This window comes from Ranitomeya imitator, chromosome 3 (genome assembly GCF_032444005.1).
Source record: "Ranitomeya imitator isolate aRanImi1 chromosome 3, aRanImi1.pri, whole genome shotgun sequence".
In the NCBI taxonomy this organism is placed as follows: Eukaryota; Metazoa; Chordata; class Amphibia; order Anura; family Dendrobatidae; genus Ranitomeya; species Ranitomeya imitator.
In genome coordinates, this window is record NC_091284.1 from 302,948,444 (window position 1) to 304,101,876 (window position 1,153,433).

The window sequence follows — 1,153,433 nt, forward strand, 5'->3', positions numbered from 1 at the left end:
CAAGGTACTGTCATTTAAACGAGCAACCCCTGGGGCAGAGGGCCAACCCCCAGGAGTAGGACGACCAGGCCCGCAAAACTGGAGAGCCAAGTGCGTTGGAGGACGACCTGTTCTCCCCATTGTGATCGACGGTATCCCCATGAACGCTCTGTTGGACACCGGTTATCAGGTGACAACTATGCCTTATGTCCTTTATAAACGTTATTGGGAAGACACCGACATTACTCGTGGCCCTGATGACGATTTCACCATAGTCGGCAGTAACGGTCAGCCACAAGTGGGATACAAAGAGGTCACCATTAAAGTGGCGCGGGTAGAGTTAAAATCCCAAGGGATCGTGATTGTTGATATTGATCGACGTGAATGTAACCCCATGATGACCATCGGTACTAATGCCATAGAGGTTATTGTCCCATTACAACAGGTGGCCGAAACTGCTGGTTCCAGTGAGCAACGTGTTTTGCAGAAAGAAATCAGAGCTCTGGTACAGAGACAGCAGGTAGAACTATCTGGTGGAGAAATTGGCCGTGCAACAGTGAATGATTCAATCCCCATTGCAATACCCCCCAGGAGTGAAATGCTAATATGATGTCCGGCAGCAATAGGCCTCAGAGGTAAAGACTACCAAGCCCTGGTAGAACCTGTGTATTCAGATAGTAGGCCCACAATCCTGACAGCCAGAGGGGTGGTTGAAGTCCGCAAGGGGAGTGTGCCAGTACGTGTCCTTAACTGTGGAGAGAAAGAGGTCCACCTAACCAAATATGCCACAATTGCCAAACTGTTTACTGTTGATACCAATGTGATACAGGCAACAGAACCCTTGGTCCCGTCCAACCAGGCGGAGGACAATGGCTCTGCAGGACAAATGGAAGATTGGTGTCAGAAATTACACATAGGCACTGACTCTACACCATCATACCAAAAACAAGGGGCTTACAGGGTGGTGCATGAGTATGAGCGGGTATTCAGCAAAAACCCACTAGATTTTGGGCAGGTAAAAGGGATTCAACATCATATCCTCACGGGAAATCATCCACCCATTAAAGAAAGATACCGCCCTGTACCTCCAGCTCATTATCAGTGCGCCAAAGACATGTTGCGGGAAATGAAGGAGGCTGGGGTAGTTAGAGACAGTTGCAGGCCCTGGGCAGCTCCATTAGTCCTCGTCAGGAAGAAGGATGGCACGATGAGGATGTGTGTTGATTATAAGCAGATAAACCGCATTACACATAAGGACGCATACCCTTTGCCTAGAATAGAAGAGTCATTAGCTGCTTTAAAATCTGCTAACTACTTCTCTACCTTGGATCTCACCAGTGGGTACTGGCAGGTTCCTGTAGCAGAGGCAGACATGCAAAAGACGGCCTTCACCGCACCTATGGGTCTCTGTGAGTTCAACCACATGCATTCGGACTGTGCAACGCTCCAGGAACGTTCCAGAGGATGATGGAGTGCTGTCTTGGACACAAAAACTTTGAAACAGTCTTGCTGTGTCTGGACAATGTCATTGTCTTCTCCAAGACTTATGAGGACCATCTGGAACACCTGGCTGAGGTGTTCGAAGCCCTGTCCAACTTTGGCCTAAAGGTAAAACCATCCAAATGCCATCTGTTAAAGCCCAAAGTGCAGTACCTGGGCCATGTAGTGAGTGCCGAAGGAGTGGCCCCAGACCCTGACAAGGTTACTGTGATCAGGGACTGGACGAAACCCAGCAACCTCCATGAAGTCCGGCAGTTCCTCGGGTTGGTAGGCTATTACAGAAGATTTATCAAAGATTTCACCAAGCCACCGTGACATCCCCCTTGTGAACCGAAGGGCCCGGTACCGAGTACCCCACTGCCCTACGGGGGCGATCCATGTGCCCTGGACACTATCTAGCTACACAATCTGACTGGTATACAACCACCTATCTAACTAGCTAAAATGTGAGATACAGCAGGCTTTTTCACATTTAGCTAATGAAAAATATTATTTAGAATGCTACACTCGTGCATGGAGCACAATAGAAGCAGAGCACTTGTAGGACATGTGCCCTGCTGGCTTGGACTGTGGACCTCAGTAATGCCCCCCCCCCCCCCCCCCTCAAAAAAAAAAAAAAAATTCCATAAGGTAAATTTTACAGCCACACTGGACACTATCTAGCTACACTATCTGACTGATTTACACCCACCTAACTAACTAGCTGAAATCTTGCTTTAATGACATAATGGGGCTAAAACAACATGTCTGCTATTTATATTGGGAGGGACGTGATTTCAGCAGCCAATGACACAAGCCGTTGGGTCAGGACATTGTGAGTGTTTCCTGCACCCTGTTTGACTAGCCACAATGTGCACACATAAAGTTAGAAAAAAAAATGACTGCCAACAAGAACGCCGCACCTCTAAGCTCTGCAAACCCCCTCCCCTCATCAAACACATGTCAAACGCTCATGATACACCACCATTATCATTGCTAAAGTGCTGAAAATATTTTTGTGGCAACGCAAATATTTTCCCGCACATTTACCGAATGTTACCGATTTTTACCGATTTTATAAAATTTTGCTTGAGTTTCCGATCACGAATCCGAATGTGCCATATTTGTGCCGATCATTTTCTGAACAAATTCGCTCATCACTAATTATAAGGTGACCATTATTCTGTATGGAGGATTATATGAGGCCCATTATTTTGTGTGACCATTATTCTGTATGGAGCATTATTAGGCTATGTGCACACGATGCGGATTTAGTGCAGATCCGCAGCGGATTTTTCCTGCGCAGAAACGCTGCAGATGCGCACTGTGATTTACAGTGCAATGTAAATCAATGGGAAAAAAAAAAGTTGTGCAGATGGTGCGGAAAAATCCACGCGGAAACGCTGCGGATTTAAAAGAAGTGCATGTCACTTCTTTTGTGCGGATATGCAGCGTTTCTGTATCCTTCCATTATAGAAATCTGCAGTGGTAAAAACCACAGAAAATCCTCACAAAATCCGCATCAATTCCGCATAAAAACCGCACAAACTCCGCGGCACCTGTGGTTTCAGCCAGGAGATGCGGATTTTGTGCAGAAAATTCTGCACCACATTCCACAACGTGTGCACATAGCCTTTGGGGTCCATTATTCTGTAAGGAGCAATATAAGGAGTTCATTAGCCTGTATGAAACATTTTATGAGTCCCTTTATTCTGTATAGATCACTATGAGACTTATTTTTGTGTTTGGAGCATTATATGAGGCCCTTTTTCTGTATGGAGCATTATTTTGAGCCCGTTATACTGTATGGAACATTATATGGGGCCCATTATTCTGTATGGTTTATTATATGTGGCCTATTAATATGTATAGCGCATCATATGGGGCCAATTAAACTGTATGGAGCATTATAACGACTTCATTATTTTGAAAGGGCATTACTTTGGAACCATTATTCTCTGGAGAATTATGAGGCTCAATTTTCTGTATGGAGCATTATGAGGCAAATTATTCTTTATGAAGAATTTTATGAGGCACATTATTCTGTATGAAGCATTATATAGGGCCTATTATTCAGCAAGGAACATTATTCTGTATTCAGCATTTTAAGAGGACTATTATTCTCTATGGATCATTATAAGGGGCCCATTATTCTGTACAGAGCCTTTCATTTTAAATGGTGATTATAAGGTTTTGCTCACTGTAGTAACTTCCTACTCACAAGCATTTTTTGTCCCCTGATAAACCGTGGTCTATCTTCCTAGGTTAAACATGTCTGGATGGGCTTGTATCACTGCACTGGATGAATATATTCTGTATTTGCTGCTATTTTTTGATCACTATTGCCAGGGGATTTAATTTGAGAGGTTTTTGTTAATCCCACAAATTCCTGATATCACAGGCCGGGAAGGTTATGAGTACCACTGGCTGTGATCTTTGGAGTGAGCAGCTCTCTGCTGCCCCCTATCATCCGGACAATTACACAATGATCAACGGAGAAGGTCGCATCTTGTTCGCACCACAAGGCCAGTTATCGGGGAAAAAACGGGGAGTGTATGGCATATACACCTCCGGATTCCAACATATGGAATATTTGTCGACACCTCTGTACGGTCTCTGCTATCTCTACAATAACCTCAGACTACTTGCCGCCACTGTAAAAGTAGTGCATTTACCACTCCTTAGTTGCATTTAGATACTTTTTGACTTTGAGAACTATAATCAATCCCCTAATGTATGGACAAATCGCACATTTAAGAAAAAAATATAAAAATTTAATTAAAAGCAAAATAGAAGAGGTACACTTTGTTTGACCTAAATACTGAAATACAAACTTCTGTTAATGATGTCTGATAAAAATATACAGAGATATATTTTTCCAGTAGGTCTTTGGCGATTCATTGATTTATTGAATTTTCTAAATGGTCTTCCTTGGTTTGGGGAAATTCTTTCCCTTCTGATGTCTGCAGCCTTTTAAGAGATGAATCACGTCGAGAGAGAACACCTCCCCATAATCCTTGAAAACCACCACCAGTGGCTACACGCTTCTCTAAAAGAGAGAGAAAAACACTGTAAGAATTCAAAATAAAGCAGTCATTTCTAGAATAGATAAAACATCGGGAATTGTAACTTTAGTCTAAGATCACTTCTCACCTGGCTCCGTTTTCTTCTGATACATTCCCATATGTTGTTAAAAAATGTTCAATATAAGTACCATTTTACACAGTGATTCAAAAATTACGGTTCATAACTAAAAGCCTCGAGTTAAAATAGATTTAATGATAAATGGTCAGTGTGGAGACAAAGCATTGTATCTTAATTAACCAGACGACTATTTTTATCAAACCAGATAGAATAGACTTTTATCTATATGTTGACTTTTTAATTTAAGTGTTTCTGTCTGGTTGATTAAGAAAACAGACTTTTGCTTGTGTAAGCCTGTAATATTCACTTGTAGGTTGGCATTTAATGTAACATACTATGCTGTTATCCTTGATGACTAGTGATGTTTACTGATATGCTATTCATGCATTGTGTAGGCCAAATAGTTTGTTGACTTTAAAAACAGAGGAGGAAAAACTATGCAAATAGATCAAATAATCAAATAATGCTACTTGAGCTCATCTTCATCCAGTATTTACATAAAGGATAAGAATGAAGGACACTTGTTAAGTATAAAAATAGGGTACATGCTCTGTATAGAGAGAGACCAAGAGAGAGACAGCCAGAGATTCTGCCAAGACAACCAAACAACCAAGTGGCCATACAGGACTGCTGCCAAGACATCATAGATCCATCATGAGGGACACAGATTTATCATTCTGCATTATTCTGGCTTAGGGAACTTCGGCTCCAGCTGGAAGAATACAGATCTGCTCCATTGACCATAATTGTACCATGGATCCATTTGGAGAAAGCCAGGATTGAGATCTGCTGGTCACCTGGCTCAATGGAGATGTTCGGAGAAGCCAGATTGTGACCATTGGGTCAACTGGCCTTGTAACTGAATGGACTGTCATCTTCCTTAGCTTGTCGTTACCTCCTCTCTGTGTGTGTGCCACAAGTGGAGTAATTGAACCTGAATGATGAAGTTGAACCTTCAATCAACTGGCCTTGTACCTGAATGGACTGTCAGCTTCCTTTGCTTGTCATTACCTCCTCTCTATGTGCGTGCCACAGGTGGGGTAGTTAACCCTGGAAGATGAAGCCAGGTTGTGATCCTCGGGTCAACTGGCCTTGCATGTGAATGGACTGTCATCTTTATACGCTTGTCGTTGCCACCTCTCTATGTGCATGCCACAGGTGGGGTAGTTGATCCTGGAAGCTCTGAAGTAACAGCTGCTATTATCTCAAGTCAGCTGAAGGGTGAGACTCTGTAATGTGCACCATCTTGGGGTATTTTTCTGGGACTGTTCTACGCATTATCTGCCTGTTTGGTAGTTCAATAAAGTATTGCTACATTGTTTTACCCTCACCCTGTATTGTCTAAGTAGTGTTTTGCCCACATTAAAGGGAGAGCATGCATGCGGTGAGACAATCCCTGGTCCATGCGGTTTTGGCTAGCAGACCTGGGGCACCCGCTGACCCCCCCCCCTCATGTTTCTACAGTCAGTGACTGAAAATCAGAGCAATACTGTCTTAGTTGTCCATAGCAACTAATCACAGCATATGCTTCATTTTTCAGAAGTCAAGATTAAAATGTGCTTATGTAGTGTGAAATAAGATGGTTATTCAAGAAAGAGCTTGAACGAGCTTGAACCCATAACTGAAACAGTGGAGCCCGTATCCGAAGATGTGTTGCCACATGTCTATACAGAACGGGACTACCACCTAGACATGCTGTGTCACCAATGGAAATCACTTTGAAGATTTGTAGTGTATAGATAAATCTTGGAAAGACAGTATATCATTTTCTGTTAAAGTAGTGCTATGATCTCTTGGTACTGAATACCGAGACTATATTTTTGCCCCATCCTTTTTGAATCACCCTGTATAATTGTAATTTTTTCATTACTTTTTCCTATGTTGAGAACAGTATGGTACAGTCTCATGTGCAGCTAACCTACGATACGGCAGCTTCACCTCTGGCTTTAGGGACTGGGCCAGAAACTGGTAGCAGAGTAGTATTTACACAAATGCGTCAGGACAGATCATCACCGACAACATTAACCCCTTAAGGACCGAGCCACTTTCTCCATTAATATCTGAGCCTCATTTTTTCAAATCTGACATACATCATTTTATGTAGTAATAACTCTGAAATGCTTCAATATATCCCATAAAAGGTATCAACCACTGAGGACTCTCAATTCTAAATATTTTTCAATATATCCCAGTGATTTTCAGACTGTTTTTTTGTTACATATCGCACTTCATCATAATAGTACATTGCAGTTGATATGATTTGCATTTATATTTGAATATCTTTAAAATTTGTCAAAAAAGTTGAAAATATGAAATTTTGAACTTTCAATTTTTGTATTCTTAAAGCAGGTAGTCGTGTCACACTAAATAGTTAATAAATAAGATTTAACACATGTCTACATCAGCACCATTCTTGAAACTACTTTTGTTTGTTAAATTGTTAGACAGGTTAAAAGTTTCTAGGCAATTTTTCATTTTTTCAAAAATTTTTACAAAACCTGTATTTTTAGGGACAACTTCAATTTTTAAGTGACTCTTACGGGCCTAGACGTGAGAAAACTGGCAAACAAGACAACATTTTAAAATCTTCACCTCTCAAAGTATTCAAAAACACATACAAAGTTTGTTAACCTTTTAGATGCTTCATAGGAATTCATTCAACTTAAAAAAAAAAAAAAAATTTTTAAACATTTTTTTTTTGCTTTAGCCTCACATTTTTCATTTTCACAAAGGTAAAAGGTGGAAATGGACACCTCAGTTTTTTGTGCAATTTCTCCTAAGTACACAGATACCCTATATGTGGGCAAAAGCTACTGTTAGGTCACTTGACAGGGTTTGGAAGGGAAGTAGCGCGGTATGATTTTTGCAATGGAAATTTGGCCTGGAATGGAATGCGGTCGACATGTTACATTTGCAGAGACCCAAGGTGCCAACACAACGTCAAATATACAACTCCAATTTGGCAAATACTCCCGTCAAGGAATTCATAGTATTTTATAATACTGGGTTGTGAAAAAAATATGATTTTTTTTCACAAAAATGTTGCTTTAGCCCCAAAATTCCCATGTTCACAAGAGGGGCTACACAATAGATTGGTGGGTCAATTTTCTCCAAAGTACAATCATACATCAAGTATGGTTAAAAAACTACTGTTTGGGCACAAGGCAGGGCCCAGAAGACAAAGAACATCATTTGACTTCCGGATTGCAATTGTTGCTGGAACAGATTATTGATTCTATGTCACATTTAGAGAGCTCCTAAGGTGCCAAAACATCAGAAAATTACACAAGTGACCACATTTTGAAAACTGCATGCCTTGAGGATCCTATATTGTACATATATGTAATGAGCATTTTAAACCAACAGGTTATTTATGGAATTTTAGAACATGGAGCCGCCAAAATGAAACATTGCGTTTTTTCCATGAGGATGTTACTTTAGCCCCAAATTTCTCATCTTGACAAGGGTAGCATGGGAAAATTTATCCCAGAATATGTTATGCAATTTCTCTTGCTGTTGTCCCATATGTGTGGGAAAACTAAGGTTTGGGTGTGTACTCATCAAAGAGTGCTCCTGAGTCCTGTTGTGTGCTCCTGAGTCCTGTTGTGTAACAGGACTCAGGAGCACACAACAGGACTCAGGAGCACTCTTTGATTTTTGGAGTTTAAATTTGTCTCTAATAGATCGGGGACTCCATATTGCATTTGGAGTGCGCAGAGGTGCCAAAACAGCAGAACCCCCCAAAAGTCACCAAATTTTGGAAGCTATACCACTGAAGAAATGTATTTAGGGGTGGGGTAAGCATATTGAATAGTGATGAGTGAACACTAAAAAGGTCGGGTGCTCGTTGCTCGGGTTGAGCACCCAAGCATTCCAATTTGCTCAACCCGAGCAACGAGCCCAATGTAAGTCTATGGGAAACTCAAGCATTTTTCCAGCGGCCGCCTCTGGTGGTCTTTAGAGGGTCTAGAAAATGCAGAAATATAAGTGAACAGTGCTCAAATGACATGGGAACAGCATGGGGAAGACCCCGGGAAGCATTTCTGACTCCCAGGTCACTGCTGTGAACAATGTTGTCAGTCTTACGCCACTTTTACAGACTCACAATAAAGTATACAAAAACTAAACCAAAATGGATTTTCCTGGGAAATATGTTAAGGAACATCCTTTCCAGGGTAATGACTTGTATATAAGGCAAAATAAATAACCAAACACAAAATTGCTCCTCTACACCTTGAGCTATGTTCACACATAGCGTTTTTGATGCGTTTTTGAACTTCAGCATTGTTTTCGACCAAGACATGCATTCACTGGGAAATTAAATTTTAACGCTTTACAAAGTTATCTGGCCATGTGGTGTGTGACACATCATCAGACACATCCAGTTTCATTTATGAAGGAGGGACTCTGAAAGTCACAAAGCTTGTTTTTGTAGGGCCATCAGGTGGCCTTCACTCTTCTTAAAGGGCCAGCAGTAGGCCCTTACTATTCATAGAGATCCATCATCAGGATATGCTTTGCTGTTCCCATTATTAAACAGTCTCCTATACTGTTATTGCGTATGCAGTGAGAGGCTGGGCTGCCAAAAATTACGACGCACCCCAATATCCCTTTGACGAGATGTACAGGAGGGCCTCATGAAAAAAATGTTCCCATTATTAGAAAGTGGGTCTCTCATAGTGTTTGCCTATGCAGTGAGTGGCAGGGCTGCCCAAAATTTGGGCACACCCCAATACCTATTTGAAGAGATGTACAGGAGTGCCTCCTGCAAACAAAGTTCCCATTTTTAGGAAGTGGCTCTCCCATACTGTTTGCGTATGCAGTGAGTGTAAGGCCTGCCCAAAATTTGGACGCATCCCAATACTCCTTTGAAGAGTCGTACAGGAGGGCCTCCTGAAAAGAATGTTCCCATTATTAGGAAGTGAGTCTCCCATAGTGTTTGCCTGTACAGTGAATGCAAAGCCTGCCCAAAAATTAGACGCACCCCAATACCCCTTTGAAGAGACATACAAGAGGGCCTCCTGAAAACAATGTTCCCATTAATAGGAAGCAGTTCTTCCATACTGATTGCCTATGCAGTGAATGCAAGGCCTGCCCAAAATTTAGATGCACCCCAATACCCCTTTGAAGAGACGTACAAGAGGGCCTCATATGAAAACAATGTTCCCATACATAGGAAGTGGGTCTCCCATACTGTTTGCCTATGCAATGAATGTATGGGCTACCAAAAAATTGGAGGCACTCCAATGCCCCTTGGAAGAGACGTGGAGAAGGGCCTCATAATAAAATGTTCCTATTAGAAAGGAATGGGTCTCCTATACTTGTAATGCCCATGCACTAAGTGTATGGGCTGACAAACATTTACCCCGGGGGTATACATGAACATACTGTATACCATTTTGTTACGGGCATTATAAGCACTCTTTAAAAAAATTATGTGTGTGTTGAATCACGGACCACTGTCACCCTGGTGATATGGTGGTGGAGGATGAGGATGAGGAGAATGAGGAGGACAACAGCAAATAGCCAAAATCAGGAAGCGTATGCCCATGTGTGGGTGTGAAGAGGTGCATGTGAATAGACCTCCCAAAAATAGACACTGGATTTGAGTTTATGTTACGCTGCTATCATGCGGTGGTGTTGAGAAGTCTGGCCCAATCCAGCCCTTGTTAATTTTTAAAAAAGTCAGGCTGTCAGAGTTTTCAGATGACAGGCGGATGCACTTATCACTTATAATTCCACCAGCGGCACTAAAAACCCACTTTTAAAAAACACTAGCAGCAGGGCAGGCCAGGACCTCCAAGGCATACAGAGCAAGTTCATGCCACGTGTCCAGCTTGGATACTCAATAATTATAAGGCACAGAGGAATCACAAAGGATATTAGTAGCGTCAGTAAGGTACTCCCACAGCATCTTCCAAAACTTTGCACTCCTTGTGAAAGTACCCGGCGCCTCAGAGTCTGTGCGGTAGGAGGGTCTGAGAAAACTCTCCCAGAACTTGGCCAGTGTTCCCCTGCCTTTGCTGGAATGGAGTTGTGTTTCTCTCGCCTGTACTCCTTGGTTGTCCAACGAACTGTGACCTTTGTGATGCCAGCGTTTTCAGATGGGAACTTTTTAAATAATTTAGCAGCAAGGGCCCTCTGGTACTGCCAAATTTTAGTATACCTGTTGGCTTCAGGTATAAGAGATAGGAGAACTGGGTCTTGAAGTTTCACCAACCAATAATGACTGCGACACAAAATTTGGAGAACACGAGGGTCATGAAAGCCAGAATAACAAACTCAGCCATGTGTGCCAAACGGCTAATGGGCAAGACCTCTGTGTCCTCACCAAGAGAACAACTGACCATGCTCTCCATTCTTCTCCTCTTCCTCCCTGTCCACAGGCCATCCACACTGAACAGACGGTATGACAGTTGTGCAGGTAGTACCATCTATAGCACATGAAACTAGCTCCTGTTCTTCGTCCTCTTTCTCATTGTCACACAATCCACGTTGGCATGAGATGAGGCTGTGTGTAATTACCCTGTATGGTTCCTTGCTCCACCTCATCGTGATCCACCTACAATGCATCCTCTTTGATTGTGAGCAGAGAGCATTTCAGAACACAGAGAAGCAGGATGTTGACGCTAATTGTGGCGTCATCGCTACTCAGCATCTTGGTGGAGTCCTCAAAATTTTGGAGGAAGTTAAATATGTCTGATATCAATGTCCTCTCCTCAGGTCTTATGTGTGGAGTCTGAACTGAATATCGATGGCTTTGTTGATGCTGGTAGTCAACAACTGCCCTCTTCTGCTCACAAATCTTTTCCAACATCTGCAGTGTAGAGTTCGAATGCATGGGGACATCACACATCAGTCAGTGAGCCGGAAGATGCAAACACTGCTGAAACATGGCAAGGGCGGCAGAGGCTGTAGCTGACTTTCTAAAATGGGCACACAGGCATCATACTTTGACAAGCAGATCCGGCAGCTCTGGGCAGGTTTTGAGTAACTGCTGAATCACAAAGTTAAGCACATTGGCCAGGAATGGTATGTGTGTGAGCTTGCCTCGCCTCAGAGCCGCCACCAGGTTCCAGCCATTGTCACACATGACCATGCCAGACTGTAGGTTCAGCGGTGTCAGCCACAGACCTGCCTGCTCTTTCATAGCTGTCCACAACTCTTCAGCATTGTGCGGTTTGTCACCTAAGCATATTAGCTTCAGCACAGCCTGTTGCCGCTTGGCTGGGTTGAGGCAGTGCTGCAGTGCTTCCAGCTTGTGACTGATGTGGTCATTTCAGAGGTTGAGGCTGAAGAGGATGAGGAGGAGGATGAGGAGGAGGATGAGGTGCAGGAGCTGTAGACTGTTGGGGCAATCCTCGGCATCGGGAGAACATGTTCCATTCCAAGGTCCGACTTGGTCCCGGCTTCCACTCTGTTAACCAAGTGTGCCGTCAATGTGATGAAACGTCCCTGCCCACAAGCATTTCTCCACGTGTCCGTGGTAAGGTGGACTTTCTCAGTAACTGCATTGTTGAGGGCACAGCTAATGTTGTGGGACACATGCTTGTGTAATGTGGGGACAGCACACTGGGAGAAATAGTGACAGCTGGTGCCAAGGGACTGCTGCCACTATCAGGTTGTAGAAAGCCTCTGTCTCCATGAGCCTAAAAGGCAACTTTTCGAGTGCAAGCAGTTGTGAAATGTAGGAATTTAGTACTGTATCCTGTGGGGCGTATTTGCTCTTGCTTTCCAAGGACTGGGGTATGGACAACTGAACGCTGTTCTGGGAAAATGACGTGGATGTGCTGGATGATGGTGCTAGTTGAGTGTGTGCAACGACAGGTACAGGGCAGGAGGCATCTTCACATGCACTATGGACAGGGGATTGGCTTGCATGTACAACAGCAGAAGAAGCAGTGGTGTCACCCACAGACACTGTTCCTGGACCCTGGTGTTCAGCCCACAAAGTCGAGTGCTTTGCTGCCATGTGCCTGATCATGCTGGTGATGGTCAGGCTGGTAGTTTTGCTACCCCTGCTGATGCTGTGCTGGTAGGTGGAGCATATGGCCTTTTTGACATTATTGGCAGAGTCTTTAAAAAACAACCAGACCCGTGAAAACCTAACAGTTGTACTGGCAATTTCTGTCTTGTTGGTGTTACGGGGAATGGTTGCCCACCTTCTGTCTGCGGCCACCACACTGCTTCTTCCTGCCTGTTGGGGTGCTACCCCTACCTTCCCCTGTGTGCTGCAGTCCTCGCTCTGCAAATCCTCCTGCCAGGTTGGGGGTCAGTTACTATATCATTCACCACCTTGTCTTCCACTTCTGCACCCTGATCTTCCTCCTGACTTTCTGGCAATTGTGACTCATCATCATTCACCTATTGTGACACTTTCCCACTGCTATTCAACCAGCAACTTTTCGACACTGCTCTGGGTTCAATAGTCGTGTTCTGCGGTCCCCTAGTAATTCGAACAAGAAGGTCAGGAGAGAAAATGTGGGTGGTTGTTGTGGCACAATTTCAGCTTGCCCACAGCCATGGCCATGGCTTCGGCCTCTGCATGCACCATCACCATCACTGGCTCTCAGACTCAGACATAGTGACCGATCTGATAACTCCAAGCACCAAAAAGCCACCTTGGTCACAATTTCCTTAATTGTCTGCCTTATCTGTTTTGCCTCTCTGCTTTGCTGTTTTGTATGTTTCCATTGTTACCTCAGCCAGCCTGAATATAATATAGGGAGATGTACTGAGCAAATTCACTGTCACTCTGGCTCCGATCCTGCTCTCGGCTTGACCGATGGTCGCAGAAATCTAAACTGTGACTCTCATAGTGGGCAAGTGGGAGTAGGGGCTTGATTACTTTGAGTGATTTTCCAGACTCTAAGTGGTTCGTGACTTCTTGCGGAATTCCCACCAGAAATCATCTGGCTAAGGTGATGGTGTTTTAGCTGCAGCATAAATTCATAGGATTTATTCTATACGGGTGGAAGGGTAATTATAATTACCGTATTGATGTGACTGAGTGATTGCTCTCTCTTTGTCTACTTAAAGTGTGTTTTGCCGAGGTGTAGACCTTTAATCTCTACAAATCAGGCTGGCATATAGATGGATAAATTGTGAAGTATTTTTTGGTGTCGAGGATTCACAGTTGAAGGTATCAGTGTCCTCATAAGCTGTTTTTTTGTCTTTATCTGTTTGTGTGGTTTGTATGACTTGCCAGCAGGAGGTGTACTAGCACATAGTTAAAGTTTTGAATTAATTCTGTATATATTTGTTGTGAGGTTTGAGAATTAGTTATAAACAGATTTTGTTTTGCATACTTTAGAATTGTAAAGTTGATTGTTAACTAGTGTTGAGCATTCCGATACCGCAAGTATCGGGTATCGGCCGATACTTGCGGTATCGGAATTCCGATACCGAGATCCGATACTTTTGTGGTATCGGGTATCGGTATCGGATCCATAGTGAGGTGTAAAATAAAGAATTAAAATAAAAAATATTGATATATTCACCTCTCCGGCGGCCCCTGGACATCACCGCGGGTAACCGGCAGGTTTCTTTGTTTAAAATGAGCGCGTTTAGGACCTGAGGAATGACGTCCGGCTTCTGATTGGTCGCGTGCCGCCCATGTGACCGCGACGCGACCAATCAGAAGCCGCGACGTCATTCCTCAGGCCCTAAATTCCTAGAATGAGCGCGTTTAGGACCTGAGGAATGACGTCGCGGCTTCTGATTGGTCGCGTGCCGCCCATGTGACCGCGACGCGACCAATCAGAAGCCGCGACATCATTCTCAGGCACTAAACTCCTCATTCTATGAATTTAGGACCTGAGGAATGACATCGCGGCTTCTGATTGGTCGCGTGGTGGTCACATGGGCGGCACGCGACCAATCAGAAGCCGCGACGTCATTCCGCAGGTCCTAAACGCGCTCATTTTAAACAAAGAAGCCGCGTGATGTCCAGAGGCCGCCGGAGAGGTGAATATATCAATATTTTTTATTTTAATTCTTTATTTTACACATTAATATGGATCCCAGGGCCTGAAGGAGAGTTTCCTCTCCTTCAGACCCTGGGAACCATCAGGATACCTTCCGATACTTGGTGTCCCATTGACTTGTATTGGTATCGGATATCGGTATCGGCGATATCCGATACTTTTCGGGTATCGGCCGATACTATCCGATACCGATACTTTCAAGTATCGGACGGTATCGCTCAACACTATTGTTAACATATACATGTAGAAAGAGAGTGCCTTAAATGGTAATTGCTTTCACTTGTACAGACTTCGCTGATAGTGTGAGATCAAAGTCCATTGTTCCTTTTTCAGTTAATGTTATACTAATGTCACTGAATTTTCTGTGTAACATTCGTAGACTAATTTTTGTTAAAGTGAAAGTGTCGTGAAAACAGATATTCTACCAATTTATCTGGTATTTTTCGATTACGTAGTTTCTGGGTACACAAGAATTTTTGAATACCCTGGTGATAATTGTTATCTAACTTCCTATATCACTGTGTTCAAGATAACTAGATGTCACAATATCACTGAGACCCCTTTTCCTGGATATAAAAGAGTACATACAGCTTTCACAGTCACATACCCAGAATCGTGCTTAGCTCAAGTATACCTAACGGTTAAGTATTCAAAACCCTGTGGGAACTTTGTCTCAAGAAATAGCCATGCAGATGTCCCTCAGACGGACTCAGAATTCATGACCCATAGTGGAGCAAGGAAGGAAACGGCATGTTAAGTAGAACCCTCTGATCCAGAAGGGAGGAGCATTAGATAAGAAAGAATGGAAGAATGTGTTAATGAGTAGAGAGCAGTGTCCCAGCCTCAGGTATTATGAGGTCTTACATGGACCTGAAGCATTTCATAAGACGGTAAAGGAAGTGAGAAGACAGGCATGGGGAGAAGAATATGACAATATTACTGAATGTTATGCCAATCAGGCGCCTACATCTGCATTACAGCCATTGATACCTCCTATAAACATTCCCGACGACTGGACATGTGCCAGCTGTCAGAATGCAGAATATCGTGAGACTTGTTCTGACTGTCAGATGACCAACCCAAATAGTCCTACCCGATTCCCGGTTATTTATGTAGATGGCACCCCTTATGCCACCTCCTGTCCAGCATCCACTGTAGCTCCATTAATTAATGCAGTCTATGAAAAGAATAAAGAAGAAAAAAATGAACATGACATGGAGGTACATGATCAAGCAGAACAGGGAAGACAGGAATTAACAGCTCAGACTGATAATCCACAGCATCCACCACTATATGGTGTGGGGGACATCATCATCATCATCTTTTAAATCTCAAAGCTCACACTCTCGCACACAACCTACTCCACACGCAAGGACTCCTGGAAATACCAGGAGACAGATACTCTAGTGAGCAGCTTGCCAGACCTCGTAAAACATCCCATGCCATTTTATAAGAGGATGCGTCAAATACAGAAGGCACACTCTGCCTCATGGAGAGATTTAGAGTTGCTCACTCAAATTACATATTCCCTTTGGCCAAGGATGCGACTAGGCCTTGAACCCGACAACTTGCATGTAGAATGGCTTGAATCACATGTATCTGGAGAAGATTTCCTCCGTAAGCTTTACATCTGGGCTAAGAACTGCCTACCAGCTCAGACCCCCCCTCTCAAGGATGTCATGCAGGGAAAAGGAGAATCTGTGGATAGTTTTTTCCACCGATGTAATCAAAAGTTTCAGAATCTCAGATTTGAAATGCAAATTAGTCCCCAATGGGAAGAAGCGTTGACGCTAGCATAAGCCACTTCTAGGACCACCCCCCATCGAGCTCCAGACCTTAATATGATATTGGCATACTGAATCCGCAAAGAAGAAAGTACATATACTCTTACAGTCCACAAAAATACCCGAGAGAAAAAACACCTAGATAGAGGTTGAGGGTATACCCCTCAATTTCCTGGTGGGTCCCAGTGCAACCAGAAGTGTAATCAAGAACATTGCTCTATCCAACCCGGATTGTACAACTGAAGTAGTGCCTTGTGTAGGGGTGGATGGTAACATACGGTACACTCCAATGACCAGACCACTACACAGATGCCTACAACCTACACAGAGTATACTGTCTCAAATAGTAGTCTCAGACTTGCTGTCAAAACTCCAAGGCAACACAACTACAGTTCTTTCTTGGACTTTCATCCTACTACCGTCCCTGAGTCCTGATGCATCTCTGCACATGCAACCCCTGTATGACTGCCTCAATGACACTCCCTTCAGTCTAACCAAGTGTTATGTCCCACGAATGAGACATTTTACAGAGTGTCCTGTACATTTTACATGCTGTATTGCAGTCTCTCATTGTTTATTGTTGCTATGTGTTCCTGTGTTTTGCATAGCTGAAATCCTCCCTTTCCATGAAGTTTGTCCCTTCTTTCTCCCTCTGCTGGGTGTCATGTCTCTTCCTTCTTCTTCTCCCTGTGTCTCAGTCTCCATCTTGGGTTCATTAGAGGCACATGTGCTTTCAGCTTGTCTCAAGAAAGTCTTTTTCCTGCTGCTATTTGTAGGCATTCAACAAGAATTCTTAAAGAAATCAAAGTCTCTTCTGAATTCTTCATAACATGTGTGCCTGCAGCTGAGTTAAGCTATCTGCGAACGTCGCCAATTGTAAGTAATGTGAAGAGATTCAGCATCTCACAGAGCCATATTTGCAGCCACAGGCCGGGGACAGAATAGTAAAAAAGACTTACCAGATTCATCTGTAAAGCCACCCACAGCTTCAATAAAGCTACAGAACCTCCTGCAGAGCATCCGCTCTCAGCATATAAGAGACTATACAACTCCCCTTCTCCCTGTGAATCAGGATGGCTCAAGGAATGACTACACGGTCTCTGCCAGACCCATTGTTACAGGAAGAGTGCATAGAACTTGATCCACCATCTAGTGAGAAGGCTGGACGTCCCACAAAGCCCACATGGAAAGTAAGGGAGAATCTAGAATCCAGTAAACGTGATCTTCTCCATGCTATGGCAGAGCAATGGCAAAAGCTGCTGAGTCACATAGACAGCCTGTCTCAGCCTGCTTCTCTCGAAAGACCACCAAGAGGGAACACTTGCACAACTGTGTTCAGATTATTAACTGTATGCAGAAATTGCACATCAGTGCACCTCTGTGTTACAGAGACTTAACCCGTCAGTTCCCTCCAAAGAGTTGCAAGCTTTCCAACAACTGAACTCAGAGAGAAAGCATAGTGCGAGATATAAAAGCCAAGACAGAGGTAAGAATCGCGCTAATAGCCGAGATGTCATCTTGTATTTCCGGCTCAGCCAGACAGTCAAAGCGATCATCTAAGTCACGCTCTTAAAAATCCTCAACCCTCAACGAACAGCTCGTAAGAGCACGAGCTGAAGCTGAGGCCACTAAAATACAAGCTGCCTTCGCTCAAAAGAAAACAGATTGAAATAGAGGCAGCCGAAACAGAGGCCTTGGAGAAGAAAAGAAAGGCAGAAACAGAGGCCCTAGAGATGAAAAGAAAGGCAGAAACAGAGTCCCTAGAGATGAAAAGAAAGGCAGAAACAGAGGCCCTAGAGATGAAAAGAAAGGCAGAAACAGAGGCCGTAGAGACAAAAAAAAAGGCAGAAATAGAGGCCCTAGAGAAGGAATGCGAACACATCGCAGCCATGGCAAGGTTGAAGGTCCTGGAACAAGCCATCAGTGGGAGCCAAAGAGACAGTGTCAGTTTAAGTGATTTTGATACTGAAGACCCTCTTGGGCGTACTAGAGACTATGTACCAAGCCAGTACAGCGCTCCCCCTGCTCCTCTAATCCTTCCTGGCCGCACAGATGCTCCCCTGAAACAACAGGACACAGAGTGTTTATCCGCATCCTGCACCCAAGGTCAGTGCAATACGCTGCCAACCCTGCATCCTGATCCTCCTCTGTGCACCAGAATGTACCAGAAACCTGCACCACACCAAACCTTATACACAGAAACATATGTGCAGGCCAATATGCAGGCAAGTCACCACACTCCGGTCAGTCACACAATTCCAGTCCCATGTGTGGCAGAAATTAAGCTCATTAAGCCAGTTAATGGACTTAACGCCTACGCTGCCTCATATTTTCCTGCATTCCCATGTCAAAGCACAGACTGTATGAACAATGCTACCCAGCCAGCAATGGTCCTTCTAAAAATTGGAGAATGCTGATATGACTGGCTTTGCAAGGTACATGATTCAGTGTGATCTAAGACTGGTCTTACAAAGTTTGATGATAAACCTGAGAACTACAGGGGTTGGAAGTGTACCTTTAAAACCACAATCAGTGACCTTGGCATCACCGCCGCTGAAGAGCTGGACCTGCTAAACAGGTGGCTTGGGCCACAATCCATGGATCGGGTCAAGAGACTTAAATCCGTCCACATCAGTAATCCTATGGTGGGTCTCACCGCTGCATGCAAGAGGCTAGAGAGAAGCTATGGCAGTCCTGAGGCCATAGAAAAGGCCCTGTTCAAGCGACTAGAGGATTTTCCAAAGGTATCTAGTAAGGACAGTACAAGGTTCCAGGAGCTCAGCGACCTTCTGTTAGAGCTTCAGCTGGCCAAAGCAGACCCGTACCTGCCTGGCCTCAACTACCTGGACACTGCTCATGGGGTAACCCCAATAGTTTCCAAGCTACCGCCCAATATCCAAAATAAGTGAGCCATGCTTGGATCAAAATACATAAGGGAAAACCAAGTCTCCTTCCCTCCATTTTCCTACTTCTGCGAGTTCATCAAAAATATTGCAGAGTGTAAGACTGATCCAAGTTTTTCCTATGAAGAACACAGCGACCCTGTTTCATCTCCTAAACACGAGAGTCCACGTCTTAACTACAGGAACCGCCGAGCTCCAATGTCCGTCAAGAAGACTGATATTCTTCCCATACCTACAGTATCACAAGATAAAAGCAACAAAGGTGAGAAGGTTGAGAATCCAAATCGTATGTGTCCCATTCACAAGAAACCTCACCGCTTAAAGAAGTGCATCGGCGTCAGAAAGAAACCACTCCAGGAATGCAAAGAACTTCTAAAGAGCTTTGGGATATGCTACAGGTGCTGCGCTTCTACTAAACACTTTGCTAAGGACTGTAAAATATCTATTAAGTGTTTGGAGTGTGACAGTGAGGAGCATGTGCAAGCGCTCCATCCATCCCAATCTAACACTGCACAGCCTACGCCTTCCCCCACCACGAGGCAAGGTGGGGAGTTACATAGTTACATAGTTATTAAGGTTGAAGGAAGACTTTAAGTCCATCTAGTTCAACCCATAGCCTAACCTAACATGCCCTAACATGTGAGTTCTATCAAAATATCTTCTTCATGCACAGAAGTCTGCGGAGAAGGCCTCTGGGACAAGTCGTGTGCGAAGATATGCCTGGTGAATGTGTATCTCAAGGGTTGACCAGAGAAAACCGCAAGGGTGTATGTCATCCTGGATGATCAGAGCAACCGGTCACTTGCACGGTCAGAACTCTTTGATATGTTTGACTTAAAGGGAAACTCCCCCCCTGCACCCTGGGCACCTGCAGCGGTGTTACGGAGGCCTCTGGGAGAAGAGCCATTGGACTCATGGTGTCTTCTCTTGAGAACAATGTGGAGATTCCCTTACCCACTCTGTTCGAATTCAACCAGATACCGTCTAACAGAGAGGAAATCCCAACTCCAGAGGCTGCACTCCATCACACTCATCTAAGGACTTTGGCAGGCAAGATACCAGCTCTCGACAACAGCGCAAACATTCTGATCTTGCTTGGCAGAGACATTCAGCGACTACACAAGGTACGTCAGCAAGTCAACGGGCCCCACGACGCTCCATTTGCTCAACACTTTGACCTAGGCTGGGTTATCATAGGCGATGTGTGTATAGGAAAGATGAAGAGACCCACGAGGATTTCCTCATTTAAGACTCACGTCCTACCAAATGGTTGCAGCACTTACTTTCAACCATGCCCGGATCATTACTGGGTGAAAGAGAAGATAAGCGATAAAAAGCGGAAGAAAGAAAGTTCTGATGACATGAACATATTCCTGTCCCGCAATGATGACCTCGGGTCAACAGTGTTCAACTCTACAAGAGAAGACAACCAGCTAGCACCTACAAGGGAGGGCAAAGAGTTCATAAAGATTATGGAAAAGGAATTCACCCAAGACGATTCAAATAGCTGGGTAGCACCTTTACCTTTTCGTTCTCCAAGAACAAGACTACCTAATAATCTTCAACAAGCAATGGCAAGGTTTTCATCCCTAAAACACACCTTAAAGAGAAGGCCAGAGATGGAGAAACATTTTGTCGACTTCATGCAGAATATCTTCGACAGAGGTCACGCAGAACCCGCACCGCCGCTAAAAGAAAGTGAAGAATGCTGATATCTCCCATCCTTTGGTGTCTACCATCCTCACAAACCTGACCAAATTAGAGTGGTATATGACTCCAGTGCTCAGTATGAAGGCATCTCCCTAAATAGCCTGCTGCTTTCTGGGTCTAATCTAAAAAACAGCCTTATAGAAGTACTGATTCGCTTCATACAAGAACCTGTCGCAGTAATGGCAGACATTCAAAAATGTTTCATTGTTTTATCGTTAGAGAAGACAGCAGAAACTACCTCAGATTCCTATGGCACAAAGACAACGACATCCATAACAAGGTCATAGACTACAAGATCATCTCCAACAGTAAAAAGGTAATGGAAGCATTTCCATCTGAGGATCACGCTGCTGGTGTAAGGGATCTTGTTCTTGGTTCTGACGTTCCTCCCATGCAACACAGCCTTGGTCTGCTTTGGGATATTATGCAGGACACTTTCACTTTCCAGGTGTCAGCTTGTGACAAACCTTTCACTAAACAAGGAGTCCCATCTGTTGTGAACAGCATCTATAATCTTCTCAGGTTTATCGCATCCATCACCATTCAAGGCAAGATACTGTTGAGACAGTTTACTGCTGAGAGTACAGATTGGGACACTCCTCTACCATCCCAGAAACAACAAAGGTGGGAGGCGTGGAAGAAGTCTCTGAAGGTCTTAGAGCATTTCCAAGTCCCACAATGTTACTCCCCAGGCACCCTTTCAGCCACCATCAGAAGAGAAGTCCACATTTTCTCCTATGCTTCTACAGAGGCTATAGCTGCCGTAGCCTACCTGAAGACCTTGGAAGAAGATAACAAGGTGCATTGTGGATTCATCCTTGGTAAGGAAAATCTAACCCCGAAACCTGCTCACTCTGTTCCAAGACTTGAACTTTGTGCCGCTGTTCTGGCAGTGGAGTTAGCTGAAGCTATAAAAGAGGAAATGGACATTGCTATTGATTCATATACCTTCTACACGGACAATAAAGTGGTACCAGTAACATCGGACCCTGATGCGCCAATGATCCTTACTCCTGCTAGACTTCTTACTCAGAAGGTTGGAGCTGCCGCAATCCCTCCAGGGAAGTTTGTGGATGGGGACATTTACAGACGTCAGTGGAAACAGGTACAACACTTGTCCAATGCTGTTTGGCACCTCTGGAAAACTGAATACTTGCACTTGCTTCAAAGCCATCACAAATGGCAGACTGCAAAACCTAATCTCCAAGAGGGAGACTTCGTCCTCCTTAAAGATAAAGAAGCTCATCGCAATGACTGGTCAATGGGTCTTATCACCAAGGTAATACCAAGCAATGAAGGGAAGATCCATAAGGTAGAAGTCAAGGATACGAAAGGTGGTTCAACTAGTATTTTCTTCCGTCCAGTCACTGAGCTTGTGTTACTTTTACCAAAGGAGGACATCACATGAAAGTCATTGTTTATGGACACAGCTCACAGGGCGGGAGCCTACCGCCATATATTCCTCTAGCTGTGTTGGAACATTCGAACATTTGAACTTTCTCCAGCGGATTGTTGGGTTGGTGGAAGTGTTTGCACGTTGCAGCTTCCCCAATCTGAAGATGGGTTTACGTTTGGACTCGGACTATCCCGCTGTTGAGGACTTCATGCCTCCAACTGAAGATTGGACCATGCCAATTGGACTACAACTGTTGTTGTTGTTACTTGCGTGCTTGTTTTCCTTTTGTTTTTCAGGTCTACAGTGACATCCCCAGAGGACATCATAAGAATTATGAAATCTAAAGATTTCAGACGGGGAGTGTTATGTCCCATGAATGAGACATTTTACAGACTGTCCTGTACATTTTACAAGCTGTATTGCAGTCTCTCATATTGTTTATTGGTTTATTGTTACTATGTGTTCCTGTGTTTTGCATAGCTGAAATCCTCCCTTTCCATGAAGTTTGTCCCTTCAGTCTCCCTGTCTCCCTCTGCTGGGTGTCATGTCACTTCCTTCTTCTTCTCCCTGTGTCTCAGTCTCCATCTTGGCTTCATTAGAGGCACATGTGCTTTCAGCTTGTCTCAAGAAAGTCTTTTTTACCTGCTGCTGCTGTTTGTATGCATTCAACAAGAATTCTTAAAGAAATCAAAGTCTCTTCTGGATTCTTCATAACATGTGTGCCTGCAGCTGAGTTAAGCTATCTGCCAATGTCACCAATTGTAAGTAAGGCTGAAGAGATTCAGCATCTCACAGAGCCATATTTGCAGCCACAAGCCTCGGGGACAGAATACCAAGGGAGCCATAGATAGATTCTACATACTAAAATCTGCAATCACATCTTCTCCTGTTTTAGGACTACTAGAGTGCAACAAACTGTTCTGCCTGTTTGTCATGGAGAAGCAAGGCAATGCAACCGGAGACCTGACAATGCTGTATGGAGGAAGACAATGCCCTCTTTGGCACTACTCTGCCAGACGTGACCAAGTGGCCCATGGAGCCCAACCTGCAAGAGAACCGTATTTGCAGCCCACCTGTGCTGGACAAGACTTCTTGACATCATTATGGGTCACCAGCTGAAGATCATGGCACCCCATGACATTACTGCCATCCTGGCCCAGAAACAGCCAAAGCTCCTGTGTCTACAATGCTTTCTTCTGCTTCCAGACAACGTCATCATCTCCAGATGTGCTGTCTTTAACCCATCTAATCTCCTACCTCTGCCAAGGGGGGGAGAGGGTGAAGATAACATCTCTGACACACCAGTGAAGAGGTGGTCGACTCTGAAATGGCTCAACACAATTGTCTCGCTGTAATGAGGCAAGAAACTTCCGGATTTGACTCAGTTACTGATTAGTGATGAGCGAACATGCTCGCCATTATTCGTTACTCACCCGAGTATCAGGGTACTCGGGATACTCACCAAGCAGCGAGCATTTCCGTGATTATTCAGCGGTAACTGCAGTCTGCCAGGCCATGAAACGCTGCAGCCATCTTCGTTGTGGTCGTGCAGTGATTGGCTGGGCCATACAGCATCATCCCAACTATAAGAGACCAGGCGCCACCCTGCTCGCTGCATTCTGTTCCTGTTTCAGCGAGAGTAGGGAGAGCTGCTGCCAACATAGGGTCAGAATCGTGGTTTTAGAGTTAGTGTAGGTCTGCAACTCTTACACCCACAACTCCTGAGAAACCAACAGTCCTTTTTAGGGCTAATTTGTGGGTCCCGATATTATAGCGCTAGGCAGGCAGAGCACAGCATATCCACATCAGTGCAAGGCCTGCAGGCACTGTATGTGCGTCCATTGCTCCCACTGCATCCCTCCCAAAGCTCCATAACTGCCTGCTGCTGCAGCTTCTTTACTGTCTATAAAAACTTTTTTTTTTCCCCAAAAATTCCATCCTCCCAAAAAAATATACAGTCTGTTCTGTCAGACTGAGGCCTGTTGAAAAATTATAGTTCGTCAGGCATACATAGCATAGTTGTGTGTGCTACCCTTGTGCCCCTTTTTTTTTTTGGTGTTTTAAATTCACCGAAAAAGGCCTCATATATCTCTGTGCTCTAAGTTTGGGCATTGGAGGTCGGTCTACTTACTTTGTGGCTGTGTGATACTCAAATTCTATAAAGCGCTATTTAGCCCCAACATTTTCTTAAAGGCCATAGGTTTGCCAGTGTGGTATTTCTGTTACAGCCATCATATACCTCTGCTCCAAGTTTTGTTATTGGAGACCAGTGTACTTACTTTATGGCTGTGTGATACTCAAATTCTATATAGCGCTATTTAGCCCCCCAAAAAATTTGAAAGGCCACAGATTTGCCAGTGTAGTATTTCTGTTACAGCTGTCATATATCTCTGCTCCAAGTTTTGCCATTGGAGGCCGGTGTACTTACTTTATGGCTGTGTGATACTCAAATTCTATACAGTGCTATTTAGCCCCCCCAAAAATTTGAGAGGCCACAGATTTGCCAGTGTGGTATTTCTGTTACAGCCATCATATATCTCTGCTCCAAGTTTTGGCATTGGAGGCCGGTGTACTTATTTTTTTGGCTGTAAGATACTCAAATCCTATACAGCGCTATTTTGCATAAATTAACTTTAAAAAATTTTTTTGAATGCTGTATGTGAGGTCAGGCTGAGGCCTGCCTGGTGTTTGGGTTTGAAAAATCGTAGATTTGCAGGCATACTGATCACATATTATTTCGCTACTAAGAAAGACATTTGTGTTGAGCATTTGAAATAGTGCAGTAGTCCATTTAAAATGGGCAAGGCAAGGGGCAAGGGACGGTAAAGTGGACGTGATGCTGATGGTGCATCCAGAGGAAGAGGCCGTGGGCAAGGTGAAAGTGGGCAACAACAAAGACCCACATCTTCTCCCTAGACTTTCCTGTCCCAGTTTCTAGGGGACCGCAGCACACCACTATTGAAGCCAGAGCAGTGTGAAATGGTTGTTGGTTGGATAACGGATAATGCTTCCAGTCGCTTAGCCACCACCACCACCTTGTCTTCCACACAGTCAAGTCTGAGTAACCATGAGTGTGGCCAGGATATTCCTCACCCTGATCCTCCTTCCTCCCACCATGCCGAGTGCCCTGAGACAACTTATCCCACACTTGGACACTCTGAAGAGCTGTTCAGTTTTCCATTTCAAGATTCAGAAATCTCTGCCAGTCAGCTTGAAGTGGGGAAAGATGAGATTGCATGTAAAGCTCCCCAAAGCTTTGACCAGCCCCGGTCACACGAAGGCGATGGTGAGAAAGTGTCACAAGAGGTGGAAGATGATGAGACACAATTGCCAGAAAGTCAGGAGGAGGATCAAGGTGCGGATGTAGAAGATGAGGTGGTGGATGACATAGTGACTGACCCAACCTTGCAGGAGGACATGCATAGCGAGGACAGCAGCACAAATGGGGAAGGAGGCATATCACCCCAACAGGCAGGAAGAAGCAGTGTGGTGGCCACAGACAGAAGGCGTGCATCCATTCCCCGTAACACCAACATGAGTGAAATTGCCATTCCACCTGTGAGATCTTCCCGAGTCTGGCTATTTTTTAAAGACTCTGCTGATAACTCCAAACAGGCCATTTGCAGCACCTGCCATGCCCGCATCAGCAGGGGTAGCAAAACAACCAGCCTGACCACCACCAGCATGATCAGGCACATACAAGCAAAGCACCCGACTTTGTGGGCTGAACCCCAGGCTCCAGGACCACTGCCTGCTGGTCACACCACTGATTCTCCCACTGCTTTGCGTAGAAGCCAATCCTTAGTACACCGTGCATGTGAAGATGCCTCTAGCCCTGCACCTGTTGTGGCCCACAGACAAGCAGCACCATCAGCAAGCGAGTCCACGTCCTTGTCCCAGCACAACATTCAGTTGTCTATAACCCAGTCCTTAGATCGCAAGCGGAAATATCCAGCCAACGCCCCACAAGCCACAGTCCTCAATTCTAATATTTCTCTTCTGTTTGCGCTAGAAGTGTTGCCTTTTAGGCTTGTTGAGATGGAAGCTTTCTGCAACCTGATGGTGGCGACCGTCCCAAGGTTCTCGGTCCCCAGTCGCCACTATTTCTCCCGGCGTGCCGTACTGGCATATTACACCAGCATGTGTCCCACAGTATCTTTACTGGACGGCGCTTCATAGTACAGATGGACAATGACCCCAAGCATACAGCCAAAGCTACCCAGGAGTTCATGAGTGCCAAAAAGTGGAACATTCTGCAATGGCCAAGTCAATCTCCAGATCTAAACCCAATTGAGCATGCATTTCACTTGCTGAAATACAGACTTAAGACGGAAAGACCCACAAACAAGCAAGACCTGAAGGCTGTGGCTGTAAAGGCCTGGCAAAGCATTAAGAAGGAGGAAACCCAGCGTTTCCAGACTTAAGGCAGTGATTGCCTCCAAAGGATTTGCAACAAAATATTGAAAATAAAAATATTTTGTTTGGGTTATGTTTATTTGTCCAATTACTTTTGACCTCCTAAAATGTGGAGTGTTTGTAAAGAAATGTGTACAATTCCTACATTTTCTATCAGATATTTTTGTTCAACCCTTCAAATTAAACGTTACAATCTGCACTTGAATTCTGTTGTAGAGGTTTCATTTCAAATCCAATGTGGTGGCATGCAGAGCCCAACTCGCGAAAATTGTGTCACTGTCCAAATATTTCTGGCCCTAACTGTGTCTAGCAAGACTGGCCTCCTGTGCTACATCCTGGTTTCATTCTGTGTATGTCTTTATCCTCTCCACTCACAGTCATTACTTGTGGGGGGCTATCTATCCTTTGGGGATTTTCTCTGAGGCAAGATAGTTTTCCTGTTTCTATCTTTAGGGGTAGTTAATTCTCAGGCTGTGACGAGGTGCCTAGGGAGTGACAGGAGCATCCCACGGCTACTTCTAGTGTTGTGTTGAGCTTAGGGACTGCGGTCAGTACAGGTACCACCTCCTTCAGAGCTCGTCCCATGTTGCTCCTAAACCATCAGTTCATAACAGTACAAGTGGCCAATTTGACGTTGTCTCAGGAAAAGGCTCAACGTTTTGCTAACCGCCGTCAGTGTGTTGGTCCCCGGCTTCATGTGGGGGATTTGGTTTGGTTGTCTTCTCGTCATGTTCCTATGAAGGTTTCTTCCCCTAAGTTTAAGCCTCGGTTTATTGGTCCTTATAAGATTTCTGAAATTATCAATCCGGTGTCTTTTCGTTTGGCTCTTCCAGCCTCTTTTGCCATTCATAATGTTTTCCATAGATCTTTGTTGCGGAGATATGTGGTGCCCGTTGTTCCCTCGGTTGATCCTCCTGCCCTGGTGTTGGTTGAGGGAGAGTTGGAATATGAGGTTGAGAAAATTTTGGATTCTCGTTTTTCGAGGCGGAGGCTTCAGTATCTTGTCAAGTGGAAGGGATATGGCCAGGAGGATAATTCTTGGGTTGTTGCCTCAGATGTCCATGCCGCCGATTTGGTTCGTGCTTTTCACTTGGCTCGTCCTGATCGGCCTGGGGGCTCTGGTGAGGGTTCGGTGACCCCTCCTCAAGGGGGGGTACTGTTGTGAATTCCGCTCTTGGGCTCCCTCCGGTGGTTGTAAGTGGCACTTTTGTGAGTTCTGCTCTTGGGCTCCCTCCGGTGGTTTTAAGTGGAATGGCTGCTCCTTGGATTTAGCAGTCTGCAGCTGCTTCCACTGATTGTCTTTCTGCTCGGCTATTTATGCCTGGCTCTTCCCTTCAGCCAGTGCAACTTGTCAATGGTTCCTGGTTGGATTCACATCTCTCTTGGATTTCCCTGATATCCTGACCAGTTCAGCAAAGAGAAGTCCTTGATTTGCTCTTTTCTGTCCACATGTTGTGGACTTATTCATTCTGTGCATTCTATGTTTTGTCCAGCTTGTCAGTATGGATTAATTCAGTTAAGCTGGAAGCTCTGAGAAGCAGATTTACCCTCCACACCTTTAGTCAGGTGTGGAGATTTTTGTAAACTCTGTGTGGATTTTTGTAGTTTTTAATACTGACCGCACAGTATTCTATCCTGTCCTATCTATCTAGCAAGACTGGCCTCCTGTGCTGCATCCTGGTTTCATTCTGTGTATGTCTTTTCCCTCTCCACTCACAGTCAATTGTGGGGGGCTATCTATCCTTTGGGGATTTTCTCTGAGGCAAGATAGTTTTCCTGTTTCTATCTTTAGGGGTAGTTAATTCTCAGGCTGTGACGAGGTGCCTAGGGAGTGACAGGAGCATCCCACGGCTACTTCTCGTGTTGTGTTGAGCTTAGGGACTGCGGTCAGTACAGGTACCACCTCCTTCAGAGCTCGTCCCATGTTGCTCCTAAACCACCAGTTCATAACAGACAGCATGGTCAGTTGGTGAGGACACGGAAGTCTTGCCTGTTAGCAGTCTGACTTTATGTTGCACTGCATTTCACGTGACCCTCAGATTATCAAAATTTTTGGTGACAATCATTACTGGTTAGTGACACTTCTAGACCCATACTACAAGGAGAACTTTCAATCTCTTCTGCCTAAGGCAGAGAGGTGTGCTAAAATGTTGCAGTACCAGAGGGCCCTTGTAGCGGAATTACTTAGAAAATTCCCATGTGAGAACGCTGGCAGCAGACGTCAGAGTTTGTTGTACACCCAAGGACCCCAAATGAGAGAGACAGAAGTACAATCCAGCAATGGCCAAGTTCTGGGACAGTTTTCTCAGACCCTGCCATCGTGGCGGCACAGAGGCAAGAGGTGCTGTCACAAGAAGTGCAATGTTTGGGAAGATGGTGAGGGAGTACCTTGCAGATCCTACAAACGTCCTCCGTGATTCCTCTGTGCCTTTTAATTATTGGGTATCCAAGCTGGACACGTGGCATGTACTGGCTCTCTACGCTTTGGAGGTCCTGGCCTGCCCTGCTGCTAGTATTCTGTCAGAGAGGGTTTTTAGTGCCACTAGTGGAATTATAACTGATAAGTGCATCCGGCTGTCAACTGAAAATGCTGACAGGCTGACTTATCAAAATGAACAAGGCCTGGATTGGGAAAGACTTCTGTACATCACCAAGTGAAAACAGCGAAACATAACCTCATATACATTCGCTCTTTTGGGGAGGTGTATTCTCATGAACCTCTTCGCAACCACACATGGGTATACGCTTCCAGATTTGGTCGGTTTGTTTTTATCCTCCTTATCCTCATCCTCCTCATCCAGAACCACTATATCACCACGGTGAACGTGCTCTGTACGGTGCATGTTGGCCAAGGGGCCTGTGATGGCAATCTTTTATATTAAAAAAAAAAAGGATTTTACATTGGGGAATTGGGCATGACATTACATTGGGCCTACTTCTTAACTCTATCTCCTGCAATATGTCCTTTAACTGCCACTAGATCACCAGGGTTGACGTCCTCTGTACTCTTATAGGCCAGTGAATTTGGGCAAGGGGCCTGCGATGGCACTAGTATATTTTTAAAAAAGGTACCCCACATTAATAATAATAATAATTTTTATTTATATAGCGCCAACAAATTCCGCAGCACTTTACAATTAAGCGGGGACATGTATAGACAATAAATTCAGTACAAGTTGAATCAATTTAAACAGTGACATTAGGGGTGAGGTCCCTGCTCGCAAGCTTACAATCTACAAGGAAATGGGGGGACACAATAGGTGAAAAGTGCTTGTTATTTCAGGTCTGGCAATTATAATAAATAGGGATTTTCATTTAAAGCTGCTTGATCCGGTCATCAGCCCGTGTGTTTAAGTGCAATAGTCAAGTATCAAGTGCAGTTATGTGCATGGAGGGTGTGGAGACAGATGAATAGTAGGGTGCAGATTCACATGCAGATAATATTTGGAAGGAGGGAACAGGACAAAGTTAGTTTACTGAGTAGTTGATTTGGTATGCTTGTTTGAAGAGATGGGTTTTTAAAGCGCGCTTGAATAGGTCGGGGCTAGGTATCAGTCTGATTGTCTGGGGAAGTGCATTCCAGAGAGCTGGCGCAGCACGAGAGAAGTCTTGAAGACGGAGGTGCGAAGTTCGGATTACAGGGGATGTTAGTCTTAGGTCATTTGTAGAACGGAAGGCACGTGTAGGGCGATAGATGGAAATGAGAGAGGAGATATAAGGCGGTGCAGAACTGTGGAGAGCTTTGTGGGTGAGAGAGATGAGTTTATACTGGACCCTGTAGCGAATGGGTAGCCAGTGTAATGACTACAAGATGGAGGCATCAGTGAAGCGGCTGGACAGAAATATGACCCTGGCTGCCGCATTTAAGATGGATTGGAGAGGAGAAAGTTTGGAAAGAGGGAGACCAATCAGAAGAGAGTTGCAGTAGTCCAGACGGGAATGAATGAGAGCGACAGTAAGAGTCTTAGCAATTTCAAAGGTGAGAAAAGGTCGGATTCTGGAGATGTTTTTAAGATGCAGGTGACAGGAGCGAGTGAGTGATCGGATATAGGGAGTAAAGGAAAGTTCGGTGTCGAATATCACCCCAAGACAGCGGGCATGCTGCTTGGGAGTTATGGTTGAACCCTCCAGGGTAATTTCGATGTTGGGTAGAGTGAGGTTAGAAGAAGGGAGAAACACAAGTAGTTCAGTTTTGGAGAGATTTAGTTTCAGAGAGAGGGAGGACATGATGTTAGAGACAGCAGACAGACAATCCTTGGTATTTTGATGTCGGGGGAAGAAGTGTATAATTGGGTGTCGTCAGCATAGAGATGGTACTGGAACCCAAATCTGCTGATTGTTTGTCCAATAGGGGCAGTGTATAGAGAGAAGAGGAGGGGGCCCAGGACTGAGCCCTGCGGAATCCCGATAGTAAGGGGACGAGGAGAGGAAGAGGAGCCAGCAAAAGATACAGTGAAGGAGCGGTCAGAGAGGTAGGAGGAGAACCAGGAGAGGGCTGTGTCCTTGAGGCCTATGGAGTGGAGCATGGTGAGAAGGAGCTGATGATCCACAGTGTCAAATGCGGCAGAGAGATCCAGGAGAATCAGCAGGGAGCAATGACCTTTGGATTTAGCTGTTATTAGATCATTAGAGACTTTAGTGAGGGCAGTTTCAGTGGAGTGTAAAGAGCGGAAACCAGATTGTAAGGGGTCAAGAAGAGAGTTATCCGAGAGATAGCGGATTAGACGGGAGTGGACCAAGCGTTCTAGGAGTTTAGAGATGAAGGAAAGGTCAGAGACAGGTCTGTAGTTAGCCGTGCAGTTCTGGTCCAGGGATGGCTTTTTAAGTAAAGGGGTAATGATGGCATGTTTAAATGAGGGAAAGATGCCTGAGGAAAGAGAGAGGTTAAATGTTTTAGTCAGGTGAGTGGTGACCACTGGTGAGAGAGACTGCAGGAGAGGTGAAGGAATGGGGTCACTATTGCAGGTTGTAGGCCGAGCAGAAGTGAGGAGCTTGGAAACTTCTTCTTCTGAAACAGGCTCAAAGATGTCTAGTGAGCTTGAGGTGCGGCAGGGAAGGGGATCCAGGCACTGAGGAGATTGGGCTGAGATATCCTGATGGATGTGGTTGATTGTTTCTAGGAAATAAGTGGCCAGATCCTCACCACTGAGATTGGAGATGGGGGCCTGTACTTAAGTTTCAGGAGGGAGTTTAAGGTTTCAAAAAGTTGTTTTGGGTTGTTGGATAGTGAGGTGATGAGGGTGGTGAAGTAGGATTGTTTGGCCAGAGAAAGGACAGAGTTACAGGTTTTGAGCATGAACTTATAGTGGATGAAGTCTTCTGCTAAGAGAGATTTTCTCCACTGCCGCTCTGCACACCTTGAGCAGCACATTGGTGAAAACACATCCTTGTTTGTCAAAGACTTCATAACATTTGTGTATCTTAAAGAGCTCCCTTACAAAGCTCCTTTTTGTGTTGCCTGGTTGATCACATTGGATACAATACACTTCATATAAATTTGATAAAGCAATACTGTTTCTTTGGCTCAGTAGTTCATTAAAAGTATTTCTTTGTCGACTACATTAGTTTCTCTCCCTGAGAGCCATAGCTTTGGTTGACTCAAAAGTACAAATGGCAAATATACAAATGGGCAATTTGTAACCAAGATTTAAAGACTGTATACCGAATGCATTCAGACAATGACATAGCTGCATTTCTTGTAAAACATTTTCAGATGTATTGCAAATATTAGCCTTTTTTAAAGCCGTATCTGAACCTTAGTGTTAACAACATGACAAATGAAATTGCCATATTCTCCTGTAAATAATTGTGCAAAGAGGGAACCAACATACCATTAAAAAATACGAGTGAATTTTCATGGGCCCATCCACTATGTGAGTTCCAAGGCCTAATGGGGTGCATATGACTATGCAGCATGGCTGGCCTTGTTGGCAATGTGTAAAACCAAGGAGTACAAAATGCATATTGTGAAGTGGATTTTCATGGGCACATCCGCTATGTGGGTTCCAAGGCCTAATGGGGTGCATATGGCTGACTATGCAGCAGGGCTGGCATTGCCGCCAATGTATAAACCAAAGGAGTATGGAGCACAAAATGCATATTGTGAAGTGGATTTTCATGGGCACATCCACTATGTGAGTTCCAAGGCCTAATGGGGTGCATATGACTATGCAGCAGGGCTCGCCTTCCTGCCAATGTATAAAACCAAGGAGTATGGAGCAAAATGCATATTGTGAAATGGATTTTCATGGACACATCCATTATGTGGGTTCCAAGGCCTAATGGGGTGCATATGACTATGCAGCAGGGCTCCCCTTCCTGCCAATGTATAAAACCAAGGATTATGGAGCACAAAATGCATATTGTGAAGTGGATTTTCATGGGCATATCCACTATGTGGGTTCCAAGGCCTAATGGGGTGCAAATGACTGACTATGCAGCAGGGCTGGCCTTGCCGCCAATGTATAAAACAAAGGAGTATGGAGCACAAAATGCATATTGTGAAGTGGATTTTCCTGGGCCCATCCACTATGTGGGTTCCAAGGCTTATTGTGGTGCATATGAATTGGTAGCAGGGCAGGCCTTGCATTCAATGCAACACTTTTTCAGGAGGCCCTCCTGAGCATCTTATGAAAGGGGTATTGGAGTGAGTCATAATTCTTGGCAGTCCATCCACTCACAGCATAGGGTACAACAGCTTAGGAGACCCACTGTTTCACAATGGCCCTTTAAGAAGATTAATGCCGCCTGATGCACCAGTAAAAATAGGCTCTGTGACTTTAAGAGTCCCTCTTTCGTAAATTAAACAAGATGGATCTGCTTATGTGTCACACACCACATGGCCAGCTAGGGGTGTTAAATGTGGCAATGACATTTCCTTGTGTATGCATTTGTAGTGGTCGAAAACAATGTTAAAGTTGAAAAACGCTTCAAAAACGCAGCATCTGAACTAAGCCTAAGTCGGAGAGGAAATTTTCGGTCTGGGATAGACTTACATTGGGCTCGTTGTTCTGCCCGAGTACCCGAGTATTCCAATTTGCTCGACCCGAGCAACAAGAACCCGAGCATTTTAGTGCTCGCCCATCACTATTAGTGATGTACCTGTGGAAGATCCTGACCTGACGCTCTTTGTGGATGGATCAAGGTATGCAGACCAAAGGCCGTTCAGACACTGGTATAGCAGTAGTCACAGAAGATACCTGCTGCTAGCAAAACCACTACCTCCATCCTAAGGCAGGACTGCGGGCCTTAACAGAAGCATGCAAGATGTCCACTCAACACAAAGCTACTACCTATCTGGAGGAAAAGATACTTCATCACGGCTAATGGAACGTAGGTCAGACACCCCAAAGCCATACAAGAACTAATGGAGTCCTTGTTAATGCCAGGAATAGTTGTGGTGGTAAAGATGAAGACACACACTGGAGACACCTCAAGGGGAGCAGTGGGCTGCAGACTGTCTGAAGCAACAGCAAAATAAGCAGCAGTGATACCATGTGACACAGAAACATCTCATCTTAACTCTAATATGGATCCCGAAGCAGGGGAAATGGGACAACCCTGGAAAAAGGATGCTCTGACACTCCAGAAGCAAGCATCCGAAGAAGAAAAGAAGAAATGGACCCAAGATGGAGCCACAAAGGATCAAAGGATGAACAAAGAAAATTTAAGGCCTCAGAACAAATAACCCTACATACTTAACGCTGAACAGGAAACAAGGGAGCCATAGCATAAGAGTTTTAGTCTTTTCTTTGTGCCTCACACTCACACATCAACACACACTAGCAGGTCCAACAAACTTAGCCCCTGTAAGATCCTATTTGTAAATAGTCACAGTTTAGGATTATTTTCCCATTATGTTAACTGAAACATGTGACTAAAATATGTTCTTAAGTTCCATCCATCCCAAATCCTGAGGACCTAGAAGGATCCCACCAGATCCTGCACGATGACTGAATCCTCATCACCTAGAAGTTCAACAGATGTACCCTCGAACCTAGAGATGGCAGCCCATTCCAAGTCCTGTCTACTACCACAGCAGTTAATGGATCTACGCTTTCCACTGCAAGGAGATGCAAGATCCAGAGGCCAGTGGTGGCTGCCACTCTTCATCCATCTAACAATTATACTTTATCTATCCCAAGTGGCAACCAGTCACCAGGGGGCAGTCACACATGAGAAGGGTATAGTGACCTTCTGGTATAATGTCTCCATCCCAAGAGTAACATATCAATTTGACTATTGCCTCATAGTAGAATGCCCATGCCCAGGCCCCATGAGGGCGCCATCTGCTGGTTGTCCTCATATGAACTCGAGCCTGGGAGCTTTCTAGGAAAGTTCCCATGCTCCAGGAACAGCCAGCAGAGGGCGCCTCACCGCAAATGAAGGTAAATATAGGTCATTGACCTACATTACCTTCATTCCCCGGGGTTTTGCAGCCAGGAGCAGCTGCATTAGCAGAGCTCCTGGCTGCAAAATATTTTAACCCCTTCAGATGGATTTACATTGTGGGACGTTACAGATCTTCGGAAGGTATGTATATTGTTGGTTTATTATTTTTACTTTGTTACAGAGCGAGGGTCTTCAGAAGGATTGAGCGAAGAATAAATTATTACAACAACCTTTGTTTTTATTTAATTAAAATAATTTTTATTAATGTGTGTGTGTTTTTTTAACCCTTTACTAGTATTGGATTAATAATGGATAGGTGTCATAATTGACACCTCTCCATTATTAATCTGGCTTAATGTCACCTTACAATAGAAAGGTGGCATTGACCCTTCATTACCCCATATCCCACCGCTACACGGGAATGGGACGAGAGTGGCCAAGTGCCAGAATAGGCGCATCTTCCAGATGTGCCTTTTCTGGGGTGGCTGGGGGCAGATATTTTTAGCCAGGGGGGGCCAATAACCATGGTCCCTCTCCAGGCTATTAATATCTGCCCTCAGTCACTGGCTTTACTACTCTGGCGGAGAAAATTGCGCGGGAGCCCACGCCAATTTTTTCCGCCATTTAACCCTTTAATTTAATAGGTAGAACGGCCAAATTTTGCACATGCACACTACTAACATTAGTAGTGTGGAATATGCAAAAAAAATGGTGATATGAGATGGTTTACTGTATGTAAACCATGTCTCATATCATGTCGGGTTTTGGAAGGAGATAGCAAAAGCCGGCAATTGAATTACCAGCATTAAAGCTATCTCGCGCTGTATGAAATAATAATATATATACATATATGTGTCTCACTGACATATATATATATATATTGTGATGTAGCGATGTCCTTGCTGTGCAGTGAATAGGCAGTGACCCATATAAAGTTCAAACAAAGTTCTGTTTATTTCACAGCATACTCACAAACCGGAAAAGAAAACAAACAAGTCCTTCGGTATGCAGCCGGGAAAAATAACAACAGTCCACAGTCCGCTGCCGTGAGCGTATTACACCCCCATGTACGCTGGGGTGTCTGGCTTTTCAGGCTCTGCCTGGCCCGTGTTTCTCCACACGGAAGGAGCTCTGCACAGGCCTCCTCCTAGGTCTGAATCGCAGACCAGACTGACACACCCAAACTCTTGCTGGGTTTTTTTTTTCTATCCTCCAGATTCTATGGCCATGGGCCACTATAAGATCTGGGCTGGAGGAAACGGACCGGCCCCACTACCATCCTGCAGTCCATTTCAAAATAAAAGCCCATACCAGGTTTTCCTGAATAAATTCTGGGACAAATAACTTGACCCAGTTCACACTTACTTTTATTCTTCTCTGTGTCTCACAGGCAACCTGCTGTGAGCACAGGGCACTCCAGCGGATCTAATATGCTTCTAAGCACATCCTGGGGGACACATAGCGACCCTCGCATATGACACCGGTCACTGCCTCACATACCCCCCCCTCTGTTCAGACTTGTGGGGTTGAACATTTGTCAGCATACATGGTGCCCGTGACAGGGCATCTGCATTTCCCTGTGATTTCCCAGCCCGATGTTCCACAGAGAAGCTGAAATTTTGTAGGGACAAGAACCATCTGGTGACTCGGGCATTCCTTTCCTTTGCATTTCTCATCCAGACAAGGTTTGAATGGTCTGTTACCAACCGAAATTGACGCCCGAGCAAATAGTAGCGTAGGGACTCCAAGGCCCATTTAATCGCCAAGCACTCCTTCTCCACTACGCTATAATTTTTCTCTGCCGGGGTCAGTTTCCTGCTTAAATAGGTGACTGGATGCTCATCCCCGTTCACCTCTTGCGACAGCACCGCTCCTAAGCCTACCTCTGAGGCATCGGTTTGCACAATAAAGGTTTTCTTGAAGTCGGGGCTGATGAGGACCGGCTGTCCACACAACGCCGACTTCAGAGACTGGAACGCTTCTTCTGCTTGAGGGTTCCACTTGACCATCACCGTTTTCTTCCCTTTTAACAGGTCCGTTAGGGAAGCCGATTTACCAGCAAAATTGGGTATAAACCGACGGTAATACCCAATGATGCCAAGGAATGCCCTCACTTGTTTGGAACTTAAGGGCTTGGGCCAGTTTTGAATGATAACCCCCCGGCCGATCACGTATCCCAAGTACCGGGATTCCGTGAGACCTATCGCACATTTCTTTGGGTTTGCTGTTAACCCTGCGGCTCTAAGAGACTCTAGCACTGCTTGTACCTGGGACAGATGGGTATCCCAGTCGGTACTAAAGATGACTATGTCATCCAAATAGGCCGATGCATAATCTCTATGTGGTGCTAACACAATGTCCATCAGCCTCTGGAATGTGGCCGGAGCCCCATGTAACCCAAAAGGTAAGACAATGTATTGAAAGAGACCCTCTGGGGTTATAAAAGCAGTCTTTTCCTTCGCTGACTCTGTTAAGGGAACCTGCCAGTAACCTTTCGTGAGATCCTGCGTGGTGAAGTACTGGGCCTTCCCCAGTCTCTCAATTAGCTCGTCCACCCGTGGCATGGGATACAGGTCAAATTTTGACACTTCATTTAACTTACTAAAGTCATTACAGAAACGTAATGACCCATCAGGTTTTGGTATAAGTACAATGGGGCTAGCCCACTCACTTCGGGACTCCTCAATGACTCCCAACTGAAGCATTTGCTTTACCTCGGCCGCGATGGCTTGCCTTCGGGCTTCTGGCACTCGGTACGGTTTCATCCGCACCTTTACCCGGGGCTCAGTGACAATGTCATGCTGAATCACTGAGGTTCGCCCCGGCAGCTCTGAGAATACATCCATATTCTGCTGTACCAAAGCTCGAGCCTCCCGCCGCTGCTGTCTTGTGAGGGCATCATTGACTTTTACCTCACACCTGGCTGTGTCCTTGGCCAGGGCCAGAGGGACCTCCGATTGTATGACCGTAGTTGCATCTGTGACCAAACATTCTCGGTCCTTCCAGGCCTTTAGCAGGTTTACATGGTACAACTGCTCGGGTTTTCTTTTCCCGGGTTGGTACACTTTGTAATTCACTTCCCCCACCTTTCCCCGTAACTCATACGGCCCTTGCCACTTGGCCATGAGTTTACTCTCTGGGGTGGGCACTAGTACCAACACCCGGTCTCCTTCTTTAAAGGACCTGACCGTGGCCCTTTTATTATAGGTACGGCTCTGAGCGGCCTGGGCATCCAACAGATGCTCCTTTACGATGGGTTGCACGACTGCAATCCGATCCTGCATACTTGCCACATACTCTATAACACTCTTATGTGGAGTGGGCTCCTGTTCCCACGTCTCTTTGGCTACATCCAGCAGCCCCCTCGGGTGCCTGCCATACAATAGCTCAAATGGGGAGAACCCCGTGGACGCCTGCGGTACCTCGCGTATGGCGAACATTAAATATGGCAATAACATATCCCAATCCTTCCCATCCTTGGCGACCACCTTTTTGAGCATGGCCTTGAGGGTCTTATTAAACCTCTCGACCAACCCATCGGTTTGTGGATGGTACACTGACGTACGCAACTGTTTAATTTGGAGCAATTTACATAGCTCCCTAGTCACTTTAGACATAAAAGGGTTTCCCTGATCTGTAAGGATCTCCTTGGGGAGCCCAAGACGACAAAACATGGCAAACAGTTCACGGGCTATTAGTTTAGCCGAAGTGTGCCGGAGCGGTATCGCCTCTGGATACCGGGTGGCGTAGTCTACGACTACTAATATGTGCTGATGGCCCCGGGCGGATTTTACTATTGGTCCCACCAGATCCATCGCTATCTGCTCAAAGGGTACTTCTATGATGGGCAGAGGTACTAACAGACTCCGGTAGTTTGTGGTGGGTGAGGTTAGTTGACACTCAGGACAAGTGTCACAGTACTTTGTAACCTCAGCGTAGACACCAGGCCAAAAGAACCTCTGTAATATGCGCTCTAACGTCTTTTTGGCCCCCAAGTGCCCCCCCAACATGTGAGTGTGAGCCATGTCGAGCACCGCCCGACGATAGGGTTGGGGCACTACCAGTTGTTCCACCACCTCATCCCGGATTTTGTCAACCCTGTACAGTAACTCCTGGATGACCGCCATCCGGGGAAACTCCTTTTCTGCACCAGGTTGTTGTGCCACCCCATTTACCTCGATTACTCTTTCCCTTGCCCGGGTCAGAGTGGGATCCTGGAGCTGGGCAGTCCCAAACTTACCAGGTGACACCTCCAGCTCTTGAATTGGTGGATTCTCTTCCACTTCCCCTGCCAATACCTCTAGGGGAAACCTATCGGGATTACACACTGCCCCCATCGTGGCGACCCCTACGGCAGGTATCCCTGACTCGGGATCTTCGGGTTCTGCACCCGGAATGCTTTTTACCCTGAGAGGGTTAACTCTGGTCTCCCAGAGGGACCAGAACAACGGTAAGTCTCTACCCAACACAGTCCCATACGGAAGAGTTTTTACCACTCCCACCACATGTTTTATCTCTCCACATGGGGTGGAGAACGTGACCTCCGCAGTCGGGTACTCTCGGAGGTCCCCATGTATGCACACTACCCCCACCTTTCGTCCAATAGGACTGTCCCCAGCAACCAAGGACCCGTGTACCAGGGTCACCAAGCTCCCCGAGTCCAAGAGAGCATCCGTTTGGTACCCGTTAACGAGCACTCTGCACAGCTGAGGTTCGGTACCGGCAGGGTCTGTAGTGGCAATGCAGACTGGCTGGGCATACATAGACACGCGGCGGGTATACCCGCAGTCCATGGGTTCTGTTGTTAGGGGACAATTAGCAACCACATGTCCAGGTTCTTGGCACCGCCAACACGTAACGACTGTGGCACGAGGTAACCTTGGAGCCAGTTTAGGGGACACAGGTCTGTGGTCACTCTCTTTCCGAGACAACCCCTCAGCACGGACTCGGTCCGGTCTTGTCCCAGTGGAGGGCCGTGGACTTTTCTCAGACTCCTGAGCTGGCGGAGCCTTACGTGACAGCCGAAGCGGAGCAGTGTCCCGTATAAAGTCCTGGGTGGCCTTATATCGCTCTACCAGGCCTACAACCTGGTCTAGGGTACCCGGGTCCCCTTGACCCACCCAACGCTGAATGGCCGCTGGCAGAGCCCTCACCAGTCGGTCGACCACCACCCTGGCCCGTGTTTCTCCACACGGAAGGAGCTCTGCACAGGCCTCCTCCTAGGTCTGAATCCCAGACCAGACTGACACACCCAAACTCTTGCTGGGGTTTTTTTTTCTATCCTCCAGATTCTATGGCCATGGGCCACTATAAGATCTGGGCTGGAGGAAACGGACTGGCCCCACTACCATTCTGCAGTCCATTTCAAAATAAAAGCCCATACCAGGTTTTCCTGAATAAATTCTGGGACAAATAACTTGACCCAGTTCACACTTACTTTTATTCTTCTCTGTGTCTCACAGGCAACCTGCTGTGAGCACAGGGCACTCCAGCGGATCTAATATGCTTCTAAGCACATCCTGGGGGACACATAGCGACCCTCGCATATGACACCGGTCACTGCCTCACAATATGTATATATATATACTGTATATATATATACCTATTCTATGTGTACACATTTATTCTACCTATTCTATTGGAAGCTGTCAGTGTGATTTTACTGTACACCGCACTGAATTGCCGGCTTTTCTCTCTAACACCGCTGTGTATTTCTCGCAAGTCACACTGCTGGTCCGTGTGTAATCCGTATTTTTGGGGCTTCCATAGACTTTCATTGGCTTTTTTTTGCGCAATACGGTGACAAACGCAGCATGCTGCAATTTTCTACGGCCGTAGAAAGCCGTATAATACTGATCAGTAAAATACGGCAGATAGGAGCAGGGGCATAGAGAATAATTGGGACGTTTGTTAGGCGAGTTTTACGGACGTATTTTATGCGCTCATACGTCCGTAAAACTCGCTAGTGTGACACCGGCCTAAGACAGGCTCAACGAGATTAGGGTTTTGATTTTCCATATCTCCAAAGTGGGGACAGTTAAGGATGTGTATTTGATTGTGAAGATACACAAAATATGGACACTTACATTCAATATGCATGCTTTGCTGAATATTAGAATCATGTTGCTTATAATGTTCTCTGTTTCATTATTTACCTCTTTCACTGAGTTCATTTTCTGCACCAGGTCATGACAACCTCCAGATGGATTATGAGATGGCTATATAACCCACCCAGCTTAATTTGCACATTGGGAAATTGCTCCCCTTATAAACCAAAGATCAATATTATACCTGCAAGACAGATGTCAGCAATAACCATTAGAGTAATAATCCTATAGTAAAAAAGATAATGACATGGAACATGTGTAATCAGCAATAACTGCAAAAATTTGCAATAATTATTAGGTAAAGAGAAATGAAGTAATGTATGTGGAAAGTACCTACTTTCTCTCTATAAAAGACTGTACTTTTCGAGCAATATATCAGAATTAATTTGGGACACAAGTTGCTCTTGTCCTGTGATTTCTCTGGCCGTAAACCTCTCACATACAATCTAGCAGCAGACAATTAAGATGAGAACACACGCATCCCATGTGTCATAACAACATAAAAGGGAAACCTGTTAGACTCTGGGGTTATTGAAGATTTTTTGGGGCCAAAGACGTTTCTTACCCGAGCAATTGAGATTTCTGCCCCTCTCCACAAACAACACAAAGTCCCAGCCTATGATAATTTGGTGCAATAGATTCTAGACCACGCCAACCATATGGAACTCAGTACCTCAGGCTGTCTCAATGACCACTCTGGCCGCCAGATTATTTTTTAGCTTCCCCGTGAATGCATTGGATGCCCACCTTCCCAGGGATCAATTGGAGAGAGTGTGTGGCGGTCCTCACAAGGGTGACCAAACTCCCTGATTCTAGTAGTCCAGATAATTGCAGACCATTCACTTTTACAGGACAAACCTGGGGCACCCCGCTGGGTGTATAGTCCACACTGCAATCTGGATATGCAGAGAATTAACACCGGCGGCTCATGCTACAGTCCATTTGTATGGTGGTCACGGGATAATGGGCAGCTATATGACCTAGGGCGTAACATCTCCAGCAAATTACATCCCCCAATGAGGCCTTCAGCATTACCTCCACTGCCCCCTTGGATGCCCCACCCCCTTTTTAACTTCTGACCCCCAGTATGGAGTGAGTTGCCTGCCCAAACAGCTGTCGACCCCCTGATACCTTTCAACCAGGCTATCCAATTTATAGTGCTCACCATGGGCAACCAACTCTGTATCGGGCACTGAAGGGAGTCCACGAACCAGTGCATTACAACTCGCTTCACCATCAGAGCTGGTGTAGAGGACTCCGGCTGTAATTACTTTTTAATGAGGTGCAGCAGATCATACATTTAGGAACAAGAAGGTTTGTCCCAGTGATATGCCCAGGAGTAGACTCATTGGACCCTGACAGACATTGTCATCCTCCAGCGAGCCAAAATTTCTGTTTTCAATTTTTCATATTCTTTGGAGTCCTGTAAGGCCAAATCATAGTAGGCCTTTTATGGCTTCCCCGTTAAGTATGGCGGCAGGAGTTCTACTAGCTGCTCTGGCGGGAGTTTCTCCCTATTGGTGATTCTTGCACAGTTAAAAGGCCTCTATGTCATCACTAATGCTGCTGGAGCTGTTGTTATTGCTCTTGCTGCTGTAGGTGAAGGCTTTAGGCCAGATGCTTGATCAGCTCATCCATTTTGTCTGACCGTTGTTCCATCCCTATGGTTACTTTCATCCAGGACAGGCAGTTTGTTCACAGCGGTCACACTTGTTTCCTGGGGATCTTTCCTGCGTTCTCCACCAACTGTGATAGTTTGACTCACTCAGCTTCTTAAAGAGGTAGACACAGGAACCATTTCTATTTAAAGTCAGCCTGGTTTGTTGCAATCCTCATAACCCACATCACTAGAAAAGTAAATTCAGCCTTTGTCTGGCAGAAGGGAAAACATAAATTAACAAGTCGATACAATAGTGCTGGTTAATCCACCTGGCTTAGATTCCAGATTCCATGTCCTCTAGCAAAGGACATTCAATCTAGGCGACCTGCAATCTCCTTACGTCCAGCTTTCCTTAACACAAACGCACATCTCCAGACCTACCCACTCAAATGCTCTAGAAAGCTGGGTATTTATTCTCTGGACTCCTCCCACTCCCACTTGTTCACTTGACCCCCATCCCATCCCACCACCTCAATCTCACCACCATACTTATCTCATCCCTAACCCATCTCTTCAATCTATTACTAACTTCTAGTAACTTCCCCTCTGCTTTCAAACATGTCACAGCATGTCTATGCTGAACATTCCTCTCACTTCTCATATAACTCACTCTTCGACAACCTATAATTTGGCTTCTGTCCCCACCATTCCACTGAAACTGACCTGACCAAAATGACTGACGACTTACTTGCAGCCAGAGCTAACAGAAAATTCTCTATACTCCTTCTAGACTTGTCCTCTGCTTTCGACTCAGTGGACCACTGCCTCCTACTAGAGATCCTGTCTTCCTTTGGCATCAAAGACCTTGCCCTATCCTGGATCTCCTCATACCTTGCCTACCACACATTCAGCGTCTCCCACTCCCACGCTACCTCATTATCACGCCATCTAAAAAGCCATCCATAACCTTTCTCCTCCATATATCTCCAAACTAATCTCCTGATATCTTCCCTCAGGTTATATCCAGTCCTCCCAAGACCTCTTTCACTCTTCCATACTTATTAGTTCTTCATCCAATCACCTCCAAGATTTCTCCCAGATATCACTCATCCTTTGGAATTATGTGCCCCAACACATCCGATTAGCCATCACATTAAGATCCTTCAGGTGGAACCTGAAAACCCATCTCTTCAAGAAAGCTTACAACCTGCAGTGACCACGCTGTCACTTCAACACAATTGGAGCTACTGCAACACCACTAACTTCTTGTCTCCTTCTCGATCATCCTGTAGAATGGGTCATCATCCCTTTGTACCAGTCTATCATTGTTAGTTTGTCTACTCTAAGTGATATTTGTATTTTCTATGTAACGCCTTCTCATGTACAGCACCATGGAATCAGTGGTGCCATATAAATAAATAAACAATAATAATAACACTGTAATCGCACCGGCCCAAAGAATAGTTGTATAGTCACTTATAAAGCATGAGTAAAAAATAATTAAAACCAATTCTACACCTGCTGTTGATATAACATAACGGTCCTTATCACAGGATCAAGAAGTGCTATCAAACAGAATTTATATAGCATAACAATTTCTTTATTTCAATATAAAATAACGCAAACATTAAAGTTGGTGCCTCAAACCAAGCAAAACCAGAGGCCAGGCAGGCAAAGTGGAATATAATTAACTTTTTTTCAACAAATATACAATTTATAGGGACGTATACATTGTAAATCTAATACCTGACATATTGCAGTCTTATAGGAAAGGAAAGCACAAGAACCAGAAAATCTATCCACAATTTGCAGCAGGTGCTGAGGTTACAATTAACCTGTATCAAACAGACACCCTTCGTCAGTCTGATACTGTGTATTGCCTTCAGCCACTCAAAGAGTATAAAGTGCATACAGTCAGATCCTCCTCATATTACCTCACATAGAGTCCCACACGAGTCCACTGCCAAGTGACTAGCCGTGCCTCCGGACCCCTACGCACGTTTCGCTGTTGCTTCTTCCTGGGGGGGTGTCGGTGACACAGCGGTGGACACCGCGAGGCCAGCCACCATTAAGGCTGCATATACTCTCTTTCGTCATAGGAATCAGCGTTGTATTCTGGGCATTACCGGCAGTGTGTATAGCCACTAGTACCCATCTTCTATCCCAATATATGTTACTGACGAAGGTCCTTTGTGTGACCGAAACGTTTTTCTTGGGATACAATAAATTATCCATTTCTTCTCACCACAAAGTTGAGTGCCGGGTTTTGCATTTACTTGTTATAACGGTTTGGGAACCTACCCGTGCACCCTCCTAGGTTGTGCACATGTTGATTTATCACTTCTTGCATGTGGGGGCTCTGTATATGGAGTCTGCAAATTATTGAAGGAAAATCTGTGCTCCAGAAGGCAAATAGCACTCTGTCCCTCCCGAGTCTCGCCTTGTGGTTAAGCAGTACTGCACAGACACATATGGGGTCTTCTGCATTCTGCAAAAATTGTGGAACACATTTTTGTGCCTTTCTTACTGTTTTCCCAGTGTGAAAATGTAAGTCTGGATCTAAAACAACATTTTGTTGGTAAAAATGTAATTATTTTTTCTTCACTGCCCAATGATATAAAATTCTGTGACACACCTGTGGTGTCAGAATGATCACTACACCCCTAGATGAATTAATTGAGAGTTATAGTCTGTAAAATGGGTTCACTTATGGGGGTTCTGCTGTTATGGTGCCTCAGGGGCTCTACCAATGTGACATGGCACCCTCAAACTAGTCCAGCAAAAATGTGAACTCGAATATGGCGCCTCTTCCCTTCGAAGTTTTACACTGTGCTTCAAAAGTAGTTTTCAACAATGTATGGGGTATCAGTGTACTCAAGAGAAATTGCACAACAAATTATGGAGTCCAATTTCTCCTTCTATCCTTGAGAAAATTTTGTGGGAAAAATATATATTTTTTTCATTTTCACAGATCAACGTTGTAAAATTTTGTGAAGGACTTGTGGGTTCAAGGTGCTCTCCAAACGCAACATGACATCTGTTAATGATTCCAGCAAATTTTCATTTAAAAAGTCAAATGGTGCTCCTTCAGTTCCGAGCCCTGTCTTGTGTCAAAACAATTGGATCCCCCATATATGGGGTATCAGCATACTCAGGATAAATTGCACAAAAATATTTTGGGTCCATTTTCTCCTATTACCCTTGTGAAAATAAAAAAAAATTCAGTCTAAATTAAAATTTTTGACAAAATGTAAATGTTTTCCTTCCACATTGCTTCCGTTGCTTTGAAGCACCTGAAGGGTTAATATACTGCTTAAATGTGGTTTTGAGCACCTTGAGGAGTGCAGTTTTTAGAATGGTGTCACTTTTTGGTATTTTCTGTCATATAGATGCCCCAGTCACTTCAAATATGATGTGGTCCCTAAAAAAAACATGGTTTTGTAAATTGTTTAGTAAAAATGAGAAATTGCTGGTCAATTTTTAACCCTATTAATTTCCTAACAAAAAAATATGATTAAAAAATTGTGCTGATGTAAAACTGACACGTGGAACATGTTATTTATTAACTATTTTGTGTGACATAACTCTCTGATTTAAGGACATAAGAATGACAATTTCAACATTTTCAAAATTTTTCTAAATTTCTGATTGTTTCCCAAATAAACGCAAGTCATATCACAGAAATTTTACCACTATCATGAAGTACAATATGTCATGAAAAAAACATTTTTGGAATCAGTCAGATTTGTTGCAGCATTCCAGAGTTACCACATAAAGTGACAGGGGTCAGAATTGTAAAATTTTGCCTGGTCATGAAGGTGAAAATAGGCTTGGGGGTGAAAGGTTTGAAAACCCAACCAAAAAAGTATTTTAAAAAATTATGCGGATGTGAAGCAGAACTTTGGTAACTGTTATTTATTAACATTCTTTTTATGATATGACTATTTTAAGAGCATAATAATTCAAAGTTGGCAAAATGCATATTTTTCTTACATTTTCGGATATTTTTATAACTAGGCGCAAATTATTTGACCACTAACATATAGTATAATGTGTCACAAAAAACAATATTAGAATCACTGAGTTATGTAAAGCATTCCAGAGGCATTACCCCATAAAGTGACATATCAGGTTTGAAAAATGTGGCCTGGTCAGAAGGTGGAAACTGACTCCTTCACATCTAAGCCATAGATACCATTCATAGAGTTGTATAGTCAGCTTATGTGAAGTTCCAATCATCAAAAGCACTAAAATGCTAGAATAGTGAAATACTGTATATCAGAAAGTTAACATTGATTTATGTTTACACTGTAGCAGTGTAAGGAGATGGACATACTGCCCACATTCTCCCTTGAAGAACAATTATGTTATTATATTGTGTAATGTGAATTGTGTGGTGGGTTCATGGTGTGTAGTTTGACAGTAAGGAGTGCAAAAGTTAATGCTTGGGACTTGCCCAGAGTGGGAGGAGCTAAGTTGAAGGATCAAAAGACAAAATGCTAGAAAGGTCCCAGTGTGCCTAGAGAAAAAAAAATAAGGTCTAATATGAGCAGTGCTGCATGTCGTTGGTGTCTCTAATGACGGAGGAAACAGAGGATAGACGTGACTAAAAGAACAGAGAAATCGACCAGAGTCAGGTCTTGGGTCAGGAAGCCTAGCAGTATGACCTAGAGTTTATAACTCACATACATAATGGGCCTAGATGGGACATAATAGTTAATATGGAGTGAGTGCCCCAGGTGGGAGTTCCAGAGCAAGAGAAACAAGAGAAATAAGTAATGGCCATAGTGGCAAAGTAGCGCCCCTGAGGGGAAAAAGATGCAGAACCACGAGTCGAGCATAGGACTCTTACAAACTGGACTGTAGTACTGGGCTGGGCTGTGTTGAAGAAAAGAGTTAAGGCAAAAATAGACAACAAGTGAGAAAAAGGAAGTAATCTGTGTGTTCCATATTGTAAAAGAAACGTTCATCAAACATATGTACTCGGCATGTTCTCTGTATAATTCCTTCCCAGTTCAGTCTTGGCATACCAATGTCACCGGCTACATGCGGCCTGCAAGTGTGTAGTGCCTTCACAGCACAGTTCCACACACCCAGCCAGGACCCTCACCTTGATGTAATGTGATGGGGCTCAATAGACAGGTCCTGTGCGTACAGAGCAGCCATATATGTGGGGTGCGGCTCTGCGGATGGAGGGTCCACACCAGGACTGTAGCAGATCTCTACAATATCAGATCCTCTCAGTGAAGATCTTCTGTATAAGAGAATATTCCTGATTTACCCATCAAAGATGGATATGGACAGAGACAAGATGGCGGAGAGGATATTACACTTCACCCTAGAGATCCTCTTCCGGCTTACTGGAGAGGATTACAGAGTAGTGAAGAAGACCTCTAGTGAGCGCTGTCAGGACCCTGTGACTGAGGGATGGGGAAGACCCCTGAGCCCAATCACGGAGCCTCCACCTCACCCCCTGATCCATGAGGACATCAATGACCAGAAGATCCTAGAACTCACCTACAAGATGATTGAGCTGCTGACTGGAGAGGTTCCTATAAGGTGTCAGGACGTCGCTGTTTATTTCTCCTTGGAGGAGTGGAAGTATTTAGAAGGACACAAAGATCTGTACAATGACGTCATGATGGAGGTTCCCCAGCCTCTCACATCACCAGATCTATCCAGTAAGAGGACAACACCAGAGGGATGTCCCCGTCCTCTTCTTCCACAGGACTGTAAGCAAGAAGATCCCAGTGCTCCTCAGGATCATCAGGGTGAAGATCTGACCCATATTAATACTACAGAGACATATGTGAGGGGTGATGAGTGGTGTAAAGAGGAGATTCCTACATGTGACTACCCAGGAGGCTCGAGCCCTGGTTTCATGGATTCACTCCACGTCATAAATTACATTGTTTTCGATCCTGAGGAATTCAGATTACTGCACAATCTCTCCTGAAATGGAGGTGCTAATACATTCTCTACTCCTCTGGTCAGGACTCATAGTAGCTCCAATGGTCCACCATAAATGAATGCAACTCTGGTTTAGTGTTGGAGTTATCCCCTCATACATACGTTGTTGTTGGGGATATAACATTTTTTTTATTCTATGCCTTTTTTTACCTCTTCATTCTGTATGATAGTTTAATTGTGGTGGGATTGATCTGTCTGACTTATCTGAGTCTGTATCTTCATGATAGTCTTTAAAAAAGGTCTCCATTGCATCTTCAAACCACATATCCAAGCACTTTCCACTTCCTGCCGACTTCAACTCAAAAATATTTCACGAATCCGTTCATTCCTCAACCATGAATCTGCAAAAACCCTAGTCCATGCCCTCATCATCTCTCGCCTTGACTACTGCAACCTCCCGCTCTGTGGCCTCCCCTCTAACACTCTCGCACCCCTCCAATCTATTCTAAACTCTGCTGCCCGACTAATCCACCTGTCCCCCCGCTATTCCCCGGCCTCTCCCCTCTGTCAATCACTTCACTGGCTCCCCATTTCCCAGAGACTCCACTACAAAACCCTAACCATGACGTACAAAGCCATCCACAACCTGTCTCCTCCATACATCTGTGACCTCGTCTCCCGGTACTTACCTACACGCAACCTCCGATCCTCACAAGATCTCCTACTCTACTCCCCTCTTATCTCCTCTTCCCACAATCGCATACAAGATTTCTCTCGCGTATCACCCCTACTCTGGAACCCTCTACGACAACACATCAGACTCTCGCCTACCATCGAAACCTTCAAAAAGAACCTGAAGACCCACCTCTTCCGACAAGCCTACAACCTGCAGTAACCACCGATCGACCAAACCGCTGCATGACCAGCTCTACACTCGCCTACTGTATCCTCACCAATCCCTTGTAGATTGTGAGCCTTCGCGGGCAGGGTCCTCACTCCTCCTGTACCAGTTATGACTTGTATTGTTTAAGATTATTGTACTTGTTTTTATTATGTATACCCCTCCTCACATGTAAAGCGCCATGGAATAAATGGCGCTATAACAATAAATAATAATAATAATAATAGACGAGTACCTCACCCATGGCTACTGCCCTGTTTCACATAACAGCAGTACACAAATATGCTGCCTATTTTATTTTGGAAGGACCATTTCACATATTAAAAATCTATCATGAATTTGAAAATATGCCATATCCCCTAAATTGAGAGGGATTCCTTTACATTGTACTATATATGTGTGAGCTCATTTGTATATATTTTTTCTCTAATGAAAATGTGTAATATATTTCCATTTCAGACTATAAAAATTAGACATTATAACCTTAAGTTCAACAAAAAGAATATTTCTATATAGTTAACTTACCTCCTGGGGATATAGGATGCATTAATCTGTTCATCTGAACATTCCAGTGTCGGACATTAGTACTTGCTTGATGAAGTCTACTTTGAGCCACCTAAGTTGAATTAAAAATAAATGTAATTTTTGCAAAAATTCAGGGAGACTAACAGATCTTAGAGTTCAACACAATTTGCTTGTTGGCACTGCAGAATACAGCCAGATCCTTTCCATATTACAGCACTAAAAATCCAGCTTTTTTAAACTTGGGTTATGTCGCCCATGTAAATCGACCATGTAAATGTTTCTTTTGTATGCACTACATTTTCTTTTAAAAAAGAAAAAGAAAAGGACGCTAGCGTCCCAGAAGCAAAGCGTCACAGAAGATAAGCGTCGTGATACCACAGTTATTCCATGGCACAGAACTAACATCCATCTTCTCTCTTCACACAGGTATTAACTCCGTCTGCTTGCTGTCTCCTGCTTTACAATCAAAGGGTGCAACTTCCTTCCTCTGATAGCTGCCCCATCTGCTGCAATAGACTCTAATGGTATTAACCCCCACCTCTGGTTGCTGTCTGTCATCTGCTGCTTTACCATCTAGAAACATAATTTAATGTGTTTGCTAATTCATTGGTATAATTCATTTGTTGCATTGCACTTAAAACTTACTGTTGCATATCCATGACTGGGATCAGTGTAGATCTTATCTGGTGGAAAGTGTGAAAGTAGATTTTACCAGGCTGAGTGTCTTTGATCATCTTTAAAAAGAAAAAAAAGCCCCTGATGTGCAAGCCAGCTGTCAAATTATCCTCAACCAGTTCCCACAATCCATCTCTTCTGGACTATAAATTTAGAACCATCCTTAGGGGTGCACGCAAGTGGGGGTGCACGCTAGCGTCCCAGAAGCAAAGCGTCACAGAAGATAAGCGTTGTGATACCGCAGTTATTCCATGGCAGTTTGTCAGGGCAGGAGTCAGGTAACCCACACTCTGCTCTCCCTTCTATCCATGTGCTTTATTCCTATCCTTCTAGGCTCCCTTACAGTCCAGTTTCACCGCCCAATCCCCCCTTCACCACGACTCATATACATCAGCCCCTCTATACTTCCCTCTCCCATGTACAGCTCCCATGCACTTCTCACCTTCTTGAAAAACCTCAGTCCATCTTGCCCAAACACACTGCATAAAAAAACCTCATACAATTCCAAAAGCTACTTGCTTTTTATCTTCCTACTCCTGCTTATATCAGGGGACATCTCCCCAAACCCCGGTCCACCATCCACCAACCTCAACCCCTACCCTACCTCACATCGAAACCTTAATAATCTTACTAATATTAATTGCGCTCCTTCATCCCCTTCTTTTAATTGTGCCCTTTGGAATCCACGGTCTGTATGCAACAAGCTTCCTTTCCTACACAATTACTTTCTGAAAAACTCTCTGAATCGGATGGCCCTCACAGAAACCTGGATTCAGGATTCTGACACGGTCTCTCCTGCTGCCATTACCCATGGTGGCTTACAATTCTCCCATTCCCCGAGACCCACAAACAGACCTGGTGGTGGAGTTGGCATACTCCTGTCCCCACAATGCACTTTCCAGGTCATCCCCCAGTTCCATCACTCTCATTCCCTTCTTTTGAGGTCCACAGCATCAGGCTCTTTCGTCCCCTCTCCCTCAGAGTAGCGGTCATATACCGGCCCCCAGGCTCATCCACCCATTTCCTGGACCATTTCTCTGCCTGGCTGCTGCACTTCATGTCCTCAGAACTTCCAACCCCTTATCCTGGGAGACTTCAATATCCCCATTAACAGCCCCACTTCCACATCTGCATCCCAGCTTCTATCACTAACCACTTCTCTCGGCCTCTCACAGCTCTCAACCTCTGAAACACACAAAGACGGTAACACCCTGGACCTGGTTTTCGCCCGGCTCTGCTCAATCTCCTACCTAGATAACTCACCGCTTCCCTTCTCTGACCACAACATTCTCTCCTTCACATTCACAAATCCTCGCTCACTCCAGCACCCTCCTACCTACCATTCAGTCAGAAATCTACAAGCCATTAACCCTCATACACTTTCAGACTCCCTACGCTCATCATTGTCCCCAATCTCTTCTTTTTCCTGTCCTGATCTGGCTGTACATCACTTCAATGACACTCTTAGAAGTACCCTTGACCAAGTAGCTCCCCTCACCCTCAGAATCTCCAAACACAGAGTGAAACAGCCCTGGCTCACATCGCAAACCCGATTTCTCCAGCGATGCTCTAGGAGTGCTGAACGCTTATGGAGGAAAAAATGCACAACAGAACACTTCATACACTTCAAATTTATGTTAAGGACCTATAACTCTGCCCTTCACCTCGCCAAACAGACCTACTTTACCACCCTGATCTCCTCACTATCCAACAACCCCAAGAAACTTTTTGACACCTTTCACTCCCTCCTCAGGCCAAAAGTACAAGCCCCTATCACAGATATTTGTGCTGATGACCTGGCCTCCCACTTTATAGAGAAAATAGACAATATCCGTCAGGAAATCTGCTCCCAACCACTAAGTTCAATGACTCCTCCCATCCCTCCCCTCATTTCCCCTGGCTCACTCTCCACATTCGATCCCATCACAGAAGAAGAAGTCTCCAAGCTCCTCTCTTCTTCTCGTCCGACTACATGCACTACCGACCCCATTCCCTCACATCTCCTCCAGTCTCTTTCTCCAGTCGTCACAAGTCACCTAACTACAATCTTTAATCTCTCCCTCTCCTCTGGCATTTTCCCCTCCTCCTTCAAACACTCTATCATTACTCCATTACTAAAGAAACCCACCCTCGACCCATCCTGCACAAACAACTACAGACCGGTCTCCAATCTCCCCTTCATCTCTAAACTCTTGGAGCGCCTGATATACTCCCGCCTTACCCGTTACCTCTCCACTCACTCCCTCCTAGACCCTTCACAGTCCGGTTTCCGCCCCCTATATTCGACAGAAACTGCACTCATCAAAGTGACCAATAACCTTCTGACAGCAAAACGTAATGGTGACCACTCTCTGCTCATTCTTCTCGATCTTTCTGCAGCTTTTGACACTGTTGACCACCCTCTCTTACTCTCTAGGCTCCAGTCACTGGGCATTAAGGACACTGCTCTCTCCTGGTTCTCCTCCTACCTTTCTGACCGCTCCTTCAGTGTTCTGTTCTCTGGCAACACATCATCTTCTCTTGCTCTCGCTGTCGGGGTACCTCAGGGCTCAGTCCTTGGCCCCCTTCTCTTCTCCCTCTACACGGCCCCAATTGGACAGACCATCAGCAGATTTGGCTTTCAGTACCATCTTTCTGCCGACGACACACAACTATATACGTCATCCCCTGACCTTACCCCCGCTGTACTACAGAACGCCACTGACTGTCTGTCCGCAGTCTCCAACATCATGTCTGCTCTCTATCTGAAACTCAACCTCTCCAAAACTGAACTTCTTCTGCTCCCGCCATCTACTAACGTCCCTAAATCTGCCATTTCCCTCTCCGTGGGTGGCACCATAATAACACCCCGGCAGCAGGCGCGCTGTCTGGGTGTTATGTTTGACTCCGATCTCTCCTTCACCTCCCATATACAATCTCTTGCCCGCTTGTGCCGCTTACACTTAAAGAACATCTCTAGAATCCACCCTTTTCTCACCATGGAGACAACTAAAACCCTCACTGTCGCCCTGATCCACTCCCACCTGGACTACTGCAATGCTCTATTAATTGGCCTCCCCCTCACTTGACTTTCCCCTCTCCAGTCCATCCTTAATGCAGCAGCCAGGGTCGTCCATCTGGCTAATCGTTACTTGGACGTGTCCGCTCTTCGCCAGTCGTTACACTGGCTGCCCATTCATTACAGGATACAATTCAAAGTACTTGTTCTCACCCACAAAGCTCTCCACAGTGCGGCACCCCCATACATCTCCTCCCTCATTTCTGTCTATCGGCCTAACAGACCACTGCGCTCTTCAAATGACTTTCGACTAACCTCTGCATTAATCCGTACCTCCCACTCCCGACTCCAAGACTTCTCCCGTGCTGCGCCAATCCTCTGGAATGCTCTACCCCAAAATATTAGGACCATCCACAATTTGCATAGTTTTAGGCGCTCGCTCAAAACACATTTGTTCAGAGCGGCCTATCACGTTCACTAATCAGTCATTTTATGTTTGTGTGTTTGTGTGTGTGTAACCCATTCACTATCCCTATCTATTACCCAACCCCTGAAGATGGCTGGACTATCATTGTAAATACATCATTGTAAATACACACCTGTACTTTTTATTTCCCCCACCTCATTGTAGATTGTAAGCTCTCACGAGCAGGGTCGTCTTATTTCACTTTAATTATTGTATTGTTAACGTTGTTACTTATGACTTTTGTGTTTGAAACTGTTAAACTGTAAAGCGCTGCGGAATATGTTGGCGCTATATAAATAAAGATTATTATTATTATTATTATTAAAAGGAAAATCCAGTCCTGCAGAGCCGGACTCCAATTTTTTCTATTTTAAACTGGGGTTTGTCCGTCACAAGGATCACATATCAATGCGCTCAAAATTGTGCCATTTCAGGCCTACATTTAAATATTTTTACAGTGTCTTACCCAAGTTATTGACACCAGTTTGATAAAAAAAAATAGTTACCTACAGGCCATATATTTTAAACTGGGGTTTGTTCATCACATGGATCACATAAAAGGTCAGCTATTTGTAGTGAACATGGAAAATATTGTTCTCCATTTAAAATGGGCAAGGCACGTGTCAAGAGACGGAGAACTGGATGTGATGGTGATGATGCATGTAGAGGTCGAGGCCGTGGGCAAGCTGAAATTGTGCCACAACAAACACCCACATCTTCTTGCCCGACCTTCCTGTCTGAATTATTAGGGGACCGCAGCACACCACTATTGAACCCAGAGCAGTGTCAAAAGGTTGTTGGTTGGATAGCGGATAATGCTTCCAGTCACTTTGCCACCACCACCACCACCACCCTGTCTTCCACACGGTCAAGTGTCAGTAGTCATGAGTATGGACTGCATATTCCTCACCCTTATCCTCCTTCCTCCCACCATGTAAAGTGCCCGAAGACAACTGATCCCACACTTGGACACTCCGAAGAGCTGTTCACTTTTCCATTTATAGATTCGGGCGTCTTAGCCGGTCCACTTGAAGTGGGGCAAAGGGAGATAGAATGTAGTGATGCCCAAATATTTGAGCAGCCACGGTCACACGAAGGTGACGATGGGAAAGTGTCACAAGAGGTGAACAATGATGAGACACAATTGCCAGAAAGTCAGGAGGAGGACCAGGGTGCGGAAGTGGAAGACCAGGTGGTGGATGATATAGTAACTGACCCAACCTGGCAGGAGGACATGCAGAGCTAGGACAGCAGCACACAGGGGAAGGTAGGCATAGCACCCCAACAGGCAGGAAGAAGCAGTGTGGTGGCTGCAAACAGAAGGCGGGCAATCATTCCCCGTAACACCAACACAACAGAAGTTGCCAGTACAACTGTTAGGTCTTCCCAAAGACTTTGCCAATAATCCCAAAAAGGCCATTTGCACCACCTGCCAGGCCAGCATCAGCAGGGGTAGCAAAACTACCAGCCAGACCATCACCAGCCTGATCAGGCACATGGCAGCAAAGCACCAGACTTCGTGGGCCGAACACCAGGCTCCAGGAACAGTGTCTAAGGGTGACACCACTGCTTCTTCCGCTGTTGTGTGTGCAAGCCAATCCCCTGTCCACACTGCATGCAAAGATGCCTCCTGCCCTGCACCTGTCGTTGCACACATTCAACTAGCACCATCATCCAGCACGTCCACGTCCTTGTCCCAGTGCAGCGTTCAGTTGTCCACACTCCAGTCCTTAGAATGCAAGCACAAATACGCAGCCAATGCCCCACAGGCCACACTACTAAATTCACACATTTCGCGACTGCTTGCGCTCGAAATGTTGCCTTTCAGGCTCATTGAGATGGAAGCTTTCTGCAACCTGATGGTGACGGCAGTCCTTCAGTACTCGGTTCCCAGCTGCCGCTGTTTTTCCCGGTGTGCTGTCCCCACTTACAAGTGCCCACAAGCACATGTCCCACAATATTAGCCGTGCCCTCAACAATGCAGTTACTGGGAAAGTCCACCTAATCACGGACACATAGATAAGTGCTTGTGGGCAGGGAAGTTACATCTCGCTGATGATACACTGGGTTAACATAGTGAAAGCCAGGACCCATTCGGACCTTGAGATGGAAGACGTCCTCCCAATGCCGAGGATTGCAGGCCCTACATCAATCAGGCTGCCCCCACAGTCTACAGTTCCTGCACCTCATCCTCCTCCTCATCCTCCATCTCTGAAATTACCTCATCAGTCACAAGCTGGAAGCACTGCAGCACTGCTTCAGCCAAGCGGCAACAGGCTGTGCTGAAGCTAATATGCTTGGGTGACAAACTTGATTAGTTAAACACACTAGTTATATCAAGGTATAATATATAAAATCTCAATAAATATAAAGAAATAAAACCATATATTTTAAAATCAAGATACCCAGATGCACCAATGTGTCAAAGGCGTAGTATAACACTACTAAGAGCTAGAGAAAAGGGGATCGTGCTCATAACATGATAAAGGTCAGAAAAACCAATCACAACAGAGAAATAAGTAAATTAATTTTTATTATTTATTGCATTGTATCAAATATATAAGAATAATTAAATATTAAAACCAAAAATTCATTACAAATACATGTATGTAACAATTAGTGCCCATACCTGTTTGGCTATCATTATATGTATTGTATATATATTTAATTTTACCCGTAAGGACTGACTTTATGAGGGAATGGCCATAAAAACCTAAGTAAAAAAAGGGGGAGAGAAGGGTTTTTTGCGAAATTGTGTAAAAAGACTCTTTGTGTATAATATAATATAGCAAATGTGCTTATAAAAAGAGCCATATAAAGTGCGGTGGTGAAAAAAGTGCAACTGCATTAAGTGCAAAGAAACCAATATAGGTAAAGTGCTACTAGTTAGGCCAATATATACAGTCACTTACTTTGGTATGTATAGAATAATAACCGGATAGCCAGTGCGGTATGGTGCACCCCGACGCGCGTTTCGGACGCACAGCTCCTTCGTCCGCACTGGCTATCCGGTTATTATTCTATAATAATAATAATGTCTGGCCCATGTGCTTAACCTCGTGGTTCAGCGGTTTCTCAAAACCTGCTCGGAGCTGCTGGATCTGCTTGTCAAAGTACGCCACCTGTGTGCCCATTTTAGAAACCCTTGCTGTGCTTCGGCAGCGTTTGCAGCTTCCAGCTCACCGACTGGTGTGTGATATCCCCACGCATTGAAACTCTACACTGCAGATGTTGGAAAGGATTTGTGAGCAGAAGAGGGCAGTTGTTGACTACTAGCATCAACAAGGCCTTCGGTAGTCAGTTCAGAATCCACACATAAGACCTCAGGAGAGGACACGAATGTCAGACATATGTACCATCCTCCAAAACTTTGAGGACTCCACCAAGATGGTGAGTGGCGATGATAATTAGCGTCACCATCTCACTTCTCTGTGTTCTAAAACGCTATCTGCTCACAATCAAAGAGGATGCATTGCAGGAGAAGCATGATGAGATGGAGCAAGGAACCATACATGGTGATTACACACAGCCCAGCCTCATCTCATGCCAAAGTGGATTGGGTGACAATAAGGAAGAGGAGGAGGAGGCAGAACAGTACTACCTGCACAACTGTCATACCATCTGTTCAGCATTGATGGCTTGAGGACAGGGAGTAGGAGGAGGAGGAAGAGGCGGAGGAGAGAATGGTAAGTTGTCCTCTTGGTGAGGACACGGAAGTCTTGCCTGTTAGCAGTCTGGCATGCATGGCTGAGTTATGTTATTCTGCCTTTCCCATGACCTTCGTGTTCTCCAAATTTTGGGTGACAGTCCGAGACATAGCTAGGGTTTTGGTTCAGGGGGCGCAAAGCTTCTGAGTGGGCCCCTAACCTTGCTTACAACTGGGTGACGCACCCTAATAGTGGAGGAGAACCTCAGCAGATGACAGTGATGTTGCTGAAAATAATCTCTATACAAAGAGCAACATTGATATTACCGCCATATCGTCAGTGGTAAATACCAGTCCTGCAGAACATATAACAGATCAAAGTACAGTTACAAATAGTGACTTACTACTGACGTTCTTTCTGATGGAATTATTCCCTTTTCCAGTCTTTTCCATCTGGCCCAGACAGCCACAACTTCTTCCACCCAGGACTCGTCTGTAGAGAATACAACAAAGATACATTTCACTTCTCATATTCCAGCCCCATCATCATCTATTCCCAACCTGCACAAACTCCTCACCCTGCCGATACCCCAATACTGAGCCGCTGCTGCCGTATGTGTCCCTATTACTGCACCTGCTGTGTGGTTCTCTGTGCCCTCTAAATTCTAAAGCAACCCTCTAGAATATAGTAATGCCAGGTGCAAGTGCCCTAGAAAGCAGTGCTCATATTTTGCTCCCTAGAAAGTAATAGTGCCCTGTGTGCCCCTTTGATAGTCACAGTAACCTGAATTCCCCTATAACAATAAGTACTCACTTAACAATGAATAATGTCCCGCGTCTCCCCCCTGTACAGCTCCCCTAAACACAGCATGATGCTCTCTTATACATAACATGATGCCTCCTCACTGTAATGTACCCCCCACACAGTATACTGACCCCTTAGTAGCCCCAAACTGCTTGATGGCTCCAACACTGTGTGATGGCCCCTTCACTGGCCCCTAGATAGCTTCCATATAGTATAATGTGCCAGATAGTCCTCAATATAGTATAATATATTCCCCATAGGCCTGTAGGGTATAATGCACTCCCAATAGGCCTGTAGAGTATAATTAAATAGTAACAAACTGGCACTTCCTACTCAAATAATAACCAAAATACGGACTAACACTTAACCAGAAGCCGCAAGAAGAGATCCAAATATTAAAATCCAAAATTTTATTAATAATATAATGTAAAAACAAACAATTGTTATATGAACCAAAACAAACAAAAGTGCCCTAACTAGGGGGGTCACCAAGTCCTGATCAATGCTTCACAGTAGTAATAAAACGGGACTATTATTAAAGCAAATGTATGTCAATATCCCAATAAACAAGTAAACATAATACAACTAAATAGTGGAGGAGCATGGAAACATTGCTTTCAGGAGGCCCTGCTGTACGTCTCTTCAAAGGAGTATTATGGTGCGTCCAAATTTTTGGCAGCTCTTGCATTCACTGCATAGGCAAACCGTATGGGAGACCCACTTCCTAATAATGGGAACATTGTTTTTAGGAGCCCTGAAGCATAGAAGAAAATGCGGCAGCACACACCGATAGTAGCGTGGTCCAAATTCTTTATTAAGACAGTCACATAATCATGGCACGGGGGAGCAGGAGAAACAAGGAGGTGAGCAGGGAAAGACAATGGCCGTTTCACGCCTACGGCAGTGCTTCAACGGGTCTCAGGTGTTGGGAAGTGACGTGAACAAGAAATAGGTGAGTGAAAAAACAAAAACCACGCCTGTTGTGAATTCTGTTGTCGAACTCCCTCCTGTGGTCGTGAATGGTACTTCGGCGAGTTCTGTCCATGGACTCCCTCTGGTGGCTGTGAGTGAAGCTACGGCTTCTGAGGTTCCTTACACAGGTGACGTGGTTTATCCTTTGGTTGGCTGCTCTATTTAACTCCACTCAGATCGTTATTCCATGCCAGCTGTCAATGTTCCTGCATTGGTTCAGTTCGCTCTTGGATCTTTCTGGTGACCTGTCTTCTCCAGCAGAAGCTAAGTTCCTGATAGTTATTATTTGTTCATTGTTTCCTTGTCCAGCTGGTTTTCATGATTTTGTCTTGCTAGCTGGAAGCTCTGGGATGCAGAGTGGCATCTCCGCACCGTTAGTCGGTGCGGAGGTCTTTTTGCACACTCTGCGTGGTCTTTTGTAGTTTTTGTGCTGACCGCAAAGATACCTTTCCTATCCTCTGTCGGTTTAGTAAGTCTGGCCTCCCTTTGCTGAAACCTGTTTCATTTCTGCGTTTGTGACTTTCATCTTTACTCACAGTCAATATATGTGGGGGGCTGCCTTTTCCTTTGGGGAATTTCTCTGAGGCAAGGTAGGCTTTATTTTCTATCTCTAGGGCTAGCTAGCTCTTAGGCTGTGAAGAGGCGTCAAGGGAGGGTCAGGAACGCTCCACGGCTATTTCTAGTTGTTGTGATAGGATTAGGGCCTGCAGTCAGCAGAGCTCCCACATCCCAGAGCTTGTCCTGTGTGAGTTTAACTATCAGGTCGTGCCGGGTGCTCCTAACCACCAGGTCATAACAGTACAGCTGGCCATAAGTATTAATGCATCTCAATAGAGGGATAAGAGAAGCTCTGAGACCATTTTTTTTCTTTGCACTGTGTTTTGTCTTTCTTTTCCCTTTGGAAAAACCTTTGGGTGGTTCAGGACACAGGTGTAGGCATGGACATTCAAGGTCTGTCCTCTTGTGTGGATCATCTCACTGCAAGGGTACAAAACATTCAAGATTTTGTGGTTCAGAATCCTAGGTTAGAGCCTAGAATTCCTATTCCTGATTTATTTTCTGAGAATAGATCTAAGTTTCTGAATTTCAAAAATAATTGTAAACTGTTTCTAGCTTTGAAACCTCGCTCCTCTGGTGACCCCGTTCAACAAGTAAAAATCATTATTTCTTTCTTGCGTGGTGACCCTCAAGACTGGGCATTTTCCCTTGCGCCAGGAGATCCTGCATTGCGTGATGTTGATGCGTTTTTTCTGGCGCTTGGATTGCTTTATGATGAACCAAATTCAGTGGATCAGGCAGAGAAAATCTTGCTGGCTTTGTGTCATGGTCAGGATGAAGCGGAGGTGTACTGTCAGAAGTTTAGAAAGTGGTCTGTGCTTACTCAGTGGAATGAGTGTGCCCTGGCGGCAATTGTCAGAAAGGGTCTTTCTGAAGCCCTTAAGGATGTCATGGTGGGATTTCCCACGCCTGCTGGTCTGAATGAGTCTATGTCCTTGGCCATTCAGATCGATCGGCGCTTGCGTGAGCGCACAGCTGTGCACCATCTGGCGGTATTCTCTGAGCATAGGCCTGAGCCTATGCAGTGTGATAGGACTTTGACCAGAGCTGAACGGCAAGAACACAGACGTCGGAATAGGCTGTGTTTTTACTGTGGTGAATCCACTCATGCTATCTCCGATTGTCCAAAGAGCACTAAGTGCTTCGCTAGGTCTGCCACCATTGTTACGGTACAGTCTAAATTTCTTTTGTCCGTTACTCTGATTTGCTCTTTGTCATCCTATTCTGTTATGGCATTTGTGGATTCAGGCGCTGCCCTGAATTTGATGGACTTGGAGTATGCTAGGCGCTGTGGTTTTTTCTTGGAGCCCTTGCAGTATCCTATTCCATTGAGAGGAATTGATGCTACGCCTTTGGCCAAGAATAAGCCTCAGTACTGGACCCAATTGACCATGTGCATGGCTCCTGCACATCAGGAGGATATTCACTTTTTGGTGTTGCATAATCTGCATGATGTGGTCGTTTTGGGGTTGCCATGGCTACAGGTCCATAATCCAGTGTTAGATTGGAAATCTATGTCTGTGTCCGGCTGGGGTTGTCAGGGGGTACATGGTGATTTTCCATTGTTGTCAATTTCGCCTTCCACTCCTTCTGAAGTCCCTGAGTTTTTATCAGATTACCGGGATGTATTTGAAGAGCCCAAATCCGGTGCCCTACCTCCTCATAGGGATTGCGATTGTGCTATTAATTTGATTCCTGGTAGTAAGTTTCCTAAGGGCCGTCTGTTTAATTTATCTGTGCCAAAGCACGCCGCTATGCGGAGTTATATAAAGTAATCCTTGGAGAAGGGTCATATTCGCCCGTCGTCGTCACCATTGGGAGCAGGGTTCTTTTTTGTGGCCAAGAAGGATGGCTCTTTGAGACCTTGTATTGATTACCGCCTTCTTAATAAGATCACAGTCAAATTTCAGTATCCTTTGCCGCTGCTGTCTGATTTGTTTGCTCGGATTAAGGGGGCTAGTTGGTTCACCAAGATAGATCTTCGAGGGGCGTATAATCTGGTGCGAATTAAACAGGGCGATGAATGGAAAACAGCATTTAATAAGCCTGAGGGCCATTTTGAGTACCTGGTTATGCCATTCGGGCTATCTAATGCTCCATCTGTGTTTCAGTCCTTTATGCATGACATCTTTCGAGAGTACCTGGATAGATTCATGATTGTATATTTGGATGACATTTTGGTCTTTTCGGATGATTGGGAGTCTCATGTGAAGCAGGTCAGAATGGTGTTCCAGGTCCTTCGTGCGAATTCCTTGTTTGTGAAGGGGTCAAAGTGTCTCTTTGGAGTTCAGAAGGTTTCATTTTTGGGTTTCATTTTTTCCCCTTCTACTATCGAGATGGACCCTATTAAAGTTCAGGCCATTTATGATTGGACTCAGCCGACATCTGTGAAGAGCCTGCAGAAGTTCCTGGGCTTTGCTAATTTTTACCGTCGCTTCATCGCTAATTTTTCTAGTATTGCTAAACCGTTGACTGATTTGACCAAGAAAGGTGCTGATGTGGTCAATTGGTCCTCTGCAGCTGTAGAGGCTTTTCAGGAGTTGAAGCATCGTTTTTCTTCTGCCCCTGTGTTGGGCCAGCCAGATGTTTCGCTCCCGTTTCAGGTCGAGGTTGATGCTTCTGAGATTGGAGCAGGGGCTGTTTGTCGCAAAGAAGTTCTGATGGCTCGGTGATGAAACCATGTGCCTTCTTTTCTAGAAAATTCTCGCCTGCTGAGCGCAATTATGATGTTGGCAATCAAGAGTTGTTGGCCATGAAGTGGGCATTCGAGGAGTGGCGACATTGGCTTGAAGGAGCTAAACATCGCGTGGTGGTCTTGACGGATCACAAGAATTTGACTTATCTCGAGTCTGCCAAACGGTTGAATCCTAGACAGGCTCGATGGTCGCTCTTTTTCTCCCGTTTTGATTTTGTGGTTTCATACCTTCCGGGATCTAAGAATGTGAAGGCTGATGCCCTGTCAAGGAGTTTTGTGCCTGACTCTCCGGGTGTTCCGGAGCCGGCGGGTATTCTTAAAGAGGGGGTAATTTTGTCTGCCATCTCCCCTGATTTGCGGCGCGTGCTGCAGAAGTTTCAGGCTGATAGACCTGACCGTTGTCCAGCGGAGAGACTGTTTGTCCCTGATAAATGGACGAGTAGAGTTATCTCTGAGGTTCATTGTTCGGTGTTGGCTGGTCATCCTGGAATCTTTGGTACCAGAGATTTGGTGGCTAGATCCTTTTGGTGGCCTTCTTTGTCACGGGATGTGCGTTCTTTTGTGCAGTCCTGTGGGACTTGTGCTCGGGCTAAGCCCTGCTGTTCTTGTGCCAGTGGGTTGCTTTTGCCCTTGCCGGTCCCGAAGAGGCCCTGGACGCATATCTCCATGGATTTTATTTCCGATCTCCCTGTTTCTCAAAGGATGTCGGTCATTTGGGTGGTTTGTGATCGCTTCTCTAAGATGGTCCATTTGGTACCCTTGTCTAAATTGCCTTCCTCCTCTGATTTGGTGCCATTGTTTTTCCAGCATGTGGTTCGTTTGCATGGCATTACAGAGAACATCGTCTCGGACAGAGGTTCCCAGTTTGTTTCGAGGTTTTGGCGGTCCTTTTGTGCTAAGATGGGCATTGATTTGTCTTTTTCTTCAGCTTTCCATCCTCAGACTAATGGCCAAACCGAACGAACTAATCAGACTTTGGAAACATATCTGAGATGCTTTGTTTCTGCTGATCAGGATGATTGGGTGTCCTTCTTGCCTTTGGCTGAGTTCGCCCTTAATAATCGGGCCAGCTCGGCTACTTTGGTTTCGCCTTTTTTCTGTAATTCTGGTTTCCATCCTCGTTTCTCTTCAGGGCAGGTTAAGCCTTCGGACTGTCCTGGTGTGGATACGGTGGTGGACAGGTTGCAGCAGATTTGGACTCATGTGGTGGACAATTTGACATTGTCCCAGGAGAGGGCTCCACGTTTCGCTAACCGCCAGTGCTGTGTTGGTCCCCGACTTCGTGTTGGGGATTTGGTTTGGTTGTCATCTCGTCATGTTCCTATGAAGGTTTCCTCTCCTAAGTTTAAGCCTCGTTTCATTGGGCCATATAAGATTTCTGAAGTTCTTAATCCTGTGTCATTTCGTTTGGACCTTCCAGCTTCTTTTGCCATCCATAATGTGTTCCATAGGTCGTTGTTGTGGAGATACGTGGCGCCTATGGTTCCCTCCGTTGATCCTCCTGCCCCGGTGTTGGTTGAGGGGGAGTTGGAGTATGTGGTGGAGAAGATTTTGGATTCTGGTGTTTCGAGACGGAAGCTCCAGTACCTGGTCAAGTGGAAGGGTTATGGTCAGGAAGATAATTCCTGGGTTTTTGCCTCTGGTGTTCATGCTGCTGATCTAGTTCGTGCCTTTCATTTGGCTCATCCTGATCGGCCTGGGGGCTCTGGTGAGGGGTCGGTGACCCCTCCTCAAGGGGGGGGGGGGTACTGTTGTGAATTCTGTTGTCGAACTCCCTCCTGTGGTCGTGAATGGTACTTCGGCGAGTTCTGTCCATGGACTCCCTCTGGTGGCTGTGAGTGAAGCTGCGGCTTCTGAGGTTCCTTACACAGGTGACGTGGTTTATCCTTTGGTTGGCTGCTCTATTTAACTCCACTCAGATCGTTACTCCATGCCAGCTGTCAATGTTCCTGCATTGGTTCAGTTCGCTCTTGGATCTTTCTGGTGACCTGTCTTCTCCAGCAGAAGCTAAGTTCCTGATAGTTATTATTTGTTCATTGTTTCCTTGTCCAGCTGGTTTTCATGATTTTGTCTTGCTAGCTGGAAGCTCTGGGATGCAGAGTGGCATCTCCGCACCGTTAGTCGGTGCGGAGGTCTTTTTGCACACTCTGCGTGGTCTTTTGTAGTTTTTGTGCTGACCGCAAAGATACCTTTCATATCCTCTGTCGGTTTAGTAAGTCTGGCCTCCCTTTGCTGAAACCTGTTTCATTTCTGCGTTTGTGACTTTCATCTTTACTCACAGTCAATATATGTATAAATTTCCTTTGGGGAATTTCTCTGAGGCAAGGTAGGCTTTATTTTCTATATCTAGGGCTAGCTAGCTCTTAGGCTGTGAAGAGGCGTCTAGGGAGAGTCAGGAACGCTCCACGGCTATTTCTAGTTGTTGTGACAGGATTAGGGCCTGCGGTCAGCAGAGCTCCCACATCCCAGAGCTTGTCCTGTGTGAGTTTAACTATCAGGTCGTGCCGGGTGCTCCTAACCACCAGGTCATAACACACGCCCACCTTCCGTCCACATTCCCAGACACCCGATATAGTACAATAGCTATAAGAGAAACATGTACAAAACACTTTAAAATCAAAAGAAACTGGCTGACATGCCGGAACACATATTAGGAACAGGATCTTTGCTGAAAAATCTATACAAGAACAATCCTACAACTCCGTTACTACAACCTGAGGAAAGGCAGGAAATATACCTTAGAATAACAACAGCATGCTGACAATGTATCACACCCAAAGAAAGGTAAAACCTATGATTGCGGGAAGACGGAGGAGAGAAAAGGGGGGATGAACATTCTCACTGACAAACCTAATTAGCATTATGCAGGGATCACAAAAACACCGACATATCAACCCTGTCGTTTAATCCCGCAGACCCTGTGGCCTGAGTCCGTATGATCCACCTAGCTTCCTGTCTTAACAGCAGCTTGTGTAGATCGCCTCCTCTTGCGGGTAGATTAACTCTTTCTATCCCTGCAAAGGTTAGCACTGATCGATTCCCCTCATGTACCTCCCTTGCATGATTAATGAGTCTGGGTACCCCTTTACCCGTGCGGACAGATCTGACATGTTCCCTGAATCGTACAAATAACTGACGAATGGTCTTCCCCACATAAAATCGCTTACAAGGGCAAAAAATAACGTATACAACATAATCCGTTTTGCATGTTATAAAATACTGAATAGTGTGTTTCACGGGACCTCCCTGTATACTATGCCCTGTAACATGGTGTACACAAAAATGACATTGGCCACAACGGAAATTCCGTCTTGGGGCAGATTGCTCTTACCATCTGACTTGAGGACCTGGCATATAATTCCGTACCAACACGTCTCTGATGCGTGTACTCCGCCTGTTGGAAATTAGGGGCCCTTCAGCCACCTTGCTTACCAGATCCTTATCCCTCCCAAGAATATGCCAGTGCCTTCTAATCGTGGCCCTTATCTCCTGGTCCATTGGACCGTAACGAAAACAGAAGGTGAAGCGTGGTCCTGTTGGTGCATCCCTGGGACTCTCACGCTCACTAAGGTGCCCCTTGACCTGATCCATTGCCTCCTGTAAAAGGGCACTAGGGTACCCTCTATCCTGGAGTCTGCCACACAGTTCCCTGGACTGGCGTTCAAAGCCTTCCTGTGTGCTATTCACTCTTCGCGTCCGCAACAGCTGGCTATATGGTAAGGAACGTCTAATATGTGCTGGATGAAAACTGTTGTAGTGTAATACAGAATTTGACGCGGTAGGCTTACGGTAAATAGTGGTGCAGATATTGCCTTCCTGAACAGTCACCAAAATGTCCAGAAACTCTAAACTATGGCCGCCAAACACAGAAGTGAAAGACATACCCATATTATTAGACGTATTCAAATAGTCTACAAACAACCCAAACTCTTCCTCCGTTCCGTCCCACACCAGGAACACGTCATCAACATACCTCAAAAAAAGCTTGATATGCTGAAGAAAACGATTCTTTGTAGAATAAATGCAATCCTCCTCAAGCACTGCCAAAAATAAATTGGCAAAAGTGCATGCGACCGGGGTCCCCATGGCAGTCCTGGTGGTCTGAAGATACCAAGTATCGGAAAATGTGAAAGCATTATGGGTGAGTATAAAACTCAACCCATCGCACACAAAATCAATGAAAGTGTCGCCCCTGTCAGACGCGCTCAAGACGCGTCTGACAGTGTCCACGCCCATTGTTTGCGGGATACTGGTGTAAAGATTGACCACATCGATGGACGCCATGGAGAACCCCGGCTGCCAAATGAATCCACGAATATAGTTCAAAAAGGAGTTTGTGTCTCTGGTGTAGGACAGAACGGATCGGAGTAATGGGTGTAACAACCATTCCAAATATTGGGACAGGGGTTCAGTCAAAGAACCAACCTCCGACACGATAGGTCTACCGGGGGGTTGGGTTACAGACTTGTACACTTTAGGAAGATAATACCAATACGGCTTGGTTGGAAAATCTGGAAGAAGCTTCTCTGCTTTTTTCTGGGTTATTACTTGGCGTTCCACAGAAAGTCTAAGGAACGACGGTAACTCTGTCTTAAATTTATTTGTAGGGTCTTTTAGTAATTTCCGATAGGTGTTCGTATCTGATAATTGACGAGTAGCCTCCCTTAAGTATGCCTCCTTTGTCAGTACCACAGTCTTACCACCTTTGTCCGCTTGACGTATGATTACATCTGCCCAGCTTGCCATCTCCCTCAAAGCCATCCTTTCTAAATCATTCAGATAATATGCTGCCAGTGGGTTCTGTTTCATTAGTGGTACCTGTAGAATCACATAAACTAGACAAAAGGGCGGCATCTTCTCGCATGTCCGCCAAAGATTCACCAGGGGACCCTGCCAGAAAACCAAGAGGACCTATGGTACAAGGTTGTTCCCCTTCTAATTTAGGAGTATTGATAGAGTTAGACAAAAAAGCTTTATGAAGGTGAATCTTCCTGGTAGCCTTAAAGAGATCTATCCGAAATGCGGTAAAATCAAATCTATCTGGTACACAATAATTTAAGCCCTTGGCTAATAAAGTCAAGTGAGCTGGTTCCAACGTGCGATCTGTGAGGTTGATGACACAGTCTGCAGGTGATGATAGCGTTACCGTCCCTGCCTCCATGAAACATGCTTTCTCTTGCGTCTCCAACCGGGAACGAGACTTTCTCTTCCCCCTTTGAGTGCGTCTCCTAAAACGGGTGCGGTAGCGGACAAAGTCTCTGAAGTTGAACCTTCCGTAGCGTCCATACTGCCAGCCAGACTTTCACTGAGACTCAAATCAGACTCCGTAGTTAAATAGTCCTTGCGGCGAGATTGATTCCGTTTCTTGTATTTCTGTTTCTTATTACCAAATTTAGATGTTTGAGAGAAAGGCAGATGAGTGTCTTTTTGAGATTTTTGCCAAGAGAAAATCTGACCAGAATCATAATCGTTCTTGTCCCGAATAAATATATCCCTTTTCCTTTGTTTGATTTCGGCTTGGATGGGGATTAACTTATTATCCAGCTTCTTATTGAAAGTGACCCATTGGCTCTCAGTGAGCCTACTCTTAAGTTCAGTTTGGGTCTTAATAATCTCCGCATTCAGGGATTCATAATTCTGTATGTTTGATTTTAACACCAGTGTCAATAATTCTTGGGAACTTCTAAGCATGATCTGTTCCCATTCCACCTTAAAAGAAGCATCGCTGTTAAAATGAGAGATCTCCTTCCAGACTCTTAGTCCTCTAGGTACACGTCCATTATCAATATAGGACTGGGGAGAATTGTTCGTCCAAAAGAGTCGAATATCCCTCTCGGACAGATTCATAAGCTTAAATTCCAAGGATTTAGTACTGAGCATATGTACTTGATCCACCTGCTCACACTCCTTAAAGTAATTAGAAGCGTCCTCCCGGCCAGCTTGTAGACTCACGCGTACTGAGGAAACTGCGGGATCCATGTCACAATATTGCAACAAACAAAAAAACTCACAAGGAGAAAATTCAGTGACCAACCTGTACACCACCACAGTTGTGGTTATCAGCGTGCTAGCTTCAAAAAAGCCAAGTAATGTCCATGCAAGAAAAAAGTAAAGCTGCACAGCGGCTGTCTACATCAGCCACAATCCACCCGCGGTAGGATAGGAGAGCCCGATCCTCAGAACGGAGGTGCTCGCATGAAGATAAGTAGCAAATCCATGAAGCATAGAAGAAAATGCGGCAGCACTCACCGATAGTAGCGTGGTCCAAATTCTTTATTAAGACAGCACATAATCATGGCACGGGGGAGCAGGAGAAACAAGGAGGTGAGCAGGGAAAGACAACGGCCGTTTCGCGCCTACGGCAGCGCTTCAATGGGTCTCAGGTGTTGGGAAGTGACGTGAACAAGAAATAGGTGAGTGAAAAACAAAAACCACGCCCACCTTCCGTCCACATTCCCAGATGTAATCATACGTCCAGCGCACAAAGGTGGTAAGACTGTGGTACTGACAAAGGAGGCATACTTAAGGGAGGCTACTCGTCAATTATCAGATACGAACACCTATCGGAAATTACTAAAAGACCCTACAAATAAATTTAAGACAGAGTTACCGTCGTTCCTTAGACTTTCTGTGGAACGCCAAGTAATAACCCAGAAAAAAGCAGAGAAGCTTATTCCAGATTTTCCAACCAAGCCGTATTGGTATTATCTTCCTAAAGTGCACAAGCCTGTAGCCCAACCCCCCGGTAGACCTATCGTGTCGGGGGTTGGTTCTTTGACTGAACCCCTGTCCCAATATTTGGAATGGTTGTTACACCCATTACTCCGATCCGTTCCGTCCTACACCAGAGACACAAACGCCTTTTTGAACTATATTCGTGGATTCATTTGGCAGCCGGGGTTCTCCATGGCGTCCATCGATGTGGTCAATCTTTACACCAGTATCCCGCAAACAATGGGTGTGGACACTGTCAGACGCATCTTGAGCGCGTCTGACAGGGGCGACATTTTCATTGATTTTGTGTGCGAAGGGGTTGAGTTTTATACTCACCCATAATGCTTTCACATTTTCTGATACTTGGTATCTTCAGACCACCGGGACTGCCATGGGGACCCCGGTCGCATGCACTTTTGCCAATTTATTTTTTGCAGTGCTTGAGGAGGATTGCATTTATTCTACAAAGAATCGTTTTCTTCAGCATATCAAGCTTTTGTTTGAGGTATGTTGATGACGTGTTCCTGGTGTGGGAAGGAACGGAGGAAGAGTTTGGGTTGTTTGTAGACTATTTGAATACGTCTAATAATATGGGTATGTCTTTCACTTCTGTGTTTGGCGGCCATAGTTTAGAGTTTCTGGACATTTTGGTGACTGTTCAGGAAGGCAATATCTGCACCACTATATGTAGTATACAGGTAGGTCCCGTGAAACACACTATTCAGCATTTTATAACATGCAAAACGGATTATGTTGTATACGTTATTTTTTGCCCTTGTAAGCGATTTTATGTGGGGAAGACCATTCGTCAGTTATTTGTACGATTCAGGGAACATGTCAGATCTGTCTGCACGGGTAAAGGGGTACCCAGACTCATTAATCATGTAAGGGAGGTACATGAGGGGAATCCATCAGTGCTAACCTTTGCAGGGATAGAAAGAGTTAATCTACCCGCAAGAGGAGGTGATCTACACAAGCTGCTGTTAAGACAGGAAGCTAGGTGGATCATACGGACTCAGGCCACAGGGTCTGCGGGATTAAACGACAGGGTTGATATGTTGGTGTTTTTGTGATCCCTGCATAATGCTAATTAGGTTTGTCAGTGAGAATGTTCATCCCCCCTTTTCTCTCCTCCGTCTTCCCGCAATCATAGGTTTTACCTTTCTTTGGGTGTGATACATTGTCAGCATGCTGTTCTTATTCTAAGTTATATTTCCTTCCTTTCCTCAGGTTGTAGTAACGGAGTTGTAGGATTGTTCTTTTATAGATTTTTCAGCAAAGATCCTGTTCTTAATATGTGTTCCGGCATGTCAGCCGGTTTCTTTTGATTTTAAAGTGTTTTGTACATGTCACTCTTATAGCTATTGTACTATATCGGGTGTCTGGGAATGTGGACGGAAGGTGGGCGTGGTTTTTGTTTTTCACTCACCTATTTCTTGTTCACGTCACTTCCTGACACCCGAGACCCGTTGAAGCGCTGCCGTAGGCGCGAAACGGCCGTTGTCTTTCCCTGCTCACCTCCTTGTTTCTCCTGATCCCCCGTGCCATGATTATGTGACTGTCTTAATAAAGAATTTGGACCACGCTACTATCGGTGAGTGCTGCCGCATTTTCTTCCATGCTTCATGGATTTGCTACTTATCTTCATGCGAGCACTTCCGTTCTGAGGATCGGGCTCTCCTATCCTACCGCGGGTGGATTGTGGCTGATGTAGACAGCGGCTGTGCAGCTTTACTTTTTTCTTGCATGGACATTGTTTTTAGGAGCATTTTCATTTTTGGTTATTTATTTTGCCTTATATACAAGTCATTACCCTGGAAAGGATGTTCCTTAACATATTTCCCAGGAAAATCCATTTTGTTTTCGTTTTTGTATGTTTTATTGTGAGTCTGTAAAAGTGGCGTAAGACTTTGACAACATTGTTCACAGCAGTGACCTGGGAGTCAGAAATGCTTTCAGGGGTCTTCCCCATGCTGTTCCCATGTAATTTGAGCACTGTTCCCATCGATTTCCTCAATTTCTAGTCCCTTTAAAGACTACCGGGGGAAGGGGGCAGCGGAAAAATGCTCGTTTCCCATAGATTTACATTGGGCTCGTGGCTCGGATCGAGCACCTGAGCATTCCAATTTACCCGACCCAAACAACGAGCACACGAGCATTTTAGTGCTTGTCCGTCACTAGTAATATGTTTTTTTCATTTTTATTTAACAATTTGTAAATATATTTGACAAATAAACAAGTCACCTAATATACAGTGGGGCAAAAAAGTATTTAGTCAGTCAGCAATAGTGCAAGTTCCACCACTTAAAAAGATGAGAGGCGTCTGTAATTTACATCATAGGTAGACCTCAACTATGGGAGACAAACTGAGAAAAAAAAATCCAGAAAATCACATTGTCTGTTTTTTTAACATTTTATTTGCATATTATGGTGGAAAATAAGTATTTGGTCAGAAACAAAATTTCATCTCAATACTTTGTAATATATCCTTTGTTGGCAATGACAGAGGTCAAACGTTTTCTGTAAGTCTTCACAAGGTTGCCACACACTGTTGTTGGTATGTTGGCCCATTCCTCCATGCAGATCTCCTCTAGAGCAGTGATGTTTTTGGCTTTTCGCTTGGCAACACGGACTTTCAACTCCCTCCAAAGGTTTTCTATAGGGTTGAGATCTGGAGACTGGCTAGGCCACTCCAGGACCTTGAAATGCTTCTTACGAAGCCACTCCTTCGTTGCCCTGGTGGTGTGCTTTGGATCATTGTCATGTTGAAAGACACAGCCACGTTTCATCTTCAATGCCTTTGCTGATGGAAGGAGGTTTGCACTCAAAATCTCACGATACATGGCCCCATTCATTCTTTCATGTACCCGGATCAGTTGTCCTGGCCCCTTTGCAGAGAAACAGCCCCAAAGCATGATGTTTCCACCACCATGCTTTACAGTAGGTATGGTGTTTGATGGATGCAACTCAGTATTCTTTTTCCTCCAAACACGACAAGTTGTGTTTCTACCAAACAGTTCCAGTTTGGTTTCATCAGACCATAGGACATTCTCCCAAAACTCCTCTGGATCATCCAAATGCTCTCTAGCAAACTTCAGACGGGCCCGGACATGTACTGGCTTAAGCAGTGGGACACGTCTGGCACTGCAGGATCTGAGTCCATGGTGGCGTAGTGTGTTACTTATGGTAGGCCTTGTTACATTGGTCCCAGCTCTCTGCAGTTCATTCACTAGGTCCCCCCGCGTGGTTCTGGGATTTTTGCTCACCGTTCTTGTGATCATTCTGACCCCACGGGGTGGGATTTTGCGTGGAGCCCCAGATCGAGGGAGATTATCAGTGGTCTTGTATGTCTTCCATTTTCTAATTATTGCTCCCACTGTTGATTTATTCACTCCAAGCTGGTTGGCTATTGCAGATTCAGTCTTCCCAGCCTGGTGCAGGGCTACAATTTTGTTTCTGGTGTCCTTTGACAGCTCTTTGGTCTTCACCATAGTGGAGTTTGGAGTCAGACTGTTTGAGGGTTTGCACAGGTGTCTTTTTATACTGATAACAAGTTTAAACAGGTGCCATTACTACAGGTAATGAGTGGAGGAAAGAGGACACTCTTAAAGAAGAAGTTACAGGTCTGTGAGAGCCAGAAATCTTGATTGTTTGTTTCTGACCAAATACTTATTTTCCACCATAATATGCAAATAAAATGTTAAAAAAACAGACAATGTGATTTTCTGGATTTTTTTTACTCAGTTTGTCTCCCATAGTTGAGGTCTACCTATGATGTAAATTACAGACGCCTCTCATCTTTTTAAGTGGTGGAACTTGCACTATTGCTGACTGACTAAATACTTTTTTGCCCCACTGAAGATACACTTTACAGCTATTTAAATGAGTTGTCCAGTGACATCATATTAATGACTAATAAAAAGGGATAAGTTATCAATATGAGATCAGTAGCTGTCCAACACTCCCACAATAAGTTGTTAGTTGCACTTGTGGCCACCGGACGTAAACAGTTTGAATGGAGTGGCAATGCACAACTACATTACAATGTGTACTGACTAGGGTTGAGCGACCTTGACCTTTTTGGAGTCGAGCCGTGTTTCGCGAAACCCGACTATCTTAGAAGTCGAGTCGAGTGGAATCGGCCGATTATCGCGAAAAGTCGGGTATCGCCCGAAACACGAAACCCAATGCAAGTCAATGGGGGAGCATAGTCGGCAGTGAGTGGAGGCCAGGAAAACATCTAAACTGCCCATTTTAATGGCAAAAACATCCATTCTTGTTACTGAAGCTTGTCAATCGTAATTTAGCTTATAATAATTGGAAGGCATTTGAAATTGGGGGTCATTTGGCTAAAGTTGTGGGGGGTAGGGCTGGTTCAAGTAATTAGTGGGCCCAGGAAATCTGGAACACGTCACGGTAGTGGAGCAGGGAGAGGTAAGTATTTCAACTTTGCAAGTGCTGTGATCCTGAACAAGCAGGGGGGGCCCACTAGTTGGCATTGGCACTGGCACAGGGCCCCTCAAAGTACAGCGGTGTGTTTGCACGGCGAGGGCGCCTCCCACCGGCAGCAACACTTTTGCGTACTATGAGAGGCCCTGTGCCAGTGACGTCGCCAACTAGTATTCCTCCCCCCACCTGATGAAGGAACCTGCACTTTCATCTGCACCTTCCTCTTTGTCCCCGTGTAAGGTGGTATTGTATGAGGGAAGAGGAACCTGACTTTCAGCAGGGTCACAATCTTGCTGTGTAGCGTGCACTGGGAATTTTGCGTTATGGGTCAATGTACCAGCAGACTCATCTATCACTGGCTGGGCAATGGGCAGGATGAGGAGGAAACACAGATATAGGCCCAAAGAATAAAGTGGGCTAAATGCAGTTCAAAATTGGTAACACAGGACTAACCAGGGGGCATTGCAGTGGAGGACAACTGGAATGAGAGGCTGACACAGAGAGTAGGCCCAAATCAGTAAGTAGTCGAAATGCAGTTCAAAATTGGCAACCGTAGTAAGCAGGCGGCACAGCTTTGTTCAGTGGAGGAGAAAAGCAAGGAGCGGCAGACACTGTTAGTAGGCCCCAAACCAACTAGTACGCCAAATGCAGTTGTTCCATTTAACCACTATTTAACAAGAGCCTGAAGATAGAAGCTCAGGAAAGGCAACCTGGAGAACACCTTGGAGTGTAACACACCATCTCTCTACACCCCATACCCAATTTGTAGGCCTAATGCAGTGTAGTTTCCAACAACTACTAAACGAGAGCATGAAGATCGAAGCAATGGAGAGGAAACCTGGGGAACACCTTGGAGTGTAACACACCATCTCTCTACACCCCATACCCAATTTGTAGGCCTAATGCAGTGTAGTTTCCAACAACTACTAAACGAGAGCATGAAGATAGAAGCAATGGAGAGGAAACCCTGGGGGAACACCTTGGAGTGTAACACACCATCTCTCTACACCCCATACCCAATTTGTAGGCCTAATGCAGTGTAGTTTCCAACAACTACTAAACGAGAGCATGAAGATAGAAGCAATGGAGAGGAAACCTGGGGAACACCTTGGAGTGCAACACACCATCTCTCTACACCCCATAACCAATTTGTAGGCCTAATGCAGTGTAGTTTCCAACAACTACTAAACGAGAGCATGAAGATCGAAGCATTGGCGAGGAAACCTGGGGAACACCTTGGAGTGCAACACACCATCTCTCTACACCCCATACCCATTTTGTAGGCCTAATGCAGTGTAGTTCCCAACAACTACTAAATGAGAGCCTGAAGATAGAAGCTCAGGAAAGGCAACCTGGAGAACACCTTGGAGTGTAACACACCATCTCTCTACACCCCATACCCAATTTGTAGGCCTAATGCAGTGTAGTTTCCAACAACTACTAAACGAGAGCATGAAGATCGAAGCAATGGAGAGGAAACCTGGGGAACACCTTGGAGTGTAACACACCATCTCTCTACACCCCATACCCAATTTGTAGGCCTAATGCAGTGTAGTTTCCAACAACTACTAAACGAGAGCATGAAGATCGAAGCAATGGAGAGGAAACCTGGGGAACACCTTGGAGTGTAACACACCATCTCTCTACACCCCATACCCAATTTGTAGGCCTAATGCAGTGTAGTTTCCAACAACTACTAAACGAGAGCCTGAAGATAGAAGCTCAGGAAAGGCAACCTGGAGAACACCTTGGAGTGTAACACACCATCTCTCTACACCCCATACCCAATTTGTAGGCCTAATGCAGTGTAGTTTCCAACAACTACTAAACGAGAGCATGAAGATCGAAGCAATGGAGAGGAAACCTGGGGAACACCTTGGAGTGGAACACACCATCTCTCTACACCCCATACCCAATTTGTAGGCCTAATGCAGTGTAGTTTTCTACAACTACTAAACGAGAGTCGGAAGACCGAAGCAATGTGGACGAAACCTGGGGCACACCTTGGGGCGGCAGACACCGTTAGTAGGCCCTACCAAAGTTGTACCCCCAATGCAGTTTTAAAATTCCTAGAGGCTGAAAACAAGACTATTGACGCTCAGCTTTTTTCAAAGGAACACAGCTGAATTGAGTGGCGCAGACAGACAAAGGTAGTAGGCCTTAAACCAAAAATGTGGCTCACTGCAGCTTAAAAAAGTTACAGGGGTACACAGGCAGCATTGCTCTGGGCAGTGGAGGACAATTTCAATAGTGGACCGCAGACAGACTTTGTACGCCTACTATTAAAAAAAGGATGCTCTATGCAATTAAAAATAGGTTCCAGGGATCCACGGGCAGCAGTGGTCTGGTCAGTGGACGAGTATTGGAAGGAGGGACCGCAGACAGGCGTAGTAGGCCTAACATAACAAAATTAGGCTGTAGACACTTTAAAATTGGTTCCAGGGATACACGGGCAGCAGTGGTGTGGTCAGCGGAGGAAAATTTGAATTAGGGACTGCAGACAGACTTTGTAGGCTGTCCCCTGTGGACCATGCATCCAACACATTAACCCAGTGCGCCGTAATGGACACGTAACTTTTTGTGGACATGCCTACTGGTCCATGCGTCTCTTGTCAGGTGCACCTTTCTACTGTTTGATTGCCTGAGTGCTATGACAATGCAGACTTTTTCATGCCGCTGGAGGGCTGGGATGGCTTTTCTCGCAAAAGAAATGTCGACTGGGTAGCTTGAACCGTGGTACAGCGTAGTTCATCTGGGCTTTCTAAATATAAAACAAAGAAAAAAAGGAGGCTCCATGCACTTTCAGCTGGGTTCCAAGGGTACACGGCCAGCATTGGTCTGGTCAGTGGAGAACTATTGGAAGGAAGGACCGCAGACAGGCTTCGAAGGCCTAACATAAAAAAATTGGGCTGGCTGTAGGCAATTTTAAATTGGTTCCAGGGGTACACGGGCAGCAGTGGTGTGGTCAGTGGAGGCCTAGTGGAAGGAGTGACCGCAGACAGGCATCAAAGGCCTAACATAATAACAGATGGCTGTAGGCAATTTTAAATTGGTTCCAGGGGAACATGGGCAGCAGTGGCCTGGTCAGTGTAGTAGTAGTAGAAAGCACAGACCGCAGACAGGCTTCGAAGGCCTAACATAAAAAAAATTGGGCTGGCTGTAGGCAATTTTAAATTGGTTCCAGGGGAACACGGGCAGCAGTGGCCTGGTCAGTGTAGTAGTAGTAGAAAGAACGGACCGCAGACAGGCTTCGAAGGCGTAACATAAAAAAATTGGGCTGGCTGTAGGCAATTTTAAATTGGTTCCAGGGGTACACGGGCAGCAGTGGTGTGGTCAGTGGAGGCCTAGTGAAAGGAGTGACCGCAGACAGGCATCGAAGGCCTAACATAATAACAGATGGCTGTAGGCAATTTTAAATTGGTTCCAGGGGAACACGGGCAGCAGTGGCCTGGTCAGTGTAGTAGTAGTAGAAAGAACGGACCGCAGACAGGCTTCGAAGGCCTAACATAAAAAAAATTGGGCTGGCTGTAGGCAATTTTAAATTGGTTCCAGGGGTACACGGGCAGCAGTGGTGTGGTCAGTGGAGGCCTAGTGGAAGGAGTGACCGCAGACAGGCATCGAAGGCCTAACATAATAACAGATGGCTGTAGGCAATTTTAAATTGGTTCCAGGGGTACATGGGCAGCAGTGGTGTGGTCAGTGGAGGCCTAGTGGAAGGAGTGACCGCAGACAGGCATCAAAGGCCAAACATAATAACATATGGCTGTAGGCAATTTTAAATTGGTTCCAGGTGAACACGGCCAGCAGTGGCCTGGTCAGCGGAGGATGATTGTAATGAGTGTCTGCCAGTTAGTAGTCCAAAACAATACATAAATGTGAATGTCTCACATTAAAATCCAGCGAAAACACTAAAGGGTGCTTCTGACCTACTAATTTTGCGCAAAGTTTTTACTTTGGTAAATGGAGGACACTGCCCCTGACTATGTTAAGTATCATTATACATGTCAACACAATGGTATTGTCAGTGACAGGAATGGAAGGATGTCAGCGCATAGTCTAAACATTGGTGGAAGTGTGAGAGATAATTGTGGAAGTGGCAGAGCAATGTTTGACCTGGGGGTGGGTGAACTCTCTTGTGGACGGCGGTAGAGGCCCAGGGCCCCTCATGTTACAACAGTGTGTCTGACGTTGGGTGCGCACCACCACCGCCAGAGACAGTTTATTGTACTATGAGGGACCCAGTGGCAGTGCTGTCGACCAAAAGCGGGCACACCCACCTCTTCAGACAAACAGCACTCTCACGGGTGCTTGCGCCAAGTCGCGATACCACGGCCCCGTGTGGGGAGTTTGGCCATTTAGGGAGGTGTAAACATGTCGTATGCTGGACAATCAGCTGCTGCAAATTAAGACATTTGAAAAGTCATTCACAGTAGTCCACAGGCAAGAGCTTTTCATAGGAAAGCTAGGTGTCGCCCGGGCAAGGTGGGGCAAAAGAATTCGAAATCCAGTTGTGGTTCATTTTAATGAATGTTAGATCAACATTTTGTGTAGCCAGACGAGTCCTTTTTTCGGTTAATATTGAACCTGCAGCACTGAATACTCTTTCTGATAGGACACTAGCTGCCGGGCAAGCAAGCTCCTGCAATGCATATTCAGCCAATTCTGGCCAGGTGTCTAATTTTGATGCCCAGTAATCAAATGGGAATGACGGTTGAGGGAGAACATCGATAAGGGATGAAAAATAGTTTGTTACCATACTTGACAAATGTTGTCTCCTGTCACTTTCAATTGATGCAGCAGTACCTGTCCTGTCTGCGGTCATAGCAAAATCACTCCACAACCTGGTCAGAAAACCCCTCTGTCCAACGCCACTTCTGATGTGTGCACCCCTAACACTCCTGGTCTGCTGCCCCCTGGAGCTCGTGTGAGAACGATCACGGGCGCTGTGTGCTGGGAATGCCTGAAGCAAACGGTCAACAAGACTTGATTGTTTTGTTGCTAATATTAGTTCCAAGTTCTCATGTGGCATAATATTTTGCAATTTGCCTTTATAGCGAGGATCAAGGAGGCAGGCCAACCAGTAATCGTCATCGTTCATCATTTTAGTAATGCGTGTGTCCCTTTTGAGGATACGCAAGGCATAATCCGCCATGTGGGCCAAAGTTCCAGTTGTCAAATCTGCGGTTGTGCTTGGTTGAGGGGCAGTTGCAGGCAAATCTACGTCACTTGTGTCCCTCAAAAAACCAGAACCCGGCCTTGCCACGCCACCAATTTCCAGTGCCCCCGGGAAAGCTTCCTCATTAAAAATATACTCATCCCCATCATCCTCCTCATCCTCCACCTCCTCTTCGCCCGCTACCTCGTCCTGTACGCTGCCCTGACCAGACAATGGCTGACTGTCATCAAGGCTTTCCTCTTCCTCTGGTGCAGACGCCTGATCCTTTTGTGCGTCAAACTTTGCATCAGCAGACGCATTAGGGGGATGCTCATGCTTATTATGGCGTTGTCTGCACTAACCAGCCGTGTGCATTCCTCAAAACACTGAAGGACTTGACACATGTCTTGTATCTTCGACCACTGCACACCCGACAACTCCATGTCTGCCATCCTACTGCCTGCCCGTGTATGTGTATCCTCCCACAAAAACATAACAGCCCGCCTCTGTTCGCACAGTCTCTGAAGCATGTGCAGTGTTGAGTTCCACCTTGTTGCAACGTCTATGATTAGGCGATGCTGGGGAAGGTTCAAAGACCGCTGATAGGTCTGCATACGGCTGGAGTGTACAGGCGAACGGCGGATATGTGAGCAAAGTCCACGCACTTTGAGGAGCAGGTCGGAGAAACCAGGATAAGTTTTCAATAAGCACTGCACCACCAGGTTTAAGGTGTGAGCCAGGCAAGGAATGTGTTTCAGTTGGGAAAGGGAGATGGCAGCCATGAAATTCCTTCCATTATCACTCACTACCTTGCCTGCCTCAAGATCTACTGTGCCCAGCCACGACTGCGTTTCTTCCTGCAAGAACTCGGACAGAACTTCCGCGGTGTGTCTGTTGTCGCCCAAACACTTCATAGCCAATACAGCCTGCTGACACTTGCCAGTAGCTGCCCCATAATGGGACAACTGGTGTGCAACAGTGACAGCTGACGATGGAGTGGTTTGGCGACTGTGGTCTGTGGAAGAGCTCTCGCTTCTGCAGGAGGACGAGGAGGAGGAGGAGGGGGTGCGAACGCCTACAGCCAACTGTTTCCTAGACCGTGGGCTAGGCACAACTATCCCGAAATTGATGTCCCCTGTGGACCCTGCATCCACCACATTCACCCAGTGTGCCGTGATGGACACGTAACGTCCCTGGCCATGCCTACTGGTCCATGCATCTGTAGTCAGGTGCACCTTTGTACTCACAGATTGCCTGAGTGCATGGACGATGCGCTGTTTAACATGCTGGTGCAGGGCTGGGATGGCTTTTCTGGAAAAAAAGTGTCGACTGGGTAGCTCGTAGCGTGGTTCAGCGTACTCCATCAGGGCTTTGAAAGCTTCGCTTTCAACTAACCGGTAGGGCATCATCTCTAACGAGATTAGTCTAGCTATGTGGGCGTTCAAACCCTGTGTACGCGGATGCGAGGATAAGTACTTCCTTTTTCTAACCAGAGTCTCATGTAGGGTGAGCTGGACTGGAGAGCTGGAGATCGTGGAACTAGCGGGTGTGCCGGTGGCCATGGCAGACTGAGAGACTGTTGGAGACGGTATTGTTTCCACCGGTGCCCTAGATGCAGTATTTCCTCCTACAAAACTGGTGATTCCCTGACCCTGACTGCTTTGGGCTGGCAAAGAAACCTGCACAGATACTGCCGGTGGTGCGGAAAATGGTGGCCTTACAGTGACGGAAGGGATGTTGCGTTGCTGACTAGCTTCATTGGCCGAGGGTGCTACAACCTTAAGGGATGTTTGGTAGTTAGTCCAGGCTTGCAAATGCATGGTGGTTAAATGTCTATGCATGCAACTTGTATTGAGACTTTTCAGATTCTGACCTCTGCTTAAGCTAGTTGAACATTTTTGACAGATGACTTTGCGCTGATCAATTGGATGTTATTTAAAAAAATGCCAGACTGCACTCTTCCTAGCATCGGATCCCTTTTCAGGAATTGCAGACTGAGCTTTAACCGGATGGACACGCTGTCCTCCAACAGTTTTTTGCTTTGCCACGCGTTTTGGGCCAGATACGGGCCCGGCAGATGGAACCTGTTGCGATGTTGATGCCTGCTGCGGCCCCTCCTCCTCCGCTTCAGAACTACTGCCGCCTGCACCCTGTTCCCCCAATGGCTGCCAATCGGGGTCAACAACAGGGTCATCTATTACCTCCTCTTCTACCTCGTGTGCAACTTCGTCTGTGTCACCGTGTCGGTCGGTGGTATAGCGTTCGTGATGGGGCAACATAGTCTCATCAGGGTCTGATTGTGGATCAGTACCCTGAGAGGACAATGTTGTGGTCTGAGTCAAAGGACCAGCATAGTAGTCTGGCTGTGGCTGTGCATCAGTGCACTCCATGTCAGAATCTACTTGTAATGGGCATGGCCTGTTAACTGTTTCACTTTCTAAGCCAGGGACGGTATGTGTAAAGAGCTCCATGGAGTAACCCGTTGTGTCGCCTGCTGCATCCTTCTCTCTTGTTGTTGTTTTTGCTGAAGAGGACAAGGAAGCGACTTATCCCTGACCGTGAACATCCAAAAACGACGCGCTGCTTTTACATTTACCAGTTTCAGAAGAGGAGTCAAAAGAGCTAGAGGCTGAGTCTGCAAGGTAAGCCAAAACTTGCTGTTGCTGCTCCGGCTTTAAAAGCCGTTTTCCTACTCCCAGAAAAGAGAGCGTTCGAGGCCTTGTGTAGCCAGACGACGAACCTGGCTCCACAGCTCCAGACTTAGGTGGAATATTTTTTTTCCCACGACCACCTGATGCTCCACTACCACTACCATCATTACCAGCTGACAATGAACGCCCACGGCCACGACCTCTTGCACCAGACTTCCTCATTGTTTTAAAAACTTAACCAAAGTAACTTTATTTGTTGCTGTCAAACAACTTACACGGTGAGCTATAACTTCTGTTTGATTTAAATATCCCTTTACAGGTTGGTGAGACCACAAGGAAAATCAGGCACAATGTTACACACTCTGTTTTCTGTGGCACCAAATCACAGAGATGCCACACACGCAGGACTGTCACTCAAGCACAAATGTCAATATAAATCTCCCAATTTTTTTTTTTTTTTTTTCAGGGAGACTTTATAAACAAAATAAAATAAAATGATTTTTTCAGGAAGAATTTAGAAACCAAATAAAATAAAATGATTTTTCAGGGACAATTTAGAAACCAAAAAAAAAATAGGCTTTCTATGGCCCACTAAGTGAGAGATGGCACACACAGGAGTCGGGAGTGGCACACAAGCCCAGAGGCCAATATTTTTCTCCCACTGATTGATGTAGTGATTTTTTCAGGTAGATTTTAGAACCCAAATCAAGCAAAAAAATTAATAGGCTTTCTATGGCCCACTGAGTGACAGATGGCACACACAGGAGTCAGGAGTGGCACACAAGCCCTGAGGCCAATATTTTTCTCCCACTGATTGATGTTGTGTTTTTTTCAGGTAGATTTTGGAACCCAAATCAAGCCAAAAAATTAATAGGCTTTCTATGGCCCACAATTTGAGAGAGAGAGAGAGAGAGAGATGGCACACCCAGGAGTCAAGACTGGCACACAAGCAGAAAGGGCAATATTAATCTCCCACCTATTTTTTTTTTTTTCAGGGAGACTTTATAAACAAAATAAAATAAAATGATTTTTTCAGGAATAATTTAGAAACCAAATAAAATAAAATGATTTTTTCAATGACAATTTAGAAACCAAATAAAAAAAAATAAAAAAAGGCTTTCTATGCCCCACTGAGTGAGAGATGGCACACACAGGAGTCAGGAGTGGCACACAAGCCCTGAGGCCAATATTTTTCTCCCACTGATTGATGTAGTGATTTTTACAGGTAGATTTTAGAACCCAAATCAAGCAAAAAAAAAAAATAGGCTTTCTATGGCCCACTGACTGAGAGATGGCACACACAGGAGTCAGGAGTGGCCCACAAGCCCAGAGGCTAATATTTTTCTCCCACTGATTGATGTAGTGATTTTTTCAGGTAGATTTTAGAACCCAAATCAAGCAAAAAAATTAATAGGCTTTCTATGGCCCACAATTTGAGAGAGAGAGAGAGATGGCACACCCAGGAGTCAAGACTGGCACACAAGCAGAAAGGTCAATATTAATCTCCCACCTATTTTTTTTTTCAGGGAGACTTTATAAACAAAATAAAATAAAATGATTTTTTCAGGAATAATTTAGAAACCAAATAAAATAAAAAGATTGTTTCAATGACAATTTAGAAACCAAATAAAAAAAAAAAAAGGCTTTCTTTGGCCCACTGACTGAGAGATGGCACACACAGGAGTCAGGAGTGGCACACAAGCCCAGAGGCCAATATTTTTCTCCCACTGATTGATGTAGTGATTTTTTCAGGTAGATTTTAGAACCCAAATCAAGCAAAAAAATAAATAGGCTTTCTATGGCCCACTGACTGAGAGATGGCACACACAGGAGTCAGGAGTGGCACACAAGCCCAGAGGCCAATATTTTTCTCCCACTGATTGATGTAGTGATTTTTTCAGGTAGATTTTAGAACCCAAATCAAGCAAAAAAATTATTAGGCTTTCTATGGCCCACAATTTGAGAGAGAGAGAGAGAGAGAGAGAGAGAGAGAGAGAGAGATGGCACACCCAGGAGTCAAGACTGGCACACAAGCAGAAAGGGCAATATTAATCTCCCACCTATTTTTTTTTTTTTCAGGGAGACTTTATAAACAAAATAAAATAAAATGATTTTTTCAGGAATAATTTAGAAACCAAATAAAATAAAATGATTTTTTCAATGACAATTTAGAAACCAAATAAAAAAAAAAAAAGTCTTTCTATGGCCCACTGACTGAGAGATGGCACACACAGGAGTCAGGAGTGGCACACAAGCCCTGAGGCCAATATTTTTCTCCCACTGATTGATGTAGTGATTTTTTCAGGTAGATTTCAGAACCCAAATCAAGCAAAAAAATAAATAGGCTTTCTATGGCCCACTGACTGAGAGATGGCACACACAGGAGTCAGGAGTGGCACACAAGCCCTGAGGCCAATATTTTTCTCCCACTGATTGATGTAGTGATTTTTTCAGGTAGATTTTAGAACCCAAATCAAGCAAAAAAATAAATAGGCTTTCTATGGCCAACTGACTGAGAGATGGCACACACAGGAGTCAGGAGTGGCACACAAGCCCTGAGGCCAATATTTTTCTCCCACTGATTGATGTAGTGATTTTTTCAGGTAGATTTTAGAACCCAAATCAAGCAAAAAAATAAATAGGCTTTCTATGGCCCACTGACTGAGAGATGGCACACACAGGGATGGCACTCTAGCAGAAATGCCAATCTTAATCTCCCACAAAAAAAAAACAGGGACTGTCCTACAATTACTATCTCCCTGCAGTAATCTCAGCCAGGTATGGCAGGCAGCAATAAGGAGTGGACTGATGCACAAATTAAATAAAAAGTGTGGACAAACAAAAAAGATAGCTGTGCAGAAAGGAAGGAACAAGAGGATTTGTGCTTTGAAAAAAGCAGTTGGTTTGCACAGCGGCGTACACACAGCAATGCAGCTATCAGGGAGCCTTCTAGGGCAGCCCAATGAGCTACAGCGCTGAGGAAAAAAAAAATGTAGCTTCCACTGTCCCTGCACACCGAAGGTTGGACAGCACAAGCGGTTTGGTGGTTAATGGACCCTGCCTAACGCTATCCCTGCTTCTGACGAAGCGGCAGCAACCTCTCCCTAAGCTCAGATCAGCAGCAGTAAGATGGCGGTCGGCGGGAATGCCTCTTTATAGCCCCTGTGACGCCGCAGACAGCAAGCCAATCACTGCAATGCCCTTCTCTAAGATGGTGGGGACCAGGACCTATGTCATCAAGCTGCCCACACTCTGCGTTCACCTTCATTGGCTGAGAAATGGCGCTTTTCACGTCATTGAAACTCGACTTTGGCGCGAAAGTCGCGTACCGCATGGCCAACCACGCACAGGGGTCGGATCGGGTTTCATGAAACTCGACTTCGCCAAAAGTCGGCGACTTTTGAAAATGTTCGACCCGTTTCGCTCAACCCTAGTACTGACCAAAAAAACAGCGATTTTGTTTTTTTTTTCATGTTGGCCCCTCACTGGGTAGAATAAATATATTTTATTTTATTGGACAGTTGTAATTGTTTTTCATTATTCTTAGATTTTATTTAGCATCCAGAATTTTTTATTTTTTATTTTTCGTTTTTTATTAGTTTCCTTCAGATACTTTAATTTTAAATCACTTGTATGCTACACTGAAATGTGTAGTAAGTGCAGTATATTGTAAAATCATCAATCTCCAATGATTCCATACGTTAAGTGTGGCACCCCTGAGAGTTCAGTTGCCACAGAGGTACTGCACCTCACCCAGAGGTGTCGTATCCCATGCTCACGTAAGGAGGGGGCACTATCAAAGACTCTAACACCAGCATCCAACACCTCACACTCCAGTCAGGGCACCTGGGTGTACCCCATGGGAGGATGGCCTCATCCCAGACTGGAGAGGGTAAGGAGGTAGATGGTGTGGGTGGAGTGAGTAGTAAGGGGAGGAGCTAATGGAGTAAGACGAAAGAAGCTTCCTGTCAGAGGGAGTTAGAGAGAGAAAAGGTTGATGAGAAGCTCCAGAAGGAAAGAAGGGATCCTAGAAGCACGGTTAGTGAGCAGTCCACCCGTAGGGCCCGCATCCACGCTGACCATCGCCAGGTGGAGGCACCAGGTCGCAGTTTGGAACCGGCCCCCAAGACTAGTGGAGAACTACAAGGCTCAGCTAGCCAGCCGGAGACTGTGGTATCTGTAAATGCCACAGCCACAGCCACACATATATATGAAAAGGTAGCCACATAGGATCAAGGGAACTGGAGAGATTTCGCCCGACAAGATCTGGGGCTGCTATTCATAAGAAGGACCCTGTTTGTCGTCCACTTGAACTGTTGTGCACATGCTGCACCCACGATTGTGCGTTTGAATATTGACTTTGCCTGCAGCTGAGCTGTAAGGCACTTCTACTGATTTCACCTTATTTACTGTGTTTTTAAACTTGCTCACGCATTGCACCAGTGCTTGTTTTGAATAATACAGACTTATCACTATACTTGGTTCTGCTACTTATTTGTCTCAAGCCAAGAGATTCCTGAGTGTACCACTATAATCTACAATGTCTCTGTTTAGGGCAGTTAAATGGTGTTTATAATATAACTCATCACACACTATGATCGAATATACATTGATGGATGTATGTACTATATATTTTAAATAATAATTTTATACATGATTAATAAAGATTACATTTTATGTTCACTTTCTCTTCCCCATTCCCTCCCTATAGTATGCTATTGGTAGTGTACACTTTGTGAATATGTGCCATGAGTTTGGATTTCTATCCTTTTGACTTATGAACGTACGGTAATTGTTTGCATCAGAAATTTTAGGGGGCTTCATAGCAAAAGGGGTAAGTACATATGCTCATGCAAATGTTTAGCTATTTGATACTATATATATTTTTTATGCCTATAGTCCTCCCACTTCACTTCACCAACTTAGACTATTTAATGCTGATGCATTACACAAATCGGATTATAAAAAATATTTAAACACAGGCTGTAATGTAACAAAATAGGTAATAAACCAAGGAGGTGAATACTTTTGCAATTCACTGTATATACTTTGATATAATCACTTTCAACTCCACAGTAACAAAAGGAACTACTAGCTGCCACCACCAATTATTTATACAGGCCGATTGGACAACCGTTCCAGGTAGCGTATGGGGTACCATCATCTCCTCTTCCCACAATCCCAAGAGTATCATCTCCTCTTCCCACAATCTTGTATACGATTGTGGGAAGAGGAGATGAGAGGGGAATAGAGAAGGAGGTCTTGTGAGGATCGGAGGTTGCGTGTAAGTAAGTACCGGGAGACGAGGTCACAGATGTATGGAGAAGACAGGCTGTGGATGGCTTTGTACGTCATGGTTAGGGTTTTGTACTGGAGTCCCTGGGTAATGGGGAGCCAGTGAAGGGATTGACAGAGGGGAGAGGCCGGGGAATAGCGGGGGGACAGGTGGATTAGTCGGGCAGCAGAGTTTAGAATAGATTGGAGGACTGCAAGAGTGTTAGAGGGGAGGCCACAGAGCAGGAGGTTGCAGTAGTCAAGGCGAGAGATGATGAGGGTAAGGACTAGGGTTTTTGCAGATTCTTGGTTGAGGAATGAACGGATTTGTGAAATATTTTTGAGTTGATGTCGGCAGGAAGTGGAAAGGGCTTGGATATGTGGTTTGAAGGAGAGATCAGCATCAAGGATTACCCCGAGGCAGCGAGCTTGTGGGACTGGGGAGAGTGGGCAGCCATTAACTGTAATGGATAGATTCGTTGGGGGGGTCACGTGAGATGGGGGAAAGATGATGAATTCTGTTTTTTCCATGTTAAGTTTCAGAAATCTAGCGGAGAAGAAGGATGAAATAGTGGACATACTTTGAGGGATTCTGGTTAGTAGGGAGGTAATATCTGGTCCAGAGATGTAGATCTGTGTGTCATCAGGATAGAGATGATACTGAAATCTATGAGATTCTATGAGCTGTCCCAGGCCAAAGGTGTAAATGGAGAAGAGCAGGGGCCCTAGGACTGAACCTGTGGGTTCAGATTAGATGAAAGTTATGCCCACATAACTCCCCTTGGTGAGCGCATATGGGGGGCTGGTTGTGGCATGTGATAGATGTTTAAAAGATTATGAGATCCCCAACTGTCAGGATATCTTTGCCCCTGGAGGTCCCTGGCAGGATATATTGTTGTCATGATTCTAATCATGATTTTACTTTTCTATAGAGATGGCACATGGCATGGATAGCTTTATCCATCTTCCCAATATTAAGTAGGAGATGTTAGGCCAGCTTTACAGCAATGTGAGTGACTGTATTATGTTTGTCTCTTCACCACGATGCTGAAAATATATTTCACACAAACACAGGATCGATGCAAACCTCAATATTCATCAGTGACCACTGGCTCCAAGGTGTCGAGATAATTCCTGTGAACAGAGGAAGCGCTTGCTTTTATCTACTGTAAGAAGAGGGACCGAATTGGGGGTACTTCTCTTGCGCCAGGTCTGGAACTGTCGGAGCGGTCTCCTCTGTTGTCCAGGGGAAAGCTTAAGTACCTGGACCGACCTTTGCACTTGACAACAGGGGGCGTGACTAAGCTGAAAACGCCAGAGCGCTCACGGAAGCAGTCAGTCCTGGCAGGAGCAAGCAGCGCGCAGCAGGGAACAGTTGGTGCTCCGTCCTCTGAGCATCGTGACAGCGCAGGCCCGTGCGATAGACTCCCTGCGACCAGATATAGAGACTGTGATGAGAAACATGATGTGTGCCCGGAGGCTCCTTCAGCTAAAGGTGCCAAATGCTTTGGGCCAGTAAGTTTTGTGCGCGTGCCGCCTGGAAAGGACCAGGTGACTCACCGAGAACTGTGCCTCATCTCACCCGCATATTTCTATCGAGCTACGTTAAGCTCAGACGGAGTTGGAGATTGTACTTCATACCGCACGCCGAACCCTGGACCCAGGACTCCGTCCAAGATGCCAAGGACCCACCATCACCGCCGGGAACCAGATTATCAACGCCTTCCGGACGACACTGGACTCATCACGCGCTAACCGAGATGATGCCACTGTTTAAGCCTAAGACTTTACAGTCATTAAGCCGCCAGACCAACAAATTCTCCCTTAACCCCTTCACAATCTTGCCCTTTTCCGTTTTTGCGTTCTCGTTTTTCGCTCCCCTCCTTCCCAGAACCATAACTTTTTTATTTTTCCGTCAATATGGCCATGTGAGGGCTTGTTTTTTGCGGGACAAGTTGAACTTTTCAACAACATCATTCGTTTTAGCATGTCGTGTACTGGAAAACGGGAAAAAAATTCCAAGTGCGGTGAAATTGCAAAAACGTGCAATCCCACACTTGTTTTTTGTTTGCCTTTTTTTGCTAGGTTCACTATATGCTAATGTCATTATGAGTTCATGGATACCAAACATGCCTAGGTTACGTTTTATCTAAGTGGCAAAAAAAATTCCAAACTTTGCTAAAAAAATAATTAAAAAAAAATTGCGCAATTTTCCAATACCCGTCGCGTCTCCATTTTTCATGATCAGGGGTCAGGTGAGGGCTTATTTTTTGCGTGCCGAGCTGGCGTTTTTAATGATACCATTTTGGTGCAGATCAGTTCTTTTGATTGCCCGTTATTATATTTTAATGTAATGTTGTGGTTACCAAAAAACTGTAATTCTGGCGTTTCAAATTTTTTTCTCGCTACGCCGTTTAGCGATCAGGCTAATCCTTTTTTTTTCCATTGATCTGGCAATTCTGAACGCGGCAATATGAAATATGTGTAGGTTTGATTTTTTTTTTATTGTTTTATTTTGAATGAGGCGAAAGGGGGGTGATTTAAACTTTTATATATTTTTTATTTTATTTATATTTTTTTAAAACTTTTTTTTTTTTAACTTTTGCCATGCTTCATTAGACTCTATGGGAGGCTAGAAGCTGGCACAACTGGATCGGCTCAGCTACATAGCAGCAGGGCCATATTTGCCACTAGGCACTTGAGGGCATGTGCCTAGGGCGGCAGGATGCGGGGGGGGGCACTTGAGCTGGGTTTTTTCTTTATTTCTTTATAAAAGTCCAAGGTCGAGTGCCCGCCCCCCTCCTTCCCGCCTCCCCCTCCCCCCCTCCCTGAAGCCATCATACTCACCCTCCTCCAGCGGTGGCTGCAACTCTGTCTCAGCGCCGGCAGTGCGTCCTGTCTTCAGCAGTCACGTGGTACCGCTCATTAAGGTGATGAATATGCACATATTCATCACCTTAATGAGCGGTACCAGGTGACCGCTCATACAGGAAGGAAGACCCTGCCAGGAAGTTCTGCGCGGAGAGAGGTCAGTATGACAGGGGAGGAGGATGGGGGAGCCGTGCATGCAGGGTTGGAGGATAGAGGAGCCATGCACGCAGGGTGGGAGGATAGAGGAGCCATGCATGCAGGGGAGGAGGATGAGGGAGCCATGCTCGCAGGGGAGGAGAATGGGGGAGCCATGCACGCAGGGTGGGAGGATAGAGGAGCCATGCACGTAGGGTGGGAGGATAGATGAGCCATGCACGCAGGGGAGGAGGATGAGGGAGCCATGCTCGCAGTGGAGGAGGATGGGGGAGCCAGGCACGCAGGGTGGGAGGATAGAGGAGCCATGCACGCAGAGGAGTAGGATGGGGGAGACATGCACGCTGGGTGGGAGGAAAGAGGAGCCGTGCACGCAGGGGAGGAGGATGGAGGAGCCATGCACGCAGGGTGGGAAGATGGGGGAGTGATGCACGCAGGGTGGGAGGATAGAGGAGCCATGCACGCAGGGGAGGAGGATGGGGGAGCCATGCACGCAGGGTTGGAGGATAGAGGAGCCATGCACGCAGGGTGGGAGGATAGAGGAGCCATGCATGCAGTGGAGGAGGATGAGGGAGCCATGCTCGCAGGGGAGGAGAATGGGGGAGCCATGCACGCAGGGTGGGAGGATAGAGGAGCCATGCACGTAGGGTGGGGGGATAGATGAGCCATGCACGCAGGGGAGGAGGATGAGGAAGCCATGCTCGCAGTGGAGGAGGATGGGGGAGCCAGGCACGCAGGGTGGGGGGATAGATGAGCCATGCACGCAGGGGAGCAGGATGAGGGAGCCATGCACGAAGGGGAGGAGGATGGGGGAGCCATGCACACAGGGTGGGAGGATAGAGGAGCCGTGCACGCAGGGGAGGAGGATGGAGGAGCCATGCACGCAGGGTGGGAAGATGGGGGAGTGATGCACGCAGGGTGGGAGGATAGAGGAGCCATGCGCGCAAGGGAGGAGGATGGGGGAGCCATGCACGCAGGGGAGTTGGATGGGGGAACCATGCACGCAGGGGAGGATGGGGGAGCCATGCATGTAGGAGAGGAGGATGGGGGAGCCATGCACGCAGGGGAGTTGGATGGGGGAGCAATGCACGCAGGGGAGGAGGATGGGGGAACCATGCATGCAGGGGAGGAGGATGGGGGAGCTATGCATGCGGGATGGGAATATGGGGGAGCCATGCATGCAGAATGGGAGGATGGGGGAGCCATGCATGCAGGAAGGGAGGATGGGGGAGCCATGCACGCAGGAAGGGAGGATGGGGAGCCATGCACACAGGGTGGGAAGATGGGGGAGCCATGCACACAGAGTGGGAGGATGGAGTATAAATACTGGGCCCTATAGGGGGGGCACAGTGTAAGAGGACAGTGTGAAGAGGGGGCCGGTATGGAAAGGAGAGGTCAGTGTGAAGAGTATGTACCAACAAAGGGATAGTGTGGGGGTCATATTTTGTGCAGACAATATAGTAAGTGTTGTGAATTCTGTGGCAGAGCTCCCTCCTGTGGTCACAAGTGGAACTTCGGCTGATTCTCTCTGTGAGCTTCCGATGGTGGAGGAAAGTGGTACTGCGGCTTCTGAGTTTCCTTCCTCAGGTGATGTGGTGAAGTCGTTAGGTGCTGCTCTATTTAACTCCACCTAGTGCTTTGATCCTGGCCTCCAGGCAATGTTCTAGTATTGGACCTGTTTCCTCCTGGATCGTTCCTGTGGCCTGCTGCTCTGCATAGCTAAGTTCCTCTTTGCTATTTGTTTGCTGTTTTTTTCTGTCCAGCTTGTCAATTTGTTTTTTTCTGCTTGCTGGAAGCTCTGGGACGCAGAGGGTGTACCTCCGTGCCGTTAGTTCGGTACGGAGGGTCTTTTTGCCCCCTTTGCGTGGTTTTTGTAGGGTTTTGTGTTGACCGCAAAGTTACCTTTCCTATCCTCGCTCTGTTCAGAAAGTTGGGCCTCACTTTGCTAAATCTATTTCATCTCTACGTTTGTCTTTTCATCTTAACTCACAGTCATTATATGTGGGGGCTGCCTTTTCCTTTGGGGTATTTCTCTGAGGCAAGGTAGGCTTATTTTCTATCTTCAGGCTAGCTAGTTTCTCAGGCCGTGCCGAGTTGCATTAGGCGCAATCCACGGCTGCCTTTAGTGTGGTTGGAGAGGATTAGGGATTGTGGTCAACAGAGTTCCCACGTCTCAGAGCTCGTTCTTGTTTTTTGGGTTATTGCCAGGTCACTGTATGTGCGCTGACCTCTATGTCCATTGTGGTACTGAATTACCTTTCATAACAAGTAAGGGGCAATTTTTTATTCAGGAGCATTATAATGACACTTGTATCTTTAAGGGTGTCATGTGGAGATTTTCTGCAAAAGAACGGAGAAGATGGAACTCTGCAGAGAAGGCTGTGGATGAGAAAACTCATCATGGGATCTGGACAAGATGAAGAAAAGGAGAACGGCTCGAGAGACGACGTCATCTATAAGGTACCTGGATGTAAATGTTATTGGTGATACTAACTAACTCTCATGTTTTTATTTATGTTAGGAGCATTAAAGGGGTTGTCCATGTTTGTGATGAGTCTGCAGTCATTCTTTGTGACTGCAGACTTCTGAATTCTCACAGTGCGCACTACACGCTGTCAGAATTCTCTCATGCCGCACATGTCCGCAAGTCCCATAGGGAATGAATGAGGCCGAACGCAGTGTTGCCGTCAGTGATCCATTACGCGGCAGATGCGGAAAAACTGCCGATCTGCTGCAAAAGGCTACTTTCACATCAGCGATTTATGGCAAAGTCACTGCCGATAGTGTCATACTCACCAAAGGGGGAAGCAGCACTAAAATACCTAGGGCAGCAGACACTCTAAATACGGCCCTGCATAGCAGCGATCATCAGATCGCTGCTATGTAGCTGAATTGCAGGCTTATACCAGCCCACTTTATTTCACATAATCATAGTGTCGCACAGCTCCGATACCAGATTATTGATAGCATCCCTATAGCCAGAAGAGGCGGGAATAGGATTCTTAAATTAAAACAGAGGGAGTCCTATTGGATTCATGTGCTCCAAACCACATGGCCTCAATAGAGAGTATGAGACATTTTACTAAAGTCTTATTACATCATAGGTCTGTGGGATAAAACACAGGATTCCTTGTTTTGTCTCTTCTTTTATTTTACTGTATTTTCTCTTTATGGCAGTTGAACAAGGTGGTCTATTTCATGTCCTTTATGTATATGTGATGTTAGAGTATCAGTTATTTGTACTATGCTACATTATTTGCTTTTTCTTTTTCCGTTTAGACTTAATCCAAGTGGTTCATCACCCTTTGGTGTTATATATATATCACCCTCTACAGGTTTGTGGTGTTATCATTTTCTTTTCTTTTCCTCCTTTCCTTTTTCTGGTCTTGCTGCCTCGGCATTCCTCCCATAGTAATAGCTCACTATTAGTCCCTTTTTCCCTTCTTTAGCGCTGTCGTTATATTCCCTTCGGATTCTTTGCGCTAGCACCTATTCTCCTATGTATCGCTGTAGTGCTGTTACTTTGTCCCTTTCTTTGTTTATGCTATCAGCGCCTTAGCTTACATCATCCTTCTCTTTTCCTGCTCCGCGGTTGTTGGCTGGTTACTTCTTTAGTGCTGTAGCCCCGTTACCTTGTCTCCTTTTATTTTGTACAATCGGCGCCTGCGCACCCTTACTCTTTCTCCTCCTTCCTGCCCCACTTCCGTCGGCTTGTTTCTCCTGCACTTGCGGCTTTTCTCTTCTTACTGCGGCGCCATCTTCTTCCTGTCTCCTTTTCTTTACCTCTGCCCTACTTCCGTCGCCAATATGCTATTGCGCATGCGGCTCTCTTCATATGAGCGTCGCCGCGCTTTTCGTCTATTTCCGGGCCATAGGTCAGCGTTCCGGTATATAGAGCGGTCTCCGGACTTTCTCCTACCTTACACCTTCAGTGGCAGTGCCTATATCCCCTGTGCCTTTCCTCATTAGGTATGTATCTCCAAGCTGGTTGGCTATTGCAGATTCAGTCTTCCCAGCCTGGTGCAGGGCTACAATTTTGTTTCTGGTGTCCTTTGACAGCTCTTTGGTCTTCACCATAGTGGAGTTTGGAGTCAGACTGTTTGAGGGTGTGCACAGGTGTCTTTTTATACTGATAACAAGTTTAAACAGGTGCCATTACTACAGGTAATGAGTGGAGGAAAGAGGAGACTCTTAAAGAAGAAGTTACAGGTCTGTGAGAGCCAGAAATCTTGATTGTTTGTTTCTGACCAAATACTTATTTTCCACCATAATATGCAAATAAAATCTTAAAAAAAACAGACAATGTGATTTTCTGGATTTTTTTTTCTCAGTTTGTCTCCCATAGTTGAGGTCTACCTATGATGTAAATTACAGACGCCTCTCATCTTTTTAAGTGGTGGAACTTGCACTATTGCTGACTGACTAAATACTTTTTTGCCCCACTGTATGTGATTGAATATGTCCTGATGGCTATAGATTCCTTTTCTGTTATATATACAACCTGTCTTTATGTTTACTTATTTGTTATGATTTGTACTTATTTCAGTTTATTATTTTGTAGATAAGTGCCTTGATAAAGGCTTTGGGCCGAAACGTTGGCATCGGCATCCTTTATGACTGGTTGTGACTTTAATAAATCCAATACTGGTTTCACTATTTTTTGAGTCCTCAGATTATTCTATTGATGAATTGCAGGTTTGCTATGAGCGCCAACCACAGGGTGGCACTCAGAGCAGGCCAGCATCAGTAACCATAGAGGTATCAAGGACCTATATGGTTACCAACCTGATGCATCTCCGACCCCCGATCATGTGACTGTGGTCGGCGATGCGATCATTTCCGTCCGCACGGCTGGAAGCGCCAGTTAAATGCCGCTGTCAGCGTTTGACAGCGGCATTTAACTGGTTAATAGCGGCGGGTGAATCGCAATTTCACCCGCCGCTATTGCGGGCACATGTCAGCTGTTCAAAACAGCTGACATGTCCCGGCTTTGAGGTGGGCTCAGCGCCGGAGCTCGCATCAAAGCAGGGGACCCGACCTCCGCTGTAAGTACGGCGGAGATCGGGAAGGGGTTAAAGAACTGCTTCATTACTTATTGTTGTTGTTTAACCCCTTAGTGACAGAGCCAATTTGGTACTTAATGACCGAGCCAATTTTTGCAATTCTGACCACTGTCACTTTATGAGGTTATAACTCTGGAACGCTTCAACGGATCCCGCTGATTCTGAGATTGTTTTTTCATGATATATTGTACTTCATGTTAGTGTTAACATTTCTTCGATATTACTTGCGATTATTTATGAAAAAAAACCGGAAATATGACAAATTATTAAAATTTTGCAATTTTCAAACTTTGTATTTTTATGCCCTTAAATCAGAGAGATATGTCATAAAAATAGTTAATAAATAACATTTCCCACATGTCTACTTTACATCAGCACAATTTTGGAAACAAAATTTTTTTTTGTTAGGGAGTTATAAGGGTTAAAAGTTGACCAGCAATTTCTCATTTTTACAACACCTTTTTTTTTTAGGGACCACATCACATTTGAAGTCATTTTGAGGGGTCTAGAAAATAACGAAGTGTGACACCATTCTAAAAACTACACCCCTCAAGGTTCTCAAAACCACATTCAAGAAGTTTATTAACCCTTTACGTGCTTCACGGGAACTGAAACAATGTGGAAGGAAAAAATGAACATTTAACTTTTTTTTGCAAACATTTTAATTCAGAACCATTTTTTTTATTTTCACAAGTGTAAAAACAGAAATGTAACCATAAATTTTGTTATGCAATTTCTCCTGAATACGCCAATACCCCATATGTGGGGGTAAACCACTGTTTGGGCGCACCGCAGAACTTGGAAGTGAAGGAGCGCCGTTTGACTTTTTCAATGCAGAATTGGCTGGAATTGAGATCGGACGCCATGTCACGTTTAGAGAGCCCCTGATGTGCCTAAACAGTGGAAACCCCCCACAAGTGACACCATTTTGTAAACTAGACCCCTTAAGGAACTTATCTAGATGTGTGGTGAGCACTTTGAACCCGCAAGAGCTTCACAGAAGTTTATAACGTAGAACCGTGAAAATAAAAAATCGCATTTGTTTACACAAAAATTATCTTTTCGCCCACAAATTCTTATTTTCACAAGGGTACCAGGAGAAATTAGACGACAAAAGTTGTTGTGCAATTTCTCCTGAATACGTCTATACCCCATATGTGAGGGTAAACCACTGTTTGGGCGCACCGCAGAGCTTGGAAGTGAAGGAGTGCCGTTTTACTTTTTCAATGTAGAATTGTCTGGAATTGAGATTGGACGCCATTTCGCGTTTGGAGAGCCCCTAATGTGCCTAAACAGTGGAAACCCACCACAAGTGACCCCATTTTGGAAATTAGACCCCCCAAGGAACTTATCTAGATGTGTGGTGAGAACTTTGAATGCCCAAACGCTTCACAGAAGTTTAGAATGCAGAGTCGTGAAAATAAAAAAATATTTTTTTTCCACAAAAAAGATTTTGTAGCCCCCAAGTTTTTATTTTCACAAGGGTAACAGGAGAAATTGGACCCCAAAAGTTGTTGTCCAATTTATCCCGAGTACGCTGATGCCCCATTTGTGGGGGTAACCCACTGTTTGGGCGCACGGCAGAGCTCAGAAGGGAGGGAGCACCATTTGACTTTTTGAGCGCAAAATTGGCTGTCGTGTTTGGAGACCCCATGATGTAACTAAACAGTGGAAACCCCCCAATTCTAGCTCCAACTCTAACCCCAACACACCCCTAACCCTAATCCCAACCCGATCCATAATCCTAATCACTAACCCTAACGATAATCACAACCCTTACCCCAAAACAACCCTAATGTCAACCCTAACCATAACCCTAATCAAAACCCTAAATCCAACACACCCCTAATCCTAATCTCAACCCTAACCTCAAACCTAACCCTAATCCCAATACACCCCTAATCACAACCCTAACCTTAACCCTAATCCCAAACCTAACCCTAATCCCAAGCGTAGCCTTAATGCCAACCCTAACCCTAATACCAACTCTAATCCAAACCCTAACCCCAAATCTAACCCTAACTTTAGCCCCAACCCTAACCCTAGCCCTAAGGCTACTTTCACACTTGCGTCGTTTGGCATCCGTCGCAATCCGACGATTTGGACAAAAAATGGATCCTCCAAATGTGCCCGCAGGATGCGTTTTTTGCCCATAGACTTGTATTGCCGACGGATCGTGACGGATGGCCACCCGTCGCGTCCGTTGTGAACTGGATCAGTTGTGTTTTGGCGAACCGTCGGCACAAAAAATATTCAATGTAACGTTTTTTTGTACGTCGCGTCCGCCACTTCTGACCGCGCATGCGTGGCCGTAACTCCGCCCCCTACTCCCCAGGACATAGATTGGGCAGCGGATGCGTTGAAAAACTACATCCGCTGCCCACGTTGTGCACAATTTTCACAACTTGCGTCGGTATGTCAGGCCGACGCATTGCGACGGCCCCGTACCGACGTAAGTGTGAAAGAACCCTAACCCTGAATTTAGCCCCAACCCTAACCCTAAATTTAGCCCCAACCCTAACCCTAGCCCTAACCCTAGCCCTAACCCTAACTCTAGCCCTAACCCTAGCCCTAACACTAGCCCTAACCCTAACCCTAGCCCTAACCCTAGCCCTAACCCTAACCCTAGCCCTAACCCTAACCCTAATTTTAGCCCCAACTGCTCTTCTCCTGTCGGCCGGCAGATGGCGATAGATGGTGGGCGCACTGCGCATGCGCCCGACATTTTCTTTTCCCCGGCAGCGAGGAGGAGCAGCAGGAGGATCCAGGGACAACGGTAAGTATAATAGGGTCCCCGAATCCCCCTATTTCTCTGTCCTCTGATGTGCGACCCCGATCATGTTCTTTGGGGTCTCGGCTACCCCCGGCAGCCGAGACCCCAAAGATTCTCCCGGTACTGGCCGGCGGGCGCACTGCGCATGCGCCCGCCATTTTGAAGATGGCGGCGCCCACCGGGAGCCACGAGGAGCACCGGGGGAGATAGGTGAGTATCGGGGGGCTATCTGGGACCCCTTTTCTCTGTCCTCTGATGTGCGATCACATCGGAGGACAGAGAAATTAAAAAGAGATCGCGTTTTTTTTTTTTTGCGATCGCCGGTAAACGGTTAATTACCGGCGATCGCAAATGCGGGGTCGGTAAAACCCCCCCCGAATCATGTTCTCTGGGGTCTCGGCTACCCCCGGCAGCCGAGACCCCGGAGGAAATCCGACTCTGGGGGACGCTATTTACTTTTTCCACAGCGCCGTTAATTAATGGCGCTGTGGTTTAAGTACCCTTAGCGGCCGCCGTTAAAAGGCGTATCGGCGGTCGCTAAGGGGTTAAATCACCCTGCACATCTTTTGTGTTTACACCATCTGCAATACTCCTATTTGCCCCTTCCTCTGCCTGCATGGAGTAACCCCCTGTTCATTTAAAATATAGTTATCCCTTGCTCTGCCTCCTGTCAGTTACTGCATCCCGCTATCTGCTCACACAACAACACCTCTCCCTTTTAGAGGCAGCATTGTAGACTGATTTACAGATAGTCTCCCAAATCCACCTAACAGAACAACTCCCGGGGTTCCACAATACCCTCTCCTTCTTGGACTCACACATGGGCTTCTCTGTGAGGTAACTTAGTGTCTCAAGACTGCCATCAGCAGGTAGTGAAGTCTGAAACTCCTGGCTAGGGTGTAACCAGAAGCAACATTAACCCCTTTCTGACAGCTGACAGAATAGTACGTCAGCTGGCAGATCCCCTGCTTAGAGGTGGGCTCCGGCGGTGAGCCCACCTCAAAGCCGCGACATGTCAGCTGTTTTGTACAGCTGACATGTGCGCGCAATGAGCGCGAGCGGAATCGCGATCCGCCCGCACCCATTAACTAGTTAAATGCCGCCGTCAAGCGCTGACAGCGGCATTTAACTAGCGCTCCCGGCCGCGCGGCCGGCAGCGCTCGCACCGCTGACCCCCGTCACATGATCGGGGGTCAGCGGTGCATTGCCATAACAACCAGAGGTCTCCTTCAGACCTCTATGGTTGTTGATGGCCGATTGCTTTGAGCGCCACCCTGTGGTCGGCGTTCAAAGTACACATGCATTTCTGCTACATAGAGGTGATCTGTACTTCACCTCTATGTAGCCGATCGTGTAGTGCATGCTTCTAGCCTCCTATGGAGGCTATTGAAGCATGCCAAAATGTAAAAAAAAGTGTTTAAAAATATTAAAAAAAATTAACCCCTTCATGACCCAGCCTATTTTGACCTTAAAGACCTTGCCGTTTTTTGCAATTCTGACCAGTGTCCCTTTATGAGGTAATAACTCAGGAACGCTTCAACGGATCCTAGCGGTTCTGAGATTATTTTTTCGTGACATATTGGGCTTCATGTTAGTGGTAAATTTAGGTCAATAAATTCTGCGTTCATTTGTGATAAAAACGGAAATTTGGCGAAAATTTTGAAAATTTCGCAATTTTCACATTTTGAATTTTTATTCTGTTAAACCAGAGAGTTATGTGACACAAAATAGTTAATAAATAACATTTCCCACATGAATACTTTACATCAGCACAATTTAGGAAACCAAATTTTTTAAGGGTTAAAATTAGACCAGCGATTTCTCATTTTTACAACGAAATTTACAAAACCATTTTATTTAGGGACCACCTCACATTTGAAGTCAGTTTGAGGGGTCTATATGGCTGAAAATACCCAAAAGTGACACCATTCTAAAAAATGCACCCCTCAAGGTACTCAAAACCACATTCAAGAAGTTTATTAACCCTTCAGGTACTTCACAGCAGTAGAAGCAACATGGAAGGAAAAAAATGAACATTTAACTTTTTAGTCACAAAAATTATCTTTTAGCAACAATTGTTTTATTTTTCCAAGGGTCAAAGGAGAAACTAAACCACTGAATTTGTTGTCCAATTTGTCCTGAGTACGCTGATACCTCATATGTGGGGGTAAACCACTGTTTGGGCGTACGGCAGGGCTTGGAAGGGAAGGAGCGCCATTTGACTTTTTGAATGAAAAATTGGCTCCACTCTTTAGCGGACACCATGCCACGTTTGGAGAGCCCCCGTGTGCCTAAAAATTGGAGCTCCCCCACAAGTGACCCCATTTAGGAAACTAGATGCCCCAAGGAACTTATCTAGATGCATAGTAAGCACTTTGAACCCCCAGGTGCTTCACAAATTGATCCGTAAAAATGAAAAAGTACTTTTTTTCACAAAAAAATTCTTTTAGCCTCAATTTATTAATTTTTACATGGGCAACAGGATAAAATGGATCCTAAAATTTGTTTAACAAGTTCTCCTGAGTACACCGATACCTCACATGTGGGGGTAAACCACTGTTTGGGCACATGGTGAGGCTCGGAAGGGAAGGAGCGCCATTTGACTTTTTGAATGAAAAATTATCTCCATCGTTAGCGGACACCATGTCGCGTTTGGAGAGCCCCTGTGTGCCTAAACATTGGAGCTCCCCCACAAGTGACCCCATTTTGGAAACTAGACCCCCCAAGGATCTTATCTAGATGCATATTGAGCACTTTAAACCCCAAAGTGCTTCACAGAAGTTTATAACGCAGAGCCATGAAAATAAAAAATAATTTTTCTTTCCTCAAAAATGACTTTTTAGCCTGGAATTTCCTATTTTGCCAAGGGGTAATATGAGAAATTGGACCCCAAATGTTGTTGTCCAGTTTGTCCTGAGTACGCTGATACCCCATATGTGGAGGTAAACCTATGTTTGGGCGCACGGCAGGGCTCGGAAGGCAAGGCACGCCATTTGGCTTTTTAAATGGAAAATTAGCTCCAGTCATTAGCGGACACCATGTCAGGTTTGGAGAGCCCCTGTGTGCCTAAATATTGGAGATCCCCACAAATGACCCAATTTTTGAAACTAGACCCCCAAAGGAACTAATCTAGATGTGTGGTGAGGACTTTGAACCCCCAAGTGCTTCACAGAAGTTTATAACGCAGAGCCATGAAAATAAAAAAATAAAAAATATTTTCTCAAAAATGATCTTTTAGCCTGCAAATTTTTATTTTCCCAAGGGTAACAGGAGAAATTTGACCCCAAAAGTTGTTGTTCAGTTTCTCCTGAGTACGCTGATACCCCATATGTGGGGGTAAACCACTGTTTGGGCACATGCCAGGGCTCGGAAGTGAAGTAGTGACGTTTTGAAATGCAGACTTTGATGGAATGCTCTGCGGGCGTCACGTTGCGTTTGCAGAGCCCCTGATGTGGGTAAACAGTAGAAACCCCCCACAAGTGACCCCATTTTGGAAACTAGACCCCCAAAGGAACTAATCTAGATGTGTGGTGAGCACTTTGAACCCCCAAGTGCTTCACAGAAGTTTATAATGCAGAGCTATGAAAAAAAAAAATTATTTTCTCAAAAATGATTTTTAGCAAGCATTTTTTTATTTTCACAAGGGTAACAGGAGAAATAGGACCCCAGTAATTGTTGTGCAGTTTGTCCTGAGTACACTAATACCCCATATGAGGGGGTAAACCACTGTTTGGGCGCACGTCGGGGCTCGGAAGTGAGGGAGCACCATTTTACTTTTTGAATACAAGATTGGCTGGAATCAATGGTGGCACCATGTTGCATTTGGAGACCCCTGATGTGCCTAAACAGTGGAAACCCCTCAATTCTAACTCCAACACTAACCCCCCCACACACCTAACCCTAATCCCAACTGTAGCCATAACCCTAATCACAACCCTAACCACAACCCTAATTCCAACCCTAACCCTAAGGCTATGTGCCCACTTTGCGGATTCGTGTGAGATTTTTCAGCATCATTTTTGAAAAATCAGTGGGTGAAAGGCACTGCGTTTTACCTGCGGATTTACCGCAGATTTCCAGCGTTTTTTGTGCGGATTTCACCTGTGGATTCCTATTGAGGAGCAGGTGTAAAACGCTGCGGAATCCGCACAAAGAATTGACATGCTGCGGAAAATGCAACACAGCGTTTCCGCGCGGTATTTTCCGCACCATGGGCACAGCGGATTTAGTTTTCCATAGGTTTACTTGGTACTGTAAACCTTATGGAACACTGCTGCGAATCCGCAGCGGCCAATCCGCTGCGGATCCGCAGCCAAATCCGCACCGTGTGCACATAGCCTAATAGTTTGTAAGCTTGCGAGCAGGGCCCTCACTCCTCCTGGTATCTGTTTTGAACTGTATTTCTGTTATGCTGTAATGTCTATTGTCTGTACAAGTCCCCTCTATAATTTGTAAAGCGCTGCGGAATATGTTGGCACTATATAAATAAAATTATTATTATTATTATTATTATTCTAAAGGTATGTGCACACACTGCGGAAAACGCTGCGGATCCGCAGCAGTTTCCCATGAGTTTACAGTTCAATGTAAACCTATGGGAAACAAAAATCGCTGTACACATGCTGCAGAAAAACTGCACGGAAACGCAGCGGTTTACATTCTGCAGCATGTCACTTGTTTCTGCGGATTCCGCAGCGGTTTTACAAGTGCTCCAATAGAAAATCGCAGTTGTAAAACCGCAGTGAAATGCGCAGAAAAACCGCGGTAAATCCGCCATAAATCCGCAGCGGTTTAGCACTGTGGATTTATCAAATCCGCAGCGGAAAAATCCGCAGAGGAACAGAATACGTGTGCACATACCGAAACCCTAACCCTAACCATAGCTCTAGCCCTAGCCCGAACCCTATTCTAACCTTAGTGGAAAAAAAAAATTATTTTTTTATTGTCCCTACCTATGGGGGTGACAAAGGGGGGGGTCATTTATTATTTTTTTTATTTTGATCACTGTGATAGATTATATCTCAGTGATCAAAATGCACTTTGGAACGAATCTGCCGGCCGGCAGATTCGGCAGGCGCACTGCGCATGCGCCCGCCATTTTGGAAGATGGCGGCGCCCAGGCAGAAGACGGACGGACCCCGGCAAGATCGGTAAGTATGATGGGGTGGGGGGGAGCACGGGGGGGAAATCGGAGCATGGGGGTGGGATCGGAGCGCGGGGGGTGGATCGAAGCACGGGGGGGGGGGGTGGATCGGAGCACGGGGGGGTGGATCGGAGCACGGGGAGGGTGGATGATGCACGGGGGGGGTGGTTCGGAGTGCAGGGGGGTTGGATCGGAGCACGGGGGGTGATTGGAGCATGGGGGGAGCAGACAAGAGCACGGGGGGAGCGGAGCACAGGACGGAGGGGAGCCGGAGCAGTGTACCGGACAGATCAGTGACTTGGGGGGGCGATCGGTGGGGTGGGGTGGGGGCACATTAGTGTTTCCAGCCATGGCCGATAATATTGCAGCATCGGCCATGGCTGGATTGTAATATTTCACCAGTTTTAATAGGTGAAATATTACAAATCGTTCTGATTGGCAGTTTCACTTTCAACAGCCAATCAGAGCGATCGTAGCCACGGGGGGGTGAAGCCACCCCCCCCCCCCCCGGGCTAAACTACCACTCCCCCTGTCCCTGCAGATTGGGTGAAATGGGAGTTAACCCTTTCACCCGATCTGCAGGGACGCGATCTTTCCATGACGCCACATAGGCGTCATGGGTCGGATTGGCACCGACTTTCATGACGCCTACGTGGCGTCAAAGGTTGGGAAGGGGTTAAAAATATATAAAAGTTCAAATCACCCCCCTTTCCCCATAATCAAAATAAAACAATAAAAAAAAAATCAAACATACACATATTTGGTATTGCCGCGTTCAGAATCGCCCGATCTATCAATAAAAACAAAGAATTAACCTGACCGCTAAATGGCGTAGCGAGAAAAAAATCAAAACGCCAAAATTACGTTTTTTTGGTCGCCGCGACATTGCATTAAAATGCAATAACGGGCGATCAAAAGAACATATCTGCACCAAAATGGTATCATTAAAATGCCAGCTCGGCACACAAAAAATAAGCCCTCACCTGACCCCAGATCACGAAAATTGGAGACGCTACGGGTATCGGAAAATCACGCAATTTCTTCTTTCTTTTTTTTTTAGCAAACTTTGGAATTTTTTTCACCACTTAGATAAAAAATAACCTAGACATGTTAGGTGTCTATGAAGTCGTAATGACCTGGAGAATCATAATGGCAGGCCAGTTTTAGCATTTGGTGTGAGTTTGCACTTTTTTTGCAATTTCATCACACTTGGAATTTTTTTCCCGTTTTCTGTTACATGGCCTGGTAAAACCAATGGTATCTTTCAAAAGTACATCTTGTCCCTCAAGCGGAGCCGTGTGTGTATGAGGTGTAAGGAGCGGAGCCGTGAGTGCGAGGTGTATGGAGCGGAGCCGTGTGTGTATGTGGTGTTTGGAGCGGAGCCGTGTGTGTATGAGATGTATGGAGCGGAGCTAAATGTGTACGAGGTGTATGGAGCAGAGCTAAATGTGTACGAGGTGTACGGAGTGGAGCCACATGTGTACGAGGTGTATGGAGCGGAGCGCGTGTGTACGGAGCAGAGCCGTGCGTGCAAAGTGTACCGAGCGCAACCGCGTGTGTGGGAGTAGCTATGTGTGGCCATTATGCGGTACGAAGTATCATGTGCGGCCAATATACAGTATGGAGCATCATGTGCAGTCATTATACAGTATGGAGCATCATGTGCAGTCATTATACAGTATGGAGCATCATGTGGGGTCATTATACAGTATGGAGCATCGTGTGCGGTCATTATACAGTATGGAGCATTGTGGGGCCATTATACAGTATTGAGCACTGTGTGGCCATATTTTTTTGTTTTTAATTATTGTATATGAAACAGTGTGATCAGCAGTGCTAAATGGGTATGGTTGTTACATGGATATGGGTGTGACTAATTATGAATGGGTGTGGTCAGAGGCGTGGCCTAAAATTTGCCGTGGCGCGCAACGCGTGCAGCAAGCTTTGTACCTCTTTCCCACCTTAAAAAATTGGGAGGTATGCCTCAGGTGTAGTGCTAATCATGAAGCAGCTACCAACAGCCATGTCACAGTCTGCAATGACACTGGTCAGCTGCACACGACCACCTTCTTTATGATCCCCATGCCTGTGCCCACTGCCCTTAGCACTGATTCTTGCTCCTATTAGGGGATCCTTAGCTGCATCACCCTGGAGGTTGACATAGCTGAATTCTTATGTACAATGAAACACATTATCATCATGCATAACATGGACATGCAAGTTATCGACATTTGAACTCCCATATCTGGGAAGAAGGTCAGGAACATATTGAGTGACCAAGCATCCCAGATCAGTCCTCAATAAAGCATTTGAGGGGAGGTTCTCGGACTCCCCAACTTCCCTTAACCCGTTCCTGGACCCCAGCCTATCAGTAAAGGTCAACGAAGACCACTAATCTCAGTGACAGCCAGGGTCTTCTCAGAGATACATTTTTCAGGGAACACAAATTCAAGGTGGAGCCTTCCTCGAGCCCCACAGTGATGGTATCATACACAGTAACCAGCTGCAGCTTCTCATGGGCCCTCCCAATCACTCCACCCACAAAAATGACTGCTGCATTAGGCACCTGAGCCTTGGATGTGGGGTTCAGGTGATTCAGGTGATGCTAATATGTCCAGGTTGGTTGCAATTATAGCACTGGCGGGAAACAGATAGTGGCCGGGTACTGGAAGATGGTGTGAGACCCCCTGAGGAACAACTGGCAGGGGCATTGGGTGTCGGCGTACTGCTTTTTCAGCTGGCAATGGCTAACTTCTGGTGTATGGTTGGCCTCAAAGATATCATCAATCTATGCGGCCTCTTTTAGCTCTTGGTCCATCACAAACTTTTGCACCTTCACAGGGCAAAGATGCTGAAATTAGTCCTGTGCCATCAGGTCCTTTGATTTCTCAAAGGTTTTAATTTAATTAACAGTCCCTGGACCCACTGCTCGAAGTTGGTTCTGAGCCTGTCCACCACATCACCATAGCTATCATGAGGGCCCCATGGGAGGTTCCAGAACTTTACACTTCTGGAGTCCGCTGATAATTTCTTATAAGGGCCTACTTGATGGCCTCATAGTCTCCATCTTGCTCTCGAGGGAGAGCATGAAAACCTCCAGAGCTTTGCCTCATAGCCCTGGTGTTAAATATTAAGCCCACTGGTCATCAGGCAACCGGTGCTGTCTGCAGGCCTTTTCAAAACTCCTCAAAAATGTGTCCAGATCCAAGTCCTTGACCATGACAGGAAAATTCTTGACATTGGGGTTAAAAGTGTTAATATTACTGAACTCACTATTCAGTGGGCTAGACTGCTCCTTCTGGAGTCAGATTAAATTCAGCTGGTGGTCTCTGACAGCCTGCCACTCTCGTGCTGCAGCCTCATGGTTGGCTTGTTGCTCAGCAAAAACTCCTTCTAGCCCTGAGCATGCTGCTCTGCAAACTCAAGCTCTGGTTGGTAGGGGTGAACCTAGCCTCTCTGCTGCCTGAGGCGAACGGAAAAATGGCGCTCCCCCCCCACAGTCTCTGCTGGAGGGGGGGCGGGTAGGAGGGAGGGAGGAGGGGGGGTGCTCACTTGACCCTGGAGTTTTATAAAAAAAAAAAAAACAAAACCTAGCAGCGCAAATCCAGTTACCGTATATACTCGAGTATAAGCCGACCCGAGTAGTATAAGCCGACCCCCTAATTTTGGCACAAAAAACTGGGAAAACTTAATGACTCGAGTATAAGCCTAGGGTGAAAAATGCAGCAGCTACCAGTAAATTTCAAAAGCAAAAATAGATACCAATAAAAGTAAAATTAATTGAGACATCAGTAGGTTAAGTGTTTTTGAATATCCATATTGAATCAGGAGCCTCATATAATGCTCCATAAAGTTTGATGGGCCCCATTAGATGCTCCATATTAAAATATGCCCCATATAATCCTACATATAGGGTAATAAGGGCCCCATAAGATGCTCCATAGAGACATTTGCCCTATATTATTATTATTTATTTATATAGCACCATTGATTCCATGGTGCTGTACATGAGAAGGGGTTACATACAAGTTACAAATATCACATACAGTAAACAAACTAACAATGACGGACTGATACAGAGGGGCGAGGACCCTGCCCTTGCGGGCTTACATTCTACAGGATTATGGGGAAGGAGACAGTAGCTTGAGGGTTGCAGGAGCTCCGGTGTTGGTGAGGCGGTAGCTCCGGTGTTGGTGAGGCGGTAGCTCCGGTGTTGGTGAGGCGGTAGCTTCGATAGTGATGAGGCAGCAGCGGTGTCAGTGCAGGCTGTAGGCTTTCCTGAAGAGATGAGTTTTCAGGTTCTGTCTGAAGGATCCGACTGTGGTTGATAGTCGGACGTGTTGGGGCAGAGAGTTCCAGAGGATGGGGGATATTCGGGAGAAGTCTTGGAGGCGATTGGATGAGGAGCGAATAAGTGTGGAGGAGAGAAGGAGGTCTTTGGAGGACCGGAGATCACGTGAGGGAAGATATCGAGAGATTAGTTCAGAGATATATGGAGGAGACAGGTTGTGGATGGCTTTGTAGGTCAGTATTAGCAATTTGAACTGGATACGCTGAGGGAATGGGAGCCAGTGAAGAGATTTGCAGAGGGGGGAAGCGGAGGAGTAGCGAGGAGAGAGATGGATTAGTCGGGCAGCAGAGTTAAGGATGGACTGGAGAGGTGCAAGGGTGTTAGCAGGGAGGCCACAGAAAAGGATGTTGCAGTAGTCAAGGCGGGAAATGATGAGGGCGTGCACAAGCATTTTAGTAGATTGGGGGTTGAGGAAAGGACGGATCCTGGAGATATTTTTGAGCTGGAGGCGACAGGAGGTGGAAAGAGCTTGGATGTGTGGTTTGAAGGACAGGGCAGAGTCGAAGGTTACTCCGAGGCAGCGGACTTCGGGTACAGGGGAAAGCATGATGTCATTGACTGCGATAGATAGGTCAGGTAAGGAAGATTTGTGGGATGGAGGAAAGATGATGAGTTCAGATTTGTCCACATTGAGTTTGAGGAAGCGAGAGGAGAAGAAGGAGGATATGGCTGATAGGCACTCTGGGATTCTGGACAGCAGAGCAGTGACGTCTGGGCAAGAGAGGTAGATCTGAGTATCGTCAGCATAGAGGTGGTACTGGAATCCATGGGACTTTATGAGTTGTCCCAAGCCAAGTGTATAGATTGAGAAGAGTAGGGGTCCTAGAACAGAGCCTTGGGGGACTCCAACGGAGAGAGGGTGGGATGAGGAGGTAGTATGGGAGTGGGAGACGCTGAATGTGCGGTTGGAAAGGTACGAGGCGATCCAGGATAGGGCGAGGTCTTTGATGCCAAAGCGTTATGGCCCCATAAGATGCTCCGTACAGTCACTTGCCCCATATAGTGCTGCACAAGAGTTATGGCCCCATACAGATGCTACATACAGCCACTGCCCCTTATAGTGCTGCAGAAGTGATATGGCCCCATACAGATGCGCCATACAGTCACTGCCCCTTATAGTGCTGCACAATCGTTATGGCCCCATACAGATGCTCCATACAGTCACTGCCCCATATAGTGCTGCACAAACATTATGGCCCCATAAGATGCTCCGCACAGCCACTTGCCCCATATAGTGCTGCACAAGTGTTATGGCCCCATAAGATGCTCCGCACAGCTACTTGCCCCTTATAGTGCTGCACAAGTGTTATGGCCCCATAAGATGCTCCGTACAGCCACTTGCCCCTTATAGTGCTGCACAAGTGTTATGGCCCCATAAGATGCTCCATACAGCCACTTGCCCCTTATAGTGCTGCACAAGTGTTATGGCCCCATAAGATGCTCCGCACAGCCACTTGCCTCATATAGTGCTGCACAAGCGTTAAGGCCCCATAAGATGCTCCGCACAGCCACTTGCCCCATTTGCTTTTGCTGCAATAAAAAAAAAAATCACATACTCACCTCTCTTCGCTCAGGACCCCGGCACTGGCAATATTTACCTGCTCCTCGTGCGGCTCCGTCTTTGGCACTGACGTTCAGCAGAGGGCGCGCACTGACTACGTCACCGCGCCCTCTGACCTGAGCGTCACTGCCAGAGGACGCTGAAGACGGAGCCGCACTGGAACAAGGAGAGGTAAATATCGCGCAGCGCCGCGCTCCCCCTCCCCGTATACTTACCAGCTCCTGGCGCTGCGTCCCTGCTTCTTCCACCGCTGCATCTTCTTCTTGTATTGAGCGGTCACAGTTACCGCTCATTACAGAAATGAATATGCGGCTCCACCCCTATGGGAGGTGGAGCCGCATATTCATTTCTGTAATGAGCGGTACCATGTGACCGCTCAGTGCAGGAAGAATCTGCAGCACTGGAAGAAGCAGGGACGTCCAGGGACCGCGCTGGGAGTAGGTAAGTATAATAATACAGAATCTGCTGCCCCCCCCCTCTTCTGCCACCTGAGCTAAAGAGCTCAAATCGCCTCATGGTAGCAGCGTCACTGCTGGTTGGCGTTCTTGTAGCTCAAGCTGTATCCACATTTGAGGGTCACATCCTCCCATTTGCTGCAGAATGAGTGGCAAGCAAGAGTACACTCCACTCATGGAGCTATGGTTGCGGTTGGGCCCTTCTCAGTCAGAGAGTTCCGGAACCCGGATACACAACTGACATCCTGGTTCTCCATTGGTCCCAGTCCCTGGTGCCACATCCTGTTGGCACCTGGCATCATCCGCCACCAATGCACAGACCAATATCTCTTTGGTTTTATCTAACCACTGCTCCTCACACAAACTGATTAACACAGCTTTCTCGTGCCATTTATAAGCTGTTGCCATCTTAGCAGTCACTCTCCAAATAAAAGATAGAACAGAAAAACAAGAGAGGAGGGAGGGAAGTAATTGCTACATGTGCAGTATTGTCCCAAATCTCAGTATTAACACTGATCCCCAAAATGCTGCACAAAATCCTCGCAGGGACCATGCAAGTTTTTAGTGACAGGGATGATTGCTCACCCCAGATCACTAATGCTAATGCTAATAATGATTTGCAGATGCCTGCGCAGAAGAACAATGAAGCCAATGCCCATAGCAGGGTGAGAAAGGTAAGTTTAATTGTGCAATTGCAGGCACGGGATTCTGAGGCCAGCAATACATGTCACACTGTGACGATGATGGTAGGGGGTAGTATTCACATGAAGACTGGAGGCCGAGTTTTCTTCCAGGCACTGTACACACCATAGCCTGGAAGAACTCATTACCATAATAGAACAAAAGACAATTTCTGCACATCGAGACCACAGATATGGTCAAACAGGTATGACTATTTTAACCATTTTATAACCTGTATGCCCATATTAATACGTAAAAACATCCCAGGGGGTGACAGATTCCCTTTAAATAAAAGGGAAAAGAAAAGTACTAAACCTATGTCATGCAAATAGCTCAGAGTTTAGCTGAATGAAGCACTCATGTTTACCAAAACAGACAGAACCACAGCAAGCTGTGTCTTCCAGGACTGATAAATTACAAAAGCCAAACTCCGATTAGATTACGTCCACATACCTTCCCTTGGTTAGCTCATTTGGGGGGACTGGTCATGGCATGAGCTATGTCTTTAGAAGATTATAAGATCCTCAAAGGGTGGTTATTAATGGAGCACACTCGGACTAGGTCGCGGTTAGCAGTGGGGTACCACAGGGGTCAGTATTGGGCCCTCTTCTTTTTAACATATTTATTAATGATCTTGTAGGGGGCATATAGTAGAATTTCAATATTTGCAGATGACACTAAACTCTGCAGGGTAATCAATAAAGAGGAGGACAATTTTATATTACAGGATGATTTATGTAAACTAGAAGCTTGGGCTGATAAATGGCAAATGAGCTTTAATGGGGATAAATGTAAGGTCATGCACTTGGGTAGAAATAATAAGATGTATAACTATGTGTTTAATTCTAAAACTCTCGGAAAAACAGTCAATGAAAAAGGCCTGGGAGTATGGGTGGATGACGAACTCACATTTAGTGGCCAGTGTCAGGCAGCTGCTACAAAGGCAAATAAAATAATGGGATGCATTAAAAGAGGCATAGATGCTCATGAGGAGAACATAATTTTACCTCTATACAAGTCACTAGTTCGACCACACTTAGAATACTGTGCACAGTTCTGGTCTCCGGTGTATAAGAAAGACATAGCTGAACTAGAGCGGGTGCAGAGAAGAGTGACCAAGGTTATTAGAGGACTGGGGGGTCTGCAATACCAAGATAGGTTATTACACTTGGGGCTATTTAGTTTGGAAAAACGAAGGCTAAGCAGTGATCTTATTTTAATGCATAAATATATGAGGGGACAGTACAAAGACCTTTCTGATGATCTTTTTAATCATAGACCTGAAACAGGGACAAGGGGGGATCCTCTACGACTGGAGGAAAGAAGGTTTAAGCATAATAACAGATGCAGATTCTTTACTGTAAGAGCTAATTCCTTTGAACAGAGGAAGTTCTTGCCTCGGGAATTTTACGTCTCTGCCTATCATAGACTTGGTCACTGGCTCTCAGCAGATTTCTACTTTAATTATTTGTTCATGGCAGAAGCTCTACTTCAAAGAAGTTTGAAGTGTCAGCTCTTTCTCACGTCCCCAGTTATAATTAATCCCATATGTTCAATATGATTGTGATATGTCCCCTCTTCAGAGATATCTTTATGGATTTTACAACTTTCTCTACGCTAGCCTTGTGAAAAAGAAAAATTTGGGCATGAAGCAACAATTTTGAGGGGAAAAATGTGTTTTTTTAATTTTCATGGCTCAATGTTATAAAATTCTGTGAAGCACCTATGAACTCAAGTTGCTCACTACACCTCTAGATATGTTCTTAGAGGGGTGTAATTTTTAAAATGGGGTCACTTGTGGGCGCTTGCCACTGTTTAGGCACATCAGAGGCTCTGTAAACGCGATATGGCATCTCTTCTATTTCAGCCTATCTTCCACTCCAAAAGTCAAATGGTGTTCTTTTTCTTTCAAGCTCTGCCATGTACCAAAATAGTTTTTCAAAATAGACTATTTATGTGCTCAGGAGAAATTGCAAAACAAATTTTATTGTTCATTTTCACCTGTTACCTTTGTGAAAATGAAAAATTGAGGCTAAAGCAACATTTATTTTTTCTGGTAAAAATATATTTTTCATTTTTTTTGGTGCAGCATTATAAAATTCTCTAAAGCACCTGTGGATTTAAGATGCTCACCATACCTCAAATAAATTCCTTGTCACTTGTGAGGGGGTTTCCATTGTTTAGTCACATCAGGGGCTCTGAAAATGTGACATAGATCCACTATCTATTCCAACAAATTTTGTGCTCCAAAAGTCAAATGCTGCACCTTCCCGTCTGAGCCCAGAAATCTCATAGGCTTTGCTCGAACTCTTGACTTTTGGATATGGAATGGACCCCACTCCATCTTAAAACCACCATAACTACTGTAAGCCTAGGTACTAAAATAAATACACAAAACACATTATTTTGGTTGTCAAAATGGCCACAGCTTTTATTCAAATCACAGGATTAAATAATCACAGTAGGAGTCAGGTGGAGTGTTAGTACATTGGGATTCACAAGTACTGCGATATCCCCAGCTGTCTGACATACAGCACCAGGACAGACAGCCATAAAGGGGCGGCACACACTGGCTTGCCATTCAAGCAGAGCCAGTAAACTTTCAGGGCACCAATGACCCTATTATTGTCACTTCTGTGCTTAACCACTGTGCCCGCCCCTGATTGATGTTACCATTACAGCATCCTTGAGGCTGGCCACCAAAGCCGAGCCTGCTCACGACCATGAGATTTTACATCCTCTATTAGTTAAAATGAGTCCACCTTAACTTGTCTGCAACTTCCACCTGACTCCTAAACCGCAAAGCCATGACGAGTTATAAATTTAGAGTCTCATTTGACACTTTTTTTTATAATTAAATCATTTTTGTAAACTTAAAAACTAAAAGTCCCTGTAAAAGCATTAATGGGACTAAACTTGGCAAACCTCTGACTCACAAAGAGTCTTCCTACAGCGCTCAGGAGAGGAAAACCCCCCTGTGGAGGAAACCTCCAGGGAACCATGGCTGAAGGATTGCCCTTCCCTTGGGCTTAGAAGGTTACCACAAAAAATGACTATATAGCCAATATACAATTGAACCTGGTACAAAATATACAATGACAAATTCAAAAATACAATAAAGCATTATCATTATACAAGCAATAATTTAAAAGTTTTAGGACAGAGATTATAAACAGGGCGGGAGGGCAGGTAATGTTTCCTCCTGTCCATCCTGTGAGAGTAAGAGGGAGAGCCAGAGTTGCCTCCCCTATATAACTCCTTCCTCTTAAAGCAACAACACTCTTGTTTAAAAATCTACATCGCAATACAAACAAAAGCTGCAGGAGTTCTCGGTCCACCCCAAGTCCTGTCCACCTCCGTCTAATCTCCGGTGGTTTCTTGACTTTTGGATATGGGATGGACCCCACTCCATCTTAAAACCACCATAACTACTGTAAGCCTAGGTACTAAAATAAATACACAAAACACATTATTTTGGTTATCAAAATGGCCACAGCTTTCATTCAAATCACAGGAATAAATAATCACAGTAGGAGTCAGGTGGAGTGTCAAGACCATGAGGTTTTACATCCTCTATTAGTTAAAATGAGTCCACCTTAACTTGTCTGCAACTTCCACTTGACTCCTAAACCGCCACCAGCGAGGCCATTTGACACCTTGAATGGACTCGACCCCCATCACCCATGCCTAATAAATTCATCAACCAGTTCTGCATGCTATGGAAAGACTGCATATGAGTAACAAAATTCCAGGGCTACACCAGATTAATTTTAACAGTGCAACACTACCAAATTCTGATCTATAATACGGTAACTGCAGCAAAATAACAGCCGCTAAACATCCTGCAATGAGGATCCTATAATGGGGAATGCAGAAACTAAACCATAATAAAGGGATAGCCATAGTCTGACTACCAGTATAATGACATCTGTCATGCCTCAAAAACTATTATACCGCATGTATTGTAGCCAGCTAATAACTCACCAATTCACAGATTTTAGTTCTAGAAACCACCATTACATACAGTAGCTGGGCTGTGCAGTAACCAATTGTTAAACCCACTTACTATTACTATCCAAAAAGTGATGAGTGTATATAAAGAGAAAGATACTATAAACAAGGAGTAATTAAAAGCCATACACAATATAATATCGACATTATAACCGGTCATTAAATAATTTAAATAATTTATGTAATATTTGGACATAGTAAATGAAATATGCCTATAGCAGAAAAGTCTACAAAGGTATTATTAATAACCTTGCCCCGCCATTGTTAATTGCTTTACAGGCACTTGATAACATATACCATTAACCCTCTCCAACTGGGAAAAAGGCATTGGAAATAGGCACATTGCCCTTCGTGTTAATGTGCTTGATTACTTCACCCTTAGCCACTCCCACTGGCTCAAGGGCATTGGGATGCACTTTATTACTTTTCCCATAGTCACTCCCACTGACTCCAGGGCACCCATATTAGGTACATTGCTCTTCAAATTAATGCCCCAGATTACTGCATTGTCCAGACGACAACCTTGAAAGAAACAGGAGTTGGACAATATAAACAGTCAAAATTTGTGCCTCAGCATTCTCAAGTCCCATGAAAAAAGAGAGCGTCTTTGAAGCTACAGATTGTATTGAAATGCATGCCTACTTTTTTTTTTTGTTCCAGCTATTGTTCCTAGCTCATAGCACCCAATTTAATTTGTAGGCATGTAAAATATGATTGCCATGACCACAGGGACTTTACCCTAACAGGGTCTTTAAGATATAAATGCCTCTGGAGACCAGGGGGCCATACCGTGATGGTCACTCCTCCATACCAGGTGGTCATACTATGATGTACACCCCTCCATCCAGGGGCCATACCCGAGATGTTTATTCCTCCACACAAGGGTTCATACTATAATGAATACCCCCCTAAGCAGAGGGTCCATACCTGAGATGGTTACCCCTACTGACCAAATTATAATTAGCTTCAAGGGCCCACTAAAAAAGAGACAAATAAGTGTTTTTTTTATACACTCCTTTATTAAAACAAACATACAATAACCCAACAAAGTATAAATAACCTGAGCTCGCTGGGAGGAGTCCTTGAAGCTCATAAGATCTGGCAATTACCAAACATAAAGTGAACATAAAATGTACCAACAATTACTCCCAGCCGTTACCTCACTGGCTTGGGAGCAGCATAACCACAGGGTTCCAATGTTCACTTGAACTTCCCGAGGATCCGACAAACCCTTGCCGAAACTCCCCTCCACATTGCACCAGATCCAGAACCATACTTAATAAAAAAAAGGAGGAATCCATATCCCAATTGATCCTCCAAACCAATTTGTTACCAACTTCAAGAACCCTCCCCCCTGCCCATCCCCCCCCAACTGCCTGGCTCCAGGTAATCCACTCAAGTCTGTGCTATCCACCATCTTAGGTAATATAAAATTAAGCACTCGGTGGGTATACATCATTCCTGCAAATATATGAAGGGGACAATATAAGAATTAAAAGAACATACAATAAAGCATCAAAGCATAAAGAACATTAACATGCTGGGAGGAGTCCTTGAAGCTCATAAGATCTGGTGATTCCCAAACAAAAAGTGAACATAAAATGTGCCAACAATTACTCCTAGCCGTTACCCCACTAGCTCAGGAGCACCACAACTGTTATGAAAGGCAATTCAGTACCACAATGGACATAGCGGTCAGAGCACATACAGTGATATGACAATAACCCAAAATCATAGAACGAGCTCTGAGACGTGGGAACTCTGCAGACCGCAATCCCTAATCCTCTCCAAACAACACTAGAGGCAGCCGTGGATTGCGCCTAACTCTGCCTATGCAACTCGGCACAGCCTGAGAAACTAACTAGCCTGAAGATAGAAAATAAGCCTACCTTGCCTCAGAGAAATACCCCAAAGGAAAAGGAAGACCCTCCACATATAAAGACTGTGAGTTAAGATGAAAAGACAAACGTAGAGATGAAATAGATTCAGCAAAGTGAGGCCCGACTTTCTTAACAGAGCGAGGATAGAAAGGTAACTTTGCGGTCTACACAAAACCCTAAAGAAAACCACGCAAAGGGGGCAAAAAGACCCTCCGCACCGAACTAACGGCACGGAGGTACACCCTTTGCGTCCCAGAGCTTCCAGCAACAAATTAGACAAGCTGGACAGAAAAAATAGCAAACAAATAGCAAAGAAGAACTTAGCTATGCAGAGCAGCAGGCCACAGGAATGATCCAGGGAAAAGCAAGTCCAACACTGAAACATTGACAGGAAGCCAGGATCAAAGCATTAGGTGGAGTTAAGTAGAGAAGCACCTAACGACCTCACCAGATCACCTGAGGGAGGAAACTCAGAAGCCGCAGTACCACTTCCCTCCACCAACAGAAGCTCACAGAGAGAATCAGCCGAAGTACCACTTGCGACCACAGGAGGGAGCTCTGCCACAGAATTCACAAAACACAACCACAGGGTTCCAATGTTCACTTAACCCCTTAGCGACCGCTGATACGCCTTTTAACGGCGGCCGCTAAGGGTACTTAAACCACAGCGCCGTTAATTAACGGCGCTGTGGAAAAAGTAAATAGCGTCCCCCAGAGTCGGATTTTCTCCGGGGTCTCGACTGCCGGGGACATTAGGGTTGTTTTGGGGTAAGGGTTGTGATTATCGTTAGGGTTAGTGATTAGGATTATGGATCGGGTTGGGATTAGGGTTAGGGGTGTGTTGGGGTTAGGGTTGGAGCTAGAATTGGGGGGTTTCCACTGTTTAGTTACATCAGGGGGTCTCCAAACACGACAGCCAATTTTGCGCTCAAAAAGTCAAATGGTGCTCCCTCCATTCTGAGCTCTGCCGTGCGCCCAAACAGTGGGTTACCCCCACATATGGGGCATCAGCGTACACGGGATAAATTGGACAACAATTTTTGAGGTCCAATTTCTCCAGTTACCCTTGTGAAAATAAAAACTTGGGGGCTACAAAATCTTTTTTGTGGAAAAAAAATATTTTTTTATTTTCACGACTCTGCATTCTAAACTTCTGTGAAGCACTTGGGCATTCAAAGTTCTCACCACACATCTAGATACGTTCCTTAAGGGGTCTAGTTTACAAAATGGGGTCACTTGTGGGAGTTACTACTGTTTAGGTACATCAGGGGCTCTGCAAACGCGACATAACGCCCACAGACCATTCTATCTAAGTCTGCATTCCAAAACAGCACTCCTTCCCTTCCGAGCTCTGCCGTGCGCCCAAACAGTGGTTTACCCCCACATATGGGGCATCAGCATACTCGGGATAAATTGGACAACAACTTTTGGGGTCCAATTTCTCTAGTTACCCTTGTGAAAATAAAAACTTGGGGGCTACAATATCTTTTTTGTGGAAAAAAAAAATATTTTTTATTTTCACGACTCTGCATTCTAAACTTCTGTGAAGCATTTGGGCATTCAAAGTTCTCACCACACATCTAGATAAGTACCATGGGGGGTCTAGTTTCCAAAATGGGGTCACTTGTGGGGGGTTTCCACTGTTCAGGCACATCAGGGGCTCTCCAAACGCGACATGGCGTCCAATCTCAATGTAAGGATTTGGACTGTACATCTGTTCCTGTCTGCTGTTGCCCTCAGTTCAGTTACTTTTGCCCTTACCTAAGATGGAGTCACTGGCCTCACGGGGGCCATCTTGCTTCCTGTCAGACTTTCTCTGTTCCTGTCTGTGGTGTATATAAGGGAGCTCTGTATATTACTCATTGCTTGAGTATCTTGTTCCTGGACTTGTGATCAAGCTGGAAGAACTGCTATCTTGCTGGTTCTTTGTTACCTTGGGATACCCCATCTGTCTCCGGATCTACATCTCTTCATCGTAAGACTTGTTTCCCTGGATCTGCTCTGCACTCCTCTCTGCTGCTGGACTGTTCCCTGCTAGGAGGCCTGGCCTGGTCTCCAGGTCTCTGGACCTGACATACTTGGACTTCCACGGTCTGTACACGTGCTTACTGCTTATCCAGCTCTGTCTGCTACTAACCTGCTGTGTCATAGCTGTTTACCTGCATACCATCATAAATATTCTTGAACTCTTAACCTGTTGTCTCTCGGCCTCTTTTCTGACCCATGATACTGATCTCCACTGCACTTAGCACTAAGTTTATAACACTCAATTCCAGACAATTCTACATTGAAAAAGTAAAACGGCACTCCTTCTCTTCCAAGCTCTGCGGTGCGCCCAAACAGTGGTTTATCCCCACATATTGGGTATCGACGTACTCAGGAGAAATTGCACTACAACTTTTGTGGTCTAATTTCTCCTGTTACCCTTGTGAAAATAAAAATTTTGGGGCAAAAAGATCATTTTTGTAGAAAAAATGCGATTTTTTATTTTCACGGCTCAACGTTATAAACTTCTGTGAAGCACATGAGGGTTCAAAGTGCTCACCACACATCTAGATAAGTTCCTTAAGGGGTCTAGTTTCCAAAATGGTGTCACTTGTGTGGGGTTTCCACTGTTTAGGCACATCAGGGGCTCTCCAAAGACGACATGGCGTCCAATCTCAATTCCTGCCAATTCTACATTGAAAAAGTAAAATGGCGCTCCTTCACTTCCAAGCTCTGCGGTGCGCCCAAACAGTGGTTTACCCTCACATATGGGGTATCGACGTATTCAGGAGAAATCGCACAACAACTTTTGTGGTCTACTTTCTCCTGTTACCCTTGTAAAAATAAGAATTTGTGGGCGAAAAGATCATTTTTGTGTAAACAAATGCGATTTTTTATTTTCACGGCTCTACGTTATAAACTTCTGTGAAGCTCTTGGGGGTTCAAAGTGCTCACCACACATCTAGATAAGTTCCTTAAGGGGTCTAGTTTACAAAATAGTGTCACTTGTGGGGGGTTTCCACTGTTTAGGCACATCAGGGGCTCTCTAAACGTGACATGGCGTCCGATCTCAATTCCAGCCAATTCTGCATTGAAAAAGTCAAACGGCGCTCCTTCACTTCCAAGTTCTGCGGTGCGCCCAAACAGTGGTTTTTCCCCCACATATGGGGTATTGGCGTATTCAGGAGAAATTGCATAACAAAATTTATGGTTACATTTCTGTTTTTACACTTGTGAAAATAAAAAAAATGGTTCTGAATTAAAATGTTTGCAAAAAAAAGTTAAATGTTCATTTTTTCCTTCCACATTGTTTCAGTTCCTGTGAAGCACGTAAAGGGTTAATAAACTTCTTGAATGTGGTTTTGAGAACCATGAGGGGTGTAGTTTTTAGAATGGTGTCACACTTCGTTATTTTCTATCATATAGACCGCTCAAAATGACTTCAAATGTGATGTGGTCCCTAAAAACAAAAGGTGTTGTAAAAATGAGAAATTGCTGGTCAACTTTTAACCCTTATAACTCCCTAACAAAAAAAAAATTTGTTTCCAAAATTGTGCTGATGTAAAGTAGACATGTGGGAAATGTTATTTATTAACTATTTTTTGTGACATATCTCTCTGATTTAAGGACATAAAAATACAAAGTTTGAAAATTGCAAAATTTTTAAAATTTTCGCCATTTTTTTTTTCACAAATAATAAGTGTTCCAGAGTTATAACCTCATAAAGTGACAGTGGTCAGAATTGCAAAAATTGGCTCGGTCATTAAGTACCAAATTGGCTCTGTCACTATGGGGTTAAACTTCCTGAGGATTCAACAAACCCTTGCTGAAAATCCCCTCTACCATTCACCAGATCAAAAACCAAATTAAATTTGAAAAGGGGGAATCCATATCCCAATGGATCCCCAGACCAATTTATAACCAACTTCAAGGAGCCCAGACCCCCCCCCCCTTCCCAACTGCACACGATGTGGGATAAGTGAAGATGAAAACACCATGTAAGTTTACAACCAAGGTATATTACAGGTTGATACTGGAAAATGTCCCATCATAAGGTCAGATACATTCGATGATGGGCAATGCTGTGTTATATGCTGTACAATAAAGGAGAAGAAGCCGCCTGCTCCTCTACAGCAGTTACAGACAGGCTCTCTAATCACCAGCTGCACATACATCATAAGAAAATATATATCTAGGTCTAGTATAAGCTGCCTGCAGCCATAAGTGTATGTGCAGAAAACTGCAAGGTCTGTGTCCCCAGTCAGTCACACTACCTACATACAATAGACAAGAGACAGGGCTGAAAATTGGGCCCATGATGTGTTCTCCAGAGCAAGGTGCAGCATCACACTAGGAGTGCCCACTCACTACCCGCCATGTGCTGAGTTATTAGTGCCCACTCACTGCCCGCCATGACTGCGTTAGTAGTGCCCCACTCACCATACCGTCATGTGCTGAATTACTCCCCGAATAATTATTGACACCTGATAAAATATATATAGTAAGGCTCCAGGTAATCCACTCAGGTTTGTGCTATCCACCATATTAGGTAATATAAATAAGTGCTCAGTGGGTATAACCCAATCCTGCAAACATATGAAGGGGACAATATACAGAAAAAGGGGTGGATATATCAGGCAGGACAGCATGCAACATAATAGGACTAAAGGCTGCCATATCTCCAGAAATAAAGCACGGATTTGGAAGTCATGCACAGATTATATGTGCAGCAAGGAAAATAACCTGGAGACCCGGGATCTAACATGTACTCAAAGTCTGTATACATGATAAGCATGCTGCGCAGAGATGGAGCCTTTACTCATATATCACATATATATATATAGTGAGAGTAACCTAGTTATGCTGGATCTGTACACCCAGCATCAGACTGTACTGTAGCAGAGATGAGGTCACATACAGGTCACCAGACTCCAAAAATGGGAAGGGGGAACAGCACACAGCAGCATGCAATGCACAGACATGAAGCCTCTTACAATCGTATAATACATACATATATATATATATATATTATATATATATATATATATATATATATATATACCATCCCCTGTTACTGCTCCCCCTCACCAGTGACTAGTCCCTGTAACTGCCCAGCTCCATGCTAGCAATTGCAGACACTGTATGTGTCAATGCTCTGACCTATCATACATATACCCAAAACTCATGAAGACTCTGTATAATACAGCAGAAATGTGATACAACAGCCATATCTGTAGGGAGGTCACACAGGAGCTGTCTCTGCAGTGTGTGAGGCAACTTGTAACAGACCCATGAAGGAACATGGCAGCTACATGAATCTCTGAGGTAATATTGCTCCCAAATACAGTAAGATGTAAGAGCTGATACTACACCATACCTCCCAACTTTTGAGGAAGGGAAAGAGGACCAAAGTTAGCGGCGCGCGCGCCACGGCAAATTTTAAGCCACACCTCTGACCACACCCATTTCACAACTAGTCATGCCCCAACCACAACCATTTAACACTTCTGATCACAATGTTTCATAAACAATAATTATAAACAAAAAAAAATATGGCCACACAGTGCTCCATACTGTATAATGGCCACACATGATGCTCCATACTGTATAATGGCCCCACATGATGCTCCATACTGAACAATAGCCCCAAATGATGCTGCTTACAGTGTACTGGCCCCACGTGATGCTCCATACTGTATAATGGCCACACATGACGCTCCATACTGTATAATGGCCCCAAATGATGCTGCATACAGTGTACTGGCCCCACGTGATGCTCCATACTGTATAATGGTCACACATGACGCTCCATACTGTATAATGGCCCCAAATGATGCTGCATACAGTGTACTGGCCCCACGTGATGCTCCTTACTGTATAATGGCCACACATGATGCTCCATACTGTATAATGGCCCCAAATGATGCTGTGTACAGTGTACTGGCCCCATGTGATGCTCCATACAGAATAATGGGCCCACATGATGTTGCATACTGTATAATGGCCACACATGATGCTCCATACTGTATAATGGCCCCAAATGATGCTGTGTACAGTATACTGGCCCCATGTGATGCTCCATACAGTATAATGGGCCCACATGATGTTGCATACTGTATAATGGCCACACATGATCCTCCATACTGTATAATGGCCCCAAATGATGCTGCGTACAGTGTAATGGTCCCACGTGATGCTCCACACAGTATAATGGGCCCACATGATGCTGCATACTGTATAATGGCCACACATGATGCTCCATACTGTATAATGGCCCCAAATGATGCTGCGTACAGTGTACTGGCCCCACGTGATGCTCCATACTGTATAATGGCCACACATGATGCTCCATACTGTATAATGGCCACATTATGCCCCATACTGTATAATAGCCCCACATGATGCTTCGTACTGTATAATGGCCACACATGATGCTGCGTACTGTATAATGGCCACACATGATGCTCCATACTGTATAATGGCCACACATGATGCTCCTTACTGTAAAATGGCTCCACATGATGCTCCATACTGTATAATGGCCACACAGTGCCCATACTGTATAATGGCCACACATAATGCTCCATACTGTATAATGACCACATTATGCTCCATACTGTATAATGGCCCCACATGATGCTGCTTACAGTATACTTGCCCCATGTGATGGTCCATACAGTATATTGGCCCCACACGATGCTGGGTACAGTATAATGGCCCCACACGATGCTGGGTACAGTATAATGGGCCCACACAATGCTGGGTACAGTATAATGGCCACACATGGTTACCCCCACCCCCATCATTGCCTTCTCCATTACTACACACACACACACCTTTCACCGCGCACCCTCGCAGCAGCCGGTAGCTTCCACTCCCATGGCGCTGAATGGTGTCATCCAGATGCGCCGCTGACTGCTCACGTCGATGCAGCTGTGATATGCCACTGATGAAGATTTCTCCTTGTCTCCTGTGCCACTCAGTGTCAGAGAGAGGAGCAATATCTGCTCCGATCCGACACAGCCAGCATCTGCTCCGTACACCTCATACACATGTGACTCTGCTCCATACACCTCGTACACACACGACTCCACTCCATATACCTTGCACATGCGGCTCCGCTTCGTACACCTCGTACACACACGGCTCCGCTTGGTACACCTCATACACACACGGCTCCTCCCCATACATCTCATACACACGTCTCCTCCCCATACACCTCATACACACACGGCACCACTCCGTACACCTCGAACACACACGGCTCCTCCCCATACACCTCGTACACACACGGCTCCACTCCGTACACCTCAAACACACACGGCTCCACTCCGTACACCTCGTACACACACTGCTCCACTCCTAACACCTCGTACACACATGCCTCCACTCCGTACAACTCCTACACACACAGCTCCTCTCTGTACATCTCGTACACACATGGCTCCACTCTGTACACCTCGTACACACTCGACTGTGCTACATACACCTTGCACATGCGGCTCCACTCCGTACACCTCGTACACACGGCTCCACTCCGTACACCTCATACACACTGGGCTCCGCTCCATACACATTGCACACGCTGCTCCACTCCATATACCTTGCATACACACGGCTCCGCTCTGTACACCTCATACACACACGGCTCCTCTCCATACATCTCGTACACACACGGCACCACTCCGTACACCTCGTACACACACGGCTCCGTTCCATACACATTGCACATGCTGCTCTGCTCCGTATACCTTGCACACACACGGCTCCGCTCCGTACCTCATACACACACGGCTCCTCTCCATACATCTCGTACACACACGGCACCACTCCATACACCTCGTACACACACGGCTCCGCTCCATACACATTGCACATGCTGCTCCACTCCGTATACCTTGTACACACATAGCTCTGCTACGCACACCTCGTACACACGTGGCTCTGCTCTGTACACCTCATACACACGTGGCTCCGCTCCGTACACACACGACTCTGCTCCATACACCTTTCACACTCTGCTCTGATCCGCACACCTCTTACACACATGGCTCCGCTCCGTACACGTCTTACACACACGACTCTGCTCCATACACCTTTCACATGCTGCTCCGCTCCGTACACCTCGTACACACACGGCTGTGCTCCGTACACCTTGTACACACGGCTCCGTACACCTCTTACACACACGACTCCGCTCCATACACCTTTCATACGCTGCTCTGCTCCGTACACCTCGTACACACGCGGCTATGCTCTGTACACCTCGTACACACGGCTTCACTCCATACACCTTTCACACGCTGCTCCAATCCATACACCTTGTTCACACACGGCTCTGCTACATCCACACTGTAAACACCTCCTAACCTCACACATACGCTTACCCTCGTCCGGCTCCATGGCATCCAGCAGAGTCCTGTACATGGAGGTCCTCCCGATCATGTGACCCCCTGACTCCTCCTGTGACCTCATCACAGGTCCTGTGCACACAGAGCAGCCAATATGTGGTGTGCTGCTCTGCGGGTACAGGGACTCAGGGAGCTGACCGGGTGATATTACACACCTCCCAACCAGTGCGGGACAACTAATGTCCCGCCCAGGTTCGCGGGGCTGACTGTCAAAATCAGGACAGTCCCGCTGGATCTGGGACAGTTGGGAGGTATGACTACACTAATACATGATGAATGTGTAGTAGCATATCAGCCATGTCTGCAGGGAGGTACACATGAGGGAACATGGCGGCTACATGAATTTCTGAGGTAAAATTGATCCCATATATGATGTAGGAGCTGATACTACACTAATACATGATGTGTGAGGTGAATGTGCTCCTATCAGCTAAAATGTGAGGTGATAACCCCGGTATTATACTCCCTGAAACTGAAGGCATGTTTCCTCCTGTCCATCCTGTGAGAGAAATAGGGAGAGCCAGAGTTGCCTCCCCTATATAAGTCCCACCCTCCTCACAGTAATACACCAGGCACAAACATCTAAACTCCTTCCTCTTAAAGCAACAACACTCTTGTTTAAAATCTACACCGCAATACAAACAAAAGCTGCAGGAGTTCTCGGTCCACCCATCCCCAAGTCATGTCCACCTCTGTCTAGTCTCTGGAGCTTTCTAGAAAGAAGCTGAAAATTAGCATAAAAAAGTAAGCAAACACACCTAGTGTGAACTAAGGGTACCTTCACACAGTGGCACTTTGATCGCTAGGACGGCACGATCCGTGACGTTCCAGCGATATTGTTACGATCTCGCTGTGTCTGACACGCTACAGCGATTAGGGACCCCGCCGAGAATCGTACGTCGTAGCAGATCGTCTGAAACTTTATTTCGTCGCTGGATCTCCCACTGACATCGCTGAATCGGCGTGTGTGACGCCGATTCAGTGATGTCTTCACTGGTAACCAGGGTAAACATCAGGTTCCTAAGCGCAGGGCCGCGCTTAGTAACCCGATGTTTACCCTGGTTACCAGCATAAACGTAAAAAAAACAAACATTACATACTTACCTTCAGCTGTCTGTCCCCGGCGCTGTGCTTCTCTGCACTCCTCCTGCATCCTGTGTCAGCGCCGGCCAGCCAGAAAGCACAGCGGTGACGTCACCGCTCTGCTTTACGGCTGACCGGCACTGACAGTGCAGAGGAAAGCACAGTGCCGGTGGAAAGACATGGAATGTAAGTATGTAATGTTTGTTTGTTTTTCGTTTACGCTGGTAACCACGGTAAACATCGGGTTACTAAGCGCGGCCCTGCGCTTAGTAACCCGATGTTTACCCTGGTTACCAGGGGACTTCGGGATCGTTGGTTGCTGGAGAACTGTCTGTGTGACAGCTCTCCAGCAACCAAACAGCGATGCTGCAGCGATCGACATCGTTGTCGTATCTCTGCAGCGTCGTTTCAGTGTAACAACTCACACAGCAGTACTTCATGTAGCACAGGAAAACCATGAAAAGATAAGGCAAAGCATTTCTAAATTTTGTAGTCCTTAATCACATAATCACAGCCTTAATTAGGCAGTAATTAAGAGCCACAAAGGTCAGAAACGAGTTGCCTTATCTTTTACAGTTTCCCTCTATGCCTGTTCACTGCTGTGTGAACTGTTCCTGATTTTAACTTTATTAATGATTACCTTTCTGCGGAGTGTAAAGAGCAGAAACCAGATTGGAAAGGCTCAAGAAGAGTTATTTGATTAGACAGGAGTAGATAAACCATTAAAAGACTTTAGAGATGAATGAGAGATGAGAGAAAGGTATCTAATTTGCAGAGCAGTGTTGGTCAAGGAGTATTTTTTTTTTTTTTTTAATAATAGTGTTATGATTAGGCTGCCATCACACTAGCAGTATTTGGTCAGTATTTTACATCAGTATTTGTAAGCCAAAACCAGGAGAGGAACAATTAGAGGAAAAGTATAATAGAAACACGTCACCACTTCTGCATTTATCACCCACTCCTGGTTTTGGCTACAAATACTGATGTAAAATACTGACCAAATACTGATTGTGTGACAGCAGCCTTAGAGTTGAGCACATTTTTCAATATTCGTTATGGATTACGATCGCTGGCGAATATTGTATTTGCAATATTCGTCGAACACAGCCGAACGCCATTGGAGTCAATGGAAGTAGAATTGAGCAAATACAGTCATGGCCAAAAGTATTCACACCCCTGCAATTCTGTCAGATAATACTCAGTTTCTTCCTGAAAATGATTGCAATCACAAATTCTTTGGTATTATTATCTTCATTTAATTTGTCTTCAATGAAAAAGCACAAAAGAGAAAGAAGCAAAAAGCAAAACATTGATCATTTCACACAAAACTCCAAAAATGGGCCAGACAAAAGTATTGGCACCCTCAGCCTAATACTTGGTTGCACAACCTTTAGCCAAAGTAACTGCGACCAACCGCTTCCGGTAACCATCAATGAGTTTCTTACAATGCTCTGCTGGAATTTTAGACCATTCTTCTTTGGCAAACTGCTCCAGGTCCCTGATATTTGAAGGGTGCCTCCTCCAAACTGCCATTTTTAGATCTCTCCACAGGTGTTCTATGGGATTCAGGTCTGGACTCATTGCTGTCCACCTTAGAAGTCTCCAGTGCTTTCTCTCAAACCATTTTCTAGTGCTTTTTGAAATGTGTTTTGGGTCATTGTCCTGCTGGAAGACCCATGACCTCTGAGGGAGACCCAGCTTTCTCACACTGGGCCCTACATTATGCTGAAACATTTGTTGGTAGTCTTCAGACTTCATAATGCCATGCACACGGTCAAGCAGTCCAGTGCCAGAGGCAGCAAAGCAACCCCAAAACATCAGGGAACCTCTGCCATGTTTGACTGTAGGGACCGTGTTCTTTTCTTTGAATGCCTCTTTTTTTCTCCTGTAAACTCTATGTTGATGCTTTTGCCCAAAAAGCTCTACTTTTGTCTCATCTGACCAGAGAGCATTCTTCCAAAACGTTTTAGGCTTTTTCAGGTAAGATTTGGCAAACTCCAGCCTGGCTTTTTTATGTCTCAGGGTAAGAAGTGGGGTCTTCCTGGGTCTCCTACCATACAGTCCCTTTTCATTCAGACGCCGACGGATAGTACGGGTTGACACTGTTGTACCCTCGGACTGCAGGGCAGCTTGAACTTGTTTGGATGTTAGTCGAGGTTCTTTATCCAACATCCGCACAATCTTGCATTGAAATCTCTTGTCAATTTTTCTTTTCCGTCCACATCTAGGGAGGTTAGCCACAGTGACATGGGCTGTAAACTTCTTGATGACACTGCGCACGGTAGACACAGGAACATTCAGCTCTTTGGAGATGGACCTGTAGCCTTGAGGTTGCTCATGCTTCCTCACAATTTGGTTTCTCAAGTCCTCAGACAGTTCTTTGGTCTTCTTTCTTTTCTCCATGCTCAATGTGGTACACACAAGGACACAGGACAGAGGTTGAGTCAACTTTAATCCATGTCAACTGGCTGCAAGTATGATTTAGTTATTGCCAACACCTGTTAGGTGCCACAGGTAAGTTACAGGTGCTGTTAATTACACAAATTAGAGAAGCATCACATGATTTTTCAAAGGGTACCAATACCTTTGTCCACCCCCTTTTTTATGTTTGGTGTGAAATTATATCCAATTTGGCTTTAGGACAATTCTTTTTGTGTTTTTTTCATTTAAGGCAAATTAAATGAAGATAATAATAACAAAGAATTTGTGATTGCAATCATTTTCAGGAAGAAACTGAGTATTATCTGACAGTATTGCAGGGGTGTGAATACTTTTGGCCATGACTGTATGTTTGGAAACAATCGTCAAACATAAATTCGGCATCAATATGGCAAATTCAGATTCAGTGAACGTTCCCAAACATATTCGCTCAACTCTATTTATGATAGCATGTTTGAAAGAGGAGGGAAAGATATCGTAAGAAAGAGAGAAGTTCAATATTTTCTTAGGTGGGTAATAACAGCTATGAGAGGGACTGAAATCAGTGTCAAAGAATAGGGTCACTCATGAAGTAGGTAGAGAGAGAGAAGAAAAGAGACTGGTAACTTCTACTGTGACATCAATCCAGAAGCAATCCAAAGGACAGCAGGTAACCAAGCTCTTTGTTTAAAAAAAAAAAGGCCTTTATTTGAATCGACTAAAAGCATGTGATGGCAAGATCAAAGAAAGAGTAAAGAACATTGCGCAAGAGAACTGTTATGGTTGACGCATTTCAGTGTGATACTCTTAACCTCTATGATCCCTCTGAGGTTATTAGTAATATAAGTAAGAAGCATTACTCCGAAATGAGTCAACCATAACAATTCTCTTGCAGAATGTTTTTTCCTCTGGCTTTGATTTTGCCATCACATGCTTTTAGTGGATTCAAATAAAAGTCTTTTTTAACAAACTGCTGGATTACCTGTTGTCCTTTGGATTGGTGCTGGATTGGCTTTGCTGTGGAGCTAGGATCCGTGCACTCAAATGGAATGGTGAGCTGCTTGTGTTTATTTTTAGTTTGCCACTATTGTGACTAGTTCAATGGCAGAAAGTGAACTTGATGAAGTTCGGGAGGGAAGGTGATCCATGCCATTCAAAATTGGGAACAAATTTCCTGTCAGATTTTATTCACCTTTTTTTTTTTTAAACAGGTGGCTAGATTGTCATCGCTGACGTTGGTGATAGGGGCCTCCGCTTTACGACTTATGAGGGAGTGAAAAGTGTCAAAGAATTGCTTTAGATTGTCAGATAGTGCGATGATAATGGTGGTGAAGTTGAGTATTTGCAAAGAGGAGGAGCTTTATCAAAGTCACCTTTCATGTTTTTATAATGTATCAAAGATCTGTTGGGATGAAAAAAAGTGAACGCTGACTGCAAATTCCTCAAACGTTGCTGGATATTGACTAGAGATGAGCGAAAAACGATCGGCAAACATAAATTCGGCACAAATATGGTACATTTGGATTCGTGATCGGTAACACAAGCATTTTTCTTAAAATTAGAAAAAGTCGGTAACATTCAGTAAATGACAGAATAAAAGCCGGTAATTCATGTGCCGCGTTCAGTAAAATCACAGTGTAACAGGTTAGAATAGATATATACATATAGAATACATAGACATATAGATGTCAGATAGAACCTAGAATATAAGACATAATTTCAGTTGTTTCACACTTTTTTGTTAAGTATATAATTCCACATGTGTTAATTCATAGTTTTGATGCTTTCAGTGTGAGTGTACAATTTTCATAGTCAAATGAAAATACAGAAAAATCTTTAAATGAGAAGGTGTGTGTATTTTATATAGATCGAAGAAAAGCCAGCAATTCAGCAGCCATGGTAGTGTAAAATCATAGCAGGAGCCGGCAGGATACCATAGATGGATTACATACAGTAAATACAAATATATTGATATCTAGATGTCAGTGACACATACAATTACTACAGTGTGTGTGTGCGCAGCTTACTGTACATGTATTTAATTAATAAAAGATTATTTTTCTGAAAAAAAATGGCGTGGTCTCCCATGTAATTTTAAAATTACATGCTATTAAAATGGGGGACCCTAAAAAAATGATGTAGTGTCCCCTGTAATTAACAACCAGCAAAGGCTATGCAGACAGCTGCGGGCTGATAGTAATACCCTAGGAAGGGGCCATATATACTGCCCCCCAGGCTAAAAACATCATCTCTCAGCCGCCCCAGAAAAAGCGCATCTCTAAGATGTGCCAATTCTGGCACTTAGCCTCGCTCTTCTCACTTGCCCTGTAGGGGTGGCAAGAGGGGTGATAGTTGGGGGAGTTGATGTCACCTTTGTATTGTCAGGTGACATCAAGCCCCGAGGTTATGGATAGGCATCAATAAGATGCCCCCATTACTAACCCCATAGTCACATTGTATAAAAACACACACCAAGAATAAAGTCCTTTAATTGAAGAAAAATGACACAGACTCCTTTAATAATCTTAATTACACCATACATACAATCTCACCTAATTTCACAGAAGCCCTCGTTCTCCTGTAATAAACCAAAAATAATAAAACCACAATATCCCTCACCTCTGTGATTCTGTCCCATGCCATAATCCTTGTCTGGGGAGAAATCCTTTTCCACCTGGATGGTGCCAAGAAGTGACCGTCCAGGCTGTGAACCCCTGGTAACTGAACTGCTGAGAGCGTAGCCTCAGTGACTAGCAGTAACGTGACTGAGGCTGCATTCCCAGCCAGGGTGAACTGTGATGACCTTGGTGAGATCCCCACTAGCACCATGAGAAAGTTGATTGGTGCAGAAGTGAGTTCACAGGGAGAATTTCACTGCGGTGAATTTCAACTGCGGTAATAGAAATTAAGATTATTAATTTCTATGACAGTCTGTGTCATTTTTTAAATTAAAGGACTTTTTTCTTGGTGTGTGTGTTTTTATACAATGTGACTATGGGGTTATTAATGGGGACATCTTATTGACGCCTTTCCTTTACTAACCTCGGGGCTTAATATCACCTGACAATACAAAGGTGACATCAACCCTACAAATATAAACCCCATTTGCCACCGCTACAACGATAGTGGGAAGAGCCTGGCAAAGCGCCAGAATTGGCACATCTAATAGATGTGCCTTTTTGGGGCAGCTGCGGGTTGCTATTTTTAGGCTGGGGGGGGTCAATATCCATGGACCCTTACCAGCCTGAGAATACCAGCCCCTAGCTGTCAGCTTTAGCAAGGCTGGTTGTCAAAAATGGGGGGGGACCCCACAGGGTTTTAAAAAATATATATATATTTATTTACAGAGCAGCAGCATCTGATGAATACTCCCATTCGCAGCTCCTGCTTTCACTGTTATTAGCGGCAGCAGGTGTCAGATGATGGGAGCTGTAGTCCCATCAGCTGACACCAGTGACCGCAGGTAAACTTTTTACCTCAAATCACAGCTGAGCGCTCACGCTGCCTTCTGACATCGTGGGAACCGTGGCTCTCTGACCGGTGGGGATGATTTCACTGCCAATCAGAAGTGCTGTGCCGGTGTTCCCCATGCTGTCACACAGCTTGGGAAACACCAGCTTTTGTGCTGTGTATGTTCGGCTATATTCGGCAATTTAATCTATGATTAAATTGGCAAATATTGCAAATTCAGGAATCGTGATCCGAACGCTGAAATATTCGCTCATCTCTAATATTGATGGCATGTAGATTTATGTATGTTCAGTATGTAGGGCTGTCCTTAGAACAGCAGAAACGAAAGACGGTTGTGGTGATTTTATTGCTTGATGAGAGTGTCACTTGATGGACCAGATAGATGGGGCCCTGGTTGGATCAATGAGTACAGACCTCAACTTCTACTAAGATGCCAGAAAAGTGGAGGTGGGGTTCTACTATGGGCTGGTATATTTAAAAATGAGCTAGTTGGAACTTTTCAGATTGAAGATGGATGTAAAATCAACTTTCAAACCTACTGCCAGAGTTTCAGTTTTTAGAAGACACTTTCTTCAACCAGTGGTACAGGAAAAAGTCTGCATCTGGAGGTTTGGGGCACCTGGCTTCATAGAACTAAATTAGTAGAATGATCACACACCTGTACGTCTCTGTCCGCCTTTTGTCTGTTTTCCCTTACATCTTCTAGCTGTCTCTGTGCCTCCTGTAGTTCTTTGTTCTTTATCTCCATCTCCTGTTGCAGTTCTTGTTTCTCTCTCTGAGCTCTTTCCACAAAATGTTTCTGTTCTTCCCGCATCTTAAGCAGAACTCGCAAATTATCCTCTTCCTGAATGAGCAGCCTGTGGAGGAACAGCAGCAAGGACTGCATATTATTATTGTGTACTGTGTATTCTGATTTTGTATGGCAATATCTACAAAAGTGGAGGAAATCATTTAACATCTTCTGCCCCTGCAACTTGCCAGAAACAAAGCCTTGTCGCCTAGTATATAAAAAGAATTATCCCTACTGCTTATTGCATTTTGACTCTTCATATTACAATAGGTGAATAGGGGAAAAATCCAAATAAATTGTCTAATTCTGCAGTGTGCAAATGGAGTTTATACAGCATACTTTATCCCTATTGCAGATTGTGGGCACAAAAATCCCAGAAATAAGCAAAAACAAGTACAAAGAAGATAAAAAATTAGAAACCGAGTAAAACTAATAATTGTTTTTGTCACTATATGTAACTTATTTGCCTGGAAGACAAACTCTTCTAGAGCCCACTACACATCTACATAGCATATACAGCTCTGGCAAAAATTGAGACCACCACATTAAAACCATGTCATGGGTAGCCCAATCTCCAGACCTGAACCTCATTGAAAACCTCTGAAATGTAATCAAGAGGATGATGGATAGTCACAAGCCATCACAGAAGAACTACCGGTACTTACATTTTTCCTCCAGAAGCAGTGTGAAAGACTGGTGGAAAGCATGGCAAGACACATGAAAGCTGTTATTAAAAATTATGGTTATTTCACAAAATATTGATTTCTGAACTCTTCCTGAGTGAAAACATTAGTATTGTTGTTTCTAAATGATTATGAACTTGTTTTCTTTGCATTATTTGAGGTCTGAAAGCACTGGGGGTTTTTTGACCATTTTTTCTTTTTCAGAAAAAAAAAACAATTTATTGCTTGGAAATTTGGAGACATGTTGTCAGAAATTTATAGAATAAAAGAAGAATTTACATCTTACTCAAACATATATCTATGAAGAGAAAAATCAAACAACCTGAAAATTTTGCAGTGGTCTCTTTATTTTTGCCAGAGCTATATGTTTTGTATTGTTCCATAGCTCATACGCATAACCCATTGCCCAGTAAAGTCCACAATGCACCTCTTTTCTACACCATTTATACTCTGAGGTAATTTCTCATTTATTGAAACTCTATGTGCTGCCGTACAATGTCCATTAGTGATGAGTGAGTATACTCATTACTTGGGTTTGCCTGAGCATGCTCTGATGGTCTCCGAGGATTTTGACGTGCTCGGAGATTTAGTTTTAGTCACCGCAGCTGCGTGATTTGCAGCTGCTACACAGGCTGAGTACATGTGGGAATTCCCTAACAAACAGGCAACCCCCACATGTATTCAGGATGACTAGCAGTTGCAGATCATGCAGCTGCGGTGACTAAAACTAAATCTCCGTGCACGCCAAAATACTTGAAGACCATCAGAGAATGCTCGGGGGAAACCAAGTTATGAGTATACCCACTCATCACTAATGTCCATCCATCCATTAACATGTACATGAAATACAATTCACAAGTCTCACTTATTTGTATAGGCATTAACTAATTAATGACTATAAAACAGAATGTAATATATACAGACAAATATAAATGTTTAAAAATCTGATTTTTCTTTAAGCATTTGATAATTCATATCAGTCAAATTAAAATAATGCCTAAAAGTAATTTTACTGTTTGTAACGAGAAAATAATAGTAAACTATAAGCAGCAAAAATACATACTTGGCCTGGGCATGTCTGTACTCCTCTTCATCTTGACGTGCTTTGATTTCTTGTGCTAGAGCTCCCTGCAGCTGCTCCTGCAACTGCTCGAGTTCTCGAATCCTCTGCTTCTGAAGCAGAGCTTCTCGCTCTTTCTGTTGCATTTCAGCCTGCAATGATGCACGAGCCTAAGAAAAAGTTTGAGCGGCATTATTTCTATTTTGTAGAATAGCATGATCAAAGAGAAATGACCAGTGAATAGTGATGAGCGAGCACTAAAATGCTCTGGTACTCATTACTTGAGTCACGCAAATTGTAATGCTAAGGGAACTCATTACTTAAGTCAATCAAATCGTAATGCTCGGGTACTTGACCCGAGTAACGATTATAATGGAAGTCAATGAGTAACTCAAGTAACCAGGACTTTGGAATGGCTGTACAAATTGCTGAAAATGGTGGAAACAGCACTGAAATGGCATGGGAACAGCATGGAGAAGACCCTGGAAGCATCTCTGAATCCCATGTTGCTGCAGGGAACAATGTTGTCAGTATATTATGCCCCTTTCACGGACAGACGATAAAACATACAAAACCGCAGTTAAAATGGATTTGACTGGAAATATGTTAAGGAACAATCTTTCCAGGATAATGACTTGTATACAATGCAAAGTAAATAAGAAAAAAAAAATACTCCTCCACTGTTCAAAGTATTTTTGCTGCGATTTTGCAATATTTTCAGTGGTGAATAAAAATTCACCAGGAAATTGAATTTTATAATTTACACCTTATCTGGCCATGTCGTGTGTGAGACATGATCAGACACATCCTTTTTAACCCCTTCATGACCCAGCCTATTTTGACCTTAATGACCTGGCCATTTTTTGCAATTCTGACCAGTGTCCCTTTATAAGGTAACTCAGGAACTCCTTAACGGATTCTAGCGATTCTGAGAATGTTTTTTGTGACATGTTGGGCTTCATGTTAGTGGTAAATTTAGGTCGATAATTTTTGCGTTTATTTGTGAAAAAAACTTTTTTTTTTCTTAAAAAATGATTTTTAAGTCTGTAATTTTTTATTTTCACAAGGGTAACAGGAGAAACTTGACCCCAAAAGTTGTTGTCCAGTTTGTTCTGAGTACGCCGATATTCCATATGTTGGGGTAAACCACTGTTTGGGCACACGTCGGGGCTCGGAAGGGAAGTAGTGATGTTTTGAAATGCAGACTTTGATGGAATGGTCTGCAGGCGTCATGTTGCATTTCCAGAGCCCCTGATGTGCCTAAACAGTAGAAACCCCACACAAGTGACCCCATTTTGTAAACTAGACCACCCAAGGAACTTATCTAGATGTGTCTTGAGCACTTTGAGCCTAACCCTAACCCCAACACACCGCTAACCCTAATCTTTTCCCTAATTCCAACCCCAACCCTAATCCCAACCCTAACTCTAATTCCAACCCTAACCCTAAGGCTATGTGCCCCCATTGCAGATTTGTGTGTTGATTTTTCAGCACCGTTTTTGAAAAATCCGCAGGTAAAATGCACTGCGTTTTACCTGTGGATTTACTGCGGATTTCCTGCGTTTTTTGTGCGGATTTCACTTGCGGTTTTGCACCTGCGGAGTCCTATTGAGCAACAGGTGTAAAACGCTGCAGAATCCACACAAAGAATTGACATGCTGCGGAAAATACAATGCTGTGTTTCCGCTTGGTATTTTCTGCACCATGGGTACAGTGAATTTGGTTTTCCATAGGTTTACATGGTACTGTACACTGCATGGAAAACTGCTGCGAATCCGCAGCCAAATCCGCACCGTGTGCACATACCCTAATTCTAACCCTAACCCTAGTTCTAACCTTAACCCTAGTTCTAACCTTAATTCTAACCCTAACCCTAGTTCTAACCCTAACCCAAGTTCTAACCCTAACCCTAGTGGAAAAATAAAAATAAAAATATGTTCTTTATTTTATGATGTTTCCTACCTATGGGGGTGATAATTATTAAACTCCGCACTATTTGCTATTTTTTTTATTTTGATCACAGTGATCAAAATGAATGAACGATCTGCCGGCCGGCAGATTCGGCAGGTGCACTGCGCATGCGCCCACCATTTTGGAAGATGGCGGCGCCCATCCTAGATGCCGGACAGACACCGGGAGGGACCCCGGGACTCCGGGAGGTACCCCGGGACTCCGGAGGTAAAAGAGGGAGGGATCGGACAGGACGGAGGGGAGAGGATGGCGCGGAGGACAGGACGGACGGGTAGGAAACACTGACGGCGGCTGCAGATCGCCGCTGTCAGTCAGTGGGGGGGTCAGATCGGGGTCTCCAGCCAAGGTCAATGATATTGCAGCATCGGCCATGGCTGAATTGTAATATTTCACCAAGTTTCATTGGTGAAATATTACAAATTCCTCTGATTGGCTACTGAAAGTGAAACAGCCAATCAAAGCAATCGTAGCCATGTGGGCTAAAAGCCATCCCCCCTGGGCTGAAGTACCACTCCCCCGTCCCTGCAGATCGGGTGAAATTGGAGTTAACCCTTTCACCCGATCTGCAGGGACGCGAACCCTCCATGATGCCACACTAGATGTGCAAGGTTTCTGCAGGGGTGCCCTTGTTGCTGGGCATGGGAGACCAGTGAGGAGGACAGGGATGAGAAAGTGAGCAGATGGTGGTCAAATAGAGGGAGAGGGGAGGTGGTGAAGTTAGATAGAGAGCAGAGACGGGTGAAGACCAGGTCTAGGGTAGGAGGAGCGACCATGTCAATAGCTGATGCGAGAGTGGCATTGTAGAAAGCAGTGGTAGTGTCTGTGTCGTGGAATGAGGATATGGATGCCAGTGGTAGGATAGGCGTCACACGCTCTCTGACTCTATCCTACCACTGGCATCCATATCCTCACTCCACGACACAGACACTGCCACTGCTTTCTACAATGCCACGCTCGCATCAGCTATTGACATGGTCGCACATCTCGTTCATGGCAGAGTGCGACGTATCAATTGACAACCCTGGCACAATAACACCACTAAAAAGCTCTGGCAACTGTCCAGGGTTGCAGAGCAGCATTGGAAGAAAACACATTCGCAAGACGACTTCACTGCATTCAAACAGGCAACACTCGCTTTTAAATCTGCTCTCACCTCTGCTAAACAGGCCTACTTTACAACCCTCATATCCTCCTTATCTTACAACCCCAAACAGTTATTCAAAACCTTTAACTCCCTCCTCCGCCTCTTCCAACCTCCCTTATCTCTGCTGAGGACTTTGATACACACTTTAAAAATAAGATCGACCAAACAAGGCAAGTCTTCATTGTTCAACCATCACAACCCCTTTGTATACCAGACCAATGCCCAAACCCCATAACCTCCCTCTCCAAGATCACTGAAGGGGGGCTTAATTGTCTCCTCTCCAAATTTCACCTCACCACCTGTGCGCTTGACACCATCCCATCCCACCTCCTCCCCAACCTCACCACCACATTTATCCCATCCCTAACCCACCTCTTCAACCTATCACTAACTTCTGGCACCTTCCCTTCTGCTTTCAAACATGCCACAATCACGCCTATCTTTAAAAAGCCAACCCTCGACCCAACAGCTATGTCCAGCTATCGCCCAATATCGATGCTCCCATTCGCTTCCAAACTCCTGGAGCAGCATGTCCATGCTGAACTTTCCTCCCACTTCTCATGTAACTTGCTCTTTGACAATCTACAATCTGGTTTCCGCCCCAATCACTCAACTTAGACAGCCCTGACCAAAATCACTAATGACCTGCTTACAGCCAAAGCTACCGGACAATACTCTGTACTCCTCCTTCTAGACCTGTCCTCTGCTTTTGACACAGTTGACCACTGCCTCCTACTACAGATCCTCTCCTCTTTTGGCATCAAAGACCTCACCCTATCCTGGATCTCCTCATACCTTTCCAACCATACATTCAGCTTCTCCCACTCCCACACTACCTCCTGTTGGAGTCCCCCAAGGCTCTGTTCTAGGACCCCTACTCTTCTCAATCTATACACTTGGCCTGGGAAAACTCAAAGTCCCAAGGATTCCAGTACCACCTTTATGCTGATGACACTCAGATCTAGCTTTCTGGACCAGACGTCACCTCTCTGCTGTCCAGAATCCAGCCATATCCTCCTTCTTCTCCTCTTCGCTTCCTCACACTCAATGTGGACAAATCTGAACTCATCATCTTTCCTCCATCTCATAGATCTTCCATACATGACCTATCTATCGCAACTAACGACATCACGCTTTCCCCCGTACCGGAAGTCTGCTGCCTTGGAGTAACCCTTGACTCTGCCCTGTCCTTCAAACCGCACATCCAAGTTCTGTCCATCTCTTGTCGCCTCCAGCTCAAAAATATCTCCAGAATCCATCTTTTCCTCAACTGTCAATCTACTAAAATACTTGTGCATGCCCTCATCATCTCCTGCCTTGACTACTGCAACATCCTTTTCTGTGGCCTCCCTGCTAACACCCTTGCACCTCTCCAGTCCATCCATAACTCTGCTGCCTGACTATACTCCATACTCCTCCACTTCCCCTCTGCAAATCTCTTCACTGGCTCCCATTCCCTCAGCATATCCAGTTCAAATTACTAATAGTTACATAGTTACATAGTTATTAAGGTTGAAGGAAGACTTTAAGTCCATCTAGTTCAACCCATAGCCTAACCTTACATGCCCTAACATGTTGATCCAGAGGAAGGCAAAAAAAAACCCATGTGGCAAAGAGTAAGCTCCACATTGGGGAAAAAAATTCCTTCCCGACTCCACATACGGCAATCAGACTAGTTCCCTGGATCAACGCCCTATCAAGGAATCTAGTATATATACCCTGTAACATTATACTTTTCCAGAAAGGTATCCAGTCCCCTCTTAAATTTAAGTAACAAATTACTCATTACAATATCATACGGCAGAGAGTAAGGCAGAGAGTTCCATAGTCTCACTGCTCTTACAGTAAAGAATCCGCGTCTGTTATTATGCTTAAACCTTCTTTCTTCCAGACGTAGAGGATGCCTCCTTGTCCCTGTCTCAGGTCTATGACTAAAAAGATCATCAGAAATGTCTTTGTACTGTCCCCTCATATATTTATACATTAAAATAAGATCACCCCTTAGTCTTCGTTTTTCCAAACTAAATAGCCCCAAGTGTAATAACCTATCTTGGTATTGCAGACCCCCCAGTCCTCTAATAACCTTTGTCGCTCTTCTCTGCACCCGCTCTAGTTCAGCTATGTCTTTCTTATACATCGGAGACCAGAACTGTGCACAGTATTCTAAGTGTGGTCGAACTAGTGACTTGTATAGAGGTAAAATGATGTTCTCCTCATGAGCATCTATGCCTCTTTTAATGCATCCCATTATTTTATTTGCCTTAGTAGCAGCTGCCTGACACTGGCCACTGAATATGAGTTTGTCATCCACCCATACACCCAGGTCTTTTTCATTGACGGTTTTGCCCAGAGTTTTAGAATTAAGTACATAGTTATACATCTTATTACTTCTACCCAAGTGCATGACCTTACATTTATCCCCATTAAAGCTCATTTGCCATTTATCAGCCCAAGCTTCTAGTTTACATAAATCATCCTGTAATATAAACTTGTCCTCCCCTGTATTGATTACCCTGCAGAGTTTAGTGTCATTTGCAAATATTGACCTATAAAGCCATCCATAACCTGTCTCCTCCATATATCTCTGAACTAATCTCCCGATATCTTCCCTCATGTAATCTCCGGTCCTCCCAAGACCTCCTTCTCTCCTCCACACTTATCCACTCCTCAGCCAACCGCCTCCAAGACTTCTCCAGAATATCCCCCATCCTCTGGAATTTTTTGCCCCAACACATCCGACTATCAACCACATTCGGATCCTTCAGATGGAACCAGAAAACGCACCTCTTCAGGAAAGCCTACAGCCAGCACTGACCCCGCTGCCTACTCACCACTACTGAAGCTACCACCTCACCAACTCCGGTTCTCCTACCACCCTCAACCTATTGTCTCCATCCCCACCATCCTGTAGAATGTAAGCCCGCAAGGGCAGGGTCCTCGCCCCTCTGTATCAGTCTGTCATTATTAGTTTGCTTACTGTAAGTGATATCTGTAATTTGTATGTAACCCGTTCTCATATACAGCACCATGGAATCAATGGTGCTATATAAATAAATATAATAATAATAATAATACAGATGCTCGAGAGAAACTGTGAATGGACACATTAAATCAGGTAATTTTGCCTGCTTTGATGAATTTCTGAGTATAAATCACCGTAAAAAACATGAATCAGTCAATGAGTCCATGTAAAAAGCAAGGCTTAGAATTTATAAGGAAATATACCCTGACTAGATGTCTGTTATACACTGTACCTACTGCCACATCTCACCCTTCAGGATCTGCAGATACGAGTGATATTATTGTAGAATATAGAAGGGATTTGAACCAGCCTTGAAAAGATTTTTGCTGTACGTGGCAGCAACAAATCTAGAGGAATGCAAGTAACGCTGTCAGCTTTGATGAATTTCTGAGTACAGATCACAGTAGAAAAAATAAATCTGTGAATGAATCCATGGAAAAAAGCAGCAGCAAGGCTAAGGATTTATAAGGTAATAGTCCCTGACTAGATGCCTGTCATATTCTATACCTACTGCAACACCTCACTGTAGACAAATTGTAGATAAGAGAGGTATTATTGTGGAAAATAGAAGGGATTTAACCTGGCCCTGAAAATAATTTTTTCTTGTACATGACAGCAACAAACTCTGGAGGAATGCAAGTAACACTGCTAGCTGTGATTGAATTTTAGTATAGATCACCATATAAACATGAATATGTCACTGAGTGCATGGAAAAAAGCAACAGCCAGGATTATAATTTATAAGGCGATAATCCCTGACTAGATGGCAGTAACATGCTATCTCTACTGCCACACCTCACCGTTGACAAAGTGCAGATAAGACCAGTATTATAACAGAATAGGAAATACGATTAGTTTAATGCAGCAGCATCAAGGACTGTTATTTCATCAACCCTGCACTGTCATTTTCCCACAGTCCAGAGTTCACCACAGTGCAGGCTGTGAGGGAGTGCAGCTTCAGTTACGTCACTGCAAATCACTGAAGCTCCGCTCTCAGCAGCTCATTCAAAAGTGGTTTTCAACCTTGACGGTCGCATCTTGGCACCGTCCAGGTTGAAAACTGTAGATTCCCCAGATATGGATTACTGCGTGGGACACAACGATAGACAGGTATGAGTATATTGTTGGTTTGTTATTTACTTTTGTTACAGGAGATCGAGGGCTTCGCAGGTATTAGGTGTGGATTAAAGGATTCTTTACTGGGTGTCTGTGTTTTCTTAACAATTTGACTATGGGGTTAGTAATAGGGGCATCTTATTGATGCTTCTCCATAACTAACCTTGGGGCTTGATGTCACCTGATGGTGACATCAATCCCCACAACTATTATGCCACTTGCCACCACTACAGGGCAAGTGGGAAGAGCGAGGTTAAGTGCTGGAATTGGCTCATCTTAGAGATGCACCTTTTCTGGGGCAGCTGAGTGATGATGCTTATAGCCGAGGGGACCAATATCCATGGCCCCTTCCTAGGCTATTAATTTCAGCCCGCAGCTGTCTGCATAGCCTTTGCAGGCTATTAATCATGGGGGACCTCATATGTTTTTGGGGGGTCTCCCATTATAATAGCCAGTAAAGGCTCAGTATACAGCTGTGAGCGTATATTAATAGTCTGTGAAGCTCCATGGGTATTACCCCTTCCCAAGCTATAAATATCTGCCCCCAGTCATTTGCTTTCCCTCTGCTGGTTGCAAAAATTTTTTCCGAAAAATACTTTTTTTAATTAATTAAATACATGTCTAGTAATTTGCACACACTCTGTACTAATTGTATTTGTCACTGACCTCTATATATCTACCTATTCTTTTTGCATTTACTGTATGTAATCCATCTCTTCTATCCTGTCGGCTCCTGCAGTGATTTTACAGAAGACGGCAGATGAATTTCTGGCTTTTCTTCTATCTTTCTGTTAAATATACAGTACAGACCAAAAGTTTGGACACACCTTTTCATTTAAAGATTTTTCTGTATTTTCATGACTATGAATATTGTAAATTAACACATGTGGAATTATATACTTAACAAAAAAGTGTGAAACAACTGATATTATGTCTTATATTCTATGTTCTTCAAAGTAGCCACCTTTTGCTTTGATGACTGCTTTGCACACTCTTGGCATTCTCTTGATGAGCTTCAAGAGGTAGTCACCGGGAATGGTCTGCCAACAATCTTGAAGGAGTTCCCAGAGATGCTTAGCACTTGTTGGCCCTTTTGCCTTCACTCTGCGGTCCAGCTCACCCCAAACCATCTTAATTGGGTTCACGCCTGGTGACTGTGGAGGCCAGGTCATCTGGCGTAGCACCCCATCACTCTCCTTTTTGGTCAAATAGCCCTTACACAGCCTGGAGGTGTGTTTGGGGTCATTGTCCTTTAGAAAAATAAATGATGATCCAACTAAACGCAAACCGGATGGAATAGCATGCCGCTGCAAGATGCTGTGGTAGCCAAGCTGGTTCAGCATGCCTTCAATTTTGAATAAATCCCCAACAGTTTCACCAGCAAAGCACCCCCACAAAGGGGCGCCGCTACCATGTGGCAAGTTGAGTACTTAACCTCAAGCGGCACTGCCTTCAATGGAGAGAGAGGGCGGCATATTCTGCTTCTATAGTAACTGAATTTGCATCCTGAATCCTTCCTTCCAGCCCTCTCCGCCTCATGTGACCGGTCACAAGATCGTGACATCATCACAGGTCCTGAAGCTGAAGTTTCTCTTCTCCTGCATCTGCTTGGGCTGCTCAAAGAAGGCTGTTCTGGTTTCTGTGCACACAGGACCTGTGATGAGGTAACAGGAGGGGAGGATTCAATGGTCACATGATTAGTGGCCTCGGTGTATGCATGCAGGACTCTGCTGTGCTGGGTGTCTTGGTGCTGGATGAGGTGAAGTTTATGTGTGGGGTCATGAGGGGTTTACAGTGTGGATGTAGCGGAGCCATGTGTGTACGAGGTGTATGGAGCAGAGCCGCGCGTGTGCAAGGTGTATGGAACGAAGCTGCACGTGTGCGAGGTGCACAGAGCTGAGCCGCGTGTGTACAGGGAGTATGGAGTGTATGGAGCTGAGCCTTGTATGTGTATGGAGCGGTGCAGAGCCGTGTGTCTGCGGGGTGAATGGCACAGAGCTGCATAAGTACGTGGTGTACGGAGGGGAGCCGTGTGTGTACAAAGTGTATGGAGCGGAGCCATGTGTGTACTTGGTGTACGGAGCAGAGCCGGATCTTTACTGAGTGTGCAAAATTGAGCCCTGTGTGTACGAAGTGTACAGAGCTGAGCCATGTGTGTACAGAGCGGAGCAAAGCCTTGTGTGTATGGCGTGGAATTGCTTAAGTACCAGGTGTATGGAGCAGAGCCGCATGTGTACAAGGAGTGGAGACATGTGTGTACGAGGTGTACGTAGCGTGGCCGCATGTGTACAAGGTGTACGGAGCAGAGCCGCATGTGCACTGAGTGGAGCCATGTGTGTACAAGGCATACAAAGCGGAAACGTGTGTGTATGAAGTGTGCGGAGCCGTGCGTGTACGAAGTCGGTGAATGGTGAGGAGCAAATTTCATACCTCCTAACCTGTTATGATCTGGTGATTAGGGAGCGACATGCATCTAGCTCTAAGCAGGTGGCAACTATACTGACCGCAGTCCCTAAGCTCAACACAACACTAGAAGTAGCCGTGGAATGCTCCTAACTCGGCCTAGGCATCTCGTCACAGCCTAAGAGCTAACTACCCCTAAAGATAGAAGCAGGAAAACTATCTTGCCTCAGAGAAAATCCCCAAAGGATAGATTAGCCCCCCACAAATAATGACTGAGAGGAGAAGGAAATGACATGCGTAGTATGAAACAAGATTTAGCACAGGAGGCCACTTCTAGCTAAATAAAAATAGTACAGAACAGAACACTGTGCGGTCAGTAAAAAAAACTAGAAAAAGTCCACCGCAGAGAAATGCAAAAATCTCCACACCTGATTAAAGGTGTGGAGGGCAAACTCTGCTGCCCAGAGCTTCCAGCTTAACTGAATAGATCCATACTGAAAAGCTGGACAAATGAACAAAAGCAAAGAAAGTGCTGAACAACAAAGTCCACAACAAGAGAACCGCAAAAGGACAAGCAAGGACTTAGCTTTGATGAACTGGTCAGAGTGTCAGGAAAGTCCTAAGAGCAATGACTCCAGGCAGGAACAATTGACAACTGGCATTGAATGAGGGATAAGGCCAGACTAATATAGCCGAGCCAGAAAGACGATCAGTGAAAACAGCTGCTGAAGCTAAATCCAAGAAGCAGCCATACCACTAATAACCACAGGAGGGAGCCAAAGAGCAGAACTCACAAAAATGCTATTTACAACCACCAGAAGGAGCCCAAGAGCGGAATTCACAACACTAACCATCATGGATCCAGTGGGAGAGTTCCGATTTTGAGAGTCTGCCCCGCTGTCCCGGCCGGGAGCTTACTTTTCCCGCAGACATAGGAGTACACGGCGGAGCCCCGAGGAGCACTTTAAAACTCGCATGTGATGTTCCACCGGAAGTGATATGCTGGAAGCTGACAGGAAATTAGGCAATTTCAGGAGGAGATTGTGACAGAACCATGGAGGCACTTCAGGGAATGATTCAGATCTATCACAGTGTCCTCCGACAGCGGGATCGCCTTGGAATCGGGGATGCCGGCCATGTTAGCGGATCATGATATGTCCTGCATTGGGAGGCTCAGGTGGGCATTACAATGGGAGCCAAGCTGCTGTAGTATCTTTATAGAATCTTTCTTTCCCTCTCTAATCTTTCTTTCTTTCTCTCTCTGTTCTTTCTTTCCCTCTCTAATCTTTCTTTCTTTCTCTCTCTGTTCTTTCTTTCCCTCTCTAATCTTCCTTTCTTTCTCTCTGTTCTTTCTTTCTCTGTTCTTTCTATCTGTGTTCTTTTTTCTCTGTTCTCTCTCTCTCTCCTTTCTTTCTTTTTTCGCTCTGTTCTTTCTATCTCTCTGTTTCTTCCCCTCTTTCTCGCTCTCTCTATTTTCTTTCTTTCGCTGTACATTCTTTCCCCTCTTTCTTTCTCTCTGTTTCTTTCCCCTCTTTCTCTCTGTTCTCTCTTTCGCTATCTATTCTTTTTCTTTCCCTCCTTTCTCTCTCTGTTCTTTCTTTCTTTCCCCTCTTTCTCTCTCTGTTCCTTCCTTCCTTTCTTTCTCTCTCGCTCTCTGTTCTTTCTTTCATTCATTCTTTCCCCTCTTTCTTTCTCTCTCTGTTCTTACTTTCTCTCTCTGTTCTTTCTTTCCCCTCTTTCTTTCTCTCTCTGTTCTTAATTTCTCCTTTCTTTCTCTCTGTTCTTTCTTTCCCTATAACAGCTATAGTCATTTTGCTATCAGGTCAGATTAAAATTGAGGATCTGAGAGGCCAGTGGTACCTTTTTAACAACCCTCCCCCCCTTTTTCTGTTCGTTGGTTATATGGCACTTCCTTCACTGTGGTACCCCTTTGTTTTTGTTTGACTAATTTGGCTTTTTACAATTTTACCTAATAAAGGATAAGTTTTAATATGCACCTTTCTACACAGATAATCTATTTTGTGGATTGTTCAATTCCTGATTTATATGCTAATTAAGGGATATTATTACTGCAGTGATGTATTTATTTTATTTTTTTGAGGATACTGTTTTAAATAGGGGAGGCGGTCCTGTTAATGTGCAGAGCAACACTGTCGCTTTTTTTCTTCATCTGGTGTAGTTTAGACTTTGGGATAAAATTAAGTAATGTGTTCTGGAAGTGGTGCTCTAGAGAACTTCCATGGCTGGAAGAAGTGATGGCGGTCTGTGCTGGATGAAGATTAAAAGCGAAGATGAAGGACTTCACCTAGAGATGTCACTGGTGAGTTAGTGTATTACATGTACACACCCTCTATACACTGCATACTATATACAGCGGTCCGGTGTATAATGTCACCGGTGATCACTGTATTACCTATACATTATATACAGAGCTCCTGTGTATAATGTCACTGGTGATCACTGTATTACCTGTACACTGACACTATATACAGACCTCCTGTGTATAATGTCACCGGTGATCACTATATTACCTGTACACTGACACTATATACGGAGCTCCTGTGTATGTCACTGGTGATCACTGTATTACCTGTACACTATACACTATATACAGAGCTCCTGTGTATAATGTCACTGGTGATCACTGTATTACCTGTACACTGACATTGTATACAGAGCTCCTGTGTATAATGTCACCGGTCATCACTATATTACCTGTACACTGACACTATATACAGAGCTCCTGTGTACGTCACTGGTGATCACTGTATTACCTGTACACTATACACTATATACAGAGCTCCTGTGTATAATGTCACTGGTGATCACTGTATTACCTGTACAATGACATTGTATACAGACCTCCTGTGTGCGTCACTGGTGATCACTGTATTACCTGTACACTATACACTATATACAGAGCTCCTGTGTATAATGTCACTGGTGATCACTGTATTTCCTGTACACTGACACTATAAACAAAGCTCCTGTGTATAATGTCATCGATGATCACTGTATTACCTATACACAGACACTGCATACCAAGTACAGCTCTCCTGTGTATAAAAGCACTTAAGGTGATATTAGTATTGTGTTTTTTTTTGTTAATGATCAGTATTGTAGCATTCAGTCACTATGTGGTGGTAATATGTTGTCCGGCTATGGTGTGGCGTTATTTGTTCCTTGTATGTGGTTGTAATATGTGGTCTGGTCATGGTGTGGTGGTATTTGTTCCTTGTATGTGGTATTATTCTGTCACTGAGGTGGTAATATGGTGTCTGAACATAGTGTGGTGGTATTTGCTTATTGTATGTGGTTTTATAGGTCTCTATGTGGTGTTAATATGTTGTCTGGACATGGTGTGGTGGTATTTGTTCCTTTGTATGTGGTATTATAGGTCACTATGTGGTGGTAATATATGATTTGGTCATGGTGCAATGGTATTTGTCCCCTATATGTGATATTATTGATCATTTTAAAAATTGAAAAATAAAAATATACCTAAATTGTATTGGATATTTTAACAAATGTTTAATACGTTAGAGTAGAGTAGAGCTGGGCCAAAAGAGTCTCCCTTGTCATGGTGGAGGCTTAAAAAATCTTTCCTATTTCCTAAATATATTCCTATTTAAAAGTGTATATATTGTACATGTGCATCAGGTTAGGCTAGTAAAGAGTAAACCAGATTTATTTGTACTGATTTTACGATGGGGAGGGGGCTGGGGCGGCATTTTGCAGTTCGCCTCAGGCAGCAGAAAGGCTGGGTTCACCCCTGCCCCCACACCATCACACCTCCTCCTCCATGCTTCACGGTGGGAAAAAGGGCATGTTGAGTCCATCCGTTCACCTTTTCTGCGTCGCACAAAGACACGTGGTTGGAACCAAAGATCTCAAATTTGGACTCATCATACCAAAGCACAGATTTCCACTGGTCTAATGTCCATTCCTTGTGTTCTTTAGCCCAAACAAGTGTCTTCTGATTGTTGCCTGTGTGTTGTGAATTCTGCTCTTGGGTTCCCTCCAGTGATTGTAGGTGGGAATGCAGTTGTCTCTGAGTCGCAGTCCTGGCCAGGTGTATCTGCTGAGTGCAATTCTGACTGGGATATTTAGGTGTGCAGGATTCATTAGCCCTTGCCAGTTGTCAATGTTCCTTGTAAAGTGTTGTATCACTTTCTAGCTTCTCCTGCTTAGCTGCCAAATTCAGCAAAGATAAGTGTTTGTTTTTTGTGTCTGTGGCACACTGCTGTGTGCTTGTTTTTGTTTGTATTCCTGCTCTGATTGTAGGATTCGCTGGAGTTGCAGATATACACTCCTATATCTTTAGTTAGATGTAGGAAGTTTTTGTATATTCTGCTGTGGATATTTTTGAAGGGTTTTTAATACTGACCGTACAGAACTCTGTCCTATCCTGTCCTATCTAGCTAGAGTGGCCTCCTGTGCTAAATCCTGTTTTTCTGCCTGTGTATGTTTTTTCCTCTCCAACTCACCGCCAATATTTGTGGGGGGCTGTCTATCCTTTGGGGATCTGCTCTGAGGCAAGATAGTATTCCTATTTCCATCTTTAGGGGTATTTAGTTCTCCGGCTGTGACGAGGTGTCTAGGATTGTTAGGTACACTCCACGGCTACTTCTAGTTGCGGTGTTAAGTTCAGGATTGCGGTCAGTATTGTGACCACCTTCTCTAGTGAAAGTTCTCATGCTGCTCCAAGGTCACCGGATCATAACAGTACAACTGGCCCACAATGAGTTAAATGCATCTCAGAAGAAGGGAAGAAAAGTCTTGAGCCATTTTTTTTTCTCCAGTCTGTTTTGTGTTCTCTTCCCTCTTAATATCTGGGTGGCTGAGGAGCCTGGTGCAAGCATGAATGTTCAGGAATTAGCTTCTCGTGTAGACCAGCTTGCTGCTAGGGTGCAGGGTATTTCTGATTATATTGTTCAGACTCCTGCTTTAGAACCGAAGATTCCTACTCCTGATTTGTTTTCTGGTGACAGGTCCAAATTTTTGAGTTTTAAAAACAACTGTAAACTGTTTTTTGTTCTGAGACCTCGATCCTCTGGTGATTCCATTCAGCAGGTAAAAATCGTAATCTCCCTGCTGCGTGGCGACCCGCAGGATTGGGCGTTTTCCCTGGAATCTGGGAATCCGGCTTAGCTTAATATTGACTCCTTTTTTCAGGCTTTGGGATTATTATATGATGAACCTAATTCTGTGGATCAAGCTGAGAAGACCTTGTTGGCCCTGTCTCAGGGTCAAGAGGCGGCAGAATTGTATTGTCAGAAATTCAGAAAATGGTCTGTGTTGACTAAATGGAATAATGATGCTTTGGCGGCAATTTTCAGAATGGGGCTTTCTGAATCCGTTAAAGATGTTATGGTGGTCTGAGTGATTCTATGTCTCTGGCCATTCAGATTGACCGGCGCTTGCGGGAGCGCAGAACTGTGCGTGCTGTGGCGTTATCCTCAGAGCAAATTTCTGAGCCTATGCAGTGTGATAGAATTCTGTCCAGAACGGAACGACAAGGTTTCAGACGTCAAAATAGGTTGTGTTATTATTGTGGCGACACTTCTCATGTAATTTCTGTCTGCCCTAAGCGGACAAAGAGGATCGCCAGTTCAATTACCATCAGTACTGTACAACCTAAATTTTTGTTATTTGTGTCCTTGATCTGCTCATTGTCATCATTTTCTGTCATGGCGTTTGTGGATTGAGGCGCCGCCTTGAATTTAATGGACTTTGAGTTTGCCAAGCGTTGTGGTTTTCCCTTGCAACCTTTGCAGAACCTTATTCCTTTAAGGGGCATTGATGCTACACCCTTGGCTAAAAATAAGCCCCAGCTTTGGACACAGGTGACCATGCGCATGGCGCCAGCCCATCAGGAAGATTGTCGATTTCTGGTGTTGCATAACTTGCATGATGCTATCGTGCTGGGTATTCCGTGGTTGCAGGTACATAATCCTGTGTTGGATTGGAAGTCCATGTCTGACTAGTTGGGGTTGTCAGGGGGTTCATAATGATGTTCCTTTGATGTCAATCTCCTCTTCTTCCTCTTCTGAAATTCCAGAGCTTTTGTCTGATTTTCAGGATGTATTCGATGAGCCCAAGTCCAGTTTCCTTCCACCGCACAGGGACTGCGATTGTGCTATTGACTTGATTCCAGGCTGTAAGTTTCCTAAGGGTCGACATTTCAACCTGTCTGTGCCTGAACATACCGCCATGCGGAGCTATATTAAGGAGTCTTTGGAGAAAGGGCATATTCGACCATCTTCTTCACCGTTGGGAGCGGGATTCTTTTTGTTGCTAGGAAGGATGGTTCCTTGAGACCCTGTATAGATTATCGCCTCTTGAATAAAATCACGGTCAAGTTTCAATACCCTTTACCTTTGCTTTCCGATTTGTTTGCTAGGATTAAGGGAGCTAGTTGGTTTACGAAGATTGACCTTCGAGGAGCATATAATCTTGTTCGTATTAAGCAGGGTGATGAATGGAAAACTGCGTTTAACATGCCCGAAGGCCATTTTGAATACCTTGTGATGCCATTCAGACTCTCTAATGCTCCATCTGTTTTTCAGTCCTTCATGCATGATATCTTCCGGACTTATCTTGATAAATTCTTGATTGTATATTTGGACGATATTTTGATTTTTTCCGATGATTGGGAGTCTCATGTGCAACAGGTCAGGATGGTATTTCAGATCCTTCATGACAATGCTTTGTTTGTGAAAGGGTCTAAGTGTCTCTTTGGGGTGCAGAAGGTTCTTTTTTGGGCTTTATTTTTTCTCCCTCGTCTATAGAGATGGATCCGGTTAAGGTTCAGGCCATTCATGATTGGATTCAGCCCACATCCGTGAAGAGCCTTCAGAAATTTTGGGTTTTGCAAATTTTTATCGCCGTTTCATTGCTAATTTTTCCAGCGTGGTTAAACCCTTGACCGATTTGACGAAGAAAGGCGCTGATGTGGCGAATTGGTCCTCTGCGGCTGTCTGTGCCTTTAAGGAGCTTAAACGTCGATTTACTTCTGCTCCGGTGTTGCGCCAACCGGATGTTTCTCTTCCGTTTCAGGTTGAGGTTGACGCTTCTGAGATTGGGGCAGGGGCCGTTTTGTCTCAGAGGGATCCTGATGGTTCCTTAATGAAACCGTGTGTCTTCTTTTCCCATAAGTTTTCGCCTGCTGAACGCAATTATGATGTCGGCAATCTGGAGTTGTTGGCTATGAAGTAGGCATTTGAGGAGTGGCGACATTGGCTTGAGGGAGCTAAGCACCGTATTGTGGTCTAGACCGATCATAAGAATTTGATTTACCTCGAGTCTGCTAAACGGCTGAATCCTATAGAGGCTCGATGGTCCTTGTTTTTTTCCCGTTTTGATTTCGTGGTCTCGTACCTTCCGGGTTCTAAGAATATTAAGGCTGATGCCCTCTCTAGGAGTTTTTTGCCTGATTCTCCTGAGATCTTAGAGCCAGTCGGTATTCTGAAAAAGAGGGGGTGGTCCTTTCTGCCATTTTCCCTGATTTACGACGGGTTCTTTAGGAATTTCAGGCTGAAAAACCTGACCGCTGTCCTGTGGGGAAACTGTTTGTTCTTGACAGATGGACTAGTAGAGTGATTTCTGAGGTTCACTGTTCCGTGTTGGCTGGTCATCCTGGCATTTTTGGTACCAGAGATTTGGTTGGTAGGTCCTTTGGGTGGCCCTCATTGTCGCGTGATGTGCGTTCTTTTGTGCAGTCCTGTGGGACTTGTGCACGGGCCAAGCCTTATTGTTCCCGTGCTAGTGGGTTGCTTTTGCCATTGCCAGTCCCTGAGAGGCCCTGGACGCATATTTCAATGGATTTTATTTCTGATCTTCTGGTCTCCCAGAAGATGTCTGTTATCTGGGTTGTTTGTGACCGGTTCTCTAAGATGGCTCATTTGGTGCCTTTGCCTAAATTGCCTTCCTCTTCAGATTTGGTTCCGTTGTTTTTTCAGCATGAGGTTCGTTTGCATGGTATTCCGGAAAATATTGTGTCCGACAGAGGTTCCCAGTTTGTTTCTAGGTTTTGGTGGGCCTTTTGTGCTAGGCTGGGCATTGATTTGTCTTTTTCTTCTGCATTTCATCCTCAGACAAATGGACAGACCGAGCGAACTAATCAGACTTTGGAGACTTATTTGAGATGCTTTGTGTCTGCTGATCAGGATGATTGGGTGGCTTTCTTGCCATTGGCCGAGTTTGCCCTTAATAATCGGGCTAGTTCGGCTACCTTGGTTTCGCCTTTCTTTTGTAATTTTGGTTTTCATCCTCGTTTTTCTTCTGGGCAGGTTGAGCCTTCTGACTGTCCTGGTGTGGATTCTGTGGTGGACAGGTTGCAGCAGATTTGGGCTCATGTGGTGGACAATTTGGTGTTGTCTCAAGAGGAGGCTCAACGTTTTGCTAATCGTCGTCGGTGTGTTGGTTCCCGGCTTCGGGTTGGGGATCTGGTCTGGTTGTCTTCCCATCATGTTCCTATGAAGGTTTCTTCTCCTAAGTTTAAGCCTCAGTTTATTGGTCCTTACAGGATTTCTGAGATTATTAATCCGGTGTCTTTTCGACTGGCGCTTCCGGCCTCTTTTGCTATCCATAATGTCTTCCATAGATCTTTGTTGCGGAAATATGTGGAGCCCGTTGTTCCCTCTGTTGATCTTCCGGCCCCTGTGTTGGTTGATGGGGAGTTGGAATATGTTGCTGAGAAGATTTTGGATTCCCATTTTTCGAGGCGGAAGCTTCAGTACCTGGTCAAATGGAAGGGTTATGGCCAGGAGGATAATTCTTGGGTTTTTGCCTCTGATGTCCATGCTGCTGATTTGGTCCGTGCCTTTCATCTGGCTCATCCTGATCGTTCTGGGGGCCCTGGTGAGGGTTAGGTGACCCCTCCTCAAGGGGGGGTACTGTTGTGAATTCTGCTCTTGGGTTCCCTCCAGTGGTTGTAGGTGGGAATGCAGTTGTCTCTGAGTTGCAGTCCTGGCCAGGTGTATCTGCTGAGTGCAATTCTGACTGGGATATTTAGGTGTGCAGGATTCATTAGCCCTTGCCAGTTGTCAATGTTCCTTGTGAAGTGTTGTATCACTTTCTGGCTTCTCCTGCTTAGCTGCCAAATTCAGCAAAGATAAGTGTTTGTTTTTTTGTGTCTGTGGCACACTGCTGTGTGCTTGTTTTTGTTTGTATTCCTGTCCTGATTGTAGGATTCGCTGGAGTTGCAGATATACACTGCTACATCTTTAGTTAGATGTAGGAAGTTTTTGTATATTCTGCTGTGGATATTTTTGAAGGGTTTTTAATACTGACCGCACAGAACTCTGTCCTATCCTGTCCTATCTAGCTAGAGTGGCCTCCTGTGCTAAATCCTGTTTTTCTGCCTGTGTATGTTTTTTCCTCTCCAACTCACCGCCAATATTACCACCACCAGTTAGCGCTGGTCAGCCCGCCACATGGCGTTACGAATAGGCTAGGATCCAGTTGCTGTGCATACTCTGTGTGAACACTGCTGCAGATTATTTATTTGCACTGGTGTGCCAAGCAGCCATTCCCTGATTGTAGGCTGGCTGTCTTATTTGGTATTATCACACCTGTGTAGTCGCCATCTTTACTTGGCCCACTGCACCATGAGAGTGCATTTGATTTGAGGCCTAGACAGGTAAGCACCTTTGCCTGTTTTTCTGTGGTGTTTTTTCTAGAATAGTGGAGGTTTTTTCCTCCTTTTTTTCTTCCTGTTGTAGTTTTTGCTGTTAGACTAGGACTGGCAAGCGTGAGGACCCTTGACGTGGGTTGCCAGCTTATGTATTGTGGCCATAATATTAACTAATACCTTACATATTTTGATATGTTCTAGTGCACTTTTTTTACTTTTACTTTTTGAGTTGCAGTTGGGCTCTGATGGCTTTGTAAGTTGTGGCCTCTGTTCACACGGGACGCATTACAGTTAGCACTGGTCAGCCCACCACATGGCGTTATGAATAGGCTAGGATCCAGTTGCTGTGCATACTCTGTGTGAACACTGCTGCAGATTATTTATTTGCACTGGTGTGCCAAGCAGCCATTCCCTGATTGTAGGCTGGCTGTCTTATTTGGTATTATCACACCTGTGTAGTCGCCATCTTTACTTGGGCCCACTGCACCATGAGAGTGCATTTGATTTGAGGCCTAGACAGGTAAGCACCTTTGCCTGTTTTTCTGTGGTGTTTTTTCTAGAATAGTGGAGGTTTTTTCCTCCTTTTTTTCCTCCTGTTGTAGTTTTTGCTGTTAGACTAGGACTGGCAAGTGTGAGGACCCTTGACGTGGGTTGCCAGCTTATGTATTGTGGCCATAATATTAACTAATACCTTACATATTTTGATATGTTCTAGTGCACTTTTTTTACTTTTACTTTTTGAGGTGCAGTTGGGCTCTGATGGCTTTGTAAGTTGTGGCCTCTGTTCACACGGGACGCATTACAGTTAGCGCTGGTCAGCCCACCACATGGCGTTATGAATAGGCTAGGATCCAGTTGCTGTGCATACTCTGTGTGAACACTGCTGCAGATTATTTATTTGCACTGGTGTGCCAAGCAGCCATTCCCTGATTGTAGGCTGGCTGTCTTATTTGGTATTATCACACCTGTGTAGTCGCCATCTTTACTTGGGCCCACTGCACCATGAGAGTGCATTTGATTTGAGGCCTAGACAGGTAAGCACCTTTGCCTGTTTTTCTGTGGTGTTTTTTCTAGAATAGTGGAGGTTTTTTCCTCCTTTTTTTCCTCCTGTTGTAGTTTTTGCTGTTAGACTAGGACTGGCAAGCGTGAGGACCCTTGACGTGGGTTGCCAGCTTATGTATTGTGGCCATAATATTAACTAATACCTTACATATTTTGATATGTTCTAGTGCACTTTTTTTACTTTTACTTTTTGAGGTGCAGTTGGGCTCTGATGGCTTTGTAAGTTGTGGCCTCTGTTCACACGGGACGCATTACAGTTAGCGCTGGTCAGCCCGCCACATGGCGTTACGAATAGGCTAGGATCCAGTTGCTGTGCATACTCTGTGTGAACACTGCTGCAGATTATTTATTTGCAGTGGTGTGCCAAGCAGCCATTCCCTGATTGTAGGCTGGCTGTCTTATTTGGTATTATCACACCTGTGTAGTCGCCATCTTTACTTGGGCCCACTGCACCATGAGAGTGCATTTGATTTGAGGCCTAGACAGGTAAGCACCTTTGCCTGTTTTTCTGTGGTGTTTTTTCTAGAATAGTGGAGGTTTTTTCCTCCTTTTTTTCCTCCTGTTGTAGTCACCGCCAATATTTGTGGGGGGCTGTCTATCCTTTGGGGATCTGCTCTGAGGCAAGATAGTATTCCTATTTCCATCTTTAGGGGTATTTAGTCCTCCGGCTGTGACGAGGTGTCTAGGATTGTTAGGTACACTCCACGGCTACTTCTAGTTGCGGTGTTAAGTTCAGGATTGCGGTCAGTATAGTGACCACCTTCTCCAGTGAAAGTTCTCATGCTGCTCCAAGGTCACCGGATCATAACACCTGTGTAACAGAGTGTCACCCCAGGCTGTACACATGGACCATACTTTAATCAGGCTTACATTAACATTCCTTACCCTGTATCTGGTGGGGGCATGCTTGTCTTTGTTCCCCTCTTCAGGGGGCATGTCCAATTCACAAACCTGTAGAGAGACTGCAGACAGGGTTTCTGGAACTTTCTTAATCCTTGGAGCTATGTTTAAGGGGGTGGGTGTTGGGATCAGCCCCTTTGGAAGGCAGAGATACTAAGAGTGGTAGGACAACAAGCCACATGTTCAGTTAGTCGATGCTATGTGCTTTGAAGGGCAAGGATCTGCTGCTGCAGCTGGATCCTGGTATCATGTATGGAGATTGGAGATTATTTTCCCACACGGAAATGTGAGGTTTCACCACCATAGTGGATTTAAGGACTGAATCTGAAGACTGTAGTTGTGTGGTGACTTGGGAAGGGCTGGGATCTTATGCTGAGGCAAGATCCTGGTGCCCGTGTGTGGAGGGTTTAGAGCTGCCATGTTGGACTGTGTTGTGTCCCTCATCTGCTGCAGCCATTGAATTGACTCAAAGGCTATTTCTATTTACCTGGCGTCGGATTGCCAGGTGGCACCCCAGACCTGCTCCCTTTGCGTGGACTCATTGTGGACTCATTGCGGACGCTACAGAATTACTTTCATTTGTGTTGTCCCAGTCCCCTGTTCCAATAAATCTTGTTGGACTGTTTATCGGCCTGGTGTCTCTTGCTGCTCTGTCGCAAACCCGGCCACAAACTGGTGGCAAGCAAACTGGTGGGGTTAGAGGAGAGGGAATGGAGGATAGCGGCCCATCAATGTCTGGAACCGGAACCTCAGGATACAGGAACTGGACTGTGGGGAGTTTACAAACAAAGGCCCGTGAATTAGGAGTCTGCTATAAAGGACTGACCAAGGACCAACTAATTAAGACTTTGGAAGTAGCTTACCTGCAAGATGGAACCGAAGAAGGATTCCCACAGCAATGGGAGGAAAGACAGGAGCTGCAGGTAAATACCCAAAAAAGTCAGTGGGTTGTGTGGTACGAGGAGGAGATGGCATTGCTTGGGTATGAGACCACAACAGAAGATAAGAGGGAGGCCATTCGAACAGTTAAGGAGAAGACAGCGCATGGTGGAAGCAGCTAGAAGCTCCAGACATACTAACCACAGCACCCACCATAAGGGAATTTCCAAGGGTGTCCCATAAGGACTTTAAGCCGTTTAACAAGGCTGCAGGTGACATTGAGGGCTTCTTCCAGGACTTCGAACATCAATGTCAATTAATAGAAGTCCCGGAAGGCGAGCGAGTCAGACATCTGGTGGGGCTCTTAGATGGTGGAGCTGCCGAAGCCTACAGAGCTATGGACCCCCGGTGGTGCAGTGAGTATGAGGAGGTAAAAGAGGCCATTCTTGAACATTATGCTGTAACTCCAGACACTTACAGAGTGCAGTTCCGCTCCTTAGCCTGTGAGGGGGAAGTGTCTTTCAAGATATATGCCCACAGGCTCAAACAAGTGTGTCACCGCTGGCTGGAGGGAGAGGGAGCCTTAACTTGGGAGGCCTTCCTCCAGGTCATCCTAAAAGAACAGTTCTACACCAAATGCCCCGCTGAGATCCGGGAATGGGTGCGTGAGAGGAGGCCAGCGACAGTGGAGCAAACTGCTGCTTTAGCTGATGAACTTCTCACCATCAAGCCTCAGTGGAAAAATTTACTGGTGGATGGAGTAAAAACTACCAACACCCCACCACCAGTGGTCTCTTGTCCTTCAGTCCCCAAAGTTTGCTGACCCACTAGACTACCACCTCATGTTGATACCCAGGTGACTCACCTTCCAGCTAGTCCTGCCCCTCCCTCTGAAATGCTACAAGGAGAGAAAGTAGTAGAGTGCAGGTGTTATGGATGTGGGCATCCCGGGCATCTGCAGGCCACCTGCCCAGCTATACAGTGGAGAAATCGGTCTCAACCCAAACAACCACCTCATGCACCGTCACATAGATAACAGCCTCCAGGTTCCCTTACCTCCGTCCCCAGAGTACACATGGGAAGGAGTGCGATACAGCGCAGCTGTTACCGATGTGGGCAGACTGGGCATCTGCAAGACACCTGCCCTCAGGGTTGATTGAGGATTGACCCTGCACCAAATCGGCCTATCAATTATTTACAACCAAATACAATGGAAGAAGAGGTGCCACCCCTACAAATTGATTTGCCTAAAAGCACCGAAACCCATGTTCAACCATTAGGGGTATATGGGGTGCGGGCAACAGCCACAAGTTTTTTTAACCCGCAAAGAAAACACTTATAGGAGGTCATGCTAGATGGTTGGAGAGTTCTTGGGTTTTGTGACTCTGGGGCATTTCTCACTATAGCTGATCCCATAGTGGTTCGCCAGAGGCAATACAGCATAAACCTGGGATTACCATTGAATTAGCTGGAGGCCAATGGAAGAATATCCCAAAAGCAAGTGTAGAACTGGACTTTGGCTTTGGGGTCAAGCAATGCGTGGTTGGGGTGATGAGGGGCCTGCCTGCAGATATGGTCTTAGGAAATGATGTGGGAGAGCTACAATGTCGATTTGTGGGTGCAGGAAGCAGAGTTTAAGTCAAAGAGGATGTAAAATGGAGCCAACCTTTAAGCCTACAACTGCACCATACAATAAAGATGAGCCAGTCGACACAAATGCTAATGGATTGTCCAACCAGGAGGCATGAGTTATGTCGGCCATATTTACGTGTACTTGACAAGTGACCTGTTGAGGTCACTAGTATGTTCAGTACTTGAGGGGGGAAGGGGTTGTAACAGAGTGTCACCCCAGCCTGTACACATGGACCATACGTTAATCAGGCTTACATTAGCATTCCTTGCCCTGTATCTGGTGGGGGCATACTTGTCTTTGTTCCCCTCTGCAGGGGGCATCTCCAATACACAAACCTGTAGAGAGACTGCAGACAGGGTTTCTGGAACTTTCTTAATCCTTGGAGCTATGTTTAAGGGGGTGGGTGTTGGGATCAGCCCCTTTGGAGGGCAGAGATACTAAGAGTGTTAGGACAACAAACCACATGTTCAGTTAGTCCATGCTGTGTGCTTTGAAGGGCAAGGATCTGCTGCTGCAGCTGGATCCTGGTATCATGTATGGAGATTGGAGATTATTTTGCCACATGGAATTTTGAGGTCTCACCACCCTACTGGATTTAAGGACTGAATCTGAAGACTGTAGTTGTGTGGTGACTAGTGTTGAGCATTCCGATACCGCAAGTATCGGGTATCGGCCGATACTTGCTGTATCGGAATACCGATACCGAGATCCAATATTTTTGTGATATCGGAAATCGGTATCGGAGTGTGCGGTGCGTATGGTTCCCAGGGTCTGGAGGAGAGGAAACTCTCCTTCAGGCCCTGGGATCCATATTAATGTAAAAGATAAAGAATAAAAATAAAAAATATGGCTATACTCACCCCTCCGAAGAACCCTGGCTCTCACCGCTGCGAGCGTCCGCCTCCGTTCCTGAGAATGTAGTGAGTGAAGGACCTTCGATGACGTCGCGGACAGGTGAGCGGTCACGTGAGCGGTCAGACCGCGACGTCATCGAAGGTCCTTAACTCACAGCATTCTTAAGGACGGAGGCGGACGCTTGCAGCGGTGACAGCCAGGGTTCGCCGGAGGGGTGAGTATAGCCATATTTTTTATTTTTACTCTTTATTTTTTACATTAATATGGATCCCAGGGCCTGAAGGAGAGTTTCCTCTACTTCAGACCCTGGGAACCATCGAGGAATACCTTCCGATATTTGTGTCCCATTGACTTGTATTGGTATCGGAACTCGGTATCGGAACTCGGTATCGGCGAGATCCGATATTTTGCCAGTATCGGCCGATACCATCCAATACCGATACTTTCAAATATCGGAAGGTATCGCTCAACACTAGTGATGACTTGGGAAGGGCTGGGATCTTATGCTGAGGCGAGATCCTGGTGCACGTGTGTGGAGGGTTTAAAGCTGCCATGTTGGACTGTGCTGTGTCCCTCATCTGCTGGAGCCATTGAATTGACTCAAAGGCTATTTCTATTTCCTTGGCGTCGGATTGCCGGGTGGTGCCCCGAGCCTGCTCCCTTTGCGTGGACTCATTGTGGACTCATTGCAGACGCTACAGAATTACTTTCATTTGTGTTGTCCCAGTCCCCTGTTCCAATAAATCTTGTTGGATTGTTTATCTGCCTGGTGTCTCTTGCTGTTCTGTTGCAAACCCGGTCACAGCCTGTCCTTAGCAGTTGTTTCCTAGCAGCTATTTTACCATGAAGGCCAGATGCACAAAGTCTCCTCTTAACAGTTGTTGTAGAGGTGTGTCTGCAGCTACAACATTGACCTGGTCTCTAATCTGAGCTGCTGTTAACCTGCGATTTCTGAGGCTGGTGACTCGGATAATCTTATACTCAGAAGCAGAGGTGATTCTTGGTCTTCCTTTCCTGGGGCGGTCCTCATGTGAGCCAGTTTCTTTGTAGCGCTGGATGGTTTTTGCTACTGTACTTGGGAACACCTTCAAAATTTTCCCAATTTTTCAGACTGACTGATCTTCATTTCTTAAAGTAATGATGGCCACTCGTTTATCTTTACTTAGCTGCTTTTTTCATGCCATAATACAAATTCTAACAGTCTGTTCAGTAGGACTATCAGCTGTGTCTCCACAAGACTTCTGCACAACACAACTGATGGTCCCAACCCCATTTATAAGGCAAGAAATCCCACTTATTAAACCTGACAGGGCACACCTGTGAATTGAAAACCATTCCTGTCACTACCTCTTGAAGCTCATCAAGAGAATGCGAAGAGTGTGCAATGCAGTAATCAAAGCAAAAGGTGGCTCCTTTGAAGAACCTAGAATATAAGACATAATTTCAGTTGTTTCACACTTTTGTTAAGTATATAATTCCATATGTGTTAATTCATATGTTTGATGCCTTCAGTGTGAATGTACAATTTTCATAGTCATGAAAATACAGAAAAATCTTTAAATGAGAAGGTGTGTCCAAAGTTTTGGTATATATATATATATATATATATATATATATATACAGTGGGGCAAAAAAGTATTTAGTCAGTCAGCAATAGTGCAAGTTCCACCACTTAAAAAGATGAGAGGCGTCTGTAATTTACATCATAGGTAGACCTCAACTATGGGAGACAAACTGAGAAAAAAAAATCCAGAAAATCACATTGTCTGTTTTTTTATCATTTTTTTTGCATATTATGGTGGAAAATAAGTATTTGGTCAGAAACAAACAATCAAGATTTCTGGCTCTCACAGACCTGTAACTTCTTCTTTAAGAGTCTCCTCTTTCCTCCACTCATTACCTGTAGTAATGGCACCTGTTTAAACTTGTTATCAGTATAAAAAGACACCTGTGCACACCCTCAAACAGTCTGACTCCAAACTCCACTATGGTGAAGACCAAAGAGCTGTCAAAGGACACCAGAAACAAAATTGTAGCCCTGCACCAGGCTGGGAAGACTGAATCTACAATAGCCAACCAGCTTGGAGTGAAGAAATCAACAGTGGGAGCAATAATTAGAAAATGAAAGACATACAAGACCACTGATAATCTCCCTCGATCTGGGGCTCCACGCAAAATCCCACCCCATGGGGTCAGAATGATCACAAGAACGGTGAGCAAAAATTCCAGAACCACGCGGGGGGACCTAGTGAATGAACTGCAGAGAGCTGGGACCAATGTAACAAGGCCTACCATAAGTAACACACTGCGCCACCATGGACTCAGATCCTGCAGTGCCAGACGTGTCCCACTGCTTAAGCCAGTACATGTCCGGGCCCATCTGAAGTTTGCTAGAGAGCATTTGGATGATCCAGAGGAGTTTTGGGAGAATGTCCTATGGTCTGATGAAACCAAACTGGAACTGTTTGGTAGAAACACAACTTGTCGTGTTTGGAGGAAAAAGAATACTGAGTTGCATCCATCAAACACCATACCTACTGTAAAGCATGGTGGTGGAAACATCATGCTTTGGGGCTGTTTCTCTGCAAAGGGGCCAGAACGACTGATCCGGGTACATGAAAGAATGAATGGGGCCATGTATCGTGAGATTTTGAGTGCAAACGTCCTTCCATCAGCAAGGGCATTGAAGATGAAACGTGGCTGGGTCTTTCAACATGACAATGATCCAAAGCACACCACCAGGGCAACGAAGGAGTGGCTTTATAAGAAGCATTTCAAGGTCCTGGAGTGGCCTAGCCAGTCTCCAGATCTCAACCCTATAGAAAACCTTTGGAGGGAGTTGAAAGTCCGTGTTGCCAAGCGAAAAGCCAAAAACATCACTACTCTAGAGGAGATCTGCATGGAGGAATGGGCCAACATACCAACAACAGTGTGTGGCAACCTTGTGAAGACTTACAGAAAACGTTTGACCTCTGTCATTGCCAACAAAGGATATATTACAAAGTATTGAGATGAAATTTTGTTTCTGACCAAATACTTATTTTCCACCATAATATGCAAAAAAAATGTTAAAAAAACAGACAATGTGATTTTCTGGATTTTTTTTCTCAGTTTGTCTCCCATAGTTGAGGTCTACCTATGATGTAAATTACAGACACCTCTCATCTTTTTAAGTGGTGGAACTTGCACTATTGCTGACTGACTAAATACTTTTTTGCCCCACTGTATATATATATATATAGTCCTGTCAGTGTGATTTTACTGTATGCAGCACGTGAGTTACCAGCTTTTCAAAGGACCCCGATGTGTGTTGTTGTTTTTTTCTCGAGTCCATTGACTTGCATTGGCGAGTCTCATCCGAGATTCGCAGCATGCCGCAGTTTTTTTTCTCAGTCCAATTTCAGCTGAGAAAAAAATTGCAGATCAGATGTAACTCATTGAATAATATTGGTCAGAGTTAGTGTTGAGCATTCCGATACCGCAAGTATCGGGTATCGGCCGATATTTGCGGTATCGGAATTCCGATACCGAGTTCCGATATTTTTGCGATATCGGGAATCGGGATGAATATTCATGTGTAAAATAAAGAAGTATAAAAATAAAAAATATGGATATACTCACCCTCGGACGCGCCCTGGTTGTAACCGCTGCAACCGGCAGCCTCCGTTCCTAAGAATGAGCGAGTGAAGGACCTGCGATGACATCGCGGCTTGTGATTGGTTGCGTGAGCGGTCACGCGACCAATCACAAGCTGCGACGTCATCGAAGGTCCTTCACCCTGCATTCTTAGCAACGGAGGCTGCCGGTTACACCGCTAAGGTCCAGGGTCCGCCAGAGGGGTGAGTATATCCATATTTTTTATTTTTATTCTTTATTTTTTACATGAATATGGATCCCAGGGCCCGAAGGAGAGTTTCCTCTCCTTCAGACCCTGGAAACCATTCCAGGATCACTTCCGATATTTGTGTCCCATTGACTTGTATTGGTATCGGGTATCGGTGTCGGCGATATCCGATATTTTTCGGATATCGGCCGATACAATCCGATACCTTCAAATATCGGAAGGTATCGCTCAACACTAGTCAGAGTGCAATCCGATTTTTGTTTTTGTTTTTTTTATTGGATTGCACTTGCCCGTTATTCTAGCAAATGAGTATGAGCCCTAAGGGTACCGTCACACAGTGGCATTTTGATCGCTACGACGGCACGATTCGTGACTTTCCAGCGATATACTTACGATCTCGCTGTGTCTGACATGCTCCTGCGATCAGGGACCCCGCTGAGAATCGTACGTCGTAGCAGATCGTTTGAAACTTTCTTTCGTCGTCTAGTGTCCCGCTGTGGCGGCATGATCGCATCATGTAACAAAGGTGTGCACGATATTGTATACGATGTGCGCATAGTAACCAACAGCTTCTACATCGCAAATACGTCGTGAAGTTATCGCTCCAGCGTCGTGCATTGCGAAGTGTGACCGCAGTCTACGACGCTGGAGCGATATTGGAGCGATGCTGGAGCATCACGGATCGTGCCATCGTAGCGACCAAAGTGCCACTGTGAGACGGTACCTTAAAAGTCAGACCATCAGCATTTTCACTTGACAGGCGGATACGCCTATCCGTTGTAATACCCCCAGCGGCAATAAAAACATTTTCCTACAAAAACACTAGCAGCAGTGCAGGTCAGGACCCCCAAGGCATAAAGAAACAGTTCATGCCATGTACTGTATTCAGCTTGGATACCCAATAGTTGTAAGGCACAGAGGAATCACGGTAGAACGCTGATATGGCCAGCAAGGTTCTTCAGCATCTCAGACCTTTGAGTGTTCTCCTGCCTCTGCTGCATCTGGTATGTGTCTCCCTAGTCTCCACAAAAGAGGCACATGGAAACATTATTATAATAAGGATGTGGGGGGACATTATTATTATAATTATTTAGTATGTGCTATAATCATGCAGCACACCATCTTTTACCATTTTTAGTGTGTAAAAAGCTGTAATGCCTGCCTGTCATCAGATGGTGAAAGGAAGAGAAAAGATTCCAATATGTGGTGAGTTGTACAAAATATACCCTTCTGCATGTGTCAGTGTGATAAGTTTAGCATAGTTAAAGAGTTTAAGTTGAATTAAACGTAATGGACACTTGGTAGTGTAAGAAGTAAAAAATAGTGTCTACTCAACTGGTGGTCTCCTTGCACTAAGTACAATGTTCCTCGCTGGTCTCTTGACACCATCATCCAGCAAAATAGCATCACATGACTGCTGCAGTCAATTATTGTGTACAGCTTTTACATGAAAAGCATTACGGTACATAAAATGCAATAATGGGCGATCAAAAGACTGTATCTCCACCAAAATGGTATCAATAAAAACGTCAGCTCAAAAAATAAGCCTTCACCCTGCCCAGATCATGAAAAATGGAGATGTTAAATAATTTTTTTTTCATCACTTACATTAAAAAACCCTATATGTTTGGTGTCTGTGAACCCCTAATTAGAGATGGGCGGACACTGGATATTCGGGTTCTATTCTCCCAGGATTTTTGTTCCTGTGATCTTTTTATAACATACAACGTACTGTGCCGTCCTCCATTTATCTTGGATCAATTCTTTTTTGGACTTGATCATGGAAGACCCTGAAGGCAAATTTTTGGTCATCTTATGGATAGTGATGAGCAAATGTGCTTGCTACTAGAGTTGAGTGACTTTTACTTTTTTAGGATCGAGTCTGGTTTTGCGAAACCCGACTTTGTCAAAAGTCGGGTCGGGTGAAATCGGCCGATTATTGCGAAAAGTCGGGGGCCGACCGAAACACGAAACCCAATGCAAGTCAATGGGGAATCAAAGTCGGCAGTGAGTGGAGAACAGGAAAACACCTACAGTGCCCATTTTAATGCCAAAAACATCAATTCTTATTACTTAAGCTTGTCAATCTTAATTTACTTTATAATAATAGCTAGGCATTGAAAACTGGGGGTCATTTGGCTAAACTTGTGGGGGGGTTAGGGCTGGCTCAAGATTTTCGTGGGCCCAGGAAACGCGGAATACGTCACGACGGTGGAGCAGGGAGAGGTAAGTATTTCAACTTTGCAAGTGCTGTGATCCTGAGCAAGCAGGGGGGCCCACTCATTGGCACTGGCACAGGGCCCCTCATAGTACGGCGGTGTGTTTGACGGTGGGTGGCGCCTCCCACTGCCAGAGACACTTTTGCGTACTATCAGGGGCCCTGTGCCAGTGCCAACGAGTATGCCCACCCCCCCCTGATGAAGGAACCTGCACTTTCATCTGCACCTTCCTCTTTGTCCCCGTGTAAGGTGGTATAGTATGCGGGAAGGGTCAGATTCTGGCTGTGTAGAGTGCAAGGGGAATGTAGTGGTCTGGGTCAGTGTACCAGCAGACTCATCTAGCAGTGGCTGGGCAATGGGCAGGATGAGGAGGAAACACAGATATAGGCCCAAATAGTAAAGTAGGCTAAATGCGGTTCAAAATTGGTAACAGGGCTAAACAGGCGGCATTGCTTTGTTCAGTGGAGGACAACTGTAATGAGTGGCAGACAGCCAGACACAGTTAGTAGGCCCAAATGATAAAGTAGGCTAAATGCAGTTCAAAATTGGTAACCGGACTAAACAGGCGGCATTGCTTTGTTCAGTGGAGGACAACTGTAATGAGTGGCAGACACAGACACAGTTAGTAGGCCCAAATGATAAAGTAGGCTAAATGCAGTTCAAAATTGGTAACAGGACTAAACAGGCGGCATTGCTTTGTTCAGTGGAGGACAAATGTAATGAGTGGCAGACACAGTTACTAGGCCCAAATAATAAAGTAGGCTAAATGTCTGTCAAAAAATAGTTCATAAATAAACAGGTGGCATAGCTTGATACAGGGGTGGGCTCCTCTGCTGAGTAGCAGACAGTGGTAGTAGGCGCAAAGTATTAACTGGTCTAAATGGAGGCCAGGGCCCCTGTATATTTTAACTATCATCATCATTTCTGTGGGGGTAGTAAGCCCATTTAGGGATGTATAAAAATGGCCTATGGTGGACATTCAGCAGCTGCAAATGGAGGAATTGGAGCAGTCAGTAAGAGGAGGCCAAAAGCAAGACATTTTTCAGGCTAGCTACGTGTCAGCAGGGGAAGGTGGGGCAAAATAATTTGAAATTCATGATTGGTTCATTTTAATGAAGGTTAGATCATCAACATTCTGGTTAGCCAGACATGTCCTTTTTTCAGTCAGTATTGAACCAGCAGCACTGAAGACTCTTTCTGATAGCACACTAGAAGCAGGGCAAGCGAGCTCCTGTAAATGCATATTCTGCCAATTCAGTCCAGGTGTCTATTTTAGATGCCCAGTAATCAAAGGGGAATGACCTGTGAGGGAGAACATCGATAAGGGAGGAAAAGTAGTTTGTAACCATACTGGACAAATGCTGTCTCCTGTCACTTTGAATCGATGCAGCAGTACCTGTCGTGTCAGCGGTCATTGCGAAATCACTCCACAACTTGGTCATAAAACCCCTCTGTCCAATGCCACTTCGGATTTGTGCAGCTCTAACACCTCTGCTATGTTGCCCCCTATGGCTCATGTGAGAGCCATCACCGCCGCTGTGTGCTGGGAATGCCTGAACCAAACGGTCTACAAGAGTTTCTTGTTTGGTAGCCAATATTTGCTCAAGGTTCTCATGTGGCATGATATTTTGTAATTTTCCTTTATGTCGTGGATCCAGGAGGCCAACCAGTAATCGTCATCGGTCATCATTTTGATATAGCGGGGGGCCCTTTTTAGGATACGCAAGGCATACTCAGCAATGTGGGCCAATGTTTCAGGTGTCAATTCACTGCTTGTGCTGGGTTGAGGAGCACTTTCTGGCAAATTAACATCACTTGTGTCCCGCAAAAACCCTGTACCTGACCTTGCAACGCCACCAGTTTCTATTGCCACCTGAGAAGCATCCTCCTCCCATAAATATTCATCCCCATCATCCTCCTCCTCTTCGTCTGCCACCTCGTCCAGGAGAGTTCCCTGAGCAGACAATGGCTGACTGTCATCAAGGCTTCCCTCCTCCTCGGCTGCAGACGCGAGCTCCTTAATGTGCATCAAACTTTGCATCAGCAGACGCATTAGTGGGATGCTCATGCTTATCATGGCATCGTCTGCACTTTCCAGCCATGTGCATTCCTCAAAACACTGAAGGACTTGAAAGAGGTCTTGGAGCTTTGACCACTGCACACCAGACAACTCCAGGTCTGCCATCCAACTGCCTGCCTGTGTATGTGTATCCTCCCACAAATTAATAAGAGCACACCTCTGTTCGCACAGCCTCTGAACCATGTGCAGTGTGGAGTTCCACCTTGTTGCAACGTTGATTATTAGGCGGTGCTGGGGAACATTCAGCGATCGCTGATGGTTCTGCATATGGCTGGAGTGTACGGGTGACCGGCGGATGTGCGAGCAAAGTCTTCGCACCTTCAGAAGCAGGGCTGGTAACTCCGGATAATTTTTGAGGAAGCACTGCACCACCCGGTTCAAGGTGTGAGCCAGGCAAGGTATGTGTTTAAGTTCTGAAAGGGCTATGGCAGCCATACAATTCCTTCCGTTATCACTGACTACCTTGCCTGCCTCAAGATGTACACTGCCCAGCCATGACTGAGTTTGTTGCTGCAAGTACTCGGCCAGTACTTCCGCATTGTGTCTGTTGTCCCCCAAACACTTCATTTGTAACACAGCCTGCTGACGCTTACCATTAGCTGTTCGATAATGGGACACCTCATGTGCAACACTGGCAGCTGCGGATGGAGTGGTCGTGTGACTGCGCTTTGTGGACAAGCTTTTGCTTCTGGAGGAGGAGGAGGAGGAGGAGGAGGGGTGGCAAACGCCTACAGCCAACTGTTTCCTAGACCATGGGCTAGGCAGAACTGTCCCAATATTGCTGTCCCCTGTGGACCCTGCATCCACCACATTAAACCTGTGTGCCGTGATGGACACGTAACGTGCCCCTGGCCATGCCTACTGGTCCATGCATCTGTTGTGAGGTGTACCTTTCTACTGACTGATTGCCTCAGTGCATGGACAATGCGGTCTTTGACATGCTGGTGGAGAGCTGGCTTTTCCCACAAAGAAGTGCTGACTGAGTAGGTCATAGCGTGGTACTGTGTAGGCCATCAGGTCTTTCAAAGCTTCGCTTTCAACCAACCGGTAGGGCATCATCTCTAACGAGATTAGTCTAGCAATGTGGGCGTTCAAACCCTGTGTACGCGGATGAGAGGATGAGTACATCCTTTTCCTAAGGAGAGTCTGTTGCAGGGTGAGCTGGACTGGAGAGCTGCATATGGTGGAACTAGCGGTGGGGGTGGTGGACATGGCGGATTGAGAGAGGGTTGGTGATGGTATTTTTGATTTTGGCCTATATACAGTGTTTCCTGCCAAAAACCTTGTGATTCCCTGACTGCTTTGGCCTTGCGATGATACCTCCACATTTGCTGGTGGTGTTGTCCTAACCGGTGGGCTTACAGTGAGGGAAGCAATGTAGTGTTGCTGACTACCTTCATTCTGAGCAGGTGCACCAACGGTACGGGACGTTTGGTAGTTAGTCCAGGCTTGCAAGTGCATGCTGGTTAAATGTCTAAGCATGCACATTGTATGTAAATTTTGAAGATTCTTCCCTCTGCTAATGGTCTTTGAGCATTTCTTACAGATAACTTTTGACTGATCATTCGGATCTTGGTTAAAAAATTGTCACACTGCACTCTTCCTACTATGGAATACCTTTTCAGGCATTGCACGCTGTGCTACTTTCACTGTATGGCCACGCTGTTCTAAAACTGGTTTTGTTTTTGACAAACGTTTTTGGCCTGATACGGGCCTGCCAGATGACAGCTGTTGCGATGTAGATGGCTGCTGTGGATCATCCTCCTCCGCTTCTGAACTACTGGCAGTGGCATCCTCTTCCCCCAATGGCTGCCAATCTGGGTCAACAACTGGGTCATCTATCACCTTCTCTTCAATGTCATGTGCACCTTCCTCTGTGTCACCGTGTAAGGTGCTATAGCGTTCTGGACGTGGCACCATAGTCTCATCAGGGTCAGATTCTGGCTCTGTACACTGCAAAGGCAATGCAGTGATCTGAGTCAATGGAACAGCATAATAATCTAGCTGTGGCTGTGCATCAGTGCACTCCATGTCCGATTCATCTTGTAATGGGCTGTTAACAATTTCCCTTTCTAACCCAGGCACGGTATGTGTAAAGAGCTCCATGGAGTAACCTGTAGTGTCGCCTGACGCATCCTTCACTTTTGGTTTGGGTGAAGGACACAAGGAAACGTCTTGTTCCTGACCGACTGCTTTTATATTTGTATCTTTCTGAAGAGGAGGCGTAAGAGCTAGAGGCTGAGTCAGCAAGGAAAGACAAATTTTTTTCCTGCTGCTCCGGCTTTAAAAGCTGTTTTCCTACACCCAGATAAGGGAGCCTTCGAGGCAGTGTAGCCAGACGTTGTTGCTGGCTCAACACCTCCAGCCTTAGGTGCTATTGTGCTTTTGCCACTACCACCACCAGCTGGCAACCACCGCCCACGGCCTCTTCCACGAGACTTCCTCATTTTTTGGAAAATCTAACCAAAATAACAACCGTTATATGGTACTGTAAAACAAGGTAGAAGGTGCATATAAACTTGTTTAGAATTTGAATCTCCCTTTTTGTTTTGGGGACTGAACCAAAACTCAGGCCCAGTGTATATAGCAACACAATGTAAGTGGCAGAAAGTGGCTGGAAGATATATGAAAAAATACAAGGACTGTAGTACAATTTCAATCTCCCTACAATGATCTCAGGAAAAGTATGGCAGCAATAAAAAGGACTGCTGCACACAAAAGTGTGGACAAATAAACTAGATAACTGTGCAGAAAGGAGCAACAGGATTTTTGCTTTTAAAAAAAGCAGTTGGTTTGCACAGCTGCGTGTAAACAGCAATGCAGTTATCAGGGAGCCTTAAAAGGCAGCCTAATAAGCTACAGAGCTGATGCACAAAAATATAGCCTCCACTGTCCCTGCAAACAAATGGTGGTGTTGGACAGTGGAAATCGCTACAGCACAAGCAGTTTCGGGGGTTAATCTTCCCTCCATTACTATATCCCTTCTTCTGATGAAGCTGCAGCAACCTCTCCCTATGCTAAGATCGGCAGAAGTAAGATGGCGGTCGGCGTGCACGCCCCATTTATAGCCCCTGTGACGCTGCAGAAAGCAAGCCAATCACTGTCATGCCCTTCTCTAAGATGGTGGGGACCGAGACCTATGTCATCACGCTGCCCACACTCTGCGTCCTCCTTCATTGGCTGAAAAATGGCGCTGAAAGTGTCATACGAAACGCGACTTTGGCGCAAAGATCGCCAACTTCATGGCCGATCCCACACTGGGATCTGGTCGGGTTTCACAAAACCCGACTTTGCCGAATGTCGGCGATTTTTGAATTTGTCCGATCCGTTTCGCTCAACCCTACTTGCCACTACTCAGCACTTGCCCGAGTATCACTGTGCTCGGTGTACTCGGCGAGCACCGAGCATTTCCGTAATTATTCAGTGGGAGCTCGGGTCTCCTCCTTTTAATTTCGGCGCTTTTTAGAGCACCAATCAACATTCCGGGTGTTGTCTGCCATGCACTGTAATACCGCAGCCTTTGTTGTGGTATTACAGTGATTGGCTGGCCGCACAGTGTCATCAGGTCTATAAGAGACCTGGCGCCGCCCTGCTCACCACATTCTGCTCCGGACTTAGCTAGTGTAGGGAGAGCTGCTACTGAGATAGGGTCAGATTCTTATTTTATTAGTTAGTGTGGGTCTACTAGTGTTCAATCCACAAATCCTGATAAACCAACAGTACTTTTTAGAGCTAATTTAGGGGTATATAGATTGCAGCGCTAGGTAGGCAGGGGAGAGTCTATGTGCACATATCCACATCAGTGCAAGGCATGCAGGCACTGTATATGAGCATACAGATCTCACTACATACATCAAAGGGCTCCATTACTGTCTGCTGCTGCATATTTTCTATGAACGCAGCTGCAGGTATCCGTGGCTAGGTTTTTTTTTTCTTTTTTTGCACCTTATACTTGCTAATTTTATTACCAAACAATTCATATCCCCCTTTTTTACTACATTTACTTGCTTGGTCAAACTGCAGACTACAGCCTGGTCATTTCAATACAAGAGCATGAAAATCGAACAATATAAACAGTTTTTTTTTTGTCCCAGGCATCTGCTGTGAGTGCACAGAAAATTCTGGCCTTTTTTTGATAATATAGAATTTTTTGGAGTGTCTTACAACATTTTTGGACACCATTTTGATGGCCAAAAAGCTGGCCAAAAAATCTGTAGCTGGCCCAAAAATATTTAGCTACAGTTCTTATATTTATCACTACTTATTGACACAATTTTGGTGGGCCAAAAAAAATCAAGGCCATATTTTGATCAGTCTTATCTCCATCTGATGCCTGGCCTATCTGTGGTGTCCAAATCCTTGCTTTTCAGGCATACATTCCAGTTTTTTGTCTGCTACCCTTGGTCTATACAGTATTTTGTGGTTAAAAACTAATTTTAACCCCTTAAGCCCCGAGGGTGGTTTGCACGTTAATGACCGGGCCAATTTTTACAATTCTGACCACTGTCCATTTATGAGGTTATAACTCTGGAACGCTTTAACGGATCCCGGTGATTCTGACACTGTTTTCTCGTGAAATATTGTACTTCATGGTAGTGGTAAAATTTATTCGATATAACTTGCGTTTATTTGTGAAAAAAATGGAAATTTGGCGAAAATTTAGAAAATTTCGCAATTTTCCAACTTTAAATTTTTATGCCCTTAAATAGCAGAGATATGTCACGCAAAATACTTAATAAGTAACATTTCCCACATGTCTACTTTACATCAGCACAATTTTGGAACCAAAATTTTTTTTTGTTAGGGAGTTATAAGGGTTAAAAGTTGACCAGCAATTTCTCATTTTTACAACACCATTTTTTTAATGGGTACTAAAAACCTTGGTGACTTATTAGTGCATAACAGATTGTTGCCAACGCAAAATAACTGGTTAGCGAAAGATTCCCCTAAAGGAAATTTTAGATGCAAAAACTGTAAATTTTGCCATTTACATAAATTGGATAACCCTTTAAAAATCGGAGGGTTAACACAAAAGGTTACCGATTTTATAACATGCAAAAGTAAGTTCGTTGTGTACGTTATGTTCTGTCCATGTAATTTTTATTACATTGGAAAAACCATACGGCCTTTATTTGTGCGTTTCCGTGAGCACAATAATTCGGTGACATCAGGAAAGGGTTGCATGAGACTCATAACGCACATGCAAGAGAAACATAAAAGTAACCCTGAACTCTTGCAGTTTGCCGGTTTAAAGATAGTGAAATTCCCACCCCAAGGGGGTAACCATGATAAACTCCTCCTGAGGGAGGAAGGGAAATGGATCATTAGAACTAACGCACAAGGACCGCTTGGCCTAAATGACAAATTAGATATGGCCGTATTTCTTTGAATATTGTCTTGCGTTGCAACTAGCAATTGTGATTTATTACTGACTACGTTTTGTTATTCTGTCATTTAAGTTCAGATATTTGTTGAAATATAAGAAATTAACGTTTGTGTCAGTAATTAGGCTTGATGTGCATACACCCTTTAAAAGGAAATGACATCATTTTAACCCTATGGACCCGTCGAAGTGCAGATCGCACGAAACGGCCGTCGTCCCCCTTCACTCCCCGCACCCTCGTAACTACCTGCAATGTATCTGTATCATCTGTACTATGGACTGAGGATACATTAAAGACACAATTTTGAGCAAACTGGTGAGTGCCGCTACTTTTTCATCTTTTGTATGTGAAGATCGTTATTACCTCTTAAGCTGAGCACCGTTATCCAGTAGCTCTCTGAACACCACAAGTGGTATTAATCCATGTAATGAGTATAAGGAGCATAGAGCTGTAATATATACCCTAGTGCCATTCCACCCTCCAAGCAAATCTTTACTTATCTAGATGTGTTTTGAGAGCTTTCAACCCCCAAGTGTTTCACTACAGTTTATAACGCAGAGCCGTGAAAATAATTTTTTTTTTTTCGCAAAAATTATTTTTTAGCCCCCAGTTTTGTATTTTCACAAGGGTAACAGAATAAATTGGACCCCAAAAGTTGTTGTCCAATTTGTCCTGAGTACGCTGATACCCAATATGTGGGGGGGAACCACTGTTTGGGCGCATGGCAGAGCTCGGAAGGGAAGGAGCGCCATTTGGAATGCAGACTTAGATGGATTGGTCTGCAGGAGTCACGTTGCATTTGCAGAGCCCCTGATGTACCCAAACAGTACAAACCCCCCACAAGTGACCTCATATTGGAAACTAGACCTCCCAAGGAACTTATCTAGATGTGTTGTGAAAACTTTGAACCCCCAAGTGTTTCACTACAGTTTACAACGCAGAGCCGTGAAAATAAAAAATCCATTTTTTCCAACAAAAATGATTTTTAGCCCCCCAAATTTTTATTTTCCCAAGGATAACAAGAGAACTTGGACCAAAAAAGTTGTTGTCCAATTTGTCTCGAGCACGCTGATACCCCATATGTTGGGGTAAACCCCTGTTTGGGCGCACGGGAGAGCTCGGAAGTGAAGGAGCACTGTTTTACTTTTTCAATGCAGAATTGGCTGGAATTGAGATCGGACGCCATGTCGCGTTTGGAGAGCCCCTGATGTGCCTAAACAGTGGAAACCCCCCAATTATAACTGAAACCCTAATCCAAACACACCCCTAACCCTCATCCCAACGGTAACCCTAACCACACCCCTAACCCTGACACACCCCTAATCCCAACTGTAACCCTAACCACACACCTAACCCTGACACACTCCTAATTCTAATCCCAACCCTAATCCCAACCATAAATGTAATCCAAACCCTAACCCTAGCCCTAACCCTAGCCCTAACCCTAACCCTAGCCCTAACCCTAATGGGAAAATGGAAATAAATACATTTTTTTAAATTTTATTATTTTTCCCTAAGGCTAGGTTCACATTGCATTAGGGAAATCCGTTTAGCGCTAGCGCTAGCGGATTGCGCTAACGCAATGTCTTTTTAGGTGTCGTGTTTAGTGGTCGCGTTAACGTCCCCGCTCTGGAATGAATGGCACCTTGCTAGCGCGAGCCGAAAATGGCACGCTCTAGCGATGCGCTACACCCGAAAATCACATTGCTGTCAATGGGTGTGCTAACGGACCCATTGCACAGCGTTAATTGTGACATTTTCGCCGTGCAACGCTGTCCGTTAGCGTTAACCCATTAACGCAATGTGAACCTAGCCTAACTAAGGGGGTGATGAAAGGGGGTTTGATTTACTGTTATAGCGCTTTTTATATCGGATTTTTATGATTGGCAGCCGTCACACACTAAAAGACGCTTTTTATAGCAAAAAAGTTTTTGCGTCTCCACATTTTGAGACCTAGAATTTTTCCATATTTTGGTCCACAGAGTCATGTGAGGTCTTGTGTTTTGCGGGACCAGTTGACGTTTTTATTGGTAACATTTTGAGACACGTGACAGTTTTTGATCGCTTTTTATTCCAATTTTTTTGTGAGGCAGAATGACCAAAAACCAGCTATTCATGAATTTCTTTTGGGGGAGGCATTTATACCGTTCCGCGTTTGGTAAAATTGATGAAGCAGTTTTATTCTTCGGGTCAGTACGATTACAGCGATACCTCATTTATATCATTTTTTTAATGTTTTGGTGCTTTTATACGATAAAAGCTATTTTATAGAAAAAATAATTATTTTGGCATCGCTTTATTCTGAGGACTATAACTTTTTTTTTTTTTGGTTATGATGCTATATTGTGGCTTGTTTTTTGCGGGACAAAATGACGTTTTCTGAGGTACCATGGTTTTTTATATCCGTCTTTTTGATCACGTGTTATTCCACTTTTTGTTCAGCGTTATAATAATAAAGCGTTATTTTTTGGCTCGTTTTTTTCTTTTTTTCTTACGGTGTTCACTGAAGGGGTTAACTAGTGGGCCAGTTTTATAGGTTGGGTCGTTACGGAAGCGGCGATACTAAATATGTGTACTTTTATTGTTTTTTTTTTTTAGATAAAGAAATGTATTTATGGGAATAATATTTTTTTTTTCTTCTTTATTTAGGTTTTTTTTTTTTTTTTTACACGTGTGGAAATTTTTTTTTTTACTTCTTCACTTTGTCCCAGGGGATGACATCACAGATCACCGATCTGACAGTGTGCACAGCACTCTGTCAGATTAGTGATCTGACATACAGCCGGGCAGGATTAGAGCTGCAGCTGCAGCCTGATCCTGACCCGGAAGTGCTCCCTGCAGGACCCGGATGCAGCCCCGCGGCCATTTTGGATCCGGGGCCTGCAGGGAGAAGACGCTCGGTACACGGTGAGTACATCACCGTGTACCGATCGTCTCAGGGAAGCACGCAGGGAGCCCCCTCCCTGCGCGATGCTTCCCTGCACCGCCGGCACACCGCGATCATCTTTGATCGCGGTGTGCCGGGGGTTAATGTGCCGGGAGCGGTCCGTGACCGCTCCTGGCACATAATGCCGGATGTCAGCTGCGATAGGCAGCTGACAACCGGCCGCGATCGGCCGCGCTCCCCCCGTGAGCGCTGCCGATCGCATATGACGTACTATCCCGTCACTGGGAATTAAGTCCCAGGTCACCTTGACGGGATAGTACATCATATGGGATTAAGGGGTTAAAAATACAGGCCACATATTGAAACAGTCTGTTATCTACGTCAGATGCCTGGTCTATCTGTGGTCTACAAATACTTCCTTTTCAGGCATACTGATCACATAAGTTTTCTCAAAATTAATCCATTTGTATTGAACTTTTAAAACATTTCAGTTGTCCATTTAAAATGGTCAAGACAAAGGGGCAAGCGACTGGGAAGTGGACGTGATGGTGCATGCAGAGGACGAGGCCGTGGCCAAGTTGAAAGTGGGCCCCAACAAAGACCCTCATCTTCTCACTCGACCTTCCTGTCCCAGTTTCTAGGGGACCGCAGCACACCACTAATGAAGCCAGAGCAGTGTGAAACGGTTGTTGGTTGGATAGCAGATAATGCTTCCAGTCACTTAGCCACCACCACGTCTTCCATACGGTCAAGTATAAGTAGCCGTAAGTGTAAACTGCTTATTACTCACCCTGATCCTCCTTCCTCCCACCATGCCGAGTGCCCTGAGACAACTTATCCCACATTTGGACACTTCGAAGAGCTGTTCACTTTTCCTGTTAAAGATTCGGGACTCTCGGCCGGTCAACTTGAACTGGGGCAAGATGAGATCGCATGTAGCGATGCCCAAAGATTTGTGTAGCCACAATCACACAAAGGCAATGGTGGGAAAGTGTCACAAGAGGTGGACGATGATGAGACACAATTGCCAGAAAGTCAGGAGGAGGAGGAGGAGGAGGAGCAGGGTGCGGATGTGGAAGACGAGGTGGTGGATGACATAGTAACTGAACCAACCTGGCAGGAGGACATGCAGGGCGAGGACAGCAGCACACATGGGGAATGAGGCATAGCACCCCAACAGGCAGCTAGAAACAGTGTGGTGGCCGCAGAGAGAAGGCATGCATCCGTTTCTCGTAACACCAACATGACGAGGATTGCCATTCTAACTGTTACATCTTACCAAGTCTGGTTAGTTTTTAAAAACTCTGCTGAAATCTCCAAACAGGCCATTTGAAGCACCTGCCAAGCCTGCATCAGTGGGGTAGCAAAACTACCAGCCTGACCACCACCAGCAAGATCAGGCACATGGCAGCAAAGCACCCGACTTTGTGGGCTGAACCCCAGGCTCCAGTAACACTGTCTACAGGTGACACCACTGCTTCTTCCACTGTTTTTGCTTAAGCTGTAGTCACTCTAGCTTATTCCATCCGATGCGAGAGCATCGGATGCGATATGCTAATGACCCTTGGCTCCTGCTCTGCTGCCAGCAGGCGCTGAGTGACACCACTGCTTCTTCCACTGATTTTGCTTAGGCTGTAGTCAAACTAGCTTATTCCATCCGATGCAAGAGCATCGGATGCGATAAGCTAATGACCCTTGGCTCCTGCTCTGCTGCCAGAAGGAGCCGAGTGTCATGCGTCTGCGTTCCGAGCCTCTCGCAGAGAGTGGATCGGAGCACAGTTGTGGAGGAGGTGGAGAAACTAATTTCTCCATCTCCTCCATTGCTGGGGTCAGCGTTTAACGCACATCACTTAACATTGGTCCAAGTGCAATGCGATTTTTATTTATTTATTTATTTTATTGCATTGCACTCGTCCATTTTAGTCGCCAGTTTGACCCCGGCCTTAGAAGCCAATCCCCAGTTCACGGTGCATGTGAAGATGCCTCCTGCCCGGCACCTGTTGTTGCCCACAGTCAACCAGCACCATCAAGCCCGTCCACGTCCTTGTCCCATTGCAGCCTTCAGTTGTCTATACCTCAGTCATTGGAAGCAGAAATACGCAGCCAACGCACCACAGTACTAAATTCTCACATTTCTAGTCTGCTTGCGCTCGAAATGTTGCCTTTTAGGCTCTTTGAGGCAGAATCTTTCCGCAGCCTGATGGCAGCAGCCGTCCCAAGGTACTCAGTTGCCAGTCGCCACTATTTCTCCCGGTGTGCTGTACCGACATTACACCAGCACGTGTCCCACAACATTACCCGTGCCCTCAATAATGCTGTTACTGGGAAAGTCCACCTAACCACAGACACATAGACAAGTGCTTGTGGGCAGGGATGGTGCATCTCACTGATGGCACACTGGGTTAACATAGTGGAAGGTGGGACCCAGTCGGACCTTGGGATGGAACACATCCTCCTGACGCCGAGGATTGCGGGCCCTACGTCAATCAGGGTTGCCCCCACAGTCTACAGCTCCTTCACCACCTCCTCCTCTTCTTCAGCCTCCATCTCTGAAATGAGTACATCAGTCAGAAGCTGGAAGCACTGCAGCACTGTCTCAGTCAAGTGGCAACAGGCTGTGCTGAAGCTAATCTACTTAGGTGACAATGCAGTAGAGTTGTGGGCAGCACTGAAAAAGCAGTCAGATTTTTGGATGACAATGGCCGGAACTTGGTGGAGGCTCTGAGGCAAGATGAGTTCACACACCTTGCCTGGCCCATGTGCTTAACCTCATCATTCAATGTTTCCTCAAAAGCTACCCGGATCTGCTAGTGAAAGTATGCCGCCTGTCTGCCCATTTTAGAAAGTCAGCTACAGCTTCAGCCGCCCTTGCCATGCTTCAGCAGCGTTTGCATCTTCTGGCTCACCGACTGGTGTGTGATGTCCCCACGCGTTGGAACTCTACACTGCATATGTTGGAAAGGATTTGTGAGCAGAAGAGCACAGTTGTTGACTACCAGCATCAACAAGGCCGTCGGTGTTCAGTTTAGACTCCACACAGAAGACCTAATGAGTGTACATGGATGTCAGACATATGTACCATCCTCAAAAACTTTGAGGACTGCACCAAGATGGTGAGTGGCGATGACGCCATAATTAGGGTCACAATCCCACTTCTCTGCATTTTGAAAACCTCTCTGCTCACAATTAAAGAGGATGCAATGCAGGCGAAGCACGAGGACATGGAGCAAGGAACCATACAGGTTGATTACACTCAGCCCAGCCTCATGTCATCCCAACATGGATTGGTAGACAATGAGGAAGAGGAGGAGGAGGAATAACAGGATGTTCATGCGCTATAGACAATACTACAAGCACAGCTGTCATACCGTCTGTTCAGTGTGGATGGCCTGATGACAAGGAGGAGGACAGCATGGTCAGTCGTCCTGTTGGTGAGGACATGGAAGTCTTGTCTGTTAGCAGTCTGGCACGCATGGCTGACTTTATGTTGTGCTGCGTTTCACGTGACCCTCGCATTATTAAAATTTTTTGGTGACACTCATTACTGGTTGGTGACACTTCTATACCCACGCTACAAGGACAACTTTCAATCTCTTCTTCCAGAGACAGACAGGTGTACTAAAATGTTGCAGTACCAGAGGGCCCTTGTAGCGGAATTATTAAAAAAAATTCTCATCTGAGTACGCTGGCAGCAGACGTCAGAGTTTGTTGTACAACCAAGGAGTCCAAGTGAGAGAGACAGAAGTACAATCCAGCACAGGAACAATGGCAAAGTTCTGGGACAGTTTTCTCAGACCCTGCCATCATGCCGGCACAGAGGCAAGGGGTGATGTCACAAGAAGTGCAATGTTTGGGAAGATGGTGAGGGAGTACCTTGCTGATCGTACAAACGTCCTCCATGATTCCTCTGTGCTTTTTAATTATTGGGTATCCAAGCTGGACACATGGCATGAACTGGCTCTCTACGCCTTGGAGGTCCTGGCCTGCCCTGCTGCTAGCGTTCTGTCAGAGAGGGTTTTTAGTGCCGCTGGTGGAATTATAACAGATAAGCGCATCCGCCTGTCAACTGAAAATGCTGACAGGCTGACTTTTAAAAAAATGAATAAGGGCTGGATTGGGCAACACTTCTGTACACCAGCAAATGAAAACAGCGAAACATAACCTCAAATACATTGTCTTTTTTGTGGAGGTGTATTCTCGTGCACCTCTTCACAACCACAAAGGGTATACGCTTCCTGATTTGGTCTGTTTTGTATTATCCTCCTCCTTATCCTCCTCATCCACAATCACTAGAACACTAGGGTGAACGTATTCCGTGATGCAAAAGTCACTCAATTTTTCTGCAAGGGTGTTTTTATGATGCCCGTTGCTAATTTGAAACCAAAACAATTTTTACTCACCCAGGGGTATATGTTTCAGCCCATACACTTACTGTATGGGCATTACAAGTCTAGGAGACCCGCTCCATTGTAATGGGACAGTTCTTTTTTATGAGCCCCTCCTCCATGTTTCTTCCAACGAGGGATTGGGGTGAGTGCAAATTTTGGTCAAGGCGGCCATTGCATTCAATGCATAAGGAAACAGTATGGCAGGACCAACTGAATATTGTGAAGTGGGTTTTCCTGTGGCCATCCAGTACCTGGATTCAAAGGCTTATTGGGGTGTATATGACTTGGTAGCATGGCAGGCCTTGCAGTCAATACATAAGAAAACAGTTAGTGATTACAAAATTAATAAGGTGAAGTGGATTTTCCTGTGGCCATCCAGTACCTGGGTTCAAAGGATTTTTGGGTTGCATATGACTTGATAGCAGGGCAGGCCTTGCATTCAATGCAACATTTTTTCAGGAAGCCCTCCTGTACCTCTCGTGAAAGGGGTATTGGGGTGCATTGTAATTCTTGGCAGCCCAGCCACTCACTGCATAGGCAATAACAGCATGGGAGACCCACTGTTTAATAATGGCTCTTTAAGAATATTAATACCGCCTGATGCCCCTCTAAAAATTGGCTTTGTGACTTTAAGAGTCTCTCCTACATAAATGAAACTAGATGTGTCTCCTTGTGTCCTAGGTTTGCTAAATGTTGCAATGACATTTCCCAGTGAATGCATTTGTATTGGTTGAAAGCAATGTTTAAGTTGAAAAACACATCAAAAATGATGTGTGTGAACATAGCTAAAGTGGTGGAGGTACATTTAATTTTTTTGCCTTATATACAAGTCATTACCCTGGAAAGGATGTACCTTAACATATTACTCAGCAAAATCCATTTTGGTTTTGTTTTTGTATGTTTTTTGGTGCACCTGTAAAAATGGCGTGAAACTCTGACAACATTGCTTACAGCTGTGACCTAGGAGTAAGGAATGCTTCCAGGGGCGATCCCCATGATTTTCCCGTGTCATTTGAGCAGAGTTTCCATCATTTTCAGATGTTTTTAGACCTTAAAAGGAGCCCCGGGGAGATCTCGGTAAAAATACTCGGGTTTCCCATAGACTTACATTGGCCTCGTTGATCGGGTTGAGTACCCGAGTGTTCCAATTTGCTCGACCCGAGCAACGAGCACCTGAGCATTTTAGTGCTCGCCCATCACTAGTTATCATATCTGGGGCTGTTAATCACCTTGCCCTCATATACATATGCGACTTATATACATATATTGTATGCATGTCTCTATGTCCTAGCAGTTTATGGGAGTCTTGTTGGGCCCAACTATTTACATGTGCTTGTTTACCGTCTTTGGGGCTGCCCACATTTGGTCTTATATGTTATTTATACGGCTTTCAAATTTTGATTCCACTAAAATATTTTGCATATTGCTTATTGTCCATTGATATCTGCCTGTGCCTGGTTATGCCAAAGTTGTATAAATGAGGACAGTCCCATTTATTTTCCACTTACCGTATATACTCGAGTATAAGCCGAGATTTTCAGCCCAAATTTTTGGGCTGAAAGTGCCCCCCTCGGCTTATACTCGAGTCACGGTAGCGGTGGGGTCGGCAGGTGAGGGGCTGAGGGCGCTGGGGTATACTTACCTAGTCCCAGCGATCCTCGCGCTGTCCCTGCCGTCCCACGGGCTTCGGCGCTGCAGTTTCTTCCTCTCTTCAGCGGTCACGTGGGACCGCTCATTACAGAAATGAATAAGCGGCTCCACCTCCCATAGGGGCGGAGCCGCTTATTCATTTCTCTAATCAGCGGTGCCGGTGACCGCTGATAGAGAAAGAAGCTGCGGCACCGAAGACAGGAGGGGACAGCGCGAGGATCGCCAGGACTAGGTGAGTATAGCATATTCACCTGTCCTCGTTCCAGCCGCCGGGCGCCGATCCATCTTCCCGGCCGGCGCCTCCATCTTCCCGGCGTCTCTGCTCTCTGACTGTTCAGGCAGAGGGCGCGATGACGCATACAGTGTGCGCGGCGCCCTCTGCCTGATCAGTCAGAGCAGAGACGCCGGGAAGATGGAGGCGCCGGAACGAGACGCCGGGAGCTGCAATCAAGGGAGGTGAGTATGTGTTGTTTTTTCTTTATTGCGGCAGCGGCGGCACAAATTTATGTGGAACATCTATGGGGCACAGTGAACGGTGCAGAGCACCGTATATGGCACAGCACAGCTATGGGGTACAGTGAACGGTGCAGAGCACCGTATATGGCACAGCACAGCTATGGGGCACAGTGAACGGTGCAGAGCACCGTATATGGCACAGCACAGCTATGGGGCACAGTGAACGGTGCAGAGCACCGTATATGGCACAGCACAGCTATGGGGCACAGTGAACGGTGCAGAGCACCGTATATGGCACAGCACAGCTATGGGGCACAGTGAACGGTGCAGAGCACCGTATATGGCACAGCACAGCTATGGGGCACAGTGAACGGTGCAGAGCACCGTATATGGCACAGCACAGCTATGGGGCACAGTGAACGGTGCAGAGCACCGTATATGGCACAGCACAGCTATGGGGCACAGTGAACGGTGCAGAGCACCGTATATGGCACAGCACAGCTATGGGGCACAGTGAACGGTGCAGAGCACCGTATATGGCACAGCTAGGGGGCACAATGAACGGTGCAGAGCACTATATGGTTCACACCTATGGGGAAATATGAACGGTGCAGAGCACTATATGGCACAGCTATGGGGAAATAATGATCTATTTTTATTTTTGAAATTCACCGGTAAATGCTGCATTTCCACCCTAGGCTTATACTCGAGTCAATAAGTTTTCCCAGTTTTTTGTGGCAAAATTAGGGGGGTCGGCTTATACTCGGGTCGGCTTATACTCGAGTATATACGGTATATTATAGTCTTTATGGACTTTTCTATGGATTAACCCCAGGGATGTGGTTGTACTGTTTTTGTATTGTTTTTAAAATGTTTTTACTCATTTTTGGGTGTTTGTATGTCACCGAGTTAATAAATGTATACCCTTTTTGCAAAAAAAATTCTCTGGAGTGCACCATTTTCATGCATTTACCTTTTTTATTTTTTTCTGGGCGATCAAAAGACTGTATCTACACCAAAATGGCATCAGTAAAAAGGTCCGCTCAAAACATAAGCCCTCACCCAGCCATGGATCACAAAAAAAATTTTTTTTCATCACTTACATAACAAAACCCTATATATGTTTGGTGTCTGAACTCGTAATTAGAGATGGGTGAACACCCATAATTATCCCATAGTTTGTAAGCTTGCGAGCAGGGCCCTCATTCCTCCTGGTATCTGTTTTGAACTGTGATTTCTGTTATGCTGTAATGTCTATTGTCTGTACAAGTCCCCTCTATAATTTGTAAAGCGCTGCGGAATATGTTGGCGCTATATAAATAAAAATTATTATTATTATTATTCGCGTTCAGCTGAACAGTTACAAAAAGTTCGGGTTCGAGTACCAGAACAGTACCCGTACCCGAACCAGGACCCCATTTAATTGAATGGGGGGCATGAACATCCAGTATTTGCTATGCTGTCATGTGCATGACAGCGCAATAATTACCACTTCTGATTAGCGGTGATATCATCCACGCCGGTCAGAGAGCCGTGGTTCCCATGCTGTCAAAAGACAGCGTGAGAACTCAGCTGTGATCGGAGGTATACAGTTTATCTCCGGTCACTTGTGTCAGCTGATGGGACTAAAGCTCCCATCATCCAACATCTGCTACTCCTAATAACAGTGAGAGCAGGAGCAGCTGATGGGTGTATTCATTAGCCGGCTCCTGCTCTGTAAATACATAAATAAAAAAAAATGGCATGGGTTCCCCTGTATTATTGATAACCAATCAAAACTCAGAGCTGAGGGCTGCAACCCCAAGAATATAGGGGTCCCCACACTGTTTTTTTTAAACGATTTAAATAAGTAATTTTAAAAAACAGCATGGGGTCCCCCCATTTTTGACAACCAGCCTTGCTAAAGCAGACAGCTGGAGTGTCATGATCCAGGCCGGGGATTGTTTCTTATTATTCTCTGCCCGGTATGGTCATGCGGGGGTTAACCTTCTCTGCCTCATTTTGGATTCTATGTGGCTATTTCATTCTTCTGTGGCATGCAGACCAATATTAGTGATAGTTCATGCTCCCAGGCTAGAGCAGCTGACCCCTTGATACCATGTTTTGTCCTCTGCCCATTTACTCTGTTCCCGTGACTTCACTTTACTGCCTCCTCACTTGTCTTAATGTTTGTTCCCTGTTCTTCGACCTTTTGATATGTGACCCGGCTTGTCTTCTGACCTTTTACTGTCTCTTGTCTCGGTTATATCTGCTCCCGTCTGGCTGACTTCTAGCTTATATTTGACCACGTGCATTGCTGTGACCTCTGGTACTTCTTGTCCTGACTGTTCCATGACTCGGCTCTGAGTGGGCATCATGGAATCTCCACCACACGTAAAGCCATTGCTAGGCTGTTTTGATGGCCCTCGTTGGCTTCTGACGTCACTGGGTTTGTGTCCTCCTGCAAAACTTGTGCCTGCACAAAAACCTCCCATAACTGGCTGGTCGGGGAATTGGTGCCACTGCCAATTTCAGAAAGGCCGAGGACTCTTCTGTCCATGGATTTTATCATTGATCTTCCTCCCTCTAATGGCAAAACCGTGATCTGGGTAGTTGTTGATTCAGTAAACAGGCGCATTTTGTTCCATTGGCGGGTCTTCCTAATGCTGAGACTCTATCAAAACTATTCATTGAGCATTTGGTCCTATTGCATGGTGTGCCTCTCAGTGTGGTGTCTTATAGAGGGGTGCAATTTGTGTTGAAATTCTGGAGGGCTTTTTGTAAAAGGCTGGGTATCAATCTGACCTTTTCGTTGGGCTATCATCCCGAGACCAATGGTCAGACTGAAAGGACCAATCAGCCTTTGGAGCAGGTATTGCTGTGTCTTGCCATATCTAGACAGGATGATTGGTGCTCTTTGGTACCCATGGCAGAATTTGCTTTCAATCAATCCACTGGTACTTACCCATTCTTTTGCAACTATGGGTTTCACCCTCACTTTGGTGAGTTTTCCCAGCTTGATTCGGTGTGTCCAGGGGCTGATTCAGCCTTTCAGCGGTTGGGGGAGGTCTGGAGGGAGGTTTAGAGAAACATTGGGGAGGCTCAGGTCAAGTACAAATTTTTTGCAGATAAATGATGTTCGGTGGGGATGGCTTTCCAGTTGGGGATAAGGTATGGTTATACACCAAGAATATAAGGTTGAGGATTCCTTCTACTAAGTTGGGTTCCATGTTTATTGGTCCTTATGAAATTTTAGAGATGGCTAATCCTGTGGCCTTTCACCTGCGCCTGCCTTCATCGTTGCAGATCCCTAATGTGTTCCATATGGTGCTTCTGAAGCCATCGGTGTCTTCCTCAGGTGGGTCCCCCTCGGACCAGCCACATGCTGTGGTCGTGGGTGCTGGCGCATTCGGTCCATGCAGATTGGTTGGTCCGGGCATTTCACGCTCGTTTTCCAGGTAAACCTGGGGGTCTAGCGGCCCCCCATTGAGAGAGGGGTACTGTCATGATCCAGGCCAGGGTTTGTTTCTTGCTATTCTCTCCCCAGTCTGGTCATGCAGGGATTAACCTCTGGTTTGTATTAGACCACATGCATTGCTGTGACCTCTGGTACATCTTGTCCTGACTGTTTCTGACTTGGCTCGTCTGACCACTCTTTCGCCACCAGCTGGCGCCTGTGCTGCTGCTCAGGGGTATTATGCTATGTGTGCAACCTATCTTCCATCACCGGCATCCCCTGGTGGAGTTTGCTCTATACTGCACTACAGCAGCATTACATGGGGGCTGGAATGCTCAGGCTGGTAAGGGGCCATGGATATCCGCCCTCCAGCCTAAAAATAGCAGCCCGCAGCTGCCCAGAAAAGGCACATCTATTAGATGCACCAATTCTGGCACTTTGCCTGGGTCTTCCCACTTGCCCTGTAGTGGTGGCAAGTGGGGTAAATATTTGTGAGGTTGATGTCACCTATGTATTGTCAGGTGACATCAAGCCCACAGGTTAGTAATGGAGAGGAGTATATGAGACACATATCCATTACTAATCCTATAGTGGTATGGTAAATAAACACAGCCAGAATAATGTCCTTTGTTAGAAAAAAAACAAAAACACACTTACTTTTTTATTTAAAAATAACAAACACAGTTATACTCACCAAACGCCTATTCCACCAAAGCTCTTGTTCTCCTGTAATAAGACCAAAACAAAACCATATCCCTCACCTATCCGTCATTTTGTCCCATGTCGTAATCCATGTCTGGAGGCAAAAACTGTTTTCAACTTGGACGGTACCAAGATGTGACTGTCCAGGCTGAGAACCACTGGTGACTGAACTGCAGCGAGTGCAACCTCAGTGACTGGCAGTGACATCATAGAGGTTCCTTCCGGTCACTGAGGCTGCATTCCCAGCTGGGCTGAACTGCGGCGACATCGGTGACATCCCCACTGGCATCATGAGAGTCAACGCAGTTCAGCCCGACTGGGAACGCAGCCTCAGTGACCGGAAGTAACCTCTATGAGGTCACCACCAGTCACTGAGGCTGTGCACGCCGCAGTTCAGTCACCAGTGGTCCTCAGCCTTGACGGTCGCATCTTGGCACCATCCAGGTTGAAAATTGTTTTTCTCCCAGACATGGATTACGGCGTAAGACAGAACGATGGATAGGTGAAGGATATTGTTGCTTTTTTATTTTTGGTGTATTACAAGAGATTAAGGGCCTTTGGTAGAATAGGCGTTTAGTGAGTATAACTGTGTTTGTTATTTTTTAGTGATGGACGAGTACTAAAATGCTTGGATGCTCGTTGCTCTGGTTGAGCAAATTAGAATGCTCGGGTGCTCAACCCGAGCAATGAGTCCAAAGTAAGTCTATGGGAAATTTGAGCATTTTACTGGCGGCCCCCTCAGGCGGTCTGCAGAGGGACTACAAATTGTGGAAATTGATGGGAACAGTGCTCAAATGAAATGGGAACAGCATGGGGAAGACCCCTGAAAGCATTTCTGACTCCCAGGTCACTGCTGTGAACAATGTTGTCAAAGTCTTACACCACTTTTACAGACTCACAGTAAAACATACAGCAACAAAAACAAAATGGATTTTCCTGGCAAATATGTTAAGGAATATCCTTTCCAGGGTAATTACTTGTATATAAGGCAAAATAAATAACCAAAAACAAAAATGCTCCTCCACACCTTGGGCTATGCTTACATGAAGCGTTTTTTATGTGTTTTTGAACTTCAGCATTCCTTTCAACCAAGACAAATGCATTCACTGGGAAATGTCATTTTACAACCTTATCTGGCCATATTGTGTGTCACACATCATCAGACACATACTGTTTCATTTATGAAGGAGGGACTCTGAAAGTCACAAAGCCTATTTTTATAGGGCCGCCTGCCTTTACTATTCTTAAAGTGTCAGCAGTCAGCCCTCACTATTCTTAGAGAGCCATAAGCTGACTGTGCTTTATTGTTCCCATTATTAAACAGTGGGTCTTCTATACTGTTATTGCGTATGCAGTGAGTGGCAGGGCTTCCCAAAATTTGGACGCACCTCGATACCCCTTTGAAGAGACGTACACGAGGGCCTCCTGAAAACAATGTCCCCATTATTAGGAAGTGGGTCTCCCATACTGTTTGCCTATGCAGTGAATGCAAGGGCTGCCAAAAATTTGGACCTACTCCAATGCCCCTTCGAAGAGGCGCAGAGGAGGACTCATGAAAAAAAAAGTTCCTATTATTAGGAAGCGAGTCTCTCATAGTGTTTGCCTATGCAGTGAAGCAACCGCTGCCAAAAATTTGGAGGAACTCCAATGCCTCTTGGAAGAGACGTAGAGGTCAGAGGGCTTCCTGAAAACAATGTTCCCATTATTAGGAAGCGGGTCTCCCATAGTGTTTGCCTATGCAGTGAATGCAAGGGCTGCCATAAATTTGGAGGCACTCCAATGCCCCTTGGAAGAGACGTGGAGGAGGGCCTCATAAAAAAATGTTCCCATTAGAAAGGAGCATGTCTCCTATACTTGTAATGCCCATGCACTAAGTGTATGGGCTGAAAAATATTTACACATGGGGCGTATACATGAACATACTGCATAACAATAGTTTTACAGGCATCATAAACAACCTTTAAAAAAACCTATGTAGGTGTTGAATCACGGACCACGGTCACTCTGGTGACATGGTGGTGGAGGATGAGGAGAAGGAGGACAACAGCAAATAGTAAGCCTACAACCTGCAGTAACCACCGATCGACCAAACCGCTGCACGATCAGCTCTACCCTCGCCTACTGTATCCTCACCCATCCCTTGTAGATTGTGAGCCCTCATGGGCAGGGTCCTCTCTTCTCCTGTACCAGTTGTGACCTGTATTGTTTAAGATTATTGTACTTGTTTTTATTATGTATACCCCTCCTCACATGTAAAGCGTCATGGAATAAATGGCATAATAATAATAATAATAATAATAATAATAATAATAATAATAATAAATAGCCAAAATCAGGAAGCGTATACCCTTGTGTGAGTGTGAAAAGGTGCTTGGGAATAGACCTCCCCAAAAAAGACACTGGATTAGAGTTTGTTATGCTGCTATCATTCAGTGGTGTTGAGAAGTCTGGCCCAATCCAGCCCTTGTTCATTTTTATAAGAGTTAGCCTGTCAGCATTTTCATTTGACAAGCGGATGCGCTTATCAGTTTTAATTCAACCGGCGGCAGTAAAATCCTGCTCTGACAAAACGCTAGCGGCAGGGCAGGCCAAGACCCCCATGGCGTAGAGAGCCAGTTCATACCACGTATCCAACTTAGATACCCAATAATTATAAGGCACAGAGGAATCACGGAGGACGTTGGTACGGTCAGCAAGGTTCTTCCTCAGCATCTTCCCAAACTTTGCACTCCTTGTGAGAGTACCGCGCGCCTCAGGGCCTGTGTGATCGGAGGGTCTGGGAAAACTCTCCCAGAACTAGTATTCCTCTGCCTCTCCTGGATTAGAGTTGTCTCTCTTGCCTGTACTCATTGGTTGTCCAACGAACTGTGACCTCTGCCACCAGCGTTTCCAGATGAGAATTTTTTAAATAATTCTAAATAATAAGCGTTCTGGTACTGTCCCATTTTTGTAGACCTGTCCGCCTCGGGAATAAGAGATAGAAAGTTCTCCTTGTAGCGTGGGTCTAGAAGTGTCACTAACCAGCAAAGCCGGTCACCCAAAATTTTGAGAACGCAAGGATCACGGGAAAGGGAGCGTAACAAACTCAAGCATGCCATACTGCTAACAAGCAAGACTTCCGTGTCCTCACCAAGAGGACAATTGACCATGCTCTCCTCCTCCTCCACCTACTCTTCCTCCTCCTCCTCTCTCTCCTCCTCTCTGTCCTCAGGTCATCAACGCTGAACAGATGGTATGACAGTTGTGCAGGTAGTACCGTCAACAGTCAACAACGGTCCTCTTCTGCTCACAAATCCTTCCCAACATCTGCAGTATAGAATTCCAATATGTGGGGACATCACACACCAGTCGGTGAGCCAGAAACTGCAAACACTGCTGAAGCACGGCAAGGGCAGCGGAAGCTGTAGCTGACTTTCTAAAATTGGCAAACAGGTGGTGTACTTTGACAAGCAGATCCAGCAGCTCTGGTTAGAATTTGAGAATCTGCTGAACCACAAGGTTAAGTACATGGGCCAGGCATACTACTTGTGAGAGCTCGCCTCAGTCGCTACCAGGTTCCGGCCATTGTCACACACGGCCATGCCTGGCTGTAGGTTCATCGGTGTCAGCCACAGATCTGCCTACTCTTTCAGGGCTGTTCACAACTCTTCAGCATTGTGTGGTATTTCACCTAAGAATATTAGCTTCAGCACAGCCTGTTGCCGCTTGGCTGAGGCAGTGCTGCAGTGCTTCAAACTTGTGACTGATGTTGTCATATCGGAGATGGAGGCTGAAGAGTAGGATTAGGAAGATGAGGTACAAGAGCTGTAGACTGTGGGGCAACCCTGATTGACCTAGGGCCTGCAATCCTCTGCATCGGGAGGATGTGCTCCATCCCAAGGTTCGACTGGGTCACAGCTTCCAGTATGGTAACCCAGTGTGCCATTAGCGAGATGTACCATCCCTGCACACAAGCACTTGACCATCTGTCTGTGGTTAGGTCGACTTTCTCAGTTACTGCATTCTTCAGGTCAAGGCTAATATTGTGGGCCACAAGCTTGTGTAATGCGGGGATGGCACTTTTACATTTTATGTTTGTGTGTGTGTGTAGCCCATTCACTATCCCTATCTATTACCCAAGCCCTGAAGATGGCTGGACCATCATTGTAAATACATCATTGTAAATACACACCTGTACTTTTTATTTCCCCCACCTCATTGTAGATTGCAAGCTCTCACAAGCAGGGTCGTCTTATTTCGCTTTAATTATTGTATTGTTAATGTTGTTACTTATGACATTTGTGTTTGAAACTGTTAAACTGTAAAGCGCTGCGGAATATGTTGGCACTATATAAATAAAGATTATTATTATTATTATGGCACACTGGGAGAAATAGTGGTGACTGGGGACCGAGTACCGAGGGATGGCCGCCGCCATCAGGTTGCGGAAAGCTTACATCTCCACTAGCCTAAAAGACAACATTTTGAGCGCAAACAGTTGCAAAATGTGGGAATTTAGTAGTGTGGCCTGTGAGGCGTTGGCTGCATATTTGTGCTTAAGTTCCAAGGACTGGGGTATGGACAATTGAATGCTTTGCTGGGACAAGGACATAGATGTGCTTGCTGATGGTTCTATTTGAGTGTATGCAATGACAGGTGCAGGGGAGGAGGCATCTTCACATGCACCATGGACAAGGGATTGAATTGCATGCACAACAGCGGAAGAAGCCCACAAAGTCGGTTGCTTTGCTGCCATGTGCCTGATCATGCTGCTGGTCAGGCTGGTAGTTTTGCTACCCCTGCTGATGCTGGCCTGGCAGGTGATGCAAATGGCCTTCTTGGGGTTATCCGTAGAGTCTTTACAAAACAACCAGACTCGGGAAGATCTAACAGTTGCAATGGCAACTTCTATCATGCTGGTGTTACGGGGAACGATTGCCCACCTTCTGTCTGCGGCCACCACATTGCTTTGTCCTGCATGTTGGGGTGCTACGCCTTCCTCCCCCTGTGTGCTGCTGTCCTCAATCTGCATGTCCTCCTGCCAGGTTGGGTCGGTTACTGTATCATCCACCACCTCGTAATAATAATAATAATCTTTATTTTTATATAGCGCTAACATATTCCGCAGCGCTTTACAGTTTGCACACATTATCATCACTGTCCCCGATGGGGCTCACAATCTAAATATCCTATCAGTATGTCTTTGGAATGTGGGAGGAAGCCGGAGTACCCGGAGGAAACCCACGCAAACTCTTTGCAGATGTTGTCCTGGGTGGGATTAGAACCCAGGACTCCAGCGCTGCAAGGCTGCAGTGCTAACCACTGAGCCACCATGCTGCCCACTTCCACTTCTGCACCCTGGTCCTCCTCCTGACTTTCTGGCAATTGTGTCTCATCATCGTCCACCTCTTGTGACACTTTCCCACCTTCACCTTCATGTGATCATGGCTGCTCAAATATTTGGGCATCACTACATGCAATCTCCTCTTGCCCCATTTCAAGTGGACCGAGCGAGAGGCCCGAATCTATGAATGGAAAAGTGAACAGCTATTCGAAGTGTTCAAATGAGGGATCAGTTGTCTCCGGGCACTTGGCATGGTGGGAGTAAGGAGGATCAGGGTGAGGAGACCTCGTTATACTGAGACTTGACCTTGTGAAAGACAGGGTGGTGGTGGCAAAGTGACTCGAAGCATTATCTGCTATCCAACCAACAACCTTTTGACATTGCTCTGGGTTCAATAGTGATGTGCTGCAGTCCCCTAGTAATTGGGACAGGAAGGTCAGGCGAGAAGATGTGTTGGTTGTGGCACAATTTTAGCTTGCCCACGGCTTTGCCTCAGCCTTTGCATGCACCATCACTATCACCATCACTTCCAGTTCCCTGTTCATTGCCACGCTCCTTGACCATTTAAATGGAGGACAATATTTTCCACGTTCAATACAAATGGCAGAATTTGGAGCGAAATTATCTGTGATCCATGTGACGGACAAACCACCGTTTTAAATAGCAGGCCTGTAGGCTACTATTTTTAACAGCAAACTGGTGTCAATAACTTCACTAACACATTGCAACAAAATTTAATTGGAGGCCAGAAATGGCAGAATTTGGATCACACTTATATGTGTTCCGTGTGACGGACAAAGTCCAGTTGTAAATAGCTGGCCTGTAGGTTACTATTTTTAACAACAAACTGTTGTCAATAACTTTGCTAACACTACAACAAAATTTAATTGCAGGCCAGAAATGGTGGAATTTGAAGCACAGTTTTAAATAGATGGATTTTTACCGCTGTAATATGGAAAGGATCTGGCTGTACTCTGCAGTGCCAACAAGCAAATGAAGCAGAAAAAGTGTTGTCTGGATTACTTTTTAAGCAAAGAATTAGGATTAAGATTCCCCCCCCCCCCAAAAAAAAAAACGTATTCCTTGCCTCTGATACCTGTGGCTCTGTCTAGAAATATCTGTAAAAGCAGCAGCAGCAGACAGAACTGGAAATATTTTTTATTATGAAAAGACAAAACTTACAGCCAAAATTACTAATTTACAAAACAATTTACAAAACAAAGAAAGTACAAAACAAAAGACCTTAAAACCAATATACCAGAGTCCAAAAGAGGCTTTCCAGCTTCAAGGACCCCCAGCAAGGACTTTTCCATATCTTTCCTTTCCTCCTAATGCCAGAAAACAAAAGAACAAAACTTATCACACATTCATCCACATTCACACATTTTTAACAAGAAACAAAAAGCCTGGCCCATTTGCCCATAAAAAGAAAGCAAAAAGCATCCTTGGCCATAGCAAACCTGTCTGCACAATTAAACCACACTGTGAAACACACACTTTTTTTCCTATAAAGTTTTTTTTTTGTTTTTAGACACACCAAAAACCTAACCCAACACCTTGCACCCAAAGGTCAATGAAAAGTCCCATGCCTATCACAGCACACCAAGGTCCATGAACAGTTTATCATGCCCTTATCCTTTAATGGGTCCATTTGCCCTTTGCCTTGTCAGGATGACCTTTTTCATCCTTTTTTCCCCAGAAAAACCCCACACACCCCACACCCAACCTGAAACTACACTCCCCCCCCCCTCCCCACCAACATGCTATCCAACACTTTTTTCACAGGCAAACCATACAATCGTAAAAGAAGCAAGAAAAAAAAAAACTAAGTCGTAAATTGTAAAATGGATAAGTAATGTATAGGTGTTTTGGTTTTAACATTGCATAAAAAAAAACCCAAAACACTTAATTCTCAAATCCAATATCTTAAATGCAAGCCCAATATCCATTACTCTCTTTTCCTTCCAAAACAAAAAGCAATAGGTGCCACACAACAGCCCACCATCAGGAAACTGGAGTTTTAAGAAGCTTGGCCCTGACTACACACACCAAGCACCCTGTCCCTTTCTAACTATAAAAGCTGACAATATCTATCCCTACCTGCCCCTTACTATCCCTCCTCTACCTATCTTACCAAAACTATCTACCTATCCCTAGACTGTCCCTCCCTGTCCCTATACCTCTATCTGACCTTAAACACACCTTCTTATCTTTACTTACCCTATCAAAACAATCACACCAAGACTAGCATTCCTTAGTGTACATTAAAGAAGAAACCCCTCCAAAGTCGGGAGGCCCTCCCGCACCCAGCCTCTCAAACTTCAAAGAACGTATTTTGCCCAAGTCATCCAAGATGTTGCTAACCACATCTTCCCAGGGGAGGGCTTTCTGCTGTGTTGACACTAAGCACCGTGCATTCCACGTGTAGAACCTAACCACTAAACTGACTAAAAATAATGTGCCCAGGGGGGCGTGGCCTGGGAAGCTAACAAGACGGACGTGTTTTTAGCAGCTCCCGTCCCCAGGCTGGAATCTGGTAATAAATAGACTTTTCCTGCAACAGGAGCCACCGGTAAACTGCATTAAACAACACCTGCAAGGAGAGAGGACCCAGCGGTGACTTTTGAATCGATCTCCTGAACCACAGAGGAACGCATACAGGAGGTGGCTGCGTTAGCCTGGTGAGTTGAGGACCCGACCCGGGCCTCGCCGCATCAGTGGCGAAAAATTCCCCTTACAACTCCCAGATACAGCACACACCGGACCTCGCTGGGACTCTGCTCATCCCCTACGGAGAGTGAAGTGCGGGTACTGGAGCTCACCTGTAGCACTGGGACGGCAACGTCCGGACTCCTGTGATGAGCTGTTCTCCTGTCAGTGACTCGCCTTTGTGCCTGTGAGGTGAGCGGCGGAGGGGGGAAGTTAGACGGTCGGGACAAGCAGAGATCTCTTCTTTCCCTCCTGCCTGAGGGTGAGGGGTTGCTATCAGTTCGGCCCTCCTCCCCCACATCCCACACCTCGCTCCGGACCCCCCACGAGGTCGGCGCCATCTTCTCTCCTACGGCTGACAGTGGGAACAGAGTGAGGGCGGGAAACATCCCCTCCCCTTCTTCTTCCCTCAGCATCTGCTCCTTACTGCGCTTTGGGCTGCTACACAGCAATTAGGAGGGGACTCCACACACAAGGTCCCTCCACCATCTCGTCTGGAACAGAGAGGTGCCTTTTAATGCGACCACCCCTTGTACATAAGTGCCGCACGGGTTGGGAAACTCTTCTCTATAAAAGAGCAGTTGTGGCTGACTGAGTTGTTAACTCCTTAGCATCCAGAGCTGTTATACATGAACCCTGCTGTGCCCACTTGACTTTTGCTCTAGACCCTGGTGACCAAGCCCTATACAGTTTCATTTAATTTTATTTAGTTTTTTCTCTTTTTTTTATTATATATATATATATATATTTTTTTTTTTTTAATTTTATTTTTTATTAAGCCTACCATAATCGTATTCCCACGGAAGAACGACAACTTCTGCTGGAAGTGATCCAGATCATCTCACACACAAACAGGGATAAAAATCTCCCTGCAAGAAAGCAGTCTGCAGTAGCCGACAATAAAGAAGCTACTTTGTGGTATTACACCGCCATCTAGTGGTGGAATAAAGGATATACATCTTAACCTTCTCTCTAAGTCTGACACTTTAGACAACTCGGAGAAAATCCTTTTCTTTGCTCAAACTATGTCATTGTGCAGCTCTACTCAACTACAACCAATATGATGACCTAAGCATCAGGCTGGCGCACATGTGGTGAGCTTCAAAGCGAGCGCTACATTTAGATAGAATGGTTAAACTTCATAAAGAGCGCCGCAACTCTTCTCTCTCTGCTACTAGACAAGACAAACAAAAAGCTATGGAGAAATTCCTAAAACACAAGCCTTCGTCAACCAGGTCTACCAGCAAGACCTCTCAATTAGGTGCCACAGTGGATGAACAAGTCGACGACTACGATTCAAGTGATGAAGCCTCAGGAAGCGACACTACACATATGGACTCTGGAGGAATCACAAAATCCTTCCTTAAAAAAGCACTAATTCAAGCAATGAAGCCATTGATTGCAGAGGTCTCAGGCCTACGAGCAGATATTCAACAAATTGGCCACAGAGTTGAGTCTCTAGAGGCCACCCAATCTTCTATTATAAGTAATTCTAACAAAATAAAAGACCATCTGGACTTCCACAAATCTCATTTAAACATGGTGTCCCTATCCATAGAGGACCAAGAAAATCGGAGTCGCAGAAAAAATATCAGAATCAAAGGGATACCTGAAAGTGTCTCTAACGAGATCCTCGAAAAATCGGCCAAGGAAATATTTGCATTATTACTGTCTCAAGAAAGATGCGATCAAATAGTCATTGAGCGGATACATCGCTCACTTAGGCCTAAACCTAAACCCGCAGATCCCCCGAGGGATGTGATATGTGGTCTCCTGAATTACTTGGATACCTCGGCAATCTTAAATGCTGCCAGGGATAATAAAAATTTGTCCTACGAAGGATCTTCCATACAGTTATACCAGGACCTTGCACCATCGACTCTCGCCAAACGGAGGGTTCTGAAGCCTCTTCTTGACACACTTCGTGCGAATAAGATACTATATAAATGGTTATTCCCTTTTGGCCTGACTATACACGGCGGAGGAAAACAAGCTACAATTCGCCATCCAGATGATCTTGCCAAAGTTTGGGCTACATTCGACATCGAGGCAGTGGATGTTCCTTCCTGGCTACCCTTGGATATGATGCCGAATATTCCACCCAGCCTTCGCCCCTTGTTGGACCATGGCGAGTGGTCTCCAGCCAAGAGACTTGCCTCCCCGAAACAAGGCAAAACTGGAGCTAAAAAGAATCTGCCTCCTTGAAGCGCTTATGTGACGCTTCTGCTCCTGATCTTGGATGGGTTGCTGGACCTGATCTTGCTGGTATATATAGATCGGGTACAGCTCAAAGTTCGATTGGATAATGGAATTTGTCCTCTACATTGTCTTTGTTATAGAATTTAACTGTATTAGTTATAGTTATTTTGATCGCCACTTGTGCGCCCGTAATGGACTGTCCTGTCTGTTTTTGGAAGATGTTTTGGGCCCCTACCTCCGCCATAGATGGGATGTTTGATGTTTATATGTTACATTTCTTCTTCCTTAATGTTTTTACTACTGTTATGGTTCCCTTGTTAATTTGGTACACGTGTGCAGATGTCCTCCTAACTTCTTTTTTGGTTTATGACCGTTAGCGATTTAAAATCAGCCACCTTAGTGGTGGCCTCATATAATGTGAAGGGCATGCGCTCCCCAAGGAAAAGAGGGCAACTAATGAGACTTCTGCAATCTAAAAATTCTAGTATAGTATTTTTCCAGGAAACACACTTTAAAAAAGATAGGACCCCTGATATGTCAAGAACACAATTCCCTATATGGTATCATAATACCGGTACCACTGCTTCCAGGGGAGTCAGTATAGCATTAAAAAAAAATGTTCCTTTCGCCTTAAAGGATATCTTATCTGATGCTGATGGGAGATATATTATGGTAAAGGGTCTGCTAGCCAACACAAAAGTTACCCTTTGCAACATCTACGCCCCAAATCAAAATCAAATTGGTTGGCTGTGTCAAGTATTGAATACCCTTAGCATATTCAAAGAAGGGATCATAATTCTAGGTGGGGATTTCAATGTTTCTCTCAAGCCAGCGATAGATTCCTCGTCAGGAAAATCCTCTATCTCACAAAAAGCACTAAGAAAACTGCATACTAGCCTGCAATCTTTAAAATTAATCGACCCATGGAGAACGCTATATCCGTCGACTAAACACTTTACTTTCTTTTCCTCTCCCCACAATAACTACCATAGATTAGACTACCTCCTAACTCAATCTTGTCACCTTCAATTGGTGAAATCTGCAAAAATAGATGTTATTTCCCTTTCAGACCATGCCCCGATTTTCCTAGAGATGATTATTAAATCACTTCCCCTCCCGTCATTTACTTGGACGCTGAACGAAACTCTGCTAGGCTCTAGTTCCCATGTAACTAAATTTTCAACCTCTATCAATCTATTCTTCAAGGAAAACTGTCTCCCGGGTACCTCCATGCCCTTGGTCTGGGAGACACATAAAGCGGTCTTGAGGGGAGAATTTATAGCCCTGGGCTCATATTTGAAAAAGGAAAGGTCAAAAGAAGTAATGTCTATTCTTCATCAGATTAATACTATAGAAAGGTTACACAAACGATCTCAGACAGATAAAACACAGACAGAACTCATTGCACTCAGAAGATCCTTGAAAGATCTTTTGAACATACATTCAGCTAAGATCTATATGAGAAGTCAACAACGGTTCTACCTCCACGGTAACAGAGGAAGTAAGCTCATGACGTCTCTCTTGAGAAAGCGTAGTGGACGAACCTTTATCACACAATTAAAGGGTAGGAATGGATCAATTATTTCTGAGACCAAGGACATTGCCAAGGAATTTACACATTTCTATGAAAACCTTTATAATTTAGAGGTACCGGGGGGCATGGAGGAACCTGGGACAGCCTCGGAGTCAATAGACACCTTTCTTTCCTCTTTGAGGCTTCCCTCAATGTCTACAGATGACATTACATCTTTAGTGGCTCCAATCACTCCTGAGGAGGTCTTAGAAACTCTATCTAACATTCCCAACGGGAAAGCCCCGGGCCCTGATGGCCTACCAATCATCTACTATAAAAAATTAATAAAATCCCTATTACCCCACCTGGTTTCACTATTCAACTCTTATATGGTAGGAGAATCTCTCCCGAAACAAGCCTTAGAAGCCTTTATCACAGTACTGCCAAAGGAGGGTAAAGATCCCAATCTTTGCTCTAGCTACAGACCGATATCCCTCCTCAACGCAGATACAAAGCTTTGGGCAAAACTCCTAGCGACCAGATTGGGTAACATCCTCCCTAGACTGATTTGCTCGGACCAGGCAGGTTTTATACGAGGGAGGGAGGGCAGGGATAATTCAACTAAAGTTCTCCAATCCATAATGTATGCTAGAAAGCGGAATCTGCCACTGACTCTTTTATCTACTGACGCCGAGAAGGCTTTTGATAGAGTGAGTTGGAGATACATGGAGAGGGTCTTGCATCGGTTTGGCTTTCCTCCTCAGTTTATTACAGCTGTTTTTTCCTTGTATTCCCTTCCCACCGCCAGGGTCCGAGTGAACGGTATACTATCAGACGTTTTTAATATCAGTAATGGTACCAGGCAGGGGTGCCCCTTGTCCCCTTCTTTGTTTATACTAGTTATCGAAACACTGATTCAGAGAATTAGACAGGAGGTCCAGGTCAGGGGTTTGCAGATAGGTAGTATGGAAATAAAAACCTTAGCATTCGCAGATGATCTGCTTTTCCTCATCACTAATCCTTTTAAAGCATTCCCTATTATCCTCAATATACTTAATCAGTTTGGTAAATTATCAAATTTTAAAATTAACTACTCTAAATCGGAGGCTCTCAATATTACCTTATCAAACTTTCAGCTATCTAATTTACGTAAAATAACCCGCTTCTCTTGGTCTGCTTCCTCCATAAAATATTTGGGAGTCTGGGTTACCAGGGATCCCATGGACTTGTTCAGTTCTAACTTTTCTCCCTTACTAAAGAAATTAGATATGTTGATGAAATCTTACAACTTACCCACTTTATCGTGGATAGGACGTATCAACGTATTCAAAGCATACCTGATGCCTATACTACTATACTGCATGAGTATGGTCCCCATTCGTCTCCCCCTTACTTTCTTCAAAAAAATTAGGTCCTTAATATCTAAATTCATATGGAGAAACAAACCAGCTAGGCTTCCCTTCAAATTGTTAACATACCCCACTTCATGCGGTGGGTTGGGAGTCCCGGACCCTTATATCTATTATAAAGCTATACACTTAAGTAGATGGCTGAGAATCGTACTCAGCTTCGAGAGGGGTACACTAGACTTGATAGATATGGCCCTACTAGGCAATGGGGGGATCCCACTCTTATGGTCACATTCAAAACCGTGGGCTTCGCTTGGTCTGGATGATATAACCTTAGCAACTCTGCATACCAGACGCTCCCTATTGAATGAATTGCCACCGGAGTCGTTTCCTTCTTCACTAATCCCTATTGCAGTCATCCCCTATCTAGTCAATCCTAACTTTAAAGATTCATATAACTTATGGTCGAAACTTCCAATGGACTCTCTTACTAACTTTTATGATGGAAAAACCCTTAAAAATGATAGCTGGCCTAGTAATGCTCCAACCTCTCCAAAAAACTTCCTCCAAAAACACCATACTATACGTATTCTAACGCAATTCAGAAAACAATTCCCACACAAGTCTAGCTGGTCGTGGTTGGATCTCATGCTCAAAACAGGACCAGCTAGATATAAAGTAATATCTCGTATATACTCACGACTTATTACCCCTCCTCAATACTCTAAGCCCTCTTTTATTTACTCCTGGGAATCTGAATTTAATGTTATTTTTACAGACGATCAGATCTCCAAGATGTTGAGGTTTGCCCGTGGTTTTTCCCGTTGTATCCTGTTACAGGAAAACTCATACAAGGTGCTAACCAGATGGCATATGACCCCGGTAAAGCTCCACCATCTGGGTCTATCAGACTCAGACTTATGCTGGCGATGCCAAGCCGCCCAAGGAAACCATGGACACATATTTTGGGAATGTTCTCAGATTAGAAATTTTTTTGGGGGAATAAACTCCACGCTTAAAGAGCTAAAACTAATCAAAACCAATTTGTTGGCCTCTGAGGCCATTCTCTCATGCCCATCGAACAACTTCAGACCATCGAGGCATGGCCTTCTTCCATTGTTGCTTAGTGCTGCAAAGCACTTGATAACTCTTCATTGGAAGAGCGTGACCCCTCCAACGATGGGTGAGTGGTTTAACAAAATTGACCATATCCACAGACTAGAGGAACTCTCAAGCTGGGAAACATATTCTTATGAACGTTTTGTTGCTGATTGGCTCACCTGGAAATCATTTAGATCCAGTGCGCCTTAATATCTTAATATTGTTCTTTACTTGTCTCTGCCCCTTCGCAAACTCCATGATATCGATCAGTCTACTTTAGAGTGATGTCTTCACGTGTACTTGAAATGTTATGTTTATTGTTCCCCTCCCTCCCCCCATCTCCCTCCTTGTCTTTCCCCCTCAGCCTCACCCCCTTGCCCTACCCTTCCTATCCCTCTCCACCCCTCCCCCTTTCCTATCCTTCCCAAAGGATGGTAGTCTTGGTTTGTTTAATGCCATTAATGTAATGGACATGATTTACTTACGCTAATATAAACTGTGCGATTGTTCTTTGCCTTTACTTTAAATAAAGAATTTACAAAAAAAAAAATAATGTGCCCCGATCTCGGCCACCCAGGGACCTGAATGTCCCATATGCCCACTCCGCATAAGAAAAGCACACCAGCCTAGGTCAGCCCACAGAAGCGCCCACCCTATTATAGACCCCTGTATTAAAGGGACACTGAAGGAGGAAGTGCTCCATGCTTTCCAGAGTGTTACCACACTCCTTGTAGGGACAATCCCAGTCATCAGAGTTCCTGTACTTCAGGTTGCCCCTCACATACAGTTTCCCATGGAAGCAGTGCCAAGCCAAGTCCTAAAACTTCAAGGGGATCTGCGAACAGTTTAACAACCCAAGCCCTACCTCCAGATTCCGGCCTCCAGAGGCTTCTGGAAATTGGTCAACAGAACCCTATTGTCAAGGAATATCTTCAACATGGTTCTGATCTCCCATATCCCCAGACCCCACCTGCAGATCATCTTCAGAACCGGAGCAGCGTAAGCTGGAAGATGTCCATGTGGTGTGCGAAGGTCCTTCACCTGCCCTCTTGTCACCCATTCCTGGAAGAAAGGCCAAAACCATCCCCGGCAGAATACCCATGGAAGAGCCCTCTCTAACCAGAGGCTGGTGATGTTTGTTTTAATAAAGGTGTTTACTAGAAACACCACCGGGTTGACCATACCCGACCTTACCAGTCTCCTTGTGCAGTACGTGACTGCCCTCTTGATTAGGTTAAGCCTGTTACCCCATAACAGTTGGAAGAAGAGGCTATAGACCTGTGTCGAAAGAGTTTCTGGCAAGATGCAGACACTACCCAGGTATTAACAAAGGAAGCCTTTGGCCAAGTTGACCCTTTCCCTCAGGGTTAAAGACCAACCCTTCCATTAGTCCACCTTCTGGGCGGTGATCTTACGTCTGCCCTCCCAATTTTTCTGGGGTTAGTCCCCCGAGCCGAAATTGATGCCTAAAATTTTTGCTGAGGCCTGGGGCCCTGGAATGGTGTCTGGGAGATCAAAACACATATCTCCCCCTCCCAGCCAGAGACGCTCACACTTTTCCCTGTTAATTATGGACCCAGAAGCCTCTGAGTAGTGCACGACCTCCGACATAACCCTATCCACCTCCTCTTTCGAGGATATAAAAAGGGAGATGTCATCGGCATATGTTACCACCCTCAAAGTGGCCCCTGGCTCCGCCCGGTCCATCCCGACTCCCACCAACGGTCCACGATCCACCCTCCTTAAAAGGGATCGATCACGAACACATATAACAGTGGCTTAAAGGACAACTCTGGCAGACCCCAGAACCAACCTCAAAAGGGTGACCCACCCAACTGTTCACAAGCGGAAAAGTCTTTGTCCCTTTGTATGAGATCTTTAACCAATTTACAAACCTTCCAGGCAGTCCGTACTTCAAAAGGACAGACCAAAGGTACTCGTGATCCACTCGGTCAAAAGCCTTCGCTTGGCCTAAGGACAGAAAATACCACTGCCCTGCTCCACTGCCTCCTGGACACAGAGCACAGCGCTAAACGTACTGCGACCTAGAACAGACCAGTGCTGAGCCCCCGAAAGGAGCCGGGGTCCAAACTTCACCAATTGATTGAACAGCACCTTTGCCAGAACCTTTTGGTCAATATCGAGAAGTGCTATGGGACATCAATTCTCAATACGGGAAGGAGTCTTTACCCTTTGACAGAATAATCAGGGCTGACCTCCTCATTGATCTGGGAAGAGTGCCCGAGGAAAGACACTTGTTAAACACCTCAGTCAAGAGGGGGACCAATGAGTCCCTAAAGGTCTTGTAAAACTCAGATGTTAAGCCATCTGGACCTGTCGACTTTTTGGGCAGGAGCCCATCAATCGCCAGTCTCACTTCCTCTTCCCTGAGTGCCTCTGCCAAAACATGAAGAGAGGGGTCATCCCCTGGATCAGGAATGGTTTCAGCCAGGAAAGCCGACATTCCATCTCATAGTAACATAGTAACATAGTAACATAGTTAGTAAGGCCGAAAAAAGACATTTGTCCATCCAGTTCAGCCTATATTCCATCATAATAAATCCCCAGATCTACGTCCTTCTACAGAACCTAATAATTGTATGATACAATATTGTTCTGCTCCAGGAAGACATCCAGGCCTCTCTTGAACCCCTCGACTGAGTTCGCCATCACCACCTCCTCAGGCAAGCAATTCCAGATTCTCACTGCCCTAACAGTAAAGAATCCTCTTCTATGTTGGTGGAAAAACCTTCTCTCCTCCAGACGCAAAGAATGCCCCCTTGTGCCCGTCACCTTCCTTGGTATAAACAGATCCTCAGCGAGATATTTGTATTGTCCCCTTATATACTTATACATGGTTATTAGATCGCCCCTCAGTCGTCTTTTTTCTAGACTAAATAATCCTAATTTCGCTAATCTATCTGGGTATTGTAGTTCTCCCATCCCCTTTATTAATTTTGTTGCCCTCCTTTGTACTCTCTCTAGTTCCATTATATCCTTCCTGAGCACCGGTGCCCAAAACTGGACACAGTACTCCATGTGCGGTCTAACTAGGGATTTGTACAGAGGCAGTATAATGCTCTCATCATGTGTATCCAGACCTCTTTTAATGCACCCCATGATCCTGTTTGCCTTGGCAGCTGCTGCCTGGCACTGGCTGCTCCAGGTAAGTTTATCATTAACTAGGATCCCCAAGTCCTTCTCCCTGTCAGATTTACCCAGTGGTTTCCCGTTCAGTGTGTAATGGTGATATTGATTCCCTCTTCCCATGTGTATAACCTTACATTTATCATTGTTAAATCTCGATCCAGATCCCTCTTTCCCAAGAGGCACAAGCAAAAGGATCTGACCACCTCCAGGATCCCTGATTTGGATCAGCTCAGGGAACCTGTACTGTCGAACAGTCCTGTCACCACCTTAAAATTCACTAACATTTTACAGTTTCTGTTGGGGTCAGGCGACATCTCTCTCAAAAACCAAAGATGTGTGCCTATCATTCTGATACCTCTTGAGCAAAGATTTCACCCTGGAGATTTCCTCATGGTCACCCCCAGTCAAGACGAGCTGCTCGACTTTCCTCATCAGAGGCAAGCGATGCCTGTCCAGACTTCTGAGGCTCGAAAGCTGACGAAAGAAACTCGCCACCCCATCTTTGAAGATCTCCCACCACTCAGACTTACTACTACAGAGATCCAAAAGCAGTACCTAGCTCTGAAAAAAGTCCTCAAAAGATTGTCTCACTTCCGAGTCTCTGCAACATTCAAGGAAAAGAAAGTTAAACAGTGGTCGGAGAATTCCACCTAAAAGGCGGATACTGCTGAAAAGATGGTATCCTCCTTCAAAAAAAAAAAAAAACCTATCTGTCCTAGACCTGCTACTACCCCTATGAAAGACGAAACCCCCGTGACTTGGGGTGTGCTGGATGTGGACATCCACCAGGTGAGCTTCACTAGCTATGCTATTTAGGGTATTGCTATCATAAGCCAGCCTTTGGTCTCAGGGACCCCCCCCTATCACAGGATCTCATAATCGTATTGAAATCCCCACCAAAGACCACCTGCTGGCTCGAAAAAAGAAAGGACTTGATTGTTATTGTCCCACTTAGTCTGTGTGCTGTAGATATTAATGAGCCGAAGCTCCTGTCCCCTCATGAAGACGTCTAAAACCAGGCAACTCCTGGTCTAAAAAGGACTGCCCCCTATAAGGTTCGGCCGCAGCAGACCAGTATGAGGGCCCACTCTTCCACTCCCTTTTAACTTTATAAATGACCCCATGTCTGTTAGACTGGTCTCCCGCAAAAACAAAATGTCAGCCTCAATTCGGGTGAAAAAATCAAAGGCCGCAAATCTAGCTGCATCTGACTTTATACTGGAGACAGTAATAGATGCCAGAGTCAACAGTGTGGGTTCCGCCATTATGGGTGACTAAGTTGGATGGCCTTCTTTTTGCCTACCCCCTTCTCTTCCTTGCCCCCGAAGAGGGTTCCTGCTCCACCCTTCTTTTTACGGAGACTGAGGTGTCCATTTTCCCATTATTCTCCTCACCCCTGGGCTTCAGGGCAGTCCCCTCTCAGAGGAAAGAGCGTCCTCCAGAGGACAGACTCCACCACCCCCCAAAAGCACCCTCAGGTGCCGCCCCCGGCCCCTCACCCCCTGACCTCAGTCTCAGCAGAGTCATCGAGGGCTTGGAACCGGTTCGAGAGGGTGATCACTGGGGAGCCGGTGAGCCCTTCCTTTGGCATACTTACGGCCAGGAGGGGGGATTGGAAGGCTTTTATACCATCCCTTTCTTCCCCCTTTTCATGGTACATTTGCCACCCTTTTCTGTAGGCTGCTCCATGACCTCCTCATCCACACTTTTTCATACTGGCAGGAGTTGTCAGAGTCAGCCAGGTCCTCCTTCTCCATACTCCTGATCTCCCCGCACACCTCTTTCACCCCCAGGGCCTCAGAGACACCGGCCACAGCCCCTGGGGGGACAGACATTACCCCAGTTGCCTGAGGCTCTCCCTGCCCCTCACCCCCATGGCGCTTTGCCTGCCTCCTTTGATTGGAGGCACCTCTAGCCTTGTCCTTCCTCATCGGCCCTCAGCCCCTCTCCCGCCATCACCACCTGCCATGGCAGAGGTTGTTCTGCCAGGGGATTCCCCCTCATGATCCTCCCCCGCATGACTTGCAGCAGCATTGGAAAAGAAGCAGGGGCAGTGGCTAAACAGGTGACCCAGATCACCACACAGGTGACACCTAATGTCACCACAGGATGCGGCAAGATGACCCACTCCACCACACAAGGCATATTTCTGCACCTTGCAACTTGCACTGAAGTGGCAGGGATCTTCACACCTGTGGCAGACCTTTGGCTACCCCTGGTAAAAGACCAGGATCCTGTCCCTTCCCAGGAACGCCGAGGAAGGGATGTGGGTGACTGTACCTCCTGAGACCTTCAATTTTAGAATGAAAGTCCAGCCCCCTGACCAGATGCCAAACTCGTCCTGGTTCTTCTTTGGGACTTCCGTGACTTACACATAACGGAAAAGCCACATAAGGATGTCAACTCCAGAAAGTTACTCATGACTGGTCCCAAGAGTCACCATCTTAATCCCATTTTGGCGAGACACAGCCTGTACGGCAAAGTCTCGCCAGCCAGGCTCCCCCTTTGCCAGCCTGTAATTCAACCAGAAGAGTTCCAGCCCCTCAGGGCGAACAAAGCTGACGTCAAAGAACAGGGTACCAAAAGGATGGTTCATGGCGAAGATGTCCACCACCCTGAAGCCCATCTTCAGCAGGAGCTCCACCACACTACTTCTGGGTGGCCAAGCTTCACTGCCCCTCCACTGAAGACGGACCACATTCCTCCTGGCTGCCTCTGGCCTGGCTGTAAGGAGGGAACATATGGTTTCCCCCCTTTCCATCTTGGAAGGCGGCCAAGCCATGTCTCTCTAGCCAGAAAGAAAAGGCCACCTCTCTTCCCTCTACAACAACCGATCTGCCTTTTTAAGGGCTTCCAGGAAATGGTGGTGCAAAATGCTGTTCCTTGAGCACAGAGGGGAGGAGATACCCCCCGGAACCCCAACCGCGACCCCCCGCAAAAGTACGGGGACCCACATCTGGGGGACAGATGGGCCAGCCCTCCTCTCACCTACCACCACACCACCAGCAGTCACACCACTCACACTATACACTCCACCACTCGTACCCTCACCCGCATCCACATCCATACCCCCGTCACTCTCACCACCATTCACCCCAGCCACCCCATTCCCACAAATTACATTTTTATTTTTACTTTTCTTTCCCTAGCTTCTCACTTTTTTGTGCTGGGGGCCCTGATGGACAGTCATTAGGTAAAGCACAGGGAGCAGGGGAACCCAGGAGCCCGGCACCCCCCACTGCTGAAGCCACTGTAAGCACCCCACCAGCTATGCAGGAGTACGCCATCCTCTGCATGCCAGTGGGTGCACCAGGTGCCAGGCCAGTTCCCCCTGCCACAGAGCACCTCCACCATTACCACTGCCCATCACCAGGCAGCCTTCCTTGCCACACTCCATATCACTGTCTGAAGCTGAGCCACCACCAACAGAGATGGCACCTGTTGTGATAGGCAATTCAGTAACACAATGTACATAGCGATCAGAGCACATACAGTGATCTGACAATAACCCAAAATAATAGAACGAGCTCTGAGACGTGGGAACTCTGTAGACCGCAATTCCTGATCCTCTCCAAACACAACTAGAGGCAGCTGTGGATTGCGCCTAACGCTCCCTATGCAACTCGGCACAGCCTGAGAAACTAACTAGCCTGAAGAAAGAAAAATAAGCCTACCTTGCCTCAGAGAAATACCCCAAAGGAAAAGGCAGCCCCCCACATATAATGACTGTGAGTAAGATGAAAAGACAAACGTAGGGATGAAATAGATTCAGCAAAGTGAGGCCCGATATTCTAGACAGAACGAGGATAGGAAAGATAACTTTGCGGTCTACACAAAACCCTAAAGAAAACCACGCAAAGGGGGCAAAAAGACCCTCCGTACCGAACTAACGGCACGGAGGTACACCCCTTGCGTCCCAGAGCTACCAGCAAAACAAAAAGACAAGCTGGACAGAAAAAATAGCAACAAATAGCAAAGAAGCACTTAGCTATGCAGAGCAGCAGGCCACAGGAATGATCCAGAGATACACAAGTCCAACACTGGAACATTGACAGGAAGCATGGATCAAAGCATTAGGTGGAGTTAAGTAGAGAAGCAGCTAACGAGCTCACCAGATCACCTGAGGGAGGAAACTCAGAAGCTGCAGTACCAGTTTCCTCCACAAACGGAAGCTCCCAAAGAGAATCAGCCGAAGTACCACTTGTGACCACAGGAGTGAACTCTGCCACAGAATTCACAACAGTACCCCCCCCCCCTTGAGGAGGGGTCACCGAACCCTCACCAGAGCCCCCAGGCCGACCAGGATGAGCCACATGAAAGGCACGAACAAGATCGGGAGCATGGACATCAGAGGCAAAAGCCCAGGAATTATCTTCCTGAGCATAACCCTTCCATTTAACCAGATACTGGAGTTTCCGTCTTGAAACACGAGAATCCAAAATCTTCTCCACAATATACTCCAATTCCCCCTCCACCAAAACCGGGGCAGGAGGCTCAACAGATGGAACCATAGGTGCCACGTATCTCCGCAACAATGACCTATGGAATACGTTATGTATGGAAATAGAATCTGGGAGGGTCAGACGAAAAGACACAGGATTAAGAACCTCAGAAATCCTATACGGACCAATAAAACAAGGTTTAAACTTAGGAGAGGAAACCTTCATAGGAATATGACGAGAAGATAACCAAACCAGATCCCCAACACGAAGTCGGGGACCCACACGGCGTCTGCGATTAGCGAAAAGTTGAGCCTTCTCCTGGGACAAGGTCAAATTGTCCACTACCTGAGTCCAAATCTGCTGCAACCTGTCCACCACAGTATCCACACCAGGACAGTCCGAAGACTCAACCTGTCCTGAAGAGAAACGAGGATGGAACCCAGAATTGCAGAAAAACGGCGAAACCAAGGTAGCCGAGCTGGCCCGATTATTAAGGGCGAACTCAGCCAAAGGCAAAAAGGACACCCAGTCATCCTGATCAGCCGAAACAAAGCATCTCAGATATGTTTCCAAGGTCTGATTGGTTCGTTCGGTCTGGCCATTAGTCTGAGGATGGAAAGCCGAGGAAAAAGACAAGTCAATGCCCATCCTACCACAAAAGGCTCGTCAAAACCTCGAAACAAACTGGGAACCTCTGTCAGAAACAATATTCTCTGGAATGCCATGCAAACGAACCACATGCTGGAAGAACAAATGCACCAAATCAGAGGAGGAAGGCAATTTAGACAAGGGTACCAGATGGACCATCTTAGAAAAGCGATCACAGACCACCCAAATGACTGACATCTTTTGAGAAACGGGAAGGTCAGAAATAAAATCCATAGAGATATGTGTCCAAGGTCTCTTCGGGACCGGCAAGGGCAAAAGCAACCCACTGGCACGAGAACAGCAGGGCTTAGCCCGAGCACAAATCCCACAGGACTGCACAAAAGTACGCACATCCCGCGACAGAGACGGCCACCAAAAGGATCTAGCCACTAACTCTCTGGTACCAAAGATTCCAGGATGACCAGCCAACACCGAACAGTGAAGTTCAGAGATAACTCTATTCGTCCACCTATCAGGGACAAACAGTTTCTCCGCTGGGCAACGATCAGGTTTATTAGCCTGAAATTTCTGCAGCACCCGCCGCAAATCAGGGGAGATGGCAGACACAATTACTCCTTCCTTGAGGATACCCGCCGGCTCAGATAAACCCGGAGAGTCGGCCACAAAACTCCTAGACAGAGCATCCGCCTTCACATTTTTAGAGCCCGGAAGGTACGAAATCACAAAGTCAAAACGGGCAAAAAACAACGACCAACGAGCTTGTCTAGGATTCAAGCGCTTGGCAGACTCGAGATAAGTCAAGTTCTTATGATCAGTCAATACCACCACGTGATGCTTAGCTCCTTCAAGCCAATGACGCCACTCCTCAAATGCCCACTTCATGGCCAGCAACACTCGGTTGCCCACATCATAATTTCGCTCAGCAGGCGAAAACTTCCTGGAAAAGAAAGCGCATGGTTTCATCACTGAGCAACCAGGACCTCTCTGTGACAAAACAGCCCCTGCTCCAATCTCAGAAGCATCAACCTCGACCTGGAACGGAAGAGAAACATCTGGTTGACACAACACAGGGGCAGAAGAAAAACGACGCTTCAACTCTTGAAAAGCCTCCACAGCAGCAGAAGACCAATTGACCAAATCAGCACCCTTCTTGGTCAAATCGGTCAATGGTTTGGCAACACTAGAAAAATTGCAGATGAAGCGACGATAAAAATTAGCAAAGCCCAGGAACTTTTGCAGACTTTTCAGAGATGTCGGCTAAGTCCAATCATGGATGGCTTGGACCTTAACCGGATCCATCTCGATAGTAGAAGGGGAAAAGATGAACCCCAAAAATGAAACCTTCTGCACACCAAAGAGACAATTTGATCCCTTCACAAACAAAGAATTAGCACGCAGGACCTGAAAAACCGTTCTGACCTGCTTCACATGAGACTCCCAATCATCCGAGAAGATCAAAATGTCATCCAAGTACACAATCAGGAATTTATCCAGGTACTCACGGAAGATGTCATGCATTAAGGATTGAAACACTGATGGAGCATTGGCAAGTCCGAACGGCATCACTAGATGCTCAAAATGACCCTCGGGCGTATTAAATGCAGTTTTCCATTCATCGCCTTGCCTGATTCTCACCAGATTATACGCACCACAAAGATCTATCTTAGTGAACCAACTAGCCCCCTTAATCCGAGCAAACAAATCAGATAACAATGGCAAGGGGTTCTGAAATTTAACAGTGACCTTATTAAGAAGGCGATAATCTATACACGGTCTCAGCGAACCATCCTTCTTGGCTACAAAAAAGAACCCTGCTCCTAATGGCGACGATGACAGGCGAATATGCCCCTTCTCCAGGGATTCCTTCACATAACTGCGCATAGCGGTGTGCTCAGGCACGGATAAATTAAACAGTTGACCTTTTGGGAATTTACTACCAGGAATCAAATTGATAGCACAATCACAATCCCTATGCGGAGGTAGGGCATCGGACTTGGGCTCATCAAATACATCCCGGTAATCAGACAAGAACTCTGGAACCTCAGAAGGGGTGGATGACGAAATTGACAGAAATGGAACATCACCATGTACCCCCTGACAACCCCAGCTGGACACCAACATGGAATTCCAATCCAATACTGGATTATGGGCTTGTAGCCATGGCAACCCCAACACGACCACATCATGCAGATTATGCAACACCAGAAAGCGAATAACCTCCTGATGTGCAGGAGCCATGCACATGGTCAGCTGGGTCCAGTATTGAGGCTTATTCTTGGCCAAAGGTGTAGCATCAATTCCTCTCAATGGAATAGGACACTGCAAGGGCTCCAAGAAAAACCCACAACGTTTAGCATAATCCAAGTCCATCAAATTCAGGGCAGCGCCTGAATCCACAAACGCCATGACAGAATACGACGACAAGGAGCATATCAAGGTAACGGACAGAAGAAATTTTGACTGTACAGTACCAATGGCGGCAGACCTAGCGAACCGCTTAGTGCGCTTAGGACAATCAGAGATAGCATGAGTGGAATCACCACAGTAGAAACACAGCCCATTCAGACGTCTGTGTTCTTGCCGTTCAACTCTGGTCATAGTCCTATCGCACTGCATAGGCTCAGGTTTAATCTCAGGTAATACCGCCAAATGGTGCACAGATTTACGCTCACGCAAGCGTCGACCGATCTGAATGGCCAAAGACATAGACTCATTCAAACCAGCGGGCATAGGAAATCCCACCATGACATCCTTAATGGCTTCAGAGAGACCCTTTCTGAAAATGGCTGCAAGCGCAGATTCATTCCATTGAGTGAGCACGGACCATTTTCTAAATTTCTGGCAATATAACTCTATCTCATCCTGAGCCTGACAAAGAGCCAGCAAATTATTTTCTGCCTGATCTACTGAATTAGGCTCATCGTACAGCAATCCAAGCGCCAGGAAAAACGCATCGATATTACTTAATGCAGGATCTCCTGACGCAAGAAAAAATGCCCAGTCCTGAGGGTCGCCACGCAAAAAAGAAATGACGATCCTAACCTGTTGCGCTGGGTCACCAGAGGAGCGAGGTTTCAAAGCCAGAAACAGTTTACAATTATTCTTGAAACTCAGAAATTTAGTTCTATCTCCAAAAAACAAATCTGGAATAGGAATTCTCGGTTCTAACAAAGAATTCTGAACCACAAAATTTTGAATATCTTGAACTCTTGCCATGAGCTGATCTACACATGAAGACAGACCTTTAATGTCCATTGTAACACCTGTGTCCTGAACCACCCAAATGTCTAGGGGAAAAAAAAGACAAATCACAGTGCAAAGGAAAAAAAATGGTCTCAGAACTTCTTTTTTCCCTCTATTGAGAATCATTAGTACTTTTGGCTTCCTGTACTGTTGTGATAGGCAATTCAGTAACACAATGTACATAGCGATCAGAGCACATACAGTGATCTGACAATAACCCAAAATAATAGAACGAGCTCTGAGACGTGGGAACTCTGTAGACCGCAATTCCTGATCCTCTCCAAACACAACTAGAGGCAGCTGTGGATTGCGCCTAACGCTCCCTATGCAACTCGGCACAGCCTGAGAAACTAACTAGCCTGAAGAAAGAAAAATAAGCCTACCTTGCCTCAGAGAAATACCCCAAAGGAAAAGGCAGCCCCCCACATATAATGACTGTGAGTAAGATGAAAAGACAAACGTAGGGATGAAATAGATTCAGCAAAGTGAGGCCCGATATTCTAGACAGAACGAGGATAGGAAAGATAACTTTGCGGTCTACACAAAACCCTAAAGAAAACCACGCAAAGGGGGCAAAAAGACCCTCCGTACCGAACTAACGGCACGGAGGTACACCCCTTGCGTCCCAGAGCTACCAGCAAAACAAAAAGACAAGCTGGACAGAAAAAATAGCAACAAATAGCAAAGAAGCACTTAGCTATGCAGAGCAGCAGGCCACAGGAATGATCCAGAGATACACAAGTCCAACACTGGAACATTGACAGGAAGCATGGATCAAAGCATTAGGTGGAGTTAAGTAGAGAAGCAGCTAACGAGCTCACCAGATCACCTGAGGGAGGAAACTCAGAAGCTGCAGTACCAGTTTCCTCCACAAACGGAAGCTCCCAAAGAGAATCAGCCGAAGTACCACTTGTGACCACAGGAGTGAACTCTGCCACAGAATTCACAACAGGCACCCTGCTCCCGACAGACCTTGCTCTCCCCACTCCCTCACATAGATAAACTTATTCATTGCAGTTGTTTTTGCCTTCTTGGTTTTCCCCTTCTTCCACTTTTTCCCCTTCCCAGTTGCCTTATCCTCACAGACCTCATCCCTGAACATTAGCTGGCCAAACTGTATCGGGGACTTGATCTGCTGAATTTGAATCTGCTGCAGGATGAGGAAGCCCCCCTCGCTACTGCTCCCACTTCCACTATCCTCCCCCTTGCTCCCACTATCCTCTGACATAGTCAGGTGGGAGAGCCACTTGCTCAGGAGCTATCCCGCTATGCGTTGCTTGGGGTTCACTTACCAGGCCTCCAGGCGGGTACCGCAAAAAGGACTTGCCATCTTCCTTCTCCTCCTCCACCTGGACGGGACTCCATGACCCCCCCAAGAGTACCACCGGTCAGGGCTCCGAATCGGCCATCGTTACGTAGTTTTTTCCGCAAAGGGGCTGCTCCCAGCAAGGATTTCAGCTCTTCTCTCTTCCAACTTGCTGATCAACCCCTTCAGCCTCTTTACTGTGGTGGACATCTCTGCTCTTTTTGAGCTGGATACCCTGTTCTTAGCTTGCATGCTTGCTAGCCTCATTTCCTCCTGGAGTCTCCGTAGCTGTTTTCCAGCGTCCTCATACTCGCAGAATAGAAATATGCCAGTTCATTTTCCCATGCTCCAGAGTTCAGTGCAGGTCAGGCGGTGAGGGAGCGCAGCTTCAGTGATGGCATCGCTAGTCACTGAAGCTGTGCTGGCAGCATCTCCTCATTCACCAGTTCAGTAGTAGTTTTCAACCGTACTGTACATACCCCAGATATGGATTACGGAGTGGGACACAACTACGGACATATTGTTGGTTTATAATTTTACTTTTATTACAGGAGATCGAGGGAGATGCATGGATTAGGAGTAACAATAAAATGGTAAAACTGTGTTGTGTTTTATTTCATTAAAATACTTTATTCTGGCTGTGTCTTTATTTAGCATGTATTATCTATAGGATTAGTAATGGAGAGGTGTCTTATTGACACCTCTCCATTACTAAGCCGTGGGCTTGATGTTACCTTTCAATACAATCAACCCCACAACTATTACCCCACTTTCCACCGCTACAGGGCAAGTGGGAAAAGTGCCGAAATTGGGGCATCTTAGAGATGTGCCTTTTCTGGGGCTGCTGAGTGCTGATGTTTTTAGCTGAGGGGGCAATATCCATGGCCCCTTCCTAGGCTTTTAATATCAGCCCATAGCCATTTTTTACTAATAAATAATTGTTTATTAATTAAGCACATGTCCAGTAATTTGCACACACACTGTACTAATTGTATTTGTCACTAACATCTATATACCTACCGATTCTATATGTATTTACTGTATGTAATCCATCTCTTCAATCCTGTTGGCTCCTGCAGTGATTTTACAGAAGCCGGCAGATGAATTCCCGGCTTTTTTCTATCTATCTTTCAGTTCAATATAAATACATATATACAACCCCTGGCAAAAATTATGGAATCACCGGCCTTGGAGAATGTTCATTCAGTTGTTTAGTTTTATGCCATGTCTGTGATCTGCTTTTTTTCTACAAAATTAAAGTAATTTCAAATGGCAACTTTCTGGCTTTAACAAACACTAATTGAAATTAAGAACAAAAAATGTCGTAGTCAGTAATGGTTACTTTTTTTTTAACCAAGCATAGGGGAAAAATTATGGAATCACTCAATTCTGAGGGAAAAATTTATGGAGCTCCAGAGATACAGTAGGGAGATGGGAGAAAGTTCCACAAAGTCAACTATCACTGCAGCCCTCCACCAGTCGGGCCTTTATGGCAGAGTGGCCCGACGGAAGCCTCTCCTCATTGCAACACATATGAAAGCCAGCATAGTTTGATGAAAAACATGTCAATGACTCCTGGAATATGAGAAATAAGATTCTCTGGTCTGATGAGATGAAGATAGACCTCTTTGGTGATAATTCTAAGCAGTATGTGTGGAGACAACCAGGTAGTGCTCATCACCTGCCCAAATAAAATCCCAATAGTGAAACATGGTGGTGGCAGCATTGTAATATGGGGGTGTTTTTCAGCTGCAGGGACAGGATGGCTGGTTGTCATTGAAGGAAACATGAATGCGGCAAAGTACAGAGATATCCTGGATGAAAACCTCTTCCAGAGTGGTCTGGACCTCAGACTTGGCCAAAGGTTCACCTTCCAACAAGACAATGACCCTAAGCACATAGCTAAAATAGCAAAGGAGTGGCTTCAGAACAACTTTGTGACCATTGTTCACTGTCCCAGCCAGAGCCCTGACCTAAAGCCAATTGAGCACCTCTGGAGAGACCTGAAAATGGCTGTCCACCAACGTTCACCATCCAACCTGACGGAATTGGATAGGATCTGCATGGAAGAATGGTAGAGGATCCCCAAATCCAGGTGTAAAAATCTTGTTGCATCATTCCCAAGAAGACTTGTGGCTGTACTAGCACAAAAAGGGTACTTCTACTCAATACTGAGCAAAGGGTCTGAATACTTATGACCATGTGATATTTCAGTTTTTCTTTTTTATTAAATTTGCAAAAATTACTACATTTCTGTTTTTTTTTTCAGTGAAGATGGGTGCAGAGTGTATATTAATGAGAAAAAAATTAAGTTTTTTGAATTTACCAAATGGCTGCAATGAAGCAGAGTAGAAAATATAAAGGGGTATGAATACTTTCCGTACCCACTGTAACTAGTCTCAAAAGCTTGCTTTGCAATATCACTTATTTTTGTCAGTCATTAAAAGATATCATAGCTACAAGATTATTATTATTTTAGTTCTCTCACTGAGAATAATCAATCTTTTTTCAACTGGACAAAACAGTACTGAAAACTTCTTCTTTTAGGGTACGCTCTCACTGTTAGTAAACGCTGCGGGTTGGACGCTGCGTACATCCGCAGCGTCCAACCCGCAGGGGCCAGATGTTACAGCATAGTGGATGGGATTTCAAGAAATCCCATGCCCACTATGCGTGCACTGACACCCTCGGCTTACCTGCGGAGAAGGACATGCATTTTTCAGATCGCAGCATGTAAATTTATCTTGCGGAGACGTAAAATTTCACCCGTCGAATGTATTGGACATGGTGACTCCACACGCTTCAGTGAACACATGCGGAATCATCTGCATTCAAAAGTTGGCAACACTTTGGATGCAGCAGACATGTGCTGCATCCAAAACGCTGCCGATTATGTAGCATTAGAGTAAATCAAACATGGCTGTAATGATGCAGCCTAACTCTGAATCTACGCTCAGGTTTCTTTTAGTTTTACAGCTGCTTAGGTTCTTTACTTGCCTCTTCTGCTTCTCGCAGCTGTCCTGCCAGCAACCTTTGCATCTCCTCCTGCTGCTCTTGATGCTTGACCTGCTCCTGCATCATAACCTCTTCAGCTTTCTTTTGGGCCTCTCTCAGGTGCTCAAGTTCTTTTTGCTGTTTCTCTTTTTCACTCTGAAGTTCAGCTAATCGCTGAAGCTCTTGTTCTCTTGCAAAACAACGCTGTTCACGTTGCTCGCGCTGCTCCCGGCGCTTACTCTGGAGCTCACGATGTAAAGAGACAGACCCAGACTGTTGCAGACGGATAGCTGTCTGAATAGCTGAAATTAAAAAGAATTTTTATTATTGTATCTGATGGTGCGAAAATTTTCAGCTTCCATAATATCAATGGCAACAGTGCAAAATGTCAAATTTGAAAGTGTAATACATAAAATTGAAGTAAATAGCAGTAAAGATATAATTTGATTCAATAATTGTATCTTACAGTAAGTAACGTTAATCGGCAATTTATGCTTCCCAAATGTGGGCAGCATGAATCACAGCCCAGCTGCACAATTCTAGCCAGGTATGTTTTTTTCTTCCTGAAATAATCTGGTGTTTCGGAGAAAATGTTCCATATTTTGCGGACTATAAGACACATTGGACTATAAAACGCAACCCAAATTTAGTGAAGGAAAATAGGAAGCAGGGAGCAGAGATTTTAATCTTCACATGAGCTGCCTCCAGCGGCCATTTCTGAAGCCCACCACATGGAAATCAAAGGGAAAGAGTGGAGACTCCTTTCAATGCTGACATTTTCCGACAGTCTTAGGCCCGCAAACTCCGTGCCGGGCCACCCCCCGCATCCCAACCTGAGCCCCGCAGCATTGTCTCACTTCTACCTCCGCCGGCCACCTGCAGTAGCTACCCTGCCTCCAGTGACCCTGCTGCACTGCAGCTACCCCACTAAGCTACATTCGAACTATAAGATGCACCCACATTTTCGGGAAAAAATATTGTCTTATAATCAGAAAAATGCGGTACTTTAAAGATCTAACCTCGCACAATATAGATGCACCTCAAATTTTGGGGAGGAATATGGCAAAAAAATGTTTTTAATAAAATGGTGCATCTTATAGTCCACTTTTATGGTAGCTTACTGAGGTGTGGCTACAGTAGAGTGGGGTCCCAGGAGGCAGCGTTGCTGCTGCAGGAAGATGGCAGCTGTGGCAGGAGTTGGAGGATTCTGCGGGCGCCAGGCAGGGAGGAGTAGGTGTTTGGTGGTAAGAGGCTGTGGCGGTCTCTGGGCATCCACAAAATGTTGTTGGAGTCCCTGCACCTCATATTGTTTTCACTGCCATGGACTTCGGGAAAATGGACGCCTCTAGTGGCGCATGTGTAAAGATTCCCAGTACTCGTCAATTCCAGCTTCAACAATTCAGGGCCCCAATTAAAATAAAAACAGTGGATACTCACCTCCTGCACTGGCGGTATTACAGCGATGTTGACTGTCACGTGCAAGCTGCGGCCTCTAACCTAGAAAAGACTCATTGAAACCGTGCTGCTGTGGGAGGTGAGAATACTCTGTTTTTGTGGTCCTGAATTGATTAAGCTGTGGTTGTCCAGTAGGGAACAACCCCTTTAACTTAATAATAATAATAATCTTTATTTTTATATAGCGCTAACATATTCCGCAGCGCTTTACAGTTTTTTGCACACATTATCATCACTGTCCCCGATGGGGCTCACAATCTAGAATCCCTATCAGTATGTCTTTAGGGAGGTGGGCATAGCCAATAGACAGGTAAGCAGGTAGGCACGGATGATAGATAGGCGAGCACGGGTGATAGACAAGCAGACTTGGCTGATAGCCGTGCCCACCTGCCTATCAGCCGAGTCTGCTTGTCTATCACTCGTGCCCGCCCATCTATCATCCGTGCCTTCCTGCCTACCTGTCTATTGGCTATGACCACCTGCCTGTCTTTATATCAGCCGTGCCCACCTGCCTGCCTAATATACAGGACAGGTATAGTGGGATACAAGCACTGAGACCTGAGAACTAGCAAGCATGTTAGAAACAAACTACAATGTTGCACAGGCACCTTCCATCAGGTGTTGGTGCTTTAAATAATACAGTGAAGTGCAAAAGGGTAACAATGTTGTCCTAGGCCAAGGGTATAGATGGAAAAAAGTAGGGGCCCTAGGACAGAGCCTTGAGGGACTCAAACAGAGAGAGAGCGGGATGAGGAGGTAGTGTGGGAGTGGGAAACGCTAAATGTGTGGTTGGACAGGTATGAGGCAATCCAGGACAGGGCAAGGTCTTTGATGCCAAGGGAAGAAAGAATCTGTAACTGTAGGCAGTGATCGACTGTGTCAAAGGCAGAGGACAGGTAAAGAAGGAGGAGGATGGAGAACTGTCTGTTAGCTTTGGCTGTGACTAAGTCATTAGTAATTTTTGTCAGGGCCGTTTCGGTGGAGTGGTGGGGGCGGAAGCCAGATTGGAGGTTGTCAAGGAGAGATTTAGATGAGAGGTGGGAGGAAAGTTGAGCATGGACATGCTTCTCAAGGAGTTTTGAAGCAAACGGGAGCAGTGATATGGGGTGATAGCTGGGCATAGCGGTTGGGTCAAGGTTAGTTGGAGGATGGGTGTGATGGTGGCATGTTTGAAGGCAGAGGGGAAGGTACCAGAAGAGAGCGATAGGTTGAAGAGATGGGTTAGGGCTGGAATGAGCGTGTTAGTGAGGTTTGGAAGCAGGTGGGAAGGGATGGGGTCAAGTGCACCGGTGGTGAGGTGTGATTTGGAAAAGAGGCAAGTAAGCTCTCCTTCAGTGATGTTGGAGAGGGAGGTTATTAGGGAAGGGCAGAGGTCTGGTATATGGAGTGGCTGGGGTGGTGGACAAGTAAAGGTTTGCCTTGCTTGGTGGCAAAGTCCTTGGAAGAGATGAAGGGAGTTGGAGGTGGCAGTGGTGGGCGGTGGAGAAGTTAAATGTGCTGAACAGTTGTTTTGGGTTGTAGGATAGTGAAGATACAAGGTTAGTGAAATAGGTCTGTTTAGCAGAGGTGAGGGCTGATTTGAAGTCAAGTGTAGCTTGTTTAAAAGCAGTGAAGTCGTCTGGCAGGCGTGTTTTCTTCCAACGCCACTCCGTGACCCTGGATGCTTGTCGAAGTTTTTTGTGAGATTGTTATGCCAGGGTTGCCTATTAGTTCGTCGCACTTCGCCATGCGTGAGAGGGGCGACTGAGTCTATGGCTGATGTGAGGGTGGAGTTCTAGAAAGCGGTGGCACTGTCCGTGTCATAGAGTGAAGATATGGAGGACAGGCGTAAGAGAGAGTCTGAGAGTCTGTGAATGTCTGTGTTTGCGAGGATTCTGCGAAGATGTGGTAATGGCTGGACCTGGGGGGCAGGTGAGGAGGACAAGGATGAGAAGGTGAGTAGATGGTGGTCAGATAGGGGGAAGGGAGAGATTGTGAGATTAGATAAGGAACAGAGGCGGGTGAAGATGAGGTCTAGTGTATGTCCGTCTGTGTGGGTGGCTGTGGAGGACCATTGGGTGAGTCCAAAGGATGAAGTACGGGCCAGTAGTTTGGAGGCTGCTGGCTGGTGGGTGCCAGTAGGGATATTAAAGTCACCCATGATGATGGTGGGGATGTCGGCAGAGAGAAAGTGATGGAGCCAGGTGGAGAATTGGTCGATGAAGGCAGTGGCTGAGCCCGGTGGTCGGTATATGACAGCCATTTGGAGATTGGAGGTAGAGTAGATACGGACAGAGTGAACCTCGAAAGAAGGGAGGATAAGGAAGGGTGGGGGTTGGATAGGGTTGAAGGAGCAGTTTTCAGAAAGAATACCCACTCCTCCACCATGTCTGTTGCCAGAGCGAGGAGTGTGGGTAAATTGGAGGCCACCGTAACTCAGTGCTGCAGGCGAGGCCATGTCAGGGGGGCGTCAGCCAGGTGTCGGTGAGGGCCAGGAAGGAAAGGTTGCGGGAACTAAAGAGATCATGGACCATGTGGAGCTTGTTGCAGACAGAGCCAGCATTCCAAAGTGCCCCAGAGAGGTGAAGCGGGGTGGTGGAGGCCAGTGGCACAGATTTTAAGTGTGACGGGTTGCGATAGTTTCTCATAGTGTGAGAAGGATAGGATGAGGATTAGTAATGTATGAGGCGGGGGGGCAGGATTGGGGGATGTGTCGCCAGCAGTGAGACTAAGCAGAGAAAGGGAAGCAGGTGGTGACGGAGAGTGATTAGTGGAGCAAAAATGGTGGTGAAAATGTGAGCATGGATAAAGAGCAGGGGAGGAAAAGAAAGGCAAGTAAATTTAAAAGATAGTGATTAGTCTTACCATCTGGCTGATTTCTGGACTATTTCTGCTATATTTCTGATGACACCTAAAAGATGTCACTTCAAATGATGTCACATCTGACCGAGGCCATATCTGACCAGTACCAGGCAACTTATACCATTTGAAGAGTCCATGAAATGAAGCCAGGTGAGAGGAAGAGGGAGGAGAAAGTAGGTGGGGGAGAGTTCACAGGAGGGAGTAATTCACAGATTGCAGTTAATAGTACATTTGATTAGCATCAAGGTTGGTGAAGGATAGGATAAGATGGGAAAGAAAGAGCTAGGTGTGAGGAACATGTGCATATCAATATGCATTCAGCAAGCAAGAAGTATGATACATGGAATTAAATTCAGGGAAAAAGCAGTAACATACCAGCAGTTAGAAGAGGGATAGAAGCACATGGGATTCAGGGGGTGCAGTGGCTAGTTCAGATTAGGAGACAGTTCGCACATACCAGCAGTTAGAAGAGGGATAGAAGCACATGGGATTCAGGGGGTGCAGTGGCTAGTTCAGATTAGGAGACAGTTCGCACATACCAGCAGTTAAAGGAGGGATAGAAGCACATGGGATTCAGGGGGTGCAGTGGCTAGTTCAGATTAGGAGACAGTTCGCACATACCTGTGAGTGAAAGGAGATGGATCAGGGCATGACAGCATGAAGAAGAATATACCATGGGTTATCTTTCTGCTATATTTCTGATGACACTTAAAAGATGTCACTTCAAATGATGTCACATCTGACCGAGGCCATATCTGTATGTAACATATATATATATGTGTATATGTGTATGTGTTTATATATGTACATATGCCTGTATATGATTAATTACGCAGATTCTTGTCATGTCACTGCATTGTTACTGTTTTGCTTCTGGTGGTGGAAAATATTTTTGTTGCTGAATACTACAAAATATAACTTGTTCACACATTTCCTATTAGATCAATTTATTATTAGGTTGATTCCCAAGTGAAAAGTTATTGGTTAGAATCAAGGTACAGGCATGAAGACAATTTCCAAAGAAAAGAGAAACAGCATCATCCAGCTCATCGATAACAGTCTTTTGACCAAGAAAATTGCCAAACTGCATCATATGAGTGCCATGACATTTGGAAGAATATGAAATAAAGTCCATCCATCCATTCAGAAGCCTAAAGAAGGGCATCCATGCAAACTATAGGAGTCAACAAGTCGACTCATCCCAATGAGTTCTGGTGCAACAAACACGGCAGTGCAGGTGACTCGTATGCTTCATAATAGTGAGATCAGATGTCGATGAAAGCACAGTGCGACGCACATTATACAAGTTTGAAATGGTGACCCAAAAAAAGGTGAAGAAGCCTCAATTTCAATATTGTCATAAGAAGCGTCGGTTTGAGTTTGAAAACAAGTACAAAAAGTGGACATTTAAACATTTGAAACGGGTGATTTGTAGCGATGAAACGAAATTCAATAGACTAGACTTAGATAGGTGCCAACTGGTCTGAAAGAAAAAAGGGAAAAAGGGGCTAACGGATTGACTAATTGAAAGAAATGTCAAGTTCAGTGGAGGGAGCCTTATGATGTGGGGTTGTTTGACAGTCAAAAGCTGGATCGATGGAGGTCTCAATGCAGAGCTATATGTGAGTATCCTGTATGATGAGTTACATCAAACACTCAAGTACTATGGGTATGAAAAGGATAATATAATGTTCCAACAGGACAACAACATGAAGCATTTGTTAAGATTGGCAAAGAAATGGTTCAATTACAATGAAATAGAGGTTCTGGAATGGCCCACACAGTCCCCAGACCTCGACCCAATCAAATACTTGTGGGTAGAATTGAAGAAAAAACTATATATATCTAAGAACAGTATGCACCAACTTTGGGAACGTGTAGAAGAGACCTTAGATCAAATTTTAGTTGACACATGTTTGAATTTGATCAAGAGCATGCCCAGAAGGATTCAGTAATTAAGCAAAAACACGACAAAAGTCAGCATACTAAGTGTTATGATCCGGTGACCTTGGAGCCGCATGAAACTTTCTCTGGAGTACGTGGAAACTGTACTGACCGCAAATCCTGAACTAACAGCGCAACTAGAAGTAGCCGTGGGGTGTGCCTAACAAACCCTACACACCTCGACACAGCCGGAGGACTAAATACCCCTATAGATGGAAATAGGAATTCTACCTTGCCTCAGAGCAGAACCCCAAAGGATAGGCAGCCGCCCACGAATATTGACTGAGTAGGAGAGGAAAGACACACGCAGGCAGAAAACAGGATTTAGCAAAAGAGGCCACTCTAGCTAAATAGGAAAGGATAGGACAGAATACTAAGCGGTCAGTATTAAAACCCTTCCAAAAATATCCACAGCAGATAATACAAAAAATTCCACCATCTAACTAAAGTTGTGGAACGTATATCTGCAACTCCTGAGAATCCAACTAGACTGAGAAAGTACTGACACAATCTAAGCTGGACAAGAAAAAAAAAATGAATAGCACTGAATTATCAAGCACACAGGATGTGTGCCACAGAAACAAAACCAGACACTTATCTTTGCTGATTTGGCAGCAAGGCAGGAGGAACCAGACAGAGGTCCAACACCTCCCAGCAACCATGGACAACTGGCAAGGACTAATGAATCCTGCACACCTAAATACCCCAGTCAGAACTGCAATCAGCAGATACACCTGACCAGGACTGCAACACAGGGACAACTGCATTACCACCTACAACCACTGGAGGGAGCCCAAAAGCAGAATTCACAACAACTAAGGGATCCCGAAAAGGGAAATCAGAGAATGAAAAATATAACAATGCTGATAAAGATAAGGACACAATATACGAACTAGTCGCTAATATTAAGGAGGAGTGGGTCAAAAGACCCAGAAAAATGACCCAAAGTTCAAAAAAATACCCCAAAATAATTTAATATAATTTTATTAATAAAAACTAACAAACAGGTAGGGGCATGGTGCCGCATGGCGTACAAGAACACCGCACAGTCATGTATGAATACCTAGGGCGCACGGAGTCTGGGAATCAACACACCTATACTTTTCAAGATCTCCATAGAGAACCATGTATTCCCCATATAAGCGGGAGGTAGTTATAACACATATATCTATAACATGGATGCACTTCAAGGTAAAAATATATATAAAAAGAACCACCAATAAATAGCATCAGACTAGAAGTAAACCCATTATAGGAGATGCTTCAAATAGAAAACATATGGTCCCAATATTATAATACAAGATGAAAATGCTAATTACCTCTTAGTAAGATGCAGTGGCGTAACTACAAAGTGAGGGGCCCCGATGCGAACTTTCAAATGCCCCCCGCGCCAAAATATTTCCCACCGAAATTCACATTTTCCCTATTCATTTCGCACACTATAGTTGTGTTGCAATGTTGTGTAGTCTGACCTACTACTGCCCTGTACTCGCTGAGAAAAATGATTTTATAACTAACATGTCCCTATAGTAATATGTGCGTCATTTCCAGACCTGTGCAGTGTGGGGGTGTATTGGGTGTACTGGTTGGCTCCGGAGCATGCGCACTGCACATTCTGGCACTGGCAAGTACACGCAATACTCCCCCACAGTGCACATGCTGGGCTCTGCCCACAGCCGTGTACAGCCCGTACACACACGGCTTCGCTCCGAGAACCCGTACACAAACGGCTCCGCTCCGTACACCTTGTACACACGCGGCTCCGCTCCGTACACCTCGTACACACGTGGCTCTGCTCCGTACACCTTGTACACACGCGGCTCCACTCCGTAGACCTTGTACACACGTGGCTCTGCTCCGTACACCTTGTACACACGCGGCTCCACTCCGTACACCTTGTACACACGTGGCTCTGCTCCGTACACCTTGTACACACGTGGCTCTGCTCCGTACACCTTGTACACACACAGCTCCGCTCCGTACACCTTGTACACACGCGGCTCCGCTCCGTACACACGTGGCTCTGCTCCGTACACCTCGTACACACGTGGCTCTGCTCCGTACACCTTGTACACACGCGGCTCCACTCCGTACACCTTGTACACACGTGGCTCTGCTCCGTACACCTTGTACACACGTGGCTCTGCTCCGTACACCTTGTACACACGCGGCTCCGCTCCATACACCTTGTACACACGCGGCTCCGATCCCTACACCTTGAACACACGGCTTCGCTCCGAGAACTCCGTACACCTTGTACACACGCGGCTCCGCTCCCTACACCTTGTACACACGCGGCTCCGCTCTTTACACCTTGTACACACGCGGCTCCACTCCTTACACCTCGTACACACGCGGCTCCGCTCCGTACACCTCGTACACACGCGGCTCCGCTCCCTACACCTCGTACACACGCGGCTCCACTCCTTACACCTCGTACACACGCGGCTCCGCTCCCTACACCTCGTACACACGCGGCTCCGCTCCATACACCTTGTACACACGCGGCTCCGCTCCCTACACCTTGTACACACGCAGCTCCGCTCCCTACACCTTGTACACACGCGGCTCCGCTCCGTACACCCCATACATACACGGCTCCGCTCCGTACACCCCATACACACGCGGCTCCGCTCCATACACCTCTTACACACGCGGCTCCGCTCCATACACCTCTTAAACACGCAGCTCCGCTCCGTACACCCCATACATACACGAATCCGCTCACCTCTTTCACCCACGGCTCAGCTTTGTACACCTCGTACACACCTGACTCCGCTCCGTACACCTTGCTCCACTACGCACATACACGGCTCCGCTCCCTACACCTTGTACACACACGGCTCTGTTACATAAACTTCCCCTCATTCAGCACCATGACAATCAAGCACAGCAGAGTCCTGCATACACTGAGGCCACTGATCATGTGACCCCTGACTCCTCCCCTCCTGTGACCTCATCACAGGTCTTGTGCGCATAGAACAGGTAGGTGTGTGTGTGTGTGTGTGTGTGTGTGTGTGTGTGTGTCAGGTGTAAGCAGCACATCACTCACCAGCTAATGCCTGCCATCTCTCCAGCTTCAGTCAGTGACACGCACAGCCCTTCTGCTAGGTCACATGTCCTTCACGGACACGCCCACTCGCCGCACACTGCTGAAAGTCTGGGGAAGCTGTGGGCGTGGCCAGCAGGATGCGTGCGTGACTTGTCTCCTTTCCCTGCTACTTGTTTGCTGGACTGGGCGGGCCCTGAAAACACTGTGGGCCCCGTCGCAGTCGCGACCCCTGCGACCGCAGTTGTTACGCCCCTGGTAAGATGTGAGACTCCCAGGGTCCGTGCGCCCACCCCGACGCACGTTTCGGTAACACACCTTCCTCAGGGGGCATGGTAAAAGAATGCCAAAAGTAACGCTTTATACTCCTAGGTGCCGGAAATGAACCCAGCATAATCCCGGAAGTGTTACAGAGTAACCATAACAACCAATGCGGACTACCCACCATTCATAAAAACAAAGGCGTTCAGTGGGAAGCACACAGCCACACAACTAACCTCCCCAAGTGCCCGACGGCCGTGCCGTGCCAAGCCAACCAGCAGACAAGTCACGGGGCCCTGTGTAGTCCGATGGCAGACGTGCAGCTGGCACCACTGGCGAGCAAAACAGGGGAGATCGTGCGCATGCGCAATGAGTTCCCAAACAATAAGGCGCCATATTACAAAAGGGCAAAACGTGTGGGCACCCAACAGGTAAGTATAAACACACAAAAAAAAAACTCAAAACACCGGACAACACGGGTGGGTCGCGGTTAGCAGTGGGGTACCACAGGGGTCAGTAATGGGCCCTCTTCTTTTTAACATGTTTATTAATAACCTTGTAGGGGGCATTCAGAGTAGAATTTCAATATTTGCAGATTACACTAAACTCTGCAGGGTAATCAATACAGGGGAGGACAAGTTTATATTACAGGATGATTTATGTAAACTAGAAGCTTGGGCTGATAAATGGCAAATGAGCTTTAATGGGGATAAATGTAAGGTCATGTACTTGGGTAGAAGTAATAAGATGTATAACTATGTGCTTAATTCTAAAACTCTGGGCAAAACCGTCACTGAAAAAGACCTGGGTGTATGGGTGACAAACTCATATTCAGTGGCCAGTGTCAGGCGGCTGCTACTAAGGCAAATAAAATAATGGGATGCATTAAAAGAGGCATAGATGCACATGAGGAGAACATAATTTTACCTCAATACAAGTCACTAGTTCGACCACACTTAGAATACTATGCACAGTTCTGGTCTCTGGTGTATAAGAAAGACATAGCCGAACTAGAGCGGGTGCAGAGAAGAGCGACCAAGGTTATTAGAGGACTGGGGGGTCTGCAATACCAAGATAGGTTATTACACTTGGGGCTATTTAGTTTGGAAAAACGAAGACTAAGGGGTGATCTTATTTTAATGTATAAATATATGAGGGGACAGTACAAAGACCTTTCTGATGATCTTTTTAATCATAGACCTGAGACAGGGACAAGGGGGCATCCTCTACGTCTGGAGGAAAGAAGGTTTAAGCATAATAACAGATGCGAATTCTTTACTGTAAGAGGAGTGAGACTATGGAACTCTCTGCCGTGTGATGTTGTAATGAGTGATTCGTTACGTAAATTTAAGAGGGGACAGGATACCTTTCTGGAAAAGTACAATGTTACAGGGTATATATATACTAGATTCCTTGATAGGGCGTTGATCCAGGGAACTAGTCTGATTGCCGTATGTGAAGTCGGGAAGGAATTTTTTCCCCAATGTGGAGCTTACTCTTTGCCACATGGGTTTTTTTTGCCTTCCTCTGGATCAACATGTTAGGGCATGTTAGGTTAGGCTATGGGTTGAACTAGATGGACTTAAAGTCTTTCTTCAACCTTAATAACTATGTAACTATGTAACACTAATAAGGAAAGGAAAAATAAAAAATACACATATACACGTGGAGAAAAAAAACCATACAAAAATAAGTATGCGGCTAATGCATGATGTCATCCCGTCACCCAGCACAGGGATAGAGAATACGCCTGTGCACCATTAACCCTTAGGGTAACCGAATTACTGCAGCAAATGATCCCCAGCTAATCAAAAGTTTAAATCATCCATGTACATGAAACAAATCTTCAAATAATATGTCTAAATGTCAATATAGGAAAAGATAACATAACTGGTAGCCCATTACTACAGTCCAATAAACGTCCAGTTTGTCATCCCTTGGAAAGACGTCCCAGTTGAAAACTCATCAAGATTATCCTCCAGGCGTGATGAAACCCATTCAATTATTCTTAACAGACCAAGGGATGAAATAACGATGTGCCAGACTAAATCCCATCTCTCCTCCACTGTGGGAGAGATGCAGCGAATAGTAGATCCCCTTCTTTGTGTATCCATACTCCCAAACGTCCAGGAAAAACCATAAATAAACCGTGACTAAACCTAGAATAAAATATAAAGCAAGATACAATAAAAATTTAAAACACCTGTTACGGAGTAAAGTACAAAACGCGCAGCGAGTGGTGATCACAAAAAGGACGAAAAGCTAAGACTCTCATTCAGACCCCGTGGATGTACCGTCCCCAGGGTCCAAATCCACCTTGCCTCTAACTGTGCTAAACGTTGGGAAATTTTTCCACCACATATCCCCAGATCTATAGTGTCAATCCCTTCTACCCGTAGTCCATTACTGTCACAGTTATGGTGGATCTTGAAATGTCTGGGTATTGTTTTTAAAAGAGCTACATCCTCCTGGTCGATGGCCGCCTGAATACCATGCACGTGCTCCCTGACTCTCACCGTAAGCTGGCGAGTAGTAAGTCCTACATAAATCAGGGAGCACGGACAAATGGCATAATAAATCACATACCTCGAAATGCAGGTAATTGATTTCAAAATCCTAAAGGTTTTGTGACCTGTAGAGTCTGTAAAGGAGTCACTGCAATCGATATTTGTACATGCGACACACCGACCACAAGGCCTGCAGCCCAGTCTGACAGGGATATTGCTAAGGAATATCTTCTGGGGTTCACCATTATAGTGACTATGCCAGGTGGTCGTGCAAATTTCTGGCCCGTCTAAACATAATGGCGGGTCTTTCAGGTAATAATTTGGCCATGGTTGAATCAGTCATAAGTATTGGCCAAGCCTTCGTGAGGGCTGAGCGTATTGATTCAGATTGGGTGTTGAAATTAGTGATAAATCTTCCTCTAATCATCCACTGGGTATGCAGGAATCACCCTCACCCGCAGGCCCCTGGGGATCATGGCTCATGTCTAGTGTTGAGCGATACCATCCGATATTCGAAAGTATTGGTATCGGATTGGATCGGCCGATATCGTAAAAATATCGGATCTCGGCGATACCGATACCCGATACCAATGCAAGTCAATGGGACCAAAATATTGGAATTAAAATAAACCCTTTCCTTCCTTGTAATTCCACATGAAGGAAAACAACTAAGAATAACTTAGAATGTATCGGAGGAGGTGGAGGAGACATTAAAGGGACTCTGTCACCTGAATTTGGCGGGACTGGTTTTGGGTCATATGGGCGGATTTTTCGGGTGTTTGATTCACCCTTTCTTTACCCGCTGGCTGCATGATGGCTGCAATATTGGATTGAAGTTCATTCTCTGTCGTCCATAGTACACGCCTGCGCAAAGCAATCTTGCCTTGTGCAGGCGTGTACTATGGAGGACAGAGAATGAACTTCAATCCAATATTGCAGCCAGCATGCAGCCAGCGGGTAAGGAAAGGGTGAATCAAACACCCGAAAACTCCGCCCATATGACCCAAAACCAGTCCCCCCAAATTCAGGTGACAGGTTCCCTTTAAAGGCATAGAGGTTTAGCCCATTCAAATGGAATAGCAGGAATTATAAATTTTTTAAGACGTTCGTAGTTAAAAAGATTTTGACTATGTTTAGATTTTTTAGATTGTCAGACATTTATGATTCTCTATTTCCATGCTCTGCACCTTTTTTTTTTACTTCTACCACACTTTCTTATTCATCATCCTCAGCAGCAGCATCTTTTTCATCAACTTCTCCTTCACCTTATTCATCTTCTTCTACACCTTCTTCCTATTATTCTTTTTTTTTAAATTCATCATATTCTTCTCATTCAACTCTTCTTCTTCTTCATATTCAACTTCATCATCTCCTTCATATTCCTCTTCATCAAAATCTTCCTGTAGTTGTTATCTGTCAAAAGTTTGAAGATTACACCTTCCCTTCTGTCACAAAAGATTTAAAACAGGATTTGTCTGCGTTCAATTTGGCCTGCAGCAGCAGGTTTTTTCCAGGGGCACCACGAGTAGGAACAGACTCACCCCCATACACTGCTTAGTCTTCTTCTGCTTATAATTTAGATAATATTTTTTGCCCTGATTTTTAGTCTTATGCTTAATGTTCTTCTGCTTTTTGTTCTGCAGCTTCTTGTTCTTTTGCTTCTCGGTCTTCAGGGTCGTCATGCTTAGGGTCTTGAACTTGGAACTGTAACAGGAGGTACAAGAAGGCCGAGGAACTGCAGAGAACCAGCTGACGGTACTGGAACCCGGATGGCTACCCGAAGGTGCAAGAGCCAATGGCACGGCTGAGGACCAGCTGACGGTACTGGAACCCGGTTTGTTATGATCAGGTAATTCAGTACCACAATGGACATAGAAGTCAGAGCACATACAGTGACCTGACAATAATCCAAAAACATAGAACGAGCTCTGAGACGTGGGAACTCTGCTGACCGCAATCCCTAATCCTCTCCAACCACACTAGAGGCAGCCGTGGATTGCGCCTAACGCTTCCTATGCAACTCGGCACAGCCTGAGAAACTAGCTAGCCTGAAGATAGAAAATAAGCCTACCTTGCCTCAGAGAAATACCCCAAAGGAAAAGGCAGCCCCCCACATATAATGACTGTGAGTTAAGATGAAAAGACAAACGTAGAGATGAAATAGATTTAGCAAAGTGAGGCCCGACTTTCTGAACAGAGCGAGGATAGGAAAGGTAACTTTGCGGTCAACACAAAACCCTACAAACAACCACGCAAAGGGGGCAAAAAGACCCTCCGTACCGACTAACGGCACGGAGGTACACCCTCTGCGTCCCAGAGCTTCCAGCAAGCAAGAAAAAACAAAAATAACACAAGAGCAACTTAGCTATGCAGAGCAGCAGGCCACAGGAACGATCCAGGAGGAAGCAAGTCCAATACTAGAACATTGACTGGAGGCCAGGATCAAAGCACTAGGTGGAGTTAAATAGAGCAGCACCTAACGACTTCACCACATCACCTGAGGAAGGAAACTCAGAAGCCGCAGTACCACTTTCCTCCACCAACGGAAGCTCATAGAGAGAATCAGCCGAAGTACCACTTGTGACCACGGGAGGGAGCTCTGCCACAGAATTCACAACACCGGTTACTAAGCAGGAGGTACCCGTGTCACAAAGCACTACAAAGGACCGCCTGACGTTGGTGGAACTCTGATACCCAGAAGGAGGCACCTAAGCCAAAAGCTCTGCCCGGAACCAGCTGACGGTGCTGGAACCAGGATGGGGAGCAGAAGGTAAAAGAGCAAAAGACACTGCCGAGAACCAGCTGACGGTACAGGAATCCGGATGGCTACCTGAAGGTAGAAGAGCCAATGGCACGACCGAGGACCAGCTGACGGTGCTGAAACCCGGTTACTAAGCAGGAGGTACCCGTGCCACAAAGCACTACCAAGGACCGCCTGACGTTGGTGGAACTCTGATACCCAGAAGGAGGCACCTAAGCCAAAAGCTCTGCCCGGAACCAGCTGACGGTGCTGGAACCAGGATGGGGAGCAGAAGGTAAAAGAGCAAAAGACACTGCCGAGAACCAGCTGACGGTACAGGAATCCGGATGGCTACCCGAAGGTAGAAGAGCCAATGGCACGACCGAGGACCAGCTGACGGTGCTGAAACCCGGTTACTAAGCAGGAGGTACCCGTGCCACAAAGCACTACCAAGGACCGCCTGACGTTGGTGGAACTCGGATACCAAGAAGGAGGCACCTAAGCCAAAGGCTCTGCCCGGAACCAGCTGACGGTGCTGGAAACAGGGGGACCTACTCAAGATTGTGTTGCCAAGAACCAGCTAACGGTGCTGGAACTCAGGCAGCAGAAGGTCCACAGTAAAAGAAAAGATAGGTAGGCCGCGAGCCGGCCACAGTTAGTGAAAACCAACAGTCCTACAGGGGGAGCTTGTCCTATTGGCACTACAGAACCAGCCTTGATTGCCACTTCCCGCAGCCCACATAGGAAGCTCCTAAACTGGAGTCACCATGGAGTTGGCTAACCCGACCGCAACACGACGGGGCAACGCATAGGCGTCTCAGTGAGCTTGACACTACCCGGAACCAGCTGATGGTGCTGGAACCAGGCTGGGCACGAGGGAGTACCCGTGACAAAAACACTGCCGAGAACCAGCTGACGGTACTGGAACCCGGATGCGTTGCCCAAGTGTGCAAGAGCCAATGGCACCGAGGACCAGCTGACGGTGCTGGAACCCGGTTAGTAAGCTGTAGGTACCCGCGCTTAAAAGCACTACCAAGGACCGCCTGGCGTTGGCGGAACTCGGATACCCAGGAGGAGGCACCTAAGCCAAAGGCTCTGCACGGAACCAGCTGACGGTGCTGGAACCAGGATGTGGACCAGAAGGTCCACAGGAGAGAAGAGAACAGCTAGGCCGCGAGGCAGCCGCAGTTACCGAACACCAACAGTCCTACAGGGAGAGCTTGGCCTACTGGCACTGCAGAACCAGCCTTGACTGCCAATTCACGCAGCCCACATAGGAAGCTCCTAAACTGGAGGCACCATGGAGTTGGCTAACCTGACCGCAACACGACGGGGCAATGCATAGGCGTCTCAGTGAGCTTGACACTACCCAGAACCAGCTGACGGTGCTGGAACCAGGCTGGGCACGAGGGAGTACCCGTGACAAAAACACTGCCGAGAACCAGCTGAAGCACCTAAACCGCAGGCACCATGGAGTCGGCTAACCCGACCGCAACACGACAGGACAATGTTTTGGAGTCTAAGTGACCTTGACACAACCCGGAAACAGCTGGCGTGCTGGAACCAGGCTGGGCAGGAGGGAGTACCTGTGCCAAAGACACTTCTGAGCAGCAACTGGTGGTGTTGGAGCCCAGGCATTACATGACAGAGTGTAGGCTGAGGCCTAATTAGAGCAAGTTGAAAGGGAACCTTTAACCCCCCAGACATTAGCAACTTAAAAAGCCACCTTGTAAAGCCCTAACACTGCACAAGGAAAAGGTGGCTCTTTTAGTTATGCTCCTTGCACACGCAGAACTAAACACTTACAAAATGTGTCCCCTGATACCAAGAAAACATCCTGGAGGTGGGACTTTCCTTCATAATGAGACGCAGCACAGCCGGAATTCAGGCACCCTTGGTGCCGGGCACAGCCTCATCAGTGTTGTTTGAATCTGTCACAGAGCCTGCACTGTTATGTTAAACCTAGGCCATGCGCTGCTAGCGCGGCCCGTCTTCTGACATCATTTGGTGTCAGGCCGACTGCGCCTGTGCGGGCGCGCTGCCAGAGATCATGGCCCGCAGTGTCTTCTGATTTTGTCACACTGTGGGCCTGGGATTCATGACCATGCACAGAGCATATCTTCGCCACTCACTCCTCTCCATCCGCCCTCTTCAGAGTGTGCGGCGTCAGCTGATCCATAATCACATGCCACGGCCGTGACGCCGCACAGTCTGAGGAAGGTGGAAGCAGATGAGTAGGAGGTGAAGATATGCCCTGCGCATGCCCATGAATCCCAGGCCCGCAGTGTGACAAAATCAAAAGACACTGCAGGGCAGGATCTCGGGCAGCGCGTACGCACAGGCACAGTCAGCCTGACATCAAATGATGTCAGAAGAAGGGCAGTGCTAACAGCGCATGCCCAAGGTTAAACATAACAGCGCAGGCTCCGGGCTGAGGAGGTGGCGCTCGGCGCCATGGGGGCATGAATGCTGGCTGTGCCGCGTCTCATTGCGAAGGAAAGTCCCACATCCGGGACAATTTCACAGTATGAGGGGACACATATTTTATAAGTGTTAAGTGCAGCGTCTGCAAGGAGCATAACTAAAAGAGCCACCTGTACTTGTGCAGCATTAGTGCGCACAAGATTGCTCTTTCAGTTACACACGCCTGGGGGGGACTGGTTCCCTTTAATGTCTGTTATTGTGCCAGTGTGGCTTTTGCTGGACACGTTGCCGGCTACACAGCAGGGGAACAGCTGGCGTTACTGAACCCCACTGACACATGAGCGAGTGTTTTTCTCTGTGCAGCCAGCACTTCCGAGCACCAACTGGTGGTATTGGAGCCCAGGGACATAAGGAGGAGCAGTGTGTAGGCCGAAGCCTGCACTGGAGGCATTTGAATGTCTGTTATTGTGCCAGCGTGGCGTTTGCTGGACATGTTGCCGACTACACAGCAGGGGAACAGCTGGCAGTACTGAACCCCACTGACACATCAGCGAGTGTTTTTTTCTGTGCAGCCAGCACTTCCGAGCACCAACTGGCGGTATTGGAGCCCAGGGACAGCTGTTATGATCCGGTGACCTTGGAGCAGCATGAGAACTTTCACTGGGGTAGGTGGTCACTATACTGACCGCAATCCTGAACTTAACACTGCAACTAGAAGTAGCCGTGGAGTGTACCTAACAATCCTAGACACCTCGTCACAGCCGGAGGACTAAATACCCCTAAAAATAGAAATAGGAATACTATCTTGCCTCAGAGCAGATTCCCAAAGGGTAGACAGCCCCCCACAAATATTGGCGGTGAGTCAGAGAGGAAAAAACATACACAGGAAGAAAAACAGGATTTAGCACAGGAGGCCACTTCTAGCTAAATAGGACAGGATAGGACAGGGTTCTGTGCGGTCAGTATTAAAACCCTTCAAAAATATCCACAGCAGAATATACATAGTAACATAGTAACATAGTTAGTAAGGCCGAAAAAAGACATTTGTCCATCCAGTTCAGCCTATATTCCATCATAATAAATCCCCAGATCTACGTCCTTCTACAGAACCTAATTGTATGACACAATATTGTTCTGCTCCAGGAAGACATCCAGGCCTCTCTTGAACCCCTCGACTGAGTTCGCCATCACCACCTCCTCAGGCAAGCAATTCCAGATTCTCACTGCCCTAACAGTAAAGAATCCTCTTCTATGTTGGTGGAAAAACCTTCTCTCCTCCAGACGCAAAGAATGCCCCCTTGTGCCCGTCACCTTCCTTGGTATAAACAGATCCTCAGCGAGATATTTGTATTGTCCCCTTATATACTTATACATGGTTATTAGATCGCCCCTCAGTCGTCTTTTTTCTAGACTAAATAATCCTAATTTCGCTAATCTATCTGGGTATTGTAGTTCTCCCATCCCCTTTATTAATTTTGTTGCCCTCCTTTGTACTCTCTCTAGTTCCATTATATCCTTCCTGAGCACCGGTGCCCAAAACTGGACACAGTACTCCATGTGCGGTCTAACTAGGGATTTGTACAGAGGCAGTATAATGCTCTCATCATGTGTATCCAGACCTCTTTTAATGCACCCCATGATCCTGTTTGCCTTGGCAGCTGCTGCCTGGCACTGGCTGCTCCAGGTAAGTTTATCATTAACTAGGATCCCCAAGTCCTTCTCCCTGTCAGATTTACCCAGTGGTTTCCCATTCAGTGTGTAATGGTGACATTGATTCCTTCTTCCCATGTGTATAACCTTACATTTATCATTGTTAAACCTCATCTGCCACCTTTCAGCCCAAGTTTCCAACTTATCCAGATCCATCTGTAGCAGAATACTATCTTCTCTTGTATTAACTGCTTTACATAGTTTTGTATCATCTGCAAATATCGATATTTTACTGTGTAAACCTTCTACCAGATCATTAATGAATATGTTGAAGAGAACAGGTCCCAATACTGACCCCTGCGGTACCCCACTGGTCACAGCGACCCAGTTAGAGACTATACCATTTATAACCACCCTCTGCTTTCTATCACTAAGCCAGTTACTAACCCATTTACACACAATTTTCCCCAGACCAAGCATTCTCATTTTGTGTACCAACCTCTTGTGCGGCACGGTATCAAACGCTTTGGAAAAATCGAGATATACCACGTCCAATGACTCTCCGTGGTCCAGCCTATAGCTTACCTCTTCATAAAAACTGATTAGATTGGTTTGACAGGAGCGATTTCTCATAAACCCATGCTGATATGGAGTTAAACAGTTATTCTCATTGAGATAATCCAGAATAACATCCCTCAGAAACCCTTCAAATATTTTACCAACAATAGAGGTTAGACTTACTGGCCTATAATTTCCAGGTTCACTTTTAGAGCTCTTTTTGAATATTGGCACCACATTTGCTATGCGGCAATCCTGCGGAACAGACCCTGTCGCTATAGAGTCCCTAAAAATAAGAAATAATGGTTTATCTATTACATTACTTAGTTCTCTTAGTACTCGTGGGTGTATGCCATCCGGACCCGGAGATTTATCTATTTTAATCTTATTTAGCCGGTTTCGCACCTCTTCTTGGGTTAGATTGGTGACCCTTAATATAGGGTTTTCATTGTTTCTTGGGATTTCACCTAGCATTTCATTTTCCACCGTGAATACCATGGAGAAGAAGGTGTTTAATATGTTAGCTTTTTCCTCGTCATCTACAACCATTCTTTCCTCACTATTTTTTAAGGGGCCTACATTTTCAGTTTTTATTCTTTTACTATTGATATAGTTGAAGAACAGTTTGGGATTAGTTTTACTCTCCTTAGCAATGTGCTTCTCTGTTTCCTTTTTGGCAGCTTTAATTAGTTTTTTAGATAAAGTATTTTTCTCCCTATAGTTTTTTAGAGCTTCAATGGTGCCATCCTGCTTTAGTAGTGCAAATGCTTTCTTTTTACTGTTAATTGCCTGTCTTACTTCTTTGTTTAGCCACATTGGGTTTTTCCTATTTCTAGTCCTTTTTATTCCCACGAGGTATAAACCGCTTACACTGCCTATTTAGGATGTTCTTAAACATTTCCCATTTATTATCTGTATTCTTATTTCTGAGGATATTGTCCCAGTCTACCAGATTAAGGGCATCTCTAAGCTGGTCAAACTTTGCCTTCCTAAAGTTCAGTGTTTTTGTGACTCCCTGACAAGTCCCCCTAGTGAAAGACAGGTGAAACTGTACAATATTGTGGTCGCTATTTCCTAGATGCCCGACCACCTGCAGATTTGTTATTCTGTCAGGTCTATTAGATAGTATTAGGTCTAAAAGTGCTGCTCCTCTGGTTGGATTCTGCACCAATTGTGAAAGATAATTTTTCTTGGTTATTAGCAGAAACCTGTTGCCTTTATGGGTTTCACAGGTTTCTGTTTCCCAGTTAATATCCGGGTAGTTAAAGTCCCCCATAACCAGGACCTCATTATGGGTTGCAGCTTCATCTATCTGCTTTAGAAGTAGACTTTCCATGGTTTCTGTTATATTTGGGGGTTTGTAACAGACCCCAATGAGAATTTTGTTACCATTTTTCCCTCCATGAATTTCGACCCATATGGACTCGACATCCTCATTTCCTTCGCTAATATCCTCCCTTAAAGTGGACTTTAGACAAGACTTTACATAGAGACAAACCCCTCCTCCTCTCCGAATTTTACGATCCTTTCTAAACAGACTGTAACCCTGTAAGTTAACTGCCCAGTCATAGCTTTCATCTAACCATGCCTCGGTTATTCCCACTATGTCAAAGTTACCTGTAGATATTTCTGCTTCTAGTTCTTCCATCTTGTTTGTCAGGCTTCTGGCGTTTGCGAGCATGCAGTTTAGAGGATTTTGTTTTGTTCCAATCTCCTCGCTGTGGATTGTTTTAGAAATGTTCTTACCTCCCTTCTGAGTATGTTTTCCTGGATCTTCTTTGTTCAAGTCTAATGTTTTTCTTCCCGTCCACTCTTCTTCTAGTTTAACGCCCTCCTGATGAGTGTAGCGAGTCTTCTGGCGAATGTGTGTTTCCCAGGTTTGTTGAGGTGTAGTCCGTCTCTGGCGAGGAGTCCATCGTACAAGTAATTCACACCGTGGTCCAGGAATCCGAATCCTTGTTGTCTGCACCATCGTCTTAGCCAGTTGTTTGCATCAAGGATCCTGTTCCATCTCCTGGTGCCATGCCCGTCTACTGGAAGGATAGAAGAAAAAACTACCTGTGCATCCAGTTCCTTTACTTTCTTCCCCAACTCTTCAAAGTCTTTGCAGATTGTCGGTAGGTCCTTCCTTGCCGTGTCATTGGTGCCAACATGTATCAGAAGAAATGGGTGGACGTCCTTGGAGTTGAAGAGCTTTGGTATCCTATCGGTCACATCCTTGATCATCGCACCTGGAAGGCAGCATACTTCTCTTGCAGTTATGTCCGGTCTGCAGATGGCTGCTTCTGTGCCTCTCAGTAGTGAGTCTCCCACCACCACCACTCTTCGTTGCTTCTTGGCTGTACTTTTTGCTGTCACTTGTTGCTGTGTGCCCTTTTCTTTTTTGCTTGCTGGTATTGCTTCATCCTTAGGTGTGCCATCTTCATCCTCTACAAAGATTTGATATCGGTTCTTCAGTTGTGTGGTTGGTGATTTCTCCATGGTCTTCTTGCTTCTTTTGGTCACATGCTTCCACTCATCTGCTTTTGGAGGTTCTCTGACACTTTTTTCACCTTCTGTGACCAGTAGAGATGCTTCTGTTCTGTCTAGAAAGTCTTCATTCTCTTTGATGAGTTTCAAAGTTGCTATTCTTTCTTCCAGACCCCGCACCTTTTCTTCTAAAAGGGCCACTAGTCTACACTTCTGACAGGTGAAATTTAATTCTTCTTCTGGTCGATCTGTGAACATGTAGCACATGCTGCAGCTCACCATATAGGTTGTCACATCTGCCATGTTGCTCCTAGATCCTGCTGACTTGCTGTGTGTTTTCCTTCATGTGTAATCTACTCAGCCAAGCTCTCTTGCAATAATGTCCTACAGGCATGCGGTTTGGTGATTCTTTCCAAGCAGCTGGTCCCGGCTGTACCCAACGATCTTCTAGCTTAGGGAGACTCTTCGCTTTTCCCAGAAGGCACCTGGAATATGCAAATTAGCCTCCTCAAGCTTGAATCCCTGGTTTGGTGATTCTTTCCAAGCAGCTGGTCCCGGCTGTACCCAACGATCTTCTAGCTTAGGGAGACTCTTCGCTTTTCCCAGAAGGCACCTGGAATATGCAAATTAGCCTCCTCAAGCTTGAATCCCTGGTTTGGTGATTCTTTCCAAGCAGCTGGTCCCGGCTGTACCCAACGATCTTCTAGCTTAGGGAGACTCTTCGCTTTTCCCAGAAGGCACCTGGAATATGCAAATTAGCCTCCTCAAGCTTGAATCCCTGGTTTGGTGATTCTTTTCAAGCAGCTGGTCCCGGCTGTACCCAACGATCTTCTAGCTGAGGGAGACTCTTCGCTTTTCCCAGAAGGCACCTGGAATATGCAAATTAGCCTCCTCAAGCTTGAATCCCTGGTTTGGTGATTCTTTCCAAGCAGCTGGTCCCGGCTGTACCCAACGATCTTCTAGCTTAGGGAGACTCTTCGCTTTTCCCAGAAGGCACCTGGAATATGCAAATTAGCCTCCTCAAGCTTGAATCCCTGGTTTGGTGATTCTTTCCAAGCAGCTGGTCCCGGCTGTACCCAACGATCTTCTAGCTTAGGGAGACTCTTCGCTTTTCCCAGAAGGCACCTGGAATATGCAAATTAGCCTCCTCAAGCTTGAATCCCTGGTTTGGTGATTCTTTTCAAGCAGCTGGTCCCGGCTGTACCCAACGATCTTCTAGCTTAGGGAGACTCTTCGCTTTTCCCAGAAGGCACCTGGAATATGCAAATTAGCCTCCTCAAGCTTGAATCCCTGGTTTGGTGATTCTTTCCAAGCAGCTGGTCCCGGCTGTACCCAACGATCTTCTAGCTTAGAGAGACTCTTCACTTTTCCCAGAAGGCACCTGGAATATGCAAATTAGCCTTCTCAAGCTTGAATCCCTGGTTTGGTGATTCTTTCCAAGCAGCTGGTCCCGGCTGTACCCAACGATCTTCTAGCTTAGGGAGACTCTTTGCTTTTCCCAGAAGGCACCTGGAATATGCAAATTAGCCTCCTCAAGCTTGAATCCCTGGTTTGGTGATTCTTTCCAAGCAGCTGGTCCCGGCTGTACCCAACGATCTTCTAGCTTAGGGAGACTCTTCGCTTTTCCCAGAAGGCACCTGGAATATGCAAATTAGCCTCCTCAAGCTTGAATCCCTGGTTTGGTGATTCTTTCCAAGCAGCTGGTCCCGGCTGTACCCAACGATCTTCTAGCTTAGGGAGACTCTTCGCTTTTCCCAGAAGGCACCTGGAATATGCAAATTAGCCTCCTCAAGCTTGAATCCCTGGTTTGGTGATTCTTTTCAAGCAGCTGGTCCCGGCTGTACCCAACGAACTTCTAGCTTAGGGAGACTCTTCGCTTTTCCCAGAAGGCACCTGGAATATGCAAATTAGCCTCCTCAAGCTTGAATCCCTGGTTTGGTGATTCTTTCCAAGCAGCTGGTCCCGGCTGTACCCAACGATCTTCTAGCTTAGGGAGACTCTTCGTTTTTCCCAGAAGGCACCTGGAATATGCAAATTAGCCTCCTCAAGCTTGAATCCCTGGTTTGGTGATTCTTTCCAAGCAGCTGGTCCCGGCTGTACCCAACGATCTTCTAGCTTAGGGAGACTCTTCGCTTTTCCCAGAAGGCACCTGGAATATGCAAATTAGCCTCCTCAAGCTTGAATCCCTGGTTTGGTGATTCTTTTCAAGCAGCTGGTCCCGGCTGTACCCAACGATCTTCTAGCTTAGGGAGACTCTTCGCTTTTCCCAGAAGGCACCTGGAATATGCAAATTAGCCTCCTCAAGCTTGAATCCCTGGTTTGGTGATTCTTTTCAAGCAGCTGGTCCCGGCTGTACCCAACGATCTTCTAGCTTAGGGAGACTCTTCGCTTTTCCCAGAAGGCACCTGGAATATGCAAATTAGCCTCCTCAAGCTTGAATCCCTGGTTTGGTGATTCTTTCCAAGCAGCTGGTCCCGGCTGTACCCAACGATCTTCTAGCTTAGGGAGACTTCGCTTTTCCCAGAAGGCACCTGGAATATGCAAATTAGCCTCCTCAAGCTTGAATCCCTGGTTTGGTGATTCTTTCCAAGCAGCTGGTCCCGGCTGTACCCAACGATCTTCTAGCTTAGGGAGACTCTTCGCTTTTCCCAGAAGGCACCTGGAATATGCAAATTAGCCTCCTCAAGCTTGAATCCCTGGTTTGGTGATTCTTTGCAAGCAGCTGGTCCCGGCTGTACCCAACGATCTTCTAGCTTAGGGAGACTCTTTGCTTTTCCCAGAAGGCACCTGGAATATGCAAATTAGCCTCCTCAAGCTTGAATCCCTGGTTTGGTGATTCTTTTCAAGCAGCTGGTCCCGGCTGTACCCAACGATCTTCTAGCTTAGGAAGACTCTTCGCTTTTCCCAGAAGGCACCTGGAATATGCAAATTAGCCTCCTCAAGCTTGAATCCCTGGTTTGGTGATTCTTTCCAAGCAGCTGGTCCCGGCTGTACCCAACGATCTTCTAGCTTAGGGAGACTCTTCGCTTTTCCCAGAAGGCACCTGGAATATGCAAATTAGCCTCCTCAAGCTTGAATCCCTGGTTTGGTGATTCTTTTCAAGCAGCTGGTCCCGGCTGTACCCAACGATCTTCTAGCTTAGGGAGACTCTTCGCTTTTCCCAGAAGGCACCTGGAATATGCAAATTAGCCTCCTCAAGCTTGAATCCCTGGTTTGGTGATTCTTTTCAAGCAGCTGGTCCCGGCTGTACCCAACGATCTTCTAGCTTAGGGAGACTCTTCGCTTTTCCCAGAAGGCACCTGGAATATGCAAATTAGCCTCCTCAAGCTTGAATCCCTGGTTTGGTGATTCTTTTCAAGCAGCTGGTCCCGGCTGTACCCAACGATCTTCTAGCTTAGGGAGACTCTTCGCTTTTCCCAGAAGGCACCTGGAATATGCAAATAAGCCTCCTCAAGCTTGAATCCCTGGTTTGGTGATTCTTTTCAAGCAGCTGGTCCCGGCTGTACCCAACGATCTTCTAGCTTAGGGAGACTCTTCGCTTTTCCCAGAAGGCACCTGGAATATGCAAATTAGCCTCCTCAAGCTTGAATCCCTGGTTTGGTGATTCTTTCCAAGCAGCTGGTCCCGGCTGTACCCAACGATCTTCTAGCTTAGGGAGACTCTTCGCTTTTCCCAGAAGGCACCTGGAATATGCAAATTAGCCTCCTCAAGCTTGAATCCCTGGTTTGGTGATTCTTTCCAAGCAGCTGGTCCCGGCTGTACCCGACGATCTTCTAGCTTAGGGAGACTCTTCGCTTTTCCCAGAAGGCACCTGGAATATGCAAATTAGCCTCCTCAAGCTTGAATCCCTGGTTTGGTGATTCTTTTCAAGCAGCTGGTCCCGGCGGTACCCGACGATCTTCTAGCTTAGGGAGACTCTTCGCTTTTCCCAGGAGGCACCTGGAATATGCAAATAAGCCTCCTCAAGCTTGAATCCCTGGTTTGGTGATTCTTTCCAAGCAGCTGGTCCCGGCTGTACCCAACGATCTTCTAGCTTAGGGAGACTCTTCGCTTTTCCCAGAAGGCACCTGGAATATGCAAATTAGCCTCCTCAAGCTTGAATCCCTGGTTTGGTGATTCTTTCCAAACAGCTGGTCCCGGCTGTACCCAACGATCTTCTAGCTTAGGGAGACTCTTCGCTTTTCCCAGAAGGCACCTGGAATATGCAAATTAGCCTCCTCAAGCTTGAATCCCTGGTTTGGTGATTCTTTTCAAGCAGCTGGTCCCGGCTGTACCCAACGATCTTCTAGCTTAGGGAGACTCTTCGCTTTTCCCAGAAGGCACCTGGAATATGCAAATTAGCCTCCTCAAGCTTCCTACATCTCACTAAAGATGTAGGAGCGTATATCTGCAACTCCAGCGAATCCTACAATCAGAGCAGGAATACAAACAAAAACAAGCACACAGCAGTGTGCCACAGAGTCAAAAAACCAAACACTTATCTTTGCTGAATTTGGCAGCTAAGCAGGGGAAGCCAGAAAGTGAACCAACACTTCACAAGGAACATTGACAACTGGTAAGGGCTAATGAATCCTGCACACCTAAATATCCCAGTCAGAATTGTAATCAGCAGATACACCTGGCCAGGACTGCGACTCAGAGACAACTGCATTCCCTGTTATGATAAGGTAATTCAGTACCACAATGGACATAGAAGTCAGAGCACATACAGTGACCTGACAATAACCCAAAAACATAGAACGAGCTCTGAGACATGGGAACTCTGCTGACCGCAATCCCTAATCCTCTCCAACCACACTAGAGGCAGCCGTGGATTGCGCCTAACGCTCCCTATGCAACTCGGCACAGCCTGAGAAACTAGCTAGCCTGAAGATAGAAAATAAGCCTACCTTGCCTCAAAGAAATACCCCAAATGAAAAGGCAGCCCCCACATATAATGACTGTGAGTTAAGATGAAAAGACAAACGTAGAGATGAAATAGATTTAGCAAAGTGAGGCCCGACTTTCTGAACAGAGCGAGGATAGGAAAGGTAACTTTGCGGTCAACACAAAACCCTACAAACAACCACGCAAAGGGGGCAAAAAGACCCTCCGTACCGACTAACGGCACGGAGGTACACCCTCTGCGTCCCAGAGCTTCCAGCAAGCAAGAAAAACCAAATAAGCAAGCTGGACAGAAAAAAACAGCAAACAAAATAACAAAAGCGGAACTTAGCTATGCAGAGCAGCAGGCCACAGGAACGATCCAGGAGGAAGCAAGTCCTATACTAGAACATTGACTGGAGGCCAGGATCAAAGCACTAGGTAGAGTTAAATAGAACAGCACCTATCGACCTCCCCACATCACCTGAGGAAGGAAACTCAGAAGCCGCAGTACCACTCTCCTCCACCAACGGAAGCTCATAGAGAGAATCAGCCGAAGTACCACTTGTGACCACAGGAGGGAGCTCTGTCACAGAATTCACAACAGTACCCCCCCTTGAGGAGGGGTCACCGAACCCTCACCAGAGCCCCCAGGACGACCAGGATGAGCCATATGAAAGGCACGAACAAGATCGGGAGCATGGACATCAGAGGCAAAGACCCAGGAATTATCTTCCTGAGCATAACCCTTCCACTTAACCAGATACTGGAGTTTCCGTCTTGAAACACGAGAATCCAAAATCTTCTCCACAATATACTCCAACTCCCCCTCCACCAAAACCGGGGCAGGAGGATCGACAGATGGAACCATAGGTGCCACGTATCTCCGCAACAATGACCTATGGAATACGTTATGGATGGAAAAAGAATCTGGAAGGGTCAAACGAAAGGACACAGGATTAAGAACCTCAGAAATCCTATACGGACCAATGAAACGAGGTTTAAACTTAGGAGAGGAAACCTTCATAGGAATATGACGAGAAGACAACCAAACCAAATCCCCAACACGAAGTCGGGGACCCACACAGCGTCTGCGATTAGCGAAACGTTGAGCCTTCTCCTGGGACAAGGTCAAATTGTCCACCACATGAGTCCAAATCTGCTGCAACCTGTCCACCACAATATCCACACCAGGACAGTCCAAAGACTCAACCTGCCCTGAAGAGAAACGAGGATGGAACCCAGAGTTGCAGAAAAACGGCGAAACCAAGGTAGCCGAGCTGGCCCGATTATTAAGGGCGAACTCAGCCAAAGGCAAAAAGGACACCCAGTCATCCTGATCAGCAGAAACAAAGCATCTCAGATACGTCTCCAAGGTCTGATTGGTTCGTTCGGTCTGGCCATTAGTCTGAGGATGGAAAGCCGAGGAAAAAGACAAGTCAATGCCCATCCTAGCACAAAAGGCTCGCCAAAACCTCGAAACAAACTGGGAACCTCTGTCAGAAACGATATTTTCTGGAATGCCATGTAAACGAACCACATGCTGGAAGAACAATGGCACCAAATCAGAGGAGGAAGGTAATTTAGACAAAGGCACCAAATGGACAATCTTAGAGAAGCGATCACAAACCACCCAAATGACTGACATTTTTTTTGAGACGGGAAGATCTGAAATAAAATCCATAGAGATATGTGTCCAAGGCCTCTTCGGGACCGGCAAGGGCAAAAGCAACCCACTGGCACGAGAACAGCAGGGCTTAGCCCGAGCACAAATCCCACAGGACTGCACAAAAGAACGCACATCCCGCGACAGAGATGGCCACCAAAAGGATCTACCCACTAACTCTCTGGTACCAAAGATTCCAGGATGACCAGCCAACACCGAACAATGAACCTCAGAGATATCTTTATTTGTCCATCTATCAGGGACAAACAGTTTCTCCGCTGGGCAACGATCAGGTTTATTAGCCTGAAATTTTTGCAGCACCCGCCGCAAATCAGGGGAGATGGCAGACACAATTACTCCCTCTTTGAGAATACCCGCCGGCTCAGATAAACCCGGAGAGTCGGGCACAAAACTCCTAGACAGGGCATCCGCCTTCACATTTTTAGAGCCCGGAAGGTACGAAACCACAAAGTCAAAACGGGCAAAAAACAGCGACCAACGAGCCTGTCTAGGATTCAACCGCTTGGCAGACTCGAGATAAGTCAAGTTCTTATGATCAGTCAAGACCACCACGCGATGCTTAGCTCCTTCAAGCCAATGACGCCACTCCTGAAATGCCCACTTCATGGCCAGCAACTCTCGATTGCCAACATCATAATTTTGCTCAGCAGGCGAAAACTTCCTGGAAAAGAAGGCGCATGGTTTCATCACCGAGCAATCAGAACTTCTCTGCGACAAAACAGCCCCTGCTCCAATCTCAGAAGCATCAACCTCGACCTGGAATGGAAGCGAAACATCTGGTTGACACAACACAGGGGCAGAAGAAAAACGACGCTTCAACTCTTGAAAAGCTTCCACAGCAGCAGAAGACCAATTGACCACATCAGCACCTTTCTTGGTCAAATCGGTCAATGGTTTAGCAATACTAGAAAAATTGCAGATGAAGCGACGATAAAAATTAGCAAAGCCCAGGAACTTTTGCAGACTTTTCAGAGATGTCGGCTGAGTCCAATCATGGATGGCTTGGACCTTAACAGGGTCCATCTCGATAGTAGAAGGGGAAAAAATGAACCCCAAAAATGAAACCTTCTGAACACCAAAGAGACACTTTGATCCCTTCACAAACAAAGAATTAGCACGCAGGACCTGAAACACCGTTCTAACCTGCTTCACATGTGACTCCCAATCATCCGAGAAGATCAAAATATCATCCAAGTATACAATCAGGAATTTATCCAGGTACTCTCGGAAGATGTCATGCATAAAGGACTGAAACACTGATGGAGCATTGGCAAGTCTGAATGGCATCACTAGGTACTCAAAATGGCCCTTGGGCGTATTAAATGCAGTTTTCCATTCATCGCCTCGCTTAATACGCACAAGATAATACGCACCACGAAGATCTATCTTGGTGAACCAACTAGCCCCCTTAATCCGAGCAAACAAATCAGATAACAGCGGCAAGGGGTACTGAAATTTAACCGTGATCTTATTTAGAAGGCGGTAATCTATACAAGGTCTCAGCGAACCATCCTTCTTGGCCACAAAAAAGAACCCCGCTCCTAATGGCGACGATGACGGGCGAATATGCCCCTTCTCCAAGGACTCCTTCACGTAACTCCGCATAGCGGCGTGCTCAGGCACAGATAAATTAAACAGTCGACCTTTTGGGAATTTACTACCAGGAATCAAATCGATAGCACAATCACAATCCCTATGCGGAGGTAGGGTATCGGACTTGGGCTCATCAAATACATCCCGGTAATCAGACAAGAACTCTGGAACCTCAGAAGGGGTGGATGACGAAATAGACAGAAATGGGACATCACCATGTACCCCCTGACAACCCCAGCTGGACACAGACATGGATTTCCAATCTAATACTGGATTATGGACTTGTAGCCATGGCAACCCCAACACGACCACATCATGCAGATTATGCAACACCAGAAAGCGAATAACCTCCTGATGTGCAGGAGCCATGCACATGGTCAGCTGGGTCCAGTACTGAGGCTTATTCTTGGCCAAAGGCGTAGCATCAATTCCTCTCAATGGAATAGGACACTGCAAGGGCTCCAAGAAAAACCCACAACGCCTAGCATACTCCAAGTCCATCAAATTCAGGGCAGCGCCTGAATCCACAAATGCCATGACAGAATAAGATGACAAAGAGCAGATCAAGGTAACGGACAAAAGAAATTTTGACTGTACCGTACCAATGGTGGCAGACCTAGCGAACCGCTTAGTGCGCTTAGGACAATCAGAGATAGCATGAGTGGAATCACCACAGTAGAAACACAGCCCATTCTGACGTCTGTGTTCTTGCCGTTCAACTCTGGTCAAAGTCTTATCGCACTGCATAGGCTCAGGTTTATGCTCAGATAATACCGCCAAATGGTGCACAGATTTATGCTCACACAAGCGTCGACCGATCTGAATGGCCAAAGACATAGACTCATTCAGACCAGCAGGCATAGGAAATCCCACCATGACATCCTTAAGGGCTTCAGAGATACCCTTTCTGAAAATAGCTGCGAGCGTACCTTCATTTCATTGAGTGAGTACGGACCACTTTCTAAATTTCTGACAATATACCTCTATCTCATCCTGACCCTGACACAGAGCCAGCAAATTTTTCTCTGCCTGATCCACTGAATTATGTTCATCGTACAGCAATCCGAGCACCAGGAAAAACGCATCAATATTACTTAATGCAGGATCTCCTGGCGCAAGAGAAAATGCCCAGTCCTGAGGGTCGCCACGTAAAAAAGAAATAATGATCCTAACTTGTTGAACTGGGTCACCAGAGGAGCGAGGTTTCAAAGCCAGAAATAGTTTACAATTATTTTTGAAACTCAGAAATTTAGTTCTATCTCCAAAAAACAAATCAGGAATAGGAATTCTTGGTTCTAACATAGAATTCTGAACCACAAAGTCTTGAATATTTTGTACTCTTGCCGTGAGCTGATCCACACATGAAGACAGACCTTTAATGTCCATCGCTACACCTGTGTCCTGAACCACCCAAATGTCTAGGGGAAAAAAAAAAAGGCAAAACACAGTGCAGAGAAAAAAAAATGGTCTCAGAACTTCTTTTTTCCCTCTATTGAGAATCATTAGTACTTTGGGCCTCCAGTACTGTTATGATAAGGTAATTCAGTACCACAATGGACATAGAAGTCAGAGCACATACAGTGACCTGACAATAACCCAAAAACATAGAACGAGCTCTGAGACATGGGAACTCTGCTGACCGCAATCCCTAATCCTCTCCAACCACACTAGAGGCAGCCGTGGATTGCGCCTAACGCTCCCTATGCAACTCGGCACAGACTGAGAAACTAGCTAGCCTGAAGATAGAAAATAAGCCTACCTTGCCTCAGAGAAATACCCCAAAGGAAAAGGCAGCCCCCACATATAATGACTGTGAGTTAAGATGAAAAGACAAACGTAGAGATGAAATAGATTTAGCAAAGTGAGGCCCGACTTTCTGAACAGAGCGAGGATAGGAAAGGTAACTTTGCGGTCAACACAAAACCCTACAAACAACCACGCAAAGGGGGCAAAAAGACCCTCCGTACCGACTAACGGCACGGAGGTACACCCTCTGCGTCCCAGAGCTTCCAGCAAGCAAGAAAAACCAAATAAGCAAGCTGGACAGAATAAAACAGCAAGCAAAATAACAAAAGCGGAACTTAGCTATGCAGAGCAGCAGGCCACAGGAACGATCCAGGAGGAAGCAAGTCCTATACTAGAACATTGACTGGAGGCCAGGATCAAAGCACTAGGTGGAGTTAAATAGAGCAGCACCTAACGACCTCCCCACATCACCTGAGGAAGGAAACTCAGAAGCCGCAGTACCACTCTCCTCCACCAACGGAAGCTCATAGAGAGAATCAGCCGAAGTACCACTTGTGACCACAGGAGGGAGCTCTGCCACAGAATTCACAACAATTCCCACCTACAACCACTGGAGGGAACCCAAGAGCAGAATTCACAACAGTACCCCCCCCCCTTGAGGAGGGATCACCGAACCCTCACCAGGGCCCCCAGGACGATCAGGATGAGCCAGATGAAAGGCCCGGACCAAATCAGCAGCATGAACATCAGAGGCAAAAACCCAAGAATTATCCTCCTGGCCATAACCCTTCCATTTGACCAGGTACTGAAGCTTCCGCCTCGAAAAACGGGAATCCAAAATCTTCTCAACAACATATTCCAACTCCCCATCAACCAACACAGGGGCCGGAGGATTAACAGAGGGAACAACGGGCTCCACATATTTCCGCAATAAAGATCTATGGAAGACATTATGGATAGCAAAAGAGGCCGGGAGCGTCAGTTGAAAAGACACCGGATTAATAATCTCAGAAATCCTATAAGGACCAATAAACCGAGGCTTAAACTTAGGAGAAGAAACCTTCATAGGAACATGACGGGAAGACAACCAGACCAGATCCTCAACCCGAAGTCGGGAACCAACACACCGACGACGATTAGCAAAACGTTGAGCCTCCTCTTGAGACAACACCAAATTGTCCACCACATGAGCCCAAATCTGCTGCAACCTGTCCACCACAGAATCCACACCAGGACAGTCAGAAGGCTCAACCTGCCCAGAAGAAAAACGAGGATGAAAACCAAAATTACAAAAGAAAGGCGAAACCAAGGTAGCCGAACTAGCCCGATTATTAAGGGCAAACTCGGCCAATGGCAAGAAAGCCACCCAATCATCCTGATAAGCAGACACAAAGCATCTCAAATACATCTCCAAAGTCTGATTAGTTTGCTCGGTCTGGCCATTTGTCTGAGGATGAAATGCAGAAGAAAAAGACAAATCAATGCCCAGCCTACCACAAAAGGCCCGCCAAAACCTAGAAACAAACTGGGAACCTCTGTCGGACACAATATTCTCCGGAATACCATGGAAACGGACCACATGCTGAAGAAACAACGGAACCAAATCTGAAGAGGAAGGCAATTTAGGCAAAGGCACCAAATGAACCATCTTAGAGAACCGGTCACAAACAACCCAGATAACAGACATCTTCTGGGAGACCGGAAGATCAGAAATAAAATCCATCGAAATATGCGTCCAGGGCTGTGACGGGGTGTACGGCAGAGCAAGAAGGGACAACAGGCCAAGGGATGATTACACAGATTTATTATCAAGAACGCTGGAACAACACATGCAGGTAGATCTACAGAGTCCACAATTAGTCCAACGGAACAGGTTCGGGGGCACCTCCCGATAATCCTTGTGCCAGCTAACAAAGCAATAGTCCACACGAGTCCAAGGGATCCCAAAACAATCCCACAAACGACGAGATATGTCCTCAGCTCAAGTCTCGCCCCATTCGCTTCCGCAGTCCCAGATGGACATGGGGTCTTGCCTCAGCTAAGAATCCCCACTCCTTCTCCTTCAAGGATCAACTCACATCTGATCTCAAAAAAAGAATGGATTGTCTGCGCTCCTGGGATCCGCCCATGAAGGGGTAGGGGTCACACCTTCTATTCAATGGTTGGGTCCACCAGAAGATTCTAGACTGGTGGGCTCCACTTAATCTATGTAGTTTGTACATTTGACTAGCCACCTGCTGTGAGGAAGAATGGCTATTCCTCCACTTGTGATGTTGACAAAGCTTAATTACATTAGAGCTTAGGGCTGCAAGTATTGGGGGAAGGAGACATTGTTACAGGTGAACTCCCAGCCAAGAAAATACATAAATTACAGCTAATAGAAACCAGAGAACAGTTACATACAGGGCAAAAGTACATATCATGACAAGGGCCTCTCAGGGACTGGCAATGGCAAAAGCAACCCACTAGCACGGGAACAACAAGGCTTGGCCCGCGCACAAGTCCCACAGGACTGCACAAAAGAACGCACATCACGCGACAATGAAGGCCACCAAAAGGACCTACCAACCAAATCTCTGGTACCAAAAATGCCAGGATGACCAGCCAACACGGAACAGTGAACCTCAGAAATCACTCTACTAGTCCATCTGTCAGGAACAAACAGTTTCCCCACAGGACAGCGGTCAGGTTTGTCAGCCTGAAATTCCTGAAGAACCAGTCGTAAATCAGGGGAAATGGCAGAAAGGACCACCCCCTCTTTCAGAACACCGACCGGCTCTAAGACCTCAGGAGAATCAGGCAAAAAACTCCTAGAGAGGGCATCAGCCTTAATATTCTTAGAACCCGGAAGGTACGAGACCACGAAATCAAAACTGGAAAAAAACAAGGACCATTGAGCCTGTCTAGAATTCAGCCGTCTAGCAGACTCGAGGTAAATCAAATTCTTATGATCGGTCAAGACCACAATACGGTGCTTAGCTCCCTCAAGCCAATGTCGCCACTCCTTAAACGCCCACTTCATAGCCAACAACTCCCGATTGCCGACATCATAATTGCGTTCAGCAGGTGAAAACTTACGGGAAAAGAAGGCACACGGTTTCATTAAGGAACCAACAGGATCCCTCTGAGACAAAACGGCCCCTGCCCCAATCTCAGAAGCGTCAACCTCAACCTGAAACGGAAGAGAAACATCCGGTTGGCGCAACACCGGAGCAGAAGTAAATCGACGTTTAAGCTCCTGAAAGTCACAGACAGCCGCAGAGGACCAATTCGCCACATCAGCGCCTTTCTTCGTGAAATTGATCAAGAGCTTAACCACGCTGGAAAAATTAGCAATGAAACGGCGATAAAAATTTACAAAACCCAAAAATTTCTGAAGGCTCTTCATGGATGTGGGCTGAATCCAATCATGAATGGCCTAAACCTTAACCGGATCCATCTCTATAGACGAGGGAGAAAAAAATAAAGCCCAAAAAAGAAACCTTCTGCACCCCAAAGAGACACTTAGACCCTTTCACAAACAAAGCATTGTCACGAAGGATCTGAAATACCATCTTGACCTGTTGCACATGAGACTCCCAATCATCGGAAAAAATCAAAATATCGTCCAAATATACAATCAAGAATTTATCAAGATAAGTCCGGAAGATATCATGCATGAAGGACTGAAAAACAGATGGAGCACTAGAGAGTCCGAATGGCATCACAAGGTATTCGAAATGGCCTTCGGGCGTGTTAAACGCAGTTTTCCACTCATCACCCTGCTTAATACGAACAAGATTATATGCCCCTCGAAGGTCAATCTTCGTAAACCAACTAGCTCCCTTAATCCTAGCAAACAAATCGGAAAGCAAAGGCAAAGGGTATTGAAACTTGACCGTGATTTTATTCAAGAGGTGATAATCTATACAGGGTCTCAAAGAACTATCTTTTTTAGCAACAAAAAAGAACCCCGCTCCCAACGGTGAAAAAGATGGTCGAATATGCCCTTTCTCCAAAGACTCCTTAATATAGCTCGGCATGGCGGTATGTTCAGGCACAGACAGGTTGAAAAGTCGACCCTTAGGAAACTTACAGCCTGGAATCAAGTCAATAGCACAATCGCAGTCCCTGTGCGGTGGAAGGAAACTGGACTTGGGCTCATCGAATACATCCTGAAAATCAGACAAAAACTCTGGAATTTCAGAAGAGGAAGAAGGAGATTGACATCAAAGGAACATCATTATGAACCCCCTGACAACCCCAACCAGTCACAGACATGGACTTCCAATCCAACACAGGATTATGTACCTGCAACCACGGAAAACCCAGCACGATAGCATCATGCAAGTTATGCAACACCAGAAATCGACAGTCTTCCTGATGGGCTGGCGCCATGCGCATGGTCACCTGTGTCCAAAACTGGGGCTTATTTTTAGCCAAGGGTGTAGCATCAATGCCCCTTAAAGGAATAAGGTTCTGCAAAGGCTGCAAGGGAAAACCACAACGCTTGGCAAACTCAAAGTCCATTAAATTCAAGGCGGCGCCTGAATCCACAAATGCCATGACAGAAAATGATGACAATGAGCAGATCAAGGACACAGATAATAAAAATTTAGGTTGTACAGTACTGATGGTAATTGAACTGGCGATCCTCTTTGTCCGCTTAGGGCAGACAGAAATGACATGAGAAGCGTCGCCACAATAATAACACAACCTATTTTGACGTCTGAAACCTTGTAGTTCCATTCTAGACAGAATTCTATCACACTGCATAGGCTCAGGAATTTGCTCTGAGGATAACGTTACAGCGCGCACAGTTCTGCGCTCCCGCAAGCGCCGGTCAATCTGAATGGCCAGAGACATAGAATCACTCAGACCGGAAGGCGTGGGAAACCCCACCATAACATCTTTAACGGATTCAGAAAGCCCCCTTCTGAAAATTGCCGCCAAAGTATCATTATTCCATTTAGTCAACACAGACCATTTTCTGAATTTCTGACAATACAATTCTGCCGCCTCTTGACCCTGAGACAGGGCCAACAAGGTCTTCTCAGCTTGATCCACAGAATTAGGTTCATCATATAATAATCCCAAAGCCTAAAAAAAGGAATCAATATTAAGCAAATCCGGATTCCCAGATTCCAGGGAAAACGCCCAATCTTGCGGGTCGCCACGCAGCAGGGAGATTACGATTTTTACCTGCTGAATGGAATCACCAGAGGATCGAGGTCTCAGAGCAAAAAACAGTTTACAGTTGTTTTTAAAACTCAAAAATTTGGAGCTGTCACCAGAAAACAAATCAGGAGTAGGAATCTTCGGTTCTAAAGCAGGAGTTTGAACAATATAATCAGAAATACCCTGCACCCTAGCAGCAGGCTGGTCTACATGAGAAGCTAATTCCTGAACATTCATGCTTGCACCAGGCTCCTCTGCCACCCAGATATTAAGAGGGAAGAGAACACAAAACAGACTGGAGAAAAAAAAATGGCTCAAGACCTTTCTTCCCTTCTTCTGAGATGCATTTAACTCATTGCTGGCCAGTTGTACTGTTATGATCCGGTGACCTTGGAGCAGCATGAGAACTTTCACTGGAGTAGGTGATCACTATACTGACCGCAATCCTGAACTTAACACCGCAACTAGAAGTAGCCGTGGAGTGTACCTAACAATCCTGCACACCTAAATATCCCCGTCAGAATTGTAATCAGCAGATACACCTGGCCAGGACTGCGACTCAAAGACAACTGCATTCCCACCTACAACCACTGGAGGGAACCCAAGAGCAGAATTCACAACAGACAGCAGGAGGAGCAGTGTGTAGGCCGAAGCCTGCACTGGAGGCATTTGAATGTCTGTTATTGTGCCAGTGTGGCTTTTGCTGGACACGTTGCCGACTACACAGCAGGGGAACAGCTGGCTGTCATGTCGGACGCTATTCACACTAGGGCGTCCGACAGACAGCGGTAATTCCACATTTGTCCACTATACTCTCAGTGGCGCCAGCTAGATTTTATCCAGGTTATCCAGGGTTAATCTAGCTGGTAATCTGGTTGGAGGCTGGGTCACACCCGTGACCCTTAAATACTCATTCTGGACTTTTGGCGTTGCCGATTATAGCTTGTGTCTTGTGCCTGGTGATCTCGGTCTGGAGTGGTGGTCTAGGAAAAGTATGTACAGTGGGGCAAAAAAGTATTTAGTCAGTCAGCAATAGTGCAAGTTCCACCACTTAAAAAGATGAGAGGCGTCTGTAATTTACATCATAGGTAGACCTCAACTATGGGAGACAAACTGAGAAATAAAAATCCAGAAAATCACATTGTCTGTTTTTTTAACATTTTATTTGCATACTATGGTGGAAAATAAGTATTTGGTCAGAAACAAAATTTCATCTCAATACTTTGTAATATATCCTTTGTTGGCAATGACAGAGGTCAAACGTTTTCTGTAAGTCTTCACAAGGTTGCCACACACTGTTGTTGGTATGTTGGCCCATTCCTCCATGCAGATCTCCTCTAGAGCAGTGATGTTTTTGGCTTTTCGCTTGGCAACACGGACTTTCAACTCCCTCCAAAGGTTTTCTATAGGGTTGAGATCTGGAGACTGGCTAGGCCACTCCAGGACCTTGAAATGCTTCTTACGAAGCCACTCCTTTGTTGCCCTGGCGGTGTGCTTTGGATCATTGTCATGTTGAAAGACCCAGCCACGTTTCATCTTCAATGCCCTTGCTGATGGAAGGAGGTTTGCTCTCAAAATCTCACGATACATGGCCCCATTCATTCTTTCATGTACCCGGATCAGTCGTCCTGGCCCCTTTGCAGAGAAACAGCCCCAAAGCATGATGTTTCCACCACCATTCTTTACAGTAGGTATGGTGTTTGATGGATGCAACTCAGTATTCTTTTTCCTCCAAACACGACAAGTTGTGTTTCTACCAAACAGTTCCAGTTTGGTTTCATCAGACCATAGGACATTCTCCCAAAACTCCTCTGGATCATCCAAATGCTCTCTAGCAAACTTCAGACGGGCCCGGACATGTACTGGCTTAAGCAGTGGGACACGTCTGGCAGTGCAGGATCTGAGTCCATGGTGGCGTAGTGTGTTTCTTATGGTAGGCCTTGTTACATTGGTCCCAGCTCTCTGCAGTTCATTCACTAGGTCCCCCCGCGTGGTTCTGGGATTTTTGCTCACCGTTCTTGTGATCATTCTGACCCCACGGGGTGGGATTTTGCGTGGAGCCCCAGATCAAGGGAGATTATCAGTGGTCTTGTATGTCTTCCATTTTCTAATTATTGCTCCCACTGTTGATTTCTTCACTCCAAGCTGGTTGGCTATTGCAGATTCAGTCTTCCCAGCCTGGTGCAGGGCTACAATTTTGTTTCTGGTGTCCTTTGACAGCTCTTTGGTCTTCACCATAGTGGAGTTTGGAGTCAGACTGTTTGAGGGTGTGCACAGGTGTCTTTTTATACTGATAACAAGTTTAAACAGGTGCCATTACTACAGGTAATGAGTGGAGGAAAGAGGAGCCTCTTAAAGAAGAAGTTACAGGTCTGTGAGAGCCAGAAATCTTGATTGTTTGTTTCTGACCAAATACTTATTTTCCACCATAATATGCAAATAAAATGTTAAAAAAACAGACAATGTGATTTTCTGGATTTTTTTTTCTCAGTTTCACTCCCATAGTTGAGGTCTACCTATGATGTAAATTACAGACGCCTCTCATCTTTTTAAGTGGTGGAACTTGCAGTATTGCTGACTGACTAAATACTTTTTTGCCCCACTGTATCTGGTAGTGTATTATCCTTTGTCATATTTCTCCTTCCTATATTTGTGTTTGTTTTGCCCTGTGCAAATTATAGTGTTTTCCTGTGTGTCTGGGCGTGGTGCATATTTTTAGTTTTCCCTGTTTGTGCTTTCTGTGTAGGTTGGTGTGTGGTCTTATCACTGGGTGGCGGGTGGAGGTTTCAGCATAGGGCTGAAACACGAGTCAGGGTCAGGCCTGGCGGCCCAGACAAGCACACCATCAGTGTAAATTCTGGGAGAGGGACAGACAGTTTTTTTCCCTCGTCTAAGGGATATCGCAGGGGCCTGGGTAATCAGCTGTAGTCTACCCAATACCCCCGTGACATAATCGGCCTAAATAAATTTTGGATGCCATGGATCCCATGACTTCCATAACCCACTTGTTGGAGGCGCTGTCCTTACAGGTCACTGAGTTGAAGGGGGCAGTTCAGCAACAGGATCTTGTAGTATCTAATGTGCAAGCTGAAACTGCAGGTAGAGTTGCAGAGCCAAAGATCCCTTTACCTGAGAGGTTTGCTGGGGAACGCAGTAAATTTGTTGTTTTTCGTGAAGCTTGCAAAATTATATTTTCGTATGCGCCCGGTTTCCTCAGGTAATGAGGCTCAGCGTGGGCCTGGTATTGTCATTACTGAACGGAGATCCCCAAGCATGGGCATTTTCTTTACCATCTGATTCAGCTGCATTTAACTCAGTGGAGATTTTTTTTTCTGCCCTTGGACTCATATGATGATCCTGACAGAATGGCTCTAGCAGAATCTAAAATAAGCGCTCTCTGCCAGGGGGAGCGAATGGCGGAGGATTACTGTTCTGAATTTCACCGCTGGGCAGTGGACACACAATGGATTGACCCTGCGCTGCGGAGTCAATTTGTACATGGGGTTTTGAGAAGGGTTAAACAAGCCCTCCTTATGTATGAGACTCCTAGTTCTCTAGAGTCTGCCATGAGTCTTGTTGTCCGCATTGATCGCCGTTTGCGTCAAGGGGTGCAAGAGACGCCGCTTATGTGGGAGGGCGTAGGTGCACGTAAGGTTGCTCCAGGTGAGCCCACGGAGCCTATGCAAATCGCAGGGGTGTCACATCATCTAGCCTCCTCACTCAGGAAGCAGGGATCCTGTTTTTGCTGTGGTAAAATAGGGCTTTATGTAAATGCTTGTCCTCTGTTTTCTAAGAAAAGCGCAACGGCGGAAAACTTCTAAGCTCAAAGGGTGTGGAGGAGGCCAATCTGAGCTTATGCATATCCTCCATGGGGGTCTCTCAATGTATGCTCCCTGCCAGAGTTATGGTCACTGTTTTTGTGGATAGTGGGTCGGCCACTAATCTCATTGATGAGGAGTTTGTGCGCACGGCCAGGTTTATGGTCGATAAACTGCCTCATCCTATCCGGGTGGTCACCATCAATGCTACTCCACTCCCACAGGGGGAGATTACTGAGTTTGTGGCTGAGGTTAAACTCCACATTGGGGTCCTACATTCTGAGCAAGTTACATGTAGGGTGCTCAGTAATCTTCCCGCACAAATGGTTCTGGGTTTTCCATGGTTGTCTATGCACAACCCGGTGATTGACTGGAAAACTCATGATATAATTCAGTGGAGCGGATTTTGCCAGGAGAATTGCCTGGCCACATGTGTGTCCGTTGTGACTCCTAGCATTCCTGAGTCACTGCTGGATTTCGCAGATGTGTTCTCTGAGAAGGGTTGCTCAGAATTGCCACCACATCGCCCCTATGACTGTACTATTAGGTTTAAACCAGGGGCCAAATTGCCGAAAGCTAGGATGTTTAACATCTCTGGTCCTGAGAGGCAAGCTTTAAAAGACTACATTGCTGAGAGAATGAGCAAAGGGCACATCAGGCCTTCGTCTTCGCCGGTGGCAGCGGGGTTCTACTTCGTTAAGAAGAAAGATGGCGGACTACGCCCGTGTCTGGATTTTAGGGAGTTACACCAGATTACGGTTCGTGATCCATACCCTATGCCACTGATACCTGATTTGTTCAACCAGGTGGCTGGTGCTAAGTGGTTTTCCAAGCTTGACCTCAGTGGGGCGTACAACCTCATAAGAGTCCATCAAGGTGATGAGTGGAAGATGGCTTTTAATACTCCTGAGGGTCATTTTGAAAATTTGGTGATGGCATTTGGGTTGACAAACGCGCCTGCTGTATTCCAACATTTCATAAATGATGTGTTCTCGCATGTACTGGGGAAATTCGTTATTGTGTACCTAGATGACATTCTCATTTATTCATGCGACCATGATACTCATTTAGAGCATGTGAGGCAGGTGTTACAGCTTCTCAGAGAAAATAAGCTCTATGCAAAACTTGAGAAATGTGTTTTTTCGGTTCAGGAGTTGCCTTTCTAGGGTTATATTGTGTCTGCTTCAGGGTTCAAAATGTGCAAGTGGTGCTGCATTGGGAACGGCCTGATAACCTAAAATCACTCCAGCGGTTCTTTGGATTTTCTAATTATTATAGAAAATTTATCAAAGATTTTTCTACCATTGCTAAACCGCTTACTGACATGACGAAAAAGGGTAGCAATTTCTCCGCCTGGCCTGAGGCTGCTGTGCGCGCATTCAAATTTCTGAAGAACAGTTGTGCTTCGGCCCCCATTCTGGTGCAACCGGACGTATCAAAACCATTTACCGTGGAAGTCGATGCGTCTGAGGTTGGAGTGTCACAAGGCTCATCCTTGGGCGAGTTGCGTCCATGCGCCTACTTTTCCAAGAAGCTGTCATCCGCCGAACGTAACTACGATATCGGCAACAAGGAGTTGTTGGCTATTAAGTTGGCTTTTGAGGAGTGGCGACACTTCTTGGAGGGGTCGGTCCTCCAGGTTACAGTTATCACAGACCATAAAAATCTGCTTTATTTAGAGTCAGCCAAGCGTCTGTCCCCCAGGCAGGCTCGCTGGGCATTGTTTTTCACGCGATTCAACTTTTTTGTCACGTACCGTCCGGGGTCTAAGAACACTAAGGCAGATGCTTTATCCAGGTGTTTTCTGGGGGGTGAACCTCAGGAAGATCCGATACCCATCCTCCAAAAGGGTGTAGTGGTCTCAGCTCTCACAACAGAGGTTGAGGCTGAGATTGCCGAGGCTCAGGAGGAAGTACCACCAGAGCTTCCCGTTAACAAATCATTTGTACCGCTCCATCTTCGCCTAAAGGTGTTGGATGAGCATCATGATGCTGTTCTGGCTGGCCATCCAGGGGTTAGGGGTACCTTGGAGTTGGTGTCGCGTCGGTTTTGGTGGCCCAAAATCCGACAGGACGTGGTCTCGTACGTATCAGCATGTACCACATGTGCTAGGGCTAAGACGCCTTGCTCCCATCCTGCTGGCTCATTACATCCTCTAGGGGTACCCAGTAGGCCATGGACGGAGATCTCCATGGATTTTTTTACAGATCTATCTTCCTCAGCTGGGAACACGGTCATTTTGGTGGTTGTTGATCAGTTCTCAAAAATGTCGCACTTTGTGTCCTTGCCTTCATTGCCTAACGCAAAGACTCTGGCTCAGGTTTTTGTGCAGGAGGTGGTCAGACTTCACAGGGTCCCATCTGACATAGTGTCTGATAGGGGTACTCAGTTTGTGGCGAAGTTTTGGAAAGCATTTTGCTCACGACTGGGGATCAAGTTGTCGCATTCTTCGGCGTTTCATCCTCAGTCAAATGGTCAGACCGAGCGTATGAACCAGAATTTGGAGCAGTACTTATGCTGCTTTGTTTCTGACAACCAGGAGGAGTGGTTGACGTTCCTTCCTTTGGCTGAGTTTGCCATTAATAATCACCGCCAGGAATCATCTGGGGAGTCCCCGTTCTTTTGTGTTTACGGGTACCATCCTCAACTTTGCACTCTGTGTCAGGGTGGCTCTGCTGGCGTTCCTGAGGAGGACCAGCTAGGAGCACAACTGTCATCCGTTTGGAGGAGAGTGAAACAGCGCTTGCTGAGCGTGGGTGCTAGGTACAAATGAGTGGCTGACAGTAGACGTGTGCCAGGTCCGGACCTGAGTGTGGGTGATTGGGTGTGGTTGTCCACAAAAAACATAAAACTCAAAGTACCATCCCTGAAATTGGGTCCAAGGTTTATTGGTCCATTTAGGGTCGCCGCCATCATTAACCTGGTAGCCTACCGATTGGAGCTTCCTACGGTATATAAAATACACAACGTGTTTCACAGATCTCTTTTAAAGAAGGTGGTGGGTTCCGTGGATGCGGCGCCGATGCCACCTCCAGTCTTGGTGGATGGCAATTTGGAGTTTGAAATCTCCAAAGTGGTTGACTCTCGTATAGTGCGCTGCACATTACAGTACCTGGTACACTGGTGTGGTTATGGGCCGGAGGAGAGGCCTTGGGTACCAGCGATGGACATACATGCGGACCGGCTGGTCAGTATGTTTCGCCGCCGCCATCCGGACAAGCCGGGTCCTATAAGTCGTGAGGGCCCTGGGGTCCCTCGTAGAAGGTGGGGTACTGTCATGTCGGACACTATTCACACTAGGGCGTCCGACAGACAGTGGTAATTCCACATTTGTCCACTATACGCTCAGTGGCGCCGGCTAGATTTTATCCAGGTTATCCAGGGTTAATCTAGCTGGTAATCTGGTTAGAGGCTGAGTCACGCCAGTGGCCTTTAATTAGTCATTGTGGACTTTGGGCGTCGCCGATTATAGCTTGTGTCTTGTGCCTGGTGATCTCGGTCTGGAGTGGTGGTCTAGGAGAAGAAGTATCATATCTGGTGGTGTATTATCCTTTGTCATATTTCTCCTTCCTATATTTGTGTTTGTTTTGCCCTGTGCACATTATAGTGTTTTCCTGTGTGTCTGTGGCGTGGTGCGTTTTTTAGTTTTCCCTGTTTGTGCTTTCTGTGTAGGTTGGTGTGTGGTCTTATCACTGGGTGGCGGGTGGAGGTTTCAGCATAGGGCTGAAACAGGAGTCAGGGTCAGGCCTGGCGGCCCAGACAAGCACACCATCAGTGTAAATTCTGGGAGAGGGACAGACATGGTTTTCCCTAGTCTGAGGGATATCGCAGGGGCCCGGGTAATCAGCTGTAGTCTACCCAATACCCCTGTGACACTGGCATTACTGAACCCCACTGACACATGAGCGAGTGTTTTTCTCTGTGCAGCCAGCACTTCCGAGCACCAACTGTTGGTATTGGAGCCCAGGAACAGCAGGAGGAGCAGTGTGTAGGCAGAAGCCTGCACTGGAGGCATTTGAATGTCTGTTATTGTGCCAGCGTGGCTTTTGCTGGACACGTTGCCGACTACACAGCAGGGGAACAGCTGGCTTTACTGAACCCCACTGACACATGAGCGAGTGTTTTTCTCTGTGCAGCCAGCACTTGCGGGCAATAACTGACAGTGTTGAAGCCCAGGGAATCCAGGAGGAACAGAGTGTAGGCCGAAGCCTGCACTTGAGGCAGGTTAATGTCTGTTATTGTGTCAGCGTGGCTTTTGCTGGACACGTTGCCGGCTACACAGCAGGGGAACAGCTGGCATTACTGAACCCCACTGACACATGAGCTAGTGTTTTTTTCTGTGCAGCCAGCACTTCCGGGCAACAACTGACAGTGTTGAAGCCCAGGGAATCCAGGAGGAGCAGAGGGTAGGCCGAAGCCTGCACTTGAGGCAGGTTAATGTCTGTTATTGTGCCAGCGTGGCTTTTGCTGGATACGTTGCCGGTTACATAGCAGGGGAACAGCTGGCGTTACTGAACCCCACTGACACATGAGCTAGTGTTTTTTTCTGTGCAGCCAGCACTTCTGGGCAACAACTGACAGTGTTGAAGCCCAGGGACAGCAGGAGGAGCAGTGTGTAGGCCGAAGCCTGCACTGGAGGCATTTGAATGTCTGTTATTGTGCCAGCGTGGCTTTTGCTGGACCCGTTGATGACTACACAGCAGGGGAACAGCTGGCGTTACTGAACCCCACTGACACATGAGCGAGTGTTTTTCTCTGTGCAGCCAGCACTTCCAAGCACCAACTGGTGGTATTGGAGCCCAGGGACAGCAGGAGGAGCAGTGTGTAGGCCGAAGCCTGCACTGGAGGCATTTGAATGTCTGTTATTGTGCCAGCGTGGCTTTTGCTGGACACGTTGATGACTACAGAGCAGGGGAACAGCTGGCGTTACTGAACCCCACTGACACATGAGCAAGTGTTTTTCTCTGTGCAGCCAGCACTTCCAAGCACCAACTGGTGGTATTGGAGCCCAGGGACAGCAGGAGGAGCAGTGTGTAGGCCGAAGCCTGCACTGGAGGGTTTTGAATGTCTGTTATTGTGCCAGCGTGGCTTTTGCTGGACATGTTTCCGACTACACAGCAGGGGAACATGTTATGACCTGGTGGTCAGGACAATAATGGACCTGGTGGTTAAGAGCACACGGAATGACCTGATAGTTACTGATAATAAAGGACGAGCTCTGGGACGTGGGAACTCTGCTTACTGCAATCCCTAATCCTATCAAACACACTAGAAATAGCCGTGGATTGCGCCTAACGCTCCCTATGCAACTCGGCACAGTCTAAGGAACTAGCTAGCCCTGAAGATAGAAAAATAAAGCCTACCTTGCCTCAGAGAAATTCCCCAAAGAAAAAGGCAGCCCCCCACATATAATGACTGAGTAAAGATGAAAATACAAACACAGAGATGAAATAGATTTAGCAAAGTGAGGCCCGACTTACTGAACAGACCGAGGATAGGAAAGGTTACTTTTTGGTCAGCACAAAAACCTACAAAAAGACCACGCAGAGGGCGCAAAAAAGACCCTCCGCACCGACTAACGGTGTGGAGGCGCTCCCTCTGCGTCCCAGAGCTTCCAGCAAGCAAGACAACAATAAAAATAGCAAGCTGGACAGAAAAATAGCAAACCAAAGAAATACAAGCTGGAACTTAGCTTCTACTGGGAAGACAGGTCACAAGAACGATCCAGGAGTGAACTAGACCAATACTGGAACATTGACAGGTGGCATGGAGCAAAGATCTAAGTGGAGTTAAATAGAGCAGCCAGCTAACGAATTAACCTCGTCACCTGTGGAAGGAAACTCAGAAACATCCACCAGAGGAAGTCCATGGACAGAACCAGCCGAAGTACAATTCATGACCACAGGAGGGAGCCCGACAACAGAATTCACAACAGGAACAGCTGGCGTTACTGAACCCCACTGACACATGAGCGAGGGTTTTTCTCTGTGCAGCCAGCACTTCCGGGCAACAACTGACAGTGTTGAAGCCCAGGGAATCCAGGAGGAGCAGAGTGTAGGCCGAAGCCTGCACTTGAGGCAGGTTAATGTCTGTTATTGTGCCAGCGTGGCTTTTGCTGGACACGTTGCCGGCTACACAGCAGGGGAACAGCTGGCGTTACTGAACCCCACTGACACATGAGCTAGTGTTTTTTTCTGTGCAGCCAGCACTTCCGGGCAACAACTGACAGTGTTGAAGCCCAGGGAATCCAGGAGGAGCAGAGTGTAGGCCGAAGCCTGCACTTGAGGCAGGTTAATGTCTGTTATTGTGCCAGCATGGCTTTTGCTGGACACGCTGCCGGCTACACAGCAGGGGAACAGCTGATGTTACTGAACCCTAGTAACAAAGGAGTGACTTTTGACTGTGCGGACAGCACTTCCAGGCACCAACTGGCAGTGTTAGAGCCCAGGGACAGCAGGAGGAGCAGATTAGAGGTATTGCCGCACACACAGCAGGGGAACAGCTGACGTTACTGAACGCCAATAACAGAGCAGCGACTGTTGACTGTGCGGACCGCACTTCCAGGCACCAACTGGCGGTGTTAGAGCCCAGGGACAGCAGGAGAAGCAGTGTGTAGGCTGAGGCCTAATTGGATCAAGTTGAAAGTGAACCTTTAACCCTCCCATGCGTTAGCAACTAAAAGAGCCAACTTGTGCAGCACTAATGCTGCACAAGGAAAAGGTGGTTCTTTTAATTATGCTCCTTGCACACGCTGAACTAAACACTTATAAAATGTGTCCCCTGATACCGTGATACTGTCCCAGAGGTGGTACTTTCCGTCGTCATGAGACGAAGCACAGCCGGCATTCATGCCCCCATGGTGCCGAGCGCCGCCTCATCAGTGTTGCTTGAATCTGTCACGGAGCCAGCGCTGTTATGTTACACCTTGGCCATGCGCAGTTAGCGCTGCCCGTCTTCTAACATCATTTTGTGTCATGCTAACTGTGCCTGTGCAGCCGCGCCGCCCGAGAACCTGCCTCGCAGTGTCTTCTGATTTAGTCCCACTGCGGGGCGGAGATTCCTGGGCATGCGCAGTGTATATCTTCGCCTCTCACTACTCTCCATCTGCCTTCTTCAGAGTGTATGGCGTCACGGCCGTGGCATGTGAATTGGGATCAGCTGACGCCACACTGTCTGTAGAAGGCGGAGGGAGAAGAGTGAGAGGCGAAGATATGCACTGCGCATGCCCAGGAATCCCAGCCCCACAGTGTGACTAAATCAGAAGATACTGCGTGGCGTGATCTCTGGCAGCGCGGCCACACAGGCACAGCCAGCATGACATCAAATGATGTCAGAAGATGGGCAGCGCTAACTGCGCATGCCCAAGGTTAAACATAACAGCGCAGGCTCCGGGACAGATGCAATCAACGCCAAGGAGGCGGCGCTCGGCACCATGGGGGTATGAATGCCGGCTGTGCTGCATCTCATTGCAAAGGAAAGTCCCACCTCCGGGACGGTTTCACGGTATGAGGGGACACAAATTTTATAAATGTTAAGTGTAGCGTGTGCAAGAAGCATAACTAAAAAAGCCACCTGTTCCTTGTGCAGCATTAGTGCTACACAAGGTGGCTCTTTCAGTTACAAACGCCTGGGGGGGGGACAGGTTCTGCTGTTGTAGTGCCAGCGTGGCGGTCGCTGGACACGTTGCTGGATACATAGCAGGGGATCAGCGGACGTTACTGAAACCCAATAACACTGGGTCATGTGTTGTCTGTGCAGCCGGCACTTCTGGGCAGCAACTGGTGGTGTTGGAGCCCAGGGATTAAAGTTCAGGTGGTTGAAACATGAACACAACAGGAGACCTGGATACTGTTGGCAACCAATTATTTAATCGGTAAGAGGAGTGGTAAATTCCTGTGAGATCCAGGCCTTGTTCATTTTCAAGAAAGTAAGCCGGTCAATGTTATCGGAGGATAGCCGCATGCGACGGTCTGTTAGTACACCACCTGCGGCACTAAAGACGCATTCCAATAATACACTGGCAGCAGGGCAAGCCAGCACCTCCAATGCATACTGGCTAAGCTCTGGCCATGTATCCAGCTTAGAGACCCAAAACTTGAAGGGGGAAGAGACGTCTGGGAGTAAGCTGAGAGGGCAAGACATGTAGTCTGTCACCATCTGATGGAAACGTGGCCTCCTGCTGACTGTATCCGTCTGTGATGGTGTAGACACAAAACTTTGCCACTGTTGGAACAGACTGGTCTTGAATGTGCTGAGCCACTGCTTCTGCTCCCTCTTTGTGCAGAGATTCCTCCACTGCCTCTACACACAGAGCTGCTTTGTAAAGCACTAGCAGTAGCAGGCGCATCACATCTCTCGATTGGACTGGAGAAGATGATGGACTGCACCAGTGTGTCTTGATACAGCTGCATTTTATGCTCCCGCTGCAACGGTGGTATGAGGGTTTGTAAATTGTCCCTGTAGCGCGGATCGAGGAGGATGTACACCCAATAATCAACCGTGCTAAGAATGTGGGTGATGCGGCGGTCGTTTCTCAGGCACTGCAGCATGAAATCAACCATGTGCTGCAGACTGCCAATGGGCCAAGGAACACTGCCCCCTGCTTGAGGAGTAATGTCTGCCTGCTCTGCATCACCCCACCCTCGCTCTATATACTGACTACTGGAGATTTGTGTAACTCCCTCCTCTGGAAAGATGTCTTCCTCCTCCATTGACTCTTCCTCATCCTCCTCACAAAAGGTCCCCTGCCTAGTCCTTTCTGAGGAACCACGTCGCGCAAACTGTCCAGAAGCTGATGGCATTTCTGACTCCTCATCCTCAACCTCTTCCACCACCTCATCTCTTAGCGCTTGCAGTGTTCTTTCAAGCAGGCAGATAAGGGGGACAGTCATGCTGACTAGTGCATCATCTGCACTCGCCATCCGCGTGGATTCATCAGCAAAACCTGGCAGATGTCCTTCATAGTGGCCCACTCAGTGGTTGTGAAGTCTGAACGGCGCACACTGCGACTTTTTTTGCGCCTGATGCAGCTGGTACTCCAATACTGCTGGCTGCTGCTCACACAACCGCTCCAACATATGAAACATGGAATTCCACCTAGTGGGGAGGTCATATAAGATGCGATGTTCTGGAAGACGGAATCGGCACTGCAGAGTTGCAATGCACGATCTGGCCATGCTGGAACGCTGCAAGTGAGCACACTCAAGGCGGACCTTGTGCAGCAGTGCATCAAGATCTGGATAGTCCCTCAGAAAACTCTGCACAACCAAGTTGAGCACATGTGCCAGACATGGGATGTGAGGGAGGTTGCAAAGGCCCAGAGCTGCCACCAGATTTCGGCCATTGTCACACGCTACCATGCCTGGCTGGAGATTCGCTGGCGCAAACCACACGTCGCTCTCCTGATTGATGGCTTTCCAGAGCTCCTGCGCTGTGTGGCTTCGATTCCCCAAAGAAATTAATTTAAGTATGGCCTGTTGACGTTTGGCCTCAGCTGTGCTCATATCGGTCGTAACAGGTAAGTGTTCATGGGTCAAGGTGGAGGTAGACCGTGACGGCTCCTGCAGCGATGATTCTGAGGAACTGGAGTATGAGGAGGAGTCAATGTGCACAGACTGGATTCCTGCAATCCTTGGCGTTGGCAGTACACGTACAGCGCCACTCACCATGTCTGTACCCGGCTCCACAACATTGACACAATGGGCAATAAGGGAAAGGTATCGTCTCTGTCCATGGTGACTGGTCCACGCATCGGAGGTGAGGTGGACCTTGCTACTAACGACGTTTAGTAGCGCATGTTTGATGTTACCTTCCACATGCTTTTGCAGGGCAGGGACGGCTTGCCTGCTGAAATAAAAGCGGCTGGGCACATTGTATTGTGGGACTGCCAATGCCATCAAGTTACGGAAGCTGTCAGTCTCCACCAGCATGAATGAGAGCATTTCAAGTGACAGAAGTTTTACAATGCCTGAATTCAGAGCCTGTGCTCGTGGGTGGTTTGCCGAGAATGGCCGCCTTTTCTCCCATACCTGTGCTACTGATGGCTGTAAACTGGGCTGGGAGTGTGAGGATGACACTGGGTCTCTGGGCAACAGTGCCAGAGGTTCTTCCATGGCGATCCTGTGAGGAAGCCGAACCAGCAGTGTGTGAGCTGGAGGAAGAGGCAACAACACGAGCTGAAGAGGTGGTAGGTGCCACTGTAGGTTGGCCTAGGTTTTCAGTGTGTTTTTGTAACTCCACCGCGTGCTTGGTCCGCACATGTTTCCACATATTTGAGGTATTGAGGTTGCTGACTGTTGTGAATTCTGTGGTCAAGCTCCCTCCTGTGGTCATGACTGGTACTTCGGCTGGTTCTGTCTATGAGCTTCCTCTGGTGGATGTGAGTGGGGCTGCGGCTTCTGAGTTTCCTTCCTCAGGTGACGAGGTTAAGTCGTTAGGTGCTGCTCTATTTAACTCCACCTAGTTCTTTGTTCCTGGCCTCCAGTCAATGTTCCAGTATTGGTCTTGCTTTCTCCTGGATTGTTCTTGTGGCCTGTCTGCCCTGCATAAGCTAAGTTTTGCTTGTGTTTAGTGTTGAGCATTCCGATACCGCAAGTATCGGGTATCGGCCGATACTTGCGGTATCGGAATTCCGATACCGAGATCCGATACTTTTGTGATATCGGGTATCGGTATCGGATCAATAGGGATGTGTAAAATAAAGAATTAAAATAAAAAATATTGATATGCTCACCTCTCCGGCGGCCCCTGGACATCATGCTGCTAACCGGGAGGCTTCTTTGTTTAAAATGCGCGCCTTTAGGACCTGGGAATGACGTCCCGGGTTCTGATTGGTCACGTGCCGCCTATGTGACCGGCACGCGACCAATCAGAAGCCGTGACGTCATTCGCAGGTCCTCAATTCCTAGAATTAGGAGTTTTTGTGAATGAGAATGACGTCGCGGCTTCTGATTGGTCGCGTGCCGGCCACATGGGCGGCACGCGACCAATCAGAAGCCGCGACGTCATTCTCATTCACAAAAACTGCTAATTCTAGGAATTGAGGACCTGCGAATGATGTCACGGCTTCTGATTGGTCGCGTGCCGGTCACATGGGCGGCACGCGACCAATCAGAACCCGGGACGTCATTCCCAGGTCCTAAAGGCGCGCATTTTAAAAAAAGAAGCCTCCCGATTAGCAGCATGATGTCCAGGGGCCGCCGGAGAGGTGAGCATATCAATATTTTTTATTTTAATTCTTTATTTTACACATCCCTATGGATCCCAGGGCCTGAAGGAGAGTTCGATACTATCCGATACCGATACTTTCAAGTATCGGACGGTATCGCTCAACACTACTTGTGTTACTTTTGTTTGCTATATTTTCTGTCCAGCTTGCTATATTGGTTTTTCTTGCTTGCTGGAAGCTCTGAGACGCAGAGGGAGCACCTCCGTACCGTTAGTCGGTGCGGAGGGTCTTTTTGCCCCTCTGCGTGGTTGTTTGTAGGTTTTTGTGCTGACCGCAAAGCTATCTTTACTATCCTCGGTCTATTCAGTAAGTCGGGCCTCACTTTGCTAAAATCTCTTTCATCTCTGTGTTTGTATTTTCATCTTAACTCACAGTCATTATATGTGGGGGGCTGCCTTTTCCTTTGGGGAATTTCTCTGAGGCAAGGTAGGCTTATTTTTCTATCTTCAGGGCTAGCTAGTTTCTCAGGCTGTGCCGAGTTGCATAGGGAGCGTTAGGCGCAATCCACGGCTACCTCTAGTGTGGTTTGATAGGATTAGGGATTGCGGTCAGCAGAGTTCCCACGTCTCAGAGCTCGTCCTATGTTAGTAACTATCAGGTCACTTTGTGTGCTCTTAACCACTAGGTCCATTGTGGTTCTGAATTACCTGTTCATAACAGCTGAAATTTTTACCTCGTTTGATTTTCTGACGACACAGCTTGCATTTGACAAAGCAAATGTCATCTGCAACTGTGTAAAAAAGGACCAGGCACTGCAAGTCTTGGGAGTGCCCGCTTTGGCTTTTGGAAGAGGCATGCTCCTAATGGGTGCCGAAGTGGAGGCTACAGGCACCGCAGTCTTCCGCCTCCCTCTCCCGGCCGTTCGGGGAATCTCTTCCTCAAAGCTGCTACCACCACCTTCCTATTCCTCACGCCATGATGGGTCGAGGACCACATCATGTACGCTACCCTCTTCCACCAACTGCTTCTCCTGGGTAGTCTCGGCAGCACAGTACGCACCAGAAACTGGCAGCTGAGTCTCATCATCAGATGCGTACTGAGAAGTGGTAACCGGAGGCACTGTCCCATCCGCCTCTTCTGATTCAGAGAGACAAAGCTGTTGGGCATCACTGCATACAGCCTCTTATTCTGATTCTCTAATGCTACTTGGCTGGACCCCTGTTTCCAAGCCAAGAGATTCAGAGAAGAGAAGTAGAGATGGCTCCTGTCCTGGGCTCTCTGACTGCCTGGGCAATTTGGCAGGTGGTGAAGAGACAGATGGTTGCTCTTCAGTGCTCTGTGCCTGAGAGGATGTGGCACTAATTGAAGTCGATGCGTTAGCTGCTATCCATCCGACAATGGCTTCAATTTGTTCATCCCGCAGCAGCGGGGTGCGGTGAGCTCCTACCAAGCTGCGCATGAAGGTCTGCTCCCTACTAAAACTAGGGGATGATAAGTCACCGGTGCCCGCAGCTGGCGCAGAATCCCCATGTCCTCTCCCTGCTCCACGCCCATGCCCACATGCCTTACTCCCTGCCTTCTTCGTCGTGATAGACTGATAAAGATAGGCAGAAAAGTACTAATGGCTTAGTGTGCTTATTCCTGAACAGCTGCTAACAGCTATAAGAAACACTTATTTTATGAAGTGTGGACTAGACTTTATTATGAGCTTATGTGGCCTACACAACAGTAAAGTGGAGTGTTTGGTGAACTTTGGGTGTGTTTTGCAGAACAGACACTACAGAGTGAGCGCAGTACTCACAAACAGACCGTGCAGACAGCCGTAAACGGCGCTGCAAGGCCAAAAAAACTCTTCTATCTAATCCAATATAGTGTTTTTCCACAATCTAGCAGGATACAGATGGAAAGCTACTAATATAGGATATATTTGAAAAAATGTGCAGCAGGCTGCACTAATTGCAAAAAAGGACAATGGATTTAGCAGTATGAGGCAGTGAAGCACCCTGAGCTGACCACAACTGGCTGTGGCTGTGGATAGACAACAGAGCGAGCTGCACTCACACACACAGGCCTTGCAGACAGCTGTGAACAGCGCTGCAAGGCAAAAGCAAGGTTTACACAGCGGTTGCTAAATTAGTCTGGGTTAAGCACAATGAAGCAAATCGCTATCTCTAAACTGGCCCTCAGTCAGAACACAGCGTCCTGTCCCTAACTGAATTCACAGCAGAGTGAGCCCAAAATGGCGGCGGCGACTTTTATAGGGCGTCGTGACATCATTTCAGCAGCCAATCACAGCCATGCCAGTAGTTACATGCCCACCATGCAGAACAGGATGTGCCCAAACTTCAAATCATTCCTCATTGGCTGATTTAAATAAAACCGGGAGTTTGCGTGATGGGAATTTCCGATTCCGGTTTCTGATATACTGAAAGTATCGGAACTCGGTATCAGAATTCCGATACAGCAAATATCGGCCGATACCCGATACTTGTGGTATCGGAATGCTCAACACTACTTGTGACACATATTTTTCCAGAAACGTGTGATTCCATCAAAGTTTGGTGCGTTTAACCAACAGAGTCCGAACAGAGGCACACTTCTCATCCCAAGAATGATCACCAACCCGCTGCGCACCCGCTGCACCTTCCCCAAAAACCTGTTCCATTTGCCCAAGCCAGACTCGTTCCCTGACTCTATAATCCATTTTATCGTGGATGAAACCTGTGCAAAACACAGCAGAAATACAATAATTAAGCAAAAACACGACTAAAGTCAGCATACTAAGGGATCCCAAAAAGGGAAATCAGAGAATGAAGATAAGATGAGGACACAATATACGAACTAGTTGCTAATATACATTAAGGAGTAGTGGGTCAAAGACCCAGAAAAACAACCCAAAGTTCAAAAAAGTACCAAAAAATAATTTAATATAATTTTATTAATAAAAAGTAACAGACAGGTAGGGGCATGGTGCCGCATGGCGTACAAGAACACCGCACAGTCATGTATGAATACATAGGGCGCACGGAGTCTGGGAATCAACACACCTATATACTTTTCAAGATCTCCATAGAGAACCATGTATTCCCCATATAAGCCGGAGGTATTTATAACACATATATCTATAACATGGATGCACTTCATTTTTCTGGGTCTTTTGACCCACTCCTCCAGAAGGATTCAGGCAGTGTTGAAAGCCAAAGGTAGTTTTACAAAATACTAACAAAATAATAAAAAACAGTAACAATGCAGTGACGTGACAAGAATCTGCATAACTAATCATATGCTAAAAAGTTACAAGTCAAATTTAAGTATGAGATATTCAAGATGATTGTCTATAAAATAATGGCAGTCTTGAGTTCACAGCAGAAGTGGATAATGAGATATGGATCCTGAAAGTCAAAAGTTCAAAACAATGTTTCCCTTTTGCTCTTTAATGTAAAATGTAAGTATCTCCCCGTCACTGGCAGGGGACACTTCAGGACGGCGTGCGCTGTCCCTTTAAGAGGGTGGGACCGCATGCACACCCTAAGCACAGTGCCCAGGGTTCTGCTAAGGGAGAGGGCAGCATGCAGGGACGCTGTCTTTATGCCCCATCTTTTTCAAGCTCAAAAAAAAAATCTCTCCAGGGGGAGAGGGGCATTGATGGTCTCACTGGGCTCCCAGAACCTTTCCTCAGTACCAAACCCCTTCCAATGCTGCACCAGAAGAAGTTTTTTTTTACCATCTTGGTGGCCACAATCTTCTTTACCTTGAAAATGTCTTCATTGCTGACTGTAGCAGGAGTGGCACCTGGATCTTTGGAAAATGGACTAAGGGCAACAGGCATGAGGAGAGACACATGAAAGGAATTGGGGACTCATAAAGAGGCTGGGAGTTTGAACTTGTAGGTTACCAGATTAGTCTGTTTCCAAACCTTGACGGGACCGATTAAGCGAGGACCCAGTTTGTACAAGGGTATCTTGAAATGGACATACTTGGATAACAGCCAGACCTTGTCCCAGGATTAAACAGAGGCAGATCCAGACGTCTCTTGTCTGCGTGTCTTTCCATCTGTTCAGAAGACTTCAGTAAGGTGGACTTGGTGTCTTCACACATTTTAGTAAAACCCTTGATGAGGTAATTCAGAAGCAGAAATATTGGAGGTGGTAGAAACAGGGAAGGGAATAGTGGGATTCTGACAGTAGACCACAAAGAATGGAGATTTGGCAGAAGATTTGCTTACATGGTTGTTGGATGAGAATTTGACCCAAGGCAGGACGTCGACTCAGTCACTGTGGTGGGCATTAACGAAGTGCCGGAGGAAGTTAGTGAAGATCTGATTGACCCATTCTACCTGGCCATTGAACTGAGGATGGTAGTCCAATGAAATATCCAAAGTGACATTCAGTAATTTGCATATAGCTTTCCATAAGTGAGAAGTAAACTGGACGCTTCTATGCCAGACAATATGGAGCAGTATAGACCACTGAAGTGGAAAATATGTAGAATAAACTTCTCTGCAAGTACTGGAGCAGATGGAAGGACAGTCAGTGGAATGAAGGGAGCCATCTTGGAGAAGCGATCCACAATCACCCAGAAGACGGCACATCCAGCCGATACTGGAAGGTCAGTGATGAAATCCATTGCAGTATGCTGCCAGGGAATAGATGGTATGGGCAAAGGAAGTAACCGACTGGTTGGAAGCTGCTTCTGAGTTTTGTTCCAGGGACAGGCAGAGACTAAATCTGCAATATCCTTGAACAGGGACGGCCATCAATAATGTCAGGAGATGAAAATTCTTCTGTCCTGCATCACCTGCCAATTTATAGAAGTGACCCCAAAGACCTGCTTCCTATTAGGTTCAGCAATGTAAGTCTTTCTGAAGGGGGAGATGAGACAAATCCAATGGAGTGACTGAAAAAATTTTGGAGGGCTTAGTGATGTGTTGGGGCTACTCCTTCTGGTCAGAAGGCTGGAAGGATCCAGAGAGAGCGTCTGCTTTGATATTCCTATCTGCTGGATGAAAATGGAGTGTGAAATTGAAGTGGGCAAAGTATAGAGACCATCTGGCTTGTCATGGGTTAAGTCACTATGCGGATTGCAGATAGACTAGATTCTTGTGGTCAGTGTATATAACCCCCGATGCATATCTCCTTCTAGCAAGAATCGCCACTCCTACAGAGCCAATTTAATCACTAACAGTTCTCGATCGCCTATAGAAAAATTGCGATCTAGAACAGAGAAGATCTTGGAAAAAAAGTCGCAGGTCACCATGCAACCGTAATAACACTTCTGAGTAAGAAGGGCTCCGACATCTGAAGAAGCACCCACTTCCAGAAATAACTGCTTGTTAATGTCCGGATGATACAGCATGTCAGCTGAGGAGAAGGCCTGTTTTAAAGACACAATGGGGTTCTCAGCCTCTGGGCTACATATCTTAGGATTATTTCCCTTGTGGGTCAGGACAGAAATAGAAGCAATCTGAGAGGAGAAATGTGGTATTGAAGGCCATCTCCAGATCAGGCTTTATGCCAAGCATCGTGAGAACTTTGGAGCCATTAAGTCGATCAGACAACTTGGAGATGAGAGGCAGAGAGTATTTATTCTTGATAGTAATTTGGTTGAGGCCCCTATAATCAATACAGGGTCTCAGAGAACAGTCATTTTTCTTCATGAAAAGAAACGTGCTCCAGTCTAAGAAGAAGATTTCTGGATAAATCACCGGGCAAGATTCTCTTTAATATTCTTGGACATGGCACAGGTCTCAGCCTGCGACAGGACATGGATTCAACCTCATGGAGGGGAAGCGCCTGGTAGATGTTCAATAGGACAGTCAATCGGCCTTTGAGGTGGTATAGTCTCAGGCTGCTTTTATCAAAGACGTCTTCATATGTCCAGTATGCAGCAGGCAAGTCAGGTAAATTAGATGGAGATGGTCGAGCAGGACAAATGAGAACTAAACATCTCTCATGGCACTCAGGAGTACTTCTCTGGATTTCCAATCCAAGACTGGTTCATGTTTTCACAGCCACTGCAGACCTAGAAGTAGAGGATGAGACAGGCCTGACAGCACATAAAGATTAACCTTCTCCAAGTCTAGCATTCCTACTCGGAGTTCTACAGGCTCAGTCACGAATAGGATAGTTTTGGGAAGAGGCTTACCATACACAGAAGAAACCACCAACGGATTGGGAAGATGTTGGATCGGAATCTGATATTATTCTACCATGACCTGTTGAATTAGATTACCAGCAGAGCTCAAATGGAGGTAGCTGACTAAACAAAATGAACGCTGGCAGAATCAGCGATGGAGGGGAGTGATTTTCACCCAGGTGACCTCTTCAACAAACCTTAGGCTCAGGTGTCCCTGTCTCTCCATGCAGTGGTGGATTGCATGCTCAGGACTGCCACAATAGAAGCACCTTCCCTCGGACCGGCAGACCTCCTGAAGATGCTTGGTGATCTTCACCTGGTCTATCTGCATGAACTCAGGAGTGGGTGCCAGAGCTGATGTTTGCTGCATGACCGGTCTTTGAAAGGTAGGAGCCAGACGTAGAGGTCTTATCTCGCGGGTTCACCACCCCGAAACACTCCTGAAACCTGATATCTATCCATGTTGCTAGAGATGCCAGGTCATCCAGAGAGATGGGAATATCACAACCTGAAGATAAACTAGCAATATTCCAGCTCCTTTGTCAGAAAATGTTTTAATCCAAGATGAATGCATTTTGAATTTTTATCAAATTCCTGAACGGCACTTATGCAGGAAAGATACAGAACTGCGTTTCGATCGTGGATCGATCTTTATCACAGCTGATATTTTCCAGGACAGAAATGTGCTTTAAATTGTTAGGCAACCAATCAATCCAATGAGGCATATCATGTGACACATTGCAGGTCCTCATTGCAAAACATAATGGGAAAAAAAAACCATATAAAATACACAAGATAATAAAATATTCAAACACAATAGAAAAACTCAAATGCAATATATTACATGTATAATACATTTTAAATAATGAAACATGATTTCATTATGTTTGTTCAAGCCATTAGGGATACATGTGCCGAGATTATGTATCCAAAAGGCTTACCGTGTGAGGAGGCAACGTCTGATGTCCCCTCCCTGAAATCAATTTTTAATCTGTTCTGTTGCACATACCCGGAAGGAGGTTGTTTCAAGAGTGGTAAGAAATTAAGTGTCTGGCTACTGATATGTAACGATATAAACTGACTGTATTGGTTATGTCATAGAGATGTTCAGGTATCAGCATTTTTCATTTTCGCGAGGTACATCCCACATAAGCTTTATTGCAGATGGAACAATCAATATTATATGTAATATATGGTGAGCTGTAGTTCATGAATTGCTTAATTTTAAATGTAGTGGTTTTATCATTGTTGTTATATGTTTTGCTATTCATTACATGTTTTACAGTTGGTACCCCCACATTTAAAGAAACCAACAGAATGCAACCATGTTTTCCGGGGTCTGTTTGAAAAAGAAATGTACTGGGAGAAATCAGGTTTCCTAATGTTGGTGCCCTTCTCGCAATTACATTGCATCCTGATTTCAAAATTGATGCTAATGTGACATCCTCATATAGGATAGGCAAAACTGTATTAATATGTTTAATTTTATGCAATTGACGGCTATATTGCAAACATACATAGGGCTTTTGTTTAAATTTCTGATTGTTCTGTTTACTTTGTGAAGGATTAATCGACTCCTCATGGCTTTTATTTGAAATTATGTTCAATGCTCTGTTGAGAGACCAATTTGGATAATTCCTTTAAAAAATTTTTTTTTTACATTATCTTTATTGATTTTTTTTAACATAACATCGGATAGGATAACATAGCATAGGATAGGATATAGCATCAGCAATGACACTGTAAATTACCAAAAGTACATATACAAATCTTACTTGTCAGGCAACAGGTCCGCATAAATTTTTAAAATAGTATATAGATACATAGATAGAGCTCTGTCAATGCCTTGTAACACAAATTTTGGGGAAACAGTAAGAGAAACAAAGGACAGGCTGACTACATAGAAGGGTAATAGGGGAAGGAAGAGAATCTCTTTTACAGTATTTTGCATTGTCAAGAGTGTCGTTCTACGGTAATATATGTTGTGTCTTTAATAGACATTATACATCTGGAATAGTTCCCAAGACCCCTAACGTCCCGCTCAGATCCTCCAGACAGTACCATTCCGTGTGGCGGAAGGGACTAATCATTCTCGATATTTCATGAGGGCTATAGAGGAAACCAATGAACGTTTTCCACAGCGGAAATACTTTCCCTGCAGATTTTTTTTACTCCTTTCCGCCTCTATTAATTCCCAGTAAGTGTTTCATCTGGGCTATTATCATCACCATTGATGGGGTGCTTGGTTTAAGCCATTCACCAAATTAACCACGTAAGGCTACAACTAAGAATGTGTGGATGTTTTTAGGGATCTTTGCTTTAACTCCTGTGGGTTGTGTCTCCGGGGGTCTTAACTGCTGGAATAGCATAGTTTGTGGCGTTTGTGGGAGATGGATTCCCCAGCATGATCGAACCTGCTCTCCTACCTGTTTCCAGTACTCTTTAGCTGGCCTGCATTCCCACACCCTGTGCCAGAGATTCGATGAAGGCGTTTTGCACTTAGGGCACACTGTAATCCTGTCGGGGAATCTAGGAGAAGATGGGAAATTGAAACCATATGATGCTGTATGCATAAGCTTAACCCCTTCCCGACCTGTGACACAGCATATACGTCATGAAAGTCAGCGCCAATCCGACTTGTGACGCATATGCTGTGTCACAGAATGATCGAGCTCCTGCAGATCGGGTGAAAGGGTTAACTGTAATTTCACCCAACCTGCAGGGACAGGGGGAGTGGTACTTCAGCCCAGGGGTGGTGGTCTCGCCCCCCATGGCTACGATCGCTCTGATTGGCTGTTGAAAGTGACTGTTTCACTTTCAATCAGAGCAATTGTAATATTTCACCAATGAAAATTGGTGAAATGCTACAATCCAGCCATGGCCGATGCTGCAATATCATCAGCCATGGCTGGAGCCCACGATCTGCCCCCGCCACTGCCACCGATCTCCTCCCCTCCATCCTCTGTCCTGTACTGTGCTCCGCTCCCCTCCATCCTCCTGTCCGCTCCCCCCGCGAGTTAGGGGTGTGTTGGGGTTAGTGTTGGAGTTAGAATTGAGGGGTTTCCACTGTTTAGGCACATGAGGGGTCTCCAAACGCGACATGGCACCAACATTGATTCCAGCCAATCTTGCATTCAAAAAGTCAAATGGTGCTCCCTCCCTTCCGTGCCCCGACGTGCGCCGAAACAGTGGTTTACCCAAACATATGGGGCATAAGCGTACTCAGCAAAAAATTGCACAACAACTTTGGGGGTCTAATTTCTCCTGTTACCCTTGAGAAAATAAAAAATAGGGGCTAAAAAATTATTTTTCTGGGAAAAAATGATTTTTTATTTTCACGGCTCTGCGTTATAAAATTCTGTGAAGGACTTGGGGGTTCAAAGTGCTCACCACACATCTAGATAAGTTCCTTGTGGGGTCTAGTTTCCAAAATGGGATCACTTGTGGGGGGTTTCTAATGTTTAGGCACATCAGGGGCTCTTCAAATGTAACATGACGCCCGCAGACCATTCTATCAAAGTCTGCATTCCAAAACATCACTACTTCCTTTCCGAGCCACGACGTGTGCCTAAACAGTGGATCCCCCCCCCATATGGGGTATGAGCGTACTCAGGACAAACTGGACAACAACTTTTGGGGTCCAATTTCTCCTGTTACTCTTGTGAAAATAAAAAATTGCGGGCTAAAATATAATTTTTGAGGAAAGAAAAATTATTTTTTTATTTTCACGGCTCTGCGTTATAAACTTCTGTGAAGCACTTGGGGGTTTAAAGTGCTCACCACACATCTAGATTAGTTCCCTGGGAGGTCTAGTTTCCAAAATAGGGTCACTTGTGGGGAAGCTCCAATGTTTAGGCACACAGGGGCTCTCCAAACACGATATGGTGTCCGCTAACGATTGGAGCTAATTTTTCATTCAAAAACTCAAATGGCGCTCCTTCCCTTTCGAGTCCTGCCATGTGCCCAAACAGTGGTTTACCCCCACATGTGAGGTATCGGTGTACTCAGGAGTAATTGTCCAATACATTTTCGGATCCATTTTATCCTGTTGCTCAGGTGGAAATGAACAAATTGAGGCTAAAAGAATTTTTTTGTGAAAAAAAGTACTTTTTCATTTTTACGGATCAATTTGTGAAGCACCTAGGGTTTCAAAGTGCTCACTATGCATCTAGATAAGCTCCTTGGGGGGTCTAGTTTCCAAAATGGTGTAATTTGTGGGGGAGCTCCAATCTTTAGGCACACAGTGGCTCTCCAAACATGACATGGTGTCCGCTAAAGATTGGAGCCAGTTTTTCATTGACTGGCTCCAATCAAATGGCGTCAAATGGTGCTCCTTCCCTTCCGAGCCCTGTCGTGCGCCTAAACAGTGGTTCCCCTCACATATGGGGTATCACCGTACTCAGGACAAATTGTACAATACATTTTGCGGTCCAGTTTCTCCTTTTACCCTTGGGAAAATAAAAAATTGTTGCTAAAAGATCATTTTTGTGACTAAAAAGTTAAATGTTCATTTCTTCCTTCCATGTTGCTTCTGCTGCTGTGAAGCAACTGAAGGGTTAAAAAACTTCTTGATAGTGGTTTTTAGTAACTTGAGGGGTGCAGTTTTTAGAATGGTGTCACTTTTGGGCATTTGCAGCCATATAGACCCCTCAAATTGACTTCAAATGTGAGGTGGTCCCTAAAAAAAGGTTTTGTAAATTTTGTTGTAAAAATTAAAAATCGCTGGTCAAATTTTAACCCTCATGACTTCCTAGTAAAAAAAAAAATTGTTTCCAAAATTGTGCTGATGTAAAGTAGACATGTAGTAATGTTATTTATTAACTATTTTGTGTCACATAACTCTCTGGTGTAACAGAATAAAAATTCAAAATTTGAAAATTGAGAAATTTTCAAAATTTTTGCCAAATTTCCATTTTTTTCACAAATAAACGCAAAAATTATCAACCTAAGTTTACCACTACCATGAAGCCCAATATGTCACGAAAAAACAATCTCAGAACCGTTATAATCCGTTGAAGCGTTCCCGAGTTATTACCTCATAAAGGGACACTGGTCAGAGTTGCAAACAATGGCCAGATCATTTAGGTCAAAATAGGCTGGGTCATGAAGGGGTTTTAAAATAGATTTTCCTCCATCTCTCACATAAAATGGATTTTTTAACCTGTTCCCACCCTTGTAGAATTGTCTCTGCGATATCCTTATGCCCGGTCCATTTCTCCCAAGTCTTTAACAGCTTATTCTGCTTTAGCTTCAGGAATTTGTCTTACAGTGTTGTATATTGAGGATATGCTCACATTCTGAGTGTTCATACCCACTCTATTATCTAGAACAGGGGTCCCCAACTCCAGTCCTCAAGGCCCACCAACAGGTCATGTTTTCAGGATTTCCTTTGCATTGCACAGGTGATGCAATTATTACCTGGGCAAGACTAAGGAAATCCTGAAAACATGACATGTTGGTGGGCCTTGAGGACTGGAGTTGGGGACCCCTGATCTAGAATATGTAGTTCCACTTCATTAAACAGCCTACGAAGTCCAGATAAGCAAAAATGGACCTGTAGGAAGTCTGCTTTCTATATGGAATTTGTCCATGATTTCTTGTGGGCTCAGCCATCGTTTAACCTCTGTATGCATAAATATCCCCTGCTTTCTTCATGTTATCGTCAGCTTGTCCTATCGCTCTTTTGATTTCTGTTCCAAATAGTGACATATGTTTAGAGATCTGGAAGGGAAGGCCGAATGCCTTCCTTACTATCTTCCAGCATACAATGGTATCCCGCGGCAATAGGGAGGATTTTACATGTGCGGGAGTTTTGCCTGTTTTGTATGTAAGAGGGCATTTAATTCCCACGGCGCCACCAGCTGTCTTTCAAATTGGGTATTACAGTTGCAGTTAGTCTCCTGTAGCAAATCTATCACATGTCTAAAAAGACGTGCTATGTTGTAGGCTCTGACATTCGGAAAATTGATCCCACCTTCACTCCTAGTTAGCATCAGTTTTCACAATGTGATTTTGGGCCTTTTACCTGCCCATATAAAATGGGTAAAAGCTCTATTTATTTTGTTTATATCTAGATGTTTGAGTATCAGTGGTAATGTCTGTAGTGGGTATAGTAGGGCAAAGCTGATCATTTTAATTAAATGGCATCTTCCCAGAAGAGATAGCGGTAGATTCTGCCATCTCCGAAGTTCTACTAGCATTTTTTCGATGAGAGGTGTATAATGTAGTGAATATAGTTGTGTCGGGAGCCTGCTTATCTTAATTCCCAGGTAGGTGATATGTGTCTTTGCAATACCTAGTTTCTTCCATTTTTCTGTAGGTGTTTTGTCCCCCAGTTCCAAGAGTTCACTTTTGGTGATATTGACCTTATAGCCCAAGTATTCACTGCATTTCTGGATAAACTGGAAGATATTTCCTAATTGTTCCAGTGGCAGGGACAAAAACAAGATGACATCATCTGCAAATAATGCTATTTTAGTGCTACTAGCACCCACCCCAATTCCCTCAAATAAATCTGACTCTTCCATATACCGAGCAAAGGGTTCCAATGCCAAGTTGAACAGTAGTGGTGGCATCGGGCACCCTTGCCTGGTCCCTTTATATAAATGAAATGGCTCAGAGAGGAAGCCTGGCATGTGTATTCTAGCTGTCGGGTCCCTATACACCCCCTCCAGGTATATTCTAAGATTGCCCTTTATGTTGAACGAGTCCAGAGTTGCCCCCAGCCAGTCATAGCTAACATTATCAAATCTTTTTCTGCATCCAGAGCCAACAAAGCCGGTTTCTTTTTCCGACTGGCTGCGGCAACCCACTCCGTTCAACACAGTTTGTACCTTTCGTATGTTTTTCACTGCCGCCCTACCCTTAATGAATCCCACTTGTGCAGGGTCACTAGTTGGGGTAGTACTACTGCCAATCTGTCTGCCATTATTTTATAATCTTCTGGTCTACATCAATAAGGGAAATGGGTCTGTAAGAGCAGGCCTCAAGGGGGTCCTTGCCTGGTTTAGGTATGACTTTAATATGTTTCTTTAGATCTTTCTGGTATGACCCCCTTTAAGAGAATGGTGTTGTAATAGTTTTGTTAGCAGTGGGGAGATATGTTCCCTGAAGGCCCTATAAAACTCCCCGCCAAATCCATCTGGGTCTGGTGCTTTACCATTTTGAAGAGGACTTCTGGTTTGTCTCACTTCTCCTTCTGTTATTTCTGCATTAATTGCATCTTGTTGTTCTTGTGTTAAGGTACCTTCACACATAACGATTTCGTTAACGATATCGTTGCTTTTTGTGACGTAGCAACGATATCGTTAACGAAATCGTTATGCGTGACAGCGACCAACGATCAGGCCCCTGCTGGGAGATCGTTGGTCGCTGGGGAAAGTCCAGAACTTTATTTTGTCGCTGGATCTCCTGCTGACATCGCTGAATCGGCGTGTGTGACGCTGATCCAGCGATGTCTTCACTGGTAACCAGGGTAAACATCGGGTTACTAAGCGCAGGGCCGCGCTTAGTAACCCGATGTTTACCCTGGTTACCATTGTAAATGTAAAAAAAAAAAAAAACACAGCATACTTACATTCCGGTGTCTGGTCACGTCCCTCGCCGTCAGCTTCCCGCACTGACTGTGAGCGCCGGCCGGCCATAAAGCAGAGCACAGCGGTGACGTCACCGCTGTGCTTTACGGCCGGCGCTCAGTCAGTGCGGGAAGCTGACGGCGAGGGACGTGACCAGACACCGGAATGTAAGTATGTAGTGTTTTTTTTACATTTACAATGGTAACCAGGGTATACTTCGGGTTACTAAGTGCGGCCCTGCGCTTAGTAACCCGATGTTTACCCTGGTTACCTGGGGACCTCGGCATCGTTGGTCGCTGGAGAGCTGTCTGTGTGACAGCTCTCCAGCGACCAAACAATGATGCTGCAGCGATTGACATCGCTGTCTATATCGCTGCAGCGTCGCTTAATGTGACGGTACCTTTAGTTTTGGAAGAGTGACTTGTTGGAGGAATTTTTTACCTTCTGCCAAATTAGTATGTGAGGGTTTCTGCAATTCTTTGTAAAAGTTTTGTAGTGTTTCATTGATTTTCCTGGGGTCGGAGGTTATATTTCCTTGGCCATCTCATAATCTACCTATTGGACTCACCTGCAGTCTCCCTTTTGCCAGTCTTGCCAGAAATTTCCCCGTTTTGTTCCCATATCTCAGCAATTCAGCCTCCTGCCTAGAGCGGAACATCAATCTAGGTTGCAAACTCTTGTTTGGCCAGCTTTCATTGATCCCTGTTTTGAGTTGTAGGGCTGTGCAAGAACTCTGTATATAGATTTCTTAGCTTCGCACTAGAATCTGAGTATTTTTCCGCTACTCTTTACTTGAGTGAGGCCATAAACATCATAATTTTGCCCCTTAGTACCGCTTTTACCGTATTCCAGTACAAAGCATGTTTGTTTGCATGTTCCTTGTTGTCCCATTCAAATTCCTCCCACGAGCCCCGTAGTTTGTCATTAAATCCCTCATCTTTTGTAAGATAAGCTGGAAATTTCCATATGTAATGTGTTCCTTTTATCTGGTTATCCACCAATTTCATACCCACCGGAGCATGGTCAGATATGACCAGGTCGTGGATCTCCACTGACTTTGTTCTCTTTTATAGTCTCTCCGAGATCAACAGATACTCTATCCTTGACAAGAATTGGTGGGCATGAGAGAAGTGGGTAAACTTCAGCGCCAAACATCTCTCAATCCAATTTGTCCAAGGCAGTAGGGGAGAATAGTCTTTTTTGAAGGGATCAGACTCTGGCTCTTTCTGTCCTCCTCCCCATTGTGAACTGTGAAAGAAGTTGTTAATTTCTGTTCTGAATAAAATAGAAAAAAAGTATTATGCAATATTGGTCTATGTTCCAGTTATCATCTGTCTACATGCCGATATTTTTATGGCCTGATGTTTTTTTCTTACAATTCCCAGAAATTGGTCAAGGACATACTGTTGTTTCCAAAATTCTGTTCTTAGCCTATTTCTTCCTGAGAACATCAACTTTTGGACTAAGTCACACTGACATATGGAAAGTTCTGGGAAGTACTCCCACATTTTCTTATGTAATTTATCTCATATCCCAGGATGTGTTTGACAACCCATTATATAACTCATATTTCTGCCAGATTATTGTGTAATGCCTCATTCCCCCTTTGATCTTGTACTATAAAACACACTAAGCCAATAAACAAACTATTTGGACACACAACGAGCAGTGTGTCTCTGATTATTGCTTCATCGCTTGGGTACCTAAGACACAAAACACCTGAGTAGGTTGGAAATTCCTCCTCTAACAACTTGGAGGCCCAAGCAAGATATAATATTCTTCCCCTTCGATGCTCATCTCTGACTGAACAATTGACTGCCTCACTCCTGAACAGAAAATCAGATCCTGGGTAAGTGAGTAGATTTATTACACAATTTTCTCTCTGGGAAAGGAGGCTTTCTAGAGTCAGTCTTTGGGGATTTCTAACGGGAAAACCCTTAGGTAAAAGAAAGTATCTGTTATTTGTCTGTTTTTTGTTTAGTACTGTTAACAATTGTTTTAGTTTCATTATGAAGTGCAACATCATTTGTTTTGTCTGTACCTATAATAAGGGTTCCTGTCTGTCTGTTTGTAATGATGTCAATGTTTGTTAATACTGTAAATATTGCAATAGAAGTGTCTTGATTCTGCTCTGCTATGCTTGTCATATGTTTGTTCTATGTTTCTTTCCTTCTTTATTACTTTTATTCTGCTTTTGGTTAGCGAATTATATTAGTTCAGTTTATTGGTGCCTTGTCAGTTTTTAATTGATAAGTAGTACTGATAGTTCTGTGCTGAACTGTTCTGATTATACTACGTTCCTGATATATTGCTGAATCTCTGTTGTGGGGTACGGAGCAGTGCAGGTGATGTATAAAGACTAAATGATGTGTGCTCAATGTATAAATAGCCTTCTCATTAAAAGCAGTGAGTAAGATAAAACTCTCAGGTTAGTTGCCACTCAAAAAAAAACTTACAGGAAGGTCCTTGATGGGAGTTTGTAGTGAAGTGGGAAAGATCACGTGAAGACAATCTATGTGAACATAAAAGCTCATTTTTGTATGCAGCCCTGTACTCAGATAGGACATGAATTAGAGGATATAGTGAACCAAGTAAGAGATTCCACAGATAGATGTGATTTATGTTTTTGTTCATTGGCACTAGAGCATTTTGATACGATGTGGGAAGCGAGAAAGTACAGAAGTACTGTGTGTATGGATGTGATTGAAATATCAGACAAATGCTTCCCATGTGTGCACCACATGCTGTGTGAAAAGTGTCTATGTTCAGTTTGCCAGTATAGGCACAGAGTATACTCTTGTCATATGGTAACTCACCCTCATGGATTGATCAGAAGCTGGGCAGATACTGTATATTAGACTCTAGATGGTATGTGCCAAGGTGGAAAGATAATGTCACGCACAAATATTAACTTATTGAACCCAGAGTGGATTCAGGAATAGACCTTGCATATTCAGAGTCTAATGAGGACTCAGATCCAGATGTATGAGGAGTAAACAGCACTTGTGGTTGGAACTGTGTTGTTCATAGTGATCTACTTTTTCAGGACAGTGTGCATCAACACCAGGACAGAACAGAGAGTTGCGGTTCAGCTTATTACTTTGGAAGCAGGATTGCTGGCTATCATAGTAGACCAGTGGGATCCAGCTTATACATAACAGGGCTGAAGATAGGGGTCGCTACCTTTGACAGCTGTTATGGGTGCTAGATTAACCAGGTCAGGACAGATTACAGATCTGAGATATAAGATAAAGAACCTGGTGGGAAATAAAGCAGATAAGGATACCGCTAATTCTAGAAAAGGCAGAAATGCCAAGAAATGGATGTTTGAATGCTGAAAGATGGAAGCATTTAGGTAAGAAGCATGCCGCATGGATTGATAAATATGACTATGGGATGCAAGTTGCAGTACGGATCAGAACCTCTGAACGACATGGTCTGTTTTAAATACTGAGAATGATGATGAGGCTGAAAGTAATGAAGCGCATTTCAGAGGGAGAATGTATGTAAAAAGATCTGCAGCTACCCCACAGGCACAAGCATCCCCCCCTTTTCTGAGTCAGTCTGTGTCTTCGCAGCTCCCTCCCCCTGTAACAGTGGGTGATGAGATCAGCCCCCCATCCAGCAGCAGCCCAGCAGAATGAGGCTGCATGTGAAAAGGAAGGTTGATTCCAGCATCAGTCCCAATGCAAATGCAGCCAGGCTTCCCAGCATACGATTCCTCTCCTCCTACGTATTCAACTACAAATCAATACCCGGGGCTACCAAATGGGTCCCCGGATAGTTTCTCCACCCCAATAAACAGTCCCCGACAGCAGCAGGAAGCCCTTGCCGAAGGAAGTGAGGACAGGTTTCACTTACAGACTACCCCTACACCTCCCCCGGGTGACAATAAAGCAGGGAAAAAAGTTGGTCCTAAGCAGAGTAGACAGCAAATGGAGGTGTATAGGAAAGGACCAGTCCAGTGAAGGGTTAGTGGGGGCTACAGAAAGTAGTCCCACACACCCACAACCCCCAGTGCACTCAAGCAATCAGCAGGACAGGGGGATAAAAGAGCCATGAGATCCACTACCTGGATCTGTAATAAATGTAACATGCCACAAGATAAAGGAAAACCCCAATATGACATCTGTGCTATGACTGAGAGGGGTGACACTGCAATAGCCCTCCCTGTAATAACACAAATGACCTGCAGACCACAGGAGGATGGAGAGAATCAGGCAAAGATAGATTCCACTACTTGGTATAAACCATGGAGAAGATCTGAGCAACTTGCCATGGCGAATAGCTTCCCAGACCCGTATAAAAATCCCCTTGGATTTTAGAAAGCCATGGAGGGTACAGCTGATAACTATGATGCTGCATGGAATGATTTGGAACCATTATGCCACATCTCTGCCAGGGTGCCGCTAGTTGAGAAAATAAAAGCAGTTCAGGTGAATGCTACACTCCCTGACAGAAGTTATGTCACTTATCCATGTTATGTAAATAAAAGCTTATAAACTGATGTTGAATTCAACAATGAGTCATACAATTTATTAATTAAGTCATCAGGAAAAGCAAAGAATGCCGTCTTACATGCCTCCCAGAGTTCATCTAGATTCTTTGGTTTTGTCTTCCAAGCTTCCTCTTTCATCCTACCCTAAACATGCTCAATAATGTTCATGTCTGGTGACTGGGCTGGCCAGTCCTTGAGCTCCTTGATCTTTTTTGCCTGGAGGAACTTTGTTGTAGAGATGGATGTATGAGATGGAGCACCATCCTGCTGCAGAATTTGACCCCTTTTGTGATTTGGAATATAAGAGGTAGCTAATACTTCTTGATATTTTAGGATATTGAAATTGCCTTCCACCTTGCAAATGTTTTGCAGATGCCCATACTGAATGTAATCCCAGACCATGATCTTTCCACCACCAAATTTAACTATTTTATGGGTGTATTTTGGATCCATACAGGCTCAAGTAGGTCTCCTGCAGTATTTGCGGTGACTGTGGTATAATTCTACTGAAGATTCATCAGAGAAATCCACCTTCTGCCACTTTTCCAGCGTCCATCTGTTTAGCAGGGTGTGGGACTTTGCAAATGCCACACGGTTTTTTATTTGCCTTTTGTTTAGTGCAGGCTTCTGGCACTGATTCGAACATAGAGGCCATTTCGAGACAGAATCCTACAAACTGCTCTAGTTGACATGGGGACTTGAGGTGATCAGGCCTGTTGGAGCTCTGCTGCAGTGGAAGAGGGTCTTGCTTTGGATTTTCTAAACAACAAATATTCCCCCAGAGCAGTTGTCTTGTGGGGTCTGCCAGATCTGGGCTTGTCAAACACATCTCCAGTCTCCTCAAATCTTTTTTTAATTCTTTGTACTTGACACTGAGACACATTAAAGGTGCCAGCCACCTCTGCAGTGGATCTGGTCTTCAGCCTCTTGATAATCCAGGCTTTGGTCGCAGGGTGGATTTTTGGCATGTTGTCAGAGCTCAAGTTGCAGTTCAAGTGAAGGTCTGGGTTGCTGGGTTTCTTTTTATACGCACACACTAATTAAACGATCATTTACTGAGCATAAGTGAGGATGTAAACTGGGATTGGATACATCATATGACCAGGCGACAAAACTTTTGTCTTTCCAAAATCTGACCATTCTGTGTCCATTAACTGATGAATATTTCTGCATTGATGCCAATTTTTTCCTTAACCTAAACCTCATTTCGGAGGGTTTCAGCTTTCAAAAGAATAATTTATACAACCGATGGATGAATTTAACGTCAGGTTATAAGCTTTTATTTACATAACATGGATAAGCGACATAACTTCTGTCAGGGAGTGTATAATACATGAGACACCAGAAGACAAGAAAACTAGGGAGTCAGGACGGCAATTTCTAGCCAGATTACTCATGATTGCCAAAAAGCAGAGGAATTAGCTTCAGGATTACCAGAAATATTTCAGGGTTCAGATGAGCCCATTGATAGATTTTATGCTAGATGTACAGCAGTGTTTACAGATCATGATTATGACCTGAAAAATCCTAGGGAAGCTAGGTTTCTTAAAAATATGTTTCTGACAGGATTAAGAGAAGAGTGAGGCCAGAATGTATCTATGCTACACTTGATTAGTCCCTTCCCATGTTTAGAAGGATAGAGGACCAGATTAACAGTAGGAGAGCAAAGAAGCAGCAAAAGTCAACTCCTATTATGGTGAATTTACCTCCGGATGTATTTAATAATGCTGTGAAAACTGCGGTGCAGGCGACAGGTATATATCAAGGGGAACAGGGGAGAGAACAAAAGGAAAGATGGGATAGTTGACCAATGAGAAGTGTAAACAAAAATTGCGGTCCCCCCACGGGATGGTCCAATGGCTATCACACAATTAAAACTCCCTACTGGGAAACAATTAAAATGCCTGATTGATACGGGGGCGAGTCGTACTGTTATAAGAAAAAGGATATGCCACAATGATTCATGACAGGAAAACTGTCCAGGGTGTAGGAGCAGGGGAACAGTCCATCCCTTGCATGATACAGAACCCATGAATGTGTGAATAGCATGTACCACAGACTTGTGTGCCCAATTGCTAGTCTCAGATGAATGTAAGCTTGATAGGTGCTGATATCCTGAGTGCAATGAATGCAGTTATTTATTAAGTTTGGAAGAAAAGTATTACTGTTACAGGCCCATTGACTGAAGCAATACTCTGCAAATTGACAAAGATGAGGATATTCAGCAAATGCTCAAGCAAATAGCTGCAGAATGGGTAAAGGATAAGAGAGATGTTGGTTTGTTAAGGATTACACCAGTATCTATCAAATTGAAGCCAAGAACTGTACCGTGTATTAGACAATATCCCCTGAGCAGAGAGCAAAAGGTATGTCTAATCGAAACAGATTCCTTGCTAAACTTTTTGTACCACGAAGGATGTAAGGTTTCAAGAGATAAACAGGAAAAAAAAAAAGGAAAATGGTAGGAAAACGTTATTTTCTTACTGCATTTCACCTCAGCTGAAACATAAGCAATTGTGCCCACGTCCATCAGTACACTGAGAACATTCATAGGGCTGATCAGCTACTGTAGAGAATGGATTCCTTCTGTATCACAAATCATGCACCCTCTATTTAATGTGCTGTCAATGTGAAACAAGGGTCAGCCATAGCAACTGACCACAGAAGCAAAAGGGTGGTTCAAGGACCGGAAGGAAGCCATTCGCTCAACCCCAACACCCCAACCCCAACCCTATTTGTACTGTCATAAATCCGTGGTGACATGTTAAGGGTGCACTGTTTTCACACAAATACTTGCCAATATGCAAGAGAAACCAATCTCTAATGCAGATCTAGAGCTTTATGTAGATGGGTCACGGTTTTACAAAGATAGAGCACCTCATACAGGTAGTGCAATAGTTGATCAACATGAGATGGTAAAAAGTGAAGCTTCACCTTCTAGGATGTCTGCTCGGGAAGCTGATTTGAAAGCACTTGCTGAGGCATGTATAATGGCAGAGCATTTACTGATTGCGGTCCCATATGAAAGAGCAGAAAGTTTATTGGTTCTTCTGGTAACAGCTAACATAGAAAAAACTCAGAAAAAATACATACCATGAGATACGGCCTTCCCAAAACCCTGTCTGATGACAAATGCACACTTAGCAAGATGCAGCAGGCCTCCACTGATAAAGGCTAGGAGCGGCACAGGTGCAAACTACTTGATAAAAACAGCCACCCCAACCAAACATTGCAGAGGTTGGCTACCTTGCAGAAAAAATGCTAATTGGGTGACCTCAGAATTCCATCCTGCTGCTAGATTCATATAGGGATACATAATCTGTGTATGCCTAAGGCTATGTTCACACGTTCAGGAATTCATGCAGAAAATTCCTGTGAAAATCCGGACATTTCTGGCAGATTTCCGCATGAAATCCGCATGCGTTTTTTTGAGTGTTTTTTGCGCGGTTTTGAAGCGGTTTTGACGCGGTTTTTGCGCGTTTTTTTCCGGACATTTCCCAATGCATTAGACAGTGGGAAAACTGCGAAAAAAACGCAAAATTAATGAGCAGGTTCATTATTTTTCCGCAATGCGTTTTTCATGCGGAAAAACGCACATCATGTGCACAGAAATTGCGGATTTCATTAAAAATGATAGGATGCTTAATGTATGCAGATTATTTGCGGTTTTATAGCGTTTTTATAGCGCAAAAACGCTAGAAAACCGCAAATAATCTGCAACGTGTGCACATAGCCTAAATGTGGAAAAAGTGCACCGCCTGACCATTGTACCTGCTCCAGCTACCTCAAATTAATTTCATACAGCTTCTAAAGGTAGGCATCTATGAATATGTGTTGGTATGCATCGACTAGTTGACATTTTTTATTATTTATTGATACTCTAAATGTTGAATCAGCCTACATGATACAGCTTATAGTTATTATTAATCAGCATTCCATGGTACATAATTATCTCACAGCCTCTCAAGGGGGATTCTGTCAGGTGGTAGGACCCGCATGCTGCCACTATATAGATCCTTCCCGACTAATGAGTTACTCATGATATAGAATAATTTGAAATGATAAAGGGAAGGGGTGCAAAAAGCCAATTCACTCTATGATTTACCCCTCCCTGAATGGCTCTTATGGTTAAACCCTGTGAACCTGTGGATGGATATCGGGTGTAATTCATGTCCTAATTCAAGCAGTTTTAGTGATACTGATCATTGCAGTGATGATAAAGTTATTTGTTATGCTTTTAAAGAAAATTCTCAGTTCTAATTGCAAATGTTTTCCAGCTAAACGTAAAGCTAAAATCAATACTGACTCTGTGATAAGGCAAACCCCAAGTGATGGCCAGGGCCGGACTGGCCATCGGGCAGTTCTGGCAAATGCTCGATCTTTTGCCCCCCTTCATGCTGTCAGCTCCTGCAGTCAGAAGCGATCAAGCTACTCTATTTAAATCACTGCCGCCACACAGGATGAAGTTTGCGGCTGCCCTCTGATGTCCTGATCACCAGCTGCAGTGAGGTAACTGAGACTGGCAGGGGGGAGGGGGAGCGCGCTCTGCTCTTCTGTGCTGCTCTGACTCTGCCACTTGCACTTACTGCTGTTTGTTATCACGACATCATACCGGCCGCCCACTTCCTCCTGTCCAGCCTGGTGGCAGAGATAGAGAAGATTTAGGAGCTGCTGAGAAAGGAGTGTCCTGAGCAGAAGCACAGAAAGCCCCGAAGTTTTACCAAGAAGAAAAGAAGCTGTTGAAAGGCAAGCATTAATAGAATTAAGAAGAAAAATAAAGCTGTGTCCACTCTGCTCCCGCACCACTAAGGCTATGCTTCCACGGTCGATATTGGATGCAGCTCGGTCCTAAGCGCTGACGGCTTCTGTACGTGCGGTGATTCTGCATGTGTTTGTAGAACCGTGCGGAATCACCGCATCCTATACATTGGACTGTGCTATTTATCTTGCAGACAGTGAGCGTCTTTGCAAGATAAATAGACATGCTGCTGTCTGGAAAGAAGCCCAGCATGTCCGTTTACATAGGGAGGCCGGAGGCATCTTTGTACACATAGTGGAGATTGGATTTCAGAAAATCCCCTCCACTATGGTATAACATCGGGACGCTGCGGATAGGACAGGCCGGAGCGAGCCGCCCCCTCCCCCCCGCGGCTAAGTGAAGGCCAACATGACAGGGGTTAGGAGAGGAGGGGGTGGGCATTTTTAGGCTAATTAGAGGGGTGGGGGGCTAGTGGCAGGGGGTATTGTAAGGGGCAGGGGGCGGGGGCAGGTCAGTTCCCGCTCACCTTCGCAGAAGCATGGCCAGCGTGGACGCCGTCCTGGAGAGCCTGAGGGCGGCTGCAGCTTCTCGCCCTCCGGGTTGTCTGGAAGCGCAGGTGGCTCACCTGATGGATGGCGGCGGTGGAGGACCTTCATCAGCGGTCCCCCCCTTGGAGCGGCGAGCTCGGCGGACACGGCCCCCTGAGCAGCTGTCGCCGGATTCCGGGCCACGTGCCCCCCGCAGGCGCAGGAGCCCCTCCCGGGACCCTCCGGCCGGGCGCCAGTAAGAGCAGCGGCGAGCAGGCCCCGGCCTGGGAGGAATCAGATAGCCGGGCGGGGCACAGCGGCGGTTGCGAGGCCCTCACCTCGTGGCGCGGTGGGGGTAGAGCCAAGACGCGCCGGGCAACGGCTGGGGCCTAGGGCATCGGGAGGCCGCGGCGGTGATGTGCCTGCCGCGCGGCCTGCCTCGGCAACAGCGACCGGGTCTGGAGGAGAGGTAGCGGCCGGAGGATCGGGCGGCCCGAGGCTGGACGGCGCCGGGCCGGCCCCTGCAGTGGCAGCGGGGAGTCTCCCTGCTCCAGGGCTGAGGCCTGGTCAGTCTCCTGTGGCAGCAAGAAGCGTGGCGGGCAGCGGACAGCGTGCCCCTTATTCACCAGCTCGGACGGTATCTTCCCCTGGCACCTGGAGCCCGGATCCGATGCCTCAGGTACCGGCGACGTTCCAGAGCACCGGGTCAGATGGTCAGCACCAAGGTTCATCGGTGGACGGTTCGGTGGCGGATTGGGCGGTTCGCAGACGTCCGGATACCAGCACTCTGGCTGGAGGGACCACAGATCCCTTGCAGCCCGGTGAGTATGCGTCTGTGTCTCGTTTGTGTCATTCTGATGCGAGTTCTCCTGCAGTTGGTGGTGGTCAGGGAGCGCTTAGCGGTTTAGCTGTGGCGGGTTTGGCAGGCGGTGGGGAAGCGGTGGGGGTCCGGGAGCTTTTAGCTGGCGTGCAGACATTGTTGGCGAGATTGGATAGCGGTGTAGGTCCGCAGGGGTTTTTGGGTGCGTGGTCGGGTCCGCAGGCGGGTCCAGTTAATGCAGCGGCGGCGCAGGTTGAGGTCTCGGAACCGGTTTCCGTTTCGGTGCAGACGGAAAAAGAGAAGGAGTGTAGGATCCATTTGGACGATAGGGCGCACGGGGAGGTATATGTGTGTTTTGAGAGCCAATTGGGGGCGCATCTTAAAAAAGAGGTTAGAGAAAAGATAAGTAAAGATGAATATGTGGAAATCTTTTCATTGCTTCCGCTGGAAAAATTTAATCTGGATAAGGGGAAGAAGGATGATTCGAGGAAAGAGGAGGAGGAAAAACGGCGGTGGCGTTTGATTCCCCGGACTTTTGCCAATTGGCTTCAGGCTTTCGCCATCCTGGCCAGTGTTATTGGTGAGACGGCGCCCGAGAATTGTTCGGGTTTATTTTGCTACATGGATTCCATCAGTGAGTCTCACAGGGTGTACGGCGGACAGGCGTGGCTTAGGTACGACGAGCAGTACAGACAGAGAAAAGCTGTTCGGCCGGCCATTAGATGGGACCAGAAAGATATTGGTCTTTGGTTGCGCGTAATGGCGCAGTAAAAGTTCAGTACCCCCTTTCACGGGGGGGCCGGTGCTTCCGGCCATGGTTCACAGCCCGGTGCTGCGAGTACCTCAGGTAATGCGGGACAGGCAGGCGGACAGAAATTGGGCGTCTGCTGGCAATTTAATGAGGGACAGTGCAAATTTGGAGTCAATTGTAAATTTAAGCATTTGTGCTCCCACTGCAGCGGTACCTCCCACGGAGCCGCAGAATGTTTTAAAAAAGGCAAGGCAAAGTCAGGTTCAGTTAATTCCTATGGGGGAGACACCGGTGAAGGTGGAAAGGATGGCCCCTTATCTAAATAGATACCCGGATAGGGAAAAGGCGGCCTTGTTGTTGTCAGGCTTTACGGAAGGTTTTGTTATTCCGGCCCCTTCCTTTGCGGTCCCCTTGGTTAGAAAAATTTTGCGGTCAGCTTAGTTGCATGCTGAGGTGGTTTCGGAAAAATTACGTAAGGAGGTGGCGCTGGGCCGCATGGCGGGCCCATTTGAACATGCTCCGTTTGAGGATTTAGTCGTCTCCCCCTTGGGTGTAGTCCCTAAAAATGAGATGGGAAAATTTCGCCTGATTCAGCATTTGTCGTACCCCAAGGGGAGATCGGTGAATGACGGCATTGATCCGGAGCTGTGTTCGGTGGTGTATGCATCATTTGATGAGGCGGCGATTTGGGTGCAAAAATGCGGAAAAGGTGCTCTTCTTGCCAAGACGGACATAGAATCCGCTTTCCGCCTGTTGCCAGTTCATCCGTCTAGCATTAGACTTCTTGGTTGTTTTTGGGAGGATCGATTTTTTTTGTCGATAGGTGTTTACCCATGGGTTGTTCGTTATCTTGTGCCCTGTTCGAGGCTTTTAAGTTCCTTTTTGGAATGGGTAGTTCGAGACGTTTCTGGTTGTGATTCGATTTTGCACTACTTAGACGATTTTTTGTGCGTCGGCCCGGCGGGGTCTGACTGTTGTTCCAGGATTTTGAGTGCAATAGAATGGGTGGCTTTTTGTTTTGGTGTTCCGCTGGCCCCGGGTAAGACGGAGGGCCCGAGCATGTGCTTGTGTTTTTTAGGTATCGTCATCGATACCGTTCGGTGGGAGTTTCGGTTGCCGGAGGACAAAGTGGCAGGCCTTCGGGATGAGGTGTGGCGGGTTGGTTGCCTGCGCAAGCTGCCTTTGCGAGAATTGCAATCATTGCTAAGAAAACTTAATTTTGCTTGTCGAGTCATGCCGATGGGCCGAGTTTTTTCTAGGAGGTTGGCTAGTGCGACTTCGGGAGTCAAGGCTCCCCACCATTTCGTACGGTTGTCGGCTGAACATAAGGAGGATTTGGTGGTTTGGAGTGAGTTCTTGAAGACGTAAAGACGTATAATGGCAGGTCCTTGTTTATCGAGGGTGTGATTGACAATGAGTCATTGGAATTATTTACCGATGCAGCCGGTGGGTCGGGTTTCGGAGCGTACTTTCAGGGTCAATGGTGTGCGTCAAAATGGCCAGCGAGTTGGATTTCCCCTGGCCTGGTTCGTAACATTGCGTTGTTGGAAATTTTTCCTATTTTGGTAACGGTGCATTTGTGGCAGGGGATTTTTCGAAATAGGCGAGTTCGCTTTCACTGTGATAACTTGGGGGTGGTTTGCGCGGTTAACAGCTTGTCCGCGTCATCGCCCCCGGTGGTGCGTGTGTTAAGGCAATTGGTGTTGTTGTGTTTGTCTTTGAATGCACACGTAACTGCATCGCATGTGCCGGGAGTTTGTAATTCCATCGCTGACTCTCTTTCTCGTTTACAGTTCGATCGTTTCCGGTCTTTGGCTCCAGAGGCTCAAGTGGTCGGGTTGGAGTGCCCTGCGGAACTTTGGCTAGTGGTATCCGGGACGATGAGGCGTTGATTAAGGCGTCGTTGGCTCCTAGAACTTGGGAGGCTTATCAGGCGATTTGGAGGGAGTGGGAGGACTTGTTTTCGACCGCATGTTGTGGGTCGAGTCAGGAAGACCAGGTGGGGTTCCTGCTGTCATGGTTGAGTCGTGGGGCATCGGTTGGATTGTCATCTTCTAAAGTGTCAAGAGTCTTGGCGGCTTTGGCCTTTGGTTTTAAATTGCGGGGTCTGTGCGATATTACCAAGTCTTTTTTGGTGCAGCGAGCAGTAAAAGGTTTCAGGCGGCGGCCGGAGAAAAAGGATTCTAGGCGGCCGGTTTCCTTTAAAGTATTAGAGAAGTTGGGCGAGGTGTTGTCGTCCTTATGTTTTTCGGTTTTGGAGCTTTGTTTATTTCGGCTGGCTTTTTCCTTAGCCTTTTTCAGGGCTTTTCGAGTTGGCGAGTTAGTGTTGCCTAGTAATTGGGTGTCGGGGGGACTTTTGGCCAGGGATGTGTTTTTGTCCGATGGTCGCGTGGAACTGTGGTTACGGCGATCAAAATCGGATCAGGAGGGCCGGGGTAGTAGGATCGTGTTGGGCTCAGTTGATGGTTCGGCTATGTGTCCTGTTGCTTATCTGCGCCGGTACTGGGGCCTTCAGCCTAGGCGCGATCGATCATTATTGTGTCATCAAGATGGTTCTTGTTTGTCTCGTTACCAATTCACAGCGGTTTTTAAAAGGGCAATTGCGCTGTTGGGATTGGATGGGGCCTGCTTTGCCCCCCATTCTTTTCGGATTGGGGCCGCGACTGAGGCTGCACTTGGGGGTCTCGGGGCTCCCGCCATTCGGCGGATCGGCAGGTGGTGATTAAGCAGGTTTCGCAGTTACGTGCGTCCACAGGGGATGGTTGATGGGGAGTTTTAAGAGTTATGTTGTAGGTTTTTTCTATGGTGTGGGTTTTATTTTGAGTTTTGTGTTTTTGTTTTCCAGGTCGCCAGGCGTTACTGGTGTGGATTTTCGGACACTCATATGTCCATTGGGGAGCGCTGCGGGCCAATGTGCGGACGGAGGGCAGACAGCTCGGTTATGACCGAAGTGTGGCAGTGATCCGGTGGCTTGGTTTTCGGGGGATGGCTTGGAATCGAGTGTTGCGCGAGATCCATAACGGTGTGAGTTTGGACAGAGCCCCGGATGTGTTGGTTTTACATGTTGGGGGTAACGATTTGGGGGCCCGGCCTTTTCGGGAGTTGGTAAAGGACATAAAGCAGGATTGCTTGAGGTTATGGGTATTGTACCCAGGTTTGACCATTGTCTGGTCTGACATTGTTCCACGGAAACGGTGGAAGCATATGAGATCTTTGGAGAAAATCGATAAGGCCAGGATAAAAGTTAATAGGGCAGTGTCCACCTTCGTGTCTCGGAATGGGGGCGTGGCGGTGAGGCACTTTGAATTGGAAAAAAGTAAAGGGGAGTATTGGTTGGCTGACGGTGTTCATTTGAATGCCGTGGGCATGGATTTTTGGACTCTGGGTCTTCAGGAAGGCATTAAAAGGGCCATAGCTTTTCGTTTTGGTGGGGTCTCGGGCCTTTAAGGTGTTCAAAGGCCTCTCGTGGGGCGGCTGGGGGGAGTCCTTGGAGTTGGTGAAAATTGGTTTGGGGGGTCCATTGGCATATGGCTCCCCCGTTTGGAGTTAATTTGTTTCGGATCTGGTGAATGGTGGTGGGGAGTTCCGGCACGGGTGGTCGGATCTCCAGATTAGTACCATGAACAGTGAACCCTCTTGTGGGTTTTTGGTGCTCCCGAGCCAGGGTTACGACGGCTGGGAGTAAAACATTGGTTAAGTTGTTGTTCACTTTATGGGTTGTTAAATCACCAGATTCTTGGGGGCTCCAAGGACTTCTCCTAGTTTTAAAATGTTAATGTTTTTTACATTTATTGTTAATGTTTGATGTTTAATAAAAGAGGCTGCTGTGGCCTATACTATTCCAACAAAATTATGTCTCTGTCATTAATTGGAAAGGTGGGTGGGTAAAATGGTGGGTTGGTAAATAGGGGTACCAACAATTAGTTGGATTAAAGGGTATTTGCTATTCCCATGGAGCGCCTTCGACTATACCAAGGTCAAGGACAGGCCGGAGCGAGCCGCCCCCTCCCCCCCCGCCGCTAAGTGAAGGCCAACATGACAGGGGTTAGGAGAGGAGGGGGTGGGCGTTTTTAGGCTAATTAGAGGGGTGGGGGGCTAGTGGCAGGGGGTATTGTAAGGGGCAGGGGGCGGGGGCAGGTCAGTTCCCGCTCACCTTCGCAGAAGCATCCCTCCCTCCCGCCCTAATTTTCCTTTCTTTCTGGGGGTTACATCGCTTGGTTGAGCGGGTAGTTATAGGAATATTTCACGTTGTTTTAGCTTCAGGTCATTGTGGCCTTGGCGGCTGGGGGGAGTCCTTGGAGTTGGTGAAAATTGGTTTGGGGGGTCCATTGGCATATGGCTCCCCCGTTTGGAGTTAATTTGTTTCGGATCTGGTGAATGGTGGTGGGGAGTTCCGGCACGGGTGGTCGGATCTCCAGATTAGTACCGTGAACAGTGAACCCTCTTGTGGGTTTTTGGTGCTCCCGAGCCAGGGTTACAACGGCTGGGAGTAAAACATTGGTTAAGTTGTTGTTCACTTTATGGGTTGCTAAATCACCAGATTCTTGGGGGCTCCAAGGACTTCTCCTAGCTTTAAAATGTTAATGTTTTTTACATTTATTGTTAATGTTTGATGTTTAATAAAAGAGGCTGCTGTGGCCTATACTATTCCAACAAAATTATGTCTCTGTCATTAATTGGTAAGGGGGGTGGGTAAAATGGTGGGTTGGTAAATAGGGGTACCAACAATTAGTTGGATTAAAGCGTATTTGCTATTCCCATGGAGCGCCTTCGACTATACCAAGGTCATGGACATTGCGGCTGTAAACAGTGTCCAATCCACAATGTTTACTGACCTGCACAAAAATGCCTAGGGATGATATAAAACAGATAGGTTGGAAAGCGCAAACGGTGTAAGACATGTCCGCTGCTCCTGTCAGCACCACTAAGCATACACAGATGTTAATTTCACCGCACTCCCAATGCGATAGCACCTATGGAATCTTAAAGGGAATCTGATGGCTGATGCATGCTGCTGGTTCCACAGGCCGCATATGTCAGACATTGGCTGTATGAGTCCAGAAAGTTATTTTTTTCTCTGTGATGCCGCAGCGTTTCAGAGACAAACATACCTGACTTAGATCGTACAGCCAGTGCCGCACACGTGCTGCCCAAGGGGTCACACAGCAGATATCAACGGTCAGGTTCACTTAAAGGGTATGTGTAAACATTCAGTATTAGGCAGTGCTTTGGACGCAGTGCATGTCTGCTGTGTCCAAAATGCTGCCGGCTTCTGAATGCAGGTGAATCCGCATGTGTTCACTGATCTGTGCGGAATCACCAAGTCCAATACATAGTATGGGTGATATTTATCTTGTGGAGACTCACATCTTGGCAAGAGAAATTGACATGCTGCGGTCTGGAGAGACGCGCCACATGTCCATCTCAGCAGGGAAGTCACGGGCGCCAATGCACGCATAGTGGACATGGGATTTCTTGAATTACATGCGCGCGAGATTCGAACTCGGCTTCAGGAAAATGGCCGCCGCGATGTCCATCTGCGCACGCGCGGCATCCCGCGGCCATTTTCCTGAAGCCCCGGGAAGCAGGAGACTCCATCTGCGCACGCGCGGCCTCAGGAAGATGGCCGCGCCCACCGAGAAACCGCTGAATAGCGGCGAGCGCGCTCTTTTTCTACAGCTGCGCAATGCATTCGGCACTTGCGCATGCGAGAAGCACTACGCCACCAACAGGAACATAAGCAAGATGTGGGGGAGAAACAGCGCTGTGACCACGCCCATCCGACCTGACCAGCCTGATTGACAGGCGAAAAAGGCCACTTTTGTAAGGTATTTCGGCAGGACAAAAAATACCCTATTGTAAAGCACAGCTCAGGCCCTATTTAACGGTATTTTTATCTCCTACTGAAAAAACGGGGTGACAGGTTCCCTTTGAGATGATTCCAAATGGTTCAATGAACACATGGAGAATCACCGCACGTACAAAAGCCAGCAGCGCTTACGACGAAGCTGTTATGTGCTGCGTCCAAAGTGCTGCCAATGCTGACCGTGGAAACATAGCCTTAGTGGCATTGGAGCAGCATGGACACAGCTTTTTTATTCTTAATTCAATTAATGCTTGCCTTTTACCAGCTTCTTTTTTCCTAGGTACAACTTCAGGGCTTTCTGTGATTCTGCTCAGGACACTGACATTAAGGTTCAGCAGCTCCTAAATCTTTTCTGTCCCTGCCGCCTCACTGGACAGGAGAAAGTGGGTGGTCTAATGTCCTGATCACCAGCTGCAGTAAGTGGCAGGGTCGGAGCAGCACAGAAGAGCAGAGCGCGCCTCTCCCCCTCCTCCCAGCCAGTCTCTATGTTACTTCACCGCAGCTGGTGACCAGGACATCAGACGGCAGCTGCGAACTTCATCCCGTGCAGCGGCAGTGATTTTAACAGAGCAGCGCAATCGCTGCTGGCTGCAGAAGCTGACAGCATGAAGGAGCATAGATCGAGCGGCCCACTACAGCGACCGGCCGTTCTGGCATTTGCCAGAAATGCCCGATGGCCAGTCCGGCCCTGGGTCTGAATACTTATGACCATCTGATATTTCAGTTTTTCTTTTTTAATAAATTTGCAAAAAATACTACATTTCTGTTTTTTTTTGTCAAGATGGGGTGCAGAGTGTACATTAATGAGTAAAAATGAACTTTTATGAATTTATTAAATGGCTGCAATGAAACAAAGAGTGAAAAATTTATAGGGGTCTGAATACTTTTCGTACCCACTGTATATTCACCATTGTTGTGTTCTGTGTATTCTTTTCCTACTATGAGTAGCTAATTGGCTCACTCTCACTATTTTTTGTGCTGTCAGGCACCTGTAGCTGTTACATGGTGCCTTTACAACATTATAATATCAGGTTCATACTGACATAGGTCTTTAAACACATAATACTGTGTTTAAACAACGTATTGTCACTATGTACCTGATAACATTTCTAATATGTATATAATGCATATATTTATTACTTCTCAACTAATTTACAAAGTTGTCATCTTGAGGCTATGTGCACACGTCAGGATTTTTTCCTGACAAAATCCTGAGATTTCTGCCAGAAATTAGCGTGCTTTTTTTTCGCGGAATTTGCACGTTTTTGACTCGTTTTTTGCGTGGATTTTTTGCAGATTTTTTGCGTTTTTTTCCGGACACTCCAATTTGATGGGAAATCCGCAAAAAATCCGCAAAAATTATGAACATGTCCTTTTTTTTGCGGAATGCTTTTTTTTTTGCGGAAAAAAACACAAACATATGCACAAAAAATGCGGAATGCATTCTAAATGATAGGGTGCATAATGTTTGCTTTTTTTTTAGCAATTTTATAGCATTTTTATCGGGAAATTCCGCAAAAAAATACTAAAAATCCAGACGTGTGCACATACCCTAATAGATCAATTATATTTGTTATTTTCTGTGCTTTCTTAAAATATGCATAACTGCACCTGTTACCCATTCTTGTCTGTGCTTGGTATCAGACGCACTCATTTCATAAGTTTTTGTGGCCGTTTTCACACAAAACATACAACGGCGACCATCTTTATCTGGGAAAACCTATGAAACAAAGAAGATTAAAAAGTCTCAAAAGACATAAAATACTGAAAGAGAATTTTCTGAGAGGTGACATTCCGCTGCATCATTAATAAGTGTGTGTATCCAACACAGATATCAGCGAGAAAGTTTTTAATGATGAAAAATCAATAGCTACTACATAAAAATACACGTTATTACTTTGAAAAGTGCTTTTCTCACAATGCACTCAAAGACTTACAGACTTACATCAAATGTTCAAAATAAAAATGAAAGATGTCACAAGATTTTATAATACTGGATACACATATATACATATGTATCATTATAAATGGATACATTTTAGAGGACAGGGACTCATTTTTAAATGTTACTTCTTTTTTATTCTACAGCCTTGGTGCATCACTGTAAATATTAGGCTGTAGAATTATCGTGAATCTGTCAAAGACCTTGTTCTGACAGCAGGATCTGTAACCCTTATCCCTCATCTCCTGAACTCTTCTTAGCTGAATTATGACCTCATCAATGATCAACTTTGAGAGGCTACAGAAGCTATATGAAGCAACGTGGTTAATTTAAAAAAGTGCTTTAACCCCTTCACATATAGGTATGACAGAGGTCGCCTCCCCTTCTTTGATGCAAGTTTGATGCTGAGCCAACTTTTCAGGCATGTGGCAGGTGATCTAATCAGCTGTCATGTACCCCTAACAGCCATGGGTGGAATCACAATCCACCCACAGCTGTTAACATGTTAAATGCCACTGTCAATGTTTGACAGCGTCATTTAACATGCTCACGTTGGAAGTGCATCACTAACTCTGCCCATTGGCACCCCTGTCATATGATCATGGGGCGCCGATGCATTGGCATGACAACCAGGTGTCTATAGAAGACCACTGTGGTTATCATATCTTATTTGCTATGAGTGCCGCCCAGTGGCAGGTGTTCATAGCAGATGATTCTTCCTGCTAGATATAGAAGGACTAAGCCTTGCTATGTGAAGCAGAAGTGATCAGATGATCACAACTTCAAGTCAAGTCTTCTAAGGAGACTATTGAAGCTTGGAAAAAGTTAAAAAAAAATTTAAAAAATATAAAAAAAATCTAAAAGTTCAAATCGCCTCATCTTTTGCTCCATTCAGAATAAAACAATAAAAAAAATTCAAAATACACATATTTGTTATCGCTGCCTTCAGAAACACCCGATCGATCAAAATATAAAATTAATTAATTGAATCAATAAATGGTCTAACAGGAAAAAAAATCAAAACGCTAAATTACCTTTTTTGGTCATCACAACAATGTAATAAAATGCAGGCGATCAAAACATTATATCTAGCCCATAACTATATCAATGAAAACATCTGCTCAGTGCACAAAAATAAGCCCTCCTTCAGCCCTAAATTCTGAAAAATAGAGATGTTATGGGTCGCGGAAAATGGCGCCATTTGTTTTTTGTTTTTGTAACAAATTTTGCATTTTTTTTCACCACTGAACTCACAAAGAAACTATACATGTTTGGTATTTACGAACTCGTGATGACCTGGAGAATCATAATTTCAGGTCAGTTTTAGTATTTAGTGAACATGGTAAAATAAATAATTGTGGAATTTCACTTTTTTGAAATTTTGACAGCGCATGGATATTTTCTTCCTGTCTTCCGATACACTATATGGTAATATCAATAATGTTGTTCAAAAGTACAACTCGTCCAGCAGAAAAGCCCTCACATGGTGATATTGACAAAACAATAAAAAAGTTATGGCTCTGGGATAACTGGGAGAAAACAACGAAAACACAAAAATGGAAAATCCCAAGGTCATGAAGGGGTTCACCAAACCATGCATTTGTCTGTAAAGAATGGTACATATATTTGTGAAAATTCTCTGCTGGAGGAATTATACTCGCATTTGAGCTGTGTCATACTGGGTGGCGAAATTATCTATATTTTGTCACTGTATTGGATATATTATATTACAACATCAGTATATATGTACCATCAAATGGAAGTTAGTGCGTTTATAAAAAGTAGCACAAAATGATTCCATTGCTATATATGCAACACCCCAGGTAACCGGTTCTTGCAGTGATGTTGCCTTCCTTTCCAGGCAGGTGATATCACGCTTGGAGGCAAGGGAGATTCTTTCTGTCAGGTAAGGCAATCACATTCAACACATCTGAATCTAGGCCAGGAGGGGGAGCTCGGGACCCGGATTCAGGGGAGCTTCCTTAGACTTTATGTATTCTGGTCTGGAGGAGGAGCCAGTGAGTGTTAGCCAGTCTGAGGGAGACAGTGGAGGGAGACAGTTCTCTTGGAGTGAGAAGAAGGACATCTGGAGCAGACGTGGGGGCCGAGCAGCCACGAGGGAGCTGCAATCCCTGGAAAGAGGATTACTGAAAGAGAAGAATTGTGGAGGAGCTTAGAGGGAAGAAGCACAGAAGAGGAAGAGGCTCAGCAGGGGAACAGCGACAGGACACCCTGGGTGCCAGAGCGCAGAACCGGGTACCGGGAGCCCGAGGCTATAGTGGGACTTTAGGACACTTAGCAGAATCGGAGGGCATAGGACTGTATGTCAATTGCCTGCATCAAGTCTGGGGTGAAGCAGTGACCTTAGAGCCCAGGGCATGATAGAGACCCTTTATACAGACTCGAACTGCCTATCGTACAGACATCTGTCTTAGGACAGGAGAGAGGGGACTTGCACTGAGCATCAAGCGGCAGGGACATAACCAACTAAACAGCGCTAGTAGGAAAGGCTTACGGACCTCACCTGGGAGAGGAATCTCCTATTGCCTCCAAGCCGGTCGGACCACAGCTACCTTGCACTTGATCTCCTGGACTGAGGACTACCACTACCATCAGTAAACCAGGTAAAGACTGCAAACATGTGTCCTCGTTCTTTCCCATACAATCCACCACACCATAGGTGCCCTACACTTTTGAAGCCCTGGGGACCCGCTTCACCTGTAGGAAGCATCACCATCTTGCTGCATACCATCACCCCAGAGGACCTCTTTAAGCAGCATTGGTCCTCACTGACCGAAAACCACAGGTGGGGTCATGAACATAGACATTACAAATTCCCTTAAAAACCTTCCCCTTCAATTGGGTGCCCAGGGCCGCGGACCGGGTCACAGCCACCATGATACCCCTTTAAGTACCGGACCCGGTACTGAGTACCCCACTGCCCTGGTAGGGTGCTCCAACTTGGCATCACGAACAGGATGGACCGACCCATTGAAGTGGGTCATGTGCGCCTTAGAGTCTGATTTGCGGTGTGATTATAGAACTGTAAATTGCGCCAAAACTGCCGCCATTATAGCACCATGTAGCGTGCAGGAGGAAATGGGCGCGTTGTTGTGGGCGGCACCTGGAGGAACAGCGCGAAATCTATGGCCGCTCCTCATGAGTACTACTATGTCCGAGAAATATGCCCATCAACTAGAGAGGTGCACCTACTGATCTGGGATGGTGAAGAGAAGTAAAGGAACTGCCTACGAAGACGGGTGCGGTACAGCAAAACTGCGGGAAACAACACCGAGGAGGCAGAACCGGAAATAAACATGGCGGAGGGAGGTGAGCGGACCCCGGAGCGTGGGATGGAGCAAGAGGACTCTCCCAGCCAGGACCTGCAAGATCTGCACCCATCAACGATGATGAACCCTGACTTCCTGCGGAGAGAAGTGGAGGAACTGTCCCGACAACTCATGCGGTTACAGCAGGAAACCATGACCGGATGGAGAGAAGCCTTGATCAGAAGTCTTGCCGGACGACCGCTAACTACCCTGACCGGTCCAGAGCCAAAGAGGAGTTCTGGTGCTTCGGAGGCAGAGGTAAAGGGCATGACCTTGACAACTCCTGACGGCGGAAGGCCTTAGAGACATTCCCGACTCACCTCCCCAGCTGTATACACCCGACCAGGGTGACGAGGCCCTTGACGACACGCCACCGTACGTCGAGGGTATCCCTGCCGCCAGCTCGACACCATCACCCGGAAGGACATGTGTCCGGCTACCGCGGAACACCAGCAGCCTGAAGCAGATGAAAGCGCCGCTAATCCCCGTTAGTGGGCCCCAGGCTAGCTCCCCAGAGCCCATAATCTTTGCAGAGGGACCCGTGGAGGAGGACATGATCGCGCTTCATGGTGAGATCCCAATGATTACCTGGCGGGAGCACTGCAGGTGTTGGGAGGAGTGGGAGCGACAGGAGTCTCTAACTCGTGCAACAGCTTTTGAGGAGAAAAATCTGGCAGGGAAGGCTCACAAGCATCAGGCCCCACGGTCAGAAAGAGGACCACTGCGGCTGGGGTAAGTCGTGATCTTTAACAAGCAATGAAGCTTGGGCTTTATTATGGAAGCTGGCATGATCAATGAGATTTTCATCAACCGGAGGGATGTGGAGTCTCACCTAATCGAAGGACACCCTGATAGGGACCTAAATGTTGGTGACCGTATGACCTACACCCATCACATTGTAGAAAAGGGATGGTATGCATTAGACTTCAAAAAGTGTGTACCACCCTCAGCCCCTGTAAAAGTCACAGGCCAGGCCAATGCCCTGGAGGGATATCCTATTGCCTCCAAGCCGGCCGGACCACAGCTACCCTGCACTTGGTACCCTGGACTGAGGACTACTACTACCATCAGTAAACCAGGTAAAAACTGCAAACCTGTGTCCTTGTTCTTTGCCAAACAATCCACCACACCATCGGTGCCCTACACTTGGGAAGCCCTGGGAACCCCGCTTCACCTGTGGGAAGCGTCACCATCTTGCTGCATACCATCACCCCAGAGGACCCCTTTAAACAGCGTCAGTCCTCACTGCCCGAAAACCATGGGTGACGTAAAGCACCTAGACATTACAAACTCCCTTAAGGACCTTCCTCTTTAATTGGGTGCTGAGGGCCACAGACTGAGTCGCAGCCACCGTGACGTCCCCTTTAAGTACCAGACCCTGTACAGTACTGGTAGGGTGCGCCATATGGGCATTTTGTTTCATCTGTCCTTTTTAATGATATATTCAGATATATTCAAAACATTAGTAATGCACTTAGCTCTTTTCTTTTTAAATGACATATATAAGGCCGGAGTCACACTACCGTAGAATACACACGACACTTGCATTGACATCAGAAAGGTGAAATGAGTTCACTGGCTGTGAATTCGCAGGGCCTGTCTGACAGCACCGCGAGCAGGAGAGCTTTCTCATGCTCACGGTGCCATCAGATAGGGAATAGGAGTTCACAGGAAGACACTGAGCACCGTGTGATGACAAACTGTATGGTCGCACCATGCAACCATGCAGCCTGCCATCTAGATGTAGCAGAACTAGACCCGTTGTGGGACAAATGAACAGCATCTCCACAGAAACATGAAGAATATTATTTTGTTTTTTTAAAACTCTTTTGCAGATGATGACGGCATCAGGGAAATGGGCCAGGTCGTAAGTATGGTTTAATTAAGATTATTAAAGGAGTCGGTGTGATTCTTTCACTTAAAGGACTTTTTTCTGGGTGTCGGTGTTTTTATACAATATAACTATGGGGTTAGTAATGGGGGCAACTTATTGACGCTTCTCCATTACTGACTTGAGAGCTTGATGTCACCTGACAAATACAAAGAAGACATCAACCCCCCAACTATCACCCTATTTGCCACCATTACAGGGCAAGTGGGAAGAGCGACGCTAAGTGCCAGAATTGGCGCATCTTAGAGATGCAACTTTTCTGGGGCAGCTGAGAGCTGATGTTTTTAGCATGGGGGGCAGTATCCATGGCCTCATCCTAGGATATTAATATAAGCCTGCAGCTGTTTGCATAGCCTTTGAAGGCTATTAATTATAGGAGGCCCCTAAGTCATTTTTTTAGGGTCCCCCATTATAATAGCTGGTAAAGGCTAAGTATATACAGTGGGGCAAAAAAGTATTTAGTCAGTCAGCAATAGTGCAAGTTCCACCACTTAAAAAGATGAGAGGCGTCTGTAATTTACATCATAGGTAGACCTCAACTATGGGAGGCAAACTGAGAAAAAAAAATCCAGAAAATCACATTGTCTGTTTTTTTAACATTTTATTTGCATATTATGGTGGAAAATAAGTATTTGGTCAGAAACAAAATTTCATCTCAATACTTTGTAATATATCCTTTGTTGGCAATGACAGAGGTCAAACGTTTTCTGTAAGTCTTCACAAGGTTGCCACACACTGTTGTTGGTATGTTGGCCCATTCCTCCATGCAGATCTCCTCTAGAGCAGTGATGTTTTTGGCTTTTCGCTTGGCAACACGGACTTTCAACTCCCTCCAAAGGTTTTCTATAGGGTTGAGATCTGGAGACTGGCTAGGCCTCTCCAGGACCTTAAAATGCTTCTTACGAAGCCACTCCTTCGTTGCCCTGGCGGTGTGCTTTGGATCATTGTCATGTTGAAAGACCCAGCCACGTTTCATCTTCAATGCCCTTGCTGATGGAAGGAGGTTTGCACTCAAAATCTCACGATACATGGCCCCATTCATTCTTTCATGTACCCGGATCAGTCGTCCTGGCCCCTTTGCACAGAAACAGCCCCAAAGCATGATGTTTCCACCACCATGCTTTACAGTAGGTATGGTGTTTGATGGATGCAACTCAGTATTCTTTTTCCTCCAAACACGACAAGTTGTGTTTCTACCAAACAGTTCCAATTTGGTTTCATCAGACCATAGGACATTCTTCCAAAACTCCTCTGGATCATCCAAATGCTCTCTAGCAAACTTCAGACGGGCCCGGACATGTACTGGCTTAAGCAGTGGGACACGTCTGGCACTGCAGGATCTGAGTCCATGGTGGCGTAGTGTGTTACTTATGGTAGGCCTTGTTACATTGGTCCCAGCTCTCTGCAGTTCATTCACTAGGTCCCCCCGCGTGGTTCTGGGATTTTTGCTCACCGTTCTTGTGATCATTCTGACCCCACGGGGTGGGATTTTGCATGGAGCCCCAGATCGAGGGAGATTATCAGTGGTCTTGCATGTCTTCCATTTTCTAATTATTGCTCCCACTGTTGATTTCTTCACTCCAAGCTGGTTGGCTATTGCAGATTCAGTCTTCCCAGCCTGGTGCAGGGCTACAATTTTGTTTCTGGTGTCCTTTGACAGCTCTTTGGTCTTCACCATAGTGGAGTTTGGAGTCAGACTGTTTGAGGGTGTGCACAGGAGTCTTTTTATACTGATAACAAGTTTAAACAGGTGCCATTACTACAGGTAATGAGTGGAGGAAAGAGGAGACTCTTAAAGAAGAAGTTACAAGTCTGTGAGAGCCAGAAATCTTGATTGTTTGTTTCTGACCAAATACTTATTTTCCACCATAATATGCAAATAAAATGTTAAAAAAAACAGACAATGTGATTTTCTGGATTTTTTTTTTTCTCAGTTTGTCTCCCATAGTTGAGGTCTACCTATGATGTAAATTACAGACGCCTCTCATCTTTTTAAGTGGTGGAACTTGCACTATTGCTGACTGACTAAATACTTTTTTGCCCCACTGTAGTTGTGAGCTGATATTAATAGCCTGGAAGCTCCATGGGTATTACCCCCTTTCCAGGCTATAAATATTACCCCCCAGCTGTCGGCTTTCCCTCTGCTGGTTACCAAAATTGCGAGAGAGCGCACACCATTTTTTTCAGAAAAATAATCTTTAATTAAATACATGTACAGTAATTTGCACACATAGTGCACTAATTGTATTTGTCAATGACATCTATTTATCTTTCTATTCTATATGTATTTACTGTATGTAATCCATCTCTTCTATCCTGTCGGCTCCTGCAGTGATTTTACGGTACACGGCACATGAATTGCCGGCTTTTCTTCTTCTATCTATGTATGTAATATTTATACATATATGCATATATATGTGTGTCACTGACATCTATATACAGCATTGAACTGAAGCACCTTGGGCCCAACAGAGAAAATCATTTTTGGGGCCCACTATGTAGCTACATAGAAATAAATACAAGACCACCAATTGTGTGGTAAAACGCGCTAATATCAGGGTATAATGTAAGGTAGTGTAGTACATGTCTTTATTATGTAGCAGGGGTTGGGGTAGCCCCTCTCATAGAATATAAAGTAGCCCCCTCATAGGGTACAATGCAGCCCCCTCATAGTATATAAAGTAGCCCCCTCATATAGTATAATGTAGCCCCCTCACAGAATATAATGCAGCCCTCATATAGTATAATGCAGCCCCCTCATAGAATATAATGCAGCCCCCCATAGAATATAATGTACCTCCCATAGAATATAATGCAACCAGCCTCATAGACTATAATGCAGCCCCCCATAGAATATAATGTAACCCCCTCATATGGTATAATGCAGTCCCCCCAGAATATAATGTAGCCCCCTCAGAGTATCATGCTGCCCCCTCATACGGTATAATGCAGCTCCCCCATAGGGTATAATGCAGCTCCCCCATAGGGTATAAGGCAGTCCCCCCAGAATATAATGTAGCCCCCTCAGAGTATCATGCTGCCCCCTCATAGGGTATAATGCAGCTCCCCCATAGGGTATAATGCAGCTCCCCCATAGGGTATAATGCAGCTCCCCCATAGGGTACAATGCAGCTTCCCCTATAGGGAAAAATGCTGCCCCCTTATTGGGTACAATGCAGCTCCCCCATAAGGAATAAGGCTGCCCCCCTCATAGGGTACAATGCAGCTCCCCTTTAGGGAATAATGCTGCCCCCATAGGGTATAATGTAGCTCCCCCTATAGGGAATAAGGCTACCCCCTCATAGGGTACAATGCAGCTCCCCCCATAGGGTATAATGCTGCCCCCATAGGGTGTAATGTATCTCTCCCATAGGGAATAATGCTGCCCCCTTCATCTATCTATATAATTGTCTAAGGGTTTTTCCGTCTGTCTGTCTGTCCTGGAAATCCCGCGTCTCTGGCGGCCTCGACCAATCAGCGACGGGCACAGCGACGATGATGTCATAATGGTTGCCATGGTGACGATGTCATAAAGGTTGCCTCGACCAATCAGCGACGGGCACAGTCTTCCGCGAATTCTGGAATCATCATTGTCCATATACTACGGGGACATGCATATTCTAGAATACCCGATGCGTTAGAATCGGGCCACAATCTAGTATGGTATACACTGTGTGCAGAATTATTAGGCAAGTTGTATTTTAGAGGATTATTTTTTATTATTGATCAACAACTATGTTCTCAATCAACCCAAAAGACTCATAAATATCAAAGCTTAATATTTTTGGATGTTGGAGTGGGTTTATTTTAGATTTGGCTATCCTAGGAGGATATATGTTTGTGCAGGTAACTATTACTGTGCAGAATTATTAGGCAACTTATTAAAAATCAAATATATTCGCATCTCACTTGTTGATTTTCACCTGGTAAACCAATATTAATGCAAAAAATTTAGAAATAAACATTTCTGACATGCAAAAACAAAACCCCCAAAAATTAGTGACCAATATGTTAGGGGTCAAGTTCCCGCCTCTGCACAGGGGAAATCTCAAACCATCTCCATTGCAGTCTCCCATTCTCCTTCAGCCGCAGTGGAGACTGCACAGCGGAGGCATAAGTCCCAGCGTCTGGCTCAGCCTGATACGGTGCAGATGATTACTGCTGCCTTTCCAAGCTCAGCCATTGTAGACAGTACTGGTCAGTGGCGAGCAGACATCTCTGGGACTAAGTCCTGCTTTTCACCTTATGAGCATGCCCAAGGTAAGACCTCTCATTGGAGGTCGGGGGTCACATGTTCAGGTACTGCAGCAGCTCCCATTGGTCCTCTAGGAAGGTCCTGAAGATGCTCAGGTACTGTAGCAGCTCCCATTGGTCCTCTAGGAAGGTCCTGAAGTTGCTGCAGATATAAAAGGTTCGCATGGCCGCACGGCTATGCGCTAGTATCAACTAAGTTACGTGTTCTGTGCCAGTGTAGTCATTTGTATGTGGTTTCAGGGTTCAGCGGAAATAAGCCCCTAGAATACCGGCACCTCCGGTGAGGAGTTTTGCATGTCCTATTCTGACTGCATGACCACTGTTCACTCTAATTAGTAGCTGTGTTCCTCTGTGAGGTTAACAGGAGTAGTAGAGAATAGGGATGTCTCGTCAAACTTAATTTGACAGGTGGGCACGCCCCCATCAAAGTGTTTCAAAAGTGTGTAACCCCTCCCCTCCCTGTCTGGCTGCTTTCCTCGTTTGATAGTGCTTGATATTGTTTTCACAGAATTTGATACATCGTTTTTATATCATATTAGATTTTCATTTATATATGAAGTTGCTATGAGATTGCTGCTGTAATCAGAGCAATGTATTTTATTCCCAATGATCACATAGTACAAAATGATAGCGTTTCTGTCTGCATTCTGTGTATCACAGAGTAGATGTCATGTTCAAGAGCTATACCATGCTTAAACACAACCAGATGTGCTCATGCAAGACATACAGCAAAACAGATGTGGGAGACATGTCTAGACATCTAGGACAGGTCAATCTTCCCATGACCCTTACATGTCCAGACAACCCCATGCATACAGCCATGCCAGATCAATCAACACAGCGGGCCCCCCCCCCTTCATCCAAAACATCCCAGGACAGGTCAATCCTGCTGATGAAGAAGCATGGACAAAAGGCAGGGAGCCAGCACACCGAGGAAATGCAGGAAGCACGGATCTCCGTCCTGTCGTGACGTGAAGAATATCCAAAAAACGAAAAGATGATCCAGCTTCCAAATAAAATATAAAAGTTTAATCCAACATATTAAAATAAGGAGACAACTCCTGGGACGGCATCATACACATAGTAAGGCGAGCGACGCGTTTCGACCAAGCGGTCTTTATCACAGCTGATCTGCTAAATGACATATCCGGTATATATACAAAATAGCACCAATCAAATGCTAGAAAAATGTCATGTGATACATAGGTAAAAAAAAAATAATAAAAAAAAAAATTCACAAATGTACCCAATAAATTCAAAACAATAATGTGCAGAAGGATATATACAATAGATAATGAACAATAAACAATGCACAATGAATAAGAATAAAGACATAAAGAAAATGAAGAAATACAGAGGGAGGGACATTGCTAGTAATGAAACATTAGTTCATTTCGTTTGTTCAAACCACCTGGAAACCTTGTACCTAGATTAAAGATCCAGAACGCTTCTCTGGTAAGTAACACTCTGTGAATATCCCCACCGCGCGGAGGTTTTTTAATTTTCTCAATACCTATTACTTTTAAAGAAGCTGTATTGCGGGAATGAAAATCAATAAAATGCCTCGCCACCGAGGAAATGGTGCGACTATTATTTGTAGTGCATTTGATGTCATACAAGTGTTCCGATATGCGGTTTTTTAATTTCCGAGTAGTACACCCGATATATGATTTGTCACAAATCGTACAATCAATTTTGTAGACTACAAATCGTGTATTACAGTTTATAAATGATTGAATTTTGTATTGATTTTTATTTCCTCCGGTACCAAAAAACTTAACGGTGGTAAGATGTCTGCACGTAGTGCAATTAGTTACATTACATTTGTAACAACCTATACAATGCAACCAAGTATTAGTTGAATGTTCAGAAGAAAAGTGATTAGGAGATATTATGTTGCCTAAGGTAGGCGCTTTTCTGGCTACTATATTGCATCCCTTAGACAGAATCTGAGCAAGAGTGGGATCTTCAAATAAAATGGACAAAGCTTTATTAATAATAGTTTTGATTTTATTAAACTGTGGACTAAATTGTAGACACACATATGGTTTATTGCCTATATTAGTTCTATTTATAATTTTCTTTTTTTTATTTTTATTATTATCGCTTGTTCCACTGTCTATCTCTGAGGGGATAAGACTTGATTGCTCTTTCTGATTTACTATATGTGCTGCTCTGTCTAGCATCCAATGCGGATATCCACGTTTTAAAAATTTGTTTCGTGATTGGATTAGATCTTTAAATAAATCATTATTATTGTTACAGTTTCGCTTCAATCTTGTGAATTCACCTACAGGAATTGCCTTAACTGTGTGCCTGGGATGACTACTTTTAGCGTGAAGTAAACCATTACCTGCCATTGGTTTTACAAAAGTTCGTGTGGAAATAAGCTCATTAGGGACACCTATCAACTCCAGATCTAAAAAGGAAATCTTGGACACAGCCTGAACATATGTGAATTTTAAATTAAAATTGTTGTCGTTAATATAATTTACAAAGTCCTGTATGGCAGATACATCGCCACGCCAAATAAACAGCGTATCATCGATGTATCTGCCATACCAATGAATACAGAAAACGGATTGGAAACTGCAAAGAGGTGTGAATACTCCCAATAAGACATGACCAGATTTGCTAGCGAAGGTGAAAATTTAGCCCGCCTTACTATGTGTATGATGCCGTCCCAGGAGTTGTCTCCTTATTTTAATATGTTGGATTAAACTTTTATATTTTATTTGGAAGCTGGATCATCTTTTCGTTTTTTGATGAAGAAGCACACAGATCAGAGATCAGCTTAAAATATTTATTGCCAGAACTACATGAAGATAAAAAAGCACATGGGAATTTAGTTGATTGCTAGCAGCCGCTAGCCATCAGTGCGAAGCTGACAAAAGACAAACACATTTTTGTTGAAATAGATAATTCCTGTCAGAACAGTGGATTAAACTTGAAAATTTTGATGACACAAATTCTGATACGATTCTATCACTTCTCTGCAAGTCAGAAGTGAAACACTGTAAAAGCTTTTTGAATGGTAATCCATACGCTAAATGATGTAATACATATATGCAATAATGACCACATACAGTACTATACGTATACTGGATTTGCGAGTTTTGGTAACAATAAGATTCACAATTCTTGTTCAGGAATGTCACAAAATCGTGTGGAAACATAATATTGTCCGGACAAAAGCCATAGCTATCAAAAAATATCCCCATCTTATCATCGCAGAGTACGATCAATGCCCAGTGGTGACCAGCTTGATTCGACGGGTCTGTATTCACGATATATGCTGCGGGTCTCTGAGTCACTCTTCCGGAAGCAAATCACACGGAAACACACCGGCGAATTTGCGTTCTGTATAATTATCGGCCTTCAGTACCGCTGTAAGCTGTAGACTGTCCATCATTACTTAATTAAAATCGTACAAGATCTCTCTTTTCCAGAATGGTGTGGTTGACTGCAAAAACAATCATATCTATCGTGTGGGGTGTCGCTAGCGCAAACCAGACTTCAGCACGTAGGTTGCCTGTTTTAATAAGCAAGAAATGCCCTCCAGGCTCTTGATCAGGTGATAAATCAAAAGCAAATAGAGTGAATCCAGCCATAAATTCTTCACGATCTATTGCCATGGCATAATCAGCCTTTTGCTTACCAGATATATGGGCAAGCGCCATATACTCTCTGATGGCTAAATCAACATTAAAATTAGGGTTATAAGGTCTCGTGGGTATCTGCTGGCCATCCAGATATAAAGCTGCATGGCTGACATAGTAGTGATAGAAGAGCAAAGGGTTTTTAGCATAAGACCCACTAAATGTTTCATTATCTACAAAGCCCAATATAACAGTTTTTGGTATCTGGCCTAGGAAGAGGTTCTCATGGTTCGTGATCCGTGTCCCTGCGGCGATACTGTACACTTTCATGCATGTTTGGTCAATAGCATACTTCGCGGTTGCGGATAAGAGGGCCTGACTGTGACCGAATCGGACTGCTGGAGATACCTGCACTCTTTTCACATAGAGAGCCGCTTGTGAGATCTGTACCTTCAGCGGCTCGGCTTCTGCTGACATCAGGCAGAAAGCATCCTTATTTCTTGTTAACTTAACCTTAAGGTCAAGGCCATTCAATATTAACTTTGGTTGATTAAATATATCCCCAAAAATGGGCCCCAAGAGGTCGACTGGCTTTGAGTGGGAAGTTGCATTGGCTCTTTTGATAAACCCTGCATTTGCAACATCCAAGCCCCGGTCATTATGATAGCCCGCAGTGTCTTTATAGAACAAACCGGCTGTAAATTGTGATGACAGCATCTGCGAGCTGTAATTTAAAAGGGTCTCTATGTATGCTCTATAGCTGTAGAGATTGTCCGATTGTGAGGTAAGTCGATCCCCCAGAGTAATATCGACCTGGTTAAAAAGAGTGGCTAGAGGGTAGTTTATGAGCGCCACACGCGAGCCATGCGGCAATTTATGTACAGCAGTGTGTTGTTCAGATCATAATAATAATCGCCGCTCCCAGATATGAAAAATTCCAACGGGCCATTGTCTGACTGTGCCGCAACCGGTTGTACTTCTACAAATAGAGATTTCTCTATACTTGTTTGTGTCGGCGGTATGTCAAAAATATCCAATTCAGATTTTGCGCACTCTACAGAAGCATCATGCAGGAAAGCCATGATAATTGATTAGATATCGTCCACAGAGCGTCTTACACGTTTCTGATGGGGGCGTCTCTTTTTTTATTTTTATTCATGAGCATCGGTGGTAAAGGCGGGCACGCGCGTCTTTCTTTTTTGTGCTTTTCTAGCGACAGAAATTATCCCACAACCATCTTGCTGAGGTTGTGTATTTATCCTATTCATAAGGGCTGAGGAGACAGTAGTGACAGCGTCTTTAGCAATGTTTCTGACAGCCGTCTTCACGTGTGGCTTTACTAATTCTAAGCCTTTTCTGAAAAGTGGTACGGCACTGCGAAATAAGCCTTTATATATCCCGGCCAGGCCAGAACTATACATGTACTCACTGCCGCTTAACCCATCTAGCCCGTGCCCCGACTGGGCAATATAGTAGCGGGCATAAACAGCAGGGTCTCCATACACCCTTTGAGACACCATTTTATCGTGTCAATACTGTCGCGGTCTAAAATATAATCGCACAATACGTTTTCCGTACTTGAATTTAACTGGTGTGCCTTGGTCTGATAAGATAGAGATTGTCACAGAATAAAAATGCTGCTTGCATAAGGGCACGTAATCGGGTTTTGTGTACTGAAGGGTGATAATCTCACCGCTCTTGCGGTTCTCAGAAGTTGGACATAGCTGTCCCCCACAAGCTGATGCTGTATTATATCTGTGTACACAAATAATGTATAAAATCCATCTTTTATATCTGCATAAATCTTCCGACGAACCAGGCTATTAACTACAGAAGCCTCAATGTATGGTTGGAGGCCTAAAATGTGCGCCAATTCGTAGCCGGGGGCAAAATGTATTGATGATGGCGAATCCGTTAGCGTGACGCTCCTCTTCACATCATCATAACGCAGCTTAAATCCGTCACTGGAAAGCTTCAAAATATCAATTCTCTCATTAATCGCGCGTATGAGGTTGGTGACTGTTGAATAAAACCCTGACTTTACGTAATATTCTTTTAGCACATCGCCACATTTTCCTATATAGAAATTCCCGTCATTCTTTTCAAATGTGTACCATGTATGCTATTGAATTTCCATTAGCGCAACTTCGTACGGGCATCCAAGCTGAACCGGCTTAGATAATTTAGTGGTATACTCTGCAATTGTATTTTCAGTAAATATTTCGCTAGACGCGTTTGAAGCTAGTGTTATAAAGAATGAGCCAGTTTCCATGGTTATATATCTGTCAACTCTGAAGCCGGGATCCAACTATTGTATTTTTCAGGGTACCCCAGCCATTTGACAAAGCACTGGCTCACACCCCTGACACGTTTTTTTCTCATAATCTTTTCTACTCTGTAGACACGATTCTCATCCAAAGGTATTTTTTGCAGCTCTTCCTTATAAAATGACCCCTCTACAGCGTCGCCTGCTAAATCACTAATTTTATAAAGAGGTTTATGAAATTTATTGGAGACGGTGGTAATTAACCCCTTCCTGACCTTTGACGCCACGTAGGCGTCATGAAAGTCGGTGCCAATCCGACCCATGACGCCTATGTGGCATCATGGAAAGATCGTGTCACCCTGATCGGGTGAAAGGGTTAACTCCAATTTCACCTGATCTGCAGGGACAGGGGGAGTGGTAGTACAGCCCAGGCTACGATCGCTCTGATTGGCTGTTGAAAGTGAAACTGCCAATCAGAGCGATTTGTAATATTTCACCTATTATAACTGGTGAAATATTACAATCCAGCCATGGCCGATGCTTCAATATCATCGGCCATGGCTGGAAACACTGGTCTGCCCCCCCCACCCCACCGATTGCTCCCCCAAGCAACCGATCTGTCCGGTACACTGCTCCGGCTCCCCTCCGTCCTGTGCTCCGCTCCCCCCGTGCTCTTGTCCGCTCCCCCGTGCTCCAATCCCACCCCCTGTGCTCCGATCCACCCCCTGCACTCCGATCCACCCCCCGTGCTCCGATCCACCCCCCGTGCTCCAATCCACCCCCCATGCTCCGATCCACCCCCCGTGCTCTGATCCACCCCTCCCGTGTTCCGATCCACCCCCCCATGCTCCGATCCACCCCCCGTGCTCCCCCCCACCCCATCATACTTACCGATCCTCCCCGGGGTCCGTCCGTCTTCTCCATGGGCGCCGCCATCTTCCAAAATGGCGGGCGCATGCGCAGTGCGCCCGCCGAACCTGCCGGCTAGCAGATTCGTTCCAAAGTGATAGTACATGACCCCCCCCCCCTTTGTCACCACCATAGGTAGGGACAATAATAAAATAAAGATTTTTTTTTTTTTCACTAAGCTTGGGGTTAGAACTAGGGTTAGGGTTAGGGTTTCGGTATGTGCACACGTATTCTGGTCCTCTGCAGATTTTTCCGCAGCGGATTTGATAAATTCGCAGTGCTAAACCGCTGCGGATTTATGGCAGATTTACCGCGTTTTTTCTGCGCATTTCACTGCGGTTTTACAACTGCAATTTTCTATTGGAGCAGTTGTAAAACCGCTGTGGAATCCGCAGAAAGAAGTGACATGCTGCGGAATGTAGACCGCTGCGTTTCCGTGCAGTTTTTCCGCAGCATGTGTACAGCGATTTTTGTTTACCATAGGTTTACATTGAACTGTAAACTCATGGTAAACTGCTGCGGATCCGCAGCGTTTTCCGCAGCGTGTGCACATACCTTTAGAATTAGGCTATGTGCACACGGTGCGGATTTGGCTGCGGATCTGCAGCGGATTGGCCGCTGCGGATTCGTAGCAGTTTTCCATCAGCTTTACAGTTCCATGTAAACCTATGTAAAACCAAATCTGTTGTACCCATGGTGCGGAAAATACGGCGCAGGAACGCTGTGTTGTATTTTCCGCAGCATGTCAATTCTTTGTGCAGATTCTGCAGCGTTTTACACCTGTTCATAAATAGGAATCCGCAGGTGAAATCCGCACAAAAAATACTGGAAATCCACGGTAACTCCGCAGGTAAAACGCAGTGCCTTTTACCCGCGGATTTTTCAAAAATGGTGTGGAAAAATCTCACACGAACCGCAACGTGGGCACATAGCCTTAGGGTTAGGGTTGGAATTAGGGTTGTGGTTAGGGTTGTGATTAGGGTTATGGCTACAGTTGGGATTAGGGTTAGGGGTGTGTTGGGGTTAGTGTTGGAGGTAGAATTGAGGGGTTTCCACTGTTTAGGCACATCAGGGGTCTCCAAACGCAACATGGTGCCACCATTGATTCCAGCCAATTTTGTATTCAAAAAGTCAAATGGTGCTCCCTCACTTCCGAGCCCTGACGTGTGCCCAAACAGTGGTTTACCCCCACATATGGGGTATCAGTGTAGTCAGGACAAACTGCACAACAATTACTGGGGTCTAATTTCTCCTGTTACCCTTGTGAAAATAAAAAATTGCTTGCTAAAACATCATTTTTGAGGAAAGAAAAATGATTTTTTATTTTCACGGCTCTGCGTTGTAAACGTCTGTGAAGCTCTTGGGGGTTCAAAGTTCTCACCACATATCTAGATAAGTTCCTTGGGGGGTCTAGTTTCCAAAATGGGGTCACTTGTGGGGGGTTTCTACTGTTTAGGCACACCAGAGGCTCTGCAAACGCAATGTGACGCCCGCAGAGCATTCCATCAAAGTCAGCATTTCAAAAGTCACTACTTCCCTTCTGAGGCCCAACCTGTGCCCAAACAGTGGTTTACCCCCACACATGGGGTATCAGCGTACTCAGGAGAAACTCGACAATAACTTTTGGGGTCTAATTTCTCCTGTAACCCTTGGGAAAATAAAAAATTCTGGGCTAAAAATTATTTTTGAGGAAAGAAAACGTATTTATTATTTTCACGGCTCTGCATTATAAACTTCTGTGAAGCACTTGGGGTTTTAAAGTGCTCACCACATATCTAGATAAGTTCCTTTCGGGGTCTAGTTTCCAAAATGGGGTCACTTGTGGGGGGTTTCTACTGTTTAGCCACATCAGGGTCTCTGCAAACGCAACGTGATGCCCGCAGAGCATTCCATCAAAGTCTGCATTTCAAAACATCACTACTTCACTTTCGAGCCCCGGCATGTGCCCAAACAGTGGTTTACCCCCACATATGGGGTATCAGCGTACTCAGGACAAACTGGACAACAACATTTGGGGTCCAATTTCTCCTATTACCCTTTGCAAAATAGGAAATTCCAGGCTAAAATATAATTTTTGAGGAAAGAAAAATTATTTTTTATTTTCATGGCTCTGCGTTATAAAATTCTGTGAAGCACCTGGGGGTTTAAAGTGCTCAATATGCATCTATATAAGTTCTTTGGGGGGTCTAGTTTCCAAAATGGGGTCACTTGTGGGGGAGCTCCAATGTTTAGGCACACAGGGGCTCTCAAAACGCGACATGGTGTCCGCTAACAATTGGAGCTAATTTTCCATTCAAAAAGTCAAATGGCGCGCCTTCCCTTCCGAGCCCTGCCGTGTGCCCAAACAGTGGTTTACCCCCAAATTTGAGGTATCGGCGTAATCGGGAGAAATTGCCCAACAAATTTTAGGATCCATTTTATCCTATTGCCCATGTGAAAATGAAAAAATTGAGGCGAAAAAAATTTTTTTGTGAAAAAAAAGTACTTTTTCATTTTTACGGATCAATTTGTGAAGCACCTGAGGGTTTAAAGTGCTCACTAGGCATCTAGATAAGTTCCTTGGGGGGTCCAGTTTCCAAAATGGGGTCACTTGTGGGGGAGCTCCAATGTTTAGGCACACAGGGGCTCTCCAAATGCGACATGGTGTCCGCTAACGATGGAGATAATTTTTCATTCAAAAAGTCAAATGGCGCTCCTTCCCTTCCGAGCCTTACCATGTGCCCAAACAGTGGTTTACCCCCACATGTGAGGTATCGGTGTACTCAGGAGAAATTGCCCAACAAATTTTAGGATCCATTTATCCTGTTGCCCATGTGAAAATGAAAAAATTGATGCTAAAATAATTTTTTGGTGAAAAAAAGTACTTTTTCATTTTTACGGATCAATTTGTGAAGCACCTGGGGGTTTAAAGTGCTCACTATGCATCTAGATAAGTTTCTTGGGGCGTCTAGTTTCCAAAATGGGGTCACTTGTGGGGGAGCTCCAATTTTTAGGCACACGGGGGCTCTCCAAACGTGACATGGTACATAATACCAAAGAAAAAAAGTACGATCAAAAAACACCTAACAGTAAAATTAAGAAAAATATAACAAAATCTTTATTGATTGGTTATAAAACAGGACATTTGGCAAAGCCAGGAGGAGAGGAAAAAAGTACTCAAGCCACAATGTGCACAAGGAAACGGCAGGGGTACAAGCATGAGGACCATAACCTTAGTAACAAAATAACAAAATCCCCATTAGGAGATATAAATAGAATCAATATGTATTATATCAATCAGTGGAAAAAAACAGGAGTACAGTATTATACCAGGCCATGCCAGGATACATAAATGTAAACCATAGAAATAGTATCTCTAGTAATGGCCGCACAGAGGCTGACCCAAAGTAGCTACATAGTTACCTGAGCAGGCGCTGGAAAGCGATAGTCCGCAGCGTGTACCCACCCCAATGTGCGTTTCGGCGTGGTTATGTTTCCTGGCATGGCATGGTATAATATTGTACTCCTGTTTTTTTCCCCTGATTGATATAATACAAATTGATTCTATTCATATCTCCTAATGGGGATTTTGTTATTTTGTTATGGTCCTCATGCTTGTACCCCTGCCGTTTCCTTGTGCACATTGTTTCTCGAGTACTTTTTTCCTCTCCTCCTGGCTTTGCCAAATGTCCTGTTTTATAACCAATCAATAAAGATTTTGTTATATTTTTCTTAATTTTATTGTTGGGTGTTTTTTGATCGTACTTTTTTTCTTTGGTATTATGTTCTATGGTAGCGATTATCCCGTAGTTATATCCATTATAACCCATTTGTAGCATGTTTTGACCTTATATGATTTGTTCTGACTTATTTAATGGGTATGCTTCCTATGAAGCTGTGGTTCAAACGTGACATGGTGCCGCTAAAGAGTGGAGCCAATTTTTCATTCAAAAAGTCAAATGGCGCTCCTTCTCTTCCAAGCCCTGCCGTGCGCCCAAACAGTGGTTTACCCCCACATATGAGGTATCAGCATACTCAGGACAAATTGTACAACAACTTTCGTGGTTCAGTTTCCCCTTTTACCATTGGGAAAATAAAAAAATTGTTGCTAAAAGATCATTTTTGTGACTAAAAAGTTAAATGTTCATTTTTTCCTTCCATGTTGCTTCGGCTGCTGTGAAGCACCAGAAGGGTTAATAAACTTCTTGAATGTGGTTTTGAGCACCTTGAGGGGTGCAGTTTTTAGAATGGTGTCACTTTTGGGTATTTTCAGCCATATAGACCCCTCAAACTGACTTCAAATGTGAGGTGGTCCCTAAAAAAAATGGTTTTGTAAATTTCGTTGTAAAAATGAGAAATCGCTGGTCAAATTTTAACCCTTATAACTTCCTAGCAAAAAAAAATTTTGTTTCCAAAGTTGTGCTGATGTAAAGTAGACATGTGGGAAATGTTATTTATTAACTATTTTGTGTCACATAACTCTCTGGTTTAACAGAATAAAAATTCAAAATGTGAAAATTGCAAAATTTTCGCCAAATTTCCGTTTTTATCACAAATAAGCGCAGAATTTATTGACCTAAATTTACCACTAACATGAAGCCCAATATGTCATGAAAAAACATTCTCAAAACCGCTAGGATCCGTTGAAGCGTTCCCGAGTTATTACCTCATAAAGGGACACTGGTCAGAATCGCAAAAAACGGCCAGGTCATTAAGATCAAAATAGGCTGGGTCATGAAGGGGTAAAAAAAATCTCTTCGCTGTATGTTTGTTCATAACCCTTGGAAAAAGTTTCCTTATACCAAGACATTCTGACATAATCACCAATTTTTAAAGTTGGTTTAATAGGATTTTTACTAATACTAGAACTGTAAATATTTCATCAGATTTACAGCGAATTTTGCGGGGGCACATCCGCCGGCATATAGCGGAGTGATAAGTATGGTTGTAGCTATGCACCAAATCCGATAAAATGTCAATGTACCTAAAGGTATTATGCTTTGTAAGATATAGCCACATACGGGTTTTGTAATGTGAGATTAAAGCGCTCCTGAAGGCAATTCAGAATCACAATGGACATGGAGGTCAGAGCACATACAGTGAACTGACAATAACCCAAAATAATAGAACGAGCTCTGAGACGTGGGAACTCTGCAGACCGCAATCCCTAAGCCTATCAAACCACACTAAAGGTAGCCGTGGAGCGCTCCTGACCAGAACCTAGGCGCCTCGTCACAGCCTGAGAAACTAGCTAATCCTGAAGATAGAAAAATAAGCCTACCTTGCCTCAGAGAAATTCCCCAAAGGAAAAGGCAGCCCCCCACATATAATGACTGTGAGTAAGATGAAAACACAAACATAGAGATGAAACAGATTTAGCAAAGTGAGGCCCGACTAGCTGAACAGAACGAGGATAAGGAAGATAACTTTGCGGTCAGCACAAAAACCTATAAAAAACCACGCAGAGGGGACAAAAAGACCCTCCGCACCGACTAACGGTACGGAGGTGGTCCCTCTGCGTCTCAGAGCTTCCAGCAGGCGAGAAAAACCAATAAAGCAAGCTGGACAGAAAAATAGCAACAAAATAACATAAGCAAAACTTAGCTTTGCAGAGCAGCAGGCCACAGGAATGATCCAGGGAAAAAACAAGTCCCACACTGAAACATTGACAGGAAGCATAGATCAAAGCATCAGGTGGAGTTAAGTAGAGAAGAAGCTAACGAGCTCACCAGATCACCTGAGGGAGGAAACTCAGAAGCTGCAGTACCACTTTCCTCCACAAACGGAAGATCCCAGAGAGAATCAGCCGAAGTACCACTTGTGACCACAGGAGTGAACTCTGCCACAGAATTCACAACAGTACCCCCCCCCCTTGAGGAGGGGTCACCGAACCCTCACCAGAGCCCCCAGGCCGACCAGGATGAGCCACATGAAAGGCACGAACAAGATCGGGAGCATGGACATCAGAGGCAAAAACCCAGGAATTATCCTCCTGAGCATAACCCTTCCATTTAACCAGATACTGGAGTTTCCGTCTTGAAACACGAGAATCCAAAATCTTCTCCACAATATACTCCAATTCCCCCTCCACCAAAACCGGGGCAGGAGGCTCAACAGATGGAACCATAGGTGCCACGTATCTCCGCAACAATGACCTATGGAATACGTTATGTATGGAAAAAGAATCTGGAAGGGTCAGACGAAAAGACACAGGATTAAGAACCTCAGAAATCCTATACGGACCAATAAAACAAGGTTTAAACTTAGGAGAGGAAACCTTCATAGGAATATGACGAGAAGATAACCAAACCAGATCCCCAACACGAAGTCGGGGACCCACACGGCGTCTGCGATTAGCGAAAAGTTGAGCCTTCTCCTGGGACAAGGTCAAATTGTCCACTACCTGAGTCCAAATCTGCTGCAACCTGTCCACCACAGTATCCACACCAGGACAGTCCGAAGACTCAACCTGTCCAGAAGAGAAACGAGGATGGAACCCAGAATTGCAGAAAAACGGTGAAACCAAGGTAGCCGAGCTGGCCCGATTATTAAGGGCGAACTCAGCCAAAGGCAAAAAGGACACCCAGTCATCCTGATCAGCAGAAACAAAGCACCTCAGATATGTTTCCAAGGTCTGATTGGTTCGCTCGGTCTGGCCATTAGTCTGAGGATGGAAAGCCGAGGAAAAAGACAAGTCAATGCCCATCCTACCACAAAAGGCCCGCCAAAACCTCGAAACAAACTGGGAACCTCTGTCAGAAACAATATTCTCTGGAATGCCATGCAAACGAACCACATGCTGGAAGAACAAAGGCACCAAATCAGAGGAGGAAGGCAATTTAGACAAGGGTACCAGATGGACCATCTTAGAGAAGCGATCACAGACCACCCAAATGACTGACATCTTTTGAGAAACGGGAAGGTCAGAAATAAAATCCATAGAGATATGTGTCCAAGGCCTCTTCGGGACCGGCAAGGGCAAAAGCAACTCACTGGCACGAGAACAGCAGGGCTTAGCCCGAGCACAAATCCCACAGTACTGCACAAAAGCACGCACATCCCGCGACAGAGAGGGCCACCAAAAGGATCTAGCCACTAACTCTCTGGTACCAAAGATTCCAGGATGACCAGCCAACACCGAACAATGAAGTTCAGAGATAACTCTATTCGTCCACCTATCAGGGACAAACAGTTTCTCCGCTGGGCAACGATCAGGTTTATTAGCCTGAAATTTTTGCAGCACCCGCCGCAAATCAGGGGAGATGGCAGACACAATTACTCCTTCCTTGAGGATACCCGCCGGCTCAGATAAACCCGGAGAGTATGGTACAAAACTCCTAGACAGAGCATCCGCCTTCACATTTTTAGAGCCCGGAAGGTACGAAATCACAAAGTCAAAACGGGCAAAAAACAACGACCAACGAGCTTGTCTAGGATTCAAGCGCTTGGCAGACTCGAGATAAGTCAAGTTCTTATGATCAGTCAATACCACCACGCGATGCTTAGCTCCTTCAAGCCAATGACGCCACTCCTCGAATGCCCACTTCATGGCCAGCAACTCTCGGTTGCCCACATCATAATTACGCTCAGCAGGCAAAAACTTCCTGGAAAAGAAAGCGCATGGTTTCATCACTGAGCAACCAGAACCTCTCTGCGACAAAACAGCCCCTGCTCCAATCTCAGAAGCATCAACCTCGACCTGGAACGGAAGAGAAACATCTGGTTGACACAACACGGGGCAGAAGAAAAACGACGCTTCAACTCTTGAAAAGCTTCCACAGCAGCAGAAGACCAATTGACCACATCAGCACCCTTCTTGGTCAAATCGGTCAATGGTTTAGCAATACTAGAAAAATTGCAGATGAAGCGACGATAAAAATTAGCAAAGCCCAGGAACTTTTGCAGACTTTTCAGAGATGTCGGCTGAGTCCAATCATGGATGGCTTGCACCTTAACAGGATCCATCTCGATAGTAGAAGGGGAAAAGATGAACCCCAAAAATGAAACCTTCTGCACACCAAAGAGACACTTTGATCCCTTCACAAACAAAGAATTAGCACGCAGGACCTGAAAAACCGTTCTCAACTGCTTCACATGAGACTCCCAATCATCCGAGAAGATCAAAATGTCATCCAAGTACACAATCAGGAATTTATCCAGGTACTCTCGGAAGATGTCATGCATAAAGGACTGAAACACTGATGGAGCATTGGCAAGTCCGAACGGCATCACGAGATACTCAAAATGACCCTCGGGCGTATTAAATGCAGTTTTCCATTCATCACCTTGCTTAATTCGCACCAGATTATACGCACCACGAAGATCTATCTTTGTGAACCAACTAGCCCCCTTAATCCGAGCAAACAGATCAGATAACAATGGCAAGGGGTACTGAAATTTAACCGTGATCTTATTAAGAAGGCGGTAATCTATACAAGGTCTCAGCGAACCATCCTTCTTGGCTACAAAAAAGAACCCTGCTCCTAATGGCGACGATGACGGGCGAATATGCCCCTTCTCCAGGGATTCCTTCACATAACTGCGCATAGCGGTGTGCTCAGGCACGGACAAATTAAACAATCGACCTTTTGGGAATTTACTATCAGGAATCAAATTGATAGCACAATCACAATCCCTATGCGGAGGTAGGGTATTGGACTTGCGCTCATCAAATACATCCCGGTAATCAGACAAGAACTCTGGGACCTCAGAAGGAGTGGATGACGAAATTGACAGAAATGGAACATCACCATGTACCCCCTGACAACCCCAGCTGGACACCGACATGGATTTCCAATCTAATACTGGATTATGGGCTTGTAGCCATGGCAACCCCAACACGACCACATCATGCAGATTATGCAACACCAGAAAGCGAATAACCTCCTGATGTGCAGGAGCCATGCACATGGTCAGCTGGGTCCAGTATTGAGGCTTATTCTTGGCCAAAGGCGTAGCATCAATTCCTCTCAATGGAATAGGACACTGCAAGGGCTCCAAGAAAAACCCACAACGCTTAGCATATTCCAAGTCCATCAAATTCAGGGCAGCGCCTGAATCCACAAATGCCATGACAGAATATGATGACAAAGAGCAGATCAAGGTAACGGACAGAAGAAATTTTGACTGTACAGTACCAATGGTGGCAGACCTAGCGAACCGCTTAGTGCGCTTAGGACAATCAGAGATAGCATGAGTGGAATCACCACAGTAGAAACACAGACCATTCAGCCGTCTATGTTCTTGCCGTTCAACTCTGGTCAAGGTCCTATCACACTGCATAGGCTCAGGTTTAAGCTCAGGTAATACCGCCAAATGGTGCACAGGTTTACGCTCACGCAAGCGTCGACCGATCTGAATGGCCAAAGACATAGACTCATTCAAACCAGCAGGCATAGGAAATCACACCATGACATCCTTAAGGGCTTCAGAGAGACCCTTTCTGAATATTGCTGCCAGCGCAGATTCATTCCATTGAGTGAGCACTGACCACTTTCTAAATTTCTGACAATATACCTCTATCTCATCCTGAGCCTGACAAAGAGCCAGCAATTTTTTTCTGCCTGATCCACTGAATTAGGCTCATCGTACAGCAACCCAAGCGCCAGGAAAAACGCATCGATATTACTCAATGCAGGATCTCCTGACGCAAGAGAAAACGCCCAGTCCTGAGGGTCGCCGCGCAAAAAAGAAATGACGATCCTAACCTGTTGAATTGGGTCACCAGAAGAGCGAGGTTTCAAAGCCAGAAATAGTTTACAATTATTTTTGAAACTCAGAAATTTAGTTCTATCTCCAAAAAACAAATCTGGAATAGGAATTCTCGGTTCAAGCAAAGAATTCTGGACCACAAAATCTTGAATATTTTGAACTCTTGCCGTGAGCTGATCCACACATGAAGACAGACCTTTAATGTCCATTGCTACACCTGTGTCCTGAACCACCCAAATGTCTAGGGGAAAAAAAAAGACAAAACACAGTGCAAAGAAAAAAAAATGGTCTCAGAACTTCTTTTTTCCCTCTATTGAGAATCATTAGCACTTTTGGCTTCCTGTACTGTTATGAAAGGCAATTCAGAATCACAATGGACATGGAGGTCAGAGCACATACAGTGAACTGACAATAACCCAAAATAATAGAACGAGCTCTGAGACGTGGGAACTCTGCAGACCGCAATCCCTAAGCCTATCAAACCACACTAAAGGTAGCCGTGGAGCGCTCCTGACCAGAACCTAGGCGCCTCGTCACAGCCTGAGAAACTAGCTAATCCTGAAGATAGAAAAATAAGCCTACCTTGCCTCAGAGAAATTCCCCAAAGGAAAAGGCAGCCCCCCACATATAATGACTGTGAGTAAGATGAAAACACAAACATAGAGATGAAACAGATTTAGCAAAGTGAGGCCCGACTAGCTGAACAGAACGAGGATAGGGAAGATAACTTTGCGGTCAGCACAAAAACCTATAAAAAACCACGCAGAGGGGACAAAAAGACCCTCCGCACCGACTAACGGTACGGAGGTGGTCCCTCTGCGTCTCAGAGCTTCCAGCAGGCGAGAAAAACCAATAAAGCAAGCTGGACAGAAAAATAGCAACAAAATAACATAAGCAAAACTTAGCTTTGCAGAGCAGCAGGCCACAGGAATGATCCAGGGAAAAAACAAGTCCCACACTGAAACATTGACAGGAAGCATAGATCAAAGCATCAGGTGGAGTTAAGTAGAGAAGAAGCTAACAAGCTCACCAGATCACCTGAGGGAGGAAACTCAGAAGCTGCAGTACCACTTTCCTCCACAAACGGAAGATCCCAGAGAGAATCAGCCGAAGTGCCACTTGTGACCACAGGAGTGAACTCTGCCACAGAATTCACAACACGCTCCACCATAGCGGCCTTTAAGGCATTGTTGGTAAAAAAGTGGTGAATATTATGCATATTACATAGTTGCTTGAGTGATGAATTTATAAATTCTTTGCCGCGGTCCGTCTGCAATTTCACCGGTATGCGCTTATCATTTTGAAATATTAATTAGAATGATCTGGCTACAGCTGCACCAGTCTTGTTTGATAAGGCCACGCACCATGTGTATCTCGATAGAGTATCAATCACCATCAGGATGTATTTGACATTATCATTTTCCCTTGAATAGTCAATTAAACTTACGAGATCCGCCTGCCACTGAGCATCAATGTCCTAGACGTAAATTTTATTTGTCAAAAAGCGTTTTCTAGCAGGTCTGTGTAGCGTGTAGGAATCTTGTTTCTTCAACCAGTCAACCACATCAGATTTGTTAATTCCACGCTCTCTTGTCTCTCTAAATAATTTGTTGATGCCACTGAATGATCCGGGTGCTTTAGGTGTGAAATATTGTTTCTCTAATATTTCATCATAGGAATTAGATGTCATGATTGAATAAATGATTGTGTGACGATGATCAGCAACGCGGTGTCTCTTTCAGAAATTCAATTGAATAATTTCATATTAAATGCTGTATTTATTCCAAATATTCCAGTCCTAGATAAGTTATTTAATTTTAACACAACAGCTGCGACTCATTAGCGTAATCCTATACTGTCTGGATGAAATCACTGAAGGGTTGATCACGGCCAGAACTTGTGGGTGGTGTTTTCTCTTTAAATACAGGGCAGACTCGCTCCAGGTTTGACAAGCCGAATCTTAAAGACAGTTTTCTGCTAATCTGAACAGCTGCTCTGCTGTACTCTTTGAAAAAAGTAAGTGTTTACTGATTTAATTCCCTAATATTATCATTGTCTATATAGTATCTATTTGTGATATAGTTATAAACTGAATCTTTGCTAATTCCTATATAGTATCTATTTGTGATATAGTTATAAACTGAATCTTTGCTAATTCCTATATAGTATATATTTGTGATATAGTTATAAACTGAATCTTTGCTAATTCCTATATAGAATATATTTGCAATATAGTTATAAACTGAATCTTTGCTAATTCCTATATTGTATATATTTGTGATATAGTTATAAACTGAATTTATCCGCGGTATAGATATAGATAAAACTTTTCCCCTTTTTTATTTAAGATGGAATCCCAATATTCCTGCGATCAATACAGTACCCTTCTTACAAGCACACCATTAGGTATTATACCGAATATAATGTACATAGTATTGTCTCTGGGAATCCAATCCCCAAGATTTCACATCAAAAATATAAGAACGTTTCAAGAGAGCGATTTCCATCGCAGAACGATAGTCCCAGCATAATTCAGGAAGCCATTAGCACAATCAGCATTCCACAAGTTACTCCTGAAAACAGAGAAATTGAGCAGCTCGCCGATGGTAAGATGAGCTCTATTTGCTGCTAGACCGGCTGCAGGAGAGTTGCCTTTATCACAACACAGATTCTGTTATTTTTGTACAGAGAGATGGTGAGTGGCAGCTGCCTTTAGGCGATTACCTGGGGGAACTGACCAGTGAAATACCCGATGGTACACACATCACAGAATTTGCATCCACGGGCCCCAAAACTTACGGATACAAACTCAACACCGGTAAAACTGTCTTAAAAGTTAAGGGGATAACACTAAATGTCGGTAACTCTCAATATATTAATTTCAACAGTCTAAAAGATCTAGTTCTGGACTACACGCACAATTCTGACACAAACTCAGAAACGTATTGTCGTACGTCCATTGTGAGAAATAAAAAGTACTGAAAGATTGAAACAAGGCCATTACGCAAAGTGCGTTTACACAAAGCGGCGACTAATAGATGATTTCACCACCTTGCCTTTTGGCTATTAGCCGAGTATTGCGATGGATACACGACTGCAACACCCATTCTCATGCATTCTAGCAGGCCCATCTAATTCTGGAAAGAGCTATATAATATTGAAACTAATTTTTCTCAGAAACCTGATAATATTGTTTGGTTTTATTCGTGTTGGCAAAAACTATATGATGAAATCTCTCTCTCTTTTCCCAACACCAGATTTGTGGAGGGTCTGCCGAATACATTCATAGATGATGAATTATTCCCACCGGAGAAGGTGAATTTGGCTATTGTTGATGATCTCATGGAGAGTGCTAGTGAATATTGTGAGATAGAAAAAGCCTTTACCAAGTATGTGCACCACAGAAATCTCAGCATTTTCTACCTGGTACAAAACATATTTTGTCAGGGTAAGAAAAGCCGCATGATAAATTTAAACACAAAGTACATGGTGCTTTGTAATGACCCCCGAGATAAATTACAAATTTTAACTCTAGCTCGTCAGATGTATCCCGGAAAAACCCGTTTTTTCCTAGAAGCTTTTGAGGATGCCACACGGGAGCCTTATGGGTATTTGCTGGTAGATTTGAGAGCTAATACCCCTGAAGATCTTCGCTTAAGGACCGGATTGTTTCCACCAGCGTTGCCTGCTGTCTATGTTCAAAAGAAAAACACTTCTAAAAAGTGAATTTTACGTGGAATCATACATTCTACGCTGTGTGCATTGTGATGTAAAGATGTCTGAGAGACTCCGGCATAACTGGGCTCTCTTAAAAACTCTGGTGAAAACAACCCCCGCTGTCAGAAAGTCTATTTTGCGCAATGCAAGCAATTATTTAATTACAACCATAGGCGAGATTGCTTTAAACATCTTAAAAGGCAGGATTCCACTGAAAGAGCGTCAAAAAGGCATATTAAAGAAGTGGCGTAAAGCTATAAGAACCCTGAGCGACAGATCTCAGCCCATAAAGAAAAAGAAGCGTCTACTAAAGCAGGCCGGCGGGTTTATTGGCCCTCTTTTAGCTTTTGCAATTCCAATAATAACAAGGAAAATAATTCTCACAGGAAAATAATGGAGCATACAGAGAAAATGTATCTAGTCTCCAAACAGGAGCTAGACAAACTAAGACCCAGTACTACAGATAACATACGTGAAAGTGTTATTCGCCTCCTTGATGATGAAATTAGCGCCGTTTTACAACGTCGTGACATTCCCGATGATGTGAAACTTAAAATGTATAGCTCCGTGCTACAGCGCTACTTGGTACATACGTGGCACAGCTCAAAAGAAGTAACGACTTTAAATCTCATTAGCACTCCTGACCCTGATCAGCAAAAATTGCCAAATACCGCCTCTGATAAAAATCAAGAGGTCACTGAAATTGTCAGCCATATAAACCAAAGATATAAAAAGAATGCTGAATTTTTACTAAATAGGTTACTGCAGAATAACAATGTTACATCCTGGAATAATAAAGCTGAATTTATTTTCAAAGGAACCGTAATACCCGGGTCTAACTTACTGGATTTGGTACGTAGTACAACACAGAGTCATGCTCTGACCAGCAGAAATTTACCTCCGGGTTGGGATTCATTTATGCAGGCTATGGCTGAGCTAAATATACCATCTACAGTTGTGGGTAATCCTACTACTAGACAGCTTTTAGATGAATTAAAAATTTACAGCAGTGAGGCACGCGCTGTATCTACACCACAGAAGCTATCCACGCCGCCCCGTACAATTCAATCTTTACATTCCCCGTCATTAGGCACCACACACGGAACTCTGCTGCCTAAAAAAAGGTCTCTACCGATACTACAATCCATGTGGCTCACAATGTAAAGAATGTACTGGATAAATGCTGTATTTGACTTGTAATTGTAACACTATATTATTCATTTTGTAAGAAGTGTAATGATGTAGGTTTATTGTACTTATACTATTTGCTTGTTTATTTTGTAAGAAGTGTGCTGATGTATGTTAACTGTACTATTTAATGTTTGCTTTTTTATATTCTGTAAGAATTTTTATATTATTGAAATGTCTTTGAGATGTTTTTTGCAACAATAAAATCTTTTAAACTTTTTACATCGTGTCTTTGCTTTTTTATAAACGTATAAAGCACACCGCTTCATACTTGCTGGTGTTGTAACATGGCCATATACATAAATGGCTTTTGTCCGGACAATATTATCTTTCCACGCGATTTTGTGAGATTCCTGAACAAGAATTGTGAATCTTATTGTTACCAAAACTCGCAAATCCAATCAGCTAAATTCCCATGTGCTTTTTTATCTTCATGTAGTTCTGGCAATAAATATTTTAAGCTGATCTCTGATCTGTGTACTTCTACATCAGCGGGATTGACCTGTCCTGGGATGTTTGGATATGTCTTCCACATCTGTTTGCTGTGTTGGGGGGCCCGCTGTGTTGATTGATCTGGCATGGCTGTCTGGAGATGTACAGGTCCTTCTCAAAAAATTAGCATATAGTGTTAAATTTCATTATTTACCATAATGTAATGATTACAATTAAACTTTCATATATTATAGATTCATTATCCACCAACTGAAATTTGTCAGGTCTTTTATTGTTTTAATACTGATGATTTTGGCATACAACTCCTGATAACCCAAAAAACCTGTCTCAATAAATTAGCATATCAAGAAAAGGTTCTCTAAACGACCTATTACCCTAATCTTCTGAATCAACTAATTAACTCTAAACACATGCAAAAGATACCTGAGGCTTTTATAAACTCCCTGCCTGGTTCATTACTCAAAACCCCCATCATGGGTAAGACTAGCGACCTGACAGATGTCAAGAAGGCCATCATTGACACCCTCAAGCAAGAGGGTAAGACCCAGAAAGAAATTTCTCAACAAATAGACTGTTCCCAGAGTGCTGTATCAAGGCACCTCAAGTAAGTCTGTTGGAAGGAAACAATGTGGCAGAAAACGCTGTACAACGAGAAGAGGAGACCGGACCCTGAGGAAGATTGTGGAGAAGGACCGATTCCAGACCTTGAGGAACCTGAGGAAGCAGTGGACTGAGTCTGGTGTGGAAACATCCAGAGCCACCGTGCACAGGCGTGTGCAGGAAATGGGCTACAGGTGCCGCATTCCCCAGGTAAAGCCACTTTTGAACCATAAACAGCGGCAGAGGCGCCTGACCTGGGCTACAGAGAAGCAGCACTGGACTGTTGCTAAGTGGTCCCAAGTACTTTTTTCTGATGAAAGCAAATTTTGTATGTCATTCGGAAATCAAGGTGCCAGAGTCTGGAGGAAGACTGGGGAGAAGGAAATGCCAAAATGCCTGAAGTCCAGTGTCAAGTACCCACAGTCAGTGATGGTGTGGGGTGCCATGTCAGCTGCTGGTGTTGGTCCACTGTGTTTCATCAAGGGCAGGGTCAATGCAGCTAGCTATCAGGAGATTTTGGAGCACTTCATGCTTCCATCGGCTGAAATGCTTTATGGAGATGAAGATTTCATTTTTCAGCACGACCTGGCACCTGCTCACAGTGCCAAAACCACTGGTAAATGGTTTACTGACCATGGTATTACTGTGCTCAATTGGCCTGCCAACTCTCCTGACCTGAACCCCATAGAGAATCTGTGGGATATTGTGAAGAGAAAGTTGAGAGACGCAAGACCCAACACTCTGGATGAGCTTAAGGCCGCTATTGAAGCATCCTGGGCCTCCATAACATCTCAGCAGTGTCACAGGCTGATTGCCTCCATGCCACGCCGCATTGAAGCAGTCATTTCTGCCAAAGGATTCCCGACCAAGTATTGAGTGCATAACTGAACATTATTATTTGATGGTTTTTTTGTTTGTTATTAAAAAACACTTTTATTTGATTGGATGGGTGAAATATGCTAATTTATTGAGACAGGTTTTTTGGGTTATCAGGAGTTGTATGCCAAAATCATCAGTATTAAAACAATAAAAGACCTGACAAATTTCAGTTGGTGGATAATGAATCTATAATATATGAAAGTTTAATTGTAATCATTACATTATGGTAAATAATGAAATTTAACACTATATGCTAATTTTTTGAGAAGGACCTGTATGCATGGGGTTGTCTAGACATGTCAGGCTCATGGGGGAGATTGACCTGTCCTGGGATGTCTGGATAGATTGACCTGTCCTGGGATGTTTGGATATGTCTTCCACATCTGTTTGCTGTGTCGGGGGGGGGGGGGGGAGGTTAAGGGGGGCGTTGTGTTGATTGATCTGGCATGGCTGTGTGGAGATGTATGCATGAGGTTGTCTGGACATTTCATGGTCATGGGGAGATTGACCTGTCCTAGATGTCTAGACATGTCTCCCACATCTAAGCATGGTATAGCTCTTGAACATGGCATCTACTCTGTGATACACAGAATGCAGACAGAAACACTATCATTTTGTACTATGTGATCATTGGGAATAAAATACATTGCTCTGATTAGAGCAGCAATCTCATAGCAACTTCATATAAAAATGAAAATCTAATATGATATAAAAACGATGTATCAAATACTGTGATAACAATATCAAACACTATCAAACGAGGAAAGCAGCCAGACAGGGAGGGGAGGGGTTACACACTTTTGAAACACTTTGATGGGGGCGTGCCCACCTGTCAAATTAAGTTTGACGAGACATCCCTATTCTCTACTACTAATAGGGGACAGCGTTCTCTTGTCTTAAGTGACTCTGTGAGGTAACAGAGTTCACTTATACCGCCATATAGTACCATCAGTTACTAGCAGCGGGTTTTTACTTCTGCACGGTGGACCCTGGCTTACAAACGCACCTTATACCCTATAAATATATATTTGGTGCGTTCCGCCAAACCCTAACACAATATAGCCACCTTTAATAATAATAATCTTTATTTTTATATAGCGCTAACATATTACGCATCGCTGTCCCCGTTGGGGCTCACAATCAAAATTCCCTATCAGTATGTCTTTGGAATGTGGGAGGTAACCGGAATACCCGGAGGAAACCCACGCAAACACGGAGAGAACATACAAACTCTTTGCAGATGTTGTCCTTGGTGGTGTTTGAACCCAGGACTCCAGCGCTGCAAGGCTGCTGTGCTAACCACTGCGCCACCGTGCTGCCCTTTCTTTATGATGACACTCAACAGGCTTCCATCCATAGATTCTGTTAGTTGCTTGATCTGTTTACGATCAGCATTGCGTGCAGCCGCCACCACAGGCTCCCAGACACCGTTCCAAGAGGTGTACTGTTTTCCCTCCCTGTAGATCTCCCATTTTATGAGGGACTACAGGGTCTATATGGGGTTCAGATCAGGTGAACAAGGGGGCCATGTCATTATTTTTTCTTCTTTGAGATGTTTACTGGCCAGCCACACTGTGGAGTAGTTGGAGGCATGTGATGGAGCATTGTCCTGCATGAAAAATCATGTTTTTCTTGAACGATACCGACTTCTTCCTGTACCACTGCTTGCAGAAGTTGTCTTCCAGAAACTGGACACCTAACATATTCCCCCCCCCTAGGTCAGGTATTCTACTCTCCATGATCCATCTTCTCCCTGATCCCCTCCCCCCCCCCCCTCCTTTGTCCACCTTATTAGGTATACCTAGTACAATATCACCATTTCAATGTCCCTACTTTCTGTGCACTCACTATTACCATTCGGCATGACTTAATCCCCTGTTTCCTTGGTGGATTATCATCCATCGCTATCACCACTTGCCAGGCACTTCCCCTTTTTAAGTTCCCCTTTTCCCTCATTGCCCCCTCCTTTGGGCATGGCACGCCCACTGTAATTTCACCTTCGGCATGTTCCCACTTTCTGCGCACATACCATTGCCTCTCTGCAGACTTTACCCCCCTGCTTTCTCAGTGCAACACTATCCACCGCTATTATACATGCCCCACCCCCCTGTTCCACCCCCGATTCGTAGGCTCCCTTACAATACTGAAGGCATAGCTCCTAAGCTCCATCTTGTCCCAACCCCGCCCAGTCTCCTCCTCTCATTATGGTTTTTTCCCACCCAGCCATCTCCCATCCACGGCAGTTCGTCTCCTACTACGCATGTCCCTATCTCTTGGTCCCGATGTCTACTGCGCACGCGCGTGTCCGGTACGCCCCCTCTGACTTCCGGAAGCGCTGACACTCATGACCGCAGTGCGTTCCACTGCGTGTCATGAAGCGCCGATTCGGAAGTCCCCTTTGCCTATGGGGGGATGGCCCTGCTGACGTGCGCTATCAGTGACAGGTACGGACCTCCCCCTCCCTGGAGCCATATTATAAAAACACCGCTGACACTTACCAAACCATCCACGCCCCATTTAGAAGAAGCTAGTGGCGAAACGGCGCTTGTTGGGTGCAGGAGGCCTCCACATCACCCGGACCTGGCGCGCACAGACTCCTGACACATACTATTCACAGGTATTTACCCACTTATGAAGTGAGGCTTTTGCTAAATGATATAACTAATCAGTGCATACGGTGACACTTTCACTCCCCAGTGTTTATTACAGCACTTTTGATGCCAATACACTGAGTACACCTGCTTGGTTATCATATGCTCCCCCCCCTCTTCCTCTAATACAGTATTACCTGACATATGGTTCTGTGCGCTGTGCACGTAATTACGGTACTTATATCCTAGTAGCTGTCTTCATTTTGCATACTTTATGTAGCCCCATGATTTAATATTTAGCCTTCTTGGATATACTTGTTTACTGTACCGCAGTGCTGTGGTGTGCCTCCTCTGGTATTTGGAGGTTTCCGTTCCCCCCCTCCGTCTTTGTCTAATTTTATGTGTTACACACTTTTAGAACAAGTTTTAAATAAATTTATTGCTTTTATTGGTACTTTCTTTCTCACTTCATTTTTTTCTATGGTACCCACCATTTGAAAATGTGTTGATATCTTATGTCGAAGTGACTCTAGCCTGTGCTATATATAGGACTATGGGAATAATAATTAAGCACACCTCATATAGGGTTTTGATGTCATTAGACAACACCCCTCCTCATTACAGAGATGCACATCACCTGATTTACTTAATTAGTAGTTGGCTCTCAAGCCTGAACAGCTTGGAGTAGGACAACATGTATAAAAAGTATCATGTAATCAAAATACAACTTGCCTAATAATTCTGCACACAGTGTAATGTAGCTCCCCCATAGGGAATACTCTGCTGTCCCCCATAGGGTATAATGTAGCTCCCCCATAGGGAATAATGCTGCCCCCCTCATAGGGTATAATGCAGCTCCCCCATAGGGAATAATGCTGCCCCCTCATAGGGTACAAAGCAGCTCCCCCATAGGGTATAATGCTGTTCCCTATAGGGTATAAAGTACCTGCCCCATAGGGAATAATGCTCCCCCTATAGGGAATAATGCTGCCCCCCTCATAGGGAATAATGCTGCTCCCTCATGGGGTATAATGCTTCCCCCATAGGGAATAATGCTGCCCCCCTCAGATGGTATAATGGTGCCCCCCTCATAGGGAATAATGATGCCCCCCTCATAGGCGATAATGCTGCTCCCCATAGGGTATAATGTAACTCCCCCCACATGGAATAATGCTGCCCCCCTAATAGGGGATAATGCTGCCCCAGACTCACTGATATATATATAAAAAAACACAAAACTGACCTCTCCTCCTCACTACCATGCTGATTCCGGCGACGGCTCTGCTCCAATTCCAGGAGCTGCGCTGCAGTCGGCCTCGCACACAGCTGGTACGTGATGAAGTGAAGTCTTCGCACACCCACTGTGTGTCATCGGTGAGGGGAATGATGGGAGAGAGCATCATCTGATGCTGTCTCCTCCATTAATGCGTGCTGGGGGGCAGCGCTGCCGATGGGTCCCCCTGGCTTATGGCCCCATAGTGGCAGCGTGGGCTGGGGGCCCGAGGGAGAGGAAGTGGGGGCCCTGGTCTGTGGACCATGATAGCGGGCAGTGTTAGCTGCAGCATGTGGCAAACGCTGCCCGCTATTATAGTAAAATGAAGTCACTCCTCTCCACGCCCATGGGGGCATGGAGAAGCATAAATATTCATGTCACTTTAGCAGCGGAAACAGGCTTAGGCTTCCTGTCACCCGCTACTGCTCCGCTGGCAGCGGGGGCCTCATAGCAGCTGCGTGGTGTGCCACTATTACCGACACCCCACTGGCTGGGGGCCCCTGGAGCAGTGGGGGCCCTAGGCAGCTGCTGGCACTAAATGCCAGCAGATGTCAGGGCCTGGGCCCACCTGGGCATCCTTCGGTTCTCCGGTGGACCTGGCCGACCCTGTCTATATACTGTATCTATGTATTCTATGTGGATATATCTTTTCTATCTATTGTATTCTAACGTGTCACTCTGTGATTTTACTATTCACAGCACATGAATTGCCAGCTTTTATTCTTTCTATCTATGGTAAGGCTGCGGTAGCATCGTACGCAGTGAAAAGGCAGTGACCCACAAAGTTCAAACACAAAGTCTCTTTAATGTGTTTCCTCACAGCATTAAAGTCCAATTCACACAAATGCATATAACTTCAGTGTATATTATCAGTGTTCAGTTTATACCAGTTCATAGCAATACATATCATATGGCTTTAGATTTCCAGTCCCTAAAAATACCAGACTTCCCTTGTCCAGTTTCCCTGGGCGACCACACGCCATATTACAGTCTCCATATACACAGCCTCATATGTTGCAGACACTACACACGCCAGCCCCCTCCAACTAGTTCCCGTAGGTGTTCTGCATAACTGTATCACCGTCTCTTACAGTCTCTTTACTCACACAGCCATACACAGCCCAGGATTTCCTCTGGATAGCAGCTGGGCACCATATCCACCTGTTTGCAATCATTACACATGCTAGTCCTCTTTTGGGCACAGGACATCCACCTGCGGGCACAGGACTGTCCACATCTGTCTCTTTCGGGCACAGGACATCCACCTCTGGGCACAGGACTGTCCACATCCGACTCCTTCGGGCACAGGACTTCCACCTCCGGGCACAGGACTGTCCACATCCGAGACCAGTACCATGGATGACTTGCATCACTGTATACGCTGTGGGTGCCAAGCTATTCAGCTGCCCTGGGTACTGGCTCCGCTGGCCTGTGCCTCCATGCACTCAGTCAGCGCTCTGCAGGCCTCTGCTCTGCACACCAGCACACACCAGACTGACACTGATGTTGCACCTCACCTAACACTCCCATACCCATACCTCTTACAAACCTGTGGCCTTCAACTACATGAAAAACCTGGATCGGAAATCCGTGACTCCCATGCACACCTATGGACTTCATCTGTCTGCATGTCCAACCTGGGGAGAAGACACGGCGACTCCTACTTGTGACATGAGTCTCTGCCTGACATTGCAATCACAGCTACACCTGCGACTGCCATGCACACCTATGGACTTCATCCGTCTGCATGCACATTCTGGGGAGCACAAACAGCGACCCCTAGCTAATATGAAAAAAGGAAGGCAGCACTCCAAAATTTCCAAATAGAAACTTGAGAAAGACTCATTGTGAGCCAAAATGCTGCCATGCCTTGTTGGTTTGAAATAAATCCACCTTCTACTTGGAAATTTGTTGCCTTCTTTTTTTCATATTATGGACTTGCATTGCTGAGAAGGCTTGTTGCACCCATTTTGTAGTTTGTTGTGCTGTTGCACTTTTGGATTTTTTATCTATTAGTGATGGGCGAGCACTAAAATGCTCGGGTGCTGGTTGCTCGGGTCTAGCATATTGGAATGCTCGGTGTTGTGAATTCTGCTTTTGAGCTCCCTCTGGTGGTAGTAGATGATAATGCAGTTGTTCCTGGGCTGCAGTCTTGGACAGGTGTATCTGCTAATTGCAGTTCTGACTGGGGTATTTAGGCTTGCAGGACTCATTAGTCCTTTCCAGTTGTCAATGTTTTTTGGGATATGATGGATCTCTGTCTGGCTTCTCCTACTTGGCTGCCATTTCACCAAAGATAAGTGTCTGTTTCTTTTTCTGTGGCGCACAGGCTGTGTGCTTGTTTTTGATTATATTCCTGCTCTGAATGTAGGATTCGCTGGAGTGGCAGATATACGCTCCTACGTCTTTAGTTAGATGGAGGAAGTTTTTGTATATTCTGCTGTGGATATTTTTGAAGGGTTTTAATACTGACCGCACAGAACTCTGTCCTTTCCTGTCCTATTTTTGCTAGAGTGGCCTCCTGTGCTAAATCCTGTTTTTCTGCCTGTGTATGTTTTTTCCTCTTCGACTCACCGCCAATATTTGTGGGGGGCTGTCTATCCTTTGGAGTTCTGCTCTGAGGCAAGATAGTATTCCTATTTCCATCTTTAGGGGTATTTAGTCCTCCGGCTGTGACAAGGTGTCTAGGATTGGTTAGGTACACTCCACGGCTACTTCTAGTTGCTGTGTTAAGATCAGGATTTGCGGTCAGTATAGTGACCACCTACTCCAGTGAAAGTTTTCATGCTGCACCAAGGTCACCGGATCATAACAGTACAACTGGCCCATAATGAGTTAAATGCCTCTCAGAAGAAGGGAAGAAAGGTGTTGAGCCATTTTTTTTTCTTCAGTCTGCTTTCTGTTCTCTTCCCTCTTAATCTCTGGGTGGCTGAGGAGCTTTGTACTAGCATGAACATTAAGGAAATAGCTTCTCATGTAGACCAGCTTGCTGCTAGGGTACAGGGTATTTCAGATTATATTGTTCAGACTCCTGCTTTAGAACCGAAGATTCCTACTCCTGATTTGTTTTCTGGTGACAAGTTCAAATTTTTGAGTTTTAAAAACAACTGTAAACTGTTTTTTGCTCTGAGACCTCGATCCTCCGGTGATTCCATTCAGCAGGTAAAAATCGTAATCTCCCTGCTGCGTGGCGACCCGCAGGATTGGGCGTTTTCCCTGGAATCTGGGAATCCGGCTTTGCTTAATATAGACTCCTTTTTTCAGGCTTTGGGATTATTATATGATGAACCTAATTCTGTGGATCAAGCTGAGAAGACCTTGTTGGCCCTGTCTCAGGGTCAAGAGGCGGCAGAATTATATTGTCAGAAATTCAGAAAATGGTCTGTGTTGACTAAATGGAATAATGATGCTTTGGCGGCAATTTTCAGAAGGGGTCTTTCTGAATCCGTTAAAGATGTCATGGTGGGGTTTCCCACACCTTCTGGTCTGAGTGATTCTATGTCTCTGGCCATTCAGATTGACCGGCGCTTGCGGGAGCGCAGAACCGTGTGCGCTGTGGCGTTGTCCTCAGATCAGATTCCTGAGCCAATGCAGTGTGATAGGATTCTGTCTAGAACAGAACGACAAGGATTCAGACGTCAAAATGGGTTGTGTTATTATTGTGGCGATGCTTCTCATGTCATTTCAGTCTGTCCTAAGCGGACATAGAGGATCGCTAGTTCATTTACCATCAGTACTGTACAACCTAAATTTCTGTTATCTGTGTCCTTGATCTGCTCATTTTCATCATTTTCTGTCATGGCGTTTGTGGATTCAGGCTCCGCCTTGAACTTAATGGACTTTGGGTTTGCCAGGCGTTGTGGTTTTTCCTTGCAGCCTTTGCAGAACCCTATTCCTTTAAGGGGCATTGATGCTACACCCTTGGCTAAAAATAAGCCCCAGTTTTGGACACAGGTGACCATGCGCATGGCGCCAGCCCATCAGGAAGATTGTAGATTTCTGGTGTTGCATAATTTGCATGATGCTATCGTGCTGGGTTTTCCATGATTGCAGGTACATAATCCTGTGTTGGATTGGAAGTCCATGTCTGTGACTAGTTGGGGTTGTCAGGGGGTTCATAATGATGTTCCTTTGATGTCAATCTCCTCTTCTTCCTCTTCTGAAATTTCAGAGTTTTTGTCTGATTTTCAGGATGTATTCGATGAGCCCAAGTCCAGTTTCATTCCACCGCACAGGGACTGCGATTGTGCTATTGACTTGATTCCAGGTTGTAAGTTTCCAAAGGGTCGACTTTTTAACCTGTCTGTGCCTGAACATACCGCCATGTGGAGCTATATTAACCCCTTTCTGCCATTGGACGTAATATTCCGTCCATGTGGGGTGGGCCTTAATTCCCAAGGACGGAATATTACGTCCAGCGCGATCGGCCGCGCTCACGGGGGGAGCGCCGCCGATCGCGGCCGGGTGTCAGCTGCTTATCGCAGCTGACATCCGGCACTATGTGCCAGGAGCGGTCACGGACCGCCCCCGGCACATTAACCCCCGGCACACCGCGATCAAAGATGATCGCGATGTGCCGGCGGTGCAGGGAAGCATCGCGCAGGGAGGGGGCTCCCTGCGGGCTTCCCTGAGACCCCCGCAGCAACGCGATGTGATCGCGTTGCTCCGGGGGTCTCCTACCTCCCTCCCTGCAGTAAGTCCCGGATCCAAAATGGCCGCGGATCCGGGTCCTGCAGGGAGGGAGGTGGCTTACCAAGTGCCTGCTCAGAGCAGGCACTTGGTAACGCTGCACTGCTCTCAGACAGATCGGTGATCTGTCAGAGTGCTGTGCAAACTGGCAGATCACCGATCTGTATTGTCCCCCCCTGGGGCAAAGTAAAAAAGTAAAAAAAAAAATTTCCAAGTGTGTAAAAAAAAAAAAAAAAAAAAATCCTAAATAATGAAAAAAAAAAAAAAATATTATTCCCATAAATACATTTCTTTATCTAAATAAAAAAAACAAAACAATAAAAGTGCACATATTTAGTATCTCCGCGTCCGTAACGACCCGACCTATAAAACTGGCCCACTAGTTAACCCCTTCAGTAAACACCGTAAGAAAAAAAAAAACGAGGCAAAAAACAACGCTTTATTATCATACCGCCAAACATAAAGTGGAATAACACGCGATCAAAAAGACGGATATAAATAACCATGGTACCGCTGAAAGCGTCATCTTGTCCCGCAAAAAACGAGCCACCATACAGCGACAACAGCAAAAAAATAAAAAAGTTATAGTCCTCAGAATAAAGCGATGCAAAAATAATTATTTTTTTCTATAAAATAGTTTTTATCGTATAAAAGCGCCAAAACATAAAAAAATGATATAAATGAGGTGTCGCTGTAATCGTACTGACCCGAAGAATAAAACTGCTTCATCAATTTTACCAAACGCGGAACGGTATAAACGCCTCCCCCAAAAGAAATTCATGAATAGCTGGTTTTTGGTCATTCTGCCTCACAAAAATCGGAATAAAAAGCGATCAAAAAATGTCACGTGCCCGAAAATGTTACCAATAAAAACGTCAACTCGTCCCGCAAAAAACAAGACCTCACATGACTCTGTGGACTCAAATATGGAAAAATTATAGCTCTCAAAATGTGGTAACGCAAAAAATATTTTTTGCAATAAAAAGCGTCTTTCAGTGTGTGACGGCTGCCAATCATAAAAATCCGCTAAAAAACCCGCTATAAAAGTAAATGAAAAAAATGTATTTATTTCCATTTTCCCATTAGGGTTAGGGCTAGGGTTAGGGTTAGGGCTAGGGTTAGGGTTAGGGCTAGGGCTAGGGCTAGGGTTAGGGCTAGGGCTAGGGTTAGGGCTAGGATTAGGGCTAGGGTTAGGGCTAGGGTTAGGGCTAGGGTTAGGGCTAGGGCTAGGGTTAGGGCTAGGGTTAGGGCTAGGGTTAGGGTTGGGACTAGGGTTAGGGCTAGGGTTAGGGTTGGGGCTAGGGTTAGGGCTAGGGTAAGGGCTAGGGTTAGGGTTAAGGCTACAGTTAGGGTTGGGGCTAAAGTTAGGGTTAGGGTTTGGATTACATTTGCGATTGGGATTAGGATTAGGGGTGTGTCTGGGTTAGAGGTGTGGTTAGGGTTACCGTTGGGATTAGGGTTAGGGGTGTGTTTGGATTAGGGTTTCAGTTATAATTGTGGTGTTTCCACTGTTTAGGCACATCAGGGGGATCTCCAAACGCGACATGGCGTCCGATCTCAATTCCATCCAATTCTGCATTGAAAAAGTAAAACAGTGCTCCTTCCCTTCCGAGCTCTCCCGTGTGCCCAAACAGGAGTTTACCCCAACATATGGGGTATCAGCGTACTCAGGACAAATTGGACAACAACTTTTGGGGTCCAATTTCTCCTGTTACCCTTGGGAAAATACAAAACTGGGGGCTAAAAAATAATTTTTGTGGGAAAAAAAGAGATTTTTTATTTTCACGGCTCTGCATTATAAACTGTAGTGAAACACTTGGGGGCTCAAAGTTCTCACAACACATCTAGATAAGTTCGTGGGGGGGTCTAGTTTCCAACATGGGGTCACTTGTGGGGGTTTCTACTGTTTAGGTATATTAGGGGCTCTGCAAACGCAATGTGACGCCTGCAGACCATTCCATTTAAGTCTGCATTCCAAATGGCGCTCCTTCCCTTCCGAGCCCTCCCATGCGCCCAAACGCTGGTTCACCCCACATATGGGGTATCAACGCACTCAGGACAAATTGGACAACAACTTTTGGGGTCCAATTTCTCCTTTTACCCTCAAGAAAATACAAAACTGGGGGCTAAAAAATAATTTTGAGGGGAAATTTTTTATTTTATTTTCACGGCTCTGCGTTATAAACTGTAGTGAAATACTTGGGGGCTCAAAGTTCTCACAACACATCTAAATAAGTTCCTTGGGGGGTCTAGTTTCCAATATGGGGTCACTTGTGGGGGGTTTCTACTGTTTAGGTACATTAGGGGCTCTGCAAACACAATGTGACGCCTGCAGACCATTCCATCTAAGTCTGTATTCCAAATGGCTCTCCTTCCCTTCCGAGCCCTCCCATGCGCCCAAACGCTGGTTCTCCCCCACATATAGGGTATCAGCGCACTCAGGACAAATTGCACAACAACTTTTGGGGTCCAATTTCTCCTGTTACCCTCAGGAAAATACAAAACTGGGGGCTAAAAAATTATTTTTGTGGGAAAAAAAATTTTGTTTTATTTTTACGGCTCTGCATTATAAACTTCTGTGAAGCTCTTATTGGGTCAAAGTGCTCACCACACATCTAGATAAGTTCCTTAGGGGGTCTACTTTTCAAAATGGTGTCACTTGTGGGGGGTTTCAATGTTTAGGTACATCAGTGGCTCTCCAAACGCAACATGGCGTCCAATCTCAATTCCTGTCAATTTTGCATTGAAAGGTCAAACGGCGCTCCTTCCCTTCCGAGCTCTCCCATGCGCCCAAACAATGGTTTACCCCCACATATGGGGTATCAGAGTACTCAGGACAAATTGTGCCACAACTTTTGTGGTCCAATTTCTTCTCTTACCATTGGGAAAATAAAAAATTGGGGGCGAAAAGATAATTTTTGTGAAAAAAAAATGATTTTTTATTTTTACGGTTCTGCATTATAAACTTCTGTGAAGCACTTGGTGGGTCAAAGTGCTCACCACACCTCTAGATAAGTTCCTTAGGGGGTCTACTTTCCAAAATGGTGTCACTTGTGGGGGGTTTCAATGTTTAGGCACATCAGTGGCTCTCCAAACGCAACATGGCGTCTCATCTCAATTCCTGTCAATTTTGCATTGAAAGGTCAAACGGCGCTCCTTCCCTTCCGAGCTCTCCCATGCGCCCAAACAATGGTTTACCCCCACATATGGGGTATCAGAGTACTCAGGACAAATTGTGCCACAACATTTGTGGTCCAATTTCTTCTCTTACCATTGGGAAAATAAAAAATTTGGGGCGAAAAGATAATGTTTGTGAAAAAAAATGATTTTTTATTTTTACGGTTCTGCATTATTAACTTCTGTGAAGCACTTGGTGGGTCAAAGTGCTCACCACACCTCTAGATAAGTTCCTTAGGGGGTCTACTTTCCAAAATGGTGTCACTTGTGGGGGGTTTCAATGTTTAGGCACATCAGTGGCTCTCCAAACGCAACATGGCGTCCCATCTCAATTCCAGTCAACTTTGCATTGAAAAGTCAAATGGCGCTCCTTCCCTTCCGAGCTCTGCCATGCGCACAAACTGTGGTTAACCCCCACATATGGGGTATCAGCGTACTCAGGACAAATTGTACAACAACTTTTGGGGTCCATTTTCTCCTGTTACCCTTGGCAAAATAAAACAAATTGGAGCTGAAGTAAATTTTTTGTGAAAAAAAGTTAAATGTTAATTTTTATTTAAACATTCCAAAAATTCCTGTGAAGCACCTGAAGGGTTAATAAACTTCTTGAATGTGGTTTTGAGAACCTTGAGGGGTGCAGTTTTTAGAATGGTGTCACACTTGGGTATTTTCTATCATATAGACCCCTCAAAATGACTTCAAATGAGATGTGGTCCCTAAAATAAAATGGTGTTGTAAAAATGAGAAATTGCTGGTCAACTTTTAACCCTTATAACTCCCTAACAAAAAAAAATTTTTGGTTCCAAAATTGTGCTGATGTAAAGTAGACATGTGGGAAATGTTACTTATTAAGTATTTTGTGTGACATATCTCTGTGATTTAATTGCATAAAAATTCAAAGTTGGAAAATTGCGAAATTTTCAAAATTTTCGCCAAATTTCCGTTTTTTTCACAAATAAACGCAGGTAATATCAAAGAAATTTTACCACTATCATGAAGTACAATATGTCACGAGAAAACAATGTCAGAATCACCGGGATCCGTTGAAGCGTTCCAGAGTTATAACCTCATAAAGGGACAGTGGTCAGAATTGTAAAAATTGACCCGGTCCATAACGTGCAAACCACCCTTGGGGGTAAAGGGGTTAAGGAGTCTTTGGAGAAAGGGCATATTCGGCCATCTTCTTCACCGTTGGGAGCGGGGTTTTTTTTGTTGCTAAAAAATATGGTTCCTTGAGACCCTGTATTGATTATCGCCTCTTGAATAAAATCACGGTCAGGTTTCAATATCCTTTGCTTACCGATTTGTTTGCTAGGATTAAGGGAGCTAGTTGGTTTACTAAGATTGACCTTCGGGGGGCATATAATCTTGTTCGTATTAAGCAGGGTGATGAATGGAAAACTCCGTTTAACACGCCCGAAGGCCATTTTGAATACCTTGTGATGCCATTCGGGCTCACTAATGCTCCATCTGTTTTTCAGTCCTTCATGCATGATATCTTCCGGAATTATATTGATAAGTTCTTGATTGTATATTTGGACGATATTTTGATTTTTTCAGATTATTGGGAGTCTCATGTGGAACAGGTCAGGATGGTATTTCAGATCCTTCGTGACAATGCCCTGTTTGTGAAAGGGTCTAAGTGTCTCTTTGGGGTGCAGAAGGTCTCTTTTTTGGGCTTTATTTTTTCTCCCTCATCTATAGAGATGGATACGGTTAAGGTTCAGGCTATTCATGATTGGATTCAGCCCACATCTGTGAAGAGCCTTCAGAAATTTTGGGGTTTTGCAAATTTTTATATTCTGCTGTGGATATTTTTGAAGGGTTTTAATACTGACCGCACAGAACTCTGTCCTATGCTGTCCTATTTTAGCTAGAGTGGCCTCCTGTGCTAAATCCTGTTTTTCTGCATGTGTATGTTTTTTCCTCTCCGACTCACCGCCAATATTTGTGGGGGGCTGTCTATCCTTTGGAGTTCTGCTCTGAGGCAAGATAGTATTCCTATTTCCATCTTTAGGGGTATTTAGTCCTTCGGCTGTGACGAGGTGTCTAGGATTGGTTAGGTACACTCCACGGCTACTTCTAGTTGCTGTGTTAAGATCAGGATTTGCGGTCAGTATAGTGACCACCTACTCCAGTGAAAGTTTTCATGCTGCTCCAAGGTCACCGGATCATAACAGCTCGGGTGCTCGACCCGAGCAACGAGCCCAAAGTAAGTCTATGGGAAAGTCGAGCATTTTTGCCACGGCCCCCTCGGAAGTCTTGAGAGGGTCTAAATGCAGCAGAAATCATTGGGAACATTGCTCAATTGACATGGGAACAGCAAGGGGAAGACCCCTGGAAGCATTTCTGACTCCCAGGTCACTGCTGTGAACAATGTTGTCCAAGTGTTATGCCACATTTACAGACTTGCCAAAAAACATACCAGAATGCAACCAAAATGGTTTTTTTTGGGGAAATATGTTAAGGAACATGGGTAATGACTGACATATAAGCAAAATAAATGACCAAAAACAAAAATGCTCCTCCACACCATGGGCTATGTTCACACCTAGTGTTTTTGATGCCTTTTTCAACTTGAGCATTGCTTTCAACCAAGACAAATGCATTCACTGGGAAATGTCATTCTAAAATTTGATAATCTTATCTGCCCATGTGGTGTGTGCCACATCATCAGACACATCCTGTTCCATTTATGAAGGAGGGACTATTTTTATAGGGTCCTCAAGCGGCCTTTATTAGGGTTGAGCGAAACGGATCGGACAAATTGAAAAATCGACGACTTTCGGCAAAGTTGGGTTTCGTGAAACCCGACCCGATCCTAGTGTGGGATCGGCCATGAGGTCGACAATCAGCGCGCCAAAGTCGTGTTTCGTATGATGTTTCAGTGTGGGCAGCGTGATGACATAGGTCTCGGTCCCCACCATCTTAGAGAAGGGCATGACAGTGATTGGCTTGCTTTCTGCGGCGTCACAGGGGCTATAAAGGGGCGTGCACGCCAACCGCCATCTTACTTCTGCTGATCTTAGCATAGGGAGAGGTTGCTGCAGCTGCATCAGAAGAAGGGATATAGTTAGGGAGGGAAGATTAAGCCCCGAAACTGCTTGTGCTGTAGCGATTTCCACTGTCCAACACCACCTTTTCTTTGCAGGGACAGTGGAGGCTATATTTTTGTGCATCAGCTCTGTAGCTTATTAGGCTGCCTTATAAGGCTCCCTGATAGCTGCATTGCTGTTTGGATGCCGCTGTGCAAACCAACTGCTTTTTTAAAAGCAAAAATCCTGTTGCTCCTTTCTGCACAGTTATCTTGTTTCTTTGTCCACACTTTTGTGTGCAGCAGTCCTTTTTATTGCTGCCATACTTGTCATGAGATCATTGTAGGGAGATTGAAATTGTACTACAGTCCTTGTATTTTTTTATATATTTTCCAGCCACGTTCTGCCACTTACATTGTGTGGAGTAATATACTGGGCCTGAGTTTTGTTGCAGTCTCACCCCCCCCCCCCCCAAAAAAAAGGGAGATTTAATTTGGCAATAAGTGGATCTACGTCAGTTCTTTTTGTCGTATATCTTCCAGCCACATTCTGCCACTTACATTGTGTAGTGTAATACACTGGGCCTGAGTTTTGTTGCAGTCTCCCCCAGCAAATAAGGGAGATTTTAATTGGCACTAAGTGGATCTACGTCAGTTCGCTTTGTCGTATATCTTCCAGCAACGTTCTGCCACTTACATTGTGTAGTGTAATACACTGGGCCTGAGTTTTGGTGCAGTCTCCCCCCAAAAAAAGGGAGATTTTAATTGGCACTAAGTGGATCTACTGTTGTGAATTCTGTGGCTGAATTCACTCCTGTGGTCACAAGTGGTACTGCAGCTTCTGGGCTTCCTCCCTCAGGTGTTCTGGTGAGCTGCCTTGTTATTTAACTCCACCTGATTCTGTCTTCCTTGCTCCTTGTCAATGTTCCAGTGTTGGATCTGAGCTTCTGGATCTTTCCTGTGGCCTGCTGCTCTGCTTAGATAAGTGCTTCTTTGCTTTTGTTGCTGTTTTTTCTGTCCAGCTTGTCTTTTCGTTTTGCTGGAAGCTCTGAGACGCAAAGGGTGTACCGCCGTGCCGTTAGTTCGGCACGGTGGGTCTTTTTGCCCCCTTTGTGTGGTTTTTTGCTTTAGGGTTTTTTGTAGACTGCAAAGTTCTCTTTGCTATCCTCGCTCTATCTAGAATATCGGGCCTCACTTTGCTGAATCTATTTCATCCCTACGTTTTGTCTTTTCATCTTGCTAACAGTCATTATATGTGGGGGGCTGCCTTTTCCTTTGGGGTATTTCTCTGAGGCAAGTCAGGCTTGTATTTCTATCTTCAGGCTAGTCAGTTCCTCAGGCTGTGCCGAGTTGCATAGGTAGTGTCAGGCGCAATCCACAGCTGCCTTTAGTTGTGTTTAGGATAGGTTCAGGTATTGCGGTCTACAGAGATTCCACGTCTCAGAGCTCGTTCTATTGTTTTTGGGTTATTGTCAGATCACTGTATGTGCTCTGATTGCTGGCACACTGTGTTACTGGATTGCCTTCATAACAATCTACGTCAGTTCTGTTTGTCGTATATCTTCCAGCCACGCTCTGCCATTTACATTGTGTAGTGTAATACACTGGGCCTGAGTTTTGTTGCAGTCTCCCCCCCAAAAAAGGAAGATTTAAATTGGCAATAAGTGGATATACGTCAGTTCTGTTTGTAGTATACCTTCCAGCCACGTTCTGCCACCTACATTGTGTAGTGTAATACACTGGGCCTGAGTTTTGTTGCAGTCTCCCCCCCCCTACAAAGGGAGATTTAAATTGGCACAAAGTGGATCTACGTCAGTTCTTTTTGTCGTATATCTTCCAGCCACGTTCTGCCACTACACTGTGTAGTGTAATACACTGGGCCTGAGCTTTTGTTGCTGTCTCCCCCCCCCAAAAAAGGGACACTTAAATTGGCACAAAGTGGGTCTACGTCAGTTCTGTTTGTCGTACATCTTCCAGCCACATTCTGCCACTTACATTGTGTAGTGTAATACACTGGGCCTGAGTTTTGTTGCAGTCTCCCCCCCAAAAAAGGGAGATGTAAATTGGCACTAAGTGGATCTACGTCAGTTCTCTTTGTGTATCTTCCAGCCACGTTCTGCGACTTACATTGTGTAGTGTAATACACTGGGCCTGAGTTTTGTTGCAGTCTCCCCCCGCAAAAAAAGGGAGATTTTAATTGGCACTAAGTGGACCTACGTCTGTTCTGTTTGTCGTATATCTTCCAGCCACGTTCTGCCACTTACATTGTGTAGTGTAATACAATGGGCCAGAGTTTTTTGCAGTCTTCCCCTACAAAAAAGGGAGATTTAAATTGGCACTAAGTGGATCTACGTCAGTTCTGTTTGTCCTATATCTTCCAGCCACGTTCTGCCACTTACATTGTGTAGTGTAATGCACTGGGCCTGAGTTTTGTTGCAGTCTCCCCCCCAAAAAAGGGAGATTTTAATTGGCACTAAGAGGATCTACGTCTGTTCTGTTTGTCGTATATCTTCCAGCCACGTTCTGCCACTTACATTGTGTAGTGTAATATACTGGGCCTCAGTTTTGGTGCAGTCTCCCCCCCAAAAAGGGAGATTTTAATTGGCACTAAGTGGATCTACGTCTGTTCTGTTTGTCGTATATCTTCCAGCCACGTTCTGCCAATTACATTGTGTAGTGTAATACACTGGGCCTGAGTTTTGTTGCAGTCTCCCCCCCAAAAAGGGAGATTTTAATTGGCACTAAGTGGATCTACGTCTGTTCTGTTTGTAGTATACCTTCCAGCCACGTTCTGCCACCTACATTGTGTAGTGTAATATACTGGGCCTGAGTTTTGTTGCAGTCTCCCCCCCCCTAAAAAGGGAGATTTAAATTGGCACAAAGTGGATCTACGTCAGTTCTTTTTGTCGTATATCTTCCAGCCACGTTCTGCCACTACATTGTGTAGTGTAATACACTGGGCCTGAGTTTTGTTGCAGTCTCCCCCCCAAAAAAGGGAGATTTTAATTGGCACTAAGTGGATCTACGTCAGTTCTGTTTGTCGTATATCTTCCAGCCACGCTCTGCCACTTACATTGTGTAGTGTAATACACTGGACCTGAGTTTTGTTGCAGTCTCCCTCCAAAAAAAGGGAGATTTAAATTGGCACTAAGTGGATCTACGTCAGTTCTGTTTGTCGTATGTCTTCCAGCCACGTTCTGCCACTTACATTGTGTAGTGTAATACACTGGGCCTCACTTTTGGTGCAGCCTCCCCCCCAAAAAAGGGAGATTTAAATTGGCACTAAGTGGATCTACATCAGTTCTGTTTGTCGTATATCTTCCAGCCACGTTCTGCCACTTACATTGTGTAGTGTAATACACTGGGCCTGAGTTTTGGTGCAGTCTCCCCCCCAAAAAAAGGAGATTTAAAATGGCACAAAGTGGATCTATGTCAGTTCTGTTTGTCGTATATCTTCCAGCCACGTTCTGCTACTTACATTGTGTATTGTGTAGTGTAATACACTGGGACTGAGTTTTGTTGCAGTTCCCCCCTCCCCCCCAAAAAAGGGAGATTTTAATTGGCACTAAGTGGATCTACGTTAGTTCTGTTTGTCGTATATCTTCCAGCCACATTCTGCCATTTACATTGTGTAGGGAAATACACTGGGCCTGAGTTTTGGTTCAGTCTTCCCCCCAAAAAAGGGAGACTTAAATTGGCACTAAGTGGATCTACGTTAGTTCTGTTTGTCGTATATCTGCCAGCCACGTTCTGCCACTTACATTGTGTAGTGTAATACACTGGGCCTCACTTTTGGTGCAGTCTCCCCTCCAAAAAAGGGAGATTTAAATTGGCACTAAGTGGATCTACGTCAGTTCTGTTTGTCGTATATCTTCCAGCCACGTTCTGCCATTTACATTGTGTAGTGTAATACACTGGGCCTGAGTTTTGTTGCAGTCTCCCCCCAAAAAAAGGGAGATTTAAATTGGCACTAAGTGGATCTACATCAGTTCCGTTTGTCGTATATCTTCCAGCCACGTTCTGCCACCTACATTGTGTAGTGTAATAAACTGGGCTTGCGTTTTGTTGCATACCCCCACAAAAAAAAGGGAGATTTTAATTGGCACTAAGTGGATCTACGTCAGATCTGTTTGTCGTATGTCTTCCAGCCACGTTCTGCCACTTACATTGTGTAGTGTAATACACTGGGCCTCACTTTTGGTGCAGCTCCCCCCCAAAAAAAGGGAGATTTAAATTGGCACTAAGTGGATCTACATCAGTTCTGTTTGTCGTATATCTTCCAGCCACGTTCTGCCACTTACATTGTGTAGTGTAATACACTGGGCCTGAGTTTTGGTGCAGTCTCCCCCCCAAAAAAAGGAGATTTAAAATGGCACAAAGTGGATCTATGTCAGTTCTGTTTGTCGTATATCTTCCAGCCACGTTCTGCTACTTACATTGTGTATTGTGTAGTGTAATACACTGGGACTGAGTTTTGTTGCAGTTCCCCCCTCCCCCCCAAAAAAGGGAGATTTTAATTGGCACTAAGTGGATCTACGTCAGTTCTGTTTGTCGTATATCTTCCAGCCACATTCTGCCATTTACATTGTGTAGGGAAATACACTGGGCCTGAGTTTTGGTTCAGTCTTCCCCCCAAAAAAGGGAGACTTAAATTGGCACTAAGTGGATCTACGTTAGTTCTGTTTGTCGTATATCTTCCAGCCACGTTCTGCCACTTACATTGTGTAGTGTAATACACTGGGCCTCACTTTTGGTGCAGTCTCCCCCCCAAAAAAGGGAGATTTAAATTGGCACTAAGTGGATCTACGTCAGTTCTGTTTGTCGTATATCTTCCAGCCACGTTCTGCCATTTACATTGTGTAGTGTAATACACTGGGCCTGAGTTTTGTTGCAGTCTCCCCCCAAAAAAAGGGAGATTTAAATTGGCACTAAGTGGATCTACATCAGTTCTGTTTGTCGTATATCTTCCAGCCACGTTCTGCCACTTACATTGTGTAGTGTAATACACTGGACCACAGTTTTGTTGCAGTCTCCCCCCAAAAAAGGGAGATTTAAATTGGCACTAAGTGGATCTACATCAGTTCTGTTTGTCGTATATCTTCCAGCCACGTTCTGCCACCTACATTGTGTAGTGTAATACACTGGGCTTGCGTTTTGTTGCAGTCTACCCCCACAAAAAAAAGGGAGATTTTAATTGGCACTAAGTGGATCTACGTCAGTTCTGTTTGTCGTATATCTTCCAGCCACGTTCTGCCACTTACATTGTGTAGTGTAATACACTGGGCCTGAGTTTTGTTGCAGTCTCCCCCCCAAAAAAGGGAGATTTAAATTGGCACTAAGTGGATCTACATCAGTTCTGTTTGTCGTATATCTTCCAGCCACGTTCTGCCACTTACATTGTGTAGTGTAATACACTGGGCCTGAGTTTTGTTGCAGTCTCCCCCCCAAAAAAGGGAGATTTAAATTGGCACTAAGTGGATCTACATCAGTTCTGTTTGTCGTATATCTTCCAGCCACGTTCTGCCACCTACATTGTGTAGTGTAATACACTGGGCTTGCGTTTTGTTGCAGTCTACCCCCACAAAAAAAAGGGAGATTTTAATTGGCACTAAGTGGATCTACGTCAGTTCTGTTTGTCATATTTCTTCCAGCCACGTTCTGCCACTTACATTGTGTAGTGTAATACACTAAGCCTGAGTTTTGTTGCAGTCTCCCCCCCCCAAGAAAAGGGAGATTTAAAATGGCACAAAGTGGATCTATGTCAGTTCTGTTTGTCGTATATCTTCCAGCCACGTTCTGTTACTTACATTGTGTAGTGTAATACACTGGGACTGAGTTTTGTTGCAGTCTCCCCCCCGCCCCCCCCAAAAAAGGGAGATTTTAATTGGCACTAAGTGGATCTACGTCAGTTCTGTTTGTCATATTTCTTCCAGCCACGTTCTGCCATTTACATTGTGTAGTGTAATACACTGGGTCTGAGTCTTGTTGCAGTCTCCCCCCCAAAAAAGGGAGATTTAATTTGTCACTAAGTGGATCTACGTCAGTTCTGTTTGTCGTATATCTTCCAGCCACGTTCTGCCACTTACGTTGTGTAGTGTAATACACTTGGCATTGGCATGAGTTTTGTTGCAGCCTCCTTCCCAAAAAAAGGGAGATTTTAATTGGCACTAAGTGGATCTACGTCATTTCTGTTTGTCGTATTGATATGGAAATTTGGGTTGGATAAATCTACCCGCGTGTGCTGCGGCCGCTCCCAATTATTATTTATCAGCCCTCAAGAATGAATGAGTCTGACACGTGGTGACAGCTTGACATTCAATCAAAGACTGGAGATTTATTTCCTGATACATAGTTTTTATAATAACATATAGAAAGGTGTGGTTGGGGCGGTTAGTTAATTAACATACAATTCAGTTATTGGTTATCTGATATATATGGAATATTGTGATTAATGCGCATATGACTGCTGATTATGCAACTAAAATGTAGCTCTCGGTATGTAGGGCAAAGTTGAGGCATCTGACCAGGACTCCGTTGAGACAACTCATCAGCACTTAATACATCTGGAGTTCTTCTGCTTTTTGGGTGGAAAACACCGAACAGTCTGTCTGGCTTATATTAGTTTATGTCAGCCATTTTGAGCAATTGATTATAAAGTAGCTGAGTAGATAGATATATATTTGCTTTTGTGTAAGTATATGTGATTTAAAGGAATATATATGATTTAAAGGCGTATACATGCAAGTGAGATCTACATGATATACATATTTCTATCACAAGAGATTTTGATCTGGAGGGTCCATATCTGGACATCACCAGATATCAGTATCCCCGGTCAGAGCAGCCAACATTCACACCACAATGGAACTATAATCCTCCACAGCCTCAGCAGGGGGGGGGAGACATCCTCACACAAAAAGACAATATCCAAGACCGCTTATCAGCCACTCTTGTGATAGAAATATGTATATCATGTAGATCTCACTTGCATGTATACGCCTTTAAATCATATATATTCCTTTAAATCACATATACTTACACAAAAGCAAATATATATCTATCTACTCAGCTACTTTATAATCAATTGCTCAAAATGGCTGACATAAACTAATATAAGCCAGACAGACTGTTCGGTGTTTTTCACCCAAAAAGCAGAAGAACTCCAGATGTATTAAGTGCTGATGAGTTGTCTCAACGGAGTCCTGGTCAGATGCCTCAACTTTGCCCTACATACCGAGAGCTACATTTTAGTTGCATAATCAGCAGTCATATGCGCATTAATCACAATATTCCATATATATCAGATAACCAATAACTGAATTGTATGTTAATTAACTAACCGCCCCAACCACACCTTTCTATATGTTATTATAAAAACTATGTATCAGGAAATAAATCTCCAGTCTTTGATTGAATGTCAAGCTGTCACCACGTGTCAGACTCATTCTTTAAGGGCTCAGAAATAATTGGGAGCGGCCGCAGCACACACGGGTAGATTTATCCAACCCAAATTTCCATATCAGTATATCTTCCAGCCACGTTCTGCCACCTACATTGTGTAGTGTAATACACTGGGCCTGAGTTTTGTTGCAGTCTCCCCCCAAAAAAAGGGAGATTTAATTTGTCACTAAGTGGATCTACGTCAGTTCTGTTTGTCATATGTCTTCCAGCCATGTTCTGCCACTTACATTGTGTAGTGTAATACACTGGGCCTGAGTTTTGGTGCAGTCTCCTTCCTCAACAAGTGAGATTTTAATTGGCACTAAGTGGATCTACGTCAGTTCTGTTTGTCGTATATCTTCCAGCCACGTTCTGCCACTTACATCGTGTAGTGTAATACACTGGGCCTGAGTTTTGGTGCAGTCTCCCCCCCCCCAAAAAAAAGGAGATTTAAATTGGCACTAAGTGGATCTACTTCAGTTCTGTTTGTGATATATCTTCCATCCACATTCTGCCACTTACATTGTGTAGTGTAATACACTGGACCTGAGTTTTGTTGCAGTCTCCCCCCCAAAATAAGGGAGATTTAAATTGGCACTAAGTGGATCTACATCAGTTCTCTTTGTCATATATCTTCCATCCACGTTCTGCCACTTACATTGTGTAGTGTAATACAATGGACCTGAGTTTTGTTGCAGTCTCCCCCCAAAATAAGGGAGATTTAAATTGGCACTAAGTGGATCTACGTCTGTTCTGTTTGTCGTATATCTTCCAGCCACATTCTGCCACTTACATTGTGTAGTGTAATACACTGGGCCTGAGTTTTGGTGCAGTCTCCACCCAAAAAAAGTGAAATTCTCAACAAGTTTTTTTACACCTTCTACCTTGATTTACAGTACCATATAACGGTTGTTATTTTGGTTAGATTTTTCCAAAAATGAGGAAGTCTGGTGGAAGAGGCCATGGGCGGTCATTGCCAGCTAGTACTGATGGTGATGGTGGAGCATCTGGTGGTAGTGGGAAAAGCAAAATAGCACCAAAGGCTTGAGGTGTTGAGCCAGCGTCATCATCTGGATACACAAGGCCTCGAAGGCTCCATTATCTGGGAGTAGGAAAACAGCTTTTAAAGCCGGAGCAGCAGGAAAAAGATTTGGCTTTCCTTGCTGACTCAGCCTCTAGCTCTTTCGCCTCCTCTTCTGAAAGTTCGAAATATAAAAGCAGCGAGTTGTCAGTGGTTGCTCCCGGTCAGGAACAAGTCGCTTCCTTGTGTCCTTCACGCAAACCAAAAGTGAAGGATGCGGCAGGCGACACTACAGTTCACTCCATGGAGCTCTTTACACATACTGTGCCTGGGTTAGAGAGGGAAATTGTTAAAAGCCCATTACAAGATGAATCGGACATGGAGTGCACAGATGCACAGCCACAGCTAGATTATTATGCTGTTCCATTGACTCAGATCACTACATTGCCCTCGCAGTGTACTGAGCCAGAATCTGACCCTGAGGAGACTATGGTGCCCCGTCACGAACGCTATAGCACCTTACACGGTGACACTGAGGAAGGTGCACATGACATTGAAGAGGAGGTGATAGATGACCCAGTTGTTGACCCAGATTGGCAGCCATTGGAGGAAGAAGGTGCCGCTGCCAGTAGCTCAGAAGCAGAGGAGGAGGATGATCCGCAGAAGCCATCTACATCGTAACAGCTTTCATCTGGCAGGCCCGTATCTGGCCAAAAATGTTTGTCAAAACCAAAATCAGTTTTAGGACAGCGTGGCTATCCGGTGAAAGTAGCACAGCGTGAAATGCCTGAAAAGGTATCCCATAGTAGGAAGAGTGCACTGTGGGAATTTTATAACCAATGTCCGAATGATCAGTCAAAAGTTATCTGTAAGAAATGCTCAAATACCTTTAGCAGAGGGAAGAATCTCCAAAATTTAAATGCAACGTGCATGCTTAGACATTTAACCAGAATGCACTTGCAAGCCTGGACTAACTACCAAACATCCCGTACCTTTGGTGCACCTGCTCAGAATGAAGGTAGTCAGCAATGCTACATTGCTTCCCTCACTGTAAGCCCACCTGTTAGGACACCACCAGCAGCAAATGTGGAGGTATAGTCGCAAGGCCAAAGCAGTCAGGGAATCACAAGGTTCTTGGTCGGAAACACTGTATGTAGGCCAACATCAAGAATACCATCTCCAACGCTCTCTCAATCTGCCATGTCCACCACCACCCCCACTAGTTCCACCATATGCAGCTCTCAAGTCCAGCTCACCCTACAAGAGACTCTCGTTAGGAAAAGAAAGTACTCATCCTCTCATCCGTGTACACAGGGTTTGAACGCCCACATTGCTAGACTAATCTCGTTAGAAATGATGCCCTACCGGTTGATTGAAAGCAAAGCTTTCAAAGCCCTGATGGCCTACGCAGTACCACGCTATGACCTACCCAGTCGACACTTCTTTGCGAGAAAAGCCATCCCAGCCCTCCACCATCATGTCAAAAACCGCATTGTCCATGCACTGAGGAAATCAGTAAGTAGAAAGGTGCACCTCACAACAGATGCATGGACCAGTAGGCATGGCCAGGGACGTTACGTGTCCATCATGGTGCACTGGGTTAATGTGGTGGATGCAGGGTCCACAGGGGACAGCCATAGTGGGACAGTTCTGCCTAGCCCACGGTCTAGGAAACAGTTGGCTGTAGGCGTTCGCCACCCCTCCTCCTCCTCCTCCTCCACAAGCGAAAGCTCGTCCACAGAGCGCAGTCGCACAACCACTCCATCTGCAGCTGCCAGTGTTGCACACGAAGTGTTCCATTATCGAACAGCTAGTGGTAAGCATCAGCAGGCTGTGCTACAAATGAAGTGTTTCGGCGACAACAGACACACCACGGAAGTACTGGCCGAGTACTTTCAGCAAGAAACTCAGTCATGGCTGGGCAGTGTACATCTTGAGGCATTCAAGGTAGTCAGTGATAACGGAAGGAATTTTATGGCTGCCATAGCCCTTTCAGAACTCAAACACATACCTTGCCTGGCTCACACCTTGAACCTGGTGGTGCAGTGCTTCCTGAAAAATTATCCAGAGTTACCAGCCCTGCTCCTGAAGGTGCGAAGACTTTGCTTGCACATCCGCTGGTCGGCCGTACACGCCTGCCGTATGCTGAACCATCAGCGGTCGCTGAATCTTCCCCAGCATCGCCTAATAATCGACGTTGCAACAAGGTGGAACTCCACACTGCACATGCTTCAGAGGTTGTACGAACAGAGGCGTGCTGTCATGTATTTGTGGGAGGATACACATACACGGGTAGGCAGTTGGATGGCAGACATGGAGTTGTCTTGTGTGCAGTGGTCGAAGCTACAAGACCTCTGTCAAGTCCTTCAGTGTTTTGAGGAATGCACACGTCTGGTAAGTGCAGACGAGGCCATCATAAGCATGAGCATCCCATTAATGCGTCTGCTGATTCAAAGTTTGACGCACATTAAGGAGCAGGTGTCTGCAGCCGAGGAGGAGGGAAGCCTTGATGACAGTCAGCCATTGTCTGCTCAGGGAACTCTCCTGGACGAGGTGGCGGACGAAGAGGAGGAGGAGGATGATGGGGATGAATATTTATGGGAGGAGGATGCTTCATAGGGGGCAATAGAAACTGGTGGTGTTGCAAGGTCAGGTACAGGGTTTTTGCGGGACACAAGTGATGTTGATTTGCAAGAAAGTGCTCCACAACCCAGAACAAGCAGGGAATTGACACCTGGAACATTGGCCCACATGGCTGAATATGCCTTGCGTATCCTAAAAAGGGACCCCCGCATTATCAAAATGATGACTGATGACGATTACTGGTTAGCCTGCCTCCTGGATCCATGATATAAAGGAAAATTACAAAATATCATGCCACATGAGAACCTTGAGCAAATATTGGCTACCAAACAAGCAACTCTTGTAGACCGTTTGGTTCAGGCATTCCCAGCACACAGCGGCGGTGATGGTTCTCGCACAAGCCGTAGGGGGCAACATGGCAGAGGTGTTAGAGGTGCACGAATCCGAAGTGGCGTTGGACAGAGGGGTTTTATGACCAGGTTGTGGAGTGATTTCGCAATGACCGCAGACACGACAGGTACTGCATCGATTCAAAGTGACAGGAGACAGCCTTTGTCAAGTATGGTTATGAACTATTTTTCCTCCCTTATCGATGTTCTCCCTCACAGGTCATTCCCCTTTGATCACTGGGCATCAAAAATAGACACCTGGCCTGAATTGGCAGAATATGCATTACCGGAGCTCGCTTGCCCAGCTGCTAGTGTGCTATCAGAAAGAGTCTTCAGTTCTGCTGGTTCAATACTGACCGAAAAAAGGACTCGTCTGGCTAACCGAAATGTTGATGATCTAACCTTCATTAAAATGAACCAATCATGGATTTCAAATTATTTTGCCCCACCTTCCCCTGCTGACACGTAGCTAGCCTGAAAAATGTCTTGCTTTTGGCCTCCTCTTACTGACTGCTCCAATTCCTCCATTTGCAGCTGCTGAATGTCCACCATAGGCCATTTTTTTACCTCCCTAAATGGGCTGACTCCCCCCACAGGGCCGTGTTCATCACCTGGCGCAAGCACCCGTGCGAGTGCCGTTTGCCCTCATGAGGGTCCCTCATAGTACAATGAAGTGTCTCTGACGGTGGTGGTGCACAACCAACATCAGACACACCGTCGTAATATGAGGGGCCCTGTGTTATGATCTGGTGGTTTAGGAACAACATGAGACAAGCTCTGAAGGAGGTGGTATCTGTACTGACCGCAAACCCTGAACCTAGCAGCGCAACTAAAAATAGCTGTGGGGGGTACCTGACGCTCCCTAGACCCCTCGGCACAGCCTAAGATCTAACTTCCCCTAAAGATGGAAACAGGAAACCTATCTTGCCTCAGAGAAAATTCCCAAAGGAAAGATAGCCCCCCACAAATATTGACGGTGAGAGGAGGGGAAAATAACATACGCAGAAATGAAATCAGATTTTAGCATAGGAGGCCAGTCTAGCTTGATAGATAGGACAGGAAAGGATACTGTGCGGTCAGTATAAAAACTACAAAACAATCCACACAGAGTTTACAAAAATCTCCACACCTGACTAAAGGTGTGGAGGGTAAATCTGCTTCCCAGAGCTTCCAGCTAACAGAAATAATCCATACTGACAAGCTGGACAAATGTAGAATGCACAGAACAATAAGTCCACAACTTGTGGACTGAAATGAGCAAAGCCAGAACTTATCTTTGCAGAACTGGTCAGGAAACCAGGAGAATCCAAGCAGAGATGTGAATCCAGCCAGGAAACATAGACAAGTGGCACAGGCTGAAGAAAGAGCCAGACTTAAATAGCCGAGCAGAAGAGACGATAAGTGGAGGCAGCTGATGACAGCTAACTCCAAGGAGCAGCCATACCACTAGAAACCACAAGAGGGAGCCCAAGAGCAGAACTCACAAAAGTGCCACTTACAACCACCGGAGGGAGCCCAAGAGTGGAATTCACAACAGCCCTGTGCCAGTACCGCCGCCCACGAGAGAGTGTTCCCCCCCAGCTTGAACAGTGCTCTACCACTTGCAATACTTACCTCTCCCTGCTCCACCACTGTGTAGTCTGTGCTGTTAAATCCTTCAATGGCACTGCCAATACAAATTTGTTGAAATGAGAGATGATAGTTAAAATATACAGGGGCCCTGGCCTACATTTAGACCAGTTAATAATTTCGCCTACTACCACTGTCTGCTACTCAGAAGAGGAGCCCACCCCAGTACCTAGCTATGCCACCTGTTTAGTCCTGTTACCATTTTTTCACTGCATTTAGCCTAGTTTTTTGTTTTAGGCCTAGTAACTGTGTCAGCCACTCAATACAGTTGTCCTCCTCCTCTGAACAAAGCAATGCCGCATGTGTCCTCCTGTTACCAATTTTGAACTGCATTTAGCCTAGTTTTTTATTTTAGGCCTAGTAAATGTGTCAGCCACTCAATACAGTTGTCCTCCTCCTCTGAAAAAAGCAATGCCATCTGTGTACTCCTGTTACCAATTTTGAACTGCATTTAGCCTAGTTTTTTATTTTAGGCCTACTAAGTCTGTCTGCGCCACTCAATACAGTTGTCCTCTTCCTCTGAACAAAGCTATGCCGCTTGTGTACTCCTGTTACCAATTTTGAACTGCATTTAGCCTAGTTTTTCTTTTTTAGGCCTAGTAACTGTGTCAGCCACTCAATACAGTTGTCCTTCTCCTCTGAACAAAGCAATGCCGCCAGTTTAGTCCTGTTACCAATTTTTAACTGCATTTAGCCCACTTTCTTATTTGGGCCTACTAACTGTGTCAGCCACTCTTTACAGTTTTCCTCCACTGAACAAACCAATGCCGCCTGTTTAGTCCTGTTACCAATTTTGAACTGCATTTAGCCTACTTACTTTTTTGGGCCTACTAACTGTGTCTGCCACTCTTTACAATTTTCCTCCACTGAAGAAAGCAATGCCGCCTGTTTAGTCCTGTTACCAATTTTGAACTGCATTTAGCCTACTTACTTATTTGGGCCTAGTAACTGTGTCAGCCACTCCTTACAGTTGTCCTCCACTGAACAAAGCAATGCCGCCTGTTTAGTCCTGTTAGCAATTTTGAAATGCATTTAGCCTACTAACTTTTTTGGGCCTACTAACTGTGTCTGCCACTCTTTACAGTTTTCCTTCACTGAACAAAGCAATGCCGCCTGTTTAGTCCTGTTACCAATTTTGAACTGTATTTAGCCTACTTACTTATTTGAGCCTAGTAACTGTGTCAGCCACTCCTTACAGTTGTCCTCTACTGAACAAAGCAATGCCTGTTATGACCTGGTGGTTAGGACAATAATGGACCTGATGGTTAAGAGCACCCGGAAAGACCTGATAGCTACAAAAACACAAGCTCTGGGAAGTGGAAACTCTGCTGACCGCAATCCCTAATCCTATCAAACACACTAGAAATAGCCGTGGATTGCTCCTAACGCTCCCTATGCAACTCGTCACAGCCTCAGAACTAGCTAGCCCTAAGAAAGGAAAATAAAGCCTACCTTGCCTCAGAGAAATTCCCCAAAGGAAAAGGCAGCCCCCCACATATATTGACTGTGAGTTAAGATGAAATCACAAACACAGAGATGAAATAGATTTAGCAAAGAGAGGCCTGACTTACTGAACAGACAGAGGATAGGAAAGGTCACTTTGCGGTCAGCACAAAAACCTACAAAAAGCCACGCAGAGAGTGCAGGGAAAAAAACCTTCCGCACCGACTCACGGTGCGGAGGCGCCCCTCTGCGTCCCAGAGCTTCCAGCAAGCAAGGCAATATTCACAATAGCAAGCTGGACAGAAAAAATAGCAAACAAGAAAATAGCAAAGAGGACCTTAGCTTCTGCTGGAGTAACAGGTAACCAGAACGATCCAGGAGCGAACTAGACCAATAGTACAACATTGACAGCTGGCATGGGGCAAAGATCTCAGTGGAGTTAAATAGAGCAGCCCACTAACGAATTAGCCTCGTCACCTGTGGAAGGAAACTCAGAAACACCCACAGCCACCAGAGGAAGTCCATGGACAGAACCAGCCGAAGTACCATTCATGACCACAGGAGGGAGCTCGACAACAGAATTCACAACAAATGCCGCCAGTTTAGTCCTGTTACCAATTTTGAACTGCATTTAGCCTACTTTCTTATTTGGGCCTACTAAGTCTGTCTGTGCCACTCAATACAGTTGTCCTCCTCCTCTGAACAAAGCAATGCCGTCAGTTTAGTCCTGTTACCAATTTTGAACTGCATTTAGCCCATTTTCTTATTTGGGCCTAGTAACTGTGTCAGCCACTCCTTACAGTTGTCCTCCACTGAACAAAGCAATGCCGCCTGTTTAGTCCTGTTACATAGTTACATAGTTACATAGTTATTAAGGTCGAAGGAAGACTATAAGTCCATCTAGTTCAACCCATAGCCTAACCTAACATGCCCTAACATGTTGATCCAGAGGAAGGCAAAAAAAACCCATGTGGCAAAGAGTAAGCTCCACATTGGGGAAAAAAATTCCTTCCCGACTCCACATACGGCAATCAGACTAGTTCCCTGGATCAACGCCCTATCAAGGAATCTAGTGTATATACCCTATAACATTATACTTTTCCAGAAAGGTATCCAGTCCCCTCTTAAATTTAAGTAATGAATCACTCATTACAACATCATACGGCAGAGAGTTCCATAGTCTCACTGCTCTTACAGTAAAGAATCCACGTTTGTTATTATGCTTAAACCATTTTTCCTCCAAACGCAGAGGATGCCCCCTTGTCCCTGTTTCAGGTCTATGATTAAAAAGATCATCAGAAAGGTCTTTGTACTGTCCCCTCATATATTTATACTTTAACATAAGATCACCCCTTAGTCTTCGTTTTTCCAAACTAAATAGCCCCAAGTGTAATAACCTATCTTGGTATTGCAGACCCCCCAGTCCTCTAATAACCTTGGTCGCTCTTCTCTGCACCCGTTCTAGTTCAGCTATGTCTTTGTTATACACCGGAGACCAGAACTGTGCACAGTATTCTAAGTGTGGTCGAACTAGTGACTTGTATAAAGGTAAAATTATGTTCTCCTCATGAGCATCTATGCCTCTTTTAATGCATCCCATTATTTTATTTGCCTTTGTAGCAGCTGCATGACACTGGCCACTGAATATGAGTTTGTCATCCACCCATACACCAAGGTCTTTTTCATTGACGGTTTTGCCCAGAGTTTTAGAATTAAGCACATAATTATACATCTTATTACTTCTACCCAAGTGCATGACCTTACATTTATCCCCATTAAAGCTAATTTGCCATTTATCAGCCCAAGCTTCTAGTTTACATAAATCATCCTGTAATATAAAATTGTCCTCCTCTGTATTAATTACCCTGCAGAGTTTAGTGTCATCTGCAAATATTGAAATTCTACTCTGAATGCCCCCTACAAGGTCATTAATAAATATGTTAAAAAGAAGAGGGCCCAATCCTGACCCCTGTGGTACCCCACTGCTAACCGCGACCCAGTCCGAGTGTGCTCCATTAATAACCACCCTTTGTTTCCTATCCCTGAGCCAGCTCTCAACCCACTTACACATATTTTCCCCTATCCCCATTATTTTCATTTTATTTATCAACCTTTTGTGTGGCACCGTATCAAAAGCTTTTGAAAAGTCCATATACACTACATCCACTGGGTTCCCTTGGTCCAATCCGGAACTTACCTCTTCATAGAAACTGATCAAATTAGTCTGACATAAACGGTCCCTAGTAAACCCGTGCTGATACTGGGTCATGAGGTTATTCCTCTTCAGATACTCCAGTATAGCATCCCTTAGAATGCCCTCCAGGATTTTACCCACAGTAGAGGTTAAGCTTACTGGCCGATAATTTCCGAGTTTAGTTTTTGTCCCCTTTTTGAATATTGGCACCACATTTGCTATACACCAGTCCTGTGGTACAGACCCTGTTATTATGGAGTCTCTAAAGATTAAAAATAATGGTCTATCAATAACGGTACTTAATTCCTGCAGTACTCGAGGGTGTATCCCATCCGGGCCCGGAGATTTGTCAATTTTAGTGATTTTTAGATGCCGCCACACTTCCTGCTGGGTTAAGCCGGTGACATTTAATTGGGAATTTTTATCACTAGTCATTTTGTCTGCCATGGGATTTTCTTGTGTAAATACTGATGAAAAAAAGTCATTTAGCATATTGGCTTTTTCCTCATCCTCATCCACCATTTCACCCAGACTATTTTTAAGGGTGCCAACACTATCATTTTTTAGTTTCTTACTATTTATGTAGTTAAAGAATATTTTAGGATTATTTTTACTCTCTCTGGCAATGAGTCTCTCTGTCTCAATCTTTGCTGCCTTGATTTGCTTTTTACAGAATTTATTTAATTTTTTGTATTTATTTAATGCCTCCTCACTACCTACTTCCTTTAATTCTCTAAATGCTTTCTTTTTATCACTTATTGCGCTCCTTACAGCTCTATTTAGCCATATTGGTTTCCTCCTATTTCTAGTATGTTTATTCCCATACGGTATATACTGTGCACAGGTCCTATCCAGGATGCTAATAAATGTCTCCCATTTTCTTTGTGTATTTTTGTGTCTCAGGATATCGTCCCAGTTAATTGCACCAAGATCATGCTGCATTTAGCCTACTTTCTTATTTGGGCCTACTAAGTCTGTCTGCGCCACTCAATACAGTTGTCCTCCACTGAACAAAGCAATGTCGCTTGTTTAGTCCTGTTACCAATTTTGAACTGCATTTAGCCTACTTACTTATTTGGTCCTAGTAACTGTGTCAGCCACTCATTACAGTTTTCCTCCACTGAACAAAGCAATGCCGCCTGTTTAGTCCTGTTACCAATTTTGAACTGTATTTAGCCTACTTACGTATTTGAGCCTAGTAACTGTGTCAGCCACTCCTTACAGTTGTCCTCCGCTGAACAAAGCAATGCCGCCAGTTTAGTCCTGTTACCAATTTTGAACTGCATTTAGCCTACTTTCTTATTTGGGCCTACTAAGTCTGTCTGCGCCACTCAAAACTGTTGTCCTCCTCTTCTGAACAAAGCAATGCCGCCAGTTTAGTCCTGTTACCAATTTTGAACTACATTTAGCCTGCTTTCTTATTTGGGCCTACTAAGTCTGTCTGCGCCACTCTATACAGTTGTCCTCCTCCTCTGAACAAAGCAATGCCGCCAGTTTAGTCCTGTTACCAATTTTGAACTGCATTTAGCCCACTTTCTTATTTGGGCCTAGTAACTGTGTCAGCCACTCCTTACAGTTGTCCTCCACTGAACAAAGCAATGCCACCTGTTTAGTCCTGTTAGCAATTTTGAACTGCATTTAGCCTACTTACTTTTTGGGGCCTACTAACTGTATCTGCCACTCTTTACAGTTTTCCTCCACTGAACAAAGCAATGCCGCCTGTTTAGTCCTGTTACCAATTTTGAACTGTATTTAGCCTACTTACTGATTTGAGCCTAGTAACTGTGTCAGCCACTCCTTACAGTTGTCCTCCGCTGAACAAAGCAATGCCGCCAGTTTAGTCCTGTTACCAATTTTGAACTGCATTTAGCCTACTTTCTTATTTGGGCCTACTAAGTCTTTCCGCGCCACTCAACACAGTTGTCCTCCTCCTCTGAACAAAGCAATGCCGCCTGTTTAGTCCTGTTACCAATTTTGAACTGTATTTAGCCTACTTACGTATTTGAGCCTAGTAACTGTGTCAGCCACTCCTAACAGTTGTCCTCTGCTGAACAAAGCAATGCCGCCAGTTTAGTCATGTTACCAATTTTGAACTGCATTTAGCCTACTTTCTTATTTGGGCCTACTAAGTCTGTCTGTGCCACTCAAAACAGTTGTCCTCCTCCTCTGAACAAAGCAATGCCGCCAGTTTAGTCCTGTTACCAATTTTGAACTGCATTTAGCCCATTTTCTTATTTGGGCCTAGTAACTGTGTCAGCCACTCCTTACAGTTGTCCTCCACTGAACAAAGCAATGCCGCCTGTTTAGTCCTGTTACCAATTTTGAACTGCATTTAGCCTACTTTCTTATTTGGGCCTACTAAGTATGTCTGCGCCACTCAATACAGTTGTCCTCCTCCTCTGAACAAAGCAATGCCGCCAGTTTAGTCCTGTTACCAATTTTGAACTGCATTTAGCCCACTTTCTTATTTGGGCCTAGTAACTGTGTCAGCCACTCCTTACAGTTGTCCTACACTGAACAAAGCTATGCCGCCTGTTTAGTCCTGTTAGCAATTTTGAACTGCATTTAGCCTACTTACTTTTTGGGGCCTACTAACTGTATCTGCCACTCTTTACAGTTTTCCTCCACTGAACAAAGCAATGCCGCCTGTTTAGTCATGTTACCAATTTTGAACTGTATTTAGCCTAATTACTTATTTGAACCTAGTAACTGTGTCAGCCACTCCTTACAGTTGTCCTCCGCTGAAGAAAGCAATGCCGCCAGTTTAATCCTGTTACCAATTTTGAACTGCATTTAGCCTACTTTCTTATTTGGGCCTACTAACTGTGTCAGCCACTCTTTACAGTTTTCCTCCACTGAACAAAGCAATGCCGCCAGTTTAGTCCTGTTACCAATTTTGAACTGCATTTAGCCTACTTTCTTATTTGGGCCTACTAAGTCTGTCTGCGCCACTCAATACAGTTATCCTTATCCTCTGAACAAAGCAATGCCGCCAGTTTAGTTCTGTTACCAATTTTGAACTGCATTTAGCCTACTTTCTTATTTGGGCCTACTAACTGTGTCAGCCACTCTTTACAGTTTTCCTCCACTGAACAATGCAATGCTGCCTGTTTAGTCCTGTTACCAATTTTGAACTGCATTTAGCCTACTTACTTTTTTGGGCCTACTAACTGTGTCTGCCACTCTTTACAATTTTCCTCCTCTGAACAAAGCAATGCCGCCTCTTTAGTCCTGTTACCAATTTTGAACGGCATTTAGCCTAGTGTTGTGAATTCTGTGGCAGAGCTCCCTCTTGTGGTCACAAGTGGTACTTCGGCTGATTCTCTCTGTGATCTTCCGTTGGTGGAGAAAAGTGGTACTGCGGCTTCTGAGTTTCCTTCCTCAGGTGATATGGTGAAGTCGTTAGGTGCTACCCTATTTAACTCCACCTGGTGCTTGGATCCTTGCTTCCAGTCAATGTTCTAGTGTTGGACCTGTTTCCTCCTGGAGTGTTCCTGTGGCCTGCTGATCTGCATAGCTAAGTTCCTGTTTGCTATTTGTTTGCTGTTTTTTCTATTCCAGCTTGTCAATTTGTTTTTTCTGCTAGCTGGAAGCTCTGGGACGCAGAGGGTGTACCTCCGTGCCGTTAGTTCGGTACGGAGGGTCTTTTGCCCCCTTTGCGTGGATTTTGTAGGGTTTTGTGTTGACCGCAAAGTTGCCTTTTCTATCTTCGCTCTGTTCAGGAAGTTGGGCCTCACTTTGCTAAATCTATTTCATCTCTACGTTTGTCTTTTCATCTTAACTCACAGTCATTATATGTGGGGGCTGCCTTTTCCTTTGGGGTATTTCTCTGAGGCAAGGTAGGCTTATTTTCCATCTTCAGGCTAGCTAGTTTCTCAGGCCGTGCCGAGTTGCATAGGCAGCGTTAGGCGCAATCCACGGCTGCCTCTAGTTGTGTTGGAGAGGATTAGGGATTGCGGTCAACAGAGTTCCCACGTCTCAGAGCTCGTTCTTATTTTTTGGGTTATTGCCAGGTCACTGTATGTGCACTGACCTCTATGTCCATTGTGGTACTGAATTACCAGCCATAACAGTACTGGAAGCCAAAAGTACTAATGATTCTCAATAGAGGGAAAAAAGAAGTTCTGAGACCATTTTTTTTTCTTTGCACTGTGTTTTTTTTTTTTTTTTTTTCCCCCTAGACATTTGGGTGGTTCAGGACACAGGTGTAGCAATGGACATTAAAGGTCTGTCATCATGTGTGGATCAGCTCACTGCAAGAGTACAAAGTATTCAGGACTTTGTGGTTCAGAATTCTATGTTAGAACCGAAAATTCCTATTCCTGATTTGTTTTTTGGAGAGAGAACCAAATTTCTGAGTTTCAAAAATAATTGCAAACTATTTCTGGCTTTGAAACCTCGTTCCTCTGGTGACCCAGGTCAACAAGTTAGGATCGTTATTTCTTTTTTGCGTGGCGACCCTCAGGACTGGGCATTTTCTCTTGCGTCAGGAGATCCTGCATTAAGTAATATCGATGCGTTTTTCCTGGCGCTCGGATTGCTGTTCGATGAGCCTAATTCTGTGGATCAGGCAGAGAAGAATTTGCTGGCTCTGTGTCAGGGTCAGGATGAAATAGAGGTATACTGTCAGAAATTTAGAAATTGGTCCGTACTCACTCAGTGGAATGAAGGTGCGCTCGCAGCTATTTTCAGAAAAGGTCTCTCTGAAGCCCTTAAGGATGTCATGGTGGGATTTCCTATGCCTGCTGGTCTGAATGAGTCTATGTCTTTGGCCATTCAGATTGGTCGATGCTTGCGCCAGCGTAAATCTGTGCACCATTTGGCGGTAGTACCTGAGCTTAGACCTGAGCCTATGCAGTGCGATAGGACTTTGACCAGAGTTGAACGGCAAGAACACAGACGTCTGAATGGGCTGTGTTTCTACTTTGGTGATTCCACTCATGCTATCTCTGATTGTCCTAAGCACACTAAGCGGTTCGCTAGGTCTGCCACCATTGGTACGGTACAGTCAAAATTTCTTCTGTCCGTTACCTTGATCTGCTCTTTGTCATCATATTCTGTCATGGCATTTGTGGACTCAGGCGCTGCTTTGAATTTGATGGACTTGGAGTATGCTAGGCGTTGTGGATTTGTCTTGGAGCCCTTGCAGTGTCCTATTCCATTGAGAGGAATTGATGCTACGCCTTTGGCCAAGAACAAGCCTCAGTACTGGCCCAGCTGACCATGTGCATGGCTCCTGCACATCAGGAGGTTATTCGCTTTCTGGTGTTGCATAATCTGCATGATGTGGTCGTGTTGGGGTTGCCATGGCTACAAGTCCATAATCCAGTATTAGATTGGAAATCCATGTCTGTGTCCAGCTGTGGTTGTCAGGGGGTACATGGTGATGTCCCATTTCTGACTATTTCGTCATCCACCCCTTCCGAGGTTCCTGAGTTTTTGTCTGATTACCGGGATCTATTTGATGAGCCCAAGTCCGATACCCTACCTCCACATAGGGATTGTGATTGTGCTATCGATTTGATTCCTGGTAGTAAATTCCCAAAAGGTCGACTGTTTAATTTATCTGTGCCTGAGCACGCCGCTATGCGGAGTTATGTGAAGGAGTCTTTGGAGAAGGGGCATATTCGCCCATCATCGTCGCCATTGGGAGCAGGGTTCTTTTTTGTAGCCAAGAAGGATGGTTCACTGAGACCTTGTATAGATTACCGCCTTCTGAATAAGATCATGGTTAAATTTCAGTACCCCTTGCCATTGTTTTCTGATTTGTTTGCTCGGATTAAGGGGGCTAGTTGGTTCACCAAGATAGATCTTCGTGGTGCGTATAATCTTGTGCGTATTAAGCGAGGCGATGAGTGGAAAACTGCATTTAATACGCCCGAGGGCCATTTTGAGTATCTAGTAATGCCATTCGGACTTGCCAATGCTCCATCAGTGTTTCAGTCCTTTATGCATGACATCTTCCGAGAGTACCTGGATAAATTCCTGATTGTGTACTTAGATGACATTTTGATCTTCTCGGATGATTGGGAGTCTCATGTGAAGCAGGTCAGAACGGTGTTTCAGGTCCTGCGTGCTAATTCTTTGTTTGTAAAGGGATCAAAGTGTCTCTTTGGTGTTCAGAAGGTTTCATTTTTGGGGTTCATTTTTTCCCCTTCTACTATCGAGATGGACCCTGTTAAGGTCCAAGCCATCCATAATTGGACTCAGCCGACATCTCTGAAAAGTCTACAAAAGTTCCTGGGCTTTGCTAATTTTTATCGTCGCTTCATCTGCAATTTTTCTAGTATTGCTAAACCATTGACCGATTTGACCAAGAAAGGTGCTGATGTGGTCAATTGGTCTTCTGCTGCTGTGGAAGCTTTTCAGGAGTTGAAGCGTCGTTTTTCTTCTGCCCCTGTGTTGTGTCAGCCAGATGTTTCGCTTCCGTTCCAGGTCGAGGTTGATGCTTCTGAGATTGGAGCAGGGGCTGTTTTGTCGCAGAGAAGTTCTGATTGCTCGGTGATGAAATCATGTGCCTTCTTTTCCAGGAAGTTTTCGCCTGCTGAGCGAAATTATGATGTGGGCAATCGAGAGTTGCTGGCCATGAAGTGGGCATTCGAGGAGTGGCGTCATTGGCTTGAAGGAGCTAAGCATCGCGTGGTGGTCTTGACTGATCATAAGAACTTGACTTATCTCGAGTCCGCCAAGCGGTTGAATCCTAGACAAGCTCGTTGGTCGTTGTTTTTTGCCCGTTTTGACTTTGTTATTTCATACCTTCCGGGCTCTAAAAATGTGAAGGAGGATGCTCTGTCTAGGAGTTTTGTGCCCGACTCTCCGGGTGTATCTGAGCCGGCGGGTATCCTCAAAGAGGGAGTAATTGTGTCTGCCATCTCCCCTGATTTGCGGCGGGTGCTGCAGAAATTTCAGGCTAATAAACCTGATCGTTGCCCAGCGGAGAGACTGTTTGTCCCTGATAGGTGGACGAATAAAGTCATCTCTGAGGTTCATTGTTCGGTGTTGGCTGGTCATCCTGGAATCTTTGGTACCAGAGAGTTAGTGGCTAGATCCTTCTGGTGGCCATCTCTGTCGCGGGATGTGCGTACTTTTGTGCAGTCCTGTGGGATTTGTGCTCGGGCTAAGCCCTGCTGTTCTCGTGCCAGTGGGTTGCTTTTGCCCTTGCCGGTCCCGAAGAGGCCTTGGACACATATCTCTATGGATTTTATTTCAGATCTTCCCGTCTCTCAAAAGATGTCAGTCATTTGGGTGGTCTGTGATCGCTTCTCTAAGATGGTCCATTTGGTACCCTTGTCTAAATTGCCTTCCTCCTCTGATTTGGTGCCATTGTTTTTCCAGCATGTGGTTCGTTTACATAGCATTCCAGAGAATATCGTTTCTAACAGAGGTTCCCAGTTTGTTTCGAGGTTTTGGCGAGCCTTTTGTGGTAGGATGGGCATTGACTTGTCTTTTTCCTCGGCTTTCCATCCTCAGACTAATGGCCAGACCGAACGAACCAATCAGACCTTGGAGACATATCTGAGATGCTTTGTTTCTGCTGATCAGGATGACTGGGTGTCCTTTTTGCCTTTAGCTGAGTTCGCCCTTAATAATCGGGCCAGCTCGGCTACCTTGGTTTCACCGTTTTTCTGCAACTCTGGGTTCCATCCTCGTTTCTCTTCAGGGCAGGTTGAGTCTTCGGACTGTCCTGGTGTGGATACTGTGGTGGACAGGTTGCAGCAGATTTGGACTCATGTAGTGGACAATTTGACCTTGTCCCAGGAGAAGGCTCAACGTTTCGCTAATCGCAGACGCTGTGTGGGTCCCCGACTTCGGGTTGGGGACTTGGTTTGGTTATCTTCTCGTCATATTCCTATGAAGGTCTCCTCTCCTAAGTTTAAACCTCGTTTTATTGGTCCGTATAGGATTTCTGAGGTCCTTAATCCTGTGTCTTTTCGTCTGACCCTTCCAGATTCTTTTTCCATACATAACGTATTCCATAGGTCATTGTTGCGGAGATACGTGGCACCCGTGGTTCCATCTGTTGATCCTCCTGCTCCGGTTTTGGTGGAGGGGGAGTTGGAGTATATTGTGGAGAAGATTTTGGACTCTTGTGTTTCTAGACGGAAACTCCAGTATCTGGTTAAGTGGAAGGGTTATGCTCAGGAAGATAATTCCTGGGTCTTTGCCTCTGATGTCCATGCTCCCGATCTTGTTCGTGCCTTTCATAGGGCTCATCCTGGTCGTCCTGGGAGCTCTGGTGAGGGTTCGGTGACCCCTCCTCAAGGGGGGGGTACTGTTGTGAATTCTGTGGCAGAGCTCCCTCTTGTGGTCACAAGTGGTACTTCGGCTGATTCTCTCTGTGATCTTCCGTTGGTGGAGAAAAGTGGTACTGCGGCTTCTGAGTTTCCTTCCTCAGGTGATATGGTGAAGTCGTTAGGTGCTACCCTATTTAACTCCACCTGGTGCTTGGATCCTTGCTTCCAGTCAATGTTCTAGTGTTGGACCTGTTTCCTCCTGGAGAGTTCCCACGTCTCAGAGCTCGTTCTTATTTTTTGGGTTATTGCCAGGTCACTGTATGTGCACTGACCTCTATGTCCATTGTGGTACTGAATTACTAGCCATAACAGCCTACTTACTTATTTGGGCCTAGTAACTGTGTCAGCCACTCCTTATAGTTGTCCTCCGCTGAACAAAGCAATGCCGCCAGTTTAGTCCTGTTACCAATTTTGAACTGCATTTAGCCTACTTTCTTATTTGGGCCTAGTAAGTCTGTCTGCGACACTCAAAACTGTTGTCCTCCTCATCTGAACAAAGCAATGCCGCCAGTTTAGTCCTGTTACCAATTTTGAACTGCATTTAGCCTACTTTCTTATTTGGGCCTACTAAGTCTGTCTGCGCCACTCAATACAGTTGTCCTCCTCCTCTGAACAAAGCAATGCCGCCAGTTTAGTCCTGTTACCAATTTTGAACTGCATTTAGCCCACTTTCTTATTTGGGCCTAGTAACTGTGTCAGCCACTCCTTACAGTTGTCCTCCACTGAACAAAGCAATGCCGCCTGTTTAGTCCTGTTAGCAATTTTGAACTGCATTTAGCCTACTTACTTTTTGGGGCCTACTAACTGTATCTGCCACTCTTTACAGTTTTCCTCCACTGAACAAAGCAATGCCGCCTGTTTAGTCCTGTTACCAATTTTGAACTGCATTTAGCCCACTTTCTTATTTGGGCCTAGTAACTGTGTCAGCCACTCCTTACAGTTGTCCTACACTGAACAAAGCAATGCCGCCTGTTTAGTCCTATTAGCAATTTTGAACTGCATTTAGCCTACTTACTTTTTGGGGCCTACTAACTGTATCTGCCACTCTTTACAGTTTTCCTCCATAGAACAAAGCAATGCTGCCTGTTTAGTCCTGTTACCAATTTTGAACTGTATTTAGCCTAATTACTTATTTGAGCCTAGTAACTGTGTCAGCCACTCCTTACAGTTGTCCTCCGCTGAACAAAGCAATGCCGCCAGTTTAGTCCTGTTACCAATTTTGAACTGCATTTAGCCTACTTTCTTATTTGGGCCTACTAAGTCTGTCTGCGCCACTCAATACAGTTATCCTCCTCCTCTGAACAAAGCAATGCCGCCAGTTTAGTTCTGTTACCAATTTTGAACTGCATTTAGCCCACTTTCTTATTTGGGCCTACTAACTGTGTCAGCCACTCTTTACAGTTTTCCTCCACTGAACAAAGCAATGCCGCCAGTTTAGTCCTGTTACCAATTTTGAACTGCATTTAGCCTACTTTCTTATTTGGGCCTACTAAGTCTGTCTGCGCCACTCAATACAGTTATCCTCCTCCTCTGAACAAAGCAATGCCGCCAGTTTAGTTCTGTTACCAATTTTGAACTGCATTTAGCCCACTTTCTTATTTGGGCCTACTAACTGTGTCAGCCACTCTTTACAGTTTTCCTCCGCTGAACAAAGCAATGCCGCCAGTTTAGTCCTGTTAACAATTTTGAACTGCATTTAGCCTACTTTCTTAATTGGGCCTACTAAGTCTGTCTGCACCACTCAATACAGTTATCCTTATCCTCTGAACAAAGCAATGCCGCCAGTTTAGTTCTGTTACCAATTTTGAACTGCATTTAGCCCACTTTCTTATTTGGGCCTACTAACTGTGTCAGCCACTCTTTACAGTTTTCCTCCACTGAACAAAGCTATGCCGCCTGTTTAGTCCTGTTACCAATTTTGAACTGCATTTAGCCTACTTACTTTTTTGGGCCTACTAACTGTGTCTGCCACTCTTTACAATTTTCCTCCTCTGAACAAAGCAATGCCGCCTGTTTAGTCCTGTTACCAATTTTGAACGGCATTTAGCCTACTTACTTATTTGGGCCTAGTAACTGTGTCAGCCACTCCTTACAGTTGTCCTCCACTGAACAAAGCAATGCCGCCTGTTTAGTCCTGTTAGCAATTTTGAACTGCATTTAGCCTACTTACTTTTTGGGGCCTACTAACTGTATCTGCCACTCCTTACAGTTGTCCTCCGCTGAACAAAGCAATGCCGCCAGTTTAGTCCTGTTACCAATTTTGAACTGCATTTAGCCTACTTTCTTATTTGGGCCTACTAAGTCTGTCTGTGCCACTCAAAACAGTTGTCCTCCTCCTCTGAACAAAGCAATGCCGCCAGTTTAGTCCTGTTACCAATTTTGAACTGCATTTAGCCTACTTTCTTATTTGGGCCTACTAAGTCTTTCTGCGCCACTCAACACAGTTGTCCTCCTCCTCTGAACAAAGCAATGCCGCCTGTTTAGTCCTGTTACCAATTTTGAACTGTATTTAGCCTACTTACGTATTTGAGCCTAGTAACTGTGTCAGCCACTCCTTACAGTTGTCCTCCGCTGAACAAAGCAATGTCGCCAGTTTAGTCCTGTTACCAATTTTGAACTGCATTTATCCTACTTTCTTATTTGGGCCTACTAAGTCTGTCTGTGCCACTCAAAACAGTTGTCCTCCTCCTCTGAACAAAGCAATGCCGCCAGTTTAGTCCTGTTACCAATTTTGAACTGCATTTAGCCTACTTACTTATTTGGGCCTACTAACTGTGTCAGCCACTCTTTACAGTTTTCCTCCACTGAACAAAACTATGCCGCCTGTTTAGTCCTGTTACCAATTTTGAACTGCATTTAGCCTACTTACTTTTTTGGGCCTACTAACTGTGTCTGCCACTCTTTACAATTTTCCTCCTCTGAACAAAGCAATGCCGCCTGTTTAGTCCTGTTACCAATTTTGAACGGCATTTAGCCTACTTACTTATTTGGGCCTAGTAACTGTGTCAGCCACTCCTTACAGTTGTCCTCCACTGAACAAAGCAATGCCGCCTGTTTAGTCCTGTTAGCAATTTTGAACTGCATTTAGCCTACTTACTTTTTGGGGCCTACTAACTGTATCTGCCACTCCTTACAGTTGTCCTCCGCTGAACAAAGCAATGCCGCCAGTTTAGTCCTGTTACCAATTTTGAACTGCATTTAGCCTACTTTCTTATTTGGGCCTAATAAGTCTGTCTGTGCCACTCAAAACAGTTGTCCTCCTCCTCTGAACAAAGCAATGCCGCCAGTTTAGTCCTGTTACCAATTTTGAACTGCATTTAGCCTACTTTCTTATTTGGGCCTACTAAGTCTTTCTGCGCCACTCAACACAGTTGTCCTCCTCCTCTGAACAAAGCAATGCCGCCTGTTTAGTCCTGTTACCAATTTTGAACTGTATTTAGCCTACTTACGTATTTGAGCCTAGTAACTGTGTCAGCCACTCCTTACAGTTGTCCTCCGCTGAACAAAGCAATGTCGCCAGTTTAGTCCTGTTACCAATTTTGAACTGCATTTATCCTACTTTCTTATTTGGGCCTACTAAGTCTGTCTGTGCCACTCAAAACAGTTGTCCTCCTCCTCTGAACAAAGCAATGCCGCCAGTTTAGTCCTGTTACCAATTTTGAACTGCATTTAGCCCACTTTCTTATTTGGGCCTAGTAACTGTGTCAGCCACTCCTTACAGTTGTCCTCCACTGAACAAAGCAATGCCGCCTGTTTAGTCCTGTTACCAATTTTGAACTGCATTTAGCCTACTTTCTTATTTGGGCTGTTGTGAGTTCTGTTTTTGGGCTCCCTCTGGTGGTTACTGATGGTACTGGGTGATTTGTGTTCTGCTGTCTCTGGTGTCCACCTGTTCTATTAGGATTTGGGAGTTTCCTATTTAACCGGGCTTTCTTGTCATTTCCCCGCCGGCTATCAAGGTTATCAGAGTGTTTTGTTACCTCAGCTTCTGGCTTCAGTAATCTTCAGGACAAGCTAAGTTTTGGATTTTCTTGTTCCACGTTTTGCTTTATTTTTGTCTTGTCCAGCTTGCATATAATTGTTTCTTTGCTGCTGGTTGCTCTAGCGGGCTGTAATTGCTCGTCATGTTCCATGAGTTGGAACATGAGTTCAAGTAATTACAGGATGGTTTTTTGAAGGGTTTTTTGCTGACCGCGCAGTTTACTTTTGTATCCTCTGCTATCTAGTTTTAGCGGGCCTCATTTTGCTGAATCTGTTTTCATACTGTGTATGTGCCTTCCTCTCATTTCACCGTCATTATATGTGGGGGGCTGCTATTTCTGTGGGGTATTTCTCTGGAGGCAAGAGAGGTCTGTGTTTCTTCTAATAGGGGAAGTTAGATCTTCGGCTGGTGCGAGACGTCTAGGATCAACGTAGGCACGTTCCCCGGCTATTGTTATTTGTGTGTTCAGGTTTAGGGTCGCGGTCAGCTCAGGTTCCATCACCCTAGAGCTCGTTGGTGCTTGTCCTTTTGTGATTCCCTGCCATTGGAATCATGACAGTATAGCCGGCCCAAAATGTTTGGGCTGAAGTAGGAGGAAAAGTAGTCTGAGGGTGGTTTTTTTTTTTTTCTCCTCTGAGGTTGCTGCCTAGCCCTAATTGCAGCCTGGCTGATTTTTTTTTTTTTCCTTCTCTTAATCCTTGAATGGCTCTGACCTTAGCTGTTTATCATGGACGGCCAGAGTTTAACTTCCAGCTTGAATAATCTTGCTGCTAAGGTTCAAAATATACAAGATTTTGTTGTACATGCTCCTATGTCTGAACCTAGAATTCCTATTCCAGAGTTCTTTGCTGGAGATAGATCTAGTTTTCTGAATTTTAGGAACAATTGCAAGCTGTTCCTTTTTTTGAAATCTCGCTCTTCTGGAGACCCTGCTCAGCAGGTTAAGATTATTATATCTTTCCTGCGGGGTGACCCTCAAAATTGGGCATTTGCATTGGCACCAGGGGATCCTGCGTTGCTTAATGTGGATGCGTTTTTTCTGGCATTGGGTTTGCTCTATGAGGAACCTAACCAAGAGATTCAGGCTGAAAAAGCTTTATTAGCTTTCTCTCAGGGGCAAGATGACGCAGAAATATATTGTCAAAAATTTCGGAAATGGTCAGTGCTTACTCAGTGGAATGAGTGCGCCCTGGCTGCAAAGTTCAGAGATGGCCTTTCTGAGGCCATTAAAGATGTTATGGTGGGGTTCCCTGTTGTGAATTATGTGGCTGAATTCACTCCTGTGGTCACAAGTGGTACTGCAGCTTCTGAGCTTCCTCCCTCAGGTGTTCTGGTGAGCTCGTTAACTGCTTCATTACTTAACTCCGCCTGATGCTGCTATCCTTGCTCCTTGTCAATGTTTCAGTGTTGGATCTGAGCTTCTCCTGATTGTTCCTGTGACCTGCTGCTCTGTATAGCTAAGTGCTTTTTGCTTTTTTGTTGCTTTTTTTCTGTCCAGCTTGTCTTTTGTTTTGCTGGAAGCTCTGAGACGCAAAGGGTGTACCGCCGTGCCGTTAGTTCGGCACGGTGGGTTTTTTTTGCCCCCTTTGCGTGGTTTTGCTTTAGGGTTTTTTGTAGACTGCAAAGTTCGCTTTACTGTCCTCGCTCTGTCCTAGAATATCGGGCCCCACTTTGCTGAGTCTATTTCATCCCTACGTTTTGTCTTTTCATCTTACTCACAGTCATTATATGTGGGGGGCTGCCTTTTCCTTTGGGGAATTTCTCTGGGGCAAGTCAGGCCTATTTTTCTATCTTCAGGCTAGCTAGTTTCTTAGGCTGTGCCGAGTTGCCTAGGTAGTTGTTAGGCGCAATCCACAGCCGCTTTTAGTTGTGTTTAGGATAGGATCAGGTGTGCAGTCTACAGAGTTTCCACGTCTCAGAGCTCGTTCTTGTATTTTTGGGTATTTGTCAGATCACTGTGTGCGCTCTGATCGCTAAGCACACTGTGTTTCTGGATTGCCTTCATAACACCTGTCATTAGCAAACATAACAGTACAAGGAGCCCAACTAATGATTCTCAATAGAGGGAAAGAAAAAGTTCTGACATCATTTTTTTTTTTCTGCTCTGTGTTCACTTTTTTTTTTTCCCCTAGACATTTGGGTGATTCTGGACACAGGTGTGGACATGGATATTCAGGGTCTGTGCTCTTCAATGGATAATCTCGTTATAAATGTACAAAAAATTCAAGATACTATTGATCAGAAATCTATGTTAGAACCAAGAATTGCTATTCCTGATTTGTTTTTTGGAGATAGAACTAAGTTTCTAAGTTTCAAAAATAATTGTAAGCTATTTCTGGCCTTGAAACCTCATTCTTCTGGTAATCCTATTCAACAGGTTTTGATTATTATTTCTTTTTTGCGCGGCGACCCTCAAGACTGGGCATTTTCTCTTGCGCCAGGAGACCCTGCATTGAGTAGTGTCGATGCGTTTTTCCTGGCGCTCGGATTGCTGTACGATGAGCCTAATTCAGTGGATCAGGCTGAGAAAAATTTGCTGGCTTTGTGCCAGGGTCAGGATGATATAGAAGTATATTGTCAGAAATTTAGGAAATGGTCAGTACTCACTCAGTGGAATGAATCTGCGCTGGCAGCTTTGTTCAGAAAGGGTCTCTCTGAGGCTCTTAAGGATGTCATGGTGGGATTTCCTATGCCTGCTGGTTTGAATGAGTCTTTGTCTTTGGCCATTCAGATCGGTCGACGCTTGCGCGAGCGTAAATCTGTGCACCATTTGGCGGTACTGCCTGAGGTTAAACCTGAGCCTATGCAGTGCGATAGGACTATGACTAGAGTTGAACGGCAGGAATACAGACGTCTGAATGGTCTGTGTTTCTACTGTGGTGATTCCACTCATGCTATTTCTGATTGTCCTAAGCGCACTAAGCGGTCCGCTAGGTCTGCCGTCATTGGTACTGTACAGTCCAAATTCCTTCTGTCCATTACCTTGATATGCTCTTTGTCGTCGTTTTCTGTCATGGCGTTTGTGGATTCGGGCGCTGCCCTGAATCTGATGGATTTGGATTATGCTAAACGTTGTGGGTTTTTCTTGGAGCCTTTGCGGTGTCCTATTCCATTGAGAGGAATTGATGCTACACCTTTGGCCAAGAATAAACCTCAATACTGGGCCCAGCTGACCATGTGCATGGCTCCTGCACATCAGGAAGTTATTCGCTTTCCGGTGTTGCATAATCTGCATGATGTGGTCGTGTTGGGGTTGCCATGGCTACAAACCCATAATCCAGTATTGGATTGGAATTCCATGTCGGTATCCAGCTGGGGTTGTCAGGGGGTACATGGTGATGTTCCATTTTTGTCGATTTCGTCATCCACCCCTTCTGAGGTCCCAGAGTTCTTGTCTGATTATCAGGATGTATTTGAAGAGCCCAAGTCCGATGCTCTACCTCCGCATAGGGATTGTGATTGTGCTATCAATTTGATTCCTGGTAGTAAATTCCCTAAAGGTCGATTATTTAATTTATCCGTGCCCGAACACGCCGCTATGCGCAGTTATGTGAAGGAATCCCTGGAGAAGGGACATATTCACCCATCATCATCACCACTGGAAGCAGGGTTCTTCTTTGTAGCCAAGAAGGATGGTTCGCTGAGACCGTGTATTGATTACCGCCTTCTTAATAAGATCACTGTTAAATTTCAGTATCCCTTGCCATTGTTATCTGACTTGTTTGCTCGGATTAAGGGGACTAGTTGGTTCACTAAGATAGATCTTCGTGGTGCGTATAATCTGGTGAGAATCAGGCAAGGAGATGAATGGAAAACTGCATTCAATACGCCCGAAGGGTCATTTTGAGTATCTAGTGATGCCGTTCGGACTTGCCAATGCTCCATCTGTGTTTCAGTCTTTTATGCATGACATCTTCCGTGAGTATCTGGATAAATTCCTGATTGTTTACTTGGATGACATTTTGATCTTCTCAGATGATTGGGAGTCTCATGTGAAGCAGGTCAGAATGGTTTTTCAGGTCCTGCGTGCTAACTCTTTGTTTGTGAAGGGATCAAAGTGTCTCTTCGGTGTGCAGAAAGTTTCATTTTTGGGGTTCATCTTTACCCCTTCTACTATCGAGATGGATCCAGTTAAGGTCCAAGCCATCCAGGATTGGATTCAGCCGACATCTCTGAAAAGTCTGCAAAAGTTCCTGGGCTTTGCTAATTTTTATCGTCGCTTCATCTGTAATTTTTCTAGCATTGCCAAACCATTGACCGATTTGACCAAGAAGGGTGCTGATTTGGTTAATTGGTCTTCTGCTGCTGTGGAAGCTTTTCAGGAGTTGAAGCGTCGTTTTTGTTCTGCCCCTGTGTTGTGTCAGCCAGATGTTTCTCTTCCGTTCCAGGTCGAGGTTGATGCTTCTGAGATTGGAGCAGGGGCGGTTTTGTCACAGAGAGGTTCTGATTGCTCAGTGATGAAACCATGTGCTTTCTTTTCCAGGAAGTTTTCGCCCGCTGAGCGTAATTATGATGTGGGCAATCGAGAGTTGCTGGCCATGAAGTGGGCATTCGAGGAGTGGCGTCATTGGCTTGAAGGAGCTAAGCATCGCGTGGTGGTATTGACTGATCATAAGAACTTGACTTATCTCGAGTCTGCCAAGCGCTTGAATCCTAGACAGGCCCGTTGGTCGTTATTTTTTGCCCGCTTCGACTTTGTGATTTCGTACCTTCCGGGCTCTAAAAATGTGAAGGCGGATGCTCTGTCTAGGAGTTTTGTGCCCGACTCTCCGGGTTTATCTGAGCCAGCGGGTATCCTCAAGGAAGGAGTCATTGTGTCTGCCATCTCCCCTGATTTGCGGCGGGTGCTGCAAAAATTTCAGGCGAATAAACCTGATCGTTGTCCAGCAGAGAAACTGTTCGTCCCTGATAGGTGGACTAATAAACTTATCTCTGAACTTCATTGTTCGGTGTTGGCTGGTCATCCTGGAATCTTTGGTACCAGAGAGTTAGTGGCTAGATCCTTCTGGTGGCCATCTCTGTCACGGGATGTACGTACTTTTGTGCAGTCCTGTGGGATTTGTGCTAGGGCTAAGCCCTGCTGTTCTCGTGCCAGTGGGTTGCCTTTGCCCTTGCCGGTCCCAAAGAGGCCTTGGACACATATTTCGATGGATTTCATTTCTGACCTTCCCGTTTCTCAAAAGATGTCAGTCATTTGGGTGGTCTGTGATCGCTTTTCTAAAATGGTCCATCTGGTGCCCTTGGCTAAATTGCCTTCCTCCTCTGATTTGGTACCTTTGTTCTTTCAGCATGTGGTTCGGTTGCATGGCATTCCTGAGAATATTGTTTCTGACAGAGGTTCCCAGTTTGTTTCAAGGTTTTGGCGAGCCTTTTGTGGTAGGATGGGCATTGACCTATCCTTTTCCTCGGCTTTCCATCCTCAGACTAATGGCCAGACCGAACGAACCAATCAGACCTTGGAAACATATCTGAGATGTTTTGTTTCTGCAGACCAGGATGATTGGGTGTCCTTTTTGCCGTTGGCTGAGTTCGCCCTTAATAATCGGGCCAGCTCGGCTACCTTGGTTTCTCCATTTTTTTGCAATTCTGGGTTCCATCCTCGTTTCTCTTCAGGACAGGTTGAGTCTTCGGACTGTCCTGGTGTGGATTCTGTGGTGGATAGGTTGCAGCAGATCTGGACTCAGGTAGTGGACAATTTGATCTTGTCCCAGGAGAAAGCTCAACTTTTCGCTAATCGCAGACGCCGTGTGGGTCCCCGACTTCGTGTTGGGGATCTGGTTTGGTTATCTTCTCGTCATATTCCTATGAAGGTTTCCTCTCCTAAATTTAAACCTCGTTTTATTGGTCCGTATAGGATTTCTGAGGTTCTCAATCCTGTGTCTTTTCGTTTGACCCTCCCAGACTCCTTTTCCATACATAATGTATTCCATAGGTCGTTGTTGCGGAGATACGTGGCACCTATGGTTCCATCTGTTGAGCCTCCTGCCCCGGTTTTGGTGGAGGGGGAATTGGAGTATATTGTGGAGAAGATTTTGGATTCTCGTGTTTCTAGACGGAAACTCCAGTATCTGGTTAAATGGAAGGGTTATGCTCAGGAAGATAATTCCTGGGTTTTTGCCTCTGATGTTCATGCTTCCGATCTTGTTCGTGCCTTTCATGCGGCTCATCCTGGTCGGCCTGGGGGCTCTGGTGAGGGTTCGGTGACCCCTCCTCAAGGGGGGGGTACTGTTGTGAATTCTGTGGCTGAATTCACTCCTGTGGTCACAAGTGGTACTGCAGCTTCTGAGCTTCCTCCCTCAGGTGTTCTGGTGAGCTCGTTAACTGCTTCATTACTTAACTCCGCCTGATGCTGCTATCCTTGCTCCTTGTCAATGTTTCAGTGTTGGATCTGAGCTTCTCCTGATTGTTCCTGTGACCTGCTGCTCTGTATAGCTAAGTGCTTTTTGCTTTTTTGTTGCTTTTTTTCTGTCCAGCTTGTCTTTTGTTTTGCTGGAAGCTCTGAGACGCAAAGGGTGTACCGCCGTGCCGTTAGTTCGGCACGGTGGGTTTTTTTTGCCCCCTTTGCGTGGTTTTGCTTTAGGGTTTTTTGTAGACTGCAAAGTTCGCTTTACTGTCCTCGCTCTGTCCTAGAATATCGGGCCCCACTTTGCTGAGTCTATTTCATCCCTACGTTTTGTCTTTTCATCTTACTCACAGTCATTATATGTGGGGGGCTGCCTTTTCCTTTGGGGAATTTCTCTGGGGCAAGTCAGGCCTATTTTTCTATCTTCAGGCTAGCTAGTTTCTTAGGCTGTGCCGAGTTGCCTAGGTAGTTGTTAGGCGCAATCCACAGCCGCTTTTAGTTGTGTTTAGGATAGGATCAGGTGTGCAGTCTACAGAGTTTCCACGTCTCAGAGCTCGTTCTTGTATTTTTGGGTATTTGTCAGATCACTGTGTGCGCTCTGATCGCTAAGCACACTGTGTTTCTGGATTGCCTTCATAACACCTGTCATTAGCAAACATAACAGTTCCCTGCGCCTACGGGTCTGAATGAGTCTATGACTATGGCTATTCAGATTGATCGGCGTTTACGGGAGCGCAAACCTGTGCACCATTTGGCGGTGTCTTCTGAACAGGCACTTGAGACAATGCAATGTGATAGAGTTCAGTCTAGAAGTGAACGGCAAAACTATAGGCGGAAAAATTGGTTGTGCTTTTATTGTGGTGATTCAGCTCATGTTATATCAGCATGCTCTAAACGCACAAAAAAGGTTGATAAGTCTGTTGCCATTAGTACGTTACAGTCTAAGTTCATTCTGTCTGTGACTCTGATTTGTTCATTATCATCCATTTCCGTCGATGCCTATGTGGATTCAGGCGCTGCCCTGAGTCTTATGGATTGGTCATTTGCCAATCGCTGTGGGTTTAGTCTGGAGCCTCTGGAAGTCCCTATTCCTTTGAAGGGAATTGACTCTACACCTTTGGCTATGAATAAACCTCAGTACTGGACACAAGTGACCATGCGTATGACTCCCGTTCATCAGGAGGTGATTCGCTTCCTGGTATTGTATAATTTACATGATGTTCTAGTACTTGGTCTGCCATGGTTACAAACTCATAATCCAGTCCTTGACTGGAAAACAATGTCTGTGTTAAGCTGGGGATGTCAGGGGGTTCATGATGATGCACCTCCGATTTCTATCGCTTCATCTACTCCTTCTGAGATTCCTGTGTTTTTGTCTGACTATCGGGATGTTTTTGAGGAGCCTAAGCTCAGTTCGCTTCCTCCTCACAGGGATTGCGATTGTGCTATAGATTTAATTCCTGGTAGTAAATTTCCTAAAGGTCGTTTGTTCAATCTGTCAGTGCTAGAGCATACAGCTATGCGGGATTATGTTAAGGAGTCCTTGGAAAAGGGACATATCCGTCCATCTTCGTCCCCTTTGGGAGCAGGTTTTTTTTTCGTGGCCAAGAAAGATGGGTCCTTGAGGCCTTGTATAGATTATCGTCTTTTGAATAAGATTACCGTAAAATATCAGTATCCTTTGCCTTTGTTGACTGATTTGTTTGCTCGCATTAAGGGGGCTAAATGGTTCACTAAGATTGATCTCCGGGGTGCGTATAATCTTATACGAATAAAGCAAGGTGATGAGTGGAAAACCGCATTTAATACGCCTGAGGGCCATTTTGAGTATTTGGTAATGCCTTTCGGACTTTCTAATGCTCCTTCAGTCTTCCAGTCCTTTATGCACGATATTTTCCGTGAATATCTGGATAAATTTATGATTGTGTATTTGGATGATATTTTGGTTTTTTCTGATGACTGGGAGTCTCATGTTCAGCAGGTCAGGAAGGTGTTTCAGGTCCTGCGGGCTAATTCCTTGTTTGTAAAGGGCTCAAAGTGTCTCTTTGGAGTCCAGAAGATTTCTTTCTTGGGGTATATTTTTTCCCCTTCTACTATTGAGATGGATCCCGTCAAGGTTCGGGCTATTTGTGACTGGACGCAGCCTGCATCTCTTAAGAGTTTGCAGAAGTTTTCAAGCCACATATCCAAGCCCTTGCCTCCTCCTGTCGTCTCAAACTCAAAAATATTTCCCGGATCCGTGCTTTCCTTGACCGCAACACTGCAAAAACGCTAGTGCATGCCCTTATCATCTCCCGCCTCGACTACTGCAACCTCCTACTCTCTGGACTCCCCTCTAGCACTCTGGCACCACTCCAATCCATCCTACACTCTGCTGCCCGACTAATCCACCTGTCCCCCCGCTATTCCCCAGCCTCTCCCCTGTGTCAAGCCCTTCACTGGCTTCCTATCGCCCAGAGACTCCAGTTCAAAACCCTCACACTGACATACAAAGCCATCCACAACCTGTCTCCTCCATACATCTGTGACATGGTCTCCCGGTACCTACCTACACACGACCTCCGATCCTCCCAAGACCTCCTTCTCTACTCCCCTCTCATCGCTTCTTCCCATAACCGCATCCAAGACTTCTCCCGTGCTTCCCCCATACTCTGGAACTCTCTACCCCAACACATCAGACTTGCGCCTACCATAGAAACCTTCAAAAAGAACCTGAAGACTCATCTCTTCCGACAAGCCTACAGCCTGCAGTGATCCTCAACCTACTGAACAGCCGTACAGCCAGCTCTTCCCTCTCCTAGTGTATCCTCACCCACCCCCTGCAGACTGTGAGCCCTCGCGGGCAGGGTCCTCCCTCCTTATGTACTCGTGTGCCTTGTTATCTGCTCATGTTTAATGTATTTGTCTATATTTGCCCCGTATTCACATGTAAAGCGCCATGGAATAAATGGCGCTATAAAAATGTATAATAATAATAATAATAATGTTCTTGGGCTTTGCTAATTTCTATCGTCGTTTTATAACTAATTTTTCTAGTGTTGTTAAGCCTTTGACGGATTTGACTAAGAAGGGTGCTGATGTTGCTGATTGGTCTCCTGCGGCTGTGGAGGCCTTTCAGGAACTTAAACGCAGGTTTTAATTCTGCTCCTGTGTTGCGTCAGCCTGATGTTTCGCTTCCTTTCCAAGTTGAGGTTGATGCTTCCGAGATTGGAGCGGGGGCGGTTTTGTCACAGAGAAGCTCCGATTGCACGGTGATGAAGCCATGTGCGTTCTTTTCTAGAAAATTTTCGCCCGCTGAGCGGAATTATGATGTGGGTAATCGGGAACTTTTGGCCATGAAGTGGGCATTTGAGGAGTGGCGTCATTGGCTGGAGGGTGCTAGACATCGTGTGGTGGTCTTGACTGATCACAAAAATCTGATTTACCTTGAGTCTGCCAGGCGTCTGAATCCTAGACAGGCTCGTTGGTCACTGTTTTTCTCTCGTTTCAATTTTGTGGTTTCATACCTGCCAGGTTCAAAGAATGTGAAGGCGGATGCTCTTTCTAGGAGTTTTGTGCCTGACTCCCCTGGAAATTCTGAGCCCACTGGTATCCTTAGGGATGGGGTGATTTTGTCGGCCGTCTTCCCAGACTTGCGACGTGCTTTGCAGGAGTTTCAGGCGGGTAAACCTGATCGTTGTCCGCCTGAGAGACTGTTTGTTCCGGATAGTTGGACCAGTAGAGTCATCTCCGAGGTCCATTCTTCTGCGTTGGCAGGTCATCCTGGAATATTTGGTACTAGAGACTTGGTGGCCAGGTCTTTTTGGTGGCCTTCCTTGTCGAGGGATGTGCGTTCTTTTGTGCAGTCTTGTGAGGTTTGTGCTCGGGCTATGCCTTGCTGTTCTCGAGCCAGTGGATTGTTGTCACCTTTGCCTATCCCGAAGAGGCCTTGGACGCACATTTCCATGGACTTTATTTCGGATCTCCCTGTCTCTCAAAAAATGTCCGTCATCTGGGTTGTGTGTGACCGCTTTTCTAAAATGGTTCATCTTGTACCCTTGCCTAAGTTGCCTTCCTCCTCTGAGTTGGTCCCTCTGTTTTTCCAGAACGTGGTTCGTTTGCATGGGATTCCGGAGAACATCGTTTCTGACAGGGGATCCCAGTTTGTGTCTAGATTTTGGCGGACGTTCTGTGCTAAGATGGGCATTGATTTGTCCTTTTCGTCTGCATTCCACCCTCAGACGAATGGCCAGACGGAGCGAACTAATCAGACCTTGGAAACTTATTTGAGGTGTTTTGTTTCTGCTGATCAGGATGACTGGGTTACCTTTTTGCCGCTGGCCGAGTTTGCCCTTAATAATCGGGCTAGTTCTGCTACCTTGGTTTCTCCTTTCTTTTGTAATTCGGGGTTTCATCCTCGTTTTTCCTCTGGTCAGGTGGAGCCTTCTGATTGTCCTGGAGTGGACATGGTGGTGGATAGGTTGCATCAGATTTGGAGTCATGTGGTGGACAATTTGAAGTTGTCCCAGGAGAAGGCTCAGCAGTTTGCTAATCGCCGTCGCCGCGTGGGTCCTCGACTTCGTGTTGGGGACTTGGTGTGGTTGTCTTCTCGTTTTGTTCCTATGAAGGTCTCTTCTCCTAAGTTCAAGCCTCGGTTCATCGGTCCTTATAGAATCTTGGAAATTCTTAACCCTGTGTCGTTTCGTTTGGATCTCCCGGCATCGTTTGCTATTCATAATGTGTTCCATCGGTCGTTGTTGCGGAGGTATGAGGTACCTTTTGTTCCTTCGCTTGAGCCTCCTGCTCCGGTGCTGGTGGAGGGAGAATTGGAGTATGTTGTGGAGAAGATCTTGGATTCTTGTGTTTCCAGACGGAAACTCCAATATTTGGTCAAGTGGAAGGGTTATGGTCAGGAGGATAATTCTTGGGTGGTTGCCTCTGATGTTCATGCTGATGATTTGGTCCGCGCTTTTCATAGGGCTCATCCAGGTCGCCCTGGTGGTTCTCGTGAGGGTTCGGTGACCCCTCCTCAAGGGGGGGGTACTGTTGTGAGTTCTGTTTTTGGGCTCCCTCTGGTGGTTACTGATGGTACTGGGTGATTTGTGTTCTGCTGTCTCTGGTGTCCACCTGTTCTACTAGGATTTGGGAGTTTCCTATTTAACCGGGCTTTCTTGTCATTTCCCCGCCGGCTATCAAGGTTATCAGAGTGTTTTGTTACCTCAGCTTCTGGCTTCAGTAATCTTCAGGACAAGCTAAGTTTTGGATTTTCTTGTTCCACGTTTTGCTTTATTTTTGTCTTGTCCAGCTTGCATATAATTGTTTCTTTGCTGCTGGTTGCTCTAGCGGGCTGTAATTGCTCGTCATGTTCCATGAGTTGGAACATGAGTTCAAGTAATTACAGGATGGTTTTTTGAAGGGTTTTTTGCTGACCGCGCAGTTTACTTTTGTATCCTCTGCTATCTAGTTTTAGCGGGCCTCATTTTGCTGAATCTGTTTTCATACTGTGTATGTGCCTTCCTCTCATTTCACCGTCATTATATGTGGGGGGCTGCTATTTCTGTGGGGTATTTCTCTGGAGGCAAGAGAGGTCTGTGTTTCTTCTAATAGGGGAAGTTAGATCTTCGGCTGGTGCGAGACGTCTAGGATCAACGTAGGCACGTTCCCCGGCTATTGTTATTTGTGTGTTCAGGTTTAGGGTCGCGGTCAGCTCAGGTTCCATCACCCTAGAGCTCGTTGGTGCTTGTCCTTTTGTGATTCCCTGCCATTGGAATCATGACATTGGGCCTACTAAGTCTGTCTGCGCCACTCAATACAGTTGTCCTCCTCCTCTGAACAAAGCAATGCCACCAGTTTAGTCCTGTTACCAATTTTGAACTGCATTTAGCCCACTTTCTTATTTGGGCCTAGTAACTGTGTCAGCCACTCCTTACAGTTGTCCTACACTGAACAAAGCTATGCCGCCTGTTTAGTCCTGTTAGCAATTTTGAACTGCATTTAGCCTACTTACTTTTTGGGGCCTACTAACTGTATCTGCCACTCTTTACAGCTTTCCTCCACTGAACAAAGCAATACCGCCTGTTTAGTCCTGTTACCAATTTTGAACGGCATTTAGCCTACTTACTTATTTGGGCCTAGTAACTGTGTCAGCCACTCCTTACAGTTGTCCTCCACTGAACAAAGCAATGCCGCCTGTTTAGTCTTGTTACCAATTTTGAACTGTATTTAGCCTACTTTCTTATTTGGGCCTACTAAGTCTTTCTGCGCCACTCAATACAGTTGTCCTCCTCAACTGAACAAAGCAATGCCGCCAGTTTAGTCCTGTTACCAATTTTGAACTGCATTTAGCCTACTTTCTTATTTGGGCCTACTAAGTCTGTCTGCGCCACTCAATACAGTTGTCCTCTGTTAGGGCTAGCGGAACGCACCGAGTAAATAGAGATGTTTATTGATATTGGTGCGTTCGCAGCCCGGGGTCCACCGTGCAGGATTACCTGCTGCAAGCAAACGGCGGAGCTATATGGCGGTATAGACTAACTCAGTTAATTCACTGAGTAGCCGTGAAAGGAAAGCACTGTGCCCTGTTAGACTCCACAGAGGCACAGGCTAACTGCCCAAACAGAGAGCAGTCAGTGGTCACACAAACACACAAAACTCCTCGCCGGAGGAGCCAGCATTCTAGGGGCTTATTTCAGCCGGGTCCCTGAATACACTCAGACTCAATCTCCTAGCCGGAGGAGCCAGCATTCTAGGGGCTTATTTCAGCCGGGTCCCTGAACACACATACATGTGACCACACTGGCGCAAAGCACATAACATAAGACAATACTAGCGCATGGCCGTGCGGTCATGCGCAGTTTATATAGTTGCAGCACAGGAAGCTGCTACTGAAGTTTTTGCCCTTTCAGGACCTTCCAGAAGGACCAATGGAAAGTGCTGCAGTACCTGAGCATGTTTTGCCCTTTCAGGACCTTCCAGAAGGACCAATGGAATGTACTGCAGCACCTGAGCATGTGACCGAACATGTGGCCCTCGACCTCCAATGGGAGACCCTGCCCTGGGCATGCTCAGTGTGAGTAAACAAGGACTTAGTCCCAGAGAGGCTCGCTCGCCGCAGATCAGTGCAGGGTACCATAGGAAAGCCAGAAAAGGCAGTAGTGACCCTATGCACCGAATCAGCCCCAGCGAGACGCTGGGAGCGACGTCTCCGCTGAGCAGAGCCCACTGCGGCCGATACCGAATGGGAGACCGCAGCAGACATGGATCGAGATTCCCCCTGTGCAGCAGAGGAAACTCGACTCCTAACATTACCCCCCCTCCTAGGGCCCCCCCCTCCTTGAGCCTCACTACGCTCAAAAGCCGCGATAAGCCACGGAGCCCGAATGTGCTCCACAGGCTCCCAGGTTCTATCCTCTGGGCCGTGACCCTTCCAGTCCACCAGATAAAATTTCTTGCCACGTACCACCTTGCACCCCACAATAGCATTCACCTCAAACTCATCCGTGGATGAACCCGATGTCCCAGCAGATGACTCGGAAAACCGGGACAAATGAACGGGCTTTAAGAGGGAAACGTGGAAAGTATCGGTGATACCAAGGCGTGGAGGAATAGCCAAACGGTAGACCACAGGGTTGACCTGTTCCAGAACCTTAAACGGGCCAATGTAGCGAGGAGCAAACTTAGTGGACTCAACTCGCAGCCTGATGTTACAGGCGGAGAGCCACACTAAGTCGCCAGGAGCAAAGACCGGAGCGGGGCGCCGGTGTGTATCAGCCGAAACCCTCATTCTCTCCTTGGAGGCCCGGATGGCATCCTGTGTGCGGTCCCAGATGTCACGTGCCTCCACCGCCCAGTCTGCCACCCTAGAATCGGTGGATGACACGGGCATGGGCACAGGGACACGCGGATGCTGGCCGTAATTAAGGAGAAAAGGAGTTTGACCAGTGGAATCGGCTACGGCGTTGTTCAGGGCAAATTCCGCCCAAGGTAGCAAAGATGCCCAGTCATCCTGCCTAGCAGAGACGAAATGTCGCAAATATGTCACCAGAGTTTGGTTGGTTCTCTCCACCAACCCATTCGTCTCGGGATGGTATGCAGAGGAGAGGTTTAACTCTATGCTGAGTAAACGGCAGAGCTCTCTCCAAAACCGAGATGCGAACTGGGGACCCCGATCGCTGACAATCTTATCAGGCATACCATGCAATCGGAAAACGTGTTTAATAAACAACACCGCCAAGGCCCGTGCTGAGGGTAACCGAGGAAGCGGCACCAAATGCACCATCTTGGAGAAATGGTCGGTGACAACCCAAATAATGGAGCAGCCACGCGACTTGGGTAGACCCACCACAAAGTCCATCCCGACCATCTCCCAGGGCCTGTCTGCCACCGGTAGAGGGTAAAGCAACCCAGCAGGCCATTGCCGAGGATACCGATTCTGGGCGCAAGAAACGCAAGCCTGAATATAGTCCTTCACATCTCGGGCCATATGCGGCCACCAGTATGTTCTCGCCAGAAGCTCAGATGTCCTCTTGGTCCCAAAATGCCCACCCACTCTGGAGGAGTGAGCCCAAGAGAGAACCTCCGGTCGCAAGTTAGCTGGTACGAAAGTCTTGCCCGGGGGCACAGACTCTAGCGAAACCGGAGCTACAGTTCTCAGGCTCTCAGAAGGGACAATAAGCCGAGGCTCCTCCTCCTCCGATGACACCATGGAGCGGGAGAGAGCGTCAGCACGAACGTTCTTCTCCCCGGAGAGGAAATGGAGAGTAAAATGGAACCGGGAGAAGAACAGGGACCATCTAGCCTGGCGAGAATTCAGCCGCTGGGCCGTTTGCAGATACACCAAGTTCTTGTGGTCAGTGAAGACTTGGAAGGGAAAGCGAGCTCCCTCCAAGAGATGTCTCCACTCCGAAAAAGCCAACTTCATGGCCAGCAACTCCCTGTCCCCGATGGAATAATTCCTCTCCGCTGGTGTGAAGGTCTTGGAGAAGAAGAAGCTAGGATGCTTCCGACCTTGAGCATCCTTTTGGAAAAGGACTGCTCCAGCACCAACGGATGAGGCATCCACCTCCAAGATAAATGGCTTATCAACATCGGGGCGATGTAGGATGGGAGCGCTAGCGAAGCATGACTTGATCGAGAGAAAGGCTTTGGAGACCTCCTCTGACCACAACTTGGGATTTGCTCCCTTCTTGGTGAGGGCAACCAAGGGAGCTACCAAAGTTGAGAAGTGTGGAATGAACTGGCGATAGTAATTAATGAACCCCATAAAGCGCTGCACCGCTTTAAGAGAATGGGGTTCCTGCCAGTCCATTACAGCCTGTAGCTTGGCAGGATCCATAGCCAAACCCTGGACAGAGATGATATAACCAAGGAAAGGCAAGGACTCCTGCTCAAACACACATTTCTCCAACTTGGCGTAGAGGGAGTTTGCCCGTAAGAGGTCGAAGACTTTGCGAATATCTCTCCGATGGGAGTCAATATCTGGAGAGAAGATGAGAATATCATCCAGATAGACTACGACCGAGGTGGTGAGCATATCCCGGAAGATGTCGTTCACAAAGTCTTGGAAAACGGCTGGGGCATTACCAGATATTCATAGTGCCCATCCCTGGTGTTAAAAGCTGTCTTCCATTCATCCCCCTCACGGATGCGAATCAGGTTGTAAGCACCCCGCAGATCTAACTTTGTAAATACCCTCGCTCCCCGTAGCCTATCAAACAGCTCAGATATCAGGGGTAGTGGGTACTTGTTCTTAACGGTGATGGCGTTAAGACCCCTGTAGTCTATGCATGGACGTAAGTCTCCAGTCTTCTTTTGTACGAAGAAGAACCCTGCCCCTGCCGGTGACACTGACTTCCTAATGAATCCTCTTGCCAGATTCTCTTGGATGTACTGGGACATTGCCTCCGTCTCCGGGAGAGATAACGGATAGACTCGACCCCGGGGAGGCTCAGCACCAGGCAAGAGGTCAATAGGACAGTCATAGGGGCGGTGAGGCGGAAGGGTCTCCGCAGCTCTTTTGGAGAACACGTCTGCATAGGGCCAATAGTGCTTGGGGAGAGAGGAAAGATCTGCGGGTACCTGTGTAGTAGCAACCTGAACGCACTCCCTCAGACATCTACCCTCGCAGGATTTACTCCATCCCAAAATTCTCCCAGAGGACCACTCAATATGGGGAGAATGGTAGCGAAGCCATGGTATCCCCAACAGGACCTCATCAATTCCCTCAGGAATGAATAATAGGGAGATTATCTCCTGATGTGATGGAGACACAGATAGCGTGAAAGGAATGGTTTGGTGGGTAATCTGTGAAGGTAGTGTTGACCCATTTACCACTCGAACGGTTACTGGCTTGGCGAGCATCACCAAGGGTATTGCGTGACGCTGGGCAAAAGCGGAAGACATAAAGTTACCCTCTGCCCCAGAATCTACGCATAGATACATCGTCCATAAGAGTGGATGGGCCTACGGTAATTGTCCCCTTGAAGGACAACTTTGAGGCAAACGTCGCCGTGTCTAGTGTACCTCCTCCAACTGCCAAAAGACGCTGACGTTTCCCCGACCGCTGAGGACCCTTGGAGGCAAGGTGTCCTGACTGCTGGCAAACATGACGGACCTTATGTGCATGGGCAGACTGAGACTTGGATCCCGCTCGTGTCACCTCTAAGGCCTCATGTGACTCGGATGCCTGGACTGGAGATTCCAAAGGTTTGGCGAAGGTGGGAGCCAGCCGAAACCTCTGCCTACACTGGGCTCGCTCCAACCTCCGCTCGTTAAAACGGAGGTCAATACGAGTAGAGACAGTTATTAACTCCTCCAGTGTGGCAGGAATCTCCCTAGTGGCCAGAGCGTCCTTAATGTGGTCAGCCAGGCCCCTCCAAAATATGGGGATAAGGGCTTTATCCGACCACTCCAGCTCGGAAGCTAAAGTACGGAAGCGGACGGAAAAATGGCTGACCAAGGACTCACCCTGAGTTAATGCCAGTAGTTGGAGCGCTGTGTCATGGGTGACTTGAGGTCCTAAAAAGACCTTTTTCAGAGTGCTCAGGAACAACGGAGCACTCTGCACCACATGATCACCACGCTCCCACAGCGGCGTAGCCCACTCCAACGCCCTGTCCGACAAAAGAGACACAATAAATCCCACCTTAGCCCGCTCTGTAGGAAAACGTGCAGCCAGGAGCTCGAGGTGAATAGAGCACTGACTCACGAATCCCCTACAAGTTTTGCTATTTCCAGAAAATTTTTCTGGCAGCGGGAGGCGAGATAACGTCGGAGCAGGGGTGGCAGTGGACAAGGTTGCTGCAGCCATGCTAGCAGCCTGTACAGCAACTGCGGTAACATCCACAGCTGAGGTTGAGCTCTCGAGAGCCGCCAACCTACCCTCCAGCTTCTGGATATACCGCAAAGATTGCTGAATGTCCGCCATTTACTAGCCAGACCCTGGCGTTAGTATTCTGTTAGGGCTAGCGGAACGCACCGAGTAAATAGAGATGTTTATTGATATTGGTGCGTTCGCAGCCCGGGGTCCACCGTGCAGGAGTACCTGCTGCTAGCAAACGGCGGAGCTATATGGCGGTATAGACTAACTCAGTTAATTCACTGAGTAGCCGTGAAAGGAAAGCACTGTGCCCTGTTAGACTCCACAGAGGCACAGGCTAACTGCCCAAACAGAGAGCAGTCAGTGGTCACACAAACACACAAAACTCCTCGCCGGAGGAGCCAGCATTCTAGGGGCTTATTTCAGCCGGGTCCCTGAATACACTCAGACTCAATCTCCTCGCCGGAGGAGCCAGCATTCTAGGGGCTTATTTCAGCCGGGTCCCTGAATACACTCAGACTCAATCTCCTCGCCGGAGGAGCCAGCATTCTAGGGGCTTATTTCAGCCGGGTCCCTGAACACACATACATGTGACCACACTGGCGCAAAGCACATAACATAAGACAATACTAGCGCATGGCCGTGCGGTCATGCGCAGTTTATATAGTTGCAGCACAGGAAGCTGCTACTGAAGTTTTTGCCCTTTCAGGACCTTCCAGAAGGACCAATGGAAAGTGCTGCAGTACCTGAGCATGTTTTGCCCTTTCAGGACCTTCCAGAAGGACCAATGGAATGTACTGCAGCACCTGAGCATGTGACCGAACATGTGGCCCTCGACCTCCAATGGGAGACCCTGCCCTGGGCATGCTCAGTGTGAGTAAACAAGGACTTAGTCCCAGAGAGGCTCGCTCGCCGCAGATCAGTGCAGGGTACCATAGGAAAGCCAGAAAAGGCAGTAGTGACCCTATGCACCGAATCAGCCCCAGCGAGACGCTGGGAGCGACGTCTCCGCTGAGCAGAGCCCACTGCGACCGATACCGAAGGGGAGACCGCAGCAGACATGGATCGAGATTCCCCCTGTGCAGCAGAAGAAACTCGACTCCTAACATCCTCCTCCTCTGAACAAAGCAATGCCGCCAGTTTAGTCCTGTTACCAATTTTGAACTGCATTTAGCCCACTTTCTTATTTGAGCCTAGTAACTGTGTCAGCCACTCCTTACAGTTGTCCTCCACTGAACAAAGCAATGCCGCCTGTTTAGTCCTGTTAGCAATTTTGAACTGCATTTAGCCTACTTACTTTTTGGGGCCTACTAACTGAATCTGCCACTTTTTACAGTTTTCCTCCACTGAACAAAGCAATGCCGCCTGTTTAGTCCTGTTACCAATTTTGAAACTAGACTCCTAACATCCTCCTCCTCTGAACAAAGCAATGCCGCCAGTTTAGTCCTGTTACCAATTTTGAACTGCATTTAGCCCACTTTCTTATTTGGGCCTAGTAACTGTGTCAGCCACTCCTTACAGTTGTCCTCCACTGAACAAAGCAATGCCGCCTGTTTACTCCTGTTACCAATTTTTAACTGCATTTAGCCTACTTTCTTATTTGGGCCTACTAAGTCTGTCTGCGCCACTCAATACAGTTGTCCTCCTCCTCTGAACAAAGCAATGCCACCAGTTTAGTCCTGTTACCAATTTTGAACTGCATTTAGCCCACTTTCTTATTTGGGCCTAGTAACTGTGTCAGCCACTCCTTACAGTTGTCCTACACTGAACAAAGCTATGCCGCCTGTTTAGTCCTGTTAGCAATTTTGAACTGCATTTAGCCTACTTACTTTTTGGGGCCTACTAACTGTATCTGCCACTCTTTACAGCTTTCCTCCACTGAACAAAGCAATACCGCCTGTTTAGTCCTGTTACCAATTTTGAACGGCATTTAGCCTACTTACTTATTTGGGCCTAGTAACTGTGTCAGCCACTCCTTACAGTTGTCCTCCACTGAACAAAGCAATGTCGCCTGTTTAGTCTTGTTACCAATTTTGAACTGTATTTAGCCTACATACTTATTTGGGCCTACTAAGTCTGTCTGCGCCACTCAATACAGTTGTCTCCCTCCTCTGAACAAAGCAATGCCGCCTGTTGTGAATTCTGTGGCTGAATTCACTCCTGTGGTCACAAGTGGTACTGCAGCTTCTGAGCTTCCTCCTTCAGGTGTTCTGGTGAGCTCGTTAACTGCTTTATTACTTAACTCCGCCTGATGCTGCTATCCTTGCTCCTTGTCAATGTTTCAGTGTTGGATCTGAGCTTCTCCTGATTGTTCCTGTGACCTGCTGCTCTGTATAGCTAAGTGCTTTTTGCTTTTTTGTTGCTTTTTTTCTGTCCAGCTTGTCTTTTGTTTTGCTGGAAGCTCTGAGACGCAAAGGGTGTACCGCCGTGCCGTTAGTTCGGCACGGTGGGTTTTTTTTGCCCCCTTTGCGTGGTTTTGCTTTAGGGTTTTTTGTAGACTGCAAAGTTCGCTTTACTGTCCTCGCTCTGTCCTAGAATATCGGGCCCCACTTTGCTGAATCTATTTCATCCCTACGTTTTGTCTTTTCATCTTACTCACAGTCATTATATGTGGGGGGCTGCCTTTTCCTTTGGGGAATTTCTCTGGGGCAAGTCAGGCCTATTTTTCTATCTTCAGGCTAGCTAGTTTCTTTGGCTGTGCCGAGTTTCCTAGGTAGTTGTTAGGCGCAATCCACAGCCGCTTTTAGTTGTGTTTAGGATAGGATCAGGTGTGCAGTCTACAGAGTTTCCACGTCTCAGAGCTCGTTCTTGTATTTTTGGGTATTTGTCAGATCACTGTGTGCGCTCTGATCGCTAAGCACACTGTGTTTCTGGATTGCCTTCATAACACCTGTCATTAGCATACATAACAGTACAAGGAGCCTAACAAATGATTCTCATTAGAGGGAAAGAAAAAGTTCTGACATCATTTTTTTTTTTTCTGCTCTGTGTTCACTTTTTTTTTTTTCCCCTAGACATTTGGGTGATTCTGGACACAGGTGTGGACATGGATATTCAGGGTCTGTGCTCTTCAATGGATAATCTCGTTATAAATGTACAAAAAATTCAAGATACTATTGATCAGAAATCTATGTTAGAACCAAGAATTCCTATTCCTGATTTGTTTTTTGGAGATAGAACTAAGTTTCTAAGTTTCAAAAATAATTGTAAGCTATTTCTGGCCTTGAAACCTCATTCTTCTGGTAATCCTATTCAACAGGTTTTGATTATTATTTCTTTTTTGCGCGGCGACCCTCAAGACTGGGCATTTTCTCTTGCGCCAGGAGACCCTGCATTGAGTAGTGTCGATGCGTTTTTCCTGGCGCTCGGATTGCTGTACGATGAGCCTAATTCAGTGGATCAGGCTGAGAAAAATTTGCTGGCTTTGTGCCAGGGTCAGGATGATATAGAAGTATATTGTCAGAAATTTAGGAAATGGTCAGTACTCACTCAGTGGAATGAATCTGCGCTGGCAGCTTTGTTCAGAAAGGGTCTCTCTGAGGCTCTTAAGGATGTCATGGTGGGATTTCCTATGCCTGCTGGTTTGAATGAGTCTTTGTCTTTGGCCATTCAGATCGGTCGACGCTTGCGCGAGCGTAAATCTGTGCACCATTTGGCGGTACTGCTTGAGGTTAAACCTGAGCCTATGCAGTGCGATAGGACTATGACTAGAGTTGAACGGCAGGAATACAGACGTCTGAATGGTCTGTGTTTCTACTGTGGTGATTCCACTCATGCTATTTCTGATTGTCCTAAGCGCACTAAGCGGTCCGCTAGGTCTGCCGTCATTGGTACTGTACAGTCCAAATTCCTTCTGTCCATTACCTTGATATGCTCTTTGTCGTCGTTTTCTGTCATGGCGTTTGTGGATTCGGGCGCTGCCCTGAATCTGATGGATTTGGATTATGCTAAACGTTGTGGGTTTTTCTTGGAGCCTTTGCGGTGTCCTATTCCATTGAGAGGAATTGATGCTACACCTTTGGCCAAGAATAAACCTCAATACTGGGCCCAGCTGACCATGTGCATGGCTCCTGCACATCAGGAAGTTATTCGCTTTCTGGTGTTGCATAATCTGCATGATGTGGTCGTGTTGGGGTTGCCATGGCTACAAACCCATAATCCAGTATTGGATTGGAATTCCATGTCGGTATCCAGCTGGGGTTGTCAGGGGGTACATGGTGATGTTCCATTTTTGTCGATTTCGTCATCCACCCCTTCTGAGGTCCCAGAGTTCTTGTCAGATTATCAGGATGTATTTGAAGAGCCCAAGTCCGATGCTCTACCTCCGCATAGGGATTGTGATTGTGCTATCAATTTGATTCCTGGTAGTAAATTCCCTAAAGGTCGATTATTTAATTTATCCGTGCCCGAACACGCCGCTATGCGCAGTTATGTGAAGGAATCCCTGGAGAAGGGACATATTCGCCCATCGTCATCACCACTGGGAGCAGGGTTCTTCTTTGTAGCCAAGAAGGATGGTTCGCTGAGACCGTGTATTGATTACCGCCTTCTTAATAAGATCACTGTTAAATTTCAGTATCCCTTGCCATTGTTATCTGACTTGTTTGCTCGGATTAAGGGGGCTAGTTGGTTCACTAAGATAGATCTTCGTGGTGCGTATAATCTGGTGAGAATCAGGCAAGGAGATGAATGGAAAACTGCATTCAATACGCCCGAGGGTCATTTTGAGTATCTAGTGATGCCGTTCGGACTTGCCAATGCTCCATCTGTGTTTCAGTCTTTTATGCATGACATCTTATAATAATAATAATAATAATAATAATTTTTATTTATATAGCGCCAACATATTCCGCAGCGCTTTACAAATTATAGAGGGGACTTGTACATACAATAGACATTACAGCATAACAGAAATACAGTTCAAAACAGATACCAGGAGGAGTGAGGGCCCTGCTCGTAAGCTTACAAACTATGAGGAAAAGGGGAGACACGAGAGGTGGATGGTAACAATTGCTATAGTTATTCGGACCAGCCATAGTGTAAGGCTTGGGTGTTCATGTAAAGCTGCATGAACCAGTTAATTAATTTTTTTTTTTTTTTTTAATATAGGCCACACAGGGATCGTTAGGTTAATGCATTGAGGCGGTAGGCCAGTCTGAACAAATGAGTTTTTAGGGCACGCTTAAAACTGTGGGGATTGGGGATTAATCGTATTATCCTAGGTAGTGCATTCCAAAGAATCGGCGCAGCACGTGTAAAGTCTTGGAGACGGGAGTGGGAGGTTCTGATTATTGAGGATGCTAACCTGAGGTCATTAGCGGAGCGGAGGGCACGGGTAGGGTGGTAGACTGATACCAGGGAGGAGATGTAGGGTGGTGCTGAGCCATGGAGTGCTTTGTGGATGAGGGTAGTAGTTTTGTACTGGATTCTGGAGTGGATGGGTAACCAGTGTAATGACTGGCACAAGGTAGAGGCATCGGTGTAACGGTTGGTGAGGAATATGATCCTGGCAGCAGCATTCAGGACAGATTGGAGCGGGGAGAGTTTGGTAAGAGGGAGGCCGATTAGTAGAGAGTTACAATAGTCCAGACGAGAATGAATAAGTGAAACAGTAAGAGTTTTTGCAGAGTCGAAAGTAAGAAAAGGGCGAATTCTAGAAATGTTTTTGAGATGCAGGTAAGAAGAGCGAGCCAGTGATCGGATGTGGGGGGTGAATGAAAGGTCAGAATCAAGGATGACCCCAAGGCAGCGGGCATGTTGCTTTGGAGTAATGGTGGAACCGCAAACGGAGATGGCAATGTCAGGCAAAGGTAGGTTAGTAGAGGGAGAGAACACGAGGAGTTCAGTTTTTGACAGGTTTAGTTTCAGATAGAGGGAGGACATGATGCTAGAGACAGCGGTAAGACAATCACTGGTGTTTTCTAATAAGGCAGGCGTGAGATCAGGAGAAGAAGTGTATAGTTGGGTGTCGTCAGCATAGAGATGGTACTGGAAGCCAAATCTACTGATTGTTTGTCCAATAGGGGCAGTATACAACGAGAAGAGGAGGGGGCCTAGGACTGATCCTTGAGGAACCCCAACAGTAAGGGGAAGGTGAGAGGAGGAGGAACCAGCGAAACATACAGTGAAGGATCGGTCAGAGAGATAGGAGGAGAACCAGGAGAGAACGGTGTCCTTGAGGCCGATGGAGCGGAGCATAGTGAGGAGGAGCTGATGATCCACAGTATCAAATGCTGCAGAGAGATCCAAGAGAATTAGCATGGAGTAGTGACCATTAGATTTAGCTGTTAGTAGGTCATTAGAGACTTTAGTGAGGGCAGTTTCAGTAGAGTGTAAAGAGCGGAAACCAGATTGAAGAGGGTCGAGAAGAGAGTTATCTGAGAGATAGCGGGTAGGACGGGAGTGGACATCTTCCGTGAGTATCTGGATAAATTCCTGATTGTTTACTTGGATGACATTTTGATCTTCTCAGATGATTGGGAGTCTCATGTGAAGCAGGTCAGAATGGTTTTTCAGGTCCTGCGTGCTAACTCTTTGTTTGTGAAGGGATCAAAGTGTCTCTTCGGTGTGCAGAAAGTTTCATTTTTGGGGTTCATCTTTACCCCTTCTACTATCGAGATGGATCCAGTTAAGGTCCAAGCCATCCAGGATTGGATTCAGCCGACATCTCTGAAAAGTCTGCAAAAGTTCCTGGGCTTTGCTAATTTTTATCGTCGCTTCATCTGTAATTTTTCTAGCATTGCCAAACCATTGACCGATTTGACCAAGAAGGGTGCTGATTTGGTTAATTGGTCTTCTGCTGCTGTGGAAGCTTTTCAGGAGTTGAAGCGTCGTTTTTGTTCTGCCCCTGTGTTGTGTCAGCCAGATGTTTCTCTTCCGTTCCAGGTCGAGGTTGATGCTTCTGAGATTGGAGCAGGGGCGGTTTTGTCACAGAGAGGTTCTGATTGCTCAGTGATAAAACCATGTGCTTTCTTTTCCAGGAAGTTTTCGCCCGCTGAGCGTAATTATGATGTGGGCAATCGAGAGTTGCTGGCCATGAAGTGGGCATTCGAGGAGTGGCGTCATTGGCTTGAAGGAGCTAAGCATCGCGTGGTGGTATTGACTGATCATAAGAACTTGACTTATCTCGAGTCTGCCAAGCGCTTGAATCCTAGACAGGCCCGTTGGTCGTTATTTTTTGCCCGCTTCGACTTTGTGATTTCGTACCTTCCGGGCTCTAAAAATGTGAAGGCGGATGCTCTGTCTAGGAGTTTTGTGCCCGACTCTCCGGGTTTATCTGAGCCAGCGGGTATCCTCAAGGAAGGAGTCATTGTGTCTGCCATCTCCCCTGATTTGCGGCGGGTGCTGCAAAAATTTCAGGCGAATAAACCTGATCGTTGTCCAGCAGAGAAACTGTTCGTCCCTGATAGGTGGACTAATAAACTTATCTCTGAACTTCATTGTTCGGTGTTGGCTGGTCATCCTGGAATCTTTGGTACCAGAGAGTTAGTGGCTAGATCCTTCTGGTGGCCATCTCTGTCACGGGATGTACGTACTTTTGTGCAGTCCTGTGGGATTTGTGCTAGGGCTAAGCCCTGCTGTTCTCGTGCCAGTGGGTTGCTTTTGCCCTTGCCGGTCCCAAAGAGGCCTTGGACACATATTTCGATGGATTTCATTTCTGACCTTCCCGTTTCTCAAAAGATGTCAGTCATTTGGGTGGTCTGTGATCGCTTTTCTAAAATGGTCCATCTGGTGCCCTTGGCTAAATTGCCTTCCTCCTCTGATTTGGTACCTTTGTTCTTTCAGCATGTGGTTCGGTTGCATGGCATTCCTGAGAATATTGTTTCTGACAGAGGTTCCCAGTTTGTTTCAAGGTTTTGGCGAGCCTTTTGTGGTAGGATGGGCATTGACCTATCCTTTTCCTCGGCTTTCCATCCTCAGACTAATGGCCAGACCGAACGAACCAATCAGACCTTGGAAACATATCTGAGATGTTTTGTTTCTGCAGACCAGGATGATTGGGTGTCCTTTTTGCCGTTGGCTGAGTTCGCCCTTAATAATCGGGCCAGCTCGGCTACCTTGGTTTCTCCATTTTTTTGCAATTCTGGGTTCCATCCTCGTTTCTCTTCAGGGCAGGTTGAGTCTTCGGACTGTCCTGGTGTGGATTCTGTGGTGGATAGGTTGCAGCAGATCTGGACTCAGGTAGTGGACAATTTGATCTTGTCCCAGGAGAAAGCTCAACTTTTCGCTAATCGCAGACGCCGTGTGGGTCCCCGACTTCGTGTTGGGGATCTGGTTTGGTTATCTTCTCGTCATATTCCTATGAAGGTTTCCTCTCCTAAATTTAAACCTCGTTTTATTGGTCCGTATAGGATTTCTGAGGTTCTCAATCCTGTGTCTTTTCGTTTGACCCTCCCAGACTCCTTTTCCATACATAATGTATTCCATAGGTCGTTGTTGCGGAGATACGTGGCACCTATGGTTCCATCTGTTGAGCCTCCTGCCCCGGTTTTGGTGGAGGGGGAATTGGAGTATATTGTGGAGAAGATTTTGGATTCTCGTGTTTCTAGACGGAAACTCCAGTATCTGGTTAAATGGAAGGGTTATGCTCAGGAAGATAATTCCTGGGTTTTTGCCTCTGATGTTCATGCTTCCGATCTTGTTCGTGCCTTTCATGCGGCTCATCCTGGTCGGCCTGGGGGCTCTGGTGAGGGTTCGGTGACCCCTCCTCAAGGGGGGGTACTGTTGTGAATTCTGTGGCTGAATTCACTCCTGTGGTCACAAGTGGTACTGCAGCTTCTGAGCTTCCTCCCTCAGGTGTTCTGGTGAGCTCGTTAACTGCTTCATTACTTAACTCCGCCTGATGCTGCTATCCTTGCTCCTTGTCAATGTTTCAGTGTTGGATCTGAGCTTCTCCTGATTGTTCCTGTGACCTGCTGCTCTGTATAGCTAAGTGCTTTTTGCTTTTTTGTTGCTTTTTTTCTGTCCAGCTTGTCTTTTGTTTTGCTGGAAGCTCTGAGACGCAAAGGGTGTACCGCCGTGCCGTTAGTTCGGCACGGTGGGTTTTTTTTTGCCCCCTTTGTGTGGTTTTGCTTTAGGGTTTTTTGTAGACTGCAAAGTTCGCTTTACTGTCCTCACTCTGTCCTAGAATATCGGGCCCCACTTTGCTGAATCTATTTCATCCCTACGTTTTGTCTTTTCATCTTACTCACAGTCATTATATGTGGGGGGCTGCCTTTTCCTTTGGGGAATTTCTCTGGGGCAAGTCAGGCCTATTTTTCTATCTTCAGGCTAGCTAGTTTCTTAGGCTGTGCCGAGTTGCCTAGGTAGTTGTTAGGCGCAATCCACAGCCGCTTTTAGTTGTGTTTAGGATAGGATCAGGTGTGCAGTCTACAGAGTTTCCACGTCTCAGAGCTCGTTCTTGTATTTTTGGGTATTTGTCAGATTACTGTGTGCGCTCTGATCGCTAAGCACACTGTGTTTTTGGATTGCCTTCATAACACCTGTCATTAGCATACATAACAGCCGCCTGTTTAGTCCTGTTACCAATTTTGAACTGTATTTAGCCTATTTACTTATTTGAGCCTGGTAACTGTGTCAGCCACTCAATACAGTTGTCCTCCTCCTCTGAACAAAGCTATGCCTCCCGTTTAGTCCTGTTACCAATTTTGAACTGCATTTAGCCCACTTTCTTATTTGGGCCTACTAACTGTGTCAGCCACTCTTTACAGTTTTCCTCCACTGAACAAAGCAATGCCACCTGTTTAGTCCTGTTACCAATTTTGAACTGCATTTAGCCCACTTACTTTTTTTGGCCTACTAACTGTGTCTGCCACTCTTTACAATTTTCCTCCACTGAACAAAGCAATGTCGCCTGTTTGGTCCTGTTACCAAATTTGAACAGTATTTAGACTACTTACTTATATGAGCCTAGTAACTGTGTCAGCCACTCCTTACAGTTGTCCTCCTCCTCTGAACAAAGCAATGCCGCCTGTGTCCTCCAGGTACCAATTTTGAACTGCATTTAGCCTACTTTTTATTTTAGTCCCGTTACCAATTTTGAACTGCATTTAGCCTACTTTATCATTTGGGCCTACTAACTGTGTCAGCCACTCTTTACAGTTTTCCTCCTCTGAACAAAGCAATGCCGCCTGTTTAGTCCTGTTACCAATTTTGAACTGCATTTAGCCTACTTTCTTTTTTGGGCCTACTAAGTCTGTCTGCACCACTCAATACAGTTGTCCTCCTCCTCTGAACAAAGCAATGCCGCCTATTTAGTCCTGTTATCAATTTTGAACTGCATTTAGCCTACTTACTTATTTGGGCCTATTAACTGTGTCAGCCACTCCTTACAGTTGTCCTCCGCTGAACAAAGCCATGCTGCCAGTTTAGTCCTGTTACCAATTTTGAACTGCATTTAGCCTACTTTCTTATTTGGGCCTACTAAGTCTGTCTGCGCCACTCAATACAGTTGTACTCCTCCTCTGAACAAAGCAATGCCACCTGTGTACTCCTGTTACCAATTTTGAACTGCATTTAGCCTACTTCTTTATTTTAGGCCCAGTACTGTGTCAGCCACTCAATTCAGTTGTCCTCCTCCTCTGAACAAAGCATTGCCTCCAGTTTAGTCCTGTTACCAATTTTGAACTGCATTTAGCCTACTTTATCATTTGGGCCTACTAACTGTGTCAGCCACTCTTTACAGTTTTCCTCCTCTGAACAAAGCAATGCCGCCTGTTTAGTCCTGTTACCAATTTTGAACTGCATTTAGCCTACTTACTTATTTGGGCCTAGTAACTGTGTTAGCCACTCCTTACAGTTGTCCTCCACTGAACAAAGCAATGCCGCCTGTTTAGTCCTGTTAGTAATTTTGAACTGCATTTAGCCTACTTACTATTTTGGGCCTACTAACTGTGTCTGCCACTCTTTACAATTTTCCTCCACTGAACAAAGCAATGCCGCCTGTTTAGTCCTGTTACCAATTTTGAACTGCATTTAGCCTAGTTACATATTTGAGCCTAGTAACTGTATCAGCCACTCCTTAGAGTTGTCCTCCGCTGAACAAAGCAATGCCACCTGTTTAGTCCTGTTACCAATTTTGAACTGCATTTAGCCTACTTTCTTATTTGGGCCTACTAAGTCTGTCTGCACCACTCAATACAGTTGTCCTCCTCCTCTGAACAAAGCAATGCCGCCTGTGTACTCCTGTTACCAATTTTGAACTGCATTTAGCCTACTTTTTTATTTTAGGCCCAGTAACTGTGTCAGCCACTCAATACAGTTGTCCTCCTCCTCTGAACAAAGTATTGCCTACAGTTTAGTCCTGTTACCAATTTTGAACTGCATTTAGCCTACTTTATCATTTGGGCCTACTAACTGTGTCAGCCACTCTTTACAGTTTTCCTCCTCTGAACAAAGCAATGCCGCCTGTTTAGTCCTGTTACCAATTTTGAACTGCATTTAGCCCACTTTCTTATTTGGGCCTACTAACTGTGTCAACTAGGGTTGAGCGACTTTTAGTTTTTTAGGGTCGAGTCGTGTTTCACGAAACCCGACTATCTCAAAAGTCGAGTCGAGTGAAATCGGCCGATTATCGTGAAAAGTCGGGGATCGACCGAAACACGAAACCCAATACAAGTCAATGGGGATGCATAGTCGGCAGTGAGTGGAGGCCAGGAAAACACCTACAGTGCCCATTTTAATGGCAAAAACATCCATTCTTGGTACTGAAGCTTGTCAATCTTAATTTACCTTATAATAATAGTTAGGCATTGGACATTCGGGGTCATTTGGCTAAAGTTGTGGGGGGTATGGCTGGGTCAAGTATGTAGTGGGCCCAGGAAACGTGGACCACGTCACGGCAGTGGAGCAGGGAGAGGTAAGTATTTCAACTTTGCAAGTGCTATGATCCTGAGCATGCATGGGGGGCCCACTCGTTCGCATTGGCACTGGCACAGGGCCCCTCAAAGTATGGCGGTGTGTTTGCTCGACGGGGGTGCCTCCCACCAGCAGCGACACTTTTGCGTACTACGAGGGGCCCTGTGCCAGTGACGTCGCCAACGAGTATTCCCCCCCCCCACCTGATGAAGGAGCCTGCATTTTCATCTGCACCTTCCAGCAGAGTCATCTAGCACTGGCTGGGCAATGGGCAGGATGAGGAGGAAACACAGATATAGTTCCAAATACAAAAGTAGGCTAAAAGCAGTTCAAAACTGGTAAAAGGACTAAACAGGCAGCATTGCTTTGTTCACTGGAGGACAACTGTAATGAGAGGCTGAGACACAGTGAGTAGGCCCAAATCAGTAAGTAGGCTAAAAGCAGTTCAAAATTGGTAACAGGACTAAACAGGCAGCATTGCTTTGTTCACTGGAGGACAACTGTAATGAGAGGCTGAGACACAGTGAGTAGGCCCAAATCAGTAAGTAGTCTAAATGCAGTTCAAAATTGGTAACAGTAGTAAACAGGCGGCACTGCTTTGTTCAGTGGAGGAGAACAGCAAGGAGCGGCAGACACCGTTAGAAGGCCCCAGCCAAACTAGTAGGCCAAATGCAGTGTAATATTAACAACTACTTAACGAGAGCCTGAAGATCGAAGTTCAAGACAGGAAACCAGGAGAACAGCAAGGAGCGGCAGACACCGTTAGTAGTCCCCAACCAAACTATTGGCCCAACTGCATTTGTTCCATTTAACAACTATTTAAAGGGAACCTGTCACCCCGTTTTTTGAGATTGAGCTATAAATACTGTTAAATAGGGCCTGCGCTGTGTGTTCCTATAGTGTATGTAGTGTACCCCGATTCCCCATGTATGCTGAGAAATAACTTACCAAAGTCGCCGTTTTCGCCTGTCAATCAGGCTGGTCAGGTCGGGAGGGCGTGGTGACATCGCTGGTTCTTCCTCAGCTTTACGTTGGTGGCGTAGTGGCGTAGTGGTGAACAAGCAGCGCGCGATCTGCGCTGTCATCCCTTTCGTCGGTGGGGGCGGCCATCTTCCTGGGGCCGCGCATGCGCAGATCGAGTGCTCTGCTGCACGGGGCTTCAGGAAAATGGCCGCGGGATGCCGCGCGTGCGCATTAGAGATCGCGGCGGCCATTTTCCCAAAGCCGAGTTTGCATCTCGGCTTTGGGAAAATGGCCGCCGCGATCTCTAATGCGCACGCGCGGCATCCCGCGGCCATATTCCTGAAGCCCCGTGCAGCAGAGCACTCGATCTGCGCACGCGCGGCCCCAGGAAGATGGCCGCCCCCACCGACGAAAGGGATGACAGCGCAGATCGCGCGCTGCTTGTTCACCACTACGCCACTACGCCACCAACGTAAAGCTGAGGAAGAACCAGCGATGTCACCACGCCCTCCCGACCTGACCAGCCTGATTGACAGGCGAAAACGGCGACTTTGGTAAGTTATTTCTCAGCATACATGGGGAATCGGGGTACACTACATACACTATAGGAACACACAGCGCAGGCCCTATTTAACAGTATTTATAGCTCAATCTCAAAAAACGGGGTGACAGGTTCCCTTTAACTAGAGCCTGAAGATAGAAGCTCAGGAAAGGCAACCAGGAGAACACCTTGGAGCGGCAGACACTGTTAGTAGGCCCCAACCAAACTTGGAGCCCCACTGCATTTGTTCCATTTAACAACTATTTAACAAGAGCCTGAAGATAGAAGGTCAGGAAAGGCAACCTGGAGAACACCTTGGAGCGGCAGACACTGTTAGTAGGCCCCAACCAAACTAGTAGCCCCACTGCAGCTTTAAAATTCCGATAGGCTGAAAACCTGACAATTGCAGGTCATTTTTTTAAAGAGGACAGCTGTATTGAGTGGCACAGACAGACACTGCTAGTAGGCCTTACACCACAAAGTTGGCTCGAAGCAGGTCTAAAAAATATTTCATGGGTACACAGGCAGCATTGGTGTGGTCAGCGGAGGACTATTGGAAGGAGGGAACGCAGACAGACTTAGTAGGCCTAAAATAAAAAAGTAGGCTCTATGCACTTTATAATTAGGTTCCAGGGGTACACAGGCAGCATTGGTGTGGTCACCGGAGGACTATTGGAAGGAGGGACCGCAGACAGACTTAGTAGGCCTAAAATAAAAAAAGTAGGCTCAATGCAGTTTCAATTATCTTGCAGGGGTACACAGGCAGCATTGGTGTGGTCAGCGGAGGACTATTGGAAGGAGGGACCGCAGACAAACTTAGTAGGCCTAAAATAAAAAAAGTAGGCTCAATGCAGTTTCAATTATCTTGCAGGGGTACACAGGCAGCATTGGTGTGGTCAGCGGAGGACTATTGGAAGGAGGGACCGCAGACAGACTTAGTAGGCCTAAAATAAAATAAAAGTAGGCTCTATGCACTTTTAATTAGGTTCCAGTGTTACACAGGCAGCATTGGTGTGGTCAGTGGAGGACTATTGGAAGGAGGGACCGCAGGTAGACTTAGTAGGCCTAAAATAAAAAAAAGTAGGCTCTATGCACTTTTAAATAGGTTCCAGGAATATACAGGCAGCATTGGTGTGGTCAGCGGAGGACAATTGGAAGGAGTGTCTGACACAGTTATTACTCCAAAAGAATACATAGATGTTAATGTCTCGCAAAAAACAAACCCCCCCAAAAAAGGGTGGCATACTTTGGTACAGGGGTGGGCTCCTCTGCTGACTTTCAGACATTGTTATTTGGCGCAAAGTATTTACTGGTGTAAATGTAGGACAGGACCACTGAATATTTTAAGTAGTATCATACATGTCAACAAATTGGTATTGTCAGTGCCAGGCATTGAAATATTTCGCCGCATAGATTAAACAGCGGTGGAGCAGTGACAGATAATTTTGCAAGTGGTAGAGCACAGTTTGAGCTGGGGGGTGGGGGGCACTCTCTCTTGCCCGGCGGTACTGGCCCACGGCCCCTCATGTTACATCGGTGTGTCTGACGTTGAGTGTGCGCCACCACCGCCAGAGACACTTCATTGTACTATGAGGGACCCGGTGCTAGTGCCGTCGACCAAAAGTGGGCACACCCACCTCTTGAGACAAACGGCACTCTCACGGGTGCTTTCGCAAAGTGGCGATACCACGGCCCCGTGGGGGGAGTCAGCCCATTTAGGGAGGTGTAAACATGTCGTATGCTGGACATACAGCAGCTGCAAATAGAGAAATTGGAACACTCAGTAAGACCAGTCCAAAAGCAAGACCTTTTTAAAGGAAAGCTAGGTGTCAGCCGGGAAAGGTGGGGCAAAATAATTAGAAATCCATGAGTGGTTCATTTTAATGAAGGTTAGATCATCAACATTTTGGGTAGCCAGACGAGTCCTTTTTTCGGTCAGTATTGAACCAGCAGCACTGAATACTCTTTCTGATAGCACACTAGCTGCTGGGCAAGCAAGCTCATGCAAAGCATATTCTGCCAATTCAGGCCAGGTGTCTATTTTGGATGCCCAGTAATCAAATGGGAATGACGGGTGAGGGAGAACATCGATAGGGGAGGAAAAATAGTTAGTAACCATACTGGACAAATGTTGTCTCCTGTCACTTTGAATTGATGATGCAGTACCTGTCCTGTCTGCGGTCATTGCGAAATCACTCCACAACCTGGTCAGAAAACCCCTCAGTCCAACGCCAATTCTGATTTGTGCACCTCTAACACCTATGCCCTGTTGCCCCCTGCAGCTCGTTTGAGAACCATCACTGGCGCTGTGTGCTGGGAATGCCTGAATCAAACGGTCAAACGGTCAACCAGAGTTGCTTGTTTGGTTGCCAATATTTGTTCAAGGTTCTCATGTGGCATGAGGTTTTGCAGTTTTCCCTTATAGTTGTGGATCCAGGAGGCAGGCCAACCAGTAATCGTCATCGGTCATCATTTTTATAATGCGGGGGTCCCATTTTAGGATACGCAAGGCATAATCCGCCATGTGGGCCAATGTTCCAGTTGTCAAATCACTGCTTGTGCTGGGTTGAGGAGCAATTTCGGGCAAATCAATGTCACTTGCCTCCCTCAAAAACCCTGAACCTGGCCTTGCAACGCCACCAGTTTCTATTGCCCCCTGAGAAGCTTCCTCATCCAAAAAATACTCATCCCCATCATCCTCCTCGTCCTCCTCCTCTTCGTCCGCCACCTCGTCCAGTAGACTTCCCTGACCAGACAATGGCTGACTGTCATCATGGCTTCCCTCGTCCTCGGCTGCAGACGCCTGCTCCTTTATGTGCATCAAACTTTGCATCAGCAGACGCATTAGGGGTATGCTCATGCTTATTGTGGCGTTGTCTGCACTAACCAGCTGTGTGCATTCCTCAAAACACTGAAGGGCTTGACAGAGGTCTTGTAGCTTCGACCACTGCACACCTGACAACTCCATGTCTGCCATCCAACTGCCTGCCCGTGTATGTGTATCCTTCCACGAATACATAACAGCACGCCTCTGTTCGCACAGTCTCTGAAGCATGTGCAGTGTGGAGTTCCACCTTGTTGCAACATCAATGATTAGGCGATGCTGGGGAAGGTTCAAAGATCGCTGATGGTTCTGCATACGGCTGGAGTGTACGGCGGATGTGCGAGCAAAGTCTGCGCACCTTCATGAGCAGGTCAGGTAACCCCGGATAACTTTTCAGGAAGCACTGCACCACCAGGTTTAATGTGTGAGGCAGGCAAGGAATGTGTTTCAGTTGTGAAAGGGCTATGGCAGCCATAAAATTCCTTCAGTTATCACTACCTTGCCTGCCTCAAGATGTACACTGCCCAGCCATGACTGAGTTTCTTGCTGCAAGAACTCGGACAGAACTTCCGCGGTGTGTCTGTTGTCGCCCAAACACTTCATTGCCAATACAGCCTGCTGACGCTTGCCCCTAGCTGTTCCATAATGGGACACCTCATGTGCAACAGTGGCGGCTGCAGATGGAGAGGTCGTGCGACTGCGGTCTCTGGACGAGCTCTCGCTTCTGCTGGAGGATGAGGAGGAGGGGGGGCGAACGCCTACAGCCAACTGTTTCCTAGACTGTGGGCTAGGCAGAACTGTCCCAATATTGCTGTCCCCTGTGGACCCTGCATCCACCACATTAAACCTGTGTGCCGTGATGGACATTTAACGTGCCCCTGGCCATGCCTACTGGTCCATGCATCTGTTGTCAGGTGCACCTTTCTACTCACAGATTGCCTGAGTGCATGGACAATGCGGTCTTTTACATGCTGGTGGAGGGCTGGGATGGCTTTTCTCGAAAAGAAGTGTCGACTGGGTAGCTCGTAGCGTGGTACAGCGTAGTCCATCAGGGCTTTGAAAGCTTCGCTTTCAACTAACCGGTAGGGCATCATCTCTAACGAGATTAGTCTAGCAATGTGGGCATTCAAACCCTGTGTACGTGGATGAGAGGATGAGTACTTCCTTTTCCTAACAAGAGTCTCTTGTAGGGTGAGCTGGACTGGAGTGCTGCATATGGTGGAACTAGCGGGGGTGATGGTGGACATGGCAGACTGAGAGAGGGTTGGTGATGGTATTCTTGCTGTTGACCTACATACAGTGTTTCCTACCAAGAACCTGGTGATTTCCTGACTGCTTTGGCCTTGCGACGAAACCTCCACATTTGCTGCAGGTGGTGTGGTAAATGGTGGGCTTACAGTGAGGGAAGGGATGTAGCATTGCTGACTAGCTTCATTGTGAGAGGGTGCAACAACGTTAAGGGACGTTTGGTAGTTAGTCCAGGCTTGCAAGTGCATGGTGGCTAAATGTCTACGCATGCAACTTGTATTTAGATTTTTAACATTCTGACCTCTGCTGAAGTTCCTTGAGCATTTCTTACAGATGACTTTGCAGTGATCATTTGGATCTTGGTTAAAAAAATGCCAGACTGCACTCTTCCTACTATCGGATACCTTTTCAGGCATTGCACACTGAGCTACTTTAACCGGATGGCCACGCTGTCCTACAACTGGTTTTGGTTTTGCCACACGTTTTTAGCCAGATACGGGCCTGCCTGATGGAACCTGTTGCGATGTTGATGCCTGCTGCGGCTCCTCCTCCGCTTCAGAGCTACTGCCGGCTGCACCCTGTTCCCCCAATGGCTGCCAATCGGGGTCAACAACTGGGTCATCTATGACCTCCTCTTCTATGTCCTGTGCACCTTCCTCTGTGTCACCGTGTAAGCCGGTGCTATAGCGTTCGTGACGGGGCTCCATAGTCTCATCTGGGTCAGATTCTGGATAAGTACACTGCGAGGGCAATGTTGTGATCTGAGTCAAAGGAACAGCATAATAATCTGGCTGTGGCTGTGCATCTGTGCACTCCATGTCCGATTCATCTTGTAATGGGCATGGCCTGTTAACAATTCCCCTTTCTGACCCAGGAACGGTATGTGTAAAGAGCTCCATGGAGTAACCCATTGTGTCGCCTGACGCATCCTTCTCTGTTGTTCTGGGTGAAGAACGCAAGGAAGCGACTAGTCCCTGACCGGGAACATCCACTGACGACGCACTGCTTTTACATTTTGCACTTTCCGAAGAGGAGGCAAAAGAGCTAGAGGCAGAGTCAGCAAGGAAAGCCAAAACTTGTTCCTGCTGCTCCGGCTTTAAAAGCGGGTTTCCTACTCCCAGAAAAGGGATCGTTCGAGGCCTTGTTTAGCCAGACGATGACGGTGGCTGAACAACTCGAGACTTAGGTGCTATATTGCTTTTCCCACAACCACCTGATTTTCCACCACCACTACCAACATTACCAGATGGCAATGACCGCCCACGGCCACGACCTCTTTCACCAGACTTCCTCATTCTTGGAAATATGTAACCAAAGTAACAAACGGTATTTGGTACTGTAAAACCAGTTACAAGGTGGACGCAAAATTGTTGTGAATTTAAATCTCCCTTTATAGGTGTGTGAGACGGCAGGGAAAATCAGGTCCACTGTATTACAGTACACAGTTTCAGTGGCAGACAGTGGCTGACAGATATGCCACTAGCAGGACTGACGCAGATGCACACACTGGACATAAAAATCTCCCCTTCTTGTTTTTTTTATATGGAAGACTAGTGAATAAATCTGGCCCACTGTTTTACAGTATTGTTTCTGTGGCAGAAAATGACAGCCAGATACCACAGACTGGACTGGCAGAGATGCAGATTTGCCAATATTAATCCCCCCTTCTTTTTTTTTTTTTGATGGGAGACTAGTGAATAAATCTGGCCCACTGTTTTACAGTATTATTTCTGTGGCAGAAAATGACAGCCAGATACCACAAACTGGACTGGCAGAGATGCACAGATTTGCCAATATTAATCTCCCCTTCTTTTTTTTTGATGGGAGACTAGTGAATAAATCTGGCCCACTGTTTTACAGTATTGATTCTGTGGCAGAAAATGACAGACAGATACCACAGACTGGACTGGCAGAGATGCACAGAGTTGTCAATATTAATCTCCCCTTTTTGTTTTTATATGGAAGACTAGTGAATAAATCTGGCCCACTGTTTTACAGTATTGTTTCTGTGGCAGAAAATGACTGACAGACAGATACCACAGACTGGAATGGCACAGATGCACTGATTGGCAATATAAATCTCCCTTTTTAGGTGTGGGACAGTGCAGAAAAATACAGGCCCACTGTTTCACACTACACTGTTTCAGGGGCAGAAAGTGGCTTGAAGATATATATATATATATATATATATACATATATATATATATATATAAAGGGACTGTACTACAATTACTATCTCCCTACGGTAATCTCAGAAAAGTATGGCAGGCAGCAATAAAAAGGACTGCTGCACACAAAAGTGTGGACAAACAAACAAGATAGCTGTGCAGAAAGGAAGGAGCAACAGGATTTGTGCTTTGAAAAAAGCAGTTGGTTTGCACAGCGGCATACAAACAGCAATGCAGCTATCAGGGAGCCTTATAAGCTACAGAGCTGATGCACAGAAATCTAGCCTCCACTGTCCCTGCAAGATAAAGGCGGTGTTGGACAGTGAAAATCGCTACAGCACAAGCGGTTTGGGGGTTTATATTCCCTGCCTAACGCTATCCCTGCTTCTGACGAAGCGGCAGCAACCTCTCCCTATGTTCAGATCAGCAGCAGTAAGATGGCGGTCGGCGTGCACGCCTCTTTATAGCCCCAAAAGTCGGCGACTTATGAAAATGACCAATCCGTTTCGCTCAACCCTAGTGTCAACCACTCTTTACAGTTTTCCTCCACTGAACAAAGCAATGCCGCCTGTTTATTCCTGTTACCAATTTTGAACTGCATTTAGCCCACTTTCTTATTTGGGCCTACTAACTGTGTCAGCCACTCTTTACAGTTTTCCTCCACTGAACAAAGCAATGCCACCTGTTTAGTCCTGTTACCAATTTTGAACTGCATTTAGCCTACTTACTTATTTGGGCCTAGTAACTGTGTCAGCCTCTCCTTACAGTTGTCCTCCGCTGAACAAAGAAATGCCGCGTGTTTAGTCCTGTTACCAATTTTGAACTGCATTTAGCCTAGTTTTTTTTATTTTAAGCCTACTAAGTCTGTCTGCCCAACTCAATACAGTTGTCCTCCTCCACTGATCAAACCAATGCCGCCTGTGTACTCCTGTTACCAATTTTGAACTGCATTTAGCCTACTTACTTTTTTGGGCCTACTGACTGTGTCTGCCACTCTTTACAGTTTTCCTCCACTGAACAAAGCAATGCCACCTGTTTAGTCTTGTTACCAATTTTGAACTGCATTTAGCCAACTTTCTTATTTGGGCCTACTAATTGTGTCAGCCACTCAATACAGTAGTCCTCCTCCTCTGAACGAAGCAATGCCGCCTGTGTACTCCTGTTACCAATTTTGAACTGCATTTAGCCTAGTTTTTTATTTTACAAACCAGGAAGAGAAAAGAATGGACTAAAACAGGCCTGCACAACCATATAACAAAATAACAAAACATGTTTATTGAACACCACAAAAAACACTTAAAAACACTTAAAATAAAACCATGTGTAAAACACCCCCATATGTCCTGGTAGATAAGCAGCAATCTATATACAATATATAACATCAGACTATCCTAAATACATAATAACATATGCCAATAGACCTAAATGTACCATACAAGGGAAACCATGTAATATAATATCATATGTAAATCATGATACACAAAATGTGGACCCCGAAATCAAAATACATTGCCTAAGTCCAAGGATAATGAACAAATGTGTGTTATAAATACCAAAAAAAATGGCATAGCTCATGATATACAGGTAACCCAAATGTGGCCCAGGTAAGATATAGCCTAAGTAAATGAATCAAAGCTCCCCTATAGAGAATCTATAGAAATGGCATACCGCCGAATAAATACCCAGCTGGGTCTGAAGACACGATGGAATCAAGCCGAAGGGTCAAAAGGTAAAGAGGATGCTGCAGAGCCACATGCCATAAATGGCCAGCAAGTAATCAGGAGGGGGTGTAGAAGCAGAGCTTTTTATTTTAGGCCTAGTAACTGTGTCAGCCACTCAGTACAGTTGTCCTCCTCCTCTGAACAAAGCAATGCCGCCAGTTTAGTCCTGTTACCAATTTTGAACTGCATTTAGCCCACTTTCTTATTTGGGCCTACTAACTGTGTCAGCCACTCAATACAGTTGTCCTCCTCTGAACAAAGCAATGCCACCTGTGTACTCCTGTTACCAATTTTGAACTGCATTTAGCCTAGTTTTTTATTTTAGGCTTACTAACTGTGTCTGCCACTCATTACAGTTGTCCTCCATTGAGCAAAGCTATGACGCCTGTTTAGTCCTATTACCAATTTTGAACTGCATTTAGCCTACTTTATCATTTGGGCCTACTAACTGTGTTTCCTCCTCATCCTGCCCATTGCCCAGCCACTGCTAGATGAGTCTGCTGGTACATTGACCCAGACAACTACATTCCCCTTGCACTCTACACAGCCAGAGTCTGACCCTGCTGAAAGGTTCCCCTTCCCGCATAATATACCACCTTACACGGGGACAAAGAGGAAGGTGCAGATGAAAGTGCAGGTTCCTTCATCAGGGGGGGGCATACTCGTTGGCACTGGCACAGGGCCCCTCATAGTATGCAAAAGTGTCTCTGGCAGTTGGAGGCGCCACCCGCCGTCAAACACACCGCCGTACTATGAGGGGCCCTGTGCCAGTGCCAACTAGTGGGCCCCCCCTGCTTGCTCTGGATCACAGCACTTGCAAAGTTGAAATACTTACCTCTCCCTGCTCCACCGCCGTGACGTATTCCGCGTTTCCTGGGCCCACGAAAATCTTGAGCCAGCCCTACCCCCCACAACTTTAGCCATATGACCCCCTGTTTTCAATGCCTAACTATTATGATAAAGTAAATTAAGATTGACAAGCTTCAGTTATACGAATTGATGTTTTTGGCATTAAAATTGGCACTGTGGGTGTTTTCCTGACCTCCACTCACTGCCGACTTTGATTCATCATTGACTTGCATTGGGTTCCGTGTTTCGGTCGGCCACCGACTTTTTGCAATAATCGGGCGATTTCACCGGACCCGACTTTTGACAAAGTCGGGTTTCGGGAAACCTGACTCGGTCCTAAAAAAGGAAAAGTCGCTCAACTCTAGCTTTTACTATTCTTAGAGGGCCAGCAGTTGACCATCACCATTCTTATAGAGCCATGAGGCGGCTATGCTTTGTTGTTCCCAATATTAAACAGTGTATCTCCTATCATGTTATTGCATATGCAGTGAGTGGCAGGGCTGCCCAAAATTTGGTTGCACCCCAATACCCCTTTGATGAGACTTACAGGAGGGCCACTTGAAAGCAATGTTCCCATTATTAGGAAGTTGGTACTTCCATATTGTTTGCATCAAATTTACATGCACCCCAAAATCACTTTGAAGAGACATCCTGGATGGCCACATGAAATCAATGTTCCCATTATTCTTATATTTTTTACTCCCATACAGTTTGCCCATGAAGTGAATGCAAGGCTTGCTCCAAATTTGGACGTACCACCAAAAACCCTTTCAACAGATGTCCTGGATGGCCACATGAAACCAAAGTTCCCATTATTATGATTTTTGTACTTCCATACAGTTTTCCCATGAAGTGAATGCAAGGTCTGCTCCATATTTGAATACCAAAAAGACTGGCGCACAGCTATAACCTATATATATAAACTAGCTGAAGAGCCCGGCGTTGCCTGGGCATAGTAAATATCTGTGGTTAGTTATAGCACCTCACTTCTCTTATTTTCCCATCACGCCTCTCATTTTCCCAATCACATCTTTCATTTTCCCCCTCACATCTCTCATTTTCTCCCTCACACCTCTCATTTTCTCCCTCACTCCTCTCATTCCCCCTAACACTTGTCATTTCAACCTCACATCTGTCATTTTCTGATCACTCCACTATTTTTCCTCACTCCTCTCATTTTGCACTCACACCTTTTCATTTTCACCTCACACCTCTCATTTTCACCTCATCACCTCAGTATATACATGTTTGTCATCTCCCTTATATATAGTATACATCTGTATGTCATCTCCTGTATATAGTATATACCTGTATGTCATCTCCCCTGTATATAGTATATACCTGCTGTGTGTCATCTCCCCTATATACAGTATATACCTGAATGTCATCTCCTTCTATATATAGTATATACCTGTATGTCATCTCCTCCTGTATATAGTATATACCTGTGTGTCATCTCCCCTGTATATAGTATATATCTGAGTGTCATCTCCTCCTGTATATAGTATATACCTGCATGTCATCTTCTATATATAGCATATACAGTGGGGCAAAAAAGTATTTAGTCAGTCAGCAATAGTGCAAGTTCCACCACTTAAAAAGATGAGAGGCATCTGTAATTTACATCATAGGTAGACCTCAACTATGGGAGACAAACTGAGAAAAAAAAATCCAGAAAATCACATTGTCTGTTTTTTTAACATTTTATTTGCATATTATGGTGGAAAATAAGTATTTGGTCAGAAACAAACAATCAAGATTTCTGGCTCTCACAGACCTGTAACTTCTTCTTTAAGAGTCTCCTCTTTCCTCCACTCATTACCTGTAGTAATGGCACCTGTTTAAACTTGTTATCAGTATAAAAAGACACCTGTGCACACCCTCAAACAGTCTGACTCCAAACTCCACTATGGTGAAGACCAAAGAGCTGTCAAAGGACACCAGAAACAAAATTGTAGCCCTGCACCAGGCTGGGAAGACTGAATCTGCAATAGCCAACCAGCTTGGAGTGAAGAAATCAACAGTGGGAGCAATAATTAGAAAATGGAAGACATACAAGACCACTGATAATCTCCCTCGATCTGGGGCTCCACGCAAAATCCCACCCCGTGGGGTCAGAATGATCACAAGAACGGTGAGCAAAAATCCCAGAACCACACGGGGGGACCTAGTGAATGAACTGCAGAGAGCTGGGACCAATGTAACAAGGCCTACCATAAGTAACACACTACGCCACCATGGACTCAGATCCTGCAGTGCCAAACGTGTCCCACTGCTTAAGCCAGTACATGTCCGGGCCCGTCTGAAGTTTGCTAGAGAGCATTTGGATGATCCAGAGGAGTTTTGGGAGAATGTCCTATGGTCTGATGAAACCGAACTGGAACTGTTTGGTAGAAACACAACTTGTCGTGTTTGGAGGAAAAAGAATACTGAGTTGCATTCATCAAACACCATACCTACTGTAAAGCATGGTGGTGGAAACATCATGCTTTGGGGCTGTTTCTCTGCAAAGGGGCCAGGACGACTGATCCGGGTACATGAAAGAATGAATGGGGCCATGTATCGTGAGATTTTGAGTGCAAACCTCCTTCCATCAGCAAGGGCATTGAAGATGAAACGTGGCTGGGTCTTTCAACATGACAATGATCCAAAGCACCCCGCCAGGGCAACGAAAGAGTGGCTTCGTAAGAAGCATTTCAAGGTCCTGGAGTGGCCTAGCCAGTCTCCAGATCTCAACCCTATAGAAAACCTTTGGAGGGAGTTGAAAGTCCATGTTGCCAAGCGAAAAGCCAAAAACATCACTGCTCTAGAGGAGATCTGCATGGAGGAATGGGCCAACATACCAGCAACAGTGTGTGGCAACCTTGTGAAGACTTACAGAAAACGTTTGACCTCTGTCATTGCCAACAAAGGATATATTACAAAGTATTGAGATGAAATTTTGTTTCTGACCAAATACTTATTTTCCACCATAATATGCAAATAAAATGTTAAAAAAACAGACAATGTGATTTTCTGGATTTTTTTTTCTCAGTTTGTCTCCCATAGTTGAGGTCTACGTATGATGTAAATTACAGACGCCTCTCATCTTTTTAAGTGGTGGAACTTGCACTATTGCTGACTGACTAAATACTTTTTTGCCCCACTGTACCTGTATGTCATCTCCTCCTGTATATAGTATATACCTGTGTGTCATCTCCCCTGTATATAGTATATATCTGAGTGTCATCTCCTCCTGCATATAGTATATACCTGCATGTCATCTTCTATATATAGCATATACCAGTATGTCATCTCCTCCTGTATATAGTATATACCTGTATGTCATCTCCACCTGTATATATATGTACCTATATGTCATCTCCTCCTCTATATAGTATATACCTGTGTGTCATCTCTCCTGTATATAGTATATATCTGTGTGTCATCTCCCCTGTATATAGTATATACCTGTGTGTCATCTCCTCCTGTATTAGACCTCGTTCACACGTTATTTGCTCAGTATTTTTACCTCAGTATTTGTAAGCTAAATTGGCAGCCTGATAAATCCCCAGCCAACAGGAAGCCCTCCCCCTGGCAGTATATATTAGCTCACACATACACATAATAGACAGGTCATGTGACTGACAGCTGCCGTATTTCCTATATGGTGCAATTGTTGTAGTTTGTCTGCTTATTAATCAGATTTTTATTTTTGAAGGATAATACCAGACTTGTGTGTGTTTTAGGGCGAGTTTCGTTTGTCAAGTTGTGTGTGTTGAGTTGCATGTGGCGACATGCATGTAGCGACTTTTGTGAGATGAGTTTTGTGTAGCAACATGCGTGTAGCAACTTTTTGTGTGTCGAGTTGCATGTGACAGGTTAGTGTAGCAAGTTGTGTGCAGCAAGTTTTGCGCATGGCGAGTTTTGCGCGTTGCGAGTATTATGTGTGGTGCCTTTTGAGTATGTGCAAGTTTTGTGTGAGGCAACTTTTGCATGTGTTGCAACTTTTGTGCATGTGGCAATTTTTCCACGTGTGCAAGTTTTGCGTGTGGCGAGTTTTTCATGAGGAGAATTTTGCACTTGTGGCGAGTTTTGCAAGAGCCTAGTTTTTGCATGTGGCGAGTTCTGCGCGTGGCGAGTTTTGAGTGGCGACTTTTGTGTTTAGACTTTTATGTGGCGAGGTTGGTGTATTTGTGGTGAAATGTGTGCTGAGGGTAATATGTGTTCAAGCACGTGGTGGTGTGTGGCGCATTTTGTGTGTGTTCATATCCCCGTGTGTGGTGAGTATCCCATGTCGAGGCCCCACCTTAGCAACTGTACGGTATATACTCTTTGGCGCCATCGCTCTCATTCTTTAAGTCCCCCTTGTTCACATCTGGCAGCTGTCAATTTGCCTCCTACACTTTTCCTTTCATTTTTTCCCATTATGTAGATAGGGGCAAAATTGTTTGGTGAATTGGAAAGCGCGGGGTTAAAATTTCACCTCACAACATAGCCTATGACGCTCTCGGGGTCCAGACGTGTGACTGTGCAAAATTTTGTTGCTGTAGCTGCGACGCTTCCAACACTTTTCCTTTCACTTTTTCCCCATTATGTAGATAGGGGCAAAATTGTTTGGTGATTTGGAACACGTGGGGTTAAAATTTCACCTCACAACGAAGCCTATGAAGCTCTCAGGGTCCCGACGTGTGACTGTGCAAAATTTTGTTTCTGTAGCTGCGACGCCTCCAACACTTTTCCTTTCACTTTTTTCCCCATTATGTAGATAGGGGCAAAATTGTTTGGTGAATTGGAAAGTGCGGGGTTAATATTTCACCTCACAACATAGCCTATGACGCTCTCGGGGTCCAGACATGTGCCTGTGCAAAATTTTGTGGCTGTAGCTGCGACGCCTCCAACACTTTTCCTTTCACTTTTTCCCCATTATGTAGATAGGGGCAAAATTGTTTGGTGAATTGGAACGCGCGGGGTTAAAATTTCACCTCACAACATAGCCTATGACGCTCTCAGGGTCCAGACGTGTGACTGTGCAAAATTTTGTTTCTGTAGCTGCGACGCTTCCAACACTTTTCCTTTCACTTTTTTCCCCATTATGTAGATAGGGGCAAAATTGTTTGGTGAATTGGAAAGCGCGGGGTTAATATTTCACCTCACAACGTAGCCTATGACGCTCTCGTGTGACTGTGCAAAATTTTGTTGCTGTAGCTGCGACGCTTCCAACACTTTTCCTTTCACTTTTTTCCCCATTATGTAGATAGGGGCAAAATTGTTTGGTGAATTGAAACGCGCGGGGTTAAAATTTCGCCTCACAATATAGCCTATGACGCTCTCGGGGTCCAGACGTGTGACTGTGCAAAATTTTGTTGCTGTAGCTGCGACGCTTCCAACACTTTTCCTTTCACTTTTTTCCCCATTATGTAGATAGGGGCAAAATTGTTTGGTGAATTGGAACGCGCGGGGTTAAAATTTCGCCTCACAATATAGCCTATGATGCTCTCGGGGTCCAGACATGTGACTGTGCAAAATTTTGTGGCTGTAGCTGCGACGCCTCCAACACTTTTCCTTTCACTTTTTCCCCATTATGTAGATAGGGGCAAAATTGTTTGGTGAATTGGAACGCGCGGGGTTAAAATTTCACCTCACAACGTAGCCTATGACGCTCTCAGGGTCCAGACGTGTGACTGTGCAAAATTTTGTTTCTGTAGCTGCGACGCCTCCAACACTTTTCCTTTCACTTTTTTCCCCATTATGTAGATGGGGCAAAATTGTTTGGTGAATTGGAAAGCGCGGGGTTAATATTTCACCTCACAATGTAGCCTATGACGCTCTCGTGTGACTGTGCAAAATTTTGTTGCTGTAGCTGCGACGCTTCCAACACTTTTCCTTTCACTTTTTTCCCCATTATGTAGATAGGGGCAAAATTGTTTGGTGAATTGAAACGCGCGGGGTTAAAATTTCGCCTCACAATATAGCCTATGACGCTCTCGGGGTCCAGACGTGTGACTGTGCAAAATTTTGTTGCTGTAGCTGCGACGCTTCCAACACTTTTCCTTTCACTTTTTTCCCCATTATGTAGATAGGGGCAAAATTGTTTGGTGAATTGGAACGCGCGGGGTTAAAATTTCGCCTCACAATATAGCCTATGATGCTCTCGGTGTCCAGACATGTGACTGTGCAAAATTTTGTGGCTGTAGCTGCGACGCCTCCAACACTTTTCCTTTCACTTTTTCCCCATTATGTAGATAGGGGCAAAATTGTTTGGTGAATTGGAACGCGCGGGGTTAAAATTTCACCTCACAACGTAGCCTATGACGCTCTCGGGGTCCAGACGTGTGACTGTGCAAAATTTTGTTGCTGTAGCTGCGACGCCTCCAACATTTTTCCTTTCACTTTTTCCCCATTATGTAGATAGGGGCAAAATTGTTTGGTGAATTGGAACGCGCGGGGTTAAAATTTCACCTCACAACGTAGCCTATGACGCTCTCAGGGTCCAGACGTGTGACTGTGCAAAATTTTGTTTCTGTAGCTGCGACGCCTCCAACACTTTTCCTTTCACTTTTTTCCCCATTATGTAGATGGGGCAAAATTGTTTGGTGAATTGGAAAGCGCGGGGTTAATATTTCACCTCACAACGTAGCCTATGACGCTCTCGTGTGACTGTGCAAAATTTTGTTGCTGTAGCTGCGACTCTTCCAACACTTTTCCTTTCACTTTTTTCCCCATTATGTAGATAGGGGCAAAATTGTTTGGTGAATTGAAACGCGCGGGGTTAAAATTTCGCCTCACAATATAGCCTATGACGCTCTCGGGGTCCAGACGTGTGACTGTGCAAAATTTTGTTGCTGTAGCTGCGACGCTTCCAACACTTTTCCTTTCACTTTTTTCCCCATTATGTAGATAGGGGCAAAATTGTTTGGTGAATTGGAACGCGCGGGGTTAAAATTTCGCCTCACAATATAGCCTATGATGCTCTCGGGGTCCAGACATGTGACTGTGCAAAATTTTATGGCTGTAGCTGCGACGCCTCCAACACTTTTCCTTTCACTTTTTCCCCATTATGTAGATAGGGGCAAAATTGTTTGGTGAATTGGAACGCGCGGGGTTAAAATTTCACCTCACAACGTAGCCTATGACGCTCTCGGGGTCCAGACGTGTGACTGTGCAAAATTTTGTTGCTGTAGCTGCGACGCCTCCAACACTTTTCCTTTCACTTTTTCCCCATTATGTAGATAGGGGCAAAATTGTTTGGTGAATTGGAACGCGCGGGGTTAAAATTTCACCTCACAACGTAGCCTATGACGCTCTCAGGGTCCAGACGTGTGACTGTGCAAAATTTTGTTTCTGTAGCTGCGACGCCTCCAACACTTTTCCTTTCACTTTTTTCCCCATTATGTAGATGGGGCAAAATTGTTTGGTGAATTGGAAAGCGCGGGGTTAATATTTCACCTCACAACGTAGCCTATGACGCTCTTGTGTGACTGTGCAAAATTTTGTTGCTGTAGCTGCGACTCTTCCAACACTTTTCCTTTCACTTTTTTCCCCATTATGTAGATAGGGGCAAAAGTGTTTGGTGAATTGAAACGCGCGGGGTTAAAATTTCGCCTCACAATATAGCCTATGACGCTCTCGGGGTCCAGACGTGTGACTGTGCAAAATTTTGTTGCTGTAGCTGCGACGCTTCCAACACTTTTCCTTTCACTTTTCTCCCCATTATGTAGATAGGGGCAAAATTGTTTGGTGAATTGGAACGCGCGGGGTTAAAATTTCGCCTCACAATATAGCCTATGATGCTCTCGGGGTCCAGACATGTGACTGTGCAAAATTTTGTGGCTGTAGCTGCGACGCCTCCAACACTTTTCCTTTCACTTTTTCCCCATTATGTAGATAGGGGCAAAATTGTTTGGTGAATTGGAACGCGCAGGGTTAAAATTTCACCTCACAACGTAGCCTATGACGCTCTCAGGGTCCAGACGTGTGACTGTGCAAAATTTTGTTTCTGTAGCTGCGACGCCTCCAACACTTTTCCTTTCACTTTTTTCCCCATTATGTAGATGGGGCAAAATTGTTTGGTGAATTGGAAAGCGCGGGGTTAATATTTCACCTCACAATGTAGCCTATGACGCTCTCGTGTGACTGTGCAAAATTTTGTTGCTGTAGCTGCGACGCTTCCAACACTTTTCCTTTCACTTTTTTCCCCATTATGTAGATAGGGGCAAAATTGTTTGGTGAATTGAAACGCGCGGGGTTAAAATTTCGCCTCACAATATAGCCTATGACGCTCTCGGGGTCCAGACGTGTGACTGTGCAAAATTTTGTTGCTGTAGCTGCGACGCTTCCAACACTTTTCCTTTCACTTTTTTCCCCATTATGTAGATAGGGGCAAAATTGTTTGGTGAATTGGAACGCGCGGGGTTAAAATTTCGCCTCACAATATAGCCTATGATGCTCTCGGGGTCCAGACATGTGACTGTGCAAAATTTTATGGCTGTAGCTGCGACGCCTCCAACACTTTTCCTTTCACTTTTTCCCCATTATGTAGATAGGGGCAAAATTGTTTGGTGAATTGGAACGCGCGGGGTTAAAATTTCACCTCACAACGTAGCCTATGACGCTCTCGGGGTCCAGACGTGTGACTGTGCAAAATTTTGTTGCTGTAGCTGCGACGCCTCCAACACTTTTCCTTTCACTTTTTCCCCATTATGTAGATAGGGGCAAAATTGTTTGGTGAATTGGAACGCGCGGGGTTAAAATTTCACCTCACAACGTAGCCTATGACGCTCTCAGGGTCCAGACGTGTGACTGTGCAAAATTTTGTTTCTGTAGCTGCGACGCCTCCAACACTTTTCCTTTCACTTTTTTCCCCATTATGTAGATGGGGCAAAATTGTTTGGTGAATTGGAAAGCGCGGGGTTAATATTTCACCTCACAACGTAGCCTATGACGCTCTCGTGTGACTGTGCAAAATTTTGTTGCTGTAGCTGCGACTCTTCCAACACTTTTCCTTTCACTTTTTTCCCCATTATGTAGATAGGGGCAAAATTGTTTGGTGAATTGAAACGCGCGGGGTTAAAATTTCACCTCACAATATAGCCTATGACGCTCTCGGGGTCCAGACGTGTGACTGTGCAAAATTTTGTTGCTGTAGCTGCGACGCTTCCAACACTTTTCCTTTCACTTTTTTCCCCATTATGTAGATAGGGGCAAAATTATTTGGTGAATTGGAACGCGCGGGGTTAAAATTTCGCCTCACAATATAGCCTATGATGCTCTCGGGGTCCAGACATGTGACTGTGCAAAATTTTGTGGCTGTAGCTGCGACGCCTCCAACACTTTTCCTTTCACTTTTTCCCCATTATGTAGATAGGGGCAAAATTGTTTGGTGAATTGGAACGCGCGGGGTTAAAATTTCACCTCACAACGTAGCCTATGACGCTCTCAGGGTCCAGACGTGTGACTGTGCAAAATTTTGTTTCTGTAGCTGCGACGCCTCCAACACTTTTCCTTTCACTTTTTTCCCCATTATGTAGATGGGGCAAAATTGTTTGGTGAATTGGAAAGCGCGGGGTTAATATTTCACCTCACAATGTAGCCTATGACGCTCTCGTGTGACTGTGCAACATTTTGTTGCTGTAGCTGCGACGCTTCCAACACTTTTCCTTTCACTTTTTTCCCCATTATGTAGATAGGGGCAAAATTGTTTGGTGAATTGAAACGCGCGGGGTTAAAATTTCGCCTCACAATATAGCCTATGACGCTCTCGGGGTCCAGACGTGTGACTGTGCAAAATTTTGTTGCTGTAGCTGCGACGCTTCCAACACTTTTCCTTTCACTTTTTTCCCCATTATGTAGATAGGGGCAAAATTGTTTGGTGAATTGGAACGCGCGGGGTTAAAATTTCGCCTCACAATATAGCCTATGATGCTCTCGGGGTCCAGACATGTGACTGTGCAAAATTTTATGGCTGTAGCTGCGACGGCTCCAACACTTTTCCTTTCACTTTTTCCCCATTATGTAGATAGGGGCAAAATTGTTTGGTGAATTGGAACGCGCGGGGTTAAAATTTCACCTCACAACGTAGCCTATGACGCTCTCGGGGTCCAGACGTGTGACTGTGCAAAATTTTGTTGCTGTAGCTGCGACGCCTCCAACACTTTTCCTTTCACTTTTTCCCCATTATGTAGATAGGGGCAAAATTGTTTGGTGAATTGGAACGCGCAGGGTTAAAATTTCACCTCACAACGTAGCCTATGACGCTCTCAGGGTCCAGACGTGTGACTGTGCAAAATTTTGTTTCTGTAGCTGCGACGCCTCCAACACTTTTCCTTTCACTTTTTTCCCCATTATGTAGATGGGGCAAAATTGTTTGGTGAATTGGAAAGCGCGGGGTTAATATTTCACCTCACAACGTAGCCTATGACGCTCTCAGGGTCCAGACGTGTGACTGTGCAAAATTTTGTTTCTGTAGCTGCGACTCTTCCAACACTTTTCCTTTCACTTTTTTCCCCATTATGTAGATAGGGGCAAAAGTGTTTGGTGAATTGAAACGCGCGGGGTTAAAATTTCGCCTCACAATATAGCCTATGACGCTCTCGGGGTCCAGACGTGTGACTGTGCAAAATTTTGTTGCTGTAGCTGCGACGCTTCCAACACTTTTCCTTTCACTTTTCTCCCCATTATGTAGATAGGGGCAAAATTGTTTGGTGAATTGGAACGCGCGGGGTTAAAATTTCGCCTCACAATATAGCCTATGATGCTCTCGGGGTCCAGACATGTGACTGTGCAAAATTTTGTGGCTGTAGCTGCGACGCCTCCAACACTTTTCCTTTCACTTTTTCCCCATTATGTAGATAGGGGCAAAATTGTTTGGTGAATTGGAACGCGCGGGGTTAAAATTTCACCTCACAACGTAGCCTATGACGCTCTCAGGGTCCAGACGTGTGACTGTGCAAAATTTTGTTTCTGTAGCTGCGACGCCTCCAACACTTTTCCTTTCACTTTTTTCCCCATTATGTAGATGGGGCAAAATTGTTTGGTGAATTGGAAAGCTCGGGGTTAATATTTCACCTCACAATGTAGCCTATGACGCTCTCGTGTGACTGTGCAAAATTTTGTTGCTGTAGCTGCGACGCTTCCAACACTTTTCCTTTCACTTTTTTCCCCATTATGTAGATAGGGGCAAAATTGTTTGGTGAATTGAAACGCGCGGGGTTAAAATTTCGCCTCACAATATAGCCTATGACGCTCTCGGGGTCCAGTTGTGTGACTGTGCAAAATTTTGTTGCTGTAGCTGCGACGCTTCCAACACTTTTCCTTTCACTTTTTTCCCCATTATGTAGATAGGGGCAAAATTGTTTGGTGAATTGGAACGCGCGGGGTTAAAATTTCGCCTCACAATATAGCCTATGATGCTCTCGGGTTCCAGACATGTGACTGTGCAAAATTTTGTTTCTGTAGCTGCGACGCCTCCAACACTTTTCCTTTCACTTTTTTCCCCATTATGTAGATGGGGCAAAATTGTTTGGTGAATTGGAAAGCGCGGGGTTAATATTTCACCTCACAACGTAGCCTATGACGCTCTCGTGTGACTGTGCAAAATTTTGTTGCTGTAGCTGCGACTCTTCCAACACTTTTCCTTTCACTTTTTTCCCCATTATGTAGATAGGGGCAAAATTGTTTGGTGAATTGAAATGCGCGGGGTTAAAATTTCGCCTCACAATATAGCCTATGACGCTCTCGGGGTCCAGACGTGTGACTGTGCAAAATTTTGTTGCTGTAGCTGCGACGCTTCCAACACTTTTCCTTTCACTTTTTTCCCCATTATGTAGATAGGGGCAAAATTGTTTGGTGAATTGGAACGCGCGGGGTTAAAATTTCGCCTCACAATATAGCCTATGATGCTCTCGGGGTCCAGACATGTGACTGTGCAAAATTTTGTGGCTGTAGCTGCGACGCCTCCAACACTTTTCCTTTCACTTTTTCCCCATTATGTAGATAGGGGCAAAATTGTTTGGTGAATTGGAACGCGCGGGGTTAAAATTTCACCTCACAACGTAGCCTATGACGCTCTCAGGGTCCAGACGTGTGACTGTGCAAAATTTTGTTTCTGTAGCTGCGACGCCTCCAACACTTTTCCTTTCACTTTTTTCCCCATTATGTAGATGGGGCAAAATTGTTTGGTGAATTGGAAAGCGCGGGGTTAATATTTCACCTCACAACGTAGCCTATGACGCTCTCGTGTGACTGTGCAAAATTTTGTTGCTGTAGCTGCGACGCTTCCAACACTTTTCCTTTCACTTTTTTCCCCATTATGTAGATAGGGGCAAAATTGTTTGGTGAATTGAAACACGCGGGGTTAAAATTTCGCCTCACAATATAGCCTATGACGCTCTCGGGGTCCAGACGTGTGACTGTGCAAAATTTTGTTGCTGTAGCTGCGACGCTTCCAACACTTTTCCTTTCACTTTTTTCCCCATTATGTAGATAGGGGCAAAATTGTTTGGTGAATTGGAACGTGCGGGGTTAAAATTTCGCCTCACAATATAGCCTATGATGCTCTCGGGGTCCAGACATGTGACTGTGCAAAATTTTGTGGCTGTAGCTGCGACGCCTCCAACACTTTTCCTTTCACTTTTTCCCCATTATGTAGATAGGGGCAAAATTGTTTGGTGAATTGGAACGCGCGGGGTTAAAATTTCACCTCACAACGTAGCCTATGACGCTCTCGGGGTCCAGACGTGTGACTGTGCAAAATTTTGTTGCTGTAGCTGCGACGCTTCCAACACTTTTCCTTTCACTTTTTTCCCCATTATGTAGATAGGGGCAAAATTATTTGGTGAATTGGAACGCGCGGGGTTAAAATTTCGCCTCACAATATAGCCTATGATGCTCTCGGGGTCCAGACATGTGACTGTGCAAAATTTTTTGGCTGTAGCTGCGACGCCTCCAACACTTTTCCTTTCACTTTTTCCCCATTATGTAGATAGGGGCAAAATTGTTTGGTGAATTGGAACGCGCGGGGTTAAAATTTCACCTCACAACGTAGCCTATGACGCTCTCGGGGTCCAGACGTGTGACTGTGCAAAATTTTGTTGCTGTAGCTGCGACGCTTCCAACACTTTTCCTTTCACTTTTTTCCCCATTATGTAGATAGGGGCAAAATTGTTTGGTGAATTGGAACGCGCGGGGTTAAAATTTCGCCTCACAATATAGCCTATGATGCTCTCGGGGTCCAGACATGTGACTGTGCAAAATTTTGTGGCTGTAGCTGCGACGCCTCCAACACTTTTCCTTTCACTTTTTCCCCATTATGTAGATAGGGGCAAAATTGTTTGGTGAATTGGAACGCGCGGGGTTAAAATTTCACCTCACAACGTAGCCTATGACGCTCTCGGGGTCCAGACGTGTGACTGTGCAAAATTTTGTTGCTGTAGCTGCGACGCTTCCAACACTTTTCCTTTCACTTTTTTCCCCATTATGTAGATAGGGGCAAAATTGTTTGGTGAATTGGAACGCGCGGGGTTAAAATTTCGCCTCACAATATAGCCTATGATGCTCTCGGGGTCCAGACATGTGACTGTGCAAAATTTTGTGGCTGTAGCTGCGACGGTGCAGATGCCAATCCCGGATATACATACACACATACACACACACACACATTCAGCTTTATATAGTAGATGGGGGGTGCAAGCAGCAGCATAATAACATGACAAAAAGAAGAGAGAAAAGACGCTGCTACAAAAATTGCACACCACCCAGTATATAGACATACAAAAACAAACACTTTATTGGCATAGACAATAAAAACAATTAAAATCATAGAACCACTGTAAACCACCTGGATATAAATACATGTATACATATATAACAATAATTGTACAGCTTATCAATATGTCCATAAGGGATATACACCCTATACAAACATGTGTACTGGTAACCACCTACCTAATGGCTCATGGGGAATCTAAGGGCAAACCTATATATAATAATAACCCACAGAACCCACAAGAAAGTGTACCAAAAACGACCACAAAACCTACCCATATAAAGGAAGATGAGCCTAAGTAATAGGGGCAAAATATCCCCAACCCAAACATATACCAACCTATATCCGATAAGCTGAAGTATCCAGGGGGAAGCAGTGGACCCTAGCCCCACGCGTATCGCCTCCTCAATGAGGCTTCGTCAGGGGAACCAACGTACTGTACTGGATGGCCAATTGAAAGCATTGTTCCCATTATTTGTAATTTGGTACTCCCATGCTGTTTGGCTATGAAGTGAATTGTTGAGCCAGAAGAACCTGGATTGGAGAATGTCAGTGTTTAGGATGAAGACATGGCATTGGAGCATTGAGTGTTGAGGCTAAACACCCGGCAGTGGAGAATGTCAGTGTTGAGGCTGGAAAACAAGTGTAACACCCCAGGTTCCTAGTTGTTACAGTGGCATTGCTTTCCTCATGGGGAGACTGATGTCACGCTTGGAAGCGAGAAAGGATTTCTCTTATCATGTAATCACAAGCATACATGTTCCTACTCCAGGCCACAAGGGGGAGCTCTGATCCAGTTTGTGGGTGGCTCCCCTATATAAATTCTGGTCTGGAGGGAAAGTGAGATCAGACAGTCTATCAGAGGGACAGAGAAGAGAGCAGTCAGACAGTGAAAGTCAGGAAGACTGAAGGGGCCGTGCAGCCGCGAGAGGTGCTGCAGCTCCTGGCAAGAGACAGAAGAGAAGGAAGAACAGATTGTAGTGAGCATGTAGGGGAAGTGGAGCGCAGGAGAGTGAAGAACTGGCGAGTTAGCTGCAACTGGGCTACCTCACTACTGAGTGCAGACACTGGTAGCCTGAAGACTGAGGTTATGAGGGACTCCACTTCTGTAATCCAGCAGAAACCAGCAAAACAGCTGGATTACAAGTCACCTGTCCGCCCTTACACCTGAGGACACAGTAGCACATAGAGCCCGGGTTGTGATAGAGATCCTGTAAAAAGGCTCGAGCTACCTGTCGTACGGATAGTGTCCTACCAACCTGGAAGACAGAGAGAACACATGAGGACCTTGTGAGAGGCTTAAGGCAGCAAGGGACTACACCACAGCGCTAGAGGGAAGGCTTCTAACCCCACCTGATAAGGGGGTTTCCCAACTCATATCCAAGCCGGCCGGATCATTGACACCTGTGATCCGGTACCCTGGACGGTGGCTACCTGAATTCATCAGTAAACCAGGTAAAGAGACTGCAAACCTGTGTTCTCCATTTCTTGCTATATCACCCACCCTCTTCATCTATACACCAGGAGCCCTGGGGACCCAGCTTCACCTGTGGGGAGCCATACCATCTTAGCTGCCATAACATTGCCCCAGTGGACCCCTTTAACCCCTTCATGACCGGGGGATTTTTCGTTTTTCCGTGTTCGTTTTTCGCTCCCCTCCTTCCCAGAGCCATAACTTTTTTATTTTTCCGTCAATTTGGCCATGTGAGGGCTTATTTTTTGCGCGACGAGTTGTACTTTTGAACGACATTATTGGTTTTAGCATGTCGTGTACTAGAAAACGGGAAAAAAATTCCAAGTGCGGTGAAATTGCAAAAAAAGTGCAATCCCACACTTGTTTTTTGTTTGGCTTTTTTGCTAGGTTCACTAAATGCTAAAAATTACCTGCCATTATGATTCTCCAGGTCATTATGAGTTCATAGACACCAAACATGACTAGGTTATTTTTTATCTAAGTGGTGAAAAAAAATTCCAAACTTTGCTAAAAAAAAAAAAAAAAAATTGCGCCATTTTCCGATACTCGTAGCGTCTCCATTTTTCATGATCTGGGGTCGGTTGAGGGCTTATTTTTTGCGTGCCGAGATGACGTTTTTAATGATAGCATTTCGGTGCAGACACGTTCTTTTGATCGCCCGTTATTGCATGTTAATGCAATGTCGCGGCGACCAAAAAAACGTAATTCTGGCGTTTCAAATTTTTTTCCCGCTACGCTGTTTAGCAATCAGGTTAATACTTTTTTTTAATTGATAGATCGGGCGATTCTGAGCGCGGCGATACCAAATATGCGTAGATTTGATATTTTTTTTATTGATTTATTTTGATTGGGGCGAAAGGGGGGTGATTTAAACTTTTATGTTTTTTTTATTTTTTTCACATTTTTTTAAACTTTTTTTTTAACCTTTGCCATGCTTCAATAGCCTCCATGGGAGGCTAGAAGCAGGCACAGCCCGATCGGCTCTGCTACATAGCAGCGATCTGCTGATCGCTGCTATGTAGCAGAATTGCACGTGTGCTGTGAGCGCCGACCACAGGGTGGCGCTCACAGCGACGGGCAATCAGTAACCATAGAGGTCTCAAGGACCTCTATGGTTACCATTCACAAGCATCGCCGACCCCCGATCATGTGACGGGGGTCGGCGATGACGTCATTTCCGGCCGCCCGGCCGGAAGCGGTAGTTAAATGCCGCTGTCTGCGTTTGACAGCGGCATTTAACTAGTTAATAGGTGCGGGCAGATCGCGATTCTGCCCGCGCCTATTACGGGCACATGTCAGCTGTTCAAAACAGCTTACATGTCCCGGCTTTGGTGCGGGCTCACCGCGGAACCCTGCATCAAAGCAGGGGAGCCGGCATCGGACGGTATAGTACGTCCGATGCCGGTAAGGGGTTAAGCAGTGTCGGTCATCCCTGACCGAGAACCATAGGTGGCGTCACAAACAAACTTTGATTCACAAAACCCCTTTAAGGACTTTCCCTTTTACTTGGGCACTCAGGGCCACAGCCACGGTGATCTCCCCTTTAACAATGACCGGACCCAGTACCGAGTACCCCACGGCCCTGGCACGCGTTCCACATGCAGTGTAGATTTGCAGTGTTAAGGCAGAAGGAACTGAAGTGGAGAATTGCAGTGATGAGACTGAAGAATTGGCACTAGAGAATAGCAGTGTTGAGGCTGAAGAAACTGCATTGGAGAATTGCAGTGCTGAGGCTGAAGAGCCAGCAGTAGAGAAATGCAGTGTTGAGGATGAATACCCGGCAGTGGAGCATTGCAGTGTTGAGGCTGACCAACCCCTACAGTTTCCATTAGTAGGAAGTGGGTCTCCCATACTGTTGAATGCAAGGCCTGTCCCAAATTTGCACGCACACTAATACTCCTTGGAAGAGACGTGTAGGTGAGCCTCCTAAAAATATTATCCCATTACAAAGGAACGTGTCTCCCATACTTGTAATGCCCATGCAGTAAGGATTTGGGCTGACAAACAGTTCCCCTGGGGGGTATATATAAATGTACTTTACGGGCATCATAAACACCCTTTAAAGCAATAATGTGGGTATTGCATCACGGACCACAGTCACTCTAGTGGTGGTGGATGAAGAGGCGTGGAGGAGGGCCTCCTATAAATATGCTCCCATTACAAAGGAACTGGTCTCCTATACTAGTAATGCCCATGCAGTAAGTGTATGGGCTGACAAACATTTCCCCATGGGGGTATACAGCAACATACTATCCAAAAATGTATTTACCTGCATCATAAACACCCTTCAAAACAATAATGTGGGTGTTGCACCACAGACCACGGTCACCATGGTGATCTATTTGTGGTGGATGTTGAGGATGAGGAGAAGGAGAGCAACAGCAAATTGGCCAAATCAGGAAGCGTATACCCATGTGTGGGTGTGAAGAGGTGCATAATAATAGAGTTCCCAAAAAAGGACACTGGATTTGAGTATATGTTTCGCTGCTATCATTCGGTGGTGTACAAAAGTCTGGCCCAATCCAGCCCTTGTTCATATTTGTAAGAGACAGCCTGTCAGCATTTTCAGTTGACAGGTGGATGCGCTTATCAGTTATAATTCCACCAGCGGCAATAAATACTCGCTCTGACAAAACGCTAGCGACAGGGCATGCCAGGACATAAAAGGCATACAGAGCCAGTTCATGCCACGTGTCCAGCTTGGATACCTAATAATTTTAAGACACAGAGGAATGTTGGTACGGATAGCAAGGTACCCCCTCAGCATCTTCCAAAACTTTGCACTCCTTGTGAGAGTACCCCGCGCCTCAGGGCCTGTGCGATGCGAGGGTCTGAGAAAACTCTCCCAGAACTTTGCCAGTGTTCCCCTGCCTCTGCTGGATTGGAGTTGTGTCTCTCTCGCCTGTACTCCTTGGTTGTCCAAAAAACTGTGACCTCTGGCATCAGCAGAATATTTTTAATAATTTCACAATAAGGGCCCTTTGGTACTGCACCATTTTAGTACACATGTCTACCTCTGGAATAAGAGATACAAAGTTCTACTTGTAGTGTGGCTCTAGAAATGTCACCAACCAGTAATGACTGTGACCCAAAATTTTGAGAATGCGAGTGTCACGGGAAAGGCAGCGTAATATAAACACAGCAATGCGTGCAAGACTGCTAAAAGGCAAGAAATCTGTGTCCTCACCAAGAAGATGTCTGACCTTGCTCTCTTCCTCCTCCTCCTTCTCCTCCCTGTCCTCAGGCCATCCACACTGAACAGATGGTATGACAGTTCTGCTTGTAGTATTGTCTATAGCGCATGAAAGTAGCTCCTGTTCTTCCTCTTTTTCCTCTTCCTCATTGTCTCCCAATCCACGTTGGGATGAGATGAGGCTGAGCTGTGTGTAATCACCCTGTATGGTTCCTTGCTCCGTCTCATCAATCTCCACCTGCAATGCATCCTCTTTGATTGTGAGCAGAGAGCGTTTCAGAACACAGAGAAGTGGGATGGTGACGCTAATTATGGCTTCATCGCCGCTCATCATCTTGGTGGAGTGCTCAAAGTTTTGGAGGATGGTACATATGTTTGACATCCATGTTCACTCCTGAGGTATTATGTGTGGAGTCTGAACTAAATACCGACGGCCTTGTTAATGCTGGTAGTTAACAACTGCCCTCTTCTGCTCACAAATCCTTTCTAACATCTGCAGTGTAGAGTTCCAATGTGTGGGGACATCACACAACAGTCGGTGAGCTGGAAGCTGCAAATGCTGCTGAAGCACGGCAAGGGTGGCGGAAGCTGTAGCTGACTTTCTAAAATGGGCACACAGGCGGCGTACTTTCACTAGCAGATCCAGCAGCTCCAGGTAGCTTTTGAGAAACCACTGAACAGCAAGGTTAAGCACATGGGCCATGCATGGTACGTGTGTGAGCTCGACTCTCCTCAGAGCCACCACCAGATTTTGGCCATTGCCACACATGACCATGCCTGGCTGGAGGTTCAGCGGTGTGAGTCACAGATCTGCCTGCTCTTTCAGAGATGTCCACAACTCTTCAGCATTGTGAGATTTGTCTCCTAAGCATATTAGCTTCAGCACAGCCTGTTGCCGCTTGGCTGAGGCAGTGCTGCTGTGCTCCCAGCTTGTGACTGATGTGGTCATTTCAGAGATGGAGGCTGAGGAGGAGGAAGAGGTGCAGGAGCTGTAAACTATGGGGGCAACCCTGATTGACATAGGGCAATCCTCGGCGTCAGCAGGACGTGTTCCATCCCAAGGTTCGACTGCATCCCGGCTTCCACTATGTTCACCTAGTGTGCTGTCAGCGAGATGTACTGTCCCTGCCCAAAAGCACCTGTTCACGTGTCCATGGTTAGGCAGACTTTCCCAGTAACAGCATTGTTGAGGGCACGGCTAATCTTGTGGAACACATGCTTGTGTAATGCGGGGACGGAACACCAGGAGAAATAGTGGCAACTGGGGACCGAGTACCTTGGGATGGCCACCGCCATCAGGTTGCAGAAAGCATCTGTCTCCATGAGCCTAAAAGGCAACATTTCGAGAGCAAGCAGACGAGAAATGTGTGAATTTAGTAGTGTGGCCTGTGGGGCATATGCAGCGTATTAGCGCTTGCATTCCAAGGACTGGTGTATGGACAACTGAATGCTGCAATGGGACAAGGGTGTGGACCTGCTTGATGATGGTGCTAATTGAGTGTGTGCAATGACAGGTGCAGGGCCCGGAGGCATCTTCGCATGCACCATGGACCGGGGATTGGCTTGCATGCACAGCAGTGGAAGAAGCAGTGGTGTCACCCGCAGACAGTGTTCCTGGACCCAGGGGTTCAGCCCACAAAGTCAGGTGCTTTGCTGCCATGTGCCTGATCATGCTGGTGGTGGTCAGGCTGGTAGTTTTGCTACCCCTGCTAATGTGGCTATGGGTGGTGTTGCAAATGGCCTGTTTGGGGATATTGGCAGAGTCCTTAAAAAACAACAATACTCGGGAAGACCTAACAATTGTACTGCCAACTTTTGTCGTGTTGGTGTTACAGGAATGGTTGCCCGCCTTCTGTCTGTGGCCACCACACTCCTTCTTCCTGCCTGTTGGGGTGCTACGCCTCCCTCCCCCTGTGTGTTGCTGTCCTCGCTATTCATGTCCTCCTGCCAGGTTAAGTCAGTTACCATATGATCCACCTCCTCCTCTTCCACTTCCACACCCTGGTCCTCCTCATGACTTTCTGGCAATTGTGTCTCATCATCGTCCACCACATATTACCATCGTCGCTTTCTTGTGACCATGGCTGTTCAAATATTTTGGCATCGCTACATGCGATCTCCTCTTTCCCCGCTTCAAATGGACCGGGAGAGAGGCCCGAATCTCAAAATGGAAAAGTGCACAGCTCTTTTCGGAGTATCCAAATGTGGGATCAGTTGTCTCCGGGCGCTCGACATTGTGGGAGGAGGGAGGATCAGATTGAGGAATATGCGGTCCACACTCAAGGCTACTCATACTTGACCGTGTGGAAAAGACATTGTGGTGGTGGCAAAGTGACTGGAAGCATTATCCGCTATCCAACCAACAAACTTTTGACACTGCTCTGGGTCCAATAGTGGTGTGCTGCTGCAGTCCCCTAGTAATTGTGACAGGAAGATCGAGTGAGAAGATGTCGGTGTTTGTTGTGGCCCAATTTCAGCTTGCCCACGGCCTCAGCCTCTGCATGCACACCTTGCCCATTTTAAATGTACTACAATATTTTCCATGTTCACTACAAATGCCTGAATTTGGAGCGAATTTAGATGTTATTCATGTGCGGGAAAATTTTAGTTTAAAATATCTGGCCTGTAGGTAACAATTTTTTTTTTTCTGCTAACTGGCATTAATAACTAGACTAAGGCACAGAAAAAACAGTTCAATGGAGCCCTCAAATGCCACAATTTTTAGCCAACAGATAGGAGAGTCGTGTGACGGAGATACCCCACTTTAAAATATCTGGCCTGTATTTTTTTTTAAAAGCAGCAAAATAGTGTAAATATCTAGCCAAAAAATTTAATCCCAAGGATAAACAGTCGCACTCAGAATTCCTTTAAGTTGCAGACAATTTAGAATTTTATTTTCACAACACTAAAATTAAATGATTCACCGCAGTTGAGACAATAAGGTATTCCAATGGTATAAAGTAATGTTTCGACCCACTGGGTCTTTATCAAACCTTACTCATAGTAGAAAGGCAAGGAGAGGAAATATTTCATGAGAGGTGCTGGAGTCCAGTTAAGGGTTACTTGTATGCTGCATCTGGAGACTGGAGACTAGCCAAAGACACAGTAAAAACAGTTCAATGTAGCCCTCAAAAGCCACAATTTTTAGCCCACAGATAGATGAGGTGTGTGACAGAGATACTCCACTTTCAAATATCTGGCTTGTATTTTTTTTCTTTAAAACAACAAAATAGTGTCAATAACTAGGCTAACAACAGGAACAGAATAGCCGGTCTCAGGAGCGCAAAAGGAGAACACAGACACCAGTCTACCCTAACTGGTGTCTGTGTTCTTTTGCGCTCCTGAGACCAGCTATTCTGTTCCTGTTGTAAGTTTTTCTCCCCCCGTTGTGGGGTATCCGGCTAGAGCTGTGGGGACTTGCGCACTTTTTTCCTCCTCATTGGGACGGCCGCTAGCGCTCCTTCTACAAACCACCATTCGTTGTTTTACAATAACTAGGCTAAAACACAGCAAAAACAGTTCAATGGAGCACAAAAAATGCGCCAATCTTTAGCCCACAGATAACTTTTCCAAAACCAGTAACAAGTAAAAAAGCCACTTAGGTTTAATACATTTGTATATGACACAATTACTTTAAAATTTTAAATAGGGGGGAGAATAAGGAGGGGAGAGGAGGGTAGTTAGTATAGGATCAGAAATGGGAAATTAGGAATCGGAAGAATAAACATGGGAATAACAATATAACCGATAAACAGGACGCCATAAGTGAATCTAGAGATCTAAGAATGCATACTTCATTTGAAAGATCTAGAGTTGCAAAAACTGAATTCAGGGAATATTAGGTATATAGACCCACTGCGAAGCACTCTACAAGGCCCACCTTTGCTCTATATTGGTTCTATGTGACAGGTTTAAAGTGAAGATTGATTTGTATTAGTAATGTATATTCATTCTGTCTATCAAATCACCTAAGGGAGGGAGTCTTCCAACAAGGTTGGTGTATGTGTTGTGAAATGTGTGCTGAGGGTGGTATATGTGTTCAAGCACGTGGTAGTGTGTGGCGCATTTTGTGTGTGTGTTCATATCCCTGTGTGTGGTGAGTATCCCATGTCGGGGCCCCACCTTAGCAACTGTACGGTATATACTCTTTGGCGCCACCGCTCTCACTCTTTAAGTCCCCCTTGTTCATATCTGGCAGCTGTCAATTTACCTCCAACACTTTTCCTTTCACTTTTTCCCCATTATGTAGATAGGGGCAAAATTGTTTGGTGCATTGGAAAGCGCGGGGTTAAAATTTCACCTCACAACATAGCCTATGACGCTCTCGGGGTCCAGACGTGTGACTGTGCAAAATTATGTGGCTGTAGCTACGACGCTTCCAACACTTTTCCTTTCACTTTTTCCCCTTTATGTAGATAGGGGCAAAATTGTTTGGTGAATTGTAAAGCGCGGGGTTAAAATTTCGCCTCACAACATAGCCTATGATGCTTTCGGGGTCCAGACGTGTGACTGTGCAAAATTATGTGGCTGTAGCTGCGACTGGTGCAGATGCAAATCCCGGACATACACACACACATACATTCAGCTTTATATATTAGATTTCTAGATTACTTAAGATGTCTTATAGATTGCGTAATTTCTTTTCTCTATTTCTCTTTTCCACTGCCGCCACTTTTATGAAGATCCCCTAACAAAGGCTTTATGAGCCTCCCAATCTATCTCGTGAGAGGTCGCCCCATTGTCATTGGTGGAGAAAAATTCCTGGAGTTGTGTTGTTACCAAATCTACTGTTGTTTTTTTAGAGAGTAAATATTCATTAAGTCTCCATTTAAAAGATCTTGGGACTAATAAGGCATCCACAATGTGGATAGAGATTGGAGCATGATCAGACCAGGACTCAATACCAATATCAGCAGATTTACACCTGAGAAGGAGGTTATCATCAACAAAAAAATGATCAATGTAACTGTAAGACTTGTGCCTGGGGAAATAGAAAGTATAATCCCTCCCTAAACTATGCGTGTATCTCCATACATCATGAAGACAAAATTCTTTAATAATGGATCCCATTTCCTTCTTATTTTACGCTGGCTGGGAACAGTCTAGTGATCTATTCATCAGAAGATTAAAATTCCTCCTAGTTGTAGACCTTTAGTAAAGTCTTTAATTTTTTGAAGAAAGGATCTAAGGAACCCAATCTGCAAAAAATTAGGTGTATAAACAGAGGCAATCGTAAATTCGACACCATTTAGGGAGCAGTGGATGATAATAAATCTACCCTCTGGGTCTTCTAATTTTGTTATGAAGGGAAAATGGGACAGATTTTTTAACCAGTATATCCACACCAGCTCGCTTGTTATTGTGCCAAGCAAAAAATATGTGCAGGAATCTATCATTGTTTATCTATGTATGTCTGGTTCCAGTACAGGCAATATGCATATTTGGTTCCAGTAGATGAGTTTCTAGGATACAGATCACATCTGCTGCCATTTTGCGGATCTCTTTCCACAGGTGGGATCGTTTACCTGGAGAATTCAATCCCTTCACATTAAGAGACATTATTATAATACGCATATCCTATATATATATACAGTATGTATATATATATATATATACAGTGGGGCAAAAAAGTATTTAGTCAGTCAGCAATAGTGCAAGTTCCACCACTTAAAAAGATGAGAGGCGTCTGTAATTTACATCATAGGTAGACCTCAACTATGGGAGACAAACTGAGAAAAAAAAATCCAGAAAATCACAGTCTGTTTTTTTATCATTTTATTTGCACATTATGGTGGAAAATAAGTATTTGGTCAGAAACAAACAATCAAGATTTCTGGCTCTCACAGACCTGTAACTTCTTCTTTAAGAGTCTCCTCTTTCCTCCACTCATTACCTGTAGTAATGGCACCTGTTTAAACTTGTTATCAGTATAAAAAGACACCTGTGCACACCCTCAAACAGTCTGACTCCAAACTCCACTATGGTGAAGACCAAAGAGCTGTCAAAGGACACCAGAAACAAAATTGTAGCCCTGCACCAGGCTGGGAAGACTGAATCTGCAATAGCCAACCAGCTTGGAGTGAAAAAATCAACAGTGGGAGCAATAATTAGAAAATGGAAGACATACAAGACCACTGATAATCTCCCTCGATCTGGGGCTCCACGCAAAATCCCACCTCGTGGGGTCAGAATGATCACAAGAACGGTGAGCAAAAATCCCAGAACCACGCGGGGGGACCTAATGAATGAACTGCAGAGAGCTGGGACCAATGTAACAAGGCCTACCATAAGTAACACACTACGCCACCATGGACTCAGATCCTGCAGTGCCAGACGTGTCCCACTGCTTAAGCCAGTACATGTCCGGGCCCGTCTGAAGTTTGCTAGAGAGCATTTGGATGATCCAGAGGAGTTTTGGGAGAATGTCCTATGGTCTGATGAAACCAAACTGGAACTGTTTGGTAGAAACACAACTTGTCGTGTTTGGAGGAAAAAGAATACTGAGTTGCATCCATCAAACACCATACCTACTGTAAAGCATGGTGGTGGAAACATCATGCTTTGGGGCTGTTTCTCTGCAAAGGGGCCAGGACGACTGATCCGGGTACATGAAAGAATGAATGGGGCCATGTATCGTGAGATTTTGAGTGCAAACCTCCTTCCATCAGCAAGGGCATTGAAGATGAAACGTGGCTGGGTCTTTCAACATGACAATGATCCAAAGCACACCGCCAGGGCAACGAAGGAGTGGCTTTGTAAGAAGCATTTCAAGGTCCTGGAGTGGCCTAGCCAGTCTCCAGATCTCAACCCTATAGAAAACCTTTGGAGGGAGTTGAAAGTCCGTGTTGCCCAGCGACAGGCCCAAAACATCACTGCTCTAGAGGAGATCTGCATGGAGGAATGGGCCAACATACCAACAACAGTGTGTGGCAACCTTGTGAAGACTTACAGAAAACGTTTGACCTCTGTCATTGCCAACAAAGGATATATTACAAAGTATTGAGATGAAATTTTGTTTCTGACCAAATACTTATTTTCCACCATAATATGCAAATAAAATGTTAAAAAAACAGACAATGTGATTTTCTGGATTTTTTTTTCTCAGTTTGTCTCCCATAGTTGAGGTCTACCTGTGATGTAAATTACAGACGCCTCTCATCTTTTTAAGTGGTGGAACTTGCACTATTGCTGACTGACTAAATACTTTTTTGCCCCACTGTATATATATATATATATATATATACATAAGGAAGAATTCAGTTAACCAGAGTATGCATACTATAATAGTGGCGTCATTAAGAACAATAAACTGTAGGGAAGAAAAGCCCTGCAATCAAAAAGGTAAACGCATTCTATGACCATGGGAGGGCAGTATGGTACATCCTTAGGTTTGTGTAGGGAAGGAGAATAAGAAAAAAGGGGAAAAAAAAAGAAAAATGCACAAAAAGAAAAAACAGTCAAAGGTTCAGTAATAGAACCTTCTATATTGGGGGAAGATCAAAACAATGATCAGTCAATACAACAAGTGGAGCATGAATCCCCAGCTCCATATGACAAGCAAAAGAGGTGCAAGCACACATATGCCATTCAAGTGAGTGAGTAATAGTCAGACCGTGCCCCATTGTGGGTTCAGCTTCTTCTGGGGATGTTTGATATTTGGGGATCGCCGATGCTCCTGATCCTTCACAGGGGTAATTCCCCATGAGAGTAGGGTGGGAATAAGCAGATATGGGTGTCTTCTCCTCTGTGGATTATCAGCTTTACTGGGAAGCCCCATCTGTATCTTATGCCCTCCTTCATTAGAGCTGAAATGCATGGTTTGAATTCCCTTCCCTTAAGGCTTTTGGTTTGGGTACTCTGTGAATGCGATCAACTATTAGTTCATGTGGCTCCAATTCTGCCAGCACTTCCCCCAGAAATTTATCAAAGAACTTAGGCAGATCCCGGTCTGAGATGTACTCTGGGATTCCCTGGATCTTAATATTGTTCCTACAGGACCTATCTTCCAGATCACAGTTCTTATTCCAGACTACAATCATCTCTTCTTTTAGGGCTTCATGCTCATCAATCAGGCTGCTATGTGATTTAGTGAGCTCAGCCATTTTGGATTCAAGGTAGTCTGTGCGTTCACCCATAGATGATATTTCCCCTTTAAGATCTACCACCATCACCCTCAGGTCAGCCTGCAGAGATTTCCTCAGAGAGGCCAGTAGGGACTCCATTGTTCTTTTAGTAACTGGTATATCTGTAGTTACTGCCTTCCCAGCATCTCTCCCCTCCCTTCAGATAGTACCTGAGAGCTTGCAGCATGCAGGTCCCTGGGGAAGAAGTCTGTCACCGTCATAGGTGAGGGCCATTTCTGACCTCTGGTTCGCCTGGGTTGTGGCATCTGAGGTGGGGAGTCTGGTGCAGGGGATTTCGGGCTGTTAGCTTGCCTGTGTGCCGTTGTGTGAGCCTCTTTGGGGATCACAGAGCCCCAGGATTATGCTGTTGGTGCCATGAGCTGCCAGGTCACGCCCCCGAGATACCACACTTTAAATTACACAGATAGGTGAGGCATGTGACGCTGATACCCCACTTTAAAATATCTGGCTTGTATTTTTTTTGGCAGCAAAATGGTGTCAATAACTAGACTAACACAACAAAAACAATTCAATGGAGGCGTGAAATGGCACAATTTTGAGCACAATCATAGGCGAGCCAAGTGGTGGACAAAACACAGTGTAAAATATCTGCCCTGTAGGTAAATATTTTTTTTAAGCAAACTGGTGTCAAGAACTTGTATAAGACACTCCAACAAAATTTTACAGTACCACAAATATGGCAGAATTTTCTGCGCACTCAGATGTGATCGCTGTGAAGGCCAAACCCCTGTTTAAAATAGCTATATTTTAACGCTGTACTATGGAAAGGATCTTGCTGTATTCTGAAGTGCCTACAAGCAAATAGAGAAAAAAAATGTGTACTCTGGATTGCATTTTAATAAAATACTGTATATACTCGAGTATAAGCTGAGAATTTCAGACCATTTTTTTAGGCTGAAATTGCCCCTCTCGGCTTATACTCGAGTCATTCCCAGGGGTCGGCAGGGGAGGGGGAGCGGCAGCTGTCTAATAATACTCACCTGCTCCTGGCGCGGTCCCTGGACGTCCCTGGTTCTCCGGGCGCTGACAGCTTCTTCCTGTATTGAGAGGTCACGTGGTACCGCTCATTACAGTAATGAATATGGACCCGACTCCACTCCCATAGGGGTGGAGCTGCATATTCATTACTGTAATGAGTGGTACCATGTGACCGCTCAATACAGGAAGAAGCTGCCGGTGCTGGAGAACCAGGGACGTCCAGGGACCGCACCGGGAGCAGGTGAGTATGGCCAGGGCAGTGCGCTATATTCTCCTGTCCCTCGATCCACCGTCTGCACCGCTGTGTCTTCTGCGTCCTCTGCAGTGACGCTCAGGTCAGAGGGCGCGATGACGCGATTATTGTGCACCGCCCTCTGCCTGAGCGTCAGTGTGGAGGACGCAGAAGACACAGCGGCGCCGACTGTGGAACGGGAAAGGTGAGTATAGCAAGTGCCGGGGCCTGAGCGACGAGAGGTGAGTATGTGATTTTTTTTTTTAAATCGCAGCAAAAGCATATGGGGCAAATGTCTGTATGGAGCATCTTATGGGGCCATAATCAGCATTTGTGCAGCATTATATGTGGCAAATGTCTGTATGGAGCATCTTATGGGGCCATGTGCACCATTATATGGGGCAAATATTTCTATGGAGCATCTTATGGGGCCATAATCAGCATTTGTGCAGCATTGTATGGGGCAAATGTCTGTATGGAGCATCTTATGGGGCCATAATCAGCATTTGTGCAGCATTATATGGGGCAAATGTCTGTATGGAGCATCTTATGGGGCCATAATCAGCATTTGTGCAGCATTGTATGGGGAAAATGTCTGTATGGAGTATCTTATGGGGTCATAATCAACAATTGTGCAGCATTATATGGGGCATATTTTAATATGAAGCATCTTATGGGGCCCATCATAAACTGTATGGAGCATTATATGGGGCATATTTTAATATGGAGCATCTTATGGGGCCCATCATGAACTGTATGGAGCATTTTATCAGTCTCCTGATTCAATATGGATATTCAAAAACACTTAGCCTACTGATGTCTCAATTAATTTTACTTTTATTGGTATCTATTTTTATTTTTGACATTTACCGGTAGCTGCTGCATTTTCCACCCAAGGCTTAGGCTAGGTTCACATTGCGTTAATGGGTTAACGATAACTAACGGACTGCGTTGCACAGCGAAAATGTCGCAATTAACGCCGTGCAACGGGTCCGTTAGCGCACCCATTGACAGCAATGTGATTTGTGCCTGTAGCGCATCGCTAGCGCATGCCATTTTCGGCATGCGCTAGCGATGTGCCGTTCTTTTGTGATGCAAGCAGCGTCCGAGGTGCGTCCGAGGTCCGTCCCTCGCTAGCGCAGATAGGGGATCTGCGCTAGCAGGGACAGCAAACGCGAACCTAAAATAAACATTGCATTAGCGCAATCCGCTAGCGCTATGCGCTTAACTGATTGCCCTAACGCAATGTGAACCTAGCCTTATACTCGAGTCATTAAGTTTTCCCAGTTTTTTGTGGCAAAATTAGAGGTTTCGGCTTATACTCGGGTCGGCCTATACTCGAGAATATACGGTAATCAGGATTAAGATGCAAAAAAAAATATTCCTGGCCACAATACCTGGGGCTATTTATATACGGTCACTACCTGCAATAGGCAGCAGCAGCAGACAGTAATGGAATGGACCCTATTGCTGTATTATTATTTATTGTTAGAGCGCCATTTATTCCATGGCGCTTTACATGTGAGGAGGGGTATACATAATAAAAAAATTACAATAATCTTAAACAATACAAGTCATAACTGGTACAGGAGGAGCGAGGACCCTGCCCGCGAAGGCTCACAATCTACAAGGGATGGGTGAGAATACAGTAGGCGAGGATAGAGCTGGTCATGCAGCGGTTTGGTCGATCAGTGGTTACTGCAGGTTGTAGGCTTGTCGGAAGAGGTGGGTCTTCAGGTTCTTTTTGAAGGTTTCGATGGTAGGCGAAAGTCTGATGTGTTGTGGCAGAGGGTTCCAGAGTAGGGGTGATACACGAGAGAAATCTTGTATGCGATTGTGAGAAGAGGAGATAAGAGGGGAGTAGAGAAGGAGATCTTGTGAGGATCGGAGGTTGCATGTAGGCTAGTACCGGGAGACGAGGTCACAGATGTATGGAGGAGACAGGTTGTGGATGGCTTTGTACGTCATGGTTAGGGTTTTGTAGTGTTGTCTCTGGGCAATGGGGAGCCAGTGAAGGGATTGACAGAGGGGAGAGGCCGGGGAATAGCGGTGGGACAGGTGGATTAGTCGGGCAGCAGAGTTTAGAATAGATTGGAGGGGTGCGAGAGTGTTAGAAGGGAGGCCACAGAGCAGGAGGTTGCAGTAGTCAAGGCGAGAGATGATGAGGGCATGGACTAGGGTTTTTGCAGATTCATGGTTGAGGAATATGTATGCAATAAAGTAAGCCACACACAATGCCTGCCTGCCTAGCACTGGTATCTATATGCCCACATACGCTACCTGCATGCCTAGCACTGATATATATATATATATATATATATATATATATATATATACAGTATATATACAGTAAGAAGGACTGTTGGTTTAGCTGGATTTGTGTATTCAATAATCGTATACCCACACTAACTGGTACACCACCTATTCTGTCCCTATCTATGCAGCAACTCTCCCTACACTGGTGATTCCGGAGCTGACTGTGACGAGCAGGGCGGTGCCAGGCCTGATATAGACCTGATGATGCTCTGTGGCCAGCTAATCACTGTAATGCCACAACCAACATGGCTGCAGCATTACAGTGCATGGCAGACAATCACTGCATGTTGACCCAACCTCCCGTCGAGCAACCCCGGAAATGCTCGCAGCTCGCCGAGCTTTGCGAGCACTGCGATGCTCCGGCTAGCACCAAGCATTACCGAGCATGCTCGCTCATAACTACTATCTATCTATCTAGCTATCTATCTGTCTATCATACAGTGCCTTGCGAAAGTATTCGGCTCCCTGGAACTTTTCAACCTTTTCTCACATATCATGCTTCAAACATAAAGATACCAAATGTAAATTTTTGGTGAAGAATCAACAAGTGGAACCCAATTGTGAAGTTGAACAAAATTTATTGGTTATTTTAAATTTTTGTTGAAATTCAAAAACTGAAAAGTGGGGCGTGCAATATTATTCGGCCCCTTTACTTTCAGTGCAGTAAACTCACTCCAGAAGTTCATTGTGGATCTCTGAATGATCCAATGTTGTCCTAAATGCCTAATGATGATAAATATAATCCACCTGTGTGTAATCAAGTCTCCGTATAAATGCACCTGCTCTGTGATAGTCTCAGGGTTCTGTTTGAAGCACAGAGAAGATCATGAAGACCAAGGAACACAACAGGCAGGTCCGTGATACTGTTGTGGAGAAGTTTCAAGCTAGATTTGGATACAAAATTATTTCCAAAACTTTAAACATCCCAAGAAGCACTGTGCAAGCGATCATATTGAAATGGAAGGAGTATCATATCACTGCAAATCTACCAAGACCCGGCCGTCCCTCTAAACTTTCATCTCAAACAAGGAGAAGACTGACCAGAGGCCCATGATCACTCTGGATGAACTGCAGAGATCTACAGCTGAAGTGGGACAGTCTGTCCATAGGACAACCATCAGTCGTACACTGTGCAAATCTGGCCTTTATGGAAGAGTGGCAAGAAGAAAGCCATTTCTCAAAGATATCCATAAAAAGTGTCATTTAAAGATTGCTACAAGCCACCTGGTAGACACAACAAACAAGTGGAAGAAGGTGCTCTGGTCAGATGAAGTCAAAATCGAACTTTTTGGCAACAATGCCAAACTATATCAATGCCAAACTAACAGCTCATCACCCGGAACACACCATCACCACTGTCAAACATGGTGGTGGCAGCATCATGGTTTGGGCCTGCTTTTCTTCGGCAGGGAAAGGGAAGATGGTTAAAATTCATGGGAAGATGAGCTCCTGCTCAACTCTTGATTCCCACGGGATTGATTGGCCCCACAGCGATAAATATAGCTCCCTGGACGGAGAATAGTGCTGCGACCACCCAAAGAAGACCCGGAGGGCAAGTGGAGCATCTCACCCCAGCACGGACCCACGGACCTCGGTGGAAAGAAGGAGAGGGGATAGAGACGTCGCCATCTTGGAAGACTCACAGACCGAGAACACAGCAAACTGAAGCGGCTGCAGGGAATTACAAGCCACCCTTTCCCCTGATAAACTCCCCCACTACAGCTCATCACTCATTCAGCTCACCGCTTACCGGCATCGGAGTCCCCTATGGTCCGGTGCATCCTGCGGTGCTCTTGCGGCATGCTGGTCTACTCGCAGCGGTACCCAGGTCATTGCTCCCTGCCTACGGGACTTGACAAGGTAAAAGACGCGCCTGTCAGCAATATCGCTGGGTGGGCTCACCATCCGTAGCCAGCGCTCTGTGCCTCTCCATAGCTCAGCAGCTGATTAGGTGGGACAGCGAGGGTCTAAGAGTCGAGGACGGACCTGGGGATTTCCCGCCAAACCTGGTGCCATTTTGGATTCCTCACACAGTGCAGGGGGAAATGCCTGCGAGCTGCACTCAGACTGAGATTGCTCCCCCTCCATAGCACACTATTGTGCTTCCTCTACTCCTGCCCCTTACCCACTTCTTTCAACACATAATCCACTGGGTTAGACTTTGGGAGGGGTAAACGCTTCAAAACGTTCCAGTACGTGGACAACAACGAAATCAGTTGCTAATATTTTTTCTCAGTGCCACTGGTGACTACCTGGGATTGGGGATTAAACTGCCTATTAAGCCTCTTGTTATCTAAGGTGAAAGATTATCCTCTAATTGACTGTCTCTAGGGTCTTTAAGTACATATTCTACTGTTTTTATTCGTGTGTATATATAGTGACAGAGAAGGTGCCCTGCAAGACATTCCTATAACGACACCTAGTGTCCATGCCAAGTACCAGCTTTAAATCCAATATAACATGGAAAGTGCTCAGCAAGACACTATTTTTCTTTACTGATCTTATAGCGACACCTAGTGTCCATGCCGAATTTCTGCTCTAAATCCAATATAATGAGCAAATAAGTTTTTTCCTCCTTTGTCCAAGTTGTGTTTACAGCAATTCACGTTAAAAGAAAGTCTCAACATGGTTAAATCACAAAAATAACGTGAAAAATTAGCAAATAAAGCTATGGCAGACGATCAGAAAAAAAATGCTCATGGTGCTCTTGACTCATATTTGAAGAAAAAAATAGACCCTTCTCATACTCCTACGAGGCGTTCACTTAAAAAATCAATTTCCTTTGAAAATATAGACAAATCCGATCTTAGCGAAGTTGACTCTGATAGTGATTCCGCCACAGGAGGCGTAGCTCCCATCTCCAGAGCTTTTATGACAAAGTTAATGGCCCAAAATATGAAACCTCTTCTGGAGGAAGTGACAGGAATGCGTTCAGATCTTCAACAACTGGGCCACAGGGTTGAGACTTTGGAGTCCGCAAATATGGATATAGTTGATGCTGATATCTGTCTTCCATGAACAGACTCTCAAACAACAACACCTGAATGTTGCCACAGAGGATCAAGAAAACAGGAGCAGAAGGAAAAATATCCGTAAATGAGGTGTGCCAGAGACTTTTGCCCGAGAAGCCCTAGATAAAGTATCTAAAGAAATTTTTGCCAATCTCCTGGGCCAAGAAAGAGCCTCTACAATCACAATTGAAAGAGTGCATCGTGCCCTGAGGCCTAAACCAAAAACAGATGAACCTCCAAGGGACATCATTTGCGGCCTTCTTTGCTACGTTGACACAGCTGCTATCTTAACAAGTGCCAGAGAGCAAGACAAAATTCTCTATGACAACTCTAAATTGCAACTCTTCCAAGATTTGGCCCCTTCCACTCTGGCAAAGAGACGGATTCTTAGACATCTTCTTTCTGCCTTGAAAGCCAAAAATTTGTCTTACAAGTGGCTATTTTCTTTTGGTCTTGCGGTAAATGTTGCCGGTCGACAAATTGTAGTCCGCACTCCAGATGATCTTCAAAAGGCCTGGGAGAATTTGGACATTTCACCAAATGATCTACCTTCCTGGAAAATAATAATAATAATCTTTATTTTTATATAGCGCTAACATATTCCGCAGCGCTTTACAGTTTTGCACACATTATCATCACTGTCCCCGATGGGGCTCACAATCTAGAATCCCTATCAGTATGTCTTTGGAATGTGGGAGGAAACCGGAGTGCCCGGAGGAAACCCACGCAAACACGGAGAGAACATACAAACTCTTTGCAGATGTTGTCCTGGGTGGGATTCGAACCCAGGACCCCAGCGCTGCAAGGCTGCAGTGCTATCCACTGAGCCACCGTGGATGCCAGTAGACACCAACTGGTGCCTCCCTCCAATAAAGAAACCACAAGAGTGGTCTCTAAAGAAGAAGCACACCTCACCTAAAGTCAAGAAACAAGACCCCAAGAAGCATCCACCATGAAAACATTTTCTATAAAATTATAGTAATGAATCAGTTTGTTTCTCTTTATGGTATCTATATGCTGTAGATGATTATGTCTGTTTTTCTATGTTTTTTCTATTTTTCTTCGTTTTTTCTCTTTTATAGCAGCATTTTATATTCACAACTTGGACTACCTCGCCTATGTTTGGGTACTCCCACCCCCCACCTGCACTAGGCGATTTTTTGACTGTACAAAGTTTGTTGTTTATGCTGTTTCTGTTTCTCTTTAATTACCAGGGTGAGATGGATTCCTTTTTAAGACATGACAAGTATGAATAGTCAGGTGAGCTCGGGTTCCATCACAGTGGCCTCTTTTAATGTTAAAGGTCTAAATGCACCCGCAAAACGAAAACTAAATTTTTTCACTTTTAAAAAAAACAAAAAGCTCAGGTTGCCCTTCTCCAAGAAACCCACTTTAAAAATGGTAGAGTTCCTAACACTTCTTTTTCCCCCTACCCAACATGGTTTAATACCTGCAATTCTTCCGCGTCTAAAGGGGTTAGCATAATATTAAAAAAAGGTCTTCCATTCTCGCTCAAGGATACTTTGAGTGACCATGAAGTGAGATATATATTTGTAAAAGGGTTATTGGCTAACACTATGGTAACGCTCGTTAATTTATATGCACCTAACAAACAACAAGTCCAATGGATCACAAAAACGCTTAGAAGTACTACAACTCTTTACGGAAGAACTACTAGTAATTGGAGGTGACTTCAACTTAACTCTTAATCCTGATATGGATTCATCAAGCGGCTTTTCCTTTATTTCTCAGAAAGGGAGACACATTCTGTTGAATACGTTGTCCACACTTCATCTTATTGACCCTTGGCTTATTACCCATCCTACAACAAAAGACTACACATTCTTCTCCCCTCCTCATTCGTCTTATCATCGAATTGACCTCATTTTGATCCAGTCACGATCTTTGAGTCTAATTAAATCCGCCAATATAGGTGTAATTACAATCTCTGACCACGCCCCTATCTTTATAGACATCGTCATTAACACCTTGCCCTGGCCTGCAAGAGTTTGGAGACTAAATGAATCCTTATTGGATAATTCACAAAACCTAGAGAAAATAAAATATACAATCTCACTTTACTTTACAGAAAATGTTGTAGAGGGACCCCTAACGCCTAACATCTGGGAAGCGCACAAGGCAATGCTTAGGGGTGAACTTATATCAATTGGGGCCCATGTTAAAAAACAAAGGGAAAAAGAGATTATGTCACTCTTACACCAGATAGCAACTACAGTTAGGGCCAGAAATATTTGGACAGTGACACAAGTTTTGTTATTTTAGCTGTTTACAAAAACATGTTCAGAAATACAATTATATATATAATATGGGCTGAAAGTGCACACTCCCAGCTGCAATATGATAGTTTCCACATCCAAATCGGAGAAAGGGTTTAGGAATCATAGCTCTGTAATGCATAGCGTCCTCTTTTTCAAGGGATCAAAAGTAATTGGACAATGGACTCTAAGGGCTGCAATTAACTCTGAAGGCGTCTCCCTCGTTAACCTGTAATCAATGAAGTAGTTAAAAGGTCAGGGGTGGATTCCAGGTGTGTGGTTTTGCATTTGGAAGCTGTTGCTGTGAGCAGACAACATGCGGTCAAAGGAACTCTCAATTGAGGTGAAGCAGAACATCCTGAGGCTGAAAAAAAAGAAAAAATCCATCAGAGAGATAGCAGACATGCTTGGAGTAGCAAAATCAACAGTTGGGTACATTCTGAGAAAAAAGGAATTGACTGGTGAGCTTGGGAACTCAAAAAGGCCTGTGCGTCCACGGATGACAACAGTGGTGGATGATCGCCGCATACTTAATTTGGTGAAGAAGAACCCGTTCACAACATCAACTGAAGTCCAGAACACTCTCAGTGAAGTAGGTGTATCTGTCTCTAAGTCAACAGTAAAGAGAAGACTCCATGACAGTAAATACAAAGGGTTCACATCTAGATGCAAACCATTCATCAATACCAAAAATAGACAGGCCAGAGTTAAATTTGCAGAAAAACACCTCAAGAAGCCAGCTCAGTTCTGGAAAAGTATTCTATGGACAGATGAGACAAAGATCAACCTGTACCAGAATGATGGGAAGAAAAAAGTTTGGAGAAGAAAGGGAAAGGCACATGATCCAAGGCACACCACATCCTCTGTAAAACATGGTGGAGGCAACGTGATGGCATGGGCATGCATGGCTTTCAATGGCACTGGGTCACTTGAGTTTATTGATGACATAAGAGCAGACAAGAGTAGCCGTATGAATTCTGAAGTGTATCGGGATATACTTTCAGCCCAGATTCAGCCAAATGCTGCAAAGTTGATTGGACGGCGCTTCATAGTACAGATGGACAATGACCCCAAGCATACAGCCACAGCTACCCAGGAGTTCATGAGTGCCAAAAAGTGGAACATTCTGCAATGGCCAAGTCAATCTCCAGATCTAAACCCAATTGAGCATGCATTTCACTTGCTGAAATCCAGACTTAAGACGGAAAGACCCACAAACAAGCAAGACCTGAAGGCTGCGGCTGTAAAGGCCTGGCAAAGCATTAAGAAGGAGGAAACCCAGCGTTTGGGGATGTCCATGGGTTCCAGACTTAAGGCAGTGATTGCCTCCAAAGGATTTGCAACAAAATATTGAAAATAAAAATATTTTGTTTGGGTTATGTTTATTTGTCCAATTACTTTTGACCTCCTAAAATGTGGAGTGTTTGTAAAGAAATGTGTACAATTCCTACATTTTCTATCAGATATTTTTGTTCAACCCTTCAAATTAAACGTTACAATCTGCACTTGAATTCTGTTGTAGAGGTTTCATTTCAAATCCAATGTGGTGGCATGCAGAGCCCAACTCGCGAAAATTGTGTCAGTGTCCAAATATTTCTGGCCCTAACTGTATAGAGCGTCTCCACAAAAAATCTATTACTCAAAATCTTCAACAAGATCTCTCCTCCCTTCGCGAAAAATTGAAAGACCTGCTTAATATTAAATCTGCACAGTTATTTATGCACTGTAGATATAGATTCTATGTCCATGGTAATAAAAATAGTAAACTGACTTCTCGTTTACTCAAAAAGCAAAAAGAAAACAAATTTATAAAACATATCTGTAAAAACCCTAATTTGAAAGTAGACAGGTCTGAAGATATTGCGGGGGCGTTCAGAAATTACTACGAATCTCTTTACAATTTAGACCCACCCAACCCTATGAGAGATCACTTAGCCACGGCAGATAGGATCCAGGAATTCCTGGCCTCCATTTCCCTCCCAAAAATCCAAGCCAAGGACCATATGGTTCTTTTATCTAAAATCACTCTTCAAGAAGTTAATGATACCTTACAGACCATGGCAATTAATAAGACTCCAGGTCCAGATGGTCTACCTGTGTCCTATTATTAAAAAAATTCAGATCTGCTACTCCCTCATCTAGTCTCTCTGTTTAACTCCTTTCTGGCAGGAAACACCCCATCTAAACAGATCCTAGAGGCACACATTTCTGTTATCCCTAAAGAGGGGAGAGATGGTAGCTTATGTGACAACTACCTCCCCATTTCTTTATTAAACGCGGACTTAAAACTCTGGGCAAAAATCCTTGTGTAACGGAGTCTGCCGTGCTGGAGTACCTCTTTCAGTACCACCCCAAGATTCAGGAGGTCCACTCTGCTTTGGCTGGAGTCGGAATGAAGGACGGTGGCTGGAATTCCTTGATTACATGGGGGCATATAAAAGATCACTGCGTCTCTACATATTTCCAGTATAACAACACTTTACTCACAGGACACAGAATATATATCACACAGATACAGAGGGCAGGCCAATTAAAAAGCAGCAGGCCAGACATACATTACCATAGCCGCAGGTGGCCGGAGCCTGACGATATTTACTGTGGGAATTACAAAGGTGGGGAAGGTCAAAAGGGGAATATCTTGTCCTCTCTGCCTAGGGGCGTAGCCTGTGGGCTGATGCATTAGGGACATGCATCTCACCTGGAACCTATTATACATACATATAACTGCACAACATATTCTTGGTGCGGTGGGGTTCCGTAACACCTTGCATCTAGAATTAACACTGTCCTGGACTCTCTAATTCACCATGATCAAGTGGGTTTTGTTAAAGGACGTGAGGGTAAGGATAAAGCCACAAAAATTCTTTTAGCCATCTCACACACCAGGCATTCTGGTATCCCATTGACTATACTATCAACTGATGCCGAGAAGGCCTTTGATAGAGTCAGCTGGCACTATATGGTTTGCACTCTACCGAAGTTTGACTTCCCCCCTCCTCTTATTGATGCCATTGTGACGCTGTACTCTACCCCAACTGCTAGAGTTAGAGTCAACGGGTTACTTTCGGGCTCCTTCGTGATTGGAAATGGCACTAGACAAGGCTGCCCTCTCTCCCCCACCCTTTTTGTGTTAGTTATGGAGACTCTAATACAGAGAATAAGACAGGAGGAGGCAATCAGGGGGCTAGTAGTAGACCAAATAGAATTTAAGACAGCAGCTTTTGCGGTTGACCTCTTGATTTGAATCTCGAATCCAAAAACAGCTTTCCCTAATCTCCTGAAGCTACTCGATGAGTTTGGAGTCATTTCTAACTTCAAAGAAAAATATGCATAAATCGGAGGTTCTGAACATTTCGTCAACAGAGGAAGTAGTTTCAGAGCTCAAAAAAATACCTCCTTTAAGTGGCCCATTGAAAAATTGAAGTACTTAGGAATCTTCCTTACCGCAGATCTCTCTACTCTATACAAACATAATTTCCTACCTCTCCGGGATAACATACAAACGCTTCTCAAATAATACGACTTGCCATACCTTTCATGGATTGGCAGGATAAATATAATTAAATCCTATATCCTACCAAAAATTTTCTACCATATGAACATGTTACCCATACCTCTCCCCAAATCCTTTTTTGTAACTGCTAACAAATTGGTCACTAGATTTGTGTGGAAAGATAAAAGAGCCAGACTTCCCTTTAAAATCCTATCCCTCCCAAAAAAAAAAGGCGGTCTTGTACTTCCTAATCTCAAGACTTATTATCAGGCAATCCACCTAGCCCGATGGATGAAGCTGATTAAAATAAAAACTGATCAAGAAATTTCCAATCTTGAACTTAAGTTACTAGGAAAGAAGGCGGAGATATATCTATGAACCTCCGCTACCCCCCCCCCGCAAGGTTCATTAGAGACAATAACCAATAATACCTTGGCTATTAGAAGAGCGCTTGTTCCAAACAAATGGCCACATTGCCCATTCCTAGATAACATCCCTTTGAATATTATTGTTACCGCTGCTACCGCTGTTGCTCACCGCTGTACTGCCGCTGGGTCCCAGCGCGTCTCCTCCTCCTCCCGTGCTGCAGTGTCTGCTCCTGCTGCTGCGCGCTCCCGCCGCTCAGTTGTTGGGTCGAGGTGCGTCACCCTCTCCTTCCCTGCAGCGGCGCGTTCCCGGTGCTCTACTTCCAGGTCCGGGCGCGCCAGTGACTTCACTTCACTACCGGTGTCTTCTTTCTTTGTGGGAATGCTGAGTCTGCACAGGCGCTCTTGATTTTCCAGTAGACGCAGGCGCATTGTACCCATTTCTACTTCCTGGGGTCACCAAGGTCAGTAATTCCCGCAGCCTATCCCGCTCCTGCCTCTGCTATAAGAGGCGGTCTCCCCTGCTGCTAGGTGCCTGATTGTCATAGCTTTGCTAGTCTTTCTGGCCCTTCCTTCCTGTGCTTATGCCTCGTACTCAGTTCGGTCTGGTTCTGTTCTTGGCTTCGCTTTCTCCATTTCTAGTTCCGTTTATTCCCTTTAGGATTCCCTTCTGTTCCCTTTCCTCCCCTTGTCTTGTTTCTAACATGCTCTCCGGTCAGTTCACAGTCTTCCCGGGTCCCCCGTTGGAGCCTTCTTTCTCTCCTACTTTGAGCCGTCCCTCTTGGTACTTCCACCTTGGGTAAGTGACCTCTAGGCCTGCCCCTGACGGTCCCTGTATAGGGGTCGGTTCTTCACTTGGTCCACTCACCCAGGGGTAGGTCTTCCCACGGTCCAGAGGGTCCACTCTCTCTCCCTTGCTCAGACCGTTATAGTACAATCAGGCCATGGACCCCGCTAATACACCCTTTTCGGCTCAGAAGGAGTTGGCTCATTTATGCGATAACCAGCAGTGCATAATGGCCTTTATGAAAACCATGGAGTCTCGCATAACCTCTCTGCAAGCAGCAGACCCGGTTAATGCTACTCAGCTGGCAAGCCTACAGCAGGAGCTGTCCCAACAAAGAGATACCCAGACCCTAATGCTGTCTTATATGGCATCAATTGATGATCACCTGTTTAGTTTACAGTTGGTTCCTGATGCCTCTGCTCCAGCATATTCTCTCGACTCCACTCCGTCATCCACCTTCCATCCTCCTCCTCGTCTGGGAAAACATCCCAGGTTTAGCGGCGATCCCAAACTCTGCAGAGGGTTTCTGAATAAATGTCATCTCCATTTCGAGCTTCTACCCCAGCAGTACCCTACAGATCGAGCTAGAGTAGCGTTTATTGTGTCTCATTTGGAGGGGGAGGCTTTGGCGTGGATTAATCCCTTGTGGGAGCGTGATGATCACATAGTCTCTCACTTAGAGGATTTTCTTGAAACCTTTCGTAAGGTTTTTGATGAGCCCGGACGTTTAGCTTCTACAACTGAGTCTCTCTTTAATTTACGTCAGGGTTCCCTATCTGTCGGACAGTATGCCATCCGCTTCCATACTCTGGCTTCGGAACTGAGATGGAATAATGAGGCTCTTGTGGGCGCTTTTGGCGGGGTCTGTCTAGCCGGATTAAGGACGAGCTCGCTGGACGTAACACTCTAACTACTCTGGAGGATCTTATCTCACTCGCTACCCGCATAGACCTCCGCTTTCAAGAGCGATCTCGTGAGTCTGCTACGGAGAGGAGACTTAATTTTTCTACTCCTTCCTCCCATCAGTCCAGTAGCCCTCGAGTTCCCACCACTACTACTACTACATCTACCTCTTCTACACCTGAACCCATGCAAGTGGATCGATTAAGGATGGCGGAGCAGCGCCGGAAAGAGAGGCGCACTCAGGGTCTCTGCTTTTATTGTGGTAGTGCCGCCCACTTGCTATGTAGCTGCCCTGAGAGAGTGGAAAACTTCTCCACCTAGGACAGGTAAGAGAGGTCTCCCTAGGTGTCCACGGTTCCTCTCAACCTTTGACTCTTTCTGTTTTACTTATTTCCAACCAGGGCCGTTCCTCCGAAGTCGCGTATGTGGATTCGGGCGCGGCAGGTAATTTTTATCAGTCTTGAGGCGGCTCAGAGGCTTCGCATTCCAGTTAATTCTTTGGACTCCCCTCGTCTAATTGCATCGGTGGGTGGGAGATCCTTACAAGAGACAATTTCGTTGGTTACGGAAGAGGTGGTATTACAAATCGGGGCACTTCATCATGAAAAGATTGCTCTTAATGTTCTGCCGAATCTCTCTTACGTCTTATTGCTCGGTCTTCCGTGGCTTCGAGTTCATGAGCCTACCCTTAATTGGTGAACTGGAGATGTGCTGCGGTGGGGTCCTACGTGTCATGTGCGATGTCTACGGCCTGTTTGCCCAGTCTCCACTCCTCAAACCACTTGTGCTCCTGTAGGATTACCTTCTCCTTACTGGTCTTACGTGGACGTCGTCAATAGGCAAGAGGCTGAAAATCTTCCTCCACACCGCCCCTACGATTGCCCGATTGCTCTCCTTCCTGGTTGCTCACCACCTAGAGGAAGAATCTATCCTTTGTCGGCAGCAGAGACTGAGTCCATGTCTGAGTACATCCAAGAGAATTCGGCCAGAGGTTTCATCCGAAAATCTTCCTCTCCTGCTGGAGCGGGGTTTTTCTTCATAAAAAAGAAGGATGGTTCCTTACGACCTTGTATTGACTATCGAGGTTTGAACAACATAACAATCAAGAACAGGTATCCTCTGCCTCTCATTCCGGAGCTCTTCGACCGTCTTCATGGTGCTCGTATCTTCACTAAGCTTGACTTGTGGTGTGCTTACAACCTTGTCCGTATTCGCTGCGGTGATGAGTGGAAGACCGCCTTTAACACCCGGGATGGCCACTATGAGTATTTAGTTATGCCTTTTGCAATGCCCCCGCAGTGTTCCATGAGTTCGTCAATGATGTTTTTCGAGATCTTCTCTACTCATGTGTAGTAGTAGTATATTTGGTTGACATCCTTGTTTTTCTTCAGATCTCCCATCTCATCGAAGAAGTGTTCGCAAAGTCTTACAACGTTTGAAAGATAACCACCTGTTTGCCAAGTACGAGAAATGTCTGTTCGAGAAGACCTCCTTGCCGTTCCTAGGATACATAATTTCGGATTCAGGTCTTAAGATGGATCCTGAAAAAGTGAGTGTCATAGTTAATTGGCCGAGACCCTGCGGGGTGAAAGCCATCCAACGGTTTATTGGTTTTGCCAATTACTATGGGCAATTCATTCTACATTTTTCGTCTGTGATCCAGCCTCTTTCCATCCTCACCCATAAAAGTTTCTGCTCAAAGGTATGGACCCCGGAAGCTGAGGAGTCTTTTGAATCTCTTAAGAAGTCTTTTTCCTCCACTCCAGTCTTGCATCACCCAGAGGTTAATAAACCCTTCATTCTGGAAGTAGACGCTTCTTCTATGGGTGCCGGAGCAGTGCTTTCTGAAGGTCGGGTGCTTCACTGTGGTTTCTATTCTAAGGCATTTTTGTCTTCTGAACGAAACTATACCATAGGAGATCGTGAGTTGTTAGCCATCAAGTTGGCTTTGCAGGAATGGAGGTATTTGTTAGAAGGATCCGTACATCCATTTGTGATTTTCTCTGATCATAAAAATCTTGCGTATCTGCAAACTGCGCAAAGACTGAACCCTCGACAAGCCAGATGGTCTCTATTTTTTGCCCGTTTCGAATTTGAGCTACGTTTCCGGCCCGGCAATAAGAACATTAATGCAGACACGCTGTCTAGGTCATTTCAGCCTCCAGATACTGTGGAACAACCAGCATACATCATAGATCCTTCCAAAGTCATAACCGTGGCCCCTCTTCACATGATTCGTCCTCCACCTGGTAAAACCCTCGTCTTGGACTCCGACAGAAAGAGGGTGTTATCCTGGGGTCATTCTTCTAAATTGGCTGGTCATGCAGGATCGAATAAGACTTTCCTCCTCATCTCTCGGTATTATTGGTGGCCTACGTTACGTTTGGACATCAAAGAATTTGTCACATCTTGTCCTTCCTGTGCCAGGAATAAGGTACCCAGACAGTTACCTTTTGGCAATCTACTTCCTCTTCCAGTTCCGTCAGCGCCTTGGCAGTATATTGCCATGGATTTCATTACCGACTTACCTGCCTCTTCCGGATGTACAGTCATCTTTGTCGTTGTGGACCGGTTCTCCAAAATGTCTCACTTTATTTTGCTACCCAGTTTACCCTCTGCTCCTGAGTTGGCGAAAATATTCATCCAGAACATTTTCAAACTCCATGGCTTTCTTCTACACATCGTGTCAGACAGAGGAGTACAATGCACTTCCTGCTTTTGAAGAGCTCTGTGCAAACTCCTAAAGGTGTCTCTGGATTTTTCTTCCGCTTATCACCCTCAAACCAATGGTCAAGCTGAACGAACTAACCAGACTTTAGCCGCATATCTGCGACACTTCACCAATGCTCACCATAATGATTGGGTCAATCTTCTCCCTTGGGCTGAGTTTGCTTATAATAACCACTTCAGTGGTTCACTCCTTTTTGTCGTCGTGTTCGGACAGCATCCTGGTTTGCCCCTACCAGTCTCTCTAGCCTCTGGTGTTCCAGCAGCTGACTCCTTAGCTTTTAAGTTTTCCACAATCTGGGGTGAAGTTAAAGAGAAGCTCGATAAAGTATCTTTAAGAATGAAAAGACAAGCCGACAAGAGGCGCTTAGATTCCCCTTCTTTCATGCCTGGTGATAAGGTCTGGCTTTCTTCGAGATACATCAGACTCAAGATTTCATCCTACAAACTTGTTCCACGCTACATTGGTCCTTTTGAGATTCTGCGTCGAGTCAACGATGTCGCCTACAAGCTGAGATTAACTGCCTCGCTCCGTATTCCCAATACCTTTCATGTCTCTCTACTTAAACCCGCTATCTTTAACCACTTCCATCCGTCTTCTAGTTCCTCTTCTCAACCAGTCAGCACTGACAATATTTTTGAGGTGAGGGATATTTTAGCTGTTAAAAAGATTCGTGGAAAAGATTTTTTCTTGGTTGATTGGAAGGGCTTTGGTCCTGAGGAGAGATCTTGGGAGGTTTTGGAGAACATTGATGTTCCTCGTATTCTTAACAAATTTCTTGCCAGTTTACATAGGGGGAATTGTAAGGAGGGGGTACTGTTACCGCTGCTACCGCTGTTGCTCACCGCTGTCCTGCCGCTGGGTCCCGGCGTGTCTCCTCCTCCTCCCGTGCTGCGGTGTCTGCTCCTGCTGCTGCTCGCTCCCACCGCTCCGTTGCTGGGTCTGGGCGTGTCACCCTCTCCTTCCCTGCAGCGGCGCGTTCCCGGCGCTCTACTTCAGGGTCCGGGCGCGCCAGTGACTCCACTTCACTTCCAGTGTCTTCTTCCTCTGGGGGAATGCTGAGTCTGCGCAGGCGCTCAGGATTTTCCATTAGATGCAGGCACATTGTACCCATTTCTACTTCCTGGGGTCACCAAGGTCAGTAATTCCCATAGCCAATCCCACTCCTGCCTCTGCTATAAGAGGCGGTCTCCCCTGCTGCTAGGTGCCTGATTGTCATAGCTTTGCTAGTGCTTCTGGCCCTTCCTTCCTGTGCTTACGCCTCGTACTCAGTTCGGTCTGGTTCTGTTCTTGGCTTCGCTTTCTCCGTTCCTAGTTCCGTTTATTCCCTTTAGGATTCCCTTCTGTTCCCTTTCCTCCCCTTGTCTTGTTTCTAACGTTACCTTTTGTTTTTTTCCACAGCCTCGCTCCATTCCGGTTTCCTGCTCTCCGGTCAGTTCACAGTCTTCCCGGGTCCCCCGCTGGAGCCTTCTTTCTCTCCTACTTTCAGCCGTCCCTCTTGGTACTTCCACCGTGGGTAAGTGACCTCTGGGCCTGCCCCTGACGGTCCCTGTATAGGGGTCGGTTCTTCACTAGGTTCGCCCAGGGGTAGGTCTTCCCACAGTCCAGAGGGTCCACTCTCTCTCCCTTGCTCAGACCATTATAATTATGCTCTGGCTCATAGAGCCAAACTACATAGATGCTTTTGATCTATGGAACTCTTTGCCGGCGCGCACTATTTCACATCTACTTTCCAACCAGATTAAATGCCTGGATAATTGGCCTTAAGAAGCAAAAAAATGACCCCAAGATTTCATACAAACACATCATGTTCAACATATTATTTCAAAATTTAAGATGGAGATCCAATTTAATACAGACTGGCTATGGTTGGATTTCCTGGTTAGACTGAAAACTATACCTCCTAAATTAATCTCTAAATTATGCTCTAGCCTAATTTCCCCCAGCACTCATTTCAAACCCCTGGGAATCTGAACTAAACGTGTCCCTATCAAACCGAGAGATGGAGCAAGTATTGAGAGGCTCACACGGTTTCTCAAGATGTGTTTTGTTGCAAGAAAATGCTTTTAAAATCCTTTCAAGATGGTATAGAACTCCTGAGTCACTCTATCACCTGGTCCTGTCTGACTCTCCTCTATGTTGGAGATGTATGAAGTCCAAGGGTTCTTTAGCCCATATATTTTGGTACTGCCCAATCATCTCTAAATTCTGGGATGAAATCTTTGATTACCTCCGGCAGATAGGTTTAATAACACAAAATCTAACTCCTCAGGAAGTTCTGCAATCACTACCCACAAACTCTTACAATCCTAAGAAACACGACTTACTTCCCCTACTGGTGGCTGCAGCTAAACATTTGATCTCTTTACATTGGCAACAAACATCCCCCCCTCACTTTAGCGAATGGGTGAAAAAGTTCAGGATATCCTTAAGGTACCGTCACACATAACGATATTGTTAACGATATCATTGGTTTTTGTGACGTAGCAATGATATCGTTAATGAAATCGTTATGTGTGACAGCGACCAACGATCAGGCCACTGCTGGGAGATCGTTGGTCGCTGGGGAAAGATCAGAATTTTATTTTGTCGCTGATCTCCCGCTGACATCGCTGAATCGGCGTGTGTGACGCCGATCCAGCGATGTCTTCACTGGTAACCAGAGTTAATATCGGGTTACTAAGCGCAGGGCCGCACTTAGTAACCTGATGTTTACCCTGGTTACCGTTGTAAATGTAAAAAAACAAACACTACATACTTACATTCCCGGTGTCTGGTCACGTCCCTTGCCTTCAGCTTCCCGCACTGACTGAGCGCCGGCCGGCCGTAAAGCACGCTGTGCAGCGGTGACGTCACCACTGTGCTTTCCGGCCGGTGCTCAGTCAGTGCGGGAAGCTGAAGGCAAGGGACGTGACCAGACACCGGAATGTAAGTACCATATATACTCGAGTATAAGCCGACCCGAGTATAAGCCGACCCCCCTAATTTTGCCACAAAAAACTGGGAAAACTTATTGACTCGAGTATAAGCCTAGGGTAGGAAATGCAGCAGCTACTGGTAAATTTCAAAAATAAAAATAGATGCTCCATACCGTTCATTATTGCCCCATAGATGCTCCATATACAACTGTGCTATATAGAATGCTCTGCACCGTTCATTATGGCCCAATAGATGCTCCACATAAAGCTGTGCCATATGGAATGCTCTGCACCGTTCATTATGACCCCATAGATGCTCCATAGAAAGCTGTGCCATATATATATTGCTCTGCACTGTTAATTATGGCCCCATAGATGCTCCTTATAAAGCTGTGCCCCATATATATTGCTCTGCACCGTTGATTATGGCCCCATAGATGCTCCTTATAAAGCTGTGCCCCATATATATTGCTCTGCACCGTTGATTATGGCCCCATAGATGCTCCTTATAAAGCTGTGCCCCATATATATATTGCTCTGCACCATTTATTATGACCCCATAGATGCTCCATATAAAGCTGTGCCATATAGAATGCTGCTGGTGCTGCAATAAAAAAAAAAAAATCACATACTCACCTCTCTTGCTCAGGATGCCGGAGCTTTCAATATTTACCTGCTCCTCATGCAGCTCCGTCTCCAGCACTGACTACGTCACTGCGCCCTCTAACCTGAGCGTCACTGCTAGAGGACGCTGCAGACGGAGCCACACCGGAGCGAGGAGCAAGTAAATATAGCGCAGCGCTGCGCTCCCCGTATACTTACCTGCTCCTGGCGCGGTCCCTGCAGTCCCTGGCTTCCCCGGCGCTGCAGCTTCTTCCTGTAATTGAGCGGTCACAGTTACCGATCATTTACAGCAATGAATATGCGGCTCCTCCCCTATGGGAGGTGGAGCCGCCTATTCATTTCTGTAATGAGCGGTGCCATGTGACCGCTCAATACAGGAAGAATCTGCAGCGCCGGGGAAGCCAGGGACTGCAGGGACCGCGCCAGGAGCAGGTAAGTATAATTACACAGCTCCCCTTCCCCTGCCGACATCCCGGTATATGACTCGAGTATAAGCCGAGAGGGGGACTTTCAGCCCCAAAAAATGGGCTGAAAATCTCGGCTTATACTCGAGTATATACGGTATGTAATGTTTCTTTTTTTACATTTACAATGGTAACCAGGGTAAACATCGGGTTACTAAGCGCGGCCCTGCGCTTAGTAACCCGATGTTTACCCTGGTTACCCGGGGACTTCGGCATCGTTGGTCGCTGGAGAGCTGTCTGTGTGACAGCTCTCCAGCGACCAAACAGCGACGCTGCAGCGATCGACATCGTTGTCAGTATCGCTGCAGCGTCGCTTAGTGTGACGGTACCTTTCGGATGGAGGAGCTATCCAGCTGGGACGCAAGGTCACATGACAAGTTCCTTCAAACATGGTTACCATGGCAACATGCAATATCTAGCCCCCAATAATTTTACTATATGTTTTCTCCTTTTTCATGTAAATTTGACCTAAAATATAATCTATACTACACTGTGATGGACTCGAGCTCAAATAAATTAAACATTCTATATATTATTCATTCTTGCCTTCATAATAATCCTGACTACCTAAAATCATTTTTTCATGCCTTTCTTGATTTCAATGGTTCTAATGTCTCAACCCTGTCTGTTTTATTTAGGGGATATTGTGATATACTCCCCTGGTTTACTCATTTGTTTTGTTTTGTTCTATTGTTTTTGTTTTACTGCTCTAGTTATATGTTCGTTTTTGCCTACTGGTTTTTTCTAATGATACATGGACTCCCATCTGACATCTGATAATCCTCTACCATGGATATTGGTAAACTCGCTCTCAGGATTCCTGGTCGCTTCCGGTATGGACCTACGTACTTGATATACTCAGCTTTGTTACTGTATTTTACTAGACCTCCTGAGCTTTATGTTTGTGTATCTTTTTCTATGTTCTGTATTTTGAAAATTCAAAATAAATAATTAAAAAAAAAAATTCATGGGAAGATGGATGGAGCCAAATACAGGACCATTCTTAAAGAAAACCTGTTGGAGTCTGCAAAAGACCTCAGACTGGGACAAAGATTTGTCTTCCAACAAGACAATGATCCCAAACATAAAGCAAAATCTACAATGAAATGGTTCACAAATAAACGTATTCAGGTGTTAGAATGGCCAAGTCAAAGTCCAGACCTCAATCCAATCGAGAATCTGTGGAAAGAGCTGAAAACTGCTGTTCACAAAACGATCTCCATCAAACCTCACTGAGCTTGAGCTGTTTGCCAAGGAATAATGGGCAAGATTTCAGTCTCTCGATGTACAAAACTGATAGCGACATACCCCAAGCGACTTACAGCTGTAATCGCAGCAAAAGGTGGCGCAACAAAGTATTAAGTTAAAGGTTCCGAATAATATTGCACGCCCCACTTTTCAGTGCACAAATATTTAAAATAGCCAGTGTGTTCCACTTGTTCTTGATTCTTCACCAAAAATTTACACTTGGTATCTTTATGTTTGAAGCATGATATGTGGGAAAAGGTGGAAAAGATCCAGGGAGCCGAATACTTTAGCAAGGCACTGAATATATTGTAAGGGGTTGACACACTTAGCTGCTTCCTCAGGTAGACAAAGGAACCGTTCTGGTAGAGAATGATCTGCTGGTTTATTGTGGATAGCATAACCCTTGTCAGGGTTCAACAAAATAAACAGAGCCTTGCTGGCATAACGGTAAAATAAACACATACACAGTCCTTATGATTCCATTCCCTGCAGGGTTCACCTGCAATAATCCCGCACAGTTTTTCAGCTCCTTCGGCAGCTATGTGGGAGTTGCTGCTCTACCAATACACAGCACCCACTGACCCTCATGTCCAGGTATCTAGCACCCATGACATCACACAGGACTCTGTCAGGACTCTGCATGTGGAGTTGCGGTGGACCTCCGCCTACCCGCTCTATGAAGATCCACTAAAACCTGCCCATAACATAGGTTCCTAGTAATCCTTTCAGCACTTAGCATGCTGGAGGCAAATACACTCTGGTTTTACATCACTGACTATGCCACTCACTCTGTCACAATATATATATATATATATATATATATATATATATATACATATATATATATATATATATACACACACAGTGGGTACGGAAAGTATTCAGACCTCTTTAAATTTTTCACTCTTTGTTTCATTGCAGCCATTTGGAAAATTCAAAAAAGTAGAAATGTAGAAATTTTTCCAAATTTAATAAAAAAGAAAAACTGAAATATCACATGGTCATAAGTATTCAGACCCTTTGCTCAGACACTCGTATTTAAGTCACATGCTGTTCATTTACATGTGATCCTCCTTGAGATGGTTGTACTCCTTCATTGGTAGGACATGATTTGGAAAGGCACACACCAGTCTATATAAGACCTCACAGCTCACAGTGCATGTCAGATCAAATGAGAATCATGAGGTCAAAGGAACTGGCGATGGAGCTCAGAGACAGACATGTGGCAAGTCACAGATCTGGCCAAGGTTACAACAGAATTTCTGCAGTACTCAAGGTTCCTAAGAGCACAGTGGCCTCCATAATCCTTAAAAGAAAGAAGTTTGGGACCACCTGAAGTCTTCCTAGACCAGGCCGTTCCCACCTGTGGGGTGGGGAATCGAGCTTCAATGCTTGTTGAGCACAGAGCACATCTGAACACCCAGACACACGAGTGATATACGAGTATGGTCGGGGTCACACTTGCGAGTGTGATGCGAAAAACTCGCCCGAGTCTCTCGCATCTATACCCGGCACTGCCGACGGCACTCGGGACCGGAGTGTGCGGCTGCATGTATGTATAAAGGAACTGGCCAAGGAGCTCAGAGACAGAATTCTGGTAAGGCACAGATCTAGCCAAGGTTACAAAATTTCTGCAGTACTCAAGGTTCCTAAGAACACAGTGCCTCCATAATCCTTAAATGGAAGAAGCTTGGGACCACCAGAAGTCATCTTCCTAGACCTGGCCGTCCACCCAAACTGAGCAATCGTGGGAGAAGAGCCTCGGTGAGAGAGGTAAAAAAGAACCCCAAGAACACTGTGTCTGAGCTCCAGAGTTGCAGTAGGGAAATTGTATAAATTTCCACAAAGTCAACCATCACTGCAGCCCTCCACCAGTCGGGTCTTTATGGCAGAATGGCCCGACGGAAGCCTCTCCTCAGTGCAAGACATATGAAAGCCCACATAGAGTTTGCTTAAAAACACATCAAGGACTCCCAGACTATAAGAAATAAGATTATAAGCGGTATGTGTGGAGAAAATCAGGCACTGCTCATCACCTGCCCAATACAATCCCAACAGTGACACATGGTGGTGGCAGCATCATGCCATGGGAGTGTTTTTCAGCTGCAGGGATAGGATGACTGGTGTCATTGAAGGAAACATGAATGTGGCCAAGTAGAGATATCCTGGATGAAAACCTTTTTCAGAGTTCTCTGGACCTCAGACTTAGCCAAAGGTTCACCTTCCAACAAGACAATGACCCAAAGCACACAGCTAAAATAACAAAGTGGCTTCAGAACAACTCTGTGACCGTTCTTGACTGGCCCAGCCAGATCACGGACATAAACCCAATTGAGCATCTCTGGAGAGTCCTGAAAATTGCTGTCGCCAACATTCACCATCCAACCTGATGGAACTGGAGAGGATCTGCAAGGAAGAATGGCAGAGGATCCCCAAATCCAGGTGTGAAAAACTTGTTGCATAATTCCCAAGAAGACTCATGGCCGTACTCCTTCAAAAGGTGCTTCTACTCAATACTGAGCAAAGGGTCTGAATACTAATGTGACCATGTGATATTTCAGTTTTTCTTTTTTTTTTAAATTTGCAAAAAATTCTATATTTGTTTTTTTCAGTTAAGATGGGGTGCAGAGAATTTAGATTGAAATGTTTCGCGTTCATTTATAAAAATATCAGAAATTTTAGAAACAATTCTAAAAATTAGTAATTTTAACTTTGAATGGTTATCCCTTTGATCCAGATAGTCATACAACTCAAAATAATTTCTGCTTTACATCAGCACATCTGTAAATTGTTCTTTTATTTTGTTATGATGTTTGAAGCTTTAAAAATATAGCAGAAATGTTTCATTATTTCAAGGAAATATACAAAACTTTTTTTTAGGGATCTATTTACCTTTGAAGTGACTTCAGGGTTCCTATATTGTCACGGCTCCCGGGTAATACTGCTGTGGGAAACGCTGAGCAAAGTGCCGGGTTACTAACCTGTTATGACCTGGTGGTCAGGACAATAATGGACCTGGTGGTTAAGAGCACACGGAATGACCAGATAGTTACTGATAATAAAGGACGAGCTCTGGGACGTGGGAACTCTGCTGACTGCAATCCCTAATCCTATCAAACACACTAGAAATAGCCGTGGATTGCGCCTAACGCTACCTATGCAACTCGGCACAGCCTAAGGAACTAGCTAGCCCTGAAGATAGAAAAATAAAGCCTACCTTGCCTCAGAGAAATTCACCAAAGGAAAAGGCAGCCACCCACATATAATGACTGTGAGTAAAGATGAAAATACAAACACAGAGATGAAATAGATTTAGCAAAGTGAGGCCCGACTTACTGAACAGACCGAGGATAGGAAAGGTTACTTTGCGGTCAGCACAAAAACCTACAAAAAGACCACGCAGAGGGCGCAAAAAAGACCCTCCGCACCGACTCACGGTGCGGAGGCGCTCCCTCTGCGTCCCAGAGCTTCCAGCAAGCAAGACAACAATAAAAATAGCAAACTGGACAGAAAAATAGCAAACCAAAGAAATATAAGCTGGAACTTAGCTTCTGCTGGGAAGACAGGTCACAAGAACGATCCAGGAGTGAACTAGACCAATACTGGAACATTGACAGGTGGCATGGAGCAAAGATCTAAGTGGAGTTAAATAGAGCAGCCAGCTAACGAATTAACCTCGTCACCTGTGGAAGGAAACTCAGAAACACCCACCAGAGGAAGTCCATGGAAAGAACCAGCCGAAGTACCATTCATGACCACAGGAGGGAGCCCGACAACAGAATTCACAACAGTACCCCCCCTTGAGGAGGGGTCACCGAACCCTCACCAGAGCCCCCAGGCCGACCAGGATGAGCCAAATGAAAGGCACGAACCAGATCGGCAGCATGAACATCAGAGGCAAAAACCCAGGAATTATCTTCCTGACCATAACCCTTCCACTTGACCAGGTACTGGAGTTTCCGTCTCGAAACACGAGAATCCAAAATCTTCTCCACCACATACTCCAACTCCCCCTCAACCAACACCGGGGCAGGAGGATCAACGGATGGAACCACAGGCGCCACGTATCTCCGCAATAGCGACCTATGGAACACATTATGGATGGCAAAAGAAGCAGGAAGGGCCAAACGAAATGACACAGGATTGATAACCTCAGAAATCTTATACGGACCAATGAAACAAGGCTTAAACTTAGGAGAGGAAACCTTCATAGGAACATAACGAGATGACAACCAAACCAAATCCCCAACACGAAGTCGGGGACCCACACAGCGCCGGCGGTTAGTGAAACGTTGAGCCTTCTCCTGGGACAATGTCAAATTGTCCACCACATGAGTCCAAATCTGCTGCAACCTATCCACCACAGTATCTAGACCAGGACAGTCCGAAGACTCAACCTGCCCTGAAGAGAAACGAGGATGGAAACCAGAATTGCAGAAAAACGGCGAAACCAAAGTAGCCGAGCTGGCCCGATTATTAAGGGCGAACTCAGCCAACGGCAAAAAGGACACCCAATCATCCTGATCAGCAGAAACAAAGCATCTCAGATATGTTTCCAAAGTTTGATTAGTTCGTTTGGTTTGGCCATTTGTCTGAGGATGGAAAGCCGAGGAAAAAGACAAATCAATGCCCATCCTTGCACAAAAGGATCGCCAAAACCTCGAAACTAACTGGGAACCTCTGTCAGAAACGATGTTCTCCGGGATACCATGTAAACGAACCACATGCTGGAAAAATAATGGCACCAAATCAGAGGAGGAAGGCAATTTAGACAAAGGTACCAAATGGACCATCTTAGAAAAACGATCACAAACCACCCAAATGACCGACATCTTTTGAGAGACGGGGAGATCCGAAATAAAATCCATAGAAATATGCGTCCAGGGCCTCTTCGGGACCGGCAAGGGCAAAAGCAACCCACTGGCACGAGAACAGCAGGGCTTAGCCCGAGCACAAGTCCCACAGGACTGCACAAAAGAACGCACATCCCGTGACAAAGATGGCCACCAAAAGGATCTAGCCACCAAATCTCTGGTACCAAAGATTCCAGCATGCCCAGCCAACACTGAACAATGAATCTCAGAGATAACTCTACTAGTCCATCTATCAGGGACAAACAGTTTCTCCGCTGGGCAACGGTCAAGTCTATCAGCCTGAAATTTTTGCAGCACCCGCCGCAAATCAGGGGAGATGGCAGACAAAATTACCCCCTCTTTGAGAATACCCGCCGGCTCAGGAACACCCAGAGAGTCAGGCACAAAACTCCTTGACAGGGCATCAGCCTTCACATTCTTAGAGCCCGAAAGGTACGAAACCACAAAATCAAAACGGGAGAAAAATAACGACCATCGAGCCTTTCTCGGATTCAACTGTTTGGCAGACTCAAGATAAGTCAAATTCTTGTGATCTGTCAAGACCACCACGCGATGCTTGGCTCCTTCAAGCTAATGACGCCACTCCTCGAATGCCCACTTCATGGCCAACAACTCACGATTACCAACATCATAATTACGCTCAGCAGGCGAAAACTTTCTAGAAAAGAAAGCACATGGCTTCATCACCGAGCCATCAGAACTTCTTTGTGACAAAACAGCCCCTGCTCCAATCTCAGAAGCATCAACCTCAACCTGAAACGGGAGCGAAACATCTGGCTGGCACAACACAGGGGCAGAAGAAAAACGACGCTTCAACTCCTGAAAAGCCTCTACAGCTGCAGAAGACCAATTGACCACATCAGCACCCTTCTTGGTCAAATCAGTCAACGGTTTAGCAACAGTAGAAAAATTAGCGATGAAGCGCCGATAAAAATTAGCAAAGCCCAGGAACTTTTGCAGGCTCTTCACAGATGTCGGCTGAGTCCAATCGTAAATGGCCTGGACTTTAACAGGGTCCATCTCGATAGTAGAAGGGGAAAAAATGAACCCCAAAAATGAAACCTTCTGAACTCAAAAGAGTCACTTTGACCCCTTCACAAACAAGGAATTCGCACGAAGGACCTGGAACACCATTCTGACCTGCTTCACATGAGACTCCCAATCATCCGAAAAGACCAAAATATCATCCAAATGCACAATCAGGAATTTATCCAGGTACTCTGGGAAGATGGGCAGCACGGTGGCGCAGTGGTTAGCACTACAGCCTTGCAGCGCTGGGGTCCTGGGTTCTAATCCCACCCAGGACAACATCTGCAAAGAGTTTGTATGTTCTCTCCGTGTTTGCGTGGGTTTCCTCCGGGCACTCCGGTTTCCTCCCACATTCCAAAGACATACTGATAGGAATTCTAGATTGTGAGCCCAATCGGGGACAGTGATGATAATGTGTGCAAAACTGTAAAGCGCTGCGGAATATGTTAGCGCTATATAAAAAATAAAGATTATTATTAAGATGTCATGCATAAAGGACTGAAATACTGATGGAGCATTGGAAAGCCCGAATGGCATAACCAGGTACTCAAAATGGCCCTCGGGCGTATTAAATGCTGTTTTCCATTCATCGCCTTGTTTAATACGCACAAGATTATACGCCCCTCGAAGATCTATCTTGGTGAACCAACTAGCCCCTTTAATACGAGCAAACAAATCAGACAGCAACGGCAAAGGATACTGAAATTTGACTGTAATTTTATTAAGAAGGCGGTAATCAATACAAGGTCTCAAACAACCATCCTTCTTGGCCACAAAAAAGAACCCTGCTCCTAAAAGTGATGACGACGGGTGAATATGGCCTTTCTCCAAGGATTCCTTTATATAACTCCGCATAGCGGCGTGTTCTGGCACAGATAAATTGAACAATCGGCCCTTAGGAAACTTACTACCAGGAATCAAATTAATTGCACAATCGCAATCCCTATGAGGAGGTAGGGCACTGGCTTTGGGCTCATCAAATACATCCCGATAATCCGACAAAAACTCTGGAACTTCAGAAGGAGTGGAAGACGAAATAGACAAAAATGGAACATCACCATGTACCCCCTGGCAACCCCAGCTGGACACAGACATAGATTTCCAGTCCAATACTGGATTATGAACCTGTAGCCATGGCAACCCCAAAACGACCACATCATGCAGATTATGCAACACCAGAAAGCGGATATCCTCCTGATGTGCAGGAGCCATGCACATGGTCAATTGGGTCCAGTACTGAAGCTTATTCTTGGCCAAAGGCGTAGCATCAATTCCTCTCAATGGAATAGGATACCGCAAGGGCTCCAAGAAAAAACCACAGCGCCTAGCATACTCCAAGTCCATCAAATTCAGGGCAGCGCCTGAATCCACGAATGCCATAACAGAATAGGATGACAAAGAGCAAATCAGAGTAACGGACAATAGAAATTTAGACTGTACCGTACCAATGGTGGCAGCCCTAGCGAACCGCTTAGTGCGCTTAGGACAATCGGAGATAGCATGAGTGGAATCACCACAGTAAAAACATAGCCCATTCCGATGTCTGTGTTCTTGCCGTTCAGCTCTGGTCAAAGTCCTATCACATTGCATAGGCTCAGGCCCATGCTCAGATAGTACCGCCAAATGGTGCACAGCTTTACGCTCACGCAAGCGTCGATCGATCTGAATGGCCAAGTACATAGACTCATTCAGACCAGCAGGCATGGGAAATCCCACCATGACATCCTTAAGGGCTTCAGAGAGACCCTTTCTGAAGATTGCTGCCAGGGCACATTCATTCCACTGAGTGAGCACAGACCACTTTCTAAACTTCTGACAATATATCTCCGCTTCATCCTGACCCTGACACAGAGCCAGCAAGATTTTCTCTGCCTGATCCACTGAATTAGGTTCGTCATAAAGCAATCCAAGCGCCAGGAAAAACGCATCAACATCACGCAATGCCGGATCTCCTGGCGCAAGGGAAAATGCCCAGTCTTGAGGGTCACCACGTAACAAAGAAATAATGATCTTTACTTGTTGAACAGGGTCACCTGAGGAGTGAGGTTTCAAGGCAAGAAACAATTTACAATTATTTTTGAAATTCAAGAACTTAGATCTATCACCAAAAAACAAATCAGGAATTGGAATCCTAGGCTCTGACATCGGATTCTGAACCACAAAATCTTGAATGTTTTGTACCCTTGTAATGAGATTATCCATCCAAGAGGATAGACCTTGAATGTCCATGTTTACACCTGTGTCCTGAACCACCCAGAGGTAAAGGGGAAAAGAGAGACAAAACACACTGCAAAGAAAAAAAAATGGTCTCAGAACTTCTCTTATCCCTCTATTGAGATGCATTAGTACTTTGGGCCACCTGTACTGTTATGACCTGGTGGTCAGGACAATAATGGACCTGGTAGTTAAGAGCACACGGAATGACCAGATAGTTACTGATAATAAAGGACGAGCTCTGGGACGTGGGAACTCTGCTGACCGCAATCCCTAATCCTATCAAACACACTAGAAATAGCCGTGGATTGCGCCTAACGCTCCCTATGCAACTCGGCACAGCCTAAGGAACTAGCTAGCCCTGAAGATAGAAAAATAAAGCCTACCTTGCCTCAGAGAAATTCTCCAAAGGAAAAGGCAGCCCCCCACATATAATGACTGTGAGTAAAGATGAAAATACAAACACAGAGATGAAATAGATTTAGCAAAGTGAGGCCCGACTTACTGAACAGACCGAGGATAGGAAAGGTTACTTTGCGGTCAGCACAAAAACCTACAAAAAGACCACGCAGAGGGCGCAAAAAAGACCCTCCGCACCGACTCACGGTGCGGAGTCGCTCCCTCTGCGTCCCAGAGCTTCCAGCAAGCAAGACAACAATAAAAATAGCAAGCTAGACAGAAAAATAGCAAACCAAAGAAATACAAGCTGGAACTTAGCTTCTGCTGGGAAGACAGGTCACAAGAACGATCCAGGAGTGAACTAGACCAATACTGGAACATTGACAGGTGGCATGGAGCAAAGATCTAAGTGGAGTTAAATAGAGCAGCCAGCTAACGAATTAACCTCGTCACCTGTGGAAGGAAACTCAGAAACACCCACCAGAGGAAGTCCATGGACAGAACCAGCCAAAGTACCATTCATGACCACAGGAGGGAGCCCGACAACAGAATTCACAACACTAACCATGTACAAACAGAACCTCAACCATGTGACAGAGTGGGGGGTGATCAGGGGCGGAGCCAGATGCCGGGGAACAGAGAAAGGATAAACACAAGAGAGTAGTAGAACAAGCTAAGGTCGGAGACAGGAGATCACGAAGTACCAAAGGGTTGAGACAGGCGATAGTCAGAATTGAAGTCAGAGGTAAGAAATCCAGAAGAAAAAGCAAACAGAATAACACACGGAGAGCAAGGAAAACACTTGCAAACCGGGCACACAGACTAGAACAAAGTATAGCTGACCGTAAATCCTAGTCTGAAGTGAGTATAAATACCCCTCCCAGATCGAAAAGCAGGCCAGCAAAATTAACCTTGAGAGAACAGTACATTAACCATGTCCTAGCCATGACATATACAGTACAGACCAAAAGTTTGTACATTCACACTGAAGGCATCAAAACTATGAATTAACACATATGGAATTATATACTTAACTAAAAAGTGTTAAACAACTGAAATTATGTCTTATATTCTAGGTTCTTTAAAGTAGCCACCTTTTGCTTTGATGACTGCCTTGCACACTCTGGGCATTCTCTTGATGAGCTTCAAGAGGTAGTCAACGGGAATGGTTTTCACTTCACAGGTGTGCCCTGTCATGTTTAATAAGTTTGATTTCTTGCCTTATAAATGGGGTTGAGACCATCAGTTGTGTTATGCAGAAGTCTGGTGGATACACAGCAGATAATCCTACTGAATAGACTGTTGGAATTTGTATTATGGCAAGAAAAAAGCAGCTAAGTAAAGAAAAACGAGTGGCCATCATTACTTTAAGAAATGAAGGTCAGTCAGTCTGAAAAATTGGGAAAACTTTGAAAGTGTCCCCAAGTGCAGTGGCAAAAACCATCAAGTGCTACAAAGAAACTGGCTCACTTGAGGACCGCCCCAGGAAAGGAATACCAAAAGTCACCTCTGCTTCTGAGGATAAGTTTATCCGAGTCACCAGCCTCAGAAATCGTAGGTTAACAGCAGCTCAGATTAGAGACCAGGTCAATGCCACACAGAGTTCTAGCAGCAGACACATCTCTACAGCAACTGTTAAGAGGAGACTTTGCGCAGCAGGTCTTCATGGTAAAATAGCTGCTAGGAAACCACTGCTAAGGACAGGCAACAAGCAGAAGAGACTTGTTTGGGCTAAAGAACACAAGGAATGGACATTAGACCAGTGGAAATCTGTGCTTTGGTCTGATGAGTCCAAATTTGAGATTTTTGGTTCCAACCACCGTGTCTTTGTGCAATGCAAAAAATGTGGACGGATGGACTCTACATGCCTGGTTCCCACCGTGAAGCATGGAGGAGGAGGTGTGATGGTGTGGGGGTGCTTTGCTGGTGACACTGTTCAGGATTTATTCAAAATTGAAGGCAAACTGAACCAGCATGGCTACCACATCATCTTGCAGCGGCATGCTATTCCATCCGATTTGCGTTTAGTTGGACAATCATTTATTTTCAACAGGACAATGACCCCAAACACACTTCCAGGTTGTGTAAGGGCTATTTGACCAAGAAGGAGAGTGATGGGGTGCCACGCCAGATGACCTGGCCTCCACAGTCACCAGACCTGAACCCAATCGAGATGGTTTGGGGTGAGCTGGACCGCAGAGTTTAAGACAGAGCAAGATTGTTGGAAGATCATTCCCGCTGACTACCTCTTGAAGCTCAAACAGTTATCAAAGCAAAAGATGGCTACTTTGAAGAACCTAGAATATAAGAAATGTTTTCAGTTATTTCACACTTTTTTTTTAAGAATATAATTCCACATGTGTTAATTCATAGTTTTGATGACTTCAGTGTGAATGTACAATTTTCATAGTCATGAAAATACAGAAAAATCTTTAAATGAGAAGTTGTGTCCAAACTTTTGGTCTGTACTGTATATTGGAGAAAAAAATCAAAGTGACACCATTTTAACCCCTCAACGACCGCTGATGCGCCTTTTAAAGGCGGCAGTTAAGGACACTTATTCCTCAGCGCCGCTTTTTAACGGTGCTGAGAAATAAGGGTGTAGGTAGTTTTCCTTTTTGGATGCTGCCCTTCCCGTGGTTGTTCCTTCCCGGTGAAAGATCTGGCTATTCATTGCTTGCGTTGAGAAACACGTGATGTTGTCTCTGCGGCTTTTCTACATGCATTTGCATATTTCCCATAAGGAATGGGAGCAGTGTTCTGGATCACTGCGTTGAGAAACACGTGATGGTGTCTCCGCGGTGTTGGATGTTTTGATCTCCCTGAGATCACTCATCCTTATGTTTATAGTCCTTTTACTAGGCACTGCTCCTAATAGCCAGTTTCCTACTCCACACTGATGAGGGGCAAATACCCCGAAATAAGCTGTCTGTGGATGGATACCATGTTTTGGCATAGGTGGTTTTCCTTTTTGGATGCTGCCCTTCCCGTGGTTGTTCCTTCCAGGGTGAAAGATCTGGCTATTCATGGCTTGCATTGAGAAACACGTGATGGTGTCTCCGCGGCTTTTCTACATGCATTTACAATTTTCATAGTCATGAAAATACAGAAAAATCTTTAAATGAGAAGGTGTGTCCAAACTTTTGGTCTGTACTGTATATTGGAGAAAAAATCAAAGTGATACCGTTTTAAACCCTCAACGACCGCTGATGCGCCTTTTAAAGGTGGCAGTTAAGGACACTTATTCCTCAGCGCCGCTTTGTAACGGTGCTGAGAAATAAGGGTATAGTGCCCTTCAACTTTAGAAAATCTCCAGGATCTCAGCTACCGCGTGTAGCTGAGATCTCGGAGCACAATGATTCAGGTTGGATATTACCGTCCTCAGTGTTGCGATCACCGTTATTCACCGAATAACGGCAACCGCAAAAAAGTCTGATTTCCCATTTATTTCACACTCCTCTTACATGATCTAGCATACCAGAGGAGAGAGAGAGAGAAATGGGGTCCCCTGAGCCCCCCCATACCTCTGGTGTTCCTGGACCCTCCGGTTATGTCCCCCGGCCCTCGGCATCTTCTTCCGGGAAGAAAATGGCAGGCGCATGAGCAGTGTGCCTACCGATGTCTGCTGGCCGGCACCCGGCAACAATAGGAGATTTTTACTATTTGTTTATTTTGATCACTGTCATAGGCCCTATCACAGTGATCAAAATAAAAAAAAAATGGTAAATCAAACCCCCCTTTATCAGCACCTTGGTTAGATAAAAATAATAAAATAAAAAAATGTATTTTTTCTATTATTTTATTAGGGTTAGCGTTAGGGCTAGGGTTAGGGTTGGAGTAAGAGCTAGGGTTAGAGTTAAGGCTAGGGTTAGGGTTGGGATTAGAACTAAGGTTAGGGTTAGGCTAGGGTTTTGCTAGGGGTAGTGTTATGATGCGGTGGTCTAGGAGCAACATGGAACGAGCTCTGAAGGAAGTGGTAACTGTACTGACCGCAGTCCCTAAGCTCAACACAACACTAGAAGTAGCCGTGGGATGCTCCTAACTCTCCCTATGCACATCGCCACAGCCTAAGAGCTAACTACCCCTAAAGATAGAAGCAGGAAAGCTATCTTGCCTCAGAGAAAATCCTCAAAGGATAGATTAGCCCCCCACAAATAATGACTGTGAGTGGAGAGGGAAAAGACATACACAGAATGAAACCAGGATGAGCACAGGAGGCCAGTCTAGCTAAATAGATAGGACAAGATGGAATACTGTGCGGTCAGTATAAAACACTATAAAAAATCCACGCAGAGTTTACAAAAATCTCCACACCTGACTAAAGGTGTGGAGGGTAAATCTGCTTCCCAGAGCTTCCAGCAAGACAGAATTAATTCATACTGATAAGCTGGACAAACATAGAAAGCACAGAACGGATAAGTCCACAATCTATGGACAGAAAAGAGCAAGCAAAAACTTAGCTTTGCTGAACTGGTCAGGATAACAGGGAAATCCAAAGAGATGTGAATCCAACCAGGAACCATTTACAAGTGGCACTGTCTGAAGGAAAGAGCCAGGCCTAAATAGCCGAGCAGAAGAGACGATAAGTGGAGGCAGCTGATGACAGCTAACTCCAAGGAGCAGCCATACCACTTGAAACCACAAGAGGGAGCCCAAGAGCAGAACTCACAAAAGTGCCACTTACAACCACCGGAGTGAGCCCAAGAGCGGAATTCACAACAGTACCCCCCCCCTTGAGGAGGGGTCACCGAACCCTCACCAGAGCCCCCAGGCCGATTAGGACAAGCCAAATGAAAAGCACAAACTAAATCGGTGGCATGGACATCGGAGGCAACAACCCAAGAATTATCCTCCTGGCCATAGCCCTTCCACTTGACAAGATACTGAAGCCTCCGCCTCGAAAAACGAGAATCCAAAATCTTCTCAACCTCATATTCCAACTCTCCCTCAACCAACACCGGGGCAGGAGGGTCAACCGAGGGAACAACGGGCACCACATATCTCCGCAACAAAGATCTATGGAAAACATTATGAATGGCAAAAGAGGCTGGAAGAGCCAAACGAAAAGACACCGGATTAATAATTTCAGAAATTTTATAAGGACCAATAAACCGAGGCTTAAACTTAGGGGAAGAAACCTTCATAGGAACATGACGAGAAGACAACCAAACCAAATCCCCCACACGAAGCCCGGGACCAACACACCGACGGCGGTTAGCAAAACGTTGAGCCCTTTCCTGAGACGTCAAATTGTCCACTAGGGTTGAGCGACCTTTACTTTTATAGGATCGGGTCGGGTTTCACGAAACCCGACTTTTTCAAAAGTCGGGTCGAGTGAAATCGGCCGATCCTATAAAAAAGTCGGGGTCGGGGTCGGCCGAAACTCGAAACCCAATGCAGTGTATTGGGTTTCCAATGGTTCCCAGGGTCTGAAGGAGCGGAAACTCTCCTTCAGGCCTTGGGATCCATAATTAAGTGTAAAATAAAGAATTAAAATAAAAAATATCGCCATACTTACCCTCTGACGCGCCCTGGTACTAATCGGGAACCTTCCTTCCTTAGAATCAGCCTTCCAGGACCTTGCGGTGACGTTGCGGTGACGTCGCGGCTTGTGATTGGTCGCGCGGCCGCCCATGTGACCGCTCGCGCGACCAATCACAAGCTGCGACGTCACCGCGACGTCACCGAAGGTCCTGGAAGGGCTGATTCTTAGGAAGGAAGGCTGCCGGAAAGAAGCAGGGCGCGTCCGAGGGTGAGTATATTCCTATTAGGTATATACTTACGCTCGGACGCACCCTGCTTCTTTCCGGCAGCCTTCCTTCCTAAGAATCAGCCCTTCCAGGACCTTCGGTGACGTCGCAGTGACGTCGCGGCTTGTGATTGGTCGCGCGAGCGGTCACATGGGCGGCCGCGCGACCAATCACAAGCCGCGACGTCACCGCGACGTCACCGCAAGGTCTTGGAAGGCTGATTCTAAGGAAGGAAGGTTCCCGGTTAGTACCAGGGCGCGTCAGAGGGTAAGTATGGCGATATTTTTTATTTTAATTCTTTATTTTACACTTAAATCTGAATTCCGATACCAATTCCCGATATCTTAAACATATCGGGAATCGGTATCGGAATTCCGATTCCAGATTCAGAAGATCGCCGACTTCATGGCCGACCCCACACAGGGGTCGGGTCGGGTTTCATGAAACCCGACTTTGCCAAAAGTCGGCGACTTCTGAAAATTTTCGACCCGTTTCGCTCAACCCTATTGTCCACCACATGAGTCCAAATCCGCTGCAGCCTGTCCACCACAGAATCAACACCAGGACAATCAGAAGGCTCAACCTGCCCAGAAGAAAAACGAGGATGAAAACCAAAATTACAAAAGAAAGGTGAAACCAAAGTAGCCGAACTAGCCCGATTATTAAGGGCAAACTCGGCCAACGGCAAGAAAGACACCCAATCATCCTGATCAGCAGACACAAAGCATCTCAAATAGGTCTCCAAGGTCTGATTAGTTTGCTCAGTTTGGTCATTAGTCTGAGGATGAAACGCCGAAGAAAAAGACAAATCAATGCCCATCCTAGCACAAAAGGCCCGCCAAAATCTAGAGACAAACTGAGAACCTCTGTCAGACACAATATTCTCCGGAATGCCATGCAAACGAACCACATGCTGAAAAAATAATGGAACCAGATCTGAGGAGGAAGGCAACTTAGGCAAAGGTACCAGATGGACCATTTTAGAGAACCGGTCACAAACAACCCAGATAACAGACATCTTCTGGGAAACAGGAAGATTCGAAATAAAATCCATGAAAATATGCATCCAGGGCCTCTCAGGGACCGGCAAAGGCAAAAGCAACCCACTAGCGCGGGAACAGCAAGGCTCGGCCCTGGCGCAAGTCCCACAGGACTGCACAAAAGCACGCACATCGCGCGACAAGGAAGGCCACCAAAAGGACCTAGCAACCAAATCTCTGGTACCAAAAATCCCAGGATGACCAGCCAACACTGAACAATGAACCTCAGAAATTACGTTACTTGTCCATCTATCAGGAACAAACAGCTTCCCCACTGGACAGCGGTCAGGCCTATCAGCCTGAAATTCCTGAAGCACCCGCCTCAAATCAGGGGAGATAGCAGAAAGAATCACCCCCTCCTTAAGAATGCCAACCGGCTCAAGGACTCCAGGAGAATCAGGCGAAAAACTCCTAGAGAGGGCATCAGACTTAATATTCTTAGATCCCGGAAGATACGAGACCACAAAATCAAAATGGGAGAAAAACAGGGACCATCGAGCCTGTCTAGGATTCAGCCACTTGGCCGACTCGAGGTAAATCAGATTCTTATGATCGGTCAGGACCACAACGCGGTGCTTAGCTCCCTCAAGCCAATGTCGCCACTCCTCAAACGCCCACTTCATAGCCAACAACTCCCGATTGCCGACATCATAATTGCGTTCCGCAGGCGAAAACTTTCTGGAAAAAAAAGCACACGGTTTCATCAAAGAACCATCAGACTCCCTCTGAGACAAAACGGCCCCTGCCCCAATCTCAGAAGCGTCGACCTCAACCTGAAAAGGAAGAGAAACATCCGGCTGACGCAACACAGGGGCAGAAGTAAATCGGCGCCTAAGTTCCTGAAAGGCCTCAACAGCCTCAGAGGACCAATTCGTCACATCAGCGCCTTTCTTCGTCAAATCAGTAAGGGGCTTAACCACACTGGAAAAGATGGCAATGAAACGGCGATAGAAATTAGCAAAGCCCAAAAATTTTTGAAGGCCCTTCACAGATGTGGGTTGGATCCAGTCATGAATAGCTTGGACCTTAACAGGATCCATTTCTATAGGGAGAAAAATTCACAAACAAAGCATTATCACGAAGGATCTGGAACACCATCCTGACCTGCTTCACATGAGACTCCCAATCATCGGAAAAAATCAAAATATCATCCAAATATACGACCATGAATTTATCAAGATAATTGTGGAAAATATCATGCATGAAAGACTGGAACACAGATGGAGCATTAGAGAGCCCAAATGGCATCACAAGGTATTCAAAATGGCCTTCGGGCGTATTAAATGCAGTTTTCCATTCATCACCCTGTTTAATACGAACAAGATTATATGCCCCTCGGAGGTCAATCTTAGTAAACCAACTAGCCCCCTTAATCTGAGCAAACAAATCAGTAAGCAAAGGCAAGGGGTATTGGAATTTGACCGTGATTTTATTAAGAAGACGATAATCAATACAGGGTCTCAAGGAGCCATCCTTCTTAGCAACAAAAAAGAAACCCGCTCCCAATGGTGACGAAGAGGGCCGAATATGCCCCTTCTCCAAAGACTCCTTATCATAACTCCGCATGGCGGCATGCTCTGGCACAGACAGATTGAAAAGTCGGCCCTTAGGGAACTTGCAACCAGGAACCAAGTTAATAGCACAATCACAGTCCCTGTGCGGAGGAAGGGAACTGGGCTTGGGCTCATCAAATACATCCTGGAAATCCAACAAAAACTCAGGGACCTCAGAAGAGGGGGAAGAGGAAATTGACATCAAAGGAACGTCACTATGTACCCCTTGACAACCCCAACTAGTCACCGACATAGTTTTCCAATCCAGCACCGGATTATGTTCCTGTAACCATGGAAAACCCAGTACAACAACATCATGCAGGTTATGCAACACCAGAAAACGGCAATCTTCCTGATGTGCTGGAGCCATGTACATAGTCATCTGTGTCCAGTACTGAGGTTTATTCTTGGCCAAGGGTGTAGCATCAATACCCCTCAAAGGAATAGGGCTCTGCAAAGGCTGCAAGGAAAAACCACAGCGCCTGGCTAATTCTAAGTCCATTAAGTTCAGGGCAGCGCCTGAATCCACAAATGCCATGACAGAAAAGGACGACAATGAGCAAATCAGGGTCACAGATAAGAGAAATTTAGGCTGTATAGTACTAATGGTAACAGACCTAGCGACTCTCTTAGTACACTTAGGGCAATCAGAGATAACATGAGCAGAATCACCACAGTAAAAACACAGCCTATTCTGACGTCTGAATTCCTGCCGTTCTGTTCTAGTCAAAATCCTATCATATTGCATAGGTTCAGGACTCTGCTCAGAGGATACTGCCATATGGTGCACAGCTTTGCGCTCGCGCAGACGCCGATCAATCTGAATGGCTAGAGACATAGATTCGCTCAAACCGGCAGGCGTAGGAAAGCCCACCATAACATCTTTAAGGGCTTCAGAAAGACCTTTTCTGAAAATAGCAGCCAGAGGCTCTTCATTCCATTTAGTGAGCACAGACCATTTTCTAAATTTCTGGCAGTATAACTCTGCCGCTTCCTGACCTTGACACAAGGCCAACAGGGTTTTTTCTGCATGATCCACAGAATTAGGTTCATCATACAATAATCCGAGCGCTTGAAAAAATGCATCTACATTCAATAATGCCAGATCCCCTGTTTCAAGAGAAAAAGCCAAGTCTTGAGGGTCACCACGCAGCAAGGATATGATGATTTTTACTTGCTGAATGGGATCACCAGAAGAACGGGGTTTCAAAGCAAAAAACAATTTGCAGTTATTTTCAAAAACTTGGATCTGTCCCCAAAAAACAAATCAGGAGTAGGAATTCTAGGCTCTAAAGCCGGAGTCTGGACAACATAGTCCTGGATACTCTGTACTCTTGCAGCAAGTTGATCCACACGAGAAAACAAACCCTGAACATCCATGCCAAAGCATATATCCTGAACCACCCAGATATCAAGAGGAAAAAAAAGACAAACCAGAGCACAGAAAAAAAATGGTTCAGAACTTTCTTTTCCTTCTTTTGAGATGCATTTAATTCATTTTTGGCCACTTGTACTGTTATGATGCGGTGGTCTAGGAGCAACATGGAACGAGCTCTGAAGGAAGTGGTAACTGTACTGACCGCAGTCCCTAAGCTCAACACAACACTAGAAGTAGCCGTGGGATGCTCCTAACTCTCCCTATGCACCTCGTCACAACCTAAGAGCTAACTACCACTAAAGATAGAAGCAGGAAAGCTATCTTGCCTCAGAGAAAATCCCCAAAGGATAGATTAGCCCCCCACAAATAATGACTGTGAGTGGAGAGGGAAAAGACATACACAGAATGAAACCAGGATGAGCACAGGAGGCCAGTCTAGCTAAATAGATAGGACAGGATGGAATACTGTGCGGTCAGTATAAAACACTACAAAAAATCCACGCAGAGTTTACAAAAATCTCCACACCTGACTAAAGGTGTGGAGGGTAAATCTGCTTCCCAGAGCTTCCAGCAAGACAGAATTAATTCATACTGATAAGCTGGACAAACATAGAAAGCACAGAACGGATAAGTCCACAATCTATGGACAGAAAAGAGCAAGCAAAAACTTAGCTTTGCTGAACTGGTCAGGATAACAGGGAAATCCAAAGAGATGTGAATCCAACCAGGAACCATTTACAAGTGGCACTGGCTGAAGGAAAGAGCCAGGCCTAAATAGCCGAGCAGAAGAAACGATAAGTGGAGGCAGCTGATGACAGCTAACTCCAAGGAGCAGCCATACCACTTGAAACCACAAGAGGGAGCCCAAGAGCAGAACTCACAAAAGTGCCACTTACAACCACCGGAGGGAGCCCAAGAGCGGAATTCACAACAGGGTAGGTTTGGGGCTAGGATTAGGGTTGGGACTAGGGTTAGGGTTGGGTTAGAGGTAGGGTTAGGGTTGGCGCTAGGGTTGGGGTTAGGGTTGTATTCCCCTGCAGACTGTTAGCCCTCGCAGGCAGGGTCCTCCCTCTGTATCTGTTAGTGCTTGCCCCCTTTTCACATGTAAAGCGCCATGGAATAAATAACGCTATTAAAAATATATAATAATATGAATTGGAGTTAGGGTTGTGATGGGGTTATGGTTAGGGTTGGGAATAGTGTTAGGGGGTGTGTTAGGGTTAGGGTTGGGGTTAAGGCTGTGTTAGGGTTGGAGTTAGAATTGGGGGGGTTCCACTGTTTAGGTACATCAGGGGGTCTCCAAACGCGATATGACGCACGCCATTGATTCCAGCCAATTTTGTGTTCAAAAAGTCCAACAGTGCTCCCTCCCTTCTGAGCCCTGACATGTGCCCAAACAGTGGCTTTCCCCCACTTACAAGGTATCGGTGTACTCAGGAGAAATTGCACAACAAATTTTGTGTTCCATTTTCTCTTGTTACCCTTGTGAAAATAAAAAAAGTTTGGGTTTAAATTAAATATTTTGTGAAAAAAGTAGAATATTCAATTTTTCTTCCACATTGTATTAGTTCTCGTGAAGCACCTGAAGGGTTAATAAACTTCTTGAATGTGGATTTGAGCACCTTGAGGGGTGCAGTTTTCAGAAAGGTGCCACTTTTGGGTATTATCTGTCATATTGACCCCAAAACTCACTTCAAATATGAGGTGGTCCCTAAAAAAAAAAGGTTTTGTATATTGTGTTGGAAAAATGAGAAATTGCTGGTCAAATTTAACCCATATAATGTCCTAATAAAAAAAAAAAAGTTTCCAAAATTGTGCTGATGTAAAGTAGACATGTGGGAAATGTCATTTATTAACTATTTTGTGTAATATGACTCTCTGATTTAAGGGCACAAAAATTATAATTTTAAAATTGTAAAATTTCCTTAATTTTTGCCAAATTTCCATTTTTCTCATAAATAAACGCAAGCCATATAGAAGAAATTTTAGCACTAACATGAAATACAATATGTCACGAAAAAAACAACCTCAGAATCAGTGGGATACATTGAAGCGTTCCAGAGCTATAACCTCATAAATTGACAGTGGTCAGAATTGTAGAAATTGGCTTGCTCATTAAGTAAAAAATTGGCTCTGTCACTAAGGGGTTTAAAACGGCACCCCCTCAACATATTCAAAGCTGGTTTCAGATAGTTTATTAACCCTTCAGGTGCTTTACATGAGTTAATGCAAAGTGGCAACAGCTGGATGGTCCGTATTCGACTAAGTCACATGACTGTGTATAAAAAAAGGATGTTAGATAGGTAGAATCTGTCACAAGCAAACGTGGTCAGAGGTTCATCAATCCACGGATAAGTATATCTAAAACTTTTGAAAAATGTTCGTCAACGTAAAATTTCAAAGAATTTGAATATCCCACCACTTACCGTACATAATATCATCTTAAGATTTAGAGATTATGGAAAAATCGATATGCACAAAAGAAAATGTCCGACAGTCAATATTGTATGCTTGTGATTTACACACTCTCGGGCATCACTGCATTATAAACAGGTGCAATTTTGTCATGCAACTCACTTCTACATTGGGGCAAAACTCATTTAACCGATTCTTGACATTAGCAGTATATATGTATGTGCAGTATATACACGTCATGGCAATCTCCCGCACAGAGGAGGTTATGAGCACGTGATTCTGACAGCTGACACCGGCACTCAGTGCCAGGAGGGATGCTCAATCGATATCGATGTCAGAATTTAGCAGGCATACAGAGGGAGGCAGCCCATTTGCCCTCAGATAAGAGCCTCTGCAATGTTATTGCAGAGGCCCGATCATTGCCATGACGTCCAGATGTTGTCAAGACGACATCTGGGTCACCAGTGCTGGCAAACTTGCTACACAATGCTCATATTATGATGTAGAAAGTTTGTCTGTCTGTCAGTGTAGTGCTGACAGTTTGCAAAGCATAGAAAAGTTCCTGCTTTGTTATGCTTTGTAAGCGATCAGACTGCAAAAACTGAAAGTCCTATAGTGGGAGAAAGTAAAAAAGTGAAAGTGAAAAAATTGGAAAAATATTTAAAAAAAAGTCATAAAATAACAACAATAAAAAACATATTGTACAAATAAATATTTTTATGAAAAAAAAAAACACAAATCAAAATACATATATTTGGTAACATGTCTGGAATGACCCATCCTATAAAGTTAACACATTTAGTCAGCATCTTAGAAAAAAATAAATAAAAAAACAGGCAAAAGAAGATGCTTAATCATTATACCGCCGACAAAAAGTGGAATAAAACACAATCAAAAAGATGAATGTAAATAAATATGGTATCTCTATAAACATCATCTTGTCCCGCAGAAAAACAACCTGCTATACAGCTCTGTCAGCAGAAAAATAAAAAAGTTATAGCTCTAAGAATAAAATGATGCTAAAATAATTATTTTTCCTATAAAATAATTTTTGTGTAAAAGCGCCATACATTAAAAAAATGATAAAAATGTGGTATTGCTGTAATCGTACTGACCTGAAGAATACAGCTTCCTTACCAATTTTACCACATGCGGCAAGGCATAAAAAAACCTCAAAAGACAATTCCTGAGTGGCTGCTTTTTATTCTTTCTGCCTCCCAAAAATCTGAATAGAAAGAGATAAAAAAAAAGTCCTGTGGCCGAAAATGGTACCAATAAAAATGTCAACTTGCCCTGTATAAAACAAGCCCATAATTGACTCTATTGGCCGAAATATGTAAAAATAATAGCTCCTAAAATATAGCGATGAGTTTTTGTAAAAAATAAACTTTTTTAACCCCTTTCTGACAATGGACGTACTATTCCGTCCATGTGGGGTGGGCCCTACTTCCCAAGGACGGAATAGTACGTCCAGCGCGATCGGCCGCGCTCACGGGGGGAGCTGTTATGACCTGGTGGATAAGAGGCCACACTGATATGACCTGGTGATTAAAACGCAACATGGAACGAGCTCCGAGAAGGTGGTATCTCTACTGACCGCAGTCCCTAATCCTAACAACACAACTAGAAATAGCCGTGGGATGTTCCTGACACTCCCTAGACACCTCGTCACAGCCTCAGATATAACTACCCCTAAAGAAGGAAATAGAAAGCTATCTTGCCTCAGAGAAACCCCCAAAAAGAAAGATAGCCCCCCACAAATATTGACTGTGAAAGGAGAGGGAAATGACGAACTCAGAAATTAAATTAGAATTCAGCAAAGGGAGGCCAAAAACTAAACTAGATAGACAGAGAGCAAAGGATACTGTGCGGTCAGTATTAAAAACTACAAAATCCACGCAGAGTTTACAAAAATGAACTCCACACCGACTCATGGTGTGGAGGGGCAAATCTGCTTTCCCAGAGCTTCCAGCTAGCCTGAATAAGACATAGTGACAAGCTGGACAAAAGAGACAAAATGCAAAGCAATAGAGTCCAAACAAATGGACAAACAAAACTTATCTTTTGCAGACAAGGACTGGCCATATGAGAAATCCAAGGGAAGAATCAAATCCAACCAAAAACATTGACAGCAGGCATGGACTAAAGCCCAGAGCAGGTTTAAATAACAAACCCAGGCAAGGCGATTAGTGAAGGCAGCTGCTACAGCCACCTAACGGAGCAGCAGTTCCACTTGAAACCACCAGAGGGAGCCCAAGGGCAGAACTCGCAAAAATACCATTAGCAACCACAGGAGAGAGCTCCAGAACGGAACTCACAACAGTACCCGCCCCTTGAGGAGGGGTCACCGAACCCTCACCAGAGCTCCCAGGCCGATCAGGACGAGCCAAATGGAAAGCATGAACCAAATCGGGAGCATGAACATCGGAGGCAACAACCCAAGAATTATCCTCCTGGCCATAACCCTTCCTGTTGTGAATTCTGTGGTCAAGCTCCCTCCTGTGGTCATGAGTGGTACTTCGGCTGGTTCTGTCCATGAGCTTCCTCTGGTGGATGTGAGTGGGGCTGCGGCTTCTGAGTTTCCTTCCTCAGGTGACGAGGTTAAGTCGTTAGGTGCTGCTCTATTTAACTCCACCTTGTTCTTTGTTCCTGGCCTCTAGTCAATGTTCCAGTATTGGTCTTGCTCTCTCCTGGATCGTTCTTGTGGCCTGTCTTCCCTGCATAAGCTAAGTTCTGCTTGTGTTACTTTTGTTTGCTATTTTTTCTGTCCAGCTTGCTATATTGGTTTGTCTTGCTTGCTGGAAGCTCTGGGACGCAGAGGGAGCACCTCCGTACCGTTAGTCGGTGCGGAGGGTCTTTTTGCGCCCTCTGCGTGGTTGTTTGTAGGTTTTTGTGCCGACCGCAAAGCTATCTTTCCTATCCTTGGTCTATTCAGTAAGTCGGGCCTCACTTTGCTAAAATCTATTTCATCTCTGTGTTTGTATTTTCATCTTTACTCACAGTCATTATATGTGGGGGGCTGCCTTTTCCTTTGGGGAATTTCTCTGAGGCAAGGTAGGCTTATTTTTCTATCTTCAGGGCTAGCTAGTTTCTCAGGCTGTGCCGAGACGCCTAGGTCTGGTCAGGAGCGTTCCACAGCTACTTCTAGTGTGGTATGATAGGATTAGGGATTGCGGTCAGCAGAGTTCCCACATCTCAGAGTTCATTTTATATTATTAGTAACTTTCAGGTCATTTTGTGTGCTCTTAACCACCAGGTCCATTGTGGTTCTGAATCACCAGTTCATAACAGTACTGGAGGCCAAAAGTACTAATGCTTCTCAATAGAGGGAAAAGAGAAGTTCTGAGATCATTTTTTTTTCTCTGCACTGTGTTTTGTCTTTCTTTTCCCCTAGACATTTGGGTGGTTCAGGACACAGGTCTAGTGATGGACAGTAAAGGTCTGTCTTCTTGTGTGGATCATCTCACTGCAAGAGTACAAAATATTCAAGACTTTGTGGTTCAGAATTCTATGTTAGAACCTAGAATTCCTATTCCTGATTTGTTTTCTGGAGATAGAGCTAAGTTTCTGAGTTTTAAAAATAATTGTAAACTATTTCTGGCTTTGAAACCCCGCTCCGCTGGTGACCCAGTTCAACAAGTTAAGATCATTATTTCTTTATTACGTGGCGACCCTCAAGACTGGGCATTTTCCCTTGCGCCAGGAGATCCTGCATTATGTGATATTGATGCGATTTTTCTGGCGCTCGGATTGCTTTATGATGAACCTAATTCAGTGGATCAGGCAGAGAAAAAAAATTTGCTGGCTCTGTGTCAGGGTCAGGATGAGGTAGAGATATATTCTCAGAAGTTTAGGAAGTGGTCTGTGCTCACTCAATGGAATGAATGTGCGCTGGCAGCAATTTTCAGAAAGGGTCTCTCTGAAGCCCTTAAGGATGTCATGGTGGGATTTCCTATGCCTGCTGGTCTGAATGAGTCTATGTCTTTGGCCATTCAGATCGATCGACGCTTGCGTGAGCGTAAAACTGTGCACCATTTGGCGGTATTATCTGAGCATAAACCTGAGCCTATGCAATGTGATAGGACTTTGACCAGAGCTGAACGGCAAGAACACAGATGTCGGAATGGGCTGTGTTTTTACTGTGGTGATTCCACTCATGCTATCTCCGATTGTCCTAAGCGCACTAAGCGGTTCGCTAGGTCTGCCACCATTGGTACGGTACAGTCGAAATTTCTTTTGTCCGTTACTTTGATCTGCTCTTTGTCATCCTATTCTGTCATGGCATTTGTGGATTCAGGCGCTGCCCTGAATTTGATGGACTTGGAGTATGCTAGGCGCTGTGGGTTTTTCTTGGAGCCCTGGCAGTATCCTATTCCATTGAGAGGAATTGATGCTACGCCTTTGGCCAAGAATAAGCCTCTTGTCAGATTACCGGGATGTATTTGATGAGCCCAAGTCCAGTGCCCTACCTCCGCATAGGGATTGCGATTGTGCTATCGATTTGATTCCTGGTAGTAAGTTTCCTAAAGGTCGACTGTTTAATTTGTCTGTGCCTGAGTACGCCGCTATGCGGAGTTACGTAAAGGAATCCTTGGAGAAGGGTCATATTCACCCGTCGTCGTCGCCATTGGGAGCAGGGTTCTTTTTTGTGGCCAAGAAGGATGGTTCGTTGAGACCTTGTATTGATTACCGCCTTCTAAATAAAATCACAGTCAAATTTCAGTACCCCTTGCCGCTGCTGTCTGATTTGTTTGCTCGGATTAAGGGGGCTAGTTGGTTCACCAAGATAGATCTTCGTGGTGCGTATAATCTTGTGCGTATTAAACAGGGCGATGAACGGAAAACAGCATTTAATACGCCCGAGGGCCATTATGAGTACCTGGTTATGCCATTCGGGCTTTCCAATGCTCCATCAGTATTTCAGTCCTTTATGCATGACATCTTCTGAGAGTACCTGGATAAATTCCTGATTGTATACTTGGATGATATTTTGGTCTTCTCGGATGATTGGGAGTCTCACGTGAAGCAGGTTAGAATGGTGTTCCAGGTCCTGCGTGCGAATTCTTTGTTTGTGAAGGGGTCAAAGTGTCTCTTTGGTGTTCAGAAGGTTTCATTTTTGGGTTTCATTTTTTCCCCTTCTACTATCGAGATGGACCCTGTTAAAGTTCAGGCCATTTATGATTGGACTCAGCTGACATCTCTGAAGAGTCTGCAAAAGTTCCTGGGCTTTGCTAATTTTTATCGTCGCTTCATCAAAAATTTCAGGCTAATAGACCTGACCGTTGCCCAGCGGAGAAACTGTTTGTCCCTGATAAATGGACGAGTAGAGTTATCTCTGAGGTTCATTGTTTGGTGTTGGCTGGTCATCCTGGAATCTTTGGTACCTGAGATTTGGTGGCTAGATCCTTTTGGTGGCCGTCTCTGTCGCGGGATGTGCGTTCGTTTGTGCAGTCCTGTGGGATTTGTGCTCGGGCTAAGCCCTGCTGTTCTCGTGCCAGTGGGTTGCTTTTGCCCTTGCCGGTCCCGAAGAGGCCCTGGACACATATCTCTATGGATTTTATTTCGGATCTCCCCGTCTCTCAAAAGATGTCGGTCATTTGGGTGGTTTGTGATCGCTTCTCTAAGATGGTCCATTTGGTACCCTTGTCTAAATTGCCTTCCTCCTCTGATTTGGTGCCATTGTTTTTCCAGCATGTGGTTCGTTTACATGGTTTGTTTCGAGGTTTTGGCGAGCATTTTGTGCTAGGATGGGCATTGATTTGTCTTTTTCCTCGGCTTTCCATCCTCAGACAAATGGCCAAACTGAACGAACCAATCAGACCTTGGAAACATATCTGAGATGTTTTGTTTCTGCTGATCAGGATGATTGGGTGTCCTTTTTGCCTTTGGCTGAGTTCGCCCTTAATAATCGGGCCAGCTCGGCCACTTTGGTTTCGCCGTTTTTCTGCAATTCTGGTTTCCATCCTCGTTTCTCTTCAGGGCAGGTTGAGTCTTCGGACTGTCCTGGTGTGGATACTGTGGTGGATAGGTTGCAGCAGATTTGGACTCATGTGGTGGACAATTTGACATTGTCCCAGGAGAAGGCTCAGCGTTTCGCTAACTGCAGGCGCTGTGTGGGTCCCCGACTTCGTGTTGGGGATTTGGTTTGGTTGTCATCTCGTCATATTCCTATGAAAGTTTCCTCTCCTAAGTTTAAGCCTCGTTTTATTGGTCCGTATAGGATTTCTGAGGTTCTTAATCCTGTGTCTTTTCGTTTGACCCTTCCAGCTTCTTTTTCCATCCATAATGTATTCCATAGGTCATTGTTGTGGAGATACGTGGCACCTGTGGTTCCATCCGTTGATCCTCCTGCCCCGGTTTTGGTTGAGGGGGAGTTGGAGTATATAGTGGAGAAGATTTTGGATTCTCGTATTTTGAGACGGAAACTCCAGTACCTGGTTAAGTGGAAGGGTTATGGTCAGGAAGATAATTCCTGGGTCTTTGCCTCTGATGTTCATGCTGCCGATCTGGTTCGTGCCTTTCATTTGGCTCATCCTGGTCGGCCTGGGGGCTCTGGTGAGGGTTCGGTGACCCCTCCTCAAGGGGGGGGTACTGTTGTGAATTCTGTGGTCAAGCTCCCTCCTGTGGTCATGAGTGGTACTTCGGCTGGTTCTGTCCATGAGCTTCCTCTGGTGGATGTGAGTGGGGCTGCGGCTTCTGAGTTTCCTTCCTCAGGTGACGAGGTTAAGTCGTTAGGTGCTGCTCTATTTAACTCCACCTAGTTCTTTGTTCCTGGCCTCCAGTCAATGTTCCAGTATTGGTCTTGCTCTCTCCTGGATCTAGTCGGTGCGGAGGGTCTTTTTGCGCCCTCTGCGTGGTTGTTTGTAGGTTTTTGTGCTGACCGCAAAGCTATCTTTCCTATCCTCGGTCTATTAAGTAAGTCGGGCCTCACTTTGCTAAAATCTATTTCATCTCTGTGTTTGTATTTTCATCTTTACTCACAGTCATTATATGTGGGGGGCTGTTATGGCTGGCAATCAGGCAACACAGCGTGCAGTAATCAGCGCACATACAGAGATCTGGCAATAACCAAAAACAATAGGACGAGCTCTGAGACGTGGAATCTCTGTAGACTGCAGTACCTGATCTATCCTCACACAACTATAAGCAGCAGTGGATTGCGCCTATAACTACCTATGCAACTCGGCACTGCCTGAGGAGCTGACTAGCCTGAAGATAGAAATACAAGCCTGACTTGCCTCAGAGAAATACCCCAAAGGAATAGGCAGCCCCCCACATATAATGACTGTTAGCAAGATGAAAAGACAAACGTAGGAATGAAATAGATTCAGCAAAGTGAGGCCCGATATTCTAGACAGAGCGAGGATAGCAAAGAGAACTATGCAGTCTACAAAAAACCCTAAAACGAAAACCACGCAAAGGGGCAAAAAGACCCACCGTGCCGAACTAACAGCACGGCGGTGCACCCCTTTGCTTCTCAGAGCTTCCAGCAAAAGTTAATAGCAAGCTGGACAGAAAAAACAGAAAACAAACTAGAAGCACTTATCTAGCAGAGCAGCAGGCCCAAGGAAAGATGCAGTAGCTCAGATCCAACACTGGAACATTGACAAGGAGCAAGGAAGACAGACTCAGGTGGAGCTAAATAGCAAGGCAGCCAACGAGCTCACCAAAACACCTGAGGGAGGAAGCCCAGAGACTGCAATACCACTTGTGACCACAGAAGTGAACTCAGCCACAGAATTCACAACAGTACCCCCCCCTTGAGGAGGGGTCACCGAACCCTCACCAGAACCCCCAGGCCGACCAGGATGAGCCACATGAAAGGCACGAACAAGATCTGGGGCATGGACATCAGAGGCAAAAACCCAGGAATTATCTTCCTGAGCATAACCCTTCCATTTGACCAGATACTGGAGTTTCCGTCTAGAGACACGAGAATCCAAAATCTTCTCCACAATATACTCCAATTCCCCCTCCACCAAAACAGGGGCAGGAGGCTCCACAGATGGAACCATAGGTGCCACGTATCTCCTCAACAACGACCTATGGAATACATTATGTATGGAAAAGGAGTCTGGGAGGGTCAGACGAAAAGACACCGGATTGAGAATCTCAGAAATCCTATACGGACCAATAAAACGAGGTTTAAATTTAGGAGAGGAAACCTTCATAGGAATATGACGAGAAGATAACCAAACCAGATCCCCAACACGAAGTCGGGGTCCCACACGGCGTCTGCGATTAGCGAAAAGCTGAGCCTTCTCCTGGGACAAGGTCAAATTGTCCACTACCTGAGTCCAGATCTGCTGCAACCTGTCCACCACAGAATCCACACCAGGACAGTCCGAAGACTCAACCTGTCCTGAAGAGAAACGAGGATGGAACCCAGAATTGCAGAAAAATGGAGAGACCAAGGTAGCCGAGCTGGCCCGATTATTAAGGGCGAACTCAGCCAACGGCAAAAATGACACCCAATCATCCTGGTCAGCGGAAACAAAACATCTCAGATATGTTTCCAAGGTCTGATTGGTTCGTTCGGTCTGGCCATTAGTCTGAGGATGGAAGGCCGAGGAGAAAGATAGGTCAATGCCCATCCTACCACAAAAGGCTCGCCAGAACCTCGAGACAAACTGGGAACCTCTGTCAGAAACAATATTCTCAGGAATGCCATGTAAACGAACCACATGCTGGAAGAACAAAGGCACCAAATCAGAGGAGGAAGGCAATTTAACCAAGGGCACCAGATGGACCATTTTAGAAAAGCGATCACAGACCACCCAAATGACCGACATGTTTTGAGAAACGGGAAGGTCAGAAATGAAATCCATCGAAATATGTGTCCAAGGCCTCTTCGGGACCGGCAAGGGCAAAAGCAACCCACTGGCACGTGAACAGCAGGGCTTAGCCCTAGCACAAATTCCACAGGACTGCACAAAAGCACGCACATCCCGTGACAGAGACGGCCACCAGAAGGATCTAGCAACCAACTCCCTGGTACCAAAGATTCCTGGATGACCGGCCAGCACCGAACAATGAAGTTCAGAGATAACTTTACTAGTCCACCTATCAGGGACGAACAGTTTCTCGGCCGGACAACGATCAGGTTTATTAGCCTGAAATTTCTGCAACACTCTCCGCAAATCAGGAGAGATGGCAGACACAATAACTCCTTCCTTGAGGATACTCGCCAGCTCAGATAACCCCGGAGAGTCGGGCACAAAACTCCTAGACAGAGCATCTGCCTTCACATTATTAGAGCCCGGAAGGTATGAAATCACAAAATCAAAACGAGCAAAAAATAACGACCAACGGGCCTGTCTAGGATTCAAGCGCTTGGCAGACTCAAGATAAGTAAGGTTCTTATGATCAGTCAAAACCACCACGCGATGCTTAGCACCCTCAAGCCAATGACGCCACTCCTCGAATGCCCACTTCATGGCCAGCAACTCTCGGTTGCCCACATCATAATTACGCTCAGCAGCAGAAAATTTCCTGGAAAAGAAAGCACATGGTTTGAACACTGAGCAACCAGAACCTCTCTGTGACAAAACCGCCCCTGCACCAATCTCAGAAGCATCAACCTCGACCTGGAACGGAAGAGAAACATCAGGTTGACACAACACAGGGGCACAGCAAAAACGACGCTTCAACTCCTGAAAAGCTTCCACGGCAGCAGAAGACCAATTAACCAAATCAGCACCCTTCTTGGTCAAATCGGTCAATGGTCTGGCAATGCTAGAAAAATTACAGATGAAGCGACGATAAAAATTAGCAAAGCCCAGGAATTTCTGCAGACTTTTTAGAGATGTCGGCTGAGTCCAATCCTGGATGGCCTGAACCTTAACCGGATCCATCTCGATAGTAGAAGGGGAAAAGATGAACCCCAAAAATGAAACTTTCTGCACACCGAAGAGACACTTTGATCCCTTCACGAACAAGGAATTAGCACGCAGTACCTGGAAAACCATTCTGACTTGCTTCACATGAGACTCCCAATCATCTGAGAAGATCAAAATGTCATCCAAGTAAACAATCAAGAATTTATCCAGATACTCACGGAAAATGTCATGCATAAAAGACTGAAAAACAGATGGAGCATTGGCAAGTCCGAACGGCATCACCAGATACTCAAAATGACCCTCGGGCGTATTAAATGCCGTTTTCCATTCATCTCCCTGCCTGATTCTCACCAAATTATACGCACCACGAAGATCAATCTTAGTAAACCAACTAGCCCCCTTAATCCGAGCAAACAAGTCAGAAATCAATGGCAAGGGATACTGAAACTTAACAGTGATCTTATTAAGAAGGCGGTAATCAATACACGGTCTTAGCGAACCATCCTTCTTGGCTACAAAAAAGAACCCTGCTCCCAATGGTGACGACGATGGGCGAATATGTCCCTTCTCCAGGGACTCCTTCACATAACTGCGCATAGCGGTGTGTTCAGGTACGGACAAATTAAATAAACGACCCTTAGGGAATTTACTACCAGGAATCAAATCGATAGCACAATCACAATTCCTATGCGGAGGTAGGGCATCAGACTTGGACTCTTCAAATACATCCTGAAAGTCCGACAAGAACTCTGGGATGTCAGAAGGAATGGATGACGAAATAGACAAAAATGGAATATCACCATGTACTCCCTGACAACCCCAGCTGGTTACCGACATAGAGTTCCAATCCAATACTGGATTATGGGTTTGTAGCCATGGCAACCCCAACACGACCACATCATGCAAATTATGCAGTACCAGAAAGCGAATAACTTCCTGATGTGCAGGAGCCATGCACATGGTCAGCTGGGCCCAGTACTGAGGCTTATTCTTGGCCAAAGGTGTAGCATCAATTCCTCTCAACGGAATAGGACACCGCAAAGGCTCCAAGACAAATCCACAACGTTTAGCATAATCCAAATCCATCAGATTCAGGGCAGCGCCTGAATCCACAAACGCCATGACAGAATACGAAGACAAAGAGCACATTAAGGTAATGGACAAAAGGAATTTGGACTGTACAGTACCAATAACGGCAGAGCTATCGAACCGCCTAGTGCGTTTAGGACAATTAGAAATAGCATGAGTAGAATCACCACAATAGAAACACAGTCTGTTCAGACGTCTGTGTTCTTGCCGTTCTACTTTAGTCATAGTCCTGTCGCACTGCATAGGCCCAGGTTTACTCTCAGACAATACCGCCAGATGGTGCACAGATTTACGCTCGCGCAAGCGACGACCGATCTGAATGGCCAAGGACATAGACTCATTCAAACCAGCAGGCATAGGAAATCCCACCATTACATCCTTAAGAGCTTCAGAGAGACCCTTTCTGAACAAAGCTGCCAGCGCAGATTCATTCCACTGAGTGAGTACTGACCACTTTCTAAATTTCTGACAATATACTTCTACATCATCCTGACCCTGGCATAAAGCCAGCAGATTTTTCTCAGCCTGATCCACTGAATTAGGCTCATCGTAAAGCAATCCCAGCGCCTGGAAAAATGCATCAACATTACTCAATGCAGAATCTCCTGGTGCAAGAGAAAACGCCCAGTCCTGTGGGTCGCCGCGCAAAAAAGAAATAATAATCAAAACCTGTTGAATAGGATTACCAGAAGAATGAGGTTTCAAGGCCAAAAATAGCTTACAATTATTTCTGAAGCTCAGGAATTTAGTTCTGTCACCAAAAAACAAATCAGGAATCGGAATTCTTGGTTCTAGCATCGATTTCTGATCAATAGTATCTTGAATCTTTTGTACATTTACAACGAGATTATCCATTGAGGAGCACAGAGCCTGAATATCCATGTCCACAGCTGTGTCCTGAAGCACTCTAATGTCTAGGGGAAAAAAAAGACTGAAGACAGAGCTAAGAAAAAAAAATGATGTCAGGATTTCTTTTTTCCCTCATATGGGAATCATTGGTGGGCTCCTTGTACTGTTATGGCTGGCAATCAGGCAACACAGCGTGCAGTAATCAGCGCACATACAGAGATCTGGCAATAACCAAAAACAATAGGACGAGCTCTGAGACGTGGAATCTCTGTAGACTGCAGTACCTGATCTATCCTCACACAACTATAAGCAGCAGTGGATTGCGCCTATAACTACCTATGCAACTCGGCACTGCCTGAGGAGCTGACTAGCCTGAAGATAGAAATACAAGCCTGACTTGCCTCAGAGAAATACCCCAAAGGAATAGGCAGCCCCCCACATATAATGACTGTTAGCAAGATGAAAAGACAAATGTAGGAATGAAATAGATTCAGCAAAGTGAGGCCCGATATTCTAGACAGAGCGAGGATAGCAAAGAGAACTATGCAGTCTACAAAAAACCCTAAAACGAAAACCACGCAAAGGGGCAAAAAGACCCACCGTGCCGAACTAACAGCACGGCGGTGCACCCCTTTGCTTCTCAGAGCTTCCAGCAAAAGTTAATAGCAAGCTGGACAGAAAAAACAGAAAACAAACTAGAAGCACTTATCTAGCAGAGCAGCAGGCCCAAGGAAAGATGCAGTAGCTCAGATCCAACACTGGAACATTGACAAGGAGCAAGGAAGACAGACTCAGGTGGAGCTAAATAGCAAGGCAGCCAACGAGCTCACCAAAACACCTGAGGGAGGAAGCCCAGAGACTGCAATACCACTTGTGACCACAGAAGTGAACTCAGCCACAGAATTCACAACAGGGGGCTGCCTTTTCCTTTGGGGAATTTCTCTGAGGCAAGGTAGGCTTATTTTTCTATCTTCAGGGCTAGCTAGTTTCTCAGGCTGTGCCGAGACGCCTAGGTCTGGTCAGGAGCGTTCCACGGCTACTTCTAGTGTGGTATGATAGGATTAGAGATTGCGGTCAGCAGAGTTCCCACGTCTCAGAGCTCGTCTTATATTATTAGTAACTTTCAGGTCATTTTGTGTGCTCTTAACCACCAGGTCCATTGTGGTTCTGAATCACCAGTTCATAACACCTTCCACTTGACCAGATACTGAAGCTTCCGCCTCGAAAAACGAGAATCCAAAATCTTCTCTACCACCTATTCCAATTCCCCCTCAACCAACACCGGAGCAGGAGGATCAACGGAGGGAACCATAGGTACCACATATCTCCGCAACAAGGATCTATGGAACACATTATGAATGGAAAAGGAAGCTGGAAGGGCCAAACGAAAAGACACTGGATTGATTATTTTAGAAATCTTATAAGGCCCAATAAAGCGAGGCTTGAACTTAGGGGAAGAAACCTTCATAGGAACATCACGAGAAGACAACCAGACCAAATCCCCAACACGAAGACGGGGACCAACACACCGACGACGGTTAGCAATACGCTGAGCCTTCTCCTGAGACAACATCAAATTGTCCACCACATGAGTCCAAATTTGCTGCAACCTGTCCACCACGGAATCCACACCAGGAGAGTCAGAAGGCTCAAGCTGCCCTGAAGAAAAACGAGGATGAAAACCAAAGTTACAAAAAAAAGGTGAAACCAAGGTAGCCGAACTAGCCCGATTATTAAGGGCAAACTCGGCCAACGGCAAAAAGGTCACCCAATCATCCTAATCAGCAGACACGAAGCATCTCAAATAGGTTTCCAAGGTCTGATTGGTTCGCTCCGTTGGGCCATTTGTTTGAGGATGGAATGCAGAAGAAAAAGACAAATCAATGCCCATTCTAGCACAAAAGGACCGCCAAAACCTAGAAACGAACTGGGAACCTCTGTCAGACACAATATTCTCCGGAATACCATGCAAACGAACCACATGCTGAAAAAATAATGGAACCAAATCAGAAGAGGAAGGCAACTTAGGCAACGGCACCAAATGGACCATCTTAGAAAACCGGTCACAAACCACCCAGATGACAGACATCTTCTGAGAAACAGGAAGATCAGAAATAAAATCCATGGAAATATGCGTCCAGGGCCTCTCAGGAATAGGCAAAGGCAAAAGCAACCCGCTGGCACGGGAACAGCAAGGCTTAGCCCGAGCACAGGTCCCACAGGACTGCACAAACGAACGCACATCCCACAACAAGGAAGGCCACCAAAAGGACCTCGCCACCAAATCTCTGGTACCGAAAATCCCAGGGTGATCAGCCAACACCGAACAATGAACTTCAGAAATTACCCTACCAGTCCATCTATCAGGAACAAGCAATTTCCCCACAGGACAGCGGTCAGGTTTATCAGCCTGAAACTCCTGAAGTACCCGCCGCAAATCAGGGGAGATGGCAGAAAGAATCACCCCCTCCTTCAGGATCCCAATCGGCTCAAGAACTCCCGGAGAATCAGGCAAAAACTCCTAGAAAGGGCATCAGCCTTCACATTCTTAGATCCAGGAATATACGAGACCACAAAATCAAAACGTGAGAAAAACAAAGACCACCGAGCCTGTTTAGGATTCAACCGCTTAGCAGACTCGAGGTAAATCAGATTCTTGTGATCAGTCAAGACCACCACGCGATGCTTGGCTCCCTCAAGCCAATGTCGCCACTCCTCACATGCCCACTTCATAGCCAACAACTCCCGATTGCCGACATCATAATTACGCTCAGAAGACGAAAATTTTCTGGAGAAGAAGGCACAAGGTTTCATCAAAGAGCCATCAGAATTTCTCTGAGACAATACGGCCCCTGCCCCAATCTCAGAAGCATCAACCTCAACCTGAAAAGGGAGAGAAACATCTGGCTGACGCAACACAGGGGCAGAAGTAAAACGACGTTTAAGCTCCTGAAAGGTCTCAACAGCTGCAGAGGACCAATTCACCACATCAGCGCCCTTTCTTCGTCAAATCGGTCAGAGGCTTCACAACACTAGAAAAATTAGCAATAAAGCGACGATAAAAATTAGCAAAGCCCAAAAATTTCTGAAGGCTCTTTACAGATGTAGGTTGAGTCCAATCATGAATGGCCTGGACTTTAACAGGGTCCATTTCAATAGCCGAGGGGGAAAAAATGAAACCCAAAAAAGAAACCCTCTGAACTCCAAAGAGGCACTTAGACCCCTTCACAAACAACGCATTAGTACGAAGGACCTGAAACACCATCCTAACCTGCTTCACATGAGACTCCCAATCATCGGAGAAAACCAAAATATCATCCAAATACACAATCATAAATTTTTCCAGATAATTCCGGAAGATATCATGCATAAAGGACTGAAATACCGATGGAGCATTAGAGAGCCCGAATGGCATTACAAGATATTCAAAATGGCCTTCAGGCGTATTAAATGCTGTTTTCCATTCATCACCTTGTTTAATACGCACAAGATTATACGCCCCTCGGAGGACGATTTTAGTAAACCAACTAGCACCCTTAATCCGAGCAAACAAATCAGAAAGCAAAGGTAACGGATACTGGAATTTGACATTGATCTTATTGAGAAGGCAATAATCTATACATGGTCTCAAGGAGCCATCCTTCTTGGCAACAAAAAAAAATCCCGCTCCCAACGGTGACGAAGACAGGCGAATATGCCCTTTCTCCAAGGACTCCTTTACATAACTCCGCATAGTGGCTTGCTCTGGCACAGACAGATTAAAAAGTCGGCCCTTAGGGAACTTACAGCCAGGAATCAAATTAATGGCACAATCGCAGTCCCTATGAGGAGGTAGGGAACTGGACTTGGGCTCATCAAATACATCCTGGAAATCCGACAAAAACTCAGGAACTTCAGAAGAAGGGGACGAGGAAATGGACATCAAAGGAATATCATTATGTATCCCCTGACAACCCCAACCAGTCACAGACATAGATCTCCAATCCAGCACTTGGTTATGTACCTGTAACCATGGAAAACCCAGCACAACAACATCATGCAAATTATGCAACACCAAAAAACGAATATTTTCCTGATGTGCTGGAGCCATGCACATGGTTAACTGTGTCCAGTACTGAGGTTTATTCTTGGCCAATGGCGTAGCATCAATCCCCCTTAAGGGAATAGGACTCTGCAAAGGTTCCAAGGAAAAACCACAGCGCTTGGCAAATTCTAAGTCCATTAAGTTCAGGGCAGCGCCAGAATCCACAAATGCCATAACAGAAAAGGACGACAATGAGCAAATCAGGGTAACAGACAAGAGAAATTTAGGCTGCACAGTACTAATGGTAACAGAGCTAGGGACCCTCCTATTACGCTTAGGGCAATCAGAAATAGCATGAGCAGAATCACCACAGTAAAAACACAGGCCATTCTGACGTCTGAATTCCTGCCGTTCTGCTCTAGTCAAAATCCTATCACATTGCATAGGCTCAGGACTTCGCTCAGAGGACACTGCCATATGGTTCACCGCCTTGCGCTCACGCAAGCGCCGATCAATCTGAATGGCTAGAGACATAGATTCGCTCAAACCGGTAGGCGTAGGAAAGCCCACCATAACATCTTTAAGTGTTTCAGAAAGACCTTTTCTGAAAATAGCAGTCAGCGCTTCTTCATTCCATTTAGTGAGCACAGACCATTTTCTAAATTTCTGGCAATATAACTCTGCCGCTTCCTGACCCTGACACAGGGCCAACAGTGTTTTCTCAGCATGCTCTACAGAGTTAGGTTCGTCATACAACAATCCGAGCGCCTGAAAGAATGCATCTACATTCAATAATGCCGGATTCCCTGTTTCAAGAGCAAATGCCCAGTCTTGAGGATCACCACGCAGTAAGGATATGATGATTTTCACTTGCTGAAAGGGATCACCAGAAGAACGGGGTTTCAAAGCAAAAAACAATTTGCAGCTATTTTTAACGTTCAAAAACTTGGATCTGTCCCCAAAAAACAAATCAGGAGTAGGAATTCTTGGCTCTAGAGCCGGAGTCTGAACAATATAATCTTGGATACTCTGGACTCTTGCAGCAAGTTGATCCACACGAGAAAACAAACCCTGAACCTCCATACCAGAGCATATATCCAGCACCACCCAGATATCAAGAGGAAAAAGAAGACAGAACAGAGCACAGAAAAAAAAATGGTTCAGAACTTTTTTTTTTCCTTCTTTTGAGATGCATTCAATTCATTCTTGGCCTGCTGTACTCTTATGACCTGGTGGTTAAGAGGCCACACTGATATGACCTGGTGGCTAAAACGCAACATGGAACGAGCTCTGAGAAGGTGGTATCTCTACTGACCGCAGTCCCTAATCCTAACAACACAACTAGAAATAGCCGTGGGATGTTCCTGACACTCCCTAGACACCTCGTCACAGCCTCAGATATAACTACCCCTAAAGAAGGAAATAGAAAGCTATCTTGCCTCAGAGAAACCCCCAAAAAGAAAGATAGCCCCCCACAAATATTGACTGTGAAAGGAGAGGGAAATGACAAACTCAGAAATGAAATTAGAATTCAGCAAAGGGAGGCCAAAAACTAAACTAGATAGACAGAGAGCAAAGGATACTGTGCGGTCAGTATTAAAAACTACAAAATCCACGCAGAGTTTACAAAAATGAACTCCACACCGACTCACGGTGTGGAGGGGCAAATCTGCTTTCCCAGAGCTTCCAGCTAGCCTGAATAAGACATAGTGACAAGCTGGACAAAAGAGACAAAATGCAAAGCAAGAGTCCAAACAAATGGACAAACAAAACTAGCAAAACTTATCTTTTGCAGACAAGGACTGGCCATATGAGAAATCCAAGGGAAGAATCAAATCCAACCAAGAACATTGACAGCAGGCATGGACTAAAGCCCAGAGCAGGTTTAAATAACAAACCCAGGCAAGGCGATTAGTGAAGGCAGCTGCTACAGCCACCTAACGGAGCAGCAGTTCCACTCGAAACCACCAGAGGGAGCCCAAGGGCAGAACTCGCAAAAATACCATTAGCAACCACAGGAGGGAGCTCCAGAACGGAACTCACAACAGGGAGCGCGGCCGATTATCGCTTATCGCAGCTGACATCCGGCACTATGTGCCAGGAGCGGTCATGGACCGCCCCGGCATATTAACCCACGGCACACCACGATCAAACATGATCGCGATGTTCCGGCGGTGCAGGGAAGCATCGCGCAGGGAGGGGGCTCCCGGCGGGCTTCCCTGAGACCCCCGCAGCAACGCAATGTTGCTCTGGGGGTCTCCTACCTCCTTCCTCGCTGCAGGCCCGGATCCAATATGGCCGCGGCATCCGGGTCCTGCAGGGAGGGAGTTGACTTACCAGGTGCCTGCTCAGAGCAGGCACTTGGTAACGCTGCAGCCCTGTAAGTAAGATCAGTGATCTGACAGAGTGCTGTGCAAACTGTCAGATCACCGATCTGTGATGTCCCCCCCTGGGACAAAGTAAAAAAGTTAAAAAAAAATCCTAAATAATAAAAAAATATATATATTATTCCCATAAATACATTTCTTTATCTAAATAAAAAAGCAAAAACAATAAAAGTACACATATTTAGTATTGCCACGTCCGTATCGACCCAACCTATAAAACTGTCCCACTAGTTAACCCCTTCAGTAAACACCGTAAGAAAAAAAAAAACGAGGCAAAAAACAACACTTTATTATCATACCGCCGAACAAAAAGTGGAATGACACGCGATCAAAAAGCAGGATATAAATAACCATGGTACCGCTGAAAACGTCATCTTGTCCCGCAAAAAACGGTCCACCACACAGCATCATCAGCGAAAAAATAAAAAAGTTATAGTCCTCAGAATAAATCGATGCAAAAATAATTATTTTTTCTATAAAATAGTTTTTATCGTATAAAAGCGCCAAAACATAAATAAATGATATAAATGAGGTATCACTGTAATCGTACTGACGTGAAGAATAAAACTGCCTTATCAATTTTACCAAAAGCGGAACGGTATAAACGCCTCCACCAAAAGAAATTCGTGAATAGCTGGTTTTTGGTCATTCTGCCTCACAAAAATCGGAATAAAAAGCGATCAAAAAATGTCACGTGCCCGAAAATGTTACCAATAAAAACGACAACTCGTCCTGCAAAAAACAAGACCTCACATGATGCTGTGGACTCAAATATGGAAAAATATAGCTCTTAAAATGAGGTAACGCAAAAAATATTTTTTGCAATAAAAAGCGTCTTTCAGTGTGTGATGGCTGCCAATCATAAAAATCCGCTAAAAAAACCCGCTATAAAAGTAAATCAAACCCCCCTTCATCACCCCCTTAGTTAGGGAAAAATTAAAAAAATGTATTTATTTCCATTTTCCCATTAGGGTTAGGGCTAGGGTTAGGGTTAGGGCTAGGGCTAGGGTTAGGGCTAGGGCTAGGGTTAGGGCTAGGGTTAGGGCTAGGGTTAGGGTTAGGGCTAGGGTTAGGGCTAGGGTTAGGGCTAGGGCTAGGGTTAAGGTTAGGGCTAGGGCTAGGGTTAGGGCTAGGGCTAGGGTTAGGGCTAGGGCTAGGGCTAGGGTTAGGGCTAGGGCTAGGGCTAGGGTTAGGGTTGGGGCTAGGGTTATGGTTAGGGCTAGGGTTAGGGCTAGGGCTAGGGTTAGGGTTAAGGCTACAGTTAGGGTTAAGGCTACAGTTAGGGTTGGGGCTACAGTTAGGGTTAGGGTTTGGATTACATTTACGGTTGGGAATAGGGTTGGGATTAGGGTTAGGGGTGTGTCTGGGTTAGAGGTGTGGTTAGGGTTACCGTTGGAATTAGGGTTAGGGGTGTGTTTTGATTAGGGTTTCAGTTATAATTGGGGGGTTTCCACTGTTTAGGCACATCAGGGGCTCTCCAAACGCGACATGGCATCCGATCTCAATTCCAGCCAATTCTGCGTTGAATAAGTAAAACAGTGCTCCTTCCCTTCCGAGCTCTCCCGTGTGCCCAAACAGGAGTTTACCCCAACATATAGGGTATCAGCGTACTCAGGACAAATTGGACAACAACTTTTGGGGTCCAATTTCTCCTGCTACCCTTGGGAAAATACAAAACTGGGGGCTAAAAAATAATTTTTGTGGGAAAAAAAAGATTTTTTATTTTCACGGCTCTGCATTATATACTGTAGTGAAACATTTGGGGGCTCAAAGTTCTCACAACACATCTAGATAAGTTCCTTTGGGGGTCTAGTTTCCAATATGGGGTCACTTGTGGGGGGTTTCTACTGTTTAGGTACATTAGGGGCTCTGCAAACGCAATGTGACGCCTGCAGACCATTCCATCTAAGTCTGTATTCCAAATGACGCTCCTTCCCTTCCGAGCCCTCCCATGCGCCCAAACGGTGGTTCCCCCCACATATAGGGTATCAGCGCACTCAGGACAAATTGCACAACAACTTTTGGGGTCCAATTTCTCCTGTTACCCTCGGGAAAATACAAATCTGGGGGCTAAAAAATAATTTTTGTTGGAAAAAATTTTTGTTTTGTTTTTACGGCTCTGCATTATAAACTTCTATAAAGCTCTTGGTGGGTCAAAGTGCTCACCACACATCTAGATAAGTTCCTTAGGGGGTCTACTTTCCAAAATGGTGTCACTTGTGGGGGATTTCAATGTTTAGGCACATCAGTGGCTTTCCAAACGCAACATGGCATCCCATCTCAATTCCTGTCAATTTTGCATTGAAAAGTCAAACGGCGCTCCTTCCCTTCTGAGCTCTCCCATGCGCCCAAACAGTGGTTTACTCCCACATATGGGGTATCAGCGTACTCAGGACAAATTGTACAACAACTTTTTGGTTCCAATTTCTTCTCTTACCATTGGGAAAATAAAAAATTGGGGGCGAAAAGATAATTTTTGTGAAAAAAAATGATTTTTTTTATTTTTACGGTTCTGCATTATAAACTTCTGTGAAGCTGCATTATAAACTTCTGTGAAGCACCTGGTGGGTCAAAGTGCTCACCACACCTCTAGATAAGTTCCTTAGGGGGTCTACTTTCCAAAATGGTGTCACTTGTGGGGGGTTTCAATGTTTAGGCACATCAGTGGCTCTCCAAACGCAACATGGCGTCCCATCTCAATTCCTGTCAATTTTGCATTGAAAGGTCAAATGGCGCTCCTTCCCTTCCGAGCTCTACCATGCGCCCAAACAGTGGTTTACCCCCACCTATGGGGTATCTGCGTACTCAGGACAAATTGTACAACAACTTTTGGGATCCATTTTCTCCTGTAATCCTTGGTAAAATAAAACAAATTGGAGCTGAAGTAAATTTTTTGTGAAAAAAAGTTAAATGTTAATTTTTATTTAAACATTCCAAAAATTCCTGTGAAACACCTGAAGGGTTAATAAACTTCTTGAATGTGGTTTTGAGAACCTTGAGGGGTGCAGTTTTTAAAATGGTGTCCCATTTGGGTATTTTCTATCATATAGACCCCTCAAAATAACTTCAAATGATATGTGGTCCCTAAAATAAAATGGTGTTGTAAAAATGAGAAATTGCTGGTCAACTTTTAACCCTTTATGAAAAAAATTTTGGTTCCAAAATTGTGCTGATGTAAAGTAGACATGTGGGAAATGTTACTTATTAAGTATTTTGTGTGACATATCTCTGTGATTTAATTGCATAAAAATTCAAAGTAGGAAAATTGCGAAATTTTCAAAATTTTCACCAAATTTCCGTTTTTTCACAAATAAACGCAGGTAATATCAAAGAAATTTTACCACTATCATGAAGTACAATATGTCACGAGAAAATAATGTCAGAATCACCGGGATCCGTTGAAGCGTTCCAGAGTTATAACCTCATAAAGTGACAGTGGTCAGAATTGTAAAAATTGGCCCGGTCTATAACGTGCAAACCACCCTTGGGGGTAAAGGGGTTAATGTGTAACAACAGTCAAATATAAACACCTGATATAAGTCTGGAATCACTGTAATCACACTGACAGCGAAGAATAAATCACTTATACTGTACGAGGAACAGAGTTAGAAATAAATAAAACCGATTCTTCATCTGCTGTTGATTTGCTCATTCTGCCTCACAAAGATTGCAGTAAGGCTCAGCTCACATTTATCCAGTGCTCAGCACTGAGCGCTTACATCGGGATTCCATGTAAAGATTCCTTATAGCGAGGTTGATGGAGGCACTGAGGATGCCGTCTGGCCTATGATCCGGTGGTGTAGGGTTTTTTTTAGGCATGGATACAACTGACATCAACCACAGTTTTGTGCACTTCTGAAAAAATGGAAAACACTGAACAGAGACCAAAAGGAGTTCAGAATAACTCTGCTGCCTCATTATAGCGAGTGTCTCCTTTGGGAGTTTTTCTGAATCAGATAATTCGGTGAGTTAAATGGAAACCCAGATGTACGTGTTTGGCGAAGAACGTCGGATAAATGTGATCCCAAACATTATGTAAAATGTTCCCAATAAATGCTTCAACTCAATCAACAAAAAAATGAAGTCCCCACTCTTGTCTATTTTCTGTTAAGGGAAATACAAGGGGCTTCCAAGTTACTGGAGGCTACGGAAAAGCAAGCTGGCTCCTCGCCTCTCAAATGAAATTCAGCAAATTCTACACTGTCAAATCCAAATGCCCCCATACCTTCTGAGCTACATAGTGTAGCGATGAGAGCCTGCCTAATTTACAGGTGCTTATTTCCAGAAGCACAAGCTTGGCATAATGTACTGGGCACTACAGCATACTGAGCACTGCAATGTACAGGTAACTACAACATATTGGTCATTACAACATACTGGTTACTACAACATACTGGGGACTCTAACTGCAGTTTGCAAGTTTCACTCAGCAACATCCACTCTACCCATGGAGTCAAAATCGTCACTACAACTGTAGATAAATTCTCAAAGGGGTATAATTGAAGAAATGGGGTCACTTGAGGGGGGATTCCTCTCTTCTGGCACTTAGGGCTATGTATATGCGGGCTTTGCATCCTATTCTAGGAAAATCTGCACTTCAGGAGGGAAATAGCCCTCCACCCCTCCCGTGTCTCGTATGGCTAGGCAGAACTCTACAGTCACCTATGGAGTACTTCTACATTCTGCAGAAATTGTGGGACAAATTTTAGTGCCATTTTTACTCATTTCCCAGTGTGAAAATGTAAAGTCTGGGGCTAAAACAAAACTTATGCGGTTAAAATGTAATTATATTTTTCTTCAATGCCCAATGGTATACCATTCTGTGGCCCACCTATCATGTCAAAATGATCAATGCACCCCTAGATGAGTTCACTTAGAGGAACAATTTGTAAAATGGGATCACTTATGGGTGGTTCTGCTGTTCGGGCACCTCAGGGCTTCTGCCAATGTGACATGGCACCCTCAAACTAGTCCAATAAAATCTCAACTCTAATGTGGTGCTCCTTCCCTTCTGAGCCTTGCACTATGCCTCAAAAGTAGTTTTTATAATAATAATAATAATTTTTATTTATATAGCGCCAACATATTCCGCAGCGCTTTACAAATTATAGAGGGGACTTGTACAGACAATAGACATTACAGCATAACAGAAATACAGTTCAAAACAGATACCAGGAGGAATGAGGGCCCTGCTCGCAAGCTTACAAACTATGAGGAAAAGGGGAGACACGAGAGGTGGATGGTAACAATTGCTTTAGTTATTCGGACCGGCCATAGTGTAAGGCTCGGGTGTTCATGTAAAGCTGCATGAACCAGTTAACTGCCTAAGTATGTAGCAGTACAGACACAGAGGGCTATTAACTGCATAAAGTGAATGAGAACATGATGCGAGGAACCTGTTTTTTTTTTTTTTAATATATATATAAATAGGCCACACAGGGATCGTTAGGTTAATGCATTGAGGCGGTAGGCCAGTCTGAACAAGTGAGTTTTTAGGGTACGCTTAAAACTGTGGGGATTGGGGATTAATCGTATTAACCTAGGTAGTGCATTCCAAAGAATCGGCGCAGCACGTGTAAAGTCTTGGAGACGGGAGTGGGAGGTTCTGATTATTGAGGATGCTAACCTGAGGTCATTAGCGGAGCGGAGGGCACGGGTAGGGTGGTAGACTGAGACCAGAGAGGAGATGTAGGGTGGTGCAGAGCCATGGAGTGCTTTGTGGATGAGGGTAGTAGTTTTGTACTGGATTCTGGAGTGGATGGGTAGCCAGTGTAATGACTGGCACAAGGTAGAGGCATCGGTGTAACGGTTGGTGAGGAATATGATCCTGGCAGCAGCATTCAGGACAGATTGGAGCGGGGAGAGTTTGGTAAGAGGGAGGCCGATTAGTAGAGAGTTACAATAGTCCAGACGAGAATGAATAAGTGAAACAGTAAGAGTTTTTGCAGAGTCGAAAGTAAGAAAAGGGCGAATTCTAGAAATGTTTTTGAGATGCAGGTAAGAAGAGCGAGCCAGTGATCGAATGTGGGGGGTGAATGAAAGGTCAGAATCAAGGATGACCCCAAGGCAGCAGGCATGTTGCTTTGGAGTAATGGTGGAACCGCACACGGAGATGGCAATGTCAGGCAAAGGTAGATTAGTAGAGGGAGAGAACACGAGGAGTTCAGTTTTTGACAGGTTTAGTTTCAGATAGAGGGAGGACATGATGTTAGAGACAGCGGTAAGACAATCACTGGTGTTTTCTAAAAAGGTCGGCGTGACAACAGGAGAAGAGGTGTATAATTGGGTGTCGTCAGCATATAGATGGTACTGGAAACCAAATCTACTGATTGTTTGTCCAATAGGGGCAGTATACAACGAGAAGAGGAGGGGGCCTAGGACTGATCCTTGAGGAACCCCAACAGTAAGGGGAAGGTGAGAGGAGGAGGAACCAGCAAAACATACAGTGAAGGATCGGTCAGAGAGATAGGAGGAGAACCAGGAGAGAACGGTGTCCTTGAGGCCGATGGAGCGGAGCATAGTGAGGAGGAGCTGATGATCCACAATATCAAATGCTGCGGAGAGATCCAAGAGAATTAGCATGGAGTAGTGACCATTAGATTTAGCTGTTAGTAGGTCATTAGAGACTTTAGTGAGGGCAGTTTCAGTAGAGTGTAAAGAGCGGAAGCCAGATTGAAGAGGGTCGAGAAGAGAGTTATCTGAGAGATAGCGGGTAAGACGGGAGTGGACCAGGCGTTCGAGGAGTTTAGAGATGAAGGGAAGATTAGAGACAGGTCTATAATTAGCGGCACAGTTTTGATCGAGGGATGGTTTTTTAAGTAATGGATGTATGATGGCATGCTTAAATGAGGAGGGAAAAATACCGGAAGTGAGGGAAAGGTTGAATATTTTTGTTAGGTGAGAGGTGACAGCCGGGGAAAGGGACTGGAGGAGATGTGACGGAATGGGGTCACTGGTGCAAGTGGTCGGGCGAGAAGATGCGAGGAGCCTGCTTAATTCTTCTTCTGTAACTGCTTCAAAGTCAGAGAGTGAACTAGATGCAGTGGGGGAGGGAGGACAGTGCATGGTAGTTTTTGACCATATGTGGGGTATCACCGTACTTAGGAGAAATTGAACAACCAATTTTGAGGTCTGTTTTCTCCTATCTTCGTGAAAATTTAAAAAATTGGCGCTAAAACAACATTTTTGTGGTAAAATATATATTTTTAATTTTCACAGTTCAAAATTGTAAAATTCTGTGAAGCACCTGTGAATTCAAAGTGCTCACCACACATCTAGCTAAATTTCGTGAGGTGTCTCGTTTCCACTGTTTAGGCACATCAGGGTCTCATCAAACGCGACATGTCACCTGCAGACCATTGCATCAAAGTCTGCCGTGTGCCCGAACAGTAGTTTTTCCCCACATATGGTGTATCTGTGTACTCAAGAGAAATTGCGCAACAAATTGTGTTGTGCAATTTCTCCTGTTACTCTTATAAAATGCCAATGGCAATGCCATATTTTTTTATATTTTTGTGGGAAAAATATGTTTTTGTATTTTCACAGCTCAACATTACAAACTTCTGTGAAGCACCTGGGGGTTCAAGGTACCCCTCAACACACCTTGATAAGTTCTCTGAGGCATCTAGTTTCCAAAATGGTGTCACTTGTGGGGGGGTTCCACTATTTAGGCACATCAGGGACTGTCGAAATGCAACATGGTATCCGCTAATGATTCCTGCAAATTTTGATTTAAAAAAGTCAAATGACGTTGCTTCCCATCCGAGCCCTGCCATGAGCCCAAACAGTGGTTTTCCCTCACATACCTGCGTGCTCAGGAGAAGTTTTGTGGTCCATTGTCTCCTGTTTCCCTTGTAAAAAATAAAAAAAAAATTGGGATTAAATTAAAAAAATGTAATTCCTTGATGTACCTGAAGGGGTAATAAACTTTTTCAATGTGGTTTTGAGCACTTTGAGGGGGCAGTTTTTAAAATGGTGCCACTTTTGGGTGTTTTCTGTGATATAAGCCCCTCAAAATAACTTGAAATGTAATGTGGTCTCTCAAAAAATGGTTTTGTAAATTGTGTTGGAAAAATTAGAAATTGCTAATTAATTTTTAACTCTTATAAAATTACTAACAAAAAAATATGTTTCACATATTGTGCTGATGTCAAGTAAACATGTGGTAAATATTATTGTTAACTATGTTGAGTGACCTAACTTTGATTTAAGGGCGTAAAATTAAAAGTTTGAAAACTGCCAAATTTTCTAAATTTTTGCCAAATTTCTATAGTTATATCTAATATAGAAACCTGAATATGTGTGTGTGTGTGTTTTATGTGTGTATGTGTGTGTGTGTGTGTGTATGTGTGTGTGTATGTCTGGGATTGGCATCTGCACCGTCGCAGCTACAGCCACAAAATTTTGCACAGTCACACGTCTGGACCCTGAGAGTGTCATAGGCTATTTTGTGAGGCAAAATGTTAACCCCGTGCTTTCCAATTCACCAAACAATTTTGCCCCTATCTACATAATGGGGAAAAAGTGAAAGGAAAAGGGTTGGAGGTAAATTGACAGCTGCCAGATGTGAACAAGGGGGACTTAAAGAATGAGAGTGATGGCTAAAAATTGTGGCATTTGAGGGCTTCATTGAACTGTTTTAGCTGTATCTTAGTCTAGAGATTGACAACAGTTTGCTGAAAAAAAATTGCTAGATGTTTTAAACTGTGGTTTTCCTGCACATCGATCGCATATAAATTCACTTCGAATTCATGGCAAGGAACGGGGAAGTGGACATGATGGTGCATGCAGATGACAAGATCGAGGTCATGGTCAAGCTGAAATAGGGTCATAACAAACACCCACATCTTCTCGCTTGACCTTCCTGTCACAATTACTTGGGGATCGCAGCTGCACACCACTATTGAACCTAGAGCAGTGACAAAACGTTGCTGGTTGGACAGCGGAAAATGCTTCCAGTCACTTTACCACCACCACCACCACCCTGTCTTCCACACGGTCAAGTCTGAGTAGCCCTGAGTGTGGCCCGCATATTCCTCAACCTGATCCTCCTTCCTCCCACAATGACGAGTGCCTGGAGACAACTGATCCCACACTAGGACACTCCGAAGAGCTGTTCACTTTTCCATTTATAGATTCGAGCCTCTCTCCCTGTCCACTTGAAGCCGGGCAGGAGGAGATCGCATGTAGCGATGCCTAAAAGTTTGAGCAGCCACAGTCACACGAAGGTGACATTCAGAACGTGTCACTAGAGGTGGACAATGATGAGACACCATTGCCAGAAAGTCAAGAGGAGGACCAGGGTGTGGAAGTGGAATAGGAGGTGGTGGATGATATAGTAACTGACCCCAACTGGCAGGAGGACATGCAGAGTGAGTACAGCAGCACACAGGCGGAGGGAGACATAGCACCCCAACAGGCAGGAAGGAGTGTGGTGGCCGCAGACAGAAGGTGGGAAACTATTCCCCAAGACACTAACACGACGGAAGTTGCCAGTAAAACTGTTAGGTCTTCCCGAGTCTGGTTCTTTTTTAAAGACTCTGCCGATAACCTGAGACAGGTCATTTGCACTACTTGCCCTACCCGCTTCAGCAGAGGTAGCAAAACTACCAGCCTGACCGCCATCATCATGATCAAGAAAATTGCAGCAAAGCACACGACTTTGTGGTCCAAACCCCAGGGTCCAGGACCAGTGTCTGCGGGTGAGAACACTGCATCTTCCACTGTTGTGCGTGCAAGACAATCCCCTGTCCATGGTGCATGCAAAGATGCCTCCTGTCCTGCACCTGTCATTGCACACACTTAACTAGCACAATCATCAAGCATATCCACGTCCTTGTCCCAGTGCAGGGTTCAGTGGTCCATACCCCAGTCCTTTGAGCGCAAATGTAAATACCAACGCCCCACAGGCTACACTACTAAATTCACACTTTTTTCATCAGCTTCTGCTTGAAATGTTGCCATTTAAACTAGCAATGACAGAAGCTTTCCGCAACCTGATGGCGGCGGCCATCCCAAGGTACTCGGTCCCCAGCCACCACTATTTCTCTCGGTGTGCCGTCCATGCATTACACAAGCACGTGTCCCACAACATTAGCCTTGCTCTCAACAATGCTGTTAGTGGAAAAGTCCACTTAACCAAAATGGTTGCTTTTGGGCAGGGATTGTATATCTTGCTGACGGCACACTGGGTTAGCATAGTAGAAGAGGGGACCCAGTTGGACCTTGGGATGGAACACGTCCACCCGACACTGAGGATTGCAGGCCCTACATCAATCAGGGTTGCCCCCACAGTCTACAACTCCTGCACCTCCTCCTCATCCTTTTCAGCCTCCAACTCCAAAGTGACCACATCAGTCCCAAGCTGGAAGCACTGCAGCACTGCCTCAGCCAAGCGGCAACTGGCTGTGCTGAAGCTAATATGCTTAGGTGACAAACCGAACAATGCTGAAGAGTTGTGGCAGATCTGTGGCTGACACCGCTGAACCTACAGTTGTGTGTGACAATGGCTGGAACCTGGTGGTGACTCTGAGGTGAGGCGAGCTCACACACGTACCATGCCTGGTCCATGTGCTTAACCTCGTTGTTCAACGGTTTCTCAAAAGCTACTCAGAGCAGCAGGATGTGCTTTTCAAAGTATGCCACCTGTGTGCCCATTTTAGAAAGTCAGCTACACCTTCCGCCACCCTTGCCATGCTTCAGCAGCGTTTGCAGCTTCCGGCTCACCGATTATTGTGTGATGTCCCCACACGTTGGAAATCTACACTGCAGATGTTGGAAAGGATTTGTGAGCAGAAGAGGGCAGTTGTTGACTACCAGCATCAACAAGGCTGACGGTATTCAGTTCAGACTCCACACATAAGACCTCAGGAGTGAACATGGATGTCAGATATATATATCATCCTCCAAAACTTTGAGGACTCCATCAAAATGGTGAGCAGTGATGACGCCATAATTAGCGTCACCATCCCACTTCTCTGTGTTCTGAAACGCTCTCTGCTCACAATCAAAGAGGATGCATTGCAGGCAGAGAATGATGAGATGGAGCAAGGAACCATACAGGGTGATTACACACAGCCCAGCCTCATCTCATCCTAATGTGGATTGGGTGGTAATGAGGAAGATAAAGAGGAGGAAGAACAGGAGCTAGTTTCATGCACTATAAACGGTACTACAAGCACCACTGTCATACCATCTCTTTAGGGTGGATGGCCTAAGAACATGGAGGAGGAGGAGGAGAAAGAGGACAGCATAGTGAGTCATCCTCTTGGTGAGCAATAAGAGACACTGTAGGAGAGAGGAGGGCAAATAGGGTCTTATCCGATAAAGATTTTTGGATATACAATCAGATTGTACTCACTTGATGTATCTTTTTATTAGAGCTGAAAAATTTGTGGATACCATCAGTGCTGCTGTACATATGAGGTCTAGGAAAGTTGAAAATATAGAATGGTGGTTTATTCTCAACACGTTTCAAAGTTAATAGAACTTCTTCCTTGTGTTCTCAAAATTTTGGGTGACAGTCATTACTGGTTGGTGACACTTCTAGACCCACACTACAAGGAGAACTTTCTATCTCTTATTCCAGAGGCAGACAGGTGTACTAAAATGGTGCAGTACCAGAGGGCCCTTGTTGCAGAATTATTTAAAAAAATCCCATCTGAAAATGCTGGCGGCAGATGTCACAGTTTGTTGGACAACCAAGGAGTACAGATGAGAGAGACACAACTCCAATCCAACAGAGGCAGGGGAACACTGGCAAGTTCTGGGACAGTTTTCTCAGACCCTCCCATCGTATTGGCCCTGAGGCACAGGGTACTCTCACAAGGATTGCAAAGTTTTGGAAGATGCTGAGGGAGTACCTTGCTGACCGTACCAATGTCCTCCGTGATTCCTCTGTGCCTTATACTTATTGAGTATTGAAGCTAGACATGTGGCATGAACTGTCTCTCTATGCCTTAGAGGTCCTGGCCTGACCTGCCACTGACATTTTTTCAGAGCGGGTATTTAGTGCCGCTGGTGGAATTATAACTGATAGGCGCATCCGCCTGTCAACTGAAAATGTTGACAGGCTGACTCTTATAAAAATGAACAAGGGCTGGATCGGGCCATATTTCTCTACACCACAGAATGATAGCAGCGAAACATAAACTTAAATCAAGTGTATTTTTTTGGAAACTCTATTCCCATGCGCCTCTTAACACCCACACATGCGTATATGCTTCCTGATTTGGCCTATTTGCTGTTGTCTTCCTTCTCCTTCTCCTCATCCTCATCATCCACCAGTAGATCACCATGGTGACCATGGTCCGTGACGCAACACCCACGTTATTGTTTTTAAGGGTATTTATGATGCCCTTAAACCTAATTTTTTGACAGTATGTTGCTGTATACCCCTCATGGGAAAATGTTTGTCAGCCCATACACTTACTGCATGGGCATTAGAAGTATAGAAGACCCACTCCTTTGTAATGGGAAGAGAATTTTACTAGGCCATCCTCCACATCTCTTCATCCAGCACCACTAGATCAGCAGGGTGACCGTGGTCCGTGATGCAACACCCACGTTATTGTTTTTAAGGGTGTTTATGATGCCTGTAAATACATTTTTTGACAGTATGTTCCTGTATACCCACCCAGGGGGAAATGTTTGTCAGGTCATACATTTACTGCATGGGCACTACAAGTATAGGAGACACGCTTCTTTGTAATGGGAAGAGATTTTTAGCAGGCCCTCCTCCACGTCTCTTTCAAGGGGTATTGGGTTGCATCCAAATTTGGTGCACTGCATAGTTAACCAGTATGGGAGACCCACTTCCTAATAATGTGAACTTTGTTGGTAGGTCAGCTTTGATGATGCAATACTCCACTGCCAGTTCATCATCCTCAACACAGCAATTCTCCACTGCTGGTTCTTCATGCTCAACACTTAAATGCTCTACTACCGGTGTTCAGACTCAACACTGCAATGCTCCACTGCCGGGTGTTCAGCCTCAACACTGCAATGCTCCAATGCCATGTCTTCATCCTCAACACTGCTATTCTCCACTGCTGGTTCTTCAGGCTCAACACTAAAATGCTCCACTGCCGGGTGTTCAGCCTCAACACTGCAATGATACAATGCAGGTTCTTTGGGCTCAACACTGCAATTCTGCCTTGCTGATTCTTCAGCCTCAACACTGCAATGCTCCACTGCCAGGTCTTCATCTTCAACATTGCAATTCTCCCCTGCTGGTTCTTCAGGCTCAACACTGAAATGCTCCACTGCTGGGTGTTCAGCCTCAACACTGCATATCTCCACTGCAGTTTCTTCTGCCTCAACACCAATTGTCCACTGCAGGTTCTTCAGGCTCACCACTGCAATTCACCAATGCAGGTTCTTTAGCCTCAACACTGCCATTCCCCACTGCAGTTTCTTCTAACTCAACAATGAAATTCTCCACTGCAGGTTTTCCAGCCTCAACAATGACATTCTCCACTGCTGGTTCTTCATCCTCAACACTGCAATTCTCCAATGCATGTTGTTCTTGCTCAACACTGAAATGCTACACTGCCGGGTGTTTAGCCTCAACACTGCAATGCTCCAATGCTGTGTCTTCATCCTCAACACTGACATTTTCCAATGCAGGTTCTTCTGGCTCAAGAATTCACTGCATAGCCAAACAGTTTGGGATTACCAAATTACAAATAATGGGAACAATCCTTTCAGGTGGCCATCCAGTACATTGGTTCAAAGGGTTATTGGGGTGCATCCAAATTTGGAGCAGACCTTACATTCACTTCATGGGGAAACACTATGGGAGTACAAAATTATTAATAATGGGAACTTTGGTTTCATGTGGCTATCCAAGGATGTCTGTTCAAAGGGTTATTAAGGTACGTCCAAATTTGGAGCAGGTCTTGCATTCACTTCATGGGGAAACACTATGGGAGTACAAAATTAATATTAATGGGAACTTTGGCTTCCTGTGGCCATCCAGGACATCTGTTCAAAGGGTTTTTGGGGTGCGTTAAACTTTGGGGCAGGGTAGGCCGTGCATTAAATGCATAGGCAAACAGTATGGGAGTACCAAATGAGTAATAATGGTGTGAAGGAACAAATTATGAAAAATTTCCTCCCTCAACAATGGGAACAATGCTTTCAAGTGGCCATCCAGGACGTCTGTTCAAACGGTTATTGGGGTGCGTCCAAATTTGGAGCAGGCCTTGCATTCACATCATGGGCAAACACTATGGGAGTACACAATTAATAATAATGGGAACTTTGATTTCCTGTGGCCATCCAGGATGTCTGTTCAAAGGGTTATTGGAGTGCGCCCAAATTTGGAGCAGGCCTTGCATTCACTTCATGGACAAACACTATAGGAGAACACAATTAATAATAATGGGAACTTTGGTTTCATGTGGCCATCCAGGACGTTTGCTTAAAGAGTTATTTGGGTGCATCCAAATTTGGTGCAGGCCTTGCATTTACTTCATGGGCAAACACTATGGGAATACAAAATTAATAATAATGGGAACTTTGGTTTCATGAGGCCATCCAGGATGTCTGTTCAAAGGGTTTTTGGGGTGTATTTAACTTTGGGGCCATTCTTCATACAGGTAATCAAATCATTCCAGCTCTGAACTGAATCTTGCATGTCTTTTTCTTCTATTCATTGTCAGCAAGCAACCTGAATGGTACCTTACTCATTTTATCTACGGCATTAAACCCTGCATGTATATAGATTTGTAAGCCACCTTAGTAAGCATTTGTTTTTGTATATAGATATTGACCTCACTTCTGCTTGTCCTTATGCAGAGAGATCACATAACTGTTTTCAAAGCGGTTTATGATCCATGTAGGCCATTTGTTTTTCTGTTCACTACATTTATTGTGTCCTGCTGTCTCAACTGAGTTAGATTGATTGCTAACGAGAGAGAGGGAAAAAAGAAAAAAAAGTGAGATCTAAGAGCTAGCCTTCTATAAATGTAGACATACTTTGGGGAAGCATTCATGCAGGGGTGCATTCGTGCACTATTATTCAAAGTACAGTTTTTTAAGTACTGACAGTTAAAACATGGCAGTTAGACAGGGCAGGAGACAGGTAAGACAATCTAAATCTAATCCCTGTTCATTTGAAACAGAACAAATATTCACCATATGTATTTGCATAATCTATATCCCACCTGCCGCATTCACGCACATTCACCGCCCTTGCATTAACTCTTTATACTCCATCCATATCGGCCCCTCTATCCTTTCCTCTCCTATGTATAGCACTCACGCTCTGTTCTCATTGCTTACCAGCACAGACCCATTCAGTCCCACCATCCAACACAAGAGACGCTCTCACAAATCACTTAACCATCTGCTTACTCTTTCTATCCTCCTTCTCCTAGTCGCTGGAAACATCTCTCCCAACCCCGGCCCCCCATGTTATAGCCAGTCAAACCTCCCAACTGCTACACTCAGAAACCCCTCTAACCTTATTAATATTCCACTGAGTTAACCTGAGGCAAAAGATGATAATATCACCAAAATATTTTATTGAAAATCAGACCAATCCTTCAAAACTGACAACTGACGTTTCGGGTCTGTTGGCCTTTGTCAAGGTTATCTAGAATAGAAAAAATCCAAACATAATCAATGTAAATAGAATACAAGTGGTCATATGTAAATCAGGAACAATAATAATATTATTGTTCCTGATTTACATATGACCAATTGAATTCTATTTACGTTGATTATGTTTGGATTTTTTCTATTGTAGATAACTTTGACAAAGGTCAACAGGGCCGAAACATCAGTTTTGTATGATTGGTCCGATTTTCAAAAAAATATTTTGGCGATATTATCATCTTATGCCTCAGGTTAACTTAGTGACTATATACCTTTTTCCTGAAGGAATTTTTTGACAGCTTTCCCCTTAATCTTTTTGAGACTTATTAATATTCCTTGCATGCCTTCGGCCTCTTTCAATTGTGCCCTTTGGAATTCTTGTTCTGTGTGTAAGAAACTCCCTTTCATCCACGACTTCTTCCTTTCTGATTCTTTTAACCTCTGGGCTCTTACTGAAACCTGGATCCAGCAGTCAGACACCACTGCTGCTGCTCTTTCATATGGTGGATTGCCCCAAGATCGGACAACAGAGCAGGTGGAGGCGTTGGTCTGCTCCTATCACCTAAATGTACCTTCCAAGATATCCCCCAAGTACCCTCACTTTTCTTCCCTTCCTTTGAAGTCCATGCTGTCAGACTCTACATCCCCTTCTCCATGCGAGTGGTGGTGGTGTATTCTCTTTCCGGCCCCTCTCATCAGTTCCTGGATCACTTTGCCACCTGGCTTCCTCACTTTCTTTCCTGTGACATCCCCACCCTCATCATGGGTGATTTCAACATCCCCATTGGTTTTCCCCTCTCCCCACCTGCTTCTCACCTTTTTTCTGTAAACTCCCCTTTAGCATACTATCCCTCCAATGCATGAAGACGGAAACTCCCTCGACTTGGTCTTCTCCCGACTTTGCTCAGTGGATGATTTCACAAACTCCCCTCTCCCGCTCTCTGACCACAACCTCCTCCCTTTCTCTATCAAGAACTGCCATCCCGCTCAGTCATCATTGGCCCCTATCTCCTCCATCTCATGTCCTGATTCTGCACTGAAGCATTACAATGAAACCCTGCAGAGTGCCCTGGATGAAATTGCACCTCCTATACATAGGACAACTCGGCACAGATGGTGACAACCATGGCACACGCTGCAAACACGTTTCCTGCAGCGGTGCTCCAGATGCGCCAAATGTCTGTGGAGAAAATCTAATCTACTCGAAGATTTCATCCATTATAAGTAGTGTTGAGCATTCCGATACCGCAAGTATCAGGTATCGGCCGATACTTGCGGTATCGGAATTCCGATACCGAGATCCGATACTTTTGTGATATCGGGTATCGGTATCGGATCAATAGGGATGTGTAAAATAAAGAATTAAAATAAAAAATATTGATATGCTCACCTCTCCGGCGGCCCCTGGACATCATGCTGCTAACCGGGAGGCTTCTTTGTTTAAAATGCGCGCCTTTAGGACCTGGGAATGACGTCCCGGGTTCTGATTGGTCGCGTGCCGCCCATGTGACCGGCACGCGACCAATCAGAAGCCGTGACGTCATTCGCAGGTCCTCAATTCCTAGAATTAGGAGTTTTTGTGAATGAGAATGACGTCGCGGCTTCTGATTGGTCGCGTGCCGGTCACATGGGCGGCACGCGACCAATCAGAAGCCGCGACGTCATTCTCATTCACAAAAACTCCTAATTCTAGGAATTGAGGACCTGCGAATGACGTCACGGCTTCTGATTGGTCGCGTGCCGGTCACATGGGCGGCACGCGACCAATCAGAACCCGGGACGTCATTCCCAGGTCCTAAAGGCGCGCATTTTAAACAAAGAAGCCTCCCGGTTAGCAGCATGATGTCCAGGGGCCGCCGGAGAGGTGAGCATATCAATATTTTTTATTTTAATTCTTTATTTTACACATCCCTATGGATCCCAGGGCCTGAAGGAGAGTTTCCTCTCCTTCAGACCCTGGGAACCATGAGAATACCTTCCGATACTTGATGTCCCATTGACTTGTATTGGTATCGGATATCGGTATCGGCGATATCCGATATTTTTCGGGTATCGGCCGATACTATCCGATACCGATACTTTCAAGTATCGGACGGTATCACTCAACACTAATTATAAGTTCATGCTTAAAACATACAACTTTGCCCTTCACCTCTCCAAACAAACCTATTTTAACACCCTCATCACCTCATTGTTCAATAACCCTAAACGTCTCTTTGACACTTTCCAGTCCCTACTCAACCAAAGAGTGCAGGCCCCACCCACGGATCTCCATGCTGATGATCTGGCAAATTACTTCAATGAAAATATTGACCATATCCGACAGGAAATCATCTCCCAATCCCCTCATACCATGCACTGTCCTCCCTCCCCCACTGCATCTAGCTCACTCTCTCACTGTGAACCAGTCAAAGAAGAAGAATTAATCAGGCTCCTTGCATCTTCTCGCCCCAACCACTTGCACCAGTGACCCCATTCTGTCACATTTCCTCCAATTCCTTTCTCCTGCTGTCACCTCTCACCTGACAAAAATATTCAACCTCTCTCTCCCTTCCGGTATCTTTCCCTCCTCATTTAAGCATATGCTATCATACATCAATTACGTAAAAAAAACATCCCTCGACCAAAACTGTGCTGCTAACTATTGCCTGTCTTTAATCTTCCCTTCATCTCTAAACTCCTCGAATGCCTGGTCCACTCCCGTCTTATCCGCTATCTGTCAGATAACTCTCACACTCTTCCATCTGGTTTCTGCTATTTACACACTACTGAAACTGTCCTCACTAAAGTCTCTAATGACCTACTAACAGCTAAATCTAATGGTCCCTACTCCATGCTAATTCTCTTAGATCTCTACGCAGCATTCGATACTGTGGATCATCAGCTCCTCCTCACTATGCTCCGCTCTATTGGCCTCAAGGACACCGTTCTCTCCTGGTTCTCCTCCTATCTCTCTGATTGCTCTTTCACTGTATCTTTTGCTGGTTCCTCCTCCTCTCACATTCCCTTACTGTTGGGGTTCCTCAAGGATCAGTCCTAGGCCCCCTCCTCTTCTCATTGTATACTTCCCCTATTGGACAAACAATCAGTAGATTTGGGTTCCAGTACCATCTCTATGCTGATGACACCCAATTATACACTTCTTCTCCTGATATCACCCCTGCCTTTTTAGAAAACACCAGTGATTGTCTTACCGCTGTCTCTAACATCATGTCCTCCCTCTATCTTAAACTGAACCTGTCTAAAACTGAACGCCTCATGTTCTCTCCCTCTACTAACCTACCTTTGCCTGACATTGCCATCTCCATGTGTGGTTCCACCATTACTCCCAAGCAACCTTGGGGTCATCCTTGATTCCTAGCTTTCCTTCACCCCCCACATCCGATCATTGGCTCGCTCTTCTTATCTGCATCTCAAAAACATTTCTAGAATTCGCCCTTTTCTTAGTTTCGACACTGCAAAAACTCTTACTGTTTCACTCATTCATTCTCGTCTTGACTGTTGTAACTCTCTCTTAATTCGCCTCACTCTTACCAAACTCTCCCTGCTCCAATCTGTCCTGAATGCTGCTGCCAGGATTATATTCCTCACCAACCGTTACACCGATGCCTCTACCTTGTGCCAGTCATTACACTGGTTACCCATCCACTCCAGAAACCAGTACAAAACTATTACCCACATCCACAAAGCACTCCATGTTTCAGCACCACCCTACATCTCCTCCCTGGTCTCAGTCTACCACCCTACCCGTGCTCTCCGTTCTGCTAATGACCTGAGGCTAGCATAGTCAATAATCAGAACCTCCCACTCCCGTCTCCAAGACTTTGCACGTGCTTCGCCAATTCTTTGGAATGCACTACCCAGGTTAATACGATTAATCCCCACAGTTTTAAGTGTGCCCTAAAACGCATTTGTTCAGACTGGCCTACCGCCTCAATGCATTAACTAACTATCTCTGTATGGCCCATTAAAAAACACAAACAAACACATAATCAGGTTCCTCACATCATGTTCTCATACACTTCATGCAGGTAATAGCCCTCTGTGTCTGTACTGTTACATACTTAGGCTGTTAACTGGATCATGCAGCTTTACATGAACACCCGATCCTTACACTATGGCTGGTCCGAACAACGAAAGCAATTGTTACCATCCACCTCTCGTGTCTCCCTTTTTCCTATAGATTGTAAGCTTCCGAGCAGGGCCCTCACTCGTCTTGGTATGTATTTTGAACTGTGTTTTTGTTACACTGAAATGTCTATTGTCTGTACAAATCCACTCTATAATTTGTAAAGCGCTGCGGAATATGTTGGCACTATGTAAATAAAATTATTATTATTATTATATTGGGGTGTGTCTAAATTTGATGCAATGCAGGCCTTGCATGCAATGCATGAGCAAACAGAATGGGCGTACCAACTAACTAATAAAGGGAACATTGCTTTCAGGTGGCCATCCTGTTTGTCTCTTCAAAGGGGTATTGGGTTGGCTATTCTAAGGAGTATTGGGGTGGCTGCTCAAAGGGTTATTGGGGTGCGTCCAAATTTGGAGCAGGCCATGCATTCACTTCATGGGAAAATACTATGGGGGTACAAAATTAATAATAATGGTTACTTTGGTTTCATGTAGCCATCCAGGACGTCTGTTCAAAGGGTTTTTGCGGTGCATTTAACTTTGGGGCAGGGTAGACCTTGCATTGAATGCATAGGCAAACAGTATGGGAGTACCAAATTTCTAATAATGGGAGCTATGCTTTCAGGTGGCTATCCAGGATGTCTCTTCCCATGTGTCTGCATTTTCCCATGCTCCAGAGTCCAGCTCAGGTCAGGCTGTGAAATAGTGCATCATCAGTGACGCCACCACTAGTCACTGAAGCTCCGCTCCCAGAGTAATAATAAAATGGGCAAATGGTGTTGTGTTTTATTTGATTTAAAGACTTTATTCTGGCTGTGTCTTTATTTAACATGTAACAACTATAGGATTAGTAATGGAGAGGTGTCTTATTGACACCTCTCCATTACTAAGCCGTGGTTTGATGTCGTCTTACAATACAAACGTGACATCAACCCCACAATTATTACCCCACTTGCCACCGCTACAGGGCAAGTGGGATGAGACAGGCTAAGTGCCAGAATTTGCACATCTTAGAGATGCACCTTTTATGGGGTGGCTGGGAGCTGATGTTTTTAGCTGGGGGGGGGGACCAATAACCATGGTCCCTTCCTAGGCTAGTAATATCAGTCCTTAGAGTTTGGCTTTCCTTCTGCTTGTTCTGAAAATTGCGCAGGAGCCCAGGTCATTTTTTCCCCAAAAAAGAACCTTTTATTAATTACATACATGTCACATAATTTGCAAACACACACTACTAATTGGATTGGTCATTGACATCTATATATCTACCTATTCTGCATCTATTTACTGTATGTAAACCATGTCTTCTATCCTATTGGCTCCTGCAGTGATTTTACAGAAGCCAGCAGATGAATTACTGGCTTTTCTTCTATGTTTCCATGCAATATAAATACATATATATACAGTATGTGTGTGCTACTGACATGTATATACAGTATATATGTATTCTATGTGTATATTTCTATTCTATCTATTCTAACCTGTCACTCTGTGATTATACTGTAGGCGGCAGAGCATTTGCTGGCTTTTAATCTATCTATCTATCTATCTATCTATCTATCTATCTATCTCTAGTATATAATTGTCTAAGGGTCACTTCCATCTTTCTGTCTCTCTGTCTGTCTGTAACGGAAATCCCAAGTCGCTGATTGGTCGCAGCAAAACAGCCACTAGCACAGTCTGGTGGCAAAATGGCCGCTCCTTGCTCCCCGCAGTCAGTGCCCGCTCCATACTCCCCTCCAGTCAGCGCCACACAGAGTTAATGGCAGCGTTAACGGACCGCGTTATGCCGCGGTGTAACGCACTCCGTTAACGCTGCTATTAACCCTGTGTGACCAACTTTTTAGTATTGATGCTGCCTATGCAGCATCAATAGTAAAAAGATCTAATGTTAAAAATAATAATAAAAAAAAAAAATCATTATATACTCACCTTCCGGATCCAGCCCAGGCCTTTCCCGCTCCTTGTGATGCTCCGGTGACCGGTCCATGCATTGCGGTCTTGCGAGATGATGACGTAGCGGTCTCGCGAGACCGCACATTATCATCTCGCGAGACCGCAATGCACTCTTTGGAGCGACGGGCACAGTCCGGCCGCTCCCTAATCCCCATGCAGTCAGTGCCCCCTCTATACTACTCCCCCAGGCAGCGCCAGCTGTGGCTATGCTATATACTACAAGGGCTGTGTTATATACTACATGGCTGTGCAATATACTACATGGTTGTGCTATATACTATGTGGCTGTGCTATATACTACGTGGCTGGGCAATACAGTACGTGGGCTGTGCTATTTACTACGTGGGCTGTGCTATATACTACATGGGCTGTGTTATATACTACGTGGCTGTGCTATATACTACGTGGCTGGGCAATATAGTACGTGAGCTGTGCTATTTACTACGTGGGCTGTGCTATATGCTATGTACCTGGTCAATATACTACGTGGCTGTGCTATATACTACGTGGCTGTGCTATAAACTACGTGGCTGTGCTATATACTACGTGTGATGTGCTATGTACTACGTGGGCTGTGTTATACGCTACTTGGCTGTGCTATATTTCTCTGCTGTATCTATGCATCATGAATCGTGGTATGTGTTAAAGAGGGGGCCAACTGAGACTCTTTCGCCCGGGGCCCTCAAAAACCTGGAGGTGGCCCTGGCTTCACTGATTTTTCATGCCCGGCCGCAAACAATCAGCGACAGTCGCAGTCCGCCCGCGAACTGGCGCGGAATTTGAACCATGCTTCGCTAATTGGTCGTGGCAAGCCAAATCCTGTGTATAAATTGCATTATTCTGAGAACTTCATAAATAAACTACATACATATTCTAGAATATGTCCGTTTCCTCCAGCCCAGATCTTATAGTGGCCCATGGCCATAGAATCTGGAGGATAAAAAAAAAACCCCAGCAAGAGAGTTTGGGTGTGTCAGTCTGGTCTGGGAGTCAGACCTTGCAGGTGGCTTGTGCAAAGCTCCTTCCGTGTGGAGAAACACGGGCCAGGCAGAGCCTGAAAAGCCAGACACCCCAGCGTACACGGGGGTGTAATACGCTCACGGCAGCGGACTATGGACTGTTGTTATTTCTTTTCCCGGCTGCATACTGAAGGACTTGTTTGTTTTCTTTTCCCATTTGTGAGTATGCTGTGTAATAAACAAGACTTTGTTTGAACTTTATATGGGTCACTGCCTATTCACTGCATAGCAAGGACATCGCTACATCACATTTGGTGGAGAATGCGGGCAGTGTGAATTAAGGCATACCCCAACGCCATTTGCATGTCTGTTATTAAGCCTGCTACATTGCAATTCAAGCCTACAGACAAAATGGAGGAGATCCTGAGGCAGCTAGTCCTCACACAGCAACAACAGCAACAAACTAATAATCTGTTGCTGCAGCAAATTACAGCCCTGCGAGAGGCACCTCCAGCACCGACCCCGGAACGTCGCGATGCCCGAGACAAGGTCCGCTCCGCTTTGAGGAAATTGAGTCCGGAAGATGACGTGGAAGCTTTCCTCACCGTCTATGAGCGCACGGCAGAACGGGAGAATCTGCCAGCAGCACAGTGGGCTGAAGTTGTGGCTCCGTTCTTGAGGGGTGATGCGCTAAAGGCCTACTTTGACCTCAGTCGGGAGGATGCCCAGGACTATTCCAAGTTAAAAGGTGAGATCCTTGCCCGACTGGGGGTTAATACTTATGTGAGAGCTCAACGGGTGTTTTCTTGGACTTTTGTGGAAGCCCAGCCTGCCCGGTCTCAGATTTTTGACTTATTGCAGCTTGTGAAACGGTGGCTCCAACCTGAGACTTTATCCACAAGTCAGATAGTGGAGAGGGTGGTGGTCGACCGACTGGTGAGGGCTCTGCCAGCGGCCATTCAGCGTTGGGTGGGTCAAGGGGACCCGGGTACCCTAGACCAGGTTGTAGGCCTGATAGAGCGATATAAGGCCACCCAGGACTTTATACGGGACACTGCTCCGCTTCGGCTGTCACGTAAGGCTCCGCCAGCTCAGGAGTCTGAGAAAAGTCCACGGCCCTCCACTGGGACAAGACCGGACCGAGTCCGTGCTGAGGGGTTGTCTCGGAAAGAGAGTGACCACAGACCTGTGTCCCCTAAACTGGCTCCAAGGTTACCTCGTGCCACAGTCGTTACGTGTTGGCGGTGCCAAGAACCTGGACATGTGGTTGCTAATTGTCCCCTAACAACAGAACCCATGGACTGCGGGTATACCCGCCGCGTGTCTATGTATGCCCAGCCAGTCTGCATTGCCACTACAGACCCTGCCGGTACCGAACCTCAGCTGTGCAGAGTGCTCGTTAATGGGTACCAGACGGATGCTCTCTTGGACTCAGGGAGCTTGGTGACCCTGGTACACGGGTCCTTGGTTGCTGGGGACAGTCCTATTGGACGGAAAGTGGGGGTAGTGTGCATACATGGGGACCTCCGAGAGTACCCGACTGCGGAGGTCACGTTCTCCACCCCATGTGGAGAGATAAAACATGTGGTGGGAGTGGTAAAAACTCTTCCGTATGGGACTGTGATGGGTAGAGACTTACCGTTGTTCTGGTCCCTCTGGGAGACCAGAGTTAACCCTCTCAGGGTAAAAAGCATTCCGGGTGCAGAACCCGAAGATCCCGAGTCAGGGATACCTGCCGTAGGGGTCGCCACGATAGGGACAGTGTGTAATCCCGATAGGTTTCCCCTAGAGGTATTGGCAGGGGAAGTGGAAGAAAATCCACCAATTCATGAGCTGGAGGTGTCACCTGGTAAGTTTGGGACTGCCCAGCTCCAGGATCCCACTCTGACCCGGGCCAGGGAAAGAGTAATCGAGGTAAATGGGGTGGCACAACAAACTGGTGCAGAAAAGGAGTTTCCCCGGATGGCGGTCATCCAGGAGTTACTGTACAGGGTTGATAAAATCCGGGATGAGGTGGTAGAACAACTGGTAGTGCCCCAACCCTATCGTCGGACGGTGCTCGACATGGCTCACACTCACATGTTGGGGGGGCACTTGGGGGCCAAAAAGACGTTAGAGCGCATATTACAGAGGTTCTTTTGGCCTGGTGTCTACGCTGAGGTTACAAAGTACTGTGACACATGTCCTGAGTGTCAACTAACCTCACCCACCATGAACTACCGGAGTCCGTTAGTACCTCTGCCCATCATAGAAGTACCCTTTGAGCAGATAGCAATGGATCTGGTGGGACCAATAGTAAAATCCGCCCGGGGCCATCCGCACATATTAGTAGTCGTAGACTACTCCACCCGGTATCCAGAGGCGATACCGCTTCGGCACACTTCGGCTAAACTAATAGCCCGTGAACTGTTTGCCATGTTTTGTCGACTTGGGCTTCCCAAGGAGATCCTTACAGATCAGGGAACCCCTTTTATGTCTAAAGTGACTAGGGAGCTATGTAAATTGCTCCAAATTAAACAGTTGCGTAAATCAGTGTACCATCCACAAACCGATGGGTTGGTCGAGAGGTTTAATAAGACCCTCAAGGCCATGCTCAAAAAGGTGGTCGCCAAGGATGGGAAGGATTGGGATATGTTATTGCCATATTTAATGTTCGCCATACGCGAGGTACCGCAGGCGTCCACGGGGTTCTCCCCATTTGAGCTATTGTATGGCAGGCACCCGAGGGGGCTGCTGGATGTAGCCAAAGAGACGTGGGAACAGGAGCCCACTCCACATAAGAGTGTTATCGAGTATGTGGCAAGTATGCAGGATCGGATTGCAGTCGTGCAACCCATCGTAAAAGAGCATCTGTTGGATGCCCAGGCCGCTCAGAGCCGTACCTATAATAAAAGGGCCACGGTTAGGTCCTTTAAAGAAGGAGACCGGGTGTTGGTACTAGTGCCCACCCCAGAGAGTAAACTCATGGCCAAGTGGCAAGGGCCGTATGAGATACGGGGACAGGTGGGGGAAGTGAATTACAAAGTGTACCAACCCGGGAAAAGAAAACCCGAGCAGTTGTACCATGTAAACCTGCTAAAGGCCTGGAAGGACCGAGAATGTTTGGTCACAGATGCAACTACGGTCATACAATCGGAGGTCCCTCTGGCCCTGGCCAAGGACACAGCCAGGTGTGAGGTAAAGGTCAATGATGCCCTCACAAAACAGCAGCGGCGGGAGGCTCGAGCTTTGGTACAGCAGAATATGGATGTATTCTCAGAGCTGCCGGGGCGAACCTCAGTGATTCAGCATGACATTGTCACTGAGCCCCGGGTAAAGGTGCGGATGAAACCATACCGAGTGCCAGAAGCCCGAAGGCAAGCCATCGCGGCCGAGGTAAAGCAAATGCTTCAGTTGGGAGTCATTGAGGAGTCCCGAAGTGAGTGGGCTAGCCCCATTGTACTAATACCAAAACCTGATGGGTCATTACGCTTCTGTAATGACTTTAGGAAGTTAAATGAAGTGTCAAAATTTGACCTGTATCCCATGCCACGGGTAGACGAGCTAATTGAGAGACTGGGGAAGGCCCAGTACTTCACCACAGTGGATCTCACGAAAGGTTACTGGCAGGTTCCCTTAACAGAGTCAGCGAAGGAAAAGACCGCTTTTATAACCCCAGAGGGTCTCTTTCAATACGTTGTCTTACCTTTTGGGTTACATGGAGCTCCGGCCACATTTCAGAGGCTGATGGACATTGTGTTAGCGCCACATAGAGACTATGCGTCAGCCTATTTGGATGACATAGTCATCTTTAGTACCGACTGGGATACCCATCTGTCCCAGGTACAAGCAGTGCTAGAGTCTCTTAGAGCCGCAGGGTTAACAGCAAACCCAAAGAAATGTGCGATAGGTCTCACGGAAGCCCGGTACTTGGGATACGTGATCGGCCGGGGGGTTATCAAACCTCAAGTGAACAAAATTGAGGCCATTCAAAACTGGCCCAAGCCCTTAAGTTCCAAACAAGTGAGGGCATTCCTTGGCATCATTGGGTATTACCGTCGGTTTATACCCAATTTTGCTGGTAAATCGGCTTCCCTAACGGACCTGTTAAAAGGGAAGAAAACGGTGATGGTCAAGTGGAATCCTCAAGCAGAGGAAGCGTTCCAGTCTCTGAAGTCGGCGTTGTGTGGACAGCCGGTCCTCATCAGCCCCGACTTCAAGAAAACCTTTATTGTGCAAACCGATGCCTCAGAGGTAGGCTTAGGAGCGGTGCTGTCGCAAGAGGTGAACGGGGATGAGCATCCAGTCACCTATTTAAGCAGGAAACTGACCCCGGCAGAGAAAAATTATAGCGTAGTGGAGAAGGAGTGCTTGGCGATCAAATGGGCCTTGGAGTCCCTACGCTACTATTTGCTCGGGCGTCAGTTTCGGTTGGTAACAGACCATTCACCCCTTGTCTGAATGAGTAATGCAAAGGAAAGGAATGCCCGAGTCACCAGATGGTTCTTGTCCCTACAAAATTTCAGCTTCTCTGTGGAACATCGGGCTGGGAAATCACAGGGAAATGCAGATGCCCTGTCACGGGCACCATGTATGCTGACAAATGTTCAACCCCACAAGTCTGAACAGAGGGGGGGGTATGTGAGGCAGTGACCGGTGTCATATGCGAGGGTCGCTATGTGTCCCCCAGGATGTGCTTGGAAGCATATTAGATCCGCTGGAGTGCCCTGTGCTCACAGCAGGTTGCCTGTGAGACACAGGGAAGAATAAAAGTAAGTGTGAACTGGGTCAAGTTATTTGTCCCAGAATTTATTCAGGAAAACCTGGTATGGGCTTTTATTTTGAAACGGACTGCAGGATGGTAGTGGGGCCGGTCCGTTTCCTCCAGCCCAGATCTTATAGTGGCCCATGGCCATAGAATCTGGAGGATAAAAAAAAAACCCCAGCAAGAGAGTTTGGGTGTGTCAGTCTGGTCTGGGAGTCAGACCTTGCAGGTGGCTTGTGCAAAGCTCCTTCCGTGTGGAGAAACACGGGCCAGGCAGAGCCTGAAAAGCCAGACACCCCAGCGTACACGGGGGTGTAATACGCTCACGGCAGCGGACTATGGACTGTTGTTATTTCTTTTCCCGGCTGCATACTGAAGGACTTGTTTGTTTTCTTTTCCCATTTGTGAGTATGCTGTGTAATAAACAAGACTTTGTTTGAACTTTATATGGGTCACTGCCTATTCACTGCATAGCAAGGACATCGCTACATCACACCATACAGAGAACACTCGTGCGACTCTCGGCTGAGAGAATCTGACCAATTTTTAAAATGTTAAGTGTGACGCCAGCCTTAATGTTCAAATAATATAGGCTTTGCTCAAACAACCATCATGGCTCCCATTTTTAATCTAGCTATAGGCAAAATGTTTGTAAATTGGATACATCAGGTTTTACGCTTTTGAATGGTTAAGAATAGGGCTGCTATTTTTTCTGTATAATATTGGCACCACATCTGGACTGAATGCATAAATATGAATAATGAATTAAATACAAATGATGAAAAACATTCGAGACAGATGTAGAGGAAATTATATAAAAGTCAACGTAATTGTCTAACTTACTGGATAGACAACACTATTCCTGCATACAATGCACATACTAACCTCAACCCCACAATCCTTGTTTATGGGAATGCTCCCCTTCATGTCTTTACAGTCTTCAATCACGTAATAACTCAGAATGCTAGGTTTTAGAACAAACCAACGCTCTGTCCATGTCCTTCTCAGATTGGCCTTTTTTAGAAGATAACCCTGTCAAAGAAAAATCAGATCAAAATCATTTGTGACCTTTTGTCAAAAAGCTGGACTTTTGAAAATGTTTCACTGTATAAACATAGACGTGTATAATCGGAGGTAAAGAATATGTAAGCTGCCCTGCTCTTGAACTGAACACCTTGAGATCTTTAGTGAGAGTTTAGATGTGGTGGACATGATGCAGATTTGCAGAGTGAAATTTGTGTCAAGTTGCGTTGCAAAACATTTGAATACGGTCAACACAAAAAAAATCATCAGCAAAGGTAATATGTCTGTTTTATGGAGTTTGATGTGCTGACTAGTGTTAAGCATTCAGATACTGCAAATATCGGGTATCGGCAGATATTCGCTGTATCGGAATTCCGATACCGAGTTCCGGTATATTTGCGATATCGGATACCAGAATCAGAAGTTCCCATAGTGCAATGATGCACTATAATGGAGTGTGGGCGGTGCGTGGGCAGAGACTGCGTGTGTGTGTGTGCGGGTGGGGTCTGTGCGTGACCGTGGGGGGTCTGTGCGTGCCTGCCGGGGGTCTGTGCGGGCTGCCGGGGGTCTGTGCGGGCTGCCGGGGGTCTGTGCGGACTTCCGGGGGGTCTGTGCATGCTGCAGGGGGTCTGTGCATGCCTGCCAGGGCTCTGTGCGGGCTGCCGGGGCTCTGTGCGGGCCTGCTGGGGCTCTGTGTGGGCTGCCGGGGGTCTCTGTGGGCTGCCGGGGCTCTGTGCGGGTTGCCGGGGTCTGTGCGGGCCTGCCAGGGCTCTGTGCGGGCTGCCGTGGGTCTGTGCGGGCTGCCGGGGTCTGTGTGGGCTGCCAGGACTTTGTGCGGGCTGCCGGGGCTCTGTGCGGGCTGCTGGGGGTCTGTGCATGCCTGCCGGGGCTCTGTGCGGGCTGCCGGGGCTCTGTGTGGGCCTGCTGGGGCTCTGTGCGGGCCTGCCAGGGCTCTGTGTGGGCTGCTGGTGGTCTGTGCGGGCTGCCGGGGCTCTGTGCGGGTTGCCGGGGGTCTGTGCGGGCCTGCCGAGGCTCTGTGCGGGCTGCCGGGGCTCTGTGCGGGCTGCCGTGCGTCTGTGCATGTGTGCAGGTATCGTCCGATGGGAGTACAAGTCCCATCGGACGATGCCTGCAACAGTGACAGTGATTGACACATTAGCCAATGATGGGACAGTAGTAGTCCCATCATCTGTCAAATGTGTTGAATGTAAAAAAAAAATACTACACACATACTACATACATAGTACATGCATACTACATACTACATACATACATACTACATACATACTATATTCATACTACGTACTACATACATACTACATACATACAACATACATACTACATACTACATACATACACATTACATACATACTACATACATACATACTACATACAATACATTCATACATTACATACAATACATATATATAGACATACAATACATTAAACATAGATTACATACTCACCATCACTTGTCACTTTGTTCCCCGAAGCCAGTGTCATCTGTAAAATATATTAAAATAACACTCAACCAATATACTCCCTGATCCGCAGAAATCCACGAGTGTCCCACGACGATCTCCCGTGGAGAACGGCAGCATCAGCTGATGCGACCGCTCTCCAGGAGCTCCAGGAATCCAAGATGGGAGGAAGGTATCCTTCTGCACTGTATTCCTCCGCCGCTGTAACAAAAGAGTCCCTAGTCTCACTTTTGGCATTGCTGTCTGAAAAATTTTCCCACGCAGCAATTGCCATAAAGTGAGACTTTGAACTATAGTAACCTCAGTGATGCACTGCAGGAGCCATTGTCTCCTGTCAGTGTGTCACTGAGGGTCCTATAGAGCAGTGACATCACCCGATGTCACTGTTCTATAGGGGAGATCGTCGTGGGACACTCGTTATTAATTGGACTACGGCGGACAGGTAGTATATGGTTTATTATTTACGTTTTTTTCAGGCGCTGAAGTATGGTAAGTATGGTTAAATGAAGAATATTCAAATACTTTTTTCCTAATGTGTGTGTATTATTAACCCTTTATTACTATTGAATTAATAATGGATAGGCGTCTTATTGACGCCTCTCCGTTATTAACCCGTTTTAATGTCACCTTACAATAGCAAGGTGACATTAACCCCTTATTACCCCATATCCCACCGCTACACGGGAGTGGGAAGAGAGGGGCTAAGTGCCGGAATTGGCGCATCTTACAGATGCGCCATTTCTGGGGCGGCTGCGGACTGGTATTTGTAGCCGGGGGGGGGGGGGGCAATATCCATGGCCCCTCTCTAGGCTATGAATATCAGCTCGCAGCTGTCTGCGTAGCCTTTCTGGCTATAAAATATAGAGGGACCCCACGTTATTTTTTGGGGGGTCCCTCGATTTTAATAGCCAGTAAGGGCTACGCAGACAGCTGCGGGCTGATATTCATAGCAGGCTACAAATATTGTCCCCCGGCCGTCGGCTTTCCCCCTCTGGCACAGAAAATTGCACGGGAGCCAACGCTGTTTTTTTCTTTTTTCTTTTTTAATTCAACGCTCATTAAGGCCTCTTTCACACTTGCATCGGTACGGGTCCGTCGCTATGCTTCGGGCTGAAGTACCGGCGCACGTTGTGAAATTTGTGAATGACGTGGGCAGCGGATGCAGTTTTTCAACGCATTGGCTGCCCATTCTGAAGTCCGGGGAGGAGGGGCGGAGTTTCGGCCACGCATGCGCAGTAGAAAATGGCGGACGCGAAGGAACAAAAAAACGTTCACTTGAAAGTTTTTTCATGCCGACTGTCCGCCAAGACACGACGGATCCGTTGCACGACGGATGTGACGTGTGGCCATCCATCACGATCTGTCGCTAATACAAGTCTATGGGTAAAAAATGCATCCTGCGTGCACATTTGCAGGATCCATTTTTTTTCCCAAAATTACGGATTGCTAAAAACGCAAGTGTGAAGGTAGCCTTAGAAACATCGGCATTTCTATTATATATCTATGGATATACCTATCTATAGATATATTTATAGATAGATATATCTATAGATACATAGATGTATCTATCCATATATCTGGCTGCCTTCACACATCAGGTTTTTGCCGTCAGGCACAATCCGGCGAGTTTTGAAAAAAACTGATCCGTTTTTTTCCGCCAGATAGTTTTTTTTCTGCCGGATCCGTTTTTTACACTGGATCTGTTTTTTTTCCGCCGGATCTGTTTTTTTCCACAGGATCCATTTTTTTTTCACCGGATCCATTTTTTCCGCCGGATCCGCTTTTTTCCATCGGATCCATTTTTTCCCGCAGGATCCGCTTTTTTCCGCCGGATCCGTTTTTTTCAAAACTCGCCGGATTTTGCCTGATGGCAAAATCCTGATGTGTGAAAGCAGCCAGATATATGGATAGATACATCTGTGTATCTATAGATATATCTATATATAAATATATATATAGATAAATATATATCCATAGATATATAATAGAAAGGCCGATGTTTCTAAGGCTACTTTCACACTTGCGTTTTTAGCAATCCGCCGCAATCCGTCGTTTTGGGAAAAAAAACGGATTCTGCAAATGTGCTCGCAGGATGCGTTCTTTACTCATAGACTTGTATTAGCGACGGATCGCGACGCATGGCCACACGTCGCGTCCTTCGTGCAATGGATCCGTCGTGTTTTGGCGGACCGTCAGCATGAAAAAACGTTCAAGTGAACATTTTTTTGTCAGTCGCATCCGCCATTTTCTACCGCGCATGCGCGACTGAAACTCCGCCCCCTCCTCCCTGGACTTCAGAATGGGCAGCGGATGCGTTGAAAAACTGCATCCGCTGCCCACGTCGTGCACAAATATTGGCCCCACTCCCCGGCTACAAATACCTGCCCGCAGCCGCCCCAGAAATGGTACATCTGAAGATGCGCCAATTCCGGCACTTAGCCCCTCTCTTCCCACTCCTGTGTAGCGGTGGGATATGGGGTAATAAGGGGTTAATGTCACCTTGCTATTGTAAGGTGACATTAAAACGGGTTAATAACGGAGAGGCGTCAATAAGACGCCTATCCATTATTAATCCAATAGTAATAAAAGGTTAATAAAACACACACACACTTTAGGAAAAAAGTATTTTAATATTCTTCATTTAACCATACTTACCATACTTCAGCGCCTGAAAAAAACGTAAAATAATAAACCGTATACTACCTATCCGCCGTAGTCCAATTAATAACGAGTGTCCCACGACGATCTCCCCTATAAAACAGTGACATCGGGTGATGTCACTGCTCTATAGGACCCTCAGTGACACACTGACAGGAGACAATGGCTCCTACAGTGCATCACTGAGGTTACTACAGTTCAAAGTCTCACTTTATGGCAATTGCTGGTGGGAAAATTTCTTACACAGCAATGCCAAAAGTGAGACTAGGGACTATTTTTTTACAGCGGCGGAGGAATACAGTGCGGTGGGATACCTTCCTCCCGTCATTAGAGCCCCTGGAGAGCGGTCGCATCAGCTGATGCTGCTGTTCTCCACGGGAGATCATCGTCTGACACTCTAGGATTTCTGCGGATCAGGGATATATTGGTTTTTTGTTATTTTAATATTTTTTACAGGTGACACTGGCTTCGGGGATCACAATGACAAGTAATGGTGAGTATGTAATCTATGTTTAATGTACTGTATGCCTACATGTATGTATTGTATGTAATGTATGAATGTATTGTATGTAGTATGTATGTCATATGTATGTAGTATGTATGTAGTATGTATGTTTTGTTGTTTTTTTTTTTGTTTCTTTTTACATTCAACACATTAGCCGGATGATAGGACAACTACTGTCCCATCATTGGCTAATGTGTCAATCACTGTCACTGTAGCAGGCATCGTCCGATGGGACTTGTAGTCCCATCGGACGATGCCTTCACACACGCACAGACCCCCAGCAGCCCGCACAGACCCCCGGCAGCCCACACAGAGCCCCGGCAGGCCCGCACAGACCCCCAGCAGCGCGCACAGAACCCCGGCAGCCCGCACAGAGCCCCGGCAGACCCGCACAGACCCCCGGCAGCCCACACAGAGCCCCGGCAGGCCTGCACAGACCCCTGGCAGGCACGCACAGACCCCCGGCAGCCCGCACAGACCCCTGGCAGCCCGCACAGCGTCCCGGCAGGCCCGCACAGACCCCCGGCAAGCCCACACAGACCCCCGGCAGCCCGCACAGACTCCCAGCAGCCCGCATAGACCACTGGCAGGCCCGTACAGATCCCCAGCAGGCCCGCACAGACCCCGCCCGCACACACAGACACGCACAGTGTCTGCCCACACACCGCCCACACACTTCCCCCCTTCCATCGCTCAATACTAGTGTTGACTCCACAAATATGCTTAGTTTTGCTCCATCACATAAAGTTTCTGAGATAGTAGTATTTTTGTTATTACGTTATTTCGGCATTTTCAATGTATGTGGTTTTCCTATGTTGTTTCCATTTCCTTGTTTGTCTTACTTAACCCCTTCATGACCCAGCCTATTTTGACCTTAAAGACCTTGCCGTTTTTTGCAATTCTGACCAGTGTCCCTTTATGAGGTAATAACTCAGGAACGCTTCAACGGATCCTAGCGGTTCTGAGATTGTTTTTTCGTGACATATTGGGCTTCATGTTAGTGGTAAATTTAGGTCAATAAATTCTGCGTTTATTTGTGATAAAAACAGAAATTTGGCGAAAATTTTGAAAATTTTGCACTGTGACCAGTGGGGTACCGCAGGGGTCGGTATTGGGACCTGTTCTCTTCAACATATTCATTAATGATCTGGTAGAAGGTTTACACAGTAAAATATCGATATTTGCAGATGATACAAAACTATGTAAAGCAGTTAATACAAGAGAAGATAGTATTCTGCTACAGATGGATCTGGATAAGTTGGAAACTTGGGCTGAAAGGTGGCAGATGAGGTTTAACAATGATATATGTAAGGTTATACACATGGGAAGAAGGAATCAATATTACCATTACACACTGAATGGGAAACCACTGGGTAAATCTGACAGGGAGAAGGACTTGGGGATCCTAGTTAATGATAAACTTACCTGGAGCAGCCAGTGCCAGGCAGCAGCTGCCAAGGCAAACAGGATCATGGGGTGCATTAAAAGAGGTCTGGATACACATGATGAGAGCATTATACTGCCTCTGTACAAATCCCTAGTTAGACCGCACATGGAGTACTGTGTCCAGTTTTGGGCACCGGTGCTCAGGAAGGATATAATGGAACTAGAGAGAGTACAAAGGAGGGCAACAAAATTAATAAAGGGGATGGGAGAACTACAATACCCAGATAGATTAGCGAAATTAGGATTATTTAGTCTAGAAAAAAGACGACTGAGGGGCGATCTAATAACCATGTATAAGTATATAAGGGGACAATACAAATATCTCGCTGAGGATCTGTTTATACCAAGGAAGGTGACGGGCACAAGGGGGCATTCTTTGCGTCTGGAGGAGGGAAGGTTTTTCCACCAACATAGAAGAGGATTCTTTACTGTTAGGGCAGTGAGAATGTGGAATTGCTTGCCTGAGGAGGTGGTGATGGCGAACTCAGTCGAGGGGTTCAAGAGAGGCCTGGATGTCTTCCTGGAGCAGAACAATATTGTATCATACAATTATTAGGTTCTGTAGAAGGACGTAGATCTGGGGATTTATTATGATGGAATATAGGCTGAACTGGATGGACAAATGTCTTTTTTCGGCCTTACTAACTATGTTACTATGTTACTATGTTATTCTGTTAAACCAGAGAGTTATGTGACACAAAATAGTTAATAAATAACATTTCCCACATGTATACTTTACATCAGCACAATTTTGGAAACAAAATTTTTTTTTGCTAGGAAGTTATAAGGGTTAAAATTTGACCAGCGATTTCTCATTTTTACAATGAAATTTACAAAACCATTTTTTTTAGGGACCACCTCACATTTGAAGTCAGTTTGAGGGGTCTATATGGCTGAAAATACCCAAAAGTGACACCATTCTAAAAAATGCACCCCTCAAGGTACTCAAAACCACATTCAAGAAGTTTATTAACCCTTCAGGTACTTCACAGCAGCAGAAGCAACATGGAAGGAAAAAATGAACATTTAACTTTTTAGTCACAAAAATTATCTTTTAGCAACAATTTTTTTATTTTCCCAATGGTAAAAGGAGAAACTGAACCATGAAAGTTGTTGTCCAATTTGTCCTGAGTACACTGATACCTCATATGTTGGGGTAAACCACTGTTTGGGCGCACGGCAGGGCTTGGAAGTGAAGGAGCGCCATTTGACTTTTTGAATGAAAAATTGGCTCCACTCTTTAGCGGACACCATGTCACGTTTGGAGAGCCCCCGTGTGCCTAAAATTGGAGCTCCCCCACAAATGACCCCATTTTGGAAACTAGACGCCCCAAGGAACTTATCTAGATGCATAGTGAGCACTTTGAACCCCCAGGTGCTTCACAAATTGATCCGTAAAAATGAAAAAGTACTTTTTTTTCACCAAAAAATTCTTTTAGCCTCAATTTTTTCATTTTCACATGGGCAACAGGATAAAATGGATCCTAAAATTTGTTGGGCAATTTCTCCTGAGTACACCAATACCTCACATGTGGGGGTAAACCACTGTTTGGGCACATGGTAAGGCTCGGAAGGGAAGGAGCGCCATTTGACTTTTTGAATGAAAAATTATCTCCATCATTAGCGGACACCATGTCGCGTTTGGAGAGCCCCTGTGTGCCTAAACATTGGAGCTCCCCCACAAGTGACCCCATTTTGGAAACTAGACCCCCCAAGGAACTTATCTAGATGCCTAGTGAGCACTTTAAACCCTCAGGTGCTTCACAAATTGATCTGTAAAAGTGAAAAAGTACTTTTTTTTCACAAAAAAGTTCTTTTCGCCTCAATTTTTTCATTTTCACATGGGCAATAGGATAAAATGGATCATAAAATTTGTTGGGCAATTTCTCCCGAGTACGCCGATACCTCATATGTGGGGGTAAACCACTGTTTGGGCACACGGCAGGGCTCGGAAGGGAAGGCGCGCCATTTGACTTTTTGAATGGAAAATTAGCTCCAATTGTTAGCGGACACCATGTCGCGTTTGGAGAGCCCCTGTGTGCCTAAACATTGGAGCTCCCCCACAAGTGACCCCATTTTGGAAACTAGACCCCCCAAGGAACTTATCTAGATGCATATTGAGCACTTTAAACCCCCAGGTGCTGGTTTATAACGCAGAGCCATGAAAATAAAAAATAATTTTTCTTTCCTCAAAAATGATTTTTTAGCCTGGAATTTCCTATTTTGCCAAGGGTAATAGGAGAAATTGGACCCCAAATGTTCTTGTCCAGTTTGTTCTGAGTATGCTGATACCCCATATGTGGGGGTAAACCACTGTTTGGGCACACGGCAGGGCTCGAAAGGGAAGGCACGCCATTTGGCTTTTTAAATGGAAAATTAGCTCCAATCATTAGCGGACACCATGTCACGTTTGGAGAGCCCCTGTATACCTAAACATTGGAGATCCCCCACAAATGACCCCATTTTGGAAACTAGACCCCCAAAGGAACTAATCTAGATGTGTGGTGAGGACTTTGAACCCCCAAGTGCTTCACAGAAGTTTATAACGCAGAGCCATAAAAAAAAATAAAAATTATTTTCTCAAAAATTATCTTTTAGCCTGCAATTTTTTATTTTCCCAAGGGTAACAGGAGAAATTTGACCCCAAAAGGTGTTGTCCAGTTTCTCCTGAGTACGCTGATACCCCATATGTGGGGGTAAACCACTGTTTGGGCACATGCCGGGGCTCGGAAGGGAAGTAGTGATGTTTTGAAATGCAGACTTTGATTTAATGCTCTGTGGGCGTCACGTTGCGTTTGCAGAGCCCCTGATGTGGCTAAACAGTAGAAACCCCCCACAAGTGACCCCATTTTGGAAACTAGACCCCGAAAGGAACTTATCTAGATGTGTGGTGAGGACTTTGAACCCCTAAGTGCTTCACAGAAATTTATAACGCAGAGCCATGAAAATAAAAAAAAAAAATTATTTTCTCAAAAATGATCTTTTAGCCTGCAATTTTTTATTTTCCCAAGGGAAACAGGAGAAATTTCACCCCAAAAGTTGTTGTCCAGTTTCTCCTGAGTACACTGATACCCCATGTGTGGGAGTAAACCACTGTTTGGGCACACGCCGGGGCTCGGAAGTGAAGTAGTGACGTTTTGAAATGCAGACTTTGATGGAATGCTGTGCGGGCGTCACGTTGCGTTTGCAGAGCCCCTGATGTGGCTAAACAGTAGAAACCCCCCACAAGTGACTCCATTTTGTGAACTAGACCCCGAAAGGAACTTATCTAGATGTGTGGTGAGCACTTTGAACCCCCAAGTGCTTCACAGAAGTTTACAACGCAGAGCCGTGAAAATAATAAATACGTTTTCTTTCCTCAAAAATAATTATTTAGCCCAGAATTTTTTATTTTCCCAAGGGTTACAGGAGAAATTGGACCCCAAAAGTTGTTGTCCAGTTTCTCCTGAGTACGCTGATACCCCATGTGTGGGGGTAAACCACTGTTTGGGCACACGTCGGGGCTCAGAAGGGAAGTAGTGACTTTTGAAATGCAGACTTTGATGGAATGGTCTGCGGGCGTCACGTTGCGTTTGCAGAGCCCCTGGTGTGCCTAAACAGTAGAAACCCCCCACAAGTGACCCAATTTTAGAAACTAGACCCCCCAAGGAACTTATCTAGATATGTGGTGAGCACTTTGAACCCCCAAGTGCTTCACAGACGTTTACAACGCAGAGCCGTGAAAATAAAAAATCATTTTTCTTTCCTCAAAAATGATGTTTTAGCAAGCATTTTTTTATTTTCACAAGGGTAACAGGAGAAATTGGACCCCAGTAATTGTTGCGCAGTTTATCCTGAGTATGCTGGTACCCCATATGTGGGGGTAAACCACTGTTTGGGCACACGTCGGGGCTCGGAATTGAGGGAGCACCATTTGACTTTTTGAATACAAGATTGGCTGGAATCAATGGTGGCGCCATGTTGCGTTTGGAGACCCCTGATGTGCCTAAACAGTGGAAACCCCTCAATTCTAACTCCAACACTAACCCCCCCACACCCGTAACCCTAATCCCAACTGTAGCTATAACCCTAATCACAACCCTAACCCCAACCCTAACCCTAAGGCTATGTGCCCACGTTGCGGATTCGTGTGAGATTTTTCAGCCTCATTTTTGATAAATCCGCGGGTAAAATGCACTGCGTTTTACCTGCGGATTTTCCGCGGATTTCCAGTGTTTTTTTGTGCGGATTTCATCTGCGGATTCCGCACGGTATTTTCCGCACCATGGGCACAGCGGATTTGGTTTTCCATAGGTTTACTTGGTACTGTAAACCTGATGGAACACTGCTGCGAATCCGCAGCGGCCAATCCGCTGCGGATCCGCAGCCAAATCCGCACCGTGTGCACATGGCCTAATTCTAAAGGTATGTGCACACGCTGCGGAAAACGCTGCGAATCCGCAGCAGTTTCCCATGACTTTACAGTTCAATGTAAACCTATGGGAAACAAAAATCGCTGTACACATGCTGCAGAAAAACTGCACGGAAACGCAGCGGTTTACATTCCGCAGCATGTCACTTCTTTGTGCGGATTCCGCAGCGGTTTTACAACTGCTCCAATAGAAAACCGCAGTTGTAAAACCGCAGTGAAATGCGCAGAAAAAACATGGTAAATCCGCCATAAATCCGCAGCGGTTTAGCACTGCGGATTTATCAAATCCGCAGCGGAAAAATCCGCAGAGGACCAGAATACGTGTGCACATACCGAAACCCTAACCCTAACCCTAGCCCTAACCCTAGCCCTAACCCTAGCCCTAACCCTAACCCTAACCCTAGCTCTAACCCTAACCCTAGCCCTAACCCTAGCCCTAACCCTAGCCCTAACCCTAACCCTAGCCCTAACCCTAACCCTAGCCCTAGCCCTAACCCTAGCCCTAACCCTAGCCCTAGCCCTAGCCCTAACCCTAGCCCTAACCCTAGCCCTAACCCTAACCCTAGCCCTAACCCTACCCCTAACCCTACCCCTAGCCCTAGCCCTAACCCTAGCCCTAACCCTAGCCCTAACCCTACCCCTAACCCTAACCCTATTCTAACATTAGTGGAAAAAAAAAAATTCTATATTTTTTTATTGTCCCTACCTATGGGGGTGACAAAGGGGGGGGGGTCATTTATCATTTTTTTATTTTGATCACTGGGATAGATTATATCTCAGTGATCAAAATGCACTTTGAACGAATCTGCCGGCCGGCAGATTCGGCGGGCGCACTGCGCATGCGCCCGCCATTTTGGAAGATGGCGGCGCCCCGGGAGAAGACGGACGGACCCCGGCAGGATCGGTAAGTATGATGGGGGGGAGGACGGGGGGGGATCGGAGCATGGGGGGGTGGATCGGAACGCGGGACGGGTGGAACGGAGCACGGGGGGGTGGAACAGAGCACGGGGGGGTGGAACGGAGCACGGGGGGTGGAACGGAGCACGGGGGGGGGTGGATCTGAGTGCGGGGGGGGTGATTGGAGCACCGGGGGGTGATTGGAGCGGACAAGAGCACGGGGGGAGCGGAGCACAGGACGGAGGGGAGCGGGGCAGTGTACCGGGCAGATCGGAGGGCTGGGGGGGCGATCGGTGGGGTGGGGTGGGGGCACATTAGTATTTCCAGCCATGGCCGATGATATTTCAGCATCGGCCATGGCTGGATTGTAATATTTCACCCGTTATAATAGGTGAAATATTAAAAATCGCTCTGATTGGCAGTTTCACTTTCAACAGCCAATCAGAGCGATCGTAGCCACGGGGGGGGTGAAGCCACCCCCCCTGGGCTAAACTACCACTCCCCCTGTCTCTGCAGATCGGGTGAAATGGGAGTTAACCCTTTCACCCGATCTGCAGGGACGCGATCTTTCCATGACGCCACATAGGCGTCATGGGTCGGATTGGCACCGACTTTCATGATGCCTACATGGCGTCATGGGTCGGGAAGGGGTTAATTGTGAATTTTCTTACAGGGACAACATCAATAAAGGTTTTAGTGACTTTTATGGGAAGGAGTATTGACAGTGCAGTCAACCAATGACTGCTGCTCGGAAAGTCAGATGTTATGGGGAGGAGCCAACTGTTATGAGACGGTAAGATTTGAGTCAGTCAGAAAAGTATGGTGATGGCAGCAAGGACTGGTATGTGACACTGACAGGAGACATGCCTCTACTGGGATCTGAGCCTTGCCACAAGGGGATAGAATGGAAGGCAGCGGACAGGCGCCATTGTGAGGGGATTTTCACTGTATTTCTGGGAGGGCAAGTCGCCTTAGAGGGAAGAAAACAGCTCAGCCACTGAGGTGTAACTGAGTGAGGGTCTCCACAAAGAGAGAACCTGAAAGCAGCCAATATCACACTGTCTGCAAATGTTAATCTGTAAGGAATAGGCTGATCTGTTTGCCTCACAACTGTATATAGTTATCTACCAGATTACCTCCAGTAAAATCAGTTCTAAATACAAGCTGCCCCTGTCATCTCTGGGGGAAATAGCTACATAAAGTCGGTCGGCTCATCGCATTTTTTTTTTTAGTTTGTCACCACCATTGAACTGAACTTACTCTACTGTTTGATCTAATTTAAAGGAGAAAAATGCCCCAACAGTATATCAATCATCTGAACAGATTCTGCTATGTGTGAGGTTCTTTTACACCAAAAGGCCAAGTACATTCAATCACTCATGATATTAAAAAGATGTACCGGATGTACTTTAAGTGTCCACTTGGTGATCAAGACAAAAGCTGGGCCCCTCATGTGATATGCTCATTGTTCAAATGGTCTTTGTGACTGGTTGAATATGAGGAAAGTGGCTATGCTATTTTCTGTTCCCATGATTTGGAAAGAACCCAAAAATCATAGTGATGACTGCTACTTTTGTTATGTCAAACTGAAGGGCTTTTCTAAAAGAACAAACATAAGATTAATTACCCTGAACTTGAATCTGAGATTAGGCCAGTTCCACATGATGGTACCTTGCCAGTTCCTGTACCACCATTGTCTGGATTGGATGAAAATGAAGTAGAATATGAAGACTATGGAGTTGAACCTACTGGCGAAGACATGGAGACCTCAAGTCAAGATGAGCATGTACTTGATGGACAGCCGAGCAGCCAGAATGCTTTACTCAACATGAATTAAATGATCTCATCAGAGACCTTTCATTGTCAAAAGATAAAGCTGAACTTCTTGCTTCTAGGTTGAAACCGAAGAATCTTCTTCATGATGATATCAAAGTGTGTTATTACCGAAACAAAAGTAACACTTTAACACCATTTTTTATAGTTGATGGACCAATGGTGTACTGTAACAATGTGAATGGTCTCTTTGAAGAACTGAATCAAGAGTATTTTGTTGCAGATTGGCAATTGCTTATTGACTCATCCCAGAGAAGTTTGAAAGCAGTGTTGCTTCACAATGGATATGTGAAACCATCAATCCCTATTGCTCACTCATGTCATTTAAAGGAAAGTTATGAAAATCTGTCAGTTGTTTTGGATGCTATACAATAGAAGCATCATCAATGGAATATCTGTGGAGATTTGAAAGTGATTGGTCTGCTAATGAAAATGCAAGGAGGTTTCACAAAATATTGTTGCTTCTTGTGTTTATGGGACAGTAGAAGTACAGTATAGAAATACAGTAGAGCATTATGTTTGTCGTGATTGGGGACAGAGAAACCTCTATGCTCCAGATACAGACAATGTTCAGCATAATCCTTTAGTTTCTCCAACAAAAATCTTTCTTCCTTCACAGCATATAACGTTGGGATTGATTAAAAACTTTGTGAAAGCCATGGCAAACACAAATTCACAAATGTTCCAGAACATTTCACAGAAATTCTCCAACATTTCACCAGCAAAACTGAAGGAAGGGGTATTTGTTGGTCCTCAGATCAGAGAGCTTATGAGATATGATGTGTTTGAAGGAACTCTAAATGAAAAGGAATTGAGATCTTGGAAAAGCTTCAAGTGGATCTGTGACAACTTCTTAGGAAAAAAATATCCAGAATATGTTGAAGGTGTTGAAGAACTGCTAAATGCATACCAGTGTCTTGGCTGTCGCATGTCTCTGAAAATGCACTTTTTGCATTCACATTTAGATTTTTTCCCTCAAAATCTTGGGGATGTAAGTGAAAAACAATGGAGTTGTTTCACCAGGACATTAAGGTAATGCAACACCGCTAAACAATTTGCATGTCACTGCTCACTAAAATACTTTTGGCTATTATTCTGCTCAGTTGAGACACTGGTGTCCAGCAAAGTTTCTTCAGGCTGCAACCTGTCCTCACACGTGACTTGGATGGGCTTTTGTCATGGCTCAGTTTGGGAATTTGATGTGGTGAACTCTTGCTCTGTTGTAGGTTTTCCTGTCTGCTGAGCTATTGCCCTTTTCTTCCCTGTCCTTATGCTGATGTTTTCTATTACCTTTATTTTTCCTTTCTGGGTTTACTCCTCTTCAAGTGTTTCCCATTGTACCATTTCGGTTTCCCTATCACATTCTGGGTTGAGCTATATATATTCTCCCTTCAATACACTTCCTTGCTGGCTATACTTCTAAGTGGATTAGTGTTTAAAGGTACCTTCACACTGAGCAACTTTACAACGAGAACGACAACGATCCGGGACGTTGCAGCGTCCTGGATAGTGATCTCGTTGTGTTTGACACGCAGCAGCGATCAGGATCCCGCTGTGACATCGCTGGTCGTAGCTAGAAGTCCAGAACTTTATTTGATCGTCAGGTCGGCGTGATTCGTCATGTTTGACAGCAAAAGCAACGATGCCAGCAATGTTTTTACATGGAGCTAACAACCAGCGAGAACGATAAGTATGTCACTGGATCGCTCCTGCATCGTTCTGGTGTTGCCGTGTTTGACGTCTCCACAGCGACCTAAACAGCGACGCTGCAGCGATCAGCTCGTTGTCTATATCGCTGCAGCGTCACTTAATGTGACGGTACCTTAAGACTTCCACCTCTTCAAAGAAGGAATTTTCCCTGCTAGGCAAACACCATTTTGTATTTCTGATGTGTGTTTGTTTGTCTGCATTCACAACACATTTCCTTCCCCCTCAATTAGGTAGGTGGGAAATGATTCTAGTTTTGTTTGTCATCCTCCTTATTTCCCATTCGTGCACATGCTTTAAGTTTCCTCACCATGAGTTCTCATATCCCTCTGCACACTTTACCTCTCTTGGTTAGCTGGGTATAGTGACATTTTCTCTGGTTCCTCAGGAGGTACAAGAAACCCCTTGACAGCCTTGATAGATCTGAGGTGGTGCTTTCAGTTATAAGACTAGGGTTTGCCTAGTCAGAACAAGAAGCAGTAAGGTGTGGTTTCTCTGTGCTGTAGGCTGTATTAATCCCATTACCTGTGTATGAGTGAGTTACGTGCATAAAAGCTAAAGCTTGAATTATGTTTTTACTGTTTTTCTACTACATTCCAGGAATCACTTTTTTATTTTTTCAGCAACAGTTATATGAGTGTCTGTTTTTGTTTGGATGCGTTGTATTTCTCCTCTGGCATTTTCCCCTCCTCCTTCAAACACTCTATCATTACTCCATTACTAAAGAAACCCACCCTCGACCCATCCTGCACAAACAACTACAGACCGGTCTCCAATCTCCCCTTCATCTCTAAACTCTTGGAGCGCCTGATATACTCCCGCCTTACCCGTTACCTCTCCACTCACTCCCTCCTAGACCCTTCACAGTCCAGTTTCCGCCCCCTACATTCGACAGAAACTGCACTCATCAAAGTGACCAATGACCTTCTGACAGCAAAACGTAATGGTGACCACTCTCTGCTCATTCTTCTCGACCTTTCTGCAGCTTTTGACACTGTTGACCACCCTCTCCTTCTCTCTAGGCTCCAGTCACTAGGCATTAAGGACACTGCTCTCTCCTGGTTCTCCTCCTACCTTTCTGACCGCTCCTTCAGTGTTCTGTTCTCTGGCTCCACTTCATCTCCTCTTCCTCTCACTGTTGGGGTTCCTCAGGGCTCAGTCCTTGGCCCCCTTCTGTTCTCTCTCTACACGGCCCCAATTGGACAGACCATCAGCAGATTTGGCTTTCAGTACCATCTTTATGCCGACGACACACAACTATATACGTCATCCCCTGACCTTACCCCCGCTGTACTACAGAACGCCACTGACTGTCTGTCCGCAATCTCCAACGTCATGTCCGCTCTCTATCTGAAACTCAACCTCTCCAAAACTGAACTTCTTCTGCTCCCACCATCTACTAACCTCCCTAAATCTGACATTTCCCTCTCCGTGGGTGGCACCATAATAACACCCCGGCAGCAGGCGCGCTGTCTGGGTGTTATGTTTGATTCCGATCTCTCCTTCACCTCCCATATACAATCTCTTGCCTGCTCGTGCCGCTTACACCTAAAGAACATCTCTAGAATCCGCCCTTTTCTCACCATGGAGACAGCTAAAACCCTCACTGTCGCCCTGATCCACTCCCGCCTGGACTACTGTAACGCTCTATTAATTGGCCTCCCCCTCACTCAACTTTCCCCTTTCCAGTCCATCCTTAATGCAGCAGCCAGGGTCGTCCATCTGGCTAATCGTTACTCGGACGCGTCCGCTCTTCGCCAGTCGTTACACTGGCTACCCATTCATTACAGGATACAATTCAAAGTACTTGTTCTCACCCACAAAGCTCTCCACAGTGCGGCACCCCCTTACATCTCCTCCCTCATTTCTGTCTATCAGCCTAACAGACCACTGCACTCTGCAAATGACTTTCGATTAACCTCTGCACTAATCCGTACCTCCCACTCCCGACTCCAAGACTTCTCCCGTGCTGCGCCAATCCTCTGGAATGCTCTACCCCAAGATATTAGGACCATCCATAATTTGCATAGTTTTAGGCGCTCGCTCAAAACACATTTGTTCAGAGCGGCCTATCACGTTCACTAATCAAAGTTATGTTATGTTTGTGTGTGTGTAGCCCATTCACTATCCCCATCTATTCCCCAACCCCTGAAGATGGCTGGACCATGATTGTAAATACATCATTGTAAATACACACCTGTACTTTGCATCTCCCCCACCTCATTGTAGATTGTAAGCTCTCACGAGCAGGGTCGTCTTATTTTGCTTTAATTATTGTATTGTAAACGTTGTTACTTATGACTTTTGTGTTTGAAACTGTTAAACTGTAAAGCGCTGCGGAATATGTTGGCGCTATATAAATAAAGATTATTATATTATTATTAAATCACTTAGTGCACATACAACTTATAAACTTATTGTCTCTTTATGGGAAGAAATATAAAGAAAACAGCAATTCTTCCATAGTTTTTCTGCTGTTTAAACCCCTTCACGACATGCGCCGTACTAGTACCGCATGTCGGGTCTCTCCCTTTGATGTGGGCTCCGGCGGTGAGCCCCCATCAAAGTCGCGACATGTCAGCTGTTTTGTACAGCTGACATGTGCGCGCAATAGAGGTGGGTGAAATCACGATTCACCCGCCGCTATTAACCTGTTAAATGCCGCTGTCAAATGCTGACAGCGGCATTTAACTACCGCTTCCGGCCGCGCGGCCGGAAATGAGCGCATCGCCCACCCCCGTCACATGATCGGGGGTCGGCGATGCGTCAGGATGGTAACCATAGAGGTCCTTGAGACCTCTATGCTTACTGATGCCGGCCTGCTGTGAGCGCCCCCCTGTGGTCGGCGCTCATAGCAAGCCTGCATTTCAGCTCCATAGCAGCGATCTGGTAATCGCTGCTATGTAGCTGAGCCGATCGAGTGGTGCCAGCTTCTACCCTCCCATAGAGGCTATTAAAGCATGGCAAAAGTTAAAAAAAAGTTTTTAAAAATATGAAAAACATAAAAGTTTAAATCACCCCCCTTTCACCCCATCCAAAATAAAACAATTAAAAAAACTCAAACCTACACATATTTGGTATCGCCGCATTCAGAATCGCCCTATCTATCAATAAAAAAAGCAATAACCTGATCGCTAAACAGCGTAGCGAGAAAAAAATTTGAAACGCCAGAATTACATTTTTTTGGTCGAAGCGACATTGCATTAAAATGCAATAACGGGCGATCAAAAGAACATAGCTGCACAATGGTGGTATCATTAAAAACGTCAGCTCGGCACGCAAAAAATAAGCCCTCACCCGACCCCAGATCACGGAAAATGGAGACGCTACTGATATCGGAAAATGGTGCGTTTTTTTTTAGCAAAGTTTTGAATTTGTTTTCACCACTTAGGTAAAAAATAACCTAGACATATTAGATGTCTATGAACTCGTAATGACCTGGAGAATCATAATGTCAGGTCAGTTTTAGCATTTAGTAAACCTAGCAAAAAAGCCAAGCAAAAAACAAGTGTGGGATTGCACTTTTTTTGCAATTTCACCACACTTGGAATTTTTTTTCCGTTTTCTAGTACAAGACATGGTAAAATCCAATGGTGTCATTCAAAAGTACAACTCGTCCCACAAAAAATAAGCCCTCACATGACAATATTGACGGAAAAATTAAAAAGTTATGGCTCTGGGAAGGAGGGGAGCGAAAAACGAAAACGCAAAAACTAAAAAGGGCCGTGGCGTGAAGGGGTTAAAAAGGTTACGCTATTTGCTTTGCTGCAGAAATAAAATGTCAACTTTATTCTGTGGATCAGCCTGGAAATGGTGATACAATATCTATGCCACTAAATAGTGTGATTACTTTGTACAATAAATGTACAGTGGCGTGTAAAATGTTGGGCAACCCTTGTCAAAATTACTGTTACTGTGAACAGACAAGCAAGTTGAAGATTTGATGATCTCTAAAAGGCCTAAGGTTAAAGATGGCACATTTCCTTTGTATTTTAGGCAAATAAATATATAATTTTTTAAATTTTAAAATTACAAAAAGGAAAATGGGTTGATGCAAAAGTTTGGCCACCCTTGGAGATTCGTGTTCTCAGATAACTTTGACCAAGGTTCAGACCTTAGTTAGCCTGTTAGAGTTATGGCTTGTTCATTATCATTCTCAGGAAAAACAAGATGATGTAAATTTCCAGCTTTATACCGCCTCCTTTAACCTTATGCCAAAAAAAGCAGCCATGGGTTCTTCTAAGCTGATGCCTAGCACTCTGAAAATGAAAAGTCACACCTGAGCAATGCATGTGACTAGGTTCTCCAGACATGAGATATCTTGAAGCTGTCACGATTTCACCCCTCAATGTGACTGGGATGCAGTTACTGACAGCTTAGCCTTCCAATCTGGTGCAGGGGTGTGCAGAAACTGTCAGTACTTTGACAGATTACTTGTCCAATTTGGTGGAGGAACTTGCGGAAGCTGTCAGTACTTTGATTGACAGTTCAGTCATCCAGTCTTGTGTGAGGGAAGGCCAGGGCCGTAGTTGTGGCTGAGATTAGCAGGCCTTGCGTGCCCTGGTCTCCCGTCATATGCAAATAACGCCCCATGGTCAATGTGCTTGCCTCTTTATTGTTTGCACCGTCTGGGCCTTCTCTCCACTGCCTTAAGTCCCATCCGGTCTTTTGCTTACAAACAGAGACACAGTCCAGTTGCAACTTGAAACATAAAGCTTTACTTTCTTCTTTGCACAGCTGATCCTTAACAGACGCAGCATTTGCATAGGGTTCCTTACGACTCACACTTTCCACTTTCCCTGCACTCTACCCTTGGTCCTTCAGTATGTGCCCGGGTTGTACGGCCTCTTGCAGTAACGCAGCACCCTCCCTGTCTAGATTCTCTGCTCTTGGGGTTCCTCGTTTCGCACAAGATCTGAGGATGTCATGCGATGATCTGCCACATGTCAACATGTTAGGGCATGTTAGGTTAGGCTATGGGTTGAACTAGATGGACTTATAGTCTTCCTTCAACCTTAATACTATGTAACTATGTAACTATGTAACATATCGATCGACCTGCCTCCCCATACTGCTGTGGACCCACTGCTACTTCTGCTTCACCACTGCTGTACCACATGCTGGTTTAGCTGAGCTTCTGTCCACTGAGCCCTGGATGGCTGGGTCCTTTCCTTAAACTTTATAGGGCTGCTGGATCGCTCGGGCTCCAAGTCCCAGTTAACCCCTCCTAAAGTTAACAATAACTAGCTAAACCACTGATTATAATACGGTGTCGTGGACCCCATCTAGTGGGCCAAACAGGGTACTATGCTTTCCCTATGCTCAACATTATATATTAGCAAAATATAGATATATAGATACACAGTTTTACATAAAGGTAACATTTACATGGAGGAAGGGAGTAGAGTATCACACGGTCTTGGTATACCCCTTACACTTGTGCAGGATCATGCTGAACGGTCTGTGTTTTGATTGACAGCTCAGCTGGCCAACCTAACTGCGATCTTCTGGGCTGCCTTAAGATATTCCTTGTACCAGGTGTTTGTCCAGCTGCTTAGCAGTGCTGTCTTTTCCAGATCTCTTTGCCAGATATACATTCAGCTCTATGTGGTTTGTTTCTTTGTGCCTTGTATTCTGCTTATGGATCTCTTTACTGCCTAACTCCTTCACTACTCTGACTCTCGGCATGTCCACGAAAAGTGACTTAGCATCACAGAAGCTGTCATCATCAACAAAGGCTTTTGTACAAATTATTATTTACATTTCAGTAAACATCTTCAATACTTTTTTCCTGTGTCATTGCTCATTATTACAGATAACTTATTTTATGAGGATCTATTGCATGATTTCTTTGCCTTCGTGGATTTAAAGGGAATCTGTCAACTCATTTTTCGCATATAAGCTTCGACCACCGTCATTAGGGGCTTATCTACAGCATTCTGAAATGCTGTAGATAAGCCCCTGATGTAACCTGAAAGATAAGAAAAACAAGTTAGATTATACTCACCCAGGGGCGGTCTGGTGTGGCCCGAGTCCGATGGGCATCGCAGGTCCGGGTCCGGTGCCTCCCACCTTCATGCAATGATGTCTTCTTCCTTGCTTCTGTCGCAGCTCATGCGAAGGCATAATTCTCTGCCCTGTTTAGGACAGTTCGAAGTACTGCAGTGCGCCGGCATCGGGAAAGGTCAGAGAGGCCCAGCGCCTGCGCACTGCAGTACTTTACTCTGCCCTCAAAAGGACAAATTAGTACGCCTGTGCAGGAGCTTCATCACAAAGCAAAGAGGATGATGACATCATATGAAGATGGGAGGCGCCGGACCCGGACCTGCGATGCTGCGATGAGTATAATCTAACTTGTTTTTCTTATCTTTCAGGTTACATCAGGGGCTTATTTACAGCATTACAGAATGCTGTAGATAAGCCCCTAATAGCGGTGGCTGCAGCTTGTATGCGAAAAATGAGGTGACAGATTCCATTTAATGGGTTGTTACCGGCATCTGTTGAGAATTTGAGAGTTTCAAGTCAAAAGCACCTTCAGAAATATATATTTACTTGGAAAATTGGTGATGTGTTCAACACTTATTTCACCCGCTGCATATATATATATATATTTTTTCAACGTAAAAATATTTTTTTAACAATACTTATTTCAAAATGGAACTTTGACATAGGATCTTTTGATTGCATTGATAATACAATGTTGTCCTTGTGTATTACAGCGCATTATTGTAATGTCGGTGTTTCTGCATCCACTTCCCCGACATAGACACCTACGCTCACACCGCTGCAGCCCTGCACCTCCTGCTCTTTCTCCTGCCTTGTGTCAGGCGCCTCTCTGCTTTCCTTCCCTAGCATAGGCACCAATATATTCACCACCACGGTCCCGCACCCCATCCTTGTTCTCCTGAAGCTGCCTGGGGTCTACATAGTGCTCGCAGATCCCCACGCACAGTGTGTAGGGGTGCATATACGCAAGGTTCCAGTTCCTTAAAGGGACAGCATGCGTCGTTCTATAGCTCTTATTATTTAAAATACCTTCATGAGGTTGGATGTGCATGTGCAATGTTGTAAGTGTGTTTCTAACATCCTTATCAGTTCTCAGGTCCCAGCACTCGTATTCCTGAATACCAGTCTGTCTATCAGCTATACCCGCCAGCCTGTCTATTAGCCGTGCCTGCCAGTCTGTCATCTAGCCATGTCTACCAGCCAGTCTGCCTGCTGTGCTCACCAGTCTGCCTATCCACTGTTCCAGCCTTCATCTGCCAGTGCTTATCCTCTTATCTGTCGGTTCTGTCGACATCCATGGTGTCTGTAGCCTTCCTCGCCTGCCTGCATCTATTAGACATTCCTTCGGGCCTCCCCAGCAACCCGTTCCTAGATGTATAGCTGCCATCTACACAAGGTCAGTCCCGGAGTAGCACCTGAACCACCTCCCTTGTCTCTCCTCAGATCTTGGTGTCTTACGCTGCTGCGTATCTGTGGTCAGATTGGGTGAGGCTCCTAGTTATCCCCCTCCAGGATCTCCTTGGGTTCCAGTGGTTCCAATACCCAGCCCATTACACTTTGCACAGCCCATGGAATCCACTGGCCTTCAGTCATCCTCTATCTCAGACCTATACCAGGAGGTCTCCCGCCAGAAGGATCAGCAGGATAAGATCCTATCTTATCCATAGACTGTGAACATGCGCCTTGATACGTTGGTACCTCCAGCTGCATCCACATCTACCCAGGTAACAGTCTCCACAACGGTGACCCATCAGGTTGCCAGTTACGTACTGGCTCTAGACCACGTTTGTCTGTGCCCTAACCCTATAGATCCCTCCCTGTGTCAGGGGTTCATTAACCAGTGCACGCTAGACTTCAAAGTCCTGACTCACCAGTTTGCCTTGGATTGAGCCAATATGGCCTTTATCATGCCTCATCTATCTGGTGAGGCCCTGGCAAGGCTCAATCCTCTTTGAAAGAGACAGGATCTGGTGGTGTAGAATCTCCAGTCCTTCCTAGAAGCCTTTCATAAAGCCTTCGACAAGACTGGCTGCTTATCTTCCAGAGCTGCTTCTCTACCCAGGTTACGCCAGGGTATTCTCTCCTTGGGCCAGTATGTGGTCCGTTTTCACACCCTGTTGTCTCAACTCACTTTGAATAATGAGGCTCTGGTGGCAATCTTCTGGGAGGGCCTCCCCGGGTAAATCAAGGACTAACTTGCAAGTAATAGGTGTGGCCAACATGAAAATCACAAAACCAGATAAAAAGTGGAAAAGTTGACTCAATGTTTGCAGTGTGTCTGAATGTGCTGCACAAAATATGGGGAACAGAAAGAGGAGATGAGATCAGTCTGAGGACTTGAGAACCAATCATCTCAAAGTTACAAGTCCATTTTCAGAAACGGTGATGTTCCTTTGTCCACAGTGGGCAACTTAAGAAGCTTACAACCCTTGGCACTGTAGCTAATTTTCCTGGACATGGAAGGCAGAGAAAAATTGATGAAAGGTTGCAACCAGGATATTCCGGGTGGAGAATAAGCAGCCCCAATCAATTTCTAAAGAAATACAAGCTGTCCTGCAGACTCAGAGTGCCAGGTGACTCAGTGTCAGCGCAAACTATCTGTCGCCATTTGAAATAAATTAAATGCTATGACAAGAGTCCCAGGAGGACCCCACTACTGACACAAAGACATAAAAAGCTGGATTGCAGTTTGCCAAAATGTTCATGAGTAAGTCAAAATCCTTCTGGGAAATCATCTAGTGAACAGATAGGACCTAGATAGAGCTTTTTGGTAAAAAAAACATCATTCAACTGTTTATCGTATCACCAGATGTCGGTAACAACCCTTCTAATCCATGCAGGCAAAGAAATCAAACCATAGATATCTATAAATTCATGAAGTTCACACTCCATGAACATTTCCATATTTTTTCACATTTCACCCACAAACTTAAATATATTTTATTTGCATTTTATGTGAGATACCAACACAAAGTAGCAAGTATTTTTGACATGTAAAATAAATGATACATGATTTTCCAATTATTTTAAAAATTTAAATCTGATAATTGAGATGTGCATTTGTATTCAGCCCCCCAAATCAACAATTTATAGGACCACATTTTGCTGCAATTACTGCTGCAAGTCTTTTGGGTTACATCTCTTTGGACACCCCTGGTCAAAATTACCGCTATTGTGAAGCGTTAATCAAGTTGATGATGAATTGATCTCTAAAAAAGCCTAACATTAAAGGTGACACATTTCCTTTGTATTTTAGGAAAAAAAATATATACAGTATATATTTTCATTTTTTACATTTTAGAAAATACAAAAATGAAAATGGGCCTATGCCAAATTTTTGTCAGCCTGTATGTTTGGTACCTAGTTACACCCCCTTTTTAAAGTGTCACAACTTGTAAATGCTTTTTGTAGACAGACAAGAGTCTTTCACTTCTTGTTTGAGGTATTTTTGTCCATTCTTCCTTGAAAAACGATTCCAGTTCTGTGAGATTCTTGGGTGGTCTTGGATGCACTGCTATTTTGAGGTCTAGACACAAATTTTCAATGATGTTCAAATCAGGGGACTTTGAGGGCCATTGTAAAACCTTCAGCATGCGCCTTTTCATATAGTCTATTGTGGATTTTGTCGTGTGTTTAGGATCATTATCCATTTGTAGAAGCCAATCTCTTTTCAACTTCAGCTTTTTTACAGATGGTTTGCATCAAGAAATTGTTTGCATCAAGAGTTTGTTCAAATATCATTGAATCCATTCTTCCATCTACCCATGAAATGTTCCCCATGCTCTGGCTGCAACTCAATCCTAAAGCATGATTGATCCAACCCCATGCTTAATGATTGGCAGATAGCTATAAGCGAGCGTCACTATTGTATCATACAATTATTAGGTTCTGTAGAAGGACGTAGATCTGGGGATTTATTATGATGGAATATAGGCTGAACTGGATGGACAAATGTATTTTACTAACTTACTAACTATGTATGTTACTATGTTACTATTCATTATTCACTCAAGCCTCAGTGTGCTAGGGATGCTTGTTACTCAGCAAGTAATTTTTTAATGCGACAGTGGGAGTTTGAGTCCATGCCCTGCATGGTTGGTGCTTTTTAGACAGACAATGAACATGTGGGGATTGCCTGCTAGTCACTGTAATGCCATAGCCATATTGGTTGTGGCATTACTGTGATTGGCTGGCCGCATAGTGTTATCAGGTCTACAGTCTGTGCGGAAAGTACTCAGACCCTTTACATTTTTCACTCCGACCTTTTTCACTCTGTTTCATTGCAGCCATTTGGTAAATTTGAAAAAGTTAATTTTTTTCTCATTAATGTACACTATGCACCCCATCTTGACTGAGAAAAAACAGAAATGTGGAAATGTTTCCAAATGTATTAACCCATTACTTGCCAAATTAAAATTTTTACAAGTACGGATTTTTCAGAAAAGGGCGTCCCAATATTCAATTAAAAATGACAATGACATGATTTCCTATTTTGAAAACATTCATTTTACAAACACAACACAAAAAATTGGACCTAATTAAAAAAATTATAAAATCTTAGTTGCTAGTAGCTAAAGATTAGGCGTCCCAAAAAAAGGACATTGGTAGATAATGTGTTAAAAAAGAAAAACTGAAGTAGATCTGCTGAGCAAAGCAAGTCCAGGATGCCATCACAGGGACACGCACCTCTGTGATACATACCGCCCATTAACCACATGGCCACCCGCCATACCAAAATAGTAACAAGGGTAGTTGAGTCCAAGGAAGTAGAGGCCTGATGGTCTCGAAGGCCTACTGCTACAGGCAACACTCATGAAGGAGACCGAAACAGGAGTGTTCACATTTCCAAAAATTATTGGCAGACACCACCAAAGTGGCATTAATTTCACCACAGTAGAAATGGAATACTAGAGACAGATACTGTAGGTCTTCCACTACACCCAATATAGCAGATGGACACCCAACCAGGAGTGTTCACATTTAAACAAATGTGGGACTTACACCACAGAAGTGACATCAATTTCACGAGAGTATAAATAGTATAATAGGGACCCACAAGTCTTCCACTACACCCAAACCCAAGCAGGAGTGATCACATTTTAAAAAATGAGGGTCTGACACCACTGTAGTGCAATAACGGTCACGACAATAGAAATAATATAATTGGGACCGAGACATCTTCAACTACAGCTAACCCAGCAGATACAGGCCAACCATGACTGTTCACATTTCCACAAATGTGTGTCAACATCAGCAGCAGCAGCCACAGCAGGCACAGAAGCTACACTATCACAGAGTACAGTTACGTGGCATTAATGTGTCACACTAAAAAATGCAATATCATCTAGTCTGTACAGTCTGCAATTGGGGTGAAAAAAGTCCTTGGAGATCCATGACTTGTTCATCTTGATGAAAGTTAGGTGGTCAACACTTTAATGGGACAGCTGGCTGTGCTTATCCTTCAGGACACCACCAGCAGCACTGAAGACATGTTCTGGGAGAATGCTAGCTGCCGGAAATGATAAAACCTCCAAGGCGTGTGAGGCGAGCTCAAGCCACTCATTCATTTTGGAATTCCAAAATGTGAACAGGTGCAAACCCTACCTGATGGTATTTATATTCAGTTCTACATACTCCTTAACCATACCCTCCATTCGTTCACCAAGTATAAGACTTGGACTCTGTTGTGCTGGTGCACGAGTTGGTCTAAAAAAAAGTGTCAATGGACTCACAGGAATTGCTTCTTCCACTTCCACCGCTGCTGCTGCTCATGTTTTGGCTTTGACGAATTGACATGCCAGAGGTTGGAAGTCTAGAGCTGAGATGCGAACTGTGTGCTTCACTGCTGTCTTAGGGAAAAGCTCTCTTAAGGTTGTGTAAAAGCATGTTTTGATACTCCAGAATTCGTGGATCCCTTTCTAGGGCGCAAATCATTTGGAAAAATTTGGTTTTATAACATGGAGCTAACAGAGTGGCAACCCAGTAGTCAGCATTATTCCTAAACCTAACTATACGGAGATCATGTTGCAGATAGTGCAGCAAGAAGGCACTCATGTCAGGCTCTACCATAAGGTCCAAGCCCATGCTGTGTTGGTGGTTGGGTAACAATGAGGCTCATTTCCTCCGCACCCTCCCGCCAACCACAAACAAAAGAGAGGGCAGATTATCCTCTTCATCTTAGGTACCGTCACACTCAGCAACTTTGCAACGAGAACGACAACAATCTGTGATGTTGCAGCGTTCTGGATAGCGATCTCGTTGTGTTTGACACGCAGCAGCAATCTGGATCCCGCTGTTATATCGCTGGTCAGAGCTAGAAGTCCAGAACTTTATTTCGTCACTAGATCGGCGTGTATCGTCATGTTTGATATCAAAAGCAACGACGCCAGCAACGTTTTACATGGAGCGAGAACGATAAATGAGTCGCCATTACGTCATTGGATCGCTCCTGCATCGTTCTGGAGTTGATGTGTTTGACGTCTCTACAGCGACCTAAACAGCGACGCTCCAGCGATCTAGTTTAGGTCGGATCGTTGTCTATATCGCTGCAGCGTCGCTGAGTGTGACGGTACCTTTACAGTTGCTTGCCCATCACCTTTTCTTCCTCCTTTTGTTCCTCAGATCTTGCACCTTCGATAACAGTTTGTCTGTTATCACCAGCACCCCGAGATCGCAGTAATCCACCCTCCCTTGGCACCCACCTGTGTGATGACAGTCTTGACCTTAGAGACGATGTTATCCCTTCTGCATACCCCTCTGCTTCCTTCTCTTATTCTGAGACCACCATCTCCTCCCGCAGGCTATTCAAAGTCTGCGCCAGCATATAGATGACTGGACTAGTGATGCTGATGATGGAGTCGTCAGCGCTAACCATCTTAGTCATTTTGAAACTGTGCAGAAGGGTGCAGAGATCCTTAATCTGTGCCCACTCTGTAAGTTTGATATACGCCACGTCCGTACTGTGTTGGCCAAGGCTATACTACATGACATACTGCATCAGGGTTCATTGCTGCTGCCACAGTCACTGAAACATGACGAGAGAGGAATTCCACCGTGTCGGCACATCAGATGCTAGGTGTGAAAATCGGATTGTACTTGCATGACACGTTTTTTTTGGTCCTGATATCGGAACTTTTTTTTCACACATATGGGTATGAGCCCATAGAAAAGCTTTTTGGATATGACTCCTGTCCATGAGTGACTCATTTACTTCTAATGGAGTTTTCAATAAGAGCTTAGCATGCATAATCTGTGACCTATGCAGTGGTCCCTTGTACTAAGAGCAAATGATATACATTGTAACATAAAAGATTTGAAAAAGGAAAACATTTCAAAGCTAGACTATTTTAATCATAAAAATTACATAAAAACATGATTTAAAGCTCAGGTAACTTTCTGATGAAACATTTACTTGAAAATGTAAGACAGAATTTTTTTGTGATACAATAAAGTGTCTCACCTGTTTAAGCACATTTTGAATGATCTCCTCATACACATCCTGGATTGCCATGCTAAGTGTTTCCATACTAACGCTCCTCAGTATCTTTGGTGAACTAACTAGGTCCAGGAACTGCCAGACAGAGACACCCTGGTCTAAGGAAGACAATATCTCTCCTAATTCCACTTCTCCCATTTCTGATCTGGTAGTTGTTAGCAATTTCTGTAGCAGGTACTGTACCTTTAAAATAAAACAAAGTAACAAATTATCAAAATAAATACGGGGAAACTTAATATGCTCTTAAGGGCTCATTCAGATGTCAGGATTTTTTATTTTACATATGAGAAAAAAAGGACTGAGTTTTATAAGGTTTTCATCAGTTTGGTCAGAGTTCCATCAGTTTTTTTTTACTGAGGAGAAAATAAAAAAAAGTTTCTCCCCATCTCCTGTCAGTGAAAAAAGGACAGCACATGGATGGCATCTGAATGCTGTGTTGTCAGATTTTTTTCACTGACCTGCATTGCTGATTTTGACCCAATACTTAGATTTTATAGTGGACATGTCTCTGATTTTGCAGGCACCACTTGTTCTAACAAAGCAATCTTATATGTGAACAGCCCCATAGACAGTTGTAGGTATGAGTGCTATCAGGGAAAAAAAAAACACGTGTGAATGAGCCCTTAAGGTGTAAGGCCTCATTTACACATCATCTTGTTTGATCAGTGTTTCCATCAGTGTGTGAATTAAGGTACCGTCACATTTAGCGACGCTGCAGCGTTGCTGTGTGGTCGCTGGAGAGCTGTCACACAGACAGCTCTCCAGCGACCCAACGATCCCGAAGTCCCCAGGTAATCAGGGTAAACATCGGGTTACTAAGCGCAGGGCCGCGCTTAGTAACCCGATGTTTACCATGGTTACCGTTGTAAATGTAAAAAAAACAAACACTACATACTTACATTCCGGTGTCTGTCCCCCGGCGCTGTGCTTCTCTGCACTCTGCTGGTTGTTCCTCGAGTGTGGGAACTTTCCTAGAAAGCTCCCAGCCTCGAGTTCATATGAGGACAACCAGCAGAGGGCGCCTCACCGCAAATGAAGGTAAATATAGGTCATTGACCTACTTTACTTTCATTCCCCGGGGTTTTGCAGCCACGAGCACCGCTGCATTAACAGAGCTCCTGGCTGCAAAATATTTTAACCCCTTCAGATGGATTTACATCGTGGGACCTTACAGATTTTCGGAAGGTATGTATATTGTTGGTTTATTATTTTTTCTTTGTTACAGAGCGAGGGTCTTCAGATGGATTGAGCGTAGAATAAATTATTACAACAACCTTTGTTTTTATTTCATTAAAATAATTTTTAATAATGTGTTTGTGTTTTTTTTAACCGTTTACTACTATTGGATTAATAATGGATAGGTGTCATAATTGACGCCTCCCATTATTAATTTGGCTTAATGTCACCTTACAATAGCAAGGTGGCATTAACCTTTCATTACCCCATATCCCACCGCTACACGGGAATGGGAAGAGAGTGGCCAAGTGCCAGAATAGGCACATCTTCCAGATGTGCCTTTTCTGGGGTGGCTGGGGGCAGATGTTTTTAGCCAGGGGGGGGGCAATAACCATGGACCCTCTCCAGGACTATTAATATCTGCCCTCAGTCACTGGCTTTACTACTCTGGCGGAGAAAATTGCGCGGGAGCCCACGCCAATTTTTTCCGCCATTTAACCCTTTAATTTAATAGCTAGAACGGCCAAATTTTGCATATACACACTACTAACATTAGTAGTGTGGAATATGCAAAAAACATGGGGATATGAGATGGATTACTGTATGCTATCTCTGTTATATGTTCTGTTATATGTCTAGCATATGACTGAAGAGTGAGTGAGTGTGTGATTCACCCTTGAGGAGACGTCCTCGTGGGGAGTGATAGAGATATGGTGTAAAAAGCCGATCAAATCTGGATAGGGACTCTGCAGTTTCCTCCGATGACTCCTTGGGGCACCCTGGGTCAGAGGTCAGTCTGTCTGTGTCTGTCCTGCCTTGTATGTACGCAAAAGCTACCCCCTAGATCAGGAGAGATTTTGATCACATCAATCTGCCTGCTGCTGGTTAGTTTTGTTCTCTAGTTAGTATATATGGTTTCTGTGTATGCCATATTAGTTCTGAAGGAGGTGCCCTTTGTCAAACTAGGAGGCCTGAGTGGGATTAGTGAGTGACGCTGCGGCGGTCACAAGGGCCAAATCACTAATCATTATCCTCTGCACACCTTTTGGCTGAGTATTTAGCATAGGTTACTAAGCAAGCAGAAAGTAGAGGGGACTTACCGGTTAACACACCAAGCAATGTGACGTTAGTGTAGTTGTTACGAGTTGGAGGCCGTGAGAGGTGGGCACACAAAATAGAGGCTACACAGTGAGAGAACAGAGAGATATCAGTCAGAAAACCAGAGAACCACAGAGAAAGAAAGAAATAGAGAGAAAGCAGGCACAAGTAGAAAATACAGGTAACAGAGGGCACTAGAGAATGCAGATGTGATATCAGGCAGCAAGGAGAGGCAGGTCATAGTACACAGATAAGGAAAGACAGTGAGAGCTAGGTAGCTGCAAAAGAAATTAGTGCTATCTGAGTGAATAACTGTGTGCGAAAGAAGGTGATTGATATATGAGACTCCTAGTTTGACTTTGCAAGCAGTGTGTATGACATGAGGATTTAAGAATATAAATCCTGCTTGTATAAGGGAGTCCAATTAGGTGTGATCCTTGGTCAACTGGTACCAGGATAAAACAACAGGAATGCTAATAAGTAAAACACATAGTCACACGTGTATGAATGAGATAAGCTGAAACCAAATATTTGTTACCCTTCTAACTGATATTTGGGGAGGCTGCAAGTGAAACAACTGTGCTAAATGCTCTGCAGATTTTGTGTGGGTTATGCATGTTTTAGGAGACATTTAGAAACAGAGCTCCTAACTAAATACGTGTATAGGTTTTGATGTTTTTGTCATATGGAATATTGCACCAAAGATTGTGAACACCTATTGAAATACATTAATCTATATTGTCCTGAAGGTTTTGCTTTTGCTCTTCTGGGAATTTTTGTATTTGCATGGTTCATAGGGATTAGGATTACTTGGAATATTATAAAAGGCAGACCCCCAGCACATATTTTGTAAATGTCGTGCCCCGATTGTAAAGTGGGACTGATGCTGGCAATATCACCAGAAGGGTGGCGGATTGTGAAAATCGTACATTCCAGCTACAGCCAAGAGAACACTGGGTTTGGACCTCTGTCAGAAAGACTTCCTGAGTTAAAAGTGTTCAGACTTAATGTTCACGGGACCATTCTGTGGACCCCTGGAACATTGTTGAGTCAGATAGAGGACAATAATCTCTGGTGTCCCAGTAACATACCATTCAGGTGTCTCCTGAACAACGGGAAACCAGAAGATTATATCCAAATTGCAAAACATTTTGCTCTCCTCTCTGGGTTTGGAATGTAGAACTGTTTGTCTCTGTCATACGGACAGAGCAGTAGAGGGTAATGTCATGTCGATTTAGAGTGTATAAAGCATGTTGACAGATGGAATCAAATGTATGGTTTTAAAGGAATGCCTGATATTGTTGAATGAAACTGAAAGTGCTATTGTTGAATTGAAAGCAAGAACTCTGAGAGTAATGAAAATGTATTTGAGATAAGACGCCCAGTAAAGTACGGAAACTTGACACTCTGCCAACTGTCAAAAATTTGCACATAGGTTCTATGCCCCAAGTACATGTTGCCCTATAAACAAAATTTTCTGTTTTTGCTTAGTTAATAAGTTATTGAAGTTTCAAAATTTTTGGCTATGTGCCAGTAAATTTTCTTTTTCTTGGTGTTTGAATCCAGCTACTCTCCAGGATTGAGGTAGTGGATTCAAAAGGGGGAGGAGTACTAGTAAACCACTCTGTTTTTGCAAATTGTATAGCCCTTATGGCTCAAGAAGCTGCAGATTTCTCACATGTCTCTCGTGTACCTCTCATTAATCCAGATGTTGAGCTTTTTGTAGATGGCGCAAGAAGCATCGGAAAGGATGGACGGTTCTATGCTGGGTATACAGTGGTCACACAGCATGAGGTAATAAAAGCAAAACCACTCCCTCCTCACATGTCCACAAAAGAGGTGGAGTTGACGGCACTCATTGAGGCGCTTAGAGGGGCTGAAGGGAAACGGTACAACGGTTAATGTGACATCGAGATATCTTTTGGGAGTGACCCATGACTTTGGCCCCATATAGAGGGCAAGAGGTTTTCTTACAGCAGCAGGCATTCCTGTCAAACACTGGTACCTCATAAAACAGGTGATGGACTCACTACTGCTTCCGGAAGAGGTTGCCATAGTCAAGGTAGAGGCACACGGAAAGCTCACTACCGATGAGGCACGAGGCACAACCAAGGAGGACCAAGCAGCCAAGGAAGCTGCAGGAATGAGGTGACACAAGACCCCTGGGGCACTTCTACGGACCATGGTAAGTGCTGAGTATAACCAGCTGGCCTTAAGTATCTTGCAGACTCTGACTCAGGGATCCCCCGGGAAGGAGACGAAGGTCTGGTCGCAGAGTGGTACTTGGGACCATGAAGGTTTGTGGAGTGTGGGACAGCGGGTGTGTCTGCCAAGATCTCTGTGCTCTGTGACGACCCAAGTGGCTCACAATCCAATACACCGGTCCAAGGATACATGTGCCCTGATAGATGAGAGGGTCACTCCTGGTTTCATAATGATCCCTACTGGATTCTATTCAGGCATGTTCCACATTGCACAACACAGGTAGTATAGGCAATGCACCACAGACACATGCCCAAGCCTCTCTACCCTTTTCAATGACTGTAAACTGCCTTCATACAACTACTGCCAGGTAGGAATATATGTGCTCGTGTGTGTTAATCTCTTCCCAGGGTGACCGGAAGCCTTCCAGATGCCAAAAAGCTACGACAGCAGGGAGGTAATTAAAAATGTTGTACAACTGAGGTTACACAGGAAAATGTCCCCTTTCAGGCAAACTCATAGCTGTGTCCAGAGTCATGGGAAAGACTGTTGCTTAAGCATGAATAAGTTTTTGATTCTGTTCCAGGAGGTTGGGTAGTACACGCAAGGAGACCACTGGAGCTGGAATCTCACGGTCCTCTCACTACAGCCACACCTGTACCACTTGAGGGAGACCCTGCTTGGAATCATGCAAGCCAGTGTACGGTCCAGGAGTGGAAGAATGATAATCCTGCTCCTGATGATGTTGACAGCCTCATCTCAAGAAGGACCGATACCAATGCTAACCATAAATGCCTCAGGGATACCAACAGTGTGGTTTGATGCCTCTGAAAAATCTGTTACCTTTAGATTTGACTTTCGTAAAATAGTGAAATGTCAATGGAATCTTAAATTTGGGAAAAGAGCAGTAACCCCAGTTATAAATTTTTAACTACAATTGAAGGGGCTGTGGTATACATCTGTAACTAGGCCAGGGAATGAGAATTGTGCTTCATGGTCTGATGCAGCTTGGAATACAGGAAACCCATGGGGATATGAGCCAGAGGAGGCTAAGACTCCCCTTAGCTCATCAGGAAAACCTCTTCTCCAGAGGATGTACGTTACAACAATGGGGGGCAGATGGGACTGTAAAGTAGAGGATCTTGAGGGGGGATCAACTTGCAACCCTCTCCTTGTAACTATAAATGAACCCTCTCCGGGAGATGAAGGTCTTTATGTTCTGGGACTACATTCCCCGGGGAAAAGGGCTCAGTTGGGACAATTTGGGCTAAGGGTTTTCCCCCAAACAAGAGAGTGGGAATAAGGAAGAGAAGCCCCAAGAAACAACAATAGGAAGGCCAAAATTCAACATGTTTGTGGAAGTGAGCTACGAGGAGAAGGTAGCCATAGAAACAGGCTATACTGAAAGAAATGAGTGGCTTATGTGGATGAGATATACCGCAGGGCAGCATAACAAATCTAACTGTATTGCATGCGCCTCCGCGAGACCCTATTTAGGGACAATTCCTCTTAGATTCTCAGAACCAGACCAAACAGACTTGCAATGTATTTTAGCCTTATACGATGCCGCATATGACCTCTCAGATAATGCTCTGTGTTATGCTCTCTCAGCCATGTACCTGCATGTAAAATCTGATCAGGTACCCCCTCGAGTTTTTGCATATCCAGGAAACTACACCTGTTTCCAAAGGCAAGGGACGGGAACAGGAAAATCAGTAAGAAACCTAACTTCAGAGTTTTGTGATGCTGCTCCCCATAGACACTGATACGGGGGTCTTCAAAGCTAAATGGTTTCAGGGACAGACTGCAGCAAGAGGTGATATATGGTGGTTATTATTATTATTATTATTATTATTATTATTTATTATTATAGCGCCATTTATTCCATGGCGCTTTACATGTGAGGAGGGGTATACATAATAAAACAAGTACAATAATCTTGAAAAATACAAGTCACAACTGGTACAGGAGGAGAGAGGACCCTGCCCGCGAGGGCTCACAATCTACAAGGGATGGGTGAGGATACAGTAGGTGAGGGTAGAGCTGGCCGTGCAGCGGTTTGGTCATGTGGAGATGTGCAACTTAGAGCCAGATTGCCAGCAGATTGGGTTGGCATCTGCGCCCTAACACAGATACTCATGCCATTTAAGATATTCTCATAAGAGGAGATACAAAAGGGTAAAATGAATATTGATACTCTACGAAGGAAGAAAAGGTCATCACCTGCTGGATCCTTTGATCCAAGGATCTACATAGATAGCATAGGGGTTCCTAGATGGGTACCAGATGAAACCAGAATTGAACCAGAAGGGAACTGAAGGTAACTGGCCAGTCACGGTAAACAATGTTTCTGTTTGTTTTCACTTTCACCCCTATAATCCTTCACTTTCTGCTAACTCCCCTGATCCTTACACCAAGTAAGGAACTGTTCATCTCTTCTTCAATCCTCCCCATCCACCTCACCTCCTCCTCAAAACTGTTTCTTAACATACAATCATCTGTCTCCAAACACAGACAGCCCCCTCATGCCCAGTCCTGTTCCTTCTCACTGCTGGTGATATCTCTCCAAATCCTGGTCCTCCCCACCACATTCCCACAGTCATTTCTACCTCCCATCCGTGCTCTATCACAAACTTCCGTAACCTCTCTAACCTTATACCCATTTGCCCAGCCCCCACTTCCCCAGTCCCACTAACAGGAGCTCAGTAGAACGCTCGCTCTGTCTGCAACAAGCTTTCCTACATCCATTATCTTTTTGTTACTACCAAACTTTCCTTCCTCGCCATCACCGAAACCTGGCTCACCCCTTCTGACACAGCCTCTCCTGCTGCACTTTCGTATGGTAGCTTCTACCTTTCTCACACCCCCCGCCCTAGCAGCAAACATGGCGGAGGAGTTGGTTTTCTCCTGTCAGATACCTGCTCCTTCACCCCAATCCCACTGCCACCCTCTGTTACCCTCCCTTCCTTGAGATGCACTCTGTGCGCATCTACTCCCCCTCCAACCTTCAACTGGCTGTCATCTACCGCCCCCCAGGGCCAGCCACCACCTTCTTTAACCACTTCACCACCTGGCTACTTCATTTCCTTTCCACAGACATCCCTACCATCATCATGGGCGACTTCAACATCCCCATTGACACTTCTCTCTCAGCTGCCACTAAACTTCTATCTCTCACTTCCTCCTTCGGCCTCACTCAATGGTCTTCTACAGCCACCCACAAAGATGGCCACACACTGGACCTCATCTTCACCCGCCTCTGCTCCCTATCTAACCTCTCTAACTCACCTCTTCCTCTCTCTGACCACAACCTTCTCACATTCTCTTCCCTCTCCACTCCATGTCTACAATCCCGACCCCACAAACTTTCACACCCTCGCAGAAATCTTAAACAATGTGGATGACGCTGCCGCTCTATATAACACCACAATAGCTGTAGCTTTGGAATCTGCTGCCCCACTTACACATACCAAAGCCCGCAAAATCCACAGACAGCCCTGGCACACCAGCCTGACCAAAGAACTGAGGCGAGCTTCCAGGGCTGCTGAGCGCAGATGGAAAAGATCCCACTCCAACAAGCACTTCATCGCATTCAAACAGTCCCTCACTACTTTCAAGACCACACTCGCCACAGCTAAACAAACCTACTTCTCATCTCTCATATCCTCCCTGTCTCACAACCCTAAACAGTTATTCAACACCTTCAATTCTCTCCTCCGTCCCCAGCACCTCCTCCCTCCCCACTCATCTCAGCTGAAGACTTTGCCTCATTTTTTAAGCAGAAGATTGATAGCATCAGAGACAGTTTTGGTCAACAACCCCCAGAGCCCTTCCTCCCGACTTCCCAACCCTCCACCTCCAAAACCAACTTCTCCACCATTACAGAAGATCGACTCTCCACTCTACTCTCAAGATCACACCTCACCACCTGTGCACTTGACCTGATCCCTTCCCACTTCATCCCAAACCTCACCACAGTCTTCATCCCAACCCTAACCCATCTATTCAACCTATCACTAACAACTGGTGTTTTCCCCTGAAGCTTTAAACATGCCTCAATCACACCTATCCACAAAAAGCCCTCTCTTGACCCATCCTCTGTATCTAGCTATTGCCCTATATCACTTCTCCCCTATGCCTCCAAGCTACTGGAAAAACACGTCTACCTTAAACTGTCTTCCCATCTCTCTTCTTGCTCCCTCTTCGACCACTTGCAATCTGGCTTCCGATCACACCACTCCACTGAAACTGCCCTAACTAAGGTCACCAATGACCTCTTAACCGCCAAGAGCAAGTGACTCTACTCTGTCCTCCTCCTCCTGGACCTGTCGGCTGCCTTTGACACAGTGGACCATTCCCTATTATTACAGACCCTCTCATCCCTTGGCATCACAGACTTGGCCCTATCCTGGATCTCATAATACCTAACAGACCGGACATTCAGCATCTCCCACTCACACATCACCTCCTCACCTCGCCCCCTATCTGTCGGAGTCCCACAAGGTTCAGTCCTAGGGCCCCTGCTCTTCTCCATATACACCTTTGGCCTGGGACAGCTCATAGAATCTCATGGCTTTCAGTATCATCTCTATGCTGATGACACACAGATCTACATCTCTGGACCAGATATCACCTCCATACTAACCAGAATCCATCAATGTCTGTCCACTATTTCATCCTTCTTCTCCGCTAGATTTCTGAAACTTAACATGGACAAAACAGAATTCATCATCTTTCCCCATCTCACGTGACCCCCACAACAAACCTATCCATTACAGTAAATGGCTGCCCACTCTCCCCAGTCCCACAAGCTCGCTGTCTCGGGGTAATCCTTGACGCTGATCTCTCCTTCAAACCACATATCCAAGCCCTTTCCACTTCCTGCCGACTTCAACTCAAAAATATTTCACAAATCCGTTCATTCCTCAACCAAGAATCTGCAAAAACCCTAGTCCATGCCCTCATGATCTCTCGCCTTGACTACTGCAACCTCCTGCTCTGTGGCCTCCCCTCTAACACTCTCGCACCCCTCCAATCTATTCTAAACTCTGCTGCCTGACTAATCCACCTGTCCCCCCGCTATTCCCCAACTTCTCCCCTCTGTTAATCCCTTCACTGGCTTCCCATTGCCCAGAGACTCCAGTACAAAACCCTAACCATGACGTACAAAGCCATCCACAACCTGTCTCCTCCATACATCTGTGACCATCTGGCCTGGCAAGAATTTAACCGCTGGGCTGTCTGCAGGTAAACCAAATTTTTGTGATCTGTGAAGACTTGGAAGGGAAAACGAGCTCCCTCCAAGAGATGTCTCCACTCTGAGGAAGCCAACTTCATGGCTAGCAACTCCCTGTCCCCGATGGAATAATTCCTCTCTGCTGGTGAGAAGGTCTTAGAGAAGAAGAAGCAAGGATGCTTCCGACCTTGAGCATCCTTTTGGAAAAGGACTGCTCCAGCACCAACAGGTGAGGCATCCACCTTATCTACATCGGGGCGATGTAGGATGGGAGCGCTAGCGAAGTGTGACTTAATGGAGATAAAGGCCTTGGAGACCTCCTCAGACCACAATTTGGGATTTGCTCCCTTCTTGGTGAGGGCAACCAAAGGAGCTACCAAAGTTGAGAAGTGTGGAATGAACTGGCGATAGTAGTTAATGAACCCTATAAAGCGCTGCACCGCTTTAAGAGAATGGGGTTTCTGCCAGTCCATCACAGCCTGTAGTTTGTCAGGATCCATAGCCAATCCCTGGGCGGAGACGATATAGCCCAGGAAAGGTAAGGACTCCTGCTTGAACACACACTTCTCCAACTTGGCATAGAGGGAGTTTGCCTGTAGGAGGTCGAAGACTTTGCAAACATCTCTCCGGTGGGAGTCAATATCTGGAGAGTAGATGAGAATATCATCTAGATAGACTACGACCGAGGTGGAGAGCATATCCCAGAAGTTGTCGTTCACAAAGTCTTGGAAAACGGCTGGGGAATTACAGAGCCCGAAGGGCATCACCAGATATTCATATTGCCTCATGTGACTCAGGGACCAGGACCGGGGATTCCAGAGGTTTGGCGAAGGTGGGAGCCAGCCGAAACCTCTGCCTACACTGGGCTCGCTCTAAACTCCGCTCGTTAAAACGGAGGTCAATACGAGTGGAGACAGCTATTAACTCCTCCAGTGTGGCAGGAATCTCCCTAGTGTTTAGAGCGTCCTTCACATGGTCAGCCAGCCCCCTCCAAAATATGGGGATAAGGGCTTTATCCGACCACTCCAGCTCAGATGCCAGGGTACGGAAGTGGACAGCATAATGGCTGACCAAGGACAAACCCTGAGTCAATGCCAGCAGTTGGAGCGCCATGACATGGGTGACTTGAGGTCCTGTTTCAGAGTGCTCAGGAACAACGGAACACTCTGCACCACATGATCGCCACGCTCCCACAGCGGCATAGCCCATTCCAACGCCCTGTCCGACAAGAGAGACACAGTAAATCCTACCTTTGCCCGCTCTGTGGGAAAACGTGCAGCCAGGAGCTCGAGGTAAATAGAGCACTGACTCACGAAACCCCTACAAGATTTACTATCTCCAGAAAATTTTTCTGGCAATGGGAGGTGAGATAATGTCGGAACAGGGGTGGCAGTGGACAAGGTTGCTGCAGCCACGCTAGCAGCCTGTACAGCAACTGCGGTAACATCCACAGCTGAGGTTGTGCTCTCAAGAGCCGCCAACCTACCCTCCAGCTGCTGGATATACCGCAAGGATCGCTGAATGACCGCCATTTACTAGCCAGACCCTGGCGCTAGTATTCTGTTAGGGCTAACGGAACGCACCGAGTAAATATAGATGTTTTATTGTTATAGATGCGTTTGCAGCCCGGGGTCCACTGTGCAGGAGAACCTGCTGCTAGCAAACGGCGGCACTATATGGCGGTATGAACTAGCTCTGTTATTTCACAGAGTAGCCGTGAAAGCAAAGCACTGCGCCCTGTTAGACTTCACAGAGGCACAGGCTAACTACCCAACTAAGAGCAGTCAGTGGTCATGCATGCACACAAAACTCCTCGCCGGAGGTGCTAGCTTTCTAGGGGCTTACTTCAGCCAGGTCCCTGAATACACACAAACACAATCTCCTCGCCAGAGGTGTCAGCATTCTAGGGGCTTATTTCAGCCAGATCCCTGAACACAATCCTACATGACCACACTGGCGCAAAGCACATAACTTAGAAAGATACTAGCGCATGGCCATACGGCCATGCGAGCTTTAAATAGTTGCAGCAAGTACATGACCTTCCTAGAAGGACCAATGAGAAGCTGCCACAGAGCCTGAGCACCTATAGGACCTTCCTGAAGGACCAATGGATTTAGCTGCAGTATCTGAACATGTGACCCTCGATCTCCACTGAGAGATCTTACTCTGAGCATGCTCAGAACGAGAAAAGCAGGACTTAGTCCTAGAAGCGCCTGCTCGCCGCTGCCCAGCACTGGCTTCAATGGCAGAAGCAGGAAAAGCAACAGTAACTCTTTGTACAGAGTCAGACTGAGCAAGACACTGGGACTGAGGTCTCCGCTGAGCAGGCTCCACTGTGGCAGGAGAAGAATGGGAGACCGCAGCGGAGATGGCCTGATATTCCCTGCAGAGGCGGGAACTCGACCCCTAACAATGCAGTTCAAAATTGGTAACAGGACTAAACAGGCGGCATAGTTTTGTTCAGTGGAGGACAACTGTAATGAGTGGCGCAGACACAGTTAGTAGGCCCAAAATAAAAAAGTAGGCTAAAACAGTTCAAAATTGGTAACAGGACTAAACAGGTGGCATAGCTTTGTTCAGTGGAGGACAACTGTAATGAGTGGTGCAGACACAGTTAGTAGGCCCAAATACAAAAGTAGGCTAAAAACAGTTAAAAATTGGTAACAGGACTAAACAGGCGGAATAGCTTTGTTCAGTGGAGGACAACTGTAATGAGTGGCAGACACAGTTGGTAGGCCCAAATAATAAAGTGGGCTAAATGTCTACCAAAAAATAGTTGATAAATAAACAGGTGACATAGCTAGGTACAGGGGTGGGCTCCTCTGCTGAGTAGCAGACAGTGGTAGTTGGCGCAAAGAGCCCCTGTATATTTTAACTCTCATCTATCATTTCAACAAATTTATATTGGCAGTGCCATTGAAGGATTTAACAGCACAGACTACACAGTGGTGGAGCAGGGAGAGGTAAGTATTGCAAGTGGTAGAGCAGTGTTCGAGCTGGGGGGAACACTCTCTCATGGGCGGTGGTACTGGCACAGGGCCCCTCATATTACGATGGTGTGTCTGACGGTGATTATGCACCACCACCGTCAGAGACACTTCATTGTACTATGAGGGACCCTGTGCCAGTGCCATTGCCCAAGAGTGGGCGCACCCACCTGTCCAGGCAAACGGCACTCGCACGGGTGCTTGCGCCAGGTGGTGACCACGGCCCTGTGGGGGGAGTCAGCCCATTTAAGGAGGTATAAAAATGGCCTATGGTGGACATTCAGCAGCTGCAAATGGAGGAATTGGAGAAGTCAGTAAGAGGAGGCCAAAAGCAAGACATTTTTCAGGCAAGCTACGTGTCAGCAGGAGAAGGAGGGCAAGTCATTTTTCAGGCAAGCTATGTGTAAGCAGGAGAAGGAGGGGCAAAATAATTTGAAATCCATGATTGGTTCATTTTAATGAAGGTTAGATCATCAAGATTCTGGGTAGCCAGACGTGTCCTTTTTTCGGTCAGTATTGAACCAGCAGCACTGAAGACTCTTTCTGATAGCACACTAGAAGCAGGGCAAGCGAGCTCCTGCAATGCATATTCTGCCAATTCAGACCAGATGTCTATTTTAGATGCCCAGTAATCAAAGGGGAATGACCTGTAAGGGAGAACATCGATAAGGGAGGAAAAGTAGTTCGTAACCATACTGGACAAATGCTGTCTCCTGTCACTTTGAATCGATGCAGCAGTACCTGTCGTGTCAGCGGTCATTGCAAAATCACTCCACAACCTGGTTATAAAACCCCTCTGTCCAATGCCACTTCGGATTTGTGCACCTCTAACACCTCTGCCATGTTGCCCCCTATGGCTCGTGTGAGAACCATCACCACCGCTGTGTGCTGGGAATGCCTGAACCAAACGGTCTACAAGAGTTGCTTATTTGGTAGCCAATATTTGCTCAAGGTTCTCATGTGGCATGATATTTTGTAATTTTCCTTTACATCGTGGATCCAGGAGGCAGGCCAACCAGTAATCGTTATCGGTCATCATTTTGACAATGCGAGGGTCCCTTTTTTAGGATACGCAAGGCATACTCAGCCATGTGGGCCTGTGTTCCAGGTGTTAATTCACTGCTTGTGCTGGGTTGAGGAGCACTTTCTTGAAAATCAACATCACTTGGGTCCCGCAAAAACCCTGTGCCTGACCTTGCAACGCCACCAGTTTCTATTGCCCCCTGAGAAGCATCCTCCCCCCATAAATATTTATCCCCAACATCCTCCTCCTCCTCCTCTTCATCTGCCACCTCATCCAGGAGAGTTCCCTGAGCAGACAATGGCTGACTGTCATCAAGGCTTCCCTCCTCTTCGGCTGCAGACACCAACTCCTTAATGTGCGTCAAACTTTGCAGCGGCAGACGCATTAGTGGGATGCTCATGCTTATGATGGCGTCATCTGCACTTACCAGCCGTGTGCATTCCTCAAAACACTGAAGGACTTGTCAGAGGTCTTGGAGCTTCGACCACTGCACACCAGACAACTCCATGTCTGCCATGCAACTGCCTGCCCGTGTATGTGTATCCTCCCAAAAATTAATTACAGCACGCCTCTGTTCACACAGCCTCTGAACCATGTGCAGTGTGGAGTTCCACCTTGTTGCAACATCGATTATTAGGCGGTGCTGGGGAAGATTCAGCGATCGCTGATGGTTCAGCATACGGCTGGAGTGTACAGGCGACCGGCGGATGTGCGAGCAAAGTCTTTGCACCTTCAGGAGCATGGCTGGAAACTCCGGATAAGTTTTGAGGAAGCACTGCACCACCAGGTTCAAGGTGTGAGCCAGGCAAGGTATGTGTTTAAGTTCTGAAAGGGCTATGGCAGCCATAAAATTCCTTCCGTTATCACTGACTACCTTGCCTGCCTCAAGATGTACACTGCCCAGCCATGACTGAGTTTGCTGCTGCAAGTACTCGGCCAGTACTTCTGCGGTGTGTCTGTTGTTGCCCAAACACTTCATTTCTAACACAGCCTGCTGACGCTTACCACTAGCTATTCAATAATGGGACACCTCGTGTGCAACACTGGAAGCTGCGGATGGAGTGGTCGTGCGACTGCGCTCTGTGGACGAGCTTTCGCTTCTGGAGGAGGAGGAGGAGGGGTGGCGAACGCCTACAGTCAACTGTTTCCTAGACCGTGGGCTAGGCAGAACTGTCCCACTATGGCTGTCCCCTGTGGACCCTGCATCCACCACATTAACCCAGTGTGCCGTGATAGACACGTAACGTCCCTGGCATGCGGCCATACTGGTCCATGCATCTGTTGTGAGGTGCACCTTTCTACTGACTGATTGCCTCAGTGCATGGACAATGCGGTCTTTGACATGCTGGTGGAGGGTTGGGATGGCTTTTCTCGCAAAGAAGTATCGACTGGGTAGGTCATAGCGTGGTACTGCGTAGGCCATCAGGGCTTTGAAAACTTCGCTTTCAACCAGCCGGTAGGGCATCATCTCTAACGAGATTAGTCTAGCAATGTGGGCGTTCAAACCCTGTGTACGCGGATGACAGGATGAGTACTTTATTTTCCTAACGAGAGTCTCTTGTAGGGTAAGCTGGACTGGAGAGGTGCATATGGTGGAACTAGCAGTGGTGGTGGTGATGGACATGGCGGATTGAGAGAGGGTTGGTGATGGTTTTCTCGATGTTGGCCTACATACAGTGTTTCCTACCAATAACCTTGTGATTCCCTGACTGCTTTGGCCTTGCGACGATACCTCCACATTTGCTGCTGGTGGTTTCCTAACCGGTGGGCTTACAGTGAGGGAAGCAATGTAGCGTTGCTGACTACCTTCATTCTGAGCATGTGCACCATCGGTACGGGACAATTAGTAGTTAGTCCAGGCTTGCAAGTACATGCTGGTTAAATGTCTAAGCATGCACTTTGTATTTAAATTTTGAAGATTCTTCCCTCTGCTAAAGGTCTTTGAGCATTTCTTACAGATAACTTTTGACTGATCATTCGGATCTTGGTTAAAAAATTGCCACACTAAACTCTTCCTACTATGGAATACCTTTTCAGGCATTGCACGCTGTGCTACTTTCACCGGATGGCCACGCTGTCCTAAAACTGGTTTTGTTTTTGACAAACGTTTTTGGCCTGATACGGGCCTGCCAGATGACAGCTGTTGCGATGTAGATGGCTGCTGCGGATCATCCTCATCTGCTTCAGAGCTACTGGCAGCGGCACCCTCTTCCCCCAATGGCTGCCAATCTGGGTCAACAACTCGGTCATCTATCACCTCCTCTTCAATGTCATGTGCACCTTCCTCTGTGTCACCGTGTAAGGTGCTATAGCGTTCGGCACAGGGCACCATAGTCTCATCAGGGTCAGATTCTGGCTCAGTACACTGCGAGGGCAACGTAGTGATCTGAGTCAATGGAACAGCATTATAATCTAGCTGTGGCTGTGCATCAGTGCACTCCATGTCCGATTCATCTTGTAATGGGCAGTTAACAATTTCCCATTCTAACCCAGGCACGGTATGTGTAAAGAGCTCCATGGAATAACCTGTAGTGTCGCCTGACGCATCCTTCACTTTTGGTTTTGGTGAAGGACACAAGGAAACGACTTGTTCCTGACTGGGAGCATCCACTGACGACTCGCTGCTTTTATATTAGGAACTTTCTGAAGAGGAGGCGAAAGAGCTAGAGGCTGAGTCAGCAATGAAAGAAACTTTTTCCTGCTGCTCCGGCTTTAAAAGTTGTTTTCCTACTCCCAGATAAGGGAGCCTTCGAGGCCTTGTGTAGCCAGATGATGACGCTGGCTCAACACCTCCAGCCTTAGGTGCTATTGTGCTTTTGCCACTACCACCAGATGTACCACCACCACCACCACCATCAGTATCAGCTGGCAACCACCGCCCACGGCCTTTTCCACCTGACTTCCTCATTTTTGGAAAATCTAACCAAAATAACAACCATTATATGGTACTGTAAAACAAGGTAGAAGGTGTATATAAACGTGTTGAGATTTTAAATCTCCCTTTTTTGGGGGGAGACTGAACAAAAAATCAGGCCCAGTGTATATAACAACGCAATCTAAGTGGCAGAAAATGGCTGGCTGATATACGACAAACTAACAGGACAGACGTATATCCACTTTGTGAGAATTTGAATCTCCCCTTTTTTTTTGGGAGACTGAACCACAACTTAGGCCCAGTGTATACAACAACGCAATCTAAGTGGCAGAAAGCGCCTGGCTGATATACGACAAACTAACAGGACAGAAGTATATCCACTTTGTGAGAATTTGAATCTCCCCTTTTTTGGGGGAGACTGAACCACAACTTAGGCCCAGTGTAAACAACAATGCAATCTAAGTGGCAGAAAGTGGCTGGCTGATATACGACAAACTAACAGGACAGAAGTATATCCACTTTGTGAGAATTTGAGTCTCCCTCTTTTTTTTTTGGGAGACTGAACCACAACTTATGCCCAGTGTATATGACAACGCAATCTAAGTGGCAGAAAGCGGCTGGCTGATATACGACAAACTAACAGGACAGAAGTATATCCACTTTGTGAGAAGTTGAATCTCCCCTTTTTCTTTGGGAGACTGAACCACAACTTAGGCCCAGTGTATATAACAACGCAATCTAAGTGGCAGAATGTGGCTGGCTGATATACGACAAACTAACAGGACAGAAGTATATCCACTTTGTGAGAATTTGAATCTCACCTTTTTTGGGGGAGACTGAACCACAACTTAGGCCCAGTGTATAGAACAATGCAATCTAAGTGGCAGAAAGTGGCTGGCTGATGTACGACAAACTAACAGGACAGAAGTATATCCACTTTGTGAGAATTTAAATCTCCCTTTTTTTGGGAGACTGAACCACAACTTAGGCCCAGTGTATATAACAACGCAATCTAAGTGGCAGAAAGTGGCTGGCTGATATAGGACAAACTAACAGGACAGAAGTATATCCACTTTGTGAGAATTTGAATCTCACTTTTTTGGGGGGAGACTGAACCAAAACTCAGGCCCAGTGTATAAAGCTACACAATATAAGTGGCAGAAAGTGGCTGGAAGATATATGAAAAAATACAAGGACTGTAGTACAATTTCAATCTCCCTACAATGATCTCAGGAAAAGTATGGCAGCAATAAAAAGGACTGCTGCACACAAAAGTGTGGACAAATAAACAAGATAACTGTGCAGAAAGGAGCAACATGATTTTTGCTTTTAAAAAAACAGTTGGTTTGCACAGCAAACAGCAATGCAGCTATCAGGGAGCCTTATAAGGCAGCCTAATAAGCTACAGAGCTGATGCCCAAAAATATAGCCTCCACTGTCCCTGCAAACAAATGGTGGTGTTGGACAGTGGAAATTGCTACAGCACAAGCAGTTTGGGGGTTAATCTTCCCTCCCAAACTATATCCCTTCTTCTGATGAAGCTGCAGCAACTTCTCCCTATGCTACGATTGGCAGAAGTAAGATGGCGGTCGGCGTGCACGCCCCTTTATAGCCCCTGTGACGCTGCAGAAAGCAAGCCAATCACTGTCATGCCCTTCTCTATGATGGTGGGGACTGAGACCTATGTCATCACGCTGCCCACACTCTGCGTCCTCCTTCATTGGCTGAAAAATGGCGCTGAAAGAGTCATACAAAATGCGACTTTGGCGCGAAGATCCCCGACCTCATGGCCGATCCCACACTAGGATCGAGTCGGGTTTCATGAAACCCGACTTTGCCAAAAGTCGTCGATTTTTGAATTTGTCCGATCCGTTTCTCTCAACCCTATTATGATTGAATAGTATGAGTGCGTAAACTTTTGTGTATGTACTTAACATACAAAGGTTAATGAGTACATATAAGGGTTAAAGACATATAATGATTACGTATATATAAAAATTAACTGCATACAGTATACTTTCATCATCAGCAAGAGGCTTTTAAGCATCATCCGTCTGGAATATCAGAGAAGCAACACCAAGACAGAGAACCCCTGGGAGATTACCTACACTGCATGGGCGTCCCCAATTTTCCAGGTATGAGCACACTGTACATGTACAGGTACCCCAGTTTTGGCATCTGCGTTAGTCATGTTTCTCTGGTCTTATATAGTGATTTACACTATGTAGTAACTGTAGTTTCACCCAGCCCTTCAAGTGGCCAGCTTTCAAGGTTGTATGAAACTGAGATATCATGGAGTCATGAGACGAGGGGCCATAAACCCCTAGAATATAAAAGCCACAAGGATTTAGATCAAACCACCACAGGCAGAGTTTCAGTAAACCTTAATGTTTTACAATCACAATCAGAAAACATATAGAGGCTTAGAACTGTTTGTGAAGTGAATAAACAAACATTTCTCAAGATTGTGTCACTATGAGCATTGTCTGTCACATCTGTAAATGTTTTACAAGAAATACAGCTATGTAATTGACTGAATGCATTCGGTATACAGTATTGTAATCTGGATTCCAAATCGCCATTTGTATATTCGCCATTTTTACATTTGATGTAAAGTTATAGCTCTCAAGAAGAGAAGCTAATATAGTTGACAAAAAAATATTTGTAATGAACTACTGAGCCAAACTAACAATGTTGCTTTATCAAATTTATATGAAGTGTATTGTGTCCAATGTGAGCAACCAGGCAACACAAAAAGGAGCTTTTCAAGTGAGCTCATTAAGGTACACAAATGTTATGAAGTCTTTGCCAACAAAGATGTGGGTTCACCAATGGGGGGTACCTTTTTTCAAAAATATACTTTTGCCATCACAGCCACCCTTGCTCGAAATTCTATGGCCTATAACAGTACAGAACACTTTCACCCAGGTCATGTCATCGGAGATAAGGAAGAATACATTTCAAAAACCTGACTGTCACATCCAAACATAGACTAAGTGTGAACAGGTGCTGAACCTAAAGTTGCCAACTCGTATATAGTTAAGTAAAAAAGGCAGCACACTGCAGCGCTAAAACATGCAAACATGAGACACGAAAATTGAACTGCATTACTGCACTAGAAATATGAACAATGAAAGCGTTTAGCGCATAAAAATGGCCAATTTTATGTGTACCTGGTAGCCACTTTACGGCATCTCTCTTATACCAGGTCCTAAACTTGCCTTTCCTCGCTGAGAATAAATGTCTCCATCTGAATGGGTACATGTGAAACCTCTTCTTAGACTAAAATTCTCTCTCTCTTTGGAGGGGTATTGGACCTGCTGTAATTAAAACACATGTGGCTAGGAGGCGGAGTGCTCAATCAGAAGGCTAAAGAATACATTTCAAAAACCTGACCGTCACATCCAAACATAGACTAAGTGTGAACAGGTGCTGAACCTAAAGTTGCCAACTCGTATATAGTTAAGTAAAAAAGGCAGCACACTGCAGCGCTAAAACATGCAAACATGAGACACGAAAATTGAACTGCATTACTGCACTAGAAATATGAAAAATGAGAGCGTTTAGCGCATAAAAATGGCCAATTTTATGTGTACCTGGTAGCCACTTTACGGCATCTCTCTTATACCAGGTCCTAAACTTGCCTTTCCTCGCTGAGAATAAACGTCTCCATCTGAATGGGTACATGTGAAACCTCATCTTAGACTAATTAAAACACATGTGGCTAGGAGGCGGAGTGCTCAATCTGAAGGCTAAAGAATACATTTCAAAAACCTGACCGTCACATCCAAACATAGACCAAGTGTGAACAGGTGCTGAACCTAAAGTTGCCAACTCGTATATAGTTAAGTAAAAAAGGCAGCAGATGGAGACGTTTATTCTCAGCAAGGAAAGGCACGTTTAGGACCTGGTATAAGATGCCGTAAAGTGGCTACCAGGTACACATAAAATTGGCCATTTTTATGCCCTAAACGCTGTCATTTTTCATATTTCTAGTGCAGTAATGCAGTTCAATTTTCGTGTCTCATGTTTGCATGTTTTAGCGCTGCAGTGTGCTGCCTTTTTTACTTAACTATATACGAGTTGGCAACTTTAGGTTCAGCACCTGTTCACACTTAGTCTATGTTTGGATGTGACGGTCAGGTTTTTGAAATGTATTCTTTAGCCTTCTGATTGAGCACTCCGCCTCCTAGCCACATGTGTTTTAATTACAGCAGGTCCAACACCCCTCCACAGAGAGAGAGAATTTTAGTCTAAGAAGAGGTTTCACATGTACCCATTCAGATGGAGACATTTATTCTCAGCGAGGAAAGGCAAGTTTAGGACCTGGTATAAGAGAGATGCCGTAAAGTGGCTACCAGGTACACATAAAATTGGCCATTTTTATGCGCTAAACGCTGTCATTTTTCATATTTCTAGTGCAGTAATGCAGTTCAATTTTCGTGTCTCATGTTTTCATGGTTTAGCGATGCAGTGTGCTGCCTTTTTTACTTAACGGAGATAAGGAAGAGACATTGCAGGAAACCGAGTTAAGAAGTAGGCCCAATGTAGGGGTGTGGGTGTCTGAGACTTGTAATGGAGGGCATGAGCTGACAAACAATTCTCCAATGGGGGTACCTTTTTTAAAAATATCCTATTGCCATCACAGCCCCTCTTGCCCAACATTGTCTGGCTTATATCAGTACAGAACACGTTCAACCAGGTCATGTAGTCGGAGATAAGGAAGAGACGTTGCAGGAAGCCCAGTTAAGAAGTAGGTAAGAAGTAGGCCCAATGTAGGGGTGTGGGTCTCTGAGACTTGTAATAGAGTGCATGAGCTGACAAACAATTCCCCAATGGGGGTATCTTTTTTAATAAATAAACTAGTGCCATCACAACCCCCTTGCCCAAACTTCAGTGGTCTATAACAGTACAGAGCACTTTAACCCTGGTGATCTAGTGGCAGGTAAGGAAGAGACATTGCAGGAGACAATGATAAGAAGTAGGCCCAATGTAATGGAATGGAGGGCATGAGCTGACAAAATTTCCCAATGGGGGGTCCTTTTTTTAATAATTAAAATAGTGCCATCACAGCCCTCTTGCCCAAAATTCACCATCGTATAACAGTACAGAGCACGTTCACCCTGGTCATCTAGTGGTTCTGGATGATGAGGATGAGGATAAGGAGGCGGATAAAGCAAACAGACCAAATCTGGAAGTGTACACCCATGTGTGGTTGTGAAGAGGTGCATGAGAATACACCTTCCCAAAACACAGAATGTATTTGAGGTTATGTTTCGCTGGTTTCACTTGGTGGTGTACAGAAGTCTTTCCCAATCCAGCCCTTGTTCATTTTTATAAGAGTCAGCCTGTCAGCATTTTCAGTTGACAGGCGGATGCCCTTATCTGTTATAATTCCGCCAGTGGCAGTAAAAACCCGCTTTGACAGCGCTAGCAGCAGGGCAGGCGAGGACCTCCAAGGTGTAAAGAGCCAGTTCATGTCACCTGTCCAGCTTGGATACCCAACAATTAAAAGGCACAGAGGAATCACGGAGGACGTTTGTACAATCTGCAAGGTACTCCCTCACCATCTTCCCAAACATTGCACTTCATGTGACAGCAGCCCTTGCCTCTGTGCAGTCATGATGGGAGGGTCTGAGAAAACTGTCTCAGAACTTTGCCATTGTTCCCCTGCCTGAGCTGGATTGTACGTCTGTCTCTCTTGCTTGGACTCCTTGGTTGTACAACAAACTCTGACGTCTGCTACCAGCGTTCTCACATGGGAATTTTCTAAGTAATTCCGCTACAAGGGCCCTCTGGACTGCATCATTTAGTACACCTCTCTGCCTCTGCCTTTCAAGGATATTGAAAGTTCTCCTTGTAGCGTTGGTCTAGAAGTGTCACCAACCAGTAATGAGTTTCACCCAAAATTTTTATAATGCGAGGGTCATGTGAAAAGCAGTGCAACATAAAGTCAGCCATGCGTGCCAGACTACTAACAGGCAAGACTTCTGTTTCCTCACCAACAGGACAGCTGACCATGCTGTCCTCCTCATCCTCATCCTCCTCCTCCCAGTCCTCAGGCCATCCCCGCTGAACTGACCGTATGACAGCTGTGCTTGTAGTACCATCTATATCGCATGAAAGTAGATCCTGTTCTTCCTCTTCCTCCTCATTGCTTATGAATCCAAGTTGAGAAGACATGAGGCTGGGCTAAGTGTAATCCCCCTGTGTGGTTCCTTGCTCCGTGTCCTCATGCTCTGCTTGAAATGCATCCTCTTTAATTGTGAGCAGAGAGGTTTTCAGAATGCTGAGAAGAGGGATGGTGACGCTAACTATGGCATCTTGGCCGCTCACCATCTTGGTGCAGTCCTCAAAGTTTTGGAGGATGGTGCATATGTCGAACATCCATGTCCACTCCTGAGGTCTTATGTGTGGAGTCTGTACTGAATATCGACGGCCTTGTTGATGTTGGTAGTCAACAACTGCCCTCTTCTGCTCACAAATCCATTCCAACATAAGCAGCGTAGAGTAACAGCACATGGGGACATCACACACCAGTCGGTGAGCTGGAAGCTGCAAATGCTTCTGAAGCACAGCAAGGGCAGCTGAAGCTGTAGCTGACTTTCTAAAATGGGCAGACAGATGACGTACTTTCACTAGCAGATCCGGCAGCTCCGGGTAGATTTTCAGAAAATGTTGAACCACGAGGTTAAGCACATGGGCCAAGCAAGGTACGTGTCTCAGATCACCTTGCCTCAGAGCCGCCACCAGGTTACGGCCATTGTCACACATGACCATGCCTGGCTATATAGGCTCAGCGGTGTCATCCAAACATCTGACTGCTCTTTCAGCGCTGTCCACAACACTTCTGCATTGTTCAGTTTGTCACCTATGCAGATTAGCTTCAGCACAGCCTGTTGCCTCTTGGCTGAGGAAGTGCTACAGTGCTTCCAGCTTCTGACTGATGTGTTGATTTCAGAGATGGAGGAGGAGGGGCAGGAGCTGTAGACTGTGGGGGCAACCCTGATTGACGTAGGGCCAGCAATCTTCGGCGTGGAGAGGATGTGTTCCATCCCAAGGTCCGACTGGATCCCGGCTTCCACTATGTTAACCCAGTGTGTCATCAGTGAAATGTAACATCCCTGCCCAAAAGCACTTGTCCATGTGTCCGTGGTTAGGTGGACTTTCCCTGTAACAGCATTATTGAGGGCACGGGTAATATTGTGGGACACATGCTGGTGTAATGCCAGTATGGCACACAGGGAAAAATAGTGATGACTTGGGACTGAGTACCTTGGGACGGTCGCCGCCATCAGGTTGCGGAAAGCTTCCGTCTCAACGAGCCTAAAAGCAGAAGAGAAATATTAGAATTTAGGACTGTGGCCTGTGGGGTGTTGGCTTGGTATTTCCGCTTGCATTCCAAGGACTGGGTTATAGACAACTGAAGGCTGTGCTGGGGCAAAGACGTGGATGGGCTTGATGATGGTGCTGCTTGACTGTGGGCCACAATAGGTGCAGGGTTAGAGGCATATTCACATGCACGGTGTACTGGGGAATGGCTTCTACACAAAACAGTGGAAGAAACAGTGGTGTGACCTGCAGGCAGTGTGTTATGATCCGGTGACCTTGGAGCAGCATGAGAACTTTCACTGGAGTAGGTGGTCACTATACTGACCGCAATCCTGAACTTAACACCGCTACTAGAAGTTGCCATGGAGTGTACCTAACAATCCTAGACACCTCGTCACAGCCGGAGGACTAAATAACCCTAAAGATAGAAATAGGAATACTATCTTGCCTCAGAGCAGATCTGTTGTGAATTCTGTTGTCGAACTCCCTCCTGTGGTCGTGAATGGTACTTCGGCGAGTTCTGTCCATGGACTCCCTCTGGTGGCTGTGAGTGAAGCTGCTGCTTCTGAGGTTCCTTACACAGGTGACGTGGTTTATCCTTTGGTTGGCTGCTCTATTTAACTCCACTCAGATCGTTACTCCATGCCAGCTGTCAATGTTCCTGCATTGGTTCAGTTCGGTCTTGGATCTTTCTGGTGACCTGTCTTCTCCAGCAGAAGCTAAGTTCCTGATAGTTATTATTTGTTCATTGTTTCCTTGTCCAGCTGGTTATCATGATTTTGTCTTGCTAGCTGGAAGCTCTGGGATGCAGAGTGGCATCTCCGCACAGTTAGTCGGTGCGGAGGTCTTTTTGCACACTCTGCATGGTCTTTTGTAGCTTTTGTGCTGACCGCAAAGATACCTTTCCTATCCTCTGTCTGTTTAGTAAGTCTGGACTCCCTTTGCTGAAACCTGTTTCATTTCTGCGTTTGTGACTTTCATCTTTACTCACAGTCAATATATGTGGGGGGCTGCCTTTTCCTTTGGGGAATTTCTCTGAGGCAAGGTAGGCTTTATTTTCTATCTCTAGGGCTAGCTAGCTCTTAGGCTGTGAAGAGGCATCTAGGGAGAGTCAGGAACGCACCACGGCTATTTCTAGTTGTTGTGATAGGATTAGGGCCTGTGGTCAGCAGAGCTCCCACATCCCAGAGCTGGTCCTGTGCGAGTTTAACTATCAGGTCGTGCCGGGTGCTCCTAACCACCAGGTCATAACAGTACAGCTAGCCCAAAGTATTAATGCATCTCAATAGAGGGATAAGAGAAGCTCTGAGACCATTTTTTTTTCTTTGCACTGTGTTTTGTCTTTCTTTTCCCCTAAAAGTTTGGGTGGTTCAGGACACAGGTGTAGATATGGACATTCAAGGTCTGTCCTCTTGTGTGGATCATCTCACTGCAAGGGTACAAAACATTCAAGATTTTGTGGTTCAGAATCCTATGTTAGAGCCTAGAATTCCTATTCCTGATTTATTTTCTGGGGATAGATCTAAGTTTCTGAATTTCAAAAATAATTGTAAACTGTTTCTAGCTTTGAAACCCCGCTCCTCTGGTGACCCCGTTCAACAAGTAAAAATCATTATTTCTTTGTTGCGTGGTGACCCTCAAGACTGGGCATTTTCCCTTGCACCAGGAGATCCTGCATTGCGTGATGTTGATGCGTTTTTTCTGGCGCTTGGATTGCTTTATGATGAACCAAATTCAGTGGATCAGGCAGAGAAAATATTGCTGGCTTTGTGTCAGGGTCAGGATGAAGCGGAGGTGTACTGTCAGAAGTTTAGAAAGTGGTCTGTGCTTACTCAGTGGAATGAGTGTGCCCTTGCGGCAATTTTCAGAAAGGGTCTTTCTGAAGCCCTTAAGGATGTCATGGTGGGATTTCCCACGCCTGCTGGTCTGAATGAGAATATGTCCTTGGCCATTCACGTCGATCGGCGCTTGCGTGAGCGCAAAGCTGTGCACCATCTGGCGGTATTCTCTGAGCATAGGCCTGAGCCTATGCAGTGTGATAGGACTTTGACCAGAGCTGAACGGCAAGAACACAGATGTCGGAATGGGCTGTGTTTTTACTGTGGTGAATCCACTCATGCTATCTCCGATTGTCCTAAGCGCACTAAGCGGTTCGCTAGGTCTGCCACCATTGGTACGGTACAGTCTAAATTTCTTTTGTCCGTTACTCTGATTTGCTCTCTGTCATCCTATTCTGTTATGGCATTTGTGGATTCAGGCGGTGCCCTGAATTTGATGGACTTGGAGTTTGCCAGGCGCTGTGGTTTTTTCTAGGAGCCCTTGCAGTATCCTATTCCATTGAGAGGAATTGATGCTACGCCTTTGGCCAAGAATAAGCCTCAGTACTGGACTCAATTGACCATGTGCATGGCTCCTGCACATCAGGAGGATATTCGCTTTTTGGTGTTGCATAATCTGCATGATGTGGTCGTTTTGGGGTTGCCATGGCTACAGGTCCATAATCCAGTGTTAGATTGGAAATCTATGTCTGTGTCCGGCTGGGGTTGTCAGGGGGTACATGGTGATGTTCCATTGTTGTCAATTTCGCCTTCCACTCCTTCTGAAGTCCCTGAGTTTTTATCAGATTACCGGGATGTATTTGAAGAGCCCAAATCCGGTGCCCTACCTCCTCATAGGGATTGCGATTGTGCTATTAATTTGATTCCTGGTAGTAAGTTTCCTAAGGGCCATCTGTTTAATTTATCTGTGCCAGAGCACGCCGCTATGCGGAGTTATATAAAGGAATCCTTGGAGAAGGGTCATATTCGCCCGTCGTCGTCACCATTGGGAGCATGGTTCTTTTTTGTGGCCAAGAAGGATGGCTCTTTGAGACCTTGTATTGATTACCGCCTTCTTAATAAGATCATAGTCAAATTTCAGTATCCTTTGCCGCTGCTGTCTGATTTGTTTGCTCGGATTAAGGGGGCTAGTTGGTTCACCAAGATAGATCTTCGAGGGGCGTATAATCTTGTGCGAATTAAACAGGGCAATGAATGGAAAACAGCATTTAATACGCCCGAGGGCTATTTTGAGTACCTGGTTATGCCATTCGGGCTTTCTAATGCTCCATCTGTGTTTCAGTCCTTTATGCATGACATCTTTCGAGAGTACCTGGATAGATTCATGATTGTATATTTGGATGACATTTTGGTCTTTTCGGATGATTGGGAGTCTCATGTGAAGCAGGTCAGAATGGTGTTCCAGGTCCTTCGTGCGAATTCCTTGTTTGTGAAGGGGTCAAAGTGTCTCTTTGGAGTTCAGAAGGTTTCATTTTTGGGTTTCATTTTTTCCCCTTCTACTATCGAGATGGACCCTGTTAAAGTTCAGGCCATTTATGATTGGACTCAGCCGACATCTGTGAAGAGCCTGCAGAAGTTCCTGGGCTTTGCTAATTTTTACCGTCGCTTCATCGCTAATTTTTCTAGTATTGCTAAACCGTTGACTGATTTGACCAAGAAAGGTGCTGATGTGGTCAATTGGTCCTCTGCGGCTGTAGAGGCTTTTCAGGAGTTGAAGCGTCGTTTTTCTTCTGCCCCTGTGTTGTGCCAGCCAGATGTTTTGCTCCCGTTTCAGGTCAAGGTTGATGCTTCTGAGATTGGAGCAGGGGCTGTTTTGTCGCAAAGAAGTTCAGATGGCTCGGTGATGAAACCATGTGCCTTCTTTCTAGAAAATTCTCGCCTGCTGAGCGCAATTATGATGTTGGCAATCGAGAGTTGTTGGCCATGAAGTGGGCATTCGAGGAGTGGCGACATTGGCTTGAAGGAGCTAAACATCGCGTGGTGGTCTTGACGGATCACAAGAATTTGACTTATCTCGAGTCTGCCAAACGGTTGAATCCTAGACAGGCTCGATGGTCGCTCTTTTTCTCCCGTTTTGATTTTGTGGTTTCATACCTTCCGGGATCTAAGAATGTGAAGGCTGATGCCCTGTCAAGGAGTTTTTGTGCCTGACTCTCCGGGTGTTCCAGAGCCGGCGGGTATTCTTAAAGAGGGAGTAATTTTGTCTGCCATCTCCCCTGATTTGCGGCGCGTGCTGCAGAAGTTTCAGGCTGATAGACCTGACCGTTGTCCAGAGGGGAGACTGTTTGTCCCTGATAGATGGACTAGTAGAGTTATCTCTGAGGTTCATTGTTCGGTGTTGGCTGGTCATCCTGGAATCTTTGGTACCAGAGATTTGGTGGCTAGATCCTTTTGGTGGCCTTCTTTGCCACGGGATGTGCGTTCTTTTGTGCAGTCCTGTGGGACTTGTGCTTGGGCTAAGCCCTGCTGTTCTCGTGCCAGTGGGTTGCTTTTGCCCGTGCCGGTCCCGAAGAGGCCCTGGACGCATATTTCCATGGATTTTATTTCTGATCTCCCTGTTTCTCAAAGGATGTCGGTCATTTGGGTGGTTTGTGATCGCTTCTCTAAGATGTTCCATTTGGTACCCTTGTCTAAATTGCCTTCCTCCTCTGATTTGGTGCCATTGTTTTTCCAGCATGTGGTTCGTTTGCATGGCATTCCAGAGAACATCGTCTCGGACAGAGGTTCTCAGTTTGTTTCGAGGTTTTGGCGGTCATTTTGTGCTAAGATGGGCATTGATTTGTCTTTTTCCTCGGCTTTCCATCCTCAGTCTAATGGCCAAACAGAACGAACTAATCAGACTTTGGAAACATATCTGAGATGCTTTGTTTCTGCTGATCAGGATGATTGGGTGTCCTTCTTGCCTTTGGCTGAGTTCGCCCTTAATAATCGGGCCAGCTCGGCTACTTTAGTTTCTCCTTTTTTCTGTAATTCTGGTTTCCATCCTCGTTTCTCTTCAGGGCAGGTTGAGCCTTCGGACTGTCCTGGTGTGGATACGGTGGTGGACAGGTTGCAGCAGAATTGGACTCATGTGGTGGACAATTTGACATTGTCCCAGGAGAAGGCTCAACGTTTCGCTAACCGCCGGCACTGTGTTGGTCCCCGACTTCGTGTTGGGGATTTGGTTTGGTTGTCATCTCGTCATGTTCCTATGAAGGTTTCCTCTCCTAAGTTTAAGCCTTGTTTCATTGGGCCATTGTTGTGAATTCTGTGGCAGAGCTCCCTCCTGTGGTCACAAGTGGTACTTCAGCTGATTCTCTCTATGAGCTTCCGTTGGTGGAGGAAAGTGGTACTGCGGCTTCTGAGTTTCCTTCCTCAGGTGATGTGGTGAAGTCGTTAGGTGCTGCTCTATTTAACTCCACCTAGTGCTTTGATCCTGGCCTCCAGTCAATGTTCTAGTATTGAACTTGTTTCCTCCTGGATCGTTCCTGTGGCCTGCTGCTCTGCATAGCTAAGTTCCGCTTTTGTTATTTTGTTTGCTGTTTTTTCTGTCCAGGTTGCATATTTGGTTTTTCTTGCTTGCTGGAAGCTCTGGGACGCAGAGGGTGTACCTCCGTGCCGTTAGACGGTACGGAGGGTCTTTTTGCCCCCTTTGTGTGGTTGTTTGTAGGGTTTTGTGTTGACCGCAAAGTTACCTTTCCTATCCTCGCTCTGTTCAGAAAGTCGGGCCTCACTTTGCTAAATCTATTTAATCTCTACGTTTGTCTCTTCATCTTACTCACAGTCATTATATGTGGGGGGCTGCCTTTTCCTTTGGGGTATTTCTCTGAGGCAAGGTAGGCTTATTTTCTATCTTCAGGCTAGCTAGTTTCTCAGGCTGTGCCGAGTTGCATAGGGAGCGTTAGGCGCAATCCACGGCTGCCTCTAGTGTGGTTGGAGAGGTTTAGGGATTGCGGTCAGCAGAGTTCCCACGTCTCAGAGCTCGTTCTATGTTTTTGGGTTATTGTCAGATCACTGTATGTGCTCTGACTTCTATGTCCATTGTGGTACTGAATTACCGAATCATAACAGTACTGGAGGCCTAAGTACTAATGATTCTCAATACAGGGAAAAAAGAAGTTCTGAGACCATTTTTTTTCTCTGCACTGTGTTTTGCCTTTTTTTTCCCCTAGACATTTGGGTGGTTCAGGACACAGGTGTAGCGATGGACATTAAAGGTCTGTCTTCATGTGTGGATCTGCTCACGGCAAGAGTACAAAATATTCAAGACTTTGTGGTTCAGAATTCTATGTTAGAACCGAGAATTCCTATTCCTGATTTGTTTTTTGGAGATAGAACTAAATTTCTGAGTTTCAAAAATAATTGTAAACTATTTCTGGCTTTGAAACCTCGCTCCTCTGGTGACCCAGTTCAACAAGTCAGGATCGTTATTTCTTTTTTACGTGGCGACCCTCAGGACTGGGCATTTTCTCTTGCGCCAGGAGATCCTGTATTATGTAATATTGATGCGTTTTTCCTGGCGCTCGGATTGCTGTACGATGAACCTAATTCAGTGGATCAGGCAGAGAAAAATTTACTGACTCTGTGTCAGGGTCAGGATGAGATAGAGGTATATTGTCAGAAATTTAGAAAGTGGTTCCGTGCTCACTCAATGGAATGAAGGTGCGCTCGCAGCTATTTTCAGAAAGGGTCTCTCTGAAGCCCTTAAGGATGTCATGGTGGGATTTCCTATGCCTGCTGGTCTGAATGAGTCTATGTCTTTGGCCATTCAGATCGGTCGACGCTTGCGTGAGCGTAAATCTGTGCACCATTTGGCGGTATTATCTGAGCATAAACCTGAGCCTATGCAGTGTGATAGGACTTTGACCAGAGTTGAACGGAAAGAACACAGACGTCAGAATGGGCTGTGTTTCTACTGTGGTGATTCCACTCATGCTATCTCTGATTGTCCTAAGCGCACTAAGCGGTTCGCTAGGTCTGCCACCATTGGTACGGTACAGTTAAAATTTCTTTTGTCCGTTACCTTGATCTGCTCTTTGTCATCTTATTCTGTCATGGCATTTGTGGATTCAGGCGCTGCCCTGAATTTGATGGACTTGGAGTATGCTAGGCGTTGTGGGTTTTTCTTGGAGCTCTTGCAGTGTCCTATTCCATTGAGAGGAATTGATGCTACGCCTTTGGCCAAGAATAAGCCTCAGTATTGGACCCAGCTGACCATGTGCATGGCTCCTGCACATCAGGAGGTTATTCGCTTTCTGGTGTTGCATAATCTGCATGATGTGGTCGTGTTGGGGTTGCCATGGCTACAGGTCCATAATCCAGTATTAGATTGGAAATCCATGTCTGTGTCCAGCTGGGGTTGTCAGGGGGTACATGATGATGTCCCATTTCTGTCTATTTCGTCATCCACCCCTTCTGAGGTCCCAGAATTCTTGTCTGATTACCGGGATGTATTTGATGAGCCCAAGTCCGATACCCTACCTCCGCATAGGGATTGTGATTGTGCTATCGATTTGATTCCTGGTAGTAAATTCCCAAAAGGTCGACTGTTTAATTTATCTGTGCCTGAGCACGCCGCTATGCGGAGTTACGTGAAGGAGTCCTTGGAAAGGGGCATAGTCGCCCGTCATCGTCGCCATTGGGAGCGGGGTTCTTTTTTGTGGCCAAGAAGGATGGTTCGCTGAGACCTTGTATAGATTACCGCCTTCTAAATAAGATCACGGTTAAATTTCAGTACCCCTTGCCGCTGTTATCTGATTTGTTTGCTCGGATTAAGGGGGCTAGTTGGTTCATCAAGATAGATCTTCGTGGTGCACATAATCTTGTGCGTATTAAGCGAGGCGATGAATGGAAAACTGCATTTAATACGCCCGAGGGCCATTTTGAGTACCTAGTAATGCCATTCGGACTTGCCAATGCTCCATCAGTGTTTCAGTCCTTTATGCATGACATCTTCCGAGAGTACCTGGATAAATTCCTGATTGTATACTTGGATGATATTTTGGTCTTCTCGGATGATTGGGAGTCTCATGTGAAGCAGGTCAGAACGGTGTTTCAGGTCCTGCGTGCTAATTCTTTGTTTGTGAAGGGATCAAAGTGTCTCTTTGGTGTTCAAAAGGTTTCATTTTTGGGGTTCATTTTTTCCCCTTCTACTATCGAGATGGACCCTGTTAAGGTCCAGGCCATCCATGATTGGACTCAGCCGACATCTCTGAAAAGTCTGCAAAAGTTCCTGGGCTTTGCTAATTTTTATCGTCGCTTCATCTGCAATTTTTCTAGTATTGCTAAACCATTGACCGATTTGACCAAGAAGGGTACTGATGTGGTCAATTGGTCTTCTGCTGCTGTGGAAGCTTTTCAAGAGTTGAAGCGTCGTTTTTCTTCTGCCCCTGTGTTGTGTCAGCCAGATGTTTCGCTTCCGTTCCAGGTCGAGGTTGATGCTTCTGAGATTGGAGCGGGGGCTGTTTTGTCGCAGAGAAGTTCTGATTGCTCGGTGATGAAACCATGCGCCTTCTTTTCCAGGAAGTTTTCGCTTGCTGAGCGAAATTATGATGTTGGCAATCGAGATTTGCTGGCCATGAAATGGGCATTCGAGGAGTGGCGTCATTGGCTTGAGGGAGCTAAGCATCGCGTGGTGGTCTTGACTGATCATAAGAACTTGACTTATCTCGAGTCTGCCAAGCGGTTGAATCCTAGACAGGCTCGTTGGTCGCTGTTTTTCGCCCGTTTTGACTTTGTGATTTCGTACCTTCCGGGCTCTAAAAATGTGAAGGCGGATGCCCTGTCTAGGAGTTTTGTGCCCGACTCTCCGGGTTTGTCTGAGCCGGCGGGTATTCTCAAAGAGGGAGTAATTGTGTCTGCCATCTCCCCTGATTTGCGGCGGGTGCTGCAAAAATTTCAGGCTAATAAACCTGATCGTTGCCCAGCAGAGAAACTGTTTGTCCCTGATAGGTGGACGAATAAAGTTATCTCTGAGGTTCATTGTTCGGTGTTGGCTGGGCATCCTGGAATCTTTGGTACCAGAGAGTTAGTGGCTAGATCCTTTTGGTGGCCATCTCTGTCGCGGGATGTGCGTTTTTTTGTGCAGTCCTGTGGGATTTGTGCTCGGGCTAAGCCCTGCTGTTCTCGTGCCAGTGGGTTGCTTTTGCCCTTGCCGGTCCCGAAGAGGCCTTGGACACATATCTCTATGGATTTTATTTCAGATCTTCCTGTCTCTCAAAAAATGTCAGTCATTTGGGTAGTTTGTGATCGCTTTTCTAAGATGGTCCATTTGGTACCCTTGTCTAAATTACCTTCCTCCTCTGATTTGGTGCCATTGTTCTTCCAGCATGTGGTTCGTTTACATGGCATTCCAGAGAATATCGTTTCTGACAGAGGTTCCCAGTTTGTTTCGAGGTTTTGGTGAGCCTTTTGTGCAAGGATGGGCATTGACTTGTCTTTTTCCTCGGCTTTCCATCCTCAGACTAATGGCCAGACCGAACGAACCAATCAGACCTTGGAAACATATCTGAGATGCTTTGTTTCTGCTGATCAGGATGACTGGGTGTCCTTTTTGCCTTTGGCTGAGTTCGCCCTTAATAATCGGGCCAGCTCGGCTACCTTGGTTTCGCCGTTTTTCTGCAACTCTGGGTTCCATCCTCGTTTCTCTTCAGGGCAGGTTGAGTCTTCGGACTGTCCTGGTGTGGATACTGTGGTGGACAGGTTGCAGCAGATTTGGACTCATGTAGTGGACAATTTGACCTTGTCCCAGGAGAAGGCTCAACGTTTTGCTAATCGCAGACGCTGTGTGGGTCCTGTTGTGAATTCTGTGGCTGAGTTCACTCCTGTGGTCACAAGTGGTATTGCAGTCTCTGGGCTTCCTCCCTCAGGTGTTTTGGTGAGCTCGTTGGCTGCCTTGCTATTTAGCTCCACCTGAGTCTGTCTTCCTTGCTCCTTGTCAATGTTCCAGTGTTGGATCTGAGCTACTGCATCTTTCCTTGGGCCTGCTGCTCTGCTAGATAAGTGCTTCTAGTTTGTTTTCTGTTTTTTCTGTCCAGCTTGCTATTAACTTTTGCTGGAAGCTCTGAGAAGCAAAGGGGTGCACCGCCGTGCTGTTAGTTCGGCACGGTGGGTCTTTTTGCCCCCTTTGCGTGGTTTTCGTTTTAGGGTTTTTTGTAGACTGCATAGTTCTCTTTGCTATCCTCGCTCTGTCTAGAATATCGGGCCTCACTTTGCTGAATCTATTTCATTCCTACGTTTGTCTTTTCATCTTGCTAACAGTCATTATATGTGGGGGGCTGCCTATTCCTTTGGGGTATTTCTCTGAGGTAAGTCAGGCTTGTATTTCTATCTTCAGGCTAGTCAGCTCCTCAGGCAGTGCCGAGTTGCATAGGTAGTGATAGGCGCAATCCACTGCTGCTTATAGTTGTGTGAGGATAGATCAGGTACTGCAGTCTACAGAGATTCCACCTCTCAGAGCTCGTCCTATTGTTTTTGGTTATTGCCAGATCTCTGTATGTGCGCTGATTACTGCACGCTGTGTTGCCTGATTGCCAGCCATAACAGTACAAGGAGCCCCACCAATGATTCCCAATAGAGGGAAAAAAGAAATCCTGACATCATTTTTTTTTCTTAGCTCTGTCTTCAGTCTTTTTTTTCCCCTAGACATTAGAGTGCTTCAGGACACAGCTGTGGACATGGATATTCAGGCTCTCTGCTCCTCAATGGATAATCTCGTTGTAAATGTACAAAAGATTCAAGATACTATTGATCAGAAATCGATGCTAGAACCAAGAATTCCAATTCCTGATTTGTTTTTTGGTGACAGAACTAAGTTCCTGAGCTTCAGAAATAATTGTAAGCTATTTTTGGCCTTGAAACCTCATTCTTCTGGTAATCCTATTCAACAGGTTTTGATTATTATTTCTTTTTTGCGCGGCGACCCACAGGACTGGGCGTTTTCTCTTGCACCAGGAGATTCTGCATTGAGTAATGTTGATGCATTTTTCCAGGCGCTGGGATTGCTTTACGATGAGCCTAATTCAGTGGATCAGGCTGAGAAAAATCTGCTGGCTTTATGCCAGGGTCAGGATGATGTAGAAGTATATTGTCAGAAATTTAGGAAGTGGTCAGTACTCACTCTGTGGAATTAATCTGCACTAGCGGCTTTGTTCAGAAAGGGTCTCTCTGAAGCTCTTAAGGATGTAATGGTGGGATTTCCTATGCCTGCTGGTTTGAATGAGTCTATGTCCCTGGCCATTCAGATCGGTCGTCGCTTGCGCGAGCGTAAATCTGTGCACCATCTGGCGGTATTGTCTGAGAGTAAACCTGAGCCTATGCAGTGCGACAGGACTATGACTAAAGTAGAACGGCAAGAACACAGATGTCTGAACAGACTGTGTTTCTATTGTGGTGATTCTACTCATGCTATTTCTAATTGTCCTAAACGCACTAGGCGGTTCGATAGCTCTGCCGTTATTGGTACTGTACAGTCCAAATTCCTTTTGTCCATTACCTTAATGTGCTCTTTGTCATCGTATTCTGTCATGGCGTTTGTGGATTCAGGCGCTGCCCTGAATCTGATGGATTTGGATTATGCTAAACGTTGTGGATTTTTCTTGGAGCCTTTGCGGTGTCCTATTCCGTTGAGAGGAATTGATGCTACACCTTTGGCCAAGAATAAGCCTCAGTACTGGGCCCAGCTGACCATGTGCATGGCTCCTGCACATCAGGAAGTTATTCGCTTTCTGGTACTGCATAATTTGCATGATGTGGTCGTGTTGGGGTTGCCATGGCTACAAACCCATAATCCAGTATTGGATTGGAACTCTATGTCGGTAACCAGCTGGGGTTGTCAGGGAGTACATGGTGATGTTCCATTTTTGTCTATTTCGTCATCCATTCCTTCTGACATCCCAGAGTTCTTGTCGGACTTTCAGGATGTATTTGAAGAGTCCAAGTCTGATGCCCTACCTCCGCATAGGAATTGTGATTGTGCTATCGATTTGATTCCTGGTAGTAAATTCCCTAAGGGTCGTTTATTTAATTTGTCCGTACCTGAACACACCGCTATGCGCAGTTATGTGAAGGAGTCCCTGGAGAAGGGACATATTCGCCCATCGTCGTCACCATTGGGAGCAGGGTTCTTTTTTGTAGCCAAGAAGGATGGTTCGCTAAGACCGTGTATTGATTACCGCCTTCTTAATAAGATCACTGTTAAGTTTCAGTATCCCTTGCCATTGATTTCTGACTTGTTTGCTCGGATTAAGGGGGCTAGTTGGTTTACTAAGATTGATCTTCGTGGTGCGTATAATCTGGTGAGAATCAGGCAGGGAGATGAATGGAAAACGGCATTTAATACGCCCGAGGGTCATTTTGAGTATCTGGTGATGCCGTTCGGACTTGCCAATGCTCCATCTGTTTTTCAGTCTTTTATGCATGACATTTTCCGTGAGTATCTGGATAAATTCTTGATTGTTTACTTGGATGACATTTTGATCTTCTCAGATGATTGGGAGTCTCATGTGAAGCAAGTCAGAATGGTTTTCCAGGTACTGCGTGCTAATTCCTTGTTCGTGAAGGGATCAAAGTGTCTCTTCGGTGTGCAGAAAGTTTCATTTTTGGGGTTCATCTTTTCCCCTTCTACTATCGAGATGGATCCGGTTAAGGTTCAGGCCATCCAGGATTGGACTCAGCCGACATCTCTAAAAAGTCTGCAGAAATTCCTGGGCTTTGCTAATTTTTATCGTCGCTTCATCTGTAATTTTTCTAGCATTGCCAGACCATTGACCGATTTGACCAAGAAGGGTGCTGATTTGGTTAATTGGTCTTCTGCTGCCGTGGAAGCTTTTCAGGAGTTGAAGCGTCGTTTTTGCTGTGCCCCTGTGTTGTGTCAACCTGATGTTTCTCTTCCGTTCCAGGTCGAGGTTGATGCTTCTGAGATTGGTGCAGGGGCGGTTTTGTCACAGAGAGGTTCTGGTTGCTCAGTGTTCAAACCATGTGCTTTCTTTTCCAGGAAATTTTCTGCTGCTGAGCGTAATTATGATGTGGGCAACCGAGAGTTGCTGGCCATGAAGTGGGCATTCGAGGAGTGGCGTCATTGGCTTGAGGGTGCTAAGCATCGCGTGGTGGTATTGACTGATCATAAGAACCTTACTTATCTTGAGTCTGCCAAGCGCTTGAATCCTAGACAGGCCCGTTGGTCGTTATTTTTTGCTCGTTTTGATTTTGTGATTTCATACCTTCCGGGCTCTAAAAATGTGAAGGCGGATGCTCTGTCTAGGAGTTTTGTGCCCGACTCTCCGGGGTTATCTGAGCCGGCGAGTATCCTCAAGGAAGGAGTCATTGTGTCTGCCATCTCCCCTGATTTGCGGAGAGTGTTGCAGAAATTTCAGGCTAATAAACCTGATCGTTGTCCGGCCGAGAAACTGTTCGTCCCTGATAGGTGGACTAGTAAAGTTATCTCTGAACTTCATTGTTCGGTGCTGGCCGGTCATCCAGGAATCTTTGGTACCAGGGAGTTGGTTGCTAGATCCTTCTGGTGGCCATCTCTGTCACGGGATGTGCGTGCTTTTGTGCAGTCCTGTGGAATTTGTGCTAGGGCTAAGCCCTGCTGTTCACGTGCCAGTGGGTTGCTTTTGCCCTTGCCGGTCCCGAAGAGGCCTTGGACACATATTTCGATGGATTTCATTTCTGACCTTCCCGTTTCTCAAAAAATGTCTGTCATTTGGGTGGTCTGTGATCGCTTTTCTAAAATGGTCCATCTGGTGCCCTTGGTTAAATTGCCTTCCTCCTCTGATTTGGTGCCTTTGTTCTTCCAGCATGTGGTTCGTTTACATGGCATTCCTGAGAATATTGTTTCTGACAGAGGTTCCCAGTTTGTCTCGAGGTTCTGGCGAGCCTTTTGTGGTAGGATGGGCATTGACCTATCTTTCTCCTCGGCCTTCCATCCTCAGACTAATGGCCAGACCGAACGAACCAATCAGACCTTGGAAACATATCTGAGATGTTTTGTTTCCGCTGACCAGGATGATTGGGTGTCATTTTTGCCGTTGGCTGAGTTCGCCCTTAATAATCGGGCCAGCTCGGCTACCTTGGTCTCTCCATTTTTCTGCAATTCTGGGTTCCATCCTCGTTTCTCTTCAGGACAGGTTGAGTCTTCGGACTGTCCTGGTGTGGATTCTGTGGTGGACAGGTTGCAGCAGATCTGGACTCAGGTAGTGGACAATTTGACCTTGTCCCAGGAGAAGGCTCAGCTTTTCGCTAATCGCAGACGCCGTGTGGGACCCCGACTTCGTGTTGGGGATCTGGTTTGGTTATCTTCTCGTCATATTCCTATGAAGGTTTCCTCTCCTAAATTTAAACCTCGTTTTATTGGTCCGTATAGGATTTCTGAGATTCTCAATCCGGTGTCTTTTCGTCTGACCCTCCCAGACTCCTTTTCCATACATAAAGTATTCCATAGGTCGTTGTTGAGGAGATACGTGGCACCTATGGTTCCATCTGTGGAGCCTCCTGCCCCTGTTTTGGTGGAGGGGGAATTGGAGTATATTGTGGAGAAGATTTTGGATTCTCGTGTCTCTAGACGGAAACTCCAGTATCTGGTCAAATGGAAGGGTTATGCTCAGGAAGATAATTCCTGGGTTTTTGCCTCTGATGTCCATGCCCCAGATCTTGTTCGTGCCTTTCATGTGGCTCATCCTGGTCGGCCTGGGGGTTCTGGTGAGGGTTCGGTGACCCCTCCTCAAGGGGGGGGTACTGTTGTGAATTCTGTGGCTGAGTTCACTCCTGTGGTCACAAGTGGTATTGCAGTCTCTGGGCTTCCTCCCTCAGGTGTTTTGGTGAGCTCGTTGGCTGCCTTGCTATTTAGCTCCACCTGAGTCTGTCTTCCTTGCTCCTTGTCAATGTTCCAGTGTTGGATCTGAGCTACTGCATCTTTCCTTGGGCCTGCTGCTCTGCTAGATAAGTGCTTCTAGTTTGTTTTCTGTTTTTTCTGTCCAGCTTGCTATTAACTTTTGCTGGAAGCTCTGAGAAGCAAAGGGGTGCACCGCCGTGCTGTTAGTTCGGCACGGTGGGTCTTTTTGCCCCCTTTGCGTGGTTTTCGTTTTAGGGTTTTTTGTAGACTGCATAGTTCTCTTTGCTATCCTCGCTCTGTCTAGAATATCGGGCCTCACTTTGCTGAATCTATTTCATTCCTACGTTTGTCTTTTCATCTTGCTAACAGTCATTATATGTGGGGGGCTGCCTATTCCTTTGGGGTATTTCTCTGAGGTAAGTCAGGCTTGTATTTCTATCTTCAGGCTAGTCAGCTCCTCAGGCAGTGCCGAGTTGCATAGGTAGTGATAGGCGCAATCCACTGCTGCTTATAGTTGTGTGAGGATAGATCAGGTACTGCAGTCTACAGAGATTCCACCTCTCAGAGCTCGTCCTATTGTTTTTGGTTATTGCCAGATCTCTGTATGTGCGCTGATTACTGCACGCTGTGTTGCCTGATTGCCAGCCATAACAGGGTCTCCGACTTCGTGTTGGGGATTTGGTTTGGTTGTCTTCTCGTCATATTCCTATGAAGGTTTCCTCTCCTAAGTTTAAACCTCGTTTCATTGGTCTGTATACGATTTCTGAGGTTCTTAATCCTATGTCTTTTCGTTTGACCCTTCCAGATTCTTTTTCCATCCATAACGTATTCCATAGGTCATTGTTGCGGAGATACGTGGCACCTATGGTTCCATCTGTTGATCCTCCTGCCCCGGTTTTGGTGGAGGGGGAGTTGGAGTATATTGTGGAGAAGATTTTGGATTCTCGTGTTTCAAGACGGAAACTCCAGTATCTGGTTAAGTGGAAGGGTTATGCTCAGGAAGATAATTCCTGGGTCTTTGCCCCTGATGTCCATGCTCCCGATCTTGTTCGTGCCTTTCATATGGCTCATCCTGGTCGTCCTGGGGGCTCTGGTGAGGGTTCGGTGACCCCTCCTCAAGGGGGGGGTACTGTTGTGAATTCTGTGGCAGAGCTCCCTCCTGTGGTCACAAGTGGTACTTCGGCTGATTCTCTCTATGAGCTTCCGTTGGTGGAGGAAAGTGGTACTGCGGCTTCTGAGTTTCCTTCCTCAGGTGATGTGGTGAAGTCGTTAGGTGCTGCTCTATTTAACTCCACCTAGTGCTTTGATCCTGGCCTCCAGTCAATGTTCTAGTATTGAACTTGTTTCCTCCTGGATTGTTCCTGTGGCCTGCTGCTCTGCATAGCTAAGTTCCGCTTTTGTTATTTTGTTTGCTGTTTTTTCTGTCCAGCTTGCATATTTGTTTTTTCTTGCTTGCTGGAAGCTCTGGGACGCAGAGGGTGTACCTCCGTGCCGTTAGACGGTACGGAGGGTCTTTTTGCTCCCTTTGTGTGGTTGTTTGTAGGGTTTTGTGTTGACCGCAAAGTTACCTTTCCTATCCTCGCTCTGTTCAGAAAGTCGGGCCTCACTTTGCTAAATCTATTTCATCTCTACGTTTGTCTCTTCATCTTACTCACAGTCATTATATGTGGGGGGCTGCCTTTTCCTTTGGGGTATTTCTCTGAGGCAAGGTAGGCTTATTTTCTATCTTCAGGCTAGCTAGTTTCTCAGGCTGTGCCGAGTTGCATAGGGAGCGTTAGGCGCAATCCACGGCTGCCTCTAGTGTGGTTGGAGAGGTTTAGGGATTGCGGTCAGCAGAGTTCCCACGTCTCAGAGCTCGTTCTATATTTTTGGGTTATTGTCAGATCACTGTATGTGCTCTGACTTCTATGTCCATTGTGGTACTGAATTACCGAATCATAACAGGCCATATAAGATTTATGAAGTTCTTAATCCTGTGTCATTTCGTTTGGACCTTCCAGCTTCTTTTGCCATCCATAATGTGTTCCATAGGTCGTTGTTGCGGAGATACGTGGCGCCTATGGTTCCCTCCATTGATCCTCCTGCCCCGGTGTTGGTCGATGGGGAGTTGGAGTATGTGGTGGAGAAGATTTTGGATTCTCGTGTTTCGAGACAGAAACTCCAGTACCAGGTCAAGTGGAAGGGTTGTGGTCAGGAAGATAATTCCTGGGTTTTTGCCTCTGATGTTCATGCTGCCGATCTAGTTCGTGCCTTTCATTTGGCTCGTCCTGATTGGCCTGGGGGTTCTGGTGAGGGTTCGGTGACCCCTCCTCAACGGGGGGGGGGTACTGTTGTGAATTCTGTTGTCGAACTCCCTCCTGTGGTCGTGAATGGTACTTTGGCGAGTTCTGTCCATGGACTCCCTCTGGTGGCAGTGAGTGAAGCTGCTGCTTCTGAGGTTCCTTACACAGGTGACGTGGTTTATCCTTTGGTTGGCTGCTCTATTTAACTCCACTCAGATCGTTACTCCATGCCAGCTGTCAATGTTCCTGCATTGGTTCAGTTCGCTCTTGGATCTTTCTGGTGACCTGTCTTCTCCAGCAGAAGCTAAGTTCCTGATAGTTATTATTTGTTCATTGTTTCCTTGTCCAGCTGGTTATCATGATTTTGTCTTGCTAGCTGGAAGCTCTGGGATGCAGAGTGGCATCTCCGCACCGTTAGTCGGTGCGGAGGTCTTTTTGCACACTCTGCGTGGTCTTTTGTAGTTTTTTGTGCTGACCGCAAAGATACCTTTCCTATCCTCTGTCTGTTTAGTAAGTCTGGCCTCCCTTTGCTGAAACCTGTTTCATTTCTGCGTTTGTGACTTTCATCTTTACTCACAGTCAATATATGTGGTGGGCTGCCTTTTCCTTTGGGGAATTTCTCTGAGGCAAGGTAGGCTTTACTTTCTATCTCTAGGGCTAGCTAGCTCTTAGGCTGTGAAGAGGCGTCTAGGGAGAGTCAGGAACGCTCCACGGCTATTTCTAGTTGTTGTGATAGGATTAGGGCCTACGGTCAGCAGAGCTCCCACATCCCAGAGCTTGTCCTGTGTGAGTTTAACTATCAGGTCGTGCCGGGTGCTCCTAACCACCAGGTCATAACACAGATCCCCAAGGGATAGACAGCCCCCCACAAATATTGGCAGTGAGTCGGAGAGGAAAAAACATACACAGGCAGAAAAACAGGATTTAGCACAGGAGGCCACCCTAGCTACATAGGACAGGATAGGACAGAGTTCTGTGCAGTCAGTATTAAAACCCTTCAAAAATATCCACAGCAGAATATACAAAAACTTCCTACATCTAACTAAAGATGTAGGAGAGTATATCTGCAACTCCAGCGAATCCTACAATCAGAGCAGGAAAACAAACAAAAACAAGCACACAGCAGTGTGCCACAGACACAAAAAACCAAACACTTATCTTTGCTGAATTTGGCAGCTAAGCAGGAGAAGCCAGAAAGTGATCCAACACTTCACAAGGAACATTGACAACTGGCAAGGGCTCATGAATCCTGCACACCTAAATATCCCAGTCAGAATTGTAATCAGCAGATACACCTGGCCAGGACTGCGACTCAGAGACAACTGCATTCCCACCTACAACAACTGGAGGGAACCCAAGAGCAGAATTCACAACAGTACCCCCCCTTGAGGAGGGGTCACCGAACCCTCACCAGAGCCTCCAGGACGATCAGGATGAGCCCGATGAAAGGCACGGACCAAATCAGCAGCATGGACATCCTCCTGGCCATAACCCTTCCATTTGACCAGGTACTGAAGCTTCCGCCTCAAAAAACGGGAATCCAAAATCTTCTCAACAACATATTCCAACTCCCATCAACCAACACAGGGGCCGGAGGATCAACAGAGGGAACAACGGGTTCCACATATTTCCGCAACAAAGATCTATGGAAGACATTATGGATAGCAAAAGAGGCTGGAAGCGCCAGTCGAAAAGACACCGGCTATCATGACCAGTTCAGTTAAGCTAAGTTTTTGCTTGCTCTTTTCTGTCCATAGATTGTGGACTTATCCATTCTGTGCTTTCTATGTTTGTCCAGCTTATCAGTGTGAATTTATTCTGTCTTGCTGGAAGCTCTGGGAGGCAGATTTGCCCTCCACACCTTTAGTCAGGTGTGGAGTTTTTTTTTGTAAACTCTGCGTGGATTTTTGTAGTGTTTTATACTGACCGCACAGTATTCCATCCTGTCCTATCTATTTAGCTAGACTGGCCTCCTGTGCTCATCCTGGTTTCATTCTGTGTATGTCATTTCCCTCTCCACTCACAGTCATTATTTGTGGGGGGCTAATCTATCCTTTGGGGATTTTCTCTGAGGCAAGATAGTTTTCCTGCTTCTTTCTTTAGGGGTAGTTAGCTCTTAGGCTGTGACGAGATGCCTAGGGAGAGTTAGGAGCATTCCTCGGCTACTTCTAGTGTTGTGTTGAGCTTAGGGACTGCGGTCAGTACAGGTACCACTTCCTTCAGAGCTCGTTCCATGTTGCTCCTAAACCACCGCATAATAACAGGGTCGCCACGCAGCAGGGAGATTACGATTTTTACCTGCTGAATGGAATCACCAGAGGATCGAGGTCTCAGAGCAAAAAACAGTTTACAGTTGTTTTTAAAACTCAAAAATTTGGACCTGTCACCAGAAAACAAATCAGGAGTGGGAATCTTCGGTTCGGTTGCACCAGGCTCCTCAGCCACCCAGATATTAAGAGGGAAGAGAACACAAAACAGACTGGAGAAAAAAATGGCTCAAGACCTTTCTTCCCTTCTTCTGAGATGCATTTAACTCATTGCTGGCCAGTTGTACTGTTATGATCCGGTGACCTTGGAGCAGCATGAGAACTTTCACTGGAGTAGGTGGTCACTATACTGACCGCAATCCTGAACTTAACACCGCAACTAGAAGTAGCCGTGGAGTGTACCTAACAATCCTAGACACCTCGTCACAGCCGGAGGACTAAATACCCCTAAAGATAGAAATAAGAATACTATCTTGCCTCAGAGCAGATCCCCAAAGGATAGACAGTCCCCCACAAATATTGGTGGTGAGTCGGAGAGGAAAAAACATACACAGGCAGAAAAACAGGATTTAGCACAGGAGGCCACTCTAGCTACATAGGACAGGATAGGACAGAGTTCTGTGCGGTCAGTATTAAAACCCTTCAAAAATATCCACAGCAGAATATACAAAAACTTCCTACATCTAACTAAAGATGTAGGAGCGTATATCTGCAACTCCAGCGAATCCTACAATCAGAGCAGGAATACAAACAAAAACAAGCACACAGCAGTGTGCCACAGACACAAAAAACCAAACTCTTATCTTTGCTGAATTTGGCAGCTAAGCAGGAGAAGCCAGAAAGTGATCCAACACTTCACAAGGAACATTGACAACTGGAAAGGGCTAATGAATCCTGCACACCTAAATATCCCAGTCAGAATTGTAATCAGCAGATACACCTGGCCAGGACTGCGACTCAGAGACAACTGCATTCCCACCTACAACCACTGGAGGGAACCCAAGAGCAGAATTCACAACAGCAGTGGTCCTGGAGCCTGGGGTTCAGCCCACAAAGTCGGGTGCTTTGCTGCCATGTGCCTGATCATGCTGTTGGTGGTCAGGCTGGTTTTTTTGCTACCCCTCCTGATGCGCACATTGCAGGTGCTTCAAATGGCCTGTTTGGAGTTATCGGCAAAGTCTTTAAAAAATAACCAGACTCAGGAAGATCTAACAGTTGGAATGGCAACTTCCCTCATGTCGGTGTTACGAGGAATGAATGCAAGCCTTCTGTCTGTGGCCACCACACTGCTTCTTCCTGCCTGTTGGGGTGATATGCGTCCTTCCCCATGTGTGCTGCTGCTCCTCCTCCTGACTTTCTGGCAATTGTGTCTCATCATCGTCCACCTCTTCTGACACTTTCCCACCATCGCCTTCGTGTAATCGGGGCTGGTCAAAGCTTTGGGCATCTCTACACTGTTTGTAGAATTATTAGGCAAGTTGTATTTTATAGGATTATTTTTATTATTGATCAACAATCATGTTCTCAATCAACCCAAAAGACTCATAAATATCAAAGCTTAATATTTTTGGAATTTGGAGTGTTTTTTTTTTTAGATTTGGCTATCTTAGGAGGATATCTGTTTGTGCATTTAACTAGTACTGTGCAGATTATTAGGCAACTTATTAAAAACCAAATATATTCCCATCTCACTTGTTTATTTTCAACAGGTACACCAATATAACTGCACAAAATTTAGAAATAAACATTTCTGACATGCAAAAACAAAGCCCAAAAAATTAGTGACCAATATAGCCACCTTTCTTTATGATGACACTCGACAGCCTTCCATCCATAGATTCTGTCAGTTGCTTGATCTGCTTATGACCAACATTGCGTGCAGCAGCCACCACAGCCTCCCAGACACTGTTCCGAGAGGTGGACTGATTTACCTCCCTGTAGATCTCACATTTTATGAGGGACCACGGATTCTCTTTGGGGTTCAGATCAGGTGAACAAGGGGGCGATGTCATTATTTTTTACTTCTTTGAAACCTTTACTGGCCAGCCACGCTGTGGAGTAGTTAGAGGCATGTGATGGAGCATTGTCCTGCATGAAAATCATGTTTTTCTTGAATGATACCGACTTCTTCCTGTACCACTGCTTGAAGAAGTTGTCTTCCATAAACTGGCAGTAGGTCTGGGAGTTGAGCTTCACTCCATCCTCAACCCAAAAAGGTACCACAAGTTTATCTTTGATGATACCAGCCCATACCAGTACCCCACCTCCACCTTGCTGACATCTGAGTCAGAGTGGAGCTCTCTGCCCTTTACTGATCCAGCCTCTGGCCCATCCATCTGGCCCATCAAGAGTCACTCTCATTTCATCAGTCCATAAAACCTTTGAAAAGTCAGTCTTAAGATATTTCTTGGCCTAGTCTTGACATTTTATCTTATGTTTCTTGTTCAAAGGTGAACGTTTTTCAGCCTTCCTTACCTTGGCCTTGTCCCTGAGTATCGCACACTTTGTGCTTTTTGTTACTGCAGTAACATTGCATCCAGCGTCGGACTGGAGTAGCTTGGGCCCACCAGAGAACATCATTCTAAGGGCCCACCATGCTTAAGGGGTACTAGCTGCAGAGTCTTCCCTTAGTTTCCATCTAGTCAAGCACCCTTATCTGCAGCTGATAATTTTGGGTAAACAAGACAAGTGCTGCCGAGAACAATGACATTCTATAAGAACAGAAAGATTTTATTATTTTAGACATGTGCCACATACACACACTAGACATGACACATATGCACCAGTCACACGCTAGACACAGGATACATACACGTGACAAACACCAGTCACATGCTAGACACATGACACACTCACACAGCATACAAACACCAGTCACACATTAGACACAGGATTAGAGATGAGCAAACCCTTGGATCAATAAACCTATAAGGAGGGCAGTCAAAGTAAATACTCCGCCATAATGTATATATAAGAAAACCAACAAAAGATGGACACAAGAGCTAAAATTAAACAATTTTATTAGAGACAAAAATCTAAAAGAGTATATAAATACAACAATACAGACAACAGTAAAACAGATGCAATGAGAAAAGAAAGGCAACACTAGTGCCACGCACAAACACAATAATTAAGTAAGCCGTACAAGAGAAACATATATATATTAGTAAATACCTATGAATGACACAAATAGGTGAGCTGGTTACTCCGCATGCAATCAGATAATATTGAATAGTTGTGCCAATAAATAATAGGGCATAGGAGCAGCCACACCAACAATGAAAGGCTCCAAAGCGTAATACATCTAAGAAAAGGTTCAAAGTGTGGACGTATAAGCAAAGGGTTTAATACAATCCTAGTACCATGAGGAACCCCATAAAGCCTATTAGCAACAGTATATGTTCTAATATTTATCGGGACGTCCCATATATATATAGTGGGTAAGGCCAAAGTTATTCCTGCATGGTAGCAAAGAAGCAACGTTTGCGAAACGCGCGTCGGGGCCCCTCTTTCCACGCACAAGCAGCAGGTTGGTTCATTGCTCTTAGCTTTATTTTTTATTTATTCTCTACTTCCATTCTTTGCTACCATGCAGGAATAACTTTGGCCTTACCCACTATATATATGGGACATCCCGGTAAATATTAAAACATATACTGTTGCTAATAGGCTTTATGGGGTTCCTTATGGTACTAGGATTGTATTAAACCCTTTGCTTATTATCCCTCCTTCTGCACACAGCCCCTCATCATCCCTCCTTCTCCACAGCTCCTCATCATCCCTCCTTCTGCACACAGCCCCTCATCATCCCTCCTTCTCCACAGCCTCCTCATCATCCCTGCTTCTCCACACAGCTCCTCATCATCCCTCCTTCTGCACAGCTCCTCATCATCCCTGCTTCTCCACACAGCCCCTCATCACCCCCCCTTTTCCACACAGCCCCTCAACATCCCCCCTTCTCCACACAGCTCCTTTTCATCCCTCCTTCTGCACACAGCCCCTCATCAACCCTCCTTCTCCACAGCCTCCTCATCATCCCTCCTTCTGCACACAGCCCCTCATCATCCTTCTTTCTGCACACAGCCCCTCATCGTCCTTCCTTCTGCACACAGCCCCTCATCATCCCTCCTTCTGCACACAGCCCCTCATCATCCCTCCTTCTCCACAGCCTCCTCATCATCCCTCCTTCTCCACACATCTCCTCATCATCTCTCCTTCTGCACACAGCCCCTCATCATCCTTCTTTCTGCGCAAACAGCCCCTCATCATCCTTCCTTCTGCACACAGCCCCTCATCATCCCTCCTTCTGCACACAGCCCCTCATCACCCCCCTTTTCCACACAGTCCCTCATCATCCCCCTTCTCCACACAGCTCCTTATCAGCCCTCCTTCTGCACACAGCCCCTTATCATCCCTCCTCCACAGCCTCCTCATCATCCCTCCTTCTCCACACACCCTCCTCATCATCCCTCCTTCTGCACACAGCCCCTCATCAGGTGTGTTCACTTTTTGCAATTTGGACTCAGCTATTTAGTCCTGCTTGATCCTTTAGTCAGTGCCAGTTGTCCATTGTTTTTGGAGGATTCACATCCCTTTCTGGTCTCTCCTGTTTGCTGTGCTCTTCAACAAAGATAAGTCCTGGCTTTGTTTTTGCTGTCCACATGCTGTGGGCCTTATAGTTCAGTGCATTTTTATGTTTTGTCTTGTCCAGCTTGTCTGTGTAAGGATTTTTTGCAGCCAAGTGGTATCTCTGGAGATGCAGATTCCCCCTCATGTCTTTAGTCAGATGTGGAGTTTTGTATTTTCTGTGGTGGATATTTTCTAGTGTTTTAATACTGACCGCATAGTTCTCTGTCCTATTCTTTCTTTTTAGCTAGCAAGGCCTCCTTTGCTAATCCTGATTTCAGTCTGTGTTTGTCATTTCCCTCTCCTCTCACAGTCAATATTTGTGGGGGGCTGTCTATCCTTTGGGGATTTTCTCTGAGGCAAGATAGTTTTCCCGTTTCTATCTTTAGGCGTAGTTAGTCCTTAGGCTGTGTCGAGGTGTCTAGGGAGTGTTAGGTACATCCCACGACTATTTCTAGTTGCGCTGCTAAGTTCAGGGTCTGTGGTCAGTAACATAGTAACATAGTAACATAGTTAGTAAGGCCGAAAAAAGACATTTGTCCATCCAGTTCAGCCTATATTCCATCATAATAAATACCCAGATCTACGTCCTTCTACAGAACCTAATAATTGTATGATACAATATTGTTCTGCTCCAGGAAGACATCCAGGCCTCTCTTGAACCCCTCGACTGAGTTCGCCATCACCACCTCCTCAGGCAAGCAATTCCAGATTCTCACTGCCCTAACAGTAAAGAATCCTCTTCTATGTTGGTGGAAAAACCTTCTCTCCTCCAGACGCAAAGAATGCCCCCTTGTGCCCGTCACCTTCCTTGGTATAAACAGATCCTCAGCGAGATATTTGTATTGTCCCCTTATATACTTATACATGGTTATTAGATCGCCCCTCAGTCGTCTTTTTTCTAAACTAAATAATCCTAATTTCGCTAATCTATCTGGGTATTGCAGTTCTCCCATCCCCTTTATTAATTTTGTTGCCCTCCTTTGTACTCTCTCTAGTTCCATTATATCCTTCCTGAGCAGGATAGTACAGGTACCACCTTCTCCAGAGTACGTCACATGCTGCTCCTAGGCCACCAGATCATAACAGCACAGCATTCCAAGAAAAACACTTGCTACCCACAGTAAAATTTTGTGGAGGTTCCATCATGCTTTGGGGCTGTGTAGCCAATGCCGGCATCGAGAATCTTGTTAAAGTTGAGGGACGCATGGATTCCTCTCAGTATCAGCAGATTCTTGACAATAATGATCATTAATCAGTGACAAAGTTGAAGTTACGCAGGGGATGGATCTTTCAGCAAGACAATTATCCTAAACACCACTCCACATCTACTCAGGCATTCATGCAGAAGAACAATTACACTGTTCTGGAATGGCCATCCCAGTCCCCAGACCTGAATATCATTGAACATTTGTGGGATCATTTGAAGAGGGCTGTCCATGCTCGGCGACCATCAAACTTAACTGAACTGGAATTGTTTTGTAAAGAGGAATGGTCAAAAATACCTTCATCCAGGATCCAGGAAGTCATTAAAAGCTACAGGGAGAGACTAGAGGCTGTTATTTTTGCAAAAGGAGGATCTACTAAATATTAATGTCACTTTTCTGGTGGGGTGCCCATACTTATGCACCTGTCAAATTTAGTTTGAATGCAGATTGCACATTTTCACATTTTTACAATAAACCTCATTTCAAGGCAGAAACATTACTGTGTCCAACAGTTATTACATATATGAAACTGAAACAGCTGTTGCAAAAAAAACAATTTTTAAAACATTAAGCTTAAGATTAATAGGGGTGCCCAAACTTTTTCATATAACTGTATGTAGCTTTGGGAGGGATGCAGTGGGAGCAATGGATGCACATACAGTGCCTGCAGGCCTTGCACTGATGTGGATATGCAGTGCCCTGCCTACTTGCTGCGCTGCAATATCGGGACCCACAAATAAGCCCTAAAAAGGACTGTTGGTTTCTCAGGAGTTGTAGATTTATGAGTTGCAGACCTACACTAACTCTAAAAACCACAATTCTGACCCTATCTCAGCAGCAGCACTCCCTACTCTCGCTGAATCCAGAGCAGAATGCGGCGAGTAGGGCGGCGCCAGGTCTCTTATACTCGGGATGATCCTGTGTGGCTAAGCACTGTACGACCACAATAAAGATGGCTGCAGCGTTTCATGGCCTGGCAGACAATCCCTGCATCGTGACTGGGTCTCTAAAGTCCACCAAAAATGCTGGGTTGAGACACCAGTTACTGCCGAATAATCACGGAAATGCTCGGTGCTCGCCAAGTACACCAAGCATAGTGATACTCGGGCGAGCAATAAGTAGTGGCGATCACGTTCCCTCATCACTAGTCAGTACTGAATAATAAGGGACAGATAAAAAAAGACGCTTAACTAACTGATGAACTGGCAGTGATTGGTAAATGATGATTTGGCAGTGAGGGTGGAGCAAATTATGAATTGGGAGTAGGGGGCAGAGCAAATGATAAATTGACAGTGAGGGGGCAGAGCAAATGATGTATTGGCAGTGAGCGCAGAGCAAACGATGTATTGGCAGTGGGGGGGCAGAGCAAATGATGAATTGGCAGTGAGGAACTGAGCAAATGATGAATTGGCAGTGGGGGCAGAGCAAATGATGTATTGGCAGTGGGGGGGGCAGAGCAAATGATGAATTGGCAGTGAGGAACTGAGCAAATGATGAATTGGCAGTGGGGAACTGAGCAAATGATGTATTGGCAGTGGGGAACTGAGCAAATGATGTATTGGCAGTGGGGGCAGCGCAAATGATGAATTGGAAGTAGGGGGCAAAGGAAATGATGTATTGGCAGTGGGGGCAAATCAAATGATGTATTGGCAGTGGGGGAGCAGAGCAAATGATGGATAGTGGGAGGGGCAGAGCAAATGATGAATTGACAGTGAGGGTCAGAGCAAATGATGAACTGGCAGTGGGGGGCAGAGCAAATGATATATTGGCAGTGGGGGGCAGAGCAAATTATGAATTGGCAGTGGAGGCAGAGAAAATTAAGAATTGTCATTGGGGGGAGCAAATGATGAATAGGCTGTGGGGGAACAGAGCAAATGATGAATAGACAGTGGAAGGAGCAGAGCAAATGATGTATTGGCAGTGGGGGAGCAGAGCAAATGATGAATAGACAGTGGGAGGGGCAGAGAAAATGATGAATTGACAGTGAGGAGGCAGAGCAAATGATGAATTGGCAGTGGGGGTCAGAGCAAATGATGTATTGACAGTGGGGGCAGAGCAAATGATGAACTGGCAGTTGGGGCAAAGCAAATGATGTATTCGCAGTGGATGCCAGAGCAAATGATGAACTGACTGGGTGTGGGGGAGCAGAGCAAATAATGAATAGGCAGTGGGAGGGGCAGAGCAAATGATGAATTGGCAGTTGGGGGCAGAGCAAATGATGTATTGGAATTGGGGAGAAGAGCAAATGATGAATTGGCAGTGGGGGTCAGAGCAAAAGATGAATTGTCAGTTGGGGCAGAGCAAATGATGAATTGGGAGTAGGGGGCAGAGCAAATAATGAATTGAATTGGGATGGAGGTGGGCATGTAAATATAATGAATCAGAGGAGCAGTCGGTACAGAGTGGGGGGCTTTGAGGATAATGTAGTGTGACTAGTAATCAATTGGGTTAAAGTACAGGTGCTAATTAATTTATATATTTATTGGGTGGGGAAAGTGGCTATATTTAGCTAGTGGAGGCGCAGTGCTGGATTACAATTTATATTTCAAATTTTGCGTATAATGGTTGCATAATAGCTAATTATATACTCTATTAATGGTGGGTGCATGATTGTATTCAGCTGCGTAGTGTAGTAGTTGGAGAAGAAGTGGGGAATGTGCTCTGGAAGTGATCAGCTATAGATAACTGTGTGTTATTTTATGTAGAGACAAGTCCTGACTGGAAGAAGTGATGGATGGATGAAGAAGAAAAGTGAAGATGACGAACTTCAAATAGAGACAGCACTGGTGAGTCAGTGTGTTACCTGTACACTGAAACTATACACTGTATACTATATGAAAATGGAAAGAAAATAAGGAGTAAGGTCATGAACCGAATGGTGAGCTCAGATAGCGATCGCCCAAGATTTATTTAAGAAGCCTGCAACAGCCTGAGACACAACATCAGGCAATACCAATGAATAAAGCTTACCAACGGTAAATAGGGTGGACAAGGACCAGATGGCAGGAACCAACATGCATTTCGCGGGTACAGAATGCCGCCTTATCAAGGGACAGTGTGTAAAGCAGTCCTTGTGTAGAGAAGTTGGAAACAGGAGGGTACAAGAACAATGTGTGGAGTGCTACAGGGCTTAGCATGTAAGAAACTGGTTACAGAGGTGGCACTACAGAAAAGACATTTGGGAACTCCTGTATCTAGAAAAAGATTAAAAGTTCGGGAAAAGTATGGTCCAGCTGAAAAGGGGGACCTTAGGAAGAAGGTAGCGCCCTGCTGTCAGTACTACAAACAGGGAGCATTGTCTCAATGAGCGGCCCCTGCGACTGTCTCAGTTAAAACCTCTGGGTTCCTGGATCAAAAATTCAAAACGGAATGTGTAGACCCAAATAATCTGGAAATGAAGGCACTTAGAACAACTCCCCAGATCTCTTCTGGTACCTCATGTTGCCAGAAACAAAATGCAGGCTGTAGCCCTCAGAATGGAGCTGGTGTACTGTTGGAAGATGGAGTAGGAGAATGTACAACCGATTATCTCCTGTATACTGCTTTGGCCAAATATATATTTAACATTATTCTGGCTTATTATGTATACCTTTTCATGGAAGCAGGTTGGCACTAAGTGCAATGGAATCGACGAAGGAAGCTGCAGATCAAGGTATAATGCTGCACACACCCATCAACAAGATCAAATTTCCTGTAGCTGGCCTCAGGAGTCAGCTTACAGATCAGGAGTGGGCATGATTATTTAAAGTGATTAGGGCAGCGTGAATGCCAAATACGGCCCTGAGTACAAGTAAAAGTTTGCGACATATCTTACAGAGAAATGTGCTTCTTTCCCCAACTTTTTAAAAAAAATTTATTTTACTCACTTATGTAGTATCATTCATTCCACAGCGCTTTGCATACATTATTGGCACTGTCACCATTGTGGCTCAAAATCTAGATTCCATATCAGTATGTGTTAGGGCTAGCAGAACGCATCAAATAATAAAGAGGTACATATGAGGTGCGTTCGCAGCCCGGGGGCCTCCGTGCAGAGATGGTACCTGCTGCTGAGTAATGGCGGATGTAAACTTGCTCACACGTGGGTTAAACTTTACCCAGTGTGAATGGAAGCGATCACTGTTCCTTCACAGAGTCGCCAAAATACGCTGCGCCCTGTTAGCAGTCACAGGGTGCAGCTGCAAGACACTAGTGGGATCCCTATGAATCACCCCCACTAAACTGGTGATTGGTCTCGCTCTGACCCTCGGTGGCTTTTGAGCCCGCGCCTGAGGATGCCCCGAGTCAGATGCTGAGTCCAAGGGGGAATTCCCACCCTACACTGACATGCTGTCAGGAAAGCGCACTGATTGCGCATGGTGCAGGCGGGCACTGCAAAAAGGCACTGTAACGTGTGCTAAGTGTGCAGGTAGCACTCTCAGGCGCTAGATAGCTTCCACCATTCGCGAGCAGTGAACAACACAAGGAATGGGCATGATTAAGGAGCTTTCATCCATCGACAGTCATTCATCTACACACACACGTTATCAAGTTTATACTAGCGCATGGCCGTGCGGCCATGCGAACCTTTTATAGCAGAAGCTCTCCGGGACCTTCCTAGTGGTCCAATAGGAGCTGCTACAGGACCTGAGCATGTGACCCCCGACCTCCAATGAGAGGTTGTCCCTTGGCCATGCTCTGTAGAGGAAAAGCAGGACTTAGTCCCAGGAGTGTCAGCTCGCCGCTAACCAAGCGCACAGTATCAGCCTTAGCCAGATGCTGGGACCGACGTCTCTGCTGAGCAGTCTCCACTGCGGCTGGAGAAGAATGGGAGACTGCAGTGGAGGTGGTTCGAGATTCCTCCTGTGCAGAGGCGGGAACTCGACACCTAACATTACCCCGCATCTTAGGGCCCCCCTCCTTGGACCTCTCTACGCTCAAAGGTCCCAATGAGCTGCGGAGCCCGAATGGGCTCCGCAGATTCCCAGGACCTGTACTCTGGGCCATGACCCTTCCAATGCACCAAATAGAATCTTTTGCCACATACCACCTTACACCCCATGATGGCGTTCACCTCTTAATCATCCATAGACAAACACGATGTCCCGGCAGATAACTCGGAAAACCGGGACATGTGAACGGGCTTTAAGAGGGACACATGAAAGGTATCGGTGATGCCTAGGCATTGAGGAAGGGCCAGACGGCAGACCACAGGGTTAACCTGTTCCAGGACCTTGAAGGGACCCAAGTTGCGATGTGCAAACTTAGAGGACTCAACTTGCAGCCTGATGTTATGGGCGGAGAGCCACACTAAATCACCAGGAGCAAAGGTCAGAGCGGGGCACCGATGTGCATGAGCGGAGACCTTCATTCTCTCCTTGGAGGCCCGGATGGCATCCTGGGTGGCGTTCCAAATGTCATGTGCCTCCTCAGCCGAGTCTGCCACCCTGGAGTTGGCGGAAGACATGGGCATGGGCACAGGAACCCGCGGATGCTGGTCATAATTAAGGAGGAATGGGGTCTGCCCAGTGGAGTTGGCTACGGCGTTGTTCAGCGCAAACTCGGCCAACGGAAGCAAGGACGACCAGTCATCCTGCCTGGCTGAGACAAAATGTCGCAGGTATATGACCAGGGTCTGGTTGGCCCTCTCTACCAACCCATTCGTCTCGGGATGGTATGCTGAAGAGAGATTCTGCTCGATGCTGAGAAGATGACAAAGCTCTCTCCAGAACCGAGACGCAAACTGGGGGCCCCGGTCACTGACAATTTTGTCAGGCATATCGTGTAGGCGAAAAATCTGCTTAATAAACAACGCCGCCAAGGGCCGTGCAGAAGGTAGCCGTGGAGGAGGCACCAAGTGCACCAATTTGGAAAAATGGTCGGTGACTACCCAAATAATGGTGCAGCTACGGGACTTGGGTTAGCCCACCATGAAGTCCATCCCAACCATTTCCCAGGGCCTGTCCGCCACCAGCAGGGGGTAAAGTAGCCCAGCAGGCCATTGTCGAGGAGACTTATTCTTGGCGCAGGAGACACACGCCCGAATATAGTCTCCGACGTCACGGGCCATATGCGGCCACCAGTACGTCCTCGCCAGAAGCTCAGATGTCCTTTTGGTCCCAAAGTGTCCACCCACCCTGGACAAGTGAGCCCAAGAGAGAACCTCCAGTCGCAAATTAGATGGCACAAAAGTCTTGCCCGGGGCACAGACTCTAGAGAAACCAGGGCCACGGTTCTCAGACTCTCAAAAGGGACAATAAGCCAAGGCTCCTCCTCCTCCTCCTCTGAAGACTCTACGGAGTGGGAGAGAGCGTCGGCATGAATGTTTTGCCCGGAGAGAAAATGGAGGGTGAAATGGAGCCAGGAGAAGAACAGGGACCATCTAGCCTGATGAGAATTTAGCTGCTGGGCAGTCTGTATATACACCAGATTTTTGTGGTCGGTGTAAACTTGGAAGGGAAAGCGAGAACCCTCCAGGAGGTATCTCCACTCTGAGAAAGCCAACATCATGGCTAGCAACTCCCTGTCCCTGATGGAATACCGTATATACTCGAGTATAAGCCGACCCGAGTATAAGCCGACCCCCCTAATTTTGCCACAAAAAACTGGGAAAACTTATTGACTCGAGTATAAGCCTAGGGTGGAAATGCAGCATTTACCGGTGAATTTCAAAAATAAAAATAGATCATTATTTCCCCATAGCTGTGCCATATAGTGCTCTACACCATTCATATTTCCCCATAGCTGTGCCATATACAGTGCTCTGCACCGTTCACTGTGCCCCATAGCTGTGCCATATACAGTGCTCTGCACCGTTCATTGTGCCCCCTAGCTGTGCCATATACGGTGCTCTGCACCGTTCACTGTGCCCCCTAGCTGTGCCTTATACGGTGCTCTGCACCGTTCATTGTGCCCCCTAGCTGTGCCTTATACGGTGCTCTGCACCGTTCATTGTGCCCCCTAGCTGTGCCTTATACGGTGCTCTGCACCGTTCACTGTGCCCCCTAGCTGTGCCTTATACGGTGCTCTGCACCGTTCACTGTGCCCCATAGATGCTCCACATTAATCTGTGCTGCCGCTGCTACTGCTGCAATAAAAAAAAAAAAAACACATACTCACCTCCCTTGATTGCAGCTCCCAGCGTCTCGTTCCGGCGCCTCCATCTTCCCGGCGTCTCTGCTCTGACTGATCAGGCAGAGGGCGCCGCGCACACTATATGCGTCATCGCGCCCTCTGCCTGATCAGTCAGAGAGCGCAGACGCCGGGAAGATGGAGGCGCCGGCCGGGAAGATGGATCGGCGCCCGGCGGCTGGAACGAGGACAGGTGAATATAACATACTCACCTAGTCCTGGCGATCCTCGCGCTGTCCCCTCCTGTCTTCGGCGCTGCAGCTTCTTTCTCTATCAGCGGTCACCGGCACCGCTGATTAGAGAAATGAATAAGCGGCTCCGCCCCTATGGGAGGTGGAGCCGCTTATTCATTTCTGTAATGAGCGGTCCCACGTGACCGCTGAAGAGAGGAAGAAGCTGCAGCGCCGAAGCCCGTGGGACGGCGGGGACAGCGCGAGGATCGCTGGAAGCAGGTAAGTATGCCTCAGCGCCCTAACCCCCTCACCTGCCGACCCCACCGCTACCGTGACTCGAGTATAAGCCGAGGGGGGCACTTTCAGCCCTAAAATTTGGGCTGAAAATCTCGGCTTATACTCGAGTATATACGGTAATTCCTCTCTGCTGGTGTGAAGGTCTTGGAGAAGAAGAAGCAACGATGCTTCCGACCTTGAGCATCCTTCTGGAAGAGGACTGTTCCAGCACCGACGGAAGAGGCATCCACCTCCTTGATAAATGGTTTATCAACATCGGGGCGATGTAAAATGGGAGCCCTAGCAAAGTGTGACTTAATAGAGAGAAAGGCCTTGGAGACCTCCTCCGACCACAATTTGGGATTTGCTCCCTTCTTGGTGAGGGCAACCAAGGGAGCTACCAAAGTTGAGAAGTGGGGAATGAACTGGCGATAATAATTAATAAACCCCATAAAGGGCTGCACTGCTTTAAGAGAATGGGGTTCCTGCCAGTCCATCAGCCTGTAGCTTGGCTGGATCCATGGACAATCCCCGGGCAGAGATGATATAGCCCAGGAAAGGCACGGATTCCTGCTCAAACACACACTTCTCCAACTTGGCATAGAAGGAGTTTGCCATAGGAGGTTGAGGACTTTGCAAACGTGTCTCCGGTGGGAGTCTATATCTGGAGAGTAGATGAGAATATCATCCAGATAGACTACGACCGAGGTGGTGAACATATCCCGGAATATATCGTGCATAAAGACTTGGAAAACGGCAGGAGCATTACAGAGGCCAAAGGGCATCACCAGGTATTCATAGGGCCTCCAATGAGAGGTCGTCCCTTGGGCATGCTCAGTAAAAGAAAAGCAGGACTTAGTCTAATTCCACATGTGTTAATTCATAGATTTGATGCCTTCAGTGTGAATGCACAATTTTCATAGTCATGAAAATACAGAAAAATCTTTAAATGAGAAGGTGTGTCCACACTTTTGGTCTGAACACACCTCCTCTTGGCTGGACATAAAATGGACAACACATGTGCTTGGAGGCCCTCTTTTGCTTTGCCTGGAATGATGATGGACCCACATGGCTTAAGTATACTTTGTATCCCCTTTTCTTAATAGGCCCAGTACTACTCAATTAGGGATAGTAAGCTATAGATGGGAGGGCTGATATTGTATGTGTGATTTGGGTAATTTGGGCAGTTAATTGTGGGGTTTGACTGTGTGATATTGTTGTGATATTACTGGATATTGTAGGTTATTACTGTGTGATAATGTATATTGGATATCGCTGTATACTGTACTGATTTTACTGTATTAGTGTTGTAGCATCAACACAATTGTATATATATATATATATATATTTATAGTCATCAGCTTGGGTATCAATATTATGTATGCTATAGACTGCAGACTTGTGTGTAATATTCTTTATTGATACACGGTTTTGTCTCAGTTAGTAGATAGTATAAGGAAAAGATAACGTTGAGGCATTATTAAGTGGATATTGATTATTAATAGTCAAGTGTGGCAAAAATAGTTAATATCGGACCTCAATAGATGTGTAAGGAGGATTCCCCCATTGATAACCATAAGGTTAATATTTTAGAGGACACCCCTCCTTTTACATGCCTATTAAACTCTTTGGAGAGGAGAAAAGAGAAATAGGCACAGTGACAGATCAGGCAGACACAGACAGACAGACCCAGTTGTAGCTTCTAGCAAATTTTTAATCTCAAGTCCGTGCTGGAATACAGCCATAGAGCTCAAAACTTGTTATCCACCATCTTGCTGCAGCTGTTGTATGCTTACTCAGAAAGAAGAGCAGGGATACCTCTCACTGTATGCTGTCTATAGGAGACATATATTAGTCTCCAACCAATATCTTGTCTGAAAATTAAACATAGAACCTGAAGAGAAAAAATCTGGTGAAAAATGTAAGATGCAAATAATATTAGTCATTGGTGTTGTTTCTCATGTACACGTGACAATTTTTGGGAAAGGCAACCTGAACAAACAGGTACCTGTCACTTGCTCAAAGAAAATTGAGTTTGCATACCTTTAAAAAATCTATGCACTCCCTGTAATTTTTTATGTTTCCCATTTTGTGCTGCATCACTTCATTGCAGAAATAATCATATTATTTATTTATATAGCACCATTGATTCCAAGGTGCTGTACATGAGAAGGGGTTACGTACAAAATACAAATATAACTTACAGTAAACAAATGAACAATGATAGACTGGTGCAGAGGGAAGATGACCCTGCCCTTGCGGGCTTACGTTCTACAGGATGATGGGGAAGGAGACAGTAAGTTGGGGGCTTTCAGTGGCTCCGTTGGTCTAGAGGTGGTAGCATCGTCATTGCAGGTTGTAAGCTTTATTGAAGAGATGGGTTTTCAGGTGTTTCCATCTGAAGGATTCAAATGTGATGGCTAATCGGACGTGTTGGGGCACAGGATGGGGGATATTCAGGAGAACTCTTGGAGGCGATTGAGTGAGGAACAAATAAGTGTTGAGGACAGAAAGAGGTCTTGGGAGGACTGGAGATTATGTGAGGGAAGATATTGGGAAATTAGTTTGGAAATGTATGGAGGAGAAAGTTATGGACAGCTTTGTAGGTCAGTGTTAGTAGTTTGAAGTGGATACGGTGAGGAATTGGGAACCAATGAAGGGCTTTGTAAAGGGGAAGCAGAGGAGTAATGAGGAGAGATGAATTCGTCAGGCAAACGCAACATGGTGTCCCATCTCGATTTCAGTCAATTTTGCATTGAAAAGTCAAATGGTGCTCCTTCGCTTCCGAGCTCTGTCATGCGCCCAAACAGTGGTTTACCCCCACATATAGGGTATCTGTGTACTCAACAATTGTACAACAACTTTTGGGGTCCATTTTCTCCTGATACCCTTGGTAAAATAAAACAAATTGGAGCTGAAGTAAATTTGTTGTGAAAAAAAGTTAAATGTTCATTTTTATTTAAACATTCCAAAAATTCCTGTGAAGCACCAGAAAGGGTTAATAAACTTCTTGAATGTGGTTTTGAGCACCTTGAGGGGTGCAGTTTTTAGAATGGTGTCACACTTGGGTATTTTCTATCATATAGACCCCTCAAAATGACTTCAAATGAGATGTGGTCCCTAAAAAAAAAATGGTGTTGTAAAAATCAGAAATTGCTGGTCAACTTTTAACCCTTATAACTCCCTATAACACCAAAAACCTGCCTTCACACAAGGTCAGTAAAACAAAAATAATTTTATTAGCCAAACAAGAATAAAATATACATATAAAATACAGCGGGAATACACCAAAGCACAGGAATGGGCGGGCAACCCAGGTATGAGCCCCAAGAAGTAGTGGTATCATATAGATTACAACCGAATCATATTAACGCAAAAAAATCAATGTGCAAGTGACCATGTACAAAACATGCAGAAAAATGATAAGGTAATAACAGTAACTTATAATATAGTACAAAATACTTATAACTCCCTAACAAAAATAAATTTTGGTTCCAAAATTGTGCTGATGTAAAGTAAACATGTGGGAAATGTTACTTATTAAGTATTTTGTGTGATATATCTCTGTGATTTAATTGCATAAAAATTCAAAGTTGGAAAATTGCGAAATTTTCATAATTTTCGCCAAATTTCCGTTTTTTTCACAAACAAACGCAGGTACTATCAAAGAATTTTTACCACTATCATGAAGTACAATATGTCCCGAGAAAACAATGTCAGAATCACTGGGATCTGTTGAAGCGTTCCAGAGTTATAACCTCATAAAGGGACAGTGATCAGAATTGTAAAAATTGGCCCGGTAATTAACGTGCAAACCACCCTCGGGGCTTAAGGGGTTAAGGATGGACTGGAGAGATGCCAGAGTGTTAAGGTAGGCCACAAAGGAGGATGTTGCAGTTGTCAAGGTGGGAGATGATGAGAGCATGCACATGCCCAAATTTAGTAGATTTTAGAACAAATGTAGTAAATTTGGGGTTAAGGAAATGAAGAATTCTGGAATTATTTTTTAGCAGGAGGCAACAGGAGGTTGCAAGAACTTTAAGAACAGAGAAGAGTCAAGGGTTATTCCGAGGCAGCAGATTTCCCATATTGGGGAAAGTGTTATTTCATTTATTGTGATGAATAGATCAGGTATGGAAGATACGTGAGATGGAGGAAAGATAATGAGTTCAGATTTGCCTACATTGAGCTTGAGGAAGCGAGAGGAGACGGAGGATATGACTGATAGACAATCTGGGATTATGGACAGTAGAGAGGTGACATCTAGGCCAGGGAGGCAGATCTGAGTGTCATCAGCATACAGATGGTTCTGGAAGCCATACAACCTTATAAGTTGACCCAGGTCAAAGGTATAGACAGAGGAGAGTAGGGGTCCTAGGACAGAGCCTTGAGGGACTCCAAGAGAGAGAGAGGGCAGGATGAGGAGGTAAGGTATGAGGAGATCCAGAATAGGGCAAGTTCTTTGACTGCAAAGGAAGAGAGGATCTCTAGTAGGAGGCAGTCGTCAACTGTGCCAAAAGCAGAGAACAGGTCAAGAATGAGGAGTATAGAGAATGAGCTTTGGCTGTAAATAAGCCATTAGTAATTTTGGTGAGGACAGTTTCAGTGAAATGGTGGGGACTGAAAGCAGATTGTAGGTTGTAGAAGAATGAATTAGATGAAAAGTGGGAGGAAAGTTCAGTGTAAAAATGCTGGTCCAGGAGTTTGGTAGTAAATGGGAGCAGCAATATGGGGCGATAGCTGAACACATACAGTAGGTTCGGTCGAGGGATGGCTTTTTGAGGATAGGTGTGATTGTGGCATGTTTGAAACCAGAAGGGAAGGTGCCTGAAGTTAGTGATAAGTTGAGGAGATGGGTTAGGGATGTGATAAGTGTGGTGGTGAGATTGGGGAGGAGGTGGGATAGAGTCAAGTGCAGAAGTGATGAGGTGTGATTTGGAGATGAGACAAGTAAGCTCTCCTTCAGTGATGTTGGAGAGGGAGGTTATGGGATAAGGGCATTGTTCAGGTATACTAAGGGGTTGTGGTTAGGGTTGAGCGAAACGGGTCGTTCATTTTCAAAAGTCGCCGACTTTTGGCAAAGTCGGGTTTCATGAAACCCGATCCGACCCCTGTGCGGGGTCGGCCATGCGGTACGCGACTTTCGCGCCAAAGTCGCGTTTCAATGACGCGAAAAGCGCCATTTCTCAGCCAATGAAGGTAAACGCAGAGCGTGGGCAGCGTGATGACATAGGTCCTGGTCCCCACCATCTTAGAGAAGGGCATTGCAGTGATTGGCTTGCTGTCTGCGGCGTCACAGGGGCTATAAAGGGGCGTTCCCGCCGACCGCCATGTTACTGCTGCTGATCTGAGCTTAGGGAGAGGTTGCTGCCGCTTCGTCAGAAGCAGGGATAGCGTTAGGCAGGGTCCATTAACCACCAAACCGCTTGTGCTGTAGCGATTTCCACTGCCCAACACCACCTTCGGTGTGCAGGGACAGTGGAAGCTACATTTTTTTTTTTTCCCCCTCAGCGCTGTAGCTCATTGGGCTGCCCTAGAAGGCTCCCTGATAGCTGCATTGCTGTGTGTACGCCGCTGTGCAAACCAACTGCTTTTTTCAAAGCACAAATCCTCTTGTTCCTTCCTTTCTGCACAGCTATCTTTTTGGTTTGTACACACTTTTTATTTAATTTGTGCATCAGTCCACTCCTTATTGCTGCCTGCCATACCTGGCTGAGATTACTGCAGGGAGATAGTAATTGAAGGACACTCCCTGTTTTTTTTTTTTTTTTGTGGGAGATTAAGATTGACATTTCTGCTAGAGTGCCATCCCTGTCTGTGTCATCTCTCACTCAGTGGGCCATAGAAAGCCTATTTATTTTTTTGCTTGATTTGGGTTATAAAATCTACCTGAAAAAATCACTACATCAATCAGTGGGAGAAAAATATTGGCCTCAGGGCTTGTGTGCCACTCTTGACTCCTGTGTGCATCATCACTCACTCAGTGGGCCATAGAAAGCCTATTTATTTTTTTGCTTGATTTTGGTTCTAAAATCTACCTGAAAAAATCACTACATCAATCAGTGGGAGAAAAATATTGGCCTCAGGGCTTGTGTGCCACTCCTGACTCCTGTGTGCATCATCACTCACTCAGTGGGCCATAGAAAGCCCATTTTTTTTTTTTTTTGCTTTATTTGGGTTCTAAATTCTACCTGAAAAAATCAATAAATCAATCAGTGGGAGATTAATATTGGCCTTTGGGCTTGTGTGCCAGTCCTAAGCGTGCCATCTCTCTCTCTCAGATAGTGGGCCATAGAAAGCCTATTTATTTTTTATTTTTTTTAATGGGTTTATAAATTTTCCCTGGAAAAAAAAAAAAAAGTGGGAGATTAATATTGGCCTCTGGGCTTGTGTGCCAGTCCTGAGCGTGCCATCTCTCTCACAAATAGTGGGCCATAGAAAGCCTATTTATTCATTTTTTTTTGGTTTTATAAATTCTCCCTTAAAAAAAAAGGGAGATTAATATTGGCCTTTGGGCTTGTGTGCCAGTCCTAAGCGTGCCATCTCTCTCTGTCTCTCAGATAGTGGGCCATAGAAAGCCTATTTATTATTTTTTTTATTGGGTTTATAAATTTTCCCTGGAACAAAAAAAAAAAGTGGGAGATAAATATTGGCCTCTGGGCTTGTGTGCCACTCCTGACTCCTGTGTGCGTCATCTCTCACTCAGTGGGCCATAGAAAGCCTTTTTTTGTTTTATTTGTTTTCTAAATTCTCCCTGAAAAAATCATTTTATTTTCTTTGGTTTCTAAATTCTTCCTGAAAAAATCATTTTATTCTATTTTTTTTTTCCTAAAGTCTCCCTGAAAAAAAAAAAAAAAAAAAACAAATCAGTGGGAGATTAATATTGCCCTTTCTGCTTGTGTGCCAGTCTTGACTCCTGGGTGTGCCATCTCTCTCTCTCTCTCTCCAATTGTGGGCCATAGAAAGCCTATTATTTTTTTAGCTTGATTTGGGTTCCAAAATCTACCTGAAAAAATCACTACATCAATCAGTGGGAGATAAATATTAGCCTCTGGGCTTGTGTGCCACTCCTGACTCCTGTGTGCGTCATCTCTCACTCAGTGGGCCATAGAAAGCCTTTTTTTGTTTTATTTGTTTTCTAAATTCTCCCTGAAAAAATCATTTTATTTTATTTGGTTTCTAAATTCTTCCTTAAAAAATCATTTTATTCTATTTTTTTTCTTCCTAAAGTCTCCCTGAAAAAAAACAAAAAAAAACAAATCAGTGGGAGATTAATATTGCCCTTTCTGCTTGTGTGCCAGTCTTGACTCCTGGGTGTGCCATCTCTCTCTCTCTCTCTCCAATTGTGGGCCATAGAAAGCCTATTATTTTTTTTAGCTTGATTTGGGTTCCAAAATCTACCTGAAAAAATCACTACATCAATCAGTGGGAGATAAATATTGGCCTCTGGGCTTGTGTGCCACTCCTGACTCCTGTGTGCGTCATCTCTCACTCAGTGGGCCATAGAAAGCCTTTTTTTGTTTTATTTGTTTTCTAAATTCTCCCTGAAAAAATCATTTTATTTTCTTTGGTTTCTAAATTCTTCCTGAAAAAATCATTTTATTCTATTTTTTTTTTTCCTAAAGTCTCCCTGAAAAAAAAAAAAACAAATCAGTGGGAGATTAATATTGCCCTTTCTGCTTGTGTGCCAGTCTTGACTCCTGGGTGTGCCATCTCTCTCTCTCTCTCTCCAATTGTGGGCCATAGAAAGCCTATTATTTTTTTTAGCTTGATTTGGGTTCCAAAATCTACCTGAAAAAATCACTACATCAATCAGTGGGAGATAAATATTGGCCTCTGGGCTTGTGTGCCACTCCTGACTCCTGTGTGCGTCATCTCTCACTCAGTGGGCCATAGAAAGCCTTTTTTTGTTTTATTTGTTTTCTAAATTCTCCCTGAAAAAATCATTTTATTTTATTTGGTTTCTAAATTCTTCCTGAAAAAATCATTTTATTCTATTTTTTTTTTTCCTAAAGTCTCCCTGAAAAAAAACAAAAAAAAACAAATCAGTGGGAGATTAATATTGCCCTTTCTGCTTGTGTGCCAGTCTTGACTCCTGGGTGTGCCATCTCTCTCTCTCTCTCTCCAATTGTGGGCCATAGAAAGCCTATTATTTTTTTTAGCTTGATTTGGGTTCCAAAATCTACCTGAAAAAATCACTACATCAATCAGTGGGAGATAAATATTGGCCTCTGGGCTTGTGTGCCACTCCTGACTCCTGTGTGTGTCATCTCTCACTCAGTGGGCCATAGAAAGCATTTTTTTTGTTTTATTTGTTTTCTAAATTCTCCCTGAAAAAATCATTTTATTTTATTTGGTTTCTAAATTCTTCCTGAAAAAATCATTTTATTCTATTATTTTTTTTTCCTAAAGTCTCCCTGAAAAAAAAAAAAAAAATCAAATCAGTGGGAGATTAATATTTACATTTGTGCTTCAGTGACAGTCCTGCGTGTGTGGCATCTCTCTCATTTGTTGCCACCAACAACAGAGTGTGTAACATTGTGCCTGATTTTCGTTGTGGTCTCACTCACCTGTAAAGGGGTAGCTAAATCATACTGAAGTTATAGCTCACCATGTAATTTGTGTGACAGCAACAAATACCGTTAGTTTGTTTACGTTTTTAAAACAATGAGGAAGTATGGTGGAAGAGGTCGTGGCCGGGGGCGTTCATTGTCAGCTGGTAATGAGGGTAGTGGTAGTGGTGGAGCATCAGCTGGTCGTGGGAAAAAAAATATTGCACCTAAGTCTGGAGCTGTGGAGCCAGGTTCATCGTCTGGCTACACAAGGCCTCGAACGCTCCCTTTTCTGGGAGTAGGAAAACCGCTTTTAAAGCCGGAGCAGCAAGAGCAAGTTTTGGCTTATCTTGCTGACTCAGCCTCTAGCTCTTTTGCCTCCTCTCGTGAAACTGGTAAATGTCAAAGCAGCGCGTCGTTAGTGGATGTTCACGGTCAGGGACAAGTCGCTTCCTTGTCCTCTTCAGCAAAAACAACAACAGAGAAGAATGCAGCAGGCGACACAACGGGTTACTCCATGGAGCTCTTTACACATACCGTCACTGGCTTAGAAAGTGAAGCAGTTAACAGTCCATGCCCATTACAAGTTGAATCTGACATGGAGTGCACTGATGCACAGCCACAGCCAGACTACTATGCTGGTCCTTTGACTCAGACCACAACATTGCCCTCGCAGGGTGCTGATCAAGAATCAGACCCTGATGAGACTATGTTGCCCCATCACGAACGCTATACCACCGACCGACACGGTGACACAGACGAAGTTGCACACGAGCTACAAGAAGAGGTAATAGATGACCCAGTTCTTGACCCCGATTGGCAGCCATTGGGGGAACAGGGTGCAGGCGGCAGCAGTTCTGAAGCAGAGGAGGAGGGGCCGCAGCAGGCATCAACATCGCAACAGGTTTCATCTGCCGGGCCCGTATCTTGCCCAAAACGCGTGGCAAAGCCAAAACCTGTTGGAGGACAGCGTGGCCATCCGGTTAAAGCTCAGTCTGCAATGCCTGAAAAGGTATCCGATGCTAGAAAGAGTGCAGTCTGGCATTTTTTTAAACAACATCCAATTGATCAGCGCAAAGTCATCTGTCAAAAATGTTCAACTACCTTAAGCAGAGGACAGAATCTGAAAAGTCTCAATACAAGTTGCATGCATAGACATTTAACCACCATGCATTTGCAAGCCTGGACTAACTACCAAACGTCCCTTAAGGTTGTAGCACCCTCGGCCAATGAAGCTAGTCAGCAACGCAACATCCCTTCCGGCAGTGTAGGGCCACCATTTTCCGCACCACCTGCAGTATCTGTGCTGGTTTCTTTGCCAGGCCAAAGCAGTCAGGGTCTGGGAATCACCAGTTTCGTAGTAGGAAACACTGCATCTAGGGCACCGGTGGCAACAATACCATCTCCCACCGTCTCTCAGTCTGCCATGTCCACTGGCACCCCCGCTAGTTCCACGATCTCCAGCTCTCCAGTCCAGCTCACTCATGAGACTATGGTTAGAAAAAGGAAGTACTTAGCCTCGCATCCGCGTACACAGGGTTTGAACGCACACATAGCTAGACTAATCTCGTTAGAGATGATGCCCTACCGGTTAGTTGAAAGCGAAGCTTTCAAAGCCCTGATTGACTACGCTGTACCACGCTACGAGCTACCCAGTCGACACTTTTTTTCCAGAAAAGCCATCCCAGCCCTCCACCAGCATGTTAAAGAGCGCATCGTCCATGCACTCAGGCAATCTGTGAGCACAAAGGTGCACCTGACAACAGATGCATGGACCAGTAGGCATGGCCAGGGACGTTACGTGTCCATCACGGCACACTGGGTAAATGTGGTGGATGCAGGGTCCACAGGGGACAGCAAGTTTGGGACAGTTCTGCCTAGCCCACGGTCTAGGAAACAATTGGCTGTAGCCGTTCGCACCCCCTCCTCCTCCTCTTCATCCTCCTGCAGAAGCGAGAGCTCGTCCACAGACCGCAGTCGCACAACCACTCCATCCGCAGCTGCCACTGTTGCACACCAGGTCTCCCATTATGGGGCAGCTACTGGCAAACGTCAGCAGGCTGTATTGGCTATGAAGTGTTTGGGCGACAACAGACACACCGCGGAAGTTCTGTCCGAGTTCTTGCAGAAAGAAACGCAGTCGTGGCTGGGCACTGTAGATCTTGAGGCAGGCAAGGTAGTGAGTGATAACGGAAGGAATTTCATGGCTGCCATCTCCCTTTCCCAACTGAAACACATTCCTTGCCTGGCTCACACCTTAAACCTGGTGGTGCAGTGCTTCCTGAAAAGTTATCCGGGGTTATCCGACCTGCTCCTCAAAGTGTGTGGACTTTGCTCACATATCCGCCGTTCGCCCGTACACTCCAGCCGTATGCAGACCTATCAGCGTTCTTTGAACCTTCCCCAGCATCGCCTAATCATAGACGTTGCAACAAGGTGGAACTCAACACTGCACATGCTTCAGAGACTGTGTGAACAGAGGCGGGCTGTTATGTTTTTGTGGGAGGATACACATACACGGGCAGGCAGTAGGATGGCAGACATGGAGTTGTCAGGTGTGCAGTGGTCGAAGATTCAAGACATGTGCCAAGTCCTTCAGTGTTTTGAGGAATGCACACGGCTGGTTAGTGCAGACAACGCCATAATAAGCATGAGCATCCCCCTAATGCGTCTGCTGATGCAAAGTTTGACGCACATAAAGGATCAGGCGTCTGCAGCTGAGGAAGAGGAAAGCCTTGATGACAGTCAGCCATTGTCTGGCCAGGGCAGTGTACAGGACGAGGTAGCGGGCGAAGAGGAGGAGGAGGACGAGGAGGATGATGGGGATGATTATATTTTTAATGAGGAAGCTTTTCCGGGGCCACTGGAAATTGGTGGCGCGGCAAGGCCGGGTTCTGGTTTTTTGAGGGACACAAGTGATGTGGATTTGCCTGAAACTGCCCCTCAACCAAGCACAACCGCAGATTTGAGAACTGGAACTTTGGCCCACATGGCGGATTATGCCTTACGTATCCTCAAAAGGGACACACGCATAACAAAAATGATGAATGATGACGATTACTGGTTGGCCTGCCTCCTTGATCCTCGCTATAAAGGCAAATTGCAAAATATAATGCCACATGAGAACTTGGAACTAATATTAGCAACCAAACAATCAACTCTTGTTGACCGTTTGCTTCTGGCATTCCCTGCACACAGCGCCCGTGATCGTTCTCACACGAGCTGCAGGGGCCAGCAGACCAGAGGAGTTAGAGGGGCAGAAATCAGAAGTGGCATTGGCCAGAGGGGTTTTCTGACCAGGTTGTGGAGTGATTTTGACCGCAGACAGGACAGGTACTGCAGCATCAATTCAAAGTGACAGGAGACAACATTTGTCCAGTATGGTTACAAACTATTTTTCATCCCTTATCGATGTTCTCCCTCAACCGTCATTCCCATTTGATTACTGGGCATCAAAATTAGACACCTGGCCAGAATTGGCAGAATATGCATTGCAGGAGCTTGCTTGCCCGGCAGCTAGTGTCCTATCAGAAAGAGTATTCAGTGCTGCAGGTTCAATACTAACAGAAAAAAGGACTCGTCTGGCTACCCAAAATGTAGATGATCTAACCTTCATTAAAATGAACCACAACTGGATTTTGAAATCTTTTGCCCCACCTTGCCCGGCTGACACCTAGCTTTCCTATGAAAAGGTCTTGCCTGTGGACTATTCTGAATGCCTTTTCCAATCTCGTAATTTTCTGCACCTGATTGTCCAGCATACGACATGTTTACACCTCACTAAATGGCCAAACTCCCCACACGGGGCCGTGGTATCGACACTTGGCGACAGCACCCGTGAGAGTGCAGTTTGTCTGAAGAGGTGGGTGAGCCCGCTTTTGGTCGACGGCACTGCCACTGGGTCCCTCCTAGTACAATAAAGTGTCTCTGGCGGTGGTGGTGCGCACCCAACGTCAGACACACCGTTGTAATATGAGGGGCCCTGGGCCTGTACCGCCGGCCACAAGACAGTTTCCCCCCACCCCAGCTCAAATAGTGCTCTACCACTTGCAAAATTATCTCACAGCTCCACCAATGTTTAGTCTATGCGCTGACATCCTTCAATGCCTGCCACTGACAATACCATTGTATTGACATTTTTGTTATGTTAGGCCTTCGATGCCTGTCTGTGGTCACTCCTTCCACTAGGCCTCCACTGACCACACCACTGCTGCCCATGTACCCCTGTAACCAATTTAAAATTGCCTACAGCCATGTGTTATTATTTTAGGCCTTCGATGCCTGTCTGCGGTGACTCCTTCCACTAGGCCTCCACTGACCACACCACTGCTGCCCGTGTACCCCTGGAACCAATTTAAAATTGCCTACAGCCATGTGTTATTATTTTAGGCCTTCGATGCCTGTCTGCGGTGACTCCTTCCACTAGGCCTCCACTGACCACACCACTGCTGCCCGTGTACCCCTGGAACCAATTTAAAATTGCCTACAGCCATGTGTTATTATTTTAGGCCTTCGATGCCTGTCTGCGGTCACTCCTTCCACTAGGCCTCCACTGACCACACCACTGCTGCCCGTGTACCCCTGTAACCAATTTAAAATTGCCTACAGCCATGTGTTATTATTTTAGGCCTTCGATGCCTGTCTGCGGTGACTCCTTCCACTAGGCCTCCACTAACCACACCACTGATGCCCGTGTACCCCTGGAACCAATTTAAAATTGCCTACAGCCATGTGTTATTATTTTAGGCATTCGATGCCTGTCTGCGGTCACTCCTTCCACTAGGCCTCCACTGACCACACCACTGCTACCCGTGTACCCACGGAACCAATTTAAAATTGCCTACAGCCAGCCCAATTTTTTTATTTTAGGCCTTCGATGCCTGTCTGCGGTCACTCCTTCCACTAGGCCTCCACTGACCACACCACTGCTGCCCGTGTACCCCTGTAACCAATTTAAAATTGCCTACAGCCATGTGTTATTATTTTAGGCCTTCGATGCCTGTCTGCGGTCACTCCTTCCACTAGGCCTCCACTGACCACACCACTGCTGCCCGTGTACCCCTGGAACCAATTTAAAATTGCCTACAGCCATGTGTTATTATTTTAGGCCTTCGATGCCTGTCTGCGGTCACTCCTTCCACTAGGCCTCCACTGACCACACCACTGCTGCCCGTGTACCCCTGTAACCAATTTAAAATTGCCTACAGCCATGTGTTATTATTTTAGGCCTTCGATGCCTGTCTGCGGTCACTCCTTCCACTAGGCCTCCACTGACCACACCACTGCTGCCTGTGTACCCCTGTAACCAATTTAAAATTGCCTACAGCCATGTGTTATTATTTTAGGCCTTCGATGCCTGTCTGCGGTGACTCCTTCCACTAGGCCTCCACTGACCACACCACTGCTGCCCGTGTACCCCTGGAACCAATTTAAAATTGCCTACAGCCATGTGTTATTATTTTAGGCCTTTGATGCCTGTCTGCGGTCACTCCTTCCACTAGGCCTCCACTGACCACACCACTGCTGCCCGTGTACCCACAGAACCAATTTAAAATTGCCTACAGCCAGCCCAATTTTTTTATTTTAGGCCTTCGATGCCTGTCTGCGGTCACTCCTTCCACTAGGCCTCCACTGACCACACCACTGCTGCCCGTGTACCCCTGGAACCAATTTAAAATTGCCTACAGCCATGTGTTATTATTTTAGGCCTTCGATGCCTGTCTGCGGTCACTCCTTCCACTAGGCCTCCACTGACCACACCACTGCTGCCCGTGTACCCCTGGAACCAATTTAAAATTGCCTACAGCCATGTGTTATTATTTTAGGCCTTCGATGCCTGTCTGCGGTCACTCCTTCCACTAGGCCTCCACTGACCACACCACTGCTGCCCGTGTACCCCTGGAACCAATTTAAAATTGCCTACAGCCATGTGTTATTATTTTAGGCCTTCGATGCCTGTCTGCGGTCACTCCTTCTACTAGGCCTCCACTGACCACACCACTGCTGCCCGTGTACCCCTGTAACCAATTTAAAATTGCCTACAGCCATGTGTTATTATTTTAGGCCTTCGATGCCTGTCTGCGGTGACTCCTTCCACTAGGCCTCCACTGACCACACCACTACTGCCCGTGTACCCCTGGAACCAATTTAAAATTGCCTACAGCCATGTGTTATTATTTTAGGCCTTCGATGCCTGTCTGCGGTCACTCCTTCCACTAGGCCTCCACTGACCACACCACTGCTGCCCGTGTACCCCTGGAACCAATTTAAAATTGCCTACAGCCATGTGTTATTATTTTAGGCCTTCGATGCCTGTCTGCGGTCACTCCTTCCACTAGGCCTCCACTGACCACACCACTGCTGCCCGTGTACCCCTGGAACCAACATCAGAAAATATAAAAATAAGTATTTTGCTTATAAAAAAGAAAATACTGGAGAGATATCAAATGCAGACATTTTAACATTAAAAACAAACACATACAAGAAAAATCTGGTACAGTACTAAAAATGGCCACCAGCTACAATAACTTTCTCCTGCAAGTAGTTAACTGAAAGGTTTTTTCAATTTTAAACACAGATATGGCATCCACCGAGTGTTGTCCTGTCGCGTCTTCTTTATATTATTGCCAAGAAGATGCAAAACAATGAAAATAATAAAATCATTATTTACCAAAAAAATAGAGTAAGTCAAAACCACATTGCAAATAAACATTCATTACAAATAAAGAAGCAGGGCGCGTCCGAGCGTGAGTATATACCTAATAAGAATATAATCACCCTCGGACGCGCCCTGCTTCTTTCCGACAGCCTTCCTTCCTAAGAATCAGCCCTTCCGTGGTGTAGAGAGAGGGTTTGTTACACTCCAAGGTGTTCCCCAGGTTGCCTTTCCTGAGCTTCGATCTTCCGGCTCTCGTTTAGTAGTTGTTGGAAACTACGCTGCATTGGGCCTACAAATTGGGTATGGGGTGTAGAGAGATGGTGTGTTCCACTCCAAGGTGTTCCCCAGGTTGCCTTTCCTGAGCTTCGATCTTCCGGCTCTCGTTTAGTAGTTGTTGGAAACTACGCTGCATTAGGCCTACAAATTGGGTATGGGGTGTAGAGAGATGGTGTGTTCCACTGTAGAGAGATGGTGTGTTCCACTCCAAGGTGTTCCCCAGGTTTCCTCGCCAATGCTTCGATCATCATGCTCTCGTTTAGTAGTTGTTGGAAACTACGCTGCATTAGGCCTACAAATTGGGTATGGGGTGTAGAGAGATGGTGTGTTCCACTCCAAGGTGTTCCCCAGGTTTCCTCTCCATTGCTTCGATCTTCATGCTCTCGTTTAGTAGTTGTTGGAAACTACGCTGCATTAGGCCTACAAATTGGGTATGGGGTGTAGAGAGATGGTGTGTTCCACTCCAAGGTGTTCCCCAGGTTTCCTCTCCATTGCTTCGATCTTCATGCTCTCGTTTAGTAGTTGTTGGAAACTACGCTGCATTAGGCCTACAAATTGGGTATGGGGTGTAGAGAGATGGTGTGTTACACTCCAAGGTGTTCCCCAGGTTTCCTCTCCATTGCTTCGATCTTCCGGCTCTCGTTTAGTAGTTGTTGGAAACTACGCTGCATTAGGCCTACAAATTGGGTATGGGGTGTAGAGAGATGGTGTGTTACACTCCAAGGTGTTCCCCAGGTTTCCTCTCCATTGCTTCGATCTTCCGGCTCTCGTTTAGTAGTTGTTGGAAACTACGCTGCATTAGGCCTACAAATTGGGTATGGGGTGTAGAGAGATGGTGTGTTACACTCCAAGGTGTTCCCCAGGTTTCCTCTCCATTGCTTCGATCTTCCGGCTCTCGTTTAGTAGTTGTTGGAAACTACGCTGCATTGGGCCTACAAATTGGGTATGGGGTGTAGAGAGATGGTGTGTTCCACTCCAAGGTGTTCTCCAGGTTGCCTTTCCTGAGCTTCGATCTTCCGGCTCTCGTTTAGTAGTTGTTGGAAACTACGCTGCATTAGGCCTACAAATTGGGTATGGGGTGTAGAGAGATGGTGTGTTCCACTGTAGAGAGATGGTGTGTTCCACTCCAAGGTGTTCCCCAGGTTTCCTCGCCAATGCTTCGATCTTCCGGCTCTCGTTTAGTAGTTGTTGGAAACTACGCTGCATTAGGCCTACAAATTGGGTATGGGGTGTAGAGAGATGGTGTGTTACACTCCAAGGTGTTCCCCAGGTTTCCTCTCCATTGCTTCGATCTTCCGGCTCTCGTTTAGTAGTTGTTGGAAACTACGCTGCATTAGGCCTACAAATTGGGTATGGGGTGTAGAGAGATGGTGTGTTACACTCCAAGGTGTTCCCCAGGTTTCCTCTCCATTGCTTCGATCTTCCGGCTCTCGTTTAGTAGTTGTTGGAAACTACGCTGCATTGGGCCTACAAATTGGGTATGGGGTGTAGAGAGATGGTGTGTTACACTCCAAGGTGTTCCCCAGGTTTCCTCTCCATTGCTTCTATCTTCCGGCTCTCGTTTAGTAGTTGTTGGAAACTACGCTGCATTAGGCCTACAAATTGGGTATGGGGTGTAGAGAGATGGTGTGTTACACTCCAAGGTGTTCCCCAGGTTTCCTCTCCATTGCTTCGATCTTCCGGCTCTCGTTTAGTAGTTGTTGGAAACTACGCTGCATTAGGCCTACAAATTGGGTATGGGGTGTAGAGAGATGGTGTGTTACACTCCAAGGTGTTCCCCAGGTTTCCTCTCCATTGCTTCGATCTTCCGGCTCTCGTTTAGTAGTTGTTGGAAACTACGCTGCATTAGGCCTACAAATTGGGTATGGGGTGTAGAGAGATGGTGTGTTACACTCCAAGGTGTTCCCCAGGTTTCCTCTCCATTGCTTCGATCTTCCGGCTCTCGTTTAGTAGTTGTTGGAAACTACGCTGCATTAGGCCTACAAATTGGGTATGGGGTGTAGAGAGATGGTGTGTTACACTCCAAGGTGTTCCCCAGGTTTCCTCTCCATTGCTTCGATCTTCCGGCTCTCGTTTAGTAGTTGTTGGAAACTACGCTGCATTACGCCTACAAATTGGGTATGGGGTGTAGAGAGATGGTGTGTTACACTCCAAGGTGTTCCCCAGGTTTCCTCTCCATTGCTTCTATCTTCCGGCTCTCGTTTAGTAGTTGTTGGAAACTACGCTGCATTAGGCCTACAAATTGGGTATGGGGTGTAGAGAGATGGTGTGTTACACTCCAAGGTGTTCCCCAGGTTTCCTCTCCATTGCTTCGATCTTCCGGCTCTCGTTTAGTAGTTGTTGGAAACTACGCTGCATTAGGCCTACAAATTGGGTATGGGGTGTAGAGAGATGGTGTGTTCCACTGTAGAGAGATGGTGTGTTCCACTCCAAGGTGTTCCCCAGGTTTCCTCGCCAATGCTTCGATCTTCCGGCTCTCGTTTAGTAGTTGTTGGAAACTACGCTGCATTAGGCCTACAAATTGGGTATGGGGTGTAGAGAGATGGTGTGTTACACTCCAAGGTGTTCCCCAGGTTTCCTCTCCATTGCTTCGATCTTGCGGCTCTCGTTTAGTAGTTGTTGGAAACTACGCTGCATTAGGCCTACAAATTGGGTATGGGGTGTAGAGAGATGGTGTGTTACACTCCAAGGTGTTCCCCAGGTTTCCTCTCCATTGCTTCGATCTTCCGGCTCTCGTTTAGTAGTTGTTGGAAACTACGCTGCATTAGGCCTACAAATTGGGTATGGGGTGTAGAGAGATGGTGTGTTACACTCCAAGGTGTTCCCCAGGTTTCCTCTCCATTGCTTCTATCTTCCGGCTCTCGTTTAGTAGTTGTTGGAAACTACGCTGCATTAGGCCTACAAATTGGGTATGGGGTGTAGAGAGATGGTGTGTTACACTCCAAGGTGTTCCCCAGGTTTCCTCTCCATTGCTTCGATCTTCCGGCTCTCGTTTAGTAGTTGTTGGAAACTACGCTGCATTAGGCCTACAAATTGGGTATGGGGTGTAGAGAGATGGTGTGTTACACTCCAAGGTGTTCCCCAGGTTTCCTCTCCATTGCTTCGATCTTCCGGCTCTCGTTTAGTAGTTGTTGGAAACTACGCTGCATTAGGCCTACAAATTGGGTATGGGGTGTAGAGAGATGGTGTGTTACACTCCAAGGTGTTCCCCAGGTTTCCTCTCCATTGCTTCGATCTTCCGGCTCTCGTTTAGTAGTTGTTGGAAACTACGCTGCATTAGGCCTACAAATTGGGTATGGGGTGTAGAGAGATGGTGTGTTACACTCCAGGGTGTTCCCCAGGTTTCCTCTCCATTGCTTCGATCTTCCGGCTCTCGTTTAGTAGTTGTTGGAAACTACGCTGCATTACGCCTACAAATTGGGTATGGGGTGTAGAGAGATGGTGTGTTACACTCCAAGGTGTTCCCCAGGTTTCCTCTCCATTGCTTCTATCTTCCGGCTCTCGTTTAGTAGTTGTTGGAAACTACGCTGCATTAGGCCTACAAATTGGGTATGGGGTGTAGAGAGATGGTGTGTTACACTCCAAGGTGTTCCCCAGGTTTCCTCTCCATTGCTTCGATCTTCCGGCTCTCGTTTAGTAGTTGTTGGAAACTACGCTGCATTAGGCCTACAAATTGGGTATGGGGTGTAGAGAGATGGTGTGTTACACTCCAAGGTGTTCCCCAGGTTTCCTCTCCATTGCTTCGATCTTCCGGCTCTCGTTTAGTAGTTGTTGGAAACTACGCTGCATTAGGCCTACAAATTGGGTATGGGGTGTAGAGAGATGGTGTGTTACACTCCAAGGTGTTCCCCAGGTTTCCTCTCCATTGCTTCGATCTTCCGGCTCTCGTTTAGTAGTTGTTGGAAACTACGCTGCATTAGGCCTACAAATTGGGTATGGGGTGTAGAGAGATGGTGTGTTACACTCCAAGGTGTTCCCCAGGTTTCCTCTCCATTGCTTCGATCTTCCAGCTCTCGTTTAGTAGTTGTTGGAAACTACGCTGCATTGGGCCTACAAATTGGGTATGGGGTGTAGAGAGATGGTGTGTTCCACTCCAAGGTGTTCTCCAGGTTGCCTTTCCTGAGCTTCGATCTTCCGGCTCTCGTTTAGTAGTTGTTGGAAACTACGCTGCATTAGGCCTACAAATTGGGTATGGGGTGTAGAGAGATGGTGTGTTCCACTGTAGAGAGATGGTGTGTTCCACTCCAAGGTGTTCCCCAGGTTTCCTCGCCAATGCTTCGATCATCATGCTCTCGTTTAGTAGTTGTTGGAAACTACGCTGCATTAGGCCTACAAATTGGGTATGGGGTGTAGAGAGATGGTGTGTTCCACTCCAAGGTGTTCCCCAGGTTTCCTCGCCAATGCTTCGATCATCATGCTCTCGTTTAGTAGTTGTTGGAAACTATGCTGCATTAGACCTACAAATTGGGTATGGGGTGTAGAGAGATGGTGTATTCCACTCCAAGGTGTTCTCCAGGTTGCCTTTCCTGAACTTCTATCTTCAGGCTCTCATTAAATTATGGTTAAACGGAACAACTGCATTTGGCGTACTAGTTGGTTTGGGGCCTACTATCGGTGTCTGCCGCTCCTTGCTGTTCTCCTGGTTTCCTGTCCTGAAATTCCGTTTTCAGGCGCTCGTTAAGTAGTTGTTAATGTTAGACTGCATTTGGCCTACTAGTTGGGTTGGGGCCTACTATCGGTGTCTGCCACTCCTTGCTGTTCTCCTCCACTGAACAAAGCTGTGCCGCCTGTTTACTACTGTTGCCAATTTTGAACTGCATTTCGACTACTTACTGATTTGGGCCTACTCTCTGTGTCAGCCTCTCATTCCAGTTGTCCTCCACTGCAATGCCCCCTGATTAGTCCTGTGTTACCAATTTTGAACTGCATTTAGCCCACTTTATTCTTTGGGCCTATATCTGTGTTTCCTCCTCATCCTGCCCATTGCCCAGCCAGTGATAGATGAGTCTGCTGGTACATTGACCCATAACGCAACATTTCCCGTGCACGCTACACTGCAAGATTGTGACCCTGCTGAAAGTCAGGTCCCCCTTCCCGCATACCATACCACCTTACACGGGGACAAACAGGAAGGTGCAGATGAAAGTGCAGGTTCCTTCATCAGGTGGGGGGAGGAATACTAGTTGGCGACGTCACTGGCACAGGGCCTCTCATGGTACGCAAAAGTGTTGCTGCCGGTGGGAGGCGCCCCCGCCGTGCAAACACACCGCTGTACTTTGAGGGGCCCTGTGCCAGTGCCAATGCCAACGAGTGGGCCCCCCCTGCTTGCTCAGGTTCACAGCACTTGCAAAGTTGAAATACTTACCTCTCCCTGCTCCACTGCCGTGACGTGGTCCAGATTTCCTGGGCCCACTAATTACTTGAACCAGCCCTACCCACCACAACTTTAGCCAAATGACCCCCAATTTCAAATGCCTTCCAATTATTATAAGGTAAATTACGCTTGACAAGCTTCATTAAGAAGAATGGATGGTTTTGACATTAAAATGGGCACTCTAGGTGTTTTCCTGGCCCCCACTCACTGCCGACTATGCTGCCCCATTGACTTGCATTGGGTTTCGTGTTTCGGTCGATCCGGACTTTACGTCATAATCGGCCGATTTCACTCGACCCGACTTTTGAGATAGTCGGGTTTCGCGAAACCCGGCTCGACTCTAAAAAGGTCAAGGTCGCTCAACTCTAGTTGTGGTTGTCGAACACTAAAGACTTGCCTTGTTTGGTCAATCTTATTTTTTAAATGCATGACAAAGTCCTCAGCAAAGATGAGGTAAGTCATAGGGGACAGTGGAGGGAGGTAAAAGTGTTGAATAATGGTTTGGGGTTGTAGGATAAGGAAGATAGGAGGGATGTAAAGTAGGCCTGCTTAGTAGAGGTGAGGACTGGTTGGAAGCCAAGTGATGATTATTTAAAAGCGGTTTAGTAATCTTGCCGATGTGCTTTCTTCCATCCCTGCACAGTTGCGAAAGCCTCTTAGTGAGGTTATTTTTCCAGGGTTGTCTAATGATTTGTCGCAATCAGCCATGAATGAGAGAGGTGACTGAGTCAATAGCTGATGCGAGAGTGGCATTGTAGAAAGCAGTGGGGCTGTCCATGTTGTGGACTGAAGATATGGATGCAAGTGGTAGAATAAAGTAGAGTCAGAGAGTGTGCGAGTGTCTAGATGTGCAACGTTTCTGCAGGGAGGCGCTAGTTGCTGGACAAGCATAAGGAGTGAAGAGGACAGGCATGAGAACATGAGTAGATGTGATCGTATAGTGAGAGAGGCGAGGTTGTGAGGTTAGGTAGGGAGCAGAGGCAGGTGGAGATAAGATCTTATGTATGTCCACTTGGGTGAATGGCTGAAGAGTAGTGTTGAGCATTCCGATGCTGCAAATATCGGGTATCGGCTGATATTCGCTGTATCGGAATTCCGATACCGAGTTCCGATATGCGTGTATGTGTGTGCGGGCGGTGTCTGTGCGTGACCGTGGGGCTCTGTGCGTGTGTGCCAGGGCTCTGTGCTTGTGTGCCGGGGCTCTGTGCTTGTGTGCCGAGGCTGTGCGTGTGTGCCGGGGCTCTGTGCGGGCTGCGGGGCTCTGTGCGTGCTGCCGTGGCTCTGTGCAGGCTGCCGTGGCTCTGTGCAGGCTGCCGTGGCTCTCTGCGTGTGTGCAGGCATCGTCCGCTGGGACTAGAAGTCCCAGCGGACGATGCCTGCTACACTGACAGTGATTGACACATTAGCCAATTATGGGACAGTAGTAGTCCCATCATCTGGCTAATGGGTTGAATGAAAAAAAAATACTACATACATACTCCATACATACTCCATGCATACATACATACTACATACATACATACATACACACATACTACATACATACTACATACATACATCATACATACATACTACATACATAATACATACATACTACATACAGTACATTCATACATTACATACATTACATACATATAGAAATACAGTACATTAAACATAGAGTACATACTCACCATTACTTGTCATTTTGATCCCCGAAGCCAGTATCAACCTGTAAAAAATATGAAAAAAAAACAACCAATATACTCCCTGTCCGAAGAAATCCACGAGTGTCCCATGACGATCTCCCGTGGAGAGCAGCAGCATCAGATGATGCGACCGCTCTCCAGGGGTCCCAGAAACACAATGACGGAGGAAGGTATTCCCCCGCCGCTGTAAAAAAATAGTCCCTAGTCTCACTTATGGCATTGCTGGGTGAGAAATTTTCCCATGCAGCAATTGTCATAAAGTGACACTTTGAACTTTAGTAACCTCAGTGATGCACTGCAGGAGCCATTGTCTCCTGTGTGTCACTGAAGGTCCTATAGAGCAGTGACATCACCCGATGTCACTATTCTATAGGGGAGATCGTCGTGGGACACTCGTTATTAATTGGACTACGGCGGACAGGTAGTATACGGATTATTATTTTACGTTTTTTGCAGGCGCTGAAGTATTGTAAGTATGGTTAAATGAAGAATATTAAAATACTTTTTTCCTAATGTGTGTGTGTTTTATTAAACCTTTCTTACTTTTGGATTAATAATGGTTAGGCGTCTTATTGACGCCTCTCCGTTATTAACCCGGCTTAATGTCACCTTACAAAAGCAAGGTGACATTAACCCCTTATTACCCTATATCCCACCGCTACACGGGAGTTTTTTAAAAAAAATTAAACGCTCATTAAGGCCTCTTTCACACTTGCGTTGGTAAGGGTCCGTCGCTATGCGTCGGGCCGACGTACCAACGCACGTTGTGAAATTTGTGCACGACGTGGGCAGCGGATGCAGTTTTTCAACGTATCCGCTGCCCATTCTGAAGTCTGGGGAGGAGGGGGCGGAGTTTCTGCCGCGCATGCGCGGTAGAAAATGGCGGACGCGATGGACAAAAAGCTGTTCACTTGAACACTTTTTCGTACTGACAGTCCGCCAAAACACGACGGATCCGTTGCACGACGGACGCAACGTGTGGTCATCCATCGCGATCCGTTGCTAATACAAGTTTATGGGTAAAAAACGCATCCTTGCAGGATCTGTTTTTTCCGCCGGATCTGTTTTTTCCACCAGATCCGTTTTTTTCCACCGGATCCGTTTATTCCGCCAGATCCGTTTTTTTCTCATAGAGTTGTATTAGCTACGGATTGCACCTGATGGCCACACGTTTCATCTGTTTTTTGCAGGATCCGTCAAAAAAGCTGTTTCCGCCGGACGGAAAACACATACAGAGGAACGGTTTTTCTGTCCGGCGAAAAAATGCACAGCGATGGATCCAGCAAAAAATGGATGAAACTGAGATGTGTGTTATGACCTGGTGGTCAGGACAATAATGGACCTGGTGGTTAAGAGCCCACGGAATGACCTGATAGTTACTGATAATAAAGGACGAGCTCTGGGACGTGGGCACTCTGCTGACCGCAATCCCTAATCCTATCAAACACACTAGAAATAGCCGTGGATTGCTCCTAACGCTCCCAATGCAACTCGGCACAGCCTAAGGAACTAGCTAGCCCTGAAGATAGAAAAATAAAGCCTACCTTGCCTCAGAGAAATTCCCCAAAGGAAAAGGCAGCCCCCCACATATAATGACTGCGAGTAAAGATGAAATTACAAACACAGAGATGAAATAGATTTAGCAAAGTGAGGCCCGACTTACTGAACAGACCGAGGATAGGAAAGGTTGCTTTGCGGTCAGCACAAAAACCTACAAAAAGACCACGCAGAGGGCGCAAAAAGACCCTCCGCACCGACTCACGGTGCGGAGGCGCTCCCTCTGCGTCCCAGAGCTTCCAGCAAGCAAGACAACAATAAAAATAGCAAGCTGGACAGAAAAATAGCAAACCAAAGAAATACAAGCAGGAACTTAGCCTCTGCTGGGAAGACAGGTCACAAGAACGATCCAGGAGTGAACTAGACCAATACTGGAACATTGACAGGTGGCATGGAGCAAAGATCTAAGTGGAGTTAAATAGAGCAGCCAGCTAACGAATTAACCTCGTCATCTGTGGAAGGAAACTCAGAAACACCCACCAGAGGAAGTCCATGGACAGAACCAGCCGAAGTACCATTCATGACTACAGGAGGGAGCCCGACAACAGAATTCACAACAGTACCCCCCCCTTGAGGAGGGGTCACCGAACCCTCACCAGAGCCCCCAGGCCGACCAGGATGAGCCAAATGAAAGGCACGAACCAGATCGGCAGCATGAACATCAGAGGCAAAAACCCAGGAATTATCTTCCTGGCCATGACCCTTCCACTTGACCAGGTACTGGAGTTTCCGTCTCAAAACACGAGAATCCAAAATCTTCTCCACCACATACTCCACTCCCCCTCAACCAACACCGGGGCAGGAGGATCAACGGATGGAACCACAGGTGCCACGTATCTCCGCAATAACGACCTATGGAACACATTATGGATGGCAAAAGAAGCAGGAAGGGCCAAACGAAATGACACAGGATTGATAACCTCAGAAATCTTATACGGACCAATGAAACGAGGCTTAAGCTTAGGAGAGGAAATCTTCATAGGAACATAACGAGACGACAACCAAACCAAATCCCCAACACGAAGTCGGGGACCCACACAGCGCCGGCGGTTAGCGAAACGTTGAGCCTTCTCCTGGGACAATGTCAAATTGTCCACCACATGAGTCCAAATCTGCTGCAACCTATTCACCACAGTATCTACACCAGGACCGTCCGAAGACTCAACCGGCCCTGAAGAGAAACGAGGATGGAAACCAGAATTGCAGAAAAACGGCGAAACCAAAGTAGCCGAGCTGGCCCGATTATTAAGGGCGAACTCAGCCAACGGCAAAAAGGACACCCAATCATCCTGATCAGCAGAAACAAAGCATCTCAGATATGTTTCCAAAGTTTGATTAGTTCGTTCGGTTTGGCCATTTGTCTGAGGATGGAAAGCCGAGGAAAAAGACAAATCAATGCCCATCCTTGCACAAAAGGATCACCAAAACCTCGAAACAAACTGGGAACCGCTGTCAGAAACGATGTTCTCCGGGATACCATGTAAACGAACCACATGCTGGAAAAATAATGGCACCAAATCAGAAGAGGAAGGCAATTTAGACAAAGGTACCAAATGGACCATCTTAGAAAAGCGATCACAAACCACCCAAATGACCGACATCTTTTGAGAGACGGGGAGATCCGAAATAAAATCCATAGAAATATGCGTCCAGGGCCTCTTCGGGACCAGCAAGGGCAAAAGCAACCCACTGGCACGAGAACAGCAGGGCTTAGCCCGAGCACAAGTCCCACAAGACTGCACAAAAGAACGCACATCCCGTGACAAAGACGGCCACCAAAAGGATCTAGCCACCAAATCTCTGGTACCAAAGATTCCAGGATGCCCAGCCAACACTGAACAATGAATCTCAGAGATAACTCTACTAGTCCATCTATCAGGGACAAACAGTTTCTCCGCTGGGTAACGGTCAGGTCTATCAGCCTGAAATTTTTGCAGCACCCGCCGCAAATCAGGGGAGATGGCAGACAAAATTACCCCCTCTTTGAGAATACCCGCCGGCTCAGGAACACCCGGAGAGTCAGGCACAAAACTCCTTGACAGGGCATCAGCCTTCACATTCTTAGAGCCCGGAAGGTACGAAACCACAAAATCAAAACGGGAGAAAAATAACGACCATCGAGCCTGTCTCGGATTCAACCGTTTGGCATACTCAAGATACGTCAAATTCTTGTGATCTGTCAAGACCACCACGCGATGCTTGGCTCCTTCAAGTCAATGATGCCACTCCTCGAATGCCCACTTCATGGCCAACAACTCATGATTACCAACATCATAATTACGCTCAGCAGGCGAAAACTTTCTAGAAAAGAAAGCACATGGCTTCATCACCGAGCCATCAGAACTTCTTTGCGACAAAACAGCCCCTGCTCCAATCTCAGAAGCATCAACCTCAACCTGAAACGGAAGCGAAACATCTGGCTGGCACAACACAGGGGCAGAAGAAAAACGACGCTTCAACTCCTGAAAAGCCTCTACAGCTGCAGAAGACCAATTGACCACATCAGCACCCTTCTTGGTCAAATCAGTCAACGGTTTAGCAACACTAGAAAAATTAGCGATGAAGCGCCGATAAAAATTAACAAAGCCCAGGAACTTTTGCAGGCTCTTCACAAATGTCGGCTGAGTCCAATCGTAAATGGCCTGGACTTTAACAGGGTCCATCTCGATAGTAGAAGGGGAAAAAATGAACCTCAAAAATGAAACCTTCTGAACTCCAAAGAGACACTTTGACCCCTTCACAAACAAGGAATTCGCACGAAGGACCTGGAACACCATTCTGACCTGCTTCACATGAGACTCCCAATCATCCGAAAAGACCAAAATATCATCCAAATACACAATCAGGAATTTATCCAGGTACTCTCGGAAGATGTCATGCATAAAGGACTGAAATACTGATGGAGCATTGGAAAGCCCGAATGGCATAACCAGGTACTCAAAATAGCCCTCGGGCGTATTAAATGCTGTTTTCCATTGATCGCCTTGTTTAATTCGCACAAGATTATACGCCCCTCGAAGATCTATCTTGGTGAACCAACTAGCCCCTTTAATACGAGCAAACAATTCAGACAGCAATGGCAAAGGATACTGAAATTTGACTGTAATTTTATTAAGAAGGCGGTAATCAATACAAGGTCTCAAAGAACCATCCTTCTTGGCCACAAAAAAGAACCCTGCTCCTAACGGTGAGGACGACGGGCGAATATGGCCTTTCTCCAAGGATTCCTTTATATAACTCCGCATAGCGGCGTGTTCTGGCACAGATAAATTGAACAATCGGCCCTTAGGAAACTTACTACCAGGAATCAAATTAATTGCACAATCGCAATCACTATGAGGAGGTAGGGCACTGGCTTTGGGCTCATCAAATACATCCCGATAATCCGACAAAAACTCTGGAACTTCAGAAGGAGTGGAAGACGAAATAGACAAAAATGGAACATCATCATGCATTCCCTGGCAACCCCAGCTGGACACAGACATAGATTTCCAGTCCAATACTGGATTATGAACCTGTAGCCATGGCAACCCCAAAACGACCACATCATGCAGATTATGCAACACCAGAAAGCGGATATCCTCCTGATGTGCAGGAGCCATGCACATGGTCAATTGGGTCCAGTACTGAGGCTTATTCTTGGCCAAAGGCATAGCATCAATTCCTCTCAATGGAATAGGATACTGCAAGGGCTCCAAGAAAAAACCACAGCGCCTAGCATACTCCAAGTCCATCAAATTCAGGGCAGCGCCTGAATCCACAAATGCCATAACAGAATAGGATGACAAAGAGCAAATCAGAGTAACGGACAATAGAAATTTAGACTGTACCGTACCAATGGTGGCAGACCTAGCGAACCGCTTAGTGCGCTTAGGACAATCGGAGATAGCATGAGTGGAATCACCACAGTAAAAACACAGCCCATTCCGACGTCTGTGTTCTTGCCGTTCAGCTCTGGTCAAAGTCCTATCACATTGCATAGGCTCAAGCCCATGCTCAGATAGTACCGCCAAATGGTGCACAGCTTTACGCTCACGCAAGCGTCGATCGATCTGAATGGCCAAAGACATAGACTCATTCAGACCAGCAGGCATGGGAAATCCCACCATGACATCCTTAAGGGCTTCAGAGAGACCCTTTCTGAAGATTGCTGCCAGGTCACATTCATTCCACTGAGTGAGCACAGACCACTTTCTAAACTTCTATCTCCGCTTCATCCTGACCCTGACACAGAGCCAGCAAGATTTTCTCTGCCTGATCCACTGAATTAGGTTTGTCATAAAGCAATCCAAGCGCCAGGAAAAACGCATCAACATCACGCAATGCCGGATCTCCTGGCGCAAGGGAAAATGCCCAGTCTTGAGGGTCACCACGTAACAAAGAAATAATGATCTTTACTTGTTGAACAGGGTCACCTGAGAAGTGAGGTTTCAAGGCAAGAAACAATTTACAATTATTTTTGAAATTCAAGAACTTAGATCTATCACCAAAAAACAAATCAGGAATTGGAATCCTAGGCTCTGACATCGGATTCTGAACCACAAAATCTTGAATGTTTTGTACCCTTGTAGTGAGATTATCCATCCAAGAGGATAGACCTTGAATGTCCATGTTTACACCTGTGTCCAGAACCACCCCGAGGTAAAGGGGAAAAGAGAGACAAAACACACTGCAAAGAAAAAAAAATGGTCTCAGAACTTCTCTTATCCCTCTATTGAGATGCATTAGTACTTTGGGCCACCTGTACTGTTATGACCTGGTGGTCAGGACAATAATGGACCTGGTGGTTAAGAGCACACGGAATGACCTGATAGTTACTGATAATAAAGGACGAGCTCTGGGACGTGGGAAATCTGCTGACCGCAATCCCTAATCCTATCAAACACACTAGAAATAGCCGTGGATTGCTCCTAACGCTCCCTATGCAACTCGGCACAGCCTAAGGAACTAGCTAGCCCTGAAGATAGAAAAATAAAGCCTACCTTGCCTCAGAGAAATTCCCCAAAGGAAAAGGCAGCCCCCCACATATAATGGCTGCGAGTAAAGATGAAATTACAAACACAGAGATGAAATAGATTTAGCAAAGTGAAGCCCGACTTACTGAACAGACCGAGGATAGGAAAGGTTGCTTTGCGGTCAGCACAAAAACCTACAAAAAGACCACGCAGAGGGCGCAAAAAGACCCTCCGCACCGACTCACGGTGCGGAGGCGCTCCCTCTGCGCCCCAGAGCTTCCAGCAAGCAAGACAACAATAAAAATAGCAAGCTGGACAGAAAAATAGCAAACCAAAGAAATACAAGCAGGAACTTAGCTTCTGCTGGGAAGACAGGTCACAAGAACGATCCGGGAGTGAACTAGACCAATACTGGAACATTGACAGGTGGCATGGAGCAAAGATCTAAGTGGAGTTAAATAGAGAAGCCAGCTAACGAATTAACCTCGTCACCTGTGGAAGGAAACTCAGAAACACCCACCAGAGGAAGTCCATGGACAGAACCAACCGAAGTACCATTCATGACCACAGGAGGGAGCCCGACAACAGAATTCACAACAGATGTGATATGATCAATCCGGCCTCCGAATTCGTTTTTTCATGCATGTTTCCATTCAAATCATGCACATTTTCCGTTTGTTTATTTATTTATTTCTAAAAAGTGCATCTAAACCGTGCAAAAAACGGAACGAAAACTGCATCAAAAACAGCATCAAAAACTGCATCAAAAACAGCATAAAAAACGGCACTGAAAATCAGCATCAATACCTACACCAAAAACTGTACCAAAAACTGCATCAAAAACAGCACCAAAAACCTGCATCAAAAACTGCACCAAAAACCGCATCAAAAACTGCACCAAAAAATGCATCAAAAACTGCTGGTGCATTTTTAGATGCAGATTTTTGGTGCTGTTTTTGATGCTGTTTTTGGTGCGGTTTTTAATGCTGTTTTTGATGCAGTTTTGATGCAGTTTTTGGTGCAGTTTTTGCTGCAGGTTTTTGGTGCAGTTTTGATGCAGTTTTAGAAAATAAATAAATAAACGGAAAATGTGCATGATTTGAATGGAAACTTGCATGAAAAAACAGATTCAGAGGCCGGATTGATCATTTCACATCTCAGTTTCATCCGTTTTTTGCTGGATCCGTCGCTGTGTGTTTTTTCGCAGGACAGAAAAAACGTTCTTCTGTATGTGTTTTCCGTCCAGGGGAAACAGCGTTTTTGACGGATCCTGCAAAAAACGGATGAAACGTGTGGCCATCAGGCGGAATCCGACGCTAATACAACTCTATGAGAAAAAAACGGATCTGGCGGAAAAAACAGATCTGGTGGAAAAAGACGGATCCGGTGGAAAATAACGGATTCGGTGGAAAAAAACGATCCGGCGGAAAAAAAACGGATCCGGTGGAAAAAACGGATCTTGCAAATGTGCTCGCAGGATGCGTTTTTACCCATAAACTTGTATGAGCGACTGATCGCGATGGATGGCCACATGTCGCGTCCGTCGTGCAACGGATCCGTCATGTTTTTGCTCACTGTCTGCACGAAAAAACGTTCAAGTGAACGTTTTTTTGTCCGTCACGTCCGCCATTTTCTACCACGCATGTGCGGCAGAAACGCCGCCCCCTCCTAACTGGACTTCAGAATGGGCAAAGGATGCATTGACAAACTGCATCCGCTTCCCACGTCGTGCGCAAATTTCACAATGTGCATTGGTACGTCGGCCCGACGCATAGCGACGGACCCGTACCGACGCAAGTGTGAAAGAGTCCTTAATGAGCGTTTACTTTTTTTTTAAAAAAGGGAAAAATCGGCGTGGGCTCCCGGGCAATTTTCTGCGCCAGAGAGGGAAAGCCGACGGCCAGGGGCCAATATTTGTAGCCTGCTATGAATATCAGCCCGCAGCTGTCTGTGGGGCTTGTAGTCCCATCAGACGATGCCTGCACACACACACCGAGCCCCAGCACGCCGCACAGACCCCCAGCACGCCGCACAGAGACCCGGCACACCGCAAAGAGCCAGGGCAGCCCGCATACAGCCCCAGCAGGTCCGCATAGAGCCCGGGCAGCTTGCATAGATCCTGGGCACGCTGCATATAGCCCCGGCACGCCGCATAGAGCCCAGGCAGCCCGCATACAGCCCCGGCAGGTCCGCATAGAGCCCAGGTAGGCAGGTACAGATCCCTGGCAGGCCCGCACAGACCCCGCCCGCAAACCAGACACTCACAGTGTCCGCCCACGCACCGCCCACACTCTTTCCCCCTACGGAACAGCATATAGAAGGACAGAAAGGGCTTATTTACGTTCCCATTTATGTCCCATTGACTTGCATTGGTATCGGTATCTGCGATATCCGATATTTTGGGGATATCGGCCGATACAATCCGATACCGATACTTCTGGATATCGCAAGGTATCGCTCAACATTACTGAAGGGGATGACTGAGTAAATCCAAAAGATGAAGTGAACAACAGAAGTTTGGAGGCTGCTGACTGGTAGGTGTCAATGGGGATGTTGAAATGATGGTGGGAATGTCAGCAGAGAGAGTGAAGAAGCCAGGTGGAGAACTGGTCCATAACGGCAGTGGCATGGCCTGGTGGTCGATATATGATGGCCACTTTGAGGTTGATGGGAGAGTAGATGTGGACAGAGTGGACTTCATAAGAGGGGAGGATAAGGGAGGGTAGAGGGGGGATATGGTTGAAGGTGTAGGGAGGAGGACCAGGCTGACGGTCCCTCCTGTGTGTTTGGGCCGGAACTATCTGAACTGTGACCATTATTCCGGGGGGGAAGAGATTTCTGACCGGAGCAGGCCAGGACATCTGACTGGTGGGGGCGGGTCCGACTTAAATAGCGGTGTGCGCGGGAAGATGGGGTTTTTGGCGGGGAACCAGCGTGTGAGCACAGAGATGGTTGACTCCCTCTCGACTTACCCACTCCAGCTATCCGTGCCTTCATACCTGGTTAGCAAAACGATCTTGACTGACGACATACAGCCCAGATAGCCCTTCGCACCATACAGTGAATGAGAGAACTTCGCACCATACAGTCTGGACTGCATAGTATTGTTCCACTGACCACCGCTGAGGCAGCCTGCTTATGTGGCCGTGACCGCTGGACTGTGTACTTCTTCTGCAGCCTTGTCTGCTGAACTGTTTGCTTCATCCGCTGTGCCGCGGACCAACACCTCTACAATATCTCATACATGTACCAGGAGACCACGTGCTGAAGGACCCGGAGGATTCACCACCATGAGGAGACAGTGCATCACCTTCCTGCGGGACCAGATCAGAGACATCTCATACCACCTGCGGTGCCACCGAGAGATTTTCCAGCCACCTTCCACCAACACCCAGAGACTGATAAGTGAAACTGTTGTTACCTTTATTATAGTACCCCCCTACTATTGTTTTACATAAAATACCCATTAACCATTGCTCTGCCTCCTGTGTGTCACTGCATCATATGCCCCTGCTAGCATCCTACACAGGAATTAGAAAGGAGAAAACCCACTCCTCCACCATGTCTGTTGCCAGAGTGAGGAGTGTGAGTGAAGGGGAGGCCGTAGTAACAGAGCGCAGTATGGGAGGCCGTGTCAGTCATTTTTCAGTGATGCCAAGAAAAGAAAAATTGTGAGATAAAATGAGGTTGTGAATTACATGAAGCTTATCGTAAACAGAGAAGACATTCCAGAGTGCTCCAAAGAGAGGTAGCATGGGAGTGGGACCCCAAAAGTTGTTGTCCAATTTGTTCTGAGTACGTTGATGCCCAATATGTGGGGGTAAACCACTCTTTGGGCGCACAGCAGAGCTCACAAGGGAGGGAGCACCATTTGACTTTTTGAGCGCAAAATTAGCTGGACTCAATGGTGGCGCCATGTCGCGTTTGGAGACCCCCTGATGTACCAAAACAGTGGAAACCCTCCCATTCTAACTCCAACTCTAGCCCCAACACACCCCTAAGCCTAATCCCAATCCCTAACCTAACCATAACCCAAATCCAGGAGCCGGCTGACAGATCTCGGCGGGCGCACTGCGCATGCGCCTGCCATTTTCTTACCGGAAGAAGATGCCCGTGGCCGTGGGGAGAAGCAGGAGGATCCAGTGACACTGGAAGACACTGGTAAGTATGGGGGGGGGGCAATCGGAGATCACATCAGAGGACAGAGAAATTAAATGGCAAATCACACTTTTTTTTTTTGCGATGGTCGGTATACGGTTAATACTGGCGATCGCAACCTGGGGGTCTGTAAAACAGACCCGAATCATGTTCTCTGGGGTCTCAGTTACCCCGGCAGCCAAGACCCCAGAGACAATCCGACTCTGGGGGGCGCTATACACTTTTTCCACAGCGCCGCTGTGGTTTAAGTACCCTTTACTACCGTCGTTAAAAGGCGTATCGGTGGTTAAGAGGTTAAGAAACAGACATATTTGTTGCTTTTAGAGAGCAATATATGAAATCTCTACTTGCAGTTCAACTGGGCTTTTCGTCAGAGTTTTCTATAGGAGTTTTGCTCTTTTACGCCTTCATTTCAAATGCTGCCCATAACAGTTCATCAATGTCGTCTGGAACTGCTAGACTGTTAGTTAGATCAGCTACCGATCTATGATTGCAGGAATTGGAAGGATGTGTGTGAGTCTGTGTGTGAGGGGAAGGAAGAGCGTAAACGCATCCCTTCTGAGAAAACTCAGAAAAAACACCAAATTTAACAAGTAGAGATTTTACATATTGTGCTTTAAAAGCAACAAATGTCAATATCTCTGCAATGGTGTGATGCAGCACAAAACAGATTTAGGGAGCAGAGTCAGAGGAACTCAGGAATTTTTACAAGGTATTTAGCTTAATATTTTGTGCAATTGACAGGTCCTCTGAGTTTTTGTCATTCTCCTATGCATGTTGCAGTAAGGTGAAATTTTGCTGTAGGCATCAATGCCCAATTATGACCAGTCATGAAGGGATAAATACATTACAGCCTTTGTAAACAATGTTGTAATTTATTCTTTCTAGGCAAATAAATGTTCTTTTTGAAAGGCACTATGGTAGGAAGGAAGCTGCTCATGTAATATGGTTTACATCTTGCTGGAATAGGGTACAACCTAGATACATTTTCTTCTTTCTTTATTAATCTATTTTATATAAATACATAGCTCACCTCATCGGGGACCATGGTGAGTGGATAGGTATCTTCCGACAGATAGTTAAACAGACACCAAAGATGAAAAGCATCTTCATTGGGAAGTGTCACTCCGACTGGGCGGTAGTTCTTCTTGGCTGTCAGAGTCCAGCACAACTCATGAAAGCTTTCCTTTACAAATGAACCATCTACAACCTAAAGCAAATATGATTTGAAGACTTTGAATAACAAAAATAAACAATAAAGTAAAATTATTTTGAATAAATATCAATCATTTTCTCCTCTCTTAAAACAATTGCATATTAGAAAGAACTAATATATAGTCTGTACAGAATTTAAACTCTATAATGTAACATGGAAGCAAACATTAAAAAACATCCCACCTTGTCCAATATGTACTGGTTCAAGTAAGGCATATAACCCTGACTAGAAACGGGGCCATCATCATCATCACGGAAATGATCTTCTAAAGCCACAGGATCATGTGGAATGTTGAGTACTGTGTAGAGATTATGAGACAGCACCTAATAAAAAGGAAGAACAAGGTGTAAAAGGATTTTTATTTTCTGAATCTTAATTGTACATTAGGAATTCTGTAAAGTAGACTTCTTCTGATTATTAGACTTGTGTACAATAGCTGTCTTGTACACACATGGACACAACTATTGGTACCCTTCAATTAAAGTAAGTAAAACTCACAGTAGTCACTGAAATAACTTTAGACTGAGAAAAGTAATTTTCTATTTAAATTTACTGAACATCAGCTAATGAAAATGAGACATTGGTTTTATATTGTGGTTCAACAGAAAAAAACATATGTAAATAGCCTGGGCAAAAATGATGGTATCCTTAACATAATATTTTGTTTCACAACCTTTTGAGGCAATCACTGGAAACAAATGATTTCTGCAATTCTCAATGACACTTATTCATCTGTCCACTCCTCTTGAGAAAACTCCACTAGTTGTCTCATATGTGAAAGCGCCTTTTCCAGACTGCATGTTTCAACTCCTTGCACAGATGTTTAATAAGATTTAGGCTGTGTGCACACGCTGCGGATTTTGCTGCGGATCTGCAGCAGTTTTCCATGCGTTGTACAGTACCATGTAAACCTATGGAAAACAAAATCCACAGTGCACATGCTGCGGGAAAAAAATGCGCGGAAACGCTGCTCTGTTTATTCCGCAGCATGTCAATTCTTTGTGTGGATTCCACAGCGGTTTGCACCTTCTCCTCAATAGGAATCCACAGGTGTAAAACCCCAGATGGAATCCACACAAAAACAGCGGAAAAACCGATGTAAATCCGCGGTAATTCCACAGTAAATCCGCAGTGCGGATTTTCTGCGGATTTACCAAAATCAGTGCAGAAAAATCCACACACCTTTCCGCAACATGTACACATACCCTTACACCGATGAGAAAAAGGGTAACAATGTTTAGAACTATTGACTTTCAGGCTCCATATCTCACCATTCACTACTGCTGTGAACCTGAGACTAGCACCATTTTATAAACAATCATCTTGGCAATCTCATACATAAATTTGACTTGCAACTATTTAACATATGATTAATTATGCAGATTCTTATCATGTCACTGCATTGTTAGGGTACCGTCACACTTAAGCGACGCTGCAGCGATACCGACAACGATGTCGATCGCTGCAGCGTCGCTGTTTGGTCGCTGGAGAGCTGTCACACAGACAGCTCTCCAGCGACCAACGATCCCGAGGTCCCCTGGTAACCAGGGTAAACATCGGGTTACTAAGCGCAGGGCCACACTTAGTAACCCGATGTTTACCCTGGTTACCAGCGTAAATGTAAAAAAACCAAACACTACATACTTACCTTCAGCTGTCTGTCCTCCGGCGCTCTGCTTTCCTCTGCACTGTGTAAGCACAGCGGCCGGTAAGCAGAGCGGTGACGTCACCGCTGTGCTTTCCGGCCGGCTGGCGCTCACAGCCAGTGCAGGGAAGCACAGTGCCGGGGACAGACACCGGAATGTAAGTATGTAGTGTTTGTTTTTTTACTTTTACAATGGTAACCAGGGTAAACATCGGATTACTAAGCGCGGCCCTGCGCTTAGTAACCCAATATTTACCCTGGTTACCAGTGAAGACATCGCTGGATCAGCGTCACACATGCCGATCCAGCGATGTCAGCGGGAAGTCCAGCGACGAAATAAAGTTCTGGACTTTCCTCAGTGACCAACGATCTCCCAGCAGGGGCCTGATCGTTGGTCGCTGTCACACATAACGATTTCCTTAACGATATCGTTGCAACGTCACAAAAAGCAACGATATCGTTAACAATATCGTTAAGTGTGACGGTACCTTTACTGTTTTGCTCCTGGTGGTGGAAAAATCTTGAAATTTCACATTTGCGGTCGTGTCCGCAGCGTTTATGCTGCATTTTTCCGCATGCGTTGTGTATTCCTATCTTTAACATTAGGGACGCAGGTGCCTGCGATTGGATGCTTTTTGCTGCATTTGACAATGCATGCGTCGTTTCGTTGTCTGCAGCTTGGCGCGGTAAACGCTACATGTTGTAATTTCAGAGGCATGAATTTGCCACCTAGAAACGTATGCGGTTGTTAGCGGAAAGAATGGGGCGAAAAAACGCATTTCAGTCTATGAGAACGCATGCATTCTCAAGCACATGCATTTGTTTGCATTTGTGAATGCATGCGTTTTTCACAAGTAAACCTGTCTAGACACTTATTAGCCACCCCCACATACAAACTGATAAAAGGAGGGAGTGGACATTTGCAGGTCACTACTCAGCAGACTGGGAACAAGAGAACAAGCTCTGAAGCTGTGAGGAATCTACACTTTGAACAATGTGAGTATCAAAGACAATGTCTGTCTTTTCTTTATTCTCTCTATATGTCCTAATAATTTCTGTCTCTTTTTTCTTGCTGCATGCATCAGAATGTCATCGTCTGCTCCTGAGGAGCAACGTCTTGGGCCTGAACAAGGTGGAAATGAAAGTGAAGTGAGTACTCACCTCTTCAGATTGGTAAGTATTCTCTGTCACATCTACACATGTGACAATTTTTTTTTTCTTTTTCAGAACAGTTCTTCAACTGTGGCAAAGGCCGAGCAGGAGCAGCATGGACACGTTCGTGTGGCAAGGTGGCTTGTATGTATACCTGACTGATCCGGGTTCCGCAGCACTCGAGCAACGTAACGATCTGGCGACTATGGAATGAGGTGGCCCAAACGATGATGGATGGCTAGGACAACACCCCAGCTCAGGTCCACAATGCATTTCATAAGTATTGCAATACGGAGTGATGCAGCAGTTTCCTTAGCCGGGATCACACAACTGTGTGTGATGAGAGAAACTCCTGAGAGTTTTTCTCATCACACACAGTTGTGTGTCCCTGGCCAAAAGTGCCTTGTCCCTAACCTTTTTTTTTTTTTTGTTATCAGTGCTCAAAGTCAGAACACTTTGGTGTTTGATGAAGGATCACTTCAACAAGGACCTTCAACAAGAGAAATGGGTTCCCAGTGGTTCTCGAGCAAGGACAAGAAAATATAAGCATCATCACATTCTGTCATTTTTGAGACCGGTCCTTGCCCAGAGAACGTAAGTATTTTTGTGGTGCATTGGATTGTGTTGAATTGCCTAATCTGTATCTTTCGATTCCACAGGAGTTGGCGCTTTTACTATTATAAATGTTTTTTTACTAATGGTTTTTTTTTGTTCACAGCACCTGGAACAGCACTCTTGACCCTGGTTCTGGAGCGGTCCTTCATCAAACAGCCACGGACCCGTCCCAGCCATCCAGCAGCGCAGCAGCAAGTGGGCCTGCAACACAGATTGGAGACCAGGAATCTGGTCCATCAGGTATTCACCTGTCCCAGGCCTCTGCCTCTTTTTTGGGGGGCTCTTCAAAATGCAGCAGAGGGCCTCGGACAGGTCACTCATACCCAAGTTTTTGCACTTGAGCTCGATCTTTAGTGATGGACTCAAGGCGATGAGAGACAGACTGGATAGTGGCTTCAACCTTATGAATACACTTATCCAGGATGTCACCCGAAGCCTTGACCAAGTGAAAGATGACCTCCAGAGGCCAGCACATCATTTTTTTAAACAAATAGAAAAGGGCATGTCAGAAAACTTTACTCCTGATCTCCAGCGCAGTGTCATGCAGGCCTGCAGTGCTGCTTACATGCAGGCTATGCAGCAGACTCTGTATTTTCAGCAGCCAGTGGTGGCATATCCACCTGTGCCAACATTGTCATACTTAACCTCAATGCCGAGCTCTGCTGCATAATACTGCACGGCCACCACCATTCCAAGCATTGCTGGACACCACTACAGCACCACCACCATGCCAAGTGCTGTTGTACAGCCAAACTCCACCACCATGCCAACTGCTGCTCCTGCTTGGACATCCTCCACTGCCATCAGCATGCAGCAGCAGCATCCGGACCATGACAGGTTGGCCACCATCACCAGGTCCCAGCTGCAGCAGCACTCGGACCCTGGCATGGCTTTCACCTCCACCAGGATGCAACAGCAGCAGCACCTGGACCATGACAGGTTGGACCACAATCACCAGGTCCCAACAGCAGCAGCACCCGGACCCTGGCATGGCCTTCACTACCACCATCATGCAGCAGCAGCACACGGACCATGACAGGTCGGCCACCATCACCTGGCCGCAAGAAATGAGCACACTGTGGCTCCCCAGACCCAAAAAGGGAAAAAGAAAAAACAGCGGACTATCGCCATCCCTCCCCCCTCATCTCTCAATGTGTCTGTGATGTCAGGTTTGTCTCGCCCTTCCAGTGTGTCTCTGCCATCCCATGCCTCAAGTACCCTCCCTGAACCCACTAGTTTAATTGCCCCTTCTCCTGCAACCCCTGCGTCATCTTCAGCCAGCCAGGCCTCACAGTTACATACCCCCCAATTCCGTCACTCTACCTCAAGCCGGCGCAGTTAATTTTTTTTTTAAATAAATGTCAATGTCTTTTGCCCTCAATATTGTTTGGTTTATTTATGTATTTCGCCACCGGCAACACACCGTGCGCCGAATAAACACACTGCACCGTACACTTTGTGTTTTTGCCACCTCATAGCTCCAACAGTTATTAAGTAGAACACTTCAGCTTTGCTTCTTGTGTTTAGTATGGAGCTGAGTTGTCAAAAACTAATATTATTTGTATTTTCTCCATAATCTCTTCAGTCTGCTTAATGTATGTGACGCAGACTGAAGAGAATGGAGGTAATACAAAGCAGATCTATGCTCAACAGGTCACTTGTCATAAATAGTGAGTTCATGATGCACAAAACCCAGCATCCTGAACTCATTATTTCTGACACCTGACCTGGTGAGTATAGAACTGCCTTGTATAACCTCCATTTTCTCTTCAGTCTATGTAATCTATTTCACACAATCTGAAGAGACAATGGAGGTCATACAAGGCATATCCATACTTATTAACAACAAATATTAGTAACATTTAAACATAACTGGTACAGACCCAAACCCAACAGTACATTTTACACAATATTATCTTGCATGCCACACGTCCAATGTCAGAAACAAAATAGGCAGCAAATTGGTCTCGCATGCGGGCAACTTCAACAGTTGACTGCAGAGGGTGATGTTGGTAATCTGGCAGTGGGTTTGCAACTGGTTCATTCAGTTCAATGTTGGGTCGCTCCTTAGCCATTATGTAATTGTGCAGAGCCACACAGGCTTTGACCACCTCATCGACTGTCTCTATTTTTAGATTAATGGCTGTCCCAAGAATGCGCCATTTTGAGACAAGAATCCCAAAGATATACTCAACTGTTCTTTGGGCCCTGGTCAGTCTGTAGTTAAAAATCCTCTTAGTGAGGTTCAAGTCCCGACTGGAATATGGCTTCAGTAGGTTTTCACACATCTGAAAGGCCTCATCCCCAACCATAACAAATGGCATCGGTGGGCCTTGGGTGTGGGGGAGAGGTCGTGGCTGGAGAAAATTAAATTTTTTGCCATACAAACGTTGGCCCATATCCGAGTTCTTGAAAGTCTGGGAGTCATTGCCACGGCCAAAAGCTCCAATGTCCATGTCGATAAAGCGACAGTCCGCATCTGCTATTGCCATGAGCACTACAGAAAAATATTTCTTGTAGTTAAAGTACTCCGATCCAGATCTGGTGGGTTTGGTAATTATTATTTATTATTATTATTATTATTATTTATATAGCACCATTAATTCCATGGTGCTGTACATGTGAAATCTGAAATGTGCTTTCCATATACTGCTCCCAAACAGTTGAGGGAATTACACACTCTCCAGAATTTGTCGTCAATCTCCATCCACATGTCCGCGGTGATAGATTCATCCCGGAGAACATTCTACAAAGCTCGGCAGGTGTCCGCAACTATTCCAGACAAGGTGGAAATTCCAAGCCGGTACTGAAAGTGGAGCAATGATAAGCTCTCTCCAGTAGCCAGGAATCTGAAAGAAAAAAAAATTACAAACAATTCTATTTATGGTGGGGTTTTGCAAAACACATAAAGGAAAATACAAATAATACATGGCGGAGCAACAATAATTATGACAGGCAATTTTTAGAATGATTACGTACCTTAGTGTGACCAGAAGACATTCCTCTACAGGAATCGCTCTACGGAGCTGTGTGTTCGGTCTCCAGATGGCTCCTTGGACACGACCAAGCAAATCCTGAAAAGTCTCTTGAGACATCCCGGTATATTCCTGGAATTTGTCCGGGTTGGCATTTAGCTCGCCTTATAGTGTGTGGTAGGCTCCACGGCTCTCTCGGAGTTCAATAATGGGGTGTCTCCAATAACGCCGATGCCGTGTTCTTTTCTGTCTTTCTCGATTTCTTTGTTGCTCCCAAGCAAATACACAGGCAAGAAACAGCTTTATACTTAAATCCAGGTTGAAATAAAAGCTTTCCATGCAAAGATCCATCGTGCCAGAGGATACAGTACCAAACTGTGAAAATTTTAGCTGACCAAGGGTCTATATAAAGATATCCCATAACACACACCCACTGTTGTCCCATTGGCGGTGTCTGTTTATCTAGATTTTTCTCCTGTAAAATTTTCTGCCATGCACACAGAAAACGCAAATGCATGCAAAACACATGAAAAACCATGTAAACGTTGCTTTTTTTACCGCATGTTTAGCTTGTGCATCTAAAAAACGCTGCGCTTGCATGCGGTTTATCGTGCGTTTCAGGTTGCGGCTTAAACGCTGCGGATTCTACCACAAATGTGAAACTAGCCTTAGACAAATGTTTCAGACACTGGGCAGAATATTTCACTGCAGAATGTCTTTATAGTTTAGATTTAATTGTACCCTGTACAGATTCTGATACCTAGTGCCAGATGCAGCAAAGCAACCCCAAAACACAAATAAGCTTCCTCCATGTTTTACAGTAGGTACAATGTTTTATTGTTTGCATGCTTCATTTTGTCTGTGAATATAGAGCTGATGTGCCTTGCCAAAAAGCCGCAATTTTGTCTCATCTGTCCAAATGACATTCTCCCAAAAGCTTTGTGCCTTGTCAATATGCCTCTTAGCAAATGCCAGATTTGCTGTATTATGATTTGCATTCAAAACTGGTTTCCTCTTTTGTTGTCTTCTACTCCAGTGAAACCAAGACAGAGATGAATGGTGTGATCTGACACTGAGGTAACTTGACCTTGTAGTTCACCTCTAACATCTTTCAAAGTTGTTTTTAGCTCTTTGGTTACCATTTGAGTTATCCATATTTTCAATTTGTCCAGGGAGGTTGGCAACAGATTTATAGACCTTAAAATTCTGAATAATATGTGCAACTGTAGTAACAGGAACATTGAGCTGTTTGGAGATTATTTATAGTCTTTACCTTTAGTATGTTTGTTAAATTTATAATTGTCTAATCTAATCTACTGACATAACACTCTCCTTAGCTTTCTTTGGTTCATGTTCAGTGAACACCATGATACCTAACAGCACAGTGACTATTTTTCACCCTTTCAAAAGGCAACTGACTGATTACACCTTGTTAGGAGTCAAGTTCCCACCGCTCCACAGGGGGAATCTCGAGCCATGTCTGCTGCGGTCTCCCATTCTGCATCAGCCGCAGTGGAGCCTGCTCAGCAGAGACTTCGGTCCCAGCATCTCACTCAGCCTGATACTGTGCAAAGGGTTACTGCTGCCTTTTCAGGCTCTGCTATTGTACCCTGCACTGGTCTGCGGCGAGCAGGCTTTTCTGGGACTAAGTCCTGCTTTGCACACACTGAGCATGCCCAGGGTAAGATCTCTCAGTGGAGCTCTAGGGTCACATGCTCAGGTACTGCAGCGACTTCCATTGGTCCTCCAGGAAGGCCCTGTACCTGATCAAGTTCTGTGGCAGCCTTCCATTGGTCCTTCTTGGAAGGTCCTGTACGTGCTGCAGCTATAAAAGGTTCGCAAGGCCGCATGGCCATGCCCTAGTGTCACCTCATGTCATGAGCTTGTTAATTGTGGTTGCCCCTGTATGTGTGTGTTCAGGGACCCGGCTGAAATAAGCCCCTAGAATTCCAGCACCTCCGGTGAGGAGTATTGCATGTATGTATTCAGGGACCCTGCTGAAATAAGCCCCTAGAATACTGGCTCCTCCGGTGAGGACTGTTTGTATGCTTTTCTGGGTGTGTGACCACTGACTGCCTCCTGCTCAGCAGTTAGCTGTGTTCCCCTGTGACGCTAACAGGGCACAGTATCTTATTTCCAGCGACTCTGTGGAGTTAACAGAGTTCGCTTATACCGCCATATAGCGCCGCCATTTGCCAGAGGCAGGTTCCTCTCCTGCACGGTGGACCCCGGGTTGCGAACGCACCTATTTATACATATATATATATATACTTGGTGCGTTCCGCCAACCCTAACACACGTTTTCTAATTTCAGGACTGACCTTATTTTTTTTTTTTTTTTTAATTCTTTATTTAAGTCAATTTTCATAACACAGCATAACAATAACAAGGTTAATGGCCTACAACGGCCAATCACAAGGTAAACAATGAAAAGCTGGAATACACTATTGATCCAGAAAATGACTGGTGAAACACTATAAAACAGAAGTAATACAACCGGATCAGCACCTTGTAAACGGCCTGGGAATAAGCCACAAAACAACATAAACAAGAGGGAGAGCAAAATTCAGGTATTATAATCCAAGTGATTATAGTAACGGATCCAAAATAATGAAACCGCATCTTCTGGAAACCTGTAAAAGTGAGTCAGTAGGACACTAAAGACAATTAAAAGCGCAGAGAAATCAGGCGAGAAAACAAACAAGTAGACAATGAGCTGTAACTGAATTAAAATGATTCTTTTAGTTGCGATCAGGCTCCGTCACTTCGGCTCTAGTGATACACCAGGATCTCAGCAACAGAGGCAGATTCGGGAAATGAGTGACCAAAAGATAGGAGTATGGAACATCATAGGAGGGGGTGGGAGTTTTTAACCCAAGGCTGCCAAGTGAGTAGAAATTTTCCATGTGTGCAGGAATCCCAGCTTGACAGCTCTTCCATTCTATAAATATCTTGTACTTTATTTATCCACTCAATGTGGGGGGGGGACGATTGTCTCCAATGAGCTGAAACCAAGTGCTTTGCCACTGCTAACAAAAGAGGGAATAAATCATGTTTTTTAGGTTTAAACACGTTTGTAGGAAGCAAAAGCAAAACTTCTTGAGGTGTTAGTTCCTGTTTGATCAATCCTAAACAATGAAGATATTTGTTAATATCTGACCAGTATTTAGAGATAATGGGACACAAACAAAATATATGAGCTAAGGAGCCTACCGAACCTAAACACCTCCAACAGAGAGGAGAGGAAGTTAAACCCATATGGAATAATCTTTTTGGGGTTCTGTACCAACGTGAGAGGATTTTAAAGGAATTTTCCTGTAGTAAAATACTTCTTGAGAAGCCGTAGAAGTTACACAAAATTTGGTTCGATTCTTGGGGAGACAAAGACAGATTTAATTCCGATTCCCATGAGGATAAGTAGAGTGGTTTGAACTGAGTGGGTGGATTAATGAGATTAGCATACAGTTTAGATATGAGTCTGGGGGGTGGGGATCTAAGGCCTACCAGAAATTCTAGCCAAAGCCAATCAGTGATATGTTTTAGTCCTGACTTAAATTTGGACATAATAAAGTTTACATGGTGCCTTTGTAGGAGGTCACGGGGTCGTTCCTTTGCTTCCCTTGAACCAAGCATATATGCAGGGGATTTGGATAGAAAGAAAATGTGAAATTGGTAAGTTAGGTAAGGATTCCCACAGACCAAAAGCATCAACATAATTGGGGTCAAAAAGCCAAGGGATGATTTTCAATGGAATATTGTCTAAGAAAAAACAATGAGGTAATTTATTAGGAACCAGAGAGCGCCGAATAGCTAGGGTGTTATAAGTTATTACATCGAGAGAAGAGAGTGGGGGGGGGGGGGGGGAGGAGCATATGAAGACCAGAGAAAAATCTCTGCCTTATTTCCCATCAGGATAAATTTGAGCTTTGAAGCTTTAAGATCTGGATTAGTCTTAGCCAAACGCAACCATGTAGAGAGGTGGATTGCGTGGTAGTATATCTTGAAGTTGGGAAGGCCAAGTCCACCCTTAATTTTTGATAAAGAAAGGACTTTAGGGGGGAGTCTGGCTCTTTTAGTTCTCCATACTAAGCTTGCAACTAATTTATTTGTGAAAGTAAAGAAAGAACCAGGGAGAGGAATGTGGACCATATTCATTACATAAAATTTTTTGGGAAGAATATAGGATTTTATAACATTAATTCTGCCTATCCAGGAGAGATAAGGTAGATCATAAGATTAGAGCAAAGTTTGTATCTTGGTCAATAAAGGGAGAAATTTAAAGTTATAGAGTGCTGTGGGATCAGCAGACAGATAAATCCCTAGGAACTTTAATTTCTCAGGAGGCCAATTGAAAGGGGTAGTTTGATTAAGAGTCTCGACTTCTCTCTCTGGTACCGAGATGTTCAGGACTTCAGATTTGCTCATATTGATTTTAAAATTTGAGATAATACCGAACTCATTAAATAAATCTAAGAGATTTGAGAAAGCGGTTTTGGGATTCGAGATCAAGAGTAAAAGATCGCCGGCAAAGGCAGCTGTCTTGAATTCAATCTGGCCCACCACTAAGCCTCGAATATCAGGGTCCTGTCTAATTTTCTGGATCAGAGTCTCCATCACCAACACAAAAAGGGAAGGGGAGAGAGGGCAGCCCTGTCTAGTGCCATTTCTAATCAAGAAGGAATTCGAAAATAACCCATTTACTCTGACCTTAGCAGTTGGAATCGTATAGAGGGTCATAATAGCCTCTATAAACGGAGGGGAAAACTCAAACTTTTGTAAGGTGCAAATCAAATAATGTCAGCTGATTCTATCGAAGGCCTTCTCGGCATCTGTTGATAGAATGGTAAGGGGGACGCCAGAGTGCCTAGCGTGAGAAATAGCCAGAAGGGTTTTAATAGTTATCCTTGCGCTCCCTTCCCTTAACGAAGCCAACTTGGTCAGGATGGATTAGTGTTTCTAAAAACACTATTAATTCTGGCGGCTAGGATCTTTGCTCATAATTTTAGGTCAGTAATGAGTAAAGAGATAGGCCGATAATTACTGTAAAGGCTGTCATCCCTGCCCTTCTTCTGAATAACAGTTATGTATGCCTCCAGGGTTTGACTGGGTGGAGGCTTCTCCTACAGAAACGAGTTGAAGAGGTCAACTGGGTGGGGGAGGAGAATATCTGAAACCTTCTTGTAGTAACCCACAGGAAAACCATCTGGGCCTGGACTTTTGTTGCTTGGAATAGTTTGAAGGGTATCTTTAATTTCTTAGAGAGTAATTTTAGAAAGAAGAGGCAAGTGGTCATTGAGTAGGACCTTAGGAAGGGAGAGGGGGGCCAAAAAACTATGTATCCTTTCTGCAGTAACAGGACACTCTCTCATAAGTGCAGGTGTGTCTCTAATTATAAAGTGTTTCGTAGTATTGTCTAAAAGCTTCAGCAATCTCATCGGACCTGTCAACTCTCCTATCAGCCTTGGTATAGATATGTTTTATAAATGTTCTCTCTTTTTGTTTTTTGAGTAATTGGGAAGTAAGTTTACTGCATTTGTTCCCATGCATATAAAATCTGTGTGTACAATGCATGAACAATTTTGAAGATTTAACATTTAGTAAATCTTTCAGTTTGCTGCGGAGAGAGGCAAGGTCCTGACGAGAGTCCCGAGAACCTGATTTTTTATGGAGACTCTCTGCTATACTGATTTGATGTAGAAGCGACATGATCTCCTTATCTCTTTGTTTCTTAGAATAGGAAGCAATAGAAATGAGCTCCCCTCTAAGGACCGCTTTGTGGGCCTTCCAAATATTAGGAGTGAGTTGGTTCTCAGTGATGTTTTCAGTAAAATACTGCGAGAGAATGGTTTATAGTTTTTCAAGATTGTTTGGGATATCTAGATTCGTTAAATCTCCAAGACATGGTGGGGCAGGGTAGTGAGTTAATAGTAAGATCAATAAAAATAAGTGCATGATCTGAAATTGTGATAACTCCTATTTTGGCATCTTTCATTAATTGTAAGGCCTGTGGTAGGATGAAGAAGGCGCCAGGGGTCTATGAGTTGGAGAGCATCTAGCTTATTCAAGAATTTACGCCTTAATACATGTGAGATGGGAGAGGTGCCGCTTGAGGCGTCTATATCAGGCTGGAGTGTTAGGTTGAAATCTCCCCCCACAATCAGAAGCCCCTCTTTAAAGAGTAGAGTATCTAATGTATTTGTGATCCATTGCACTTGGTGAATATTGGGGGCATATAGGTCCGCAAAGGTAACCATATTATTAGCTAGCCATCCTTTGATGAAAATGTATCGGCCCTCGTCGTGATCACTTAAACTGTCTTATAATGAGAATGGGAGACCTTTTCTAAGTGCTATACTAGGACTGACCTTATTTTCACATGTGTCTATGGTCAAATTGTTCTCTAGGAGTAACATCACTTTTGTCAAGGTCATTGTCATTAGTTTGCATTAGTTTTTTTTATTATTTTTATGTTGAACCACAATTCAAACAATGTCTGATTTTAATTTGCTGATTTCAATAGCTTAAAATTTAAATCACTGAAATAAGGGTGCCAACAATTTTCTCCATGTGTCTATGTAGTGAATTGCTAACAATAGTAAATTAATAGCAATTCATTCTTTACATGCACTGTCAAGTATTCTTTAACTTCTGAAGGTACCGTCACACTCAGCGACGCTGCAGCAATATAGACAACGAGCCGATCGCTGGAACGTCGCTGTTTAGGTCGCTGTAGAGACGTCAAACACAGCAACTCCAGAACGATGCAGGAGCGATCCAGTGACGTAACGGCGACTCACTTATCGTTCTCGCTGGTTGTTGGCTCCATGTAAAAACATTGCTGGCATCGTTGCTTTTGCTGTCAAACATGACGAATCACGCCGACCTGACAACCAAATAAAGTTCCGGACTTCTAGCTTCGACCAGCGATGTCACAGCGGGATCCTGATCGCTGCTGCGTGTAAAACACAACAAGATCGCTATCCAGGACGCTGCAACGTCACGGATCGTTGTCGTTCTCGTTGTAAAGTTGCTCAGTGTGAAGGTACCTTTAAAGGGAATCTGCCAGCAGGTTTTTGCTATAGAATCTGATAGCAGCATAATATAGAGCCTGATTCCAAGGATGTGTCACTCATTGGAGTGCCCAGAGTAGTTTTTTTAGTCCTGGTATTATCTCCTGTATTAATCAGTGGTGGGGTTAAACAGATTAGCCTGACTGGCCCACATATTAGACTTAAGGTACCGTCACACTAAACGATATCGCTAGCGATCCGTGACGTTGCAGCGTCCTGGCTAGTGATATCGTTCAGTTTGACACGCAGCAGCGATCAGAATCCTGCTGTGATGTCGTTGGTCGCTGCAGAAAGTCCAGCACTTTATTTGGTCGCTGGACTCCCTGCAGACATCGCTGAATCGGCGTGTGTGACACCGATTCAGCGATGTCTTCACTGGTAACCAGGGTAAACATCGGGTTACTAAGCGCAGGGCCGCGCTTAGTAACCCGATGTTTACCCTGGTTACCAGCGTAAAAGTAAAAAAAAAAAACACTTCATACTTACCTTCCGCTGTCTGTCCCTCGGGTTCTGCTTCTCTGCCCTGTGTAAGCAGAGTGGTGACGTCACCGCTCTGCTTTCCGGCCGCTGGGCTTACACAGGGCAGAGAAGCAGAGCGCCGAGGGACAGACAGCGGAAGGTAAGTATGAAGTGTTTTTTTTTTTTTATCTTTTACGCTGGTAACCAGGGTAAACATCGGGTTACTAAGCGCGGCCCTGCGCTTAGTAACCCGATGTTTACCCTGGTTACCGGCATCGTTGGTCGCTGGAGAGCTGTCTGTGTGACAGCTCTCCAGCGACCAAACAGCGACGCTGCAGCGATCCGGAGCGTTGTCGGTATCGCTGCAGCGTCGCTCAGTGTGACGGTACCTTTAGACCTGCTGTGATAATCTACTGCTGATAAAAGACTGATTGTATTGAAATTACAGAAAACAGCTTAATAAGAGACACATTCCTATAATCAGGCTCTCAACACCTACATTCTGCTGCTCTTAGATTAAATAGCAAACACCTGCTGTTAGATTCTCCTTAAAGGAGCCGTTACACTAAGCGACGCTGCAGCGATATAGACAACGATCCGACCTAAACTAGATCGCTGGAGCGTCGCTGTTTAGGTCGCTGTAGAGACGTCAAACAGAACAATGTAGGAGCAATCCAGTGACATAACGGCGACTCACTTATCGTTCACGCTCCATGTAAAAATGTTGCTGGCATCGTTGCTTTTGATGTCAAACATGACGATACACGCCGATCTAGCGACCAAATAAAGTTCTGACCTTCTAGCTCCGACCAGCGATATAACAGCGGGATCCAGATCGCTGCTGCGTGTCAAACACAACGAGATCGCTATCCAGGACGCTGCAACGTCACGGATCGTTGTCGTTCTCGTTGCAAAGTTGCTGAGTGTGACGGTACCTTAAGGATATGACTGCCTTTGAACTGTTAGACTACAGCAGTTTTTTTTCCTATTAAAGTAGCTAGATAGTTTATTGCACTGCTTGCTTTTTTTCTTTCTAAAGGTGGCAATGAAGTCTTGTATTATTTCAAAACATCATTACAAACAAAAAATTGTTGATTGTTTTGCGGTAGACGGGAGAATGAAAGACCAATAAAGCAATTAAGCCATTGTTTTCTGTGTTTTCTTTCACCCTTGCATAATACGTTGGTGAAATGACTGGCAAGCTATTAGTCAATGCTTTGGTTAGACCCCTAGCTGCTGTGGCAAAACTTCAACTTAAAAGAGAAATCCCTTCCTCTTTCATACCACTTACTGAAGGTTTTGTGATCGCTATTGATCTTAGCAGTCAAGAAGCTTAATCTCTTAACGACCGCCAATACACCTTTTAATGGCGGCAGTTAAGGGTACCTATTTCTCAGTGCCACTTTTTAACGGCGCTGAGAAATAAGTGGATAGCGCCCCCCAGCGTTGGAAATTCTCAGGGGTGTCGACTACCTGGGGTAGCCGAGACCCCAGAGAGCATGATTTAGGTAGTTTTTATCGATCCCAGTGTTGCGACTGCTGTTATTCACGGAATGATGGTGACCGCATAAAGAAAAAAAGAAAAACAAGTCCAATTTCCCTATTACTTTCTCTCTCCTTTGATGTGATCACACATCAGAGGAAAGAGAAATGGGGTCCCCCGATCTCGCCCCAGTACCTTTGCATCCCCCTGTGATGTCCCCTGGCCGGCTGCTTCTTCTGGGAAGAAAATGGCAGGCATATGCGCAGTGCACCCGCCGAGATCTGCCGGCCGGCACCCGGCAACAATAGGAAATTTTTCCTATTGGTTAATTTTAATCACTGTGATAGACTCTATCACAGTAAACAAAATGAAAAAAAATAGTAAATCAAACTCCCCATTATCACCCCCTTAGTAATGTAAAAATAATGCAATAAAAAAATGTATTTTCATTTTCTTCCATTAGGCTTAAGGTTAGGGCTAGGGTTAGGATTGGGGCTAAGGTTAGGGTTAGGGCAAGGTTAGGATTGGGGCTAGGGTTAGGGTTGGCGCTAGGGTTAGAGTTGGGCTAGGGTTAGGGTTGGGCTAGTGTTAGGGTTGGGGTTAGGGTTGAACTAGGGTTAGGGTTGGGCTATGGTTAGGGTTGGGCTATGGTTAGGATTGGGCTAGGGTTAGGGTTGGGCTAGGGTTAGGGTTGTGGTTAGGGTTATGATTAGGTTTGAGATTAGGGTTAGGGGTGTGTTTGGGTTAGGATTGTAGTTAGGGTTACAGTTAGGGTTGGGGGTGTGTTGGGGTTAGGGTTGGAGTTACAATTGGGGTGTTTCCACTGTTTAGGTACATCAGGAGGTCTCCAAACACGATAAGGCGCTCATCATTGATTCCAGCCAATTTTGCGTTCTAAAAGTCAAATAGTGCTCCCTCTCTTCTCAGCCCTGCCATGCGGCCAAACAGTGGCTTTCCCTCACAAATGGGGTATCAGCGTATTCAGTAGAAATTGATCAGCAAGTTTTGTGGTTCTTTTTCTCCTGATACCCTGGTGAAAATAAAAAAAATTGGTTCCAAAGTAATTTTTTTGTGAAAAAAAGTAAAATGTTAATTTTTTCCTTCCACATTGCTTTAGTTCTTGTGAAACACCTGAAGGGTAAATAAACTTCTTGAATGTGGTTTTGCGCATCTTCAGGGGTGCAGTTTTTAGAATTGTGTCAATTTGGGGTATTTTCTGTTATATTGACCCCCAAACACTTCAAATGTGAGGTGGTCCATAAACAAACGGTTTTGTAAATATTGCTGGAAAAATGCAAAATCACTAGTCAAGTTTTAACCCTTATAACATCCTACCTAAAAGAATTCTGTTTCCAAAATTGTGCTGATGTAAAGGTGACATGTGGAAAATGTTATTTCTTAACTATCTTGTTCAATATGATTCTTTGATTTAAGGGTACAAAAATTACATTTTGAAAAATGTTTTGCAAATTTCCATTTTTTTAAATAAATAAACGCAAGTTATATTGAAGAAATTTTACCACTAACTAAGTACAATAGGTCATGAAGAAACTATCCCAGAATCAGTGGGATATGTTGAAGTGTTCCAGATCTATAACCTCATAAAGTGACAGTGGTCAGAATTGTAAAAATTGGCTTTGTCATTAAGTACCAAATTGGCAAATTGGCTCTGTCACTAAGGGGTTTAAGCTGTCAAATGTAGCAGTGGCAGAGTAATTGTTGTCAGTACTGAGCTAATAGGCTGCACCAGTTACAACATGGCATATCTGTAATAAGCAAAATGGCATGCTTTACACTAACATTGCAAACTAGTGTGCATGGCTCAAATAATATCTGGAAAAAGGTCCAGAAAAGCTTTATAAAAACACCCTTGTCTAACAATGCACTGAGGAATATGATATCACTGTATAATAAAAGCATAATAAAACAAATAATAACAGCACAGCAAAAATTTTGGCTAGTACTATACTGCAACATGTGTTCTCCGGATTCTCCAGTGCCAGCGGCAACACTGAGTTACCAGTGAGATATGTAATAGCTGCTCTCTGCTCTCCTGATCTCACTACAGAGCTGTGGGTTATTATAAGGCCAGAGTCACACTACCATAGAATATAGGTGTCATGAGGTGACCACGTTTGGTGTGTCTCCCAGGTGGCTTGTTGCAAACTTTAAATTACACTTCTTATGAATATCTTTGAGAAATGACTTTCTTCTTGCTACTCTTCCATAAAGGCCAGATTTGTGCAGTGTTCAACTGATTGTTGTCCTATAGACAGACTGTCCCACCTCAGCTGTAGATCTCTGCAGTTCATCCAGAGTGATCATGGGCCTCTTGGCTGCATCTCTGATCAGTCTTCTCCTTGTTTGAGATGAAAGTTTAGAGGGATGGCCGGGTCTTGGTAGATTTGCAATGGTATGATGCTCCTTCCATTTCAATATGATCGCCTGCACAGTGCTCCTTGGGATGTTTAAAGTTTTGGAAATCATTTTGTATCCAAATCCGGCTTTAAACTTCTCCACAACAGTATCACGGACCTGCCTGTTGTATTCCTTGGTCTTCATGATGCTCTCTGTGCTTCAATCAGAATCCTGAGAGTATCACAGAGCAGGTGCATTTATACGGAGACTTGATTACACACAGGTGGATTATATTTATCATCATTAGGCATTTAGGACAACATTGGATCATTCAGAGATCCACAATGAACTTCTAGAGTGATATAAATCCAAGGAGAACTAAGAGTCCAAAAGGTAGCCAAAATAATATTCACATTAGTATTTTATTGAAAAATTCATTAAAATCACAAATAAACATAAACACATCATTAACCCCTTAGTGACAGAGCCAATTTGGTACTTAATGACCAGGCCAATTTTTGCAATTCTGACCACTGTCACTTTATGAGGTTATAACTCTGGAACGCTTCAACGGATCCCGCTGATTCTGAGATTGTTTTTTCGTGAGATATTGTACTTCATGTTAGTGGTAACATTTCTTCGATATTACTTGCGATTATTTATGAAAAAAACGGAAATATGGCGAAAATTTTTAAAATTTTGCAATTTTCAAACTTTGTATTTTATGCCCTTAAATCAGAGAGATATGTCACAAAAAATAGTTAATAAATAACATTTCCCACATGTCTACTTTACATCAGCACAATTTTGGAAACAAAATTTTTTTTTGTTAGGGAGTTATAAGGGTTAAAAGTTGACCAGCAATTTCTCATTTTCACAACACCATTTTTTTTAGGGACCACATCACATTTGAAGTCATTTTGAGGGGTCTATATGATAGAAAATAATGAAGTGTGACACCATTCTAAAAACTACACCCCTCAAGGTTCTCAAAACCACATTCAAGAAGTTTATTAACCCTTTACGTGCTTCACAGGAACTGAAACAATGTGGAAGGAAAAAATGAACATTTAACTTTTTTTGCAAACCTATTAATTCAGAACCATTTTTTTTATTTTGACAAGTGTAAAAACAGAAATGTAACCATAAATTTTGTTATGCAATTTCTCCTGAATACGCCAATACCCCATATGTGGGGGTAAACCACTTTTTGGGCGCACCGCAGAACTTAGAAGTGAAGGAGCACCGTTTGACTTTTTCAATGCAGAATTGGCTGGAATTGAGATCGGACGCCATGTCATGTTTAGAGAGCCCCTGATGTGCCTAAACAGTGGAAACTCCCCATAAGTGACACCATTTTGGAAACTAGACCCCTTAAGGAACTTATCTAGATGTGTGGTGAGCACTTTGAACCCCCAAGTGCTTCACAGAAGTTTATAACGTAGAGCCGTGAAAATAAAAAAATCGCTTTTGTTTACACAAAAATGATCTTTTCGCCCACAAATTCTTATTTTCACAAGGGTAACAGGAGAAATTAGACCACAAAAGTTGTTGTGCGATTTCTCCTGAATACGTCGATACCCCATATGTGAGGGTAAACCACTGTTTGGGCGCACCGCAGAGCTTGGAAGTGAAGGAGCGCCATTTTACTTTTTCAATGTAGAATTGGCTGGAATTGAGATTGGACGCCATGTCGTGTTTGGAGAGCCTCTGATGTGCCTAAACAGTGGAAACCCCCCACAAGTGACCCCATTTTGGAAACTAAACCCCTTAAGGAACATATCTAGATGTGTGGTGAGCACTTTGAACCCCCATGTGCTTCACAGAAGTTTATAACGTAGAGCCGTGGAAAAAAAAATTGCATTTTTTCTACAAAAATGATCTTTTTGCCCACAAATTTTTATTTGGAAGAGAAAGAGTGCAGTTTTACTTTTTCAATGTAGAATTGGCTGGAATTGAGATCGGACGCCATGTCGCGTTTGGAGAGCCCCTGATGTGCCTAAACAGTAGAAATCCCCCACAAGTGACCCCATTTTGGAAACTAGACCCCCCATGTAACTTATCTAGATGTGTGGTGAGAACCTTGAATGCCCAAGTGCTTCACAGAAGTTTATAATGCAGAGCCGTGAAAATAAAAAATATTTTTTTTTCCACAAAAAAGATATTGTAGCCCCCAAGTTTTTATTTTCACAAGGGTAACAAGAGAAATTGGACCCCAAAAGTTGTTGTCCAGTTTGTCCTGAGTATGCTGGTACCCCATATGTGGGGGTAAACCACTGTTTGGGCGCACGGCAGAGCTCGGAAGGAAGGAGCGCCGTTTTGGAATGCAGACTTTGATAGAATGGTCTGCGGGTATTATGTTGCGTTTGCAGAGCCCCTGATGTACCTAACCAGTAGAAACCCTCCACAAGTGACCCCATTATGGAAACTAGACCCCCCAAGGAACTTATCTAGATGTGTGGTGAGAACTTTGAGTGCCCAAGTGCTTCACAGAAGTTTAGAATGCAGAGTCGTGAAAATAAAAAATATTTTTTTTTCCACAAAAAAGATATTGTAGCCCCCAAGTTTTTATTTTCACAAGGGTAAAAGGAGAAATTGGACTGCAATAGTTGTTGTCCAATTTATCCCGAGTACGCTGATGCGCCATATGTGGGGGTAAACCACTGTTTGGGCGCACAGCAGAGCTCGGAAGGGAAGGAGCGCCTTTTTGGAATGCAGACTTTGATAGAATGGTCTGTGGGCATTATGTTGCGATTGCAGAGCCCCTGATATACCTAAACTGTAGTAACCCCCCACAAGTGACCCCATTTTGGAAACTAGACCCCTCCAAGGAACTTATCTAGATGTGTGGTGAGAACTTTGAATGCCCAAGTGCTTCACAGAAGTTTAGAATGCAGAGTCGTGAAAATAAAAAATATTTTTTTTTCCACAAAAAAGATATTGTAGCCCCCAAGTTTTTATTTTCACAAGGGTAACAGGAGAAATTGGACTGCAATAGTTGTTGTCCAATTTATCCCGAGTACGCTGATGCGCCATATGTGGGGGTAAACCACTGTTTGGGCGCACGGCAGAGCTCGGAAGGGAAGGAGCGCCTTTTTGGAATGCAGACTTTGATAGAATGGTCTGTGGGCATTATGTTGCGATTGCAGAGCCCCTGATATACCTAAACTGTAGTAACCCCCCACAAGTGACCCCATTTTGGAAACTAGACCCCTCCAAGGAACTTATCTAGATGTGTGGTGAGAACTTTGAATGCCCAAGTGCTTCACAGAAGTTTAGAATGCAGAGTCGTGAAAATAAAAAATATTTTTTTTTTTCACAAAAAAGATATTGTAGCCCCCAAGTTTTTATTTTCACAAGGGTAACAAGAGAAATTGGACCCCAGAAGTTGTTGTCCAATTTATCCCGAGTACGCTGATGCCCCATATGTGGGGGTAACCCACTGTTTGGGCGCACGGCAGAGCTCAGAAGGGAGGGAGCACCATTTGACTTTTTGAGCGCAAAATTGGCTGTCGTGTTTGGAGACCCCCTGATGTACCTAAACAGTGGAAACCCCCCAATTCTAGCTCCAACCCTAACTCCAACACACCCCTAACCCTAATCCCAACCTGATCCATAATCCTAATCACTAACCCTAACCATAATCACAACCCTTACCCCAAAACAACCCTAATGTCAACCCTAACCATAACCCTAATCAAAACCCTAAATCCAACACACCCCTAATCCTAATTTCAACCCTAACCTCAAACCTAACCCTAATCCCAATACACCCCTAATCACAACCCTAACCTTAACCCTAATCCCAAACCTAACCCTAATCCCAAGCGTAACCCTAATGCCAACCCTAACCCTAATACCAACCCTAATCCAAACCCTAACCCTAATCCCAGCTCTAACCCTAACTTTAGCCCCAACCCTAGCCCTAACTTTAGCCCCAACCCTAACCCTAGCCCTAAGGCTACTTTCACACTTGCGTCGTTTGGCATTCTGTCGCAATCCGTCATTTTGGACAAGAAACGGATCCTGCAAGTGTACCCGCAGGATGCCCATAGACTTGTATTGCCGACGGATCGTGATGGATGGCCACACGTCGCGTCCGTCGTGCACTGGATCGGCACAAAAAAACGTTCAATGAAACGTTTTTTTGTACGTCGCATCCGCCATTTCTGACCGCGCATGCGTGGCCGTAACTCCGCCCCCTCCTCCCCAGGACATAGATTGGGCAGCGGATGCGTTGAAAAACTACAGCTGCTGCCCACGTTGTGCACAATTTTCACAACGTGCGTCGGTATGTCGGGCCGACGCATTGCGACGGCCCCGTACCGACGTAAGTGTGAAAGAAGCCTAACCCTAAATTTAGCCCCAACCCTAACCCTAAATTTAGCCCCAACCCAAACCCTATATTTAGCCCCAACCCTAGCCCTAACCCTAGCCCTAACCCTACCCCTAACCCTACCCCTAACCTAACCCTACCCCTAACCCTACCCCTACCCCTAACCTAACCATACCCCTAACCCTACCCCTAACCCTACCCCTAACCTAACCCTAACCCTACCCCTACCCCTAACCCTACCCCTAACCCTAACCCTACCCCTAACCCTACCCCTAACCCTACCCCTAACCCTAACCCTAACCCTACCCCTACCCCTAACCCTACCCCTAACCCTACCCCTAACCCTAACCCTAACCCTACCCCTAACCCTACCCCTAACCCTAACCCTACCCCTAACCCTAATTTTAGCCCCAACTGCTGTTATCCTGCCGGCCGGCAGATGGAGACAGATGGCGGGCGCACTGGGCATGCGTCCGCCATGTTCTTCTGCCGGCGGCCAGGAGGAGCAGCAAGAGGATCCAGGGACACAGGTGAGTATTGCAGGGTCCCCGAATCCCCCTATTTCTCTGTCCTCTGATGTGCGATCACATCAGAGGACAGAGAATTACACTTTACTTTTTTTTTTTTTTCTTTTTGCGGTCGCCGGTAAACAGTTAATTACCGGCGATCGCAAAACAGGGGTCGGTAAAACCGACCCCGATCATGCTCTTAGGGGTCTCGGCTACCCCCGGCAGCCGAGACCCCAAAGATTCTCCCGATGCCGGCCGGCGCACTGCGCATGCGCCCGCCATTTTGAAGATGGCGGCGCCCACCGGGAGACACGAGGAGCATCGGGGGAGCTAGGTGAGTATTGGGGGGCCACCTGCGACCCCTTTTCTCTGTCCTCCGATGTGCGATCACATCGGAGGACAGAGAAATTAAAAAGAGATCGCTTTTTTTTTTTTTGCGATCGCCGGTAAACGGTTAATTACCGGCGATCGCAAATGCGGGGTGTGTTAAAAACCCCCCGAATCATGTTCTCTGGGGTCTCTGCTACCCCCGGCAGCCGAGACCCCGGAGAAAATCGGCCTCTGGGGGGTGCTATGTACTTTTTCCACAGAGCCGTTAATTAACGGCGCTGTGGTTTAAGTACCCTTAGCGGCCGCCGTTAAAAGGCGTATAGGCGGTCGCTAAGGGGTTAAAAATACGTGAGCAAAATCCATAGTGCATCAAAACAAACCTAGGATCGAGGACTAAGATACTACTGGATATATACGGTTGTAAATACCTATAATGAAATGTATGACCACTATACTCCCATACTAAACATGAGGCTATAGGTAAAGTGCAACAGCTCCATTAACTAGCAGATATAACTCAATAGGTACCGGTACTGCCGCTGTGCATTTGCCCCAATAGCCGTGCCAAAGAAGGCACATATATAGACATTAAAGGTTAATTACCCATGGGGGTGGTGAGTCCAGTCCAGGTCCAGGTGAGCTACCTCAATGCGCGTTTCGCGTACAATAAATCCCGCTTCCTCAGGGGGCGTGGCCTAACTAAAATCTCCATCCGGTTTATATCTAGGTCATCACCAATCAGGCTGTTTGTCTTGTCTCGGGGTGATGGATCTTAATAGCATTAAATTGTCTAATATCACGTCATGCACTTAATAATTATCGTTCTATTTCCATGCTCACCTAATTTGTACGGAGCGGCACACGTCACTTTATTGTCCCTGTATTCTCGGCAACTGTTTCAGCGGCGGCCGCGAGTCACGTGATGTAGGTTCAGCGCTGACCCGCTCACGTGACCGCGGTATGCTGGCTGGGACGGAGGGCTGAGACGCAATTATGGCATTCACTTGCGTTTCACGCACGCGCACTCGCACCTTCAAAGTCATCGCCTGATTGGCGATGACCTAGATATAAACCGGATGGAGATTTTAGTTAGGCCACGCCCCCTGAGGAAGCGGGATTTATTGTACGCGAAACACGCGTTGGGGTAGCTCACCTGGACCTGGACTGGACTCACCACCCCCATGGGTAATTAACCTTTAATGTCTATATATGTGCCTTCTTTGGCACGGCTATTGGGGCAAATGCACAGCGGCAGTACCGGTACCTATTGAGTTATATCTGCTAGTTAATGGAGCTGTTGCACTTTACCTATAGCCTCATGTTTAGTATGGGAGTATACTGGTCATACATTTCATTATAGGTATTTACAACCGTATATATCCAGTAGTATCTTAGTCCTCGATCCTAGGTTTGTTTTGATGCACTATGGATTTTGCTCTCGTATTTTTAATGATGTGTTTATGTTTATTTGGGATTTTAATGAATTTTTCAATAAAATACTAATGTGAATATTATTTTGGCTACCTTTTGGACTCTTAGTTCTCCTTGGATTTATGTCTATTGTTAGAGTCGCCATTTGAATGTTTTTTTGCTACTAATAACTGACGTTCTATTTATATAAAAGAACTTCTAGAGTGAGTTTGCTGCATTGAAAGTAAAGGGGACAAATAATATTGCACGCCCCACTTTTCAGTTTTTTGAATTTCCACAAAAATGTAAAATAACCAATAAATTTCGTTCAACTTCACAATTGTGTTCCACTTGTTGTTGATTCTTCACAAAAAATTTACATTTGGTATCTTTATGTTTGAAGCATGATATGTGGGAAAAGGTTGAAAAGTTCCAGGGGGCCAAATACTTTCGCAAGGCACTGTACAGGTCCTTCTCAAAAAATTAGCATATAGTGTTAAATTTCATTATTTACCATAATGTAATGATTACAATTAAACTTTCATATATTATAGATTCATTATCCACCAACTGAAATTTGTCAGGTCTTTTATTGTTTTAATACTGATGATTTTGGCATACAACTCCTGATAACCCAAAAAACCTGTCTCAATAAATTAGCATATTTCACCCATCCAATCAAATAAAAGTGTTTTTTAATAACAAACAAAAAAACCAACAAATAATAATGTTCAGTTATGCACTCAATACTTGGTCGGGAATCCTTTGGCAGAAATGACTGCTTCAATGCGGCGTGGCATGGAGGCAATCAGCCTGTGACACTGCTGAGATGTTATGGAGGCCCAGGATGCTTCAATAGCAGCCTTAAGCTCATCCAGAGTGTTGGGTCTTGCGTCTCTCAACTTTCTCTTCACAATATCCCACAGATTCTCTATGGGGTTCAGGTCAGGAGAGTTGGCAGGCCAATTGAGCACAGTAATACCATGGTCAGTAAACCATTTACCAGTGGTTTTGGCACTGTGAGCAGGTGCCAGGTCGTGCTGAAAAATGAAATCTTCATCTCCATAAAGCATTTCAGCCGATGGAAGCATGAAGTGCTCCAAAATCTCCTGATAGCTAGCTGCATTGACCCTGCCCTTGATGAAACACAGTGGACCAACACCAGCAGCTGACATGGCACCCCACACCATCACTGACTGTGGGTACTTGACACTGGACTTCAGGCATTTTGGCATTTCCTTCTCCCCAGTCTTCCTCCAGACTCTGGCACCTTGATTTCCGAATGACATGCAAAATTTGCTTTCATCAGAAAAAAGTACTTGGGACCACTTAGCAACAGTCCAGTGCTGCTTCTCTGTAGCTCAAAAGTGGCTTTACCAGGGGAATGCGGCACCTGTAGCCCATTTCCTGCACACGCCTGTGCACGGTGGCTCTGGATGTTTCCACACCAGACTCAGTCCACTGCTTCCTCAGGTTCCCCAAGGTCTGGAATCGGTCCTTCTCCACAATCTTCCTCAGGGTCCGGTCTCCTCTTCTCGTTGTACAGCGTTTTCTGCCACATTGTTTCCTTCCAACAGACTTACCATTGAGGTGCCTTGATACAGCACTCTGGGAACAGCCTATTTGTTGAGAAATTTCTTTCTGGGTCTTACCCTCTTGCTTGAGGGTGTCAATGATGGCCTTCTTGACATCTGTCAGGTCGCTAGTCTTACCCATGATGGGGGTTTTGAGTAATGAACCAGGCAGGGAGTTTATAAAAGCCTCAGGTATCTTTTGCATGTGTTTAGAGTTAATTAGTTGATTCAGAAGATTAGGGTAATAGGTCGTTTAGAGAACCTTTTCTTGATATGCTAATTTATTGAGACAGGTTTTTTGGGTTATCAGGAGTTGTATGCCAAAATCATCAGTATTAAAACAATAAAAGACCTGACAAATTTCAGTTGGTGGATAATGAATCTATAATATATGAAAGTTTAATTGTAATCATTACATTATGGTAAATAATGAAATTTAACACTATATGCTAATTTTTTGAGAAGGACCTGTATATCTACTATATAAAGCTGAATGTGTGTGTGTATGTGTGTGTGTATGTATGTATGTATGTCCGGGATTGGCATCTGCACCGTCGCAGCTACAGCCACAAAATTTTGCACAGTCACACGTCTGGACTCCGAGAGCGTCATAGGCTATATTGTGAGGTGAAATTTTAACCCCACACGTTCCAATTCACCAAACAATTTAGCCCCTATCTACATAATGGGGAAAAAAGTGAAAGGAAAAGTGTTGGAGGCGTCGCAGCTACAGCAACAAAATTTTGCACAGTCACACGTCTGGACCCTGAGAGCGTCATAGGCTATGTTGTGAGGTGAAATTTTAACCCCGCGCTTTCCAATTCACCAAACAATTTTGCCCCTATCTACATAATGGGGAAAAAGTGAAATGAAAAGTGTTGGAGGCGTCGCAGCTACAGCCACAAAATTTTGCACAGTTACATGTCTGGACCCTGAGAGCGTCATAGGCTATGTTGTGAGGTGAAATTTTAACTCCGCGCTTTCTAATTCACCAAACTATTTTCCCCTATCTACATAATGGGAAAAAATGAAAGGAAAAGTGTAGGAGGCAAATTGACAGCTGCCAGATGTGAACAAGGGGGACTTAACGAATGAGAGCGATGGCGCCAAAGAGTATATACCGTACAGTTGCTAAGGTGGGGCCCCGACATGGGATACTCACCACACACGGGGATATGAACACACACACAAAATGCGCCACACACTACCACGTGCTTGAACACATATTACCCTCAGCACATATTTCACCACAAATACACCAACCTCGCCACATAAAAGTCGAAACACAAAAGTCACCGCTCAAAACTCGCCACGCACAGAACTCGCCACATGCAAAAACTAGGCTCTTGCAAAACTCGCCACACGCAAAACTTGCACACGCGGAAAAATTGCCACATGCACAAAAGTTGCAACACATGCAAAAGTTGCCTCACACAAAACTTGCACATACTCAAAAGGCACCACACATAAAACTCGCCACGCGCAAAACTCACCATGCGCAAAACTTGCTGCACACAACTTGCTACACTAACCTGTCACATGCAACTCGACACAAAAAGTTGCTACACGCATGTTGCCACACAAAACTCATCTCACAAAAGTCGCTACATGCATGTCGCCACACGCAACTCAACACACACAACTTGACAAACGAAACTCGCCCTAAAACACACACAAGTCTGGTATTATCCTTCAAAAATAAAAATCTGATTAATAAGCAGACAAACTACAACAAATGTACCATATAGGAAATACGTTAGCTGTCAGTCACATGACCTGTCTATTATGTGTATGTGTGAGCTAATATATACTGCCAGGGGGAGGGCTTCCTGTTGGCTGGGGATTTATCAGGCTGCCAATTTACCTTACAAATACTGAGGTAAAAATACTGAGCAAATAACGTGTGAACGAGGTCTAATACAGGAGGAGATGACACACAGGCAAATACTATATACAGGGGAGATGACACACAGATATATACTCTATACAGGAGAGATGACACAGGTATATACTATATAGAGGAGGAGATGACATACAGGTACATATATATACAGGAGGAGATGACATACAGGTATATACTATATACAGGAGGAGATGACACACAGGTATATACTATAAACAGGAGCAGATGACCTACAGGTATATACAATATATACAGGAGGAGATGACATACAGGTATATGCTATACATAGAAGATGACATGCAGGTATATACTATATACAGGAGGAGATGACACACAGATATATACTATATACAGGGGAGATGACACACAGGTATATACTATATACAGGAGGAGATGACATACAGGCATATACTATATATAGAAGGAGATGACATTCAGGTATATACTATATATAGGGGAGATGACACACAGCAGGTATATACTATATACAGAGGAGATGACATACAGGTATATACTATATTCAGGAGATGACATACAGATGTATACTATATATAAGGGAGATGACAAACATGTATATACTGAGGTGATGAGGTGAAAATGAGAGATGTGAGGTGAAAATGAAAAGGTGTGAGTGCAAAATGAGAGGAGTGAGGAAAAATAGTGGAGTGATCAGAAAATGACAGATGTGAGGTTGAAATGACAAGTGTTAGGGGGGAATGAGAGGAGTGAGGGAGAAAATGAGAGGTGTGAGGGAGAAAATGAGAGATGTGAGGGGGAAAATGAAAGATCTGATTGGGAAAATGAGAGGCGTGATGAGAAAATAAGAGAAGTGAGGTGCTATAACTAACCACAGATATTTACTATGCCCAGGCAACGCTGGGCTCTTCAGCTAGTATATATATATAAACTCATATGCACCACAGATATACACAATCATACTATGTGTATATATATATATATATATATATATATATATATATATAAATTCACATGCACCACAGATATACACAATCATACTATGTGTGTATATATAGTACAGACCAAAAGTTTGGACACACCTTCTCATTTAAAGATTTTTCTGTATTTTCATGACTATGAAAATTGTACATTAACACTGAAGGCATCAAAACTATGAATTAACACATGTGGAATTATATACTTAACAAAAAAGTGTGAAACAACTGAAATTATGTCTTATATTCTAGGTTCTTCAAAGCAGCCACCTTTTGCTTTGATGACTGCTTTGCACACTCTTGGCATTCTCTTGATGAGCTTCAAGAGGTAGTCACCAGGAATGGTCTTCCAACAATCTTGAAGGAGTTCCCAGAGATGCTTAGCACTTGTTGGCCCTTTTGCCTTCACTCTGCGGTCCAGCTCACCCCAAACCATCTCGATTGGGTTCAGGTCTGGTGACTGTGGAGGCCAGGTCATCTGACGTAGCACCCCATCACTCTCCTTCTTGGTCAAAAAGACCTTACACAGCCTGGAGGTGTGCTTGGGGTCATTGTTCTGTTGAAAAATAAATCATGGTCCAGCTATACACAAACCGGATGGAATAGCATGCCGCTGCAAGATGCTGTGGTAGCCATGCTGGTTCAGTATGCCTTCAGTTTTGAATAAATCCCCAACAGTTTCACCAGTAAAGCACTCCCACACCATCACACCTCCTCCTCCATGCTTCACGGTGCGAACCAGGCATGTAGAGTCCATCTGTTCACCTTTTCTATGTTGCACAAAGACACAATAGTTGGAACCAAAGATCTCAAATTTGGACTCATCAGACCAAAGCACAGATTTCCACTGGTCTAATGTCCATTCCTTGTGTTCTTTAGCCCAAACAAGTCTCTTCTGCTTGTTGCCTGTCCTTAGCAGTGGTTTCCTAGCAGCTATTTTACCATGAAGGCCTGCTGCACAAAGTCTCCTCTTAACAGTTGTTGTAGAGATGTGTCTACTGCTAGAACTCTATGTGGCATTGACCTGATCTCTAATCTGAACTGCTGCTAACCTGCGATTTCTGAGGCTGGTGACTCGGATAAACTTATCCTTAGAAGCAGGGGTGACTCTTGGTCTTCCTTTCCTGGGGCAGTCCTCATGTTGGCCAGTTTCTTTGTAGCGCTTGATGGTTTTTGCCACTGCACTTGAGGACACTTTCAAATTTGCCCAATTTTTCGAACTGACTGACCTTCATTTCTAAAAGTAATGGCCGCCACTCGTTTTTCTTTACTTAGCTGCTTTTTTCTTGCCATAATACAAATTCTAACAGTCTATTCAGTAGGACTATCAGCTGTGTATCCACCAGACTTCTGCACAACACAACTGATGGTCCAAACCCCATTTATAAGGCAAGAAATCCCACTTATTAAACCTGACAGAGCACACCTGTGAAGTGAAAACCATTCCCGGTGACTACCTGTTGAAGCTCATCAAGAGAATGCCAAGAGTGTGCAAAGCAGTCATCAAAGCAAAAGGTGGCTACTTTGAAGAACCTAGAATAAAAGACATAATTTCAGTTGTTTCACACTTTTTTGTTAAGTATATAATTCCACATATGTTAATTCATAGTTTTGATGCCTTCAGTGTGAATGTACAATTTTCATAGTCATGAAAATACAGAAAAATCTTTAAATGAGAAGGTGTGTCCAAACTCCCCATCGGGGTGCTCTGTATCTTGGAGGGACGGACTCCTATAGGTAACATTATTTATTTATTTTGTTTTTTCCATATTGCCACCTACGTATCTGTCTATTTATTTATTATTTTTTTCGTGATACACCGGTCTTGTACACTGCTCTTGTGATTCTTTCTTGACATATCCTGTCATAGCGTGCACTTCTGTGCACCTAGTTATATTCATTTATACAGCGCATTTAGTTTAAGTTATACGCACCTGGGTACCATCTGCCATATTGTGCACCTTTACATACTCAGTTATATTGTGCAACCTGAGCTCATGTAGTCGTATCCAGGTATATTGTATATTGTGCACTTTTTTCCTGGGCATATCCGTACTATATATCTACCATAGTCCTTTCTAGACCATTACATCATCACTATAGTTGATTTTTTTCATTCCACATCAGCCCAGTTATATACTCTCTTTTTTTTACACACTTATTTACCTCCCGTTTTTTTCACCCATTTTTTTTTCACCCCTTCTTTTATATATCGTAATATACTTGGTACTTTTCCACGTTTTGTATATGTTGGCACCATATTCGTATGCAGTGTTTATGATCATGGGGACGTGATTTTTATCTTTATAAATGTTTTGGTTCGACGCACTTTCCTATATGGTTACACATACCCAAACATTAGTTCTGGTCTAGACTCTGGTGGATATTTGGATAGCCTTATTGTATAATGAGACAGTGTATGTTGTACATTTGTTTCTACTGGTTGTAGTCCGTTCATTATATATTTTTATTATTTTTTTCTTTTTTATATAAATTTTTCTCCAAGTACAGGCACATTGTTAGTGCCATTGCCAAATATATTTAAATAAAGGCATTTTTTTATACTTATTTGTCCTTATTATCATTTTCATATTGCAGTCTTTATTATTCTCAGGTTCTTTTTTGTTGTGCTTTGCCATATATCCCGAGCGGTTATCCACTCATTTCTCTGTGTATTGACCACTTTCCACTAATATATAACATCACATCTTATACATATATCTATCTATTTATTATTATTGTTCTTTGTGGTTATTTGTGGATCAGGTCTATACACATTGTTCAAATATATATACATATATATATATACAGTATATATATATATATATATATATATATATACACTCACATGCACCACAGTGTGTGTACGTGAATGTATATCTTGTATGAGTGGAATTTTCAGTTTACCCGTGTCTTCATAACCCTGTCTGTCAGGTTGGTGCATTGCTGTACACAGTAGCACCTTCTTTTCCCAGGTGGGAAAAGGGGACAGATATAGTTGCATTGGAAGTGCATTTGAACAGCAAGGTGGATTGCTTTTAAGGGGATCTAGAGAAAAAATAAATAAATCTATAAATCTTCAGCATAGCGAGTGTGAACGAGCTGAGTGTGACCAGAGCATAAGTGTGAACTGCGGTAAGTGTGACTTGTGATTCAGTGACTTTGGATTCAGGGAGTTTCCAAGGGAGGAATTACTGAATTGCTGTCTGTATTGTATTTTATTAATACTTTGCATTTCTTTTTTATTTAACGTTTCTGTCTGGTGCAATCCCCATTAGGAAATGTGCTCCACTATTGTTAATGACATCCAGTGCACGTCTTGCCACTTGTATGCAATCCTTGATCAGCCGGTCGAGGGTGCATACTGCTGTGCGAGATGTGAGCACGTTGTGCATTTGGAAACCCAGATTCTGGTTCTAAATATGCAGCTGGCAACACTGAGATCCATAGACACAATGGAGAGGAGTCTTCTGCTCACTGAAGCAGACGCTCAATGGGATAGATGAGGTGGGGATGGTAGGATGGAGCCGCAGGACAGTGAAGTAGCAAGCTGGGTGACAGTTAGGAAGCGGGGTAGAGGGAAGAGTGCCAGGGAGGCTAGTCCTGATCTGGAACACCCCAATAAGTTTGCTAAGTTGGCAGATGAGGGGGGTGCCAGTACAGGGGTAGCACTGCTGCAGCCAGGCATGTCCTCTGAAAGCCAGAGGAGTGACTGCTCCAGTAAGGAGGGAAATAGGAGAGCAGGGCAGGCCAGACAGGTGCTGGTAGTGGGGGACTCAATTATTAGGGGAACAGATAGGGCAATCTGTCACAAAGACAGGGATCGTCGAACGGTGTGCTGCCTACCTGGCGCTCAAGTCTGACACATCGCTGATCGGGTGGACAGATTACTGGGAGGGGCTGGTGAGGACCCAGCGGTCATGGTGCACATTGGCACAAATGACAAAGTTAGAGGTAGGTGGAAGGTCCTTAAAGATGATTTCAGGGAATTAGGCTACAAGCTGAAAGCAAAGACCTCCAACGTGGTATTTTCTGAAATTCTGCCTGTACCACGTGCCACGCCAGAGAGGCAACGGGAGATTAGGGAGGTTAATAAGTGGCTCAAGAATTGGTGTAGGAAGGAGGGGTTTGGGTTCCTGCAGAACTGGGCTGACTTCTCAGTTGGCTACAGGCTCTACGCTAGGGAAGGGCTGAACCTCAATGGGGAGGGTGCAGCTGTGCTGGGGAGAAAATGGCTAGAAGGTTGGAGGAGTGTTTAAACTAGGGATTGGGGGGAGGGTATTCATCCTATAGGGTGGGAAGATAGTGCAGACAGAGACCTGGGCACACATAAGGAAGTTGGGGGTGGCGGTGGCATGGGGGGTGGGGTTAGAACAGTTAATAATTTAAGAAATAGAGGTACAGAGAGGAACATCAAGTGCATGTATACTAATGCCAGAAGCCTCGCCAACAAAATTGACGAATTAGAACTAATGTTGTTGGAGCATAATTATGACATGGTGGGGATATCTGAAACATGGCTGGATGAGAGCCATGACTGGGCTGTTAACTTGCAGGGCTATAGCCTGTTCAGAAATGACCGTACAGATAAGCGAGGGGGTGGGGTGTGTCTATATGTAAAATCGTCCTTAACCCCTTCATGACCCAGCCTATTTTGACCTTAAAGACCTTGCCGTTTTTTGCAATTCTGACCAGTGTCCCTTTATAAGGTAATAACTCAGGAACGCTTCCACGGATCCTAGTGGTTCTGAGACTGTTTTTTCGTGACATATTGGGCTTCATGTTAGTGGTAAATTTAGGTCAATAAATTCTGCGTTTATTTGTGATAAAAACAGAAATTTGGCGAAAATTTAGAAAATTTCGCAATTTTCACATTTTGAATTTTTATTCTGTTAAACCAGAGAGTTATGTGACACAAAATAGTTAATAAATAACATTTCCCACATGTATACTTTACATCAGCACAATTATGGAAACAAATTTTTTTTTTGCTAGGAAGTTATAAGGGTTAAAATTTGACCAGCGATTTCTCATTTTTACAACGAAATTTACAAAACCATTTTTTTTAGGGACCACCTCACATTTGAAGTCAGTTTGAGGGGTCTATATGGCTGAAAATACCCAAAAGTGACACCATTCTAAAAACTGCACCCCTCAAGGTACTCAAAACCACATTCAAGAAGTTTATTAACCCTTCAGGTGCTTCACAGCAGCAGAAGCAACATGGAAGGAAAAAATGAACATTTAACTTTTTAGTCACAAAAATTATCTTTTAGCAACAATTTTTTTTATTTTCCCAATGGTAAAAGGAGAAACTGAACCACGAAAGTTGTTGTCCAATTTGTCCTGAGTACGCTGATACCTCATATGTGGGTGTAAACCACTGTTTGGGCGCACGGCAGGGCTTGGAAGGGAAGGAGCGCCATTTGACTTTTTGAATGAAAAATTGGCCCCACTCTTTAGCGGGCACCATGTCACGTTTGGGGAGCCCCCGTGTGCCTAAAAATTGGAGCTCCCCCACAAGTGACCCCATTTTGGAAACTAGACGCCCCAAGGAACTTATCTAGATGCATAGTGAGCACTTTGAACCCCCAGGTGCTTCACAAATTGATCCGTAAAAATGAAAAAGTACTTTTTTTTCACAAAAAAATTATTTTAGCCTCAATTTTTTCATTTTCACATGGGCAACAGGATAAAATGGATCCTAAAATTTTTTGGGCAATTTCTCCTGAGTACACCAATACCTCACATGTGGGGGTAAACCACTGTTTGGGCACATGGTAAGGCTCGGAAGGGAAGGAGCGCCATTTGACTTTTTGAATGAAAAATTATCTCCATCGTTAGCGGACACCATGTCGCGTTTGGAGAGACCCTGTGTGTCTAAACATTGGCGCTCCCCCACAAGTGACCCCATTTTGGAAACAAAACCCCCCAAGGAACTTATCTAGATGCCTAGTGAGCACTTTAAACCCTCAGATGCTTCACAAATTGATCTGTAAAAATGAAAAAGTACTTTTTTTTCACACAAAAAATTCTTTTCGCCTCAATGTTTTCATTTTCACATGGGCAATAGGATAAAATGGATCATAAAATTTGTTGGGCAATTTCTCCCGAGTACGACGATACCTCATATGTGGGGGTATACCACTGTTTGGGCACTTGGCAGGGCTCGGAATGGAAGGCGCGCCATTTGACTTTTTTTTTTTTTTTAATTCGTTTATTTATTAAACATAGAATAAAATTACAGCATACATATTTGTCCTTGTCGTTAATCTGCGTGGTTACATTACAGGGATTGAAAAGGACAGAACATACATATGTCAATCATTTCACATATAGAAAACGTATGTACTAAATTATGAAACAGTCAGAACATAGGGTTCTTGAACTACAACCAAACTAAACCTCCAGAACTACTAAGCCGCCACTTAACCAAAGTTGAATAAATTATTTATCTTGTTCCTTTCCCATTGCGCAATATTTGCAGATCAAAGGACCAGGTAAACCACATTTCTCCCAATTAGTCAGGTCACAGAGTGAGATGAGAGGCGTTCCATCTATCCCAAATTTTGCTGAACTTATACGGGCAGCCCCTATTTTGATAAAGAGTGCGCTCATAGGGGACGACTGCATTCACCAGTTCAATCCAGGACCTAACGTAGGGGGGTGAATTCCCCATCCACCGCACAGCTAGCAGCTTCCTTGCCAAGAAAAGTGTTTCTCGTAGAAAAATCCCCGTATAGTGTTCCCAGGCCTCCTTGTCCCACACTCCAAACAGGCAAATTAAGGGTTCAAGAGGAATCGGAATTGACAGTATTGAAGCTAATAATGATGTCACCTCCCTCCAGTAATGAGAGACTATGGGGCACTGCCATATCATGTGTACAAAATCAGCGTCAGGTGAGTGGCAACGCAAACATTCCGACGTCGAGTATCGACCCATCCGACAAAGTCTCAACGGAGTCAAATATGACTGGTGGATTATATATAATTGGGTCATCTTATTATTGGCTGATGGGGAGACTCTGAGGGGGGATTCCAAAATATCCTCCCATTCCTCACTTTGCATATCAGGAAAAAGCCCCTCCCATTTGCCTCTCACCGAATCCACAACAGAGTTCGTTCCCGCTGATAGCAGATATGTGTATAGGGACGAGATAAGACCCTGAGGTCCCTGGGACTTAAGAATATCTATCAGAGGTAAAGATGAGATGTTACGGTTCATCCCCTCATTCCTGAGAAATGACTGAACGGCAGATCTGAGTTGCAGGTATCGAAAAAATTGAGATCTTGGAAGGTCATATTTATTTTGTAGTTGTTCAAAGGACATAAAAACCCCCTGATCATGTAAATCTCCCATCAAAAGAACCCCGTAGGAAACCCAAAATTTTGTAGATGGGTGATTCACTAACGTCGGGAAATAACTGTTATCCCACAGAGGCATCTCGGCCACAATGTCCCCAAATCCAGTAACTTTTTTAATTTTCTTCCAAGTGGATCTCGCCAATCGAATCATGGGCAGCAAACTAGGAGCACTTATTTTCCCCGATTCCAAAAGACCCAGCGGACATTTAGCACCAACAGAACTAAGTGATTTTCAGAATTAGGGAGATAGTTATGAGGCATCCATTTACATAATGCTTTAGCCTGTCCCGCCAAATAATATAAAAAAAAAAATCTGGCAGTGCCGCTCCTCCCTCCTGTTTAGGTCTTTGCAAAGTAGTTAGTTTGAGCTTGGGCCTGCCTTTCCCCCACACAAATGAAGTAACGTGAGAATTTAAACTGGTAAAGAAGAATTTTGGTACAGTTACTGCACTATGTTGAAGGCAATAGTTGAATTTAGGGAGCAAAATCATTTTTATGAGATTAATGCGGCCTGCTACGGACAATGGAAGCTTACTCCAAGATGCAAATTTCAGTTTAGTGTATTCCAACAGGGGGAGAACATTGAGCTGTAGGTCCAACTCACTGCATTGGGACATGTAGATACCCAGGTACTTAAATTTAGACACTATGGGCAGTAAAGAAAGAGTACTAAGATTGGGTGCTGGGTGTTGAGATAAAGGTAATAGGGCAGATTTATCCCAATTAATATATAGGCCTGAGAACCCACTAAATTTATCTATGATAGCAATTATTTTTGCCAACGTTTCTTCTGCCCTATCCATGAATATTATCATATCATCAGCATACAAACCAATGATGTCGGTGCGGTCCGCTATCTTAATACCATCAATACCAGGGGTTGAGCGCAAGCGCACAGCTAATGCCTCTATTGCTAGAGCAAATAGGGCCGGAGAGAGGGGGCACCCTTGACGGGTTCCCCTATATAGTGAAAAAGGTTCAGACATAGAGCCGTTGACAACTATACGGGCCTTGGGTTTCAGATATAAAACACCAACCCATTTCAAAAATTTCTCCCCAAAGCCATATTTCTGCAGACAAGCGGACAAAAAGGGCCATTCAAGTGAGTCGAACGCCTTGGCTGCGTCCAGTGACGCCAATGCCCAGGCATTGTCTGGTAACAAAGAACTGTACTGAATCACCGACTGGACCCGTCTAATATTTATAGAGGTGCTCTTACCGGGCATAAAGCCAGTTTGATCTGGATGTATAATATCTAGTATAATGGAGTTCAACCTGGTAGCCAGTATCTTGGCAAGGATCTTATAATCCACATTTACCAAGGATATAGGACGATAGGATCCGCATTCCAAAGGATCTTTCCCCTCCTTCTTAAGTTCAATAATATGTGCCTCATAAAAAGTATCTGGTAGACATCCTCCCTTCCATATCTCTTTAAATACTTTCAATAGAAGCGGAGCCAGTATCCCCCGGTATTTCCTATACAACTCTACAGGGAAGCCATCTGGCCCAGGGGCCTTTCCAGAGGCCATATCTGTTATAGCTTGCTCCACTTCCTCCAGGGTAAATTCAGCGTCCATAAAGGTCTGCTGGGCGGAACTCAGCACAGGGAGTGTTATATCGGACAAATATCCCAGACAATCGGAAACACCAAAACCGCTCTTAGATTCATACAGCCCCTTATAATAGTTATAAAAACATTGAAGTATTCCCTCAGTAGTGGAATTCAATGAGCCGTCCGGTGAGCGAATTTGTAATGCCATTTGACTTTTTGAATGGAAAATTAGCTCCAATTGTTAGCGGACACCATGTCGCGTTTGGAGAGCCCCTGTGTGCCTAAACATTGGAGCTTCCCCACAAGTGACCCCATTTTGGAAACTAGACCTCCCAAGGAACTTATCTAGATGCATATTGAGCACTTTAAACCCCCAGGTGCTTCACAGAAGTTTATAACGCAGAGCCATGAAAATAAAAAATAATTTTTCTTTCCTCAAAAATGATTTTTTAGCCTGGAATTTCCTATTTTGCCAAGGGTAATAGGAGAAATTAGACCCCAAATGTTGTTGTCCAGTTTGTCCTGAGTATGCTGATACCCCATATGTGGGGGTAAACCACTGTTTGGGCGCACGGCAGGGCTCGGAAGGGAAGGCACGCCATTTGGCTTTTTAAATGGAAAATTAGCTCCAATCATTAGCAGACACCATGTCACGTTTGGAGAGCCGCTGTGTGCCTAAACATTGGAGATCCCCCAGAAATGACCCCATTTTGGAAACTAGACCCCCAAAGGAACTAATCTAGATGTGTGGTGAGGACTTTGAACCCCCAAGTGCGTCACAGAAGTTTATAACGCAGAGCCATGAAAATTAAAAAAAAAAAATTATTTTCTCAAAAATGATCTTTTAGCCTGCAATTTTTTATTTTCTCAAGGGTAACAGGAGAAATTTGACCCCAAAAGTTGTTGTCCAGTTTGTCCTGAGTACACTTATACCCCATATGTGGGGGTAAACCACTGTTTGGGCACATGCCGGGGCTCGGAAGTGAAGTAGTGACGTTTTGAAATGCAGACGTTGATGGAATGCTCTGTGGGCGTCACGTTGCGTTTGCAGAGCCCCTGATGTGGCTTAACAGTAGAAACCCCCCACAAGTGACCCCATTTTGGAAACTAGACCCCAAAAGGAACTTATCTAGATGTGTGGTGAGCACTTTGAACCCCCAAGTGCTTCACAGAAGTTTATAATGCAGAGCCGTGAAAATAATAAATACGTTTTCTTTCCTCAAAAATAATTATTTAGCCCAGAATTTTTTAATTTTCCCAAGGGTAACAGGAGAAATTTGACCCCAATATTTGTTGTCCAGTTTCTCCTGAGTACGGTGATACCCCATATGTGGGGGTAAACTACTGTTTGGGCACATGCCGGGGCTCGGAATTGAAGGAGTGACGTTTTGAAATGCAGACTTTGATGGAATGCTCTGCGGGCGTCACGTTGTGTTTACAGAGCCCCTGATGTGGCTAAACAGTAGAAACCCCCCACAAGTGACCCCATTTTGGAAACTAGACCCCGAAAGGAACTTATCTAGATGTGTGGTGAGCACTTTGAACCCCCAAGTGCTTCATAGAAGTTTATAATGCAGAACCGTGAAAATAATAAATACGTTTTCTTTCCTCAAAAATAATTATTTAGCCCAGAATTTTTTATTTTCCTAAGGGTTACAGGAGAAATTGGACCCCAAAAGTTGTTGTCCAGTTTCTCTTGAGTACGCTGATACCCCATGTGTGGAGGTAAACCACTGTTTGGGCACACGTCGCGGCTCAGAAGGGAAGTAGTGACTTTTGAAATGCAGACTTTGATGGAATGGTCTGCGGGCGTCACGTTGCGTTTGCAGAGCCCCTGGTGTGCCTAAACAGTAGAAACCCCCCACAAGTGACCCCATTTTAGAAACTAGACCCCCCAAGGAACTTATCTAGATATTTGGTGAGCACTTTGAACCCCCAAGTGCTTCACAGGCGTTTACAACGCAGAGCCGTGAAAATAAAAAATCATTTTTCTTTCCTCAAAAATGATGTTTTAGCAAGCATTTTTTTATTTTCACAAGGGTAACAGGAGAAATTGGACCCCAGTAATTGTTGCGCAGTTTATCCTGAGTATGCTGGTACCCCATATGTGGGGGTAAACCACTGTTTGGGCACACGTCGGGGCTCGGAATTGAGGGAGCACCATTTGACTTTTTGAATACGAGATTGGCTGGAATCAATGGTGGCGCCATGTTGCGTTTGAAGACCCCTGATGTGCCTAAACAGTGGTAACCCCTCAATTCTACCTCCAACACTAACCCCAACACACCCCTAACTCTAACCCCAACTGTAGCCATAACCCTAATCACACCCCTAACCACAACCCTAATTCCAACCCTAACCCTAAGGCTATGTGCCCACGTTGCGGATTCGTGTGAGATTTTTCAGCATCATTTTTGAAAAATCCGCGGGTAAAGGGCACTGCGTTTTACCTGCGGATTTTCCGCGGATTTCCAGTGTTTTTTGTGCGGATTTCACCTGCGGATTCCTATTGAGGAACAGGTGTAAAACGCTGCGGAATCCGCACAAAGAATAGACATGCTGCGGAAAATACAACGCAGCGTTTCCACACGGTATTTTCCGCACCATGGGCACAGTGGATTTGGTTTTCCATGGTACTGTAAACCTGATGGAACACTGCTGCGAATCCGCAGCGGCCAATCCGCTGCGGATCCGCAGCCAAATCCGCACCGTGTGCACATAGCCTAATTTTAAAGGTATGTGCACACACTGCGGAAAATGAGTTTACAGTTCAATGTAAACCTATGGGAAACAAAAATCGCTGTACACATGCTGCGGAAAAACTGCACGGAAACGCAGCGGTTTACATTCCGCAGCATGTCACTTCTTTGTGCGGATTCCGCAGCGGTTTTACAACTGCTCAAATAGAAAATCGCAGTTGTAAATCCGCAGTGAAATGCGCAGAAAAAACGCGGTAAATCCGCCATAAATCCGCAGCGGTTTAGCACTGCGGATTTATCAAATCCGCAGCGGAAAAATCCGCAGAGGACCAGAATACGTGTGCACATACCGAAACCCTAACCCTAGCCCTAACCCTAGCCCTAACCCCTGCCCTAACCCTACCCCTAACCCTAACCCTACCCCTAGCCCTAACCCTAGCCCTAACCCTAACCTTACCCCTAACCCTACCCCTAACCCTACCCCTAACCCTACCCCTAACCCTAACCCTACCCCTAACCCTACCCCTAACCCTAGCCCTAACCCTATTCTAACATTAGTGGAAAAAAAATTATTCATTTTTTTATTGTCCCTACCTATGGGGGTGACAAAGGGGGGGGGGGTCATTTATTATTTTTTTATTTTGATCACTGAGATATAATCTATCTCAGTGATCAAAATGCACTTTGGAACGAATCTGCCGGTCGGCAGATTCGGCGGGCGCACTGCGCATGCGCCCGCCATTTTGGAAGATGGCGGCGCCCAGGGAGAAGACAGACGGACCCCGCCAGGACCGGTAAGTATGATGGGGTGGGGGGGAGCACGGGGGGGGGGGATCGGAGCATGAGGGGTGGATCTGAGCGCGGGAGGGGTGGAACGGAGCAGGGAGGGGGTGGAACGGAGCACGGGGGGGTGGAACGGAGCACGGGGGTGGATCGGAGTGCAGGGGGGGTGATTGGAGCACAGGGAGGGTGATTGGAGCATGGGGGGAGCGGACAAGAGCACGGGGGGAGCGGAGCACAGGACGGAGGGGAGCCGGAGCAGTGTACCGGACAGATCGGAGGGCTGGGGGGGCGATCGGTGGGGTGGGGGCACATTAGTGTTTCCAGCCATGGCCGATGGTATTGCAGCATCGGCCATGGCTGGATTGTAATATTTCACCAGTTATAATAGGTAATATATTACAAATCGCTCTGATTGGCAGTTTCACTTTCAACAGCCAATCAGAGCGATCGTAGCCACGGGCTAAACTACCACTCCCCCTGTCCCTGCAGATCGGGTGAAATGGGAGTTAACCCTTTCACCCGATCTGCAGGGACGCGATCTTTCCATGACGCCACATAGGCGTCATGGGTCGGATTGGCATCGACTTTCATGACGCCTACGTGGCGTCATGGGTCGGGAAGGGGTTAAAACCCATCCTGCGTGATAATATAGGTGAATTTAATGAAAATGTAGAATCCCTGTGGGTGGAGATAAGGGGAGGGGGAAAAATAATAAATTACTGATAGGGGTTTGTTATAAATCTCCAAAAATAATGGAAGCAATGGAGAATATCCTCGTAAAGCAAATAGATGAAGCTGTGACTCAAGGAGAAGTCATTATTATGGGGGACTTCAACTACCCTGAAATAGATTGGGGAACAGAAACCTGCAGTTCCAGCAAAGGTAATCAGTTTTTGACAACTATGAGAGACAATTACCTTTCACAACTGGTTCAGTCCCCAACAAGAAGGGGGGCACTGCTAGACCTGATATTAACCAACAGGCCAGACCGCATATCAAATATAAGGGTTGGGGGTCACTTGGGAAATAGCAATCACAAAATAATAAGTTTTCATGTATCCTTTAAAAAGATGTGTAATAAAGGGGTTACACGGACACTAAACTTTAGGAGGGCAAATTTCCAACGGATGAGAGAAGATCTTGGTGTAATTAACTGGGACGATATACTGAGACACAAAAATACACAAAGAAAATGGGAGACGTTTATTAGCATCCTAGATAGGACCTGTGCACAGTATATACCGTATGGGAATAAACATACTAGAAATAGGAGGAAACCAATATGGCTAAATAGAGCTGTAAGGGGCGCATAATAAGTGACAAAAAGAAAGCATTTAGAGAATTAAAGGAAGTAGGTAGTGAGGAGGCATTAAATAAATACAAAAAATTAAATAAATTCTGTAAAAAGAAAATCAAGGCAGCAAAGATTGAGACAGAGATATTCATTGCCAGGGAGAGTAAAAATAATCCCAAAATATTCTTTAAGTACATAAATAGTAAGAAACTAAAAAATGATAGTGTTGGCCCCCTTAAAAATAGTCTGGGTGAAATGGTGGATGAGGATGAAGAAAAAGCCAATATGCTAAATGACTTTTTTTCATCAGTATTTACACAAGAAAATCCCATGGCAGACAAAATGACTAGTGATAAAAATTCCCAATTAAATGTCACCTGCTTAACCCAGCAGGAAGTGCGGCAGCGTCTAAAAATCACTAAAATTGACAAATCTCCAGGCCCGGATGGAATACACCCACAAGCACTACGGGAATAAAGTACAGTCATTGATAGACCATTATTTTTAATCTTTAAAGACTCCATAATAACACGGTCTGTACCACAGGACTGGCGTATAGCAAATGTGGTGCCAATATTCAAAAAGGGGACAAAAACTGAACTCGGAAATTATAGGCCAGTAAGCTTAACCTCTACTGTGGGTAAAATCCTGGAGGGCATTCTAAGGGATGCTATACTGGAGTATCTGAAGAGGAATAACCTCATGACCCAGTATTAGCACGGGTTTACTAGGGACCGTTCATGTCAGACTAATTTGATCAGTTTCTATGAAGAGGTAAGTTCCGGACTGGACCAAGGGAACCCAGTGGATGTAGTGTATATGGACTTTTCAAAAGCTTTTGATACGGTGCCACACAAAAGGTTGATACATAAAATGAGAATGATGGGGATAGGGGAAAATATGTGTAAGTGGGTTGAGAGCTGGCTCAGGGATAGGAAACAAAGGATGGTTATTAATGGAGCACACTCGGACTGGGTAGCGGTTAGCAGTGGGGTACCACAGGGGTCAGTATCGGGCCCTCTTCTTTTTAACATATTTATTAATGACCTTGTAGGGGGCATTCAGAGTAGAATTTCAATATTTGCAGATGACACTAAACTCTGCAGGGTAATCAATACAGGGGAGGACAATTTTATAATACAGGATGATTTATGTAAACTAGAAGCTTGGGCTGATAAATGGCAAATGAGCTTTAATGGGGATAAATGTATGGTCATGCACTTGGGTAGAAGTAATAAGATGTATAATTATGTGCTTAATTCTAAAACTCTGAGCAAAACCGTCAATAAAAAAGACCTGGGAGTATGGGTGGATGACAAACTCACATTCAGTGGCCAGTGTCAGGCAGCTGCTACAAAGGCAAATAAAATAATGGGAAGCATTAAAAGAGGCATAGATGCTCATGAGGAGAACATAATTTTACCTCTTTACAAGTCACTAGTTCGACCACACTTAGAATACTGTGCACAGTTCTGGCCTCCGGTGTATAAGAAAGACATAGCTGAACTGGAGTGGGTACAGAGAAGAGCGACCAAGGTTATTAGAGGACTGGGGGGTCTGCAATACCAAGATAGGTTATTACACTTGGGGCTATTTAGTTTGGAAAAATGAAGACTAAGGGGTGATCTTATTTTAATGTATAAATATATGAGGGGGCAGTACAAAGACCTTTCTGATGATCTTTTTAATCATAGACCTGAAACAGGGACAAGGGGGCATCCTCTACGTTTGGAGGAAAAAAGGTTTAAGCATAATAACAGACGCGGATTCTTTACTGTAAGAGCAGTGAAGCTATGGAACTCTCTGCCGTATGATGTTGCAATGAGTGATTCATTACTTAAATTTAAGAAGGGACTGGATATATTTCTGGAAAAGTATAATGTTACAGGATACAGTATATACACTAGATTCCTTGATAGGGTGTTGATCCAGGGAACTAGTCTGATTGCAGTATGTGGAGTCGGGAAGGAATTTTTTTACCCAAGGTGGAGCTTACTCTTTGCCACATGGGTTTTTTTGCCTTCCTCTGGATCAACATGTTAGAGCATGTTAGGCTATGGGTTGAACTAGATGGACTTATAGTCTTCCTTCAACCTTAATAACTATGTAACTATGTAACTATAGGGCTGATTTAGGAGATAAGGGTGGAGGCCCCGGCATCTTCACCATCTGAAGTATCCCTGGGAACAGGGTGAGCTAGGGATGCCCCCTAGTTTTAGGGCCAGGAAAAATGCCCTCTGGTCACAGGTCACTTGTCAGTCGAATCATGACAATGGGTGAGTGCTATGTGAGAAAACATAGCATGGCACTCAGACCAGTGTTAATCTATGGGGCAGCTCACATCAATGTTTTTTTTCCTCAGGCATATTCAACGTATTCAATGCTGTGATTGGCACCGAGACTCGGCTGAGATCCATCAATGCAAGCCAATGGGTGCAAGAAAAAAAAAATCGCACAGCACTCAGACTGTGCAGTCCAATTTTTATGCAATGATGTCCTTTGAAATTCCGGCAGTCCAGCAACCGTGTACTGTAAAATCACAGTAGGAGCCAACAGGATAGAATAGATGGATTACATACAGTAAAAACACATAGAATAGATTAGATAGTTAAACAGATATGAATGACAAATACAATTAGTACAATGAGTGTGCAGCTTACTATACTTGTATTTAATTAAAAAAATATTATTTTTCTGAAAAAAATGGAGTGGGCTCCCATGTAATGTAACCTGTAAAGACAGGTGACGTGAAGCAGAATTACCATTATGTGAGTGATATACAGTTATGTCCATAAATATTGGAATAGTTCATAGATATGGAGTGTGAATGTTTTATGGTCCTCTGAAAGGGTCTGGTTATGTGTTATGATGACCCCACAAGGTCTGAGGAGCAAATTTCTTAATTGATGTAAAAAGACAAAAAACCATGCAACACATTCATTCCTGCACTGAGAGTGTCAACGGTCATTATCAGCTTATATTCCCAGACTCTTCTGTCTCTCTGAGATTTGACGTTACCTTTTAATACAAGTAATTTCATGTCCATAATGCTATGATCGGGGAGACAAAAATGTATTGCCACAGGTAGATCCATTCTTTTTTCTCTAATTGTATGGCGATGAGAGTTCATCCTTGTTCTCAGTTTCTGCCCTGTCTCCCATACATACAGACCTCCAGTTGGACATTTAGTACAAATAATTAAGTACATCCCATTAAAAGTGATGCAGCTGAAAGTACCTGCTATCTTGTAGTCCTGATGTGAATTGGGGATCTTTATCTTGTCCGTGGTCATTATAAATGGACAGGTTTTACATTTTTTCTGGTTGCAAGGAAAGGTTCCTGTAGCTGTTGGAGAGCTTCTGACAATGATACTTCTTAGATTTGGGGGCTGCCTAAAACATAGTAGTGGGGGGTAGTGTTGAGCGATACCTTCCGATATCGGGAAATATCGGATCGGATTGGATCGGACCGATACCCAAAAAATATCGGATATCGCTGATTTTGATACCGGAAACCAATGCAAGTCAATGGGACACAAATATCGGAATGAAAATAAACTCTTTCTTTCCTTGTAGGTTAATTCTACATGAAGGAAAACAACTAAGAATAATGTAGAATGTAATAGGGGAGGTGGAGGAGACATTAAAGGCATAGAGGTGTAGCTCAATCAAATGGAATAGCAGGAATTATTTTTTTTTAAGACGTTCGGAGTTACAAAGATATTGACTATGTTAAGCTTTTTTATATTTTGTCAGATATTTATGTTTCACTACTTCCATGCTCTTCGCCTTCTTTTTAACTTCTCCCACACTTTCCTTCATCATCCTCAGCAGCAGCATCTTTTTTATCAAATTCTTCTTCACCTTATTCATCTTCTTCTCCTTCACCTTCTTCCTATTATTCTTTTTTTTTACATTCTTCATATTCTCCCTATTCATCTATTATTCTTCTTCATATTCTACTTCTTCATCTTCTTCATATTCTTCTTCTTCATCATATTCTTATTTGTAACAGGCATTCCTGTAGTTGTTATGTATAAAAGTTTGAAGATTACACCTTCCGTTCTGCCTGTCACAAAAGATTTACAACAGGATTTGTCTGCGTTCAGTTTGGCCTGCAGCAGCAGATATTTTCCAGGGGCACCACGAGGAGGAATGGACTCACCCCCATACACTGCTTAGTCTTCTTCTGCTTATAATTTAGATAATATCTTTTGCTCTGATTTTTAGTCTTATGCTTAATGTTCTTCTGCTTTTTGTTCTGCAGCTTCCTGTTCTTCTGCTACTTGGTCTTCTGTCTCTTGTTCTTCTGTAGCTTGTTGGTTGTCTTCTTGTTCTTTGTCCTCTTGCCTCTTGGTCATCTTCTTCAGGGTCGTCATCGTCAGGGAGATCCAGAGTGATTACCAAAAACCATTTCAAAAAGCTTGAACTTGGAAATGTAACAGAAGGCACAAGAAGGCTGAGGAACTGCCGAGAAGCAGCTGATGGTACTGTAACCCGGATGGGTAGCAGCAGGTACAAGAGCCAATGGAACTACCGAGGGCCTGCTGATGGTACTGGAACCCGGTTATTAAGGAGGAGGAACCTGTGCCAGAAAGCACTACCATGGACCAGCAGACGTTGGTGGAACTCGGATACTGAGAAGGAGGCACCTATTCCAAAGGCACTGCCTGGAACCAGCTGATTTTACTGGAACACAGGGGGACATATTCAAGATTGAGTTCCGAAGAACCAGCTAATGGTACTGGAACTCAGATAGGCAGCAGAAGGTACACATGAAAAATAAAGTTGCAAGGACGCGAGCCAGCCGGAGTTACTGAAACCCACAGTCCTACAGGGGGTGCTTGTCCTATTGGCACTACGGAACCAGCCTTCATTGCCAGATCCCACAGCCCACATAGGAAGTACCAAAACTGCAGGTACCATAACACGACAGGACAACGTATTGGAGGCAAAGTGACGTTGATACTACCCAGAAACAGCTGGCGTGCTGGAACCAGGCTGGGCAGGAGGGAGTACCCGTGCCAAAGACACTACTGGGAAACAGCTGGCGGTGATGGAGTCCAGGGTCAATACTAGAAACAGAGTGTAGCCAGAGGCCTAAATGGAGCAAGTTTAAAATCTGTAGTAGTGTGAATGTGGACAGAGCAGGAGAAATTGCCGGACACATAGCAGGGGATCAGCTGACGTTACTGAACCCCAATATCACTGGAGCATGTGTTGACTGTGCAGATGGCACTTCTGAGCAGCAACTGGCGGTGTTGGAGCCCAGGTTAAATACTAGGAACAGAGTGTAGCCAGAGGCCTAAGTGGAGCAAGTTTAAAATCAGTAGTAGTGTGAATGTGGACAGAGCAGGAGAAATTGCCGGACACACAGCAGGGGATCAGCTGACGTTACTAAACCCAATAACACTGGAGCATGTGTTGACTGTTGAGACGGAACTTCTGAGCAGCAACTGGCGGTGTTGGAGCCCAGGGTCAATACTAGAAACAGAGTGTAGCCAGAGACCTAATTGGAGCAAGTTTAAAATATGTAGTAGTGTGAATGTGGACAGAGCAGGAGAAATTGCTGGACACACAGCAGGGGATCAGCTGACGTTACTGAACCCCAATAACACTGGAGCATGTGTTGACTGTGCAGACAGCACATCTGAGCAACAACTGACGTCGTTGAAGCCTAGGGATTACAGTTCAGGTGGTAGAAACATGAACACAACAGGAGACCTGGATACTGTTGCCAACCAATTATGTAATCTGGAAGAGGACTGGCAATTTCCCACGAGATCCAGGCCTTGCTCATTTTCAGAAAAGTAAGCCAGTCAACGTTATCGGAGGATAGTCGCATGTGACTGTCTGCTAGTACACCACCTGCAGCACTAAAGACGCTTTCCGATAATACACTAGCAGCAGGGCAAGCCAGCACCTCCAATGCATACTGGCTAAGCTCTGGCCATGTATCCAGCTTAGAGACCCAAAACTTGAAGGGGGAAGAGCCATCTGGGAGTACACTGAGATGGCAAGACATGTAGTCTGTCACCATCTAACAGAAACCTTGCCTCCTACTGACTGGAGCCATCTGTGATGGTGTAGACATTTGTGGCGGGGACCCAAAACTTTGCCACATTTGGGCCATACTGGTCTTGCCTTGTGCTGAGGCGCTGCTTCTACTACCTCTTTGTGTAGAGCTTCCTTCACTGCCTCGACGCACAGAGCTGCTTTGTAAAGAACGAGCAGCACTGCTCTCGGGTGGAATGGAGAATGTGATGGAATGCACCAGTGTGTCTTGGTACTCCCGCATTTTACGCTCCTGGTTCAACGGTGTTATGAGGCTTTGTAAGTTGTCCCGGTAGTGAGGATCTAGGAGCGTGTGCACCCAATAATCAGCCGTGTTGAGAATGTGGGCGATGCGGCGGTCGTTTCTCAGGCACTGAAGCATGAAATCAACCATGTGCTGCAGACTGCCAACTGGCCAAGAAACGCTGTCCCCTGCTTGAGGCGTCATCTCTGCCTACTCTACATCACCCCACCCTTGCTCTACATACTGATTACTAGAGCATTGTGTACCTCCCTCCTCTGGACAGATGTCTTCCTCCTCCATTGACTCCTCCTCATCCTCCTCACAAAGTGTCCCCTGCCTAGGCCTTTGTGAGGAACCACGTTGCGCAGTCTGTCCAGAAGCAGATGGCATTTGTGACTCCTCATCCTCCACCTCTTCCAAAACCTCCTCCCTTACTGCTTGCAGTGTTTTTTCAAGCAGGCAGATAAGTGCTGACTAGTGCTTCATCTGCACTCGCCATCCACGTGAAATCATCGAAGGCACGCAAAACTTGGCAGATGTCCATCATAGAGGCCCACTCAGTGGTGGTGAAGTGTGAACGGCGCGCAGGGCGAATTGTTTGGCCTGATGCAGCTGGTACTCCATTACTGCAGCCTGCCGCTCACACAACCGCTCAAACATATGTAACGTTCAATTCCACCTGGTGGGTAGGTCACATATGATGCAATGTTCCGGAAGCCAGAATCGGCGCTGCAGAGCTGCAATGCGCGATCTTGCCATGCTGGAACGCCACAAGTGAGTGCCCTCTATACGGACCTTGTGCAGCAGTGCATCAAGATCCGGATAGTCCAACAAAAAACTCTGCACGACCAAGTTGAGCACATGTGCCAGGCATGGGATATGAGTGAGGTTGCCTAGGCCCAGAGCTGTCACCAGATTTCGGCCATTGTTACACACTACTATGCCTGGCTGGAGATTCGCTGGCACAAACCACACGTTAAACTGCTGCTTGATGGCATTCCAGAGCTCCTGCGCTGTGTGGCTTCAATTCCCCAAAGAAATTAATTTCAATACGGCCTGTTGGCGTTTGGCCACGGCTGTGCTCATATCGGTCGTAACAGGTAAGCGTTCACGGGTCCATGTGGAGGTAGACTGTGACGGCTCCTGCAGCGCTGATTCAGAGTAACTAGAGTATGAGGAGGAGTCAATGTGTACAGACTGGATTCCTGCAATCCTTGGAGTTGGCAGAACACGTTCAGCGCCACTCTCAAGATCTGTACCCAACTCCGCAACATGGGAAGTGAGGGAAAGGTATTGTCCCTGTCCATGGTTACTGGTCCATGCATCGGTGGTCAGGTGCTTCTTGCTACAGACGGCGTTTAGTAGCGCATGTTTAATTTTTCCCTCCACATGCTTTTGCAGGGCAGGGACGGCTTGCCTGCTGAAATAAAAGCGGATGGGCATGTTGTATTGTGGGACTGCCAATGCCATGAAGTTACGGAAGGTGTCAGTCTTCGCCAGCCTGAATGAGAACATTTCAAGGGACAGTAGTTTTGCAATGCCAACATTCAGAGCCTGTGCTCGGGGGTGGTTTGCCGAGTATGGACACCTTTTCTCCCATGCCTGTGCTACCAATGGCTGTAGACTGGCCTGGGAGTGTGAGGATGACAGGGAACATGGTGCTCTGGGTGGAATGACAGTGTGTCTCTGTACAACAGTGCCAGAGGTTCTTCCATGGCAATCCTGTGAGGAAGCCAAACCAGCTGTGTGTGAGCAGAAGGAAGAGGCTACAACACGAGCTGAAGAGGTGGTAGGTGGCGCTGTAAGTTGGCCTAGGTCTTCAGTGTGTCTTTGTAACTCCACCACGTGCTTGGTCCGCACATGTTTCCACATATTTGTGGCATTGAGGTTGCTGACATTTTTTCCTCTTTTCACTTTTTGATTACACAGCTTGCATTTGACAAAGCAAATGTCATCTGCAACTGTGTCAAAAAAGGACCAGGCACTGCAAGTCTTGGGAGTGCCCGTTTTGGAAGATGCATGCTCCTAATGGTTGCCGAAGTGGAGGCTACAGGCAACCAAGTCTGCCCCCTCCCTCTCCCTTTTTTTTGGGCCATTCGGGGAATCTCTTCCTCAGAGCTGCTCCCACCACCTTCCTGAACCTCACGCCATGATGGGTTAAGGACCTCATCATCTACACTACCCTCTTCAAACTGCTTCTCCTGGGTAGTCTCGACAGCACAGTACGCACCAGAAAGTGGCACCTGAGTCTCATCATCAGATGCGTACTGAGGTGTGCTGACTATAGGCACTGGCCCACCCGCCTCTTCAGATTCAGAGAGACAAAGCTGTTGCACATCACAGCATACTGCCTCTTCTTCAATTTCTAGAATGCTGCTTGGCTGACTTCCTCTTTCCAAGCCAAGAGATCCAGAGAACAGAAGTAGAGATGGCTCCTGTCCAGGGCTCTCTGACTGCCTGGGCAATTTGGCAGGTGGTGAAGACACAGATGAGTGCTCTTCAGTGCTCTGGACCTGAGAGGATCTGGAACTAATTGAAGTTGATGCATTAGCTGCCATCCATCCGACAACGGCTTCAATTTGTTCCTCCCGCAGCAGTGGGGTACGGCGAGCTCCTAAAAAGCTGCGCATGAAGGACTGTTCCCTGCTAAAACTTGGGGATTATATGTCACCGGTGTCCGCAGCAGGCACAGAATCCCCACGTCCTCTCCCTGCAGAAACTCCACGCCCACGACCACGTGCCTTACTCCTTGCCTTCTTCATCTTGGTAGACTGATAAATATAGGCAAAAAAGTACTAAGAGCTTAGTGTGCTTATTCCTGAACAGCTGCTAACAGGTAGAAGAAACACTAACTTTATAAAGTGTGGACTAGACTTTAATATGAGGTAATGTGGCCTACACAACTGTAAAGTGGAGTGTTTGGTGAACTTTATTAACTTTTTTTTTCACAAAAAGACACTGGATGTGCCCAAAGATGTAAAACCGATAGTATCACAAACGTTTTGTAGCTATTACAATGCAGGAAGGCAACCTATAATGCAATAGATGAGGCTCCAAAAAATAGGCTCATACTAATCTGGCTGGGGCTGCAGGGCACAAGGCTGCAGAATGTCTCCTCTATCTTCTCCTATATAGTTTTTTGCAAGCAATCTAGCTGGATACGGATGGAACCACACTAATAGGAGAAATTCAGGAAAAATGAGCAGCACTAATGCAAAAAAGGACAATGTATGAGGCAGTGACGCACGCTGAGCGGAGTACAACCGGAGGTGGCTGCAGAGCACACTACAGCATGAGCTGCACAGAGACCTTGCAGACAGCCGTGAACAGCGCTGCAAGGCAAAAGAAAGCTTCTCACACAGCGGTTGATAAAGTAGCCTGGGTAAAGCACAATAAAGCAAATCGCTAGCTCAAACTGTGCCTCAGAACAGCAGCGTCCTGTTCCTAACTGAATACACAGCAGAGTGAACCCAAAATGGCGGTGGCGGCTTTCATAGTGCATCATGACATCATTTCAGCAGCCAATCACAGCCATGCCATTAGATACCATGCCTAACATGCCTAACAGGATGTGCCCACACTTCTTATGATCCTCATTGGCTGAATAAAATCAAACTGGCTCATTGCGTTATGTGAACTTCCAATTCCGGTATTAGATATGTTAAAAGTATCGGAACTCAGTATCGGAACTCCGATACTGCGAATATCGGTTGATACCCGATATTTCAGTATCGGAATGCTCAACACTAGTGGGGGGGTCTGGAAAAATGGATTGTAAGCGGGCATCTTTTTGTAGTAAAGGTTGTAATTTCCATGCAACTCCCTTTAGCACCTCCAGATTTGGATTGTAGGTGACTACTAGAGGCACCCGATTATTTTCTTCTTTAGCTTTGTAAATGTAGCAGGTGATTGCTTGATATTCTAGTTGCTCTTGTAATATGGTTTTGAATTGTTCTTGGGTGGTAGCCCTGATTCAAAAAGGTCTTTCTCAGGTGACCAAGGTGTTCACCTCTATACATGGGGTTGGAACATATATGATTGTATCTGATGGCTTGGCTGTAGACAATAGAGTTTTGGATGTGTTTTGGATGGAAACTGTCCCATTTAAGGAATATTGGAGGGTCGATTGGCTTCTGATACAGGGATGTTTCTGTTTCATTGTTCTGCAGCTTAATGATGGTGTCCAAAAAGTTAATTTCATTGCAGGAGTAGTTGAGTGTTAAGTTGATGGTAGGATGAAATTGATTAAACTGTTCATGTAACGTCTTTAGCTGTGGCTTAGACTCCGTCCAGATGATTAAAATATCATCAATGTAGCGGTAGTAGGCCAGAGGCCTGATGGGACATGAGGACATAAAGTTGCTTTCAAGCTTGGCCATGAAAAGATTTGCATACTGTGGGACCATTTTACTTCCCATTGCTGTGTCAGTCTCCTGTAGATATATTTTGTTGTCAAATTCAAAGTAATTGTGGGTGAGGATGAATTTTATAAGTTTTACCACAGAATCAGCATCAGTCCCTGTGTTTTCCAGGAAGAATTTGCAGGCATTTAGTCCATCCTGGTGTGAGATATTAGAGTACAAAGATTCAACATCCATGGTGGCCAGGATGGTTCCTTCTGGTAGAGGACCTATTGCTGCTAGTTTATTCAATAGGTCATGTGTGTCCTGAATGTAACTGGGTGTATCCTTTACCAGTGGTTTAAGAATACCCTCTACCCATCCAGATACTTGCTCAGTAAGGGTGCCCACACATGAAATAATTGGTATTCCTGAATTTCCAGATTTGTGTATTTTGGGAAGCATGTAGAATGTCCCTATTCTTGAACTTTCTGGTATCAGGTCATCGGCTGCTATGCATTCGTCAGGCAGACAAGATACTAACTTGTTTAGTTCCTTGTAATAGTCCTGTGTAGGATCCAACTCCAATTTTTTGCAGTAGTGTGTGTCCATAAGTTGTCTGTTTGCTTTTTTCATATAGTCTGATGTGTTCATGATGACTATTGCACCACCCTTGTCAGCAGGTTTAATGATGATTTCTTTGTTGGTTTTCAGAGACTGTATGGCCTGTCTCTCCTGGGCACTGATGTTCGATGCTTGTCTCCTGTTAGTATCTATGATGGTGGATTTTATCAAATGTCTGAAGGAGTCTATATATTTATCCAAATGAGGGTTGCGTCCAGGTGGAGGTGTCCAGTCTGACCTCTTCTTGGTTGTTAGGATCCCTTTTCCTTCAGTCCGAGTGTTTTCTGAATCTTCTGTATCATTGAAATATTCCCTCAGGCGCAGTCTCCTGAAAAAATGTTCCATATCACTGCAGAGTTCAGTTTTTTCCAGGGCCTTGGTAGGACAAAATGAGAGTCCTCTGGAAAGCACAGCCAGCTCCACTTTGTTGGGTTTATCATCTGAGAGATTAATGACACAGTTAGATGCTTTTGTGTCTGGAATGGAGTAGTTGTCCAAGTTGACAGGTTTTGGCTTTGTTTTGTATCTGTTTGTATAGAGTCCTGAATTGAGGCACAATCTGTGTAGTTTCTTTTCCTTGTTATGAATCAGAAAGGTCCGCAGTTTGCTGTAGTATTGTTGTAATTTTTGCTCTGTGTCTTCTGTAAGTGTTTTCGTCAGAGTTTCAAAGTGACCTTGGACTTTACTCTTTATGCTGTAGCAGACATTCAAAAGGTGATTCCTTAACCCTCCGTCACATACAACTGATCTGACAGGCGCTTCTCTTTTACTTTCATTTCTCCTTCCTCACCAGATTGTGAGGAAACCCCCTCCCTCCAGGTAGTCTCCTGTCTCTTGAAGGTCTGTGAAACCTGATATCACAGTTGGATTTCAGAGCTTCAGGGGAGAGGATATAGCTGCACAGATCTCTCAGGCTCATTGTATGTGAATACGTCACATTCAGTAAGGTTGGTATTTTATGTTTTTATTCATCACAATAGTTTATTTAGCTTGTTTTATGAATGTATAGCACAAAATGTGAGGATATTTCATAGAAATAAGGGAGATTTTATAAAAGAAAGTGTGCTACTCAGGCATATACAGTAGTTCCCTAACATATTCCTTCTCTTGCTTCAGATTATCTGCTGAAATGGAGAGGAAAATGTACAATTTATCCAAACAACTTGATGTTGAGGAAGTAACAAACATGCTGTTAGATGATAGAGACCTCACACTGAATGAGGATTTAGGAGAGGAAAGTGAGATTGATTCTCATGATGAGGTGGAAGAATGTGTCCTGGATTCTGAAACAGAGCAAGATGGTGACAGTGGTGAGGATGAAGAAGTTGGATCATATTATATTGGAAAATATAAAAATACTAAATAGAACAAGAAGCATAAAGCAATTTGCCTGACACATGCAAAAATGGTGTGTAATTCTTGCTATTTGCTCTGCAAGTGTGACTTTTCTGGGGAAACCTCAGCATCTACTTCTGATTGAATATGTTTTTAATAGTACTTAAGGTACCTTAAAATTAAGTTTGTGTTCAAAAATTTTCTTTGTACATTTTTTTGAGAGAGTCGAACTGGGGACTATTTGGCGGGAGTTTTGAAAAGTTTTGTATTTCATAGTTATTAGTTTTATGTTAAGTAAATGGTTTTTTTTGCAACTGATTATGTGTAGTCTCTTTTATTACATCCCTATGAAGGTCACTGATCACTTTTAGAGTACTGAAATTGCAAACATTAGATATTATAGGTATTTTTCCAGCAGGCGCCTGACAGGCACATTGTATGTGAACTCGTTAGTCCGAATATTGTATGTGACGGAGGGTTAATCTCTCAGAAGTCCTGTGACAAAGGTTTTGTGCATAATGGGTATTGTAGGTATGAAGAATTGGATTTGTAATCCAGAGTTCTTTGGGAATTAGATTCTCCATTTTGCATGTAGATAGGAAAAAATTGTCGCTGTCCATTTGTGCACGTTTCTTCAGACGTGGCTTTAGTTCCATAAAAATGCAGTACATTCTGGTATCCTCCATTTTGATACAGGAAAGATATATATCTTGGTACCGTGTTAGCCAGTGGATAGAAAAATATTTAGAATTGAGAGTCCTCAGTGGTTGATACCTTCTATTGGCTAACTGAAAAGATGGTAACAAATTTCAAGACTACTCCGATCTTTTCATCAGGCATAGACTAATAGAAATTCCGAAGAATCACATATTTATGCACAATACAGCTCAGAAAAATACCATAGATAAGACAGGTAACGTGAAGCAGAATTACCATTTGTGACGCTGTAAGAATCTGGCTGCACTCGGATGTCACCCGAGTGCAGTCCGATCAGAGCATGTAGATTCAAACAGTGAAAAACGGAGAGTGGACCCACTGGACCGTGATGACGAACCCCTCTCAGACGAGCTGACTAGGTGGAGGCCCGTGAGGGACTATCGCCACGGAAGCTGGAGGGTCGACTGAGAACAGATGGGAACACAGCAGGCACAAAGGGAAAGAGGGCACAGAAAGGAACTACTGAGACAAGGGAGAAGATTGGAACGCTACGGAGGCACGGAGGCTGGCAGGACAATATGGAGACACCGAGGCTGACAGGAGCAAGGAAAAGATATAGGAGCCGGGCAGGTACCGCAGAGGAAAAGGAACTGAAGGAACAAGGCAGGAACACAGGAAACAGGCAGGCACTGCAGAGGGCGGAGGAGACCCAAAGTCAGAGAGCTAGGAACACACAGAGACCACAGGTGGCCAGAAGCACTTGTAAACACAAATGAACATCAGGCACAGAGAAGCAGCAGGAAGCAGTTTACATAGCAGCATGGGAGCTACTTCCGGGTTACAGTCCTCCAGGATGACGGAGAGGACAGGAAAGAGCGCCAACAGAGGAATCAGATGTGCGCACGCACAGAGCTGAATGGGACGCGCGCGCGCGCACCCGGCGAGCTGCAGTGGGGAGAGGCGGCGGCAGCAACGGCATGACAGTACCCCCATCTTTACGCCCCTCCTTTTTAAGACTAGAAAGAAACCGGGACAAAATACGAGGAGCCCGAATGTTCTCTCGAGGCTCCCAGGACCTCTCCTCAGGACCAAAACCCTTCCAGTCAACCAAAAACAAAGTTCTCCCTCTAAGTTTTTTCATGGCTAAGATGTCCCTAACCTCAAAGACATCATCCTCGGAAACAGGCGAAGGAGAACAAAGGTTAGAAGAATGAAACTGATTAAAAACTACAGGTTTAAGGAGAGACACATGAAAAGAATTAGAAATACGCAGAGAGGCAGGCAACTTAAGTTTGTAAGAAACGTCATTAATACGAGACAAAACTTCGAATGGACCGATATAGCAAGGACCCAGCTTATGTGAAGGGATTTTGAGACGGATAAATTTAGAAGAAACCCAAACCTTGTCCCCAGGATGGAATATAGGAGAAACAAGATGTCTTTTGTCCGCATGTCTCTTCATCCTAACTTGAGCCAACTCAAGGGCGGACTTGGTCTCCTGCCAGATCCTGGAGAACTCTCTAGACAGAAGATCAACCGCTGGTACAGTAGAGACAGGAGGAACCGGAAGAGGAAGACCAGGATGTTGACCGTAGACGATAAAAAATGGAGATTTGTTAGTGGCTTCGCTGGGATGGTTATTGTAAGAAAACTCAGCCCATGGCAGTAAGTCAGACCAATCATTCTGATGAGAATTGGAAAAATGACGGAGATAAGTTACCAAGGTCTGATTAGTACGTTCCGTTTTAGTACGTTCCTGGCCATTGGACTGTGGATGGTAGGCCGAAGAAAAATCAAGCGAAATGTTCATAGATCTGCAGAGGGATCTCCAGAAGCGGGCGGTGAATTGAACACCTCGGTCAGAAACAATATGTAAAGAAAGACCATGAAGACGAAAAATATGGTGAACAAAAATCTTTGCCAATTCGGGAGCAGAAGGTAAACCTGGGAGAGCGATGAAATGAGCCATCTTGGAGAAACGGTCCATGACCACGAAGATGACGGTGGAACCAGAAGAATGAGGCAGATCAGTGATGAAATCCATAGATAAATGTTGCCACGGAGAGGAAGGTACTGGCAAAGGATGTAGAAGCCCGGAAGGTAGTTGCCTGGGAATCTTATTCTTGGCACAGGAAGGACAAGAGGCGAAAAAAACTTTGGACGTCCTTAGACAACGTTGGCCACCAGTAAAAACGAGAGATCAAACAAAAGGTTTTTTTGAAACCAACATGTCCAGCCAGTTTGGAGGCATGACCCCAAAGTAAGACATGTCTCCTGTTCCCTTCAGCGACAAAGGTCTTACCCGGAGGCAACGAAGTGAGAGAGACTGGAGCAACTGTGATGACTCTGGCAGGATCAATGATGTGTGCAGGCTCGTCCTCCATATCCACCACCTGGAATGACCTAGACAGAGCGTCGGCTTTGGAGTTTTTATTTCCTGGCAAGAAACGAAGTTCGAAGTCAAACCTGGCGAAAAACAAGGCCCACCTGGCCTGCCGAGGATTAAGTCTTTGCGCAGAACGAATATACGCCAGATTCTTGTGATCGCTGTAGATTATAAAACGATGTAAAGCCCCTTCTAAGAGGTACCGCCACTCCTCTAATGCCAACTTGATTGCCAACAGTACTTTATCACCGATGGAATAATTTTTTTCTGAGGAGAAGATCTTTGAGAAAAAACCACAGGGCACAAGACGACCAGAAGAGGATTTCTGCGAGAGCACAGCTCCAGCTCCAATTGCAGAAGCATCTACTTCAAGGATGAAGGGTTTATTGGCCACTGGACGATGAAGAATAGGAGCTGAGGCAAAGGCTTGCTTGATGGACCGGAAAGCCTCTTCGGCCTCAGACGACCACAGATGAGGATTGGCACCCTTCCAAATCATGGAGGAGATTGGAGCTGAAAGAGAGGAAAAGTGAGGTATAGACTGCCAATAGTAGTTAGCAAATCCAAGAAATCGCTGAATTGCTTTCACTCCAAGAGGACGCGGCCAGTTGAGCACGGCAGAAACTTTTCCCGGATCCATACGCAAACCAGCGTCGGAAATGATGAAACCCAAGAAGGGTAGAGATGACTGTTCGAAGACACATTTTTCCAGTTTTGCGTACAGCCGATTCTCTCTCAAACGCTGAAGTACTTGCCGTACATCTCTTCTGTGAGTAGACAGATTTGGAGAGAACACAAGGATATCGTCCAAGTACACTACAACACAGGTGTAAAGTAGATCCCGAAAAACATCATTTACAAACTCCTGGAAGACTGCGGGTGCATTGCATAAACCGAATGGCATAACCAAATATTCATAATGACCATTAAACGCAGTCTTCCACTCGTCACCAGAACGGATACGGATCAAATTATAAGCTCCTCTGAGATCCAATTTGGTAAAGATTCGTGCTCCACGCAGACGATCAAAGAGTTCTGGTATGAGAGGAAGTGGGTACTTGTTTTTGATCATGATGGTGTTGAGACCCCGGTAGTCTATACATGGGCGAAGAGAACCGTCCTTCTTTTTAACGAAGAAGAACCCAGCTCCTGCAGGTGAGGAAGACTTTCGAATGAAGCCTCTGGCCAGATTCTCTTGAATATATTCGGACATGGCTTGAGTCTCGGTAGGAGACAATGGGTAAATACGACCCCTAGGTGGAGTAGAACCAGGAACAAGGTCTATCGGGCAGTCATAAGAGCGGTGCGGCGGCAAAATCTCCGCTTCCTTCTTGTTAAAGACGTCTGAGAAAGCGCAATAGGCTGGAGGAATTCCCACGGATTCCGAAGCAGACCGAGAGGAGGACGCAGGCTTGACGGGAAGCAGGCACCTGTTCAGACAAGACTGTCCCCACCGTAGAACATCTCCAGTACGCCAGTCCAGCGTGGGTTCGTGATCTCTCAACCAAGGAAGACCCAAAAGGAAAGAATGAGACAAAGAAGGTAAAACATAAAAGGCCAGTTTCTCACGATGAAGAGCTCCAATCTGAAGTTCGACTTCCTCCGTAACCAAGTTGACGGTCTCCCGCAAAGGCTGACCATCGACGGAAGCTATTTGTCTAGGAGTCTCCAAGGGTCTAACAGGTATCCCAAGCCTGTTAACAACCTCGAGCTGAACAAAGTTCCCAGCCGCTCCTGAATCAACATAAGCCTCCAGAGAAAAGTGACGGGAACCTAAATGTAGAATAACAGACAAAACCAGAGGCGGAGAGGAATCATAACCACCTAGGAAGGCCTCTCTTACCTGTCCTAGGCGGATGCGTTTCCCGGCTTCTGAGGACAAGCGCGTAAGAGATGAGAGGCACTGCCGCAGTAAAAACAAAGACCTTGTGCGAGTCTCTCCTTGCGGCGTTGCTCAGAAGACTTAAGGCGATCGACCTGCATGGGTTCAGGAGAAGATGAAGAAGCCACCGGGCTGCTTGAGAAAAAGAAGTCCCTCGAGCAACAGTGGCCTGGCGAAGAGGTCTCCTCTCTCTGGCAAGCTCACGAGTGCGCTCCTGAAAGCGCAGATCAATGCGTATGGCCAAGGAGATAAGATCATCCAAAGAGGTGGGAGTGTCCTGTCCCGCCAACTCATCCTTAATCCGTGAAGACAAACCACGCCAAAACGCTCCAACCAAAGCCTCATTATTCCACCGAAGGTCTGAGGACAGAGTCCGGAAACGGATGGCATACTGGGCTACTGAGAGAGTACTCTGGTAAAGGTTAAAGAGGGACTCAGTGGTAGAGACCAGACGACCAGGTTCATCAAAAACCTTACGGAAGGTATCCAGGAACGGATTGAGTTGGGAGACCAAAGGATCATCATGCTCCCAGAGGGGATTAACCCATGCCAAAGCCTCACCCTCCAAATGGGATACTATAAAAGCAACCTTAGCTCGGTCGGTAGGATAAAGTAGCGGAGACAATTCAAAATGCAACTGGCATTGATTAAGAAAGCCGCGGCACGCTTTAGAATCCCCACCATACCGAGGAGGTCTAGCAAGTCGGGGCGAGGGTTGTGGCGCAGAGACAGGAGTGGAAACAGAGGCCACATTCTGGAGGGAGAGAAGCGGATAATTAATGGAGGCCATAAAATTCAAAATATGGGACCGAGTGTCCCGTTGTTGACCTAGCTCCTGCTGAAGGGCAACCAACTGCGGAGCAATACCAGGATCAGAAGGCTGTAAAGCCGCTAGGCGAGACTCCATATCCTTTAAAAATGACATGATCCTAGTCTGGTTTTCACGCAAAAAGAGTAACTCCTTTTGAGTGGTGGAGACTCCAGCGGGGTCCATGGCCTGATGTTACTGTGACGCTGTAAGAATCTGGCTGCACTCGGATGTCACCCGAGTGCAGTCCGATCAGAGCATGTAGATTCAAACAGTGAAAAACGGAGAGTGGACCCACTGGACCGTGATGACGAACCCCTCTCGGACGAGCTGACCAGGTGGACCGCTCCCTATACAGGGAGAGTTAGGGGCAGGCCCGTGAGGGACTATCGCCACGGAAGCTGGAGGGTCGACTGAGAACAGATGGGAACACAGCAGGCACAAAGGGAAAGAGGGCACAGAAAGGAACTACTGAGACAAAGGAGAAGATGGGAATGCTACGGAGGCATGGAGGCTGGCAGGACAATATGGAGACACCGAGGCTGACGGGAGCAAGGAAAAGATATAGGAGCCGGGCAGGTACCGCAGAGGAAAAGGAACTGAAGGAACAAGGCAGGAACACAGGAAACAGGCAGGCACTGCAGAGGGCGGAGGAGACCCAAAGTCAGAGAGCTAGGAACGTACAGAGACCACAGGTGGCCAGAAGCACTTGTAAACACAAATGAACATCAGGCACAGAGAAGCAGCAGGAAGCAGTTTACATAGCAGCATGGGAGCTACTTCCGGGTTACAGTCCTCCAGGATGGCGGAGAGGACAGGAAAGAGCGCCAACAGAGGAATCAGATGTGCGCACGCGCAGAGCTGAATGCGACGCGCGCGCGCACCCGGCGAGCTGCAGTGGGGAGAGGCGGCGGCAGCAACTGCATGACACCATTATGTGAGTGATTAACAGTTATCAGGGCCAATTTTAGACAAATTGGGACCCTAGGCAAAATTCAAAGTGGGGCCCCCATGTCCATATAAAACGCGTACATGTTACACCGATATCGGTGTCACCAGTGTTTTCAATCAGTGTGCCATCCATGTGCCATCCGTGTTTTTCCGGTATGGTTAATGGAAATGAAATTACAAAGCTTCTCATATAATTTCCATGTTAAACATGGACGGCACATGGAGGGCACATGGACGGCACACGGACAGCATCTTTACACACATCTTTACACGGACTCATAGACTTGTATTGGCCCTTGTCATCTGTGCTGCTGGGAAAACATGGACATGAGTGCAGCACTGTAGGTTAAATAGGGGACACGTGGCATCCGTGAAAAACATGATAGGTCATGTGAAGGGGGCTGTATAGTCAAATAATAGAAAACAGCAGAATTGCCATCTTTTTCTACATTCTACCTCACAAACAGCAGTATAAAAAGAGATTTGAAAAAAGTCCTACGTGCCCCCCAAGCTACAGTAAATCCCCTCTGGCTCCGTGGCCGATGGTTCGGGGTCCCTGATGGTTAATATTCACTTTGCAGCTATAATATATAAGGTGAAGCCACAAGACCCCCTGCAGCCCAGTGCTAAGACTGGCAGAGACCCCCGGAACCACAAGACCCCTGCACCCCAGTGCTGAGACTGACAGAGACCCCCGGAGCCAAAAAACCCCTACAGTCAAGTACTGAGACTGATGGAGACCCCTGAAGCCACAAGACCCCTGCAGCCTAGTACTGAGACTGGTGGAGACCCCCGGAGCCACAAGACCCCTGTAGCCCAGTGCTGAGACTGGCAGAGACCCCTGGAGCATCAGTGCTGGAACCGCAGGGGATTTATCATTTCATGCTAATTATTTTCACATTCTCAGAAAACCCCTGTAGTGTCTGTTCACACCCACCATTTGTGCTGTGGATTAATCTACAGTGTTGGCAGGAAATATTCAGCGTTTGTGCAGCCTTTTCACTTGCATTTGTGTTCCTTTCATTTGAATAGGGAAAGAAATGCTGAAAGACGACAGCAACAGATTTATAAAAAAAAAATGGTCTTCAGGCCGCTGTCCGTGTCTGGCAGAACGCATCGGGAGCAGTAAAGAAAGTGTGAACAGGCCCTAACATAAGACACAGGCATCAGACATACCGGATTATAATACGCCCTTTTTTCCCTCAAATTTTGGGGGAAAATGGGTCTTATAATGCAGATATACCTTACCAACCGCGGTGGAGCATGGTCCAGGGTCTCTGCAGGCCGCAGGCTGGGGTGAAGGGGTGATCGCATGTGCGGTGCGCCGCTGTGGGTGTTCGGTGCTGCGGGTGTACGGTGCTGCGGGGGCTCTGCCAACATTTTGTGATAGGCCAGAGCCCCTGCAGTTGCATGGTTTCCTATGGGGTGGACTGCAGGAAAATGGCTATGGCTACTGGGGCAGCGCATGAGCAGATGGAGATCTCAGCACCAAGATCTAGGGAGATGAGATTTCAGTGCTGAGATCTCATCTCCCGAGATCTTGATGCCGAGATCTCCTTCTGTGCATGCGCCACCCCAGCAGCCATTTTCCCAGGAGTCCACCGCATAAGAAACCATGCAACTGGGGCGGAACTGTGGCTCAGTGGTTAGCACTGCAGCCTTGCCTGGGTTCCACCAAGGACAATATCTGAAAGGATTTTGTATGTTCTCCCCGTGTTTGCATGGGTTCTCTCCGGGTACTCCGGTTTCCTCCTACATTCCAAAAATAAGGAATTTAGATTGTGAGCCCCATTGGGGACAGTGCCACTAATGTCTGTAAAGCACTGTGGAATTAATAGTGCTATATAAATGAGTAAAGATAAATAAATAAATAAAAAAATAATTGCAGGGGTTCTGACTTTTCACAAAATGTCGGCAGAGCCCCCGCAGCGCCGAACACCAGCAGCCGCACATCTGAACACCCGCAGCACCAAAAACCAGCAGCGGCACGCCATACAACAGAACACCCCCTCATCCCAGCCTGCGCCCTGCAGCAACGCTCCACTCTTACCTCCTCTAGCATTGACCGTGGGTCCCCGCTTCACCGTAGCCACCATCACCCCCGGTAAGCAATAAGACGCATAGATTATAGGAAGCACCACCATTTTATTTAAAAAAAAGATTTTTTTAACTATTTTTCTCTTCAGAATTTGGGGTTCGTCTTATAATTCGGAGTGTTTTATAATCCACAAAATACAGTAAACTACTGATCCCTATTATAGCGACGCTGCAATTACAGAACTATATACTGTATGCAGCACATATACACAAATACACACTATACATGTACACACATTATATATACTTTATAAATATAGAAACACATTATATAAAGTATATACACACAGAAACATTCAGTTTATATACAGTATATACGGTATGCTCACATACTTACACAGTTTATATATTTACACAATATACTGCACACATGAAGTATACAAATATAGTATACATACACATACTATATACTGTGTATATACAGTGCCTTGCGAAGGTTTTCGGCCCCCTGGAACTTTTCAACCTTTTCCCACATATCATGCTTCAAACATAAAGATACCAAATGTAAATATTTGGTGAAGAATCAACAACAAGTGGAACACAATTGTGCAGTTGAACGAAATTTAATGGTTATTTTAAAATTTTGTGGAAATTCAAAAGCTGAAAAGTGGGGCGTGCAATATTATTCAGCCCCTTTAACTTAATACTTTGTTGCGCTACCTTTTCCTGCGATTACATCTGCAAGTCGCTTGGGGTATGTCTCTATCAGTTTTGTACATCGAGATACTGAAATTCTTGCCCATTCTTCCTTGGCAAACAGCTCAAGCTCAGTGAGGTTTGATGGAGATCGTTTGTGATCATCAGTTTTCAGCTCTTTCCACAGATTCTCGATTAGATTGAGGTCTGGACTTTGACTTGGCCATTCTAACACCTGGATACATTTATTTGTGAACCATTCCGTTGTAGATTTTGCTTTATGTTTGGGATCATTGTCTTGTTGGGAGATAAGTCTCAGGTCTTTTGCAGACCTGGTTTTCTTCAAGAATGGTTCTCTTTTTGGCTCTATCCATCTGCCCATCAATTTTAACCATCTTCCCTGTCCCTGCTGAAGAAAAGGCCCAAACCATGATGCTGCCACCACCATGTTTGACAGTGGGGATGGTGTGTTCAGGGTGATGAGCTGTGTTGCCTTTTTGCCAAACATATCGTTTGGCATTGTTGCTAAAAAGTTCTATTTTGATTTCATCTGACCAGAGCACCTTCTTCCACATGGTGTGTCTCCCAGGTGGCTTGTTGCAAACTTTAAACAACACTTTTTATTGATATCTTTAAGAAATGGCTTTCTTCTTGCCACTCTTCCTTAAAGGCCTAATTTTTTGCAATGTACAACTGTTGTTCTATGGACAGACTGTCCTACCTCAGCTGTAGATCTCTGCAGTTCATCCAGAGTGATCATGGGCCTCTTGGCTGCCTCTCTGATCAGTCTTCTCCTTGTTGGAGATGAAAGTTTAGAGGGACGGCCAGGTATAGGTAGATTTGCAGTGGTATGGTACTCCTTCCATTTCAATATGATTGCTTACACAGTGCTCCTTGGGATGTTTAAAGCTTTGGAAATCATTTTGAATCCAAATCCTGCTATAAACTTCTCCACAATAGTATCACGGAACTGCCTGTTGTGTTCCTTGGTCTTCATGATGCTCTCTGTGCTTCAATCAGAACCCTGAGACTATCACAGAGCAGGTGTATTTATATGGAGACTTGACTACACACAGATGGATTATATTTATCATTATTAGGCATTTAGGACAACATTGGATCATTCAGAGAACCACAATGAACTTCTAGAGTGAGTTTGCTGCACTGAAAGTAAAGGGGCCGAATAATATTGCACGCCCCACTTTTCAGTTTTTGAATTTCGACAAAAATTTAAAATAACCAATAAATTTCGTTCAATTTCAAAATTGTGTTTCCCTTGTTGTTGATTGTTCACCAAAAATTTACATTTGGTATCCTTATGTTTGAAGCATGATATGTGGAACAAGGTTGAAAAGTTCCAGGGGGCCGAATACTTTCGCAAAGCACTGTATATACAGTTAGGGCCAGAAATATTTGGACAGTGACACAATTTTCGCGAGTTGGGCTCTGCATGCCACCACATTGGATTTGAACTGAAACCTCTACAACAGAATTCAAGTGCAGATTGTAACGTTTAATTTGAAGGGTTGAACAAAAATATCTGATAGAAAATGTAGGAATTGTACACATTTCTTTACAAACACTCCACATTTTAGGAGGTCAAAAGTAATTGGACAAATAAACATAACCCAAACAAAATATTTTTATTTTCAATATTTTGTTGCAAATCCTTTGGAGGCAATCACTGCCTTAAGTCTGGAACCCATGGACATCACCAAACGCTGGGTTTCCTCCTTAATGCTTTGCCAGGCCTTTACAGCCGCAGCCTTCAGGTCTTGCTTGTTTGTGGGTCTTTCCGTCTTAAGTCTGGATTTCAGCAAGTGAAATGCATGCTCAATTGGGTTTAGATCTGGAGATTGACTTGGCCATTGCAGAATGTTCCACTTTTTGGCACTCATGAACTCCTGGGTAGCTTTGGCTGTATGCTTGGGGTCATTGTCCATCTGTACTATGAAGCGCCGTCCAATCAACTTTGCAGCATTTGGCTGAATCCGGTACACTTCAGAATTCATCCGGCTACTCTTGTCTGCTCTTATGTCATCAATAAACACAAGTGACCCAGTGCCATTGAAAGCCATGCATGCCCATGCCATCACGTTGCCTCCACCATGTTTTACAGAGGATGTGGTGTGCCTTGGATCATGTGCCGTTCCCTTTCTTCTCCAAACTTTTTTCTTCCCATCATTCTGTTACAGGTTGATCTTTGTCTCATCTGTCCATAGAATACTTTTCCAGAACTGAGCTGGCTTCTTGAGGTGTTTTTCTGCAAATTTAACTCTGGCCTGTCTATTTTTGTTATTGATGAATGGTTTGCATCTAGATGTGAACCCTTTGTATTTACTTTCATGGAGTCTTCTCTTTACTGTTGACTTAGAGACAGATACACCTACTTCACTGAGAGTGTTCTGGACTTCAGTTGATGTTGTGAACGGGTTCTTCTTCACCAAATTAAGTATGCGGCGATCATCCACCACTGTTGTCATCCGTGGACGCCCAGGCCTTTTTGAGTTCCCAAGCTCACCAGTCAATTCCTTTTTTCTCAGAATGTACCCAACTGTTGATTTTGCTACTCCAAGCATGTCTGCTATCTCTCTGATGGATTTTTTCTTTTTTTTCAGCCTCAGGATGTTCTGCTTCACCTCAATTGAGAGTTCCTTTGACCGCATGTTGTCTGCTCACAGCAACAGCTTCCAAATGCAAAACCACACACCTGGAATCCACCCCTGACCTTTTAACTACTTCATTGATTACAGGTTAACGAGGGAGACGCCTTCAGAGTTAATTGCAGCCCTTAGAGTCCATTGTCCAATTACTTTTGGTCCCTTGAAAAAGAGGACGCTATGCATTACAGAGCTATGATTCCTAAACCCTTTCTCCGATTTGGATGTGGAAACTATCATATTGCAGCTGGGAGTGTGCACTTTCAGCCCATATTATATATATAATTGTATTTCTGAACATGTTTTTGTAAACAGCTAAAATGACAAAACTTGTGTCACTTTCCAAATATTTCTGGCCCTAACTGTATATACTAGCTATTGAACCCATTCTACGCCCGGGTGGCGAGCATTTATATTGGTATATGGTCTCCATCCTGTCATGTGCTGCTCCATCCTGCATCCCCATCCTGTCATGTGCTGCTCCATCCTGCGTCCCCATCCTGTCATGTGCTGCTCCATCCTGCGCCCCCATTCTGTCATGGGCTGCTCCATCCTGCATCCCCATCCTGTCATGTGCTGCTCCCATCCTGCACCCCCGTTCTGTCATGTGCTGCTCCCATCCTGCGCCCCCGTTCTGTCATGTGCTGCTCCCATCCTGCGCCCCCGTTCTGTCATGTGCTGCTCCCATCCTGCGCCTCCATTCTGTCATTTGCTGCTCCCATCCTGTCATGTGCTGCTCCCATCCTGCACCCCGGTTCTGTCATGTGCTGCTCCCATCCTGCGCCCCCATTCTGTCATGTGCTGCTCCCGTCCTGCGCCCCCGTTCTGTCATGTGCTGCTCCCATTCTGCGACCCCGTTCTGTCATGTGCTGCTCCCATCCTGCGCCTCCATTCTGTCATTTGCTGCTCCCATCCTGTCATGTGCTGCTCCCACCCTGCGCCCCCATTCTGTCATGTGCTGCTCCCATCCTGCGCCCCCGTTCTGTCATGTGCTGCTCCCATCCTGCGCCCCCGTTCTGTCATGTGCTGCTCCCATCCTGCGCCCCCGTTCTGTCATGTGCTGCTCCCATCCTGCGCCCCCGTTCTGTCATTTGCTGCTCCCATCCTGTCATGTGCTGCTCCCATCCTGCGCCCCCGTTCTGTCATGTGCTGCTGCCATCCTGCACCCCCGCTCTGTCATGTGCTGCTCCCTGCGGCACCGTTCTTTAATTTGCTGCTCCCATTCATATGCCCCATACGCTGCTCCATAAGATGCTCCATAGTATATGCCCCGTATCAGGTGGCGTATGTAACAAATAGCTGTGGCATGAAGTGCCACAGCCTCATGCCACAGCAATTTGTTACTTGCGCCACCTGATTCCTTTCCGCCGCCATTTTCTTGGTCCTCCTGCTGGCGGAATCGGCGCCTGCGCAGTCCGCACTTTCCTGCGCCATTTCCTTGAAGACGCACTGCAGTGTGTCTTAAAGAAAATGGCGCCGGAAAGCGCGGACTGCGCAGGCAGTGATTCCGGCAGCAGGACCAAGAAAATGGCGGCGGAAAGGAATCAGGTGGCGTAAATAACAAATTGCTGTGGCATGAAGTGCCACAGCTTCATGCCACAGCAATTTGTTACTTACGCCATTCCTTTCCGCCCATTTTCTTCGTCCTCCTGCTGCCGGAATCGGCGCCTGCGCAGTCTGCGCTTTCCAGCACCATTTTCTTGAAGACACACCTGCAGTGTGTCTTCAAGAAAATGGCGCCGGCAGTGTGTCTTCAAGAAAATGGCGCCGGAAAGTGCGGACTGCGCAGGCGCCGATTCCGGCAGCAGGACCAAGAAAATGGCGGCGGAAAGGAATCAGGTGGCGTAAATAACAAATTGCTGTGGCATAAAGTGTCACAGCTTCATGCCACAGCAATTTGTTACTTACGCCATTCCTTTCCGCCCATTTTCTTCATCCTCCTGCTGCCGGAATCGGCGCCTGCGCAGTCCGGGCTTTCCGGCGCCATTTTCTTGAAGACACACCTGCAGTGTGTCTTCAAGAAAATGGCGCCGGAAAGCCCGGACTGCACAGGCGCCGATTCCGGCAGCAGGAATCGACGCCTGCGCAGTCCGCGCTTTCCGGCGCCATTTTCTTGAAGACACACTCCGGCTCCTCTGCCTGTGACTGGCAAGTCAGAGGACGGCGCCGGCGCGCATTAAGCGCGTCATCGCGCCCTCTGAACTGTCACAGCAGAGGACCCGGGAGATGGAGCCGCACGCAGCGCTGGAACGGGGAAAGGTGAATATACTTACCCTCCTGGCGGTCCCTGACTCTCCGGTGGAGATCGCAATATGCGTTCAGTGCTTACGCATACCGCGATCTCCTGGGAGCGTCACTCTGTGGGGGCCAGACTGCGTCGGCGCTTGCGCCTGCGCAGTCTATAAAGGCTTCGGACAGAGTGACGCTCCCAGCGTTATATTATAGATATATATAAACTCACATACACCACAGATATACAAAATCATACTATGTGTGTGTGTGTGTATATATATATATATATATATATATATACTCACATGCACCTCAGATATACACAAGCATACTCTGTGTGTATATACATAGTCATCATCACACGTTAGTGTATACATCAAATTTTATTGAAGAAACCTCCCAATTAGGGTTGAGCTAAACGGATCGGACAAATTCAAAAATCGCTGACTTTCGGCAAAGTCGGGTTTTGTGAAACCCGACCCGATCCCAGTGTGGGATCGGCCATGAGGTCGGCGATCTTCGCGCCAAAGCCACGTTTCGTATGACGTTTTCAGCGCCATTTTTCAGCCAATGAAGGTGGACGCAGAGTGTGGGCAGCTTGATGACATAGGTCTCGGTCCCCACCATCTTAGTGAAGGGCATGACAGTGATTGGCTTGCTTTCTGAGGCGTCACAGGGGCTATAAAGGGGCGTGCACGCCGACCGCCATCTTTCTTCTGCCGATCTTAGCATAAGGAGAGGTTGCAGCAGCTTCATCAGAAGAAGGGATATAGTTAGGGAGGGAAGATTAACCCCCGAAACTGCTTGTGCTGTAGCGATTTCCACTGTCCAACACCACCATTTGTTTGCAAGGACAGTGGAGGCTATATTTTTGTGCATCAGCTCTGTAGCTTATGAGGCTGCCTTATAAGGCTCCCTGATAGCTGCATTGCTGTTTGCATGCTGATGTGCAAACCAACTGCTTTTTTAAAAGCAAAAATCCTATTGCTCCTTTCTGCACAGTTATCTAGTTTATTTGTCCACACTTTTGTGTGCAGCAGTCCTTTTTACTGCTGCCATACTTTTCCTGAGATCATTGTAGGGAGATTGAAATTGTACTACAGTCCTTGTATTTTTTCATATATCTTCCAGCCACTTTCTGCCACTTAGACAGCGTTGTTATATACACTTGGCCTGAGTTTTGGTTCAGTCTCCCCCCAAAAAAGTGAGATTCAAATTCTTACAAAGTGGAAATACTTCAGTCCTGTAAGTTTATTGTATGTCAGCCAGCCACTTTCTGCCACTTAGATTGCGTTGTTATATACACTGGGCCTGAGTTTTGGTTCAGTCTCCCAAAAGAAAGTGAGATTCAAATTCTTACAAAGTGGATATACTTAATTCCTGTTTGTTTGTCGTATATCAGCCAGCCACTTTCTGCCACTTAGATTGCGTTGTTATATACACTGGGAATGATATTTTGTTCAGTCTCCCAAAAAAAGTGAGATTCAAATTCTCACAAAGTGGATATACTTCATTCCTATTTGTTTGTCATATATCAGCCAGTCACTTTCTGCCACTTAGGCCAGTCTCACACGTCCAGATAATTCCGGTACTGGAAAAATCGGTACTGGAATTATCCGTGTCCATGCGTTTATGTGGCACATCAGTGTGGCACACGTGCGGCAGCCATGTGCCGCCCGTGTGCCGACTGGGTACCACACGCACCGTGCAGGAGACAGCGCTAGAGTTAAGTGCTGTCCCCTGCATCTGGTGCTGAAGCCGCAATTCATTTCTTCTCTCCAGCATGGTTCGCTGGAGAGAAGATATGAAAAATCTTTTATTTTTTATTTTTGGGTGTTTTAATAAAAGATCCCTGTCCCCAACCCCCTCCTACCCCCTGTGCGCCCGCTGTTAATAAAATACTTACCCGGCTCCCTCGCTGGCGCTGCTTCCTGTCCTCGCCGCAGCTTCTCATGTATGAGCGGTCACGTGGTGCCTCCCATTACAGTGATGAATATGTGGCTCCACCTCCCATAGGGGTGGAGCCGCAAATTCATCACTGTAATGGGTGGCACCACGTGACCGCTCATACAGAAGAAGCTGCGGCGAGGACAGGAAACAGCACCAGCGAGGGAGCCGGGTAAGTATTTTATTAACAGTGAGCGGGCGCACAGGGGGTGGGAAGGGGTTGGGGACAGGGATCTTTTATTAAAACACCCCAAAAAAAAAAAAAGATTTTTCATATCTTCTCTCCAGCGAACCATGCTGGAGAGAAGAAATGAATGGTGCTTCAGCACCACACGCGGGGGGGACAGCGCTTACAGTAACGCTGTCTTCTGCACGGCACACGGACTGCACACGGACAACATCCGTGTGCAGTACGTGTTTTACACAGACCCATTGACTTTAATGGGTCCGTGTAATACGTGCGCTCCCACGAAGACTGACATGTCTCCGTGTTTTCCAAACGGACACACGGTCCGTGAAAACATGCTGACATGTGCAGAGACACATTGATTTTAATGTGTCTATGAGAGTCAGTGTCTCCGGTACGTGAGGAAACTGTCACCTCACGTACCGGAGCCACTGACGTGTGAAACCGGCCTTAGATTGCGTTGTTATATACACTGGGCCTGATTTTTTGTTCAGTCTCCCCAAAAAAAGTGAGATTCAAATTCTCACAAAGTGGAAATACTTCATTCCTGTTTGTTTGTCGTATATCAGCCAGCCATTTTCTGCCACTTAGATTGCGTTGTTATATACACTGGGCCTGAGTTTTGGTTCAGTCTCCCCCCAAAAAAGTGAGACTCAAAGTCTCACAAAGAGGAAATACTTCATTCCTGTTTGTTTGTCGTATATCAGCCAGCCACTTTCTGCCACTTAGATTGCGATGTTATATACACTGGGCCAGAGTTTTGGTTCAGTCTCCCCCAAAAAAAGTGAGATTCAAATTCTCACAAAGTGGATATACTTCATTCCTGTTTGTTTGTCGTATATCAGCCGCCTGATAATCGACGTTGCAACAAGGTGGAACTCCACACTGCACATGGTTCAGAGGCTGTGCAAACAGAGGCTTGCACATACACGGCCAGGCACTTGGATGGCAGACATGGAGTTGTCTGGTGTGCAGTGGTCGAAGCTACAAGACCTCTGTCAAGTCCTTCAGTGTTTTGAGGAAAGCACACGTCTGGTAAGTGCAGATGACACCTTCATAAGCATGAGCATCCCACTAATGCGTCTGCTGATGCAAAGCTTGACGCACATTAAGGAGCTGGCGTCGGGAGCCGAGGAGGGAAGCCTTGATGACAGTCAGCCATTGTCTGCTGAGGGAACTCTCCTGGACGAGGTGGCGGACGAAGAGGAGGAGGATGAGGATGATGGGGATGAATATTTATGGGAGGATGCTTCTCAGGGGGCAATAGAAACTGTTGGCGTTGCAAGGTCAGGTACAGGGTTTTTGCGGGACACAAGTGATGTTGATTTGCAAGAAAGTGCTCCTCAACTCAGCACAAGCAGTAAATTGACACCTGGAACATTGGCCCACATGGCTGAGTATGCCTTGCGTATCCTAAAAAGGGACGCCCGCATTATCGGAATGATGACCAATGACGATTACTGGTTGGCCTGCCTCCTGGATCCACGATATAAAGTAAAATTGCAAAATATCATGCCACATGAGAACCTTGAGCAAATATTGGCTACCAAACAAGCAACTCTTGTAGACCGTTTGGTTCAGGCATTCCCAGCACACAGCGGCGGTGATGGTTCTCACACGAGCCGTAGGAGGCAACATGGCAGAGGTGTTAGAGGTGCACAAATCCGAAGTGGCATTGGACAGAGGGGTTTTATGACCAGGTTGTGGAGTGATTTCGCAATGACCGCTGACACGACAGGTACTGCTGCATCGATTCAAAGTGACAGGAGACAGCATTTGTCCAGTATGGTTACAAACTACTTTTCCTCCCTTATCGATGTTCTCCCTCACAGGTCATTCCCCTTTGATTACTGGGCATCTAAAATAGACACCTGGCCTGAATTGGCAGAATATGCATTACCGGAGCTCGCTTGTCCTGCTTTTAGTGTACTATCAGAACGAGTCTTCAGTGCTGCTGGTTCAATACTGACCGAAAAAAGGACACGTCCGGCTACCCAGAATGGTGATGATCTAACCTTCTTTAAAATGAACCAATCATGGATTTCACATTATTTTGCCCCGCCTTCCCCTGCTGACACGTAGCTTGCCTGAAAAATGTCTTGCTTTTGGCCTCCTCTTACTGAATGCTCCAATTCCTCCATTTGCAGCTGCTGAATGTCCACCATAGGCCATTTTTATACCTCCCTAAATGGGCTGACTCCCCCCACAGGGCCGTGGTCACCACCTGGTGCAAGCACCCGTGCGAGTACCATTTGCCTGGACAGGTGGGTGCGCCCACTCTTGGGCAACGGCACTGGCACAAGGTCCCTCATAGTACAATGAAGTGTCTCTGATGGTGGTGGTGCACAACCAACGTCAGACACACCGTCGTAATATGAGGGGTCCTGTGCCAGTACCGCCTCCCATGAGAGAGTGTTCCCCCCAGCTCAACAGTGCTCTACCACTTGCAATACTTACCTCTCCCTGCTCCACCACTGTGTAGTCTGTGCTGTTAAATCCTTCAATGGCACTGCCAATACAAATTTGTTGAAATGATAGATGATAGTTAAAATATACAGGGGCCCTGGCCTCCATTTAGACCAGTTATTACTTTGCGCCTACTACCACTGTCTGCTACTCAGCAGAGGAGCCCACCCCTGTACCTAGCTATGCCACCTGCTTATTTATCAACTATTTTTGGCAGACATTTAGCCCACTTTATTATTTGTGCCTACTAACGGTGTCTGCCACTCATTACAGTTGTCCTCCACTGAACAAAGCAATGCCGCCTGTTTAGTCCTGTTAACAATTTTGAACTGCATTTAGCCTACTTTATCATTTGGGCCTACTAACTGAGTCTGTGTGTCTGCCACTCATTACAGTTGTCCTCCACTGAACAATGCAATGCCGCCTGTTTAGTCCTGTTACCAATTTTGAACTGCATTTAGCCTACTTTATCATTTGGGCCTACTAACTGTGTCTGTGTGTCTGCTACTCATTACAGTTGAACAATGCAATGCCGCCTGTTTAGTCCTGTTACCAATTTTGAACTGCATTTAGCCTACTTTATCATTTGGGCCTACTAACTGTGTCTGTGTGTCTGCTACTCATTACAGTTGTCCTCCACTGAACAAAGCAATGCCGCCTGTTTAGTCCTGTTACCAATTTGGAACTGCATTTAGCCTACTTTATCATTTGGGCCTACTAACTGTGTCTGTGTGTCTGCCACTCATTACAGTTGTCCTCCACTGAACAATGCAATGCCGCCTGTTTAGTCCTGTTACCAATGTTGAACTGCATTTAGCCTACTTTACCATTTGGGACTACTAACTGTGTCTGTGTGTCTGCCACTCATTACAGAAATCCTCCACTGAACAAAGCAATGCCGCCTGTTTAGTCCTGTTACCAATTTTGAACTGCATTTAGCCTACTTTATTATTTGGGCCTACCAACTGTGTCTTGCTGTCTGCCACTCATTACAGAAATCCTCCACTGAACAAAGCAATGCCGCCTGTTTAGTCCTGTTACCAATTTTGAACTGCATTTAGCCTACTTTATTATTTGGGCCTACTAACTGTGTCTGCCACTCATTACAGTTTTCCTCCACTGAACAAAGCAATGCCGCCTGATTAGTCCTGTTACCAATTTTAAACTGCCTTTAGCCTACTTTATTATTTGTGCCTACTAATGGTGTCTGCCACTCATTACAGTTGTCCTCCACTGAACAAAGTAATGCTGCCTGTTTAGTCCTGTTACCACTTTTGAACTGCATTTAGCCTACTTTATCGTTTGGGCCTACTAACTGTGCCTGTGTGTCTGCCACTCATTACAGTTGTCCTCCACTGAACAAAGCAATGCCGCCTGTTTAGCCCTGTTACCAATTTAGAACTGCTTTTAGCCTACTTTATCATTTTGGGCCTACTAAGTCTGTCTGAGCCTCTCATTACAGTTGTCCTCCGCTGTACAAAGCTATGCCACCTGTGTACTCCTTTTACCAATTTTGAACTGCATTTAGCCTACTTACTTATTTGTGCTTACTAGCTGTGTCAGCCTGTCATTACAGTTATCCTCCACTGAACAAAACCATGCCGCCTGTTTAGTCCTGTTACCAATTTAGAACTGCTTTTAGCCTACTTTTTTATTTTAGGCCTACTTTCTGTGTTTGTGTGTCTGCTACTCATTAGAGTTGTCCTCCACTGAACAAAGCAGTGCCGCCTGTTTAGTCCCTTTACCAATTTTGAACTGCATTTAGCCTACTTTACTATTTGGGCCTACTAACTGTGTTTGTGTGTCTGCCACTCATTACAATTGTCCTCCATTGAACAAAGCAATGCCACCTGTTTAGTCCTGTTACCAATTTTGAACTGCATTTAGCCTACTTTACCACTTGGGCCTGCTAACTGTGTCTGCCACTCATTACAGGTGTCCTGCACTGAACAAAGATATGCTGCCTGTTTAGTCCTGTTACCAATTTTGAACTGCCTTTAGCCTACTTTATTATTTGTGCCTACTAACGGTGTCTGCCACTCATTACAGTTGTCCTCCACTGAACAAAGTAATGCCGCCTGTTTAGTCCTGTTACCAATTTTGAACTGCATTTAGCCTACTTTATCGTTTGGGCCTACTAACTGTGCCTGTGTGTCTGCCACTCATTAGTTTTCCTCAACTGAGCAAAGCAATGCCGCCCGTTTAGCCCTGTTACCAATTTAGAACTGCTTTTAGCCTACTTTTTCATTTTGGGCCTACTAAGTCTGTCTGAGCCTCTCATTACAGTTGTCCTCCGCTGTACAAAGCTATGCCACCTGTGTACTCCTTTTACCAATTTTGAACTGCATTTAGCCTACTTACTTATTTGTGCTTACTAGCTGTGTCAGCCTGTAATTACAGTTATCCTCCACTGAACAAAACCATGCCGCCTGTTTAGTCCTGTTACCAATTTAGAACTGCTTTTAGCCTACTTTTTTATTTTAGGCCTACTTTCTGTGTTTATGTGTCTGCTACTCATTAGAGTTGTCCTCTACTGAACAAAGCAGTGCCGCCTGTTTAGTCCTGTTACCAATTTTGAACTGCATTTAGCCTACTTTACCATTTGGGCCTACTAAATGTGTCTGTGTGTCTGCCACTCATTACAATTGTCCTCCATTGAACAAAGCAATGCCACCTGTTTAGTCCTGTTACCAATTTTGAACTGCATTTAGCCTACTTTACCACTTGGGCCTGCTAACTGTGTCTGTGTGTCTGCCACTCATTACAGGTGTCCTGCACTAAACAAAGATATGCTGCCTGTTTAGTCCTGTTACCAATTTTGAACTGCCTTTAGCCTACTTTATTATTTGTGCCTACTAACGGTGTCTGCCACTCATTACAGTTGTCCTCCACTGAACAAAGTAATGCCGCCTGTTTAGTCCTGTTACCAATTTTGAACTGCATTTAGCCTACTTTATCGTTTGGGCCTACTAACTGTGCCTGTGTGTCTGCCACTTATTACAGTTGTCCTCCACTGAACAAAGCAATGCCGCCCGTTTAGCCCTGTTACCAATTTAGAACTGCTTTTAGCCTACTTTTTCATTTTGGGCCTACTAAGCCTGTCTGAGCCTCTCATTACAGTTGTCCTCCGCTGTACAAAGCTATGCCACCTGTGTACTCCTTTTACCAATTTTGAACTGCATTTAGCCTACTTACTTATTTGTGCTTACTAGCTGTGTCAGCCTGTCATTACAGTTATCCTCCACTGAACAAAACCATGCTGCCTGTTTAGTCCTGTTACCAATTTAGAACTGTTTTTAGCCTACTTTTTTATTTTAGGCCTACTTTCTGTGTTTGTGTGTCTGCTACTCATTACAGTTGTCCTCCACTGAACAAAGCAGTGCCGCCTGTTTAGTCCTGTTACCAATTTTGAACTGCATTTAGCCTACTTTACCATTTGGGCCTACTAACTGTGTCTGTGTGTCTGCCACTCATTACAATTGTCCTCCATTGAACAAAGCAATGCCACCTGTTTAGTCCTGTTACCAATTTTGAACTGCATTTAGCCTACTTTACCATTTGGGCCTGCTAACTGTGTCTCTGTGTCTGCCAATCATTACAGGTGTCCTGCACTGAACAAAGATATGCTGCCTGTTTAGTCCTGTTACCAATTTTGAACTGCATTTAGCCTACTTTATCATTTGGGCATACATACATTGTCTTGTTGTCTGCCACTCATTACAGTTGTCCTCCACTGAACAAAGCAATGACTCCTGTTTAGTCCTGTTACCAATTTTGAACTGCATTTAGCCTACTTTACCATTTGGGCCTACTAACTGTGTCTGTGTGTCTGCCACTCATTACAGGTGTCCTTCATTGAACAAAGCAATGCCAACTGTTTAGTCCTGTTACCAATTTTGAACTGCATTTAGCCTACTTTATCATTTGGGCATACTAACTGTGTCTGGCTGTCTGCAACTCATTACAGGTGTCCTCCACTGAACAAAGATATGCTGCCTGTTTAGTCCTGTTACCAATTTTGAACTGCATTTAGCCTACTTTATCATTTGGGCCTACTAACTGTGTTTTTGTATCTGCCACTCATTACAGATGTCCTCCACTGAACAAAGCAATGCCGCCTGTTTAGTCCTGTTACCAATTTTGAACTGCATTTAGCCTACTTTATCATTTGGGCATACTAACTGTGTCTGGCTGTCTGCAACTCATTACAGGTGTCCTCCACTGAACAAAGATATGCTGCCTGTTTAGTCCTGTTACCAATTTTGAACTGCATTTAGCCTACTTTATCATTTGGGCCTACTAACTGTGTCTGTGTGTCTGTCACTCATTACAGTTGTCCTCCATTGAACAAAGCAATGCCACCTGTTTAGTCCTGTTACCAATTTTGTACTGCATTTAGCCTACTTTACCATTTGGGACTACTAACTGTGTCTGGCTGTCTGCCACTCATTAGTTTTCCTCAACTGAGCAAAGCAATGCCGCCTGTTTAGTCCTGTTACCAATTTTGAACTGCATTTAGCCTACTTTAATATTTGGGCCTACTAACTTTGTCTGCCACTCATTACAGTTGTCCTCCACTGAACAATGCAATGCCACCTGTTTAGTCCTGTTACCAATTTTGAACTGCATTTAGCCTACTTTATCATTTGGGCCTGCTAACTGTGTCTGTGTGTCTGCTACTCATTACAGTTGTCCTCCACTGAACTAAGCAATGCCGCCTGTTTAGTCCTGTTACCAATGTTGAACTGCATTTAGCCTACTTTACTATTTGGGACTACTAACTGTGTCTGTGTGTCTGCCACTCATTACAGTTGTCCTCCACTGAACAAAGCAATGCCGCCTGTTTAGTCCTGTTATCGATTTTGAACTGCATTTAGCCTACTTTATCATTTGGGCCTACTAACTGTGTCTTGCTGTCTGCCACTCATTACAGTAATCCTCCACTGAACAAAGCAATGCCGCCTGTTTAGTCATGTTACCAATTTTGAACTGCATTTAGCCTACTTTATTATTTGGGCCTACTAACTGTGTCTGCCACTCATTACAGTTTTCCTCCACTGAACAAAGCAATGCCGCCTGATTAGTCCTGTTACCAATTTTGAACTGCCTTTAGCCTACTTTATTATTTGTGCCTACTAACGGTGTCTTCCACTCATTACAGTTGTCCTCCACTGAACAAAGTAATGCAGCCTGTTTAGTCCTGTTACCAATTTTGAACTGCATTTAGCCTACTTTATCATTTGGGCCTACTAACTGTGCCTGTGTGTCTGCCACTCATTACAGTTGTCCTCCACTCAACAAAGCAATGCCGCCTGTTTAGCCCTGTTACCAATTTTGAACTGCATTTAGCCTACTTTATCATTTGGGCCTACTAACTGTGTCTGTGTGTCTGCCACTCATTACAATTGTCCTCCATTGAACAAAGCAATGCCACCTGTTTAGTCCTGTTACCAATTTTGAACTGCATTTAGCCTACTTTATCATTTGGGCATACATACAGTGTCTGGCTGTCTGCCACTCATTACAGTTGTCCTCCACTGAACAAAGCAATGACGCCTGTTTAGTCCTGTTACCAATTTTGAACTGCATTTAGCCTACTTTACCATTTGGGCCTACTAACTGTGTCTGTGTGTCTGCCACTCATTACAGTTGTCCTCCACTGAACAAAGCAATGCCGCCTGTTTAGTCCTGTTACCAATTTTAAACTGCATTTAGCCTACTTTATCATTTGGGCATACTAACTGTGTCTGCCACTCATTACAGTTGTCCTCCATTGAACAAAGCAATGCCACCTGTTTAGTCCTGTTACCAATTTTGAACTGTATTTAGCCTACTTTATCATTTGGGCATACTGTGTTTTGGTGTCTGCCACTCATTACAGTCTTCCTCCACTGAGCAAAGAAATGCCGCCTGTTTAGTCCTGTTACCAATTTTGAACTGCATTTAGCCTACTTTATTATTTGGGCCTACTAACTGTTATGATCTGGTGGCCTTGGAGCAGCATGAGACGTACTCTGGAGAAGGTGGTCCCTGCCCTGACCGCAAACCCTGAACCTAGCAGCACAACTAAAAGTAGCCGTGGGGGGTACCTAACGCTCCCTAGACCCCTCGACACAGCTTAAGATCTAACTACCCCTAAAGACAGAAACAGGAAACCTATCTTGCCTCAGAGAAAATCCCCAAAGGATAGATAGCCCCCCACAAATATTGACTGTGAGAGGAGAGGGAAATAAGATACGTAGATATGAAATCAGATATTAGCATAGGAGGCCATACTAGCTAAAAGAAAGAATAGAACAGAGTACTATGCGGTCAGTATAAAAACACTAGAAAATATCCACCACAGAAAATACGGATCACCACATCTTACTAAAGACATGGGGGGTATATCTGCATCTCCAGAGAAATAGCTAGGCTGCAAAAAATCCTTCACGGACCAAGCTGGACAAGACAAAAACATCAAAATGCACAGAACTATAAGGTCCACTGCAGGTGGACAGCAAAAACAAAGCCAGGACTTATCTTTGTAGAAAAACACAGCAAACTGGAGAGACCAGCAGGGAAGTCAATCCTTCAAGAACAATGGACAACTGGCACTGACTAAAGGATCCAGCAAATCTATATACCCCAGTCAGTTTTGCAATTAGTAGATACACCTGTCCACTCCTGCGGTCCAGGCACAACTGCATTACCCTCTACAACCACCAGAGGGAGACCAAAAGCTGAATTCACAACAACTAACTATGTCTGCTACTCATTACAGTTGTCCTCCACTGAACAAAGCAATGCCGCCTGTTTAGTCCTGTTACCAATTTTGAACTGCATTTAGCCTACTTTATCATTTGGGCCTACTAACTGTGTCTGTGTGTCTGCTACTCATTACAGTTGTCCTCCACTGAACAAAGCAATGCCGCCTGTTTAGTCCTGTTACCAATTTTGAACTGCATTTAGCCTACTTTATTATTTGGGCCTACTAACTGTGTCTGCCACTCATTACAGTTTTCCTCCACTGAACAAAGCAATGCCGCCTGATTAGTCCTGTTACCAATTTTGAACTGCCTTTAGCCTACTTTATTATTTGTGCCTACTAACGGTGTCTTCCACTCATTACAGTTGTCCTCCACTGAACAAAGTAATGCAGCCTGTTTAGTCCTGTTACCAATTTTGAACTGCATTTAGCCTACTTTATCATTTGGGCCTACTAACTGTGCCTGTGTGTCTGCCACTCATTACAGTTGTCCTCCACTCAACAAAGCAATGCCGCCTGTTTAGCCCTGTTACCAATTTTGAACTGCATTTAGCCTACTTTATCATTTGGGCCTACTAACTGTGTCTGTGTGTCTGCCACTCATTACAATTGTCCTCCATTGAACAAAGCAATGCCACCTGTTTAGTCCTGTTACCAATTTTGAACTGCATTTAGCCTACTTTATCATTTGGGCATACATACAGTGTCTGGCTGTCTGCCACTCATTACAGTTGTCCTCCACTGAACAAAGCAATGACGCCTGTTTAGTCCTGTTACCAATTTTGAACTGCATTTAGCCTACTTTACCATTTGGGCCTACTAACTGTGTCTGTGTGTCTGCCACTCATTACAGTTGTCCTCCACTGAACAAAGCAATGCCGCCTGTTTAGTCCTGTTACCAATTTTAAACTGCATTTAGCCTACTTTATCATTTGGGCATACTAACTGTGTCTGCCACTCATTACAGTTGTCCTCCATTGAACAAAGCAATGCCACCTGTTTAGTCCTGTTACCAATTTTGAACTGTATTTAGCCTACTTTATCATTTGGGCATACTGTGTTTTGCTGTCTGCCACTCATTACAGTTTTCCTCCACTGAGCAAAGAAATGCCGCCTGTTTAGTCCTGTTACCAATTTTGAACTGCATTTAGCCTACTTTATTATTTGGGCCTACTAACTGTTATGATCTGGTGGCCTTGGAGCAGCATGAGACGTACTCTGGAGAAGGTGGTCCCTGCCCTGACCGCAAACCCTGAACCTAGCAGCACAACTAAAAGTAGCCGTGGGGGGTACCTAACGCTCCCTAGACCCCTCGACACAGCTTAAGATCTAACTACCCCTAAAGACAGAAACAGGAAACCTATCTTGCCTCAGAGAAAATCCCCAAAGGATAGATAGCCCCCCACAAATATTGACTGTGAGAGGAGAGGGAAATAAGATACGTAGATATGAAATCAGATATTAGCATAGGAGGCCATACTAGCTAAAAGAAAGAATAGAACAGAGTACTATGCGGTCAGTATAAAAACACTAGAAAATATCCACCACAGAAAATACGGATCACCACATCTTACTAAAGACATGGGGGGTATATCTGCATCTCCAGAGAAATAGCTAGGCTGCAAAAAATCCTTCACGGACCAAGCTGGACAAGACAAAAACATCAAAATGCACAGAACTATAAGGTCCACTGCAGGTGGACAGCAAAAACAAAGCCAGGACTTATCTTTGTAGAAAAACACAGCAAACTGGAGAGACCAGCAGGGAAGTCAATCCTTCAAGAACAATGGACAACTGGCACTGACTAAAGGATCCAGCAAATCTATATACCCCAGTCAGTTTTGCAATTAGTAGATACACCTGTCCACTCCTGCGGTCCAGGCACAACTGCATTACCCTCTACAACCACCAGAGGGAGACCAAAAGCTGAATTCACAACAACTAACTATGTCTGCCACTCATTACAGTTGTCCTCCACTGAACAAAGCAATGCCGCCTGTTTAGTCCTGTTACCAATTTTGAACTTCATTTAGCCTACTTTATCATTTGGGCCTACTAACTGTGTCTGTGTGTCTGCTACTCATTACAGTTATCCTCCACTGAACAAAGCAATGCCGCCTGTTTAGTCCTGTTACCAATGTTGAACTGCATTTAGCCTACTTTACCATTTGGGACTACTAACTGTGTCTGTGTGTCTGCCACTCATTACAGTTGTCCTCCACTGAACAAAGCAATGCAGCCTGTTTAGTCATGTTATCAATTTTGAACTGCATTTAGCCTACTTTATCATTTGGGCCTACCAACTGTGTCTTGCTGTCTGCCACTCATTACAGAAATCCTCCACTGAACAAAGCAATGCCGCCTGTTTAGTCCTGTTACCAATTTTGAACTGCATTTAGCCTACTTTATTATTTGGGCCTACTAACTGTGTCTGCCACTCATTACAGTTTTCCTCCACTGAACAAAGCAATGCCGCCTGATTAGTCCTGTTACCAATTTTAAACTGCCTTTAGCCTACTTTATTATTTGTGCCTACTAATGGTGTCTGCCACTCATTACAGTTGTCCTCCACTGAACAAAGTAATGCTGCCTGTTTAGTCCTGTTACCACTTTTGAACTGCATTTAGCCTACTTTATCGTTTGGGCCTACTAACTGTGCCTGTGTGTCTGCCACTCATTACAGTTGTCCTGCACTGAACAAAGCAATGCCGCCTGTTTAGCCCTGTTACCAATTTAGAACTGCTTTTAGCCTACTTTTTCATTTTGGGCCTACTAAGTCTGTCTGAGCCTCTCATTACAGTTGTCCTCCGCTGTACAAAGCTATGCCACCTGTGTACTCCTTTTACCAATTTTGAACTGCATTTAGCCTACTTACTTATTTGTGCTTACTAGCTGTGTCAGCCTGTCATTACAGTTATCCTCCACTGAACAAAACCATGCCGCCTGTTTAGTCCTGTTACCAATTTAGAACTGCTTTTAGCCTACTTTTTTATTTTAGGCCTACTTTCTGTGTTTGTGTGTCTGCTACTCATTAGAGTTGTCCTCCACTGAACAAAGCAGTGCCGCCTGTTTAGTCCCGTTACCAATTTTGAACTGCATTTAGCCTACTTTACCATTTGGGCCTACTAACTGTGTCTGTGTGTCTGCCACTCATTACAATTGTCCTCCATTGAACAAAGCAATGCCACCTGTTTAGTCCTGTTACCAATTTTGAACTGCATTTAGCCTACTTTACCACTTGGGCCTGCTAACTGTGTCTGCCACTCATTACAGGTGTCCTGCACTGAACAAAGATATGCTGCCTGTTTAGTCCTGTTACCAATTTTGAACTGCCTTTAGCCTACTTTATTATTTGTGCCTACTAACGGTGTCTGCCACTCATTACAGTTGTCCTCCACTGAACAAAGTAATGCCGCCTGTTTAGTCCTGTTACCAATTTTGAACTGCATTTAGCCTACTTTATCGTTTGGGCCTACTAACTGTGCCTGTGTGTCTGCCACTCATTAGTTTTCCTCAACTGAGCAAAGCAATGCCGCCCGTTTAGCCCTGTTACCAATTTAGAACTGCTTTTAGCCTACTTTTTCATTTTGGGCCTACTAAGTCTGTCTGAGCCTCTCATTACAGTTGTCCTCCGCTGTACAAAGCTATGCCACCTGTGTACTCCTTTTACCAATTTTGAACTGCATTTAGCCTACTTACTTATTTGTGCTTACTAGCTGTGTCAGCCTGTAATTACAGTTATCCTCCACTGAACAAAACCATGCCGCCTGTTTAGTCCTGTTACCAATTTAGAACTGCTTTTAGCCTACTTTTTTATTTTAGGCCTACTTTCTGTGTTTATGTGTCTGCTACTCATTAGAGTTGTCCTCCACTGAACAAAGCAGTGCCGCCTGTTTAGTCCTGTTACCAATTTTGAACTGCATTTAGCCTACTTTACCATTTGGGCCTACTAACTGTGTCTGTGTGTCTGCCACTCATTACAATTGTCCTCCATTGAACAAAGCAATGCCACCTGTTTAGTCCTGTTACCAATTTTGAACTGCATTTAGCCTACTTTACCACTTGGGCCTGCTAACTGTGTCTGTGTGTCTGCCACTCATTACAGGTGTCCTGCACTAAACAAAGATATGCTGCCTGTTTAGTCCTGTTACCAATTTTGAACTGCCATTAGCCTACTTTATTATTTGTGCCTACTAACGGTGTCTGCCACTCATTACAGTTGTCCTCCACTGAACAAAGTAATGCCGCCTGTTTAGTCCTGTTACCAATTTTGAACTGCATTTAGCCTACTTTATCGTTTGGGCCTACTAACTGTGCCTGTGTGTCTGCCACTTATTACAGTTGTCCTCCACTGAACAAAGCAATGCCGCCCGTTTAGCCCTGTTACCAATTTAGAACTGCTTTTAGCCTACTTTTTCATTTTGGGCCTACTAAGCCTGTCTGAGCCTCTCATTACAGTTGTCCTCCGCTGTACAAAGCTATGCCACCTGTGTACTCCTTTTACCAATTTTGAACTGCATTTAGCCTACTTACTTATTTGTGCTTACTAGCTGTGTCAGCCTGTCATTACAGTTATCCTCCACTGAACAAAACCATGCTGCCTGTTTAGTCCTGTTACCAATTTAGAACTGTTTTTAGCCTACTTTTTTATTTTAGGCCTACTTTCTGTGTTTGTGTGTCTGCTACTCATTACAGTTGTCCTCCACTGAACAAAGCAGTGCCGCCTGTTTAGTCCTGTTACCAATTTTGAACTGCATTTAGCCTACTTTACCATTTGGGCCTACTAACTGTGTCTGTGTGTCTGCCACTCATTACAATTGTCCTCCATTGAACAAAGCAATGCCACCTGTTTAGTCCTGTTACCAATTTTGAACTGCATTTAGCCTACTTTACCATTTGGGCCTGCTAACTGTGTCTCTGTGTCTGCCAATCATTACAGGTGTCCTGCACTGAACAAAGATATGCTGCCTGTTTAGTCCTGTTACCAATTTTGAACTGCATTTAGCCTACTTTATCATTTGGGCATACATACATTGTCTTGTTGTCTGCCACTCATTACAGTTGTCCTCCACTGAACAAAGCAATGACGCCTGTTTAGTCCTGTTACCAATTTTGAACTGCATTTAGCCTACTTTACCATTTGGGCCTACTAACTGTGTCTGTGTGTCTGCCACTCATTACAGGTGTCCTTCATTGAACAAAGCAATGCCAACTGTTTAGTCCTGTTACCAATTTTGAACTGCATTTAGCCTACTTTATCATTTGGGCATACTAACTGTGTCTGGCTGTCTGCAACTCATTACAGGTGTCCTCCACTGAACAAAGATATGCTGCCTGTTTAGTCCTGTTACCAATTTTGAACTGCATTTAGCCTACTTTATCATTTGGGCCTACTAACTGTGTTTTTGTGTCTGCCACTCATTACAGATGTCCTCCACTGAACAAAGCAATGCCGCCTGTTTAGTCCTGTTACCAATTTTGAACTGCATTTAGCCTACTTTACCATTTGGGCCTACTAACTGTGTCTGTGTGTCTGCCACTCATTACAGTTGTCCTCCACTGAACAAAGCAATGCCGCCTGTTTAGTCCTGTTACCAATTTTGAACTGCATTTAGCCTACTTTATCATTTGGGCCTACTAACTGTGTCTGTGTGTCTGTCACTCATTACAGTTGTCCTCCATTGAACAAAGCAATGCCACCTGTTTAGTCCTGTTACCAATTTTGTACTGCATTTAGCCTACTTTACCATTTGGGACTACTAACTGTGTCTGGCTGTCTGCCACTCATTAGTTTTCCTCAACTGAGCAAAGCAATGCCGCCTGTTTAGTCCTGTTACCAATTTTGAACTGCATTTAGCCTACTTTAATATTTGGGCCTACTAACTTTGTCTGCCACTCATTACAGTTGTCCTCCACTGAACAATGCAATGCCACCTGTTTAGTCCTGTTACCAATTTTGAACTGCATTTAGCCTACTTTATCATTTGGGCCTGCTAACTGTGTCTGTGTGTCTGCTACTCATTACAGTTGTCCTCCACTGAACTAAGCAATGCCGCCTGTTTAGTCCTGTTACCAATGTTGAACTGCATTTAGCCTACTTTACTATTTGGGACTACTAACTGTGTCTGTGTGTCTGCCACTCATTACAGTTGTCCTCCACTGAACAAAGCAATGCCGCCTGTTTAGTCCTGTTATCGATTTTGAACTGCATTTAGCCTACTTTATCATTTGGGCCTACTAACTGTGTCTTGCTGTCTGCCACTCATTACAGTAATCCTCCACTGAACAAAGCAATGCCGCCTGTTTAGTCATGTTACCAATTTTGAACTGCATTTAGCCTACTTTATTATTTGGGCCTACTAACTGTGTCTGCCACTCATTACAGTTTTCCTCCACTGAACAAAGCAATGCCGCCTGATTAGTCCTGTTACCAATTTTGAACTGCCTTTAGCCTACTTTATTATTTGTGCCTACTAACGGTGTCTTCCACTCATTACAGTTGTCCTCCACTGAACAAAGTAATGCAGCCTGTTTAGTCCTGTTACCAATTTTGAACTGCATTTAGCCTACTTTATCATTTGGGCCTACTAACTGTGCCTGTGTGTCTGCCACTCATTACAGTTGTCCTCCACTCAACAAAGCAATGCCGCCTGTTTAGCCCTGTTACCAATTTTGAACTGCATTTAGCCTACTTTATCATTTGGGCCTACTAACTGTGTCTGTGTGTCTGCCACTCATTACAATTGTCCTCCATTGAACAAAGCAATGCCACCTGTTTAGTCCTGTTACCAATTTTGAACTGCATTTAGCCTACTTTATCATTTGGGCATACATACAGTGTCTGGCTGTCTGCCACTCATTACAGTTGTCCTCCACTGAACAAAGCAATGACGCCTGTTTAGTCCTGTTACCAATTTTGAACTGCATTTAGCCTACTTTACCATTTGGGCCTACTAACTGTGTCTGTGTGTCTGCCACTCATTACAGTTGTCCTCCACTGAACAAAGCAATGCCGCCTGTTTAGTCCTGTTACCAATTTTAAACTGCATTTAGCCTACTTTATCATTTGGGCATACTAACTGTGTCTGCCACTCATTACAGTTGTCCTCCATTGAACAAAGCAATGCCACCTGTTTAGTCCTGTTACCAATTTTGAACTGTATTTAGCCTACTTTATCATTTGGGCATACTGTGTTTTGGTGTCTGCCACTCATTACAGTCTTCCTCCACTGAGCAAAGAAATGCCGCCTGTTTAGTCCTGTTACCAATTTTGAACTGCATTTAGCCTACTTTATTATTTGGGCCTACTAACTGTTATGATCTGGTGGCCTTGGAGCAGCATGAGACGTACTCTGGAGAAGGTGGTCCCTGCCCTGACCGCAAACCCTGAACCTAGCAGCACAACTAAAAGTAGCCGTGGGGGGTACCTAACGCTCCCTAGACCCCTCGACACAGCTTAAGATCTAACTACCCCTAAAGACAGAAACAGGAAACCTATCTTGCCTCAGAGAAAATCCCCAAAGGATAGATAGCCCCCCACAAATATTGACTGTGAGAGGAGAGGGAAATAAGATACGTAGATATGAAATCAGATATTAGCATAGGAGGCCATACTAGCTAAAAGAAAGAATAGAACAGAGTACTATGCGGTCAGTATAAAAACACTAGAAAATATCCACCACAGAAAATACGGATCACCACATCTTACTAAAGACATGGGGGGTATATCTGCATCTCCAGAGAAATAGCTAGGCTGCAAAAAATCCTTCACGGACCAAGCTGGACAAGACAAAAACATCAAAATGCACAGAACTATAAGGTCCACTGCAGGTGGACAGCAAAAACAAAGCCAGGACTTATCTTTGTAGAAAAACACAGCAAACTGGAGAGACCAGCAGGGAAGTCAATCCTTCAAGAACAATGGACAACTGGCACTGACTAAAGGATCCAGCAAATCTATATACCCCAGTCAGTTTTGCAATTAGTAGATACACCTGTCCACTCCTGCGGTCCAGGCACAACTGCATTACCCTCTACAACCACCAGAGGGAGACCAAAAGCTGAATTCACAACAACTAACTATGTCTGCTACTCATTACAGTTGTCCTCCACTGAACAAAGCAATGCCGCCTGTTTAGTCCTGTTACCAATTTTGAACTGCATTTAGCCTACTTTATCATTTGGGCCTACTAACTGTGTCTGTGTGTCTGCTACTCATTACAGTTGTCCTCCACTGAACAAAGCAATGCCGCCTGTTTAGTCCTGTTACCAATTTTGAACTGCATTTAGCCTACTTTATTATTTGGGCCTACTAACTGTGTCTGCCACTCATTACAGTTTTCCTCCACTGAACAAAGCAATGCCGCCTGATTAGTCCTTTTACCAATTTTGAACTGCCTTTAGCCTACTTTATTATTTGTGCCTACTAACGGTGTCTTCCACTCATTACAGTTGTCCTCCACTGAACAAAGTAATGCAGCCTGTTTAGTCCTGTTACCAATTTTGAACTGCATTTAGCCTACTTTATCATTTGGGCCTACTAACTGTGCCTGTGTGTCTGCCACTCATTACAGTTGTCCTCCACTCAACAAAGCAATGCCGCCTGTTTAGCCCTGTTACCAATTTTGAACTGCATTTAGCCTACTTTATCATTTGGGCCTACTAACTGTGTCTGTGTGTCTGCCACTCATTACAATTGTCCTCCATTGAACAAAGCAATGCCACCTGTTTAGTCCTGTTACCAATTTTGAACTGCATTTAGCCTACTTTATCATTTGGGCATACATACAGTGTCTGGCTGTCTGCCACTCATTACAGTTGTCCTCCACTGAACAAAGCAATGACGCCTGTTTAGTCCTGTTACCAATTTTGAACTGCATTTAGCCTACTTTACCATTTGGGCCTACTAACTGTGTCTGTGTGTCTGCCACTCATTACAGTTGTCCTCCACTGAACAAAGCAATGCCGCCTGTTTAGTCCTGTTACCAATTTTAAACTGCATTTAGCCTACTTTATCATTTGGGCATACTAACTGTGTCTGCCACTCATTACAGTTGTCCTCCATTGAACAAAGCAATGCCACCTGTTTAGTCCTGTTACCAATTTTGAACTGTATTTAGCCTACTTTATCATTTGGGCATACTGTGTTTTGCTGTCTGCCACTCATTACAGTTTTCCTCCACTGAGCAAAGAAATGCCGCCTGTTTAGTCCTGTTACCAATTTTGAACTGCATTTAGCCTACTTTATTATTTGGGCCTACTAACTGTTATGATCTGGTGGCCTTGGAGCAGCATGAGACGTACTCTGGAGAAGGTGGTCCCTGCCCTGACCGCAAACCCTGAACCTAGCAGCACAACTAAAAGTAGCCGTGGGGGGTACCTAACGCTCCCTAGACCCCTCGACACAGCTTAAGATCTAACTACCCCTAAAGACAGAAACAGGAAACCTATCTTGCCTCAGAGAAAATCCCCAAAGGATAGATAGCCCCCCACAAATATTGACTGTGAGAGGAGAGGGAAATAAGATACGTAGATATGAAATCAGATATTAGCATAGGAGGCCATACTAGCTAAAAGAAAGAATAGAACAGAGTACTATGCGGTCAGTATAAAAACACTAGAAAATATCCACCACAGAAAATACGGATCACCACATCTTACTAAAGACATGGGGGGTATATCTGCATCTCCAGAGAAATAGCTAGGCTGCAAAAAATCCTTCACGGACCAAGCTGGACAAGACAAAAACATCAAAATGCACAGAACTATAAGGTCCACTGCAGGTGGACAGCAAAAACAAAGCCAGGACTTATCTTTGTAGAAAAACACAGCAAACTGGAGAGACCAGCAGGGAAGTCAATCCTTCAAGAACAATGGACAACTGGCACTGACTAAAGGATCCAGCAAATCTATATACCCCAGTCAGTTTTGCAATTAGTAGATACACCTGTCCACTCCTGCGGTCCAGGCACAACTGCATTACCCTCTACAACCACCAGAGGGAGACCAAAAGCTGAATTCACAACAACTAACTATGTCTGCCACTCATTACAGTTGTCCTCCACTGAACAAAGCAATGCCGCCTGTTTAGTCCTGTTACCAATTTTGAACTTCATTTAGCCTACTTTATCATTTGGGCCTACTAACTGTGTCTGTGTGTCTGCTACTCATTACAGTTGTCCTCCACTGAACAAAGCAATGCCGCCTGTTTAGTCCTGTTACCAATTTTGAACTGCATTTAGCCTACTTTATCATTTGGGCCTACTAACTGTGTCTGTGTGTCTGCCACTCATTACAATTGTCCTCCATTGAACAAAGCAGTGCCACTTGTTTAGTCCTGTTACCAATTATGAACTGCATTTAGCCTACTTTATTATTTGGGTATACATACAGTGTCTGGCTGTCTGCCAATCATTACAGTTGTCCTCCACTGAACAAAGCAATGACGCCTGTTTAGTCCAGTTACCAATTTTGAACTGCATTTAGCCTACTTTACCATTTGGGCATACTAATTGTGTCTGTGTGTCTGCCACTCATTACAGTTGTCCTCCATTGAACAAAGCAATGCCACCTGTTTAATCCTGTTACCAATTTTGAACTGCATTTAGCCTACCTTATCATTTGGGCATAATAACTGTGTCTGTGTGTCTGCCACTCATTACAGTTGTCCTCCACTGAACAAAGCAATGCCGCCAGTTTAGTCCTGTTACCAATTTTGAACTGCATTTAGCCTACTTTACCATTTGGGCATACTAACTGTGTCTGTGTGTCTGCCACTCATTACAGTTGTCCTCCATTGAACAAAGCAATGCCGCCTGTTTAGTCCTGTTATCAATTTTGAAATGCATTTAGCCTACTTTATCATTTGAGCCTACTAACTGTGTCTGTGTCTGCCACTCATTACAGTTGTCCTCCACTGAACAAAGCAATGCCGCCTGTTTAGTCCTGTTACCAATTTTGAACTGCATTTAGCCTACTTTATCATTTGGGCCTACTAACTGTGTCTGTGTGTCTGCTACTCATTACAGTTGTCCTCCACTGAACAAAGCAATGCCGCCTGTTTAGTCCGGTTACCAATTTTGAACTGCATTTAGCCTACTTTACCATTTGGGCCTACTAAATGTGTCTGTGTGTCTGCCACTCATTGCAATTGTCCTCCATTGAACAAAGCAATGCCACCTGTTTAGTCCTGTTACCAATTATGAACTGCATTTAGCCTACTTTATTATTTGGGCATACATACAGTGTCTGGCTGTCTGCCAATCATTACAGTTGTCCTCCACTGAACAAAGCAATGACGCCTGTTTAGTCCTGTTACCAATTTTGAACTGCATTTAGCCTACTTTACCATTTGGGCATACTAATTGTGTCTGTGTGTCTGCCACTCATTACAGTTGTCCTCCATTGAACAAAGAAATGCCACCTGTTTAGTCCTGTTACCAATTTTGAACTGCATTTAGCCTACTTTATCATTTGGGCATAATAACTGTGTCTGGGTGTCTGCCACTCATTACAGTTGTCCTCAACTGAACAAAGTAATGCCGCCTGTTTAGTCCTGTTACCAATTTTGAACTGCATTTAGCCTACTTTACCATTTGGGCATACTAACTGTGTCTGTGTGTCTGCCACTCATTACAGTTGTCCTCCATTGAACAAAGCAATGCCGCCTGTTTAGTCCTGTTTAGAGTTGAGCGACCTTGACCTTTTTAGAGTCGAGCCGTGTTTCGCGAAACCCGACTATCTCAAAAGTCGAGTCGAGTGGAATCGGCCGATTATCGCGAAAAGTCGGGGATCGACCGAAACACGAAACCCAATGCAAGTCAATGGGGGAGCATAGTCGGCAGTGAGTAGAGGCCAGGAAAACATGTACAGGTCCTTCTCAAAAAATTAGCATATAGTGTTAAATTTCATTATTTACCATAATGTAATGATTACAATTAAACTTTCATATATTATAGATTCATTATCCACCAACTGAAATTTGTCAGGTCTTTTATTGTTTCAATACTGATGATTTTGGCATACAACTCCTGATAACCCAAAAAACCTGTCTCAATAAATTAGCATATTTCACCCATCCAATCAAATAAAAGTGTTTTTTAATAACAAACAAAAAAACCAACAAATAATAATGTTCAGTTATGCACTCAATACTTGGTCGGGAATCCTTTGGCAGAAATGACTGCTTCAATGCGGCGTGGCATGGAGGCAATCAGCCTGTGACACTGCTGAGATGTTATGGAGGCCCAGGATGCTTCAATAGCGGCCTTAAGCTCATCCAGAGTGTTGGGTCTTGCGTCTCTCAACTTTCTCTTCACAATATCCCACAGATTCTCTATGGGGTTCAGGTCAGGAGAGTTGGCAGGCCAATTGAGCACAGTAATACCATGGTCAGTAAACCATTTACCAGTGGTTTTGGCAATGTGAGCAGGTGCCAGGTCGTGCTAAAAAATGAAATCTTCATCTCCATAAAGCATTTCAGCCGATGGAAGCATGAAGTGCTCCAAAATCTCCTGATAGCTAGCTGCATTGACCCTGCCCTTGATGAAACACAGTGGACCAACACCAGCAGCTGACATGGCACCCCACACCATCACTGACTGTGGGTACTTGACACTGGACTTCAGGCATTTTGGCATTTCCTTCTCCCCAGTCTTCCTCCAGACTCTGGCACCTTGATTTCCGAATGACATGCAAAATTTGCTTTCATCAGAAAAAAGTACTTGGGACCATTTAGCAACAGTCCAGTGCTGCTTCTCTGTAGCCCAGGTCAGGCGCCTCTGCCGCTGTTTATGGTTCAAAAGTGGCTTTACCTGGGGAATGCGGCACCTGTAGCCCATTTCCTGCACACGCCTGTGCACGGTGGCTCTGGATGTTTCCACACCAGACTCAGTCCACTGCTTCCTCAGGTTCCCCGAGGTCTGGAATCGGTCCTTCTCCACAATCTTCCTCAGGGTCCGGTCTCCTCTTCTCGTTGTACAGCGTTTTCTGCCACATTGTTTCCTTCCAACAGACTTACCATTGAGGTGCCTTGATACAGCACTCTGGGAACAGCCTATTTGTTGAGAAATTTCTTTCTGGGTCTTACCCTCTTGCTTGAGGGTGTCAATGATGGCCTTCTTGACATCTGTCAGGTCGCTAGTCTTACCCATGATGGGGGTTTTGAGTAATGAACCAGGCAGGGAGTTTATAAAAGCCTCAGGTATCTTTTGCATGTGTTTAGAGTTAATTAGTTGATTCAGAAGATTAGGGTAATAGGTCGTTTAGAGAACCTTTTCTTGATATGCTAATTTATTGAGACAGGTTTTTTGGGTTATCAGGAGTTGTATGCCAAAATCATCAGTATTAAAACAATAAAAGACCTGACAAATTTCAGTTGGTGGATAATGAATCTATAATATATGAAAGTTTAATTGTAATCATTACATTATGGTAAATAATGAAATTTAACACTATATGCTAATTTTTTGAGAAGGACCTGTACAGAGCCCATTGTATTGGCAAAAACATCCATTCTTGCTACTGAAGCTTGTCAATCGTAATTTAGCTTATAATAATTGGAAGGCATTTGAAATTGGGGGTCATTTGGCTAAAGTTGTGGGGGGTAGGGCTGGTTCAAGTAATTAGTGTGCCCAGTAAATCTGGACCACATCACGGCAGTGGAGCAGTGAGAGGTAAGTATTTCAACTTTGCAAGTGCTGTGATCCTGAGCAAGCAGGGGGGGCCCACTCATTGGCATTGGCACAGGGCCCCTCAAAGTACAGCGGTGTGTTTGCACGGCGGGGGCGCCTCCCACCGGCAGCAACACTTTTGCGTACTATGAGGGGCCCTGTGCCAGTGACGTCGCCAACGAGTATTCCTCCCCCCACCTGATGAAGGAACCTGCACCTTCATCTGCACCTTCCTCTTTGTCCCCGTGTAATGTGGTATGGTATGCGGGAAGGGGGACCTGACTTTCAGCAGGGTCACAATCTTGCAGTGTAGCGTGCACGGGGAATGTTGCATTATGGGTCAATGTACCAGCAGACTCATCTATCACTGGCTGGGCAATGGGCAGGATGAGGGGGAAACAGATATGGGCCCAAAGAATAAAGTGGGCTAAATGCAGTTCAAAATTGGTAACAGGACTAACCAGGGGGCATTGTTTTGTTCAGTGGAGGACAACTGGAATGAGAGGCTGACACAGAGAGTAGGCCCAAATCAGTAAGTATTCTAAATGCAGTTCAAAATTGGCAACAGTAGTAAACCGGCGGCACAGCTTTGTTCACTGTAGGAGAACAGCAAGGAGCGGCAGACACAGATAGAAGGCCCCAACCCAACTAGTAGGCCTAATGCAGTGTTGTTTTCAACAACTACTAAACGAGAGCCAGAAGATCGAAGCAATGGAGAGGAAACCTGGGGAACACCTTGGAGTGGAAGACACCGTCTCTACACCCCAGACCCAACTTGTAGGCCGAATGCAGTGTTGTTTTCAACAACTACTAAACAAGAGCTTTAAGATTGAAGCAATGGAGAGGAAACCTGGAGAACACCTTGGAGCGGAAGACACCGTCTCTACAACCCAGACCCAACTTGTAGGCCGAATGCAGTGTTGTTTTCAACAACTACTTAAGAAGAGCTTTAAGATTGAAGCAATGGAGAGGAAACCTGGAGAACACCTTGGAGCGGAAGACACCATCTCTACAACCCAGACCCAACTTGTAGGCCGAATGCAGTGTTGTTTTCAACAACTACTAAACAAGAGCTTTAAGATTGAAGCAATGGAGAGGAAACCTGGGGAACACCTTGGAGTGGAACACACCGTCTTTACACCCCATACCCAATTTGCAGGCCTAATGCAGTGTAGTTTTCAACAACTACTAAACGAGAGTCGGAAGACCGAAGCAATGGAGAGGAAACCTGGGGAACACCTTGGAGTGGAACACACCGTCTCTACACCCCATACCCAATTTGTAGGCCTAATGCAGTGTAGTTTTCAACAACTACTAAACGACAGTCAGAAGATCGAAGCAATGGCGAGGAAACCTGGGGAACACCTTGGAGGGCAGACACCATTAGTAGGCCCTACCGAAGTAGTAGCCCCAATGCAGTTTTCAAATTCCTAGAGGCTGAAAACAAGACTATTGACGCTCTGCTTTTTTCAAAGGAGGACAGCTGTATTGAGTGGCGCAGACAGACACAGGTAGTAGACCTTAAACCAAAAATGTGGCTCAATGCAGTTTAAAAACGGTTACAGGGGTACAAAGGCAGCATTGCTCTGGTCAGTGGAGGACAATTTCAATAGTGGACCGCAGACAGACTTTGTACACCTACTATTAAAAAAAGGATGCTCTATGCAATTAAAAATAGGTTCCAGGGGTCCACGGGCAGCAGTGGTGTGGTCAGCGGAGGACAATTTGAATTAGGGACTGCAGACAGACTTTGTAGGCTGTCCCCTGTGGACCATGCATCCAACACATTAACCCAGTGCGCCGTAATGGACACGTAACTTTTTGTGGACATGCCTACTGGTCCATGCGTCTCTTGTCAGGTGCACCTTTTTACTGTTTGATTGCCTGAGTGCTATGACAATGCAGACTTTTACATGCCGGTGGAGGGCTGGGATGGCTTTTCTCGCAAAAGAAATGTCGACTGGATAGCATGAACCGTGGTACAGCGTATTTCATCTGGGCTTTCTAAATATAAAACAAAGAAAAAAAGGAGGCTCCATGCACTTTCAGCTGGGTTCCAGGGGTACACGGCCAGCATTGGTCTGGGCAGTGGAGAACTATTGGAAGGAGGGACCGCAGACAGGCTTCGAAGGCCTAACATAATAAAATTGGGCTGTAGGCACTTTATAATTGGTTCCAGGGGTACACGGGCAGCAGTAGACAGGTCAGTGGAGGACTAGTGGAAGGAGGGACCGCAGACAGGCTTCGAAGGCCTAACATAAAAAAATAGGGCTGTAGGCACTTTAAAATTGGTTCCAGGGGTACACGGGCAGCAGTAGACAGGTCAGTGGAGGCCTAGTGGAAGGAGGGACCGCAGACAGGCTTCGAAGGCCTAACATAATAAATTTGGGCTGTAGGCACTTTAAAATTGGTTCCAGGGGTACACGGGCAGCAGTAGACAGGTCAGTGGAGGCCTAGTGGAAGGAGGGACCGCAGACAGGCTTTGAAGGCCTAACATAATAAAATTGGGCTGTAGGCACTTTATAATTGGTTCCAGGGGTACACGGGCAGCAGTAGACAGGTCAGTGGAGACTTAGTGGAAGGAGGGACCGCAGACAGGCTTCGAAGGCCTAAAATAATAAATTTGGGCTGTAGGCACTTTGAATTCTCTTGCAGGGGTACACAGGCACCATTGGTGTTGTCAGCGGCGGCCGATTGTAATGAGTGTCTGCCAGTTAGTAGTCCCAAACAATAAATACATGCTAAAGTCTCGCATTACAACAAAACGAAAACATAAAAGGGTGCAATCATTAGGTACAGGGGTGGGCTCCTCTGCGTAGTTTCAGACCTAGTAATTTGGCACAAAGTATTTACTTGGGTAAATATAGGACTATGCCCCTGACTATTTTAAGTACCATCATACATGTCAACACAATGGTATTGTCAGTGGCAGGAATTTACGGATGTCAGCGCATAGACTAAACATTGGTGGAACTGTGAGAGATAATTGTGCAAGTGGTAGAGCAATGTTTGAGCTGGGGGTGGGGGAACTCTCTTGTGGCCGGCGGTACATGCCCAGGGCCCCTCATGTTACAACAGTGTGTCTGACGTTGGGTGCGCACCACCACCGCCAGAGACACTTTATTGTACTATGAGGGACCCAGTGGCAGTGCCGTCGACCAAAAGCGGGCACACCCACATCTTCAGACAAACAGCACTCTCATGGGTGCTTGCGCCAAGTGGCGATACCACGGCCCTGTGTGGGGAGTTTGGCCATTTAGGGAGGTGTAAACATGTCGTATGCTGGACAATCAGCTGCTGCAAATTACGAGATTGGTAAAGTCATTCAGAGTAGTCCACAGGCAATACCTTTTCATAGGAAAGCTAGGTGTCGGCCGGGCAAGGTGGGGCAAAAGAATTCGAAATCCAGTTGTGGTTCATTTTAATGAAGGTTAGATCATCAACATTTTGGGTAGCCAGACGAGTCCCTTTATTGAACCTGCAGCACTGAATACTCTTTCTGATAGGACACTAACTGCCGGGCAAGCAAGCTCCTGCAATGCATATTCTGCCAATTCTGGCCAGGTGTCTAATTTGGATGCCCAGTAATCAAATGGGAATGATGGTTGAGGTAGTACATCGATAAGGGATGAAAAATAGTTAGTAACCATACTGGACAAATGTTGTCTCCTGTCACTTTGAATTGATGCAGCAGTACCTGTCCTGTCTGCGGTCATAGCAAAATCACTCCACAACCTGGTCAGAAAACCCCTCTGTCCAACGCCACTTCAGATTTCTGCACTTCTAACACTTCTGGTCTGCTGCCCCCTGCTGCTCGTGTGAGAACGATCACGGGCGCTGTGTGCTGGGAATGCCTGAAGCAAACGGTCAACAAGAGTTGATTGTTTGATTGCTAATATAAGTTCCAAGTTGTCATGTGGCATAATATTTTGCAATTTGCCTTTATAGCGAGGATCAAGGAGGCAGGCCAACCAGTAATCGTCATCGTTCATCATTTTCGTAATGCGTGTGTCCCTTTTGAGGATACATAAGGCATAATCCGCCATGTGTGCCAAAGTTCCAGTTGTCAAATCTGCGGTTGTGCTTGGTTGAGGGGCAGTTTCAGGCAAATCTACCTCACTTGTGTCCCTCAGAAACCCAGAACCCGGCCTTGCCACGCCACCAATTTCCAGTGGTCCCGGAGAAGCTTCCTCATTAAAAAAATACTCATCCCCATCATCCTCCTCCTCCTGTTCGCCCGCTACCTCGTCCTGTACACTGCCCTGACCAGACAATGGCTGACTGTCATCAAGGCTTTCCTCTTCCTCGGCTGCAGATGCCTGCTCCTTTATGTGCGTCAAACTTTGCATCAGCAGACGCATTAGGGGGATGCTCATGCTTATTATGGCGTTGTCTGCACTAACCAGCCGTGTGCATTCCTCAAAACACTGAAGGACTTGACACATGTCTTGTATCTTCAACCACTGCACACCTGACAACTCCATGTCTGCCATCCTACTGCCTGCCCTGTGTATGTGTATCCTCCCACAAAAACATAACAGCCCGCCTCTGAAGCATGTGCAGTGTTGAGTTCCACCTTGTTGCAACGTCTCTGATTAGGAGATGCTGGGGAAGGTTCAAAGACCGCTGATAGGTCTGCATACGGCTGGAGTGTACGGGCGAACGGCGGATATGTGAGCAAAGTCCGCGCACTTTGAGGAGCAGGTCGGATAACCCCGGATAAGTTTTCAGGAAGCACTGCACCACCAGGTTTAAGGTGTGAGCCAGGCAAGGAATGTGTTTCAGTTGGGAAAGGGAGATGGCAGCCATGAAATTCCTTCCGTTATCACTCACTACCTTGCTTGCCTCAAGATCTACTGTGCCCAGCCACGACTGCGTTTCTCTCTGCAAGAACTCGGACAGAACTTCCTCGGTGTGTCTGTTGTCGCCCAAACACTTCATAGCCAATACAGCCTGCTGACGCTTGCCAGTAGCTGCCCCATAATGGGACAACTGGTGTGCAACAGTGCCAGCTGCGGATGGAGTGGTTTGGCGACAGCAGTCTGTGGACGAGCTCTCGCTTCTGCAGAAGGACAAGGAGGAGGAGGAGGAGGGGGTGCGAACACCTACAGCCAACTGTTTCCTAGACCGTGGGCTAGGCAGAACTGTCCTGAAATTGATGTCCCCTGTGGACCCTGCATCCACCACATTCACCCAGTGTGCCGTGATGGACACGTAACGTCCCTGGCCATGCCTACTGGTCCATGCATCTGTTGTCAGGTGCACCTTTGTACTTACAGATTGCCTGAGTGCATGGACGATGCGCTCTTTAACATGCTGGTGGAGGGCTGGGATGGCTTTTCTCGAAAAGAAGTGTCGACTGGGTAGCTCGTAGCGTGGTACAGCGTAGTCCATCAGGGCTTTGAAAGCTTCACTTTCAACTAACTGGTAGGGCATCATCTCTAACGAGATTAGTCTAGCTATGTGGGCGTTCAAACCCTGTGTACGCGGATGCGAGGATAAGTACTTCCTTTTTCTAACCAGAGTCTCATGTAGGGTGAGCTGAGCTGGAGATCGTGGAACTAGCGGGTATGCCGGTGGACATGGCAGACTGAGAGACGGTTGGAGATGGTATTGTTTCCGCCGGTGCCCTAGATGCAGTGTTTCCTACTACGAAACTGTTGATTCCCTGACCCTGACTGCTTTGGCCTGGCAAAGAAACCTGCACAGATACTGCAGGTGGTGCGGAAAATGGTGGCCTTAGAGTGACGGCAGGGATGTAGCGTTGCTGACTAGCTTCATTGGCCGAGGGTGCTACAACCTTAAGGGACGTTTGGTAGTTAGTCCAGGCTTGCAAATGCATGGTGGTTAAATGTCTATGCATGCAACTTGTATTGAGACTTTTCAGATTCTGACCTCTGCTTAAGGTAGTTGAACATTTTTGACAGATGACTTTGCGCTGATCAATTGGATGTTGTTTAAAAAAATGCCAGACTGCACTCTTTCGAGCCTCGGATCCCATTTCAGGCATTGCAGACTGAGCTTCAACTGGATGGCCACGCTGTCCTCCAACAGGTTTTGGCTTTGCCACATGTTTTGTCCCATCTACGGGCCCGGCAGATGGAACCTGTTGCGATGTTGATGCCTGCTGCGGCCCCTCCTCCTCCACTTCAGAACTACTGCCGCCTGCACCCTGTTCCCCCAATGGCTGCCAATCGGGGTCAACAACTGGGTCATCTATAACCTCCTCTTCTAGCTCGTGCGCAACTTCGTCTGTGTCACCATGTAAGTCGGTGGTAGAGCGTTCGTGACGGGGCAACATAGTCTCATCAGGGTCTGATTCTGGATCAGTACCCTGCGAGGGCAATGTTGTGGTCTGAGTCAAAGGACCAGCATAGTAGTCTGGCTGTGGCTGTGCATCAGTGCACTCCATGTCAGATTCAACTTGTAATGGGCATGGCCTGTTAACTGCTTCACTTTCTAAGCCAGGGACGGTATGTGTAAAGAGCTCCATGGAGTAACCCGTTGTGTCGCCTGCTGCATCCTTCTCTGTTGTTGTTTTTGCTGAAGAGGACAAGGAAGCGACTTGTCCCTGACCGTGAACATCCACTAACGACGCGCTGCTTTTACATTTATCAGTTTCAAAAGAGGAGGCAAAAGAGCTAGAGGCTGAGTCAGCAAGGTAAGCCAAAACTTGCTCTTGCTGCTCCGGCTTTAAAAGCGGTTTTCCTACTCCCAGAAAAGGGAGCGTTCGAGGCCTTCTGTAGCCAGACGACGAACCTGGCTCCACAGCTCCAGACTTAGGTGCAATATTTTTTTTCCCACAACCACCTGATGCTCCACTACCACTACCATCATTACCAGCTGACAATGAACGCCCACGGCCACGACCTCTTCCACCAGACTTCCTCATTGTTTTAAAAACTTAACCAAAGTAACGGTATTTGTTGCTGTAAAACAACTTACACGGTGAGCTATAACTTCAGTATGATTTAGATATCCCTTTACAGGTGGGTGAGACCGCAAGGAAAATCAGGCACAATGTTACACACTCTGTTTTCGGTGGCACCAAATGAGAGAGATGCCACACACGCAGGACTGTCAGTCAAGCACAAATGTCAATATTGATCTCCCACTTTTTTTTTTTTTTTTTCAGAGAGAATTTAGAAACCAAATAGAAAAAAAAAATAGGCTTTCTATGGCCCACTATTTGAGAGAGAGAGATGGCACACCCAGGAGTCAAGACTGGCACACAAGCAGAAAGGGCAATATTAATCTCCCACTGATTTTTTTTTATTTTTTCAGGGAGACTTTAGAAACCAAATAAAAAAAAGGATTTTTTCAGGGAGAATTTAGAAACCAAATAAAAAAAATAGGCTTTCTATGGCCCACTATTTGAATTTGAGAGAGAGAGATGGCACACCCAGGAGTCAAGACTGGCACACAAGCAGAAAGGGCAATATTAATCTCCCACTGTTTTTTTTTTATTTTTTCAGGGAGAATTTAGAAACCAAATAAAAAAAAAATAGGCTTTCTATGGCCCACTATTTGAGAGACAGAGATGGCACACCCAGGAGTCAGGAATGGCACACAAGCAGAAAGGCCAATATTAATCTCCCACTGATTTTTTTTTATTTTTTCAGGGAGACTTTAGAAACCAAATTAAAAAAAAGATTTTTTTTAGGGAGAATTTAGAAACCAAATAAAAAAAAAAAGGCTTTCTATGGCCCACTATTTGAGAGAGAGAGATGGCACACCCAGGAGTCAGGAGTGGCACACAAGCAGAAAGGCCAATATTAATCTCCCACTGATTTTTTTTTTTATTTTTTCAGGGAGAATTTAGAAACCAAATAAAAAAAAATAGGTTTTCTATGGCCCACTATTTGAGAGAGAGAGAGAGAGAGAGATGGCACACCTAGGAGTCAGGAGTGGCACACAAGCAGAAAGGCCAATATTAATCTCCCACTGATTTTTTTTATTTTTTCAGGGAGAATTTAGAAACCCAAAAAATAAAAAAAATAAATAGGCTTTCTATGGCCCTTTATTTGAGAGAGAGAGATGGCACACCCAGGAGTCAAGACTGGCACACAAGCAGAAAGGGCAATATTAATCTCCCACTGTTTTTTTTTTCAGGGAGAATTTATAAACCCCAAAAAAAAAAAACAGAAAAATAAAAAGGCTTTCTATGGCCCACTATGTGAGAGAGATGGCACACACAGGGATGGCACTCTAGCAGAAATGCCAATCTTAATCTCCCACAACTTATTTTTTTAGGGAGAATTAAAAAAAACAAAAAAACAAACAGGGACTGTCCTACAATTACTATCTCCCTGCAGTAATCTCAGCCAGGTATGGCAGGCAGCAATAAGGAGTGGACTGATGCACAAATTAAATAAAAAGTGTGGACAAACAAACAAGATAGCTGTGCAGAAAGGAAGGAACAACAGGATTTGTGCTTTGAAAAAAGCAGTTGGTTTGCACAGCGGCGTACACACAGCAATGCAGCTATCACGGAGCCTTCTAGGGCAGCCCAATGAGCTAAAGCGCTGAGAAAAAAAAATGTAGCTTCCACTGTCCCTGCAAACAAAAGGTGGTGTTGGACAGTGGAAATCGCTACAGCACAAGCGGTTTGGTGGTTAATGGACCCTGCCTAACGCTATCCCTGCTTCTGACGAAGCGGCAGCAACCTCTCCCTAGGCTCAGATCAGCAGCAGTAAGATGGCGGTCGGCGGGAAAGCCTCTTTATAGCCCCTGTGACGCCGCAGACAGCAAGCCAATCACTGCAATGCCCTTCTCTAAGATGGTGGGGACCAGGACCTATGTCATCACGCTGCCCACACTCTGCGTTCACCTTCATTGGCTGAGAAATGGTGCTTTTAGCGTCATTGAAACGCGACTTTGGCGCGAAAGTCGCGTACCGCATGGCCGACCCCACACAGGGGTCGGGTCGGGTTTCATGAAACCCGACTTTGCCAAAAGTCGGCGACTTTTGAAAATGAATGATCCGTTTCGCTCAACCCTAGTCCTGTTATCAATTTTGAACTGCATTTAGCCTACTTTATCATTTGGGCCTACTAACTGTGTCTTGCTGTCTGCCACTCATTACAGTTGTCCTCCACTGAACAAAGCAATGCCGCCTGTTTAGTCCTGTTACCAATTTTTAACTGCATTTAGCCTACTTTATTTTTTGTGCCTACGAACGGTGTCTGCCACTCATTACAGTTTTCATCCACTGAACAAAGCAATGCCACCTGTTTAGTCCTGTTACCAATTTTGAACTGCATTTAGCCTACCTTATCATTTGGGCATACTAACTGTGTCTGGGTGTCTGCCACTCATTACAGTTGTCCTCCACTGAACAAAACAATGCCGCCTGTTTAGTCCTGTTACCAATTTTGAACTGCATTTAGCCTACTTTACCATTTGGGCATACTAACTATGTCTGTGTGTCTGCCACTCATTACAGTTGTCCTCCATTGAACAAAGCAATGCCGCCTGTTTAGTCCTGTTACCAATATTGAACTGCATTTAGCCTACTTTATTATTTAGGCCTACTAACTGTGTCTGCCACTCATTACAGTTGTCCTCCAATGAACAAAGCAGTGCTGCCTGTTTAGTCCTGTTACCAATTTTAAACTGCATTTAACCTACTTTATCATTTGGGCATACTAACTGTGTCTGGCTTTCTGCCACTCATTACAGTTGTCCTCCACTGAACAAAGCAATGCCGCCTGTTTAGTCCTGTTACCAATTTTGAACCGCATTTAGCCTACTTTACTATTTGGGCCTACTAACTGTGTCTTGCTGTCTGCCACTCATTACAGTTGTCCTCCATTGAACAAAGCAATGCCGCCTGTTTAGTCCTGTTATCATTTTTGAACTGTATTTAGCCTACTTTATCATTTGGGCCTACTAACTGTGTCTTGCTGTCTGCCACTCATTACAGTTGTCCTCCACTGAACAAAGCAATGCTTCCTGTTTAGTCCTGTTACCAATTTTGAACTTCATTTAGCCTACTTTACCATTTGGGCATACTAATTGTGTCTGTGTGTCTGCCACTCATTACAGTTGTCCTCCATTGAACAAAGCAATGCCACCTGTTTAGTCCTGTTATCAATTTTGAACTGCATTTAGCCTACCTTATCATTTGGGCATACTAACTGTGTCTGGGTGTCTGCCACTCATTACAGTTGTCCTCCACTGAACAAAGCAATGCCGCCTGTTTAGTCCTGTTACCAATTTTGAACTGCATTTAGCCTACTTTACCATTTGGGCATACTAACTGTGTCTGTGTGTCTGCCACTCATTACAGTTGTCCTCCATTGAACAAAGCAATGCCGCCTGTTTAGTCCTGTTATCAATTTTGAACTGCATTTAGCCTACTTTATCATTTGGGCCTACTAACTGTGTCTTGCTGTCTGCCACTCATTACAGTTGTCCTCCACTGAACAAAGCAATGCCACCTGTTTAGTCCTGTTACCAATTTTGAACTGCATTTAGCCTACTTTATCATTTGGGCATACTAACTGTGTCTGGCTGTCTGCCACTCATTACAGTTGTCCTCCACTGAACAAAGCAATGCCGCCTGTTTAGTCCTGTTACAAATTTTAAACTGCATTTAGCCTACTTTATTATTTGGGCCTACTAACTATGTCTGCCACTCATTACAGTTGTCCTCCACTGAGCAAGGCAATGCCGACTGTTTAGCCCTGTTACCAATTTTGAACTGCATTTAGCCTACTTTATTATTTGGGCCTATTAACTATGTCTGCCACTCATTACAGTTGTCCTCCACTGAACAAAGCAATGCCGCCTGTTTAGTCCTGTTACCAATTTTGAACTGCATTTAGCCTACTTTATCATTTGGGCCTACTAACTGTGTCTGTGTGTCTGCCACTCATTACAGTTGTCCTCCACTGAACAAAGCAATGCCGCCTGTTTAATCCTGTTACCAATATTGAACTGCATTTAGCCTACTTTATTATTTAGGCCTACTAACTGTGTCTGCCACTCATTACAGTTGTCCTCCAATGAACAAAGCAGTGCTGCCTGTTTAGTCCTGTTACCAATTTTAAACTGCATTTAACCTACTTTATCATTTGGGCCTACTAACTGTGTCTGGCTTTCTGCCACTCATTACAGTTGTCCTCCACTGAACAAAGCAATGCCGCCTGTTTAGTCCTGTTTCCAATTTTGAACTGCATTTAGCCTACTTTACTATTTGGGCCTATATCTGTGTTTCCTCCTCATCCTGCCCATTGCCCAGCAACTGCTAGATGAGTCTGTTGGTACATTGACCCACACCACTACATTCCCCTTGCACTCTACACAGCCAGAATCTGACTCTGCTGAAAGCCAGGTTCCCCTTCTTGCATACTATTCCACCTCACACGGGGACAAAGAGGAAGGTGCAGATGAAAGTGCAGGTTCCTTCATCAGGTGGGGGGGCATACTCGTTGGCACTGGCACAGGGCCCCTCATAGTATGCAAAAGTGTCTCTGGCAGTGGGAGGCGCCACCTGCCGTCAAACACACCACTATATTATGAGGGGCCCTGTGCCAGTGCCAAAGAGTGGGCCCCACCTGCTTGCTCAGGATCACAGAACTTGCAAAGTTGAAATACTTACCTCTCTCTGCTCCACCGCCGTGATGTATTCCGCGTTTCCTGGGCCCACGAAAATCTTGAGCCAGCCCTACCCCCCACAACTTTAGCCAAATGGCCCCCAGTTTTTAATGCCTAACTATTATTATTATTATTTAGACAAAGTCGGGTTTCGCAAAACCCGACCCGATCCTAAAAAAGTAAAAGTCGCTCAACTCTACTCCCAATGATAACAGTATAATCTCCAGTATAATCTCCAAAATGAATAGAAACTCAAGATGCACTGTTCCAAATTATTAGGCACAGTAGAATTTCTAAACATTTGATATGTTTTAAAGAACTGAAAATGCTCATTTGTGGAATTTGCAGCATTAGGAGGTCACATTCACTGAATAAAAAGCTATTTAACTCCAAAACATCCTAACAGGCCAAGTTACATGTTAACATAGGACCCCTTCTTTGAGGGACCCCTTCATAGAGGGACTGGCTTAGTGTTATTGCAAGTGACTGTTTTTCACAGGGAGTTCATGTTCAAATAGGAAATGTCTGTGAGCAGTGCTGCTTATGATGAACTGCTAAGAAAAGACTAAGAGACAAGGGAGAAGTGCAACCTGCAACTGGCCAAAGGTGAGACAGAGTGGCCTTCCACCTTAAAGGGGTCCTTAGACAGGATAAAGTGTCATGACTGAGTAGTGTTGAGCGATACCTTCCGATATTTGAAAGTATCGGTATCGGATTGTATCGGCCGATATCCGAAAAATATCGGATATCGCCGATACCAATATCCGATACCAATACAAGTCAATGGGACACAAATATCGTAATGTATCCTGTAATGGTTCCCAGGGTCTGAAGGAGAGGAAACTCTCATTCAGGCCCTGGGATCCATATTCATGTAAAAAATAAAGAATAAAAATAAAAAATATGGATATACTCACCCCTCCGACCGCCCCTGGCTATAAGCGGTGTAACCGGCAGCCTCTGTTCCTAAGAATGCAGGGTGAAGGACCTTCGATGACATCGTGGCTTGTGATTGGTCGCGTGACCGCTCACGTGACCAATCACAAGCCGCGACGTCATCGCAGGTCCTTCACTCGCTCATTCTTAGGAAGGGAGGCTGCCGGTTACAACCAGGGCGCGTATATCAATATTTTTTATTTTTATTCTTTATTTTACACATGAATATGAATCCCGATACCGATTCCCGATATCGCAACAATATCGGAACTCGGTATCAGAATTCCAATACCGCAAATATCGGCCGATACCCGATACTTGTGGTATCGGAATGCTAAACACTAGTCATGAGAAACCCTGAGCTTGCTACAGTTCGACCACACTTAGAATACTGTGCACAGTTCTGGTCTCTGGTGTATAAGAAAGACATAGCTGAACTAGAGCAGGTGCAGAGAAGAGCGACCAAGGTTATTAGATTACTGGGGGGTCTGCAATACCAAGATAGGTTATTACACTTGGGGCTATTTAGTTTGGAAAAACGAAGACTAAGGGGTGATCTTATTTTAATGTATAAATATATGAGGGGACAGTACAAAGACCTTTCTGATTATCTTTTTAATCATAGACCTGAAACAGGGACAAGGGGGCATCCTCTGCGTTTGGAGGAAAAAAAGGTTTAAGCATAATAACAGACGTGGATTCTTGACTGTAAGAGCAGTGAGACTATGGAACTCTCTGCCGTATGATGTTGTAATGAGTGATTCATTACTTAAATTTAAGAGGGGACTGGATACCTTTCTGGAAAAGTATAATGTTACAGGGTATATACACTAGATTCCTTGATAGGGCGTTGATCCAGGGAACTAGTCTGATTGCCGTATGTGGAGTCGGGAAGGAATTTTTTTCCCCAATGTGGAGCTTACTCTTTGCCACATGGGTTTTTTTTGCCTTCCTCTGGATCAACATGTTAGGGCATGTTAGGTTAGGCTATGGGTTGAACTAGATGGACTTATTGTTAGGACTAGCGGAACGCACCAAGAAAGATGTAATAGATGCGTTCGCAGTCCGGGGTCCACCGTGCAGGTAAAAACCTGCTGCTAGTAAATGGCAGCGTAATATGGCGGTGGAAGCGAACCCGGTAAAACCACAGGTCCGCAATACCGCACTAAAGAGTGCAAGCAAGGAGTCAGCGAACACAACCCCAAGACACAGGATTGAAGTCCGATTAGACCACTTGCTGACACAACACCGCAACAGGGTGTGTTAGGCAACTCTTATAATTAGAGCACCGAAGTGCGAACTGTGCCGTGCTGGCAGGCACCGCTAAGCACCCAGACGTGGGTCAGGAAGCGCACTACTGGCGCGTGGCGCCGCACTGGCGGTCACAGCAATAGACGCTGATACGTGTGTGACACGTTGAGTGATTAGTCGGGCGCTAGATAGCAGCCATACTCCATACGCGAACAGTCATACAATAGGGTAGGGGTATTTAATGAACGACTTGCACTCACAACAAACACACGTATTCAATTGTAAGACAATACTAGCGCATGGCCATGCGGTCATGCGCAGTTTATATAGCAGCAGCACAGGAAGTGGCTACAGTACCTTTGCCCTTCCAAGACCTGCCAAAAGGACCAATGGAATGTGCTGCAGAGCCTGAGCACATGACCCTCGATCTCCAACGGGAGATCTTACCCTGGACATGCTCAGTACGTGCAGACAAGGACTTAGTCCCAGAGAAGTCCGCTCGCTGCTGACCAGCACTGACTTTAATGGCAGAGACTGGAGAAGCAGCAGTAACTCTCAGAACAGAGTGAGAATGAGCAAGACGCTGGGACCGACGTCTTTGCTGAGCAGACTCCACTGCGGCTGGACAAGAATGGGAGACCGCAGCGGAGGTGGCTCGAGATTCCCCCTGTGCAGAAGCGGGAACTCGACCCCTAACACTTATAGTCTTCCGTCGACCTTAATAACTATGTAACCATGTAAGGTAATGTACCTTACCAGGACTGTGTTTGTGGGATTAGTTGGTGGACCTGAGTGGTAGTTCCAGTGCACCAGTAGTGGAAGAAAATGGACTCTCTGAGCAGGTAGAGAGATTTGCTGATCATGACCGTGGGGACAAGCTGGGCTGTGACGAAGTAGGGTGAAGCAGTGTGCTTCCCCAGCCCTGTAGTAGAGTACAGTGGATGAAATGATGTGTGCGAAACTGCGTTTCACTGTTAAGGAAATATCCATAAGATTTACTATCAGCTGCCACTTGTAAATAACCCCTTAACGTTCAGTAAATATTGTATTTTAGAATGGGTTTCTCCATTATTGACCTTTGAAACCGATGGTCCCGGCCGGCCAACACCATTGGACACAGGTGGCCTGCAATGGGTACAAGAAAAGCACCAACACCCAGCCAGGACTTCCTGATTCATGGAGCGCGCCAGGACATGACAGGAGAAAACCAGTGCCTAGCCCGTGGTTACCACCCCGCAACGCATTACAACTGTAAAACATGTTTACAGTTGACATTAATAATATAGTCCCACTTGTATTATGTATTTTCAATGATCGTATCCGCAACATATCCAATCCACGTGAACAAGCCCAAAAATATCATTTACGATTGTTTAAATACTCATTTCACCTATATTATACTACAAATCTGCTCCACAGCACCTACAAATCCAATTAAAAAAAAAAGCAGAGACAGGCTATAAAGCTAAAGAATTCGGTAAAAACTGATGCACAGATTAAAATGAAAATATAGAAATAAAGCCATTTCATAAATGTTAATGCCAATATACTGGGATGTTTTTTGAAACTTTACTATATATTAACACCATGAAAAGTAGAATAGCTATACATGAACTGTCAGATCTTATTAATTAACTAAACTGTCATGCCAGGACAAAGAGATGCCTGGCATGGGACACAAAGGGAGGGGAGCTAGAAAAGGGGAGCCCTGACGGTAGGGTGAGGGACAAGATAGTGACCCTCCAACACTTCCTTTATGCTGACACGTTTTTCCCTATCACTCTTGACTGGTCCTTCCCCTCCTGAGCTGTCATTTGCCTAAGCCCTGGCTGACCCTGGGTCATAGCCATAGCGAGTGAGCTGGGCATTAAGACACTGGTCTTACTACTACAACAAGACAACACAGGGAAAGAGACAGACAAGAGAAACACACAAACAAATGGAAATCCACTGGAATCAAAAGGAACACAAACTACTTTTCCAAGAACTCTACAGCTTCTCCAGGAACACCTCAGATACTCCAGGTAAGTAAGGCACAGAAAAGATAAACCTATTGATGGCATTGGAGAAATACAGAAGCGAGTTTAAATAGTGAAGGGAGAATGTACCAATAAGCAACAGCTGAGACCAAAGCCAAATGGAATTTCAGCAGAATAAAACCAAGAGCTCTTAACCCCTTCCATACCAAGAGAAACAGTAATCCTGTGCCATTCATGTGAATAGTTGCGTAGACTCCGAAGAGGACCTCTGATAAGCTAAGGTCTATTATCGTCCAATCCCAGGTGCACTACAGGTCAAAGCAGGGTATGTCACACTTGTGACAGGACCAATTTATCTGGATGAATCAATCTACTGGCATTAACTTCAGATGCCGGTACCCACATTCAATCTTCGGGCCATAACCTTTCTAATGTACCAGGTACTGGAGGGAACGATGGACAAAACGAGAATCAATAATTATAGCCAGCTGAAATTCTAAATTACCATTCACCATGACCAGGGTGTGGCGGCAAAAGTGATGGATCACATGACACAACATATTTTTTAAGCAATCATCTGTGAAAGACATTGTGAATATTAAGTGCTTGGGAATTCAAGGTAAAAAGCCACAGGATTAATGACAGCGACACATTATATCAGGGGTGTCAAATTGCATTCCTCAAGGGCTGCAAACAGGTCATGTTTTCAGGATTTCCTTGTACTGCACAAGTGATAATTTAATCACCTACACACATAATGATTACAGCACCTTGTGCAAAGCCAAGGAAATCTTGAAAACACGCATGGTATGCGGCCCTCGAGGAATGCAGTTTGACACCCCTGCTTTATATGGACCAATGAACCTGGGTCCCAGTTTCCAGGAAGGAACTTTCAATCTGATATTTTTAGTGGACAACGACACTTAGGCATTCACACAAAGGTCAAGACCTGGTATAGGGTTGTTTTTTTTTATCAGCCAAACATGTATGTCTGTCTCCCATCACCTTCAATTTGTTCTGTACCCCTTGCCATACAGAAGAAAGTGACAAAGAAAAATGCTCTTGCCAAGGACCCCCAAAGCCTCATCCCTACTGAAAGAACAGAAATGAGGGTAAAAACCATATGCATCAAAACGATTATTTAGCTCAAATTCTGCCAAAGGTAAGTAACATGACCAATCTTTCTGGTTATCAGAAACAAAATACCTAAGGTATGACTCAAGGTTTTGATTTATACATCCAGTCTGACCATTATACTGTGGATGGACAGCCGAGGAAAAAGATAGATGCACCCTTAGGAGAGAACGAAAAGCCCTCTAAAATTCAGTCACAAATTGGGTACCCTGATCTGAGACCACATTAGAGGGAACCATGTGAAGCTTTACTATCTCACTGATAAACATCTGAGATAAGGTTTGGCATGTGGGAGAACCAGTAATGCAATGAAGTGTGCCATCTTGCTAAACCTATCCATCACTACCAAAATCACTCTTTTTCCAGCGGATAAAGGAAGGTCGATAATAAAATCCATAGACAAATGCGTCCATGGTCTATCAATAATAACAAATGATAGTAGAGACCCAGATGGATGAGTATGCGGGGTTTCAGAACTCACACAAATATAGCAGGTAGACACAAAATCGGCAACCTCCTGATGGAACCTAGGCCACCAAAAACAACGAGAGAAGAGGTCCAAAATTGCTTTGCTACTAGATTATAAATGTAGTGGTACAAATAATTTTGCTGAAAGACAGGAAGCAGGAGCATCCCACTGAGCTTTCAATGCGTCACCCTCAAGATCTGAACATATGGTAGAAATAACCACTCCATCTTGAAGGATTGGAACAGAGTCCACAGTAATACCTCCCCAGTTAAACTCTAGGATAATGCATCAGCCTTGACATTTGTAACGCCAGGATGGTAGGTGACAAAGAATTTAAACCTGGTGAAGAATATAGACCGTCTAGCTTGTATCGGAGAGAGACATTTAGCAGATTCTAGGTAAGTAGTAGTGTAGAGGCGGGTGGTTTTGTCAAACTCAATCTGACAGGTGGACACGCCCCTATCAAAGTGTATCACAGTGTGTAACCCCTCCCCTCCCCTGTCTGACAGCTGGTAGCCAGCTGTCCCTCCTTGGCTGATTTCCCCTTTTGATACGCCTTTGATATCAGAGTGTTTGATACAGCGATTCTCACTTTCTATCATATCAATTAGATTCTCATTTTATATTAAGTTGATATCAGTTTGCTGCAGTTATCAGAGCAATGTATTTTATTTGACAGCCACAACGGTCACATAGGCCAAAATGATAGTGTATCTGCATCATGTTATTTGCAAATAAAAGAACACATTATAAGGTAGCAATGCCTCAGAGATCTAGTTCAGCAAAATTGACAAAGACAACCACTACTAATTTAAAATATTTATTGTCACAGGCCGACAGACAAAAAACAGACGGTCATTTAACACAGACAGAATAAGACAGCGTAACTAATTGTTAGCACATGTTAGCTAACAATGGGGAAACACATTTTAAGTTAGCTGTAACTAATTTAAAATATTTATTGTCACATGCCACCCCGACAAAAAACAGACGGTCAATGGTATAATTCTCAGTATTATGAAAAGATGACAGTCATTGTATGAGTTTTAAAGGCTTTATTAAAGCATGTATCAGACACAATACACTATATGTGAATTACAGTACGATATACAATTACACACTCAGCAAATTAGCCGGGCATGTGTGCAATGTGCGTACATAGTGATTATTGTATTATTTTTGGGTCTTTCGGTTATGCTATCCTATTTTGCAATTTATGTTTACTCCTGGCGTTTTATATATTTTATGTCACATGCCGACAGACAAAAACAGATGGTCATTTAACAAAAACAGAATAAGACAGCTTAACTAATTGTTAGCACATGTCAGCTAACAATGGGGGTTATGTCCTGCCCAGACATTTAGATTAACGAAGGTTACCAAGACACATACATTTTTTTCTTAATTTGTTTTATTTTGTATCGTGTTTATAACACACCATGCTGTTTTATATAATTATATCCTAGGATTCTCATTTTTACACGGGGTTTATAACAACAGTCTCATTATATGGATATAGTTTGATACAGTTTGATATTATCCGCACGTATTTGTTTTATATTAGATTTTCTTAATTTGTTTTATTTTGTATCGTGGTTTATAACACACCATGCCGTTTTACATAATTAGATCCTAGGATTCTCATTTTTAATATAATATGCCCCAATGTTACAACACCCACAAGTATGAAGCGGTGTGTTTTATACGATTATAAAAAAGCAAAGACACAATATTGTAAAAGTTTAAAAGACTTTACTGTTTGCAAAATAAAATACAACTCAAAGCCTCTATTATTCACATATTAATTTCACAGCTGGCTGTGCTATCTATAATTCTGCTTATACCTTAGTCGTGTATTTATCCGGCACTGTAATTCTCACTTTTACATACTATATGTGGATTACACAAATGTATAACTTTTAGCTATGCCACAAACACATATATTATTCCATGAGTTTTAAAAGATTCCATTAAAGCATGTATCAGACACAATACACTATATGTGGATTACAGCCGATATACAGTAACATTTGGTATGACTGAGTGTAATAAAAACGATCCTTAATAATTAAAATGCCATCCCACGGCCTGTTACAAGGGGCTGCGCAGAGCACTGACAATGCACATTTAGATTTTAGCACTGTCGGCATAGCTTACAGTATTTCTTTTTATATTAGATTTTCATATGTAGTTGCTCCTTTTTATTCAAAGACAGTTAACTTATGTATACTTTTAAACTTTGTTACATTTCCAGTCAGCCTACACCTATACAACTCCCTTTTAGGGGACTCTGGGGTATCAGACACAATACACTATATGTGGATTACAGCCGATATACAGTAACATTCAGCATGACTGAGTGTAATAAAAACGATCCTTAATTAAAATGCCATCCCACGGCCTGTAACAAGGGGCTGCGCAGAGCACTGACAATGCGCATTTAGATTTTAGCAGTCGGCATAGCTTACAGTATTTCTTTTTATATTAGATTTTCATATGTAGTTGCTCCTTTTTATTCAAAGACAGTTAACTTATGTATACTCTTAAACTTTGTTACATTTCCAGTCAGCCTACACCTATACAACTCCCTTTTAGGGGACTCTGGGTTTATTTAATGGAACACAGCAAGCACAATGGTGCAAAGCACGGCACATAACTAATAGCTGTTCACATGTATTGATATTGGGAGTGCCATCTATCTAGCCCTAGTATTTTTGATAGCTCAAAAGGGTGCTTGTACTCAATACTGTGCAAAGGGTCTGAATACTTATGTCCGTGTGATATTTCAGTTTTTCTTTTTAATAAATTCGCAAAAAATTCTACATTTCTGTTTTGTTCAGTCATGATGGAGTGCAGAGTGTACATTAATATATATCTCAGAATGCAACTGAATAGTATTGCTAATTATTCCATATAAATAGAAAATTATGTAGAAACCCAAAGTTTTGATAAGTGTATGAAGATACACCAATATTAACTATTTGTGCTATTTTAGGCTCAAATTTGGTCTATATGTATAACAGTCAGGAGTTGGGGCGAAGAAATATGTGTTACAAGCGTAGTGAATTGCAAATATATTCTGCAGTGTATGTCATTTTGAGAAATGTGTAGCATAACCAATTACCTATCACGGCCACTAGACGTCAGAATATCATATCAAATGACAATGCAAAATTCTGAAAATAGCCATTTTATATTGAATTACTGCAGCTCGCTGAGCGTTACCACTAGACTCGTTTCTCACCGCTGCTTCTGAATGTATACTATTCTCACCCATGGACAGTTTTCCTTTAAAAATATGAATATTATTGAATATAATATTTACTTATGTTACAGTATTTTATTTTCCTGGTGGAAAATATCGGTCTGTTGTCATCACACACAACACAAGCAGCACACAAACACAACACACACACAACAAACACATATTATGAAAAATGAATGTCATTGTATGTATTTTAAAAAACTTTAGGCGTTCATGCATATCACAGAAAGATTTAGTTTAAAGCCCTGTTTAGTCATGGGTATTTAGATTTATTTAAATTCACTGGTGGTGTGTATGTACACAGGTATGATACCGTTTAAAAGCATGCAGCTCAGCGATAATGTCGGGTGTCGGACAGGCATTTATTAGTCTTTCATACGTGTCACAGAAAGATTTGTTTGAGCTGGGCTAGTTTGATTTCCACGTACTGCCCAGACATGTCAGTAAACATTTTGACATGGTCAGCATCCCACGCAGGACTACCTGTGTAAGATGCATGTTCACCAACTTTCTGTTTTTTACTTACACGGCGGCGTGATACTGGTCGTTTCTTTAGAGGTATTTCACTGCCAAAATCGCTTGAAGAGCCTGCAAGAGCAGTATCTGAAGATTGTACAGACTGGCACACCGGTATATTGATCGGACCTATGGGTGACCACATACCCGCGGAGAGCTGTTCAATATCGCTGTTTTCAGGAGTAACTAGCGGAATGCTGATTGCGTTATTGGCTTCCTGAGTTATGCAGGGACTAGCGTTCGGCGCTGCACGGCTCTCTCTTGAAACGTTTACAGTTGTGGGTAATCCCACTACTAGGACGCTTTTAGATGAATTAAAAATTTCCAGCAATATTAATTATTTTGTAAGAAGTGTATTGATGTATGATCATTGTACTATTTAATGTTTATGGTTTTATACTCTAATAATTTTTATGGTATTGAAATGTCTTTGAGTTGTATTTTATTTTGCAAACAGTAAAGTCTTTTAAACTTTTACAATATTGTGTCTTTGCTTTTTTATAATCGTATAAAACACACCGCTTCATACTTGTGGGTGTTGTAACATTGGGGCATATTATATTAAAAATGAGAATCCTAGGATCTAATTATATAAAACGGCATGGTGTGTTATAAACCACGATACAAAATAAAACAAATTAAGAAAATCTAATATAAAACAAATACGTGCGGATAATATCAAACTGTATCAAACTATATCCACATATGAGACTGTTGTTATAAACCACGTGTAAAAATGAGAATCCTAGGATATAATTATATGAAACGGCATGGTGTGTTATAAACACGATACAAAATAAAACAAATTAAGAAAAAATGTATGTGTCTTGGCAACCTTCGTTGATCTAAATGTCTGCGCAGGACATAACCCCCATTGTTAGCTGACATGTGCTAACAATTAGTTAAGCTGTCTTATTCTGTTTGTGTTAAATGACCATCTGTTTTTGTCTGTCGGCATGTGACATAAAATATATAAAACGCCAGGAGTAAACATAAATTGCAAAATAGGATATCATCACCGAAAGAACCAAAAATAATACCATGTATTTTTTATCTTCCTGCACATATGCTTGTGGCTAATTTGAGTGTGTAATTGTATATCGTACTGTAATTCACATATAGTGTATTGTGTCTGATACATGCTTTAATAAAGCCTTTAAACTCATACAATGACTGTCATTTTTTCATAATACTGAGAATTATACCATTGCCCGTCTGTTTTTTGTCGGGGTGGCATGTGACAATAAATATTTTAAATTAGTTACAGCTAACTTAAAATGTGTTTCCCCATTGTTAGCTAACATGTGCTAACAATTAGTTACGATGTCTTATTCTGTCTGTGTTAAATGACCATCTGTTTTTTGTCTGTCGGCCTGTGACAATAAATATTTTAAATTAGTAGTGGTTGTCTTTGTCAATTTTGCTGAACTAGATCTCTGAGGCATTGCTACCTTATAATGTGTTATTTATTTCCAAATAACATGCTGCAGATACACTATCATTTTGGCCTATGTGACCGTTGTGGCTGTCAAATAAAATACATTGCTCTGATAACTTCAGCAAACTCATATCAACTTCATATAAAATGAGAATCTAATTGATATGATAGAAAGTGAGAATCGCTGTATCAAATACTCTGATAATATCAAAGGCGTATCAAAAGGGGAAATCAGCCAAGGAGGGACAGCTGGCTACCAGCTGTCAGACAGGGGGAGGGGAGGGGTTACACACTTTGATACACTTTGATAGGGGCGTGTCCACCTGTCAGATTGAGTTTGACGAAACCACCCTCCTCTACACTACTTAGGTACAACACATTTTTATGATTCGTAACCACTGACATCAGGTGAGCTGCTCCCTCCACAAAATGATGCCACTCCTCAGAAGCCAACTCAATAGCCAAAAGTTCCCTATTAACCAATATCATAGTTTCTTTCTCCGAATATATATATATATATATATATTACTAGGGGACGACCCCTGAGATAAAAGAGCCCCAACTCCCACCTCAGACCCGTCAACCTCAACAGTGAATTGTTGTGAAACATCAGACTGGATGAGTAAAGGATCCAAGGCAAAACATTTCTTTAAAGGAGCAAATACCTTGTGAGCAAAGTAAGACCAATTGGAAAGATCTGTGCCCTTTCTAGTCATGTCTGTGAGTGGTTTGACAATTGACAAGAAGTTCTGGATAAACTTACGATAATAATTATCAAATCACAGAAAGCGTTGTAGGGCTTTCAGATTTTCTGGAGGATCCGATTCAAACACTTCATGGACTTTATCAGGGTCCATCAGTTTACGTGCGGAAGGACAGACCCCAATGAAGTGACCAATTTGACCACAAAATAAACAAATTTCCATCTTACAGCAAACTGCAGGATGCTCAGACCAAAGAGAGGCTCTCCCCAGCTGCATGGGTTCCTCAAGACTAGAGATGAGCGAACCTTTCAAAGTTTGGTTCGATAAGGCAAACGTTTAGACATTCGCTAAACAGTTCGAAAAACATACAAAAACCCCATTAAATTCAGCGGGAGGCCAAACCAAATTTATACACAACACCTTAAGGAGTGACAAAAAGCTTCCCGAACAGCTAACATTTTTGGCAGACACCATGAAAAGTGGCATCAATTGACCCACAGTAGAAATGTGCAAATGGCACAGCAGCAGTCAGCCATGGGCCATGCATGAGGTATCAAGATCTGGACTAGCATTTACAACTTTAAATTGAAGTTTCAATGAGAATCTGGTGGTTAAGAGAGCGGTGTGTAAGTTTTCCTTGTGGGAAGCCCTGATACCTCATGCAAAACCTCAAATTTTTTTTTTCCAGTCACATTCAGATGACACAAACATCAGTTTCATACAGTACTAGTAGAAGAAAAATGTAAGGAAAGTAACACAGGTAGTTGAGTGAAAATAATTGTAGGCCTGCCTGTCTGGGAGCCCTACGTACATAGGCAACCCAACTGATGGAGAGCCAAATTCAAGTCTCCACAATTCAAAAAAATTACTGCCACACACCACTAAAGTAGCATCAATTTCCACCTCATGCAAACCTCCAATTTTTTTTCCAGTCACACTCAGATGGCACAAACATCAGTTTCATACAGTACTAGTGGAAGAAAAATGTGAGGAAAGTAACACAGGTATTTGAGTGAAAGTGCAGGCCTGCCTGTCTTGGAGCCCTACTTACACAGGCAACCCAACTGATGGAGACCCAACTTCAAGTCACCACATTTTCAAAAAATTACTGCAACAAACCACTAAAGTGGCATCAATTTCCACAGAGTAGAAACAGTATAATAGGCCTCTGACACACCTTCTACTGCAGGCAACCCACCAGATGGAGACCCAACTTGCATTTTCCACATTTCAAAAAATTATTGTCACACACCACTAAAGTGGCATAAATTTTCACAAAACAGAAACAGTGTAATAGGCCTCTGACACACCTTCCACTACAGGCTACCCACCAGATGCAGATCCAACTTCATGTCTCCACATTGAATAAAATTGTTTGTAACATCAGCAGAAGTAGCAACATTAAGCACAGAAGAAACAACATAGGCGGCACAGACTGCAATAATGCAAGATCAAAGCATGACACTAAAAACTACACCATCGCCTTGTCTGTCCACTTTGCGACTGGGGTGCAAAAGTCATTGGACATCCACGACTTGGTCATTTTGATAAAAGATAGGTGGTGTACACTTTCAGGGGACAGTCAGATGCGCTAATCCATCAGGAAACCACCAGCAGTGCTGAAGACATAGTCTGAGAGAACGCTGGATGCCGGGCATGATAAAACCTTCAAGGCATGACAGGCAAGCTCAGGCCACTCTTCCATTTTTGAAGAGCAAAATGCAAAAGAGTCCAAAGCCCTCTTATGGCATCAATATTCAGTTCCAGATACTCTTGCACCATCTTCTCCAGGCATTCACATGTCAGACTTGTACTCTATTCTGATGGTGCACGGACTGGTCTGAAAAATGTGTGAAATGACTCACAGAAATTGCTTTTACCACTTACACTGCTGCTGCTGCTGCTAATGCAATTGTTTTTGCGATGACGCCATGACGTTCCCGCTGGTGGATGTGTAGAACAGTGATGCACGCTGTGTGCGTAACTGCTGTCACTTAAAATTGACCACAAGAGTGTTTCGATGCTCCAACATGTGCACCTCCTTTTCCGATTGCTGTAATACATCCTCCTATGGCACCTGCCTGTGTGACGGCAGTCCGGAAAATTTTGATATTGTTATCCCTTGCGCATCCTCCTCTGTTTTCACCTCTTCCTCTGGGATTATCTCCTCCTCCCACAGACTATTCAGTGTGCTTCAGCATGTAGAATAGTGATGCTGATAATGGCATCGTCAGGTCTAAACATCTTAGTAGTTATTTCAAAACTGTGCAGAAGAGTGCAGATGTCCTTCATCTGTGCCCACAGATGAAGGACATCTGCGCTCCGATTTGCACCATGTCTGTACTGTTTGCCCAGGCTATGTTAAAGGACATACTGCACCAGGGTTCGTCACTGCAGCAACAGTCACTGCAACATGTGCAGAGTGGAATTCCACCATGTCAGAACATCGCATATCAAACGGTTAACCGGTAGGCCGAAAGACCTCTGTAGCGATGCAAGTTGATGACCTGTGGGGTGTGATCATCAGAAGTGAGCACACAGTGACCATGTTATCTGCAGCAGTGCATCCAGGTGTGGATAGTGGTGGAGAAATTGCTGTACCAACAGGTTGAGGATGTGAGCCTTTCAAGACACGTGTATGAGGTTGCCCAGGTGTAGGGCCACCACAAGATTTTCTCCATTATCACACATGGCCTTCCCTCACTCCAGGTTCAGTGGAGATATTCATTGCTCTATCTTGGCCTGGATAGCTGTTTGCAACTGTTGATCTGTGTGACTGTGATCTCAAAGGCATAATAATTTGATGCAACAAAATGTGAATTCAGCTCACACATATGAAGATATGTCTCATAGCCCATGAGTTGTGATCCGAGCACGGAAAACGTCTCTGCTTGACGCTTGGCACTTGCACATAAGAACGAAGATATCCAGCTCCGAAATAAAATTTAAAAGATTTTTTATTAAACAAGATTAAAATAAGCTGCAAGCCGGTATGTGTCGGAGAAGGAAAAGCCTGTAACAACTGAACAAACTGAAGACTAAGAACAGTACACGTGTTCGAAATGCGTCCAGTTGTTACAGGCTTTTCCTTCTCCGGCACATACCGGCTTGTCAAGCAGCTTATTTTAATCTTGTTTAATAAAGAATCTTTTTAATTTTTGCTCTGGAGCTGGATATCTTCATTCTTATGTATAATAATTTGATCACTCAAGATTGCGGTGAGCCAAGGATGTGCAGTATGGAGGTGGGGGGATTTTATCTGCACTGTTGGAATGCGTGTCTGATTAAGGGAGAGGTTTGTCCCGAAAGCTTTGAGAAGTCAAAGATTTGTGGAGGATCCCCTTAACCACCTGCCCCACAGCCACCAGAATCACCTAGTGCCCAGTCAGTGAGATGTAATGCCCCTGTTCAAATTTGCTCGTCCAGGTGTCAGTGGACTCTGGCAGATGTAGATTTTTTCAGGGATTGGGTAATTTTATCTGCAACATGCTGGTGTAGTGCAGACACAGCTTTCCTAAAGAAGTAATGGTGATGGGGCAACTAGTACTGGTGGACTGCAACGGCCATCAATTGTTTGAAGCCCTCTATATCCTCCAGGCATAAAAGCAGCATTTCTGTGGCCAACAGATTGGAGATGGTGGAGTCCAAGCTTTGGCTTGTGTAGGAGTTCTTTAACATGACCACAACTGCTGTGCTGAGAGAGGGTGAAGTATGGAGAACAGGACAAAATGCTGGACTGTGAGTGAGGTGCCGGCGGAGATGTTATGGTGAATTGAGAAAGATGTTTTGTGCTAGGTGACACAAAAACAGCAATCATGTCCACTTCTGTAACAGCTTGCTTACGGGGTCTCACTCACTCACAAGTGGAGTTCCTGTGGCCGAAGACCTGTGTGAGAAGACTTAGCATGGTGACAGAGGAGGAAGAAACAGCAGATGTGGTTGATGGGATGGCGAGGCCCGCTAGTTGGCATTTTAGCGCAGGGAGATCCTCACACTAAAGAATGTTGATTGTGCATTTGCTGGTTCATGCATGTAGTCAAATTATTGCAATTTTTTGCCTCTTCTGAGTTTTTTTGCAAATTTGTCAGATAACGTGAATTGGGTCATCCTTTGCAGTCTTAAAAAAGGCCCAGGAAACGCAACCCTTGCCAGCCCTGTGAACTCACGACCGGTGTTGGCCACAGCCAGAATTGGGGCTGAGAATGCAGTGCTTGTCATGGTTGCATCACTTCGAATCTGTGTGGGAAGCCACAAAGTAACCTCCTCAAAGTAACCTCCTCTGCTGAGCTACTAAGATGTGTACTTCTGGGTTCACACCAAATTGGATCTACAACCCCACTGTCATTCTCTCTGTACTCACACTCCTCAGTTTGAGAGTCACCCTCCTCCTATTCCTGCCCTGACACCACAATACATTCCACGTGCGCCTCTGGTATCCGAGTCTCATCAGGATCACCTCCACCCCTGGTGGTTAACATCTGGTGATGAGGGTCTAGATTCTCTTTGGAACCTACTTTGTCCAGCCCTGGATCCAAAATTAAAACATTTTGGGCATCGGTGCAGATGCTTTCCTTCTCTGAATTCTGTGAATCTTCAGAGCAAACATCTGATACTCATGGAATAGAATATATAAAATAGAATATCTAAACAGCTCTGCAGAATGGCCCATCTGTGTTTCCTCAGAGTCAATTGGGCATTTGGAAATTTGTGATGTGGGGGAAACAAAGGTGATTGGAGTGCCAGCTCTGAGGATTGTACTGTGTGTGATGTTAAAGTGGAGGTAGAGGAAGAGAGGGCATTTGATATAGCTCTTGCCATCCACTGGTGCACATGCTCTTTCTGGCCCTCATCTACAAGACGAAGTGCTGTGCGGCTGCCAAAGAAAGGGAGTGGAGTCCAGTAACAGATGTTGTCAATGGTCTTTGGATAGGATGAGGCGATGTTTGTTCTGCTGAGTTTTCATTAACATTAACACCTAACCCACCTACAGGTTGAACACTAACCCTATATCCCCTTCCACCACGACCTCGCTTTTTCAACACTCATGTTGTATGTACCTGTAAGGAGGTGGCAGGGAACCTCAGTTGCCTACTCTTTCCTACACACTGAGTGCCACGCCAATGGTTCCCTCAAGTTTCATGTGTAATGTTTCATGTATAATTTTTTATGTATTAATGTGTAATGTGACGTGACTGCATTTTGTACATAATTAGTTTAGGGACAGAAAGGGTTAAGAAGGGGGGCAGTCCCACAGACTTACAGGAGAAGGATTTCTTGTTCTTGCTGCAGAGCCAGGGCAGGTTTGCCCGAGGCAGGACATGCTCCACTGCCAGGAGCAGAGTGTACCCCAGTCCAGAGGGACATTAGATGCCAAGGACTGCTGGGCAGTGTGGATGGGCCCTAGTGTCAGGGGACCATCCCCAGAAGGACTTTTGTGGCTCCCAAACCCGGATGAGAGCCGTTGATGCTGACTATTTCCCTGAAGACGAAGGGATAGCACAGGAAGCAATATTTTATTTTCCTCATGTTACATCATGCTCATTAACGCTTCTAACGTTGGACAGAATTGTGACCTGTAGTGTATCTGAGGATGTGTTTCCAGCGTGGAGAGCAATCCTGTGATAGAGGTAACTGATTGTGCTGCAGGACCAGGACTTTATCTGTCTTTCTATGTGCAAGGGGCCAGGGTGCTCACTGACTGTGCCTTAGTGAACTCGCCATTGACTACCACCCCGTGCCACCTTGTTACATACCCTTCCCCTCTTGTAACTTGCTGTTTAACAACTTTAGGCCCACAGCTGTCAGTCACCTGTTACTAAATGAACAATCACTGTTTATTTTCTTAGATAGTGAGCCTGAACAACACTGTTAGGGTATGTTTCCACGGTCAGGATGGCCGGCGGTATCGCCGGAGCGGCTTAGCCGCTCTGCGGTAGCCCCGCCCCCTTTCTGGGACGCGATGATGCCGGATGTGTTCACAGCACACATCCGGCATCATCGCTCCCCACCATAGGGCCCTGTGCTATATCTTGCGGCGACGCAGCGTCGCCGCAAGATATTCGGACATGCTGCAATCTGAAAAGACGCGCAGCATGTCCGGAGTCGCAGGGCCGCCGCGTGCGTGTTACCACGCATAGTGGAGACGGGATTTCATTAAATCCCCTCCACTATGCTGTAACATCTGGACGCTGCGTGTCTGACGCTGCGGCTCTATGCAGCGTCAGACACGCAGCGTTTCCTGATCGTGGAAACAGACCCTTATACCTAATTATGTTTAAGTGGAAATCTGGCCTAATGATTTTTAACCCCTTAATGACCAGAGGTATTTTTGGTTTTGCATTTTCATTTTTTGCTCCTCTTCTTCCCAGAGCCATAACTTTTTATTTTCTGGTCAAAATGGCCAAGTGAGGGCTTGTTTTTTACGGGATGAGTTGTACTTTTCTATAACACCATTAGTTTTACCATGTCTTATTAGAAGACGGGAAAAAAATTCCCAGTGCAGTGAATTTGCAAAAAAGTGACATCCAACACTTGGTTTTTGTTTGGCTTTTTTACTAGGTTCATTAAATCCTAAAACGGACTCACCATTATGATTTTCCAGGTCATTACAAGTTCATAGACACCAAACACATCTAAGTTCCTTTTTATCTAAGTGGTGAAAAAAAATACAAACTTTGTTAAAAAAAAAAGAAATTGCACCATTTTCCGATACTCATAGTGTTTCACTTTTCGTGATCTCTGGTTGGCTGAGGTGTTATTTTTTGCATGCTGAGCTGATGTTTTTAATGATACCATTTTGGTGCAGATTCAATCTTTTTTATAGCCCATTATTGCATTTTAATACAATGTTGGGGCGACCAAAAAAACCTGATTCTGGCGTTTTAACTTTTTTTCTCGCTACGCTGCTTAGCTATCAGGTTAATCCTTTTTTTATTGATAGATTGATTCTGAATGCAGCGTACCAATTATGTGTATGTTTATTTTTTTATTGTTTTATTTTGAATAGGGTGAAAGGGGGGGGGTGTGATTTATACTTTTATTTTTTTTATAATTTTAAAACATTTTTTTTACTTTTTGGAAGGTTTTTTTTTTCTTTTGGCATGCTTTATACAGGCGATGATCAGATCGCCTCTATGTAGTAGAATTACTCACTTGCTATGAACACCGACCACAGGGTGGCGCTCATAGCAATCTGGCAGTGACAACCATAGAGGTCTCCAGGAGACCTCTGTTTGTCATGCCAATGAAACTGTGACCAGCGGGGGTCACTGGTGGGCAGATTTCGGGCCCGATGGCCGGAAGTGCGAGTTAAATGCTGCTGTCAGCATTTGACAGCGGCATTTAAGAGGTTAATAGCCGCTGGTCAATCGCGATTCCACCCGCGGCTATTCCGGGCACGTGTCAGCTGTTCAAAACAGCAGACATGTCCAGGGAAAGATCTTAGGCCTAATGATTTTTAAAGGGAACCTGTCACCTTAATTTGGCGGGACTGGTTTTGGGTCATGTGGGCGGAGTTTTCGGGTGTTTGATTCACCCTTTCCTTACCCGCTGGCTGCATGCTGGCCGCAATATTGGATTGAAGTTCATTCTCTGTCCTCCATAGTACACGCCTGCACAAGGCAAGATTGCTTTGCGCAGGCGTGTACTACGGAGGACAGAGAATGAACTTCAATCCAATATTGCAGCCAGCATGCAGCCAGCGGGTAAGGAAAGGGTGAATCAAACACCCGAAAACTCCGCCCATATGACCCAAAACCAGTTCCGCCAAATTCAGGTGACAGGTTCCCTTTAAGTAGAAATCTGGCCTTCTGATTTCTCACTGAAACACAGTTTTATCACAAACAATTTGAATTAGCAAATGGAGCCTCCTGAGACTGCAACAGTTTTTGCACATCTAGTTAGATGCAGGAAGATCGATTTCACCCAAACCAGTATCCTATCTAGCTAAGGCTACGTTCACATTTGCGTTGTGCGGCGCTGCGTCGGCGACGCAATGCACAGCGCAAATATGAACGCATGCACAAACGCTGCGTTTTGCGACGCATGCGTCGCTTTTTGCATGGTTTTGGGCGCAGGAAAAACTGCATCATGCAGCATTCCCTGCGCCCTGACGCATGCGCTTCAGCAACGCATGCGTCACAAAACGCAAATGCAACGCATGTCCATGCGCCCCCATGTTAAATATAGGGGCGAATGGCGCGTGCGTTGCCGCAGCTGCGCCCGACACAGCCGGGAGCGGCGCAAATGTGAACGTAGCCTAACTGACAAGTTGACTTTCAGCACTATCAGGAGCAGCTTTTCTGGCCAGGGACATGTGAATTCAGGAGCCAATCACAGAAGACCTTGTGTCATGATGTTGTGGATGGTTTTTGCTCCCTGATTGGCTGCTGGAATATAAACACATTAAGTTACTAAAGAAAAAAATATGAAAAAAAATGTTCACACCGCAGCTCCTCTTGACCTAGACACATCCCTTCCCTTCATCAAACATGTCCCCTCTTCACACCCGCTCATCATACAGCACCACTGTCCCAGTCAAAGTAATAACAAAAGCATTAGTGGAAATGCCATAATTTACCAAAATGTGAATGAATGTTGCTGACTTTGAGTAAAAATGCTTGTGAAACTGGACACGAACCTGTTTATGCTACGTTCGTGCGAATTTGAGATTGACTAATGTTTTCCAACAAGTTTGCTCATCTCTACTCTGAACACTTGATGGAGCTTTTATATTTAGAGCGTTCTGTAGAGGAAGGGGTCACTACAGGTCTATCCCTGAGGTGTTTGTTATTCCGAATGGCTAAAGCGATAACAGCCTCTATTAACTCAGGAGTTTCATACAGGACCAGAAATGTCTTCTAAGGGACAAATCATTTCACCTGGTGTCAGTGGCCCATCTGCAGATCTCCAAACAAAACTCCTCTGCTGGCTGAACCCCTGCTGTAGCTTATGTAGCTTAGGTTCAGCAAGGAAGATGTGGTCAGGATCATTATAGAAGAGGCCTAGAGCCGCAAAAAACCCATCTGCTGACCGTAGGGAATGGGAGTCATCCAGTAAGGAAAATGCCCAGGATTTAGGATTCCCTTGAAGTAGGGAAATAATAATTCCTATCTGTTACTCCTCAATCCCAGAAGAACGAGGGTGCAGCCTGAAATAAAGTTTACAGGCTTCCCTGAACATTGCTGACTTGTCCTGCACCAAAGAAATCAATGGAGGGGATGGCCACCTTGGGATCAGTTTGAGTCTGATTGACAGCTGAGACCACCAGACTTGAGGTCTGTTGTGGCTGTTGCACTAATAACGACCACAGATCTAGAGACAGTGTCTGCAGTTGTTCTGTTTTGCAAGAGCCACAATCGCATCCCTGTTGGGATCTTGCAAAACAATGGGGCCAGCAATAATGTGACACCAGGGCAGGGAAATTCCCGACTCACAAGGTGGGGGTGAAGGAGTTGGTAAAGGGGAGCCCTGATGGTAGGGATAGGGAGAAGATGGTGACTCCTCAGCAGTGAGCACTCAACTTATGCTGACACCTGCATTCCCTATCACTGTAGACTGGTCCTTCCCCTCATGCACAATCATGTGTCTAAGGCTACTTTCACACTAGCGTCGGAATCTATGGGGCAAAAACGCATCCTGCAAACAACTTTGCAGGATGCGTTTTTTGCCATAAACGACGCATTGCGATGTCTGGCAAAAAACGCCAGTGTGAAAGTAGCCTAAGCCCTGGCTTACTCTGGGTCTAAGCCCTAGCTAGTGAGCTGGGCAGAAAGACACTGGTCTTACTACTACAATAAAGGTACCGTCACACTAAGCGACGCTGCAGCGATACCGACAACGATCCGGATCGCTGCAGCGTCGCTGTTTGGTCGCTGGAGAGCTGTCACACAGACAGCTCTCCAGCGACCAACGATCCCGAGGTCCCCGGTAACCAGGGTAAACATCGGGTAACTAAGCGCAGGGCCGCGCTTAGTAACCCGATGTTTACCCTGGTTACCATCGTTAAAGTAAAAAAAACAACCGCTACATACTTACCTACCGCTGTCTGTCCTCGGCGCTCTGCTTCTCTGGTCTGGCTGTGAGCGCCGGGCAGCCGGAAAGCAGAGCGGTGGCGTCACCGCTCTGCTTTCCGGCCGCTGTGCTCACAGCTAGACCAGAGAAGCAGAGCGCCGGGGACAGACAGCGGTAGGTAAGTATGTAGCGGTTGTTTTTTTTACTTTAACGATGGTAACCAGGGTAAACATCGGCCCTGCGCTTAGTTACCCGATGTTTACCCTGGTTACCAGCTAAGACATCGCTGAATCGGTGTCACACACGCCGATTCAGCGATGTCTACGGGGAGTCCAGCGACGAAATAAAATTCTGGACTTTCTTCCCCGACCAGCGACAGCACAGCAGGGGCCTGATCGCTGCTGCCTGTCACACTGGACGATATCGCTAGCGAGGACGCTGCAATGTCACGGATCGCTAGCGATATCGTCTAGTGTGACGGTACCTTAAGACAACACAGGGGCAACATACAAACAAATGGAAATCCACATGAATTAAAGGGAACACAAACAACTTCTTCAAGAACTCTACAGCTTCTCCAGGAACACCACAGATAATCCAGGTAAATAAAGCACAGGATAGATAAACCTATTGCTGACATGAGAGGAGCCAAGAGTTTAAATAGTGAAGGAAGAGTATACCAACAAGCAGCAGCTGAGACTAAAGCCAAATGGAATTTCAGCAGGCTAAAACCAAGAGCTCTTAACCCCTTCAGTACCAAGAAAAACAGTAATCCTGCACCACCCATGTGAATATTCGCATAGGCTCCAAACAGAACCTGCAATTAGCTAATCCGTGTGATCTTCTGATCCTGGGTACAACACAGGTCCCAGCGGGGTGCGGCACAGTTGTGACATATACATATGAACATATACATTTTATTATGAAGATGCAAGAGAAGCACAAAAAAAAAAAAAAAGATTCAGAGGAGTAGTGCTGAGAATGTTGACTAGGAAACAACATTTCAAAGGGATAATAGAGGTGATGATATGGAAACACAAGTTGAATATTTTAACCCCTTAGTGACAGAGCCAATTTGGTACTTAATGACCAGGCCAATTTTTGCAATTCTGACCACTGTCACTTTATGAGGTTATAACTCTGGAACGCTTCAACGGATCCCGCTGATTCTGAGATTGTTTTTTCGTGACATATTGTACCTCATGTTAGTGGTAACATTTCTTCGATATTACTTGCGATTATTTATGAAAAAAACGGAAATATGGCGAAAATTTTTAAAATTTTGCAATTTTCAAACTTTGTATTTTTATGCCCTTAAATCAGAGAGATATGTCATAAAAAATAGTTAATAAATAACATTTCCCACATGTCTACTTTACATCAGCACAATTTTGGAAACAAAATTTGTTTTTGTTAGGGAGTTATAAGGGTTAAAAGTTGACCAGCAATTTCTCATTTTTACAACACCATTTTTTTTAGGGACCACATCACATTTGAAGTCATTTTGAGGGGTCTATATGATAGAAAATAATGAAGTGTAACACCATTCTAAAAACTACACCCCTCAAGGTTCTCAAAACCACATTCAAGAAGTTTATTAACCCTTTACGTGCTTCACAGGAACTGAAACAATGTGGAAGGAAAAAATGAACATTTAACTTTTTTTTGCAAACATCTTAATTCAGAACCATTTTTTTATTTTCACAAGTGTAAAAACAGAAATGTAACCATAAATTTTGTTATGCAATTTCTCCTGAATACGCCAATACCCCATATGTGGGGGTAAACCACTGTTAGGGCGCACCGCAGAACTTAGAAGTGAAGGAGCGCCGTTTGACTTTTTCAATGCAGAATTGGCTGGAATTGAGATCGGACACCATGTCACATTTAGAGAGCCCCTGATGTACCTAAACAGTGGAAACTCCCCACAAGTGACACCATTTTGGAAACTAGACCCCTTAAGGAACTTATCTAGATGTGTGGTGAGCACTTTGAACCCCCAAGTGCTTCACAGAAGTTTATAACGTAGAGCCGTGAAAATAAAAAATCGCTTTTGTTTACACAAAAATGATCTTTTTGCCCACAAATTCTTATTTTCACAAGGGTAACAGGAGAAATTAGACCACAAAAGTTGTTGTGCAATTTCTCCTGAGTACGCTGATACCCAATATGTGGGGGTAAACAACTGTTAGGGCGCACCGCAGAGCTTGGAAGAGAAGGAGTGCCGTTTTACTTTTTCAATGTAGAATTGGCTGGAATTGAGATTGGACGCCATGTCGCGTTTGGAGAGCCCCTGATGTGCCTAAACAGTGGAAACCCCCCACAAGTGACACCATTTTGGAAACTAGACCCCTTAAGGAACTTATCTAGATGTGTGGCGAGCACTTTGAACCCCCATGTGCTTCACAGAAGTTTATAACGTAGAGCCGTGAAAAAAAAAATTGCATTTTTTCTACAAAAATGATCTTTTTGCCCACAAATTTTTATTTTCACAAGGGTAACAGGAGAAATTAGACCACAAAAGTTGTTGTGCAATTTCTCCTGAGTACGTCGATACCCAATATGTGGGGGTAAACCACTGTTTGGGCGCACCGCAGAGCTTGGAAGAGAAAGAGTGCCGTTTTACTTTTTCAATGTAGAATTGGCTGGAATTGAGATCGGACGCCATGTCGCGTTTGGAGAGCCCCTGATGTGCCTAAACAGTAGAAATCCCCCACAAGTGACCCCATTTTGGAAACTAGACCCCCCATGGAACTTATCTAGATGTGTGGTGAGAACCTTGAATGCCCAAGTGCTTCACAGAAGTTTATAATGCAGAGCCGTGAAAATAAAAAATATTTTTTTTTTCCACAAAAAAGATTTTTTAGCCACCAAATTTTTATTTTCACAAGGGTAACAAGAGAAACTGGACCCCAAAAGTTGTTGTCCAATTTGTCCTGAGTATGCTGGTACCCCATATGTGGGGGTAAACCACTGTTTGGGCGCACGGCAGAGCTCGGAAGGAAGGAGCGCCGTTTTGGAATGCAGACTTTGATAGAATGGTCTGCGGGTATTATGTTGCGTTTGCAGAGCCCCTGATGTACCTAACCAGTAGAAACCCTCCACAAGTGACCCCATTTTGGAAACTAGACCCCCCAAGGAACTTATCTAGATGTGTGGTGAGAACTTTGAATGCCCAAGTGCTTCACAGAAGTTTAGAATGCAGAGTCGTGAAAATAAAAAATATTTTTTTTTCCACAAAAAAGATATTGTAGCCCCCAAGTTTTTATTTTCACAAGGGTAACAGGAGAAATTGGACTGCAATAGTTGTTGTCCAATTTATCCCGAGTACGCTGATGCGCCATATGTGGCGGTAAACCACTGTTTGGGCGCACGGCAGAGCTCGGAAGGGAAGGAGCGCCTTTTTGGAATGCAGACTTTGATAGAATGGTCTGTGGGCATTATGTTGCGATTGCAGAGCCCCTGATGTACCTAAACTGTAGTAACCCCCCACAAGTGACCCCATTTTGGAAACTAGACCCCCCAAGGAACTTATCTAGATGTGTGGTGAGAACTTTGAATGCCCAAGTGCTTCACAGAAGTTTAGAATGCAGAGTCGTGAAAATAAAAAATATTTTTTTTTCACAAAAAAGATTTTGTAGCCCCCAAGTTTTTATTTTCACAAGGGTAACAAGAGAAATTGGACCCCAGAAGTTGTTGTCCAATTTATCCCGAGTACGCTGATGCCCCATATGTGGGGGTAACCCACTGTTTGGGCGCACGGCAGAGCTCAGAAGGGAGGGAGCACCATTTGACTTTTTGAGCGCAAAATTGGCTGTCGTGTTTGGAGACCCCCTGATGTACCTAAACAGTGGAAACCCCCCAATTCTAGCTCCAACCCTAGCCCCAACACACCCCTAACCCTAATCCCAACCTCATCCATAATCCTAATCACTAACCCTAACCATAATCACAACCCTTACCCCAAAACAACCCTAATGTCAACCGTAACCATAACCCTAATCAAAACCCTAAATCCAACACACCCCTAATCCTAATCTCAACCCTAACCTCAAACCTAACCCTAATCCCAATACACCCCTAATCACAACCCTAACCTTAACCCTAATCCCAAACCTAACCCTAATCCCAAGCGTAACCCTAATGCCAACCCTAACCCTAATACGAACCCTAATCCAAACCCTAACCCTAATCCCAGCTCTAACCCTAACTTTAGCCCCAACCCTAGCCCTAACTTTAGCCCCAACCCTAACCCTAGCCCTAGGGCTACTTTCACACTTGCGACGTTTGGCATTCCGTCGCAATCCGTCGTTTTGGACAAGAAACGGATCCTGCAAATGTGCCCGCAGGATGCGTTTTTTGCCCATAGACTTGTATTGCCGACGGATCGTGACGGATGGCCACACGTCGTGTCCGTCGTGCACTGGATCAGTTGTGTTTTGGCGGAGCGTCGGCACAAAAAAACGTTCAATGAAACTTTTTTTGTACGTCGCATCCGCCATTTCTGACCGCGCATGCGTGGCCGTAACTCCGCCCCCTCCTCCCCAGGACATAGATTGGGCAGCGGATGTGTTGAAAAACTACAGCTGCTGCCCACGTTGTGCACAATTTTCACAACGTGCGTCGGTATGTCGGGCCGACGCATTGCGACGGCCCCGTACCGACGTAAGTGTGAAAGAAGCCTAACCCTAAGTTTAGCCTCAACCCTAACCCTAAATTTAGCCCCAACCCTAACCCTAAATTTAGCCCCAACCCTAGCCCTAACCTAACACTACCCCTACCCCTAACCTAACCCTACCCCTAACCCTACCCCTAACCTAACCCTACCCCTAACCCTACCCCTAACCTAACCCTACCCCTAACCTAACCCTACCCCTAACCCTACCCCTAACCTAACCCTACCCCTAACCCTACCCCTAACCCTAACCTAACCCTACCCCTAACCTAACCCTACCCCTAACCTAACCCTACCCCTAACCTAACCCTAACCTAACCCTACCCCTAACCCTACCCCTAACCCTACCCCTAATTTTAGCCCCAACTGCTGTTCTCCTGCCGGCCGGCAGATGGAGACAGATGGCGGGCGCACTGGGCATGCGTCCGCCATGTTCTGCTGCCGGCGGCCAGGAGGAGCAGCAAGAGGATCCAGGGACCTAGGTGAGTATGCTAGGGTCCCCGAATCCCCCTATTTCTCTGTCCTCTGATGTGCGATCACATCAGAGGACAGAGAATTACACTTTACTTTTTTTTTTTTTTTTTGCGGTCGCCGGTAAACAGTTAATTACCGGCGATCGCAAAACAGGGGTCGGTAATACCGACCCCGATCGTGCTCTTTGGGGTCTCGGCTACCCCCGGCAGCCGAGACCCCAAAGATTCTCCCGGTGCCGGCCGGCGCACTGCGCATGCGCCCGCCATTTTGAAGATGGCGGCGCCCACCGGGAGACACGAGGAGCATCGGGGGAGCTAGGTGAGTATTGGGGGGCCTCCTGGGACCCCTTTTCTCTGTCCTCCGATGTGCGATCACATCGGAGGACAGAGAAATTAAAAAGAGATCGCTTTTTTTTTTTTTTTTTTTTTGCGATCGCCGGTAAACGGTTAATTACCGGCGATCGCAAATGCGGGGTGGGTTAAAAAACCCCCGAATCATGTTCTCTGGGGTCTCGGCTACCCTCGGCAGCCGAGACCCCGGAGAAAATCGGCCTCTGGGGGGCGCTATGGACTTTTTCCACAGCGCCGTTAATTAACGACGCTGTGGTTTAAGTACCCTTAGCAGCCGCCGTTAAAAGGCGTATCGGCGGTCGCTAAGGGGTTAAAAGTCAAACAGTATAAACTACCAAACAAGTACAGAGCAAAGATAATAGACACTATAACATCTAGCTATGACGTTTCCCCACCCTCACCACTTCCGCCTCTATTTCCTGCTCTGCTGGGGTTTTCTTGCAGCAAAGTAACACTGGTTACTAGATATGTGCAGTTATATGTGAAACACTTAGGTAAGCACATTTGAAAATTTACTTAAGAAGCATGTTAAAAACATCCAAAACAAGCAATCAAGAGTAACAATATGAACAAATGCGCACAGTAAATCTGAAAAAGGAATAAATGATGCAATACTTTCCACATAATATGAAAAGTCCAAAAAAGGAAAAAGTGTCACTCACCCTCCAAATTAAAATATTTTTTTATTCAATCTTGTAAAATGGTTACAGCGGAAGAATAGTGTAAGGCTATGTGCACACGATGCGGATTTTTCCTCGCGGATTCTGCAGATTTCCACTTAGAGAAAAACACTCTTATCATCTTATGAAAAGCAGTACTCAGATACACTCACTGTCCCTGACGAAGCTACATATGGTAGCGATACGCGTAGGGATGCCCCACATGGCTACATATTGATCGCTTGGCAAGTATGAATTTTGTTTATATGCATGCCTATTGGTATTATTTGGGATATTATTTATGGCTATACATTGATTATCTGTTTTGCACATTCTCTTCATGAGTGTATCTGAGTACTGCTTTTCATAAGATGATAAGAGTGTTTTTCTCTAAGTGGAAATGTGCTGCACTTGTAATATTGTATACATTTCTGAATTTTAACTAATGGGCTATATCTAAGCCTGGTATTTATTATTATTTATTTTCTGAAATATTAACTTTGGAAAAAGTATTTAAAACTGCTCTTAGTAAGCAGATACGCGATTTATAGATTACTAAGCACTCACAGTATCACTCATGAATTTTTTGTCTATATTTAGCCACCGTGATCCTATTGAGCCATGACTTGTGTGGGTTCTAGATGTTTTTAAATGCTTTTTATACATGTATGTGCACTTGTTATTGTTTCAATAAAGCCTTTGTTCACATGTATATTTGGTGTGTGCACCTCTATTTACGTCTTCTTTTTCTTTTCACTTTTCAAACATGCATTTGTAGGACACTATGGTAGCACCCCTCTCATAATCTCTGGATACTTATAATATGGAGGTGCCCGCTTACCTTTTCTTATCCAACTTACCTACGGATTCACCAGATTTTTTGCTGTTATAATGCGGATTTTGTCTGCTTTTTTACACCTGCGGATTACAATTATGGAACAGGTATAAAACGCTGCAGTATCTGCACAAAGCATTGACATGCTGCGGAAGATTAACCGCTGCATTTCCACACGGAATTTTCCGCAGCATGTGCACTGCGGATTTGGTTTTCCATAGGTTTACATGGTACTGCACACCACATGGAAAACTGCTGCGGATCCGCAGGGCCAAATCCGCTGTGGATCCCCAGCCAAATCCGCAACATGTGCATATACCGTAAAGCTTCTGTGGACAACAGCCATATCGCGCTGATTGCACTTCAACGGGTCCTGTGTCGACACAGGACCCATTGATGTGCCATCAGCATGAAATGGACATTGTCCACAGAAGCTTTCCACTATTCTTCCGCTGTACCTGTTTTACAAGATTGAATAAAAAAATTTTTTTATTCGAAGGGTGTGTGCCACCTTTTCATCTTTTGGACTTTAACCAAAGCAATACTACATGGACCAAAAAAAGGAAATTATATGCAAGACACGGGAATATTAAAATACGGCTTTATTAAAGGGAAATGCCAAATATTATATAATCAAAATATATATTTAAAAACATAAACACTTTCACGTGACAACAGGATATATCGCTATATAAAAAAATCCACCAGTCCTCTCACCTCCAATTATACCAGGATTTAAATATTTATTTAGGGCCGTACAAGAAGCACTATATATTGCATAAAAGAAGGGTGGGAGGGGGATGGAAAAAATGGGGAGAGGGGAAAGATAAGATAACCTAAATAATGTGCAAAATCTGCTTATATAAAGTGAATAAGTGCTTTATAATGCCAATATGATTCAGCACATATACAGGGCACATAGAAGGTGTATAAAGTCTGAAAAAAGGGGGCACATGAAAAAAACTACTAAAATCACCATCAATGTGTATACAAAAAAAGGGGGGGAGGGAAAGAAAACGAGGGGGGTATAATACCCCTGTAATACCAATTGATTTATGTAAAGTGCAAACATATAAGGTGCAGTAAAAAGTGATAATGTGCCAAAGTCTCAGTGAAAACCACCCTTACAACTAGTTACCATGTGGAAGACTATAGCATCCACCTGCAATCACATATAGCACTGTGCAACTGTACTGCCAAAATGATCTATAATAGTCTATAATAGTCACATATACCTGGGGGGGGGGGGGCTCTGTTCCTGTGTCAGCGCGTACCCGACGCGCGTTTCGGAATTATCCTTCGTCTGGATCGATCCTTCCAGACGAAGGATAATTCCGAAACGCGCGTCGGGTACGCGCTGACACAGGAACAGAGCCCCCCCCTCCCCAGGTATATGTGACTATTATAGACTATTATAGATCATTTTGGCAGTACAGTTGCACAGTGCTATATGTGATTGCAGGTGGATGCTATAGTCTTCCACATGGTAACTAGTTGTAAGGGTGGTTTTCACTGAGACTTTGGCACATTATCACTTTTTACTGCACCTTATATGTTTGCACTTTACATAAATCAATTGGTATTACAGGGGTATTATACCCCCCTCGTTTTCTTTCCCTCCCCCCCTTTTTTTGTATACACATTGATGGTGATTTTAGTAGTTTTTTTCATGTGCCCCCTTTTTTCAGACTTTATACACCTTCTATGTGCCCTGTATATGTGCTGAATCATATTGGCATTATAAAGCACTTACCGTATTCACTTTATATAAGCAGATTTTGCACATTATTTAGGTTATCTTATCTTTCCCCTCTCCCCATTTTTTCCATCCCCCTCCCACCCTTCTTTTATGCAATATATAGTGCTTCTTGTACGGCCCTAAATAAATATTTAAATCCTGGTATAATTGGAGGTGAGAGGACTGGTGGATTTTTTTATATAGCGATATATCCTGTTGTCACGTGAAAGTGTTTATGTTTTTAAATATATATTTTGATTATATAATATTTGGCATTTCCCTTTAATAAAGCCGTATTTTAATATTCCCGTGTCTTGCATATAATTTCCTTTTTTTGGTCCATGTAGTATTGCTTTGGTTTTAGTTCTATTTATGTAGTGGTTGTACTACAATTGGGCACAGCACACCCTGGTGGTTTGGTATATCCTTTTAATTGTATAATTTCCATTTTTATTCCCTTTTAAAGGGATAAGAGAATCATTTTAAACTTACGGTGGGTGTTCTGTGTTATTTTATTAATCTTTTGGACTTTGCATACAAAGTTGTTTTGGTGGGCACCTGCACTCCGCAAGGTGACCGATGCTTACATACAAGCTCTACAGCAGGGGTGTCAAACTGCATTCCTCAAGGGTTACAAACAGGTCATGTTTTCAGGATTTCCTTGTACTGCACAGGTGATAATTTAATCACCTACACACATAATGATTCCTTGTGCAACGCTAAGGAAATCTTGAAAACACGCATGGTTTGCGGCCCTCGAGGAATGCAGTTTGACACCCCTGCTCTAGAGGTTTAAACCAGTTGCACACTATCTAGGATTTGGTGCCGGTAACTATTTTCTCTTTTTTGCACTTTGCACATAATATGATACATTGCAATTTACAATACAATAGAAGATGTCTAGAAAAAGGTAAAACAAAATGTGCATTAGGCCGGTTTCACACGTCAGTGGCTCCAGGACGTGAGGTGACAGTTTCCTCACGTACCGGAGACACTGACTCACGTAGACACATTGAAATCAATGTGTCTCTGCACACGTCAGCTTGTTTTCACGGACCGTGTGTCCATGTGCAAAACACGGAGACATGTCAGTGTTCGTGGGAGCGCATGGATTACACGGACCCATTAAAGTCAATGGGTCCGTGTAAAACACATACCGCACACGGACGCTGTCCGTGTGCAATGCAGGAGACAGCGCTACAGTAAGCGCTGTCCCCCCCAGGTGGTGCTGCCACCCCCTGTGCGCCCGCCCACTGTTAATAAAATACTCACCCGGCTCCCTCGCAGCGTCCTGTCCGCGCCGCAGCTTCTCCTGTATGAGCAGTCACGTGTTGCCGCTGATTACAGTCATGAATATGCGGGCGGGCGCACAGGGGGTGGGAGGGGGGTGGGGACAGGGATCTTTATTTTAAACACGAGAAAAAAAAAAAAGGATTTTTCATATCTTCTCTCCAGCGAACGCTGCTGGAGAGAAGATATGAATGGCGGCTTCAGCACCAGATGCAGGGGACAGCGCTTATCTCTAGCGCTGTCTCCTGCACGCTCCGTGTGGTACCCAGTCGGAACACGGGCAGCACACGTGTGCCGCACATGTGCCACACGGATGGCCTACGTGAGCTCACGGACACAGATAATTACGGTACCGGAATTATCTGGACGTGTGAGACTGGCCTTATGTAGGTAACTAGCAAAATACCCACGACTTCGCTCACGGAAAATTATATTTGGTCAACAACTTGCTAAGGTTAAATTTTCAGTTTCACGTTGAAGCTGCCATTTTCAACATTTAAAATTTTTTTTATAAACTTTTCTTTTTTGTTAGTTTGGCATTAACAGTTGTTAATTTTTACAAATTTGTCGTAACACTGAGGAAAAGAAGAACTTCTTTTTTAACAAATTTTTATTAAATATTAAGATTTACTCTCCTTTCACGAGCACATAAAAAATTAAGAGGGGGACAGCATAGTGCAACCCTTCACCCCCCTACCCCCTCTGTAACCTATCAGTGGTTAACGGAGTAAGATTGACGTACAGATACACAGCTGTATACTGTAGCGCTTTTTGTAAACATGGATTTTGTTTTACCTTCATGTGCATATATGAAAAGATTTTTGGGGTCACCCTCTCTAGAGCAAGCAACATAGACTTGACCATTATGGATGAGCGAACATGCTCAGCACCACATGGATATCACATGAGTACCTGGGTGCTCAGATATGCTCGGCATACAATGAAAATTAGCTGGTGCATGGATTTGAAGGTTGAATCCCCTTCCCGCATGTTTGGCACGTTACATAGCTGTAGACATCTTGGTAGTGGCATTACTGTGATTGGCTGGCCTCATGACCTCTTCAGAGGTTATAAATAATGATGGGTGAACCCCCCAATGTTCGGAATATGCGGGTTCACGCGAGTTTTTCTGTAAAGTTCGAGTTCGGGGCCGGAGATGACGCGAACTTGCGTCTGAACCCCAAACTTGGACTTCACAGATATGTGATGGGGCGGGGGGCTGTAAAAGAAAGCATACAATTAATAATAAACAGTGTTGAGCATTCCGATACCTCAAATATCGGGTATCAGCCGATATTCGCGGTATCGGAATTCCGATACTGAGTTCCAATACTTTCTCAACATTGGATACCGGAATCGGAAGCCTGTTTGATTTAATTCAGCCAATGAGGAAGCCTAAGAAGTGTGGGCACATCCTGTTATGCATGTTAGTCATGTAACTACTGGCATGGCTGTGATTGGCTGCTGAAATGATGTCATGATGCACTATAAAAGTCGCCGCAGCCATTTTGGGTACACTCTGCTGTGAATTCAGTAAGGGACAGGACGCTGTGTTCTGACTGAGGGCCAGTTTGAGATAGCGATTTGCTTCATTGTGCTTTACCCAGGCTAAATTAGCAACCGCTGTGTGAGAACCTTGTTTTTGCCTTGCAGCGCTGTTCACGGCTGTCTGCAAGTTCTCTGTGTGAGTGCAGCTCACTCTGTAGTCTGTTCTGCAGCCACAGCCGGTTGGAAACAGTTCAGTGTGCGTCACTGCCTCATACTGTTCCATTGTCCTTTTTTCAATTAGTGCTGCCTGCTGCACATTTTGTCTGGATTTATCCTATTAGTGGGTTTCCATCTGTATCCTGCTACATTGTGGAAAAACACTATATAGGAGTACATAGAGGAGGTTTTTCAGGCCTTGCAGTGATGTTCATGGCTGTCTGCAAGGTCTCTGTGTGAGTGCAGCTCACTCTGTAGCCTTTTCTGCAGCCACAGCCGGTTGTAGACAGCTCCGTGTGCGTCACTGCCTCATACTGTTCCACTGACCTTTTTTCAATTAGTACTGCCTGCTGCACATTTTTCCTGATTTATCCTATTAGTGGTTTTCCATCCGTATCCAAATAGATTGTGGAAAAACACTATATAGGAGTACATAGGAGAGCATTTTTTGGCCTTGCAGCGCTGTTCACGGCTGTCTGCAAGGTCTCTATGTGAGTTCAGCTCACCCTGTAGTCTGTTGTGCAAAAAAAACAAAAAGTTAATAAAGTTCACCAAACACTCCACTTTACAGTTCTGTAGGCCACATTAGCTCATATTAAAATCTAGTCCACAAGTTAGTGTTTCTTATACCTGTTAGCAGCTGTTCTGGAATAAGCACACTAAGCCCTTAGTACTTTTCTGCCTATATTTATCAGTCTACCAAGATGAAGAAGGCAGGGAGTAAGGCATGTGGTCGTGGGCGTGGAGTTTCTGCAGGGAGAGGACGTGGGGATTTTGTGCCTGCTGCCGGCACTGGTGACTCATCATCCCCCAGTTTGAGCAGGGAACAGTCCTTCATACGCCGCTTTGTAGGAGCTCGCCGTACCTCACTGCTGTGTGACGAACAAATGGAAGCCGTTGTCGGATGGATGGCAGCTAACGCATCGACTTCAATTAGTGCCACATCATCTCAGGCACAGAGCACTGAAGAGCACCCATCTGTCTCTTAACCACCTGCCAAATTGCCCAGGCAGTCAGAGAGCCCAGGACAGGAGCCATCTCTACTTCTGTTCTCTGAATCTCTTGGCTTGGAAAGTGTGGGCCAGCCAAGCAGCATTCTAGAATCTGAAGAGGTAGTATGCAGTGATGCGCAACAGCTTTTTCTCTCTGAATCTGAAGAGGTGGGAGGGTCAGTGCCTACGGTCACCACACCTCAGTACGCATCTGATGATGAGACTCAGGTGCCACTTTCTGGTGCATACTGTGCTGCCGAGACTTCTCAGGAGAAGCAGTTCTTGGAAGAGGGTAGTGTAGATGATGAGGTCCTTGACCCATCATGGCGTGAGGTACAGGAAGGTGGTGGGAGCAGCTCTGAGGAAGAGATTCCCCAAACGGCCCAAAGAGGGAGAGGGAGGGGGAAGACTGCTTTGCCTGTATCCTCCACTTCGGCACCCATTAGGAGCATGCCTCTTCCAAAACCCAAAATGGGCGCTCCCAAGACTTGCAGTGCCTGGTCCTTTTTTGACACAGTTGCAGATGACATTTGCTTTGTCAAATGCAAGCTGTGTAATCAGAAAGTCAAAAGAGGGAAAAGTGTCAGCAACCTCAATACCACAAATATGTGGAAACATGTGCGGACCAAGCACGTGGTGGAGTTACAAAAACACACTGAAGACCTAGGCCAACCTACAGCGGCACCTACCACCTCTTCAGCTCGTGTTGTAGCCTCTTCCTCCTGCTCACACACAGCTGGTTCGGCTTCCTCACAGGATCGCATGGAAGAACCTCTGGCACTGTTGTACAGAGCCCCAATGTAATTCCACCCACAGCACCACGTTCCCTGTCATCCTCACACTCCCATCCCAGTCTACAGCCATTGGTAGCACAGGCATTGGAGAAAAGGCGGCCATACTCGGCATACCACCCCCGAGCACAGGCTTTGAATGTTGGCATTGCAAAACTACTGTCCCTTGAAATGCTGTCATTCAGGCTGGTGGAGACTGACACCTTCCGTAACTTGATGGCATTGGCAGTCACACAATACAAAGTGCCCAGCCGCTTTTATTTCAGCAGGCAAGCCGTCCATGCCCTGGAAAAAGCATGTGGAGGGATACATTAAATATGCGCTACTAAACGCCGTCAGTAGCAAGGTCCACCTCACCACCGATGCGTGGACCAGTCACCATGGACAGGGACGATACCTTTCCCTCACTGCCCATTAGGTAAATGTTGTGGAGCCGGGTACAGATCTTGCAAGTGGGGCTGTACGTGTTCTGCCAACTCCAAGGATTGCAGGAATCCAGTCTGTACACATTGACTCCTCCTCATACTCCAGTTCCTCAGAATCAGCGCTACAGGAGCCATCACAGTCCACCTCCACATGGACCAGTGAACGCTTACCTGTTACGACCGATATGAGCACAGCCGTGGCCAAACGTCAAGAGGCCGTATTGAAATTAATTTCTTTGGGGAATTGAAGCCACACAGCGCCGGAGCACTGGAATGCCATCAAGCAGGAGAGTGACGTGTGGATTGTGCCAGCGAATCTCCAGCCAGGCATGGTAGTGTGTGATAATGGCCGAAATCTGGTGGCAGCTCTGGGCCTAGGCAACCTCACTCACATACCATGTCTGGCACATGTGCTCAACTTGGTCATGCAGAGTTTTTTGTGGGACTATCCGGATCTTGATGCACTGCTGCACAAGGTCTGCCTAGAGTGTGCTCACTTGCAGCATTCCAGCATGGCAAGATCGCGCATTGCAGCTCTGCAGCACCGATTCCGCCTTCCGGAACATCGCATCACATGTGACCTACCCACCAGGTGGAATTCATCGTTACATTTGTTGGAGCTATTGTGTGAGCAGCAGCCAGCAGTAATGGAGTACTAGCTGCATCAGGCGCAAAAAAGTCGCACTGTGCACCGTTCAGACTTCACAACCACTGAGTGGGCTACTATGAAGGACATCTGCCAGGTTTTGCGTGCCTTTAATGATTCCACGCGGATGGCGAGTTCAGATGATGCACTAGTCAGCATGACTATCCCACTTATCTGCCTGCTTGAAAAAACTGCAAGCGCTAAGGGAGGAGGTTGTGGAAGAGGTGGAGGATGAGGAGTCACAAATGCCATCTGCTTCTGGACAGTCTGTGCAACGTGGTTCCTCACAAAGGCCTAGGCAGGGGACACCTTGTGAGGAGGATGAGGAGGAGTCATTGGAGGAGGAAGACATCTGTCCAGAGGAGGGAGTTACACAATGCTCCAGTAGTCAGTATGTAGAGCGAGGGTGGGGTGATGCAGGCAGAGATCACGCCTCTAGCAGGGAACAGCGTTTGTTGGCCAGTTGGCAGTCTGCAGCACATGGTTGATTTCATGCTGCAGTGCCTGAGAAACCACCGCCGCATCGCCCTAATTCTCAAAACGCCTGATTATTGGGTGTACACCCTCCTAGATCCTCGCTACCGGGACAACTTACAAAGCCTCATAACACCGTTGAACCGGGAGCATAAAATGCGGGAGTATCAAGTCACACTGGTGCATTCGTCATCTTCTCCAGTCCAACCGAGAGCAGTGCTGCTAGTGCTTTCCAAAGCAGCTCAGTGCATCAAGGCAGTGAAGGAAGCTCTGCACAAAGAGGGAGCAGAAGCAATGCCTCAGCACAAGGCAAGACCAGTATGGCCCAACTGTGGCAAACTTTTGTGTGCCCACCACAAATGTCTACACCATCACAGACGGGTCCAGTCAGCAGGAGGCCACATTTCCGTCAGATGGTGACAGACTACATGTCTTGCCCTCTCATTGTACTCCCAGATGGTTCTTCCCCCTTCAAGTTTTGGGTCTCTAAGCTGGATGCATAGCCAGAGTTTAGCCAGTATGCATTGGAGGTGCTGGCTTGACCTGCTGCTAGTGAATTATTGGAATGTGTCTTTAGTGCCGCAGGTGGTGTACTAACAGACCGTCGCATGCGACTATCCTCCTTTAACGTTGACTGGCTTACTTTCCAGAAAATGAACAAGGCCTGGATCTCGCAGGAATTTGCCACTCCTCTTCCAGATTAAATAATTGGTTGGCAACAGTATGCAGGTCTCCTGTTGTCTTCATGTTTCTACCACCTGAACTGTAATCCCTGGGCTCCAACACCGCCAGTTGCTGATCAGAAGTGCCATCTGCACAGTCAACTCATGACTCAGTGTTATTGGGTTCCAGTAACGTCAGCTGATCTCCAGATGTGTATCCGGCTATTGCTCCTGCTACCTCCACATTCACATTACATCAGATATTAAACTTGCTCCAATTAGGCCTCAGCCTACACTCCGCTTCTCCTGGATTTCCTGGGCTCCAACACCGCCAGTTGCTGCTCAGAAGTACTGTCTGCACAGTCAACACTTTCTGCCGTGTTATTGGAGTTCAGTAACGTCAGCTGATCCCCTGCTGTGTATCCGATAATTTCTCCTGCTCCCTCCACACTCAAACTACCACAGATTTGAAACTTGCTCCAATTAGACCTCGGCCTACAATCTGTTTCTCCTGTAATCCCTGGGCTCCAACACCGCCAGTTGCTGCTCGGAAGTGCTGTCTGCACAGAGAAAAACACTATCTCCTGTGTTAGTGGGGTTCAGCAATGTTAGCTGCTCCCTGCAGTTTGCCCGGCAATGACTCCTGCTCCCTCCATATTCACATTACATCAGATATTAAACTTGCTCCAATTAGGCCTCAGCATACACCCTGATTGACCCTGGGCTCCAACACCGCCAGTTGCTGCTCGGAAGTGCTGTCTGCACAGAGAAAACACTAGCTCCTGTGTTAGTGGGGTTCAGCAACGTCAGCTGCTCCCCTGCTGTGTGTCCGGCAATGTCTCCTGCTCCCTCCACATTCACATTACATTAGATTTTAAACTTGCTCCAATTAGGCCTCGGCCTACACCATAATTGACCCTTGGCTCCAACACCGCCAATTGGTGCTCGGAAGTGCTGTCTGCACAGAGAAAAACACTAGCTCCTGTGTTAGTGGGGTTCAGCAACATCAGCTGCTCCCCTGCTGTGTGTCCGGCAATGTCTTCTGCTCCCTCCATATTCACATTACATTAGATTTTAAACTTGCTCCAATTAGGCCTCGGCCTACACCCTGATTGACCCTGGGCTCCAGCACCGCCAGTTGATGCTCGGAAGTGCTATCTGCAAAGTCAACAATTGCTGCCGTGTTATTGGGGTTCAGTAACATCAGCTGATCCCCTGCTGTGTATCCGGCAATGTCTCCTGCTCCCTCCACACTCACACTACCACAAATTTGAAACTTGCTCCAATTAGGCCTCAGCCTACACTCTGTTTCTTCTGTAATCCCTGGGCTCCAACACCACCAGTTGGTGCTTTGAAGTGCTGTCTGCACAGAGAAAAACACTAGCTCCTGTGTTAGTGAGGTTCAGCAACGTCAGCTGCTCCCCTGCTGTGTGTCCGGCAATGTCTCCTGCTCCTTCCACATTCACATTACATCAGATATTAAACTTGCTCCAATTAGGCCTTGGCCTACACCCTGATTGACCCTGGGCTCAAACATTGCCAGTTGCTGCTCAGAAGTGCTGTCTGCAGTCAACAGTTGCTCCTCTGTTATTGGGGTTCAGTAACGCCAGCTGCTCCCCTGCTTTGTGCGGCAATTTCTCCACTCAGTTTCTAGCATTGACCCTGGGCTCCCACACCGCCAGTTGCTGCCCGGAAGTGCTGTATTCACAGTCAACAGTTGCTCCTCTGTTATTGGGGTTCAGTAACGCCAGCTGCTCCCCTGCTCTGTGTGCGGCAATGTCTCCTGCTCCCTCCACACTAAGACTACAACAGATATTAAACTTGCTCCAATTAGGCCTCGGCCTACACTCTGCTTCTCCTGGATTCCCTGGGCTCCAACACCGCCAGTTGCTCCTGGAAGTGAGGTCTGCACAGTCAACACTTTCTGCCGTGTTATTGGGGTTCAGTAATGTCAGCTGATCCCCTGCTGTGTATCTGGCAATTTCTCCTGCTCCCTCCACACTAACACTACTACAGAAATTAAAGGGAACCTGTCCCTCCCCAGGTGTTTGTAACTAAAGGAGCTACCTTGTGCAGCACTAATGCTGCACAAGGAAAAGGTGGCATTTTAGTCATCGCCGTGGCAGGCGCTTAGGGATCAGCTGACGCCGCACAGTCTGAAGAAGGCGGAAGGAGCTGAGTGAGAGGCGAAGATATGCACTGCGCATGCCCATGAATCCCAGCCCCGTAGTGTGAATAAATCAGAAGACACTGCGGGGCGCGGCCGCACAGGTGCAGTCAGCCTGACAACAAATGATGTCAGAAGACGGGCAGCGCTAACTGCGCATGCCCAAGGGATAACATAACAGCGCAAGCTCCGGGACAGATTCAAACAACGCTCAGGAGGCGATGCCCGGCGCCAAGGGGGTATGAATGACGGCTGTGCTGCGTCTCATTAAGAAGGAAAGTTACACCTTCGGGACGGTTTCACGGTATGAGGGTACACATTTTATAAGTTTTACCTTCAGCATGTGCAAGGAGCATAAGTAAAAGAGCCACCTTTTCCTTGTGCAGCATTAGTGCTGCACAAGTGGCTCTTTTAGTTACAAACGCCTGGGGGGTTTGCAGGTTCCCTTTCAACTTTCTTCAATTAGGCCTCAGCCTACACTCTGCTTCTACTGTAATCCCTGGGCTCCAACACCGCCAGTTGCTGCTCAGAAGTGTCTTTGGCACAGATACTCCCTCCTGCCCAGCCTGGTTCCAGCACGCCAGCTGTTTCCAGGTAGTGTCAAGGTCAATTTGCTTCCGATACGTTGTCCTGTCGTGTTGCAGTCGGGTTAGCCAACTCTATGGTGCCTGCAGTTTAAGTGCTTCCTATGTGGGCTGTGGGAACTGGCAATCAAGGCTGGTTCCGTAGTGTCAATAGGACAAGCTCCCCCTGTAGGACTGTGGGTTTTCGGTAACTACGGCCGGCTCGCGGCCTAGCAATTTTTTTTTCCTGTGGACCTTCTGCTGCCTATCTGAGTTCCAGCACCATTAGCTGGTTCTTTGGAAGACAATCTTGAATAGGTCCTCCTGGTTCCAGTACCGTCAGCTGGTTCCAGGCAGAGCCTTTGGCTTAGGTGCCTCCTTCTGGGTATCCGAGTTCCACCAACGTCTGGTGGTCCTTGGCAGTGCTTTCTGGCACGGGTACCTCCTGCTTAGTAACCGGGTTCCAGTACCGTTAAGTTGGTCCTCAGTAGTTCTATTGGCTCTTGTACCTTCGGGTAGCCATCTGGATTCCTGTACCGTCAGCTGGTTCTCGGCAGTTCCTCAGTCTTCTTGTACCTTCTGCTACATTTCCAAGTTCAAGACTCTTAAGACGACGACCCTGAAGACCACACCGAAGAAGATGACGACCCCGGAGACAACGATCCCGGAGACGACGGCCCTGAAGACCACCCCGAAGAAGACGACGACCCCGGACACGACGACCCTGGAGACGACGACCCTGGAGACGATGACCCTGAAGACCAAGAAGCAGAAGAACAAGAAGCTGCAGAACAAAAAGCAGAAGAACATTAAGCATTAGACTAAAAATCAGAGCAAAAGATATTATCTAAATTATAAGCAGAAGAAGACTAAGCAGTGTATCGGGATGAGTCCGTTCCTCCTCGTGGTGCCCCTGGAAAAAACCAGCTACTGCAGGCCAAACTGAACGCAGACAAATCCTGTTGTAAATCTTTTGTGACAGGCAGAACAGAAGGTGTAATCTTCAAACTTTTATAGATAACAACTACAGGAATGCCTGTCACAAATAAGAATATGATGAAGAAGAAGGATATGAAGAAGATGAAGAAGTAGAATATGAAGAATAATAGTTAAATAAAAAGAATATGAAGAATGTAAAAAAAAGAATAATAGGAAGAAGAAGATGATGAATAAGGTGAATGAGAAGTTGATGAGAAAGATGTTGCTGCTGAGGATGATGAAGAAGAAAGTGTGGGAGAAATAAAAAAGAAGGTGAAGAGTAGAGTTGAGCGACTTTTACTTTTTAGGATCGAGTTGGGTTTCGCGAAAAGTCGGGTCGGGTGAAATCGGCCGATTATTGCCAAAAGTCGGTGGCCGACCGAAACACGAAACCCAATGCAAATCAATGGGGAATCAAAGTCGGCAGTGAGTGGAGGACAGGAAAACACCTACAGTGCCCATTTTAATGCCAAAAACATCAATTCATATTACTGAAGCTTGTCAATCTTAATTTACTTTATAATAGTAGTTAGGCATTGAAAACAGTGGCTCATTTGGCTAAAGTTGTGGGGGGGTAGGGCTGGCTCAAGATTTTTGTGGGCCCAGGAAACGCGGAATACGTCACGGCGGTGGAGCAGGGAGAGGTAAGTATTTCAACTTTGCAAGTGCTGCGATCCTGAGAAAGCAGGGGGACCCACTAGTTGGCACTGGCACAGGGCCCCTCATAGTATGGCGGTGCATTTGACGGGCGGCACCTCCCACTGCCAGAGACACTTTTGCATACTATGAGGGGTCCTGTGCCAGTGCCAACGAGTATGCCCCCCCCAACTGATGAAGGAACCTGCACTTTCATCTGCACCTTCCTCTTTGTCCCCGTGTAAGGTGGTATAGTATGCGGGAAGGGGAACCTGACTTTCAGCAGGGTCAGATTCTGGCTGTGTAGAGTGCAAGGGGAATGTAGTGGTCTGGGTCAATGTACCAGCAGACTCATCTAGCAGTGGCTGGGCAATGGGCAGGATCAGGAGGAAAACAGATATAGGCCCAAAATGAAAAAGTTGGCTAAAAGCAGTTCTAAATTGGTAACAGGACTAAACAGGCGGCATTGCTTTGTTCAGTGGAGGACAATTGTAATGAGTGGCTCACACAGACTTAGTAAGCTTAAAATAAAAAAGTAGGCTAAATGCAGTTCAAAATTGGTAAGAGGAGTACACAGGCGGCATAGCTTTGGTCAGCAGAGGACAACTCTAATGAGAGGCTGACACAGTTACTAGGCCAAAATAAGTAAGTAGGCTAAATGCAGTTCAAAATTGGTAACAGGAGTACACAGGTGGCATAGCTTTGTTCAGTGGATGACAATTGTAACGAGTGGCTCAGACAGACTTAGTAAGCCTAAAATAAAAAAAAATTGGCTGAATGCAGTTCAAAATTGGTAAGAGGAGTACATAGGCGGCATAGCTTTGGTCAGTGGAGGACAACTGTAATTGGAGGCTGACACAGAGTTAGTAGGCCTAAAATAAAAAAGTAGGCTAAATGCAGTTCAAAATTGGTAAGAGGAGTACACAGGTGGCATAGCTTTGTACAGCGGAGGACAACTGTAATGAGAGGCTCAGACAGACTTAGTAGGCCCAAAATGAAAAAGTAGGCTAAAAGCAGTTCTAAATTGGTAACAGGACTAAACAGGCGGCATGGTTTTGTTCAGTGGAGGATAACTGTAATGACAGGCTGACACAGTTAGTAGGCACAAATAAGTAAGTAGGCTAAATGCAGTTCAAAATTGGTAAGAGGAGTACACAGGCGGCATACCTTTGGTCAACGGAGGACAACTGTAATGACAGGCTCACACAGTTACTAGGCCCAAATAAGTAAGTAGGCTAAATGCAGTTCAAAATTGGTAAGAGGAGTACACAGGCGGCATAGCTTTGGTCAGCGGAGGACAACTGTAATGAGAGGCTCACACAGTTACTAGGCCCAAATAAGCACTGTATCCCCTTGATAAAGCGGGGCTTTCTACCCGCGAAACGCGCGTTGGGGCACGCACACCCGGTCCAGGACTTCCACGCTCTGGCCCTTGGTAAGCATTCCACCCCCAATGATATTTAGTGACATACTTTTGCTGTGATTACTCTTGGGGTATATGGGGATGCTGCCTGTATGCAGCATGGACATTGCACTTGCACCTTATGTTGTATATGAAACCTGCTCTGCATTTTGCGGCTAGGTATTTAGTGTGGAGCCCTGTGTGTCCTTTATGGTGCTTCTTCTTGCCATTTTTTGTATTACCTGATGTTGTCTTTTAATGGTATTAATAAATTTTTGCTGAGTTTTAAGTGATACCTGATTGCTCTCTTTTCTCCGGATGTATAATATGCTATTTTGAGCGGGGTTTTGTTCTGTGATAGCCTGGCTAAATATAGCCGTATAGGTGTGGCATTTTTTATAATGTCACTGAGGTTGTGGTATTTACCAAATAAGTAAGTAGGCTAAATGCAGTTCAAAATTGGTAAGAGGAGTACACAGGCGGCATAGCTTTGGTCAGCAGAGGACAACTGTAATAAGAGGCTCACACAGACTTAGTAGGCCTAATATACAAAAGTAGGCTGGATGCAGTTCATAATTGGTAACAGGACTAAACAGGCGGCATTGATTTGTACAGTGGAGGAAAACTGTACAGAGTGGCAGACACAGTTAGAAGGCCCAAAAAGGTAAGGAGGCTAAATGCAGTTCAAAATTGCTAACAGGACTAAACAGGCGGCATTGTTCAGTGGAGGACAACTGTAAGGAGTAGCTGACACAGATACTATGCCCAAATAAGTAAGTACGCTAAATGCAGTTCAGAATTGCTAACAGGACTAAACAGGCGGCATTGCTTTTTTCAGTGGAGGACAACTGTAAGGAGTGGCTGACACAGTTACTAGGCCAAAATAAGTAAGTAGGCTAAATGCAGTGCAAAATTGGTAACAGGAGTACACAGGCGGCATTGCTTTGTTCAGAGGAGAAGGACAACTGTATTGAGTGGCTGACAGTTACTAGGCCTAAAATAAAAAACTAGGCTAAATGCAGTTCAAAATTGGTAACAGGAGTACACAGGCGGCATAGCTTTGTTCAGAGGAGGAGGACAACTGTATTGAGTGGCGCAGACAGACTTAGTAGGCCTAAAATAAAAAACTAGGCTAAATGCAGTTCAAAATTGGTAACAAGAGTACATAGGCGGCATTGCTTTGTTCAGAGGAGGAGGACAACTGTATTGAGTGGCTAACACAGTTACTAGGCCTAAAATAAAAAACTAGGCTAAATGCAGTTCAAAATTGGTAACAGGAGGACACAGGCGGCATTGCTTTGTTCAGAAGGGGAGGACAACTGTATTGAGTGGCACAGACAGACTTAGTAGGACTAAAATAAAAAACTAGGCTAAATGCAGTTTAAAATTGGTAACACGAGTATTCAGGCAGCATTGCTTTGTTCAGAGGAGGACAACTGTATAGAGTGGCTGACACAGTTACTAGGCCTAAAATAAAAAACTAGGCTAATTGCAGTTCAAAATTGGTAACAGGACTGAACAGGCAGCATAGCTAGCTACTGGGGTGGGCTCCTCTGCTGAGTAGCAGACAGTGGTAGTAGGTGCAAATATTTACTGGTCTAAATGGAGGCCAGGGCCCCTGTATATTTTAACTATCTTCTCTCATTTCAACAAATTTGTATTGGCAGTGCCATTGAAGGATTTAACAGCACAGACTACACAGTTGTGGAGCAGGGAGAGGTAAGTATTGCAAGTGGTAGAGCACTGTTCGAGCTGGGGGGAACACTCTCTCGTGGGCGGCGGAACTGGCGCAGGGCCACTCATATTACGATGGTGTGCCTGACGTTGGTTGTGCACCACCACCATCAGAGACACTTCATTGTACTATGAGGGACCCTGTGCCAGTGCCGTCGCCCAAGAGTGGGCACACCCACCTGGCATAATATTTTGTAATTTTCCTTTATATCATGGATCCAGGTGGCAGGCCAACCAGTAATCAGCATCGGTCATCATTTTGATAATGCGGGGGTCCCTTTTTAGGATACGCAAGGTATGCTCAGCCATGTGGGCCAATGTTCCAGGTGTAAATTCACTGCTTGTGCGGGGTTGAGGAGCACTTTCTTGTAAATCAACATCATTTGTGTCCCTCAAAAACCCTGTGCCTGACCTTGCAACACCAACAGTTTCTATTGCCCCCCGAGAAGCATCCTCCTCCCATAAATATTCATCCCCATCATCATCCTCCTCCTCCTCTTCGTCCGCCACCTCGTCCAGGAGAGTTCCCTCAGCAGACAATGGCTGACTGTCATTAAGGCTTCCCTCCTCCTCTGCTGCCGATGCCAGCTCCTTAATGTGCGTCAAACTTTGCATCAGCAGATGCATTAGCGGGATGCTCATGCTTATGATGGCGTCGTCTGCACTTACCAGCCGTGCGCATTCCTCAAACCACTGAAGGACTTGACAGAGGTCTTGTAGCTTCGACCACTGCACACCAGACAACTCCATGTCCGCCATCCATGTGCCTGCCCGTGTATGTGTATCTTCCCACAAATTAATTACAGCACGCCTCTGTTCGCACAGCCTCTGAACCATGTGCAGTGTGGAGTTCCACCTTGTTGCAACGTCGATTATCAGGCGGTGCTGGGGAAGATTCTGCGATCGCTGATGGTTCAGCATACGGCTGGAGTGTACGGGCGACCGGCAGACGTACGAGCAAAGTCATCGCACCTTCAGGAGCAGGGCTGGTAACTCCGGATAATTTTTGAGGAAGCACTGCACCACCAGGTTCAAGGTGTGAGCCAGGCAATGTATGTGTTTAAGTACTGAAAGGGCTATGGCAGCCATACAATTCCTTCCGTTATCACTGACTACCCTGCCTGCCTCAAGATGTACACTGCCCAGTCATGACTGAGTTTGTTGCTGCAAGTACTCGGCCAGTACTTCTGCGGTGTGTCTGTTGTTGCCCAAACACTTCATTTGTAGCACAGCCTGCTGACGCTTACCACTAGCTATTCGATAATGGGACACCTCGTGTGCAACACTGGCAACTGCGGATGGAGTGGTCGTGCGACTGTGCTCTGCAGACGAGCTTTCGCTTCTGGAGGAGGAGGAGTGGCGAACGTCTACAGCCAACTGTTTCCTAGACCGTGGGCTAGGCAGAACTGTCCCACTATGGCTGTCCCCTGTGGACCCTTCATCCACCACATTAACCCAGTGCGCCATGATGGAAACGTAACGTCCCTGGCAATGCGTACTGGTCCATGCATCTGTTGTGAGGTGCACCTTTCTACTGACTGATTGCCTCAGTGCATGGACAATGCGGTCTTTGACATGCTGGTGGAGGGCTGGGTTGGCTTTTCTCGCAAAGAAGTGCCAATTGAGTAGGTCATAGTGTGGTACTGCGTAGGCCATCATGTCTTTGACTAACGAGATTAGTCTAGCAATGTGGGTGTTCAAACCCTATGTACACGGATGAGAGGATGAGTACTTTCTTTTCCTAACGAGAGTCTCTTGTAGGGTGAGCTGGACTGGAGAGCTGCATATGGTGGAACTAGCGGTGGGGGTGGTGGACATGGCGGATTGAGAGAGGGTTGGCGATGGTATTCTTGATGTTGGCCTACATACATTGTTTCCTACATAAAACTTTGTGATTCCCTGACTGCTTTGGCCTTGCAACAATACCTCCTCATTCGCTGCTTGTGGTGTCCTAACCGGTGGGCTTACAGTGAGGGAAGCAATGCAGCATTGCTGACTACCTTCATTCTGAGCAGGTGCACCAACGGTACGGGACGTTTGGTAGTTAGTCCAGTCTTGCAAGTGCATGCTGGTTAAATGTCTAAGCATGCATGTTGTATTTAAATTTTGAAGATTCTTCCCTCTGTTAAAGGTCTTTGAGCATTTCTTACAGATAACTTTTGACTGATCATTCGGATCTTGGTTAAAAAATTGCCACACTAAACTCTTCCTACTATGGAATACCTTTTCAGGCATTGCACGCTGTGCTGCTTTCACCGGATGGCCACGCTGTCCTAAAACTGGTTTTGTTTTCGCCAAACGTTTTTGGCCTGATACGGGCCTGCCAGATGACAGCTGTTGCGATGTAGTTGGCTGCTGCGGATCATCCTACTCCGCTTCTGAGCTACTGGCAGTGGCACCCTCTTCCTCCAATGGCTGCCAATCTGGGTCATCTATCACCCCCTCTTCAATGTCATGTGCACCTTCCTCTGTGTCACCGTGTAAGGTGCTATAGCAATCTGGACGGGGCACCATAGTCTCATCAGGGTCAGATTCTAGCTCTGTACACTGTGAGGGCAATGTAATGATCTGAGTCAATGGAACAGCATAATAATCTAGCTGTGGCTGTGCATCTGTGCTCTCCATGTCCGATTCATCTTGTAATGGGCAGTTAACAATTTCCCTTTCTAACCCAGGCATGGTATGTGTAAAGAGCTCCATTGAGTAACCTGTAGTGTTGCCTGATGCATCCTTCACTTTTGTTTTGGCTGAAGGACACAAGGAAACGTCTTGTTCCTGACCGGGAGCATCCACTGATGACTCGCTGCTTTTACATTTGGAACTTTCTGAAGAGGAGGCGAAAGAGCTAGAGGCTGAGTCAGCAAGGAAAGCCAAAACTTTTTCCTGCTGCTCCGGCTTTAAAAGCTGTTTTCCTACTCCCAGATAAAGGAGCCTTCGAGGCCTTGTGTAGCCAGATGATGACGCTGGCTCAACACCTCCAGCCTTAGGTGCTATTGTGCATTTGCCACTACCACCAGATGCACCACCACCACCACCACCATCAGTACCTGCTGGTAACCACCGCCCACGGCCTCTTCCACGAGACTTCCTCATTTTTTGGAAAATCTAACCAAAATAACAACCATTATATGGTACTGTAAAACAAGGTAGAAGGTGTATATAAACTTGTTGAGAATTTGAATCTCCCTTTTTTTGGGGGGAGACTGAACCAAACCTGTGCATAAAACAACGCAATGTAAGTGGCAGAAAGTGGCTGGCTGATAAACAACAAACCAATAGGACAGAAGAGGCGTGCATGCCGACCGCCATCTTACTGCTGCTGATCTGAGCATAGGGAGAGGTTGCTGCCACCTCGTCAGAAGCAGGGATAGCGTTAGGCAGGGAATATAAACCCCCAAACCGCTTGTGCTGTAGCGATTTCCACTGTCCACCACCACCTTTTCTTTGCAGGGGCAGTGGAGGCGAGATTTCTGTGCATCAGCCCTGTAGCTTATTAGGCTCCCTGATAGCTGCATTGCTGTTTGTACGCCGCTGTGCAAACCAACTGCTTTTTTCAAAGCACAAATCCTGTTGCGCCTTCCTTTCTGCACAGCTATCTTGTTTGTTTGTCCACACTTTTTTGTGCAGCAGTCCTTTTTATTGCTGCCTGCCATACTTTTCTGAGATTACTGTAGGGAGATAGTAATTGTAGTCCTCTTTTTTTTTTTAAGTATATATTCAAGCCACTTTCTGCCCCTGAAACTGTGTAGTGTGAAACAGTGGGCCTGTATTTTTCTGCACTGTCCCACACCTAAAAAGGGAGATTTATATTGCCAATAAGTGCATCTGTGCCAGTCCAGTTTGTGGTATCTGTCTGTGAGTTATTTTCTGCCGCAGAAACAATACTGTACAACAGTGGGCCAGATTTATTCACTAGTCTTCCATATAAAAACAAAAAGGGGAGATTAATATTGGCAAATCTGTGCATCTCTGCCAGTCCAGTCTGTGGTATCTGTCTGTCATTTTCTGCCACAGAAACAATACTGTAAAACCGTGGGCCAGATTTATTCACTAGTCTTCCATATAAAAAAAAGAAGGGAAGATTTTTATTTCCAGTGTGTGCATCTGCGTCAGTCCTGTTAGTGGCATATCTGTCAGCCACTGTCTGCCACTGAAACTGTGTACTGTAATACAGTGGGCCTGATTTTCCCTGCAGTCTCACACACCTATAAAGGGAGATTTAAATTCACAACAATTTTGCGTCCACCTTGTAACTGGTTTTACAGTACCAAATACCGTTTGTTACTTTGGTTACATATTTCCAAGAATGAGGAAGTCTGGTGGAAGAGGTCATGGCCGTGGGCGGTCATTGCCAGCTTGTAATGATGGTAGTGGTGGTGGAGCATCAGGTGGTCGTGGGAAAAGCAATATAGCACCTAAGTCTAGAGTTGTTCAGCCACCGTCATCATCTGGCTACACAAGGCCTCGAACGCTCCCTTTTCTGGGAGTAGGAAAACCGCTTTTAAAGCTGGAGCAGCAGGAACAAGTTTTGGCTTTCCTTGCTGACTCTGCCTCTAGCTCTTTTGCCTCCTCTTCGAAAAGTGCAAAATGTAAAAGCAGCGCGTCGTCAGTCGATGTTCCCAGTCAGGGACAAGTCGCTTCCTTGCGTTCTTCACCCAGAACAACAGAGAAGGATGCGTCAGGCGACACAACGGGTTACTCCATGGAGCTCTTTACACATACCGTTCCTGGGTTAGAAAGGGAAATTGTTAACAGGCCATGACCATTACAAGATGAATCGGACATGGAGTGCACAGATGCACATCCACATTATTATGCTGTTCCTTTGACTCAGATCACAACATTGCCCTCGCAGTGTACTGATCCAGAATCTGACCCAGATGAGACTATGGAGCCCCGTCACGAACGCTATAGCACCGGCTTACACGGTGACACAGAGGAAGGTGCACAAGACATAGAAGAGGAGGTCATAGATGACCCAGTTGTTGACCCTGATTGGCAGCCATTGGGGGAACAGGGTGCAGACGGCAGTAGCTCTGAAGCGGAAGAGGAGCCGCAGCAGGCATCAACATCGCAACAGGTTCCATCTGACAGGCCCATATCTGGCCAAAAACGTGTGGCAAAACCAAAACCAATTGTAGGACAGGATGGCCATCCGGTTAAAGTAGCTCAGTGTACAATGCCTGAAAAGGTAACCGATAGTAGGAAGAGTGCAGTCTGGCATTTTTTTAACCAAGATCCAAATGATCAGTGCAAAGTCGTCTGTAAGAAATGCTCAAGGACCTTCTGCAGAGGTCAGAATGTTAAAAATCTAAATACAAGTTTCATGCGTAGACATTTAACCACCATGCACTTGCAAGCCTGGACTAACTACCAAACATCCCTTAACGTTGTTGCACCCTCTCACAATGAAGCTAGTCAGCAATGCTACATCCCTTCCCTCACTGTAAGCCCACCATTTACCACACCACCTGCAGCAAATGTGGAGGTTTCATCGCAAGGCCAAAACAGTCAGGGAATCACCAGGTTCTTGGTAGGAAACACTGTATGTAGGCCAACAGCAAGAATACCATCACCAACCCTCTCTGTCTGCCATGTCCACCATCACCCCCGCTAGTTCCACCATATGCAGCACTCCAGTCCAGCTCACCCTACAAGAGACTCTTGTTAGGAAAAGGAAGTACTCATCCTCTCATCCGCGTACACAGGGTTTGAACGCCCACATTGCTAGACTAATCACGTTAGAGATGATGCCTTACCGGTTAGTTGAAAGCAAAGCTTTCAAAGCCCTGATGGACTACGCTGTACCACGCTACGAGCTACCCAGTCAACACTTCTTTTCGAGAAAAGCCATCCCAGCCCTCCACCAGCATGTAAAAGACCACATTGTCCATGTACTCAGGCAATCTGTGAGTAGAAAGGTGCACCTGACAACAGATGCATGGACCAGTAGGCATGGGCAGGGGCGTTACGTGTCCATCACGGCACACTGGTTTAATGTGGTGGATGCAGGGTCCACAGGGGACAGCAATATTGGGACAGTTCTGCCTAGCCCACGGTCTAGGAAACATTTGGCTGTAGGCGTTCGCTCCCCCTCCTCCTCCTCCTTGTCCTCCAGCAGAAGCGAGAGCTCGTCAACAGACCGCAGTCGCACGACTTCTCTATCCGCAGCTGCCACTGTTGCACACGAGGTGTCTCATTATGGAACAGCTAGTGGTAAGCGTCAGCAGGCTGTATTGGCAATGAAGTGTTTGGGCGACAACAGACACACCGCGGAAGTTCTGTCCAAGATCTTGCAGCAAGAAACTCAGTCATGGCTGGGCAGTGTACATCTTGAGGCAGGCAAGGTAGTCAGTGATAACGGAAGGAATTTTATGGCTGCCATAGCCCTTTCACAACTGAAACATATTCCTTGCCTGGCTCATACCTTAAACCTGGTGGTGCAGTGCTTCCTGAAGTTATCTGGGGTTACCCGACCTGCTCCTGAAGGTGCGCAGACTTTGCTCGCACATCCGCCGTTCGCTCGTACACTCCGTATGCAGAACCATAAGCGATCTTTGAACCTTCCCCAGCATCGCCTAATCATCGACGTTGCAACAAGGTGGAACTCCACACTGCACTTGCTTCAGAGACTGTGCGAACAGAGGCGTGTTGTTATGTATTTGTGGGAGGATACACATACACGGTCAGGCAGTTGGATGGCAGACATGGAGTTGTCAGGTGTGCAGTGGTCGAAGCTACAAGACCTCTGTCAAGTCCTTAAGTGTTTTGAGGAATGCACACGGCTGGTTAATGCAGACAATGCCATAATAAGCATGAGCATCCCCCTAATGCGTCTGCTGATGCAAAGTTTGACGCACATAAAGGAGCAGGCGTCTGCAGCTGAGGACGATGGAAGCCATGATGACAGTGAGCCATTGTCTGGTCAGGGAAGTCTACTGGATGAGGTGGCGGGTGAAAAGGAGAACGAGGAGGATGATGGGGATGAGTATTTTTTGGATGAGGGAGCTTCTCAGGGGGCAATAGAAACTGGCGGTGTTGCAAAGCCAGGTTCAGGGTTTTTGAGGGAGGCAAGTGACGTTGATTTGCCCGAAAGTGCTCCTCAACCCAGCACAAGCAGTGAATTGACAACTGGAACATTGGCCCACATGGCGGATTATGCCTTACGTATCCTAAAAAGGGACCCCCGCATTATAAAGATGATGACCGATAACGATTACTGGTTGGCCTTCCTCTTGGTTCCACGCTATAAGGGGAAACTGCAAAACATCATGCCACATGAGAACTGTGAACGAATATTGGCAACCAAACAAGCAACTCTTGTTGACCGTTTGATTTAGGCATTCCCAGCACACAGCGCCGGTGATGGTTCTCACATGAGCTGCAGGGGGCAACAGGGCAGAGGTGTTAGAGGTGCACAAATCAGAAATGGTGTTGGACAGAGGAGTTTTCTGACCAGGTTGTGGTGTGATTTCGCAATGACAGGAACGGCAGCATCAATTCAAAGTGAAAGGAGACAAAATTTGTCCAGTATGGTTACTATCTATTTTTCCTCTCCTATCTATGTTCTCCCTCACCTGTCAGTCCCATTTGATTACTGGGCATCCAAAATAGACACCTGGCCTGAATTGTCCGAATATGCATTGCAGGAGCTCGCTTGCCCAGCAGCTAGTGTGCTATCAGAAAGAGTATTCAGTGCTGCTGGTTTAATACTGACCAAAAAAAGGACTCGTCTGGCTACCCAAAATGTTGATGATCTAACCTTCATTAAAATGAACCACTCATGGATTTCTAATTATTTTGCCCCACCTTTCCCAGCTGACAGCTAGCTTTCCTTTAAAAAGGTCTTGCTTTTGGACTGGTGTTACTGAGTGTTCCAATTTCTCCATTTGCAGCTGCTGTACGTCCAGCATACGACATGTTTACACCTCCCTAAATGGGCTGACTCCCCCCACGGGACCGTGGTCTCGCCACTTGGCGAATGCACCCGTGAGAGTGCCGTTTGTCTGAAGAGGTGGGTGTGCCCACTTTTGGTCGACGGCACTGGCACCCGGTCCCTCATAGTACAATGAAGTGTCTCTGGCGGTGGTGGCGCGCACCCAACGTCAGACACACTGTTGTAACATGAGGGGCCTTGGGCCAGTACCGCCGGGCACGAGAGAGGGCCCCCCAGCTCAAACTGCGCTCTACCACTTGCAAAATTATCTGTCACTGCTCCACCGCTGTTTAGTCTATGCGGTGAAATCCTTCAATGCCTGGCTCTGACAATACCAATTTGTTGACATGTATGATGCTACTTAAAATATTCAGTGGCCCTGGCCTACATTTACACCAGTAAATACTTTGCGCCAAATAACTATGTCTGAAAGTCAGCAGAGGAGCCCACCCCTGTACCAAAGTATGCCACCCTTTTTTTTGGTTTTGTTTTTTTGCGAGACATTAACATCTATGTATTCTTTTGGAGTACTAACTGTGTCAGACACTCCTTCGAATTGTCCTCCACTGACACACCAATGCTGCCGGTGTACCCTTGGAACCTAATTAAAAGTGTATAGAGCCTACTTTTTTTATTTTAGGCCTACTAAGTCTGTCTGCGGTCCCTCCTTCCAATAGTCCTCCGCTGACCACACCAATGCTGCCTGTGTACCCCTGGAACCTAATTAAGTGCATAGAGCCTACTTTTTTTATTTTAGGCCTAGTAAGTCTGTCTGCGGTCCCTCCTTCCAATTGTCCTCCGCTGACCACACCAATGCTGCCTGTGTACCCCTGGAACCTAATTTTTGGCTTTGCATGCAGATGGGCAAAGCATACTGCGCGTGTACAAGGGAAGATTGCATTGCGCACACGTGAACTATGAATGACAATTCCGGAAAATATTGTGGACAGCGGGGAAGGATGGGGTGGAGGAAAAAAGAGGAAACACCGCCCATCGGACCAGACACAGGGCATTTACATAGCCCGCCAAATTCAGGTGACAGAGTCCCTTTAACATGCAAAATGGGGCTTGGCAGGTTCTTTAATATGAGTTTATCTCTTCCAACCCACCCACCCCCATTTGAAGCTAAAGCATTTTGCACACTTCTCGGACTATTTTCTGCAGGATTTTGAAGTGTGACTGGAAATTTTTGCAGATTTATCCACAAGAGCACTTGTTAGGTCAGATATTGATGTTGGATGAAAGGGCCTGGTTCACAAACTACATTTTAGTTAATTCCAAAGGTGCTTTATGGTTTTGAGGTCAGGAATCTGTGTGGGGTAGTTGTTGTTCCAGACCAAACTTGCCAAACCAAATATATATTTTTTTTCCTGCAGTCTGCTTTATCTTCTCCTCCCTCTTTTTCTCTGGGTGGCTGAGGAGTCTTGTGCTAGCATGGATGTTCAGGAATTAGCTTCTCGTGTAGACCAGCTTGATGCTAGGGTACAGGGTATTTCTGATTATATTGTTCAGACTCCTGTTTTAGAGCCGAATATTCCTACTCCTGATTTGTTTTTTGGTGACAGGTCCAAATTTTTGAGTTTTAAAAACAACTGTAAACTGTTTTTTGCTCTGAGACCTTGATCCTCCGGTGATTCCATTCAGCAGGTTAAATAGTCATCTCCCTGCTGCGTGGCGATCCACAGAATTGGGCATTTTCCCTGGAATCTGGGAATCCGGCTTTGCTTAATGTAGACTCCTTTTTTCAGGCTTTAGGGTTATTATATGATGAACCTAATTCTGTGGATCAAGCTGAGAAGACCTTGTTGGCCCTGTCTCAGGGTCAAGAGGCGGTAGAATTGTATTGTCAGAAATTCAGAAAATGGTCTGTGTTGACTAAATGGAATAATGATGCTTTGGCGGCAATTTTCAGAAAGGGTCTTTCTGAATCCGTTAAAGATGTTATGGTGGGGTTTCCCACGCCTTCCAGTCTGAGTGATTCTATGTCTCTGGCCATTCAGATTGACCGGCGCTTGCGGGAGCGCAGAACTGTGCGCGCTGTGGCTTTGTCCTCAGAGCAGATTCCTAAGCCAATGCAGTGCGATAGGATTCTGTCTAGAACGGAACGACAAGGATTCAGACGTCAAAATAGGTTGTGTTATTATTGTGGCGACGCTTCTCATGTAATTTCAGTCTGCCCTAAGCGGACAAAGAGGATCGCTAGTTCATTTACCATCAGCACTGTACAACCTAAATTTCTGTTATCTGTGTCCTTGATCTGCTCATTGTCATCATTTTCTGTCATGGCGTTTGTGAATTCAGGCGCCGCCTTGAACTTCATGGACTTTGAGTATGCCAGGCGTTGTGGTTTTCCCTTGCAGCCTTTGCAGAACCTTATTCCTTTAAGGGGCATTGATGCTACACCCTTGGCTAAAAATAAGCCCCAGTTTTGGACACAGGCGACCATACGCATGGCGCCAGCCCATCAGGAAGATTGTCGATTTCTGGTGTTGCACAATTTGCATGATGCTATCGTGCTGGGTTTTCCATGGTTGCAGGTACATAATCCTGTGTTGGATTGGAAGTCCATGTCTGTGACTAGTTGGGGTTGTCAGGGGGTTCATAATGATGTTCCTTTGATGTCAATCTCCTCTTCTTCCTCTTCTGAAATTCCAGAGTTTTTGTCTGATTTTCAGGATGTATTCGATGAGCCCAAGTCCAGCTTCCTTCCACCGCACAGGGACTGCGATTGTGCTATTGACTTGATTCCAGGCTGTAAGTTTCCTAAGGGTCGACTTTTCAACCTGTCTGTGCCTGAACATACCGCCATGCGGAGCTATATTAAGGAGTCTTTGGAGAAAGGGCATATTTGGCCATCTTCTTCACCGTTGGGAACGGGATTCTTTTTTGTTGCTAAAAAAGATGGCTCCTTGAGACCCTGTATTGATTATCGCCTCTTGAATAAGATCACGGTCAAGTTTCAATACCCTTTACCTTTGCTTACCGATTTATTTGCTAGGATTAAGGGAGCTAGTTGGTTTACGAAGATTGACCTTCGGGGGGCATATAATCTTGTTCGTATTAAGCAGGGTGATGAATGGAAAACTGCGTTTAACACGCCCGAAGGCCATTTTGAATACCTTGTGATGCCATTCTGGCTCACTAATGCTCCATCTGTTTTTCAGTCCTTCATGCATGATATCTTCCAGACTTATATTGATAAGTTCTTGATTGTATATTTGGACGATATTTAGATTTTTTCTGATGATTGGGAGTCTCACGTGGAACAGGTCAGGATGGTATTTCAGATCCTTTGACAATGCCCTGTTTGTGCAAGGGTCTAAGTGTCTCTTTGGGGTGCAGAGGGTTTCTTTTTTGGGCTTCATTTTTTTCCCCTCGTCTATAGAGATGGATACGGTTAAGGTTCAGGCCATTCATGATTGGATTCAGCCCACATCCGTGAAGATCCTTCAGAAATTTCTGGGTTTTGCAAATTTTTATCGCCGTTTCATTGCTAATTTTTCCAGCGTGGTTAAACCCTTGACCGATTTGACGAAGAAAGGCACTGATGTGGCGAATTGATCCTCTGCGGCTGTCTCTGCCTTTCAGGAGCAACGTCGATTTACTTCTGCTCCGGTGTTGCGCCAACCGGATGTTTCTCTTCCGTTTCAGGTTGAGGTTGACGCTTCTGAGATTGGGGCAGGGGCCGTTTTGTCTCAGAGGGATCCTGTTGGTTCCTTAATGAAACCGTGTGCCTTCTTTTCCCGTAAGTTTTCACCTGCTGAACGCAATTATGATGTCGTATGATTTTAATACTGACCGCTTAGTATTCTGTCCTATCCTTTTCTATTTAGCTAGAGTGGCCTCTTTTGCTAAATCCTGTTTTCTGCCTACGTGTCTTTCCTCTCCTGCTCACAGTCAATATTCGTGGGGGGCTGCCTATCCTTTGGGGTTCTGCTCTGAGGCAAGATAGATTTCCTGTTTCTATCTATAGGGGTATTTAGTCCACCGGCTGTGTTGAGGTGTCTAGGGTTTGTTAGGCACACCCCACGGCTACTTCTAGTTGTGTGTTAGTTCAGTATAGTTACCACCTACTCCAGAGAAAGATTCATGCAGCTCCAAGGTCACCGGATCATAACAGCATAACACCAGCGTGGTCACACTGAGTACTTGGAGGCTCCACTGGAATTTGCTCGCTAGGAGTACTCAGAACTTCAGGTTTAATAGTAGAGTCAGATTGGGTCATAGAGGACGGGAGTACGTCCGAGTTCAATGTAGCAGCTATGTCTAGAGCTTCAGACCTTCGTTCTTCCCTTGGGCTGGCGGGCAGCTAACTATCCATCTCAGGGAACGAGGCAGGGGATTCTTCCTCATCACCATCCGTAGGAGTGAGCATTTCAGGGACACTTGACACTTTCGCGATATACTTTGGTGGAATACTCGGGTAGGAGCCTTTTCTTCCCCTTCGGGTTAAATCTCACAGCAGGGACCATTGGGTCCAATTCCGCGTTTCACCCGATTCCCCTCCATGCACCTTAGTACTGCAGACGTCTCACTGTAGGCAGACGATGCCTTCTCCCTCACTTCTCGGTGTCCGACGTCATGGCTCTGTCTGACTCTGGGTGCAGCTCCCCTCTGCTCACCGTACCATTTCTTCCAGATGCAATGCTCTTTCCAGGGAGTATGACCTTTGGAGGGGTGAGCGGATCTTCACCATCGGCTGTCTCGTGTAGGGCAATTCCTGGACAGATGTCCCATTTTTACACATGTCCAACATTCACTTCTGCACCTGTCTGATGGGCGCTTCAGTCGGGATCGCCATCTTCCACGAGAGGCATACCCCCTCTGTAATCGCCCTTCACCCCAGGATATGGAATTAGATTCTGAGGCTGCTGCTGGGGTTGCTCTTATGCTCAGTTTCTCTCCTCTAACTTCTCTTAACTCTTGCTGTTAGTTACCCCGAGGTATGGGATCGGACTCCATGGCAGCAGCAAGGGCTTCGTTTAGGATCTTGATTTCTGCCCTAATTTTTCGCATTCCTTGACGTAATTCGCGGGACCACTCCGGCTCTTCCTTGTTCAGGGTAGGTACTTTTGCGGCTGTGGACCATCCTTGCCAATGCTGTGGTCCCCTGCTCCTGTTCGGTTATGCGCGCTTCTGCCCCAATTTTTACAAAAGTCATTCGCGGCCTAGCACGCAGGCTCTCCCACAAAGCTTGCTGAAGCGGCACATCTCTGAGGCCTGCCACAAACTGGTCTCTTAGAATTATGTCAGGGGGTCCTATGCCTACATCATTCTGCCTCACAATCGCAGCATGGATTTCTTGCAGCACTTTCATGTATTGGGTCACAGTCTCCCCCTCCTTTTGAACATGACTAGACAAGCAAATGCGTAACTCCCCAATGTCCGTGAGGTCTCTGTACATCTCTTCTAGGATTTGTAACACCTTGGTAAAGGTGTTTCACTCATGCTGGGGCTGTAGCACGACGGAGCACCTTGCTTCTCCGTCCATCATAGCAATCTCTGCCTCCATTGTGGGGGTCATGTGGTGCATCCACAACATACCTCTTACCAGTTGAGTCCAGTCCCATAGTAGGGCGCTGTTCCCTGTAAATTTTGGGAGGTTACTCAACATTGTCCCCAATGTGATGCTGGACATTGGAGCACCCCTAACTGCTTGGTCTGCTACCTCTGTGCCTGTGGACTGCATCCTGCCCACTAAGCCAAGTGTGAGCAGGTTGCGTGATGCAGTCGTAAGGGGGATGTGGGTAGCTGTCTCGAACCCCTAGGTATCTTCCAGTGTACCAAATATTATATATACAGTACAGACCAAAATTTTGGACACACCTTCTCATTTAAAGATTTTTCTGTATTTTAAAGAATATGAAAATTGTACATTCACATTGAAGGCATCAAAACTATGAATTAACACATGTGGAATTATATACTTAACAAAAAAGTGTGAAACAACTGAAATTATGTCTTATATTCTAGGTTCTTCAAAGCAGCCACCTTTTGCTTTGATGACTGCTTTGCACACACTTGGCATTCCCTTGATGAGCTTCAAGAGGTAGTCTCTGGGAATGGTTTTCAATTCACAGATGTGCCCTGTCTAGTTTAACAAGTGGGATTTCGTGCCTCATAAAAGGGGTTGGGACCATCAGTTGTGTTGTGCAGAAGTCTGGTGGATACACAGCTGATGGTCCTACTGAATAGACTGTTAGAATTTGTATGATGGCAAGATAAAAGCAGCTAAGTAAAGAAAAACGAGTTGCCATCATTACTTTAAGAAATGAAGGTCAGTCAGTCCGAAAAATTGGGAAAACTTTGAAGGTGTCCCCAAGTGCAGTGGCAAAAACCATCAGGCGCTACAAAGAAACTGGCTCACATGAGGACCTCCCCAGGAAAGGAAGACCAAGAATCACCTCTGCTTCTGAGGATAAGTTTATCCGAGTCACCAGCCTCAGACATCACAGGTTAACAGCAGCTCAGATTAGAGACCAGGTCAATGCCACACAGAGTTCTAGCAGGAGACACATCTCTACAACAACTGTTAAGAGGAGACTTTGTGCAGCAGGCCTTCATGGTAAAATAGCTGCTAGGAAACCACCGCTAAGGACAGGCAACAAGCAGAAGAGACTTGTTTGGGCTAAAGAACACAAGGAATGGACATTAGACCAGTGGAAATCTGTGCTTTGGTCTGATGATTCCAAATTTGAGATCTTTGGTTCTAACCACCGTGTCTTTGTGCGACGCAGAAAAGGTGAACAGATGGACTCTACATGCCTGGTTCCCACTGTGAAGCATGGAAGAGGAGGTGGGGGTGCTTTGCTGGTGACACTGTTGGGGATTTATTCAAAATTGAAGACATACTTAACCAGCATGGCTACCACAGCATCTTGCAGCGGCATGCTATTCCATCCGGTTTGTGTTTAGTTGGACCATCATTTATTTTTCAACAGGACAATGACCCCAAACACACCTCCAGGCTGTGTAAGGGCTATTTGACCAAGAAGGATTGTGATGGGGTGCTACGCCAGATGACCTGGCCTCCACAGTCACCAGACCTGAACCCAATCGATATGGTTTGGGGTGAGCTGGACCGCATGAGTGAAGGCAAAAGGGCCAACAAGTGCTAAGCATCTCTGGGAACTCCTTCAAGATTGTTGGAAGACCATTCCCGGTGACTACCTCTTGAAGCTCATCAAGAGAATGCCAAGAGTGTGCAAAGCAGTCATCAAAGCAAAAGGTGGCTACATTGAAGAACTTAGAATATAAGACATATTTTCAGTTGTTTAACACTTATCTGTATTTCAATATGTGTATACAGGGAAAGCGTAGCATTGGCAATAGACCACTAGATGGAGATAGTTTAGTGTATCTAGTTTACCACGGTATTGCATCAGTGTGTATAGTTAACTGCATCAAAAAAAGAAAAAAGCTATTGCCTTAAAAAAAGACCTGTGAGATTAATTTACAATAGTGTGTCAAATAGTTGCAGCATTATATAGATATATAAAGTGTCTCAGTGCAAGTGCAAGAGAAAAAAAAAGTAGCAAGGCTGACTAGAAGCTATAGGAAGCAAACAAGGAAAAAAGTAGCTATAGATAATACAGTTGGATAAATGGAGCACTAGTGGCACATTACCTCTGTGGTACAGGCCAGAGTCCCTGATGCACGTTTCGCGTACAGGTTTTTCGAGGGGTAGTAGTGTATGTGTCAGAATCTTAGAGCTTATATATCATGGAGGTCTTGGACGTTAGTGGTAGCAGGTGAGTTGCGGCGCTGCGGCTGGGGGAATCCGCCTGACGTCACCAGGTCTCGGCATCATGTGACACTGGAGCTCCTCCCCACCTGACACATCAGCATGGAGGGTAGAACCAGGCTATAGAGACACGTCGCCCCGGCAATGCTCGTGCAGGAAGCCCAGACAGAGTGCACACCGCTGGAGGATGGAATCAAGAGGAATCTGTGAGCATAAGTGGAGATAAGTGCTGAGTGCAAGTGGAAGTGTGAGGAACGTGTGGGTATAAACAAAGGTGTAATGTGAATGGGATCCAGGAAGACTAAGTGATATACTGTGCCAACTGGAAAAAGGGGCGTAAAAGAAAAGTATGGGATTATGTTAAATAAGGGGAACTGGATAAAAAGCTGTGAAGTGATCCTTATTAAAAATCAGCAAAAAATCCATGAAATACTGAAAAGGGTCATAAAAATTAAAATAAAAGAGAGTGAATGAATAAATTACATAAAGAAAGTAAGTCCCCATAATAAGGGATATGTTAATGAAAACAACCATAGTGTAATATTAAGATACCGGAATATAAGTAAAAAAGAGAGAAAATCATATATGTAATAAATAAATAAATGATAAATAGAAAAATAAAAAATAATAAAAAATACATGCTAAATAATAAATAAATAAATAAATAATAAAAGGTGGTAGAACAATGAATGCATAAATAAGACTTGAGTCCAAAGGTGCAGTTGTAGGATCCAATCAATCATTGAAGGGTGCAGTAGAAAAGAACAGCGGATCATAGGCGGTAGTTCACATTATGGATACCAGGAACGTCCAAAACAGGCAATGGTAGATAAAAGGTTATTTATCATTTATTTATTTATTACATATATGATTTTCTCTCTTTTTTACTTATATTCCGGTATCTTAATATTACACTATGGTTGTTTTCATTAACATATCCCTTATTATGGGGACTTACTTTATGTAATTTATTCATACACTCTCCTTTATTTTAATTTTTATGACCCTTTTCAGTATTTCATGGATTTTTTGCTGATTTTTAATAAGAGTCACTTCACAGCTTTTTATCCAGTTCCCCTTATTTAACATAATCCCATACTTTTCTTTTACGCCCCTTTTTCCAGTTGGCACAGTATATCACTTAGTCTTCCTGGATCCCATTCACATTACACCTTTGTTTATACCCACACATTCCTCACACTTCCACTTGCACTCACCTCCACTTATGCTCACAGATTCCTCTTGATTCCATCCTCCAGCGGTGTGCACTCTGTCTGGGCTTCCTGCACGAGCATTGCCGGGGTGACGTGTCTCTATGTGCCTGGTTCTACCCTCAATGCTGATGTGTCCGGTGGGGAGGAGCTCCAGTGTCACATGACGCCGAGACCTGGTGATGTCAGGCGGATTCTCCCAGCCGCAGCGCCGCAACTCACCTGCTGCCACTAACGTCCAAGACCTCCATGATATATAAGCTCTAAGATTCTGACACATACACTACTACCCCTCGAAAAACCTGTACGCGAAACGCGCATCAGGGACTCCGGCCTGTACCACAGAGGTAATGTGCCACTAGTGCTCCATTTATCCAACTGGATTATCTATAGCTACTTTTTTCCTTATGTTTTTTTTTCCACTTGCACTGAGACACTTTATATATCTATATAATGCTGCAACTATTTGACACACTATTGTAAATTTATCTCACAGGTCTTTTTGACCATTTAAAGAGGCTTCTGCCCTTTCTAATATAAATTTCAGTGATTTATTGTGTTATATATATTTTTTACTATTTTTCTATTGTGGCTTTTTTTTTTTTTTAGACCTATCTAACCCATGGCACATTTTACCATATGGGTCAGGCCAATTTTCATTTTGTACCATGTGTCTTCACAGTTTTTATTGTTCTTTGTTACTTGCTAAAACATTTTATATATGTATTTTAAATAATTTCCTTAATAAAGTGTATAATTTTTAAGGCAATAGCTTTTTTTCTTTTTTTTGATGCATTTGTTTCTTGAAAGCTGTCTAGCCTAGGCGTGTTGTATATTTTTTTTGAAGGGTGTATAGTTAACTGTAGGAGGGATCACTGTAGCAAGGGGAAGGTAGCTTCCTGATTATAGTTAGAAGGGCCTGGGCATCCATAGAGCTCGGATGGGGTTAGCCCAGGTGGCTTAGATACCCTGCAATGTTATGTTTAAGAAAGGATCCCAGCCATCTTCAACCAGGGGATTAGCATAGCCCCAGCAACCCTCTCATACTTCCCTGGCTCACCATGCCCCCTTTACACAGGTCAAGGGTCTGCTCCGTCCTCAATCTCCTTCCCACTTGCAACAGTAGGCCCAGCCCCAGCAGTTCCGGACCCTGTGCCTTGTCAGCACCCACAGCTCGGTCTCCTCTACGGAGCACCATTTGACTTTTTGAATGCAATATTTGCGGGTACAATTGGGGAAAACCATGTCGCGCTTGGAGAGCCTCTGATTTGCCTAAACAGTGAAAATCAGCCGCAATTGACATCATTTTGGAAACTAGACCCCTCAGGGAACTGATATAGATGGGTTATGACGAGCATAATGAATCCTCATATGCTTCACAAAAGTTTATAAAGTTGAGCTGTGAAAAAAAAAATCACATATTCCCCACAAATGTTTTTAGTCCCAAATGTTTTTTTTTCCATAAGGGTAACAGCAGTAATTGCTCCATAAATATTGTGGTGCAATTTCCCCTGACTATGCTAATATGCCATAAGAGTGTTTGGGCACATGGCAGGGCTCGGAAGGGAAGGAGCGTCATTTGATTTTTTTGAATGTAAAACTTACTGGAATCATTAGTGGATGTCATTCCATTTCGAGAGCCCCTGATGTGCCTAAAGAGTGGAAGTCCCCCACAAGTGACCCCATTTTGGAAACTAGACCCATCAAGGACTGAATTTAGATGTGTGGTGAGCACATTAAACCCCCAGGTGCTTCACAGAATTTTATAACATTGAGCCGTGGGGAAAAAAAAAAACATTTTCCCCACAAAAATGTTATTTTGACCCTAAATTTTGCATTTTCATAGGGGTAACAGGATAAATTGCACTATGCAATTTGTTGTGCAATTTCTCCTAAGTATGCAGATTCCTCATATGTGGTGGAATACTACATTTGGAGTTCAGATTTTGCCCCTGCGGTGCCAGAACAACAGAAACCACCAATATGTGAACTCATTTTGCAAACTACACTCCCCAATGAATTCATATAGGGGTGCAGTGATCATATTGACACCACATGTGCATCATAGAATTTTATACCATTGACCAAAGAAGAAAAAATAAATTACATTTTTACAACTAAAATGTTGTTTTAGCCCCACGTTTTTAATTTTACTAAGGGCAAATAGTAATTTTTTTTTACAACAAACTGGGGTTCATTTTTTCCTGAGTACGCCAATACCCTACATGTAATCGGGAAATAATTTTCAGGCACAGTGCAAAGCTCAGAAGGAGCTCCAGATTTTACTGTTCTTGTTTGCAGGTGCCATGTCCCACTGGGAGATCCCATGAGGTGCCAGGACAGCAGAACCCCCATAAGTGACCCCATTTTACAAACTACACCTCTCAATGAAATCATCTAGGGGTGCAGTGATCATATTGACACCACAGGCGTGTCACAGAATTTTATACCATTGGGCAGTGTAGAAAAAATAATTTTTACCACCAAAATTTTTAGCCCCAGACTTTACATTTTCACCCAAGAAGTGGGTAAAAATGGCACCATAATAATTTGTCCAACAATTTCTACTGAATGTGGCAATACCCGATATGTGGCTATACAGTACTACTTGGCCATACGGAGAGACTCGGGAGTAACGGAGCGCTATTTGCCTCCTGCAGATTTTCCTAGAATAGTTTGTGGACTCCATATACAGATCCTCTAATTGCTAGAAGTGCAGAACCCCCCTCAAATGATCCCATTATGGAAATTATAGCCCTTGGGGAATTTACCTACAGGTGTAGTGATGATTTTAACTCCATGGATATTTTCCAGAAACGAGCAGCTGCTGAAGTGACCAGTACGTTGCAGTCACCAGAGGACAATCTGCACTAATTAATTGATGATTGCCAGGAAATCAATGTGCTCAAGTGTCGACATTAACTTCCAAACGGGAGGCAGGTCAATCACAAAGCAGCAACCTGCCACACAGATACCAAATGCAGGTGGAGGGGCGGGGGCAGAACACAAAGACCCTATCCACAGTCCTGTCACTGTGTTACTAAAGCTTATTACACCAAAATTTCAAATGCTGCTGATTAGCAAAGAAATCCACATGGTGGTTATTCTTCATGACCGTGGGATTTTTCGTTTTTCCGTGTTCGTTTTTCACTCCCCTCCTTCCCGGAGCCATAACTTTTTTATTTTTCCATCAATTTGGCCATGTGAGGGCTTATTTTATGTGGGACGAGTTGTACTTTTGAACAACATCATTGGTTTTACCATGTCGTGTACTAGAAAACGGGAAAGCAATTCCAAGTGCGGTGAAATTGCAAAAAAAGTGCAATCCCACACTTTTTTTTGCTTGGCTTTTTTGCTAGGTTCACTAAATGCTAAAAGTGACCTGCCAATATGATTCTCCAGGTCATTACGAGTTCATAGACACCTAACATGACTAGGTTATTTTTTTACCTAAGTGGTGAAAAAAAATTCCAAACTTTGCTAAAAAAAAATTGCGCCATTTTCCGATACTCGTAGCATCTCCATTTTTCATGATCTGGGGTCGGTTGAGGGCTTATTTTTTGCGTGCCGAGCTGGCGTTTTTAATTATTCCAATTCGGTGCAGATATGTGCTTTTGATCGCTCGTTATTGCATTTTAATGCAATGTCGCGGCGACCAAAAAAACGTAATTCTGGCGTTTTGATTTTTTTTCTCGTTACACCGTTTAGCGATCAGGTTAATGCTTTTTTCCAGGTCGTCCCTGATGACAGCACCACAGGAGGTTGCTCTTCATATCTTTGATAGGGACAGGAACACAGAAGAGGTTAAATAGCCCCTCCCCACCTCCACCCTTCAGTGTTTTTCCTGTCCCTATCAGGGACTGACGCAGGAGAGAGATCTCTAGGAAGATCGAGGTTTTTACCTGATGTGAAGTCAGTTCTCGATTGAGCAGGAGCTCCTGAGTGCGGTCCCATCCTCCTGGAGGGGGCTCTGGCCGCGAGGATCCGGAAACCCCTCAAGTCGCAGGATACCGATGGAGGTCCCTCCGCGACTGGGTAGAGCTGTGTGCTCCCCATGGACTGCCTCATCCCCTTACAAAGGAGCTCTGAGACAGCAGCTGCGGTGCTGAGCGCTCCCTCGGGCTCCACGTGTGGCCAGTGCTGGCGTCGTACCAGAGACTTCCGGTCCGGCGCTCCGGTCGGGTGACGACTTCAGGGGGCGTGGTCGGATTCCCGGGGTCAGCGGCGCCGAGGCATTTCTGGGGCGCCGGGAAACTGCGGGGGTGAACAAAGACCGGAACAGCATCCGGACTATGCGCCAGAGACTAGGTCCCAGGCTGGTCGGCGTGCGTTCCAGAAGACGCATGCGCAGTACAGCTGGGGACCTGAAATCACCATGGAGGCCAGAAGCTGAGCTCGGAAGGAGGACGAATCAGATGTCTTGAAGCTGGGTAAGATTGACTACTTAATGACGGACATCTGACAGCACACTTGACTTAGGAAGATGGAAGGTGCTACTCGCCCAGACGTCCAATCCTTAGAGCTAGCCACGGACCACGTGAGTAGTACGTGGTATGGGATGCATTACAGAACTTTAGTTCCGTAGCTACAGGGATCTCCTTTACATTTTCAGGATAAGGACATTCCCGAGAGGTCAACTACTAAAAAAAGACTATTAGATGCCCATTGTGCACCACCAAACTCCCAGAGGGCTATAAAAAGAAATTATGCGAAAAATGCATCGCTAAACTTCTAAAAGACGAACAGGCTTCGCTGTTAGATAATATCAAATCTATGATTAGAGACGAAGTCCAAGCTACGGTGTCTCCAATGGTGCCACCCCAGTCTCCGCGGCCTAAAAAGGCTAGATGGGATATGGATTTGAGTTCCGAGGAAGGAGAGGTCTCAGGTTATTCCAATCCGGGCTCAGATGAAGAGGATAATACATTGACTGTGCTTCCAGAAGAACGGAAGAAATACTTGTTCTCATACGAAAATACTGCTAAAAGCAGTAAGAAGCACTATGAAGATGGAAGACTCGTCTGAGCTACTATCAGTTCAAGACGAGATGTTTGGGGGCCTGAGAACTCGCAGGAATGTTTTTTCCGGTCAACAACCACGTAACAGCAATGATAATGGAAGAGTGGGAAGACGTGGGGAAAAAATTAGTAGTCCCGAGAGACTTCAAATACCGTCTTCCCTTCGACCCAGAAGAAACTAGGGTCTGGGAATCGGTTCCAAAAATTGACATTCCTGTTGTTAGGAGTCGAGTTTCCTCTGCTGCACAGGGGGAATCTCGATCCGTCTCCGCTGCGGTCTCCCATTCCCCTCCAGCCGCAGTGGAGTCTGCTCAGCAGGGACGTCGATCCCAGCGTCTCGCTCAGTCTGACTCTGTGAGAAGAGTTATTGCTGCTTCTCCAGCTTCTGCCTTTGAAGCCTATTCTGGTCAGCAGCGAGCGGACTTCTCTGGGACTAAGTCCTTATCTGCACACACTGAGCATGCCCAGGGCAAGATCTCCCGTTGGAGATCGAGGGTCATGTGCTCAGGCTCTGCGGCACATTCCATTGGTCCTCTTGGCAGGTCCTAGAAGGGCAAAAGTTCTATAGCCATTTCCTGTGCTGCAGCTATATAAACTGCGCATGACCGCACGGCCATGCGCTAGTATTGTCTTACAATTGATATGTGTGTATGTGTGAGTGCAAGTCGTTCTTGGTTACCCCTTCCCTATTGAATGTCTGTTCGCGGAAGGTGTACGGCTGCTATCTAGCGCCCGACTTGGCCTACTACACTAAACACACATCACAGCGTCCTGTAGCTGTGCCTGCCAGTACGGTGCCGTGCGCCTGCCTTGCGCTTTCCATACCCAAGTCTGGGTGGTTAGTGGCGTCCGTTAGTGCGGCATCGCTCGCGCACTTGTGCGCTTATATTTCTGTAGGTTCTCTACACACCCAGTTGCGGTGTTGTGCCAGCAAGGGCCTAATCGGGCTTCAATCCCTTCTGGGGTTAAGTCCGCTGGCCACTTGCTCGCACTCTAGTGCGGTATTGCGGTCCTGTGAATTAACAGGATCGCTTTCCTCACGCTGGGTGAGGTTTAACCCACGCGTGTTTACTTTAGTGTACCGCTATTTAGTCTGCAAATTGCTAGCAGCAGGTTCTCACCTGCACGGTGGACCCCGGACTGCGAACGCATCTTTGTCACCTGTCTTGGTGCGTTCCGCCAGTCCTAACATAATACTAGCGCCAGGGTCTGGCTAGTAAATGGCAGACGGTCAGCGTCTACAGCAGTACATCCAGCAGCTGGAGGGTAGGTTGGCGGCTCTCGAGCGCACAACCTCAGCTGTGGACGTTACTGCTGTCGCTGTTCAGGCTGCAAGTGCAGCTGCAGCCAGTTTGTCCGCTGCCACCCCTGCTCCGACCTTATCCCGTCTCCCGCTTCCAGACAAGTTTGCTGGTGACAGTAAGCCATGTCGGGGATTCGTGAGCCAGTGCTCCATACATCTCGAGCTGCTGGCTGCACGTTTTCCTACGGAACGGGCGAAAGTGGGATTCATTATATCTCTCTTGTCGGGCAGGGCGTTGGAGTGGGCAACGCCGCTTTGGGAACGTGGTGATCGTGTGGTGCAGAGTGCTCCTATCTTCCTGGACGCTCTGAGGCAGGTCTTTCTGGGACCTCGTGTCACCCACGATACCGCGCTCCAATTGTTGGCAATTACTCAGGCTTCGTCCATGGTCAGCCAGTTTGCCATCCTATTCCGGACTCTAGCTTCTGAGCTGGAATGGCCGGATAAAGTCCTTATTCCGGTGTTCTGGAGAGGACTGGCAGATCATGTGAAGGACGCCTTGGCCACCAGGGAGGTTCCCGCCACACTGGAGGAGCTTATTACTATAGCTACCCGCATCGATCTCCGTTTTAACGAGCGGAGGTTGGAGCGGACCCAGTGTAGGCAGAGGTTTCGGCTGGCTCCCATCTTTGCCAAACCTCTAGAATCTCCTGTTATGGCGTCCGACTCCCATGAGGCCATGGAGGTTTCTCGAGCAGGATCTAGGTCTCAGACCGCTCGAGTACCTGTGTTATGTAAAAACTGCCAGCAACCGGGACATTTCGCTAATAAATGTCCACGGCGGTCGGGAAAACGATCGCGTCTAGTGTCCATTGGAGGAGGTTCACTGGACACCGCGGCATTTTCCTCAAAATTGTCCTTTAAAGGGACAATCCTGTTAGGCACATCCACTCTTACAGTAGAGCTTTGTGTGGATTCAGGAGCAGAGGGAAATTTTATGTCTTCTGCTTTTGCTCAGCGCCACGCAATACCTCTGGCTATGCTGGCCAAACCAGTAACCGTGAGAGTGGTGAATGGGTCGACACTTCCATTACAGATCACACATCAGACTGTCCCTTTCACGTTAGCCATGTCCCCATCCCACCAGGAGACTATTTCCCTTCTTGTCCTTCCCGAGGGAATGGATGAGATTCTGCTGGGAATGCCCTGGCTTCGTTTCCACTCCCCACATATTGAGTGGACCTCTGGGAGGATATTGGGTTGGAGTGAATCCTGCAAGGGCAGATGTGTGAAAGAGTGCGTTCAGGTTTCCACCACTGAGATACCCGCAGATCTCTCTACTCTCCCCAAACACTATTGGTCTTATGCAGACGTCTTTTCCAAAAAAGCCGCGGAGACCCTTCCGCCTCACCGTCCCTATGACTGTCCTATAGATCTCTTGCCTGGAGCAGAACCTCCTCGGGGACGTGTCTATCCCCTCTCTCTCCCGGAAACGGAGGCTATGTCCCAATACATCCAGGAGAATTTGGCAAGAGGATTTATTAGGAAGTCAGTGTCACCAGCTGGGGCAGGGTTCTTCTTCGTACAGAAGAAGAATGGAGAGTTGCGTCCTTGCATAGACTACAGGGGTCTTAACGCCATCACCGTTAAAAATAAGTACCCGCTGCCCCTGATTTCTGAGCTTTTTGATAGGCTACGGGGAGCTAAGGTATTTACCAAATTAGACCTGCGGGGAGCTTATAACCTGATTCGCATTCGTGAGGGGGACGAATGGAAGACGGCGTTTAACACCAGAGATGGGCATTATGAGTATCTGGTGATGCCCTTCGGGCTCTGTAATGCCCCAGCCGTTTTCCAAGACTTTGTCAACGACATCTTCCGGGATATGCTTTCCACCTCGGTCGTAGTCTATCTGGATGATATTCTCATCTTCTCTCCAGATATTGACTCCCACCGGAGAGATGTTGGCAGAGTCTTCGACCTCTTACGGGCAAACTCTCTTTACGCAAAGTTGGAGAAGTGTGTGTTTGAGCAGGAGTCTTTACCTTTCCTGGGCTATATCATCTCTGCCCAAGGATTGGCTATGGATCCTGCCAAACTACAGGCTGTGATGGACTGGCAAGAACCCCATTCACTTAAAGCGGTGCAGCGCTTTATGGGGTTCATTAATTATTACCGCCAGTTCATCCCCCATTTCTCAACTTTGGTAGCTCCCTTGGTAGCCCTCACCAAGAAGGGAGCAAATCCCAAAGTGTGGTCTGAAGAGGTCTCCAGGGCCTTTTCTTCTACTAAGTCTCATTTTGCTAGCGCTCCCATCCTACATCGTCCCGATGTCGATAAGCCGTTTATAATGGAGGTGGATGCCTCTTCCGTTGGTGCTGGAGCAGTCCTCTTCCAGAAGGATGCTCAAGGTCGGAAGCATCCGTGCTTTTTCTTCTCCAAGACCTTCACACCAGCGGAGAGGAATTATTCCATCGGGGACAGGGAGTTGCTAGCGATGAAATTGGCTTTCTCTGAGTGGAGACATCTCTTGGAGGGGGCTCGTTTTCCCTTTCAAGTATTTACAGACCATAAAAATTTGCTATATTTGCAAACAGCCCAGAGGCTAAATTCTCGCCAGGCCAGATGGTCCTTATTCTTCTCCCGATTCCACTTCACCCTCCATTATGTCGCTGGGGAGAAGAACATTCGAGCTGATGCTCTTTCTCGCTCTGTTGTGTCATCTGAGGAGGAGGAAGGAGAGCCTCGGCTTATTGTTCCTTCTGAGAGCTTGAGAACCGTGGCTCCGGTGTCGCTTGAGTCTGTGCCTCCGGGCAAGACTTTTGTGCCCATAAATTTGCGACCGGAGGTTCTCTCTTGGGCTCATTCCTCCAGGGTGGGTGGACACTTTGGGACTAAAAGGACATCTGAGCTGCTGGCGAGGACGTACTGGTGGCCGCATATGCTGCGAGATGTCAGGGATTACGTTCTGGCGTGTGTCTCATGCGCCAAAAATAAGTCTCCTCGACAACGGCCGTCTGGGTTACTCTATCCCTTGCCGGTGGCAGACAGGCCCTGGGAGATGGTCGGGATGGACTTTGTAGTGGGTTTGCCCAAGTCTCGCGGCTGTACCGTCATTTGGGTAATTACCGATCATTTCTCGAAAATGGTGCACTTGGTGCCGCTCCCACGGTTACCTTCTGCACGGGCCTTGGCAGCGTTGTTCATAAGACACATCTTCCGCCTACACGGCATGCCAGACAAAATTGTCAGTGACCGGGGTCCCCAGTTTGCGTCTCGGTTCTGGAGAGAGCTTTGTCGTCTTCTCAGCATTGAGTTAAATCTCTCTTCCGCATATCATCCCGAGACGAATGGGTTGGTAGAGAGGGCCAATCAGACTCTGGTCACATATCTGCGACATTTTGTTTCTGCCAGGCAGGATGACTGGGCATCTTTATTACCATGGGCAGAGTTCGCCCTTAATAACGCTGTAGCCGATTCCACCGGTCAGACTCCTTTCCTCCTTAATTACGGCCAGCATCCGCGGGTTCCTGTGCCTATGCCCGTGTCCTCTGCTGACTCCAGGGTGGCAGACTGGGCAGTGGAGGCACGGGACATTTGGGACCGCACTCAGGTTGCCATTCGGGCCTCGAAGGAGAGAATGAGGTCCTCCGCCGATGCACATCGGCGCCCTGCCCCGGCCTTTGCTCCTGGCGACTTGGTGTGGCTCTCCGCCCGTAACATCAGGCTGCGAGTTGAGTCCACTAAGTTTGCTCCTCGCTACTTGGGCCCATTCAAGGTCCTCGAGCAGGTTAATCCCGTGGTCTACCGCCTGGCTCTTCCTCCACGCTTGGGTATCACCGACACCTTTCATGTGTCCCTCTTGAAACCCGTATACATGTCCCGGTTTTCCGAGTCATCTGCCGGGACATCGGGTTCGTCTACGGACGATTACGAGGTGAACGCTATTTTGGGGTGCAAGGTGGTACGTGGCAAAAAGTTTTATTTGGTGGATTGGAAGGGTTATGGTCCAGAGGACAGGTCTTGGGAGCCTGCTGAAAACATTCGGGCCCCACAGCTCATTGCTGCCTTCGAGCGTAGCGAGGCCCAAGGAGGGGGGGGCCCTAGGAGGGGGGGTAATGTTAGGAGTCGAGTTTCCTCTGCTGCACAGGGGGAATCTCGATCCGTCTCCGCTGCGGTCTCCCATTCCCCTCCAGCCGCAGTGGAGTCTGCTCAGCAGGGACGTCGATCCCAGCGTCTCGCTCAGTCTGACTCTGTGAGAAGAGTTATTGCTGCTTCTCCAGCTTCTGCCTTTGAAGCCTATTCTGGTCAGCAGCGAGCGGACTTCTCTGGGACTAAGTCCTTATCTGCACACACTGAGCATGCCCAGGGCAAGATCTCCCGTTGGAGATCGAGGGTCATGTGCTCAGGCTCTGCGGCACATTCCATTGGTCCTCTTGGCAGGTCCTAGAAGGGCAAAAGTTCTATAGCCATTTCCTGTGCTGCAGCTATATAAACTGCGCATGACCGCACGGCCATGCGCTAGTATTGTCTTACAATTGATATGTGTGTATGTGTGAGTGCAAGTCGTTCTTGGTTACCCCTTCCCTATTGAATGTCTGTTCGCGGAAGGTGTACGGCTGCTATCTAGCGCCCGACTTGGCCTACTACACTAAACACACATCACAGCGTCCTGTAGCTGTGCCTGCCAGTACGGTGCCGTGCGCCTGCCTTGCGCTTTCCATACCCAAGTCTGGGTGGTTAGTGGCGTCCGTTAGTGCGGCATCGCTCGCGCACTTGTGCGCTTATATTTCTGTAGGTTCTCTACACACCCAGTTGCGGTGTTGTGCCAGCAAGGGCCTAATCGGGCTTCAATCCCTTCTGGGGTTAAGTCCGCTGGCCACTTGCTCGCACTCTAGTGCGGTATTGCGGTCCTGTGAATTAACAGGATCGCTTTCCTCACGCTGGGTGAGGTTTAACCCACGCGTGTTTACTTTAGTGTACCGCTATTTAGTCTGCAAATTGCTAGCAGCAGGTTCTCACCTGCACGGTGGACCCCGGACTGCGAACGCATCTTTGTCACCTGTCTTGGTGCGTTCCGCCAGTCCTAACACCTGTGGCCAAAGTCACAAGGAAAACAGCTATTCCCTTCGAGGACTCATCAGGGTTAAAGGACCCAATGGATAAAAGGTCAGAAGATCTTCTTAAGAAAGCCTGGGAGTCATCAGCCGCTATTATGAAGACGAATATAGCGGCTACCTCTGTAGCAAGGTCCATGAGTCTTTGGGTGGACGAGCTGGAGAGTCATATTAAAAACAGAACTCCAAGAGAGGAAATCCTTAAATCCTTTTCAGTTTTGAAGATGGCGACTGATTTCATGGCAGATGCTTCAGCGGAATCAGTACGTTTTGCTGCCCGGAATAATGCACTGTCAAACGCAGCGAGAAGAGCCTTATGGCTGAGATCGTGGACGGGAGATACCCAATCCAAAAACAAGCTGTGTTCGATTCCATTCTCAGGATCTCACGGCTTTGGTCCAGTCCTTGACGAGCTACTCGAAAAAGCGTCCGACAAGAAAAAAGGCTTCCCGGAAGAGAAACCAAAAAAACCACAATTCTTTTGGAAAACTCGCTCCCACCCAAGACAGGACTACAGAGGAAAAGGGAGGTCCGGCAGGTGGAGCTACCCTAAAGGGGGCAGAGGAAGAGGTACCTTTCGAGACCAGTCAACAGGACCCAGCAAACAATGACGCCAACAATATAGGAGGAAGACTACAATACTTCCAAGAAGGATGGCAGAACATAACTCAGAATCAATGGATTCTACAGACAGTTGCACAGGGTTACAAGATAGCGTTTACTCATCTACCCCCCAAGAGATTCTGCTTAACACAGACGGAGTCGTCAGCAGTACATCAAAGGCTGTTAACAGACATATGGGAACTCTTAGATTTAAACGTCATAATACCGGTACCCCATCATCAACGTTTTCAGGGGCATTACTCCAGTCTGTTCTCCATAAAAAAAAAACCAAACGGAGATTACCGGACAATAATAAACTTAAAACCATTAAACAAATGGGTGGCGTACAAACGCTTCAAGATGGAATCTCTCAAATCAATTACACCGTTAATAAAGAAGAACTCGGTAATGTGCACGCTAGATCTCAAACATGCATACTATCATGTTCCCATCCATCCCTCAGATCAAAAATTCCTCAGATTCGCAATAAGAAATCGCAAAAAGATACTTCATTTCCAGTTTCAGTGCTTGCCATTTGGTCTCTCCTCTGCCCCAAGGATATTTCCGAAGCTCATGACGGAGGTCATGGCCTACTTAAGAGAAAAGGAAGTTCTCATCGCACCATATCTGGACGATCTGTTGCTAATCGCAGATTCATCTGAGCAGATGGAGGAATCCTTAAAAATTACCATGTCACTCCTGAAACGTCTGGGGTGGGTAATAAATACAAAAAAGTCGAGTCTCGAACCAGAGACGCAAAAGATATTTCTGGGAGTACTACTAAATTCCGAACTGGAATACTCCTTCCTACCAGACCAAAAACAACGGTTAATCAAAAAAGAACTTCAATCAATAAAAAAACGGAAATACATCTCCATCAGGAAAGCTATGAGAATTCTAGGACTGATGACCTCATGCATTCCCAGTGTACAGTGGAGCCAGTTTCACTCCAGAACACTTCTAAGGGAAGTTCTTTCAGTATGGAACGGAAGAAAAGATTCATTAGACAACAGGATGTGGTTACCCAGCGAGGTAAAGCAGTCCCTCGCATGGTGGATCAACATAAAAAACCTCAAAAGAGGAAAACCATGGAAAATATCTCCATGTGTAAACATAACCACCGACGCAAGCTCAAGGGGCTGGGGAGCCCACATAGAAGGTCGATACCTTCAGGGGACATGGCCACCATCGATATGCGACAGTTCCTCCAATTACAGGGAACTCAGGGCGGTCTGGGAAGCATTAAAGAGGTGCCAACACGAGATTCAGGGACACCACATCCGAATCTTCTCGGACAACTCGACCACGGTAGCTTTTCTCTTACATCAGGGAGGACCAAGACACCGTCCACTTCAAACGTTAGCAGAAACAATCTTCTCCTGGGCGGAAGATACCGTGAAGTCCATCACAGCAGTACATCTGAAAGGTTCACAGAACCAAATAGCGGACTTTCTCAGCAGAGAGAAAGTACAGCCGTCAGAGTGGTCTCTAAACGGAGAAGTGTTTACTCAGCTAATTCAACAATGGGGCACTCCACAAATAGATTTATTCGCCTCAAAGGACAATACAAAAACGAAAGAATTATTTTCATTAAATCCAAGAGACAATCCAACCGGCATAGATGCCTTGGCTCAACATTGGGACATGGAACTTGCATACACGTTCCCTCCACTAGCCCTAGTTCCCAGAGTTTTGAGGAAAATTCAGGAAAGTCTAGCTGTAGTGATCCTAATAGTGCCATATTGGCCCAAGAGGAGCTGGTTTCCTCTGCTGAAGTGGATGGCGGTGGAAGACCCAGTGCTGCTACCACTGAGACGGGATCTTCTAATACAAGGACCACTGGTCCATCAAAATCTAAAGATGCTACAACTCTCAGCGTGGATCTTGAAAGGGAGATCTTGAGATCAAAAGGACTGTCGGAGTCAGTTATCTCGACCATGAAAAAAAGCAAGAAACCGGTGACATCGGCTATATACCAGAAGATTTGGAAGAAATTTTCTGCACAGAGCAAAACTCCAATATCGGTTCTCCAACAACCGGATATTCCTCAAATCCTAAATTTTCTCCAAACAGGGTTTGAGATCGGCTTGAGACCTAGTACGCTAAAAGTACAAATCTCAGCTTTAACTGCCTTTTATGATTATCCACTAGCAAATCATCCCTGGATAATGAGATACATCAAAGCTACACAACGTATCAGACCAACAATACGAAGCTCAGTACCCTCATGGAACCTCACTTTGGTACTAAATGAGCTACGGAAAGCTCCATACGAGCTACTTGATCAGGCAGACCTAAAGTCTGTAACATTCAAGACTGTCTTCCTAGTCGCAATAACGTCAGCAAGGCGAATAGGCGAAATTCAAGCCCTGTCCATAACAGATCCATACTTAAAGATACAAGAAGATTGCATCATTTTAAAGTTGGATCCTTCTTTCCTTCCAAAAGTTGTGACGGACTTTCACAGGAACCAGGAAATAATTCTGCCTACGTTCTGTCAGAACTACAATAATGATAAAGAACGTTCTCTTCATTCACTGGATGTTAAGAGAACAGTATTGCAGTATCTAAAACTTACAGACAGCTGGAAAATTGATTCAAACCTCTTTATCCAGATGTCTGGGAAGAATAGAGGCAAAAAAGCCTCAAAAGCGACTGGCCAGATGGATTAAATCTACCATTTGCGCTGCGTATACTTCAGCCGGTGAATCTCCTCCACATCACCTAAAAGCCCACTCTCTGAGAGCAGTATCTACTTCATGGGCAGAGAGTGCGGGTGCATCCATGGACCAAATTTGCCGGGCGGCAACTTGGTCTAGCTCAAATACCTTTTGCAAGCACTACAAGCTGGACGTTCTTTCAAAGCAACAGACTAGCTTTGGGAGAAAAGTCCTCCAAGCTGTAATCCCGCCCTAATAGGAGTTATTTGGTATTTCTCCTGTGGTGCTGTCATGAGGGACGACCTGGAAACTAGGAGTTAGTCATACCGGTAACGGTATTTCCAGGAGTCCATCATGACAGCACCCATTATTTGCCCTCCCTTGAACTCCTGTCTGATGTGTGATATGAACATGTAGAGAGGAAGTTCAATAAAATTGTGTTGTATCCATCCTGGTGTGGTACTTTGTAAAATCACTGAAGGGTGGAGGTGGGGAGGGGCTATTTAACCTCTTCTGTGTTCCTGTCCCTATCAAGGATATGAAGAGCAACCTCCTGTGGTGCTGTCATGATGGACTCCTGGAAATACCGTTACCGGTATGACTAACTCCTAGTTTTTTGATAGATCGGGCGATTCTGAATGTGGCGATACCAAATATGTGTAGATTTGATTTTTGTTTTTTTTTTTGTTTTATTGATTTATTTTGATTGGGGCGAAAGGGGGGTGATTTAAACTTTTATATTTTTTTTTAAATTTTTTGCACATTTTTTATCGCCTCTGCTACATAGCAGCGATCTGCTGTTCGCTGCTATGTAGTTGAAAATCAGGTGTGCGCTCACAGCTACCGGCGATCAGTAACCATAGAGGTCTCAAGGACCTCTATGGTTACAATGGAGAAGCATCGCCGACCTCCGATCATGTGACAGGGGTCGGCGATGCCGTCATTTCCGGCCGGAAGCGGTAGTTAAATGCCGCTGTCTGCGTTTGACAGCCGCATTTAACTAGTTAATAGCGGCGGGTGAATTGCGATTTCACCCGCCGCTATTGCGGGCACATGTCAGCTGTTCAAAACAGCTGACATGTCCCGGCTTTGATGCGGGCTCACTGCGGAGCCCTGCATAAAAGCAGGGGAGCTGACATCGGACGTACTATACCGTCCGATGTCAGTAAGGGGTTAAAGCAGGGGTGGGGAAGCTCAGGCTCCAGGGCCATTTACGGCCCTCGAAGACCTTTTATCAGGCCCCTGGGCAGATTCTCAGGGACCGCATTCTTGGGCGGGAAGGTGTATTTTGGTTACAACCAGCTCACTAATTTCTTCTTGCTCTGTTAGCACACAAACGCGCAGTGTTCACTACTGAACATTGAAGGGTATGCAATGAAAGATTACATCCTTTACATCCTACATGCTTTAAAGGTATCTATTTTATCTGTATAACAGTGCCATTATGTCAATGCCTTTACTTTAACATGAAAAACAGTGCTGACAGGTTCTCTTTGTCTAAGAATTTAGAATGGGATGTCTTAAAAGCTACTATAAATTTAATGTCACTCCCCTTGAGGAAGCGGCGTCTTTACGCCGCGAAACGCGCGTCTGGGTGTCTCTACCGGCGGGTCCCCTGCATCTCTCTCCCCCCACGGATATCAGGTGAGCACCTGGCATGTTCCTTAACTGTCGGCACTAGGGCCGTTTTCCGGTCTTCCATACACACTGGCTATACATCTCTATTCAGTGTTATGTGTGGTGGTGGTTTCCTGTCACGCTATATTACTGTATTACTTGCTCTAGATATGTTACGTCTTTTTTGCGTGGCAGGGACCATTAGTGCTAGCATAAACATTTTTTCTAGCCCCGCACACAGATAGTCATTCGTTAGCTTAGTGCCAGCATTGATGTAGATATTTCTGCCTCTTGCCAGTGTGCCTTTTTTGGCCCTTACTTGTCTGGTGTCGTTATGTGGTCACCCGCATAGGTGCTGCCCACCTGGTGTTATATTACGACCATCTGATTACTTTACGTTGGGGCAGTGGGATGTGGGATTTTTTCCCCTATCTATGTTATGTCATGGTAATATTATTACGCATATTTATGTCCTATACCCTTCTTTTAAATTTTCTTGTATAAATAAAGATTGTTCATTTTACATATTGACTATATGCTCCTGTTTCTCCTTTTTTCTTATAAATTTAATGTGTAGTTGTCCCAAAACTTTTGTTCTTATGGAGTTACATGTATTTTCTTATTTGCTTGGTTTCAAGATCAGCTAAATAATGAAATGTTAGGTTATGCAGAGGTGCTTAGAAATATTATCCATGGCCCCTTCATAGGCTATTAGAATCAGCCCACAGCTGTCTGCATAGCCTTTACTGGTTATTATAGGGGGACCCTGCATCATTTTTGGGGGGTTCCCCCATTTTAATAGCCAGTAAAGGCTAAGTGTACAGCTGTGAGCTTATATTAATAGCCTTGGAAGCTCCATGGCTATTACCCCCTTCCCAGGCTATAAACATCTGCCCCCAGTCATTGACTTTCCCTCTGCTGGTTCTGAAAATTACAACAAAGAAACCTATGTATGGAGATCAATGTATGAATAGATACGGATGGAGTACCAAGACCAAAAAATAATATAACAGATTTAATAATAAATAGTAAAAAACGAAGTCAAACAGTGACAATCTAATAAAATGCCTTTATTTAAAAATATATATATGTTTGGACAATAATTGGCAACAACAATACGTGCCTGTAACTGGAGGAAAAATTCATATGAGAAAATATATGTAATAAAAAATAGCAATAAATAAAAACGGACGCCGCAGGAGGTGAGGTAAGTATAAAAAATAATAATTCAAAATAATTCAAAGTAAGATACCCCAAAATGTCTGGCTCTGCATAGATGGTAGAGTATTGTCTAAATAAATATATATATATATATATATATATATATATATATATATATATATATATATATATATACACAAATATATATATCTGAAAAGTATACCAATAAATGTTCGAAAAAATGCGTGCTACACTTACAAAAAGGGTGAAATAAAAAAGTGAAAAAAATATATTATATGTGGTAAAAATAATTTAAAAATATATATGATTATTAAAAATATAATATATACATATAGTCTTTATTTATAATAAAGATTATTTTAAATAACTAAAATGACTATATGTATATATTATGTGAGAACAACAAGTGATGGGGTATAAGAAAAAATGCTAATAAACTACACTAAATAAATAAGGTGCACAACCAGGTATACAAGACCAGAAAGAAGGTAGGACCAAAGCATAAGGTGAGTATGCAGGAATATACCGTAATGGGGAGCACAATCAAACCTGCATCCCCAAAATGTAAAAAAGGTAAGGTGCAGTGTGCATATGTGCAGAGTAAATAGCGTATATAGCCGGCACCGCCAGAGCCAGAGGCTAAAGGAGCAGAGTACAGACTATGGAGTACCATGAAGCGAGAAACAAATAATATATTATAAATTACCTCTTCCTAAAGCCGCCCGATCCTCCAGGTACACCGCACCCCGACGCGCATTTCGGGCTGTGTCCTTCGTCAGGGGGTGATGTACAGGAGGAACCGGAGGTGAATTTATATCATGTGGGATACTGCCGATGAAAGGAGCCGAAGCTCAGCGGCGCATGCGCCGCCCAGAGACCCGGAAGCGCACGAAAAACACGTCATGTGACCCGGCAGCTGCCAAGGCAACAGTGACGCGGGACGTGTCACTCGAGGGACACAGGCTGCGCATGCGCACAGCGACGGCACCAAATCATCAGACAGAGTACGTATCCAAAATGCCGATGAGGGGAGCAAACGAATAGCGGCACATGCGCCACCAGGAACACGGAGGCGTGTGGAGCCCGTGCCATGACACCAGGCAGAGAAGAGCTGGCCTGGTGACACACACACGGGACGCCCAGCCAGCGGGCCACAGGCGGCGCACGCGCACAGCGAGTGCTACAGATCATGGGACAATGAAAGGGTATACGAAGTATTATAACATCTGAAAAAATGCAACAGCGTCAAATTATTGCATGCATAATTGAATGCCAAACATTATCAAAGTTGTAATGACCTAGATAAGCTGCATACATGCCAATAGTGCATAACCAGAATTACAGTTATATAGGCAACGGAAAGACAGAACATAATAGTGACAATACAAAATATAGGGACAAATAAGCAGAAAATATAAACAATAATGAATCAACAAAAACAAAAAACATGAAAAAGACATGAAGGAAGTCAACTGGATTAACAATATGGCGCCATATTAGTCTTAATCAATTTCTATTTTCCTTGAATCAAAACCCTTATAATGTACGATTGACTCACCAGTGTAACAGGGACCAAATTAATTTTTTTGGATGTTAGGGTCTACAGGGGTACTGTTGATTGTCTCCAAACTGATTTATATCGTAAGACGACATCTGTAAATGCTTTTTTACATGCGTCCTCCTCACACCCACCAGCAATGATACGTCCGATTCCCATAGGTCAATTTCTAAGACTTCGTAGGATCTGTTCCACCGACGAAGATTTCAATAAACAAGCTGTTGATCTCAGATTAAGGTTCTTGGAAAGAAGCTATAGTCATCGCTCGATTAAGAGAGCATATAATCGTGCCAAGAATACCACCCGACATCAGGCACTTTATTCCTCGAGATCCACTACACCAAATCAAACAGTTAGATTTATTACACAGTATAATGGACAATCTGAACTAATGATGAAATACTTGAAAAAATCATGGCCTATTTTACAAGCGGACCCTATATTATCCCAGTATATTGGGACAAAACCCAGTATGACTTTCAAAAGGGCAACCAACCTTGGCGATAAATTAGTTAAAAGCCACTATGTCAACGAACTACGCTCTTTCCTATCTGATTTTAAACCGTCAATGGGATGTCGCCCTTGTGGAAAGTGCGTAGCATGCCCGAACGTGGGGAGGGCCCATAGTTTTACGAGTTCTGATGGTCTTAACACCTTTCAAATTATGTCCTCCATTACCTGCACTACCAAGGCGGTGATCTATTATGCCACCTGCCCGTGCTCTCTGATTTACGTTGGCTTAACCACTCGCCATCTTAAGGTCAGAGTCCGCGAACATGTCCGAGGCATTATCGCCGCTAAGGACATTGAAGATTTATCTATGCTCAAAACCCTTCCTAAGCACTTCAGGATACATCATGGATCTGACGCCTCTTTACTACGGGTCATTGGTATTGATGTAATCAAACCCTCTCCTAGGGGTGGGAAGGTAAGTATACCATTGGCGAGATTAGAATCTAATTGGATTTGGACCCTTAAAACAGTCTCTCCACTAGGCCTTAATGAGAATTTTAACTTTGCTGCTTTTTTGTGAACCCTTTGGTGTTTCTATTTTTATTCTCTTTTAGCTGGACCGGTTTCATTTTATATGTATGTATGTGTGTGTATATATATATATATATATATATATATATATATATATATATATATATATATATTCTATATTACCCATCTTCATTATCATTATAACATATATTTTTTTTCCCCCAATAATATTTTTTATTATCTTTTATGGCCACGCATTGGTGTGCTATATATATATATATATATATATATATGGACAGAGACAACATTTTTCTAATTTTGGTTATTGACATTACCACAATAAATTTTAACCAAAACAATTCAGATGCAGTTGAAGTTCAGACTTTCAGATTTCAATTGAAGGTATCCACATTAAAATTGGATGAAGGGTTTAGAAGTTTCAGCTCCTTAACATGTGCCGCCCTGTTTTTAAAGGGGCCAAAAGTAATTGGACAGATTCAATAATTTTAAATAAAATGTTCATTTTTAGTACTTGGTTGAAAACCCTTTGTTGGCAATAAATGTCTGAAGTCTTGAACTCATGGACATCACCAGACGCTGTGTTTCCTCTTTTTGGATGCTCTGCCAGGCCTTCACTGTGGTGGTTTTCAGTTGCTGTTTGTTTGTGGGCCTTTCTGTCTGAAGTTTAGTCTTTAACAAGTGAAATGCTGCTCAATTGGGTTGAGATCAGGTGACTGACTTGGTCATTCAAGAATATTCCACTTCTTTGCTTTAGTAAACTCCTGGGTTGCTTTGGCTTTATGTTTTGGGTCATTGGTCATCGTTTTATACTACAGATGGACAATCAGCTTGGCTGCATTTGGCTGGATCTGAGCACACAGTATGTCTCTGAATACCTCAGAATTAATTCGGCTGCTTCTGTCCTGTGTCACATCATCAATAAACACTAGTGACCCAGTGCCACTGGCAGTCATGGATGCCCAAGCCATCACACTGCCTCCGCCATGTATTACAGATGATGTGGTATGCTTTGGATCATGAGCTGTACCACGCTTTCGCCATACTTTTCTCTTTCCATCATTCTGGTAGAGGTTGATCTTGGTTTCATCTGTCCAAAGAATGTTCTTCCAGAACTGTGCTGGCTTTTTTAGATGTTTTTAGTAAAGTCCAGTTTAGCCTTTTTATTCTTGATGCTTATGAGTGGCTTGCACCGTGCAGTGAACCCTCTGTATTTACTTTCATGCAGTCTTCTCTTTATGGTAGATTTGGATATTGATACGCCTACCTCCTGGAGAGTGTTGTTCCCTTGGTTGGCTGTTGTGAAGGGGTTTCTCTTCACTATGGAGATTATTCTGCGATCATCCACCACTGTTGTCTTCCGTGGGTGCCCAGGTATTTTTGCATTGATGAGTTCACCAGTGCTTTCTTTCTTTCTCAGGATGCACCAAACTGTAGATTTTGCCACTCCTAATATTGCAGCAATTTCTTGGATGTTTTTTTTTCTGTTTTCGCAGATTGAGGATGGCTTGTTTCACCTGCATGGAGAGCTCCTTTGACCGCATGTTTACTTCACAGCAAAACCTTCCAAATGCAAGCACCACACCTCAAATCAACTCCAGGCCTTTTATCTGCTTAATTGAGAATGACATAAAGAAGAGATTGCCCACACCTGTCTATGAAATAGCCTTGGAGTCAATTGTCCAATTACTTTTGGTCCCTTTAAAAACAGGGTGGCACGTGTTAAGGAGCTGAAACTTCTAAACCCTTCATCCAATTTTAATGTGGATACCCTCAAATGAAAGCTGAAGTCTGAACTTCAACTGCATCTGAATTGTTTTGTTTAAAATTCAATGTGGTAATGTCTAGAACCAAAATTAGAAAAATGTTGTCTGTCCAAATATATATGGACCTAACTGTGTGTGTATGTATATATATATATATATATATATAACTAGATTGTGGCCAGATTCTAACGCATCGGGTATTCTAGAATATGCATGTCCCCGTAGTATATGGACAATGATGATTCCAGAATTCGCGGCAGACTGTGCCCGTCGCTGATTGGTCGAGGCAACCTTTATGACATCATCGTCGCCATGGCAACCATTATGACATCTACGTCGATACTGTGCCCATCGCTGAATCAGAAACGTGAGATGTCTACGTCCTTTATGACATCATCGTCGCTGTGCCCGTTGCTGATTGGTCGCGGCCTCGACCAATCAGAGACGCGGGATTTCTACGTCGATGCTGTGCCGGTCTCTGATTGGTCGAGGCCTGGCGGCCTTGACCAATCAGAGAGCCGGGATTTCCAGGACAGACAGACGGAAAAACCCTTAGACAATTATATATATATATATATTACTCTTTTTATTATTTTTCATTTTCCATTATTTATATTATCATGTATTATTTCCTTCTGTATATTTATATAATTTTTGTATATATATATATATTTTTTTTAGAATATATTATTTATTATTATTTATATATTTTCTTATATAATTTTTTACGTATTATCATTTATCTTACTTTTTTTTTCTCTTTTTTTCTTTTTCATTACATACATATATACAGTGGGGCAAAAAAGTATTTAGTCAGTCAGCAATAGTGCAAGTTCCACCACTTAAAAAGATGAGAGGCGTCTGTAATTTACATCATAAGTAGACCTCAACTATGGGAGACAAACTGAGAAAAAAAAATCCAGAAAATCACATTGTCTGTTTTTTAACATTTTATTTGCATATTATGGTGGAAAATAAGTATTTGGTCAGAAACAAAATTTCATCTCAATACTTTGTAATATATCCTTTGTTGGCAATGACAGAGGTCAAACGTTTTCTGTAAGTCTTCACAAGGTTGCCACACACTGTTGTTGGTATGTTGGCCCATTCCTCCATGCAGATCTCCTCTAGAGCAGTGATGTTTTTGGCTTTTCGCTTGGCAACACGGACTTTCAACTCCCTCCAAAGGTTTTCTATAGGGTTGAGATCTGGAGACTGGCTAGGCCACTCCAGGACCTTTAAACAAATCCACAGAACACAATGGTATTATATTTGCATACGCATGTCAGCATAGGCCATAATCTATGTAAAATAATCTTGTGAAAGTGACCAGTGCGCTGTGGAAGGAATTGTGGAAAATCCACTTGACTAGGGATAGGTGCAAAAAAAACCAGTATATGGATGAAAGCAAGATGTAACACCAGACAGGAAGTATATATTAAAAAAACGCCTTTATTGAATACAGTGGCAATAAGATGTATATTTTACATACTCATAAAAAATCCACACGAGGAAAAAACAAAAAATGACAATAATATAAAAATTAAGAGATTATAAAAGACCTAGAATAAAGGCTGACCCCAACAGTATATATAAGACAAGGGGTGTAGCTCCCACAGAATGTATATAGCCCAACTGAAGACTTATAAAAATAAGCAACACAAAAAGTCTGTATATATATATATGCTAGACTGCCAAAGTGCAACGTGCCAAAATATATACATGAGAAAATATAAAAAGGGGAAACACAAATATCAACAGTGTGCAAAAATAAAGTGCCAATAATGCAACAACATTTACCAAGATTGGTGATAAACTAAGCACAAAATTACGGTCTATTCAGACTAGCTACTTGCTATGAAGCACAAAAGCAGAACAAAAAGTGCCAAAGTGCAATATAGCCTGAATGGCAGAAAAAGTGCGCAGTACAATATTAAATACGGGCAATAATGTCACTCTATTTGTTGGGGGCAGTAGGAATCACTCAAATCCACCAATGACCAAGAGGATCACAGCAGCCTGAGTAATCCTAGCATGTAAAATGGTAATATGGGGAGCACACTATACCTCAATTATACGACCAGATCAGCGGGGTCAGCCCAGTCCTCATGCGAACGCGCCCCGACGCGCGTTTCGGATATTAATCCTTCGTCAGGGGGGTGGCTATTAAGGCGCAGGAGCGCCGTTATATAATGTCCCCTTAACTAGCGCCACGGCCCGGGTGTAGGCGGCGCATGCGCGGTCCCTTCATTCCGGCACTTCCGCCGACCGCGTCATGCCGCCGGACATACGGGGGCATAGTACCCGACGTCTCCATAGCAGCAAAGACGCGGAACGGCCGAGTCCCTTCATGCCGACCGGGCATGCGCACCACCAGAGGCCGCGTCTAGGTAGTTATGGTAACGCACTTGGACCGCAAACTTCTGAGGGAAAATAACTATAAACAATGCAGATATCCTAGTGGCTATATACATACAGCTAAAAAGATGTCACATCATGGTGTCTGCTGTTCTGGAGAAACTTCTTCTGATCTGGACTCGTTGGATGGCTGTGTTAAAATAAATTTAGATATACTATATATACTATATATATGTTTATAAAAACATTACTTTAATATGGTATCAGAGTGATATATGTGACATCTTTTTAGCTGTATGTATATAGCCACTAGGATATCTGTCAGTGGGGTTTCTTTATATTTACTGCATTGTTTGTTATAGTACCCCCTATTCTTTTCTGCAGCATTCTTATAATATCAATATAGGGTATTTGGATCATTGGATATTTCATTTCCTTGTTATTTCTTTGGGGTATATGCCGCCTTGGCCCATCTGGGGTTAATCAATCTCTTAATATATATATTTTATATATTTTTTTCTTATTTAATACTTGTTATTCCCCCTTTTCTAATAATTTTTATGATCTTCCTCACCCATATTATATGGATGGTCTTGCCTTGATAGTGTCACAATATTCCACTTCCTAGTTATTTTCCCTCAGAAGTTTGCCGTCCAAGTGCGTTACCATAACTACCTAGACGCGGCCTCTGGTGGTGCGCATGCCCGGTCGGCATGAAGGGACTCGGCCGTTCCGCGTCTTTGCTGCTATGGAGACGTCGGGTACTCTGCCCCCGTCCGTCCGGCGGCATGACGCGGTCGGCGGAAGTGCCGGAATGAAGGGACCGCGCATGCGCCGCCTACACCCGGGCCGTGGCGCGTTAAGGGGACATTATATAACGGCGCTCCTGCGCCTTAATAGCCACCCCCCTGACGAAGGATTAATATCCGAAACGCGCGTCGGGGCGCGTTCGCATGAGGACTGGGCTGACCCCGCTGATCTGGTCGTATAATTGAGGTATAGTGTGCTCCCCATATTACCATTTTACATGCTAGGATTACTCAGGCTGCTGTGATCCTCTTGGTCATTGGTGGATTTGAGTGATTCCTACTGCCCCCAACAAATAGAGTGACATTATTGCCCGTATTTAATATTGTACTGCGCACTTTTTCTGCCATTCAGGCTATATTGCACTTTGGCACTTTTTGTTCTGCTTTTGTGCTTCATAGCAAGTAGCTAGTCTGAATAGACCGTAATTTTGTGCTTAGTTTATCACCAATCTTGGTAAATGTTGTTGCATTATTGGCACTTTATTTTTGCACACTGTTGATATTTGTGTTTCCCCTTTTTATATTTTCTCATGTATATATTTTGGCACGTTGCACTTTGGCAGTCTAGCATATATATATATACGGACTTTTTGTGTTGCTTATTTTTATAAGTCTTCAGTTGGGCTATATACATTCTGTGGGAGCTACACCCCTTGTCTTATATATACTGTTGGGGTCAGCCTTTATTCTAGGTCTTTTATAATCTCTTAATTTTTATATTATTGTCATTTTTTGTTTTTTCCTCGTGTGGATTTTTTGAGTATGTAAAATATACATCTTATTGCCACTGTATTCAATAAAGGCGTTTTTTTAATATATACTTCCTGTCTGGTGTTACATCTTGCTTTCATCCATATACTGGTTTTGGTTGCACCTATCACTCCAGGACCTTGAAATGCTTCTTACGAAGCCTCTCCTTCGTTGCCCTGGCGGTGTGCTTTGGATCATTGTCATGTTGAAAGACCCGGCCACGTTTCATCTTCAATGTCCTTGCTGATGGAAGGAGGTTTGCACTCAAAATCTCACGATACATGGCCCCATTCATTCTTTCATGCACCCGGACGCCTCTCATCTTTTTAAGTGGTGGAACTTGCACTATTGCTGACTGACTAAATACTTTTTTGCCCACTGTGTGTGTGTATATATATATATATATATATATATACACATATTTTTATCCAAAATCACTTCCCCTCTCTTTTAGTACGTCCTTGTGATATTCTGTATTGTATTTTTAACAGCGCTATTTTTACTCCTCTTGTCTAGTTTATCTCTCGTGATGATTTGATATTACATTCATCTTGTTCCTATGTTGCTCATCCTGGACCTCCTGGTGCATTTCTGCGGACCCATCTAATATCCTATCCGATGCATCCATGTGACTTCACATCATTCCCGGGACTAATATGGCGCCATATTGTTTATCCAATTGACTTCCTTCATGTCTTTTTCATGTTTTTTGTTTTTATTGATTCATTATTGTTTATATTTTCTGCTTATTTGTCCCTATATTTTGTATTGTCACTATTATGTTCTGTCTTTCCGTTGCCTATATAACTGTAATTCTGGTTATGCACTATTGGCATGTATGCAGCTTATCTAGGTCATTACAACTTTGATAATGTTTGGCATTCAATTATGCATGCAATAATTTGACACTGTTGCATTTTTTCAGATGTTATAATACTTACTTCGTATACCCTTTCATTGTCCCATGATCTGTAGCACTCGCTGTGCGCGTGCGCCGCCTGTGGCCCGCTGGCTGTGCGTCCCGTGTGTGTGTCACCAGGGCAGCTCTTCTGTGCCTGGTGTCATGGCACGGGCTCCGCACGCCTCCGTGTCCTCCTGGCGGCGCATGCGCCGCTATGCGTCTGCTCCCCTCATCGGCATTTTGGATACGTACTCTGTCTGATGATTTGGTGCCGTCGCTGTGCGCATGCGCGGCCTGGGTCCCTCTAGTGACACGTCCCACGTCACTGTTGCCTTGGCAGCTGCCGGGTCGCATGACGTGTTCCTCGTGCGCTTCCGGGTCTCTGGGCGGCGCATGCGCCGCTGAGCTTCGGCTCCTTTCATCGGCAGTATCCCACATGATATAAATTCACCTCCGGTTCCTCCTGTACATCACCCCCTGACGAAGGACACAGTCCGAAATGCGCGTCGGGGTGCGGTGTACCTGGAGGATCGGGCGGCTTTAGGAAGAGGTAATTTATCATTTATTATTTGTTTCTCGCTTCATGGTACTCCATAGTCTGTACTCTGCTCCTTTAGCCTCTGGCTCTGGCGGTGCTGGCTATTTACTCTGCACATATGCACACTGCACCTTACCTTTTTTACATTTTGGGGATGCAGGTTTGATTGTGCTCCCCATTACGGTATATTCCTGCATACTCACCTTATGCTTTGGTCCTACCTTCTTTCTGGTCTTGTATACCTGGTTGTGCACCTTATTTATTTAGTGTAGTTTATCAGCATTTTTTCTTATACCCCATCACTTGTTCTTCTCACATAATATATACATATAGTCATTTTATTTATTTATATATTAAATTATTTTTACCACATATAATATATTTTTTTCACTTTTTATTTCACCCTTTTTGTAAGTGTAGCACGCATTTTTTCGAACATTTATTGGTATACTTTTCAGATATATATATTTGTACATTTTTTTATTCATATATATATATATATATATATTTTTTTTTTCTTTTTTTAGACAATATTCTACCATCTATGCAGAGCCAGACATTTTGGGGTATCTTACTTTGAATTATTATTTTTTATACTTACCTCACCTCCTGCGGCGTCCGTTTTTATTTATTGCTATTTTTTATTACATATATTTTCTCGTCTGAATTTTTCCTCCAGTTACAGGCACGTATTGTTGTTGCCAATTATTGCCCAAACATATATGTATATTTATATATATATATATATATATATATATATATATTTTTTTTTTTTTTTTTAATAATGGCATTTTATTAGATTGTCACTGTTTGACTTCGTTTTTTACTATTTATTATTACATCTGTTATATTATTTTTTGGTCTTGGTATTCCATCCGTATCTATTCATACATTGATCTCCATACGTAGGTTTCTTTGTTGTATTCATAACCGAATGGTCTGCCATTCATTTATTTAGTAGGGACGGTTTCTCACGTGCACTCTATCTGGCACTTTGGTATTTAGGCACATACGCAGCACTTCTATCCCAAAATTTTTTTTAATTTTGCCCATTTGATTTATTACTGTGCACTACTATTGTTCTACTGGTTCTGAAAATTGCGCAGGAGCCCACGCCATGTTTTCCGAAAAATAATCTTTTATTAATTAAATACATGTGCAGTAATTTGCACACACACTGTACTAATTGTATTTGTCACTGACATCTTTATATAAACTATTCTACAGGGTGGAGCGCGGTAATTTGCTGATTTGGGAATGAAATAAAAAAATTATGATCATTAGAAAAATTTATTTTATATTTTAATTATACTGAACAGTAATGGAATTTTTAAATTACATGGTTTTAAATAGTGTATCTGGCAAATGTCGACCTTCGCTATCCACACACTGCTGCATACGTTTTCTGAAGTTTTCATGAACTCTAACAAGCATGTCCACTGGTATTCTGCCAATTTCAGCTTCAATATTGTTCCTTAGGTCTTCCAAGGTGTTGGGACGGTTGATATACACCTTAGACTTCAGGTAACCCCAAAGGAAAAAATCGCATGGGGCTAAATCTGGTGAGCGTGCTGGCCAGTTCACATCTCCCCTCAAAGAGATAAGCCGTCCAGGAAACATTTGCCTCAAACAATTCATGGTAACCCTCGCTGTGTGTGCAGTGGCACCATCCTGTTGGAACCATGTATCCTCTAGTTCCATTGCCTCAAGAGCCGGCTGAAAATAATCCTGTATCATAGACAAGTACCGTTCGGAGTTCACAGTTATGGCACGACCATTATCCTGAAAAAAGTAAGGACCAATGATGCCTACTCGTGATATGGCGCACCACACAGTGACGCGGTCCGAAGAGATTGCAGTACTGCTGCTCTAACTCTCTCGATGTTTTGTGGTGTTGTAATCCTTCTCTCAGGTCCCCTTCGTACACATGACACATTCCCTGCTGTTCTGAATGCATTCACCCAATTTACAATTGATTGCCGTCCAGGAACACGTCCGCGTGGAGGAACAGCGAATTGTAAACGAAAAGCACGCTGCACTGCAATGATCGAGTGGGCATTTGAAAAATACGCTTCAACACAAAATGACCTCTCCTCACGTGTCCACTGCATGATGGCAACTGAAAGGCAGAGGAATACAAATCTCCCATCAGCCACTGTAAGCCACACCCACTCTCCCCTCTCTTCGACCGACAGTGCCGCCACAGCATGCAGTGCAAAAAAGCAAATTACCGCGCTCCACCCTGTATATGTATTTACTGTATGTAATCCATTCCTTCTATCCTGTCGGCTCCTGCAGTGATTTTACAGAACCCGACAGATATATTACCGACTTTTCTTCTATCTATCTCTCTATGCAATATAAACTCATACATACATATACATATATATATATATATATATATATATATATATATATATATATACACATACATACATATATCGATTCTATTTATTCTATTGTAACCTGTCAGTGTGATTTTACTGTAGCCACATATGAATTGCCGCTTTTCAAATGCGATCGGTGTGTAAAAATCAAACAGCACTCGCATGGTCCGAGTGCTGTGCAATTTTTTCTTCCTTACATATTAAAATCAGTTGCTGTCTGCAAGAAATCATGTGGTCCTTGGTGCACTCTGTACAGAACTTTCCTAGCTTCCTTTTTTTATGTCTACCTGTCCTCCTGTTCCTTGATTAAACCCTTCACCAATTTTGTTTTTCTTTTACTTTTTTCTCCCCTTCTTTCAAGAACCATAACATAATTTTTCTATCAATATGGCAATTTTTGTGGGATGAGCTGTACTGTTGAATGACACCATTGATTTTACCATATAGTGTACTGTAAAACGTAAAAAAATCCATGCTTGGAGAAATTGAAAAAACTGATATTCCACGATTGTTTTTTTTCTTTTTATTTACTATATTCATAATATGGTAAAACAGACCTGATAATATGATTATCTACATTGGTAGAAGTACAGGATACCAAACATGTATTTAAGTGGTGAAAAAAATGCCAAAATTTGTATGAAAAAAAACTTCACCTTTTTTCACCATTTTCCAAGACTTGTAGCATCTCCATTTTTCAGGGACTGGGTGATGGCAGACACGGGGGCAGGATGGGAGACACGGGGCAGGATGTAAAAACATGGGGCAGAATGGAGACATGGGGCAGGATGGAGACAGGGGGCAGGATGGAGACGGGGCAGGATGGAGACACAGGGGGCAGGATGGAGACACAGGGGGCAGGATGGAGACACGGGGGCATGATGGACATGGGGAAGAATGCAGACACGGGCAGGATGGAGACACGGGGCAGAATGGAGACACGGGGGCAGGATGGAGACACGGGAAGGATGGAGACACTGTTGCAGGATGGAGACATGGGGCAAGATGGAGGAACAGGAGCAGGATGGATGCATGGGGGCAGGATAGGAAACATGGGGCATGATGGGAGACACGGCGGCAGGATGGGAGACACGGGGGCAGGATGTAAACACATGGTTCAGGATGGAGGCATGGGGGCAGAATGGAGACATGGGGGCAGGATGGGAGACACGGCGGCAGGATGGGAGACACGGGGGCAGGATGTAAACACATGGTGCAGAATGGAGACATGGGGCAGAATGGAGACACGGCAGGATGGAGGCACAGGGTAGGATGGAGACAAATGGAGCAGGAATATGGGGCAGGAAGGAGAAAGATGGGGCAGGATGGAGACAGATGGGGCAGGGTCATGGGGCAGGATAGAGACAGATGGGGCAGAGTCATGGGGCAGGATGGAGACACATGGTGCAAGATTATGGGGTAGGATGGATGCAATGGAGACAGATGGGGCAGGATCATGGGACAGATGGGACAGGATCATAGGACAGATGGGGAGATTATATGGGGGCAGAATGGATACTCATGAGGGCAGAATGGGAGAACATATGGCTGGAGCCAGGAATGAGATACATGGAGCCAGGATTGGGGATATTATTAGCACAGGGGCTAATCAAGGGATATTATTACTGCAGTGATGCATTTATTTTAGTTTTTTAGGATACTGTTTTAAATGGGGGGTGGTCCTGTTACTGTGCAGAGTGACACTGTCACTTTTTTCTCTTCATGTGGTGTAGTGTAGCAGTTGGGAAAAAATTAAGTAATGTGTTCTACAAGCAGAGCTCTAGGTAACTGTGTTATTTCCTGCAGAGACGAGCCCTGGCTGGAAGAAGTGATGGTGGTCTTTGCTGGATGAAGATGAAAAGTGAAGATGAAGGACTTCACCTAGAGGCATAACTAATGAGTCAGTGTGTTATCTGTACACTGACACGATACACTGTATACTATATACAGAGGTCCTGTGTACAATGTCACCGGTGATCACAGTATTACCTTTACACGGACTATATACAGAGTTCCTGTGTATATTGTCACCGGTGATCACTGTATTACCTGTACAAAGATTCTTCATACTAAGTACAGATCCATTGTGTATAATGGCATTTATGGTGATAGTATTGTGTTTTTTATTAATAACCAGTATTGTAGTATTCAATCACTATGTTGTGGTAATATGTTGTCCGGCCATGGTGTGGCAGTTGTTCTTTGTATGTGCTATTATTTGGTCACTATGGGGTGGTAATAGGTGGTCTGGTCCTGGTGTGGTGGTATTTTTCCCTTGTCTGTGCTATTATTCAGTCACTGGGTGGTGGTAATATGCGGTCTGGTAATGTTGGGTTGGTATTTGTTCCTTTTATGTGGTATCATTCCGCCACTGTGGTGGTAATATGTGGTCTGGACATGGTGTGGTGGTATTTGTTCCTTCTATGTGGTATTCTAGGTCACTATGTGGTGGCAATATGGTGTCTGGTCATGGTGCGGTGGTATTTTTCCCATGTATGTGATATTATTGGTCATTTTAAAAATTGAAAAATAAATAAAAATATACCTAAATTGTATTGCATATCTTAACAAATGTTTAATAGGTTAGAGTAGAGTAGGACCCGGCCAAAAAATTCTACCTTGTCGTGGCAGATTAAAAAAATCTTTCGGCCAAAACAAGAGCTGCTGTCTATATGTGTGATCTGGTGATGGGAACTGTTAACGTGTGATTGGTGAGAAGTGGAGTTTTTTCAAGAGATAGCGGTAGGCATGTGGACAGTTCGAAGGGTGGAGGCAGGGATAGCCTGGGTGGAGTCTCAAGGGGGCTCCAAAAATTATGCCAGTGTGGGGCCTCAAAATTCCTAGTGGCAGCCCTGTGTGTAGAGTCTGCAACAGGAGAAGTAGGTGAGTATATTTCACATATTGCATGCAAATATACACAGACTTAGTTACTTAAAAAAACTTAATGGAAGGACTTTTTTAAGAGCTTTAGCATTACAGAAGCCAGAGGAGGGTGATGATAGATCGAAAACAACTAGTTGTGAACGTGCACTGAACTGCTAGGCCATGCTAAGAGAGCTCCTAATATCTCATTAGCATATATGACTGAAGAAAAATGCAAGGGTACAGCAAATGGTACAAATGGGGTACACCAAATGGTGATGAATTGAGACCCGGGGATGGGGTACAGCAAATGCCAATGAATTGAGACTGGGGGGATGGGGTACCCCAAATAATGATTGAGACTTGAGGAGGGCAGCAAATGGTCATGAATTGAGATTGGAAATGGGGCACAGCAAATACAACAAATGGTGATGAATTGAAACTGAGGGATGGGGTGCAGCCAGTAGCGTAGCTGCTGGGGGGCAGAGGGGGCCATTACCTTGGGCTCTGTGCTCTGAGGGGGCCTACCCAAAGCTAGGCTACTGTAACTGTATTGGTGTGTGCTCAGCGCGCTGATAGTTACATTCTGCAACAGAGCAGGGATAATCTATCTCCCTGCTCTGCCACCCGGCCATTATGGGGCCCCTGAGCAGGTTGAGGGCCTGTTGCCAGCAGTGGGTCCCCCGCCTGTCATCGCAGGTTCAACTATATTGGCTACATGCCAATATATAGGGTCTGACAATGAGGTGCTGTCTTATACCAGAGAGTCTGCCTATGGGGGGCTTCCTTATACTAGTGTCTGCCTATAGGGTGCTGCCTTATACTATAGGGTCTGCTTATGGGGTGCTGCCTTATATTACAGGGTCTGCCTATGGGTGCTGCTTTATACTAAAGAGTCTGCCTATGAGGGGCTGCTTTATACTGCAGGGTCTGCCTATGGGGTGCTGCCTAATACTAGAGGGTATGCCTATAGGGGGCTTCCTTATACTGCTGCCAATGGAGGACTGCATTATGCTACAGTCTTCCTATGGGTGCTGACTTGTGCTGTAGAGTCTGCCTATGAGGGCTGCCTTATGCTATAGAGTCTGCCTATGGAGGGGCTTCCTTTTACTACAGTATCTGCCTATGAGAGGGCGGCTTCCTTTTACTACGGAGTCTGTCTATGGGGGCTTCCTTATAATACAGAGTCTGCCTATGAGAGGGGGGCTTCCTTATACTACAGAGTTTGTCTATGGAGGACTTCCTTATACTACAGAGTCTGCCTATGAGGGGCTTCCTTATACTAGAGTCTGCCTATGGGGGGCTTCCTTATACTACACATTATGCCTATGGGGGGCTTCTTTATACTAGAGTCTGCCAATGGGGGCTTCCTTATACTACAGTCTGCCTATGGGGAAATTCCTTACAATACAGAGTCTGCTTATGGGGGGATTCCTTATAATACAGAGTCTGCCAATGGGAGGGATTCCTTAGGCCGGGTTCACACTAGCTTATTGCATCCGATGCGAGAGCATTGGATGTGATATGCTAATGACCCTCGGCTCCTGCTCTGCTGCGAGCAGGAGCCAAGTGTCATGCGTCTGTGCTCTGAGCATCTCACACAGAGCAGATTGAAGCACAGCTGCGGAGGAGGCAGAGAAACTAATTTCTCCATCTCCTCCATTGCCGGGGTCAGTGTTTAACACACAGCACTGGATGGTATCCGAGTGATGTGCGTTGTCTCACTCGCACCCATAGGCTTATATGGGTGCGAGTGAGCCGAGAGTTGGCTGAGTGTCCGTGACAATCGCAGCATGCAGCGATTGTCTAGGACCGAGGAAAACAGCTGACAAAAAATCGGCTGCTGGGAGCTGTCCCATAGTTTAACATTGGTCTGAGTGCAATGCGATTATTTTTTTTTATTTTTTTTATCGCATTGCACTCGTCCGTTTTAGTTGCCTGTGTGACCCCGGCCTTATAATGCAGAGTCTGCCTATGGGTGGATTACTTATAATGCAGAGTTTGCCTATGGGGGGCTTCCTTATACTACAGAGTCTGCCTATGGGTGCTGCCTTATACTACAGAGTCTGCCTATGTAGGAATTCCTTATACTATAGAGTCTGCCTATGTAGGCTGCCTCATACTACAGGGTCTGCCAATGAGGTGCTGTCTTATACCAGAGGGTCTGCCTATGGGGGGCTTCTTTATACTAGAAAGTCTGCCTATGAGGTGCTGCCTTATACTACAAGGTCTGCCTATGGGGTGCTACCTTATACTAGAGCGTCTGCCTATGGGGTGCTGCTTTATACTAGAGGGTCTGTCTAAAGGGGGCTTCCTTATGCTACAGTCTGCCTATGAGGGGCTGCCTTATACCACAGGGTCTGCCTATAGGGGTGCTGCCTAATACTATAGGATCTGCCTATAGGGGGGCTTCCTTATACTACAGAGTCTGCCTATGGGTGTTGCCTTATGCTGCCTTGTGCTGTAGAATCTGCCTGAGGGCTGCCTTATGCTATAGAGACTGCCTATGGGGGCTGCCTGGTGCTGTAGAGTCTGCCTATGAGGGCTGCCTCGTGCTATAGTCTGCCTATGAGGGCTGCCTTATGCTATAGAATATGTCTATGGGGACTGCCTTATGCTATAGAGTCTGCCTATGGGTGTTGCCTTATGCTGCCTTGTGCTGTAGAATCTGCCTATGAGGGCTGCCTTATGCTATAGAGACTGCCTATGGGGGATACCTTGTGCTGTAGAGTCTGCCTATGAGGGCTGCCTCGTGCTATAGTCTGCCTATGAGGGCTGCATTATGCTATAGAATATGTCTATGGGGACTGCCTTATGCTATAGAGTCTGCCTATGGGTGTTGCCTTATGCTGCCTTGTGCTGTAGAATCTGCCTATGAGGGCTGCCTTATGCTATAGAGACTGCCTATGGGGGATACCTTGTGCTGTAGAGTCTGCCTATGAGGGCTGCCTCGTGCTATAGTCTGCCTATGAGGGCTGCCTTATGCTATAGAATATGTCTATGGGGACTGCCTTATGCTATAGAGTCTGCCTATGGGTGTTGCCTTATGCTGCAGAGTCTACCTATGGGTGCTACCTTGTGCTGTAGAGACTGCCTATCGGGGCTGCCTTATGATATAGTCTGCCAATGGGGGCTGCCTTATGCTGTAGAGTGTGCCTATGGGGGCTGCCGTATGCTATAGTCTGCCTATGGGGGCTGCCTTATGCTATAGAGTATGTCTATAGTGGTGCATTATACAATATAGAATAAGCCTATGAGACGTGCATTAAACTATATGAAAGCCTATGGGGAGTGCATTATAGTCCTCGAAATAGTATCTTGTGCATTATACTATATGGAGGTCTATGGGGAGTGCATACTATATTGAGGACTATCTGGTGCATTGTAATATATTTAGGCTATCTAGGGGGGCATCATACAGTGTGGAGATTACTGTGAGGGGGCCATCATACAGTGTGGGAGCCATCAAACAGTTTGGGAGCTACTAAGGGGTCAGTATACTGTATGGGTGGTACTATACAGTGGGGGAGCATTGTACTGTGTATAAGAGAGCATCATACTGTGTATAGGGGAGCTGTACAGGGGGAGACTCAGGACATTATTAATTGTAAAGTGGGCACTTATTGTTATAGGGGAACTCAGGTTAAAGGGGCACACAGAGGGCATTATTACTTTCTAGGAGGAAAATATGGGCACTGTTTTCTAAGGCACTTGCACCCGGCATTACTATATTATAGAGGGTTGCTTTAGAATTTAGAAGGCACAGTGAACCACACAGTGGGTGCAGTAATAAGGGACAAATAAGGCAGAAGCTCAGTATTGGGGTATCAGCAGGATGAGGAGTTTGTGCAGGTTGGGAATAGATGGTGATGGGGCTGGAATATGAGAACTGAAATATGTCTTTGTTGTATTCTCTGCAGCCGAGTCGTGGCTGGAAAAAGTTGTCATGTCGGTCTGGGAAAGGATGGAAAAGACGGGAAAACTGAACGATTTCATCAGAAAGAACGTCAGCAGTAAGTCACTATCTGTAATTGTGCTGTGATTACTTATATGTTCTATAGGACTGATATCTACTACTGACCACATGGCGGTAATATCAGTGTTGGTCTATGTATAGAAATTATTTTCAGCAACATTGCTGTCATCTGCTGAGGTTCTCCTCCACTTTTAGGGTGTGTCACCCAGTTGTAATCAAGGTTACCTGGATAGGGGCCCACTGAGACGATATGCCCCCCTGAACCAAAACCCTAGCTACGCCGCTGTGTGCAGCAGATGGTGATGAATTAAGACTGGGGGGTGAGGAACAGCAAATGTTGTTGACTTGAGGGTGGGGGAGAGCAAGTGATGAATTGAGTGGGTATTTTATAACTGTGCAGGGTGGCACTAGGTCACTTTTTTCTTCATCTTGTGTAGTGTAGAAGTTGGGGAAAAAGTAGGAAATGTGTTCTAAAACTTATTTTCTGCACAGATGAGTCTTGGCTGGAAGAAATAATGGTAGTCTGCACTGGATGAAATGAAAAACGAAGATGAATATATTCAACTAACTACATCACTGGTGAGTCAGTGTGTAACCTGCACACTGACACTATATACAGAGCTCCTGTGTATAATGTCACCAATGATCACTGTATTACCTGTACACTGACACTACTTACAGAGCTCCTGTGAATAATGTAACTGGTGATCACTGTATTACCTGTACACTATATACAGAGTTCCTGTGTATAATGTCACTGGTGATCACTGTATTAACTGCACCCTATACACTACATACAGCACTCCTCTGGTAATGTGTGTTCTGATCATGGTGTGGCAGTATTTGATCCTCGTATGTGGTATTATTGGGTCACTATGTGATGACAATATGTGGTCTGGTCATGGTGTTTGTCTCTCGCATGTGGTATTATTAATCATTTTAAAAAATGTGTATGACACATTTCCTTAAAGAAAAATAAATTAAAATTTTACCTAAAAAGAGTATTGGATATTTTAAGAATTTTTTAATATGTTAGAGTAGAGTAGAGCCCAGCCAGAACAGTTCACCTTGTCTTGGTAGTGGCTGAAAAAAATCTTTTGGCCAAAACAAAAGCTGATGGCTATGTATGTGATATGGTGTTCAATAAGAGCTGTTACTGTGTGATTGGTGAGGATATCGTGCAGAAGTGGAGTTTTTCCCTGTGAGTGGGGGGTGGGACTGTGGAAGGATCGAGGGGTGGAGGTATAGCTGGGGGTGGAGCTTAGGCAGTCTCAATGGCGCCCCAAAATGTTGCCAGTATGGGGCCCTGAATTTCCTCGTGACAGCCATGCGCTCACTATTCAGTGAGTGCGCTTTGACCACAGCCAGCATATGGATTGACAGCCTGCTCTGCACACACATGCTGGGGAGTGAGCGGTGACTGTAACGATTCCCCAGTGAGCAGAAGCCACTGGCTACAAGGAGAATATAACTTAATTTTCTCCTTGTAGCCTCATCTCCAGTAAGGAAGGTAGGCATGGTAGAAAAACTATTTAACTGCAGATTAACCCTATATCTTCAGTTAATAGTACTTCAGTTCATAGTAATAGCATCTCAGCATGACAGGTTTTCTTTAAAGTGTAACTCCCGTTTTAGAAAACTTACAGCATGTTACAAAGGCACATTAGATAGTTCATTCAGTAAGGTCGACAAGGTGAAACCTAAGGGGCACCAGTACAATAGAGTCCCATTAACTTCCCAACTGTTTTCCATCCACATTGGGCTGAGAGAACATCAGAGATGCAACATCTCCATGCCATATATAAGTGGTAGTTCATTCTACCTGGGGTAGATGGGAGTCTCTTTCAGAAAGATTTCCTTTAAAGTTGATTCAATTTCATTTATTTATTATTAAATTGCAAAGCATGTGGGAACAAAGGAGGGCACTTACCTTGAGTTGGGACTTAGAAACTTTGCCACTCTTCTCCGTATCCAATGATGTAAAGGCATACCAAACAGCCTTCAGGAGCTCGGTCCTCAGCGACATGCTGTGCGCTTGCTGTACACCACACCCTTCTACTCTGCTAAGTCACTCACACACAGATATGTGCACCATACATGACACACGCTGGTGGCTAGTTTAAATAGTCCATGCTTTACTGTAATGTCTTCCCGAGATTCAATTTTATGCTCTGTGCTATGGGTACCACACAAAACTGTTAAAAGTAATGCACTTTATGCTGCAAACATTAGCAATGCATACCCACTGAACAGATTTCTTGTCATCCACAATCACAAGTCACAGTCTACAACTTTCTTGTTACTCGATAGCACAGTACACTCTACAGCTTACTTGGGACTTCCATCAGCAACACATATGTACAGCTTCCATACGCCACAGCTTCGCACAGGCTATTCTGATGCACCACTGCACTCTGCTAAACTCTCTACAACATACTTGTGGTCACTATGTAACAGTGTATGTAAAAGGCGACACACTGCTTCACAACCCAATCATTTTTCCTGTGTCACAGACGTTGCTGCATCTACCACTTCCTGCTGACAAAGCACCCAATGGCATCATCTAGCACTGTCTCCACATTGTAGGACGCAAGTTACATTTCATTGTAAACTATGGTATGCAACATGCTGTATCTTGAAATGTACCGAGTGCAAAACAATGATACTTTTTTTTGCTTCCTGTCACAAATGAGTAAAATAATAAAAATAAAAAGAAATATAAAATGTCATAAAGTTTGTATTTGTGAGCAGGTTGCGGGATGCCGTGACGGACAGGAGGCAGAGCAAGGGTTATCAAGTTTAACAACAAGGGAATACTACATGCAGGGAGGTAAGGGGTTAAACGGGATTAAACAGTTCAAATGGCAAAGGATATTGTGAGTTGAAGAACAACGGTTCAGATAACAGCAGTTGTGATGAAAGTTAGTGGTTCCTAAGTCTATGACGTGAATAGCGCCGACAACGACTGGCGCCATGTCTTTTCCAATTGGGTCCTGTGAGCAACAATGCCCCGTCTTCTGGCGGCAGCAGTCGGTCTCCGGTACCTTCCGCTGAGCCCCTAATCCATATACTGCAGTGGCTGACAAGGGTACGGGCTACAGTCCTGTATGAGCCCAATGTGGCTCTTCAAAAATACACTGGCATAGTCAGGGCGCAAGTGTCTGGGCAAATATTTGCTGGCAACATCAGGGCGCAAGTGTCTGTCCCGTTCCAGGTCACTCTTATGTGGCACGTGCGCTATACTCTTGAACACAGACCGTATGACGCCTTGTTCTCTGGTAGTCACTGGGCTCACACTGCACGTCTTCTTCTTTATGATCCCCACGGCTGGTGGAGGGAGACTGTAAGATGCTAGAAGGAGTATAGGATGCAGTGACACATGGGAGACAGAGCAAGGGTTAACATGTTCTTTATATAAAACAGTGATGGAATAAGCAGGGGGGTAAAAGATATGAATTTGCGGATGGGGAAAAGACAAATACAGCAGGTAACAACGGGTTAAACCTATCAGTCTCTGTGCACTGGAGGAAGGTGGCTGGAAGATCCCTCGATGGCAAGGTAGGCAGCGCGAGGTGTCTCCGATCCAGTCCCACAGAAAGGCGATGCACTGTCACCTTGCGGTGATGAATTCACCGGGTCCCTCGGCATGTGGTCTCCTGGTCCTGGCACGCAGTACAGTAGAGATGGAGGTCCACGGCACAGCGAATGAAGCAGAAAGTTCAGTAGACAAGGCCACAGTAGAAGCGCACAGTCCAGCGGACACAGCCACAGGCGCAGTCCGGTTCTCAACAGGCACCGCAGGGATATGACTAAGCGGTGCCTCCATAATGGTGAATGGAGCAAAGGTATGCACTCTGTAATAGTCACTACACATGCAGATGTCTCTCTGGGCTGTGGGTAGCACGTCTTAGCAGTTTTGCTAGCCGGGTGTGAAGGCACAGCTAGCTGGCATGGGTCCTTTGAGAGGGAGTCAACCGTCTCTCTGCTCACAAGCTCGTTCCCCGCTAAGTGTCTTGTCTTCTTGCTCACACCACTACTTAAGTCAGACCCGCCCCGACCAGTCAGGTCTCCTGAACTGTTCTGGTCAGAAAACTCTTTCCCTCAGAATAATGGTGACAGTCCCAACAGTTCCAGCCCAGACACACAAGAGGGACCGCTGCCCTGGCACACCTCCCTATGAGTCACCCACCAGGGGAGCGGGGTACTCGACATTGGGTCCAGTCGCTATTAAATGGGATGTCACAGTGGCGGTCAATGAGTAAAGGACACAGCGTTGCAGTCTTTACCTAGTTTACTGAAGATGTAACAGGCTTCAGTCCAGGGTGATATTAGAGTTTTTATAACCCCTAGCTTGTAAGCATTTTGTAATTACTTGACTTTCCTGAAGGAACAGTTTCTGATTGGAACATGTGCGTTTTGCTCTATTGAATTCCCCATATGGAATGGCCTTAATAGTGTGAACAGGGTAGGAAGATGATGACAGAAAAAGTGAATTGCCACTATTTTCTTTTCTGAACAAGGTGATATTATTGTTATTATTATTTATTTATATAGCACCATTAATTCCATGGTGCTGTACATGAGAAGGGGTTACATCAAAATACAAATATCACTTACAGTAAACAAAACTAACAATTACAGACTGTTAGAATGGGAAAAGGACCCTGCCCTTGCGGTCTTACATTCTACAGGATTATGGGGAAGGAGACAGTAGGTCGAGGGTTGCGGTAGCTCCAATGGTGTTGAGGTGGCCGTGTGGTCTTTACAGGCTGTAAGTTTCTTTGAAGAGGTGGGTTTTAAGGTTTCTTTTGAAGGATCCAAAAGTAGTGGATAACCGGATGTGTTGGGGCACTGAATTCCTGAGGATGGGTGATATTCGGGAGTAGTCTTGGAGGCGATTGGGTGAGGAGCGAATAAGCATAGAGGAGAGAAGGGTCCTTGGGAGGACCGGAGATTACATTAGGGAAGATATTGAGAGATTAGTGTGGAAATATACGGAGGAGAAAGATTATGGATGGCTTTGTAGGTCAGTGTTAGTGCAGCGCCCCAGAGATCTGGTCGTTGCAGTATGACACTCTGCCACTAAGGGGAGTGATGGTACGTCTGATGGCACTGAAGGAATTCTCCTGACCAGGTATCACCAGCACACATTACACTTCACACTCCGGCCACTAGGGGGAGCAAAAGGCTTTATTTATTGGGCCCCTTCCCACACTGGTAAAACTAGGGGTTGGATAGAAAGTTAGTCAGAAGCTGACTGGGCTGGATTCAGGCAACATCCTGTGGCAGGGGGTGTTGCAGGGAGAAGACACAGGGGGGTCCCTGTCAGGCGTGGGAACCTGGCAGGTGCCTAGCGAACAGAACAGAACGTTACGGAACCGCGCCTGCACACCCTGCGGCGGTATCCTAAGAAAGAGACAAGAAAGGAAGGATATTGTGGAACAGTGTAAACGAGATCAAGCAAAAAGGAGTACCAGTAGGAGTCGTGCCGTGAGACCGAGGCAACATCCTACTCAGGCGCGTAGCCGGTGGCCGGAACACCGCGGGAGTAACTGACTTCAGGCCTTACTCCGCAGGACAGTTAATTATAGGTTGGCTGTCTACCTTAAATTTCCTAAGAAGACATAGGGGGCAACATTGGGAGAGGGGCGTCTCTAGGGTCCCGGAAGACTTCCAAGCCTTCCTGTCATACGGGTGCGTCCTAGCCAAAACGTACTGGGGGACGAGAAACTAGCAACATCTGGAACTAACGAGAGAAAGAGAGCTGTAGAGAATGAACGAAACGAGAACAGCAGTTGTGAGGACTATACCGAATGCTCAGCAGGGTAAAACTACAACACACAAGCGCTAGTGGTGGGCAACGATTTCCATCTGCGAGGGAAACTCTGGAAGTGCCCATCAGACCGGCCTGTCTCTGATAGCCCTGTTAAACGTGCTCTGGATTGAAGATCTTGAAGTCTTCAGTAAAGAGGTAAAGAGACTGCAACCTTGTGTCCTCGTTATTGCCTGCACCTCACACCATCACCATCCACCTTTCTGGGAAGCCCTGGGGACACACTTCACCTGTGGGAAGGTATACCATCCAGCCGTTCCATCACCCCAGCGGACCCCACAGCAGCGTCGGTCACCCTGACCGAACACCACAGGTGGCATCACGAACCCCTGACAGACTACCGCACCACCTTTATTGGACGCCCCTTAGCAGGGTACCGAGAACCCGTGGCCCTGTGTCTGGGGGCGCTCCATTAGTAATTTAGACTGGATACGCTGGGAAATTGGGAGCCAGTGAAGGGATTTGCAAAGAGGGGAAGCAGGAGTGTAACGAGGAGAGAAAATAATTAGTCGGGCAGCAGAGTTAAGGATGGACTGGAGGGGTGCAAGAGTGTTAGAAGGTAGGCCACAGAGGAGTATGTTGCAGTAGTCCAGGCGGGAGATGATTAGGGCATGCACGAGCATTTTGGTAGAGTGTGGGTTGAGGAAAGGACGGATTCTGGAAATATTTTTGAGCTGGAGGCGACAAGAGGTGGCGAGAGCTTGGATGTGCGGTTTAAAGGACAGGGCAGAGTCAAGGGTTACTCTGAGGCAGCGGATTTTGGGGACAGGGGAAAGTGTGATTTCATTTATTTTGATAGATAGATCAGGTAGGGAAGATATGCGTGATGGAGGAAAGATAATGAGTTCAGATTTGTCCACATTGAGCCTTGAGGAAGCGAGAGGAGAGGAAGGAGGGTATGGCTGATAGACACTCTGGGATTCTGGAGAGCAGAGAGGTGACATCTGGGCCAGAGAGGTAGATCTGAGTGTCATCGGCATATAGATGGTACTGGAAGCTATAGGACCTTATGAGTTGTCCCAGGCCGAGTGTATAGATCGAGAAGAGTAAGGGTCCTAGGACAGAGCCTTGGGGGACTCCAACAGAGAGGGGGCGAGATGTAGAGATAGTATGGGAGTAGGAACACTAAATGTGCGGTTGTAAAGGTATGAGGAGATTCAAGATAGGGCAAGGTCTTTGACCCCAAAGGAAGAGAGGATCTGTAGTAGGAGGCAGCGGTCAACTGTGTCAAAGGCAGGGGACAGGTCTAGGAGGAGGAGTATAGAGAATTGTCTGTTAGCTTTGGCTGTAAGTAAGTCGTTAGTAATTTTGGTCAGGGCAGTCTTAGTGGAATGGTGGGGACGGAAGCCAGATTGTAGGTTGTCGAAGAGAGAGTTAGATGCAAAGTGAGAGGAAAGTTCAGCATGGACGTGCTGCTCAAGGAGTTTGAAAGCAAATGGGAGCAAAGATATGGGGCGATAGCTGGACATACCGCTTGGGTCAAGGGATGGCTTTTTGAGGATAGGTGTGATTGTGGCATGTTTGAAGGCAGAGGGGAAGGTACCAGAAGTTAGAGAAAGGTTGAAGAGATAGGTTAGGGATGGGATTAGTGTGGTGGTGAGGTTGGGGAGGAGGTGGGATGGGATGGGGTCAAGTGCACAAGTAGTGAGGTGTGATTTGGAGAGAAGATGAGCAAGCTCCCCTTCAGAGATTTTGGAGAGTGAAGTTATGGGGTTTGGGCATTGGTCTCTCTTACAAAGGGGTTGTGGTGGTTGGACAACAAAGACTTGCCTTGTTTGGTCTATCTTATCTTATTTTGAAGTGCGTGGCAAAGTCCTCAGCAACAATCAGGGAACTCGGAGGGGGCAGTGGTGGGCGGAGGAGGGAGTTAAAAGTGTTGAACAACTGTTTGGGGTTGTGGGATAAGGAAGATACGAGGGTTGTGAAGGAGGCCTGTTTAGCAGAGGTAAGAGCAGATTTGAATGCCAGTGTTGCTTGTTTGAGTGCAGAAATCATCGTGTGAATATGTTTTCTTCCAACACCGTTCTGCAAAACTCAATACTTGCTGAAGCTTTTTAGTGATGTTATTATGCCAGGGTTGTCTATTGGTTCGTCGCACTCTGCTATGCATGACAGGGGCGACCGTGTCAATAGCTGATGCAAGAGTGGCATTGTAGAAAGCAGTGGCAGTGTCTGTGTCGTGGAGTGAGGATATAGAGGACAGTGGTAGGATTGAGTCAGAGAATGTGTGGGTGTCTAGGTGTGCGAGGTTCCTGCATGGGTGCGCATGGTGCTGGACATGGGTGACAGGTGAGGAGGACAGGGATGAGAAAGTGAGTAGATGGTGGTCAGATATAGGGAGAGGGGAGGTTGTGAAGCTAGATAGGGAGCATAAACGGGTGAAGACCAGGTCTAATGTGTGTCCATCTGTGTGGGTGGCTGAGGAGGACCACTGAGTAAGTCCAAAGGATGAAGTAAGGGACAGGAGTTTGGAGGCTCCTGACTGGCGGGCGTCAATTGGGATGTTGAAGTCACCCATGATGATGGTGGGAATGTCAGCAGACAGAAAGTGAAGGAGCCAGGTGGAGAATTGGTCAATAAAGGCAGTGGTTGGGCCCGGAGGTCGGTATATGATGGCCATTTGGAGGTTGTAGGGGGAGTAGATACGGACAGAGTGGACTTCAAAAGAGGGGAGGGAGGGTGGAGGTGGGATTGGGTTAAAGGTACAGTTGGAAGAAAGGAGAAGGCCCACTCCTCCACCATGTTTGTTGCCAGGGCGAGGAGAGTGGGTGAAGTGGAGGCCACCGTAACATAGTGCAGCAGGGAAGGCTGTATCAGAGGGTGTCAGCCATGTTTCGGTGATGCCCAGAAAGAAAAGATTACGAGAGGTAAAGAAGTCGTGAATCACGTGGAGTTTATTGCAGATGGAGCGGGCATTCCATAGTGATCCAGAGAGAGGGTGCAGGGGGGTGGGCGTCATGGGCACGGATTTGAGGTGGGCAAGATTTTGGGTGTTTATATTGGGTTGGGAGTGATAGGAGGGGGTAGTGATGGGAGGTATGAGCTGTGGGGGCCCAGGGTTGGGAGATATGTTGCCAGCAGTTAGGACAAGCAGAGAGAGACAGACCAGGTGGGAGAAGGAGAGTGGGTGGCTTGTTTTGTGTTTTAATAGGAGAGATCTGAGTTTGAGGAGCAGGTCAGCAGAGGAGGTCAGGTGGGGAGGCAGGAGGGAAGGAGAGGTTATTACTTGGTTAGGGGGTGCTGGGGTTTGAGGATAGCAAAGGACAGTGAGGAGTAAGGGAGCCAAAACTGTTAAAGCGTATGTCAGCATGATGAGAATAAGGCTAGGTTCACATTGCGTTAGTGCAGTCCATTTAGCGCATACGCTAACGGACTACGTTAACACAATGTCCAAAAAGTGATCGCGTTTAGCGATCGCGCTAGCGCAGATGCCCGATATGCGCTAGCGAGAACGGACCCAAAAACGCTGCAGACAGCGTTCGATGTCCGTTCCAAAATAATGGCACATCGCTAATGCATGCCAAAAATGGCATGCTTTAGGGATGCATTAGATACATTGCAGTCAATGGGTGCGTTAATGGATCCGTTACATTGCATTAGTGGCGCTATGTAACAGATTCCGTTAATGGATACCCACTAACGCAATGTGAACTTAGCCTAAGTGTGGTGGAAAGGGAATGAAATTTAGTACAGTTATTAACAGTGGTTAGTCTTACACTCTGTTCACTTCTGGCTCATTTCTGGCATATTTCTACTATAATATTTGCTATTTTCCTTTTAGAGACATCCTTCTAGAGACACTGCCTGCGTTGAGAAACACGTGATGGTGTCTCCGCAGCTCCTCTACATGCATTTGCATATTTGGGGGCAGTGTTCTGGATCACTGCGTTGAGAAACATGTGATGGTGTCTCCGCGGTGTTAGATGTTTTGGTATCCACGAGGTCAATCATCTGTGCCTTTATAGACTTTCTACTAGGCACTGCTCCTGATAGCCAGTTTCCTACTCCACACTGATGAGGGGCAAAAACCCCGAAACAGCTGTCTGTGGATGGATACCATGCTTGGCATAGGTGGTTTTCCTTTATTGGATGTTTTCCTTTATTGGATGCTGCCCTTCCCTTGGTTGTTCCTTCCCGGGGAAAGGCCTGGCTATTCACTGCCTGCGTTGAGAAACACGTGATGGTGTCTCCGCAGCTCCTCTACATGCTTTTGCATATTTTGGGGCAGTGTTCTGGATCACTGCGTTGAGAAACACGTGATGGTGTCTCCGCGGTGTTGGATGTTTTGGTCTCCACGAGGTCATTCATCCGTGCCTTTATATCCTTCTAGAGACAGACCTGTGTCTCTGAATTTATAACAGGCTAAGTGCTCATGAAATAGGCCAGGTGTGATCAGGAGGGAGGGGCAGCAGGAAAACTGGTCACAGACACAGGAGGGGATTAATTAGAAGACAGAAGGGAAAATGCAAGGGGAAATAGATCCAAATGGAAAGATAAAGCCAAACTGTGTATTGGCATCAAGGAATTAAAATGAGAAAACATGCAGGGGAAGGGGAAAAAACAAACAAACAAAAAAACAGTCATATAGCAGCCAGTGAACATACCAGGAAGGAATAGCAGGGTGAGGAAGATCAAGAAAGTTGGGTGATGGTGATAGGATTGGGGTAGCAGCCAGCGGACATACCAGGAAGGAATAGCAGGGTGAGGAAGATCAGGAAAGTTGGGTGATGGTGATGGGATTGGGGTAGCAGCCAGAGGACATACTAGGAAGGAATAGCAGGGTGAGGAAGATTAGAAAAGCTGGGTGAGGGTGATGGGATTGGGGTAGCAGTCAGCGGACATACCAGGAAGGAATAGCAGGGTGAGGAAGATCAGGAAAGTTGGGTGATGGTGATGGGATTGGGGTAGCAGCCAGCGGACATACCTGAGGATGAAGCAGATAAGTTGTCAGATTGATAGCAATAACAAAGCATAGCAAAAATAGAAATAAAAAGGAATCATCTTTAGCAGGGGGTTATTTTTCTGGCATATTTCTGCAATAATATTTGCTGTTATCCTTTTAGAGACATCCTTCTAGAGACAGACCAAGGTCCAGACAGACTTGTGTCTCTGGATTTATAACAGGCTAAGTGCTCATGAAATAGGCCAGGTGTGATCAGGTGGGAAGGGCAGCAGGAAGACTGGTCACAGACACAGGAGGGGATTAATTAGAAGTCAGAAGGGAAAATGCAAGGGGAAATAGATCCAAATGGAAAGATAAAGCAAAACTGTGTATTGGCATCAAGGAATTAAAATGAGAAAACATGCAGGGGAAGAGGAAAAAACAAACAAAAAAAACAGTCATAAAGCAGCCAGTGGACACACCAGGAAGGAATAGCAGGGTGAGGAAGATCAGGAAAGTTGGGTGATGGTGATGGGATTGAGGTAGCCGGCAGCGGACATACCAGGAAGGAATAGCAGGGTGAGGAAGATCAGGAAAGTTGGGTGATGGGATTAGGGTAGAAGCCAGCAGACATACCAGGAAGGAATAGCAGGGTGAGGAAGATCAGGAAAGTTGGGTGATGGTGATGAGATTGAGGTAGCCGACAGCGGACATACCAGGCAGGAATAGCAGGGTGAGGAAGATCAGGAAAGTTGGGTGATGGTGATGGGATTAGGGTAGAAGCCAGCAGACATACCAGGAAGGAATAGCAGGGTGAGGAAGATCAGGAAAGTTGGGTGATGGTAATAAGATTGGGGTAGCAGCCAGCGGACATACCAGGAAGGAATAGCAGGGTGAGGAAGATCAGTGTTGTGAATTCTGTGGCAGAGCTCCCTCCTGTGGTCACAAGTGGTACTGCGGCTTCTGAGTTTCCTTCCTCAGGTGATGTGGTGAAGTCGTTAGGTGCTGCTCTATTTAACTCCACCTGGTGCTTTGCTCCTGGCCTCCAGTCAATGTTCTAGTATTGGTCTTGCTTCCTCCTGGATCGTTCCTGTGGCCTGTCTGCTCTGCATACGCTAAGTTTTGCTTGTGTTATTTTTGTTTGCTATTTTTTCTGTCCAGCTTGCTTTATTGGTTTTTCTGGCTTGCTCGAAGCTCTGGGACGCAGAGGGAGCACCTCCGTACCGTTAGTCGGTGCGGAGGGTCTTTTTGCCCCCTCTGCGTGGTTGTTTGTAGGGTTTTGTGTTGACCGCAAAGTTATCTTTCCTATCTTCGGTTTGTTCAGTAAGTTGGGCCTCACTTTGCTAAATCTATTTCATCTCTGCGTTTGTATTTTCATCTCTACTCACAGTCATTATATGTGGGGGGCTGCCTTTTCCTTTGGGGTATTTCTCTGAGGCAAGGTAGGCTTATTTTTCTATCTTAGGCCTAGCTAGTTTCTCAGGCTGTGCCGAGTTGCATAGGGAGCGTTAGGTGCAATCCACGGCTGCCTCTAGTGTGGTTGGATAGGATTAGGGATTGCGGTCAGCAGAGTTCCCACGTCCCAGAGCTTGTCCTATGTCTTTTGGTTATTGTCAGGTCACTTTGTGTGCTCTGAACTTCAAGGTCCATTGTGGTTCTGAATTACCTAATCATAACAGTACTGGAGGCCCAAAGTACTAATGCTTCTCAATAGAGGGAAAAAAGAAGTTCTGAGACCATTTTTTTTTTCTTTGCAGTGTTTTGCCTTTTTTTTTTCCCCTAGACATTTGGGTGGTTCAGGACACAGGTGTAGTGATGGACATTAAAGGTCTGTCTTCATGTGTGGATCATCTCACTGCAAGAGTACAAAATATTCAAGACTTTGTGGTTCAGAATTCTATGTTAGAGCCAAGAATTCCTATTCCTGATTTGTTTTCTGGAGATAGAGCTAAATTTCTGAGTTTCAAAAATAATTGTAAACTGTTTCTGGCTTTGAAACCTCGCTCCTCTGGTGACCCAGTTCAACAAGTTAGGATCATTATTTCTTTATTACGTGGCGACCCTCAAGACTGGTCATTTTCCCTTGCGCCAGGAGATCCTGCATTATGTAATATTGATGCGTTTTTCCTGGCGCTCGGATTGCTGTACGATGAACCTAATTCGGTGGATCAGGCAGAGAAAAATTTGCTGGCTCTGTGTCAGGGTCAGGATGAGATAGAGATTTATTGTCAGAAGTTTAGAAAGTGGTCCATGCTCACTCAATGGAATGAAGGTGCGCTGGCAGCTATTTTCAGAAAGGGTTTCTCTGAAGCCCTTAACCCCTTCCCGACCTTTGACGCCACGTAGGCGTCATGAAAGTCGGTGCCAATCCGACCCATGACGCCTATGTGGCGTCATGGAAAGATCGCGTCCCTGCAGGCCGGGTGAAAGGGTTAACTCCCATTTCACCCGATCTGCAGGGACAGGGGGAGTGGTAGTTTAGCCCAGGGGGGGTGGCTTCACCCCCTCGTGGCTACGATCGCTCTGATTGGCTGTTGAAAGTGAAACTGCCAATCAGAGCGATTTGTAATATTTCACCCATTATAACGGGTGAAATATTACAATCCAGCCATGGCCGATGCTGCAATATCATCGGCCATGGCTGGAAATACTAATGTGCCCCCACCCCACCCCACCGATCGCCCCCCAAGCCCCCCGATCTGGCCGGTACACTGCTCCGGCTCCCCTCCGTCCAGTGCTCCGCTCCCCCCGTGCTCTTGTCCGCTCCCCCCGTGCTCCATTCCACGCCTGCCGCGCTCCGATTCCCCCCCCCCGTGCTCCGATCCCCCCCACCGTGGTCCCCCCCCCACCCCATCATACTTACCGATCCTGCCGGGGTCCCGTCCGTCTTCTCCCTGGGCGCCGCCATCTTCCAAAATGGCGGGCGCATGCGCAGTGCGCCCGCCGAATCTGCCGGCCGGCAGATTCGTTCCAAAGTGCATTTTGATCACTGAGATAGATTATATCTCAGTGATCAAAATAAAAAAAATAATAAATGACCCCCCCCCCCCCCCCTTTGTCACCCCCATAGGTAGGGACAATAAAAAAATAAAGAAATTTTTTTTTTCCCACTAATGTTAGAATAGGGTTAGGGTTAGGGGTAGGGGTAGGGTTAGGGGTAGGGTTAGGGCTAGGGTTAGGGTTTCGGTATGTGCACACGTATTCTGGTCCTCTGCGGATTTTTCCGCTGCGGATTTGATAAATCCGCAGTGCTAAACCGCTGCGGATTTATGGCGGATTTACCGCGTTTTTTCTGCACATTTCACTGCGGTTTTACAATTGCGATTTTCTATTGGAGCAGTTGTAAAACCGCTGCGGAATCCGCACAAAGAAGTGACATGCTACGGAATGTAAACCGCTGCGTTTCCGTGCAGTTTTTCCGCAGCATGTGTGCAGCGATTTTTGTTTCCCGTAGGTTTACATTGAACTGTAAGCTCATGGGAAACTGCTGCTTTTCCGCAGCATGTGCACATACCGTTAGAATTAGGCTATGTGCACACGGTGCGGATTGGCCGCTGCGGATTCGCAGCAGTGTTCCATCAGGTGTACAGTACCATGTAAACATATGAAAAACCAAATCCGCTGTGCCCATGGTGCGGAAAATACCGCGCGGAAACGCTGCGTTGTATTTTCCGCAGCATGTCAATTCTTTGTGCGGATTCCGCAGCGTTTTACACCTGTTCCTCAATAGGAATCCGCAGGTGAAATCCGCACAAAAAACACTGGAAATCCGCGGAAAATCCGCAGGTAAAACGCAGTGCCTTTTACCCGCGGATTTTTCAAAAATGGTGCGGAATTATCTCACATGAATCCGCAACGTGGGCACATAGCCTTAGGGTTAGGGTTGGAATTAGGGTTGTGGTTAGGGTTGTGATTAGGGTTATGGCTACAGTTGAGATTAGGGTTAGGGGTGTGGGGGGGTTAGTGTTGGAGGTAGAATTGAGGGGTTACCACTGTTTAGGCACATCAGGGGTCTCCAAATGCAACATGGCGCCACCATTGATTCCAGCCAATCTCGTATTCAAAAAGTCAAATGGTGCTCCCTCACTTCCGAGCCCTGACGTGTGCCCAAACAGTGGTTTACCCCCACATATGGGTACCAGCATACTCAGGATAAACTGCGCAACAATTACTGGGTTCCAATTTCTCCTGTTACCCTTGTGAATCTAAAAAAAAGGTTGCTAAAACAAAATTTTTGAGGAAAGAAAAATGATTTTTTATTTTCACGGCTCTGCGTTGTAAACGTCTGTGAAGCACTTGGGGGTTCAAAGTGCTCACCACATATCTAGATAAGTTCCTTGGGGGGTCTAGTTTCTAAAATGGGGTCACTTGTGGGGAGTTTCTACTGTTTAGGCACACCAGGGGCTCTGCAAACGCAATGTGACGCCCGCAGACCATTCCATCAAAGTCTGCATTTCAAAACGTCACTACTTCCCTTCTGAGCCCCGACGTGTGCCCAAACAGTGGTTTACCCCCACACATGGGGTATCAGCGTACTCAGGAGAAACTGGAGAACAACTTTTGGGGTCAAATTTCTCCTGTTACCCTTGGGAAAATAAAAAATTGCAGGCTAAAAGATCATTTTTGAGAAAATAATTTATTTTTTTATTTTCATGGCTCTGCGTTATAAACTTCTGTGAAGCACTTGGGGGTTCAAAGTCCTCACCACACATCTAGATTAGTTCCTTTGGGGGTCTAGTTTCCAAAATGGGGTCATTTCTGGGGGATCTCCAATGTTTAGGCACACAGGGGCTCTCCAAACGTGACATGGTGTCCGCTAATGATTGGAGCTAATTTTCCATTTAAAAAGCCAAATGGCAAGCCATCCTTTCCGAGCTCTGCCGTGCGCCCAAACAGTGGTTTACCCCACATATGGGGTATCAGCCTACTCAAGACAAACTGGACAACAAAATTTGGGGTCCAATTTCTCCTATTATCCTTGGCAAAATAGGAAATTCCAGGCTAAAAAATCATTTTTGAGGAAAGAAAAATTATTTTTTATTTTCATGGCTCTGCATTATAAACTTCTGTGAAGCACCTGGGGGTTTAAAGTGCTCAATATGCATTTAGATAAGTTCCTTGGGGGGTCTAGTTTCCAAAATGGGGTCACTTGTGGGGGAGCTCCAATGTTTAGGCACACAGGGGCTCTCCAAACGCGACATGGTGTCCGCTAACAATTGGACCTAATTTTCCATTCAAAAAGTCAAATGGCGCGCCTTCCCTTCCAAGCCCTGCCGAGTGCCCAAACAGTGGTTTACCCCCACATATGAGGTATCGGCGTACTCGGGAGAAATTGCCCAACAAATTTTATGATCCATTTTATCCTACTGCCCATGTGAAAATGAAAAAATTGAGGCGAAAATAATTTTTTTGTGAAAAAAAAGTACTTTTTCATTTTTACAGATCAATTTGTGAAGCACCTGAGGGTTTAAAGTGCTCACTAGGCATCTAAATAAGTTCCTTGGGGGGTCTAGTTTCCAAAATGGGGTCACTTGTGGGGGAGCGCCAATGTTTAGGCACACAGGAGCTATCCAAACGCGACATGGTGTCCGCTAACGATGGAAATAATTTTTCATTCAAAAAGTCAAATGGCGCTCCTTCCCTTCCGAGCCTTACCATGTGCCCAAACAGTGGTTTACCCCCACATGTGAGGTATTGGTGTACTCAGGAGAAATTGCCCAACACATTTTAGGATCCATTTTATCCTGTTGCCCATGTGAAAATGAAAAAATTGAGGCTAAAAGAATTTTTTTGTGAAAAAAAAGTACTTTTTCATTTTTACGGATCAATTTGTGAAGCACCTGGAGGTTCAAAGTGCTCACTATGCATCTAGATAAGTTCCTTGGGGCGTCTTGTTTCCAAAATGGGGTCACTTGTGGGGGAGCTCCAATTTTTAGGCACACGGGGGCTCTCCAAACGTGACATGGTGTCCGCTAAAGAGTGGAGCCAATTTTTGATTCAAAAAGTCAAATGGCGCTCCTTCCCTTCCAAGCCCTGCCGTGTGCCCAAACAGTGGTTTACCCCCACATATGAGGTATCAGCGTACTCAGGACAAATTGGACAACAACTTTCGTGGTTCAGTTTCTCCTTTTACCATTGGGAAAATAAAAAAAAGTGTTGCTAAAAGATAATTTTTGTGACTAAAAAGTTAAATGTTCATTTTTTCCTTCCATGTTGCTTCTGCTGCTGTGAAGCACCTCAAGGGTTAATAAACTTCTTGAATGTGGTTTTGAGTACCTTGAGGGGTGCAGTTTTTAGAATGGTGTCACTTTTGGGTATTTTCAGCCATATAGACCCCTCAAACTGACTTCAAATGTGAGGTGGTCCCTAAAAAAAATGGTTTTGTAAATTTCGTTGTAAAAATGAGAAATCGCTGGTCAAATTTTAACCCTTATAACTTCCTAACAAAAAAAAATTTTGTTTCCAAAATTGTGCTGATGTAAAGTAAACATGTGGGAAATGTTATTTATTAACTATTTTGTGTCACATATCTCTCTGGTTTAACAGAATAAAAATTCAAAATGTGAAAATTGCGAAATTTTCAAAATTTTCGCCAAATTTCCGTTTTTATCACAAATAAACGCATAATTTATTGACCTAAATTTACCACTAACATGAAGCCCAATATGTCACGAAAAAACAATCTCAGAACCGCTAGGATCCGTTGAAGCGTTCCTGAGTTATTACCTCATAAAGGGACACTGGTCAGAATTGCAAAAAACGGCAAGGTCTTTAACCCCTTCCCGACCTTTGACGCATACGCTGCGTCATGAAAGTCGGTGCCATTCCGACCCATGACGCAGCATATGCGTCATGGAAAGATCGCGTCCCTGCAGGCCGGGTGAAAGGGTTAACTCCCATTTCACCCGATCTGCAGGGACAGGGGGAGTGGTAGTTTAGCCCAGGGGGGGTGGCTTCACCCCCTCGTGGCTACGATCGCTCTGATTGGCTGTTGAAAGTGAAACTGCCAATAAGAGCGATTTGTAATATTTCACCTAAAAAACTGGTGAAATATTACAATCCAGCCATGGCCGATGCTGCAATATCATCGGCCATGGCTGGAAACACTTATGTGCACCCACCCCACCCCTCCGATCGCCCCCCCAGCCCCCCGATCTGTGGTCCGCTCCCCTCCGTCCTGTGCTCCGCTCCCCCGTCCTCCTGTCCGCTTCCCCGTGCACCAATCACACCCCCTGTGCTGCAATCAAACCCCCCCGCACTCCGATCCCCCCCCCGCACACAGCGACCCCCCCCGTGCTCCGATCCACCCCCCCCGCACAGCGATCCTTCACCCCGTGCTCCAATCCTTCCCCGTGCTCCAATCCTCCCTCCCGTGTTCCGATCCACCCCCCCCCATGATCCGATCCACCCCCCGTGCTCCGACGCCCCCCCCCCGTGCCCTGATCTCCCCCCCCTTATACTTACCTGGCCGCCCGAGGTCCGTCCGTCTTCTTTCCTGGGCGCCGCCATCTTCCAAAATGGCGGGCGCATGTGCAGTGCGCCCGCCGAATCTGCCGGCCGGCAGATTCGTTCCAGAGTGAATTTTGATCACTGAGATATATCCTATCTCAGTGATCAAAATAAAAAAAATAGTAAATGACCCCCCCCTTTGTCACCCCCATAGATAGGGACAATAAAAAAAATAAAGAATTTTTTTTTTTTTCCACTAAGGTTGGGGTAAGAACTAGGGTTAGGGTTAGGGGTAGGGTTAGGGGTAGGGTTAGGGGTAGGGTTAGGGGTAGTGTTAGGGCTAGGGTTAGGGGTAGGGTTAGGGGTAGGGTTAGGGTTTCGGTATGTGCACACGTATTCTGGTCCTATGCGGATTTTTCCGCAGCGGATTTGAAAAATCCACAGTGCTAAACCGCTGCCGATTTATCGTGGATTTACCGCGGTTTTTCTGCGCATTTCACTGCGGTTTTACAACTGCGATTTTCTATTGGAGCAGTTCTAAAACCGCTGCGGAATCCGCAGAAAGAAGTGACATGCTGCGGAATGTAAACCGCTGCGTTTCCGTGCAGTTTTTCCGCAGCATGTGTACAGCGATTTTTGGTTCCCATAGGTTCACATTGAACTGTAAACTCATGGGAAACTGCTGCGGATCCGCAGCGTTTTCCGCAGCGTGTGCACATACCTTTAGAATTAGGCTATGTGCACACGGTGCGGATTGGCCGCTGCGGATCCGCAGCAGTGTTCCATCGGGTTTACAGTACCATGTAAACATATGGAAAACCAAATCCGCTGTGCCCATGGTGCAGAAAATACCGCGCGGGAACGCTGCGTTGTATTTTCCGCAGCATGCCAATTCTTTGTGCGGATTCCGCAGCGTTTTACACCTGTTCCTCAATAGGAATCCACAGGTGAAATCCGCACAAAAAACACTGGAAATCCACGGTAAATCCACAGGTAAAACGCAGTGCCTTTTACCCGCGGATTTTTCAAAAATGATGCTGAAAAATCTCATACGAATCCGCAACGTTGGCACATAGCCTTAGAGTTGGGTTGGAATTAGGGTTGTGGTTAGGGTTAGGGGTGTGTTGGGGTTAGGGTTGTGGTTAGGGGTGTGTTGGGGTTAGGGTTGTGATTAGGGTTACGGCTACAGTTGGGATAAGGGTTAGGGGTGTGTTGGAGGTAGAATTGAGGGGTTTCCACTGTTTAGGCACTTCAGGGGGTCTCCAAACGCAACATGGCGCCACCATTGATTCCAGCCAATCTTGTATTCAAAAATTCAAATGGTGCTCCCTCACTTCCGAACCCCGACGTGTGCCCAAACAGTGGTTTACCCCCACATATGGGGTACCAGCATACTCAGGACAAACTGCGCAACAATTACTGGGGTCCAATTTCTCCTGTTACCCTTGAGAAAATAAAAAATTGCTTGCCAAAACATCATTTTTGAGGAAAGAAAAATGATTTTTTATTTTCACGGCTCTGCGTTGTAAACGTCTGTGAAGCACTTGGGGGTTCAAAGTGCTCACCACATATCTAGATAAGTTCCTTGGGGGGTCTAGTTTCCAAAAAGGGGTCACTTGTGGGGGGTTTCTACTGTTTAGGCACACCAGGGGCTCTGCAAACGCAACGTGACGCCCGCAGACCATTCCATCAAAGTCTGCATTTCAAAAGTCACTACTTCCCTTCTGAGCCCCCACGTGTGCCCAAACAGTGGTTTACCCCCACACATGGGGCATCAGCGTACTCAGGAGAAACTGGACAACAACTTTTGTGGTCCAATTTCTCCTGTAACCCTTGGGAAAATAAAAAATTCTGGGCTAAAAAATTATTTTTGAGGAAAGAAAACGTATTTATTATTTTCACGGCTCTGCGTTATAAACTTCTGTAAAGCACTTGGGGGTTGAAAGTGCTCACCACACATCTAGATAAGTTCCTTTGGGGGTCTAGTTTCCAAAATGGGGTCACTTGTGGGGGGTTTCTACTGTTTAGGCACACCAGGGGCTCTGCAAACGCAATGTGACGCCCGCAGACCATTCCATCAAAGTCTGCATTTCAAAAGTCACTACTTCCCTTCTGAGCCCCCACGTGTGCCCAAACAGTGGTTTACCCCCACACATGGGGTATCAGCGTACTCAGGAGAAACTGGACAACAACTTTTGTGGTCCAATTTCTCCTGTAACCCTTGGGAAAATAAAAAATTCTGGGCTAAAAAATTATTTTTGAGGAAAGAAAACGTATTTATTATTTTCACTGCTCTGTGTTATGAACTTCTGTGAAGCACTTGGGGGTTCAAAGTGCTCACCTCACATCTAGATAAGTTCCTTTCGGGGTCTAGTTTCCAAAATGGGGTCACTTGTGGGGGGTTTCTACTGTTTAGCCACATCAGGGGCTCTGCAAACGCAACGTGACGCCCGCAGAGCATTCCATCAAAGTCTGCATTTCAAAACGTCACTACTTCACTTCCGAGCCCCAGCATGTGCCTAAACAGTGGTTTACCCCCACATATGGGGTATCAGCGTACTCAGGAGAAACTGGACAACAACTTTTGGGGTCAAATTTCTCCTGTTACCCTTGGGAAAATAAAAAATTGCGGGCTAAAATTCATTTTTGAGAAAATAATTTTTTTTTTTTATTTTCATGGCTCTGCGTTATAAACTTCTGTGAAGCACTTGAGGGTTCAAAGTGCTCACTACACATCTAGATTAGTTCCTTTGGGGGTCTAGTTTCCAAAATGGGGTAATTTGTGGGGGATCTCCAATGTTTAGGCACACAGGGGCTCTCCAAACGCGACATGGTGTCCGCTAATGATTGGAGATAATTTTCCATTTAAAAAGCCAAATGGCGTGCCTTCCCTTCTGAGCCCTGCCGTGCGCCCAAACAGTGGTTTACCCCCACATATGGGGTATCTGCATACTCAGGACAAACTGGACAACAACATTTGTGGTCCAATTTCTCCTATTACCATTGGCAAAATAGGAAATTCCAGGCTAAAAAATCATTTTTGAGAAAAGAAAAATTATTTTTTATTTTCATGGCTCTGCATTATAAACTTCTGTGAAGCACCTGGGGGTTTAAAGTGCTCAGTATGCATCTAGATAAGTTCCTTGGGGGGTCTAGTTTCCAAAATGGGGTCACTTGTGGGGGAGCTCCATTGCATAGGCACACAGGGGCTCTCCAAATGCGACATGGTGTCCGCTAACAATTGGAGCTAATTTTCCATTCAAAAAGTTAAAAGGCGCGCCTTCCCTTCCGAGCCCTGCCGTGTGCCCAAACAGTGGTTTACCCCCACATATGAGGTATCGGCGTACTCGGGAGAAATTGCTCAACAAATTTTAGGATCCATTTTATCCTATTGCCCATGTGAAAATGAAAAAATTGAGGCGAAAATAAATTTTTTGTGAAAAAAAAGTACTTTTTCATTTTTACGGATCAATTTGTGAAGCACCTGAGGGTTTAAAGTGCTCACTAGGCATCTAGATAAGTTCCTTGGGGGGTCCAGTTTCCAAAATGGGGTCACTTGTGGGGGAGCTCCAATGTTTAAGCACACAGGGTCTCTCCAAACGCGACATGGTGTCCGCTATCGATGGAGATAATTTTTCATTCAAAAAGTCAAATGGCGCTCCTTCCCTTCCGAGCCTTACCATGTGCCCAAACAGTGGTTTACCCCCACATGTGAAGTATCGGTGTACTCAGGAGAAATTGCCAAACAAATTTTAGGATCCATTTTATCCTGTTGTCCATGTGAAAATGAAAAAATTGAGGCTAAAAGAATTTTTTTGTGAAAAAAAAGTACTTTTTCATTTTTACGGATCAATTTGTGAAGCACCTGAGGGTTTAAAGGGCTCACTATGCAACTAGATAAGTTCCTTGGGGCGTCTAGTTTCCAAAATGGGGTAACTTGTGGGGGAGCTCCAATTTTTAGGCACACGGGGGCTCTCCAAATGTGACATGGTGTCCGCTAAAGAGTGCAGCCAATTTTTCATTCAAAAAGTCAAATGGCGCTCCTTCCCTTCCAAGCCCTGCCGTGCGCCCAAACAGTGGTTTACCCCCACATATGAGGTATCAGCGTACTCAGGACAAATTGGACAACAACGTACGTGGTTCAGTTTCTCCTTTTACCATTGGGAAAATAAAAAAATTGTTGCTGAAAAATCATTTTTGTGACTAAAAAGTTAAATGTTCATTTTTTCCTTCCATGTTGCTTCTGCTGCTGTGAAGCACCTGAAGGGTTAATAAACTTCTTGAATGTGGTTTTGTGCACCTTGAGGGGTGCAGTTTTTAGAATGGTGTCACTTTTGGGTATTTTCAGCCATATAGACCCCTCAAACTGACTTCAAATGTGAGGTGGTCCCTAAAAAAAAATGGTTTTGTAAATTTCGTTGTAAAAATGAGAAATCGCTGGTCAAATTTTAACCCTTATAACTTCCTAGCAAAAAAAAATTTTGTTTCCAAAATTGTACTGATGTAAAGTAGACGTGTGGGAAATGTTATTTATTAACTATTTTGTGTCACATAACTCTCTGGTTTAACAGAATAAAAATTCAAAATGTGAAAATTGCGAAATTTTCAAAATTTTCGCCAAATTTCCGTTTTTATCACAAATAAACACAGAATTTATTGACCTAAATTTACCACTAACATGAAGCCCAATATGTCACGAAAAAACAATCTCAGAACCGCTAGGATCCATTGAAGCGTTCCTGAGTTATTACCTCATGAAGGGACACTGGTCAGAATTGCAAAAAACGGCAAGGTCTTTAAGGTCAAAATAGGCTGGGTCATGAAGGGGTTAAGGTCAAAATAGGCTGGGTCATGAAGGGGTTAAGGATGTCATGGTGGGATTTCCCATGCCTGCTGGTCTGAATGAGTCTATGTCTTTGGCCATTCAGATCGGTCGACGCTTGCGTGAGCGTAAATCTGTGCACCATTTGGCGGTATTATCTGAGCATAAACCTGAGCCTATGCAGTGCGATAGGACTTTGACCAGAGTTGAACGGCAAGAACACAGACGTCAGAATGGGCTGTGTTTCTACTGTGGTGATTCCACTCATGCTATCTCCGATTGTCCTAAGCGCACTAAGCGGTTCGCTAGGTCTGCCACCATTGGTACGGTAGATTCAAAATTTCTTTTGTCCGTTACTTTGATCTGCTCTTTGTCATCTTATTCTGTCATGGCATTTGTGGATTCAGGTGCTGCCCTGAATTTGATGGACTTGGAGTATGCTAGGCGTTGTGGGTTTTTCTTGGAGCCCTTGCAGTGTCCTATTCCATTGAGAGGAATTGATGCTACGCCTTTGGCCAAGAATAAGCCTCAGTACTGGACCCAGCTGACCATGTGCATGACTCCTGCACATCAGGAGGATATTCGCTTTCTGGTGTTGCATAATCTGCATGATGTGGTCGTGTTGGGTGTTATGGCTGGCAATCAGGCAACACAGCGTGCAGTAATCAGCGCACATACAGAGATCTGGCAATAACCAAAAACAATAGGACGAGCTCTGAGACGTGGAATCTCTGTAGACTGCAGTACCTGATCTATCCTCACACAACTATAAGCAGCAGTGGATTGCGCCTATCAACTACCTATGCAACTCGGCACTGCCTGAGGAGCTGACTAGCCTGAAGATAGAAATACAAGCCTGACTTACCTCAGAGAAATACCCCAAAGGAATAGGCAGCCCCCCACATATAATGACTGTTAGCAAGATGAAAAAGACAAACGTAGGAATGAAATAGATTCAGCAAAGTGAGGCCCGATATTCTAGACAGAGCGAGGATAGCAAAGAGAACTATGCAGTCTACAAAAAACCCTAAAACGAAAACCACGCAAAGGGGCAAAAAGACCCACCGTGCCGAACTAACAGCACGGCGGTGCACCCCTTTGCTTCTCAGAGCTTCCAGCAAAAGTTAATAGCAAGCTGGACAGGAAAAAACAGAAAACAAACTAGAAGCACTTATCTAGCAGAGCAGCAGGCCCAAGGAAAGATGCAGTAGCTCAGATCCAACACTGGAACATTGACAAGGAGCAAGGAAGACAGACTCAGGTGGAGCTAAATAGCAAGGCAGCCAACGAGCTCACCAAAACACCTGAGGGAGGAAGCCCAGAGACTGCAATACCACTTGTGACCACAGAAGTGAACTCAGCCACAGAATTCACAACAGTACCCCCCCCTTGAGGAGGGGTCACCGAACCCTCACCAGAACCCCCAGGCCGACCAGGATGAACCACATGAAAGGCACGAACAAGATCTGGGGCATGGACATCAGAGGCAAAAACCCAGGAATTATCTTCCTGAGCATAACCCTTCCATTTGACCAGATACTGAAGTTTCCGTCTAGAGACACGAGAATCCAAAATCTTCTCCACAATATACTCCAATTCCCCCTCCACCAAAACAGGGGCAGGAGGCTCCACAGATGGAACCATAGGTGCCACGTATCTCCTCAACAACGACCTATGGAATACATTATGTATGGAAAAGGAGTCTGGGAGGGTCAGACGAAAAGACACCGGATTGAGAATCTCAGAAATCCTATACGGACCAATAAAACGAGGTTTAAATTTAGGAGAGGAAACCTTCATAGGAATATGACGAGAAGATAACCAAACCAGATCCCCAACACGAAGTCGGGGTCCCACACGGCGTCTGCGATTAGCGAAAAGCTGAGCCTTCTCCTGGGACAAGGTCAAATTGTCCACTACCTGAGTCCAGATCTGCTGCAACCTGTCCACCACATAATCCACACCAGGACAGTCCGAAGACTCAACCTGTCCTGAAGAGAAACGAGGATGGAACCCAGAATTGCAGAAAAATGGAGAGACCAAGGTAGCCGAGCTGGCCCGATTATTAAGGGCGAACTCAGCCAACGGCAAAAATGACACCCAATCATCCTGGTCAGCGGAAACAAAACATCTCAGATATGTTTCCAAGGTCTGATTGGTTCGTTCGGTCTGGCCATTAGTCTGAGGATGGAAGGCCGAGGAGAAAGATAGGTCAATGCCCATCCTACCACAAAAGGCTCGCCAGAACCTCGAGACAAACTGGGAACCTCTGTCAGAAACAATATTCTCAGGAATGCCATGTAAACGAACCACATGCTGGAAGAACAAAGGCACCAAATCAGAGGAGGAAGGCAATTTAACCAAGGGCACCAGATGGACCATTTTAGAAAAGCGATCACAGACCACCCAAATGACCGACATTTTTTGAGAAACGGGAAGGTCAGAAATGAAATCCATCGAAATATGTGTCCAAGGCCTCTTCGGGACCGGCAAGGGCAAAAGCAACCCACTGGCACGTGAACAGCAGGGCTTAGCCCTAGCACAAATTCCACAGGACTGCACAAAAGCACGCACATCCCGTGACAGAGATGGCCACCAGAAGGATCTAGCAACCAACTCCCTGGTACCAAAGATTCCTGGATGACCGGCCAGCACCGAACAATGAAGTTCAGAGATAACTTTACTAGTCCACCTATCAGGGACGAACAGTTTCTCGGCCGGACAACGATCAGGTTTATTAGCCTGAAATTTCTGCAACACTCTCCGCAAATCAGGGGAGATGGCAGACACAATGACTCCTTCCTTGAGGATACTCGTCGGCTCAGATAACCCCGGAGAGTCGGGCACAAAACTCCTAGACAGAGCATCCGCCTTCACATTTTTAGAGCCCGGAAGGTACGAAATCACAAAATCAAAACGAGCAAAAAATAACGACCAACGGGCCTGTCTAGGATTCAAGCGCTTGGCAGACTCAAGATAAGTTAGGTTCTTATGATCAGTCAAAACCACCACGCGATGCTTAGCACCCTCAAGCCAATGACGCCACTCCTCGAATGCCCACTTCATGGCCAGCAACTCTCGGTTGCCCACATCATAATTACGCTCAGCAGCAGAAAATTTCCTGGAAAAGAAAGCACATGGTTTGAACACTGAGCAACCAGAACCTCTCTGTGACAAAACCGCCCCTGCACCAATCTCAGAAGCATCAACCTCGACCTGGAACGGAAGAGAAACATCAGGTTGACACAACACAGGGGCACAGCAAAAACGACGCTTCAACTCCTGAAAAGCTTCCACGGCAGCAGAAGACCAATTAACCAAATCAGCACCCTTCTTGGTCAAATCGGTCAATGGTCTGGCAATGCTAGAAAAATTACAGATGAAGCGACGATAAAAATTAGCAAAGCCCAGGAATTTCTGCAGACTTTTTAGAGATGTCGGCTGAGTCCAATCCTGGATGGCCTGAACCTTAACCGGATCCATCTCGATAGTAGAAGGGGAAAAGATGAACCCCAAAAATGAAACTTTCTGCACACCGAAGAGACACTTAGATCCCTTCACGAACAAGGAATTAGCACGCAGTACCTGGAAAACCATTCTGACTTGCTTCACATGAGACTCCCAATCATCTGAGAAGATCAAAATGTCATCCAAGTAAACAATCAAGAATTTATCCAGATACTCACGGAAAATGTCATGCATAAAAGACTGAAAAACAGATGGAGCATTGGCAAGTCCGAACGGCATCACCAGATACTCAAAATGACCCTCGGGCGTATTAAATGCCGTTTTCCATTCATCTCCCTGCCTGATTCTCACCAGATTATACGCACCACGAAGATCAATCTTAGTAAACCAACTAGCCCCCTTAATCCGAGCAAACAAGTCAGAAATCAATGGCAAGGGATACTGAAACTTAACAGTGATCTTATTAAGAAGGCGGTAATCAATACACGGTCTTAGCGAACCATCCTTCTTGGCTACAAAAAAGAACCCTGCTCCCAATGGTGACGACGATGGGCGAATATGTCCCTTCTCCAGGGACTCCTTCACATAACTGCGCATAGCGGTGTGTTCAGGTACGGACAAATTAAATAAACGACCCTTAGGGAATTTACTACCAGGAATCAAATCGATAGCACAATCACAATTCCTATGCGGAGGTAGGGCATCAGACTTGGACTCTTCAAATACATCCTGAAAGTCCGACAAGAACTCTGGGATGTCAGAAGGAATGGATGACGAAATAGACAAAAATGGAACATCACCATGTACTCCCTGACAACCCCAGCTGGTTACCGACATAGAGTTCCAATCCAATACTGGATTATGGGTTTGTAGCCATGGCAACCCCAACACGACCACATCATGCAAATTATGCAGTACCAAAAAGCGAATAACTTCCTGATGTGCAGGAGCCATGCACATGGTCAGCTGGGCCCAGTACTGAGGCTTATTCTTGGCCAAAGGTGTAGCATCAATTCCTCTCAACGGAATAGGACACCGCAAAGGCTCCAAGAAAAATCCACAACGTTTAGCATAATCCAAATCCATCAGATTCAGGGCAGCGCCTGAATCCACAAACGCCATGACAGAATATGATGACAAAGAGCACATTAAGGTAATGGACAAAAGGAATTTGGACTCTACAGTACCAATAACGGCAGAGCTATCGAACCGCCTAGTGCGTTTAGGACAATTAGAAATAGCATGAGTAGAATCACCACAATAGAAACACAGTCTGTTCAGACGTCTGTGTTCGTGCCGTTCTACTTTAGTCATAGTCCTGTCGCACTGCATAGGCTCAGGCTTACTCTCAGACAATACCGCCAGATGGTGCACAGATTTACGCTCGCGCAAGCGACGACCGATCTGAATGGCCAAGGACATAGACTCATTCAAACCAGCAGGCATAGGAAATCCCACCATTACATCCTTAAGAGCTTCAGAGAGACCCCTTCTGAACAAAGCCGCTAGTGCAGATTCATTCCACAGAGTGAGTACTGACCATTTCCTAAATTTCTGGCAATATACTTCTACATCATCCTGACCCTGGCATAAAGCCAGCAGATTTTTCTCAGCTTGATCCACTGAATTAGGCTCATCGTAAAGCAATCCCAGCGCCTGGAAAAATGCATCAACATTACTCAATGCAGAATCTCCTGGTGCAAGAGAAAACGCCCAGTCCTGTGGGTCGCCGCGCAAAAAAGAAATAATAATCAAAACCTGTTGAATAGGATTACCAGAAGAATGAGGTTTCAAGGCCAAAAATAGCTTACAATTATTTCTGAAGCTCAGGAACTTAGTTCTGTCACCAAAAAACAAATCAGGAATCGGAATTCTTGGTTCTAGCATCGATTTCTGATCAATAGTATCTTGAATCTTTTGTACATTTACAACGAGATTATCCATTGAGGAGCACAGAGCCTGAATATCCATGTCCACAGCTGTGTCCTGAAGCACTCTAATGTCTAGGGGAAAAAAAAGACTGAAGACAGAGCTAAGAAAAAAAAATGATGTCAGGATTTCTTTTTTCCCTCTATTGGAAATCATTGGTTCGCTCCTTGTACTGTTATGGCTGGCAATCAGGCAACACAGCGTGCAGTAATCAGCGCACATACAGAGATCTGGCAATAACCAAAAACAATAGGACGAGCTCTGAGACGTGGAATCTCTGTAGACTGCAGTACCTGATCTATCCTCACACAACTATAAGCAGCAGTGGATTGCGCCTATCAACTACCTATGCAACTCGGCACTGCCTGAGGAGCTGACTAGCCTGAAGATAGAAATACAAGCCTGACTTACCTCAGAGAAATACCCCAAAGGAATAGGCAGCCCCCCACATATAATGACTGTTAGCAAGATGAAAAAGACAAACGTAGGAATGAAATAGATTCAGCAAAGTGAGGCCCGATATTCTAGACAGAGCGAGGATAGCAAAGAAAACTATGCAGTCTACAAAAAACCCTAAAACGAAAACCACGCAAAGGGGCAAAAAGACCCACCGTGCCGAACTAACAGCACGGCGGTGCACCCCTTTGCTTCTCAGAGCTTCCAGCAAAAGTTAATAGCAAGCTGGACAGGAAAAAACAGAAAACAAACTAGAAGCACTTATCTAGCAGAGCAGCAGGCCCAAGGAAAGATGCAGTAGCTCAGATCCAACACTGGAACATTGACAAGGAGCAAGGAAGACAGACTCAGGTGGAGCTAAATAGCAAGGCAGCCAACGAGCTCACCAAAACACCTGAGGGAGGAAGCCCAGAGACTGCAATACCACTTGTGACCACAGAAGTGAACTCAGCCACAGAATTCACAACAGTTGGGGTTGCCATGGCTACAAGTCCATAACCCAGTATTAGATTGGAAATCAATGTCTGTGTCCAGCTGGGGTTGTCAGGGGGTACATGGTGATGTTCCATTTCTGTCTATTTCGTCGTCCACCCCTTCTGAGGTCCCAGAGTTCTTGTCTGATTACCAGGATGTATTTGATGAGCCCAAGTCCAATGCCCTACCTCCGCATAGGGATTGTGATTGTGCTATCGATTTGATTCCTGGTAGTAAGTTTCCTAAAGGTCGACTATTTAATTTATCTGTACCTGAGCACGCCGCTATGCGGAGTTACGTGAAGGAGTCCTTGGAGAAAGGTCATATTCGCCTGTCATCGTCGCCATTGGGAGCGGGGTTCTTTTTTGTGGCCAAGAAGGATGGTTCGCTGAGACCTTGTATAGATTACCGCCTTCTAAATAAAATCACGGTCAAATTTCAGTACCCCTTGCCGCTGCTATCTGATTTGTTTGCTCGGATCAAGGGGGCTAGTTGGTTCACCAAGATAGATCTTCGTGGTGCGTATAATCTTGTGCGTATAAAGCGGGGCGATGAATGGAAAACTGCATTTAATACGCCCGAGGGCCATTTTGAGTACCTAGTTATGCCTTTCGGACTTGCCAATGCTCCATCGGTGTTTCAGTCCTTTATGCATGACATCTTCCGAGAGTACCTGGATAAATTCCTGATTGTATACTTGGATGATATTTTGGTCTTCTCGGATGATTGGGAGTCTCATGTGAAGCAGGTCAGAATGGTGTTTCAGGTCCTGCGTGCTAATTCTTTGTTTGTGAAGGGATCAAAGTGTCTCTTTGGTGTTCAGAAGGTTTCATTTTTGGGGTTCATTTTTTCCCCTTCTACTATCGAGATGGACCCTGTTAAGGTCCAGGCCATCTATGATTGGACTCAGCCGACATCTCTGAAGAGTCTGCAAAAGTTCCTGGGCTTTGCTAATTTGTATCGTCGCTTCATCTGTAATTTTTCTAGTATTGCTAAACCATTGACCGATTTGACCAAGAAGGGTGCTGATGTGGTCAATTGGTCTTCTGCTGCTGTGGAAGCTTTTCAAGAGTTAAAGCGTCGTTTTTCTTCTGCCCCTGTGTTGTGTCAACCAGATGTTTCGCTTCCGTTCCAGGTCGAGGTTGATGCTTCTGAAATTGGAGCGGGGGCTGTTTTGTCGCAGAGAAGTTCTGATTGCTCGGTGATGAAATCATGCGCCTTCTTTTCCAGGAAGTTTTCGCTGCTGAGCGAAATTATGATGTTGGCAATCGAGAGTTGCTGGCCATGAAGTGGGCATTCGAGGAGTGGCGTCATTGGCTTGAAGGAGCTAAGCATCGCGTGGTGGTCTTGACTGATCACAAGAACTTGACTTATCTCGAGTCTGCCAAGCGGTTGAATCCTAGACAGGCTCGTTGGTCGCTGTTTTTCTCCCGTTTTGACTTTGTGGTTTCGTACCTTCCGGGCTCTAAAAATGTGAAGGCGGATGCCCTGTCTAGGAGTTTTGTGCCCGACTCTCCGGGTTTGTCTGAGCCGGCGGGTATTCTCAAAGAGGGAGTAATTTTGTCTGCCATCTCCCCTGATTTGCGGCGGGTGCTGCAAAAATTTCAGGCTAATAAACCTGATCGTTGCCCAGCGGAGAAACTGTTTGTCCCTGATAGGTGGACGAATAAAGTTATCTCTGAGGTTCATTGTTCGGTGTTGGCTGGTCATCCTGGAATCTTTGGTACCAGAGATTTAGTGGCTAGATCCTTTTGGTGGCCGTCTCTGTCGCGGGATTTGCGTTCTTTTGTGCAGTCCTGTGGGATTTGTGCTCGGGCTAAGCCCTGCTGTTCTCGTGCCAGTGGGTTGCTTTTGCCCTTGCCGGTCCCGAAGAGGCCTTGGACACATATCTCTATGGATTTTATTTCGGATCTCCCCGTCTCTCAAAAAATGTCGGTCATTTGGGTGGTTTGTGATCGCCTTTCTAAGATGATCCATTTGGTACCCTTGTCTAAATTACCTTCCTCCTCTGATTTGGTGCCATTGTTCTTCCAGCATGTGGTTCGTTTACATGGCATTCCAGAGAACATCGTTTCTGACAGAGGTTCCCAGTTTGTTTCGAGGTTTTGGCGAGCTTTTTGTGCTAGGATGGGCATTGATTTGTCTTTTTCCTCGGCTTTCCATCCTCAGACTAATGGCCAGACCGAACGAACCAATCAGACCTTGGAAACATATCTGAGATGCTTTGTTTCTGCTGATCAGGATGATTGGGTGTCCTTCTTGCCTTTGGCTGAGTTCACCCTTAATAATCGGGCCAGCTCGGCTACCTTGGTTTCGCCGTTTTTCTGCAACTCTGGGTTCCATCCTCATTTCTCTTCAGGGCAGGTTGAGTCATCGGACTGTCCTGGTGTGGATACGGTGGTGGACAGGTTACAGCAGATTTGGACTCATGTAGTGGACAATTTGACCTTGTCCCAGGAGAAGGCTCAACGTTTCGCTAATCGCAGACGCTGTGTGGGTCCCCGACTTTGTGTTGGGGATTTGGTTTGGTTGTCATCTCATCATATTCCTATGAAGGTTTCCTCTCCTAAGTTTAAGCCTCGTTTCATTGGTCCGTATAGGATTTCTGAGGTTCTTAATCCTGTGTCTTTTCGTTTGACCCTTCCAGATTCTTTTTCCATCCATAACGTATTCCATAGGTCATTGTTGCGGAGATACGTGGCACCTATGGTTCCATCTATTGATCCTCCTGCCCCGGTTTTGGTGGAGGGGGAGTTGGAGTATATTGTGGAGAAGAATTTGGATTCTCGTGTTTCGAGACGGAAACTCCAGTATCTGGTTAAGTGGAAGGGTTATGGTCAGGAAGATAATTCCAGGGTTTTTGCCTCTGATGTCCATGCTGCCGATCTTGTTCGTGCCTTTCATATGGCTCATCCTGGTCGGCCTGAGGGCTCTGGTGAGGGTTCGGTGACCCCTCCTCAAGGGGGGGGTACTGTTGTGAATTCTGTGGCAGAGCTCCCTCCTGTGGTCACAAGTGGTACTGCGGCTTCTGAGTTTCCTTCCTCAGGTGATGTGGTGAAGTCGTTAGGTGCTGCTCTATTTAACTCCACCTAGTGCTTTGCTCCTGGCCTCCAGTCAATGTTCTAGTATTGGTCTTGCTTCCTCCTGGATCGTTCCTGTGGCCTGTCTGCTCTGCATAAGCTAAGTTTTGCTTGTGTTATTTTTGTTTGCTATTTTTTCTGTCCAGCTTGCTTTATTGGTTTTTCTGGCTTGCTGGAAGCTCTGGGACGCAGAGGGAGCACCTCCGAACCGTTAGTCGGTGCGGAGGGTCTTTTTGCCCCCTCTGCATGGTTGTTTGTAGGGTTTTGTGTTGACCGCAAAGTTATCTTTCCTATCTTCGGTCTGTTCAGTAAGTTGGGCCTCACTTTGCTAAATCTATTTCATCTCTGCGTTTGTATTTTCATCTCTACTCACAGTCATTATATGTGGGGGGCTGCCTTTTCCTTTGGGGTATTTCTCTGAGGCAAGGTAGGCTTATTTTTCTATCTTAGGCCTAGCTAGTTTCTCAGGCTGTGCCGAGTTGCATAGGGAGCGTTAGGCGCAATCCACGGCTGCCTCTAGTGTGGTTGGATAGGATTAGGGATTGCGGTCAGCAGAGTTCCCACGTCTCAGAGCTCGTCCTATGTCTTTTGGTTATTGTCAGGTCACTTTGTGTGCTCTGAACTTCAAGGTCCATTGTGGTTCTGAAATACCTAATCATAACAGATCAGGAAAGTTGGGTGATGGTGATGGGATTAGGGTAGAAGCCAGCAGACATACCAGGAAGGAATAGCAGGGTGAGGAAGATCAGGAAAGTTGGGTGATGGTAATAGGATTGGGGTAGCAGCCAGCGGACATACCAGGAAGGAATAGCAGGGTGAGGAAGATCAGGAAAGTTCAGTGATGGTGATGGGATTGGGGTAGCAGCCAGCGGACATACCTGAGGATGAAGCAGATAAGTTGTCAGATTGATAGCAATAACAAAGCATAGCAAAAATAAAAATAAATATATATGCTATAATATTTGCTGTTATCCTTTTAGAGACATCCTTCTAGAGACAGACCAAGGTGATATGGACACAATTTTTAATGGAATCACCTTTTAAAATAATGTCTAAAAAAGGAATTTGTGTATTGAAATCACTGATGGTAAATTTGAGGTTTAAATTATTAGAATTTAAATAAAAATGAAACAAAGATAAATTTGATGAAGTGCCTTTCTAAACAAATAGCAGGTTTTCTACAAATCTACCCCCAAAAATTAGTTAATCACAGAATATATTTCTATCAGAAACACCATGCCATATAAAGAATAGCTAAAGTCGCTGAGAATTGTGACCCCATGGGGGCGACCAAGATTTGCAAATTAAAAACAGAATCAAACATGAAAAAATTGTGTTTGAGTAAATATGTAAGTGATTTTAAAATGAGTAATTTCTATGACTGGGAATAATTGGTGTACTGGTATAAATGATACGAAATGGCCTGAATAGCTAAATCATGAGGAATTGCAGAATATGAATTAACAACATCACATGTAAAAAATCGATAATCATATTTCCAGTATTTTCAAGACAGAGCATGAAACTTTGAAATAACCTGGAATTCTTGGAACCAATGGGCTTAAATACTCATCCACCCACAAGCTTAAGCTCTCATTCAAAGACCCAATGCTGGAAATAATTGGCCTGATCGGAGGTGGAAACACATTATTGTGGGTTTTAGGCAAACCATGAAAAATTGCACATTGAGGTAATAACCATTTAGCAACTTTTGTGTTAAAAATACCCAATTGAATTCCCTCTTGAATAATGCTAGATAATTCACATTTAAAACAAGAAGATGGATCACTTCTGAGTAGTGTTGAGCATTCCGATACTGCAAATATTGGGTATCGGCCGATATTCGCAGTATCGAAATTCCGATACTGAGTTCCGATACTTTCTCAATATCGGATACCGGAATCGGAAGTTGCCATAATTCAATGAGCTAGTTTGATTTAATTCAGCCAATAAGGAATCCTAAGAAGTGTGGGCACATCCTGTTATGCATGTTAGTCATGTAACTACTGGCATGGCTGTGATTGGCTGCTGAAATGATGTCATGATGCACTATTAAAGGCGCCGCCGCCATTTTGGGTTCACTCTGCTGTGAATTCAGTTAGGGACAGGACGCTGTATTCTGACTGAGGGCCAGTTTGAAATAGCGATTTGCTTCATAGTGCTTTACCCAGGCTACTTTAGCAACCGCTGTGTGAGAACCTTGTTTTTGCCTTGCAGTGCTGTTCACGGCTGTCTGCAAGGTCTTTGTGTGAGTTCAGCTCATGCTGTAGTCTGTTCTGCAAAAAAAAACAAAAAGTTAATAAAGTTCACCAAACTCCACTTTACAGTTGTGTAGGCCACATTAGCTCATATTAAAGTCTAGTTCACAATTTATAAAATTAGTGTTTCTTATACCTGTTAGCAGCTGTTCAGGAATAAGCACACTAAGCCCTTAGTACTTTTCTGCCTATCTTTTTCAGTCTACCAAGATGAAGAAGGCAGGGAGTAAGGCACGTGGCCGTGGGCATGGAGTTTCTGCAGGGAGAGGACGTGGGGATTCTCTGCCTGCTGCGGACACTGATGACTCATCATCCCCCAGTTTTAGCAGGAAACAGTCCTTCATGCGCAGCTTTGTAGGAGCTCACCGTGCCCCACTGCTACACGACAAACAAATTGAAGCCATTGTCGGATGGATGGCAGCTAACGCATCGACTTCAATTAGTGCCACATCCTCTCAGGCACAGAGCACTGAAGAGTAGGGTTGAGCGAAACGGGTCGGCCATTTTCAGAAGTCGCCGACTTTTGGCAAAGTCGGGTTTCATGAAACCCGACCCGACCCCTGTGTGGGGTCGGCCATGAAGTCGGCGATCATCTGAATCTGGTATCGGAATTCCGATCCCGAGTTCCGATATGTTTGCAATATCGAAAATTGGTATTGGAATCCATATTTAAGTGTAAAATAAAGAATTAAAATAAAAAATATCGCTATACTTACCCTCTGACGCGCCCTGGTACTAACCGGCAGCCTTTTTTCCTTCGAATCAGCGCTTGCAAGACCTTGCGGTGACGTCGTGGCTTGTGATTGGTCGCGCGACCGCCCATGTGACCGCTCGCGCGACCAATCACAAGCCGCGACGTCACCGCAAGGTCCTGCAAGCGCTGATTCTTAGGAAGGAAGGCTGCCGGAAAGAAGCAGGGCGCGTCCGAGGGTGAGTATATTCCTATTAGGCATATACTCACCCTCGGACGCGCCCTGCTTCTTTCCGGCAGCCTTCCTTCCTAAGAATCATCGCTTGCAGGACCTTGCGGTGACGTCGCGGCTTGTGATTGGTCGCGCGAGCGGTCACATGGGCGGTCGCGCGACCAATCACAAGCCACGACATCATCGCAAGGTCCTGCAAGCGCTGATTCGAAGGAAGGAAGGTTCCCGGTTAGTACCAGGGCGCGTCCGAGGGTGAGTATAGCGATATTTTTTATTTTAATTCTTTATTTTACACTTAAATATGGATCGCAGGGCCTGAAGGAGAGTTTCCTCTCCTTCAGACCCTGGGAACCATTGGAAACCCAATGCACTGCATTGGGTTTCGAGTTTCGGCAGACCCCGACCACGACTTTATTATAGGATCGGCCGATTTCACTCGACCCGACTTTTAAAAAAGTCGGGTTTCGTGAAACCCGACCCTATAAGAGTAAAAGTCGCTCAACCCTACTCAAGAGCACTCATCTGTCTCTTCACCACCTGCCAAATTGCCCAGGCAGTCAGAGAGCCGAGCCATCTCTACTTCTGTTCTCTGAATCTCTTGACTTGGAAAGAGGGGGCTAGCCAAGCAACATTTGAGAAATGGAAGAAGAGGCAGTATGCAGTGATGCCCAACTGCTTTGTCTCTCTGAATCTGAAGAGGCGGGTGGGCCAGTACCTCCGGTCAGCACACCTTAGTACGCATCTGATGATGAGACTCAGGTGCCACTTTCTGGTGTGTACTGTGCTGCCGAGACTACCCAGGAAAAGCAGTTGTTGGAAGAGGGTAGTGTAGATGATGAGGTCCTTGACCCATCATGGCGTGAGGTACAGGAAGGTGGTGGGAGCAGCTCTGAGGGAGAGATTACCCGAAAGGCCCAAAAAGGAGGGAGAGGGGAGGGGAAGACTGGGTTGCCTGTTGCCTCCACTTCGGCACCCATTAGGAGCATGCCTTTTCCAAAACCCAAAACGGGCGCTCCCAAGACTTGCAGTGCCTGCTCCTTTTTTGACACAGTTGCAGATGACATTTGCTTTGTCAAATGCAAGCTGTGTACTCAGAAAGTCAAAAGAGGGAAAAGTGTCAGCAACCTCAATACCACAAATATGTGGAAACATGTGCGGACCAAGCACGTGGTAGAGTTACAAAAACACACTGAAGACCTAGGCCAACCTACAGCGGCACCTACCACCTCTTCAGCTCATGTTGTAGCCTCTTCCTCCTGCTCACACACAGCTGGTTCGGCTTCCTCAAAGGATCGCCATGGAAGAACCTCTGGCACTGTTGTACAGAAACCCAGTGTAATTCTACCCGCAGCACCACGTTCCCTGTCATCCTCACATTCCCAGCCCAGTCTACAGCCATCGGTAGCACACGCATGGGACAAAAGGCGGACATTCTCGACAAACCACCCCCGAGCACAGGCTTTGAATGCTGGCATTGCAAAACTACTGTCCCTTGAAATGCTGTCATTCAGGCTTGGGGAGACTGACACCTTCCGTAAGTTGATGGCATTGGCAGTCCCACAATACAACGTGCCCAGCTGCTTTTATTTCAGCAGGCAAGCTAACCCTGCCCTGCAAAATCATGTGGAGGGAAACATTAAACATGCGCTACTAAACGCCATCAGTAGCAAGGTCCACCTCACCACCGATGCGTGGACCAGTCACAATGGACATGGACAATAACTTTCCCTCACTGCCCATTGGGTATATGTTGTGGAGCCGGGTACAGATCTTGAGAGTGGCGCTGTACGTGTTCTGCCAACTCCAAAGATTGCAGGAATCCAGTCTGTACACATTGACTCCTCCTCATACTCCAGTTCCTCTGAATCAGCGCTGCAGGAGCCATCACAGTCCACCTCCACATGGACCCGTGAACGTTTACCTGTTATGACCGATATGAGCACAGCCGTGACCAAACGTCAACAGGCCATATTGAAATTAATTTCTTTGGGGAATTGAAGCCACACAGCGCAGGAGCTCTGGAATGCCATCAAGCGGGAGAGCGACGTGTGGTTTGTGCCAGCGAATCTCCAGCCAGGCATGGTAGTGTGTGACAATGGCCGAAATCTGGTGGCAGCTCTGGGCCTAGGCAACCTCACTCACATCACATGTCTGGCACATGTGCTCAACTTGGTCATGCAGAGTTTTTTGGGGGACTATCCGGATCTTGATGCACTGCTGCACAAGGTCCTCCTAGAGTGTGCTCACTTGCGGCGTTCCAGCAAGGCAAGATCGTGCATTGCAGCTCTGCAGCGCCGATTCCACCTTCCGGAACATCGCATCATATGTGACCTACCCACCAGGTGGAATTCAACGTTACATATGTTGGAGCGGTTGTGTGAGCAGCAGGCAGCAGTAATGGAGTACCAGCTGCATCAGGCGCAAAGCAGCTGCACAGCACGCCGTTCAGACGTCACAACCACTGAGTGGGCCACTATGAAGGACATCTGCCAGGTTTTGCGTGCCTTCGATGATTCCACACGGATGGCGAGTGCAGATGATGCACTAGCAGCATGACTATCCCCCTTATCTGCCTGCTTGAAAAAACACTGCAAGCGCTAAGGGAGAAGGTTGTGGAAGAGGTGGAGGATAAGGAGTCACAAATGTCATCTGCTTCTGGACAGTCTGCGCAACGTGGTTTCTCACAAAGGCCTAGGCAGGGGACACTTTGTGAGGAGGAAGAGGAGTCAATGGAGGAGGAAGACATCTGTCCAGAGGAGGGAGTTACACTATACTCCAGTAGTCAGTATGTAGAGCGAGGGTGGGGTGATGCAGAGCAGGCAGAGATCACGCCTCAAGCAGGGGAAGGCGTTTGTTGGCCAGTTGGCAGTCTGCAGCACATGGTTGATTTCATGCTGCAGTGTCTGAGAAACGACCGCCGCATCGCCCACATTCTCAACACGGCTAATTATTGGGTGTTTACCCTCCTAGATCCTCGCTACCGGGACTACTTACAACGCCTCATAACACCGTTGAACTGTGAGCATAAAATGCGGGAGTACCAAGACACACTGGTGCATTCCATCATCTTCTCCAGTCCAACCGAGAGCAGTGCTGCTAGTGTTTTACAAATCAGCTCAGTGCATCGAGGCAGTGGAGGAAGCTCTGCACAAAGAGGGAGCCGAAGCAGTGCCTCAGCACAAGGCAAGACCAGTATGGCCCAACTGTGTCAAACTTTTGTGTGCCCGCCACAAACGTCTACACCATCACAGACGGCTCCAGTCAGCAGGAGGCAACGTTTCTGTCAGATGGTGACAGACTACATGTCTTGCCCTCTCAGTGTACTCCCAGATGGCTCTTCCCCCTTCAAGTTTTAGGTCTCTAAACTGGATACATGGCCAGAGCTTAGCCAGTATGCATTGGAGGTCCTGGCTTGCCCTGCTGCTAGTGTATTATTGGAACGTGTCTTTAGTGCCGCAGGTGGTGTACTAACAGACCTTCGCATGCGACTATTCTCCGATAACATTGACAGGCTTACTTTTCTGAAAATGAACAAGGCCTGGATCTCGCAGGAATTTGCCACTCCTTTTACAAATTAAATAACTGGTTGGCAACAGTATCCAGGTCTCCTGTTGTGTTCATGTTTCTACCACGTGAACTGTAATCCTTGGGCTCCAACACCGCCAGTTGCTGCTCAGAAGTGCCATTTGCACAGTCAACACATGACCCAGTCTTATAGGGTTTCAGGAACGTCAGCTGATCCCCAGCTGAGTATCCGGCAATTTCTCCTGCTCCGTCCACACTCACACTGCAACTGATATTAAACTAGCTCAAATTAAGCCTCTGCCTACACTCTGCTTCTCCTGGATTCCCTGGGCTCCAACACTGCCAGTTGCTGCTCAGAAGTGCCGTCTGCACAGAGAAAAACACTAGCTTCTGTGTTAGTGGGGTTCAGTACCGTCAGATGCTCCCCTGCTGTGTATCCGGCAATTGCTCCTGCTACCTCCACACTCACACTACTTCAGATATTAAACTTGCTCCAATTAGGCCTCGGCCTACACTCTGCTTCTCCTGGATTCCCTGGGCTCCAACACCGCCAGTTGCTGCTCAGAAGTGCCATCTGCACAGAGAAAAACACTAGCTCCTGTGTTAGTGGGGTTCAGTAATGTCAGCTGCTCCCCTGCTGTGTTTCTGGCAATGTCTCCTGCTCCCTCCACATTCACATTACATCAGATATTAAACTTGCTCCAATTAGTCCTCAGCCTACACCCTGATTGACCCTGGGCTCCAACACCGCCAGTTGCTGCTCAGAAGTGCCGTCTGCACAGAGAAAAACGCTAGCTCCTGTGTTAGTGGGGTTCAGTAACATCAGCTGCTCCCCTGCTGTGTATCCGGCAATTGCTCCTGCTACCTCCACACTCACACTACTTCAGATATTAAACTTGCTCCAATTAGGCCTCGGCCTACACTCAGTTTCTAGCATTGACCTTGGGCTCCAACACAACCAGTTGCTGCCCGGAAGTGCCATCTGCACAGTCAACAGTTGCTCCTCTGTTATTGGGGTTCAGTAACGCCAGCTGCTCCCCTGCTGTGTGGGTGGCAATTTCTCCACTCAGTTTCTAGCATTGACCCTGGGCTCCAACACCGCCAGTTGCTGCTCAGAAGTGCCGTCTGCACAGTCAACACTTGCTGCCGTGTTATTGGGGTTCAGTAACATCAGCTGATCCCCAGCTGTGTATCCGGCAATTTCTCCTGCTCCACCCACACTCACACTGCAACTGATATTAAACTTGATCCAATTAGGCCTCGGCCTACACTCTGTTTCTCCTGTAATCCTTGGGCTCCAACACCGCCAGTTGCTGCTCGGAAGTGCTGTCTGCACAGTCAACACTTGCTGCCGTGTTATTGGGGTTCAGTAATGTCAGCTGATCCCCAGCTGTGTGTGCAGCAATTTCTCCTGCTCCCGCCACATTGACACCACTACAGATTTTAAACTGGCTCCAATTAGGTCTCAGCCTACACTCTGTTTCTCATGTAATTCTTGGGCTCCAACACCGCCAGTTGCTGCTCGGAAGTGCTGTCTGCACAGTCAACAATTACTGCAGTGTTATTGGGGTTCAGCTGATCCCCTGCTGTGTATCCGGCAATTTCTCCTGCTACCTCCACACTAACACTACTACAGAAATTAAAGGGAACCTGTCCCCCCCAGGTGTTTGTAACTAAAAGAGCCACCTTGTGCAGCACTAATGCTGCACAAGGAAAAGGTGGCTCTTTTAGTTATTCTCCTTGCACACGCTGAACTAAGCACTTATAAAATGTGTCCCCTCATACTGCGAAAGTCCTGGAGGCGGGACTTTCCTTCCTAATCAGTTGCGGCACAGCTGTCATTCATACCCCCTTGGCGCGGTGCGCCGCCTCCTGAGCGTTGTTTAAATCTGTCCCGGAGCCTGTGCTGTTATGTTATCCCTTGGCCACGCGCAGTTAGCGCTGCCCGTCTTCTGACATCATTTGATGTCAGGCTGACTGCACCTGTGCGGCCGTGCTGCCCGAGATCCCACCCCGCAGTGTCTTCTGATTTATTCACACTGCGGGGCTGGGATTCATGGGCATGTGCAGTGCATATCTTCGCCTCTCACTCATCTCCCTCCGCCTTCTTCACACTGTGCGGCGTCAGCTGATCCCTAATCACGGAGGTATGCGCTTAGGGATCAGCTGATGCCGCACAGTCTGAAGAAGGTGGAAGGAGATGAGTGAGAGGCTAAGATATGCACTGCGCATGCCCATGAATCCCAGCACCCGGCGCCAAGGGGGTATGAATGATGGCTGTGCTGCATCTCATTAAGAAGGAAAGTCTCGCCTCCGGGATTCGCAGTATGAGGGGGCACATTTTATAAAAGTGTTAACTTCAGCATGTGCAAGGAGCATAAGTAAAAGAGCCACCTTTTCCTTGTGCAGCATTACTGCTGCACAAGGTGGCTCTGTTAGTTACAAATGCCTGGGGGGCGTTGCAGGTTCCCTTTCAACTTGCTCCAATTAGGCCTCAGCCTACACTCTGTTTCTCCTGTAATCCCTGGGCTCCAACACTGCTAGTTGCTGCTCGGAAGTGCCGTCTGCACAGTCAACACATGCTCCAGTGTTTTGGGGTTCAGTAACGTCAGCTGATCCCCAGCTGTGGGTGCGACAATTTCTCCTGCTCCCTCCACATTGATACCACTACAGATTTTAAACTGGCACCAATTAGGCCTTAGCCTACACTCTGTTTCTCATGTAATCTCTGGGCTCCAACACCGCCAGTTGCTGCTCAGAAGTGTCTTTGGCATGGGTACTCCATCCTGCCCAGCCTGGTTCCAGCACGCCAGCTGTTTCCGGGTAGTATTAAGGTCACTTTGCCTCCAATACGTTCTCCTGTTGGGTTGCGGTCGAGTTAGCCAACTCTATGGTGCCTGCAGTTTAGGTGCTTCCTATGTGGGCTGCGGGAACTGGCAATCAAGCTTGGTTCCGTAGTGCCAATAGGACAAGCTCCCTCTGTAGGACTGTGGGTTTTCGGTAACTACGGCCTGCTCACAGCCTAGCAATTTTTTTTTCCTGTGGACCTTCTGCTGCCTATCTGCATTCCAGCACCATTAGCTGGTTCCAGGCATAGCCTTTGGCTTAGGTGCCTTCTTCTGGGTATCCGAGTTCCACCAACGTCTGGTGGTCCTTGGTAGTGCTTTCTGGCATGGGTACCTCCTGCTTAGTAACCGGGTTCCAGTACCGTCAGCTGATCCTCGGTAGTTCCATTGGCTCTTTTACCTTCGGCTACCCATCCGGGTTCCAGTACCGTCAGCTGGTTCTCGGCAGTGTCTTTGGCACGGGTACTCCCTCCTGCCCAGCCTGGTTCCAGCATGCCAGCTGTTTCCGGGTAGTGTCAAGGTCACTTAGCCTACAAAAACGTTGTCCTGTCGTGTTGCGGTCGGGTTAGCCGACTCCATGGTACCTGCAGTTTAGGTGCTTCCTATGTGGGCTGCGGGAAGTGGCAATCAAGGATGGTTCTGTAGTGCCAATAGGACAAGCTCCCCCTATAGGACTGTTGGTTTTCGGTAACTGTGGCCGGCTCGTGGCCTACCTATTTTTGCTTTTACTGTGGACCTTCTGCTGCCTGAGTTCCAGCACCGTTAGCTGGTTCTTGGCAACACAATCTTGACTAGGTCACCCTGGTTCCAGCACCGTCAGCTGGTTCCAGGCAGAGCCTTTGGCTTAGGTGCCTCCTTCTGGGTATCCGAGCTCCGCCAACATCAGGTGGTCCTTGGTAGTGCTTTGTAGCACAGGTACCTCCTGCTTAGTAATCGGGTTCCAGTACCGTCAGCTGGTCCTCGGTCATGCCATTGGTTCTTCTACCTTCGGGTAGCCATCCGGGTTCCAATACTGTCAGCTGGTTCTCGGCAGTGTCTTTTGCTCTTTTACCTTCTGCTCCCCATCCTGGTTCCAGCACCGTCAGCTGGTTCCAGGCAGAGCCTTTGGCTTAGGTGCCTCCTTCTGGGTATCCGAGTTCCACCAACGTCAGGTGATCCTTGGTAGTGCTTTGTAGCACGGGTACCTCCTGCTTAGTAACCGGGTTCCAGTACCGTCAGCTGGTCCTTGGTCGTGCCATTGGCTCTTGCACCTTCGGGTAGCCACCCGGGTTCAAGTACCGTCAGCTGGTTCTCAGCAGTTCCTCAGCCTTCCTGTTCCTCCTGCTACAATTCCAAGTTCAAGACCCTAAGCATGACGACCCTGAAGACCGAGAAGCAAAAGAACAAGAAGCTGCAGAACAAAAAGCAGAAGAACATTAACCCCTTCATGACCCAGCCTATTTTGACCTTAAAGACCTTGCCGTTTTTTGCAATTCTGACCAGTGTCCCTTTATGAGGTAATAACTCAGGAACGCTTCAACGGATCCTAGCGGTTCTGAGATTGTTTTTTCGTGACATATTGGGCTTCATGTTAGTGGTAAATTTAGGTCAATAAATTATGCGTTTATTTGTGATAAAAACGGAAATTTGGCGAAAATTTTGAAAATTTCGCAATTTTCCCATTTTGAATTTTTATTCTGTTAAACCAGAGTTATGTGACACAAAATAGTTAATAAATAACATTTCCCACATGTATACTTTACATCAGCACAATTTTAGAAACAAAATTTTTTTTTGCTAGGAAGTTATAAGGGTTAAAATTTGACCAGCGATTTCTCATTTTTACAACGAAATTTACAAAACCATTTTTTTTAGGGACCACCTCACATTTGAAGTCCGTTTGAGGGGTCTATATGGCTGAAAATACCCATAAGTGACACCATTCTAAAAACTGCACCCCTCAAGGTACTCAAAACCACATTCAAGAAGTTAATTAACCCTTCAGGTGCTTCACAGCAGCAGAAGCAACATGGAAGGAAAAAATGAACATTTAACTTTTTAGTCACAAAAATTATTTTTAGCAACAATTTTTTTATTTTCCCAATGGTAAAAGGAGAAACTGAACCACGAAAGTTGTTGTCCAATTTGTCCTGAGTACGCTGATACCTCATATGTGGGTGTAAACCCCTGTTTGGGTGCACGGCAGCGCTTGGAAGGGAAGGAGCGCCATTTGACTTTTTGAATGAAAAATTGGCTCCACTCTTTAGCGGACACCATGTCACGTTTGGAGAGCCGCCGTGTGCCTAAAAATTGGTGCTCCCCCACAAGTGACCCCATTTTGGAAACTAGACGCCCAAAGGAACTTATCTAGATGCATAGTGAGCACTTTGAACCCCCAAGTGCTTCACAGAAGTTTATAATGCAGAGCCGTGAAAATAATAAATACGTTTTCTTTCCTCAAAAATAATTATTTAGCCCAGAATTTTTTATTTTCCCAAGGGTTACAGGAGAAATTGGACCCCAAAAGTTGTTGTCCAGTTTCTCCTGAGTACGCTGATACCCCATGTGTGGAGGTAAACCACTGTTTGGGCACACGTCGGGGCTCAGAAGGGAAGTAGTGACTTTTGAAATGCAGACTTTGATGGAATGGTCTGCGGGCGTCACATTGCGTTTGCAGAGCCCCTGGTGTGCCTAAACAGTAGAAACCCCCCACAAGTGACTCCATTTTAGAAACTAGACCCCCCAAGGAACTTATCTAGATATGTGGTGAGCACTTTGATCCCCCAAGTGCTTCACAGACGTTTACAACGCAGAGCCGTGAAAATAAAAAATCATTTTTCTTTCCTCAAAAATGATGTTTTAGCAAGCATTTTTTTATTTTCACAAGGGTAACAGGAGAAATTGGACCCCAGTAATTGTTGCGCAGTTTATCCTGAGTATGCTGGTACCCCATATGTGGTGGTAAACCACTGTTTGGGCACACGTCGGGGCTCGGAATTGAGGGAGCACCATTTGACTTTTTGAATACGAGATTGGCTGGAATCAATGGTGGCGCTATGTTGCGTTTGGAGACCCCTGATGTGCCTAAACAGTGGTAACCCCTCAATTCTACCTCCAACACTAACCCCAACACATCCCTAACTCTAATCCCAACTGTAGCCACAACCCTAATTCCAACCCTAACCCTAAGGCTATGTGCCCACGTTGCGGATTCGTGAGTTTATTCAGCATCATTTTTTAAAAATCCGCGGGTAAAAGGCACTGCGTTTTACCTGCGGATTTTCCGCGGATTTCCAGTGTTTTTTGTGCGGATTTCACCTGCGGATTCCTATTGAGGAACAGGTGTAAAACGCTGCGGAATCCGCACAAAGAATTGACATGCTGGGGAAAATACAACGCAGCGTTTCCGCGTGGTATTTTCCGCACCATGGGCACAGCGGATTTGGTTTTCCATAGGTTTACATGGTATTTATAACACATTCTCATTTATATGAGATTTATAACACAATATTGTAAAATCATTTATTGGTTCGGGGCCTTACTAGTGATCTCAGGATCTCATGTTTAGTACTGTCATATGTTGCATAATTTTAGCACATTTCCTGTACCACAGTATATTTTTTCATGTGCAGCTTTATTAGTCATTTAGGACTTATTTGTGTTATCATGTTTTTGCACCTTATTAATATGCTGTCCATATAGTGCAGTGAGATATATATATGTATGTGTGCCTGTTTTCCCCTTTTCACCTTGTGTACAGGCACTTGCCATATTATAGGCTTTGTGGGTATTCGCTTTCTCTTTGTGCCTGTAGGTGTTATCTGAGGGTCATTTGCCCGGAGGTGTTATGGGGGTTTTTTGTTTGTTTTTTTTTTGCTTATAATGCATATTTATTTACATGGTTTACTGATAGTACTATACTGCTACTGGCTTATTTTTAGGTGTGCATTACTGTCGGATTCATTCGCCTGTTTGAATTTAGGTACTGTTACCAGTGTGTGTGTACTGCATTATATGCCATGTATCTATAGGATCTTACCACTGAGTTCAGGATCCCATGTCGGCACTCTGTATGCCTTCAGCGCATTTTTTATATCTTAGCAGTTTATATACTCAGATAGTGTTGTTTATTTATGTGTACTGCGTTACGTGCCATCTATCTATGGGGTCTTACTAGTGATCTCAGGATCCCATGTTTAGTACTGTCATATGTTGCATAATTTTAGCACATTTCCTGTACCACAGTATATTTTTTCATGTGCAGCTTTATTAGCCATTTAGGCCTTATTTATGTTATCATGTTTTTGCACTTTATTAATATGCTGTCCATATAGGTCAGTGAGATATATATCTGTATGTGTGCCTGTTTTCCCCTTTTCACCTTGTGTACAGGCACTGGCCATATTATAGGCATTGTGGGTATTCGCTTTCTCTTTGTGCCTGTAGGTGTTATCTGAGGGTCATTTGCCCGGAGGTGTTATGGTTTTTTTTTGCTTATAATGCATATTTATTTACATGGTTTACATTATAGGCATTGTTCTAAGTGTTTTTAGATGTTTTTAAAATGATCTGTCCTGTATTTGCACTTTAAAGAAGTTGTCCACTACTATAAAGTTGTTTTTTTTTTTCATAAATCTTGCTATTATGTGCCACTGAAAACATCTACTGTGTTTATTTTAACAATATTACCTGTTATCATGCTGTAGCAGCACATCTTCAGTGCTGGATTCAGCTCTCATGGGGTTAATCGACTACTTCCTTATTGTGCCCTAATACTACAAGTTCCATGATGCTTTGCACTGCCACTAAGCCCTAACCTAGCACACCCACTCCAAAAACACACCCACACCCCTCCCTCCTCTCCCTCCTCTCTGTTCAGGCTGATGAGGAGAGGTCACATCTTGGTCACAAGCTGAAAGCAGCACCAAGCACTGCACATAGATAGAAAGACAGACAGACAGACAGATAGACAGATAGATAGATAGAAAAACCGATGGATAGATAGATAGATGGAAAAACAGATGGATGGATAGATAGATAGAAAAACAGATGGATAGATAGATAGATAGATAGAAAAACAGATGGATAGATAGATAGATAGATAGATAGATAGATAGATAGATAGATAGATAGATAGATAGATAGATAGATAGAAAGAAAAACAGATAGATAGATAGATAGATAGATAGATAGATAGATAGATAGATAGATAGATAGATAGATAGATTGATAGATATGGGATGGCTGGATATTTAAATACAGAGATATATCTATCCATATATCTATAGATATTTCCATAGCAATTAATTGAATATAAATGGACATGTTTGAAACATCAATTGTTATTCTGTCCATGAAAGATGGCAAAGTTATCACCGGACAACAAGAAAACTCCCATTTTAATATATATGTATAGAGACCACCGTAGAATAACGCCCCAAAATTATAATCCAAAGAACGTGTAATAATTAAAAAATATACATAACTTTATTACACAATCCAACAAGGCATAATATATACGAGTAAAAATGATGGATGATTGGTGATGACACAACAAACATAAGCAGCAGTACCATATGATTCAATATTTTCACATTGTAGCAGACAACACTCAATTCATAGAATGCGCAGACAGGAAATGAAAGACTGTATAGCAAATCATAAAAAAAGTCTCGCAATCTATATATATGTAATAGTGTAAGGGATATGTACGTCTATTTCAACGCAAATCACCGTTCGCTGCTTGCTCGCGGCCGGCTGGCCGCGACCATTTAGCTACAGGCACAGTCCGGACGCAAATTGGCCCCCTTCCGTCCAGTCAGCGCCCAGATAACGTTTTAGGACTGCGTTTCTGCACGGCATAACGCGGTGTAACGCAGTCCTTTAACGCTGTCATTAATCGTCTAAGTGTGCGCAATTTTTTTAATATTGATGCTGCCTATGCAGCATCAATAATAAAAACTTATGATGTAAAAAAAAATAAAATAAAATTACATTATATTCTCACCTTCCGCTACAGCCTTTCACACTACTTGCGACGTTCCGGTCTAAATAATGCATTGCGGAAATGCACGAACATGGCGTAGCGTTCTTGCGAGACCGCTACATCATCACGTGTTATGGCCGCAAGACATTACTGGCAACGGAACGTCACGACATGGCCTGGCTGCGGGGGACGCCAGATGGTGAGTATATAACTATTTTTTACACAACATGACTGATCCGTAGCACGACGGACGGTCGCTAATACAAGTCTATGGGTAAAACGCATCCTGCGAGCACATTTGCAGGATCAGTTTATTTCCACCTGATAGTTTTTTTCCAACAGATCCATTTTTTTCTCATAGAGTTGTATTAGCGCCAGATTGCGCCTGATGGCCACACGTTTCATCTGTTTTTTGCTAGATCCGTTGCTGTGCGTTTTTTCGACGGACAGAAAAACCGTTCATCTGTATGTGTTTTCCATCCGGCGGGAACAGCTTTTTTGACGGATACTTGAAAAAATGGATGAAACGTGTGGCCATTAGTCGCAATCCAGCGCTAATACAACTCTATGAGAAAAAAGGATCTGGCGTTAAAAAAAAAAAAAAGGATCCGGCGTAAAAAAAAAGGGAACCGGCGGAAAAACCGGATCTGGTTGAAAAAAAAATGATCCGGTGGAAAAAAACTGATCCGGTGGAAAAAATGGATCCCGCGAAAAAAAAACGATACGGCAGAAAGAGAAAAAAAAAAACGGAAAAAAAACGTCACGGAAAATAAAAAATGGATCATACAAATGTGGTCACAGGATGCGTTTTACCAATAGTTGGTAAGTTGAGTGCTAGACTTCTTTCTATTTGCGTTTTACCAATAGACTTGTATTAGCGATGGATCAGTCGTGTTTTTGCAGACCATTGGCACGAAAAAAACTTTCAAGTGAAATTTTTTTGTCCGGTGCACCAGCTATTTTCTAACGCGCATGCGCTGCAGAAACTCCAGCCCCTCCTCCCCGCACTTCAGAATGGGCAGTGGATGCGTTGAAAAACTGCATCCGCTGCCCACGTCGTGCACAAATTTCACAACGTGCGTTGGTACGTCGACCCGACGCATAGCGACGGACACGTACCGACGCAAGAGTGAGAGGCCTTAATGAGTGTAAATTTAAAAAAAAAAAAAAAAAATGAAAAAAACGGCGTGGGCTCCCGCGCAATTTTCTGCGCCAGAGGGGGCAAAGCCACGGCCGGGGGCCAATATTTGTAGCCTGCTATGAATACCAGCCCGCAGCTGTCTGCGTAGCCTTTACTGGCTATAAAAATAGTGGGACCCCCCCCCCCCAAAAGAAAAAATGACGTGGGGTTCCCCTATATTTTATAGCCAGAAAGGCTACGCAGACAGCTGCAGGCTGATATTCATAGCCTAGAGAGGGGCCATGGATATTGCCCCCCCCCCCCCCCGGCTACAAATACCAGTCCGCAGCCGCCCCAGAAATGGCGCTTCTGTAAGATGCGCCAATTCCGGCACTTAGCCCCTCTCTTCCCACTCCCGTGTAGCGGTGGGATATGGGGTAATGAAGGGTTAATGTCACCTTGCTATTGTAAGGTGGCATTAAGCCGGGTTAATAACGGAGAGGCGTCAATAAGACGCCTATCCATTATTAATCCAATAGTAAGAAAGGGATAATAAAACACACACACATTTGGAAAAAAGTATTTTAATATTCTTCATTTAACCATACTTACCATACTCTAGCGCCTGCAAAAAAAAGTAAAATAATAAACCGTATACTACCTGTCCGCTGTAGTCCAATTGATATCGAGTGTCCCACGACGATCTCCCCTATAGAACAGTGACATCAGGTGATGTCACTGCTCTATAGGACCCACAGTGACACACTGACAGGAGACAATGGCTCCTGCAGTGCATCACTGAGGTTACTCTAGTTCACTGGTCTCACTTTATGGCAATTGCTGCGTGGGAAAATGTCTCACCCAGCAATGCCAATAGTGAGACTAGGGACTATTTTCTCACAGGGGCGTAGGAATACCTTGTGAGGAATACATGATGGAAGGATACCTTCCATCATTGTGTTCCTGGAGCCCCTGGAGAGTGGTTGCATCAACTGATGCTCCTGCTCTCCACGGGAGATCGTCGTGGGACACTCGTTTTAATTGGATTTCTGCGGACAGGGAGTATATTGTTTGTTTATTATTTTAATATTTTTTACAGGTGACAATGGCTTCGGGGAACAAAGTGACAAGTGATGGTGAGTATGTACTCTATGTTATATGTATTGTATGTTATATGTACTGTATGTCTGTAGTATGTACAGTGGGGCAAAAAAGTATTTGGTCAGTCAGCAATAGTGCAAGTTCCACCACTTAAAAAGATGAGAGGCGTCTGTAATTTACATCATAGGTAGACCTCAACTATGGGAGACAAACTGAGAAAAAAAAATCCAGAAAATCACATTGTCTGTTTTTTTATCATTTTTTTTGCATATTATGGTGGAAAATAAGTATTTGGTCAGAAACAAACAATCAAGATTTCTGGCTCTCACAGACCTGTACCTTCTTCTTTAAGAGTCTCCTCTTTCCTCCACTCATTACCTGTAGTAATGGCACCTGTTTAAACTTGTTATCAGTATAAAAAGACACCTGTGCACACCCTCAAACAGTCTGACTCCAAACTCCACTATGGTGAAGACCAAAGAGCTGTCAAAAGACACCAGAAACAAAATTGTAGCCCTGCACCAGGCTGGGAAGACTGAATCTGCATTAGCCAACCAGCTTGGAGTGAAGAAATCAACAGTGGGAGCAATAATTAGAAAATGGAAGACATACAAGACCACTGATAATCTCCCTCGATCTGGGGCTCCACGCAAAATCCCACCCCGTGGGGTCAGAATGATCACAAGAACGGTGAGCAAAAATCCCAGAACCACGCGGGGGGACCTAGTGAATGAACTGCAGAGAGCCAGGACCAATGTAACAAGGCCTACCATAAGTAACACACTACGCCACCATGGACTCAGATCCTGCAGTGCCAGACGTGTCCCACTGCTTAAGCCAGTACATGTCGGGGCCCGTCTGAAGTTTGCTAGAGAGCATTTGGATGATCCAGAGGAGTTTTGGGAGAATGTCCTATGGTCTGATGAAACCAAACTGGAACTGTTTGGTAGAAACACAACTTGTCGTGTTTGGAGGAAAAAGAATACTGAGTTGCATCCATCAAACACCATACCTACTGTAAAGCATGGTGGTGGAAACATCATGCTTTGGGGTTGTTTCTCTGCAACGGGGCCAGGATGACTGATCCGGGTACATGAAAGAATGAATGGGGCCATGTATCGTGAGATTTTGAGTGCAAACCTCCTTCCATCAGCAAGGGCATTGAAGATGAAACGTGGCTGGGTCTTTCAACATGACAATGATCCAAAGCACACCGCCAGGGCAACGAAGGAGTGGCTTCGTAAGAAGCATTTCAAGGTCCTGGAGTGGCCTAGCCAGTCTCCAGATCTCAACCCTATAGAAAACCTTTGGAGGGAGTTGAAAGTCCGTGTTGTCAAGCGAAAAGCCAAAAACATCACTGCTCTAGAGGAGATCTGCATGGAGGAATGGGCCAACATACCAACAACAGTGTGTGGCAACCTTGTGAAGACTTACAGAAAACGTTTGACCTCTGTCATTGCCAACAAAGGATATATTACAAAGTATTGAGATGAAATTTTGTTTCTGACCAAATACTTATTTTCCACCATAATATGCAAATAAAATGTTAAAAAAACAGACAATGTGATTTTCTGGATTTTTTTTTCTCAGTTTGTCTCCCATAGTTGAGGTCTACCTATGATGTAAATTACAGATGCCTCTCATCTTTTTAAGTGGTGGAACTTGCACTATTGCTGACTGACTAAATACTTTTTTGCCCCACTGTATGTATGTACTGTATGTCGCATGTCATGGCATGGTGCATGTCGTCGCATGTAGCATGTCGTTGCATGGTGCATGTCGCCGCATGTCGCATGTCGTCGCATGGTGCATGTCGCCGCATGGTGCATGTCGCCGCATGGTGCATGTCGTCGCATGGTGCATGTCGTCGCATGTAGCATGTCGTCGCATGGTGCATGTCGCCGCATGGTGCATGTCTTAGCATGTAGCATGTCGTCGCATGGCGCATGTCGCCGCATGGCGTCGCATGGCGCATGTCGTCGCATGGTGCATGTCGCATGTCGTCGCATGGTGCATGTCGTCGTATGGTGCATGTCGTCGCATGGAGCATGTTGTCGCATGGTGCATGTCGTCGCATGGTGCATGTCGCCGCATGGTGCATGTCGCCGCAAGGTGCATGTCGCCGCATGGTGCATGTCATCGCATGGCGCATGTCGTCGCATGGCGCATGTCGTCGCATGGCGCATGTCGTCGCATGGCGCATGTCGTATGTCGCCGCATGGTGCATGTCGTCGTATGGTGCATTTCGTCGCATGGTGCATGTCGCCGCATGGTGCATGTCGTCGCATGGTGCATGTCGCCGCATGTAGCATGTCGTCGCATGGCGCATGTCGTCGCATGGTGCATGTCGTCGCATGGTGCATGTCGCTGCATGTAGCATGTCGTCGCATGGCGCATGTCACCGCATGGCGTCGCATGGTGCATGTCGTCGCATGTCGCCGCATGTGTTGAATGATGTCACATGGTGTGTGTTGTATGTATGTACTGTGTATGTGTTTTTTTTTTTTTTTTTTACATGCAACACATTAGCCGGATGATGGGACTACTACTGTCCCATCATTGGCTAATGTGTCACTCACTGTCAGTGTATCAGGCAGAGCCCGATGGGACTTGTAGTCCCATCGGACGATGCCTGCACAAACACACACACACACCCCGGCGAGCGCTCACCGCAGTCAATACAACGGCGCCGGCTGCCAGAGCCCCGGCAACCGCTCACCGCAATAAATACAACGGCGCCGGCCGCCAGAGCCCCGGAAACCGCTCACCGCAATAAATACAACGGCGCCGGCCGCCAGAGCCCCGGCAACCGCTCAATGCAATAAATACAACAGCGCCGGCCGCCAGAGCCCCGGCAACCGCTCAACGCAATAAATACAACGGCGCCGGCCGCCAGAGCCCCGGCAACCGCTCACCGCAATAAATACAACGGCGCCGGCCGCCAGAGCCCCAACAACCGCTCACCGCAATAAATACAACGGCGCCGGCCGCCAGAGCCCCGGCAACCGCTCACCGCAATAAATACAACGGCGCCGGCCGCCAGAGCCCCGGCAAACGCTCACCGCAATAAATACAACGGCGCCGGCCGCCAGAGCCCCGGCGACCGCTCACCGCAGCACAGCCCCGCCCGCAGATCCCAGCAGCAGTGAGCACACAAAGTCAGCCCCGCCCGCCCCCAGCACAGCCCTGCAGGCAGCCCCCAGTACCGCCCACAGCCCAGTCACTCTTGATGAGTGACTGCTGACTGTGAGGCTGGGTCACGCCTGCTGCTGACGTCACGTCAATTTTCAGAGCCTGGAAATTGACGTGACGTCGGCGGAAATGAGCGGCGGCTGCAGCCTGGGGGTCACGTGACCCAGACTCAGCAACCAGAATAGCGCCGCTCACAGGCGAAAACGTCAACAGAAGGTAATTACACAAATCATTAGGGGCCCCGGGGGGATACATTGGGGGGTTAATTGAAAGTAGTGGACAACCCCTTTAATAAAGCTGTGTTGTTTTTTGTAAAAATCCATGCTGTTTGGTGATCCCCTTTTTGTATGGCCTCTGCTTTTTCTTGTTTTTTGTGTAAAATCTCTGACAGACAGGCACAGCTGTATCTCTACAAGACATGCTGGACACACCAGAGATAGTGGAAATTGGATTTATAATGCCAAATTCTGAAAATAGCCATTTTATATTGAATGACTAATGATTTCTATAGGCATACTTTACTATGAAATTATGCATAAAAATCTTCTTGGTTAGCCCAAAACCCGTAAGAAACAAACGTATAACTTTTAGCTCTACCACATCAATATATATTATTCCAGATTTCTTTAATTCTACATTATTTTAGCACCTATTATTTTTACATTTGCCTGTGCTGTCTATAATTTTGACGCATTTTTATTCGTTTGAAAGATTCTGTATTTTTAAAGCTCAACTCTGTGGCGATAAGCGAGTAATTCTAAAATCACAGTGAAACATATGTACCACAGTTTATTTTTCTACGTTATGGTTTAAAGTTATAATCATTTAAATAATAATTTGCTCATTAGATATGTGACCTGCACTATTTATTTCCTTAGGCTAGATCATTTACAGTTTACCAATACATTTTATCACAAAAATGACCTTATCTGGGTACCTAGAAATAACCTAGCAGCATTAGTAATCCCCTTTCTTTTTGCATTATCAAGAATCCTCGGGTTAAGATAACGTAAGTTTATATGCAAAAATCATACAAAATACAGAATAACCTTTCAAACGAACGATTTTATAGAGTGCAGTGTAAATAAGATGACTGCCGTCTGTATTTGACCCAGAATGTTACAAACTATATATATAGAGGAAGGAGATATAGTGTATATTGGATCCATTTGTGAAGAAATAGTGTATATTGGATGTTACATGGAGCTGCGCAATAGAGATCCATAAACCCATTGCATAAGCCTTTTTCACATTATCAAGGGTAATTTTCATCATTTTTTGTTTTATACAGTTACAATTCTGTAGCATTATTCTCTCCATAACTTTTATGTGGGAGCCCTTGATAGAACACCCCTTAGACCCCATTAAAATCATTGGTGTATGTCCGGATTTGAAAGTAGCTATTTGGCTCTATTTTAAGCTATAGATATTACAATAGTCTGAACAGAGCCTAAGATGTAACTTCATATGAAACTACTGTGATACATTATAAAGTACAAAATAGTTTTGAAGCTTTGTGTAGAAATATATCAGACAAATAATATAAAACTACTAGACACTCTAAAAGAAAAAGGATAGTTAAAAGTAACTATTAATATGAATACTAGTGATTATAAAACACTCGATTTTTAGATTTCTGGTTAAGATTTAAATTTATTCTTACACATGCGTACCGGTGCACATATATAGAGTATATAAAGAGTATTATAAATAGGCCAGGTGTTTACATTTAATATATAGTTATGAAAAAGCTCTACTTACTTGTTAAAATCTTTCTCATGCACACTGAAAAAAAAATGTGGAAAATCCCAGTTCAAATGAAATGGGAGTAGGATTCTGTTTGTAGGATGTCTCTTACTCATAAAGCTAAATAGGCATGCCTGTGATCAAAGTTTTCTTGGTCATTATCTGTACAGGGTGCGGCCTCTGGGCTTGTGGCTAGTTTATCTGTTAGCCACACAGGGATATTTTTTATCTGTGCATTACAAATGCTTTCTTTGAAAATAAACAATGCCAGAGCTGTCATTATAGGGTCTACTAATATATGCAGATAAAAGGACTATAGCATACCAGCAATGTGAAGTGTTACATTTGTTTTTGATGTATCATGTGAAACTGCGTTTAAATCATTACCCACAAAATATTTAGAAAAAGAATCTTGACAGAGCCACATTTAAAATGGGATCGCCATGTATTATTTCTATAAAGATATATTGCAAGGTTTCTTATGTATGTCCAGTTATTTATTCAGCGTTTATTAAAACATCAGTGACCCCTTAACCACAAAAAATCAGGAGAAAACGCATCTGTTATACAAAATGTTTAAGGGCTATAAAACATGGCTTCATAATGGCTCTATAATGAAGTAAACTAAATAATATTCATATTTTTTAAAGAAGCCAGTAATACATGTGCAAAAGTAACACCCGGAAAATAAAATACTGTAACATAAGTAAACTAAATAATATTCATATTTTTAAAGAAGCCAGTAATACAAGTGCAAGAGTAACACCAATAGAAATGTAAAAAAGCTTTAAAAGCCTGCATATGTTAGATGTCTTTGAATAAAAAGGCGTCAAAATTATAGACAGCACAGGCAAATGTAAAAATAATATGTGCTAAAATAATGTAGAATTAAAGAAAGCTGGAATAATATATGTTGATGTGGTAGAGCTAAAAGTTATACGTTTGTTTCTTACGGGTTTTGGGCTAACCAAGAAGATTTTTATGCATAATTTCATAGTAAAGTATGCCTATAGAAATCATTAGTCATTCAATATAAAATGGCTATTTTCAGAATTTGACATTATAAATCCAATTTCCACTATCTCTGGTGTGTCCAGCATGTCTTGTAGAGATACAGCTGTGCCTGTCTGTCAGAGATTTTACACAAAAAACAAGAAAAAGCAGAGGCCATACAAAAAGGGGATCACCAAACAGCATGGATTTGTACAAAAAACACAGCTTTATTAACCCCTTCATGACCCAGCCTATTTTCACCTTAAAGACCTTGCCGTTTTTTGCAATTCTGACCAGTGTCCCTTTATGAGGTAATAACTCAGGAACGCTTCAACGGATCCTAGCGGTTCTGAGATTGTTTTTTCGTGACATATTGGGCTTCATGTTAGTGGTAAATTTAGGTCAATTAATTCTGCGTTTATTTGTGATAAAAACGGAAATTTGGCGAAAATTTTGAAAATTTTGCAATTTTCACATTTTGAATTTTTATTCTGTTAAACCAGAGAGATATGTGACACAAAATAGTTAATAAATAAGATTTCCCACATGTTTACTTTACATCAGCACAATTTTGGAAACAAAATTTTTTTTTGTTAGGAAGTTATAAGGGTTAAAATTTGACCAGCGATTTGTCATTTTTACAACGAAATTTACAAAACCATTTTTTTTAGGGACCACCTCACATTTGAAGTCAGTTTGAGGGGTCTATATGGCTGAAAATACCCAAAAGTGACACCATTCTAAAAACTGCACCCCTCAAGGTACTCAAAACCACATTCAAGAAGATTATTAACCCTTCAGGTGCTTCACAGCAGCAGAAGCAACATGGAAGGAAAAAATGAACATTTAACTTTTTAGTCACAAAAATTATCTTTTAGCAACAATTTTTTTATTTTCCCAATGGTAAAAGGAGAAACTGAACCACGAAAGTTGTTGTCCAATTTGTCCTGAGTACGCTGATACCTCATATGTGGGGGTAAACCACTGTTTGGGCGCACGGCAGGGCTTGGAAGGGAAGGAGCGCCATTTGACTTTTTGAATTAAAAATTGGCTCCACTCTTTAGCGGACACCATGTCACGTTTGGAGAGCCCCCGTGTGCCTTAAAATTGGAGCTCCCCCACAAGTGACCCCATTTTGGAAACTAGACGCCCCAAGGAACTTATCTAGATGCATAGTGAGCACTTTGAACCCCCAGGTGCTTCACAAATTGATCCGTAAAAATGAAAAAGTACTTTTTTTTCACAAAAAAATTCTTTTAGCCTAAATTTTTTCATTTTTACATGGGCAACAGGATAAAATGGATCCTAAAATGTGTTGGGCAATTTCTCCAGAGTACACCAATACCTCACATGTGGGGGTAAACCACTGTTTGGGCACATGGTAAGGCTCGGAAGGGAAGGAGCGCCATTTGACTTTTTGAATGAAAAATTATTTCCATCGTTAGCGGACACCATGTCGCGTTTGGATAGCTCCTGTGTGCCTAAACATTGGCGCTCCCCCACAAGTGACCCCATTTTGGAAACTAGACCCCCCAAGGAACTTATTTAGATGCCTAGTGAGCACTTTAATCCCTCAGGTGCTTCACAAATTGATCTGTAAAAATGAAAAAGTACTTTTTTTTCACAAAAAAATTCTTTTCGCCTCAATTTTTTCATTTTCACATGGGCAGTAGGATAAAATGGATCATAAAATTTGTTGGGCAATTTCTCCCGAGTACGTCGATACCTCATATGTGAGGGTAAACCACTGTTTGGGCACATGGTAAGGCTCGGAAGGGAAGGCGCGCCATTTGACTTTTTGAATGGAAAATTAGCTCCAATTGTTAGCGGACACCATGTCGCGTTTGGAGAGCCCCTGTGTGCCTAAACATTGGAGCTCCCCCACAAGTGACCCCATTTTGGAAACTAGACCCCCCAATGAACTTATCTAGATGCATATTGAGCACTTTAAACCCCCAGGTGCTTCACAGAAGTTTATAACGCAGAGCCATGAAAATAAAAAATAATTTTTCTTTCCTCAAAAATGATTTTTTAGCCTGGAATTTCCTATTTTGCCAAGGATAATAGGAGAAATTGGACCACAAATATTGTTGTCCAGTTTGTCCTGAGTACGCTGATACCCCATATGTGGGGGTAAACCACTGTTTGGGCGCACGGCAGAGCTCGGAAAGGATGGCTTGCCATTTGGCTTTTTAAATGGAAAATTAGCTCCAATCATTAGCGGACACCATGTCACGTTTGGAGAGCCCCTGTGTGCCTAAACATTGGAGATCCCCCAGAAATGACCCCATTTTGGAAACTAGACCCCCAAAGGAACTAATCTAGATGTGTGGTGAGGACTTTGAACCCCCAAGTGCTTCACAGAAGTTTATAACGCAGAGCCATGAAAATAAAAAAAAAAAAATATTTTCTCAAAAATGATCTTTTAGCCTGCAATTTTTTATTTTCCCAAGGGTAACAGGAGAAATTTGACCCCAAAAGTTGTTGTCCAGTTTCTCCTGAGTACGCTGATACCCCATATGTGGGGGTAAATCACTGTTTGGGCACATGCCGGGGCTCGGAAGTGAAGTAGTGAAGTTTTGAAATGCAGACTTTGATGGAATGCTCTGTGGGCGTCACGTTGCGTTTGCAGAGCCCCTGATGTGGCTTAACAGTAGAAACCCCCCACAAGTGACCCCATTTTGGAAACTAGACCCCCAAAGGAACTTATCTAGATGTGTGGTGAGCACTTTGAACCCCCAAGTGCTTCATAGAAGTTTATAATGCAGAGCCGTGAAAATAATAAATACGTTTTCTTTCCTCAAAAATAATTATTTAGCCCAGAATTTTTTATTTTCCCAAGAGTTACAGAAGAAATTGGACCCCAAAAGTTGTTGTCCAATTTCTCCTGAGTACGCTGATACCCCATATGTGGGGGTAAACCACTGTTTGGGCACATGCCGAGGCTCGGAAGTGAAGTAGTGACGTTTTGAAATGCAGACTTTGATGGAATGCTCTGTGGGCGTCACGTTGCGTTTGCAGAGCCCCTGATGTGGCTTAACAGTAGAAACCCCCCACAATTGACCCCATTTTGGAAACTAGACCCCGAAAGGAACTTATCTAGATGTGTGGTGAGCACTTTGAACCCCCAAGTGCTTCATAGAAGTTTATAATGCAGAGCCGTGAAAATAATAAATACGTTTTCTTTCCTCAAAAATAATTATTTAGCCCAGAATTTTTTATTTTCCCAAGGGTTACAGGAGAAATTGGACCCCAAAAGTTGTTGTCCAGTTTCTCCTGAGTACGCTGATACCCCATGAGTGGGGGTAAACCACTGTTTGGGCACACGTCGGGGCTCAGAAGGGAAGTAGTGACTTTTGAAATGCAGACTTTGATGGAATGGTCTGCGGGTGTCACGTTGCGTTTGCAGAGCCCCTGGTGTGCCTAAACAGCAGAAACCCCCACAAGTGACCCCATTTTAGAAACTAGACCCCCCAAGGAACTTATCTAGATATGTGGTGAGCACTTTGAACCCCCAAGTGCTTCACAGACGTTTACAACGCAGAGCCGTGAAAATAAAAAATCATTTTTCTTTCCTCAAAAATTATGTTTTAGCAAGCATTTTTTTAGATTCACAAGGGTAACAGGAGAAATTGGACCCCAGTAATTGTTGCGCAGTTTGTCCTGAGTATGCTGGTACCCCATATGTGGGGGTAAACCACTGTTTGGGCGCACGTCGGGGCTCGGAAGTGAGGGAGCACCATTTGACTTTTTGAATACGAGATTGGCTGGAATCAATGGTGGCGCCATGTTGCGTTTGGAGACCCCTGATGTGCCTAAACAGAGGTAACCCCTCAATTCTACCTCCAACACTAACCCCAACACACCCCTAACACTAATCCCAACTGTAGCCATAACCCTAATCACACCCCTAACCACAACCCTAATTCCAACCCTAACCCTAAGGCTATGTGCCCACGTTGCGGATTCGTGTGAGATATTTCCGCACCATTTTTGAAAAATCCGCGGGTAAAAGGCACTGCGTTTTACCTGCGGATTTTCCGCGGATTTCCAGTGTTTTTTGTGCGGATTTCACCTGCGGATTCCTATTGAGGAACAGGTGTAAAACGCTGCGGAATCCGCACAAAGAATTGACATGCTGTGGAAAATACAACGCAGCGTTTCCGCGCGGTATTTTCCGCACCATGGGCACAGCGGATTTGGTTTTCCATATGTTTATATGGTACTGTAAACCTGATGGAACACTGCTGCGAATCCGCAGCGGCCAATCCGCTGCAGATCCGCAGCCAAATCCGCACCGTGTGCACATAGCCTAATTCTAAAGGTATGTGCACACGCTGCGGAAAACGCTGCGGATCAGCAGCAGTTTCCCATGAGTTTACAGTTCAATGTAAACCTACGGGAAACAAAAATCGCTGTACACATGCTGCGGAAAAACTGCACGGAAACGCAGCGGTTTACATTCCGCAGCATGTCACTTCTTTGTGCGGATTCCGCAGCGGTTTTACAACTGCTCCAATAGAAAATCGCAGTTGTAAAACCGCAGTGAAATGCGCAGAAAAAAACGCGGTAAATCCGCCATAAATCCGCAGCGGTTTAGCACTGCGGATTTATCAAATCCGCAGCGGAAAAATCCGCAGAGGACCAGAATATGTGTGCACATACCGAAACCCTAACCCTACCCCTAACCCTAGCCCTAACCCTAACCCTACCCCTAATCCTACCCCTAACCCTAACCCTACCCCTAACCCTACCCCTAATCCTATCCCTATTCTAACATTAGTGGAAAAAAAAAAATTCTTTATTTTTTTATTGTCCCTACCTATGGGGATGACAAAGGGGGGGGGGGGTCATTTATTATTTTCTTTTTATTTTGATCACTGAGATATAATCTATCTCAGTGATCAAAATGCACTTTGGAACGAATCTGCCGGCCGGCAGATTCGGCGGGCGCACTGCGCATGCGCCCGCCATTTTGGAAGATGGCGGCGCCCAGGGAGAAGACGGACGGGACCCCGGCTGGATCGGTAAGTATGATGGGATGGGGGTGGGGACCACGGGGGGGGGGGGGATTGGAGCACAGGGGGGGAATCGGAGCGCGGGAGGGGTGGAACGGAGCACGGGGGGCGTGGAACGGAGCACGGGGGGGCTGGAATGGAGCACGGGGGGGGTGGAACGGAGCACCGGGGGGGGGTGGATCGGAGTGCAGGGGGGGTGATTGGAGCACGGGGGTGAGCGGACAAGAGCACGGGGGGGAGCGGAGCACAGGACGGAGGGGAGCGGGGCAGTGTACCGGGCAGATCGGAGGGCTGGGGGGGCGATCGGAGGGGTGGGGTGGGGGCACATTAGTATTTCCAGCCATGGCCGATGATATTTCAGCATCGGCCATGGCTGGATTGTAATATTTCACCAGTTATAATAGGTGAAATATTACAAATCGCTCTGATTGGCAGTTTCACTTTCAACAGCCAATCAGAGCGATCGTAGCCACGAGGGGGTGAAGCCACCCCCCCTGGGCTAAACTACCACTCCCCCTGTCCCTGCAGATCGGGTGAAATGGGAGTTAACCCTTTCACCCGGCGTGCAGGGACGCGATCTTTCCATGACGCCACATAGGCGTCATGGGTCGGATTGGCACCGACTTTCATGACGCCTACGTGGCGTCATGGGTCGGGAAGAGGTTAAAGTGCAAATACAGGACAGATCATTTTAAAAACATCTAAAACACTTAGAACAATGCCTATAATGTAAACCATGTAAATAAATATGCATTATAAGCAAAAAAAAACCATAACACCTCCGGGCAAATGACCCTCAGATAACACCTACAGGCACAAAGAGAAAGCGAATACCCACAATGCCTATAATATGGCCAGTGCCTGTACACAAGGTGAAAAGGGGAAAACAGGCACACATACAGATATATATCTCACTGACCTATATGGACAGCATATTAATAAAGTGCAAAAACATGATAACATAAATAAGGCCTAAATGGCTAATAAAGCTGCACATGAAAAAATATACTGTGGTACAGGAAATGTGCTAAAATTATGCAACATATGACAGTACTAAACATGGGATCCTGAGATCCCTAGTAAGACCCCATAGATAGATGGCACGTAACGCAGTACACATAAATAAACAACACTATCTGAGTATATAAACTGCTAAGATATACAAAATGTGCTGAAGGCATACAGAGTGCCGACATGGGATCCTGAACTCAGTGGTAAGGTCCTATAGATACATGGCATATAATGCAGTACGCACACACTGGTAACAGTACCTAAATTCAAACAGGCGAATGAATCCGACAGTAATGCACACCTAAAAATAAGCCAGTAGCAGTATAGTACTATTAGTAAACCATGTAAATAAATATGCATTATAAGCAAAAAAAAAAAAAAAAAACCCCATAACACCTCCGGGCAAATGACCCTCAGATAACACCTACAGGCACAAAGAGAAAGCGAATACCCACAAAGCCTATAATATGGCAAGTGCCTGTACACAAGGTGAAAAGGGGAAAACACGCACACATACAGATATATATCTCACTGCCCTATATGGACAGCATATTAATAAGGTACAAAAACATGATAACACAAATAAGTCCTAAATGACTAGTAAAGCTGCACATGAAAAAATATACTGTGGTACAGAAATGTGCTAAAATTATGCAACATATGACAGTACTAACATGGGATCCTGAGATCACTAGTAAGGCCCCGAACCAATAAATGATTTTACAATATTGTGTTATAAATCTCATATAAATGAGAATGTGTTATAAATATCATATAAAAGTTGTGAAATATGTGATAAAATAATGTAGAATTAAAGAAAGCTGGAATAATATCTGTGGATGTGGCAGAGCTAAAAGTTATACATTTGTTTCTTACAATGTAGAATTTTTTGCAAATTTATTAAAAAGAAAAACTGAAATATCACATGGACATAAGTATTCATGAACAGAGCCTATGTAATCGCACAACTACATATAAAAATCTAAAAAATATAAAAAAGAAATACACTGCTTCTGCAAAAAAATTTCTAGCAGTGAGACACGTTCTGTATCTACACAGCAGATGCTATGTGATGATGTATGTTAATTGTACTTGTGATACTATTTGAAGTGTGGTGGTGTATGTTCATTGTACTATTTAATGCTTTTACTTTTTATATTCTGTAAGAATTTTTATAGTATTGAAATGTCTTTGAGATGTATTTATCTTGGCACACAGTAAAATATCTTTTAATCTTTTTTAGTAAATAGCATGGTGTGTTATAAAAACATGAATAAAACACAATGCACTGATACTCATAGCAGCTACAGCAGCATACATATAATATGCAAGTCTAATAGGCTATAAAATAAAACAAATTAAGAAAATCTAATATAAAAGAAATACCAGGGATAATATCAAACTGTATCAAACAATATCAAACTATATCAAAAGGGAAGTCAAAACTCAGACAATTCATAATATTGCGAATTATACTATGTTACACTATTAAGCACTGCACTCTGTTTAGATGAGATAACATAACCACAAGCGGTACATTATGGACTGTCAGCAGGAAAATGCAGACTCAATCATGACTGAACAAAGTAGAAATGTAGAATTTTTTTGCAAATTTATTAAAAAGAAAAACTGAAATATCACATGGACATAAGTATTCATGAACAGAGCCTATGTAATCGCACAACAACTACATATGAAAATCTAAAAAATATAAAAAAGAAATACACTGCTTCTGCAAAAAAAATTCTAGCAGTGAGACACGTTCTGTATCTACACAGCAGATGCTATGTGATGATGTATGTTAATTGTACTTGTGATACTATTTGAAGTGTGGTGGTGTATGTTCATTGTACTATTTAATGCTTTTACTTTTTATATTCTGTAAGAATTTTTATAGTATTGAAATGTCTTTGAGAAGTATTTATCTTGGCACACAGTAAAATATCTTTTAAACTTTTTTAGTAAATGGCATGCTGTGTTATAAAAACATGAATAAAACACAATGCACTGATACTCATAGCAGCTACAGCAGCATACATATAATATGCAAGTCTAATAGGCTATAAAATAAAACAAATTAAGAAAATCTAATATAAAAGAAATACCAGGGATAATATCAAACTGTATCAAACAATATCAAACTATATCAAAAGGGGAAGTCAAAACTCAGACAATGACTGTCATTTTTTCATAATACTGAGAATTATACCACTGACCGTCTGTTTTTTTGTCGGCGTGGCATGTGACATTAAATATTTTAAATTAGTTACAGCTAACTTAAAATGTGTTTACCCCTTTGTTACCTTACATGTGCTAACAATTTAAATTAGTTACAGCTAACTTAAAATGTGTTACCCCAGGTCTTATTCTGCCTGTGTTAATTGACCATCTGTTTTTTTTTGTCTGTCGTCCTGTGTTCGGCCTGTGACATTAAATATTTTAAATTAGTTACAGCTAACTTAAAATGTGTTACCCCAGGTCTTATTCTGTCTGTGTTAAATGACCGTCTGTTTTATTGTCTGTCGTCCTGTGTTCGGACTGTGACAGTAAATGTTTTAAATTAGTTACAGCTAACTTAAAATGTGTTCTTTATTTCCAAATAATATGCTGCAGATACACTATCATTATGGCCTGTGTGACCGTTGTGGCTGTCAAATAAAATACATTGCTCTGATAACTGCAGCAAACTCATAACAACTTCATATAAAATGAGAATCTAATTGATATGATAGAAAGTGAGAATCGCTGTATCAAATACTCTGATAATATCAAACTGTATCAAACAATATCAAACTATATCAAAAGGGGTAGTCAGCCAGACTCAGGGACAGCTGGCTACCAGCTGTCAGACAAGGGGAGGGGAGGGGTTATACACTTTGATAGGGGCGTGTCCACCTGTCAAATTGAGTTTGACGAATGATGGCTATGCTACACTACTGGCACACTATCGGGAAATGGTGTGCTCCGATGGCACGCCAACGATAAAAGGGTGTGCTCTGGTGGCGCGCCAACGGGAAAAGGATGTGCTCCGGTGGCACACCCAACGGGAAAAAGGTGTGCTCCGGTGGCATGCCAATGGGAAAAGGATGTGCTCCGGTAGCACGCCAACGGGAAAAGGTGTGCTCCGGTGGCACGCCAACGGGAAATGGTTGTGCTCCGGTGGCACGCCAACGGGAAAGGGTGTGCTGCAGTGGTACGCCAATGGGAAATGGGTGTGCTCCGGTGGCACGCCAGCGTTAAAATGGAGTGCTCTGTTGACACACCAACGGGAAAACGTGCTCCGGTGGTACTTCAAAAGGAAAAAGGTGTGCTTTGGTGGTGCGCCAACGCAAAAAGGGTGTGGTCCAGTGGCACGCCAACGGAAAAATGATGTGCTCTGCCGGCAAACCAAAGGGAATAGGGTGTGTTTCGGTGGCACGCCAACGGGAACAGGGTGTGTTCTGGTGGCACGCCAATAGGAAACGGGTGTGTTTCGTTGGAACGCCAATGGGAAAAGGGTGTGCTCTGGTGGTACTCCAATGGGAAAAAGGTGTGCTCCGGTGGCACGCCAACGGGTAATGGGTGTGCTCCGGTGGCACGCCAACGGGAAATGGGTGTGCTCCGGTGGCACGCCAACGGAAAAAGGGTGTGCTCCGATGGCACGCCAGCGTTAAAATGGTGTGCTCTGGTTACACACCAACGGGAAAAGGCTGTGCTCCGGTGGTATTCCAACTGGAAAAAGGTGTGCTTCGGTGGTGCGCCAACGCAAAACTGGTGTGCTCCGGTGGGACGCCAACGGAAAAATTATGTGCTCCGGCGGCACGCCAACAGGAAAAGGGTGTGCTCCGATGGCACGCCAGCGTTAAAATGGTTTGCTCTGGTGACACGCCAACGGGAAAAGGGTGTGCTCCGGTGGTACTCCAACGAGAAAAAGGTGTGCTTCGGTGGTGCGCCAACGCAAAAAGGGTGTGCTCCGGTGGCACGCCAACGGAAAAATGATGTGCTCCGGCGGCACGCCAATGGGAAAAGGGTGTGCTTTGGTGGCACGCTAACGGGAAAGGGTGTGCTTTCAATATAATGGGCCACACACAGCCTTCCCTTACTAATGCCACCGCAGCACACCCTTTTCCCGTTGGCGTGCCACTAGAACACCCCCTTTTCCCGTTGGCGTGCCACCGGAACACACCCTGTTCCCGTGGACGTGCTGCCGGAGCACATAATTTTTCCGTTGGTGTGCCACCTGAGCACACCTTTTGCGTTGGTGCACCACCAAAGCACACCATTTTCCCATTGGAGTACCACCGAAGCACACTCTTTTCCCGTTGACGGGCCACCGGAGCACAGCCTTTTCCCGTTCGTGTGTCACCAGAGCACACCATTTTAACGCTGGCGTGCCACCGGAGCACACCCTTTACCCGTTGGCGTGCCACCGGAGCACACCCTTTTCCCGTTGGCGTGCCAACGGAGCACACCCTTTTCCGTTGGCCTGCCACGGGAGCACACCCTTTACCCCTTGGCGTGCTACTGGAGCACAACCTTTCCCGTTAGCGTGCCACCGGAGCACACCCTTTCCCGTTGGCGTGCCACCGGAACACACCCTTTTCCCATTGGCGTGCCTCCGGAGCACACCCTTTTCCCGTTTGCGTGCCACCGGACCACATAATTTTTCCATTAGCGTGCCACCGGAGCACACCCTTTTTGCGTTGGCGCACCACCGAAGCACACCTTTTTCCCGTTGGAGTACCACCGGAGCACACCCTTTTCCCGTTGGCGTGTCACCAGAACACAACATTTTAACTCTGGCGTGCCATCGGAGCACACCCTTTTCCCGTTGGCGTGCCACCGGAGCACAACCTTTTTGCATTGGCGCACCATCGAAGCACACCTTTTTCCCGTTGGAGTACCACCGGAGCATATACTTTTCCCGTTGGCGTATCACCAGAGCACACCATTTTAACGCTGGTGTGCCATCGGAGCACACCCTTTTCCCGTTGGCGTGCCACCGGAGCACACCCTTTTCCCGTTGGCGTACCACCGGAGCACACCCTTTTCCCATTGGCGTGAAACCGGAGCACACCCATTTCCCATTGGCGTGCCACCGAAGCACACCCTTTTCCCGTTGGCGTGCCGCCGGAGCACATCATTTTTCCGTTGGTGTGCCACCGGAGCACGCCCTTTTTGCGTTGGTGCACCACCAAAGCACACCTTTTCCCGTTGGTGTACCACCGGAGCATATACTTTTCCCGTTGGCGTGTCACCAGAGCACACCATTTTAACGCTGGCGTGCCATCGGAGCACACCCTTTTTCCGTTGGTGTGCCACCGGAGCACACCCATTTCCTGTTGGCGTGCCAACGGAGCACACCCTTTCCCATTGGCGTGCCACCGGAGTACACCCATTTCCCGTTGGTGTGCCACCGGAGCACACCCTTTCCGGTTGGCGTGCCACCGGAGCACACCCATTTCCCGATGGCGTGCCACTGGAGCACACCCTTTTCCCATTGGCGTGCCACCGGAGCACACCCTTTTATCGTTGGCGTGCCACTGGAGCACAATATTTCCCGATAGTGTGCCAAAATAACCCTCCCTTTAATATGGAGACCCCAGAAAGCCCTATTTCAATATAATGGGCCCCACAGAAATCCCTATTTTAATATAATGGACCCCACAAAGCCCTCCATTAAATATAAGGGGGCCCCACATAGCCCTCCATTTAATATACGGGGGCCCCACATAGCCCTCCATTTAATATATGGGGGCCCCACATAGCCCTTCCATTTAATATAATGGGCACAACAGAGCCCTCCATTTAATTTAACTGACCCCACAGACCCCTAAATTCAATATTGGCCCCCACATAGCCTTCCATTTAACCCCTTCCCGACCCATGAAGCCACGCAGGCGTCATTTAAGTCGGTGCCAATCCGACCCATGACGTCTATGTGGCGTCATGGAAAGATCGCGTCCCTGCAGATCGGGTGAAAGGGTTAACTCCAATTTCACCCGATCTGCAGGGACAGGGGGAGTGGTACTTTAGCCCCCCCAACTTCGTGGCTACGATCGCTCTGATTGGCTGTTGAAAGTGAAACTGCCAATCAGAGCGATTTGTAATATTTCACCTAAAAAACTGGTGAAATATTACAATCCAGCCATGGCCGATGCTGCAAAATCATCGGCCATGGCTGGAAACATTGATGTACCCCCCCACCGCCACCGATCGCCTCCCCGGTCCTTCGTCCGGTACTCCGCTCCCCTTCGACGTCCTGTCCGCTCCCCCGTCCTCCTGCCCGCTCCCCCCGTGCTCCTATGCCACCCCTCCGTCCTCCGATCCACCCCCCATGCTCAGATCTCTCCCCCTTATACTTACCGGGCCTCCCGGTGTCCGTCCGTCTTCTCCCTGGGCGCCACCATCTTCCAAAATGGCGGGCACATGCACAGTGCGCCCGCCGAATCTACCGGCCGGCAGATTCGTTCCAGGTATATTTTGATCACTGTGATATAACCTATCACAGTGATCAAAATAAAAAAAATAGTAAATGACCCCCCCCCCTTTATCACCAGGGGCCAATAAGAAAATAAAGAAAATATATTTTTTTTCTTTTTCCACTAGGGTTAGGGTTAGAACTAGGGTTAGGGTTAGAACTAGGGTTAGGGTTAGGTTTAAGGTATTTGCACACGGTGCGGATTTGGCTGCGGATCCGCATCGGATTGGCTGCGGATCCGCAGCGGATTGGCCGGGTATCCGCAGCGGATTGGCCGCTGCGAATTCGTAGCAGTTATCCATCAGGTTTACAGTACCATGTAAACCTATGGAAAACCAAATCCGCTGTGCCCATGGTACGGAAAATACCGTGCGGAAACGCTGCGTTGTATTTTCCGCAGCATGTCAATTTTGTGCGGATTCCGCAGCGTTTTACACCTGTTCCTCAATAGGAATCAGCAGGTGAAATCTGCACAAAAAACACTGGAAATCCGCTGGAAATCCGCAGGTAAAAGGCAGTGCCTTTTACCTGCGGATTTTTCAAAAATCACCGAACCCTCACCAGAGCTCCCAGGCCGATCAGGACGAGCCAAATGAAAAGCACGAACCAAATCGGTGGCATGGACATCGGAGGCAACATCCCAAGAATTAACGTCCTGGCCATAACCCTTCCACTTGACAAGATACTGAAGCCTCCGCCTCGAAAAACGAGAATCCAAAATCTTCTCAACCTCATATTCCAACTCTCCCTCAACCAACACCGGAGCAGGAGGGTCAACCGAGGGAACAACGGGCACCACATACAGTGGGGCAAAAAAGTATTTAGTCAGTCAGCAATAGTGCAAGTTCCACCACTTAAAAAGATGAGAGGCGTCTGTAATTTACTTCATAGGTAGACCTCAACTATGGGAGACAAACTGAGAAAAAAAAATCCAGAAAATCACATTGTCTGTTTTTTTAACAATTTATTTGCATATTATGGTGGAAAATAAGTATTTGGTCAGAAACAAACAATCAAGATTTCTGGCTCTCACAGACCTGTAACTTCTTCTTTAAGAGTCTCCTCTTTCCTCCACTCATTACCTGTAGTAATGGCACCTGTTTAAACTTGTTATCAGTATAAAATGACACCTGTGCACACCCTCAAACAGTCTGACTCCAAACTCCACTATGGTGAAGACCAAAGAGCTGTCAAAGGACACCAGAAACAAAATTGTAGCCCTGCACCAGCCTGGGAAGACTGAATCTGCAATAGCCAACCAGCTTGGAGTGAAGAAATCAACAGTGGGAGGAATAATTAGAAAATGGAAGACATACAAGACCACTGATAATCTCCCTCGATCTGGGGCTCCACGCAAAATCACACCCCGTGGGGTCAGAATGATCACAAGAACGGTGAGCAAAAATCCCAGAACCACGCGGGGGGACCTAGTGAATGAACTGCAGAGAGCTGGGACCAATGTAACAAGGCCTACCATAAGTAACACACTACGCCACCATGGACTCAGATCCTGCAGTGCCAGACGTGTCCCACTGCTTAAGCCAGTACATGTCCGGGCCCGTCTGAAGTTTGCTAGAGAGCATTTGGATGATCCAGAGGAGTTTTGGGAGAATGTCCTATGGTCTGATGAAACCAAACTGGAAAGGTTTGGTAGAAACACAACTTGTCGTGTTTGGAGGAAAAAGAATACTGAGTTGCATCCATCAAACACCATACCTACTGTAAAGCATGGTGGTGGAAACATCATGCTTTGGGGCTGTTTCTCTGCAAAGGGGCCAGGACGACTGATCCGGGTACATGAAAGAATGAATGGGGCCATGTATCGTGAGATTTTGAGTGCAAATCTCCTTCCATCAGCAAGGGCATTGAAGATGAAACGTGGCTGGGTCTTTCAACATGACAATGATCCAAAGCACACCGCCAGGGCAACGAAGGAGTGGCTTCGTAAGAAGCATTTCAAGGTCCTGGAGTGGCCTAGCCAGTCTCCAGATCTTAACCCTATAGAAAACCTTTGGAGGGAGTTGAAAGTCTGTGTTGCCAAGCGAAAAGCCAAAAACATCACTGCTCTAGAGGAGATCTGCATGGAGGAATGGGCCAACATACCAACAACAGTGTGTGGCAACCTTGTGAAGACTTACAGAAAACGTTTGACCTCTGTCATTGCCAACAAAGGATATATTACAAAGTATTGGGATGAAATTTTGTTTCTGACCAAATACTTATTTTCCACCATAATATGCAAATACATTGTTAAAAAAATAGACAATGTGATTTTCTGGATTTTTTTTTCTCAGTTTGTCTCCCATAGTTGAGGTCTACATATGATGTAAATTACAGACGCCTCTCATCTTTTTAAGTGGTGGAACTTGCACTGTTGCTGACTGACTAAATACTTTTTTGCCCCACTGTATCTCCGCAACAAAGATCTATGGAAAACATTATGAATGGAAAAAGAGGGAGGAAGAGCCAAACGAAAAGACACCGGATTAATAATTTCAGAAATTTTATAAGGACCAATAAACCGAGTCTTAAATTTAAGAGAAGAAACCTTCATAGGAACATGATGAGAAGACAACCAAACCAAATCCCCCACACGAAGCCGGGGACCAACACACCGACGGCAGTTAGCAAAACGTTGAGCCCTTTCCTGAGACAACGTCAAATTGTCGACCACATGAGTCCAAATCCGCTGCAGCCTGTCCACCATAGAATCAACACCAGGACAATCAGAAGGCTCAACCTGCCCAGAAGAAAAACGAGGATGAAAACCAAAATTACAAAAGAAAGGTGAAACCAAAGTAGCCGAACTTGCCCTATTATTAAGGGCAAACTTGGCCAACGGCAAGAAAGACACCCAATCATCCTGATCAGCAGACACAAAGCATCTCAAATAGGTCTCCAAGGTCTGATTAGTTCGCTCAGTTTGGCCATTAGTCTGAGGATGAAACGCCGAAGAAAAAGACAAATCAATGCCCATTCTAGCACAGAAGGCCCACCGAGCAGAAACGACGATCAGGTGAAAGCAGCTGAAGACAGCTAACTCCAAGGAGCAGCCATACCACTAGAAACCACAAGAAGGAGCCCAAGAGCAGAACTCACAAACGTGCCACTTACAACTACCGGAGGGAGCCCAAGAGCGGAATTCACAACAGTTGGGGTTAAAGTTGAGGATAGGGTTGGGATTAGGGTTAGGGTTGGGAATAGGGTTAGGATTAGGGTTGGGATTAGGGTTACGGGTGTGTTGGGGTTAGGGTTGTGGTTAGGGGTGTGTTGGGGTTAGGGTTGTGATTAGGGTTATGGCTACAGTTGGGATAAGGGTTAGGGGTGTGTTGGGGTTAGTGTTGAAGTTAGAATTGAGGGGTTTCCACTGTTTAGGTACATAAGGGGTCTCCAAGCGCAACATGGCGTCACCATTGATTCCAGCTAATCTTGCATTCAAAAAGTCAAATGGTGCTCCCTCCCTTCCGAGCCCCGACGTGCGCCCAAACAGTGGTTTACCCCCACATATGGGTTACCAGCGTACTCAGGACAAACTGGGCAACAACTACTCGAGTCCAATTTCTCCTGGTACCCTTGCGAAAATAAAAAATTGCTTGCTAAAACATAATTATTGAGGAAAGAAAAATTATTTATTTTCACGGCTCTGCGTTATAAACTTCTGTGAAGCACTTGGGGGTAGAAAGTGCTCACCACATATCTAGATAAGTTCCTTGCGGGGTCTAGTTTCCAATATGGGGTCACTTGTGGGGGGTTTCTACTGTTTAGGCACATCAGGGGCTCTGCAAATGCAACGTGACGTCCGCAGACCATTCCATCAAAGTCTGCATTTCAAAAGTCACTACTTCCCTTCCGAGCCCCAACGTGTGCCCAAACAGTGGTTTACCCCCATATATGGGGTATCAGTGTACCAGGACAAACTTGGCAACAACTATTGAGGTTTAATTTCTTTTGTTACACTTGTGAAAATAAAAAATTGCTTGCTAAAACATAATTTTTTAGGACAGAAAAATGATTTTTTATTTTCACGGCTCTGCGTTATAAATTTCTGTGAAGCACTTGGGCGTTGAAAGTGCTCACCACACTTCTAGATAAGTTCCTGGGGGGGTCTAGTTTCCAAAATGGGGTCACTTGTAGGGGGTTTCTACTGTTTAGGCACATCAGGGGCTCTGCAAATGCAACATGACGCCCGCAGACCATTCCATCAAAGTCTGCATTTCAAAACGTCACTACTTCCCTTCCGAGCCCTGACGTGCGCCCAAACAGTGGTTTACCCCCACATATGGGGTATAAGCATACTCACAACAAACTGAACAACAAATATTCTGGTCCAGTTTCTCCTGTTACCCTTGTGAAAATAAAAAATTGCTTGCTAAAACATAATTATTGAGGAAAGAAAAATTATTTATTTTCACGGCTCTGCGTTATAAACTTCTGTGAAGCACTTGGGGGTAGAAAGTGCTCACCACATATCTAGATAAGTTCGTTGCGGGGTCTAGTTTCCAATATGGGGTCACTTGTGGGGGGTTTCTACTATTTAGGCACATCAGGGGCTCTGCAAATGCAACGTGACGTCCGCAGACCATTCCATCAAAGTCTGCATTTCAAAAGTCACTACTTCCCTTCCGAGCCCCAACGTGTGCCCAAACAGTGGTTTACCCCCATATATGGGGTATCAGTGTACCAGGACAAACTTGGCAACAACTATTGAGGTTTAATTTCTTTTGTTACACTTGTGAAAATAAAAAATTGCTTGCTAAAACATAATTTTTTAGGACAGAAAAATGATTTTTTATTTTCACGGCTCTGCGTTATAAATTTCTGTGAAGCACTTGGGCGTTGAAAGTGCTCACCACACTTCTAGATAAGTTCCTGGGGGGGGTCTAGTTTCCAAAATGGGGTCACTTGTAGGGGGTTTCTACTGTTTAGGCACATCAGGGGCTCTGCAAATGCAACATGACGCCCGCAGACCATTCCATCAAAGTCTGCATTTCAAAACGTCACTACTTCCCTTCCGAGCCCTGACGTGCGCCCAAACAGTGGTTTACCCCCACATATGGGGTATAAGCATACTCACAACAAACTGAACAACAAATATTCTGGTCCAGTTTCTCCTGTTACCCTTGTGAAAATAAAAAATTGCTTGCTAAAACATCTTTTTTGAGGAAAGAAAAATGATTTTTTATTTTCACGGCTCTGCTTTGTAAACTTCTGTGAAGCACTTGGGGGTTCAAAGTGCTCATTACATATCTAGATAAGTTCCTTGGGGGTCTAGTTTCCAAAATGGGGTCACTTGTGGGGGGTTTCTACTGTTTAGACACATCAGGGGCTCTGCAAATGCAACGTGACGCCCGCAGACCATTCCATCATAGTCTACATTTCAAAACGTCACTACTTCCCTTCCGAGCCCTGACGTGCGCCCCAACAGTGGTTTACCCCCACATATGGGGTACCAGCGTACTCAGGACAAACTGGGCAACAATTACTGGGGTCCAATTTTTCCTGGTACCCTTGTGAAAATAAAAAAATTACTTGCTAAAACATCTTTTTTGAGGAAAGAAAAATGATTTTTTATTTTCACGGCTCTGCGTTGTAAACTTCTGTGAAGCACTTGGGGGTTTAAAGTGCTCACGACATATCTAGATAAGTTCCTTGGGGGGTCTAGTTTCCAAAATGTGGTCACTTGTGGGGTGTCTACTGTTTAGGCACATCAGGGGCTCTGCAAACGCAACGTGACACCCGCAGACCATTCCATCAAAGTCTGCATTTCAAAAGTCACTACTTGCCTTCTGAGCCCCGACGTGTGCCCAAACAGTCGTTCCCCCCCCCCCCCACACACACATATGAGGCATCAGCATACTCAGGACAAACTGGACAACAACTTTTGGGGTCCAATTTCTCCTGTTACTCTTGTGAAAATAAAAAATTGCAGGCTAAAAAATAATTTTTGAGGAAAGAAAAATGATTTTTTATTTTCATGGCTCTGCGTTATAAACTTCTATGAAGCACTTGGGTGTTTAAAGTGGTCACCGCACATCTAGATTAGTTCTATGGGAGGTCAAGTTTCCAAAATGGGGTCACATGTGGGGGAGCTCCAATGTTTAGGCACACAGGGCCTCTCCAAACGCGACATGGTGTCCGCTAACGATTGGAGCTAATTTTTCATTCAAAAAGTCAAATGTCACTCCTTCCCTTCCGAGCCCTGCCACGTGCCCAAACAGTGGTTTACCCCCACATGTGAGGTATCAGTGTACTCAGGATAAATTGCCCAATAAATTTTAGGATCCATTTTATTCTGTTGCCCATGTGGAAATTAACAAATTGAGGCTAAATGAAATTTTTTGTGAAAAAAAGTACTTTTGCATAGTACAGGGCCTCTCCAAACGCGACATGGTGTCCGCTAACGATTGGAGCTAATTTTTCATTCAAAAGTCAAATGGCGTTCCTTCCCTTCCGAGCCTTGCCGTGTGCACAAACAGTGGTTTGTGACCACATATGAGGTATCGGTGTACTCAGGAGAAATTGTCCAACACATTTTAGGATCCATTTTATCCTGTTGCCCATGTGAAAATGAAAAAATTGAGGCTAAAATAATTTTTTTGTGAAAAAAAAGTACTTTTGCATTTTTACAGATCAATTTGTGAAGCACCTGGGGTTCAAAGTGTTCACTATGCATCTAGATAAGTTCCTTGGGGGGTCTAGTTTCGAAAATGGGGTCACATGTGGGGAAGCTCCAATGTTTAGGCACACAGGGGCTCTCCAAACGCGACATGGTGTCCGCTAAAGATTGGAGCCAATTTTTCATTGAAAAAGTCAAATGGCGCTCCTTCCCTTCAGAGCATTGTCGTGCGCCCAGACAGTGGTTTCCCCCCACATATGAGGTATCGGCGTACTCAGGACAAATTGTACAATAATGTTTGGCATCCAGTTTCTCTTTTTACTTTTGGGAAAATAAAAAAATTGTTGCTAAACCATCATTTTTGTGACTAAAAAGTTAAATGTTCATTTTTTCCTTCCATGATGCTTCTGCTGCTGTGAAGTACCTGAAGGGTTAATAAACTTCTTGAATGTGGTTTTGAGCACCTTGAGGGGTGCAGTTTTTAGAATGGTGTCACTTTTGGGTATTTTCAGCCATACAGACTCCTCAAACTGACTTCAAATGTGAGGTGGTCCCTAAAAAAATGGTTTTGTGAATTTCGTTGTAAAAATGAGAAATCGCTGGTCAAATTTTAACCCTCATAACTTCCTAGCAAAAAAAAACTTTGTTTCCAAAATTGTGCTGATGTAAAGTAGACATGTGGGAAATGTTATGCATTAACTATTTTGTGTCACATAACTCTCTGGTTTAACAGAATAAAAATTAAAAATTTGAAAATTGGGAAATTTTCAAGAGTTTAGCCAAATTTCCATTTTTTTCACAAATAAACACAAAAATTATTGACCTAAATTTACCACTAACATGAAGCCCAATGTGTCACAAAAAAAAAATCTCAGAACCGTTAGGATCCGTTGAAGCGTTCCCGAGTTATTACCTCATAAAGGTACACTGGTCAGAATTGCAAAAAATGGCCAGGTCATTAAGGTCAAAATAGGATGGGTCATGAAGGGGTTAAATGGAGGGCTCTGTTGTGCCCATTATATTAAATGGAGGGCTATGTGGGGCCCCCATATATTAAATGGAGGGCTATGTGGGGCCCCCGTATAGTCAATGGAGGGCTATGTGGGGCCCCCGTATATTAAATGGAGGGCTTTGTGGGGCCCATTATATTAAAATGGGGATTTCTGTGGGGCCCATTATATTGAAATAGGGCTTTCTGGGGTCTCCATATTAAAGGTAGGGCCATTTTGGCACACTATCAGGAAATGGTGTGCTCCGATGGCACGCCAACGATAAAAGGTTGTGCTCTGGTGGTACGCCAATGGGAAAAGGATGTGCTCCGGTGGCGCACCCAACGGGAAAAGGTGTGCTCCGGTGGCACGCCAACGGGAAATGGTTGTGCTCCGGTGGCACGCCAACGGGAAAGGGTGTACTGCGGTGGCACGTCAATGGGAAATGGGTGTGCTCCGGTGGCACACCAACGGAAAAAGAGTGTGCTCCGATGGAGCGCCAGCGTTAAAATGGTGTGCTCTGTTGACACGCCAACGGGAAAAGGTTGTGCTGTGGTGGTACTCCAATGGAAAAAAGGTGTGCTTTGGTGGTGCGCCAACGCAAAAAGTGTGTGTCCAGTGGCACGCCAACGGAAAAATGATGTGCTCCGGCGGCACGCCAAAGGGAAAAGGGTGTGTTTCGGTGGCACGCCAACGGGAACAGGGTGTGTACCGGTGGCACGCCAACAGGAATCGGGTGTGTTCCGGTGGCACGCCAATGGGAAAAGGGTGTGCTCCGGTGGTACTCCAACGGGAAAAAGGTGTGCTCCGGTGGTACGCCAATGGAAAATGGGTGTGCTCCCGTGGCAGGCCAACGGAAAAGGGTGTGCTCCGGTGGCACGCTAACGGGAAAGGGTGTGCTTTGGTGGCACGCTAATGGGAAAGGGTGTGCTTTCAATATAATGGGCCACACATAGCCTTCCCTTCAGGGGCGGACAAACCGCATGTTCAGCCGGTGCGGCTGCACAGGGGCCCAGAGGTGGAGGGGGGCCCCTGCAGGACGGCTAATAATGAGGACAATCTGGCCCCGAGGCTCCAAGGGGCCCCTGGCCAGATTGCCCTCATGTGCGGTAAGCTCCGCTGCCTGCATAAGAAAATGGCAACGGACTGAGATGCAGCGATCCGTTCTGCTCCCTTCCCGCGTTTCCTGTTTCTCACACAGCGTTGCTGTGCCAGAGAGAGGAAGTTGCCAGCGACGGTGATCCCCAGAGAGGCAGGTGTGTGTGCAGTCTTCTTCCCCCCTGTGAGCTCCTCTCTCCCCCCCCCCCTCGCACTGCTCTGCAGCACACTAAACACCCGTGATTGCTGACTTCAGACTAAATCTGCAACTTCACTTCAACTCCGACAAAGCTCCAGCTCTGCATGTGCTCAATCAGAGGACAGTGAAGTCACATTAGCAGTAGTGGAATGTGCTGGGGGGAGGTAAGGAGAGAAGGGGGGCTCCTCCCTCTGGATTCACTTTACTGAGCATGCAATAACAAAAAACGGACAAATTGCTGTCAGATAAACTTTACAGCCAAAGCTTTGTAGCAGTCATATGCAGCACGGCCAGGCTCCTTCTAGGAGACCCAGCAGCTGTGGAGGAGGCTGGTAGCAGGTCCTCAAGGAGAGCTGTGTGCAGGGGGTCGTCCACTGCAGACCATCCCCTCTGCCCCCTGCTGCACTCCTATGGCAGCAAAGGAACCAGAGAATTAGGGTATGTGCACACATTGCGGTTTTTGCTGCGGATCCGCAGCAGTTTTCCATGTGGTGCACAGTACAATGTTAACCTATGGAAAACAAAAACCGCTGTGCACATGCTGCGGGAAAAAAACGCGCAGAAACGCTGCGGTTTATTTTCCGCAGCATGTCAATTCTTTGTGCGGAATTCACAGCGGTTTGGCACCTGCTCCATGTTAAAAATCCACAGATGTCTAAAACCGCAGTGGAAACCGCACAAAAAACCGCGATAAATCCACAGTACTTTTTGCATCCGCTGCAAAAAATTCAGCAACGGAATCCGCAGCGTGTGCACATGGCCTAAGATGCAAAATATATGGGATTTTACTATCTCTTTATCTATCTGTCTATCTATCCATCCCATATCTATATCTATCATCTATCTCCTATATATCTCTTACCTATCCATCTATCTATTATATGTCTATCCCCTATCTATATATCTTCTATCTACTATCTATCTACTATCTATCATCTATCTTCTATCTATCTACTATCTATCTTCTATCTATCTACTATCTATCTTCTATCTATCTACTATCTATCATCTATCTATCCATCTTTCTCTCTATTATCTATCTATTACCTATCTATCATCTATCTATCTACTAGCTATTATCTATCATCTGTCTATATCTATTATCTATCATCTGTCTATCTATATCTATCTATCTGTCTGTCCATCTATCTCATGTCTATCTGTCTATCTACCCCCAACAATGGAAGCTCCTGGTGTATTTGGGAACTTGGGCAATGGACCAGCTATGCGACTAACACTAAAGGCCTATGTGCACATTAAAGGTGGAGAAAAGGATCAGGCTCTTTGAATGTTAACTACTGATCCTCTTCCTCCTGTGAGATAATCCACCATCAGTGTCTGGTGATGGCTTACTCCCCACTCCTATTGGAAGCGCCTACATTCCTAGCCCCCCCCCCCCCCCCCCCGGCTGGCTTTTTAAAGCATTTTTACTCTGAAATATTGCAGCATTTAAAGGTATAGCTTCCTGGTTGCAATCGTGCAGTGTCTGATTCAAGCTGCCCATGGGCCGCATGCATTTGACATTAGGATCCCTTTAACCCCTTCATGGCCCAGCCTATTTTGACCTTAAAGACCTTGCCGTTTTTTGCAATTCTGACCAGTGTCCCTTTATGAGGTTAAAACTCAGGAACGCTTCAACGGATCCTAGCGGTTCTGAGATTGTTTTTTCGTGACATATTGGGCTTCATGTTAGTGGTAAATTTAGGTCAATAAATTATGCGTTTATTTGTGATAAAAACGGAAATTTGGCGAAAATTTTGAAAATTTCGCAATTTTCACAATTTGAATTTTTATTCTGTTAAACCAGAGAGTTATATGACAAAAAATAGTTAACAAATAACATTTCCCACATGTATACTTTACATCAGCACAATTTTGGAAACAAAATTTTTTTTTGCTAGGATGTTATAAGGGTTAAAATTTGACCAGCGATTTCTCATTTTTACAACGAAATTTACAAAACCATTTTTTTTAGGGACCACCTCACATTTGAAGTCAGTTTACGGGGTCTATATGGCTGAATATACCCAAAAGTGACACCATTCTAAAAACTGCACCCCTCAAGGTGCACAAAACCACATTCAAGAAGTTTATTAACCCTTCAGGTGCTTCACAGCAGCAGAAGCAACATGGAAGGAAAAAATGAACATTTAACTTTTTAGTAACAAAAATTATCTTTTAGCAACAATTTTTTTGATTTCACAATGGTAAAAGGAGAAACTGAACCACGAAAGTTGTTGTCCAATTTGTCCTGAGTACGCTGATACCTCATATGTAGGGGTAAACCACTGTTTGGGCGCACGGCAGGGCTTGGAAGGGAAGGAGCGCCATTTGACTTTTTCAATGAAAAATTAGCTCCAATCGTTAGCGGACACCATGTCGTGTTTGGAGAGCCCCTGTGTGCCTAAACATTGGAGCTCCCCCACAAAGTGACCCCATTTTGGAAACTAGACCCCCCAAGGAACTTATCTAGATGCATATTGAGCACTTTAAACCCCCAGGTGCTTCACAGAAGTTTATAACGTAGAGCCATGAAAATAAAAAATAACTTTTCTTTCCTCAAAAATGATTTTTTAGCCTGGAATTTCCTATTTTTCCAAGGGTATTAGGAGAAATTGGACCCCAAATGTTGTTGTCCAGTTTGTCCTGAGTACGCTGATACCCCATATGTGGGGGTAAACCACTGTTTGGGCGCACGGCAGGGCTCGGAAGGGAAGGCACGCCATTTGGCTTTTTAAATGGAAAATTAGCTCCAATCATTAGCGGACACCATGTCACGTTTGGAGAGCCCTTGTGTGCCTAAACATTGGAGATCCCCCAGAAATGACCCCATTTTGGAAACTAGACCCCCAAAGGAACTAATCTAGATGTGTGGTGAGGACTTTGAACCCCCAAGTGCTTCCCAGAAGTTTATAACGCAGAGCCATGAAAATAAAAAATAAAAATTATATTCTCAAAAATGATCTTTTAGCCTGCAATTTTTTATTATCACAAGGGTAACAGGAGACATTTGACCCCAAAAGTTGTTGTACAGTTTCTCCTGAGTACGGTGATACCCCATATGTTGGGGTAAACTACTGTTTGGGCACATGCCGGGGCTCGGAAGTGAAGTAGTGACTTTTTGAAATGCAGACTTTGATGGAATGTTCTGCGGGCGTCACATTGCGTTTGCAGAGCCCCTAATGTGGCTAAACAGTAGAAACCCCCCACAAGTGACCCCATTTTGGAAACTAGACCCCGAAAGGAACTTATCTAGATGTGTGGTGAGCACTTTGAACCCCCAAGTGCTTCACAGAAGTTTATAACGCAGAGCCGTGAAAATAATAAATATGTTTTCTTTCCTCAAAAATAATTATTTAGCCCAGAATTTTTTATTTTCCCAAGGGTTACAGGAGAAATTGGACCCCAAAAGTTGTTGTCCAGTTTCTCCTGTGTACGCTGATACCCCATGTGTGGGGGTAAACCACTGTTTGGGCACACGTCGGGGCTCAGAAGGGAAGTAGTGACTTTTGAAATGCAGACTTTGATGGAATGGTCTGCGGGTGTCATGTTGCGTTTGCAGAGCCCCTGGTGTGCCTAAACAGTAGAAACCCCCCACAAGTGACCCCATTTTAGAAACTAGACCCCCCAAGGAACTTATCTAGATATGTGGTGAGCACTTTGAACCCCCAAGTGCTTCACAGACGTTTACAACGCAGAGCCGTGAAAATAAAAAATCATTTTTCTTTCCTCAAAAATGATGTTTTAGCAAGCATTTTTTTATTTTCACAAGGGTAACAGGAGAAATTGGACCCCAGTAATTGTTGCGCAGTTTGTCCTGAGTATGCTGGTACCCCATATGTGGGGGTAAACCACTGTTTGGGCACACGTCGGGGCTCGGAAGTGAGGGAGCACCATTTGACTTTTTGAATACAAGATTGGCTGTAATCGATGGTGGCGCCATGTTGCGTTTGGAGACCCCTGATGTGCCTAAACAGTGGAAACCCCTCAATTCTACCTCCAATACTAACCCCAACACACCCCTAACCCCAATCCCAACTGTAGCCATAACCCTAATCACAACCCTAACCACAACCCTAATTCCAACCCTAACCCTAAGGCTATGTGCCCACGTTGCGGATTCGTGTGAGATTTTTCAGCATCATTTTTGAAAAATTCGCGGGTAAAAGGCACTGCATTTTACCTGCGGATTTACCGTGGATTTCCAGTGTTTTTTGTGCGGATTTCACCTGCGGATTCCTATTGAGGAACAGGTGTAAAACGCCGCGGAATCCGCACAAAAAATTGACATGCTGCGGAAAATACAACGCAGCGTTTCCGCGTGGTATTTTCCGCACCATGGGCACAGCGGATTTGGTTTTCCATAGGTTTACATGGTACTGTAAACCTGATGGAACACTGTTGCGAATCTGCAGCGGCCAATCCGCTGCGGATCCGCAGCCAAATCCGCACCGTGTGCACATGGCCTAAGGTATGTGCAAACGCTGCGGAAAACGCTGCGGATCCGCAGCAGTTTCCCATGAGTTTACAGTTCAATGTAAACCTATGGAAAACAAAAATCGCTGCACATGCTGCAGAAAAAGTGCACGGAAACGCAGCGGTTTACATTCCGCAGCATGTCGCTTCTTTCTGCGGATTCCACAGCGGTTTTACAACTGCTCCAATAGAAAATCGCAGTTGTAAAACTGCAGTGAAATGCGCAGAAAAACGGCGGTAAATCTGCCATAAATCCGCAGCGGTTTAGCACTGCGGATTTATCAAATCCGCAGCGGAAAAATCCGCAGAGGACCAGAATACGTGTGCACATACCGAAATCCTAACCCTAACCCTAACCCTAGTTCTTACCCCAACCTTAGTGGAAGGAAAAAAAATAAAAAATCTTTATTTTATTATTGTCCCTACCTATGGGGGTGACAAAGGGGGGGGTCATTCAGTATTTTTTTAATTTTGATCACTGCGATAGGTTTTATCGCAGTGATCAAAATGCACTTGAAACGAATCTGCCGGCCGGCAGATTCGGCGGGCGCACTGCGTATGCGCCCGCCATTTTGGAAGATGGCGGCGCCCAGGAAAGAAGACGGACGGACCACGGGAGGCTCGGTAAGTATGATGGGGTGGGGGGGAGCACGGGGGGTGGATCGGAGCATGGGGGGGTAAATTGGAGCACGGGGGTGGATCGGAGCATGGGGGGTGCATTGGAGCATCGGGGGGTGGATCGGACTGCAGGGGGATGGATCGGACTGCACGGGGGGTGGATCGGGCTGCAGGGGGGGTGGTTGGAGCACGGGGGTGGGATAGGAGCACGGGGGTGAGCGGAAAAGAGCAAGGGGGGGAGCGGACAGGAGGACGGAGGGGAGCGGAGCGGTGCATAGGACTGATCGGAGGGCTGGGGGGGCGATCGGTGGGGTGGGGGCACATTAGTGTTTCCAGCCATGGCCGATGATATTGCAGCATCGGCCATGGCTGGATTGTAATATTTCACCAGTTATAATAGGTGAAATATTACAAATCGCTCTGATTGGCAGTTTCACTTTCAACAGCCAATCAGAGCGATCGTAGCCACGGGGGGGGGGGGGGGGTGAAGCCACCCCCCCTGGGCTGTACTACCACTCCCCCTGTCCCTGCAGATCAGGTGAAATGGGAGTTAACCCTTTCACCGGATCTGCAGGGACGCGATCATTCTGTGACACAGCATATGCGTCACAGGTCGGTTTGGCACCGACTTTCATGACGCATACGCTGTGTCACAGGTCGGGAAGGGGTTAACAGAATGTCCTTTCTGCATATACTTCACCAGTTGTGGGGAAAAGGCAATGATGGTGGTGGTGGAAAGGACAATAATGGGGGTGGTGGAGCAGAAATCAATGATGGAGGTGGTGAAGAGGGCAATGATGGGGGTGGTGGGGAAGGCAATGATGGAGCTGGTGAAAAGGGCAATGATTGGGGTGGGGGAGAGGACAATAATGGGATGCGGGGGGGGGAGGAGGACAAGATGGGTATGGGAGATTGGGATGGGAAAAAGGGGGATTTATAATGAATTTAGGAACCGGGAAGGTGGAGGAAGTATATAGTACAGTCCCTTAGTATATAGCGTACTCGCTTATTATTTTATGATGCCGTCCCATATTTTATAGCTTCCTCTGCTGTTATGTACAGTGCTGTCTCTTACATAGTGTATTCTTGTTATTTTTGTTATTCACAGCGCCCTCCTTTATTACATAGTCCCCTCTCTTGTTAGATGTAAAATGACTGCTGATGGAGGAGTCGGTGACCAGACGACCAGTCCATCAGCTCCTCCATTAGAAAAGAAGCATTCCCATGCTCCATCAGCCATAATTGCATTATACAGCTAACAAGACAGGACAGTATGTAATAAAAAAACAGGGCTCTATATATACATAATAAAGGAGGCTATGTAATATATATACATGGATGTGTGTGTGTGGATATATATACAGTGGGGCAAAAAAGTATTTAGTCAGTCAGCAATAGTGCAAGTTCCACCACTTAAAAAGATGAGAGGCGTCTGTAATTTACATCATAGGTAGACCTCAACTATGGGAGACAAACTGAGAAAAAAAAATCCAGAAAATCACATTGTCTGTTTTTTTTAACATTTTATTTGCATATTATGGTGGAAAATAAGTATTTGGTCAGAAACAAACAATCAAGATTTCTGGCTCTCAGAGACCTGTAACTTCTTCTTTAAGAGTCTCCTCTTTCCTCCACTCATTACCTGTAGTAATGGCACCTGTTTAAACTTGTTATCAGTATAAAAAGACACCTGTGCACACCCTCAAACAGTCTGACTCCAAACTCCACTATGGTGAAGACCAAAGAGCTCTCAAAGGACACCAGAAACAAAATTGTAGCCCTGCACCGGGCTGGGAAGACTGAATCTGCAATAGCCAACCAGCTTGGAGTGAAGAAATCAACAGTGGGAGCAATAATTAGAAAATGGAAGACATACAAGACCACTGATAATCTGATTCGATCTGGGGCTCCACGCAAAATCCCACGCCGTGGGGTCAGAATGATCACAACAACGGTGAACAAAAATCCCAGAACCACGCGGGGGGACCTAGTGAATGAACTGCAGAGAGCTGGGACCAATGTAACAAGGCCTACCATAAGTAACACACTATGCCACCATGGACTCAGATCCTGCAGTGCCAGACGTGTCCCACTGCTTAAGCCAGTACATGTCCGGGCAAGTCTGAAGTTTGCTAGAGAGCATTTGGATGATCCAGAGGAGTTTTGGGAGAATGTCCTATGGTCTGATGAAACCAAACTGGAACTGTTTGGTAGAAACACAACTTGTCGTGTTTGGAGGAAAAAGAATACTAAGTTGCATCCATCAAACACCATACCTACTGTAAAGCATGGTGGTGGAAACATCATGCTTTGGGGCTGTTTCTCTGCAAAGGGGCCAGGACGACTGATCCGGGTACATGAAAGAATGAATGGGGCCATGTATCGTGAGATTTTGAGTGCAAACCTCCTTCCATCAGCAAGGGCATTGAAGATGAAACGTGGCTGGGTCTTTCAACATGACAATGATCCAAAGCACACCGCTAGGACAACGAAGGAGTGGCTTCGTAAGAAGCATTTCAAGGTCCTGGAGTGGCCTAGCCAGTCTCCAGATCTCAACCCTATAGAAAACCTTTGGAGGGAGTTGAAAGTCCGTGTTGCCAAGCGAAAAGCCAAAAATATCACTGCTCTAGAGGAGATCTGCATGGAGGAATGGGCCAACATACCAACAACAGTGTGTGGCAACCTTGTGAAGACTTACAGAAAACGTTTGACCTCTGTCATTGCCAACAAAGGATATATTACAAAGTATTGAGATGAAATTTTGTTTCTGACCAAATACTTATTTTCCACCATAATATGCAAATAAAATGTTAAAAAAACAGACAATGTGATTTTCTGGATTTTTTTTCTCAGTTTGTCTCCCATAGTTGAGGTCTACCTATGATGTAAATTACAGACGCCTCTCATCTTTTTAAGTGGTGGAACTTGCACTATTGCTGACTGACTAAATACTTTTTTGCCCCACTGTATGTGTGTGTGTGTGTGTATATATATATATATATATATATATACTAGATTGTGGCCCGATTCTAACGCATCGGGTATTCTAGAATATGCATGTCCCCGTAGTATATGGACAATGATGATTCCAGAATTCGCGGCAGACTGTGCCCGTCGCTGATTGGTCGAGGCAACCTTTATGACATCATCGTCACCTGTTGTGAATTCTGTGGCAGAGCTCCCTCCTGTGGTCACAAGTGGTACTTCGGCTGATTCTCTCTATGAGCTTCCGTTGGTGGAGGAAAGTGGTACTGCGGCTTCTGAGTTTCCTTCCTCAGGTGGTGTGGTGAAGTCGTTAGGTGCTGCTCTATTTAACTCCACCTAGTGCTTTGATCCTGGCCTCCAGTCAATGTTCTAGTTTTGGACTTGCTTCCTCCTGGATCGTTCCTGTGGCCTGCTGCTCTGCATAGCTAAGTTGCTCTTGTGTTATTTTTGTTTGCTGTTTTTTCTGTCCAGCTTGTTTATTTGGTTTTTCTTGCTTGCTGGAAGCTCTGGGACGCAGAGGGTGTACCTCCGTGCCGTTAGTCGGTACGGAGGGTCTTTTTGCCACCTCTGCGTGGTTGTTTGTAGGGTTTTGTGTTGACCGCAAACTTACCTTTCCTATCCTCGCTCTGTTCAGAAAGTCGGGCCTCACTTTGTTAAATCTATTTCATCTCTACGTTTGTCTTTTCATCTTAACTCACAGTCATTATATGTGGGGGGCTGCCTTTTCCTTTGGGGTATTTCTCTGAGGCAAGGTGGGCTTATTTTCTATCTTCAGGCTAGCTAGTTTCTCAGGCTGTGCAGAGTTGCATAGGGAGCGTTAGGCGCAATCCACGGCTGCCTCTAGTGTGGTTGGAGAGGATTAGGGATTGCGGTCAGCAGAGTTCCCACGTCTCAGAGCTCGTTCTATGTTTTTGGGTTATTGTCAGGTCACTGTATGTGCTCTGACTTCTATGTCCATTGTGGTACTGAATTACCTCATCATAACAGTCACCATGGCAACCATTATGACATCTACGTCGATACTGTGCCCGTTGCTGATTGGTCGAGGCGAATTCGGGGCAGACTGTGCCCGTCGCTGATTGGTCGAGGCAACCTTTATGACATCATCGTCGCCATGCTGTGCCTAGCGGCCTCGACCAGAGACGCAGGATTTCCAGGACAGATAGACAGACAGAAAAACCCTTAGACAATTATACATATAGATATATATATATATATATATAGTAGCTTTGTCGCCATAGGAGAGGGGCCCACAGACACATTTCTTGCACAGGGGCCCCAAGCTGTCAGTGTCCGCCCCTGCTTCCCTTACTAGTGCCACTGCAGCACACCCGTTTCCCATTGGCGTGCCACTAGAACACACCCTTTTTTCATTGGTGTGCCACCGGAACACACCCTTTTCCCATTGGCGTGCCACCAGAACACCCCCTTTTCCCGTTGGCGTGCCACCGGAACACACCCTGTTCCCGTTATCATGCCACCGAAACACACCCTGTTCCCATTGACGTGCCGCAGGAGCACATCATTTTTCCGTTGGTGTGCCACCGGAGCACACCCTTTTTGCGTTGGCGCACCACGGAAGCACACCTTTTTCCCGTTGGAGTACCACCGAAGCACACCCTTTTCCCAATGGCGTGCCACCGGAGCAGCCTTTTCCCGTTGGTGTGTCACCAGAGCACACCATTTTTAAGCTGGCGTGCCACCGGAGCACACCCTATTCCCGTTGGCTTGCCACCGGAGCACACCCATTCCTGTTGGCGTGCCACTGGAGCACACCCTTTTCCGTTGGCCTGCCACGGGAGCACACCCTTTCCCGCTGGCGTGCCTCTAGAGCACACCCTTTTCCCATTGGCGTGCCGCCGGAGCACATCATTTTTCCATTGGCGTGCCACCGGAGCACACCCTTTTCGCGTTGGCGCACCACCGAAGCACACCTTTTTCCCGATGGAGTACCACCGGAGCACAACCTTTTCCCTTTGGCGTGTCACCAGAGCACACCATTTTAACGCTGGCGTGCCATGAGGGCACACCCTTTTTCCATTGGCGTGCCACCGAAACACCCTTTTACCGTTGGCGTCCCGCCGGAGAACATCATTTTTCCATTGGCGTGCCACCGGAGCACACCCTTTTGCGTTGGCGCACCACCGAAGCACACCTTTTTCCCGTTGGAATATCACCAAAGCACATACTTTTCCCATTGGCGTGAAACCAGAGCACACCATTTTAACGCTGGCGTGCCATCAGAGCACACCCTTTTCCCGTTGGCGTGTCACCGGAGCACACCCTTTTCCCGTTGGCGTACCACTGGAGCACACCCTTTTGCCGTTAGAGTGAAACCGGAGCACACCCTTTCCCGTTGGCATGCCACCTGAGCACACCCTTTCCCGTTGGCCTGCCACCGGAGCACTTCCTTTTCCCGTTGGCGTGCCACCGGAGCACACCATTTCCCGTTAGCGTGCCACCGGAGCACACCCATTCCCGTTGGCGTGCCACCGGAGCACACCCATTTCCCATTGGTGTGCCACCAAAGCACACCCTTTTCCCGTTGGCGTGCCGCCGGAGCACATCATTTTTCCGTTGGAGTGCCACCGGAGCACACCCTTTTTGCGTTGGCGCACCACCAAAGCACACCTTTTTCTCGTTGGGAGTACCACCTGAGCACACCCATTTCCCGTTGGCGTGCCACCGGAGCACACCCTTTTTTCATTGGTGTGCCACCGGAACACACCCTTTTCCCATTGGCGTGCCACCAGAACACCCCCTTTTCCCGTTGGCGTGCCACCGGAACACACCCTGTTCCCGTTATCATGCCACCGAAACACACCCTGTTCCCATTGACGTGCCGCAGGAGCACATCATTTTTCCGTTGGTGTGCCACCTGAGCACACCCTTTTTGCGTTGGCGCACCACCGAAGCACACCTTTTTCCCGTTGGAGTACCACCGAAGCACACCCTTTTCCCAATGGCGTGCCACCGGAGCAGCCTTTTCCCGTTGGTGTGTCACCAGAGCACACCATTTTTAAGCTGGCGTGCCACCGTAGCACACCCTTTTCCCGTTGGCTTGCCACCGGAGCACACCCATTCCTGTTGGCGTGCCACTGGAGCACACCCTTTTCCGTTGGCCTGCCACGGGAGCACACCCTTTCCCGCTGGCGTGCCTCTAGAGCACACCCTTTTCCCATTGGCGTGCCGCCGGAGCACATCATTTTTCCATTGGCGTGCCACAGGAGCACACCCTTTTCGCGTTGGCACACCACCGAAGCACACCTTTTTCCCGATGGAGTACCACCGGAGTACAACCTTTTCCCTTTGGCGTGTCACCAGAGCACACCATTTTAACGCTGGCGTGCCATGAGGGCACACCCTTTTTCCATTGGCGTGCCACCGAAACACCCTTTTCCCGTTGGTGTCCCGCCGGAGAACATCATTTTTCCATTGGCGTGCCACCGGGGCACACCCTTTTGCGTTGGCGCACCACCGAAGCACACCTTTTTCCCGTTGGAATATCACCAAAGCACATACTTTTCCCATTGGCGTGAAACCAGAGCACACCATTTTAACACTGGCGTGCCATCAGAGCACACCCTTTTCCCGTTGGCCTGCCATCGGAGCACACCCTTTTCCCGTTGGCGTGTCACCGGAGCACACCCTTTTCCCGTTGGCGTACCACTGGAGCACACCCTTTTGCCGTTAGAGTGAAACCGGAGCACACCCTTTCCCGTTGGCATGCCACCTGAGCACACCCTTTCCCGTTGGCCTGCCACCGGAGCACTTCCTTTTCCCGTTGGCGTGCCACCGGAGCACACCATTTCCCGTTAGCGTGCCACCGGAGCACACCCATTCCCGTTGGCGTGCCAACGGAGCACACCCATTTCCCATTGGTGTGCCAACAAAGCACACCCTTTTCCCGTTGGCGTGCCGCCGGAGCACATCATTTTTCCGTTGGCGTGCCACCGGAGCACACCCTTTTTGCGTTGGCGCACCACCAAAGCACACCTTTTTCTCGTTGGGAGTACCACCTGAGCACACCCATTTCCCGTTGGCGTGCCACCGGAGCACACCCTTTCCCATTGGTGTGCCACCAGAGTACACCCATTTCCCGTTGGCGTCCCACAGGAGCACACCCTTTCCCGTTGGCGTGCCACCGGAGCACACCCATTTCCCGTTGGCGTGCCAACGGAGCACACCCATTTCCCATTGGCGTGCCACCGGAGCACACCCTTTTATCGTTGGCGTGCCATTGGAGCACACCATTTCCCGATAGTGTGTCAAAATAGCCCTCCCTTTAATATGGAGACCCCAGAAAGCCCTATTTCAATATAATGGGCCCCACAGAAATCCCTATTTTAATATAATGGGCCCCACAAAGCCCTCCATTAAATATATGGGGGCCCCACATAGCCCTCCATTTAATATACGGGGGCTCCACATAGCTCTCCATTTAATATATGGGGGCCCCACATAGCCCTTCCATTTAATATAATGGGCACAACAGAGCCCTCCATTTAATTTAACTGACCCCACATACCCTTCAATTTAACCCATTCCCGGCCCATGACGCCACGTAGGCGTCATGAAAGTCGGTGCTACGATCGCTCTGGCTGTTGAAAGTGAAACTGCCAATCAGAGCGATTTGTAATATTTCACCTAAAAAATTGGTGCTGCAAAATCATCGGCCATGGCTGGAAACACTGGTGTACCCCCCCCCCCTCACCGCCACCGATCGCCTCCCCGGTCCTTCGTCCGGTACTCAGCTCCCCTCCGCCGTCCTGTCCGCTCCCCCATCCTCCTGCCCGCTCCCCCCGTGCTCCTATGCCACCCCTCCGTCCGCCGATCCACCCCCCATGCTCAGATCTCCCCCCCTTATACTTACCGGGCCTCACGGTGTCCGTTCGTCTTCTCCCTGGGCGTCGCCATCTTCCAAAATGGCGGGCGCATGTGCAGTGCGCCCGCTGAATCTACCTGCCAGCAGATTCGTTCCAGGTATATTTTGATCACTGTGATATAATCTATCACAGTGATCAAAATAAAAAAAATAGTAAATGACCCTAAGGTTAGAGCTAGGGTTAGGTTTAGGGTATTTGCAAACGCGACATAGTGTCCGCTGATTGGAGCTAATTTTTCATTCAAAAAGTCAAATGGCACTCCTTCCCTTCCAAGCCCTGCCGCGTTCCCAAACAGTGGTTTACCCCCACATGTGAGGTATCAGTGTACTCAGGAGAAATTGCCCAATAAATTTTAGGATCCATTTTATCCTGTTGCCCATGTGGAAATGAACAATTTGAGGCTAAATTAATTTTTTGTGAAAAAAAAGTACTTTTTCATTTTTTTGGATCAATTTGTGAAGCACCTGGGGGTTTACAGTGTTCGCTATGCATCTAGATAAGTTCCTTGGGGGGGTCTAGTTTCGAAAATGGGGTCACATGTGGGGGAGCTCCAATGTTTAGGCACACAGGGGCTCTCCAAACGCGACAGTGTCCGCTGATTGGAGCTAATTTTTCATTCAAAAGTCAAATGGCACTCCTTTCCTTCCAAGCCTTGCCGTGTGCACAAACAGTGGTTTGTGACCACATATGAGGTATTGGTGTACTCAGGAGAAATTGTCCAACACGTTAGGATCCATTTTTTGATCCTGTTGCCCATGTGAAAATGAAAAAATTGAGGCTAAAATAATTTTTTTTGTGAAAAATAAGTACTTTTTCATTTTTACGGATCAATTTGTGAAGCACCTGGGGTTTCAAAGTGCTCACTATGCATCTAGATAAGCTCCTTGGGGGGTCTAGTTTCCAAAATGGGGTCACTTGTGGGGAAGCTCCAATGTTTAGGGCACACAGGGGCTCTCCAAACACGACATGGTGTCCGCTAAAGATTGGAGCCAATTTTTCATTGAAAAAGTCAAATGGCTCTCCTTCCCTTCAGAGCCCTGTCGTGCGCCCAGACAGTGGTTCCCCCCCACATATGAGGTATCGGCGTATTCAGGACAAATTGTACAATAACGTTTGGCATCCAGTTTATCTTTTTACCCTTGGGAAAATAAAAAAATTGTTGCTAAACCATCATTTTTGTGACTAAAAAGTTAAATGTTCATTTTTTCCTTCCATGATGCTTCTGCTGCTGTGAAGTACCTGAAGGGTTAATAAACTTCTTGAATGTGGTTTTGAGCACCTTGAGGGGTGCAGTTTTTAGAATGGTGTCACTTTTGGGTATTTTCAGCCATACAGACCCCTCAAATTGATTTCAAATGTGAGGTGGTCCCTAAAAAAAATGGTTTTGTGAATTTCGTTGTAAAAATGAGAAATCGCTTGTCAAATTTTAACCCTTATCACTTCCTAGCAAAAAAAAAATTTTGTTTTCAAGATTGTGCTGATGTAAAGTAGACATGTGGGAAATATTGTGTTTAACTATTTTGTGTCACATAACTCTCTGGTTTAACAGAATAAAAATTCAAAATTTGAAAATTGCGAAATTTTCAAAAGTTTTGCCAAATTTCCATTTTTTTTCACAAATAAACAAAAATTATTGACCTAAATTTACCACTAACATGAAGCCCAATATGTCACAAAAAAAAACAATCTCAGAACCGTTAGGATCCGTTGAAGCGTTCCAGAGTTATTACCTCATAAAGGGACACTGGTCAGAATTACAAAAAATGGTCAGGTCATTAAGGTCAAAATAGGCTGGGTCATGAAGGGGTTAAATGGAGGGCTCTGTTGTGGCCATCATATTAAATGGAGGGATATGTGGGGCCCCCATATATTAAATTGAGGGCTATGTGGGGCCCCCATATATTAACCCCTTTCTGATATGGGACGTACTATCCCGTCGAGGTGGGGTGGGCCCCCATGACCATGGACGGGATAGTACGTCCAGCGCGATCGGCGGCGCTCACGGGGGGAGCGCCGCCAATCGCGGCCGGGTGTCAGCTGTTTATCGCAGCTGACATCCGGCACTATGTGCCAGGAGCGGTCACGGACCGTCCCCGGCACATTAACCCCTGGCACACCGCGATCAGAGATGATCGCGATGTGCCGGCGGTATAGGGAAGCTTCCCGCAGGGAGGGGGCTCCCTGCGGGCTTCCCTGAGCCCCCCGCAGCAACGCGATGTGATCGCGTTGCTGCGAGGGTCTCACCTCCCTCCCTGCTCCCTCCAGCCCCGGATCCAAGATGGCCGCGGATCCAGGTCCGGCAGGGATGGAGGTGGCTTCACAGAGCCTGCTCAGAGCAGGCACTGTGAAGGCTGCAGCGCTGCATGTCAGATCAGTGATCTGACAGAGTGCTGTGCACACTGTCAGATCACTGATCTGTGATGTCTTCCCCTGGGACAATGTAAAAAAGTAAAAAAAAAATTTTCAAAATGTGTAAAAAAAAAAAAAAAAAAAAAGTATTCCTAAACAATGAAAAAAAAATAAATATTATTCCCCTAAATACATTTCTTTATCTAAATAAAAAAAAAAACAATAAAAGTACACATATTTAGTACCGCCGCGTCCGTAACGGCCCGACCTATAAAATTGGCCCATTAGTTAACCCGTTCAGTAAACACCGTAAGATAAAAAAAAAAACGAGGCAAAAAACAACGCTTTATTATCATACCGTCGAACAAAAAGTGGAATAACACGCGATCAAAAAGACAGATATAAATAAACATGATACCGCTGAAAGCGTCATCTCGTCCCGCAAAAAACGAGCCGCCATACAGCATCATCAGCGCAAAAAAAAAAAGTTATAGTCCTGAGAATAAAGCGATGCAAAAATAATTATTTTTTCTATAAAATAGTTTTTATCGTATAAAAGCGCCAAAACATAAAAAAATGATATAAATGAGGTGTCGCTGTAATCGTACTGACCCGAAGAATAAAACTGATTTATCAATTTTACCAAACGCGGAACGGTATAAACGCCTCCCCCAAAAGAAATTCATGAATAGCTGGTTTTTGGTCATTCTGCCTCGCAAAAATCGGAATAAAAAGCGATCAAAAAATGTCACGTGCCCGAAAATGTTACCAATAAAAACGTCAACTCGTCCCGCAAAAAACAAGACCTCACATGACTCTGTGAACCAAAATATGGAAAAATTATAGCTCTCAAAATGTGGTAATGCAAAAAATATTTTTTGCAATAAAAAGCGTCTTTCAGTGTGTGACGGCTGCCAATCATAAAAATCCGCTAAGAAACCCGCTATAAAAGTAAATCAAACCCCCCTTCATCACCCCCTTAGTTAGGGAAAAATTAAAAAAATGTATTTATTTCCATTTTTCCATTAGGGCTAGGGTTAGGGCTAGGGTTAGGGTTTGGGCTAGGGTTAGGGCTAGGGTTAGGGCTAGGGTTAGGGCTAGGGTTAGGGCTAGGGTTAAGGCTACAGTTAGGGTTGGGGCTAAAGTTAGGGTTAGGGCTATGGTTAGGGCTAGGGTTAGGGCTACAGTTTGGGTTGGGGCTAAAGTTAGGGTTGGGGCTAGGGTTAAGGCTACAGTTAGGGTTGGGGCTAAAGTTACGGTTAGGGTTTAGATTATATTTACAGTTGGGAATAGGGTTGGGATTAGGGTTAGGTGTGTGTCAGGGTTAGAGGTGTGGTTAGGGTTACTGTTGGGATTAGGGTTAGGGGTGTGTTTGGATTAGGGTTTCAGTTATAATTGGGGGGTTTCCACTGTTTAGGCACATCAGGGGCTCTCCAAACGCGACATGGCGTCCGATCTCAATTCCAGCCAATTCTGCGTTGAAAAAGTAAAACAGTGCTTCTTCCCTTCCGAGCTCTCCCGTGTGCCCAAACAGGGGTTTACCCCAACATATGGGGTATCAGGGTACTCAGGACAAATTGGACAACAACTTTTGGGGTCCAATTTCTCCTGTTACCCTTGGGAAAATACAAAAAAATAATTTTTGTGGGAAAAAAAAAGATTTTTTATTTTCACGGCTCTGTGTTATAAACTGTAGTGAAACACTTGGGGGTTCAAAGCTCTCACAACACATCTAGATGAGTTCCTTAGGGGGTCTAGTTTCCAAAATGGTGTCACTTGTGGGGGGTTTCTACTGTTTCGGTACATTAGGGGCTCTGCAAATGCAATGTGACACCTGCAGACCATTCCATCTAAGCCTGCATTCCAAATGGAGCTCCTTCCCTTCCGAGCCCTCCCATGCGCCCAAACAGTGGTTCCCCCCCACAAATGGGGTATCAGCGCACTCAGAACAAATTGGACAACAAATTTTGGGGTCAAATTTCTCCTGTTACCCTCTGGAAAATACAAAACTGGGGGCTAAAAAATAATTTTTGTGGGAAAAAATTTTTGTTTTATTTTTACGGCTCTCCATTATAAACTTCTGTGAAGCCCTTGGTGGGACAAAGTGCTCACCACACATGTAGATAAGTTCCTTAGGGGGTCTACTTTCCAAAATGGTGTCACTTGAGGGGGGTTTCAATGTTTAGGCACATCAGTGGCTCTCCAAACGCAACATGGCGTCCCATCTCAATTCCTGTCAATTTTGCATTAAAAAGTCAAACAGCGCTCCTTCCCTTCCGAGCTCTCCCATCCGCCCAAACAGTGGTTTACCCCCACATATGGGGTATCAGCGTACTCAGGACAAATTGTACAACAACTTTTGGGGTCCAATTTCTTCTCTTACCCTTGGGAAAAAAAAAATTGGGGGCCGAAAGAAAATTTTTGTGAAAAAATATGATTTTTTATTTTTACGGTTCTACATTATAAACTTCTGTGAAGCACTTGGTGGGTCAAAGTGCTCACCACACACCTAGATAAGTTCCTTAAGGGGTCTACTTTCCAAAATGGTGTCACTTGTGGGGGGTTTCAATGTTTAGGCACATCAGGGGCTCTCCAAACGCGACATGGTGTCCCATCTCAATTCCAGTCAATTTTGCATTGAAAAGTCAAATGGCGCTCCTTCGCTTCCGAGCTCTGCCATGCGCCCAAACAGTGGTTTACCCCCACATGTGGGGTATTGTCGTGCTCAGGACAAATTGTACAACAATGTTTGGGGTCTATTTTCTCCTGTTACCCTTGGTAAAATTAAACAAATTGGAGCTGAATTAAATTTTTTGTGAAAAAAAGTTAAATGTTCATTTTTATTTAAACATTCAAAAAATTCGTGTGAAGCACCAGAAGGGTTAACAAACTTCTTGAATATGGTTTTGAGCACCTTGAGGGGTGTAGTTTTAGAATGGTGTCAAACTTGGGTATTTTCTATCATATAGACCCCTCAAAATGACTTCAAATGAGATGTGGTCCCTAAAAAAAAATGGTGTTGTAGAAATGAGAAATTGCTGGTCAACTTTTAACCCTTATAACTCCCTAACAAAAAAAAAATTTTGGTTCCAAAATTGTGCTGATGTAAAGTAGACATGTGGGAAATGTTACTTATTAATTATTTTGTGTGACATATCTCTGTGATTTAATTACATAAAAATTCAAAGTTGGAAAATTGCGAAATTTTCATAATTTTCGCCAAATTTCCGTTTTTTTCACAAATAAACGCAGGTACTATCAAAGAATTTTTACCATTGTCATGAAGTACAATATGTCACGAGAAAACAATGTCAGAATCACTGGGATCCGTTGAAGCGTTCCAGAGTTATAACCTCACAAAGGGACAGTGGTCAGAATTGTAAAAATTGGCCCGGTCATTAACGTGCAAACCACCCTTGGGGGTAAAGGGGTTAACCCCTTACCGGCATCGGACGTACTATACCGTCCGATGCCGGCTCCCCTGCTTTGATGCAGGGCTCCGCGGTGAGCCCGCACCAAAGCCGGGACATGTCAGCTGTTTTGAACAGCTGACATGTGCCCGTAATAGGCGCGGGCAAAATCGCGATCTGCCCGCACCTATTAACTAGTTAAATGCCGCTGTCAAACGCAGACAGCGGCATTTAACTACCGCTTCCGGCCGGGCGGCCGGAAATTACGTCATCGCCGACCCCCGTCACATGTCCGGGGGTCGGCGATGCGTCTCCATTGTAGCCATAGAGGTCCTTGAGACCTCTATGGTTACTGATTGCCCGTCGCTGTGAGCGCCACCCTGTGGTCGGCGCTCACAGCACACGTGCAATTCTGCTACATAGCAGCGATCAGCAGATCGCTGCTATGTAGCAGAGCCGATCGTGCTGTGCCTGCTTCTAGCCTCCCATGGAGGCTATTGAAGCATGGCAAAAGTTAAAAAAAAAAGTTTAAAAAAATGTGAAAAAAAAAAAAAAAACATAAAAGTTTAAATCACCCCCCTTTCGCCCCAATCAAAATAAATCAATAAAAAAAATACCAAATCTACGCATATTTGGTATTGCCGCGCTCAGAATTGCCCGATCTATCAAATAAAAAAAAGTATTAACCTGATCGCTAAACAGCGTAGCGGGAAAAAAACTCGAAACGCCAGAATTACGTTTTTTTTGGTCGCCGCGACATTGCATTAAAATGCAATAACGGGCGATCAAAAGAACGTATCTGCACCGAAATGCTATCATTAAAAACGACATCTCGGCACGCAAAAAATAAGCCCTCAACCGACCCCAGATCACGAAAAATGGAGACGCTACGAGTATCGGAAAATGGCGCAATTTTTTTTTTTTTTTTTTTAGCAAAGTTTGGAATTTTTTTTCACCACTTAGATAAAAAATAACCTAGTCATGTTTGGTGTCTATGAACTCGTAATGACCTGGAGAATCATAATGGCAGGTCATTTTTAGCATTTAGTGAACCTAGCAAAAAAGCCAAACAAAAAACCAATGTGGGATTGCACTTTTTTTGCAATTTCACCGCACTTGGAATTTTTTTCCCGTTTTCTAGTACACGACATGCTAAAACCAATGATGTCGTTCAAAAGTACAACTCGTCCCGCAAAAAATAAGCCCTCACATGGCCAAATTGACGGAAAAATAAAAAAGTTATGGCTCTGGGAAGGAGGGGAGCGAAAAACGAACACGGAAAAACGAAAAATCCCCTGGTCATGAAGGGGTTAAATGGAGGGCTATGTGGGGCCCCCGTATATTCAATGGAGGGCTATGTGGGGCCCCCGTAAATTAAATGGAGGGCTATGTGGGGCCCATTGTATTAAAATGGTGATTTCTGTGGGGCCCATTATATTGAAATAGGGCTTTCTCCATATTAAAGGGAGGGCTATTTTGGCACACTATCGGGAAATGGTGTGCTCCGATGGCACACCAACGATAAAAGGGTGTGCTCTGGTGGCACGCCAACGGGAAAAGGATGTGCTCCGGTGGCACACCCAACGGGAAAAAGGTGTGCTCCGGTGGCATGCCAATGGGAAAAGGATGTGCTCCGGTAGCACGCTAATGGGAAAAGGTGTGCTCCGGTGGCACGCCAATAGGAAATGGTTGTGCTCCGGTGGCACGCCAACGGGAAAGGGTATGCTCCGGTGGCACGCCAACGGGAAATGGGTGTGCTCCGGTGGCACGCCAACGGAAAAAGGTTGTGCTCCGGTGGTACTCCAATGGGAAAAAGGTTGCTTCGGTGGTGCGCCAATGCAAAAAGGGTGTGGTCCAATGGCACGCCAACGGAAAAATGATGTGCTCCAGCGGCACGCCAAAGGGAAAAGGGTGTGTTTTGGTGACACGCCAACGGGAACAGGGTGTGTTCAGGTGGCACACCAACGGGAAACGGGTGTGTTCCGGTGGTGTGCCAATGGGAAAAGGGTGTGCTCCGGTGGCACGCCAACGGGAAATGGAAGTGCTCCGGCGGCATGCCAACGGAAAAAGGGTGTGCTCCGATTGGACGCCAGCGTTAAAATGGTGTGCTCTCGTGACACACCAACGGGAAAAGGCTGTGCTCCGGTGGTACTCCAACAGGAAAAAGGTGAACTTCGGTGGTGCGCGAACGCAAAAATGGTGTGCTCCGGTGGGACGCCAACGGAAAAATGATGTGCTCCGGCGGCACGCCAACAGGAAAAGGGTGTGTTCAGGTGGCACACCAATGGGAAAGGGTGTGCTTTGGTGGCACGCTAACGGGAAAGGGTGTGCTTTCAATATAATGGGCCACACATAGCCTTCCCTTACTAGTGCCACCGCAGCACACCCTTTTCCCATTGGCGTGCCACTAGAACACACCATTTTTCCATTGGTGTGCCACCGGAACACACCCTTTTCCTATCGGCGTGCCACCGGAACACCCCCTTTTGCCGTTGGCGTGCCACCAGAACACACCCTGCTCCCGTTGGCGTGCCACCGAAACACACCCTTTTCCCGTTGATGTGCCGCCGGAGCACATCATTTTTCCGTTGGCGTGCCGCCGGAGCACACCCTTTTTGCATTGGTGCACCACCGATGCACACCTTTTTCCCGTTGGAGTACCACCGAAGCACACCCTTTTCCCATTGGCGTGCCACCGGAGCACAGCCTTTTCCCGTTGGTGTGTCACCAGAGCACACCATTTTAACGCTGGCGTGCCACCGGAGCACACCCTTTTCCCGTTGGCGTGCCACCGGAGCAGACCCTTTTCCCGTTGGCGTACCACCGGAGCACACCCTTTTCCGTTGGCCTGCTACGGGAGCACACCCTCTACCCCTTGGCGTGCCACCGGAGCACACCCTTTCCCGTTAGCATGCCACCGGAGCACACCCTTTCCCGTTGGCGTGCCACCGGAACACATCCTTTTCCCGTTGGCGTGCCTCCGGAGCACACCCTTTTCCCGTTGGCATGCCGCCGGAGCACATCATTTTTCCGTTGGCGCACCACCGAAGCACACCTTTTTCCCGTTGGAGTACCACCGGAGCACACCCTTTTCCCGTTGGCGTGTCATTAGAGCACACAATATTAACACTTGCGTGCCATCGGAGCACACCCTTTTTCTGTTGGCGTGCCACCGAAACACCCTTTTCCCGTTGGCGTGCTGCCGGAGAACATCATTTTTCCGTTGGCGTGCCACTGGAGCACACCCTTTTTGCGTTGGCGCACCACCGAAACACACCTTTTTCCCGTTGGCGTGTCACCAGAGCACACCATTTTAACGCTGGCGTGCCATCGGAGCACACCCTTTTCACGTTGGTGTGCCACCGGAGCACACCCTTTTCCCATTGGCGTGCCACCGGAGCACACCCTTTTCCCATTGGCGTACAACTGGAGCACACCCTTTTCCGGTTGGCGTGAAACCGGAGCACAACCTTTCCCGTTGGCGTGCCACCTGAGTACACCCTTTCCCGTTGGACTGCCACTGGAGCACACCCTTTTCCCGTTTGCGTGCCACCGGAGCACACCATTTCCCGTTAGCGTGCCACCGGAGCACACCCTTTCCCGTTGGCGTGCCACCGGAGCACACCCATTTCCCATTGGCGTGCCACCGAAGCACACCCTTCTCCCATTGGCGTGCCGCCGGAGCACATCATTTTTCCGTTGGCGTGCCACAGGAGCACACCCTTATTGCGTTGGCGCACCACCAAAGCACACCTTTCTCTCGTTGTGAGCACCACCGGAGCACACCCTTTTCCCGTTGGCGTGTCACCAGAGCACACCATTTTAACGCTGGCGTGCCATCGGAGCACACCCTTTTTCCGTTGGTGTGCCACCGGAGCACACCTATTTCCCGTTGGCGTGCCACCGGAGCACACCCTTTCCCATTGGCGTGCCACCGGAGTACACCCATTTCCCGTTGGCGTGCCACCAGAGCACACCCTTTCCCGTTGGCGTGCCACCGGAGCACACCCATTTCCCCTTGGCGTGCAACCGGAGCACACCCTTTTCCCATTGGCGTGCCACCGGAGCACACCCTTTTATCGTTGGCGTGCCATTGGAGCACACCATTTCCCGATAGTGTGCCAAAAAAGCCCTCCCTTTAATATGGAGACCCCAGAAAGCCCTATTTCAATATAATGGGCCCCACAGAAATTCCTATTTTAATATAATGGGCCCCACAAAGCCCTCCATTAAATATATGGGGCCCCAAATAGCCCTCCATTTAATATATGGGGGCCCCACATAGCCCTTTCATTTAATATAATGGGCACAACAGAGCCCTACATTTAATTTAACTGACCCCACAGACCCCTAAATTCAATATTGGTCCCCACATAGCCTTCCAATTAACCCCTTCCCGACCCATGACGTAGGCGTCATGAAAGTCGGTGCCAATCCAACCCATGATGCCTATGTGGCATCATGGAAAGATCGCGTCCCTGCAGATCGGGTGAAAGGGTTAATTCTAATTTCACCCGATCTGCAGTGATAGGGGGAGTGGTACTTTACCCAACCCCCCCCCCCCCCCCTTGTGGCTACGATCGCTCTGATTGGCTGTTGAAAGTGAAACTGCCAATCAGAGCGATTTGTAAATTACAATCCAGCCATGGCCGATGCTGCAAAATCATCGGCCATGGCTGGAAACACTGGTGTACCCCCCCACCGCCACCGATCGCCTCCCCGGTCCTTTGTCCGGTACTCCGCTCCCCTTCGCCATCCTATCCGCTCCCCCGTCCTCCTGCCTGCTCCCCCCGTGCTCCTATGCCACCCCTCCGTCCTCCGATCCACCCCCCATGCTCAGATCTCCCCCCTTATACTTACTGGGCCTCCCGGTGTCCGTCCGTCTTCTCCCTGGGCGCCGCCATCTTCCAAAATGGCGGGCGCATGCGCAGTGCGCCCGCCGTGTCTACCGGCCGGCAGATTCGTTCCAGGTATATTTTGATCACTATAAACAGGAGAACCAGGAGTATAATAGGTATATAAATTTATTACAAATACAGGGTATAAATATACATACAGTAAGTAACGTAAGATAATAATATATAGACAGAGAACACAGTACAAAGTGCAAGAAAGGATGGAAACACGGGAAACCAGTATCCACCCAGTGTGCGGGAGCACAACAAGTCCAAAGTAGTCTGATACAGCAGACTGAAAATACACAGCACTGCAGGAAGCCAATGGTACATATAATAAGGTGACAAACCGTCACTGGTGGTAAAATATTGGGGCTTACCGCAAATAGGAGGGGCTACACCGCACACCGGACCAGAACCAGGATAAAAAGGGGGTCGTTTTATCCTGGTTCCGATCCGGTGTACGGTGTAGCCACTGGGTGGATACTGGTTTCCCGTGTTTCCATCCTTTCTTGCACTTTGTACTGTGTTCTCTGTCTATATATTATTATCTTACGTTACTTACTGTATGCATACTTATACCCTGTATTTGTAATAAATTTATATACCTATTATACTCCTGGTTCTCCTGTTTTTAGTGTTAATATGGAGTGGGTTGCCTCTTGTGTAGGCGTTGGGGCTTTCTTCTACTATTTAGTGTAAAATTGCCCCTTTTTTCTTTGTTTAACTATGTGCTCTGGAGTCGTTATAATATTTTGATCACTGTGATATAACCTATCACAGTGATCAAAATTAAAAAAAATAGTAAATAACCCCCCCCCCTTTTATCACCCCCATAGGTAGGGCCAATAATAAAATAAAGAAAATATTTTTTTTTTCTTTTTCCACTAGGGTTAGGGTTAGAACTAGGGTTAGGGCTAGGGTTAGGGTCAGGTTTAGGGTATTTGCACACGGTGCGGATTTGGCTGCGGATCCGCAGCGGATTGGCCGCGGATCCGCAGCGGATTGGCCGGGGATCCGCAGCAGATTGGCCGCTGCAAATTCGTAGCAGTTATCCATCAGGTTTACAGTACCATGTAAACCTATGGAAAACCATATCCGCTGTGCCCATAGTGCGGAAAATACCGTGCGGAAACGCTGCGTTGTATTTTCCGCAGCATGTTAATTTTGTGCGGATTCCGCAGCGTTTTACACCTGTTCCTCAATAGGAATCCGCAGGTGAAATCTGCACAAAAAACACTGGAAATCCGCAGGAAATCCGCAGGTAAAAGGCAGTGCCTTTTACCTGCGAATTTTTCAAAAATCATGCGGAAAAATCTCACACGAATCCGCAGCGTGGGCACATAGCCTTAGGGTTAGGGTTGGAATTAGAGTTAGGGTTGGAATTAGGGCTAGGGTTGGAAATGGGGTTAAGATTAGGCTTGTGGTTAGGGTTATGGATAGGGTTAGAGGTGTGTTGGGGTTAAAGTTGTGGTTAGGGTTGGGATTAGGGTTAGGGTTGGGATTAGGGTTAGGATTAAAGTTGGGATTAGGGTTACGGGTGTGTTGGGGTTAGGGTTGTGGTTAGGGGTGTGTTGGGGTTAGGGTTGTGATTAGGGTTATGGCTACAGTTGGGATAAGGGTTAGGGGTGTGTTGGGGTTAGTGTTGAAGTTAGAATGAAGGGGTTTCCACTGTTTAGGCACATCAGGGGTCTCCAAACGCAACATGGCGTCACCATTGATTCCAGCCAATCTTGCATTCAAAAAGTCAAATGGTGCTCCTTCCCTTCCGCGCCCCGACGTGCGCCCAAACAGTGGTTTACCCCCACATATGGGGTACCAGCGTACTCAAGACAAACTGGGCAACAACTATTGAGGTTTAATTTTTTGTTACACTTGTGAAAATAAAAAATTGCTTGCTAAAACATAATTTTTGAGGAAAGAAAAATTATTTTTTATTTTCACGGCTCTGCGTTATAAATTTCTGTGAAACACTTGGGCATTGAAAGTGCTAACCACACATCTAGATAAGTTCCTTGGGGGGTCTAGTTTCCAAAATCGGGTCACTTGTGGGGGATTTCTACTGTTTAGGCACATCAGGGGCTCTGCAAATGCAACGTGACGCTCGCAGACCATTCCATCAAAGTCTGCATTTCAAAACGTCACTACTTCCCTTCCGAGCCCTGACGTGCGCCCCAACAGTGGTTTACCCCCACATATGGGGTATCATCGTACTCACGACAAACTGGGCAACAAATATTGGGGTCCAATTTCTCCTGTTATCCTTGTGAAAATAAAAAATTGCTTGCTAAAACATCTTTTATTTAGGAAAGAATAATGATTTTTTATTTTCACGGCTCTGCGTTGTAAACTTCTGTAAAGCACTTGGGGGTTTAAAGTGCTCACCACATATCTAGATAAGTTCCTTGGGGGGTCTAGTTTCCAAAATGTGGTCACTTGTGGGGGGTTTCTACTGTTTAGGCACATCAGGGGCTCTGCAAACGCAACGTGACGCCCGCAGACCATTCCATCAAAGTCTGCATTTCAAAAGTCACTACTTCCCTTCTGAGCCCCGATGTGTGCCTAAACAGTGGTTCCCCCCCACATATGGGGCATCAGCATACTCAGGACAAACTGGACAACTTTTGGGGTCCAATTTCTCCTGTTACTCTTGTGAAAATAAAAAATTGCAGGCTAAAAAATAATTTTTGAGGAAAGAAAAATGATTTTTTATTTTCATGGCTCTGCGTTATAAACTTCTATGGAGCACTTGGGCGTTTAAAGTGGTCACAGCACATATAGATTAGTTCCATGGGAGGTCTAGTTTGCAAAATGGGGTCACATGTGGGGGAGCTCCAATGTTTAGGCACACAGGGCCTCTCCAAACGCGACATGGTGTCCGCTAACGATTGGAGCTAATTTTTCATTCAAAAAGTCAAATGGCACTCCTTCCCTTCAAAGCCCTGCCGCGTGCCCAAACAGTGGTTTACCCCCACATGTGAAGTATCAGTGTACTCAGGAGAAATTGCACAATAAATTTTAGGATTCATTTTATCCTGTTGCCCATGTGGAAATAAACAAATTGAGGCTAAATGAATTTTTTTGTAAAAAAAAAAGTACTTTTTCATTTTTTCGGATCAATTTGTGAAGCACCTGAGGGTTTAAAGTGTTCACTATGCATCTAGATAAGTTCCTTGGGTGGTCTAGTTTCGAAAATGGGGTCACGTGTGGGGGATCTCCAATGTTTAGGCACACAGGGGCTCTCCAAACGCGACATGGTGTCCGCTAACGATTGGAGCTAATTTTTCATTCAAAAGTCAAATGGCGCTTCTTCCCTTCCGAACCTTGCCGTGTGCACAAACAGTGGTTTGTGACCACATATGAGGTATCGGTGTACTCAGGAGAAATTGTCCAACACATGTTAGGATCCATTTTATCCTGTTGCCCATGTGAAAATGAAAAAATTGAGGCTAAAATAATTTTTTTGTGAAAAAAAAGTACTTTTTCATTTTTACGGATCAATTTGTGAAGCACCTGGGGGTTTAAAGTGCTCACTATGCATCTAGATAAGCTCCTTGGGGGGGTCTACTTTCCAAAATGGGGTCACTTGTGGGGAAGCTCCAATGTTTAGGCACACAGGGGCTCTCCAAACGCGACATGGTGTCCTCTAAAGATTGGAGCCAATTTTTCATTGAAAAAGTCAAATGGCGCTCCTTCCCTTCGTGCGCCCAGACAGTGGTTCCCCCCCCCACATATGAGGTATCGGCGTACTCAGGACAAATTGTACAATAACGTTTGTGGTCCAGTATCTCTTTTTACCCTTGGGAAAATAAAAAAAATTGTTGCTAAACCATCATTTTTGTGACTAAAAAGTTAAATGTTAATTTTTTCCTTCCATGATGCTTCTGCTGCTGAAGTACCTGAAGGGTTAATAAACTTCTTGAATGTGGTTTTGAGCACCTTGAGGGGTGCAGTTTTTAGAATGGTGTCACTTTTGGGTATTTTCAGCCATACAGACCCCTCAAACTGACTTCAAATGTGAGGTGGTCCTTAAAAAAAATGGTTTTGTGAATTTCGTTTTAAAAATGAGAAATCGCTGGTCAAATTTTAACCCTTATAACTTTCTAGCAAAAAAAAATTTTGTTTCCAAGATTGTGCTGATGTAAAGTAGACATGTGGGAAATATTATGTATTAACTATTTTGTGTCACATAACTCTCTGGTTTAACAGAATAAAAATAAAAAATTTGAAAATTGCGAAATTTTCAAAATTTTTGCCAAATTTCCATTTTTTTCACAAATAAACGCAAAAATTATTGACCTAAATTTACCACAAACATGAAGCCCAATATGTCACAAAAAAAAATCTCAACCGTTAGGATCCGTTGAAGCGTTCCCGAGTTACCTCATAAAGGTACACTGGTCAGAATTGCCAAAAATGGCCAGGTCATTAACCCCTTTCTGCCATTAGACGTACTATTCCTTCCATGTGGGGTGGGCCTTAATTCCCATGGACGGAATAGTACGTCCAGCGCGATCGGCCGCGCTCACGGGGCTGACATCCGGCACTATGTGCCAGGAGCGGTCATGGACCGCCCCCCGGCACATTAACCCCCGGCACACCGCGATCAAACATGATCGCGATGTGCCGGCGGTGCAGGGAAGCATCGAGCAGGGAGGGGGCTCCCTGCGGGCTTCCCTGAGACCCCCACAGCAACGCAATGTGATCACGTTGCTGCGAGGGTCTCTTACCTTCCTCTCCCTGCAGGCCCCGGATCCAATATGGCCGCGGCATCCGGGTCCTGCAGGGAGGAAGGTGGCCATACAGCATCATTAACAAAAAAATAAAAAAGTTATAGTCCTGAGAATAAAGCGATGCAAAAATAATTATTTTTTCAATAAAATAGTTTTTATCGTATAAAAGCGCCAAAACATAAAAAAATGATATAAATGAGGTATCGCTGTAATCGTACTGACCCGAAGAATAAAATTGCTTTATCAATTTTACCAAACGCGGAACGGTATAAACGCCTACCCCAAAAGAAATTCATGAATAGCTGGCTTTTGGTCATTCTGCCTCACAAAAATCGGAATAAAAAGCGATCAAAAAATGTCACGTGCCTGAAAATGTTACCAATAAAAACGTCAACTCGTCCCATAAAAAACAAGACCTCACATGACTCTGTGGACTCAAATATGGAAAAATTATAGCTCTCAAAATGTGGTAACGCAAAAAATATTTTTTGCAATAAAAAGCGTGTTTCAGTGTGACGGCTGCCAATCATAAAAATCCGCTAAAAAAACCCGCTATAAAAGTAAATCAAACCCCCCTTCATCACCCCCTTAGTTAGGGAAAAATTAAAAAAATGTATTTATTTCCATTTTCCCATTAGGGTTAGGGCTAGGGTTAGGGCTAGGGTTGGGGCTAGGGTAATGATTAGGGTTAGGGCTAGGGTTACGGTTAGGGCTAGGGTTAAGGCTACAGTTAGGGTTAAGGCTACAGTTAGGGTTAAGGCTACAGTTAGGGTTGGGGCTAAAGTTAGGGTTAGGGTTTAGATTACATTTACGGTTGGGAATAGGGTTGGGATTAGGGTTAGGGGTGTGTCTGGGTTAGGGTGGTTTCACACTTGCGTTTTTGTCTGCAGCGTATTTTTTCCCTATATTTAACATTGAAAACGCATGCGTTTTTTGGTGTACGCATTTGCACGCGTTTGTGAACGCATGCGTTTTTTTACTGCATGCGTTCATTTTCTAAAATGCAACTTGTAGTATTTTGAGGGGCGTTTTTTTCCCCCAAAAAAACGCATGCGTTTTCATGCGTTTTTTTTTTTGACAAAAAATGCATTGGAGTCAATGGGGACGCATGCGTTTTTTTGGACATGCGTTTGCATGCGTTTTTTTGACGCATGCGTTTTTTTTGGCACCATTGAATTAACTGTAGATAAGGATGTCTAGACACTGATAAGCCTCCCCCATAGCAGCAGGGTTATAAAAGGAATGTTGGGGGAAGTTTCTGGTCACTTCTCATCAGACTCCAAAGAAGACAGCACCCTGCCCGGACACATTGTTGGACAAGACACAGAGCAATGTGAGTATATCCTAGCCAATGCATTCATTTTCAATTTTTTGGATCTACATGTCCTAATTTCTTCAATTTTTTTCTTTCAACACGCATCAGAATGTCTTCTCCGGTTTCTTCGTCTGATGAGGAGTTCCAGCCACGGCAATCAGAAGTGGATCACGTGAGCGAGGTAATTTTTTTGTCCGTCAGCTTGGTAAGTATTGACTGTCACATCGACACATGAGGCAATTTTTTTTTTTTAATTTTATAGAGCACTTCAACTGAGGGACAGAGAGGTACTGAGCAGCGGAGTCAAGGTCCAGGTGGAGGACGGCAGCGGGTATGTATACCAGGCAGACTGTCCTTATTGTAATATTCTTTCCTTTTCTGTACCCTTGTTTTTCTTTACATTTTTCTTGTATCATCCTTTTCTGAAAGTTGTCTTTCATATTCCTGCCCTTTCTCATCTTCGTGTCTTATTTTTTCCAAATGTGGTTGAGCAAACTTAAATGATTTTCTTTTAATTTTAGGTTTCACAACGGGACGACGACTGGATTGATAATGACCTGCTGATCAGTCTGGTCCAGGAGCGAGTCCCGTTGTGGGACAGCCGGGATCAACAGCACTCCGTCAATAGTGTTCTCCGTCGTTTGTGGAGTGAGGTGGCCCAAGCGTTGTGGGATGGCTGGGAGAATTCCCCGCCACGGGTCCGTAATGCATTTGGTAAGTATTGCACGGTAGTGTGAAGCAACAGACCTTGGCCATGCTCTCTTGACTGTGTGTGATGAAAGAAACTTTTCGTAGTTTCTGTCATCACACACAGTCACGAGAGCACGGCCAAAAGTCCTTATTCTGACCATTATATTTTATTGTTATTTCACAGTGGACAAAGTAAGGACACGTTGGCGTTCCATGAAGGACCGCTTCAACAAGGACCTGCGTGCAGAGAAGAGTGCAGCTAGTGGTTCCGGAGCAAGGCACCGGCTCTACAAATACCACCGTGTGTTGGCCTTCCTGAGACCGGTCCTTCTCATGAGAACGTAAGTATTTCTCACATGCCTCCGGTTGTATTGCATAGACATAATCTGTCATTTTTAATTCCACAGGATGTACCGTCTTGTTATAATTTGGTATTAATTTTCTGTTTTCTTTTTTCACAGCACACACTGCATGACTGTCGCCACAGGTTCTGGAGCGGTCCTTCAGCCGGCAGCCACGGACCCGTCCCAGCCATCCAGCAGCGCAGCACCAGGTGGGTCTTCCACACTCACTGGAGACCAGGGGGCTGGCCCATCAGGTCTTCCCCTTTCGCAGTCCTCTTTCGCTGCACCCATTTTTGCGGGCTCATCCCGGCAGTGACAGAGGGCTTCGGATAGGTCCCTCATGCCCGAGTTTTTGCACTTGAGCTCGGATTTACACAAAGCTATCAAGGCTTTAGGTGACAGAATGGATGTGTCCCATAACCTGTTAGAGTGCCGCATCCAGGATGTCGCCAAAAGCGTTGATCAAGTGAAAGCCGACCTCCAGAAGCCAGCTCATCATTTTTTTAATCAAATCGAACAGGGCATGTCGGAACACCTTAGCCCTGATCTCCAGCTGAGTGTGATGCAGGCCTGCAATGTTGCTTTTGTGCAGGCTATGCAGCAGAGTCAGAGTCGTAATGTGGCGGCATATCCAACTGTGCCGTCACTGTCACAAGTAAACACTATTCCTACCTCTGCTGCATACCACTGCACGGCCACCTCTATTCCCTCTACAGGTGTACTCCACTACAGCGCCAACACGATGACGAGTGCTGTTGGACATCCCACCGCCACCACCGTGACGACCGCTGCTCCGGCTTGGACCTCCTACGCTCACACCACGATGACGCAGGACCCTGGCGTGGCTTATCGGCCCGGCACCCTCCCGATGCAGCAGGACCCATCCATGCAATATCGGACCGGCCCACCCCCGATGCAGCAGGACCGAGGCCTGGCATATCGGACCGGACCCACCCCGATGCAGCAGGACCGAGGCGTTGCTTTCCGGGCAGGACACCCCCCGATGCAGCAGGACCCATCCATGGCGTATCGCACCGGGCCCCCCATGATGCAGCACGACCAAGCCATACCTTTCCGGACAGGACCCACCCCGATGCAGCCCACCCCGATGCAGCAGGACCCATCCATGGCTTTACGTTCCCCCCCCCCAACGATGCACCAGGAACCTGGGAGGGTGTTATGTTCTCCCCCCCCCCCCCCAACGAGGCACCAGGATCCTGGGAGGGTTTTTGTTTTTTTTCCCCCCCCCATCGAGGCACCAGGACCCAGGCGGGACTTTATCTTTTCCCCCATTGGACTCAGACATTGCCGAGCGCTCCACAATGGAGACTGACTGTTTAATTGTGGAGCCGGGTCCTGACGTGTCTCCCGCCTACACTTTACAACCTAGCCCCAGAAGACTTCCCCCAACCCGGAAAACCCAACGTAAAACTGGCAAAACTCATAAAAAACAAAAAACTTTGATTATTCCTCCCCCATCACCTACCGATGTGTCTCAACCTTCCAGTGTGTCTCAAGCCCCTCATGTTTTAAGCCCCATCCCCGAACTTCCAGACCCTTCAAGTTTTCTTGCCCATTCTCCTGCCACCTCTGCCTCCTCCACAGTGAGCCAGGCTTCAGTTCTGAATACCCCCCAGTTACGTCACTCAACCCCAAGCCGGCGTGGTTCAACCCGGCGCGGTACCAAAAAATAAATTGTTGTTTTTCCTCAATAAAAAAAAAAGATTATTTGCAACAATTATGTTTGGTTTATTGTGTCTTTCACCGCTCTCAATACACACCAATAAAGTTCGTCACACACTTATTCTTTTGGCCTACACATATCTCCAGTAGTATAAAATAAAAGACAACATCTATATGTGTTTCTTTAGTATACAGATATGAGTTGGCCAAAAAAATAGTAGTTATATCCATATTCTTATTTTTAATTTTTAACTAGTGTAGTGTCACTGTACAAAGAGAAAATGGTGGCAATCAAGTTCAGAACTCAACTGAACCGGTCAGATGTCAAAATAGACACCTGACCTGTTTAGTTGATTACTGACTTGTATATTCACCATATTCTATATAGCACATTATGTGAAAATGTTTGTCAAACTGATGGGACAAGGGTTGGCACACGCTAACTATCTATCCTCACCTGGGCAGGTGTAAGAAATTTTGAATTCATGATCATGTATATGTTCATCATGAATTCATTATTTCTTACACTTGACTTGACGGGTATAGAGAGCGTGCCAGTCTTGACGCAATGACGTCAAGAAGATTACCAATAAATAAATTTAAATCTGGTTACATTATTATAAGCATGCGTGTTTATATCATTCTTTGTAAACCAAAATAGGGAGTGCAACAAATGTCAATTATGATTAAAAAAAAAATAATTATTACCTCATCAACTATCACCCACTCCTGGTTTTGAATTACAAATTATGATATACATATCTACTGCCCATCTTTGTTCAACCTTTTTTTAGAGAGGAAAAAGACAGGAGACCTGGTGAACACAAAAAAGTTTATTAATTAGAAAAATTTGTATCAGTATTTAATAATTGGTAAACATTAACATACAACAGGACATTTAAACAACATTGTCCTGCCATGAAACCCGTCCAATATCGGACACAAAATAGGCCGCAAATTGGTCCCGCATAAGACCAACGGCTGCAGTTGACCGCATCGGGTGATGCTGAAAATCTGGCAATGGGTGTGAAACTGGTTCATCAAGTTCAATGTGGGGTCGCTCCTTAGCCATTATATAATTGTGTAGAACCACACAGGCTTTGACCACCTCGTCCACAGTTTCCAATTTTAGATTGATGGCTGTTGCAAGAATGCGCCATTTAGCAACCAGAATGCCAAAGCTGCACTCTACGGTTCTTCTGGCCCTGGTCAGTCTGTAGTTGTATATTCTGCGTGTGTGGTCCAAGTCCCTACTAGAATAGGGTTTCAGGAGATTTTCACACATCTGGAAGGCCTCATCCCCAACCATAACAAATGGCAGCGGTGGGCCTTGAGTGTTGGGGAGAGGCTGTGGAGGGGGAAAATTAAAATTGTTGCCATATACCCGACGGCCCATATCCGAGCTCTTGAATGTCTGGGAATCATTGCCACGGCCAAAAGCTCCAATGTCCACGGCGATGAAGCGACACTCCGCATCCGCTATTGCCATGAGCACTACCGAAAAATATTTTTTATAATTAAAAAACTCAGATCCGGTTCTGGCAGGTTTAACAATGCGGATGTGCTTCCCGTCCACCGCCCCTAAACAGTTTGGAAAATCACACACGTGCAAAAATGTTTTTGATATTTCCCGCCACATGTCCACGGTGGGTACGGGTATAAACTCCTCACGGAGTACATTCCATAACGCACGACAGGTGTCCACAACAATTCCGGACAGGGTTGAGATTCCAAGGCGGTATTGGAAGTGCAGGGAAGATAAACTCTCTCCTGTGGCCAGAAATCTAGAAGAAAAGGAAACAAAAAAAAAATAAAATCTGCTCTTAATGGTGTTTTTAAATAAGAAAAAGGTAAAAAAAAAAAAAAAAAACCCAAAATACATGTCATAACCAAAAATTTGGACTGTCATTGGTTTAGTTTTGGAACGTACCGTAATGTCACTAACAGACGTTCCTCGGGTGGAATTGCTCTACGGAGCCGTGTGTCCTGTCGCCGTATGGAACCTTCTACACGAGACAGTAAATCCCGGAAAGAATCCTGAAACATTCTGGTGTAATCCTGGAATTTCTCCGGGTTGGCATTCAGCTCCGTATAGAGCGTGTGATATGCTCCACGGGTCTCACACACTTCAATGATGGGGTGCCTCCAAAAACGCCGACGCTGTCTCCTTCTCCATCTTTGGCGGTTTCGGTCTTGCTCCCAAGCAAAAACACAGGCAAGGAAAATCTTGAAGCTGAACTCCAGTTTGAAATAAAAGTTCGCCATTGAAAGATCCATCATGACACCGGAAACAGTAGCAAGCTCTGAAAATTTCTGTTCCCCTAGGGTCTATATATTGATTGCCAATCATGTACGCCCTCTCTATTCCCATTGGTTGTGTCTGGTAACCTTTTTTTTTTATTTTTTATTTTTTTTTTTAAATCCCCAAAAAAACGCAAACGCATACAAAAACGCATGTAAACGCGTGTAAACGCTGCGTTTTTTTGACGCACGCGTTTAAAAACGCAGCGTTTACACGCGTTTACATGCGTTTTTGTACCATGTGTTTTTTTTTTTTTAAAAAACGCATGCGTTCAAAAACGCAAGTGTGAAACCAGCCTTAGAGGTGTGGTTAGGGTTACCGTTGGAATTAGGGTTATGAGTGTGTTTTGATTAGGGTTTCAGTTATAATTGGGGGGTTTCCACTGTTTAGGCACATCAGGGGCTCTCCAAACGCGACATGGCGTCCGATCTCAATTCCAGCCAATTCTGCGTTGAAAAAGTAAAACAGTGCTCCTTCCCTTCCGAGCCCTCCCATTCACCCAAACGGTGGTTCCCCCCACATATAGGGTATCAGCGCACTCAGGACAAATTGCACAACAACTTTTGGGGTCCAATTTCTCCTGTTACCCTCGGGAAAATACAAGACTGGGGGCTAAAAAATAATTTTTGTGGGAAAAAATTTTTGTTTTATTTTTACGGCTCTGCATTATAAACTTCTGTGAAGCTCTTGGTGGGTCAAAGTGCTCACCACACATCTAGATAAGTTCCTTAGGGGGTCTACTTTCCAAAATCGTGTCACTTGTGGGGGGTTTCAATGTTTAGGCAGATCAGTGGCTCTCCAAACGCAACATGGCGTCCCATCTCAATTCCAGTCAATTTTGCATTGAAAAGTCAAATGGCGCTCCTTCGCTTCCGAGCTCTCCCATGCGCCCAAACAGTGGTTTACCCCCACATATGGGGTATCAGCATACTCAGGACAAATTGTACAACAACTTTTTGGTTCCAATTTCTTCTCTTACCATTGGGAAAATAAAAAATTAGGGGTGAAAAGATAATTTTTGTGAAAAAAAAATATTTTTTATTTTTACGGTTCTGCATTATAAATTTCTGTGAAGCACTTGGTGGGTCAAAGTGCTCACCACACCACTAGATAAGTTCCTTAAGGGGTCTGTTAGGAGTCGAGTTTCCTCTGCTGCACAGGAGGAATCTCGATCCGTGTCTGCTGCGGTCTCCCATTTGGTATCGGCCGCAGTGGGCTCTGCTCAGCGGAGACGTCGCTGCCAGCGTCTCGCTGGGGCTGATTCGGTGCATAGGGTCACTACTGCCTTTTCTGGCTTTCCTATGGTACCCTGCACTGATCTGCGGCGAGCGAGCCTCTCTGGGACTAAGTCCTTGTTTACTCACACTGAGCATGCCCAGGGCAGGGTCTCCCATTGGAGGTCGAGGGCCACATGTTCGGTCACATGCTCAGGTGCTGCAGTACATTCCACTGGTCCTTCTGGAAGGTCCTGAAAGGGCAAAACATGCTCAGGTACTGCAGCACTTTCCATTGGTCCTTCTGGAAGGTCCTGAAAGGGCAAAAACTTCAATAGCAGCTTCCTGTGCTGCAACTATATAAACTGCGCATGACCGCACGGCCATGCGCTAGTATCGTCTTTTGCTATATGCTTTGCGCCAATATGGTCATGTGTTTGTATGTGTTCAGGGACGCGGCTGAAATAAGCCCCTAGAATGCTGGCACCTCCGGCGAGGAGATTGTGTATAAGAGTGTTCAGGGACCCGGCTGAAATAAGCCCCTAGAATGCTGGCTCCTCCAGCAAGGAGATTGTGTATGCATGCATGACCACTCACTGCTCACATCTGGGTAGTTGGCCTGTGCCTCTGTGAAAGTCTAACAGGGCACAGAGCTCATCTCTCGCGGTTACTCTGTGAAGCTAACAGAGTTGGTATATACCGCCTTATAGAGCCGCCATTATTTAGCAGCAGGTACTTTCCTGCACGGTGGATCCCGGGTTGCGAACGCACTAATTCCTTTTAATAAACAATATATTTGGTGCGTTCCGCCAACCCTAACAGGGTCTACTTTCCAAAATGGTGTCACTTGTGGGGGGTTTCAATGTTTAGGGAGATCAGTGGCTCTCCAAACGCAACATGGCGTCCCATCTAAATTCCAGTCAATTTTGCATTGAAAAGTCAAATGGCGCTCCTTCGCTTCCAAGCTCTGTCATGCGCCCAAACAGTGGTTTACCTCCACTTATGGGGTATCTGCGTACTCAGGACAAATTGTACAACAACGTTTGGGGGCCATTTTCTTTTGTAACCCTTGGTAAAATAAAACAAATTAGAGCTGAAGTAAATTTCGTGTGAAAAATCTAAATGTAAATTTTTATTTAAAGATTCCAAAAATTCCTGTGAAACACCTTCTTGAATGTGGTTTTGAGAACCTTGAGGGGTGCAGTTTTTAGAATGGTGTCACACTTGGGTATTTTCTATCACATAGACCCCTCAAAATGACTTCAAATGAGATGTGGTCCCTAAAATAAAATGGTGTTGTAAAAATGAGAAATTGCTGGTCAACTTTTAACCCTTATAACTCCCTAACAAAAAAAAATTTTGGTTCCAAAATTGTGCTGATGTAAAGTAGACATGTGGGAAATGTTACTTATTAAGTATTTTGTGTGACATATCTCTGTGATTTAATTGCATAAAAATACAAAGTTGGAAAATTGCAACATTTTCAACATTTTCACCAATTTTCCGTTTTTTTCATAAATAAACGCAGGTAATATCAAAGAAATTTTACCACTATCATGAAGTACAATATGTCACAAGAAAACAATGTCAGAATCACCGGGATCCGTTGAAGCGTTCCAGAGTTATAACCTCATAAAGGGACAGTGGTCAGAATTGTAAAAATTGGCCCGGTCCATAACGTGCAAACCACCCTTGGGGGTAAAGGGGTTAAGGTCAAAATAGGCTGGGTCATGAAGGGGTTAAATGGAGGGCTCTGTTGTGCCCATTATATTAAATGGAGGGCTATGTGGGGCCCCCATATATTAAATGGAGGGCTATGTGGGGGCCCCGTATATTCAATGGAGGGCTATGTGGGGCCCATTATGTTAAAATGGGGAATTCTGTGGGGCCCATTATATATATATCGGGAAATAGTGTGCTCCGATGGCACGCCAACGATAAAAGGGTGTGCTCTGGTGGCACGCCAACAGGAAAAGGATGTGCTCCAGTGGCACACCCAATGGGAAAAAGGTGTGCTCCGGTGGCATGCCAATGGGAAAAGGATGTGCTCCGGTAGCACGCCAAAGGGAAATGGTTGTGCTCCGGTGGCACGCCAACGGGAAATAGGTGTGCTGCGGTGGCAAGCCAACGGGAAATGGGTGTGCTCCGATCGCGCGCCAGCGTTAAAATGGTGTGCTCTGTTGACACGCCAACGGGAAAACGTTGTGCTCCGGTGGTACTCCAATGGGAAAAAGTTGTGCTTCGGTGGTGCGCCAACGCAAAAAGGGTGTGGTCCAGTGGCACGCCAAAGGAAAAATGATGTGCTCCGGCGGCATGCAAAAGGGAAAAGGGTGTGTTTCGGTGGCACGCCAACGGGAACAGGGTGTGTTCCAGTGGCACGCCAACAGGAAACGGGTGTGTTACGGTGGCACGCCAATGGGAAAAGGGTGTGCTCCGGTGGTACTCCAACGGGAAAAAGGTGTGCTCCGGTGGCATGCCAACGGGAAATGGGTGTGCTCCGGTGGCACGCCAACGGAAAAAGGGTGTGCTCCGATGGCACGCCAGCGTTAAAATGGTGTGCTCTGGTTACACACCAACGGGAAAAGGCTGTGCTCCGGTGGTACTCCAACAAGAAAAAGGTGTGCTTCGGTGGTGCGCCAACGCAAAAAGGGTGTGCTCTGGTGGCACGCCAACGGGAAAAAGTGTGCTTCGGTGGTGCGCCAACGGAAAAATGATGTGCTCTGGCGGCACGCCAACAGGAAAAGGGTGTGCTCCGATGGCACGCCAGCGTTAAAATGGTTTGCTCTGGTGACACGCCAACGGGAAAAGGGTGTGCTCCGGTGGTACTCCAACAAGAAAAAGGTGTGCTTCGGTGGTGCGCCAACGCAAAAAGGGTGCGCCAACGGAAAAATGATGTGCTCCGGCGGCACGCCAACAGGAAAAGGGTGTGCTCCGATGGCACGCCAGTGTTAAAATGGTTTGCTCTGGTGGCACGCCAACGGAAAAATGATGTGCTCCGGCGGCACGCCAACGGGAAAAGGTTGTGCTTTGGTGGCACGCTAACAGGAAAGGGTGTTCTTTCAATATAATGGGCCACACATAGCCTTCCCTTACTAGGGCCACCGCAGCACACCCTTTTCCCGTTGGCGTGCCACTAGAACACACCATTTTTCCAATGGTGTGCCACCCGAACACACCCTTTTCACATTGGCGTGCCACCGGAACACCCCCTTTTCCCGTTGGCATGCCACCGAAACACACCCTGTTCCCGTTGACGTGCCGCCGGAGCACATCATTTTTCCGTTGGTGTGCCACCGGAGCACACCCTTTTTGCGTTGGCGCACCACCGAAGCACACCTTTTTCCCGTTGAAGTACCACCGAAGCATTCCCTTTTCGTTGGCGTGCCACCGGAACACACCCTGTTCCCGTTGGCATGCCACCGAAACACACCCTTTTCCCGTTGGCGTGCCACCGGAGCACAGCCTTTTCCCGTTGGTGTGCCATCGGAGCACACCCTTTTCCGTTGGCCTGCCACGGGAGCACACCTTTTATCCCTTGGCGTGCCACCGGAGCACACCCTTTTATCGTTGGCGTGCCATTGGAGCACACCCTTTTCCCGTTGGCGTGAAACCGGAGCACACCCTTTTCCCATTGGCGTGCCACCGGAGCACACCCTTTTCCCGTTGGCGTGAAACCGGAGCACACCCTTTCCCATTGGCGTGCCACCGGAGCACACCATTTCCCGTTAGCGTGCCACCGGAGCACACCCTTTGCCGTTGGCGTGCCACCGGAGCACACCCATTTCCCATTGGCGTGCAACCGAAGCACACCCTTTTCCCGTTGGTGTGCCGGAGCACATCATTTTTCCATTGGCTGCCACCGGAGCACACCCTTTTTGTGTTGGTGCACCACCAAAGCACACCTTTTTCTCGTTGGGAGTACCACCGGAGCACACCCTTTTCCCGTTGGCGTGTCACCAGAGCACACCATTTTAACACTGTCGTGCCATCGGAGCACACCCTTTTTCCGTTGGTGTGTCACCAGAGCACACCATTTTAACGCTTTCCCATTGGCGTGCCACCGGAGTACACCCATTTCCCGTTGGCGTGCCACCGGAGCACACCCTTTCCCGTTGGCTTGCCACCGGAGCACACCCATTTCCCGTTGGCGTGCCACCGGAGCACACCCTTTTCCCATTGGCGTGCCACCGGAGCACACCCTTTTATCGTTGGCGTGCCATTGGAGCACACCATTTCCCGATAGTGTGCCAAAATAGCTCTCCCTTTAATATGGAGACCGCAGAAAGCCCTATTTCAATATAATGGGCCCCACAGAAATCCCTATTTTAATATAATGGGCCCCACAAAGCCCTCCATTAAATATATGGGGGCCCCACATAGCCCTCCATTTAATATACGGGGGCCCCACATAGCCCTCCATTTAATATATGGGGGCCCCACATAGCCCTTCCATTTAATATAATGGGCACAACAGAGCCCTCCATTTAATTTAACTGACCCCACAGACCCCTAAATTCAATATTGGTCCCCACATAGCCTTCCATTTAACCCCTTCCCGACCCATGACGCCACGTAGGCGTCATGAAAGTCGGTGCCAATCCGACCCATGACGCCTATGTGGCGTCATGGAAATATCGCATCTCTGCAGATCGGGTGAAAGGGTTAACTCCAATTTCACCCGATCTGCAGGGACAGGGGGAGTGGTACTTTAGCCCCCCATGGCTACGATCACTCTGATTGGCTGTTGAAAGTGAAACTGCCAATCAGAGCGATTTGTAATATTTCACCTAAAAAACTGGTGAAATATTACAATCCAGCCATGGCCGATGCTGCAAAATCATCGGCCATGGCTGGAAACATTGGTGATCAAAAAATGTTACGTGCCCGAAAATGTTACCAATAAAAACATCAACTCGTCCCGCAAAAAACAAGACCTCACATGACTCTGTGGACTCAAATATGGAAAAATTATAGCTCTCAAAATGTGGTAACGCAAAAAATATTTTTTGCAATAAAAAGCGTGTTTCAGTGTGTGACGGCTGCCAATCATAAAAATCCGCTAAAAAACCCGCTATAAAAGTAAATCAAACCCCCCTTCATCACCCCCTTAGTTCGGGAAAATTAAAAAAATGTATTTATTTCCATTTTCCCATTAGGGTTAGGGCTAGGGTTAGGGCTAGGGTTGGGGCTAGGGTTATGATTAGGGTTAGGGCTAGGGTTATGGCTACAGTTAGGGTTAAGGCTACAGTTAGGGTTAAGGCTACAATTAGGGTTGGGGCTAAAGTTAGGGTTAGGGTTTAGATTACATTTACGGTTGGGAATAGGGTTGGGATTAGGGTTAGGGGTGTGTCTGGGTTAGAGGTGTGGTTAGGGTTACCGTTGGAATTAGGGTTATGGGTGTGTTTTGATTAGGGTTTCAGTTATAATTGGGGGGTTTCCACTGTTTAGGCACATCAGGGGCTCTCCAAACGCGACATGGCGTCCGATCTCAATTCCAGCCAATTCTGCATTGAAAAAGTAAAACAGTGCTCCTTCCCTTCCTAGCTCTCCCGTGTGCCCAAACAGGAGTTTACCCCAACATATAGGGTATCAGCGTACTCAGGAAAAATTGGACAACAACTTTTGGGGTCCAAGTTCTCCTGTTACCCTTGGGAAAATACAAAACTGGGGGCTAAAATATAATTTTTTTGTGGGAAAAAAAAGATTTTTTATTTTCACGGCTCTGCGTTATAAACCGTAGTGAAACACTTGGGGGCTCAAAGTTCTCACAACACATCTAGATAAGTTCCTTGGGGGGTCTAGTTTCCAATATGGGGTCACTTGTGGGGGGTTTCTACTGTTTAGGTACATTAGGGGCTCTGCAAATGCAATGTGACGCCTGCAGACCCTTCCATCTAAGTCTGTATTCCAAATGGCGCTCCTTCCCTTCCGAGCCCTCCCATGCGCCCAAACGGTGGTTCCCACCCACATATAGGGTATCAGCGCACTCAGGACAAATTGCACAACAACTTTTGGGGTCCAATTTCTCCTGTTACCCTCGGGAAAATACAAGACTGGGGGCTAAAAAATAATTTTTGTGGGAAAAAATTTTTGTTTTATTTTTACGGCTCTGCATTATAAACTTCTGTGAAGCTCTTCGTGGGTCAAAGTGCTCACCACACATCTAGATAAGTTCCTTGGGGGGTCTACTTTCCAAAATGGTGTCACTTGTGGGGGGTTTCAATGTTTAGGCAGATCAGTGGCTCTCCAAACGCAACATGGCGTCCCATCTCAATTCCAGTCAATTTTGCATTGAAAAGTCAAATGGCGCTCCTTCGCTTCCGAGCTCTCCCATGCGCCCCAAACAGTGGTTTACCCCCACATATGGGGTATCAGCATACTCAGGACAAATTGTACAACAACTTTTTGGTTCCAATTTCTTCTCTTACCATTGGGAAAATAAAAAATTGGGGGCGAAAAGATAATTTTTGTGAAAAAAAATGATTTTTTATTTTTACGGTTCTGCATTATAAATTTCTGTGAAGCACTTGGTGGGTCAAAGTGCTCACCACACCTCTAGATAAGTTCCTTAGTGGGTCTATTTTCCAAAATGGTGTCACTTGTGGGGGGTTTCAATGTTTAGGCAGATCAGTGGCTCTCCAAACGCAACATAGCGTCCCATCTCAATTCCAGTCAATTTTGCATTGAAAAGTCAAATGGCGCTCCTTCGCTTCCAAGCTCTGTCATGCGCCCAAACAGTGGTTTACCTCCACTTATGGGGTATCTGCGTACTCAGGACAAATTGTACAACAACGTTTGGGGTCCATTTTCTCCTGTAACCCTTGGTAAAATAAAACAAATTGGAGCTGAAGTAAATTTTGTGTGAAAAAAAGCTAAACGTTAATTTTTATTTAAAGATTCCAAAAATTCCTGTGAAACACCTTCTTGAATGTGGTTTTGAGAACATTGAGGGGTGCAGTTTTTAGAATGGTGTCACACTTGGGTATTTTCTATCATATAGACCCCTCAAAATGACTTCAAATGAGATGTGGTCGCTAAAATAAAATGGTGTTGTAAAAATGAGAAATTGCTGGTCAAATTTTAACCCTTATAACTCCCTAACAAAAAAAAATTTTGGTTCCAAAATTGTGCTGATGTAAAGTAGACATGTGGGAAATGTTACTTATTAAATATTTTGTGTGACATATCTCTGTGATTTAATTGCATAAAAATTCAAAGTTGGAAAATTGCAAAATATTCAACATTTTCACCAAATTTCCGTTTTTTTTTCATAAATAAACGCAGGTAATATCAAAGAAATTTTACCACTATCATGAAGTACAATATGTCACGAGAAAACATTGTCAGAATCACCGGGATCCGTTGAAGCGTTCCAGAGTTATAACCTCATAAAGGGACAGTGGTCAGAATTGTAAAAATTGGCCCGGTCCATAACGTGCAAACCACCCTTGGGGGTAAAGGGGTTAAGTTCAAAATAGGCTGGGTCATGAAGGGGTTAAATGGGGGGCTCTGTTGTGCCCATTATCTTAAACTAGATTGTGGCCCGATTCTAATGCATCGGGTATTCTAGAATATTCGTCGCCATGGCAACCATTATGACATCTACGTCGATACTGTGCCCGTCGCTGAATCAGAAACGTGAGATTTTTACGTCCTTTATGACATCATCGTCGCTGTGCCCGTTGCTGATTGGTCGAGGCCTGGCGGCCTCGACCAATCAGAGAGGCGGGATTTCCAGGACAGACAGACAGAAAGACAGACAGAAAGACAGACAGACGGAAAAACCCTTAGGCAATTATATATATAGATGGAGGGCTATGTGGGGCCCCCATATAATAAATGGAGGTCTATGTGGCGCCCCCGTATATTCAATGGAGGGCTATGTGGGGCCCATTATGTTAAAATGGGGAATTCTGTGGGGCCCATTATATATATATATATATATATCAGGGAATACTGTGCTCCGATGGCACGCCAACGATAAAAGGGTGTGCTCTGGTGGCACACCAACAGGAAAAGGATGTGCTCCGGTGGCACACCCAATGGGAAAAAGGTGTGCTCCGGTGGCATGCCAATGGGAAAAGGATGTGCTCCGGTAGCACGCCAAAGGGAAATGGTTGTGCTCCGGTGGCACGCCAACGGGAAATAGGTGTGCTGCGGTGGCAAGCCAACGGGAAATGGGTGTGCTCCGGTGGCACGCCAACGGAAAAAGGGTGTGCTCCAATGGCGCGCCAGCGTTAAAATGGTGTGCTCTGTTGACACGCCAATGGGAAAAGGTTGTGCTCCGGTGGTACTCCAATGGGAAAAAGTTGTGCTTCGGTGGTGCGCCAACACAAAAAGGGTGTGGTCCAGTGGCACGCCAAAGGAAAAATGATGTGCTCCGGCGGCATGCCAAAGGGAAAAGGGTGTGTTTCGGTGGCACGCCAACGGGAACAGGGTGTGTTCCAGTGGCACGCCAACAGGAAACGGGTGTGTTACGGTGGCACGCCAATGGGAAAAGGGTGTGCTCCGGTGGTACTCCAATGGGAAAAAGCTGTGCTCCGGTGGCATGCCAACGGGAAATGGGTGTGCTCCGGTGGCACGCCAACGGAAAAAAGGGTGTGCTCCGATGGCACGCCAACGTTAAAATGGTGTGCTCTGGTTACACACCAACGGGAAAAAGCTGTGCTCCGGTGGTACTCCAACGGGAAAAAGGTGTGCTTCGGTGGTGCGCCAACGCAAAAATGGTGTGGTCCGGTGGGACGCCAACGGAAAAATTATGTGCTCCGGCAGCACGCCAACAGGAAAAGGGTGTGCTCCGATGGCACGCCAGCGTTAAAATGGTTTGCTCTGGTGACACGCCAACGGGAAAAGGGTGTGCTCCGGTGGTACTCCAACAAGAAAAAGGTGTGCTTCGGTGGTGCGCCAACGCAAAAAGGGTGTGCTCTGGTGGCACGCCAACGGAAAAATTATGTGCTCCGGCGGCACGCCAACGGGAAAAGGTTGTGCTTTGGTGGCACGCTAACAGGAAAGGGTGTTCTTTCAATATAATGGGCCACACATAGCCTTCCCTTACTAGGGCCACCGCAGCACACCCTTTCCCCGTTGGCGTGCCACTAGAAAACACCATTTTTCCATTGGTGTGCCAACGGAACACACCCTTTTCACATTGGCGTGCCACCGGAACACACCCTTTTCCCGTTGGCGTGCCTCCGAAGCACACCCTTTTCCCGTTGGCGTGTCACCAGAGCACACCATTTTAACGCTGGCGTGCCATCGGAGCACACCCTTTTTCCGTTGGCGTGCCACCGAAACACCCTTTTCCCATTAGCGTGCCGCTGGAGAACATCATTTCTCCGTTGGCGTGCCACCGGAGCACACCCTTGTTGCGTTGGCGCACCACCGAAGCACACCTTTTTCCTATTGGAGTACCACCGGAGCACATACTTTTCCCATTGGCGTGTCACCGGAGCACACCATTTTAACGCTGGCGTGCCATTGGAGCACACCCTTTTCCCGTTGGCGTGCCACCGGAGCACACCCTTTTCCCATTGGCGTGCCACCGGAGCACACCCTTTTCCCGTTGGCGTGAAACCGGAGCACACCCTTTCCCATAGGCGTGCCACCTGAGCACACCCTTTCCTGTTGGCCTGCCACCGGAGCACACTCTTTTCCCATTGGCGTGCCACCGGAGCACACCATTTCCCGTTAGCGTGCCACCGGAGCACACCCTTTGCCGTTGGCGTGCCACCGGAATACACCCTTGTTGCGTTGGCGCACCACCGAAGCACACCTTTTTCCCATTGGAGTACCACCGGAGCACATACTTTTCCCATTGGCGTGTCACCAGAGCACACCATTTTAACGCTGGCGTGCCATTGGAGCACACCCTTTTCCCATTGGCGTGCCACCGGAGCACACCCTTTTCCCGTTGGCGTGCCACCGGAGCACACCCTTTTCCCATTGGCGTGCCACCGGAGCACACCATTTCCCGTTAGCGTGCCACCGAAGCACACCCTTTGCCATTGGCGTGCCACCGGAACACACCCATTTCCCATTGGCGTGCAACCGAAGCACACCCTTTTCCCGTTGGCGTGCCGCCGGAGCACATCATTTTTCCGTGTGCTGCCACCGAAGCACACCCTTTTTGTGTTGGTGCACCACCAAAGCACACCTTTTTCTCGTTGGGAGTACCACCGGAGCACACCCTTTTCCCGTTGGCTTGTCACCAGAGCACACCATTTTAACCCCTTCCCGACCCATGACGCCACGTAGGCGTCATGAAAGTCGGTGCCAATCCGACCCATGACGCCTATGTGGCGTCATGGAAAGATCGCGTCCCTGCAGATCGGGTGAAAGGGTTAACTCCCATTTCACCCGATCCGCAGGGACAGGGGGAGTGGTAGTTTAGCCCAGGGGGGGGTGGCTTAAACCCCCCCCCCCCCCCCCCCCGTGGCTACGATCGCTCTGACTGGCTGTTGAAAGTGAAACTGCCAATCAGAGCGATTTGTAATATTTCACCTATCATAACTGGTGAAATATTACAATCCAGCCATGGCCGATGCTGCAATATCATCGGCCATTGCTGGAAACACTAATGTGCCCCCACCCCACCGATCGCCCCCCCAAGCCACCGATCTGTCCGGTACACTGCTCCGGCTCCCCTCCGTCCTGTGCTCCGCTCCCCCCGTGCTCTTGTCCGCTCCCCCCGTGGTCCAATCACCCCCCCCCCCCGTGCTCCAATCACCCCCCCTGCACTCCGATCCACCCCCCTGTGCTCCGTTCCACCCCCCGTGCTCCGTTCCACCCCCCCGTGCTCCGTTCCAACCCCCTCCGTGCTCTGTTCCACCCCCCCGTGCTCCGTTCCACCCCTCCCGCGCTCCGATCCACCCCCCCATGCTCCGATCCCCCCCCCCGTGCTCTCCCCCACCCCATCATACTTACCGATCCTGCTGGGGTCCGTCCGTCTTCTCCCTGGGCGCCGCCATCTTCCAAAATGGCGGGCGCATGCGCAGTGCGCCCGCCGAATCTGCCGGCCGGCAGATTTGTTCCAAAGTACATTTTGATCACTGAGATAGATTATATCTCAGTGATCAAAATAAAAAGAAAATAATAAATGACCTCCCCCCTTTGTCACCCCCATAGGTAGGGACAATAAAAAAATAAAGATTTTTTTTCCCACTAATGTTAGAATAGGGTTAGGGTTAGGGGCAGGGTTAGGGGTAGGGTTAGGGCTAGGGTTAGGGGTAGGGTTAGGGGTAGGGTTAGGAATGTGCACACGTATTCTGGTCCTCTGCGGATTTTTCCGCTGCGGATTTGATAAATCCGCACTGCTAAACCGCTGCGGATTTATGGCGGATTTACCGCGTTTTTTCTGCGCATTTCACTGCGGTTTTACAACTGTGATTTTCTATTGGAGCAGTTGTAAAACCGCTGCGGAATCCGCACAAAGAACTGACATGCTGCGGAATGTAAACCGCTGCGTTTCCGTGCAGTTTTTCTGCAGCATGTGTACAGCGATTTTTGTTTCCCATAGGTTTACATTGAACTGTAAACTCATGGGAAACTGCTGCGGATCCGCAGCATTTTCCGCAGCCTGTGCACATACCTTTAGAATTAGGCTATGTGCACACGGTGCGGATTTGGCTGCGGATTCGCAGCAGATTGGCCGCTGCGGATTCGCAGCAGTGTTCCATCAGGTTTACAGTACCATGTAAACCTATGGAAAACCAAATCCGCTGTGCCCATGGTGCGGAAAATACCGCGCAGAAACGCTGCGTTGTATTTTCCGCAGCATGTCAATTCTTTGTGCGGATTCCGCAGCGTTTTACACCTGTTCCTCAATAGGAATCCGCAGGTGAAATCCGCACAAAAAACACTGGAAATCCGCTGAAAGTCAGCAGGTAAAACGCAGTGCCTTTTATCCGCGGATTTTTCAAAAATAATGCTGAAAAATCTCACACAAATCCGCAACGTGGGCACATAGCCTTAGGGTTAGGGTTGGAATTAGGATTGTGGTTAGGGTTGTGATTAGGGTTATGGCTACAGTTGGGATTAGGGTTAGGGGTGTGGGGGGGTTAGTGTTGGAGGTAGAATTGAGGGGTTACCACTGTTTAGGCACATCAGGGGTCTCCAAACGCAACATGGCGCCACCATTGATTCCAGCCAATCTTGTATTCAAAAAGTCAAATGGTGCTCCCTCAATTCCAAGCCCCGACGTGTGCCCAAACAGTGGTTTACCCCCACATATGGGGTACCAGCATACTCAGGATAAACTGCGCAACAATTACTGGGGTCCAATTTCTCCTGTTACCCTTGTGAAAATAAAAAAATGCTTGCTAAAACATCATTTTTGAGGAAAGAAAAATGATTTTTTATTTTCACGGCTCTGCGTTGTAAACGTCTGTGAAGCACTTGGGGGTTCAAAGTGCTCACCACATATCTAGATAAGTTCCTTGGGGGGTCTAGTTTCTAAAATGGGGTCACTTGTGGGGGGTTTCTACTGTTTAGGCACACCAGGGGCTCTGCAAACGCAACGTGACGCCCGCAGACCATTCCATCAAAGTCTGCATTTCAAAAGTCACTACTTCCCTTCTGAGCCCCGACGTGTGCCCAAACAGTGGTTTACCTCCACACATGGGGAATCCGCGTACTCAGGAGAAACTGGACAACAACTTTTGGGGTCCAATTTCTCCTGTAACCCTGGGGAAAATAAAAAAATTCTGGGCTAAATAATTATTTTTGAGGAAAGAAAACGTATTTATTATTTTCACGGCTCTGCATTATAAACTTCTATGAAGCACTTGGGGGATCAAAGTGCTCACCACACATCTAGATAAGTTCCTTTCGGGGTCTAGTTTCCAAAATGAGGTCACTTGTGGGGGGTTTCTACTGTTTAGCCACATCAGGGGCTCTGCAAACGCAACGTGACGCCTGCAGAGCATTCCATCAAAGTCTGCATTTCAAAACGTCACTACTTCAATTCCGAGCCCCGGCATGTGCCCAAACAGTAGTTTACCCCCACATATGGGGTATCATGGTACTCAGGAGAAACTGGACAACAAATATTGGGGTCAAATTTCTCCTGTTACCCTTGGGAAAATTAAAAAATTCTGGGCTAAATAATTATTTTTGAGGAAAGAAAACGTATTTATTATTTTCACGGCTCTGCATTATAAACTTCTGTGAAGCACTTGGGGGTTCAAAGTGCTCACCACACATCTAGATAAGTTCCTTTCTGGGTCTAGATTCCAAAATGGGGTCACTTGTGGGGGGTTTCTACTGTTAAGCCACATCAGGGGCTCTGCAAACGCAACGTGACGCCCGCAGAGCATTCCATCAAAGTCTGCATTTCAAAACGTCACTACTTCAATTCTGAGCCCCGGCATGTGCCCAAACAGTAGTTTACCCCCACATATGGGGTATCATCGTACTCAGGAGAAACTGGACAACAAATATTGGGGTCAAATTTCTCCTGTTACCCTTGGGAAAATTAAAAAATTCTGGGCTAAATAATTATTTTTGAGGAAAGAAAACGTATTTATTATTTTCACGGCTCTGCATTATAAACTTCTGTGAAGCACTTGGGGGTTCAAAGTGCTCACCACACATCTAGATAAGTTCCTTTCGGGGTCTAGTTTCCAAAATGGGGTCACTTGTGGGGGGTTTCTACTGTTAAGCCACATCAGGGGCTCTGCAAACGCAACGTGACGCCCACAGAGCATTCCATCAACGTCTGCATTTCAAAATGTCACTACTTCACTTCCGAGCCCCGGCATGTGCCCAAACAGTAGTTTACCCCCACATATGGGGTATCAGCGTACTCAGGAGAAACTGTACAACAACTTTTGGGGTCAAATTTCTCCTGTTACCCTTGGGAAAATAAAAAATTGCAGGCTAAAAGATCATTTTTGAGAAAATAATTTTTTTTTTTTTTTTTTTTTTCATGGCTCTGCGTTATAAACTTCTGTGACGCACTTGGGGGTTCAAAGTCCTCACCACACATCTAGATTAGTTCCTTTGGGGGTCTAGTTTCCAAAATGGGGACATTTCTGGGGGATCTCCAATGTTTAGGCACACAGGGGCTCTCCAAACGTGACATGGTGTCCGCTAATGATTGGAGCTAATTTTCCATTTAAAAAGCCAAATGGCGTGCCTTCCCTTCCGAGCCCTGCCGTGCGCCCAAACAGTGGTTTACCCCCACATATAGGGTATCAGCGTACTCAGGACAAACTGGACAACATTTGGGTCCAATTTCTCCTATTACCCTTGGCAAAATAGGAAATTCCAGGTTAAAAAATCATTTTTGAGGAAAGAAAAATTATTTTTAATTTTCATGGCTCTGCGTTATAAACTTCTGTGAAGCACCTGGGGGTTTAAAGTGCTCAATATGCATCTAGATAAGTTCCTTGGGGGGTCTAGTTTCCAAAATGGGGTCACTTGTGGGGGAGGTTCAATGTTTAGGCACACAGGGGCTCTCCAAACGCGACATGGTGTCCGCTAACAATTGGAGCTAATTTTCCATTCAAAAAGTCAAATGGCGCGCCTTCCCTTCCGAGCCCTGCCGAGTGCCCAAACAGTGGTTTACCCCCACATATGAGGTATCGGCGTACTCGGGAGAAATTACCCAACAAATTTTATGATCCATTTTATCCTATTGCCCATGTGAAAATGAAAAAAATGAGGCTAAAATAATTTTTTTGTGAAAAAAAAAGTACTTTTTCATTTTTACAGATCAATTTGTGAAGCACCTGAGGGTTTAAAGTGCTCACTAGGCATCTAGATAAGTTCCTTGGGGGGTCTAGTTTCCAAAATGGGGTCACTTGTGGGGGAGCGCCAATGTTTAGGCACACAGGGGCTCTCCAAACGCGACATGGTGTCCGCTAACGATGGAGATAATTTTTCATTCAAAAAGGCAAATGGCGCTCCTTCCCTTCCGAGCCTTACCATGTGCCCAAACAGTGGTTTACCCCCACATGTGAGGTATTGGTGTACTCAGGAGAAATTGCTCAACACATTTTAGGATCCATTTTATCCTGTTGCCCATGTGAAAATGAAAAAATTGAGGCTAAAAGAATTTTTGTGTGAAAAAAAAGTACTTTTTCATTTTTACGGATCAATTTGTGAAGCACCCGGGGGTTCAAAGTGCTCACTATGCATCTAGATAAGTTCCTTGGGGCGTCTAGTTTCCAAAATGGGGTCGCTTGTGGGGGAGCTCCAATTTTTAGGCACACGGGGGCTCTCCAAACATGACATGGTGTCCGCTAAAGAGTGGAGCCAATTTTTCATTCAAAAAGTCAAATGGCGCTCCTTCCCTTCCAAGCCCTGCCGTGCGCCCAAACAGTGGTTTACCCCCACATATGAAGTATCAGCGTACTCAGGACAAATTGGACAACAACTTTCCTGGTTCAGTCTCTCCTTTTACCATTGGGAAAATAAAAAAAGTGTTGCTAAAAGATAATTTTTGTGACTAAAAAGTTAAATGTTCATTTTTTCCTTCCATGTTGCTTCTGCTGCTCTGAAGCACCTGAAGGGTTAATAAACTTCTTGAATGTGGTTTTGAGTACCTTGAGGGGTGCAGTTTTTAGAATGTTGTCACTTTTGGGTATTTTCAGCCACATAGACCCCTCAAACTGACTTCAAATGTGAGGTGGTCCCTAAAAAAATGGTTTTGTAAATTTCGTTGTAAAAATGAGAAATCGCTGGTCAAATTTTAACCCTTATAACTTCCTAGAAAAAAAAAAATTTGTTTCCAAAATTGTGCTGATGTAAAGTATACATGTGGGAAATTTTATTTATTAACTATTTTGTGTCACATAACTCTCTGGTTTAACAGAATAAAAATTCAAAATGTGAAAATTACGAAATTTTCAAAATTTTCGCCAAATTTCCGTTTTTATCACAAAAAAACGCAGAATTTATTGACCTAAATTTACCACTAACATGAAGCCCAATATGTCACGAAAAAACAATCTCAGAACCGCTAGGATCTGATGAAGCGTTCCTGAGTTATTACCTCATGAAGGGACACTGGTCAGAATTGCAAAAAACGGCAAGGTCTTTAAGATCAAAATAGGCTGGGTCATGAAGGGGTTAACACTGGCGTGCCATCGGAGCACACCCTTTTTCCGTTGGTGTGCCGCCGGAGCACACCCATTTCCCGTTGGCGTCCCACCGGAGCACAGCCTTTTCCCATTGGCGTGCCACCGGAGCACACCCTTTTATCGTTGGCGTGCCTTTGGAGCACACCATTTCCCGATAGTGTGCCAAAATAGCTCTCCCTTTAATATGGAGACCCCAGAAAGCCCTATTTCAATATAATGGGCCCCACAGAAATCACTATTTTAATATAATGGGCCCCACAAAGCCCTCCATTAAATATATGGGGGCCCCACATAGCCCTCCATTTAATATACGGGGCCCCACATAGCCCTCCATTTAATATAATGGGCACAACAGAGCCCTCCATTTAATTTAACTGACCCCACAGACCCCTAAATTCAATATTGGTCCCCACATAGCCTTCCATTTAACCCCTTCCCGACCCATGACGCCACGTAGGTGTCATGAAAGTTGGTGCCAATCCGACACATGACGCCTATGTGGCGTCATGGAAAGATCGCATCCCTGCAGATCGGGTGAAAGGGTTAACTCCAATTTCACCCGATCTGCAGGGACAGGGGGAGTGGTACTTTAGCCCCCCATGGCTACGATCGCTCTGATTGGCTGTTGAAAGTGAAACTGCCAATCAGAGCGATTTGTAATATCTCACCTAAAAAACTGGTGAAATATTACAATCCAGCCATGGCCGATGCTGCAAAATCATCGGCAATGGCTGGAAACACTGGTGTACCCCCCCACCGCCACCGATCGCCTCCCCGGTCATTCGTCCGGTAATCCGCTCCCCCGTCCTCCTGCCCGCTCCCCCCGTGCTCCTATTTCACCCCTCCGTCCTCCGATACACCCCCAATGCTCAGATCTCCCCCCCTTATAGTTACCGGGCCTCCCGGTGTCCATCCGTCTTCTCCCTGGGCGCCACCATCTTCCAAAATGGCGGGCGCATGCACAGTGCGCCCGCAGAATCTACCGGCCGGCAGATTCGTTCCAGGTATATTTTGATCACTGTGATATAACCTATCACAGTGATTAAAATAAAAAAAAAAGTAAATGACCCCCCCCCCCTTTATCACCCCCATAGGTAGGGCCAATAATAAAATAAAGAAAATATATTTTTTTTCTTTTTCCACTAGGGTTAGGGTTAGAACTAGGGTTAGGGCTAGGGTTAGCTTTAGGGTATTTGCACCGGTGCGGATTTGGCTGCGGATCCGCAGCGGATTGGCTGCGGATCCGCAGCAGATTGGCCAGGGATCCGCAACGGATTGGCCGCTGCGAATTCGTAGCAGTTATCCATCAGGTTTACAGAACCATGTAAACCTATGGAAAACCAAATCCGCTGTGCCCATGGTACGGAAAATACCGTGCGGAAACGCTGCGTTGTATTTTCTGCAGCATGTCAATTTTGTGCGGATTCCGCAGCGTTTTACACATGTTCCTCAATAGGAATCCGCAGGTGAAATCTGCACAAAAAACACTGGAAATCTGCTGGAAATCCGCAGGTAAAAGGCAGTGCCTTTTACTTGCAGATTTTTCAAAAATCATGTAGTAAAATCTCACAAGAATCTGCAACGTGGGCACATAGCCTTAGGGTTAGGGTTGGAATTAGAGTTAGGTTTGGAATTAGGGCTAGGGTTGGAAATGGGGTTAAGATTAGGCTTGTGGTTAGGGTTATGGATAGGGTTAGGGGTGTGTTGGGGTTAAAGTTGTGGTTAGGGTTGGGATTAGGGTTAGGGTTGGGATTAGGGTTAGGATTGGGATTAGGGTTAGGATTAGGGTTGGGATTAGGGTTGGGATTAGGGTTACGGGTGTGTTGGAGTTAGGGTTGTGGTTAGGGGTGTGTTGGGGTTAGTGTTGAAGTTAGAATTGAGGGGTTTCCACTGTTTAGGCACATCAGGGGTCTCCAAACGCAACATGGCGTCACCATTGATTCCAGCCAATCTTGCATTCAAAAAGTCAAATGGTGCTCCCTCCCTTCCGAGCCCCGACGTGCGCCCAAACAGTGGTTTACCCCCACATATGGGGTACCAGCGTACTCAGGACAAACAGGGCAACAACTATTGAGGTTTAACTTATTTTGTTACACTTGTGAAAATAAAAAAATTGCTTGCTAAAACATAATTTTTGAGGAAAGAAAAATTATTTTTTATTTTCACGGCTCTGCGTTATAAACTTCTGTGAAGCACTTGGGCGTTTAAAGTGGTCACCGCACATCTAGATTAGTTCCATGGGAGGTCTAGTTTCCAAAATGGGGTCACATGTGGGGGAGCTCCAATGTTTAGGCACACAGGGCCTCTCCAAACGCAACATGGTGTCCGCTAACGATTGGAGCTAATTTTGCATTCAAAAAGTCAAATGGCACTCCTTCCCTTCCGAGCCCTGCCGCGTGCCCAAACAGTGGTTTACCCCCACAGGTGAGGTATCAGTGTACTCAGGAGAAATTGCCCAATAAAATTTAGGATCCATTTTATCCTGTTGCCCATGTGGAAATGAACAAATTGAGGCTAAATGAAATTTTTTGTGAAAAAAAAAGTACTTTTTCATTTTTTCGGATCAATTTGTGAAGCACCTGGTGATTTAAAGTGTTCATTATGCATCTAGATAAGTTCCTTGGGGGGTCTAGTTTCGAAAATGGGGTCACATGTGGGGGAGCTCCAATGTTTAGGCACACAGGGGCTCTCCAAACGCGACATGGTGTCCGCTAACGATTGGAGCTAATTTTTAATTCAAAAGTCAAATGGCACTCCTTCCCTTCCGAGCCTTGCCGTATGCACAAACAGTGGTTTGTGACCACATATGAGGTATCGGTGTACTCAGGAGAAATTGTCCAACACATTTTAGGATCCATTTTATCCTGTTGCCCATGTGAAAATGAAAAAATTGAGGCTAAAATAATTTTTGTGTCAAAAAAAAGTACTTTTTCATTTTTACGGATCAATTTGTGAAGCACCTGGGGGTTCAAAGTGCTCAATATGCATTTAGATAAGCTCCTTGGGGGGTCTAGTTTCCAAAATGGGGTCACTTGTGAGGAAGCTCCAATGTTTAGGCACACAGGGGCTCTCCAAATGCGACATGGTGTCCGCTAAAGATTGGAGCCAATTTTTCATTGAAAAAGTCAAATGGCGCTCCTTCACTTCAGAGCCCTGTCGTGCGCCCAGACAGTGGTTGCCCCCCACATATGAGGTATCGGCGTACTCAGGACAAATTGTACAATAACGTTTGGGGTCCAGTTTCTCTTTTTACCCTTGGGAAAATAAAAAAATTGTTGCTAAACCATTATTTTTGTGACTAAAAAGTTAAATGTTCATTTTTTCCTTCCATGATGCTTCTGCTGCTGTGAAGTACCTGAAGGGCTAATAAACTTCTTGAATGTGGTTTTGAGCACCTTGAGGGGTGCAGGTTGTAGAATGGTGTCACTTTTGGGCATTTTCAGCCATACAGACCCCTCAAACTGACTTCAAAAGTGAGGTGGTCCCTAAAAAAATGGTTTTGTGAATTTCGTTGTAAAAATGAGAAATCGCTGGTCAAATTTTAACCATTATAACTTCATAGCAAAAAAAAATTTTGTTTCCAAAATTGTGCTGATGTAAAGTAGACATGTGGGAAATGTTATGTATTAACTATTTTGTGTCACATAACTCTCTGGTTTAACAGAATAAAAATTAAAAATTTGAAAATTGGGAAATTTTCACAATTTTAGCCAAATTTCTATTTTTTTCAAAAATAAACACATAAATTATTGACCTAAATTTACCACTAACATGAAGCCCAATATGTCACGAAAAAACAATCTCAGAATCGTTAGGATCCGTTGAAGCGTTCCCGAGTTATTACCTCATAAAGGGACATTGGTCAGAATTGCAAAAAATGGCCTGTTCATTAAGGTCAAAATAGGCTGGGTCATGAAGGGGTTAAATGGAGGGCTCTGTTGTGCCCATTATATTAAATGGAGGGCTATGTGGGGCCCCCATATATTAAATGGAGGGCTATGTGGGGCCCCCATATATTAAATGGAGGGCTATGTGGGGCCCCCATATATTCAATGGAGGGCTATGTGGGGCCCCCGTATATTAAATGGAGGGCTTTGCGGGGCCCATTATATTAAAATGGGGATTTCTGTGGGGCCCATTATATTGAAATAGGGCTTTCTGGGGTCTCCATATTAAAGGGAGGGCTATTTTGGCACACTATCGGGAAATGGTGTGCTCCGATGGCACGCCAACGATAAAAGGATGTGCTCTGGTGGCACGCCAACGGGAAAAGGATGTGCTCCGCTGGCACACCCAACGGGAAAAAGGTGTGCTCCGGTTGCATGCCAATGGGAAAAGGATGTGCTCCGGTAGCACGCTAACGGGAAAAGGTGTGCTCCGGTGGCACGCCAACGGGAAATGGTTGTGCTCCGGTGGCATGCCAACGAGAAAGGGTGTGCTCCCGTGGCACGCCAATGGGAAATGGGTGTGCTCCGGTGACACGCCAACTGAAAAAGGGTGTGCTCCGATGGCACACCAGCGTTAAAATGGTGTGCTCTGGTGACACACCAACGGGAAAAGGCTGTGCTCCGGTGGTACTCCAACGGGAAAAAGGTGTGCTTTGGTGGTGCGCCAATGCAAAAATGGTGTGCTCCGGTGGGACGCCAACGGAAAAAGGATGTGCTCTGGCGGCACGCCAACTGGAAAAGGGTGTGCTCCAATGGCATGCCAGCATTAAAATGGTTTGCTCTGTTGACACGCCAATGGGAAAATGGTGTGCTCTGTTGGTACTCCAACGAGAAAAAGGTGTGTTTCGGTGGTGCGCCAACGCAAAAAGAGTGTGCTTCGGTGGCACGCCAACGGAAAAATGATGTGCTCCGGCGGCACGCCAACGGGAAAACGGTGTGTTCCGGTGGCACGCCAACGGGAAAGGGTGTGCTTTGGTGGCACGCTAACGGGAAAGGGTGTGCTTTCAATATAATGGGCCACGCATAGCCTTCCCTTACTAGTCCCACCGCAGCACAGCCTTTTCCCGTTGGCGTGCCACTAGAACACATCCTTTTTCCATTGGTGTGCCACCGGAACACACCCTGTTCCCGTTGGCGTGCCACCGAAACACACCCTTTTCCCGTTGACGTACCGCCGGAGCACATCATTTTTCCGTTGGTGTGTCACCAGAGGACACCATTTTAATGATGGCGTGCCACCGGAACACACCCTGCTCCCGTTGGTGTGCCACCGAAACACACCCTTTTCCTGTTGGCGTGCCACCGGAGCACACCCTTTCCCGTTAGCGTGCCACCGGAGCACACCCTTTCCCGTTGGCATGCCTCCGAAACACACCATTTTCCCGTTGGCATGCCTCCGGAGCACACCCTTTTCCCGTTGGCGTGCCGCCGGAGCACATCATTTTTCCATTGGCGTGCCACTGGAGCACACCCTTTTTGCGTTGGCGCACCACCGAAGCACAATTTTTTCCCGTTGGAGTACCACCGGAGCACACCCTTTTCCCGTTGAAGTACGACCAGTGCACACCCTTTTCCCGTTGGCGTGTCACCAGAGCACACCATATTAACGCTGGCGTGCCATCGGAGCACACCCTTTTTCCATTGGCGTGCCACCGGAGCACACCCATTTCCCGTTGGCGTGCCACCAGAGCACACCCTTTTCCCATTGGCGTGCCACCAGAGCACACCCTTTTCCCATTGGCGTGCCACTGGAGCACACCCTTTTCCCATTGGCCTGCCACTGGAGCACACCCTTTTCCCGTTGGCGTGCCACTGGAGCACACCCTTTTCCCGTTGGCGTGCCACCGGAGCACACCCTTTTCCCGTTGGCGTACCACTGGAGAACACACTTTTCCCGTTGGCGTGAAACTGGAGCACACCCTTTCCCGTTGGCGTGCCACTTGAGCACACCCTTTCCCGTTGGCCTGCCACCGGAGCACACCCTTTTCCCGTTGGCGTGCCACCGGAGCACACTCTTTTCCCATTAGCGTGCCACCGGAGCACATCCTTTCCCGTTGGCGTGGCACTGTAGCACACCCATTTCCCATTGGCGTGCCACCGAAGCACACCATTTTCCCGTTGGCGCATCACCAGAGCACACCATTTTAACGCTGGCATGCCACCGGAGCATACCCATTTCCCGTTGGCGTGCCACCAGAGCACACCCTTTCCCATTGGCGTGCCACCGGAGTACACCCATTTCCCGTTGGCGTGCAAACGGAGCACACCCTTTCCCGTTGGCGTGCCACCGGACCACACCCATTTCCCGTTGGCGTGCCACCGGAGCACACCCTTTTCCCATTGGCGTGCCACCGGAGCACACCGTTTTATCGTTGGCGTGCCATTGGAGCACACCATTTCCCGATAGTGTGCCAAAATAGCCCTCTCTTTAATATGGGGACCCCAGAAATCCCTATTTCAATATAATGGGCCCCACATAAATCCCTATTTTAATATAATGGGCCCCACAAAGCCCTCCACTAAATATATGGAGGCCCCACATAGCCCTCCATTTAATATACGGGGGCCCCACATAGCCCTCCATTTAATATATGGGGGCCCCACATAGCCCTTCCATTTAATATAATGGGCACAACAGAGCCCTCCATTTATTTTAACTGACCCCACAGACCCCTAAATTCAATATTGGTCCCCACATAGCCTTCCATTTAACCCCTTCCCGACCCATGACGCCACGTAGGCATCATGAAAGTCGGTGTGGCGTCATGGAAAGATCACGTCCCTGCAGATCGGGTGAAAGGGTTAACTCCAATTTCACCCGATCTGCAGGGACAGGGGGAGTGGTACTTTACCCCCCCACCCCACCCCCCCTCCCCCTCCGTGGCTACGATCGCTCTGATTGGCTGTTGAAAGTGAAACTGCCAATCAGGGCGATTTGTAATATTTCACCTAAAAAACTGGTGAAACATTACAATCCAGCCATGGCCGATGCTGCAAAATCATCGGCCATGGCTGGAAACACTGGTGTACCCCCCCCCCCCCCCCCCCCCCACCGGCACCGATCGCCTCCCCGGTCCTTCGTCTGGAACTCCGCTCCCCTCCGCCGTCCTGTCTGCTCCCCTGTCCTCCTGCCCGCTCTCCCGTGCTCCTATGCCACCCCCCGTCCTCCGATCCACCCCCCATGCTCAGATCTCCCCCCCCTTATACTTACCGGGCCTCCCGGTGTCCGTCCGTCTTCTCCCTGGGCGCCGCCATCTTCCAAAATGGCGGGCACATGCGCAGTGCGCCCGCCGAATCTACCGGCCAGCAGATTCGTTCCAGGTATATTTTGATCACTGTGATATAACCTATCACAGTGATCAAAATAAAAAAATAGTAAATGACCCCCCCTCTTTATCACCCCCATAGGTAGGGCCAATAATAAAACAAAGAAAATATTTTTTTTTCTTTTTCCACTAGGGTTAGGGTTAGAACTAGGGTTAGGGTTAGGGCTAGGGTTAGGGTATTTGCACACGGTGCGGATTTGGCTGCGGTTCCGCAGCGGATTGGCCGCTGCGAATTCGTAGCAGTTATCCATCAGGTTTACAGTACCATGTAAACCTATGGAAAACTAAATCCGCTGTGCCCATGGTGCGGAAAATACCGTGCAGAAACGCCGCGTTGTATTTTCCGCAGCATGTCAATTTTGTGCGGATTCCGCAACGTTTTACACCTGTTCCTCAATAGGAATCCGCAGGTTAAATCCGCACTAAAAACACTTGAAATCAGCTGGAAATCCGCAGGTAAAAGGCAGTGCCTTTTTTTCTGCTGATTTTTCACAAATCATGCGGAAAAATCTCACACGAATCCGCAACGTGGGCACATAGCCTTAGGGTTAGGGTTGGAATTAGAGTTAGGGTTGGAATTAGGGCTAGGGTTGGAAATGGGGTTAAGATTAGGCTTGTGGTTAGGGTTATGGATAGGGTTAGGGGTGTGTTGGGGTTAAAGTTGTGGTTAGGGTTGGGATTAGGGTTAGGGTTGGGATTAGGGTTGGGATTAGGGTTACGGGTGTGTTGGGGTTAGGGTTGTGGTTAGGGGTGTGTTGGGGTTAGGGTTGTGATTAGGGTTATGGCTACAGTTGGGATAAGGGTTAGGGGTGTGTTGGGGTTAGTGTTGAAGTTAGAATTGACAAGTTTCTACTGTTTAGGCACATCAGGGGTCTCCAAACGCAACATGGCGTCACCATTGATTCCAGCCAATCTTGCATTCAAAAAGTCAAATGGTGCTCCCTCCCTTCCGAGCCCCGACGTGCGCCCAAACAGTGGTTTACCCCCACATATGGGGTACCAGCGTACTCAGGACACACTGGGCAACAACTACTGGGGTCCAATTTCTCCTGGTACCCTTGCAAAAATAAAAAATTGCTTGCTAAAACATAATTTTTGAGGAAAGAAAAATTATTTTTTATTTTCACGGCTCTGCGTTATAAACTTCTGTGAAGCACTTGGGGGTTTAAAGTGGTCACCGCACATCTAGATTAGTTCCATGGGAGGTCTAGTTTCCAAAATGGGGTCACATGTGCAGGAGCTCCAATGTTAGGCACACAGGGGCTCTCCAAACGCGACATGGTGTCCGCTAACGATTGGAGCTAATTTTTCATTCAAAAGTCAAATGGCGCTCCTTCCCTTCCGAGCCTTGCTATGTGCACAAACAGTGGTTTGTGACCACATATGAGGTATGGGTGTACTCAGGAGAAATTGTCCAACACAGTTTAGGATTCATTTTATCCTGTTGCCCATGTGAAAATGAAAAAAATGAGGCTAAAATAATTTTTTTGTGAAAAAAAAGTACTTTTTCATTTTTACGGATCAATTTGTGAAGCACCTGGGGGTTCAAAGTGCTCACTATGCATCTAGATAAGCTCCTTGGGGGGTCTAGTTTCCAAAATGGGGTCACTTGTGGGGAAGTTCCAATGTTTAGGCACACAGGGGCTCTCCAAACGCGACATGGTGTCCGCTAAAGATTGGAGGCAATTTTTCATTGAAAAAGTCAAATGGCGCTCCTTCCCTTCAGAGCCCTGTCGTGCGCCCAGTCAGTGGTATCCCCCCCCCCCCACATATGAGGTATCGGCGTACTCAGGACAAATTGTACAATAACGTTTGGGGTGTAGTTTCTCTTTTTACCCTTGGGTAAATAAAAAAATAGTTGCTAAACCATCATTTTTGTGACTAAAAAGTTAAATGTTCATTTTTTCCTTCCATGATGCTTCTGCTGCTGTGAAGTAAACTTCTTGAATGTGATTTTGAGCACTTTGAGGGGTGCAGTTTTTAGAATGGTGTCACTTTTGGGTATTTTCAGCCATACAGACCCCTCAAACTGACTTCAAATGTGAGGTGGTCCTTAAAAAAAATGGTTTTGTGAATTTCTTGTAAAAATGAGAAATCACTGATCAAATTTTAACCCTTATAACTTCCTAGCAAAAAAAAATTTTGTTTCCAAAATTGTGCTGATGTAAAGTAGACATGTGCGAAATGTAATGTATTAACTATTTTGTGTCACATATCTCTCTGGTTTAACAGAATAAAAATTCAAAATTTGAAAATTGCGAAATTTTCACAATTTTAGCCAAATTTCCATTTTTTTCACAAATAAACGCAAAAATTATTGACCTAAATTTACCACTATCATGAAGCCCAATATGTCACGAAAAAACAATCTCAGAACCGTTAGGATCTGTTGAAGCGTTCCCGAGTTATTACCTCATAAAGGGACACTGGTCAGAATTGCAAAAACTGGCCAGGTCATTAAAGGGAACCTGTCACCCCCGTTTTTTCAGATTGAGATATAAATACTGTTAAATAGGGCCTGCGCTGTGCGTTACAATAGTGTATGTAGTGCACCACGATTCCCCACCTATGCTGCGAAATACATTACCAAACTCGCCGTTTTCGCCTGTCAATCAGGCTGGTCTGGTCAGATGGGCGTGGTGACATCGCTCTTTTCTTCCCCAGCTTTCCGTTGGTGGCGTAGTGGTGTGCGCATGTCGCAGTGACGAATCCACTGCGCGCACGTGAAGAAGCAGCGCGCGATCTGCGCTATTACCCCCTGTCATCGGTGGGGGCCGCCAACTTCCTAGGGCCACGCGTGCAAACTCGGCTTTGGGAAAATGGCCGCCGCGATCTCTTCTGCGCACGCGCGGCATCCCGCGGCCATTTTCCTGAAGCCCCGTGCAGCAGAGCACTCCATCTGCGCACGCGCGGCCCCAGGAAGATGCCCGCCCCCACCAATGACAGGGGGTAATAGCGCAGATTGCGCGCTGCTTCTTCACGTGCGCGCATTGGATTCGTCACTGCGACATGCGCACACCACTACGCCACCAACGGAAAGCTGGGGAAGAAAAGAGCGATGTCACCACGCCCATCTGACCAGACCAGCCTGATTGACAGGCGAAAACGGCGACTTTGGTAATGTATTTCGCAGCATAGGTGGGGAATCGGGGTACACTACATACACTATTGTAACGCACAGCGCAGGCCTTATTTAACAGTATTTATATCTCAATCTGAAAAAACGGGGTGACAGGTTCCCTTTAAGGTCAAAATAGGCTGGGTCATGAAGGGGTTAAATGGAGGGCTCTGTTGTGCCCATTATATTAAATGGAGGGCTATGTGGGGCCCCCATATATTAAATGGAGGGCTATGTGGGGCCCCCGTATATTCAATGGAGGGCTATGTGGGGCCCCCGTATATTAAATGGAGGGCTTTGTGGGGCCCATTATATTAAAATGGGGATTTCTGTGGGGCCCATTATATTGAAATAGGGCTTTCTGGGGTCTACATATTAAAGGGAGGGCTATTTTGGCAAACTATCGGGAAATGGTGTGCTCCGATGGCACGCCAATGATAAAAGGGTGTGCTCTGGTGGCATGCCAATGGGAAAAGGATGTGCTGTGGTAGCACGCTAACGGGAAAAGGTGTGCTCCGGTGGAACGCCAATGGCAAATGGTTGTGGTCCAGTGGCACGCCAACGGGAAATGGTTGTGCTCTGGTGGCACGCCAACGGGAAATGGGTGTGCTCCGGCGGCACGCCAAAGGGAAAAGGGTGTGCTTCGGTGGAACGCCAACGGGAAATGGGTGTGCTCCGGAGGCACGCCAACGGTAAAAGGGTGTGCTCTGGTGGCACGCCAACGGGAAAAGGATGTGCTCCGGTGGCACACCCAACAGGAAAAAGGTGTGCTCCGGTGGCATGTCAATGGGAAAAGGATGTGCTCCGGTAGCACGCTAACGGGAAAAGGTGTGCTCCGGTGGCATGCCAACGGGAAATGGTTGTGCTCCGGTGGCACACCAACTGGAAAGGGGGTGCTCCGGTGGCACGCCAACGGGCAATGGGTGTGCTCCGGCGGCACGCCAACGGAAAAAGGGTGTACTCCGATGGCGCACCAGCGTTAAAATGGTGTGCTCTGTTGACACGCCAACGGGAAAAGGTTGTGCTCCGGTGGTACTCCAATGGGAAAAAGGTGTGCTTCGGTGGTGCGCCAACGCAAAAAGGGTGTGGTCCAGTGGCACGCCAACGGAAAAATTATGTGCTCCGGCGGCACGCCAAAGGGAAAATGGTGTGTTTCGGTGGCACGCCAACGGGAACAGGTTGTGTTTCGGTGGCACGCCAACAGGAAACGGGTATGTTCCGGTGGCACGCCAATGGGAAAGGGTGTGCTCCGGTGGTACTCCAACGGGAAAAAGGTGTGCTTCGGTGGCACGCCAACGGAAATGGGTGTGCTCCGGTGGCACGCCAACGGAAAAAGGGTGTGCTTCGATGGCATGCCAGCGTTAAAATGGTGTGCTCTGGTGACACACCAACGGGAAAAGGCTGTGCTCCGGTGGTACTCCAACAGGAAAAAGGTGTGCTTCGGTGGTGCGCCAACGCAAAAAGGGTGTGCTCCGGTGGCACGCCAACGGAAAAATGATGTGCTCCGGCGGCACGCCAACGGGAAAAGGGTGTGTTCCAGCGGCACGCCAATGGGAAACGGTGTGCTTTGGTGGCATGCTAACGGGAAAAGGTGTGCTTTCAATATAATGGGCCACACATAGCCTTCCCTTACTAGTGCCACCGCAGCATACCCTTTTTCCGTTGGCGTGCCACTAGAACACACCCTTTTTCCATTGGTGTGCCACCGGAACACACCCTTTTCCCATTGGCGTGCAACCGGAACACCCCCTTTTTCCGTTGGTGTGCCACCGGAACACACCGTTCCCGTTGGTGTGCCACCGGAACACACCTTGTTCCCGTTGGCGTGCCACCGAAACACACCCTTTTCCTGTTGACATGCCGCCGGAGCACATCATTTTTCCGTTGGCGTGCCACCGGAGCACACCCTTTTTGCGTTGGCGCACCACCGAAGCACACCTTTTTCCCGTTGGAGTGCCACCGAAGCACACCCTTTTCCCGTTGGCGTGCCACCGGAGCACAGCGTTTTCCCGTTGGTGTATTACCAGAGCACACCATTTTAACGCTGGCGTGCCACCAGAGCACCTTTTTTCCGTTGGCATGCCACCGGAGCACACTCTTTTCCTGTTGGTGTGCCACCGGAGCACACCCATTCCCTTTGGCGTGCCACCGGAGCACACCTTTTTCCGTTGGCCTGCCACGGGAGCACACCCTTTACCCCTTGGTGTGCCACCGGAGCACACCCTTTCCCGTTAGTGTGCCACCGGAGCACACCCTTTCCCGTTGGTGTGCCACCGGAACACACCCTTTTCCCGTTGGCGTGCCGCCGGAGCACATCATTTTTCCGTTGCCGTGCTACCGGAGCACACCTTTTTGCGTTCGTACACCACCGTAGCACACCTTTTTCCCGTTGGCGTGTCACCAGAGCACACCATTTTAACGCTGGTGTGCCATCAGACAACACCCTTTTTGCGTTGGCGCACCACCGAAGCACACCTTTTTTCCGTTGGAGTACCACCAGAGCACATACTTTTCCCGTTGGCGTGCCACCGTAGCACACCCTTTTTCCGTTGGCGTGCCACCGGAGCACATACTTTTCCCATTGGCGTGCCACTGGAGCACACCCTTTTCCAGTTGGCGTGCCACTGGTGCACACCCTTTTCCCGTTGTCATGCCACCGGAGGACACCGTTTTCCCGTTGGCGTGCCACCGGAGCACACCCTTTTCCCATTGGCATACCACTGGAGCACACCCTTTTCCCGTTGGCGTGAAACCGGAGCACACCCTTTCCCGTTGGCGTGCCACCTGAGCACACCCTTTCCCATTGGCCTGCCACTGGAGCACACCCTTTTCCCCTTGGCGTGCCACCGGAGCACACCATTTCCCGTTAGCGTGCCACCGGAGCACACCATTTCCCGTTGGCTTGCCACCGGAGCACATCATTGTTCCGCTGGCGTGCCACCGGAGCACACTCTTTTTGCGTTGGCGCACCACCAAAGCACACCTTTTTCACGTTGTGAGTACCACCGAAGCACACCCTTTTCCCGTTGGTGTCACCAGAGCACACCATTTAACACTGGCGTGCCATCGGAGCACACCCTTTTTCCGTTGGTGTGCCACCGGAGCACACCCATTTCCCGTTGACGTGCCACCGGAGCACACCCTTTCCTATTGGTGTGCCTCCGGAGTACACCCATTTCCCATTGGCGTGCCATTGGAGCACACCCTTTCCCGTTGGCGTGCCACCGGAGCACACCTTTTCCCGTTGGCGTGCCACCGGAGCACACCCTTTTCCCGTTGGCGTGCCACCGGAGCACACCCTTTTATCGTTGGCGTGCCATTGGAGCACACCATTTCCCAATAGTGTGCCAAAATAGCCCTCCCTATAATATTGAGACCCCAGAAAGCCCTATTTCAATATAATGGGCCCCACAGAAATCCCTATTTAAATATAATGGGCCCCACAAAGCCCTCCATTAAATATATGGGGGCCCCACATAGCCCTCCATTTAATATACGGGGGCCCCACATAGCCCTCCATTTAATATATGGGGGCCCCACATAGCCCTTCCATTCAATATAATGGGCACAACAGAGCCCTCCATTTAATTTAACTGACCCCACAGACCCCTAAATTCAATATTGGTCCCCACATAGCCTTCCATTTAATTCCTTCCCGACCCATGACGCCACGTAGGCGTCATGAAAGTCGGTGCCAATCCAACCCATGACGCCTATGTGGCGTCATTGAAAGATCGCGTCCCTGCAGATCGGGTGAAAGGGTTAACTCCAATTTCACCCGATCTGCAGGGACAGGAGGAGTGGTACTTTACCCCGACCCCCCGTGGCTACAATCGCTCTGATTGGCTGTTGAAAGTGAAACTGCCAATCAGAGCGATTTGTAATATTTCACCTAAAAATCTGGTGAAATATTACAATCCAGCCATGGACGATGCTGCAAAATCATCGGCCATGGCTGGAAACACTTTTGTACCCCCCACCGCCACCGATCGCCTCTCCGGTCCTTCGTCCGGTACTCCGCTCCCCTCCGCCGTCCTATCCGCTCCCCCGTCCTCCTGCCCACTCCTCCCCTTGCTCCTATGCCCCCCCCCATCCTCCGATCCACCCCCCATGCTCAGATCTCCCTCTTATATTGACCGGGCCTCCCGGTGTCCGTCCGTCTTCTCCCTGGGTGCCGCCATCTTCCAAAATGGCGGGCGCATGCGCAGTGCGCCCGCCGAATCAACTGTCCGGCAGATTCGTTCCAGGTATATTTTGATCACTGTGATATAACCTATCACAGTGATCAAAATAAAAAAATACTAAATGACCTCCCCCCCCCCCCCCCCCATTTATAACCCCCATAGGTAGGGCCAATAATAAAATAAAGAAAATATTTTTTTCTTCTTTTTCCATTAGGGTTAGGGTTAGAACTGAGGTTAGAGCTAGGGTTAGGGCATTTGCACACGGTGCGGATTTGGCTGCGGATGCGCAGCGGATTGGCCGCGGATCCACAGCGGATTGGCCGGGGAATTCGTAGCAGTTTTCCATCAGGTTTACAGTACCATGTAAACCTATGGAAAACCAAATCCGCTGTGCCCATGGTGCGGAAAATACCGTGCAGAAACGCTGCATTGTATTTTCAGCAGCATGTCAATTTTGTGTGGATTCCGCAGCGTTTTACACCTGTTTCTCAATAGGAATCCGCAGATGAAATCCGCACAAAAAAACACAGGAAATTAGCTGGAAATCCGCAGGTAAAAGGCAGTGCCTTTTACCTGCGGATTTTTCAAAAATCATGCGGAAAAATCTCACAAGAATCCGCAACGTGGGCACATAGCCTTAGGGTTAGGATTGGAATTAGGGTTAAGATTAGGCTTGTGGTTAGGGTTATGGTTAGGGGTGTGTTGCGGTTAAAGTTGTGGTTAGGGTTGGGATTAGGGTTAGGGTTGGGATTAGGGTTGGGATTAGGGTTACGGGTGTGTTGGGGTTAGGGTTGTGGTTAGGGGTGTGTTGGGGTTAGGGTTGTGGTTAGGGGAGTGTTGGGGTTAGGGTTGTGATTAGGGGTGTGTTAGGGTTAGGGTTGTGATTAGGGTGTGTTGGGGTTAGGGTTGTGATTAGGGTTATGGCTACAGTTGGGATAAGGGTTAGGGGTGTGTTGGGGTTAGTGTTGAAGTTAGAATTGAGGGGTTTCCACTGTTTAGGCACATCAGGGGTCTCCAAACGCAATATAGCACCACCATTGATTCCAGCCAATCTTGCGTTCAAAAAGTCAAATGGTGCTCCCTCCCTTTCAAGCCCCGACGTGCGCCCAAACAGTGGTTTACCCCCACATATGGACGAACTGGGCAACAACTATTGGGGTCCAATTTCTCCTGTTACCCTTGCGAAAATAAAAAATTGCTTGCTAAAACATAATTTTTGAGGAAAGAAAATTATTTTTTATTTTTACGGCTCTGCGTTATAAACTTCTGTGAAGCACTTGGGGGTTGAAAGTGCTCACCACATATCTAGATAAGTTCCTTAGGGGGTCTAGTTTCCAAAATGGGGTCACTTGTGGGTGGTTTCTACTGTTTAGGCACATCAGGGGCTCTGCAAATGCAACGTGACGGCCGCAGACCATTCTATCAAAGTCTGCATTTCAAAAGTCACTACTTCCCTTCCGAGCCCCGACGTGTGCCCAAACAGTGGTTTACCCCCACATATGGGGTATCAGTGTACTCAGGACAAACTGGGCAACAACTATTGGGGTCTAATTTCTTTTCTTACCCATGTGAAAATAAAAAATTGCTTGCTAAAACATCTTTTTTGCGGAAAGAAAAATGATTTTTTATTTTCACGGCTCTGCGTTTTAAACTTCTATGAAGCACTTGGGGGTTAAAAGTGCTCACCACATATCTAGATAAGTTTCTTAGGGGGTCTAGTTTCCAAAATGGGGTCACTTGTGGGTGGTTTCTACTGTTTAGGCACATCAGGAGCTCTACAACCGCAACGTGACGCCCGCAGACCATTCCATCAAAGTCTGCATTTCAAAAGTCACTACTTCCCTCCTGAGCCCCGACGTGTGCCCAAACAGTGGTTCCCCCCCACATATGGGGCATCAGCATACTCAGGACAAACTGGACAACAACTTTTAGGGTCCAATTTCTCCTGTTACTCTTGTGAAAACAAAAAAAATTGCAGGCTAAAAAATAATTTTTGAGGAAAGAAAAATTTTTTATTTTCACGGCTCTGCGTTATAAACTTCTATGAAGCACTTGGGGGTTTAAAGTGGTCACCGCACATCTAGATTAGTTCCATGGGAGGTCTAGTTTCCAAAATGGGGTCACATGTACGGGAGCTCCAATGTTTAGGCACACAGGGCCGCTCCATTGGAGCTAATTTTTAATTCAAAAAGTCAAATGGCACTCCTTCCCTTCCGAGCCCTGCCGCGTGCCCAAACAGTGGTTTACCCCCACATGTGAGGTATCAGTGTACTCAGGAGAAATTGCCCAATAAATTTTAGGATCCATTTTATCCTGTTGCCCATGTGGAAATGAACAAATTGAGGCTAAATGAATTTTTTTGTGAAAAAAAAAGTACTTTTTCATTTTTTCGGATCAATTTGTGAAGCACCTGGGGATTTAAAGTGTTCACTATGCATCTAGATAAGTTCCTTGGGGGGTCTAGTTTCGAAAATTGTGTCACATGTGGGGGAGCTCCAATGTTTAGGCACACAGGGGCTCTCCAAACGCGACATGGTGTCCGCTAAAGATTGGAGCCAATTTTTCATTGAAAAAGTCAAATGGCGCTCCTTCACTTCAGAGCCCTGTCGTGCGCAGACAGTGGTTCCCCCCCCCCACATATGAGGTATCGGCGTACTCAGGACAAATTGTACAATAACGTTTGGGGTCCAGTATCTCTTTTTACCTTTGGGAAAATAAAAAAATTGTTGCTAAACCATTATTTCTGTGACTAAAGTTAAATGTTCATTTTTTCCTTCCATGATGCTTCTGCTACTGTGAAGTACCTGAAGGGCTAATAAACTTCTTGAATGTGGTTTTGAGCACCTTGAGGGGTGCAGGTTTTAGAATGGTGTCACTTTTGGATATTTTCAGCCATACAGACCCCTCAAACTGACTTCAAATGTGAGGTGGTCCTTAAAAAATGGTTTTGTGAATTTCGTTGTAAAAATGAGAAATCGCTGGTCAAATTTTAACCCTTATAACTTTCTAGCAAAAAAAAAATTTGTTTCCAAAATTGTGCTGATGTAAAGTAGACATGTGGGAAATGTTATATATTAACTATTTTGTGTCACATAACTCTCTGGTTTAACAGAATAAAAATTAAAAATTTGAAAATTGCGAAATTTTCACAATTTTAGCCAAATTTCCATTTTTTTCACAAATAAACGCATAAATTATTGACCTAAATTTACCACTAACATGAAGCCCAATATGTCACGAAAAAACTATCTCAGAACCGTTAGGATCCGTTGAAGCGTTCCCGAGTTATTACCTCATAAAGGGACACTGGTCAGAATTGCAAAAAATGGCCAGGTCATTAAGGTCAAAATAGGCTGGGTCATGAAGGGGTTAAATGGAGGGCTCTGTTGTGCCCATTATATTAAATGGAGGGCTATGTGGGGCCCCCATATATTAAATGGAGGGCTATGTGGGGCCCCCATATATTAAACGGAGGGCTATGTGGGGCCCTCGTATATTCAATGGAGGGCTATGTGGGGCCCCCGTATATTAAATGGAGGGCTTTGCGGGGCCCATTATATTAAAATGGGGATTTCTGTGGGGCCCATTATATTGAAATAGGGCTTTCTGGGGTCTCCATATTAAGGGGAGGGCTATTTTGGCACACTATCGGGAAATGGTGTGCTCCGATGGCATGCCAACGATAAAAGGATGTGCTCTGGTGGCACGCCAACGGGAAAAGGATGTGCTCCGGTGGCACACCCAACGGGAAAAGGTGTGCTCCGGTGGCATGCCAACGGGAAATGGTTGTGCTCCGGTGGAACGCCAACGGGAAAGGGTATGCTCCGGTGGCACGCCAACGGGAAATGGGTGTGCTCCGGTGGCACGCCAACGGAAAAAGGGTGTACTCCGATGGCGCACCAGCGTTAAAATGGTGTGCTCTGTTGACACGCCAACGGGAAAAGGTTGTGCTCCGGTGGTACTCCAATGGGAAAAAGGTCTGCTTCGGTGGTGCGCCAACGCAAAAAGGGTGTGGTCCAGTGGCACGCCAACAGAAAAATGATGTGCTCCGGCGGCACACCAAAGGGAAAATGGTGTGTTTCGGTGGCACACCAACGGGAACAGGGTGTGTTCCGGTGGCACGCCAACAGGAAACGGGTATGTTCCGGTGGCACGCCAATAGGAAAAGGGTGTGCTTCGATGGCATGCCAGCGTTAAAATGGTGTGCTCTGGTGACACACCAACGGGAAAAGGCTGTGCTCCGGTGGTACTCCAACGGGAAAAGGGTGTGCTTCGGTGGTGCGCCAACGCAAAAAGGGTGTGCTCCGGTGGCACGCCAACGGAAAATGATGTTCTCCAGCGGCACGCCAATGGGAAAAGGGTGTGTTCCGGGGGCACGCCAACGGGAAACGGTGTGCTTTGGTGGCATGCTAACGGGAAAGGGTGTGCTTTCAATATAATGGGCCACACATAGCCTTCCCTTACTAGTTCCACCGCAGCATACCCTTTTCCCGTTGGCGTGCCACTAGAACACACCCTTTTTCCATTGGTGTGCCACCGGAACACACCCTTTTCCCATTGGTGTGCAACCGGAACACCCCCTTTTTCCGTTGGCGTGCCACCGAAACACACCCTTTTCCCGTTGACGTGCCGCCGGAGCACATCGTTTTTCCGTTGGCGTGCCACCGGAGCACACCTTTTTTGCGTTGGCGCACCACTGAAGCACACCTTTTTCCCGTTGGAGTACCACCGAAGCACACCCTTTTCCCGTTGGCGTGCCACCGGAGCACAGCCTTTTCCCGTTGGTGTGTTACCAGAGCACATCATTTTAACGCTGACGTGCCACCAGAGCACACCCTTTTCCCATTGGCGTGCCACCGGAGCACACCCTTTTCCCGTTGGTGTGCCACCGGAGCACACCCATTCCCGTTGGTGTGCCACCGGAGCACACCCATTCCCGTTGGCATGCCACCGGAGCACACCCTTTTCCGTTGGCCTGAAACGGGAGCACACCCTTTACCCCTTGGTGTGCCACCGGAGCACACCCTTTCCCGTTAGTGTGCCACCGAAGCACACCCTGTTCCCGTTGGCGTGCCACCGTAACACACCCTTTTCCCGTTGGCGTGCCGCCGGAGCACATCATTTTTCCGTTGGTGTGCCACCGGAGCACACCTTTTTGCGTTCGCACACCACCGTAGCACACCTTTTTCCCGTTGACGTGTCACCAGAGCACACCATTTTAACGCTGGTGTGCCATCAGACCACACCCATTTTGCGTTGGCGCACCACCGAAGCACACCTTTTTTCCGTTGGAGTACCACCGGAGCACATACTTTTCCCGTTGGCGTGCCACCAGAGCACACCCTTTTTCCGTTGGAGTACCACCGAAGCACACCCTTTTCCCGTTGGCGTGCCACCGGAGCACAGCCTTTTCCCGTTGGTGTCACCAGAGCACACCATTTTAATGCTGGCATGCCAACAGAGCACACCCTTTTCCCGTTGGTGTGCCACCGGAGCACACCCTTTTCCTGTTGGCGTGCCACCGGAGCACACCCTTTCTCGTTGGCGTGCCACCCAAGCACACCCTTCTCCGTTGGCCTGCCACGGGAGCACACCCTTTACCCCTTGGTGTGCCACCAGAGCACACCCTTTTCCCGTTGGCGTGCCACTGGAGCACACCCTTTTCCCGTTGGCGTGCCACCAGAGCACACCCTTTTCCCATTGGCATACCACTGGAGCACACCCTTTTCCCATTGGCATACCACTGGAGCACACCCTTTTCCCGTTGGCATGAAACGGAGCACACCCTTTCTCGTTGGCGTGCCACCGGAGCACACCCTTTCCCGATGGCGTGCCACCGGAGCACACCATTTCCCATTAGCGTGCCACCGGAGCACACCCTTTCCCATTGGTGTGCCACCGGAGCACACCCATTTCCCATTGGCGTGCCATCGAAGCACACCCTTTTCCCGTTGGCGCGCCGTCAGAGCACATCATTTTTCCGTTGGCTTGCCACCGGAGCACACCCTTTTTGCGTTGGCGCACCACCAAAGCACACCTTTTTCACGTTGGGAGTACCACCGAAGCACACCCTTTTCCCATTGGTGTCACCAGAGCACACCATTATAACACTGGCGTGCCATCGGAGCACACCCTTTTTCCGTTGGTGTGCCACCGGAGCACACCCATTTCCCGTTGACGTGTCACTGGAGCACACCCTTACCCATTGGCGTGCCTCCGGAGTACACCCATTTCCCATTGGAGTGCCACCGGAGCACACCCTTTCCCGTTGGCGTGCCACCGGAGCACACCCTTTCCCGTTGGCGTGCCACCGGACCACACCCATTTCCCGTTGGCGTGCCACCGGAGCACACCCTTTTCCCATTGGCATGCCACCGGAGCACACCCTTTTATCGTTGGTGTGCCATTGGAGCACACCATTTCCCGATAGTGTGCCAAAATAGCCCTCTCTTTAATATGGGGACCCCAGAAATCCCTATTTCAATATAATGGGCCCCACATAAATCCCTATTTTAATATAATGGGCCCCACAAAGCCCTCCACTAAATATATGGAGGCCCCACATAGCCCTCCATTTAATATACGGGGGCCCCACATAGCCCTCCATTTAATATATGGGGGCTCCACATAGCCCTTCCATTTAATATAATGGGCACAACAGAGCCCTCCATTTAATTTAACTGACCCCACAGACCCCTAAATTCAATATTGGTCCCCACATAGCCTTCCATTTAACCCCTTCCCGACCTTTGACGCCACGTAGGCGTCATGAAAGTCGTTGCCAATCCGACCTATGAGGCCTATGTGGCGTCATGGAAAGATTGCGTCCCTGCAGATCGGGTGAAAGGGTTAACTCCAATTTCACCCGATCTGCAGGGACAGGGGGAGTGGGATTAGGGTTAGGGTTGGGATTAGGGTTGGGATTAGGGTTACGGGTGTGTTGGGGTTAGGGTTGTGGTTAGGGGTGTGTTGGGGTTAGGGTTGTGGTTAGGGGAGTGTTGGGGTTAGGGTTGTGATTAGGGGTGTGTTAGGGTTAGGGTTGTGATTAGGGTGTGTTGGGGTTAGGGTTGTGATTAGGGTTATGGCTACAGTTGGGATAAGGGTTAGGGGTGTGTTGGGGTTAGTGTTGAAGTTAGAATTGAGGGGTTTCCACTGTTTAGGCACATCAGGGGTCTCCAAACGCAATATAGCACCACCATTGATTCCAGCCAATCTTGCGTTCAAAAAGTCAAATGGTGCTCCCTTCCTTTCAAGCCCCGACGTGCGCCCAAACAGTGGTTTACCCCCACATATGGACGAACTGGGCAACAACTATTGGGGTCCAATTTCTCCTGTTACCCTTGCGAAAATAAAAAATTGCTTGCTAAAACATAATTTTTGAGGAAAGAAAATTATTTTTTATTTTTACGGCTCTGCGTTATAAACTTCTGTGAAGCACTTGGGGGTTGAAAGTGCTCACCACATATCTAGATAAGTTCCTTAGGGGGTCTAGTTTCCAAAATGGGGTCACTTGTGGGTGGTTTCTACTGTTTAGGCACATCAGGGGCTCTGCAAATGCAACGTGACGGCCGCAGACCATTCTATCAAAGTCTGCATTTCAAAAGTCACTACTTCCCTTCCGAGCCCCGACGTGTGCCCAAACAGTGGTTTACCCCCACATATGGGGTATCAGTGTACTCAGGACAAACTGGGCAACAACTATTGGGGTCTAATTTCTTTTCTTACCCATGTGAAAATAAAAAATTGCTTGCTAAAACATCTTTTTTGCGGAAAGAAAAATGATTTTTTATTTTCACGGCTCTGCGTTTTAAACTTCTATGAAGCACTTGGGGGTTAAAAGTGCTCACCACATATCTAGATAAGTTTCTTAGGGGGTCTAGTTTCCAAAATGGGGTCACTTGTGGGTGGTTTCTACTGTTTAGGCACATCAGGAGCTCTACAACCGCAACTTGACGCCCGCAGACCATTCCATCAAAGTCTGCATTTCAAAAGTCACTACTTCCCTCCTGAGCCCCGACGTGTGCCCAAACAGTGGTTCCCCCCCACATATGGGGCATCAGCATACTCAGGACAAACTGGACAACAACTTTTAGGGTCCAATTTCTCCTGTTACTCTTGTGAAAACAAAAAAAATTGCAGGCTAAAAAATAATTTTTGAGGAAAGAAAAATTTTTTATTTTCACGGCTCTGCGTTATAAACTTCTATGAAGCACTTGGGGTTTAAAGTGGTCACCGCACATCTAGATTAGTTCCATGGGAGGTCTAGTTTCCAAAATGGGGTCACATGTACGGGAGCTCCAATGTTTAGGCACACAGGGCCGCTCCATTGGAGCTAATTATTAATTCAAAAAGTCAAATGGCACTCCTTCCCTTCCGAGCCCTGCCGCGTGCCCAAACAGTGGTTTACCCCCACATGTGAGGTATCAGTGTACTCAGGAGAAATTGCCCAATACATTTTAGGATCCATTTTATCCTGTTGCCCATGTGGAAATGAACAAATTGAGGCTAAATGAATTTTTTTGTGAAAAAAAAAGTACTTTTTCATTTTTTTCGGATCAATTTGTGAAGCACCTGGGGATTTAAAGTGTTCACTATGCATCTAGATAAGTTCCTTGGGGGGTCTAGTTTCGAAAATTGTGTCACATGTGGGGGAGCTCCAATGTTTAGGCACACAGGGGCTCTCCAAACGCGACATGGTGTCCGCTAACGATTGGAGCCAATTTTTCATTGAAAAAGTCAAATGGCGCTCCTTCACTTCAGAGCCCTGTCGTGCGCCGACAGTGGTTCCCCCCCACACATGAGGTATCGGCGTACTCAGGACAAATTGTACAATAACGTTTGGGGTCCAGTTTCTCTTTTTACCCTTGGGAAAATAAAAAAAATTGTTGCTAAACCATTATTTTTGTGACTAAAAAGTTAAATGTTCATTTTTTCCTTCCATGATGCTTCTGCTGCTGTGAAGTACCTGAAGGGCTAATAAACTTCTTGAATGTGGTTTTGAGCACCTTGAGGGGTGCAGGTTTTAGAATGGTGTCACTTTTGGGTATTTTCAGCCATACAGACCCCTCAAACTGACTTCAAATGTGAGGTGTTCCTAAAAAATGGTTTTGTGAATTCCGTTGTAAAAATGAGAAATCGCTGGTCAAATTTTAACCCTTATAACTTCCTAGCAAAAAAAAAAATTTGTTTCCAAAATTGTGCTGATGTAAAGTAGACATGTGGGAAATGTTATGTATTAACTATTTTGTGTCACATAACTCTCTGGTTTAACAGAATAAAAATAAAAAATTTGAAAATTGCGAAATTTTCAAAATTTTAGCCAAATTTCCATTTTTTTCACAATTAAACGCATAAATTATTGACCTAAATTTACCACTAACATGAAGCCCAATATGTCACGAAAAAACTGTCTCAGAACCGTTAGGATCCGTTGAAGCGTTCCCGAGTTATTACCTCATAAAGGGACACTGGTCAGAATTGCAAAAAATGGCCAGGTCATTAAGGTCAAAATAGGCTGGGTCATGAAGGGGTTAAATGGACTCTGTTGTGTCCATTATATTAAATGGAGGGCTATGTGGGGCCCCCATATATTAAATGGAGGGCTATGTGGGCCCCCCATATATTAAATGGAGGGCTATGTGGGGCCCCCGTATATTCAATGGAGGGCTATGTGGGGCCCCCGTATATTAAATGGAGGGCTTTGCGGGGCCCATTATATTAAAATGGGGATTTCTGTGGGGCCCATTATATTGAAATAGGGCTTTCTGGGGTCTCCATATTAAAGGGAGGGCTATTTTGGCACACTATCGGGAAATGGTGTGCTCCGATGGCACGCTGTTGTGAATTCTGTGGCAGAGCTCCCTCCTGTGGTCACAAGTGGTTCTTCGGCTGGTTCTCTCTGTGAGCTTCCGTTGGTGGAGGAAAGTGGTACTGCGGCTTCTGAGTTTCCTTCCTCAGGTGATGTGGTGAAGTCGTTAGGTGCTGCTCTATTTAACTCCACCTAGTGCTTTGATCCTGGCCTCCAGTCAATGTTCTAGTATTGGACCTGTTTCCTCCTGGATTGTTCTTGTGGCCTGCTGCTCTGCATAGCCAAGTTCCTCTTTGCTATTTGTTTGCTGTTTTTTTCTGTCCAGCTTGTCAATTTGTTTTTTACTGCTTGCTGGAAGCTCTGGGACGCAGAGGGTGTACCTCCGTGCCGTTAGTTCGGTACGGAGGGTCTTTTTGCCCCCTTTGCGTGGTTTTTGTAGGGTTTTGTGTTGACCGCAAAGTTACCTTTCCTATCCTCGCTCTGTTCAGAAAGTTGGGCCTCCCTTTGCTAAATCTATTTCATCTCTACGTTTGTCTTTTCATCTTAACTCACAGTCATTATATGTGGGGGCTGCCTTTTCCTTTGGGGTATTTCTCTGAGGCAAGGTAGGCTTATTTTCTATCTTCAGGCTAGCTAGTTTCTCAGGCCGTGCCGAGTTGCATAGGGAGCGTTTGGCGCAATCCACGGCTGCCTTTAGTGTGGTTGGAGAGGATTAGGGATTGCGGTCAACAGAGTTCCCACGTCTCAGAGCTCGTTCTTGTTTTTTGGGTTATTGCCAGGTCACTGTATGTGCGCTGACCTCTATGTCCATTGTGGTACTGAATTACCTTTCATAACAGCACGCCAACGATAAAAGGATGTGCTCTGGTGGCACGCCAATGGGAAAAGGATGTGCTCCGGTGGCACACCCAACGGGAAAAGGTGTGCTCCAGTGGCACGCCAACGGGAAATGGTTGTGCTCCGGTCGCACGCCAACGGGAAAGGGTGTGCTCCGGTGGCACGCCAACGGGAAATGGGTGTGCTCCAGTGGCACGCCAACGGAAAAAGGGTGTGCTCCAATGGCACACCAGCGTTAAAATGGTGTGCTCTGGTGACACACCAACGGGAAAATGCTGTGCTCCGGTGGTACTCCAACGGGAAAAAGGTGTGCTTTGGTGGTGCGCCAACGTAAAAATGGTGTGCTCCGGTGGGACGCCAACGGAAAAAGGATGTGCTCCGGCGGCACGCCAACAGGAAAAGGGTGTGCTCCGATGGCATGCCAGCGTTAAAATGGTTTGCTCTGTTGACACGCCAACGGGAAAATGGTGTGCTCTGGTGGTACTCCAACGAGAAAAAGGTGTGCTTCGGTGGTGCGCCAACGCAAAAAGAGTGTGCTCTGTGGCACGCCAACGGAAAAATGATGTGCTCCAGTGGCACGCCAACGGGAAATGGTTGTGCTCCGGTCGCACGCCAACGGGAAAGGGTGTGCTCCGGTGGCACGCCAACGGGAAATGGGTGTGCTCCAGTGGCACGCCAACGGAAAAAGGGTGTGCTCCGATGGCACACCAGCGTTAAAATGGTGTGCTCTGGTGACACACCAACGGGAAAATGCTGTGCTCCGGTGGTACTCCAACGGGAAAAAGGTGTGCTTTGGTGGTGCGCCAACGTAAAAATGGTGTGCTCCGGTGGGACGCCAACGGAAAAAGGATGTGCTCCGGCGGCACGCCAACAGGAAAAGGGTGTGCTCCGATGGCATGCCAGCGTTAAAATGGTTTGCTCTGTTGACACGCCAACGGGAAAATGGTGTGCTCTGGTGGTACTCCAACGAGAAAAAGGTGTGCTTCGGTGGTGCGCCAACGCAAAAAGAGTGTGCTCCGTGGCACGCCAACGGAAAAATGATGTGCTCCGGCGGCACGCCAACGGGAAAAGGGTGTGTTCCGGTGGCACGCCAACGGGAAAGGGTGTGCTTTGGTGGCACGCTAACGGGAAAGGGTGTGCTTTCAACATAATGGGCCACACATAGCCTTCCCTTACTAGTCCCACCGCAGCACAGCCTTTTCCCGTTGGCGTGCCACTAGAACACACCCTTTTTCCATTGGTGTGCCACCGGAACACACCCTTTTCCCATTGGCGTGCCACCGGAACACCCTGTTCCCGTTGGCGTGCCACCGAAACACACCCTTTTCCCGTTGACGTGCCGCCAGAGCACATCATTTTTCCGTTGGTGTGTCACCAGAGCACACCATTTTAATGCTGGCGTGCCACCGGAGCACACCCTTTTCCTGTTGGCGTGCCACCGGAACACACCCTGTTCCCGTTGGCGTGCCACCGAAACACACCCTTTTCCCATTGGCGTGCCACCGGAGCACACCCTTTTCCCGTTGGTGTGCCACCGGAGCACACCCTTTTCCAGTTGGCGTGCCACCGGAGCACACCCTTACCCGTTGGCGTGCCACCAAAGCACACCCTTTTCCGTTGGCCTGCCACGGGAGCACACCCTTTACCCCTTGGCGTGCCACCGGAGCACACCCTTTCCCGTTAGCGTGCCACCGGAGCACACCCTTTCCCATTGGCGTGCCTCCGGAACACACCCTTTTCCCGTTGGCGTGCCTTCGGAGCACACCCTTTTCCTGTTGGCGTGCCGCCGGAGCACATCATTTTTTCGTTGGCACATCATTTTTCCATTGGCATGCCACTGGAGCACACCTTTTTCGCATTGGCGCACCACCGAAGCACACCTTTTTCCCGTTGGAGTACCACCAGAGCACACCCTTTTCCCGTTGGCGTGTCACCAGAGCACACCATTTTAACGCTGGCGTGCCATCGGAGCACACCCTTTTTCCGTTGGCGTGCCACCGAAACACCCTTTTCCCGTTGGCGTGCCGCCGGAGAACATCATTTTTCTGTTGGCGTGCCACCGGAGCACACCCTTTTTGCGTTGGCGCACCACCGAAGCACACCTTTTTCCCGTTGGCGTATCACCAGAGCACACCATTTTGACGCTGGCATGCCATCGGAGCACACCCTTTTTCCGTTGGCGTGCCACCGGAGCACACCCATTTCCCGTTGGCGTGCCACCGGAACACACCCTTTCCCATTGGCGTGCCACCGGAGTACACCCATTTCCCGTTAGCGTGCAACCGGAGCACACCCTTTCCCGTTGGCGTGCCACCGGAGCACACCCATTTCCCGTTGGCGTGCCACCGGAGTACACCCTTTTCCCGTTGGCGTGCCACCAGAGCACACCCTTTTATCGTTGGCGTGCCATTGGAGCACACCATTTCCCGATAGTGTGCCAAAATAGCCCTCCCTTTAATATGGAGACCCCAGAAAGCCCTATTTCAATATAATGGGCCCCACAGAAATCCCTATTTTAATATAATGGGCCCAACAAAGCCCTCCATTAAATATATGGAGGCCCCACATAGCCCTCCATTTAATATACGGGGCCCCACATAGCCCTCCATTTAATATATGGGGGCCCCACATAGCCCTTCCATTTAATATAATGGGAACAACAGAGCCCTCCATTTAATTTACCTACCCTACAGACCCCTAAATTCAATATTGGTCCCCACATAGCCTTCCATTTAATTCCTTCCCGACCCATGACGCCACGTAGGTGTCATGAAAGTCGGTGCCAATCCGACCCATGACGCCTATGTGGCGTCATGGAAAGATCACGTCCCTGCAGATCGGGTGAAAGGGTTAACTCCAATTTCACCCAATCTGCAGGAACAGGAGGAGTTGTACTTTATCCCAACTCCCCCCCCCCCCGTGGTACAATCGCTCTGATTGGCTGTTGAAAGTTAAACTGCCAATCAGAGCGATTAGTAAAATTTCACCTAAAAAACTGGTGAAATATTACAATCCAGCCATGGCCGATGCTGCAAAATCATCGGCAATGGCTGGAAACACTGGTGTAAGCTCCAACCGCCACCGATCGCCTCCCCGGTCCTTCGTCCGGAACTCCGCTCCCCTCCGCCGTCCTGTCTGCTCCCCCGTCCACCTGCCCGCTTCCCCCGTGCTCCTATGCCACCCCCTGTCCTCCGATCCACCCTTCATGCTCAGATCACCCCCCCCCCTTATACTTACCTGGCCTCCCGGTGTCCGTCCGTCTTCTCCCTGGGCGCCGCCATCTTCCAAAACGGCGGGCACATGCGCAGTGCGCCCGCCGAATCTCCCGGCCAGCAGATTCGTTCCAGGTATATTTTGATCACAGTGATATAACCTATCACAGTGATCAAAATAAAAAAAAAATAGTAAATGACCCCCCCCCCCCTTTATCACCCCCATAGGTAGGGCCAATAATAAAATAAAGAAAATATTTTTTTTTTCTTTTTCCACTAGGGTTAGGGTTAGAACTAGGGTTAGGGTTAGGGCTAGGGTTAGGGTATTTGCACACGGTGCGGATTTGGCTGCGGATCCGCAGTGGATTGGCCGCTGCGAATTCGTAGCAGTTATCCATCAGGTTTACAGTACCATGTAAACCTATGGAAAACTAAATCCGCTGTGCCCTTGGTGCGGAAAATACCGTGCGGAAATGCTGCGTTGTATTTTCCGCAGCATGTCAATTTTGTGCGGATTCCGCAACGTATTACACCTGTTCCTCAATAGGATTTCGCAGGTGAAATCCGCACAAAAAAACACTTGAAATCAGCTGGAAATCCGCAGGTAAAAGGCAGTGCCTTTTATCTGCGGATTTTTCAAAAATCATGCGGAAAAATCTCACACGAATCCGCAACGTGGGCACATAGCCTTAGGGTTAGGGTTGGAATTAGGGCTAGGGTTGGAAATGGGGTTAAGATTAGGCTTGTGGTTAGGGTTATGGATAGGGTTAGGGGTGTGTTGGGGTTAAAGTTGTGGTTATGGTTGGGATTAGGGTTAGGGTTGGGATTAGGGTTGGGATTAGGGTTACGGGTGTGTTTGGGTTAGGGTTGTGGTTAGGGGTGTGTTGGGGTTAGGGTTGTGATTAGGGTTATGGCTACTGTTGGGATAAGGGTTAGGGGTGTGTTGGGGTTAGTGTTGAAGTTAGAATTGAGGGGTTTCCACTGTTTAGGCACATCAGGGGTCTCCAAACGCAACATGGCGTCACCATTGATTCCAGCCAATCTTGCGTTCAAAAAGTCAAATGGTGCTCCCTCCCTTCCGAGCCCCGACGTGCGCCCAAACAGTGGTTTACCCCCACATATGGGGTACCAGCGTACTCAGGACAAACTGGGCAACAACTACTGGGGTCCAATTTCTCCTGGTACCATTGCGAAAATAAAAAATTGCTAGCTAAAACATAATTTTTGAGGAAAGAAAAATTATTTTTTATTTTCACGGCTCTGCGTTATAAACTTCTGTGAAGCACTTGGGGGTTTAAAGTGGTCACCGCACATCTAGATTAGTTCCATGGGAGGTCTAGTTTCCAAAATGGGGTCACATGTGCAGGAGCTCCAATGTTTAGGCACACGGGGCTCTCCAAACGCGACATGGTGTCCACTAACGATTGGAGCTCATTTTTCATTCAAAAGTCAAATGGCGCTCCTTCCCTTCCGAGCCTTGCTATGTGCACAAACAGTGGTTTGTGACCACATATGAGGTATCGGCGTACTCAGGAGAAATTGTCCAGCACAGTTTAGGATCCATTTTTTCCTGTTGCCCATGTGAAAATGAAAAAAATGAGGCTAAAATAATGTTTTTGTGAAGAAAAAAAAGTACTTTTTCATTTTTACGGATCAATTTGTGAAGCACCTGGGGGTTCAAAGTGCTCACTATGCATCTAGATAAGCTCCTTGGAGGGTCTAGTTTCCAAAATGGGGTCACTTGTGGGGAAGTTCCAATGTTTAGGCACACAGTGGCTCTCCAAACGCGACATGGTGTCCGCTAAAGATTGGAGCCAATTTTTCATTGAAAAAGTCAAATGGCGCTCCTTCCCTTCAGAGCCCTGTCGTGCGCCCAGACAGTGGTTCCCCCCCACATATGAGGTATCGGCGTACTCAGGACAAATTGTACAATAACGTTTGGTGTGTAGTTTCTCTTTTTACCCTTGGGAAAATAAAAAAATTGTTGCTACACCATCATTTTTGTGACTAAAAAGTTAAATGTTCATTTTTTCCTTCCATGATGCTTCTGCTGCTGTGAAGTAAACTTCTTGAATGAAGTTTTTGAGCACCTTGAGGGGTGCAGTTTTTAGAATGGTGTCACTTTTGGGTATTTTTAGCCATACAGACCCCTCAAACTGACTTCAAATGTGAGGTGGTCCTTAAAAAAAATGGTTTTGTGAATTTCTTGTAAAAATGAGAAATCACTGGTCAAATTTTAACCCTTATAACTTCCTAGCAAAAAAAAATTTTCTTTCCAAAATTGTGCTGATGTAAAGTAGACATGTGGGAAATGTTATGTATTAACTATCTTGTGTCACATAACTCTGGTTTAACAGAATAAAAATTCAAAATTTGAAAATTGCGAAATTTTCACAATTTTAGCCAAATTTCTATTTTTTTCACAAATAAACGCAAAAATTATTGACCTAAATTTACCACTAACATGAAGCCCAATATATCACGAAAAAAAAATCTCAGAACCGTTGGGATCCGTTGAAGCGTTCCCGAGTTATCTACTATATAAAGCTGAATGTGTGTACGTGTGTATGTGTGTATGTCCGGGATTGGCATCTGCACCGTCGCAGCTACAGCCACAAAATTTTGCACAGTCACACGTCTGGACCCCGAGAGCGTCATAGGCTATATTGTGAGGCGAAATTTTAACCCCGCGTGTTCCAATTCACCAAACAATTTTGCCCCTATCTACATAATGGGGAAAAAAGTGAAAGGAAAAGTGTTGGAAGCTTCGCAGCTACAGCAACAAAATTTTGCACAGTCACACGTCTGGACCCTGAGAGCGTCATAGGTTACGTTGTGAGGTGAAATTTTAACCCCGCGCTTTCCAATTCACCAAAAAATTTTGCCCCTATCTACATAATGGGGAAAAGTGAAAGGAAAAGTGTTGGAGGCAAATTGACAGCTACCAGATGTGAACAAGGGGGATTTAAAGAGTGAGAGCGATGGCGCCAAAGAGTATATACCGTACAGTTGCTAAGGTGGGGCCCCGACATGGGATACTCACCACACACGGGGATATGAATACACACACAAAATGCGCCACACACTACCACGTGCTTGAACACATATACAACCCTCAGCACACATTTCACCACACATACACCAACCTTGCCACATAAAAGTCAAAACACGCCACGTGCAAAACTCGCCACATGCAAAAACTAGGCTCACGCAAAACTCGCCACAAGTGCAAAACTCACCTCATGGAAAACTCACCACACGCAAAACTTGCACACGCGGAAAAATTGCCACATGCACAAAAGTTGCAACACATGCAAAAGTTGCCTCACACAAAACTTGCACATACTCAAAAGGCACCACACATAAAACTCGCCACGCGCAAAACTCGCCATGCGCAAAATTGCTGCACACAACTTGCTACACTAACCTGTCACATGCAACTTGACACACAAGAAGTTGCTACACGCATGTTGCCACACAAAACTCATCCCACAAAAGTCGCTACATGCATGTCGCCACACGCAACTCAACACACACAACTTGACAAACGAAACTCGCCCTAAAACACACACAAGTCTGGTATTATCTTCAAAAATAAAAATCTGATTAATAAGCAGACAAACTACAAGAGCAACAAATGTACCATATAGGAAATACGGCAGCTGTCAGTCACATGACCTGTCTATTATGTGTATGTGTGAGCTAATATATACTGCCAGGGGGAGGGCTTCCTGTTGGCTAGGGATTTATCAGGCTGCCAATTTAGCTTACAAATACTGAGGTAAAAATACTGAGCAAATAACATGTGAACGAGGTCTAATACAGGAGGAGATGACACACAGGTATATACTATATACAGGGGAGATGACACACAGATATATACTATATACAGGAGAGATGACACACAGGTACATACTATATAGAGGAGGAGATGACATACAGGTACATATATATACAGGAGGAGATGACATACAGGTATGTACTATATACAGGAGCAGATGACCTACAGGTATATACTATATACAGGAGGAGATGACATACAGGTATATGCTATATATAGAAGATGACATACAGGTATATACTATATACAGGAGGAGATGACACAGATATATACTATATACAGGGGAGATGACACACAGGTATATACTATGTACAGGAGGAGATGACATACAGGTATATACTATATATAGAAGGATATGACATACAGGTACCGTATATACTCGAGTATAAGCCGAGATTTTCAGCCCAAATTTTAGGGCTGAAAGTGCCCCCCTCGGCTTATACTCGAGTCACGGTAGCGGTGGGGTCGGCAGGTGAGGGGCTGAGGGCGCTGGGGTATACTTACCTAGTCCCAGCGATCCTCGCGCTGTCCCTGCCGTCCCACGGGCTTCGGCGCTGCAGCTTCTTCCTCTCTTCAGCGGTCACGTGGGACCGCTCATTACAGAAATGAATAAGCGGCTCCACCTCCCATAGGGGCGGAGCCGCTTATTCATTTCTCTAATCAGCGGTGCCGGTGACCGCTGATAGAGAAAGAAGCTGCAGCGCCGAAGACAGCTGTGACAGGCGGGGACAGCGCGAGGATCGCCAGGACTAGGTGAGTATGTTATATTCACCTGTCCTCGTTCCAGCCGCCGGGCGCCGATCCATCTTCCCGGCCGGCGCCTCCATCTTCCCGGCGTCTGCGCTCTCTGACTGATCAGGCAGAGGGCGCGATGACGCATATAGTGTGCGCGGCGCCCTCTGCCTGATCAGTCAGAGCAGAGACGCCGGGAAGATGGAGGCGCCGGAACGAGACGCCGGGAGCTGCAATCAAGGGAGGTGAGTATGTGTTTTTTTTTTTTTATTGCAGCAGCAGCAGCGGCAGCACAGATTAATGTGGAGCATCTATGGGGCACAGTGAACGGTGCAGAGCACCGTATAAGGCACAGCTAGGGGGCACAATGAACGGTGCAGAGCACCGTATAAGGCACAGCTAGGGGGCACAATGAACGGTGCAGAGCACTGTATATGGCACAGCAATGGGGCACAGTGAACGGTGCAGAGCACCGTATATGGCACAGCTAGGGGGCACAATGAACGGTGCAGAGCACCGTATAAGGCACAGCTAGGGGGCACAATGAACGGTGCAGAGCACTGTATATGGCACAGCAATGGGGCACAGTGAACGGTGCAGAGCACCGTATATGGCACAGCTAGGGGGCACAATGAACGGTGCAGAGCACCGTATAAGGCACAGCTAGGGGGCACAGTGAACGGTGCAGAGCACTGTATATGGCACAGCTAGGGGGCACAGTGAACGGTGCAGAGCACCGTATAAGGCACAGCTAGGGGGCACAGTGAACGGTGCAGAGCACTGTATATGGCACAGCAATGGGGCACAGTGAACGGTGCAGAGCACCGTATATGGCACAGCTAGGGGGCACAATGAACGGTGCAGAGCACCGTATAAGGCACAGCTAGGGGGCACAATGAACGGCGCAGAGCACCGTATAAGGCACAGCTATGGGGCACAATGAACGGTGCAGAGCACCGTATAAGGCACAGCTAGGGGGCACAATGAACGGTGCAGAGCACCGTATAAGGCACAGCTAGGGGGCACAGTGAACGGTGCAGAGCACCGTATAAGGCACAGCTAGGGGGCACAGTGAACGGTGCAGAGCACCGTATATGGCACAGCTAGGGGGCACAGTGAACGGTGCAGAGCACCGTATAAGGCACAGCTAGGGGGCACAGTGAACGGTGCAGAGCACCGTATATGGCACAGCTAGGGGGCACAATGAACGGTGCAGAGCACCGTATATGGCACAGCTATGGGGCACAGTGAACGGTGCAGAGCACTGTATATGGCACAGCTAGGGGGCACAGTGAACGGTGCAGAGCACTATATGGGGCACAGCTATGGGGAAATATGAATGGTGTAGAGCACTATATGGCACAGCTATGGGGAAATAATGTCTATTTTTATTTTTGAAATTCACCGGTAGTTGCTGCATTTCCACCCTAGGCTTATACTCGAGTCAATAAGTTTTCCCAGTTTTTTGTGGCAAAATTAGGGGGGTCGGCTTATACTCGGGTCGGCTTATACTCGAGTATATACGGTATATACTATATATAAGAGGAGATGACATACAGGTATATGCTATATACAGGGGAGATGACACACAGCAGGTATATACTATATACAGGGGAGATGACATACAGGTATATACTATATACAGGAGATGACACACAGGTGTATACTATATATAAGGGAGATGATAAACATGTATATACTGAGGTGAAAATGAGAGGTGTGAGGTGAAAATGAAAAGGTGTGAGTGCAAAATGACAGGAGTGAGGGAAAATAGTGGAGTGATCAGAAAATGACAGATGTGAGGTCGAAATGACAAGTGTTAGGGGGGAATGAGAGGAGTGAGGGGGAAAATAATGAGTGAGGGGGAAAATAAGGAGTGAGGGGGAAAATAAGGAGTGAGGGGGAAAATAAGGAGTGAGCGAGAAAATGAGATGTGTGAGGGAGAAAATGAGAGATGTGAGGGGGAAAATGAAAGATGTGATTGGGAAAATGAGAGGCGTGATGGGAAAATAAGAGAAGTGTGGTGCTATAACTAACCACAGATATTTACTATGCCCAGGCAACGCCGGGCTCTTCAGCTAGTTACCTCATAATGGGACACTGGTCAGAATTGCAAAAACTGGCCAGGTCATTAAGGTCAAAATAGGCTGGGTCATGAAGGGGTTAAATGGAGGGCTCTGTTGTGCCCATTATATTAAATGGAGAGCTATGTGGGGCCCCCATATATTAAATGGAGGGCCATGTGGGGCCCCTGCATATTCAATGGAGGGCTATGTGGGGCCCCCGTATATTAAATGGAGGGCTTTGTGGGGCCCATTATATTAAAATGGGGATTTCTGTGGGGCCCATTATATTGAAATAGGGCTTTCTGGGGTCTCCATATTAAAGGGAGGGCTATTTTGGCACACTATCGGGAAATGGTGTGCTCCGATGGCACGCCAATGATAAAAGGGTGTGCTCTGGTGGCATGCCAATGGGAAAAGGATGTGCTCCGGTAGCACGCTAACGGGAAAAGGTGTGCTCCGGTGGCACGCCAACGGGAAATGGTTGTGCTCCGGTGGCACGCCAACGGGAAATGGTTGTGCTCCGGTGGCACGTTAACGGGAAATGGGTGTGCTCCGGCGGCACGCCAAAGGGAAAAGGGTGTGCTTTGGTGGCACGCCAATGGGAACAGGGTGTGTTCCGGTGGCACGCCAACAGGAAACGGGTGTGTTCCGGTGGCACGCCAATGGGAAAAGGGTGTGCTCGGGTGGTACTCCAATGGGAAAAAGGTGTCCTCCGGTGGAACGCCAACGGGAAATGGGTGTGCTCCGAAGGCACGCCAACGGTAAAAGGGTGTGCTCTGGTGGCACGCCAACGGGAAAAGGATGTGCTCCGGTGGCACACCCAGCAGGAAAAAGGTGTGCTCCGGTGGCATGCCAATGGGAAAAGGATGTGCTCCGGTAGCACGCTAACGGGAAAAGGTGTGCTCCGGTGGCACGCCAACGGGAAATGGTTGTGCTCCGGTGGCACACCAACTGGAAAGGGGGTGCTCCGGTGGCACGCCAACGGGAAATGGGTGTGCTCCGGAGGCACGCCAACGGAAAAAGGGTGTACTCCGATGGCGCACCAGCGTTAAAATGGTGTGCTCTGTTGACACGCCAACGGGAAAAGTTTGTGCTCCGGTGGTACTCCAATGGGAAAAAGGTGTGCTTCGGTGGTGCGCCAACGCAAAAAGGGTGTGGTCCAGTGGCACGCCAACGGAAAAATGATGTGCTCCGGCGGCACGCCAAAGGGAAAATGGTGTGTTTCAGTGGCACGCCAACGGGAACAGGGTGTGTTCCGTTGGCGCGCCAACAGGAAACGGGTATGTTCCGGTGGCACGCCAATGGGAAAAGGGTGTGCTCCGGTGGTACTCCAACGGGAAAAAGGTGTGCTCCGGTGGCACGCCAACGGGAAATGGGTGTGCTCTGGTGGCACGCCAACGGAAAAAGGGTGTGCTTCGATGGCATGCCAGCATTAAAATGGTGTGCTCTGGTGACACACCAACAGGAAAAGGCTGTGCTCCGGTGGTACTCCAACGGGAAAAAGGTGTGCTTCGGTGGTGCGCCAACGCAAAAAGGGTGTGCCCCGGTGGCACGCCAACGGAAAAATGATGTTCTCCGGCGGCACGCCAACGGGAAAAGGGTGTGTTCCGGGGGCACGCCAACGGGAAACGGTGTGCTTTGGTGGCATGCTCACGGGAAAGGGTGTGCTTTCAATATAATGGGCCACACATAGATAGCCTTCCCTTACTAGTGCCACCGCAGCATACCCTTTTCCCGTTGGCGTGCCACTAGAACACACCCTTTTTCCATTAGTGTGCCACCGGAACACACCCTTTTCCCATTGGCGTGCAACCGGAACACCTCCTTTTTCCGTTGGCGTGCCACCGAAACACACCCTTTTCCCATTGGCGTGCCACCGGAGCACACCCTTTTCCCGTTGGCGTGCCCCCGGAGCACACCATTTCTCATTAGCGTGACACCGGAGCACACCCTTTCCCATTGGTGTGCCACCGGAGCACACCCATTTCCCATTGGCGTGCCACCGAAACACACCCTTTTCCCGTTGACGTGCCGCCGGAGCACATCGTTTTTCCGTTGGCGTGCCACCGGAGCACACCATTTCCCATTAGCTTGCCACCGGAGCACACCCTTTCCCATTGGTGTGCCACCGGAGCACACCCATCTCCCATTGGCGTGCCACCGAAATACACCCTTTTCCCGTTAACGTGCCGCCGGAGCACATCGTTTTTCCGTTGGCGTGCCACCGGAGCACACCTTTTTTGCGTTGGCGCACCACTGAAGCACACCTTTTTCCCGTTGGAGTACCACCGAAGCACACCCTTTTCCCGTTGGCGTGCCACCAGAGCACAGCCTTTTCCCGTTGGTGTGTTACCAGAGCACACCATTTTAACGCTGACGTGCCCCCAGAGCACACCCTTTTCCCGTTGGCGTGCCACGGGAGCACACCCTTTTCCGTTGGCCTGCCACCGGAGCAGACCCTTTCCCGTTAGTGTGCCACCGGAGCACACCCTTTCCCGTTGGCGTGCCACCGGAACACACCCTTTTCCCGTTGGCGTGCCGCCGGAGCACATCATTTTTCCGTTGGTGTGCCACCGGAGCACACCTTTTTGCGTTCGCACACCACCGTAGCACACCTTTTTCCCGTTGGCGTGTCACCAGAGCACACCATTTTAACGCTGGTGTGCCATCAGACCACACCCATTTTGTGTTGGCGCACCACCGAAGCACACCTTTTTTCCATTGGAGTACCACCGGAGCACATACTTTTCCCGTTGGCGTGCCACCGGAGCACACCCTTTTTCCGTTGGAGTACCACCGAAGCACACCCTTTTCCCGTTGGCGTGCCACCGGAGCACAGCCTTTTCCCGTTGGTGTCACCAGAGCACACCATTTTAACGCTGGCATGCCAACAGAGCACACCCTTTTCCCGTCGGTGTGCCACCGGAGCACACCCTTTTCCCGTTGGCGTGCCACCGGAGCACACCCTTTCCCGTTGGCGTGCCACCGAAGCACACCCTTCTCCGTTGGCCTGCCACGGGAGCACACCCTTTACCCCTTGGTGTGCCACCAGAGCACACCCTTTTCCCGTTGGCGTGCCACTGGAGCACACCCTTTTCCCGTTGGCGTGCCACCAGAGGACACCCTTTTCCCGCTGGCGTGCCACCGGAGCACACCCTTTTCTCATTGGCATACCACTGGAGCACACCCTTTTCCCGTTGGCGTGAAACCGGAGCACACCCTTTCCCGTTGGCGTGCCACCGGAGCACACCCTTTCCCATTGGTGTGCCACCGGAGCACACCCTTTCCCATTGGTGTGCCACCGGAGCACACCCATTTCCCATTGGCGTCCCACCGAAGCACACCCTTTTCCCTTTGGCGCGCCGTCGGAGCACATCATTTTTCCGTTGGCTTGCCACCGGAGCACACCCTTTTTGCGTTGGCGCACCACCAAGGCACACCTTTTTCACGTTGAGAGTACCACCGAAGCACACCCTTTTCCCATTGGTGTCACCAGAACACACCGTTTTAACACTGGCGTGCCACCGGAGCACACCCTTTTTCCGTTGACGTGTCACCGGAGCACACCCTTTTCCCATTGGTGTCACCAGAGCACACCATTTTAAGCTGGCGTGCCATCGGAGCACACCCTTTTTCCGTTGGTGTGCCACCGGAGCACACCCATTTCCCGTTGACGTGTCACCGGAGCACACCCTTTCCCATTGGCATGCCTCCGGAGTACACCCATTTCCCATTGGCGCGCCACCGGAGCACACCCATTCCCGTTGGCGTGCCACCGGAGCACACCCTTTCCCGTTGGCGTGCCTTCGGAGCACACCCATTTCCCGTTGGCGTGCCACCGGAGCACACCCTTTTCCCATTGGCATGCCACCGGAGCACACCCTTTTATCGTTGGCGTGCCATTGGAGCACACCATTTCCCGATAGTGTGCCAAAATAGCCCTCCCTTTAATATGGGGACCCCAGAAATCCCTATTTCAATATAATGGGCCCCACAGAAATCCCTATTTTAATATAATGGGCCCCACAAAGCCCTCCACTAAATATATGGAGGCCCCACATAGCCCTCCATTTAATATACGGGGGCCCCACATAGCCCTCCATTTAATATATGGGGGCTCCACATAGCCCTTCCATTTAATATAATGGGCACAACAGAGCCCTCCATTTAATTTAACTGACCCCACAGACCCCTAAATTCAATATTGGTCCCCACATAGCCTTCCATTTAACCCCTTCCCGACCTTTGACGCCACGTAGGCGTCATGAAAGTCGGTGCCAATCCGACCTATGAGGCCTATGTGGCGTCATGGAAAGATCGCGTCCCTGCAGATCGGGTGAAAGGGTTAACTCCAATTTCACCCGATTTGCAGGGACAGGGGGAGTGGTACTTTAACCCCCCCCCATCCCCCCCCCCCCCCCCCCGGGCTACGATCGCTGATTGGCTGTTGAAAGTGAAACTGCCAATCAGGGCAATTTGTAATATTCCACCTAAAAAACTGGTGAAATGTTACAATCCAGCCATGGACGATGCTGCAAAATCATCGGCCATGGCTGGAAACACTGGTGTACCCCCCACCGCCACCGATCGCCTCTCCGGTCCTTCGTCCGGTACTCCGCTCCCCTCCGCCGTCCTGTCCGCTAACCCGCGTCCTCCTGCCCCCCCCCATCCTCCGATCCACCCCCCATGCTCAGATCTCCCCCCTTATACTGGCCGGGCCTCCCGGTGTCCGTCCGTCTTCTCCCTGGGTGCCGCCATCTTCCAAAATGGCGGGCGCATGCGCAGTGCGCCCGCCGAATCAACCGTCCGGCAGATTCGTTCCAAGTATATTTTGATCACTGTGATATAACCTATCACAGTGATCAAAATAAAAAAAATACTAGGGCATTTGCACACGGTGCGGATTTGGCTGCGGATCCGCAGCGGATTGGCCGCGGATCCACAGCGGATTGGCCGGGGAATTCGTAGCAGTTTTCCATCAGGTTTACAGTACCATGTAAACCTATGGAAAACCAAATCCGCTGTATACCGTGCGGAAACGCTGCGTTGTATTTTCAGCAGCATGTCAATTTTGTGTGGATTCCGCAGCGTTTTACACCTGTTCCTCAATAGGAATCCGCAGATGAAATCCGCACAAAAAAACACTGGAAATTAGCTGGAAATCCGCAGGTAAAAGGCAGTGCCTTTTACCTGCGGATTTTTCAAAAATCATGCGGAAAAATCTCACAAGAATCCGCAACGTGGGCACATAGCCTTAGGGTTAGGGTTGGAATTAGGTTTAAGATTAGGCTTGTGGTTAGGGTTATGGTTAGGGGTGTGTTGGGGTTAAAGTTGTGGTTAGGGTTGGGATTAGGGTTAGGGTTGGGATTAGGGTTACGGGTGTGTTGGGGTTAGGGTTGTGGTTAGGGGTGTGTTGGGGTTAGGGTTGTGGTTAGGGGAGTGTTGGGGTTAGGGTTGTGATTAGGGGTGTGTTGGGGTTAGGGTTGTGATTAGGGTGTGTTGGGGTTGGGGTTGTGATTAGGGTTATGGCTACAGTTGGGATAAGGGTTAGGAGTGTGTTGGGGTTAGTGTTGAAGTTAGAATTGAGGGGTTTCCACTGTTTAGGCACATCAGGGGTCTCCAAACGCAACATAGCACCACCATTGATTCCAGCCAATCTTGCGTTCAAAAAGTCAAATGGTGCTCCCTCCCTTTCAAGCCCCGACGTGCGCCCAAACAGTGGTTTACCCCCACATATGGACGAACTGGGCAACAACTATTGGGGTCCAATTTCTCCTGTTACCCTTGTGAAAATAAAAAATTGCTTGCTAAAACATCTTTTTTGAGGAAAGAAAAATGATTTTTTATTTTCACGGCTCTGCGTTTTAAACTTCTGTGAAGCACTTGGGGGTTCACAGTGCTCACCACATATCTAGATAAGTTCCTTGGGGGGTCTAGTTTCCAAAATGTGGTCACTTGTAGGGGGTTTCTACTGTTTAGGCACATCAGGGGCTCTACAAACGCAACGTGACGACCGCAGACCATTCCATCAAAGTCTGCATTTCAAAAGTCACTACTTCCCTTCCGAGCCCCGACGTGTGCCCAAACAGTGGTTCCCCCCCACATATGGGGCATCAGCATACTCAGGACAAAGTGGACAACAACTTTTAGGGTCCAATTTCTCCTGTTACTCTTGTGAAAATAAAAAATTGCAGGCTAAAAAATAATGTTTGAGGAAAGAAAAAAATTTTATTTTCACGGCTCTGCGTTATAAACTTCTATGAAGCACTTGGGGGGTTTAAAGTGGTCACCGCACATCTAGATTAGTTCCATGGGAGGTCTAGTTTCCAAAATGGGGTCACATGTGCAGGAGCTCCAATGTTTAGGGACACAGGGCCTCTCCAAACGCGACATGGTGTCCGCTAACGATTGGAGCTAATTTTTCATTCAAAAAGTCAAATGGCTCTCCTTCCCTTCCGAGCCCTGCCGCGTGCCCAAACAGTGGTTTACCCCCACATGTGAGGTATCAGTGTACTCAGGAGAAATTGCCCAATAAATTTTAGGATCCATTTTATCCTGTTGCCCATGTGGAAATTAACAAATTGAGGCTAAATGAAATTTTTTGTGAAAAAAAAAGTATTTTTTCATTTTTTCGGATCAATTTGTGAAGCACCTGGGGATTTAAAGTGTTCACTATGCATCTAGATAAGTTCCTTGGGGGGTCTAGTTTCGAAAAAGGGGTCACATGTGGGGGAGCTCCAATGTTTAGGCACACAAGGGCTCTCCAAACGCGACATGGTGTCCGCTAAAGATTGGAGCCAATTTTTCATTGAAAAAGTCAAATGGCGCTCCTTCCCTTCAGAGCCCTGTCGTGCGCCCAGACAGTGGTTCCCCCCCACATATGAGGTATCGGCGTACTCAGGACAAATTGTACAATAACTTTTGGGGTCCAGTTTCTCCTTTTACCCTTGCGAAAATAAAAAAATAGTTGCTAAAACATCATTTTTGTGACTAAAAATTAAATGTTCATTTTTTCCTTCCATGTTGCGTCTGCTGCCGTGAAGTAAATGAAGGGTTAATAAACTTCTTGAATGTGGTTTTGAGTACCTTGAGGGGTGCAGTTTTTAGAATGGTGTCATTTTTGGGTATTTTCAGCTATACAGACCCCTCAAACTGACTTCAAATGTGAGTTGGTCCCTAAAAAAATGGTTTTGTAAATTTCGTTGTAAAAATGAGAAATCGCTGGTCAAATTTTAAGCCTTATAACTTCCTAGCAAAAAAAAATGTTGTTTCCAAAATTGTGCTGATGTAAAGTAGACATGTGGGAAATGTCATTTATTAACTGAAAAAGAGTGGTATTCACCTGCGCTGTCTACAAAAACGAACAATAAAATGAAAAATAGATGAATAAATGAATAAGAGAGCACTTACTTAATGAGTAATCATTGGTTATGCAGTGGATGTTGCAATGGGTCCTTAAAGTACTACCAGAATCTTAGGGGAATGAGGAGAGAGAAAAAAAAAGGGGTAAATGTTTGTATTGGTGAATATAGTGAGACTAAATAGATTTATAATATATACTCACTCAGATATTAAATGGAAATGTGCAATGAAGAGACGTGATCCCTGTGTATCTGCAATTGATGCGGGTATTGTGATGACCACGGTTGCTTAATCTTCAGAGGTTTATAGTAGATGCCCCTGCTTAGATAAATGTACAACCTTTATAGGTAATGGTGGTTTTAAATAAATGTGGTCTAGTTTTCCCAGTACACAATAAACTTACTGCTGGTGGGAGTAGTGCAGGATTCCGTTAGGTTAAGGTAGTAAGATGACCATCAGATGCTGGCTGACAAGGATTACTGTGATTAGAATTGATTGCCCATATGTTGAGATGAGGAGAAATGCTCCCCTAGTATGTTGGAGCACTAATATGCCACAACTGCTATGTGCACATAAAATATGCTATACTCAATGTGGTGCTGAGTGTGGAGGGAAGCGGTTCCGGAAAGTCTGAGCCACCGCTAGGTGTACCACTATGACAGAGCGGTGGGTTAAGGAGAGAGTGGCGGCAGAAGCCGTGCGACCGAGAAACCTCGCGTGCCCCGGCCGGATGCAGCGCTGAGGTAGCGGTCGGAGAGGGTGGGCAGAGCTGCTGGTGACGTCACCACGCTACGGGGCTAAAGAGGACAGGTGTGCTAGTATAGCTAGTCAGCAAACCAATGCATTTCAAGGGCTCAGGCCCTCTTCATCAGGGTTAATGCTGACCGCATGTCTTCCTGCTTCTTTTATAGCAAAATGCCCTCCCCTCCTATGTGTAATTGCTGCCAGTGCTGATTTCAATTAGTGAATCGTATCTTTAATTGGATGATTGTTTGTGCACCAATGCAGAAAGTTGTTGATCTGTAATTAGGTATTGAGCTGTGGAACTCAATTGAATTGTCTGTTGGTTGGGAATTAAAGTGTATAAACAGGTGAACTAAGAACTGGGAAAGTATTTAAAAGGGGAAAAAATTCTTTATTGATTATAGTAAAAAGCTTAAAAAGTATATCTGTATATACTGCATTTAAAAATGAAAATACTAATAAAATCTTGTCTCTTAATTAGACTGACTGAACATATAACCGCATCAGTATGTGTGGAGTTATAAATGTACACAAATATTAAGAATACATAAAATGTGTCATTTTATGTATACACTTAGATAGGAGAAAAAAGGATCATCCCCGCGCTGCCGCATGAAGAATTTCAAAAATTGTAGAGGTTTCAACGTGGTTTATTCTACGCGTTTCAGGGTTCAGGTAACCCCTTCATCAGGACATACCACAAATATTTGTGGTATGTCCTGATGAAGGGGTTACCTGAACCCTGAAACGCGTAGAATAAACCACGTTGAAACCTCTACAATTTTTGAAATTCTTCATGCGGCAGCGCGGGGATGATCCTTTTTTCTCCTATCTAAGTGTGTGCTTCAATCAGGTCCTGCACTGACCTGTGGATCTGCAGCAGCCGCCATTAATATATGTCCTTCCTTCAATCTCACCAGGTGAGTAGTTCTCTTGGTGGGCAACTTTGTGTAACGTTTGATAAGACCCTATTTGCGCTTTTGTGTCTCCCTCTTTTCATTTTATGTATGAAATATAAAATATTAGAGCTCTATAACCCTTGTTAGACACTTGCCTTTATGTATAGTCACCCATTAATAATGTTAGCCTGGGGTATTCGTCGAGCTCCATCGTTTTAGCCTGTGTACAAAACGGATGATGTTATTATTGACCCAGCTACTGTTGCCAGCCTCATGAGGGTCAGAATTTGGCCAAATGACACGTCAAAAAAAGGCATAAAGTTCAATTTCCTGATTTAGCCCTTTGGGTGCCAGGCTGTCAAGGGAGAAGATCCATTTAGATTCAATTCTTGACATGGTTTTGATGTAGTGGCCACCCCTTGGGTTCTTAGGTACAGTTTGGATACCGTAAAAGGAGATCCCCTCACATGATTTATTGTGTTTCTCATAGAAGTGTCGAGATAAGGGATGACCTTTGAAACCCTTTTTGATATTGTTTAGATGTTCCTTTATGCGGACCTTTAGGGGTCTTTTCGTGCGCCCGACATAAAGGAACATCTAAACAATAGGGCCCAAAGGGCTAAATCAGGAAATTGAACTTTATGCCTTTTTTTGACGTGTCATTTGGCCAAATTCTGACCCTCATGAGGCTGGCAACAGTAGCTGGGTCAATAATAACATCATCCGTTTTGTACACAGGCTAAAACGATGGAGCTCGACGAATACCCCAGGCTAACATTATTAATGGGTGACTATACATAGAGGCAAGTGTCTAACAAGGGTTATAGAGCTCTAATATTTTATATTTCATACATAAAATGACACATTTTATGTATTCTTAATATTTGTGTACATTTATAACTCCACACATACTGATGTGGTTATATGTTCAGTCCGTCTAATTAAGAGACAAGATTTTATTAGTATTTTCATTTTTAAATGCAGTATATACAGATATACTTTTTAAGCTTTTTACTATAATCAATAAAGATTTTTTTCCCCTTTTAAATACTTTCCCAGTTCTTAATTCACCTGTTTATACACTTTAATTCCCAACCAACAGACAATTCAATTGAGTTCCACAGCTCAATACCTAATTACAGATCAACAACTTTCTGCATTGGTGCACAAACAATCATCCAATTAAAGATACGATTCACTAATTGAAATCAGCACTGGCAGCAATTACACATAGGAGGGGAGGGCATTTTGCTATAAAAGAAGCAGGAAGACATGCGGTCAGCATTAACCCTGATGAAGAGGGCCTGAGCCCTTGAAATGCATTGGTTTGCTGACTAGCTATACTAGCACACCTGTCCTCTTTAGCCCCGCAGCGTGGTGACGTCACCAGCAGCTCTGCCCACCCTCTCCGACCGCTACCTCAGCGCTGCATCCGGCCGGGGCACGCGAGGTTTCTCGGTCGCACGGCTTCTGCCGCCACTCTCTCCTTAACCCACCGCTCTGTCATAGTGGTACACCTAGCGGTGGCTCAGACTTTCCGGAACCGCTTCCCTCCACACTCAGCACCACATTGAGTATAGCATATTTTATGTGCACATAGCAGTTGTGGCATATTAGTGCTCCAACATACTAGGGGAGCATTTCTCCTCATCTCAACATATGGGCAATCAATTCTAATCACAGTAATCCTTGTCAGCCAGCATCTGATGGTCATCTTACTACCTTAACCTAACGGAATCCTGCACTACTCCCACCAGCAGTAAGTTTATTGTGTACTGGGAAAACTAGACCACATTTATTTAAAACCACCATTACCTATAAAGGTTGTACATTTATCTAAGCAGGGGCATCTACTATAAACCTCTGAAGATTAAGCAACCGTGGTCATCACAATACCCGCATCAATTGCAGATACACAGGGATCACGTCTCTTCATTGCACATTTCCATTTAATATCTGAGTGAGTATATATTATAAATCTATTTAGTCTCACTATATTCACCAATACAAACATTTACCCCCTTTTTTTTTTTTTTTTTTTCTCTCCTCATTCCCCTAAGATTCTGGTAGTACTTTAAGGACCCATTGCAACATCCACTGCATAACCAATGATTACTCATTAAGTAAGTGCTCTCTTATTCATTTATTCATCTATTTTTCATTTTATTGTTCGTTTTTGTAGACAGCGCAGGTGAATACCACTCGTTTTCATTTTATATACTTTACAGGTCTACACAGAACCTGTCACAATCACCAGCAGCACGCTACATTCAGCAATTTTGTTTCCCCACTAGGGACTATCATGAGCGCCAGTGCTTTTTACTTTCTTATTTATTAACTATTTTGTGTCACATAATTCTCTGGTTTAACAGAATAAAAATTCAAAATTTGAAAATTGCGAAATTTTCACAATTTTAGCCAAATTTCCATTTTTTCACAAATAAACGCAAAAATTATTGACCTACATTTACCACTAACATGAAGCCCAATATGTCACGAAAAAACAATCTCAGAACCGTTAGGATCCGTTGAAGCGTTCCTGAGTTATTACCTCATAAAGGGACACTGGCCAGAATTGCAAAAAACGGCCAGGTAATTAAAGTCAAAATAGGCTGGGTCATGAAGGGGTTAATATAATGGGCCCCATAAAGTGCTCCATTTAATATAATGGGCCCTACATAGTGCTCCATTTAATATAATGGGCGCCACTTAGCCCTCAATGTAATATAATGGTTCCCACATAGCCTTACATTTAATAAATGGGGGCCCCAACATAGCCCTCCAATTAATATTTGGGGGCCTCACATAACCCTAAATATATGGGGTCCCCACTTAGCCCTCCATTTCATATAATGGATCCCACATTGCCTTCCATTTAATATAGTGGGGCCTCACATAGTCCTCCATTTAATATAAGTGTGCCCAACACAAACCTCCATTTAATATGAGGGGCCAAAATAGCCCTCCATTTAATATGGGGACCCCAGAAAGACCTGTTTCAATATAATGGGCCCTACAGAAAGCCCTCCATTTAATAGATGGGTCCTAACATAGCCCTCCACTTAATATATGTGGGCCACATATAGCCCTCCAATTAATATATGGGGGCCCACCACATTGCCCTCCATTAAGTATATGGGGGCCCTACGTAGCAATTCATTTAATTTAATGGGCCCCACAGAGCCCTCTATTTAATAGAACTGACCCCACAAAGCCCTCCATTCAATATAATGGACCCCACATAACCTTCTATTTCAATATCATGGGACTCACATAGCCTTCCATTTAACCCCTTCATGACCTTGGGATTTTTCGTTTTTCCGTGTTCGTTTTTCGCTCCCCTCCTTCCCAGAGCCATAACTTTTTTATTTTTCCGTCAATTTAGCCATGTGAGGGCTTATTTTTTTCGGGACGAGTTGTACTTTTGAACGACATCATTGGTTTTAGCATGTCGTGTAATAGAAAACAGGAAAAAAAACGTAATTCAGGCGTTTCAAATTTTTTTCTCGCTGTTTAGCGATCAGGTTAATGCTTTTTTTTAATTGATAGATCGGGCAATTCTGAGCACGGCGATTCCAAATATGTGTAGATTTTGTTTTTTTTATTTATTTTGATTGGGGCAAAAGGGGGGTGATTTAAACTTTTATATTTTTTTTTTTTTTCACATTTTTTTACTTTTTTTTAACTTTTGCCATGCTTCAATAGCCTCCATGGGAGGCTAGAAGCAGGCACAGCACGATCACCTCTGCTACATAGCAGCGATCTGCTGTTCGCTGCTATGTAGCAGAATTGCAGCTACCGGCGATCAGTAACCATAGAGGTCTCAAGGACCTCTATGGTTAAAATACTGAATCATCGCCAACCTCTAATCATGTGACGGGGGTCGGCGATTACGTCATTTCCGGCCGCCCGGCCGGATGCGGTAGTTAAAGGGAACCTGTCACCCCGTTTTTTCAGATTGAGATATAAATACTGTTAAATAGGGCCTGTGCTGTGTGTTACTATAGTGTATGTAGTGTACCCTGATTCCCCACCTACGCTGCGCAATACATTACCAAAGTCGCCGTTTTCACCTGTCAATCAGGCTGGTCTGGTCAGGTGGGCGTGTTCACAGCGCTGTTTCTTCCTCAGCTTTACGTTGGTGGCGTAGTGGTGTCCGCACGTTGAGGTGACTAATCCACTGTGGGCACGTGAACAAGGAGCGCGCGATCTGCGCTATCACCCCCTGTCATCGGTGGGGGCGGCCATCTTCCTGGGGCCGCGCGTGCGCAGATGTAGTGCTCTGCTGCACGGGGCTTCAGGAAAATGGCCGCCGCCATCTCGGCTTTGGGAAAATGGCCGCCGCGATCTCTTGTGCGCACGCGCGGCATCCCGCGGCCATTTTCCTGAAGCCCCGTGCAGCAGAGCACTACATCTGCGCACGCGCGGCCCCAGGAAGATGGCCGCCCCCACCGATGACAGGGGGTGATAGTGCAGATCGCGCGCTCCTTGTTCACGTGCCCAAAGTGGATTAGTCACCTCATCGTGCGGACACCACTACGCCACCAACGTAAAGCTGAGGAAGAAACAGCGCTGTGAACACGCCCACCTGACCAGACCAGCCTGATTGACAGGTGAAAACGGCGACTTTGGTAATGTATTGCGCAGCGTAGGTGGGGAATCAGGGTACACTACATACACTATAGTAACGCACAGCGCAGGCCCTATTTAACAGTATTTATATCTCAATCTGAAAAAACGGGGTGACAGGTTCCCTTTAAGTGATGCCGTCTGCGTTTGACAGCGGCATTTAACTAGTTAATAGACGCGGGCAGATCGCGATTCTGCCCGCGCCTATTACGGGCACATGTCAGCTGTTCAAAACAGCTGACATGTCCCGGCTTTGGTGCAGGCTCACCGCCGGAGCCCGCCTCAAAGCGAGGCTTCTGACCTTGGACGTACTAACCCGTCCGAGGTCAGAAAGGGGTTAATATATGGGGGTCTACCAAACAGCACTCCATTAAGTATATGGGGGCCCCACATAGCCTCCCATTTAATATGGGTGGCCCAAAAATAGCTCTTCATTTATATGGGGACCCCAGAAAGCCCTATTTCAATATAATGGGCCACACATAGCCTTCACTTACTAGTGCCACCGCAGCACACCCTTTTCTCGTTGGCATGCCACCGAAGCACACCCTTTTCCCGTTGGCGTGCCTCTGGAGCACACCCTTTTTGCGTTGGAGTACCACCGGAGCACACCCTTTTCCCGTTGGCGTACCACCGAAGCACACCATTTCCCGTTATCGTGCCACCGGAGCACACCCTTTCCCGTTGGCGTGCCACCGGAGCACACCTATTTCCCGTTGGCGTGCCACCGAAGCACACCGTTTTTCTTGTTGGAGTACCACCGGAGAACACACTTTTCCCATTGGCGTGCCACCGGAACACACCCGTTTCTTGTTGGTGTGCCACCGGAACACACCCTGTTCCCGTTGGCGTGCCACTGAAACATACCCTTTTCCCTTTGGCATGCCGCCAGAGCACATCATTTTTCCATTGGCGCACCACCGAAGCACACCTTTTTCCCATTGAGTACCACCAGAGCACACCCTTTTCCCGTTGGAGTGCCACCGTAGCACAGCCTTTTCCCGTTGACGTGCCTCCGGAGCACACCCTTTTCCCGTTGGTGTGCCGCCGGAGCACATCATTTTTCCGTTGGCGTGCCACCGGAGCACACCCTTTTTGCGTTGGCGCACCACCGAAGCACACCATTTTCTCGTTGGAGTACCACCGGAGCACACCCTTTTCCCATTGGCGTGCCATCAGAGCACACCATTCTAACGCTGGTGTGCCATCGGAGCACACCCTTTTTCCGTTGGCGTGCCACCGGAGCACACCCATTTCCCGTTGGCGTGCCACCGGAGCACACCCATTTCCCATTGGCGTGCCTCCGGAGCACACATTTTCCCGTTAGCGTGCTACCGGAGCACATCCTTTTCCCATTGGCATGCCACTGGAGCACACCTTTTTCCCGTTGGGTGTGCCACCGGAACATATCCTTTTCCCATTGGCGTGCCACCGGAGCACACCCTTTTATCGTTGGCGTGCCATCGGAGCACACCATTTCCCGATAGTGTGCCCTTTAATATGTAGACCCCAGAAAGCCCTATTTCAATATAATGGGCCCCACAGAATCCCTCTTTTAATATAATGGGCCCCATAAAGCCCTCCATTTAATATACGGGGGCCCCACATAGCCCTCCATTTAATATAAGGGGGCCCCACATAGCCCTCCATTTAATATATGGGGGCCCCACATAGCACTCCATTTAATATATGGGGAGTCTACATAGCCCTCCATTTAATATAATGAGCACAACAGAGCCCTCCATTTAATATAATGGGCACAACAGAGCCCTCCATTTAACCCCTTCATGACCCAGCCTATTTTGACCTTAATGACCTGGCCGTTTTTTGCAATTCTGACCAGTGTCCCTTTATGAGGTAATAACTCGGGAACGCTTCAACGGATCCTAACGGTTCTGAGATTATTTTTTCATGACATATTGGGCTTCATGTTAGTGGTAAATTTAGGTCAATAATTTTTGCGTATATTTGTGAAACAAATGGAAATTTGGCTAAAATTTTGAAAATTTCGCAATTTTCAAATTTTGAATTTTTATTCTGTTAAACCAGAGAGTTATGTGACACAAAATAGTTAATACATAATATTTCCCACATGTCTACTTTACATCAGCACAATTTTGGAAACAACATTTTTTTTGCTAGGAAGTTATAAGGGTTAAAATTTGACTAGCGATTTCTCATTTTTACAACGAAATTCACAAAACCATTTTTTTAGGGACCACCTCACATTTGAAGTCAGTTTGAGGGGTCTGTATGGCTGAAAATACCCAAAAGTGACACCATTCAAAAACTGCACCCCTCGAGGTGCTCAAAACCACATTCAAGAAGTTTATTCACTCTTCAGGTACTTCACAGCAGCAGAAGCATCATGGAAGGAAAAAATTAACATTTAACTTTTTAGTCACAAAAATTATGTTTTAGCAACAATTTTTTTATTTTCCCAAGGATAAAAAGAGAAACTGGACACCAAACGTTATTGTACAATTTGTCCTGAGTACGCCGATACCTCATATGTGGGGGGAACCACTGTCTGGGCACACGACAGGGCTCTGAACGGAAGGAGCGCCATTTGACTTTTTCAATGAAAAATTGGCTCCAATCTTTAGCGGACACCATGTCGCAATTGGAGAGCCCCTGTGTGCCTAAACATTGGAGCTTCCTCACAAGTGACCCCATTTTGGAAACTAGACCCTCCAAGGAGATTATCTAGATGCATAGTGAGCACTTTGAAACCCCAGGTGCTTCACAAATTGATCCGTAAAAATGAAAAAGTACTTTTTTTCACGAAAAATTTAATTTAGCCTCAATTTGTTCATTTCCACATAGGCAACAGGATAAAATGGATCCTAAAATTTATTGGGCAATTTCTCCTGAGTACACTGATACCTCACATGTGGTCACAAACCACTGTTTGTGCACACAGCAAGGCTCGGAAGGGAAGGAGCGCCATTTGACTTTTGAATGAAAAATTAGCTCCAATCGTTAGCGGACACCATGTCGCGTTTGGATGGAGAGCTCCTGTATGCCTAAACATTGCAGCTCCCCCACATGTGACCCCATGTTCGAAACTAGACCCCCCCCAAGGAACTTATCTAGATGCATAGTGAACACTTTGAACCCCCAGGAGCTTCACAAATTGATCCGTAAAAATGAAAAAGTACTTTTTTTCACAAAAAAATTCATTTAGCCTCAATTTGTTAATTTCCACATGGGCAACAGGATAAAATGGATCCTAAAATTTATTGGGAAATTTCTCCTGAGTACACTGATACCTCATATGTGGGGGTAAACCACTGTTTGGGCACGCGGCAGGGCTCGGAAGGGAAGGAGTGCCATTTGACTTTTTGAATGAAAAATTAGCTCCAATCATTAGCGGACACTATGTCGCGTTTGGAGAGGCTCTGTGTGCCTAAACATTGGAGCTCCCCCACATGTGACCCCATTTTGGAAACTAGACATCCCATGGAACTAATCTAGATGTAAGGTGACCACTTTAAACCCCCAAGTGCTTCATAGAAGTTTATAACGCAGAGCCATGAAAATAAAAAATCATTTTTCTTTCCTCAAAAATTATTTTTTAGCCTGCAATTTTTTATTTTTACAAGAGTAACAGGAGAAATTGGACCCCAAAAGTTGTTCTCCAGTTTGTCCTTAGTATGCTGATGCCCCATATGTGGGGGGGAACCACTGTTTGGGCACACGTGGGGGCTCAGAAGGGAAGTAGTGACTTTTGAAATGCAGACTTTGATGGAATGGTCTACTGGCGTCACGTTGCGTTTGCAGAGCCCATGATGTGCCTAAACAGTAGAAAACCCCCACAAGTGACCCCATTTTTGGAAACTAGACCCCCCAAGGAACTTATCTAGATATGTGGTGAGCACTTTAAACCCCCAAGTGCTTCACAGAAGTTTACAACGCAGAGCCGTGAAAATAAAAAATAATTTTTCTTTCCTCAAAAATTATGTTTTAGCAAGCAATTTTTTATTTTCGCAAGGGTAACAGGAGAAATTGGACCCCAGTAGTTGCCCAATTTGTCCTGAGTACGCTGGTACCCCATATGTGGGGGTTAACCACTGTTTGGACGCACGTCGGGGCTCAGAAGAGAGGGAGCACCATTTGACTTTTTGAACGCAAGATTGGCTGGAATCAATGGTGACGCCATGTTGCGTTTGGAGACCCCTGATGTGCCTAAACAGTGGAAACCCCTCAATTCTAACTTCAACACTAACCCAAACACACCCCTAACCCTTATCCCAACTGTAGCCATAACCCTAATCACAACCCTAACCCCAACACACCCCTAACCACAACCCTAACCCCAACACACCCGTAACCCTAATCCCAACCCTAACCCTAATCCTAACCCTAATGCCAACCCTAATCCCAACCCTAACCCTAATCCCAACCCTAACCACAACTTTAACCCCAACACACCCCTAACCCTATCCATAACCCTAACCACAAGCCTAATCTTAAACCTATTTCCAACCCTAACTCTAATTCCAACCCTAAGGCTATGTGCCCACGTTGCGGATTCGTGTGAGATTTTTCCGCATGATTTTTGAAAAATCCGCAGGTAAAAGGCACGCGGATTTCCAGCGGATTTCCAGTGTTTTTTGTGCAGATTTCACCTGCGGATTCCTATTGAGGAACAGGTGTAAAACGCTGTGGAATCCGCACAAAATTGACATGCTGCGGAGAATACAACGCAGCGTTTCCGCACGGTATTTTCCGCACCATGGGCACAGCGGATTTGGTTTTCCATAGGTTTACATGTCACTGTAAACCTAATGGAAAACTGCTACGAGTTTGAAGCGGCCAATCCGCTGCGGATCCCCGGCCAATCCACTGCGGATCCGCGGCTGATCCGCAGCCAAATCTACACCGTGTGCAAATACCCTAAACCTAACCCTAGCCCTAGTTCTAACCCTAGTGGAAAAAGAAAAAAAATATATTTTCTTTATTTTATAATTGGCCCTACCTATGGGGGTGATAAAGGAGGGGGGGTCATTTACTATTTTTTTTTATTTTGATCACTGTGATAGGTTATATCACAATGATTAATATATACCTGGAACGAATCTGCCGGCCGGCAGATTCGGCGGGCGCACTGCGTATGCGCCCGCCATTTTGGAAGATGGCGGCGCCCAGGGAGAAGACGGACGGACACCGGGAGGCCCGGTAAGTATAAGGGGGGGGAGATCTGTGCATGGGGGGTGGATCGTAGGACGGGGAGGTGGCATAGGAGCATGGGGGGAGCGGGCAGGACGGGGGAGCGGACAGGACGGCGGAGGGGAGCTGAGTACCGGATGAAGGACCGGGGAGGCGATCAGTGTCAGTGGTGGGGGGGATACACCAGTGTTTCCAGCCATGGCCGATGACTTAGCAGCATCGGCCATGGCTGGATTGTAATATTTCACCAGTTCTTTAGGTGAAATATTAAAAATCGCTGATTGGCAGTTTCACTTTCAACAGCCAATCAGAGCGATCGTAGCCACATGGGGGTGAGGCCATTTCCCCTGGGCTAAAGTACCACTCTTCCTGTCCCTGCAGATCGGGTGAAATTGGAGTTAACCCTTTCACCCGATCTGCAGGGACGCGATCTTTCCATGACGCCACATAGGCGTCATAGGTCGGATTGGCACCGACTTTCATGACGCCTATGTGGCGTCAAAGGTCGGGAAGGGGATAATTTAACTGACCCCACAGACCCTCAAATTCAATCTTGGTCCCCACATAGCCCTCCATTTAATATAATGGGCCCCATAAAGTGCTCCATTTAATATAATGGGCGCCATTTAGCCCTCCATTTAATATAATGGTTCCCACATAGCCTTACATTTAATAAATAGGGGCCCCAACATAGCCCTCCAATTAATATTTGGGGGCCTCACATAGCCCTAAATATATGGGGACCCCACTTAGCCCTCCATTTCATATAATGAATCCCACACTGCCTTCCATTTAATATAGTGGGGCCTCACATAGACCTCCATTTAATATAAGTGTGCCCAACAAACCTCCATTTAATATCAGGGGCCAAAATAGCCCTCCATTTAATATGGGGACCCCAGAAAGACCTGTTTCAATATAATGGGCCCTACATAAAGCCCTCTATTTAATAGATGGGGGTCCCACATAGCCCTCCACTTAATATATTTGGGCCACATATAGCCCTCCAATTCATATATGGGGGCCCACCACATAGCCCTCCATTAAGTATATGGGGGCCCTACGTAGCAATTCATTTAATTTAATGGGCCCCACAGAGCCCTCTATTTATTAGAACTGACCCCACAAAGCCCTCCATTCAATATAATGGACCCCACATAGAATTCCATTTCAATATCATGGGACCCACATAGCCGTCCAATTAATATATGGGGGTCTACCAAACAGCACTCCATTAAGTATATGGGGGCCCCACATAGGCCTCCATTTAATATGGGTGGCCCAAAAATAGCTCTTCATTTATATGGGGACCCCAGAAAGCCCTATTTCAATATAATGAGCCACACATAGCCTTCTCTTACTACTGCCACCGCAGCACACCCTTTTCCCGTTGACGTGCCACTAGAACACACCCTTTTCCCATTGGCGTGCCACCGGAACACACCTTTTTCCCGTTGGCGTGCCACCAGAACACACCCTGTTCCCATTGGCGTGCCACCGAAACACAGCCTTTTCCCGTTGGCGTGTCGCAGAAGCACATCATTTTTCCGCTGGTGTGCCACCAGAGCACACCCTTTTTGCGTTGGCGCACCACCGAAGCACACCTTTTCCCCGTTGGTGTACCACCGGAGCACACCCTTTTCCCGTTGGCGTGTCACCAGAGCACACCGTTTTAACAAGCTGGCGTGCCATCGGAGCACACCCTTTTTCCGTTGGCGTGCCACTGGAGCACACCCATTTCCCATTGGAGTGCCACCGGAGCACACCCATTTCCCGTTGGCGTGCCACCGGAGCACACCCTTTTCCGGTTGGCAACCTGCATGGCTGCACATGGGCGCAAGATTAAGGGGGCCCATTTCTAACTCCAAAAAAGGTGCATTTTTAGGAGCTCTTGGGCTGTGAAGGGCCCATATATTGTTCTTGCACAGGGGCCCTTTTTTGTCTGTGTCCACCTGTGGCCCCTAACCAGGTAATCATGATTTTAACTATGGTGGTTTAGGGGAACCTCAGGAGATGTTATTAAAAATAAAACTCTATACAAAGACCAGCACTAATATTACCACCATATGGTGACATATAGTGGTAGATACCAGTGCTGCAGAATATATAGATTATAGTACAGTTACAGATAGTGACTTACAGCTGACGTTCTTTCTAGCGGAGTCATTCACTTTTTCAGTCTTTTCCATCTGGCCCAGACCGACATGTCGACTTCTCTAGCCAAGGTTCATCTGCAGAGATTACAATAAAGATTCCAGCACCGTTCACATGTAGAATCATGAAATCCTAGATTGTTGGAAGGTACCTCCAGGGTCATCGTGTCTAACCCGCTGCTCAATGCAGGATTCACTAAACCATCTCAGACAGATGTCTGTTCAGCCTCTGCGTGAACAATTCATTGAAGGAGAACTCGCCATCTCTTGTGGCAGCCTGTTCAACTCATTGCTCACCCTCACTGTCAAAAAGGTTTTTCTAATATCTAATGTGTATCTTCGATCCCATTGCTTCTCGTATTTCTATGTGCAAATGTATTCCTGACCTGCACAAAATCCTCAACCAGCTGATACCCCAATACTGAGCAGCTGCTGCCGTATGTGTCTCTATTACTGCACCTGTTGTGTGGTACAAAAACAGAGCTCCTCTTATTGCCCCTCATAGTAATGCCACCACTGTGCCCCTTACATCGTAATAATGCTTCTTGTGTGCTCTCTAGATGGTAAAATTGCCCCCTAGAAAATATTAATTTACTCTGAATGTGCCCTCTAAATGTTGTCCCTAGAAAATAATACTCCATTAGCAACTTTGATGGTCACAATACTGAGAGCCTCAATAATAATGTTTAAGTGCCCTATTAACATTTAATAATGTCCTCCGAGTTCCCCATGTATAACTCTTCTGTATACATTCTGCTGGGCCCACAGCTCCCTTATACACCGTATGATGATCCCACAGCTCCCCTATACACCGTATGATGATCCCACAGCTCCCTTATACACAGTATGATGTCCCCCAGAGTTAACCTATACATATAATGATGTCCCCACTGCTCCTCCAATACACAGTATAATAGTTAATAGCGTTCTTCTGACACCGTGCGGCGCCTGCACGGACAGCCCCTCTGCCGGGAGGAAATTAACTTTATTCCTCCCGGCAGCCTTGCTCTTCCAGTCATAGGGGTTGTGCTGGCCCGGTTTTCGTCACCGCTCTGTGTATAGAGTGGCAGCTGTAACCTCACCCCTGCACTGACTGACAGCCCAAAGAGTTCGGTAATCCAGCTCCAGGAAAAAGGGAAAATTCTGATGTATTAAAATCCAATAAACTTTGCTGAAGACTAAGAACACGTTTGTGTTCAAAACGCGTACAGCGAGGGCTGATATGTGATCCTATGCCTAGCCACCTATTGGGTCGACTATTTTATGGATTTGTTTCAAAAAAGTTTATTGGATTTTAATACATCAGAATTTTCCCTTTTTCCTGGAGCTGGATTACCGAACTCTTTGTGCTTCAACCACGTCCTGGGCTGGACGTTTTTCCCTGCTCGGATGTCTGTAACGCTTGTGGATCCCTGTTGGGTGAGCTGAAAATTTTTTTTCTTTTTTTGTAACTGACTGCCTCAGCACTGTCTGCCACCCAGTAGTTACCCTAATGGCGCCCCTATAAATAATAATGCTTCTTAAGTTATTAACCATCAGGATGCGCATCTTGGGCTTTTTAGCACTTTTTGCCTACCACCGATGCGTCCATCTTGGGCTTTTTAGCTTGCTATCAGGGTGCACTCTGTGTCCTTTTGAGTACTACAGGTGCACTCATCTTGGGCTTTTCAGCCGGCCACCAGTGTGCTCTCTCACTTATTTACCTACCACGGGGTTGGCCATCTTGAGCTTTTTATTCTGCCACTGGGGTGTACCGTTTGGCCTTTTCACCTACCACCAGCCCATCCTGGGCTATTAAGCTTGCTACCTTGGTGCACTTTTTGCCTACCACCAGGGCACCCATCTTGAGCTTTTCGGCCTGACACCGGGGTGCATTCTGGCTTGGTTGCCTACCACTGGGGCACCCATCTTAGGCTTTCTATTCTGCCACTGGGATGTGCCATTTGGCCTCTTGCTTACCACCGATGCACCCATCTTGGCGTTTTAGCTTGGTACCGGGGTGCACTTTTTGCCTATCACCGGGGCACCCATTTTGGTCTTTTTAGCCTGCCACTGGGGTGCACTTTGGTCTTTTTTTGTTTTCTACAGGGGCACCCATCTTGGGCTTTTTAGACTGCCACTGAGATGCACTCTTAGGCCTTGGCCTATTGCTTACCACAGTTTGCACTCTTGGGCTTTTTAGCCTGCCACTGGGGTGCACTCATTGGCCTTATTGCTTACCACCTGGGCGACCACCTTGGGGTTTTTTACTGCCACCAGTATGTGCCTTTTTGCCTACCATCGGGATGCCTATCTTGGGCTTTTTATTCTGCCAGAGGGGTGATTGTTTTACCTTTTTGCCTACCAGCAGTGCTGTGCATCCTGGGATTTTTAGCTTGCTACCGGGGTGCACTTTTTGCCTACCACCGGGGCACCGATCTTGGGCTTTTTATTCTGCCACTGGAGTGCATTCCCTGACCTTTTTACTTACGATCGGGGCACCCATTTTGGGCTTTTTAGGCTCACACCGTAGTGTTTTCTGGCATTTTTGCCTACCACCAGGGAGCCCATCTTAGACTTTTATTCTGCCACCGGGGTGTGCCGTTTGGCCTCTTGCTTTCCACCGGAGCACCCATCTTGGGCTTTTTAGCTTGCTACCGGGGGGGCATTTTTTGGCCTTTTTGCTTACCACCGGGCCTTCCCTCCTGGGCATTTTAGCTTGGTACCGGGGTGCAATTTTCTACCACCAGGGCACCCATCTTGGGCTTTGTATTTTGCCACCGAGGTACATTCTCTGACCTTTTTATTTGCCAGCAGGGTGCCCATCTTTGGCTTTTTAGCCTGCAACTGGGGTGCACTCAATGGCCTTATTAATCAGGGAGCCCATCTTGGGCAACTTGTTTTGCCACCGGGGTGAATTCTTGACTTTTTTTTATTTACAAGTGGGGTTCCCATCTTGGGCTTTTTAGCTTGCCACTGGAGTGCACTCATACACCTTTTTGCCTACCACTGGTGCGCCCATCTTGGACTTTTTAGCTTGCTACAGGGGTACACTCTTTGTCCTTTTGCCAACTACTGAGGCACCCATCTTGGGCTTTTTAGACTGTCACCAGTGTGCTCTCTCGCCTATTTACCTACCACCGGGATGCCCATCCTGGGCTTTTTAGCCTGCCACCATGGTGTTCTGTTTGGCCTTTTTTCTTTACCATTGTACCCATCTTGAGCTTTTTATCCTACCACCAAGGTGCACTCTTTGGCCATTTTGCCGTTGGTGTGCCGCCGGAGCACACCTTTTTCTGTTGGGGTGCCACAGGTGCACATTCTTTGCCATTGGGGTGCACAAGAGCACACCCTTTGCTGTTGGGGTGCCAAAGGAGAACACCCTTTTATTATTATTAAATACAAAATAAAAGAAATTAATAAAAAGATAGGGCAAAGGAAGGCCTCCAAAATAGAGAGGAAGCAGCAAATAAAAGGCAAGACACCTGAACTGTAGGGTAGAGGGATTGAAAATTATAGCATGGGAGAATCCCAAAAATAAATACTGAAATTAAAAGTTACAATGTTAACTACGTGAAGCCCATTGGGCGCCCAAAAAAGTGCCTCAAGAAACTTTATTTTGCCCATGCAAAGCAAAAGAAGTCTCATAAGCAGGTTAGGAGCCCAATTGGTAAGAAAATACAATTTGGGGGGGGGGCGTGTCCTAGCTGGCCATGTGAGCGGACGCAGGGAAGAGCGCTCACGCTGCCTGAAGGATAAAAAATCCTGCTTTAGCCCCGATTTTCGTGTATACTTACTATATTCCGGCTGGCTGAAGGTCCGGGAAGCACAGCGGTGCTGAGCGGCGGTACCGGCTTTGGCAACAATGAACAGGAGGCGGCAGAAGGACGCGGGAACCGGCGACGCAGGAGTCGGCCAAGATGGCGCCGAGGTCAGAGAGGACACTGACAGGGAGAATGCAGCATGTCAGCGGCGCATTGAGGTGGCGGCGAAGCTGCAGCAATACGCCAGGGTGGAAGCTGCAGACGACGCAGAACAGGGATCCGGAGCTGGAGCCGACAAGGAGGAGGAGGAAGCAGGCATGGCTGAGAAGCATGAGGTACAGAGGGGGAAGGAGAGAGGCAGCATGGCGGGGGCTAGTGGGGGCCTGAAGGCATATCGCAGGAAGAGGAGCTGACCCTTAGAGATGCTATCACACTGATATCTTCATGCCAGCAATCCCTGAACTCCTTGGCCCAACAAATGCAGAAGGTTAAAGGGGACACGGCACAGATAATGCAGCTCTGCAAAAGATGGACAAACGTATAGCGGTGGATGAGAGGATGAGCACGGCAGAAGATCACAGTTAAATTACAAAAAGCTGGAAAGAAGTTCGTCCAAGCAATAGCCGAGCTTGCGGCCAAAAATGAGGATCTGGAAAATAGATCCAGAAGGAATAACATACGTATAGTGGGGCTGCCTGAAATGACTGAGGGGAGAAACCCCACAGAATTTGTTGAAAACTGGCTGATGGAGAAAATTGGGAGCACGGTGTTGAGAAAAGTCTTTGCTATTGAACGGGCTTCATAGGGTCCCGCCGCAGCCCCCTGCCCCAGGAGCGAATCCCCGTACCATGCTTGCCAAAATATTAAATTACAGGGACAGAGACATTATCCTTAGAAAGGCTAGAGAGATGAAGGATCTGACGGCTGGACGTAAAAAAAAAAAAAAAAAAAATCGCCATTCATCCGGATTATTCCGCTGCGGTTCAGAAGCAGCGGATGAAGTTTACTGGAGTCAAGCGACGACTGAGGGAGTTGGGAGTGCAGTATTCAGTGATGTTTCCCGCAAAGCTGAGACTGGTGGCTTTTAATAAGACCCACTTTTTCCTGACACAGGAGGACGCTACCCAGTGGCTTGATACTAATGAGAAAAAGTTTAAGGGAATGGGCGACTGACATTTCGGCGAGATCCGGTTGGGCAGAGAGTTCTGCGCTTGTTGGCACTGGTTAAAGAGTTGAGCAACCGCTGAGGGTTTTGCTGGGCCATATTGAGGGACTGGCCAGAGGGGACAGTGCCGTCTACTAAGTATGGGGGAGGAGGGCTATGCCGGGTACCAGGGTGGATAAAAATCAATGTTTTTTTTAAAAAAAATCAAAAAAATCAGATTTTTTTTATTTAAAAAAAATAAAAGTGAAACTTCAGACAGACAAGTCTGCATCTGTTTGTGTGTGCGATCTGAAGTTTATTACATTCTTTCCTTTTAATGGCAGCAGGCCGTAAAAGAGACCCAGTTTGGGAATATTTTAATGAAGCTCCTTCGCCTATCGGTAAGGCAGGCATGCGTGCAAAATGCAAACGATGCAACAAAGAGATGCAAGGCCTGGTGGCACGAATGAGGCAATATCATGAGAAGTGTGGTGATGAAGATGACTCATCTTCTCATGATGTTGCCTCATTCGCGCCACCAGGCCTTGCATCTCTTTGTTGCATCGTTTGCATTTTGCACGCATGCCTGTCTTACCGATAGGCGAAGGAGCTTCATTAAAATATTCCCAAACTGGGTCTCTTTTACGGCCTGCTGCTATTGTAAGGAAAGAATGTAAAAACCTCAGATCGTACACACAAACAGATCCAGACTTGTCTGTCTGTGGCTATGCTGCAGTATTGTGCTCAAAGTTTCACTTTCATTTTCTTGTCTGCTTGCCCTTCCTCCTCCTCACACTTAGATTCACATTCGTCTTGTGTTGTGCAGATCTATTCCACTCCAAACAATCAGAAACATATTGTCTAACTTCTTGGACTTGGCACTGAAGGGGTTGATTCTGTATTCATAGGTTTGTAGAACAATAGGATTAAGGTCTTTTTCTCAACTCTGTTCATGTTGTGTAACATTTTTGCCGTGAAGAAGAGGCTGGGACCTCTGCGGAGTCAAATTCAGTTAGGTAGAAACTTTGATTTAAATCACTGATTTAAATCAAGCCTTACTGACTAGTGATTTAAATCGTGATTTAAATCGTGATTTAAATCAGTTAGATTTAAATCAAATCCACCCTGCCGGGTACTGTGAATCGGTCTGGTACTTTTTCTATATGTTCATATAAGTTGGAATGTTAAGATACAATAAAATTAAAAGTTGGGGGAAATTCTGATTGTTATGGCAGCGGGACGTGAACGGAGAGGATTAAGTGCAGTGGAGCCCCACTCTTGATGAGAGGAAGAAAGCGTTACATTGGGGTGGTTAGGGGGGTAAGTTGGGAGGGGGCAGGGGGGGGCGGGAGGGTTGAGACAGCTCATACTTGGGGAATTGGATACTTTGAGGAATGATGAGCCACATGATGGGGGATCGTATTAAAATATTGAGTTGGACTGTGAGAGATCTGGCGGATAAAACACGGCGGGCGGCTGATCTGCAGTATGTTCGAGAACAGAAGGTCTCAATGATATGCCTGCTGGAGACACATTTAGTGCGGGAGAGGGTGAATGTACTGAATAGGCGCTGGATACAGAGGGCGTATCATTCTACTTTCTCTATGTACTCTAGGGGTGTGTCTGTGTTAATAACTGCAGGGGTGCAGTATGAGGAGGTAATGGTAAAGGAGGATGTGGATGGTCAGTATGTGGTGGTGAAATGTAAAATTAATGGAGTGTTGATGTGTATAGCGGCAATGTATATTCCGCCCCCATACTCAAGCAAGAAAATAAGAGAGGTGCTGGAAAGGGTGCAGCGTTGGGGTCCGTTACCACTTCTAATTATTGGTGACCTTAATAATATATGTGATGACTTTTGGGATAAAAATAAAAAAAACCAGAATAGGACAGTGGGACATATCACTACGTTTGGGACCTATGTCCGGGAAGTAGGTATGATTTATGGAGAGTTAGACATATTGGGGAAAGGGGGTATTCATGTTATTCGCCAGCTCATGGTACTTTGTCCAGGATTGATTTGGCGCTGGGTAACCGTTTGATGGATACGATGGTAGGAGATGTGAGATATTTGCCTAGGGCTCTCTCAGACCATAGTCCAGTTGAAGTGGAGTTTCGACCGGTGGGGTCACGGACCGGGAGCAGGAGCAGGAGGGAGTGGAAAATTGAGAGTTGGTGGAATTTTTTGAGATAAATGAAGGAAGCGTAGACGCTCTTACTGTGTGGGAAACCATGAAAGCGTACATAAGAGGGCTGCTGTTTAGGGATATTAGCAGGTGTAAGCGGAAATCGAGAGAGGCAGAGAAGTCGGCGATTGATGGGCTGAGGATAGCTGAAGACGAGATGGTAATAACGGGTACTCTGGAGGCTGGGAGGAGGTTAAAGGCAGCTCAGGGTCAGCTGGAGGAAGTTTTGTTGGGTAAGGCTGAAAGGAAGAGGGAATTTATTAATCTGACTTATTACCAGGAGGGCGAATCTGTGGGTCATTTGCTGTCGCTGGTGGCTTCTGCCCAGAGAAGTACTTCCTTTGTCCATTCTCTGGTGTCGGGGAGCGGTGTGGCTGTCTCTGAGACTTCAGAGCGTTTCTTGAGGAATTGGAGCTCCCAAGGCTGAGTGACATAGATAGAGAGGATTTGGAGGCTCCCATCACGGAGGAGGAATTGGGTCGGGCATTGCAATCTATAGCAAATGGAAAGGCGCCTGGTGTAGATGGATTTCCTGCCGAAATTTATAAAAACCTTGGGGAAGTGCTGATCCCTAGATTAAAGGCGGTCCTGGAGGAAGCTAGGAGTAGAGGAAGTCTGCCGGCATCTATGCGAGAGGCCATAATAGTGGTGATTCCTAAAGGTACCTTAACACATAACGATTTCGTTAACGATATCGTTGCTTTTAGTGACGTAGCAACGATATCGTTAACAAAATCGTTATGCGTGACAGCGACCAACGATCAGGCCCCTGCTGGGAGATCGTTGGTCGCTGAGGAAAGTCCAGAACTTTATTTCGTCGCTGGATCTCCTGCTGACATCGCTGAATCGGCGTGTGTGACGCCGATCTAGCGATGTCTTCACTGGTAACCAGGGTAAACATCGGGTTACTAAGCGCAGGGCCGCGCTTAGTAACCCGATGTTTACCCTGGTTACCAGCGTAAAAGTAAAAAAAACAAACACTACATACTTACCTTCCGCTGTCTGTCCCCGGCGCTCAGCTTCTCTGCACTCCTCCTGCACTGGCTGTGAGCGTCGGTCAGCCGGAAAGCAGAGCGGTGACATCACCGCTCTGCTTTCCGGCCGCTGTGCTCACAGTCAGTGCAGGAGGAGTGCAGAGAAGCTGAGCGCCGGGGACAGACAGCGGTAGGTAAGTATGTAGTGTTTGTTTTTTTTACTTTTACGCTGGTAACCAGGGTAAACATCGGGTTACTAAGCGCGGCCCTGCGCTTAGTAACCCGATGTTTACCCGATGTCTACCCTGGTTACCCGGGGACCTCGGGATCGTTGGTCGCTGGAGAGCTGTCTGTGTGACAGCTCTCCAGCGACCAAACAGCGACGCTGCAGCAATCGACATCGTTGTCGGTATCGCTGCAGCGTCGCTGAGTGTGAAGGTACCTTTAAGATAAACTGGAGTAAGTCTATCTTGTTTAAAGGTGGACGACGCTGGTGGGGAGCCACTGGAGGATGGGCGACTGAAGGTGATGAGCCAATTTAAGTACCTTGGAATATGGGTATCTATCCCTGTTACTGATTATATACATAGAAATCTGACTCCAATCTTAGGCGTTCTTAAGGCAAAAGTGGATGCTTGGCTTAAGCTGCATTTATCTGTGGTAGGTAGGGTGAATCTTATCAAAATGATTCTGATGCCGAAAATACTGTATATTCTTCATAATGCGCCAGTTTGGATACCGCGCGGGAAATTTAGACAGATTAACTCTCTGTTTAGGAATTTAATATGGGGGAGACAACATCCGCGTATCAAACTGGAGACACTTCAGCGACCCAAGGAAGATGGGGGCCTGGCACTGCCTAAGGCTTCTTTCACACTAGCGTCGGAATCTCCCCGTCGCAATGCGTCGGGGAGAGATTCCGACGCTAGCGTTTGCTGCATTGCACAATGGAGGCAGCGGATGCATTTTTCCGGCGCATCCGCTGCCCCATTGTAAGGTGCGGGGAGGTGGGGGCGGAGTTCCGGCCGCGCATGCGCGGTCGGAAAAAGCGGTCCGTCGGGAGAAAAAAACGTTACATGTAGGGTTTTTTTCTCCCGACGGTCCGCCAAAGCACGATGCATTCGTCGCAAGACGGATGCGAAGTGTGCAAATCCGTCGCAAATGCGTCGTCAATAGAAGTGTATGGGGAAAAAACGCATCCTGCAAGCACTTTTGCAGGATGCGTTTTTTCTGCAAAACGACGCATTGTGACGGATTTAAAAAAACGCTAGTGTGAAAGTACCCTAACACTGAAATATATTTTCTTGCAGCCCAAAGTCAGCATCTAAAGGGATGGGCGCTTGAGGGGTCATCAGGAGCGGTACAGCGGTTGATGGAAGTGGTGACAAAAAGAAGGCCAGTAGTACAATGTTTGGAGGATGGATCCCTGGGGACTCTGGGGAAATTACACCCGATTGTGTTGTTGATACGTAGGCTGTGGGGTTGGCTGAGACATATATGTGGGATCACGGACTTGACTAGATTCTCGCCACTATGGCATAACAATAATTTACAGGAGTTTGAGGCACTGGGGGTACTGACAGAATGGCAGGTCAAAGGGATTCAGTACGTGTATCAAATAATTGAGCGAGGTGAATTGAAATCATTTTCCCAATTGCAGGCGGAATTTGGTCTTGGGACTGCAGGGGAGTATCAGTATTTGCAGATGAGGCATGCTTTTGGAGCTCAGAATAGGGATGGAGGTATTAGAATTCAAAGGGATATAGTACTGGAGTATGTGTGTAATGAAGGGACTGGGGGGTCATATCTACTTTGTATAAAGACCTGCTACACACTTTCCTGTTGGGGCATCCGATAATGGCGAGAGCTAAGTGGGAAAGGGATCTGGGTCCGATGGATAACGAGACTTGGGAGTCGGTGCTAGAATGGGTTCCACGACTGTCACTGAGTGAACCGTATAGGCTGTCACAGCTCTATGTAATACACAGGAATTATAAGTCTCCGATAGTACTATATAAGGCAGGTTTGCGGGATGATTTTGAATGCCCGAGGTGTAAATCTACAGATGCTGATATATTTCATATGATGTGGACGTGTCCGAGACTGGCTGCCTTTTGGTTGGTAGCTTTGAGTCGTATGGAAGGTGCGTATGGATGCACGGTGCCAAGGGATCCACTTGTGTGCTTGTTGGGATGCGTGGATGAGATTGGAGTGGATAACAACCCAAAGATAGCTATTGCTAGATTGTTATACATGGCTAGGAAGGTAATAGCTCGAAATTGGATCAGGGAAGAACCGCCTTCAAGAGGAGAATTCCTTCAGTATGTGAAGCAGGGCCTGATACTGGAAAAGGGATTTTATAAAAAGAGAAGGAAAATTTAAGTGTTCAATAAACTGTGGTCTCCTTGGATTGCCATGGGATAGGGGTATTATAGAAATTGAGTGAATTAAGGTCCCTAATTAATGGAAATGTAAAATGTGGCTCTGGGTACCGTCACACTATAACATTTCGATCGCTACGACGGTACGATTCGTGACGTTCCAGCGATATCGTTACGATATCGCTGTGTCTGACACGCAGCAGCGATCAGGGATCCTGCTGAGAATCGTACGTCGTAGCAGATCGTTTGGAACATTCTTTCATCGCTGGATCTCCCGCTGTCATCGCTAGATCGGTGTGTGTGACACCGATCTAGCGATCTAGCGATGCGATCCAGCGATGCGTTCGCTTGTAACCAGGGTAAACATCGGGTAACTAAGCGCAGGACCGCGCTTAGTTACCCGATGTTTACCCTGGTTACAAGCGTTAAACTAAAAAAAAAAAAAACAGCACATACTTACATTCTGGTGTCCGTCAGGTCCCTTGCTGTCTGCTTCCCGCACTGTGACTGCCGGCCGTAAAGTGAAAGCAGAGCACAGCGGCTGTGCTTTCACTTTCACTTTACGGCCGGCAGTCACAGTGCGGGAAGCAGAGACGGCAAGGGACGTGACGGACACCAGATGTAAGTATGTGCTGTTTGTTTTTTTTTTAGTTTAACCCTTGTAACCAGGGTAAACATCGGGTAACTAAGGGCGGTCCTGCGCTTAGTTACCCGATGTTTACCCTGGTTACCCAGGGACCTCGGCATCGTTGGTCGCTGGAGAGCTGTCTGTGTGACAGCTCCCCAGCGACCACACTACGATTTACCTACGATCACGGCCAGGTCATATCGCTGGTCGTGATCGTAGGTAAATCGTATAGTGTGACGGTACCCTTACATTATTGGCTGAGGGATTAGTTACTCTATTGTTTTAATGATGGAGGTGCTAAGCAAGGTGGGCTGTCTTGTTGGGTGGGGGCGGGGGTGTTGGGATTGACGGGGGTTGTTTGAAAGGGGAAAAACTTTGTATTGAAAATGAAAATGTAACATGTCAATTGTCTTGTTATTCTTAATAAAAATTTATTTGAATTAAAAAAAAGAAAATACAATTTTTACAATACTTTTCATCAATCCACATTCAGCAGTCCAACGATGACAAACAATCCCCTATACAGGCATTGTGTAATTTGAGTTACCTGGTATGGGTGCAGTGTGGGAGAGTGTGGCTGTGTGGCTAGCTGCTTCCAGCCCTGCGCCAGACGAGTGCCGTTTCGCAAATAAGCTTCTTCCTGGGCTCCATATAGCCCAACATTTAATGTAATAGGCCCCACATAGCTCAACATTTTATGTAATGGACCCCAAATAGCCCAACATTTAATGTAATGGCAGGCACGGTACTGTATAAGGCGCGCGCCTCTGGCTGGGGAGCACATATAGCAAGCAGCAATAAAATACAGTCAGTGCCCAGTTCCCCCCTCGCACCACTCCCCTTGGTGATGAACTAATTGGGATGCCCCGGCCGGCCAATACTTATTAAAGGGGAAGGGTCCTACGGCCACACCTACAGGGGTTAAATCCACGTGTCCATGCCAGTAACTTCCTCTTTCCCCCTACGGACACGTGGAAGCTTTTGTCCCACCCTCCCTCTTTTATAGTGGTTAATGGGGGTGAATGACCATGCTAAACGGTGGAGAAATTTAACCCCTTAAGCCCCGAGGGTGGTTTGCACGTTAATGACCGGGCCAATTTTTACAATTCTGACCACTGTCCCTTTATGAGGTTGTAACTCTGGAACGCTTCAACGGATCTTGGCGATTCTGACATTGTTTTCTCGTGACGTATTGTACTTCATGTTAGTGGTAAAATTTATTCGATATAACTTGCGTTTATTTGAGAAAAAAACGGAAATTTGGTGAAAATTTTGAAAATTTCGCAATTTTTCAACTTTGAATTTTTATACCCTTAAATCACAGAGATATGTCATGCAAAATACTTAATAAGTAACATTTCCCACATGTCTACTTTACATCAGCACAATTTTGGAACCAACATTTTTTTTATTAGGGAGGTATAAGGGTGAAAAGTTGACCAGCAATTTCTCATTTTTACAACACCATTTTTTTTTTAGGGACCACATCTCATTTGAAGTCATTTTGAGGGGTCTATATGATAGAAAATACCCAAGTGTGACACCATTCTAAAAACTGCACCCTTCAAGGTGCTCAAAACCACATTCAAGAAGTTTATTAACCCTTCAGGTGTTTTACAGGAATTTTTGGAATGTTTAAATAAAAATGAACATTTAACTTTTTTTCACACAAAATTTATTTCAGCTCCAATTTGTTTTATTTTACCAAGGGTAACAGGAGAAAATGGACCCCAAAAGTTATTGCACAATTTGTCCTGAGTACGTTGATACCCCATATGTGGGGATAAACCACTGTTTGGGCGCATGGCAGAGCTCGGAAGGGAAGGAGCGCCATTTGACTTTTCAATGCAAAATTGACAGGAATTGAGATGGGACGCCATGTTGCGTTTGGAGAGCCCCTGATGTGCCTAAACATTGAAACCCCCCACAAGTGACACCATTTTGGAAAGTAGACCCCTTGCAGAAGTTATCTAGATGTGTGGTGAGCACTTTGACCCAACAAGTGCTTCATAGAAGTTTATAATGCAGAGCCGTAAAAATAAAAAATCATATTTTTTCACAAAAATGATCTTTTTGCCCCCAATTTTTTATTTTCCCAAGGGTAAGAGAAGAAATTAGACCACAAAAGTTGTTGTGCAATTTGTCCTGAGTACGCTGATACCCCATATGTGGGTGTAAACCAATGTTTGGGCGCATGGCAGAGCTCGGAAGGGAAGGAGCGCCATTTGACTTTTCAATGCAAAATTGACTGGAATTGAGATGGGACGCCATGTTATGTTTGGAGAGCCCCTGATGTGCCTAAACATTGAAACCCCCCACAAGTGACACCATTTTGGAAAGTAGACCCCCTAAGGAACTTATCTAGATGTGTTTTGAGAGCTTTGAGCCCCCAAGTGTTTCACTACAGTTTATAAAGCAGAGCCGTGAAAATAAAAATTCTTTTTTTTTTTTTCACAAAAATGATATTTTAGTCCCCAGTTTTGTATTTTCACAAGGGTAACAGGAGAAATTGGACCCCGAAAGTTGTTGTCCAATTTGTCCTGAGTACGCTGATACCCTATATGTGGGGAGGAACCACTGTTTGGGCCCATGGCAGAGCTCGGAAGGGAAGGAGCGCCATTTAGAATACAGACTTAGATGGATTGGTCTGCAGGCATCACGTTGCATTTGCAGAGCCCCTGATGTACCCAAACAGTAGAAACCCCCCACAAGTGACACCATTTTGGAAAGTAGACTCCCTAAGGAACTTATCTAGATGTGTTGTGAGAACTTTGAACCCCCAAGTGTTTCACTGCAGTTTACAACGCAGAGCCGCGAAAATAAAAAAAATCTTATTTTTCCCACAAAAATGATTTTTTTAGCCCCCCACATTTTTATTTTCCCAAGGATAACAAGAGAACTTGGACCCCAAAAGTTGTTGTCCAATTTGTCCTGAGTACGCTGATACCCCATATGTTGGGGTAAACCCCTATTTGGGCGCACCAGAGAGCTCGGAAGTTTTACTTTTTCAACGCAGAATTAGCTGGAATTGAGATCGGACGCCATGTCGCGTTTGGAGAGCCCCTGATGTGCCTGAACAGTGGAAACTCCCCAATTCTACCTGAAACCCTAACACACCCCTAACCCTAATCCCAATGGTAACCCTAACCACACCCCTAACCCTGACACACCCCTAATTCTAATCCCAACCCTAATCCCAACCGTAAATATAATCCAAACCCTAACCCTAACTTTAGCCCCAACCCTAACCCTAACTTTAGCCCCAACCCTAACTTTAGCCCCAACCCTAACCCTAACTTTAGCTCCAACCCTAACCCTAACTTTAGCTCCAACCCTAACCCCAACCCTAACCCTGGCCCCAACCCTAGCCCCAACCCTAACCCTAGCCCCAACCCTAACCCCAACCCTAGCCCTAACCCTAGCCCTAACCCCAGCCCCAACCCTAGCCCTAACCCTAGCCCTGATGGGAAAATGGAAATAAATACATTTTTTTAATTTTATTATTTTTCCCTAACTAAGGGGGTGATGAAGGGGATTTTGATTTACTTTTATAGCGTTTTTTATATCGGATTTTTATGATTGGCAGCCGTCACACACTAAAATACGCTTTTTTTATAGCAAAAAAGTTTTTGCGTCTCCACATTTTGAGACCTATAATTTTTCCATATTTTGGTCCACAGAGTCATGTTAGGTCTCATTTTTTGCGGGACGAGTTGACGTTTTTATTGGTAACATTTTTGGACACGTGACAGTTTTTGATCACTTTTTTTTATTCGATTTTTGTGAGGCAGAATGACCAAAAACCAGCTATTCATGAATTTCTTTTGGGGGAGGCGTTTATACCGTTCCGCATTTGGTAAAGTGGAAGAAGCACAGTTTTATTCGTCAGGTCAGTACGATTACAGCGATACCTCATTTATATCATTTTTTTATGTTTTGGCGCTTTTATACGATAAAAGCTATTTTATAGAAAAAATAATTATTTTGGCATCGCTTTATTCTCAGGACTATAACTTTTTTATTTTTTTGCTTATTATGCTTTGTGGTGGCTCGTTTTTTGCGGGACAAGATGATGTTTTCAGCGGTATCATGGTTATTTATATTCGTCTTTTTGATCGTGTGTTATTCCACTTTTTGTTCGGCGGTATGATAATAAAGCGTTTTTGGATCGTTTTTTTTTTTTTCTTACGGTGTTCACTGAAGGGGTTAACTAGTGGGACAGTTTTATAGGTCGGGTCGTTACGGACGTGGCGATACTAAATATGTGTACTTTTATTGTTTTGGTTTTTTTTAGATAAAGAAATGTATTTATGGGAATAATATTTTTTTTTTATTATTTATTTATTTAGTAATTTTTTTTATTTATTTTTTTTACACATGTGGAATTTTTTTTTTATTACTTTTTTACTTTGTCCCAGGGGGGGGACATCACAGATCGCCGATCTTACAGTTTGCACAGCACTCTGTCAGATCGGCGATCTCACTGACATCGCTGCAGGCTTACCAGCACCTGCAGGCGACCCGGAAGTACTCCCTGCAGGACCCGGATGCAGCCCCACGGCCATTTTGGATCCGGGGCCTGCAGGGAGAAGACGCTCGGTACAAGGTGAGTACATTCCCTTGTACCGATCGTCTCAGGGAAGCCCGCAGGGAGCCCCCTCCCTGCGCGATGCTTCCCTGTACCGCCGGCACACCGCGATCATGTTTGATCGCGGTGTGCCGGGGGTTAATGTGCCGGGAGCGGTCCGTGACCGCTCCTGGCACATAGTGCCGGATGTCAGCTGCGATAGTCAGCTGACACCCGGCCGCGCTCCCCCCCCGTGAGCACGGCCGATCGCATATGACGTACTATCCCGTCACTGGGAATTAAGTCCCAGGTCACCTCGACGGGATAGTACGTCATATGGGATTAAGGGGTTAAATTTGTAATTTATATTGTAATATTTAAAATAAAAAAAAATGTATATATGTGTATATATAACTAACCATGTTAACTTTATCAAGTCACAGCAGAAGAAGCGGAGGAGGGCAAAGGTTCGTAACTGCTCGTTGGGCCAATTCACCTGTCGTTCATGGACAGGTGAACCGCACGAGCCGCCCGTTACGAAATGTAATTGCCTTTCTCTGCTTATGTAATTAATAAACTGTGACCGACCTGTTCCAACCCACTTAGGACTGTGTGTTTCATTGCGGGATTGGTGTGAGGGAGGAAGGCACTGGTTACGACACGCAGGTCTCCACAGTCTAGGCCTCACAAAGCCCTTCATTTAATACAACAGAATCAGTGGCAATTAGAGGCAGTTTTGACTATGTGAGACAATCAGCATCTCCTGGGTATGATCCATGCTCAGCCCACATGAAACACAGGAACCAAAATGTGCCATTAAGGGGTTAATAAAGGCCACAGATTTATGGCATCTACACAACCTTTCCAATATAAAAGTCATTCAAAATGTAAACCTACTTACCTTTCTCTGTCAGTATGATTAGTCAGTCTGGTAATATTGACAACATTGGGCTTCTACATCTCTTCTGGATGCCTAATAAAGGGAGACATATAAGTTTCTGCTTATACTTGTTTTCTGTTAGAAGTATCCTTTCATGTCAATACGGGAAATTTCAGCAACTGCTTGCATATAGTGATTGCATATTATACCAATAGGAACACTTTATGTACTAAAGAGAACACAGATAAAATATAGCTTTTAATTAATATACCAATTAAAACCATGCCACAAATACAACCAGATAAACACATAAAACACACAACCGTGCACTCTGGGATAACCCTGCCAAACAATACCTCTTAGTACTGCCTACCTATCAGTGGAGGTTGGCACCCTAAACACAGATACGAGATTGGCGCCCCCACTCACCGTCGGCTGTCCCTATGTCTCCTAGTATGGATCCTAATATAGGTGTCACATACAGACCCAGCACTTACACTAGACAGGAAAAAGATAGGCAGACTAACTGGCTGATTGTATATATATATATTTATGAAATAATCATATATATAAACTAGGTTTGTGACAGGGTGAGATACACGGACTAAAGACCAACAATGTGCATAACAAAAAAGTGCTCGTGTATTAAAAATAGGCCTCACTACCTCTGTACCCTACTGCTGTGCAGCCTGCCTGGCTGTGGAGGTTGGCACCCTACTGGTCAGCGGAATGGCGCCCCCACTCAGCGACGACTGGCCCTGGGAAGCCCTAATATTAAATCCCAGCCTGATAATGATCAGACACAGATGTGTAAATGTGGGGGCGCCATTCCGCTGACCAGTAGGGTGCCAACCTCCACAGCCAGGCAGGCTGCACAGCAGTAGGGTACAGAGGTAGTGAGGCCTATTTTTAATACACGAGCACTTTTTTGTTATGCACATTGTTGGTCTTTAGTCCGTGTATCTCACCCTGTCACAAACCTAGTTTATATATATGATTATTTCATAAATATATATATATACAATCAGCCAGTTAGTCTGCCTATCTTTTTCCATTCTAGTGTAAGTGCTGGGTCTGTATGTGACACCTATATTAGGATCCATACTAGGAGACATAGGGACAGCCGACGGTGAGTGGGGGCGCCAATCTCGTATCTGTGTTTAGGGTGCCAACCTCCACTGATAGGTAGGCAGTACTAAGAGGTATTGGTTGGCAGGGTTATCCCAGAGTGCACGGTTGTGTGTTTTATGTGTTTATCTGGTTGTATTTGTGGCATGGTTTTAATTGGTATATTAATTAAAAGCTATATTTTATCTGTGTTATCTTTAGTACATAAAGGGTTCCTATTGGTATAATATAGATTGTCGTTGACCTTTAAGTAGCTGCTAAGACAGCTCCAAGTGGCGTTCATATAGTGATTGCACAGTAAGTCGTTGTATGAGCAGAGGAGAACAGAGACCAGCAATGGTCATAACATGGGAATGGGACTCTTAATAATGCACGTATACTTATATATACGCATATATTTTTCTATCGGGGAAGCCGAACTAGGGTATTTTATTATAGGTAGGTTCACATGACAAAGCTTCTAATTGTCTTTATTTTAGTGAAAAAGGGATTAAATCCAAAAAGTCCTTATTGCCTTAAAAAAAAGGACCCAAACTGTGCCGTGCCATAATCAGTATATTAAAAAAAGCTATTGTTGCACAGAAGTTAAAAATGATTGCAACTTTTTAAGCAGTTTATCTGCTCTTTGGAAGTAACAGGGCCAAAGTGCAATTTTTTTTTTTTATATACAGTTGTAATCAAAATTATTCATTCATTCATTCCTTGCAAATTAGGATTAACAAGTGTCCAAACTTTCTGCTGTAAACTGAAGAAGCAAGACAAATTTATGTTGCTCAATACAACTTAATACAACAAATGGATTCTTCAAATAGAAAATAAAATGCCACTAATGACTGCTACAGTCTCAGAATTATTTTCCCTCCCCCTTATGGCAGGAGACGATAGCACTTAGATTCCTTATGAATAATGGTCTGCAGTATATTCTGTAGCTGTCAAAGAGATCGGTCCAAAAAGTTAAAGGGAACCTGTCACCCAGGTTTGGCCGATATAAGATACGGCCACCGCCTTTCAGGGCTTATCTACAGCATATATAAGCAGTTCTTCTTTGATGGCTTGTCAGCCTCTTGGTTACATTCCAGAGGTTTTCAATGGGGTTCAGGTCTGTAGATTGGGTTGCCCATGACAGGGCTTTGATGTGGTGGTCTCTTAATTTTTGCCAGAGCTGTAGGTCAAGGAAAGACTACCTCCTTGTGTGTCCTCAGGGGAATTCTGAAAACCGAATGGTAGGTTTAAAGGGAATCTGTCACCCCAAAATTGACCTATAATCTAGGGCCACCTGCATCAGGGGCTTACCTACAGCATTCTGATTTAGCCCGAAAGAGAAGAAAAGCATGTTAGATTATACTCACCCAGGGGCAGTTCCGGAGTGGTCCGGGTCCAGCGCCTCCATTCTTCATACGATGACGTCCTCTTCTTTTCTTCCTGCTGCTGTTCCGGCACAGGTGTACTTTATCTGCCCTGTTGAGGACAGAGCAAAGTACTGCAGTGCGCAGGCGCCGGGAAAGGTCAGAGTCCCGGCGCCTGCGCACTGCAGTACTTCGCTCTGCCCTCAACAGGGCAAATAAAGTACGCCTGCGCATGAGCCGCCGCAGGAAGAAAAGAAGAAGATGTCATCGTATGAAGATGGGAGGAACCGGACCCGGACCGCGACGCCCATCGGACCGGACCGGGACCGCCCCTGGGTGAGTATAATCTAACTTGTTTCTCTTATCTTTCAGGTTACATCGGGGGCTTATCTACAGCATTACAGAATGCTGTAGATAAGCCCTTGATGCTGGCGGCCTTAGGGTACCGTTACACTAAGCGACGCTGCAGCGATACAGACAACGATGTCGATCGCTGCAGCGTCACTGTTTGGTCGCTGGAGAGCTGTCACACAGACAGGTCTCCAGCGACCAATGATCCCGAAGTCCCCTGGTAACCAGGGTAAACATCGGGTTACTAAGCGCAGGGCCGCGATTAGTAACCCGATGTTTACCCTGGTTACCAGCGTAAACGTAAAAAAAAAAAACCCTACATACTTAGATTCCGGTGTCTGTCCTCCGGCGCTCTGCTTTCCTCTGCACTGTCAGCGCCGGCTAGCCGGAAAGCAGAGCGGTGACGTCACCGCTGTGCTTTCCGGCTGGCCGGCGCTCACAGCCAGTGCAGAGAAGCACAGCGCCGGGGGACAGACAAGGAATGTAAGTATGTAGTGTTTGGTTTTTTTACGTTTACGCTGGTAACCAGGATAAACATCGGGTTACTAAGCGCGGCCCTGCGCTTAGTAACCCGATGTTTACCCTGGTTACCAGTGAAGACATCGCTGAATCGGCGTCACACACGCCGATTCAGCGATGTCTGCGGGAGGTCCAGCGACGAAATAAAGTGCTGGACTTTCTGCGCCGACCAACGATGGCACAGCAGGATCCTGATCGCTGCTGCGTGTCAAACTGAACGATATCGCTAGCCAGGAGGCTGCAACGTCACGGATCACTAGCGATATCGTTCAGTGTGACGGTACCTTTTGCTTATAGGCCAATTTTGGGGTGACAGATTCCCTTTAATTACCTTTTCTCTTTCTGTAACAATCATTTTTGTATGTAAGACATTTTTTGCTTTCTAAGTGCCCAGCAAGAATGATTTGGATTGGTAGCTGCTTTTAATATATTTATTTTCTGCTTTTAGTTATGTATTTATTTCACATATTGTGCCCCATATAATGGAATAAAAGACCTCTTGGTGGCGTTTCTACATTGTAATACTTTTTTTTTTTAATAAAATCTGATTTCCTCTGTGATCAGGGCGGGTATATTAGCCCCAGTTACAGTGGAAACTCAGCCTTCAGGGTGCATTTCAGAGCTCACTTGATCTTCTAGAACCTAGTAACTCCTGCTCCCTCCTTGCTCCCAGTAATTACATGACCATCTCTGCCTTCTCTATGCAGAATCCGTATTTGACAGCTGATTTCCTGGTCTCATAGCTGCATGATGTCATGCAGCTGATTTAGAACAGATTAAAACGCCACTGCAGAGTTTTATTGTCTATGGGTGGTCCAGAAGTAGTTCATGAATAAAATGGTCACTGAAAATGCAGGTCTTTCTGACATGTATTGTTGGGCTTGGGCTTCCAGTCATGTGGGTGACACTGTATGTTGGTTCAGTCTTCAAGCTGGCTGTCAGGGCAAAGTTGTGGGATTTCCTCAGGGAGCTACATGATGTCAGGGCAGTTCAGCCCATCCTTCAAACTGCAGTGAACAAGACTACTGGGCAGAGTTTTATGACTGAACCAATATCCAGCACCACCCACGACTGAAAGCCAGAGATCTACATATAAGGGTAGTACAGATTAAACGTGTTTTTTACTTATATATTGAGACATGTGCATTAGCAGACACATAAAAACACCTAAACAATAACGCCCTCTCGGCTAGTAAAGGGCATACCTCTAGGCCAAAGCATATAAACCTATAAAGCACTAGGCTGTGGATTAGTGACAAATATTAACCAAACCGGTTATCCATAATAAATAGTAAAATGATTTTCACCAACGATCCACGCTAGGAAATATAGAGGTATCAACAAATGATCAATACACGTTTATTGAAATAACAAATGTACATCAATGCATATAATATGTGAACACAAAAATGGTGAATAGAGAGCAACAGCTCCGTTATCTCGTGGTTACGCTATATCGACGATATTTTCTTTATATGGCAGGGCTCCACGTCGCAACTAGACACTTTTTTGAACCATCTCAACATCTCTAAACATCAGACTTACCTGGAAATATAGTCAAAAGTCCATTGATTTTCTAGATTTGGCCATCTCAAAATCATCTGATGGTACCATTATTACAGACGTCTTCCGCAAGGGTATGGCCACCAATGCACTCCTGCACTTTACTTCATCCCACCCGCCTAGGCTTAAAAGTTCTATACCGGTGGGACAGTTTTTGCGGGTGCGTCAAATTTGTTCCCATGATGGCACTTTTCATAAACAGGCAAGAGACTTAGCGCGCCGCTTCAGAGATAGAGGTTACAAATATGCAGATATCCGCAAAGGACACTCACGGGCATTATATTCGGACAGGCCCTCTCTGCTGGCGGGACCACCCAGGAGGTCCCTCAAAAAAATAGACTCAGCACCACGATTTATCACCCAATTTAATTCTAACTCGTCTGAGATCAATAAAATCTTTAGGAGGCACTGGTCGGTCCTGCTGACAGACAGGGATTTGTCTAGTCAATTGACCCAGTATCCTCTCATTACCTGGTGCAGATCCTGCACATTAGGCAATATACTATGCAATAGCCACTATGTTCCCCCGAGAAGTAATCCCTTCGGCATCAGTCAGAAGGGTCCTCCATGGGGCTGTTTCCCTTGTGGAAGCTGTACAGCCTGCAAATACATCCAAAGAACAAAAAAATTCACCAACTCTGCCGAGGATAAAACCTATAAGATCGTACACCATATCTCATGCAACACGGAAGCAGTCGTGTACTATGCTCAATGTCCCTGTAACCGTATTTATATCGGTATGACAAAGAGACCTTTCAAAATCTGTGTCCAAGAACATATTAGGGACATCAATAATTCAGCTAACTGCCTCGAACCATTCCTGTTAAAAACCATCCCCAAGCATTTCTTTGAGGCCCACCATAGCAATCCAAAAGGCCTCAGATTTTGTGGGATTGACCATGTATACATGGGGAGTCGAGGTGGGAATATTAAACAAAAACTTCTCCAAAAAGAGACACGTTGGATGGTCATCTTAGATACACTCTCACCGAATGGCCTTAATGAGGCCATCAGTTTCAAGTCTTTTCTATAATATCCGTGCTCTTTTTAATTTTTCCTATTGGACTGGGTTTTTTTAACCTGTTTTGTTGTCTTATTGTATTTCATTTATTTATATAAGTATTCTTGGTTTTTTATTTAGACGCTGTCCCGCTCATATATATATATAAATATACTGACAGATTATTTTCCCATGTATCTAGGTTGCATCCTTCTAATTACGCCTGGAGGTGCATTCCCCTGGTTATTTTTCTATTAGGTTCTATTATCTTCTATGTAGGATGATCCCCGCACTTTACATTTATTCATGTATACCTACTAGAATATGGTGATCCTATAATGCAGTATATATATGTCATTTTCATTCTGTAGCCAGATTCTGACAACTGCACTTTATATTTATTTCTATGTTTATTTTTTGGTACATATGTTGTATTTAGATGCCGGATTCATCTATTCTTCTTTTGTAATTATAGCCTTAAATATCTGATTATGTCCAATTTTGGTTCACACCATATATTATTGTGGGTAATCCCCCTAATTTCAGTGATCTAGGCTTATTAATTAGGGAACAGTTATGTCTGCTGGCGATGCTAGATTACAGTTGCGTTAAGGCACCTCCATTTATCTATTTCCAATCTTAGAGCATCCCTTTTTGCATGCACCCCTCAGGGCGCTATCCCTGTACTTACGTCATTAATGTGTTAGTTTCCTCTCCACGTCCACTCTGACATGAGCTCACCTCACGCATTCGCTGTGGTGTTCCTGGCGGCGTGGTGGGCTGGCTGCGTTGCCATGGGGATGGGCGGCAATGAAGCTCGTCCTCCTACCCATGTTCCATGGCGTGCGGCCACCCTTGCCGGCTGTGAATAGTTACATCATGATGGGATGTGTGCCGATTCGTCTGAGAGTTTTCTTCTTTCCCTACTTATACCCCAGTCCTTCCTCTTATTAGCCACGTCTCCTGACGAAGCCACGACGGTGAAACGCGCGTCGAGGCCTTCCCTGCTTACAGCACGTTGGCATTTTACTACCATCATGTCCCAAGGTAATATGGTATTACTACGAATGATATATACATATGCTTCAGTAGCCTGGGCTATATTATATGCTCTTGGCCCTGTGAAGAAACCGGAGTTTAACCCGTAGGAACTAACATTTGACTGATTGATTATTGCCTGGGTTTGTCTCATAGATTCTTCTCCTTATCTCTGATACCTATAAATTACTGACTGACTGATTCTGTAATGATCACATAGTATATGCCAGTATGTTGCTGTAGCAAGGGTGCATGGATTCTTTTGTGTCTTAAGCCAGCATGATTTTCACCACCTATATGTGCTGGCAGTTTTTTAACTAATAATAATAATAATAATCTTTATTTATATAGCGCCAACATATTCCGCAGCGCTTTACAGTTTAACAGTTTCAAACACAAAAGTCATAAGTAATAACGTTAACAATACAATAATTAAAGCAAAATAAGACGACCCTGCTCGTGAGAGCTTACAATCTACAATGAGGTGGGGGAGATACAAATTACAGGTGTGTATTTACAATGATGATTTAACTGATGCTCTCTATCACCATTTTTTGTGTTCACATATTATATGCATTGATGTACATTTGACATTTAAATAAACGTGTATTGATCATTTATTGATACCTCTATATTTCTTGGCGTGGATCGTTGGTGAAAATCATTTTACTATTTATTATGATTAGCAGACACATGTTACAGATGAACATTATATTGCCTCTACGGCATTTAACCATCCAAATACATGCAGTTGAGTGCGGCATCGGGATAAAAAATTCAATTTATGCATCTATATAATTGCCTTGTAATGTTTTCATTCCCTGTTCTGTCCAGATGTCACAGTATCCCAGAATTCCAAGCGGAGGAAGTTCACCGACCGCCATACTGGGACACCCAAGTGATGGGTGTGTCAATATGGAAACTGCTGCTGGTACCAACCTATTGCGCGGTACCACCAGCGGAACACCATCGCACCACACACACACTCACACGCAGCCTCTTGTGCTGTACCACCAGCGGAACCCCGTCGCACCACACACACACGCAGCTACTTGCGCAGTACCACCAGCGAAACACCGTTGCCGGGATCAGCCGAAAGATTCACTGACTGCCGCCATCTTTGTACAGGAGGAGCGCATGCGCAGTTTTAATGTGACTGCCGCTGTCTGTTTGCACAAAGATGGTGGCGGTCTGATTTACTGTGTAGGTGCAGTGAATCATTCGGCTGATCCCAGCGGCAGATGCGCGACGTGTCTACAGGCAGAGGAAGCCGGTCACATTAAAGGGGTTTTCCCACGAACGAAAGCTCATTTTAAAAATTGACTGTGTCTGACCGTGTACAGAGCATACCACATCTCCTGGGCAGGGGGGGCAAGCAAAAGACAATACTGACATTACAGCAGGAGATCACAGTGGATTCATTTTGTGAGGTCATATACAGGTCCTTCTCAAAAAATTAGCATATAGTGTTAAATTTCATTATTTACCATAATGTAATGATTACAATTAAACTTTCATATATTATAGATTCATTATCCACCAACTGAAATTTGTCAGGTCTTTTATTGTTTTAATACTGATGATTTTGGCATACAACTCCTGATAACCCAAAAAACCTGTCTCAATAAATTAGCATATTTCACCCATCCAATCAAATAAAAGTGTTTTTTAATAACAAACAAAAAAACCAACAAATAATAATGTTCAGTTATGCACTCAATACTTGGTCGGGAATCCTTTGGCAGAAATGACTGCTTCAATGCGGCGTGGCATGGAGGCAATCAGCCTGTGACACTGCTGAGATGTTATGGAGGCCCAGGATGCTTCAATAGCGGCCTTAAGCTCATCCAGAGTGTTGGGTCTTGCGTCTCTCAACTTTCTCTTCACAATATCCCAGATTCTCTATGGGGTTCAGGTCAGGAGAGTTGGCAGGCCAATTGAGCACAGTAATACCATGGTCAGTAAACCATTTACCAGTGGTTTTGGCACTGTGAGCAGGTGCCAGGTCGTGCTGAAAAATGAAATCTTCATCTCCATAAAGTATTTCAGCCGATGGAAGCATGAAGTGCTCCAAAATCTCCTGATAGCTAGCTGCATTGACCCTGCCCTTGATGAAACACAGTGGACCAACACCAGCAGCTGACATGGCACCCCACACCATCACTGACTGTGGGTACTTGACACTGGACTTCAGGCATTTTGGCATTTCCTTCTCCCCAGTCTTCCTCCAGACTCTGGCACCTTGATTTCCGAATGACATGCAAAATTTGCTTTCATCAGAAAAAAGTACTTGGGACCACTTAGCAACAGTCCAGTGCTGCTTCTCTGTAGCCCAGGTCAGGCGCCTCTGCCGCTGTTTATGGTTCAAAAGTGGCTTTACCTGGGGAATGCGGCACCTGTAGCCCATTTCCTGCACACGCCTGTGCACGGTGGCTCTGGATGTTTCCACACCAGACTCAGTCCACTGCTTCCTCAGGTTCCCCAAGGTCTGGAATCGGTCCTTCTCCACAATCTTCCTCAGGGTCCGGTCTCCTCTTCTCGTTGTACAGCGTTTTCTGCCACATTGTTTCCTTCCAACAGACTTACCATTGAGGTGCCTTGATACAGCACTCTGGGAACAGCCTATTTGTTGAGAAATTTCTTTCTAGGTCTTACCCTCTTGCTTGAGGGTGTCAATGATGGCCTTCTTGACATCTGTCAGGTCGCTAGTCTTACCCATGATGGGGGTTTTGAGTAATGAACCAGGCAGGGAGTTTATAAAAGCCTCAGGTATCTTTTGCATGTGTTTAGAGTTAATTAGTTGATTCAGAAGATTAGGGTAATAGGTCGTTTAGAGAACCTTTTCTTGATATGCTAATTTATTGAGACAGGTTTTTTGGGTTATCAGGAGTTGTATGCCAAAATCATCAGTATTAAAACAATAAAAGACCTGACAAATTTCAGTTGGTGGATAATGAATCTATAATATATGAAAGTTTAATTGTAATCATTACATTATGGTAAATAATGAAATTTAACACTATATGCTAATTTTTTGAGAAGGACCTGTATTTCACCTCACAAAATGTATCCTCTGCAATCTCCTGCTGTAATAACATAGTAACATAGTAACATAGTTAGTAAGGCCGAAAAAAGACATTTGTCCATCCAGTTCAGCCTATATTCCATCATAATAAATACCCAGATCTACGTCCTTCTACAGAACCTAATAATTGTATGATACAATATTGTTCTGCTCCAGGAAGACATCCAGGCCTCTCTTGAACCCCTCGACTGAGTTCGCCATCACCACCTCCTCAGGCAAGCAATTCCAGATTCTCACTGCCCTAACAGTAAAGAATCCTCTTCTATGTTGGTGGAAAAACCTTCTCTCCTCCAGACGCAAAGAATGCCCCCTTGTGCCCGTCACCTTCCTTGGTATAAACAGATCCTCAGCGAGATATTTGTATTGTCCCCTTATATACTTATACATGGTTATTAGATCGCCCCTCAGTCGTCTTTTTTCTAGACAAAATAATCCTAATTTCGCTAATCTATCTGGGTATTGTAGTTCTCCCATCCCCTTTATTAATTTTGTTGCCCTCCTTTGTACTCTCTCTAGTTCCATTATATCCTTCCTGAGCACCGGTGCCCAAAACTGGACACAGTACTCCATGTGCGGTCTAACTAGGGATTTGTACAGAGGCAGTATAATGCTCTCATCATGTGTATCCAGACCTCTTTTAATGCACCCCATGATCCTGTTTGCCTTGGCAGCTGCTGCCTGGCACTGGCTGCTCCAGGTAAGTTTATCATTAACTAGGATCCCCAAGTCCTTCTCCCTGTCAGATTTACCCAGTGGTTTCCCGTTCAGTGTGTAATGGTGATATTGATTCCCTCTTCCCATGTGTATAACCTTACATTTATCATTGTTAAACCTCATCTGCCACCTTTCAGCCCAAGTTTCCAACTTATCCAGATCCATCTGTAGCAGAATACTATCTTCTCTTGTATTAACTGCTTTACATAGTTTTGTATCATCTGCAAATATCGATATTTTACTGTGTAAACCTTCTACCAGATCATTAATGAATATGTTGAAGAGAACAGGTCCCAATACTGACCCCTGCGGTACCCCACTGGTCACAGCGACCCAGTTAGAGACTATACCATTTATAACCACCCTCTGCTTTCTATCACTAAGCCAGTTACTAACCCATTTACACACATTTTCCCCCAGACCAAGCATTCTCATTTTGTGTACCAACCTCTTGTGTGGCACGGTATCAAACGCTTTGGAAAAATCGAGATATACCACGTCCAATGACTCACCGTGGTCCAGTCTATAGCTTACCTCTTCATAAAAACTGATTAGATTGGTTTGACAGGAGCGATTTCTCATAAACCCATGCTGATATGGAGTTAAACAGTTATTCTCATTGAGATAATCCAGAATAACATCCCTCAGAAACCCTTCAAATATTTTACCAACAATAGAGGTTAGACTTACTGGCCTATAATTTCCAGGTTCACTTTTAGAGCCCTTTTTGAATATTGGCACCACATTTGCTATGCGCCAGTCCTGCGGAACAGACCCTGTCGCTATAGAGTCACTAAAAATAAGAAATAATGGTTTATCTATTACATTACTTAGTTCTCTTAGTACTCGTGGGTGTATGCCATCCGGACCCGGAGATTTATCTATTTTAATCTTATTTAGCCGGTTTCGCACCTCTTCTTGGGTTAGATTGGTGACCCTTAATATAGGGTTTTCATTGTTTCTTGGGATTTCACCTAGCATTTCATTTTCCACCGTGAATACCGTGGAGAAGAAGGTGTTTAATATGTTAGCTTTTTCCTCGTCATCTACAACCATTCTTTCCTCACTATTTTTTAAGGGGCCTACATTTTCAGTTTTTATTCTTTTACTATTGATATAGTTGAAGAACAGTTTGGGATTAGTTTTACTCTCCTTAGCAATGTGCTTCTCTGTTTCCTTTTTGGCAGCTTTAATTAGTTTTTTAGATAAAATATTTTTCTCCCTATAGTTTTTTAGAGCTTCAATGGTGCCATCCTGCTTTAGTAGTGCAAATGCTTTCTTTTTACTGTTAATTGCCTGTCTTACTTCTTTGTTTAGCCACATTGGGTTTTTCCTATTTCTAGTCCTTTTATTCCCACAAGGTATAAACCGCTTACACTGCCTATTTAGGATGTTCTTAAACATTTCCCATTTATTATCTGTATTCTCATTTCTGAGGATATTGTCCCAGTCTACCAGATTAAGGGCATCTCTAAGCTGTTCAAACTTTGCCTTCCTAAAGTTCAATGTTTTTGTGACTCCCTGACAAGTCCCCCTAGTGAAAGACAGGTGAAACTGCACAATATTGTGGTCGCTATTTCCTAAATGCCCAACCACCTGCAGATTTGTAATTCTGTCAGGTCTATTAGATAGTATTAGGTCTAAAAGTGCTGCTCCTCTGGTTGGATTCTGCACCAATTGTGAAAGATAATTTTTCTTGGTTATTAGCAGAAACCTGTTGCCTTTATGGGTTTCACAGGTTTCTGTTTCCCAGTTAATATCCGGGTAGTTAAAGTCCCCCATAACCAGGACCTCATTATGGGTTGCAGCTTCATCTATCTGCTTTAGAAGTAGACTTTCCATGCTTTCTGTTATATTTGGGGGTTTGTAACAGACCCCAATGAGAATTTTGTTACCATTTTTCCCTCCATGAATTTCAACCCATATGGACTCGACATCCTCATTCCCTTCGCTAATATCCTCCCTTAAAGTGGACTTTAGACAAGACTTTACATAGAGACAAACCCCTCCTCCTCTCCGATTTTTACGATCCTTTCTAAACAGACTGTAACCCTGTAAGTTAACTGCCCAGTCATAGCTTTCATCTAACCATGTCTCGGTTATTCCCACTATGTCAAAGTTACCTGTAGATATTTCTGCTTCTAGTTCTTCCATCTTGTTTGTCAGGCTTCTGGCGTTTGCGAGCATGCAGTTTAGGGGATTTTGTTTTGTTCCAATCACCTCACTGTGAATTGTTTTAGAAATGTTCTTACCTCCCTTCTGAGTATGTTTTCCTGGGTCGTCTTTGTTCGAGTCTAATGTATTTCTTCCCGTCCCCTCTTCTTCTAGTTTAACGCCCTCCTGATGAGTGTAGCGAGTCTTCTGGCGAATGTGTGTTTCCCAGGTTTGTTGAGGTGTAGTCCGTCTCTGGCGAGGAGTCCATCATACCAGTAATTCACACCGTGGTCCAGGAATCCAAATCCTTGTTGTCTGCACCATCGTCTTAGCCAGTTGTTTGCATCAAGGATCCTGTTCCATCTCCTGGTGCCATGCCCGTCTACTGGAAGGATAGAAGAAAAAACTACCTGTGCATCCAGTTCCTTTACTTTCTTCCCCAACTCTTCAAAGTCCTTGCAGATTGTCGGTAGGTCCTTCCTTGCCGTGTCATTGGTGCCAACATGTATCAGAAGAAATGGGTGGACGTCCTTGGAGCTGAAGAGCTTTGGTATCCTATCGGTCACATCCTTGATCATCGCACCTGGAAGGCAGCATACTTCTCTTGCAGTTATGTCCGGTCTGCAGATGGCTGCTTCGGTGCCTCTCAGTAGTGAGTCTCCCACCACCACCACTCTTCGTTGCTTCTTGGCTGTACTTTTTGCTGTCACTTGTTGTCAGTATTTTCTTTTGCTTCCTCCCCTGCCCAGGAGCTGTGATATGTTCTGTACACGGTCAGACACAGACAAATTTACACAGCACAGGAAGGAGAAAGACAGCAGACAAGGGGGATAGCACACGGGCTAGACAGGTCAAAGAAGAGAGCACAGCCGGGAGAAGTCAGCACATGGAGAAAGAGAGAGTGGAAAGAGGGCACATGGGGAGAGGTGCTGACAAGCCAACTTCCCTGAGGACCCGGAAGGACCCCACGGCCATCTTGGAGCCAGGGTTCGCCATTGGAGACCACCGAAAAAACGCAATCACATCGTGTTGTTCAGGTGGGAGAGCTGATAGCACCGATCGTGGGCATTGCTGTGGGTGTCAGCTGTCACATACAGCTGACACCCGCACGCGATCGCCACAGCGCTCACAGTGAGACTGCGGTGATCGCAACTCCGTACTAGTACTGCGGCTGGCAAATGCAGTTCACGCAGCACAATACTAGTACAGCGCATGTCGCGAAGGGTTTAAGCAGCGTCCATCACCCATTCACCCATGGCTGAACAGCACAGGTGGTGTCACGTGAAATCCCCTACAAACCTTCCTTCACCAATTTTGTTGCGCACCCAGGGCCTCGGACCGGGTTACTGCTGCCCTGACCACCCCTTTAAAAACCATCCGACGCGGTCCCGAGTGCCCCATTACCCAAGCGGGCGTCGCATCTTGGCATCATGAACAGGATATCGTAGCCCGGTACCACCGGGTCCTGTGTGCCATAGACTCTATTGAACTGTTTGGTCATCGCCATTGTTGAACCGCGTGGTGTGCGAGAAGCAGAGCGGGTGTGTTGTCGTGGACGGAGCCAGAGAGAAGGCGCAAAGAGAAGGCCTGGGGCGCGCTCTTCTGTGTGCAGATGAAAGCAGGAAGCCCGACTTGAAAAACCCGCAGGAGCACAACCCATCCCGCCGGTGGAGCAGCCGCTTACCACGGTAACGATACCAAGAGTCTGGCTGGGGTTGACTAGGAACATGTCCAGCCCGGGTGGAGATCCCGCGGGTGTCACAGCCCCCATAATGCCACTATCAATGCCGTACATACCGGGAGCGGCCTGGTTACCGCAATACTCAGGGGAGTCGCACACCCTGAGTGATTTCAAGGAGAGACTATATAGACCTGCTTTGGTATACTCATATGGGGCGGCTCTTTGGTGATGCGCACGCGTGCTGCCGTCTTTGGGCGTGCTCCTACTGCGGTCACGTGATGGGGGCTCGTCTGATGGTTGGTGCGCCTGCGCTCCCAGGGCACGTCTCTGTGAAGTTGATATGACCCGGTAATAGCCCGGAGGTCTGACGCAAGAGGTTGAAGTTGGTAGGAGCCTCTACATTGGGTGTAATAGTTTGGTTATATGGTCTAAGTGTAGCAATAGGTTGTGGAATCTTTTGGCGCCGACACTCCGGATTGGATTCCACTGTATCGTCTGCAATATGGGGACATGGATGGGGGACATAACGACAAGAATGGTACCAGGATGGGGCCATATACAAGATGGGGACCTGGATGGGGAACATTACTACAAGATAGGGCCCAGCCTGGGGCAATACTACAAGTTAGGGACCACCATGGGGCAATACTACAAGTTAGGGACCACCATGGGGCATTACTACAAGATAGGGACCAGCATGGGACATTACAAGTTAGGGACCAGCATGTGGCATTACTACAAGTTAGGGACCAGCATGGGGCACATTACTACAAGATAAGGACCAGCATGGTGCATTACTACAAGATAGGGACCAATATGGGGCATATTAGTATAAGATGGAGACCAGCATGGGGCATTACTACAAGATAGGGACCAGCATGGGGCACATTACTACAAGATGGGGACCAGAATGGGGCACATTGCTACAAGATAGGGACCAGCATCAGGCATATTACTACAAGATGGGGACAAGTCTGGGGCAAATTACTACAAGATAGGGCCCAGCATGGGACGCATTACTATAAGACGGGGACAAGCATGGGGCATTACTACAAGACAGCGCCCAGCATGGGGCATTAATACAAGTTAGGGACCAGCATGGGGCATCACTACAAGATATGGACCAGCATGGGGCAGTACTACAAGTTAGGAACCAGCATGGGGCGGACCAGCATGGGGCATTACGCCAAGATGGGGACCAGCATGCGGCATTACTACAAGATAGGGACCAGCATGGGGCACATTACTACAAGATAGGGACCAGAATGGGGCACATTACTACAAGATAGGGACCAGCATGGGACGCATTACTACAAGATAGGGACCAGCATGGGAAGCATTACTACAAGATAGGGACCAGCATGTGGCACATTACTACAAGATAGGGACCAGCATGGGGCACATTACTACAAGAAAGGGACCAGCATGGGGCACATTACTATAAGATGGAGACCAGCATGGGGCATTACTACAAGATAGGGGCCAGAATGGGGCATTACTACAAGATAGGGAACAGCATGGGGCGCATTACTACAAGATGGGGACCAGCCTGGGGCATTGCCACAAGATGGGGACCAGCATGGGGCATTACTACAAGTTAAGGTACCTTCACACATAACGATATTGTTAACGATATCGTTGCAACGTCACACTTTTTTGTGACGTAGCAACGATCCCGCTAACGATATCTTTATGTGTGACAGCGACCAACGATCAGGCCCCTGCTGGGAGATCGTTGGTAGTGGGGAATGATCAGGACCTTTTTTTGGTCGCTGATCACCCCGCTGTCATCGCTAGATCGGCGTGTGTGACGCCGATCCAGCGATGCGTTCACCTGCAACCAGGGTAAATATCGGGTAACTAAGCGCAGGGCCGCTCTTAGTAACTCGATATTTACCCTGGTTACCATTGTAAAAGTTAAAAAAAAAACACACTACATACTTACATTCTGATGTCTGTCACGTCCCCCGCCATCAGCTTCCCTGCACTGACTCAGCGCCGGCCGGAAAGCAAAAGCAGAGCACAGCGGTGACGTCATCGCTGTGCTCTGCTTTACGGCCGGCACTGACAGAGTGAGTGCGGGAAGCTGACGCCGGGGAACGTGACAGACATCGGAATGTAAGTATGTAGTGGTTTGTTTTTTTTTAACTTTTACAATGGTAACCAGGGTAAATATCGGGTTACTAAGCGCGGCCCTGCACTTAGTAACCCAATGTTTACCCTGGTTACCCGGGGACTTCGGCATCGTTGAAGACAAGTTTCAACGATGCCGAAGTCTTTCCCCGGATTGTTGGTCGCTGGAGAGAGCTGTCTGTGTGACAGCTCCCCAGCGACCACACAACGACTTACCAACGATCACAGTCAGGTAGTATCGCTGGTCGTGATCGTTGCTAAGTCGTTTAGTGTAACAGTACCCTTAGGGACCAGCATGGGGCATTAATACAAGATAGGGACCAGCATGGGGCACTACTATAAGATGGAGACCAGCATGGGGCACATTACTACAAGATGGGGACCAGCATGGTGCATTACTACAAGATAGCGACCAGCATGGGGCACATTACTACAAGAAAGGGACCAGCATGGGGCACATTACTTCAAGATGGGGATCAGCCTGGGGCATTACTACAGGATAGAGACCAGCATGGGGTGGGGAATTACTACAAGATAGGGCCCAGCATGGGGCACATTACTACAAGATGGGGACCAGCCTGGGGCATTACTACAAGATGGGGACCGGCATGGGGCATTACTATAAGATAGAGACCAGCATGGGGCACATTACTACAAGATGGGGACCAGCATGGGGCATTACTACAAGATAGCGACCAGCATGGGGCACATTACAAGAAAGGGACCAGCATGGGGCACATTACTATAAGATGGAGACCAGCATGGGGCATTACTACAAGATAGGGAACAGCATGGGGCATTACTACAAGATATGGACAAGAATGGGGCATTACTACAAGATAGGCACCAGCATGGGGCACATTACTGTTGTGAGTTCTGTTTTTGGGCTCCCTCTGGTGGTTACTGATGGTACTGGGTGACTTGTCTTTCCTGGGTCTCTGGGTTCCACCTGTTCCATCAGGATATGGGAGTTTCCTATTTAACCTGGCTTTGCTGGCATTTCCTCGCCGGTTATCAATGTATCCAGTGTGTCTTGTTACCTCTGCTCCCTGCTCCTAGAACCTTCTGGTCAAGCTAAGTTTGGATTTTCCTGTTTTGGTGTTTTGCTTTATTTGGTTTTTAGTCCAGCCTGCAGATATGTGATTCTTTGCTGCTGGTTGCTCTAGTGGGCTGAAATTGCTCCTCATGTACCATGAGTTGGCACATGAGTTCAAGTAATTTCAGGATGGTTTTTTGAAGGGTTTTTCGCTGACCGCGCAGTTCACTTTTGTATCCTCTGCTATCTAGCTTTAGCGGGCCTCATTTTGCTGAAACTGTTTTCATACTGCGTATGTGCTTTCCTCTCATTTCACCGTCATTATATGTGGGGGGCTGCTATTTCTGTGGGGTATTTCTCTGGAGGCAAGAGAGGTCTGTGTTTCTTCTAATAGGGGAAGTTAGATCTTCGGCTGGAGCGAGACGTCTAGGATCATCGTAGGCACGTTCCCCGGCTACTTTTATTTGTGTGATAGGTTCAGGGTCGCGGTCAGCTCAGGTTCCATCGCCCTAGAGCTTGTTTGTATCTGTGCTTGTCCTTTAGTGATCCCCTGCCATTGGGATCATGACCGTATAACCGGCCCACAAAGTGTTAATTGTATTGGCTGAAGTAGGAGGATAAGTAGTCTGAGGAAGTTTTTTTTTTTTTTCTCTTTCCCTCAGAGTTTGCTGCCTAGCCTTATTGCAGCCTGGCTACTTCCTCCTCCTCTTAATCTTTGAATGGCTCTGATCCCAGCTGTTTATCATGGACGTCCAGAGTTTGGCTTCCAGCCTGAATAATCTTGCCGCTAAGGTTCAAAATATACAGGATTTTGTTGTACATGCTCCTATGTCTGAACCTAGAATTCCTGTCCCAGAGTTTTTTTCTGGAGATAGATCTTGTTTTCTGAATTTTAGGAACAATTGCAAGTTGTTTCTTTCTTTGAAATCTCGCTCCTCTGGAGACCCTGCTCAGCAAGTCAAGATTATTATATCTTTCCTGCGGGGTGACCCTCAGGATTGGGCATTTGCATTGGCACCAGGGGACCCTGCGTTGCTTAATGCGGATGCGTTTTTTCTGGCATTGGGTTTGCTCTATGAGGAACCTAACCAAGAGATTCAGGCTGAAAAAGCTTTGTTGGCCCTCTCTCAGGGGCAAGATGAAGCAGAAATTTATTGTCAAAAATTTCGGAAGTGGTCGGTGCTTACTCAGTGGAATGAGTGCGCCCTGGCTGCAAAGTTCAGAGATGGCCTTTCTGAGGCCATTAAAGATGTTATGGTGGGGTTCCCTGCGCCTACTGGTCTGAATAAGTCTATGACTATGGCTATTCAGATTGATCGGCGTCTACGGGAGCGCAAACCTGTGCACCATTTGGCGGTGTCGTCTGAACCGTCACCTGAGATAATGCAATGTGATAGAATTCAGTCCAGAAGTGAACGGCAAAATTATAGGCGGAAAAAAAGGTTGTGCTTTTATTGTGGCGATTCAGCTCATGTTATATCAGCATGCTCTAAACGCACAAAAAAGGTTGATAAGTCTGTTGCCATTAGTACTTTATAGTCTAAGTTCATTCTGTCTGTGACTCTGATTTGTTCATTATCATCCATTTCCGTCGATGCCAATGTGGATTCAGGCGCTGCCCTGAGTCTTATGGATTGGTCATTTGCCAATCACTGTGGGTTTAGTCTGGAGCCTCTGGAAGTCCCTATTCCTTTGAAGGGAATTGACTCTACACCTTTGGCTATGAATAAACCTCAGTACTGGACACAAGTGACCATGCGTATGACTCCTGTTCATCAGGAGGTGATTCGCTTCCTGGTACTGTATAATTTGCATGATGTCCTAGTGCTTGGTCTGCCATGGTTACAAACTCATAATCCAGTCCTTGACTGGAAATCAATGTCTGTGTTAAGCTGGGGTTGTCAGGGGGTTCATGATGATGCACCTCCGATTTCTATCGCTTCATCTACTCCTTCTGAGATTCCTGTGTTTTTGTCTGACTATCGGGATGTTTTTGAGGAGCCTAAGCTCAGTTCGCTTCCTCCTCACAGGGATTGCGATTGTGCTATAAATTTAATTCCAGGCAGTAAATTTCCTAAAGGTCGTTTGTTCAATCTGTCAGTGCCAGAGCATACTGCTATGCGGGATTATGTTAAGGAGTCCTTAGAAAAGGGACATATCCGTCCATCTTTGTCCCCTTTGGGAGCAGGGTTTTTTTCGTGGCCAAAAAAGATGGTTCCTTGAGGCCTTGTATAGATTATCGTCTTTTGAATAAGATTACCGTAAAATATCAGTATCCTTTGCCATTGTTGACTGATTTGTTTGCTCGCATTAAGGGGGCTAAATGGTTCACTAAGATTGATCTTCGGGGTGCGTATAATCTTATACGAATAAAGCAAGGTGATGAGTGGAAAACCGCATTTAATACGCCTGAGGGCCATTTTGAGTATTTGGTAATGCCTTTTGGACTTTCTAATGCTCCTTCAGTCTTCCAGTCCTTTATGCACGATATTTTCCGTGAATATCTGGATAAATTTATGATTGTGTATTTGGATGATATTTTGGTTTTTTCTGATGACTGGGAGTCTCATGTTCAGCAGGTCAGGAAGGTGTTTCAGGTCCTGCGGGCCAATTCCTTGTTTGTAAAAGGCTCAAAGTGTCTCTTTGGAGTCCAGAAGATTTCTTTCTTGGGGTATATTTTTTCCCCTTCTACTATTGAGATGGATCCCGTCAAGGTTCAGGCTATTTGTGACTGGACGCAGCCTACATCTCTTAAGAGTCTACAGAAGTTCTTGGGCTTTGCTAATTTCTATCGTCGTTTTATAACTAATTTTTCTAGTGTTGTTAAGCCTTTGACGGATTTGACTAGGAAGGGTGCTGATGTTGCTAATTGGTCTCCTGCGGCTGTGGAGGCCTTTCAGGAACTTAAGCGCCGGTTTTCTTCTGCTCCTGTGTTGCGTCAGCCAGATGTTTCGCTCCCTTTTCAGGTTGAGGTTGATGCTTCCGAGATTGGAGCGGGGGCGGTTTTGTCACAGAGAAGCTCCGATGGCTCAGTGATGAAGCCATGCGCGTTTTTTTCTAGAAAGTTTTCGCCGGCTGAGCGGAATTATGATGTTGGTAATCGGGAACTTTTGGCCATGAAGTGGGCATTTGAGGAGTGGCGTCATTGGCTAGAGGGTGCTAGACATCGTGTGGTGGTCTTGACTGATCACAAAAATTTGATTTACCTTGAGTCTGCCAGACGTCTGAATCCTAGACAGGCTCATTGGTCACTGTTTTTCTCTCGTTTCAATTTTGTGGTTTCATACCTGCCAGGTTCAAAGAATGTGAAGGCGGATGCTCTTTCTAGGAGTTTTGTGCCTGACTCCCTTGGAAATTCTGAGCCCTCTGGTATCCTTAGGGATGGGGTGATTTTGTCTGCTGTCTCCCCAGACTTGCGACGTGCTTTGCAGGAGTTTCAGGCGGGTAAACCTGATCGTTGTCCGCCTGAGAGACTGTTTGTTCCGGATAATTGGACCAGTAGAGTCATCTCCGAGGTCCATTCTTCTGCGTTGGCAGGTCATCCTGGAATATTTGGTACTAGAGACTTGGTGGCCAGGTCTTTTTGGTGGCCTTCCTTGTCGAGGGATGTGCGTTCTTTTGTGCAGTCTTGTGAGGTTTGTGCTCGGGCTAAGCCTTGCTGTTCTCGGGCCAGTGGATTGTTGTCACCTTTGCCTATCCCGAAGAGGCCTTGGACGCACATTTCCATGGACTTTATTTCGGATCTTCCTGTCTCTCAAAAAATGTCCGTCATCTGGGTTGTGTGTGATCGCTTTTCTAAAATGGTTCATCTGGTACCCTTGCCTAAGTTACCTTCCTCCTCTGAGTTGGTCCCTCTGTTTTTTCAGAATGTGGTTCGTTTGCATGGGATTCCTGAGAACATCGTTTCTGACAGGGGATCCCAGTTTGTGTCTAGATTTTGGCGGACGTTCTGTGCTAAGATGGGCATTGATTTGTCCTTTTCGTCTGCATTCCATCCTCAGACGAATGGCCAGACTGAACGAACTAATCAGACCTTGGAAACTTATTTAAGGAGTTTTGTTTCTGCTGATCAGGATGACTGGGTTACCTTTTTGCCGCTGGCCGAGTTTGCCCTTAATAATCGGGCTAGTTCTGCTACCTTGGTTTCTCCTTTCTTTTGTAATTCGGGGTTTCATCCTCGTTTTTCCTCTGGTCAGGTGGAACCTTCTGATTGTCCTGGAGTGGACATGGTGGTGGATAGGTTGCATCGGATTTGGAGTCATGTGGTGGACAATTTGAAGTTGTCCCAGGAGAAGGCTCAGCAGTTTGCTAATCGCCGTCGCCGCGTGAGTCCTCGACTTCTTGTTGGGGACTTGGTGTGGTTGTCTTCTCGTTTTGTTCCTATGAAGGTCTCTTCTCCTAAGTTCAAGCCTCGGTTCATCGGTCCCTATAGGATCTTGGAAATTCTTAACCCTGTGTCGTTTCGTTTGGATCTCTCGGCATCGTTTGCTATTCATAATGTGTTCCATCGGTCGTTGTTGCGGAAGTATGAGGTACCTGTTGTTCCTTCGCTTGAGCCTCCTGCTCCAGTGCTGGTGGAGGGAGAATTGGAGTATGTTGTGGATAAGATCTTGGATTCTCGTGTTTCCAGACGGAAACTCCAGTATTTGGTCAAGAGGAAGGGTTATGGTCAGGAGGATAATTCTTGGGTGGTTGCCTCGGATGTTCATGCTGATGATTTGGTTCGCGCTTTTCATAGGGCTCATCCTGGTCGCCCTGGTGGTTCTCGTGAGGGTTCGGTGACCCCTCCTCAAGGGGGGGGGGGGTACTGTTGTGAGTTCTGTTTTTGGGCTCCCTCTGGTGGTTACTGATGGTACTGGGTGACTTGTCTTTCCTGGGTCTCTGGGTTCCACCTGTTCCATCAGGATATGGGAGTTTCCTATTTAACCTGGCTTTGCTGGCATTTCCTCGCCGGTTATCAATGTATCCAGTGTGTCTTGTTACCTCTGCTCCCTGCTCCTAGAACCTTCTGGTCAAGCTAAGTTTGGATTTTCCTGTTTTGGTGTTTTGCTTTATTTGGTTTTTAGTCCAGCCTGCAGATATGTGATTCTTTGCTGCTGGTTGCTCTAGTGGGCTGAAATTGCTCCTCATGTACCATGAGTTGGCACATGAGTTCAAGTAATTTCAGGATGGTTTTTTGAAGGGTTTTTCGCTGACCGCGCAGTTCACTTTTGTATCCTCTGCTATCTAGCTTTAGCGGGCCTCATTTTGCTGAAACTGTTTTCATACTGCGTATGTGCTTTCCTCTCATTTCACCGTCATTATATGTGGGGGGCTGCTATTTCTGTGGGGTATTTCTCTGGAGGCAAGAGAGGTCTGTGTTTCTTCTAATAGGGGAAGTTAGATCTTCGGCTGGAGCGAGACGTCTAGGATCATCGTAGGCACGTTCCCCGGCTACTTTTATTTGTGTGATAGGTTCAGGGTCGCGGTCAGCTCAGGTTCCATCGCCCTAGAGCTTGTTTGTATCTGTGCTTGTCCTTTAGTGATCCCCTGCCATTGGGATCATGACACATTACTACAAAATGGGGACCAGCATGTGGCATTACTACAAGATAGGGACCAGCATGGGGCACATTAATACAACATAGGGACCAGCATGGGGCACAATACTACAAGATGGGGCCCAGCATGGGGCGCATTACTATAAGATGGGGACAAGCATGGGGCATTACAACAAGTTAGGGACCAGCATGGGCCATTACTACAAGATAGGGACCAGCATGGGGCATTACTACAAGATGGGGACCAGAATGGTAAACAATACTATAAGATGGAGACCAGCATGGGGCATTACTACTACAAGATAGGGACCAGCATGGAGCATTACTACAAGTTAGGGACCAGCATTGGGCATTACTACAAGTTAAGGTACCGTCACACTGAGCAACTTTGCAACGAGAACAACAATCTGTGGCGTTGCAGCGTCCTGGATAGCGATCTCGTTGTGTTTGACACGCAGCAGCGATCTGGATCCCGCTGTTATATCGCTGGTCGGAGCTAGAAGTCCAGAATTTTATTTGGTCGCTAGATCGGCGTGTATCGTCATGTTTGACAGCAAAAGCAACGACGCCAGCAACGTTTTTACATGGAGCGTGAACGATAAGTGAGTCGCCGTTAGGTCACTGGATCGCTCCTGCATCGTTCAGGAGTTGCTGTGTTTGACGTCTCTACAGCGACGCTCCAGCGATCTAGTTTAGGTCGGATCATTGTCTATATCGCTGGAGCGTCGCTTAGTGTAACAGTACCTTTAGGGACCAGCACGGGGCATTACAAGATAGGGACCAACATGGGGCATTACAAGATGGGGACCAGCATGGGGCATTACTACAAGAAAGGGACCAGCATGGGGCATTACTACAAGATAGGGACCAGCATGGGGCATTACTACAAGTTAGGGACCAGCATGGGGCACATTACTACAAGATAGGAACCAGCATGGGGCACATTACTACAAGCTAGGGACCAGCATGGGGCACATTACTACAAGCTAGGGACCAGCATGGGGCACAACATAGCTAGGGACCAGCATGGGGCACATTACTACAAGATAGGGACCAGCATGGGGCACATTACTACAAGATAGGGCCCAGCATGGGACGCATTACTATAAGACGGGGACAAGCATGGGGCATTACTACAAGATAGGGCCCAGCATGGGGCATTAATACAAGTTAGGGACCAGCATGGGGCATTACTACAAGATAGGGACCAGCATGGGGCATTACTACAACTTAGGAACCAGCACGGGGCGGACCAGCATGGGGCATTACGCCAAGATGGGGACCAGCATGGGGCATTACTACAAGATAGGGACCAGCATGGGGCACATTACTACAAGATAGGGACCAGCATGGGGCACATTACTACAAGATAGGGACCAGCATGGGGCGCATTACTACAAGATAGGGACCAGCATGGGGCACATTACTACAAGATAGGGACCAGCATGGGGCACATTACTATAAGATGGGAAACAGCTTGGGGCATTACTACAAGATAGGGACCAGCATGGGGGGGGGGATTACTACAAGATAGGGACCAGCATGGGGCACATTACTACAAGATAGGGACCAGCATGGGGCACATTACTACAAGATAGGGCCCAGCATGGGGCACATTACTACAAGATGGGGACCAGCCTGGCGCATTACTACAAGATAGGGACCAGCATGGGGCCCATTACTACAAGATAGGGACCAGCATGGGGCACATTACTGCAAGATAGGGACCAGCATGGGGCACTTTACTACAAGATGGGGACCAGCCTGGGGAACATTACTACAAGATAGGGACCAGCATGAGGCACATTACTACAAGATGGGGACCAGCATGGGCCACATTACTACAAGATGGGGCCAGCCTGGGGCATTACTACAAGATAGGGACCAGCATGGGGCATTACTACAGGATAGGGACCAGCATTGGGCACATTAATACAACATAGGGACCAGCATGGGCCACATTACTATAAGATGGCGACCAGCATGGGGCATTACAACAAGTTAGGGACCAGCATGGGCCATTACTACAAGTTAGGGACCAGCATGGGGCATTACTACAAGCTAGGGACCAGCATGTGGCATTACTACAAGATAGGGACCAGCATGGGGCATTACTACAAGATGGGGACCAGCATGGGGCATTACTACTACAAGATAGGGACCAGCATGGGGCATTACTACAAGTTAGGGACCAGCATTGGGCATTACTACAAGTTAAGGTACCGTCACACTGAGCAACTTTGCAACGAGAACAACAACAATCTGTGACGTTGCAGTGTCCTGGATAGCGATCTCGTTGTGTTTGACACGCAGCAGCCATCTGGATCCCGCTGTTATATCGCTGGTCGGAGCTAGAAGTCCAGAATTTTATTTGGTCGCTAGATCGGCGTGTATGGTCATGTTTGACAGCAAAAGCAACGAAGCCAGCAACGTTTTTACATGGAGCGTGAACGATAAGTGAGTCACCGTTACGTCACTGGATCGCTCCTGCATCGTTCTGGAGTTGCTGTGTTTGACATCTCTACAGCGACCTAACAGCGACGCTCCAGCGATCTAGTTTAGGTCGGATCATTGTCTATATCGCTGGAGCGTCGCTTAGTGTAACGGTACCTTTAGGGACCAGTACGGGGCATTACTACAAGATAGGGACCAGCATGGGGCATTACAAGATGGGACCAGCATGGGGCATTACTACAAGAAAGGGACCAGCATGGGGCATTACTACAAGATAGGGACCAGCATGGGGCACATTACAAAAAAGGGACCAGCATGGGCACATTACTATAAGATGGAGACCAGCATGGGGCGTTACTACACGATAGGGACCAGCATGGGGCATTACTACAAGATAGGGACCAGCATGGGGCACATTACTACAAGATAGGGACCAGCATTGGGCACATTACTACAAGATAGGGACCAGCATTGGGCACAGTACTACAAGAAAGGGACCAGCATGTGACACATTACTACAAGATGGGGACCAGCATATGGCATTACTAAAAGATAGGGACCAGCATGGGGCACATTAATACAACATAGGGACCAGCATGGGGCACAATACTACAAGATGGGGACCAGCCTGGGGCATTACTACAAGATAGGGCCCAGCATGGGGCGCATTACTATAAGATGGGGACCAGCACGGGGCATTACAACAAGTTAGGGACCAGCATGGGCCATTACTACAAGTTAGGGACCAGCATGGGGCATTACTACAAGCTAGGGACCAGCATGGGGCATTACTACAAGATGGGGACCAGCATGGTAAACATTACTATAAGATGGAGACCAGCATGGGGCATTACTACTACAAGATAGGGACCAGCATGGGGCATTACTACAAGTTAGGGACCAGCACGGGGCATTACTACAAGTTAAGGTACCGTCACACTGAGCAACTTTGCAACGAGAACAACAATCTGTGGCGTTGCAGCGTCCTGGATAGCGATCTCGTTGTGTTTGACACGCAGCAGCGATCTGGATCCCGCTGTTATATCGCTGGTCGGAGCTAGAAGTCCAGAATTTTATTTGGTCGCTAGATCGGCGTGTATCGTCATGTTTGACAGCAAAAGCAACGACGCCAGCAACGTTTTTACATGGAGCGTGAACGATAAGTGAGTCGCCGTTAGGTCACTGGATCGCTCCTGCATCGTTCAGGAGTTGCTGTGTTTGACATCTCTACAGCGACCTAACAGCGACGCTCCAGCGATCTAGTTTAGGTCGGATCAATGTCTATATCGCTGGAGCGTCGCTTAGTGTAACGGTACCTTTAGGGACCAGTACGGGGCATTACTACAAGATAGGGACCAGCATGGGGCATTGCAAGATGGGACCAGCATGGGGCATTACAAGATGGGACCAGCATGGGGCATTACTACAAGAAAGGGACCAGCATGGGGCATTACTACAAGATAGGGACCAGCATGGGGCATTACTACAAGAAAGGGACCAGCATGGGGCATTACTACAAGAAAGGGACCAGTATGGGGCATTACTACAAGATAGGGACCAGCATGGGGCATTACTACAAGATAGGGACCAGCATGGGGCATTACTACAAGTAGGGACCAGCATGGGGCATTACTACAAGTAGGGACCAGCATGGGGCATTACTACAAGTTAGGGACCAGCAGGGGAATTACTACAAGTTATGGACCAGCATGGGGCATTACTACAAGTTAGGACAAGCATGGGGCATTACTACAAGTTAGGGACCAGCATGGGGCATTACTACAAGATAGGAACCAGCATGGGGCACATTACTACAAGATAGGGACCAGCATGGGGCACATTACTACAAGCTAGGGACCAGCATGGGGCACATCACTACATAGCTAGGGACCAGCATGGGGCACGTTACTACAAGATATGGACCAGCATGGGGAACATTACTACAAGATAGGGACCAGCATGGGGCACATTACTACAAGATAGGGCCCAGCATTAGGGTTGAGCGAAACGGATCGTTCATTTTTAAAAGTCGCCGACTTTTGGCAAAGTCGGGTTTCATGAAACCCGACCCGACCCCTGCGTGGGGTCGGCCATGCGGTACGCGACTTTTGCGCCAAAGTCGTGTTTCAATGACGCGAAAAGCGCCATTTCTCAGCCAATGAAGGTGGACGCAGAGTGTGGGCAGCGTGATGACATAGGTCCTGGTCCCCACCATCTTAGAGCAGGGCATTGCAGTGATTGGCTTGCTGTCTGCGGCGTCACAGGGGCTATAAAGAGGCGTTCCCGCCGACCGCCATCTTACTGCTGCTGATCTGAGCCTAGGGAGAGGTTGCTGCCGCTTCGTCAGAAGCAGGGATAGCGTTAGGCAGGGTCCATTAACCACCAAACCGCTTGTGCTGTAGCGATTTCCACTGTCCAACACCACCTTTTGTTTGCAGGGACAGTGGAAGCTACATTTTTTTTCCTCAGCGCTGTAGCTTATTAGGCTGCCTTATAAGGCTCCCTGATAGCTGCATTGCTGTGTGTACGCCGCTGTGCAAACCAACTGCTTTTTTCAAAGCACAAATCCTGTTGTTCCTTCCTTTCTGCACAGCTATCTTGTTTGTTTGTCCACACTTTTGATTTAATTTGTGCAAGAGTCCACTCCTTATTGCTGCCTGCCATACGTGGCTGAGATTACTGCAGGGAGATAGTAATTGTAGGACAGTCCCTGTTTTTTTTTTTTGTGGGAGATTAAGATTGGCATTTCTGCTAGAGTGCCATCCCTGTGTGTGCCATCTCTCTCACATAGTGGGCCATAGAAAGCCTTTTTATTTTTCTGGTTTTTTTTTGGTGGGGTTTATAAATTCTCCCTGAAAAAAAAACAGTGGGAGATTAATATTGGCCTTTGGGCTTGTGTGCCAGTCCTGAGTGTGCCATCTCTCTCTCAAATAGTGGGCCATAGAAAGCCTATTAATTTTTTTTTTTTGGTTTCTAAATTCTCCCTGAAAAAATAAAAAAATAAAATCAGTGGGAGATTAATATTGCCCTATCTGCTTGCGTGCCACTCCTGACTCCTGGGTGTGCCATCTCTCTCTCTCAAATAGTGGGCCATAGAAAGCCTATTTTTTTTTTATTGGGTTTCTAAATTCTCCCTGAAAAAATAAAAAAAAAATCAGTGGGAGATTAATATTGCCCTTTCTGCTTGTGTGCCACTCCTGACTCCTGGGTGTGCCATCTCTCTCTCTCAAATAGTGGGCCATAGAAAGCCTATTTTTTTCTATTTGGTTTCTAAATTCTCCCTGAAAAAATCATTTTTTTTTATTTTGTTTCTAAAGTCTCCCTGAAAAAATAAAAAAAAATCAGTGGGAGATTAATATTGGCCTTTCTGCTTGTGTGACAGTCTTGACTCCTGGGTGTGCCATCTCTCTCTCTCAAATAGTGGGCCATAGAAAGCCTATTTTTTTAATTTTTTTATTGGGTTTCTCAATTCTCCCTGAAAAATCATTTTTTTTGGTTTCTAAATTCTTCCTGAAAAAATAATTTTTTTTTTATTTTGTTTCTAAAGTCTCCCTGAAAAAATAAAAAAAAAAAGTGGGAGATCAATATTGACATTTCTGCTTGAGTGGCAGTCCTGCGTGTGTGGCATCTCTCTCATTTGGTGCCACCGAAAACAGAGTGTGTAACATTGTGCCTGATTTTCCTTGCGGTCTCACCCACCTGTAAAGGGATATCTAAATCATACTGAAGTTATAGCTCACCATGTAAGTTGTTTGACAGCAACAAATACCGTTACTTTGGTTACGTTTTTAAAACAATGAGGAAGTCTGGTGGAAGAGGTCGTGGCCGGGGGCGTTCATTGTCAGCTGGTAATGATGGTAGTGGTAGTGGAGCATCAGGTGGTCGTGGGAAAAAAAATATTGCACCTAAGTCTGGAGCTGTGGAGCCAGGTTCGTCGTCTGGCTACAGAAGGCCTCGAACGCTCCCTTTTCTGGGAGTAGGAAAACCGCTTTTAAAGCCGGAGCAGCAAGAGCAAGTTTTGGCTTACCTTGCTGACTCAGCCTCTAGCTCTTTTGCCTCCTCTTTTGAAACTGGTAAATGTAAAAGCAGCGCGTCGTTAGTGGATGTTCACGGTCAGGGACAAGTCGCTTCCTTGTCGTCTTCAGCAAAAACAACAACAGAGAAGGATGCAGCAGGCGACACAACGGGTTACTCCATGGAGCTCTTTACACATACCGTCCCTGGCTTAGAAAGTGAAGCAGTTAACAGGCCATGCCCATTACAAGTTGAATCTGACATGGAGTGCACAGATGCACAGCCACAGCCAGACTACTATGCTGGTCCTTTGACTCAGACCACAACATTGCCCTCGCAGGGTACTGATCCAGAATCAGACCCTGATGAGACTATATTGTCCCGTCACGAACGCTCTACCACCGACTTACACGGTGACACAGACAAAGTTGCGCACGAGCTAGAAGAGGAGGTTATAGATGACCCAGTTGTTGGCAGCCATTGGGGGAACAGGGTGCAGGCGGCAGTAGTTCTGAAGCGGAGGAGGAGGGGCCGCAGCAGGCATGAACATCGCAACAGGTTCCATCTGCCGGGTCCGTAGATGGGACAAAACGCGTGGCAAAGCCAAAAACTGTTGGAGGACAGCGTGGCCATCCGGTTAAAGCTCAGTCTGCAATGCCTGAAAAGGGATCCGAGGCTCGAAAGAGTGCAGTCTGGCATTTTTTTAAACAACATCCAATTGATCCGCACAAAGTCATCTGTCAAAAATGTTCAACTACCTTAAGCAGAGGTCAGAATCTGAAAAGTCTGAATACAAGTTGCATGCATAGACATTTAACCACCATGCATTTGCAAGCCTGGACTAACTACCAAAGGTCCCTTAAGGTTGTAGCACCCTTGGCCAATGAAGCTAGTCACCAACGCTACATCCCTGCCGTCACTGTAAGGCCACCATTTTCCGCACCACCTGCAGTATCTGTGCAGGTTTCTTTGCCAGGCCAAAGCAGTCAGGGTCAGGGAATCACCAGTTTCGTAGTAGGAAACACTGCATCTAGGGCACAGGCGGAAACAATACCGTCTCCAACCGTCTCTCAGTCTGCCATGTCCACCGGCACACCCGCTAGTTCCACGATCTCCAGCTCTCCAGTCCAGCTCACCCTACATGAGACTCTGTTTAGAAAAAGGAAGTACTTATCCTCGCATCCGCGTACACAGGGTTTGAACGCCCACATAGCTAGACTAATCTCGTTAGAGATGATGCCCTACCGGTTAGTTGAAAGCGAAGCTTTCAAAGCCCTGATGGACTACGCTGTACCACGCTACGAGCTACCCAGTCGACACTTCTTTTCGAGAAAAGCCATCCCAGCCCTCCACCAGCATGTTAAAGAGCGCATCGTCCATGCACTCAGGCAATCTGTGAGTACAAAGGTGCACCTGACAACAGATGCATGGACCAATAGGCATGGCCAGGGACGTTACGTGTCCATCACGGCACACTGGGTGAATGTGGTGGATGCAGGGTCCACAGGGGACATCAATTTCGGGACAGTTGTGCCTAGCCCACGGTCTAGGAAACAGTTGGCTGTAGGCGTTCGCACCCCCTCCTCCTCCTCCTCCTGCAGAAGCGAGAGCTCGTCCACAGATCGCAGTCGCCCAACCACTCCACCCGCAGCTGCCACTGTTGCACACCAGTTGTCCCATTATGGGGCAGCTACTGGCAAGCGTCAGCAGGCTGTATTGGCTATGAAGTATTTGGGCGACAACAGACACACCGCGGAAGTTCTGTCCGAGTTCTTGCAGAAAGAAACGCAGTCGTGCCTGGGCACAGTAGATCTTGAGGCAGGCAAGGTAGTGAGTGATAACGGAAGGAATTTCATGGCTGCCATCTCCCTTTCCCAACTGAAACACATTCCTTGCCTGGCTCACACCTTAAACCTGGTGGTGCAGTGCTTCCTGAAAACTTATCCGGGGTTATCCGACCTGCTCCTCAAAGTGCGCGGACTTTGCTCACATATCCGCCGTTCGCCCGTACACTCCAGCCATATGCAGACCTATCAGCGGTCTTTGAACCTTCCCCAGCATCGCCTAATCATAGACGTTGCAACAAGGTGGAACTCAACACTGCACATGCTTCAGAGACTGTGCGAACAGAGGCGGGATGTTATGTATTTGTGGGAGGATACACATACACGGGCAGGCAGTAGGATGGCAGACATGGAGTTGTCAGGTGTGCAGTGGTCGAAGATACAAGACTTGTGTCAAGTCCTTCAGTGTTTTGAGGAATGCACACGGCTGGTTAGTGCAGACAATGCCATAATAAGCATGAGCATCCCCCTAATGCGTCTGCTGATGCAAAGTTTGACGCACATAAAAAATCAGGCGTCTGCAGCAGAGGAAGAGGAAAGCCTTGATGAGTCAGCCATTGTCTGGTCAGGGCAGTGTACAGGACGAGGTAGCGGGCGAACAGGAGGAGGAGGACGAGGAGGATGATGGGGATGAGTATATTTTTAATGAGGAAGCTTTTCCGGGGCCACTGGAAATTGGTGGCGTGGCAAGGCCGGGTTCTGGTTTTTTGAGGGACACAAGTGACGTAGATTTGCCTGAAACTGCCCCTCAATCAAGCACAACCGCAGATTTGACAACTGGAACTTTGGCCCACATGGCGGATTATGTCTTACTTATCCTCAAAAGGGACACACGCATTACTAAAATGATGAACGATGACGATTACCGGTTGGCCTGCCTCCTTGATCCTCGCTATAAAGGCAAATTGCAAAATATTATGCCACATGACAACTTGGAACTAATATTAGCAACCAAACAATCAACTCTTGTTGACCGTTTGCTTCAGGCATTCCCAGCACACAGCGCCCGTGATCGTTCTCACACGAGCTGCAGGGGGCAGCAGAACAGAAGTGTTAGAGGTGCAGAAATCCGAAGTGGTGTTGGACAGAGGGGTTTTCTGACCAGGTTGTGGAGTGATTTTGCTATGACCGCAGACAGGACAGGTACTGCTGCATCAATTCAAAGTGACAGGAGACAACATTTGTCCAGTATGGTTACTAACTATTTTTCATCCCTTATCGATGTTCTACCTCAACCGTCATTCCCATTTGATTACTGGGCATCCAAATTAGACACCTGGCCAGAATTGGCAGAATATGCATTGCAGGAGCTTGCTTGCCCGGCAGCTAGTGTCCTATCAGAAAGAGTATTCAGTGCTGCAGGTTCAATATTAACCGAAAAAAGGACTCGTCTGGCCACCCAAAATGTTGATGATCTAACCTTCATTAAAATGAACCACAACTGGATTTCGAATTCTTTTGCCCCACCTTGCCCGGCCGACACCTAGCTTTCCTATGAAAAGGTATTGCCTGTGGACTACTCTGAATGACTTTACCAATCTCGTAATTTGCAGCAGCTGATTGTCCAGCATACGACATATTTACACCTCCCTAAATGGCCAAACTCTCCACACGGGGCCGTGGTATCGCCACTTGGCGCAAGCACCCGTGAGAGTGCTGTTTGTCTGAAGAGGTGGGTGTGCCCGCTTTTGGTCTACGGCACTGCCACTGGGTCCCTCATAGTACAATAAAGTGTCTCTGGCGGTGGTGCTGCGCACCCAACGTCAGACACACTGTTGTAACATGAGGGGCCCTGGGCATGTACCGCCGGCCACAAGAGAGTTCACCCACCCCCAGCTCAAACATTGCTCTACCACGTGCACAATTATCTCTCACAGTTACACCTATGTTTAGTCTATGCGCTGACATCCGTAAATTACTGCCACTGACAATACCATTGTGTTGACATGTATGATGGTACTTAACCCCTTAGCGACCGCCGATACGCCTTTTAACGGCGGCCGCTAAGGGTACTTAAACCACAGCGCCGTTAATTAACGGCGCTGTGGAAAAAGTCCATAGCGCCCCCCAGAGGCCGATTTTCTCCGGGGTCTCGGCTGCCGAGGGTAGCCGAGACCCCAGAGAACATGATTCAGGGGTTTTTTAACCCACCCCGCATTTGCGATCGCCGGTAATTAACAGTTTACCGGCGATCGCAAAAAAAAAAAAAAAAAAAAGCGATCTTTTTAATTTCTCTGTCCTCCGATGTGATCGCACATCGGAGGACAGAGAAAAGGGGTCCCAGGTGGCCCCCCAATACTCACCTAGGTCCCCCGATGCTCCTCGTGTCTCCCGGTGGGCGCCGCCATCTTCAAAATGGCGGGCGCATGCGCAGTGCGCCCGCCATCTGTCTCCATCTGCCGGCCGGCAGGAGAACAGCAGTTGGGGCTAAAATTAGGGTTAGGGTTAGGGGTTAGGGTTAGGGGTAGGTTTAGGGGTAAGGGTAGGGTTAGGGTTAGGGGTAGGGTTAGGGGTAGGGTTAGGGGTAGGGTTAGGGGTAGGGCTAGGGTTAGGGCTAGGGTTAGGGCTAGGGTTGGGGCTAAATTTAGGGTTAGGGTTGGGGCTAAATTTAGGGTTAGGGTGGGGCTAAATTTAGGGTTAGGCTTCTTTCACACTTACGTCGGTACGGGGCCGTCGCAATGCGTCGGCCCGACATACCGACGCACGTTGTGAAAATTGTGCACAACGTGGGCAGCAGCTGTAGTTTTTCAACGCATCCGCTGCCCAATCTATGTCCTGGGGAGGAGGGGGCGGAGTTACGGCCACGCATGCGCGGTCAGAAATGGAGGATGCGACGTACAAAAAACGTTTAATTGAACGTTTTTTGTGCCGACGCTCCGCCAAAACACAACTGATCCAGTGCACGACGGACGCGACGTGTGGCCATCCGTCACGATCCGTCGGCAATACAAGTCTATGGGCAAAAAACGCATCCTGCGGGCACATTTGCAGGATCCGTTTCTTGTCCAAAACGACGGATTGCGACGGAATGCCAAACGACGCAAGTGTGAAAGTAGCCTTAGGGCTAGGGTTAGGGTTGGGGCTAAAGTTAGGGCTAGGGTTGGGGCTAAAGTTAGGGTTAGAGCTGGGATTAGGGTTAGGGTTTGGATTAGGGTTGGTATTAGGGTTAGGGTTGGCATTAGGGTTACGCTTGGGATTAGGGTTAGGTTTGGGATTAGGGTTAAGGTTAGGGTTGTGATTAGGGGTGTATTGGGATTAGGGTTAGGTTTGAGGTTAGGGTTGAGATTAGGATTAGGGGTGTGTTGGATTTAGGGTTTTGATTAGGGTTATGGTTAGGGTTGACATTAGGGTTGTTTTGGGGTAAGGGTTGTGATTATGGTTAGGGTTAGTGATTAGGATTATGGATCAGGTTGGGATTAGGGTTAGGGGTGTGTTGGGGTTAGGGTTGGAGCTAGAATTGGGGGGTTTCCACTGTTTAGGTACATCAGGGGGTCTCCAAACACGACAGCCAATTTTGCGCTCAAAAAGTCAAATGGTGCTCCCTCCCTTCTGAGCTCTGCTGTGCGCCCAAACAGTGGGTTACCCCCACATATGGGGCATCAGCGTACTCGGGATAAATTGGACAACAACTTCTGGGGTCCAATTTCTCTTGTTACCCTTGTGAAAATAAAAACTTGGGGGCTACAAAATCTTTTTTGTGAAAAAAAAAAATATTTTTTTATTTTCACGACTGCATTCTAAACTTCTGTGAAGCACTTGGGCATTCAAAGTTCTCACCACACATCTATATAAGTTCCTTGGGGGGGTCTAGTTTCCAAAATGGGGTCACTTGTGGGGGGTTACTACAGTTTAGGTATATCAGGGGCTCTGCAATCGCAACATAATGCCCACAGACCATTCTATCAAAGTCTGCATTCCAAAAAGGCGCTCCTTCCCTTCCGAGCTCTGCCGTGCGCCCAAACAGTGGTTTACCCCCACATATGGCACATCAGCGTACTCGGGATAAATTGGACAACAACTATTGCAGTCCAATTTCTCCTGTTACCCTTGTGAAAATAAAAACTTGGGGGCTACAATATCTTTTTTGTGGAAAAAAAAATATTTTTCATTTTCACGACTCTGCATTCTAAACTTCTGTGAAGCACTTGGGCATTCAAAGTTCTCACCACACATCTAGATAAGTTCCTTGGGGGGTCTAGTTTCCAAAATGGGGTCACTTGTGGGGGGTTACTACAGTTTAGGTACATCAGGGGCTCTGCAATCGCAACATAATGCCCACAGACCATTCTATCAAAGTCTGCATTCCAAAAAGGCGCTCCTTCCCTTCCGAGCTCTGCCGTGCGCCCAAACAGTGGTTTACCCCCACATATGGCGCATCAGCGTACTCGGGATAAATTGGACAACAACTATTGCAGTCCAATTTCTCCTGTTACCCTTGTGAAAATAAAAACTTGGGGGCTAAAAAATCTTTTTTGTGGAAAAAAAAAATTTTTTTTATTTTCACGGCTCTGCATTATAAACTTCTGTGAAGCACTTGGGCATTCAAGGTTCTCACCACACATCTAGATAAGTTCCATGGGGGGTCTAGTTTCCAAAATGGGGTCACTTGTGGGGGATTTCTACTGTTTAGGCACATCAGGGGCTCTCCAAACGCGACATGGTGTCCGATCTCAATTCCAGCCAATTCTACATTGAAAAAGTAAAACGGCACTCTTTCTCTTCCAAGCTCTGCGGTGCACCCAAACAGTGGTTTACCCCCACATATTGGGTATCGACGTACTCAGGAGAAATTGCACAACAACTTTAGTGGTCTAATTTCTCCTATTACCCTTGTGAAAATAAAAATTTGTGGGCAAAAAGATCATTTTTGTAGAAAAAATGCAATTTTTTTTTTCACGGCTCTACGTTATAAACTTCTGTGAAGCACATGGGGGTTCAAAGTGCTCGCCACACATCTAGATAAGTTCCTTAAGGGGTCTAGTTTCCAAAATGGTGTCACTTGTGGGGGGTTTCCACTGTTTAGGCACATCAGGGGCTCTCCAAACGCGACATGGCGTCCAATCTCAATTCCAGCCAATTCTACATTGAAAAAGTAAAACGGCGCTCCTTCACTTCTAAGTTCTGCGGTGCGCCCTAACAGAGGTTTACCCCCACATATGGGGTATTGGCGTATTCAGGAGAAATTGCATAACAAAATTTATGGTTACATTTCTGTTTTTACACTTGTGAAAATAAAAAAAATGGTTCTGAATTAAGATGTTTGCAAAAAAAAGTTAAATTTTCATATTTTCCTTCCACATTGTTTCAGTTCCTGTGAAGCACGTAAAGGGTTAATAAACTTCTTGAATGTGGTTTTGAGAACCTTGAGGGGTGTAGTTTTTAGAATGGTGTCACACTTCATTATTTTCTATCATATAGACCCCTCAAAATGACTTCAAATGTGATGTGGTCCCTAAAAAAAAATGGTGTTGTAAAAATGAGAAATTGCTGGTCAACTTTTAACCCTTATAACTCCCTAACAAAAAAAAATTTTGTTTCCAAAATTGTGCTTATGTAAAGTAGACATGTGGGAAATGTTATTTATTAACTATTTTTCGTGACATATCTCTCTGATTTAAGGGCATAAAAATACAAAGTTTGAAAATTGCAAAATTTTAAAAATTTTCGCCATATTTCCGTTTTTTTCATAAATAATCGCAAGTAATATCGAAGAAATGTTACAACTAACATGAAGTACAATATGTCACGAAAAAACAATCTCAGAATCAGCGGGATCCGTTGAAGCGTTCCAGAGTTATAACCTCATAAAGTGACAGTGGTCAGAATTGCAAAAATTGGCCTGGTCATTAAGTACCAAATTGGCTCTGTCACTAAGGGGTTAACATAGTCAGGGGCAGTGTCCTATATTTACCCAAGTAAATACTTTGTGCCACATTACTAGGTCTGAAACTACGCAGAGGAGCCCAACCCTGTACCTAATGATTGCACCCTTTTGGTTTTTCTTTTTGTTGTAATGCGAGACATTAAAATGTATTGATTTTTTGGGACTACTAACTGGCAGACACTCATTGCAATCGGCCGCCGCTGACAACACCAATGGTGCCCACTGCCTGTGTACCCCTGCAAGAGAATTCAAAGTGCCTACAGCCCAATTTTATTATGTTAGGCCTTCGAAGCCTGTCTGCGGTCCCTCCTTCCACTAGGCCTCCACTGACCTGTCTACTGCTGCCCGTGTACCCCTGGAACCAATGTTAAAGTGCCTACAGCCGTAATTTTTTATGTTAGGCCTTTGAAGCCTGTCTGCGGTCCCTCCTTCCACTAGGCCTCCACTGACCAGTGTACTGCTGCCCGTGTACCCCTGGAACCAATGTTAAAGTGCCTACAGCCCTAATTTATTATGTTAGGCCTTCGAAGCCTGTCTGCGGTCCCTCCTTCCACTAGGCCTCCACTGACCAGTCTACTGCTGCCCGTGTACCCCTGGAACCAATGTTAAAGTGCCTACAGCCGTAATTTTTTATGTTAGGCCTTCGAAGCCTGTCTGCGGTCCCTCCTTCCACTAGGCCTCCACTGACCTGTCTACTGCTGCCCGTGTACCCCTGGAACCAATGTTAAAGTGCCTACAGCCGTAATTTTTTATGTTAGGCCTTTGAAGCCTGTCTGCGGTCCCTCCTTCCACTAGGCCTCCACTGACCAGTCTACTGCTGCTCGTGTACCCCTGGAACCAATGTTAAAGTGCCTACAGCCCTAATTTATTATGTTAGGCCTTCGAAGCCTGTCTGCGGTCCCTCCTTCCACTAGGCCTCCACTGACCAGTCTACTGCTGCCCGTGTACCCCTGGAACCAATGTTAAAGTGCCTACAGCCCTAATTTATTATGTTAGGCCTTCGAAGCCTGTCTGCGGTCCCTCCTTCCACTAGGCCTCCACTGACCTGTCTACTGCTGCCCGTGTACCCCTGGAACCAATGTTAAAGTGCCTACAGCCCTAATTTATTATGTTAGACCATCGATGCCTGTCTGCGGTCCCTCCTTCCACTAGGCCTCCACTGACCAGTCTACTGCTGCTCGTGTACCCCTGGAACCAATGTTAAAGTGCCTACAGCCCTAATTTATTATGTTAGGCCTTCGAAGCCTGTCTGCGGTCCCTCCTTCCACTAGGCCTCCACTGACCAGTCTACTGCTGCCCGTGTACCCCTGGAACCAATGTTAAAGTGCCTACAGCCCTAATTTATTATGTTAGGCCTTCGAAGCCTGTCTGCGGTCCCTCCTTCCACTAGGCCTCCACTGACCTGTCTACTGCTGCCCGTGTACCCCTGGAACCAATGTTAAAGTGCCTACAGCCCAATTTTATTATGTTAGGCCTTCGAAGCCTGTCTGCGGTCCCTCCTTCCACTAGGCCTCCACTGACCTGTCTACTGCTGCCCGTGTACCCCTGGAACCAATGTTAAAGTGCCTACAGCCGTAATTTTTTATGTTAGGCCTTTGAAGCCTGTCTGCGGTCCCTCCTTCCACTAGGCCTCCACTGACCAGTGTACTGCTGCCCGTGTACCCCTGGAACCAATGTTAAAGTGCCTACAGCCCTAATTTATTATGTTAGGCCTTCGAAGCCTGTCTGCGGTCCCTCCTTCCACTAGGCCTCCACTGACCAGTCTACTGCTGCCCGTGTACCCCTGGAACCAATGTTAAAGTGCCTACAGCCGTAATTTTTTATGTTAGGCCTTCGAAGCCTGTCTGCGGTCCCTCCTTCCACTAGGCCTCCACTGACCTGTCTACTGCTGCCCGTGTACCCCTGGAACCAATGTTAAAGTGCCTACAGCCGTAATTTTTTATGTTAGGCCTTTGAAGCCTGTCTGCGGTCCCTCCTTCCACTAGGCCTCCACTGACCAGTCTACTGCTGCTCGTGTACCCCTGGAACCAATGTTAAAGTGCCTACAGCCCTAATTTATTATGTTAGGCCTTCGAAGCCTGTCTGCGGTCCCTCCTTCCACTAGGCCTCCACTGACCAGTCTACTGCTGCCCGTGTACCCCTGGAACCAATGTTAAAGTGCCTACAGCCCTAATTTATTATGTTAGGCCTTCGAAGCCTGTCTGCGGTCCCTCCTTCCACTAGGCCTCCACTGACCTGTCTACTGCTGCCCGTGTACCCCTGGAACCAATGTTAAAGTGCCTACAGCCCTAATTTATTATGTTAGACCATCGATGCCTGTCTGCGGTCCCTCCTTCCACTAGGCCTCCACTGACCAGTCTACTGCTGCTCGTGTACCCCTGGAACCAATGTTAAAGTGCCTACAGCCCTAATTTATTATGTTAGGCCTTCGAAGCCTGTCTGCGGTCCCTCCTTCCACTAGGCCTCCACTGACCAGTCTACTGCTGCCCGTGTACCCCTGGAACCAATGTTAAAGTGCCTACAGCCCTAATTTATTATGTTAGGCCTTCGAAGCCTGTCTGCGGTCCCTCCTTCCACTAGGCCTCCACTGACCTGTCTACTGCTGCCCGTGTACCCCTGGAACCAATGTTAAAGTGCCTACAGCCCTAATTTATTATGTTAGACCATCGATGCCTGTCTGCGGTCCCTCCTTCCACTAGGCCTCCACTGACCAGTCTACTGCTGCCCGTGTACCCCTGGAACCCAGCTGAAAGTGCATGGAGCCTCCTTTTTTTCTTTGTTTTATATTTAGAAAGCCCAGATGAACTACGCTGTACCACGGTTAAAGCTACCCAGTCGACATTTCTTTTGCGAGAAAAGCCATCCCAGCCCTCCACCGGCATGAAAAAGTCTGCATTGTCATAGTACTCAGGCAATCAAACAGTAGAAAGGTGCACCTGACAAGAGACGCAAGGACCAGTAGGCATGTCCACAAAAAGTTACGTGTCCATTACGGCGCACTGGGTTAATGTGTTGGATGCATGGTCCACAGGGGACAGCCTACAAAGTCTGTCTGCAGTCCTCAATTCAAATTGTCCTCCGCTGACCACACCACTGCTGCACGTGTACCCCTGGAACCACTTTTAAAGTGCCTACAACCTAATTTTTTATGTTAGGCCTACTACGCCTGTCTGCGGTCCCTCCTTCCAATACTCGTCCACTGACCTGTCTACTGCTGCCCGTGTACCCCTGGAACCAATGTTAAAGTGCCTACAGCCCTAATTTATTATGTTAGGCCTTCGAAGCCTGTCTGCGGTCCCTCCTTCCACTAGGCCTCCACTGACCAGTCTACTGCTGCCCGTGTACCCCTGGAACCAATGTTAAAGTGCCTACAGCCCTAATTTATTATGTTAGGCCTTCGAAGTCTGTCTGCGGTCCCTCCTTCCACTGACCTGTCTACTGCTGCCCGTGTACCCCTGGAACCAATGTTAAAGTGGCTACAGCCCTAATTTATTATGTTAGGCCTTCGAAGCCTGTCTGCGGTCCCTCCTTCCAATAGTTCTCCACTGACCAAACCAATGCTGGCCGTGTACCCCTGGAACCCAGCTGAAAGTGCATGGAGCCTCCTTTTTTTCTTTGTTTTATATTTAGAAAGCCCAGATGAACTACGCTGTACCACGGTTAAAGCTACCCAGTCGACATTTCTTTTGCGAGAAAAGCCATCCCAGCCCTCCACCGGCATGAAAAACTCTGCATTGTCATAGCACTCAGGCAATCAAACAGTAGAAAGGTGCACCTGACAAGAGACGCATGGACCAGTAGGCATGTCCACAAAAAGTTACGTGTCCATTACGGCGCACTGGGTTAATGTGTTGGATGCATGGTCCACAGGGGACAGCCTACAAAGTCTGTCTGCAGTCCTTAATTCAAATTGTCCTCCGCTGACCACACCACTGCTGCACGTGTACCCCTGGAACCAATTTTAAAGTGCCTACAACGTAATTTTGTTATGTTAGGCCTACTACGCCTGTCTGCGGTCCCTCCTTCCAATACTCGTCCACTGACCACACCACTGCTGCCCGTGGACCCCTGGAACCTATTTTTAATTGCATAGAGCATCCTTTTTTTAATAGTAGGCGTACAAAGTCTGTCTGCGGTCCACTATTGAAATTGTCTTCCACTGACCAGAGCAATGCTGCCTGTGTACCCCTGTAACCTTTTTTAAACTGCAGTGAGCTACATTTTTGGTTTAAGGCCTACTACCTGTGTCTGTCTGCGCCACTCAATACAGCTGTCCTCCTTTGAAAAAAGCAGAGCGTCAATAGTCTTGTTTTCAGCCTCTAGGAATTTGAAAACTGCATTGGGGCTACTACTTTGGTAGGGCCTACTAACGGTGTCTGCCGCTCCAAGGTGTGCCCCAGGTTTCCTCTCCATTGCTTCGATCTTCCGACTCTCGTTTAGTAGTTGTTGAAAACTACACTGCATTAGGCCTACAAATTGGGTATGGGGTGTAGAGAGACGGTGTGTTACACTCCAAGGTGTTCCCCAGGTTTCGTCCACATTGCTTCGATCTTCCTACTCTCGTTTAGTAGTTGTTGAAAACTACACTGCATTAGGCCTACAAATTGGGTATGGGGTGTAGAGAGACGGTGTGTTACACTCCAAGGTGTTCCCCAGGTTTCGTCCACATTGCTTCGATCTTCCTACTCTCATTTAGTAGTTGTTGAAAACTACACTGCATTAGGCCTATAAATTGGGTATGGGGTGTAGAGAGACGGTGTGTTACACTCCAAGGTGTTCCCCAGGTTTCGTCCACATTGCTTCGATCTTCCTACTCTCGTTTAGTAGTTGTTGAAAACTACACTGCATTAGGCCTACAAATTGGGTATGGGGTGTAGAGAGACGGTGTGTTACACTCCAAGGTGTTCCCCAGGTTTCGTCCATATTGCTTCGATCTTCCTACTCTCGTTTAGTAGTTGTTGAAAACCACACTGCATTAGGCCTACAAATTGGGTATGGGGTGTAGAGAGACGGTGTTACACTCCAAGGTGTTCCCCAGGTTTCGTCAACATTGCTTCGATCTTCCTACTCTCGTTTAGTAGTTGTTGAAAACTACACTGCATTAGGCCTACAAATTGGGTATGGGGTGTAGAGAGACGGTGTGTTACACTCCAAGGTGTTCCCCAGGATTCGTCCACATTGCTTCCATCTTCCTACTCTCGTTTAGTAGTTGTTGAAAACTACACTGCATTAGGCCTACAAATTGGGTATGGGGTGTGAAAAGACGGTGTGTTACACTCCAAGGTGTTCCCCAGGTTTCGTCCACATTGCTTCGATCTTCCTACTCTCGTTTAGTAGTTGTTGAAAACTACACTGCATTAGGCCTACAAATTGGGTATGGGGTGTAGAGAGACGGTGTGTTACACTCCAAGGTGTTCCCCAGGTTTCGTCCACATTGCTTCGATCTTCCTACTCTCGTTTAGTAGTTGTTGAAAACTACACTGCATTAGGCCTACAAATTGGGTATGGGGTGTAGAGACGGTGTGTTCCACTCCAAGGTGGTCCCCAGGTTTCCTCTCCATTGCTTCGATCTTCCTACTCTCGTTTAGTAGTTGTTGAAAACTACACTGCATTAGGCCTACAAATTGGGTATGGGGTGTAGAGAGACGGTGTGTTACACTCCAAGGTGTTCCCCAGGTTTCCTCTCCATTGCTTGGGTCTTCCGACTCTCGCTTAGTAGTTGTTGAAAACTACACTGCATTAGGCCTACAAATTGGGTATGGGGTGTAGAGACGGTGTCTTCCGCTCCAAGGTGTTCTCCAGGTTTCCTCTCCATTGCTTCAATCTTAAAGCTCTTGTTTAGTAGTTGTTGAAAACAACACTGCATTCGGCCTACAAGTTGAGTCTGGGTTGTAGAGACGGTGTCTTCCACTCCAAGGTGTTCTCCAGGTTTCCTCTCCATTGCTTCAATCTTCATGCTCGTCTTAAGTAGTTGTTGAAACAACACTACATTAGGCCTACAAGTTGGGTCTGGGTCGTAGAGACGGTGTGTTCCACTCCAAGGTGTTCTCCAGGTTGCCACATAATCGAAGCTGCATAGAGCCTATTTTGTAATTTTACGCCTACAAAGTCTTTCTGCGGTCCCTCCTTCCAATTGTCCTCCACTGAGCACAACAATGCAGAACGTGTACCCATGTAACCTTTTTTAAACCAGCGTCGAGCCAACTTTGTGGTTTAAGGCCTACTTGTAGTGTCTGGCTGCGCCACTCAATACAGCTGTCCTCTTTACAAAAAATGACCTACAATTATCTGGTTTTCAGCCTATCGGAATTTTAAAACTGCAGTGGGCCTACTAGTTGGGTTGGGGCCTTCTATCTGTGTCTGCTGCTCCTTGCTGTTCTCCTACAGTGAACAAAGCTGTGCCGCCTGTTTACTACTCTTGCCAATTTTGAACTGCATTTAGACTACTTACAGATTTGGGCCTACTCTCTGTGTCAGCCTCTCATTCCAGTTGTCCTCCACTGAACAAAACAATGCCCCCTGGTTAGTCCTGTTACCAATTTTGAACTGCATTTAGCCCACTTTATTCTTTGGGCCTATATCTGTGTTTCCTCCTCATCCTGCTCATTGCCCAGCCAGTGATAGATGAGTCTGCTGGTACATTGACCCATAACGCAACATTCCCCATGCACGCTACAGTGCAAGATTGTGACCCTGCTGAAAGTCAGGTCCCCCTTCCCGCATACCATACCACCTTACACGGGGACAAAGAGGAAGGTGCAGATGAAGGTGCAGGTTCCTTCATCAGGTGGGGGGAGGAATACTCGTTGCTGGCGATGTCACTGGCACAGGGCCCCTCATAGTACGCAAAAGTGTTGCTGCCGGTGGGAGGCGCCCCAGCCGTGCAAACACACCGCTGTACTTTGAGGGGCCCTGTGCCAGTGCCAATGAGTGGGCCCCCCCTGCTTGCTCAGGATCACAGCACTTGCAAAGTTGAAATACTTACCTCTCCCTGCTCCACTGCCGTGACGTGGTCCAGATTTACTGGGCCCACTAATTACTTGAACCAGCCCTACCCCCCACAACTTTAGCCAAATGACCCCCAATTTCAAATGCCTTCCAATTATTATAAGCTAAATTACGATTGACAAGCTTCTGTAACAAGAATGGATGTTTTTGCCATTAAAATGGGCAGTGTAGGTGTTTTCCTGGCCTCCACTCACTGCCGACTATGCTCCCCCATTGACTTGCATTGGGTTTCGAGTTTCGGTCGATCCCCGACGTTTCGCGATAATCGGCCGATTCCACTCGACTCGACTTTTAAGATAGTCGGGTTTCGCGAAACACGGCTCGACTCTAAAAAGGTCAAGGTCGCTCAACCCTACCCAGCATGGGACGTATTATTATAAGACGGGGACAAGCATGGGGCATTACTACAAGTTAGGGACCAGCATGGGGCATTACTACAAGTTAGGGACCAGCAGGGGAATTACTACAAGTTAGGGACCAGCATGGGGCATTACTACAAGTTAGGACAAGCATGGGGCATTACTACAAGTTAGGACAAGCATGAGGCATTACTACAAGTTAGGGACCAGCATGGGGCATTACTTCAAGATAGGAACCAGCATGGGGTACATTACTACAAGCTAGGGACCAGCATGGGGCACATCACTACATAGCTAGGGACCAGCATGGGGCACGTTACTACAAGATATGGACCAGCATGGGGAACATTACTACAAGATAGGGACCAGCATGGGGCACATTACTATAAGATAGGGCCCAGCATGGGACGCATTATTATAAGACGGGGACAAGCATGGGGCATTACTACAAGTTAGGGACCAGCATGGGGCATTACTACAAGTTAGGGACCAGCAGGGGAATTACTACAAGTTAGGGACCAGCATGGGGCATTACTACAAGTTAGGACAAGCATGGGGCATTACTACAAGTTAGGACAAGCATGGGGCATTACTACAAGTTAGGGACCAGCATGGGGCATTACTTCAAGATAGGAACCAGCATGGGGCACATTACTACAAGCTAGGGACCAGCATGGGGCACATCACTACATAGCTAGGGACCAGCATGGGGAACGTTACTACAAGATATGGACCAGCATGGGGAACATTACTACAAGATAGGGACCAGCATGGGGCACATTACTATAAGATAGGGCCCAGCATGGGACGCATTATTATAAGACGGGGACAAGCATGGGGCATTACTACAAGATAGGGCCCAGCATGGGGCATTAATACAAGTTAGAGACCAGCATGGGGCATTACTACAATATAGGGACCAGCATGGGGCATTACTACAAGTTAGGAAGCAGCACCTGAATTCAGATGGTCATGAATTAAAGTGATTGGTCCGGTAGTTACCATTTGCCCCAATGCGCGTTTTTCCTGTAGCTTCTTCCAGGGAAGAACATATTTTATAGAACGAGGATTCTTAAAGGGAATCTGTCACCTCATTTTTCGCATATATGCTGCGGCCACCGCCATTAGGGGCTTATCTCCAGCATTTTGTAATGCTGTAGATAAACCCCCGATGCAACCTGAAAGATAAGACAAACAAGTTACATTATACTCACCCAGGGGGCGGTCCGATGTGGTCCGTGTCCGATGGGCGTCGCAGGTCCGGCGCCTCCCACCTTCATGCGATGTCGTCCTCTTCCTTGCTTCTGTCACGGCTCCTGCACAGGTGCACCGATTTCTGATTTACCCTGTTGAGGGCAGAGCAAAGTACTGCAGTGCACAGGCGCCGGGCCTCTCTGACCTTTCCCGGCGCCTGCGCACTGCAGTACTTTGCTCTGCCCTTAACAGGGCAGAGAATTACGCCTGCGCAACAGAAGCAAGGAAGAGGACACAGACCGCCCCTGGGTGAGTATAATTTACCTTGTTTTTCTTATCTTTCAGGTTACATGGGGGGGGCTTATCTACAGCATTACAGAATGCTGTAGATAAGCCCCTACTGGCTGTGGCCGCAGCTTATATGCGAAAAAAGAGATGACAGATTCCCTTTAACCCCTTCATGACGGAGCCCTTTTTCGTGTTTGTTTTTCGCTCCCCTCCTTCCCAGAGGCATAACTTTTTTATTTTTCCATCAATATGGCCATGTGAGGGCTTGTTTTTAGTGGGACGAGTTGTACTTTTGAACGACATCATTGGTTTTACCATGCCTTGTCCTAGAAAACGGGGAAAAAATTCCAAGAGTGGTTAAATTGCAAAATATCTGCTAGCTTTTTTGCTAGGTTCACTAAATGCTAAAACTTTAATGCAATGTCGCAACGACCAAAAAAAGTAATTTTGTTTTGAATTTTTTTCTTCTTACGTCGTTTAGCGATCAGTTTAATCCTTTTTTTGATAGATCGAGCGATTGTGAACTCGGCAATATGCTAAATATGTGTATGTTTGATTTTTTTTGTTTTATTTTGAATTGGGCGAAAGGGGGGTTATTGAAACTTTTATATTTTTTTCATATTTTTTAAAACTTTTTTTTACTTTTGCCATGCTTCAGAAGCTGACAACTTGATCGGCTCAGCCACATAGGAGCGAAGCTCAGATCGCTCCTATGTAGCTGAATCCCTGCATTGCTATGAGCAGCGACCACAGGGTGGCGCTCACAGCAATCCGGCATCAACAACCATAGAGGTCTCGAGACCTCTGGTTGTCATGCCGACACATCGCTGACCCCTGATCACATGACGGGAGTCAGCGATGCGCTCATTTCCGACCCCATGGCCGGAAGCGCTAGTTAAATGCCGCTGTCATCGACAGCGGCATTTAACTAGTTAATAGCGGCGGGTGGATCGCGATTCCACCCGCCGCTATTGCGCACACATGTCAGCTGTACAAAACAGCTGACATGTCCCGACTTTCTCCAGGCACGTGCGCACATTCAGGTCCCCTGGCTTGTTTACCATTTGGGTTTTTTCCTCTTTAGACGCCCCATACTCTTGTGAAAGTGACCATACCGAGACGTGCCTCACTAAAATCCACAGAATTCCCACGAATCCCTCACACTCCTGTATAGTTTGTAATTGATAAAGGCCAGATGCGGTCGAAAGGTTTTGCCTTGACTACATTAAAAGTAAAAAAATTCATCCTTAAGTTGAGTGCCTAGTTTATTTTATATTACATCAGGAGATGTGACCGCTCTACCTGGTCTCCGGTGATACACTGAGAGGAGGTTATCGCTCCCGTACTGTATCACTGAGAGTTCACCGGAGTTCTTCAGCTCCCCTACTCTCACTTATGGCAGAATGGTAAGTATTAGTGATGAGCGAGTATACTCGTTGCTCGGGTGGTCTCCGAGTATTTGTGAGTGCTCGGAGATTTAGTTTTTGATAACGCAGCTGCATGATTTGCGGATGCTAGCCAGCCTGAGTACATGTGTGAGTTGTCTGGTTGCTAGGGAATCCCCACATGTATTCAAGCTGTCTTGCAGCCGCAAATCATGCAGCTGCATCAACAAAGACTAAATCTCCGAGCAGTCACAAATACTCGGGAGACCACTCGAGCAACGAGTATACTCGCTCATCACTAGCAAGTATATGTTGGTTTATTATTTTTGATTGCTTGCAGGAGACGAAGACGTCAGGGATTAGGTGTTTGGTGAGTATGTATATTGTATTTAATTATGTAAATGTTTTGGGTGTTTTTTACAATTAAACACAGGTGCCAGATGATGGGACTACTCTGCCATCATCGGCTCATGAGGTCACTGTTATATGCGACAGAAGAATAGAAAACATAGCCGGATGGGACTTTTCCTCTCTAAACCCTGCTCACACAGGTAATATACAAATGATCAGCTTTTTAAATACATCAGATAGGGATTGCATACATCAGTTAGGACTGCTCTGATATGGGTATACCTTGACGATTGGTGGAGCAGCTTAGTATACATTTTTTGCAAAAAAAAACGTATCAACCAAATACTGTTTTTTACATCTTTTTACTAGCACTTGCGGATTACTGTGATTTTTTTTAAACTGAGTGTTTTTGGTTTTACTATACTCTTTTGTGTCTTCAAGTTTCTTGGTGGTGTGTGAGCATGTTCCTACAGACTTGTTCACTGTGCAAGTAGCCCATGTGTTCCCGTTTCCATGGAGTAGCAGTCCCATAAGACAAGTGGGTACACACACCCAGACATCCGTAGACACACACACACCCCCGCAAAGACACACACCCACAGACAGACACAGAGACAAGTACATATTCTCCGCCCACACTTCCTTCTTCTGACATCATTTCCTTTCTGCAGCATTTTTAGTATGCAAATCCGCAAACCTTTTTACACCTGCGGATTAGACTGACTCAATGTAAGTCAATGGGTGCAGATCCGCAAAAAAGACTTGACATGCTGCGGGAAAAAAAACGCTGCGAATCAGGATGGAATTTTCCGCAGCACAACAATTCTGGATTCCCATTGATTAACCTTACTTGAGCAATCCTTTGCGAATTTGGTGCATTTCCGCCCAGTAAAAACGCTGCGGATCCTCAACAAATCCGCGACATGTGCACATAGCCTAAGTCAGACTCAAAGTCTTTCCCTTTGCGGTATCCTGGGGGTTGTAATGCGACACCCATTCACCTGAATTACGCTACAATGTACCATACGTAGTAACAGAACATAGTGATCTTTGGCCGTGTGACATGTGTCGCGGCTAAAGTCAGTAGCCCGGGTCTTACAAGGTCAGGCACCCTAACAGAAAATGCCACTGTCAAACTCCTTGCATACTAATACATAACAAATACAATTACAAAATAATTGTTATTGCAGTAATCTTACAGATCTGGAGAATCCTGTTTCCAGGTTTTCTTTATCACACTAAATGCTATAAAAAAATGATGGCAGAATAATTTTTTCACACCACTTCAGACATTTTTTCCCCATTTTTCATTACATTATGTGGCAAAATAGATGGTGTGATTCATCCTGCAAAATAACATGCTCTAGTACGGCTATGTCAGAAAATAAAAAAAATACAAATATGACTGTTGGAAGAGGAGGAAAAAGCTAAAGCGCAAATAAATACCCACCAGGTCAGGAAAGAGGTTACAGGGGGACGGACTAAACTGCATATTGGGATTATGGGATGATGGGATGATGGGCTGCAATACTAGACTCCACCACTAGATGGCAGCACATTTTACAAATGCAGCCCAGGAAATTACTTCTTGTAATATAGCAAGAAGGGAATATGGGTATAATTATTGATCTGTATGGGGATTATGGGTGAAATATCACAAATACACATGCCCAGGAACATATTTCATCTACTTCTGATAGGAATATGGGTATAATTATTGATCTGTATGGGGATTATGGGTGAAATATCACAAATACACATGCTCAGGAACATACTTCATCTACTTCTGATAGGAATATGAGTATAATTATTGATCTGTATGGGGATTATGGGTGAAATATCACAAATACACATGCCCAGGAACATACTGCATCTACTTCTGATAGGAATATGGGTATATCTATTGTTCTGTATGGGGATTATGGGTGAAATATCACAAATACACATGCCCAGGAACATACTTCATCTACTTCTGATAGGAATATGGGTATAACTATTGTTCTGTATGGGGATTATGGGTGAAATATCACAAATACACATGCCCAGGAACATACTTCATCTACTTCTGATAGGAATATGGGTATATCTATTGATCTGTATGGGGATTATGGGTGAAATATCACAAATACACATGCCCAGGAACATACTTCATCTACTTCTGATAGGAATATGGGTATAACTATTGTTCTGTATGGGGATTATGGGTGAAATATCACAAATACACATGCCCAGGAACATACTGCATCTACTTCTGATAGGAATATGGGTATATCTATTGTTCTGTATGGGGATTATGGGTGAAATATCACAAATACACATGCCCAGGAACATACTTCATCTACTTCTGATAGGAATATGGGTATAACTATTGTTCTGTATGGGGATTATGGGTGAAATATCACAAATACACATGCCCAGGAACATACTTCATCTACTTCTGATAGGAATATGGGTATATCTATTGATCTGTATGGGGATTATGGGTGAAATATCACAAATACACATGCTCAGGAACATACTTCATCTACTTCTGATAGGAATATGGGTATAATTATTGATCTGTATGGGGATTATGGGTGAAATATCACAAATACACATGCCCAGGAACATACTTCATCTACTTCTGATAGGAATATGGGTATATCTATTGATCTGTATGGGGATTATGGGTGAAATATCACAAATACACATGCTCAGGAACATACTTCATCTACTTCTGATAGGAATATGGGTATAATTATTGATTTGTATGGGGATTATGGGTGAAATATCACAAATACACATGCCCAGGAACATACTTCATCTACTTCTGATAGGAATATGGGTATATCTATTGTTCTGTATGGGGATTATGGGTGAAATATCACAAATACACATGCCCAGGAACATACTTCATCTACTTCTGATAGGAATATGGGTATATCTATTGTTCTGTATGGGGATTATGGGTGAAATATCACAAATACACATGCCCAGGAACATACTTCATCTACTTCTGATAGGAATATGGGTATAATTATTGTTCTGTATGGGGATTATGGGTGAAATTTCACAAATACACATGCTCAGGAACATACTTAATCTACTTCTGATAGGAATATGGGTATAATTATTGTTCTGTATGGGGATTATGGGTGAAATATCACAAATACACATGCCCAGGAACATACTTCATCTACTTCTGATAGGAATAGGGGTATATCTATTGATCTGTATGGGGATTATGGGTGAAATATCACAAATACACATGCCCAGGAACATACTTCATCTACTTCTGATAGGAATATGGGTATATCTATTGTTCTGTATGGGGATTATGGGTGAAATATCACAAATACACATGCCCAGGAACATACTTCATCTACTTCTGATAGGAATATGGGTATAATTATTGTTCTGTATGGGGATTATGGGTGAAATTTCACAAATACACATGCTCAGGAACATACTTCATCTACTTCTGATAGGAATATGGGTATAATTATTGTTCTGTATGGGGATTATGGGTGAAATATCACAAATACACATGCCCAGGAACATACTTCATCTACTTCTGATAGGAATATGGGTATATCTATTGATCTGTATGGGGATTATGGGTGAAATATCACAAATACACATGCCCAGGAACATACTTCATCTACTTCTGATAGGAATATGGGTATATCTATTGATCTGTATGGGGATTATGGGTGAAATATCACAAATACACATGCCTAGGAACATACTTCATCTACTTCTGATAGGAATATGGGTATATCTATTGTTCTGTATGGGGATTATGGGTGAAATATCACAAATACACATGCCCAGGAACATACTTCATCTACTTCTGATACGAATATGGGTATATCTATTGTTCTGTATGGGGATTATGGGTGAAATATCACAAATACACATGCCCAGGAACATACTTCATCTACTTCTGATAGGAATATGGGTATATCTATTGTTCTGTATGGGGATTATGGGTGAAATATCACAAATACACATGCCCAGGAACATACTTCATCTACTTCTGATAGGAATATGGGTATAACTATTGTTCTGTATGGGGATTATGGGTGAAATATCACAAATACACATGCCCAGGAACATACTTCATCTACTTCTGATAGGAATATGGGTATATCTATTGATCTGTATGGGGATTATGGGTGAAATATCACAAATACACATGCTCAGGAACATACTTCATCTACTTCTGATAGGAATATGGGTATAATTATTGTTCTGTATGGGGATTATGGGTGAAATATCACAAATACACATGCCCAGGAACATACTTCATCTACTTCTGATAGGAATAGGGGTATATCTATTGATCTGTATGGGGATTATGGGTGAAATATCACAAATACACATGCCCAGGAACATACTTCATCTACTTCTGATAGGAATATGGGTATATCTATTGTTCTGTATGGGGATTATGGGTGAAATATCACAAATACACATGCCCAGGAACATACTTCATCTACTTCTGATAGGAATATGGGTATAATTATTGTTCTGTATGGGGATTATGGGTGAAATTTCACAAATACACATGCTCAGGAACATACTTCATCTACTTCTGATAGGAATATGGGTATAATTATTGTTCTGTATGGGGATTATGGGTGAAATATCACAAATACACATGCCCAGGAACATACTTCATCTACTTCTGATAGGAATATGGGTATATCTATTGATCTGTATGGGGATTATGGGTGAAATATCACAAATACACATGCCCAGGAACATACTTCATCTACTTCTGATAGGAATATGGGTATATCTATTGATCTGTATGGGGATTATGGGTGAAATATCACAAATACACATGCCTAGGAACATACTTCATCTACTTCTGATAGGAATATGGGTATATCTATTGTTCTGTATGGGGATTATGGGTGAAATATCACAAATACACATGCCCAGGAACATACTTCATCTACTTCTGATACGAATATGGGTATATCTATTGTTCTGTATGGGGATTATGGGTGAAATATCACAAATACACATGCCCAGGAACATACTTCATCTACTTCTGATAGGAATATGGGTATATCTATTGTTCTGTATGGGGATTATGGGTGAAATATCACAAATACACATGCCCAGGAACATACTTCATCTACTTCTGATAGGAATATGGGTATAACTATTGTTCTGTATGGGGATTATGGGTGAAATATCACAAATACACATGCCCAGGAACATACTTCATCTACTTCTGATAGGAATATGGGTATATCTATTGATCTGTATGGGGATTATGGGTGAAATATCACAAATACACATGCTCAGGAACATACTTCATCTACTTCTGATAGGAATATGGGTATAATTATTGATCTGTATGGGGATTATGGGTGAAATATCACAAATACACATGCCCAGGAACATACTTCATCTACTTCTGATAGGAATATGGGTATATCTATTGATCTGTATGGGGATTATGGGTGAAATATCACAAATACACATGCTCAGGAACATACTTCATCTACTTCTGATAGGAATATGGGTATAATTATTGATTTGTATGGGGATTATGGGTGAAATATCACAAATACACATGCCCAGGAACATACTTCATCTACTTCTGATAGGAATATGGGTATATCTATTGTTCTGTATGGGGATTATGGGTGAAATATCACAAATACACATGCCCAGGAACATACTTCATCTACTTCTGATAGGAATATGGGTACCGTATATCTATTGTTCTGTATGGGGATTATGGGTGAAATATCACAAATACACATGCCCAGGAACATACTTCATCTACTTCTGATAGGAATATGGGTATAATTATTGTTCTGTATGGGGATTATGGGTGAAATTTCACAAATACACATGCTCAGGAACATACTTAATCTACTTCTGATAGGAATATGGGTATAATTATTGTTCTGTATGGGGATTATGGGTGAAATATCACAAATACACATGCCCAGGAACATACTTCATCTACTTCTGATAGGAATAGGGGTATATCTATTGATCTGTATGGGGATTATGGGTGAAATATCACAAATACACATGCCCAGGAACATACTTCATCTACTTCTGATAGGAATATGGGTATATCTATTGTTCTGTATGGGGATTATGGGTGAAATATCACAAATACACATGCCCAGGAACATACTTCATCTACTTCTGATAGGAATATGGGTATAATTATTGTTCTGTATGGGGATTATGGGTGAAATTTCACAAATACACATGCTCAGGAACATACTTCATCTACTTCTGATAGGAATATGGGTATAATTATTGTTCTGTATGGGGATTATGGGTGAAATATCACAAATACACATGCCCAGGAACATACTTCATCTACTTCTGATAGGAATATGGGTATATCTATTGATCTGTATGGGGATTATGGGTGAAATATCACAAATACACATGCCCAGGAACATACTTCATCTACTTCTGATAGGAATATGGGTATATCTATTGATCTGTATGGGGATTATGGGTGAAATATCACAAATACACATGCCCAGGAACATACTTCATCTACTTCTGATAGGAATATGGGTATATCTATTGTTCTGTATGGGGATTATGGGTGAAATATCACAAATACACATGCCCAGGAACATACTTCATCTACTTCTGATACGAATATGGGTATATCTATTGTTCTGTATGGGGATTATGGGTGAAATATCACAAATACACATGCCCAGGAACATATTTCATCTACTTCTGATAGGAATATGGGTATATCTATTGTTGTGTATGGGGATTATGGGTGAAATATCACAAATACACATGCTCAGGAACATACTTCATCTACTTCTGATAGGAATATGGGTATATCTATTGTTCTGTATGGGGATTATGGGTGAAATATCACAAATACACATGCCCAGGAACATATTTTATCATTATTTTAAGAACATATATATTTATCCCAAATAGTCATGCCCAGTACCACATTTGATGAATTTCCCATAATAATATGAATAGAATTATTTACCTCCATGGTAATTCAATGTGAAATATTATATTTACAGAGGCCAAATAATTTTGCAGCTTTGTTTGAAAAAATATCTTTAAAAACTTGTGGGCATCTAAGCTCTATAATAAATGAATACCTACAGTTAGGGCCAGAGATATTTGGACAGTGACACAAGTTTTGTTATTTTAGCTGTTTACAAAAACATGTTCAGAAATACAATTATATATATAATATGGGCTGAAAGTGCACACTCCCAGCTGCAATATGATAGTTTCCACATCCAAATTGGAGAAAGGGTTTAGGAATCATAGCTCTGTAATGCATAGCGTCCTCTTTTTCAAGGGACCAAAAGTAATTGGACAATGGACTCTAAGGGCTGCAATTAACTCTGAAGGCGTCTCCCTCGTTAACCTGTAATCAATTAAGTAGTTAAAAGGTCAGGGGTGGATTCCAGGTGTGTGGTTTTGCATTTGGAAGCTGTTGCTGTGAGCAGACAACATGCGGTCAAAGGAACTCTCAATTGAGGTGAAGCAGAACATCCTGAGGCTGAAAAAAAAGAAAAAATCCATCAGAGAGATAGCAGACATGCTTGGAGTAGCAAAATCAACAGTTGGGTACATTCTGAGAAAAAAGGAATTGACTGGTGAGCTTGGGAACTCAAAAAGGCCTGGGCGTCCACGGATGACAACAGTGGTGGATGATCGCCGCATACTTAATTTGATGAAGAAGAACCCGTTCACAACATCAACTGAAGTCCAGAACACTCTCAGTGAAGTAGGTGTATCTGTCTCTAAGTCAACAGTAAAGAGAAGACTCCATGACAGTAAATACAAAGGGTTCACATCTAGATGCAAACCATTCATCAATACCAAAAATAGACAGGCCAGAGTTAAATTTGCAGAAAAACACCTCAAGAAGCCAGCTCAGTTCTGGAAAAGTATTCTATGGACAGATGAGACAAAGATCAACCTGTACCAGAATGATGGGAAGAAAAAAGTTTGGAGAAGAAAGGGAACGGCACATGATCCAAGGCACACCACATCCTCTGTAAAACATGGTGGAGGCAATGTGATGGCATGGGCATGCATGGCTTTCAATGGCACTCGGTCACTTGTGTTTATTGATGACATAAGAGCAGACAAGAGTAGCCGGATGAATTCTGAAGTGTACCGGGATATACTTTCAGCCCAGATTCAGCCAAATGCTGCAAAGTTGATTGGACGGCGCTTCATAGTACAGATGGACAATGACCCCAAGCATACAGCCAAAGCTACCCAGGAGTTCATGAGTGCCAAAAAGTGGAACATTCTGCAATGGCCAAGTCAATCTCCAGATCTAAACCCAATTGAGCATGCATTTCACTTGCTCAAATCCAGACTTAAGACGGAAAGACCCACAAACAAGCAAGACCTGAAGGCTGCGGCTGTAAAGGCCTGGCAAAGCATTAAGAAGGAGGAAACCCAGCGTTTGGTGATGTCCATGGGTTCCAGACTTAAGGCAGTGATTGCCTCCAAAGGATTTGCAACAAAATATTGAAAATAAAAATATTTTGTTTGGGTTATGTTTATTTGTCCAATTACTTTTGACCTCCTAAAATGTGGAGTGTTTGTAAAGAAATGTGTACAATTCCTACATTTTCTATCAGATATTTTTGTTCAACCCTTCAAATTAAACGTTACAATCTGCACTTGAATTCTGTTGTAGAGGTTTCATTTCAAATCCAATGTGGTGGCATGCAGAGCCCAACTCGCGAAAATAGTGTCACTGTCCAAATATTTCTGGCCCTAACTGTATATGTACATTTATATTACAGCGTCAAATAGGCTAAGTAATTTCCTTTTACAGCTTGGAAATTCTGCATTCAATAGCGCTGTAATAAGTCAGTATAGGCTGTTTATTGTCTCTATATGACGGCTTTTCATTAATATAGCGATAACAGTTTGAACTATTAATTTGAAAATATCTGCATTGATTTCCTGGACATATGCAGTGTTTATACGCTCAAAGATGCTGAAACAGGCCTGGAAAGACGGGTTTAATAAAGTTTTTGCTTTTTTTTTTTTTTCTTCAAGATTGTGAAAACTGTCTGAAGCATTGACTTGAAAATAGCTTTTGTGACTTTATTGATATATTTTGTGGTTGGATGTCAAGGTTGCTGAAATAAGTAAATAAAGGCTGATTTAAGAGACTTTTAACTGCTTATCTTCAGTACTGAAAAAAAGGCTTAAAGCTGACCTGTCATCACATTCAATGCCACCAAGCTGCAGCTATGGTGGCATAGCTGACAGGTCCAGCAGTGTGGACAGCCCTCTATCCGCCTCCCTGGTGCCTCCGCACTAAAATATTACACTTTATTCCTCTCGACGGGCACCACTGGAAGCATGAAGTGTCTGTATCGGTCCGATGGAGTGTGAACAAATCTGCGCTATCTACAATGCACTGCGTCATCAGTTGCTGGGCAGGAATTTTTTTACTGCCCAGCGACTGATGACGCGGCACAGCGCAGGGCTCAAGCACTGATTGGTTCACACTCCAAAACACCAACAGGACCACTTCTTGATTCCCGTTACGCGCACCAAGGGGGCAATAAAGTTTAGTATTTCAATGAGGAGGCACCCAGGGAGGTGGACAAAGGTCTCTCCACACAGCTGGACCTGTCAACTATGCCACCATAGCTGCGGCTTGGTGGCATTGAATGTGATGACAGGTCCTCTTTAAAGCGTCGAGTTGAAAATAGCCTGTGTTTTTCTTGTGAAATTTAATACTTAGCTGCTCAATCGTGCATAGCGTGTGCTGTCAACCAACAAACACCTTACCCCACTAATTTCACATAAAATGTAATGTGATATGATCATCAGATGTGGATGATTATATTATTGATTATTATCAATATTCATTTATATGGGGATTATGATTTGGATAACATGGCTACAAATCCCAACTCCCATATTTATCCTTTACCTGATAAAAATATCCAGTAGAGTCTCTTTTATCCAAGCTAAACGGGAGCAGAGGGTGCTTGGATTTGTGGAAAACTGGGATAACTCAAACAACTGAATAAAATGCCCCCCTTTGTATCCTGCTGTCCCGCTTTGGGTCTTCCTGTCCCTCTTGTATCCTTCTGTCCCTCTGAGTATCCTCCTTTTGTGTCATCCTACCTCTCTTTTATGTTCTACTGTCCGCTTTTGTCCATTTTTTGTGTCTAAAAGGGGAGCCCTGGGCAGCCACCTGAATGCTTGGATAAAGCAGTAAATTGGCTGGCAAAGTGCTGTACAGTCATGGCCAAAAGTATTGAGAATGAGACAAATAGTAATTTTTCCAAAGTTTACTGCTTCATTTTTGTAATGGCAATTTGCATATACTCCTGAATGTCAAAGAGTGATCAGCTTAACAGCAATTACTGTACTTGCAAAGTCAATATATGCCCAGAAAATGAACTTTAACCCCCAAAACACATTTCAACATCATTGCAGTCCTGCCTTAAAAGGAGCAGCTAACATCGTTTTAGTGCTTGATCCATTAACACAGGTGTGGGTGTTGATGAGGACAGGGCTGGCGATCAATCAGTCATGATAAAGTAAGAATGACATCACTGGACACTTTAAAAGGAGGCTGGTGCTTGGTATCATTGTTTCTCTTCAGTTAACCATAGTTATCTCTAAAGAAACACGTGCAGCCATCATTGCACTGCACAAAAATGGCCTAAGGGTACCGTCACACTATACGATTTACCTACGATCACGACTAGCGATATGACCTGGCCGTGATCGTAGGTAAATCGTAGTGTGGTCGCTGGGGAGCTGTCACACAGACAGCTCTCCAGCGACCAACGATGCCGAGGTACCCGGGTAACCAGGGTAAACATCGGGTTACTAAGCGCAGGACCGCGCTTAGTAACCCGATGTTTACCCTGGTTACCAGCGTAAAAACAAACAAACAGCACATACTTACATTCCGGTGTCCGTCAGGTCCCTTGCCGTCTGCTTCCCGCACTCACTGACTGCCGGCCGTAAAGTGAAAGTGAAAGCACAGCACAGCGGTGACGTCACCGCTGTGCTCTGCTTTCACTTTACGGCCGGCAGTCACTGAGTGCGGGAAGCAGACGGCAAGGGACCTGACGGACACCAGAATGTAAGTATGTGCTGTTTTTTTTTTTTTTAGTTTTACGCTTGTAACCAGGGTAAACATCGGGCTACTAAGCGCGGCCCTGCGCTTAGTAACCCGATGTTTACCCTGGTTACAAGCGAACGCATCGCTAGATCGCATCGCTAGATCGCTAGATCGGTGTCACACACGCCGATCTAGCGATGCCAGCGGGAGATCCAGCGACGAAAGAAAGTTCTAAACAATCTGCTACGACGTACGATTCTCAGCAGGATCCCTGATCGCTACTGCGTGTCAGACACAGCGATATCGTAACGATATCGCTGGAACGTCACGAATCGTACCGTCGTAGCGATCGAAATGGCAGTGTGTGACGGTACCCTAACAGGAAGAGTATCGCAGCTACAAAGATTGCACCTCAGTCAACAATCTATGGCATCATCAAGAACTTCAAGGAAAGAGCTTCCATTGTTGTCAAAAAGGCTCCAGGGTGCCCAAGAAAGACCAGCAAGCACCAGGACCGTATCTTCAAACTGTTTCAGCTGCGGGATCGGACTACCAGCAGTGCTGAGCTTGCTCAGGAATGGCAGCAGGCTGGTGTGAGTGCTTCTGCACGCACTGTGAGGCCGAGACTCTGAGCAAGGCCTGGTTTCAAGGAGGGCAGCAAAGAAGCCACTTCTCTCCAGAAAAAACATCAGGGACCGACTGATATTCTGCAAAAGGTACAGGGAGTGGACTGCTGAGGACTGGGGCAAAGTCATTTTCTCTGATGAATCCCCTTTTCCTGTTTGGGACATCTGGAAAACAGCTTATTCGGAGAAGAAGAGGTTAGCGATACCACCAGTCTTGTCTCATGCCAACTGTAAAGCATCCTGAAACCATTCATGTGTGGGGTTGCTTCTCAGCCAAGGGAATCGGCCTAAAAACACAGCCATGAATAAAGAATGGTACCAGAATGTCCTCCAAGAGCAACTTCTCCCAACCGTCCAAGAGCAGTTTGGCGCCCAACAATGCCTTTTCCAGCATGATGGAGCACCTTGCCATAAAGCAAAGGTGATAACTAAATGGCTCATGGAACAAAACATAGAGATTTTGGGTCCATGGCCTGGAAACTCCCCAGATCTTAATCCCATTGAGAACTTGTGGTCAATCATCAAGAGACGGGTGGACAAACAAAAACCAACAAATTCTGGCAAAATGCAAGCATTGATTATGCGAGAATGGACTGCTATCAGTCAGGATTTGCTCCAGAAGTTGATTGAGAGCATGCCAGGGAGAATTGCAGAGGTCTTGAAGAAGAAGGGTCAACACTGCAAATATTGACTTGCTGCATTAACTCATTCTAACTGTCAATATAACCTATTGGTACTCATCATATGATTGCAATTATATTTCTGTATGTGATATAAACATCAGACAAACACTAATAAAAACCAGAGGCCAGCAGATCATGTGAAAATATAATTTTGGTGTCATTCTCAAAACTTTTGGCCGTGACTGTATACGTTACCCTCATCTTTTTCCCACAGCCACACAAAAAAAAAAAAATCTGCCCTGTATAGCGGGGAACAATATGAAAGTTTCCATTCCCAAGTGAACCTGAACCTGGATGGAAAACAGGCACATAAGATTCAATTATGCCTTGCCTACTGACGAAGAAGCAATACCGAGTCCTATATCAGACATGTGAACGTAAGCAGGATCATTTATTGTTCCATGAAAGCTATTTTGTTGGATTTGTTATGATGGCCTTCGTATTAACCTAGAGACCAGTATACACTAAAATACATGTTCCATTTCCAAATATTTTTGTTAAGATAAAACCTATCATTTTATTAAAAGTTATTTAAAAAAAATTCTATATATCTCCATTAAAAGTTATTGATGTCAACAAACCTAAGTAACCAATAAAATCCTGCAAAAGATCCAACATCCTATAAAGAACAATGTATTGAGAATAATATAGGTATATAAGCAAGAAGTATGGTGCAAGACTGCTCATCTCTATGACATGGCCGGCCTAATAAGGAGGTGGGAACACTGGGTCTAAGACCTATGATGCCAGGGCTCACATCTCCCAGGGGTGGGAGAAGTCAATGGACATGTAATCCTGTCAGATGCAAATAGGTTACAGGATCTGTATCTCCATAGCATTCTGACCATAACCCCATATAGAATAATAAATATACCCATATTCTTACCGGAAGTTAATGAAATGTTTCATCATATTTTACCAATAATCAACATATAAAACAATAATTGTACACATACGTGTTCTTACCAGGAATTGATCGAATATGACACTGGGCATGTGTATTCATGATATATCACCTATAATCCCCATACAGAACAATAATTATACCCATATTCCTAGCAGAAGTAGATGAAGTATGTTCCTGGGCATGTGTATTTGTGATATTTCACCCATAATCCCCATACAGAACAATAATTATACTCCTATTCCTATCAGAAGTAGATGAAGTATGTTCCTGGGCATGTGTATTTGTGATATTTCAACCATAATCCCCATACAGATCAATAGATATACCCATATTCCTATCAGAAGTAGATGAAGTATGTTCCTGAGCATGTGTATTTGTGATATTTCACCCATAATCCCCATACAGAACAATATATATACCCATATTCCTATCAGAAGTAGATGAAGTATGTTCCTGAGCATGTGTATTTGTGATATTTCACCCATAATCCCCATACAGAACAATAGATATACCCATATTCCTATCAGAAGTAGATGAAGTATGTTCCTGGGCATGTGTTTTTGTGATATTTCACCCATAATCCCCATACAGAACAATAATTATACCCATATTCCTATTAGAAGTAGATGAAGTATGCTCCTGGGCATGTGTATTTGTGATATTTCACCCATAATCCCCATACAGATCAATAATTATACCCATATTCCTATCAGAAGTAGATGAAGTATGTTCCTGGACATGTGTATTTGTGATATTTCACCCATAATCCCCATACAGAACAATAATTATACCCATATTCCTATCAGAAGTAGATGAAATATGTTCCTGGACATGTGTATTTGTGATATTTCACCCATAATCCCCATACAGAACAATAGATATACCCATATTCCTATCAGAAGTAGATGAAGTATGTTCCTGGGCATGTGTATTTGTGATATTTCACCCATAATCCCCATACAGAACAATAATTATACCCATATTCCTATTAGAAGTAGATGAAGTATGTTCCTGGGCATGTGCATTTGTGATATTTCACCCATAATCCCCATACAGATCAATAATTATACCCATATTCCTATCAGAAGTAGATGAAGTATGTTCCTGAGCATGTGTATTTGTGATATTTCACCCATAATCCCCATACAGAACAATAATTATACCCATATTCCTATTAGAAGTAGATGAAGTATGTTCCTGGGCATGTGTATTTGTGATATTTCACCCATAATCCTCATACAGATCAATAGATATACCCATATTCCTATCAGAAGTAGATGAAGTATGTTCCTGAGCATGTGTATTTGTGATATTTCACCTATAATCCCCATACAGATCAATAATTATACTCATATTCCTATCAGAAGTAGATGAAGTATGTTCCTGAGCATGTGTATTTGTGATATTTCACCCATAATCCCCATACAGAACAATAATTATACCCATATTCCTATTAGAAGTAGATGAAGTATGTTCCTGGGCATGTGTATTTGTGATATTTCACCCATAATCCCCATACAGATCAATAGATATACCCATATTCCTATCAGAAGTAGATGAAGTATGTTCCTGAGCATGTGTATTTGTGATATTTCACCCATAATCCCCATACAGAACAATAATTATACCCATATTCCTATTAGAAGTAGATGAAGTATGTTCCTGGGCATGTGTATTTGTGATATTTCACCCATAATCCCCATACAGATCAATAATTATACTCATATTCCTATCAGAAGTAGATGAAGTATGTTCCTGGACATGTGTATTTGTGATATTTCACCCATAATCCCCATACAGAACAATAATTATACCCATATTCCTATCAGAAGTAGATGAAATATGTTCCTGGACATGTGTATTTGTGATATTTCACCCATAATCCCCATACAGAACAATAGATATACCCATATTCCTATCAGAAGTAGATGAAGTATGTTCCTGGGCATGTGTATTTGTGATATTTCACCCATAATCCCCATACAGAACAATAATTATACCCATATTCCTATCAGAAGTAGATGAAGTATGTTCCTGGGCATGTGTATTTGTGATATTTCACCCATAATCCCCATACAGATCAATAATTATACCCATATTCCTATCAGAAGTAGATGAAGTATGTTCCTGAGCATGTGTATTTGTGATATTTCACCCATAATCCCCATACAGAACAATAATTATACCCATATTCCTATTAGAAGTAGATGAAGTATGTTCCTGGGCATGTGTATTTGTGATATTTCACCCATAATCCCCATACAGATCAATAGATATACCCATATTCCTATCAGAAGTAGATGAAGTATGTTCCTGAGCATGTTTATTTGTGATATTTCACCCATAATCCCCATACAGATCAATAATTATACCCATATTCCTATCAGAAGTAGATGAAGTATATTCCTGGGCATGTGTATTTGTGATATTTCACACATAATCCCCATACAGATCAATAATTATACCCATATTCCTATGAGATGTTGATGAGATATATCACCAGGCGTGTGCAACCCGATATTCTACACATAATCCCATATAGTTACAATCTTTTTTCCCTGGTTCTATTATTAAACTTTAATACAGCCCTGTGGATGTTCTGATTCATTTAAGTATTTCCATTGAATTCCCTTCTTCCTATATTACAAGAAGTCATTTCCTGGGCTGCATTTGTAAAATGTGCTGCCATCTAGTGGTGGAGTCTAGTATTGCAGCCCATCATCCCATCATCCCAATATGCAGTTTAGTCCGTCCCGGTTACAGGCTACATCTGAACACTAATCAAAATCCTGTCAGGTGAAGGGACCTAAAGGGCTTTCCACAGTTTCCAGCCGCAGTGACCTCTGCACAGGGGCCCACAAGGAGGCACATAAGGATCTTTGCTAATCTAGGCCAAACTGCGGGAACTTCTCACGGTTTCTTTCCATTAAATTTTTTTAAATGGGTCAACTAAAATAATGCAATAAATCAGCATATATTACAAATAACAAAGCATGAAATAAGCTAAATACTCTGCACAACTCTTACAGTAACTGCTGTACTAATCTGTGGGCAGTACTAAGCTTAGCATGCGCCATTTGCCAACATGGTCGCACATTAATTTCCACCTCTTTATATGGATACCATTTGTAAGTGCAATACATACCGCCGCCATTTTGTGCCCGCTCTCCCGCCATTTAGTAATTTACTGTTCGTGGGCGGAGTCTTGTGTTCTCCCGCCGTAATTGCTCGCAGTGTATGTCGTCGGCTGCAGTTGCGGCAGAACTGTGCAATTGTCATCACCGGCGACGCGTATAACAGACTTCTATCGCGCAGTGCTCACTTCTGCTATACTGAAACCTGTATCATGCACAGCTTCCAGGAGGTCGGGACTAGCTACACTAACGTCTCTACCCCCGCGCTGTAGTGTAGCTAATAGTCATGTCCCCGCACGTTGTCCGCTCCACACCAGTTCCTGGAGGCTCCTTGCTGATGTCTTTCAGACATGGCGATGGGTTATGAGGTGAAACTCTTCAGTCAGTACTTTACGCTGCTCTCATCTTCCTCTGCGCTGGCCGACTGTAATGATGGCCGCCTCACAGCTCCAGACTTACTATAGGGGGCGGGACTGTACAGTGACACCTGTGAGGGGAAGGCTTGTCCTGTCAGCTGTAACTGCATAATGGCGTCTTCTACCCCACTACTTTGCCCAATATACTGTAATATACACAGCCCCATAAAATATGAGACCTGGCTCACTGATGGTTGCATTCATTAAAGGGGACCTGTCACCCCCCAGGCGTTTGTAACTAAAATAGCCACCTTGTGCTGCAGTAATGCTGCATTCTGACAAGGTGGCTCTTTTAGTTCTGGTCCCTGGCACTGCTGAAAGAATCGTTTTTGAAATTTGTCCCTCATTCTGTGAAATCGTCCGGGGGACAGGTCTTTCCCCCCTAACTCAGACGCACCACAGCCGTCAATCATGGCCTCTGCGCGCCGGGTGCCGCCTCCTCTTCATTCATTATCGTCCCCGACGCCTGTGCTGTAAGTTCGAAGGGCAGCACAAGTGCGCATGCCGGAAAAAAAATGTAATAGCGCAGGCGCCAGGGACGCTAATGAAGGAAGAGGAGGCGGCGCCCGGCGCGCAAAGGCCCCGAGTGACGGCTGGGAGGCGTTTGGATTAGGCCGGCGTCACAATCGGCGTAAGACAATACGGTCCGTATATTACGGCCGTAATATGCTGAAAAGTCCCCAAAATAGTGGTCTCCGTATGGCATCCGTACTGCGTGTTTTTCTCGCAGGCTTGCAAAACCGACATACGGCTATACAAGGGATCCATGTGTAAAAAAAAAAAAAAACATATACTGTCTATATATATATATATATATATATATATATATATATATATATGTCAGTGAGACACATATATGTATATATATATATATTACTAGCTATTGAACCCATTCTATGCCCGGGTGGCGAGCATTTATATTGGTATATGGTCTCCATCCTGGTATGTGCTGCTCCATCCTGCGTCCCCATCCTGTCATGTGCTGCACCCATCCTGCGTCCCCATCCTGTTATTTGCTGCTCCCATCCTGCACCCCCATCCTGTCATGTGTTGCTCCCATCCTGCGCCCCCATCCTGTCATGTGCTGCTCCCATCCTGCACCCCCGTTCTGTAATGTGCTGCCCTATTCTGTCATGTGCTGCTCCCATCCTGCGCCCCCGTTCTGTCATGTACTGCTCCCATCCTGCGCCACCGTTCTTTAATTTGCTGCTCCCATCCATATGCCCCATACACTGCTCCATAAAGGTTTATGGCCCCCATAAAATGCTCCATAGTATATGCCCCGTACACTGCTCCATAAAGGTTGATGGCCCCCATAAGATGCTCCACAGTATATGCCCCCGTACACTGCTCCATAAAGGTTTATGGCCCCCATAAGATGCTCCATAGTGTATGCCCCGTACGCTGTTCCATAAAGGTTTATGGCCCCCATAAGATGCTCCATGGTATATGCCCCCGTACACTGCTCCATTATGGTTTATGGCCCCATAAGACGCTCCATGGTATATGCCCCCGTACACTGCTCCATTATGGTTTATGGCCCCATAAGATGCTCCATAGTATGTGCCCCGTACACTGCTCCATTATGGTTTATGGCCCCATAAGATGCTCCATAGTATATGCCCCCGTACACTGCTCCATTATGGTTTTATGGCCCCATAAGATGCTCCATACTATATGCCCCGTACACAGCTCCATTATGGTTTATGGCCCCCTTAACATGCTCCATTCTATATGCCCCCGTACACTGCTCCATTATGGTTGATGGCCCCCTTAACATGCTCCATTCTATATGCCCCCGTATGCTGCTGCTGCTGCATTATAAAAAAAAAAAAAAAACATACTCACCTATGGTCGCTGGGCGCCGAGTGCTGGGGGGCCTGAGCAGGCGGGGACACCGAAGCGCTGTGGGGGTCAGGTGCCGGTATCGCCGCCAGCTCAGGCCCCCCAGCACTTACTATATTCACCTGTCCTCCGTTCCGGTGGAACGGAGGACAGGTGAAAATAGGCGATACTCACCCTCCTGGCGGTCCCTGCTTCTCTGTTGGAGATCGCGGTGTGCGTTCAGTGTTTACGCATACCGCGATCTCCCGGGAGCGTCACTCTATGAGGCCCAGACTGCGCCGGCGCTTGCGCAGTCTATAAAGGCTTCGGACAGAGTGACGCTCCCAGCGTTATATTATAGATTATTTCATACAGCGCGAGATTGAATTACCGGCTTTAAAGCTATTACCGGCTTTTGCTATCTCCTTCCTAAACCCGACATGGTATGAGACATGGTTTACATACAGTAAACAATCTCATATCCCCATTTTTTTTGCATATTCCACACTACTAATGTTAGTAGTGTGTATATGCAAAATTTGGCCGTTCTAGCTATTAAAGGGTTAAATGGCGGAAAAAATTGGCGTGGGCTCCCGCACAATTTTCTCCGCCAGAGTAGTAAAGCCAGTGACTGAGGGCAGATATTAGTAGCCTGGAGAGGGTCCATGGTTATTGCCCCCCCCCCCCCCCCCCGGCTAAAAACATCTGCCCCCAGCCACCCCAGAAAAGGCACATCTGGAAGATGCGCCTATTCTAGCACTTGGCCACTCTCTTCCCATTCCCATGTAGCGGTGGGATATGGGGTAATGAAGGGTTAATGCCACCTTGCTATTTAAGGTGACATTAAGCCAAATTAATAATGGAGAGGCATCAATTATGACACCTATCCATTATTAATCCAATAGTATTAAAGGGTTAAAAAAAACACAAACACGTTATTAAAAATTATTTTAATGAAATAAAAACAAAGGTTGTTGTAATAATTTATTCTACGCTCAATCCATCTGAAGACCCTCGCTCTGTAACAAAGAAAAAATAATAAACCAACAATATACATACCTTCCAAAGATCTGTAAGGTCCCACGATGTAAATCCATCTGAAGGGGTTAAAATATTTTGCAGCCAGGAGCTCTGTTAATGCAGCGTTGCTCCTGGTTGCAAAACCCCGGGGAATGAAGGTGAGGCCCCCTCTGCTGGTTGTCCTCATATGAACTCGAGCCTGGGAGCTTTCTAGGAAAGTTCCCACGCTCGAGGAACAACCAGCAGAGGGCGCCTCACCGCAAATGAAGGTAAATGTAGGTCATTGACCTACTTTACCTTCATTCCCCGGGGTTTTGCAGCCAGGAGCACCACTGCATTAACAGAGCTCCTGGCTGCAAAATATTTTAACCCCTTCAGATGGATTTACATCGTGGGACCTTACAGATCTTCGGAAGGTATGTATATTGTTGGTTTATTATTTTTTCTTTGTTACAGAGCGAGGGTCTTCAGATGGATTGAGCGTAGAATAAATTATTACAACAACCTTTGTTTTTATTTCATTAAAATAATTTTTAATAATGTGTTTGTGTTTTTTTTAACCCTTTAATTCTATTGGATTAATAATGGATAGGTGTCATAATTGACGCCTCTCCATTATTAATTTGGCTTAATGTCACCTTACAATAGCAAGGTGGCATTAACTCTTCATTACCCCATATCCCACCGCTACACGGGAATGGGAAGAGAGTGGCCAAGTGCCGGAATAGGCACATCTTCCAGATGTGCCTTTTCTGGGGTGGCTGGGGGCAGATGTTTTTAGCCAGGGGGGGGCAATAACCATGGACCCTCTCCAGGCTATTAATATCTGCCCTCAGTCACTGGCTTTACTACTCTGGCGGAGAAAATTGCGCGGGAGCCCACGCCAATTTTTTTCGCCATTTAACCCTTTAATTTAATAGCTAGAACGGCCAAATTTTGCATATACACACTACTAACATTAGTAGTGTGGAATATGCGAAAAAAATGGGGATATAAGATGGTTTACTGTATGTAAACCATGTCTCATATCATGTCGGGTTTAGGAAGGAGATAGCAAAAGCCGGCAATTGAATTACCGGCTTTAAAGCTACCTAGCGCTGTATGAAGTAATAATATATATATACATATATGTGTCTCACTGACATGTATATATATATATATATATATATATATATATACTAGCTATTGAACCCGTTCTACGCCCGGGTGGCGAGCATTTATATTGGTATATGGTCTCCATCCTGGTATGTGCTGCTCCATCCTGCGTCCCCATCCTGTCATGTGCTGCACCCATCCTGCGTCCCCATCCTGTCATGTGCTGCTCCATCCTGCGTCCCCATCCTGTCATGTGCTGCACCCATCCTGCGTCCCCATCCTGTCATGTGCTGCGCCCATCCTGCGTCCCCATCCTGTCATGTGCTTCACCCATCCTGCATCCCCAACCTGTCATGTGCTGCACCCATCCTGCGTCCCCATCCTGTCATGTGCTGCACCCATCCTGCTTCCCCATCCTGCGCCCCCATCCTGTCATGTGTTGCTCCCATCCTGCGCCCCCATTCTGTCATGTGCTGCTCCCATCCTGCGCCCCCGTTTTGTCATGTGCTGCCCTATTCTGTCATGTGCTGCTCCCATCCTGCGCCCCCGTTCTGTCATGTGCTGCTCCCATCCTGCTCCATTATGGTTTATTGCCTCATAAGATGCTCCATACTCTATGTCCCCGTACACTGCTCCATTATGGTTGATGGCCCCCTTAACATGCTCCATTGTATATGCCCCCGTACACTGCTCCATTATGGTTGATGGCCCCCTTAACATGCTCCATTGTATATGCCCCCGTACACTGCTCCATTATGGTTGATGGCCCCCTTAACATGCTCCATTCTATATGCCCCGTTCTGTCATGTGCTGCCCTATTCAGTCATGTGCTGCTCCCATCCTGTGCCCCCGTTCTGTCATGTGCTGCTCCCATCCTGCGCCCCTGTTCTGTCATGTGCTGCTCCCATCCTTCACCCCCGTTCTGTCATGTGCTGCTCCCACACTGCTCCATTATGGTTTATGGCCTCATAAGATGCTCCATACTCTATGCCCCCGTACACTGCTCCATTATGGTTGATGGCCCCCTTAACATGCTCCATTCTATATGCCCCCGTACACTGCTCCATTATGGTTGATGGCCCCCTTAACCCCTTAGTGACAGAGCCAATTTGGTACTTAATGACCAGGCCAATTTTTGCAATTCTGACCACTGTCACTTTATGAGGTTATAACTCTGGAACGCTTCAACGGATCCCGCTGATTCTGAGATTGTCTTTTCGTGACATATTGTACTTCATGTTAGTGGTAACATTTCTTCGATATTACTTGCGATTATTTATGAAAAAAAAGGAAATATGGCGAAAATTTTTAAAATTTTGCAATTTTCAAACTTTGTATTTTTATGCACTTAAATCAGAGAGATATGTCATGAAAAACAGTTAATAAATAACATTTCCCACATGTCTACTTTACATCAGCACAATTTTGGAAACAACATTTTTTTTTGTTAGGGAGTTATAAGGGTTAAAAGTTGACCAGCAATTTCTCATTTTTACAACACCATTTTTTTTTAGGGACCACATCACATTTGAAGTCATTTTGAGGGGTCTATATGATAGAAAATAATGAAGTGTGACACCATTCTAAAAACTACACCCCTCAAGGTTCTCAAAACCACATTCAAGAAGTTTATTAACCCTTTACGTAATTCACAGGAACTGAAACAATGTGGAAGGAAAAAATGAACATTTAACTTTTTTTTGCAAACATCTTAATTCAGAACCATTTTTTTTATTTTCACAAGTGTAAAAACAGAAATGTAACCATAAATTTTGTTATGCAATTTCTCCTGAATACGCCAATACCCCATATGTGGGGGTAAACCACTTTTTGGGCGCACCGCAGAACTTAGAAGTGAAGGAGCGCCATTTGACTTTTTCAATGCAGAATTGGCTGGAATTGAGATCGGACGCCATGTCACGTTTAGAGAGCCCCTGATGTGCCTAAACAGTGGAAACTCCCCACAAGTGACACCATTTTGGAAACTAGACCCCTTAAGGAACTTATGCAGATGTGTGGTGAGCACTTTGAACCCCCAAGTGCTTCACAGAAGTTTAGAACGTAGAGCCGTGAAAATAAAAAATCGCTTTTGTTTACACAAAAATGATTTTTTCGCCCACAAATTCTTATTTTCACAAGGGTAACAGGAGAAATCAGACCACAAAAGTTGTTGTGCGATTTCTCCTGAATACGTCGATACCCCATATGTGAGGGTAAACCACTATTTGGGAGCACCGCAGAGCTTGGAAGTGAAGGAGCGCCGTTTTACTTTTTCAATGTAGAATTGGCTGGAATTGAGATTGGACGCCATGTCGCGTTTGGAGAGCCCCTGATGTGCCTAAACAGTGGAAACCCCCCACAAGTGACACCATTTTGGAAACTAGACCCCTTAAGGAACTTATCTAGATGTGTGGCGAGCACTTTGAACCCCCATGTGCTTCACAGAAGTTTATAACGTAGAGCCGTGAAAAAAAAAATTGCATTTTTTCTACAAAAATGATCTTTTTGCCCACAAATTTTTATTTTCACAAGGGTAACAGGAGAAATTAGACCACTAAAGTTGTTGTGCAATTTCTCCTGAGTACGTCGATACCCAATATGTGGGGGTAAACCACTGTTTGGGCGCACCACAGAGCTTGGAAGAGAAAGAGTGCCGTTTTACTTTTTCAATGTAGAATTGGCTGGAATTGAGATCGGACGCCATGTCGCGTTTGGAGAGCCCCTGATGTGCCTAAACAGTAGAAATCCCCCACAAGTGACCCCATTTTGGAAACTAGACCCCCCATGGAACTTATCTAGATGTGTGGTGAGAACCTTGAATGCCCAAGTGCTTCACAGAAGTTTATAATGCAGAGCCGTGAAAATAAAAAATATTTTTTTTTTCCACAAAAAAGATTTTTTAGCCCCCAAGTTTTTATTTTCACAAGGGTAACAAGAGAAATTGGACCCCAAAAGTTGTTGTCCAATTTGTCCTGAGTATGCTGGTACCACATATGTGGGGGTAAACCACTGTTTGGGCGCACGGCAGAGCTCGGAAGGAAGGAGCGCCGTTTTGGAATGCAGACTTTGATAGAATGGTCTGCGGGTATTATGTTGCGTTTGCAGAGCCCCTGATGTACCTAACCAGTAGAAACCCTCCACAAGTGACCCCATTTTGGAAACTAGACCCCCCAAGGAACTTATCTAGATGTGTGGTGAGAACTTTGAATGCCCAAGTGCTTCACAGAAGTTTAGAATGCAGAGTCGTGAAAATAAAAAATATTTTTTTTTCCACAAAAAAGATATTGTAGCCCCCAAGTTTTTATTTTCACAAGGGTAACAGGAGAAATTGGACTGCAATAGTTGTTGTCCAATTTATCCCGAGTACGCTGATGCGCCATATGTGGGGGTAAACCACTGTTTGGGCGCACGGCAGAGCTCGGAAGGGAAGGAGCGCCTTTTTGGAATGCAGACTTTGATAGAATGGTCTGTGGGCATTATGTTGCGATTGCAGAGCCCCTGATGTACCTAAACTGTAGTAACCCCCCACAAGTGACCCCATTTTGGAAACTAGACCCCCCAAGGAACTTATCTAAATGTGTGGTGAGAACTTTGAATGCCCAAGTGCTTCACAGAAGTTTAGAATGCAGAGTCGTGAAAATAAAAAATATTTTTTTTTTCACAAAAAAGATATTGTAGCCCCCAGGTTTTTATTTTCACAAGGGTAACAAGAGAAATTGGACCCCAGAAGTTGTCCAATTTATCCCGAGTACGCTGATGCCCCATATGTGGGGGTAAACCACTGTTTGGGCGCATGGCAGAGCTCGGAAGGGAAGGAGCGCCTTTTTGGAATGCAGACTTTGATAGAATGGTCTGTGGGCATTATGTTGCGATTGCAGAGCCCCTGATGTACCTAAACTGTAGAAACCCCCCACAAGTGACCCCATTTTGGAAACTAGACCCCCCAAGGAACTTATCTAGATGTGTGGTGAGAACTTTGAATGCCCAAGTGCTTCACAGAAGTTTAGAATGCAGAGTCGTGAAAATAAAAAATATTTTTTTTTCACAAAAAAGATATTGTAGCCCCCAAGTTTTTATTTTCACAAGGGTAACAAGAGAAATTGGACCCCAGAAGTTGTTGTCCAATTTATCCCGAGTACGCTGATGCCCCATATGTGGGGGTAACCCACTGTTTGGGCGCACGGCAGAGCTCAGAAGGGAGGGAGCACCATTTGACTTTTTGAGCGCAAAATTGGCTGTCGTGTTTGGAGACCCCCTGATGTACCTAAACAGTGGAAACCCCCCAATTCTAGCTCCAACCCTAACCCCAACACCCCCCTAACCCTAATCCCAACCTGATCCATAATCCTAATCACTAACCCTAACCATAATCACAACCCTTACCCCAAAACAACCCTAATGTCAACCCTAACCATAACCCTAATCAAAACCCTAAATCCAACACACCCCTAATCCTAATCTCAACCCTAACCTCAAACCTAACCCTAATCCCAATACACCCCTAATCACAACCCTAACCTTAACCCTAATCCCAAACCTAACCCTAATCCCAAGCGTAACCCTAATGCCAACCCTAACCCTAATACCAAAGACTTGTATTGCCGACGGATCGTGACGGATGGCCACACTTCGCGTCCGTCGTGCACTGGATCAGTTGTGTTTTGGCGGACCGTCGGCACAAAAAAACGTTCAATGAAACGTTGTTTTGTACGTCGCATCCGCCATTTCTGACCGCGCATGCGTGGCCGTAACTCCGCCCCCTTCTCCCCAGGACATAGATTGGGCAGCGGATGCGTTGAAAAACTACAGCTGCTGCCCACGTTGTGCACAATTTTCACAACGTGCGTCGGTATGTCGAGCCGACGCATTGCGACGGCCCCGTACCTACGTAAGTGTGAAAGAAGCCTAACCCTAAATTTAGCCCCAACCCTAACCCTAAATTTAGCCCCAACCCTAACCCTAAATTTAGCCCCAGCCCTAACCCTAGCCCTAACCCTAGCCCTAACCCTAACCCTACCCCTAACCCTACCCCTAACCCTACCCCTACCCTTACCCCTAACCCTACCCCTAACCCTAACCCTAACCCTAATTTTAGCCCCAACTGCTGTTCTCCTGCCGGCCGGCAGATGGAGACAGATGGCGGGCGCACTGCGCATGCGCCCGCCATTTTCTTCTGCCGGCGGCCAGGAGGAGCAGCAAGAGGATCCAGGGACACAGGTGAGTATTGTAGGGTTCCCGAATCCCCCTATTTCTCTGTCCTCTGATGTGCGATCAGATCAGAGGACAGAGAATTACACTTTACTTTTTTTTTTTGCGGTAAAACCAACCCCGATCATGCTCTTTGGGGTCTCGGCTACCCCCGGCAGCCGAGACCCCAAAGATTATCGCGGGGCCGGCCGGCGGGCGCACTGCGCATGTGCCCGCCATTTTGAAGATGGCGGCGCCCACCGGGAGCCACGAGGAGCATCGGGGGAGCTAGGTGAGTATTGGGGGGGCCACCTGGGACCCCTTTTCTCTGTCCTCCGATGTGCGATCACATCGGAGGACAGAGAAATTAAAAAGAGATCGCGTTTTTTTTTTGTTTTTTTTTGCGATCGCCGGTAAACGGTTAATTACCGGCGATCGCAAATGCGGGGTGGGTTAAAAACCCCCCAAATCATGTTCTCTGGGGTCTCGGCTACCCCCGGCAGCTGAGACCCCGGAGAAAATCCGACTCTAGGGGGCGCTATTCACTTTTTCCACAGCGCCGTTAATTAACGGCGCTGTGGTTTAAGTACCCTTAGCGGCCGCCGTTAAAAGGCGTATCGGCGGTCGCTAAGGGGTTAACATGCTCCATTGTATATGCCCCCGTACACTGCTCCATTATGGTTGATGGCCCCCTTAACATTCTCCATTTTATATGCCCCCGTACACTGCTCCATTATGGTTGATGGCCCCCTTAACATGCTCCATTCTATATGCCCCCGTACACTGCTCCATTATGGTTGATGGCCCCCATACACTGCTCCATTCTATATGCCCCCGTATGCTGCTGCTGCAATATAAAAAAAAAAAAAACACATACTCACCTATGGTCGCTGGGCGCCGAGTGCTGGGGAGCCTGAGCAGGCGGGGACACCGGCGCGCTGTGGGGGTCAGGTGCCGGTATCGCCGCCAGCTCAGGCCCCCCAGCACTTACTATATTCACCTGTCCTCCGTTCCACTGCTGAGCGCCGCCATCTTCCCGGCTCCTCTGGCTGTGACTGGTCAGTCCCGGCGTCACTCTGTCTGAAGCCTTTATAGACTGCGCAAGCGCAAGCGCCGGCGCAGTTTGGGCCTCCAACAGAGAAGCAGGGACCGCCAGGAGGGTGAGTATCGGCCATATTCACCTGTCCCCATTCCACCGCTGAGCGCCGCCATCTTCCCGGCTCCTCTGGCTGTGACTGGTCAGTCAGAGGCGGCGCCGGCGCGCATTAAGCGCGTCATCGCGCCCTCTGAACTGAAGGTCACAGGCCGATGACCGGGAAGATAGTGGCGCTCAGCGGTGGAATGGGGACAGGTGAATATGGCCGATACTCACCCTCCTGGCGGTCCCTGCTTCTCTGTTGGAGGCCCAAACTGCGCCGGCGCTTGCGCTTGCGCAGTCTATAAAGGCTTCAGACAGAGTGACGCTCCCAGCGTTATACTATAGATATATACCTATTCTATGTGTACACATTTATTCTACCTATTCTATTCTAACCTGTCAGTGTGATGTTACTGTACACCGCACTGAATTGCCGGCTTTTCTCTCTAACACCGCTGCGTATTTCTCGCAAGTCACACTGCTGGTCCGTGTGTAATCCGTATTTTTCTGGCTTCCATAGACTTTCATTGGCGATTTTTTTGCGCAATACGGTGACAAACGCAGAATGCTGCGATTTCTACGGCCGTAGCAAGCCGTACAATACAGATCAGTAAAATACGGCAGTTAGGAGCAGGGGCATAGAGAATAATTGGGCCGTGTGTAATGCGTGTTTTACGGACGTATTTTATGCGCTCATACATCCATAAAACTCGCTAGTGTGATGCTGGCCTTAGTCGGGAAAGACCTGCCCCGTGGTGATTTCACGGTACGAGGGACAAATTTCAAAAATGATTCTTTCAGCAGTGCCAGGAACAAGAACTAAGGCTACTTTCACACTTCCGTCGGTACGGGGCCGTCGCCATGTGTCGGCCCGACATACCAACGGACATTGTGAAATAAATGAACAATGGGGGCAGCGGATGCAGTTTTTCAACGCATCCGCTGCCCCATTGTAATGTCCGGGGAGGAGGGGGCGGACACGTCGCACAAAAAATGTTACATGGAACTTTTTTTGTGCCGAGGGTCCACCAAAACACGACGAATCCATTGCACAACGGATGCGACGTGTTGCCATACATCGCAATGCGTCGCTAATGCAAGTCTATGGAGAAAAAACGCATCCTGCGGGCAACTTTGCAGGATGCGTTTTTTTCTCCAAAACGATGCATTGCGACGTATGCACTTTGACGGAAGTGTGAAAGTAGCCTAAAAGAGCCACCTTGTCAGAATGCAGCATTAGTGCCGCACAAGGTGGCTCTTTTAGTTACAAACGCCTGAGGGGGTGACAGGTTCCCTTTAAAGTGTTATTCTTTCATGGGCAGATTGCAAAGTATTTGTTAAAAATTGCCTTTTATTAGGCGATTTTCTGAGCAGAACAATAAAAATAGTATTGAGAATAGCAGCAGAGAATCTAGTGGGGACATGACACAAGTATACAAATTGGGGGAATTGTCCATTCACTCATGCTGGGAATACGGGAGAATCGTGACAGTGTACGCATTGCACATTGTCGCCACTTGTCAGTCTGTGTTCACACACAAAGTGGCTGCAGACTTTTCTTATCACTCTAGAAATACCTTTGCTAATACAACCGTTTTCCTTTTTTGTGGGTTTTTTTTAACGTTTCATCCAATTTCATCCTAGAGCTTTTTTCGTTTTCATTTTTCACTCCCCTTCATTCCAGAGCCATAACTTTGTTCTTTTTCCGTCAATATTGCCATGTGAGGGCTTATTTTTTGCAGGACGAGTTGCACTTTTGAAAGATACCGTTGGTTTTACCATGTCGTGTACTAGAAAATGGGAAAAAAAAGTCCAAATGCGATGAAATTGCAAAAAAAAAAGTGCAATCCCACACTTGCTTTTTGTTTGGCTTTTTTTTTAGGGTCACTAAATGCTAAAACTGACCTGCCATTATGATTCTCCAGGTCATTACGAGTTCATAGACACTGAACATGTCTAGGTTCTCTTTTATCTAAGTGGTAAAAACAAATTCCAAGATTTGGTAAAAAAAAAAAAAAATTGCGCAATTTTACGATACTGGTGGCATCTCCATTTTTCGTGATCTGGGGCTGGGTGAGGGCTTATTTTTTGCATACCAAGCTGACATTTTTAATTACACCACATTTGTGCAGATACGTTCTTTTGATCACCCTTTATTGCATTTTAAGGCTAGGTTCACATTGCGTTAGTGGGTGTCCGCTAACGGAATCCGTTACATGGTGCAATTGTCGCAATTAAAGCTATGTAATGGATCCGTTAGCGCACCCATTGACTGCAGTGTGCTAACGGATCCCTAACACATCACAAACGTATGCCATTTTTGGCATGCGTCTGCGATGTGCCGTTAGTTTCGGACGGACCGCGAACGCTGCTTGCAGCATTCAGGGTCCGTTCCTCGCTAGCGCAGATCGGGCATCTGCGCTAACGGGATTGCCGAACACAATCCCTTTTTGGACATTGCGTTAGCGCAATCCGTTAGCGTATCCGCTAAGCGGATTGCACTAACGCAATGTGAACCTAGCCTAACCCCTCTCTAACCTTAGGCGTACTATCCCGTCGAGCTGACCTGGCACTATCTAACCTTGACAGGATAGTACATCATGCCCTTTAATGCGATACCCCGATGCGATACCCCGACTTAAGTTGCCATGATCGCATTAAAATTCTGATGCCATCTTACCTTAAGCCAGTCTCACACGTCCAGATAATTCCGGTACCGGAAAAATCAGTACCGGAATTATCCGTGTCCGTGTGCCCGTGCGTTTATGTGGCACATCAGTGTGGCACACGTGTGCCGCCCGTGTGCCGACTGGGTACCACACGGAGCGTGCAGGAGACAGTGCTAGAGATAAGCGCTGTCCCCTGCATCTGGTGCTGAAGCCGCTATTCATATCTTCTCTGCAGCAGCGTTTGCTGTAGAAAAGATATAAAAAATCCTTTTTTTTTTTTTGTTCGTGTTTAAAATAAAGATCCCTGTCCCCACCCCCCTCCCACCCGCTGTTAATAAAATACTCACCCGGCTCCCTCGTAGCGTCCTCTCCACGCCGCAGCTTCTCCTGTATGAGCGGTCACGTGGGGCCGTCCATTTCAGTAATGAATATGCGGCTCCACCCCCATGGGAGGTGGAGTCGCATATTCATTACTGTAATCGGCGGCCCCACGTGACTGCTCATACAGGAGAAGCTGCAGCGAGGACAGGAAGCTGCGAGGGAGCCGGGTGAGTATTTTATTAACAGCGGGCGGGCGCACAGGGAGTGGGAGGGGGGTGGGGACAGGGATCTTTATTTTAAACATGAACAAAAAAAAAGGATTTTTCATATCTTCTCTACAGCAAACGCTGCTGCAGAGAAGATATGAATGGCGGCTTCAGCACCACGTGGGGGGGACAGCGCTTACTGTAGCGCTGTCTCCTGCACGGCACAAGAACTGCACACGGACAACATCCATGTGCGGTACGTGTTTTACACGGACCCATTGACTTTAATGGGTCCGTGTAATCCGTGCGCTCCCATGAACACTGACATGTCTCCATGTTTTGCACACGGACACACGGTCCGTGAAAACACGCTGACATGTGCAGAGACACATTGATTTCAATGTGTCTACGTGAGTCAGTGTCTCCGGTACGTGAGAAAACTGTCACCTCACGTACCGGAGCCATTGACGTGTGAAACCGGCCTTAGGGATGATGGTGTCGGCATCCTGGGCACTGTCCCCACCCACCTGGCCTCCCGATCACTGGGGTTCTGAACAGCCAATCACAGTCATTCTCATTGTTTCAGCCAATCGAAGCTGCTGAAACAATGAGGTCACAGGCTAGGATCAAGTACCGATGTATTGGATCCTAGGCCTGTGCCTGGCAACAACACCCCTGATGGTCGCAATCTCCAATCGCATCGATCGCGCCAATCGCAGGGCACATTGTGGTATTACCACGCTGTGCCCTGCCGGAACCCACCTGGATCGGTGCTCTTATTGCACCGATCCTAGGCTAGAACCTAGGACAGGCCCAATAGGGCCTGCAGGAGCTGATTGGCGCCATTCACAGGGCACAGCTGCAGTCACGCTGTGACCGCTCCGTGCCCTCCCGATGACTTGGCTATGACCTGCCTAGGAATCGGAGCTGTGAGCTCCAATCCTAGGCAGTTGCCAGGTTGACTAGGAAAGCTCTGATTGGTGGGATTGATGTTATGATCGATCCCACCAATGACAGGTCACAGCAGCGGTATGACCGCTCTGTGACCTGTCTGTCATCTGCCTGACCTGTGTATAACTGCTCTGCTGGGGCCCTTACTCTAGCTGAAGATTCCTACAGCGCGGTCATATTGCCAGATCTCCCTGCTGGATCTCCCTGCTGTGCTGGGTATTCTGGTGCCAGAGAGAGTAAAAATAATCCTAAAACATTCTCTAACTACATAAATAGTAAGAAACTAAAAAATGATAGTGTTGGCCCCCTTAAAAATAGTCTGGGTGAAATGGTGGATGAGGATGAGGAAAAAGCCAATATGCTAAATGACTTTTTTTCATCAGTATTTACACAAGAAAATCCCATGGCAGACAAATTGACTAGTGATAAAAATTCCCAAATAAATGTCACCTGCTTAACCCAGCAGGAAGTGCGGCGGCGTCTAAAAATCACTAAAATTGACAAATCTCCGGGCCCGGATGGGATACACCCCCGAGTACTGCAGGAATTAAGTACAGTCATTGATAGACCATTATTTTTAATCTTTAAAGACTCCATAATAACAGGGTCTGTACCACAGATTGGCGTATAGCAAATGTGGTGCCAATATTCAAAAAGGGGACAAAAACTGAACTTGGAAATTATAGGCCAGTAAGCTTAACCTCTACTGTGGGTAAAATCCTGGAGGGCATTCTAAGGGATGCTATACTGGAGTATCTGAAGAGGAATAACCTCATGACCCAGTATCAGCACGGGTTTACTAGGGACCGTTCATGTCAGACTAATTTGATCAGTTTCTATGAAGAAGTAAGTTCCGGATTGGACCAAGGGAACCCAGTGGATGTAGTGTATATGGACTTTTCAAAAGCTTTTGATACGGTGCTACACAAAAGGTTGATACATAAAATGAGAATAATGGGGATAGGGGAAAATATGTGCAAGTGGGTTGAGAGCTGGCTCAGGGATAGGAAAAAAAGGGTGTTTATTATTGGAGCACATTCGAACTGGGTAGTGGTTAGCAGTGGGGTACCACAGGGGTCAGTATTGGGCCCTCTTCTTTTTAACATATTTATTAATGACCTTGTAGGGGGCATTCAGAGTATAATTTCAATATTTGCAGATGACACTAAACTCTGCAGGGTAATCAATACAGAGGAGGACAATTTTATATTACAGGATGATTTATGTAAACTAGAAGCTTGGGCTGATAAATGGCAAATGAGCTTTAATGGGGATAAATGTAAGGTCATGCACTTGGGTAGAAGTAATAAGATGTATAATTATGTGCTTAATTCTAAAACTCTGGGCAAAACCGTCAATGAAAAAGACCTGGGTGTATGGGTGGATGACAAACTCATATTCAGTGGCCAGTGTCAGGCAGCTGCTACAAAGGCAAATAAAATAATGGGATGCATTAAAAGAGGCATAGATGCTCATGAGGAGAACATAATTTTACCTTTATACAAGTCACTAGTTTGACCACACTTAGAATACTGTGCATAGTTCTGGTCTCCGGTGTATAAGAAAGACATAGCTGAACTAGAGCGGGTGCAGAGAAGAGCGACCAAGGTTATTAGAGGACTGGGCGGTCTGCAATACCAAGATAGGTTATTACACTTGGGGCTATTTAGTTTGGAAAAACAAAGACTAAGGGGTGATCTTATGTTAATGTATAAATATATGAGGGGACAGTACAAAGACCTTTCTGGTGATCTTTTTAATCATAGACCTGAAACCGGGACAAGGGGGCATCCTCTGCGTTAGGAGGAATAAAGTTTTAAGCATAATAACAGACGCGGATTATTTACTGTAAGAGCAGTGAGACTATGGAACTCTCTGCCGTATGATGTTGTAATGAGTGATTCATTACTTAAATTTAAGAGGGGACTGGATACCCTTCTGGAAAAGTATAATGTTACAGGGTATATACACTAGATTCCTTGATAGGGCGTTGATCCAGGGAACTAGTCTGATTGCCGTATGTGGAGTCGGGAAGGAATTTTTTTCCCCAATGTGGAGCTTACTCTTGCCACATGGGTTTTTTTTGCCTTCCTCTGGATCAACATATTAGGGCATGTTAGGTTAGGCTATGGGTTGAACTAGATGGACTTATAGTCTTCCTTCAACCTTAATAACTATGTAACTATGTAACTATGTAATCCCTTCTAAAGAAAGAAGACATGCTACAAACGTTGTGTGCACACGTTGCTGATTTTTTTGCGTTTTTTTCGCGTTTATTCACTATAAAAACGCTATAAAACCGCAAAAAAAGCATACATTATGCATCCCATCATTTAGAATGAATTCCGCAATTTTTGTGCACATGATGCGTTTTTTTCAGTGAAAAAAACGCATCGCGGTAAAAAACGCAGCATGTTCATTAATTTTGCGGATTTTTTGTGGATTTCCCACTATATAATACAGTGGGAAATGTCCGAAAAAATCCACAAAAAAAACGCACCAAAAACGCGCAAAAAAAGGCGCAAAAAACGCATGCAGATTTCTTGCAGAAAATTTCAGGTTTGTCTCAGGAAATTTCTGCAAGAAACACTGAACGTGTGCACATAGCCTAAGTGTTCTCCCTGATTCCTACCCAATCTCAGTTCATCCACCTCAATCCCCACATCCACCCCAATCTCCCTTCATCCACCCCCTCCTTTGCTCCACCTCCGTACGCATATTTAGCAGCCGCTGAGCGTTAATTGGTGACGCAGTTCACCGATCAACGCTCGCGCTCGCTTTTTTCCTCAGCCCCCTTTGCGCCAACTCCGTACACACATTCTGCAGCCGCCAAACTTTGAAAAGTGACACAGTTCACTTATCAGAGCTTGTGCCTGCTGTTTTCCTTTTTTTTTCTCACCCTCCATGCCTCACCCCCGTGCGCACATCCAGCAGCCGCCGAAATTTGATAAGTGAAACAGTTCACTTATCAGAGCTGGGCCTGCTGTTTTAGACACTTTTCTTTTTGCCATCTCCGTGTGCACATCCAGCAGCCGCCGAATTTTGATAAGTGACACAGTTCACTTATCAGACCTAGGGCCTGCTGTTTTAGACTTTTCTTTTCACAGGTATTTTTTTCTCTCTATTTGCTTTTTTTTTTCTTTTAGCTTTTTCTTTTCAGATAATAGTTTGCACCAATCACTATCCCCCCACACAGACACATACAGTTATAAATAAAGTACACACAAAGCACCATATTCACGAAAAAAAGTCCCACCAGTCACGTTCGTCCCAACAGCGCTATTCAGCGGTGGAGGTATATTCTTTCCTTGCCTCCGACACTGATAGCGAGGGAGAGGATCCCACATTTCTTTACTTTTCTGATTCTTCATCCTCTTCCTCCTCCTCATCTTCCTCCTTGGGTCCTGTGGAACCTCCATGCAGACGCACCAGAACAAAAGATGAAGATGAAGCAGTGCCCACCATTCCAGAAGATGAAGATGAAGCAGTGCCCACAATTCCAGAAGATGAAGAGGAAGCAGTGCCCACCATTCCCGAAGCTGAACCAGCGCGCCCCACTGCGGACCCCATATTGACCTCTCCCCCCTGAAAATTACAAGCCACTGATACCTGATTTTGTGGCAGAATCAAGAATCATGTTTGACACCACCGGCCTCACAGAAATAGACTTTTAAAAAAAAAATTTCTCTGAGGATTTAATTTACCTCATGGTGGAGCATAGGGTTGAGCGACCTTGACCTTTTTAGAGTCGAGTCGGGTTTCGCAAAACCCGACTATCTCAAAAGTCGAGTCGAGTGGAATCGGCCGATTATCGCGAAAAGTCGGGGATCGACCGAAACACGAAACCCAATGCAAGTCAATGGGGGAGCATAGTCGGCAGTGAGTAGAGGCCAGGAAAACATGTACAGAGCCCATTTTAATGGCAAAAACATCCATTCTTGTTACTGAAGCTTGTCAATCTTAATTTAGCTTATAATAATTGTAAGGCATTTGAAATTGGGGGTCATTTGGCTAAAGTTGTGGAAGGTAGGGCTGGTTCAAGTAATTAGTGGGCCCAGGAAATCTGGACCACGTCACGGCAGTGGAGCAGGGAGAGGTAAGTATTTAAACTTTGCAAGTGCTGTGATCCTGAGCAAGCAGGGGGGGCCCACTCGTTGGCATTGGCACTGGCACAGATCCCCTCAAAGTACAGCGGTGTGTTTGCACGGCGGGGGCGCCTCCCACCGGCAGCAACACTTTTGCGTACTATGAGGGGCCCTGTGCCAGTGACGTCGCCAACGAGTATTCCTCCCCCCACCTGATGAAGGAACCTGCACCTTCATCTGCACCTTCCTCTTTGTCCCTGTGTAAGGTGGTATGGTATGCGGGAAGGGGGACCTGACTTTCAGCAGGGTCACAATCTTGTAGTGTAGCGTGCACGGGGAATGTTGCGTTATGGGTCAATGTACCAGCAGACTCATCTATCACTGGATGGGCAATGGGCAGGATGAGGGGGAAACAGATATGGGCCCAAAGAATAAAGTGGGCTAAATGCAGTTCAAAATTGGTAACAGGACTAACCAGGGGGCATTGTTTTGTTCAGTGGAGGACAAATGGAATGAGAGGCTGACACAGAGAGTAGGCCCAAATCAGTAAGTATTCTAAATACAGTTCAAAATTGGCAACAGTAGTAAACCGGCGGCACAGCTTTGTTCACTGTAGGAGAACAGCAAGGAGCGGCAGACACAGATAGAAGGCCCCAACCCAACTAGTAGGCCTAATGCAGTGTTGTTTTCAACAACTACTAAACGAGAGCCAGAAGATCGAAGCAATGGAGAGGAAACCTGGGGAACACCTTGGAGTGGAAGACACCGTCTCTACACCCCAGACCCAACTTGTAGGCCTAATGCAGTGTTGTTTTCAACAACTACTAAACGAGAGCCAGAAGATCGAAACAATGGAGACGAAACCTGGGGAACACCTTGGAGTGGAACACACCGTCTCTACACCCCAGACCCAACTAGTAGGCCTAATGCAGTGTTGTTTTCAACAACTACTAAACGAGAGCCAGAAGATCGAAGCAATGGAGACTGGAGAGGCAACCTGGGGAACACCTTGGAGTGGAACACACCGTCTCTACACCCCAGACCCAACTTGTAGGCCGAATGCAGTGTTGTTTTCAACAACTACTAAACGAGAGCATGAAGATTGAAGCAATTGAGAGGCAACCTGGGGAACACCTTGGAGTGGAACACACCGTCTCTACAACCCAGACCCAACTTGTAGGCCTAATGCAGTGTTGTTTTCAACAACTACTAAACGAGAGCATGAAGATTGAAGCAATGGAGAGGCAACCTGGGGAACACCTTGGAGTGGAACACACCGTCTCTACACCCCAGACCCAACTTGTAGGCCTAATGCAGTGTTGTTTTCAACAACTAATAAACGAGAGCCAGAAGATCGAAGCAATGGAGACGAAACCTGGGGAACACCTTGGAGTGGAAGACATCGTCTCTACACCCCATACCCAACTAGTAGGCCTAATGCAGTGTTGTTTTCAACAACTACTAAACGAGAGCCAGAAGATCGAAGAAATGGAGACTGGAGAGGAAACCTGGGGAACACCTTGGAGTGGAACACACCGTCTCTACACCCCAGACCCAACTAGTGGGCCTAATGCAGTGTTGTTTTCAACAACTACTAAAGTAGAGCCAGAAGATCGAAGCAATGGAGACTGGAGAGGCAACCTGGGGAACACCTTGGAGTGGAACACACCGTCTCTACACCCCATACCCAACTAGTAGGCCTAATGTAGTGTTGTTTTCAACAACTACTAAAGTAGAGCCAGAAGATCGAAGAAATGGAGACTGGAGAGGAAACCTGGGGAACACCTTGGAGTGGAACACACCGTCTCTACACCCCAGACCCAACTTGTAGGCCAAATGCAGTGTTGTTTTCAACAACTACTTAAGAAGAGCTAGAAGATCGAAGCAATGGAGAGGAAACCTGGAGAACACATTGGAGTGGAAGACACCGTCTCTACAACCCAGACCCAACTTGTAGGCCTAATGCAGTGTTGTTTTCAACAACTACTAAACGAGAGCCAGAAGATCGAAGCAATGAAGAGGAAACCTGGGGAACACCTTGGAGTGGAAGACACCGTCTCTACACCCCAGACCCAACTTGTAGGCCTAATGCAGTGTTGTTTTCAACAACTACTAAACGAGAGCCAGAAGATCGAAGCAATGGAGAGGCAACCTGAGGAACACCTTGGAGTGGAACACACCGTCTCTACACCCCAGACCCAACTTGTAGGCCTAATGCAGTGTTGTTTTCAACAACTACTAAACGAGAGCCAGAAGATCGAAGCAATGGAGAGGAAACCTGGGGAACACCTTGGAGTGGAAGACACCGTCTCTACACCCCATACCCAACTAGTAGGCCTAATGCAGTGTTGTTTTCAACAACTACTTAAGAAGAGCTAGAAGATCGAAGCAATGGAGAGGCAACCTGGGGAACACCTTGGAGTGGAACACACCGTCTCTACACCCCAGACCCAACTTGTAGGCCTAATGCAGTGTTGTTTTCAACAACTACTTAAGAGCTAGAAGATCGAAGCAATGGAGAGGAAACCTGGAGAACACATTGGAGTGGAAGACACCGTCTCTACAAGACAGACCCAACTTGTAGGCCTAATGCAGTGTTGTTTTCAACAACTACTAAACGAGAGCCAGAAGATCGAAGCAATGGAGAGGAAACCTGGGGAACACCTTGGAGTGGAAGACACCGTCTCTACACCCCAGACCCAACTTGTAGGCCTAATGCAGTGTTGTTTTCAACAACTACTAAACAAGAGCCAGAAGATCGAAGAAATGGAGACGAAACCTGGGGAACACCTTGGAGTGGAACACACCGTCTCTACACCCCAGACCCAACTTGTAGGCCTAATGCAGTGTTGTTTTCAACAACTACTAAAGTAGAGCCAGAAGATCGAAGAAATGGAGACTGGAGAGGAAACCTGGGGAACACCTTGGAGTGGAAGACACCGTCTATACAACCCAGACCCAACTAGTAGGCCTAATGCAATGTTGTTTTCAACAACTACTAAACGAGAGCATGAAGATTGAAGCAATGGAGAGGCAACCTGGGGAACACCTTGGAGTGGAACACACAGTCTCTACACCCCAGACCCAACTTGTAGGCCGAATGCAGTGTTGTTTTCAACAACTACTTAAGAAGAGGTAGAAGATCGAAACAATGGAGAGGAAACCTGGAGAACACCTTGGAGTGGAAGACACCGTCTCTACAACCCAGACCCAACTTGTAGGCCTAATGCAGTGTTGTTTTCAACAACTACTAAACGAGAGCATGAAGATTGAAGCAATGGAGAGGCAACCTGGGGAACACCTTGGAGTGGAACACACCGTCTCTACACCCCATACCCAACTAGTAGGCATAATGCAGTGTTGTTTTCAACAACTACTAAAGTAGAGCCAGAAGATCGAAGAAATGGAGACTGGAGAGGAAACCTGGGGAACACCTTGGAGTGGAACACACCGTCTCTACACCCCAGACCCAACTAGTAGGCCTAATGCAGTGTTGTTTTCAACAACTACTAAATGAGAGCCAGAAGATCGAAGCAATGGAGACTGGAGAGGAAACCTGGGGAACACCTTGGAGTGGAACACACCGTCTCTACACCCCATACCCAACTAGTAGGCCTAATGCAGTGTTGTTTTCAACAACTACTAAATGAGAGCCAGAAGATCGAAGCAATGGAGACTGGAGAGGAAACCTGGGGAACACCTTGGAGTGGAACACACCGTCTCTACACCCCATACCCAACTAGTAGGCCTAATGCAGTGTTGTTTTCAACAACTACTAAAGTAGAGCCAGAAGATCGAAGAAATGGAGACTGGAGAGGAAACCTGGGGAACACCTTGGAGTGGAACACACCGTCTCTACACCCCAGACCAAACTAGTAGGCCTAATGCAGTGTTGTTTTCAACAACTACTAAACGAGAGCCAGAAGATCGAAGCAATGGAGAGGAAACCTGGGGAACACCTTGGAGTGGAAGACACCGTCTCTACAACCCAGACCCAACTTGTAGGCCTAATGCAGTGTTGTTTTCAACAACTACTAAACGAGAGCCAGAAGATCGAAGCAATGGAGACGAAACCTGGGGAACACCTTGGAGTGGAAGACACCGTCTCTACACCCCATACCCAACTAGTAGGCCTAATGCAGTGTTGTTTTCAACAACTACTAAACGAGAGCATGAAGATTGAAGCAATGGAGAGGCAACCTGGGGAACACCTTGGAGTGGAACACACCGTCTCTACACCCCAGACCCAACTTGTAGGCCGAATGCAGTGTTGTTTTCAACAACTAATTAAGAAGAGCTAGAAGATCGAAGCAATGGAGAGGAAACCTAGAGAACACCTTGGAGTGGAACACACCGTTTCTACACCCCAGACCCAACTTGTAGGCCTAATGCAGTGTTGTTTTCAACAACTACTTAAGACGAGCATGAAGATTGAAGCAATGGCGAGGAAACCTGGGGAACACCTTGGAGCGGAAGACACCGTTAGTAGGCCGTAGCGAAGTAGTAGCTCCAATGCAGTTGTCAAATTCCTATAGGCTGAAAACCAGACTATTGACGCTCAGCTTTTTTTAAAAGAAGGACAGCTGTATTAAGTGGCGCAGAGAGACACAGGTAGTAGGCCTTAAACAAAAAATTTGCCTCAATGCAGTTTAGAAAAGGCTCCAGGGGTACACGGGCAGCAGTGGTCAGGTCAGTGGAGGACTAGTGGAAGGAGGGACCGCAGACAGGTGTAGTAGGCCTAACATAACAAAATTTGGCTGTAGGCACTTTAAAATTGGTTCCAGGGGTACACGGGCAGCAGTGGTCTGGTCAGTGGAGGACTAGTGGAAGGAGGGACCGCAGACAGGCGTAGTAAGCCTAACATAACAAAATTTGGCTGTAGGCACTTTAAAATTGGTTCCAGGGGTACACGGGCAGCAGTGGTCTGGTCAGTGGAGGACTAGTGGAAGGAGGGACCGCAGACAGGCGTAGTAGGCCTAACATAACAAAATTTGGCTGTAGGCACTTTAAAATTGGTTCCAGGGGTACACGGGCAGCAGTAGACAGGTCACTGGAGGACTAGTGGAAGGAGGGACCGCAGACAGGCGTAGTAGGCCTAACATAACAAAATTTGGCTGTAGGCACTTTAAAATTGGTTCCAGGGGTACACGGGCAGCAGTAGACAGGTCAGTGGAGGCCTAGTGGAAGGAGGGACCGCAGACAGGCTTCGAAGGCCTAACATAATAAATTAGGGCTGTAGGCACTTTAACATTGGTTCCAGGGTCGTATGCTGGACAATCAGCTGCTGCAAATTACGAGATTGGAAAAGTCAGTCAGAGTAGTCCACAAGCAAGACCTTTTCATAGGAAAGCTAAGTTTCAGCCGGGCAAGGTGGGGCAAAAGACTTCGAAATCCAGTTGTGGTTCATTTTAATGAAGGTTAGATCATCAACATTTTGGGTAGCCAGACGAGTCCTTTTTTCGGTTAATATTGAACCTGCAGCACTGAATACTCTTTCTGATAGGACACTAGCTGCCGGGCAAGCAAGCTCCTGCAATGCATATTCTGCCAATTCTGGCCAGGTGTCTAATTTGGATGCCCAGTAATCAAATGGGAATGACGGTTGAGGGAGAACATCGATAAGGGATGAAAAATAGTTAGTAACCATACTGGACAAATGTTGTCTCCTGTCACTTTGAATTGATGCTGCAGTACCTGTCCTGTCTGCGGTTATAGCAAAATCACTCCACAACCTGGTCAGAAAACCCCTCTGTCCAACGCCACTTCTGATTTGTGCACCTCTAACACCTCTGGTCTGCTGCCCCCTGCAGCTCGTGTGAGAACGATCATGGGCGCTGTGTGCTGGGAATGCCTGAAGCAAACAGTCAACAAGAGTTGATTGTTTGGTTGCTAATATTAGTTCCAAGTTCTAATGTGGCATAATATTTTGCAATTTGCCTTTACAGCGAGGATCAAGGAGGCAGGCCAACCAGTAATCGTCATCGTTCATCATTTTAGTAATGCGTGTGTCCCTTTTGAGGATACGTAAGGCATAATCCGCCATGTGGGCCAAAGTTCCAGTTGTCAAATCTGCGGTTGTGCTGGGTTGAGGGGCTGTTTCAGGCAAATCTACGTCACTTGTGTCCCTCACAAAAACCAGAACCCGGCCTTGCCACGCCACCAATTTCCAGTGGCCCCGGAAAAGCTTCCTCGTTAAAAAAATACTCATCCCCATCATCCTCCTCGTCCTCCTCCTCCTGTTCGCCCGCTACCTCGTCCTGTACACTGCCCTGACCAGACAATGGCTGACTGTCATCAAGGCTTTCCTCTTCCTCTGCTGCAGACACCTGCTCCTTTATGTGCGTCAAACTTTGCATCAGCAGACGCATTAGGGGGATGCTCATGCTTATTATGGCGTTGTCTGCACTAACCAGCCGTGTGCATTCCTCAAAACACTGAAGGACTTGACACATGTCTTGTATCTTCGACCACTGCACACCTGACAACTCCATGTCTGCCATCCTACTGCCTGCCCGTGTATGTGTATCCTCCCACAAATACATAACAGCACGCCTCTGTTCGCACAGTCTCTGAAGCATGTGCAGTGTTGAGTTCCACCTTGTTGCAACGTCTATGATTAGGCGATGCTGGGGAAGGTTCAAAGGCCGCTGATAGGTCTGCATACGGCTGGAGTGTACGGGCGAACGGCAGATATGCGAGCAAAGTCCGCGCACTTTGAGGAGCAGGTCGGATAACCCCCGGATAACTTTTCAGGAAGCACTGCACCACCAGGTTTAAGGTGTGAGCCAGGCAAGGAATGTGTTTCAGTCGGGAAAGGGAGATGGCAGCCATGAAATTCCTTCCGTTATCACTCACTACCTTGCCTGCCTCAAGATCTACAGTGCCCAGCCACGACTGCTTTTCTTTCTGCAAGAACTCGGACAGAACTTTCGCGGTGTGTCTGTTGTCGCCCAAACACTTCATAGCCAATACAGCCTGCTGACGCTTGCCAGTAGCTGCCCCATAATGGGACAACTGGTGTGCAACAGTGGCAGCTGCGGATGGAGTGGTTGGGCGACTGCGGTCTGTGGACGAGCTCTCGCTTCTGCAGGAGGACGAGGAGGAGGAGGAGGGGGTGCGAACGGCTACAGCCAACTGTTTCCTAGACCGTGGGCTAGGCAGAACTGTCCCAAAATTGCTGTCCCCTGTGGACCCTGCATCCACCACATTCACCCAGTGTGCCATGATGGACACGTAATGTCCCTGGCCATGCCTACTGGTCCATGCATCTGTTGTCAGGTGCACCTTTGTACTCACAGATTGCCTGAGTGCATGGACGATGCACTCTTTATCATGCTGGTGGAGGGCTGGGATGGCTTTTCTCGAAAAGAAGTGTCGACTGGGTAGCTCTTAGCATGGTACAGCGTAGTCCATCAGGGCTTTGAAAGCTTCGCTTTCAACTAACCGGTAGGGCATCATCTCTAACGAGATTAGTCTAGCTATGTGGGCGTTCAAACCCTGTGTACGCGGATGCGAGGCTAAGTACTTCCTTTTTCTAACCAGAGTCTCATGTAGGGTGAGCTGGACTGGAGAGCTGGAGATCGTGGAACTAGCGGGGGTGCCGGTGGACATGGCAGACTGAGAGACGGGGTGAGACGGTATTGTTGCCGCCGGTGCCCTAGATGCAGTGTTTCCTACTACGAAACTAGTGATTCCCTGACCCTGACTGCTTTGGCCTGGCAAAGAAACCTGCACAGATACTGCAGGTGGTGCGGAAAATGGTGGCCTTACAGTGACGGAAGGGATGTAGCGTTGCTGACTAGCTTCATTGGCCGAGGGTGCTACAACCTTAAGGGACGTTTGGTAGTTAGTCCAGGCTTGCAAATGCATGGTGGTTAAATGTCTATGCATGCAACTTGTATTTAGACTTTTCAGATTCTGACCTCTGCTTAAGGTAGTTGAACATTTTTGACAGATGACTTTGCGCTGATCAATTGGATGTTGTTTAAAAAATGCCAGACTGCACTCTTTCTAGCATCGGATCCCTTTTCAGGCATTGCAGTCTGAGCTTTAACCGGATGGCCACGCTGTCCTCCAACAGGTTTTGGCTTTGCCACGCGTTTTGGGCCAGATACGGGCCCGGCAGATGGAACATGTTGCGATGTTGATGCCTGCTGCAAGCCCCTCCTCCTCCGCTTCAGAACTACTGCTGCCTGCACCCTGTTCCCCCAATGGCTGCCAATAGGGGTCAACAACTGGGTCATCTATAACCTCCTCTTCTAGCTCATGTGCAACTTCGTCTGTGTCACCGTGTAAGTCGGTGGTATAGCGTTCGTGACGGGGCACCATAGTCTCATCAGGGTCTGATTCTGGATCAGTACCCTGCGAGGGCAATGTTGTGGTCTGAGTCAAAGGACCAGCATAGTAGTCTGGCTGTGGCTGTGCATCAGTGCACTCCATGTCAGATTCAACTTGTAATGGGCATGGCCTGTTAACTGTTTCACTTTCTAAGCCAGGGATGGTATGTGTAAAGAGCTCCATGGAGTAACCCGTTGTGTCGCCTGCTGCATCCTTCTCTGTTGCTGTTTTTGCTGAAGAGGACAAGGAAGCCACTTGTCCCTGACCGTGAACATCCACTAACGACGCGCTGCTTTTACATTTACCAGTTTCAGAAGAGGAGGCAAAAGAGCTAGAGGCTGAGTCAGCAAGGTAAGCCAAAACTTGCTCTTGCTGCTCTGGCTTTAAAAGCGGTTTTCCTACTCCCAGAAAAGGGAGCGTTCGAGGCCTTGTGTAGCCAGACGACGAACCTGGCTCCACAGCTCGAGACTTAGGTGCTATATTGTTTTTTCCACGACCACCCGATGCTCCACTACCACTACCATCATTACCAGCTGGCAATGAACGCCCACGGCCACGACCTCTTCCACCAGACTTCCTCATTGTTTTAAAAACATCACCAAACTAATGGTATTTGTTACTGTCAAACAACTTACAAGGTGAACTCTAACGTCTGTATGATTTAGATATCCCTTTATAGTTGGGTGAGACCGCAAGGAAAATCAAGCACGATGTTACGCACTCTGTTTTCTGTGGCACCAAATGAGAGAGATGCCACACACGCAGGACTGTCACTCAAGCACAAATGTCAATATTAATCTCCCACTGTTTCTTTTTTTTTCAGGGAGAATTTAATAACCAAAAACAGGCACTAGGCTTTCTGTGGCCCACTAATTCTGAGAGATGACACACACGACTGGCACAGAAGCACAAAGGCCAATATTAATCTCCCACTGTTTTTTTTTTTTCAGGGAGAATTTAGAAACCAAATTTAAAAAAAAAAAACACCGGGCTTTCTATGGCACACTATTTAAGAGAGATGGCACACTCAGGACTGGCACACAAGCAGAAAGGCCAAAATTAATCTCCCACTGTTTTTTTTTTCAGGGAGAATTTAGAAACCAAATTAAATAAAAAAAACACTAGGCTTTCTATGGCCCACTATTTAAGAGAGATGGCACACTCAGGACTGGCACACAAGCAGAAAGGCCAATATTAATCTCCCACTGTTTTTTTTAATTTTTTTCAGGGAGAATTTAGAAACCAAATTTAAAAAAAAAAAGGCTTTCTATGGCCCACTATTTAAGAGAGATGGCACACTCAGGACTGGCACACAAGCAGAACGGCCAATATTAATCTCCCACAGTTTTTTTTATTTTTTCAGGGAGAATTTAGAAACCAAATTTAAAAAAAAACACTAGGCTTTCTATGGCCCACTATTTAAGAGAGATGGCACACTCAGGACTGGAACACAAGCAGAAAGGCCAATATTAATCTCCCACTGTTTTTTTATTTTTTCAGGGAGAATTTAGAAACCAAATTTAAAAAAAAAAAATGGCTTTCTATGGCCCACTATTTAAGAGATGGCACACTCAGGACTGGCACACAAGCAGAAAGGCCAATATTAATCTCCCACTATTTTTTTTTTTCAGGGAGAATTTAGATACCAAATTAAAAAAAAACACTAGGCTTTCTATGGCCCACTATTTAAGAGAGATGGCACACTCAGGACTGGCACACAAGCAGAAAGGCCAATATTAATCTCCCACTGTTTTTTTATTTTTTTCAGGGAGAATTTAGAAACCAAATTAAAAAAAAAAACACTAGGCTTTCTATGGCCCACTATTTAAGAGACATGGCACACTCAGGACTGGCACACAAGCACAAAGGCCAATATTAATCTCCCACTGTTTTTTTTTTTGGTCAGGGAGAATTTATAAACCAAATTAAAAAAAAAAAACACTAGGCTTTCTATGGCCCACTATTTGAGAGAGATGGCACACACAGGGATGGCACTCTAGCAGAAATGCCAATCTTAATCTCCCACAACTTATTTTTTTAGGGAGAATTAAAAAAAAAAAAAAAAAAAGGGACTGTCCTACAATTACTATCTGCCTGCAGTAATCTCAGCCAGGTATGGCAGGCAGCAATAAGAAGGAGTGGACTGCTGCACAAATTAAATCAAAAGTGTGGACAAACAAAAAAGATAGCTGTGCAGAAAGGAAGGAACAACAGGATTTGTGCTTTGAAAAAAGCAGTTGGTTTGCACAGCGGCGTACACACAGCAATGCAGCTATCAGGGAGCCTTCTAGGGCAGCCCAATGAGCTACAGCGCTGAGGAAAAAAAAATGTAGCTTCCACTGTCCCTGCAAACAAAAGGTGGTGTTGGACAGTGGAAATCGCTACAGCACAAGCGGTTTGGTGGTTAATGGACCCTGCCTAACGCTATCCCTGTTTCTGACGAAGCGGCAGCAACCTCTCCCAATGCTCAGATCAGCAGCAGTAAGATGGCGGTCGGCGGGAACGCCTCTTTATAGCCCCTGTGACGCCACAGACAGCAAGCCAATCACTGCAATGCCCTTCTCTAAGATGGTGGGGACCAGGACCTACAGTGGGGCAAAAAAGTATTTAGTCAGTCAGCAATAGTGCAAGTTCCACCACTTAAAAAGATGAGAGGCGTCTGTAATTTATATCATAGGTAGACCTCAACTATGGGAGACAAACAGAGAAAAAAAAATCCAGAAAATCACATTGTCTGTTTTTTTTATCATTTTTTTTGCATATTATGGTGGAAAATAAGTATTTGGTCAGAAACAAACAATCAAGATTTCTGGCTCTCACAGAACTGTAACTTCTTCTTTAAGAGTCTCCTCTTTCCTCCACTCATTACCTGTAGTAATGGCACCTGTTTAAACTTGTTATCAGTATAAAAAGACACCTGTGCACACCCTCAAACAGTCTGACTCCAAACTCCACTATGGTGAAGACCAAAGAGCTGTCAAAGGACACCAGAAACAAAATTGTAGCCCTGCACCAGGCTGGGAAGACTGAATCTGCAATAGCCAACCAGCTTGGAGTGAAGAAATCAACAGTGGGAGCAATAATTAGAAAATGGAAGACATACAAGACCACTGATAATCTCCCTCGATCTGGGGCTCCACGCAAAATCCCACCCCGTGGGGTCAGAATGATCACAG

General features: G+C 45.6%; 1 protein-coding gene across 2 annotated transcripts; it reads right to left on the reverse strand.

The window, feature by feature from the left end:
• Window positions 1–4,210: 4,210 nt before the first annotated feature.
• On the reverse strand, window positions 4,211–858,970 carry DEF6 (DEF6 guanine nucleotide exchange factor). 2 transcript variants are annotated; one of them, XM_069756575.1, is made up of 11 exons: window positions 858,466–858,970; window positions 652,590–652,730; window positions 652,225–652,401; window positions 561,417–561,635; window positions 532,876–533,022; window positions 300,209–300,317; window positions 215,742–216,040; window positions 134,136–134,302; window positions 132,258–132,456; window positions 50,232–50,322; window positions 4,211–4,507 (listed from the first exon to the last, which is right to left on the reverse strand). In XM_069756575.1, exons 1-11 carry the CDS (start codon window positions 858,559–858,561, stop codon window positions 4,356–4,358), a joined length of 1,797 nt encoding a protein of 598 aa, XP_069612676.1. In that variant the 5' UTR covers window positions 858,562–858,970; the 3' UTR covers window positions 4,211–4,355. The 2 variants fall into 2 exon arrangements, with proteins under 2 accessions (XP_069612676.1, XP_069612677.1); XM_069756576.1 differs by lacking the exon at window positions 858,466–858,970 and adding an exon at window positions 818,860–818,970.
• Between the last annotated feature and the right edge of the window lie 294,463 nt (window positions 858,971–1,153,433).

What these genes read in the sequence shown, in the direction of transcription:
- DEF6 (XM_069756575.1), bottom strand. Translation starts at nt 858,561, where the DNA reads ATGTCGCTGAGGACCGAGCTCCTGAAGGCTGTTTGGTATGCCTTTACA. An exon ending in CAGACAAGAATGGGTAACAG is followed by an intron (nt 216,041 to 300,208) that starts GTGCAGTTATGC and finishes TTTTAATTTCAG; the next exon opens with CTATTCAGACAGCTATCCGT. An exon ending in TACAGACATGCCCAGGCCAA is followed by an intron (nt 132,457 to 134,135) that starts GTATGTATTTTT and finishes GTTCCTCCACAG; the next exon opens with GCTGCTCATTCAGGAAGAGG.